Source organism: Mauremys mutica, chromosome 3 (genome assembly GCF_020497125.1).
Source record: "Mauremys mutica isolate MM-2020 ecotype Southern chromosome 3, ASM2049712v1, whole genome shotgun sequence".
Classification (NCBI taxonomy): domain Eukaryota; kingdom Metazoa; phylum Chordata; order Testudines; family Geoemydidae; genus Mauremys; species Mauremys mutica.
The window spans coordinates 58,297,382-59,450,814 of NC_059074.1; the positions used below are offsets into that span (position 1 = coordinate 58,297,382).

Here is a 1,153,433-nt window from a genome sequence, read left to right on the forward strand (position 1 = left end):
CTCAGTGTATTTACTCACTGTAATCTTGTTGAAACTTTTGTTTTAAGCCATAAGAAATACCCTCTGTCTATGGAGGCAATTATTTTTATATTCGGAGATTTTGTCTCTTGTTTCTATAAAATACTTAATGCTGCTATTATATGTTAACATTTCTCTCCAAAGTTTACACAATCCTTACTGATAGCAGTGGAGAATTGCTGAATTTGTTTAAACTTTCACAATGTCTTGGCTTTGTAAAATATTGCCCAGCCTCAGGTTATAGCCTCTAATCTAGGGCCAGCCTTAGGGACAAAGAAGTGGCTAGTCCTGGGAGTCACCAACATTTGAAAGGGTGCCAAAAGTCCTCTGGTTCCCCCAGATGCAAATCCCCTTGTTCTGGTTTATGGTGCATGCATCCGTTCCTTGTTTGACAACTTTTTTTTTTTAAGCCTTTTTGGGCGGACAGTGGGAGCTGGAAAACCTTTTCTGTCCATGAGCAGCAAAATACCTTAAATTGGCCCTGCTCCAATCCTTGCAAAAAGGATTTATGACACATACTTAATTTTACCACAACATTTTGTAGGCAATCCCATATGAAGCCAAAGGGTTGAAATCCTGGCTCTGTTTGAAGTTGGTCTGGCAAAAGAGTGACTTCAACGGCCGGCCAAGATTTCACCCAACTGAGCGCATAGTTTAACCACAAGTGATAAGAATCAGAGGCATAGATATTGAAACCATTTTAAAAATCTATTTTTAGTCATTAGGAATATTTATAACACTATTTATTTGGGTCATCACATTTTGTTTTATTGACTACTATCAGAGGTAAATTTACACTATGCATGCTAACTAATTTGTGCCACTTCAGATTTAATTTTCCATTTGTTCTTCATTCTTTTTTGGAAACCATGGTCATTATCTTTGGCGCGTCTATTTTGTGATAAGTTGTAGAAAGATCTACAGATATGAACACTATATTAATGCCAGTAAAGAGTGGTTAAAAAGGAGAATTGCCTGTACTATTCTGAGGACAGGATTGTTCTGTTGTCTCGTTCGTGTTTGAGTGGAATCTGGCCTTTTGGTGATCTACCACGGTGTCAGCAGTGCCAACTGCCCACTTCCTCTGACAGGGCTCTTTCCTCCTACTGGGTATAGTAGTAGGTTCGCAGATAAGGAATTATGCCAGAAAGAAGTGTGCTTGTTGTCTTACCTGTGGCGCACTAATGGACAAATAATTTGAATAGACTTCACTATTATCCCTTCCATGGGGTCTTCAGAGTCTTTGTGGATTCAGGATCACATCTCTGGGCATACATACTGTAGTTATAATTTGGAAATGAAAGCCTATTCTATAAACTCTTGAAAACTATTTATCAAGACCCATCATTTGCGAGCACCCTCTACATAACATGCCTAAGGTAAAACAGAGTCACCTTTTGAAAATTGATTATTTAATTCTATTGTGTGTTGGAGGGAAAATTACTTCATCTCTCCCCCCACCCAAACACATACACACCACATTGTGTCGTTTCACCTGTCCTTTTAAAGCTGGACAGTCATCAGAGTTTTTGATGCAGAACTGACTTGGCGTTTGTGTGACAGATTTCTGCTTCCCTTATCCTGTTGATGCAGTATAAACATGACAGGCACTATACCACAATACCATACAACCTGGTCATCCGGACCTTGTGTAGTCATGTTAGGAGGTATGATTCTGGCCAGTCCATGAACTTTGGAAATATTACTTTGGACTACTAGAAGACATGGGGAAATCAGGAGTAAATCCAGAGAATTGGGAATGCTTCCAATCCTACCACATTCCCAGTTCGCTGGATTTGCTCCTGATTTCCCCTCTCTTCTAATAGTCTGTGGGCTCCCAGCTATTGGAGCCAGCACCATGGAGGAAGTGCCTTTTGAAGATCTTCTCTTGCTAGAACTTTCACACCAGTGTCGGGAAACTGGCAGAGCATCCATGAGGTAGTGGTGGACATTTCAGTGACAGATTTCCTGATGAAGTTGCAGGAGGAGGAGGCAGCAAAGGAGGAGGCATACCCTAGAATGACAGACTCGCACTGGCAGATGCTGCCTCAGTACAATTGGCATAGCCACCAATGCCTGTTACGTGGATCGCTGCTTCTGGCGCAGTGTCACAAGCACAGACTGGTGGGACCACATCATCACACAGACTTGGGATGACCAGAATGGGTCCCAAACTTTTGCATGAAGAAGGCCACATTTCTGGAGCTTTGTGAGCAGCTTGTCTCCACCCTCCAGTGTAAAGAGACACAACTTGAAGTTACTCTTGCTGGTCCAGAAGTGGGTTGCTATAACCGTCTGGAAGCTGGACCTACAGCAGTCCAGGGAAGCTGCTGCCAACCAATTTCGGGTTAGAAAGTCAACTGTGGGTAAAGTGGTAGCAGAGGTATCTGAGGCAATCAGGTGTGTGGTTTACCCGTAGGTGGTGGGCATTAAAGATATTCTGGAGGTAACTGCTGACTGTGAGAGAATGGGGTTTCTTAACTGCTCTGGGGCCATTGATGGGACTGATGTGCCCATAGTTTGCCCTCCTCAAGGAGCACATGAGCACATAAAATGCAAAAGGTACCACTCCATTGTTAGAGCAGGGCCCTCGTAGACTAGAGAGGCAGATTCTATGAATGTCAGTGTGGGCTGTACTGAAAAACTTCACAATGCCAGGGTTTCAGCACTTGGGGAGTCTACATTCATGGCAGGCTGGGACATTATTCCCACCAAATGATATTGACATAAATGGTCTTATTGTCTCCACTCTTATTCTGGGCAACCCCACGTACTCCCTTTTGTCTTGGCTTATGAAACTCTACCCTGATTTTTCAGAGGCCCTGGCAAGAGAATGTTTAATTACTCTTTCAGAAGGTGTAGAATGGTTTGATGTACTTTTGGCAGCTTAAAATCATGTTGGAGATGTCTACAGATCTGTTTGGATGCCAGTGTCATCAATGCTGTCTGCATTTCTGTGGCTTGCTGAGCTCTTCACCAACATTTGTGAAGCCAGAGGTGAGCCATTTTCCCCCTTAATGGACCTAGGACAGTGAGGGGACTCTGGATCGGTACCCTCAGGCAGAAAGTGCAGCTACCACTGAGGGAGCTGGTTGCACCTGGGCAGAAGTAGTCAGGGATGCTTTGTGTTCTCACATTATGGATTTGCATGGCCCAGTAGAAGAGGGGGAATAGTACCAGTACAAATGTGCTTGGGGTGAGGGGAGAAGTGGCCCCCTTTTTGGGGGGGGCAGGTGCTTGGGTAGGGTGTGGGTTTGATTGCCATGCAATATAATTCTGAATGACATGATGAATAATGAATCTGGGGTGGGGCAACATGGTTCACAGATGGAATTTATTGGAATGTGAATTGCTGTACCTAGCTAATTAGAGGAATACCATTTGCTTACTAAGGCGTAATTGCTCCTGAGCATGTGCTTAGCTTTATTATCTCAAATCATGATTGTTTGATGTGATGCAGTGACAACAATAAACTTTTCTTGAAAACATGACATGCTTTATTTGTAAACAGGTATTAAAATAGCACAACACTCTCACATTCTTGGTCAGGCCACCTGCATGACAAAACCACACACCCACAAAAATGGGCAGGAAATATTTTAATACCCTACCACAAGCCCCGCACCGCTATATGTCTCCTGGCCTCACATTCTTCTCTCCTCTTTGGGAATGGGGGGGGAAGGCGGAAGGTTGTTTCCACAGGAGAGGGGGTGGAAGAATGAAGGCTTTATGGGGGTTCACTTGCCCTGCCCAGTCACTCATGAGTCCTGAATCCTTGGGTTGCCCTGATATGGCGTTTGTCCATGCTACTGCTAGACTGAGAGTATGTTGCAGGGTGATCATGTCATAGTATTGGACAGGAAGCAGGAGATGGTGCTCTTGCAGACATTACAAACAGGAGTTGCTGAAACAGTTCTGTCCTCTTCCCTTAGCTTCCAATTCCTATACCAGGAACTGCTTTGCAAGTACCCATTCCCTCACTGAAAGCTGTCCTCCACCCGCATAGCGAGCCTCCGCATTTCCTCCCTGCCTGTTCAGCAGGCAGTGGTTCCAGTCTTTTGTCCCTCTTCTTCTGGTACTGGACCTGCTGGTCTGCCCTCTCAAGAACATCAGCTATAACTTTATCACAGAAACGCTTCATTTTGGAACAGTCTGTGAGGGTATGTTGGGCCAGGGATCGAGTTGCCTGAAGAACAGCAGGCAATAGAGTTTGAGGGTCATTGTCTAAAGTAGCTCAGTGGAGGAACACAAAATTAATTATTGTAGGAATCTCAAGGACAAAAAATGGAACATTTCTAAAGTGAACCAACACATATCATGAAGGGGATGTTTCAGTCTTCACACAGTCTCTGGACACAGATTTGTTAGTTGCAGTTACAGAAGTGCAAAGACAATGCCTGAGATTAAAATTATAACCTTTTTTCATGTTTCATAAAATATTTCTTAACTTATTGCCATATAGAGTGGGGTGTGTGGATGGCATCTTCATTGCAAAGGCTTTTCCTGTCATTTCAGCCCTGTCACATTTTGGAAGTCATAACTGTTCTTGGTGGCTGTAGGGAAACCTGCAGTGTATGCAGCAGAACTAGTCAAACATATAGTGATCGAACAGCACAGTTGTGAGTAGAGTGGACTAGTCAGCTATACAGGCGGGGTGGGAAGCCCTGGAAAATATGCCCTTCCCTGCGGTTTAACTAGCTATCTGGAGTTCCTGCTTCAAGAAAAGTTTGCAGCTATTATCAATCAGGATTGGGTCAGAATCCATGGGGGAATTAACATGGTGCTGTTAGCCCACACATGGCTTACTCTGTTGTTGCTGCATGCAAACTCCCTGAAATCTGCCACTTTCCTCCACCCAATATGGTTCTTGGAAAAAAACTGACACCTCACTCGTACTTTGGGGAAATGATTTTGTGACTGAATGGATTACCTCTAACTGAAATGGGACTAGATTTGGAAATAGAAGACTGTTTACCAAACACACATACACACCGTTCACTGTTTACAGGCAGCTGCATAGACCTAGGAGGAGTGATTACAGAGTGGCAAATTTCTTATTACTAAAAGGAAAACATGAATGCCCTTAGCAAATATCTGTGACTTTACAGTTAAAATAACCTTTGACGTGTGTAATGAATGTTTGAAATTCCAGATCACCCTGTTGAACGTCACATGGTGGGGGAGAAAGGGAGGGGTGATGCCAAGGTGCCGTGATACAATTGGCCATTAGTGTCTATACGCTGGTAGTCAGGGCTATCATTTTTGCATTGCCACTTACAGCAGAAATCTCTCCCCATTACCATAATAATAAACTGTAAATTGGAGTCATGCACCTATTGGGCTCCGAGGTGGCTTCTGTCTCCACCATGTTTGCTGCAATCTTGGCAGTGGGCTGCTCCTCGGAAGGTGGGGGCTGATCAAACAGCTCTTCCAAGTAGAGGCTGAGAATTTGCTGTTGATTCTGATCCACAGCCTGCTCAGGGATCAGTTTCATAAACAGAGTCACGTCATGCTCCTCCCTGGGAGCCTGCTGCTGGCTCCCATCAGTCCCCATGCTAGATCCAGGGGCCAGCAGGGCACCATCCCAGCTGAACACGTTGTCATGAAAGCACAGGTGGCTCTGTGCTGGGTGCAGTGACCAGAACCTAGTCAAAGTCGTCATAAAATGGGTATGTTGTTGGTGAGTTGCCTGAGCTGTGATTCTTGTCTCTGGTCTTCTGATACTTGCTCTTCAGCCGCTTAATACACTTCCTGCACTGATCACCTGTCTGGGAAATCTGCAGTGCTGCCAGGTTTTTTGCTAGCTGCTGGTACATGTGGTTGTTCCTGATGCTTTTGCTCAAGTCCATGGTTTTATTGGTCTTGTGCCAGAGATTCACCAAAATCTGGCTGTGCTCCCATGACCAGGAATCAGCTTGCTTTGCCAAAGTCTTGTTCAGTCTGTCTCTATTGCAAACCCAGGAGGCTCTCTGGCAGTGTGCTTGCAGACCAGTGATCAGAAGAGAATGGCTTTAATGCTGACCTGAGCTGCTCCATTTGCCAAGGAGGGGGGTGGCTTCCATTTTCAAGAGTAGATTAGAGATTGTTGGGACAGAGAGGACTAAGGAAGTTGTCCCATGGAATTGTGGGATTCTTCAGGAAGACTACTGGAACAAGCAGGGCTGTGTCTATACTCCAAAGCAATAGTGTTTGAACCCTTCATCCCAGCTTGACTCATGCTCAGACACTGCAGAGTCCTGGGACCCTTAGTCTAAGTGCTGGTTAGCACAATTGCAGTGTAGACACAAGGGAAGGTTAGGCTTGATCCTAAGCTTAAGCACAGGTTTATGATGCAGTGTAGACATCCCTTGGTAGACTGTGAAGCATTCCTGCTTCTGTCATAATGGACATAACATTCCTGCTTCTGTCATAATGGAGCCCTGGGCCCTTTAAAGCACCGCCAGAGCTCCGGCTGCCAGGCTCAGGCGGGAATTTAAATGGCTCCTGCCACTGTGGGGAGCCCCCGGCCCTTTAAATCCCCGCCGGAGCTCTTGCAACTGGGCTCGAGCAGGGATTTAAAGGGCCCGGTGCTCCTGCTGCTCCGGGGAGCCCCAGGCCCTTTAAAGTGCCGCCGGAACTCCGGCCGCCAGGCTCGGGCAGGGATTTAAAGGGTCCGGTGCTCCAACCACTGTAGGGAGCCCCGGGCCCTTTAAAGCACCGCCGGAGCTCTGGCAGCCGGGCTCGGGTGGGCATTTAAAGGGCCCAGAGCACCGGCCGCTGCGGGGATCCCCGGGCCCTTTAAAGCGCTGCCAGAGCTCCGGCAGCTGGGCTTGGGCATTTGTCAGAAGCAGGACATTTCCGTCCCTTGACTCCAAAGTATTTAAGAAATTCTGGAAAGACCCCATAAGATCCTGCAGCTTTCCCAGCTTTCATGAGTGAGAAGGCCTTGTTTGCCTTCTCAACAGGGAAAGGCAACTATAGGGAGGATGAGGCAGATATTGAGCTATTTGTTGGAATGCTGTGCACACTTTGCGCTTTTGAGTTCACAAGGAGTTTTTGCTGGTGCTTTTGAGTTCATAGGGAGCATTCTTGCAATCACATCAGCTGAGACTTCAGGATTTTGATGTTTTCACTGGGTTTGCAGCCCCAAACTAATGCAATGATACTCATGCTTTGTGGCTGAAGAGGGCAAAGTCCAGAATTTCAACCATGTGGATCCATCTTTGACATTGCTCTAAAATCAGTGACTCTAGTAGGGATGTTACCGTGTTTGAGTCACCAGATGTTTGGTGCTCCTGTAATAGACTTTCTGTTTGTGGGTTTCTAGCATGGGGTGTATCCATTTTGATTGCTGAAAGAACTGTTTTTTCTTGCAGCTATTCATATAAGCCAGGCAAAACAACTGAAATTTTTGGGCCTCAGTGGAATTATGCCAACAGTGGCCTCAATTGTCGCAGTGAATTCTAGCTAGTTTGCCTTTCAGAAGTCACCAGTCAATGCTGACTGCATGAAGAGTTACCAAGAATGGTTCTGGAGGCGTTCTGAGGGATTCCTAACTGATCTTTGCTGAAGAAGCAGAGATCTGGGCTGTTGTCTCTGTTCCAGCAGACAGAATGAAAAGTGTCTCCGTCTTTTGCATCAATAAGAAGGTATGTGTCTTCATCTGATGACCATCTCCACAAGTACCTCACCCACAGTATCTATTATACTATTATAACCCAATGTCATGTGATGGCTATAGAAATAAATGACATATCTAGTCAGGCGAGAAGTTGTGGGTAATGGGGGAGAAGACCAGTCTGTTTTTCAGTGATTTATAAGCATTACTACCTTTGTCTTGATTATTCTTATTGAGATGGTAAGGATTCTGGAATTACTCCTGGTGTCTATCATGTTACAATCCTTAATGCCTTCCTTGATGTAGGTGGCAAAAGCCATGACACACGTGACTGTTGCAGGGAACACTGCCCAGGGTGCCTAATTGAGCCTGTGTTGTAGTTTTGTCTTGGACAATGAAGAAAGTGTTCAGTTTTCATTTCAATATATGGCTAGGTTTGGGATTTAAAAAAAAAATCTGACCTAAACTTTGTTTTACTTATTTATTTATTTTATGGCATGGGATGACCCAAGCTTCAGTTTGAAGAGCTGACCACCTCCTTACTTCAGACCTGTGTCTCAAATCAAATTATCTGAAAAAAATGGTTGAGGGGACTACAAAATCTCTCTTCTTGCAAATAACTGCTGAAATATGAAAAAATGTGCTTATTGTCTGAAGAAATTGGTGAGAACGAGCCATTGATTTTAGTACAAAGGTATAGAAATTACCAGGGGGGTTGGGTTTTGTGCTCTTTTTTTTTTCCTTTTGTTTTGATTGCATTCATTTCTTAGCACAGAAAGAAACCTGCATAATAAGCCTAACTACTTGGGCATTTTTTAATCAATAATTATTTTGCTGAGTTCCTTGTAGCCTTTGGGAGCCTAAATAGTATCCAATTCCAATTTATAGCACAGCTGCATCATGTCAGATTAAACAGTACATTTCTTTGTTCTCCAGCAAGTTGAGTCTACAGGTTGGTTTGTTTGTCTTTTATTTTTTTCACATTTAGGCATGTGGATGCCATAACTAATCTTCATTGACTAATTTTAAAATTAAATTTGAAAAGCAATTTTCATAGTGGACCTAATTAGATAAAGCAGATCACCTAGTGCAACCTGACACCACATTTGGCAACTGGCTGTGTTTCTAAATCACTACAGGTAATAGCTGTCTCTTTATGTAAGGTTGTTTTTAACTTTAAATGGAGAAAGAAGATCCATGTGAGGTAATTGCCTGCTACTGTCGGGCACTCTGGATGGATTCACAATGGGGATTTAGGCACCTAACATCTACTATAGAGGCCTAAATTCAACATTTAGGCACCTCTGGCATTCCAATATCCCTACTCAACTGCTGCCGAATCCTCTACGCACCGGAAGTCTCTAAGCACCTAAGGGTACATCTACACAACAAAAAAAGACCTTAATGGTGTGTCTCAGAGCTGGGTCAACTGGCTCGGTCTCACAGGGTTGGTACTCAAGGGGCTAAAAGGAGCAATGTAGGTATTCAGGCTTGCGTTGGAACCCAAGCTCCAAGACAGTCCCCCGTTGCCAGGTTTCAGAGCCCAGGTTCCAGGCCGAGCCCAAAGGTCTACACTGCTATTTTTAGCACTGCAGTAGGAGCCCGAGTCAGATGACCCAGGTTCTGAGACTCACTGCTGGGGGAGGGTGGAGGGTTGTTTTTGTTTCACTGTGTAGACATTGTGACAAAGTTCCTCCTCTACCTTGGTGGGTCCTGCGCTTATTGGCGGATTTGCTCGCCTCACAGATTCACCCTGTGGGTCGGGAAACAGCCCAGAGACCTTCCCCTCTGGTAGAAGCGCAGTCCAGGTCAGTTCCTCCTGTGTTTGATCAGGAGTTGGGAGGATTGGGGGGAACCCGGGCCCGCTCTCTACTCTGGGTTCCAGTCCAGGGCCCTGTGGACTGCAGCTGTTTAGAGTGCCTCCTGGTACAGTTGCACTACATGGGCTACTTCCCCATGGCCTCCTCCCAACACCTTCTTTGTCCTCACCACCGGACCTTCCTCCTGATGTCTGATAATGCTGGTACTTCTCAGTCCTCCAGCAGTATGCCTACTCACTCTCAGCTTCTTGTATGCCTCTTGCTCCCAGTTCTTCGCACGCACTTCCTTTCCTCTGGCTCCCTGTCTCTCTTTGGCCTGACTGGAGCATCAGAGGGGCCTTAATTAGAGTCAGGTGCTTAACAGCCTCACCTGACACTTAGCAGCTTAATTGGAGTCAGATATTCTCATTAGCCTGGAGCAGCTCCTGCTCTGGTCACTCAGCGAACAGAAAACTGCGTATCCAGTGGCCACTATCTCCCTTCTACTACTCTGCTGTTCCCAACTGGCCTGGGTCTATCACAACATATAATACATTTCTGCTGTTAAAGTCCCCTAGGCACCTATATTTGACCAGATGGGTGCACATCCAGCTGCCTCCTCAACAGGATTCACAAACTAGGTGTTCCCCCCATCTCATCTTTTGGGCCCAATACTGTAGCATGCATTCCAAATGTCTCCTCCATATCAGGTAGGAGAAATTCAACTCCAGTCTCCCACAGCTCAGGTGAGTGTCTTAACTACCAGGCTAAATGTTATAAGAGGAGGGTGGCACTACCGTCTTTTTTTTTTTTTTTCAAAGGACTGACCTACTTTAAGTGCTGAGCTCTCGGAACGTGTTTATGGCTCTAAAAGAGGGTTTATGAATCCGAGTGGAGATAAGTGAATTAATCTATACCAAAAGCATCCACACAGGGATTTAATGCAGTTGAACAAATCCACTTCAAATTCACACCTTCCGTTAATTCAGATTTTAATTCAGATTAAAACAGTATTCCTGTTTAGAGACGCTGTCAGAATTCAGAAGCTAATGCATTTCATAGCCCTTCCATCACTAAGGTCACTATTCTGCAAATACTTACACCTGTGTATAAATCTAAACACTTGAGTAGTTCCATTAAAGTCAGTGGAAATACTTATGCATGTCACTGTTTGCAGGATCAGTAACTGAGCTGTACTCTGCGAAGGAAGAAATAATGTAATTGATCTATACTCAGCTGAGGAAGAGATTTTGCTTTCTAAACAATGGGAAAAGCAGATATACTTCTAGTGATTACCTACCAGGTTAGCCACTACTGAAGAGTGCCAAGGGTATCTAGCTTTTGTCTTTGAAAAATCAGTAAATGATGTCTATCAAAAATGATTATCAGGGAATTAGATTTTTGAAGCTATACATTATTATTCCCCACTGTTCCACTTAGCTGAGTGCTACTGTACCATGAGATAACAGAAAATGCTCTTTTGTTTTGTTTTAACTAAGACAATTTTTTAATCATTTTGATTAGAGATGGTCAGAAAAACTTCAGTAGAACAGATTTCTCGTGGAAAATGTAGTTACATCAAAATTGTGTCCAATTCACTGACATTTTAATTTCAGAGGGGGGGGGGGAAGGAAAAGTTGTGACAAGGTTGAAAATCCTGTTTCAACATTTTTGTGTTCCCTGGATTGAGTTTTTAACCAGCTCATAATAACCCAAGTCATTCTGTCAAGCAAGCACTGGGTCATTAAGGAAATGGCACCTTCTCTGTTGATGAAAAGGGGAACTAGACTTGCATGTCGTCCATATACTAAGAGCTTCACAGTCTAATTCTTCTTCCTAGCTTCTCCACCAGCCTCACACTCACATTCACATTGAATAGGGGGTGATAGCATAAAATCTTGAGGAAGACATATGACCGAGACCTTAGGAGCTAATGAACAATTGTTTAACAAGACCTACTGTGATCTTTCTAAAAGAAAAGAACTACTTGAGCAATCCTATCCCAACCAGGCTCATGGTCAGTGGCATGAAAAGTTGCCCTAGCATAGGCAGTTGAGCCAATATTTTCAAAAGTGGCTAGTGATTTGGGGTGCCTCTCTTTTCTGGCACCCACTTTAAGATACCTTTAAAAGTGCTTGATTTTCAGAGAGCAGGTACTCGGAACTTTCTGAAAATCAGCTGCCTCAAAATGTCTTGAATTAGGCACCCCAGATCACTAGTTACTTTTTAAAATCTTGATCATGACCTTTGTCCATCAGTAAAAGTACATCTTCAATCAACAAAACTAATGCAGACTTGCCATATTTAGGCCTAAAACCAGACTGATATGGATGAAAGGAGTATGAGGGTTCTCAACTTGCCCCAGAAAGGAATACTTCAGGCAGATGCCAACTGGTGAGATTATCAGTATAGATATAGATGGCCACTTATTTGAGAGAAGCTGACATCCTGTCTTTCTGTGAAAGATGCTTCATGATTTTTACCAACAATGAATACAATACTGTACCTCCACACCAACTTGATTTTACTAGCTAGTATGAATATGGGTCCACAAAGCTCCTCAATATTTTTATAATGTATTTTAGTTTATGGAGTTATTCCTTGGAGTAATTTTATATTTTACCAGCTAGAATCTGGAGGGCTAAATTTTCAGTGTGTGCAAGTGCACTTTTTGAGTAGCAACATCTGTGCATGCAGTTGATTTTTGACATCTGAGTATTAAGATGTTAGTGGTCAGCCAATGTATGCATTTGCTTGTGTGCACCTAGTATGTATGGCATGGATAGGTCTGGGAATTTTTATTGTAAATAAGACAGTAAGAGTTTTGTCTGAGTAAGGACTGAGTAAAGACCATTTGGCCCTTTATTTTCTCAATATGCTCCAGGAGTCCCATTACTGGTACCCAGAACTACATGGTGATGGCTTGAAATGTGAGTCTTTCTGCTTTTGTCCCAAAATAACACAGATTCAGGCTGAATATCAGCTTGGAGATGCTTATTATTCTGACCAGTGGAAAACACAGAATGATTTAAAATGTATTAATAAAATGAAATATATAAACAAATTGAGATAACTCCCATGTTTTCCTTAGTTTCTGTTTATTATGAAGCATGTGGCCAATTTCTTTCCTTTCACTATTTCTCCCAATAAGCTAGCTAAGTAAACATTTTTCTGACATTATTTATAATACATGTACATAAGCAAGAACCAGGATCTCACATCAATAACTCAAGTAACCTCTATGGACCAAAACAAAAAACATTTACAGAGCATATGAAATCGTGTGTCTCTCTCTTTTTTTAATTTGTGAGGGGATGTATTGCTCGGGTATGTGTGGAACTCTAATTGGTGCACTTAACACACTTCTACTGGTTTGAAAATTTGTCTGGTTTGAGAGAGGTTTCCTGTCCATATAATGGGGAACGAATCAAAATAATAAGCCAATAAATACTTTCTTACTGGTAGTTTGCCTGTTGTAATAGCACTGTGCTGAACCAGCTGTTGAGCAATTTTCCACAAGTAGTTCTGCCAGAGAAATTGAATCCTGATTTTAAGTAATCATTCTTCTCCAATTTCAAGGTTTGCTGGACCAGACAAAGTGAGAGAGGCTCATTCTGTGCCACTGCTTCCTCCTCCTCATCATCACAGCACTTCCCAGAGGGACATGGTCTTACAGATAGTGTCACATGGTTTTCCTTGGTATACATGCTTCAGAATTCATTGGTTTGCCATTCTAATAATATGTCTATTCCAAGAAAGCCTCAGAAACCAGATCTAGAGGCAGTTGCTGGGTTTGGCTTCAAATATTCTTATCTCTGATCTTGTCCTGCCATTTGATATAGAGTAGCTGACGAGGATGACAATAATTGAAAACATCAGTGGGTGCTCTGCAGCTTTCCTCAGCACCAATGTTTCACTTCTATACAATAGAATCGGTACAACCATAGTTCTATACATTCATGGCTTCATAGCAAGCTTGATGTCACAATGTCCCCACAGAGGCAGCTGAAAGGCCCGAAACTTGGTGGCAGCAGCAGCAGCTGTTGCTATACGAATGTCTACATCTTTCATCTATGATGCTTCCCAAATATTTGACATTTGCCACTTGCTTGATGTCCAGTCTGGTGCTAGCTGTAATCTGGAGTTGGAGGCTGCCTGATGGTAATGGGCAGAGGCTTGGTGGTCAACACTCATGGATGTCTGAGTTCACAGAGGTGCTGAACTTAACACTGACCATTGGCTTTTGCTGACAAAAGTCAGCCTCCAACTTCAAACTCAGCCAGTTAATGGGCCGACATTAGTCCAATTCAACCAAAAGCTCTTATTACAGCCACACTATCAGATGGCTTTTTGTTCTGAACTGCTTAAGGCTGTCAAAGCATTAGAGACTGAAGGCTCATGCCCCTGTCATCTGACAAGGAATGACATTGTTTCAGGTCATCAGTGCTGATTACTGCTAGTTCAGCACTGAGGCCTCCACCCTTCAAACATCATCCATGATCAGTGAGGAGATGCTCGCTGTGGTGGGAACTAGTTATAAGGTAAGTCTCCAAACACTTGTTTGTTGATAGCAAAAGCAAAGGCAATATGTTTGTCATCTAGTCATTGTGTAAGAAAGATAAGGAATCCTGGTGGTTGACTCAGGCAACCAATTTAGAACAGGCTGCTGCCAGGCATGATCTCCACACACTCCATTCAACTTTGTGTTTACAGCAGAAGGTGTTTGGCTTGTCTAACAAAGAATCGGGATGGCTGCATCAGCCAGTCTGCATGATCATTTGCAAACCATGCCTAAGGACATTTCTACACTTACCTCTGGAGCAATCACTCTAACAGGTGTTGATTTATCGCGTCTAGTGAAGATGTGATAAATCAACCGCTGAGCACTCTCCCGTTGACTCTGGTACTTCACTGGAGTGAGAAGCACGGGCGGAGTCGACGAGGGAGAGTCAGCAATCAACTTACCGCAGTAGCTCTAAGTTATTCATGTAGCTGAAGTTGCATAACTAAAATCGATTTCTCCCTCCCCCCAGTGTAGACCAGGCCTAAGTGTGCCCAGTTTTAGGTTTGTTTATGTTGATACATGGGGAGTAGGATACAATCAACTAATTTTCTTGTGGTTATACAAACAAGGGATTTGAATCAAGATCTGCAGAGGTGAAAAGATGGGGTATTTTAACCCACTTCAATATTTAGGTTTGTCCCCGGACCCCTCTAAATTGAAATTTCTCTTAAGCATAACTACTAGTACAGTAGAAGAGTAGAGAATGGCAGGATACTGGAAAAGTAAAAATAAGAACGAGATGTAATATGAAGGCACTATGTATTTTAAAAATAAACTGTAGCTATGATGACTTGTAATTTAAAAAATATAGCTCATTTCCTACGATATTTTGCTTAAATCAGTACTCTTTGTTTCCAGTACTGTCTCATTGATCTTTGGCCCAATATTTCAAATTAGAGTATCCAAATCAATTTTTTCATTTGGCTGGATTTTCAGAGGAGTTGATTACCTACCACCTCCCCCTAAAGTGAATGAAAAGTAATCTTATGTGTTGAAATGTGAATGTATTTGACCTAATTGTAGGCATCCACGCTGAAAAATGTTAGCCTTGTATCTCTGTGATACAGTGGGCTAGTATATTCAATGTCTACTCAAAATGTTGATAGTTGGAGCCCACTGAAGGACATTGGTACCTTGCCTTCTTAGCAGCTAGATACTATGGTGCACAATATCTTGTCTCTCTACATATATCTATTGCTTTTCTGTATTAGGCCCAAATCCTGAAATCCAGTACGCAGGCTGAATACTGGTCTGTGTTGATAGCTCTGCAGGGGATGTGAGGAAAATAATCCTTCCCCCAGGCTATGGAGTGGCTACAGAACCACTCAGCTGCTTACAACTACAGCCCCATAGCACTAATGTGTTTCCTGGCTGACGGGGCGGGACTAGAGGGACAGAATAGAAGGATCCACATTAGCATTGAAACCTCCAGAACTGACTTTCCTATGCACAGAGCCCTCATGTTAACTACTTGTTTATATTCTTCCCATCATTATATTAAATTAGACAATAAGCAGGTCATTTCTTCAGCTGATGGGACCATCAAGATTCATTTACAGGGCAGATAAATATTAATCAAGTGGACCTTATCTGGAATGCTGCACATCAGACTCTAGCATGGCCCACTGAAAGGAGCAAACAGCATAATTTTGTTTTAATGTGTCCCCAATCCACTTTTGTATTAATCTTTTTCTATTTATTTTTAAAATGGAATAATATGTTTCATTCGGTAAGCTTTTTTAAAAAATATCAGTGCAAAAAAAATTTGTGTTAATACGGTTAATGACTAAGATTTTAAATGCTGGGAAAATTTAACTATTTGTATGGTAACTGAGTCACATTGATTACATGTGTGTAGCAGCATACAGTTAACGCCATTATATGTCAATACAAAATGTTACAAATGTTCAGTGGAAAAGAGTTATATTAGCTATGAGAACCAGAACTTTGAATCCACTTCCTTTTGTAGTTTTAAATTCTTATTGTCAATGGAGCATTAATATAGATTTTGCATTGAATCTCAGTATATTATGCAAAAAGCAACAGAGAGTCCTGTGGCACCTTTAAGACTAACAAATGTATTGGAGCATAAGCTGTATATTATGCAGTGAAGCCTATGCAAAATGCCACACTTATTAGGCAACCTTTTATATTACAAGCTTGGCCTTCAATGCAATGAGTAGAATTCTGCTCCATCTTTAGTAGAACACTACCTCCAGTAAGCAATCAGGTTTTTTTGGTCCCTTGGGTAATTGCTTGAGTGGATTTATTTATTTACGAGCTTAGGTATGGTGCTAAATGTGATTGCCCATACCTTGCACTGAAAAATTTATCCTCTCACCAACCCTGGAAAGTGGATAAGTATCATCCCCATTTTACAGATTGGGAACTGAGGCATAGAGATATCATGTGACTTGTCCAGAGTCCCACAGGAAGTCTATGGCAGAGCTACAAAGAGACCCCCGATCTTCTGCCAAGCCAATGCCTTAGCAACAAGACCCTCACTATAGTACACACTCTGTAGCTGCGGTGCTCTGCCAAAGAAAGTCAATAGGTGTTACATTTGCAAATTACATGTGGGTATTACCTCTGCTCTCAGGCTTACTACACATGGGTGAAATGATGCAGAAAGGGTGTGAGGACACTGCCAATTAGAAGCACTAATATTCACCCAGTCTTTCTACTCCAAAAGTGTTGCTGTCCTCTGAGCAAGTGCACAAAGTTGGGGAGAGGAGCAGAAAAAGCTGGTTGTCCATATTTTTTACTCCACACAGAGCCATCTAAGACTAGGTCTTCTTTATTTCCTGTACTTCAATTTCACTTGTTTAGAATTCCTTCTCCCTTCTTTTGCAAAACCCAGTAAAATATAAAGGAACACTGGCCTGTACAGAAAACTGCAAGCAGGGACTTACTTTACACATCAGAAGATTCCAGTGGGGGATGTTGAAAGTCCCATAGTGATCCAGGGAGACCCAGTGTACCCCTTACTCCCATGGCTCATGAAGCCTTACATGCGAAACCTGGACAGCAGCAAGGAGTGCTTCAATAGGCTGAGCAGGTACAGAATGACCATAGAATGTACCTTTGGCAGATTAAAACCTTTATGGCAGGTTAGACCTAAATGTGGAAAATATTCCTGTGCATGCCATAATATTTGTGAGGGTAAGGATGAAAAGTTTCCGTCGGGATGATCGCCTGGTGGCTGATTTTGAGCAGCCAGATACCAGGGCTATTAGAGGGGCATAATGTGAGGCTATTCAAATCAGGAAGGCTTTGAGGCAACAGTTTGACAATGAGCACCAGTAATGTGTCTTTTTATATAGCAGATGACTTTGACGTGTACTCTGCATCATCCTCCAATTCATCCTCCTCATCCACGACATTGTCTTCAGGGTTGAGTCCACAGTCCACCATCTCCAGCCCCACCAAAGTATCCACAGGGCTCTTGGCAGTGGAGGTGGGGTCACTGCCAAAGATGGCATCCAACTCCTTAAAGAAGCAGCAGGTCTTCGACACAGCATTAGAGCAATGGTTTGCCTCCCTTGCCTTCTGGTATACCTGCCTCAGCTCCTTTATCTGCACATGGCACTGATGCATGTCCCATTCATAGCCCTTATCCAACAAATCACAAGAAATCCTGTTCCTGAAGCAGAGCTAAGACTACAAAGCCTCCTCCCTCAACAGTGCCAGCAGATCCAACAACTCAGGTGTGCTCCAAGTGGGAGAGCATTTGCTTCATGGAGCTGCCATCATCAGATGGATGAGATGCGATGTGAGCTGTCCACGCCAAGCAAACAGAAAGTGGAATTTCAAAAATTCCTGGGCCTTTTAAAGGGCAAGGGGCGGATGCCTTTGTACCTGGGTGCAGGACAGTGGAATTCGAACCGCTGACTAGAGCGGTCAGGATGGGCGATGCAGGACACCTCCTGGAAGCCATATTCAGCAACATAACCAAGCGCAATGTCTACACTAACATTTTGTTGACATAACTTTGCCGCAAAAAGCTCTACACCTCTTGTAAAGGTAGCTTTATTTTGTCAGCAATGCAGGAGAGTTTTGTCAACAGAAGGCGAATTACAGTGTGTATATCGCTACAGTTTTGTCGACAAAACCTGACTTATGTCAACAAATTGTAGACAAGACTTTAGTATGAGAAGGTTAAGCAAATGTGCTAATATATTTCAAATGAATATAATTCACTTGGGCTTAATTCTTAGTTACACTTAGGCCCCTTTACACCATTCTGGAAGCATAAAGGAGCCTAAATGTAACTGAGAATTCAGTAATTTAATAAGGGGTTGTCTACACACAAACTTGGATGGGTTTAGGGTTTTTTTGTTTTTGTTGTTTTAGGGTTGGAAGAGACTTCAGGAGGTCATCTAGTCCAACCCCCTGCTCAAAGCAGGACCAACCCCAACTAAATTATCACAGCCAGGGCTTTGTCAAGCTGGGCCTTAAAAACTTCTAAGGATGGAGATTCCACCACCTCCCTAGGTAACCCATTCCAGTGCTTCACCACCTTTCTAGTGAAATAGTTTTTCCTAATATCCAACCTAGACCTTCCTCACTGCAACTTGAGAGCATTGCTCCTTGTTCTGTCATCTGCCACCAGTGAGAACAGCCTAGCTCCATCCTCTTTGGAACCCCCCTTCAGGTAATTGAACTAATGCAATCCACTGTGTAAACACTCTTATTTTGGTTTGAGTGGTTTATTTTTATTAACCATCAGACAAAGTGGGTATTCACCCACGAAAGCTCATGCTCCAAAATGTCTGTTAGTCTATAAGGTGCCATAAGACTCTTTGCTGCTTTTACAGATCCAGACTAACACAGCTACCCCTCTGATACTTATTTTTATTAAGTTTAATCCTGTTCCTAAAAAACTTAAACTAAACCCTACAAGCTTGGTTTAAATTGTATACATCAGTTTAACTAAGGGTATATTTATATTGCAGCCAGAGATGTGACTGCAACACATGTAGACATGCCCAAACTAGCTTAAATCTAGCTAGCATAAGTGCCTTGCTGTGAAGCTGCATCAGCACAAGCTTCAGCATGAGCTAGCTTCCTGAGTAAGTACCTCGCGTCCTGGATGGGCTTGTTCAGAGAGCCTTGCAAATCTGCGAATATCTGGGTTCTACTTGGATAGCCCACACTGAAGCCCATGCTGCCTTGGCTTCACAGCAATTGATACTCATGCTAGCAAGATTAAATCTAACCCAGCTATGTTAACACATGTTGCAATAATACCTTCAGTCGCAGTGCATACCTTAAATCAGTTTAACATCACATCTAAAGTTAATCTGGTGCAAATCTGCATGTAGACAAGTACAACTCCTAAGCAATGAGGCCCAGTTCTTCAAAACTATTTAGGCTCCTAATTTCCATTGATTTCCACAAAAATGATCGACAAACAAGGGCTAGCCAAAGTGACATATGTTCAGAGCAAAGATCCAAGGAGTCTTGAATCAATTTAATTGTAGTTGACATTCAGGAGACTAAGGAATCAAAAGGTAGCTTTATCCATAAAAACTTTTATAAGGCAGCGTAAGCACATGACCTACTGCAAAAATGTGACTGATGACCAATGCACCCTGTAAAAGATATGGGGTCTTGTGACTGCATAGCTTAACACCTGTCAGAATTTTACTGCTCTGCTATATTTATTTAAGCGTCTCTTGTAGGAGTTTGCATGCTAATAAATAAAACATTACAATAATCAATTTGAGAGGACACCGCAATGAACCAGAAATTCTGCTTCAAAAAAGTATGAGTTATTTTCATATGGGAAGTCAGTATACAGTATAGAAAAGTGAAGTGTTACTGAACCTTGTGAGGAATAAACAGAATACTGCAGTCACGGTAACTGACTTTTTTTTTTAAAACCATCTTTTTTTTGTGTGTGCAGCTGGGAGCTCTGCAGAACCAGCAAACCTGCACCTCTTTTCCACCAACATCCCTTCCTTTTCTTTCCTGATATGAATCATTGTTATCTGTAGAAAGGTGAACAGATACTTTCAATCACTACTCCTTTCTGCGCTCAGGAGTTCCGCTTCTGAAGCTCTTGTCAATAGAGAAAACTTGTCATCTCATGATGAAAAATGTATTGGTCTCTAGCTGCTTAAAGCCTAACACTGCAAGATCTTTTGTCTTTTCTTCTAAAAAAAAAAAGTCTCACTTGAGAGCAATGAGACAGTATATGACAGTACCACTAGAAAACAGTTCTAAATGTCAGCTACTCTGCTTTCTGGGACAAACTGCAAAAATTGACAGGAAACATGTAAAGGTACAAAGGACAAAATATAAATAGACAGGATACTAGCTGATAAAAACAGTCACTAGCAAATAAATAGAGACAGACTTAATAAATAAAATGGCAATTGAGGTGGTCTATTTTTCACCTATTCCCTGTCTCATTCATTAGAGGCATACATGCTGTACAGAAACCTTAACTGAAAGAAAATGAGTCATATTATCCCTGATGTAATTCCACTGAAGTTAATAGGGACACAGCTGGGAATTGAATTTGGCTCAATATGCCAAGTCCTAACTACCTTAGTTTATTTAAGTTGGTACTCAACTAATCTCCATTCTACAATTATATCCACAAACATTAATCCTCTTAGTTTCTTAACATGATCATATACTATTTAAAAACCCAGTTGAATAAAACTTAAATATTTTAAAACAGCCTTAAAATATAATACAAAAAATGGCATTCAAAGGACATATAATACCCAAAAAAGGAAAATTTGGAAACAAAGCTATTGCAAATGCCATTTACCAATATGAGGCCACTTGTGTAAACTTAATGAATAAATATTTCACCATAGAAATTAAATGTATTTCCTTCCAAAAAACAAACACAACAGATAACAGTTTCAACATTCAATTATATAGGAATCATCCTGTCAGTAATTAGAGAAGTAATTGCTTTAACATAATTTCAGTAATAATTTCATAATTTTATACCCTTTTATAAGTGTCTTTTTATACCCTTCATCTCTAGGGATATTCTGTGTTCAGAAATCATTGTATAAGCTGATATACAAGTATTTAATCACAGTGCTAAATTATATTGTCCAAATATAACAAGACCATGCAAATACCATAAGTGAAACACAAATCCAATAGCGGTAGTGATGCCAATTAAAAGAATGGACTTCCCAGGGAACATATGGATATGGGAATACTATTTGTAATTTTTTCCTGATTGAGTGCATCCCTTTTTCTAGAACAAGAGCACATTTATTAAAAGAACCAAATTCTATGTGTTACTATAATAAAAATGATAAACAGCACAAATTCTTAATATGATAATCCATCCTGGATTTATTCTTTGGTCACCCAGTTGGAAAGTTTTATTTGAAAGGGTTGTGTTGCCATTGGTGGTTGAGTCTTATTTATTTTGTTATCTTTGTCTGATCCTCAGTTTCCCCAGGTGCGGGAAGGGAGCTCAAGGGCACTGCACAAAAAAGTCAGACATTCCCTGTTGAGGAAGTGATTTCCTGGATGTTACATTTTTCTGTAAACAAGTTGCCAAAAATGCAGCCAGAGTGACCACTGCTGCAGTACAATGGGGTGCACTATCATACACCAAAGATAAATAAAGAAGACATTTCCTTGGCTGTTTGCTGAATGTTCTTGGTGCCACCTGCTGAATAAATTTGGCTACTGTAGTTCTTAGTTTTTAGAGGAAGTTTGCAAAAATGGCAAGTCTAATAGCACAAGTCTAAAGAACTACATAAAAGAAATAATTCAGTAATATAAGATCTGATTCTGTTCCCGTTGAAGTCACTGACATAACTCCCACTGACTTCAGTTAGACCTGGAACTTTGACATGATACCTATATGTTTCAGCTATACTATGTAATTATGCTTGGGGCAGGACTACACAACTGATCCCACTTCTGGTATAGTATAAAGAATAACTTAAAGAATGCTGTATTTTTACTGTACAATGTATCAGATGTACAGTATCATAGGACTTTAAACTTATGATAGTCTCACAGTTTGAAGTTCTAAATGTAGATACAGTTATTATCCCCAGTATTGTCCCCTTTACCCTTCCACAGTATGGCTGTTTGTTCTATCACTTCTACCCTTCCTCAACAATAGCTAATTTAAAGTTGCATTTCCAAAGTCTTGACAGACAGACTAGTTAGTTCCCAAAGAGTTGTGTAACATAACATGCAGTATGCTGTAAAAAATTTTCCATTGCAAAACACAGTTTTCAAAAAATTATGCAAGAGGAGGTAATAGTACATTGTGGAAAATATTTCTTGTAACTAAAGTAGTGCATTAAACCAAAACACCTTTGAAACACTCTTGAGCCAGAAACGGTATATGAAATTAATGCAATATTTGGCAAGCTAAGAAAATAAAAATATTTGCTCTGTAACCTGAATCAATGCTAATCAGGATCCTGTACTCCTGGGGGGATTCTGTGCCACTGTGCAAGCGCAGAATTAATGTCCCTTGCAGTTTTTTTTTTAAACCACAGAATAATTGATTCTGATGCGAAGGCAAAGGGAAGCTGCAATTATACCTTTCACCCACCAGGGGCTGATGTGGCACCAGAAGAGAGCGCAATAGACTCACAGGCCAGAGCAGCCGGCCATGGAGAGGAAGAGGGCAGACGCTGCCTTCCTCATGGCACCCTGCCTGTGATGCCAGGTGAGGAGGCCCAGAATGTGGGGGGATGGACAGAGTAGAACACACTGGGCTACCAGCCGAGGGGGGCGGGCAGGAGGAGGGGGTCACCAGACTGGATTAAGAATGACTATTGGGGATGAACAGACTGGAGCAAGGGCACAGGCGCTAGTGGGGTGACAGCATTGAGCCAGGGGCTGAATGGGAGTGGGCGAACAGGGACAAATTGGGACAGAGAGAGTGGGAGTATAGGGACTCATGAGGAACAGGGGCGGCTATGCCTGGCTAAATGAGGGTATAGGGACACATAGGGACAGGAGGACGTGGGGGTTCAGGCCCACATGGGGACATATGCAGATATACCTGGTTGAATGAGGAGTAGAGGTTCAGGGGGACAGTGGCAGATGTGCCTGATTGAATGGGGTCAGCCAGAGTCTGCATGGGGGAGGCTCCCCAACAATCCCGCCCCTCAAAATAAAACTGTTCCATACTTCTCCCACCCACAACCAACAATCCTTCAGGTTCACTCCCAGGCTCCTTCCCAGCAATTACTTCCTGCTCCCTCAGCAACTACATTACCCCTGACTCCCCCAAGCCTCTGCAGTGCTTCTGAGGGGAGCAGGAAATATGTTTCTGTTGTGTAGTTTAAATGAATTATTACTCAACATTCTGTACTAATATGCCTGGTAAGGAATCTATTTGTCAAAAAACATTTCCTGAATCTGTTTTGTTATCTGAATTATTACAGACATTCTTGCTAACAGGAATTTTTAAATAAATTACCAAAATAACTGAAACCTGTATGATTATATTGTGTTATGTTAACAAATAAAATATGCAGAATTTTGCAGAATTTTAAAATATTGTTCACAGAATTTTTAATTTTTTTTGGCATAGAATTTCCCCGGAATAGTCCTGAATATAACTGTTCTTCTGAAGTTGCCATCATCAGCATTGCAAGTGCTCACCTATTTAGAAAGGAATCTGACTAGCTCCTCACCACTTAAACAAAATAAGAAGAAAAAGTCCTATACTTTTCCTGCCTTGTTATTCCACATGTTCCTCTGACTTGGATCGTACAAATCTAAAAGATCTATAAACTAATGTCCTTCTGTATACTCTGACTCTTCTCTCAGTGGAGGGATCGTAGCTATTGCCACTCAATTATGCGCGCATCCTTCATGTTATCTAAAGGAGTGCTCTTAAATATGCAGATATTCAAATATCTCACAGAGCTGGTCTCCTTTTGTTACCCTTTACTACATTTTATGGCTATAGTACTGTCTGCCACTGCTCTTCTCAAACCATTATGAAAAGATGCCTATGGCTGAAATCAGCCCCTGTGCAACCACACTGCCTGCCGTGAGGTTGCACCTACTTAAACCAGAGATGATTTTGCTTCCTACAATATCCGATATTTACCCATTACTAGTATTTTTAATGTTGTGAGGTTGAACGTGGAGAGCGAAGGTTTGGGCTTTGACACTTGCTGCTAATAAGGGCGGTTCAGGGGTGTGTGTGTGTGTACACACTCTGATGGCCCCCAAATTTAATATATCTTAAAAACTGGGTGAAAGCTCGGCTCCATAGAACTCAGTGACAAAACTTCCATTGACTTCACTAGGGCCAGATTTTTACTCATGATTGTTTAACATTGAGTTTGTGTAGATATCCCATTCACAGTACACTAGTTTTAAAATAGTTAATGATGTTTTCTCCCCACCATTACATAATTCTGTACTTGTGACCAAAATGCATGTTCAGTCAAAATAGTGCATTTAAGATTGTTGATCAGATTCTTTTAATTGTTTTTCTTTTTGTATCTTTCTCATCCTTAATTGATAAATGTCTCTGTTGTTGATTTTGTTTGTTTGTTTTTCCTTCATGTTACTGGAGGCATTAGCAGTTAAAGAAGCATAGCAATGACTCAGCATAAAGGTTCAGAGAAGAGCAACTAAAATGATTAGGGGTTTGGAATGAATCCCATATGAGGAGAGATTGAAGAGGCTTGGACTTTTCAGCTTGGAAAAGAGGAGACTAAGGGGGGATATGATAGAAGTATATAAAATCATGAGTGGTGTGGAGAAAGTAAATAAGGAAGTTTAATATAAGAACTAGGGGCCACCAAATGAAATTAATGGGTACCAGGCTTAAAACAAATAAAAGGAAGTTCTTCAACCTATGGAACTCCTTGCCTGAGGAGGTTGTGAAGGCTAGGACCATTACAGGATTTAAAAGAGAACTGGATAAATTCATGGAGGTTAAATCCATTAATGTCTATTAGCCAGGATGTCTATTAGCCTAGCCTCTGTTTGTCAGAGGATGTTGATGGATGGCAGGAGAGAGATCACTTGATCATTACCTGTTAGCTTCACTCCTTCTGGGGCATTTGGCATTGGCCACTGTCGGCAGACAGGATGCTGGGCTGGATGGACCTTTGGTCTGACCTGGTACGGCCGTTCTTATGTTCTTATGTTCATTCCTGCTCTACTACTGACTGTAATAGCAGCCACTGGATACTGCCCCCTGCCAAAGATAGGGGTATAACCTTGTGTAATCCTGACTCAAATAGAGTCGGGAAATCTTAACAGCATTCCTGTGACACCTTTATTACAGTGACCAAATCCCTGAGGGCCAAATCCTGGACCTCAGCATTCAGCATAAATAGATGTACTATGTGTAGGCTTCTGTTTTTCGGGGTCTATTTTTGGCTATTTTTGAGTTTTATGTAGATGTCCAAAAATCAGGGGGTGGGGGGGCTGAGGCTTTCTCTTTGTATATGTTGGCAGTCCATCGCTGATGGTGATGATTACAATATTGTCGCAATTATCATCTTTGGCTGCGCATATGACTCTGAAGTCCAAACTCTGATGCACAGAGTTTGCCGACCTGAGGGCATGGGAAGTCCATATCTATGATGTTTGATGATGCAGCTCTGTGGCAGTTTTCACATGCAGACAGGAGACGATTTTGTCACTCTAACCTGTTGCATGCTGACTTTGTTGGAGACCGCCAATGAGACCTGGTCTGAGCCATTTGCTCACGTTCTTTGAGATTGCTAGCCCATTGGAGACTGCTCTTCAGGTTCTCTTTGAAGTGCTTATACAGATGACTCTTCTTTCTTTTGGCCTGCATCAGCTCCCCATAGGGGATCTGTTTTGGGAGGCAGAGATCTTCCACTCTGACATGTCCGGTCCACCTAAGTTGTGCTCCCAATAGCATTTCCTTGATGCTGGTTGTGTTTGCTCTCTCAAGGACCTTAATACTGGTCATTTTGTCTTGTCAACAAATGCTCATTGTTCAGTGGAGGGAGTGCATGTGAAATTGCTCTAGCTGTTTAATGTGCCATCTGTAAAGAATCTGTGCCTCAGATCCATACAGGAGAGATGTTAGGACTTTATATACACTGTAATGAATAATCTCTTTGTAACATTCCCTAGTGCGCTGTTAATGTAGTACTGTTTCAAACAGCACTATATTAAAGCTAACTAGGGAATCTTTAGTGCTCACCAGCAGGGTCTACACAGATGGCTAATATGCAACACATTAGTGCAGTGTAGAAATTACACCCCTGTAGTCCATATTATTGTTCTGTGTATGCCCTTTTCTTTCCTAGGAGTGTTTTATCAGTGTTCATCAGTTAAAACCTAAAAACAGAAGCCCTAAATATGTGCAAGGGATCACCTCAGGTACGAGGGGGAGCAGGAACTGAATACTTTTCCACAGCCACAAAGCAGCAGTGATTGTGCTTCCTGGCTCCTACATTGCCCCAAGCCTGTACATTACCATTGCGATGGTTGCACAGTCCCTAAATACTGCCTCACTTTCCACAGGAGAGTTTCCAGAGCCGTAACTAGGCATTTTAGTGCCCGGGATGAGCAAGCATATTTGTGCCACCTACCAGAGGCAATGCATGGGGGGGCATGCAGTGTCACATTCCCCCCCCCCCCCAATTTTTGGTTGCACCCCACCAACCTAGATGGTGAGTTAGGATGTGGAGGTGTACCTCCCTTCCTGACCCCTGCCACGTGGAGCTAGCCTGACTGACCCCTGCTGCCCCACAAGCCAACTGTCAAGGAAAAAGACAGTCCCTGTCCCAAAGAGCTTACAATATAAACAAGACAAACAGTGGTGGCTCTTCAAACAGCAAGTTTTACCTAAGATAATTAGGTATGGTTATTAGTATCTCCAGTAGTTCTTCATACTTCTCTATGTATCAGAGGGGTAGCCGTGTTAGTCTGGATCTGTAAAAAGTAACAAAGAGTCCTGTGGCACCTTACAGACTAACAGACCTATTAGAGCATAAGCTTTCGTGGGTGAATACCCACTTTCAAAAGCTTATGCTCCAATATGTCTGTTAGTCTATAAGGTGCCACAGGACTCTTTGTTGCTTTATACTTCTCTATATATTTACTACAGAAATACTTTGGATACTGAAAATACTGAAATTGGCTGAAAATGCTTGCTCTCATTATCTAAGGCAATGGACAAGATTTTAGGAAACCTCCTCTAAGAGAAGACGTTATGAACTGGGAATTCCAGAGTAGTCAATAACTTGTCATTTTTGTGTCAGGTTATTGCTCACAAAAGGTGAAATTCAACATGGTGCAGAGGCCCAGCAAAATGCCTAGACATTGTTTAAGTCATCATTTTACATTACACAATTGGAAGTTCGTAGTAGTAGGAGTAGTAGTAGTGTGTGAATTGAGATCTTCAGCCAGTCTGAAAACTATATCTTTAATTTTCTTCCAGTTCCAAAAAACCTATCACCTTCCCCAACTGAGGGCTGAAACGTCAATATTTCAGCTTTCTCCACAGTCTGTGAATAGCTGGTTTAGGTCTCTGGGTTTCCTTGCAATTGCACCCTCTGCTCTGCTGGACACTGCCAATCTTATCAACTGGGTGGGTGCTGAAATATAGAAAATCCTCCCGCCTTAAGTACTTGAAGAACTTGATTCTGGTATGTGTTGCTACACTTATTACTTCTAGGAGCAGAACATGATATAGATCAACAGAGCAGCGAGACAGATGCAGTGCTCATGTGTGCCCACAAACCAAAACACAACTGGCTTGTCTAATTTTAGGTAGTCTTTTCAGCAGCTGAAAACAATACTAATGTGAAAGGTTACACTGCAAGGAGGAACACAATGGGCAAGATTCTCTGCTCACTTGCACCAGTGGAGTTACCACGGATTCATAGCAGTGTAAAATGAGAGTCTAGGGCTAAGTCTTCAATAAGTAATTAATCCACTGTTTGTTTTACATTTTAAATGGAATATGTATGCTTTGGCCCTGGAGGATGAGGAGGAGTAGCGTACAGATTAGCTCTAGAAAAACAGCGGGATTCTTATCTATATGAATTTAAATAGGGAGAGACACAGTAAATGGAAAGAACTGCTTCTTCAATCAGACATTATAACTGAGTTGTATGTATACGTACCCAGACAATGTGTTTTGTTAAATGTTCCAAAATGTTCATCTGCAAGCTTTCAGCCATTTCTCATTTCTGTGCCATGGAAGCATTTCGAGCAAAATTAATTTTGCTATCAGGGGTCAACACAAGGAATGTGGAATTATGGTGATAACTACTTCCAGCTGAATTATGGAGCAGCTGGAGATAAGGTTGTTGTTTTTATCATTCTCTATAATTATCTTCTAAGCCATCATTTTTTGTGAAATGTATAGGAGTTCCAGTATATAATCTGCACAATAAAATCAGGCCAAGATTTTCAAAAGTGATTTGAATGTCTACATTTTTTGGGTATCCAAATGGAGACACCTTAAAGAGACCTGATTTTCAGATTGGGAGTGCTCAGAACTTTCTAAAAATCATGCCTCTGTATGGCATCCCAAGTTGAGCACTCAAAAATGGAGGCATCAAAAATCACTAGTCCCTTCTGAAAAATCTTGACTCAGAAATGATGCAATTTTTATTGGGGGAAAAATGGTTAATAACTAAGCCCCAAATATCCCCTCCCACAGAAAAATCCTTGAGGGGCTATGAGGTCTGATGCTGGCAGACTAGGTGCCAGCTCTTGCCCAGACTGTAGGCATCAGATGAGCTCTGACTAATTCATAGCTAGAAACCAGACCAGATCACCTGTGTGTTAGTATTGTTCAAGATAGGTATTAGACTTATAACAATGTATTTCACTTATAATGTCTGTATCTCATGCTATAAGGTGATATGTATGTTTTGTTTTATAATTGTAAAAATGCTTGCTCTGACCCTGTGAAACCAGTCAGGAGGAATGGTCCGCCGCCTATCAAGAAGGACAATCAAAACTAAATGTGCCATTGTGGAACATCACAATATAAAGGTGTGGTTAATGGCCCTATCATACCCATGAAGGTGCTACATGCAAGAAAGCTCATCCCATCAGCTTGAATACAGGAAGAAGGGGATAAAAGAGGACCAAGAACATTTTCTGTTTCTTTTTTGCTGTTTGGACTCTAACAGGGCTGGATCTATGAAAGAGAAACAAAGATGCCCAGAGTCAACCTGGGTTAGCCCTTAAAGAGATTCAGTGCTGATAGATTATTACAATTCTGTTAATTTTTGGAATCATAGACTGTAACTCATTTGTGCACATACGTTTCCTGTTTTAACCTGTAAATTAACTCTCATTTTATTTTTCCTAGTTACTAAATCCTTAGTTATTTTACTAGAGGATTGGCTACAAACATTGTCTTTGGTGTGAGATCTAAGGTGACATGGGGGAAGTGACTGGTCTCTTGGGACTGGAAGCAATCTGCATCTTTTGTGATCTTCAGCACATATAGCAACCAACTAATACTAATTTCAGCTTGCCTGGGTGCCAAGACAGATGGGAATGCCCAAGGGGACTGTCTGTGACTCCACGGTAAGACTGTTACAGTGCTTTAGGAGTTCACACTTGTTACTGGGTTGGTGAAATCTAATCAGAGAACATGCCACCAGTCTGGGGTGCCTGCCCTGCTTTTTGACAGTCTGCCCTGAAGTTGGCACTCACCGTCGTGAACCACTCCAGACAGCATGACAGGGGAGAACTGTTGCAAAAAGTCTACCAGGTTCAAACCATCTGATATGGAAGAAAGGAGTTTGCAGCTCAACAAAGTAGGAGTGGAGAAAAGAAGGAGCATTGGCCTGCAAAGCCCACAAAACTGTAATATGTACAGGAAAGGCAGAATATAACTGCATGACTCTTATGCCTCCCCCACAGATTGCTTTTACTTCTGTGCTAGCCTTGAGGGCTCCTCTGCGAGTGGAATTGATCCAGCTATGTTTTCATGTGATGACTGGAGGGGTGCATGTGTGAGAATGTATTGCCTTTCTGCTCCCTGTTTTTGTTTCCTGCTTCTTGAACCCAGTGTTCCTGTTCCTATTTTTTAAAGGGGGAAAAAAGCTGTGTCATTGCTTGGTGGCCAAGGCTGCGCTCAGACACCGAGCGATATGTGAAGGCATGCTTGGCCTGCACAATGCGTAGAACTACTGCGCTTCTGATCCCTTTGAACATGGTAGTCGTAGAAAGACTATGGCAGAGAATTGCAGTGGATACTGCTATTCCCTCGATTGCACTGCATAGCTACACTCTGAGTGATTTAGACTATTACTCAAGTTACCCCATTGCATTCATAATTTCACAAGGTACCTCAGTAGAGCTCATGTCTTACCTAATCACCTTATCTGCTATGTTTGGCATACCAGAGAGCCTTGAGCTAGGTAATGTACCTTTTGTATCAAGAATTTGATGACTTTCCGATGAGTATTGGTAGAGTACACTATAAATCTGCTGTGTACCATCCCCAAAGAAATGGGATAATAGAGAGACTGCATGGGACTCAGAAAAATGGTGTAGCTCACATATTAAAGGAACATCAATATACATCCTTCCCTATTGCATTAAATCATGGTTTATATGATATTTGGAATACACCTTATGAAAGTTCCGGGGAAACCCTATTCTATCAGTTCTTCAGATGACCTATGAGGACCACGTTGTCTATGCTGACAAAAAAGATTCATCCTATCCCTTCACCATCCTCAGAACTGACTGATGTGAATAGGAATTATGTGAGTTTGAACAAATATATCCATGTAAGACTCCATGCAGTTTATGCTGGACAAAGTGTGTACGTTAGGCGTGGGTCTGGAAGTGTTTTTGACACTCATGGCATGATCTTGCGGGCTGCAGGGCTTGGAGTGTGGCGAGTATGTTTACTGCAGGTAGAAGTGGATGCTCTTACTGTGGATGATAATGTCATGTGGCCAACAGGGAAAGATGTGCCCACAGCATCAGCATCCACCCCCTGAGCTGCCTCTGAGGTCTAATCTACAGCCCCGGGATCACATGGTGCCTCTGGCCAGGTACCATTGAACTTCTTGGGGAAAAGGGAAGAAAATTGTGATGATATGTGTGTATGTGTTGCCTTCCTGCTCCCTCTTCCTGTTTTGTTTCCTGGTTCTGGCTCCCTGAATTCAGTGTAGCTGTTTCTCTGTGGGAGCGGTGGTTGTAACATTGGATCTGTGCAGCTACTCAGGGCCTGCTGCTATGTATCCGCTGTTCAGATTGTTATAATGTTTTGGTCAGACTGTAGCTGACTAACCAGTCCATGGTTATTACATTATTAGATTGACAATCTACCTGCATGTCTTGCTTCATGTGTGGGGTGGGTGGGAGGGGTTGCTGTTCAGCAGTGCATCAGGGCATAACACTCTATTAGCTTCTATCCCCATGTGTATGCATTGCCCCCTTTAGAAGATGTAGAGAGCAGTTACTGCTACAAATACACATCTTGCCGCTTCTCCTCTGTCTCTGGGCTCCCCCTGCATATACATACTACTTCTCTCTCTATCTCTATCTCTGTCAGGGCCATCTCCAAGCACCAGCGGAGGAAGCACATGCCTGGGGCGGCACATTCTAAGGGGTGGCATTCTGTCCATTGTTGGGGCGGCACAGTCCGGGCATTAGTCCGAGCGGCTTTTTTTTGTTTGTTTTTTTTTGCTTGGTGCAGCAAAAATGGTAGAGCCGGCCCTGCTCTGTGTCTGTGACCTACTATACACTTACCTTCCCCTTTGTGTCTTGTCTTCCTTTCCCCTCACACACAACTTCCTCATCTAACTCTGTGCACCTCCCCCACCTTTTTTGGGCCTCTCTCTCTCACACCTTCCCATCTGTCTCTGGGCCATGCCACACATTAATATGCCTTCTCTCTCCATTTTCCCTTACCATGCACTTTTTCTGTTCCTCTTTCTGTGCCCCCCACAGCTTCCTTTTCTCGCTGCACACTCACATACCTCACCGTCTTTCTCTGGGCCACTCGCTATGTGCCCCCCCCCATCCCTATATCTTCATTGTCTCTCTACTCTTCTCTATATATACCCATACATTTCCCTCCTCTTTTTTTTCTTTTCTTATTATCCACAGATGTATCTCCACATATACTCCTCTAAATCCATGTGAGTATACCCACCACTTCCCCTCAGTGTCTGGGACACCCTCCATCACATACAGAGGTATAGACTTCTTACTCTGAGATTACAGACCCACGTGCCTACATATCTCTGAGACTCCTCTCACAACTCAGATCCTCACTTTATCCGAGTCCACTCTCTTCTCTGCTAATTGCCTAGTAGTCTGCTCTGTTCTCTTCAGGCTCTTATATTGAGCACCCATCACTGTGCTGCCAAAACACTTTCTAGAAATACATTAAGTGATATGACTACATCTGTCCAGCATGACTCTGGTTCTTTTTCTTCCTCCTGTACACAGATGGAAAGATGTGTTTACCCTTGTGGTGGTTAATTATATTGTGCAAACATATCCAAGGGGCCAATAAGAAAATAAAACAAACAACAGTCAAATAAGTGGCTAAATTAAAAGATCTTAATAATCACCATTAGTATATACTATTGGCACCACAACATTGCCACCATATACAGTGTTTTAGAAAACTTCATCTGACAGTTTAATCATTTTGCTTTTACTCAGATGAGGAACAATATGGATAAGATTGATTGTGTTAAGTGCTGGGTGTTTACTTAACATAGCTGGGGCTCGAAAGTCTCTGCTTTTGTCTTAGTGGACAGGATATCATAAGTCAGGGGTCGGCAACCTCTGGCACACGGCTCACCAGGGTAAGCACCCTGGCGGGCCGGCCAGTTTACCTGCCATGTCGGCAGGTTCGCTGGACCGCAGCTCCCACTGGCCGCGGTTCGCCATCCCAGGCCAATGGGGGAGGTGGGAAGTGCCGCGGGCTGAGGAATGTGCTGGCGGTGGCTTCCCACCACCCCCATTGGCCTGGAATGGCGAACTGCGGCCAGTGGGAGCCACGGTCCACCGAACCTGCCAACGTGGCAGATAAGCAAACTGGCCCAGCCCTCCAGGGTGCTTACCGACCCCTGTCATAAGTGATGTTGCTGAGTGGCCTCCTTCTCACTCAGATATGTTCTTGTCTCAGATGCATTGGCTAGTCAAACTTATCTACTGAAGCTGTTGTATCATAGGGCAGGTCACTAGGTGTTCATTTCACAGGCCTATCTTTCTTGTTTTTCAGGATTTGCTTCTCTGTCTTCTTATGTCCTCCTGTCAGGTAACTCTGGCCTCTGACACTTCAGGAAGCAGCACCCATTTCCCTCTCTCCAACCTCCCAGGATATTTAAAAATCCTTTTTGGCTAATAAGTTGTGTCTCAGACTACGGTGTATATGGAAACATAATACAAATAACAGCTGCCTTCCTCTTTAGAGCTATTGCTATATTTTTAATAAAAGAGCTATCAAGTCTCTTAGGTATAAAACTGTAGGAAAACCCTTTAAGGCTCCTTTCTGAATAAAATCTTTTCTCTATAAATAACTTATGCCCAGTTCTTATTATTTGTATTTGCCTGTTACAGATTGCTGTCTCATCCTTGCTGTTGTCACAGCATTACTGTTACTTCTGTACTCCCCTTGCTTTGTCTTCTCTCCTGATGAGTTTTAAACAAAAGAGCTTTAGTATGAGATTTTCAAAAATAAGCAACTAAAGTTAGGTTCCTATAGACATATTTATGCACTGTCACAGAGCAGGGTTCCCTCCTACTGCACTCCTTGTTGCAAACCCAGGTACTCCTGTAGCAATTTGAAAACCATGTGCTTTATTTACAGCATGCTATTCAAGTGCTTGTTCTCCATAGCATAAAGCTTTTCCCTTCACTCCAGACACTGCAGGAGGTGTAGTAAGAGCTCTCATTTCCATGAAATCCTGGGCTTCTCTGGCCCTTCCTTCTAGCCTTCCACTCTCTCTCATCCCTTCCTGGCTCTCTTTTGTCTTTAGTTTACCAGCTGAATCACCTTAATTGGTTAATCACCTGGTGCTTAATGAATTACCTTGTCAATTTGGACCATGTGGGGACACTTAAAAAGGGCACAGAGGGGTGAGTCAGCCTTAAGCTACTCATGCTCTATTACAGGTGAGGCACCCAGAGAAGTCATATCCTTTTCAAAAGTACTTAGCACACAACAGCTGTTGCTGAGGTCAATTCCTCATTCAATGAGATATAAGCCTTCCAAGGGTCCTATAATCTCCCAGGAGATAGGGGTTTCAAAGGGAATTTGAAATGCAAAGGACTTACAGAAAGAAGTCTTTATTCTCTGTTTATAGAAATATAAACTGTCAGAATTTTAGTATTCTGATCCAATATTCTGTGATGTCACTAGCTCATGAATGAACTGCAATATATTACTTAGGGAGTACAGGGAGGCATAGCTTGTTGAAATTCCCAAAGGATAATTAATATTGGAAAGCTTTTTGAACAGGAAATGTACTACAGAAAAGCTAAGTATTGTTATTTTATTTATTAAAGGACCAACTGGAAGCACTTGTTTCAAAGTTTCTATATTAGCATATGGCTGTAGAATATATTAATTGCTTGATTAACAGACTCATTCAGTCACTTACACTGTAGTACAATAATAATGAAGCATTAGAATAGGGCTCAAATGCAACATTAATAGCTGAGATTCATAATTTTGAGAATAGTGAATTAATCTTTACCTCTGAAATTTTTTACACTACTTTGGGAATACAGTTTTACAAGGGTGTAACTTGTCTGAAATGAGTAGGATTACACTGTTTTATTAATTTAAATATTAACTTCATGAGCTTAGACGTATTTGCCAGCAACTCTTAACAAACACATTGTTGAATGCAGTAAAATGGTGAGCTGGGCTCAGATCCTCAAAGTCGTGTAAATCTTGGATTTAAGTACTTAAGTCTGAGTTTTAGGCTCTGCTGCGATCCTCAAGACTCCTATTCGGCTGCCACCTAAACTTTGCAAACGTAAACTCCCTCGGCACCTAAATTTTCTCTGTAAAATGTCCCTAGCTATGTTTCTGCTTCTGGGCAGGATCACTGCTTTCTCACTGGAGGCATCTGGGTGCCTATCTCCTTCCTAAGCCCCAGTGTGATCTCTGAAATGGGGGAATATAGACACTCCTCACACCTGCAGGAGCCAATACAACAGGTTGCCTCTAAGCATGCTTGCCAGATTGGGTCCCATTCAAAGTGGTGGTGGTGCCTACTTATAATTTTTAGCCCAGTGGCTAGAGTGCTCACCCAGCATGTGGGACACAGCTGTTCAATTTTCCTCTCTGCCTGAAGGAAAGGAAAGATTTGAACAGGAGTCCCCCATTTCTCAGGCAATTGCTCTAACTGCTGAGCTATGGGATATTCTGATATGGGTTTTTCTCAGTCTTTCCTGTTGAAGCTGTCCCACTGTGCATAAATACTTAAATAGTCACTGGGGCAGAGAAAGAGTGACTATAATCTGGTGATTAGGACACCCACATGGGAGGGGGAAGACCAGTGGTTCAGTCCCCCTACTCCAGTCACTATTTAATTAGTTACCACAATAGAAGAGCTTCAACAGGAGAGAGTGAGAGTATTCCCAGATCAGACTATCCCAAGCTCAGTGAACAGAGCACTCTCCTGAGATGTGTTGAAGACCGCTGTTCAAATCCTTTCTTCCCCTCAGGCAGAGCGGAATTGAACATGTATCTCCCATATCCTGGATGACTGCTCTGACCAGTGGGATAAAAGTTGCTAGATGGGCACCTCCTGCTCTAGCTGTTTTGTGTGGAGTGAGGTAAGTGCCTTATTCTCACAAGAAGCTACCTAGGCACCTAAGCCATCTGATTCTAGGAAAGGAGTTCCCAGCTCTGGGTCACAAGCAGAGATAGGCAGCTCCCTGCAGCCTTAACTTAGGCTCCCAACTCCGTGATAGGGGAGGGGCTTAGCACACACCCCTCTCACTAGCATCTCCCAGAGAGTAGCTTAAGTGACTCCCCATCTAGCATGCTGTCCTCTTTATTATTTATTACTCTCCCCCGCAATTGTTGTGTCATTTACAAACTTTAACAGTGATGATTTTGTTTTCTTCCAGGTCCTTGATAAAAATATTAAATTAACTAAACAAAATGTTGTGTGCTACCAAATTAAACACCTTACAGTATGTAAGCATATTATGTCACACTATTACCTTTATCAACCAAGCCTCTACTTTTGTAAAAAAAAGTCATTAGTTTGACAGGATCTATTTTCCATAAACCCATGTTGACTTACATTAATTACATTATCCTCCTTTGATTCTTTATTAATCAAGTCTCATATCTGCTGCTCTATTCTCTGGGATCAATGCCAGGCTGACAGGCCTATAATCACCTAGGTCATCTAATTTACCTTTTTTTGAAAATCAACACAATATTGGCTTTCTTCCAGTCTTCCGGAACTTACCTAGTGCCCCAAGCCTTATTGAAAATCAACATTAATGGTCCAGCAAACTCCTCAGACAGCTCTTTTAAATCTCTTGGATCCTAGTTATCTGGACCTGCTGATTCAAAAATGTCTGATTTTAGTAGTTTCTGTTTAACGTCCTCCTGAGATACTAGTGGAATGGAAAGAGCATCATCATTACCATTGTCTGTTTTTTCCCCAAATACAGAAATATTTATTGAACATTTCTGCTTTGTGGATCCCAGTGTTTCAGTGATTTTTCTAGTCACTTGAAAGTTAGGTATTATGATGCTTAACATCTTCATAATAATTGTAACAAAGTGTTCCCCTTTAAGAGTGAGCAGGCCCTATGGCCAGTAAAACTTTGGTCAGGTGATTTGGAACACATGTAGGGATAAAGTGGTCTCAGGCTGACTGTTAGTGTCTGTGTGTTTACAGGGGACTTTTTCTTTAATGGACCAAAACCAGGAGCCTTGTAGAGTCAAGCGGGACAAGGTTCCTCCCTCTCCCAACCAACCAGGTTGGGTCCTGGAAAAGAGGATGGCTGATTACCAGTCTCTTCCCTCATCTCGGCCTTTTGGCTAAGATCAAGATCGGCTCTTTGAGCTCAGATGGGGTGAGTAGTCTCTTGGCCTATCCAAGGCCGTGATCAAGCGTCTTGATGTTATTGGTCTTTTGGCCTCGAGATGAAAACCTGGTCTGTGTCTTGGGAACCTTGAAGAAAAAATTATAATAGGAGAGAGACTTCTGTCATACTTTTGGGTGCAATCCATATTGATGAGTGTCACCTCTTACCCTGAGTTCCTCACAATGGTTTGCGATTATAGCTCTCTGCCTGGGAGGCTCTCAGTCAGCAACAAGTATGCAGGTCACATCCTGAGTGTCTGTGTGCTATGCAGCAAGCCCTGGTCCAGCAGCTCTGACCCAAGCAGCCTGTCTGCAGCCCCACGGTCGGTAGATTCTGGGCCCGTCTTTCTCTTTCTGACTTCCACTATCCTTAGTTACAACCAGCAAGGTGACCCCAACACACTCCCAGCCCAATATTTTCCCAAACCATGTGCTCTGAAATGTCCAGCCCTGTCATGGACCACTCAGAGAAATAATACGGATCATTTGCTCCTCTAAAGACACAATGTACACAGTACCACTTTAACTTTGTCACACCCCAATGGTCCCCTCCCTCAAGGAGTCCCCTGGGGAATGCAGATCAGCATTGCATATTGCTAATGCTGTTGCAAGCATTGCAGGGCATTTTGGGGGGGGGGGGTCAAAGGTGTGAGAGTGGAATGGAAGATTCCTTTGTAGGATATGAGAGACCAAGAGGGGAAAGGAGGAAGAAAGCAGAGAACAGGTTAACTCGACACTCCAGCTCACTCAGGCAGGAGATAAGGCACTGACTCCAGCCCAAGGCCCCAGCTGACCGTTGGCTGCCTGCTGAGAAAGACGGGCCCAGAATCTACCGACCAGCCATGAGAAAGGAAGATTCAGCTGAACAGACCTCCAGAGGCAGCCCATAACAAGCAGAGGCCAGCACAGAGGAATACAAAGAGGACAACAAAGTCTAGCCGGTGTGTTTTGGGAAAGTTGAGGAGACCACAGAGAACCAGTTTTGACTGGTACAAAGAGCATCAGGAGCAGAGGTCCCTGAACGGAACACCCCCAAATGAACCCAGTACTTTAAAACCCTTCTCAGAGCCAGAGCAACTCGGCGATCACAGTGGACCCCGGACAACTTGGGCCCAGGACAAGAACTCCCGTCCACCCTTCCCCCCCTCTTCTTCTTAAGTTACACTCAGGCTTGGCCAGCCTCAGGTAGTGCGTGTGTGAGTATGAAAGTGGCTTAGGTCTTGGGGCACTAACGCTTTGTTTTTTTCCTTGGAGTGACCTGGGGGATCCCCAGCACTCTACGCTGTAATTTTATTAATAAAGCTTTAAAATTTAGATCTTGGTGTGCTCCATCTTCTTCCCTAAAGATCCTGTGGCCTCAGCCTGATCACCTGATGCCCTGGGCATCAGGTTGGTAATAGAAATGTCACAACTTGAGTTCAGTAATGCTTTAATTCAAACACAACACAGTTTAAATTAAAAGTAAAAAGTTTCCTAACAAAAGAAAACAGGGTTTTAAATGTAACTGAAATAAACAAATAAAAGTGAAAAACACTTTCTAGTGATTAAAATCTTAACCTAGCAAGATGCAGAATTTGTCCAAGATGGCTTTTCTCACCCACGATCTTCCAGAAAAATGACTGAATGCCCCCTTTCCCTGGGCCCCAGATCTCCTCCAGAAAGCAACAGTGCTGGTTCTTTTGTTGTTTTAGGTGAAAGAGATAACTTGGGGGTTTCTGCCCCTTTCTTTTATAGTTCAGTGAACCTTTTGAAATGGATTCTTCTGGAGGTTACCCCACAACATAAAGTTTATTCAAACTGAGGAAGGAGACATGGAGTCTGGTGGTGAAGGAAGCTTCATGCTGTTGTTGTCCCCTGCTAGGGTTTACTATAATCCAAATTGTTCTCCCCTCGCTGTCCTGATGGTCCTGTTTACTGCTTCTATGTAAATTCAGGTAAACCCACATTCCTTTGTTTAGGACACACTTATTTAACACTTTTACCTGTGCCGTCTGATCCTGAACATGTTCTAGTAACATCATTGTGACACTCTCTACCGCAAAGTAGCACCCTGGAACCCCCTATTCACCATGGTGATATGATTATATGTTTTGTACAAAGTATACCTTGTGAGGTATCATTTTAAAAGTCTTGACCTGTTGAACATTAACTTCCTGTTGGATTGTAGGTATTATCATTGTATGTGAAGTTATTAAGTATTGCTATATGTGTTACTGAAATATGTTGTGGGGGTTGGGAACAACCACAACCAACCTTTTAGTTCAACAAAGGAGTAGCCATCAATAGCCACACAACATTAATGGCTCATCAACAACCATCAAGAAAAGACACCCCTATCCCAGAGATTCCCTAGAAGAGGCACATATGCAATGGAGACTGCTTGACCAATGGGGACTGCCTGGTCTTCCCGTCACAGCAAGGATCTTTCCAGCATGCTGGAAGAAAATATAATAGAGGAGAAGTGACATCATCACTTGGCCTCTCCCCCGTCTCAACATCTGGAAGAACATCTGGAGGACAAAGACTTTTAACTGGGGAAGGGTGGTCCCAGGTTGGTAGGTAGTCCCAGCCTGTGTATTGAGGAACTGTAACCTGCCTGTACCATCTGTCAGGGTGCAAGGTAGTTTGATTCAACTCTTGCTTAAACTAAAAGTTTAGGATTTAGAATGTGTGTTTACTTCTCATTTTCTTAAAGTAACTATTTATGACCTTCATGCCTACCACTTATACTCACTTAAAATCTGTCTTTCTATAGTTAATAAATCTGTTTTATATTTTAGCTAAAACAGTGTGTTTGGTTGAATTTATTGGGAAATCTCAGCTCAGGTTAACAAGGGCCATTGCATGTCCATGACTTTTCAAAGATAATTGCTAATGGCTCAGATATCTCTTCAGTCAGCTCCTTAAGTATTGTAGGATGTATTTTGCCAGGCCCTGGTGACCTGAAGACATCTAACTTTGTCTAAGTAATCGTAACTTGTTCTTTCTCTATTTCAGCCTCTTTTTCACTGGCATTCACTATGTTAGACATCCACCAATCTTCTTGGTGAAAACCGATACAAATAAGCACCTCCGCCATTTCCACATTTTCTATTATTGTTTTTCCCCCCTTGTTGAGTAACGGGCCTACCCTGTCCTTGGTCTTCCTCTTGCTTCAAATGTATTTGTAGAATGTTTTCTTGTTACCCTTTATGTCTCTAGCTAGTTTGATCTTGTTTTGTGCCTTGGCCTTTCTAATTTTGTCCCAACATATTTTGTGTTTATATTTGTCCTTTGTAATTTGACCTAGTTTCTCCTTTTTGTAAGACTCTTTTTTTATTTTTAGATCATTGAATATCTCCTGGTTAAGCCAGGGTGGTCTCTTGCCATACTTCCTAGCTTTCCTATGCAGTGGGATAGTTTGCTCTTATGCCCTTACTAATGTCTCTTTGAAAAAGTGCCAACTGTCTTTGTTTTTCCCCTTAGACTTGCTTCCCATGGGATCTTGCCTACCAACTCCCCGAGTTTGCTAAAGTCTGCCTTCTTGAACCCACTGTCTTTATTTTGCTGTCTCCCTCCTACCATTCCTTAGAATCATGAACTCTATCATTTCATGATCACTTTCACCCAAGTTGCCTTCCACTTTCAAATTTTCAACCAGTTCCTCCCTATTTGTTAAAATAAAATCTAGAACAGCCTCTCCCTTAGTAGATTTCTCCACCTGAAATAAAAAAAAAGTGTCCAATACATTCCAAGAATTTGTTGGATAATCTGTGCCCTGCTGTGTTATTTTCCCAACAGATATCTATGTAGTTGAAGTCCCCCATCACCACCAAATCCTGTGCTTTGAATGATTTTGTTAGTTATTTAAAAAAAGTGTCATCCACCTCTTCTTCCTGGTTAGGTAGGTGGTCTGTAGTAGACCCCTACCATGACATCACCCTTGTTTTTTACCCCTTTTATCCTTACCCAGAGACTTTCAACAAGTCTGCCTTCTATTTCCATCTCAACCTCAGTTCAAGTAATTACATTTTTAATATATAAGGCAACACCTCCTCCCTTTTTTCTCTGCCTGTCCTTCCTGAGCAAGCTGTATCCTTCTATATCAATATTCCAGTCATGCATATTATCCCTCAAAGTTTCTGTGATGCCAACTATGTCATAGTTCTGTTTATTTATTAGTATTCTGAGTTCTTCCTGCTTATTCCCTATACTTCTTGCATTAGTATACAGACATCTAAGACACTGATTGTCTTTTTCTCCCCCCAGTTATCTCTTTTCTCTCCCTTATCTCTGCTCCCCCAGAATGGTCTCCCAGCCCATGCTCCCCACAAATTCTGACCCTTCTCCCAGATCTCCATGTTTTGGAATTACCTGTGGGCTTTGGTCATCTGCCCCCTTCAAATCTAGTTTAAATATGCTCTTCCCCTTTCGTCGACAGGTGAACCCCATCTTTGCTTAGCAGTCCTCCTTCCTGGAGTCAGCCACATGTCATACCCTGAATGCCCATGTTGTCCATCTCATAGACAAGGAAGAATCAGATTAATTAATATTTCTCTTTTCATCCTATGTGCTTTTTCTTAAAGCATTATTGGATCAAATAAAAATACCAGCAAAGCATGATTGTTCACATAAAATGCAAATAAAATATTCAACTCATCAGTACCCATACTTCATTTTGCATGCTTCAGACTTACTAAACTTGCGTGACTTCACTTGAATAGCTGGGCTACCTTTTTGCTGTTTCCCAACTATTTCTTACCGTATATAATACATAATTTTCAGTACCACTAGGGGGCACAGAATTATTACAATATTTCCCACTGGCTCACAAAAAGTTCATCAAGAACTCAGAATCCCGTGTCTGCTAACTTTAACAGTTTTACATTTTTATTTCCCCAAATCTTAAGCCCTGATCCTGCAAATACTTATGCATATGCTTATACTACTACTGTAACTAGTCCCAATGAAATCAATCCAAATAACCATAGAAATAAAATTAAGCACACTCAAAACAGAATTAATCTCCAAGGACACATGGCGCTGCAATGGGATCTATGTGGTAGACATTGGGTGCAATCCACAAAGGTACTGAAGCACCTAAGTCCCATTTTTAGGGACCACTACTATCGGCAATATTCCCATTCGGCTGCTGTCTAACCCTGTAGACATCTAAATTTACTCAGTGCCTAACTTGCTGTGTCTAGGGGTATATGCTGCAGCCATACATGCCGACTCCATGGATACTCCATCCGTGGAGCACCCTTGGAAAACAAAAATTGTGGGTGCTGAGCACCCACCACCAGACCCCCCGATCAGAGCCTCCTCCTCCTCCCAGCGCTTCCTCCTACATGGCAGTGATCAGCTCTTCAGTGGCATGCAGAAGGTGCTGGGGGGGAGGAGTGAGGGCAGGGTGCTGTTGGGGAAGGGGGCGGAGCAGGGGCGGGAAGAGGCAGGACAGGGTGGGACCTTGGGGAAAGGGGTGGAGTGGGGGCAGGGCCTGGGGCGGAGTACCCCCCCGGCACATTAGAAAGTCAGCGCCTGTGGCTGCAGCTTCACTCTAGACATCTATACACATATTCCCTGCCTAAGGGCTAGTCTACACTAAAAGTGCTACACTGGCGCAGGTGCACCGCCGTAGCGCTCTGGTGAAGACACTCTGCTTTCTCCTGTTGGCATAATAAATCCACCTCCACCAGAGGCAGTAGCTATGTTAGCAGGAGAAGCTGTCCACACCAGCACTTAGGTTGGTGTAACTTACATTGCTCAGGGTGATGATTTATTCAGACCCCTGAGTGACATAAGTTATACTGAAGTAGGTGGTAGTGTGGATCTAGCCTAACCCACCGAGCAATTCACAAACTGGGGAAGATAGGTGCTAAGCTGCTTAAGTCAGGTGAGGGGCTTGATTTGGTAGGTGTACTCAGAGGCCTTCTATTGGATTGGGTATCTCATGCAAGTTCCCACAAAACAGCTGAAAGGAGGGTACAGGGAGAAGAAGACCACCTCTCTTTATAACCATTAGCCTAGTACTCACCCAGGCTGCAGGAGTCCCCCTTCTCCTTAGAGGGGGGAGAGATTTGAACAGGAAGCTGCTATTTCTTAGGTGAGTGCACTAACCACTAGGCTACAGAGTCTAACTCCTTCACTGGCCTAACTAATACTCAATTATTTAAAATAGAACAATGTCAATAGGAGAGATTAAGGGAGTCCCCCATCAGAGCATTCCATAGCACAGTGGTTAGGGCGCTCACCTGACCGGTGACAGATCCCTGCTCAAATCCCCTGTCCCCCTCAGGAGAAAGGGGAGGCTTGAACCACAGGTCTTCCATGTCCTAGTGAATCTCCTAGCCATGAGGCTAATGGGTATAAGAGAGGTATAGTCTTTCCCCTGGCTGTCTCGGTTCAGGGCATGCAATTTTGGGTTTTGGCCTCCTATCTTCCCCCATTTTGTGGATCACAAGTGCAACTAGGAGCCTCCCTGCAACCTGAACTTAGGCACCAAACTCTGTGAGGGGGTGAGGCTTAGCCCACAACCCTCTCAGTGGCAACTCACATTGGCTAGCTTAAGCTGCTTCCCTACCTAGCATGCTGGCTTTCTGAATCACAGTCTAAGCCACCTATCTCTCCCCATTCATTATATAGGAGCCTCGTTGTCTAATTTAGACTCTGTGGATTGCAGTGTTGTTCCTGTGATTTTCTATGATATTCAGAGTCACAACACCTACCGTAATTCCCTTTGTGGATCCCACCCCCTGTTTCTGCAGAGATGTGACTGTATTCTGAGGCTTTCTAGAATTTAGGGACCAACCCCCCTGCCAACACTTTACTAGTGTGAGTCAATGAGACGTGTAACATGTATGAAGTTATGTGTAAGCGTTTACAGCAGTGGTTTTCAAACTTTTTTTCTGGCGAAGAAAATTGTTGATGCCTGTGACCCAATGGAGCTGGGGATGAGGGGTTTGGGAAGGGGTGTGGGTGGGGCTCAGGGCTGGGGCAGAGGGTTGGGGAGTCGGGGGTGAGGGTGAGGGCTGCAGAGTGGGGCCAGGAATGAGGGGTTCAGGGTATGGGAGGGGGCTCTGGACTGGGGCGGGGGGTTGGGGTTCAGGAGGGGATCAGGCTCTGGGGTGGGGTCAGGGATGAGGGGTTTAGGGTGCAGGAGGGGGCTCAGGGTTGGGGGGGCTCAGGACTGGGGCAGGTGGTTGGGGTGCAGGCTTATCTCAGGCAGCTTCTAGTCAATAGTGCAGCAGGCCTGCTAAGGCAGGCTTCCTGCCTATGCTGGCACCACGGACCATGCTGCATCCCAGAAGCGGCCAGCAGCAGGTCTGGCTCCCAGGTGGAGGCATGCAAATGGTTCCGTGCAGCTCTTACCCGCAGGCACTGCCCCCTCCCCCCGATCCCATTGGTTGGTTCCTGGCCAATGGGAGCGTGAGGCCAGTGCTCGAGGCAGGGGCAGCATGCGGAGCCCTATGCCCCCTTCCAGATTTGGATCTGCTGCTGGCCGCTTCCAGGACGCAGTACGCTGTCAGAATAGGTAGGAACTAGCCTGCCTTAGCCGGGCAGCACCACCGATGGTACTTTTAATGGCCTGGTTGGCAGTGCTGACCAGAGCCGCCTCAACCCGGTGCCTTACATTCCCTGACCCAGTACTGTGTTGCGACCTGAAGTTTGAAAACCACTGGTTTACAGGATCAAGTCTTTAGTAACTTAACACTTATTTTACATACCCATTGCTAAATGGGCACAAAAGGGAGGAAAGAGGGAAATGAAATATTGACTTAAACACTTGCATCAATGCAAAGGGGGAGTGCAAATAATTAGTAAATGGAGAATTTACTAAGCTCAATTTACTATTCAAATAGAGAGGAGTGAAATGAACTTGCAATGAACAAGTTGCATGAACTTTTTAACATTTGTGCATGTGTGTTGTATTTCAGTGTATACTGTTTCCATCCCCCTCTCAAGATCTGTGTTTACACGGTGTCTCACTTGTGCTTTTTAAAGTTCCTGTTTGCTTACAAGAGGAAATCTAGTGAAGAAATGAAGCAGATCAAATTCTCTGATTAAAGAGCTTTGGAGACATTTTGTAACACTAAATAAAATATTTGTTAGTTGCCTGTTCTTAACTTTAAACTTAAATTTCTCATAATTTAGCATCCATTTTGCTGTAATTTTCTAAACAGTCAAAAAAACCCCAACAACCCAAACTTTAAACTGGCCTCCTAGACCTTACATTTTGATTTTCTGTGAAAGATTTGATCAACTGAAAACAACTATATTCCTGAAATATCAGTATCTGTGCTGATTTGGCTTATTATAATAGACAGCAGAAGTTTTTTCATTATCTCAATATTGAATTAGTTTTTCATATCACTTACTAAACTACCCTTATCTCATCCTAAAACATCACATCACCTAGTGGATAGGTAATCAAGCCCCACCTGCTTTATAATTAATGTGATGATACAGAGCACAAATGCTCTGTCCATCTTCCTGTTATTTTATCCTGCACATGTGAAATTGTTTGTTTAATATGCTGCATCTTCTCATCCAGCCAGGGCTGGGTGTGTTTGGAAAAGTAAGGTAACATCCAAGGAAGCTGGTCATAACTAAGACCTTTTAACAGAAGGTTTGTTTAAGTAAAGACTACAGGAGCAATCTCTCAGTGATCTTTTAATGGCTTTGACATTAGTTAGTTGGTCTCACATGCACATACTCTTTAACAGTATGTGGAACAAGTCAGTAAGGCCTAATTTTAGAGTTCCCAAACTAGTTAAAATCAGTGGAAACACATTTGAAAATTAGCCCTAAACAATTAGACTCAAGAGAGACTGCTTTCGGGAGACGCTTGATTAAACATTTCTTAATTTAGGAACGAGACTTACAGGGAAATGCATGCATTTATTTTTGTTAGCATTTTTCTTAATACAGTGTTAACAGAACAGTCCCACAACTGCAGCAAATCAACACAACTATCGCAATTAATATTCAGTGACATGAACAAAGTGCCAATCAAAGCACTAAAAGATGGTTACGGAGGGGTAGAAGCACTGTAAACCAGAGGTGGCTTCGGTTAGACTGGAAGTAGGCAGAAAGCCCTGTGCCCATTTTTAAGGCACGTGTCACGGTGCCCTTTTTGGAACTATTTCTTTTCAAAACAGCCTGCGTGTGTCGAGGGCGGGTGGCGAACAGTTGACTTTAGGAAATGAGTTTTAGCTGCAGTATGCAAAGCAGCAGCAAGCTCGGGTTAAGAGGAAATGAGTAATGTCTTCTGGTTTACTACAGCAGCAATACATGTGCTGCTTTGAAGAGAGAGAGAGGAAAGCGGTACGCTGGGGTTCTTGCAAATCAACACTGATCTAGCCTGCAGCCAGGATGACAAGCCCTGCCCTCTCTCTCTACTTCTTTATCCCTGGGCGAGTTGTGGCAGCCGGTATCAGGTGACGGCCTGTCCTAAGCAACTCTCCCCGCCGGCCGGCCGGTGCGTTTCATGGTGTGGGTGGCGGTGGAGTTCTGGGGGGGAGTCACGTGGGGCTCCTGCCGAGCGCACATTGCTTCAGCCCTTCTCGGGAGCGCGTGTGTCTAAGTCTGGGCGAGAGACGCTCCAGCAGGGCCAGCTAAGGAGGGAGCCGCGGGCGCTGGAGCCGAGAGCTCAGCTAATAAAGAGTAATCAGATAAATCCAGCCTGCGCAGCCGCCTGCCTGCGTGTGTGTGTGTGTGTGTGTGTGTGCGCGCGCCTCAGAGGAGAGGGGCTCGGGCTAGAGCGGGGCAGCTGCGGGTGTGGTTTCTGCACACTCACCTTGATACGCGGGGAGAGACCAGGAGCCAAACACCCACCCTTAAGCCAGGGGAGCTTTATTTTCTTCCGTTCAGCGCGGACGCCAAGCGCCGCCCATCAATACCTTCGCTTGCTGACTGACCATCCTTTCTTTTGGGGGTGCGAATCCCTGGCGCTTGCTGGGAGTTTGCAAGCACGAGAGAGAGAAGGACTTTCTTTCCCTTCGGGTTTGGATTTAATCTCTTTCCTATTCGTTAACGCCCAGCCCCCCAGTCAACAAGGAACCGCTAGTGCAGTTTATTAGCGTCTGCAATGTGGGTGATTATTTGAGACGTCAAATCCGATACATATTTCTGTTTGTACAGATGTTTACTGTGTAAATCGTGCAACGATATACGATTGGGCGGAGGAGGGAAATCTGAAAAGCAGTTGGGTACCTACCAAGGGAGGCTGCTCCAGCTGGACAGATCTCTCCTCCATATTCTCACAGGAGCTGCTGCTACTGAGACTTCAGCTGTTTTATTACTTTCGCGGATTTAAATGGACATTTCCCGACAAGGTACATAATCTCCAGGAGCGGCGTTTAATCAGCTGTTTACTGTTCTCATCACTATTGTCACTGCCTGGGCATGGTGTTTACCATTGAAAAGTGGTCACACTTCGGAGCATTTTTTCAAGGGATGTACAATTACTTGCTGACTTTCTCACGCGTTTGGAATTAGAGCAACAGCTTGTTTGGTCGACTGAGGTGCCCGTGAGAGCAAAATGTACTGGCCAAGCCAAGGGCAGGAGCCTTCTCTGTTAATTCCCCCCCAAAGCTGTCCTGGCTTTTTTTTTTCCTCACTTCCCTACATCCCAATAACTAAGAGAGCTTCTCCCACGGTGCATTTCCACGTTACTGCTTGATCCCGGCTCGCTGGCTAACATATTGCGTTATCTGGGCTGCTGAGAGCCCATATTATTTCAAAGTTCTTTTTAAAAAGAAGGCTGAGGGGGCAGAGGGAGCCATTCCTGCCTTTTAGGGGAAGGTGCGGGCACCACCAGGCTTGGGGTGCTGCTCAGGAGTCCTGCCTTTTGCCTTGGGACCCAAGGGGCGAGTCGGGGTGTTTTGGGGACCGCTGGGCTCCTTTCCTGCCAGAAGCTCAGGAGAAAGGACCCTGCTCGCTCAAAGTGGCCCACACGGCTCCCCCTTTCCCGCTCCGCTTCGTTTCCCTCCGCCCGGGGAATCGTTTGGACACTGCGCCCCTCTCTCTCTTCTGCCTTCTCCGGGCTCCGCAGGCCGCTTCCCCCCCGCCCCCGGGGAAGCTGATCGCACGGCGGCTGCCCGCGCCCTGTTCCGGTGCTGCTCTTGCCCCGCGTTCAGCGCCCGTGGTGATGCCATGCCCCGCAAGCACAGCGGAGGAGACGAGGGCAGCTCCGCCGGGCTCTGGATGAAGAGCAGCCGCGCGGGCAGCGGCATGAAGGATGTGGAGTCCGGCCGCAGCAGGGTGCTCATGAACTCGGCCCCCAGAGGGGACGGCTTGCTCCTGCTGGGCACCGGCAGCGCCATCGGCCGAGGCGGCTCGCGGGAGAACCGGCGGGGGAAGCAAGGGGGAGCCCGGATGAGTCTGCTGGGGAAGCCGCTGTCGTACAACAGCAGCCAGAGCTGCCGGAGGAACGTCAAGTACCGGAGGCTGCAAAACTATCTGTACAACGTACTGGAGAGACCCCGCAGCTGGGCGTTCATCTACCACGCGTTCGTGTGAGTACTGCCCCCCCCCCCCCCGCGCCCCTGCCGCGGCGCACCTGTCCCCGCCAGCCCGGGAGCCAGGCGCCGGCTCGGCCAGGCAGCGGCTGGGGGGTGAGGCGCGGAGCAGCGAGGAGGCATGAGCTGTGGCACGGCCCCGCCCCGGCTCCTTAAGTTGGGCATCTCCCAAGAGCGCCAGGGAAGCCGGCTGTGGTTCGCCTGCAGCGTTTCTCCGGGGGGGTGGGAGGCAAGGGGGGGGGTAAGTCCAGGTGGAGAGCGGGGCTCGTCGGCCGGTGACAGCCCCTAGTGGCGGGCGGGCGGGCGAGCGAGAGGGAGTGACGCTCCCCAAAAACCCGCCAAAAAGTGACTCAGAAACGCCAGCGTTTGGGGTGGTCTGTGCACGCTGTAGCGCGGCCCCCCCTCCGCGTAAACGCGGTGACAGCAGCCAGCAAAGGGAGTCGCTGCCATGGGAGACGGGGGGCTCTGCCAGCCGGCTGGGCCGGGGGAAGGCCCACGTGTTGGCGGTCACTTCTGCAAGGGGCTGTGCTGCGGCAGGGCTGCCTGGGCCAGGCACATGATCGGTTGGCCCCGGCAGACATGCAAAGACTGGTCTGGGCTCGCTCGTGGCGCTGGGGGAAGGTGGGAAAAGACAGGCAGCCTAGACCTGACCATCAAGCGGACCATGCCCAACGAGGAATTGATTGGGAAGCAAATATTTACTTTCCCTGGTTAAAGGGTTTTACTACTGTTTTCCTACCGCGTCCATCCACTCGCTCGTGTAGCCAGGCTCTTACTACAGTTTTGTCCCGTGGGTTATTTTTAGATACTTTTGTACGTGCTTCTTCCCAGAAACTAACTAAAAAGCAGAGTTACTGGAGGGAAAGAGGGCAGTGTGTTGGTACACAGCTTTTGGACCGTTTTCAATCTGTTCTGAAAATGTAAGTCTGCAGGTGTCTGCTCATGTTAGAGGCAGGAAGCACGGGACATCTGCTCACAGATGCGGTTGTATCTGTTGCTTGCGAATTGGAATTCTTGGCTGCAATAACGTTAAAAGGACAGTGAGGTGATTGTAAAAAGCCAGGGTGCAGACATGGTTCATGAGCTGCGCATGAACCAGGCTCTAGTCGATTCTCTTCAATATTACCCCTATACTTAAATATCCGAGTATTTGATTATTACAAAGCAGGAATGATGTAATTTGAGATGTTTGCTCCATTTAATTATTATTACCCATTTTCTCATTGCATCCTGCAATGTGTTGATCCCATCATTATGAATTCATTAGGTATTCTAAGTAATAGCTTTGATCATTATAAACTCATTTAGTATTCATGCAAATTGCATATATATTTCCAGCTGAGTTCCATAGCAGCAGTAGTTAATGGACATAGTGTTACTGTTATATTTTTATTGAAATGTTCAACATTTAGGATGAATTCCAAACTAATTCCTATTAGTAATGATCATGATAAATTCATTTGGGACTTCCAAGAAGTTCCTTACTATTTCTCTTATAGTTGGGCATTATTTAGAAACCACTTAGTAAACTGTTACCTTGTTATGTAGTCTTAATTTATCTTGTCCTTGAATGTTAATGTCATTTCCCTATGCATCTTGTATTAGCAAGTTACTCTTCTGTTTTGGAAGTGTGCACAGTGTATATGGGTTTAGTAGAGGATGTGACTAAAACATTTCTTGTGATTCTAGGCATTATCCTTCAAAGAGAATTCAGATGTATCTTGAATTGGCTCCTTAAGACAGGGTGTTGCTTATGTGAGGTAGGCTTTAACACCCTACCTTCAGCAACCATTTTAAAGTATCCTCAGGGTTTCCAAAACAAGTTTGTTCAATATTAGTCCTCTCTTATTATTATGTATTCTGGCTGCATCCAAATACATGTCCCTACACCAAAGATCATTCAGTCTAAAGACAGAGTTGCAATACATCATATTCCTAACCCCCAAAAGCTGCAGTAAACCAGATGAAGTATGACTAATGTTAAGGCCAGTCAAATAAATGTTTTGTTCTTAAAATATTGTGCTTTACATTTGTAAAAGTACAGAAAATTGATCTTTGATATGATAAATGGTATATGAGGATGGGTCACTGTGTTTAATCATAGAAAACGAACAGACTGCACAGTATAGAGCAGATGCAAGGTTACTATTCTTTGAACAGTAGTTCCAGTAATTTCACTGAAAAGATGATTACGTATAGTGAGCAAATGTCAGTTTTAATACTTTCAGTAATAAAACAACTGTTTTGTTAACAGTTTGTTAAAAGCTGTCTTTGGTAACCTGTGATCAAGTAATGCTTTGTATCACACCAGCATGGGAATCCCCAAATCCTACTTTAATAGTTTTTATAGCCATATAGAATATCTTGCCAAGAACCACTGCACTGTGATTAATGAGGTGCTTCAGGGATAGATTTACTTAGTAGACCAAAATTGCTATAGACAAAAAAAAAACAGAAACAGGTTTGAAGTGACATTTCATTTAGTGAAAGATTGCTGTCAACTAAGTAGAAATACTTATTCCCCTCTAAATAGTTAATTATGAAAATTTACTGTTGTAGACTGAACTTTCGTTATTTTTGGTCATTTATTTGGTACACTTCGCTATTTGTGTTTTAATAGGAATCTCTTACCCTAGGTCGTATTCTGGCATAGACAGTACTTTATCAATACTCTGAAAATCACTTAAATACTTGTTAGGACACTTCTTATTGCAGTTATCATGTAAATGCCAAGAAATCATACTTTGGTACTCTTCTGTTTAATTTGAGAGCATAATGATAATTATTAAATAAAATCCAAGTTGAAAATAAAATTGACAGTATTCAACCTATAAAAAAATAAATTTCCAAACAGAGAGAAGTCATGACACAGCAACACTGTAAACAAGGAATATTGCCAGATGCCTTTAGATAATTGCCTGCATAGAATGAGTGCCAATTTTAGTTTTTAATTACAAATGGCAATTTTGGCAACTGGAAATGCCAACATAGTATCTTTTTATCTGATCAAAGCTGTGTGAAGCATCTTAGAAACACTATTGTACTATAGAAGCACCTAGTAGTACCACTAGTTTAAGGATTTGTCAGTGTTTCTATTATAACTCCCATTTTAATGAGCTTTTTACCTTGGCCATTTGAAGCTCCATTGGGTGAAAATTTGGCAAAGAGCTGATTACTTTGGATGCAATTTTTCTGTCTAAATTATTTTTATTTATTGAGATTAAAAGAATATGCACAATTTAAAGAATATATACAATTCTCAGTATTTCAGATGCATCTTTTGCAACCATCTAATCGAACATAATTTAATCTTCGCAAATTTTCTACACAGATATTGTAATGTTAAAAATGACAAATCTTTTGGAAAAAATATGTAACTCAAGTTATTTACTCGTTGAGATGCCATTTTTTAACTTTGTTAATGCATATCTACGTTACAGCAGAGTCTATTATTGCTGTTATAGGTAGGGGCTATAAATTGTTAAACCTTATTTTCAGGAGAATATAACTCTGGATGTAAATATCACTCTGATCTGCAAGATGGCATAACCACAAATTTTATTTCCTCCTCCAAATTTTCAATTTTCTTAATTTTTAGAATTAGAAGTTTGGTAGGTGGGTGGGGGGGAGTGCATTATTTATAAATGGCATTAGCTAATCAGGAACCAGTCCTGCAGTGGAACTCTCATGGAGTTTCTCCATGCAGAAGGACTTTCGATCAGGGTTTAATCTGTAATATTGTTAAATTTTAATGGAAAAACTTTTGCCATTGTAAATAAAGGAGTAAGGGGAGCTAGTCAATGAGGAACAGGTATAGTAAGTTAAAATTTAGAAATCAATGAGTTCTGTTATTTGTGTTTCATTCCTAGAGTTTTGTAATTTTACACAGAAAGGGCACCATCCTGTGACTGTCTACTGCTGGATTTAGTGTTTGTTATTGGGCAGAGACAGTCACTTAAATAGGATTATAATGGGTAGTAAGGGTTTGCCAGATCAGACCCACAACTTACATGTTTCTTCACTTACATATTACCTGTGTGCATTTTATTAGTACTTCATGACATAGAGGTCTTAAACCTGTATTGTAAGTATAGGGAAAATTGCCTTTCAAATGGCACAATCTTCGACTCTTGATGGTTTAGGAATAGTTCAAATATGAACACTGATAAAATCAGAATGTCCATACCAATTGTGAATAATGAGGCTGGCCTCGTAAACTCATGCTGGTAAAATCTTCATATCACACCACATAGTCATTTGTGTTTCTGCTAATATTTAACATACAAATACATTAAAAACACTCTAACTTTTCTAAAAGTGTTTTCTCAGAACCCCTAGAATGCTGATTCTTTTTTATCAGCTTGTGCAGAAATACAGTGATCTGTTGTTTGCTTGGTACACCACTGTAAGTGCTTCCAACATTAAAGCTCTGTTTTTTTGCCTCTGTCTTCACAAACAAGATCAGCTCCCAGACTGCTGCACTGGGCAGCACAGTACGGGGAGAAGGTGACCAGCCCTCGGTGGAGAAAGAAGTGATTCAGGACTATTTAGAAAAACTGGATGAGCACAAGTCCATGGGGCTGGATGCGCTGCATCCGAGGGTGCTATAAAGGAGTTGACGGATGTGATTGCAGAGCCATTGGCCATTCTCTTTGAAAACTCATGGCGAATGGGGGAGGTCCTGGATGACTGGAAAAAGGCTACTGTAGTGCCCATCTTTAAAAAAGGGAAAGAGGAGGATCCAGGGAACTACAGGCCAGTCAGCCTCACCTCAGTCCCTGGAAAAATCATGGAGCAGGTCCTCAAGGAATCAATTCTCAAGCACTTAGAGGAGAGGAAGATGATCAGGAACAGTCAGCATGGATTCACCAAGGGCAAGTCATGCCTGACTAACCTAATTGCCTTCTATGAGGAGATAACTGGGTCTGTGGATGAGGGGAAAGCAGTGGATGTGTTATTCCTTGACTTTAGCAAAGCTTTTGATACGGTCTCCCACAGTATTCTTGCCAGCAAGTTAAAGAAGTATGGTCTGGATGAATGGACTATAAGGTGGCTAGAAAGCTGGCTAGATCGTCGGGCTCAATGGGTAGTGATCAATGGCTCCATGTCTAGTTGGTAGCCGGTTTCAAGCGGAGTGCCCCAAGGGTCGGTCCTGGGGCCGGTTTTGTTCAATATCTTCATTAATGATCTGGAGCATGGCGTGGACTGCACTCTCAGCAAGTTTGCAGATGACACTAAACTGGGAGGAGTGGTAGATACGCTGGAGGGTAGGGATAGGATACAGAGGGACCTAGACAAATTAGAGGACTGGGCCAAAAGAAACCTGATGAGGTTCACAAGGTCAAGTGCAGAGTCCTGCACTTAGGATGGAAGAATCCCATTCATTGTTACAGACTAGGGACCGAATGGCTAGGAAGCAGTTCTGCAGAAAAGGACCTAGGGGTTACAGTGGATGAGAAGCTGGATATGAGTCAACAGTGTGCCCTTGTTGCCAAGAAGGCTAACAGCATTTTGGGCTGTATAAGTAGGGGCATTGCCAGCAGATTGAGGGATGTGATCATTCCCCTCTATTCAACATTGGTGAGGCCTCATCTGGAGTACTGTGGCCGGTTTTGGGCCCCACACTACAAGATGTGGAAAAATTGGAAAGAGTCCAGCGGAGGGCAACAAAAATGATTAGGGGGCTGAAGCACCTGACTTATGAGGAGAGGGTGAGGGAACTGGGATTGTTTAGTCTGCAGAAGAGAAGAATGGGAGGGGATTTGATAGCTGCTTTCAACTACCTAAAAAGGGTTCCAAAGAGGATGGATCTAGACTGTTCTCAGTGGTAGCTGGTAACAGAACAAGGAGTAATGGTCTCAAGTTGCAGTGGGGGAGGTTTAGGTTGGATATTAGGAAAAACTTTTTCACTAGGAGGGTGGTGAAGTACTGGAATGGGTTACCTAGGGAGGTGGTGGAATCTCCTTCCTTCCTTAGAGGTTTTTAAGGTCAGGCTTGACAAAGCTCTGGCTGGGATGATTTAGTTGGGAATTGGTCCTGCTTTGAGCAGGGGGTTGGACTAGATGACCTCCTGAGGTCCCTTCCAACCCTGATAGTCTATGATTCTATGATTGTATGAAAGCTGAATATTGCTCAAAACTGTCTTCTTAACAAAAACAAGCAAATAATATGTTAAGATGATTGAGTACTGATTTAATGATTATCAGTGACAATAAGTATAATCCAACACATGAAGTTACTGTGGAGGAGATTTTTCAAAAGCACCTAACTCCCATTGAAAGTAAACAAGAGTGCCTAAATGTCATTTGTGCCTTTTGAAAACATTCCTTATATCTATTTTTATATATGGGTTACATATCTGAATGTCTTTACCAGAAATAGTTAGAAATAACTCCATAATCTATGAATTTCAGAAGTGTAAGTGTGTTTAGTTGTCTTTCTGATGAGCAGCTGGAGTTTGGAGGTGGGCGGAAAGCTTTGCCCTTTGATATAATTATGGGTATGATTCAATTATTTGTATATTTTTTTTAATTTAACCTTGTTCAACCTTTTGAGATGCAAATATTCTATTTCTTATTAACTTGCTTGTAATATGGCAGTAGGATTGCCAGGTGTCCGGTTTTTGACTGGAACGCCCAGTTGAAAAGGGACCCCGGTGGCTCCGGTCAGCACTGCTGACTAGGCTGTTGAAAGTCTGGTTGGCGCAGGGCTGGCAGGCTCCCTACCTGGCTCTGCACAGCTCCCAATATTGATGACATGTCCCTCCTGCTCCTACGCACAGGGGCGGCCATGGCCCAAGCACCAGTTCTGTGGTTTCCAGTGGCCAGGAACCACGACCAATGGGAGCTGTAGGGGCAGCACACAGAGCCACTGTGGCTGCCTCTGTTCCTAGAAGTCAGAGGGATATGCCGGCCGCTTCCCAGGCTGTCGCCTGAGGTAAGCACTGACTGGAGCCCACACCCCGAATACCCTCCCGCAGTTGAACTCCCTCCCAGAGCTCACACCCCTTCCCCCAGCCCTGGGCCCTCTCTCGCACCCTGAACCCCTCATTTCTGGCCAGTGATAATTTTACCAGAAATTCTGTTCTTCCTGCTTTGTTCTCCAAATATGTTTGTTAATTGAATATTTTTTTCAGATGTCTATTGAGTAGAGATTTCTGTAGCTAATTACATTGGTCAAATATCAAATATCATGCCATTGATATTTAGGGAGAACTCCCCATTCTGATTATACATTGATGGCATGATATGGCCTAATATAAGAACATAAGAACATAAGAAAGGCTGTACTGGGTCAGATCAAAGGTCCATCTAGCCCAGTATCTGTCTACCGACAGTGGCCAATGCCAGGTGCCCCAGAGGGAGTGAACCTAACAGGCAATGATCAAGTGATCTCTCTCCTGCCATCCATCTCCATCCTCTGACGAACAGAGGCTAGGGACACCATTCTTACCCATCCTGGCTAATAGCCATTTATGGACTTAGCCACCATGAATTTATCCAGTCCCCTTTTAAACATTGTTATAGTCCTAGCCTTCACAACCTCCTCAGGTAAGGAGTTCCACAAGTTGACTGTGCGCTGCGTGAAGAAGAACTTCCTTTTATTTGTTTTAAACCTGCTGCCTATTAATTTCATTTGGTGACCCCTAGTTCTTGTATTATGGGAATAAGTAAATAACTTTTCCTTATCCACTTTCTCAACATCACTCATGATTTTATATACCTCTAGCATGTCCCCCCTTAGTCTTCTCTTTTCCAAGCTGAAGAGTCCTAGCCTCTTTAATCTTTCCTCGTATGGGACCCTCTCTAAACCCCTAATCATTTTAGTTGCCCTTTTTTGAACCTTTTCTAGTGCTAGTATATCTTTTTTGAGGTGAGGAGACCACATCTGTACACAGTATTCGAGATGTGGGCGTACCATGGATTTATATAAGGGCAATAATATATTCTCAGTCTTATTCTCTATCCCCTTTTTAATGATTCCTAACATCCTGTTTACTTTTTTGACCGCCTCTGCACACTGCGTGGACATCTTCAGATGTCGCCTGTCATATAACTTTCAGCTAAATACAAGACAGAGATTTTTTTCTTCTATATAACAATAACAATGTAGAGGCATTTCAGCATAAATCTGCCATGTATATATTGTGCTGGGAGCAAACTATACATAAACATGAATGCACATACCTGGGAAAATTTGTTTTCAGTACTAGGATGTATAGTGTAATTATATGTTAAATATTCATCCAACTTAAACAGTGGCACACCAACAGTAATACCACAATAATTAAAACATGCCTTCATATCATGTATTACCTATGATGGTGGAAGAGAAGGAACAGAAAACAATGCTTCATTCCCCCTCTTCCCTATGGTGTTCCATGGGCAACATTTTTGCTGGAGAGCTACTGAATGCTCTGGAATTTTCAAGATGTTATGTGCTGAATGTTCTTATTATTTACACATCCAGAGAGTAAATACAAGTGACTTTAACTTACCTTCATTTGTCTCTTTGGGCCTGATCCAGCTTAGTATGGGCCTGATCTCACATGTTATATCTTCAGCTGCACGAGCTGTGTAAGCACCATAAGGCTGCAGATGCTGGCTCCACAGCAGATGATCTATCCAGGGGAAACATTGGGTTGCCACAAAAAGCAGAACTGCTCCCCACCCTGTGGGGGGAAAAAAAGAACAAAAATACATTCCTCGGGAAAGAGTTACTGAGAGTCCTGGACCTGAAAAACTGTGCAGATGAGCTGCATCCTGTTCGTTCCCTCACATGGGTGTGTAGCCCGAAGGAATTATGAACCCTGCATGACCGCAGGAGAAAAGACAGTGTTCTGGGCCATTGTTTGGAATAGATTTTTAAAGTGAAGGTAATACGAGGAAGTACAGTATGTCTCCCATCTCCATTTACTGAGAAGTGGGTCAGGCCTCATCTTATTATTACTATTTTGCCATGAGGAGTCCTTCCCTCCTCTCGCCACCCTCTCTCCTTCCCCCCCCCCCGCGTGAAATTATATGTTGGCATTGTGTTGCAAGGAGTCCCATCTCCATTTTCCTCTGGTCAATCCTAGGTCCATTTTTCTTAATGTGTGAATTTTGAGCATGATATGCCCTCTTTTTGTCTCCCTGTTTATGAAAGAATCTGGATTTTTTAAAATGTATCTCCTACTGACTGACATCCAGTCAGCCAGATAAAACCCACACCTACATGGCATCTCTTATATCAAGAAAATTCAATAATTCCTAAGATTCCAAATGCTGTATTTGGTAAAAAGGCTGGGTGGAATAAAAGATATGATCCATGAGAAAGGACAGCCATGAATGCCTAGTGTAGCATGGGATGCTGATTATAACTTGGAAGAAGGAGCAGATGTGGTGGCTGCAGAGGCCAGAGAGATTTTGGCTCACTTATGGGACAGCATTTGTGAGACACATTTTGACCAGTTCTGTAATTCTTCATGAGCTAAAAACGATTTTTTTAATAGGATAAACATACTAGAAACTTAAATCCTCTGTTTGAACAGGATTATTTAAACAGGATTATCACTATGTCCTGGTGTACCTTCAACCTAACAGTGGAAAAATATGACTAGTTTATTAATATGCATCAGCATTAAATTACTGCTGCTGTTTTGGATCTGAATTAAATATTATTTTTCCAATAGTAGTTCAATGTGAATTATATCTAACATTAATTACATTCAGAGGGGTAGCCGGGTTCGTCTGGATCTGTAAAAGCAGCAAAGAATCCTGTGGCACCTTATAGACTAACAGACGTTTTGGAGCATGAGCTTTCGTTGGTGAATACATCCTTGCATCCGATGAAGTGGTTATTCACCCACGAAAGCTCATGCTCCAAAACGTCTGTTAGTCTATAAGGTGCCACAGGTTTCTTTGCTGCTATTAATTACATTGGTTGCATTTTATGTTCAATATTTAATCATTATTGCACTCAGTATTTGCTGTAATGATACTGATCGTAATTAATATATTTTCTGGTATAAATAAATAGTTAATTTTTCCACAGGAATTTCACTATAATGAGGAGATACTTTAATAATAAACTATGTAAGTAACACACTTTGTTTTTATATAAACAAACAAATTGAAAACAAGCTGAATAATTTCCTTTTAAATAATATAAGCCACCAAAGTGTCACAATAAAACTTCAACTATTAGCTCTCTGGTGCTTAATGGGCAGTATCTTGCTGTATTTTAGTGACCCCTGACTAAGCTGGGAGATGTACTAGATGTCTAAAGTTTAATCATGCCCTGATTTTACTCTGGTTCATGTTTCCATTACTGTAGGTTTGGGGCATGATTCTGCTCTACTGAAATTAAGGGGGTTTTGCCATTAATGGGAACAGAACTGGGCCCTTCATATGTGGGTAAAAGAGCTGAGATTTAAAAAAAACAATATTGTCTATTGGCAAACCTATACCATATAAATACAGCAGACCTAGTTTCAATATCCCATTTTTCTAAACAAAACAAACATCTCTCTTTACAATATCAAATCTTTACTTTTCAGAGGGGAAATCTTTCCCTTGTGCAGATGATTGAAATAAGCAACAAACTGATTCTCCATATTATGTTCTTGAGTATTAATGCTAGTATGTCTGTCTAGATAACCTATCTGATAATAAGAGATATAGATTGCCTATGGGATTACCACCACAGTTCAGTTAAAAAAGCAAATTCAGCACCTAAGCCAGACTTCCTGCGTCAATTGCAAAATGATCATAAAGCAGTCTCCTAGCTTAGGTCAGAACAAACTTCTTAACTCCCTTAAATGGCAGTCCAAAGGTTCTCGCACAGATTAGCTGGATGGTCAAGCAGTTTTGTCAACTTTCTGAGAAGAGGTTGACTGTTTGCTTGTGCTAACTGCCTGAAACAATATGGCCAACATTTTCTAACTTGGTGCCCAAGTTAGCACCTAAATTCATATTTGGATACCCCTAGTAGGCCCTTATTCAGGAAAACGCTTAAGCATATCTGTAAGTGCTTTCTTGAATAAGGATGGACTTCAACATGTTGCCTAAATGCTTTTCTAAATGATGGTGTGATTTTTTCAGAGGTGCTGTGCACCTGCGTCATCTTTGAAGTTAGTTGTTGTGATTTTACACACTCTTTACAATGCTTTATAAAGAATAATTATAGGACAGTTAGCATTTTTTTTCAAAAGCTGGTATGGAGTAAAAATTTACAAATGAATTATGCTCTTCATCCCATTAGAAAGAAGAAGGGAAGTTCTGTACCTGCCCACCTTTTCAATTCAGGCAGGAGTCTCCTGTTTTCTATGCTATCCATCATCTGCCGGATCAAGCACATTATCTTGTGATACCCAGTTTAAAATGTAAAGACATGAAAATTTGGATTTCAAGGCTTTCATTGACTTTTAATGACTTTATTGTAACCATACTTGATGTCATATTGTATCAACACATCCGTGCTAATTCTCACGTATGATGAAACAAGAGGGAAAAATACTTTCCTGGTTCAAGAGAATGAAAAAGTTGGCAGTTATACGGTTCAGATACTCAAACTAGTGTACTAATGGATTAGATAAGGTAGTTTGGTAAGTGCCCTTCCTAGGTCAGATAGTCAGAACTACCAGTCCAAATCTAAATTCTTCTAGTACCTTAATTTTAATTTGTTTGTTATTTTTTTTAAAGTCACAGATCACTGTGGAATCTGATCACCACTAAGGAGAAGTAAATGCACAAATCTCTCTCTTCCCACCCTACCAGAAAAAAAAGCTTAAAGTTTTTGTTTGGATTTTTTTCTTAAATATCTGATGTGTGAGGATGCTGATGTATTTCAGAGAGTTATTGTGGGAGAGCTAAGATGCAGAGTTGGGTTTTGCATTTAGTTCTGTAAGTGGTGAGGGTGGTGTACATTCTTATTTCACTTGGGAATGAGTTCCACAGTCTTGCTATGTCTCTTGTGTGATATCTGTCTCCTGAGGGTTTAAGTCTTTCCCTATTAGTCAGCAGCTTCATTTTCCAAGTGGAACAAACTGTCATGTGATGTCATCACTGAAGGGAGGTGAGCTTTCAGGTAGCTAGAGCCAATACTGTACCTGGCTGATGGCTTTGAAAATTGGTGCAGCAACTTCAAACTGGACTTTGTGTTCATTGAGGAACCTATGTAGGCTGCAGTGAATTGAGGTGATGCATTTGCTGTAACTTAAGTTGGTGAACAGATGAGCTGATGTATCCTTTTTATGATGCATCCACTGAATATGGAACATTATTTCATTGTTGGAGAATCCTTAAAGAAAAACCCTCAATTTGAAAATCACATTTCCATCTGAAACTGGTGTACCTATTATTGGTATTTGGTTTTTTAGCTTGTTTTCTTTGAATAAGAACAGCCCTTTGTGTATAGTCAGTTTCACTGTTGTATTGGTGCTCATTTGCATCATTGTCATGTGTTGCTCTGGGAAAGCTCACATTCATGTTCTCCACTAGTCTCTGCAAGACGGTGCTTACAAGCAGCAGCAAAGCTGACAAATCAAACTGCAGGGATTAGCAGGCCACATGCTATAGATAGAAGAAAATGGGGATTGTGGAGGAGGGATGTGCCAGAGTACATTGGATGGTGTTGATCTTAAACCTGCCCAAAAGATCCTTATAAATACATCAGGGGAGCATTTTCTTAGCAGATTGTTCCTCCAACCCTCTCCCCCTCAAACAACCGCAAGCAAACAAACAACAGAACCAAGCAAAACAAAAACTAATTTTATTTTGACCCAAAGTCATAATTAAATATCAGTTTCCTTGAGGCATTTTATGTGTGTTTTGTTTGTACAGTAGTTTGTAGTTAACAGCTGATTTTTACAAATTTGTAGTGCACTTGAGTCAGTCACTGATTATTTGATAAGTTTAATGTCATTTAATTGGTGCTGCTTTGTGAAATAAGGCTGTCCTGTTAATAACCGGATCCATTCACCAAAGGTAAAGAAGGCATTTGTAGGCAACTATGGACAGCCTGTCCTTTTACCTGTAAGTGAAATAAATCTGTAAGTCATTACAACAATCTGAACATACTTTATTATTTCTAAGAATATTGAAATATTGGAGTCAAGCCTTAGGGATAAGATATCTTATCTCTAGGGCATGTACATATGTAGTCTGGACAGGAGGTGAACTTCCAAAGCTGAATTGTTAGCCATAATTTGGACTCCATAACTATTGTATGTGACAATGTACTGGGAATGAAATTTCATTCTCTTCAACATATGCAATGAAGTTAGGAGTGCATTTGTTAGACACTTAGCCTTTCATCCTAAAAACAATATGTGCTTAATTTTGATTTCCTTGGGACTGCTTATGTTCTTAAATACATGCCTAATTGCTAACATGATTGCAGTTTTATTCACCAGTATTAATATTGTGAAATACTCTATTGAAATGAACAGGGGTGTTTCTGAAAGAAAGAGTCTGTCCAGCTGCTAGAAAAATATGATTGCTTAGTTTTCTGCAAATACAGATGGAAAATCCTTATTGGGAGGGTTGGAGACATAAATAGAGAATATCTTAAAGGTAATGGGGTGTACATACATCTACCAGTTTGAGGCACTGCACACTTGACCTACATTTTTACAGGCCAGATTTCTTATTGATACTTTTGTGGTACCAGAGCAAGTGCTATACAGTATTTAAATACTTATCTGCCTTCACAGGAAACTAAATTAAAATGTGGTGGAATTTATGAAAATTTTCTGTCAAACTGATTTAATTGACTGTACCTTTTAAAATAATTAATAAATTATGTTTTTTTAAATGCATAATTTAAATTCTCTCTTGCAGTATGAATGCAGACTGAGAACTTGGGTTCCTAAGTGAATCAGTTAATTGGATTTGACTTAAAAATAATACACTATTATTTTTATTTTATTTTTTTAATCAAGGCCTTGGCCATATATACCGACTTGAGGAAATAAGACTTGGTCTTTCCCTAAACATCCATATACCAGGTGTGTGTGTGTGTGTGTGCTCTGTCAGCTACTGAGAATGCAAGAATCTGCCAAATTTTGAGTTGAACAATAGCTAGGTTTGTCATTGGACTTTAAACGATAATGTTGCAGTTTCTGATCCGAAACTGGCTTTTGCAATAAGATGGATATTTATTTATTCATTCATTTAATTTTATTTCAAGTTAGAATAAATAATAAAATGCCACCCATTCACATGATCTAAGTGGCCTGCTGATCATTTGAAATTACAAAACCAAAATGCAACATAATATGCCATACAGTCAAATTACCCATTCTACTGAGCAGCAGCCTGTCACCAGATACTAACGTCCTTATGTATCTGCCTGCACTTCAGCCTCCTTCGATTTTCTTCAAAGTCTTGATGAAACAAATAAGCTTTGCAGCCTGTCCTTAGAACATGTGCTCTCTGTAGGATGCCCTGCTTACCAAGTGGGTGGCCATCTTTATGCACCAGTTCCAGTTTCCAAATTGATTCAAGATGTAGCCCCATGTGGAATGCATTGAAATAATCAAACCTTGAGGAGACAAAGGTATGGATGATGATAGCAAGATCTGAACCTGAAAGATAAAGCTGTCTGGACGGGCCTAGGTGGTAAAATTACCTTTTAACTGCTGCTGTTACCTGCCCTTCTAAGGCTGGATCCCACAGATCAAGAGAGGTGAGGGAAGTTGTCAGCAAGCTGTTCTGGGGAGAACAGACTGATAAAGACCAAACACAGGTCCTGCAGGAGTGTCTGAAGCAGCTGGGGCCTTCCCAAAATTCCAGGGGATGATAATCCTCAAGGAAGCTAGCCATCCATATACCCTGTTTATTATTTTAAGGTCTTTTTCTTGCTTTGGTGCTAGATAAACAATACTTTGGTTTAAGAAGGTTGTTTTGTCACTGGGTACAACTGGTCATTGCTCCTAGAGGAAACAGTTCTGCAGGTGCTGAACTAAGTCGGACCTGCTGAGATACTTGTGATTAGTACCAGGCTTGGTTTGAAAATGGGAGAATCACTTGATTCCACCCCAAGAAAGTGAACAGCTCGAGGCCTTGGAGCAGGAGGGGTTGCACTCAAAGAAATTAGGAGGGTTCAGAGGTACTGTTTGCCTGGTGACTGACATTTATGCAAGTGAGAGACTTAAAGTAACTGTACAGCCAACCACAGTTGGCTAGGTCCTGTGCAATATTTTCCCACACAGAGCTGCTAAGACACATCAGTTCTGAGTTACTACTTTGTTGAGATTCAAGCCTTTGCCCTCTGTGAGGCAGACTGCCAATTTTTCAAAGCAGTATAGTAGTTCTGTGGCGGTAAGAAATAGACTAAGAAGAGATTATATTTTTTCACTTGTGACCTAGGATAGATTTGGAACTCAAGTCTCCATAAATGAAATACTGTATTTTACCCACTTTCCCAACTAGCTTATAGATGAGAAGGGATTCTTTTGTTTAAAAAAAATCCCCAAAACACAACAGCCACCAAAAGTTTGTAGGCAAGGCACGCTCAATCTATTGGTCCAGTTCTGCATTGCAACACCACTACATTGTGCTTATTAAAATAAACTTAGAATATCTGTTTCACAAATGCATTTGTTTGTTTTATTTACAGTTTATGTAATTGTGCGTTTTCATTGCCAATTTAGTGCACTATGGAGCGATCTGAGGGAGATGGGAGTGTGTGGACATTCAGCTGAAGGAACTGTGGCAAATCAAGAGAAAATAAAAGTTCTTTTGAGGGCTTACCCGGTCTAATCTCAAGGTTCCCCTCACCAAGGTCAAGGCAAACAAGAGTCTCAACTGCCTTGTCTCAGGGCAAAACAACCTAAGGTCGTGGGTTCCTCCTTTTCTTTAGGAAAGATAAATTGTATAGCCCATGCCCCCTATTCCTGTGTTTGTTACACTCATATGCCTCTAACTTCTTCATTCTTCATGAAAGAGAAGTAGAAACATTTCAACCTGCTCTTAACAGGCTTTAAATGAAGTCTGTGGTCCCTCCTCAATTTTTTTAACATCATCATCTGTGGACATCTGATTTCCCTTAACATGGCTGCTCGGCTGTTCTACCCCCAGCAACAAACTTCCTCTTCCTTTTATGTGTGTCATACAAGTCTAATGCTGGCCCTGTGTGGCAGACCCCCTGAAACCTGCTTGTGGCCTCCCAGGGTGCCCCAGGCCCCTGATTGAGAACCATTGCCATGCTCGATAGCTAAGAGACTAATGAGCCCCATCTGCTTCTGTGCCCTGCCAGTTTACCCTTGTCTCCTTTCATAGAATCCTGGACTGGAACCTCAGGGCTTCCTGATGAGGCCACCCTCGTGACTTTCCAGGGCCCCAAGTGGACAGTATACCCCATCACAGGGTAGAGGTGATGAGTAGACCTCTCATTACAGTATTTCATATCCTGGAAGGTTGTAATAATGTCAGGATAGTGGAATTTGCATTATTTTGGCCTCATAAATAGCTGTCTGTGGCATTTAAGTATATTTAGGTTTACCTGAATACTGAGCTGTTTGGGCATTTGCAGAAAAAGAATATGTGGCCCTGTTTAATATTGGCATAACATGTGCTGTCTACTGAATCACCAGCACATTTCTGCAGCACTTAGAAAAGGGAGAAATATTCTACAAAAGGGTGGCCTCATCAGAAAGAACATAATGGTAAAACACCAGTGATTTACATGATATTTTCAGGTGGGCAGCTTCTGAGCAGGAGGCATAGCTTGACCATAGCTATGGAAAAGAATATGGAATACCAGTAAATTAATGCACATGCATTTTTATTATGGTTTCTGCAGCATATTTCAATTGAAAGAATAAGATTTAATGTTTGGTTGATTCAGATATTAATAGTAAATATATTTTTGGATAGAAAGATGTTTACTGTGTATTAGTAGCAGGCCAAATCTTAAGGACATTTACTGGCTTTTGGTATTGGGCTAAATCTTGAAGTCCTGACTCAGAATAAAATTTACACTGATATAATAAGTAAGGTAAAGCATTTTTTTAATTCTTGGATTTACTGAGGGTTTTGAGTGTATGCAAAAGTAGTTTAAAATAAATTCTGATTGGATTTTTGCCAGTAGTGTGTCATCCATTGCTGCCTATTTCAGTTTCACTTGTACTACATAAACTTCAGGTCCACAGCGTTTCTTAAAAAGGCAATCAAAAGGTTCTAGAATACACCTTAGACTGTATCTTTAGATCTTTTCTTCAGCAGGCAGCAATGAATAAAATGGGTTACAAATGGTGAAATTATTTTAAAGAAAAATAATCATAAAATTTACTGTTACAAAAGGAACCTAGAGTTTCCAAATTCTGTGCACTAAATATCTTACAGGTAATTTACTACATAACATTTTATCCATAAATGAAACAATGGAACAGTCAAGGCATGGAAACCTGGATATATTCCTAATCTAAAACCAATCTTAAATAATTCAGTTTTTCAAGAAACTCTTTGATATTTCAGTTTAGTTTGAAAGCTGTTCATGTATTATGTTCCAACACTAACGCGATTCAGTGTCTAATAGCATAGTTTTTCATGATAAATACTGAAATGAATTCCGATTATGAATCTAAAATACAAACATTTCATTATTTTACATTTATATCTAGTGCAATGAATGTCAGACAGTCAGATTGCTAGTGGTTGAAGCTTAGCTACTGATTAAAATTAAAACCCTGTTTAAAAGAAACCCCTCAAAAACAGTCAACAAATGAGCAAATTAGCAAGAATATAGTAAATATTTTATGAAAACACAGATTTTGAAGAAAAATATTATGTACATAAGTCTACTGCTCTTCAAGGCCCTGTCAATTTATTTGATTTTTCTTGTAATCACAATTGCTGACCTCATTGGCAGTACCTTTACTCCTCACCCTTAATCTCTCCTAATCTCTGACATTTGTGGAGGGTTCTTCACTTGTTACAGTTTATCTAAAATGGAGATAGTAAACTCTCTGGAGTACAGACTATCTTATCTCTCTTTTTGCTTGAGTGCTTTATGTCATTAATAATGACTAAGCTGTTGCAATGAAAACATTTCAACATCATGTTTTCTATAAATGCCTACATTCACCCTACATCATCTGTATTTTTATATACATGAAAGGAAGTAGCCTAGAAGTGTAATTGAGCTCCTTCAAACCCCACCATCAAAGGTGTAGAGGAGGTATTTGGGGGCAAAATGTCATGGATAACATATTTTTGCTTTGGAGATCTGCTGTCTTACTCAGCTGTCCCACATCTCATACATCTCATACAAAATAATCTATTTAGGGATCTGTTCCCAAGTTTGAATATGAGCTCTTTTTACATGCTGCTTTTGCAGCACTCACCTATGTTTGTCTGAGCCCAAAAATCATATAGGACCCAAATTTGGCCTGAAGCCTTTATTTTGTATTGGTGACATAAAAACATATGAACGGCCATACTGGGTCAGGCAAATGCAACATCTAGCCCAGTAGCCTGTCTTTGACAGTGGCCAGAAATTCAGATGGGGGTTGGAGGGGTTATTTGAGGGAGGAGGGTTTTTAGAAATACTGAGTCATGTTCAGCCTGATTTTAAATGGACACAAATCCATTACTTTGGGAGCACAGGAAGAGAAACAGTTAAAAAATATCTGAATCTTTAAATTTGAGATTATATAGTTATACAGTAATATACAGTTAGAAGTTTGTAAACTTTGGCTATGCAATATGAAAGTTACAGTATGAATGTTTGAAAATATGTTAATGTGTGCATTGTATACCACAAACTTTTCAGCAGTGAATTTACTAGTGATTTGAATGCCTGGTTAGTTTGTTTAAATGTAAGTAGTAGAATTGCACCAGAGCTGCTCTGAAAAGCATAAAGTTTTAAAGTAGTCAACATCCACCTGTTGCATACAGCTGTTAGACTATTTAGAATGTGAGTGCATTTAGTACCATAAGTCGTACACTTTAAGGCCAGAAGTGACTACTGAGATCAATTAATTCAGTGCTTCAAGTCCAGTAACTGTGGTTGAACTAAAGCATAATTTTTAGTAAAATGTCCACTCTTGCTTTATACATTTTTTGTGATGGTGAATTGTTTCAATGGTTCATTACCCTTACTGTTAAAAAAAATTGTGACCTATTTCTAGTCTGAATTTGTCTAGCTTCAACTTCTACCCATTGGATGTTGTTATGCCTTTGTTTGTTAGACTGAAGAAGTCTCTGTTATCAAAATTCTGTAATAAGAGCAAGTGCACAGTGTGGCCACTAGGAACTCACAGTGAGATTAGAATTCAGATCTTCCATATCCAAATCCAGGCCCCATTACGTGAACTAAAATAACCTACTTTTCGTTGTTATCAGTATGACACCCAGTTGAGCAGCTCTGATTCCATTCAGTAGCTGGTAGCGGTACACATGAGACAATTACTTGCACTCTCTCAGACTAAACAAATCTTTTCTTTCATACTATGATGTCTGCACTAGTTCAAGTGTTGCTTCTGCTGAAACCAATATCACAACTCTGTGGCTACGCAGAATAGTTATCTCTGTGCTTTTGGAACTTCATGGCAGTAGTGGGGATAGAACTCAGATCTTCCAGCTGCAACAGTACTGGTTCCTGACATCTGATCTCAAGGAGAATCTTTTTCAACTGTTAGTAACACAGGTCTTAAGAAACACAGGCACGTTGTTCTTATTCTCGGTACACATTCTCACTAGATTCTTGATTTCAAATATACGTATTATAATTAATAAAAATCTTAGCATTTGCCAAGGGTTACCACATGGTTACTGCTATCTCTTGCTGTAAACATAGAGGAATATTGTTGTAAATTCAGATACCTTTTGGTAAATGCTGCTTTTTTTTTAAATGGCAAACCCCAGTAGATGCATAACATGTATAGGGCATAAATACCTATGTAGTTATGATATCCATGCAATAGATTCCTTTGCTTTTACAGCTATGCAGTAAACTATTGGGTTATGTGATAAACTGTATTTCTTTGGCAACACTGAATACTTGCACTCTGCCCAATGATTCATCTTAGCCACAATTATTTTTAACATTCCAAACTTCTCAACCACCTTTTAAACCAAACTAAATCAAATTAAACCCACCAACCATAAAACAAACAACCAAAAAATCAAAACCAAAGTACAAAAACAAACAACAAAAATGGAAAAAAAAAAGAACTTGGATCTTGGGCACCAAAATGTTTCCTTTTTCCCTGTAAAGATAGTTTCCCCCCTGAAAATCATTCCTATTCAAGGCATAGGATAGGCAGTATTGAGTCCTGAACCTTGAAATGTTTAAGGTTTTCCATTTTGTTAAAAAATCAGACCTAGAAACACTTATCTTTTCCCTTTGAAGAGCTGGGAATTCAGGATATCTAATGTTAGAGAGTATTTGTATTTAGCTTTGGCAGTTTGGGAGGTATCCAGTCTCTGACATATTTTAAATTTGTGATATCATTTTCAGAAGTTATATATTACTATCACTGCAAGACCTGAAGATGGTACTTAAAATAACTTGGTTTTACAGGTGGCTGGATGTGATATAGTGCCAATAAATAAATGTAGTTTTAAAAAATATTCAGGGCCATAGCTTGCACTTATTTAAACCTTTTGCAATCTACATAAATATTTTAAGTCATACTTAATAGAGTCAGCATGGAATTTGTCAGTTTTTATGTAGCATAAGCAAAATATATTATGATGTGGTCTGAAGAGTTTATCAGCAGTAGTTTGGAATGACCTGCATAATTAGTTTATGGCTTTCCCACTAATAAGCAAGCAACCTTCCCAAACTCATGTTAATGATACCTTTAGATTACCATGTATTATTTCCATCCCTGCCCCCCTTGCCCTTTTCTGTAGCTATGCTGTACACAGTGGGAGACAGGTTTTTCAAAAAAATCTTAGCTGTAGTTAAAATTATATTATTATTCTCAACTGGTATTTTGTCAAAATGAAGTATTTATAGGGTTAAAAATGTGATTGATTATAACAGACTATATAGTAGGTCTCTCACTTTAGCCTCCAAGAATATTGATGTTTATTAAGATTGTTAAACAAAGCCTTTATCCTCACTTTATGCTTGATCTCCTATTATAAAGTGTGGCACGTTTTCTGACTGAATAAAATGAGTCCCAAGTAGTGATTTGTGAAGATATTCATAACAACATTAATGAATAGAATTGCTATTGTAAACTTATGCTTCCTGGTCTGGACCTCTTCCTTGCATGAAGATGTGCTGATAAATGTTCCAACTGGTGTCTTTTTGCTTAATTTAACTGTAGCCGTTGTCTGTCTTGTGGCCTGATTGTTTGGTTAAGTACACAAAAACTCTGAGTCATGTACACCTATTTCTGGATACCCTCAACATAATTAGGTGCAGCCCTGCAGCATCACATTCTAAACAACTTTTGAGCCAAACAAAATGCAAGAAATACAATTGATATATTTCTAGTCCTAAAATAACTTCAGAGAAGATACAATCATGTCTAATTTTCCATTGTATAGTGTATTTTTAATTATGCTGAACCTATTGCTAAAGTTAACTAGAGTAATGCATTTTCCTGCAGCTCCCTATTTCTAAATGATCAGAGAAGATTCTCTCTTTAACCTTTTTATCATGCATTTAGTTTCTATGGAATGTACTAGACGGACATTCCTGGAAATCTGTATCCTACAGATACTGTATCCTACAGATCATATACAATATATACACCTCTACTCTGATATAACGTGACCCAATATAACACGAATTCGGATATAATGCGGTAAAGCAGCACGGCGGGGGGCAGGTCTGTGTGCTCTGGCGTATCAAAGCAAGTTTGATATAACGCGGTTTCACCTATAACATGGTAAGATTTTTTTGGCTCCCGAGGACGGCGTTATATCAGGGTAGAGGTATATATCTTTGCATATGTTGTAAAATTCCATAAATTGGTTTGCCATTGTTCTCTGGCCCTCTCCTGAGGCCTCTAAAGGTGATGTGAACAGAGCTATGTATTGTGTGCTAATTAGTGACATTTGTGTTAGGTTTGTGATGCCCATTGGGAACAAGACCAAAGGCATCAATTCATGTCCCATGATGAGCCGCAGTGCAGTAAAAAAATGGTAATAATTTTCTGTCTTTAATGACTGGATTTGAACCCACCAGCTAGATATGGAAATCAATGTATTTGACTATAAATGCTCGAATAAAATATTCTGCACAGAGTGGAATTATATGATCTTACATTTTCCCTTCTTGACAAAGATTATATTGGATGCATTAGTAACTGCATTAAACTCTTTTAAGTACACAATCACTTTTGCATACATAATGGGCCAAATTAATCTTGGAAAACAATCGAGGGATTGATTGAATATAGAAGTTTGTTATAATATTTTGTTCCCTCAAAATGCAATAAATAGAATAGAAATGTATTTATTTTCACATAACATGACATGCTTGTATACAGTAAAAATCTTTCACATTTGTCTATTGGAAAACCAGGCAGCTGAAGAACTTAAAGTTGTTAAAAAAAACAATATATTTAGTTATGCAAACTTCAAAATTTTTGTAGGTATCATAAACCAAGAAGTCTCTTGTTAATACTTTCCAGAATTTTGTGAGATCTCCTATTATTTTCCCTTTCCCCTACTTTCAAAACTGATGCATTGCAGCAACTCCAACTTTGGATGAAAAAGGCTGGGCATGTTTCCCACCAGTGTCTGTCAGTACAGTTCAGAACATTAGGGAGTGGGAAGTATGGAACTCAGTCTTAAATTCTGATCCCTTGCTTGGCCTCCTATTGTTCCATTAAACCTAACCTTTTAGTAAGAATTTGTTTCTAATTTGTATAGTCTATTCTGCTGTTTATGGTGGTGTAAATATTATGTTTGATTAGATAACTGTTAGGTTTAGAATTTCTCTCTTAGCCCTTTCTGCTGCATTATTCTCTCCCCACTCTATTTTGAAAAACAATATACTTTTAAATTGGGATGGTGTGTGAATCTGGGCTCTTTAATTGGTGGAGATTCCTTTTTCCTCACTAAAACTTGTCTGCAAGTGGAATTGTGAATATAAACCTCTGTCTACCTTAAAATTGCATAATTCTGTAACATAAACAGTAAGTTTCCTATTATATGAAAATGAGCTACAGTATTTAGTTAAATAAAAATTTTATAAAAGTAAAAAGCACTTTGTAATATCTGCTAAATACCAAGGAATACATCTTTAAATTACCTAGAAAGGAAAATGTAATAACACTGCAGACACAAGAGAATGCAAACATACAGTTGACAGCTGGAATTCTGGGAAATATCTGTGGTATTTTCGTTCTTTTTAAAGGGAAGGACATTTTTCTATTAAATTTTATTATAAAACATCCCAAAACTTTACCAGATATATTTTTTACAGTATTGATATAAGAAATGAATCAAATGAACATTTATTTCTTGCTGTATTTATTTTGAATCTTTAATATTTCTTTTCTTTTAACCTTGCCTTTCATTTCTCTCATTTTGCTGCCTGCTTTTCACAGCTCCCTGCATACTGCTCATTATGTGAATGTAAGCAGTGCAGTATAGACCTGTTGAAGCAATTATTAGTGTATACACAAGTTTATCCCCCTAATAAGTATTTGCCAAAAGTGGGTTTCAGTATTAAAAATCAATAATGTAAAAGAGGCTATTCTCAACTAGAGCTAGGCAGGAAATGATTTTCCTGCCCAGCAAAAATTTTGAGATTTTGTTGAAACTTTTTCCTATCCTGGATCAGGGCAAAAGGTCAAAATCTTCAAAATTTTTGCCAACAACGGGGATGGGTGGGGGATGGCTCAGGTCAATCAAAATGTTTTGTTTCAATTTTTAACATTAAAAATATTCCCTAATTTCTAAATAAAAGTCACTTCAAAATGGACTTTTTGAAAATGTCAATGCAAAAAGTTTCAACAACTTCGAAACATTTTTCAACATGCTTTTGAGTTGAGAAATTTGTTGAAAATGACAAAAATATCAATTTTAATGAATTGGTATTTTCTAATGAAGAAACATTTAGCCAAAAAATCTCTGACCAGTTCTACTCTCAACCCATTTTCTATCCTTTCCCTCACACACAACCAACATTAGAAAACACTGATTAATCTTGCTAGAGAACCTGTGTTCAAGAGAGTTCCAGCCCAGTTTCCTTGCTACATTCTTGTTCTAGCTTGCCATTTCAGAATAGGATTCACAAAAGGAGGCTGATTCTCAGAATGTGGGTGGTCATATTACTTCCATTTCTGAAGCAAAGCACAGCTACTTAGCCTGAAAGAGGCACCAGGCAGCACAAAACTGCATTAAGAATATTTTAAGAAATTCAAGCAAGAGGAGAAAGAGACAGAGAGACTGCAACTATTGGTAAGCACTGCTTAAGAGCAACACAAGTTATTAAAGAGGCACTTGTGACAGGCACATTCAGCCCATACCTACCCATTCTTTCCCAGAAGGGAAATTTTGGCTGAGGTTGGTTTTTCCTCTCGGGGCCAAATCCAGAGAAGTGTTTGAGTACCTGCTCTCCGCATTGAAGTCAATAGGAGTTTCAGATGTTCAACAAGCGTTCGGCCTCTGTTGGGGTTTGGCTGAATGTATTTTAAATTTATATTTCACTGTTTACTGTTTTTCTCTGTTAGGGAGACACAGTTCAACTCAGAGTGCCCAATATACTATACTTAATCATCCTTCATTCTGTCTGGCTGCAGTGTGCAACACAGCTTGCATTGCACACAAACCAGAAAAGGCTAGCTTTTGTTTTTGTTGTTATGAAGGGCTCCATTCTGATCTCTCATCCTCACAAACATATCACTAAATAGTGGGATAACATGGAACTGCAAACTTCTAACGTAGCAGCAGACTTCTGTACTGGCAGCCCCTGGTTATTGCTTTCTTATTAAAGATGGCTTAGAATAGATCCTATAAGAAGGGATGGTTTGACTGAAAATGAGAGATTTAGCCTTGCATATATTGGTTATTTGCAAATTCCTTGAAACTTAGCATATCTGAGTAGTATTTCCTGAGTTTAACATGTTCTCTTACTATACAATATGGAAATAAACAGTGCACATAACTCTTGATATTAATTAGAATCTTTCTACCTTTTTAAACATCTTTAATGGAAACTTGAAGATGCAAATACAAAATCCAACATTTGAGGACGTTCTGTGGATATTTGATATCCTCAGTATGGATTTGGATGCATAACAAGGAATGGATGTCATTCATCCATATAGGCAAGTATTTTTAACCTGTGGTTGATAGACTGTAAGATGAAACAGACTTTTTGTTTTGAAAGTAATCAAACTCAAAGTTTCTATTGTGAGTTAGAAATATTTGTTTAGTTTATTTAAACATTTCAGAACTCCATATCTGAAAGAACATAAATGAACGAGGCATGTCCCTCTGTGAAGAGAAGTTAATCTTAGTCTCGTATTGCTTACTTTTTTTGGTCTCTCTCTTTTTTTTTTTTTGGTCTAAGGCGTGAAGTAACAGCCAAAAATCAAGTTTTTGATATCCTTTCTCCTTTCTGAGAGGTAGAATGATTGCTGCAACCCTAACTGCAAAATGTAATACAAGACAAAATTAAATACAGTGAGTATCTTTGGATCAAGCTAGAGTTAACTGGGTCTAAATGCAGCTCTAATTTATTTGTTTTGTTCATGAACATAGCCATGTAGTAAGCATAGTTAATGGAAACCTTGCCCAAAGCTGTACAGACAGAACTAACACAAGATCATTCTTTGTTGTAAGTTGTGCTACCGATTTGGCATGCATTTTTCCGAGATATTTAGGGTAACCATATTTTCACAATACAGAAATGCTTTTGTGACATTTTCTATGTCACAACGTACTCATACAAAAGACAAACATACAGCCTTTAAAACTGTGTTCTGGTGTTGTTACTGCCTGTTTCTGACTCAACAATGGCATGTACGTATTTCTTGGACTGGAGAATTTTTTCCCGTAATTTAGGACTTGTTTACACCATTCTGTATTCTGGACTACAGGCATGTGAATTGCAGAGCACACCAAAGAGTTGCATTCGAATTACCCCATGAGGATGCTGCAGGTATGAACGAAAAGGTACCTAATTTGCCATAATGTTTGAAAGAGGAATACGTTTTTGCAAACTAGGTACCTGTTAACTCATGCCAAGAGTGTCCCCTGGGTTGCCCATCTGGTGGGCTGCCCAGCTTCCTACCTGCCTGGTTGAGGGGCTTTCAGACTGTCCAACTTCCTGGGTTCCCTATCTTTCCCTCTGTCTGCTTGGTGATCTGCCACATAGGCAGAAGGGAAGATAGGATAGCCTGCTAGCCTGTCAGCTGGGTAGCCCAACAGGCAAGAAGCGGGGGACTTCAGCGAGGATATTTTGTTTGATTTTTTCCAAAACACAGTATTTTGGTATTTTAGTCCCATGGGGAAAAATACATTTTCAATTTTTGTCTTGGTGACACATTTCGTGGAATGGAAATTCTGTTTACTAGGCAGATCTAATCTTGAACAAATGTTCCGTAGTTATGTAAAAACCCAAATGTTCTGACTGAAAAGAAGTCTTTGATGTTTCAGGTATCTCTGCAGAAGTTCCAGGGAGATCATATTTAAAAACTGGGACTGACCCAGTAAAACTGGTTCATTTGGTCTTTGCAGAGTGTCTGGGCTTGATTGTCCATTATCGCTGAGCTCTGCTCAGACATGAGGGGGACCACAAGGACTGCTTGGCGCTCTCTGGTCCTCTGCCCCGCAGCCCTAATATAAGTTAAAACTTCAGTGGAAGAGAACAGGGACCTTAAGCCATGGGAAAATCAGGCATGGGGGGAGCTTAACTTTGTCACCCCTCCTCCCCTCTCTGCAACTGGAAAGCCCCTGACAGATCCCGCTTCCTCTCCTTATGCAGGGTGGCAGGAAGGTGGCCGAGGAGCTATCTCTGCCAAATTTCCATTAGTGGAGCATCCCCCAACACACAGGTGATTCTCAGTTGGCTTTCTCTAGCTGTTTTAAGGATGCTTTGGACCTCTGTTTTGTATACAATATATTTATAAATATATATCAATATAAATCAAAGATCAGAAACTAGTGCTGTGTCTCAGCACTGGCATTTCTGGATTCCTCTTTGGTGTGTCTCACGGAGATTGGGATTTTTATAAAAGCACCCATCTCCCATTGAAATTCACCTGATACTATGCAGTATCTTTGAAAATCCCTTGCAAGAAAAAGTGTTGTTCTGTTTGTAAAGGACCTCTTGCTGATACAGTATGCTGGTTAATAGTTGTATCCAATGAGCAGGCAAATGAGATTTCTATCATGCCAGCCATTGTAACTTAAATATAAGGTATGCTATTCTCTTCCCATCATCCCACTTCTTAATAAACCAAACACATGTACACAAGTAGCAGAGCAAGGTGAATGTGATATTTGTATTTATTTTGGGATCCTACAGTTAAACCTGGATCAGCGCCACTATTCTTGAAATCTGATTCCTTATATTTAGAGTCAGAGTTATAAAAAAGAAAATGGCAAGATGGTGGGTGGGAAGGGGTATACAATCCCCAGTTTGGGCCCAAAGGGGTTAAAAGGGAATACTGGGTCCAGGTAGCTCCCTGCCCCAGACCTACTGAGCATGCTCTGGACTGGATGTGCAGGTTAAAAGAGTCTGAGGCAAAGGGTTGTGGACAGGCTGCAGGAGAGAGGAATCTTCCTCCAGGAAGCCAGACAGAAGGTTGAGCCTGACAGGGAACACATAGCAGGTAAGGCCCACAGGCAGAGCCTTCTCCAACCATACCCAGTTTGCGAACTTGCAAGTCTGGAAGGGCTCTGCTCCTTTGGACTCTTTTGTTGTATGGTGTTTGATTGTTTGGACTATAGACGCCATGCCTCAAACTGAAGGGATCTATAGGTAGAAAGTAGCTCAGGGAAGCAAGTCAGACTCTCTGCAGAGAAGACCCTGATAGTGTTGCTTCCCACAGGGCCCTGGACTGGTGCCCAGTGGAGGAGGAGGGTCAGGGTCCCTCTACCACACCTTCCTAAGGGCCTAGACCTGGATGTGGGTGGAAAGCTGAAGGTCCATGGCTTAAGGTCAGGAACAGGTACCTCTACTTCCCTAACAGAGGCTGGAAGTTGGGTGCACTAACCTCTGGGATGGATGGCCCTCCGAGTTGTCCCTATCACAGTAGGGTGAAGATTTAGTGTGTCCCCACCCCCGCTAAAAAGCACTAGATATTAGTTAGAAATGTGATACAGTACAGCATTAAAAAGGCGAATAAGATTCTAACTGTGTAGTGGAGGCATCATGTCTCTGAGCATTGAGGTGATAGTCTGAGTCTATATGGCACTACTGAGAATTCACTTAGTTTTGCCTGAGTAAGGAGTGCTGAATAAGGACCTAAAAGGGTGGCAAAGATGGCGATATTTCTCTTGTACCATAATTGTGCATGATCCTTTATAAAGAAAAGGAGATCCTGGCCCGAAAGAGTTTACAGTCTAAAATACGGTGCAAATTAGATTATTTTAGAATCATCTTGTCATTTAGGTTTCATCCAACTGAAATTTTGGATGAAATAGAAAGAGATTTACTGTATCGGATACACCATTGTTCTCTCTCCCCACCTCCCTTTTTTTTGTTCTATGCGGGCAGTCAAAGGAGGGGTTGGGGATAGAGAGATGAGAAATCACTCCTTGTTCCCATCCTGGAGAAGTGCTGATGTTATGTGATGATAATGTCTTGTGCATAGTTGTCAACATTTAGAAGTGTTATCTGGGGAAAATTCTCTAAATATACTGTGTGCCTGCTAGGAGCAGGGAGGGAGGGAGTGAACATAGGGAAGCAGCCAAGAATGCTGAGCATAGTGAACTCTGTAGCTGCTATTGGGTGAGCTCAGACCTGTAGGCTGATGGATGAACTACAGGAACGGGGGGCCCTGTGCCTCCCAAAAACAGCTTAGCGATGTCCCTGTTCCGAAAAAGCTTGGTAGAAGCCCCATCATTTAAAACATTTAAAATTACTCCCCAGTGCTTTGCTGAATCTATGCAGTAAGGAATTAGCTTACACTGGATGTGCTACATAAATTAACAGGTGTTTTTAAACTCTACCTCGTCCCTTTTCCACCCCCCATTATTAAATAAAAGCACTAAAAACAGTAAAACAAAGCCTGAGTAAAAATTTTCTCCTGAACATCAAGAGCCCAGCCTAATGAAAACAGAAGCTTCTTAATTTGGTGTGCCTTCGTTACTGAATTTTTTTTTAAATGAGGTTTTACTTAGTCTAGAATGTGCACTGTGCTGTCTTGTAATTTTGTATAGAATAAATGTTTGCGTGATTAATGTTTGCAAACTGGCTATGCTTTATACTGAGTGAAATTGTTTTGCTGGTGGATGTTTGTCATTTAATCTGCATATTTTATTGTAAATTGCTTAGAGTGCTTTTATATATAGCCCTGTATAAAGAAAATGTATCATTCTCTGCACAACAGTAGGTAGTAATGTCTTTTCATGAGACTTTCAGCAGGCCTTTACAAATTATTTTAAATAAGTCTCCTTTATTATGAAACATTGGAGGTAGAGATGGGCCAAACCAGAGATTTGGTTTTGAATCCCTGGCTTACAGGAAAATTATATAATTTTAAAAAATATTTTTAATGTTCCATTTTCTGCTGCTAATTTTCAATTTTAATAATTTGCAAAAAGGGGAAGTGAATTTCTGTCTTGGTTATAGGGCTACCAGATGAAAAAAATCCACTGTCAATACTTCAGAAATACATAGGACAACATGCTCAAAATCAGCATTTAGTATTACAAAAATACATATAAATACTAGTGATGGGGGTGCCTTTAAAAGGTCAGATTTATAAACATCCGATGGAGCACCCACAGTGGCTGAGTGTTTCTGAATGCATTGTAATTAACATGTTTGGTACGTAGTCTGCCTAGCTTCTATGACTACAGTAACTAAGTGAATGTGCAGTCATTCTGCCTGTATGTAATTGAGGCTTCAGCCTAGTAGAGTATTAAGCACATGGATATATCTACTGACTTCCACAGGACTGTTAAGATGCTTAAAGTTAGCAGATGCTTAAGTGCTTTGCTGGATCATGCCCCAATCACATACACAACTGAAAGTGTGTGAGTGCAGGTTGCTGGGTGGCTGAGGGAATTGGTGATGTGTCTAAGGAGCTTTCCACCTCTGGGCTGCTTGTTGGAATCCAGCCCATGCAGTGACCGTAAGTTGTTACTATATGATGATGGCATGTTTGCCTGTATGAGTTGGATAATCTCTGCCTTTGGTCAGCTGTCTACATCAAAAAAAACAAAACCCTCATAGTTGTCACTCATGGGCACCATTGCTGGTTTCTAAGCAGAGAGGCTAAGAACTCAATTTATATGAAGACTAAAATAACCTTTCATCTTACAAATGGTCATTGTAGGGCCAGGATAGAGCTGAGGTTATTGGGAGGGTGCCGTATGGAAGTTTGCATTGGCACTACACATGCTATAGTTGTCTGCAGTTCTACCAGTCTGGTACAAGTTACAATAAAAAGCAAAAACAAAAGCTCACATCCTCGTTATGCCTGAGCGAAAACCCCAAGATTGTGTCTTTAGTTTGCATATATTTTCCTCCTCCTTGTTTTCTACAGGAGACTATAGCCCTTTTAACAAGCCCTTTTGGGGTATTAAAGTGAATAAAGTAATGAGAAAGCATTCATTTTAATTAAGATAATCATTTAAATATTGATGATTGCTTGAAGGATGTAAACAAATTCTGAAAAGCTAAAGTGAATGCCAAAGTTGCGTCAACTGAAAATGGGCAAAGCAGTTTAAATCTTCACCTCTTTTTCATTTCTAAGAAAATCTGTAGTGTTATAGACATTCTAGCATAATGGCAGAATGCCAACTGATTTCTATTAAAAATATTATTGTAGTGTTTTTTACAAAAACTTTTGTTCCTATTTATGTTTTTGCTGGCACTCAATAGGATATAGTTCATAACCCAGGCATAAGCAGTTACACTCTGAAATTAGAAATGGGAACGAAGCCATTTTTCCACAAGTTAGAGAGACCAGTCACTGTGTAAGTGCCAGCAAAAATGCAAATAATGGTTGTTTCTAAAGATGCTAAATAGAAGTGATAAGGGGGGTGAGGTTGTAATATTTGAAAAATTAGTATCTTGATTAGAGTATTTTAAGAAGCCTGCTTTATAAATATATTATAAATAAATGCAAGTTTAATTTCTGCAAATTTTTAATGTCAGAAGTATTCACTGTCTCCTTTAAATGTAATATAAAATATTTTCTGAAATAAAATCATTTCAGGTATGAACCAAATATTAACATTTTAAATAGTTATTTCTTGCCGTTTTTAATTTTTGTGCAATTCTAAAATAAGTTCAGAACAGATAGTAAGGGTTGTAGTTATGAAAAAGTAGTTGATTATTTCTGATTGTGACAGGATTTCCTCACCACAGCGGCACCTCCTCCTGGCCATCCTGGCGATCAGCATGGCCAAGTGCTTCGCCCTCCTCGGCAGTCTCTCTACGCATCGTCCTCTCTGTCTCCTAAGGTTGCCAACTTTCTAATTGCACAAAACTGAACACCCTAGCCCTGCCCCTTCCCCAAGGCCCCGCCCCTGCTCATGACATTTCCCCCTTCCTTGGTGGCTTACTCTCCCACACCCTCACTCACTTTCACTGGGCTGGGGAAGGGGCTTGGGGTGCAGGGGGCGCTGCAGGCTGGGGCTGAATGATTCAGAGTGTGTGAGGGGGCTGGAGGTTGAGGCAGGGAGTTGGAGGGGATAAGGGCTCTGGGGTGGGGCCAGGAATGAGGGGCTCAGGCTGTGGGAGGAGGCTCTGTGCTAGGGCAGAGGGTTGAGGTGTAGGGGGTGTGAGGGCTCTGGGGTGGGGCTGGAGATGGAGGGTTCAGGGTGTGGGAGGGGGCTCTGAGCTGGGGCAGGAGGTTGGGGTGCAGGGGGGTGAGGGCTCTGGGCTGGGGGTGTGGGCTCTGTGATGGATCTGGGGATGAGGGATTTGAGGTGCAGGTGGAGGCTCTGCGTTTGGGGGGGGGCTGGGGCAGAGGGTTGGGAGGCAGACTTACTCCCAGTAACGGGGGGAGGGGGAGCAAGGGCAGGCTGCCTGTCTGTCCTGACACTGTTGTGCACATGCTGGAAGTGGGCAGCAGGTCTGGCGCTAGTTGGGGGGGGGAGGGGCAGGAGGCTTGTGAACGCTGCTCTTGCCTGCAGGCACCACCCCCTCTTGGCTAATGGGAGTGCAGAGCCAGTACTCGGGGCAGGGGCAGCATGCAGAACCCTGTGCCCTCCCCCCACTCCCCCAGAGCCAGATCTTCTGGCCACTTCCAAGGTGCAGCATGGTGCTCCAAGACAGGTAGGCACTAGCCTGCCTTAGCGCCGCAGCACCGCCGACCGTACCTTTAACGGTCCAGTTGGTGGTGCTGACCAGAGCTGCCAGGATCCCTTTTCCACCTGGTGTTCCGGTCGAAAACTGGACACCTGGTCACCCTACTGTCTGCAGCCTCTCTCTCCTCCTTGGAGCAGCAGCTTCCGGTTTGTGGGTTGGCCCTCCGGCCAGGTCATTGTGTTCCTCCACTTCTGGAGAAATCACAGTCCTTCCAGATCAGCTGTCCAGCTGATGCCACCAACACCCTACTGGCTGGCAAGGAAACCCAGGCCTGCCCTCTACACTGGGTTCCAGTCCAGGGACCCTATAACATGCAGCCAAGGTCTGTGCTTGCTGTTGTTTCCCTTGGCTTTTTCCTGTCTAACTGGTTCCCCTCTCTCTTTGGGTTTGACAGCCCAGTCTCCCTCCCCTCAGGGAGTGACTGTGGACTCCTTCCCTGCAGCCCCTCCTCACTTCTTGCAGCTCCTGGGCTTTTTATAAGCCTCTCCTGTTCCTGCCCAGCTGTGTCTGTCTCTAATTAGTGGCCTCCTTGTAGCATATCTCTCTCCTCTACTGGCTACTTGATTAGTCAATTAGGCTCGCCTGGCCTAATTTATCCTCTCCGGCCAGTGTGGAGAATATACCCCATCACAATGATGCACAATGTAAGGCCATACTTTCTACTTTTCATTCAGAAAGAAAATTTGGGAGACAAGTGAGCTATATAACAAGATGCAAAGGTGCATTCCTGTGATGAATGTACTAGGTAGGCCCTCATCCTGCAAATACTTATTTACTTGTTTAACTTTACTACCATATATTAGTTATTCATGTGCATTAGTGTTTGCAGGATCAGAGTCTTAGTGTAGCGTGTGCATTCAAAAGAAAAAATCCATTTTCATTTTGTTGTGGAGAAGACTAAAGAAAAGTGTAATGAGGGATTTTAATTTTAAACAAAGGAATTCTATTTTGGTTCTGATGCAGGTTTTAAATGAGACAAAATAAGAAAAGAATCAATTTCAGAATTGCATTTTAAAAAAAACCTGATGAGAAATCATATATTTAATGCATAACTTATGAAAGATTATAGGTATTTGTATTATTAAAAATATTGATTGATTTTCCCATAAATCTGTTTTATTCTAATATACATAACCTTACTGTGATTTTTTTTATCTGTTTTGGAACATAGAAATGCTCAGGGTACAAAACTCAGTGGCCAACCATGTAAAGTCTTTAATGTAATTCTTGCATTTTAGATTATTGTAGTCCATAGGACTACGTTCTTCAGTAAGGCTTGTGGTCTTCAGTCTAAAATCCATTCAAGTCAATAGGACAGCTCCCATGAACAGAATATGAAAGATTGGGCCTTACATTCTTTATTTTGGATGTGGATGATGCCATTTCTTTAAAGGAGCTATGTTGGAACCACCATTATGTAACATTACTCTTTCCAGTACTCTGGATTCATATTAAAATAACATATTGCCTTTTAGTATATGAATATTCTATTAAAACAAGCATTGGATAGCTTAATTCTCATTACAATAGATCCTCAGAGTTAAGAACACCAAAGTTAGGAACTAACCAGTCAACCACACACTTCGTTTGGAATCAGAAGTACACAATCAAGCAGCAGAAGAGAATGGCCCTGGCCCCAGCTCTGGGGAGAGGGGACACAAACAGAAGTAAAGGGGGTGCAAAGTAAAAAGTTTGGGGACCACTGGCTTCCAGCTTCTCCATTGTAAATGTTCCAGCACCACTGACTACCATTGAATGTAGGGGAGACATCCATCCAGGCTCCTCCTCCTGCACCTTTCTTCAGCATTCAACAGTGTTGACTATGAGATATTTATGTCCCATCTGAGAGGTGGTAAGTGTCCATGGGAATATGCTAATAGGGTTTGAGCCCTTTCTTGAAGGGATATAGCCAGATGGTGTTAATGAGGAAACTGCATATCTACCACTAGACCCGTCATTTGTAGAGTATCCCAAGGATCAATTTTCTGTCCAGTCCTACTCAACATCTACATGCAGCCATTAGGAGAAAAGATGAGATGACTTGGATTGAAGTGCCAAGGATTATGCAGATGACACATCGCTCTACTTATCCTTCACTACATATGACAACACCACTATCAGCAAGATGAATCAGTTCTTCGACAAAATCAGTACTTGGATGGACATCAGCTGGATTGAATCTGAAGAAGATGGAGGTTATTGCTGGTTGGTAGAGGAAAGCACTTTGGAGTGCTTGGAGCTGTAGTACAATCTCCTTTGGTTGATTGCACACACCAACAAAAATTCAGTTCAGTCAGTAGAGTTTTCTTGGATTCCTCTTGGATGCTAAACTTTCATATAGCAGCATCCACGAATAACACTTTCTGTCATCTCTGGTTGGCTAGGGAGACTCCTGTGGACGATGACCTGGCCTCAATAAATAATAATGCAATAAATATCACGTCCTGTCTGGACTTCAGCAATGCAATATACCTGGGCATAAAGCCATCAGTCCTTAGGAAATTCCAACAAATACAGAACACAGCAGCATGTCTCCTCAGCACTGTGCGCTACTACAGAGCATAAGACCTGTCCTTTACACTCTTCGCTGGCTTTCCATAGAATATAGACTCAGTTTTTTATCTTCAAGGCACTCAATGGCATGGGCCCAGGATATGTAAAATTACCAGGATCTTTTATATATCCTGCTTTAGAATAAAGACTGTTTTCAACAGCTCCACTCCTCAGGCATAATGGAACTTTCTACCACAAAGGTAAAGCTTATTTGTGTAAGAGACAAGAGCTTTCTTGGGGCCCAGTAAGAGAATGTGGAACAAGCTCCTACAGGGATTAAGGACCACCAAAAGCCTCATCATCTACTCCAAGTGCAAGGCACATTTCTTCAACCTTGCCTTCTCTAACACATAACACCTTGTACAGATAATTTATAATTAAAAACAAACAAAATCCAAAAAACCCACACCAAACAAAACACTACCTAACCTGCGTACACTATTTTCTTCTTCAGCAGAACTCAAGAGACAGAATGAATAATGGATATTAATCACATGGATTAATGGGCTACAGGAAGGGACCCAGATACTATGTTGATGAGGGCAATATAAGAACCTGAACAGAGTAGTATATAAAAAAGTGCATATTACTACAATTACTGTTTGTCATAGCATTGTTCTAATATTGAAAACCAGTTGCTCTTCACTCTGATAGTTTATTTTGATTTTACTTTTGATGCGCAGTACCACATGAAACTCTTGATGAAACAATTTTTGGCTCTTTCCAGTCCCTACTGAACGAGTGGCCAATTGGAAGCTTTGCTGGCTCTGCTTTACTCCATAAGAGCCCAGAAAAAGATAATGCAGAACTTCTTAGCACTCCATTACTCATCAGGGGATTCTGCTGTTCTGTGGGTGTTCAGCTGCCTTTGTTCAGTGTTGCTAGCTAGAGAGAGGATAGCAACTCAGAAAGGAATCTGTCAGCAAGAGGTAGGAAAACAGCAAGATGGCATCCAGCTGTGCGGGAACCACTGGGCTTCCCAATTAAAGGATATGCCGAAGCCTAAATTAAAACCTAATACAAAAGAGAGATTGATGAACCTTTCCTAAGGCCAGGAGCAGAGAAGAAAGATTAGATTCTGCTACTTTAGTCATAGAAGATAATTTACATTGAATAGTCAGAATGAATCCAAGATTATGTAATTTTCCCATTTCTGCTGCTTCTCTTCTCTGCCTTGTTTCACCCACACCAGAAGGCTTGTCCCCCACTTCGGAGAACCTTCTGTAGATTTGGTAGTAGCTCCTCTGTGGGTATCCAGATCTCTGGTTTAGGAGGAGGCAAAGGTGAAAGGCTGGCTGCTCTTCACAGTATACTTTCTCCAAACTCCTAGATCAAACAATAAAAACTAGTTCAGAATGAGTCTTCAATAACTGCATTTTGCGATGTCCAAAATCTACTCATGTTGAATTTATAACAAATTTTCAGATTTATCTCTCTTGGCTGTATTGGTCTTCTGGCACTCTGGATGAAAGAAATTATTTCAGAATAGTCAAGAGAACCCCAGAAAGCTGAAATGGATTTAAAGTCTTCGCTAAATAATGACTAAAATCAGTTAAAGTTTTGAACTGAGATCACAAATCTGACTCAAACCGCAAAATATGCCAAAATTTGAAAAATACCAGTAAGAAAGAGAGAGCTAATAAAAATATTAAGCATAATATAAGTATAGCAGCCAGAACTGGTACTAAAGTATAGAGAATCTTATTTTTTTATTTATTTTTTTTAAAGGTAGCATATGTGTAGGTCATGGTCAGACAACATCTTACATTTGGGAGAAATATTTGTTTGGTAATGGTTGGCAGATAGCTTTTAAAAAAACAAAACAAAAAAAACCCAACAACTTGAGTAACTTTAAATGGTTATCAGCATTCCATAATACAGCTGTTCAGCATTCTGCATCTGAACTTCTTTGCTTGCTGGTGAAGGCCTCTTCCTGTAACCTCACCCAGATATGCACATTTCATGATAAAAGCTATTTCTTGAGAGCAATAAAGTCAGTCTCTGTTGTCTTTCCTAGTCCTAGTAACATTTAAGACTTTTTGAAATGTTGCATGCCACATTACATGCCTGGAGTGCATGGGTGGGTGCATATGTGTGAGAGAGAGAGAGATCATCTTATACTGCCAGAGTATTTCCTCTTCCATTTTGTCTTATGCCATAAGAAAAGCCTTCATATATTGTGATCATGCTTTTAATATTGAAAGGTTGTGTAAATTCTACACCAAAAAGGAATAAAGGAAATAGAAGAATTTGTGAAGCAAATATCTGGCTAAAAATCTTCACCTAGAAGAGTCATTATGTTTACATCAATGGATTTCAAATCATGCCTTCTACTTGCAGAACCAGCATTATACTACTTATGCCCCAAATGAGACTACATTACAGGGTAGATAGGTGTATTTGCACTTGGAACTATTGCATCCACTCTGGTGTTCATTGCAGCAGCTTACTTGTTCCTAAAGCAAATTTTGTATGCTTAGTTATCTGTTGTCCTACAACAACCTCTCCTGTCCTTGTCCTATCAAATTAGTTTGAATGTAATTGTTTTTCAGGAATGATTCCTCTTGGCAGTAGTGATTTTTTTTTCATCCTCTTCTCATCAGTGTATGTGTATGTCTGTGTCTAGGGGCGGTTCCAGGCCCCAGCACGCCAAGCATGCCGCGGGGGGTGCTCTGCCGGTCGCCGGGAGGGCGGCAGGCGGCTCCGGTGGACCTCCCGCAGGCATGCCTGCGGAGGGTCCGCTGGTCCCGCGGCTTCGGTGGAGCATCCGCAGGCACGCCTGCGGGAGGTCCACTGGAGCTGCGCGACCAGCGGACCCTCCGCAGGCACGTCTGCGGGAGGTCCACTGGAGCTGCGGGACTGGTGACCGGCAGAGCGCCCCCCGCGGCGTGCCGCCGTGCTTGGAACGGCGAAATGGCTAGAGCCGCCCCTGTCTGTGTCCCTTTCAGCTATTGATTTCCTCTCTTTTGGTCACTCTCTAACATTTCCCCCCTCTCGCCCTCATATTGTCTATTGACTATTTGATGCCCTTTTTCTCCTATCCGTAATCTAATATCTTTTCTCACTACTTTTCTTACTGTCTTCTCCTTCCCCTTTCCCCTCCTTCAGGCTCCCTGTTGCACTAGTAAACACTGACTAAGGCTGTGTAATCCCAATTTTAGGCCACCAGTGCCATGAGCACCATCCTCATAAATTTCTAACTGTCACAAAGAAACTCACACCATTATAGGCACATACTGAATTCCAGGCACCCACTGCAAATGCATCTGAGAACTGAGTAGAGGTAGGGAAATAATGGAGGTGATCCCAATATGTTTGTTGTATTTGAATGTATATCCTCTTTTGTTGGAGTCAGAGTTTGCAGAAGCTACTGAGATTGTTCTAGTTTTTTTAAACTGTATTGTTTGATCACCATAAATATAATGTCAAACTCCAAATTAGGTAGCGAGGGTTTAAGGATCGTACAGCGCCTTTTGCTAACTAATGGGATGCCAAAATATTTTTGAAATACTGTAAATCAAGTTAGGATTTCCAGTAACACTTCAGAGAAAACACACCCATAGCAACTAGTTTTAGATCATTAATAAACTTGTAATGTTTTTGTCATTTAGAATGAAGAGGAGAACATAAAATATATATTAACAGATATTAGATAAAATTAGTGGGACTTGCTTTGTTTTTCAAAACTCTTGCTCTATTTTTTCAGACAGGGTTCTGTGCAGCTGTGCAAACATGCTACCAGAAGTAGAATACTGCCAGCTTCACAAAAGTAGTGCTGACATCCTCCTTTATACAGTAAAAACGACTGCTTCTAATTACTGTTAAACACTGTTAAACTTATTGAGTTACTGAGAAGTGCTAACCCAAGGATACTATATAAATAAGACAAGGCAGAAAAGCAAAATAAGGTGTCATGATCTTGCTAATGTAACCCCTTGTGGTTACAATAAAATCCAGAAATGTGGCACTTACACAGAAATACTAAACATTGTACAGAGTCCTCATTTTTTCCTTAACAGAAAATAATGTGGTTCCCCTAAATAATATAAAGGCTGTAAAAGATCCACAAACACACACACAATGCGACACTGCACGCACAATTCACACCCTGCAGACTGGATCAGAGACAGAACAAACTGTACGTGACAAATACTAGTCATGTCACTTAATGCATGACTGGAAGGAAGGTGCTCGGATTGTGTAGTGATGAAGATGCGACACTGCACGCACAATTCACACCCTGCAGACTGGATCAGAGACAGAACAAACTGTACATGACAAATACTAGTCATGTCACTTAATGCATGACTGGAAGGAAGGTGCTCGGATTGTGTAGTGATGAAGGCAGCAAAAGACCCCATGTAGAATAGACTAAAACTGATACTCATAAAACTATTACCTGTCCAAAAAAAAAAACAAAAAAAACCCAAACAACCACCCAAAAAGAAAAACTTGCCTATAGTGAGTAGAAACTTTCAAGGCTGCTGTAATGTATGTACTCTAGAAAAAAGATTTTCACAATAACAAACTGTCAGGCAGGTGTGTTAAGGCGTAGGATACATCTTATAATTATTTTTATTATTGCAAATGTCCCTCCCACAAAATGTCATAGTGAAACATTGGATTTTTTCTTTTTTTCCTCTCCTCTTTCTGCTGTTTTTTAACATGACGTGTTTACAAAACAAGCAATGATATCATATTAAGAGCTTTTTCTATTATTTTAGCAGATATGAATTAAGTTTGTTGTACCAATATAATAAAAACCAGCAGGATCTTATTAAGAGGGATAAGGCAAAGATGCCACATTTATTGTAAATACCATAACAAAACAAAAGACAATGTTTTTCTACTTATTTCTATCACTACTTATTCCTTATACAGACACAGACACACACACACACATATTCATTCACACAATCATTCATTCAGGTTCTGTATAGATGTTATAGTTACCAGCCTAGATGTTGCTCATGCCAAGTTACTGGCCAGGTATCTTGGTCATGAGGATGGAGCCGAGTCTGTGTCAGATGCATCTGATGCTCCTGGAGGTTGGTATCAGAACCATAGACTCAAAGTCCTCAGTCTTTAGAGTCCAGTTTTATAGGGATTTTTCCCTATGTTAGTTCATAGGAGTTGCCTCATTCTGCTGTTGCTAAATCAATCAGCAGATGGCTGGCTCCATTCTGTCAGATGCTTGTTTTTCCTTCCTTTGAGGTGTGGTGGGTCATCTGGTTGATCCCACTTGACACCTTCTTCAGCCAACACTGAATTCTTCAGACTGGTAACTCCCTAACCATTCAGTCACATACATTCTCTATCTTAATCACATCTATTTCACTGTTTTGGCTTACTTAGAGTTAATTAATGTTTAACAAGTTTTATACAAAGTATTTCTTTGAGCAGGCTTCACACAGACACAGCTGGTGGCTTGCAGGTTAGAATCACAAATTTACTTTTAACATAAACCTTTAGTTATGAGGCATCAATTAACAATAAGTCATTTTTCATATAAACCATGTCTAATATAAACCTTCTTTAATATCCCTACAAGTTAAATGCCAGAAATTATGTTAATGTAAGTTATGGTTGAGATTATTGATGCAGAAAAGTCAGGTGCTTCCAAGGTAAGGGGTCCTACAGCATCAATGACTGCCCCCTTTGAGAATTCGCGACACTGTAATTTTGCACTGATATGCGTGATAATTTTATATGCAACATGGGTGAGTTACAGTTGCTGTAGGAAACAATAAGTGTGAAACTACTGGGCCTTATTCTGCTCACATTTGAACCCATGTAAATAAGGAGTAGTTATATTGAAGTCAATGGTGCAGTACAGTTACACAGTGCAATACAGGTGTAAGCAAGATTAGAATTAGAACTGCCAACTGCCATCTCAGTCAGAAAGCTGCATCATTTTAGAACTAAATTGTGCCTTTACGACCCAGTTCTCAATAGCATAAGGCATGGGGGTGCCTTGTCCTTGCTGGAGCTCCCTGTGGCATTGTGCGTGGAGCAGGGTCTCCCGGAGCACAGGGGGAATGTCATTACTGCAGTACTACTTAAAAGGTTGTGGCATGTGCTCTTCCTTGCACACAGTCAGCTCTACTGTCTGATGCAAACTTTTAGTGAGAGCATAGTTCCACTCTTGGTCTGCCCAACTATATTATGAAGAGGCCACTTTGGAGCCTGGAGCAATTCTCTAGCCTTGAAAAATGGGATTGTGTTTGACCAGTGTTCAAAATTTAAAAGAGAGAATCTAGACGTTTGTCCCAATCACGTATTCTGGTGTTGTGCTTTTTTTTCAAGTTTGAGATGTTATCTTTTGTAGGCTACCTGAGCAGTATATCATCATAACTTTATTTTATACACTACTGAAACAGTAACTTCATTAATATAACTGTGTGGCAGGGGGGAAGAAAAGTGATTTATTAAAATTACCAATGCCCATGTGCTTACCTGCAGTCCTTAGGACTAGGCTTGGTGCAAAACACATCACACGAATAGGGTTGTGCCCACTTCTCTTCCTACAAATACTTCCCACTGTCTCTTGGAACTCTTCCCATTGCCAGATATGCATCTGGCTGTTTTTCAGGAAGGAGATGGAATGTAGTTGGAACTTTCTACCATGCACAGAATTTTTCCTCCTCACAAAAGGAAGTCACAACACTGTAAAAGTATACAGGATCTGGTCCTAGAATTAAGTGAAGACTTGAGATATGTTGTTTGATTTCTGCATTTTGTAGCTGATTTAGGATTGTCTGCATCTTTACCATAATAAGTTATGTTTGAAGGATTTCATCATTATAGATCAGATATAGCCATTTCACCACAGGGTATTATGTTCATCTTTGAGGATTACAAAGATGCTCCTTCCTTCCTGCATAATTAAACTTTATTAACCCATGCTGTCTTATGCATATCTGGGGCCAGGGATTTTGAAATACAGATGACTCCAAAGGGTCAGTAGTGAAAGTTTTTTTTAAGAGTACAAGTTCTGTTCAGACGATGCACACGTTACATCCTGTGTACATGAATGAACAAGATTAAAGGAATACTGTCAAGCTATTACTAATAATGTGATTTACTCGCTGTTTTAAACCATTGAAGAATGAAACTGCAATCCTTACTTTTCTTTACCCCTTCCATTTACCCAACTTGTTAATTTGCTGTTTGGTGCTGTGTTTCCTGGTTGGCGTGTTTTTAATATGGTGACATCTGTGGCTCAATCAGTATGAATATATATGTTCTGGGAATCCAGAGTGCATCATTCTGTACATTTTTTTATTTACTTTTTTTTTGTATTCCCATAGAGCTGGCTTCTTGAAACTTTCCCTTTATTAACATCTATAGCTTATATTTCATGTAAGAATAAGAATATTCCCTTGTTCTTTATAGGTTTTTGGCTTAGTTTGCTTGTGAGTTGCTTGTTGGCTAGTTTGTGGCATGTAGCTTGTTGCTGCTTTTTTTCGATCGGCTCCTGGCAAGCAGGGGAAGGGGGGGGGCAAGCAGGGGAGAGAGTCAGGGGTGTACAGCGGGCCCACCACAGTCCCAGACTGCACGCTGGGGGGATCTAGTCACATAGAGTGTTGGAGTTCTTAGGGATTGACTTGTTTTGGCCTTGTTTTGAAATGGGATTAGCTTGATTTTTGGTTTATTGTGAAAGTCGGGGTGCTTATTTACCACTTGAAAGTTGGCTACTGTGATTGTTAGCAGAAACAGCAAGTGACTATTGAAAATATTAGTAGAAAGGAAATTTTTAATTCATAATCATTAATTGCTATCTGTACTCCTGGGGAAGACCCCGTATGATGGGGGATTTTAGGATTACCTGGCTTTTTCCATACAGCCCATACTTTGTGGTTGGCTGCCAGAGCCTATGAAAGTGTTTTCTGACTGCATAAACCCAAGTGGTTTGCTTTGTAGGATGCTCTGATCCTGGAGCTAATGTGTTGATGTCACTTTATTAGTTCCTGTGGCATCTGGCAAAGCAAGGGATTTGGGGATTTATTTGAATGGGTTGCATCTCAAATATAAATACATAGTGGATGGGCTAGTAAGGTTAGTCAGATTTGTGAGCTAAATTTTCAGTGGCCATAGCTAACAAATATCCAGCAAACATATACCTGTTTGTCTCAATTTTCACTAAAGTCTGCTGTGGTTCTGTTTCTACTAAGATGCAAACTATATGCTCTGATACAATTTCTGATGTTCTGAGGCACTCAGTAGATCAATTCTGAGACAGTTTCTGAATGTATTCATGAATGAGTAGTATTCAAGGTAGGAAATTCTGTGCAAAAATTTTCAGCTACAGTATCAATAAACAAGGGTTCTCAGATAAGATGGTTTACATTTTATAATATTTTACATCTGTGTATATAATAATAAAATATTAATTTGAAACAACAAATTTCATATAAACATTGGAGAATAATAATTCAAATAATTGCCAATTGTAAACCTTTAGTAGCAGGTGTGAGAGCATACCAGAGAACAATAATTTGACATACATTTTATAAACTGAACAAAAACTTAATTTAGTACCATTCTTATTATTTTGCACATGAATCAGAAGTCCCATTTCAATTAACAGAGCAGCCGAAGTGAAGGTATTGAGAGCTGCAAGGAAGACATAGTAGACATGAATTGTTAAAGATTACTTGTTACTAACATGAATCAATAAGTGAACTCCCATGGAATTTAGACCTTAGTGAATTTTGGGAGATAAAAATCACATATAGTTGAATTTAATATAGTAGTAAGTAATTTTTTTTACATAAACATTCTAATAAATTAGATGAATGGTAGACATTTGTGTTTGTATTGGTTATAATCTTTTTTTTAAACTGCAGAACATTTGCATTTAATTTTCTTGGTGTAACTAAGATAAATATGTGTTTAATGTGCTAGTAGTTACAAGCCTGTGGTATCTTCTAGAATCACAGCTTGAAGAAGAATTAATTGTTTCATTTCAACATTGATCAAACTGTTCAATAAAAAGCAAAAATTAGTACTAAGAACTGGCATAAAACATTACTAAAACATGGTATAGTAAATCTCTGTAAATTGAAGTAAAGATATTTTGGTTGGTGTGGAGGTTAAAAACAGCACTAAAACTGTTCAAAATTATTTCATTTAATGTGTTATTAATATTTGAGTTACATGGTGTTTGTTTTCATTGTGCAATTTCTAATACAAAAATCTTCTAACCAAAAATATTTATGGTAGATAGTGGCCCAAACCACTTAACCCCTACTCACACAAGTAGACTTTACTACAGGTGGTGTCCCATTGAAGTCAATTCATAAATAAGTCTTGTGAATAAGGACTATCTATTCATGTGAGTATGGATTTGCAAAATTTTCCCCTAATCCTTTGCAACTTTGAACTCAGAGAAGCATTGCAGAAGTTTCCTTTGGGATGGTAAATTTACTCACATACAATACTGTGATTTCGTTATGTTGCAATGTCATTGTTGTCTTCAAATTGGTAAAGATACAGACATTCTAGGTTTTTGGGTTGTCACAGGTTTCTCAAATTGTATGGGAGTTTGTTTAGGAATTTTAAAAATATTTGGTAATTAAATACAGGGATACAATAACGATTGGATTCTTAAATGGTCAGTCATGTTAAGAATGAGCTGAATTATATGTTTCTGCTAAAGATGAATACAAACATGCTGGAAATCCTAGCTCTATGAGGTCATACAAGCATCGAATTTTAAAATCTCCTTTATGATTGCAGGGTAAATAAAACTAAAGCAGTTCTTTAAAATGTAATTACTGTAAATGAGAGGAGTGTTACTTGGAAAGCTCCATTGAGAGAGAGTATGCGACAATAAATTGAAAGCTTAGGGAAAGCATCACACTCTCTAATTGATGAATTGGGGAAAATAAGATCTATGAGAGAACCTGTGTGAGCTGAGTCTTGCTTTAATACTGATGACTAAAGGATAGGCTTATACATCAGATGACAAATCAATGAAAGTGGTTATGCTGCCAGTAGGTCTTTTTTTGTTTTGCTTTAGGGTTTCCCTCTCACTCTTCTGTATTAACAAACATAGAAATGTACAGGGGAAAGAGAGACAAATGTTGTTACCCTTAAATTAAGGATGGATGTGCACATTTATTTATGAGACTGTATGAACAGTGAGAATTTCTGAATGACATACTTTCTTTTAACTGTTCATTTCTGTACATTTTAAATGCTTTAGTTTCATAACTCTCAGAGGGGTAGCCGTGTTAGTCTGGATCTGTAAAAGCAACAAAGAATCCTGTGGCACCTTATAGACTAACAGACGTTTTGCAGCATGAGCTTTCGTGGGTGAATACCCACTTCTTCAGATGCAAGGCATCTCTTGCATCTGAAGAAGTGGGTATTCACCCACGAAAGCTCATGCTGCAAAACGTCTGTTAGTCTATAAGGTGCCACAGGATTCTTTGTTGCTTTCATAACTCTGTTTCTTGCTATGCATATGGTCCAATTTACCTGTCAATGTGCAGCATTAACTTTAACAAGTTTGTTTAATTTCCTTTTCATTATAGTAGGGATGTAAAATATTAAACGGTTAACTGGTAAGCATTAGTCTTACCAGTTACCTCACCGTAACCATTAACCCCGGGCCATCCGGAGCGGCCCCAGCCCTGGGCAGGTCAGGTGACCCCAGCCGGCCGGAGCGGCCCCAGCTCCCGGCCAGCTGGCCAACTCCAGTCCCAGCCACGCCATAGAGACATAGGGCTATGTCAGTGGAGTTAGACCGACGCAGTGTCTGGGTAGCTTTCTGGGTGAGCTGTAGCCCACGAAAGCTTATGCTGAAATAAATTTGTTCGTCTCTAAGGTGCCCCAAGTACTCCTGTTCTTTTTGTGGATACAGACTAACACGGCTGCTACTCTGAAACCTGGGTAGACACTGCATTCCATACATTGGCTGTTGTCTAGTCTCTGCTGCAAGCTGGGCTGCCACCCAGGCTCCCGATTTGGGCTGCCACCTGAGGTCCCCACTGAGACCCTACCCCCTCCTGCCCCGGATCACTGCTCCGACCAGACTCCTGCCGGAGACGAGAAGCCCTAGGCAGCTCTGGCCCCCATCTCCCCTGCTCCCAGCTGGGAATGGGAAGGCAAGAAGCTCCAGGGGGCATCTGGGGTCCTGTGTGGGGAGCTGCGTGGTGGTGAGAGCCCCAGCTCTGTCGCCCACACTACCCCTCTTCACTCGTTGGAAGCGCTCCTGATGAGGATGCACACCACCAAAAGAAGGATAGCATGGACATCCGCCACTGCATTAATTACTGTGGGGGCTGAAGTCGACCTAGAATAGGTTGACTTATCTTTGTAGTGTAGACATAGCCTAATAATAATTGCAGGAGTGGCTGAAACCTAATACACTCCATTGTGATGAAATGTTACCACACATAAGGGGCCCTTAGTGAGTGTGTAAAGAAGGTAGTGTGCAAAGAGCTTGCATCCATTCTCTCCTGCAGGCTGGACACATTGTGGTTTGACTAGCACTAATCATTTCTCAAAAGTGTGTTCCCACTGCACTGGCCAATAGGAGTTGGCGAGGCGCGGAATTCCATGTCAAAGGACATTGCCCCAGAGATATGCAGTGCTGTAGAAAAATTACAGATACGGTTCTGTGGCATCAAGGAAGCTGGATTATGCCTTTTTTTTTTCTGGAGGCACTGTCTTTCATTTCCATACTTGAGGACTTGTCAGCAGTTTTATTTTTAAAGGCCTGTCTCAGAGGTTTATCCCTTGGTTGTGAAATATTGCTCAGACCTAAATATTTTGACTAAAATCCATTTTTGCTTTAAATAATTTTTAAAGATGTTCTTTTTAACCCTTTGGAGGTGGACAATACTGTGGTAAGTTATTAAATGGAATGCCAGGAGTTTGGATTCGTTGCGGTTGCACATGTGTCTGTGTTGGTCTCTCTGAATGTGCCCCCTCAGGTGAGAAGCCTCTTGCCCTGACCCATCTCGGTATGCAATCTCGTGATTATTCGTCTCTTAGATCAGGACCTGGATACACTCACTGCCTTATGTGTAACAACTGCCTATCATGCTACAGGTCTGACAAGATTTCAGGCACCTGCATTTCCTCCCTTCAGGAATATGTGATTGACCAACCCCCTTCTTAACATGAAGTATTTTTATTTAGCATTTGGAATAAAGAATTTTAAAACAAACAGCCAACATGCATATTTAGTTTCATGTAATCTTACACAGAACCACTAACTAAATTAAACAGGCTTTCCTCTTAAGATAGAGAAACAGGATTGAACCAACTTAAGTTCTCTTAGTAAAACCCAGATGCTCCTACATCTGTGGGGACTCTGATTGGTACTCTGTCTGACCCATCCTGTTCAAACTGGCTTCAGTGCTCCACACAAGAACAGGATCGATCCAATGAGGCCACTTGTTCTGTAAGCAGTTAGGAGACTATTAGCAAGGGCTTCTATCCTCTTTCCCCGTATGGCTAGGTTCTGCCACCCAAACAGACTGATTGGGTGAAATATATATTACATGGAACAGAAACAACACACAAGGGACAGGTCCAGATACCATATTAATAGTTATTAAAGGGCACTCTAACATTGGTTACAAAAGTATTCAGGGAATCACTCGGGATATGCTAAATGTAGCACAAAGTTTAAACTGTGAACCTGAATTTTTGTTTTTGTGACTTTAAATCAAAACTTTAACATAGCTTGAGTGTGCATTTTTGTTATATAATATCTTTTTAACTTTCAGTGAAGCATGAATACTTCCCAAAAGGACAGCAATAGTCATTAAGGTTTATTGTGTAATTATATAAAATACAATTAGACAATGTGTTTAAAAATCACACCAGAAGAAACTATGCAACCTTAATGATGGTCTTTTAACAAAGTCGAGCACTCAAAAATTAGAAACTGTCAGAATTAATGTTGCCTGTGCAACCTTTATTTCCGCTCTGCTATGGATGCATTATGTTACAGTCTTTAATTACATGACCATATGTTATTTTTTTCCACATGCTCAGTGTGGATGGAGTCACTGGGGAATTCAGCTGTGGCTCGCTAGCAAGTCTACTTAGTCAAAATGGGGCACATTTTCATGGGGACTATAAAAGGCATATCCCTGTCACACACGGCCACCCTATGCCAAATTTCAGGTCCCTACTCTAAAGCAAAGTTGGCAAAGTTGTAAGTAAGGCTGCGAGTCTTTACCGGAAGTCACGGATTCCGTGAATTTCCTGGACCTCTGTGAAATCTGCACCGGCCAGTGCAGCTGACCCCAGGGCTGGAGTCAGCAACACTGGCAGCTCCTTGGGCAGCCACAGGCAGCTGGTCCCAGGCCCTGCCCACGAGCAGTGGTCTGGGAGCAGCAGCAGTGGGGCCCAGGACTGCCCCCCTTCTGGAGCAGCAGTGGGGCCCTTGGATCCCCCCTCCCCTCCAGCCACGGCGGGACCCTGGGGTGCCCCCACAAAAGGCCAGGAGCCCCAGAAGCAGCAGCATCCCCCAGAACCTATCCCCCAGAGCAGCAGTGTCCATGGGAGCACCCTGCCCCCAGTACCTAAGATTTAGTTAGGGGTATTTTTAGTAAAGGGTCTGCGGTGGCCTAGAAGAACTGCATCACATCACTGAAGATGCCATCACTGGCTAGACGACTATGCACACAATAAATAAAATAATAGCAGATAATGTAACAAGCCCCACTTAAAATACAGATCTACACTTAAAAACAAATTTTCAGAGTAACAGACAGAAAAGAAATAGGGTGTATATACCATTATACAAATAAATAACTGAACACTGAAAGGTATTGTTTTGCAGCCATATAATAATGGAAAACGTGGATGGCACAGACAGAGAAAACAGAAAATATTCAATATTGCATAATGGGGACAATACATAACAAAACTCCTGTATACAAAGAGTCTGCCATAAATCCAGAAAGAATGACTGACAGAAGAGGTATTGAAATAGAACGTGACAGGCAGGTAGCCTTTTCAATTTCAGTGAGAGGAAAGGGGCCTTTCTCCTTTTGGTATCACCTAAGGGATCATCTGGTTGGCCACCGAACTGCCCCTTGTCCTGGTGCACATACCCATGTACTAGTGCCTACATTGTTCTACACAAAGGAACTCCATAGGTGAATTTGGTTTTTAGTCCACGATGGGAAAGATAGCTTTCCATCATGGGCGGTGGGTATGCCCTAGCACAGCTACCCCTGCTGCCTGACACCTGGGCCATGATGTTCTCCCCTCCCCTCCCCACCTCTTCCCCTCCCTGCTCTGACCCTTCTCGGAGGCTCCGCCTGCCTGCTGCTGCTGCCTGGTAAGTCTTCCTCCTCTCCACCCCACCCCCTTCCACCTTCAGAGGTTCCTGCAGCTGCTGGCCATGTCCCTCATCCTCACCCCCCCCAACCCCTCATCCCCATGGGGAGCGGGGTGTGTGAGGATGCCAGTGGCAGGTGGGGGAATGAGGAGGTGAGGGAAAGGGATCTCTGAGTAACTTCACACAAGTGAGAGCGCCTTCCAGAGACCTCATAGCAGAGATCACTGAAACTGTTAAAGGGCCATTAAAGTGGTAATGAAGCCATTTAACAGGCATTTGCCAATGCCCAGAAAGCCTTTGGTCACATTCAGCTGGGTTTTATATTGTAGGAGAATGTGTGGTGTTGGGGTTAAAAACTGTTTCCAAGTGACCCATCAGTTATTCTCTGTACTCAGCAGAAGTATTTTTTACTAACCTCGCTCAAGGAGGAGCTGACATAGCCAGTGAGTTTATTTCTTGATCTAGTTGTTTTTTTTCAAACCCACTTTAAGTAAACAAGTCTGGCAGGAAATTCAGTGTGAAAGGTTGTTTAAACTATTGCCTTAATGCAGCAGGCTGTCAATGACCAACCTTTTGCAAAAGGAGAGATTAGGTTTCAGCTTGGTGCAGGTAGCCTGGCTTTTCTATACAGTATACACTGAACTCCCTGCCACACAGAGGAGAATCCACTTGGCAATTGATCTATAGCTGTTGCCTGTTCAGTTCCCTTGGGGAATGTTATTAGTGCTTTAGGGTGAAAAGGGGGGAGGGTTTTATGGAGGGGGGGAGGGAAGCAGCAAGGTGAGGAGCCGAGCTGTGAGCCAGCTGCACGGCAGGTGGGGGCGGTCTCATGGCGGGTGAGGAGGAGGAGGTCTGGCAGGGGGAGGGGGAGGAGGTGAGCAGCAGGTGGGTGAGTGGCAAGCAGGCGGGGGAGGAGGTGAGTGGAGAGGGGAATCTTGTGCGGGGGGGGGTGAAGAGGTGAGCAGTGAATCAGTGGCAGGCAGGGTCTGGGGAAGAGCATGGGTGGAGCGTGGGGGGGCTGTGGATAGAAGAGGCAGACAAGGAGCTAGCCTTCCCCCGGGGAGATTTCACCCACCACCCACACTTTCCATCCGAACCAGAAATAATTGGGAGATAATAAACCATCTTTCTATTTTAGTTGCTTAGCTTTTCCCTCTCTAAAAATACAGTCTTGCTGCACACTTGCATATTTGCCAGCGCTTAGGACATAGTGAACAATAGTTGCAAATTTGCTGAACTGCCATTTTCCCCATTCTCCCATAACTGTAAGCCTGGGCACCAGCTTTAAGGCTCCCTTTCCCCCAAACTATGGCTTGATCTTACACTATCCTTGGCCTACTGTCCTCCATTGCACTGTTGTGGGAACTGAACTCCTCTTACTAAGACAGAGAGCATGGGACTGTTGAGTTGCTGAGCTGGGGGCAAGTAAGTATACCTTGGGTCATGATTTGACTTGTCTATTGGCACTCAGAAAGGTAGCTGAGAGGTAAGAGTCAGGGCTTGTCTACATTTAAAATGCTGCAGAGATGCAGCTGCAATGCTTCAGTGAAGACGTTACCTGCGCCGACAGGAGGGGTTCTTATGTCAGTGTAAGTAATCCACCTCCTTAAGTGGCGGATCTGTCTGTATCAGGGGTTAGGTCAGTTTTACAGGTCTGGAACAATTTGTATGTTGGGGGTGCTGAGAGCCATTGAACCAAACTGTAAACCCTGTATATGAGCCAAGGTGTGCAGTAGCACCCCTAGTTCCAGCACCTATGGTTGGTTTAACTGTCTTACTCTGGGGTGTGGATTTTTCACCCCCCTGAGTGCCGTAGTTATACTGACCTAATTTCCTAGAGTAGACCAGGCCTTTGTCAGCTGGAATCCATTGCTCCAATCCCTTGCTGATGGAAACACACTGATCCAAGTTTCATTACCTCCCTTCCGCTCATGTCAGCCTTTCTCTGTTTTTTGCCCTGGACCGACGTTACTTTTTGGCCTTGTATGAACATCAAAATGGCCATACTGGGTCAGACCAATAGTCCATCTAGCCCAGTATTCTGTCTTCCGACAGTGGCCAATGCCAGGTGCTTCAGAGGGAATGAACAGAACAGGCAATTATTGAGTGATCCATCCTGTTGTCCACTCCTAGCTTCTGGCAAACAGAGGCTAGGGACATTCAGAACATGGTGTTGCATCCCTGACCATCCTGGATAATAGCTATTGATGGATCTGTCTTCCATGAACTTACCTAATTCTTTTTTTAATCCTGTTATAATTTTGGCCTTCACAATATTTCCTGGCAACAAGTTCCACAGGTTGACTGTGTGTTGTGTGAAAAATTACTTCCTTTTGTTTGTTTTTAAAATTGCTGCCTATTAATTTCATTGGGTGACCCCTAGTTCTTGTGTAGTGTGAAGGAGTAAGTAACATTTTCCTCATTCACTTTCTCCACATCAGTCAAGATTTTATAGATCTCTGTCATATTCCCTCTTAGTCATCTCTTTTCCAAGTTGAAAAGTCCTAATCTTTTTAATCTCTCCTCGTGCAGAAGCTGTTCCATACCCCTGATCATTTTTGTTGCCTTTCTCTATATTTCCAATTTTCTGAGATGCGGTGACCAGATCTTCCCACAGTATTCAAGATGTGGATGTACTATGGATTTATATAGGGGCAATAATATTTTCTGTCTTATTTTCTCTCTTTCCTAATGGCTCCTAACATTCTGTTAGCTTCTTTGACTGCTGCTGCACATTGAGTGGATGTTTTCAGAGAACTAGCCACAATGACTCCAAGATCTCTTTCTGAGTGGTAACAGCTAATTTAGACCCCATCATTGTGTGTGTATAGTTGGGATTATGTTCTCCAATATGTAATACTTTTCATTTATCAACATTGAATTTCATCTGCCATTTTGTTGCCCAGTCACCCAGTTTACTGATATCCATTTGTAACTCTTCACAGTCTGCTTTAGACTTAGTAATTATCTTGAGTAATTTTGTATCATCTGCAAGTTTTGCACCTCACTGTTCACCCTCTTTTTTTCTAGATCATTTATGATCTGAAGGGAAAGTTGTGCCAGTTTAATTTAAATATTTACATTTTCCAACAGACTTAGGCCTGGTCTACGCTGAAAAGTTATATCGGCTTAGTTATGTCACTCAGGGGTGTGACATAGCTATGTTGACATAGATGTGTGGACTGAAGAGCGCTTCTGTCAACATATCTGACTTTGTTTGCGGAGGTGATGGTTCCTACTCCAACAAAAAAACATATTCTGTCAGTGTAGACTACTGGTAGCTATGCAGTGTAGATGTATCCTTAGTTAAACCAGTGCACACGCTTACATGGACTCTTATTCAGGGTGAGCGGGGGGAAGGTTATTATAGTTTAACCTGTTCCCTGTCGAATTAAATGACTTTTAAACTAGAATAAGAGAGTGCACACCTTTGTGTGGGCAACTAATATAGCATCCACAAAGAAATTTAATGGAAACCGTTGAAATTCACATTTTAGATTAAACTAGTACAGTTTTCTATGTTGTAAACCCTTACCCTCTGCAAAAGGCTTCTCTTTTGTTCCTTTTCTCTGCTGTAAAGAAACTCCCTGGTCATAGACTAGGTATTAGCCCATAGATCTTTGTTTAGCTGGTCTATTAAAGTCTTATCATTGGGTTGATAGACTGTAGTATCTCAGAATAATTACAGTTTATTATGCAAATTTGACACACAAATTAAGTTACTAAATGCTCCAGCACTGTACATTTTCCTTTTTAAAAGCCATTTTGATGTTTATCCCCTACCCCCAAATAAAAAACTCCAAACCAGGCAACTTCTCATGTTGACAGTAATATAATTTATTCCTTAGAATATTAGCATAGTTTTATAATGTGAACCTAATATATGTATATAGGGATTTATATTGCCTCAAACCACCTGCCAAATTTGTACCGACATTCATTTGTACAAAAAAAAAATAGAATTTTGTATGCAGTTGGGAACTGTGTGTAGACCTGTTAGCAAATCCGGTTTGCAGATGTAAACTGTGTTTTCACACAGAGATGATTTTGCGCAAACAAAAGGTGACCTCTAAAAATGTGGCACTATGTGTTTATTGCATGTTGTCAATCTCTAAAGGGCTTGAAAAGTTCAAATTAATTTTTTTTTTTTAAATCTAGATTTAAGTTTAACTCTTTTTAGGATGCTGTTCAGCTTAGCACAGCCAGCCAATAAATAAACCCTGAAAATAAGCTTTTTTTAAAAATAAAAACTGCTGACAAATGTAGTGGCACAAAATAGAGCCTCCAGAATAAATAAATAAATAGAACAGACTGTAGCTTCAATGCTAGTGTAAAAATGTATCTGTAACTTATCTGGGGAGATGCATATTTGGAAGGCAGTATGCTTTGACTTGGCCAGTTCAAATTATCAAGGCAAAACAACATTATACTGAATGTTATTAGTGGCTCATATCACCGAGTACCCTGGATCTTGAACTCTTTATTGTAGTTATTTCCAGATTCTGATAAAATGGAATCATTTAGAAGAACATTAGTAATCAAATTAAGGACTTGTCACCACTGAATATAACAGTACAAAATCTTAATATATCATAACCAGCAATTTATGTAGTACATAAGTGAAAGTAAGTATACAATATTTTATTTTAAAATGCATCCATGTAACCATGATAACAGTCTTCGTTTCATGTACATTAACTATTTCAAAGCATGTAAATTCTTACTTGCAGAAGATGGGGAAATACTATATAAAAACATGGAAAACCAAATATGTTTTCATGTTAACCTGCAGTAGGAGATTAGGTGGGGTAGAAATGCACCATCTAAGGCAGAGGCTCCCAAACTTTTCTTATTGTCTACCCCCTTTCAGATCTACCAGCTGCGGGCATACCCCTATCCTTCTTATCACTGATACTTTGTGTGTTCTTATTAACACTACCTGTATTTAACCATCTGTCCATACTTCACTGTTAAATACAGACATAGTGTGATATATACAATAGAAAAAAAAACCGACTAAGTTCTGAGCTCAGTTAGACTGGACAGTTGCTGGACAATTGAACCCATGCTGCACAGTGATTGGAGGTGACGGGTCTGTGTGTCAGCATCTCCATGTATCTGTGTTCTCACTGGTACATCTTGAAGTAAATTAACATATTTTATATAACAAATTCCCACAGAGTTGTAAAGCTTCATCTGAGTAGCCTATTATGAAAATGCAATAAATAAAATAATAAATAAAATCCACCATTACACATTTTCTCCTGTAAGCCCCCAGAGATATCTTGCATACCGCCAGAGGTATGCATACCTCACTTTGGGAATCCCTGATCTAAGGGGTATTACCAGGGACATTGACTGAGATTTTGTTCTCAAAGATTTTGACACTTTCTGATTCACAAAGTTATATCCAATGTCCAGGTTTCAAAAGCTATCTTTTTCCTATATCATATATATTTAATCAGATACTTCAATAACAATATAGTGCATCAAAATCTGCGTTCAGTTATATGAATCTAATCAACAGCAAACTTTGATCCTGGATGTCTTTTTATTTTTATATACACTATAAGTTGTTATATTTTTTAGTTTTACAAAGGTGATGTAGTTTTTTGAAACAGAAGTAAAATGTTGAGACAGAACAAAAAAATGTTATGTTCTTCTAAAGAGACTGTTTCCTGTCTAGTTTACACTGAATACTTTGATTTTTAAAAATAGCTTGAATTTTTCAAATTTAACTTAAAATGTTAAGTTGATACTATGCTTCAAAATAATAGTGACAATGATGAACTTAATAACAGAATTAATTTTTTTTGTAACGATCATAACTAGAGGTACTGCATGAAGTCTCTAGAGAAAGATTTTAAATGTGTTGACCACAAACAATAAATAATAAATTAAACCTGTTCACATGAATCAAAATGATTCAGTGGCCAGCAAAGACAAGACATCACAGTATATTCTATACCATAGAAATGTAAAGAGGCGGGAATTTCCAGCAGACAGACATTTTTTTGTATGTCAAAAGAGAGTCCTAACATACAATAGAAGTGCCAGTAACACTGATCCTACAAAATTATTCTTCCATAGTCTTGCGCTGCGTGAGAAGCCTTTTGCCATTTTGGCATACACTTTGCATAATAAATCTCCTCCACTAGTTGGCAAATTATCAAAAACAATGTCCTATGAGTTCAAAAAGCTCACCAGATTATTCCTTTACTATATTGTGAAGTTTTTTCCATTACTAACAAATTAAGTATTAAAACCAAAACAACTTGAGTGGGGAGTACTCTTAACTACACATTTCCTTCGGAGCAAGCCAGTAACAAGGATGTTGTGTTGTTGGATTTTGTTTTTTCCTTGGTTAAATGAGAAAAATTATCATCTAAAAAGAAAACTAAAGAACAAACAATATCACTTTCCACCTCAGTAACAAAGACAGCATGAATCTGATGTAAAAAACAAATAGCTATGCCCAAAAGCAATGATAAGAAGATCCTAGTTTAAAGTGTTCAAACCACATACAAAAATTGACTGCGCTTTTTGTAAAAAAGAGATAGACATTTATAGTTTTTACTTATGTACAATAGTGTCTCATTCAAATTCTGTCTATCAAAAGTGTTGGTCCATGTTTACGCTGTTGTAAATGTGAAAGAATTTAGCCTTATATCTGTACGCACAGATCTCAAAGATACCCTTAACACTGCGTACTTGGTATTGATATATAGCTCTTCTGTGTGTTTATTTTCATCGTATATGGTTATTAATCTTTGCTTTCTTTTTTGCATTATAGTTTGTTTTATCTCATAACTCTTGTCACAGTGATTTTTGTATGATAAATAGTACTTGTGATAGACATGTTTTGTATTTATCAGATGCTCTAGCTGGGGTACTTAACATAATTTAAAAGTGGATTCATTGCTTTATATGCTTCAGGACCATGAACATTGTAAACACTTTATTATTGTTTGCAGTGACAGCTATTGGTTAAAATTAGAGAGGCCAAAAGTGGAATCCTTAATCTGACCCTTCCTTTCTACTCTGAATTTTGGGGTGTGGGCCATTCCTCTCTAATATCCTTCATCTTGAAATACGTTGCTCATTTTAGTCCCAAAGCTTCAACCATTTCACACAAATTTTATTTTCTCACTTTTATTATGAAAAAGAATTTGTCAGAAAAAAATTATGAAATTAAGGTTACAAAAAGTTAGCCACATAAGACATGAATCCCACAGCATTTTTAGATTCCTGTACAAATAATACTTTTGCATCCTTCATTATGGGTCTCTGTTACACATTGCATCCCTTGTTTGGGCCTTCGCAGGTTTAGAGGTATGGTTTAGATAAAATGGGAGCGGCATCTGAACTGACCTTGTGCAAAACAAAACCTAGACCCCAATTTGAATATTTGCAAAAGTAAAATCACTTGTTTTTTGTCCTTCTCTTGTGAACTGGAGATAACTTGGTAACTTAGAAATAAGTCAGATTGCTGAAAGTGATCCCATTTCCCCCAAATCCATTATTATTTATATTACAGTTGTGTCTAGAGGCCCCAGTGAGGGCTCCATTGTACTGTGCAAATGTGCTATGCAAATATAAAAACAGAGAACAAAAATAGTATTATATTATTTTACTTTCTTTTATTTCCCACAGATGCCTTATAAATGGTAGATTGGTCTTTGACTTCATTTAGAGTGTAAGCTCCGGTGAAGAAAAGGTGGTGTGTTGTACAACGCATGAAAGTGACTGAAATGGTTCGAATCTTGGGAAATGTCTCTATCACTACTTACGAAGTAAATCGGATTTTGGGTCAAAAGCCTCGAGTGTTCCAAAGACATTGAATGTTGCAATCCATAATTCTCTAAAAAGTAATATTCAGAGGTTCTTTGTTAGACTTGTTACCATTCACAATCAAGTAGCATCCTGACCTTTATGTGGGAACATGAGATTTGCCACATTACATCAAATTATTGGTTCATCTAATCTTCACTTATCTTATTTCTAGAATTATTCAAAGTTTCTAAGGTAGAGCATGTCCCACCTTCAAAAATTTATTTTGTTGTGCAATGTTGCAGTAAGGATGAAGGACTTTTATTTATTGGTTGGTTGGTCCTTTTTTCATATTGTGTTTCTAAAAATATTCCAGTCAGCTTTGTCAAATTAAGGTAGATTTAGAACTGTAAAACACGTAGTAACTGTCTTGAAGAATTGAGTAAGCTGTCCTGTTCACCTTCATTAGATTTTTGCAGGCCTGATTGATACTATATGTCTCTGTGAGTTACATTTTGGGGGTGGAGGATAATTATTGCCATTGCTGTCAGTGATATAACAGAGCTTTTGATACATGGTATTCTGCTTACAATCAAATGAGTAAGATGTTATTTTTGGCTTTGTTTATGGAAAAAAAGACATTTTTGTGAAATTGTGGACAGAGTCTGTGTAGCAAAAAGATGAATAGTTTCTCAGAATTGTAACTTTGATCCTAGAGAAAAACAGGCAGAGGGAATACCTCTGCAATCTTACGACAGCTTGTGAAGCTGGTGCCAGGGTTTGAAAAACCAGGCTGCCCTGTGCAGTGTCTCACAGAACTTATTGCTTGGGATAAATGAATGAAGGGGAAAGAATGCCTGGTAATGCCATGCCGTTAGTCTTCCTCTGAGGCTTTAAATTGTGCATCTTTATTCATTATTCTTGATGGAAGGGAAATTTTTAATCAAAATTATGACTTAATACATTCCTGACCCAAATTTCTGAGGTATAGAAGATTTCACACATGAAAACTTCCAACACCAAGGGGAAATGCCAGCTAGTTCCCTGCAAACAAGCAGCAGAAGGTAAAATAAGACAAGGGACAGTTAGGAACTCCACAAAAGCCTTCCTGAGCAAATCCTTATTAATGAGCTATCAAGTTCAGTGTTCAATACAATTTAATTAAAAAAAAAAAAGCAGCCAGTTTACTGGCCAGGTCATGCAAGTCAAGATAATTCTAGAGAAAAACCAGAGGTGGTTACCTGCGCAGGTGGAGATAGTATCAGAAACAAAGGTGTCCCAGAAGTAGAAGATAAAAGAAGCATATAATCTGTCTACGACCAGTGTCCTATTGGCATGCTGACAATACTTTATCATAAGTAGCAAATAAAACCGGGCAAAGAGATACCTGTTTTGAATTTTTTTTAAGTGTTGACCTTTTTTCAAAAATGGATTTTTTTCAGCCCTTTCAACAAATTTCAAATGACAAACAAATTAGCCTGCTTGCTGCATCTCATTTTGTCTCATTGCTAATAAATGTTTCTGGGAGTACATACTCCAGATCCCCTTATGTAGGATCCCCATGGAACAGAGTCTGGTTGAAGGTCACTATGCTGATTTTCACAGTCCTTTATGGTGTTGGTTTAACTTCCTGTGAGATTGCCTCTCTTCCTGCGGTGGTGTCTTCTTATATTCCACTGGAATATAATTCTATAAAAACAGGGATGACTCTTATCTCCAGTAAGCAGATATTTTATAGGAGCCAAACCAAGGCTGTGGAACTCAATGCTAGATAAAATAGAAATAGCCACCATGCTCACAATGGTCAGAATGAAATGAAAACCTCATCTCTTCCACTTAGTTTAACCACAGTGACCCTCTCAAACAAATCAGCATTCAAACCCATATATATATATTAAAAACAAAAAATAAACCTAACAATTTTAAGCTTGTTCCAGCCAGCAGGATGGGAAGAGAGATTTTTGTGACTATTTCTTGTGGAAAGCACTCAGATATTGTGGTGATGGGCAATCTTATAAATACCAGGACAGATGGAATGCAAAGCATTTGCAAAGTGCTTTACAGCATCAAAATGTGGACAAATGTTGCATTAATTTTAGCACTTTGCACTGTAGCAAACTTGGCAACTAGGAATAAGCCTTTTGATTAAGGCTTTGGGCAGTGAACATGGTGTCAAAACACTTTCTAAGTGGCTTTCCCCTAAGGTAGCTGTTCCAAAAATGCCAGAAACAAAATCTGTTATGCCTTAGTATAAGTCCAGCTTTTGGCAACTTTTTTTACTTTGACTTTAAGCTTCAGACTTCTTTGAAAAATGGTAAATCCAAACAAGAGGATAGGAATAATTTCCATGTCTCCATGTTCTCATTCCACTCACAATACAAATGACAAAGGTAATGGATGTTGCCCTCTCTGTTACACAGTTCAAATGTGTGCATGGAAATGGGGTTGACTTCCTTATGATGAGGAAGGGAAGACAGCGAGGGTTCAGGTACAATTTATTTGCCTATTCGTTCCTTCCTTTAACAGGTTGGCGTTTCAATAGTAATTCACATGGATACTGTAAAGAGATTTTAAAGCAATGGCAATACAGACTGTTGACCAGCATCTAAAAAATTATTTTAAAAGTGGAAGCAGCAGGTCATTGCATAGAATGCATGTGTCTGATGCCTGTAGAAAATGGATCTTAAGTAGGACAGATGAGGAGGAGCAGCATACTCTTTTAATAATAACATTCTTAGGCCTTACATGTTGGTCTCCCACTGACTTAAATGGGAGCCCTATGCATGGATCTGTAGCCAGAATTTGAATCTTCAGTATATTCACTAAAAATATTTATATAACATTTTATATTTCATATCCTATTCACAGAATGGAGTGAGTTAGTTACCTGTTACTCCATTTTCAGCAACTCTGATAATGATTTCAAGATAACGACCTTTAAATCTGTCTTTTAGGAAGTGTTGATGGGGTTGGTGAGGACAGGGGATCTTGTCTTAAGTATGGTTTCTCATTAAAATTACATCAAATTTATTATACAAAGTAAAAGTATCAGTTTGGGGCCTTGCCTTGCATCTGTAATGAGACTTACAAACAGGTTTTTAAAGTAACTGTGGCCTGGTCTACACTAGGACTTTAATTCGAATTTAGCAGTGTTAATTCGAATTAACCGTGCACCCGTCCACACCACAAAGCTATTTAATTCGACATAGAGGGCTCTTTAGTTCGACTTCTGTACTCCTCCCCGACGAGGGGAGTAGCGCTAAATTCGACATGGCTATGTCGAATTAGGCTAGGTGTGGATGCAAATTGACCTTAGTAGCTCCGGGAGCTGTCCCACAGTGCACCACTCTGTTGACGCTCTGGACAGCAGTCCGAGCTTGGATGCTCTGACCAGCCACACAGGAAATGCCCCGGGAAAATTTGAATTCCTTTTCCTGTCTGGCCAGTTTGAATCTCATTTCCTGTATGGACGTCGTGGCGAGCTCAGCAGCACTGGCAGCGATGCAGAGCTCTCCAGCAGAGGAGTCCAGGGAATCTCAGAGTAGAAACAGGGCCCCAGCATGGACTGACCAGGAAGTCTTGGATCTGCTCGGTGTGTGGGGCGAGGAGTCTGTGCTTTCGGAGCTGCGCTCCAACAAACGGAATGCAAAGACCTACGAGAAGGTCTCCAAAGCCATGGCACTCAGAGGATACAGCCGGGATGCCACGCAGTGCCGCGTGAAAGTCAAGGAGCTGAGACAAGGCTACCAAAAAATCAAAGCGGCAAACGGACGCTCCGGAGCCCAGCCCCAGACATGCCGCTTCTACGAGGCACTGCATGCCATTCTCGGTGGGTCTGCCACCACTGCCTCACCAGTGTCCGTGGACTCTGAGAATGGGATAGTGTCGACGGCCAGTTCCTCGGCGATGTTCGCAGACGGGGAAGATGAGGAAGGAGATGGGGGGGGGGCAGTCGACAGCGCTTACAACACTGATTTTTCCAGACAGCCAGGATCTCTTCATCACCCTCACGGAGATCCCCTACCAACCCTCCCCAGCCGTTACCCCGGACCCTGAATCAGGGGAAGGATCAGTCTGTAAGTGCTTTAAACATGTTAACATTTATTTTTAATGGAGCAGGAATAGTTACTAGTTGAAAAGAAGGTCAATATATATGGGGATAGAACAGAAATCCTCTTGGGAGATCTCCGAGAAGCTCTCCTGGAGGTAATCGAAAAGCCTCTGCATGAGGTTCCTGGGGAGAGCTGCCTTATTGGGTGCTCCGAAGTAGCACACTTTTCCGCGCCAGGCTTTCATCTGGTACTCCGGGACCATTGCCTCAACGAGCATGGCACCATAGGCCCCTGGTTTGTGCTCGCTTTCACGCAGCATGCGCTCTCTATCTCTTTCTGTGACCCTCCTCAGGGTGATCTCGCTCGGAGACTCCTGCATTTAATTAGAGTAATTTGTGTACTATTAGTATTGGGAGTGCTTCACTGTTCCTTTGCATAACAAGAAGTGTCACTTTACAGCCACGTGGTGGAGGCTGCAGAGTGGCAGCATACAGGGATCTTTCCCATGGAACAGACGCGAGGGGATGGAACAGGGGCAGAGTTTATGCTTTCAGGATTGCCTGTAGCAAGAGGACAGTGGTATACATTCACTTTTAAGCAGTCAAAAGTCTTTGGCTTACCATGCCTGGCTGCTCCACGGATTCTGCTGTCCTGCCCCGCTTGTCTGATCTGCAGTGCAATCCCCCAGGCAATGAAAGCGAATTCCGAAAATTCAAACTTTCCCTGAGTGAGTGCACATGAGATAGGTGCTGTGCATGGTCTTGTTCACAGAGACTGACTAGACTATGTTTCTTCTTTGCAAAAATGTATCTTTGTAAGGAATTCACTCCCTTTTTTCCAGCACACAGCTGCAACTGTATCCCGACCTGCTCCAGCATGCCCCTCACAGAGGCTGGCGCAGATTAGGCGGCGCAAGAAAAAGACACGGGATGAGATGTTCGCAGAACTTATGGGCTGCTCCCGAGCCGAGGCGGCCCAGCAGAGCCAGTGGAGGGAGAACCTCTCTCAGCAGCAGCGCTCACACAACGAACGGGAGGACAGATGGCGTCTGGAGGACCAGCAGGCGACTCAAACGCTGCTTGGGCTAATGAGGGAGCAAACGGACACGCTCAGGCGCCTTGTGGATGTTCTGCAGGACCGCAGGCAGGAGGACAGAGCCCCCCTGCACTGTATCTGCATCCGCCCTCCCCCGCCACAAAGTCCAATACCCCCCTCACCCAAAATAACAAGAAGGAGGTGCCCCAAGGGCCATGAACACTGTCATTCCACCCCAGCAGAGTGCTCAAGTACCAAAAAGCTCTCATTCGCTAAATTTTGAGAAGTCCTTCCCTTTCTGGGTCACCCAAGGCCAAATCCCAGTTTCATCCACTAACTGTGTAGTTGATTATTAAAAATAGTTTGCTGTTCATTACTGTTTCCATCATTTTTCTTTACAGAAGACTTTATGTGAGGGGGGGGTGGGGTTTGGTAAATGGGGACAGTCACCATTACCAGGGTACAGACACGGGGGCAGGATCTACAGCAGGTCACACACACAGTGCAGTCACTAGGCACCCTGGTCAGTCTGGGAGGTGTTTTTCATGTTCTGTGCATAGGCGGCAGGTGCCCTGCTCCAGCTATATTTGGAGCTGGGTCTCTTCCCCGGCCCTGCCTGGATCGGGCCCTGGCCCCCACGGGTCTCCCCCCGCGCTGTGTCCCTGCCTGACAGTAGAGCGGCTCCCCGCAGAAATGCTGTCTGCTGCCCCAGGGTCCTAGCACCTGCCATCCACAAAAGGCAAGGCAGGCTGCCCTTACCCTGCCCTTCCACCATAGCCCTGAGCCTCTCCAATGCCCCAAACCCTCAGCCCCAGCCAGAGCCCTCAGCCCCCTACACCTCCTCCCCCTTCCCACACACCCCTCACCCCTTCCTACGCCCCCACCTCCAGCCCAGAGCCTGCACCCCTCACCGCTTCCTGCACACCCACCTGTAACCATCCTCCCCCGCCACGAGGCCACATAGCTCCCGCACACAGAGTCCTGAAAAGGAGGGATGGCAGGCTCCGTTGAAACAACCAGTCCGGCACTGCAGACCGTTCTAGGAGCAGGAGCCTGTCATTCCTCTAGTGTAGAAGCGGTCTGTACATCACTGCACACCCTACCCACCACAGTCTGCGTCCCTGTTTCAACCCTTTAACGCAAATTCATTGGTAAAGAAAACGTTGTTAATTAACAATATTCCATTAGCTTTATTTTTAAACGTGTGTTGGAAGGGGGGATACGTGGTGAACGGGGTATGTAACCGCAAAAGAAAGTCAACAGTAATTGAAACAGGGGCAGGTTCAGCTTCTCTGTAAAGAAACTGAACAGTCACAGGTTACCCTGCAACCTGAGGAATCTATCTTTCAAAGCCTCTCGGATGCGCAGCGCTTCCCGCTGGGCTCTTCTAATTGCACGGGTGTCTGGCTGAGCGTAATCAGCAGCCAGGCGATTTGCCTCAACCTCCCATCCCGCCATAAAGGTCTCCCCCTTGCTCTCACAGAGATTGTGGAGCACACAGTAAGCAGCAATAACAATGGGGATATTGGTTTCGCTGAGATCCGAGCGAGTCAGTAAGCTCCTCCATCTCCCCTTGAGACGTCCAAAAGCACACTCCACCACCATTCTGCACTTGCTCAGCCGGTAGTTGAAGAGTTCCTTGTCACTGTCCGAGGCGCCTGTATAGGGCTTCATGAGCCAGGGCATTAGCGGGTAGGCTGGGTCCCCGAGGATCACTGTAGGCATCTGCACATCCCCAACAGTTATTTTGTGGTCCGGGAAGAAACTACCTTCCTGCAGGCGTCTAAACAGACCAGAGTTCCTGGACACACGAGCGTCATGAACCTTGCCCGGCCACCCGACGTTGATGTTGGTAAAGCGTCCCCTATGGTCCACCAGTGCTTGCAGCACCATTGAAAAGTAGCCCTTTCTGTTAATATACTGGCTGGCCTGGTGGGCCGGTCCCAGGATAGGGATGTGAGTCCCATCTATAGCCCCACCGCAGTTTGGGAATCCCATCGCGGCGAAGCCATCTATGACGACCTAGACATTTCCCAGGGCCACTACCTTTGAGAGCAGGAGCTCAACGATTGCGTGGGCTACTTGCATCACAGCAAGCCCCACGGTAGATTTGCCCACGCCAAAGTGGTTTGCTACTGACCGGTAGCTGTCTGGCGTGGCAAGTTTCCAGAGGGCTATGGCCACTCGCTTCTGCACACTCAGGGCTGCTCGCATCTGTGTGTCCTTGCGCTTCAGGGCAGGGGACAACAAGTCACACAGTTCAAGGAAAGTGCCCTTATGCATGCGGAAGTTTCGCAGCCACTGTTATTCATCCCAGACCTGCAGCACTATGCGGTCCCACCAGTCCGTGCTTGTTTCCCGGGCCCAGAATCGCTGTTCCATAACATGAACATGACCCATTGCCACCATGATCTCCACGGCGCGGCGTACCATGCTTTCTGAGAGGTCTGTGCCACTCTGTGACTTCATGTCCTCACCGTGCTGCCGGAGCCTCCTCGACCGATTTCTCAGCATCTGACAGTTGAAGAGGTGTACAATAAGGTGCGAGGAGTTGACAACGGCCATAAGTGCAGCGATGATCGCAGCGGGCTCCATGAGCGCAGTGGAGTGCTGTGGCGTCCACGCTGTCACTAACAGGAAAAGTGCGCGAACTGATTTCCCGCCGGCGGGAGTGACGGTTCAATGATGGCAGTTACCCAAAACCACCCTCGACACATTTTTTCCCCCAGCAGGCATTGGGGGCTCTAGCCAGCATTCCAATGGGCAGCGGGGACTGCGGGAACTGTGGGATAGCTGCCCACAGTGCACCGCTTCCAAAGTCGACGCTTGCCCCGTTAGTGTGGACTCACAAAGTCGAATTAGTGTCCTTAGTGTGGACACACAAATTCGACTTTGTAAGGTCGATTCCACAAATTCGACTTAAGTTGAATCGAACTACTCTTGTAGTGTAGACATACCCTGTGGCACCTTCATTATGATGAAATGGATAATTATCGGTACAAGATAAATAATGAGTGGCCAAACATATACAGATGCTTAAAAATAGCTTTGTGCTGTTAATCAGTAAGACTCTAAGAAAATAACATGTTCATAGTAAATTCTTTTCAGGTTGCAACAAAAATGGAAATGTTAATACAAAATATGTTAATACTTTTGTTTTCTTCCTTGTCTTTTTCACTCTTCCTGGTCACAAATAAGAAAAAATGTGTATATGGATTTTTTTTTACTTAGTTTTTAAAGTGGGTGTTTAATGAGTGGCAATAGGAAAAACAGCACTAGACTGCAATTACTTACTGCAAATCACAAGTTGCTAGACATACAGCTTACTAATTGGAGTACTAAAGAACTTGAGGGGGAAAAATCATGAAAATAAAAACTTCACATGTCCTCTGTGACTTACTTATGAAAACAATAATGTACAACATGGTGTGTAGATGTGATCTTATTCTGTTTCCATTTAAATCAATGCCAAAACTCTAATGAAAGCAGGATCAAGCCCTGATTTGGTGTCATACACCTTGAATATGGGGTAAGGTGCAAGGTCAAAAGCTGTATTCCTCCAGCATCTGGAGTTATTTAATGTTGCTTGCTGAGAAGCATTGACCTATGCATGCATGGTCTGTAATTACAGCCCTTCACAACCAATAAATCTTTCCCTCAGGACAAGCTAGTTGATAACTATATGACACACACACAGATGTATATGTGTATTTATTTAGATTAATATAGCAGTAATAAAAATCCTCTGTCCCTTGCCCAATAGCTTTTTTGACAAATCCTTAAAAACGCAATCAATACAAAATTACAAATCCACCAGAATACGTTCACCAACACAGCCAAAACCAACCAGTTAAAACATAAATCTTAAAAAGATATGATGTTCCACTGTGTACCAAAAATAATAATTCACAACCCTGTCCTCACCTTCCCCCCCAAAGTGAGAGCGATGTACATTAAGCCTAGTCTCTAGATAACCTGTATATAGTGTACCAATGACAGTCAGAAGTCATTTCTGTGGGGTCCTATTGAATTAAAAGAAAATAATGTACCCATAATTTACTTGTATTCTCTTAGAATAAATTATAATTTAACTTCTATTTGAAGAAAATAGAACAATGAATAGAAAAATAGAAGGGTTCAAAATGTAGGAACAGGTTTATTAATAGGATTTTATTAACCTCTGGCATTGAGTAATGGAGCAGCAAGTAGTAGTCCAAGCAGAGTCAGAAGGAGGGCACTGTGACCTTATAAAATTAGGATGGCAAGTGTTGAAACAGTTTTTGAAGCAGCCATGCATATGGCAGACGATAAAACCCCACTGATGGCCACATGGTGCATACAGCCCTGACGGTATCTCTTGTTCTGTTTTGCATTTTTCACTCTTTTTTGTGCAATCTGCACTTTCTGTGCATAATAGCAGCTCTGAACTTCCCGTGAGTGCTCAATCCCCTTCCGCCCCTTACCCCGCCCCCACTCCACCCCTTCATCAGGCCCCACTCCCATTCCAACTGCTTTCCCAAATTCTCCACCACCTCCACCCCTACCCCGCCTCCTCCCCTAAGCGCACCACATTCCTGCTTCCTCCCTCCCAGAGCATGCTAACGCTGCCAAACAGCAGTTTGGTGGCAGCCGGGTGGGAAGCGCTGGGAGGTAGGCGAAGGAGCGGGGACGCGGCGCTCTCAGGGGAGGAGGTGGGGTGCAGGAGGTGAGGGGAACTTGGCTGCCAGTGGGTGCATATCACCCACTAATTTTTCCCTGTCGGTTGTCCAGCCCTGGAGAATCCACGGAGTTGGCGCCTATGCCTTAGGGCAGTGTCTTATTCCCTTTTTTGACCTGCGGTCTGATACAAAATAGCTGGGAAGATAGGACCAATATTTATTTTGATGTTTATTCTGCTTCAAGTCACAAGGACAGTTTGTCTATGCAAAATATTTAGACTGTACCCCAATATATATAGATATAATTTGGACACACTCTAATAAGAACAACATTGAACCATATTCATTACGTAACACATGCAGTTTTTAAAGACTAATGTATCTTAATTCCCAGATTTTGGAATAGAATATATGATTCTGCTATATACCAGTTGATGCTTTTCTCTCTTGCCTCCCCAGGGCCTCTGATTATATGGTTTTTAAAATATAGCACTGTGCAGTTGAAATTTAGATTAAAATTAAGACTTAGTTATTGAGAACATATTTAGATACAACATTTTAAAAAGTACCTCTGAGATATTAACTATCCATACATTGTCCTTGCCTACTTTTTATGTCCCTCTTTTCACAGAGAATAGTAATTCCCCAGAGAATTGAATTAATATGGCAAATGAATAGAACACATTGGTTAATTTATTATATCCACTTTTGCAAGCACATTGCTATTAAAAATAAAACTATATTATTGCAAAATTCAGGTTGCACAGTTAAAATCACATAGGGCTAAATTTTCCCTAGTGTTTTCTCAGCCACACAGCAGAGAAAGGAAAGTAAGGCTTTCCTTATCCCTCTCACTGAGCCAAGCAAAGGCTGCTTACATTCTGACTTCAGCTGTGGGCATGGCAGGGGAGATCAGAGACTGTTGGCCCGATAGTCTGTCTGAAAACTAGTGTGCAGGTAGGGGGAATAGGAAGAGCTTTGGAGCATTTGATCCAATGCACAGGGGGGAGGAGCGTGAGCTGGATTGCTAGAAGGTGTGAAATAAGGCCAGGTCTATACTACAACCTATATCGGTATAACTGCATCACTCAGGGGTGTGAAAAACCCACACCCCTGAGCGACGTAAGTATACTGGCCTAACCCACTGTGTAGACAGCGCTATGTTGATGGGAAAGCTTCTCCCATCGACATAGGTACCACTTCTTGTGGAAGTGGATTAACTATGCTGATGGGAGACGCTCTCCTGTTTCAGTGGCATGTGAAGACAAGCCCTAAAGCTTGGTCTGTGCTACAGAGTTAGCTTGATGCAAGCCGCTTACGTCGACCTAACTGTGTAAGTGTCTACACTAAAATTTCGCTCCTGCTGACGTAACTGCCCTGCTACGCTGACTTAATAACTTCACCTCCACGAGAGTCATAGTGTATGTCTACACTATGAAATTAGGTCAAATTTATAGAAGTCGATTTTTTAGAAATTGATTTTATACAGTTGATTGTGTGTGTCTCCACTTAAGACCATTAAGTCCATTAACTCGGCGGAGTGCGTCCACAGTACCGAGGCTAGCGTCGACTTCCGGAGCGTTGCACTGTGGTAGCTATCCCACAGTTCCTGCAGTCTCCGCTGCCCATTGGAATTCTGCCTGATGGGTCAAAAACATTGTCTCGGGTAGTTCTGGGTACGTGTCGTCAGGCTCCCCCCCCCTCCTCCATGAAAGCAACGGCAGACAATCGTTTCGAGCCTTTTTTCCTGGGTTACCCAGGCAGATGCCATACAAACATGGAGCCCACTCAGCTCACCGTCACCGTACATCTCCTGGGTTCTGGCAGACATGGTACTGCATTGCTACACAGCAGGAGCATCTGCCTTTTGGTAGCAGATGGTGCATTATGACTAGTAGCCGTCGTCGTCGTCTCCTGGGTGCTCTTTTAGCCGACCTCGGTGAGGTTGGTCAGGGGCACCTGGGCAGACATGGATGCGCCTGGCAGACCTCGATGAGGTCTGTCGGGGCGCCTGGACATAAATGGGAGTGACTCCAGGTCATTCTCTTTTTAAGTTTTGTCTCATGAAGATTCAGTCCTGCCTGCAGTCTTACTGCACCGTCTTCTGGTGAGCAGCTAGGAGATAACGATGGCTAGCAGTCATACTGCACCATCTGCTGCCAGCCTAAGATGTATAAGAGAGATGGAGTGGATCAAAACAAGAAAGAGACCAGATTTGTTTTGGATTCATTTGTGTTCATTTGCTCCCCCCTCCCTCCCTCCCTCTGTGAATAGTGGGGGGAGGGATAGCTTGGTGGTTTGAGCATTGGCCTGCTAAACCCAGGGCTTTGAGTTCAGTCTTTGAGGGGACCATTCTGTGTGACAGTTGTTTGTGTTTCTCCTTGATGCAAACCCACCCCTTTTGTTGATTTTAATTCCCTGTAAGCCAACCCTGTAAGCCAGTCACCGTTCCCTCCGTCAGAGCAACAGCAAACAATCGTTTCGCACCTTTTTTCAGCACAGAAGCCATAGCCCGGCAAGCATGGAGGCCGCTCAGCTCATCGTGGCAATTATGAGCACTGTAAACACCACGTGCATTATCCTGCAGTATATGCAGAACCAGAACCTGCAAAAGCAAAACCAGGCAAGGAGGCGACGGCAGCGTGGTGATGAGAGTGATGAGGACATGGACACAGATTTCTCTCAAAGCACGGGCCCCAGCAATGTGGACATCATGGTGTTAATGGGGCAGGTTCATGCCGTGGAATGCTGATTCTGGGCCTGGGAAACAAGCACAGACTGGTGGGACCGCATAGTGTTGCATGTCTGGGACGATTCCCAATGGCTGCGAAACTTTCGCATGCGTAAGGGCACTTTAATGGAACTTTGTGACTTGCTGTCCCCTGCCGTACATGAAGCCATACATAGGCAGCCTGGACAGTAGTCAGAAGCTGTTCAACTATAGGCTGAGCAAGTGCAGAATGGTGGTAGAATATGCATTTGGATGTTTAAAAGCGCGTTGGAGCAGTTTACTGACTTGGATAGACCTCAGCGAAACTAATATTCCCATTGTTGTTACTTCTTGCTGTGCGCTCCACAATATCTGTGAGAGTAAGGGGGAGACATTTTATGACGGGGTGGGAGGTTGAGGCAAATCGCCTGGGCGCTGATTACATGTAGCCAGACACCAGGGCGGTTAGCAGAGTACAGGAGGGTGTGGTGCACATCAGAGAAGCTTTGAAAACCAGTTTCATGACTGGCCAGGCTACAGTGTGAAAGTTCTGTTTGTTTCTCCTTGATGGACCCCCCCCCCACCCCCGACTTGGTTCACTCTACTTCCCTGTATGCTAACCACCCACCCCTCTCCCCCTTCGATCACTGCTTGCAGAAGCAATAAAGTCATTGTTGCTTCACATTTATGCATTCTTTATTCATTCATCACACAAATAGGGGGATAACTGCCAAGGTAGCCCGGGTGGGGTGGAGGAGAAGGGAAGGACAAGGCCACACTGCACTTTAAAATGTATTGAATGCCAGCTTTCTGTTGCTTGGGTAGTCCTCTGGGGTGGAGTGGTTGGGTGCCCGGAGTTCCCCCCACCACGTTCTTGGGTGTCTGGGTGAGGAGGCTATGGAACTTGGGGAGGAGGGCGGTTGGTTACACAGGGGCTGTAGCGGTGGTCTGTGCTCATGCTGCCTTTCCTGAACCTCAACCATACGCCAGAGCATATCAGTTTGTTCCTCCAGTAGCCTCAGCATTGCCTCTTGCCTTCTGTCACCAAGCTGATGCCACCTATCATCTTCAGCCCGCCACCTTTCCTTGCGTTCATATTGTGCTTTCCTGGACTCTGACATTGCCTGCTTCCACACATTCTGCTGGGCTCTTTCAGTGTGGGAGGACTGCATGAGCTCAGAGAACATTTCATTGCTAGTGGGTTTTTTTTTTCCTTGTAATCTTTGCTAGCCTTTGGGAAGGAGACGATAGTGTGAGCGTTGAAACATTTGCAGCTGGTGAAATTAAAAAAGGGGAGAGTGGTAGTTAAAAAACACATTTTAGAGAACAATGGGTAGACTCTTTGATGGTAAACCTTGCTGTTAACATTACATAGCACATGTGCTTTTGATACAAGGTTGCATTTTGCCTCTTATTGAGGGTATGCTGGTTTGGTGTGAGAGATCACTCAAGCAGGGCCAGGCAACAGAATTCGGCTTGCTTGAATGCCAGCAAACACTGGGACTATATGCTGTGTTATGCAATGATTCCAGACTATGTGCTACTGACCTGGCGTGGTAAAGTGTCCTACCATGGAGGACGGAATAAGGCTGCACTCCCCAATGTTTTGCAAAGGCTTTGAGAGTACATCCAGGAGAGCTTTATGGAGATGTCCATGGAGGATTTCCACTCCATCCCCAGACACGTTAACAGACTTTTCCAGTAGCTGTACTGGCTGTGAATGCCAGGGCAAATTAATCATTAAATATGCTTGCTTTTAAACCATGTATAATATTTACAAAGGTACGCTTACCAGAGGTCCCTTCTCTGCCTGGTGGGTCTGGGAGGCAGCCTTGGGTGGGTTCGGGGGGTGAGAAACAGTTCCTGACTGTTGGGGAAAATGGTTTCTCCGCACACTTGCTGTGAGCTATCTTCAACCTCCTCCTCCTCATCTTCCGCGTCCCCAAAACCTGCATCCCGGTTGCGTGCTACTCCATTGATGGAGTCAAAGCACAGGGTTGGAGTAGTGGTGGCTGCACCTCCTAGAATGGCATGCAGCTCATCATAGAAGCGGCATGTCTGGGGCTCTGACCAGGAGCGACCGTTTGCCTCTCTGTTTTTTTGTTAGGCTTGCCTGAGCTCCTTAAGTTTCATGCGGCACTGCTGTGGGTCCCTGTTATATCCTCTGTCCTTCATGCCCTTGGAGATTTTTTCAAATGTTTGGGCATTTCGTCTTTTGGAACAGAGTTCTGATAGCATGGATTCATCTCCCCATACAGTGATCAGATCCTGTACCTCCTGTTCGGTCCATGCTGGGGCTCTTTTGTGATTCTGAGACTCCATCATGGTCACCTCTGCTGATGAGATCTGCACTCACCTGCAGATTGCCATGCTGGCCAAACAGGAAATGAGATTCAAAAGTTTGCGGGCCTTTTCTTGTCTACCTGGCCAGTGCATCTGAATTGAGAGCGCTGTCCAAAGCGGTCACAATGAAGCACTGTGGGATAGCTCCCAGAGGCCAATACCATCGAATTGTGACCACAATACCCCACACTACCCCAAATTCGACCCGGCAAGGTCTATTTCAGCACTAATTCCCTCGTTGGGGGAGGAATACAGAAATCGATTTTAAGAGCCCTTTAAGTTGAAAAAAACGGCTTTGTCGTGTGGACGGGTTAAATCGATGTAACGCTGCTAAATTCAACCTAAACTCGTAGTGTAGACCAGGGCATAGAGCCACTGTTGATGTAGTTAGATCGACACAGTGTCAGTATAGACATTGTGTTGCTTACATTGACACTTACTGGCTTTCAGAAGCCATCCCACAATACCCCAAACTGACAGTACAGTCGGTACAAGCGTTCATAATGACGACATGCACCGTTGACAAAAGAAGCAAAGTGTAGATATGCACTGCGATGTAATTACTGCAGCAGCTGTATGCCAAAGTAAGTTAGGTCGATGTAATTTTGCAGTGTAGACATGTCCTAAGTAACCCCTTCCTGACACAAGGGATAGCAAGGCAGAATTGTGCCTCTCTCTTGGCTGCACAGCCACATGCTGTTCCTTACTATGAGTTGAACCTAGTGACTCAATCTAGCCCTAAGTCAGGAAAAGCAAAAGTGAAGGTTCAAACAGCAAGGCTGCTGTGTCACACATCCTGTATATTTTACAATATACCTTTAACAATATAAATGGTAGTAAAGTTCAAAGTTAGCCAGAAAATGCAGAATATTGCATTTGTATTTCTTCATTAGTCCTAGGATAGAAGAACTCTAATATATATGGCCAGATTCTTTCACTGTTAATTATGTCAAGTGGTGTCTTACTCCGTGAACTATCATGTTTTATTTCAGTAGGCGTATTGTGGGGCTAGATACTACTTATTGTGAATGAGGGTGACAGAATTGGGCCCATAATACATTTTGTGTAAAGATTCAAGGATCTTTCTCCCCAGATCTCTTCATGTTGGCTTGGTGCCTGTAAAAATTCACTTTCATAAGCCAAAAAGTAGACTTTTCATGTGACTTAGTTGATTTAGTTGGGTTTGGTCCTGCTTTGAGCAGGGGGTTGGACTAGATGACCTCCTGAGGTCCCTTCCAACCCTGAGATTCTATGATTCTATGACTTTTGCTTAGGAACAGATTTTTGTTCAGTCATGTGACATAAAAAAATTAAAAATACATATCTTGCTTTGTCAATTGAATTGTTGTGTATTGAACATTTTGCAGACTTAAGACCTGCATTTTGCTACTGCTTTGCAGTTGACCCTTCAGGCCTATTTTGAGTTACCAGATGAAAATAAGGTTTCCCTTCAAGTGGTGGTTGCCAAGGGCAACTGGCACTGACGCTAAAAGATGAATACTCTACCTACTTAGTATAATGCCTACTTTGTGAGCTAAATAAAGAGCTAAATTGCAGAGCAGGAAGTCGGATAAACGTGAAATATCAAGGGAGCAAAACCGAAGATTATTAAGGACCCAGAATTGAGAAAGGATTATTGTTAGTGCATGGATAGGAACTGGCTGGCATACAGATTCTAGGCGCAAATCTGTTGCTAGGCACTTTGCTGTCTTGGCCCTACTGTTCAAGACCTGCTCCAGTGAGTAGTGCCAACACATTTTCTCTGTCTGGTTACTAAACAAGGCTGTGGAAGTTTGGTGAGAGAAAGGAAACCTTTCCTGCAGTAGTTCTTTTAGCTTCTGTAGTAGAAATGAATGTTGAGATTACAATCAATTTAGCTTCTGTGAGCTTGTAGTTGATAGGGTCAGCTGTCACTGACAGGCATCATTGGGGTCACTCAGAATTCTTAGGTTGGGTTTATGAATAGTTTGTATAAATGACAGAAAAAAATTCTGCACCTAAAATTATACCATAGAAAAACCCAACACTTTAATGGGTAAAAAAAAGCAGAAAGCAATCTTAATGCCCTTTCAAAACAGAAGAGCTAATTTTTTGTGTGGGAAAGCTCTTATTTGTGGTTCAGTGATAAAATGATTACGGTAATATGTTCAGAACTGGATGCCTTTTAATATTGTCATATGTTTGGGCAACAGGAAAGGAATCATGAGACAAGCATAATTTAATATCAAAAGAGAAAAGCTGCTGGTATATTACAAATTATCTTGGCATGTTCATTCTTTTTAGTTAACCAAAAATAAACATCAATGGATACACTACACATGCCATACCTACAGTTAAATATATATGTGATCCAAGGATGTTGCTATGGGAAATATACCTAGAACTGTGGCACATTTCTCTGTCAGTGATTCACCACATTGGGCAATCAGCTTTATTTAATATAAGGGTGATCCAAAGCCCACTGAAGTCAGTAGGCATATTTCAGTCACTTCATTAAGCTTTGCATCAATTCCATTATGAAGACACAGAAATACTGTGTCATAAATAAACAGATCAGGGTTAAGGTCTCTTTTACCTGGAAAGGGTTAACAAGCTCAGTAACCTGAGAAACACCTAACCAGAGGACCAATCAAGGGACAGGATAATTTCAAATCTCTGTGGAGGGAAGCCTTTGTCTGTGTTCCTTGTTTGCTCTCTGTTCTCTCTTTGGATCTAAGAGAGGCCAGACATGTCTCCAAGTTCTCCTGGAGTAGTTCCTACTATCCAATAGTGAGTATTAATTAGAAAGGCGGATTAGTCTTATAATTTGATTTCTACATTTGCAATTGTGTGTTTGCTGGATAAATTCTTTATTCCTGATTGCTGTTACTTTGCTTTTACTGAGAAAGAAGGGGGAGGGGGAATTCTCTCCAGGTTTATAAGTTAGACTCTGTGTATTGTTCCATCCGGGTATTACAGAGATAGTGTACTTTCTTTTTGTTCTTTTAATAAATTCTTTTCTTTTCTTTGGACTTGGTTATTTCCTTCTCTTGTGGAGATTCAAGGGAAGGGGAGGGGGGAAGAGTGAGTTCCTCCTAAGGTTGATTCACAGAGTTGAATCGGTGCGTATCTCTCCAGAATGGCTAGGAAAGAGGGAGGGGGGAAGTGGGCTGCTTCCCTGTGTGTAGAGATTCAAGGAGTTTGAATCAAGTTATTTTTCCCAAGGACTAGGGAAGGGGAGGAGGAAGGCATTCCTCTGTAGTTGAATCCCAGTATCTCTCCTAGGAAAAGGGAGGGGGGAGGAAGCAGGGGGGAATGGTTTATTTCTCCTAGGTGTAAGAACTCCATGGATTTGGGGCTCTTGGGATCCCCAAGGATTTTGGGGAAGGACTGTGTCCCAATACACGTACATTATTGGGTGGTGGCAGCTTTTACCAGATCTAAACTAGGATTTTAGTTTTTAGAGGAGTCCATGCAGGTCCCCATATTGGAACCCAACAGCTCTAAGTGGGGGTGAGACCTATGACATACCGCCTATAAGGGTAGTGCTTCCTATAGTGATATAATTCAAAATGGCTATGCAGAACATATTAGAGGGTTGTTCAGGTACATGTTTGCCTGTGAACGTATATTACCTAACATTTTCCAAAATAAGATAGAGTAATAACACTGTGTTTGTTTAACTACTAATGGACAGATTTCTGTAGTGGGAACAGTTGCTTAGTCTAAGGCTACTGCTTGAAGCTATGAACTTTATAACTTTTATGAAAAGAAGGATGTTGATGAATGGGCGAGGGTTCAGAGAAGAGCCACAAGAATTATTAAAGGGTTGGAAAGCATGCCTTGTAGTGAGGAGTTCAATCTATTTAGCTTATCAAAGAGAAGGTTAAAGGGTGACTTGATTGCAATCACTAAGTACTTACATGGGGAATAAAAAAATAATTGTTTCTTCAGTCTAGCAGGGAAAAGTATAACACGATTCAATGACTGGAAGTTGAAGCCAAACAAAATCAGACAGGAAATGAGGTGTAAAATTTTGACAGTTGGGATAATTAACTGTTGGAACAACTTACCAAGAGTTGTGGTGGATTCTCCGTCACTGACAATTTCTAAATCAAGATTGGATGTTTTTCTAAAAAATAATCTCTAGTTCAAATGGGAATTACATTAAGAGAAAATATGGTGGCAGTCAGAGTAGACGATCACAGTGGACCCTTCTGGCCTTATCTGTGAAAATTTGATCTCATATTAAAGTGTTCAGTCAATTCATTGATGCTTTCTAATACAGAAACAGATACAACATACAATCTCTAAATAAGACTGCCAGCTTGTCAGTCATTCCTATTAGCAAGGTGACAACTCCAAAAAAAAAAAAAAGCCATCTGTTATATGTCAGCCATGGAGTAAAATAATAAATGACAGCCTGGTAAAAGTGAAAGGCATGTCACTTATGCTTCTAAGCTCCGAATCTTAAGGCAATATGGAAGGGCATCCCTAGATGCCATATAATTAAAGATGACCTGCAAGTTTGCACAAAACTCCTGCTGTGACACTATGGACTGTATGAACTCAACAGGTTTAGAGGGGGGATAAAATGTACTTTTAAATTTTCTTCATAGATCCTGTCACCTCTAGCGCTGCTTCGAACCTGCTCATGCTATGAAATAAAGTCCCAGCATGCAGCCTGTGCTCTATGCTGGTGATATCATGTTGACTATGGAAATCCACTGTAGTCTTGAGTCAGATGCCAGGATCCCAGGTAAGTACTATTTTTAGTATATTGTGGTGTTTCACAAAGTTCTTAATATTACTTTATCTCAAAGAGAAAAACAACTTACACAATATACTAAAAAACTACACAGTATACTAAAAAACAAATAAACAAGAGCCTTACCTGAACACTCCCAAACCTCAACTGTGTGCTTCTGTGGACTTACATGGTTGTTGTGAAATCACCAGCATAGTGTAAGTAATCTTTTAAGAGATGTCATGCATTATAGGATGAGCACTTCTCAAAAGCAACAAAGGCTAATGTGAATATGCTGAAATCTTGTTCTGTGAATTTCACTAGCTATCCATTCATTTCAGAACATAATTCAAAATTTTGGTCTCAATCAATAAAACTCTTAACAGATTGGGACCTGCTTATCTTGAAATCCCACCTCTCCTATGCTCCACATAGTATAGTGCAGCTGGAGACAACCAGGTTCAGGTTATCTGGGGCAAAGCATTCTCAGAGGCAGGACCACAGCTCTGAACTCCTTGCCAGAAGAGATCAGACTGAACCTGAGACAAGTACAACATGCAGTTCTTCAAAAGAGACTTTCCCCAGGATTGACAGCTGGCAATACATTGTTTTAAAATCCATTGACATTTTAAATGATTCTTGAGCACACAAACTTATTCACCCAGGTGATAAAATCATTTGCAATGATAAAACAAAATTTTAAATGACTAAAATGTGTCTGACCCTTGACAGTTGTTTGTAAGTAACCAACGTTCTGGGCTTGCTGAGCAGAACAATCTAACACTGTTGAAAAATTCTGAATGGTTCCAATAGTTTGTGTAATACAAATGGAACTACTGTATTTGGAATTTTAAGTACTTCAGAAATTGATTTTTCAGATATGCTAGAAATTTGATTTATTTTTATGTTAATTAAAAACTACTTTACAGGGGTGCACTTTTAACATAAAAGTGCCTTTTCCAAGTCCAGGTTTCAAAGTTCAGTCTTCGGCTTCTTGAATTCCAGATGCCAAATTATTAATTATTTTCAGAAGTCTCTACTTTTCCACTTTCAACTAATTTTGATCTTACCTTGGAAAACAGTGATCTAATAAAACAAATGTCCTTGACAAATGTACATCTCATTAAATAATCTACCAAAATATCATGCATTTAAAAATGAGAAAAACAAAATAGCTGTATAGTGTCTTTCTGCAATGAGACATTTTTAACTTAATGTTATTCTACTACACATTAAGCAAACTCTTGACCTATTCAAGATTTAACAGGATTCCCCTGTTTGGTGAGACTGTCCTTGTTCTAATGGGATTGTCAAGGGTTTGTAATGGATTGCAATTTCACATAATCATAAAAGTTTTTAACATATTTATAATGCAATACATATCTGGTGAAAATTATAACTATAAGGCCTGTTGTCTTACTGATGTTGATAATGCATTTTGGCTGTAGGGTTGCCAACTGCCTAATCACACAAACTCAAACACCTTTGCCCCACCCCACCCTGCCTGTTCCCTGAGACTCCGCCCCTTGTCTGACACCCTGCCCCATTCACTCCACCCCCTTCCTCCATTGCTCGCCCTCCCCCACCCTCACTCACTTTCACCGGGCTGGGGCAGGGGTTGGGGGTGAGGGAAGAGATGCGGGGGCTGGGGCTGAGGGGTTTGAAGTGTGGGAGGGGGTTCTAGGATGAGCCTGGGGCAGGAGGGGTGGTGGGGTGCAAGCTCTGGGAGGGAGTTTGTGCTGGAGGGGGCTCAGGGCTGGGGCACGGGATTGGGGTGTGGGAGGGCTGAGCAGTATGGACTCTGGGAGGGAGTTTGGGTGCAGGAGGGGGCTCTTGGCTGGGGTAGCAGGTTGGGGTGCAGGAGGGGTGAGGGGTGCGGGCTCTGGGAGGGAGTTTGGGTGTGGGAGGGAGGTCAGGGCTGGGGCAGGGGTTGGGGTGCAGGAGGGGGTGAGGGGTATGGGATCTGGGAGGGAGTTTCCTGGTAAGTAGAGGACCTACAGTTTCCTTCATCTTAATGTATTTAAAGAACCTCTTCTTATTGCCTTTTATGTCTCTGCTACGTGTAATTCACTTTGTGCCTTAGCCTTTCTGATTTTATCCCTATATGCTTTTACTCCTTCCTTAACAATTTGTCCACATTTCCACTGTTCGCAGGATTCCTTCTTGATTTTCAGGTCATTAAAGAACTCTGGATGGAGCCATATTGGTCTCTTACCATTCTTCTTATCTTTCCTTTGCATCAGCATAGTCTGTAGTTGTGCCTTTAATATTGTTCCCTGGAGAAATTGCCAGCTCTCCTGAACTCAGGACTGGCTCTAGGGACCAGCAAAGCAAGCACGTGCTTGGGGCGGCACAATTCCAGGGGTGGCATTCGGGGCTGTTGCACTCCCCCCCTTTTTTTTATTGCTTGGACAGTTACGGTCTCAGAGCTTGGAGCGGCAAAAAACCTGAACTCCTGTACCCCTTAGATTTTCTTCTCATGGGACCTTACCTAAGAACTCTGTGAGTTTAACGTCATCCCTTTTGAAACCCATTATCCTTACTCTGCTGCTCTCACTCCTTCCTTTCTTTAGAATCATAAAATCTATCATTTCATGATTACTTTTACCCAAATGTCTTCTACTTTCAGATTCTCAACCAATTTTTCCCGGTTGGTCTGAATCAAGTCTAAAATGGATGTTCCTCGTTACTTCCTCCACTTCCTGGAACAAAAGCTTTTCCCCTATGCATTCCAAGAACTTAATGGAAACTTTGTCTTTTGCTGTATTATTTTTCCAACAGATGTCTGGGTAGTTCAAGTCCCCCATTGCTACCAGGTGTTGTGTTTGGGATATTTTTGTTTCTTCTAGAAATGCCTCATCCTCCACCTCTTCCTGATTTAGTGTTTTATAGTAGACTCCTACCATGATGTCACCTCTTCCCTTCCCCCTTTTATCTTTACCCAGAGACGTTCAATTGGTCTGCCTCTCACCTCCTTCTGTACCTCAGACCAAGTGTATATATTCATAATATATAATACAACACCCTCTTCTCTTTTTTTCTGATTGTCCTTCCTGAACAAGCTATACTCCTTTATACAAGTGTTCCAGTCATAAGATTTATCCCACCAAGTCTCTGTGATGCCAGTTAAGTAATAATTTAGCTTATGTACTAATACTGACAGTTCTTCCTGTTTATTCTCCGTACTCCTATAAATAAAAGCAAGACTGTTGAGCAGATTCCCGCACTAATTTCCCTCTTGTTGCTCCTATGATCCTACTGTAATTTTCCATGTCCCTCTCCTCCCCGCAACATGTAGCCCTCTGTTAAGGTTGCCTTTTTTATGCCTGCCTCTGGGCTTTTATCACTTGCCCCTTTGAATCTAGTTTATAGCCCTCCTCACTAGGTTGGTGAGTCGATAAGCAAAGATGCTCTTTACTGTCTTGATCAGATGGACCACCTCACTTCAAGCAGACCTCCTTCCTGGAACAGCATGCCATGGTCGAGAAAGCCGGTTGACACCATGTATGCAACTGTATGCTCTTACTCTCAATTGGGAGGATGGATGAGAACACAGCCTTGCTCCCAGAGCTCTGTAGTCACTGCTGATCTGATCAGGTAGTGTCAGTAGTGCCCACGTTGATGAGCAGCATGAGGTAGTGGTCAGAGGGTTGGACCCTCTCTGTACTTGTTGGAAATAGGTTCCAGGCAGGCAGCATGCTTCCCGGGACATCGTGTCAAGTCGGCAGATGGATGCCTCCCTCTCCCTCAGATGAGAGTCACTGACCACCACCACCACCCTAAAACTTTTCCACTTGGGTGTCATTGCTGTGAGCCTCCCAGATGTGGGGGCAAGTGATTCTTCCTCTTGAGCCACTGAGTCCTGCTCCTCATCACCTGTTGCCAGTACAGCATACCAGTTCTTGATGGTGATGGAGGAGTGACCTTGGGGAAGGAGCTCTATCTACTGCCCAAGGTGGCCAGCAGCCAGTCTCCTCCCCTTAGAGCAACTGGTTCTCTTTCCTTCTCTGGTGCTGCTGTAGCCATTTGTAATTGGCCGGCATCCTCTGTGCCAGATGTTTCCACATGTGTCCTGGATGCTATGCAGATGACCCACCTCCTCCTGCAGGTCCCTTACCTGCTTCCCGAGGGGCTCGACCAACAGACACCTCTTAGACTGAGTGGTTCCCCATGCCTGGCTTTTCTCAGTGGGGACATGCAGGCCACATTTCCAGCAAGTCAAGTGCAGGACCTGGGTGGAAGCCTCCAGGGTCAGGATGCCTGTCTGGTGGGGGGCACAGGTGCAGGCACAGAAAGAGCTGGCAATGGTGTTGGCTACACATGGCTTTCATCCTATTGTGGGCTCTTCTTTGTAGAGTACCCGCAATTTAAGGATGGGGAGGAGGGAGCATTCAATCCTATCTCACTGCCTTCCTCTGCTGGTGAACTCAGCTGATTTAACTCCCTTAATCTCCCAGCTGCCTTCATATCACCAATCACGTGACCCTTTAATGTATTCGTTTTATTATAACATCATGGCAACATCATTTTAGTTTAGCTGGAATACCTATTTCATCTTTAACATCTTTCTCTAGTCAGCCATCACTTTCTGAAAAACTATTCTATGCATGCTGAGAGAGTGGAACTCAGCTATAGAATGTGCTTTCTTTCTTTGTTTGCTTTTTGGCAAAAGCATAATCTGTGTAGAAAAAAACTGTGCCATCTGTTCATTGAGATTTGCCTGATTGCAATATGAAGGTTACATCGTGTTTTTTACTTTCACATCAGGTTGCTAACTATCAAGTGACAAGGCTGTTGCTTTATGGTATTGCTAAGGAGAAGATAATCTGCATATGTGTCTAATGTTACAGGATACTGAAATGTCAGCCACACTGCCTGTAATAACTTGATTGCTATCGTAACACTTTTTTCATTTCTTAATGTATGAATTAACTGGCATGATGACTCCCCCCCCATAAAATCCTACTTGCATTAGCCTAAGAATATTTAGGCCCTGATTCTGCATATGCTAATGAACGTGCTTAATTTTATTATGCATAAATATTTTTTGGGGTCAGACCCTAAAATTCTGAGCCTGGACCCCAAAATCATGAGATTGTGTTGTGCTTTTTGATCTGCCTTTTCATTTTTGAGCTACCCCTGCCTATCCCCTGTGTGTGTGGCAGTTAGTGTTGCCCACTCTCCCAAATGTATTGGATAAGATGATTTTTGGCATCTGCTGCAGGAACTCTGACCCGCACACCTGCTCGTCTCCTGCCCAGCAATTAATTCTTCTTCCAACCCCCATATCAATCCTGCCACCTTTCCCACCACGTCATCAGTTCTACCCCCAGCCTCACCTCTGCTCATCTTGGGGTTCTTCACCTCCTTTCCCACGCCTAGTGTTGCAGGAGAGAAGAGGAACTTCCCTGTCCCCATTGCTCACAAGAAGGGAAGGGGCAGGAGAGAGCAGAGCCACCCTGAACTGCTGGTTTCTTCAGCTCTCTTGTCCCCCCTCCACCCCTGTAGGAATAGCTTCGGGATACTGAGGGGTGGGAGGAGGAGCCAGGAGAGAGCTCTTCCTGTAGCAGCTCTGATTGGTTGCTCAGCTCCAGGAGGAGGGCCAGACAGGCAGTAGTCAGTGGGGTTTTCCCCCAGGCAGGGTTCAAATTTGCTAGAGGGCTGGCTTTTCTCAGTCATTGCCAGCTGGGCTCCAGCCCTGGCCAAAATCCCATCACTTGTGAACAAATCATGAGAGTTGGCATCATGGATTAATTGCTGATGAGATATAAAATCATCCAGCACACTGGAGGTGAGTGAGAGCCAGGAAATAGTAGCAGCTTTACTTCTAATCCCTATTTAATATTAGCACAAAAACAGGAGCAGTAGTAGTGATGTGCTGGGAAAGGCTTTTGGAACCCATTGTTAAATGTCACCACCAAACTGAAGGAAGAGTAGAATTTAGTTCCCTGGCCTCTGATGGAGTTTACCCCTATCTGGATATTGTATAATCATTCCAGTAAAAAATGATTTACCCTTTGGCTTTTTGAGAAGCAATATTTTTGCCTTTGGAATGCACTACTAGATTGTACCTTGGGATGGGTGTTTTCAAAGTAATGTCCCAGCAGGAGAAATACCCCAGACTTCCCTTTAATTATTTTACATGTTCACCCCATGTTTCAAATGACAAGACAAATGGAACACTGTTCTCTGTTGTTAAAATACTCAAAATACTCCAGGAATAAAATTTAGATAATTCTAGAAAATAGTCTTAATATAAGTTTCTTTGCCTGTTGATGCTGCCCTCTTTTTTTACATATACTTGTAACTTGACAACTTATAATGTGGGCCGTTGTTGTGCAGAGATCACTGCCTGCCCCATGGACCAATATTGTCTCATTGTTTACTTGTACTCTCATTCTGCTTGCATCCGTCTGTTGTCTCTTGTCTTATACTTAGACTGTAAGCCACTGAAGGCAGAGACCATCTTTTCATTCTGTGTTTGCACAGTGCCTAGCACAATGGGGTGCTGGTCCATGACTAGAATCTCTAGGTGCCATTGTAATACTACTAATAAATAATTATAATAAGTAATACAAATAATAGCGTCCCTCACTCTCCTGTCTGCAACACATACACCTCTGGCACATAAGGTTTATCACAGACCTTTGTTAAATTATTGATGGCACAGTTGGACTGAAATGGAAAAAAATGGGTAGCCAGATTCAAGAATTTAGGGTGTGATCCAAAGCTGTAAAACCTCCCATTCACTTCACTGGACTATGGATCAAGCCCTTAAAGCTGGGTCTTAACATTTAGGACACTGAGACTATGTCTACACTGAAACACTACAGCAGCACAGCGGCCGCTGAAGTGCATCAGCGTAGATGCTCGTTACAGCTACACGATGGGTTCTTCCATCCACCTCCCCAAGAGGCAGTAGTTAGGTCAATGGAAGAATTCTTCCGTCAACTTAGCGCTATCTACCCCAGGGGTTAGTTCAGCTTAACTCCATGTCTCAGGAGTGTGGATTTTTCACATCCCTGTGAGACAAAGCTATGTCGATGTAACTTTTCAGTGTAGACCAACCTGGAGACTCAACACTCCTTAACTTGTTTGTGCATGTAGGAAATAAATTGCATGTGTAATGTTTTACCAGACTCCACCTTCCATAATGATAAAAATGCTCTGAAAAAAGGAATTAAATGTTCTCACTACCTATTTGATTTCTAAGAAAATATATCATTCGGACCTGTGTTCCAATAATCAAAACAAATCCTGGCTGAAAATGGATCTGTGTATATCACATGTGTCTAATAGAGCTATCCATGATGTAATCATAGGGTAAAATAATAGATTGTGCAAACTGTACATTTATTAACCTATGAAGGAGAGCATGAGAAGATCCAGAAAGGACTCTGGAAAAAATTGCTTGACTTGAACTAAACTATACCACTCTCCCAAGCACATGCATCAGGAATTGAGATCACTGTCCAGAAAGGCTGTCAATAACTCTCATGAAAAACAAACAGTACAGCTGAGAGCAAGCAACACAAAATGCAGGTGTGGAGAAATCACATACCTACATGCAGAGGCAAGACAGCATATCCTGTGTCTGAGAGAGGATGCCAAAACTGCACCAAAAAAAACCCCTAATAATTTTGCAGACAGATCTAAGTAGATCTAAGCTACAAAACAGCGCAAAGGAGAGTGTAAAGCATTGCCCACACATAAACAAGGTATGCAGACAGCAAGATCAAACAAGTACTGATGAAGAAGTGTGTGTGTTCACTATCCGCATTCATTTACAGAGGTGTCTTCAGTGCAGGCCTGGTCTGAGTAGCTGAGCTGGGAAAAGGCTTGGGCCAGGCTACGTAAGCATAAACTTCAGTAGTCTCTGTGGCCTTCTGCTGGGGACTGAGAGGACAGTAGCATCCTAATAGAAACAGAATCTTTGCCACAAAATGTTGACATGTAGGGAGACAGCATGGAAATATCATCTGTACTATGCCGAGGTTAGGTACCTCACGGCGAGCCCCCTGCTTCAAGTTCTGCCCCAACCTTGAGCAGCTGAACTGTTCTGTTCTGCTGACTTGCCATAGAATCGGCAGAATTTGACCTTAAGTAAGCCCAAAGCTATTAAGGAAGTAATTTGTAATGCACAAGAAGTTTTATTGGTTATACAAAACTAATGAGCAATGCTACATATTCTCAAGTACCAGCTACTGGCACCTTATCTATTAACTATTTACATATATACACAGAGGGCTCTTGTACTCACATTTTAAGGTGAAAGTTGCTTATAACTAGTGATGAGACACCAGCCAAAACCTAATATAAAAAGGACCTCCTAATTCCAGGAGGGAGAGGCAGACAGAAATCTAAAGAATAGATTAGATGCAATTTTGGTTCTGAGTTGGCGCCAAATCAGAGAGAGATATTTTCCAGATCCAGTTGAGATGCAGGCATAATGGCAGAAACCTAATGAGAACAGATGATCTTGCTCTATTTCCATTTTTGGGGGGGAACTAGACCTTGAGACAATATTTTAGAGCCATCAAACCCTGTTCTATCCTTAGTTCTGCCTCAACACCCAAAATTGAAACCCTAAACCTAATCCAGATCTCTTCCTTCCTGGATCCAAACACTGTCATTTTGGTTCATTTGTATCAATAGCCTTGTAACCATCATAGCAAATTTTGGTGTCAGTATTAATGGGATAGTTGAATCAGATTATCTGAATATGATTCATCTGCTTCAAGAACAGTGTAAAGCTGTTTCTGTGTAATTCTCAAGGCAAACCTTGCTGTGTTCTTCTGATAAAACTTCATGGCATCATTTGCGTCTTGTAATTTTGCTGGTTTCAGTCCTTTGCTCCAGGACAATTTGTTTCCATATTTTTTTTAAAAATAACTGTAAAAGTCACACTATTTCTGTCTACCTCTAGTCCTGCAATAACTTATAGCACATGCAGATATGTTTTAAGTAACTATATAATCTGCTGCTGAACAAATTTCTCCTTGGCACCTCCTGCATCATACAATGCAGATGTTAGTATGCATCTGCATTAACCTGTCTTGTTGGATTCCTTTACATTACAAACTGTTTTGCGGGAGAACATTGTTTCTACTAAATACTCTTTTAGGACTTGCTTTTAGAGGATGGCCTCCTTATGGCTGGAAACAAGGGTATGTGGCTAAAGCTCTTTACTGCTTCACAGTAAATGGGATTTATATAGCAAAATGCTCCTTTTCTTTCTGCTAGCTGTGTGTGTAATGCCATTAAGATGTTTGAATAATAATTATGTTTCAGTAATTCATTTTATGCTACAGTAGTATACTATTCTATATATAAGTATTTTGTAATTGGTTGAGGTTTCTGGTAGCATCAACTTTATTTTAGAAGATATTTGAAAAGGAGCACCATCCCATAGCCGGTAGCCATACTACTTTGTGCTGTGATACCATCAAATCCTACAAAATTAATTTGATTTGACCTTGCTCAGTACTTTGATTGGAGACTTTGATGAGAAACCAAGGAACAAGCTAGGTGCTGCAGGAAATAGTATTGATGAACCTGTAGGTGACTCAGTTAACTAGTAAAGCCTTTATAAATACTAAGCGTTAATATTACGTGTGTGAATGTAAGATCTGATCATTATCAGCTGTCTTTCTTTTAAAAAAGAAAAACAATTAGGCAAATTATACTCTGCTAACCTGGTATAAAATATGAGTAACTCCATTAGTAGCAATGGCATTTCTCTGGATTTATACTTTTATATCTGGGAGCTGAAGTTGGCCCACTAATTTTATTACTTAGTCCTGCCTTGAGTGCAGGGTACTGGACTAAATGACCTATTGAGGTCTCTTCCAGTCCTAAACTTCTATGATTGTATAGTAGGCAGAAGAAAAAAAGTTAGATTTCATGCTAAATTGTGTATTTTAATGATAGACAAATCACAGCCTGTCAAGAAATAATTTAGTAGGTCTAGAATATTCTCTAAATTTCTGCTGACACTTTACTACTTTATTGAAAACACACAACATTAAAGATATGACTACTTTTTGAATAAGGAAAAAAAAGGAATTTCAGAATCTAAACAGCACTAATTTTAGAAATTAAATTTATTTTGTCCTTTAGAGTTTGCACTGCAAACCAATTTAATACTTTTATAATGCTACCAACGTTGCAAGTATTGGGGATTTCCCAGAATCAATCGTTGCGGGGTGGATAGCTCAGTGTTTTGAGCATTGGCCGGTTAAACCCAGGGTTGAGAGTTCAGTCCTTGAGGATCTCAGGCAAAATCAATACTCAGTCCTGCTAGTGAAGGCAGGGGGCTGGACTCAATGACTTTTCTGGGTCCCTTCCAGTTCTATGAGATAGGTATATCTCCATATATATTTACAATAGAAATAAAAAAAATAAAATTTCAGCTGTTCCAGTAGTCTGGTGAAACCACAATTCATTGTCACGTGGGAATCCAATACTAAACTTAGACATGAACTCCCAAAATAAAGAGCTGGGAATACTAAGGAGATGCATGCTCAGCTCAGACAGTCTGTAGTGACTGGTTCTTCTAGTATTGGCAAGGAATGCAATTGACAAATTTTAGGAGAGAATACAGCAAATCCGCTTCTCTCAGAAGGATGTTTTCTGTAATATTGATATTTGAGAAAAGTGCCTATGAGTAAACAGGAGATCCATTAGGAGGTCAGAGTAATAAAATAGTGTAGTTAGTTAAATTTTTCCAAAAGTAGCATGTAGAATCTGAGTTGTCTGTACTTACTGTATGTTATTAATATTCCCATATCTGAAGGTAATATATTAACTGAATCATTCAGTAATACCACCAAAACATGGAAGGAGTGTGATTTACACTGAAAATATCCTTTCAGAATGAGGTTTAATTCTGTTCCCTATTTTTCTCTGTGGGCTGGGTTTTAATGGTGTTCATCCACATTATCGTGCCCTGCACTGGCAATGGTTTTCAGATTGATAGATAGCCATGCGCACTTTAACTTTCCCACCAGATAACAATAATGCATAGTATACGTTGCCAAATCAGGGAAGAAAGCTGTTGATAAAGTGTATTGGGACCATGTGGGATATTATATCTGGCATGCAGGAATAGGAAGAAAGTTATTTTGTTCTTGTGTATGTGATCCTCTGTCATGGTTAAACATTTTCATAACATCCTGCAGTCCTACAGTAAGTGAGATTAAGGGGAACTGATAGAAGTAGTTTTGGTAAATGCTTTAAGGTATTACAAAGTACTTCAAATTGAATGTAAGATCATTTTATTTGCCTCTGTCTCCGAGAAAAACAGTTGAAGTAAGGACAAATGTTTAAAGGACAAAGAAAAGCTAGTAAACAGATGTCTATGATCCCAATCCTGCTGAGATTTAAGCATGTTTTTAACTTTACACAGAGGGAGCATTCCTATTGGCTAAAGTGGGATTGCTGCCTGTGTATAAAATTATGTACATATAAAGATCTTTGCAAGATCGAGGCCTAAAATAAGTCATAAAGGAAAACAGTCAAATTCTGTAGAGGTTAACTATATAATGACTAGACATACATGAAAATCTAGATAATACAAATAGAGATGCAGAGGGCAATACTACCAGATAGCCAGGATCTTTTCAGAGATTCATGGGAGATGCCAAGCTGTATGAGGTTTTTTTTTATCCTATAGAAGTTGTATTTAAAATTTGTTTAGGTTATTCAAAAGACTATCAGCCTTAAAATATTCATTCTTAACAAATAGGTAATCCTGGGATTTATGTTCCCTGTGGAGATTTTGATTCAGTTTAGTAGGGATAGAGGGAGCTGTTGCTATCTTTCTGCAGCCTTTGCTGGTTGTCTTATAATTGAAATTCAGAATTTTTTTAGCTATGCATATTTTCATTTCTAGCTAAGTGATTTATTTACAGTTATGAAACTGGAATTGCTGGTAATGATGGTCTGTATTTTTTGAGACATCCTTTAAGTGAGAGTTGTCCCAGTTTACATGATATCCTGACAGCATACCAAATCTATCAATCAGCCATAGAAGCAGATGGACCGAGTTGGTAGGATTTTTTGGTATGATGAGAGTGCCATCAGCATACATATTCCATTTATATATTTTTCTGCCATGCTTCTATTTTTTTAAATCTCTAGATGGTTGTTTTTCTTTGAAACACTGGATTGCAATGGAGGCTGATTTTTGAATGCAAAGATGCTCTATTTTCCGTTCACTTTAGTAATAAATGTAATTATTTGTGAAAGAAATGCAGTTATTTTGACAGACCATAGTTTTTTAATTTGCAATGCAAGGCTTTGATATTTCATACCAAACATTGAAAAAGTCTTTAAAATACACTTACCATATTAATAGCTATTTCATACCATACATGTCATGCATTGTTAGATATTTTACAATGAAATGTTAGTTATACTTGTGATAATTTATTAATTTATTAAATACAATTTGAGCTAAATTTTACCAAGATAACTCACATCAACATCATGACTTGACAAGGAAAGATTATAGCTAAAAGCCCTGAATCTGAAGATCTGAATCTGATCAGCTGACCCCTGCCCAGCAAGCTGAGATGAGGGGTGCTGCATCTGTACTGACAGCTGTTTTCCAACCAGCCTGGATGCACTAATCTGACTGTCCACCTGGTGGAGACAGGAATGCATCCTCCTGTAAAATGCTCCCCCTTTTGAGTCACAGGGAAGACTGCTCAGGACCTGAAAAGAGAGGTCAGGGACACGCTGGCTTTGGGGGTGATCTGGCCATCTTCCAGCCCTTGGGCCTCGACAGTAGTGCTGGTCCCCAAAAAGGATGGGACGATCAGGTTCTGTGTGGATTATCAGAAGCTCAGTGCCATCACTGTATCTGATGCCTACCCCATGCCCAGGCCTGATGAGCTCCTAGACAAATTGGGAGGAACTCAATACCTTACCACAATGGGTCTTACATAGGGCTACTGGCAAGTGCTGCTGGATGCAGATGCCAGGCTGAAATTGGCCTTTATCACCCCTCTGGGGCTCTATGAGTTCCTGACCCTGCCTTTCGACCTCAAGGGAGCACCATCTACATTCCAGGCCCTGGTGGATCAGCTACTAAGGGCCATGGAGAGTTTTGCCATGGCGTATATTGACGACATCTGTGTCTTTAGCCAGACCTGGGAGGACCATGTGTCCCAGGTTGCACAAGTGCTGGACCAACTCCAGGAGGCAGGGCTGACCGTAAAAGCTGGGAAGTGTAAGGTGGGGATGGCTGAAGTATCTTACCTGGGCCATCGGGTGGGGAGCGGCTGCCTAAAGCCAGAACCAGCCAAAGTGGACATAATCAGAGACTGGCCTGCCCCCCAAACCAAAAAACAGGTCCAAGCCTTAATTGGGATGGCGGGGTACTATCGAAGATTTGTGCCCCGCTTTAGCTCCATAGCTGCCCCCATCACTGGACTATGCAAGAAGGGGAAGCCAGACAAGGTGGTCTTGACCAAGGAGTGCCAGGAGGCTCTCTGGGCACTGAAGGAGGCTCTGGCCAGTGGCCTAGTTCTGGCAAACCCAGACTTTGACAAGCCCTTTATGGTGTTCACCGACGCCTCAGACACGGCACTGGGGGGCAATGTTAATGCAGGATGATGAAAAGTGGGAGAGACACCCCATCATGTACCTGAGCAAGAAGTTGCTACCCCGGGAGCAACACTACCCGGCCATTGAGAAGGAATGCCTGGCCATGGTGTGGGCCCTCAAGAAACTAGAACCACATCTATTTGGGCGACACTTCACTGTGTACACCAACCACTCTCCCCTGACCTGGCTACACCATATGAAAGGAGCCACTGCCAACCTTCTGAGGTGGAGCTTGCTCCTGCAGGATTATGATATGGACATGTTCCATGTGAAGGGAAGTGCCAACATGATAGTGGATGTGTTGGCCTGGAGAGGGGGCCCTGAACTTCCCCAGGTCACTGGTCAGAGTGACCCCGCTCAGTTCAGTCTTGAAGCGGGGAGAGATGTGATGCAGTAGGGAACGAGAGATGTGACGCAGTAGGGAGCGGGGTGGATTGACCGGGGAATGTCGTCTAGTTTTACTGGGACTGTCTGCATTGGGGATGGGATAGCAGGGGATGAGCCTGTAACCTCAGCCAGGAAGGGGGTGGGACCAGGTGACACCTTTGCTGGGTAACTGGACAAAGGCCAGAGGAGGAGCTGGGGGGAGGGGAGAGAGCCTGCTGGAGGGTTTTTGGTTTCAGTTTTGTGCTGGGTGGTGGGAACCAGGGCACCCCAAGGCTGGGGTCTAAGCTCCCTGCCCCCCCCCAGAAGGACTCGACTGAGGGGTCCTGGTTGTACCTACAAGCTCTGTTTTAGACTGCGTTCCTATTGTCCAATAAACCTTCTGTTTTACTGGCTGGCTGAGAGTCACAGTGAATCCCAGGAAGAGGGGTGCAGGGCCTGGGTCTGTGACACCGGGCTCTGGGGCGGCTTCTGCCTCCACTGAGTTTTCTGCAGGCTCAGCAGTGGGCCGTTCCGGAATGGGGGAGAGGGAGAATCAAACAGCCCTTCCAAGTAGGGGTTGAGAATTTGCTGTTGATTCTGATCCACCATGGGACTAGTTTCATTAAGAGTCATTTCATGCTCCTCATTGGGAGCCTGCTGCTGGCTCCCATCAGGCCCCAGGTTGGATTCAGGGGCCAGCAGGGCACTGTCCTAGCTAAGCATGTCATGAGCCACCCTGTGCTTCTGTGCTGAGCGCAGTGCCCAGAAACCAGTAATAATCATCATAAAATAGGCATGTCGTTGGCGAGTTGCCTGAAGTGAAGTTCTTATCCATGGTCTTCCTATACTCACTCTTTAGCCCAGGGATGGGAAACCTTTTTTTCTATCATGGGCTATTGACCCACAGAAAATATTTATCGCGGGTCACACACAAGTAAAAAGCAAATAAAATTAAGGTGTTTTTTTTTTAAGAGAGAGAAATATAAAATGTTCAACTCACCCACCTGGGGGGGCGCACTGAGGCTCAGGGCTTCCCCCCAGTGGTGGGGCAAGGCAGTGCTCGCGGCTCCAGTCCCATGGAGGGGAGGCGCCGAGACTCCGGGATTCCTGCCTGCAGTGGGGCAAGCCAGTGCTCATGGCTCCAGCCCCACAGGGAAGGAGGGGGAGCTGAGACATGCCGCAGGGCAGATGAAATTAAGCAATAGGCTGGGTCCAGCCTGTGGGTCGTAGATTTCCCATCCCTGATTTAGCCTCTTAATATGGTTCCTGCACTGATCAGAACTGCCTGCTTTTTAGCTGTCTGCTGATATGCCTGGTCATTCCTGGTGCTTTTGGTGAAGTCCACAATTTTACTGGCCTTGCACTAAAGATTCACCAGAATCTGGCTCGTGTGACCAAGACGCAGCTCTCTGTGAAAAAGGCTTGATTGGTTCAGACTGTGTTGCAAACCTAGGAGGCAAATTAGTTGAAACAATAGTAAAGAATAAAATTGTCAGACACATAGAAAAACACAAACTCTTGAGCAATAGTCAACATGGTTTCTGTAAAGGGAAATCGTGTCTTACTAATCTATTAGAGTTCTTTGAAGGGGTCAACAAACATGTGGACAAGGGGGATCCGGTGGACATAGTGTACTTAGATTTCCAGAAAGCCTTTGACAAGGTCCCTCACCAAAGGCTCTTACGTAAATTAAGCTGTCATGGGATAAAAGGAAAGGTCCTTTCATGGATTGAGAACTGGTTAAAGGACAGGGAACAAAGGGTAGGAATTAATGGTAAATTCTCAGAATGGAGAGGGGTAACTAGTGGTGTTCCCCAAGGGTCAGTCCTAGGACCAATCCTATTCAATTTATTCATAAATGATCTGGAGAAAGGGGTAAACAGTGAGGTGGCAAAGTTTGCAGATGATACTAAACTACTCAAGATAGTTAAGACCAAAGCAGATTGTGAAGAACTTCAAAAAGATCTCACAAAACTAAGTGATTGGGCAACAAAATGAAATTTAATGTGGATAAATGTAAAGTAATGCACATTGGAAAAAATAACCCCAACTGTACATACAACATGATGGGGGCTAATTTAGCTACAACGAGTCAGGAAAAAGATCTTGGAGTTATCGTGGATAGTTCTCTGAAGATGTCCACGCAGTGTGCAGAGGCGGTCAAAAAAGCAAACAGGATGTTAGGAATCATTAAAAAGGGGATAGAGAATAAGACTGAGAATATATTATTGCCCTTATATAAATCCATGGTACGCCCACATCTCGAATACTGTGTACAGATGTGGTCTCCTCACCTCAAAAAAGATATTCTAGCACTAGAAAAGGTTCAGAAAAGAGCAACTAAAATGATTAGGGGTTTAGAGAGGGTCCCATATGAGGAAAGATTAAAGAGGCTAGGACTCTTCAGTTTGGAAAAGAGAAGACTAAGGGGGGACATGATAGAGGTATATAAAATCATGAGTGATGTTGAGAAAGTGGATAAGGAAAAGTTATTTACTTATTCCCATAATACAAGAACTAGGGGTCACCAAATGAAATTAATAGGCAGCAGGTTTAAAACAAATAAAAGGAAGTTCTTCTTCACGCAGCGCACAGTCAACTTGTGGAACTCCTTACCTGAGGAGGTTGTGAAGGCTAGGACTATAACAATGTTTAAAAGGGACTGGATAAATTCATGGTGGCTGAGTCCATAAATGGCTATTAGCCAGGATGGGTAAGAATGGTGTCCCTAGCCTCTGTTCGTCAGAAGATGGAGATGGATGGCAGGAGAGAGATCACTTGATCATTGCCTGTTAGGTTCATTCCCTCAGGGGCACCTGGCATTGGCCACCGTCGGTAGACAGATACTGGGCTAGATGGACCTTTGGTCTGACCCGGTACGGCCTTTCTTATGTTCTTATGAGGCTCTCTCTTCGTGTGCTTGCAGATCAGTGATCAGAAAAGAATGGCTTTATGCTGACCTGAGCTGCTGTCATTCCCAAAGGGAGGGTGGCTTCCATTTGCAGTAGAGTGGATTGCAGATTGTTTTGATAGAGAGGACTAAGGAAGTTGTCCCAAGGAACTGTGGGGATACTTCTGGATGACTCCCAGGACCCAAGTCAAATGAGGCTGTGTCTACTCTGCAAAGCAATAGGGCTCAGATCCTGGTTCTCAGCTTAACTTGAACTTGGACCCTGCAGGGTCCTGGCACCCTGGGTTAGTGCAATCGCAGTGTGGACACAAGGTGGGGGGGGGGAGGTTTGATCCCAGGCCCAAGCATGTGCTTACATTACAGTGTAGACATACTCTAAGACAACAATTCTCAAACTGTGGGTTGGGACCCCAAAGTGGGTCACAACCCCATTTTAATGGGGTTGCCAGGGCTGGTTTAGACTTGCTGCGGCCCAGGGCCAAAGCCCAAGACCCACCACCTGGGGCCAAAGCCAGAGGCCTTCAGGCCTGGGCAGCAGGTCTCAGGTTACAGGCCCCCTGCGTGGGGCTGAAGCCCTTGGGCTTTGGCTTTGGCCCTCCCTGTCTGGGCAGTGGGGTTTTGGCTTTGGCTTTACCCCCTTACCCCACCTGAGGCAGCGGAGCTCGGGTAGGCTCAGGCATCAATCACCCCTCTTGGGGTTGTGTAGTAATTTTTGTTGTCAGAAGGGGGTTGTGGTGCAATGAAGTTTGAGAACCCCTGCTCCAAGATGTTCCTGGACCCAGGCCTTCCCATTGCAACACATTTTCATGCACGTGCTTGCTGAAAATGTGCTGTTTTGCCTGTGTGACATGCTGCCTGCCGTATACACTAGTGAAACTACACAAACAGCATAACTTCCTTCAAGCGAATATCAGTGAATAGGCAGTTGGTAAAAACAAGACAAGAAATCTTTCTGTGATTGCAGCAGACACATTTCATACTTTCTAGAAGGGCATTTTGCCTCTTCCGGCAATTGACAAAATTTTGCCATGTCATATTAAAGCCTGGGAAAATTGGGAGAACTTTTGCCTTTGTTCCACTAATTTGGGGAGTTTTTGTGGGCTGCAAGGAGTCTGGTTTTTCCCCCCATAGCCAAAAGCAATGCAGACTTCATCAGCATCTAGGACTTTCACCACAGCTACTGACAGTGCCGCAGTGTTTGTTTCTGTGGTCTTGATGGTTATTTTGTGGTGTCCTTAAACATGGAAAATGATGGAGGTATCTGCTCTTCTTGTGAATGTACTACTGTGGCTGGCATCTCTTGATGGTGAGATGAGCACAGTTCATGAACAGTTACCTAGTTCCAGGTTCTCATTTTGTTCACTGTACAGTTTTACTGAAAGAATTTGTAGGAAGTACATTCTTATCAAAGCTGGCTGAAGTAAAAAATGGCAAAAATTTTGAAATTAAAAATGAAAAATCCTGCATTTTTGAGCAATTATAGAATTGGAATTTTTTTAATGTTTAAAATTTAACATTTCATGACTTTCTGTAATTATTTTATTCTACCAGTTCTAATGCCTACAGACACCCGCACCACATATTTCTCTAATTGCTTGTTTCAGGTTTTCTGGAAGGCAAGTGTTCTGAGCCACATTTAACCATTTTACAGTTACTAGTTGAAAGCAGAAGCACTTCTTCATCCAAAAGTGCACTAATGAGATTAATTGTGATAGCTAACAAACCCATTGAGGGACAGGAGCTACAGTATTCATGACTTGCTAAAAGTGTGCTTTTCTTTCTCCCAATCTCAGTGATTGGTCCCCACACACAGGAGAGACAGAATGACTATTGCTTGCCCTGGTCCAAATACCTCTACTGAGGTTTAATTTATTACAGCATTTAAAAATGTCCTTTTTGTTGTGCAGGAGCAATGTATAAATTCCACTAGAGCAAGATGTTCTACATGGATTTGTCCAGTACAATTGTAAACCAAGATCAAATACTGGAACAGGTTTCTCTCAGAACCTTTTGACTAGTTTATGGGAACAGATTTTTGAAGAAATCTTTATTTTTCAATTCATATAAATACATACCAATAAAATATATTCTCTGGCCATTATTCAAAAGTATAATGTGTTAATAAATGGTTAAAATATTCTTGTCAGTTATGATAAGCACATTTGATATGCAGCTTATCACAATATTTGTACTACAGTATCTTAACTGTGGGTCTACAGGATCTACATTGAACAGATCTAAAACTAATTTGTCTAAACACCTTGATTCATAATATAACATAGTAAAGGTCATAGAGTCAGACACCAGTAACCTTATCAAAGGTATTCTCAAACTTGCATAATAGGCCACAGGAATCACTCCTCTGTCAAAACACTTGTTCAACAATCTACCTACAACCTCTTGGGGACATTGTGGGACAAGGCTATGCTTGCTGCTATGTGTATGCAATATGCTGATGATACACAGTTCAATGCATCTTTCTCATGCTGCGGATAGTGTCATCTCCCAGACATTTCAGTGCACAGAGAACAGCTGCTTCAAATTTGACTTTAGGAAATAACTGAGGTGATGTTAATTGGAAGAAGAGAAAGCTTTGAGGAAATGGTGAAATCCACCATCGCTTTAAGGTCTCCTATGTCTCATGGTTAAAATTTGTAGTCTTGAAGTCATACTGGACTCATTTCTGTCCCTGGACTCTCAAAGGCTTTGGCTACACTTACACTTCAAAGCGCTGCCGCGGCAGCGCTTTGAAGCGCTAAGTGTAGTCAAAGCGCCAGCGCTGGGAGAAAGCTCTCCCAGCGCTGTCCGTACTCCACCTCCCTGTGGGGAATAATGGACAGCGCTGGGAGCCGCGCTCCCAGCGCTGGGGCTTTGACTACACTGGCGCTTTCCAGCGCCGCAATTTGCAGCGCTGGAGAGGGTGTGTTTTCACACCCTGCCGCAGCGCTGCAAATTTGTAAGTGTAGCCAAGCCCAAAGAGCAGCAATTAAAAGCAGTGCTTTCTTCTGTCTCCTGTTATCACGAGAACTCAAATAAAAACTATTGCACAGGTGACCAATAAAATCCTTATGGACAAAACTTTCAAATTTAGATACCTAAAGTTAAGCACCTATATCCATACTTAAGCACCTAAAAGAGTGGACAGATTGCTGATGCTGAGCACCCACAGTTCCCGCTGGAGTTAACAGAAATTGTGACTTTTCCGAAAATCAGGTACTTATATAGAGCCCTCAATTAAAATTTTTAGTTGGTGGATTTCACAACTAAATTCCAACTAATTCCTCTTTCCTTCACAGAAGGACACTTCTATGGTGACTGCTGACCCTAGACCTTGAAACAGTTTATGCAGCATTCTTTTCCTCATTCATTTGGAAATCAAACATCCAGTTTGGATGTCTTTCCTGCTCTTAGACAGGATTCCTCATCTCATCTTGAAGTGTTTTAATGGCAGAAATTAGGCCAGTTTTTCATTCTTCTTTAGGAGTAAAAGGGGTCCGACAAATCCTCCATAGTCTTGTTCTTCTAATGCGGAGTCTCTTGTTTCTGGCTAATGGAAGATTCATAGATTTTTAAGGCCAGAAGGGACCATTATGATTATCTAGTTTGACCTCCTGTAGAGGAGAAATTTGTGATATTTTTGAAGAGTTAAGACATTTTTCACAGCACGCTGTAGTCTGCAAATAAAATGGAAACTGTAAATGGTTTAGCTTTGAAGCTTGGGTTAAGAGGAATTTGTCACTTACCACTTCTTTCATGTCTGATATACTTAATCAAATCCATTGCCATTTAGAACAATAGGTGATTATTATGAATGGTCATAAAAATGATTTAAGTACAGAGGAGATGAAGCTAGCTATTTTTTTCTATACTGAACTGTTGTGAGAATACACTCAGAATGCCATTTTTTGTCATTATCTGGCCTCTTAAAGAAACCATGCTTTCACCTCATAGGCAATAATTTTTCATGTGAATTTTTGAATAAACTTGAAGATTTGCATATCTCTGTTAAACTCAGAATATACTTTTTTCATAGATGAATAGAGTTTAAGACCAGAATGGATTGTTAGAGATCTTGTCTGATCTCCCATATAACATAGGCTATTAAATTTCATCCATTTACATCTTTGTGGATCCTGGGGTTTGGTTAAAGTATATCTTCCAGCAGATGAAGATGTCAAGAGATGGCGAATTCATCACTTTCATTAGTTGTTTGTTCCAATGGTTATAATCACCCTCGCTTTTAAAAAAAAATTGTGCCTTATTTCTAATTTAACATAAGAACGGCTGTACTGGGTCAGACCAAAGATCCCTCTAGCCCAGTATCCTGTCTACCAACAGTGGCCAATGCCAGGTGCCCCAGAGGTAGTGAACCTAACAGGTAATGATCAAGTGATCTGTCTCCTGCCATCCGTCTCCACCCTCTGACAAACAGAGTCTAGGGACACCATTCCTTACCCATCCTGGCTAATAGCCATTAATGGAATTATCCTCCATGAATTTTTCCAGTTCTCTTTTAAATGCTGTTATAGTCCTAGCCTTCACAACCTCCTCAGGCAAGGAGTTCCACAAGTTGACTGTGCGCTGTGTGAAGAAGAACTTCCTTTCTCTGAGGGGAGAGCTCTCTCATGTTGGCATAGAGCATCTTCACCAGATGCACTGCAGCGGTGCAGCTGCATTGGTACAGCTGCATCACTGCAGTGGTGTACGTGTAGACATGCCCTAACTCTCCTTTGTCTTATGACTGCCTACTTCATTTTGAATGGTTTCTTGCAACATTTGTCAACTTCTTATGCTTAACAATCTGGTCCACATTGTATTTAGCTATGACACTCTGATTACCTTTCACAGACCTGAAAAAGAGCTCTTGTCTCTTTCACTAACAGGAGTTAGGCCAATAAAAGATATTACCTTGTCTCTCTAAAAGTTTTCAGCACAGTTCTGCTCTGTCCAATCAGTAATTTGCCACCTTGTAGTCATCACAGTCCCATCAAAAAGATGAATACCCTGGGAAACTGCAGCACTGCATTTGATAAATGTTGCTATTGAATGTGCAGTTTTCTAATAATTGAAAAATCTTGAGCCTATTGTTGGAGTCCATTCTTAGACAGCACCTCCATCAAAGTCAGTGAATCAATTCTGACTTTGTTTAAAAGTATCTTAAAACTTTGAAAATAGAAAAAAGGTCTGAATGAATTTTGATGAGGTTTTCCAGGGAAAGTTCATTTTGGGGATCAAACCAAGCATGGAAAATCTGAGCCTAAATAGTGCCTGTATGAGAAAGTTTTATGTGCATTTGAAAACAGTGGGCTATAATAAAAGTTCCAACCAGTCACTACCTGGTGGTCACTATGGGTATGTCTACACTGTAATAAAATACCTGCAACATGTCCATGGCTGACCCGGGTCAGCTGACTCAGGCTGCGGGACTCCAGCTGCAGGGCTAAAAATTGCAGTGTAGACATTTGGGCTCATACTCAAGCAGAAGCCCAGGTTTTGAAACCCTGCGATGGGGGTGGGTTTCAGAGCCCAGGGTCCAGGCCAAGCCTGAATGTCTATGCTGTAATTTTTAACTTCGCAGCCCCAGCCTAAGTCAACTGAGTTGGGCTCTGAGAATCTATGAAACTATGTATGTATACAGAGATGATTGCGGTATTTATGATTTGGATGATATATTTAAGGAATTTGGATACAAACACCAAAGAAATTGCTACTATTACAATGTAAAATACATTATACTAATGATTACCTTCTGCATACAAACTACTGTAGTATATGTTATTTTTTTAAGCCACAAGGCAGATGTCTTTCTGGTTGAGTAATGGAAAAACGAGGCCGACAAGTTCATTGCTGTCTGTACTACCATTTCAATTTCAGATTGCAGCTGATGTATGTCAACAGTCCTTTGCAAGACAAGCTAATTTCTGTCACTGGACAAATAACTGATAATGTTAAGACAGTTCAAAATAACATTTTGATTCCTCCCATGCCAATCATGTGCAGGAAGACCAAGGTCTCTGACTGCAAACCAAATGGAATGTTGCCATCGCATATATTGGTAAACAAAATGATTCTAAAACCAACACTTCAGGAATAAGATTTAAAAAATAAGAAAAGGAAAACAAAAGAAAGTAAAAGTGTGGTTAAGAGGAAAAGAATAGTGTAAAGAGTGGAATAAATACATTCAGTGAGCCGGATAACACTTTCAGAGTGATATACTGGAATGTACCCTTGATTTTTACAATTTATACAAAAAAAGTTAAAGCTAATTGTATAAAACATTATCTTACCAGTCAGTGTTGTTTCTTTTCATTCTGGGCATGAAGAACATTTTTTTTTAAACCAGATGATAGCTGAAAAATGGATCTCAGAGCCTGGTCAAAGAATAACTGGTTTATCTCGTACATAATATAGTACAGTATTTCAGATCAGAGAGTGAGAATTGGTTAGTACCTGTTTTTTTTTAAAATACCAGAATAATAGTAATTTTCATTTTTGTTTATTGTAACTTTTATGCATCCCTCTTGCACCAGTCGTCATAAGCAGAATATCTTTTAGTGATCTTGCTTCATGCACAGAAAACAAAAAGCTGAATAGTCATTCACCCTTATCTTACTCCACTCTATTACTCACCTTTTCTGTTAGTCTTTTTGTTTTCTCTCTTTCAGAAGCACATTTAATATGCACTGAATGGTGGCCCTAAACCTCTAGTGGACCTTGCTATTTCTGTCTTTCCCAAACTTCTTACTATCTCAGAAAGGAAGAGCAGAGGCATGCAGGAGAAAAACAGAAAAGTCCTGATTCTCCTCTCACTTGACCTGTTGTGAACAGTGGCTTTCATTAATATATAATATAATATAAGAATTATAATAATATAATTAATAAATAATTAATGCCACTTTAGGGGTGTATAGCTGAGGGAAAGTATTTCAGAATTGCCTTAAAATGCTACTTACAGATCATTCTAATCACTCAGAAATAACATAAAAAAGCAGTGAATTTATAGTAGCTCACCAGACCACTTCCTCATGACTGAGTATCACAAAAGATACACAGAGCTTCTAAATTCATGGAATTCTAGAGGACAGTGCATGACAATGTGTGGAGCAGAATGTAGGTTAAAGTGACCATAACGATTGTTATCACAGCCCAGGATTGAGTGGACCATTAAATATATAAACTAACAGTTCTAAATAAGCGTATCTCCTTGTTTTTCCCTATATTTCTTTTCCGTAACTTACCTTTTTTGTGTGGCACTTAGCATTTGGGTTTTTGTTCCTGTGAAGCAGTAAAAGGTAAAGTTGTAAAGTTCCTCTGGTAAAAAAGTGCTGGTATGGTGTGTAAACTACTTTCTAATTTGAGGAGTCGTGCATATATATATTCCACATATATATACACCCCTTACAGTTTGAGCCATATGTTCATACTCTGTTTGTGAATATGCATGAATACCGGGAAAAATACACTTATATTTTGGGGCAGAGTGCTTTTTCTTTTGTTTGTGCTGATCACTTGCATGGCTAGTCAAAAATGAAGTCTTCTAAGTTATCTTTGCTTTGAGCTGTGTATGTTGAAGGAGAGAAAAAATACGTCCTTCTAAAAATCAGTTTAGCAATTTAGGCTTAATTTGGAATATTGATCTTCCAAGATGAAAGAAAATAGAAATTGGGGGGAAAAGGAATCTTTCACCTAATGTGAAATAGAGGAGATAGCAAAAACAGATGGGTAGAGTGAATTATTTGCTTACCTAGGCTTGAGGGAAGTAAATGTTGTAAAGAGATTGAGGGAAGTAAATGTTGTAAAGAGATTCCTAAAATATTATGCACTAGTCACAGTTAATGTCATACTATATAAATGGAAACACTCTTTCTATATTCAAATACAAATGGCGAAGGTTTTTTTTACTAATTTTTTACAGTAATAATGTTTGATTAAATACATGCCTTAAGATCACTTCGATATTTACCTATACTGTAAGCAGAAAATACAGAACTTATTGCAAACACAAGCACCCCCAAACCTTTTGGATTGATCTCAAAGCTTGGATGCTAAAATCAACCAATTAGTCATGTCCCTGATCTCATTCTGCTACTTCTCTTCAGATCCTTTGGATCAAAGACGGCAGTGGCAAAGCTAGGTGGGGTGACCAGGTAGATTTTGTTGTTGTTGTTGTTAAAAAGCCTCTCTTCTATTAGTTGTCACAAACCCTCTTTCTGGTCCTCTGAGTGAGAAATGATAGAGAAGCTCCAGCTGCAGTTCTTCTGCGCTGTGGTGAAAAAGACACGGAAAGATGACTTACAAATCGAGGGTTCCTTTTGCTTAGGGATCCTTGGGCAGCAAGGACCTTGTGTAGCAAGTTCTATGGTACCTACTCTGGGCCCCATTGCAGGGGGCATGTCCAGAGATGTAGCTGGAGCATTGTGCACTCATGGTCCTGGAGCAATGGAACAGCCTCTAAGGGCCACTGCAGGGATCAAAGTCGCAAGGCTGCTCAGATGTATGCCTCTAGGGGCCCCTAGGATCAGGGAAGTGTGAAGGTGGCAAAAGAGTCCATCATTGCCCTCTCCTCCGGTTCAGTCCTGGGTACAACTCAGCTAGACCCTGGGATGCAGCCGTGCCTGTTAAATCACGCGTTTTCCCTGGAAGACTCCCACTGTCTGTGTCTCTCCTGGGATCCCAACTGGGAGTTTGCCTCTGTCAGGGAAACAAGGAGACTTAAACAGGCAGTGGGAGTGAGGGTACCCACAAATACTACTGGGGTGGGATTCTGTGGTGTGCCTTTAAGAGCTGGTGGGCCTGTCTCAGTCACAGCAGCCTCCCTATGTTGTCCCATGGGCAGCAGTACTGCCAGGAATCTCCTGCTTGCTGCAGCCCTGCTCCCAGGGGCGGCTCCAGGCACCAGCACGCCAAGCATGTGCCTGGGGCGTCAAGCCACGGGGGGCACTCTGCCGGTTGCCGCGAGGGCGGCATGCAGGTTGCCTTCAGCGGCATGCCTGCGGAAGGTCCGCTGGTCCCGCGGCTTGGGTGGACCTCCCACAGGTGTGCCGCCGAATCCGCGGGACCGGGGACTTCCCGCAGGCAAGCCACCGAAGGCAGACTGCGTGCCGTGCTTGGGGTGGCAAAATACTTAGAGCCGCCCCTGCCTGCTCCAACAGACCTCTTGGCCCTTGTCTCCTTCCCCCCATACACTGGGGCTTGTGAGGGGGGGTCCTTGAGTGACAGTCATAATAGCTGCCCCCCACATAGTGCCTGTGCTTATGGGGCTTTTGGTACCTCTTTATGCCGCTCCAGCCCGTTTACCCTGTTTAAAAGGGCTGGAGCAGTGGTGAGGACCTTGCCCCTACTTTCTGTTATCTCCACTAGGCTTCAGCCATAAACTGGAGAAGCTTAGCTGAGACCATAGGAACTAGACGTGTGGGTAGAACATCTCACCAATCTTCCTGTCAGTCTCAGAGCAGAGTTTATGGGGTATGTTGATGGCAGAATGCCCTACAGCCCCAGTGTGTGGCAGGGAGACTTGGGAGGCAGCACCAGCAGGACTGGCAGCACTGGCAGAGAAGGGCCAGGAGACAGTCTTTGTGATGACAGCTCTTTGGGAGTAGTGCAAGCCCCTGAAACAGCCCCTAAAGAGAGCCTCCCTCTGAAGGAATCAAGAGGCTCAGGGTGTCCAGACAACTGATATACTTAAAAAAAAAATCAGACTGGGCATTTTTGGAGGATAGCTTCAGGTAGTTGAGTTTTTCACTACCCATCTAGTGTCTTCACTAATCCAAATAATGGTATTTGCTTCTTTTATTGGTTCCAAATTGTGGTAATGGGCTTATGGGGTGAATTAATCATTTTGATTTGCCTTTTCGTGGTTTGTATCTTTTATAGCAAGCTGTCTCTTACTTGAGAACCAAATGCTGCTTCATAATCTTCTAATGATATAATAATCTCTCTAACACAGCTTATCTCTGTGCTTAAAGCAGGAGTGGGCAAACTCCGTGGCCCTCAGGGCAAAGAGTTTGCCCACTATCTGGGTATGGAAATTGTATGGCGGGCCATGAATGCTCACGAAATTGGGGGTCAGGGTGTGGGAGGGGGAGAGGGCTCTGGCTGGAGGTGCGGGCTCTGGGGTGGGGCCAGGGATGAGGGGGCTGGGGTGCAGGAGGGGCTGCAGACTGGGGGTGGAGCAGAGGGGTTCAGAGTATGGAAGGGGGCTCTGGGAGGAAGCAGGGGGTTGGGGTGTAGGAGAGGGCATGTGCTGGGGGAGCAGGTTCCAGGTGGGGCCAGAAATGGGTTTGGGGTGCAGGAGGGGGCTCCAGGCTGGGACCAAGGGGTTCAGAGGGCAGGAGGGAGGTGAGGGCTCCGGCTGGGGGTGCAGGCTCTGGGGTGGGGCTGGGGATGAGAGGTTTGGGGTGCAGGAGGGTGCTCCAGGCTGGGACCGAGGGGTTTAGAGGGCAGGAGGGGGATCAAGGCTGGGGCACGGGGTTGGGGCATGGGGGCATGTTGGGATGCAGGCTCTGGGTGGCGCTTCCATCAAGCAGCTCCCGGAAGCAGCGGTATGTCCCCCTTCTGGCTCCTATGTGGAGCCATAGCGCCAGGTGCTCCTGGCCAGTGGGAGCTGCAGAACTGGTGGTTGGGGTGGGGGCAGCGTGTGGAGCCCACTGGCAGACCTTATGCATAGGAGCCAGAGCGGGGACATGCTGCTGCTTCCAGGAGCTGTGCAGAGCTACGGCACGTGCGGAGTGGGGCAAGGCCCCGACCCCGCTCCCCGGCTAGAGCTCGAAGGCTGGATTAAAAGGTCTGACGGGCCAGATGTGGGCCGCAGTTTGCCCACCCCTGGCTTAAAGGCAACTCAGTGTTACTCCTTTATAGTTTTTAACTGTCATTAAAAAAATTGTCTTTTGGTTGTAGAAGTGAAAGTGAACCATTTGGGTGTGCAATTATTTTACTGTAAATATTTTATAGAATCTTATAGAGTTTTCACAGGACTGGGTAAATGTACTGTCTAGTAGTTCTGCAGTTTCCTTTCATTTCTTAAAAACGAACACACACAGAATTAGTAAACAAAGAAAAGTGAATCTGAATCTCTTATTTTCCATCTCAATTTTTGCAGGAAATCAGTTTATGAACTAGATTCGGAAGTCTGGAACCAGTCAAACTCGAGGAATAAAACAATAATTACATTCGCTCTCAATTTGTGTTGTGTATCTGCACTTTTCTTCATTAGAATTTTTGAAAATTAAATTGCATTGAACCTAATTTTAGATGACAAGTAGCAGGATCATTCAGACAAAGAATGGAAGAAGTTTTAATTTGTGTAATCAAATAAATACTCCTTAACTTACCTGAATCGAGCTACCAGAAATACACTACAGCTTTGTCTTTTAAACCACAAATAACTAACTTGCTATAATTAAAAAGCCACTGCTACTGTGCTGTAAACATATTTTGCTCCCACATTTTATAGCTATGGATTTAGAGCTATGGATCTTTCTTCTGCTAATAGTGCAACAAACTCATGATGTTCACTATTAGTGTTAGCATGGTTCTTTCAGAATTGGAATTAAGGCTGTTTTAACCTTACTGCTGAAGTGATGATTCGGATATTATGAGTTAGCATAATTTCATATAGTAGCATTTGCTCAGAATATATAGGAGTTGTAATAATCCAAATGTTTATGTTTGGGATGGAAGTAGCTTATATTCTTAGATGAAAAGAGCTCTGAAGTAAAAGTTCCCATGCACACATGTTGGCTCCAGCCTCATTAATTGCTGTCGATCAATTTCTCAAATTACTGAATAAGTCAAGGGACCCATAAGTTAATGGATGTGTTATTTGTTGACCTTTTTCCTCTACAGTTATTTATTAAATGCACAGTTGCAGATCTGTATTAAGGAAGGATTTCATATCTTCATGAATTTTACTTAGTCTAAATATTGCCATTAGGAATAACTATTGCTCTTATATTGCCATGGCTTAAATTCAGGGACATATTTAATATGTTATGGAAATAATAGTGTTTATCACTGACTTTATTTTGCTGCATGTTTAAACAGGAAAATCTCTGAGAAAGGTAAGCATTTTCCCTTAGAAAATCCAAACAGCATGCTGGTTTTTTTCCCCTCCTAATTAAGAGTTGAAGGAGAGCCTGGTGGTCCATTGAGTAGTGTTTTGCTTTACCATATAGACTCATAGACTTTAAGGTCAGAAGGACTATTATGATCATCTAGTCTGACCTCCTGCACAACGCGGGCCACAGAATGGTAGAGATGGATTTGATTTCTATTTTTCCCCCATCCCATGGTCAGTCTGTTGTTCTCCAGGCTAGAAGCAGTACACTCAAGCCTTACGTGGTGAATGGTTTGTGTTGGTCTGCATCAGTCTCTGTGGCTGATGGAGAGGTATTGACGGGCTCAGCAGTGTGCTGTTATTTTACATGTTTGCTTCAAGATAGTCTGGTAATGCTGTTATGAATAGCATAAAAGTTCTTAGGAGCTTGCACTCTTTAAAGAATAGGATTGTTTGGAGAAGCTTTGTTTTGTAAAGGTCTGGAAGGGGCTGGATTGACCAGGTGTAGCAGAACTCCATGGCTTAGCGGCTAGAGTAGCTCTTGGTCTGACTGTCAGTGGATATTCTATTATTGGTTATCTCTATGTATCATAACTTGGGAGATTTAAAGTGTTGTTTATTTTCTGGAAATCTCATTTCGTGAATTGAATCTGCAAATATATGTCTACTCCACTTTCATGATTTTTTTTTTTACACTTTAGAAAAGAATTGGGTGGGGACCTTTAATAATGACCTGTCTTATGCTTCTGCAGCTGTTGGAATTCAGACATTTGAATCTTGGCTCTGCCCCTGCACTCTTGACATTTTCCAGAAAATTGTAACTTTTGGAAGGTATTTAAGAGGGAGAAATTGCATTTTATTAAATGTAACCTTTCAAGAGCAGGTAGTAGTGTTTCCACTGATTTTTCTTTCAAAATTGTTGTAGAAATGCATTTGTGTTGTGCTATTTTTATTTTTTATTATCAGAAAAAAGTGGGTAAGGGCACAGTATTGTGCAGTTGGTAGTTTAACACCAGATTTAGCTATGCTGTAGGATCAGTGTGGATGAATAATAAATGACACGTAAATGTTAAACAGATCTTAAAAATACAGTATGCCAATCTACCGTTCGTAATTATAAAAGGCTACAAGAAATGACTTCATATACTTATTCTGAGATCCATTATTTATTGAATAAGATTCAAATCCTACCTTTCTTCCATGATGCAAAAGGCTGATTGGTGGGGGAACCCTGTGGTTTTACCATGCAGGAGTGGAAGGCTGCATATGGGAGGGACATACTGAGGGGTACACACTTACATGACTTGGAACTCAGTTCTGTGGAAGCAACTTGTGTCATAGCAAACAGGAAATAATGGGGGAGTAGCCAAGAAAGGAGGAGAGCCTTAGGTTCTGCCATTGCATGGATGCTGTAGTCCTTTCTTACTGCTGTTTCTTGCCACTTCTTTTAGGTGTTAGATTCATGTCCTAGTGTGCCATGTGGAAACGTGCTCCTTTCATGTCCCTAGGAAGAGTTATGATTAGGAATATCCATGCAGTGCTCATCATGATACTGTTAGTTTGGGTGTGGGGGTTGAGGTGACTTTTGAAAAAGAAAAACTAATAGCACCTCATTTGTAAAGAGGAAAGAGGAGTTTGGTTAACAGCAGTTCATATTTATTTCTGAAATTCTACTGTGCATGAAAGCACTCTGAAGTAAACTGTGGTTTCAAAGGGATGTGGTCAATATTACACAGAGAATAACATTCCTCTTGTATCAGAGGTGCAGAGATAAATTATAAATAGAGCTACTAATGCAGAGATAGTAATACCTACAGTCTGCACTTTCTAGCAAGGTATTCTTTACAGCAAAATAAATAGCAAATAAAGGGGATTGTATGCAATGAGATAAATGGAACTGTGAGCCTATGCCCTGTAGGGTGACTGTTAGACATGCTATAGCTTTGTGAGAGCAAATATGTTGAGGTTGAATTTTATTTTAAGATGGCATCCTTAACTTTACAGAATGTCATCAAAGAAATATGATACTTAAAGTAAAACAAATAGTTTTAATTGAATGGAAATGTGTGCATCAAGAGAGATGCAGAGTTCCAGCAATTATTCACTATCCTGAGAGAAAATTGCAATATAATAGTATAATATATTGTAATTTAGTATCTTTTTTTCTATTTATTTCAATTTTGATATTTCATGTGTAGGGTTAATCTTTCACTCAGTGAAAAATATGTCAGTCCCATTAACCTTTGGAGTCAAAAAGTGAATATTCTGCAATATTAGCTATTTAATGTAGTTTCCAGAAAACCTGGGAATTTTTGTTCTTAATATTAAATGGTGCTAGACTACCCGGCTGACCCTAATGATATTATTTTCTGCACTATAAAGGAAGAGTTACAGCACTTGATAGGCCAGAGAACTGTTAATGAGATAAAGATAATTTCTTCTTTGTATCACTGATTCAAGTACTACCCAGGCCAATAGTAATGGGAAGTAATTACCATATTTCGGGTATATGGTGGTCTGTATTAAGTGATTTGTTGGCCTTAGTTTTGTTCCTTGAGGATAGATATCCACATGACAGAAAACACCATTATAATAATTGTTGTTGACTGTCTCAACAGGCTAAAGACTGAAGACTGAATTACCCGTTCACACCTAGAATTGGTCCATCCAGGTTAGGATTGACACACAGAATGGGGCAATGTGCAGAAGCTTGAAATTTCACTATCCCGTGGATAAACCTGTTTCTCCCTGGTTTTTTTCAGTCACTCCTTTCATTTCAGTACAGATGTTCCTGATTTACAGTTGTGCAAGTGACATGGGAATCAAGCTTATTGCCTTCAGGACTGCTAATTGAGAAAAAATTTTGTACTCTCTTATTGCTAAGGCATTTTCAAAAACCTTTGTCATCATTTCAATTATATGTTCGACACAGTTACTCTATATGTTTGGTCAGGTCTACTCTATAAATTTACATCAGTATAACTGCGTCACTCAGGGGTATGAAAAATCCACGTCCCGGAATGACGTAATTATACAGACCTTAAACTTCTCCCCTCTCCTGGGTATAGACAGCTCTCCTGTTGACATAGCTCACCCATTGACATAGCTACCACCTCTTGTAAAGGTGGATTAATTACACTAATGGGAGAAGCTCTCTCGTTGGCGTAGTAGCTTCTTCACTAAAATGCTACAGCAGCGCAGTTGCATCACTGTTGTGTTTAGATGTTGCTTGTAATTATTAGAACTGGCTGTTGGGAGTCTGAAAGGACAGGAAACAGGAAGGAGGGGAGAGGAGTTGAGGAGGCAGAGTGAGAGTTACAGAGGGTGCAGCAGCAGCTTGGTAAAGAGGTTTCCACTTTAAAAATAAAGTCCTGTTGAAGTTTGTTAGTACCTTACCTGGTTGATACAACATTATCACGGCAGCTTTTTAGGTGTAAATCTATCCTTTGTGCCTCTTATGGGGTTTGACTATCATTAGTGCCCAAAATGTCAGAAAACACAACCATGTAACAATGATATAACAAGTATTTAGTGCTGTCAACAAGCTTCAGTTAAAGGAAAATGATGAAAAGAAAACTGACTTTATTTTCTGATAGACACCATTTTGTCATTCATTTTTTTAGAGATCCATCTGAATGGTCAGAAATTGCAGAAAAAATCACTATCTTTGAACTCACTATCTCTGTTTTGTTCATTAGCATCCATCTCTAGATCCATTTGAATCTTGAAGGAAAAAGTGTATAAATATAATTTATTTGTCGTATTATTATGGGCAAATGTTCAGGTTAGTCTAAAGAGACTGTGTAACAATTCAAGGCTATCCAGAAAGACAGAACAGTGACTATTTCTTGAATTGAAATGGAATGACGTAGATACATTTTGAAAATAAAGTTTTAATTTTAATTGGCTTTTCAGAGTCAGCTGCTGATGACCAATAAATTGTCTTATAATAAGTAGTGTATAATACAGTAAAGGTATAATAGGGGCTCGATGTTAGGATTGTTCAAACTGGAAGGAAAAGCATAACCAACTAATGAATGCAGGATAGGGCCTTAAACGTGCTAATCTGTTTTTTTTCTCCCAAACTATCCCTATTTATAGCTTTCCAGTGTTGGCAAGTATGTAAATTGCTACATCATTATTCAAAAGCACACATGCATAGTTATTTTTAATTTGTTTTCAAAGCCTAGAAAAGTACTTGGAACAACACATCTTTGAAGTATCTCTGCTCTGGAGTCTTTCATTAAGAGATATTTATGTAATTCTGACATAATAAAATCAGAGAGCAGATTTTATTCCTCTTTGTTGTAGTTGAAATACTTTCTCCAAAGAGAGTGCTTCAACAGCTCCTTCTGTTTCCAGGCAGAAATATGGTTCTTTAGCATCTCTTCTGCTGGGATCTCGTTTCTTATACACAGTAAGACTACGTGTACACTACATAGTTAAGTTGCCACAAGTTTTGCCAACTGTCATAAACTGCTATAATTAAATCGCTTGTGCATGTTCATACAACACTCCTTGTGTTGGCAGAGCATGTCCACAGTTTGTGCTCTCACATCAACAGAGAGAGCAGTGGCCTGTGGGTAGCTATCCTACTGTGCAACTCACCACTTTCTGCGACTAGAAGTTGTAGGAATGGGGAATGGATTGCAGTGCATCATGGCTGTAGGTTCAGTGTCCCATGATGCAGTATATTCTGTCCAGTCATTCCGTGGACTTCCGACTATGTTTTCAGCATTTTTCAACAGCCCTTGTAAACTGGGCATCCGCCATCTCTGCCTGAAAGCATGGGTCCTGCACTGATAGTCTTGTGATAGGTGTTATGAATACAATGTGACTGATCATGTATTTCATGAGCTGCTGTGTGCCATGGAAAAAAACAATTTCAGATTACTTTTAGCATTCACAGAGCAGCTGCACACAGTGGACCATGGATTTTTGGATTGGGAAACAAACACTGAGTTATGGGATCGCATCATTATACAGGTCTGTTATGATGGCTGCAGAACTTTTGGATTCGGAAAGCCATCTTCCTGGAATTGTGTGTGGCACTCTCCCCTGCCTTGCGGTGCAAGGACACCAGAATGAGAGCTACCCTCTTGGTGGAGAAGTGCATGGCGACCACTGTATGGAAGTTGGGAACTCCAGACTTCTACTGGTCAGTCACAAATCAGTTTGGATTTGGGAAGTCCACTGTGAGGTTTGCGTTCATGCAAGTGTGCAGGACCATTAATTTCATCCTACTACGAAGGATTTTTACTCTTGGAAATGTGTGTGAAATATTGGATGGCTTTGCAGCAATGGGATTCCTTAACTTCAGTGGGGCAATGGATGGCATGCATATCCTATTTTGGCCCTGGACTATCTTGCAATGGAGTATATCACTAGAAAGGGGTGCTTCTCTATGGTATTGCAGGTGCTTGTGGATCACGGGGGTCATTTAACTGATATCAACGCTGGGTGGTCAGGGAAGGCGCGTGACACATGCAAGTTGAGAAATGTTGGCCTGTACAGAAAGCTGCAAGCAGGGACTTACTTTCCAGACCAGAAGATTCCAATGGGGGATGTCGAAATTCCCATAATGATCCTGGGAGACCCAGCATACCCCTTACTCCTATGGCTCATGAAGCCTTACACGGACAGCAGCAAGGAGTGCTTCAACAATAAGCTGAGCAGGTGCAGAATAACCACAGAATGTGCCTTTGGCAGATTAAAAACATGCGGGCACTCCCTTTATGGCAGGTTAGACCTCAATGAGGAAAATATTCCCATGGTCATAGCAGTGCTGCAGAATATTTGTGAGGCTGAAAAGTTTCCCCTGGGGTGGAGCACAGAGGCGGATAGCCTGTCAGCTGATTTTGAGCAGCCAGATACCAGGACTATTAGAGGGGCAATTTGGATCAGGGAGGCTTTGAGACACCATTTTAACAGTGAACACCAATAATGTGTCTTTCTATACAGCACTCTGCTATGCTTTAAGTTGCCGCCTTGTATGAAAATTTTGATGATTGCTTCCTAATCGTGATTTTTAGTCTGCAGGTGTGCCAGTTGCCATTATGTATTAATTCCAGCAGCAACCACCATGTGTAGAAGACAAATTAAGATTGATTATCTTTCAGAGAATATGTTTTTATTAAACAGCAATAACCAACACACACACAACACTTTCTTGAAAGAATCCCATAGCTGTGTGTAAGTCCAGCTATCATTGGGTAACCTGTCCAAAAGGGTGGAGTGAACAGGGTACTGCAACGGGCCTGGAAAATGCAAGGAATGTGTGGGTGGAGTTTGGGGAGGGCATGGCAAGCAGTTCTGTACGGGCTGGAAGACGTGGTCAAGCATGTATGTGTTCTGCCTGCAGCAAGATTAGGAACTTCAACATCTCTATTTGCTCCTCCATCACTTTTAGCATCCGCTCCTGTCCCTCTAAAATATGCTCCTGGCCCTGCTTCCTCTCCTGGATGTCTATTTTTATTTTTTCATTAATTGTGTCTCTCTATGCCCTATGTTCTTGTTCATGTCCTCCTTGCTCTTCCTGGGTCATTTCCTTATCTGGCAGAGATGCTCTGCCGATGGGTACGGGGTTCCCCACATCTGCAGAAGCACAACAAATAATAAACAAAGCCATGATTGTTAGTGCCCTCATGGCATTGAATCATAATAGTAAAATACACCTCTTTCTCACTGTCACTTGGCAAGCACACCACTTCGTGAACACCCTAAACATGGTGAGTTAAGTCACGGGTGAGGATGGGGCTTCCAAGATGGGGCAAAAGGTCTAGGTGGTTTTTAAGTAGGGTGATCAGATGTCCTAATTCTATAGGGACAGTCCCGATATATGGGACTTTTTCTTATATAGGCTCCTATTACCCCCCCACCCCATGTCCCTATTTTTCACACTTACTGTCTGGTGACCCTATTTTTAAGGAGATCACTGCAAACAACAAGGGAAAACATTGTAAATTCTGCCACCATTTTCCACAGGCAGGGGTCATTGAAGCCAATATCTTACTCTTGAGGTTATGGAAGGATGCTTCTCCTGGATGCGTGCGGCTTTAGACTGGGTCCTTATGTTACTCGCCTGTGTGCTGCTCTGATCCCTGCATAAGTGATTGCCAATTGGTGGGGGAAAGTTTTCTACAGCAGGGGAAGGTACAAAGCAGCTCTGCCAAGGAGCCCTTACAGCCCAATAGTGGCTAAGCCTCTTGTATGCAAACCCTGCGAGGATAAACTCGGGCAGACTTAGGCTCAGTTAAAATTCTAGGATCACTACGTGGAAATGGCTACTCCACATGACCCTGTAGTGAACCCAGCTCGTATGGTTGAACCTTGCCCTAAATAATGTTGAGCATTTATATAACATTTTATAAGCGTTAACTACTGAATTGTCAAGATCCTTATTTAAAAAATGGGGAAAATGAGGCACAGGGCATTAAGTGCCATGACAGATAATAAGTTAATACCAGTGTCAGCATTGAAAGTTAGGAATTCTGTGCTCCTAATTCTATGCTCATCTAGTTCTTAATACTACTTACAACACTAGAGGAAGGAAACTGCTGGTGAGGAAAATTAAAAAGTCATTTTGTAGAAAAAATTCTCGTACTTGGTGTTAATGATAATGAAGAGCTGGTTTGCAGATGGTTCTAGTTCTAGATGAAAGACATTTTCCCCCTCCACTCCTCAAAAGAGTACAGTATTTTCCTCTGCCTTCATCTGCCTCCCGTTGTGAAGTAGTCCATCTTTGTATGTACAGGATCACTTTAATTTCCCTGCCTCTCATCAGCACCCAGCACAATGACCTCTCAATCCTGATAGTAGCCTCTAGACACTATTGTACTTTAAGCGTTTAAGAGTTAATAATAATAAGCAAACTGCTGACTGCTAGTAATGTAAACACTGCTGATTATTTAAATCTGTGCAGGGTTTACTAATCTGGATTCTCTAGAATATCCTCCAAAAATATTTTTTCTTTAGACTGACCCTGTAGAATCACCGGTAGATTTCAGTAGTAAGTTATGTCGGGGTACATTTTTCCAATTTTCTCAAATATTTGGCTATAGACCAGTGTTCCTCAAACTGGGGTCGCTGCTTGTGGAGGGAAAGCCCCTGGAGGGCCGGGCCGGTTTGTTTACCTGCCCTGTCCATGGGTCCGGCCGATCGCGGCTCCCACTGGCCGCGGTTTGCCGCTGCTGGCCAATGGGAGCAACACTTATCGGCTGCCACTTCCAGCAGCTCCCATTGGTCTGCAGCGGCGAACCGCGGCCAGTGGGAGCCGCGATCGGCTGGACCTGCAGACAGGGCAGGTAAACAAACTGGCCCGGCCCGCCAGGGGCTTTCCCTATGCACGCAGCAACCCCAGTTTGAGAAACACTGCTATAGACTGCTTTGACTTGAAATGTAATCTCACTGTTGTGACATTTCTGAGGGGAACAAAGCTACCTTCAGGGTGAATTGATCCAGGGATTGTTTTTACTGCATTTAAAAAAAAAAAAAACCTAATGGCAAAAAGCACAAATCTTACAGTAGCAGGAAATGTTTGAAAAGTATATCTCTTGGAAGCCAATATCATCAGTTTTCTTTTAAATTTTATTTTGTACCCCAGAGCTCTCAATGCTGTCTGAAACATAATCTGAGGGTATTTATTGGTGGATGTGGCTTGTAAAAATCTGAATCCTGTTTGATAATTAACTTTTTTCTCTCCTTAAGAAGGAGACAACTTTGAATAATACTTTATTAGAGTTCCAAGTGGAAATGGCAAGAAACCTGATGGGCCAGGTCCTGGACCACAGCAGAGCACATTGGCACAGCTTGAGGAAGCAGGGGCAGTCCAGAAGTGGCTTAAGTCATCTCTACACCCTCCAATTCTGAGCTGGCCCAACACAGGTCTCACTTCCCAGTACAACTCTGGACAGCATCAGGGCAGGCTGCTCAGAGTCCACAGGAGCTTTGGCAAAACCTGATGATCACTCCCTCCAGCCAGAACTCCTTTTCCCCAGCCATTCCTCGTACTCCCAGGGTCAAGAGAGGGATGGCAAAGGAGATGTTATGTCAGCTCCACATTACCTAGACATTGTCCTTACACAAGTGGAATACTTAGGGAGTTGTGCACCATCGGAGCCGTGCTAGGCAGATAAAGCATGGGGAAGAAATATTTGGCTGTCAACTCCAGTCACTGTATAACCTTATTCTTACCACAAAAGCTCAGATATACAGGAACTTGCAGTGCTCGGTACATCTCAAGATTGGGCCCCTAATTTACAGATTGAGAATCTGCACTTGCCATAATTTTGTCTGAACTGTATTGTAATCACAAAAGGAATTACAGTGACAGCTATGGATACTAAAGTTATGACTGTAGTACAGGTATAATAAGATAGTTGTAGGGTTGTATAAAATTATGGAACAGGCATTTTTAGTGGAGATGTTATCATAGCAAAGAAGTTTTGCAGTTTCATTTTGGGTGATTTTATGCTTACTCAGTGAAGTTTTTCCTTGAAACTTCATAGGAAAAGGGTTTTCACATTGTAACATGAAAATTTAGATGTTTGCTTGTTTCAATGTAAACATTAAGCTTTGTCCAAATGAAATGTTTAAATGTTGTGGTTCATGCTTGAAAATAGAATAAATTGAGTGAAAACGTGTCCATTTTCATTTATAATGATTCTGTTTTCAGATCATTTTTGTGAAATTGGAATGGAATATACAAGTTTCCTATTCTGAGGTTTTCAGATTTTGTTACAAATTCTTCACAAAGCATTCACATCAACATCAAGATCTTCCCAAAGCATGCATCATTCCTATACTACAGTGACTACATCTGCCTCTGCTGAGACTGCCATGAAGGACCAAATTCACCAGTGGCAGGTCCACTGTTGTCATTGGAATGGCATCTGCTTACACCAGTGGTGAATTTGGTTCAAGGTGCTGATTATTATATATTATGCTGGTTCATATAACTGTCCCCAACAGTGTGTTTTGTGGGTATATTTGGAGTAGGAACTGGACTCAAGCAATAAACTCATTGTGTGGTTTCACTGTCAGATGATAATTTCTAGTCATTATCAACATGGATAGATTTGAATTGAACCAGAAGTAAAAAAATAATACAATAAAATACTAGAGTGACAATCTGGCATAAGAACTTAATGGTGAATAACCCAAATAGACTGGAATTGAAATGAGGCAGTAGTGCAAATCCTGTAAGCCATCCATTCCTTGAAAGCTATTTGAAGTTATGAATGTAAACAGACAATGGTGTAAGAGAAGGGAAAGGGGAACAAAGGAGAAGTACGTTAATTTTTTAATTCTCCAGAGCGGGCACACGTATTAACTTCAGCATAAGAGGCACATTTTCATCTGTGTATTTCCAGTGGCAAGGCTTAAAAGGCTATTAATAATGAAAATGTGGCTGTAGATGCTATTGCAAACATTATTTCATCTACAGCACTTCTGAAAACTTGATGATGGAGCTGAACTCCACATTTTCTTGATAAATCTTTCACAGAAGGTTATGCAGTAAAATGCTGGATTAGGAGAAATGTGGCAAAAATGTATAATTCACATTCCTCATTAAATAATATTAAGGTTATCTAAAGTAATAATGTTGTTAATAAAATCTTAATACATTTTTAATCTATGTGAATATAAGTAAAAATCAGCAGAGCTTTGTTTCTGTGAAAGGAGCGAAGTACTAACATAATATCTCTCGCCCAAGCCAAAAGTAATGGTGTTTTTCCTTCAGTCTACTTGGTGTTATTCTTATAATTTCAATAGTTAACCTTCCCTACAGCATGCCAGCCCTGCCACCCTGCTCTTTCTTGCATGCTGATAATGCTAGTAATGGGTGAATTTGTTTGGTGTATATCGGGGCAAGGAAAGACCATTCTTTGTGAATCTTCCCCTTCCTACATGGTGGGGCTCTGCTGCCTCTGCAGCATCTTCAGCCTCCCCATTTGCCTTAGGCTTTGAGGAGTTGGAGACCTACCCCAGAGGAAAGTGCCTGTTGAGGGCAAGGGTGAGCACAAGGATTATGTGGGGGCAAGGCACCCCTCCTCTGCCACATAGACATACAGACAGGGCCGGCTCCAGGCACCAGCTAAAGAAGCAGGCGCTTGGACAGCTAATACCAAGGGGCGGCATTCCGGCTGCTACTGGGGTGGCACGTCTGGGTCTTCACGGCAATTCGGCGGTGGGTACCTCAGTCCCTCTCGGAGTGAAGGACCAGCCGCCGAATTGCTGCCGAAGAGTGGAGCGGTGTGATCGCACTGCTGTGGGGTTTGTTTGGGGTTTTTTTTTGGTTTTTTTTTTGCTGCTTGGGGCGGCAGAAAACCTGGAGCCAGCCCTGCATACAGAAGACCGGGTTAAGGTCATCTAAGAGTTAGTGCACTGTGCTACTGTGGGTATGCTTCCAAAGCGCTTCTGTGCTTGAGATACTTCCTTAACAGTGCAGTTCTGGGAACAGAGGTAGTGTCCCTGGAAAAATCATGGAGCAGGTCCTCAGGGAATCCATTTTGAAGCACTTGGAGGAGAAGAAGGTGATCAGGAACAGTCAACATGGATTCACCAAGGGCAAGTCATGCGTGACCAACCTGATTGCCTTCTATGATGGAATAACTGGCTCTGTGGATATGGGGAAAGTGGTGGACGTGATATATCTTGACTTTAGCAAAGCTTTTGATATGGTCTCCCATAGTATTCTTGCCAGCAAGTTAAAGAAGTATGGATTGGATGAATGCACTATAAGGTGGATAGAAAGTGAGCTTGATTGTTGGGTTCAGCGGGTAGTGATCAATGGCTCAGTGTCTAGTTGGCAGCTGGTATCAAGGGGAGTGCCACAGGGGTCGATCCTGGGGCCAGTTTTATTCAACATCTTCATTAATGATCTGGATGATAGGATAGATTGCACCCTCAGCAAATTCACGGATTACGCAAAGCTTGGGGGAGAGATAGATACGCTGGAGGGTAGGGATAGGGTCCAGAGTGACCTAGACAAATTGGAGGATTGGGCTAAAAGAAATCTGATGAGGTTCAACAAGGACAAGTTCAGAGTCCTGCACTTTGGACGGAAGAATCCCATGCACTGCTACAGGCTGGGGACTGACTGGCTAAGCAGCAGTTCTGCAGAAAATGACCTGGGGATTACAGTGGACGAGAAGCTGGATATGAGTCAACAGTGTGCCCTTGTTGCCAAGAAGGCTAATGCATATTGGGCTGCATTAGTAGGATCATTGCCAGCAGATCGAGGGAAGTAATTATTCCCCTCTATTCAGCACTGGTGAGGCCACATCTGGAATATTGCATCCAGTTTTGGGCCCCCCACTACAGAAAGGATGTGAACAAATTGGAGAGAGTCCAGCAGAGGGCAACGAAAATGATTAGAGGGCAGGGGCACATGATTTACAAGGAGAAGCTGAGGAAACTGGGCTTATTTAGTCTGCAGAAGAGAAGAGTGAGGGAGGATTTGATAGCAGCGTTCAACTACCTGAACAGGGGTTCCAAAGAGGATGGAGCTCAACTGTTCTCAGTGGTGGCAGATGACAGAACAAGGAGCAATGCTCTCAAGTTGCAGTGCGGGAGGTCTAGGTTGGATATTAGGAAAAACTATTTCACTAGGAGGGTGGTGAAGCACTGGAATGGGTTACCTAGGAAGGTGCTGGAATCTCCATCCTTAGACGTTTTTAATGCCCAGCTTGACAAAGCCCTTTAGTTGGGGTTGGTCCTGCTTTGAGCAGGGGATTGGAGTAAATGACCTCCTGAGGTCTCTTCCAACCCTAATATTCTATGCTATGATTCTTCTGTGATTTAGGAAATAATGTAGCTACAGGGCAGGTACGTTATTGTGGAGCACCTGACTTTTGCATGGGGGGCTCTGGCCTCCTGCTGATTCCGCTCTCTTTCCAGGTTCTGTGGGGCATGGTGGTATAACCTCCGGTGGCTCCACAAAAGAGGAGGTATCAAATACCAGTCCTGTGCAGAACAATCCTAGGAAATGCTCAACTAGGAGAGTTTTATGGGATTTGCCATCTCTGCAGAGCCTCTTCTATGGGTGTTTCTTGCAGGAAGGGCTGATCTAAACACTAAAATAAGTTGTTGTTTTTCTAAAAATATAGAATTAAGAGGATCTGTCTGGTTATAATCAGCCATGTTTTAAGGGGTTAGTGCTGTATTTCAAATTAGTAAGGCTTTTCTGTTGGAATACTGGTTACTGTGACAAACCAGGTGACATTAGATATGAAGTGCTTTTTAATGAATTTAGTATAGCAGAAGGATATTATAATTTTATTATTGAAGTATTTTTGCTTTCAGTATGATATGTGTTTGGGACTTAGAGGCAGTTTTAAAGAGAGAAATAAAAATACAGTACAGGGGCATCTGTTACTACTACTTTTCATAAGTTTTGATCATGGCTGATTTCTTAGCCTGGTATGTTTTCATGTTTTTTAAATCCCACATTTCACCTTTCACTCTGCAAGTAACTTTCAAATTGCTACTGTTTTTCCCATTTTACCACAATATTTCCCCAGTTTTGTGTTTTGAATATACTAGGAGGATTCCACAATGCTCAGAAGATTCACACTGTCCCAAAGATTCATCTCAAATTTTCATATTTTAAAATTAGCAACTACAGAAATCAGTGATTGCATGAGCAGCATTTGATATATTTATAAAAAAAAAACTTTGAGTATTTCTGAAAGGACTCTGATATGTGTGACAGAAGAAAGTGTGTATTTAGGTGTAGTTAAGAAACAGTATTTAATTAGATTAGATATTAGGAAACCTAAAATTACCCCTCATTAATAAAAGGTTCTCGATGATTGCTTCTCTCATTTTTCACTCAGTGGCATTTCTCAATTGAAGTATAATTAATCACAGGATTCCAAATATTTTTTATTATGGTTGAAGTACAATTAATTTTACACCCAAATTTGGAAGTATTCAACAGCTTGATAGAAGAAAAACAGTAATCAAACATTAGATATTAAATATGCAGTATTTTCAGCCCATTAAGACATTGTTTTTCTTTATAGTTTTTTAAAATATTGAAATAATAAAAAGTATCATACATATTCCTACTTAATCTAGCAGGACTTGTGTTGTTACAAATTTGGAGCTCCATAGAAGCCTTTCAGTTGACTGCAGTGAGAGTTGTTAGATAAAGCCCATAGGAAGTACAGTTAAAAAATAGGATCAAATTCTGTTCTCATGGTATACCTGTGCAATACCATAGAAGTCAATAGAATTGCACAGGCTCAGATTAAAAGCAGAATTTTGTCTATAGGACATTTGATGTCATTGCCAAAGGTTCCAAATGGTTTGAATTATTTTATTGTTCAAAACAGCAAGATTTTCAAAGTGATTTGTGCCTTTGGGGCCTTTTGTTTTTGGGGACCCAGCTTGAAACACCTCAAAGGGGCCTGATTTTCAGAGGGTGAGTGTACAACATTTCTGAAAAGTAGGTCCTTTTCTAAGTCATGTTGGGGATCCAAAATCATTAGTCACTCTGAAATACTGGGCCATGATTTTCATTGGTGATAATTATGGTTATTTCTAAAATCTTTGTCCTTTATGAAACTTTCTAGTTTCAATTGCTGTGATATATGTAAAATTACAGAGGCCCCCCCCCACCAAAAAAACAATCTCTGTGTGTTCCTGAAGGCCAGGGAGGGAGGAAGCAGCAGGGCGGCTGGCTGCTGACTGAGTTCCTCCTCCTCCTAGTCCTACAGCTGCAGCCTGCTGCTTCTCCTTCCCTGCTGCTGGAACCCCACCTGTTGCTTCTGCCTCCAGCCCCTGACTCACCTCAGTGAGCCTCTGCAAAGCAGGCAGCAGTGCTGGGACTCCAGCAGCAGGGAAGGAGAAGCAGCAGACTGCAGCTGTAGGGGTGAGGGGAGGAAGAACTCTAGGGATAGCCAGCCGCCCTGCTGCTTCCACCCTTCCCTGGGCTGCAGGGACATGGAGAGTGTCACTCCCATAGGAAGCTGCAGCCTCCTCACTGCTGGGCGTCTCCACCAGAAGGGGAGAGGTCACACAAACCTTTTATTAAATATTCAAATTTAAATTCCTGTGCACGCCCCTGGTCTGTGTAGATACATCAACCATTGGCTGTCTTGTCAATTTCACAGCTCTGCTGGACAAGAAATACTGGCTCCTGGTTCCCCAGCTAGGCTGCTGCCGAAACTCTCTGCTCCAACCCAGGCTGCCACACAGGCTCCTGGCTTGGGCTGCCTCCCAGGCTCTCCACTGGAAGCCTGGCTGCACTGAGGATTCCCTGCCGCAAGCATGGCAGCTGACTGGATTCTAGGTGTGGATCTCCCCGCTGGGAGATCTTATATACAGCAGATTTGTCACACTCCATGAGCAACATAGTTACACTGAAGTGTGAAGTGTGGCCTAAGTTTCTCAGATCTGAAGAAGAGCTCTGTGTAAGCTCAGAAACTTGTCTCTCTCACCAATAGAAGTTGGTCCAATAAAAAATATTACCTCACCACCTTGTCTCTCTCATATCCTGGGACTGACACAGCTACAGCAACACTGAATACAGGGTATTGTCAGTCTGTCACAAAGTGCATCTAAAGTGCAATTAAGGAAATCTTGATATGTAAACTAAAAGAAAATGTCTCATTGATACATTTCATACTTCCCAATAATATCTTATATTTCAAATATTCATGTAAGATGGAATCATGCCCCTGTTTTAATAAGACAAGTTTTATTGGAGAATACAGTAAATAACTTTTATGAATACTTACTAGTTATTGTTATTCAGCTTGAAATCCAACAGCTATTTCTGAAAATACTTTTTATAAGTTTCTTCAGTAAAGGGGAGATAAGTGATTTGAATTAGGATTTACCTATGTGGTTTACATTTACATTCACATTTGCCACATTGTATTGATGTAAATCATGAGTTTTAGGTAGTTCACGGAAGGTGGAATGCTAGAGGCTTCTTTACCACTTCATTCTATCGAGTCTCATTTTTCCAGCAGAAACTTGTTTTGAGATGGATTAATTTATAGAACTCTTCCTCTGATTGAAAAGGCAAATGAGTGGCAGTTTCCTCCAAAGCCAAGCCCACAGCTGACTCAGTTCAGAAGAGTTGCCTATGTATCAATCAACCGTCTTCCCCTAGAAATCTGTGTGATTCACAGGGCCGGTGAATACCATTAAGGCGAACTAGACGGTTGCCTAGGGTGCCAAGATTTGGGGGCGCCAAAAAGCGGTGCCCCCAATTTTTTTTTTACAGCGGTTCCTCCCCGAGCGCGTGATCGCTGCTCCACTTCTCCTGCCTCCCAGGCTTGCAACGCCAATCAGCTGTTTGGCACCTCAAGCCTGGGAGGAGAATTAGAGCGGGGACTGCGTGCTCAGGGAGGAAGCAGAGCAGAGGTGAGCTGGGGTGGGGAGGTGCTGCACGGCTTCCCGGGGGGGAACTGCCACGGGTGGGGGGTGCCTCAGGGCAGGGGGGGAGCTGCCATGGGTGGGGGCGGGGAGCTGCTGGGCGGGGGGTCGCAAGGTGAAAGTTTCGCCTAGGGCGCAAAACTTCCTTGCACCGGCCCTGGTTGTTCACCAGTCTAAAGCACAAGTGGTCCTGGAAACAAGTGATACATTTTTTAGAGTTGAGTGAATATTTTGTAACTATTTGATTAGATTTGCCTCTTTCAGCCTGTGGAATTACTAGGAACAGATAATTATTTCCTGACGTTTTTTATATTTATGTATGCTGTTTGAACTTTTTCTTTTGCAGTTCATTTTTAAACCTCTGTATTGACTGTGAATAGTTTATTGAGAGTATTCACTGTTTGAACTGTGCCGATTATTTGTGCTAGGTTAGATGCGTGATATGGTATTGTTCCTATCAATCAACTAAATGAGCACACAAGCCCCTCTGGTACTGATATTTTTGCATGCAAATATAAAATACACTTTCTGCTAATATTTGTGCCTGACGCACACAATTGCTGGAATGTTTGCAGAGATCACCAAAGGGGGAAAACTTGATTGAAGTGAATTTCAAAAAATTTGAACAAATTCTTTGCACTACTCACTTAGCCCTTATTCTCTGAGCCCAAGCCACATACACTGCAGTACACAGAATTAGTGCCAAATAACAGACATTACATGGACATATACACAGCACCACATCTCAGTCTGGTCTGAAATGGCTTGGGTATTAAACTGCCATCCTGGAATTCATAATAAAAATTATGAGAGTTCTCAAGCACAACAGCATGAATAGTGCTGCTGTCATTAAAAGGAAATAGTGCTTGCGGTATTCAGGGCCGGCTCTAGGCACCAGCGTTCCAAGCATGTGCTTTCAAGGGGTGGCATTTCGGCCTTTTGTTGTTTTTTTTTGCTTCAGCGGCAGCACTCCGGTACTCCATCCCCTCCCCCCCCCCTTTTTTTTTTGCTTGGGGCGGCAAAAAACCTGGAGCCAGCCCTGGCTGTATTTAATACACTTGTGTTATTTCCACATTTTCAGTGCAAATTGAAAGAGCTAGAAAAAAATATACCATTGCAGATTAGAGTTTATCATCTTGCTTGCTTCACTTTGCACTCAGCTGAAATTGGACATAACTTATCACCTGGTATGTTCATTTACCTCCAAAAACTAAGTTAGGTAATGTCTGAGTAAATTAACGGACATTCTGACTTTGGGTTCTGGGTCAGTCCAGGAATTAGAACTTAATTGTAAAATTCAGCTTGGGTCTTGATTTTCATCCCACATCTCACAAACTTGGAAGGTCACATGGTTTATCTTTGTGGTTTAAACCCATCTCTGTTCAAATCCTACTCAGTTTTTTCCGTAAACTTGTTGAGATTGTTTCTATGAACTATGGAATAGTGTTTTATATAAGCAAGAACTTTCTCTCACATGTCCGTGGTTTAAAAAGCCAGATAGTACCATCAAAAATACAGCATTGGTCAGCAGTTAAAAATGTTAGTTACTTAGTCACTTGTTAAAAGTGTACAGAATTATTAACTATTGCACTTGTGGTAGATGATGCCAACATGCAATTGTTGATATTGTTCATTGAAGATAGTGTTGTCTGCTGATAGGGGACTCCTTTTATCAGTTGTATCTGTATGTATCACTCACTCATTCATACCAAAAACAAAGATTATCTGAATCCTAATTCCATGACATTGCAATCTGCATAGCAAAACAAACAAAAACTAGACAACATCACTTAGTGACATGCTTACTATTAAATCTGTAACATTTTTATGGTAGGAATGCTATTGAGAAGTCTTGGAAAATAGGATAAGGTATAAGTGGTGGAAATAATGTTCCCACTATATTTGTATGGATCTTGCCAATCCTCCCTAAAAGGATAGGAGGAGAAAAGGAGGAAAGCCTCAATTACCTCTGTAGCACTCTTCTCCCCTTGCCTGGACTCTCCACTGCACACATCCTCCACTGGGATGTACCAGGAAGAGGGACAGGGACAGGAGGAACGATCCTGAGATGGGTGGATGATGTTCCCAGGGAACTATTCAGAATACAAAGTTTCTGTGGCCACTTCATAGAAGTCCTGAGGCCATCTGTGGCAGATACCTAGAGTGGCTGCATGTATACAAGGTCTCCATGCAGATGCTCCTGGTGTCCAGTGGATCCCCTGAGATCCTTGGGGTTTGAGCTGATGCTGGGGGAATGGATGGGTTACCCATGTCCCATCCTGTGGCAGAATTTGGAGAAAACTGCGTGTGGGAGTTTCAGCACCCATTTGTCTATTTTAGGGTAGGGAGGGCACAATCTAACCCTGAGTTCTTACAAAGATTTGTAACTAAATATAACATTGGTGGTTTATGGAGCTGTCAGTGAATGTTTGTATGCAGGGGCGGCTCCAGGCCCCAGCACTCCAAGCGCGTGCTTGGGCGGCATGCCGCGGGGGGCGCTGTGCCAGTCGCTGGGAGGGCGGCAGGCGGCTCCGGTGGACCTCCCACAGGCGTGCCTGCAGGAGGTCCACCAGAGCCACGGGACCGGCGACCGGCAGAGCACCCCCCGCGGCGTGCCGCCGTGCTTGGGGCGGCGAAATGGCTAGAGCCGCCCCTGTTTGTATGATAATACTTTCATTTGGAGTATTACTGCTTCCAAGTGCTGTAGCTACTGAAATGTTGTAAGCTTTCAGTTTGTTGTTGAATGAATCTGTAAAGTATCATCAGACTCTCTTGGGTATTATCTCATTAACTTATGTATCTAGACAGTATTTTTTAAAGGTTGCCTTCTGTTAGGCTTCCTGATTATCTGGCCTGTGGTGTTAATAAATATTAAAAGTGCAAAAAAAATCTAGGGAAAAAAAGTAATCTTCAATATGACTTGACGCAGCAGGATGTTATAAAATATAATTTAGAAAATTCATTTCTACTCAGTCTGAAGCATCTTTGTTTTAACAGGCCAATTCAGTTGCTTTGCCTGTGAGCTTAGAAAGAATGCTTGACTTTCCACTGACATATTTTAACCACTAGGTCGGTGGTAGTGACTGAAAATGTATTACCATCTCATGGGTATCCAATGGGCTACATGGAATAAACTGATACTTTCCATTGTTAACAGTAGACAAGTGTCTCCACCAAGAATGTCATTCTTTGCAGTATGAGCAGAGAGGCCAAGTGACTTCTCTGGCTACATATTGTACCTCCAGGTCAGGTTTGGTTTGAGACATATTCGTGGTGTGTTACTGGAAAGCTGTCATCAATGCTACCTCTGATGTACATATTCAGTACATAAATAGGAGACTTCATTCTTCAGAACTGTCAATTCAGCACATACCCACCATTAAATGTTACAGTTTAGCAGCACTTTGTAAAGTGTTGCTTAGTTTGCACATAGGTTTGCCACAAAACAGTAATATTTATGTTAATAGTCAAAATAATCTTCAGGATGCTCTCATACACACTGTGGTTTTTCTTCAGAGGTATACAATGGGGGGAAATGGGTTTTCACGTATGGAGTTTCAAAATCAGCATATTTAAGAAATACATTTACATTACCAATGCACACTTGGCACGTTCTCTCTCCTTCTTTTATACCTTTTTTTGCCAGTTTCTCTCCTATTTGGCCAAGCTAAAAGTGTTTGCTTTGACCCTTTCCAATTATCTGATAATCCCTTGGGAGTGTAGGGAGAGTAAGAAAGAGAAATGTTCCTTTTTGTCCTTTTGGTTTTGATGTAGGATGACCACTTCATTGTCACAGATATTCCTGTTTTTTAAACCAACAGGAATCAGCACACAATTGTGGTACGGGTGTTCTTTGCTTTATTTTTAAATGTGACATGGTGTCATAAACAGATAGTTAAGGGTTAAGGTCTCTTTTACCTGTAAAGGGTTAACATGTAGTACCTGGTGACCACCTGACCAGAGGACCAATCAGAGATAAGATTTTTTCAAATCTCTGTGGAGGGAAGCTTTTGTCTGTGTGAGAACTGTTTTTTGGATTTAACAGAGGACAGTCATGTCCCCAAGTTCTCCTGGAGTAGTTTCTACTAATTAATAGTGAGTATTAATTAGAAAGGCGAATTAGTCTTATGATTTGATTTCTATATTTGCAATTGTGTGTTTGCTAAAGGAAATGCTTTATTCCTGTTTGCTGATATTGCTTTTACTGAGAAAAGGGGGAGAGGGGATTCTCTCCAGAGATTGATAAGGTTATACCCTATGAGTGTCCAGCTTGGGCTCATAGAGATTCTGTATTTTTCTTTTTATTCTTTAATAAATTCTTTTGGTGGCAGCCGAAGGAGACCTGGGGGAAGACATGCGGGTCCTCACTTTGAAACCGCCCAGTTTCAAGTGAGGGTAGACGCCTGACATGGTGGCAGTGGTGTTTCGGACCCAGAGAGAGAGGCAAGGCTTTTCTACCAGAGGCACTCTGAGGCAGTTTCAGGGTTACAAGTATTTTCAGTTTTTTTGCAGGGCTTTCTGTTACAGTACTTGCGTCCATTGTGATACGAGGTACCACTCAGGATTCCTGAGGTGGGGGGAAGTGCTCGCCAAAGTACATTCCCATCCAACAGGAAAAACAGGTTTCGAAAGGATCAGAAGACAGGACAACACAAATCCCTGAGGAATAGACCAGATTTTTCTCAGGGGTATTGTTAGCAGCAGCCTTTCAGCTGGGCTGCTGAGTACAGCAACTCAGAGCAGAGGCAGTTTACAGTTTCAGCCAGGTTGGCTGGAGGCAATTTAGTTTTCCAGCAGGCTTTGTTGGAAGTATATTTTCGTTCTTGTTGCTTGGACAGGCAGCTTGAGGAAAAGGCAAGTTTCAAGCAGTTTTCAGGAAAAGGAGGAGTTTTTTTCTCTGCTGGCTATGCTGAGGAAAAACTCTTCCCTAGAGGTGTGTCCTTCCTTTGTGATATCAGGTATCACTCAGGATTCCTAAGGTGGGGGGAAGTGCTCGACAAAGTACATTCCCATCCAACAGGGAAAACAGGTTTGGGGGGGGGAGACAGAAACCCTCCAGCCAGATTTTTTTTCCCTGTGTCTTTTCAAATCCTCTGGAGCCAGGGAATACAAATCTCTGAGAGGATTTACTACACTTTTCTGCAGGTACTAAGTAGCACCAGCCGGTTAGCTGGGCTTATTAGGAAGATTGTTTTTTTGGAAACAGATTTTCAGCTGGGTTTAGCTGAGGCATAAGGTTTCTAACAGGCTGTGTTAGAAAAGGATTTTTTTCCTTCTTCTTTTCTTTTTTCTCCTTTTTTTTCTTTCTGTCTGCTTAAAAACAGCTAGGAAAGAGGTGCAAGTTTTTCTAGGAGGCTTGTTAGAAAGGACCCCCACTGTGAGGTACTTAGCAAGTGCTAGAAACAGGACAAACCAGTTTTTTTGGTCTTCTCAGTATATCAGCAAACAGCAACTACACATTTGCAAATGAAAAGGTTTTGTTTCTTTTCTATTCAGTCTCTCGGGAATAGAGAGGGTTAGGAATTGGGGAAACCAATTCCCTGACTGCAAAGGGGTGTGGCCAGCACCAAAAAGCAACACCAGCAAGCCACACATAAAATTCACTGACTGCAGAGGGGTGTGGCCAGCACCAAAAAGCAACACCAGCAAGCCACACATAAAATTCACTGACTGCAGAGGGTGTGGCCAGCACCAGAAGGCACTGTTCCCCATCCCAAGAAATTTCCCACCTACATGGCAGGTGAGGACACTAAGGCCTTCTTCAAAAAGGTTAAAAGGACCTGCCATGGGTACAGCATCCCTGAAGACCAGTACAAGGACTGGTCAGAAAAGTGGACTTTTGCTGTCTATAACAATTATTCCATCCCCATGCTATTGAGGAAAGACTTGGCCAACCATGTGCAGCTGGCCAAGAGTGGGGGAGTGGTCACCTGCGGCCAGGCCAAACAAGCAGGCACTCCCATCCCTGTTCCTGAGCCATCCACCAGGACCCTGTCTGTGTTACCAGAGACCCAGACAGAGGTGGTGGAACCGGATCTCATGCCAACAACTACAGCAGCCATAGTACATCCAGTCCCAGGACCACATTCTTTCTGGTGGACACCAGGAAGGCCAGCATCCTCAAAGACAGTTGGTAGTTCCAACTAAGTACTGGGACAAGCTCTTAAGCTTGGGCCCTGACATCCCAGTGGGCATTCTGGGGTCAACAAAGCAAAAACAGGTTAAAAACATTCCTTCCACATGGGCAAGGACAATGCCAAGTATGTCCGCTCAAATGCATACAAAGTGTTCTTCAGTGTCAAAAATCTTGTTGTTTACATACTTAGTAGTATATGTAATAGTGCATGTGTTTTGTTTATCTGTTTATGGTACAGTGCTAGGAGGAAATCACCACCAGTAGTTCCCACTGTTGGCGATTTGGGGGGCGTGTCATAAACAGATAGTTAAGGGTTAAGGTCTCTTTTACCTGTAAAGGGTTAACATGTAGTACCTGGTGACCACCTGACCAGAGGACCAATCAGAGATAAGATTTTTTCAAATCTCTGTGGAGGGAAGCCTTTGTCTGTGTGAGAACTGTTTTTGGATTTAACAGAGGACAGTCATGTCCCCAAGTTCTCCTGGAGTAGTTTCTACTAATTAATAGTGAGTATTAATTAGAAAGGCGAATTAGTCTTATGATTTGATTTCTATATTTGCAATTGTGTGTTTGCTATGCTTTATTCCTGTTTGCTGATATTGCTTTTACTGAGAAAAGGGAGATTGATAAGGTTATACCCTATGAGTGTCCAGCTTGGGCTCATATAGATTCAGTATTTTTCTTTATATTCTTTAATAAATTCTTTTCTTTTCTTTGGACTTGGTTAATTCCTTCCCTTGGGGAAATTCAGGGGAAGGGGAGGGGGAAGTGGGCTGCTTCCCTGTGTGTAGAGATTCAAGGCGTTTGAATCCAGGCACCTCTGTCTCCAGAGCAGGCTGGAGAGAGGGAGGAGGGGGGAGGTTCCTCCTCTGTGAATTGATCTGTGTTCCCAAGGGGGGAAACAGGGGTGTCCCGGCCCACGGAATTGACCGGGTGGTGGCAGCCGAAGGGGAGACCTACCCTAGGATTTTGGGGTGGGGGGAAGACATGCGGGTCCTCACTTTGAAACCGCCCAGTTTCAAGTGAGGGTAGACTCCTGACACATGGCCTTTCAGAAGATTTAAGCCCCAGAAGAATACCGATCCCTAGATCTCTGTGACCCATTGATTTTTTTTATTTCTAGATGGGTAATCAAAATATTACCTGTCTTCTTGTGGCTCTATTCCCAGGATGGAGAGAGACAAGTGTAACTCTCTTCTAGAAGGTTTAATGTGCTTAGAAACTCCAAAGCAAACACATCTAAACTAGAATCCATAATTGAGATTTTTCCCACACTGAAATGTGGGAGCTGACATATACAGTTCCTAATAACATTTTCTTTCTATCTGTGTAGCTATGCTTTTATAACTCATTACCTCAAAATAAAGCATGAAAGATCAATTTAAACATCAGTTAGACTTCTGCATAATTTGAGACTAATTCTAGTTCCATCCATCTACAATCACTCTTTTGCTTAGCTTGATGTAGAAATGCATAATTGCATCCCTGGTAACTCATCAAATGTCTTATTTGCCATTGGAAATCTATGGAAAAGTACTGAAAACAGAAATGATTATTCTAAACCCTTAGGTTACCACTTTTATTCACAGCTTCTAGAATGGTTGTATCTGCTAGCTACGTGAGGATTTCATCTATAAAGCTATGCATGTGAATTCTTACAGTTCAAGTGTTTTCTCCTAATCTAGATGAAAGATCCAAGAGAACAATGAGACCTACGTTTTCAATAATTCCATGTCTTGAAGAAGTTTAGGCAGCTACTTAGGGAGGGAAATCAACAGTTTTATTACCTGTAGTCTTTTGAAGACGGGCAAACAATGGGCTATTGTTTCATTTGCTTCAGTTTTCTAAATAATCCTGTTTTTTCTCAAGACATGCAACTTTTTGCTGCATCTGGTCTAGCTAATCTTCATTATTATTTGAGTTTCTTGTTCCTTCAGGTAGCTCAAGTTATCCTGTATGTTAGGTAAAATGTCATCTATGTTTAAAGGTGCCTGATCTGGCTATAAATAAAGTGAGATAAAAATTATTTTACTAAATTTTCCCTTCGCTACCAGATCATCACAGGTATGCAAACTGGGCTAAGATATTGGCCTCACTCATTGCCCTTCATCATTGCTGTTTATATATCTCACTTCTTTGCTTTCATTGCATTTTGATTATTTTACCTAATTTTAAAAGGACAATTGTTAAAGAATTGCTGGACATATTATTCTAAAATTTGGCATCTGTTAGATACATTGTCAATAAAGACAGTTAAAAGAGAACAAAGATAGACTTTTGTTCCAGTACAACATGTGCCCAGACTTCCCACCCTATCCAACACAATTCTTACAGAGTAACTAAACATTCTTCAAAATGCAAAAGATACAAAGTGTTCCAGGACACCTCAACCTGCTAGTTATCTCCCAGTAACCTATCCAATATTTAAGAGAAAGTGCTACAGCAGTTGAAGATAGCAGGATGCAAAGTTGTAATGGAAAAAGTCAACCTGGATCTCAACAATAACTGTAACTGTACCTATAAACTTGTCTGCTTGATTCCATATCACAGATAAAGCAATATAACTGGAGCCTAGATCACAGGAACAATATCCAAGTGCAGAGATTTTAAAACAGAAGCAATGAAAATACAATCAAACGCAGAGGGCATCAAGACCTGGAACTGTCACATCCTTTCAACTCCCCTTTTTCCATTTGTATCTTCTTGTTTAGTTCACAATGTTTCCGAAGATTTTACTATAGTAACTAATGTACTATTTAATATCAGAGAGAAATATCCATTGCTGCCTCTTCATCGTATCACTTATGTTCTCAGACAGCTGTTTATTACCAGTTCTGGGCTGATAAAACTTAAGGAACAAATACTACCTACGGAATTATCAAACTTTTATTTAAAATTATCATCAAGACACGTTATTAATCTATTTTTTCATTCATATTGAATCCACAGTGTTTTGATGCATGTAACATCACTTATCAGTCTTTAGGATGTGCACTTAACACACTATACAGTTTCACCACACTCTTTGGGTAGGTCCATACTTACCGCGCGGGTCGACGCAGTGAGTTCGACTTCTCGGAGTTCGAACTATTGCGTCTAATCAGGACGCGATAGTTCGAACTCCCCACGCGCTCCAGTCGACTCCGGAACTCCACCACCACGAACAGCGGTGGAGGAGTCAACCTTGGAGCTGCGGAGTTAGGCCCCGCCGCGTCTGGACGGGTAAGTCAGTCGAACTAAGGTACGCGACTTCAGCTACGCGAATAGCATAGCTGAAGTCGAACTACCTTAGTTCGACCCCCCCCCCCGTAGTGTAGACCAGACCTTTGGGTTCTTAACAGTATTTTTGTATGCAAAGTAGAACCTCAGAGTTATGAATCCCTTAGGAATGGAGGTTGTTCATAATTCTGAAATGTTCATAATTCTGAACAAAACATGATGGTGGTTGTTTCACAAGTTTACAGCTGAACATTGACTTAATTCAGCTTTGAAACTCATTATGCAGAAGAAAAATGCTGCTTTTAACCATCTTAATTTAAATGAAACAAACACAGAAACAGTTTCCTTTCCTTGTCATATCTTTTTTTTTTTTTAACTTTCCCTTTACTTTTTTAGTGGTTTACGTTTAACCCAGTATGGTACTGTATTTGCTGTTCGTGTGTCTGTGTGTGTGGTTTGATTTTTTTTTTTGTCTGCTGCTGCTGCCTGATTAGGTACTTCTGGTTCCAAATGACTGGTCCGCTTGTAACTCTGAGGTTCTACTGTATTCAGAAGTCCTACAATATCAGGATCTCATAGACTTTAAGGCCAGAAGGGACCACTGTGATCATCTAGTCTGACCTCCTGCACATTGCAGGCCACAAAATCACACCCACTCACTCTTGTAAAAGACCCATAACCTCTGAAGCAATTACTAAAGCCCTCAAATCATGATTTAAAGACTTCAAGTTACAGAAAATGCACCATTTACTCTTGTTCAAACAAGCCAGTGACCCGTGCCCTGTGCTGCAGAGAAAGGCGAAACCCCCCTAGGGTCTTTACAGTTGCTTATCTAAAATTGCATGTACACCTCTACCCCGATATAACGTGACCCGATATAACATGAATTCAGATATAACGCGGTAAAGCAGCGTTCCGGGGGGGAGGGCGGGCTGCGCACTCCAGCGGATCAACGCAATTTCGATATAACGCAGTTTCACCTATAACACAGTACGATTTTTTGGCTCCCGAGGACAGCGTTGTATTGGGGTAGAGGTGTACTTTTTAAAACACTTTAAAACTTAGAATATTTCTTCCCCCATTAAGGTAAACTGAGTGAGAAGTTATCCTTTTTTGATTACTGTCTGTCCTACTATATTTAAGAGACTGAAAGGAAAGATACTAACTTGGCATGGCATGGCATAGCATAAGGGGAAAGTGGATATTGATTGAAATAGACTATCAGAGTTAAAAGAGGAGTTAAGAGAAATCTCAAGGTTAGGAAGTTATCAAGTTACCACAGTCATTTGTAGAGAGAAATAATTGGACAGTTTGAGAGTCTGCATGGCTGAGAGCCTCAATGTGTAATTATTATTTTTTTAAACTCTTTAGTAAAAACCTAAACTGGGGTTTAGCAAATATGTCCTACTCAAGGGTAATAGAAGTCTTCTGGGATTTGGAGCAATCTTTGCAGTGATTTCCCTTTCTCCTCCACAATTTGCAGCAGAGGAGGGTTTGTAATTTTACTTTCATACTCTTAAAAGTGTACAACTAAGAACTGTAGATTCTATAAGAAAATAACGTGTTGGTTTTAGGGTTGTCAAAAGATTTTAAAAAAATTAATCGTGACTAATTACAAGATTAAGAAAATCACGATTAATCACAGTTTTAATTATACTGTTAATAATAGAATACTATTTATTTAAATATTTTGGGTGTCTTCTACATTTTCAAATATATTGATTTCACTTACAACACAGAATACAAAGTAGACCATTCTCGCTTTGTATTATTTTTTATTACAAATATTTGCACTGTAAAAACATAAACAAAAGAAATATTATTTTTCAGTTTACCCCATATAAGTACTGTAGTGCAATCTCTTTATCGTGAAAGTGCAATTTACAAATGTAGAATTATTTTTACATACATTTTGTACATTATTTTGTTTTTGAGTGCAGATATATAACCAAAAAACCCCTCTACCTTTTGTAAATTGCACTTTCACGATAAAGAGATTGCACTACAGTAATTGTATGAGGTGAATTGAAAAATACTATTTCTTTTGTTTATTTTTTTTACAGTGCAAATATTTGTAATAAATAATATAAAGTGAGCACTGTACACTTTGTATTCTGTGTTGTAATTTAAATCAATATATTTGAAAATGTAGAAAAAATCTACAAATCTTTATAATTTCAGTTGGCATTGTATTATTGATTAACCGTGTAATTAAAACTGTAATTGTGATTATTTATCTAAATTGAGTTAATTTGTTTTGAGTTAATCGCTTGTGTTAACTGTGATTAATTGACGACCCTAATTAGTTTATTTGTACTTTTGGTATTGGATCAAGAGCAGGCATTCTAAGGGTGCCCATAGTGCAACGGATAGCCCTGTTGCACTGGTTTAACTTACATAAGTTTAAAAACCAATTTAGTTAAACAGGTGCAACCCCCTGTGTGGATGTTCTTATTTCAGTGTTAGAGAGATTTTTTCTGGTTTAAATCTAGTCTGTTCCCCATTGACTTAAGCTTACCCCCCAAAAGCCACTCATCAACTGAAATAAGAATGGTTTCAGAGTAGTAGCTGTGTTAGTCTGTATCAGCAAAAACGAGGGGTCCTTGTGGCACCTTAGAGACTAACGACTTTATTTGGGCATAAGCTTTCATGGGCTAAAACCCACTTCATCAGATGCATGGAGTGGAAAATACAGTAGGCAGGTATAAATACACAGCCCATGAAAAGGTGGGAGTTGCCTGACCAAGTGGTCAGTGCTAACGCTAGGGAAACTGGGGCTTATGAGGCTCTTTACACCACTCTGGCCCTTTTATTCAGCAAAAATAAAGACCAGAGAGAGGCTGAGGATTTTACCCCCAACTGAATATGAAAAACGCATCCACTATGTCTTAATGACTTTGTAATAGTGTATTATTTATGGTATGGCAAGAATCAATCCCAGTATTCCTAGGCTGGTGAAGTGATCTAGGAACTGTTACTTCTGCTGATGCAGTGAAGGAAGCATCTTGTATTACTTTATGGTAATCTGCTCTGGCTCACAGCAGAACTGACAGGCTGCAGAGCAGGGGCGGCTCTAGCCATTTCGCTGCCCCAAGCACGGCGGCACGCCGCAGGGGGCGCTCTGCCGGTTACCGGTCCCACGGCTCCGGTGGACCTCCCGCAGACGTGCCTGCGGATGCTCCACCGAAGCCGCCGGACCAGCGGACCCTCCACAGGCAGGCCTGCGGGAGGTCCACCGGAGCCGCCTGCCGCCCTCCCGGTGACCGGCAGAGCGCCCCCCGTGGCATGCCGCCCCAAGCACGCACTTGGCGTGCTGGGGCCTGGAGCCGCCCCTGCTCCAGAGGTAGCCACAGTCAGCCCCACCTGTGGCAGAATTTAGTTCTTGGTATTAGTTTTAATAGGTTAAACAATCTTGTTAATTCTAAGTAATATGTCACACAAAGGTACTATTGGTGTCAAAATTTGTTATGCTCTAAGTCACTGGTTCTCAACTTTTTTGGGCGCAGGACCTGTTTGTAAATGTTTGTGGCCTGTTACAACCCAGTAAATAGTCTGGGAGTGCAGGCCGTGGGGCAGAGCATAACTAGGCATTTTAGTGCCTGGGGCAAGCAAGCATATTAGCTCCCCGCACCAGGGACGGCATGCAGGGTCATGTGTCCCCCTCTAGATTTTTTTGGTTGTGTCCTCCCAATCTAGACAGGCTTGGTGGCCTGCTGAGGTGAGTCAGGGGTTGAAGTTGGAGCTCCGTCCCAGACCAAGCCCTGCCATGTGGGGCTAGCTCAACTGAGCCCTGTCACATGGAGCTAGCCCAACTGAGCTCCAGTGAGCCCTGCTGCCCCGCTGTGTGAAGCTGCCCTGCTCACTCCACTCTGGTTGTGGCCCTACACTGGGGTGGTTTCAGTTGGATCCTGCCTCTACGGGGGTTGAGTCCTTCCCAGCACTCACCCCACTCAACCTATTGCAGCTCCTGTGCTGTGGGGATGGCTGGGCTTTGCTCTCAGCTCTGGGCATTGCACCTCCGGATTTGCAGCACCGCTAAGGTTTGGCCCCATCCTCTCGACTGGACCAAATCTGTGTGAGTGGAGTTGTGACCTGTCTCATGGGGTTGCGGTGCCACTCACTCATAGTTGGTTTACTTGAACTCCTGTCGTCATGACGGTTGGGCCAAAGCTGAGTGGCTCTGGGACCCCAGAGGTTGCAGTGGCTGGAGCAGGGAGGTGAGCCCAACCAGCCCCATGGGACAGGAGCTGCCATGCTACTGTTTGAAACATTCTGGTGACTCAATTTTGGGTCCTGACCCACGGGTTAGGAAACCCTGCTCTAAGTCATATATTTTGCTTCTTTGAGGAAAAAATGTCAGGAAAAATGCATTAAATGAAAGTTTCTTCTGGAAGAATAAGTGGATATGCATTTCCAGTTTTCAGAGTTTCCCAAGTCAATTGATAGCACACTTTTACTGTTAAAATATGTCACCTTAAGCATCTTCTTGATGTGCATTGTTTTGATACAAAAGGAAAAAATATAAAGTTATAAGTATTTCTCTGGGTCTTTAACAGAACTGTATGAAGATATGAACAGAAAAAAAAATAACCCTCTAAATGGATAATAGTCATACTGTTTTGCTGCCCTGTCAAATTAAAGATGTTATATAGCTAAATGACTGGAGTTAGGGCCGGTGCAAGGATGTTTTGCGCCCTAGGCAAAACTTCCACCTTGCGCCCCCACCACCCCCGCCCTGAGCCCCTCCTCCCTCCCGTAGCAGCTCCCCCCCCTCTGCCCCGAGGTGCCTCCCGAGCACGCTGTCCCTGCTTCACTTCTCCCGCCTCCCAGGCTTGCGGCGCCTAAGCTGATTGGCACCGCAAACCTGGGAGGCAGGAGAAGTGAAGCAGCTCATCCCTGCCCCGCCTCCTCCCTGAGCATGCCGTGGCCGCTTCACTTCTCCCGCCTCCCAGGCTTGCGGTGCCAATCAGCGTAGGCACCGCAAGCCTGGGAGGCAGGAGAAGTGAAGCGGCCACGGCGTGCTCAGGGAGGAGGTGGGGCAGGGGTGAGCTGGGGCGGGGAGTTCCCCTGTGTGCCGCCTCCCCTTACTTGCTGCAGGCGGCCCTCTCCGCACTCCCCTGTCCCAGCTCCCTCTGTCTAAATGCTGGCAGCGGCCGAAGATCCAGCCGCCGCGGTTACTGTGGTATAGGAGAATGGTCCAGCAGTAGGCAAAGAATTCTTCTTCGAGTAGTTTCCCTGTGGGTGCTCCACTGTAGGTGTGTTTGCGCCCTTGCACTGCCAATCGGAGAACTTTGGTAGCAATGTCTGTTCGGCCCACACATGCGCTGTCCCCTCCTCGTGGACTGCCATGAGGCTAACCAGCATGCACGGGTAAACACCCCTCAGTTCCTTCTCAACCACCCTTGGCTAGAGATGGAGCTATTAGCAGTCTGTTCATTGGATCATTATCTCTCTCTTAGCACTTCAGTAGTTAATTAATCCTTTTCTCTTAGTTGCAGAGCTTTCTTTATTTTCTCCCCCCCACACACACACATACACAACCCCCCAACTTTTTATTTTTCCCTTTGTCTGGGATTGCCCCAGTATGGGTGTATGTCTGGTTCACCAGACTTTAAAAAGTGCCACTCATGCGAAGAAGCCATCCCCGTAGCAGATAAGCATTCCTGCTGTATCCACTGCTTCCGGGAAAGCCACATTTCCCAAAAGTGTGGTCTCTGCCAACAATTCAAACCCAGATCTTGGAAGGACAGAGAACTGAGACAAAAACTCCTCTTCATAAAGGCAGCTCTTCAGCCTTCCCTGGACCCGCACCAGGAGTCACCCTGACAGTGCAAATCTTTCCCACAGCCCTCGATACCTAAGGACCTGGGTTTAAAATAACAAAACAAAAAAAAACCAGCTGCAGACCTCTCACATAAGGCTTCAAAAAATAGAGCGTGATTCCCCAGAGTGAGCCCCAAGCTAGCTGAAAAAGATCACCAGCACATTCGGTATCATCAGTACTGTCGGTACCGAGACAGTCCAGACACAGTACTCGGAGCTCATTAGGTGCATCAATGGTACATGCCACTTCAGACCCTCAAGACCTGATGGTCATAGGCACAGAAGCAATGTTAATGACTAGTAAAGGCAAGGACAGAGATTGTACCACCTCTAAAAAGATGCAGCCGGTACGAGCAGTACCATCTGCACTGCCAACAGCAAGCTATCCAGCCTCGGAGTGCTTGGTATGGCCAAGATCCCTGATCCCTTCCTTGCTGCTGGCCCATCAACAAACACCATCAGTACTGGTTAAGTCAGCACTGTAGGAATTCAGACACTCTAGATATATCACAGTATCTGACATACCAAAGTCTCTCTTTTTTGGTATTTGGGATCTGGTACCGAGTTTATTTCGGACATGTGAATCTTCACCAGCACTGTGTCATGCACCTCCATTCTCCAGTGGTGAATTAGGTAGCAAGAAAGAGGAAGTCATTTCTCACCACTCCTTCCATGCTCCTTATAATGTCCGCTATCAACCTGGGCCCCCTCAGTCATACCTTCCACCTGCTCCTCAACCACTGTGATATGGCCAACTATGGGTGCCACCCTTAGGACTTATTCCACTGCCCCAGTGTCCCTACTAGGATCCCCGGGCAGCATCCAGCGTGACCCACCATGAGTCCTTGAGGCACACTCTCTCATCCACGGCATCCAGAGCTTCTGAACCTCCAGAGGAGATCATGGAGACACAGGAGGGAAGATTCAAGGAGGAAGTTACACCACAGACCAACATCTCTTCCTCCTTCGCCATCTCTAGCTGATGACTTCATGCTATTTCAAGATCTAGCTAAAAAAGTGGCAAACACACTGCAGGTACTCCTTGAGGAGTTAAAAGACACACATCATAAGCTTTTGGACATCTTGCACTCCTCTTCCTCCAGAATAGCCCTCCCCAACAACTAGGCCCTTCGGGACCCAGCCAAGCTTATGTGGCAAACCCCGGCATCAGTCACGCCTACCTGCAAATGAGTCTGTAAGAAATATTACATCTAGTTAGGGATACAGAATTTATTTTTTCCCACCCCCACTCCCAATTCTACTGTTGTTGATGCAGTAAACTCCTGGGGTCGCCAACACCAAGTGAGGTCGACCCCCTATGATAAAGCCTGGAAGTGTCTCAACCTATTCAGGAGAAAGGCCTATTCCTCTGCCACTCTGCAATTCAGAGTTGCAAACTATTAAGCTCTGACAGCAAAATATGACTACTCCAAGCTTAACGCTTTTATTGATCAGCTCCCAGAGTTGCACTATGAACAGTTTTGGGTTATTGTTAGTGAGGGACAGCTGGTGGCCAAGACAGCACTCCAATCATCGTTTAATCCAGCCAACACAGCAGTCCAGTCCATCTCTACAGTGGTGCTTATGTGGCGAATGTTCTGGTTGCACTTCTGGCTTCCCTAAGGAACTTCAGACTACAGTAGAGAACTTTCCCTTCTAAGTCACCAAATTGTTCATCAAGAAGACTGATTAGTCCCTCCATATGCTTAAAGACTCCAGAGCCACTCTCTGGTCATTAGGGATTTATACACCTGGACAAAAAGAGAAAATTTAGTCCACAACCTCAACATAAATCCCACACTCCGCATTTTCCAACTCAGCGCTATTATGAGCCTCTCAGGAAAAAATCCAGATTTTCTAAACATAAGCCATCAGGCTCCCAGACTTCCTTGTCACAACCATCTACCTCCAAAACGTGAGTTTTGACATCTTGGTCAGGGTGCTGACAGACCACTGCCCTCAACACCAACTGCAGCTGACCAATCCATCACACCCATCTGGGTACCACCTTGCTTTGTGCCACAACAACTGGGAACGAATAACATCTGACCGAGGGGTTCTGGAAATCATCCACAATGGGTACTCCATCCACTTCAGCTCTCCCCCGCCCCCAATACCATTCCCCTTCTCTCTTCCAGGACTCTGCTCACGACAGTTTATTATGACAAGAAATAGATCACCCCCTCCATCCAGGAGTCATAGACACTGTACTTCAACATCTATGAAGTTTCTACTCTTGTCACAGGCACCGATCTTCCCTGAAGGTGCTCAACCCCTGCTCAGACCCTGGCCCTGCCCCCACTCCACCTCTTCCCTCAAGCCCCTATCCTTGCACTGCCCCCGGGTACCCTATTCGAAGAAGAAGAAGAGGAAATTACTCACCTTGTGCAGTGTCAAGATGGGTGTCCCTATGGGTGCTCCACAACCCACCCTCCTCCTCTCTACTTCAGAGTTCTTGTCAGAGACTCTGTGGTAGAAAAGGAACTGGGAGGGGGGTTCACCCACATGTGCTGGTTAGCCTCATGGCAGAGCTTGCCTGGAGGACAGCGCATGTGCAGGCCAAACAGATACTGCTACCAAAGTTCTCTGATTGGTAGTGCAGGGATGCAAACGCACCTAAGTGGAGAACCTGTAGGGGGACACATCTTGAAGAACCAATGTTATTGCACAAGATGAGTAACTTTCTCTTTAGTGCACACTTAACTAAAATTTAGTAGTGGGAAGCTATGGCTTGTGTTGTCCTTCAGTACAGCGGCATATACATTGAATGAATACTTATATCCAAACCAAAAATAATTCCCCACTTGTCTTCTTTGGTGCTGTGTTTTGCTCATCAGAAGCAATGATTTATGTGAGAACTAGAGCTGTGGTTGGTAGTGTCAGTTTAGCCTGAAGAAGAGACAGACAGACAGCTGAGCCACATTAAGTCCATACATGCTGTCCTACTGTTGGTTGTAAACTATACATTGCCTTGTTTTCTTAAGTAATATGTTATTAAAGGAGCTCTTCTATCAAGGGTTAGCAAGAAACTTTTAATCCATTCAGATAAGTCCTTCACCTGACAAAAAACACTTTCCTGGGACATGCCAGGTGAAGACTAGAAAAGAACATTTAGCTGTGGATATGTAAATACATAATCATCAGCTGGAGAACTCTGGGAAATGTGGTGTGGCACTGAGGGTGTACTCTTGTAAGCAATGCAGATAATATTATGGGAGGGAGAAAACTGCATAATGGGATGTGAAACCATGTTCCCAGTCACCCCTCTGCAACTCTTTTGCCCCCATGAGGCTTTCCAAACCCTTCCCAACACACCATGCGCCACGTGGTGGCGAGTTGCACAGTGAGATAGTTACCCACAGTGCACTGCTCTCTGCATCAATACAAGCACCTCTAGTGAGGATGGATACCGCTGACAGGAAAATCATGATAAAAGTAAGTGTCAACAAATTAAGGCCAGTTTTAGAGGAAGTAGTGAAGAACAATATGGCTTCAGATCAAGTTAATATTTTATTGATCAGATTTTCACACTCAGTGGATGAGGGGAAAAAAGCAAGAATAGGCACAAAAGACGTTTGCTGTTTTCATCGAAATCACTGAGGTATTTGATTGGAGTTTGGAGGAGGGCAGTATGGAAAGTAGTAAAATTATATGGCATTTCAGACAGGATAATTGCAATTATAGAAGTTATGTGCAAAGACTCCTGTTGTGCTTTCAGAACTGGTCGAAAATTAAGCAGTTGTTTAAAGTCTGATGGAAGTCAAGGAGGCATGGAATCATTGTCACTTTTCATCATGTACTTAAATAGAATGGTAAGAAAGACAAGTTAGAGCAGTGGTTCTCATCCAGGGGTACATATACCCCTGGGGACATGCAGAAGTCTTCCAGGGGGTATATCAACTCATCTAGATATTTGCTTAGTTTTACAACAGGCTACATAAAAAAACACTAGTGAAGTCATTACAAACTAAAATTTCATACAGACAATTGCTTCTATATACTGTTGTATATATTATACACTGAAATGTAAGTACAATATTTATATTCCAATTGATTTATTTTATAATTATATAGTAAAAATGAGAAAGTAAGCAAAAAGTTTTCAGCAGGAGTATGCTGTGACACTTTTGTATTTTTAGGTCCAATTTTGTAAACAAGTAGTTTTTAAGTGAGGTGAATCTTGGGGTTACGCGAAACAAATCATACTCCTGAAAGTGGTGCAGTAATCTGGAAAGGTTGAGAGCCACTGAGTTAGAGGGTGTGACATTTGGTGATCTAGAGGGAAGCTCTTTAGTGTATGCAGATGACATTGTATAACTGTGAGAAACATTTTAGTTAAAGATGATACACTTTGCTACCTTGGAAAATTGGTGTAGTGAACTTTGACTTATAATAAATGCCAGCATGGAAAAGTGGTTGCATCTTGGAAAATGGACAATGGATAAAGTTTTGAAATGCAGCAGCAGTGAAGTCATAGAACAAGTAAAATCTTGAGTACCTAAGAAGCTTCATCACTGCCGCTGGCTCAGTCAAGGATGAGGTTAAAAGGAGATGTGCTTTAGCTACAAGTGCTTCACAGAAACAGATGAACTTATGAACTGATAATTTTTCACTGTGGGATCAATGTTTTTATCAAACCAGTGTACTAATAGTATTACTCTATGGCCTGGAAGCAGCTGCATTAAATGAAACAGACATCAGAAGGCTGGAGGCAGTAGAGATGAGAGTTCTTTGGAAGATGGCAGATGTAAAGTGAAATCATTTTACAACAAAGTAGGACAGTAGGTTGTGAAGTCAGGATACAAGATTGGCTACAGATGAAAAGATTACGTTGGTGGGGCCATTGTAGAAGATACACAGATGATAGGATGCCAAAGAAAGTAATGAAAACGCCACCAAGATCAGTCAAACCTAGAGACCAACCACCAACTAGATGGCAGGATATCATATGCAGGGTCATGATGAGGCTGGGTTAATGGAGGAACAAGCCATGGACAGGAATGAAAGGCATTGTTGTACTGCTTCCCGTCTCTATAAAAATGCTTTGCGGTGAGAAGAAGAATACCAGGCCCAATTCTGTGAAGTGCCAGCCTTGTGAAGTACTCAAAATTTTCTCATCTTATTTACTGGGAGTTGAGGGACCTTGGCACCTTGCAGAAAGTACTGAATTCCTTACAAGATCAGGCCTTTGATTATAAATTATATGGGTTATGGGCAATGCCTTCTCTTATGTATGCTGGCTCCAAATACACTGATGATGGGCAGTAAATAATAATTGTTTCAAAATATTCGGTAATTTAATTTCTGGTAAGCCACAGAAGTATTTTGGGACTGGAAAATAGCCTTGCATTAAAAAAGGAAGCCTTTTTCTTTTCAGGTTGGATTCCCTACTCAGAGTTCCAAAACTTGTTCTAAATTTAATTAATTAAATTTATTTACAAATTGTTGCTCTATACTTGATGTTGCCCCAAACTCCAAAAGTTAGAGAGCCAGCCACTCAAAATTATTGAATAGAAAGTATGCCATCTCTTTGACAAATAAGTCTACTGCTCTGAGATGAATTCAAATGGCATTTAGGTACATTTCAAGTAATAAAATGCCAGCAGTTTTGTACTTTCAGTTTGCTGATTGCTAATTTGTAATGCTCCTTCTGTGACAAACTTACCATTGTGGGAGGTGGTGAAACTGACAAACAAAAATGTTTGTCACTATGCTTTTGAGTATTTTGAAAAAAAGTTACTTTTGATTTTTTTCTCCTCTGTCGCTCCCTTTTCTCATTGCCTAGATCTCTTGCTTCTGTGAGTTGCCTGTGAGTTTCTCTTATAGAAAGAAAAGATGGAGAAACACAACTATCTTTCTCTCTCCAGACCTCTTGTGTACTCGTGCATCTCCCTTTGATGGCACTTTCAATTACATGAAAATATTTGAGGGCAGAATTTGGCCAGAGATGCATACCTGGAGTGTCCATTATCTCAGGCAACAGGATCTAAATAAGGCCGTTGTTCTCAGGTGTTGAAAGTGAGTTTGCTTTTTTTTTCTCATAGACTCAAAGATATTAAGGCTAGAGGGACTATTCTGATCATTTTGCATAATGCAGACCATAAAATTTCAACTAGTAATTCCTGCATTGAACCCAATAGCTTGTGGTTGAACTAGAGCATATCTTTTTGAATGACATCTATCTTGATATAAAGCCTTCAATTGATGGAGAATTTATCTCATTCTTGCTGAGCTATACCAATGTTCCTCACTGATAAAAACTTGCATATTATTTCCAGTTTTTCCTATCATCAGCTTCCAGCCACTTGATCTTTTTATGCCTTTATCTGTGTGATTAAAGAACCTTCTGGTAGCAGATATATTCTCTCTGTTTAGGTACCTTATACTACATGATCAAGTCTCCTCTTAACCTTAGCCTTGATAAACTGAATTGATTGTGCTTAAGTATCACATTGTAAAGTGTTTTCCAAACTTTAAATCATTATTGTAACACACTCTGAACCCTCTCAAAGATCTTTTTTAAGGTATGGAGACCAGACTGCACCCAGTATTCCAGCAGTGTACGCAGTGCTCTATGCAAAGGTTATGCCACCATCCCTGTCCTTATTTACTACTCCACCAAGCTTTGTGTCAGCTGCAATATTTATCAGCAATATATTTTCTTTCAAATAATCTAATATTGAATATCATTGGTCTGAGAACCAGTCCCTGGAGGGCTCCACTAGATATACTGCCACTTTTAAGAGTTATCTGACATCTATCAGTTAGCCAGTTTTTAATCCACATAAAACGAGCTATGTGTCATATAGTATTATTTTAAAATGAGAATGTTGTGCATTACTAGGTTAAATGCCATACAGAAGCCTCAGCACATCAAAACAGTTTATCTTTATCAGCCAAACTTGTAATCTCATCACAGAGTAAAATCAAGTTTATTTGGCAGGGCTTAGTTTCCATGAAACCATGTCATTAGTTATTGTTGTATACATTCATAATTTATTAATTGAGTTCTATATCAGCTGACCCATTATCTTTCCTGGGAGCCATATCAGGCTAAGAGGCCTATAATTACCCATGTCATCCTGTTTACTCTCTTAAAATATTTCCACAACACCAGCTTTCTTCCAGTCTTCTGGAACTTCCCCAATTTTCCAATATTTATTAAAAAAGTACATCAATAGCCCAGAGATATCTTCTGGGGTCCCAAGATTGCTTGGAAGTTTGTTTGCTGAATTCAAACATCTGAGAGGAACTCCTTGAAAACCATTCCCACTCATCCCCCACACTACTCCGACAGTGAACCCTCTCTACTTCCACAGTGAATTCCTAAGTAACTCCTTCCTCCTCAAACACTGGGGAAGTAGAAAACTATTTGTGAGGGGTTTCTTCCTTGCTTGTGATAACCTCCAGTCCATTTTCACTGAAATTTCTCGAGCATGGGTTGAAATCCATAAGAACAATGAACTTTGAATCCAAACCTCATCTTTGCCAAATAATAAAGCTCTTTCAACTGGATTTTATTAACTAGAACTAGGGTTTTGATAAATCAGTGTTTGGGCATCAGCGTGAATATTCAGCACAGCCATAGTTCTAAATCATTAAGATAGTGTTGAAATAGTATTACACATTTTGCTCAGCACCAGCACTGACCCTGAGATGAACTGGGACCACAGCTCCTGACCTCGGGATCTTATAGTGTTAAGTTCAATGATTAGATAAATTTACTGGAGAGCAGGAATGAAAATAACTCTTCTTTGTTTTTTATAATTTCATGGTGATGGTGTGACTATTTGTGTGTGGACCTTTCTGTGGAAGTAGGTGTTCAGGAGGGATTTGAATGAAGAGAGGATGGATGCTGGCAAACTGAGATAGGGAGACAGATATAGGTTTACATGCGGAGTAAAATTTGGGACTATGATGAGGTGCAGAAGCCCAACCTGATTGGTAGTAACCAGGGAGTTACTCTGTATGTGGACCTCTCATGGGTGGTCACAGGTAAGTACCACAGCGCTACTGAGATCTGGAGGCCCTGTCACCTTCGCTGGGGATTAGGGCATTATGAGAAATGCTGTTAGAAAACCTCTTTGATATTGTATGTGGAAGTGGAGTACTGTTTTTTGGGGGGAGGGAAAGTGCTTTGTCACAGAGCGGGGTTGGATCTTGGTCTGCACTTTGGGCTTTTTCTGTCTGTTCCATAAAGAGACTTTTTCATATGGTACCCCCATTCCATAGAAATAAAATTCACAGTCAGCTGCTCCACTCTACCAGTTTATCTGACTTTTACTTAAACAAGTAAAATATTGGGACTTGAAAGGAAAAAAGTACTAGAGTGCCATGATCAGACAGTATTAAAAATGGAGGTTTCTCAAAGTAGTTCATTTACTTACAAAGCAAAGGTTCATTTGAAACATTTTTATATTTACAAGATAAATCCTGGCCTTGCTTCTGTCTGCTCCGCTGAGGGCAGGGATTGGGAATTGCTTCACAGCCAGCTGAAGCTCCCCGAGTCATTCCATCTATGTGGCATTAAGGGCAGCATTGGGGATGGAAGCTGAAAATAGAAAAATTCACACTGGAATACGCAACTTTTTATCAGTGAGAATCATTGGGATAGCTCATCCAGGACTGAATAGATTATAAGTGATTTTGTTTTAATATCGGTAATCTAGGTTATTTGAGAAATTAAAACAAAGTTGCCATAGCACAGATCTCACTCAGATAATACAAAAATTGTTTTGTCACCGAGATGGTGCACTTTCATGGACCACGTTAAATGTATTTGATATGAGAGGATAACATATGCAGGGAAGAGTGTGATGATCTTGGGTACAGGAGTTTAATTTGCCTAGTTGAAGAATAATTTACTCTTCCAAACAGTGGGATTACTTCTGGAAAAATTGTTAGGAGGAACTTGACAATGACAATAACATATCATTCTCTTTTATTCCCCTTCTTTATAAACATTAAGGGTGAAAAACTCGCAATGATTTTAATGCGGGCCAGGGTTTTTCCCTAGAAATTTAGGTACTTATATGATCCCCACTACTATAGTATCGAAGAACCTCACAGTCTTTCTTTCCTCACAACAACCCCCTATGAGATAGGGAAGTTACCCATTTTACAGACTTGACCAAAGTTGCACAGGGAATCTGTTACAGAGCAGGGAATTAAACACTGGTCTCCAGGGTTCCAAGCTAGCACTCAAACCTCTGGCCCATCCCTCCGATCTGTGAATTAATACACATGGCTCTGTAATGGGTTATATAAACCTTATACTTTGTGGGATAGGAAGGGGCTAATATCCTGGCCTGCAGACAGGAGCTGCAATTAGAGCCACCTCTTAATTTCTGCCACAAATGTCAGGATTCTCCAGGAGAACAGAATAGCCCTGCAATCCATGCATTCGGAGGACACCCCAAGGCAGTGAGGGTACCCCCTGACTTGGTGACTCAGTTACTTGTTCCTGTGATGACAAAGTGAAATGCAAACCCTGACCATTGTGACAATAGGGACACAAACACTGCCCTGCATGGGGGTGGGGCAGTAACATTGGCAAGGGTCCCAGGATATAGCTTTGCACCATGGGACAAATGCCACCACTGGAGAGAAGGAACATCAAGGTTGCCCTTTCAAGAGAAAAAATATTCATTTCAGACTCAGAGGGAACCGAATTGCCAGGTCTGAGGACTGCAACTGGACAGTAAGACAAGGGGATTCCCTGGGGAAGGTCCATGGCATAAAAACATAGGATACTTTGATAGCTGGCCTTGCCAAGGAGCCAGGACCACTTCACTTTCCTTTAATCTTACAGACCTCAAACGCTGCAGAGTACAACAATTTATATTGATTAATGTAAAAACAGAAGATAATGAACTATAATGGTATGGTAAAACAAAAATTTGCTTCATGTTGGTGTTTAAGAGTATGACGGAGTCAGGCTTAATCATAGCAAACCAACATAAGTGGAAGATGTGTCTTAGACCCTGTCAGGCAAAGCACCATAGAAAAGTAAGAAAAGACTGCATGAGATGAATATAAACATCTGGCACTTAAGAGAAGACCTGGCTGAGAACAATAATGAAAAGAGGCATTTTTTAAAGTTAATCTTGAGGTTAAAAAATAAAATTGTATGGGCTCAGATTTTCCCCTCCATGGAAAGAGAGCAGGAAAACTTTATGGGTCCCTGACCTGAGCAGATCCCCAAAGATCTACTTCTTTGGGAGATATAAGGGTGGCAGAACCTCCTCTGCTCATTCCGTGAACAGGTAACTCTCCACACCTTCAAAGGAAATATTCCAAGGAAATTCCAGCTAAAAAAACCCTTATGTGACTCATTCTTGTGTAGGAGATGATTCATAAGCTTTAAGGCCAGAAGGGACCATTTGATCATCTAATCTGACTTCCTGTATATCACCAGCCCATCAAATTTAACCCAGTTAGCTCTGTATTGAGCCTAATAACTTGTGTTTGATTAAAGCATAACTATGTATGTTTAAAGCATATCTTCCAGTGTTGGCTTAAAGACCTCAAGAAATAGAGAATCTACCATTTCCCTTGATAGTGTTCCAATGCTAAACTCACTCCTGGTTAAAAGTTTGTGCCTTATTTATAATTTAAATTTGCGTGGCTTCAGCTTCCAGCCATTGGTTCCTGTTATGTCTGTCTTCACTATATTAAAGAGCCTTTTTGTGTCCAATATTTTCTCTCCATGAAAGTTCACTGTAATTCAGTCACCTCTCAATCTTCTTTTTGATAGGCTTCTTGAAATCTCTCACTGTAAGGCTTTTTCTCAAGTGCTCAAGAGATTGAGCACAATAAAAACACCAACCCAGGAACCAAGCCCTGCAACAAACCCCGGTGCCAACTCTGTCTGCATATCTATTCAAGTGACACCATCATAGGACCTAACCACATCAGCCACACCATCAGGGGCTTGTTCACCTGCACATCTACCAATGTGATACATGCCATCATGTACCAGCAAAGCCCCTCTGCCATGTACATTGGCCAAATCAGACAGTCTCCACACAAAAGAATAAATGGACACAAATCTGACATCAGGAATTATAACATTCAAAAACCAGTAGGAGAACACTTCAGTCTCCCTGGTAACTCAATAACAGACCTAATTCTTCAAAAAAAAGTATGTGGCAATTCTTCAAAAAAAAAACACCCAAAAAAACAAAAAAAATCCCTTCAAAAACAGGCTCGAACATGAAACCACAGAACTGGAATTAATTTGCAAACTGGACACCATCAAATTAGGCCTGAATAAAGACTGAGAGTGGATGGGTCATTACAAAACCTAATTTCCCCCATACTAATTTCCTCCTACTGTTACTCACACCTTCTTGTCAACTGTTTTGAAATGGGCCATTCACATTACCACTACAAAAGTGATTTTTTCCTCCCTTGGTATCCTACTGTTAATTGAATTGTCTCATTAGACTGACCTCCCACTTGGTATGGCAACTCCCATCTTTTCATGTGCTGTGTATTTATACCTGCTACTATATTTTCCACTCCATGCATCTGATGAAAGCCCACGAAAGTTTATGCCCAAATACATTTGTTAGTCTCTAAGGTGTCACAAGAACTGCTCGTTGTTTTTGCTGATACAGACTAACACGGCTACCACTCTGAAACCTGTCAAGAAATTTTTGTGGCTCTTTTCTGCACTGTTTCATATTTTTCAATATCCTTTTAAAAATGTGGAGATCAGACTTATACATAGTATTCTAGGGTATGGCTACATTGGCGATTTGCAGCGCTGGAAAGCCTCCACCAGCGCTGCAATTAGTAAGTGGCCACACCTGCAGGGCACTTCCAGCGCTGCAATTCCCTGGCTGCAGCGCTGGCCGTACACCTCACTCAGCATGGGGAATAAGGATTCCAGCGCTGGTGCTGCAGCACTGGTCATCAAGAGTGGCCACACACCAGCGCTGTGATTGGCCTCCAGGGTATAAGGATGTATCCCAGAATGCTTTTATAAATTACTCTCTTTGTTTTGTTATGCAGCCTCTCTTTGTTTTGTTGTGAACGAGCTCCGCGGAGCTCCGTTGCCATTGCTGCTTATCTAAAAAACAAACAGAGCTCCTGTTTGCTGTGATCATCTGTACCTGGCTGTAAACAATCAAATGAGAGGCAGGCAGGGAGCGAATGAAACAGCGGGGAGTCGTGTTGGCTGCAGGCTGTTTGCAATTAAGAGTTAAGACTAAGGGGTCGGAAAAATGTTCTGATTTTTCAAGGCAGGAAGCTAAACACACAGTGTTGGCTCCAAAAATCCCCCCTCTCTCTCCCCCCGCTCCCTGTCACACTAGACCCCACTCCACCCCCCTCTTTTGAAAAGCATGTTGCGGCCACTTGAACGCTGGGATAGCTGCCCATAATGCATCACTCCCAACAGCGCTGCTAATGCTGCAAATGTGGCCACACACCAGCGCTGGTAGTTGTGAGTGTGGCCACACACCAGCGCTGCTCCTACACAGCTGGATGACCAGCGCTGCAAACTACTAGCGCTGCAAACCGTAAGTGTAGCCATACCCCTAGTATTGGTTTCACCAATTCCATATACAGAGGTAAAATCATCACCTTATTCCTATTCACTGTCCCCATTTATCCTAGAGTTGGCTGAAACCTGGAATTCCAATTCCATGGGAAATTCTGGAATCATTATTATTTTAATCCAAATTGGAATGAAAAGTAAAACTTTTCTACAGAATAAAATCCTGAATTTAAAAAAAAAATATTGAAATGATATTCCTTATTAGTCAAAATGAAAATGTTTTATCAACTATAATATATATTCAAAACATTACAAATCTATTCTGAAATGACATTGTTCAAATGTTTAAACTTTTATATTTTAAATTAAAATATATTTTTATTTTTATATTTTATAAATTGCTAATTGGTATTCTAATTGGTAAGTGATATTCTAATTGGTACTTGGTAGTCTAGTTGATAATTGGTTTTGTAATTGGTGCCCTAACTTGTCTGGTAATTGGTGGTTGGTTTGCTCAAATGGTATTCTAAGTGATCATTTGTAATTGTTCTAATTGATAGCAGGTATTTGGTTTGGTTTAGTGATTTCTTTGTAATTGGTAATTTCCTATAGTAGTTGGTATAATGTAAAAAAATAGAAAAGTAATAAAAATAAAATGATAAAATTAAGGGAAGCCCAAGGAGCCAGGCTGTCACTGAAAGTTTTGTCAGAATCCATGCGTTCTCGCAGAAAGATTCAATTCCATCAATTACCATTTTCTTGGGGAAAGCTGTTCCTTTGGAAAAATTTTGACCATCCTTTATGCATTGCACTTTTTGCCACAGCAGCACACTGGGAGCTCATGTTGAGTTGCTTGTCCATTATGATCCCTAAATCATGTTCAGAGTCACTGTCTTCCAAGATACAGTCCACCATTCCGTAGGTGCAAGCAAACAATGTATGTTTTAATACAGCAAAACATAAATGTATACACCAGGAACAAAGAATGTAGGCCACACTTACAAAAATCGTGGATTCTATCTTGAGGGAAGCAGTGATTCTGAAGAAGATTTGGGGTTCATGGTGGATAATCATCTGAACATGAACTCTCAGTGACATGCTGTGGCCAACAGGGCAAATGGGTTACTTGGATGCATAAACAAGGGAATCTTATATAGGAGTAGAGGTTATTTTACCTCTATATGTGCCATTGGTTCAACTGCTGTCAGAATTCTGTATCCCAATTCTGGTGTCTACAATTCAGGAAAGATATTGATGATTGGAGAGCAGGTTCAGAGAAGACCGCAAGAATGATTAGAAAACAATGCCTTATAGTCATTGATTCAAGGAGCTCATTCTATTTAAGTTAACAAAGAAAAGGTTAAGGGTGACTTGATCATAGTCTATAAGTATCTGCATAGGGAGCAAATATTTGATAATTGGTTCTTCAATCTAGCAGACAAAGGTGTAACAGGATCCGGAAACTGACGCTTGACAAATTCAGACTGGAAATAAGGTGTACATTTTTAACGGTGAAGGTAATTAACCATTGGGACAATTTAACGAGGGTTGTAGTGGATTCCCAATCACTGGCAATGTTTAAATCAAGATGAGATTTTTTTTTTAAAGATATGCTCTATTTCAAAAGAAATTATTTTGGGGAAGTTTTGTGTTATATAGGAGTCAGACTAGATGATCACAATAGTCCCTTCTGACCTTGCTATGTTATTCCATGGGAAAGGAGGAAGAGAGGCAGTTAACATCAGATACGCTCCTAATTCCTAGGCAGCCAGTGAAGTGAAAACAATTCATTTTGGTTCTTCCAAAATGGGACTTTTCTTGGAAATCTTCCCACCAAAAAAAAATGTGTGATTTTTTTTTTGACAGCTCATCCCAGTTTAGGGTGAATTTTTTTCTCCCAGAAATGTGAGCTTTTTCATGGAAGGGGATATACATTTTCTGGCCAGGTCGATCCTGAAAGAGCATTGTTACCAGTTATTTGCAGTGGGTATATCATATCAATCTATTAAACAGATTACTGAAATCCAGCCAAGTAAACTGGATCAATGAGTTTCCTCTGTGGTAGAAGGAGAGGTGTTAGGAGGAGTTATTTATAAGTCCCACTCCAGGGAAGTAGAAAAAATAGTGCTTTGAAGAACCTCCTAGTTGCTAGTAATTAGAACTAACTAAAGAGATGGGTACAACTGCTACTTAGTGCTTGGATTGGTAGAGAAATTTTTGATTTAATATTAAAAACAACTAGTTGAAGATGAACACAAATTACTATTAAAAAATTCCAAATAAATTTCCCATATATGAATTAAAATGACACCCTCTAGAAGCTTTTAAATTCTCCAAAAATAGCCCTAAGCCCAAAGATAGCATAGCCAGAATTCCTACTGAAAGCCTCTGGCATGAGGCACTTGCACAAGTTATTGTTTAAACTTGCCCTGCTATACGACTCTGTCGTCTTGTATGAGGAGGCTGGTTTTACTTTTTTAATTAAGACGGCATTCCTATGCCACTATCAAATTTCTCTGAAAAAAGAAAGAAAAGAAAAGAAAAAGAACACTTCACTTAATAAAAACTGAGATGAAAAAAATCTCCTGAGCAGTATGTCTATCTGACTTCTATCTCCAATACCTCTCTCTATAGTGTCTACAGTACACTTGGAGCAGCATGTTGAGTACAGACACTTCACGCCCTGCTAGCAAAGGTATTAGTAGCAGTGTAGATGGTGAGGAAGGGCGTAGGTGAGTAGAGTTGAGTGCCCTACACACCTGAACACTCAGGGTATATATCCTACATCCTCTCTACATGCCCAAGCAGTGCCTTCCATGTCTCCACTGCTCTTTTTAGCAGTGTAGTGCTTCGCTGCCTCCCTGCTTGTCAGAGTCTTTCACTGTGGCATGTGGCTATAGGTGTAGTGCCTGTACTCTATACCAGTGGTTTTCAAACTTTTTTCTGGCGACCTAGTTGAAGAAAATTGTTGATGCCCGTGAACCAATGGAGCTGGGGATGAGGGGTTTGTGGTGTGGGAGGGGCTCAGGACTGGGGCAGAGGGTTGGGATGGTGGAGGGGGTCAGGGCTCTGGGCTGGGGGTGCAGGCTCTTGGGCCAGGGATGAAAGGTTTGGGGTGCAGGAAGGGGCTCCAGGTTTGGGGGGGCTCAGGGCTGGGAATTAGGGCATGAGACTGGGGTGTGGGCTTACCTCGGGTGGCTCCCGGTCAGCGGTGCGGGGGTGGGGGGAGGCAGGCTTCCTGCCTGTCCTTGCACCATGGACCGCGCTGCACCCCGGAAGCGGCCAGCAGCAGGTCTGGCTCCTAGGCGGAGGTGTGCAAGTGGCTCCGTGCAGCTCTTGCCTGCAGGCACCGCCCCCTTCCCCCCCCAGTGCGGAGATGGTGCTTGGGGCCTGGGCAGCATGCGGAGCCCTGTGGCCCTCCCGCCTAAGAGCCAGACCTGCTGCTGGCTGCTTCCGGGGCACTGTGCGGTGTCAGAACAGGGAGGGACTTGCCTGCCTTAGCTGGGCAGTATCACCGATGGGTTTTTTAACGGCCTGGTCCGCGGTGCTGACCAGAGTTGCTGCGACCCAGTGCCTTACAGTACTGGGTAGCGACACGCAGTTTGAAAACCACTGCTTTATACACTGCCATAAGTGTAGACACAGACTGTTTACAAAAAATGATCAAAGGAATCTTTTTCTCAGTGTTTGGCTTAATAGGCCAGAGTCCTTGTTTATTATTCTACAAATTTCTTTTCTATTCAGAATAGATTTTACCTCTCTTTCTGCCCACATGCTTCCAACCTGTGTTACAAAACTTTATCAGGTCCTCCAATTCATATTTTTTATTTAACATCTCTTATCTTACTACCTGCCTAATTAGGATATACAGTGCAAAACAGGCCAGTTTAGATATTATAATATGTAAATTGCAAAAATTGCTGGTTGTTTTTTTGTTTTTGTTTTGGTATTGCTCTAGTTTGGTCTAACAACAAGCTATTGTTTATTCAACCTAGTCATCAACAACAAAGTTTAGTGCAAAATTTATGGATCCTCCTCATTCAGAAGTGGAACTTGCTTCTGATGTGTGTAGCTGCCACTGGCTGGTGCAGTCTTTAAAAATTGATGGAGACATATCTGCAAGGAAGAAGGGCAAACACAGCCAGGAGATGTGCCAATTCATTGTTGGTCCAGGCAGCATCTGCTGGTGGTGCTCCTATTCCTCTCAACAAAGCCTCAATTGTGGGATATGGTGTGTATGACACAAGATGAGATACAAATAAATATTCACATAGAAAACTTATAGCAATGTTGCATTCATTGCTTTAGTATAAATAACTCTTTATAACTTCATATAACTCAGCCTTCTGGGATTCCCTATTTCTGATGCAAAGAGAAATTATAAAAGTGAAGGGGGGACACTAAGTTTGTGCTGAACATTGGTAACTGTAGGATTAAAGGTTTCAGAGTAGCAGCCGTGTTAGTCTGTATCCGCAAAAAGAACAGGAGTACTTGTGGCACCTTAAAGACTAACAAATTTATTTTAGCATGAGCTTTCGTGAGCTGCAGCTCACTTCTTCGGATGCATCACGAAAGCTCATGCTAAAATAAATTTGTTAGTCTTTAAGGTGCCACAAGTACTCCTGTTCTTTTTGTAGGATTAAAATGAGTGTTAGCCCTCAAATTGAAGGCCATTTGAGAGGCATGGGTGCTCCTATACAGCTGAGGCCAGAGCTTTAAAGCTGCCCTCCTAAAGTGGTGACTATGGTTGCTCAACCTCCTGTAGAGTGAATCCCCTCATGAGCACAGCTGCTTCTGCGGGTGTTATGTTGTGCAGCCACAGCTTTTGTCCTGGGGGATTAATCTGTCCCTATATCGATATATTTTGCATGCCTTATGTTTTAATATTCCATTTTATTAAGGGGATATGACATTCATGGATGGTACAGTAATTGGTTTCCATAACAGTTTGATTAGTACATAATAAGAATTGCATAAAATGAATATCTTGCAATTATGTGGAAGCAAAATACCATCTGGGGTCTTCCTCTCTTTACCTTCAGTTTATTTTTAGCCACCTCTTGCTAAACGATTCATTAAGGCTTGTGTATAGTTGCCCAGATTGTATATTGCATGATGGACAAAGTGGGTGAGGTAATATCTTTTATTCACCAACTTCTGTTGGTGAGAGAAGCTTTCAGGCTTACTCTCCCTAATATCCTGGAACTGACATGGCTACAATACTGCATCCAATATTGCATGATGGTCAGATGCTAAACAGAATTAGTAAGACAAGGTGGGTGAGGTAATATCTTTTGTTGGACCAACTTGTGTTGTTGGTGAGAGACAAGTTTTCGAGCTTACACAAAGCTCTTCTTCAGGTCTTCTTCAACCAGCCTGCTTTGAACACTAATTTTTTCAAAGTAAACGCTTCAGACCCCCAGGACACTCAGTTAAGAGCATCAATGGAGCACGGAGAGGCAGGGGCTGGGACAGGCGGTAGCTCGCCTCGCGGCGGACCTCCAGCTTGATCCCAAGATCCAGCTACAAGCTTTTTAACTGCAGTAACTTTAATATATGCTATTGGAGCTGGAATTACCGCAGCTGCTGGCACCAGACTTGCCCTCCAATGGATCCTCGTTAAAGGATTTAAAGTGTACTCATTCCAATTACAGGGCCTAGAAAGAGTCCTGTATTGTTATTTTGCATCACTACCTCCCCGGGTCGGGAGTGGGTAATTTGCGCGCCTGCTGCCTCCCTTGGATGTGGTAGCCATTTCTCAGGCTCCCTCTCTGGAATCGAACCCTGATTCCCCATTACCTGTGGTCACCATGGTAGGCACAGGAAGTACCATTGAAAGTTGATAGGGCAGACATTCGAATGCGTCGTCGCCGCCCCAGGAGCGTGCGATCAGCCTGAGATTATCTAGAGTCACCAAAGTGGCCGGGTGAGCCCGGGTTGGTTTTGGTCTGATAAATGCACGCGTGCCCCGGAGGTCAGCGCTCGTCGGCATGCATTAGCTCTAGAATTACCACAGTTATCTAAGTAAGGGTTGGCGCGACCAAAGGAACCATAACTGATTTAATGGGCCATTCGCAGTTTCACTGTACCGGCCGTGTGTACTTAGACATGCATAGCTTAATCTTTGAGACAAGCATATGCTACTGGCAGGATCAACCAGCCTGGAAATGATTAAGTAAGGGGACATGCTGGATAACACTCTGCAAAGACAGACATAATCCATTGACACTAATGCAATTTACATTCTTATAAGCGGAGGTAAATAATCTTGTTTATGGGGGTATAATCCTTTTGTATATTATATAGAGCCCCTGAACAAAAACTCAGGCCCTCCTCCATTTTGTCAAGTATTGTACTATCTTTGGGGTACAAAGTGGTTTGATGAATGTAAGAAATCTTCATTGCTACTTTTGTGTTATCTCCTGATTTGTGGCTACTTTTATCTGGATTAACAGAATGATAACTATCCTGTTTCGACAATATGGTCACTGATTGAATTACACTTCCTTCATATAATGGAAAAATTATTTGTAATAATAATCTGCTTTTTGTTTCCCAAAATGTTCTGTAAAGAGTGTGGAATTATCTTCCTGCACTCAGTAACCTCTGGTGGCAGAGTAAAGTGGTACTGCACTGTAGATGGACACTGATCATTACTACAGTATACAGCTATTGTTGGCATATTAGCTAACTTATGCCAACAATCTCTTTTTGAAAAGGTGAAGTTTTTCAATTTTTAGCAAAAATGTTACAATTTTTTCCACAATCACTCTTAAATAAATATACTGTCCATTTGACTTTATGCAGATTTCCTTCAAAAGGCCTCCATAATTGCTTTCAAATGTTAGTAGCAATGGGTGCAGACAGCAACAGCAATGTAGAAATTTTAATATTGGACCTAATACATTAGATTAAAAATGTCAATCTCAGATATGCATCTTAAAGAAAGTATTAAGGGGTAATACTTAGTTGTGTCGAAGAAAAACTTAGTTCTCGCTTTTTGTTTGGGTGCAGCAAAATTAAATACTTTATTATTTCTCCAGTAATTACCATGGAGGGAGAGAGTGCCATAGGACACAGGGTCCTGGACAGGTCTCTCAACTGGTAAACAATTACATCAAGCCTTTATACCTTTTTTACAGACAATTTCTAGCAATCATGGAGACACTAAAAAGCAACAAATACATTTTGTTTATACATAAGCTTTTCTGCTATCTCACTAGAAAAACAAGACTGCAAGACTGCATATTGCAAGGTCGTAATCACTTTCACACAATTCACTCTGTCTTACATTATCTTGCTTCCTCACGTCACCAGGGTCACAGTTAGCCTAACTCAAGATCATTAAGATCTCTTCAAAACCTTGTTAATTATTTACTGGCTTCCACACTCCCCCCTTTTGTACTTCTAGTACAACAAATATTTCAAATCTCAATTTGCATCAAACCATGGATGTCAGATTCTACAGCAAGTATGTCAATCTTAGGGGTTTTCATGGGATGTAATGACAATGCATGATCAGCACGAACATGAAAGGTATTATTACTAGCATTATATCCTTTACAACAACAAGAACACAATCCTAAACTAACTAACAACACCACAAACAATAACATTCCCATAGGAATAAAATAATGGTGGTGTCGTACAATTTTGGTTACAAAGCACAATACACCATACTCAGTACCTAAAGTAGACACTCTATAAGCTGTATGAAAGGCATACTATTCAGCATGATATACATATCCTGAAGCATATGAATTTGCCCTTGCAACGCAGAGATTCTTCGAACCTCTGGTAACAATGAAAGCAAATTTTGAAACCGATCAGGCACTAGTCTAGTCCAAGGAAAATATACCTGAAATCTAAAAGCTACTGGCAACATTCTATCTGCAGGCCAGGAAATGATAGGATTGCCTGCAGCAGTGGTAAGATTAATATGTATATCTTGTAAAGTGGTGGCATTAACGCACACACAGCTATCATTAGCTCGAAAAAGTGGGTGTCCTGTCAGGGTAGTTCCTTGACCTCCACCCTCCCAGCAAATATTGTCATAAACAGTGACAACTTCCCTGGCTTCAGTTTCTGTACACACTGAAGCTGTGGTGGTTCTAAGGACCAAAATGTCCATAGAGTTCCTAACCCCATCCAAATATCAGCTGTAATCCCAGGAGCACTAACTAAAAATCGATTAGGAGTATCAGGCGGTCTCACTTCCCAGATATCTCGGTGAATCACCCAATCCCACATGCATGCTCCCCATGGACCCAGCAGGATTCGGTATGTGGGAGCCCACACCCACCCTAACCGGTCCATATGCTTGGAAGGAGCACTGTGAATGTCCACACTTCCATCCAGAAAGTGTCCAAGTATGTCTGCATGACCACAGATCAGATGGCACTCCTGATGTGACAGTAAGGGCAGTGGGCCAAGTCTGGTCTAGATCCCACTGCAATGCCTTCCCAGCCTCAGTGATATTCAATACCATCTCTCTCAGTAACTTCTGGGTCATAGAACTAAGGGCGGAAATGACATAGTACTCACCAACTCCAGCCCGTACTTAAGATAGCTGAGTTTTAAGAATAAGGCTAGTGGCCTTTAAGAATAGTCCAAATGGCTACGACACTATTAGCCCCAGCCCATAGGGATCTGCCCAATGTCCTCTTATTCCAGGTTCTCCGTTGTGCTAATCTAATGGCAGCCCCTTGTGAGCAATCTGGGTATGTAAAAGTGACGTGAAAACTGGATAAGGGCAATGTCATTTAAAATCCAATCAGGAAGGGCAATACATACTGAAGGATTTATCCAAAACACAGGGCGCAGCCTGTAGAATAAACCCCAAAATCCAATTAATACCACATTCCCAAGCATGGGTCCCACAAATTTCTTCCTGCCAGAATGTAATTCTTTGCTTCTTCACCAGGGTCAGTTCTCAATGTCCTTTTTAGTCAGTAATTCCTGGACTATGGCAATGTCAGTGGAGTGAGTGTTTCTTCTTCTTTCCTGAAGCTGTCGTGGTTCAGCATCCTACAGGGAAGAATACCAGGACATCATCCTGTAATGACTTGCTTTTTACACAAAAGTTCAAAGGCACAGTAGTTTGTCAGTGGACAAGGGAGAGGTCGCTAGTACGTCACCTTGTCCTTTTTCCTGCTGTCCAGAAGCACAGTAAAACTAGAAAAAGGAATAGGCGATTATCAGTAGAAAAATTCTTCTGATGTGGAGGGGTCTTTGCGCAGTGAGAACCCTGGGTCCAAGCAGTCAGTCTGTGGCACTTCACAGCGGTGTCAGTAGGCAGCAGGACTTGGAAAGGGCCATTCCAGCGTGGAGCCAAGGCAGTCGTGCGTTGATGGATCTGTATGTAGACCCAGGCTCCTGGTCCTAACGAGTGGCAAGGTTGCACAGGATCCTTCGGTAGTGCTCCCATCACCTGTGTATAAAAAAAGACCTAACACATTTCATTAGTGCCTAACAATACTTAAGCATTATGTTATCCAGCAAATGAATGTCCATCTGAGCTGGGGTTAGTGGGGATGCAGTTGGTAGTCGCATTGGGTGTCTTGTCAAAATTCCATGAGGGCCGAGTCCAGTCTTTCGATTGGGAATGGCTCTCATACACATCAGTGCCAAAGGAAGGGCATCTGGCCACTTTAAGTGTGTCTCAGCACAAATCTTGGCCAGTTTATTGTTTTAAGTCCCGTTCTGGCATTCCACTGTCCCAGCAGATTGTGGATGATGAGGGCAGTGAAGGTTGTGTTGGATCTGCAAAACTGCACATAACTCCTTTACAATCTGTCCAGTAAAGTGAGTTCCACGATCACTGTTGATAGTCACAGGGATGCCAAAACGTGGTACAAAATCTGTAAGCAAAGACATCTACTGTCCTGCAGGGAAAAGCTTCAACCCAAGTGGTAAATACATCAACTAAAACTAATACATATTCATAACCACAACACTTAGACATTTAAATAAAATTAATCTGAATATTTACAAAAGGTCCCCAAGGAGGAGAGTGGGCTGGCCGCTGCACACCAATCTTGTGTAACTGCAGCAACCATTCCCCCCCCCCTTCCCTTGGTAGGCAGCCAAGCGGTGTCCTTGACTGGGGCCAGCGCATGTTAGCCATTCTCTTTTTTTTTTTTTTTTTTTTTGTTCATTTAACCTACAAAGGAAACTTTTACTCTTCAATTATACACCTTTTTCATACCATGAAACAGTATGGTTATACAGTACAGAAGTATTATCATTCAATGTATGCCACATATACCCTTTCACTAAAATAACCTTATTACAGAACTTTGGAAGGACAAGCCAGGACAAGCACACCCACTTTGAGAAGTACACTTAATATAACTTCTAGTCCAATAGCTATCCACCATCCCCAGCCCTCTGGCTAAAAGTCTGAGGTAGCCAGAAGGATCCCTTGTACAATATGGGGAGTGGGTTAACTTTTCATGTCCTTGCTTCCAAAGACTGGCAGTATGCAAATTTTAATAACCACTCTAAATTAAAAGATTTGGCCAATGTAGTTTCTTTCTCTTACTTAAGAAAATGTATTAGACTTTAGTATATCACATTTTTCTGATGTAACCAATACTCTTGTTGATTTCAGGCAAAATAGAGGAATTACCCCATATTTCTCGTATGTGTTTCTCAGACAGCTCTGGTTTCAGCGGCCTCTACCTTATCACTTAGTTAATTTGCAGTAACACAGATTCTTTCTGGCTTGCTTATTATTTTTTTTATTTTTTCTTTTAACTCCTGCTTAGAAACACTGGAAGAAAACAGCACCACTTATAGTGCCTTTAGAGCCTAATAAAATTTTCAGTACATAGCACTGTATACATTCTTCAACTGATTTAACAAAACATAGCCAAGTGATTGCAATCTAATAATTTCTTAGCCACTTTACCAATGCAAATCACCAGTCCAAATGTCCTTCTGAGTATTTGAAATTCAAAAGTTTCCAACCTGTATTCTCTCCCTGTCCGTTGCCTGCCCGCTTGGGCCCAATCCTGCTTTTCTCGCTGAATCGTCCCTATCCTAGGCACTACCAGTTTAGCTACTACTCACAAGACTACCCGAGTCCTCCCTAGTAAGGCTTGCCACCTGGGCAAAAATACATGGCCATTCACTTAACACATAATCCAAACCCCTTTGGGGGTATACCCAGAGACCCACCCATTTGTCTGCTGACACTTAAACAGAAAAGAAAATTACACAGAGAGCAAAGAAAATTACAGTCTAAGCCAGATTTTTTCTACTTCTATTACATTGTCCGTTACAGGGGGGGGGGGCGGGACAGTAAAATCTCAGGACAACCTCAGAGCTTCATCGCACACATGGCTTTCACCCTGAGGAATTACGAACGAGAAGTTCAGTTCCGCTCACACACCTAACGCCCAAATGAACAGAGCAGAAAAACAACAGTAACCGGTTAAACAAAACAGAGCCAAAGCTAAATAGTGCACCAAAACCAAATAGTGTTTCCATATTCTATTAGAGCTCACCTTTAATCATGCAATCCTTATCATATAACACCAACAATACCAAACAAAGCAAACACAAAATAACAAGGGTAAAACAGATAGATGGTGTAAATTCTGCAGGGCTCCCCCATTATTAAGTGCTCACCAAACTGTGACAAATTCCTGGTACTAATTTATCCCTCATGTCAGGTGATCAGACTGACAGAGCATATAATCAAATTTTAAAGCTTCATTAAAAATAATAAAACAACAATGGAGAGTATTGGGAATGCTCCCACCTCACACAGGAAAAACATGAATGCCCCAAGCCTTAAACCACTTTAATACTCACACATGTCTCACTGGGAAGTTAAGCTTTGCAAATATAATTCCAATTCTGCAACTTGTACTGCCTTTGGCTTGCCTCAGTTTCTATTTTCCACAAGCAGCTGGGGCTGAAAGCAGTTTTCTTTGCACTTAGCATAGTCCGCACTGATTCATGACCTTGAACACAAAACAACTTCTCCTTTATCTCAGGGCTAAGCCGAATTTCAAATTAACCCGTTCCTAGACAAATTGCTCACACTGTGTCAGAGGTTTTTCTTTGTGATTAAAAGCTCCTCTGAGATATATGATCTTATTTAGATTGAAAATACCTTCTAATGGGCACTGTTTAGATGGATTTTCACGCGTGTGAAGATTCCAATTCGCTAAATACCTGCAGGTTTTAGGACCATAATGTACGTACATGTAATATGCTGAGGTACCCTTAGGGGGTGAGGTGGAATATTTAGACAGTCCCTTACCCATTTTCCACTCACACAGGAGAGACTCACAAGGAAAGGGGAGGGAAGATGGGTTCACACACTCCTAGACCCAGGCAGCTTCCTCGCCGGACTATGCCAGGCTGAGTCAGCCCACCGTGGGTCGGATCTCCTAAAGATCCACTAGTTACCGGCTAACCCGGTAACAGCCACTCACACTGGTGTACACACACACACACCAAGGCCTCTTTTTCTTCCTTTTTCCTTTTTTTTAACCCTTTTTAAACCTTTTTATCTCTTTTTAAAAAATTTTTTTTTTTTTTTTTTAACCACGATGCATCTTTACCTGGTCCGGACCAATACCATGAGGCGGTATGACAACCCCTCTTGAGGCGGTAAAAACCCCTCAGCACTGGTGCATTCTAATGCATTTACCTATGCATTTACCTTGGCCAACTCAGCAGTTCCCAGTACTGCTATAAACTAACCTTATTGGGGCCTCTCCCCAATACCACTTTGCATCTGATCCTGCTGCACAGTCAATAAGTTCAGATGGCGTGAGCCCAACAGAGAGACAGACGTCCTCAGGGACAGTCCTCCTCCGATACCCCAATAGAGATTTCAAAAGGTCTCATACCTCTCATGTGGCGCCATGGGGTTCGAAGGGGAATGATCCGTAGTAGCCGTCTGTGGGTCCGTGGGCGTTGCCATCCTGGACGAGCCCCCAAATTGTCGAAGAAAAACTTAGTTCTCGCTTTTTGTTTGGGTGCAGCAAAATTAAATACTTTATTATTTCTCCAGTAATTACCATGGAGGGAGAGAGTGCCATAGGACACAGGGTCCTGGACAGGTCTCTCAACTGGTAAACAATTACATCAAGCCTTTATACCTTTTTTACAGACAATTTCTAGCAATCATGGAGACACTAAAAAGCAACAAATACATTTTGTTTATACATAAGCTTTTCTGCTATCTCACTAGAAAAACAAGACTGCAAGACTGCATATTGCAAGGTCGTAATCACTTTCACACAATTCACTCTGTCTTACATTATCTTGCTTCCTCACGTCACCAGGGTCACAGTTAGCCTAACTCAAGATCATTAAGATCTCTTCAAAACCTTGTTAATTATTTACTGGCTTCCACAGTTGTGACAGATAAATGGGAATCCTTGAGATCATTCTGTCACAGACCCAGTCAAGCACCCCGTCATGGCCATTCACCAGATTGTCGAATCCAGACACTGAATCCCCATATGCTCGAAAACACCTTGGTCTCAGTAGGTTGAAGCATTATTTCCTCCTTTGGTCTTTCTGGCTCATTTCCTGGGGATTGATCCTCCTTCTGTTACCCCTTCACAGAAATAGAGCCCCACAGACCCCTAGGACCAGCACTAACTCCCAAGAAACTCCAGTACCTTATACTAACTCCCAGAACTCCATCCAAAGGTTTGAACCTTCTTGTTTACCTCTCCAAGAGACCACATGACATGTGTAACATAAACACAAAGATACTTTGCACAAAATTCTTAATCACATAAGAAATGCACAGATCCATACACACAATTTCCCTGCATTAGTTTCCTCGTCCTACAGAGCATGCTTTGTGCAAGGGTTAGGGTGTTCTAGGGTCATCCAGGGATCGTCCATTGCAGTGCATGGTTTTAGTTCTGAAACACAGAACTTCTTTCCTCAGCTTGCCTTCTGTGACCCCTGTGTCCCTTCCCCTTTCCTGCCCAAACTTCCTGTAGGGCTCTCCAAGAATCCTCTCCTGTGAGTCCTCTTGAAACCCCTGCTTTGTCATGTTTGTTGTGTTGCTTGTGGAACTGGAATCCCCTAGGATGCAGTTACTATTTTGTTCTCTCACTTAAGGCCTATTCAGGTGATAATTCTTGATGATTCAGTATTGTCCATGGTCTGGCAGAGAAGTATTTCCAGGTTTCTAAGCCATTGTCGATACACGTAAATGAGGCAGAATTCATAAGTGGTACAGACAGATCCTCCAGATCATCACATCTTCCATACTCTACGCTGTGTGTTGCATCTGATCTGCACCACCCATAGGAGATGGCATACTACATTACACCATTGATTATACCTGCACGTGGTGGTGAACAGCGTCTTAAGCTTCAGAAGAAAGTGAACAAAAAGGAGGGCTAGCATTCACACGGTGCATAGTTTGGACAGTTTTATACATTGGCATTTTGTTCATATATAAAAGTTTACCTTTTATTTGGATTATAATTTCTTCACTACCAGGATAAATTGACCTAAATTACACTACTCCAGCTACGTGAATAATATTAATTATTTTTATAGCTAGGTTCATCTATACATGGAATAAAAATAGGGTGCAGAAGGTACAGTCCTGGAGTTCCTTTCAGCTAAATATTTGAATACATAATATTACATAATATATCTGTTAGGTACATCAATTACACAATAGCATCAATTACAAACTATTTATAATTAGCTGAAATTTTGCATTTCTCTTTGCCTTTTGTAAAAGAGTGCACTGAAAGTATGCTGCAGATACAAGCATAATTGCTAATATTTGCAGACCTCATTTTTATTATGTACTTATAATGGATTTTTTTCAGTATAAATGAACAGCTTGTTCTTCTCTCAGAAACCACCTCATGCATTCTGGACCTAAGAAAACAACAGACCATATCATATTAAATCTTGTATAATCTTGTATAAACATTGTACTGTTTTGTTTGCCACAGAAAACAAGCTTAATATTTACCCACACTGAGGATATGTGGACCTTGCTGGGATGAGGTATTATAAACATTATTGCTACAGACAATTGAAAGAAACAGTGTAGGAGTCACAATTACAGGTTCAAGAACCTATTTTTCTTCTTTCTCCCACACACACTCATCTGTTGTCATATTCTCTTTCGATAGTTTGCAAATTTCCAGTGTGTTTCAGAATGTCCTTCTGTTAACTAGATTCATAACAACAACACACCATCTTTTATCATCATCCACTCAAACCTTCTTCACAAAATGGTACTGCAGTATTATTTACAGCTCAGATACATAGATGAGATTTAAGAACTGAAATGCTGATAGCATCATGAATCAATACATGAAAGGAGAGCTTAAATCAGAGGATAAAACAGCTGTGGGTTTTTAATTACTGTGTGGGTGTGGTGTTGGTAGTCCATTGCTGCTGCTGATGATCATGATATTGTTGCAATTATCATCTTTGGCTGTGCATATGACTCTGAAGTCCGAACCCTGATGCACAAAGTTGGCTGCACTGAGGACATGGGAAGTCTATATCTATGATGCAGCTCCATGGTGCCTTTCACGTGCAGCCTGGAGACGATTTTGTTGATCCCACTCAAACCTGTTTTATGCTGATCTTGTCAGAGACTGTCAGTGAGTCCTGTTCTGAGCCATTTGCTCAAGTGCTTTGAGATGGATGCAAGCCGACTGAAGACTACTCTTAAGGTTATCTTTGAAGCGCTTATACGGACGACTCTTCTTTCTTTTTGCAGTGTAAACATACCCAAGGAGAGAGAGGCATATTGCTCTCAGTTCCAATACCTGGGCCCGGCACAACCAGCAACAGCCCAGCCCTCCAATTGCAGAGAAAATCCTGCTCTGCACCATGTTGAAGCATGCTTAGTGTGGATGCTGTTTTTGGGAATTTTCCTGCTAAAATCTAAGAAGTCTCTACTCAGCATGTGCAGGGCCGACTCCAGGTTTTCTGCCTCCCCAAGCGGCAGTTCGGCGGTGGGTCCTTCACTCCGTCTCTTCCTCTTTGGCGGCACTTCAGCAGCAGCTCAAAGAGGAAGAGAGAGACCGAGGGACCTGCCGCCGAATTCCCGCCAAAGTCCCGGACATGCCGCCCCTTTGTATTGGCCGCCCCAAGCACCTGCTTCCTTAGCTGGTGCGTGTAGCCGGCCCAGAGCATGTGTGAAGTGTTATTTGTCAACCAGGGCTGCTCCAGGCACCAGCACAGCAAGCGCGTACCTGAGGTGACAAGTCGGGGTGGTCGGGGGCAGCGTGCCGGTGGAGGGGCGGCAGTCAGAGAGCCTTTGGTGGTGTTTCTGTGGGAGGTCTGCCGGTTCCATGGCTTTGTTGGTGGGTATGCTGAACGCACGGGACTGGTAGATCATCCGCAGAACTGCTGCCGAATCCGCGTGACCGGCGGACCTCTTGCAGAAATGCCTCTGAAGGCTGCCTGACTGCCATGCTTGTGGCAGCAAAAAACATAGAGCTGTCTGTTTGTCAAAGGCTTTTAACTTGTCCAGATTTGTGTAGATTGTCACACAGACATCAAAATAAAAGACACATCCCTGACACAAAGGCCACCCCTCTACCAAATCTTAAGTGCCTGCTCCAAAGCAGAGGGGTACTAGAGCTGTTCAAAGAAAAAGTCACCAGCAGTTTTTAATGTAAACAAAACCATGTATTTTTCCCTAGCCAGGTTCTTGGAAATGGCAGAACTGTTTTGAAAATATTTCAAAACAATTCAGCATGGAGCATACATGAAACATGGAAAATTTCAACAAAAACAATTAAAGTATGGGAAAGTTCATAAGCAACTGAAAACAGGGGCTTACAATGGAAAATGTCAGGCAACCTTAACCACAGGCAACAGCACTGCCTATAATCAAGAATAATGGCAACATGCCTGAATTCTGCTGCTACTGTTATCTAACTTCTGTATAAAGTACTGAGTTAAAACCAAAAAAATGGGCTAAATTATCTGATTGTGTAATTCTAATGAGGTAAACTGTCTTGTGGTGGTAGAGAATTTATCCTTGTTATTTCCAATTTGCAAATCTAATGTACTAAATGGAATTTGCTTGTACAGCAAAGTGGGCCTGAAAGTTGTCAACAGATTAATGATAATTAAGTGAGCACTTTTTCAAAAAGGGAAGCTGGTAAAATTATATGCAGAACACCTGTAAAATAATAGGAACCTGAATATAGTGTGAGAAATCTGTATATGGTATAATCATATGCAAGGAAATAAATCATAAACTGTAGGTGTTCAAATTAGGATTAAACCAAGCAAGGACCTTATGTGTTTCAGTCAATCTACAACTAGCACATGCATCCAATAAATATAACAGAATAAGTGCCAAATTCTGTAACCTTACTTGAGCTGAGTAGTATTTATTCAGATGAGTAGTTTCACTGCTAATTTATATGAGCAAGGCTTACAGAATCTAGCCTAAAATATTAAAAAGTCCCCAGAATCAACAAAATTATTGTAATCTTTTGCAGGAACCATAGCCATTCAGTGACTATGCCTGAAACCAAATTGAAATGTGTCATATCAACTATGATTACAATTATGGAGCAACAGGAGAGCCTTTTAAATTATACTGCTCTCTCTCTCACACTCTTTTTCTCTCTCTTTTTTTATTGTAATGGGAAATTAGAAACAGGATAATTCAACAACTCATCTAGAGGTAAAAGAATCAAGAGGAACAGCTGCTAATTTGATTGAAATGGGAATGCAGCCAGAGGCCTGGAGCAGTTATTCTGGCAATCTCTATACTCTTCTCCACAAACTGCAGAAGAAGCCATGAATGGAGTGGTGACAAACTTCAAACCTTTTGCAAAATGAGATACAGTAACTAGTTAAAAATGGTGTATGAAACACAAAACTTAAATCAATATTATTTTACTTTTTATTTGAAAGCAACAGTGAGGTTGGATGATGCATATAGTTTAGTAACTAATTATTACAGGGTTTAGAATAAAACAGGTTAAGTTATGTTGGCAAAAATTGGGTTTTCAGTTAAGCAAAAGTTTTTGCAAAAATATCTTTTTTCTGTGGATTTTTTTTTCCCATTGAAAAACCATATGCTGAAAAGACCAAAGCATTTCAACTGAAACCTTAAACATTTTGATTTGGAATTGCTGCCACAATGTCCCATGGGAGTTGATTGCCTCATGTTCCCATTGTCCTCTATGAACCAAGCTCCCTGACCAGACTACATCTCCCATTATGCACTCTCGTCAGGGACTTTCGTGATACATCATGTCCACTCTTCAAGAGGGGAGACCATGATGCATCCGGAGATGTAGTCTGACCGGTGAGCCCAGCCTACAGAGGAGAATGGAGCATGAGGCACCTGGGCTATAACACCCATGAGGCACTATGGCAGCATTTCTGAATTTAAATATTTAGGTTTTCAGCTAAAATTTTTCGGTATTAAAATTTTCACTGAAAAATCAAAAATTTCCATGAGGTGGGGGGAAGAACCAATTTTCCAATCAGCTGTAGTCATGACACATTGGGCTAGATTACACCTTGGCCTATGTGCTCAGGTAGAGGCATAAAGCAGAGGAAGAAATAACCTAACACCTGTGTGCAGATCATGCAGGCTTGATTCCAGGTGTGCAGAGTTAATTAGGTGCTGCTCACCTGCTACTCCTCCACCAGAGCAGGTCATCAGGGAATGAGTGGAATTTTTGGTTTCACCTCCCAAAGCACTGGCTGGCGAGCCTGAATTTGTGCTGGTATAGGCCAGCAGCAAATTACTACTCCTATAGACAAGGAAGAGCAGGGAGATAGCTGTGGCCCCTGGACCACATTTCCTTCCCTAGGATGCTCCTGGGGCAGCACAGGAATGCATTGTCTCTTATTCTGGGCTGTGTTTTGTGATGCTGTTTAGACCATTAACTTAAAATATTTATGAGATTTTACATAACTTGGTCCAAAAGTGAACATGCATTTCAGTTATTGGTAGAGGTTGTGGTATTCCAAATATTGGAATGTTTTCTCCAATGGTCAAAGTCAAACTTTAACTATATATGTTATGGTTTACCTTTTACTTCAAAAACCACAAGTAGAATTTGAGTTGCAACACAGGTTGTCTTTGAAAACCAGTAGCTTCCCCACGGCAAATGCGTTAGTACTTCATAAAGAGAAATACGTGAGAAATTGGGATGTCAGAAGTACCAGGGAGAAAGAAGCTGGCTATAGAAATAAAGCTTAATTAGTGTTAAAAACCTTTCAGTCAAAGAAAAGTTATATATTATAGGTTAAAAAAATCATATCTTGCAAAGCTGTACATTTTTCAGAAAATTGTGAGTTATCAATAATTACTCTTTGATGTGAATAAGATTAAATATATTTTATTCTAGAATATGGCATCATGATCTCTATAACAAAAGAGCCAGTGCGTATATTAATGTCCTGAATAATTAAAAGATGACGGCGATTCAAAGGAAGATTTTTTTTAAAAGCAAGATTCAAAGCAAGATTAGATCAAGAAAGTCACTGATTAAAAGACTAGAAACTGACAGTATACAAAAACCAGCTAAATCAAATTATTGTGACATTTAACGCCTTTTGTGGATTCAGATCAATTTCTAATCTCATGAATGCAGGCATGTGTACAGGTAGTGAATGTAGATTAAGAACCTAGTATAGACTAGAATGTACCTTTTAAAAATTGGCATCTGTGGCAAATTACTTTATAAGATACGTTGCGAAAATGCATCTGAAGAAGTGAGGCTTTTTACCCACGAAAGCTTATGCCCAAATAAATCTGTTAGTCTTTAAGGTGCCACCGGACTCCCTGTTGTTTTTGTGGATACCGACTAACATGGCTATCCCGATACTTGAAGTGAACATGTAACTGAGTTTAGAATTTGATATATTAGAGGTCATTTCCAGCTTTATGAAAATCTACATCTTTCTTTGTAAATTTTACTTCAATTCATTCTATAATTATTTCTCTTATATGTTCAAAGGCCCCAGTTAGAAACAGCGCCCCTTTAAATTCCTTGGGCTTTCTGCTGAGACTGCCAACAAGAGCATCAGTTGTGGAAGTTTTGTGATGTGGGCATTTTCTACTAAATGGACTGAATCCATAAACTCACTTCACAGAGGCACCAAAAACTGCTCATTCAGTAAAATATTAGTGACTACTTACTTGAGCTGGCTTAGAACTGATTAGGCAATTATTATATTGTTGTACTACCTACACTATCTAGTTCCTTTGTAGATCTAAGGGAAAATATTGCTCCAGGAGTAGTAGTATTTCCAAATTAAAATCAGTCATGGTCAGTGTTTAATTCATACTGTACACAGGACTACATGTGGGTCTACATTTATTATTTGTAAAGTGCTTCATCTTGGCTTCTGAACATCAAATGTGAAACCTAGTTATTTCTTCCTGGGACATACATGAGCCATTTTATGAATTTGGAATTGCATTAGCTAAAGTGGGTCCTTATTTGTTCTTATAGTGATTGTCTGGCACCATGTCCACAATGATTTCCTTATTGGCTGCACATCTGTGATGGCTCACTCAGATAGGTTATTGCTCACAAAATTGGCTGTAGTTACTTTTACTATATTGGCTTATGATATGCCTGTTTCAAATAGAAGTTTGCAAGCAAATTATGCACTTTTCTAAATCTGTTTAAACTGGTCTGATCATGCCGTTCTTTTTGAGATCAACCATAAAGAAAGATGACAGGCTGCTCTGGAAAGGCATGGTTTTCAGAGAAAGAGCAGCTCTCAGAGGATCAGTGGGTTGAAGCTTCCTGTGGTCATTGTGACATTGCACCCCATAATGCTTTATAGAAATATGCTTATGAGTGTAAATATGACATAACTGGAGTATGTTTTATGCTAGATATGCCATGTAACATGTCTTTGCAAAGGTTATGTTCTACTGCATGTATTCATCCTATTCATATGCATGTATCATTTTTATATCTGAAGTTATGAGCATTGGCTCTATGCTTGTATTTAAAGTGTTTGTGGTGAAAGCACCTAAGCCAGATTTGGTCAACATAGTGTGAAGGGGTTATTCAAGTAATTGGGAGTACTTGGCTAACAATGGACCTTGATAGATGTCAGTCCACATCTGAGCTTTCCTGGGAATGTTGGGGCTAATGAGTGGACATTGGCATCGGCCTGTAAAGAACTGAGTCATGCATGAACATGTGCCTTGCCCATGTGACTGCAAGATTAGGAGGAAGTCTAGTTTGTCAAAGAAGCTTATTGGAACATCTCTAAGGGTGAGATTTACCTGCATTTAGTTTCTTACCACTAATTAAAAGGCATAAGTTCAGTCAAGGGTATTCCATAAGAGTATTTAACTAAAACAAAGGGGGGGAAATCATTACTTACCTTCTCGTAACTGTTGTTCTTCAAGATGTGTTGCTCATATCCATTCCAAACCCACCCGCCTTCCCCTCTGTCGGAGTAACAAGAAGGCAAGAAGGAACTGAGGAGGCGCCGGGTTGGCAGGGTCATATATTGAGTGCCATGAAGGTGCCACTCCAAGGGGCTCCACAGCCGACCCCATGGGTGCTACTTAGGGCAAAATTTTCTGACGACTGTGCACACGGCATGTACACACCTAATTGGAATGGATATGAACAATACATCTTGAAGAACAACAGTTACGAGAAGGTGAGTACTGATTTCCCCGCCTTTGCTTTAGTTAAAATACTCTTATGGAATACCCTTGAGTGAACTAATGCTTTTTAATTAGTGGTTTTTCAAAGTGGCTTAGTTTGTAGCAGATATTTTTAAGACTAAGCATTTGTTTTATATTTCATACAGCAAAGTTTTGAAGTGAAATAGAGACTGTTATTTTAAGTATTCAGACCAGGAAAAAAAATCATTCCATGTCATTTCTTTATCAAACATAGGTAATAACAAATTTTTGTACTTTGTGCCTTTCTTTTATCAGGCATAAATGCTGACAATTTTAGCATTAACATAAAATGATGCCTCTTATACAGCATTTACTTTTTAAAATGATTGCATCTGGGTGTGTAGCTAATAAATTGGTATTCTACCTCCTCCCTACAGTTTTGATAAGGTAAAAATATATCTCTGTATTTTTTCAGAGGTTTACAGCTCCCCATAAATATGGGCTCTAAGCTGAAGTCAGTACACAGGATCTCTGCCAAATCAAGGGTTTTGGAAGTTTTAAAAAATGCTGTCTGTTTTTCAGTTGGAAGGGTCCAATCCTGCTGAAAATAGCCACAATGTGGAAGCCCTAGAAGACTCTCAGATCCCGACTCATGACAAGATTATCCTTTTCAAAGGAATACTAAAGAAGCCCATAAAATATTAAACCAGCTCTGTAGCCACAAGTTGAACTGTCACTTGGGAGTTTAAAAATGTATACATATGAGTTCCCAATGTCCTGTGCTGCACTACTCTCTATCGGCAGTATCGTCAAACCTCTCTGTCTTTGGCCATGAGGCAAGAGAGAATTAATTCTGTGGGAGGTTGGAGTAATTCACCTGGGCAGTCAGAATAACAGTCTCTCAGTAATTCGGTCCTTTCATCAGCTGTTTTTCCGTAATTACCTAGGGACTGCTGAGAAGCAGGGTCGTACTGTTAGCCTTTCTGCTTTAGAAAGCCCCTATACCAGTGGTCCCCAACGTGGTGCCCGTGGGCACCATGGCTCCCGCCAGGGCATTTATGTGCGCCCGCCTAGTGCCCAGCAGGGGAGAGAAGCCGCGGCACCGTGCCTGCTGCGGATAGAGAACTCCGGGGCTGCAGGCTGCGGGCGCCAGTGTTCTCTGTCCTCCTGGCTTCTCTACGGCTTCTCTTTGCATTGCCCAGAACTGGCGCCAAAAAAACCCCAAAACAAAACAAACCACTCCGACTCTGCAGAATGGACGGAATGCTGCCCCGTAGCATGTGCTGCCCAAGGCACGTGCTTGCTCCACTGGTGCCTGGAGTCGGCCCTGTATGTGAGTAATTGTTGGTGCCCACCACACTCTTCTGAAAACATGAATGTGCTACTGGCCACAAAAAGGTTGGGGACCACTGCCCTATACTCTATGTTTATAATAGTAGTTAGCAATTATATAGTGTTTTACATATTTAAAGCACTGTATAAACATGAACTAATCCTCACAATAACCCTGTGAGGTAAGTCGTATTATCCTCATTTTTCATATGGGAAAACTGTGAAAGAAAGGACAAAGGGCTTTTTCAAGGTCACGCAGCGAGTACTAGAAGAGCCAAGATTAGAAAGGAGGACGTCCTGATTCCCAATCCCATGCTCATTCTTCCAGATAACACTGCCTTCTGTGAAACTTTGTAGTAGGTCTCCAGGGATGGCAGTTGGGTTTGGCATAATCAAACAGAGAGGAGAGATGCTGGGATAACACAGAAGGGGAATATTGTAAAATGCCTAATTTGTTTTTTGGTGGGGTTAAAGATGAGCATTTTCCCGTTCATATTCAGATACAGACTCACAAATTAATAGCCTAAGGAATATGCAGAGCTTTCCTGAGAGTCATGGAGATTATGTTTATTGGGTTGTTCTTAGAAATGCAAAAGAAATAAAAGTTTACTTGTTTTGGATGCATTTTTATCCTTTGAGGCTATTAGAAGCAAAACTTTCCCCTTACAGCTAGGAAATGCAACAATAATCACAACAAGGAAATGAAAAGATAAGCAAGTTACCAAGACTATGATAGTAAGAACTGAATACTTTAATTATTAATTATGATAGGTTTTAGTGAAAAATCATTTATTAATTACTATTATCTAAGCAGACAACCACTGAAGAAAACAACAATAGCTTATTTTGAATAAATCCCAGTAGGAAATCGTTTAGCTTGTTTTCCTCTGTTGAAATGATTGATTTGCTATTCACATACAATAATGAAAAGAGTGAAATATTTATGAGAGTTTGCTGGTCTCTGACTAAAACAAATGTTGTGACCATATTATCATATCGTGAAAAACATGTATGGCGGATTATACAAACATCAGAAAAAATCAAGTGCACTATACTTTAAAATCCCTTGAGCTTCACAGCTTAATAGATTTCCTAACTCATACAGTATTTCTTAAGGAGTTTGAAATATACAGAAAATGCTGTATATCAATAAAAGCACTTATCCTAAGCAAATGATGAGGGAGGTTGATGAAAATAGGCAGGAGACAGAAAAATTAAAATTCTAAGTAAAATGCTTTTTAATAGATAATGAGGTTTTTACTTATAAATAACTGAGAAATTCACTACTCTTTCTGCTAAGTTATCTGTAAAACTCTAATTTGTGTCACTTGTTTTGTTTTTGTAACATTGGTGAGCCCAAACTTACATTCCCTGTGCACTCAGAGCTCCCAGTGAAATTGATGGGAGATTTGCGTGCACATGGCTGTGACATTGCACCCCATAATGCTTTATAGAAATATGCTTATGAGTTTAAATATGACATAACTGGAATATGTTTTATGCTAGATATGCAATGTAACATATCTCTGCAAATGTTATGTTCTATTGCATGTGTTCATCCTATTCATATGCATGTATCATTCTTATATATGAAGTTATGAGCATTGGCTCTATGCTTGTATTTAAAATGTTTGCTGTAGAAAGCACCTAAGGCAGATTTGGTCAACATAGTTATTCAAGTTAGTCAAGTAATTGGGAATACTTGGCTAACAATGGACCTTAATAGACGTCAATCCACATCTGAGTTTTCCTGGGAATGTTTGGGCAATGGCTCAGCCTGTAAAGAACTGAGTCATGCATGGACATGTGACTTGCCCATGTGACTCCAAAACTCCCATCTTGTAGCCAGGGGCGGCTCTACAAATTTGGCCGCCCCAAGCAGTCATGCCCGGGAGGCGCCCCCGAGCCGCGGGAGCAGCGGACCTCCCGCGGGCATGACTGCGGAGGGTCCGCTGGTCGTGCGGCTCGGCTGGACCTCCCGCAGCTGCGGACGGTTCGCAGGTCCGGCGGCTCCGGTTGAGCTGCCGCAGTCATGCCTGCGGGAGGTCCAGCCGAGCCACGGGACCAGCGAACCGTCCGCAGTCATGCCTGCGGGAGGTCCACTGGAGCCGCCGGCCGAGCGTCCCCTCCGCAGTCATGCCTGCGGCAGGTCCGCTGCTCCCAGGGCTCCGGTGGACCTCCCGCAGGCATGACTGCGGCAGGTCTGCCGGCCCAGCCTGCCGCCCCCCCGGGAAAGGGCCGCCCCAGGTGGGTGCTTGCCCCGCTGGGCTCTGGAGCCAGCCCTGCTTGTAGCTGTGATACTACAAAGGGGGAGAGAGGGGTTTCCACCCACAAGAGAGAGACTATATAAGCCCCTGGAAACCCCTCCATTTTGTCTTCAGCTGGCTCAAGAGATGCCTCTCCACCCCAAAGAGATGCCTGAAAGAAACTGGAACAAAGGACAGTAACTACGGGGGGGTGAGTGATTGCTGAACCCAGGCTAGGAAGGAGTCTAGTCTGTCAAAGTTTATTGGAACAAGATTTACCTGCATTTAGTTTCTTACTGTATTAGGCTTAGACCTGCGTGTTTTTGTTTTATTTTGCTTGGTAATTTACTTTGTTCTGTCTGTTATTACTTGGAACCACTTAAATCCTTCTTTTTATATTTAATAAAATCACTTTGTACTTAGTAATTAACCCAGAGTATGTATTAGACAGAGTAAAATGGATTTGTTTGGGGTTTGGACCCCATTGGGAGCTGGTATCTGGGTGCTGGAGACAGGAGCACTTCTTAACCTGTTTTCAGTTAAGCCTACAGTTTGTGGGGGACGTGGTTCAGACCTGGATCTGTGTTTGCAGCAGGCAAGTGTCTCTGACTCAAACAATGCAAGGTACTGAAGTCCCAAGTTGCCAGGGAAAATGGGCTCAGAGGTAGTCCTAGCACATTAGGTGGCAATCCAAAAGAGGTTTCTGCGACCCAACCCGTCACAATGGTGTGCTAGGCCCTTGGAGCAATTTACACTTCAGAATGCGTTTTTGGCTTTCATTTTGTAGCAATCATTGTTGCTAGATGTCACTTAAAGGAATTCAGAATCCTATCTCAAAGAATTCTTAATAGCAATAAAAAAACTTCCATGCGTTTTAATATTATATTGCAGAGTCCATTGAACATGAAATACTCTGCTTGACTTAGTGAAAAAAATCAGTATTTGCAATTTTATTTTAATACCATTTTAAGATTAACTAACAGCGCTTCAAGCCATTAAACCAATACCACCACGAAAGTAATCATGATTGGAGCGCTTCTGAGAGGGATGCTATTAGAACAAATGCTCATCTTTAAAGGAAGACAGGTGCCGCCTTTCTAGAAATCATTTTTTAAGATGTCTACATTAATATCTAATGCAAAAAAAGTAAGTTGTTTTTTGGGACGTTAAATTGTACATTGCAGTTAAATTGATAGGCATTGGAATAGCAATTATGCTTTACCTCCTGTGGCCAATGGCTTATTTTAGAAAGTTGCTATTTAATAAATAAAGCTCTAAATTCTGTATACATTTCCTGCCTGATAATGAAAATCCTTTTAGCTCCATGTTAAGAGAGAGAGATTAAATGGATTTCATAATTGTTTGTGTAACCCACATGCCTTCTGGGTGTAGTGTTTTGTCCCATCTAGTGGCACCAAGACACGAGAGAGAGAGTGAGAGAGAGAGAGAAAGGGAGGGGGGGAAACACGCGCCCTTCAGCATTAACTAACAGCCAGTTGCCTTTTACCTCATGCAGTAGAGGCTCATGCACTAAGCTCCAGAGGTCTGAGGTTCAGTCCTGCCCGCTGACAACTGGGATCTGTTGGCATTTGCGTAGACTGTACTTTCATATCTTATTTATGATGATTTTCTGCAATTTTCTGCACTTTCACAAATCTGGACGCACAATGAATGTTGCAACATTTTCAGATCTTACTGAGTTACGTTTAGCAGATCAAATATCACAGAGTTAGGAAATTTTCTATTAATTTAAAACATGCTAGATAGGGCCCTACCAGATTCACGGTCCATTTTGGTTAATTTCACGGTTATAGGATTTTAAAAATTGGAAATTTCATAATTTCAGCTATTTAAATCTGAAATTTCACAGTGTTGTTATTGTAGGGGTCTTGACCCAAAAAAGGAATAGTTGGAGTCACAAGGTTATTGTTAGAGGGGGTTGTGGTGCTGCTATCTTTACTTCTGCGCTGCTGCTGGCGGCAGCACTGCCTTCAGAGCTGGGCGGCTGGAGAGCGGTGGCTGCTGGCAGGGAGCCCAGCTCTGAAGGCAAAGCCACCGCCAGCAGCAGTGCGGGATGGCCTGGTATGGTATTTCCATCCTTACTTCTGTGCTGCTGCCTGCAGAGCTTGGCCCTCAGTCAGCAGCTGCCACTCTCCGGGCTGCCCAGCTCTGAAGGCATTAGTGCAGAAGTAAGGGTAGCAATGGCCCCAATTTGAGAAACACTGGTCTCCCCCATGAAATATATATAGCATAGAGTAGAAGCACACAAAAGACCAGATTTCATGGGGGGAGACCAGATTTCGTGGTCCGTTACGCGTTCTTCATGGCCCTGAATTTGGTAGGCCCAATGATAGGCCATGTTCACGATAGATCATGCTAATTAAAAACCTGATAGGCCATGATTTGAGAACCCAAAGATCTTGGCACACTTACGCTAAGTAAGAATTTGGTCCTATCATCTGTTTATCAAATTGTCTATGCTAGCACACTGGGCAGGTGGATTTAGTGTAGTTTCTTTGGAAGGAGGTACAAGTGCCGTACTATACAATGTTTTTTATTCCTGGTTATTGAAGAAACTGAATTTTAGGGACTGACCAAGTGTTAACTGTAGCATAAACCTAAATGCAGTTTTGATATGAAACAGTGCATAATTGCTACAAGAGAGATCCAGCCCAAATCAAAGGAATCGACAGTATATGAGAACACCTTTGTGCACTAAATCCCCTTTAAAATTTTCTGCTCCTAAGTCCTCAGCTTCTTTTATCTTCTGCCAGAATCCTCTAACTAGAAACAAAGTTCTGTGTCTTTTGACCAGGAATGAATACATTTTATTTGGATGTAATTTTATTTCTCTAATACATTTTTAAGTTAACTTTTATTTTTATAAACTAAGGGAGTGGAGAGGCGCCTGGGACTAGAATCTCCCAAAACAAAGTGTTCCCTTCAAGCATACGTTAATGTGAGAGTCTTGTATAAAGAAATCATTCACAACTGCACTGCTAAGCTGAAGTTCACTGAAACGACACTGTGCTACTGTAGGAGTTATATCCCACAGGCAAAACATTCTTTTTTTGGCAAAACGCTAACAATTTCCCACTGATTCTGCTCTGTTGAAGATCAGTTCATAAGTACTGTGTTTTTGAATAAGCAGAAAAGCTGGCATTTTGAGATGTTCTGCACCAGGCGGGATAATGTGCTTCCCTCAAACAATATTGAGTCTGGCACAGATTAGTTTCATTTAGACTTTTTCAAAATATTTTTGTTGATGATAAAATATGCTGTGATATGACTTCTGTGTGTGAAAGGTTTGCACTGTACTGGGTTAAAATATAAGCTAGCCTCCATGTGTGTCTGTGTGACCAGTTAGCATACGAGGAAGAGCACACATAAGAGAACACAGCATGAGAGAACTCTCCCATAGATGGGCATTCATCCAGCCTGGTGACTGAATCAGAGAGAGATCCTGAGGGTTGGGTGCTCCTTCTCCCCACCCCATGCTTTCTCTCTACTGGATGTTTGGGCACAAGTTTTTGTGTGCCTTTAAGCTCAGATTTGCATGACCAGAACATGTAGTTAAACATCTAACTACTCTGTTTACATTCACATGTGCTTGTATTTAAAAATCTTTGTGTGCAATTAACTTACTCTTGCAACTTGAGTGTGCAAAATTGTGGGTACAATTTAGAGACTGCTTTTGGGAGTTTGGTCTCATAGGCTGGTATGAAAAAAGGAGGTTAAATGATTTGAATGAATAAGTTTATTGTGGTTGTAATAGTTAATAGTGGAGAATTTTTATTTCAACTTTAATCCTAAAAGACAATTCAGTGTACCCTGTAATTTCTTTTAGAAAGCAACAAGGAGCTGAAATGTTTTCAAGTTTGAAAAACTTGTATGAAGTAAAAGTGCCATAGAAATATCAATAGTATTTCAGCTTGGAGAGAGTTAGCAAGGACATTCATACGGGAAAATTCATCAACGTTGTTTAGATTTTTTTGCTTTTCTGCAACATCAGTTGCTAGGCCTTAATATAGAACTGTAACTCTCACAGTTCCTTAGTTTTGTGCATTTAAATGTGTATCCTCTATGTTGCTTTAAAAAAAAATCAGCAGGTTGTAATATGTACAAAAAGACCACTGTTCCTATCATTTCTAATTATTAGACGCAACATATAAAACTTTAAGATCACAGGCCCCAATCCGGCACTTCAGTACATGGCTAACTTGAAGCATGTGAGTAGTGCCATTGTAGTCTACCCAGATTTCCATTTATTTCAATGGGAGCTCTGTGTGCACATGCAAGAGTAGAATTTCACCCCCCCAATGTTTTAAACTCTTTTTTTACCTCTGAATATTTAATACATTTTGACAAAAGTCACAAATTTTAGCAAATGCAGGAAATAATCTGCTATGAGCATACACATTGTAGTACAATATACATATAAGATTATATAAAATAAGTCTCTCTGTCACAGTAAAGTAAATCAGCACTTAGAGACTACAGTGATTGGAGTTATTGGTAAAACCTAAGAGAGAAAATAGTCAAAGATTTCTTAGACGTTTACGTGTTCTGTGTAAATGTTAGATTAGCCAGTTTGAGAGAAACTCATTTCCAGGGGCGGCTCTAGGATTTGCGGTGCCCCAAGCACGGCGGCACGCCGCGGGGGGCGCTCTAGCGGTCGCCGGTCCCGCGGCTCCGGTGGACCTCCCGCAGGCATGCCTGCGGATGCTCCATCGGAGCCGCGGGACCAGCGGACCCTCTGCAGGCACGTCTGCGGGAGGTCCACCGGAGCCGCCTGCCGCCCTCCCGTGGGACGCCGCCCCAAGCGTGTGCTTGACGCGCTGGGGTCTGGAGCCGGCCCTGCTCACTTCCCTTTTCTGCTTTCACACATTTTCTGTTTTATTCTGGGTTTCTTTATACCTGTTTTATGCTGACTTTAAAGATAACACTCTGGACCAAATTCTAATATGGTATAAATTAATATAGCTGCACTGAAATCTAGGGAGCTACTTTGACTTGCTCTGCCCCTCAAATTGCAGTGTTATGCTTTTTAGAGGTGATTTTATTACATTAAGATATTAAAACAAATTGTAAAGTTTTGTCAAATATTTTGTCAAAATTTTATGGTGCTCTTCATAAAGTTTAAATATTAGTGAACATTCATCTTTAAGGACAGTATTTCCTCTCAGATTTGAATTGCCAGCCTCATATTGGCATATGCATTGCAGATTGCTTTCATATATTCTGCAGTCATTCTGTATGTGAAAGTTTCAGTGAAGTTGCATGCATAATAACTTCTTTTCACAAGTACAAAATATGGAACAGAAAAATACTGTGCAGATAAGGAATCCAGAGTGGACATACGAGAAGAAAATTTAGTAGCTTTAAATATGTAAAAGCCTGTGTTCTGTAGGAATGGTCTATGCTTCTATCAGATATAGGGTGACCAGATGTCCCGATTTTATAGGGACAGTCACGATTTTGGGGTTTTTTTCTTATATAGGCTCCTATTACCCCCACCCCCTGTTCTGATTTTCACACTTGTTGTCTGGTCACCCTAATCAGATACCTCCTTCTATGACACTACGCAATTTATTAAAAGTTCCATCTTAGAAGGAAAAGCGGGGCTGGAAAAAGAAAAAAGTGACCTCAGCTATGATTTTGCCATCTTTCACAAATGTAACTATGGGACAAAATACTTTGGAAAGTACTTGCTTTATGGTCATGAGGGTCATTGTTAGTACTTTTGTAGCTAGAATTGTGACATTGCATTGCGGTAGAACACAAAAGAATCTTCTTTGTAATGTTTTTGGTTCCTAGAAAAAAGCAGTCGATTTCAATGGGGCCAGGATTTCACCCAAGGTCTCTGCCTTGGGAATCTTAAAGTCTAAAAAGAAAATCAACAGACAGGGAGCTAGAATGCCACAGAAGTGATGAGAAGCTCAAAGTATTTTTTTAAAACAAAAAATATGGTGCTAGCAAGAGAGTACTGAATATCACTATCTGCTCAGCTAGTTGTTTGTATTCCATTGCATTGTTGCTCAGAGTTGTGTATGTTATGAGCTCCTTAAGGCAGGGACTGCCTACCCTCACTTACCTGTTACATACCTAGCACTCTTCATGGACTGTATCCATAATAACTTCACTTGCTACTCAAGGGGATAGTAGGAAATGAATAAATGACTGGCTAAAAAGAGGATGTTTCAGGTAAAAAGTTCCACTAAACCTGTGCTATGGTAGGGTTGGCAGGTGTCTGGTTTTCGACTGGAAAGGGACCCTAGCGACTCCGGTCAGCACCACTGACTGGGCTGTTAAAAGTCTAGTGGGCAACGCAGCAGGGCTAAGGCAGGCTCCCTGTCTGCCATGGCTCCGCGCGGCTTCTAGAAGCAGCAGCATGTCGAGATGCCCCTCCGGCACCAATGTGTAGGGGCACCCAGGGGCTCCACACGCTGCCCCTGCCCCAAGCTCCGGCTTTGCAGCTCCCAATGGCTGGGAACCGGGCCAATGGGAGCTGCGGGGGTGATGCCTGCGGATGGGGCAGTGTGCAGAGCCGCCTGGCCGCGCCTCTGCATAGGAGCTGGAGAGAGGACATGCTGCTGCTTCCGGGAGCTGTCTGAGCCTACACCCCTCACCCCCTCCCACAACCCAAGCCCCTGCCCCAGCCTGATCCCCCTCCCACCCTCCGAACCCCTGGGTCCCAGCCCAGAACACCCACTGCATCCCACAGAGCCCAGCTCCCCTCTGCGACCAATTTGGCTGGCCACTAAATGAATCCAGACTCTGGACTGATAACTATAAACATCGACTGGTGGGATTGTGTGCATGGTGTGTGTGTGCGTGCGTGTGTGTATAACTAAAAAGCATATGCTAAGTGCTGCATTCTCAATAAATGTGTCATGTTGCCTTTTCCCCTATAAAAAGATCTTGTGTGCTTTTATAAACATAACACAGGTTTCTGAAGGGACATACTAAATCAGCACTCCTCTTACCTCTATGGTCATCTCATGGTCAATACCTGCCTCTTTTGGGCCTGCAGGTTGACTACAGGATCCCTCCACTAGAGGGGAAAGTGTGCGCCAATAACTCCTACATACTAGCTTTCCACTGCAGGGACCTCTTTGATCTCTCAATATTGTATTATTCCAAGTTAATATACCGTACAAGATATGTTACTGGAAATACGTAATTCATATATGCTCAATATATTTTATATGTTTTACATATTATGAGGCTCCAATTCTATATGTTTAATGCATTTCAAATAGACAATATTTATTTTCTGTATTTTTATATTAAATATATTTCTCCAGAATAAGGTCCTTTGTAGAGCTGATCAGGCAATTTTCTGATGAAACAATTTTTTATTGGAAAATGCCAGTTTGTCAAAACCAAAATTTCCCTTCTGTGGGAAATTTTGAAATTTTTACTTTTTGTTCCAAAATGGAACAATTGTTTCTATTTTTGTTTTGTTTGTTTTTTGAGAATTTCAGAATTTTCCAAGGAACAGAAATTCTAACTTTTCACAAGCTCTAGTCCTATGATGTTTTAGGATTGGCTCTGACTCTGTGTGAGGTTTCTTTATTCAATAGCCTGAGCAGTAGGTATGGTTCCTATTTTGTAGAGTTGGTCACAAATTTTCCAATAATGTGTTTGCACTGGAAATTTTCTCAAAATTGAAACTTTCTGCAGGAATATGTCAATTTCAACAAAATTTCATTTCAGAAAAAAAATTGAAAGAAATGTTTAGGTTTACTTTATTTTAATGGAACATTTTGATTTGTTTGTTTTAAAACAAAAACTTTTTGTTTAGAAATTTGTTTATATTATAACATAATATAAAAAGTCAGATTCAGAACAAAACAATTTGATTTTATCTGAACAGAACACTTAGTTGACCCATTTTTAAAATTTTATTTCATAGAAAATTTCCAGGTTTTTTTGTTTTCTTTCCATTCAGAATGAAAACATGAAATGGAAATTTTAGTTTTCACCAGCTCTGCTTTGATTCCTATGAGTTTAGGGTCTGCCAGATCTGATTACTGTGTCAGTGAGTAATTTTCCTCTTGGCCTCTGTAAAATGGATGTGCAGAAGTATTAGCCTATTACCCAAATTGTTCCAGCCTACCCACCAGTATTAATTTGTACATGCTGAACAACAGAATCTCAGTTTAGATTTACACCTGCCAAGCTATGCAATAAGCATGAATTAAACTTTCATTAGTGTTTGCATCTCCAAAAGAGAATTTGTCCTTAAGCTTTTTATCTTGATTTGAGGATTTGTGAACTTATTTGATTTTAGAGGCTGCTGTTATTAGTTAAGTCTGTCCAGATTGTTTTATGTTCTTTAGCACTTGTTATAGTAGCAGAGTAATCAAAGAGTATAGTTGCTGGGTTCCACTTGCTCTGGAATAGGTACCTCATTAGATTGTCGCTAACTAAGCAGGTAATTAATGGGTTAAATGCAATCATAAGTTACACTGGGGTAGCCCCATTCAAATCCAAGTGTCTGCATTAATGGAAATGAGAGAATAAGTTTGCCAGTGACTTTATTTCATGGTAGATTTGAAAAGAAAGGTAATGTATGTAAGTGTGGAGAGTGAGGAAGTATGAGAAAAAGACAACAAGATAGAGAGATGAGTGATATAAGAAATATTTTCACAGGTTAGAGAGGACCTTTAATAAAGCTGAGACTCCACATATGGTATATTTCAAAATATCTATTCATAAAATATTTATTTAAATGTATAAAACTCATCTGTTAGGTCAGGGGTCAGCAACCTTTCAGAACTGGTGTGCCGAGTCTTCATTCATTCACTCTGATTTAAGGTTTCGCGTGCTGGTAATACATTTTAACATTCTTAGAAGGTTTCTTTCTACAAGTCTATAATATATAACTAAACTATTGTTGTATGTAAAGTAAATAAGGTTTTTAAAATGTTTAAGAAGCTTCATTTAAAATTAAATAAAATGCAGAGGCCCCCGGACCAATAAATTAAATAAAGATGAGTGCAAAGTACTACAGTTAGGAAGGAAAAGTCAAATGCCCAACTATAAAATGGTGAATAACTACCATGGTGATTGTACTGCAGAAAAGGACTCGGGGGTTCTATTGGATCATAAATTAAACATGAGTCAACAATGTGATGCAGCTGGGAAAAAGGCTAATATAATTCTGGGGTGTATTAACAGCAGTGTCCTATGTAAGACCTGTTCCACTCTACACAGCAATGATGAGGACTCAGCTGGACTATTGTGTCCAGTTCTGAGCACCACACTGGAAAGATGTGGACAAACTGAAGAGAGTCTAAATGTTTAGAAAACCTGAGCTATGAGGTAGGTTAGAAAAGCTGGGCAAGTTGAGAAAGGAAGACTGAGGGGGACCTGATAACTGTCTTCAAATATGTTAAGGGTGTTATAAAGAGAACAATGATCAATTGTTCTCTATGTCCACTGAAAGTAGGATAAAGAGGAATGGGCTTAATCTGCAGCAAAGGAGATTTAAATTCAGTATTAGGAAAAATTTTCAACTATAAGTATAGTTAAGCTCCGGAATATGCTTCCAAGGGAGGTTATAGAATCCACATCAATGGAGGTTTTTGAAAACAGGTTGGACAAATACCTGTCACAGGACATGGGGCAGGACCCAACTTTTTTAGGTCCCTTCCAGCCCTACATTTCTGTGATTCTCTATAGTAGTCAAAATGTTTCATCTGAATTAAGATCAGAATTTTTATTCCAAAAAATGAATCTGATTTTAGGTAGGAAACATTTTGAATAAGTGCGCTAATCATTCCTAGCCAACATTTACATGCTCTTCCAGTCCCTCCCACATAGCCTCTCTAAATTTCACATTACTATGTCATTGTTAAAACTTTCAATAACTATTATTTATTCAATAAGGGCAAAATCCTAACTCCTTTCTTTTGTAGGAATAAGAGATGCATGACCCCCGTACTCCTGAATATGGAGACTCCATGCCAGCCTAACTGATTCTGAGGTCATCAGTTCATATGGAAGCAGCATGCAGTAGATCAGGGGTTCTCAAACTTCATTGCACCATGACCCCCTTCTGACAACAAAAATTATTTCACGACCCCAGGAGGGGGGACCGAAGCCTGAGCCTGCCCCAGCCCCACTGCCCTGGGTGTGGGGGGCCAAAGCCCGAGCCCCACCACTCTGGGCAGGGGGGCCAAAGCTGAAGCTCAAAGGCTTCAGCCCCGGGCAGAAGGCCTGCAACCTGAGCCCCGCCACCCAGGGCTGAAGCCCTTGGGCTTTGGCTTCGGCCCTGGGCAGTGGGGCTCAGGCTTCAGCCCCGAGCCCCAGCAAGTCCAAGCTAGTCCTGGTGACTCCATTCAAGGTCAGTTTGTAACTCTGGTGTGCATAACTCTGAGGTTCTATTGCATGGGTAGGCAACCTATGGCACGCGTGCCGATTTTCAGTGGCACTCACATTGTCTGGGTCCTGGCCACCGGTCCGGGGGGATCTGCACTTTAATTTAATTTTAAATGAAGCTTCTTAAACATTTTAAAAACCTTATTTACTTTACATACAACAATAGTTTAGTTGTATATTATAGACCAGGGGCCGGCAACCTTTCAGCAGTGGTGTGCCAGGTCTTCATTTATTCACTCTAATTTAAGGTTTTGCGTGCCAGTAATACATTTTAATGTTTTTAGAAGGTCTCTTTCTATAAGTCTATAATATATAACTAAACTATTGTAGTTATATATTAATAACCATGGTAGTTATTCACCATTTTATAGTTGGGCATTTGACTTTTCCTTCCTAACTGTAGTACTTTGCACTCATCTTTATTTAATTTATTGGTCCGGGGGACTCTGCATTTTATTTAATTTTAAATGAAGCTTCTTAAACATTTTAAAAACCTTATTTACTTTACATACAACAATAGTTTAGAAGCTTCATTTAAAATTAAATTAAAATGCAGAGCCCTCCGGATCAGTGGCCAGGACCCGGGCACTGTGAGTGCCACTGAAAATCAGCTTGCGTGCCGCCTTCGGCACCCATGCCATAGGTTGCCTTCCCCTGTTATAAACTTATAGAAAGAGACCTTCTAAAAACATTAAAATGTATTACTGGCACACGAAACCTTAAATTAGAGTGAATAAATGAAGATTCGGCACACCACTTCTGAAAGGTTGCCAACCCCTGTTCTAGTGTATGTGAGAAGCTGATAATTCTGCAATGCAATGCAGGTAGTACTATACCCCTCCAGAGCAGATTGGGAGGAGAAATGAAGAACTGGGATTGGTGGGAGAGGAAAGAAAAGCTTTGTGGTTATGGCATTGGACTGGGATGCAGGAAATCTGGATACAATTCTTAGTTCTGCCACAGCTTTCCTATTTGACCATGGTCAAGTCACTTATCTGTCTTTACCTCAGTTCTCAATCTGTACACTTCACTACCTCTCACAGGTGTTGTGCAATACTCCTTTTTTTTCTTTTCTTTTTAAGATAAAGGTTTTTTTTATTTTAAAGCAAAGATTCCACCTGCTGCTAAGTCTAACAAATTATTGGTGAGTTGATGTGTTTTACAAAGGCTCTGCAAATATATTTTCTTAAGAACTAAAATTAGTTTGCACTGAATATCTCAAATAGTAAGGATAAGGGCCATGAAGAACCTAACTAATTAACTTATATCTTTGTTCTGTTGTCACTAAGTGCATGAGAGGAGTTGTAGCAACAGTTATGATCTAACTGCACAGTCACCTGCTGCGATGATAAGCAAGATATCTCATTTACATTTGCTGGATTAAAATATTTTTCTCTCTACATTAAGACCAGAATTACATGTATGTACATCTGCCTTAAGTGTCAGAAGAAGTTAATCAAGACATGGAACAATAGTAAATGGAGATACCACAATAATGAGCTGCAATTTTTTTTCTTGAGGTACAAATATTGTATGCACAAGCAGGTACTGTAATAGGATTAAAGTGCCAGAAGGGCTAATACTAATACTGGATCTATTCAGTGGGCTGTAATGAGATTGTTCTCAGCCAGATAAGCTTTCGCAAAGACCTGGATTACAAAGAGTGGATGTGTAGTATCAGTAGATTCTTTCAATTCACTGCTTCTCTGTGTCTTAGAGATACATGCTAATCCTTATTTGTCGTTGAATAACTAGTAAAAAGCTGCTTGTCACATACCTTCAGTGAAGCCTTTGTGGAAGAGATTGAATTTCGACATGTCTGCCCTCCTAAAGCCTTAATGTATTTCTACGTATTAGCTCATTGAATAATGTGGTACCAGGTGGTATTCTTTACTGAACACCCTGGTGGAAGAATATGTAGGTGATTTTTCCCCCCTAAATCTACTTTTCTTCAGTAGCTGTTACTTGATCTTCTTTCTAACTGGAGGTTTGCAACCATGGTGGACCATTCCGTATGATCCTCTGCTAATTTCTTTGTGAATGAACAGTCCTTTTGATACATCCAGGATACCACATCATCCATCCAAGATCTTCTTTTTCTGCCTTGTGTTCTTCTGCCATCAACTTTCCCTTCCAGTGCCTATAAACATGCATCACCCCCTGAACCCCTTAGAATGTGCCCTGCAAATCGAATCTTTCTTCATAGGGACCTTATAATGCATCCTCTGCATGTATGTATGTCTATAACTCACATAGCTCTATTTTGTCTGGGGCAAGGGGGTTGTAATGTGAATTTTTGTGTGTGTTTTTATGAATAGGATATGGCACCTAGACTTGCAGATAAATCCTTTTTGGGAAATCTGTATAAATAATAAATTAATATTCAGGGCCAAATTTTGCCCTGACTTACACCCCATGCAACTTTATTGAAGCCACTGATGTTCTGCATCAGTTAGGATTCAGGGCAGAGTTTGATCTTGGATTTTAATAGGACAATAGGATAAATGAGAGGAAGCTATGCATTACAAAGCTATAATGATTTTCTGTTGACATTTATATACTACGTATGGATTGTGAATTCTCTAGCAATCCCAGATGGAATTTGTTTCAAAGGATACTTGTTTTAGTGCATGGATTTTAATCTTCCCTTCACTTCCTTCTCCTGTCACTACATCCTCTATCTTCCATCTTCTCACACCTTCTCCACCACTCATACCTCACTGTTGTCTTCCTCCACCTCTTTGTGATTATTTTCCCTCCTCTATCTCCCCCTGACTTTCCTGTTCTCCTCTGCACACTTACACTCTCCCATTTCCTCTCCTTAGATTCAATTCCCCTAGTTCTGACCTTTTTCTGCAGCTGCCACCTTTTAACTTAAAAATCTCAGGAAGTCTTTTTAATGCTCACTTTTTTGTTTGTTTTAATTTTCCTCCACAGAAAAACTTTAATGTGAAGTTAGGGTTGTTTCAGTGATTAAATATTAAACTTTAATCAAACGGTCTGTCAAGAACATAATTACAAAAAATCCTAAGCATTAAAATGTCTGGAAGACGATTAAGAATTCGGTCATATTTGTAAGGTGCAGCCCTGCATTGAGGTGATGTGGCTCCAAGTAGATACCAGGAATGTTCAGCTTCAGGGAGGTAGATACAGAATGCCACTTAAAGCTCCCAGGAGCACAGAGGCAGTGTGCTTCAGGAGTGTGGGATACTTCTCTCTGTGCAGCTGATCATCTCTGCAAACTGGTGATTTAAGGTGTCCCCACTGCCCCCTTTCCAGGGGAATAGGCAAGGGTCAAGCTTTCTACTGACCTCAGAGCATACAGCCTTCCAGTGCTGTACGTTCCAAAGCAAGAAGAATAGATTCAGCTATTGCTGCCGTAAGTTACTTTGAATAAAAAATCATTTCAGCTTCTATAAAGGAAAGCTATACATTTCCCTAAATTACAATGAAAAATTCCCACAGGTTTCTAAGCTATTGACATTTAATAGAGACTGTTATACCCTCCAAAATCACGTGAACCTCTGTTTTTACAATTAAAATGCTATTTTTTACAATTAAAATGTACAGATTTATCACAACTAAAACGCCTGACTTCTAGTGATTTTACTCTTCAACTGCATCTTTTTGCTTTCCTGAATGATTTTCCCTTAATTGTGCTTACAAGTATACTCTTGAATTGAAATAAGCAATTTTTTGTCAGTAGGGACTATTTTACAGGATGATCTGTTACACATTGTTCTTGTTGTTCTAGGAAACCTAAATGTATCCTTGTTTTTAACCTTTAGCAAATTATATTTTATTAGATGCCTCCTAATTATCCCATCTGAAGTGCAAACACTTAGAAGTAAGAAAGAAGACATGCAAGAAACATCAAGTAGATATCTGATAAACGTATAAACAGCTGACTTCATCACTTTTTAACAAGCTCAAGCCTCTGATCATGTAATCAAACTAGCAACAGTAAATGTGAATTAATCAGTAGGATACCTTGAGTGTCCTAAGCTTAGGATCAAAAGCCTGATAAAAGAACTTGTCCTCTTCATTGAGTTTCAGTTGTCTAAGAGTTAATTCTATTGTCCATTCACAGGAAATGGTTATTTGCCTTATCACTTACAAAAGAAAAAATGCTGGTTCTGTAGGGCTAGAGTTTTCTAGAAAATGCATGACTGATGCTCTTCTCACTCCATCTGCTAATGGAAGTAACGGGTGATTCAATTTCCTTGTGGAGATATAGTGACCCACTATCTAGCATAATTATTATTAAGCAGGAAGCTTTCTGCTTATCTCAGCCTTCTGGTATAGTCATTTCAAGACACAAGAGAAATAGCTGGGGAGATTTTTGAAGGTGAGCGGGTTTTTCCCCACAGCCCAATTTGTTCGCTTACTACAGGTTTTGGGGGAACTCTTTCCTTTTTCACAGTCTGAGACCATTTTTATTACTGTGTAGTATAATTAATGCCAGATGATAGGACACTTGCCTAATTGAACACAAACAGTTCTGTGCTTTTAATGTTTTTGTTGTTTTTGGCCAACCAGCTACAACAGACAGTTGTTGTTTTATCTACTGCAAACATCAGCTCAGATAATTGACAAGACCTAGAGCATCTTAATATACACTGTCTCTGCAATCTTGCTTTTTCATGATTTTTCTTTACTCCAGTAAAACCGGAAAATATAAAGCAGCATAGAAAGGTTTGTAGATATACACCCAAAGGGAAAGTGTGTAAGAGACAGAATAATGAGTAAAGAATAGGTGTGGGTAAACCCAGACTCTTTCATGTTTGGGAATTAGCTACAAAATCAATGAATCCTGAACCCATACCTGGTTACAATACATTGCAATATAAACCTGTAAACATCACATGTTTAATTGCCTTCCCAGTGAAACTTATGCTCCAATGATGGACAGCAGGCGTCAAAAAAGGGGTCGCAGCCAGCCTTCTCCCCACTGGCTCCTGAAGCATGGGCCAATCTTGACTAACTACTTCCCCAAGTAGCTGGCCCTCTTCTGTCAAAAGAACTCTGAGGACTGACTCAGAGCACAGACTCTGCGCTGGCAGCACTGCAGCGTGATATTGCAAGTCACAGTCTTCTGGAATCTGATCTGTAGCACCTGGGATTTAGTTTTGCTGATACAAACTCATCCATTTGGGTTAGTCTGTATATTTGGCATGACAATATAATTGATCCCTAAAGACCCAAATTGAAACAATCATTCAGAGATGTTATATTGCGATGTCTAAATACTGATGGAGGTACTGTATTTGGTGTTTTACAAAAAATCAAGTTTTGATGCATTTACTATAGGTAGTAAAAACAAGCCATTCCCCATAAATCAATAACTTTATTATACAGAAAATAAATTGTAAACTATTATTTGCATCAGTAAACAATTTTGGACATTCATTTTTTAATTAGCATATGTGCCTTAAAATCTTCTTGACTCTCCACTTCCACCTAATCTCCCGCCCTCCCACACACATTTTTTACTTCAAATGGCTAGTTTACTTTTGTTATAAATGATATAGAATAATAAATATGATTCTTATAAAATAATTTAAAACCTTTAAGGAACTTGGCCATGGTGCTAGTAGCATAGGGAGCATGGACAAAAATATACATACCTGTATGTCATTATTGAACCAATGGCAATAATCATGAGGATAAACAATATAGCCCATTCTTATTTCATGGGATATGATAATTATAAATTCACTAATTCTACTCCCTTGCCAAAAAATGGAGTTTGACTGCAGGAGCACGTCTGCAGCCCCCTTCAAGTATCAGCAAGTGCACACTGCTCTACCCCCTTCGTTCCACTCTCTTTCCACTCACATAAATCTAAAATTAGCATCAAAGGAAATTAAGGCACATTGGGTGAAACTGTGGCCCAATTGAAGTAAATGGCAACCCCTCATTGACTTCAATAGGGCCACTATTTCACCCAATATGTCTGCAAATGGCAGTGCTTAAATGAAAGAAGTGATATATCTTCTCAAAAGGTGGAAAGTTTCAAGTCCTGCATGTCAGTCCATCAAACACAAGGTGTTAGCTGTATGTCAGATGTTTCCTTAGTGCAAGATGCTTCATACACTTGCTGGAATGACCCATACAAAGCAGTCTCCTCCCTTAGTAGAAAGTTCTCTGCCTAGTTGTGATTTTACACATCTTTCATCGTACCAGAGATCTAAATATAAAATCCCTCACTCAGGGACACCACATGGATTTGTGACACATACTAGAGGACTCGGTAGATCTATAAATAAATGAATGAATGACATGCTTGCATGTATAGAGATTTTATTCCTTGTGATAGCTGTAGTAATGCTAATTTTCTTTTTATAAACACTTATTATAATTATTTAGCTCAAACTATTGATGTAAATTAGAAATATTCTTCTCTTCATTTTACTGTTTCAGACCCTCATGTGCGAGAATACAGCTGAATGGCAATTGCTCGTACAGAAATGTGTGAAGGGACTGTAGCATTTTGTAACATGTGACATGCCACTGTTAGTGAATTGAAAAGCATGTCACATATTGATTTTTCTGCTCAGGCATGCATGCCACAGACAAAATGCTTGACAATGAAATGCTTTCAGTAAGAGACATGTCCCATGCCATGAACCTCTGCCACATTAACAAACAGCATAAGGACATTGGTGGCGGAAAATCATGCCATTACAAATGATAAACAAATGGTTAGAAAGCCATCTAATAAGGACTGGCCAAAAACCGGTAAAAAAACATTGTGTGGACATGGCTATTAACTGAACATTCATCATAGTTTGCAGAAACATGGAGATGCATAGATCTGCTCAGACAAACAAACGTGGGGTACCCTCTGCTGCCCTTATGGCACCCAGTGATACTGTGTTTGTGTTGTCGTCTTTGTTTTGTTTTGTTTTCTCTAGCACTTTCTCCCTCAATAAAATCCAGATGTTCAGCCCTATACATTATGAACAGCTGGAAAATTTCACATACACTAATGACTCCAATGAGCACAACATCCCTCTTCCAGAGAACATCTGCCAGTAAGTGATATTTTTATAGGCATATGTCACATTTGCTGTTTGCCTCTGTTGTGGTGGTTAATGATCTTTGAATGGGTGGAGAAATAGCACTCTAATAAAAACCTTAGAGCACTACTTCGTTATGTACTATATGCAATAAATGTTTACTAGAAGTATATCTGAAGCTTACATATCATAACATTCTACAGTAGTTAAATGATTTACTCTCTATAACTCCCTTGTATATGTTTACTCTCATAAGAATTTGGCATGCTACATTGTTTACTTGTTCTGTAACACTGGCTGCTAGAGGTAATGTTATTGTAAACAGAACTTAATTGATTGAACATTGTTACTAGCTGTTAATACCATCTACTTATATATTCTTGACATTGGACAAGGAGTACTTAAATGTTAGAACATCTATTTTATACATTTTCAATTAAAGCTGAGGTTGTATGTTATCCCATAATGGGGAAAACACTAAAAATGCTATATGGCATGGGAGAGAAAATCACTCTTCATACATTCAAGTTTTTTTCTCCCACCTACGTCTTGCTTTCCATCTATTTATTACACTGAATGTAACATATTCCACTCCCTCTACGAAGTTAAATTGATACCCAGCATGTTACACATTCAATATTTGTTCTGCATTCTTCATTCTGACAAGACGTGAGAGGAAGAAATAAAAAGAAAGAGAGAGATCCAACACCATTTGATCAATTCTTGTATTTTGGCTCAAGTTGCATGTTTGTAAATAGTAACTTAAAAATGAAGCTTAGTGACTTATGAGGGAAACTCTTCAACCTTAATTGGCTGCTAATTCACCTATTATCTTTGTGGTATATGTTATTTTTTTAAAAGCTTAATGCTTGTAGAAACTAGCTGAAAATAATCTTTCTTTCCTGTTGGGCACACTTGTTCCTATCTGTCAGCTCTACAAAACAGATATTTATTAAACAATTATAGAAAGCAATGGACAAGTCCGCTTTCACCCAGAATACTGTTAATTCCCAGTAACTAGCCAAATTTGAAATATGTATGAACACTGATATATCACTGATACAGAAATTTTCATCTGAGGACTGGAAATGAATCAGACTGGAAATGAATCTGTGATGATTTAATAATGACCCCTTTTTAATACTTAATGGGTGAGATTTTCTGATATGCCTAGGTGATTTAGGAGCACAAATTCAACTGGAAATCAATGAGACTTGTTTCCTACATTATTTAGGTGCTTTTGAAAACCTGTTGGTGTTTCATACTATTTCAACCATATGATTCATTCTTCAATGACCATTTGAAGACATTTCTACAGAACCTTTACTATTTTTAAACAAAAATGGCACCTAATGATTCTTCTTTAGTTTTAAAAATAATTATACTGTACTGTGTAGCACTTAAGATATATAGCATGTATCACCTTCAAGACACTTTGCACACATAAACTAATTAATCTTCACATCACAACTGAGAGGCAGGTAACTAAGGACTATTTATCCTCATTTTACAGTAGGGAAGTTGAAGCAGAGAAGTTATGTGATCTTCCCAAGACCACAGTGTTAGAGCTACACGTAGGAGTCCCCAGTTTTTAGTCCTATGCTCTAATAGTACATGTCCCTCTTGAACTCTCTTTTTAATCTGTTGCTCCTGTGCAACTGGAGTTAGACAATAATTTTCAAACCAGTTACGGGTAGGAGTATTTTTAGATATATGTCTCTATCAGTTTTTTGGATTGAGACTCACTACATGTCAACATACATATAACAATAGTTTAGTTATATATTATAGACTTATAGAAAGAGACCTTCTAAAAACATTAAAATGTATTCCTGGCACGTGAAACCTTAAATCAGAATGAATAAGTGAAGACTCGGCACACCACTTCTGAAAGGTTGCTGACCCCTGATATATGCAAATGTTTGTTAATGCTAAAGACCATAACCACAGATGCTTTGCATCCGCTTTGCGTCCATTTTGCACCAGTCTAGCAATGCATGGTTCTCCTAGGCCTGGTCTACACTACGAGTTTGTCGAATTTAGCAGCGTTAAATCAAATTAACCCTGCACCTGTCCACACAACAAAACCATTTTTGTCGACATAAAGGGCTCTTAAAATCGATTTCTGTACTTCTCCCCGACGAGGGGAGTAGCGCTGAAATCGGCATTGCCATTTTAAATTAGGGTTAGTGTGGCCGCAATTCGATGCTATTGGCCTCCGGGAGCTATCCCACAGTGCACCATTGTGACTGCTCTGGACAGCAATCTGAACTCGGATGCACTGGCCAGATAGACAGGAAAAGCCCCGCGAACTTTTGAATTTTATTTCCTGTTTGCCCAGCGTGGAGCGCTGATCAGCACAGGTGACCATGCAGTCCCAGAATAAAAAAAAGAGCTCCAGCATGGACCGTACGGGAGATACTGAAGCTGATCTCTGTATGGGGAGATGAATCTGTTCTATCAGAACTCCGTTCCAAAAGACGAAATGCCAAAACATTTGAAAAAATCTCCAAGGCCATGAGGGACAGAAGCCACAACAGGGACTTAACACAGTGCTGTGTGAAACTTAAGGAGTTGAGACGAGCGTACCAGAAAGCCAAAGAATCAAATGGACGCTCACGGAGGGAGGGGCAACTGACGACTGTAGCTATCCCGCACTCTCTGAAAACCATTTGAATTCTGGGCTGAGCTCCCAATGCCTGAAGGGTCAAAAACATTGTCGTGGGTGTTTTGAGGTATATGTCATCAATCCCCCCACCCCCGTGAAAGCAAAGGGAACTTTGCTCAACTTTTTTCAATGTCACCGTATGTCTACTGGATGCTGCTGGCAGACGCTGTGCTGCAGCGCTACACAGCAGCATCCTCTTGCCTTGCGGACAGCAGACGGTACAGTATGACTGGTATCCGTCGTCATCGTCCCGTGGGTGCTCCTGGCTGGCCTCTGTGAGGTCAGTAGGGGGCGCCTGGGCAAAAATGGGAATGACTCTAAGTCATTCTCTTCTTTAAGTTTTGTCTAATGGAGATTCAGTCCTGCCTGGAATATCATGGCAGCTGGAGGCTTCTGCCTCAGGCTGCTCCACCAGTCAGCAGCACCGCGCAGTCGCACCTACCCCAGGCTACCCCTTGCTACCAGGGCTCACAATCAGATACTTAGATCTCTACATTTTGCTGCAAATAAAAAAATTAAGCTGCCGTTTAGAACTGTCCCCCAACGTACATATCCCGGGACAATTTGTATTTTACCAGTGTCAACCAAAGGCCCACACACAAATGGAGATTCAGCCCTGCCTGTGCTTCTATCCTAGTTCTTATCACAGATTCCCAGGGGAGACTGCAAGAACTATGGGATAGCTACCCACCGTGCAACGGTCCGGAAGTCTACGCTAGCCTCGGTACATGGACGCACACCGCTAAATTAATGTGCTTAGTGTGGCCGCGTGCACTCGACTTCAGACAATCTGTTTCCTCTCTCTGTCACTTGCTCTCCCCCACCCTCACTCACGTTCAGTGGGTTGGGGTAGTGGGTTAGGGTTCAGGAGGAAGTGCAGGCTCTGGGCTGGGTCCAAGGGGTTCACAGTGTGGGAGAGGGCTCTGGGCTGAGCCTGGCGCAGGAGGGAGTGAGGGGTGCAAGCTCTGGGAGGGAGTTTGGGTGCAGGAAAGGGCTCTAGGCTGAAGCAGAGTGTTGGGGTGCAGGAGGGGGTATGGGGTGCTGACTGTGGGAGGGGGATCAGGGCTGGGCGTTGGGGTGTGGCCTCCTGCTGGGCAGCACTTACCTCTGGTGGCTCCCGGTCAGTGGCGCAGCTTGGCTGCCGCTAAGACAGGCTCCCTGTCTACCCCAGCCCCGCGTCCTCGGGGGGGGGGCCGAGGCACATGGATCCAGCTCCCATTGGCCACAACTCCCCATTCCCGGCCAATGGGAGCAGCAGGGGGTAGTGCTTGCAGGCAGGAGCAGCCTGTGGAGGGAGACCCCTGCCCAACCATCCAAGGGACTGCACTAGCCACTTCCAGGACAGGTAGGGAGCCTGTCTTAGTGGCAGCCATGCTGTGCTGCTGGAGATTGCGATCAACTGGGAGATCCTCTAGGATCACGATCAACTGGTTGGTGACCAGTGGTGTATGGTATTACTATTGGCACTTGTTTCTAGAGGAATATCCATATTTGCTGTAGAGTAAGTCACTATTGAATTCAGAAAATAAAAACCCCTCACATCTCCTTTTTGAATTATTCCCAGTTTAACAGCAGTAACATTTGAACTAGAGGTCACCTCCTAAAGTATAACCATGAATGTATCATGCACAGTCTGCTCTGAAGCAGATTGTATCTGTATCATGTTACCTACTTCACTTGAAACACACCTTCCAAACTTTAGGCTTTATCTTGCAAAATGCTGAGCACTCTGACCCCAATCCATGTGCTTAACTTTAAGCATGTTTGTAGTCAGATTATGTATGCAAATTTGATGGCGCAATTAAGCTTGCGCTTATGTGCACTGCTGGTTTGGGGCCAAAGTACTCTATGTTGCAGGTCAGAGCCCTATAGTCATAACATTGCTTCAGTTCCCTTGTTACTTAAGGGAACAATCTCATGCACACACTGTCGTGTTCAGAGAAGATCTGTTAGTTAAGAGCCCCAGAGACCTGTGTCAAACCATTGCATCTAGTAAAATAATCCAAATACTGCAAGTGACCCCACTTTAGCAACATCTTGTATTTCTTTGTGGAAGGAAGAAGAAATGGGATTGTTTACAGACTTTTTTTTTAACGCAATTGTATGCCTCCTCCTTCAAGGGAAGGGAAGGACAAAGATCTCATTACTTGGTATATGCAATTATTTGAGCACCTCGAGTGTGAGAGGTGAAGTGTGCATTTCTTATTGGAAGTCATAATATTGTTACAGAGGGGGGAAAACTGGAAAAATGATTTGTTTCTCCTTCTCCTCCTCTGCTAATAATAATTTTATTATTTAGGATTTGTTCTTTAGTCTTTTTCTGCTGGAGAAGCTTAGGAAATGTGAAGTATTTGTTACAAAGGCTAATGAATAAATACTGTCTAATTATTGACATAGAAAAACAGAAAATACCTTTTAAATAGAGCTGGTAGGGAATTTTCTGATGAAACAGGTTTTTGTTGGAAAAAAACAATTAATCAAAACCAAACTGTTGTGGAGAAACGTTTAGATTTCAACAAACCCTCACTAGAAACGGGCCAGCTTTCCTGTTGGCTGGCTGTTGGGGACTACCTCGAGAGTTGTAGACCCTGGGGACTTCAGAGCTTCCAGGCTTCCTGCTGTGGAGATGGGAGCCTGGAAATCCTGGGGCTGTTGTGGCTTCCAGGCTCTTTGCTGTGAAGGCAGGAATCTTGGAGGAGGCTCCTGGCTCCACGTCAATCAATTAGGGCTGATGGGGAATTGGAAGCCTCGGAGCTTGGGCTCCCAGGCTCAATTTCATTGCAGTTTTCTGAATGAAACATTTTGATTATTCCAAAACAAATATTGTTTGGATTTTCTCTTGCAGGGGCGTTTTTATACTCTTCTTTCTTAAAAGGAATGATTTATTTTCCCTCCAGAATTTTCTGTGAATCAGAAATGTCTGCATTCGACCAGCTCTACTTCTAAGTCACCACACTTGCCTACCTGCTTGCTCGGGGTGCACTCCGCACTGCTTTCTCAGGTCTTGTTTTAAATCTTACAAGCAATGGACCCCCCCCCAACCACTTCTCTTGGGATGCTATTCCACAGTTCAGTAGATTTCACTGTTCTCCTGATAGTCGCCTTAAATATATTTATTTACCTTTTCTTGCTTTCATCTTATTACTATTACCCTTTGCACCTCCCCAAACAATTGTTCTCCCTTTTTAATGTTCACACATCAAATACTTGCTGCTGTTAATATATCATCTCTTAGTTGTTTAGCCGGACTATACAGATTTAGCTCATTTTATCCTTCCTTGTAAGCATTTTCCCCAACAATTTGTTGTTTTTCTCTGAATTCCCTGCAGTTTGTCCACTGCTTTATTGTATTATTGTGCTTAGAGGTGAACACAGTATTCCAGCATCCAACTATTTATCTCACCAGCTTTGTCTATAGAGGCATCATCACCTCACTGGCCTGTGAGGTGATGACTGTGCAATTTAGCCTCAAACGGATGAGATTTTGTTTTATTTTATGCCATATAACACTTCACTTTGCTGTCCACTTTTATCCCAAGTCTCTATTTTTGTCATTGCTGCTTTCAAAGTCCTGGTGCTGTCTTCTGGTAAAATACATGTTGTAATTTTCCATTTTAACTTGCCTTTGTCAATGTCAATCACCATTTCCTTGCTTTCTGCTGTTGTCTCCAGTGTCTCTTGCTCACTTTGTTATTTCTCTGTCCTTGCTGCTCTTCACAACACCTTCCAATTTAGTATAATCTGTGAAATTTATCAATGTACTCTTGATTTCTTCTTCCCAATCATTTATGATAGAGATGCCCCAAGTTCACAACTTTTGTATGTCAGTTATCGGCTGGCATATTGCTAGTTAGATATTACACACTAGAAACAAACCCAGTATAATGGAGGTACAACTTGAGCAGGCTACTAACGTTTTGATCTTGTTTTGATGGCATGAATATTAACTATTGTGATGGATGACAGCTGCATACAATTGTATGCTCACAGTCTTTTAGTCTTTTCTTACTACGGCAGGTTCTTTATTTGGTCTTGTGCCAGGATCTTGAATTTTTCAGTTCCTCAGCTACCAAAAAGCTGCAAAGTTATTAGTTTGCTGAGCTATCCGTTCTTGGCCTAGGAAAATAAAGAACGAATATGTATTTACCAGCTTTACTCATCATAGAGGAACCAGCGTTAATCATAGAATACTAACTCCAATGGTCCACTCTGACTAAGTCATGCAGCGGTACATTTCAGTACAGAAAACAAATGTATATTGGAGTAAAAGAGAGGAGAGTGGGAGCCAATGGGACAGAAGGGAAAGGAGAGGAAGTTAAATGTTGTTCCTACATTGAAAATTGGATTTCTTTGAGTATTTCCCATAAGCCAGGCACCAGCATTTCTTCTTTTCTTCTGACTTCATGTGCTGCAGTAGAAATCATAAAACAAACAAACATTCACCAGCTATTACCACCTGACATAGAAAGCTCTTATTTTAAATGCAAGTATAAACCTGGTAATTTCAGTGACACCCCGTGTAGTAACCATTGGCACATACTGAGTTGTTAATGGTAAATACTGAATCTCCACCGGTCAGCTGATCAGACATTTTCATGTTCATCTGTCCCTCCCTGCAACACTCTCTTGCTCTAATACATTGAAGATTTCCTTAGCAGTCTTAGCTGTTGAAGTCTTATATGATCTAGGATAGAACTATATACAGAACCCCAGAGGCTTTCAAAATATTGGTGACTCTTGCAGAAATCAAATTTTCAAGATAGAGGAAAAAAATCCTATTCTTTCTTTTTTTCCTCCTTTCCCACAGAATGTTGTCTCTTGGTTTTTAAAACAAACAAAAAAATTGTGATAGTAAATGAACACAAATGGTCACGACCTTTCTCTTTCAGCTCATTGCAAATACAGTCCCCAGCAGTATAGTCCAAGCTAATTTTTGTTACTGAATCCTGCTGAACCACCAATACTGCTAAAATCATCACTCCTGCTTTTTTTTTCTGGAAGATCTCCCAGCTAAGTAATGCTTCTGAGATACAGAGATTGCAGCTCAGTGTAGCAGTGCTCCGGAATGTTAGCAGCTGGAGTCTTTATTGATGAGCAAATTAAGCACTCCCTCTCATAAAGGGGGTGAATCTGTTACCTGGAGAGAGAGAATTTTGTTGTCTTACCCAGAAAAGGCAGGGAAGAGGATTGGTTAGCTGAAGTGCACATTTCCTATTGGTTTCCAGCTCTGTGACTGATCAGAATAACTGAGGGGAAAAGAAAATAGTGACTGGGATTTAGTTAAATTCTGGTAGCCGTGAATCTGGTAGCCAACTGTTGCCACTATGCATATGGGGTCAACTCCCACTCCTTTCCTCCACCATGTTGGCCCTGAGAAACAGCAGAACTGTGCTGCAGTTTGCGTTAAGATTTGTGGCTCTCAGTATTGAGGTTTGGTAGGTGAGCAGGGGTTGGCTGGGGGAAGAGCTGGGCAGGACCAGCGTACCTGTTACCACACCAGCAGCCTTTGACCCCTGTAAATGGAGTGGAGAGAAGAGAGAAGCAGCAGGGGATAGTTATAGCATTAGGACTGCAACTGTGTCTCTGGAATGTAGCCTTCCTTCCCTCTCACCTAAACTCCTTGGGCCAAGCTTGGTTACTGAGGCTTGGCATGGCAGAAAGGTCCAGGAAGACGATGTTCATTTGGTAAATATAGGTAATATTTTAGACAAAGTATATTCAAATTACTGTTACATAAACCTGAGACAGTTTATTGACTGCTTCACTGCTGGTAACTATCGCTGCATGAGTATTTATATAGAACATGGATGAATAAAATCCCCAGGCATCAGTGAATATCAAATACAGTTTCATTTAGCATATTGATCTTTGCCTGCCTGTTAGATGAAATTGAAGATTTCTAAATGGAATGGAAGCTTAATGGGAGTTGAGACATAAATATAATCTGTCAATATTCCTCATGAGATCAAGAGTTTAATTTAACTTGCAAGGGATATATATTTAAATAGATTTCTCTGTATTAGCATTCAAATTCCTTTTAATAGGCAATTACAATTAATGGGGAGAATGGAGATGGAAAAAATCAGTTAACTTAAAGGGAAACCTTTAAGCAAAATTTGACCCAAAGTTCAAGTTTTGTATACAAAGCTTTACAAACCTAAGAATGCTTCCATGTTTAAAAAAAAAAAATCCCAGTGAAAACTATATTCAACTATACCCCCTGTAGTGTATTTGCAAATTTAACATTGTATCATTGTACTTGTGCAACTTGTGCAACTGATTAAAAATTATGATTTTCATTGACCAAAAGAGAGAAATTAAAAGAGAACTCAAACAGCATAAATAGTGAAAAGTAAGTAAGACTTAACCCCTGTGAATCACGCAGGGAGGAGGATCTCATTTGATTGTTCACAGATTGATCACAGCAAACAGGAGCTGATAAGCAGCTCTGGTAGCAACTGAGCTCTGGAGGTTCACAACAAAACAAAGAGAGGCTGCATAACAAAACAAAGGGAGTAATTTAGTTAAAAGCATTCTGGGATACACCCTTATACCCTGGAGGCCAATAACAGCGCTGGTGTGTGGCCACACTTGATGACCAGCGCTGCAGCACCAGCGCTGCAATCCTTATTCCCCATGCTGAGTGAGGTGTACGGCCAGCGCTGCAGCCAGGGAGTTGCAGCGCTGGAAGTGCCCTGCAGGTGTGGCCACTTACTAATTGCAGCGCTGGAAAGCCTCCACCAGCGCTGCAACTCGCAAGTGTAGCCATACCCAGAGATGCAGTGAACCCAGTAACCATGACAGAAAGTAAAGCTATAAGGGCTGGAAATTGAAGCTAGACAAATTCAGACTAGAAATAAGGTGCAAATTTTTAAAAGTCAGTGTAATTAACCATTGGAACAATTTACCAACAGATGTGGTGGAATCTCCATCACTTGAAATCTTTAAATCAAGGTTGGATCTTTTTCCAAAAGATATGCTCTGGTTCAAACGGGAGTTAATTCTGGGGAATCCTATGACCTGTGTTATACAGGAAGTCAGGGTGCATGATCATAATGGTCCCTGCTGGCCTTATAATCTATGAAAATTGTACAGAAACATTAGATCAGAAGTTCCTGAAGTGGGATGATGTGTGGATTGTTGGTGGTCCATGTAGCACTTGTTGGTCTATGGAGAGCTCACTGGCCACATTCTGCTGGCTCTCCTCCTTGCTTGTATCTAAGAGGAAGAGAACAGATGGGAAGGGGAGATGAAATGAAGAGGAAAAATATATAGTAAAAAAAGTAAACACTTACTGTAATTGACCCAAGAAAGTTGTGTGATTATGAATAGAGTGATTTGTACCATCATATATGAGGGATTCATGCTGTGAAACAATTTGAATTTCTGTAGGTGTGTGTGTGTGTGTATTTGTCAGGGCTTAACGTGTAGTTTGTCCTTTCATGATGGGGGTTAATTTATTATACAGCACAATAAGTATCTCTTCTCAGGAGAGTCTTTTAATTCCTGCTGCTCTTGAATTGAATCAGAAACAAGTAATTAGCAGTACACTTTTCAATGCTGATGCTCTGGGGAATGAGAGCAGTGACCCTTAGGAGAAGAAAAAAATAGGAATGTTAAAAAGAACTAGCCAACTGCACTGAGTGCTGTGGATTATAGAATGTAGAGGTAAATATATCAAATCAAATCATCAGCTGTGCTTCCCTTGCCATGCAAGACTGTTCCCAAGAATATTTTTAAATGTCCAGGTGATGGAACTTCCCCTTCCTCCCTTAAGAAAGGACTTGCAGAGGTAGCAACGGTAACCAGGAAAAAGGCAACGCCTACTGACAGTTAACACACTGGCATCTGAGTGAAAAATACTATAATTACAGTATCTCAGGTAAATGTCTTTATAAAGGTGACCCTATACTTCTGTATATTTAATTTGCATGAACAGAGCATCCTTTGGAGAGCCCAAGTTTAACTAATGTAGGAGTTGCAAGTTCGTTATTACAATTCACGAAATGAAAAATATCTGTCTGTGAGCACTTGAATGAATTGTATTCTGTATGTAGTCAGCTTCATTTGAAATGTACCCTAGAAAGCTAAATAATCTGTAAACTTTAAGTCTGCAATACCGTTTATACATTTATTGCACTAAAATTTAGCATTTCACTTCAATGGGACTGTGATAGGGTATCCAAACCCCACAGGAGGAAGGAAGGGCTAAGCAGCTGCTCTGAGCCAGGCAGCCCTATCCTGCCATATCTGCGAAGCATGCATGGCTTGAAGGAGGAGTCTAAAAGGAGAGCAGGCCAGCTCTGTTGAGGCAGGTAGTAGAAGGGTGCAGATCTGTCCTCTTGGAAAAGAGTACTACAGGAGCTTTGTCTGCCTGAGACCTGTCAATAGTGACCTGACTAAGCCTGCAAAGGAGGGACTGGGGATTGTCCCTGAAGATTGGTTTTGTGTTCAATTCTTTAGTATAGCCTGTGGAGAAAGTAGGCTCTTGTAGGAAACGATCCAGGGAGCCAGGTGCATAGCACTCCAAGGTGCAGGAGATAGCTGCGCACTGTTGGGCCTGGAGAGGAGCCAGGTGAAGAGGGTGGGCCCAGGCTCCCCTACCAACCTTTAAAGAGGAGACAATGATAGAAGCCTATCCATCGGCAGGGAACGTAGTTGGGGAAGACTCTGAAAGTCCAGTCCCTGAGCTGAGGGCTAAGCCCCAAAGTCCTGGCAGACATCAAAAGACTTCTATATTATTGGACGACTTCTGTGTACCCCAAAAGGGGTGGACTGAAACACATGACCTAGCTGGAGGGCCGAGTGACAGAAGGGCCAGATCGCCACAGGATCAGGGCAGCTATTTACAGGGGCACCCAGGAAAGCTTGAGCTCCCAGGCTCAATTTCATTGCAAAATGTTCTGAATGAAACATTTTAATTATTTCAAAACAAATGTTTGGATTTTCTCTTCCATAGGCAATTTAGAAAAGTAAACTCTCCCTTTTTAGAAGGAATGATACTTTCTCCCCAGAATTTCCTGTGGAACATTAATTCCAGTGTTCAACCAGCTCTACTTCTGAGTCTCCCCACTCACCCACCCACCTGCTTGCCCAAGCACATTCCCCAGTGTTTTCTCAAGTCTTGTTTTAACTCTTACAAGCAATACCCTCCCCCCAACACCACCACTTCTCTCGGGATGCTGCTCCACAGTTCTGTAGATTTCACTGTTTTCCTGATAGTCATCCTAATTTTATTTATTTACCTGTTCTTGATTTCACCTTATTACTGTTACCCTTTGCACCTCCCTAAACAATTGCTCTCCCTTTTTAATGTGCACACGTCAAATACTAGGCACTGTTAATGTATCTTCTCTTACTTGTTTAGCCAGACTATACAGATTTAGTTCATTTTATCCTTCCGTGTATGAAACTATGAGCAAAGCAGTGTGTGTTTTGTGGTGTTGATATTTTGTCAGTTAAGTACAGAGAATTTATGTACTTGCCTGGGCAGGTCATCTTTTGACTTGAGTAGAACGTGATTGGTATACTGAGCTTCCCGCACGCTGAGATGAGAATAAATGTCTTCACATTCAAATCAATAATAATTGTTACTTAAGAATGAGTGTGAGGAATTATTAAAGTTTAATCAACAGTTCACTATATGATCCAGTGAATGTGCCTACTCCAGAAAACTTCTTCTCCTGAATAACGCTTGCTCATACAAATAGCACCTATAAAGTGAAACTCTGGCTTCGCGGTATTTTACAATATGACCTTGTGGCACTATTAGTACAACTTTAATTATATTGCAAATAAATGTTTTGTTCTTTCTGCTCCTTTATTTATTTCTGGCAAATTGTTATTGCTGGATGACGACTACTTCTCACCATGCTTTCCACCAAGTACCATTATTCATTCTGCTCTCCCTCTGGAATAGACACCAATCTGATTTTGAATGACTCTCTGGATTGCAGTGCTAATCTGATATGCCAGTTCAACAGTTCAAGGGCACACAAATATGTAAAATGGAAAAAAAATGTTTTCTTTTAAGAATTAAACATGTGAGGTCAACCACTAAGTATTATAGGCTGATAGTACAATCAGAAAAAATCCTACATGGTGATTTGTTTGAAAATCAAGTTGAATTTACAGTCCTTTTTCCTGTATTCTATTTTAAATATTATGATGTTTCACATGTTTTGGCATAAAAGTAAGCTGTGCTTTTCATTGGATTAATCTTGATTTTTCCAAAATCTTGGTAGTGGGACGTAGATACAGTTTTAAATATCTTGTTCTATGTGTCAGTCCTCTCTTTAGGACAGGGCTTTTGTTTCAAAGGCTGTCTGTGGGCAGCAACTTCGGAATCAGAGGCTGGTTCACTTAAACTAGCTTTTAGGAAAAAATCTTTCATAATTTCTTTGTAATTATCTCTACTTGCTGATTATGAATCATAACATTTAATTGCTGGCTTTTCTGACTAGTGGGGGGTGGACTGTGCAACAGAACATGACCTTTCTGTTCAGCAATTAATGGCCTCTTAGGAAGCAGTTGACTCAATATAGGTGGCTTTCTGAAACAATAAAATAAAAGTAGAAAAAAGTTTATTACATTTTTAAATGTTTCATTTTTAAAGGACATTGCTAAGTTATTTCTTTTAGTTTTTAAAAAATATGTTTGTTCTCAGCATTTTCGTACTTTATTATTATTATTTATTAATTATTTGAGGCTTGAAAATAAAACCAAAAATATTCTACAGGCTTTGTCCTCTTTGTCCTCTTGCTTTAAATGGATCTGAAATTAACCTGACTTTTTTCCTTGTATCTCTTTTTTTGTGGCTCATAATCAGTTATTACAGTATTTGCTAGCAATGGTTGGAGATCCCAAAGAGGGATTTCAAGAAAAGAATGCGTTGTTTTGTGGGCCCTCTATAGACAGTAATGTCTGAAAATTTTCTTAGCAGTGGAGTAGTGTATTTTTTAAAATAGATAACTATGTCCAAATTTTCATAAACCCATGCCATAGATGAGCACTGCAATGTGTGTACATGCATTTAGGAGACCAAACAGATGTCTTAACATTTAAATTAGATAGTTTATCCATAGTTAAGGCTATGATTTAGTCACAGAGGTTGCGGAAGTCACGGAATCCAGGACTTCCGTGACTTCAGCCTGTGGTGGTGGGAGCTGCAGGGTGGTGGGGGAACCCCCAGAGTTCCTGGCCGCCTCAGGCAGTGGGGGGAACCCCAGAGCTCCCAGGTGGTGGGGGAACCCCCAAGCTCCCATCTGCTGTGGACGGTGGGAGCCTCCGGAGCTGCCGTGGGTGGCAGGGGAACCCCCAAGCTCCCAGATGGGCCTCCAGAGCTCCGGATGGCAGAAGTACCCCACAGCTCCTGGCCCTCACAGGGGGGGCATCCCATAGCTCCCAGCCACAGCGGCACACCACTGGAGCTGCAGGTGGCAGGGTTACACCTTAGCCCCAAGCTGCTGCAGGCGGCTTCTAGACCCTGCACAGCTGCCCTACTTCAGGCAGTGTGGGGACCTGCAGATCTCCATTTTGTCATGGAGATGTCACAGCTTCCATGATTTTTTTTTTTTTTGCCTGTGACCTGTCCGTGATTTTTATTAAAAATATCCATGACAAAATCTTAGCCTTATCCGTAATACATATTACATTACCTGATTTATGCATTCAAACCTTTTATATGCAAATAGGGAGACTTGTGAGTTCACTGTGTGTGATTTACTGTTGTTCAGGCCTTAGAAATTTGGCCTTTTAATTGAAAATTGATTCTGGACCAGAAGGTGTAGCAGAGTGAAATTGACTAGGAAAAAAAGTGGGAAAATAGAAAGGGCAAAGGATTGAGCACAGTCACACAAACTGGCAGCAGAGACTTAAAAAGAAGGATAAAGAAGAGAGCAGAGACAGATGGGAAACCTGTTAGAAAGGAAGGGCACATACAAAGAGAAAGGTAACAAGTGCACACCTGAGTGGTGGGATGTACAGTAAAACAAAAGGAAGGTAACAGCCTGCTGCTTGTCAAGAGGCAGCATATCAGAGTTGCAAACCAAGCTTGGTCCTTCACTCCTCAAGTCAGGAGCTGGGAACATCATGGTGACAATGTAATCAAGTCCTTGAGAAAAGAGCACACTTTGGAGATCCTAAGTTAGCAGGTTAGATTGCTATAATTCCCAAAATGGAAAATACTGGTCTGTGAGCACTTTGAATTTTACCCTGTATCTAGTCGGTGTCACTTGAAATGCACCTCATGAGATATGCCTCATGTTGCTTACTCTCCAGTCACTGTCTGAAATGACTAGGAGTCTTACCTACAGATTCTAAAATGAGCCATCTCAGGCCTCTTTTTCAGAAAAAACGACTCCCTTTTTGAAATATAACAGGAAAAGGATTTTTATTAATATATGTGTATATAAGAGGGGAGTGTGTGTTTGTCTGTACAGCCAAATAAAATATAAGGAGCGTGTGTATTACCTATATGTAGATATTAGTAATAATAAAAAAATCAATTATTTTGCAGTGAGGTATGCTATATATTATTCAGGTTGCAAGTGATGGTATTAACAGTCTCCTCCTCTCTTCTTCCCCTTAATTAAAATATTCTAGTGCTGCATTTCTTTAGCCAAATCCTTCTTCTCTTACTTATGTGAGTAGTCCCAATGATTGAGCCTAAAGATATTTTTTTTAATTTACTAGATAACAACAGCAAGTCATTTAATATATAATGTCATTCTTCTTCTGCAACAATACCGAAGTTAAAGATTATTTCAGGACCGCTTACAATCAAGTTAACTTCAATCAAGTTGTCTTTGAACGTCAGTAACTCTCTGCTGAGAAATGTGTACAGTCATTTTACAAAATAATGTTCATAAATATAAAAGTGCTACTCAGATGCCAGTGAATTGTTTAATTGCAGTTTGTGAATGAATGTAAATTGAAACGAAGCAGACTATTTTCTGATGCAGTTGTGGGTGGCTTTGTTACAGAAATGAGCAAAAATAATTAACATATATTACAGTGGCTTAATGAAACTGATACATTGGTCACATGTATACGTATTACATACAGCATTTGGGAAATGTTTAGTCACTGGTCATTTTTTCCTCTAAGGGTAGATAGTTATTAGCTCTCTTATTATGTTTAGCCTTTTTCAAGAAATAGGGGAAAACAGATAATTATCATATTCTAAATTTAGGCACCAGTCACTGTTAATGGATTATAACAGGGGTTCTCAAACTGGGGGTCAGGACCCCTGAGGGGGTGGTGAGGTTATTACATGGGGAGTCGCAAGATGTCAGCCTCTACCCCAAACCCCATTTTGCTTCCAGCATTTATAATGGTGTTAAATATATAAAAAGGTGTTTGTAATTGATAAGTGGGGGTCGCACTCAGAGGCTTGCTATGTGAAAGGGGTCATCAGTACAAAAGTTTGAGAACTACTGGATTATAAGTAGTGAAAATTAGTGCATTTGTATTAGCCTTTTCACTTCAAAGATTACAAGTGACTGTGTTATGAAAAATCCTGCAGAGAAAAATATCTGAAAAGCTGAATCATTTTGAATTAAGCCTGTGTGTGACTAAATCCATTTTAAAGTGTGTGGGACAGCACTGATGTCAACGGAGTTGGACCCGTGTGTGGGTGTATGTGGTATTTCCTTCTAGTCTATCTGTGATCTTTAAAAGAGCAGCTGATTGTCCATGTTAACACAAGCCTAAATTATTCTTGTTTTAAAAGGAAAAGAATAAACTGTAATACCTTTATATATTTTAAAATATTAATAAAATTCCTAAGGTAGAGGATTTTACCAATTATAAGACTGGTCAGGGAGAGAGCTGCTGTCTGTGACATTTCCCCAACCAGACCTCCAAAGATGAATCAATACTATGAGATTTGAATCTCATGTTATGTTTCATAACCTTTGAGAAGGAGGTGGTTCCTGGTATCTCATTACAGCCCTGTAATAGAATGTCTCCATGGCCTGGCCAACCTGGCCTCCCTAGGACCTCTGCTCAGATGGCCCTGGCATTTGATGGTTGTCGAGAGATTCACATGGATCCCAGGACATCCATTGGCTTTGAGAACTGAATAGTCTTCATATCCCCAAAACTCATGATGAAATGGTTAGAAGGAAGTGGGTAAGGCATTGTAGAATTTCTTGTCCCCTTTGTTTTTGCCTCTGTATGTGTCAGCCTGGCCCTAAATTAATGTTCCACTTGTATTTTAGTGGGAAGAGTTATGAGAGTTAACATAATAAGATCATGTCATAGCTTGGATTAATAGTATATGTATCTTAAATGCTGCATGTGGTTTTTGTTTGGTTGGGGTTTTTGTTAATCCGTATGAGATTATATTTCTGTGTTTATGTGAAGAAGTACAGAGAGGGAGGAGCCATTACATTTAAGCACATAACAATTGAAACAGTACATGAGTGAAACAATGAAAAAATAATTATGGTTCATCTACAAAACCTGAGACCTCAGAAACTGAGCTGCTACCTACTCTGAGGACATTCAAGATCTCATGGTACTTTATGGCTTTGTCCCAGTGTTCTTGGACAAGTTTTCCAAAACTACCCACTGTTATGCAGAGTTCTGCATGCCAACTGACTTCTCCAGAGGGGATTGCATTTTTAAGAGTTGAAGACCTTTGGGAGGAAAGGAAAGCCTGTCTGTCTGTCATGACACAGTTATGCTGTGAGGTACTGGTGACTGCATGAATCACAAACCTTTTTGAGATTGGGTATGAATGCACCCTTCAATTAACACAAGTGTCAGGTTGAGTTAATCAGAAGCCCCTCCACCCCACTAACCTAAAACTAAAGGGGGCTGTGAACCCGACCAGGAGTTTGGACTGAGTAGGCAGGGTTTTTTCCTCTCTGTGTGTGTTATACACACACATACTATCCTCTACATTTTAAAAAACCTTTATGTTTAATCTTGGCAGAATTTGATTATTTTTTCTAGTTTTGATGGATATTTATGATTATTTTTAAACATTTATTTTGATTGTAATTTATTTGAATTTTTGGATTTGAGGGAAATTATGGGGGGCTGTGTGTGTGTCAGACAATAATTATTTAATTACCATAGATATTGAGATTCACAAAGTTAAAGTTTTGTAACCATTAAAACACAGATTGGCAGCATCACATGTCCAAATACACAAAGTAAATAGCCTTTAATCAACCTCTAATAAATTCTCACCCATCATTCTTCTTATTTTGCCTTTATGTAAATTCAGGTTACTTTTGATGGAAATCGTTTTTTGTTGGTTTCTATTTGTGCAGTGAAATCAATGTTTATCATCAGTTACTGATCAAAAATATTTGATGGGATTTTTTTTAAATACTAAGCACCAGATGTGCCAACCCCATGCTGTACTTTATGTGTGAAGCAAATTACCAGTTAGGAGATAAGATGGAATTTTGAACATAACCATACTTGGCAGCTCAAAACTCACTGCTGAAAACCCCCCAGTCTCCTAAATAATACTTCACAATGACAAAAACAACCATTTCACGTTGCATTTTCTCTTTGGATAAAATGCTATTGCCTGGCAATACTCCGTATTTAGGCTTCCCTTTGTCTACAGCCCTCCTATAGTGCAGTGCAGAATGAACAAGCATATACCACAGACTCCTCTTCAGTCCAGAATGTGGGAAACTGAATCACAGCAGTGATGGCAGAATGTGCAGGAGGAACTGTAGTGGCGAGTGGATGGGCTGTATAACATGATGCAGATTGCTTTCTCATTCCTATAATTAAGATGCCCAACAGTTACGATAGTAGCTCCTCCTGTTTACTAGAATTCTAGTCTTGTCTTTTTCATAGAAGTTTTTATATCATGTTCATCACCATAGTATCTGAGCATTTACAGTTCAGCTTATTTTCAGTACTGCTATGCAATATGGAGGGTTAATGGCTGCTGTGTAGTAACCAGTTGTAACAAAGCCAAGAACACCGATAAATAGAGATAAATATGTTTACTGTGCATCACAGAGTTCATCGTTCCTTCTGCTCCTTTCTCCATCATTCCCCTTTAGAACTCTCTGGGCTTTGTATTTCTGTCCACTTGCTACCCAATTAATACTCAGTTCAGTTGCATGTGTCTGATTTTAAAGCCTCTGCATCTAACTGCATTGGCAACCACTACTTCATATATGATTTGTCCCCCTGCCACTTTAGTGTAATGTGTTGCTCACTCAAATAATGTGCAAAATAACTCTTTCAGCCCTTATGTGCACCTAACTTCAGCCCTTATGTGCATGTGTGTTTAAAAATTGTGGCTTGTTATCTTTTAAGAACCACTTCATTATATACATATACATCCATAGCCTTTTCCCTCACACCTTTGATTTGCAGAATTTTCCTGCTTCTGATAGGTTTTAGCTTAAGTTATATTTACCACATACCCAGTGTAGGAGTCCTATATCAAAGGAGTGACATATCAAAGAAGATACCTTAATATAATCATAGAGGCTTGAAGATCCAGATAGCTATACCTTTAGGTCTCATGTTTCCATATACCAAGTCAGATGGTCCTTAGCATTTTAAATAAAAGATTCATAGATTTATAAATTCCAAAGCCAGAATGGACCATTGTAATCATGTAGTGTGGCCTCCCGTATTAAACATAGACCTCCCCCCAAAATAATTCCCTTTGAATAGAGCATATCTTTTAAACAAAATCAGTCTTGATTTTAAAATTTCCAGTGATGGAGAATCCACCTCAACCCTTGGTAAATTATTCCAGTAGTTAATTACCATCAGTGTTAAAAACGTATGTCTTATTACCAGTCTGAATTTGTCTAGCTTCAGAATGATAGGGCTCTCCGGTACGATGTGGCAGTTTGCAGGCATACCATGCACTCAGCACATCAACTCTCAGTTCCTTTTGACAATGCATTGTACATTTGAATAGTAAAACAACATTGTTTTATAGAAATTAACCTGGAAGCCTACAAAACTGACTAGGGTCTGGTATCCTTTTGATACATTTATTTTTCTACCCATCCTATAGAAATTTATAGCAGGGATATAGTTCTCTGTTACATGTTGTGGGCTATTTTACGTCACTGATTATTGAAGCAAAATCCCCATTATTTTCGATGGAAGTTTTTACTTTCATAACCCTAAACAATGGTCAAAACACAAAGAAAGCCAAGACTCTTCCATACGACTGCACAACAGTAGAGAGACAGTAAAAGAGACATATTTTCCCTCTTACTATAAGATAACTCTCCAATTGAGCAGAATGCAATATTGTGAAAGGATAAGGGATAACATTTTCAAAAGTAACTAATTGACATTTTCAAACAGGATTTAGGCACTTTGGAGCCTAAGGACCAGATTTTCAAAAGTATTTCATTTCCTAAAGATTCAGATAGGTGCCTAGTGGGATTTTCAAAAATGCCTAAGTAGGTTAGGTATCTAACAATGGGAGCTAGGTGCCTAACCTGCTTAGGTGCTTTTATAAATCCCAGTAAGCACCTGTCTGAATCTGTAGGTGTCTAAACACCTTTGAAAATCTGGCCCATAGGCACTTTTCAAAGTTTTAGCTCATATCTTTTCATGAACTTTGTGGTTGCTAGTTTATAAAACACCTTTCAGCCCACAGGATCCCAAAGCACTGTACTAGCTACTATACTGTATGTGCAAGGATCAATTCACCCACCATCAAAATGCAGCCACCCAGAATGGCAACTGTTTAACATGCTATACAACAAAGAGTGTCAGACATAAAGAGAAGACTCTCATCTCCAATTTAAACTACAGTTGAAACGTAGGTATGCAGAATGTAATTTCCAATTTTTAAATTTGTCCAGATCATTAGGGCAAACACTTCTGTAGTACTCTTACTAACATGGGGTATTTCATGATTGCAAATGGTGAGGACTTTTTAAAAAAAAATCCTCATCTGAAAGGTAAAACAATCAATAATCTTCAATTCTGGATTAAAAGGGTGTGTAATTTACATTTTCCTCAACCTCAAGAGGATGAATCAAGCACATCAACTTCATTGAAATTACTCTGGATTCACTGAATGTGAGAGAAAATTTGTACCAGTATAAATAGAAAGTTGGTTACTCACCCTTAAGACTGAGCAGATTTTTGAGAAGTGCCATATATACTTTTTCCCCAAAGAAAAAATTCCCTTCTCGTGAGAAATAAAAGTGAACACAATACTTAAAATAATATGGAAATATTAATTTAAAATGTTCATATTTAGGTAACAGTGGTGGGAAAAAATGGTAAAATCAACAAATTCGTCTATCTGTAATAATATAGTATGTAATCTTAAATGCTTTACCTTACCAGTGGATTCAGACTACATATCTTAAAGTCAGTGACTCTGAGGCTAGACATGAAATGTACAGATGAGAGTGACAACATATTTATATAATAAAAACCAGCCTGAGAGCACTGAAAATCAACATTGAACTCAAAGAAATGTTATCTGCTCAGCATGATATATTGAAATGAGATTGAAATATAATGATGTGAGAATTTTAAATTTAAAAAATAAGAAAATACATTTATGAATTGATCACTAATGTTTGAGTAGTAAATGCATACTAGAAAACCTTCTTCCATAGGAATGGAAAAGTTCTTGGTCTGAGCTATGTTAATAATATTGGGTCAAACCTTTCCCACTATCTGTTCCAGGAGGTTTTGTCCTTGCAATTAGTCGGACTCCTTGTTTGTATAAGCAGCAGTTCGGCACCCATACTGAAAATAGATTTTTGTCATGATATAGCTCTACCATGGGAACCATTGGCTGGCGATTTATTTAAAATCACTCGGGAAAGGAAGGGCAAAAATAAGTCAGGTGTCTGTTTATGTATCAAAACTCCTTCAAAAAGTGGCTTAGTTTATCTTACAATGTTTATGTAATGAAAATCCGTATAATCATTACCCCTTCCAAAAAAAAGTAGGCATTTTGGTGTCTCAGGGTGAGATTTTCAAAGGTTGTAACAAAGCCTAAAGGTGCGGATAGGCACCTAGTGGGACTCCACATATAGGTCTAGCTATGCAGAATCACTTGCAGGACCAGAGTCTTAGTGCTGAGTTCTGTTCTAGAATCCTAGTCCGAACCACCTTGCCTTGGTCCTGGAGACCATTTTCTTCACTTCCCATTATCTTCTGCTAATCTATCTCCTCCATTTTTCCATGCTGCTTCCTCCCCACCCTCCCCCCCACCCCGAAACGTTTGCCACTCATGACAACACAAAAAATAACAAATGGGTTAGAACAGACAAATAAAAGAAAAACTGACAAACTATTTGCTAGTTTCACCATTTATATCCATGTGAAACTGCAATGTTGCATTCATGCATCTCTGTGCTGTGAGAGGGCATAAATCAGCAGCATTACCAAATCTATTTATGTGGTCAGAGATGGTGTCACCCAGCACATACTGCTGGATTATCCTGGATGCAGAGGAAACTCAGAACAGTTAAATGCAAAGATACAAAAACCCAACCACTCCACTGAGGGAAGGGTACCAAAGTATCTTTTTATATGCTGTACAATGTATCCTGCAGTTAATTGCTCTATTTTTCTCTTTGGGGTTTCCTGTGAGATTTCAATGCAGGGTTTTAAAAATCAGGTTATCTTCCTGTATTAATCCTTTAAAAGCTTTTTCCTCTTGAGCTCCTTTTCATCCTCGCTGGTGAATTGCTCCACCACACAGCTATAGAAATAGACAGGAGGTATAATGTCTGTAGAAAAGATGGTGGGCTAGATGGGGCTGCTCAGATTTACAACAGTTTTAAGATCTAGCTCAATATATTTATCAGCATATTAAAATTAATAATCAGAGTAATATTAACCCCAGCTTCAATAATAGCAGTACCATACATACCTGCACTGCAAAATCATGCACACTAGCCACTCCACCATTTCTGGAAGAAAGAAACCATTTTTGGTAGGTGCAGTGTAGTAGCTCAGAAGACTGAGAGCAGATCGTCTGAGAATTCAGATTAAATCCTCACAGGTTCTCCCATCACTGTAGTTAATTGACCTACTCGCTAGGCAGTAGCAAGGGCGACTGAAGAATTTCAGTGTAGACAAGCCCCTGGAATGTGAACTAGACAGAGGTCCTGCTGTGGGAGATCAGTTGTGTTAAAAGCTATTTATCTGAAGGAGAATTTATCATGATTTCTATTACTCGGGCCATGTCTACACTACAAAGTTAAGTTGACTTCATGTAAGTTGACATCAAGCCTCCAATTTAAGCAAGTTGATCTTGTGTGTCCACACTACGCTCATTGTATCAGTGGAGTGCATCCTTACTAGCAGGGCTTGAATTGACGCATGGAGCACTGCACTGTGGGAAGCTATCCCACAGTGCACATAGCTGAGTGAAATTTTGGGTTGGGCTTGCAATGCCTTATGGGACCAAAACATTGGTGTGGGTGGTTCTGGGACCATGACGCATTTACCTCCCTCTCTCCCTTCCTCCTTTCCTCTCTCCCTGAAATCAGTGGCAAACAAACCAAGCCTTTTTCACACCTCTTTTTGTAAGCCTGGGTTATCCACACAGACGCCCAGCGTGAAAAGCATGGACCCTGCTCAGTGGTACACTGTTGTTGTGAGCATTGCAAACACCTCATGCCTGCAGTATCCTGCAGTATTTACACAGCTGATACAGAAGCTGCAATGTGATGCCACGCAAACAGCCCTGCTGGAAGACATAGAGCGGAGCAATTCACAGTTGCTGGTGACAGCTATGGGATGACGAGCAGTGGCTGCAGAACTTTTGAAAGCATAAGGCCACTATAGTGCTGTGGAAGCTTGCAACTCCAGATTGCTACTGGTCAGTGGGGCATCAATTTGGAGTGGGTAAATATACCATGAGATCTGTTGTGATCCAAGTTTGCAGGGCCATCAACAGACTTCTGCTAAGAAAGGTAGTGACTGGGCAATGTGCAGGACATAGTGGGTGGCTTTGCCCCGATAGGGTTCCCTAACTGGGAAGGACAATAGACGGAACACATATCCCTATCTTGGCACCAGAACACCTTGCCAAAGAGTACATAAACCAAAAGGGGCACTTCTCGAAGGTGTAAGCGCTGGTGGATCACAGGGGCCATTTCACCGACATCAATGTGGGATGGTCAGGAAAGATGCATGACATGTGCATCTTTAGGAACACAGGTCTGTTCAGAAATCTGAAAACAGCAGCTTTCTTTCCAGACTGCAAAATAACCATTGGTGATGCTGAAATGTCATTTGTAATCCTGGGAGACCCAGCCTACCCCTTGCTCCCATGGCTCATGAAGCTGTCCACAGGCAGCCTGGACAGCAGTAAGGACCGGTTCAACCATAGGCTGAGAAGTGCAGAATGGTGGTGGAATGTGCCTTTGGATGTTTAAAGGTTGCTGGGATTGTTTGCTACTAGGTTAGACCTCAGTGAAAGCAATATCCCCATTGTTATTGCTGCCTGCTGTGTCCTCTATAATATCTATGAAACAAAAGGAGAAAAGTTTCTTCCAGGCTGGGGGGTTGTGGCAGATTGCCCAGCAGCCAGTTTTGAGCAACTAGACACCGGGGAAATAAGAAGAGCACATCAAGGGGCTCTGCATCTCTGTGAGGCTTTGAAAACCAGTTTCAGCAATGATCCAGAGTAATGTGAAACTTATCTGTGTTGTTCCTTACCAAACTGTCCCCTTCATTGCATTTTCTCCCCTGTAGACTCCACCCCCACCAACCACTGTGTGTTGAATGAATAAACTCAGTCCATTAAGTTTTATTATGCACATAAACACACAGAGACAGCAAAGAAAAGTAAGATAACCTGGGGCAAAAAGGCTGACAACACGGGGGGGGGGGAAGAAACAAGGAAAGCTTGCTTACAGATGCACTGCAATAACAATCAAAAGTGTGGGAATGGGCTCCTTCTGGTCCTGTATCCTCCCCTGGTGTTGAGTGCAAGGGATGCCAAACTTCCTCTCCCCCGCCCCCGCGCTGCCTCATAGAACGTTTCGGGGAGGAGGACTGAGAACTAGGCAACGATGGCAGCAGATTCAGCATAGGCTGCAGAGGGACTCTAGCATCCAGCTGCCTTTCTTGAACCTCAACCAGATGCCTCAACATGTCGGATTGCTCCTTCATAACCTGCAGCATTTCTTCTTGCATGCCACGCTCTTGTTCCCTGCATGCTCTTCTGTCCTCCCTGTCCATGTTCTGGTTCTCAGACAATGTAATCATCGATGCTCTGAGCTCCAACTTGTCACTCTAAGAAGCACACTATTAACTCATTGAACATGTCCTCCCGAGTCTTCTTTTTCTGCCTTCTAATCTAGGAAAGTCTCTGTTCTAGTGTGGAAGATGCACCGACGGACAAGGTTTCAGCACAAGGGTAGCATTGGCAGTGCATACATTGTTTCTGGTGCAAGGTTAATTTTTTTAATAAAAAAAGACACCGCTCAATACTCTTCACTGCAAGCCACAATGTAATCACAACTGCTAGCTATTGTAAGAGTCAATTTGCTGCTCCAGCCCTGGTGAGTAAGGCCATGAGGCATGGGCAAGAGATCTTGTGCAGCTGCTTTTGTGAAGACATCCTTGGGATCATAGGTTGAAACTTGAAAAAAGGCCCCTTTCCCTTAGCAACCTGGATGGTGCTTGAGGACAGGTACCAGTGTAAAGTCACCCCTTACAAAAGCAGCATCAGGTTTGGGGGGGGGGGAGGAAGACAATCAGGAAGCCACCATCCCCCCACACCTTTGTTTACAATGCTGCTTGCAATACATGGTGATCCCCTCCAACCACAACCACACCACATTTGGGAAAGCGTGGTTGTGTGACCAAGATTTCACCAAATAGGGGGCAGATTACTTGTTGAATTGTTTGCAGTTTAAGGGCTAGCATTGAAAACTTCCCCCGTTTCCCCTAGGTGACACTATGCAATATCACTCTCCTTAGGGTAACAGAGGAAGCAAGGGAGCAGATGCTGCAAGTGTCTGGGTACAGACCTGGTCCTTATGCTGCAATGCCGTGTGCTAGTGATGCCAGCAGAGTTAATACTGGAATGGTGTGAGAAAGTGTCCTACCGTGGTGGACGAAATAAGGCAGCCCTTCCCAGAAACCTGCAAAGGATTGCAGAGTACCTCCATGAAAGCTTCCTAGAGATCTCCATGGAGGATTCCAGGGCCATTCCCATGCACATAAACAGTCTTTCTCAGCGAGCACCCTCTGCATAGCTGGAGTAGCCATTGATACCTACTACACCTAATTTTTTGTTCAGATTAAACATAAAAAATAATAGCTTGTAACCCCTACAGTTTGACTGGAAATGTGTACTCACCAGAGGTGCCTTCCCCAGCATCACGCTCCTCCACCAACTAGTCCTGTGAAAGGATGGGCTCCAGGGTTAAAAACAGTTCTTGGCTGTTGGGGAGAATGGATCCTCCACTTGCTTGCCTCACATTCTCCTCCTCCTCTTCCTTTTCCTCATAAACAATGTCCTCCTGGTTGTTGCCCAAGGTCGCCCGGGCCTCCTGGGAGGCATCCACGAAGCGTTTTGGAATACTGGTGTGGTCACTGCTGAGAATCAGATGCAGCTCCTCATAAAAGTGGCATGTCTGTAGGACAGAACCAGAACGACTGTTCACCTCCCTTGTCTTCTGGTACGTTTGCCAAAGCTCTTTTATTTTCACACAGCACTGTCCCTGTGTAGCCCTTCTCCCCCATGCCCTGCGCAATCTTGGCATGGATGTCAGCATTTCTTCTGTTGGATTGGTGCTCTGCTAGCACAGACTCTTCTCCCCACACAGCAATAAGATCCACCACTTCCTGGGTACTCCATGCTGGAGCACATTTGCGGCCTTGAGTCTCCATGATCAGCTGTACTAGCGAGCTCTCCATGCTGATCAAACAGAAAATGAAAATTCAAAAGGTCCCGGGGCTTTAACAGGGGAGCGGCTGTTTCCTGTGTACTTGGCTGACGTGCAGTGGAGTTAAAAGTGCTCTCCAGAGCAGACACAGCAGAGCACTGTGGGACACCTCCTGGAGGAGGCCAGTTCATTCAAATTACACAATGCAGTGTCTATACTATCCCCATGTGGACCCTTGGATGTCAAATCAAGTGCTACACCTCTTGCAGAGGTGGAGTACAGAAGTCGACTTTACAGGCCACTTAGGTCGGTGGAAGGGATTCGGTAGTGTAGACATCCATTATTAGATTGACTTAACGCACCTTATGTTGACCTAAGTTTGTTTTGTGGATCAGGCCTCAGATAATGCTGTCTTTTCTTACAAACCAAAAAATCACTACATTATCAAGATAGGTGAAAACTTTTCAGGTTGCATTCAAAAGAGGGAAAGGATGCAATAGTTTCTCTAGAAACAAGAGAAATTATCTAAAGTTTTTAACCAGGTCAAAGGTTCATAGCTCTATCTCAAATATGCATTATTCAAAATAGATTTGAGTTTTCAGTACTCACTGCTTCAAGCAATTTAGGCGAGTGTACATTTCTACTTAACCTGCACAGTCATATTCTCAATCGTGGTAGAGAATTGGCTAACAAGACCCTTATGTTATGATCCAAACCCTAATTTAAAGTTTTTCCCATATGGGCAGATTAATTCTATTCCTTCCTAGTTGTTTGATATTATTGTCAAATATCATTTATGTCAAAATCATGAGATGATAAAGTTAGAAGAATCCCCAGTAGTAATGATTCATCATCTCAGTGTCATTACTTGAATGTATGGTCTGTGAGATGTCCTTACGTTGGAGCAGCTTTTCCTTCTCCAGCTGTATTCTGCAATTATACTTAGTCCATACATCCCTTGAATGGAGAACCCTGCACAGAAGGGTTTTTTATGCTACCTGGAAATGTTGAATTACACTTAATATTATAGACCATTTATAAAGGATTATTAAATGATTAATACATATTTTAATATTTGTTTAAAAATGTTATACATACTTATAGAGTCCAGTAGGAGCTGATGTGCTTATGGCTCATACACTATGCTCCTCATATCTGTAACATTCTAATAACCTCTATCAATCACTTATAAACTATATATGTTTCCTTAGTATAAGGTTTGTCTTTGCAAATTCATTTAATGCCATCACAGGATATGAGCCAGTAAAATTTTGCTTCTGTCAGTAGTACTAAATCAACAGGACTCCTTGTATCAGTTAAGTAGTCAAAGGAACATGCATTTCGATGACGAGATTACTTTCTTCTGGTAATTCACTTACGTTTCTTTGTTGCTAAAAATAGGGACAGAAGCACCAAAAGGGCAGCAAATTTAGGCATCCATCCTGTAATGAAATCTGTTCAGGCTGACACCTGCATTCATGTGAGTCTCTTGCTGGGGCCTTAATTATCAGTGGCAGAAAATAGCCCAATATATTTCATCATGCATTTGGAGCTGTGTGAATAACTGATATTTTGGTTTACTGGTGATTCTGGAAAAAAATTAAAAAATAATTTTGGGTCAACCTGAAAGTAAAATTTTTGGTGAATTGAAAAGATGAAGGGAAAAAATAGTTTCAGGTTAAATGAAACATTTCATTCAGTCCTGAAACAAAATGTTTTGCTTAGAGCATATTTTAAACTTTGTAGAAATAAAATTAATTGAAATTTTGAAACAAAACGTTACTTAAAATTAAAATGTTTCATTTTCAGAATATCAGAACAAAATGTTTTGATTTTTCCAGAATTTTTTTCCCAACACAAAAACAATTTGGCAAAACCAACCAATGAAACATTTTGGTATTATCAAATCTGCATTTTCCGCCAAAAAAATTTGGTTGACTGTTTTTGCCCAGGTCTGCACACATTACATTTCATAATCTATGGCTTATGGTAGAACTGTTTATGTTCAGATGATTTTTTGACCTAATGAACATCACAGCGGCAGGCTCTGATGTGTAAGTCTTGATTACAAACTTTATTCTCAAATAGGTTTCACACAGTGGAACTCAGGCAGTGAATCTGGCTCCTGGTCTCCATCTGGTTGGAACTGTGAAAAAAAAATTTTAAATTGTGATTGATATCAAAAGGTGATATGTTAAAAGATTTACTTGCCAGAGTTTATAGTTTATTTTCCTATTACTTTGTTTTTTAAATGATGGATTTTAAAATGACAGTAATATGATTCCAGATATGGCTCTATAATTACCAAAAAAATCATGTTCTCACCTCATATTATGCAGTAGGGGACCCTTTTCCCCTGTAAGGCTGGCTTTTCCCGCAGGCTGGAAGGAAAGGGGTGGTTACCCCTTAAGGAACCTCCCCCTCCCCCCTGACAGGAAGCAGTCAGCCTGACCAGATTTATTGGGAGGGATGGGGAACTGGAAGAAAGGGGTGGTATAAATCTGGACCAGGCTAGCGACTCCCACCCATGGAAGTAGTTAAAATTCCAGGTTTCATCAAGATCCACTGCAGACATAGCGCTCCTTTGCAGGAGGCCGGGGAGGAATTTTTCCCTCATGGTCAGATTGGCTGAGGCAAGGTTGGTCTTGTTTGCCTTTCTTCAGATTGGGCACCCAAAATTAGTGGAATCTTTTGACCTTAATCTCTGTGCCTCAGGTTCTCATTTATAAAATGGGGATAATACCCACTCATCTCACAGGGGTGCTTTGAAGATAGATTGATTAATGTTTATGAAGCACTCAGATACTCTAGTGATGAGCACCATAGAAAAGCCCGTGAGGATACTAATAATTCTGTCTTCAGAGCAAGGTTTGAGTACTGTGCAGTAAAGATGGCCTGGGGTCACACACTGAACAATGGGAAGAAACCAAAATATTGAACAGCTGATCATTAAGTGAGCACCATCTTTCCTGTGCCCTGATAAAGCAGGGGTCATGTGGAAAAAATAGTATGTGATCATGTACCATAATGCACACACAAAAAAGGATTGAAGTAGGATTGCACAGGCAACCTTAATTCCAGCATTTCCTAACTTTTGAGTGCTTGACTTTGCAATACGATTTTTGTGTGTGTATAATTTCACGTATAATTCTAAAAGTATTATACAAGCAGTCAAAAAAATTTTTTAACTGTAAGCTGCTGTAGAAGATCGTATAGGTTGGTGTTTTACATATTGTAGAATTAATTTTGTATTATTTTAAATGTTATTATATATATTGTCATTGTTTTCTAATTTTAACAAAACTAGACCTGTCCTCAGAAGATGACAATGTGCTGTAACAATCACATGGCCAGCAATTGTAATTAAGGAAAGTCAACTCTGTGGCATAGCTTGTTATTTGTCTAGTGTGTTAATTAGAATAGAATTGCACAGTGAGTGGGAGTAGTTGGCTTTCCTTAGAGTCTAACAGCTTTGTATATCACCAATCCTAATAAGCTGTGCAAATACTGTATGTTCCTTGTTCATTTGTAGTTAGCAAGTTACATGAGTATAATTCAGCAACATGTACACTTTATAGTAGCACAACATGTATTTTTTCTTCTACAGATTTGAAGGGAACAAGCAATCTTATGCCTAGACAGGTTGAGGAAGACTGTTTTTGTAACAACCTTAAAAATATATTCTCTATGTGTCCAGGAGACTATGAGAACCGCTGTCAGATACAGGGGCTGATTGTTACAAGCATTACGGACACCAGGGAAATGGATTTTAAGACATAATAGATGCAGTTAAGTTGTCATAAAGGAAGAAAAATTGGGAGCTATTAGAGTACACTACTGGGATAGTTAGTTGGAAGGCCAAATGCAGCTTTACAGTCTGTAGCTTAATAAAAACAGATATAAATAGGACTATATCATTGTGATTGTTAAAAGTATTTAGCTTTGTTATGTCATTTAGCATAGTTACAGTTACACTGATGATTTATTTATTTGTTTTAGAAAATCATTTCTTTTAAATAGCTTTGGGTCTAGCTAATCACTCATCTCTAGTATCAGAGAGGTAGCCATGTTAGTCTGGTTCTGTAAAAGCAGCAAAGAATCCTGTGGCACCTTATAGAGTAATGGACATTTTGCAGCATGAGCTTTCGTTGGTGAATGCCCACTTCGTCGGATGCAAGAGTGGAAATTTCCAGGGGCAGGTAAATATAAGCAAGCAAGAAGCAAGCTAGAGATAACGTTATCTCTAGCTTGCTTCTTGCTTGCTTATATTTACCTGCCCCTAGCTTGCTTCTTGCTTGCTTATATTTACCTGCCCCTGGAAATTTCCACTCTTGCATCCGCCGAAGTGGGCATTCACCCACGAAAGCTCATGCTGCAAAACGTCTGTTAGTCTATAAGGTGCCACAGGATTCTTTGCCACTCATCTCTAGATCACCGAAATAGAAATATCAATATCTTTTTAATGTATAATTCATCAGAGGCTGCTAGTGCCTATACTTTTTTTTTAGGAATGCAGACATTCCAAGTCATGTTTTTATACCTTGTTTAGTAGCAGCTTCACTATTTTAATGACCAGCTGCTACCACGCCTTGCAAAACAAGGAAAAAGAGAACTCAGCTGAAGATAGTTAAAATAACTTGAATATGTTATTACCTTTGAATTCCTACAAAAAAGGCACAATTCCTCAATGAGGCAGTAATGCAATTAGAGTACTGTAATTTTACTCTTTCTAACACCTGGAAAGAAATTGTTTCGGCTCCGACCTAGAAGTCGAGAAGAGGAGCGAGCAGCCAGTGGAAGTGAAAGTGATGCTGTGATTCTTCAGAGTTCTGTGAAGATTTTAGTGCTACCCAATCTTAATTAAGAACCAAATGAACAAGATTTATTGTGTGGTCTAGGAAACAAATTTATTGAACTTGGGTTCCACACAAGTAAGTAGCTATAAACTGTTGGGAAAGGGATGGCTGTTTTGTTCGTCATCCTTGGCGAAATTGATGCACTTTTAATTCATGCAGTGGTGCCCAGGTGTTGGGGAGATGAGTAATTTTTGAATACATAATAAATTGTAACAATAAATAACTTATTTGGACCTATGAATACAAATTCTGTAAGACAAGAAATACCTTAAAGAGCAACACATCTACAAATAACAACAATGACTTGCCAGAACTGACTCACATTGACTTGAGCCGGCAGTGGATCAGCCCCTAAATACACAAATATGAAAACTCAAAAGCAAAAGCCATCAGTTGCTAGGCAACAATGTACCTAAGACATATTCTCAATAAGGAATTTCCACCCCAATGACTTACTCTGCCTTGATGAAGATGAAGCCCAGGTCTAAATAATCTTGTAGGAAACAACAATGTTAATTCCAGACCCAGTTCCTTAAGACTTTGTTTCTCCTCCTGTTAGCAAACATGACTAAATCATCAAGATACAGCTTGGGTTTATAATTTTTGTGACCCATATCTTCAGCAAAGTTGACAGCTTAATCATTTTATTTCGAAGCAAAGCATAAGCGTAGGACATCAGTTTTCTTGTAGTATTTTTTTCATTCTACCACTGCTTTAGAAAATCTACAAGCAACAATACAGAGTTGAATGACAGAAGGAAGGTTTCAGGGCAGATCTCTTTATCTCTGAATTGGTTTGCCCAAGTGGACTTGTAGCATCATTATGGTTAATTAGCTCAAAACCAAACTGAGATATATTTTCCCTCAGTGTTGTAAGTGTAACTTCCATTAACATATAACTCAAAGAAGGTTCCAGAGATGCTATTTTAGTTTGATAGTGAAGTGGAATGTGTAAGGGTAGCCAGGAATCTTGGTATTTTCATCGGATTCCAAGTTCACTTTAACTTTATATCATTTTCCAGCTGCAGTAAAAACATCAAATTATAATCTAAGAAATACTGCTGAATTAGGCACTTTATTTTGCTACTTGATTTAGAAAATGGTTTATGTTTTTATGTTTTCTCAGCTGTGAAGCTATAAAGTTATAATGGCCTTTTAACAGACCCATCTAACTAATTGACTAATAGGTTTCAGATGTCAGTTTGAAAGCCCCAGACACAAAAATACGATCATATTGCCCTATTTTTAGTCTCAGTTAATACCATCTGCCTGTGAAATAAAGAACATACCCGGAGTGACCTGCCTGCCTTTTGTGCTGACAAACCTGGCTTTCTTTATGCCCAAAGTTAGAGTGAATCATTGGCAAGGTCTCTTGTTATATTCCTTTTTCTCTAATATGTTGACTTCTGATATCTAGGAGGTGGATTTGCTCTTGGCTTTTAAATAACAGTCTAAACCAAACCGGATGTGTTTTCAGTGGTGTCTCATTAAGTAATTTCTAATATTTTATTGATCGACAGCTTCATTTGTGAGATTCTATTGAACATGAGAGCATTGTGTAGGCCTGAGGCGCAGAGAAAATTCATTAAGATTATCATTAGAATTTTCATTATGGTAGTAAATTAGATTAGAATTAATGATGAATGAAGAGGGAATGCCATTAGGGAGTCCACCTATTTTATAGGACATTTGTACAAAACGAGATTTTTTCCCCCCACTACATGCACAGGATTTTGTGGAAGAGCAGAGCAGAAGAGTAAATTAGCCACTTTAATTCAGAAGTTGAGGTGAGAAAAAGAGCTGGAAAACCAGCCCTATAGGGTGGCCACAATATCAAATTGTTCTGGGGATCCCGTCGTGGGAATCTGTTATCCCTTTGATTCACATGCATAACTCCTACTATAGTACAGTTTGAGCATTGTGTTTGTGCAAAGCCATTTTCTGATTAGTCGCAGTCAGAACTGTGCCACAACTCGGAGCAAATACCCAGTTGGGACAGCATCACTGAAAAATTATGCAAACAAACAGAAATCATTACTCTTGTGTTTAAATTCAGCAGGAATGTTTAGCACACCTCTTCCCTCCCCGCCCTCCCCCCAACACACTGACCACCTACTATCCTTAGTTGTTTGGAGCCATTGTTACACCACCAGAACACCCAGTTAAGAACTAGCAGCTTCTCATTACTGAATTGATAGCACGTATTGTATTCAAAGGTGAGCTTTTCTCTTAAAAGTTCTAATTTATCTCTTTACCACAAATCTCACTAAAGGTAGAAATACTATTTTTTTCAATCAAAAGCCTCATTTTGTTATCTTCTATAATTGTAAGGATAAAAACAATGCCACCGATAGGAGGATACTAACAAGATAACGCTCTTCTAAATGTATAAATATTAATTTAATTTATATATTACATACAGAGATCACACAAATAAACTTTACTGAAATCTTTATCACGGGCATTTTCAATTATGGCTGTTACCAGTAGAGCATTGAAGTTAATTTTCAAACTGTGGCAACTGGCTGACATCCTTCTTTAAGAAAATACTGAGTGTTACAAACAGGGCCGGCTTTAGGAACTGTGGGGCCCGATTTGAATACCCGGCAGTGGTCTGGGTCTTCAGCGGCACTTCGGCGGCGGGGGGGTTCTTCACTCGCTTCAGGTCTTCCGCGGCACTGAAGGACCCCCCCGTCGCCAAAATGCCACCAAAGACCCGGAGCGAGTGCCGAAGTGCCGCTGAAGACCCGGACCACCACCGGGTGAGTAAAAAATATTACAAAATTAAAAAGGCGCCTAAGGCGCGGGGCCCGATTCCGGGGAATCGGGGGAATCAGCCTAAAGCCGGCCCTGGTTACAAATGTGAAACATATACATTCTAAGTATACCACAGAGGTGGGTCAAATAACTTGTCTGTACTGGACTACAAGCAGATAAACAAAACACTGTAATGGACATCTCTGTTTTCTGATGCAGCTCAGCTGGTAATTTTAGCTAGGTATATGTGTAACTATGTGTACAGAAATAAATTGATCAGCTTTTCAGGTAATGATGGGTGCTTCGTTTTGGGGGTGTCTAACTTGAGATTCCTTATTGGATCTGATTTTCAGCATTTGCATGTTCAGTGTTTTCTGAAAATCAGAGCCCTACAACATATCACAAGTTGAGGACCCCAAAACTGAGTGACCTCAAATCCCTAGTATTTTTAAAAATCTTGGTCTCTATATACAATCTACTTTACTCGTGTAAATTGTTGTTTCTTACTATGTATATGGATGTTTTTTGTCAGTGGGTCTCAAAAATATAAATTAAAATAGCAAATTTAACCTAAGCAAAAGCAGACTAATAATCCCAAATTTACAGTTCAAATAGTGAAATATCTTATTCTGCTCTCCACCAATCCCTATCCTATTGAGCAGTGTCTGACCTCACATGCTTGGTTACATCATAACGTATCTCAAACAACCCCACATTTTCTTTTGATCATATTGGAACAGACCTTTTCTGCTTAATTTCTCATATAAAGTATGATAAAGCGACTTGTCTTTAGTGTTAGATGTCCAAGCCTTCTCTATGTCCAAAGAGAAGTGTGCAGGATTTCCTCTCTATTTGTTGTTCTAGAGTGGCAAATGAGACATTTTGAGAATGGCCTTATAATATCTCTGTGCAAAGCATTGAAGTTTACTGGCTTGGAGAGCTTTTCTGATGAGCTCATCAGTGTAAGAGCTCAATTTGCTTAGTTCAAAGCCAACACAGCTCTTTTTAGTTTAATGTGAATGACCAGAGAAATAGACTGAGCAAATCAAGTGAGTCATGTTGGCAGAGGCTGAAATGATTGCAGGTATCCTAGGCTCATATAGCTGGAATGCCAGACTTCTACGATACAACATTTTCTCTCTCCCCCTCAGCCACCCCCTGCCCACAATTTTGAATTTAGCTGTGTAAGCAGAATTTAAGATATTGCTAAAAAACAAGGCAATATAAAAGGAATAAGAAAGGCCTCCCTTCCTAGATAACATGGTAACTTGGTTTACCAATAAAATCCTTTGGGGGGTCAGATAGATCTGTGTTTTTCCCAAATTTCCAATTCAATATTTTAATAACTGTGATTTAGCTAAGTAATTTTTTACCTTATAAACCCCGCCTATAAAAAAGGATTAAGCATCACAGCATTGCTAAGATTAACAGAATTAAGTACAACATCATTATAAAGGTAACATTAACTATAAGGAAATCTGCTATGTGCAGGAAAGATATTCTTAACCTTGCCTAAATTGCTTCATGCCTCTGACACATCTAAATATATAGAGGGCCAAATTGTCAGATGGTGTAAATGGTGGCAATTGATACCAGCTGTAGATATGGTCCTAGTTTATTTTGTATTCTGCTTGCAGTACTTTCGTTGACTAGAACAATTAAAGAAACGTGTTTCCTTTGCAAAACTACAGCTCCATGCAGAATTAAGAAAGCCAACCCAGTACATTAGAAATTATTTTTGCTTGACAAACTCTCAGAAGACTTCTATTTAAACATTTAAATACAGCAAACTATGGGCAGGGGCGGCTCTAGGCATTTTGCCGCCCCAAGCACGGCAGGCAGGCTGCCTTTGGTGGCTTGCCTGCGGAGGGTCCGCTGGTCCCGTGGCTTCGGTGGACCTCCCACAGGTGTGCCTGCCGAAGGTCCTCCGAAGCCGCGGGACCAGCGGACCCTCCACAGGCACGTCTGCGGGAGGTCCACCGAAGCCGCGGGACCAGCAGACCCGCTGCATTCTAGCCGCCGAAGGCAGCCTGCCTGCCACCCTCGCGGCGACCGGCAGAGCGCCCCCAGTGGCTTGCCGCCCCAAGCATGCGCTTGGCGTTCTGGTGCCTGGAGCCGCCCCTGACTATGTGGTTGATACAGCTCCCACTGAATGTCACTGCAAGATTTCCATTTCCTTCAGTGGGAGTGGAATCAGGCCCATACTATAAATGCAAGTGCCACAATGACAGGAAATCCAACCTTTGGTGGGATGAACTGAGGCACAAGTCTATATTAATCTTCACAGAAATTATACTTTGCACAGCAGTAAAGAGACTAAATGAACCTAACTGTTTCTGAACAAACATGTCTCCTAGTGTACTGGCTGTTGTGAAGGAAATAAGAGCTGTTAGAATTGTGCTTTGAGACATTAGTCATGTGAATTGGTAATTCGTTAGCACTAAAGAATTTTTTTTTAAAATCCTTAGTTAGTAATTTAAAGTCTATTTTTATATTTAAAAGTCAATAAATGTCCATTACATTTTAGAGCAGTCTTATGATAAAGAACTGTAATGATCATGATTAGCAGATGGCACTGCTCTCGTTACTGAAGCTTACTCACAAAGTAAGGATGGGGCTCTTACATATTTGTAGTTAAATTTAATCCATTTTTTACAGTGCGTATTTGGTGCATATTCAGGAAGGTCAGGAAAATTCACACTCTGTAATGTGGTTCTCTTTTTACAAAAGTACAATTGGTGCAAGCTGTTTTGGGATAGGATTGCCACATCATCTTTCACCTCTATAGAGCCCAGTTTCACAAGGTACTGACACATATGCCTAACGTTAAACGCATGCCTATGTACCTTGCTTTAAATAAGCCAAACAAGAAATTGATCTTGCTCTTCTCAGTTAGAACTCCATATACAAACAATTATTTTGTGTTAACATGGTGAGAGCAAGTTTGATTTAAACTAGTCTGCACCCACTAAGTAAGCTTTAAAGGAGTCTAATATTTTAAAGAATTTTCTGGTGAAGCCTACGTGGCCCACAAAGGCAAAAGAGTAACATTTTTGAAAATTCCCTCATCCTGATTATCTGTTGCTTCCATCTCAGAAATTCAAAGTCCCAGAGGTTCATTGAACCCTCGGTTTAGCCATGTACTAAAAAGCACATGCCTGATTTTAAGCACATGATTAATTGCAAAGCACATGAAATCAGTGGGATTACTCATGTGCTTAAGTACCTGGCTTATTTGTGGCTCTATGACAGTTAGTCTCCTCCAGTCAGGGAGCAGGAACAGTAAAATGTGCCTTACTTGACTTACCACATCTCACTAGATAGCACTGTCAAATGTGAAGTATTTAATACTCATGTCAAACTGTTTAAACTCAGTCCATGGAATTAAAAAAGAAAAAAATATTTACAGTAATTTATTTAGTCAGTTCTAAAATTTTCACTTTTTTTTAAAAAAAGAGCAAATTGTTCCGTAGTTAAAGTTTAGCGTCCTTGGCAGGATTAGGTCTTTGTTTTTAATTCAATACTGAACATTTTTTGTTGCCTTTTGGACTCTATTGTAAAGCTGCAGAAAAACAGAAAAGTACCCAGCTACAAAGTTTTTAATGGCCAAGAAATTCAGAAACCTCTCCTTTTTAAAGCTATGAGGTTTGGTTGAATTCAAAACAATAAAAAGCAGCAGTTCTCCCAAGCATGTGTCACTGCAGACAACATACGTTGTAGTGTTATTCGCTTGAGTACTTAAATCATGACATAAAATAGCAAACAAGAGTGGAATGTAACAATTCCCATGAGTACTATTGCAGAGAATAAAGTATGTTGCAGATTACCATCTACAATAAACCCTTTTAACTGCAATTCCAAAGTATGTAGCACACATATTAGCCATATATCTTAAGATAATGGATCTTAATATATTTACATTTTAAATACACCACATTTTTGCATCAAACTTGCTGTAAATTTAACATTGGTGTTACCATTAACATTCCAGATTTTGGAATAGAATACATCTGGCAGAGTCTGTTTTAAAAGATTATGAACTGGAAAAATGGTTGCATTCGACACTAAGGATAATTAGTAGCAGTGATTCTCACTGCAGTTAACTTTAAAACATGCGGGTGACAGGCTGTGTTTGAGCTGTATGGGGAGTAAGGTGGAAGAAAGTGTTCCCAGACTACTGTGACAATTAGCTAGAACATTATATTACCATAGGTTCTATTATAAACACCATATTTCTCTTGTTTCAGAATTTCACTCCCTCCTTTGAGCAACAGTAACATAATAGAGTTTTGTGCAAAGGCTGCAGCACCAATCTATTGATTATTTCAGTATTTAACCTATTTTAGCTAATTTATCTGGATGGACAGAAGAAAGCCATCAAGGAGCTTCCTAGTGTGTGTGTGTCAGCTTCTTCAGATCAGCTCCGTGTGGAGCACCTACTGTACATCTTCCTATTGTAAAACAACCCCCTTGTCACAGATGGGGCTTGCTTACCTGCTCCTCTATAGTCCCTGGCACATGGCTGGCTAACCACCTACCCAGTATTGTGCACTGAACACAGGAACGGTGCGACTGAGAATTGGGGCCTAAATTTTGTTGGGTGCAGTTAGGCTACTTTTAGTATGATAATAGACTGATTGTTTGATGTTGATTATCATAGAAATGGAGGGCAGGAAGGGACCTGCAGTGGCCATCTAGTCTAGCTTCCTGATCTGAGCCAGATTATAGTCCTGCATGACTTCAACATCCATGCTGGCAATAGCTTTCCTGGGATTGCTTCAGATCCCATGGTTATGACCATTAACCTATCCCAGGTGCTTTCAGACTTCAAAAATACATGTAGACACTCTGGGTCTTGTCATTGGGCAGAATTTGGTGACTGAGAGAGTAAAGATTAGACTCTCCTCATGGTGTTGTTACCCGCAAAAAATCCAAGGCACCTCGCCTATACCCTACTGATGGCTCAAGGTGTGACCCAATCAATTTAGGCACCTCCACCCTTTCCCTTCCGAGGGCTCAGTGTGGAAGGCACCTATCCTTACCCACAGAGCTCAGGAAGAAACCTGGTCAATTTAAGTACCTGCTCTTTTCCTCGAGGCTCAGGGCTTTACGGGTCTGCAGGACCTTTTCCCAGTGAGAGAGCCTTACACAGCTGTGCTCTAAATATCTATTTATTAGCAACACACTCAGAATACGTATACCAAGCAAATCCCTTATGCTCACCACTCCCAATATACAGACAAATTACATCCGATGGCCAGTCAGGATCTTCTCATCTGGGGGTTCCAGCGATGCCTTTGCACATCACAGTCATGCAGAGGGGTCAGAGTTCCAGCAGGTTGATGTTAAATTCCAATCCGGAGATGGTTCCCAAAGAGCAGTTTTTTTGTTGCATTATATAGGTAAAACTTGCTCCCACCTTTAACTTCACTAAACCTATCACATTATTCAGTACCGCTAGGTAACAGACTTTAACCAATCATGCACTAGCACCTATGTTTTCTCCTCCCTGCTCAACTCTTTTTACATTTTATCTCTCATGCCCAAATTGTAACTAAGGGCTTGTCTACACTACTGCGTGGGGTCGAGCTAGGATACGCAACTTCAGCTATGTGAATAGCATAGCTGAAATCGACATACTTAGATCTATTTACCGTGGTGTTTCCACTGTGGTAAGTCAACAGCTGATGCTCTCCTGTCGACTCTGCTTGCATTTCTCGTTCTGATGGAGTACCAGAATTAACGCGAGAATGGTCAGCGGTCGATTTATCGCATCTATACTGGGGGATACTGGCTCCAGATCCAGGGTGAGAAACAGTTTCTGGCTGTAGGGGAAAACGGTTTCTCTGTTTGCTTGCTGTGAGCTAGCTTCAACTTCCACCCTCATCATCTGCCTCGTCCCCAAAACGCACATCCCTGTTGCATGCTACTCCATTGATGGAGTCAAAGCACAGGGTTGGGGTAGTGGTGGCTGCACCTACCAGAATGGCATGCAGCTTATCATAGAAGCGGCATGTGTGGGGCTCTGACCCAGAGCGGCCGTTTGCCTCTCTGGTTTTTCGGTAGGCTTGCCTCAGCTCCTTAAGTTTCATGCGACACTGCTGCTGGTCCCTGTTATAGCCTCTGTCCTTCATGCTCTTGGAGATTTTTTCAAATGTTTGGGCATTTCGTCTTTTGGAACGGAGTTCTGATAGCACGGATTCGTCTCCCCATACAGTGATCAGATCCCGTACCTCCCGTTTGGTCCATGCTGGAGCTCTTTTGCAATTCTGGGACTCCATGATTACCTCTGCTGATGAGATCTGCACTCACCTGCAGATTGCCATGCTGGCCAAAAAGGAAATGAGATTCAGAAGTTTGCGGGCCTTTTTCCTGTCTACCTGGCAGTGCATCTGAGTTGAGAGCGCTGTCCAGAGCGGTCACAATGGAGCACTCTGGGATAGCTCCTGGAGGCCAATACCATTGAATTGCGACCACACTACCCCACACTACCCCAAATTTGACCCAGCAAGGTCGATTTCAGCGCTAATCCCCTTGTCGGGGGAGGAGTACAGAAATCGATTTTAAGAGCCCTTTAAGTCGAAAAAATGGCTTTGTTGTGTGGACGGGTGCAGGGTTAAATCGATGTAACACTGCTAAATTCGACCTAAACTCGTAGTGTAGACCAGGGCTTTTACTGGACCATTTTCTGTTAGTGGAAAGGACAAGATTTTGAATTTCACAGAGCTCTTTGTCAGGTCTGGAGAGGGTAACCAGAGTGTTCAAGCAAAATATGGATTGTTAAGTGTAAGTGCTGTAGGAAACCACTAAAATAAAGTGGGCAATTAACACCTCTGCAGTTGTAGGGTTGTCAGTTTACATCTAAAATTGTTAGTTTACTGACATTTTCTCTTCAGTATAATGCTCTGCCTCTTTAATGTATGTCACCAATTAGCAACATGAACTAGCACTGAGCTGCTAATTTTCAGCCCTCTCATCAAATTATTGTATGATTTATTCAAATCTTGGCACATAATGTTGAGCAAGAAAGACTCATTAGATTCTCTTGTAATGTTCTGTGTACATCACAGTCTGTCACTTTTTTCTATCATCACACACTTGTTTCCACAACTCTAAAATTATTGTAACTGCAAGTGGTAGGAATAGACCGATTCAGAGTGTAAACTGTGCATCTAGGGAATAGCAGTGAAAATAGAATAGCACTGTCAGCAGCTTAGATTTCTATGTGGCCTTTAAGGTTTTACTACATATCAAATGGAATTCAGCTCTTGTTGAAAACTCCCTAGGTGGACAGAGCACATCTTAAAATTAACAGCTAATTTGCAGAACAGAAGAACATGTTATGTGAACTTTTAAAAAGTATTTACGTTTTTTAGCAACATTGGGAAACCGTTTTCTATATTTTAAACAATACCTTTTTCTTGCAAGAAAGGTCTTGAGGAAACTGCATCACTCTCTTCATTTTATTTTTACACAGAGTTGTCTTAAACAGGTTTTTAAACTTTGCAATGTAATTTTTCTTTAAAAAAAACTGTACGTATGCAACATACACAAAACAGCCCCTGGAGTTTTACATAGGCTTTGAGTGAATGGGGTTAGAAATCATGAAACAGATTTCCACTGTCATCCTTTGGATCTTTTCAGTAGAAATTCAGCTGTATGGGGCCTTCAGCTTGCACTAAAAATGAAACCAAGGAAGTTTAGAGAGTCTGAGTAATGCAGGATCAGGCCCCAAATGGCAAAATTAGCAGAAACAGGGAGAGTGTTATTACATTTATATGAGCTTAGCATGTTAGTCATTAAAGGTGAACACTTTCTGAGATGTCAAGAGAACTGAGGTTGTAGGATTGAATAACGCTCTGAAAAGGAGCTTTGGTAAAATTGTGGATGATACTCGGTAGTAACTTGATATCATCACAGAACTCCAGGGCTGCAAATAATTGATTTCTGAATATGAATCATGTTAGGCTGCAGAAACCATGAAAGCAACAGAATGGGATAATTATCTGTCACTTTAATTCTTTTGGCTAAATTGTTTCCTCCCTACATGGAGTCACAGGAGGAAAGAGCTAAACCACACAGAGGCCAGACACAATTGTTTCCAGCACTGGGAATAACAAGGCAAGAAATATTAGCTTATTAGTGGAAGCTTGCTTTGGAATGTAACATTTCCAGACTGTTTCTGCATTTCAGGACAGCACCTATTATATTGCATAGGTGTCACGTGTCTTTTGGTATTCCCACACCTGTCATCTAGAAGTATTACATTGCCGCATGGACTATGCACCTCTCTCTCACATCATAATCCAAAGGCTGACTTCAGCCAGTTCTTCCTTCAGTGGAACTGTCAGCTCCAACTGAAATGATATGAAAATGAACAGTGGCATTGTGAAATTGTTAACTGAAATATCTAAATTTAACTAAAATGTATAAATCACAATAAACATGAAATTGCGGGGTATGTGTATCATGCTCTTGAGCCACATACATAACTCCCATTAATTATAGTAGAATTATTATACACTTTTCATCAAGACATCATTCCTGTAATGGTTTCGTTTGTTTATTGCGAGAAAAGATATACAGTAAAACAACAAACGTAATCCCTGTTGGATTATTTGCTTTCAGATTCTATTAATATTTAACATTATTCATGTAGGTTTCATTCCATTATTGCTTATTTTCTTTAGGAAACAAGCCTTCACAAAATGCACCTGAAATGCGTACCTATGTTTAAGTAGAATGAGAGTACATTTTAATGATTTAATTTGATACTGGTGTATGGTGATTGTCCCGTGTGAGTTGAATTTTGTATTCCTTTTGAGAACTAAACAGGTTGACATTACTTGGAGTCTGTGAATCAGAAGGCGGATCTTGAGTTAACTACAGATTTAAGTTTCTGCTTTACACATATGACCTATGTGGGGAGAGGAGCTTGTATCTTGGCACGGCTGTATATTTACTTAGTAACTGAGCCATTCCCTGTTGGTGGAACAATGGGAGGTTAGCGCTAACACTCCCTTAACAATGGTGGAGAAAAATGAAAGGGATGAGAATGGATGCTACAATCTCAAGATCACATGGTTTGACATTTGGCTTTCTAATATATATAGATATACACACACAGGTGAGTTACTTGGAAATGAACTAATTTACATCTGGATAGAACTGCAGCAAACTCTTCTTTCTCTGACTTCTCCAGAGGAAGGCAGGGGATCATAGATTATTAGGGTTGGAAGGGACCTCAGGAGATCATCTAGTCCAACCCCCTGCTCAAAGCAGGACCAATTCCCAACTAAATCCCCAAATGTCCCCCTCAAGGATTGAACTCACAACCCTGGGTTTAGCAGCCCAATGCTCAAACCACTGAGCTATCCCTCCCCCAGGATTTAAATGATAAAGCTGACACAAAAATGTCTCATGGGGAAGTTTCTTCTCAATGTATCTAACACTGAATGCAAATACATTCTAGTTTTACATTACTGAGTTCTTGCAAAGCCCCCATAGGGAAGGTCCCCATAGCATGCACACTGGGAGAGCCCTAAGGCCCTGTTACAGTCCTTAAGATTATTTTTATCTTTCTCTGTAACAAAGCTTCCCAATAACATAAATCATTCTATTACTGTTTTTAGTAATATGGTTTCTGTATGTTTCTTCTTTCATATACTGTATAATTTTGGATTATATAAACAGGGTCAATAAAAACAATAACTATCATTCTGTTTGACTGCATCACATTTACAAGTATACAGTGTCCTGAATGAACATCTCTCAGAGACACACAACTCGCAAGAAACTAATCTATTAGCTGACAAGGTAGGACACAGGAGCTCCGAGAGCCTCAGGAAGCCAGATTGTCATTTCAATACAAAGTCAGAAGACTGTCCCAGAGGGGTGACCTCCGAGCTTCAGGCCATTTCAAATAAGTATCCTTGAACTGACAAAGAATAGAGAGGCTGGGAGAACCATCTGTGATGGATCCATTGCAGCTAGAACAGCCAGAGCAGAAGGTTGTGATAGTAGCCATTAGATTTTGCTCAATTATGCAGATCCAAAGCTTCTCTAAGCAAATTTGGTTCATAAATGTTAATTGTTTTTTGCACAATCAAAAAAATTATAAAAAATATGTTATTAAAAAGGGGCCCAATTGCTTTTTTCCCCCTGGAATCTTGGCAGCACTATTTTAAGCAGCACTGTATTTTCTTAAAGAAAAAGACCCTGAGTAAGCACTAACAGCATGCTAGGGCAGTGTAATTAACAGAAAGAATGGCTTCTGACTCATACCTCCTTTTCACACAAATATTATGGCAATAACAAGAACTTGCTGCATTACAATTATTACATGGAAGGAAAATGCAATATAAAAGAATATATTCTGTTATAATTATTGTAAGACAGAGATCTTGTGGATAAAATTCTGTTTAAACTACACATCCTCAGTGTCCTGTGAATCCCAGTAATCCTTATCTCCAGCTCCATAGTGCATATGCATGTATATTCTAAATATATGTACCATACAAGATTCTGGGGCTCATTTTCCTCAGTGACGATCTGGCTGAGTAATTAAACTTGGTGGGGGAGGAAGAGCAGGAAAGGAAGAAGGAGGGTTGGCAGGGTTCATAGTGCCCATTGGGATGGCAATAAAGCTATCAAATGTACTGTTGCAGGGTTAGCATCACCAGCAACCTCATTCCTTGATTTTTGTACATTTTAGGAATTTCCTTCTGAACCTCCAGACCTTGTTCATGCATAGTGCAGGAACACATGACTGTTGAGAGTGCTAATCCTGTATAGGATTACATTGAGTAAGTCAGAACTGGTAAATTCCCCAAACATGAAGAGCCTTTTGTGGTCTCTTCTTTTCTTAGTCGTCTCTCTAGTTGTGCCAACTAAGATTTCACTGGGCTTTATCATCGTTATTTTAGCATTCAATTAATCTGGAAATCTACATGTAACACTGGAAGAAAAGGATTAAACAGTAACTGGCCATGGGATATGGGCTCAGCATATTGGATGCTAGTCACATGAATTCAAGTGCTGAGAAGAGAGAGGCTCCAGAAAAGGGGTTTCTTCATTCACATCAAGAATGAAAAGCCTACCATAGAGCCAGTGACATTTTTCTCCCAGCACCTGGGGATTATGTTAAATTAAACTAGTGTCACCTGACTTGACTAGAGCTTTTTAGAGAAACAGATGGAAACTGAGAAGGTCTGAGGGTTTAGCGAGAACCACGTTCTTGTTGTTTCTCATCATTCTGTAGAGGCCAGGACCTGCTAAATGAGATTTCAGAGAGATTGGGCTTTACCAGGTAGTAAAGTATCATCGCCGCCTCCTTCAGTAAGCAAGCTTCCCGTCACATCGCTAAAACCTTTTGGCTCTTTGCCAGTGGTACATTTGCTATGTGATTGGCTTATTGTGTATATTTATTTTGTTTCCCAGTAAGCACAATATAAATAGATCCCATCATGTCTTGTGTTATGCGAGTGCTCTTTCAGGGATTTCACTCAGCACTTCATCACCTGAATGCTCAATAGCAAGCATGTCCATTACAAATTGATCCATTTGCTCATTATTTGGGAGAAACAGGAGAGTGTTTGAATCACAGGCCTCATTTCTAGCTGTTTTATAAGGGTGAGCATGGAATAGATGTAGGATTGGGGCATCTGGGAAAGAAGTTTGTGACAGTTGCCTTAAGATTGTCTCAATAGATGTGCTACAAATCCAAGAGGCACAAATCTCAGAGGTGACAGGGTAGTGAAGCAGAAGTGATTATATTGTTGCTAGAGTGAACACAGAATTGCTTTCATGACTTAGCTTATTGATGTATAGGTGCTGAAAGACCAGATTCTAAACATCTCATCTTATCTTTTTACTTTTGTGTCCCTAAAATGGTAAATAACTACAGCCATCATAAGGTACTTAGACATTCAAATGGTATGGTTGCAGGCACAAATAATTAGAAATATGAATTTCTGAAAATGATATGTTATTAAAAGATACGTCCGAAGACTGTCAGTAGAATTCTTTTTCTGGAAATTATAAATAGTCTTTAACAGTCAGGGGTCACAAACATTTCAATACTGCAATCCTCTTATCCAACCCTACTGGAGACCTTCTTTCACCTGAACAGAGACTCTGAAATTTTGAGACAAATAGCAGCCATCAGTTTTACACCCACCCCTTAATTCTGGTCTGTTTTCTTTTACTACTAAGAGCAAACACATATGCATTTAATTCAGCTTTTCAGCTGCATCTGCGCTGGGCAATGAATGATGACTATGAAGATGAGAGGACTAAAAATCCACCAAGGAGGTTGCCAACCATGTGCAATTTGGTGGCATTCTTCTGAGTCAGCAGTGAGCCAGTGCACCAACATTGAAAGTCTATATGCAGCTAGCGGTGAAGTATTTGACCAAGAAGTATAACCACGGTTGCCCTTTAATGGGTATCAGTGTGGATCCCACTGCATGTATGTGAGATCGGGTACTTTTGAATAGTAGTGTCCATCAGGCCTGCACGTGTCTCCTTGGACTCCCTCAGTTCCCTCTTACTACCTGTGGCAGAGAGACAGAATCCAGTGAATGTCCGACTCACAACTTCTTAAGCTTTGGGTAAACCATCTACAAATCTTCTAAATCTCTTCAGAACTCTTCTGATTATCTTGATTTCTGACCCCTATGATTATACCTGCTTTTCTGGACTGAGTATTGATGGTTGGATCCCCTGATATAGGGCTCTGTAACATGTCAGACTCAAAGACTGCGGGCTTCAAGCTCTTCGCATCCTGCGATTGTCTAATCCCCTCAAAAGATGAACACAACAAGTACCTCTTCTGCCTCAGCCACGTAAACCGAGCACATGTTTCGTGTGCGTATCATATTCCACTAGGACCTGTCAGTTGTGAGATGCCAGATGATAGCACCATCTTCTGGAACAATCCAGGATCTTGCTAGTGAACAAGTCAGAATCATCCAGTGTCCTGCTTAGCAGACAAGCTAGACACCAAATACTGGTGCAGAGAAGATGATGCTAAGAAAAGACCCAGCACTGATACTCCCAGTGCTGAAGTTGACCCTGATATAAACAACACTGAAGCTGGCAATGACTCCTCTGACAAGCCCAGAGTTGCTGAGAGAGCAAAGTGGATGTTTGCCGCCCCGCAATGGATCTTCAGAAGGCTCCAAATTATTGTTAGAAAGGTCCAGATTTGTACAAAGTTATCCAGTGTGAAGCAGTGGAAGAGCAGCAGATTGGCAAGTCTTCATCCTTTATATAAATTATAAATCTCAGAAAAATACTGACAAAGTAGCCAAATTTTGCTTCTTTAAATTTTTAAAATCCAAGATTTTCAGGATGTCTAACTATCCTGTGGAGTCCTGGAAGTTTGGTTTTTTTTAATAGTGACATCCAGCTCCCACAAAATACCCACTTGCCCCACCCCCAAAACAGGGACCCTAGACTGAGCTGTGGTGTTGACGTCTGGCACTAAAAGACGCTGCTTGGAACACAGAGGCAAAGACTCCAAGAGGAGTTCAGCATCCTCTGATAAGGTCAGACAACATAAAACCTGAAGAGATAGATCCACCAGGCTACCTACACCATCAGGGACTGGGGAGAACGAAAAGGCTGCAGCATAAAGGACCCCGCCAGCACCTACCCCAGTAATGCACCCCTTGGCATTGATGCCTATCACAGAGGATGAGCCCAGTAGAGAACCAGAACAGTCTCTGGTGCCAGAGTACCTACCAGTACCAGTACAGACCCCAGTACTGGGAGTGCCATACACTTCAGTGCCACCCTTAGGCCTGGTCTACACTAGGACTTTAAATCGAATTTAGCAGCGTTAATTCGAATTAACCGCTCAACCGTCCACACTAGGAAGCCGTTTAATTCGACCTAGAGGGCTCTTTAGTTCGAATTCGGTACTCCACCCCGACGAGGGGAGTAGCGCTAAATTCGACATGGCTATCTCGAATTAGGCTAGGTGTGGATGCAAATTGAACTTACTAGCTCCGGGAGCTATCCCACAGTGCACCACTCTGTTGACGCTCTGGACAGCAGTCCAAGCTTGGATTCTCTGACCAGCCACACAGGAAACGACCCGGGAAAATTTGAATTCCTTTTCCTGTCTGGGCACTTTGAATCTCATGTCCTGGTTGGACATCGGGGCGAGCTCAGCAGCACCTGCAATGATGAAGAGCTCTCCAGCAGAGGAGTCCATGCAATCCCAGAATAGAAAGAGGTCCCCAGCATGGACAGACCGTGAAGTCCTGGATCTGATCGCTGTGTGGGGCGATGAGTCTGTGCTTTCGGAGCTGCGCTCCAACAAACGGAATGCAAAGACCTACGAGAAGGTCTCCAAAGCCATGAGAGACAGAGGATACAGCCGGGATACAACGCAGTGCCGCATGAAAATCAAGGACCTGAGACAAGGCTACCAAAAAGTCAGAGCGGCAAACGGACGCTCTGGAGCACAGCCCCAGACATGCCACTTCTACGAGGCACTGCATGCCATTCTAGGTGGGTCTGCCACCACTGCCCCACCAGTGACCGTGGACTCTGAGTATGGGATAGTGTCGAGGGGCAGTTCCTCGGCGATGTTCGCCGATGGGGAAGATGAGGAAGCGTTTGTGGAGGACGACGCAGGCGACAGCGCTTACAATACCGCTTTCCCCGACAGCCAGGATCTCTTCATCACCCTCACAGAGATCCCCTACCAACCCTCCCCGGCCGTTAACCCGGACTCAGAATCAGGGGAAGGATCGGTCGGTAAGTGCTATAAACATGGAAACATTTATTTTTTAAAAAACAGGAATAAAAAATATGTAAAAACTATATAAAAACTTTTCCTTAACAAACTATATAAAGAGAAGGTCCACACATATAGGGATGGAACAGAAATCCTCCTGGGACAGTTCCACGAAGCTCTCGGAGAGCAGCTCGAAAAGTCTCCGCAGGAGGTTCCTGGGGAGAGGTGCCTTATTTGGTGCTCCATGGAAGCACACTCTTCCGTGCCAGGCCATCCTAATGTACAGCGGAATCATTGCCTCCACCAGCATTGCAGCGTACGGTCCTGGTCTGTGCAGGGATTCGAGCAGCATCCTCTCTCTCTCTCTCCGAGTGACCCGCCTCAGGGTAATCTCGTTCGGCAACTGCTGCATCTAATTAGGGCAATTAGTGTACTGTTACTATTGTGAATGCTTGACTTTTACTTTGCATAGCAATGACCTTCGTTTAACAGCCACGTGTTGGAGGCCGCAGAGGAAAAGCATACAGTGATCTTTCCCGTGCACAGCCGCGAGGGGCTGGAACAGGGTCAGACTTTATGCTTTACAGATTGCCTTCAGCGGGAGGGCACAGCTATCCATTAACTGTTAAGCAGCCTATAGTGTAGTGCTTACCAGGCCTGGCTGCTACACGGATTCAGCTGTACCGCCCCGCTTGTCCGATCTCTTGTGCAAGACCGCAGCCAATGAAAGCGTATTCCGAAATCTCGAACTTGTCCTGAGAGCTCGTGAGACTAGGTGCCCTGTATGGTCTTGTTCACAGAAACTGACTAGACTGTGTTCAGTGTTCGCAAACATGTATCTTTTCAAGGAAATCACTTCCTTTTTCCCATCACACAGCTGCGGGTCTTTCACGAACTGCCCCGACATCCCCCTCACAGAGGCTGGCGCAGATTAGGCGGCGAAAGAAAAAGACTAGGGACGACATGTTCTCTGAACTGATGGCTTGCTCCAGAGCCGAGGCGGCCGAGCAGAGACAGTGGAGGGAGACCCTATGTCAGCACCAGCGCTCACACAGCGAACGGGAGGACAGGTGGCGGCAGGAAGACCAGCAGGCGACTCAAACGCTGCTTGGGCTAATGAGGGAGCAAACAGACACGCTCCGGCGCCTTGTAGATGTTCTGCAGGACCGTAGGCAGGAGCAGAGAGCCCCCCTGAACTGTATCTGCAACCGCCTTCCCCCGCCACAAAGTCCTGTCCCCCCCTCACCAAAAATCACAAGAAGGAGGGGCGCTAGGGGCCGTGAAAACTGTCACTCCACCCCAGCAGAGCGCTCATTCCCTAAAGTATGAGAAGTGCTTCCCTTCCTGGATCACCCAGTCCCAAATCCAAGTTTCATCCCCCCACAGTGTAGTTGAGTATTAAAAGTAGTTTGTTGTTATTCACTGTTTCCGTCACGTTTTCCTTGTCAGAAGACTTTGTGTGAAGGGGGGGAGGGGTTTTTTAATTGCATAGGACAGCCTCCATTACCAGGGTACAGACTTGGGGGCAGGATCAACAGCAGGACACACACAGACTGCAGTCACTAGGCACTAGGGTCATTCTGGGAGGTGAATGCTGCCCCGGGTCAGTCTGTGAGGTGTATGCTGCCCCAGGGTCCTAGCGCCTGACATCCACAAATGGCAAGGCAGGCTGCCCTTACCATGCCCTTCCCCCCTAGCCACGAGCCTCTCCGATGCCCTGAGCCCCAGCAAGAGCCCTCATCCACGGACACATACTCACCCTTCCCACACACCCCTCACCCCTTCCTACGCCCCAACCCCCAGTCCAGAGCCTGCATCCAAACTCCGTCCCAAAGACGGCACCCCTCACCCCTTCCTGCAAACCCACCCCTTCCTGCACACCCACCTGCAACCGTCCTCCCCTCAGAGACCGCTGTAGGAGCAGGAGCCTGTCATTCCTCTAGTGTAGAAGCGGTCTGGACATCAGTGCACACCGTACCCACCACAGTCCGCGTCCATGTTTCAACCCTTGAACAGGAATTCATAATTAAAGAAAACTTTATTAATAATCAGTGTTCCATTAAAGTTATTTTAAAACGTGTGTTGGAAGGGGGGAAACCTGGAGAACGGGGTATGTAACCGCAGATCAAAGTCAACAGTCACTGAAACAGGCTCAGGTTCAGCTTCTCTGTAAATCAACTGGAGAGTCATAGGTTACCCTGCTCTCCGAGGAACCTATCTTTCAAAGCCTCCCGGATGCACAGCGCTTCCCGCTGGGATCTTCTATCGGCACGGCTGTCTGGCTGAGCGTAATCAGCAGCCAGGCGATTGGCCTCAACCTCCCATCCAGCCATAAAGGTCTCCCCCTTACTCTCACAGAGATTGTGGAGCACACAGCAAGCAGCAATAACAATGGGGATATTTTTTTCGCTGAGGTCCGAGCGAGTCAGTAAGCTCCGCCATCTCCCCTTGAGACGTCCGAAAGCACACTCCACCACCATTCTGCACTTGCTCAGCCGGTAGTTGAAGAGCTCCTTCTCACTGTCCAAGGCGCCTGTATAGGGCTTCATGAGCCAGGGCATTAGCGGGTAGGCTGGGTCCCCGAGGATCACTGTAGGCATCTGCACATCCCGAACCGTTACTTTGTGGTCCGGGAAGAAAGTTCCTGCCTGGAGGCGTTTAAACAGACCAGAGTTCCTGAACACACGCGCGTCATGAACCCGCGCGTCACCTTGCCCAGCCACCCGACGTAGATGTTGGTAAAACGTCCCCTATGGTCCACCAGTGCTTGCAGCACCATAGAAAAGTAGCCCTTTCGGTTAATGTACTCGCTGGCCTGGTGGGCCGGTGCCAGGATAGGGATGTGAGTCCCATCTATAGCCCCACCGCAGTTTGGGAATCCCATCGCGCCGAAGCCATCTATGACGACCTGGACATTTCCCAGGGTCACTACCTTTGAGAACAGTTGCTCAACAATTGCGTGGGCTACTTGAATCACAGCAAGCCCTACGGTAGATTTGCCCACGCCAAAGTGGTTCGCTACTGACCGGTAGCTGTCTGGCGTTGCAAGTTTCCAGAGGGCTATGGCCACTCGCTTCTGCACAGTCAGGACTGCTCGCATCCGGGTGTCCTGGCGCTTCAGGGCAGGGGACAGCAAGTCACAGAGTTCAAGGAAAGTGCCCTTACGCATCCTGAAGTTCCGCAGCCACTGTGATTCATCCCAGACCTGCAGCACTATGCGGTCCCACCAATCCGTGCTTGTTTCCCGTGCCCAGAATCGCCATTCCACACCATGAACTTGACCCATTGCCACCATGATCTCCACTGTGCAGCGTACCCTGCTTTGTGACAGGTCTGCGCCACTCTGTGACTTCCTGTCCTCACCGCGCTGCCGGAGCCTCCTCACCCGATTTCTCAGCAGCTGACTGTGGAAGAGGTGGACGATAAGGTGCGAGGAGTTGACAACGGCCATAAGTGCAGCGATGATCACAGCGGGCTCCATGCTCGCAGTGCTGTGGCGTCCGAGCTGTAAACGACCAGAGAAGGGCGCGAACAGATTTCCCGCCGGCGCTTTCAAGGAGAGAGGGCGGGAGTGACGGTTCAATGATGACAGTTACCCAAAACCACCCTCGACACATTTTTTCACCCAGCAGGCATTGGGGGCTCTACCCAGCATTCCAGTGGGCAGCGGGGACTGCGGGAACTGTGGGATAGCTTCCCACAGTGCAACGCTTCCAAAGTCGACGCTGGCCCCGTTACTGTGGACTCAGACAGTCGAATTAGTGTATTTAGTGTGGATACACAACTTCGACTTCATAAGGTCGATTCCACAAATTCGAATTAAGTAGATTCGAAATAGTCTTGTAGTGTAGACGTACCCTTAGAGGAGATCTACTCATCTTCACCATCACTGCGGCGTACTTTCTCCTGTCTTCAAGTACAGAACCCTCCCTTCTGAAGTCTGTGGTTGACACCCAGAGAGATCTCCTGGTTTCCCCTACATCGCTCTGCACCACCACAGCTCATCAGAACTAACACCAGTCTGGCCAATAGTCCATCCCCTTTGCAGCACAAAGGTGGGGAAGGGAAAAAGAGAAAGAAGCAGCTCTTGCTCCCGCTCCCTCCCCACACACATCCTGAAAGGAAAGGGGAGGAGGGAGAAGAGGGAGCATAAGAAACACCACCATCCTACCTGCTCCCATCACCCCACTTCTGCTGAGGGTGTCACCACTGCTCCTAGCCCCATCGAACCTGCACCTTGGCTGAGGAAGTGAGCATATTCATTAGAGCAGAGGTGTTAACCCTGGATCATCATCAAATTCTAACTCAGATAAAATAATTAAATCAAATGATCCTTTTAGGATTTCAATTTAATCATTATTACCCTTCACCTCCTGATTTAGAGTTCTGTGCGGTGTTACTACGTGCTGGTACACAGACAGCCGGTTTTCAGGGGCTGGTGAACGGATGCATGTCGACAGTTCAAATGTCAGTTTAAGTTTGTACAGTTTTATGGGATCTTTCAGGATAAAAGGTTCTCTATAAATACAGTTGTTATTAGGCCCAGTCTAGAGGTTTTTATTTAATCATTATGTAGGCAAAACTTAGTGCCCTCAATAAGAAAAGACTTTGGCATTTGGCCAATTATTATTTATCATCTCTACAGCCATGTCTCTCCTCCCCAGATCCACTAGTCACATCTTACCTTTGGAACCTGCCTCCTTGAGTGTGGGATTTCCGAAAGTGCTCAGGTCTAACTTTGCTCTCATTGGCATCCCTTGCTAAGTGTCAGGTTGGGACTGGCCCTACAAGAAGATACTGGGGACAAAGAGCCTTAGGTGTCCTCCCAGGGATGACCCACGATCATAGTGCACAAATGCTTCCAGCCCACATGGACTCTGAGCCAGGTTCTCAGCTAGTGTAAATCAAAGCAAATCCATTGACTACCCCACCTGAGAATCTGGTCCTGTAAGTCTAGTGCTGGCTGTAGGAAGGGAGGAAGCAGCTGAGCATGCATGATCTGTTTACCTGGAGATATATTTTTAACCAATACAATGTCTCACTTTCCTATTCTCTTTGCTTGACATCTTGTCTGCAGTGGTTCATTAATATATTTTGTAGAGCTGTCGATTAATCGCAGTTAACTCACGCAATTGGCCCCAAAAAATAATTGTGATTAAAAAAATTAATCTTGATTAATCACCATTTTAATCACACTGTTAAACAATAGAATATTAATTGAATATTTTGGATGTTTTCTACATTTTCATATATATTGTATTCTGTGTTGTAATTGAAATCAGTTTAATATTTTATTACAAATATTTGCACTGTAAAAATGATAAAAGAAATTATATTTTTCAATTCACCTCATACAAGTACTGTAGTGCAATCTCTTTGCTGTGAAAGTGCAACTTACAAATGTAGATTTTTTTTGGTTACATAACTGCACTCAAAAACAAAACAACATAAAACTTGAGAGCCGACAAGTCCACTCAGTCCTACGTCTAGTTCAGCCAATCACTAAGACAAACAACTGTGTTTACATATATAGAAGATAATGCTGCCCTCTTCTTATTTACAATATCACCAGAAAGTGAGAACAGGCATTTGCATGGCACTTTTCTAGCCAGCATTGCAAGGTATTTACGTGCCAGATATGCTAAACGTTCATATGCTCCTTCATGCTTTGGCCACCATTCCAGAGGACATGCATCCATGCTGATGATGCTCATTTAAAAAAATAATGTGTTAATTAAACTGACCTAGTGACTGAACTCCTTGGGGGAGAATTGTATGTCCCCTGCTCTGTTTTACCCAAATTCTGCCATATATTTCATGTTGTAGCAGTGTCGGATGATGACCCAGCACATTGTTTATTTTAAGAACACTTTCATTGCAGATTGACAAAACGCAAAGAAGGTACCAATGTGAGATTTCTAAAGATAACTACAGCAGTTGACCCAAGGTTTAAGAATCTGAAGTGCCTTCCAAAATCTGAGAGGGACGAGGAGGATAGCATGCTTTCAGAAGTCTTAAAAGAGCAACACACTCCGTTGCGGAAACTACAGAACCCGAACCACCAAAAAAGACAATCAGCCTTCTGCTGGTGGCATCTGACTCAGCTAATGAAAATGAACATGAGTCAGTCTGCATTGCTTTGGATTGTTATTGAGCAGAACCTGTGATCAACATGGATGCATGTCCCCTGGAATGGTGGTTGATGCATGAAGGGACATATGAATCTTTCGCGCATCTGGCATATAAATATCTTGCGACGCTGGCAACAACAGTGCCATGAGAAAGTCTGTTCTCACTTTCAGGTGACATCGTAAACAGGAAGCGGGCAGTATTTTCTCCTGCAAATGTAAACAAACTTGTTTGTCTGAGTAATTGGCTGAACAACAAGTAGGACTGAGCGGACTTGCAGGCACTAAAATTTTATTGTTTTATTTTTGAATGCAGTTTTTTGTACATAATACTGCATTTGTATGTTCAACTTTCATGATAAAGAGATTGCATGACAGTACTTGTATTAGGTGAATTGAAAAATACTATTTCTTTTATTTTTTTTACAGTGCAAATACTTGAAATCAAAAATATAAAGTGAGCACTGTACACTTTGTAGTCTGCGTTGTAATTGAAATCAATATATTTGAAAATGTAGAAAACATCCACAAATATTTAAATAAATGGTATTCTATTATTGCTTAAAAGTGTGATTAATTGTGATTAATTTTTAAAATCGCTTGACAGTCCTAATATTTTGTAAACGTATTTGTCCTCTGTGGGCAGGTGGTAGGTAGATAGTCATCTCTGTGACTTACACGGTTTGACATTACTAAGTTAATTTTGCCCTCCATAGATGGATGATGCAGAATCTACATACAAATCCCTACTGTTACAAGCCCAGGCCATTCCTATCATATTTTAATTGTATGTTGGATATAAAGAGTACTCATTGGAAGTTACAGCTAGGAGAGTCTAATGTACAGGTAATATGCTAGAGTTTAAAGATTTAGGAGTTGAGCTGGGTAATTTTTTTTTTTTGGTGAATAGTTTATTTGCTGAAAATCAGTTTTGTTTGACCTAAAATTATTTGTAAATTTATGTCAAATTCACTGAATAGTTTCCACTGATTGACTGATCCAAAAAAACAAAACATTTTGAAAATGTTGAAACAATATTTTGTTTTGACTGACTTGACATTTTTCAGTCTTATTTTAGACAATTACCAAAAGCAAAGGAAGACTAGATTCGCAAACAACGGGGAGAGAAAGACGTGGCCTTCCCCTATGATCTTTAGCCCAGTGCTTAGGGAGCTCATCTGATTTATGGGAGACTCAAGTTCAATTCCCTCCTCTGCCTGACGTGCAAAGGGATTTGAGTGTGGCAAAGGGATTTGCACGAGAGAGTATAGCCACTGGGCCAGGAAATGATCTGGAGACATTTTTCTCAATCTGTTTTTGAAACTCTTCAACTTTGTATAGAGGTTGGACAGCAGGTGCTGACTTTCCAATGTGCCGGGCGGGGGTGCTCACCCCCGGATATGCCCCAGACCCCGCTCCCATTCCACCCTTTCCCCCAAGGCCTTACTCCCACCCACCTCTTTCCTACCCTGCCCCCACCCCTCCTCTTCCTGCCGCCACTCCACCCCCACCCTGCCTCTTCCCACCCCATTCTGCCCCCTCCCCCTGAGCGTGCCGCATCCTCACTCCTCTCCCCTCCCCCCCGCCCCAGAGCCTTATGCACGCCACGAAACAGGTGATTGTGGCAGGCGGGAGGCGTGGGGACGGAGGGAGAAGCGCTGATCGGCGGGGCCAGCTGGTGGGCAGGAGGTACTGGGGGGAGGGAGAGGTTCTTATAGGGGGCTGCTGGTGGGTGCTCAGCACCCACCATTTTTTTCCTGTGGGTGCTCCACCCCAGAGCACCCACAGAATCAGCACCTATGGATTGAACAGTTTCAAAAGGAGAGACTGAGAGAGCCCCAAACCAGAATATCCCATAGCCCAGTGGCTAGGGTCCTTTCTTGCAATGTGGGAGATCTAAATTCAAACCCGTCCTCCATATCTAGTAGAGTGGGAACTGAACCTCAGATTCCTACGAGCCCAGAAAGTGCCCTAACCACTGGGCTACAGCTTATAAAGAAGCTTCTCCTCCAATTCATTATTTTTTGACTTGTTGATTCATTGGAAATTTTGGAAAAAATCATTTTTGGTTTCAGCCTGAACCAAACTTTTTTTCTGATGTTTTCAGAATTGCCAGTGAACAGAAAAATATATTCTTTGCCCCACTCTGGCTGGAAGGCTTGTGATCCAGAGAGGCGGAGTTTTCCCAATGTACCTTCGAAATATTTGCATCAGGAACTAGTTCTCTAAGGGATATTTCATAGGACTGAGAGTTAGGAAACTTGGGTTCTAGTCTTGACTCATCCTATAAGGTCACTGTCTGACCTGAGATAAGTCACTTAATCTCTCCTCTAAAAAAACAGGAATGATACTTACTGAAAAACCCATCCAAGAAACAAATCAACCTTCAAAAAACCATAAATTAGTGGGGAGGAGGGATAAAACCAACAACAACAACAAAAACCTACGCCAAGCAGAGCTCTTACCCCACAAAGGACAGAGTGCCAGAGACTTAATGAAATCCACTACGGCTTTTACATAGAAGGTGTTCAGATATTGTGGTGATAGAGAACTGTATAGAGGCCTTAAAGGCATGTCTCCACAGCAATAAAAGACCCGCGGCATGGCTATGGCTGGACCAGGTCAGCTGACTTGGGCTCGTGGAGCTCAGGCTGTGGGGATATAAAATTTCAGTATATGCTTTTGGGTTCAGGCTGGAGCCCAGGCTCTGAGACCCTACCCACTAGCTGGGTCTCAGACCCTGGGCTCCAGCCTGACCCTGAACATCTACACTGCTATTTTTAGCTTCACAGCCCATGCCCCATGAGCCCTAATCAGCTGCCCTAGGCTCTGAAACTTGGTACCATGGGTTTTTCATTGCAGTATAGACATACCCTGAGATAGATTACTGTACCCTCCTTTGTAAAGCTCTATGGTATCTATGCATGAAAAGCACTAAAACAGCTAATGGTGGTGCTGAATCCCCACAACTCCTGTTGCAGACAAGGGATCTGAGAGAGCAAACCCCTCTGAAAATCAGCCCAAAAGAAGTAGTACTATTATGGACTATGCATATTGGTTGCTTAATATTGGTAAGGAAGATCTTTATGATCTAGTGACAAGTAAATTGCTCCCTTCCTATTCATCCTCCATTTTCTCTACTTCTCTTATGTTTACCATTGCCTTAATTTACTATAGCATGGTGAATGTATATTAGGAAACATTCATCATACCTAGTTGCTTAGTCTAAGTAATATAGAGTTAATGTATTTTTGATCTTCCTGAGAAGCTCAGCTTTCTCTCAGTTCATACAGTTATACGGTTTTTATCTGTTCTGTCTGTAATGAAGACATGAATCTATATTTGTTTCTTATTGCAAAATAAATACATTTCAGTGACAGGGGACAATATTCCATGGAAATGTCTTAAAATAGAAGGACTTATTGCAAAGGAATATTATCCAGAGTTTAAAATGCATTTAGTTTACAAAACAAAGTAATATTTACTGACTATATTGTTTCTCAATTTTCCAAGCTAGCAATATAGAGCAAAAAGAGCAAGACCACTGCTGTGATTTTAATAACATAATATGAGCTCTGAGGATTTCATAAGAAGCCATATTTTGATGGTCATGCAAATTACAACTTTCAGCTAAACTGTTATCCTCATTTTGCTGTGGGGCGCGCAAAAACAGTGCAAAATACACGATCTTTCTGTGGCAAAAGTAATGAAGTTCCTGGCTTCCCTCCTGAGCAGCCTTCTTTTTTTTTGTGTTTTATAGGGTAATCAAAGTAGCAAAATTATTGCCAATGCAGCAAATACCATGCTTCTAGTGTGGTCTATTTTAAATTATTTTGTTTGTAAAATCATGCAGAGAATCTATACTATGTAGCATAGGAACACAGAAGTTTACCTATTAGATTCATAGAAGATTAGGGTTGGCAGATACCTCAGGAGGTCATCTAGTCCAATCCCCAGCTCAGAGAAGGACCAACACCAACTAAATCATCCCAGCCAGGATGGCAATTCTACCACCTCCCTAGGTAACCTATTCCAGTGCTTCACCACCCTCCTAGTGAAATAGTGTTTTCTAATATCCAACCTAGACCTTGTTAAGTTGAGTCCACTTTCATATATGTTTTGTGACTACAGGAATCCATGTTGGTTCCAAAATGGAGTTTTGTGCCCACGTGAGCTATAGGTTAATTTTCCCGCTCCTCCTTTGCCTTGCAGTCTTTCTTTTCCATCTAACAACTTCCCCCACTGCAACGTGAGACCACTGCTTCTTGTTCTGTCATCTGCTACCACTGAGAACAGCCCAGCTCCATTCTCTTTGGAACCCCCCCTTCAGGTAGCTGAAGGCTGCTATCAAGTCCTCCCTCACTCTTCTCTTCTGCAGACTAAACAATCCCAGTTCCCTCAGCCTCTCCTCCTAAGTCATGTGTCCCAGCCCCCTAATCATTTTTGTTGCCATCCGCTGGACTCTCTCCAATTTGTCCACATCCCTTCTGTAGTGGGGGAATCAAAACTGGACACAGTACTCCAGGTGTGGCCTCACCAGTGCCAAATAGAGGGAAATAATCGCGTCTCTCGATCTGCTGGCAACGCTCCTACTAATACAGCCCAATATGCCATTGGCCTTCTTGGCAACAAGGGCACACTGCTGACTCATATCCAGCTTCTCGTCCACTGTAATCCTCAGGTTTTCTGCAAAACTGCTGCTTAGCCAGTCAGTCCCCAGCCAGTAGCAGTGCATGGGATTCTTAATTCCTAAGTGCAGGACTCTACACTTGTCCTTGTTGAACACCATCAGATTTCTTTTGGCCCAATCCTCCAATTTGTCTAGGTCACTCTGGACCCTATCCCTACCCTCCAGTGTATCTACCTCTCCCCCCAGCTTAGTGTCATCTGCGAACTTGCTGAGGGTGCAATTCATCCCATCATCCATATCATTAATAAAGATGTTGATCAGATGTTAGACCCATATAGTTCATTATCCTGTTTCTCACAGTGGCCAGTACCTGATGCTTCAGAGGAAGGTACAGAAAACCTTGTAGTGGACAGCTCAGAAATAACTTGCCACAGGGATTTTTTTTAAAATCTCAGTGATGAGTGGTAAGCTTCTGCCCTGAAACAAGATGGTAGATATCCTTTCTAAAAAAGGTTTATCCTGCCCAATGTCACTGTGGATGTTATCAGTATCCTTATAAATGCTGAAGCCTTTTGTGACTCTTATGAAGCTCTTAGCCTCAGTTATATCATGTGGCAATGAATTCCATAGGTTAATTATGAGTTATAGCCTTATTAGTGCCACAGACACAAAATGCCATATATCAGCTTTATTCCTGACTCAGGGGCATTTGAGTTCACAAGTATCTTCATCTTTACCAAACAAAACAGCCCAGCTAATTCTGTTATTCATTTAAATCTTATATCTTGTATATGTAGTCTCTTGGCTTATTGTGAATGGGTGGAGACAGCGACAGTGCTGATCTATGCTCCTCATTTTCTGAAAGGCTGCCCTGTGTTCATTGTGCTTAAAATGGAATCTAGTTACGTGTTTCTTTTCATAACGGAGCCACTTCATCACAATTCTCTTGGCTTCACTAAATTATATTATAAATGTGAGTTATTTTTCATTCAAACTGTGGCTCAGTTAAAAGTTTTCTCTGATAAAAGATTTATAGTGTGCTGTTTGTCATGAGATGAAAAATGACACCAATAGAGAGTAGAATTACTTTCTGGCAGAAAATGTTTTAAAAAGTGAAATAGTAAAAATATGCCCTGGGCCCCTATTGCACTAAAAGTTCTTTGTTTATTCTAGGCATTTTATAACACTATCAGGTTAGCTGGAGGTGCAAAATGCACTAATGCTTTCATTAAATTGTTCCTAAACTATGATCTGCAGGTGACCGGGGTCAACAAAGCACTTGCTTGTGGTGCTTGGAGAATTGACTGGTCATATGGTGCTAAGTCTCCTCCTTGTTTCCAGCTGTTAAATCATATTAAAAGACACTAGAAATACATTAAATACTTTCCTAATATTACCTTCTGATGAAAACAACTGCTGCAGGCATGGTATTTGACTGCTAGCGAGAGGGAACATAGTATACATGATCATGAATGAGAGGGGAGGTGCCCACAAAGTAATCTCTTTATGAAAATGTGGCTCATGTTATAACAAGTGTGAGAACTCTGTTCCAGTCAAACATTAGATGTGCTAGGGAATTTTCCAACTAAACAGGATTTAATCAGAAAATGCTGATTTGTCAAACCTGAAATGTTTTGCAGAAACATACTGGGTTTGATGAACTTTCAGTGAACAACAGGCAGGAGTCTGATGGAAGCCTACCTGGTTCCAGCTCACTTGGCGGACTGCTGGAGACTCCAGGTACCAGGATCCATGGTTCTGGGACATTCCTGCCATGCACACTGCTCCAGGTCCCTAGGACTTCTAGGCTCCCTGCCCTGGAGCTGGAAACCCTGGGAGTCCTATTCTGGTCAGTTTCATAGCTGCTATTCAGTGGTGAGCAGCGGTGAAACTGACAAGAATCATGTCCCAGTTCCAAAAAGCAGCTGAGAGGCATCCCAGGGAATGTATTTCATTGAGAAATGCCATGTTTCAGTGTTTCCAAACTTTTTTTTTCAGACTCCTCCAATTCATGGGAAATTTCAAAGAATTTGGTTTCCTTCCAAATCAGACCAAAACCAAATCCTGAAATCTTGAAATTTTCCACATACGGGAAATTCTGAGTTCAGCCGGTTTTATGTAATATGCAAGTATTTATATTTGTCTACTGTTACAAAAAATATGAATCAAGATAAATAATTACCATCATGTTTGCTAAACTTCATAAGGACAGTAACCATACAAACGGATCCCTAATATATCTTTGGCTTTCTAGCCTTTGAAATGAAATGCATTCTGATAATTTTTTTAATGGCTTTGATCTTGGAACAAGTATTTTTTATCCTTTTTGTGATTTTTTTATAGAAGATTTTCATTACATAATCATTCACTTTAAATGCTGACACTATAAGGATAAAAGCTTGCCAAAAAGCAATAGATGTTAATGGAGAAATTCTGTCTAGCTGTTTTGTGGAGTATAAGTATGAGCATAATTTAACTCACAATATTTTTATAATTTTAGGGCCAGTCCTGCATCCTTACTTTATTATATAAAAATCTAAATTTATTTATTGGAAATTTTGTCTGAAAAAGGAAACCAAAACTAAGTCCTTTCTTTGCATTTTCCATGTAGCCACAATTATAGACTTGCAAACATCAAGCAAAAGTAGGTAAATATACATAGCACCTTTTGTTAATTTCAGTTTCTTTATAATATATGACTTGAACACATCTTGATAAAGCTTAAAAAAATTCTTGACAATATTTTTCCATCTTTTTGTCTCCTCTTTATGAACTCAATACACAGATTTTATATTCACCAGAATATTAACGATTTATTTTGAAAAATAAGCAGACCTGTCTGTTGGGATTAACAATCCCAACTCATTTAACAACCTGTCAACAAAAGTTGGAGATTTATCTGAGGTCCAGCATAATGTTCTATTCCTTATTAACCATGTTATTACAAAATGTTCTTGATATAAATTTAACTGATGGCCTTGGTTGTAATGATTATGTTATCCAAAAAACTATATACATAATGAGGTCATATTCTGCCCTGAGATATGCAACTCCTATTGAAATCAGTGAGATTCCTGAACAGAACTGTGGAGCAGAGATTTCTCTTTGATCTCTAAATTATTTTTAATTAATTGGGGGAAGGGGCAGTAAACCAGCATTCCAAATCCTGAGGTTCTTATTCAGGATTTATTTTGTGCTTATGCAGATCAAACTTGCATGCAAATCCACAGTAATTTACCTGAGAGAGGACAGAGTAAAACGCTTGCTACTAGGTATTCATAGTGCTAGGATTACACTCAGTAGTAGTTTACTAGATGGGTACATTTTAAAGTGATTTAGGTGCCTAACCCTCCATTTTAAAAGGGATGTAGGCACTTAGGAGTCTAAGTCCCATAAAAAGCATTTAGGTGCCAAAGTCATTTTTTAAAATGGGGCTTAGACTTCTAAATCAGTTAGGTGCTTTTGCACATTTTACCCTACACCTGGTAATATGTACATGTGAGTATTTTAGCTATTATTTGTATTGCAGTAATGCCATACAATGTAATGTAATGTAATGTAGCTAGATGCTACAGTGCAAAAAGAATGTTGAGAATCATTGAAAGGGATAGATAATAAGAGAAAATACCATATTGCCTCTATCTAAATCCATGGTACGCCCACAACTTGAATACTGCATGCAGATGTGGTTGCCCCATCTCAAAAAAGATACATTGGAATTGAAAAAGGTTCAGAAAAGGGCAACAAAAATTATTAGGGGTATGGAACAGCTTCCGTATGAGGAGAGATTAATAAGATTGGAACTTTTCATCTTGGAAAAGAGTTAACTGGGGGAGGAGGTATGATAGAGGTCTATAAAATCATGACTGGTGTGGAGAAAGTAAATAATTAAGTGTTATTTACTCCTTCTCATAACACAAGAACCAGGGGTCACCAAATGAAATTAATAGGCAGCAGGTTTAAAACAAACAAAAGGAAGTTTTTCTTCAGACAATGCACAGTCCAACTGTGGAACTCTTTGCAAGAGGATGTTGTGAAGGCCAAGACTATAAGAGAATTAATAAAAGAACTAGATAAATTCATGGAGGATAGGTCCATCAATGGCTATTAGCCAGGATGGGCAGGGATGCTGTCCCTAGCCTCTGTTTTCCAGAAGCTGGAAATGGGTGACAGGGAATGGATCACTTGATGATTACCTGTTCTGTTCATTCCCTCTGGGGCATCTGGCATTAGATCTGATCAGGCTAATTAGCATTAGCCACTGTCGGAAGGCAGGATACTGGGCTAGATGGACCTTTGGTCTGACCCAGTATGGCCGTTCTTGTGTTATGTTCTTATGAACATTTAAATAACATATAATCACACATTTAATGATGTAGGAGGAGTGATCATTTAGTATATTAAATATTTTAGGATGTTTGTTGTTTTCCTTTATTTCTTGTCTAAATAATGTTGGGGTGGGTCAGGACGGACTCACCTGTGGAGCTGGAGCTGGGAGCTGCAGCTGCCTGATTCAGGTAGGAGGCAGCCTCGGCTGAGTAGGGGCGCCTGGGTGATGACTTGGCACCTTCCCACCTGCAGTAACCAGACTTTGGGTATCTGCTCGGTAGATCTGATCAGACACTGCCAGGTCCCTTTTTCGACCGACTAGCTGGTCAAAAACCAGACACCTGGCAACCCTAGCAGAAAATCTTGCGCTGACTTTTTAAAAACGTTTTTGGTTTTGCACTCAGAGGCCTCAATTCTGCAATGCATATCACATGAGCACAGGGACCTACTTGTAACCAACTCATTGCAGGATCACAGCCATAATTTACAGGAACAAATACATGCAAGCACTGTTTTGTGCCCACAATGAATTGCAGCTGCAAAATTGCAGTTGCTGTTATTTGTGTCCACAAAATTGTGGATGCAAGTGGATGGTCTGAGAGTGCTGAGCTGCAAAGGCAGCTAATATTTTCAAACAGTCAACTGCAGTAATAATCACTGCAAGAATTGCATGTGGTGATTTACCATTTTTACCAAAAAAACTCTGGGAATAATGATAGAATGTAGATTATCTTCTCTCTTAATGCAGGAGGATACTCAGGTCACATATTCTGTATGCCACAGTCATTAAAAAGGGTAAAGTCAGTGGGAGTTTTGCCATTGACTTCAATGGGGCCAGGACTCAAATTTCTTAAAAATCTGTAAAGTTCATGCCAGTCACCACTCCTGCAGTAATCTTAGATTGTCTGTAAAAGGGGCTCTCCGGTTAACTTTAGCAACACTTGCCTTTTTTTGAATGAGCTCCCACTGAGCAAGAAATCAGAGTGATTTTGTCTATTTTGTACTTGAATTCATTTCACAACATTACAAATATGAAGTATGATTATTGTTATTTGTATTAAAGTAGTGCCCAGAAGCTCCAACCGAGATCAGATTCAGAACCCCATTGCACAAACACACAAAAATTAACAGTCCCTGCCCCAAAGAGCTTACACTCGAGAAAAACAAAAGCGATAGGACTGTGTTGCTTTTTCTGCGCTTGAAAGTGAAGTACCTCAATTAAAGGGAAGCTGGAAAGCTGGTTTAATGGTAAAAGCACAGCAGAGGGAGTCAAGAGATCTTTCATCTGTTTCTGGCTCTAATTCTTTCTTGCTAAGGGAATTAAGGAACAAGAATAACCTCTTTTTGCCTCAGTTTCCCCACTGGCAAAATGGGAGTCATACTGCTGAGGTTTAACTTATTAATGTTTATCAAAGTGTATTAAGATCATTAGATTCCTTGCTAAATATGTTCAAAAGGGCACAAATTCATGAACTACAGTGCAAATTTGGCTAGTTTAAAAAAACAGCAAAAACCAATAGTAATAAAACCAACCCACAAGAGGAAAAGTACAAATCTCCCATCAAGAGCCACATAAACAGACAGTAATGAATTTTATTTTATTAATGTTTCACTAAAAACAAAGGCACTTTTAAAATCAACAATAACCAATAAGAACTATAATATAAGAACATAAGAACGGCCGTACTGGGTCAGTCCAAAGGTCCATCCAGCCCAGTATACTGTCTGTCGACAGTGGCCAATGGCCAGGTTTCCCAGAGGGAGTGAACCTAACAGGTAATGATCAAGTGATCTCTCTTCTGCCATCCATCTCCACCCTCTGACAAACAGAGGCCAGGGACACCATTCCTTACCCATCCTGGCTAATAGCCATTAATGGACTTAACCTCTGTGAATGTATCTAGTTCTCTTTTAAACCCTGTTATATTCCTGATTAGTTGTAGCTAAATTAGCCCCCACCATATTGTATGTATAGTTGGGGTTATTTTTCCCACTGTGCATTACTTTACATTTATCCACATTAAATTTCATTTGCCATTGTGTTGCCCTTTCACTTAATTTTGTGAGATCTTTTTGAAGTTCTTCACAGTCTGCTTTGGTCTTAGCTATCTTGAGCAGTTTAGTATCATCTGCGAACTTTGCCACCTCACTGTTTACCCCTTGCTCCAGAACATTTATGAATAAGTTGAATAGGATTGGTCCTAGGACTGACCCTTGGAGAACACCACTAGTTATCCCTCTCCATTCTGAGAATTTACCATTTATTCCTACCTTTTGTTCCCTGTCTTTTAACCAGTTCTCAATCCATGAAAGGACCTTCACTCTTATCCCATGACAACTTAATTTACGTAAGAGCCTTTGGTGAGGCTTTCTGGAAATCTAAGTACACTATGTCCACTGGATCCCCCTTGTCCACATGTTTGTTGACCCCTTCAAAAAAATCTAATAGATTAGTAAGACACGATTTCCCTTTACGGAAACCATGTTGACTTTTGCCCAACAATTTATGTTCTTCTAGGTGTCTGACAATTTTATTCTTTACGATTGTTTCAACTAATTTGCCCCGTACTGATGTTAGACTTACCAATTTGTAATTTCCGGGATCACCTCTAGAGCCCTTTTAAAATATTGGCATTACATTAGCTAACTTCCGGTCATTGGGTACTGAAGCCGATTTAAAGGACAGGTTACAAACCCTAGTTAATTAGTTCCACAATTTCACATTTGAGTTCTTTCAGAACTCTTGGGTGAATGCCATCTGGTCCCAGTTACTTATTGCTGTTAAGTTTATCAATTAATTCCCAAACCTCCTCTAATAACACTTCAATCTGTGACAATTCCTCAGATTTGTCACCTACAAAGGACGGCTCATGTTTGGGAATCTCCCTAACATCCTCAGCCGTGAAGACCGAAGCAAAGAATACATTTAGTTTCTCCGCAATGACTTTATTGTCTTTAAATGCTCCTTTTGTATCTTAATCGTCCAGGGGCCCCACTGGTTGTTTAGCAGGCTTCCTGCTTCTGATGTACTTAAAAACATTTTGTTATTCCCTTTTGAGTTTTTGGCTAGCTGTTCTTCAAACTCCATTTTGGCTTTTCTTATTACATTTTTACACTTAATTTGGCAGTGTTTATGCTTCTTTCTATTTACCTCATGAGGATTTGACTTCCACTTTTTAAAAGATGCCTTTTTATCTCTCACTGCTTCTTTTACGTGGTTGTTAAGCCACGGTGGCTCTTTTTTAATTCTTTACTGTGTTTTTTAATTTGGGATATACATTTAAATTGGACCTTTATTATGGTGTCTTTGAATAGTGTCCATGCAGCTTGCAGGGATTTCACCCTAGTCACTGTACCTTTTAATTTCTGTTTAACTAACCTCCTCAGTTTTGCATAGTTCCCCTTTCTGAAATTAAATGTCACAGTGTTGGGCTGCTGAGGTGTTCTTCCCACCACAGGGATGTTAAATGTTTTTATATTATGGTCACTATTTCCAAGTGGTCCTGTTATAGTTACCTCTTGGACCAGCTCCTGCACTCCACTCAGGACTAAATTGAGAATTGCCTCTTCCCTTGTGGGTTCCTGTACCAGCTACTCCAAGAAGCAGTCATTTAAAGTATTGAGCAATTTTGTCTCTGCATTTCGTCCTGAGGTGACACGTACCCTGTCAATATGGGGATAATTGAAATCCCCCACTATTATTGAGTGCTTTATTTTGATAGCCTCTCTAATCTCCCTTAGCATTTCATCGTCACTATAACTGTCCTTGTCAGGTGGTCATAATGGATCCTGGTCAGGTGATCGGTAATAGATCCCTACTGTTATATTCTTCTTAGAGCATGGAATTACTATCCATACTGATTCTATGGATTCATTTAAGATTTTTACTTCATTTGATTCTACATTTTCTTTCACATATAGTGCCACTCCTCCCTGCTGCTCCCCACCGCATGACCTGTTCTGTCCTTCCTATATATTTTGTATCCTGGAATTATTGTGTCCCATTGATTGTCCTAGTATATATACCTTTCTGTTGTATACCTTTTTCTATACAATCAGTGAAGAGAGTGAGATAAGTTAACACTAAAAGAAAGGGAGGTAAAAGGTTTTCAGAAGCATTTTGAAAGTAGCTGGAATGTTGATGAGGCAGGAATCCAGGGCACGCTACTGCAGCAGTAACTATGGCAGTAATTCTGTCATATGCATCTTTACATATGCACTAAATCTTCACTTCCATAATTATAATACATGGTTTTTTCCCTTCCACTGCTCAGTTGGAGATTTTCACTCATACCGAGTGTTACTTTCAAATTGTAGTTAAAAAGATTTCTCTCTAAGGCTGTTTTTTTTTCTTTATACAACATAAAGAAGACAAAATCCATTTTGTTCAGCTGTAACAGCCATTTGCTCAGATGGCAAAGCAGAATTAAATTTCAACCAACAGTGAACTTAAATCCAAATCTAGAATAATTATTTTCTGTTTAAAAAATAATAAAGGTTATCTTCTCTGTGCTGTGGATCTTTGAGTTTCACAGTACTAGAGCTGTTGCCAGGAGACCATTCAAATGTCCATTGAAGTCAATGGAAAGATTCCCACTGACTGTAGTGGGCATTGGATTAGGCCTGAAATCAACCACATATCCCAATCTAAGAGATCATCTGTCCTTAAATAAAAAATTACACTGCAGTACTTCAGTCAGTATTCTACAAAAATATCTTATATGAACAAAATTACACATTACTTTTTGTGGTTTTTACAAAATGATCGCATATTAAATATTGGCAAACAATTAATTCCTTCCATCCCTCTCAGGATCCCTAGTAGGCCACGTCAGAGAAGGGATAAGTAGCCTCGAGTGACATGTACTAGAGCTTAACTCGCAGCCTGACTCAATTTTCTGATTTTAGAAATATAGCTTGCCAGAGGAACTTGAGTAACTATGGTATAGAAAGAAACAAATGTAGTAAGTGTCTTGCCAAGTGTCTTGCCTGTATGCTAAGTTCACTGTTTGTCAGAAATCCATTATCTGATGATCAATTAATAACAAAGTGCTGTGCTGCTGATTTTGAAGTATAACACATAATGCTAGTTCAGTGGGTAGTATTTTTTAGGACTGAATTATTTTGGTACATTTTTGCTGGTAAACACAAAGCTTAAGCGCAACCACTGGAGTAAATTAGTGGGAAACTCCCCCCCACACCCACAATTTTTACTATCCTTTTAATATTCTTTTCTGCACAACTTCATCATGCGTTTTCTAGTCTTAGCTCATGCCCATAGCAGTTTCTCATGTAGTTGCATTTCTAACATAAAATATCAGAATCTTCTTCCCTTCTACTCTGTGCAATCCTATTATGGTCATCAGGAGCAAGCCAAAAAAGAAAGAATCTTATGGTTATTTCCGTCTTTCTAATTGCTGATTTAGGAACAAAAATGGTTTAATGTGCATTTCTAGTCTTAAAAGTGACTGTAAAATAGCTTTTGGGAATTCTGTGTGTATTATCAATCAATCATATCACACTTGTTCAATTTACATGCAAGAGATGTTTATTTCTAACTGCTAGCCCTGCACATGTGACCTAGAATCTGAAAGTCAAGCTGGATCTTTTCTATTACCAGAACCCATCAACTTCTCCAACATATTTGAACCCTTGACTTATAAGGTCAACGGGAGTTCATGGGAGTAAGAGGACAGAATTTGGCCTGGCAATTTGGAACTCAGATAAAAGTAAATGTAAATTCTCTTGATGATGTGTATCCTGATAGAATTCAGCTCTCCGTCCCATGCCTGTATTGGCTGTGTGGCAGTGAGAAGAGTTACTTGAGTTAGTGAGGATGTGACTCTGACTGTACAGAGGGAGCCGGTCTGTTGAGAAAAAAAGATTCAACAAAGGTTTGACAGAAGCTACTGAAACAAAGGTACAATATTTTTCCATAGTGTCCTTTCTAATGATAACCCCTGTTTTAAAACATAGCATATTATCTTACAGTGTATGTTGATCCTGTGCACTGTGAGCCCAAGTATCAAACAAGCAAAACAGCAGTTGTGCCAACAGAGGCGGAGAGCTCAGGTTTCCCTTGGGAGCCCAGGAGATTAGAAGCTGGCCCCATGAGAAATAGACTTTTCCTAGGTGAACCAAGCTGCCTGGTTCGGGTCCTGTCTATAGCCTGGTCTACACTACGCGTTTAAACCGGTTTTAGGAGTGTAAAACCGATTTAACGCCACAACCGTCCACACTAGGAGGCACCTTATATCGATTTTAATGGCTCTTTAAACCAGTTTCTGTACTCCTCCCTAACGAGAGGAGTAGCGCTAGTATCGGTATTACCATATCGGATTAGGGTTAGTGTGGCCGCTGATCGACGGTATTGGCCTCCGGGCGGTATCCCACAGTGCACCGCTCTGGACAGCAATCTGAACTCGGATGCAGTGGCCAGGTAGACAGGAAAAGCCCCGCGAACTTTTGAATATTTCCTGTTTGCCCAGCGTGAGCTCCGATCAGCACGGGTGGTGATGCAGTTAAAAATCAAAATAAAGAAAGAGCTCCAGCATGGACGATGCAGACGTGATCACTGTAAGGGCAGGCAAATCTGTTCTATCAGCGCTCCGTTACAGAAGACGAAATTCAAAATCATTTTTTAAATATCTCCAGACAGACGCCATAGCAGGGACTCAGCGCACTGCTGCGTGGCAAGCGTAACGGAAAGCCAAAGAATCAAATGGACGCTCATGGACTGGAGGACTCAAGCTATCCCACAGTTCCTGCAGTCTCTGAAAAGCATTTGCATTCTTGGCTGAGCGCCAAATGCTTCTAGGGTCAAAAACAGTGTCTGCGGTGGGTCAGGGCATAGCTAGGCAATTTACGCACCCCCCCACCCACCCCCAGAAGTGAAAGGGAAAACAATCCTGTCTTGACTCTTACATGTCACCCTATCTTTACTGAATGCTGCAGATAGACGGGATGGTGCAGCACTCAACACCAACATCCTTGCTCCCCTCGCCATGGGTGGCTGATGGTACAATAAGATTGATACCCATCGTCATCATCAGCCTATTGGCACATGGGGCAGTGCAAAAGGACTGGTAACCATGCGTACTAGCATCTGTCAGGTCGATCAAGGGTGCCTGGTCCTAATTTTTCCTGGTAGATGGTGCAGTATGGCTGATATCCATCATCGTCATAGCAACAGGGGGCTGAGCTCCATCAGCCCCACCCTTCATGTGTAAAGAAAAGATTCAAGTGCCCCTGAACTAGCAGAGGGATGCACTCCTTACTGTCCTGTCTGGACTATCATAGCAGATGGAGGCTGCCTTCACTAACAAGTCACTGTGTCTTATTCCTGCATTCTTTATTACTTCATCACACAAGTGGGGGGACAATGCTACGGTAGCCCATGAAGGCTGGGGGAAGAATGAAATGAACAGGTGGGGTTGTTGCAGGAGCACCCCCTGTGAATAGCATACAGCTCATAATTTCTGCAGGATCTGACACAGAGCAGCTGTGGCTCTCTGGTTCTCTGATACAGTGGTTCTCTAGTACACTTGCCCATATTCTAGGGCAGGACTGATTCTATTTTTAGATACCAAAAAGGAGGGATTGACTCAGGGAGTCATTCCCAATTTTGGCTTTTTGCGCCCCTGGCTAAGAGCAGCCAGGGGCACTTATGACAGCAGCAAATGGAACAGTGCAAAAGGACTGGTAGCCATGATCATCTTATTACCAATTTATGGATTGGTAGATGGTGCAGTATGGCTGATAACCATCTCTGCTGTCATGCAAAAGCAAAAGCATGCTGCTGTGTGTAGCGCTGCTGAATCGCCTCTGTCAGCGGCATCTAGTACACATACGGTGACAGTCACAAAAGGCAAAACAGGCTCCATGATTGCCATGCTATGGCATCTGCCAGGGCAATCCAGGGAAAAAAGGCGCGAAATGCTTGTCTGCCGTTGCTTTCCCAGAGGAAGGAGTGACTAACGACATTTACCCAGAACCACCCGCGACAATGATTTTTGCCCCATCAGGCACTGGGATCTCAACCCGGAAATGCCAAGGGGCGGGGGAGGCTGCGGGAACTATGGGATAGCTACGGGATAGCTACCCACAGTGCAACGCTCCAGAAATCGACGCTAGCCTCCGACCATGGACGCACACCACCGATTTAATGTGTTTAGTGTGGCCGCGCGCACTCGATTTTATAAAATCTGTTTTACAAAACCGGTTTATGCAAATTCGGAATAGTCCCGTAGTGTAGACGTACCCTATGTATAGTATATAATAGCTTTTACTAGCATGTTTTATAGAAAAGGAGAGAAAGATCAATGCGGTTCCTTTGACTCAGAGGTAGAGGTAAGAGATATCGTGCTGCAGGTTATAAATCTAAATTTAAGAATTATTCTCAGGACACTAAGCATTTTAGAGACTAAGAGCATCATGATGATGATTATTTATTGGAATTTCTGTGGCACTTATTGCAGAATCTGAGCAGTTCACAATATTAAAAATACATCCGAATGCCTCTACAAAGTAAAACTTTCTTGATTTCTTTTAAGCCAGTTCCTGCCACTGCTAAGTAATCACAGTATCACTTGGGAATACCCAACTCCCATAAATCATATTGCAAGATCTGAATAACATAGGTTCAAGAAAACAGAAGGAAAATAATCATTAATATTGACAGTGGCATTTCTTTATTATACTTTGTACTGCAAAGAGATTAGTAATAGCTGATTGAAACAGATAGATCTGCATATAATCCCAGGATTTAGAAAATAAATTTTAAGAGATTTAAAAAAAAAAACTTTTTTTTTTTACTGGAAGTAAGTTTGCTGTTGAGGATTTTAATAGCAGCAGAACCTATGCTAAGCATACCTCTCAACTGTCGCCTGTTGTATAAAATATCCCATATTTCAGACTGTATTATGGCTAGTGATGTTTGCCTGTTGCAGCTACTGTATGCTAATCCCAGCTGACTGCATTTGGTATACAATTTATTTCTTGTGCTCCTGCTGCAAATATTGGGTTAACTGGCTGGTGCTGTATTTCCAGTGCTTGCTCTGAGTGTTTTCTCTGTGCTCCTCTTCCTCTGGTCATCTTCATATAATGAGTGCAGCCACTGTCCCCAGTAGAGAGATGAAGGAAAGACAGGGGTGGGGGAGGGAATATTAATGAGAAAGATGAAGGAAGAAAGAAAGGAACGGTGGGACACAGTGGGGGAGGGAAGGAGATAACATTAGAGATGGCGTGGGAGAAATGACATCCTATAGACTCTCCCTCATTTCAGGGCTCACTGCCTCACATTGCCACTTACTTTGAGAGTCTGTCTTTCACATTGCAATAGAATCATAGAATCATAGAATATCAGGGTTGGAAGGGACCTCAGGAGGTCATCTAGTCCAACCCCCTGCTCAAAGCAGGACCAATTCCCAACTAAATCATCCCAGCCAGGGCTTTGTCAAGCCTGACCTTAAAAACCTCTAAGGAAGGAGATTCCACCACCTCCTTAGGGAACCCTTTAAAGTGCTTCACCACTCTCCGAGTGAAAAAGTTTTAGGAGTTTGAAAGTTTCCGCCTTGTCCAGTCCATCAACGTAGCCAGGAGTTTAAAATACACATCATCAGCTTGTTGAATGGTCAGTAAGTAAACTTGTTCATAAAGTGGTTTGGCTTTCTCAGGCTGCCAGACAATAAGATTGTTCGTAGCCTGCACTTGTTCTTTCATTCACCTGTGGCCCTCACCTACATTAAGGTGTTGAGAAAAAATAATTATTTCACTGCCACATATGGTGCCTCCAGACATCTTTGTTCAGTATGTGTTGCTGTTGAGAGTTAGCCAGGTTAATCTATCCCTTTCTTGATGATTCCCAACATTCTGTTCGTGGTAGTCAAAAAAGCGAACAGAATGTTGGGAATCATTAAGAAAGGGATAGATAACAAGAACGAAAATATCATATTGCCTCTATATAAATCCATGGTATGTCCACGTCTTGAATACTGCCTGTGGCTGCAGCTTCATCCAATGATGGACACTTGGTTCTGAAATTGTTGCTAGAAAGGTTTCCCATGTGGGATATTAGCAGGGTGCACACTGTATTTTTGAGAGTGACTTCCTGATTATTTAACTGAATTGTAAAATAATAGTTTAGTTTGCAAGTTGTAGGGCCCAACTGTGTGCTAGGAAATATACTGGTGTAGGGGAGAAGTTTACAGATATTCAACTTCCTAAAATTTTTCTATTATATTATTATATTATTTATTAAGCTATTTATTTGTCTTCATCAAAGATCATAGCCTCGCTGTGCTAGGCTCTGTACAAACAAGTAATCTGACCATTATGCTACGCAACATGTGGATGAAAGAAACAGGGATGGGGGTAGGTATAAAGGAGAGGGCAGGGAGAAGGAGACTAGGATGTTTTTCATAGTAAGCAGGAATATTGGCTCATTTTGTGATCATACTAATAAGAATATGGCAGCGCGCCATTAAATGAGGATCTTTCTAGAAGCACAATTAAGTATGGATCTATGTGGACTTTTCTTATATTTTGAATGACAGATATTTTGCACAGGGAAACTCCCTTCCCTTCTTAGTGTCTTTTTCTTTTTTTTATTAACCATTTGACCCCCATTACCATAATATCTGAACACTTCACAAACGTCAGGGTCTTTAACCTCACATTATCCTGGTGTGCAAAGAAAATGTTGTTGTCCCCATTTTCTAGTTGTGGAACTGAGGCAGAGCGAGAGAAGGCTCATCAGTAAGTGTAAATCATCATAGCCAGGAAATTAAACCAACTCTCAAGGGTCCCAGTCCAGGACCTTAATCACAAGATCATAATTCCTCTTTGGACCATCTTTCCGCTTCACTAATAACTTAAAAATAAGGCAGCTGCATTTCCTTAAATTCCCTTGAAATTTAAGTCCTGTTCTAAAATAGGAATTGTGTCCAGAATTGTGATTAGATAGTCTCTTCATTTGTTTATACTATGATACCTTAATTTTCAAACTGGTAGCAAAAACTGCAGAACAGATGTGTCCTTTTTTTTTTTTTTTAATGAAGTAGGCTCTGATCTGGGGCATTTTTTCTTTAATAAAAATGGGGGGAGGGATAGCGCATATGAGCATTGGCCTGCTAAATCCAGGGTTGTGAGTTCAATCCCTGAGGGGACCATTTAGGGATCTGGGGCAAAAAATCTATCTGAGGATTGGTCCTGCTTTGAGCAGTGGGTTGGACTAGATGACCTCCTGAGGTCCCTTCCAACCCTGATATTCTATGATTTCTATGAACATAGTAAATCTCTCAATCTTTAGTGTGCACTTACATTTAAATAACTGAATAATGAAAGCAGGGACTTTGAGCACCAGCAGGTAGTTCATCAATGAGTTATAAAGTAAATCCACAAATGTATTTTTCTCACATAATGCTTCTAAATATATCTGATTACAGAAACCCACAAATTTATTCAAGCATAGTACATCCTCTGCTCATAGACTGATAGATTTGGGTGTCCCACAGAAACAAACTTATTTCATTTCTAACCTAAGACACGTTTACACATAGGCTGTAAAGGTAAAATCCCAGTAGATCATTTCTTGCTTTTATTGTTGTGCTTTCAAATTATTTTTAGATCTCTGCCCTGTGTCTCTCTTAGTAGCACATCTCTCAGCCATGTGTCATTGCAAGATATGTCACTCATGTTAGAGGAATCTACTCTTGACACACATTACTGTAAATTGATAATTTATTGCTGATGCATGAAATTGAGGTTAAAAAAATGTCCTTTATGTTAAAGAAATGAACCCTCACATTACTCCAAGATTTCTCATTTGCTGTTTTCTTATTCACGCCTTTTTGAATCTTTGTCAGACACATTATAAAGGCCAATGACACATTGTAAGCCTGTCTAGTATCAAGTCAGCTTGGCTGTCCGTGTGCCTCACTCAACAGACAGCACTATTGAAGAGGTAGGCTGTAAAACCCCAAAGCTCAAGCCATTGCAGTTTTATTCCCTCAGTTTATTTCTCTGAGGTACCCACAATGGTTAACCCCTAACCACAATAAATCAGCATATGCAATTCCAGTTACCATAAATAAAAGTAAAGTTTATAGATTGAAAGGGAAGAAAAGAAAGAGAAAAGCATAAAAATAAGTTTTGTACCTGTAAACAGATTGAGCCTGAATCTGATCTCACGTATCCTGATGTAAGTCAGGTGAATTTAACAGAGTTGCAATGGTGTATAACAGGATTCGGCAACCTTTCAGAAGTGGTATACCAAGTCTTCATTTATTCGCAGTAATTTAAGGTATCGCGTGCCAGTAATACGTTTTCCATTTACAGGGGCTGGTGGATGGAACCCCAGACTGGCAGTGGGCTGAGCGGACCAGCAGCTGGGACCCCAGGCCGGCAACGGGCTGAGTGGCTCAGCCCGCTGCCGGTCTGGGTTTCCCTCCACTGGCCCCTGCCAGCCGGGGTCCCAGCCACCAGCCCCGCTCAGCCCACTGCCGGTCTGGAGTTCCGTCTCCCGGCCCCTGCCAGCTGGGGTCCCCCTACCGTTACTCACACCTTCTTGTCAACTGTTTGAAATGGGCTACTCTCATTACCACTACTAAAATTATTTTTCCTCCCTTAGTATCCTGCTGTTAATTGAATGGTCTCATTAGACTGACCTCACACTTGGTAAGGCAACTCCCATCTTTTCATGTATTTATACCTGCTCCTGTATTTTCCACTCCATGCATCCGATGAAGTGGGTTCTAGCCCACAAAAGTTTATGCCCAAATAAATTTGTTAGTCTCTAAGGTGCCACAAGGACTCCTTGTTTTTATTTCAGTGGTGAGCTTAAAAACTCCAGAGTTTGTGTTCCTTGAATACCTCAAGGAAAACACTGTCTCATTACCATGAAAATGGAGCTTGTCCTTTTTACAGACTAGTTGTTTAGATGCAAAACCATATAGATTTTTAAATATTAACTTCATATAGCAGATATAATTCCTATCATGTAGGCAAAGCACTGACTGTACCACATTTGGACCCAGCTACATTGCAAGCTGTGGTAGATGATGAGGGACTAGAAACTTCTATTGGCAGTTTAGAAGCTGATGTGTCAGGCTGTCATATTTAGTCATATATACCTATCAAGTTTATTATAATCCCAGGACAGCAAAGTGCACCTTCATGTTTTTCTACTTCAGTTCAGCACACTTCACTTGGCAAAACCCTTTTCAGAAATGTATCCTTGCCAGGATTCATTAGTTAGATCCATGTTTAGTATAAACTACTACCACCCTTTCTTGCCTTTAACCTGTGTGGATGCAGGTAGTAGTTGTCTTGGACAGCTAATTCAAATAATTGGTTACATCACATTCCTTCACAAACAGGTTTTTTTTCTTTTGTTTCTCCTACTTTCCTCAGGGCATGCTGTAATATCTGATGTTCACAATTACCAGGAAGTTCCTTAAATCATTGAAACTTTATAGTGAGGTGCATATTTACTGATTTAATTAATCATGTCTGGATTCTATGACTATCCACTCAGCGCTGACCAGTCTCCCAAAGCACTGCCTCAGTATTCAATGGACTTGATTCACATGGGACAGTTTCTTCTTGGTTATTTCGAAGTCCTGGTGGGGAATTTGGAGGAAGGTTGCTGAACATTACACAACATGTGCCTCTAAAAATTATTTTTCTCCTCTGAGTAAGTGTATACGCGCATGTGTGTGTGTGTTTGTGTGGTTCTTTTGTTTAATAAGCAATGGGCTTGGTTGTAAGTAGCGAGCATTAACCTAACACAGTCCCCCCTCAACTGCTGCAGTGATTGGGGCTTCTGGACTAAGCATATAGTCATAATGATAATGTATGTGGTAAGGATCTTTCCCAAGATGGAAAATAATCTGATTTTGAAATAATAGTAGCTGAAGAGTTCAATAAATACACGGAACTAGAAACGTCAAATGATTACTTTTGCCAGCATGGTGACTGATACTACACTATATCCTTCTACGACACAGGGCTACAGGGCCCATGTACAAGGTCTTTCTCTTGTGCTGAAAGGGTTGGAGGCATCACCAAGCCTTAGTCAGCTGGCATTGAGGAGTTCATCGATAGTCCTCTGTAGGTCTGGAGTCACGTCAGGGAAAGTGTGTGTGGACTGTGGCAAGAATTTGTGAGGGTTTGATGTAAAGGGCTTCCCTGGAGGAGAAATGCTTGTTATTGTCAGCGTAAATGTCTTTCTGATAACACATTTCTTTTTTATGCACTAACTTAACTTGCAGCTTCCAATAAACACAGCTTCGTTGCTCCAGTGTTGCCCTAGTATAGATTCCTAGAGTAGAGGTGAAGAAATGGTGATTAACACTTTTTATGGAGCAAAATAAACATCTGTGATTTATAAGCAGCTGAAGTAAAAGACACTTCATGGTTTTGGGTTAAGTAGATAGTAATTACTATCAACAGTAATGAAATCAGACTGCAAAATACTGAGGTCAGGACTTAGGAGTCTGGCAAAGACCAGAATTTTATTAATGGAGGCACTGAATATACTGTTTATTATTATCAATTATTTGAAGTAAGAATCAGTTCATCTAACTTTATATTCACACCTTTTTTTTTCCTATGAGGCCTTTAAGACAATACTACTAAGAGTCAGTTTGACACATAAAACATTAACCTTCTGTCCTAATGGGCCACAAGTGTGAAACTCTCACAAGGTGTCTTGTCACTGCAAATATTCACAGACAAACTACTTGATATTTCTTTCACTTCCTGTCCTCAACTTTTGTGAAGTGCTGTTTCATGCTATTATCCAGCTGCCTGCATTGCACTGCAAAGTTAGCTGCACACCAGTGGTGGGTGAAGTGATTCCTGTATAATTTGTGAAGTGGTGTAGAATCCTTCTGGATGAGAGGTGTGCTATATCAATGTAAGATAATATTGGGTATGTGCTAATAAATAGAGATGGGTTCCAGGTGCAACATTCGGAACTAGAACTGGATTTTGAACACTTCAGAGCTCAGTCATACTTGGGTCTTTCAGTTTGATTCAGGCCTATTTTATTTATAAAAATCACCGATAAATAATGCATTTACAGGGATTAATTCAGTACTGCATATCCCAAACCATTGCATATTATTAGACTGTTAAAAGTGTGAGGTTGATATATTGTTTGTATTCACCCTGTCAAACTCCCCATCTTGTGTGTGACTATTGAAGTTGTTTATCTATACAAAACTTTGTGGGGAGGGAATGGTTCTCAGGAGGTTCTAGAAGAGGTGACAATAAAAGACCCTTTGTTCTGGGACAACAACCCTGGATTGCAGTGAGAAAAACAGAACCTGCAAGCCACTGGCACAGAAGATCCTGGCCTCTGTTATTATTCAAACTCAGTACACTACTTAGGCTTGATTTTGCACCCAGTGAAATCAATGTCAAAACACCATTGAATTCAGTGGGCGCAGGACTCCCATGCCCCTTCATAGCAGTGGTAGAGCCAAGTGTCATAAAACATTGACTATAGATTGTATTCTTGCATTAGTTTTTTACTGTACTGTCTAGATTTGCCAGGTGTCCAGTTTTTGACTGGAATGCCTGGTCAAAAAGGGACGCTGGCGGCTCCGGTCAGCATTACTGACCGGATCGTTAAAAGTCTGGTGAGCGGCACAGTGGGGCTAAGGCAGGCTCCCTGCCTACTCTGGCTCCATGCGGCTCCCCTCTGGCTCCTAGGCGTAGGGGCAGCCAGGGGGCTTCGCGCACTGCCCCCACCCCAAGCGCCAGCTCCGCAGCTCCCATTGGCCAGGAAACATAGCCAATGGGAGCTGTGGGGGTGGCACCTGTGGACAGGGCAGCACGCAGAGCTGCCTGGTCATGCATCTGCGTAGGAGCAGGAGGGGGGACATGCCGCTGCTTCCAGGAGCTGCTTGAGATAAGCGCCACCCCGAGCCTTAACCGCTGACCCTCTCCCATGCCCCAATCCCCTGCCCCAGCCCTGATCCCCCTCCTATACCCTAAACCTCTTATCCCCAGCCCCATTCTAGAGCCCGCACCCACATCTGGAGCCCTCATCCCCCTCCATGCCCCAGCCCTGATCCCCCTCCAAACCCCTTGGTCCAAGTCTGGAGTACCCTCCTACACCCCAAACCTCTCACCCCCCATTCGCACCCCAACTTCCTGAGCCAGCTTGGTGAAAATGAGCAAGTGAGTGAGGGTGGGGAGAGCAAGCGACAGATGGAGGGGGGATGGAGTGCGCAGGGGCGGTGCCTCATAGAAGAAGTGGGGCCTCGGAGGAGGGGCAGGTCAGGGGGCATGGCAAGGGTGTTTGTTTTTGTGTGAGTAGAAAGTTGGCAACCCTAGCACTGTCTACTGTACCTGTATATTGTATAGAATGAATGTAAAGTGAAAAAGAATCAGTTTCATTAATATTAATAGTCATGGAGTTAGATAAATGCATTGATCTGGTTATATGAAATAATACTATAAAGGGTCAGTAATAGTTTTCATATCACAGTCTCCTCCAATTAAGGGATTTTAAAAGTATTATTAGTAAGAAAGTTAAGTCCTACGTATTCAGATATCACTTTTGTGCCTGCCAATCCATATTCTGTGCATAAGCAGATATAATTATTTAATTGGGCTGTGTCTATTATAAAGGCTGCTCTTTGTTGTAATCAGTATTGAATATGCAACAGAAACAATTGACTAGGTGATGTAGATATATCTATTGAAAAATAAAAACTCAGATTTATATCTATATGGAAACCCCATTCCAGCGTTTTTTTCCCACTGCACAGGGAAATAGTAGAACTGCTTACGTGGTAATTCTGCTTCCAGAAATCAGATGTGATTTATTACTGAGAAGGGCAGCACATGCAATGGCTTTAATAGGCTTAGTAATAACCTTATTGCATTTTCTTTTTAATCATGTTAGTAGTCATTTGAGTATTTAATTACATTTCCAGAGATTTTAATATGAGTACCAATGTTAGCTTATTACATTTAAATGATCCTGAAAAACTCAGATCATCTCTTTCCTTGTGCAATTAAAATAAAATCTCACAGTTCTGACATCAGCTTTGACAATTATATCTCTACTGATTAAAGCTCTTTTCAGTATCACTGAGCACGTAAGTGTAAAACCTAATGAAAATGTACAATACATTGTAAAAATCTGAAGGAAGAACAGCATAAACCAAAAAATTAGGGATATTTTACATTGTACTTCAGTTTTCATTCAGTAATATTTATGTATCTGATAGATACTAGGGAACACATTTGATATAACTCCATTGGAGTCAGAAGTCAGTGGAGTGATTCCAGATGAATCTCGCTGAGAGGGTCTAAAATTAAGGTTCCTTGATGGTTTATTTCAGGGGTCCCCAACGCGACGTCATTGAGAGGCATCGCTGACAAAATGCCGCCGAATTTCGGCGGCATTTCGGCGGATGCTCGACCGCCGCCACAGTTCTTCGTCTGGCACCCGCCAGATGAAAAGATTGAGGACCACTGGTTTATTTAATCATCAGAATGAGAGATTTTAATCATAGAGACAAGGTGGGTGAGGTAATATCTTTTTTGGACCAACTTCTGTTGGTGAGAAAGACAAGCTTTCAAGCTTACACAGCGCTCTTTTTCAGGTCCTGAATAAGCTTACACTGAACCGAAGAAGAGCTCTGCGTAATCTTAAAAGCTTGTCTCTCTTATCAACAGAAGTTGGCCCAATAAAACATTACCTTACCTCCTTGTCTCTCTAATATCCTGGGACTAACACAGCTACAACAACACTGCACACAACAATAGAAGTTTTAATCCTCACACTTGTCAGGAATTCCTGTCTATTATTGTCTCTGTGTTTTTAAAAAGATTCTTTTTTCTTTAGTTTAAGTCAGTGTTTCTCAAACTGGGGTCGCCGCTTGTGTAGGGGAAGCCCCTGGTGGGCCGGGCCGGTTTGTTTACCTGCCCCATCTGCAGGTCTGGCCGATCGCGGCTCCCACTGGCCGCGGTTCGCCGCTGCAGGCCAATGGGGGCTGCTGGAAGCAGCAGCCAGTAAGTCCCTCGGCCCGCGCTGCTTCCAGCAGCCCCCATTGGCCTGCAGCGGCGAACCGCGGCCAGTGGGAGCTGCGATCAGCCAGACCTGCGGACGGGGCAGGTAAACAAACCGGCCCGGCCCGCCAGTGGCTTTCCCTACACAAGCGGCAACCCCGGTTTGAGAAACACTTGTTTAAGTTAATAAATGCACTATGGCTAAGCTCTAACTGAGAAATTCAGAGCCTTTCTTATCAAAGTATCAAAACAAACAAACAAATATGAATTCCACTATAGATAGAAATACAAAATTCTGTTATTGGGACACTTCCAACTTTTCCAAAACAAAAATTCTCTCTAAGCTCTTGAATATGACCTTTGCTTAGTCTTAGTCTTGAATACCTGAAAATTATGGACCAATGAACAGGTCTAAGTAAAATATGAACTGGTCTGATACTCAATCTGATTCTTAACCAAACCAATTTGGTGGCCCTGCACTTCCTGGTTCTGGCTGCAGTCTGAAGCAGATGTTCTATAGTATATCAAAAATGTTTGTTCTCCTGATTCTAGAAGTTGGGTTAGTTTGGATAAAATCCAGATAGACATTCATATTTATACAAATGGAACCTCATGAATCCTTTAGAGGTTCATGTAAACCTGCCATGGAACTTTGATTGTATTCTACTTGTGTATATGGACACTGATTTTTTTTATAGCAGTGTTTCTCAAACTGGGGTCGCCGCTTGTGTATGGGAAGCCCCTGGGGGGCCGGGCCGGTTTCTTTACCTTCCCTGTTCGCAGGTCCAGCCAATTGCGGTTCGCTGCTCCAGGCCAATGGGAGCTGCTGGAAGCAGTGCGGGCCGAGGAACATACTGGCCGCCGCTTCCAGCAGCCCCCATTGGCCTGCAGCAGCGAACCGCGGCCAGTGGGAGCCGCGATCGGCCAGACCTGCGGATGGGGCAGGTAAACAAACCGGCCCGGCCCGCCAGGGGCTTCTCCTACACAAGCAGCGACCCCAGTTTGAGAAACACTGTTTTACAGTCATCTTCACTATTTAAAAAAAGCAATTGGAAAACCTAAGGCTGTTTGCTCAGCTGATGTAAATTAATATATCTCCATTAAAATCAATGGAATTTACATCAGCTGAGAATCTGACCCAGAATGTCAAGGGGAAAATATAGACCTCGAGCCCTTTGAGTATGAAAAATGAATGTGTCATGGAAATGATAGTCAATGACCATAAAGTCTAATGGGACCCCTGGCAGTCAGTGATGAAAGCAGTGTTAGTGATAGACCATATGAAAGCTGGCTACTAGCCATAAATAAAACATAATAGATAGGCAAGAGGGGATAGATATGTAAGAAGACAAATGGATTTGTAAAGCAAAGTTTTAAATTAATGAAAGACAATAATAAAATGTAATCAAGATTAAATTTTCTGATTATTTTAACACACACCGAGGCAATTCTGTCTTTCCTCAATACACCAGTCAGTTTGCATGCTTTCTGTGGTGTATGCGCTTTTACTGTTGCAGGTCAGATAAAATATTCAAGCATAATTTCAAGGGTTTCATGTGTGTAATTGATACTGTACTGTAATAAAATGACTATTATGTGTGTATCCCACTGTCTCTCTTGAATAAAATCAGTATGGATCAACTGTGTGTCATAGGCCATATATGGCTAACTGCTGAAAGAGATTCTCATTACCTGTAGGGTAAGTGATAGAGGCCTTATAGCACAGGAGGATCTGAGTTTGATCTCTGCTGCCACTGTGAAGTTCTGAATAGCCATTGTGTTCAGCATAGTGATATCCATGAAGTTAGAATTAACCATGGGTTTTATTACAGTATGATAGTAACAACTGTTTGTAGGATTAGGGCCTAATCTATCAGGACATAGCAGCCTTGCAGCTAGTAAACTTCTGAAGGCAAGGGGTCCTGGCTACATGACAGATTTGAGCTATCTAGAGGTCAGGTCAACTTTTCCTGGTTACTATTTTTTTCTACCCTTATCCCAAAAAGAAAATTCTTCTCCATGGCTGAGAATTGTAGAACCTCCCAGGTGTAAGAGAATTTATGCAAATGGATGTGGTTTTTTTTAATTATTCTCAATTGTTTTGTGTGCAGTAGTGGCCAAAAGTCCCAATCAGATTTCAGACCCCATTGTAGTAAGCACTGAGAGTATGTCTACACTTGGAGCTGGGGAGGGTGTGTGATTCCCAGCTTGAGGGGACATACTTGTGCTATCTCTCATTGAACAAGTGCGCTAAAAATAGTAGGGTAGCTATGGCAGCCTGGGCAGCAGCTCAGGCTAGGCGCCCAAATACATGCCCACAGGGTTTGGATAGATTTGTGCCAATGAGACATTTTTAATGACAATGTCCCAGTCCATTAAAAAGAATGCTCTTGAAATATATATTTGCCACTTCTGCTCTCCTTATAGCCCAATTTAAATGTTTAAAAGGTCAGTGACACTTCAGATACATGTACGCACCACACAGGAGTTTCGTTTATAAAAAGAGTTTAGCCTTGTGAGTGGAATGTAGGTGGCTTCAAGGCTAGTTTGCATATTTGGCAGCAGGACCGAGTATGGGCATCAGGAAACACCCTTTAAACAGCCTGTACTTTCCCGCAGAAATCACAGATGGCCTCATTTTTAAATAGACCGAGGACACAAATTCCTTCGAAATAAACAGAAGAGCCAAATATAATGGTGTCTAGGAAACCAGACAGTCTATCATCAGGTGACACCCTCAGAAACAACACAAAATACCACCACACAACTGTCCGTAAATTATGGATTCAGTATTATAGAGTCAGTTCCCCCTACTGGATTAATCTGTTTCTATCCATAGAGTCACACTTTTATTTGTGTTGAATATTTAATGTATATTTTTGAAATCTTGTTTCTGATTTGCTTGTTTTTTGTGTTGTGGAATAGTTCTACTTAAGGGATGTAAATGATTAAGCAAAGATGTATTATAAACATATTCTTAATCATTGGTTGTCACAGAGGGCTGGAATCTGCAAAGTGCATGTATAAGAGATCCTTGATAAAAAGGCAGTGAAGAGTACAAAAATTCTGTAACATAGAAGATACTGCATTATTTCACCAGTTGTGTATATGTGCGTGGTGTTCAAAACTCTTGCCTTTCTGCATTTCTTCTCGGTACCGTCCTACCCCTTCTCGCCCATCTCAGCCCAGCAGCATGGAGTCCACAGCAAGTTCTAAAATAAGGTGAAATGTGGCTGTGTATAGGTGTACATACAGTTGCGTATAGATGTGGCACAGGACTCAGCTTCAGGTAACCAAAAAGGGTAAAAAACAAAGAAAAAGAATCATATATTTCAGCTTGCCACTTCAGGTGCATACACCTCTGGGAAGACTTTTTCTTGTAAAGAACAAAAACAGCAAACAGAGTTTGTCTCGCTTCAGCTAGGGGGGATGGAACAATAGTTGTTATATAAGAATCTTGTAAGCAGAGTAATACTTTTGTGTAAAATAGTTCCAGTTCCTCTGTGCTTCCTAACCCAGTTTCCTTTCTGGCTTCTTTATATCTCTGCTCTAATGACCTCTTAGTTAACTCCTCCATGCCTACCTCACTAAGGGTAATGGATCCCCAAGTTCTTCATAATTCCTCAGTTAGCCCATCAGAAATACTGAAAAGTTCTTCTCCTCAGGAAAAAAAAAACTGTAGGCCAAGCTGTTTTGGAATTATAATGAGCCAAGAAAACTTTCAGAAAAGTTTGAAAAAGTCATTGACATTGACCTTTTTTAAATTCCGTAATAGTAGGATGAGATTTCTGATTATTTTTCCCACACTTCCCAGAAAAACTACAGCAGCATATGAAACATCAGGGGTAGAAATTACTTTTTGGACAGGTTACAACAGGGTTTGCAAGTCCCTGTGTTTAACAGGAATATAGTTTTGACCTCAGCTATGCAGTGGTGGTACATTTTAATAAGAAATATTTGCAAGATAAACTGTTTCCTTTAAGAAGATGTTTTGTGAACAGCCATTCCTAGTGATGGATAAAAATTAAAACCTAATGAAGCAAAAAGTTTAGACAGAAGAAATGACAGAACATTTTCACAAAGCTAAAACCATTCTGAGCCAAATCAGCTGGAAAGAAGAATTTAATCAGAAAGATATGAATGATAATTGGTAATCATTTAAGAACCTGAGTAGATGCCCAAAAATTCACAATCAAACAGTTGAAGAAGAACACTTTGCTGGTTAAAAAACTAACCTGGTTTGGAGGGGAATGAAGGTAGCTATAAAAAATTAAAAATAATGTTTAACAAATGGAAGAAAGGGGCAGTTGATAGCAATTAATATAAATCAGAAATTAGGAATTGTAGACATTTGGAAAGGAAAGGAAAGGGTCACAGGAGAATTCTATGGCCAGAAGAGCTAAGGACAAGAAGAAGGAGTTTTTAAAATGTATTAGAAATAAAAGAATCCTGACAATGGTATTGATCCATTACAGATGTAAATGGTAGAATTATCAATAATAATGCAGAAAAGGCAGACATGGTCAATAAATATTTCTGTTCTGTAGTTAGAGAAAAACAGCTAATATAGTAATGATAGCACTCTTTCCATTGCAGCAGCATCTCTGGAGGATATTAAACAAGAGCTACTAAAGTTAGACATTTGAAAATCAGCAGATCCAGATAACTCAGTCACTGCTTGTGTAGGGAAAGCCCCTGGAGGGCTGGGCCAGTTTGTTTACCTGCCCTGTCCACAGGTCCGGCTGATCGCAGCTCCCACTGGTCGTGGTTCGCTGCTCCAGGCCAATGGGAGCTGCTGGAAGCAGCGTGGGCTGAGGGACTTACTGGCCGCTGCTTCCAGAAGCCCCTATTGGCCTGCAGTGGCGAACCACGGCCAGTAGGAGCCGCGATCAGCCGGACCTGCGGATGGGGGCAGGTAAACAAACCAGCCCGGCCCCCCAGGGGCTTTCCTTACACAAGCGGCGACCCCAGTTTGAGAAACACTGAGATAACTTATATGAAAGAGTTTTTAAAGAACTGTCTGAGGAGCAATTCTGGACCATTAATGTTGATTTTCAATAAGTCTTAGAGGGCTGGGGAAATTCAGAAAACTAGAAAAAAGCTAATGTGTCAATTGTAAAAAAGTAAACAGGATCACATGGGTAATTGTAAGCTTGTCAGCCTGATATCAGTCCCTGGCATGATAATGAAGGGTTGATATGAGACTCGATAAATAAAGAACTAAAGGATGGTAATGTAATTAATGCAAATCAACATGGGTTTCTAGAAAGTAGATCTTGACAAACTAACGATATTTGTATTAATTTACAAGTTCGGTTGATAAAGATAATAGTGTTGACATAAAATACTTAGACTTCTGTAAGGCTCTTGACTTGTACCACGTAATATTTCTATTAAAAACTAGAATGATACAGAATTCATATGGCACATATTAATAGATAAAAATTGGCTAACTGATAGGTCTCAAAATGTAATTATAAGTGGGGAATTGTCTTCAGTGGGATTCCACAGGGTTCTTGTCCCTAGGCTATTTAACTCTTTTACCAATGACCTGGAAGAAAACATAAAGTCATCACTGATAAAGTTTCAGATGACACAACAATTGGAGGAGTGGTAAATAACGAAGAAAAGAGTGATCTGGATTGCTTGGTAAGATGGAAATCAGTGACTGTGAAAAAGATTTGGGGGGTTGTGGTTGATAATCAGCTGACCATGAGTGTCATGCTGTGGCCAAAAAAAGGCCAAAAAACCGGAGATCCTGGGATGCATAAACAGTAGGAATAGAGAGGTTATTTTACTTCTGTATTTGGCACAATCCAAGAAGGCTGTTGATAAACTGGAGAGGCTTCCGTTGAAGTTGAAACTAGGCAAATTCAGACTGGAAATAAGATGTAATTTTTTGACAATGAGGGTAATTTTATCTTTGGAACATCCTCCATCCAAGGGCAGTGATAGATTCTCCATTGGTGACAATTTTTAAATCCAGATTGAATGTTTTTCAAAAAGATCTGCTCTAGGAATTATTTTAGGGAAGTTCTATGAGCTGTGTTTTACAGGATATCAGACTAGATGATCACAGTGGTCCCTTCTGGCCTTGGAATGCATGGAATCTCTGAATCTATGAGGCCAGTTGATACCCTATTGTGAAAGTGTTTGTTGCTGTAAATGAGCACGGGGGGAAGAGACAAAGAAATATTACTAGAACAGAAGTAGGGAATGATAAGGGAAGGAAGAGTATTCTGTATGTGTGAAAACAGTGATTAAGAGACTATTGGAATAAAGAGAGGCCTGTGACTTTCAACACAGCAAGTAATGAGTGAGAATGAGAGAGATGAACGAGGTAATATGAGGGACCATAAGGGAGATGACACTGCAGAAGACAAAACAAGCAATAAGACAAATCAAACCAAAAAAATATCTACAATCACAGCTGGGGCTGAGGAATAGGAGCTGCCAAAAGATAACTCGTGCTATTCAAACTTCTGAACTGGCAACTGTAATCCTGTGCTGGAGAATCAGAGCTCAATGCGCGTGAATGGGTCAGAACACCATTCCACCTCCATCATCCATCCCAATCAGCTTTTACCTCAGGCTCAAGCCAACTTCTTCCCCCATCCTCCTCCCTTCTAGCCCACAAGTTCCTTTCTCATCTCAGCCTATAGCTCGCATGTTTGTCTCAGTTCTCTTCTGTTTGTAGTTTTCAGCATCCTACATAATTCAATGAAACACCTTTTAGAAAACAAAAAACATCAGAAAGACTATGTTACAGTAATGGGAACAGTTTCATCAGTTATCTGAAAGAGAAACCCAAATGCTGTAGCAAAGGGCTATGTATTTGGTTTAAATGCAAAGTTGTATATATGGCATATTTTGGGGGAGGCTACAATAATATAACAGCAAGTGCCTCCTTTGTAAAACATTATATATGTTTTAAAAAACATATCTGCTGTCCTGTGGCTTACGGGCATTTTTCAGAAATGTTGCATTTTTTTGTGTGTGGCAAGTTAAAACTAGAGTTTTAATCTAGTGAGTTACGTACTTGTTCCCATAATATAAGAACTAGGGTCCACCAAATGAAATTAATGGGCAGCAGGTTTAAAACAAATAAAAGGAAGTTCTTCTTCACACAGTGCACAGTCAGCCTGTGGAACTCCTTGCCTGAGGAGGTTGTGAAGGCTAGGACTATAACAGCGTTTAAAAGAGAACTAGATAAATTCATGGAGGTTAAGTCCATTAATGGCTGTTAGCCAAGATGGGTAAGGAATGGTGTCCCTAGCCTCTGTTTGTCAGAGGGTGGTGATGGACGGCAGGAGAGAGATCACTTGATCATTACCTGTTAGGTTCACTCCCTCTGGGGCACCTGGCATTGGCCACTGTCGGTAGACAGGATACTGGGCTAGATGGACCTTTGCTCTGACCCAGTATGGCCGTTCTTATGTTCTTATGACAAGAAAATAATGTAGTGCACATTGTAAAAGTTCTGGTAATTATCAGAAACTACCTTAAAAGCATGTCAAATGGAATGGAGTGGTAACTGAAAAATGACCCAGTAAATAGTAAATGCCTATGTGTCATGAACTGTGGGTATTTTGCTTCCAGTCCTCCCATAGGCTAAGGAGTCTTCAGTGTTCAGTAGGGTTTTCCATCTGTCAGCCTTCCACCAACTATTAGCCTCTGCACTGTGTGTGCGGAGCTCAGCCAAAACACTTCAAGGCAGGAATGTTGGCAACAGAGCAATAATGGACTGGATGGCACTGTGACAAATATGGCAATTTCCTGTGATGTCTTTTGGGAGATCTTACTGTATTGAGCTTAGGTATCATTCTAAGCTAGAGATTGTATGTAATCCTATGGGGGAGGGTGACCACAGCTCCTCTAGGAATTAGGAACAGTGAGGGGTGATTAGGTAAATTCACTCAGGTTGTAACACCTCCAGAGTGTTACCACCGCTTGCAGAGAGGTTCACATATACTGATTCAAACTGGATTCTCCAGAGACCAACAGATGAAGAAACGACTTTTAAATAAATAGCCTGAGTCTAAACTGACTCGGAGTCTTTTTTGTGATCAAACAAACAGAACCCTCTATTCAAGGGGGCCCCCAATCCTTCCTGGGAAGGGTTGGAAGGACTTTGGCCTCCTGAGGCCACATAAGACTGACAGGTGACTTCTGGTAAGCTTTTAGCATGCATATAGGAGCATTTATTGTTTTTATGTTTTCTCTGTAATGCTTTCACTTTGGGAATAAATGTACTTGCTGATAAAGGGCTATGTGATGACTTATAACTGCTAGCAATTATGCTGTTCATAAAACTTCAAAGAGAAAGCAAAACACAGATGCTGGCCTGTTTAGGTAGTCTAGCTTGCTGGGAAAAACACCGAATAGGTATGGAATTGCACAGCCTGGAAAAACCCTGGTTAGGAGGTAGAGATACAAAAAGATGACAGCTGGGAGCGTAGAGGGGTGCCCTCAAAAAAACATGGAGGGGGAATACAGATGAAGTTGTCCTGAACTGTGACAGGCACAATCTTCTTCTTTATTTTTTTAAAAAAGATTTAAGATGACATTGAGGCTGTGCTGTAGCGTGAGCAGGGATTGGAATAAAGAGGTAGAGAGCCAAAATATTTGTGCTTCCTGAGGTTTGTGTGCCCAGAAGTGCTCTGCATTTCAAAGTAGATGTGGCTGAGGGGAAGGGGATGAACTTTGCCTGCTTCTACTAGCACCCTGCAGATTAGAGTAAGTGGGAGCAAGCAATGCACCTTTTGAAAATGGTTCAATATTTGCTGCTTCTGTGCATTCTTCCCCTACAGTCCCAGAAGCACTGTGCCTACCACCTTAGCATTCTACAACTGCCTGGAGCAACTGCTGTGCAACTCCTTCCACTCCCTGCTGCTATGGGTTGAAATGCCAAATTCTGGCCCTTATAGTTTAAACAGGTATTTTAATCCTCTGTTATATTTAGGCCTTCTCTACACGAGAGAGTTTTTGCCAGTATAGCTATGCACTGTCTCTCCCGCTACATACACACAACACACTCCCTGCCACACTCCCCCCTGCCCTCCATTTGAAAAGCACACTGCAGCCACTTGCACACTGGGATAGCTACCACAATGTACTGCTCTCTGTGGCATTGCAAGAGCTGCTAATGTGGCCATGCCACTGTGCTTGCAGCTGACAGCATAAACACATGGCAGCGTTTTCCCTGCTGCGCTCTCCGAAGGCTGGTTTAACTCCCAGCGCTCTACATCTGCAAGTGTAGCTAAGCCCTAAAATGTCACTCCCGCTATGCTGACTTAATAACTCCACCTCCACAAAAGGCGTAGCACTTAGGTTGGTGTAGTTAGATCAACGCAGTGTCAGTGTAGACATTGCATTGCTTATATCGATTTTTTGCTGGCTTTCAGAAGCCATCCCACAATGCTGCACACTGACAGTTAAATCGCAGTGAGGATGTGCACGGCTGACACAAGGAGTATAGTGTGGACATTCAAAATCAATTTAATTTCTGCAATGGCTGTATGTCAACATAACTTAGGTCCACATAATTTTGTAGTGGAGACATACCCTCAGTGCTGACAGGATGAAGAGGGAGTTAATTGAAATCAGGTTTTATTTTTGGTGAATTCAAGCAATAGGCAACTTCTCTGACGGCTTGTCTACAAGGGGACAGTCAGAAGAGTTAAGCCATATTAACTAAAAGTATGAAATTAAAGTACATGAGTTAGGCTGCTAAGTCTGTGTCTATGCTACAGAGACTTTACCAGCATAGCTGTACCAGCATAGTTATGGTGGCATAACCCCTAGTATAGCCACAGCTTACACTGAAGAAACGGGTTTTTCCATCAGTGTAGGAACACCTTTCCCCGAACAAACTTAGTTATGTCATTGCAAGCGTTCTTCTATCAACATAGCTGCATCTGCACGAGGGGTTAGGTCAGCATAGCTATGTCGGTCAGGGGGTCGGTTTTTTCATGCCCCTGACCAACGCAGCTATGATGACCTAACTTTTAAGTGTTGACCTACCCTAAGCTAAGCAAACTAAGGCCATTTTACTTCTGAATGAAAGCTTCCACACTGGGGTATAGTGCAGTTTAACTAATGTGCTTTACATTCATGCCTTTATTTAATTCAGCATAACTTCCCCTAGTGTTCACATGTACACAAGCCCTATGGGCCTGATACAGCTCCCATTGAAATCAATGGGAGTTTTGCCACTGGCTCCAATAGAAGCAGTAGCAAGCCCTAAGAGACAAGTACAAGCAAATGCAGGACAGTTTCTTGGTCTTCAGGCTTCTGGCACGTTCCTAGTATAGCCCTTGGCCAGCAAATGTTTGTACTTCTGTTATAAATACAAACAGTGGAAACAGAATAAATAGTAATTAGAGATGCTGGGGGAGTGGGGAAGGGAAGGGGAATTAGATTAATAATATTTTAGCATGAATCCTAGTTTATTCTTCTAGGACGTTTCATGTTTGAGGAATACTGAGGAACAGTGTGTCCTTGGTATTTTTCATGTTGCTATGCTGGCAGTTGTGCTGAAAGCTTCAGTTGCAATGAATTAATGCAGTTTTTGGACAGAAATTTAAGGCAGTGCTCTGACTTAAGACTGTTCTATGAGTCTCAGACATAGTTGCTTAATTTTTCATGTTGCTGTTCATTTTCCTCAAAAAGTAAATCACAAAACCAATTTATTGATAAAATACTGAAAGAGCTATTTCACCACTAGCTCTCATAATCACTACATGCTTTCTCACTCTTTGCCGATAACACCGTAGGTTCCCAATTAAGCCAAAGAAAGATAATATTTGATTGTGTTGTGTGATCTTTATCAGATCTTTGTGTAAAGGGGAGGCTTATTTTAAAGAAGTCAAAAATAAATTTCATATAATTATACAAACAAGTGTCTCTGCTTTCAGTTGTTTGAGAAAATAATTGGTCTTTGAGACAGAGAAATGCTTGAAGACTCTGCTAAATAGGTTGCAGCTGAGCATGCATCTTTGTTCAGTTTGTTGTTTTATATGAAATGATAGGCACAATGTGATGGTAGCCACTGACTTTGATGTATAATGTATAAGGATGTCACTGAGAGTATGGCTTCATGGGATATGAGACCACTTGTTGAAAGGAATTAGACTTGTGCTTTATTATTCTTGCTTTAACAGGAAGGAAAATGTCAAAGTAGCAGAAACTCCGGCTGCTAAGATATTAACAATACATTGTACAATCTATTGTACATTTCACAATAAATTTAAACTACTCTATATGTCAATCATGCAACAACAGTGCAGTGTGTTTTAAGTGTTAAGTGGAGTATTTTCATGAGTCTCAAGAGCAAGTTTCTGTTTTTGAACTCCATACTCTTATTTAATGATCCATTCATTAGTCCCCTTCCTCCTTCTTCTTAGCTCTCTCGCCTTTCACCTCAAAAGTAATGTCAAAGAAAAGTCCGCAGGGAAGCAGTGCTGTAGTCCACAATAGACTAGTGTAATTGTCATTGTACAATGCTGTTGAAATGTCTGCTCAGAGAAGGACAATCCAGCTAAAGAACCTATAGTAGCATTTCCAACATGATGGCATTCTACCTGTGTTTGACTGTGCCTTAATAAGCTATTAATCCCAGATAAACTATTATTCATGCATTATCTGGTAGGAAGAATGTTCTTGTGATTAGGACACAGGGCTAGAAGTCAGGAAAACTGATTGGTTCTATAGCTATCTGTACCAAAATCTTCTGTGTCACCTTGAGCAAGTACTTTATTTCCTCATCTGTAAAATGGATTTATGGCTACCTACTTATTTCACAGAGTGGTTGGCTTAATCAATTACTGTCTGTAAAGCATGCCATTTCCAACCACCTTGGTGGATGATGGTTGATGCTGTACGTGTTCCTTTTATGCAGAATGCCCAGTAACTAATCCTGTCATTCCAAAACTAAACTGGTTATGACAGAAAATGTTAAAATATAACTAATTAATGCATATTTTGTTTCCATAGCTGGATTTCTTCCTTTCTCCTTTATTTATTATTATGTATTTCTAAAATCTTTGTGAGGTTGTTAGTATGGACTTTTCCTTTTTCCTTGTGAAATGTTACATATGCATACTCTGCTATGGGAAAATTGATTATAGTGACCCTCAGAGCCATGGTGTATATGAAGGTACTAGAGTGTTATTTTTTAACGGGTATCCTTAATAGTTTTCGGTTTAATCTATTTAAAGCATCACATCATGATAGTTCTTGGCCTCAGAGTTTAAGTTTTATAGCACTGCTGAAGCTGATGGCATACTGGCACTGGTCCTGCCTTTTCAGGTCCTTATTCCTCCACAGAATTATTATACAATTTTCAGGATATCATTTTGGACACCAAAATGAGCTTTTTGTTGTATTAGAAAAGAAAATTGACCAGTCAAAGTCCAAGGCCAAATTCTACTCTTGCTTACACTCCGTATCTGTGAACTCAATGGAGTTACACTAGTGTCACTGAAAGCAAAGTTTAACTTATTCCCATGGCATAAGAAGAAAATGCTATCCCATTGCTAAAAAGCTTTATAAGTAACTGAACAATACTTCTTAGAATTATACATTTCATTCTTCACAATGGGATTCAAGCATTCCTGAAGAATACCTTCACACAGCTGGATTTACTTAATCTTTTCCAATTGTCTTCACTGAAATTGTGGAGGCCTACGTGACTGGAGCTTTTAAAATTAAGAGAACTTCTGTGGGAATTTAAAGTGTGTGTGAATAGAGTACAACATTAGGCTATTGTGGAATAAATAATCCAGATTTCAGAGGTCAAAGGGGATGGGGAGAGGGTTTTATTGCTATCATCACTAAATTCAACAAAATAATAGGATGAACTATTTGGATTTAGTATAGTGGTATACTATAGATATGGTATAGTGTAGCTGTAGATCAGTTCAGCATGATCTTAGATATCTTCTGCTTTTTTATTTTTCAAAACAAATGAATCGTAAATTTTGAATTAAATATATGGATGCTGTAGTCATGGAAACATGTGTCTTCTGTTCTTTCTATGCTGGGTAGAAAATGTAACTTTAACCAGGGGATCATAGGGACTGTACTAGCTGTGAGTTGGTTATTACACAGGAAAATATGATCAAGGACTCAAATATAAGCCAGCATTTTTTAATGTTTCATGTTAAAAATAAAACAAGTGGGATAATGTAAGCTGAGGATCCAGAGACTGTAAACAGTACAGATAATACCGAGTTCTGATAATATATAACAGCAAATCAGTGTAACTAGTAAGAAAGGGGTAAGAGAAAAGATTATAGATAGATGGGACTTAATGGGTATCGTAACTATTGGAGGAAAACCAGTAGGGGCATCTGAGGCATGGCAACATATGAGTGAAATCAGATGATCCAGAGTGAGGCTGAGGAAAGGAAATAGAATGAACATAATAGTGCTGAAGAAATAAGGGGAAAAAAGAGGAGAAAACGGGAGGAGGAAAGAAAGGTTCACAAAACCCTTTTCTTGGCCAGAACTGTGGAAAATGGAAGCACAAACAATAGTTTTTGCTTAAGTGCAGTTTGTGATCTTCTGCCAGGATTGGTTCACTTTCAGTGACAGTGGCTGAGAGAAAGTGACAGTTGAAGCTTATGTGAGGAGATCTACAAGGCAGTGCACTTTTCAAGCTGCAACATGGCACTAGCCCAGGACTGGTATCACAGGAAACATGAGTGTAAAACACTGGCGGATACATTAACCACTGTCACTTTTACTCCTTACCGTGGCCCCAACAAAAGGAAGTCAGATCATAAAAACTGTGAGCAAAACCAATCCCAGCAAAACAAAACCCTGGTTGAATTAGAAATAAAAACCAGCCACAAATAACAATATATTGTGTGTATATATAATAAAACATACATTTTACTTTTCTCAAATGCCAAGCTACCCGGCATTTTCTGCATAGCTATCCCTCTGCTTCATCCCTAACACATCAAAAGAAAGCACCAAATTAAACTGAACTTCTTAAGAGGAAGCATCTGACAGACTTAGTTAAAAGCTTCTTCATAGAAGAATCCTAGTTAACCCCTTCCTTACTGTCTTATTTCCCTGCAGTAGTACTCTGAGGAATGTCCACTCAGATTAATGGAATGTGAGAATATGCTGATCCATGTACCATGGGCTGATGGCATTTGTTGGATATACAATAAATGGTTATAACAATGAGGAGTCCTTGTGGCACCTTACAGACTAACACATTTATTTGGGCACAAGCTTTCATGGGCTAAAACCCACTTCATCAGATGCATGGAGTGAAAAATACAGTAAGCAGGTATAAATATTAGAGCACATGAAAAGATAGGAGTTGCCTTACCAAGTAGGGGGTTCAGTACTAACGAGGCCATTTCAGTTAAGGTGGAGGTGGCCTGTTCTCAACAGTTGACAAGAAGGGGTGAATACCAAGGGAGGGAAAATTACTTTTGTAGTGTTAACGAGGCCAATACAATAAAGGTGGATGTCGTCCATTTCCAACAGTTGACAAGAAGGTGTGAGTATCAGCAGAGGGGAAATTACTTTTTGTAGTGACCCATCCACTCCCAGTCTTTGTTCAGGCCTAATTTGATGGTGTCCAGTTTGCAAATTAATTCCAGTTCTGCAGTTTCTCACTGAAGTCTGTTTTTGAAGGGTTTTTTTGTTGAAGAATTGCCACTTTTAAGTGTGGTTATGTAATCTATCTGTGAAGTGGTTAGGATTGGTTCTCCATTTTGAGCAGTATGAATAATTGTCCTCTGAGTAACGGATATTCAGGTGTTTCTCTGAATGATATAAAGGAAAAGTATTTGTATGCTATTTTAGTTTTATTGTTATCAGACTGTTGCTTGATTTTCATTCCCTTCCACCACCCTCACCCCCAGTCTTATATAAATAAACATGGCTCCATTTGCCTTACCCAGAGTCTGTGCCCAGACTGAACCCAATGTTTGGCTCTTGCTTGCTTCTCTGAACCAACTCTTTTATTCCTTGTCTGCCAGCTGTCTGGCACTGTGTCTCGTGCCTTAAGGAGAGGATCTAGATGCACAGGATAATCTAGTGGGCAGGACCACAAGGCAGGTTTCACAAATGAGTATGGAGCCAGGGGAATCAGGAGGGCTTCCGCTTACTGTCATTTTTAGTGAGCTAGCGTGGGTACATCTACACAAGCTACAGATCACACCTGTGGCTGCAGTGTAGACATAGCCTTGTATGTAGCCTTATTCTCATTTTTTATTTGGCTGAAACTATCTGAGGACTCTGAATGCAATTCTCACATAGTTTTGGTTGCCCAAAACTGAATATTTCAGGGAAATTACTGTTCAGCCAAAAAAATTCACCCAGCTCTGTTCCATATTTCATTTATGGCAACAACATTTGATCTCAAGTTTGTTTTTCCATAAAGATTATGCACTAGTTCAACATTACTTCTCTGGCAGTTTTGCTGATGGCTTCTGTGTTTTAAAAGTATTGCTTAAGCATTTTCCCCCTTGATTTTGGCAGTTTACAGTCCTGCTGTCATTCTTCACTGCAGTGAGCAAATGTTCTAATTGCCTAATTGAAACCAGCAAAAGATAGGATAAGTTATAGGGAATAAAATGTAACAGTAAGCTGAAGTTTAGAGCCTCATGAATTATTGTAGCTAATTTCAATTATTAGAAGTTTAATACACTTGCCAAAATTCTAATTGGAGATTGGCTGGAGGAGTTTAGAAAGTCTGGTAGTTCTAAAATTGGGGGCTCAAGACTGAGATGGGTTCTTACTCAGTGGTTGTTGTCATGACCCTACAGTTCTTGAACCTGGGTCTGCAGGGTTCCCAGTTGACTGTAACCACCCTGCTCCTACCCAGTGACTTGCTACTAATGAACTAAGTAGGAGAGACCGTGAAACCTGAAGTTATATCACAGAGGGCTTCCGTAGGCCTGATTGAAGGAACATCATGAGCTATGATTGGTCAGGGCTTCCTAAAGAGAGGCACAGGAAGTTGTCTACACAACGAGGCTCTACCTGGCTGCTACGTTGGACCCTTCCTTCTTACCTGACTCCTGGTTCCTGCTTTCCTGACACTTGCTCCTGCTGTCAGACTCCAACTCAGACCCTTGGTTCAACTCTGACCCTTGGTTCCAGCCAGCCACCTACATCACAGCCCTGATAGTTTGGTATTTTAAAACAATTCAAGGGACTATGTCCTGGAGGAGTATTGGCTTGGTAAAAGTTTCTTCTTATTTCAGAATCTAATTTTGCTAATCTTTAGGCTTGTCCACATTATGGAAGTTTACTGGTGGGTGCGGGGAGGTGAAACTCCTACAGGTTGTAACACCAGTTCAGTAGACCCAAGGATATCATTACTGTAGATAAGACTCCTTTAGATAGACCCAGTGACTCAATTTAGATTAGGTTTCAGCAGGTTTAACTGGAACAATAAGTAAAATTGGATCCATTTGCCAGATACCTCAGTTTCAGAGGTACCAGACTTTTCTGGAAGTACTTTAGGTAGGGATCCATCCTCCTCAGCTAGGTCTTGATCATAGCACTATGGTCCGAACCCAGCAAAGCACCTAGCCACAGGCATACCTTAAGGCATGGCGATAGTCCTATGAAGATGAATGAGTCCCCAGCCCATCACAAAATTGAATTCCTAAGCACTAACTAAAATGCTAGGAGTAGTGGCTTGGGTTTGGTGGGGTATTTTTTGTGTGTGTGTGTGTAGAGGGTTGTTTTGTTTTTGCTTGTCTCATGGTAAGTGTCTCCAGTGTAGAGAGTGGAAATAAAGAAAAACCTCACTGAACCAAAATTCCACCAGGGTATGTTCACACGAGTTGTTTAACTATGCCCAGCCCATTGTGACTTGAATCTTCAGTGACATCCCAACACTTCTGGAAACAGTTTCATTTTATCTCTGGTTTAACAGAGTGGTAATAATGCAGCAGGGGTATCTGTAAAAAAAGAAAGTAGATACTCATATATCCTTGAAGTGCTTGCTATTCACTGTCGGTGGTTGCAGGAGGGCAGATTGCAGAGTAAAAACAGAAAAAACAACTTTAAAAACACAAAAATATTGTTCCCGTGGAAGAGGAGTTGCTCCGCTTGCTTACCTGTTTGCCTTTAAATGAAATTGGACATTGTGTCCTGTGTACACAACAAATAGCACAGAACAGCAGTGATTGCAGTACTGTCTCTATGAATGGGCAGTGGCTTTTAATTTCATACATCATTATTCATGGCTTGTCATTGTGGATCCACAGAATCAGGAGCACATGACTGTCCTGAGTGCAATGTAAAGAAGGAACATTAATCAAAGCTTGAGCCTGTGTATACTTAGCAGGGTGTCATCACACTCTTTAATGTGTGTCAAGCCAGTATCTCTCCGTTATTTATAAAGGAACCTAACTAATGGTTTTGCTATAAGTAATACTACCTATGTGTCTCTAAGGGCTAGTCTACACTTACCTGCTGGGTCGACGCGGTGAGTTCGACTTCTCGGAGTTCGAACTATCGCGTCTAATCTGGACGCGATAGTTCGAACTCCCCGCGCACTCCGGTACTCCACCACTGCAAACGGCGGTGGCGGAGTCGACCTTGGAACCGCGGACTTCGATCCCGCGGCATCTGGACGGGTAAGTAGTTCGAACTAGGATACTTCGAGTTCAGCTACGCTATTCACGTAGCTGAACTTCCGTACCCTAGTTCGACCCCCGCCCTTAGTGTAGACCTGCCCTAACACCGACAGTAACAATGCACATCTTGGAGGGGGCTACAGAAAGTGAGAGTGATTAGGAGTATGGGAGTAAAGTCATAATGGAGACTATGGCAGCAGAAAGGAGGCAGACCATTAATGGAGTGAGTGCATATGGACTCCTCTCTCCATCTCAATAACAGTTGTGGCCAAATGTGGGCTAGTACTGGCTCACAGGCAAATACAGAATAGAACATCTGTATACCAGATACTTGCGTGTCTGTGTTCTATTGCTGATCCAAATGAAGTAAATTCCACATACCAATTACTTTAGACTATTGGGGAAGAGTCCATGAGAGAGAAACCAACTCTATATTCCCTAGCATAACTGGAAAACATTTGCTCACAGACAGGGCTGGCTTTAGGCCGATTCGCCCGATTCCCCCAAATTGAGCCCCATGCCTAAAAGGGCCCCGTGCTGGCGCCTTTTTAATTTTTACTCACCTGGCAGCACTCCAGGTCTTCGGCGGCATTTTGGCGACGGGTCCTTCACTCGCTCTGGGTCTTTGGCGGCATTTTGGCAGCGGGTCCTTGAGTGCCGCTGAAGACCCGGAGCGAGTGAAGGACCTGCTTCCGAAGTGCCACCAAAGACCTGGTCCGCTGCCAGGTGAGTACGAATTGGGCCCCGCACTTGCTAAAGCTGGCCCTGCTCACAGTTAGTAGGTACAAATGAAAACATTAAACACCTGCTATGCTTCTCATGGCATTGAAAGCACTCACTATTTGTTTCCTTTGTGATAGTTAGAATCTTAATCTATTAGGAGAGCACCTTAGTTCCAGTCACTCTAGATTTAAGTTACTAGAAACCTGCTGTCAAAGATCTACATCCCATATTATCCTCGCACGGTTCAATGTGTTCAATATAAACCTTTTGTTTCAATTTTTTTCAGCTATTGTCTAGGGGACATTTTTCACTTGCATGATGTGTCTATTATTAGTGTTAACACCATTCCTAGAGCCCTGAATAAGACAATGATCCTGAACACATACTTGGTCCATCCTCTGCCATTTTTCCAGCCATTTCTCTGTGTAGTGAACACTCGCATTTTGGTTCTTTCTGGCTCCAGTCAGGCATGATTATCAAACTTCATGCAGGAATCTTGATTGTTTCAAGACAGGTAGTGACTGCCAGTCCCTATTTTTAATTTCATTTTTAGACATGGGATCTTTTAAGGGTAACCCAATCTTGACTGCTTTCTATAGCACATGAGGCCAAAATATTAAAAGTGCAGCTTGTTGCCTGACGGAAAAAAATTTCAAAAACTTTCCATTTAGAAACAATCCTGGCTCTACATCATGCATTTTCCATTTTTATCCTCTTGGGTTGTTATTTTTTTCCCTTCTCTTCTTTCCATGGAGATAGATTTTCTTTAAGAGTATATTTGCTCCTAGTGCTAATTCGTCACTTGAATTCAAAGTCCTTTCAGTAATAAAATTTTCACTGCAACCAACTACAGTGTTACAGAAAATTGTGCCTAGTTTAAGAACAAATAAGAATAAACAGCTAAAGCAAAGCACAAAACAAAGATCCTATATCATTAGCAATGAAAAATTCAGGAAGGAGAAACAAGACCGATTGATATGTAAGAGCATTATGGCTAGATCAGCACTGCTGCGATCAATGCAGCGGTGTCAATTTAGTGCGTCTGGTGAAGACCCGCTAAGTTGATGGCAGAGCGCTCTCCTGTCTCCTGTCGACTTCTGTACCCCAGCTTCCGATAAGAATAAGATAAGTTGGCGGAGAGCATCTCCCATCAACAAAGCGTGGTGTAGACAACGCTGTAAGTCAACCTAAGTTACATTGACTTCAGTTACATAACATACGTAACTGAAGTAGTGTAACTTAGGTTGACTTACAGCTGTAGTGTAGACCTATAGGCACCGACTCCATGGGTGCTCTGGGGCTGGAGCACCCATGGGGAAAAATTAGTGGGTGCTCTGCACCCACCGGCAGCCAAGCTCCCCTCACCCCCACCCCACCTCCTCCTCCCTCCCGAGCATGCCACATCCCTGCTCCTCTGCCTACCTCGCAGCATTTCTGCCCGGCTGCTGCCAAACAGCTGTTTGGCAGCATTAGCACACTCTGGGGGTGGGGGGAGAGGAGCGGGAACGTGGCGTGCTCAGGGGAGGAGGAGGGGAAGAGGCGGGGATTTGGGGAAGGAATTGGAATAGGGGCAGGGAGGGGGTGGAGTTGGGCCAGGGACTTTGGAGAAGGGGTTGGAATGGGGGCGGGGAAGGGGTGGGAAGAGACGGGGAAGGGGAGGGGCCTCATGGAAGGGCTGGAGTGGGGCGGGGGCGGGGCAAAGAGGGCGGTCTAGCGCCCACTGTAAAGTGGGGAAGTCGGCGCCTATGTGTAGACCAGCCCGAAGTGTAGTCATCATCTGCATCAGATACTATTTTATCCATCTGCATTCCTCAGTAGTTTAGTTCTGTTGGGGTTTTGTTATTCTTAAGTGACTCTCAAATTCCTTCTTAGCACCCAGAAAAGCAGATAACATCCTGTCTTCCTTTTAGTACAGTGGGTACACAATTCCACTGTTTTGGAACATAGGGCTGGCTTGAAAAGATTAATTAATTTTATTACACCAAGAAAACTATTGGTTTATGCATATCTGAACCACAGTAAAGAGCAACAAATGTTTAAACTGTTTATAAAAAGAATTAGTCCCACAGTGTGCAAGCTGGCTCATTTTAAATCATGAGGAAAAATCTTTTAATGAGAAGTTATGGTGGTGGGGGCGGGTCTGTGACATGCAGGAGGTCAGAATAGATGATCTGGTGGTACCTTCTTGCCTTAAACTCTATGGGCTGGTCTACAATGAAAAGTTACATTGGCACAGCTACATCTCTTAAGGTTGAGAAGAATCCAACCTGGAGATGTAGTTAAGCTGACCTAACTACCAGTGTAGACAGTACTAGGTCAACAGAAGAATTCTTCTGTCAACTTAGCTACTGCCTGTCAGGAGGTGAAATAACTACAGTAATGGGCGAACCCCTCCACTGAATCGCTACAGCAGGACAGTTGCACCTGTACCACTGTAAAGTTTTTAAATGTAGACATAGTCTGTGATTATGAACTATGACCATAATACAGGTTTGGAAAGCATGATTAATGATCCTTTCAATTGACTCATTTAAATTACATTAATAAAAATAATCTTGCTTAAGGATCAGCTGATACCAACAACATAGCTATTAACCACAGTAAATTCATTGGATCACATTCTGAATGTATCTCTCAACTCTGTTGTCAGTACTGTCCATTTATATGTGCAGCATAATGTGGCATGGGTAGAGGGGTCACAAAGAGGTGGTTGTCATCCCAAAAATGCTGCCTGGACATGTTGTATCCCAGGGGCTCTCTCATCAACTGTAGTGGTTAATTTTTTTTGAGAAATATCAACAAACTGCCTCAGAGTTTAAATTTTAAAAAAACCCTCTAGCATAAGAAATAAAAGCTCTAGAAAGAGTTGAGCACTGGGACTCATGCCAGGTGAGAGAATTTTATGGCTGCTTTAGTATGTTGTGAACCTCTGCTAGCTACATTGGGAAAATGCTAAACATCTTAAAAACTAAGCATTCTTGCTGTAGTAACGTGTCAGAAATCTCTGGCCAGAATCCCACTGAGATTCTCACGCACTGCTGCTATGACAAATGAGTTTAAGGAAAGTTTCTACAAAGTCTGTCTTATTCACATCTTGCTTTTGCAAGCTAATTTTGGTTATATTTGCATTTTGGATTTCATGGCCTCGTCTCAACCCCCACCCAATTGCCTCTCATATATTTCTATATAAAATATAGGGTTATGAGAGCTGGATTTACCCATGCCCTAGAATATTATGGGTTCAAAAGTTTGACTGAAATTCAAGCATTATTGAATTTGCATCCTACTTAGGAGAGGCTGTGCAAAAAGAAGCAGAGAAGGAGGAGAAGGAATTTCTAATAAAAAATACAGTCACAAAACTTGAAACTCTTGCATGCATCAGACTTATATATGCAAAATCCAGATGCATATATGCATAATTACATATGTACATACATTAATATGTCCAATGCCCAATAGTTGACTAGCCGGCATGCACATCATATTTGTACAGAGGCTACCCTCTTTTGCCAGCTTAACTTTTGAAGGGTGGTAGCACAAGACCCCCTTAAGATGAAAGGGTCTTATTTGAGTAAAAATAGTCAAATTACTGTTCTTTACAAGTTTTGAAAAGGAACATGCATCCTAGGCTGACTCTTATCTCTAGAAGATCCATGAGAACTATTTTTGTACATGTATCTTGAAGTACATCAGTTTACTTTGTTGACTCTGCATCGTGCTAAAGTGTAGACATATGATCTAAGGTACTATGGTAAAGGGAACTATATAAATTTCTGTTGAGGACCTCACAGTCTTTTGTGATATATTTAGCCTCACAGTATCCATATGCAGTAATTATGCCCAGGACATAGACAGGGCAGCAAGACCTAGTGGTCAGAGCCAGAATCCACAGTCAGGAGTTGAGAGTCAGCTGGGTCCGGATACTGGGAAATCAGAAGCAGGAGACAAACTTGGGATCAGAACCATGAGTTGCTAACCAGAGTCAGGCTGGGTCAGGATACTAGGGATCAGAGGCAGGAGACAAACTGAAGATCAGAACTGCAAATCAGAGATCAGGAGCCAAGCTGAGCCAAGTCAGGTTGGGATGCCTGGAAGTCAAGCTGGGGGAGTGGGAGAAGGGTGGATCCCAGTTGTTCGGACAGCTTCCTGTTCCTGTTGCTGGCTTACTTTAGGCCAGTGGGCCAATCAGTTGCTCTGGGACTCTGCCAATAGGATGTCAAACTGGGGCTGGGCTTCATGAGTCCTGGGTCAGCAGGTGTCAGCAAGCCACCAAATGGAGAGTTGTAGCATGGCTGATCCTGTGGACCAGGTTCGAGGCCTGTGGGTCAAAAGATCAGTAAAATAAAAGAGCTAGGTAAGATAAGAGGGGGAACACCTAGGAAACCATTTATTAAGAACAAGAACAAATTAATAAGAACAATGGACAAGAGAAGTTGGGATTGTAAAGATGAAGTAAAGAGTAAAGTCAGTGGACAGCACATGGATAGAGCATGCTGTACAGGGATTGGTTCCTGCAAACTAACCAAGCCAATCCCAAAACATGTAATACAATGTATAGCAAATGTAATGGGATGTGTAAATGTATATAAAGGAAGGGGGGCTTCTGTGTAGCTTTGGATATGTGGTATGTCCTGTATCCACCACCTACACTTGAGCCTGATCAACTCAAGTGTAGTTTGATTGTATGCCAATAAAAAAACCTCATTGGTGAGTTCGATGTTGAGCTGAGTGAGGGATCAAAAAACTAATAAACTTAAATGTCAAAGCCTGCTATAATATGAAGGGCCAGATGATTGGCTTAACATAAGAACATAAGAACGGCCATACTGGGTCAGACCAAAGGGCCATCAGCCCAGTATCCTGTCTACTGACAGTGGCCAATGCCAGGTGCCCCAGAGGCAGTGAACCTAACAGGCAATGATCAAGTGATCTCTCTCCTGCCATCCATCTCCACCCTCTGACAAACAGAGGCTAGGGACACCATTCCTTACCCAGCCTGGCTAATAGCCATTAATGGACTTAACCTCTGTGAATTTATCTAGTTCTCTTTTAAACCCTGTTATAGTCCTATCCTTCACAACCTCATCAGGCAAGGATTTCCACCGGTTGACTGTGTGCTGTGTGAAGAAGAACTTCCTTTTATTTGTTTTAAACCTGCTGCCCATTAATTTAATTTGATGGCCTCTAGTTCTTATATTATGGGAACAAGTAAATAACTTTTCCTTATTCACTTTCTCCACACCACTCATGATTTTATATATCTCTATCATATCCCCCCTTAGTCTCCTCTTTTCCAAGCTGAAAAGTCCTAGCCTCTTTAATCTCTTCTCCAAACCCCTAATCATTTTAGTTGCCCTTTTCTGAACTTTTTCTAATGCCAGTATATCTTTTTTGAGATGAGGAGACCACATCTGTACGCAGTATTCAAGATGTTAGCGTACCATATATTTATATAAGGGCAATAAGATATTCTTTGTCTTATTCTCTATCCCTTTTTTAATTATTCCTAACATCCTGTTTGCTTTTTTGACTGACGCTGCACACTGCATGGACATCTTCAGAGAACTATCCACAATGACTCCAAGATCTCTTTCGTGATGAGTTGTAACTAAATTAGACCCCATCATATTGTATGTATAATTGGGGTTACTTTTTTCAATGTGCATTACTTTATATTTGTCCACATTAAATTTCATTTGCTATTTTGTTGCCCTTTCACTTAGTTTTGTGAGATCTTTTTGAAGTTCTTCATAGTCTGCTTTGGTCTTAACTATCTTGAGCAGTTAAGTATCATCTGCAAACTTTGCCACCTCACTGTTTACCCCTTTCTCCAGATGATTTATGAATAAGTTGAATAGGATTGGTCCTAGGACTGACCCTTGGGGAACACCACTAGTTACTCCTCTTGAGTAAATTGGCATGACCCCATTTTACATGAGTTGAGGATCTTGCCTCAAGTTCTTCATGAGCATCCTGAAAAAAAAAATAAGATCCAATGAGTGTCTCTGACTGGTTGAAATTCACTTCAACATAAAATCCAAATAACCTTTACTCACACTGAGTAGTCACATGGCTCCTTGCTATCTTGGGCTACTCCTGCTGCAGCAGCACCAGACTTCCCCTCCTCTGGAAAAGGATACCTCCCTCCAGTTTCTGCCCTTTCATCCACAAAAAAGCCATGGATGATCCATTCACTGATGAATTCATACCAGGTTTTTTTTTATTCGGGGCAAGTACATTTAAACACTATTGCAAAAGGGAGTGCTGCAGACTTTGACTTTATTTGACTTTATAACATTCACATGAATGAAGTGATGATAACTCCAACTTGTCTACTAGGAGAAATTCAAGCTTTTCAGTCTTGATTACCGTGGGAGAAACGACATGTCATAGTGAAAGGAAAATTGTTCAAAATCAAGCACCTTAGGCAGAACCTTCTCTACATTGAAGAAACTGTAATAGGTTCCAAGAAACCTGAGCTCCAATTTTTGAGCTTTGCATTTTAATAATGCTTGGCTTTCTACATTTATGCAAAAATAAACAGAGCATTAAAGGACATGGTCACTGTTCTCTAAACAGTAAATGCTGAAGTTTTAAGCTGCTTTTTGATGTCATTGACAATATGCAGTTAATCACTGTAGTGAAGACATCTGGCCAACATATGGGAAACAGGTGCCAAATGGTAGTTGAAATAAAGTTAGATGGTCTAATTTAAGTGTAACCTAATAGGCCATGTGTGTTTCTACATGGTAATACCCATACTGTTTATGTTAATTGCTTTTTAAGGTAATGAGTGTGCCATTTAAATGACGTACAGAGATTCAGGTTTTGTGCTTCTGTTCAGTTCAATTTGAAGTTGGGCAGATGTTCCCAGCAACTGCATAAACAATTGAATACATTGAAGTGAGTGAGTAAATCAGCTATTTGCTTGTTTAAAATCATATCTGCTTGTTTCAAGCTGTAATATACTGTGCCTTAATAAAATCAAACTTTATGCATCTGATTATGGTAATTGGATCAAAGGTACATTTTTAATAGCTGTTTAGTGATCATTATTGGCTGGGGCATGGAGTCAGTGACCTGACATTTGATTACTGACCTCTTCATTTGAGTATACTGGGTAATAATTGACTCTAGTTTATTCCCTTCTAGTGAAATTGATCTCTACTTTTACATAGTCAAAGGTGGAATTGACCCTTGTTCAAAAACATCTAGAATATATCTGTCCTGTTACTTTGTCTTCCCAGTGATGAAAAATCATGTACGGTTTTAGTTATCACTTTTCCTATAGATTAAGAAAGTTCTGCGGTGTTAATACAAGGTTAAGAAAACGGAATGAATCAATCAGAACAGTAGAGACACTGCAATTATATTGCATCTTCCCATTTTAATGTTCTTTGGAACTAAAGGAGCTTATCAAGCTATATACTTATATGATCATCATAGCGCTCGAGTGCCACTAATGAGTTTATCCTCATATTATCCCCATTTTACAGATTAAGAGTTTAGTCTTGGAATGTGATTTATCCTAGGTGACAGAGGAAGTTTGTGACAGTCAGAAGGTGAACTCGGATCACCAGAGTTGCAATCCAGTTATTTTAATCACAAAGCCATCCTTTCTTTTCTCTGAGGTTATAAAAAGAAGTACATAAATTTGTAATGGCATGAGAGACATCAACTAGAAACTAAAAGAGGTGACAATTGTTCAGTTAAACACTCTTGTTAGCAGCAGGAAGGTAAAAATGTAAATTTATTTTGTAAATTTAGTGCTGGCTGTTGCAGTTAAAGTTGCTCAATAGTTTCTATTCCACACCTTGTTTTCATGTTGTCACATTGCGGGGTGCAGCCAGACCAGTGAGGGGCTGTGTCACTGCCTGCCTGCAATGTGGGCTGCTTCATAATGCTTTGCTATCGTAGCTCCCTACCTGGGCCACTCACAAACAGCCAAGCAGCATGCAGGTCACACCCTGAGTTTCTGTGTATAGCTACAGCCTAGTCTAGCAATTCTGATCCCAGCAGCCTGTCAGCAACACACTGGCCACACACTGGCTTCCAGCAGCTCTGGTTACTACCTGAAGGGTGACTGCAATACACTCCCAGTCCGGAATTTTCCCCAAAAACGTGTGTTCTGCACTGTGCAGCCCTCTCCTGGACAATTCAGATATTAGGTCCGTTGCCTCTGTAAAGGGTCAATATTCAACAGTTCAGTTTAAACCCAACGCTGGATTAGTTTTGATTTTAAAAAAATAAAACAAGTTTATTCAACTACAGACAGACAGATTTTAAATGAGTACAAGTATAAGGTATTAAAGTCAGAAACTGTAACGAGATATAAAAGATAAAACACTTTCTAGTAGCTAAAATTCAACCAACTAGACTTGGTTCAAGGTAAAAAATCCTTTGCACAGGTTCCTGGCAACATAGCTGACCAAATTCTCAGATCAGGAACTCCCCCAAAGTTAAAGGGATGATTCCTTTGTCATCTTAGGTGAAAGAAAGAAAGAAAGAAAGAAAGAAAGAACTTGGGGTGTTTTGCCCCTCACTTCCATAGTCCAGTCACCCTTTGAAATGCATTTTCCTGAGGATTGCCCCTACATAAAGTTCCTTCCTGCTTTGAGAATGGAAACATGGAGTCTTGTGGTAAAAGAGATTCCGTGTTGCTTGCTAAAATGCAGATTGATCTGTTCCTGCCCCCGTTTGTTGCCAAAGAATGGCCACTTGACCATTGATTGCCAGTCAACTTGGTTAGAGGCATCAGCATGCGTTGTCCACATGCTCACATTCAAGGTTATAAGAAGCCGTGCAGGTTGACACCATCCCACTTCCCTCTTACTGTCGCATGGCCAGAGTCGGAATCCCTGTTCCTCAGTGCTCTTAGTCTTGCTAAGAAGCCACAGAAGGAGCATAAGGCAAAGTACTGCCGTGATCCACTGGTACAGCCTTCAGATATGGTCACCAGTCCAACATCATCTTCACTGGTGGCACTGTAGACACCACCGGCCCCCTCCACCTGGATGCTTTTCTCTCCAGTGGATGAACCTCTCCTGCTCCTCCCCAAGCGATGTGTTTCTTCCACCCTGGCTGCACCGGCCCTACCGGACCCATCCACCAGGTCCAAGTGCTTTTCAGAGCCAGATCTCTCCTTCTCACCTGTCCAATTTCACAGTCCAGATCACAGGCCTCAGCCACCCTATCCACTAGCGTACGACCCTTCTGCCAAGTCATGGTTCCACTATCTCCGGGGCCTGCCAATTCCTGTTGAGCTGTATGTTTGGTCCCGTTGTCCTCCCAGGGACCCCTACCAGGACCATGGAGTACTGCCAGAGGCATCTTATCAGCCATCTTCTACTCACACTGTGCCCCCCTTCTGTTTATGATGAATCGAATAAGACTGTAGTGCAGCCAGTACTGCCGGTCCCCACCAGAGCCTTATCATCACTGGACAAGGCACTAATTCTGCCTTTCCTCTTCCCTCTTCCTCTTCGGCTCTCAACCTCACATGAAGGCAGTCCAGGACACACAAAACCAGCTCCTGGATATTCTGCAACCACCAGGGCCTTCCCAGACTGCCCTCCCTATGCATAAGACCATCCTGCAACCAGCACAGTGTTGTGCCCCTATGTGCCCCTACTCCTAAGCGCGCAGAGCAGCGATACTTCGTCCCATCTAAAGGTATGGACTTCCTTTTCATCCATCCCACAACTCACTCATGGGTCATACGGCGAATGAACACGCTCACCAACAACACCTTAAGTCCACCGTTCTGGACAGAGCATTCAAGAAGCTGGACCTTTTGGGGAGAAAAGTTTATTTGTCTGTGGGACTCCAGTTCCATATCGCCAATTACCAACCCCTCTTGGTGAACTACAATTTTCTTACATACTCCAAGCTCGCAGAATTTCAGGCCTTTCTACTGCTGGACAAACAACAGGACTTCCAGGTGCTGCTGGATGAGGGAAAACTGGTCACCAAGGTGAACCTCCAGCCAGCAGTGGATGTTGCCGACATCGCATACCCTCCTCTGGTGACCGGTGTCATACTCCATGGAGACTTCTGGCTCCAATTGTCTGGGTTCCCTAAGGAGGTCCAGATCACTTTCTTTGACAACCAAAAGCTCTTTAGTGACAAGACAAATGAATCCCTCCACTCCCTCAAGGATTTCCACGATACTTTGCAGTCGGTCGGCATTTATACCCCGACCCGCAAGCAGCAGAGGTCATCCTTTCACCACACTACACCCCCTTCCAACCCTACTTCCAAAGACAACAGGAGCTGCCACTTCCATCCCATTGATCCTCCTGCCATGTCAATCAAAACAGCTATTTTGACTCCCCCATTGAGACCCGTGAACCTCCTCCTACCCTTCCCACAGTGCCCCATGTCATCTTTGGGGGCTGTCTTGCCCTGTTCAGCCACAATTCGGGAAAGATCACCACAGACCACTGGACATCATTCACCAGGAGTACTCTATAGAATTCTTCTTTTTTCCACCTTGTCACCCACCCCATGGTGGCCATGGAGATCCCTTTCACTGAGATTTCTTTTGAGAAGAAGCAGACACCCTTTTCCAGAAGGCTGCCAGATATTGCATCCTCCTCTGTTACCAGGGCTGTGGCTTTTATTCATTGTATTTCCTTATTCTGAAAAAGGGAGGCAGTCACACCCCCCATTATGGACCTCCAGTTACCCAACAGGTTCACATGAAAATTCAAGTTCCAGATGGTCACTCTCCCCTCATTATCCTTTCCCTGGTTTGCAGCTCTCGATATGAAAGATGCATATTTACACATCAACATTCACCCGGCTCATTGGAAATTTCTCCGTTTTACGGTTGGTCATTCCGATTTATCAGTTCCATGTCCTCCTTCAGTATCGCCACAGCTCACATGCTTCGGCTTCTCCATGTTTCCCTACCTGGATTACTGGCTCCTTGTTGTGATGTCATGCAACCACCTCCTTTCAGTTATCCAGACCCTTCACAATCTCCTCACCAACCCAGGAATTTGTGTCAGAGGACAAGTCAGTCCTTGTCCCTACCCAGCAGATCACCTTTATCGCTGTGCACCTGTTCTTTCTCACAAACTGAGCTTTCCTCCCGGCAGACCAGTTTGCCGCCCTCACATCTCTCATCACAATGTTACTTCACAAACTGCACACCTGTATCCACCGATGTCTTTCCCTCCTTGGCCACATGGTGGCTTGCACCTCCGTAACACCCTATGTCCACCTCCATATGCACTGCCTTCAGCTGTGGCTCAGGTCGATTTACAACCACAGACAGACTGCTTGGACAAGTCTATCCTGCTCCCTCGTTTGTCCTAGCCTCTGTCACATGGTGGACCAACCCATCCAAAGCTTTGGTCAGCACCCCTTTTACAGCTCCCACTCCCCACACCATTCTCACTACAGGTGCCCCCCTCACTGGTTGAGGCACCCACCTGGATGGTCACACTGCCCAGGGCCTCTGGACACAGAGAGAGGCTAGGATACACATCAATATGCCTGTCTTGCCTGTTAGGTGTTCCTCCCCCTCATAAGATCACATCACATTCCACTGCTATCCGACAACGTAGTGGCAGTTATATATATCAATAAGCAAGGCAGCACCAGGTCACCCTCTCTACGTACGGAGGCTGTTCAACTCTAGATCTGGTGCATCAAGCATGATGTCATCATGCTACAGGCCACATATCTTCTTGGCGCCAGCAACTCCCTAGCGAACACGCTCAGCAGGTCCTTCTATGCAATCCACAAGTGAGAATTACACAATCCCACACTACACTTCATTTTCTGCTGGTGGGGCCCCATGCTGGTACCTCTTTGGGACCAGTGAGAATCACAAGCTCCCCCTCTTCTGCTCCAGATGCGCATTGAAGATGGATGGTCATACTGATAGCCCCCTTTTGGCCTCGCCAATATCGATTCACAGACCTCCTCCACCTCTCTGTTTGCCCCCCGACCCGCTTCTGCACTTAGCCGGATCTCCTGACACAGGCACAGGGATGCATAGGCACTGACTTTTGTTTTTGCTGGTGGGTGCTTTTGAAGAGGTGTGTGTTTGTGGGGGAGGAGGCACTCTGCCAATTTTTGGGGGAGGCTATTTTCAGCATATTTATACACTTTTTTCATATTCTAGTTATTGAATGTGTCTATCATTTGTATCTTTACTATGTTAATAATTATTACATTGTTATGAACTACATAATTATATTATAATGAATTACAGTATATTAAAATCATTGCGATCACCTACAAGCTGTCTTTAAAGACATTAAAGTTTAAAGACATTATGTCTCACTGTAGCTTTCTGGATGAAACTGTCAGCAATCTTATTTACATCTAGTTCCCTGGTATTGTCTTGATAAACGTTAACGAGAGCTACATTATTCAGTTGTGTCTGTCCCATTGCTGACTGGAGATAATTTTTAACTATTCTGAAGCTGGAGAACGAGCTCAGGATGATACAGGCACAATGAGAAGAATTCTTATAAATTTGCAGTACTCTGGAAACATAGTGCTTCCGGAGTACTGCAAATGACTCCAAGATCTCTTTCTTGATGGGTAACAGCTAATTTAGGCACCATCATTTTGTATGTATAGTTGGGATTATACTTTGCATTTAACACTGAATTTTATCTGCCATTTTGTTGCCAAGTCACCCAGTTTTATTAGATCCTTTTAGCTCTTTTCAGTTTGCTTTGGACTAAACTATCTTGAGTAATTTTGTATCATCTGCAAACTTTGCCACCTTGCTATTTACCCCTTTTTGCAGATCATTTATGAATATGTTGAACAGCTATGGTTCCAGTACAAGCCCCTGGGGGACACCACTATTTACTTCTCTTCATTCTGAAAACTGACCATTTATTCCTTCCCTTTGTTTCCTATCTTTTAACTGGAGTGCCTGACAATGCTTTCAGGATCATCTAACTATTCTTAATTTAATTTGATGACAACCTTTTATCTTAACCACATTGCCTCTGTTTATAAACACACTCTCTGCCCCAAGGGCAGAAGTTATTAGCAGCACAGAACTCATCAGATTCCACATTCAAGCTCCAACTCCTGGGTGCTTAGCACCCACTATTTTTTTCCGTGAGTGCTTGAGTCCCAGAGCACCCACAGAGTCAGCGCCTATGCAGGGATGACTCTAACACCCCAACCTGGGCCCATTCTACCTTTCGACTTGGTATTTGGATAGGGCTGCGAGTAAACAATACATGCTCCACCTCCGTGAGTGACATTCTCACACACAACAGGAAGCCATCCACCAGAACCTATCAGGCAAATTGGAAGCGTTTCACCACCTGGGCAGATCATGACCATTACCCACTAGACTCCATATCCATTCCTATCATCCTGGACTACCTCCTCCAACTTAAGCTCTTGGGCCTCACCCGGTCCTCCATCAGAGTTCACCTGGCAGCGCTTAGTGCCTTCCTCCCCCAGTAGACGTTTTTTCCATCTTCACTCACCCAACCACTGTTCGCTTCCTCAAAGGTTTGTCAATGCCTTTCTACCAGTACAAAAACCTATCCCCCTCTTGGGACCTGAATATCACTTGCTCTACTCTTACTAAACTGCCGTTTGAACCCCTTGCAACCTGCTCTCTCGCCCACCTCTCCATGGAGGTGATCTTCTTGGTGGCTGTCATTTCGACCCGACACATCAGTGAACTGACAGCCATGATGGCTGGCCTACCTTACTCCATCTTTCATAAAGACTAAGTTTCCTTGCGCCTACACCACAAATTCATCCCCCAGGTGGGCTCACACCAAACTTCACACTGAACACTGCTTGCTAATCACCAGGGTTTGCAATCCATATAGGGACTGTCATTTGAAAAAGAAGAGGAGGTTGGTTACTGTAACTGGAGGTTCTTTGAGATGTGTGGTCCCTATTTGGATTCCAATACCCGCACTCCATCCCCTGTGCTACAGACTCTATTGCTTGCTGGTAAGAGGGATACTGAGCAGCATGGACCCACATGGCCTCTTCTAGCCGTGGATGTGAGCATGGAGATGATGCACGATGCTCAGTATAGTCCCACCCCTATTGTGTTATAACCTCACATTCACTTTCTCTAGCTTGCTCCTATCAGGAAGCCGCTGGGATATAATCTGAATGAGGAATGTTATGTTACTGAAAAACACCCAACAAATTCCTCCATGAATATGACCCTCAGCAAGAACAGGAGGAAGTCACAGGTGCAAAAGCAAATTCTGCTTTGATTATTTTGTTTTTCTCCAAGTATCCTACAAATTCTGATCTTACATTGAGAAATAGGTTCAGAAGATTTTTCATCTTACAAAAATACCTATCATGCTACAGCCCCATCCTGCAGAAAGTTATATACACCCATTCAGAAGCAACATTATAGGTGGCAATCTACCTTTCCTGTACCCTAAACATCTCAGTTAGATGTGACCTTTATTCCTTAATTGGGTTGACTTAAATATTAAATTATCAAGCACAGACACTTTTTCCCCTTTTTTCTGTAAAATAAACCTACACAGTTATACGCAGCACTCTCCACTAGTGATCAGTGCAACATAATTGCACAGTTTATATTCACATATTATATATTCATATTCATATTATATTAAAGAAATGCAAATATTAAAGTTCCATTAGCAATATTAATGTATCAACAATGCAGGTGTATTTAGTTTTCTGTCCTTTTTCTGGATAAATATGAAGCTTACATGCTTACTTATTGGTTATATTACAAAATGTGTATCATAAAATATATAAGAAGGGCAAATACTTTAATCTGTTATTTAGCATGTGTCATTAAACAATATTGAGCAATCCATTTGTCTGCTTTAACCACTTACTTGTTACTAGCTAGTCATTTATCTAAAATTCAAATGTGTATTAAAGCTATACAGTCAAGATTGACTGAGATGAAAATTGTTCATTTCTTCAGAGAGAAGTTTGTCAAGATTAACAATTTATATATATAAGCTATTTGTATATATATTTATTTATTTATTTTAATTCACATCCAGTGTCCTGCTAATGCTACATAGAGCATCCTTTAACATTACAACACAGCAATAACATATTTGCTGAGTGCTTATCTGTCATGGAGCATAATTTCAATCACATTATAGATACAAGATAAAGAGAAAGAAATTTATCCTAGTCCATACAAATTTTTATACCATGCTTATTGTGGTATCTGAGCACCTTCCAGTAGTACATTAAGCAACGTTACATGTTTGTTCTCTCATCCTCTCCCCAGAGAGAGAATTGTGTTCAGTGGTGTATCTTGTTTTGGCATGGATTTTTGTTTGTTGAAAAATATGCCAGTTGCTATGTGTTTATATTAGAGCAGGCAAGGTCAAAGAAATGTGCCTTGTACTTGGAGTGGGAAGTGGTGAAGTTTGTGATGGTCCTTGGATCCTGGGGGATTTCATTCTGTCTCCCACACAGATAAGCTTTGCTCTTTATTGTTGAGAGTTCCACTGTGCCAGAGGAGCCCGTTGTGACGTTGCACTCTATATGATTTTATGAAAGTATGCTGATGAGTGTGAATATAATGTAACTAAAATATACTTCATGCAAAAGGTCTCTTGTAAGGTACTATTACAGAGCTTATAATCTACTGAGTCTGGTCATCCTATTTGTATAAATTTATCACTCTTGTATCTGAAACTAGAAATATGAAACATAACTCTGAGGTCCTATTGTAGTTATGCCAAGTGTGGACCATTAATAATGGTTTGGAATCTTAATGGCTCCCATTAACCAGGACAACTGACTGTAGATGGTTCTGTTTTACTTGTAAGTCTACCTGTATACATGTGTGCTGGCAAGTGGGTAATGAAGTCTTACAGTGACATGTGATCATCTCACCTGAACTGGAATCCATCTTTAACCTGGTGCTTTTCCATTGAGAAGGACGGGTGGGAACCCAGAGGGACAAAGGATTTCCGCCTTATGCAAAAAATATATAAGTGGGTGGAACAGAACAGATGGGCAGCCACCATGAGAAATCCCCTACCTACCACCTGAGCTGGAACAAGGGCTGTACCAGGGGAAAGGCTTGTTCCTAGACTAGAAAGGCGTCCAGTCTGTGAAAGAAACTAATTGAAACATCTCTGAGGGTGAGATTTTATCTGTATTCAGTTTTATTACTGTATTAGGCTTAGCTTTGCATGTTTTGTTTTATTTTACTTGGTAATTCACTTTGTTCTGTCTGTCACTACTTGGAACCACTTACATCCTACTTTCTGTAGTTAATAAAATCACTTTTTACTTATTAATTAACCCAGAGTAAGTATTAGTGTTATAGAGGGTGAACAATTTATGAGGTTACCCTGTATGAGCTTTATACAGGGTAAAACTGATTTATTTGGGGTTTGGACCCCATTTAGAGTTGGGCATCTGAGTATTAAAGACAGGAACACTTCTTAAGTTGCTTTCAGTTAAGTCTGCAGCTTTGGGGCACGTGGCTCAGACCATGGGTCTGTGTTGAAGCAGATTGGTGTGTCTGGCTCAACAAGACAGGGGCTGGAGTCCCAAGCTGAGAAGGCAAGGACAGCAGGGGCAGAAGTATTCTTGGCACATCAGTTGGCAGCCCCAAGGGGGTTTCTGTGATCCAATCCGTGACACCCATGTCTTATTGAAAGTCAATTGGGACCTAGGACAGGATTTTAAAATGCAGTGTAGTTGTAGCTTTGTTGGCCCCAGGATATTAGAGAGACAAGCTCGTAACTCTCACCAACAGAAGTTGGTCCAATAAAAGATTACCTCACTCATCTTGTCTCTCAGATTTTTAAGGGCCTTTAGGCACCTAGAGATGCTAATAGTTACAGTTTCAGCCAATTTATTGAAATCAATGGGATTTAGCACCTAGGTGCTTTTTAAAATCCCACTAGGCACTTGAATATATTTAGACACCCAAAGATGCAGTTAAAAATCTGGCCCTTAGGCTCCTAAGTAATTTTTTTTAAATGTATACAGAAGTAGTGGAATAGGTTTATTTAGACCTTGTCCAGCAGGTTGCTGTATCAATGTGCTCTCCAGTTAGTGAGCAGAGAAAGAGGAAGATTTAATGGCCTGTGAACATCAACATGTCTTCATTTCAAGGCAGAGCTAATAAAGGCAAGGATGCTTTGAGAATTTTTTTAGCTACAAAATTTCTTTTTTTTTAGAAACAAAAAAAAGAAACTCTTAACAAAATTGAGTAAAGAACTGCTCAAATATAAGAGTCAAGTATTCTAATCTGTAGTTGTGAGAAAGGAAAGGGATGATGAGGTGGGAAAGGAGAGAGAAACAGTGGTTTTGAGCATTGTAGTTCCCATGTAGTACCAAGCTATCTCACTACCCTGTTTACAAAATGTAACTTGAAAGGATTTTCATCACCTCCCAATATCTATGGTGCTCAAATAGTGGTAAGTTAAATCAGCAGCTCTTTCAAAAAAGTATATTTTAAGGAGAATTGCAAGGCCTTTAATAGGACTATGTAGTCTAAAGAGTTTGGGCCAGATTCATCACCAGTGTGAAATTACACTAGGGATGATTTGGACACCTGGAGAGCAGTTCTACTATGATCACATAAAATTGGCACCTTCTTACTCAACAGGTAAATCCATTTGTGTATTCAGAAACCCAACTGTTCACTGTACTGACAAATAAGTTTTTACTGCCAGCATAGGGCCAGCATAGCTAAGAGTGAGCAAACTGGTGATTCTCTTCTATTTTCTGCATTATCAAGAGACCAGTTTGCTGCATTCCAGCCAGTTGGATAATAGGGCTGCAAAGGCCATAACTTGGCCTGTAAACCACCTGTTAGTGGTGCTGACCTACAAGGTGAAATGAACTCAGCTTAACTCTGAGGCCAGATTCCAGTTCAGCTATGGCATTTAGAAATAACAGAGCACCTTGGATTCGGAAACAGAAACATAAGTGTGGAGCCCCACCCTGCTATTTTTATAACATCTTTTTCAAAGTAGAAGAGATTATTACAGTTGGCATGGTTAACATGGGACCACAAAAAACTGGGCAAACGTCCATTTATCTACTCTAAGCAGTCACAGGATGATGCATGGACACAATTACATAGGTAACAAAAGAAAGCTGCAGTTGATTTCATGGAGGATGGAGGCATTTCGTCTCAGACCTTGGGACTTGGAAAATGTACTTTTGTAGAATTTATGAAAAATTTGGCAGTGATTTGCACCTATTCAGCATAAAAAGTAACCCTATATAGTAATACAATACAAAACTACTGTTGTCCATGCAAGACTAGTGGGGATCATGTTATAGTTGTTGAACGTGCCATAATTTTGAGTTACTTTTATATAATAAAATCTTAACAGTATCATTTCATTCATGGTTTTGCTGGGTTTTATATTATTATATAGCTACTAAGGGACTGATTTTCTTCTCATTGAAGTCAATGCAAGTTTGTCATAATTGGGAGCAGCATAGGGCCTCGAACTAAATCTGACAAGTTGGGACAAATTCTGCCCTGATTTATAGCTTCTGCAGGGCCAGCATCTGACAATTGTTCCTAAAAAGTCTGTTAAATGTTTAAAGAAACAGAGTGAAATTTTACAAATATATCAAAAGTTCAAGATCTAATCCATATTAGGTTCAATCCCTAATGCTTTGAAATTCAGACAAACATCTGAAATATGGTATGGATTATAGTTTTTCATCATTTTTAAATTTACTTTAATTTGTGACAGTAAAGAGCAAAATAGCTGCTACTTGGGTGAAATAATTATCCCAGTAGTCGATGAAACTTGCTTACTATATACACAGGGCCGGCTCCAGGGGTTTTGCTGCCCCAAGCAGCCCCCCCCCAAAAAAAAAGTCGCGATCTGCGGCAATTCAGTGGGAGGTCCTTCGCTCCGAGCGGGAGTGAGGGACCCTCTGCCGAATTGCCGCCAAATAGCTGGACGTGCCGCCCCTCTCCGGAGAGGCCACCCCAAGCACCTGCTTGCTAAGCTGGTGCCTGGAGCCGGCCCTGTATATACATATGAGTATCTAGTTTTCTAGACATATCTAATAGTTTGAGCCTTTACCCAGCAAAACCTTATTCATTCAAATAGTTCTTTAATCTAATGGAACTATTTTATATGAGTGAAGGTTACAGGATCAGGCCCAGATATGGGACGTGTTTTGAACAGAGTTCCATTAAAGAATGAAATGATATTTTCAATATTTTGGGATTTAAATCAGAGAAGTCTATCCCATCCTTTTCAACAGCTACTATAATTTTGAATAACTAAATGGTTTCATACATTAATATTATGACAAAAGCATATGAAAGTATTTGCTAAACTTCTGGGTAGTTTTATATTGATTCGCAAATAGGTCCAAATTCAGCCCTAATGCAAGCAGGTGATACTTATACCAAGGTCCAATTTGTCCTATAATCTTCAGGTGGTGTGGTTTATTGTATCCTGCTCTAATTAATCTGTATTAGTTAATCTTGGTTTGCTTACTACTAATATTCTCTAGTCCACGGGTTCCCAACCTTGGTTCATGGCTTGTTCAGAGTAAGCCCCTGGCGGGCCGCGAGACACTTTGTTTACCTCAGCATCCACAGGTACAGCTGGTCGCAGCTCCCAGTGGCCACAGTTCACCGTTCCCGACCAATGGGAGCTGTGGGAAATGGCGTGAGCTAGGCCACTGCTTCCCGCAGCGCCCATTGGAAAGGAACCATGAACTAGAATAAAATTAGTATTGGATAAACCTCTTATATATGATACACTCTAAATGACTGGCAAAGGAGGTATTTTAAAACCAGTATAAAAGAAATGGTTGTATTAATTGGTGTGACCTGGGTCCTAGTGGGGAGTCAGCTGTGGTCACTCAATTAGGGTGAACTGCAAAGAATGGGACAGACAATCCCCGTAAAGCGGGTAGATATTCCAATACTTAGATTCACCAAGCCAGCATAAAACAGCTTCGTTATTACCTTACTGGTTACTCCCTTAAAGTGATCCAGCCTCAGGACTCCATCCAGGGACCCACGTCAAAGATGGTGATTTCTGAAAATCTTAATTCATTATATAAAAGAAAAGATTCTACCAATTCCAAAGGAACTGACACATCAGCCAATTCTTATTAACTAAATTAAAATTTATTAAAAAACAAAAGAGAGTATGGTTAAAAGATCAATATACATACAGACATGAGTTCAATTCATTGAGGTTCAGATTCACAAGTGAGCTTTGTAGTTGCAAAGAGTTCCTTTAGAATTCAGTTCATCGGTCATAATCCAATGTCCAAATATCATATTCAGGGCATACCAGCATAACTGGGACCTCAGTCTTGCGACTCAAACTTCCCCTGATGAAGTCTAAGCAGATCTGAGATGATAGAATCAGGACCCAAGCATCTTTTATACAATTTCATGCCTTTTGACAAGTTGGAATTCCTCAGGGAACAAAAGGTGACTTTGAAGGAGGTCCATCGCTATACGAATTAACATAAGGCCATTTGCTTGTTCCTCCACCATTTACAGTACATTTCAAAGAGATGAATACAGAGATGTCCTGTGTTTACAATTCATTTACATGATAGGATGTTCTTTTGACTTCTGAATTATCAGAGTACGGCATAGACAGGGACTGTTGATTACATGCATCAGAATTGGGTTAACTATTTCATGATTACTGCCCCTTTTTTCTTGACTCTTAAATATATCCTGTATACCTTTCATGGGCCCTGGTCCTGCAAAGATCTACATCTCATATGTTCAACAGTGTGCACAGTGAGTGGTGCTGTTCACTTCAGTAGAACTATGCAGTGTGTAAAGTTAAGCATGTGCACAAATCTTCAAGGTTTCAGGACTATGGAGTGTAAATTAAATTTTTTATTAGCTCATTCCCATAGGTATTTTATTATTTTCTCCCCCAGGCAAAAATACTAAACAGATCATGCAAAAAGAAGAATCCTCTAACCCAGGGGTCAGCAACCGGTGGCTCACGGCTCGCCAGGGTAAGCACCCTGGCGGGCCGGCCCGGTTTGTTTATCTGCCGCGTCGGCAAGTTCAGCCGATCGCGGCTCCCACTGGCCGCGGTTCGTGGTCCCAGGCCAATGCGGGAGGCAGGAAGCCGCGGCCAGAACATCCCTCGGCTCGCGCCGCTTCCTGCCTCCCGCATTGGCCTGGGACCGCGAACCGCGGCCAGTGGGAGCCGCGATCGGCCGAACTTGCCGACGCGGCAGATAAACAAACCGGGCCGGCCCGCCAGGGTGCTTACCCTGGCGAGCCGCGAGCCACCGGTTGCCGACCCCTGCTCTAACCAAAGTGACTATGGAGATGAGAGATTATTTTCTACTGGGGCATTTGCTTAATGAAAAAATGATTACTTTCAGACTTAGATGTGGTTTTCCACAAGTAAGCAGGATTTCGTCCTGGGGGGTACATTTATGGGTTATTGTTAGCTACTTTGAAATCATCTTAATTATTGGCTTATTCAATAAAGGTTTTTTACTACTTTAATTTCTATGATGAACATTCTCTTCACTGTTTCATAATTGTATATGATAAACCTCAAATTACTGCTAAATAACTTAAAATAGGCCTTGGTGCAGCTTTTGATTTGTTCTAATAGGGAAAAAGTATTACACTACAGTATATACACTACATATATAGAATTGAGAAAAGTATGGGGGGGGTTTAATCAGTAAAAGTGTTCTGAATTGGAAAGTGCTCTTGTTTGTATTTTATGAGATGTCACGGTCTAATTGAGTGCAGAGCTGCTAAAGGACAAACTGCCTAGCAGTGTTGTGAAGTCTCACCACTGTCAGGGGCCTCAGAGCACACAAGCAACTCTGAGTCATTAATAGAGGAGTTCCATAATAGTAGTTGCATAAGAATTCTCTTCTTCTTAGGAGCCTTCTCTGCTTTTTGCAAAGACTTCTTCAATCTCTGTCTTGATTAAAAAGGATACCATCTGGAAAGAATTTCCATTTAATGTAGATTACACATGAATAAGTTGGAGGTATTTAAATGTTATCCCTTTAAATTTACCTGTCTCAGAAAGAAAAATAAATTACTTCAGGTCCCACTATAAGATTATTTGAAGCCTAATTAGCATTCACAAGGATCTCTGCCAAGGAAGACAGAGATCCTCTGGGATGAGGGAAGAGGAATGTTAATGTATGCTGGGATTTTAAAGAAAAAGATAAGTAAACGAACTTTAGTTTGAACCAGGCCAGATCAAAAGGTTTGTTAGAAAATATGGAGAAGAACCTATTGTTATTGCAAGGGACAAGGGATGGATGACACACAGTTTCCTTCAGGATAAAAGGCCCGTTACAGTATTGGATGAAACTTGAGTGGACAGTAGACCACAATGTTCTCATGTGCACCTTTGCAAAGAGGTGAAAAAGAGGGTTTATCTGTTCCTGCCAAAACATCTGAACTTTCAAGGATTAGAATACATTTATGGGCTTGTGTTCACTGACAAAGTGGTTTTTACTGAAGGATAACTAGTGTGCATTAGCAATCCCCACTGTAAAAACAAACTGGAGACAAGACACCGCAGGAACTGGTTGAGGTCAGCCATTGGTGGGGTTAAATGCCTAGCTACTTCAGAGTAAACACAAGTAGTGAGGACAAAGTCTGTGAGAGTATAACAACAGTAATTGGCTCAGGGGTTGAGGCTCTGAGTCCCTGGAAATCTGATTGATAGACTCTGAACAGCCCAAATGCTAATATGAACATTTTTCATATTCTGTTTTTTCTGTGATGTAATTACAAGCTTACTCAGTGAAGAATAGATAAGTTGGGCTTTCCCACCATTTACATTAGCTCTGATATGATTTTTTTTCTCAGGCGTGGTCTAATAAGCCTTGTTTTCTTTATGTATGCAGCATAGTAGTAGCTGTGTTGCTCCGAGGATATTAGAGAGACAAGGTGGGTGAGGTAATATCTTTTATTGGATCAACTTCTGTTGGTGAGAGAGAAGCTTTTGAGCCACACAGAGGATGAAAGCTTATCTTTCTCACCAACAGAAGTTGGTCCAATAAAAGATATTACCTCACCCATCTTGTCTCTCATTTTCTTTATGACAATTAGGTCTCAAACTCTTTTGGGGAATCCAGAGCCACCTTGAAGAGTAAGAGAGCATCAGTCCCCAAGAGCAAAGTTAGAGTAATTGGATCAATTCAAGTTCAGAAGAGATTGTTTGCTCTCTCAGCTGCTGTTCACACTCTCAAGGGAGTTATCAGGCAGGTGTTACTGGGATGATTGTTATTTTTCTAGTGTTTGTACAGCGCCTAGCACAATACAGTTTTGGTCTATGACTAGGGCCCCTAGGTGCTACAATAATATAAAGTATTAATACTACTGCTAGTGTGTTGGAAGGAGACTAGAATACCAAAATGCTTTGTACACTAACAAAGCACCTCCTCTTCACTAGAGATGCTGAATCATCTGCCCCCATATAATCAGGGAATATGACCTGCTTGATATCTCATTTGGTTTCCAAATTATTACTGCAGAATATGAGCCTTCTTAGTAGGTATGCTAGATCCTGACTTTAACAACTAATTAGTTTGTTTGTGGACATTCAAATAAGGTATTATTATTACTTTAGTTCAACTCAAAAAAGAAATTTTCCAAAACCTTTGGTGAATCAAAAGTATCAGTGGACCTGAAGTGAAATGTTTTTTCAATTGAGTATTTTTAACATTTAACAAATTTATAAAATTGAAGGAAATTCATTTCAAATAAGAATTTCAAAACATTTCATTTTCAAAATGTCAAAGTGAAACATTGGGGTTTTCTTATTTTTATTTTTTTTGGAATTGTGAGAGGGAGGGTTTGATGTGAATAATTTAGCCAAATCTACATGAATTTGCTAAGTGTTACCAAATCTGCATTTTTACCAAAAAAAATAAAATTAAAAAATTAAAAAAAAAAGTTTGGATGAAAAATGTCACCCAGTGAGTTCTACCTGTAAGATATGGCAAAGTTCAGGATTAGAACAAAACAAGTATAGAGCAACATCTACAATTTTTCTAGTGGCCCATGCAAGTAAAGTCTGATCTGCTTTGTAACCTTATTGATAGATTCCTAAACTGTGTTCTTTACCAAAATCTAGTAATGTCTCATTCAAATTAAATTTCTAAAAAAGATTAATCTCTATCAAAGTTTAAAACAGATCTGACAAGATCTTTGGAGGACAGGATTACAATTCAAAATGATCTGGACAAACTGGAGAAATGGTCTGAAATAAATAGAATGAAATTCAATAAGTACAAATGCAAAGTACTCAACTTAGAAAGGAAAAATCAATTGTACAAATACAAAATGGGAAATGACTGCCTAGGAAGGAATATTGTTGAAAATGATTTGGGGATTATAGTGGATCACAAACTAAACATGACTCAACAATGTAATACTGTTACTCACTTTTTTTTGCATCATTCTGGTATGTATTAACAGGAGTGTTGTAAGCAAGACAGAAGTAGTAATTCTTCCACTCTGTTCAGCACTCAAAGCCTAAACTGGAGTACCGTATCTAGTTCTGGGCAACATTCTTCGGAAACAATGTGGACAAATTGGAGAAAGTCCAGAGGAGAGCAACAAAAATAATTAAAGATCTAGAAAACATGACCTACATGGAAAGATTGAAAAAACTGTGTTTGCTTACTCTGGAGAAGAGAAGACTGAAAGGGCACATGATAACAGTCTTCAAGTATGTAAAATGTTATTATAAAGAGGAGGAGGATAAATTGTTCTCCTTAACCACTGAGGACAGGACAAGAAGTAATGGGTTGAAATTGCAGCAAGAGAGATTTAGGTTAGACGTTAGAAAAATCTTCCTAGGGTTAAGTACTGGAACAAATTACCTAGGGAGGTTGTGGAAACTCCCGTAATTAGAGGATTTTAAGAACAGGATAGACAAACACCTATCAGGGAAGGTCTAGATAATACTTAGTCCCCCTCAATGCAGAGGACAGGACTATGTGATCTAAACAGAGGTCCCTTCCAGTCCTACATTTCTATGATTCAATGATTCTAAGATTTCAGAGACTTATTTAAACAACCTCTTAAATGTAATAATCAAGAGTTAATTGAAAGAAAAATAGTTTTTAAATATTGACTGAAATAGTACAATTTAATAAAGAGAAAACATGCTGTTCTAAAGTTAGCATGCCTTGTTAATGAAAACCATTAACTGGAATGGAGAATGCCAATATAAGAAATGGGTTAGCTAAAATAAATGAAGTGTCAGACTGTCTGTTTTTTTATTAGTTGTCAACAATCTTCCAACAACATTATTATAGAATTTAGCAAAAAAAATTCCAGTTCTTTGAAGTAAACAAACAAATAGAAGTCTTATTAATATTTTGTAGTAATGCCTGTAATTATGTAGAGTAAGTCTCCAAGAAATGGAGGTTTGTAGTTAGCTCCTGTCCCCAGAAGACAACCCTGGGCAGAGAGTGAGCTGCTGCTGCTGCCCTCCCCAGCCATGCTGTCTCACAGCCAGCTGCTGCTGTGCATAGACCATACCAAGGTGCGGGGCTCCGACTCGCTCAGCCGTTGTCCCGGAAGCCACGCCTGGGTGGGAGGCAGCCTTTTGCCACCGCAGCCAGGAGCTCTTCCAGGTAGCTGCTGCACTGCACCAGACAGCATCTGGGAGCAGCTCTGTCCCATTCTCTGGCTGGGTCTGGCTGCCAGGAAGAGCAGCCAAGCATGCTGGGGGTGGCCGGAGGGAGCTGGGCAGCGGTGGGACAGAATCTCTACCCCACGCACACACAGATAACGTGGGATGGAGAGAGCAAGGAAAAGACATGTGGGGAGGTCATGTGTCATCTCCTTTAGCTGGTGCCCCCAGTATGGGGGGATACCAGTCACCCATGACTAAGTTATTTAGTTTTCATCTCTCTTTCTTTCCATGAACTACTTTTTGTATCATTCATTCATATATTCATTAACAAATTGATCTGCTTTGGAAATATTCTTAATATTTTCAATATATAATGTGCAGTAATTTCTTTGGCAAAAACTTGGTTAATGCAAAATTAAAGTTGAGAATTTGAGTATTCATGTAGAGGTCAGGAGCTTGCCTCTTTGGAATGACACTGGATGATTCCTCTAAGCATACCCTAATTCTTCCATTGGTAACTGTAAGTAGGAAAGAGAAGATGTAAGGGGGACGTGGGCCCGACATTTGAGCCATTCATTGGTTCAGATCCTTTCTGCTAATCAGATAGAGCACATGTGGTGACAGCAAGGGTTAGCTTAGTTTCCAGTATAGGCATTAAATTGTGTGGTGGAGTTAGCTCTCCTAATTCCACAGTGGTTGGAAGATGTTCTTTCTAGATTAGGTATCAAATCACCTTGGCATGCTGACATCCAAACTCTCAGTTTAAGGTTTGTTTAATTCAGTGTAAAAGCTTTACAGGCCTCCTTAGAGTTTGTGATTAAGGGCCATCTCTGCCTTGGAATTTGGAAGGCTGATATAAGCCTTAGAATGTTCAGTGTTGGAAAATTAAAAGATGCATGCATCCGACGAGGTGGGTATTCACCCACGAAAGCTCATGCTCCAAAAGGTCTGTTAGTCTATAAAGTGCCACAGGACTCTTTGCTGCTTTTACAGGTCCAGACTAATACGGCTACCCCTCTGATAAAAGATGGTCAGTGTACTATGCCACTGTCACTTCTCCTCATCTCCCTCCCCAACTCTTTCCTTCTCACCATTTCAGGAGGCATTGCCTTTTGATTGTAACTTATGTGTGTGTGTATATATATATATGTAATTATATATACAGTAATTTTGGCCAGGATTTATTTAAATTGGTGTATTTTCTCATTTGTCCATCAGCAACTAGCAAATTATAGGAGGAGAAGGGAAAGTAGGAGACAATAGCACCAGAATAACAAAGTGGAGGAGATCCTCTTCTGCACTCTGTTTCAGAAATTTGAGGAAGATAGTCCCCCATGCACTGAAGTTTGAGGGGAGAAAGGGAAGTTAATTTCAGAGATGGATTAATTCCTTGTTTTGTTGTAATAGACAGGGAATCTGATGGAGCCAAAAACTAAGAGTAGTTGACCGTGCAATGGAAACCTCATGAGACGTCCATGTACTGGGCGGCTCCACAACTTATATTTATAAAGATGGTTTTTTTTCTTTTAAATTTGTTCATACAGTAGATATGTTTTATCTCAGTACATAACTACATTTTGCTTACACCATTAAAAACTGAAATATGCTAAATAAACCTATATTCAGCAATAACTGTTACCTAACTCGACTAGCATGCTAATATTCTACATCAGGGGTAGGCAACCTATGGCACGGGTGCTGAAGGCAGCACACAAGCTGATTTTCAGTTGCACTCACAATGCCCGGGTCCTGGCCACTGGTCCAGGGGGCTCTGCATTTTAATTTAATTTTAAATGAAGTTTCTTAAACATTTTAAAAACCTTATTTACTTTACATACAACAATAGTTTAGTTGTATATTATAGTCTTATAGAAAGAGATCTTCTAAAAACATTAAAATGTATTACCGGCAGGCAAAACCTTAAATTAGAGTGAATAAATGAAGACTCGGCACACCATGTCTGAAAGGTTGCCGACCCCTGTTCTACATCTTACTTATCAAACATAAAGATAAATGCTACACTTGTTATTTTCATGATAAAATAGTGAAGGTAGCTTGGAACAAAATATACTTCGTTTTTGTTTGCTCAAGTTGCTGAGACACTATTACCATTATTAAAGAGATGGGAGCTGTAAGCTGAGTATTGTTGGCTTGTGCATTAGCAGTTAAGCATTAGCAGTTTGATTCCTTATTAAAATTGGGCATAAAAATCTTCATTCTGCTGAACATTTTAAAAATTCTAGATATGATCCTCTAAAATTAAAAATGAGTACTATACTGGAATTGCAATAAATGTCCAATTTTATAGACTAGAGAGTATATGATTATATATTATAAAATAAATAGCAAAGATTCAATGTTTAATTCTGCATTATGTATCATGGACATAAATGGCCCAAGTTTGCTTCCATTGAAGTCAGGAATTTTTCCATTTACTTGGTGAGACCTAGACTGGACCCTACTGAACGTGTGCTTAGGAACTGACTTGAATACTACTTTGAAAATAGGGTGACCAGATGTCCCAATTTTATAGGGACGGTCCCAATTTTTGGGTCTTTTTCTTATATAGGCTCCTATTGCCCTCCACCCCCGTCTGGTCACCCTACTTGGAAAACAAATATAATCTCAGTCATACAATGCACATTTTCTATTCAAATGACAATTCTCAGTTTGGTACAGTTGGCTAAAGCAGTAGCTGCAGATGAGAGTGAGAGGGTTAAGTGAAAGGTCAATATTTTTTTCAAAGGGATTATGTGCCTTGAATGCAGAGCAATAAACTACTTAGGCCTCTGTTTTGTGTTCCATGTACTGTATTTACGCAAAATGTAAGGTGGTAAATGTGATTCGATATTAATTGTACCACACTACCATCTTATATGTTACTTTTTTGAAACGTGAGATTAGGATTCAGCATTAGTCCATTGAGTAAAATGCAGTGAGTCTGGGAGAAGGGACAGAAAGGACTTTCTTGCCTCTATGAGGACAGGCTAGGGTCCTAGTTCTTTCTCCTTCTTGTATATGGAATCCAGAGACACCAAAAACATGAGTATAAAACCATCTAAATGTTTTGCATGAACCTGTACCAGGATGGCTGAAAGGGAGAAATTTAATTTTGAAAATTTCATCCAGGGCTATTGAGATCCATCTGTGATAAGGGCTGCATAAGTGAGAAGTGCTTTAATTATCAATAGCAATTAGGTTGTGTGTGTGTTTAAAGGAAGTAGTTTAATTGACAGTGGAAGGGGGTTACTTTTTACACTTACTATCTGGCAGTTTAGATCTTACATGTACTGTTTAACAAGCTCATGCTGACTGGAAAAGAGCAACAGTTCTATAGTAACTAGGATAGGCAAAAACACTTCACAGCTGCTCCATTGGAAAAAATGGCTAAGACAGGATTTTCCCCCCTTTATTGTGGATAAGCACTCGGGATGGAATATGAACATTCGGGTCATCATGTTCTCAAGTTTTTTTCAATTATAGTTATTAAAACCTTTTTGCACGCTCCACAAATGAACTATTTATTTTTAAATGTAAATACACTTTTGAGGTAATCACCTTGATGGGAACAGCTTTGATTGTTGAGAGAACGGCTTTGTCCAGACTATTTTGTTGGCTCGAATCTACAATGACAACTATGTACCGCAAAATGTGCCTTATTAAAAAGTACTGCTTCTCCAAAAAGGCTTAGCACAGAAAGATGGTTTGGATGGTTGGCTCCACTAGTGCAGTAAAATCATGTCTGACATCTGTTTAATACAACTACATGAAGCTTGAAAGTGAAGGGCAAGCCTGAGAATTAAAGCTGATAGAAACCTGCTGCCAATGCTGTGTGTGCTGGTGTAGTTTAGTAATCTTGTCAGCTGTTATTACGTTTTATCTGGATCCTGTTAACTTAGGATTTGTATTTAACTCATGGAAAAGATCCGCTTTTGTTTTCTTTGTTCAGATATGAAAAGTCTTTTGGCAAGCATCTTCAAAGGCATTTAGGTCAGTAGCATCATGGAAATTTGGCTATGACTTGAACACTTGAGCAGCTATAAAAATTAGGTTAGGTTATTTTAACAAGCAATTGTTTCATAATATATCTTTCTTTCAATTATTTTTTTACCTTTTAGCCAACTTTCTTTAATAATATAAAATAATTTCTCTCATTCTGAAGTCTGTCAAAGTCAATAATCAGCAGTATTTGGTCTTTGGTGTTTTATGGGTAATTTCAACATTATATCTCAGTTAGATCCATAAACACCAACCAGGAACATAATCCAAATATCAGAGACCTATCCACATGCCAGAGAAAAACGCCTACTGTAACTGTCTGCACTATACTTTGCTTAAACTCCGTTTCTTAGCAAAAAATACAATAATAAAATATACTGATGCAATACAGCATGAATCAATTAAACAAGTTTGTTCATCACATCCCTAGTTATTTAATCTCACACACTTGATCCTTATTGTATTGTTGGATGATCTCCTCTCGGCCATGGACAATAGAGAAATGTCGGTGCAGGTATGAAAGAGGAAAAGGAGTGAAGGAGCTGCCTGCAGGAGACTTGAAGCCTAGAGCAAGCTTGCTAAATGAGCCAACAAGAGACACCTCAACCAGCTGGTTCCTTATAAAGAGAGCTGAAGCAAGTCAGGGATCTGACTCTGGAAAGTCGCTAGGGAGTCAACTACAGTATATTATTCTGATTATATAAGACAGAAGCCAATGGAAAGACATAAGAATGTGAATGACATGTTAAGACATTCATAACCTATTTAGAATTCAGACAGCTGCAGTCTGAATTAGCTAAAGCTAATGGAAGTATCTGAGCTGGCACCTTTTCACTCACCCACGATCTGAGATACAGATTTTTGGGACTTTGCATTTTACTTCTAAGTTTATTTTGTCTGAATAAACCCAGACCCCCCATAAGGGTATTGTGACTGGATGAGAAAAGTGTTTGGAGTCTGGAAGAGGGAGATAAAAGAGCAGAGGAGAGGAGAGGGCCCACTGGCCACCGGGGGGGCACAGAAGGGGCAGCCAACTTATTTACAAAGAAACAGATGTGCCAGCTGCTTTTGATGCTGTTGATCATGACCACCCTGAAGGGGGTAGAGAGAAGCCTTAAGTATAGACCAGGCCTAAGTGTGTTCCTTTCTGGTAGGCCAGATAGTGTCATGATAAGCTTCTGCTCCCAGAGTTCTCACCTATGGAGTCTCATTAGGTTTGATCTTGTCTCCATTCCTTTGTAAGGGGAAACTTGGAGACACAGTGGTCTCCAGTGCCAGCATCACAATAAACACTCTGCTGCCTCATCAAATGCAGATAGCACCATCTCACAGCTCCTCTGGTGCCTGAAATAAGAACCTAGATAAAGAACAAATGGTTTTAAACCTAGTCCAGGCAGGACAAAAAAGATGTTGCCTGGAGGAGTCCAGACTGAGGTCATAACCATGATCTCTTTCAAGGGTACCTACCATCCAGCTGTGAAGATGGGGTGTGCAGTTTTGGAGTCTTATGGGACACCTTGCTGCTCCTGGATGCCCTCAGAACAGTAGCCAGAAATATCATCTTCTTTAGCTGGGCAAGAGGCTGCACTCCCTCCATAGTGATTCACAAGATCATAGCCTCCAAGCTTGACTAATATAATGCCTTTACCTGGGGAAGAAAACAGAGGCCACAAGAAAATTCCAACTCTTCATGCAGCTGCTTACTTCCTGAATAGCACAGATCAGCAAGAGGACATCACTCCAGTGTTCTAGGCCTTACAGTGCCCCTACTCTACAGTACTTCAAGGTCCTGGTCATCATCTACAAAGCTTTCCAAGGATGTTATAGAACCATCAAGCTTTCCTTTCTGTTATAGCTGTCATCCAGAGACTCATTATCATGCTGTCTTCGTTACTGCAACCTCCTCCTCTCTGGCCTCCATGACATTGCTATACATTGTCCCCCACTATACAAAATAAAAGATAAATATAGGTGGCTGAGACCATCTGCCTGAATTTTAGAAACCTTCCACTTGTTCACCCTTCACCAGAAATAAAGATAAAAGATTTTTTTCTCTCCTTCAAAACACTACATAACTCAGTCTCTCTAACCATAGCCACCTCTTCGCCCCTCTCTCTCCACCCTGCTGGTAATGCCAGCCTTGATGCTTCATTTGTCCTCCATTAGTTTTGTTTTAAAGTCATTATTCATAATGCTAGGCACTAACTTTTGCTGAGTTACTGAATAATTTTCCTTTATTTCATCTCTTTCAGTCCTGTCATTCTGTGCCCAAGTCCAGTTGCGTCAGGTCTGCAATTAGTCTTATAAGCTTTTCGGCACTGGGATCATGTCCTCTTGTATTCTGGAAATGTATTCTGGGGCGCCGTACAATTTTGTTTATTATTATTATTTTTTTGTTGTTACTTCTAGTATGTGATACTTGGAGATATCACCATAGTCTAGGCAGATAAAGTGTGACTTTGATATGTGTTATCATATGTCAGGTTAACTGAGTGAGACCAGTTACTCAGTTGACTTGAGTTTCCCAGACTTGAGAACTTCTGTTAGACTAAAAGGTGGATTCTGTGGTAGTCTAATGATTTGGGTTTTGTTTTTTTTTAAATGTAACATTATGCACCTGTAGATTGTTGTTACTATTATGTATTGTTTTATCAAACTAGCAACCTGGGGCCCAAGTCAGGTTCAGGGCCACATGATGTGTTCGCATCATTTACCTTCAGTTTAAGTTTTTCAGGCTGTTTTCACAAGGATATGGCCCAGGGACTTTTTTTTTAAGTGAAAACTGACGTAGTTCTTTACGTGGCCCAACTGGTGTCTCAGTTAACAAAGGGGCTTGTATTATCCCCCTGCAAGCCATCTCCAGCTTATCAATGCTTTTAAAGTTTTGAGTGTTCCCATGCAAATTTCCTCTCCAAGATAATAGTCACAATGTTCTGGCAAATCAGGCCAATTTCCCACCTGCACTGTTTTACTCTCTTAATAGCTTGGGTAGGAGCCAGTAAGATAAATGCATTTCTGTGGCCCATTTTCTAATTAGCACTATTAAAAGTTTTAGGATTCTAGATACAATTAGAGTTTTCTGATTGGCTGTTAATCATGAATGTCTTGCCTAAGATGTCCAGTCTGTACACAGTTCCATAGTGCCTATGACGTGTGAAGCATTTTACAATTGTATATAAAGAAATAGTCCCTGTGCCAATGAGTTTACAATCCAATGTCTAGCTTCTCTTCCATAATTTTACATAAAAATTCCATTTCTTAACACTGAAAAGATATGCTGAGCAATACATTTTACTGCCCTTCTTGGGAGATATGGTCACTTGACTTCAGACCAACGTCAATGGTGTGTCACTGTTCAAAACATTAGTTAAATAATGAGTATATATATTTGAATATCATTACAGCCCAGCATGTTGTGTTTGAGGGCAAAAATTTCAAATGTGCCTGTGTGTCTTGATAGTCAATGGGACTCAGGCCCCGATAAAGTTATTTAGTGCCAAATATTTAAAGGTACGTAAAGATGTAAATAGGTGCCAAGCAGGATTTTCAAAATCCTATTAGGTACTTATCTGCATCTTTAGGCACCTAACTATCTTTAAAAAAATTTGACCTCTTTGGCTTTGAAAATGTTTCCTTTAGTTCTTTAACAGGAAGTTTGGTTTCTGTTATAAGTCTGGTTCTGCAAGTTCTCTCTGCACAGAACGTCCCCTGATTTTAGGGTTTTCCTTATATAGATGGGGCCCGTGTACCCAAATACTTGGTATTTCAAACTGTAGAGAATTCTCAGAAGAGAATAGAAACATTTCTGAGGAAGTTGCTTCCCTTCTAAACAAATCAGTGCTGTGTTATCTTTAACTCAGCTCCTGTGTTATTCATCCCAACTAATCCAACAGACATGCTAACAGTAAGAGGGAAACATTTGGAGGAGCAGGCTGAGACTGTTCCCCCTCTGTGGAAGGCATTTGCTCTCTGATCATCAAGGTGTGTAGTATACAGTCTTTGGTTCCTTTTGGACTCGTCACTTCTTCTGGACTTACAAGGAACAACAGTGGTGTGAAATGCCTCTTTCCGCATCTGGCTAGACAAATGCTTGTGTTTGTTCCTCTTGGACAAAGATCTGGCCCCAATGTCTCCTTTTTTTCACCTCCAGGTTGGGTCGAGATTGTTGATGATTCCGTTTTTCATTATTAAAAAAATCTAATAACTCCAACTCTATGCAGAAACCAATACAATTACAGCTCACATTATCTGTGAATGATTGAAGAAGCTACATGGAAGCTCCAGTTTAGAGATCTTTTGCATAAGATTTTATTACGTGGTGCCTAGTTTCCATGGTGATCTGCACATAGAAGAGACACAGTAAAGGCAGAAGAGATTAAATAATATCACTACAGAGAAAAGGAAAAATTATATCTTTGTTTTTACAAGTAAAGGGCCCTACTCTGCTGTTTTCAAAATGAGAAGCACTAAAGCCAGTAAAGGTGCACTCATGGATTTTTTTTTTCCTAAACTGATCTTGCAACCCAGTGTCTCCACAAAAGAAATAGGAAAAGTGTGGAAAGGTGTGGTGGAAAGCCGCAAAGGTATATATACTTTTAAGATTGCTGATGATTCAGTTTTTCATTAAAAATTTCAGAATTTCATTAAATTTTCAATTAATTTAATTTCATTAAAAATTCAAATAGAATCATATGATTGTATTTGAATCATAGAATATCAGGGTTGGAAGGGATGTCAGGAAGTCATCTAGTCCAACCCCCTGCTCAAAGCACAGGGGCAGCTCCAGGCACCAGCACACCAAGCGCGTGCTTGGGGCGGCAAGCCACGGTGGGCGCTCTGCTGGTCGCCTCAAGGGTGGCAGGCAGGCTGCCTTTGGCAGCATGCCTGCGGAGGGTCTGCTGGTCCCGCGGCTTCGGCGGACTTCCCGCAGGTGTGCTGCCGAATCCGCGGGACCAGGGACCTCCCACAGGCAAGCCGCCGAAGGCAGCCAGCCTGCTGTGCTTGGGGTGACAAAATACCTAGAGTCGCCCCTGTCAAAGCAGGACCAATCCCCAGACAGATTTTTACCCCAGTTCCCTAAATGGCCCTCTCACATGGATTGAACTCACAACCCTGGGTTTAGTAGTCCAGTGCTCAAACCACTGAGCTATCCCTTCCCCAGAATAATGTCAACTCTATGCAGAAAACTGTACAATTACAGGAATAACATCCCAACAATGGGGCAGTGGAGTTTGGCATGGAGGATGGTGGTTGTTACTAAACTCTGTCTCTCAGTAGCAAGTTTTCGTCATCTAATACTGAAAGGAAAAGAAAAACAGTATTTTGTGCCCCTTTAGAATTTGCTGACAGTTTTGAAAATATGCTAGTGTACACTAGACTACAGCTGCAGGCCGGAGGATGTGAGATGCCACAATGTACAGAATTTTGTAATGTTTCATGATTTAAAATTCTGCTTATGCTTAGCCTATGTATATGTATAAGACTTCCTGAACCCGTATTCCAAATAAATGTAAAAGTTGTTGAAAACTGAAGGGACACCGGCAACTTTTTAAAGCCCAAATCTCACATACCCTATGTGAAATTTTCTGTGTGGGATTGAAGGTGAAGATTCCCCTGGTGTTCATTTGTAACTAGTTAGTGGGGAATAATGTTATCTTGAAAATAATGTAAAGTCAAATTTTGACACCATAATTCAGTTTTTACTCGGTTCTGACTCAGGCAATATCTCATATGAAATTAGTGCAAGATTGCTTGAGTAAGGACTGAGGGAAAATTGAATGCCATCAGAAGTAGCCTCTAGAAAGGCCAAGGATTGATTGAGCCTGGAGGAGGAATTAGCTTCTCACTCACTAGATGTGATATATCCAATAAAAGATTGAAACACACAGGATTCCCAAACCCAAGTGTTCAAAAATCATGGGTCAGACCTGCAAAATGATGGGATTGTCTTAAAATCATTAGATTTAACAAATTAAAATTTGAGGTTCTTTTTATTTGCCTTTTGGGTTTTGAGTTTTTAGGACTCATAATATTAAGTTTTTCTTAGCAGCCAGGAAGGCTAGAAACTGACTGTCTTTTTTTAATGAAATCTGAGATTCTCACATGTCTCCAAGAGTTCCAGTTTTAACTGAAACTCCAAACATTGAAGTACAATTGCAGAAGTTGGAAACAGTAAGGATTAGCTTACACTGCTGCTGTCTTCACTTGATCTGACCTCGGGCTGTAAATCCATCACCTTTCACAAACACCAAATTTGCTTCACAGAAAAAATAAATGTTAAGGGTGAAGTGCTGGTCCCATTGAAGTAAATGGCAAAACTTCCATCGACTTAAATGGGACACAGTTTCACCCTAAATATGTATAACCTTGCCTTTCTGTGCACCCTAACAAGCAGAGCACATAAGCAAACCTGCACACCCATGTTCTGTGTACCATAATACTACATAGGGATGGATTTGCTTATGTGCAGACCACAAAAGGTATTACTTTCCATGATACACCAGTAGGATTGAAAAGTGGATGAGCATTGGGAAATCCATGCTGTGACAGATCTGACCATCAGGCATCTGTTTGAGATTATTGGATCAACTTTATAAAGGTTATCTGTAACTTTTGTGAGTCAGGCTTTGGAAGCATGAAAACTTCAGTCTAGTGTATTGAGATGTGCCAGATGCTGTGGCTCACTGGGTGAGTCTCCTGTGACATGTGGGATGAGGGGATGACTAATGTTCAATCCCAATGCTCATTATGCGGATACCGAGTCTTTGAAGCTTCACCCTGGGAGAAAGGGGCATTGGCTGGTTTTACCTGTCTCAGGAGTCCTGAGAACCAGTGGCCCAAAAGTCTATTTAAAGGGTCAGCCCAAATTCACCGAGAGACCCTTGTTCTGTCCAGTCAACAGACATGAACCTGTAACCAAGAGGACAACCTCTGCTGAAGTTTTCCTGTAACTCTTCTAGCATGAGTAAGTGGAAAGGTTATCTCTTGTTGATTAACTAATACATAACGCTTACAGTATCTTCATAGGAAAATATTCAAGGACCTACTTTAGTATGGACCATGCTATGTCAGTTTCTGGTAACATGGCTATTGCTTCAGTCAAAAGTGAAATGCATCCAGCAGCTGATGAGTTACAAAACCCAAACTGATGGCTTGTTTATCCAGATGTTACAAAATCTCTGATTTTCAGTTTTCCTTTTGTGGTGATTATTGCCTCAGCTATGTAAGCGTGGCTTCCAAACTGCAGTAATTATAAATGAGGGATAGAGCCTTTGGTGATACTAATGCAAAATATGCAAACAGCTTTGACTAAACATAGTTGAATTTAAGTGTTATGAAAACATCAGCTTTATCATTATGGACTATAGTAGCTGCACAGTTACAGTTTTCTCAAGTACAATTTACATTTATGATATTGTTTACGTTTAACCTAAAGACACGTCAAGGCCATGAAGCCATAGCCACAAAACATTATGTGCTCCCATTATGCAGAGAGCATGGGGAATATATACTATATGGAGAATCATGATAATGACTTAATAATGGTGTCTTGTCTAATGTGGACTATGTGTGTGGGATTTGTATAGTTCTTTTGCCTGGGCTGCTTATAACATTGATATAATCTGCTTTCGTTAAGCCTTCAGGCACTTTTATTTATGTGTTTATTTGTTTATGCATGTATTTATGTATTTATTTATTTATTATGTACATGACCCAATTTGATGGAGAGTGTGGCTCATTGCCTTGACATTACCAAGCACTGAAACTTTTTTCTTTGTGTTTTTTGTATAATCCAATGACTAAGAAAACATACAAAAAAGTTATTGACCGGTGCCCTACTTTTGAGATGTTTATTTCCAAAACATAAGGAATATTTTTCTCTTTGTTTAGAAGCATATTATATCACAGTATTTTTTAAATGATCATGCATTAGGGATGCACTTTGTGCTCTTAACCACGTGTTATATTCACAATTTTTTTCCATTGTAGTAATAGAAGAATGAAGGTCCTCTGATGGCCAAAATAATATGCCAAATTTGTGTCTGTTATCATTCTAAACCCTTGGGGTAGACTAGAGTTCATTCTAGGTTTATTCTGCAAAAACCTGGTGGAGGTTCCTGGCCCTGAAAAGCCCACCAGGGGACCAGACTCTGTGGGACAAAGTGTCCACTAGCTCTCTCTAATGCCCAGGTCAATGTAATGGTCAGCACACAAACGAGGCAGTTTTGAGTGGAAATGGACATAGCCATTGTGGTTGGGTGAGTCAATGTTTTGAGGTTAAGGCACTGAACTAAAACTCAGGAGATCTGTGGTGGAGATGGCCACTGGACTCAGATTTCCTGTGATCTTGTGCTGAAACTCCTTGTGTTTGTTTTAGTTACATTATAAATGCTTTCACCATTTAATCAGTCGATTACAGATTTTGTTTGGATCCTTTTACCAAAGGAAAAAAAGCTGGTGGATATTCCAGTACATAGATTCACCAAGCCAGCATAAAGCAGCTTCGTTATTACCTTACTGGTTACTCAGAAGTCCAAACAACACAGTTCCCTTAAAGTGATCCAGCCTCGGGCCTCCATCCAGGGACCCATGTCAAATATGATGAAAATTTCTGAAAATCTTATTTCATCATGTAAAAGAAAAGGTTCTACCAATCCCAAAGGATCGGACACATTATCTCCCAGGTTAATGAATGTTTCAGATCTTACCCAAATACACGCTACAGCCAATTCTTATTAACTAAACTAAAATTTATTAAAAAACAAGAGAGAGTATGGTTAAAAGATCAATATAAGACAGATATGAGTTCAGTCCACTGAGGTTCAGATTCATAGTAGAGATGGTGAGCTTTGTAGTTGCAAAGAGTTCCTTTAGAATTCAGTTCATAAGTTATACTCCAATGTCCAAATATCATATTCAGGGCGTACTAGCATAACTGGGATCTCAGTCTTGCGACTCAAACTTCCCCTGATGAAGTCTAAGCAGATCTGAGATGACAGAATCAGGACATAAGGATCTTTTATACAATTTCACGTCCTCTTTGACAAGTTGGGAGTTCCTCGGGGAACAAAAGGCAATTAGGATGACTTTGAAGGAGGTCCATCACCAGTAATTAGCTATACAAATTAACATAAGGCCATTTGCTTGTTCCTCCACCATTCACAGATTATTTGCTATACATTTAAAAGAGAGATGAATACTGAGATATCCCATGTTTACAATTCATTTAAATACTAGGATCTTCTTTTGACCTCTGAATTATCAGAATACAGCATAGACAGGAACATTGTTGACCCTATTCATACATATGTAATGACACAAAAACACAAACATTATCTCCCCACATGTCTTCTGTGGGTTATTTATTTTGCAGGATGCTTAAGCCTTTCTAACCATGCATCCCAAAAGCACAATATGTTTTGCATTTATTTTTGTATATTTCCATCATATTTATTAAATAAAACTACCTTAAACAAAATTAAAATGCTGTTTTTGTGCATATTAATTGAATTTGAGGTTTCCTCCAAATACAGCTTGACATAAATCACAAGTAAAAAATTAGTCACCGGATAAACAAGAAATGACTTATCCACCATTTTCTAATATAATAAAAATTAAAAATATAAATAAAACACAAGGTATATAATTGCTTAAATAAATTGTATAGATATAATGCACCCTCTCGATTAGGAAAAAGCAGCACCAAATTTAGTATCATAGCTATTTTTAGTTGCAAAACAGCATGTTTTAATGGTTACCAATGGGGAATCAACCTTTCTTTAGGAAAATAACTGAAGTATAAACAATTAAAATCAATTATTTAAATCAAGGTTTCCTGCTTGCTCATTTTTAAGTCATGATTAAAAGCATTGATTTTAATCAGTCCACCCTGTGGGTTAATAAATGCCTCAAAGCTAGATGCTACAAATCCCTTTGTAGATTTTTGGGCACTGGTAATTGAAAAGAAATCTCTGATAAAATGCTAAAGTAAAAGGCACAGAGAAATGGCATTGATTCCAAAATATTTCTCAAAAAATGTGCACTTATTGTGAATCTTTCATATCCCATTCATTCTTAAGTACCAGTAGTCCTGGCAGGCAGTGCAAAAATCGAAGCATCTGCATAGAGTGTCAGAAGGAGACAAATTGCATCTTGAAGGTGTTTAAGAAGCTAAAGGAAAGGGCAGTCTCTCCTAATATCTAAAGTGACCACAGGGTCCAGAACCTGTTTGCTACTCTAATCAGCATTTAATAAAATAACCCATTACCAAAACTGAAATATTATTGCTGCTAAAGGAATGTGCAAGTGTACCACTGGCATGAGGAAACCAGACATGCTAGCAGGAGCTGACTTCCTCACAAACATTCCCTGACAAGCAGTCCCTGCTGGATAAAGAAAAGATGCTACAGTCCTACATTGCTACCTGCAATAAGTACACAGATATTTGAGGTTGTGCTTATTAATGTTTCACAGTTGCATGCTGGCAGGACTTCAGATTATATTGGCTAATGTAGAAGAAAATAAGGAAGAACATTAATGTATCACCCCCAAATTACCTAGATTTTAAAATGGAAGTCCCTGAAAAATTGAGCATTTCTATAGGTGGACTTTGTGAACATTGCTGATTCTATAGGCTGCTTGAGAGCAGTTTTGAGTGCGGGGAAGGTGGGAGCGGGGACTCACTATGGAAAATGAGTGCTATAAAATATCTAAGCCCCTTCATTTTCAGTTTAAACCTGTTTTTACCAAAAAATTCCCGGGTTTTACAAAAAGTATTATTCATTTTTTTCTGATTTTCACCCTACTTTTGCATCATTCAAATATATATAAAAAACCCTTGTTTTATTAGGAAAACACAATACATGGCATGATATATATATGTATTATGATAATACATTAGTCTGTGTGTCTATGCAAAGCTGCCTGTTGAAGTAAGGTGATGTATAAGTCTAGAAGATGCACACAATAAACAGGTTTCAGAGTGGTAGCTGTGTTAGTCTGTATCAGCAAAAACAATGAGGAGTCCTTGTGGCACCTTAGAGGCTAACAAATTTATTTGGGCACAAGCTTTCGTTAAGTGGGTTCTAGCCCACAAAAGCTTATGCCCAAATAAATTTGTTAGTCTCTAAGGTGCCACAACAGGGATTGGCAACCTTTGGCACGCAGCTCGCCAGCGTAAGCATGGTCCAGATTGCGGCTCCCACTGGCCGCAGTTCGCCGTCCCAGGCCATTGAGGGCTGAAGGAAGTGGTGCAGGCCAAGGGATGTGCTGGCCACCGCTTCCTGCCGCCTCCATTGGCCTGGGACGGTGAACCGCGGCTAGTGGGAGACGTGATCAGCCGAACCTGTGGACGCAACAGGTAAACAAACCGGCCCGGCCTGCCAGAATGCTTACCTTGGCGAGCCGCGGGCCAAAGGTTGCTGATCCCTGTGCCACAAGGACTCCTCGTTGTTTTTACACAATAAACAGGCAGGCACGCACACAATCTCTGAAGTGTCTGCGCAGCTGAATGTACTGATGAACCTAATGCCTACGCAAACATATTTCAAGCAGTTAGCAGAAAACAGTTTAAAGATTTAACACACTAAAATGGGAAGAAAACAAAAATCTGTATCAGAATAAATTTCGGAACAAAAGGAAGTAATTGAAAGTTTAAAAAAAAACAGAAAGAGGAGAAAAGGATGAAGTTGAGTGTATATGCTGCAAATCATGTGGCCCAATTATTAAATGTAAATATTTATAGGCTAATAGCTCTAGAGTTACAACAGTAAACTGTTTATTCAAATGAAAAGTTTTATTTGGGAATTAGAGAAATATTGTTTTCTTAAACTCAGTGGTGGCATTGTGGTTTGAGTTCTGTTTTAGTTCTGCAGCAAACCACATTGATTAACAGAATTCAAAGCATTAATCTACTGAGTACTTCTCCCCCCCGAGCCCCAATCTTTCTATCCACCAAAATAAGCCCTGATATTAGCTCAGAAAAATTATGAATAGTTTTTTCTACTGATTTTCATCTGGTTTTGTTTTTGTAATTATAAACACTGATAAAATCCCAGGAAAAATTAAATACAATAAAAACTGAAAACTAAAATGTCTCAACATCGTGGGGGTTTTGTCAGACAAGTACAAAATCATTAAAAATTGTATCCTTTGTCATAATCATTTTGAAGCTTGAGGACACTTCAATTGTTCTGTATTTTGCTAACACATTCAGATGATGGAGGTGGTGGATACTTCTTTACAAAGTTGTTAAGATCACCTGGATAGCTTTATATACTGGAAAAAGCTATATAACACCTATTCAAGAAAATAGTACCTTTTGTCTCACTTCTTAGCTATCTTCCTTCTATTCTGTTTTTACCATAAGTAATGTTAAATTGAAAGAAGAGAGGCTATAATACTGATTTGCTTGTTTGGTATAATTAACTTTTATGCATTGACAAAAATGTTCAAAAAGGGGTAAAATCCTGCTCCTATTGAATGCTGAAAGTCCCCGTGACTTTTGCAATAATAAATATCTAGTTCTTATAACCCCTGTCATCACTCATTCTCCAAATGTTTTAGAATGGAGGTAAGTATCATTATTCCCTTTTTACAGATAGGGAAACTGAGGCACAGAGCGGCAAAGTGATTTGTCACTCACCAGGCCCCTGGTAGAGCAGGGACTGGAACCCAGACCTGTGCCTATCCACTAGGCTAGGATTTTACCAGAGATGCTGCCTAACAGTCTAAGCACCATTGATGTGCATTAGGAAACACAAATCAGCTGAAAATAGTAGCTAACACCAACAGCCTCCCCCCGCAAAAAAACTTGACCTACAGCACAATTCCAGCAAACCTTAGCTCCCTTCCCAAGACCCTGGGAAATAGAAACACATTACAGTGTATTGAAATATAGAATAGTCTTTTTCTAACTCTCTGCTCTTGAGAATGAGTCTGAAGGTGAAGTTTGTTCCTGAATGAACAATGACAATTGGCTAATGAACATAAAGGGTAAAGAAAGTAATGTTTTCTGAAAAGCCCATACAGGTTACACTCTTGTGGCTGTTCCCTGGAGCAGTGACAAAATAGGAAGTGTCCTGCTACACCGGAAGAAAGACAGGGATTTGGTTTAAATTACACCATAACTTTATTCACTTAATATAGCTAGGATTGCCTATCTGTACCTTTTAGAGTGCAGTCATCATCATTTCTACCTAATACTGAACCTGTCTCAGCCATGCTGTTGCTGGGCCCCCAACACCTTCTCCTAGTATGAGGGCTAAGAAGGCAATAAAAGGAAGATCAGCTCCACACTGTACCAGACATAGGAGCCCTGACACCCCCTTCCTCAGCTTCTTTATGGAATACATTCCTTTAAATCCTTTTCCAATCCATTTATCTGATAACTGTATCCCTTCCAGACGAGTACCTGCTCTGGAAATCTGCCATGAGTTTTACATACTAAGTTATGAGGTTAGAACCTAACCCCCTGCCATATTCCACTGGGTCTGAAACCCATCCGACCTCGGGCAATCAGACAGTGAGGGAAAAATTCCTTCCCAGACCCCAAGGGGACAGAAGACAACTAGTATAATGCCCATAGCAGGTCATAAGGATATCCAGTCCTTTTTCAGATTGGGTGGGTGGGTGCTGCCAGCCCAATCCAGGTAAAAGAGGGCTTCTCTGGGGTTGCACCTGGTATAAATTCCCTCCAACTCTTCTGGTCAGCAGGATGGGCAGTGCCCTTCTCCCCTGACCTGTTCCAGCCGCTTCCTGCTCCTACCCACTCCATCCAGGTAAATTTTCCTCCTCCTTCCCCCTCTGCTACCAGGTGCACAGGGATCCCTTAAAGGGGCAACAATGCCTTTTCTGCCAGCCAGCCAGGCAAGGACCCACCATACTATGTGGTGAGCACATTTGTGTTATCACTTAGTATGTTTAAAAAAATAAAGATATATTAATGACACTGTCAACAGAAAGGACATGACTGAGTATGTTATAAAGCCCCCCATACAGCAGAGTACTTAAGCATATACCTAACTTTAAGCCCATGCTTATGTGTTCTGCTGAATCAAGGCCTATATAGGTAGGGGCAAATCCTCAGCTAGTGTAAATTTTCCCCATAGATACATACCCATTCAGAGAACACAGTCTACTAATGCTATTGCACTTGATGCAGCTGTTTCCTTCTGCTATCTGAAATGCTTCTGCCATAACCACTTCTTCAGTGAGTGCCACTGCATAACATCAGTAGATGGGGTTACACATTTCAATCAGCAGAAAATCAATTTAGATTCCTAAAAGACAAGACTACTGCTGTGGAATATAACCAAACACCTTGAGTGACTGTGTGACATTGGATTTTTAATACTAATAATTTAGTATATTGGAAAATTATTCTATATTCCATTTATATCCATTTTTGCTATAAGAGAAGGAGTGGAGAACTCATGCAAATTAAGAACAAGAGTTTACTTGCACTGGCAACATTAATGGGCAAATTCAATATTCCCAACACAGGCCAAACTTCTATTGTATTCAGTAGTAATTTTGCAGCAAGGATTGGAACCTGACTATTTGTTAAAATAAGAAAAATAAAGCTAGAGTAAGAAGACAGGCATCCTGGTACAATAGAGAAATTTTCAGTAACCATTTATCTTTCAATAAAGACTATGCCTTTATTCTGGCCAGTTTGAATCCTTGAATTTTGTGGCCACTTAGATTGCTGCTGCCGCCAAGAGGAATGGTGGGGCCCTAAAGTGTATTGGCCTTTTAAAAAACACTATTGTCTTTTCATTTTTAAAATAATTAATCAATGTACATTGTCTTGTTCAGGCCAAAATTTCACCTGTATCCTCATTCTCCAGAGCAGAGTGTTTTTTAAAAAAAAAAGTATTCTGTATTTTAATATACTCAAAAGATGATGAATTGTCCCTTTCCTGGTAAAACTGCAGTGTAAAAGCAACAGATTGACTGGTGTTTTTACTTTAAATGTGATCATTGTATCAGTTTTATACCACCACTGCTACAGCAATCATTTACCAGGATATAGCAAAGTGATGTACAATACACAATTTAAAACCAGTTACACTCTGGTTACAAGTCCTAAAATGTTTGGTTAAATTTGTTACTCGGGATTCTGATATGTTACTAAAGTTACACTGTTCAGCTAAAACAAATGAAGTGGAATCCCTGTACTAGGCTGTATTTTCTACTGAATCTTATGCTGTCTTAATTAGTACTTGCACCCGACGAAGTGGGTATTCACCCACGAAAGCTTATGCTCCAATACGTCTGTTAATCTATAAGGTGCCACAGGACTCTTTGCTGCTTTTACAGATCCAGACTAACACGGCTACTCCTCTGATACTTAATTATTATTAATTATTGTAACTCCTAGAAGCCCTAGCAATGGACCAGGACCCAGTTCTGCTAGGCAAATGCAGAACAACAGAACAAAAAGTGGTCCCTACCCCACAGAGCTTACAATCTAAGTATAAGACAAGAGATGACAGGGAGATATAGATGAGGGAGTACAAGGAAACAATGAGACAATATTGGTCAATACTGAGAGGCTGTGATCTCAGCACACCGATGTCCTAACAGTTGTCAATTTTTTTGTAGGCATCATGGCAGGAGAGAGATTTACGGAGGGATTTGGAGGAGGATGATGAGGTAGTTTTTCTCCCAAGTATGTGGAGCAGTATGGGAGAAAGCACAAAAGTAGTTGTGTTTTGCCCCAAGCAGAAATTCAGCATATGAGGTTTCCTCTAGGAACCAGGTTTTTAAAATCAGTTTTCAATACGATTGGCTTCCTTGTCTTAAGTTAAATTAAGTTAAAAACAAAATTGAAATGTACTAGTTTTGACAGGGTTTTGTTGCACCATTTCAGCTCAGGCTTGAAATATCCTAGCTTGGTAGTGCTTCAAACCTGGGTTTGTGTGTAATAAAGGACTCTGACCCCTCCTTAACTGGTACAGAGAATCTGCTGCGTCCCAATAGACAGTGGAGGGAATCCTAGGGCTAGTAGTACGTCTATGGAGAAGCCAAATACTGGCAGTGTTGCAAAAGAGGTGTCTGCTTTGACTCCATCTGCAGCCATGAGCATTCTGGCCACCTGAATCACCAACTCAGGGCATCAAACATCTCACACACCAGGAGTAGATGTATCTGTGTCTCCTACTGAGTAGCCACATGTCACGGTCCTTCACGGCCTACCCAGGGTCTTCTAGGGTCCATTCATGCTGAGTGGGAGTCACTCCAAAAGTCTCATCTAGGTCAACATCTTTTCTGATTCAGCACAGCTACCACTGTCTCAGTACCTCAGCTTGGCGGATCATGGGATGCAGGTAATAGAGACAGAGGGTGAAATCCTGGCCCCATGAAGTCAGTGGCAAAACTCCCAATAACTTCACTGGAGTCAGGATTTGACCTATAATTACAGAGAAGAGAATCCCGTGTCACTTCTGATGAATATAATGTATTATCAATGTGAGTGTGATTGTTCCTCGGTCCCTTCTTGTTTCCTCTCCTTAAGCTTACAATTGTCAATGATAGTTACTGTGACACTATGCACCCTAGTATATGCACCCTACATACTACTGTAATAATCTTTGTACAAGATATGCCTTTGAAAAATGATACCACACTGATCATTAATAGTCTTGCATGATGTATGTATGTGACAGGTATTTAGTTATAATTCCAACATGTGTTCCTAGCTCTTAAGTGTGTGTGAACCAGGGTGGAGCTACAACAGCAAAGCATTCTGAGGCTCCCAAGGTTAGAGGGCAAGTACAGCCCCTCGCAGGGCTGGATTGCACCCTGTACTGACCAGAACGTGACTGTGGTGTAGTTATGCAGGATTTACACACCGTTTGCTGTTTTAATAGAGGTTTACCCTTTAAGCACTGGTGAAATAGTTTTAAGTGATTCCCAAGTGCAAAGGCTGAGAACCGTCAAAGAAAGGTCACCGTTTGATGATTTTCTGTTTGTTTAATTTGGGCAAGGGAAATGGAAGAAAAGAAAGTGTACAAATGAGTAAGAAGCAGAAAAGGCAGGAGGAACAAAGAAGCAGATGCTGAGCTCATGAAGCGGCAGTTAGAAGAGCTGGGAGCACAGTGTAGTCTGTCAGCAGCTGATCATAAGCAATTGGAGCTAGTGGCCACGTTGTCCACATATGCCATGAGGCACCTGCTCCAAACCTAGGGGCTAGAAGGGGTCCCTCTTGCTCCTACGGGGCTCATACAGGAGACCAAGCAGATGGTTCCTCAGACGATCCAGCAGAGACAGTGGCAATGGTGAGAGATCCAGAGCTGTGGAGGCGGGAGTGGAAATGGCTCCTGGTGGAGGGAAGTCAGAGTGGGGCTGTAGAGTGGCTGCGGGGTTCAGAGCTGCTTAACCAGGGCTGTCTAGCACACAGACATTCAAGGTGTGACGTGCATGCTGGGAGGCTGGTTGGGAGCCGCCCAGGTTGGGATCTACAGCAGCAAAGCATTGTGAGACACCCAGGGTTACAGAGCAGGCGGTGACACAACCCCTCACTAGTCTGAATTGCACCCCAGAATGTCAGTGACCATGGTCATACTTCCATATTACATTGTAAAGCGTGACATTGTGAGCTAGAAGTGAATTTAGCTGACCATCTACTTTTTATGTATTCATGAAATTTGCAGTATACAAAAACAAGTGGAATGAACTAGTAAAAAATGTACACTTTTTTAATCTGTTTCTCCTCGCACTAGGCTGAGGGACAACATTAGTAGAGTTAACTGAAAATGGAAAAATCATTCTACAAAACATGTCTCAATGAGGGCTATTAAAATTACTCACTGAGAGGCTGGGGTAAAAGGGACAGTGGTGCAGCACCAGACAAGAAAAAATCCCTATGGACTTTAAAAGTGAGTTAGCTGTCTAGGCAGAGAAGTGGTTCAGCCATACCCAAAGGCGTCTAATCATTTTAGTAAATGAACTGAGGCCCACATTTCCAAAGGTGGATAGCTAAAATTAGGCACCTAAATCCATATTTTGTCACTTACGTGGCCTTAAAGATAGAATAGAGGTTTCCTTTTGAACTGAGCTCCCACAGGTCACCTTGAAGGCCAACGCTAAATATAGATTTTGGTACCTAACTTTAGGAACTCCCATTTGAAAATGTTGGCATATTCACCTCTCTTTGGGTCTGGTAAAATAAAACGTCTGGCAGCTTCCATAGATTTTAGGAGGCAGTGGGTTCAAAGTTACATGGAGTTCTATCAAACCTGGCTCTTAATGAAAATGGACATTGATTCTAGTATGTAAAAATTATAACATTCCTATTCTTACTAGGCTTTTTGAAAGCACCTACAGTCTGGAGGAAAAACACACGCTTCCAAACAAGTGCATCCTAATGGGATGATTGTAAACAACAGTTTCAAATGAAATCATTTGACTCAATCCAAAGATATCTTTAAACGCTCTCTCATTGTTTTGTTAACACTTGGACATGTGCAACATATGCCATTAAAGGCTAATTCCAAAGGGGTTTCTTTTAGCTATTGTACATGTTTGACAGAGAATGGTGTTTGTGCTTACTGTTCCCTGGAGAAATTTATCTTGGTGCTTTATTTTCTCTCTGTGGTGAACCAGATCATGAAATCTGCTGCCAATAACACAAACACTTTACTTGGTGTCTCAAGGGCTCTGCTGCTTTAGCCACTTTACTGCTTTACCTCTGTAGGCCAAATACAATAAGCTAATCCTGGAACACAGTCAGTTGGCAAACACTGACTCTTCATTTTCTCACTAAAAATATAACAAAGAAGATCGATTTAGGTCTACAAACATTTGTGTCACTGCTAATTTAAACCCTTTCATATCATGTGAATTGTTGTTCTGTTCTGTTCTAATGTTTACAGCAGTGAATGTACAATATATAAATTAACAAGGAAATATTGTCTGAATAAAACTATATGTCAGAGCCTAACAAAAAAAAACAACTTTTCAAATCAGTTTATGGTGATGAGTTCAGTCGGCAGCAAAACCTTGTTTTTTGGCATAAGTTTAATATTCTCAAAAGTTCTGTGTTTCTACAAAAGTTTACAGTTAATTAACCAGAAAACCAAGCTTCTAAAATAGGATTTTCACAATTTCATTTTTTTCATCACACACACAAAAACCATTTAAAGTGCCCTAGTATATGTATTTTCACGATTTAAGAGAGTTAAGAGCCCCATCCTATAGACCTTCCATGCACAAGCTCATACAGAGAGGGTGTGCAGAATCAGGTCCTTATAGTCATAGAAAAGGTTAAAGAGCAAGTCATTTTAAATGAAAGTTTACAGGATGAATTTATGAGCCTTTTTCTATGGGAGAGCGCTTATGCTCTACACAACTCTTGTCAAACAATTTTAACAAATTGTCATAACCTTTGTCATATCTCATTTTCTTGCATAAACAAGTCACATTGAAACTATAAATGATGGAAAATTTAATCCACATGGCTTGCATTATCAAAACTGTTAAACTGTATTATTTTCCACCATGTCAGCAGTTGCATTATCTGTTTTAAAGAAACATTTAAAAGATTACTTTTTAAGGGAGATACCGTAGGACCTGGGTAAATATCTCCCCCTTCCCAGGTCTGTACTAGTTGATGTTTTCACTTTCAATTTTTTCTGAATACCCTGGAGCTTGTTATTCCATATCATTATTATTGGAGACATTCCTTCAACTGACCTCAGAGAATTTACTAGTCAGTGATATTAGAAAGTGCAGTGGGACTCACTGGTACTGTTAAGATTCTCCCGTCATCCCTACGTTGACTGTGTACATTTGCTCCAGGATCTAATTTGGCTTCCAGCCTGAGAGCATTTTTTTCCTATACACAACCCAGTTGGGGAGTTTAATGATGTGTGTGTGGGGGGGGTGAATGGTTGCATCTGTGCTTGCGTGCACACTCCTGTGACTATATAAAATGAGAAATTTCAGGCCAGAAATGAAATGGAATTCCTTATGAAATGTAACTTCCTTAAATCTTATAAAAGTTAAAGCTGTTGAACTTTCTGCTGATACTGGCTAGTATTGCTTATCAAACTAGGAGTCAACTATTTGTATTTTAGCCCATGTCTTCCCCACTGTTCTGTTTGCATGTCTGTCCATCTCTTACTCTTCACCTGGCATGTTCTCTGGGATATTTGTTCTGACAAGAGATCTGCTGCGCTAGCCCTGAAAATTTCTTCTGTCTTATTCTCAGCTTCACAATATACTAAAGCCATAAACTAAAATTGTCCCCCGCCCCCTTTCCTGTGGGCATCAGTCCCAAACCCAATGGTCAAATGAAAAAACAAAAAAAATGTATTAGTGACTTCCTTCCTTCCAGTGTTTTTATTAGCTGTGTGAAAGGGATCCTGATATGCTCATTCAGTGTAGAGGGAGATCATCCTATATGTTTAGTATGATTTAAATCTGATTTTCTTGCATCTGCTGGTTGTCCAACATCCTCACCTTTTTCAAGCTATTGATACAGTGATCAATTATTAAGCTTCTTTTCATGAGTTTTTTAGAAAGAGTATATTGTTCTAGTCCATGACACGTCAGAGTCTGCAAATTAGTTTGTTTTCTCTGCTTACTTCTTTTTCATCTAGTCCAGATGGATCTTTAATAAATTAACTTTCAAGGATATTCTTTTCATTGCAGTGTGCAGTGAGGACATGGTGCTTTGTATGTGGTTATTTGCTCAAGGATTGCATATGGAGAATGAATGGCTGGTTGTGTACAACAGGAGAGAGATTTAGGCTTCATGAATTCCATTGTGATTGATTGTATCACCTTTGCTTTAAGAATAAGGAGTACACACTCTTGAGTGTATCATTCAGCAGACCCCTCGCTAAGTAACTGTGCAACCTTTATCTTCCCTTACTGTTGTCTTGCTTATGCCTCTGTATATCATGTTACCTCTGTGTACGAGGTGATAATTGGAGCTGAGTTGGATGTGGCAAACTTATAGGGCCATATATTCAAACATTGTTGTCTGATCTGCTATTATTATTTGCATGTGTAACAAAACCCACATTTGCGTGCATTAAATTAGTTATTGTGTAACTAAGGAGGTATAGTTATGTGCAGTTATTCATCAGATGCCAGAAAGTGTGGGCTTTGTGCATCCAACAAATACCAAAACATATTCTAAAAGTGCCATTTGGAGGTCAAATCTTGCAAGATACTGATTCCCTCCTTGGAAGCACTCAGCACCCTTTGTTGACTTTTGTAGAAGCAGGTATTGGAGGCCCTCAACTCAGGACTTTGCAGGATCAGGTCCTAGGGTATCCACATTTAAAAATCTGGATCATATACAGAATTGATCTAATAATTAATAGACTCCTGTCTTGTTGGGTACTGAATACATATTACAAGGATAGAGGGAATTAATATATATATATATTTACAGGTGATAATTTAAGGTCTCATTTAAACCCTCAAAGAAAGGACATTAGAATTAGGGCCAGAACTCCATTCTTCAATCCACTGGTTCAAACTCTGTTCTAAGTTACTTTTGTGCATTCTCTGAACAATGGAATTAGCTCTGAATTTATACCAGTGTAACTGAGACCAGAATTTAACACTTTGTTATAGCTAAGAATTGCTGGAGTTTTCAAACTTTTTGTTCATCTTGCATACCACATACAATATGTGGCACCACCTAAGAAAATAGAGTGATTTAAAGATAGTTACAACCATAATTCTGAGTATCCTCACTTTTATAGGGTTTATATTAAACCCTGAATAATAATTGAACATAACTTTGGTGATCTAATTATCTAATTATGTCTTTTTAACAGATATATTTTATATTCCAAAAAAGAGGTAATAAAGCTGTTTACAGATGTTTTATTTTCTGATTATTTTAATGTTACTACTAAATTATGTAGCAAATTAGCTTTTAAAGGTCTACACTGAGTACCTATTTCATTGATATGGTGATGTTACCTGGCTAATGTTTAAGCATATTTTTAAGTTGAGCATGGTTGGATTTACAAACCACCAATAAAATGTCAAGATAAAGTAGAGAGCTCTATTGAAAATTACATAAATGCAGAATTACTGGTTCCTAATTAGCCAACACAAAAACTTTGAGCGGTCGCTTGAACAAATATGAACACGTTTGAGATTCTATTATGTTTCATAAGTTGCCCCTTTTTCCATTTAGTATGTACTTTCAGAAGAAAGGAAATAAAATGAAAGGGTCTACATCAAAACTTATTCTGCTGAAACAAAATGGAAGTTGCTGCTTTTGATAAAATACAATACTATAGCTGTGGCTGAATAATTTTATGGTAACTTGCTGCCTAAGGCATATGTTTGACTATCTTAAAGTAAATGCATGAGAGACTAGACCATCTGTTTCCTTCAGCTTGAATCAATATGTGGTCCAGATTGAACTACTAGAGGCTTAATATAATTACAGTGCATTTTGGTCTGTCTGTCCTGTACCTGCAATAGCATTCTCTAGCATAACCTCACTATTCCAGCTCCATGTATTACAGAACACAATTCAAATACTGGCGTTTGAAAGTTCCTTTTTCATCATATAAGGTGTACAAGATGATTGTGCAAGTCCTCATGCAGATCCATTATTCTGTACTTCATCCATCAATGTAAAAATGGGGTATGTCAATGCACAGTAAATGAAAACAAGTTCTTATAGATTCTGATTATTGTGGTGTTCTGAATACTTCTACCTTACCTGGCTTTAAAGTGACTCTTTTGCCGTTTCTTGTTGTTGGGAACACTGCAAAGACTTCATCAGACATTCTCTCTAAGTTTCACCTAGGTAATGTATCATGGTCAGTAGAACTGGAGTCAGAGGACCCAGGTTCCCTGGAGGGACTGTTTATTGAGGGGGCACCAGTGGCACAGGGAATGTAGGGACATTAGCCTGGTAGCAAGTAAGCCACATAGATAGAGCAGTGCACAGCTGAGTCAGTAGTAAAGATTGGGTTGCCAGGTGTCCAGTTTTTGACCGGACTGCTTGGTCAAAAAGGGAACCAGTCAGCGCTGCTGACCAGGCTGTTAAAAGTCCAGTCTGCGGCGCAATGGGGCTAAGGCAGGCTCCCTGCCTGCCCTGGCTCCACATGGCTCCCAGAAACAGCCAGCATGTCTGCTTCCTAGGTGCAGGGACTACTGGGGGTCTATGTGCTGCCCCCGCCCTGAGTGCTGGCTCCGCAGCTCCCATTGGCCAGGAACTGCATCCAATGGGAGCTGCGGGGGCAGTGCCCGTGGATGCAGGCAGCGCACAGAGCCACCTGGCCATGCCTCTGCCTAGGAGCCGGACATGCTGGCCGCTTCTGGGAGCAGCCTGAAATAAGCGTCCACCTTGAGCCCTCTCCTGCACCTCAAGCCCCTGCCCAAGCCCTGAGCCCCCTCCCACACCCAAACTCCCTCTCAGAGCCCACAGATGGAGATCACATCCTGTTACCATAAGTCCTCAGTCCATTTTATTTTGCCTTCCCTGACGTGTCTTAGCCATGTCTAAGCAACTTATATTACTACATCTCTCAGGGTTGTAGAAAAACCATTCCCCTGAGCGACACAGTTGTACTGACCTAACTAACTCCTGGTGTAGATCATGCTATGTCGATGGGAGGGCTTCTCTTGTCACCATAGCTACTGCCTCTTGGGGAGGTACCTATGACAGGAGAAGCCGCTGCAGCTCTTAAGTGTAGACATTAGCAAAGAGAGCTATTAGCAAAGAGAGCCAATGCTTCCGCAGCTCAGAGAATAGTCTTGTCAGCTGTGAGATGTAATTACAGTGGGTTCATATTTGAAGTCCTTACTCAGGCAAAACTTCCATTGATATCAGTGAGAGATTTACCTAAATAAAGACAGCAAGAAGGGCATGTGCTGGATTTTTGCCTCTTGAATATCACTCTCTGTAGTTTGAAATATATATCTGTTATTGGTTTGGGGGGGTTGTGTGGTTGCTGGAAAACTGCCTTCTGGCTGAGTGTGTGAAATGGGCTATTTTGCCCTTCTGCATGTCTAATAAAATTCTGTTGCTTCTCAAATATTTGCTTTTTGTATACTTCGGAAAACAGTTTATGTGCAGATTCCTCTTGGAATCGATCTTCATAGTGAAATTTGTTTTCAGTGAGTGTATTAAATGCTGTAATAAGGTGTTTCAATGAATAAATATGAAAAAAATTCCAGCGTGCATCATGCTTGCACACCAGGTTTTCTTAATATCAGAAAACACAGGACACAATGTAACAGAAGAGCAGTGAAGTGGTTAATTAAAAATGATTTTCAGTGTGAAAAGATGCATCTTTTGGCGTTATTGTTTATATCCTTCATTTCTATTACTTTAGAATGCCAGTACGGTTTGTGTAGTCCAGAAAAGTCGCATACCTCTGCCTATACTCTCTAGAGTCCAGACAAAGATGTACTTTCTTCCTTGGGTTTGGCTTTATTTGTAACTCAAACAATAATAAATCTATATATGTGACCATCTGCTAAGCTTGGTTGTTCACTCATTTTCCCAGTAAAACATCCTGTCTCTGGCCCTGTTTCTGTTTGCCCCTGAGAGAGGCTTTAAGCCCCCTCGTGCCCTGGGGGAACTGACTGAATCTTCCTGCCTGTGTAACTCAGTATTAATTGCACTGTATCTTCATGCAGGATTAAAGTACCTAACAGCAGGACGAGTCAGCAAAGTAACCCTGCACCCCTATGCAGGGTCCTTTTTCAGAGTGCTGTAGTACAGTGTAATTGACAAATGTTCACAGAAGAGTGGGATATCAATAGTATTGAGGATGATCACTTAGCAGAACAGTATAAGCACTAGTAGGTGTAATGCCCAAATGTCTGTCATTTTAAATTATGGCTGTAGCCAGTTTATGGTTGTATGAAGTAAGCTGTTGTCTTGGTCCACTTTTTAGGGCTTGTCTACGTGATTGGGTAATGAGATGCATAGGAGTGTGATTCCTAAAGTGCACTAACATGCTGTGCATTGATTGGTGTGCTTCAAGCACGGTTTCAAACTATGATAAAGTGCTTTAGAGAACTTTTAGTGTGCTCCAGCAGGGTTAATGTGGACCAAATAGTGCAGAGCACATTAGTGCACTTTAGAAATCACATCCCTATAGAGCACACTGCTGCACCATGTAAACAAGCCCTTAGAGAACAGGTGTTCGCATAACAAAAAATACTAGCCTAATTAGCACTCTTAGAAGCAAAGTAAGGATCACAGAGAATAAACTTCATCATTCCTGGCATAGGTCCCTCGGGCCAATGCGGATCCTTTCATGTACCGTATGTTTTAAGGAAAACACCTGGAATATGCAAGAATTTCCTTAACTACATATGATCATTACATCTTCCTTGCATCTTGAGTAATTGATTTGTCCGTGTCTTGCACCGTCCATGCACTCTCATTGGTATAACAAAACACGTAAGTTGGGTGTCACAGGTTGGACTGGGTCCTTTAAGAGGGAACTGGTCCAGACCACCTGTGCCTCACTAACAGCCTCTCCAGGGGACCTGATAGAGAGCTGCTGGTCTCTATAAAGAGCCAGAAGGGAACTGGAGATAAAGGGAGGAAGATGTGGCAGAGGCTGAAAGAGCTGCAATGAGCAGAAGGTTCCTTCAGGAGACCCTTGATCAGGGGGGAAACTTATAGCCAGAGAAAGCTATAGATAGAAAACACATAGTAAGAAGCCCACAAGGAGAGAGACAGGGCTCTTTATGGGACCCTGAAACAACCGGGGAGCAGCTGAGGGGAGGTTTTGCCTGCTGATGTCTCGGAGAGTAGGAGAGGCCTAGGAGTGGCAGCTTGAATTATATGGGACTTTCAGGACAGCGTGAATGATTTTGAACTTTATTTTAATAAACCAGACCCCAAGAAGGGCTGTTTTTGTTGGACCTGTGAAAGCTTTTTGTGAGTTATTGAGGAGACTGACGGGAAACTGAGGCAGGGTGCGGCAGAGCCATCCCTGGTCAAGAAAGGGTGCTTGAGAGGCAGCTGGCCCTGGTGCACTGGTCAATCTGATGGTTTTACCAGTGCTGAATTAGTTCTGGGTATAAATAGAGGGCTTGTCTTTCTAGTCCTGTCAATCTGGTAACTCATCTAGATTCCCTTATTTGTTTTAAAGGATAGACTTAAAATCATACACTACCCAAAATGGAAACTGGTCATTTAAGAAAGTAATGCCCTAAAGGTCTTTACAATATTGCATTTGGACCATGTTCTAGAATTGCATCTGTACTTGAGGTTTGTTTCTTTAAAGGAAAAGATTTAATACAACCAAAGGTCACAATCATCAATTTGCAACCAAAGATCAGAAAATGATGTGTTCAGTATAGGTGAATATAGACTAACTTGGGGACTACAGTGCTAAGTGTAGCGGAAAAATACTCCTAATTCACAGCTACAGTTTAGCCTGTTGCTTACCAAATATCTAGTAACTGCCATCAGAGTAAAAGGGGAACGTTGCTCCAGCAGCCGCTGTGTCAGTAGCAAAGGCCAGGCCCCTAGAGAAGGAGCAAAGGAGAAGTACATAGAAATGGAGAGGTAGACCACAAGAGGAAAATGAAGGTGGAAAATTGACAACAGGAAGGTGGGGCTGAGGGCAGCAGTAACAGATAAAGTGAAGGAGAAGTGCATTTCCAACAAGGGGAAAGGAAGGGAAGTAAAACCAATATACAAATGTAGAAAGAAATAGCCAGGGTGTATTCATAGATATACAGTTAGGCAAATTTTGAAGTGGATGCAGGGGACTTGATTCTCCATTCACTCTCATTAGGTGTAGTGTAACTCAATTACAGTGAGTAATTCAACTGATGAGCAGATGTTACAGAGATGATCGCCAATGTCATATAAACATCTATACAGACAGATGTCTGGTAGATTTCAATGATGTTAACTATATGGAGATATACCTATCTCCTAGAGCTGGAAGGGACCCTGAAAGGTCATTGAGTCCAGCCCCCTGCCTTCACTAGCAGGAGCAGCTACTGATTTTTGCCCTAGATTCTGAAGTGGCTCCCTCAAGGATTGAGCTCACAACCCTAGGTTTACTAGACTAATGCTCAAACTAGTGAGCTATCCTCCCCCCGGTGTAAATATTCCTGATTACACTGCTTGGAGGGAGAATCTGACCCTATAAATTCTACTATGGGGCTACCCAAAGTACTTAAACTTTATTCTTCTGGTTTATTACGTCCCCAGAACATCCAATACAACTCCATCTGTCATATGCAATGTCGTTGTAGCTGTGTCTGTCCCAGGATATTAGAAAGGTAAGGTGGGTAAGGTAATATCTTGTATTGGACCAACTTCTATTGGTGAGAGAGACAGAAAGCTTGTTTCTCTCACTCAGAGAAGTTGGTCCAATGCAAGATATTACCTCACCCACCTTGTCTCTCCATGAATCATAGTTATGTTATTTATTCTGCTTCTACAGAGCCAAATCCTGACGTTCTTACTCTGTTAATAATCAGACTGTATTTAGGCAAAACTCCACGGGAATTCTTCTGGAATAGGGTCTGAGTTTTAACATAGTAAGGACTTCAGAATTTGACTCTTATTCAATATCTACTTAAAATTCAATACAAAATTTCATTATAGAAATACTAATACAGCATTTTGCTTAAAAATACCAATTGCAAAGAAAAATATAGCAAATTATCTTTGTGAATCAACCAGTTTATAAAAAAGTCATCTTATTGTTATACTTTGCATACGTTTTATAGAGATATTTCTGTATCATTAAGATCATACTGTATCATTAAGATTAGCTTCTTATACATTAATTTGATATACCATATAACTCAATTAAATGTATACTCTAAATTTTTCCTGTATCATCTGCAATAAAAAAACCTCAGAATATACTGCTGTTCAAAATCTCATAATGTGCAGTAAGCAGGGCCTGCCTGATTTGTCCTCTAGAAATCCATGTCTTGGAAATGGCAATCCAAATTTCCCCTGCAATTTTGCCATCATTTTGTTACACTATTAAATGTAATAGTTTTCTTCTTTGAATCTTGGTCTGTGAATACTCAGCTCTGACTTGAATAGTCAGCTTGTGGCCAAGATAGATCTTTCCTTTCTTTGAGTGGAAAAATACTTAGTGAGGATTTTGCATCAGGTTTTATTTTTTCTTTTCAAAATGTGATAATTTTCAAAATTACACCTTACAGTCATAGCATCGGGGCCCAATTGCCATACATGGCAGTAAGACACAGAATCTGTGACTTTGCTCTCTTTGACATACCTTAGGTGGCAATGGAGAAGTCTTGTGGCAAACATTAAGGGATCTTTCAGATTATGGAAAAGCGTAATTGATGGTTGTTCTTTGAAAACCCCTAAGACTAATAGAGCTGTGTGAATAAATGATTTGTTTGTTTTGGTACAATGGCTGAACTAGAAAAAATGTTTGGGTCAAACAAACAAAATGTTTGGTTTCGTTTGGCGGTGGTTTTTTACCTTACCAAAAAAAATGGAAGTAAAATTTGAAACAAAAAGTCATTTAGAATCAAAGTGGAAATATTCAGGTTCAAAAATGTTGAAACAAAATGTTTGACTTTTTCAGAATTGTTTTTTTCAACCAAAACAATTTGGCAAATTTAATCCACATTTTTAAAATATTTTGATCAACCCAAATCTGTGAGGGGGTTTCCCATAAAAAAAAAATCACCCAGCATTAAACACTAGTTTAAAATGGATATATTTCCCAGATTGGAGCACCAAGAGATAGCTCATACATATACAGTCATCTCACCGAGAAAGATTCTTGTGTTATTTCCTTTAATTCTATTACCCTTCATTATACTGCTGTTTAGAAACTTGTAAATTTATAAATACTATATATAATTCTATCAAAATTCCTTTGTTAGAATTTTATTAAATGAACCTATTTGTGAAATGCAGAATCGATGGACATATTTATTCAGTGTTCTTAATTCTTTAATATTCTTTTCTTTTTCAGTTTTCTTCTTGTATTTGGTTGCTTGATTTTGTCAGTGTTTTCTACCATTCCTGAGCACGCAAAACTTGCTTCTCGTTGCCTCTTCATTCTGGTAAGTGAAACTTATGAATACAGGACAATTTCACAGCCACATTAAGTATGTTAAATGCCATCTCACTTTAGACAGAGTAAGTAAATTTATGCTTTTAAAAAAAAATTATCAACAAGGTAAAAATCACAATAGGCCCATCATAAACAAAAAATTGACAGGATCACCATTTCCTTTGGGACTTATTCTACATAAGGAAATGTTAACAAACACATGATTGTATCTTTGTTCTCCTCTTGAGAATTGCCATACTTCACTACTAATAGTTCTTCTTTTAATGAAATTCAAAAAATAGATCTTAAAACTAATAACTGCTTCTGCCTTGCCTTTTGAACTGTTGAAGTCTTCTGCTTCTGGGCTCCTTTTCCTGGCCCCTGCAGAGCTTCTCTTCCACAGCAGGATATTCTCACTTACAAGTCCTACCCTCAAAGCATGAAAGACCTTTGATGCTGCTGTTGTCACTTAAAGTCAGTATGTGACGAGATACTGAGCTACTACAATCTTTCTTTATACTTAAAACAGGAAATAATTTTGGTATTTTAGATACCAGTGTGTTAACCAATGTGTTAACTGTTGGTAAATACTGACTTTTTAATGGCAATTTTTCTGTAGAGTAGGGTAGCTTCATGACTTTCTCATTAAGTGTTTTTCTATTGTATTTTCCTCTTGTTTCCTTTTCCTTGTGATTTAAATATAGTGAATCTAATCTAGAAAACTGCTTAACATTATTATGATTGGTAAACTGGTGCAAGCAAATGTTTTAATATGTCCAAATGTAAACTTATACATCTAGGGACAAAGAATGTAGGCCATACTTACAAGATGGGAGAGCAGTGATTTTGAAAAAGATTTGGGGGTGATGGTGGGTAATCAGCAGAACATGAGCTCCCAGGGCAATGCTGTGGCCAAAAGGTCTAATATGTGTATCGGATGCATAAAGAGGTGACTCTGTAGAGATGTTATTTTATCTCTGTATTTGGCACTAGTGTGACCGCTGCTGGAATGTTGGGTTCAGTTCTGGTATCCACAGTTCAAGAAGAATATTGATAAAACTGGAGAGGGATCAGAGAAGAGCCACAGGAATGATGAAAGGATTAGAAAACAGACTCACAGAGCAAAATCTATTTCGCTTAACAAGGAGAGGGTTAAGGGGATGACTTGATCACAGTCTGTAAGAACCTACGGGGGAGCATATAATCCATAAAGTGCTCTTCAAACTAGAAGTTAAACATATAACAAGATTCAGTGGCTGGAAGTGGATGCTAGACAAATTCTGACTGGAAATATGGTGCACATTTTTCACAGTGAGGGCAATTGACTATTGGAACAACTTACCAAGGGTTGTGGTGGAGTCTCCATAACTGGCAATTTAAAAATCAAGATAGGATATTTTTCTAAAAGATCTGCTCTATCTTAAACAAGCATCATTTTGAGAAAGTTATATGGCCTGTGTTATACAGGAGGCCAAACTAGATTATCACAATGTTCCCTTCTGGCCTCTAAACCCTTCATGCTGAGCCAATGATAGCCAATGGGGGTACAATGGTGTTAATTTAAAAAGTCACCAGACATCACAGAGTTACCACAGTTATTTTATATTCCAAGAACACACACTGCAACATGTTAGGTAGACTCCACTGCATAGCGACTGTTGACGAATGTCGACTTTTTGATGGCAATCACTGTTTGTGCTCATTACTGATTCTCATCATAACAATTCCTAAGTACACCTCTACCTCGATATAACGCTGTCCTTGGGAGCCAAAAAATCTTACCGCGTTATAGGTGAAACCGTGTTATATTGAACTTGCTTTGATCCACCGAAGTGTGCAGCCCCACCCTCCCGGAGCACTGCCTTACCGTGTTATATCCGAATTTGTGTTATATCGGGTGGCGTTATATCGAGGTAGTGGCGTAGTTAAGGACTGGGCAGGCTAATTGATGCATGGTAATTTCCAATGCAGTTACTTTAGTGATTTCAGATGCCCTCAAAAATCAGTTAATAATGATAGCATTCAGATCCTATTCCCTTATTTACTGATTTGAGCAACACCTTTGTAATGAAGCAGCAAAGAATCCTGTGGCACCTTATAGACTAACAGACGTTTTGCAGCATGAGCTTTCGTGGGTGAATACCCACTTCTTTGGATGTGCATCCAAAGAAGTGGGTATTCACCCACGAAAGCTCATGCTGCAAAACGTCTGTTAGTCTATAAGGTGCCACAGGATTCTTTGCTGCTTCTACAGAACCAGACTAACACGGCTACCCCTCTGATACTTGACACCTTTGTAATGAGTTTCTTTGGGCATCCTATAATTGATTTTGTTAATGTAACTATTAAACTACTCTTAAAAACCAGGGATTGGCAACCTTTGGCACACGGCTTGCCAGGGTAAGCACCCTGGTGGGCCGGGCTGGTTGGTTTACCTGCCGTGTCCGCAGGTTCGGCCGATTGTGGCTCCCACTGGCCGCAGTTTGCCGCTTCAGGCTCATGTGGGTGGCGGGAAGTGGCGGCCAGCATATCCCTTGGCCCGTGCCACTTTCCGCAGACTCCATTGGCCTGGAGCGGCGAACCGCAGCCAGTGGGAGCCACGATCAGCCGAACCTGCAGACGCGGCAGGTAAACAAACGGACCCGGACCACCAGGGTGCTTACCCTGGCGGGCTGCGGGCCAAAGGTTGCCAATCCCTGCTTAAATCAATCTCTGTTTGCAATGAGTTCACCCTGAAATGTCACTGTAAAACACTCTTGTGGGGTCCTACATTTACTCTCAGTGATCTGTTTAGGTCCAGTGAGATCTGTACATAAGATTTAAGCACATAGGCCAGATCTTCACTGGTGTAAATCATCATAGCTTCACTGATTTGGACTACTGTGTGTAACTGTCCAATCCTGCAACCCCTTCTATTGTTTGGATTTTAGAGTCTCTCTGTCTCTTGTATGATCCTGAACAATTCAGAATGTAGAAATTAGGACATCTGTATATTAGAGTGATGATCTTAATAGAAGTGGATGGATAATCTGTGAGGCATTAATACTAGTTGTCGTAGTCTGATCCAACATTTCTATAGAATCTCCCTATGTGTTTGTAGAAGCTCTTAGCAAGAATAGGTCCTGTGATAAGAAATTTTTACAGTTCCTGCTGTGGCTCTCTAATGGAGAACGTATAGGGTCCAGGAGCAAACTGAAACTTAAACTGGTTCATTCCTGTTTGCTGGACCACATGTTCTTTCCTTCATTTGCTGACTCATTAGTTAAAGTTTGCAACGACATAAAAATAATACAACTCAGCACTAATGTTTCAGCAATCATTTTGACTACGTAAACGCACTGATTGCAGTGCTTAGTGCCACCAATTCTCACAACCCCTTTACATGTAATGATTCACATGGTTCTTGCAAATGTTCTGCTTACACAATTTACCACAGACAGTTATATTAAATATCAAAGAACTGTTTATTTCATACTGAAGAGATACAGCATCCCATATTTCTTTTCTAATGAAGTAAAGTACAACACTCTGTGGAGCTGCCTGCTGGAATTCCTGGAACAACTGCTTCATGGACTTATTCCAGATGATACTGAAGAGCCACCCTAATTTACTACCATAAAACAAAACCAATAATGTTCCTCACAATCATAGCTATGTTTTTTGCCTTATTTTGCCTTGCACTGGCACCTATTTTTTTTTTTGGACTTTATTTTAGCTGCTATTAGCAAGGTGAAAGAGAGGAGGTACATGTAGGTATTCTAGGGCTTGTCTGCACTGGCAAGTTTTGTCACCAAAACCTGCCTTTTGGCGATAAAACAGCAAGAGTGTACACACTACAAGGGGACTTTTGTCACGAAAAATGCCCATGTTTGGCAACAAAAAACTTCCACCCCTACCAGAGACTTGTGTCTTTCCCCTCCCTTTATTGTCAACAAAGAGCCAGTGTAGACGCTGCTGATTTGTCGACCGAACTGGCTCTGCCAGTATCCCATAATGCCTGCCCTGATTGTTCTGCTCAGTGTTGTGATCTCTGCTGCCCTGCAGGCATGCGCCCCTCCCCTTTCAAAGCTCCGGGAAGTATCTGTGTGCTGCTCCATTTGGAGAACAAACAAAGAGCAAATCATTGGAATGCTCCTGTTCTTCCCTGCACTAGGAACACCGCAGGAGGCAGAATGCTGCTGTAGGGGAAGGGGGACAGACTGTTGCACTGCTTTGCCATTCCTCAGCATGGAGAGCTCACAGAGCTGCTCATGATGATACTCTGGGCAGCTGAGGGGGCTGTGCGAGAACTCGGAGATGCGCCGCGATACATACCCACAGTGCATTGCTCACCCTGTCGATGACATGATATGATCTGTCGACCAAGGGAGCAAGTGTGAACACCCTTTAGTGATTTTTGTTTTGGCAACTTTTGGGTGTCAACATAAGTTTTGTAAACAAGCCCCTAGTCTCCGCCTCCTCACTACAAGGGCCAGAGATGCTGAGTGGCTTGTCTTCTTTCCCACTCCTCCTCCATGGCTGGGATGGTATGACTGTCTGCTAGGCAGAGGTAGGAGCAAGGCAACATCTGTCACAGACAAGAAATAGCAAGAGGACCATTGCTATATACATTTACACACTCTCTCTCTCTCTCTCTCTCTCTCAACTTGGGACTCATGAAAGCAGCAGCTGGGTTGGGTGGGCTGAAGATTTAAAACATCTCCACTGACATCAAGCTTCAAAAACTTTTCAAGAGAATTGAAAATCTAAAATAAACAAGTCTCCCCAAATGGCTCTATTTACTTAACTTTCTGGAAATAATAAGCCTAAACAAAGGGAAAGAAAGCATCAGACATCTCCTTATACCTACTTATCACAATCATCCTTTAATCTCTTCTCTGCACAGTTTATGGCACTTGGATCTGACTACTGATGTATTCCACACAGACAGTAGAATAAATTCTCCTCCAACATCAAAAAAGCCACAAGCAATTCAAGAATCCAACCAACGCAGCAGGAAAATAATCCTTGGTGTATTACTAGTCTCCTACAAGCACAACAACTACTGGCACTGTATCAAATAGTAAAAGTTGAAGAAGTAAAACTGAGCATGGGAAGGCAAAAGTCAAATCTTTTGGGGAAGGTAGCCAAGAAGATAAATCTGGCACAGGGAACTATTCTCTCTCATGACCAAACTCTCTATATTTTAAGAAATCTTACAACACGCAGCAAGATTTTGTCACCTGTATTTGTAGAGCCAGTGGTCGATTTTCTGTGTGAATGACTTTTCAGCAGAAAATGAAGTTTCCACTCTAAAGCTGGACTACATCTCCCATGATACAATGCAGTCTCCCCTCTAATTGAGCAGGGTGGTGCATCATGGGAGTAACAACCCCTAGGGGACAATGGGGGCATCAGGCATCTGAACTACAGCTACCTATGAGGCAATGTGCATTATCAGGAAATGCAATTTAATGTTTAACTTACTTGAAACTAAATGTTTTGGGTTAGTTCAACAAACCAAAATGAAATATTTCTATTCCAGAATATCAAAATGTTTTGATTGAAGATGTCATAATGAAATGTTTAATAACTTCTACATCAAAATTTTGTAATGTTTCATTCTGCCAAAAATTTCAATATTTCAATTCTTATCCCAATTCTGGACAATCTCATGCAATGGATATTCCAATTTGCACTCAGATCTACTTATTCGCTTTAATTAGCACCTTCCTACAAAAGTAGCCCCATTCATGTCAACGAAAGGGACTGAGCAATCAGAGCAACAAAAATATTTTTTAGAAGTTTTAGTAAAAAATAATGTTGCAAAAATTGTAAATCTGTATCTACTCTCAAAAATATATACAGGACCACTGCACTGAATGCACCTTTGGATGAAATATTATTCATAACAAGCTATAGTATAGAATTCATTACTTGTACTTATCTTCTTTCTGTGACCTGTAGTATATAATACACCAACACAAAACCATTACTAAACCATAATGTGATATTTAATCTGAATATTAAACTCTTAACTCCCATTATGTTTTCTTTGCATGATAAAATAAGTCATCTTGTATTAGTGTTTTCATTCTATATGTATATATTGTTTGATTCTTTTGTTGTTTTTGTATGAGGCAAAATCATCTCTAGCCCTAATGTGGCCTGCCAGGGCCTCATTCTGCCTCCCTGAATGGGCACAGTACTGCTACATAGATCACAGCTGTTAGTCCCCTGTAGAATGTCGCTTCTGCCCTTTCACACCCCTTCCCCTGAGAGCCAGTGGCAAAAGGAGGCAGATCAATGTTGTGGATTATGATGTAGGCAGTCAAACCTAGTGGTCAGGGCAGAAGCAGGGATCTGGAGCAAGGCAGATGGGCAGGAACTAGAAACAAGACAGAGGTCTGGAACAAGGCAGGGCTCAGGAGTTGGGTGGAAAGTCCTGGTCCAATGTAGTAACCAGACCAGGATATTAACTAGTTGCTCATACAGCTTCCTGTGTCTCCTGGCTTAAATAGTAAGTTTGAGCCAATCAAAGAGGCCGGATATCTCCTCCAATAGTGGGTGGTGCTTCTGGTGAGCTAGGGTCAAATAGCTCAAACTCTGCTGCTGCCAGCAAGCTGGCAGCTTCTCTTTGAGGACTGCCTGGGGACCTGGCTTGAGACCCACAGTCCTTCACAGCAGAGAGCCAGCGCGCAACTCCCATTACACTCGTGTCACTGAAGTGGGATAGGAACAAATGGAGAAGTTCACTTGCTGTGGTTCTGAAGAGTAGCTATTTACTCCACCAAAGTAAGAGCTGAGGAGGGGAGGAATTGTGAGCCGGAGTCATAATCCCTCCTCAGTGTTCCTTCTGGGGTGGTCCAATGATGGGCTGCCCCATATTTAGGGCTAAGCCTAAAGACGACATCTACAGTCCCTGTCTAGAAGTGCTTGCAGTCTGACTTGTGTACAGGAAGTTTTAAATGAAGGTAAAATATTAAGCATAAGGCAAAAAAAAAGAAAAATTCCCCAGTCTTGCATGTTCACAAAGACAAGCATCATTCCACAGGGCAAAGATAAAGATGGGAAGGAGAGCCAGGAGTTTTGTGTTTGGGCTCTTGCACTAACCTGAAATTACTTTACTTAACTTCCCCTCAGCAGAGAACCTGATAATGCCCATTAGTGAGGTAAAAAAGTCTTCTGACTTTAGCAAGGCTGAAATGATGTCCAGAAATAGTGCATCTGTTAAAGAGGAATGTAGGTAATTTTTTCAAGTTTGTTTTTACTAACTCAGTTTAGTTGAATATTTGGTAGATTTTTATATATAGCACATCACAAGCCTCCTTCCACATTTAAAATTCCTATCAATTTAGTTTGGAGTTACAGTACAAGAAATGCTAGGTCAGGCCTGTTTTTTGCATTGTTTGTCATACCTTACAGTGATATCCATCTGGATTTTCCAGGTGGATATCACTGTATACGAAATTAATTTGAATCTGTTTCTAGTGGTGTCTAATTTGAGATCACATGTTGTGACTAGTAAAATGTCCTTGTACTTTCTAACAGGAAAGGTATTGTACAGAACATAGGGTAATTAAATATTAAACCTGCTTCTGACAGATAAAGATTAATTTGATCCCTGGACTAAAAATTAGTCGTCTGTATACAAAAAAGGATGACAAACTGGTTGAAATTCACAATTTCTCGCAGAACACAGATTCCAATATTTGCTTTTGGCCCAAATTAGAGTGAAAAGTTGAAGATTCAAAATTGCCCACAAAACAACATTTCTGAAAAAATGTTTTAGAAATATCAAAAGGGCCTTATCAAAATATTTTGTTTTGATAAGGTCAGAGCACTTCATTTAACTTTATAATATGCCAGCCAAAATAAAACACCTCAACATTATTGAAATGAAGCGTTTTGATAACTTTTTGTCAGAAATATTGAGGAAATCAACACACTTATGAAATGTTTAGATTTCAGCAAATTAGCATTTTCCAGTGCAAAAAAAATGTTCCATCTGAAATTTTTCAACCAGCTTTAATCCTGACTTCATTACAGCCATTGTATGTAAACAGAATACAGGCCCCATTATTAATATAGACTGAAAAGGGCCGATTTCTCCAAACTAAAAATAATTAGAAGCAATGTTCAGAGTAGGAGAAAAAAATTTAACAGAGAAGTGTAAATGAAAATTTGGAGTTCTCTAATAGATGCCCCAAAAGCCACAGTTCCTCAGTCATGACAAAAAGGCTGCTTTGGGGGCAAAGCGATCAACCTGGTTAACAAGGGATGCAAAATCATCAAATAAATCAATAAATAAATAAATAATGCAATAAATCCATATATAGAAAATAGAAGAAACGGGAGGTTGATGGTGCGACATCATTGATGCCAGTTGGCAAAGGGGTCTCACTGTTCTTTACAAGCAACTGCTGTCTCAGACCTGACAAACTCACCACATTTAATGCACTGCTTTCATGGTATTTTCCATAAAGTGTAGCATGTGAGGTCTCTACTGAAAGCTTATAACTTATCAATACTCATAATTAAGGCTATGATTTAGTCACAGGTATTTTTAGTAAAAGTCATGGACAGGTCATGGGCAATAAACAAAAATTCATGGTCCATGACCTGTCCATGACTTATACCATAAATACCACTGACTAAATTGTAGGGGGAGAGCAGTACTGCTGAGGGGAGCCGGCGAGAATGCTGTTGGCAGGGGTGCCCTGGGGGGCCCGCTGGTCAGGGGTGGCCGACCCCATAGGGCCTGCAGCTTAGGGTGGGGGCTGCACCCCAAGGCCAGTGGCACCAGCTACTGGGGCAACCAAACAGCAGCTGCTCCAGCTGCCCTGGGACCAGTGCTCAGGCAGTCCCCAGGGTCAGCTGCATTGGCCACTACTCGAGCGGTCCCCAGCACCACCTGAGCAGCTTGGGCAGCCCTGGGGTCATCACCTTGGCCACTGTACAAGTCAGAGGTCATGGAAAGTCATGGAATCTGTGACTTCTGCGACCTCTGTGACAGACACAGAGTCCTACTCATAATCATTGCAAGATGTGTACAGGTATATTTAAGAAATAATGTAACTATGTTGAAAACTGTGCCTTATGGTCTTGGAGTAGAAATTGGTCACCAGGGAATCATATGTCTCAGTGATGGCCCATTCAAGTGGGAGGAAGCTGTTGCCCCTCTCTGGTTAGCTGGTGATGTAGTGCAAGGTTCAATCGTCTACCCTTGTCCCATCCCAGAACACTCAATAGAAAACCATCAAAGACAACTGCAAACAATTGAAGTCACTTGGAGATAAAAAGGAAAATTACAACGGGCAGGGAATCGCTCTGTCTGTGAATAAAGACAAAAGACTGATGCAGTTTATCACAGGGTGGAGAAAGACACTCTGCATCCTTTTCACTGAGGAGACATGTTGCTGAGTGGGAGTGTTTCATAAAAGATTGGATCCAGGCTCCTGTGAAGCCAGCCAGCTCTACAACAGGCTGAACTTTGGGGTGGAAGATGGGAACCTACTTTATTGGTAACTATCAATAAGTGTAGGCCCTAGTTACATTTTATTATTTTATTTTGTATTGTAACCATTTGTTTCCATCACTCTTGCTTGTTTCTAGTTGGAACCTCTGTTTTTTTCTTAAATAAACCTTGTGTGTTGTTATAAGTGCTGTGCATTTTACAAGAGCAGGAATTTAAGGTAAAACTGGTAAACTGGGGTACCTTGTTCCTTTGGGAGCAGAGGATCTGAGATTTCGATGAGTAGCCAGTGTCAGGGGCTGAATATCACAGGGGAATGCTTCAGAGGGACTTGGGGACTGTTGGGGTGCACCTCTTTTTTAATCTGCAAGGCAAAGACAAGGCTGGCATAACCCAGAGGAGAGTGCTTGAGTGGCTGAAAAGCTGCTGGTGGTACAGAGCTAACACCCATCACCGGCAAGACTCCCTCTCACTGGGGGTAGGGGTAACAAGAGGACTTACTGTCCTGGGTACCTGGGAATCATCAGATGGCAGTGACTATAAATTATCATTAAAGAAACTGAGTTGATAAGGAGAGCTAAAGGTACCAGTAAAAAAAAATCTATGTCCAATAAGGTTAACAATAATAAGAATAAATTTTTAAAACATATCAAAGAACAAAAGAAATCATAACAAAAGTATTGGTCTGTTACTAAATGGAATTCATTACATTGTCAATAATGATACCTTTCTTTTTGGTAGACTTTGTCCTTTCTTTTCTTTCACATGTCTCCATTCAACATAAATAGCATTTGTAAAGAGGGCTGAAAAAGAAAAATATCTACATCTGAATAGGAACATTTTTCTTTTGTAAATAGGAAATCTAATGTATTGTACATGTGTAATTAGAGATTTCTGTGTGACTAATGGCATTCTCACTTATGTTCTATGAGCTATACAGAGTAAATTTCCACCTGCTATAAGTGATCAGGGTACAACATAGATATGAAAAGGGCCCCTAAAATGCCATAAAATTTCAGGAACCATTTTTGTAAAAATCAAAAGAGAAATCTAGGGCTACAGTTAGAGCATTTCCCAGGCAGTGAGATCTATCTATAATTCTTCTTCTGTGAGAAATCTCAGTGTATTGTATAATGTCAGGATCACTGAGGTTGTCACATTTCACTGCCAGTGGGATCACATATCATCCATGACATTATTTCACTTGTGCCCACTGGATCTACTTAAAAGGGATTTTTTTTAATTGATAGTTTTAAAAGGGGACACCCCCTTACCCTCCAAGGTAATATTTATATCCAAGGTGGAACCCTTGGCGGAACACAAGATAAGCCAGATGACATCATTTGTACTGTTGGAAACAACCATTTGACAATAAATAGATGATAGAAACAGAACACAGTATGAACTTGGACTTGGTGGTGTTATTCACACACAGAGTAAAAAGTAATCAGACATGTTGGAGTCCTGAATAGGATTCTTGGTCACACTCCTAATCACTCTCTTCACAAATCAAGAAGGAGTAGGAGTGCTGTGTGGGCAAGATGCATGTCCCTGAGAATGAAGGGGCTGTCACGTATTACACAACAGAAAATGTTCCAGACGATCAATGAGTGGTTTTGAGGGGAGACTTATCCTTCTTTGTCCAGACAGATGGTGGCCATAATATGAGGATTTAAGATAGTAATGTAAAGGGACAGAATCAGGTGGCAGAGGTAGAAATATAAGGGTTCCACCTTAGATATAAATATTTCCTTGGAGGGTAAGGGGGTGTTACCTTTTAAAACTAACGATTAAAAAAAATCCCTTTTAAGTAAAGCTGGCCAAAACTCAGGATTTCTACTTTGTAAGAAATTTTGGGTTTGTTCCAAATCAGAATGAACCCAAATTTCAAAATACAGACATTTCTGACAAATACTTTGAAATCTGGGTTCATTCCAATTTGGAACAAACCCAAATTTTCTCATGAACCAGGGATTCTGAAAAAAATCTTCATTTCAGAAACACCAACACACACCAGCATTGTATTTCTGAAAGAAAATTTGCTCCCCAGGACTGGCAGCTGCTGAGTGAAATTGACATTCTTCTGAGACTGGCAAGAATGTCAATTTCAGTCGCAGCTCTGAAGCAGCCCTGCGATGAGGACTGTCCCAGGGTCAAGAACCCAGAGGTTCCTGACCCAAGGACCCAGAGCTTCCAGACCTCTGGCCAATGAGAAAAAAGACTACAGAAAATAAAATAGCAAAGGAAAAAAAACATGTCAAATAAGGCACAACATAAGTTATATGAAAGCTTAGTATGAGCACAGAAAAAGTCCAGCATCCGGACAACATGCAGAAACAGAAATAAGCCCAGCCACATAGCAAAGATATACAGACAAACTATGAAAACACACAGATTGTTACAGACAGAATGTGGTGAAATCAATAAAAAATAAGCTGTAAATCCAAAAGGATGGCTAACAAAAATATGCACAAATGACCTATATATGTTTCATACAAAATAGACAAGGCCATAAATGTCTGAAATACAGCAATCCAAAGAGATTATAAAGATCAGTGGATCAGACTAAAATCATGTAGTGAGAAACAAATTCCAGTCTTGAGAGAAAATGTGAACTGTTACTCAGGTGCAGAGGTAAAACAGCCAACCAAGAAGTTATGATTAGCACACTGAGAGACACAAATCACACACAAAATACCTTGATCATATTAAAAGGGTGTGAGCCATAGAGTGTCAGAATAATGGTTTAAAACCTGAACTAAACATGAATTATCTGATCTATATAAATATATGATCATATGACATGGATGAATATACATTTAGGGGGTGGGGGATGCAAAGTCTGTTTTACATGACATTTATAGTTAGGGCCCTACCAAATTCATGGCCATGAAAAACGCATCACTGACTGTGAAATCTGGTCCCCCGCACGCTGTGAAACCTGGTCTTTTGTGTATTCTTACCCTATACTGTACAGATTTCACAGGAGAGACCAGTGTTTCTCAAACTGGGGGTCCTGTCCCAAAAGGGAATTGCAAGCAACAGGGTCACAAGGTTATTTTTTGTGGGTCATGGTATTGCCACCCTTACTTCTGCACTGACTTCAGAGCTGGGCAGCTGGAGAATGGTGGCTGTTGGCCAGGAGCCCAGCTCTGAAGGCAGCATCCCTCCAGCAGCAGCACAGGAGTAAGGGTGGCAATACCATACCATGTCATCCTTACATCTGAGCTGCTGCTGGCAGTGGCTCTGCCTTCAGAGCTGGGCTCTCTGCCAACAGCCATGGCTCTCCAGCTGCCCAGCTCTGAAGGCAGTGCTGCTGCCAGCAGCAGCGCAGAAGTATGCGTAGCAGTACCACAAGACCCTTCCAATGAGCTTGTGACTCCCTCCTCCAACAACTCCTTTTTGGGTCAGGATCCCTACAATTACACCACCATGAAATTTCAGATTTAAATAGCTGAAATAATGAAATTTACAATATTTAAAATCCTATGACCATGAAATTGACCAAAATGGACCATGAATTTGGTAGGGCCCTACTCATAGTATTCCGTAAGCCTTGAAAAAGAGATGATAGCTGTAAAACATGGCAGCAGATGGCATCATTCATAGAGTAGAAGACCCAATAGACTGGGTTCATTCCTTAGTTGTTGTAGTGAAAAAAAGGGGCGATGTCACCGGGCGGGACTCACCGATGCGGTGCCTCCTACTGGTCATCCAGGGAATTAGTGTTTCCAGCTCCGGAGCGCCCTCTGCAGGCCGGTGTTCCACTTGCCGCTGAGCCCAAGTCCCTCCTGGACCCCGTGCGTGCTTTCAGGCCAGGGTGCTGACCACCCTGCTACACACACCCCACCTCAAGATCCCCTCCACCAGGTGGGCAGGAGGGGTAGTTCCTATCTCCCCAGCTTCCCCAGCAGGAGGTCCCTCTCCTGCCGCAGGTTCTCGATCAAGAGGAGCCACCTGCTTCCCTCTTCTGCAGTCTGGATCCCCACCGTAGCCAGTCCTGTTCCTGCGTGGGTTCCCCTGTCCGTCTGGGTCCTCACCATAGGTTGTCCCACTCCCGTGTGGGTTCCACTCTTGATCTGGGGCCTCTCTGCCCCATACCTTCTCTCTTCTGGGGCCATGGTCTTTCCCACCCCCTCCTTTGGGTTAGTCTCAGACTGAGCCCAATCCTCTGGCCTCCTCCTCCTTCTCTGGGGGCAAGGCCGTATTTCTCAGCTGCCCTTGTGGCACAGGAAGCACAGCCAGTGCCTTCCTTTGGCCACCTCCGGGCTAGGCCTGGCCCTGTAAGTTCCATGAGGGCACTCCCTCCTTATGTGCCCGGGCTCCCTACAGACCCAACATGTTTGGGGCCCCTCTGTTGGCTTCACAGAGGGCACTCTAGTCTCTTCACCATTTGTCCCTGGCATAGCCCTTCCTTCAGGGCTCGCCTGGGCCCTGCAAGTCCCGTAGGGACACTCCCTCTTCATGTGCCCTGGTTCCCCACAGGCCCAACAGTTCCTCTGCCTTGGCACTGGCCTCCTGCCCAAGGTGCCTGGCCCCCAATGAGACCTATGTGCCCTTCCCCACAACAGCTGTAGCAGGCTTGCTTGCTTGCTGCTCAGCGAGACAGGCCACACGGGCTCTCCAATAGTAGTCCCTCATTCTGGGTCTACCTTCTGTTCACTCAAGTCTTGGATCTGGGCAATAGTCCACAGTCCTTGCCCTTGCCCCTTGTATCAGAAGTGGACTGTCTATGCCCGCATTCTCCACCACAATGTCATGGGGCGGGACTCACCAGTGCGATGCCTCCTGCTGGTCGTCTAGGGAATTAGCGTTTCCAGCTCCAGAGCATCCTCTGCAGGCTGGTGTCCCGCTTGCTGCTGGGCCTGAGTCCCTCCTGGCCCCTCATGCCCCTTACAGGTTGGGGTACTGCCCCCTGGCAGTACCCTCACAGATCTGGGTCTCCCCTCCCCAGGGAACCCCCAACCTTTATCCCCACCTTGCATCAGTCTATGGCCACTGCCAGTCATCACCTAGCCCCCATTCCCTGGGGCAGACTGGAGTGTAAGTGCCACTCATCACCGGCAAGGGGGGTTTGGACCTGCTGCCTCAGCCTACCCTTGGGCTGCCCTCTGCAACCCCAGTACCTTTCTTTGGCCTTTAACAAGGCCTGCAGCCTGGGGGGTTTCTAGGCCAGAGCTCCCCAGTTCCTCTGGCCTTCCCCCAGCCCTGCTCCAGTCTCGATACCATGCTTAGCTCCTAGCAGCCAGGTCCCTCCCTCTCCACATCTAGAGAGAGACATTCTGTATGCTCCTGGCCCACTGCCCTCTTATAAGGGCCAGCTGGGCCCTGATTGGGACGTGGCTGCATCTGTGGCTGGTTCCCCAATCAGCCGAGGCTTGCTGCTTTTCCTAGCAGCAGCCCTCTCGCAGCCTCAGCCCTCTCCCAGGGCTGATTTAAGCCTTTTAAGGCAGGAGCGGATGACCACCTCGCTACAGGCAGTCAGACTTTTCACTGACCCCAAAGAGTTGAACAAAAATATCCAAGGAACATTTCTTCTTGCCAACAAGTAACAAAAGTGTTTGAGATTACAGGAGCTAAATTCTTCAACAATCTGGATGTATCCGCAGTGTTTTGGCAGTTTGCATAGAGAGAGCTCCAATACTTGCTCTTTAAATTTACTGTTTGACAAATACTGCTTTCTTGAGTGCGCCTTTCTGAATACGTTTGGCACTGGCAGTATTTCAGTGGACAGTGTCCCGACTCCCAGATGCTAGAAGGTCTAGCAGGAGTCAGGATGTACATTGATACTATGATAGTCCAGGGCAGTGGTTCTCAACCATTTTGGGCTCAGGACCCATTTGTAAATGTTTATGGCCTGTCATAACCCAGTAAATAGTCTGGGAAGGTTTTGGTCAGGTCTTGCCCCCCTGGGAGGGAGAGGTCCTGCCCAGCCACACTCACCCCACGGTGGCAGCTCCTGCAGCTACTGAGCTATGGGGCTGGCTGAGCTTGGCTCTCAGCGCCAGGCACTGCAACCTCCGGGGTTGCAGAGCTGTTCATGTTTGGCCCCGACCCCTGGCTAGACCAAATTTGTGTAAGTGGAGTTGAGTCCTGGCTCACGAGGTTGCAGTGCCACTCATTCAGATTTGGCGTACTTGGACTCCCGTCATCATTACATTGGGACAAACCTGAGTGCTGCTGGGGCCCCAGAGATTCCAGTGCCTGAAGCAGGGAGGCGAGCCCTGTCAGCCCCGTGCGACAGGAGCTGCCACGTTACCCTTTGAAACATTCTGGTGACTCAATTTTGGGTCCTGACCCACAGGTTGGGAAACTCTGGTCTAGGGCAGCACTGCTAATATATATGAGGAATGATTGCAGAGAGAACTGGAAGAATAAAAACTTAAAACTGAACAAGGCAAATGTCATTTTCAAAACAAATGAAATCACCTAGCTAGGAGAGAAATTAACCACAAAATGAATATGTCTGATATTTCTGAGATCCAGGCAATTCCAAACATGCTGAGGCCCAAAGATTAAGAAAAAGAGATTGCAAGCATATCGGGTTGTGTCCATTTATTCAGACCTATCTGTGCAGCTCGAACAATTAGCCTAAGTAAACTTCTTCACAAAGATACAGAATGGATGTGGATGCCAGAGCATGAAAGAAATTTAAAGGATTTGAAGCATGTACAGGCCTTGGCATCAGTGCCTTGTTTCTTTTGGACACAGTAAATGAGATCAGACTCTCCACAAATGCGTCAAAAGGAGGGTTGGGAGCTGTATTGCTACAGACACATGGGGCTGATTGTCTGCCTGTAGTATATGACTTCAGTGCTTTGACTGCAGCAAAAAAAAATGTGTAAACAAATAATAAAAGAAACCTCAGCCTTGCATATATGGCTGTACAAAACACCATGATTTTCTTTATGGTCATAATTTCAAAGCTGAATCACATAAACTACTGATTTTTTACTACATAAGGAAAGGACTTGGAGGAATCCCAAGCAGGATACAGAGATTACTTTGGAAAGAAGAAAATTATGATATCACAATTATCCCTTCTGGCCTTGGAATCTACAAATACGATCTTGGTTTTATGGACATCATCTTATCATTGCATTGCAAAGAGCATACATTGCATTTCTCACATATTCTAGATCACTTCTTCCTGCAGTATAAGTAAATGTAAACATAATAAAAACTATCATGTGCTGTGTCACTGGGAATATGGGATGAATTGGAAAGTGAAACAATTAAGGATGACACACCATATGCAGTAATACAACTGATAAGTAATGGATGGAGAAATCACCACTTCCCACCTGTGTATTGCCAGTATTAAAGGGAGCTTTCGCTGATTTCAGGAGTAATCATGAACGGTAAAAAAAATAGTAGTCCCATACCTACCACAATCTGGAGGGGGGGAAGCAAATAGATTTTAAACTTGCATAAATTTAGATATATTTTCATATTTGCATAAAGTTACTTAAATTCTATCCCGTAGTGTCTGATGGTGGTCCAGCTCCTCCCAAAACACGCACATGCCAATTAATTCTGCATCCTTCAGCCCTACATCTTTTGCAGCCCCCTGCCCTCCATCAGTCATTCTGCATACCTCCAACCCTACATCCGCCCCTGCCTTACAGCACATCTCAGCTCTGGCTGCAGCTCTGGAAGTTCTTTTTCTTCCCCCACCTCAGACCTGGGGATGGGAGCAGCTCCAGAGATTCTTCACTGTTCCCCCGACCCCCCAACCTGCAGGCTGGCAGGAAGCACAAGAGCTCCAGAAAGGAGAGAGTTAGATGCCTGCTTCACATGTGGAAAGAAGGAGATGCCTTTCAGTGTAGGAGCACTTTTTGGTTGCACTTCTCTACAAAGTAGAATAATGATGAAAAACAGTCACTCAGAAGGGGAGTTCCCTGTAAACTGATGGGTTTTCCCCACAGACGCATAGGAAGGTTGGGAAATCCAGTCCGTGGGGAAAACTCATAGTGTTGGCATGTCTATAGTCCACACAGAGATAAGGAAAATGTTGTAAAGAATACACTAAGGGCACCTAGGAATGACTAAGTCAAAAGTGGAGCTGAAGAAATTGATAGAATGGAGAGCAGCTGTGGACATAGTTGAAATACAGAAATACGCACTGGAAAGAATATCTTGTAATGCATGGGACAAAATCAGAACTGATGTGTTTGCTCTAGAAAAACATGATAATAAAGCACTGTTTAAGCAACTTGCTATAAGTAGTGACACCGAAAGGTACCACAGCAGCAGCTATGATCTGGCATGGTAAATCCATTGTTGCTTATCATAGAAATCCAAGAATTGTAATAACAGACAGTGGATCACAGGTCACGAACAGGGAATTCCTGGACTCAGTTGAAGCTTACAAATTTAATCATAGGAGGTCCAGTCCTAGATACCATCAATAAAACAGACTAGCAGTCTATGCAGTCTATATAGCGAAGATCTTGCTAAAAATGATGTAGGCATTTACAGGATATTCATCACTGAAGTATCTGACTCCTATGCAATTGTACCAGCAGCACCCTCCACAGACAAGGGTGGATACCAGAACCAGGGGGGCTGTGAAGTGGATTGTCTGGTGCTCTGTGCCCTGATTTGAGGAGGGGGGAAGGGATTCTGATCTTCCTTCAATGACTGCTGGGGAACCTTATCTCAGGCCTGCTGCAAGAAATCATGATTTGGTTCACAGGCTAAATACTTGATACAAATACAATGTAGTAAAAATAGTTATTAAATTGTCAAAGAAACAAAAGAAATGCAGTATGTGTGTTAGGTGTCAGTATAGTGCAACTTGAGTCAAGATCACTGGCACTTAGGGGTCTGCTTCTTGCGTGATACATGATTTATGACGCATGACCAACTGATCTTATGCCATTTCAGTTAATTATCACAAAAATATTAGAGAGATTGAGATATAAAAAATCCAATAGAGAACATATTCAGAGACATATAGATGATCACTGAAACTGAGCATCTTCCTGGGATTTAAATGTTATGCCAATAAAATTGTAGCAATATGTTAGAAATAGTAGTTTGGTATGTAATTTGTCTTTAAATAATTCATCTATTAACACAAAATCAAGATGCAAAATCTCAGTCATGATTTGAAAAAATAAACTTAAAAATAAAGGAAGCATATCTATTATATAACTGATAGATGCACATTTTTGGCATTTATTTCCATGTTTATGAGGTATTCAACTGGGAGCTGATTGAAAGTCTCATTTTTTCCCCCATTAATAAGGTCTATTCCAGATTGTTTTTTCAGATTTATGACTCTACATCTCCCACTATTAAAAAAAAACAGTTGAATGTAATTGATACTAGCTCTGAAACTGTGTGTGTCTGTGTGTGCGTGTGTGTCTGTGTGTGTATATATATATATATATGTAATTTGTCTGCTTCTAAAATGTTAGTTCCTAAAGTTGATGCAGGGATCATACTTACGTATCCAAGTTATAACTTCACTTTGAATAGTAAAGTGCACACATTATATTACCTGTGTCCACTGATTTTAATCTGGAAATTGGACATAGCAGCAAAAGTGTTAAAATTATACAGCTCATAAATATTTGAAATAAACCTCTTAATTAAAAAAAGGAAAGCTGAAATCAATAAAAAAGTGGTGAAATAAATTATATCTGATATGGAGAAGAATGTCCTGTAAAGGGAAGTACATTTAAAATAATTACAGGAGACCACATTAGCACAATAACATTAGCTAGCACTTAAATGGAAAATTTACCAAATTTTCTTGTCTGAAAGGAAGTTCAGGACACACGTCTCAAAAGCAGAGGTTCTTTTGACATTCAAGCACTTGAAATGGGACTGCAATTGGCTTAGTTTTATTTAACAGGGCAAAATCTGATGCTTAGCCCTAGCACAGAGATGGTTTTGACTGATGCCTGTGAGTAGATAGGGGTGTTCCTAAGGCAGGGATGGGCAAACTTTTTCACCCAAGGGCCACATCTGGGTATGAAAATTTGTATGGTGAGCCATGAATACCCACAAAATAGGGGGTTGGGGTGTGGGAGGGCTCTGGATGGGGGCGCGGGCTCTGGAGTGGGGCTGGGAATGAGGGGTTGGGAGTGCAGGAGGGTGCTCTGGGCTGGGACCGAGGGTTCAGGAGGGGGATCAGGGTTGGAGCACAGGAGAGGGTCGGGGGGCAGGCTCTGGGCAGCGCTTACCTCAAGCAGCTCTCAGAAACAGCAGCATGTCCCCGCTCCAGCTCCTACGCGGAGGTGCGGCCAGGCAGTTCTGCGTGCTGCCTTGTCCGCAGGTGCCATCCCTGCAGCTCCCATTGGCTGCAGTTCCCAGCCAATGGGAGCTGCGGGTGCAGCACTTGGGGCAGAGTGCGGAGCACCCTGGCTGCCCCTATGTGTAGGAGCCAGATAGGGGACATGCCGCTGCTTCTGGGAACCGTGCAGAGTGGGGCACGACCCTGACCCTACTCCCCAGCTGGAGTGCCGTAGCGGGACAAGCCCTGGACCCCGCTTCCTGGCGGGAGCTCTAGGACCAGATTAAAACATCTGGAGGGCCAGATGTGACCCCCAGGCCACAGTTTGCCCACCCCTGTCCTAAGGTGTCAAACGCCAGGTAGTTTTATTCCAGAAATAACTAATAATATATAGTTTATAGAAAGAAGAAATGGGAACACTTCTTTAAGTATATTATTTTCCAAAGTCAGTAGTGAGATCTGTCTGTGTATCATAGCTAACTAAAACATTTTATAGATGGTCAAGGGAATTTTATTTAAGGGTTGGTGAATCTTGTTTGTTTTATCAAGGATAATATTATAAATGGGCAGCAGTAAGTGATATTTGTGATAATTACTGGCTGAACTGCACATCTGACCTCCCACCCTTTGGTTTCTCTGAGTGCATTCCCTCTCAGTAGTCCTAGATTACTACATAGCAGTTCCATAACCATGAGAAACTTAATTAAGGCAATGGATGCACTTAAAACACTACAGAAGTTACAGCTGCAGCTGCACCCCTGTAGTGCTTCAGTGTAGACACTTATATAGTGATGGAAGGGGTTCTTCTGTTGCTGTAGGTAATCCACCTCCCCAAGAGAGGATAGCTAGGTCGACAGAAGAATTCTTCTATCAACCTAGTGCTGTCTTCACTGGGGGTTAAGTCGGCTTTACTACATCTCATGGGTATGATTTTTCACACCTCAAGAGATGTAACTATACCAATATAACTTTTCAGTGTAGGCCAGCCCAAAGTTCTATGAAGTGACAATAGTACTAAACTTAGGTACATAAAGAAGCCATTCAAATGAAATAGTTTCTTATACACCCACTATAAGGGACCAGGGCATAGGTGATCTGGCCTAGTGTTCGCAGCTGGGCTGGTGTCCACACGTTAAGGATGACCACAAGACATTAGTCCATGAAGATAGGTCAAAGGAATCACTAGACCTAGGTTCAATAAGCAAGAGTCAGGGTCAGAGTTGGCTGGGGACGGAGACTGGAAACCAGAGGTACTACCAGGCTGGAATCCGGAGGCAAGAGTCAGAGTCAGGCTATGGTTGTAGACTGGTGATCAGAAGACAAGATGTGGTCGGGAGTTACAGCAGGCCAGAAGTCCAGGGTACTTGACCAATCAGAAGGCTGCAGGGTACTGTCATTCTGGACCCTTTGGACATTACTTCCTGCAGGCTCAGTCTCTGCAGTGTTCCCTGGATGGGGCTATGCCTGCCCTTCCAGTGGCAATGTGAGAATATCAGCCATTCTAGGCTTTACAGATCTGGGTTCTAATCCCATGGATCCTTATTTATGAACTCACTTTAAGGCAGTGGTCCCCAAACATTTCATGTTATATCTCCCTTACCCCTGTATGCACCCCCGATCCGGGTGCTGTGGTCAGGAACCAGGGGCGGAGGCTGTGGTTCTCAGGGGTGGGGAATGTGGAGGGTTGTTGGGGTATATGTGGAGTGGGATGAGCATTCAGGGAGGAGTGCCGGATGAGGAATGTATGGGGTGGAGGCGCTTTGCTGAATAGCCCCTATTCATGCCATAGAGGGCTGACAGCAGCTGGAGCAGAACTGGAGCAAGGTCGAGTGCTGCTCAGGTTTGGCCCAGTAGCCCCTTCATCATGACAGAGGGAAGGCTGGGCCAAATTTGAGTGAAAGTGGGAGCTCCCAATTTCCACAGCGCATAGACCCCAAAATTCTTTAATCACCATTAAACGGTTACATTGATGTTTTGTGGCTGTCTTATCATGAATTTGGCCTGATCTTGCAAACAGCTCCCAGTGGGCAGACCCCTGCACCCTCCCAGAGCCTCACTGAAGTGATTGGGGCTTAACACCTTACTGAGTCGGTGAGCAAAAGCTATGCTGTGTTCTTGCCAACTAATATATTTGTTCAAAAATGTACATATTGTAAATAAATCAGTAGTAGCCTGTGTCTGCACCCACTCATTTCCCTCCCACTAAGCAATGAAGAGATTTCTTGGGTGAAATTCTGAAATTGTTGGGATTTTTTTCATTGACATCCACAGGGCCAGGATTTCACCCCAGGGTTCAAATTTGTTGCTATATTTATTATAATTATTATTTATTCATTATAGCACTTTGGAGACCCGGTCATGGACCAGGACCCCATTGTGCTAGGTGCTGTACAAACACAGAACAAAATGATGGCCCCTGCCCTAAAGAGCTTACAGTCTAACTATAAGACAAAAGACAACAGATGGATACAGACAGATGGGGGAGCACAATACTGGTGAGCATGTTAGGTAGTGGTCTGATCAAAGCAGCAGCCCAACCCTTGTCAAGTTTTTTGTGGGTATCACAGAGGATATTATTATTTATAGTTGCACTGCCTCCTGCTCACCCCGACTGGGAATCTTTTGTGCTAACTGCTGAAAAAACAGAGGTAGACACAGACCTTTCCCACAAGAGTAATCATATAGTGTAACATCATAAACATATAATCTTTTATTTACTATAACTATTGTATAGAAATAGGGTATATATTAATAAACGAGCAATTGTTAACAAAAGGTGCAAATGATGTCATAGAAAACCATATAGTAACCCAGTATAGTTTCTGTTATTAGAATTGATAGCACAGGAGTTGTACATCTAAATCAAAATGTATTAGGCTGGGGGGATTGGGGAACTAACTGTTTCCATGATATTCCATTAATTGATGCATTAAAATTAGTATTTATTGTTAAATTTTCCAATGTTTCAGCATTAAGCACAGCCATATTTTTGCTTTGAACCTGAATTTCTATGTGAAATCTCTGATTTTCTAAGTACTTAGCAATCACTGAAATCATTTTAATAGAAAATGTAGGGCATTGTCACAGGAATTTAGCATGTGTTGAATACAAAGTAGTGGAAACAGGGCTTTTTACTTGAATTCCTTGTATTGATTTGTGAAAATGGAATGACAAACAGATGCAAGACCTAAAGGCTATAGGATATTATGAACAGATAAATGGATAACGAATATGTAAAAGAACAACTCACAAGGAAACAAGTAAGGCTTTATACAGTAAAGAATTAAATTAAAGGAAAAATATCCAAATAAGGCAGAGTTTTATACTTCACCTGGTTTTACACAAGTTGGAATTTGCATTAATTATAAGGGTTAAGAAAAATGTCTCCAAAAAAGATAACTGTTCTTAACATCATCTCTCTTCAATATTAAAAGCATATGGATGATGTAACCGTAGTAACTTGGGACAGTAGAAACCAATATTAATGTTAAGATCTGAATGTCTATCACCTGAACTAATATCATGGCATCAGATTTTAAGTTGTGTTTCCCACTGCCGGGCAGATTCAGGGATTGGGCTGACTCATGATGCAGAGGGAGGCCACCTGAAAATTCAGATCTGGCATTTGGACTTTCCTTTCCTCTGGGTGGTAGTTATGTCAGTTTGGGAATATATCTGTATCAAATTAGGAATTTCATTGTGTTTTGTGGATGCCATTCTGTGTTTGTAACCTTCATTGTGGATGACAGCATCCATTTTGTACCAGAGGCTTGATGCCTAGTGAACAGATGATGTCTGAGGAGCTATCACCAAGCAATCAAGGGCCATTATTATTGAAGGGCGCTTGCATAAAGGAACAGTGGGCATCTGTTGGGAGATCTTTTGACTTTGAATGACTGTTACACAGAAGCCGACGAGAGGTAGGGGGCTGGAGCCTTGACCTTCCCGCAGCTTGCAGTGCATGGGAAAGAGAAGACAGTCAGTTTTAAAAGAGGTGCTTCTCTAAAGCCAGAGTTACACTACAAACTTTTGCCAGTTTCATGGGGTGTGATCCCTGATTGACATAGCTGTGCTGGCCAAAGCCCCTAGCGTAGACACAGTTATAATGGCAAAACTGCACTTTGCTGATGTAGTTTACTTCAGTCAGGGGGCTGGAATAAGCTACACTTTCAAAAGCAGTTTTGCAGTGTAAATTGCCTCCACTATAGGAGCACTTTGCCAGTAAAGTATGCTGGTATAGCTACACTGGAAAAGTGATCTTAGTGTAAACCTGACTGAAGCCAGAGAGGCCAACCAATGCCAGAAGTAAGAAAACCAGCCAAGCAGGTAAAGAAGAGCAGCCTGGCTTCAGGTCTTGTATCAAACCCAGGACTCACAGGGGTGGTGACATCAGACTGAGGGGGTTGCATTGAGGAGTTTATTGTTTGCCATAAATCTGTAATTCTCTTGGGCTTTGTATGAGTAAAGTGTTTGTGGATAAGAAATTCCTTTGCTACGCCCATGTTTCTTTGCTTTACTGCCCACATAGTCCTTGAAGGGTGTAAGTACTAGAGCTTCCACTGCCGGGTGGAGTCTAGGGGCCAGTGGATAAACAACTGGAGGCTCAGGTGGGCTATGGCTCTGGTTCCAGAGTCTAGGTGGCCATTCTGCAGGGTCCCAGAGCCAAAGAAGGGTGTCATTCATGCGGTCTACACCTGGGTGTGCACCTGAGAGCTAGGAACAGTGAGCAATCGCTGCCCAAACCCAGCTGGCACAGCAACCCGTGGGATTCAGTGGTTGGATCCAATCACCGCAGACTGGTGTCAATGCAGATAGGAGGGTGGAGCCATGTTCTAACAGTCGGAACCTTTACACTCCTCTTTGTCAAAGTGTTGCACGTGGCTGATCCAAAAGGGTCAACGAGGGTGTGGGGCATATTTGCCACTTATCTCTAAAGCAGTCAGCTGTAAAGGGGAAGGCCAGAGTGCACCCTCTGAAAGGGGAGATTTAGTAGCTGTGATCCCCCGGAACTCTGGGAGCCATGGGATTGTTTGAGGCACAGCACCGCCCAGATTTTCAGAGATGGGGCAGCGCAGCATTTAGGGGGCAATGCATTAATGACTCAATTTTACGTCATTCTGAAAACAAGAACTATTAATTGTAGGACCCAGTCCTGTACTCATCCCTCAGGAATCAGTAGTGCAGGGGGTTGCAAACTTCATTGCACCGCACCCCCCCTTCTGACAATAAAAATGACTACAGGACCCCAGGAGTGGGGACTGAAGCCTGGGCCCGCCCAAGCCCCGCCGCCCCGGGTGCGAGGGGGCAAAGCCAAAGCCCAAGGGCTTCAGCCCCAGGCAGGGGGTCTGTAACCTGAGCTTGCTGCCCTTGGGCTTTGGCCCCAGCCCCCAGCAAGTCTAAGCCAGCCCTGGTGACCCCATTAAAGCGGGGTCACAGCCCACTTTGGGATCCTGACCCACAGTTTGAGAACCACTGCTAGAATTTTACCTGACAAGGGGTGGAGGGCACGGTCCTAGAACCAAGATAAACTGTTATGTTCTTCTTTTGATCGAATGAGCAAACATTTTAATTTCCAGTAAACTGTGAATCATAAATCAAATATTATTTTATTTGCATTACAGTAGCACCTAGCCATTATTATTTGGATGATGCCATTTATGTGTCATAGAAGTTTTATAGGTTACCAAACTGAAATTCCAGAAGCTGATGCAAAGTCAGCGGTAATCGAAGATGTGAGAAAAATTTTGTTCTTTCTTTTTCTGGTAGCTTGAAAATAATAAATAAATTTGTTTTCAAGGCTTTCTGGACCAGAGGTGGTGTAAATTGGCATAGGTCCATCTGACCTATTGGAGTTAAGCTGATTTACACCAACTGAGAATCTGGTTCTATGTGTTTCCAATAATATAGAGATGCTGGTTTTATCTGAAGCTTATATTAAAGCTTATTTTATAGGACTATTTTGATAAATTCTGTTTCACTTTCTGAGTTCCTGGAAATATTAACCGTTGGCATAGAGACCCCAATCTATAATGAGCTCTGTACTGTGTGACAAAGTTCCTCCTCTAACTTGGTGGGTCCTGAACTTATTGGCGGATTTTGCTAGCCTCAGAGATCTTCCTGTGTTGGATCAGGAGTTGGGAGGTTTTGGGGGGAACCCAGGCCCGCCCTCTACCCCAGGTTCCAGCCCAGGGCCATGTGGATTGCAGCTGTCTAGAGTGCCTCCTGGTACAGCTGCGCGACAGCTACAACTCCCTGGGCTACTTCCCCATGGCCTCCTCCCAACACCTTCTTTGTCCTCACCACAGGACCTTCCTCCTGATGTCTGTTAACACTCAGTCCTCCAGCAGCACACCCTCTCACTTTCAGCTCCTTGCGCTCACCTCACTAACTGGAGTGAGAGCCTTTTTATACCAGGTGTCCTGATTAGCCTTAATTAATTCTAGTAACTTCCCAATTGGCTACAGGTGTCCTAATTAGCCTGTCTGCCTTAATTAGTTCTAGAATGTTCCTGAGTGTTCTGGAATAGTTCCTGTTATCTTACCCATGGACAAGGGACCTGCTTAACCTGGAGCTAATGTATCTACCTTCGACCACTCTCTTGTAGCCAGCTGGCCTGACCCTGTCACAATGAACAGGGCCTATACCCATTAGAAGCCCCATTGCAGACCATGTCATAGTTTAGTGGTCTACATAATATTATGAAATGTTATTTTAAGTACAAAAAATATAAGTAAAATAAGAGAAGATCTATGGTTTTGTATGCAAATCTTTTGTATGCAATAGCTAGTGTAACTAATTAACCATGACTCTCTTATGACTGGGAAAAATAACGCAGAATTTACAATATCAGCATTTTTTCTTTACTTAAATACCATCTGATTCTGTAAAATAATGGTCTGGAGCCAAGGGAACCTGATGGCCACAGCAGGTATGCAGCAAATTAACCAAAGGTTATTTAGAGTTTTAATGAATAATTATATTAATTAATGCGGAAACTGAAATAGTTTTTAGCCATTTGAATGTTATATTAAGAGAAATTTCTTATCACAGAAAAGCATCTGAGAAGCATGCTAATTTAACAACTAACTACAGTTTGAATCCTAATTAGACAGACAAAAACAAACAAAAAGCACTAACAATATCTGGATTTTGCTCACCCTGTTTGATTTCATTAATTATCAGCCCAGTTCATTGGAGCCCTATATAACCTTTTGTTAATTTCATATTTGATCTGCTTTCCTGGGGCATAGATCAGATACATTATATATGTGCAAGGGCTGCAAGACTGAAACACACATGCTTATCTCCTGCTGATGTTAATGGGAATTTTGAATGCAAAAAAAGTCAGTTCAGATGGAGCTGATACTATTGTGTCCTGTTGAGCAGAATTTATAGCACTCCAGGAAGTAGTGAAGACTTTTTTCCCACCCAAATCAACCAAACAATCTGTTTTATCAATTATGGGGAAAACTTGGGCTTGGTTACTCACCCCCTTCTACAAAAGGCTTCAGTTTGTAGTGTATATGTAGTCACGGGTGCAGTCTGCCCTGATGAGTTCCTTAAGGAGGCCAGATTAGAGAACAATGAGGTTTTATTCGGATTTACTTTGTGTGTGTATGTGTGCGTGTGTGTGTGTGTTGCTTAGAATGACATATTTACAATGCCTTTTAAAATGATAGGAAGTCACTATAAGGAATCCAATAACTGTCCAAATTGTTAGGTGTATTTCCAGTTATGTTTGGTCCTTGTGTTTCCATCACTGAGGGACAAAACAAAAAATCAACAATATTCAAAGTATTTAAAAGTCTGAATTTTGTTCTCATTTTAGTAGTAAATAGGAATTTTCTGTAGGCTCATAGCTTCACCCGCCTTCATATATAAAATAAAAATCCTAAATTTGATTTGTTTTACACAGTAGTGGCTCCATTGAGCTCAGGGAAGTTAATCTACGCTCACACTGGTGTAAGGAACATCAGAATCAGGTGAATGGTGTCTAAGTAGGTGAGCAGCCACACACAAAAAACATTTAGTAAAGTATCCATATGAGTCTGATCCTGCTCACTCGTACCAAAAGTACCATTAAAGTCAATGGTTTGGGAGGAGTAAGGACAATGTAACTGGGTCCCAGAAGTCCTGCCTCAGTAGGACAGAAAATGGAAAGGGAAAAGTAAAATTCTATCTCCAACTCCCTCAGTTGCTCCTTTGGTATTGAAGTACCTGTAGCGTTTAAAGTCTTCCAGTGGTTTGAGGCATCTAACAGTAGTAGCTCGTGGCAGCTGTAATAACTGGTCATAGAATCATAGATAATCATAGAAGGGACCTCAGGAGGTCATCTAGACCAACCCCCTGCTCAAAGCAGGACCAATCCCCTGGTACAAGCACTGGGTTTCATTCTTGACTCTGATTTTCCTGTCTTGTGGTCTAAGACAGAATTTCAAATTTATTCAAGTGTAGCTTATGACCTATGAGTTTCTTATACCCTTTAAATGATGAATTTTAAAAAAAATCATATAGAAATATAAGTTGAAAAATATGACTCTTCCATTTACTTAGCTACAGCAATGGCCACTGGAGACCTGATCCTGCATACCCGTGCAAGGTAATAGGATCATTTGCCAAGTGATTGCACTTAAAATTTATTTTATTTGTTAAAAATTCTGCTGGCTTGAGAGAGAATGTCTATACTTAAATAGGCAATACTGCTAGAAATGGTGATGTCTCGCAGAATAAAACTGAGACGTTTCAATCTATGTATCTGGTCTAAAAGAATTCATACTCTTGCGAATAATGTCTGAAAGCAAATTCTTTATCTCTTTTACTCCCTTGACTTAAATATGCCCAAATGGATTTTTTTCTTCAAAATGTGTGTGTGAAAGAGAGAAATTGTGCTTTCTGACAGAAAAGACCTTGTACCACAGGACACCTTGAATCACATTCAAGATTTCAACACACAATGTCTCTCCCTCCCCCCCCAGACACACTTACTATAGCTATGAAAACACTGAGAACAGTCATTCCTAATGGTAATATTGGAAATGAACTCTAAACAAAACGGGCAGTAACAGGCACCAGTGTGATGTTACATAAAGTTCAGTACACTTTACCTCGTTCATTATATCAGCAGTATATGCTATGAGTTTCAGTCAAATGGTTAACGCTGTAAAATAATACTTCCATATGGTATTCATGAATGAATTTCATTCTTACCTATTCTAGCTCAGAAGCATTAGTGGGGCCTGGACCATTAAGGAGAGCATATTTCTATGTCTATGAATCAGATTCAGTACATGGGATGAGGAGATTATGACAGTTTCAGTGTGCTTTCCATGCATATGCGTTCCCAGTTTGCCATACAAACTGGTTTTGTAGTAATTAATTCAAAATGTGACTAGATTTTAACAAGCAAGAGATTTTAATGGGAATCAAGACAATGACTGGAGATCTGCCATGTGCCCCTCCTTCCACCACTCCCAAAGAAAAAGTAAACTTCACAAATAGAATCAAGCGTAAAATAACCTAGATCCCTTCCATGAACACACAAAAAGTCGGAAACCTCATCTGACCACATGTAAGCCAGATTTAGCCATTTACAACATAAAAGTGGTAGCTAAATAACTAAAATACCATTTCTCTAATTTTTCCAACCATATTGTATTTCCTTTTTTCATTCTTGGCCTACATGGAATTGACCTACAGGAAATGTGCCACATACTAAACCACTGTTGGGAATTACTACAAAAAGGAAGTATTTTGCAATATAGTTAATGAATTGATTAAGCAAGTAAATGAATAAGGAACATAAATACTCTGGAGTACTGTGCAGTAATTCTGTCCATGGAATTACCTTAGGGCTTGCTGAAATAGTGTAATTAAAAACTTCACTAACCTATCATATTAATTGTTTTTTGGATTTTTTTTAAACAAATCAGTGTTAGGCCTTTTCTGTTACTGTGTTATGATTAAGGTGCTCTCATCTTAGGTTTATATGTGATTTATTAATTTAAATACAAAGATTTACAAAGGTGAAAAAGGAAACTTCCAAGGGGCTTGTAAGTACAGTTTAATAAATGTAATAAATTTAAATCGAGCTGACACATCAATTTAAGAAGGAATTGCATGTTTGGAAAAAGCTGTACACAAGGATAGGCAAACACAATACAGAATATATCAATATAAGGCCATTAATTATAAGTTAAGTGGGCATTACTACACACCACAAAACTATTTATGCCATTAGTTCATGTAAATGAGTCCCTGAGTTAACCATAGGTGCTGTCTGCAACTGATTTGCTTTCGGGAGTGTTAGGCTCTTACTGTGTAAAAACAACAACATATGAATGATTTACTGGAAAAAAATCAAAGATGGGTCAACCCTTTTCCTGCAAATATTCATCTGTTTAATTTATTTGTAATGCTTGCTTGCTGGTACCATACTAGTCCTCATCCTGTAAGGATAACAAATCAATTGGTTGACATAGAACAGCTTTATTCTGAACAGAGAAATGTTTTCACCTGCCAAATAACTTTCATCCTTCATTTCTTGATAAACTGCTTAATAAGTTCCTTCAAGTAGTTTTCTCTTCCCTTTGCAAGTTAACCAAACTCTCATTTAATCATTTTAAAACCAGTATACCATATCAATGACATTTTGGGAGTTAATCTAAATGAAGATTATAGTACCATGCCTGAATTTAATGCCTTTGAATGCCTTTAATATCTTTGAATTCAGATCACTTTAAGAAATAGTGGGCCAAATTCTACTTAGTTAAACTGCTGCAACTCCACTGACTTCACTGGTGGAACTGAAAGCAGAATCTGGCCTGCCCTATGTGCTGCAAATATAGGCTGAAACTTTTGAAATGGGTAGACAATTGAAAGACAATTTTATCTTGAAAGTAAAAAAAGCAAGGCCAGATTTTCAAAGGTTTTACACACACAGTTGTATGTGGAAAACTTACACACAATTTGCACATGCATTTACTGGGACACAAACTGTGTATGCCATTGGCCAGTTATGGTCACTTCCCTTACCTGACTTTAATGAGAGCAGGAACCAGCCCTAAATCAGCAGGACAATACTGCTAACACATGCTGCACCAGATGAGCACATGGGGGTTTTATCTCAGACTGGTACAGAATAAAACTTTGTTTCCTGAATTCCTATGTGTGGCCTAAATTATTTCACATGCATATTATTACCATGGAGTAAAATGAGAATGTGTCTGCCAGAATACTAAGCTTTCAAAATAAGAGCCCAGTTTTGAATATGTATATGATTGGGTCACTTGTAAAATCACCTCGGGCCTGATTGTGGAACTTTGAAAGTCCCTGAGAGTTTTGCCATTGACTGGACACTTAATTCTTTCACATTAAATAGCTGACTTTAGAAGATATTTTGTGATGCCCTTAATAGGGAAACTTATGGGTGGTTGTATTTACTGTATGGATGTGCAAGTCCAAGATTTTGATGCCATACAGAGCTGGTTAGGTTTGATTCAGGAAAAGGAATACAGTTGCATTAGATGAATTGATTCGTCAGGTATAATTGTCAAGTATTTCTTGTTATTTTGTTTCTGGAGCCTGCAACAGTCATGTCTCTTATTTCCCCTTTGCAGGAGTTTGTCATGATTGTTGTGTTTGGTTTCGAATATATCATTCGCATCTGGTCAGCTGGCTGCTGTTGTCGCTACCGAGGATGGCAAGGAAGATTGCGATTTGCGAGGAAACCATTCTGTGTAATAGGTGAGTTTCCCAATTAATTTCAATGTAAATTCCAAAAGTTACAACCTAGCCATTATAGGTTGGCTGATTTCTTGTACACATCATAGCAGATTCAGTTTATTTACTTGATTTTACTGTAATTCTTTAAAAAAATGTCTGATTTGGAACCAACAAGTTGGTGCAATAGTGAACCTGTGTAACAGCAGGATCTTGGCTTCATTACCCTCATCCTCTGACCTCCCTGTTCTCTCCAGTTGCTATTTGCACTCACTTGTTGCATCTCATTTAAATTAGACTCTTAGGGGCAGGAGACATACCTGCCTGTGTTTGTACAGGACCAGACACCAGGGGTCCCCAACCTAATTGCAGTAGCACCCAAAGGCCCCAATGCAAATAACAAATAATCTCACCATCAGTTGCAGGGGGCTGTAATGAGGGAAATATGAGTTGGAGTTCTCAAAACCTTCCCAAAAGAATCACTTTTGTTGAAGCTGTGATGTTTAGAATGCGAGAGCAGCCAATATTAGCCATGCTGCAGGTTCCTTACAAGTACACTAACCAAGATAAGTGTGGGTGTGTCAGGTAAAGGTTGATTGGGAGCGTATAGAGAAGGTCACAGTGGGTTTCTACCATTTTGCATTACTCAGAGGTGTATCATCTATAAAAACATAATTATTAAGCACTTTATGGTAATTCCTGTAATTATCAATTGTAGGGGCTGTTTTTCCAATAATTACAGTAGAACTTTGAGTCCCATATCCAAACCATGGTTAGCCAGATCTATTGTGACCTTAGAGAACAACATGTCTCCTGAGGTTTACTGCACAGTTTGCTAAAGAGGAAAGTAGGGAGAGGAAGTTACCTGTTTCCCCAAGGCCAACTGGCTGAAGAGGACACAGAAGGGACTTGTGTGTAGAAACTCCACTCTCTCTTGCCTTCCCCAGGCAGCCTTCATTGGGGAAGCCAGCCCCTCAGACATTCCCTCTCCTGCATTCAGCCATATGACTCCCCGATTAATCAAACCCATGGGTATTAGTAATCAAGGTTCTACTGTACATAATTCAAGACAACAGAACCAGACAGTTCAGCACAGGTGGTTTATTAGCCATAAAATAAGTCAAACATTTAAATAACAGAAACATGTAACATCCCAGATTACTTGCTGCTGTCCTAGAACTCTTTGTTTGGAGATAACCACAATTTGTGCAATCTAGCTTCAGTTTATCTTCAGTTTTCTTTCCTCCTACTGTGTGCAAGTCCTTTGCTGCTAACTAACTTCATTTTGGAGGTGTTAATTCCTTGCATAAAGGAAGTTAGTTAAGGGACACAGTCATGCTCAAAGTTATATATCCAAACCTGTGTTACTTATGAACCTGTTGATAATTAAAGAAGGCCAGATCATGGCCCGTTCTGGGCACTAACCCAAGAGAGCAAGGTGAGTATAAAGCACCCCATGTAGCCAGGCACCATAACGCAGCTGCCAGTACCTGGTGGGTAGCATGATCCACAGTGCTGCTGTGTCCCCCCTGCGTGCCAAAGAGCAGGAAGGAGTGAGGAGTGAATATAGCTTTGACTCCAACCCCCAGCAGTGTATCTACACCAGCGTATCGGGGAGCACACTCTGGAAGTCAGTCTCCCTTCTGGGCCATTCTAGGAGCAACACTACAACATAGATGCCATTGCATGGGGCTAGGTCACAATCTAGACCATAATTTAAGCAATTGTTATAGACTTTTCACTGTTTTCACTGGTTGTTTCTTGCTCTTCACTTGTTTCTAACTATTACACTGGCCCCATTTATTCCTGTCTCTGCTGTTTCTCATGGTCTGTAGTATTCTCGTGCTTCATGCCTCATGCTGCAGCATTTAAAAAATGAACTAATGGAAAAAAACGTAATGAATACCTTTCTATTTGTTAGCATTTGTAAAACGTTTTTCCTGGGGGGACTCTAAATGTTGGGCCTAAACTATTTGACAGTATTGCTCTAAATACTTAGCAATTTTCCTTTATGGGTTATTTTATTTTTACTTTTTGGATCACTTGAAAACTAGAATTCTTTTCTGTTTTTTTTAATAGGTCTACTAATTGTGTTATAAGCTGAGCTCCCCATTAAAGTCAATGCAGAGTTCCTCTAAAATCCCATGACCAGATTTGGCTTTTTGTTATTCAACCATTATTTACAGTTTATTCATTCTACTTTCCATTTCAATGTAATAGTGATATCTTTACAGCCATGGTCTGTTTGCCCTTAATTTAACTTGCCCGTATAGCCTCAGCAGATCTAACTACTTTTGCAGTCAAACACAATTACTTAGGTCAGTGGCCTAAGAGATGGAAATAAATGTTCGGATTACAAAAAGGTCAAGTTCAGACAGCCTTTGTTTTTTTCAGCTTTCACTAATGACCTATCAGTGAGTAAGTCCAATACTTACAATAATAAGCCTATGATGTCAGTAAGTCTGACAAGTTAGTTTACAAACAACTCTGTGTGCTCCTTGGTAAGGAAAGATACATCAGTACATGTTGGCCAGCTTTGCACCCTACTTGCTGTCTCAGAGGAAATGGGAAATAGAATTGTGCTATTCATCCTGGCTGTGCATTTTGTGTTAGATTGAAAGCTATCCCTTATTTTACCTAATTACTACTTGACCAGCGCATCTCATCCACAGAGCACACAAGCGCCGACCCATGTACTAGGCATATCAATTTGAATCTGGAATTTCAGCACTGCAAATTAATGTTGCCATGTTGTGCTGTAGATAATTTTTGTTGCCCTTTTCTGTACCTTTTTCAATTCCAGGATATCTTTTTTGAGATGAGGCAATCAGATGTGCATGCAATATTCAAGATGTGAGCATATCTAGGACATATTTACCCTAGGATGTTGCAGTGTCACAAAACAGAAAAATTTGAGCCCCTGCAAAATTACATAATTTTCATTAAAAGTCAATAGGAACAAATCTGTGTTTGTGCAGCACCTAGCACAATAGAGTCTTGTCCATGACTGGGGCTCCTAGGTACTATTGCAATATTTAAAAAAAGAAATAAGAATAATAGCAAGAAACTATCAGTTCTCTTAGACAATTCATTGACATCCCAAAACAAAAAGTGCACTTGAATGGCAAAAGTACACTTCTTCCTTTAAAAAGGCATTGGCTTTGTAGCTAGCATAGGGAAGGATGATGTAGTTATTAGAGCTGGGTGAAATGTTTTTTGGAAAAATAGTTTACTTGTTGAAAAACGCGGTTTCAGTCAACCCAAAACTATTTGTAAATTTGATCCTATAAATTTCATCTGGGAAAAACTTTTCCAGGGCCAGATTCAGAGTGTGAGCATCCCCATCCCTCCCTATAACCTTTAGCACAGTGATTAAGACACTTGGGATGTGGAAGAGCCAGGGTTTGAATCCCCATTCTGGAACAGGAACTTGAACACAGATCTGCTTCTCCCATATGCGCATCCCCACCACTAGCCTATAGGGTATTCTGTGGGGGTTGCACTCAGTCTCTCTGAGTCTCTTCACTTTGAGTACATATTAGAGCAGAGACTTGAACTCAGCCTCCACCTCTCAAGGCAGTGTCCTAACCACCAGGGTAAAGGCTAGTCTGCATTCAGTCTCTCCTGTTGCAGCTGTTCTAATTTGAATAAACACACAAAAATTCATAAGGCCAAAGAAAGAGCGTGAGAACAACTCTTTAGCTTGGTGATTGAAAAATCAATTATTTGCCCATCTCTTATAGTTATCCATTGTGATGGAGAGAGGAGGACTTGGGGTTCTGTTTCAGGTGGAGCTGGGACATCTAGGCAGCTTCAGAGACAAACTAGAGGGATGGATTTATGACTCGTGAGTATAAAGATGATAGCTGAAGCCATGACGGCTGATGAGATCACCCAGGTCTGGAAAGAGCAAAGGAAGGGACATGTCCCTTTTGGTACAGGTTGAAAAGTAGGAGAGAGAAGAAGGTAGAACTGCCCAGGAAGAGGACAACACTATTATTATTTTTAAAGAACTTTCATGGACATCTTACAGAAACACATGACTATAAAGCCGCTCTGATACTGGGGTGTTTTAATTATTGGTCTAATCATCACTGCTCTTAGAATCTGTCTCCAGCGTTTGTGGTCATTTGCTTCTGTGTTTGAGGTATGAAAATTATGTGTTCCATCACAGAGTAACCATAGCCACATATATCACTTGATACATGGAGTGAAGAACAGGAAATTAATCACCTAAACTTATGGCCAAACTCAGAGATCTGCCTTGTAAAATTTCCCAAACTTCTTGAGTTCCTGCCAGTTTTCCTTCATTTTTTGGCCTTCCAGTGTGCCTAGTCCCATGAAATACCACCCTCTCCTACCTAGAGAAGCTACAATCTGATCAATGGATAATTTTGTAAGGACGTTATTTATCCTTTAAATCCTGCAATGCTCCTTCTACCAGAGGTACCAGTAAAGTATTAATGGTCCGATGGATGCACCAGTAGCAAACATACAAGCTATCTAGATCAGCTCCCACTTTGGTTTGGTGTTTGTCCTGATTTCCCAAATCTGCTGAAGTATGTCTGCAGTTGCAGGCAGTGTGCCACAACTCACTGTGTTTGTGATCAGAATGAACTGGTTACTGAAAAGGGGCTTCCTGTAGCATGAGAAGACAGCAAAGACCTGACTACCTCAGCCAAACATCTTTCTCCTTGTTTCTTTTTACTCTGCATCCAATCCATATTGATCAGATAACTCAGGGAAGGGTGTTCAGCAGTAGTCCCTCATCTCCTTCCTTTCTCAGACCCTGAGATGTCTGTCCTGTGAGAATTACCATCTTCTGCTTTTCCTGGGTCTTATTACAGGCTGAAGTAGCTGGAAAACTGCTCCATGTTAGATCTTGTAGAAAATTAATCAAGGCCATGCATAAAAGACAGCACTAATAAACTTATCATTAGGTTCTAGTTAAGAATTTTGCTTATGTGCTTTATTATGATGTCACCACCATCTCTCAGTAAATTGTTTCATAGAGCAGAGAGAAAATTTAATTCTTGAACTTGCATACACAAAAGCAATACTTAATGTATATGTCAGTAGGTGAGCTGTTCATATTAACTGACTGTCTACAAATACAGGGTATACTCTCATAAAATTTTTGTACAGAACTCTCATTATAGTGCTCCTTCTAAAGCTGAAGTGATAGTTTCAGGCTTTTAGTTGGTTACCAATAAAGTTTTTAAGTTTGTAGTCTATCTTACTACTCTCTCAGTTCGCAAGGTGTCTTCTTTCTACTGATGGTCAGAGCCAGGGAATTGTGCAACTGGTAAGATAATTATATTCTTGCATCCTTTGCATCAACTATGGGTCACTAGCCACTGAGCTTCCTCCCCAGCAGTCACCAGTGTCTCTAACAGCCCCTGAACCTGGAGTTGCAGTGTGTGATCTATCTAGCTCTGCCTTGAAGGACAGTTGTTCCTCAGTAGTTCTTACGAAACTATGGTTGTGGCAGTAGAGTTTTCCATTGAATCTGACTGCCCCAACCTTCTGCAAAGTCCAGATTTGAATCTGGGTTTTCAGCCCCTTTTTTGGGAATGTTTTGACCTAGAGTTTTGGTTTGAGCCCATTGTGACAGAATATACCCCCATATTCACACTCTACACACCATTGTAATAATCTTTATACAAAGGACGCCTTGTAAGGTATCATTTCAAAACTCATAATTTGCTGGTCAGTATTATCCTGATTAAAATATGTGTGTCAACATTGTATATGAAGTTATAAGACCCCCGGTATGGTGTATGTTCCAAACCCCACAGCCCTGCCCCAACAGAAGGCAAACAGGGCTGTCCTAATCAAAGGGATGTGTGCTCTGCTTAATTTGCATTTAAGCATTAAACAGAGGCATCAAGCAGGAAGGGAAGACAAAGGAAGTTCAAACTGGTGAAGAAAACAGCAGGGAATATCCTTCCCATAGACTCTTAATCTATGACTCTTAATCTCAGGGTTTTAGCTGGAAATGTATTTCAAAGGGGGACTGAAACTATAAAAAGGAGGGCCAAACACCCCAGGAGACACCCCACCCCCTCTGCCTATCGCATTCACCACACCCAAAGAGACAAAGAAAGCAGGCACTGGACTCTGGGGGAAGGGGTCCTGACCTGAGAGTTTGGTCAATAATCTGATGAAGCATCTGGTGAGAAACTTTGCTTGAATCCAATATAGTTTAAGTTAGACAATAGTAAATGTTTTATCTTTATTTTTCTTGTAACCACTTCTGATTTTATGCCTCATTACTTATACTCACTTAAAATCTTTTTGTAGTTAACTTGCTTTACTGTTTTATCTAATCCGGTGTGTTTAAATTGAAGTGTCTGAACAACTATTTGAGAAATAAAATGACATATTATTTTGCTAAAGGAATAACGGACTTAATATATGTGGACTGTCCAGGAGAGGGCTGGGCAGTACAGGGCATATGTTTCTGCGGGGAAATCTGAGACAGAGGTGTGTTAGGGTCACCCTCCAGTATAACCAAGGCTGGTGGGAGCTAGAGTGTAACCCAAGTCTGGCTGGCAGTTACACATGGACACTCAGGGAATCACTTGCTTTCTGAAAGGCTGTTTATGAGTGGCCCAGGCTGGAGCTCCTTCAGCAAAGCATTGTAAGGCACTCAGGGTTGTAGGGCAGGGGTGACACAGCTCCCGACTGGTCTGGACTGTACCCTGGTATGTCATACCCGTCTCTAGTGATATAAGATGTTTCCAGTGCAGGGCAGCTGTCCATGCTTTCCGATGGTGTATTTATCCAGTCCAGTAATGCTTTTCATGCATCTCTGTTAGTCCATTAGTAGTTTTCTTACAGCTGCTCCTACTTTATCACTAGACTAGCTGTAGTACGATGAAAGTTATACAAGTTCAAATTCTGCTGATGTTTTAACTGTGCAAATTCCCAACAGGGAAACTTAAGTCCATTCTCCATAATCAGTCTCTTGTATGTCATGCTTGGCAAACCTTGCTTTGGAGCATTCAGTGATAGCAGCAGCTATCATGTGTTACAGGATCTATTTCTCATTAATCAAAGTAGTAATTACCATCACAGGATATTTTTGTCAGCCCACTATAAACAACTCTACATCTAGGTTGTTGCAAGGTCATTTGGGGGTTTAATTTATTTATGAAATGATATATGCCCATCACCATAGTATTTAGGCACATTACATAGATTAAACGCAACTAGACAGTAAATCTACTGCCCTCAATAAATAGCATAAATAACCCCTTTCCTGTACCCCCTGAACTATAAATAGCCTAATTATGGTCATAGTTAAGTATATGCTTAACCAAAGAGGATGTGCCTTGCATTACATTCTAAAGGTTGGCAAAGTTGAGGTCTGGAAGGATCAAGCTTCACAGTTGGGGGCCATCTGCTAAAAATGCCCTGTTATAAACTTTAAGCAAACACATTCAGAGCCAAACCCTGCTCGCCTTACTCCAGAGAGTAGTCTAGTTATAGCCAACCAGACTACTCACTTGAGCAAGATGAACAGGATTTGTCCCTTAGTGACTGTTAGTGAAAGTGCCTCAGATGATCTCAGTTGGCACAGTGAAGGGCAGAAGAAGAGTGATTTTTTTTAAGGTAAATAGGTCCCAAACCCTGTATGGCCATTTTCACAAATGTTTAGTGTCATGTCTGGCAGTCCTGACAAAACAATTGTTTGGAACATGTGAAGCAGTTACCTACTCAGCAGGTAACAGGCCTACTGGCAGACTAAGGTACTGCTTACTGTGAGTAAGGATTACAAAGTCTGGTCCTCTATTTTTAGAAGCTACTTACCCACCATTCAAAGGAAATCTGCTTGGTTGATACACTCCAGTTCCTGGTTACATCTTTTTGGCATGAGCTGAGATCTCAGTAGTTTGGTGTTCTGATTCTGCTCTGTGTATGTTCTTATAGCAGCCTCATCACCATAGTATCTCAGCACCTTCCAGTAGTGCATTAAGTGACATGATTAACATCTGTCACATGTGGTTCATTCTCCCGCTCTCATTTTCTCTCTAGGGAAAAAATTGTGTGTGCAGCATCACATTTTGTTTTGGTATGATTACTTTTAAGTCCACACTGCTGTGTGTTTATATTAGAGCAGGCAAAGTTGAAGTACACCTTGCACTTTAAGTGGAAGGTGGTGAGGTTTGTAGTGGTAGTTAGCTCCTGTGGAAGTTTGTTCCACTCTAGGACTGGCCTCCAAGAAAGCTCTGTTTCCTGCACAGATGAGTTTTTCCCTTGTGGTAGAAAGTTCTGTTGTGCCTGAGGAGTGGAGTTGTTGGGATTAGGACCAGGGTCAGAGTATTAGGTGATCTTTTACCTATGCTGGGTCCAGACCTTTGAGCACCTTAAAGGTATTCAATGGGAAGCCAGTGGACAGAGCAGAGGACAGGTTTGCAATAGAAAGTCCATGATAAATGTCAGAGATCCTTTTCTGCATTGTCTATCCAAGTGATATTTTAATTACTTTCTTTGAAGGCCTTTGGGAGCTAATAGAAACTATTGAAGATCATTTCCAAAGCATTATGTACTGTGTCCACATGTGTGGTCTCATACCAGATGATATCAGTCAAACTTGGTACATGCAGAAACAAAGCTAGACATTCTCTACACATTTGAGCATAGATTTTACTTTGCTAGAAAAGGTGTCCTAAAGTCAAATGCCACAGGCTGGCCATTTAGCAGTCCAGAGTCCCTTCATCCATATTCACCCTGTAATTGAGTTGCAGATTCCGTTCCCATCATATTTTAGGGCTGGATGGTTGGTCACTAACCTTTGAAACTCTTTGAAAACATTTTGATGCTAGAATTCCCAGCAGCATCCCTGAGCCTTCAACACATCAAGAGGTTCATTGACCTTGCAGAGGAGGTGATAGGAATTGGATGGATAGTCAACAGCCCTGAGGAATACTGTACACTTTGTGCACTTTTTAGACAGGGTATGTCCAAAATTGCTAAAATGTTTTTAGGGGCTGGCACTAAACCTTCTGCTATTAGCGGTGTCCAGTATATGAAATTGCTGACAGAATTGGCCTCTGTTCCTCTCCCTCCCTCTAACCTTCCTTTATTCATTCTGAGATGTACATACTCTGCTCAATTGGGCTGTGTTATCAGATTACAATCATAATCTCTGTTGAAATTCATAAGATATTTACCATACCCAGGGCAGGCTCCAGACCCCAGCGCGCCAAGCGTGCGCTTGGGGCGGCATGCTGCGGGGGGCGCTCTGCCCGTCACCGGGAGGGCGGCAGGCGGCTCCGGTGGAGCATCCGCAGGCACGCCTGCGGGAGGTCCACCCTAGCCGCGGGACCAGCGGACCCTCGGCAGGCACGTCTGCAGGAGGTCCACCAGAGCCGCAGGACCGTCAACCGCCAGAGCGCCCCCCGCGGCGTGCCGCCGTACTTGGGGCAGCGAAATTGCTAGAGCCGCCCCTGACCATACCCCAACCTAAATAGTTATTGACAATAACATCCGTCCCTTACAGAACTTTTAGGATTTAATGTTTATGTTTTAGTCACTCATCTAGAGCAGGATTATGCCAAATATACACAGCCATCTATGTCAACTGAATGGAGTCCACAAAGTAGTAAAATAGCTCCTACCTCAAAATAATTGTCAGTCCCATTTTAGCTTCTTTTTTTTTAAAAGAATTGCTTCAAATATATTGGTTGCTGTGCAAGTTTCCCCTTGATATGATATCTAGTGAGGTGCTTCAGGCAGAGTGTTGAATCATTTAAAACCTTCACATTTTGATCCACCACTGGATCCTTTACTGGATGTATATTATTGTATACTTTTGCAACTGACTGTTGTATTGCCCCAATTGTGCAATGCCCAACCTTTCACTAGATTCTGGTGGACGAAGGTGCACCTGCCTGGTGGCAGTTTGTTAAAGTCCAATTTGTGGCATTTCCCATTACGAGCATGCCAGTGTCCATTTATCTGCAAGGTCCCATATGTGCCATTGTTATTTAGAGTTTCTGTACCTGAGTTTGTGCAGTCTGTCTAGAATGACATTAGAACAATTGTTAAAGCTTATTACATTGAGGACAGGACAATTGTCAGTCTGATATCTGGCTATATGAACTATTTGTAGAGAGGCTTGCAGGTTTAGTTGTGCAAACAGCTCTTTCTCAGAGCCCCAGCCCAGTGGGTGATGGTATAGACAAACTCATTTGAAGAAATGTGATTGGTATATATTATAGGATCTTTCTATAACTACCTTGCAACGTTCTTGATTTTTATTTTTAGTGTCAGTAATCACATTAATCTCCTTTGGCTCTGATGGTGGGCATTTGCCTCATTCATGTTATTTCCCCCCCTCACCCCCCCCCCAGGAAATACATTTTTGCTGTTCTCTGCCTACAGACAGTTTTGGTTTTTTCAGTTTAACCTATGATGTTTGAAGCTATCTTGTGTGTATTGTATATCTTCCACTGTGTCTGATGCTTTTAGTTTTTGTAGCTATTATTATTATTATTATTATTTATTTTGCTTGTTTTCTGCTGTGGCTTCATCCTTAATTTGTCCCTAAGACTAGACTGTTTCTAATAAATTAATCTGTAAGCAAGGGTAGGTAGTGTAGGGTAGAGGGTATTTCAGCACGAGGGTAGATGATGCAGTTGTGTTAGTACTGGTCTGTAATTGCTGTTTCATTTTGATCACATATTGTAATTTAGAAAAGATGCATTCTCATTTCTTTTAGATAGCATGTGTTTTTCAGAAGTGGTTAAGATTTCTGTTATATCTTGCCAGCCTTAATTTGTTAATGGCAAGTTAAAATATAGGTCTGGCCCATTGCTATGTTCAGTGTGGCCAATCTGATTGCCAAGTCTTGTTTTTAATCCAGACTTACAAGTACTTCATAATTGATCACAATGTCAGAAGAAGCTCCATTTTCCACAGATGTTTCCATTCATTTGCATTGCAGCAGAGAATGGAATGTTGCTCATAGCCATTACTGAAGTGACTAAAACCCTGACCTTCAGAGTAGTGCAATGGGAGTGTGTGGCTATCCACAAACCTATTTCTGACACTATAGTAAATGGAGTAAGGAGAAACATTCTGTAGCACAACAACAAATGTATTTATATCACACACTTAACAATATTAGATAACATTATATGCCAGTAAATGATGCTTTGTGTATTAACTGTCTATCTACAAATACTACATATTAGGGATCAAATCTGGCCAGCTTGCAGTAGTTCTGCCAGTTGGTACTTTTCCCTAGTGGCTATAGCTTGTGCTCCAGAATCTAAACTCCAATTTGTAAGAAAATATAACTTTTTAACCTTTATGATTGTGGCAATAACCCTAAAAATATAAAGCAAATGTAATAATGCAGGGATAACTATCTGATTTTGCAGGCAGGCTGAAGTAACAGATCTAAGAAAGGTGTCAGTGACCGTATTTGTTGCAAATGTATGTTAGCTCTGAAACCTAATTATAACCGTTTAAATGTCTACATTTTTGTTTAAAGCGTGAAAGAGACATGAGGAATGACTGTTTGCTGTGGCCTTATTGGTCCCAGGATATTAGAGAGACAAGATGGGTGAGATAATATCTTTAACTGGACCAGCTTCTGGTGGTGAAAGAGACAAGCTTTTGAACTTGCACAGAGCTTTTCTTCAGGTCTAGGAAACATACTCAGAGTGTCACAGCAAAATACAAGATGGAACAGATTGTTTAGCATAAGTAGTTAACATTGTAAGAGACCATTCAAGGTGAAGTGAGCAGTTAACTCCTCTGAAGTCATAGGACAAAAGAGGGTTAGTGGGTTATAGATTGTTGTAATGAACAGTAAATCAAGTGTCTTTACTAAGTCCATGATTTTTAGTGTCTAACAAGATTACGAATTTAAGCTCCCAGGCTTGTCTTTTAAAGGTGTTATGCAGGTTTCCTTTGAGGACAAGACTGAGAGGTCAGATATGGAGTGATTGTTTTGTGAAAAGTATTTGCCCAAGGGTGATATGGTGGTTTTGTCTTTTATCATTTTCCTGTGTGAGTTCATTCAAGAGCATAGGGATTGTCTTCTTTCACCCGCCTAGTTGTTATTTGGGCAGTTAGTGCATTGGATGAGATACACCACATGTTGAGACAGGCATGTGTAGGACCCATGGATCTTGAAAGGTGTGTTGCTGGGGGTATTGATCATGGTAGCAGTGAAGATATGTCTGAAGGTTTTGCATCTTTTGTTATGGCAGGGTCCAGTGTTGCTTTGAGTTGGTATGTCCTAGTCTGTGGGGAGCTTCCTTCTGATCATGAGCTTGGCAACATTGTTGTTTGAAGAGCAGAAGAGGAGGTTTAGGAAATATTTCTTTCAGGATGTGGTCCCCATTGAGTATGTATTGTAATTGTTTAATAATACCCCTTACGGATTCCAGTGTGGGGTGATGGGTGACAACTAGAGGGGTATGGTTGGAGAGTTCTTTTCCACGCTGAAGCAGTTTCTCTCTGGATATTTGGCTGGCCAATTTCATGATGTGATCTACTTGTCTGATGGATTTTCCTTGTTTGGTGAAGGTGGTTTTAAGTGTGTTAAGGTTTTTATCCCAGACTTTCTCCTTGGAGCGTATACAGCTGAGTGCCTGGCTGTAGATAACAGATTTCTTGGTATGTTTGGAGTGGTTGTTGGATCTGTGAAGTTAAGTGTGGTGATCCATGGGCTTCTTTTAAATAGTTTTCTGTAGAGTTCCATTGCTGAAGCTGATCATGGTGTCCAGGAAGTTGATATTGGTATGGGAGTGTTCTAGAGAGAGGTTGTTGGATGGGTGGTGGTGATTGAAGTTGTGGTGGAAAACTGTGAGGGAGTTTAGGTCATCTTTCAAGAGGATGAAAATATAATCAATGTATCTCAGGTATATCATTGGTTTTGTGGTGAATTTGTCCAGAAATTCTTCTTTGAGGTGGCCCATAAAGAGGATGGTTCCCCAATATGCCAGCCTCAGTACTTTTGGCTTTTCCCATTATTTGGACAAAGTGTTTGTTGTTGAATGTAAGGATGTTATGGGTGAGGATGAAATTGATGAGTTTGGTGATGTATTTGAGGTGGATATCTGAGTGTTGTCCACTGTCTTGTAGATATATGAAGCAGCCAGTAATGTGAAGGATGTTGGTGTATAGGGAAGTGACATCTATGGTGCCAAAAATGGTGTTTTGAGGGAGGTTGTTAATATTGTAGAGTTTCTGGAGGAAGTCGGTTGTGTTATATTTCAAAGATCTGCATAACCTGTGTGTCTGATATCTCATTGTGGGGTCAACTGTGTGAGGCTTGGAAGAGTATCACCACTTATTTTTCCCATCTGACCTCTACTTGCATTTCAAAAAATTCTCCTAACATTCAGACTTTATACTGCATTCAGAGCAGGGCTTCGTAATCTGTGTGATGTGACAGGCAGGTGGATGCAAGAGAGACCCCACTGGGTCACACTCCGCTAATAGAGAAACAAAATGCAGCAAAATCCTGAGGTTGCTAAAACCAAATGGGACTCAGGGTTAGGGAAGGAAGTAAATGATCTTTTCTCTCCATCCTCCTCCTTCTACTGCTTTTTCCCTGCCCCACCCATCTGAAGAGCGGCTTCTCTCCCCCACACTTCCCTCCAGCACAGTGCTCATTTGTAAAGTAAGTGGTACTTCATCAGGCCCTGGAGCTGTCGTCACAGCTTCTTGAAGTGGTGCTGCCCTACAACTGACAATTGTGTGACCAAGGAGAGGAAAACAATCCTCATCCCACACTCCGTACCAGTCCCACAGTGCAGCTACAGCATCTTCACCAACAAGGAGTAATGGTCTCAAGTTGCAGTGGGGGAGGTTTAGGTTGGATATAAGGGAAAACTTTTTCACTAGGAGGGTGGTGAAGCACTGGAATGGGTTATCTAGGGAGGTGGTGGAATCTCCTTCCTTAGAGGTTTTTAAGGTCAGGCTTGACAAAGCCCTGGCTGGGATGATTTAGTTGGGAATTGGTCCTGCTTTGAGCAGGGGGTTGGACTAGATGACCTGCTGAGGTCCCTTCCAAACCTGACATTCTATGATTCTATGAACTCTATCCAAGAACCACCACCTCATATCTAGTACACCCACCCATCTCCCAGAAACCCCACTACCCAGCCAGCACCCCCAGCATTCACTGGCTCCTATCACCCACCCAACAATAGTCTGACCAGTATCCACAGCCCCAACACCCCACACACAGTACAAAAAAATAGCCCACAGCTTCTTGCTGATACCCTAAACCCATAATCTTTAGTAGTCGTGGTGAGTGGATTAAGCAAAAGAAATAGGTGGTTTGGGAGTCCTGGGTGAAGAATGGTTGGAACCTCCGATTGGGTCTCTCTCTGTACAGTATATATCTACAGTGTATAATGACACCTGTGCCCCCAGACCTCCTCTCCCCTCAGAGACCTGCTCCCTCACACACCATCCCCTTCATCCCTCTTCCCCAGAGCTGCTGTCGCCCAAAGTCCTGAACCCTTATTCCCTTCCCCTCTCTCCAATCCCATTTATTGCAGTACTGACCAACTTCCATATTGAAGGCTGGTCATATTTTCCTACTCTTTTTTTTATGTCTTAATCAGTTTGTAATCCAATAGATCTTGACATTTAATCTATTTATAATCTATTCCAGTGTAATATGAAGTTCACTCACTCCATTTAAAAAGGTTGAACAGATGACCCACGTAATTATAGGCATTTCAGCCTGACTTTGATCCTGGGCAAAAGAATGGAATGGCTGATATGGGACTCAATTAATAAAGAATTAAAGGAGGGCAATATAATAAATGCCAGTCCACATGAGTTTTGGAAAGTAGATTCTGTCAAACTAACTTGATATCATTTTTGGTGAGATTACAAGTTTGGTTGAGAAAGGTAGTCGGGTTGATGTAATAGACTTAGATTTCTTTACGGCATTTGACTTAGTACTGAACAACATTTTGATTGAAAAACCAGAATGGTTCAAAATGAACATGGCACACATTAAATGGATTAAAAACTGGCTTACTCATAGGTCTCACTGTAACTGGAAATGGGGAATCATCACTGAGCAGGTGAGTTTCTAGTGGGGTATGTTGTGATAAATGGACCTAAAAATTTACCTTAAGCTCAACTGTTAAAAGTATATGAAAATTCATAAGATGTCACAATAACCTTTGACTTTTTGCCTACCTAAGAATTAACCATAAAAAACAGATCAGGGAAAGGAAACAAGAAATGTTAAAATAAAAGCCTTTCTTAATACTTTACATTTCAAATGCTTTAACTGTTTTTTCCTTCTTTTCTATCTCTTTATTAAAGGGTTTAAAAGATTGTAATCGTGTTTCTGCCATGGTACAAAGCAGGCTGAGGTCTCTATATACCAAGCCCCGGACCTTGTTTAACACTAAGGTTGGACAATGACTGGGTTATGTTAACACCTTTGGCCCATATATTCCATCTAAATTAATATAACAGTTCTTGGCCCTATAACATTTTTATCAGTGACCTGGAAGAAAACATAAAATCAAGTTTGCAGATGACAAAGACTGGGGGAGTGGCTAATATGAAGAGTACAGGTCACTGATGCAGAGTGATCACTTGGTAAACTGGGCTCAAGCAAGCAATATGTCTTTTAATATGGGCAATGGAAAGTAGGCCTTTAGGCAAAAAGAATGTAGGCCATACATATCGGGGACTCTATCCTGGGAAACAGATTTGGGATTCATGGTGGATAATCATCTGAACATGAGCTCCCAGTGCGATGTTGTGAGCAAAAGGGATAGTGTGATCCTTGGATGTATAAGCAGGGGAATATCAAATAGGAGTAGGGAGGTTACATTATCTCCAATTGGCTGAGTGCTACTGGAATACTCTGTCCAGATCAAGAAGGATGTTGATAAATTAGCAAGGTTTCAGAGAAGAGCCACACGAATCATTGACAGATTGGAAAACACTCCTTATAGGGAAGGAGTCAAGGAGTTCAATGTACTCAGCTTAACAAAGAGAAGGTTGGGGTAATTTAAGTACCAACATGGGGAATAAAAATTTGATAATGGGATCTTCAGTCTAGCAGACAAAGGTATAACAATTGGTGGAAATAGAAGCTAAAACCAAGTTAAACTGGAAATAAGGTGCACATTTTTAACAGTCAGGGTAATTAGCCACTGAACAAAGGGTTGTGGTGGATTCTCCACCACCGGCAATTTTTTCATCAAGATTGGATGTTTTTCTAAAATAGATGCTCCAGCTCAAACAGGAATTAATTCAGACTACATGATCACAGTGGTCCCTTTTTGCCTTAAAATCAATAAATCTCGTTCTTAAACTGAACTCACATCTTACATCTTAAGTATCTCAGTGTTGTGTTTCTGATCATCAGGTACATTTCACTAAAGCTTAGTTTTGTTAAAGATTATTCCTATTAAAGTGAGGAGATGTCCCATTTCACCTGAGAGAGCCAATTTGATCATTAGATTTACAAGCCGAGAGTGTCATTAGTTTGATGTTATGTGGTAAATTTTTAAAGCAATTCATGAAGATTTAACAGTGTGCCTCTTATTAATTTCAATGGAGTCATGCAGCTAAATCACTGCACACAGCTATGAAAATTTACCCCTGCATGCCTCAATTTTGTACTGTAAAAGCTGTGCTGTGACTCATTCTCCTACTTAACAGTGTGCTTTGAAAAAGTAGATAATGTTGTGTGTGATGGGTGATGCTTTACAAGTAGATTATAAAGATAATTAGGTGTTAATCCTCTGAAATATTAATGTATAAATCATTGATAAAGGCAGGTTACCATCTCCACTAGTTGACAATAATTCTAAATATTTAATATTTAAAAGTGGGTGAAATATTCATAACAAAATATGTTTTCAATGAAAATTGCCTGATTTCAAGTTATGGAATATCCACAAAATGCATGTAATTTTATTAAATTTTAAGTTGTCTGATCAAATTTTGTACTTTTCTTTCATGCAAAAATCATGTGACAAATTTTCACGGCACTTTTTTCAATTTCAAACTGGGTTAGTTGCTTGTAACTGATAATAAAGGTCATGTGATATTAGTCTGGTTCCCTGATTGGGTGGGGCTGCATGGGTAGTTCACAGAAACCAGACTGGCTCACTTTTCTGAGAAGAGAGGTTGCTTTTTTGTATTCTGTCTGAAACAGCCATGAAAAGCCAACTTAGAGCACAGCATATTTGCACTGTGCTTTCCCGTGTAGTTCAGCTATGCACATCACAATATTAACATTTCTTGTAAAGTTTTATTTTATTCCTCTTGAAATCATAACATACTGGTCATAAGATTCAAGAATTCTTTGGTAAACAGATTCTGGTGGGAAACAGGATGAATCTGCTGCAACACAACCTAGCACACATCTCCACCCCACTCCTGAGTATGGAACCAGAGTGCATACATTACACCTCTGCCTGATCTCATGAGTGTCCGTGTATATCCTGTATGTGTGAGAAAGAGAAACACTGTCTCTTCATCCTTGTCTTCTTTCCACTAGCCAGTTTCAAACACTTCTCACTTCTCAGACACTTTTCCCCCGAGATTTAGGTAAACAGTTCTGATACCACCCACTAGAAGGCAGCAGATACAGTTAAGTGGCCTGCCAATACTGCACATTTACATTGCCTCCTTGTCTAATAGATTTAATAATTCCCTTTAAAATGTAGATAAAAGTCTTTGAGAATTATCTTCTAGTCTACCTGATGCTACAAGGCAGTCATGGCTCGTTTCTTTGCTTCATTGTTTTGCTGCAGAAGGCTTTTTATACACTTTACCAGATAGCAATGATACATAGGCTTCTTCAGTTTCTGTGTTAGAGACTAGTAGTCTATTCCAAAGATTTACTGCTGAAAGCTATAGATTCTGTCAGGTGTCTCAAAAACCAGATTAAAGTGCTATTTAAAGCACAGTGGTGCTTATGAATTTGATCAGATTAAATGTTTAGAGACCAATTAGTGGAAAAGACTAGTAATGCATGAATCCCTGAAGAGCTTCTACTTGAATCTAATCTTACTTTGGAAAAAGCTTGCAAAAGTAAGGGCTGTCTTGAGTCGGCTATTAATAATGCAAAGATGCTTGCAATCAAGAATAAGGTCCTGCAGGTATAATTGCTCCATCTCCTGATGGCATAATCATAGAATTGTAAGACTGGAAGGGACCTCGAGAGGTCATCTAATCCAGTCCCCTGCACCCACGGCAGGACTAAATTAGACCATCCCTTACAAGTGTTTGTCTAACCCGCTCTTAAAAATCTCCAAGCATGGAGATTCCACAACTTCCCTAGGCAATTTATTCCAGTGCTTAACTATCCTGACAGGAATTTTTTCCTAATGTCCAACCTAAACCGCCCTTGCTGCAATTTAAGCCCGTTGCTTCTTGTCCTATCCTCAGAGGTTAATGAAAACAATTTTTCTCCCTCCTCCTTGTAACAACCTTTTATTTACTTGAAAACTGTTAGCATATCCCCCTCTCAGTCTTCTCTTCTCCAGACTAAGCAACCCCTTTTTTTTTCAATCTTCCCTCATAGGTCATGTTTTCTAGACCTTTAATCATTTTGTTGCTCTTCTCTGGACTTTATCCATTCCTGAAATGTGGCACCCAGAACTGGACACACTACGAAAGCTCATGCTAAAATAAATTTGTTAGTCTTTAAGGTGCCACAAGTACTCCTGGTTTTTTTTGCGGATACAGACTAACACGGCTGCTACTCTGAAACTACTCCAGTTGAGGCCTAATCAGTGCAGAGTAGAGCAAAATAATTATTTCTTACGTCTTGCTTACAAAACTCCTGCTAATATATCCCAGAATTATGTTTGCTTTTTTTGAAACAGTGTTGCACTGTTGACTTATATTTAGCTTGTGATCTACTATGACTAAGGCTACGTTTTAATCACGGTTATTTTTAGTAAAAGTCATGGACAGGTCATGGGCAGTAAACGAAAAAAATCTTCTTTGAGTGTTTGCTCATGTCCATTCCATTCTAAGTGTATGCGCATCCATGTGCACAGTTGTTGGAGATTTATGCCTTAGCAGTATCGGTAGGGTTGGCTGTGATGCCCCATTGAGTGCTGTGTTCATGCATCAGTATATTAGGTGCCACCAATCCTATGCCCTCTTAGTTCCTTCTTACTGCCCATGGTGGTTGGTTGGAGTGCCTTGTCTTGCAGATCGCAAGAGCATTACCAGTTCTTTATAGCCTTTTTTTCTCTTATCTGTATATAGTTTGTAGGTAGGTAGTTAGCCTTTAGAAGAGTTAGGTTAGTGTACTTACAGTCCTGGCTGGGACTTCGTCCCTGAGGAGGGCCTACCCCGTTCACCTGGCTTCAAGGCATGCTCAACATGCAGCAGGCTGATGCCTATCAATGATCCCCATGACAGCAGCCTGAAGTGTTTGGGGGAATCCCATAGGAAAAATAAGTGTCAGATCTGTAAAAACTTTCGACCTCAAATGCAGAAGGAGCAGGATATCTGCTTGAGGGCCCTCCTCATGGAGGCTGCGCTTCACCCTGCGTCGGAGCCCTCCACTGTGGACACCATGCCAAGTACTTAGGCTTCAGTGCAGAGCCAACTGCTGGCACTGCGCTGTGCCCAGCACCATTCCCCCTCGCTGGTGCCGAAGAAGCAGCAAAAGAAGAGGAGCCCCTTGGCACCAAAAGATAAGGGGGCTTTGGGCAAATGACTTACTTCAGGCCATGCACCCACTTTGGAGCTTTATGGGGGTACTGTTGATGTCGGACCCCCCAGCCTGGCCAGGGATCCTCCCCTGACTTCAAGAAGTGGCAGGGGTCCCTGGCCTCTTCCAGGACCATCAATGCTGAACCATCCCCGGCAGCTAAAGACCAAGTGAGCTGACAGGCGCTGCACTAGCTGGCAGACTCGGCTAAGACCCTGCTACCTAAGGGCAAGCTGATTGTGGTGCAGCCTCATAGGATGGCAGATCACCCCCAGTCACTGGACCGCAGGTGCAGATCTCCATCTCCGCAACCTCGGACCCCGGCACCATATTCTAGCTCTCCAGCTAGAAGACCCAGGTCCTCAACGCACTCCCTGCCTACTAGGCATGGGACTCAGCCACGGCACCGTGGTGAAGCGCAGGGCCGAATCCGATGCAGGGGCAGTGCACCAGATGCCAGCACCTAGGAACCCATCCCTGGAGAAGGAAAGGTAACACGCTCCCCTCAGGCGGTGCAGTCATCATCATCGTCCCCGGACAAGGCAGTGGCCAGGCCATCCCACACAAGCAGTCCCCCAGACGACATTAAGGCGCACCGGACCCTTCTTAAAAGGGTGGCTGCAAACTTGTGTGATGTTATACTCCATATTCTTTATGAAATATGCTTGTGGTAGGAATATGACATAACTAAGATATGCTTTATGCACGATAACTCTTGTAAGGCATCAGTGTAAAGATTATAATTTACTGAATATGATTATGCTATTTGTATGCATGTACCATTTCTGTATCTGAAATTAGGAATATTGACTATCTATATTTCAGTTATGTTATTTTGAGTGATGCCCCTGCTAACACTTCAGGTACAACAATGGAAAAGCCAGTCAGGGCAGATGGACCATCAGCGCTGACAACGAACTGTAAAAGAGCTTAATCTTCCTGTGAATGTGTGGGTCAGCCTGTGAAGCATGGCTACAGGGGCCCTAAAGAGGCATGTGACCATGTCACCTGATACTGGAACTCATCTTGAATTCTGTACTTTTCCATGAGAAGTTTGACCCTGCCTCCGCCCCTCTGCCCCCCGCCTTTCACCAAAAAATTAGCGACACTATGATCTTTGCTCACCCAATCACCAAGCAATTCCTCAGGGGCATCCAAACCAACTAGCCAAATGTGAGACCACCCTGGGACTTAAACTTGGTCTTAACTGCCCTCACTGGGAAGCTGATCGAATCTTTAGCAAACTGCTCCCTGTTTCACCTATCCATGAAAGAAACATTTCTAATAGCGATCACATCAGCTAGACGTGTGGGAGAAATCTGGGTGCTCATGGCAGATCCACCATATACAACCTTTTTTAAAGATAAAGTCATGTTACAAAGCCATCCTAAATTTCTCCCCTTCCACTTATAGACACACCATTGCCAAACATTATGCAATCATGCAAGGCCCTAAGGCGGATATTCGCTAGGCCAAACTGTAGTATTGAAAATTATCTTGCCAACTCCGAAGCCCCTACCATCCTAGGAGGGCACTGTTCTATAGTCACCTGGAGTGGAGCACCCACAGGGACATCTGTCTCAAAGAAGAGAAGGTTACTTCACCTTGTACAGTAACTGAGGTTCTTCAAGATGTGTGTCCCTGTGGGTGCTCACACATCCACTACCCACCCTCCTCCCCTCTGCTTTGGAGTTTAAAGCAGACTCTGTGGTAGAGAAAGAACTGAGGAGTCCGGGTTGCACATGTGCTGCTTGAAGCACCAATGGCGCATGAGGCAGACACTGTGCATGCCCGACCTGTACGGGCACTGCTGCAAAACTCTCCGAGCAAAGGTGCAGGGATGCACCATCACCTGAGTGGAGCTCCCACAGGGACACACATCTCAAAGAACCTCAGTTACTGCACAAGGTGAGTAACCGTCTCTTCTTGAGCTCTGCAGCAGCAGTAGCTTGCTAGCTCCTCAGTGCATAAGCCTGTGGATTCTGTCCCCCTCATTTGCCTTGCTTTTTTTTGCTCTAGCCTAAACTCTGCCCTGCACTTGGCATTGTTCAAGTCGTCTCTGAGTCTTGCCCCTGCCATCTCTGACTGCAAATAATCTGATTCTGAGCTTTGGCTCTGATTCCTGGCTCTGATTCTGCCTTGATTCTGGCATTCAGACTCTGACTTTGGTTTTGATCTTCAGCTCTGGAACCTGCTCTGACCTCTAGGCCTGACACTTGCTGATGGACTTGTTCAGCACATACAAATAATTCATCCTAGCCAATTCAGGGCCAAAAAACTAAATTCCAATAATATAAATCAATGTTTAATGTTTTACAGGCCTTACTTTTGGCTAGAGTAACATCTACATGCAAATAAAAATTCAGCATTCATGTTTCAATTGTGATTCTCATGTCACTGAGGAAATATTCCGGAGTATGCTCTGTGAAAAGTAAAAATGTCATTATTAGAAAATTGGGCAGTATGGCACAGCAGTATGGCTATATGCAAATGAACACTCAGCATGCAATACTACTTCGTGGACATATTAATGAGCTGTAGAAGCTGCTCCCCATTTAGGGATTAAACTAGTTTCACACTATAAACCTGATTTTAAAAAAACAAAAAGAAAACATCTGACTTTCCCAAAAAGAAATCAGTCTCCTGAAGTTTTATATGCCATGACTCAACCAGTGGTAGAATTTTTTTCCTGGAAACAATCAATTATGGTGTCTAAAAAAATTTCTGTCACTGACTTTTTGAAATTTTTCCTAATCTGTTTTGGCTCATAATTTCTCCTGAATGACTTGGGCTACATGGTTCAAGTTTGTTTTACCTCGTTGTCCCTGCTGAGAAGTGGCTCATAGGTTGGGGAAGAGGTTGTTTTGAGGTTGTTGTTTTTTTCTGTATTTCCCCCCAAAACAACTATATAATACAGTGTAATCAGCTTGTGATGGGGTGTGCATAACCAGACCCTAAAATGTAGGGCAGGTATTAACTAAGGGCTCATTAGAGGGAGGAGATATGGAGTAGACACAAGAAAACTCTACTTCTCAACCTGAAAATGACTCCAAATCCAGGCAGTTGGGAAGAGCTGGGAAATTGTAAATTAGGAACTGTTTGTTTCTCTTCCTCTTTGAGACAAGGCTGAAGAAATCCCAGGTCCTAACTCCTCATACTTTGGACCAGAGTGTGGAAATGTACTGAATAGAAGCATGTGTGTGTGTACACCCTGAAGTGGCAGTATTTGTTTATATCTCGCCTCCCTATCCTCCATTTGCTGTTATGAACACTATGTCCTGAGTCACACTTGTCCAGGAATGAGTGTGAGGTAGGAACCTGGGGGAGAATGTAGAGGGAGAAAAAATTGGGAGGGGATAGGAAGAGACAGATAAAGTTTGCTGGCTGGGTTCTCTGGTCCATCATATTCATTTTGGGTTGCTTGTGGGATTGCAGAGTAAACATAAACCATCTGAAGATTCCCACATGAGAATTCTCACTGTGCAAGGGGAATTTCCACTGATCTGAAGCTGGCAGAGGTGGCATAGCTGCCCCTCTCTGTTCTGCATAAGGGGGAGCGAAGTGCTCAGCTGTCACTCCATATTACTTTTTCTTTACAAAAATTCTGTACTTCTTTTTTTTTAAAATGGAATAGTTCAGGGATCCAACCAATTCCCTACCGTATAATATTTCATCACTCATTATAACTTCACCCAATTTACACCACCCACTCTATCTTATGTTTGTCCCTGGTTTGTAAATATGCCCTCATGTGGGTGGCCCAAAGTAGAGGGAGGAGAAGGGAAAGGAAAATTCTTTGCATGCTCCCCATCTCCCTGTGACAATCTAGCCTTGGGGTGGACAGGGTGCTGTTGAGCAAAGTGCCATTTTTACATAGTCGCTTTTTAGAGTAGAACTTCCCTTGTACTCTTAGTTTGATTTGCATTGTTGCAATTTATTTTATAACAGATGTTGTCCCCCTTACAGTATGTTTACATCTCCGAACTCACTCCTGGGACCCTCTCACAGGTTCCATCCAACTCAATGTAGGGGATTTGGAGGTCACAGCGTTGTAGTGTAACTAATCCCCAAAACACTTGCAATTTTATAACCCTTAGACTGGTATCTTATCAGATTCCTGTTGTTTCATGCATTTTTATTGGTCATGTCATGAAAATAATTTCAGCCTAAACTATTTTTATGTTCCATTTCATTGACTTTTTCCTATTTTCTCATTGCCAAAAATAAGTTTCTGTACTCAGTGATGAGCTAGTTCTCCAAATAGACCAGACTTGGCTACTTGAAAATAATTGCCAGGCTAGAACGAACAAGTCTGTGTTTTCAGTGAATCACTCTTACTTTTTAAAATAACGTAGAGATCATAGTATCATCTATTCAGATGATTCCAAATACATTGATGATGAGGAAAGGAAAGGAAGAAGAGAACTCAAGATAGAACTTGTATTGTTTGGTCTTTTCACAGGAGTTTCTGAAGACCAGCTTTGCACAGTTTTAGGAGCATGGAAGTCCAAATTCCTGTGCAAATATCACTTTTATTTGCTTCCAAGTAACTGCAGTCAGTAACTAAAGTAGTCATTTGCCACCCTGGTAGAGGAAAAACTCAAGACAACAGGATAAGTAAGATTAAAGAAAGAAAATCTTCAGTGCCCAATCATTATTATACATTTGCGCATGACATCTTTTTTCTGTAATCCACTACCTCATACCACCATTGTTCTATTTTTCAATAGTAATAAACCTGCTCAGGTGTGAATATTTACTTTCCTCTCTGATGTTTATCTTGATGTCTAAGCCATTTTGCTTTCTTATTTCTGAAAATACCATATTTTGCACCTTGAATGGGACTGTAAAAGCAAGTTAAACCAATGATCCTTTTAATGACAATTAATATGGTTCCCATTCAGAGGGCATTATATACTTGAGAACTCAGAGACCTTTTGCCTAGAGTGATGGCAACATGTGTGAATATCAAACAGCACCATGTATCCAAAGAATTTCCTGAAGGGATCCTGCCAATTACTTTTACTACGAGGTGATGATTAATCATAACCTGTCTGGCATCTGAGCAGAGAGATCAGGTTCCTTAAGCCGGGAGAAATGCTGTACGCAAACACTGCTGAAAACAAGTTTTGCCAGGACTATAGAGCCTAAGTACTGTTCACATATTTTTAGTAAATGCAAAATCAGGGTATCTGAGTGTGCTTGGTTTTTATTTTGCAAAACTATGCCTGATCCTGCCAGGTTGCTGAGCACTTTCTGAGAGTGCTGAGCTCCCTTCACTCTCAGATTGGACAATCATGCTAAAATAATATCATTTGACAGATGACATTGAACCAAGTAGTTATGACACACTAATATTTGAGTATATCATATTTCACTGGCAGTACTAGAGGATATTGAATGACTATGTCACTCATAATTAATTAGTAAGAATCCAATTTGGGCCAGATTCTGTCACTGTAATTCATATTGAGGAGCACTGTATTCCACGAATAGTTCTACTCATTCCAGCAGAGAGCAAAATGCTGCTTGAATTCAGTGACTTACAAGGTTGTGTCAAAAGACTTCTATTTGTGCAAGCATTTTTGAAGTATCTATGTGAACAGACCTCTTCTGTTAGAAATCTGAACACCCTAAAACACATGCTTAGAGACTCAAACTTCATTTTGATATGCTGGTAGCATGATCACCTCAGCAGTAAAACAGGCATATCCTATAGTCATTAGGCCAGTCCCTATAATGGTGTAAATTAGTTATTTTGCCACTGTCAGAAAACAGGATACTTTTGGTCTGACCCAGTATGGCTGTTCCTATGTTCATCATAAGGGTATCAGACTGTGGCCTTTAATTAAAGAACCAAGGTTTTTTTTCAGTCCTGTAAATTAGTGAGGTTTAGGATAGTTTTAAAGATTCAAAATACTGAAAAAACTTCCATCATTTGAGCTTAAAAAACCATTTAATGTTACCAGGAACTCCTGCCTAATATTGGACCAGGTTCTGCTATCCTTACTGTATGAGACATCTCATTGATTTAAGATGAGTGGGACTATTCACAGAATAAGGTACTGCCCAGCGTTGTAAAAGCATCAGAATCTGCCTCTCTTGAAATCATTGCAATATATTATAGTAATTGGTTTTACTCTTCCCCTTTTTAAACTAATGTTTCTGCCAGTGAAGAGACCAGTCAGTGAGGCCCTTATTTGAAGTTGAAAGCATTTTCATGGACAGCCATGGTTTGATGTTTCCCATTTTCTGACTTCCCAAGAAACGCTCAAGGAATAATGAGACCATTGTGCCATCTACTGAAAAGTTATGACGTTTTAAAACTGTTTTGAAGCCCTCTTTTTTAGCTAGCCAAAAAAAGCAGAGAGCAAAATGCAGCTTGAATTCAGTGACTTACAAGGTTGTGTCAAAAGGCTTCTATTTGTGCAAGCATTTTTGAAGTATCTATGTGAACAGACCTCTTCTGTTAGAAATCTGAACACCCTAAAACACATGCTTAGAGACTCAAACTTCATTTTGATATGCTGGTAGCATGACCACCTCAGCAGTAAAACAGGCATATCCTATAGTCATTAGGCCAGTCCCTATGATGGTGTAAATTAGTTATTTTGCTCCAGCTTAGGATCTAGCTCATTAAATATATTTTGTTTAAGTATTGTGCGCATGTACAGTGCTCTGTTAAATAAGTATTTAAAAAACATTGTGCATTTGTCTAATAAAAATCCTAAATGCATGTATATGCAAATTAAGTGGGGCCATTGGTCTCCAAAAGGTTGTGCATCTATCATAGACAAATTGGAGGGAGTTCCAAGAAGAGTGGCGAAGATGAAGAGGGATTGACATGTGAGGAAAGATTAGAAAAACTAAAGACCAGATTCTGCCCCAAATTAAACCCCCCGGCAACCCTGTGGACTTCAGAAATGTGAGAGTAGTTTTAAGTAAAGGTAGATTGTAGCCAAACTATTATATTTATTTAGGTCCAATGCACTGTGAAGGAAAGTATAGAACTATCCTTACAGAGCTGAATGATGAATTGTATAAAATGTTAAAGTAAGAGGAATTGCTTAGCATGCTACAGGGCAGCACGTGCAGATGTGCCAGTACAGCAAATAGGCCCCTGCATGTGCATGTCTACTTGGCTCTCCTGATTGCTCATGGAGTCCTATAGCTTCTCCACAGAATCATGATCCAAACCTATGTAGTACTTTTCTTGGTGTGTATCTTTCAGCTTTTCAGAGATTGAATTGTTGGTTCTGTTGTCTGTTTGTTTTTCTGGAAGAGAGATGACCAGGGTAAAAGAAAAACCTTCCCTTTGCCTTGATTTTAGGCCCACGTCTGATAAAAACAAAGAGTGCTGAGCTTTTCCTGATCCAAAAGTTCCTGTTTTTCATTTACCGACACTGTGTTCCTGTGTCTCTCATCCATTAACGGCACAGATATAGGGTAAAAAAAATTAAAAGTGTCCAAGTGACATAGGAGCCTAAGTCCCATTTTCAGAAGTGACTTTAGGCACTTAGGCCCAGATTTTTAAAGGCATTTAGGCACCTAATTCCCATAGAAATCAATTGGTGTTAGGTGCCTGAATACCTTTAAAATCTAGGCTTTAGGCTCCAGTGTTTCACTGAAAGCCTTAAGTGCTCCTAAACCCTAGTCATAAATTCTAAGCCTTAGGATTTAGGCTTTTTAAATCACTTAAGTAAAATTTTCAGAAGTGCCTATGTTCTTTCACTCTCTAGGCACTAGCTTTTTAAGGGTTATCCATTTGGGCCCCTTTGGTTTTACAGGTGGACTTAAAGCTCAGGGGATCCTTTTTATAAAAACTGTAGCACATATTAACTTTCATTTTGTGTGTACATTTTATAGTATCTTCTCTACATATAGTCTAATTTTAATAGTATTTAAAGAAACTATAATGCAATAGCAGGGCCGCCCAGAGGATTCCGGGGGCCCGGGGTCTTCGGCGGCGGGGGGCCCTTCCGTTCCGGGACCCGCCGCCAAAGTGCCCCAAAGACCCGCGGCGGGAGCCCCCCGCCGCCGAATTACCGCCGAAGCGGGACCCGCCGCCGAAGTGCAGCCCGGTCTTCGGCGGTAATTCGGTGGCGGGGGGGGGGTCCCCACCGCGGGCCTTCGGGGCACTTCGGCGGCGGGTCCCGGAACAGAAGGGGCCCCCCGCCGCCGAAGACCAGGCTGCGCTTCGACGGCCCCAGCCGCCGCTTCTCCCCCCCCCGCCCGGCCCCGGCCGCCGCTTCTCCCCCCCCCCCCGCCTGGCCCCGGCCGCCGCTTCTCCCCCCCCCCCCGCCTGGCCCTGGCCCCGGCCCCCGCTTCTCCCCGCCCGCCCGGCCCCGGCCCCCGCTTCTCCCCCCCCCCGCCTGGCCCCGGCCCCGGCTTCTCCCCGGCCCCGGCCTCGGCCTCTTACCGAGCGCGTCGCCGGCAGGGCCTGAGCTCCGTCCCGCTCAGAGCCGCGTGGTGAGGGGGCGGGGCTGTGAGCTCCATGCCGAGCGGAGGCAGCTGCCCCGCCCCCTCCCCACGGCGCTCTGAGCGGGGCGGGGCTCAGGCCCCGTTGGAGCTCACAGCCCCGCCCCCTCACCACGCGGATCGGATCGGGGCGGGGCTCAGGGGCTCGGCCGGAGTCTCGGCGCTTGATGCGCCGAGGCTCCAGGAGAGGGGCGGAGGCAGGAGCCTCCGCTCTTCTCTTGGGGGCCCCTGCGGAGCCCTGGGCCCGGGGCAAATTGCCCCCTTTGCCCCCCCCCTCTGGGCGGCCCTGCTGCAATAGTAAAATACAGCGACAATATGTGTTTTGTCTGTGTGACAGACTGACAAGATCCTGCAATATCGTGAATACTGAATTAAGTTAAACCTTATTGAAATTGAGTTAATACCGTTGGGATACCTTGTATTAGAAATGCAAATGTTTATGTACTACTGTGACATTGTATGGAATCTCTTTAGCAGACAGGCAAGATTAGGCAATCTCTAGATGTTATGAGGAAGTTCAAAGATCTTTGGCACAATACATGTGAATTACCAAGAAGTACCTTGAGGTGAGGGGAATGCAAATTCTCCCCTATGAAGCCAACCTTGTGAAGATGTGCCCTGGGCAGAGAGACCCATTGTATACTAATTACCTGCTTCTGGAAACTCCAGATCAAAGACTCCTGATCTGTATAAAAGGGTGGACTAAATTTGTCATGCATGTGCTTGTTCTGAACTGAAGCTGTGATGAACTTGTAACCACAAAGAAACCCCCTAGGGTGGGTGACTAAGTGAAAGACTGCTCTGCCAGAGCTCATGATGGAGTTCAGGTGAACTCTGGTAAGCTTATTAGCATAACAATAATTATTGTTTTTAATATGTTTTCTGTGTAATGCTGTTTACCTTAAGAATGAAGTCGGCTTGAATAGAAAGAGCTGTGTGGTAATTTATATCGATAGCTATCACTCTGTTATCAGACTCTGAAGACAAAGCAAGGTCTGTTTAGGCAGATTTTCTTTGCTGGGATTAACATAGTGAAGGCAGGGAACAGCGTAGCTTGGAAATACCCCAGTGATAAGAAAGGCAACAGCTGCGGAACTGGAAGCCTGAGGGTTGGGTCTTCTTTCTGGACCACTGAAGGGGAAATACAGGTACAGTTGCTCTGAACTATGACAGTCTGAATCCACTATGAACATCAAGCCAGGGCTGGAGGAAAGCACCCAACCTCTCGCAGACTAATGTATCTCAAATCGGTATATTAAGAGGAAAATAATCATAGTTCTTCATTTGTTATATGTTGAATAAACTATTTTGTGTAAGGCTGTCAAATTATTAAAAAAATTAATCAGAATTAATCACGAGGTTTAAAAAACACTGTTAATTGCAATTTTAATGGCACTATTAAACAATATTAGAGTACCATTTATTTAAATATTTTGGATGTTTTCTACATTTTCAAATATATTGATTTCATTTACAACATAGAATACAAAGTGTACAGTGCTCACTTTATATTATTTTTATTACAAATACTTGCACTGTAAAAAAATAAAAGAAATAGTATTTTTCAGTTCACCTCATACAAGTACTGTAGCGCAATCTCTATCATGAAAGTGCAACTTACAAGTGTAGATTTTTTTTTATGTAACTGCACTCAAAAACCAAACAATGTCAGATGCTTGGCTCTCTCAGGCAGAAGCAGCTCCGTCCTGCTCCCCACCCAGTTGCCAGGGAGAGCAGCCAAATGTGTGGTGGGGAGGCACAGGGAAAGAAGGACAGAGAGCTCCTTCCCTGCTGCAGATAACATGGGGCAGGGAGAGCACTGCAGCCCCAGGCTGGGCTCAGGGCAGAAGGGGTCGCTGGGCAGGGGAGACATGTGGGGTGGTCACATGTCCTCCCCTTTAGCTTGTGCCTCCCACTGGGAAGGCACCAGTCATCTGTGTGCGGGAGTAAGGCAGGAGCTGGGAATAAGGTAGGAGCCAGGAGCAGAGCAGGAATCAGGAACAGGTTAGGACACAGGAAGCAGAGTCTAGTGCAGCCACAACAGAAAACCTCCTTGTTGCTCAGACAAGTTCCTGTGCAGCCTCCTGGCTTAAACAGAGTGATTGGGACCAATCAGTGAGCTGGTCAATCCTCCAATCAGGGCTTCTGTGGGTGGTGCCTTAGCTGAGGCTGTAGCCCTACTAGCTTCTAAGCCCACCTGGTTTCTTCAGCTATTGAGTGGAGGCCAGGCTGCGGCACCCAGGTCTGGGTTCAAGACTGGGAATATCACAGTCTGGTTCACTGATAAACTGGAAGTAAAATTAGGATTAGTCCTGCTCAAGAACGTGGGAGAAGGGCATAAAGCTCTTAATGCCTGGAAGAGCAAAGGGTCAGTCCTTTTTCCCCATACAAAGGGAGTCTGATGGTGGGATCCTAGCTATAGCTGTTAGCCCAGGTTAAAGGGAGGGCAAGGAAATGTGGGCAACCCTCCCCCAGCTGGTATGGGTTTACAGAAGGGAGGTTGGCCTGCACTGGGTAAGTTGTTACTGGCTAGTTTCCTTGATGTGTTCAGTTAATTAAGTTGCAGCCTTGTTAAATCACATTCTTGCTGTCTTGTCTTTTCTCCTACTCCGGGATAAATACTTCTGTGGGCCCGTCCTGGGGCAACTATGCGTCACCCTCATTCACAGCAAATTAACTTACAGTCTGTCCTCCATGTTTACCTATACATCTTTAAAAATATTATAAACAGGAATAATTTTAATGTAATGTGCACAATAATTATTTCAGTGATCAAAAATGAATTAATAAGATGAAATGTGTTCTCTGTTCTATCCAGATAAAAAATACAAGATGAACACAGTAGAACTCATATCAGTCCACCATGTCATTTTATTTGGAAGAATAAGATATTCTAACACATCAGTGTGAACATGAACAATAAGAATAGCTATCCGATAAATTTCGGATATACCTGAAATGTGAGTAGTATCAAACAAGCATAGATAGCATAGACCTGACTGACACCAGCGCTATAGCTTAAGCATGCTTAAGTCAGGTGAGAGACAATCATTAACCTTAGTTCCTGATCACTCCTCCTGTAATTCGTATTTAAAGAAAAAACGCATTAGTAGCATATCAGCTATTTTATTCTATACTCTAGAGACATGGTTGCATTCATCCATTTCCCTGTTCTAGACAAGTTCTTAAACTGCACCCATCAACATGGTACCTTTGAAGCTTTTAGAATCTCGCAGCATCCAAAGCATTCATAATAGAAACATTACAATGAAAAAGTCTTTCTAAGTAAACCAATCCATTAAGGTGATTTGCAATACCTCATTTTTCATTATTATGAAGCTTTTAGTATTAAATAATCCACTATTATATTGTCACCATTTGAAGCACTTATAGTTGAGGTGTGCCAACAGCATTTTATTATAAACCCCTGTTTCCAGGAGTTTATAAATAAACTGTAAAAATTTGCTTTGGCCTGAACTGTGAAAAAGGCAGCCTGCAATCACCTTACATCTGTTTGACTGTTAAATTCAGGTTGGCATATCTCACATGAATAATTTGCTGAGTTTGCAGGTGGTTGGCATTGCTGGACCTCAATCACTCATCTCTACTTCCATGTTGCTGTTTTAGAGGTTTGTGACATTATAGCAGGTATGCTGAGTCACACACATTTCCTGGGCTTATCTGTTGTATTTTTCAGCCTCCATTGTGTTAGTCCTGGTTATCAACTAACAGCATGCTGCTGTTTCCAGTGTCTAAGGCCATGTCTACCCTACCACTTTTGTCGGCAAAACACACCCATGAGCAACATAAATTTTGCCAGCATAAGTGGCGGTGTGCACAGCGCTATGTGTGCACAGTGGCAGTCCCGCAATCTCCCGCCGACATAGCTACCGCCACTCGTTGAGGTGGCTTTATTATGTCAATGGAAGAGGTTTCTCCTGTCTGCATAGAGTGGCTACACAAACGATCTCACAGCATTGCAGCTGCCCTGAGACAGCTGTGCTACTGTAAACTCGCTAGTGTAGACATGGCCTATGATCTATCTTCACTTCAGCTCACTTTTCCGTGAGACATACTGGAGTCTCCACCTCCAAAATGGAAGAACCCATTGTTTGAAATTAAATTTGAAATGATGTATTCAAAAGTTAACATTGCACAAGGTTTTTCAGGAGATTTATAATCTCTCTTGGAGCTCACAAGGGAACACAATACGTGCAGGGAAAATAAAATGGGAACATTTTCTAAAAAGCTGGCTAAGCCCATCATCATATTTGAGGGGCATCTTGAAGTTTTGGATAAACAAATACATATGCAGGATATTGGCTGGAATGAAGCCGTGTGAAAAAAAAAACTCCTGGAAGCAGATAAAGGATCCCATCTATGTAAAACGTTAACTATCAGTTACTATAGAGAATGGAAGTGCCTAATAGTAAACCAGGGAGCAATATAATTACAACCCTTTCTGGTATTTCAGAGCAAGAGGTAGGGATAAATCTTAGCTCCATTGAAGTAAATGGGAATTTTGCCATTCACTTCAAAGGAGCTGGGATTTCACCCATAATCCCTAAAGCAACTAGCGAGAAGACACAAGGCAACACAACCCTCTATCTGTTTTTTTCCTTCTGATCTAAGTTTCACCACTGAGAATAGGAGGAAAAACTTGGCAGAACTTTGTTAAATCTTTTAAGAAGAAAAAATCGAGGTGGAACAGAAAAAACAATTCAAGAAAATATTACTTCTCTTATTAAAATGGGAGTAGTGGAGTGACGTGAGTATAAAACCGGGGTTAAGAGAGTGGAGAATGAGGCCTTTAGGTTTTAAGGGTTCTACTAAGATCTTGTCTACATGATAAAATTGTACTAGCTTAACGTAAGGTGTGATTTTTTTTTTAAGGTTAGATAGTTAAACCAGTGCAAAAGGCTGTGTGGACATTCTTATTTCACTTTAAGTGTGACTTATTTCTGAAACCTATTCCTGATTAAAGTAATCTACTGTATGTCTATGGGTATGTCTACACTACGAAATTAGGTCGAATTTATAGAAGTATTTTTTTAGAAATCATTTTTATACAGTCAATTGTGTGTGTCCCCACATAAAATGCTCTAAGTGCATTAAGTCAGCAGACTGCGTCCACAGTACCGAGGCTAGCATCGACTTCTGGAGCATTGCACTGTGGGTAGCTATCCCACAGTTCCCGCAGTCTCCGCCACCCATTGGAATTCTGGGTTGAGATCCCAATGCCTGATGGGGCAAAAACAGTGTTGCGGGTGGTTCTGGGTACATGACGTCAGGCCCCCCTCCCTCCCTCTGTGAAAGCAACGGCAGACAATCATTTTGCACCTTTTTTCTTGGGTTACCTGTGCAGACGCCATACCATGGCAAGCATGGAGCCCGCTCAGCTCACCATCACCGTATGTCTTCTGAGTGCTGGCAGATGTGGTACTGCATTGCTACACAGCAGCAGCTCATTGCTTTTTGGCAGCAGATGGTGCATTACGATTGGTAGCCGTCATCGTCGTACTCCTGGGTGCTCTTTTAGCCGACCTTGGTGAGGTTGGTCAGGGCCTCCTGGGCAGACATGGGAGTGACTCAGCCAGGTTTCAAGTTTCCCTTTTCAAGTTTCATCTCATGGAGACTCAGTCCTGCCGGCAGTCGTACTGCACCGTCTTCTGGAGAGCAGCCAGGAGATGACGATGGCTAGCAGTCGTACTGCACCGTCTGCTGCCAGCATAAGCTGTATAAGATAGATGGAGTGGATCAAAACAAGAAATAGACCAGATTTGTTTTGTATTCGTTTGCTCCCCCCACCCTCCCTCCCTCTGTAAAATCAAAGGCCTGCTAAACCCAGGGTTTTCAGTTCAATCCTTGAGGGAGCCATTCTGTGTGACAGTTGTTTGTGTTTCTCCTTGATGCAAAGCCACCCCCTTTGTTGATTTTTATTCCCTGTAAGCCAACCCTGTAAGCCGTGTCATCGGTCACCCCTCCCTCCATCAGAGCAACGGCAGACAATCGTTTTGCGCCTTTTTTTCAGTGTAGACGCCATAGCACTGAGAACATGGAACCCTCACCGCGGCAATTATGAGCACTGTAAACACCACGTGCAGTATATGCAGAACCAGAATCTGCAAAAGCAAAACCAGGCAAGGAGGCTACGGCAGCGTGGTGACGAGAGTGATGAGGACATGGACATAGACTTCTCACAAAGTATGGGCCCTGGCAATGTGGACATCATGGTGTTAATTGGGCAGTTCATGGCGTGGAACACCGATTCTGGGCCCAGGAAACAAGCACAGACTGGTGGGACTGCATAATGTTGCATGTCTGGGACAATTCCCAGTGGCTGCGAAACTTTCGCATGCGTAAGGGCACTTTCATGGAACTTTGTGACTTGCTTTCCCCTGCCTTAAAGCGCCAGGATATCAAGATGAGAGCAGCCCTCACAGTTGAGAAGTGAGTGGTGATAGCTCTGTGGAAACTTGCAATGCCAGACAGCTACTGGTCAGTAGGGCATCAGTTAGGAGTGGGCAAATCTACTCTGGGTGCTGCTGTGATCCAAGTAGCCAACGCAGTCAAAGAGCTGCTGATATCAAGGGTAGTGACTCTAGGAAATGTGCAGGTCATAGTAGATGGCTTTGCTGCAATGGGATTCCCTAACTGTGGTGGGACGATAGACAAAACCCATATCTCTATCTTCGCACCAGAGCACCAAGGCAGCAAGTACATAAACCGAAAGGGGTAGTTTTCACTGGTGCTGCAAGCACTGGTGGATCACAAAGGACATTTCACCAACATCAACGTGGGATGGCCGGAAAAGGTACTTGATGTTCGCATCTTCAGGAACTCTGGTCTATTTCAAAAGCTGCAGGAAGGGACTTTCTTCCCAAACCAGAAAATAACCATTGGGGATGTTGAAATGCCTATAGTTATCCTTGGGGACCCAGCCTACCCCTTAATGCCATGGCTCATGAAGCCGTACACAGGCAGCCTGGACAGTAGTCAGGAGCTGTTCAACTACACGCTGAGCAAGTGGAGAATGGTGGTAGAATGTGCATTTGGATGTTTAAAAGCACACTGGCACAGTTTACTGACTCACATAGACCTTAGCGAAACCAATATTCCTACTGTTATTACTGCTTACTGTGCACTCCACAATATCTGTGAGAGTAAGAGGAAGACGTTTATGACGGGGTGGGAGGTTGAGGCAAATCGCCTGGCCACTGATTACATGCAGCCAGACACCAGGGTGGTTAGAAGAGTACAGGAGGGTGCGCTGCACATCAGAGAAGCTTTGAAAACCAGTTTCATGACTGGCTAGGCTACAGTGTGAAAGTTCTGTTTGTTTCTCCTTGATAACCCTGCCCCCTTGGTTCACTCTACTTCCCTGTAAGCTAAACACCCTCCCCTCCCCCTTTGATCACTGTTTGCAGAGGCGATAAAGTCATTATTCCTTCACATTCATGCACTCTTTATTAATTCATCACACAAATAGGGGGATAACTGCCAAGGTAGTCTGGGAGGGGTGGTGGAGGAGGGAAGCACCGGGTAGGTTGGGGGAGGAGGGAAGGACAAGCCTACACTGCACTTTAAAACTTATTGAATGCCAGCCTTCTGTTGCTTGGGCAATCCTCTGGGGTGGAGTGGCTGGATGGCCGGAGGGCCCCCCCCACTGTGTTCTTGGGCGTCTGGGTGAGGAGGCTTTGGAACTTGGGGAGGAGGGCGGTTGGTTACACAGGGGCTGTAGCGGCGGTTTGTGTTTCTGCTGCCTTTTCTGCAGCTCAACCATACACTGGAGCATATGAGTTTGATCCTCCAGCATCCTGAGCATTGACTCCTGCCTCCTGTCAGCAAGCTGACGCCACCGATCATCTTCAGCCCGCCACTTACTCTCTTCAGCACGCCACTTACTCTCTTCAGCCCTCCACCTCTCCTCGCATTCATACTATGCTTTCCTGCACTCTGCCATTGTCTGCCTCCACGCATTCTGCTGTGCTCTGTCAGTGTGGGAGGACAGCATGAGCTCAGAGAAGATTTCATCCCGAGTGCATTTTTTTCGCCTTCTAATTTTCGCTAGCCTCTGCAAAGGAGAAACATATGCAGCTGGTGGAGGGGGAAAAAAAGGGAGAGTGGTAGTTAAAAAGACGAATTTTATAGAACAATGTGTACACTCTTTCACAGTAAACCTTGCTGTTAACATTACATAGCACATGTGCTTTCATTATAAGGTTGCATTTTGCCTCTTATTGAGGGTATGCCGGTTTGGTGTGAGAGATCACTCACGCAGGGCTGGGCAACAGAATTTGGCTTGCAGGCAGCCATGGTAAGACACAGTCTTTTGGCTTCTCTAACCTTCATAACATGTGGGAATGGTTTCAAACAGCAGCACCCTCATTTCCCATACCAAGCAGCCATTGGGTTGGCCATTTAAAATGGGTTGGCAATTTAAAAGGAGGGGCTGCGGTTTCCGGGTTAATGTGCAGCACAAACCCAACTAATCCCCCCCCCAACACACCCAATTCTCTGGGATGATGGCTTCACCCCTCCCCGCACTGCAGGGAACATTTCTGTTCAGCCACAGGCAAATAGCCCAGCAGGAACGGGCACCTCTGACTGTCCGCTTAATAAAACCACCCTATTTCAACCAGGTGGCCATGAATGGTATCACTCTCCTGAGGATAACACATAAAGAATGGATGTTGTTTGAATGCCAGCAAGCACCGGGACCATAAGCTGCAATGCTTTGTTCTGCAATGATTCCCGACTATGTGCTACTGAACTGGAATGGTAAAGTGTCCTACCATGGAGGACAAAATAAGGCTGCCCTCCCCAGAAACCTTTTGCAAAGGCTTTGGGAGTACAGCCAGGAGAGCTTTATGGAGATGTCCCTGGAGGATTTCCGCTCCAACCCCAGACACGTTAACAGACTTTTCCAGTAGCTGTACTGGCTGCGAATGCAAGGGAAAATTAATCATTAAACACGCTTGCTTTTAAACCCTGTATAATATTTACAAAGGTACATTCACCAGAGGTCCTTTCTCCGCCTTCAGGGTCTGGGAGCCCGCCTTAGGTGGGTTCGGGGGGGTAATGGCTCCAGGTCCACAGTGAGAAACAGATCCTGGCTGTTGGGGAAACTGGTTTCTCCACTTCCTTGCTGTGAGGTATCTTCAACCTCCTCCTCATCATCTTCCTCATCCCCAAAACCCACTTCCGTGTTGCATTCTACTCCATTGACGGAGTCAAAGCACAGAGTTGGGGTAGTGGTTGCTGCACCCCTTAGAATGGCATGCAGCTCATCATAGAAACGACACGTTTGGGGCTGTGACCCAGAGCAGCCGTTTGCCTCTCTGGTTTTTTGGTAGGCTTGCCTGAGCACCTTAATTTTCACGTGGCACTGCTGTGAGTCCCTGTTATAGCCTCGTCCTTCATGCCCTTGGAGATTTTTTCAAATGTTTTGGCATTTCATTTACTGGAATAGAGTTCAGCTAGCATGGATTCGTCTCCCTATACAGCGATCAGATCCTATACATCTCGTTCAGTCCAAGCTGGAGCTCTTCTGCGATTCTGGGACTCCATGGTCACCTGTGCTGATGAGCTCTGCATGGTCACCTGTGTTGATCAGCTCACCACGCTGGCCAAACAGGAAATTAAATTCAAAAGTTATGGGGACTTTTCCTGTCTACCTGGCCAGTGCATCTGAGTTGAGAGCGCTGTCCAGAGAGGTCACAATGGAGCACTCTGGGATACCATCGAATTGCATCCACACTACCCCAAATTCAACCCAGCAAGGCCCACGTCAGCGCTAATCCCCTCGTTGGGTGTGGAGTAAAGAAATCGATTTTAAGAGCCCTTTAAGTCGGAAAAAAGTGCTTCGATGTGTGGACAGGTGCAGGTTAAATCGAGGTAATGCTGCTAAATTTGACCTAAAATCGTAGTGTAGACCAGGCCTTAGATACAGAGACTATACCAACCTAGCTATGTCAACCCAGGGCCCTAGTGTAGACACAGCCTATACCAACAGGAGTTTTTCCTTTTGGTGTAGGAACGCCAATACCACCTCCCTGAATTATGTTAACTATGACAAATTCTTCCATCAACACAGCTGCATCTATACTGGGGGTTTTGTCGAACTAATTATGTGCATCAACGGTGTTGTTTTTTTTCACACCCCTGACTGATGTAACTATGCCTCTGTAACTTTTCAGTGTAGACCAAGCCCTAGGCTAAACTAAGCTTAGTTAAACTGAAATAGAAGTGGCTACACAGCTTTTTTCACCAGTATAACTATATAGGTTGAAAATCACACATTAAGTTAAATCTGTGTGTAGACATGGATTAGTTTTTAAACATAGTGATAATGGAGACATCTCATGGCAGAAATGCCAGCAGGGAGATTTGTATATGAATGTAATCTAATAAAAGACAAATTGTGTGTGAATTTACTCAGTTTTCAATTTTGTTGCTCATCTTGGATTTCATTCCACTGAAATCTGACTGTCCTGACCAGATTCACAATGAGGTTATTATTCATAATTTTACATATTTCTGAGGCATTTCATAGAATCATAGAAGATTAGGGTTGGAAGATTAGGGATGACCTCAGGAGGTCATCTAGTCCAACCCCCTGTTCAAAGCAGGACCAATCCCATCTAAATCATCCCAGTCAGGGCTTTGTCAAGCCGGGCCTTAAAGGCCTCTAAGAATGGAGATTCCACCACCTCCTTAGGTAACCCTTTCCAGGGCTTCACCACCCTCCTAGTGAAATAGTTTTTCCTAATATCCAACCTAGACCTCCCCCACTGCAACGTGAGACCATTGCTCCTTGTTCTGTCATCTGCCACCACTGAAAACAGCCGAGCTCCATCCTCTTTGTACCCCCCCTTCAGATAGTTGAAGGCTGCTATCAAATCCCCCCTCATTCTTCTCTTCTGCAGACTAAATAAGCCCAGTTCCCTTAGCCTCTCCTTGTAAGTCATGTGCCCCAGCCCGCTGATCATTTTCGTTGCCTTCCACTGGACTCTCTCCAATTTGTCCACATCCCTTCTGTAGTGGGGGCCCCAAAACTGGATGCAATACTCCATATGTGGCCTCACCAGTGCCAAATAGCGGGGAATAATCACTTCCCTCGATCTGCTGGCAATGTTCTTACTAATGTAGCCCAATATGCTATTAGCCTTCTTGGCAACAAGGACACACAGTTGACTTATATCCAACTTCTCGTCCACTGTAATCTCCAGGTCCTTTTCTGCAGAACTGCTGCTTAGCCAGTCGGTCCCCAGCCTGTAGCAGTGCATGAGATTCTTCCTTCCTAAGTGCAGAACTCTGCACTTGTCCTTGTTGAACCTCATCAGATTTCTTTCAGCCTAATCCTCCAATTTGTCTAGGTCACTCTGGATGCTATCCCTACTCTCCAGTGTATCTACCTCTCCCCCAGGATTAGTGTCATCTGCAAACTTGCTGAGGGTGCAATCCATCCCATCATCCAGATTATTAATGAAGACTGGCCCCAAAACCGACCCCTGGGGCACTCTGCTTGATACCGGCTGCCAACTAGACATTGAGCCATTGATCAGCATCGGTTGAGCCTGACAATCTAGACAGCTTTCTATCCACCTTATAGTCCATTCATCCAATCCATACTTTTTTAATTTACTGGCAAGAATACTGTGGGAGATGGTATCAAAAGCTTTGCTAAAGTCAAGATATATCAGGTCCACCACTTTCCCCATATCCACAGAGCCAGTTATCTCATCATAGAAGGTAATCAGGTTGGTCAGGAATGACCTGCCATTGGTGAATCCATGTTGACTATTTCTGATCACCTTCCTCTCCTCCAAGTGCTTCAAAATGGATTCCTTGAGGACCTGCTCCATGATTTTTTCAGGGACTGAGGTGAGGCTCACCAGTCTGTAGTTCTCTGGATTCTCCTTCTTCCCTTTTTTAAAGATGGGCACTATATTTGCCTTTTTCCTATCATCTGGGACCTCCCCTGATCACCACAAGTTTTCAAAGATAATGGCCAAAGGCTCTGCTATCACATCAGCCAACTCCCTCAGCACCCTCAGATGCATTAGATCCGGACCCATGGACTCGTGCATGTCCAGCTTTTCGAAATAGTCCTTAACCTGTTCTTTCACCACTGAGGGCTGCTCACCTCCTCCCCATACTGTGCTGCCCAGTGCAGCAGTCTGGGAGGCAAAAAAAGCATTCAGTACTTCGGCTTTTTCCACATCATCTGTCACTAGGTTGCCTTCCCCATTCAGTAAGGGTCCCACACTTTCCCTGACCTTCTTGTTACTAGTATACCTGTAGAAACCCTTCTTGTTACCCTTCACATCCCTTGCTAGCTGTAACTCCAAATGTGCTTTGGCCTTCCTGATTACACCCCTGAATGCTTGAGCAATATTTTTATACTCCTCCCTAGTCATCTGTCCAAGTTTCCACTTCTTGTAAGCTTCCTTTTTGAGTTTAAGCTCACAGAAGATTTCTCTGTTAAGCCATGCTGGTCGCCTGCCATATTTTGTATTCTTTCTGCACATTGGGATGGTTTGTTCCTGTGCCCTCAATAAGGCTTCTTTAAAATACAGCCAGCTCTCCTGGACTCCTTTCCCCCTAATATTAGCCTCCCAGTGGATTCTGCCCATCAGTTCCCTGAGGGAGTCAAAGTCTGCTTTTCTGAAGTCTAGGGTCCATATTCTGCTGCTCTCCTTTCTTCCTTTTGTCAGGATCCTAAACTAGACCATCTCATGGTCACTGCTGCCCAGGTTGCCATCCACTTCTACTTCCCCTACCAATTGTTCTCTGTTTGTGAGCAGCAGGTCAAGAGAAGCATGGCCCCTAGTTGGTTCCTCCAGTACTTGCACCAGGAAATTGTCCCCAACACTCTCCAAAAACATCCTGGATTGTCTGTGCACTGCTGTATTGCTGTCCCAGCAGATGTCAGGATGATTGAAGTCCCCTATGAGAACCAGGGCATATAAGCATATAGATTGAATAACATTTGCATAGATCTGTCTTATTTAAAATTGTAATGGTGCTCCTTTGTGGTAGTTCTTTCTTATTCTGTTAGAACTGGAATATGCCCTGTCCTTGCACAACTGTTCAAGGGGAAGGAGGTAACAGAGAGTCTCTTCCTTTATGCCAGGGGAGGGATAGCTCAGTGGTTTGAGCATTGGCCTGCTAAACCCCAGGTTGTGAGTTCAATCCTTGAGGGGCTAAAATCTGTCTGGGGAGTGGTCCTGCTTTGAGCAGGGGGTTGGACTAGATGACCTCCTGAGGTCCCTTCCAACCCTGATATTCTATTATTCTATGCCCCCATGCAGGGATTCACCAAAATTAATCCTTCCACTTGCCTGATGTAAAGAACTCTGTGAGGCAGCACTAGGAAGGAGGGAAGCACACTCTTGGGTTTGCCAGCTCTCACCGTGGCAAGTAATGTGATTTTGGTCCCAGCTGGAGCTGATCTGGCAATGACTTGAGAAGCCCCAGCCTTGGTGAAAATTTTAGCCCTGGCTGAGGAAAACCCCTCTCATTGGCTGCCTGCCCACCCCTTTTCCACCTTCTGGAGAGAGCAGCCAATCAGGGCTATGGCAGGAAGCTGGTAAAGTACTCTTTCTCCCTCCCCCAGACATTTTCAGGTGAGGGGGGAAGAGAGGAGAGGGAACAGCCAACATTATTCTTACAGAGGGAAGGAGGGAGCAGAAAGAGTCTGGCAGCTCCACTCCTTCCTCTCCTCCTGTGAAAAATGGATCAGTCTCCCTTTCCATCCCAGCAACGTCAGGCCTTGGAAGGGGGAAGGTGTGAAGAACTGCCCCCACTAGGGCCTGGGAAAAGGGAGAGTGGACCCCACTGCAGCTGCCTCCCCAAGCCTGGGAGAGGGGGTGTAGAACCCCTGAAGCTGCAGGAGGAGCAGAGGGGCAAGGGGAAGGTGTGGTGAATCGCTGCATGGGGAAAGGCAAGGCTGGAGGACAGGCAGATGTGGTACTGGGAGGCACAGAACTGATGTGAGCCTGTATGGAATGAAGCAAAGTTGATTTGCAAGCTCCATAATCAATGGCTGAGTGATGGGCAGATGTGGAGGTTAGTGGGAAAGCTAATGTGGGTGTTTGGGAGGTACATAATTGCTGGGCTGGGGGACAGGCAGATATGGGCTGGTGGGGCACAGAACTAATTAGTATTTGGGAAGAAGCTGAAAGCTCTGCACTGATAGGCAGCCAGCAAAAGCCCCTGTAGTGAACACCAAAATCACCATACCCTAATGGTTTGGGAGAGCTAGCAAGACATGAGGAAGAGCACAGAGTGTTAGAAAGTAAAAGACAGACCAAAAAACACAATATAAACTTTGTCCCAAAAATTGAGATTTTTTTTTTAATCTCATCTTGTGGGGGGGCATCTTACTTACGATTTTTTGAACTTTTGGGGTCAGCAATGCTGCACACTGTACCTTCTTAAAGGTTGCTAGAATGTCTTAGCAGAGCTCCACTTCCCAGAGGGACCCACTGGGGTCAGTGCTGCCCCAATCCAGGATAATGCACAATTGTGCCCTAAATGCACAGCAACATGAACATATTTTTGTACTCTCATCCAATGATATTCTTTGTTGAACATAGTTCATGTTTGCCTAGGGTGACCAGATGTCCCGTTTTTAAAGGGCCAGTCCCATTTTGGGGGACTTTTTCTTATATAGGTGCCTATTACCCCCCATCCCCGTTCCGTTTTTTCACAGTTAGGTAACCCTAAGTTTGCCCCCAACCTTCCATACCTCTTTCCTGATCTCTATCAGAATTTGTGATATCCTTCACATCTCCTTGAACTCAAGCACTCCTCCTCTGATCACTAGATTCTTCTCCCAAACCTCAACAAGCTCTCTGCCTCCCAGATTTCTCTCATTCGACTGAGATAGACCTTCTACTTTGTGCCATCTTTCCTCTGTGGTGAATATTTCCTCTGATGCTATATCTGCAGAGCTCTGGTCAGTTGTATCCAGCTCTTGTGTTGGGGGCTTGTATTGTTCAGAGGTGCTCCAAGATGCATTGCAACACACTGCCTTCTGTAAAGCTCTAGAACTTATTGGAATTTTAGAGCATAAGTGATCCAGGGAACGTAGTCAATCCTGAGGAGACTGAAATGAACTGAGTAAAGGTAGGAAGCCTGTTGGCAATTGAGAAACATTGTCCATGTTGTTTGTAATATAATAATGCTTTTCAATTTGGTTCCGTATGAGATTTGGGCTGCTTCTTACTTTTGCCAAACTAATCCATGGTAATTATTTGGTCACTGGGTGCATATATTTAGGAATGGATTAAACATATAGAAGGAGTGGGCCCTATACCATCCATACATGAAAAAATGTGTGGGAAAAGTTGGCAATATATACAAAATTTTGCAAGCAACAATACCTGAATTATTCTCCCCTTGACTTACTGGCTGTGCAAAAGGAACCAGGGCTAGGTCTTCAAAACTGTGCTATATACTGGTGGTGCTGAGGAAACTGGGGCCATGCTTATAGATATAGGGGTTTACAATGAAAGGGTCTGCCACTACTCTTCTCTGAAGGCCCCAGTACTCTTTGGAGCATGGTTCACTTTTAGGAGCTGTGCTGCCACGGGGTGCCAAGACACAAACTCACAGAGCTGCAGAATAGAAGCTGTGCATAGGATTCTGTGTAAGTTAATGCTAAATGCAAAACTAATTGCTTCAGTGTAGCTTTTCTTAGTAAATTCTTAACATACACACAGAGAGACGTACAACCTACTCACGTACACATAAATATACACACAAAACAAACCTCTTATAAACTACCCAAGCTATTTCTTCTATAAGATGTGAAGGAAGAAAAATAGAGAAAGCTAATGTTAGTTATTTCTGTTTTAAAATACTTGGGAAGCACACTCAGATGCTACAGTAATGAGTGGCATATAAGAACCTAGATTGATAGACTGGAGGGTAGGGTAGTAAATGTTATATCTGTCTTTAAAAAGGAACATGGAAACTGCAGACCAGGGAGCCTTACTACAGTACCAGGAAAAGGAGTAGAAGTGATCATTCAAAACAGAATAATAAAACACCTAGATAAACAAGATGATACTAGCAGCAAGGGGAAACTGCAGGGAGAGCCGTGCTTGAAAAGACCAGTACTGCTTCATTTAGAAAGGACACAAATGAGAGGGCACATGATAGAGGAATATAAACTAATGAATAAATGAAACCCGAAGATTACAAATTGAAAATTGAAAAAAGGAAACGTTTGTTTACATAATGCATAATTAATCTGTGGAATTCATTGCCACAAGATGGCATTGAAGGAAAGAGTTTAGTAGGGTTTTTAAAAATCAGTATTCCATAGGTGAAAATATCTGCAATTAGATACATATACAAAAAAAACCCAACCTCTTTTAAGGCATATAAACCCTTATGCTTTTTCAGAAGGGATATAAACCCTCATAGCATAAGCCAGCCACTAAGTGAATGTGGATGAGAAAGAAACTTCCCCAATGGGGCCCTTTATTCCATAATTATCCACTATGGGTTTCTTACTCCTTCCTCTGAAGTATCTAGTACTAGCCACAGGCAAAGATAGGATATGGAGTACACAGACTTTGTTTGACCTGGCATGGCAATTCATACATTCCTATACATAAATTTAATCTGAGAATCCCTGTGGTTTGAGGGAATGATACCTTTGATAGCAGCTATTCCTTTCATCTGCAGACCCCACCAGGGAGGGCCTTCTGTTGGATCAGAAAGTAGAGGAGAGAATGCTATGAAACTAACACACATCTATACACACACTTTTGTGTCTCTTCTTCCCAGAATCATTAGCTTCCCCTGAATAAAGAATGCAAAATCTGGCCTGAGGTATATTTTTATTTTATTAAATTAATGCAGGCTACCTCTTCTGGCCAATCATAACACTTTTAAATTCCCATGGCTGTGAACTAATGTCTGTGTAACATAGGGTCTGCCTTATGCTTTAAAGGTACGAAACAGAGTTCAAATCCTATTGGGGACTGTGTTTTTAAGATTTTTAAAGTCCCCTCTCTTCTGTCAGTGCCGTATAGCTCATTGCATTTTCACCATTTAATTATCTGTTCCACACCAAAATACTCTGGGCCAAATTATGACAGCTTCAGATCAGGTGCATTAGGGAATGGGTTCCAGAGAGGAGGAGTTGGCTGGATGAGGGGAATGATGGTCTCTAGTGGTTAGGACACTAAGCTAGGACAGGAGAGATATGGCTTCAATCCCCTGCTCTACTATGAACTTCCTGTATGACTTTTGGCAAATCACTTAGTCTCTCTGTGTCTCAGTTCCCCATTTGCAAAATGGGGCTAATTGCATTTTCCTATTTCACAGAGGTATTGTGAGACTAAAATATATACATTAAAGACTATAAGGCACTAGATTCCATGCTGAGGGGAGTTATATGGGTACTGCAGATAGACAGAGCACTGATAGTCTATTGCTGACACCTGCATAGAAAGCAGCCCTTATACTGCTACCTTATGCTCCCTTCCCACAAGGGAGCTACTGCTGGTGCTAGCAGCATTGCTCAGTGTCCTGTGGGTCATGTCCAGATGAGGTGATGGAGTGACCCATGGCTCAGCTCACCCCTCCACACAAGAGCTGCTAGGCTGTGCTTGGGGGGGAGTACAAGCTACACGTTTTACAAACAAGTAGCAAGGGCAATTGGTGCGTATACCTGCCCCAGTGTTGCTGAAGGTTAGGGTGACCAGATAACAAGTGTAAACACTCGAGATAGGGGGTGGGGGGTAATAGGAGCTTATATAAGAAAAAGACCCAAAAATCAGGACTGTCCCTATAAAGTCGGGCCATCTGGTCACCCTGCTGAAGGTACTATGCCTTCCTCTGGTGGAGAGACCTCAATATCAATGCAGAAATGATAGTTATAAAATTATCACTTTTTAAAAAAATATAGGTCATTGCAAACTTGTTTGCACCTTTACTGAGTATTAAGATATATCTACAAGTATGTTATAGCCAGGGTGCTTGAGGATATAACAAAACCTGTGTATGTTTTAGTTAGTTATATTACAAAATGTTCAGGCTGGTTAAAGAAATTGCAGGAGGTTTCTACTTTCTGCCTCCCAAGGAGGAGCAAATGTAAGGAAGATAACCTCTCCTTAGCCATAAAACCATGTTGATTACCCCAAAGTGAGTTATACAAACCCCAAAAAGCTACATTTTAAACGTTACCTTGCTTTAACTTTTACTCTGTTTTCTTTTGTGCTGTGTCTAAAGATGTGTTGGTTATTGACATTTTTACTTTGTACAAAACAGCTAATAGAAATTTAATTACTATAACAGATTGTAAATCTAAGGAGCATGGGTCAAGAGACAAACAAACCAAAAGAGTCTTATCAAGGCCAGCACACCTCCCTTTATATAAGATAACAGTGTGGGATAAATGTAATACTTATCTCAAGAAAACAAGCCATATAAAACATTCATGTTTTTGGAAAAAACCTGATCAAGTGAAAAAAAAAAGTGAGGATGTTCTTTATGCAGGATACCTCATTAAGGAATGTAGGAATGTGTTATCAGAGCAATAAATCTAGGTGTTAAAGTGGGCTACACCACCTACGCGTGCACACACACACGCACGCACACATTTTTTTCCCCAAAGAACAACTTCTGCTTGTGTCTTTGAAACTCCAGGAAAACATGTTAGCTGGACATGGTTTTAACTTTTTGTTTCTTAAATGCTGAAATGGCAAATACCTTTATGAAATGCGTACTTGCAAATATGTCAGCTCAATGCAAAGCTCCTAATATAATTTCCTAATATCACTGCTTGTAAAAGATAAAATGCTTTATGTACCAACATCGAATTTACTGAGTTTGCTAAACATATTACTAATGTAAGAAACCATTTAAGGATAGAATATTTATATTATTGGGGAATTAATTATTTACTGGCAGTGCTCAAGCAATTTCTTCATCCAAATCAAGAAGACAAGAAGAATCATCTTTCCAAAAATTGCCACGTAGAATCAACAACTTCTTTAATAATTATTTAAACTGAAGACTGTCTTTAAGAATGACTTAATTTTAAAAAGACGGTTTTGAGAACTAAAAAACTTTCTATAAAGTACAAGCGTGTTTAGTCTTTTTGAAAACAGAATTTCATTTCCTGTTGAAGTCTAGTAAAACGAAGGAAATATCTCAGAAATGTATTGAATAAAAAGGAGTTAAAACTCTAACTTTAAAGATGTTCTGGGAATCTTCTGCCACAAAGATAAAGGAAATGTAATCATCAAGAAAGAATTAAAACTCTATCACATATGTGCATTAACAAACTGCATATTGGTAAGATAAACAGGCACCTAAAGACAACCCATGATGACACTGAACCAGTGAAAGAAGGACAGCAATCAACTTGAATTTAAAAAAGCCTGAAAGAGGTGTGTTTTCTTGTAACTTCATGGAACTAGGAAGGAGAGGAGTATAAAAAACTCTCAAGTAAGCACCCCTCACACACACACTCCCTGCTACTCTGCTCAGCGAACGCACAGCACTCATCAGCTTATCCTGCCCATCTCTACGAACAAGCTACTACACAGAGCTAAGAAAAACAGAGAAGGCTCAGAAAGAAACCAACCGAAGAAAAACCTCTTGGCTTCCACATGAATTAGTGAGAGGAAGTTAACTAAGGCTATGTCTATATGCACAGCGATGCAGCAGTACCGATAGAGCTGAGCCGCTGCAGTGCGTCTGGTAAAGACGCTCTATGCCAACAGAAGAGAGCTCTCCCTTCAGCATAATAAAACCACCTCCGCGAGCGGCAGAAGCTATGTCAGTGTAACTTATGTCACTCGGGGGGGGTGGTTCTGATGTGCCTCCACTGCTGTTCCCACTGCTACTGTGCTAGTTCAGTAAGAGCTAATGTGAGTATGTGTACGCAAACAGGAGAATCACATCCCAAGCTCATAGTATAGACATAGTCTAAAACAGTGGGAGTCACATCCCTGATTTAGTGATAAGAGAAACAATTAGTAAGATCTAGCCTACCGTTTCTTGTTTCTCTGGGGTAAATATTTTTAGTAATTTTTTAAATAAAATTACTTGGCATCCAACAATTTAAAATTACCCCTTTCTATTCCATACTACTCATAGCTACTGCAGGCCATAATCCATCTAGCTGTCTCTGCTTGAACAGTGTTTCTTCTCCTCATCCTCTCCTAAGCATGGCACTGGCTCCAAGAGTTATAAACAAGCATTCTGCACTTAACAAAAAATTTTAAATCTTTGTCGTGAAGAAACAAACTCTTGTGCAAAGTATTAACACTTGGAGTGCTGGAACGTTCCAGACTGCCAGCTAAATGAATGCTTAGGAGGGCATTTAGACAACCAAGTTTATTTTTGTTTTTCCCCCAGGAAATTGTATATAAGGGGAGCTTGTATCCAGAAGCTCATTACTGCACACTGCATCACATAGTATTTGCACTCATAGGAAAATAAAATGTATATTTATAAGTCTAAATACTTCCATTTGACTCATGTAACTGAGAGGGCTCTGTTTTCTCTTACTGGTTTTTTTTATGCCTTTTCATAGGAATGTTGCTATGGGGGAAAGTAGCACCACAGTTTTAAACCATCAGATGATTTATACAGTTCTACACACAGGGCTTGAAAATACCTTCCACGAGGCAATTAGTTCCTTTAGTACTGCCTGCCTTATCAGTATATGTTTTTAATATTTCTAATGTAGCTAATGATTTTCATCCTGAAGGGTCTCTAAGCACTTTTTAGACTCTAGTCTTGATCCCACAATCCTATCTCAGACAAAATTCCCAGGGAATTGAGTAAGGGTAAGGACAACGCTCTTCACTCAGCATATGTACATCTATGTTCATGATCACTTTATGTACATTAATATCTTCTGTAATGTATTTCTTTCAGACACCATTGTTCTCATCGCTTCAATAGCAGTTGTTTCTGCAAAAACTCAGGGTAACATTTTTGCAACATCAGCACTGAGAAGTCTTCGTTTCCTACAGATCCTTCGTATGGTGCGCATGGACCGAAGAGGAGGGACTTGGAAATTATTAGGTTCAGTAGTTTATGCACATAGCAAGGTAACTTTCATTTAATTCTTCAGTGGATTCAACAAAACTCTATGAATCAACATCACCTTATATATTTATCAGATTTCAGTGAATACCTAAAACTTCCTAAAGTAATGTTGGCTATGTAATGCATTATCAAAAATATATCTTTTCATGTTCATTCAGATTTCTGAAAATATGCTAAAAATATTGGCCCTGCTTCACCACCAGTTGGATGCTGGTGTAATTCCATTGAAATCAGTGGAGTTACACAAGTGTCAAACTGAACTGGGAAATCAGACCAATTGTTCAGGCTGGCCAGAGAACAAGAATTCTTTTTCATGAAAAAAATCTGAGATTTCAAAATTTGTTTTTGTTCCACACTGGCATGAAAATGAAGCCTTTCAAAACCTTTGGCGAAAAAACATGAGAGAGAAAGAGAGAGAGAGAGATCCACCCCACAATAGAATAGTCCAGTAGTGGATATTTGAGTCCAAAATACAGGACATTACCACATAAGGTAAAAAAGAATCTCTGTTAGCTACAGTAGCATTAGAGCATATAATCTCTGGGGACCAATCACTAGACAGAGGGCAGCATACTTGAAAAAATGTCAGAATATGTGACTAGCTAGCAGAAGGAAGGGATAAGTACACACATTAGCCATGTCATTGCATACTCCCTTCATTTAGACAAAACTCCTGTGTTCTATCCTTGTTTACAACTTTGAGGTCCATGTAGTATAGTTAATGACCACGAAGTCAGTTTGTTCATGCAATCACAGGCATGAGCTGTTCAGAAGGAGATAGTGTAAATGAAAGAAAAATATCCCTTTCACACAACAAATATTTAATGATCTGTACTAAGTGGAGCAGCTTCAACAGGAAAGACTGAGAAAGAATGACACTGTAGCCCACTGGTTGGGGCCCTCACCTGGGATGTGGGACACCGAGCTTCAAGTCTCTCTTCCAAATCACGCTGAGCAGGAGCTTCAGCCTCAGGCTCCCACATAACAGATGAGCGCCCTAATCACAAGTCTATTGGCTGTTCCGTGTTGGCTCTTTCCCCATCCTGGACCTGAGAAACCTTTTTGATGAATCAGCATTTTCCAGCATTCTGTTGAAAAATTGCCAATCACTTCTACCTGTTATTTAGAGACAATTTATGTGAACTGAGAAGCATTTGATTTTTAACTGCTAAAATGCCAAAAAATATGGACAGTTTAATTATTTTTCTTCAAATGCCACTCCACTCTATGTTTAATCTTTTTAATACAGTCTGATCTTTATTTTCTTTTATCTAGGAATTAATCACAGCCTGGTACATAGGATTTTTAGTACTTATCTTTTCCTCTTTCCTTGTCTATCTGGTGGAAAAAGATGCAAATACCCAGTTTTCTACGTATGCAGATGCTCTCTGGTGGGGCACAGTAAGTATAGAAAGATCATTTGAACTATTTAGCTAATACTGTAGAATATTTAACTAATACTGTAGAATATTTTGTATTACATGAATGCACATATTAAAAGATGTAAACTTATAGTGGTCCTGAGGGATCCCAGTGCTTGTGTCTTGAAAAGGCATGTACATCTGTGAAAAATTCTTCTGAATGCTACCCTTCCATCCTAATTTGGTAGCATTTTTACACCTGTTTTACACAGATGTAAAGCCCCAATTCAACAAGATTCTATAAGGTGGATAGAAAGCTGGCTAGATTGTCGGGCTCAATGGGTACTGATCAACGGCTCGGTGTCTAGTTGGCAGCCAGTATCAAGCGGAGTGCCCCAGAGGTCGGTCCTGTTGGTTTTGTTCAAGATCTTTTGTTCAAGATTTTCTTATGGCTGGAGCTCCCACAGTTCTGGTTTATGTACGCCAACTAAGATTAATAGAGAAGCAAGGTGGGTGAGGTAATATCTTTTATTGGACCAACTTCTGTTGGTCAGAGAGACAAGCTTTTGAGCTACATAGAGCTCTTCAGGACTTAGACCTCACCCACCTAGTGTCTCTCATATCCTGGGACCAGCATGGCTATAACAACACTGCATACAACTAATGATCTGGATGATGGGATGAATTGCACCCTCAGCAAGTTTGCAGATGACAGTAAGATGCGGGGAGAGGTAGATATGCTGAAGGGTAGGGAGAGGGTCCAGAGTGACTTAGACAAATTGGAGGATTGGGCTAAAAGAAATCTGAGGTTCAATAAGGACAAGTGCAGAGTCCTGCACTTAGGAAAGAAGAATCCCATGCTAGGACTGGCTAAATGGCAGTTCTGCAGAAAAGGACCTCGGGATTACCGTGGATGAGAAGCTGGATATGAGTCGGCAGTGTGCCCCTGTTCCCAAGAAGGCCAATGGCATATTGGGCTGTATTAGTAGGAGCATGGCCAGCAGATCAGGGGAAGTGATTATTCCCCTCTATTCGGCACTGGTAAGGCCACACCTTGAGTATTGTGTCCAGTTTTGGTCCCCCAGCTACAGAAGGGATTTGGACAAATTGGAGAGAGTCCAGCGGAGAGCAACGAAAATGATCAGGGGGCTGGGGCACATGACTTAGGAGGAGAGGCTGAGGGAACTGGGCTTATTTAGTCTGCAGAAGAGAAGAGTGAGGGGGGATTTGATAGCAGCCTTCAACTATCTGAAGGGGGTTTACAAAGAGGATGGAGCTCGGCTGTTCTCAGTGGTGGCAGATGACAGAACAAGAAGCAATGGTGTCAAGTTGCAGTGGGGGAGGTTTACGTTGGATATTAGAAAACACTTTTTCACTAGGAAGGTGGTGAAGCACTGGAATGGGTTACCTAGGGTGGTGGTGGAATCTCCATCCTTAGAGGTTTTTAAGGCCCGGATTGACAAAGCCCTGGCTGGGATGATTTAGTTGGTTTTGGTCCTGCTTTGAACAGGGGATTGGACTAGATGACTTCCTGAGGTGTCTTCCAACCCTAATCTTCTATGATTCTAAGACCTTTAAGCATATGCTTAACTTCAAACTTCGGTACAGCTGCATTGTTGAAGTCCATGGGACTTGAGAACATGCTTGCGTGCTTCGCTGAAAGGGATAGGGTTATTCACATGCTTAATAGTAATCATGTGCTTAAGTGCTTTGCCAAATTAGGGATTAAGTAACTATACATGGTATAAGAAAATGGAGAATCAGTTCTAGATGTTGACGTTTATTCAAATTTCTCTTTTGATCTTGAAATCTGGTTAAAAATCTCACCAGAACAAACTTTCTTACAAGATTCTGAATTTTTCTGTTTTCAGTGGGAATAGAAATACTATACAAATAGTGAGAGCTGCACTGTGCTGCTCAGACAGTTGGAAGGCTTCCCTAATAGGGAAGCTGCTTATTCACCTCCTATAGGTGTATCCCCCTCCAGGAGATAAAGCAGAACTCCTGTTCCCACTGGCATAGTAGAACACCTTGTGCTCCAGCAATCCCAGCCAGTCAATGGGGCCATTAGTGTCAATATAGACTTAGAGCATCACTTAGGCTGATCAGGGGACTAAAAAGGTAATTTCCACCTCAGGTGTTGCGTTGACAGGAGCAGAACTGGATCCAAGTCTTCCTTGTACTTCCACTCCCAGACTAGTCAAAATCTGAACTTGCTTAGAGAAACAACAAAAAACAAAATAAACTCCCAGACACTTTTGAACCCAAAAAGAATGTGCATTTGGGGTTTTCTTTACTTTTGGGGCAAAAGGTAGGTTTCCCAAACCTGTTTCTTTGAACCAGTTCGCTCATTCTTAGGCCATAGGTTACCCTTCCTCCTACGGGTTGTATTTTTGAACTATCAGTGAGTAGAAATGTGAGCTTTGAACATGTAGAACCCAAAGTATCTGTTGGTTGCACAGCAACAGTTATAAAAAATACAAAAGTATTTTGCCTAATTAGACTTGTTTTAAAATATCAACAAAAAATGTCTCATAAAATATTTAATATTTGATCCTTTAATCCTAATGCAGGTAAGACTTCCATTGACTTAAAGTTAAAAAACCATTGTATCAAACTCTGTTCACCAATGTAAATTGCTCTGGATTTACTGCAGTGTATGTGAGAGCAGTTACTGCTGGCCTGAGTTAGTAAGAGTTTTGACTGCTTCACAGTTGCAGGACTGGGTTCATAGTTGAACCGTGGGGCTTTGATAAAGTCAGGCCTTGACCCTGTAGTCATATCCACAGATCCAAGCAGATCTAATTGCATGAACAAGAGCTTAGTTTTATACTTTGTTTCTCCCCTTCTTGATATTTTAGAAGGAAAAGCCCTGCTAGGAAACAATCCTTTTATAAAATGGTGGCGTAAAATACTTTGTATACAGTGAAAATGAAAATGTATGACTCATGGGTCAGATAATTTGTACTAACTGAGAAAACAGGAATTTTTTCTTGCTATCAACAGAAAAACAAATTATAATTAAAAACCTGAAAACAATTTTGTTTACTCTTTAGTTAACCTGAATATATTTAAATTCTTAATATATTCAGGTGCATAAAATTACTAAAAATCAGCATATCCCCCTAATTCATTATTTTTGTTGTTTCCCTCTTAATAATGATAATTGCTGTATTATCTGTAAAACAGTATGTGGGAAATGTAGTATAGTTAATGACCAAGAAGTTAGTTTGTTCATGCAATCACAGGCATGAGCTGTTCCGAAGGAGATAGTGTAAATGAAAGAAAAATATCCCTTTCGCACAACAAATATTTAATGATCTGTACTAAGTGGAGCAGCTTCAACAGGAAAGACTGAGAAAGAATGACACTGTAGCCCACTGGTTGGGGCCCTCACCTGGGATGTGGGACACCCAGCTTCAAGTCTCTCTTCCAAATCATGCTGAGCAGGAGCTTCAGCCTCAGGCTCCCACATGCATGGGAAATGTAGTCTTTTGATTGCCAGAATAACCCACATGCAGGTTTTGAAAAGGTCAGATCACATGGCATTCTAGGGGGCGTCTATGCTTAGTCTCATTGATTTGTTTATTTGCAGCAGTTATTCTAATTTACATTCCACTGTATACACCAAGTCCCAGAATGGTTTTGTGATGTTTCTCTTTAAAAAAAAGGGAGGGACTAGCCATGAATAATCCTCTGAAGTTCCAAGCTTCTAGAAACACTGATAACGCCTTCTCCTCATACCCAGCATGCTGTAATTAATTGACACTAGCACAGTCGTTCAATCAAATTATCTAAGGGCCATATCCTGTCATCATTCCATGTGTGATACTCTTATTGAGGTCAACGGGTGTTTTTCACTGAAATCAAAGGCAGGATATGACCTGTTATTTTAAATACGTCTAGATTTCCAATCTGCAATTCTAACATAACATAAATGCCATCAATGTGGATTTTCTTATGGTTGGAGCTCCCACAGTTCTGGTTTATGTACGCCAACCAAGATTAATAGAGAAGCAAGGTGGGTGAGGTAATATCTTTTATTGGATCAACTTCTGTTGGTGAGAGAGACAAGCTTTTGAGCTACATAGAGCTCTTCTTCAGGACTTAGACCTCATCCACCTAGTGTCTCTCATATCCTGGGACCAGCATGGCTATAACAACACTGTACAACCAAGATTAGCAGGTGCCATGCAGGGCTCAAAGAGCAAGAATACTTGGAGAGGATGGCAAATTAATTACATAAAATAATTATTTTAATAGACCATATATAATGTGGGAACAGGAAGGGGAAGCATTCCTTGGCTTAAATATCTGTTGTTCAAGCCCAGTGGGAGTTCCCTATCACTTCAATGCTATACTTACGTGTGTGCTTTTTGCAATTGCCATATATGGTGATTTGTTTTACCTGAAAACATAATTTAGTATGGTATATAAAAGATTCTTGTATAGCTGGCATCTTTTCAGAATTTCTCTCAGTAATATTGTCTTTTCCTTTTCTAATAATACATTGTCATTACAATAGAATAATGGAATATCTACGGACAACTATGTGAATACCAAATGAATTCATTATGGATAATGTTATTACAATGAATATGAAATACTGATGATAGTTTCCAATTCAACACTATCAGAACTTGAACAAATTTAATTATTTCAATTAACCTCATAATATGTGGAGATTCAAAAGGGAATTATTTATTAAGAAACGTGTAAATGCATCTGATTAAAGAACAAACTATTGTAATGTGAATTAAACAGAAAGGAAATTCTATTCTTGGGACTCTTGCTTGGTCCTGTTTTTTCTTCAAAGAAATTCTGTGCTGAGTGACTTCTCTTCTCTCCAGAGGGCTTTCGGGTGTCAAGATTCATGGGGCTCAAAGTTTGTCTAACTTTTTGGGAATATTGTCACCCTACAATGTCACTAATATGCAGACAACACTAAGTTTGATGTCTTCTTTTCTGCAGCCCTACTGGAGACATGTCCTCATGCTCCAGTTTCTGGCAGAGACAGGAAAATGGATGAAAGCCAGTTGATTTAGGTTCATTCCTGAAAAAAGAGGATGATGCTGATTGGCACTTTGAGGAATTAGCAAAGTCAATAATCATTCTGTCAATGGAAGGCATCTGCCCACCTTTTGTCAAAATGGTTTAGAATTTCAGGGTCTTACAAGCCTTGTAGCTGCTCCTGGCTTCCCATATGGCAACAGTCATTTGTCAGGCCAAGAAGCCATTCCTTTTGGAGGTAGACCCCATCATCGGCATGCCAACATTACTATGGATCACTCTCTCAGAGGCTAGCCTTGACGGCCACTTGAATATTTCAGCTAGTGTAGTGAATGACTGCCTCCTTTTTAGCTCGCCTGCCTTTCTCTAAGACAGGGGTAGGCAACCTATGGCACGCATGCTAAAGGCGGCACATGACATGATTTTCAATGGCACTCACGCTGCCCAGGTCCTGGCCGCCGGTCCGGGGGGATCTGTATTTTAATTTAATTTTAAATGAAGCTTCTTAAACATTTTAAAAATCTTATTTACTTTGCATACAACAATAGTTTAGTTATTTATTATAGACTTATAGAAAGAGACCTTCTAAAAACATTAAAATGTATTACTAGCATGCAAAACCTTAAATTAGAGTGAATAAATGAAGACTCAGCACACCACTTCTGAAAGGCTGCTGACCCCTGCTCTAAGACATCACACCTGTGCTTTGTCCTGAACAATGGAAGCAGTCATGGTACTGCTTACTATCTACAAGCCCTAAATAGCTTACATCCCATTTACTTAAGAAACTGTTTCACCACCTTTGCCCAGTGATGACCACTGCATTGAGCTGCACTGCTTTGGCCAAGAGTGACCTCTGAGAGAATAGTAGGCATTTTCCTTGGAAATTCACTTCTGCCAGACAACTGTCTAAGCCTGAACTTGGCCATATTTAGAACATTAAGTAAAATACTTCTTTTTGTCCAAGCTTTCCACTAATCACAAGCTCTGGAATCCTTGGTATTTAGCCTATTCTTGTCCATCTTATCCTTTAAAATTCAGTTTGCTCTGTTCTGGATGTGAGTTCCATTTAGAGTTAATAAATCCACTCAGTCCATAAGTGGGTGAAATTCATTCTACTTGCCTAAAGTTGCAGTATTCATTCCTCTATGCAGAGGAGATGCAATAAGGCAAAATCCCCCCACCCCAACCCAGTCCCAGGGTGCAGGGCTGCTACACAGCCCTTCTCACACTCCTTTGCCATGGGTTTTATTCCAGTGCTGGAATAACCCTTCCGTGCTGGTTTCCTGGGGTACTGGAGCACTGTAAATAGGTACCTGTGACCCCTCCTCTGGCCATAGCTCCAAAGTAGCTTTTTTTGTGACAGGATATGGAGAGTTGGCATGGAGGCCATTTCCTTGGCATGGGGGAAACCCGTCCCCCCTACAGTCCCTGATACAGAGGTCCTGTTGCAAGACATTCTGCACTGGGATGAACTCTTCCCAGAGTGAGCAATAGGTCTCTTCAGGAAATGATTTCTGTGATCTATTATCTCTGATGGCTATTAAACAATCTTTTCCAGATAGTGTGCCCCACAGTGCAAATCTGTTCCTCGTGCTCCATACTTAAAATACTACAATCTTTTGGCTTGTCCTGCCTTTGAGACATCTTAATAAACTGCATTAGATGGTGGGGCAACATCTGGGATACATACTGTAGTCAGAGGTGGGATGAGTTCAGTGACTGGTGGTAGCAGCTGACTTACATAGGCAGAGCCCTCCAGCACATACTGACTGAGCACTGCCATGATCTGTATTTGTGCTACATGGCAGTGACCCTGGCCTCTAGAATATAACTTGTTCTGCGTATATACACTGTCTTTGATTACCCTTTCACATTAAGGGGAGTTATGAAGAGTGTTTTACAAATGCCATCCTTCACTTATACTATCCTCATGCATGTCTGAGCTGATATTACCTGATGATTTGAGCTACTTCTTTCATTAGTATAACAAGAATATCTCATTCCAAAGCTGAGTGCTACGACTAGGTGCAGTCGGCTGTGGGCTGAGTCTCACGGAGCTGTAATACACGTTTTTACTTTAATTTTGACTTTCCCTATGCAATCTTTGCATTCAGAAAACCTATAGCCAATGATCGGTTTGATGTGACAAATTCCTCTGAAGTCATTGGGACACTAAGGCCAGTGTCTGCACTAAAAACTTAGGTTGATCGAATGCTGCAGCCATGCTGCTGACATGTTTCTAGTGAAGAAACACCTATGGTGCTTTTTACACTGCCTTGTTGCCATTCGTTTTTAATGCATCTCTCCACCCTATGTGCTTGGGGGTTTTATGCTGCAACAGATGACTCAGCTCTAATTGTCCAAATACGTTCACAAAAAATATTACTTCTTTCTGCACTTCCTTTGACCTTGTCCTTATCTATGAACTTATACTTCCCTTTTAATCACTGGAGTATTAAATCTTTGCATTGTAGTCCTTGGCACACATGTAGTTGTGCAAATTCCTGCAGTGTACTCCTGATTGTTACACTAAATAGTACAATTACATATGCACAAAAAATGACAATGCCTTCTGCATGATTTCCACTTGCTCAGATTCACTACTAATGTCTTCATTGTCAGAGACGATGCATAACTCTTGATGAGAGAGACACCATTTAAAGGTTCTAAGGGGGCACGTGACTGCCCCACACATTGGCCTGGTCTACACTAGGGGGGCAGTCGATGTAAGATACGCAACCTCAGCTACAAGAATAGTGTAGCTGAAGTCGACTTATCTTATGTATACTTACCTCCCGTCCTCACAGTGTGGGATCGATGGCCACGGCTCCCCCGTCGACTCTGCTTCCGCCTCTCGCCCTGGTGGAGTTCCGGAGTCGACGGGGAGCGCATTCGGGGATCAATTTATCGCGCCTAGATGAGATGCGATAAATCTATCCCCGATAGATCGATCGCTACTCGCCGATCCGGAGGGTAGTGTGGACATACCCATTGCCTCTAGGCTGAGGAGCAGCAGCAGAAAGTGCCAGGGCTGTGGCAAGCGAGTGCCTCAGGGAGCATGTCATGGCAGCCAGGCTCCATAGGGAGGGGCCAGCTCCGGAGTGCATCACCAGCTGGCGCTAGGCTCCTTTATGGGAGAGGCCCAAGCGGGCTGGGTGGCTCCCACCAGCTTCCAATCCACTGGCTCTTGGCAGGAGGTGATGGTTTTCAAACTGGGGGTGGGGTAAGGGACATGACCTCTAGTTTGAAAACCTCTGTGCTTAATGCAAGGCAAAAATCTGGGAGGGCACATGACCCCTCATGCCCCCCACACACATTGCCTCTGTTCATTGTTACAAAGTTATTGATATCCATTTATTTAAATAATGTTTTTCCTTTACAGATGTGTTCTAAAATAGAAGATTGTGTTATAAGAGAAACATTTAGATTTTCATGTGTCTTGGTGAATGATTATTTACTGGAAAATTCTTGCATACTGTGTTTCTGACCTGTAGTTTTTCGCTCAGGTACTTCTATTGCACATGATATTTATTCATTGCTTTTTAGATCACATTGACAACAATTGGCTATGGAGACAAAACTCCTCTTACTTGGCTTGGAAGGCTGCTTTCTGCTGGGTTTGCTCTACTTGGAATTTCTTTCTTTGCACTACCTGCTGTGAGTATCTTTACAAAAATAAAAAAAAGGTAATAGGATCTTCAATAACTCCTAAGGCTGACATGATGTGAGAAGCTGCATGAAGCTTTCAGCATAAAGAATCATTGTCTGAATATGTAAAGCTCCTTCACTAATGTTAAAACTTTTCTAGAGTGCCTTTTCATAGCGTAAGGAAATCTGATCATGCAGTTGGATCATCTACCTAAAGCCCCTTTTCCTGTGTTCCTTAGCCTGGAACACTGGGTTATTATGAATCAAATGTTTCTAAAACTGTACAGTTACTCACTTATGAGCTAGTACATCAGATATGGCCATCTATTACCTAACCACAGAGTTTAAGTAGTACATTATTCAGTTAAAAAAAAGTATAGGCCCGTATGGTCAGTTCTGAAGCAGAATTCTTCATTGGTTTAATTTATTCACTGTCAAAAATGTTGGGATGATATGGCCCAAATGAAAGTGTCATTGCAAAGACTTATCGTTGTATTTGTGTGGGGTTTGGGCTTGAACAAAACTGGAAAATATCTTTTTTTCCAGGATTTACTCCTGTTGCATTTTGAAAAACAGAAATTCCTTTCTCTGCATGTGAATTGTGCCTCATACCCTAGCAATACATTTCTCTCAGGGCTTTGAAATGATTGAGCAGATATATTCTTCTGGATTTATTGCAGTTGGAAAAATTAGGACATTGTGAGTGGGTGGTCTACAATGACCATGTCAGATCTATCCATTGACTGTAGTAGAATGCATTAAATCAGGCAGAAGCTGTAAACCATATTGCACACACAGGCTCCAAGCTGTTTTTTATCCATTGTGTCCAAGGATTCTTACTGGCTCGTTTTCCTCTTGTCTTGTTCTATTTCCTTTAACCGAAATAAGCAAAAGAAAATAATAAACCATACGCTTGTACTTTGCTCACTCATATTTGAACCTGTCATAGAGGAGATCCAGCATTTAACATACAGCTTCCAGCTTAGAGGCTGCCCCTCATTTTTCATAAAAACTTGAGTTTCAAACCTCCTTTTTCAGGGCGCCTCACTCCCTTATTTTTTTTTCCTTTTCTCCTTGCATGGTGACTCTCGGTTATTTAGGGTGGGAAAATTTGAGCTGGGATGTCTTAATATTTTCCCATTAACCCTAATGGCCCATCATTTGTCATGTCCTGGGTTGTACCATTCTCAGTACTTGGAGCTAGTCTCATCCAGTGAGGAGGCAGCCTCCCCTTGCCTGGCTGACTACTATCTTGTGATAGACTCATAGACTTTAAGGTCAGAAGGGACCATCATGAACTTCTAGTCCAGTGGTTCTCAAACTGTGGGTTGGGACCACAAAGTGCATTGTGACCCTATTTTAATGGGGTTGCCAGGGCTGGCGTTAGACTTGCTGGGGCCCAGGGCCAAAGCCTGAGCCCCACCATCTGGGGCTGAAGCCGAAGTCTAAGGGGAAGAGCCCCTCCACCTGGGGCTGAAGTCCTTGAGCTTCGGCTTTGCCCCCCCACCAGGTGGTGGGGCTTGGGCTTTGGCCCTCTGCCCAGGGTGGCAGGGCTTACGCAGGCTCAGGCTTTGGTCCCCTCCTCCTGGGATCATGTAATAATTTTTGTTGTCAGAAGGGGGTCATGGTGCAATGAAGTTTGAGAACCCCTGATCTAGTCTGACCTCCTGCACATTGCAGGCCACAGAACCTCACCCACCCACTTCTGTAATAGACCCCTAATCTCCGGCTGAGTTATTGAAGTCCTCAAATCATTTAAAGACTTCAGATTACGAGAATTTCAGATGGAGTTGAATGTTGCAGCACAAATTATCAGCACAGTTTTATAGCTGCAGAAATACATAAATTCATAACCACAGTCTGTATACATATCTCATAATGACAATCAAGTTCAGAATATTACAAGTTCTTATAGAAGGCCTTACTAGACGTACTTTTATACACAATAACATTGCACAACCGGTTGATTCAATTACTAAGGGTACGTCTTCACTACCCGCCATATCGGCGGGTAGCAATCGATTTCTCGGAGTTCGATATATCGCGTCTCATCTAGACGCGATATATCGAACTCCGAACGCGCTCCCGTCGACTCCGGAACTCCACCACCGCGAACGGCGGTGGCGGAGTCGATGGGGGAGCCGCAGACGTCGATCCCGCGCCGTGAGGACGGGTAAGTAATTTGAACTAAGGTACTTCAACTTCAGCTACGCTATTCGCGTAGCTGAAGTTGCGTACCTTAGATCGACCCCCCCCCCCCCCCCAGTGTAGACCAGGCCTTACTCTTGGGAGTTCAGCCACTCTGTTCTCCCCTGAGGGTGCCTGCCCCCTGATTGTAATAGAAGTTCATTCTGTTAAATGCAAAAGTACATTTTATTCTATAAATGACTACTTGATAAGAAAGACACGAGAGTTTATGAGATTTACAGACATTAAAGGGACTTTAATGGAAATGAGAGTAATCTAATGAGTACTGGAGCTGGTAGAAATATCATAACATTTAACGTGTGTATACAAATGGTGCATTTAATAAGCTTGAATCCAAAGGGCACATTTACTACTTCTTGTATTACACCTGCCACTGTACATATGAAACATCAATATTTAAAAAATTATTCACTTGCATATAGATCATTTTAAAAATTATTTTAATTGGCATTAGAATACTTTTATATTTAACCATATAGACTGACCAACATTAAAAAGTCAGCATTTACCAACAACATTGCAACATCTGAGATTCCGCAGTTATTTTCCTTGTTTAAATACAAAGCCCTACTGCATTATCTCAGATATTACAGTGAAATACCTATTGGCAAATGTTGACACCAATGGTACCCACTGTATTTGAATCAATGTGTTATATAGTGATCCCTAGCAGAAAACATACTCTTAGAGATGACTAGGGAGTAAGATATTTATATCTGCAGATGAGTATATGAAAAATGAATACAACCTTAAAATATTTGAAATATCAGAAAATGTATTCCTCGTGTCATATCCATGTAGCCATTCATTTTCTTCATGAGAAACATTTGTGTTTAGTCAGACTATGGAAAATATATTAAGATGTGTGTATCTTTCATGGATTTTCTTTTATTTTTCTTGCATAAGAGTCAAGTGGAATCTTTCCTCCTTATAATGCAAAATTATTCAGCGGAATAACACCTCTTGCAGAAGTTTAGGAAGCAAGCATCTTTGCACTTTTGGCCTGTTCAGCAAAAGAATGAATATTCTTACCCTGTAAAAAGCCAAAAGTGGTAAAGATTTAATTATAAACTTTGTTTCAAACCCGGTATTCCCAACCCCAAATGTTCAAAAATCATGAGTCAGGCTCACCAAAAATCATGAGTGGCTTTATAATCATGAGATTATGTAAAAAACAATAGATTTTGTGTTCTTTTGATTTACCTTTAGGGTAAACCTTTTGAGCCTTTAGGGTTCACTGGGCTCACATATTGAAGCTTTTTCCACAGCCACAAGGACTAGAAACTTACCTTTTCATTAAGAATGAAGGCTGAAATCATCACATAGCCACTTGACTCCAGGAGCTGGGGCTATAAGGAAAACAATAATTATCATGAGACTCATGACAAAATCATGAGAGTTGGCAACACTGCAAACCCCATAGAATGAATACTACAGATTAATTAATTAAACTGAAAAACTTGCCATATGCAAGCTATTTTTGAATTTTCTAAATTCAAAAGTTACAACACAGGGTTGTGACTATAAGTGGAGTATATAAATGATTGTTTGGCTGCCTATACAGATACCTTATTTGGAATATCAGTAGCACACAGTAGCATGGTTTAGATGAGCAGCCATTCATAACACTGCAAATGTTATTTCTTATGTAGGGATTCTCATGTCTTCCTTAACAGTGAATGGACATTGTTTTATTGTTAAACTTTGTAAAGTAGTAAATGTGGTTGTTTAAAATAATCAGACAAAACAATGCCAATTGTGAATGATGGTGCTTTATTTTTTTTATCACTCTCACAATAACTTCAGAGGTGATGTATTTAAACTATTTTTTACAATTACCTTCCTAATGATAAAAACTCTTGTGTTGTATTTTACTCTAGGGCATTCTTGGCTCAGGCTTTGCATTAAAAGTACAAGAACAGCACCGTCAGAAACATTTTGAGAAAAGAAGGAATCCAGCAGCCAGTTTAATTCAGGTAAATATCAAAGCAGTGAGAGGATAAAAATAGATATCTAAGTGCTTGTTAGGTAAATTTTATCTCCTGTATTATGCAAAGTTCTGTAGAAATATTGTTTAATTGCCACAAGTTGAACATATTGTTAAAATGAACAGTGTTCAATAAACACCATGTGTTTGTATAATGTTATATTCAGCTTTTCAGTGCATGGTTCATGCATTGTTGCATTTCAGAATAATATCCATGCCAAAATGGCCATGCAAGGATGCAAATTATGTGCAGACCGGCTTGACATTTGATTATATAAATTACTTGGAAAAACAGATTTGATCACTAAAGGACAGGATTAAGAGATAGCACAGCACTCTGGCCCAGATTCAATTACTTTTCACTACTAGAGAGTTCACAGTGCTCAGATGAGTAATACGTTCCTTAAGAATTTAGAGTTTTCTGTCCAGAGAATTGCTTTCGATATCACCCAATCTAGGAGCTGGAAATATGGAATTGATTAGTTCAGTGTCTTGAAATGCTGAGCATCTTTTCACCTGTTGTATTGAGGTGATGGTGCAGATCAATGTTTTAAAAGAGATAAAAGTAAATGAAAATGTTTAGTATATTTGATCATTTAAACTGTAATTTTGTACAATTATTTTAACTTTCTATCATAGTGGATTGAAATGCTTGCTGATGACTCTAGGTCTCTAGCTCTAAACGTACGAAAAAAGAAAGAACAAAATCAGTTTCCTACTGAACTTTATTGTATATGATATACTGGACTGAAATGCAGATATCATCTTCCTTTACTTGTTTTGGAAACCAGCTCTTTTAAATGTGTACCATATATTGTCTCTTTTCATACTGGTGTGGCAAGTGAAAACAAAGAACTTGAGCAGTTCATATAACATTGTTTCACTAAGCTCAAGGAGATGACAAAGGTATCTTTGGAATGTTCAGGCAGTTAATAAATTATTAATTGAGAGCATGAATAAGTACTTTGTCATTCCTTTTGCACATACTGTAGGATGAGTGAAACTCTCCAAGATATATACATTCTGATTGCATTCTTTGATGAGATTACAAGTTTGGTTGATCAAGGTAACTGCATAGATGTAATATACTTAGACTCTCGTAAGGCATCTGACTTACTACCGATGTATCAGGGCCAGGTCATGAATGGACAGCCTAGTGGCTGGAGCCAGAGTCAGACATCAGGAATCAGAGTCAGGAGGGATCAATCTAAGGTTAGGAGCTAGGGGTCAGCATCAGGAGTGGAGGCTAAGTCAGGAACCAGGAGTCAGAAGGAAGAGACAAAGCCAAGTCAGAAACCGGATATCAGAGGTAGGAGGTAAAGCCAAGATCAGGAACCAGAGATCAGAAGCAGAAGGCGTGCGCCTACCCAGAAACCTGATATCAGAGCCAGAAGGAAAAGCCAAGGACAGGAATCAGGGAGCAGAAGCAGGACGAGGAAGCAGGGTCTGTAGCAGCAGCTGGCTGGGGTTCCACATAGTTGCACAGACAAACTTACTGAATCCTCCTCAGGAGATTTAATTAGTATGTCTGGACCAATCAGGAATCGGGAATCTCCTTCCAATCATACCCTCTGTGGGGGGATGTCCTGTGATGTGTGTGTGTGTCCGTGAGGCTCATGACCTGCTGAGTGTTTTCACTACCAGAACTGTTACATGGTGACAAGGAGATGGTTGCTGTCCAGGGAGTTTGCAAGCCTAGGTTGTAGTCCTGCTGCTCTTAAAATCACCTCCCTGCTCAAGAGAAAATCTGTGGCATCACCTGCCAAGGCTTTTTTGGAGTTGCCTTTGTGGAAAGCCTCTATAAGGTTGGGAACTTGTACATGGTGGGCTGGTTTCTAGGACTCTTTGGGGCCATACTCCTCCCAGTCCACAAGGTACCCTGCTTGATCCTGGAATCCAGTATGGTCTGGACTAGGTGTTCTTCATGGCACTGGACGTGGATGGGTGGCAGAGGTGGTTGTGTTCGGCCCGGAAATGGGCCATTCTGGGAATGGCTTCAAAAGAGAGATTGGAAAACAGGGTGTGTTTTGAGTGACCTCTACAGGCAGAGTTTAACAGTGGCAGAGTTAATTAGTTGGCAGATCTGAAATGGTCCAACATATCAGTGATCTAGTTTATGGGGTGATCTGGTGTGGAGATGTTTGATTGTGAGCCAAAGCTTCTGGCTTACCTTGAATTCCAGGTCATGCTGTCTCCAGTGATCCACATGTTGCTTGTAGGCACCTGCCATGGGGTCCACTCACCGCCTCCTCCTGACCACTATGGGGATTAGCTCCTTTCAGGTGGTGCGCCCTCCTCTGGCAGACTGTCCACCTGTCTCTGCGACGCCAGGTGCTCCTTCGTGACTTGGCCCTCCAGTCAGGTCACTATGCATGTTTCTCCCTTCCAGTGTATCACAGTCGTTCGGGGCAAACTGTCCCAGGCAGTCCACTCTCCACTGCCTGGTCTGTGCCACTTCCCCAGTGGCTGATAGGGGAACCTGGGCTTCATAGTCATAACTTCAGATACACGAGTTTGGTTAGGGGATATTATGTCAATAAAGACCTATGGTGTGTGTGGGCTCATGAGTTGACTTTTGTTTTTCCCGGTGGGAGCTCCACCCCAGCTTCTTCTCAAGGCCATGCTCGGTCTCTTCTGCCGAGGCCCTGCCCCACCCTGCCTCTTCCCTTGCTTGCTCTGCCCGCTCCCCGAGTGCCTCCCACCCACTCCTCTCTGCCCCCCCCCCAGCGCACCACTCACTCCTCTCTGCCCGGAGACGCCGCCTGCCCGCTGCTCACTTCTCTCCACCCCCAAGACCCTCCTACCCACCACTTGTTCCTCTCTGCCCCTTCCCCCAAGCACCTCCCACTCACTTCTCTCTGCCTCCTCCCCCGAGGCCCTCCTGCCCACCGCTCTCTCCTTTCTGCCCCCTCCTGCCTGAAGGGTGAGTGATGGGGGAGAGGTGGAGAAAAGTGAGTGGTGCGGGCCGTGGGGCAAGAGGCAGAGCAGGGGCTGGAAGAGGCACAACCCGGGTGGGGCACAGTCCATGGATGCTGAGCACCCCCTATTTTTTTTTCCTGTGGGTGGTTGAGCCCCAGAGCACACACGAAGTCGGTACCTATGTATGTGGGTACCTGTGACTCACGACCTGCCAAGTAATTTCTGCTGCCAGAGCTGTTAGCTGGTGGCATAGGGACAGTTGCTGCCCAGGAAGCCTGCAGGCTCAGGTTCTGGACCTGCTGCTCCTAACACAACAATATTCTAATTAAAAGATTAGCACTATATGGTATCAATAAGGGACCCATTAAATGGATTAGGAACTGGCTAACTAATGGATCTCAAAAAGTAGTTGTCAGTGGAGAATAATGCTGAATGCAGATGTTTCTAGAGTGGTTCCACAGGGATCAGCACTAGGCCTGACACTATTCAACATTTTCATCAATGATCTAGACGTAAATATAAAATTACATCAGATAAGATTGGTGATGACACAAAGATTGGCAGAGTGGTAAATGTCGATGAGGAAGGGGAAGTCGTGTAGCGTAGTCTGGACTTTTTTGGTAAAATGGGCTCATTCAAACAAAACATGTTTTAATGCAGCCAAATGCAAATATTCATTTATGAAGAATAAATGCAGGCCATACGTGTAGAATGGGGACTGTATCCTGGACAGCAGTGACTCTGAAAAGGACTTAGTGAACAAGTAACCCAGTGCGATGCTATGGCAAAAAGGGATAATGTGATCCTTGGATTTTACCTCTGTATACAGTAATGGTGAGAATGGTACTGGAATAATGCATCCAGTTCTGGTGTCCACATTTTAACAAGGATACTGATAAATTGCAGAGAGTGAGGAAAAAAGTCACAAAAATTATTCAAGCTCTAGAGATAATGCTTTACAGTAAGAGACTCTGTTTAGTTTATCAAAAAGAAGACTGAGATGTGACTTGATTGCAGCATATAAGTCAGGGGTGCTGGAATGGGGGAGGTTTCAGGGGTCCAGGGTCCTCCCACCTCTTATGAGCCGTGACTTCCGTGACTTCCGTGCGAGAATCTCAGCCTTAATAATAAGGTATTCAAAAGATATTTATTTTTTCATACATTCAGTAGCAATAAAAAATGCACGTTTGTAACTGAATTGCTGCAAAAACTATTGCTACTTTCAAGAGCCCTGATTTTTCAAGTGTGAAGGCACAGGAATTAGCGAAGAGCAATGCAGCATTCAGATCCTCCACTGTCATGTCCCGATGTAGTAATTTACACATATGCAAAGCAAGTGCAAAATGCTACCAAATGAGAATGGTAGCATGTTACACCTATTTTGCATTCTCTTCACACAGACATAAATCTCTAGATGGGATGCAGAACAGCGAAGAATCAGGCTTAATATTTCTATTCTTTCACTCCAGTTGGTACTAAATATGTCTAGGCAAAGGGCATTGAAAGGACCATATAGACATAAATTCTAAGCTGGTGTAAATTGGTGTGTCTCCACTGATGTCAGTGCAGACTGGGCCCATATTAGTATGGCATGACAGTACATATTGGAAATGATGGAACCAACATACAGGAAACCTTTTAACCTAACTGGCTAGATCCTCAGCTTGTGTAAGCTGGTGAAGCCAATGTAGCTACAATTTAACTACATCACCTTACACCAGCTGAAGATCTGGCTCTCCATTTTTGTCCAATTATAAATCTAAGAGTTTAAAATACTTTTGATACTGTGTATTTGCTTTCCACCCTCCAAATTATTTGTTTCATAGCTTTAAATAGTCAAAAATGCTTGAACCAAGGAGAATATTCTACCTTTCCTCTAATTTTTTTTGCAAACTATATTATGACTAGAGCTGGGTGAATATTTTTCAGTGAAAAGTCAAACAAAACTATTTGCACATTTGGATTGAATTGGGCAAATAGTTTCAGCAAAATGAAAAATGAAAAAAAATGGAAAAAGTCTCAATGGTTCATTTTGATATTTTCAAAATAAAACATTTTGACTTAATTTTGAAACACGGTTTCACTTCTGAATGTTGCTAGGTTTGTTTAAAAAACATTTTAATGGGTAAAAAAACACCCAAAACAAAACATTCCCCTCACCTCCCCCAAAAAATATCAGGTTGAATGATTTTTTTGTTTATTTTTTGGTTTTTTGTTTTGGTGAGAAAAACTGAAACAACTACATGAATTTTTGAACCTGAAACAATTTTTTTCTCATTTTTCAGTTTGGCCCCAAACCAAAAAATATTTATTTGCTCAGCTCTAATTCTTACGCCCTTCTTACTTCAATCTGCAGCTTTGTGTAAATTTCTCTTATGGGATTTTTACAAATAAATCACTGCACTGCTTACTATGCACCTTCCATTTACTAGTTGTATTGTGATATTTACCCAGAGATTATTAGCCATATTTTACCATGTCCTGATTAGCGATTTTTGCTAGATTTTGTTGGTATTAATGTTTATTTAGACAGCCTAACAGGTAATGTTCTTGGTTTGAACAAAGTCCAGACTTTCCATAAACAATATGGTGGCATTTTCATTTCACATATTGTTGGTTCCTTTGTGCTTTTCTATTGTTTCCTCATACCAGGCTGCTTGGCGGTTTTATTCCACTGATTCCAGCCGAACAAACCTGACAGCCACCTGGCGATATTATGAAAGTATTCTTCCACCCCTCAGGCATGTATCAGTGCTATGAATGATAAAAAAAGCCATGACTTGTATTGGTTTACTAATCTGCTTTTCAATTTTTGTTTCATCCCCTGCTCCCTCTTGCCTTGTTTTTCTTTTTATCATATATCCTGCACGTAGTGTGTATGGCGTAGTTATGCGGCTGATGAGAAATCGGTTTCCATTGCTACCTGGAAGCCTCATTTGAAGGCCTTGCATACCTGCAGCCCTACAAAGTAGGTACAAATATGGCAGCTGGTGCTGTTCTTGATGTCTGTTCAAGCTTATAGAAAATTAGTATTTCTGTTTGGTTTCTCTCTCTCTCTCTCTCTCTCTAATTCCTTTCATTAAGGTCTCAACTAACAAATCTGGCCAGAGACTCCAAACATAGTGGGGATAAATAGAATCCATTTCCATTTAGTTATGAAATATTACTATGCTAAAGTATTTGAAGCATTTTCTCATATGTAAAGGTTAATATTTTACTAGTATCCATGCACCGTGCCAGCTATGTTTAACTGTAATCAATACACACATTAATAATCACAGCCTCCATTTCCAAGTCACACTAATTCATCCTACTTACTATAGTAAAGACGTGTTAGTATTTATAGGGCTCATACCTATTGGTTTCCACAGAACGTGCTTTCTTCATAACTCAGCGTATGATGCTTACTGATTGAAGAACAAACAGCTACCCTGGATCTTGGAATTTGGGATTATGTACCAGCTCCTCAACTGGTGTAAATCAGGTTAGCTCCACTTAAGTCAATGGAGCTGTGCCACACCAGCTGTGGATTGGGCCCATCAAATTTTTGAAACCAGAATCAGATATATTTGGAAGCTCATGTAATCATTTATCCACTACAAACATTGCCTGTTTCTCTAATTACATTGCTTTATACATAAACTACATTTCTCTGAGTAGAAATTTAAATTTCAGTTTGTTATCCATATTAATCTTCGAAATCAGCATGTTTACTTCTCCAGTGGCAAATCCTCTGTAGGGGAGCACAGGCAATATAATTAATGTAGTGACTGCTCTTTATTCTCATAGGCAGTAGTATTCTACATTGCACTATGAGGCTTTAGAAACATCTGTGTTTCCAAAGTGGCAAAGAACTTTATGACATTCCACCTCTTCGGAATGTAGCTTTTAGTCGTAACTTCAGATACACTAAGAGTTTAGTTAGGGGATATTATGTCCTTGGATATGCACACATGTAATCAATAGAATAAAATCATATACTGTACCTCTAATGTAAGAATTTGGCCAATAGAGAGTACATTGATGTCACAACTTGGATGAAAATTCTCAATGCTCTGGCAGAAATTCACCTTTTAAGAGGAATGGTCCAAGATTGTTCAGTAGTTCTGAAAAATTTAACACAAGGCAATATGCCACTGCCCCAAATGTGGGGCATATACTTTGGAATGGAGGGTACTAAGTACAGCTTTGAAAGGAACACAGTGATAGCCTTGCATGAAAAGTGCAATAGATGTCCTAAGTATTATTGGTGTTGTTATTATGGCTAGTGCAAGAGACCATCTGTTCATCTCAAACTAGTGTGATGAACACCCACGCAACAGTAAAGAGAAGATTATGTGCCAGATAAATTTGGCCAAAAAGGGTTGGCTGACTACAGAAAGCTGATCTGTGAATTTCAAAGAGTTGAGAAGAACTGAGCCATAAGTGATCCATTACCACAAGTATTCATCCTGAATACTTCAAACTAAAAGTAGCTTTCAGATTAAAAGTTATCACCGAGTTCACATATATTGATTTTAATAAATGTGAAATATTGTTTGAGACAAATAGATATTCAGGTATAGGGCAACTTTTGCATAGATGAATTAATATGAAGCTCTATAAATAAACTATATCCTATGTGAAATAGTCTTGAATACAATTATAGCCCAAGAAAAATAAAGCATAATAATCATGATTTTAAATAAATCCATTGCTGTGATCAGTCAAACATGTTTCATTACTGCAGATAACTTTATCAAATAAAAAGTCTACAGCTTTCTGTTATATACATGTCACCAATGCATTTTGCCTAAGTAAGTGCTTTGCCAACTCAGTCTGCAGTGGTATGTATTAAGCACGTTATGCATGTATTAAGGTGACTGAGAAATTTATTTTTCAGAAATATGGTAGTTCTGAATGTTGCTTGAGTGTTTTGTGCTTGCACTATAACCTGTGTATTTCACATTAATTTAATTAACACATCCATTTACAATTTAGCATTTATATAACACCATCTTTAACTGAGTATTAACAATTACTATCTGCATAACAAATTTGTTTTTTCTTCCCATACCCTGACACCTGAAGGAAAGAACAAGGGGAAACTTCTAACAGGTTTGTGGTTTCCCTATTTATTATATATTTTTAAATCTCCAAATTTTATAACGGGGTTTTGAATGTCTTTTGTACAGTTGATTCAAAATATGTTGGCTAACACAAAGTTGTAATAGTGGAAAATCTTTTCTGTAAACTGTTATTACTATTGTCTGAAATCTCATTTTTGTCCTACATTAGCAGCCTAATTTAGCAGAAATTTGCCTTCTTGTCTCTGTTTTCCCATGGGAAAATCTAGGGCACTACTAATCTTCATAGCCACAGAGCACACCCCTATTCTGAGGAAAGATCTCAGCTCTAGTTACTGCAGAATAATGACTTAAGCATTTTCTCCAGTTCAGAGTCTGTGGGCCAGATTCTGCCACAAGATAGATGGGCACAACTCCCATTGATTTTGGTGGAGCTTGTAGCTGCGTCTTTGAATCTCGCCTTCTAATTTCAGAGAATTCATCATCATTCTAACACCAAGGAAGGATCTTCCCTGGCTCAGTTGTACGTCAGTCAGCAGACACAACCTGTAAATACTGGTCTTCCCCTTACTGACAGCTCAGATCCAGAGAGCAGAGTCAGAAAAGGGCCAGGTGGCTGGAAGAGTAATTACATCAGTGGTTCTCAACCTACGGCCCAATCAGCACAGAGCTGCAGCCCATGTGATATCCTCAGGGCCATAGGGGTAGTATTGGATGCAGCCCACATAACACATTGCGGGCCCCATATGCAGCCCACAATGGTAAATAGGTTGAGAACAACGGAACTACACCATCCCAAAAACTAGAAATAGGGTGTTCAGGATTCAATTCTCCAGTACAAAAGTGACCAAGGAAGGAATGGTGGAGCTTACCACCTGCATGACACCCAAAAACATTTTTTTAAAAGAAATAAAATATAGTCCAAAGCCAAACCAGCCCACAAGTGCAGCTGCACATGGGACATATTACAGTCCTGTAATACTTACAGGCTGTGGAGCCACATTTGAGGAGTTTGGACATCCCAACAGTCTAAAACATGAAAGTTAGGTGAACTTGTTTACAAGGGCTTGGCATCTCCCTAGTGGCCCTGCAGCTTGCCACTTTTCTTTCTCGCTTTTGAAGCTACAGAATTCTGATTCTTCTCTTGATGTGCATGTAACTCCTATTAACGTTACACACATACCTCTTGAGGTTACTAGATCCATTCTAAGATATCTATTACATCCACTTTATTTAGTCTGTCTTTCACACATAACCAGCTTGATATTGTCAAACTTGTGTCTTTTCATATATATATTCCCTCATTGAGCCCGCTTACAATTTACCCTTTTTACACTGAACATGTCATCAAAACTTTACAAACACTATTCAAACTTCCTTTTTATTTTAACAACACTGTTCAAAAACTGATTTCAGATTTTATAAAAAGACATTAGTAGGTGTGGTTGGTCGTTACTTAGTAGGAGTGGTTGGTCACCTTACATTGTTTTCTCAAAAAGAATTATTTAGACAAAAGAGAAGGGAATTATTCCTACCTTAACAGGTGAGCATTTATACACACAGTTCCCTTTACCATAAATAGAAGTTACACATGTACATCCCTGAACATCAAGACGATAGTATATCCTTTGATTAAGATAATGGTTCATATTTTTAAAGTAGTCTAGGTGATTTAACCATATATCTTCAATGACTTTTCATTGAATTAATACTAATAGAAGATGTGTGGGCATATCCCCTTTGAAAATCTCAACCAATATTTTCTGTTATTGCTGTATATTGAGTAGGTATCAAAATGCACTTTTTTGCATGGTATTAAAAGACTTTGCAACAGCTTACACACAATAGCATGTTAAAATTGAATTTTCCTAAAGAAAAAGAAATAGAATTGAAAAGTTTTAAAGATTATCAATCATTTTTAATTTTTAACTGATATCTTTGACTTTAGTATAAACACTGCTGACCATGTAGTGCCGTTTTAAGTGAAGTTAAGTATTGTGTTGTTGTCAGTGGCTGTTAATAGTTCTTACAGTGTTGTATGGCTGTATGTTTACATCAGTTAAAATATATGTAATGAATGTGGTCTTTTGCATTAAATATGTAAATACAGTGTTCTGCAATGCACTTTCTAGAGTTAACTATCCTCTAGTCTTTAACTTCTTCTTACTGTGATGCTGAGTGACTTGCATGTGATGCTATGTGAACTAAATAAATGGTGTCTTTCTTTATATTAAAATGTGTTTGTATTCGCACTGCATTGGATTGCTTTGTGAACATGCTCTTTCTTCTTAATTCTGTTTTAATAAAACAAACAAGAAATGTTAATCTGTTTATCTGAAAAATTATTTTAATTTCTTATCTATAAAAATAAATTTTGGACATATTATGACATTTTTCATTCATTAACTCCTGTTTGGACCTAGAACCTTTCAGTGTGTGGCTAAGTTGTCACTCTGTGTTTGGAGGATAGAACTGAGCCTTTGAGCTATACATGAATATTAATTTTGCTAAGGAAATGCACAACAGTTTATATTTAGTATTTCTAAATATTATATAGAAGTGCTGTTTTGTTTTTTCTCTTTTATAAAATTAGACTATATTTTTCTAGTATTTTCTGTAAAATAAATTATTCTGTAAATCAGTGTTAGAATTCTGCTAGCCATTTTAAATCTGAATTCCTATACACTGCATTCATATATATATTTAACAATTTATTCATCATGAGTGAAATTCACCCCTGTGCAGAGAACTAGCACAAGGTCAGTGCAGAACATTTCACATAAGCCCTATATTCAGACCTTACAGGAGCCTCAAGTTGTGCATAGGCCTTGTGATAATTCTCTCTGCAGGAAAGTAAATTTCACTCAAGTAGTGTAGGTTTTTATTATTCTTTTAAATAGAAGTACTAAATAGTGGGCCTGATCCTGCATCCATTACTCTAGCAATACTCTCCATTACAGTCCATGGGAGTTTTGCCTGCATAGGAGTTCAAGGAAAGACTTATTATTACTACTCATTTTGATTGGTTCTTTCAAATGTATTATATTTTGGAATCTCCATATACACTATTGTATTTGTTTCTCGTAGCAGATTTAAAATTAAACGATTACCTTGTTTATTATCTTTGCCTCCACCACTGTGAAAAAAGAATTGTTAGTGATCTGGAACCTTTGTTGGCTTAAATGGAAAACCTAACTCCTTTCCTAGTAGTGGAATGCTTAGTAATACAATCCTCTATTTCCCCTCACTCCTAGTAAGCTTTGTAGTAATAAACAGAAGCTCTTCAGGATGTACAGCTCTCGGAAACATAGGTATCCAGCATCCTATCTATTCACATGATATTTGAGAATGCCACTAACATCAGGTGCATGATCAGTTTACTTCCCCTTCTTAGTGCTTTACAATTTCTTACTTCTCCTAGGGTCCTTTCTTGATTTTTTTTAAGTGCTTGTAATTTTCCCTGTTGCTTGTTGCCTGCAGTGCTGTATTAATACAATGGCAATGAAGTGTTGAATATTATAGTATAGTGTGTCAGCACCTCAAAATTCATGCAATTGACAACTGCAGAGTGCAGCACACATTGGCTTTTCTAAGCCTGGGTACCCTCTTCCGCCTGAGACTTGAACTTTTGGAATGTTTGATCCTATAAATAGCTAAAACAATTCTTCGAGATTTGGGATAACTACATTTTCCTAAATCCCAGAGGATTACTGCAACAGTGGAGGCTGTGTTCCCATGTCAAATAAACGTTCAATAGTGGGGAATACTAAGGTATCACACACTAGGCTATTTCAATAACTTAAATTTACGGTTGCTACTGAGAAGAATTCCCTTGGAGACAGTGCCTGAATCAGTGCATTATCTACAGTGTAGAGGACTGCATGCTAAAACAATGGTTTGCTTCAACTGGACTCTGTTGACCTTTTTATCTCTTGCCAAACATGGTAATTTCTAGCTTATGAATCTCAGGGGAGAATCCTCTGCTCTATGCCAAAAACTTGCTACATCAATTTTTTTTAAGTTTTTTTAATGATTTCAAAAAGTCATTATAGTCTCAGACTGAAATTATAAAATGAGCAAAAATATCGTTTCTATTTGTCCAGAGACTAATTTGAAATAAATGCACTATTTTTCAACACCATTCACAAAAAGCTTCAAATATATTCTTTTCAAATTCCATTACTGCATTGAAATCTAAACTAAAATTACTTCTTGGAATTCTTGCCTACGCTCATAGCAGGTACAAGGTATAACATTACCATTCTTGGGTTCACACTTCTACCATGAGGCTGGTGGAGAAGTCTTACATCTTAAACTTCTAGGGCTGGGTTATCAAATATATGTGTGTGACTCAGGTTGATTTCAAAAGGAGTCATGTGCACCCAGTTGGAGTAATCAGGCTCATAAAATCATTTGGTCCATTAGAGAATATTGTTCGCTACCCCTCCAGTGAAGCCACAGTGACCCCTAGGGTCTCCCTCCCCCCCAGCAGTTCCTTCATAAGTGAAGGATAGAAAATAAAGAATTTGGGAAAAATTAAAAGGAGTACAGCCCTATGCAAGAGAACAATTCACGTGTATGTTGAGTAGCAGAGTCGGGCACTAAGTGGGTGAGATGTTATAACTAATGCCTTCAGAGTACAAAAATTAAAGAGAAGTAATTTTCTTTTTTCCAAAGGTTCCAGTTATAACTAATCCACTCTTAGGGCAGGTCTACATTACCGCTTAAGGGCTTGTCTTCACTATGGGGTAAGTTGACCTAAATTACGTTACTCCAGCTACATGAATAACATAGCTGGAGTCGACATAGCTTAGGTTGACTTACCTCGGTGTCTTCACTGTGCTGCGTCGATGGGAGACACTCTCCTATCGACTTACCTTAATCTTCTCAGGGAGCTGGAGTACCAGAGTTGACCAGAGAGTGCTCTGCTATCGATTTAGTGGGTCTTCACTAGACTTGCTAAATCGACACCCTCTGCAGCAGCACGATCTCTCCGTCGATTGCAGCAGTGTCGATCTCTCCGTCGTGAAGACCAGCCCTGAGTCAATCTAACTTATGTCACGCAAAGGTGTGAAAAAGCCCCTCCCCCCGAGCAATGCAAGTTTTGCGCTGTCCACACCAGCACTATGTCAGCTGGAGAAGCTCTCCCACCAACATAGCTTATGCTTCTCGCTGAGGTGCCGTCAGCATAGCACATCTTCACCAGACACGATACCATGGTGAAGATGCATCAGTGCAGCTGTGCCGATGTAGTGCTGTAGTGTAGACTTGCCCTCCAAGACTTTAAAGCTCCAGCACTATAGCTATAGAAATATACAGAATTCTGCAACAGGCAGCAAAAGAACACAGTAGGTCCAAGAAGATTACCATTGTCAAAGTCAACAAATAGAAAGGCATAAAAGATTGAACAGATAAAATATAAGCAGCAAAGAACAGCGTCATCCCCCAAAAAAGAACAAAATTGCTATAGGGTAGGGGATAGTGGGGCTCAATCAGGTTCTGGACACTTGGGCCCTGATTCAGAAGACCACGCCTCTTCAGGAAAGCACTAAACCATTTGCTTCCCTGAATCAGTGCCCTAAAGCTTTTGCTATCTGGGTCAGCATTCAGGTTACAAAAACCTTTGCATGGAGGCTAAGAGGGCCCTCAAGCACTAATCCCAGAAAACTGACAGTCCACAGCAATGTGTGAGCACACACCACAGTCTACCCCATACAGTTTCATGATGTCATGTTTGTCTCTACTGAACATCAACAGGATGGCTTTCATTCAAGGCACTACATCCATGATACCTTTTAAAAAAATGAGAGAAAAGAGATTTGTATTAGTACAAATGAGTTGATTTAGCAGCAGTAATACATACTCTTCATCTATTTTTTTTTGCTTGCATTTACTGGGGTAATATAATATAGTCCTTATCGATCCTTGTTATGGCTACCTTATCAATTTTCCAATCATTTAAATTAATGTAGGACAAAGTGACATGTCCATAAAGTTTTTGCTTCATAGGATTTCTCTAGAAAATAATCATTTGATTTTCTTGCTTGAGTAATAATTATTTATTTTTTTTACCTCTGGGTACAGCAAATACAGTATATGGGAAGCACATGTACAGAGATAGTACCTATAATAAGAAATACATTTGCATTATGTAATTCATACATGCTAGTGTGAATACATTGTAGTGTGGCTATTAAATGACTGCCTCCTAGATTACATTCTCATGACAGTTTATAAACAAAAGTTACTGAGAGTTGAACGGAGCCTTGAACTGTAACTGTTACTGTAAAACAAACCTTAGAACTTGCTTTTCTTTCAGATTATAGGTTCTGAGGGTCTTTTGTATTCAATACACTACAGGATTTAGTGTTCCAGGTGTGATTAATATTTTGCAATGGAAAGAGATGACATTTCCAGTATCATCCCATGTTTGTTTCAAAAATTGCTTACTTTGGGCAGGGGGAGAAAGGGATTAGATTGAGAAATTTCAGAAACAAGTATTCTTTAAAGGGATATAACATGCCATATTTGTCTAATGAAGATCTTTCTACTGATGTTTTATAGCATTCTTGAAACTGACCTCATTATAAGCTGCTCAGCATGTGCTTTGCTTGCCGCCTACTGCCTCTCAGCCAGTCTCAGCTGTATGAGACATAGTACGATGCATGGACAAAGATTGTCTGATTATCTGAAAATTTCATAACCTCAGAAGCTCATGTGATTCCATTTCATATAGTTACATATGAGAACCCTGTCTTTTCAGAATATAGTTTGTTAAGCAGGTAGACATTGAACAGTACATTTTAATATTTCTTTTTAGTTGCAAAATACATTTCTGTTCAAAACACTACTTTTTAGTGTCTTACAGTAAAATACAGGGACCACGAGGGAAGACGAACAGGCTGCATCTCAATGTAATGAACAACAAGCAGATAGTCTTTGCCATGACCCCAAAAAGGTTTATTGCCACTGGAGCACCATGTCCCTTTTGCTAGAGTCAATAAATTCACACGAGGCTCTCCTATGAGTGGCCAGTCATGGATTCGCAGGGTCTGGTCTATGCCTCAGCCTTTAACTGGTCTCCTTAGGAATATCCCATTAGTGTGCTTGACTCCAAGGATCCCTACTGTTCCACAGGAACAGACCAGTGGCCTCCACAACTCCAAAACTAGGCCTTCAAGCCCCACCAATCCCTGTCTCTCGATGGCTGCCTGCAGCAATCCAGCCGAGCCAGACTTCTGCAAGATACTTTCCCCCTGCTTCATGGCACAGTGCTCTTCAGTAAATATCTGCAGCAGCACCAGGCAGACTTTTCAAAATAAAGTAACAATTTATTAGTGACCTGGAATACAGAGGCTGAAAGTCTTTGGGTTACCCTGAGAGAGGCAGATTTAGGACAGGTTTCACACTGGGGGGAGACAAGGTTTTGCCATGCCCTATTTCCTCCTATCTTCTCTGCCCCATTCCCTTTGTCTCTAAGTCCCCAGTGAGCTTCCTTGTGTGTGTGAACCCTGCTTTTCTTAACATAAACACCTGACACTTTTGTGTCTTTGTTCTCCAGATACAGCCATGCTGTGTTCACACGTTCAGCTACTTCTGCAGCTAGGAGTTAATCTTTGGTTGTTGAGATTCCCTTGCCTCAGGAGGATCTTCCATTCATCTAGGTTGAGTCCAGCCCAGTTCCTAATGACTCATTCCTACTACCCCAGACAGCTACACAGCCCAAACACCTCATACCTCCTGCTCAATTCCAGGAAAAGCAATTTAACCCCTCTATATCCAGTAGGTAACAATAGAAAGACAGATGGGGACACACATGTTGTTCATAAAAATATTACAGAAAATTCCCACATTTGTGATATAGCCACAATACAATTGTGTCTGTCAACCCCATCCCTTGCAAGAATAGGATCATTGTGCAGGAAAACTCTCCCCTTGTATAGATTATTGAACTTAATCACATATATACAACACATCTTCATGCCTCCAAACTGCATACTCAGGTTCAAAGTGGATTACTCCTTTCCATTTCCTATTTGTATCCCATATGTAAAATAGTGACAATGAATAGTTCAAATTATAAATAAATAAAGATGGAAAAGTGTTACATGAAAACAGCCAGAGTGATCAAATCATGTACATTACATAGCACATATACAAACATGAACAAAGCTGGATTGTACATTTTGTAAATTAGGAGCTCCCAAAATCTTACCCATGGGTAAGTAGAAGAGAAAAGTCACATGTGCATGAAGAAAAAAATTCTTCCTGTAGCTCTCCCAATGTACAGGCCACCTTAGATCAAGCAGTCACAATCACTAGCATAGCCAGGCTATTGCAGCTGACTAGTCCTAAAGTACCATCTGCTAGTGGCTGTTCCAGCTGATCAGTTCCCAGCTCAAAGACAGGAAATTACTTTATTAAACATACAGTATAATATCACATTTTTGTGAATCAGCCATCACATCAATAACATTTCTGTGGGAAGGGTTGTTCATTTTGGTTTTTGTCTTGTCCAAATGAATGCTGTAACAAAGACTTTTAAATTTATGTGATCATTAATAATGTGTATGAAATGTTGGAAAATGTCATGTCTTGAAAATGCATGAACATAACAATAACATTAATCTTGCTTGTTTAAAAAACAAAAACTACATGGCATGCAGAAATAATAGAACAATTTGTCTTGTTTATCTGTAGAGATGATCAAAAATGCACTGAGCTGGGCTGTCTTACATGGAAATATATTTATAATCATCTAAAATTTAAGTCCTAACCTTAAATGTATGTCTGTAAGGTTAAACCATTATTACTGGATTACATTTTGTTAGATTTACTATACACTCTCACTGCAATCACTTTACACTATCAATGATAATGTCTCTATAGAATTATACTACAGTATTTTCAAATGAGCGTTATCCCAATGAATGAATATATTCCATGAAACACTGGTTAAAAATCTACATTGTGCTATCTTTAGTTTAGTTGCTGGAAATAAATATATCTATATGTCTAGGCATTACAAAGGAAATTGGAATGAATTAAATATGAAATAATATATCTTTCTCTCTTTCACAGCCAGAAGTTAAGTTTTAAAGAGCGGGTACGGATGGCTAGCCCAAGAGGGCAGAGTATTAAGAACAGGCAGGCATCAGTTGGAGATCGACGGTCACCAGGTACTGACGTTACTGCAGAGAGCAGCCCAACCAAAGTGCAAAAGAGCTGGAGCTTCAATGACCGAACTCGTTTCAGACCTTCACTGCGTCTGAAGAGTTCTCAGCCAAAACCAGTGGCAGACGGTAAGATATTTTTCATGTGTATTTTCCATTATACCTTTTCTCCATGTCCCCTTTACCACAAACCGTCCAGACTTCCATGACCATCCATTCTCCACAGTTCTAGGAAACCACTGCAGATACTCAAATTTGGAGAGGGGGGTACTGGAAAGCTGGCTTCCCGACTAGATTAGAGTTCAAGCTGTCGTGCTTTTTCTGTGGTGTACTGTTTGGTGGCAGTGCAAGTGGTGAGCTTTGTGTCTCTGAGCAGAGGAGGGAGATGTACTATTATATGCGTTAACTTTTCATTTTCTTATTTTTGTGGTTTTATCTTAGGCAAATTATGCATAGACCAACTTTAACAGATAATAGATAAACAAGATCGTGGTTTTGTATAAGGACATTATAAAGTGTCAGAATTTCCCATAGAATGGAGATTTCAAGTTTTGTCCACATTGGCTCCTGTTTTAGGGAAGGTATAGGAGAGTCATAGGACCTGAGGTTATGCCTCTCCCCTTCTCCTTCAACCAGTCAAGCACTTTCACAAAGATCCCATTTTTCCACTAATGTAACCCTCACTTCATCAAAGATCTTCTTCTATGATGCCGCATCAACATGGACTCAGTGGCCCCTTTAGTCCAGGAGAACCAAGGATGTGGAGACCAGATGCAATGCTAGAGGACTAAGATAGCAAGGGAGCCTAGTGACAGCCAAGAATAGGGAGAGCCAGGCAACTTGTAGTCTGTCAAAATTCCACTGGAAATATAATCAATTTCAAAAAGTGAGTTAAAAGTAGTTTTTGGTATTACAGTTGTCTGAGTGTTCCCTGGCAATTTTCATAATGGTCCCTTCTGATCTTGAATTCTATGATTCTATGAAGTTTCTATAATCACATTTTCCTATTTTATAAAGATTTGACTTCCCCCTGAAAGGCCCACATGTAAACAATAGGATAGAGGAATACAAGGGAAGCAGCAAAATTGACTGTACACAAACTGCAAAAAGGAAACCAATTGACAAAAATAGAGACGTCGCTAATCTCTTTTCATGACAATAATCATGTATGCAACTTCTAATAATTGTGGGTAATAAAAATAATCAGACAAGAGTGTGATTTAGCTATCTGCATCCCTTTAAGAGCACATATTAGCACATACATAGAACTGAAATACACCACAGACCACAACTAAGAGCCTCCTACTCAACAGACCTCTTCAGGAAAAGCCTCAGTAAATAATCAGGGTTAGCAACATTCCCTGCACGGCTGAAAACAAAACAAGCAGACCATCTGAGGCTCAGCAATCCAGAGACTAGGGTCCTTCTCTGAGAATCCTCAGATGTACCTGAGACTTTCAGCTTGGGGGTTGAGCCCCCCCTGCTGATCTCAACGGCTATGGTAGAACAATGGAACAGAAAGTGGTCAGTAAGATACAAACCAGAAAGGTCTTTATAGGTAAAAAAAATCAGTACCATGAACTGCACCTAGACATAAACTGACAACCAATGCAGTTTGCTGAGCACAGTTGTAATATTCCTTTTAATTTTTACCACTCCTATCTTTCATTCTCTAGCCACATCACATTGAGGGATTAATTTCCTTTTTACCAGCTCCCCATGCTCATCGAAAAAACTTTGCAAACATTGCCATATATTTTCCCCTAGACATACTGTAACTTATAGTCTTGAAGCCTCATCAAAATAAGTAGGAACTTCCCGTGCAGTCTTTGTTTTAGGGAAAAGATGCCATGAATTGCATCTGCAGGAATCTCTACTGATAAACACTAAATATAGTTTATAATTCTTCACAATACACTTAAATACTTCCCAGTTCCTCAGAGTAACCACAGACTGTATGCATGTCAGCAGTTTCCAGCTGCACATCCACCATTATGTACAACAGCCAATAGATATGTCCATTTCTCTTCTGCGGCAGAAGGAGCAACAGCTGTAAGTGACTCCAGCTTCTTGGTAAAGTTTCCACTGTAGGATTCAGTCCAGCAACCTCTGGGATCAGTGTCATCAAACTGATGTCCAGCTTGCTTACTACTTATAGGCAACACTTAGCAACCTCACACAGTACATTCTTCAGCCTCACTTTTATCCCTCAGATATGCACTACCAACCTTGGTGTGTTCAAAATGTTTCCTCCCTTGCTATGGATTCCACAGTTATTAAATGCTGTCTCCAGGTGGATGTTCAATAGACTGTGTATAAACTGCATGTTTAGCTTAGAGCATTTTTTCTTCTTACTGAATGGAACGACAGCATTTTATTTGTTGTAGTAATGTATTCTTCCCTCCCATGTGTCAGGTCACTACCTCAGTTTCCTTCCTTATGATGATCTTCCACTGGCTATTTGGCTGGGTGATTTTGGTACTTAGGCCCTCCAACCAAAGCAAAAACCCTCCCTTTCTGGGATAAACAAACGTCCAAACACAAAACACCACACATATTTGACCCTCCTTGAGCCATGCCTTTTGCCACCTATTAGTGTAGGACAGGGGTCCCCAATGTAGTGCCCGCGGACACCATGGCGCCCACTGGGGTGTCTAAATGCACCCACTACTGGCCGGTGGACGAGCACCTGCCGAAATGCCACTGACAAGCTGCGTCATCCAGAGGCGTCACTGCTGAAATGTTGCCAATTTTCTGCGGTATTTTGGCAGCGATGCCTCTGGATGACGCTGCTTGTTGGCGGCATTTTGGCAGTGATGCCTATTGACGTTGCCGCTTGGCGGAATTTCGGCAGATGCTCGTCCACCGTGGCTCGTTGTCTGGCGTCCGCCAGAGAAAAAAGGTTGAGGACCACTGGTGTAGGAGCTCAGTGGTCCATTTCTTGTATCAGGGTTCATCTCTTTTAATGCAAGGCAGGTACCAATGATTGACTGACCACCACCACCACCCCCAGGCTAAAGAATTTCTTCATCCTTCCAGAACCAAACAACTCAATAGTCCTTTCTTACCTTGCTCTTCCCTCCTTAACACAAGGGAGTGAAAAAGGCTTCCTCCCACGTTTTCTTGCAAGCTCTAGCCTGGCATCCCTAGCTAAACGCAGCTGCTAACAACAGGTCTCCAGTCCACTGCACTACTGCATTGCTTCAGGCCTTTCCTTCACTTACTTTCCCACACATCTGAATCTTCATCCCTTTAGTGCAGGATTCACTAACAGTCTCTGATTCTACTGAAAATCTTATCCCTTATAGGAATGAGAAGCTCTGTTCTCTCCTGCCTCATCAGGCCTTGAACAACTTACCCTTCCCTGTGTTTCCTGTCTCTTCACAGAACCTTTCCACAGACTCTCCAGGGCTGCTTCCCCAGCTCTCCTGGTGGAAAGCCCTACTCCAGGTCTTGCTGCGTCTTTGGTTTCTGAGGAACAGGACTTATTCCTAAATAGTCTAATAATCACCCTTTCGCCCATTCTGAGATGAAATTAGGAACAGGCTGTCGCCTTCTATAAGGGCCAATACACCCTGTTACATTGTAGTCCACCATTTTATTCCACCATTTTCGAGCCTTTGCAGGAGATATTTAGCATTCTCTGTAACCTAAAGTCATTGCGCAGTTTATTGAATAAAACATCAAAGTGTTCAATACTTGAGAAATTACAGACATATTTCATTTGATTAATTGAAAAGGCCTCCCCAAGGAAATAGTTGATTTCTGTTCTTATCTCTAAACTTAACGGCAGAAAGTTATAAACTCACATGAACTCTCTGCCCTCCCATTCCCCTGAGAGTACTTACATTGAATCCTCAGGGTGAGTAGATTATAAAAATCATGGAAAGAATGCAAATGTATACTTCATCCCCCATATACTCAGTTATTACCATATAATTTATATATTGTAAAAATGACAGCTTTTTCTTTCAATAACACACATCTTGCCCTCATCTAGAGTTTATTTGATCTGGGGCAGGTCTTTAGTTTAGTTGTTTTTAAGCCCTCATTAGTTAGCAATTACTGGTTAAGAATTAACCCGTTTGGTGTCTTTAGTCTCCTTACTGGATTTGTATGATCTAATACCTTGGGATAAAAAGCTGTAGTGCTGTTAGCAATATGTTAATTGATGTCAGTCAATAGGGTAATATTTCTGTGATTGTTTAAACCGATAACATATCTCCTCTAATTTTCATATAGTTTACACTGTAATTAATTAGTAAGATCTTATAAAACATAATCCACCATTCTAATTTGAACTCTGTGAGCCAGATTTTCTTCTGCTGTTAATCAGCATAGCTCCATTGGTTTTGATAGAGTTATTTCAATTTACATCAACTGATGGTCTGGCCCTGATTGTGCAAACTTTACTCATATAGATGAGTACTTAGTGACTTCAAAGGGGCTGTTTAGCAGTATGAATAAGGGTTGCACAATTGGGCTCTGAGAGGGAGAGAGAGAGAGAGAGAATGCAATGTGCTGTGGTACAAAGGTTTTACTTAAATGAATTTCACATGACCACACACTCATGAGTGGTGAAACCATGAATTGAGTGCCGATTAAGCCATTATACCATATTGCACGGCATGTATTCTGCATAGGCCACATATATTGCTATTTTAGGAATGCTTTAGAGTTTTAAAAAATGTCGTTGATACTGTCTTTCATAACCTTCTGTGTTTAAAGCCAAGTACCCTTATTACCATTACCCAGCAGCTGGAGTCTCTGCTTTTTTAATAGAAAGGGAGAGGGAGCCAAGCCCAGGACGAAGTTGGCCCTAATGGGGTGAGTGCTTGCAGGGGTGAAGTCATTGCTACTGCTAACCCTGACCAAAACTGAGCATTTGGGCTGAAGACTCTCCAGCGGTGACCTCACCCCCAAGGACAAGGGGTTTGGAATTTCAGAGCTCACACCAACAGAGCAGTTTTGTGGGCAGAGTACAACAAATGATGCAGTCAAAAATGCATGATATTTCCCCCCCAGCTCTTCACTTTATCACATAGCCTGCACTTCCTTACATGGCTATACCTTAACATGTGTGCTGTTTACATAGGTATGGGGTATGTTTGGATGTATAGCTATATCGATACAAATCAGTTAGATATAGATTTTTTAAATTTTAGAATTTTAAAAGTTAAAAAGAATCAAAACAAAATAATCCTTCTTTCTTACGCTCCTTTTATGGCAAGTTAATAACAGATCAGTTAGTGATTCACTATTATGATGTGATCAGCAATTTTAACGGTAGAATTATGGTGTATATAATTAACTGTTTTTAGAAAAAATTCTGATTCTCTTATCATCACTCAACATGGAGGAACTCCTTTTTAATTAAGTATCGGGAGCCATTCCATGAAATATTGCCAATATTTCTACAGGGCATTTTTCAGAAGTTTAATAGCAACTAAAAGCTAACTGATAATTATTAGATAGGAATCTTTATGTAAAGTTCATTATACATGCAGAATTTTAGATTTTAGGATCATGCATGAATTATTTGATAACCAATAAAAATAAGGCTTCTTATCTTAAAGAAATATTGCCTAAGCCCCTCCCCTCAAAGGGAGTTAGGCATTTACGAGGAGGTACCTCCCTCTACAAGGATTCTCAGCTGTGAACTGTCAGCTGGAGTTAAGCACTGACAGTCCTTTCTCACAAAAACTGGCGATGGCCCTCTTTTACCCATAGGCCAGTGGCTAGCACACTCAGCAAGGATATGGGAGACCTAGGTTCAAATTCCCACTCTGCATGATGTGGAGCATGGACTTCAACAAAGTTCTCCCAACTGTCAGGTGAGTGCCCTAACCACTAGGCTAGGGGCTTTTCTGGGATGGGTCTCCCTCAGCCTCCCCTGTTGAAGGTTCCACTTTGTATAAAATACTGAAATGTTCATTGGAGTAGGGACTTGAAATCAGCTCTCACACATTCCAGGTGAGTGCCCTAACCACTAGACTATGGAGTCAAAAACTCTCTTTCCTGCTTGCGCTCTCTCTTCCTCAGTACGCCTACTGAATTAAGGCCCACAGGTGAGACAGGTGGGCAGTGTCCAATCTGAGGCTCCCGCTGGGGTTTAGGCATGAGCTGGGCATCAGGACTGAGCATGTCCTCCAGCAGAAATGTTGGCACCTAGGGGACTTGATCAGCAGAGACGGCACCTAGGGAATTTAGGATTACAGGGTTTGCCTACAGGGTTAGGTGGCAACTGAGCAGAGAGTTTGATTTTCTAAACATTTGGATGTAGGTGCCTCAGGTGGCACCTAAATCCCTTTGTGGAGCTAGCCCTAAGAGTTACATGTAAGGGGAAAATAATCTCCTGCATATGTTTATGTATACAGACCACCTTAGAATGTACAAATGAATTCAGCAATATTGGAAAACTTTTGAAAGTAAAATTCACCATAGTGTCATATGACAATGAGAGACTCACAGAAAAAGTCGTTCTTCTAACACTGAAAAAAGAATGTTATTTGAATAAGGAAAACAGTGTTATTCCTGAAACATTATTTGTCTATCTGCCTAGCGGTACAACTTTCGCCTAGAACCTTCCCCAGACCCAATACTGCTTCACGCCTGCTTCATGTTTGAGAAATAAAACAATAGCCACATCCTTGCACACACGCGCGTGTACACACACACACATTTTAATTAAGTTTAAAATATTAAACCATATTTTTGCAATTTAATGTCTCTATTAAATATTTATTACCTCCATAATATATAGTCAAAAGCCTGGTTTAAACTGATAGGAAAGAGTTTCAATAATTTGTGTAAATATTTGGAACACATACTATGTTGTACAGTTGTGTGTGTGTGTGTTTGTTTGAACTGAGCATACAATACCTAGAGTAGTCTAACATAGTATCTAAGAGCAACATTGTGTAGTATTTGTCCTGATGCTTTCAGAAACAAGATCAGACTTTATTGTTCATATTATTTTAGGGGTTCAGAGCTAGACAGACTGAGTTTCTAGACTTTGATCAATACTGGAATATTGTTACTAGCACCTGGCTGTTCCCAGGAAACAAATGAAAGGGAAGAGGATAAAAGCTTTTCATTTCTCTTGAACAGGCAGATATGCTTTGGATGTCACTAACATTGTTAGTATAGTGCTGTGAGGAAGATCAGAGCAGTGTCAGTTTTACTGTAGCCAAAGTACATTGCTAAACAACAGAAAACACATATGGCATTTGGAAAATATAAATCAAAACCAAGGCATAACTTGTGCACCAAACCATATGACATACAGTTATGAATGCATACATTTTTATTTGCAATTTCTGAGGTTTCACATCATAATTTTATCCCATATATCTATGCATAATCATAAATGGCAGTGAAATTCATAAATGGAATGCATACATGTCCATAAAATTCCACTGGAAAGTTAATCAGAGCATAAACTTCTATTTCATCAGGAATGCAAAGTGGAAAAATTTCCAAATTCTTCTTAATGCATGCTTCCCAAACTTTTTTGGACACAGCAGCAAAATGAGGACAGACATATGCATGGGATTACAATTTTGTTAAACTTTAACACTGCCCATATATATATTCTCCTATACCAGGCATTTAATTGGTTCCAGTGTGGCGGTTACAGAGTTCCTTACCAGAGAACCCATTAACAGGCCCAGGGTTACAGGGCTTGTTACCATATAATCCGTAAATAGCATCGGGTTTACAGTGCTACTTAACATATAACTCATAACACAGGGTGGCTCTCCTCAGCTTACACCCCAAGACTCAGCTCTCTCTGAGTCCTAGCACCCTCTTTCCCCCTCCCCCCGCAAGGGGAACAGGGGGTGCAGCATGGTGGAACCTCAGTCCACAAGGGCTACAATGTCTGACCTCTGCCCATGAAGGCCACAAGGACTCACCGTGTCACATGAGCCCAAGGCTCATCACCAAAATCCCAGGTCTTTTACCTCTGGGAACCATTCATTTTATTCTCTTAACTGCACTGGAAACCAGCCGCAAGTTCTGACGAATAAACACCACCACCCGAATACCTTAGTTAGGTACCAAGCGTGTTCCTACTCAGACCACTGTGGGTTGAAGGTACTGTGAGGAAGGCAAAAAACTCCCTGGTCCTTTGCCAATTGGCCCATGGGAGAAGAAATCCCTTCCTGACCCTGTAAATGGGCGATTGGTTAGACCTGTAGTATCTGTCAGGCCAGGTTCCCATTTCTAGTCCAGGTGGGAAAGGTGGGCAGCTGGAACAGAACTGAAAGAGGCTCCACAAGAGCCCTGCACTGGCTAAATCCTGGGAGCTGGGAATGCTGGCCAATCAGCACCCTTCTCCCCCAACTGGCAATGGCTGCTAGCTCCTCCCCCGGGAGTCTCTACCTATTGTCCATTGGCAAACATCTCCCTTCCTTGCTGCTGTGGCTGTTTCCCTTTCACCAACAGCCCCATCAATTTCTCCCACCCGATGATGTGGGTGGGTGGCATTTCCAAGTCTCTAAGTATTATAAAGAAATAATCACATTTCTTATATAAATCAAATAAGGTTTATAGCTTTTCCTCAGCAGCATCATTGACATATTGTAGTGAGCTCCTACCATACTGGGAAACTCATGCTAATGGAAATATTAGAAAGAAAGAAGGCAGTTTATTAAGAAAAGTGCCTCTTTTTCGTGTTGGCTTAAATTTACAAGAACTTTTTGTTGTGTATCTATAAATGTATTTTGAAGATATTTGTGTCTGTGAACTGCCTGGAGAATTTCATAGATTGCACGAGTCTCATTCAATACCAGCTTTATGCAGATTTTTCTTTGCAATGTTCCACTAAAGGAGCTCTTTCATTAATTAAGCTACACTTAGAACAAGATCCAAGAATTTTATCATAGAGGCCACCATTTAGAAATGCACTTTATTTTAAACTGCAGAAGCCAGAATCTTCTCTTTCACTGGTTTTATACAGTTGTAATTTTATTGATTTCAACAGAGTTACTCCTGATTTACACCAGTGTAAGTGAGAAGAATCAGATTTTTAGTGAAAATACCACTAGAATAAAGGGAGACTCATTTAGTGTGGTATTTAGGGATAAGGCAGGAAATTCCAGAAATGGGGGAAGTTATTGGAAAGACTAAATCAGGAACAGAAGTGTGAAACACCTGGAAAGTTCAGCATTATGTACGGTTTTCAGTTATTATTTTAATTATTAGTAGCTTTGGTGAACTTAAAATAATATAGCAGGATAATTACAAAGTTTATTAAAACTAATTAATAATTTTGGCAAGCATCCAAGCTTTCATTAGGGAGGGGATGGGGCATAAATATTTTATGCATAAAATAAGCAGATTTCTTCTACATTGTAAGACTAGCTAGTAGAAAGAGCTCCCTCAGCTCCCACTATGGCAGGCAAAGGCAATTCTTAAGTGGCTTAGAGGCAGAAGGCTTATGTGGACCAACTGAAGTGGGATGTATTTCATCCTATATCTTTCTTCTGTTAAACACAGTTTTTACCTGAAGTGGAGTATTTGGTCATTCAGCTGTCCTCACACAGAATAAATGTGCTCTTTGGAAGAGGGAGCAAATCCTTTATTTTTCTGTTACATGCTTTGTACATTTATGGTGCTATATACATAATAACTAATAATGCATCATTATAATATGTGTCTTTTATCTATATTGTGGTTCTGCCATGGTTTCTATTACCCTGTTGCTGCTTCCTAAAATAGAGAACATGATGTGATATACTCAGATGCCACGCAGACCTGCATTATAAATGTATTGGTATTACAGTATCTATTTGGACTATAGAGAACAATCCTGCACTAGCAGGGAGATCAGCTGATGATCTAATCGGTCTCAGGCCTTTTTCTGTCTCTCATTACTAAAATTCTGTTTTCCTCTCTGCTTTTAGGTTTAGACTAGACAGCAGAACTTGTTTCCCTTAATGTAGTTTTATTTCCCAATATAGACAGCATGAGAGGAAAGCTACCTAAATGTACACGCGTATTGTCTTGAAGTGCTTGTTATTTAGCTTGCAAATGTATCCTGTAGCTGACACCACTCTTGGAACAGACGATGTTTGTGATGAGAGAGGATGCCAATGTGATGTATCAGTAGAAGATCTCACGCCAGCACTTAAAACCATCATTAGAGCTGTCAGGTGGGTGAAAAATACTTAGTGAAAAAATATTTGAGAGCTCTGTTATTGGCTATTGAAATTATTGTATGGCTATGTTTTTACATCACTAGTAAACATGCTAGTTTAATTCTCTCCCCACTGCTATTCAGCAATATGCCTACTAGAAGCTGAAATATTTTCACAGCTCTAAGTTATCCTCTTTTCAACATTTCAAAAACATTATACAATATGGGTCTTATTTGAATGGGAAGAGAAAGTGAAGCTTGATTTACAATATACGTTCTGTAATTCAAAATACAGTCAACATACAGCTGCAGCTTTACTGAATGTATGTCACCAGGTCTGGAAAAGTTATAATATTTCTCACTTTGCAGTGCTGTAGCTGTGCTGGTCCCAGAATATGAGAGAGTCAAGGGAGGATGACATAATATATTTCATTGGACCAACTTCTGTTGGTGAGAGAGACAAGGTTTCGAGCTAACAGAAAAGAAGAGCTCTGTGTAGCTGGAAAGCTTGTTTCTTCCACCAACAGAAGTTGGTCCAGTAAAATATATTACCTGATCTACCTTGTGTCTCTAATATTTCTCACTGTCAAATTGACACTGTGTATTAAATTTGCTTACTCCCAAATTTTTCTGCAATAGCATATTCTTTATGGTATAAGTTTCTTCTGGTGAGTTCAGAACACTTATAGTCCTGCAGCTAAGCAGAGCCTTGTTGATGACAATTCATTGATCTAGTTATGACTCCAACAGTTTTAAACTAATCTCAAGTTCTGTCTTCTTTATCAAAGTGGCAAGCTGCACAAAATTACTTAAAGAGAAATATGCTCATGTAATGGTGAGTTTGGGAAGAAAAGAAGAAAAGAAACTGACCTAAACACCAGTGGCCATATTTTGATATCATGCTCACACATTACTTCTCAGGTAGTCCCATTAATTTCAGTAACAGTATCATAATATAACCCATGTTAACTAAGTGTGGGCCTTTTGCCCCCTGGAGTAGCTGGACCATGTGTGAGATGTATAGTCTTCAAACTAATAGGCCTGATCCTTTCACTCAAGCAGTAGAGACTCATACATTTAGATCCAGAAATTCAGTCACTGCAGATTCCCCAGCTATGGGTACTGTTACAGTCGCACAGAACTTCATACTTCCTTTACCAAATCAATTTTTATAGACAAGCACTGCCACTGAAAGATGAATTATTGGGGGAAATGCTATCATGAACTGACTGCAGTGTTTCTGAACAATGCACAGAGCTTATAATTTGCTATAAAACATTCTTCAGCCGATATAAGAAGTGGACAAAAATTAAGTAGGATACCATAATTGATTTTATTTCACTCACTCTGTCATCAGCAAGTTGCAAAAGTTACATGAATACTTTTTAGATATTTTGGAAATTGGAAGTATTTCCCCTACAGATTGTATTATTTCATGTGGTATTAGTAGAAAAGAATTTCTGCAGGGGAACAAAACTGTATATCACACTAACCATCCAGTATGTGACTGACCCATCTCTATTATCTAAGTAGTATTTACATGTGAATACATAGGGACAATCACATCCTTGAATGAGTGCTCCCACAGCTCCCATCTTGTGCATCTCCATGGCAGAATCTATCACTTTAGAGAAGAACATACCTCTGGCAGCAGGGGAGATCCATTGCTGTGTTTCAAAAGGCTATTCTCAGAAAGACAAAGTCACACCTCAAGTTTGTGCCCAAACTGCTGTAAAATGACAAAAAAAATAAATTTGTTTTAAAATCCTCTGGAAGTTTTGAAATGAGAGAGGTAGTGCTGGTGCGCTGCAGAGGCAGTGGCTGCTGCATCTCCGGAGGCAGAAAGAACTAATGTGTTCTTCAGTGAAAGGGCCTTAGCCAGCACCCATTGCTCACAGGTCTGACTGCCTCCAAGTAGCAAGGAAGACTGAAGACTCACTCAGTGGATCTGTTCAATAACAGTTCAAGCAAATTGGGCTCTCTTCAAAGTCATATACTTGAACTTTTTGGCTATAAGGGACATGGCTTCCTCTGCCCCACCTCTCCCAAGCTCCTATGCCAGGCCAGTTGAGGGAGGGAGTTACATGGGAAGACAGGGAAAGTTCTCCATAATGGTTGTATGTGTTTGAGGGGAAGTGTTAGGGCAATAGTGAATTAAGAGAAATGGTGCCATGTGCCTCAGTCAGGGCCAAAATAAAGGAATCAGTGTCCTGATTCCTCAGAGGATCATGCTATCACCATGGAGCTCTCAGTCAGCATGAAGCAGTTCATAATCCACACCAAGCACCAGCAGAGCAAGAGCAGTACACATATAACTAATATTTCAACCTGTGCATGGTATACTAGGCCCCTCTGTGGTGGCAGGATGGGCGGTATTATCTGAACCAGTCCTGGATCCCTGGACAGCAATTAGCCGTTAGTGTCCTGCACTGAGAGACCTGCAGGCTTGACAGAAAGCACTGCAGTTTTTAACTATGGCCATTAACTCACATTTACCAAGCATGTAAAAGTCAAAAGGAGAAACTAATAAATTTTTTTACCATCTAGTACAACATATCTGACTGTTTCCTGACAGTGAGAGCAACTAGGCTGCATAATATTGTCCCAATGGAAATGGTGGGATTCCTCCATTTCCTAGAACTTATAAAATCAGCGCTAAGAAATATGCAGTAGAGAATAACTGTGCAGTATGGCAGAGAAGTAAACTAGCTGACCTAGGAGGTCTTTTCTATCTCTAACTGCTGTATGTTTTTATACATACATTTTCATTTGGTGTTAATATGAAATCCAAATAACGAAGCTAAATATCATGCAAAAAATAACAAAACATTTATAGGCATTTGATTAAGATACTTACAAACTGCAAACAAAACAGTAAACGGACCCTGTTGATGGTGAATACAGTAGCCATTCGCGAGTGTATTTCTCACCATTCACTTTCATGCCGAAAAACATTTTTTTGTGGACAATATCTCGTTTGTTTGCCATTGGTAAAAGTCTGACGTGATTTCTCAAATGGCCCAGTGTGGTGTTGACAGTCATTTGGTCCACGATCTATCCAGTATGCTACAACATCGGTACTGAAATCAACCGACATACCAGGATCTTTTCTCCTATTATTTACAGCATGAACAGGTTCAGTGTCTGACACATCCACACCGTCTAGAACAATGTCTGTTTTACCACCAGGAGTAGGATGATCAGTTACAGTCTCTGATTTCCTCGCATTATTTCGATCTACATTAGTAGGACGCCCCCCTGGTTTAGGTGGGGATAAGTAATAAAAAGAGAACAGAAAAACAGGGGAAGAGTGTGTAGTGGAGTGTAAGGAAGTCTAACAAAGTTCTGATTTTTCCCGAGATGACTACAGTACTTCGATGCTTTTTTTGAACTATCAAATATCAAATGTTTTTTAAAAAATCTCATTTTTTTGGTGCCCCCTGCTTTGCTGGTGCCCTAAGCATGTGCTTAGTCTGCCTGTTGGGTAATCCAGCCCTGCTTGAACACCCTCCTTCCGTGGCTTGCACTTCCCACAAGATCTGCCTCCCTGCTATTAGTTCCTGACCTCTTCTGCAGGCAGAAAACCAGGAGGGGTTGCTGAGGATGGGGATGGGAAAAAACAGTCGTGGAACCAACAGTGTAGAAGAGCACTGTGGTAGAGCCAGCACCCTGGGCAAGCTTCATGGGGCTGCTGAATTGTTGGAAGTGGTGGGGCATGTTTTCACACTCAACAGTGAAGTTGTGGGAGTCTTGTTTAGTTGAGAGGAAAGCAATCTTCCTAGATTGTAATCTTCAAAGCAGGGACTATGTCATGATGCCTCTCAGACTAGGGCTCCAGTCCTTATTGAGGCTTCTTGGTGCTATGGCAATATAAACATTTTTTAAAATAATGACGCGAGAGCATCAGGGTCACTAAAGGAAAATTTGTATCTGCATCCAATCTGCAAAAATGGTCCATGGACATCTGCAGATTTGTAGGCTCTACTAAAGACAAGAGTATTTGTACGTAACACTATAACTGGCAACATGAATGGGGAGGGAAATGCAACATGTGCAGGGAAAGAAATACAAAACAAATGGGAAGCAAAACCTTGTACAAGAAGAATCTTCATGTCCCTGTAATCCTGAGTTTTGCTGCTCTTGCATTTGAAGTTATTGACATGAGGTGACTTTGCTAATATTGTTCTGTTTGGGCCTGATGTGCAGTCCTTGCTCATGTAAAACTTGTCTGAGCTTCAGGAGGAGTTTTGCCTCAGTAAAGATGCAGAGAAAGTTGTGTAGAGATTCTTGGGGTGTAAGTGATGCAGTTTGATACAAAAGTGTCTGAAATCATTTGGAGCTCAATTCAATACAAAATAATTTAGCTTCTGTTCTCTGCTGGATGATGAATTGGGCCATTATTTATGAATAATTCTTATGGAAAAGTTGCCTTACACCAGTTGTTTTATTAGATGAGGTTAGTATACAGGGTATCATTCATCACATTATATTTAAATTATAGAAAAATGACTCTGCTATACTTAATACAGTGACTCTGAGAAAAAATAATTAGCCTTTCAAATAGACAGGGGACTGCACTGTTTTGTTCGTTTTTGTTTGTTTTACTTTCTGCTTAGTCAGAATTTGTTGTGAGTGGACTCCATATGGTTCTACTCAGTTTACATACAGTTAAGGTTTATGGTGAGTCTTTTTTGCCCTCTTGTGGTACAAGTAGAAAACAAGCACTAAGCTGCACTTAGTGTGCCATATACCTGTTGTGTGCTTTAAGGGCCTATTCTTCAAATACTTTAGCATATGAGTAACTTGACTTGTGGGAGTAGTGCCATTACATGCAAGTAAAGTCACCCAATGTGTAAGTGTTTGCAGGATCAGACCCTTAGTTTGTAGCACATGTGAACACACAAAATAGTTTAACATTTAAAACTAACAAATACAAGGAAATTCAAAGTTTTTGGAGTTGTGACATAATTCTTTTATTTTGAAAAAAGTCCATAAAATTGCTATCGTTAACCATAATGAGTGTCTACATTTATTCAAATCTATTATATAAATAGTTATTTCAGGACTTTTTAAAAAAACAGATTGACTTATTTTTTAATTGACAATTACTGAATCAATAGAATTTAACAACTCCAAAGGAACCCCTCAGTTCCATCATTTAAATAATCCCTGCATTTTTATGTTTCATAGTGACTGACAGGTTTTTATAACTCCATTCTTTTTACTTCTTTATTATTTGTATAGCTCATATATCTCCTTCTCCTCCTCCCTCCTGTAAGATATTTTACATGTATTCTTGGAATCCAGAAGAAAACTTCACACATCTGAGGCACAAGGGAATAAGGGCTAGTCCAAAACTCATTGAAATTAGTGGGAAAATTCCCATTGACTTCAATGAGCTCTGGATCCAGGCCCTAACTACTAACATTTTTGAGAACAGGACTCTACCGAAATTGACCCATTAAGAGCAGGTGCAATTACTATACAACCTCATGTCTGGAAAGAAATGGAAATAGACATCAAGGGTAGAATTTTTCAAATCAATGAGTGTTAGACTAATTCTGTTCCAACTGAAGTCAATGAAAAACCTTTAGGCTCAGAGGACTCCTAGTTCAGAGGAGGCAAGGAAAAAGACCCTTGTTACATTAGGAAACAGATATATTAGAAGAGATTCTCCCCAAATAGCTAGAATCATCCTGAGTTCCAAAACAACATAGACCCTTGGTCAAGCTAGGAAAAATGTTAAAACAGCCTTGAATAACCAAAGCCCTAGTTTAAGCCAGTGAATTTAACAACTTACTGCTTCTAGACAAGGTGCTGATCTACACTTCAGATTTTTGTGTATGCTGATTAACCAGGCTTATGGTCCGATAATGAAAACTGACCTTCTGCCTCAATTTTCTTGTACATGCCACTCCTTAGTAGGAAATTCTATTATTTCCCTATATAACGTACTACTTCCCTGGCTCCACACTTCCTGTTGAGTCTCATATTGCACTTCAGGAGAAGTGTGCATGGCAATTATGTATGGCTACCAAAACAAAGAAAAAAAAAGACAACCATATTTTTTCTAAATAAACCACCTTTGCAATGCAAGTTGTTTTGGAACAAGTCACATTAATTTTTCTTCATAACCTGAACGAAGAACTGGATACACAGGGATTAGATGGTTTTAAGAATAGAACATATTGGAGTCATTTGACAACTATGTGAAAAAATTCCATTTCCAACATTTTCCCTGCTTCAGGTGCCTCCATGTTAGAAATCACAGTGAGATATTAGCTTGTAGAATTAGTCACCCAATGGAAGTTTGTCCCTTGGCATATTTAAAGCTACCCGTCCACTGTGCACAATGGAGATCAGTCCTGAACTGGCAGGGAGATGGAATAGTTGTCCTAATAAGTCTCTTCCGTTTCTGGACTCTATGACCAAGATTATGCTTCATCCATTATACCAGTGACACGCCACCTTATCTGAATTCACCATTTAACTTCATATTTACAATAACGTGACAAATCAAGAAACTAAGCCTTGTGGGAAAAGATCGATACTACTTAGAATAACAGGTTTTTACATAATCAGTAGGGGTCCATTCTAAATTTCAACTCTGACTGCATACTTTTTATAATAATGTGGTAAAGAAATAATACAAAGTATAGTTTTCATGTAATTCCATTTAAAGTAATACTAATCTTTAGTTATCACAGAGTGATAACCATGGCTTTTTATCTTCTTGTTGGCTGTCTTATAGGTGAATTATGTAGTATAATAAAAATTGAATTAGCTAATATTATAGCATGAAATATTAGGATTAGGGATGGTGTGATGGGATATACAAACCCCACACTGGTGAGTAAGGAGTTTGCCAGGCAGCCCTGCCCAGCCACACCTGCAGGGCCTGGACAAGCTGGAGGTAGGACTTTAAAAAGGGGAGAGCAGCAGTTCAGAGCAGGGCAGTAGAAGGGAGCAGACAGCTGCGCGGAGGGGAAAGTACTGCCCAGGAGCCCGTTGCCTGAGGCCTGACAACACAGACCTGTGCAAACCCACATAGGAGAGGCAAGTGACTGAGCGAGCAGGTCAGAGACTTGATTGGAGTAATTTATTCCGGGAAGTAAAAGGGGCTGGGATAGGAAGTTGTCCGAGGGGAGCCTGGATTGGAGCCTAGTGAGAGAGCAGGCCCAGGATCCCCATCCACCCCAAGAGGACACTACAACACTAGGAATCTTCATCTAAATGACAGACCAGCTGGAAAAGGCATTGACTGTTCAAGGGCCCAGCCCTCTGACCCTCAAAAAATCTCTGGGCTAGAGGGGAGGACTGGAAACCATTGGGGCCAGGGCACTGAAGGACCGGACTGTGTTTCAATGGGGAGACGCCCTGCTAAAACCCTACCTGACCACTAGGTAACACTGTTGGTGATTGTGCACATTCTACAGATGGGCCAACAGTTTTGTGTTCCCTACCTGCTTACTTGCACTAGAGTGACAGAGTGTCCTGTGGCACCTTATAGACTAACAGACATATCGGAGCATGAGCTTTTGTGGGTGAATACCCACTTCGTCAGACGCACTAGAGTGTAGATTTTACCAAGTTATGACTAGTGTCCTCCTTTTACTTCTCTTCAACACAAAGCAGTATGGCCAAACTTTTCAGACTCCCAAATATGCTGAGCTTCCACAACTCCCATTTAAGTCAGTGGAAGTTACAGGAGCTCACGTCACCTTTGAAAAATCTGATCACTTTTATTTAGGTGCTTAAAGATATATTCAAAATCTTTGGCCTGTATTTCTTCACAGTTATGACTTAACACAAAGTTTCCTGTTCTTAAAAAATACCCGTTAAACATCTAATTGCCACACAAATTACACAAAATTGTGCAAAATGCTCTTTATGTGAAATTTATGTTTCATCATTAATTATTTGCTGTTGAACAGCACCTTTGATTGCTTTGCAGTAAAATCCAACAGTCATATCCCACAATCCTTATTCAGCCATTGATTTCAATTGGGAAAATGTCATAATTGTACCTGAATGGAAACTGTGCCTCAGTCAAATCTCTGGACTGCAGTGTTTGGTCCTAAAGCAGAAAAAGAAAGAATTAAAAATGGAAGAATACTGGCCTTCATGAAGAGACACTGGTAATCAACAAATGAAAAATTAATGAGAAACAAATTGGATGCACAATTAAAGATACTTACAAAATGGGAAGTGTGGTACTGTACTTACAAGGAACACAAGAAAGTGAATACTTATAATTAAATAATTTATAATGGTTTTAGCATCCTCCCACTAAAATCACTGGGGACTTTACAGCTGACTTCAGTGAGAGCAGAATCAAGGCCTTTAAACTGCATGCAAAATTGTTTGGTTTGATTCAAATTGTCATTCATACAGCCATCCACAGCAATATATTTATCTATAGGTATTAGAGAGACAATGCGGATGAGGTAATATCTTTTATTGGATCAACTTGTGTTGGTGAGAGAGACAGGCATTCGAACCACACAGAGCTCTTCTCTACTGTGGCTCAAAAGCTTGTGTCTCAGACCAACAGAAGTTGGTCCAGTAAAAGATATAACCTCACCCACCTTCTCTCTCTAATATCCTGGGACCAACATGGCTACAACTACACTGCATATATGTCTAGGTATAGCTACCTAGATATAGATGGATATACACTACTATTTTCTCAGTAGAAAATCAAAGCACACTCTTTCATGTGCACACATTTGATTATATAAAGGAGAGTACAATTAGCATGGCAATTTTTATCATTTAAGTTATTCAGCACTGGCCTCAGTTAGATTACAATTATACACATATAACTAGGAGGGCATTTGCTAACAAAATGTGATGCTTTGAAAAGAACCAATCTAGCAACAAAACAAAACTTTTGAATTGTTGAGATTTAGCTATGAAAGTTCGCTCAACATTAAGGTCCTGGTTCAAGAAGTTGCTGACGCACAAGCCTAACTTTGAGGACCTAAGCAGACTCATTGACCTCAATGAGACTAGTCACATGTTTAAGTACCTTGCTGAATTTGCACCTAACAGAAGAGAACACTTTGATGGGCACACATTTATAACTTTAAACAAGCTATTTAAAATCCGATGTAACAGGTCTTTAAGATGACAATTCTACACTTTCAAAATGCTGAAAGCTGGAGCTGTGCTTATAAGCGCCACAAATCACCTTGAATAAGGAGGGTTTCGCTGAGTATAACTCAGCAGTTCAGAAGAAAATATCATCAGCCCAGCTTAGGCTTTGTCTACACTATCAAGTTTTGTCGACAAAAAGTGATGTTGACACTCAAAAATCAGCATAATAAAAGTCAGAATGTCATGTTCACAATCGCTCCCTCTGTCGGCAGAGTGCGCCCACAGTTGGGGCACTATCATTGACAGTGTGAGCAGTGAACTGTGGGTATCTATCCCACAGTCCAGCTCAACACTTTCTGTTATTAGGTGTTGTGGGAAGGCGGAGCGGATTGAAGTGCATCTTGGGACCGGGCTCAGTGTCCCGTGATGCATTACTTTCTGTCCCAGCAGTCCGTGGGGTTCTTTTGCGGCATTTTTCAACAGCCATTCTTTGCTGTGCACCCTGGTATCTTTGTGAGAAGGGATGGATCCTGCACTGCTCTCCTATGCTCTGTTAGCTGTCATGAAGACATTGTGGATGGCAGTGCAGTTAATCGCAAAGTTCCTAACTGAAGATGCTCCCAGTTGTGTGACATGCTGTGTGATATGGATAGGAGCAACTTTAGATTGCTTTTGGCATTCACAGAACAGCTGCATAAGATAGACCATCAGTCTTGGGCTCAGGAAACAAGCATTGAATGGTGGGATCGTATCGTCATGCAGGTGTGGGATAATGAGCAATGGCTACAGAACTTTCGGATGTGGAAAGCCACCTTCCTGGAACTGTGTGTGGAGCTCACCCCAGCACTGCAGGGCAAGGACACCACAATGAGAGCTGCCCTATCGGTAGAGAAGCGTGTGGCAATCGCTGTGTGGGAGCTGACAGTTCCAGTTGGTGGCAAATCAATTTGGAGTTGGGAAATCAACCATTGGGGCTGCGTTAATGCAAGTGTGCAGAGCAATTAATTGCATCCTGCTACGAAGGACCATGACTCTGGGAAACATGCGTGAAATAGTGGATGGCTTTGCAGAAATGGGTTTCCCTAACTGTGGAGGGGCGATGGATGGCACACATATTCCAATTTTGGCACCCAGCCACCTTGCTATGAAGTACATCAGTAGGAAAGGGATACTTCTCCATAGTGTTGCAGGCACTTGTGGAAAGTGCATCACTGTGGGTGTTTCACTGACATCAACGTGGGATGGTCCGGGAAGGTGCATGACGCATTCATCTTCAGGAACACTGGCCTGTATAGAAAGCTACAAGTGGGCGCTTTCTTTCCAAACCAGAAGATTACAGTGATCCTAGGAGATCCAGTGTACCCCTTACAGGCGTGGCTAATGAAACCTTGCACGGGAAACCTAGACACCAGTAAGGAGCGGTTCAACAACAGGCTGTGTAGGTACTGGATGACAGTGGAATGTGCCTTTGGCAGATTAAAGGAGCACTGGCGATGCCTTTATGGCAGGTTAGACCTTAATGAGGATAATATTCCCATGGTGATAGCTGAATGTTGTACGTTGCATAATCTTTGTGAAGCTAAGGGTGAAAGGTTTGCTCAGGGGTGGAGTGTGGAGGGAGACCACTTGGCTGCTAATTTGAACAGCCAGATATGAGGGCTATAAAAGGAGGGGGCCAGTTCGAATCAGGGAGGCTTTGAGGCAACACTTTGAAAATGAGAACCAGTAATGTCTATCTCTGTGATTAGTGCTGCAATATTATGTTACATGTAGTTTTCCTAGGAAGTAATGGTTATATTTGGAGCCTTACGTTCCAGTAAGGACATGAATAAACTGCCTGTGTATGTATCGGTAGTGCCTGCTATCTCAATTTGTAGAAAACAAATAAAGATGAGTTACCACTCAAAAACTTTGCTTTTATTGCACAAGAAACAACACACCCAAACACCCAAGGATGCTTGGTGGGAAAGGAGGTACCAGGGAAGGGCAGACTTTCAGAGCTGTGTGTAGGTCCAGCTATCATTATGAAAGTTGTCCGAGGGGGTGGAGTGAAGGAGAAACCAAGAAGTCCCAGAAAGTGGAAAGGACTGTGCGGGCAGAGTTTGAGGGGAAATGGGGACATGGAAAAGAGTTCTGAATGTACTGCAGGAGAGGACGGGCACTGATCTACTCAGTCTGCAGCATTATTAAGGACTTCAACTTCTGCATTTGCTCCTCCATTACTTTAATCATCCACTCAGTAGCGTCCTTAACAAACTCCTGATTTTCTTTTCTGTCCTGCCTTTCAGTTTCCACCACTCCTTGTGTTCCCTTTTCTCTGCATTGGAGGAGTGCAGTACCTCCCAGAACATGTCTTCTTTGCTCCATTTGGGCACTTTCTTATCTGGCGCAGACGCTTTGCCAGCATGTTGGGGGGGTGTTCCCGATGGCCACATCTGCCGAAGCGCAAAAAACAATGCACAGAAGCATGATTATTAAATGCTCCCCTGGGCCCTGCTGCTCTTACAGGCAGTCAGGCCTGCAGTCCTTTCTTTTCCTGCTCCAAGCAGCAACTGACTACTGCTCTGCTCTGCAGCATCTTTTATATGGCCCTCCTGGGCCCTGATTGGCTGCTTCCCATGCAGCTACTCTAGCCTGCTTGGAGGACCTCTCCAATACACCTTCCCTGGAATGGGTGTGGCAGAACCATGAGGCCTCCAGCAGGGGGCCTTTGGACCTAGTCCACCCCATCACATGAGAGTACATCTACTACATGCTTGTGACTTCCGCCCTGCTCCCTATGTTGCTCGCCTATGTGCCGCTTTGATCCCTGCACAAGTAATTGCCGAATGGCGCGGAAAAGTTCCCTACAATGGGGGAAGGAACAAAGCTGCTTTGCCAAGGAATCTTCCGCAGAGGATTCCTAAGTACCTCCAGGAAACTTTCCTGGAGATCTCTCTGGAGGATTCCTGTGAGATCTTGGTGTGCATCAACACCCTGTTCCGCCATACTGATTAGCTACACAGGGAAATGTACAGCTCACAGAAACACAGCCAGACTTCTACATTTCTATACCCTGAATCCACCTCTGCACTACACAAACCACAGCCACTTACCAGGTGTCTCCTCCTGTTTTTTGCTTGCCGGAGAGCAACTGCTGAGACTGGCTAGACACCTTTGGAGTGGTGAACAGTTCCTGGATGCCTGCCTCACTGGGAGACCCCATTGGGAGCTTCACATCATTGTCTAACTCCACTTCTTCATCAATGACTTCGTCCTTTGGATTAGGTCCTCTTTCCACCGCCTCCAGGCCCACCAAAGTATCCACAGGGCTCTTGGCAGTGGAGGTGGGGTCACCACCAAGGATAGCGTTCAGCTCTTTATAGAACCGGTAGGTCTTAGGTGCAGCACCGGAGCGATGGTTTGCCTCCCTCAACTTATGGTACACCTGCCTCAGCTCTTTTATCTTCATTCTGCACTGCAGCATCTCCCGATCATAGCCCTTTTTGCACAAGCCTCGAGAAATGTGCCTGTAGGTATCCCAATTCCCGTGGCTCAAGTGCAGCTGGGACTGCACAGCCTCCTCTCTCCATATACTGAGCAGATACAGCAGCTCCGCAGTGGTCCAAGCGGGAGAGCGTTTGCTGCGATTACCTGCCATGGTCACCTGGGAAGATGCAATGAGACCTCTCCATGCCGAGCAAACAGGAAATGGAATTTTAAAAATTCCGGGGGCTTCTAAGTGGGAGGGGCAGATGGTTATTTACCTGACTGCAGGGTAGTGGAGTTCAAACTGCTGACCAGAGCGATCATGATGGGCATTGTGGGACACCTCCGGGAGACCAATTAAAGCAATAAAATCAAGCATGGTGTCTACTCTGGCACTTTGTTGATGAAAATTTAGAGGAAAAAGACTGTTGTCTCTCTTTGGGGTGATTGTGTTTTGTCACCAAAACAGGGCATTTTTGCCACCAAAAGTCACATCGCAGTGTGTATGCATTCACTGTTTTATTGACAAAAGCTGCCTTTTGTTGACAAAACTTTATAGTGTAGACAAGGCCTTAGTTTAGCTTAGCTGATGTAACACTAAGCTGTCAGAATTATGAAAAGATAGACAGAGCTAACATTTGAATCAGTATTGATGACTTTATTGTTTTACAAAAATGTATAAGGATTAATCTGGAAAAATGTTTCTTCCACAGAATCATGAAATTTCATGTTGCAAAGAGAAAGTTTAAAGAGACTTTACGTCCATATGATGTAAAAGATGTAATTGAACAGTATTCAGCTGGTCACCTTGACATGTTGTGCAGAATAAAAAGCCTTCAATCCCGGTAAGGAAAGAATAATCCTTCATCATTGAAGAACCTTCCTGTGTAAAAATACCTTGAGCTCTTTTGTCATTTAGCACCAGAAGAGTAGTGTCTCTTTTACATTACCAAATTTTTTTTTGGCCCAAGTTTTCACCTGTGCTGTATTTTGGTCTTCCTTTTTGTGAATGCAGTTAGGCCTGCAATTAAATTGTGGGTGGAAAAAATGTGGATGTAAATTGGGCCCAGAAAATTAAAAACCTTAGCCCCCCCTTTTTTTAAAGTGCACTCATAAACTGATGGAATATTTAATACAGTGACTCTTTGAAAACTGTTTTCCCATCCCTTATATTCTCACTGAAGTTAATAGAAGCTGTGGGCCATTAGCACCACAATGGCCCGGATCCTATATTTTAATATTCTGGACTCCATACGGTAATAAACAGACAAATCCATGATACATATAGAGCCATCTTTATATTTGCATTTGGGAAATACTTCCCGGATTTAGAAGCCCAAGCTCTCTGTTTGTGCCCAACCTTTCCAATGCAGAGTTTTGCAGTTCCCTCCACCTCTGGTTGGCCACTATGAAATGACATCTGAAGAACTCTCAGAGGTGCAGGGCTCAATACTGCTCATTAGTTCTCAGAGACATTGATTCCAGGGCCACCCAGAGGATTCAGGGGGCCTGGGGCAAAGTAATTTCAGGGGCCTCTTCCATAAGAAAAAGTTGCAATACTAGAGAATACTATATTCTTGTGGGGCCCGGGGCCTTGGGGAAATTGCCCCACTTGCTCCCCCCCCCAGGTGGCCCTGATTGATTCAAAGCCTATAGCCCTTATTGCTGAACATTACCTTTTTTAAACCTTCTCTTAAGCAACTTTCCCCTGCTTCACATCACTCACTGGTTTCAGGGCTGCCCAGAGAATTCAGGGGGTCTGGGGTCTTTGGCGGCAGGGGCCGGGGCAGAAGGACCCCCTGCTGCAGGTCTTCGGGGCACTTCGGCGGCTGGGGGTCCTTCTGCCCCGGGACCCGCTGCCAAAGTGCCCCGAAGATCTGCGGCAAGGGGGTCCTTCCGCCCCGGGACCCGCCCCCAAAGACCCGGAGCGGAAGAAGCTCCGGGGGCCCAGGCCCCACGAGAGGTTTCCAGGGGCCCCAAAAAACTCTCATGGGGGCAAATTGCCCCACTTGCCCCCACCCCCGGGCAGCCCTGACTGGTTTCGAATAAGAGCACACATTACAATAAATCTCTCCATACCACTCCCAACTTATTTTTTTTTAATTCTATGCTGGTTTAATACAGATACAACTAAGCATGAGATATATGTATTGGGCCCCATGCTTTAAAGACTTTGGATCATATTTGACCAATGGGACTACTAATGGTAGTAAGCAATGTACCAAGTAGTAAATGTTTGGAGGATTGAGCCAATAACTCGAGACTAAACTATCTCTCACAAATATGTATCTATTATTATTTATTTATATGTGTAACAAATCTCACAAGTAACAGTAAATATAACTCCATTGCCATTTAGCTTCACATTTTGCTCTCCCCAGATGCTTTAAAGATCATTCCATGCTCTTTTATAGTATTTTTGTGAACTTTGATTACTATTATTTTAACAAAAATAAATCCATCCTTTTTCTTAGGCATTTTTCAGAAACTGTTAAATAGTTGTTGTAACTGTAATTTTCAAAAGATGTGAACAGTGGATACTTCCACAATTTCACCACTTTCAGGAATCATTATAGTCTCCAATTTCTTTCACAGTGTTGACCAGATTCTTGGAAAAGGACAAATCACAACAGATAAGAAAAGTCGAGAAAAGAATACTGCAGAGAATGAGACAACTGATGACCTTAGTATGTTAGGGCGTGTAGTCAAGGTGGAGAAGCAGGTAGAGTGACTGTATGAGACCATGATTTTGTTTTATTGCTTATAACTTTCTGTAATTAATAATGGATGTTTTCAATTTACAACAATTTGGCAAAATAACTTTATCTGGTGTCCGCACTATTTTAAATGTTGAAGTAAAACACACAAATTATATTACGTTAAATCAGGGCTGCCCGGGGGGGGGCAAAGGGGGCAATTTGCCCCGGGCCCCGGGCTCCGCAGGGGCCCCTAAGAGAACAGCGGAGGCTCCCGCCTCCGCCCCTCTCCTGGAGCCTCAGCGCATCAAGCGCCGAGTCTCCGCCGGGGCCCCTGAGCCCCGCCCCGCGCCGCGTGGTCAGGCGGCGGGGCTGGGAGCTCCAATGGGGCCTGAGCTCCCTCCGCTCGGCGTGGAGCTCCCAGCCCCGCCCCCTCACCACGCGGCTCTGAGCGGGACGGAGCTCAGGCCCCGCCGGCCACACGCTGCGGCTGTTCCGGCGAGGCGCTGAGACTCCGGGTGAGGAGGGAGTTGGGGGTAAGAGGCTGGGGCCGGGGCGGGGGGGAAGCGGGACCCGCCGCCGAAGCGCAGCCCGGTCTTCGGCGGCGGGGGGCCCCTTCCGTTCCGGGACCCGCCACCGAAGTGCCCCGAAGACCCGCGGCGGGGACCCCCTCCCCCGCCGAATTACCGGGCTGCACTTCGGCGGCAGGTCCCACTTCGGGTCTTCGGGGCACTCCGGCGGCGGGTCCCGGAATGGAATGGCCCCCCCGCTGCCGAAGACCCCGGGCCCCCGGAATCTTCTGGGCGGCCCTGCGTTAAATGTGCTTTGTATACAGAAATGTATGTTTTTCCACCACTGAAATCTGCAGCCTTTAGTAGCTAAAACATTAACTTGATCATGAAGCATCTGTAAATACACTGCTTTTAATAGCTTTCTTTTTTTGATGAGTAGCTTTTTTATACAGAGAAACACACATTTCCCTTATATGTGGATTGTTCCTATTATCTGTTACATTTTCTCTTTGCTTAGATTCTAGAGAGGCTCTGGGGAGGCAAATATTTTTAAATAATATTTTGTACTTACTTTAACCTTTTTTTCCCAATCTGCAGGTACAATCCATAGAGTCAAAACTGGACAGCCTGTTAGATATATATCAACAGGTCTTAAGGAAAGGATCTGCATCAGCGCTCACTTTGGCTTCATTTCAAATGCCATCTTTTGAATGTGACCAGACCTCTGATTATCAAAGTCCTGTAGACAGCAAAGATTTATCTAGTTCTGCACAAACTAGTGGATGTGTATCCAGATCAGCTAGTGCCAACATGACTCGTGGCCTACAGCTTATACTGACACCAAATGAATTTAGCACTCAGGCTTACTATGCTTTTAGTCCAACTATGCATAGTCAAGCAACACAGGTGCCAAATGATGGACCTGCAACAGTAATAACTAATAACACATCAAACCAAATAAACCAGGCAACTAAGCCAACAACACCAACAACGTTACAAATACCACCTTTCTCCTCAGTCAAGCATGCCAACTGGCCTGAGCCTCTTCATATTATTCCTGCAACCACACAGGAAAATATTTCTGATGTCACCGCTTGCCTTGTTGCTTTAAAGGATAATGGACAAGTTGCACAGTCCAAAGTAACAAAGGATCTTTCCTGGAGAAAACACCTTGATACAGAAGGGGAACCCTTGGTCTCAGTTAAACCAGTAGTGCAAATGGATTTAGGAAAATCTTTATCTGTACAAAACCTTATACAATCATCGGAAGAACTGAATGTACAGATTGCTGGGAGTGACTCCAGTGGCTCAAGAGGGAGCCAAGAAGTGTACTCCAAATGGAGGGAGTCAAAATTATTTATAACAGATGAAGAGTTGGAAGCAGAGACAAAAACAGAGGCTTTTGAAAGCATCTCTCGCTCATTAGTGGAAACAACTCTTTCTACTGACTCTGTAAGGACTGGAATATCAAGATCATCTCAAAACATTTGCAAGCCAGGGGACAGTACAGATGCACTCAGCTTGCCTCATGTCAAACTTAAATAACAATTTATGGGTTTTCTTCATTGGCTGAGTAATTCCTTTAGTCATACATATCATAGCATGAACTCTTTTGAAAGCCTTTTTAATAAGATAAAATTGCAAGAATCAGGAAGAATCTGAAAGGCAGTTGTATGAGCCCATATCTTCTAGTTGCATGAAAATGCATGCTTAAGTGACAGCTAAAATTCAGATTTATACCTAATGTACATCACTTTTATGTAGTACAGTAGGTGTAAATAATGAGTAATCTACAAAGTTAATACTGCAGACTATCAGAAAGCAAAGATTTGAGCATTTAGAAATAGAGTTGTTTCTACAATACAAAAGTAAAAATCATAAGATTTAAAGCACTTTGCTTCTGGATTAATTAAAAATATATATGTCCTGAATTAGACAATAGTTTATGTTTACAAGAAAAATATTATCTACAGCTGCTAGCAAGGTACCAAGGAAACTAGTAATATGGGACTAGAAATGGCTGCTAGTTGCAAGATGCACACATTAACTCATCATTAATCAGTTATTTTAACACTCTCAGCTTTAGAATGTTAATTTCTGTAATATTTCTGGTGATTTAGTGCTGTGGCAAAGTACTTTGCACACCACTTTCAGGTTGTTCTTTATGATAAGAACCTTCTTTTGCTATGAAATGTACAAATTCAAAGGATAAGGGCTGGCCTTAGAGATGGATAATCTGGACTACTGCACCAAAAATTCAGGGGCAGCTTTCCTTACCCCAAACTTGCTGATATCACTGTTGTGCCCTTCCTGTGGATTTGAAGCATTCTGGAAGCAGAATCAACAGGAGAGGCGAGGGCGCTGCCTTTATTGTAGAAGCAATTCTTCTTTCTGCGCTGAAGGTGGCACTATGCTTCACAATTGCACCCAGATACTCCATGATACTGTGTCAGAAGTCTGTGAAGGAAGTGAAAGTGGTACGGTGGGATATTGAAAGCAGAGGGGAAAACAAAGGGGATAAGGGAAGAGAGAGAGACTACAGAAGGGGTGAAGAGAAAAAAAAGAGAGACAATATGATAAGCAAAGGAGAATATGAATTTGGAGAAGAAAAAAAGGGATGGGGGAAAATTGGAAAATAACAGCAGGGAGGCAGGGACAGTGAAAAAGATCTTTAAAATTCCAGCCTGTTGGTCCCAGACAGCTAGTGTTTCTTCCAAAAAGCCATGTCAGGAATTAGGAAATGGCAGAGATAATAGAGAAAAACAGCTGAATTGCCCAAATTGAAGAAGACTGGTTTTTTAAAAACAGGATGAGGAGGAGAGAGGGAAGGGGGTCACATTCTTATTAGCTCTATAATGCCATTTTACAAAGGTGCCAAGAAAGGACCCTCAGACTCCTTCCCCATACTACCTCCCACCAAGTTTGGGGATTCAAAACCTGCAGCATATTGAGCATTCTCCCCGAGACCTCCTCTTGCTCTCATAGCCTTTCTACATCTCACTTCTGCAGAGGTGCAGTAGCAGAACTAGTGCCTACCTATGGGTCCTTACCAGGGCTTTGCCATGGAACCCTGTGGGAGCCTCCGCCCTTCCCCACTGAACAAGATTTCTATTTGTTGCCTCCCCCCCAAATTACAGCCTACATGTACCACTGACTCATGGACAGCCTGTTCTGGGCCTGGCCACCTCTAGCAACAAGAACTCCAAATGTATGGGAGTGCCAGTTCCAGCTCACTCAGAGCACTGTTTGATCAAAGCCCAGCCCTGCTGAGGATTTATTATACATCAGAAATGTCACAGCAGTCTTAATCATGGCTAAATGCTGTAGATTGTATTGTGAAGGACTTGAACTGTTTACTATGAATCCATTGTAATTTCTGCCTCCATATTTCTTTTACAGAAATATTCCTGGATGTTACATAACCTTATTATGTGAAAGTACATGCATACTGTAGAGTGTATATATTGTGTCAGTGATACAGGATCTATGGATGATAAGCTGCGTTCTATGGATTGTGCCAGAACAAAGCTCAGGTGGTAAATTCTGAAAGATGTCTTGAAGCACAATTAGCTATCACTGATTTGCCATCACATTCAGCCTTTACTACATTCTTTATGTGCTGCCTGATCGTATTAAAGCCTAATTGCGAAGATATTTTTGTGATGATAAATAGGTTTTTCAACATCTGAGAACATTTAAATATTGACTTATTTGAATGTCTGCAGTTTGTCCAGCCAAATCTGTAAATTTAAAGTATTGTACAATATCTAAAAATGATACAATTTTTAGGATTTTCTTTTATTTTTTCCTAATGTTTTATGGTGCCTTTCTTGCATTTATATAAAATCTCATAATGTTCTAGATGTAAGTCTGTACTTAGGTCTGATGTAGGGGCAAGAGCTCGAGCCCAGGAAAGCTAACAGATGTGTCAGTAATTAGACTCACTTCCCCTTTTTCATTAAATATGAACACAACGGCATCCTGAATTGGGCCCTGATCTTGCAACTGCATCTGCTTGAGCAGACCTTTGCATCCACATTGAGCCTGAATGTGAAATCAGTGAGGTTCCACATGGGCACAGGCTCTGCCTGCACAGATGCAGTTGCAGAACCAGGATTTTGGTTTTTACTGATAATGTATGTCGCTGAACTTGGTATTTTTGGCTTAAATGACATGCCTGAGTTCTCCTAATTTTAAATTAATTTATTTAATACAATTCTGTCCACATAAATGAATTCTATAAATTATATATGAAAATGTAAATGTCTTTACAAAGATCAGATAAATCAGGAAGACCCTTATCTTTTTTTTAAGTTGAAATTACTGTCACCATTACATCCTTACTTTTATAGCTACAGTTCTTATCATATAGGAATTTTCTTAACATTTTACTGATGGAAAACTGCAAGAATAATTAATGAATCTGTGGAGATCTGGAGAGGTTTTATTATGTGTTTTGATTTTTACAAAGTGGGCTGTTCTGTCCTTTCCTCACCAGAAGTTTCCTGTGTTACATTATATCTTTAATTACACTATAAGGACCAAGCCTGCTCCCACTGAAATCAATATCAATAATTTGTTCATGTCAGTGGGAACAGCATTTGGCCTTAAGGGTCTTGTCCTGAACTACTTACTAAGTCAAAGCTCCCATTTTAGTCAATAGGAGTTTTACATGAGTAGGCAATAAGGACCAAATTCTGCCCTAATATACACTCCATTGGAGGCTTGCGCAGGGTGTCAAACGGGACAGAATCTGGCCCTAAGTAAGGGTTTCAGGACTGGGCCTTACACAAAAAAATGTTTTCTGATCAGCATGTTTGTTGTACCTGATTGAAGAGAGAACTTAAAAGAATAGTTTTTGATGATTATTTGTTTTACAAACTCTATATACTCCTGACTTATGTGAGCTATACTTTTTATTTCAGTATGGTTATAGTGTTTTAGCCTAGGGTTCAAGATTGCAAGGATCATACACTTTTATTCACATGCCCACAGCTGTTACATGTGTTTTTGAGATAATCCTACTTAAATGACTGCTCTCATTACAGTCTGCTGATAGGTAATTCACCTACTCTTCTGTGATAAGTCAAGTCATACTGAATTATTGCTGTATTGAGGAACACCTGATGTACAGTACTATTTATGGGTCTGGGCCTGCAGTTCTTACTCAAGCAAAAATCCCATGGACTTCAGCAAGAGCTCTGCCTGAGTCAGGGGGTCCAGATTCAAACCCTTATTTTGTTGGGCATCTGTATAAAGTGAAAATGATAATATTCCAGTTATTTCCTGAGGAAACTAATGCTTAGCTGAATTAACCCATATGTCACATTGACTATATAAAAAGTAACGCACAAAGTAGTATAAAAAGGGATGAAGAGAAGGGAAATTTTTAAAAAGCACAGAGAAAAGTAGGTCAGTAAGAAAACAGAACAAAGCAGAAAAAGAAAATGTAAGAGCAAAGGAATGAAAAAAGTGATTAAACATCTGAGGACAAATTCATCTCTGTGTGGCTCCACTGACTTCAAAGGACAGCATAAGTGGGCCATATTCAGCCTTCTTTGGTGTAATCAGGCTCAACTCCATTGATCTCAGTGGGATTACACCAACCTACACCAGGAGTGAACTTGTCCCACTGGGACAATTTTTGTCCTGACTCATACCTTGTGCGATCCCATGGAGTTCAGTAGGATTGAAGGAGGTGTAAGTCCAGAGAGAATTTGGCCGTCATATTTCTGCTTCACATTTTTTTCAAGCATGTTAATCAATTTAGTTCAAATGAATTGCAACATCAAACAAATTACTATAATTATCCAAAAAGGTGAATCAGTTTTTAAATCTAAACCAACTCCTGGAATGTCAAAGGAAGCATGTGAGGTGTTGCCATTAACTCAGATACATATGGGACACTTCCATAGGCACCAAACATCATCTGCTATTGAATGTGTTCTGAGACATTTCTGCTAGCCAATATGGGAGGGAGCAGTGTTAAAATATCAGTTTTATAATGGTTATGGAAAGTACAAGGGACACTTCAACTGATGCTGCAATGGCTTTAGCCATTACATTATAATACAATGTTAATTGTAACTTCATGACAAAGGTAAATCCATATTGTTGTTAATAAACATGGTTAAAAAGTAGCTACTATGTATACTTGAAGTTTTTTTGTTGGTTGGTTGATTTGTTTTGTTTTTGATTAAAGATTAATATTGATGTTGCATGTCAATACAGCTCAGGCAGGACTGGGCAGAATTGTGCACCTGAAAAATTCCCATGATGTGCTAATTTTTTGCTTTAACATTTTATATGGCTTTGATTCAACTTGACCAAGGTATCACAAAACAAGTTTATTTGTCCAAAAAGTCCATACAACATAGGCCAGTGTAACACCTGATGATTTCTAATGATGGTTAATCAAAACCTGCTTTACCTTCACAGAATACAAACCCGCTATGAAAGTGATTTTGGAAGCTATTAAGAGCAGTGCTAAGGAATTTCGAACATCAGTTGCTGCACTCAATTTAATTTTGGCCAGTGATTAAACAGGGATTTTTGAGGAGAGGGGAAGCCATAGTTCTTATACACCTGTGTGGAACTAAACATGCCATAAGAGCAGGATTTTTAGGAGGAGGCCACCAGCATCTAGTGCTGTGCTATCAATTCATATGGCCTGGTTCTGTTCTGCCCTCAGAAACCGTCATGGGTGGATCCCTGCTCCCATGTGGAACCCTACTGAAGTTAATTTTCAGACTTGGTGACTAAGGGTATGTCTACCCTACGAAATTAGGTCGATTTTATAGAAGTCGATTTTTTAGAAATCGATTTTATACTGTCGATTGTGTGTGTCCCCACTAAGCGCATTAAGTCGGTGGAGTGCATCCACAGTATCGAGGCTAGCGTCAACTTTTGGAGCATTGCACTGTGGGTAGCTATCCCACAGTTCCCGCAGTCTCCACTGCCCACTGGAATTCTGGGTTGAGCTCCCAATGCCTGATGAGGCAAAAACATTGTCGCGGGTGGTTTTGGGTACATGTCATCAGGCCCCCTCCCCCTCCCTCCATGAAAGCAACGGCAAACAATAGTTTCTCGCCTTTTTTCCTGGGTTACTTGTGCAGATGACATACCACGGCAAGCATGGAGCCCGCTCAGCTCACTATCACCGTATGTGTCCTGGGTGCTGCTGCAGATGTGGTACTGCAGTGCTACACAGCAGCATCCCCTTGCCTTGTGGACGGCAGATGGTGCAATACGACTGCTACCCGTCGCCGTCGTCCTGTGGGTGCTCCTGGCCAGCCTCGGTGAGATCGGTCGTGGGCGCCTGGACAAAAATGGGGATGACTCCAGGTCCTTCTCTTCTTTAAGTTTCATCTAATGGAGATTCAGTGCTGCCTGGAATATCATGCCAGCTGGAGGCTTCTGCCTCAGGCTGGTCTCCCAGTTGGCAGCACCATGTGGTCCCACCTACCCCAGCCTACCCCTTGCTCCCATAGCTCATGAACCCTGGACAGTAGTAAGGAGCAGTTCAACTATAGGCTGAGCAAGTGCGTAATGGTGATAGACTGTGCTTTTGGACGTTTAAAAGCGCGCTGGTCCAGTTTACTGACTCAGTTAGACCTCAGCGAAACCAATATTCCCATTGTTAATACTGCTTGCTGTGTGCTCCACAATATCTGTGAGAGTAAGGGGGAGACGTTTATGGTGGAGTGGGAGGTTGAGGCAAATGGTCTGGTTGCTGATTACGCGCAGCCAGACACCAGGGCAGATAGAAGAGCAGGGCGCGCTGTGCATCAGAGGAGCTTTGAAAACCACTTTCATGACTGGCCAGGCTATGGTGTGAAAGTTCTGTTTGTATCTCCTTGATGAAAACCCGCCTCCTTGGTTCATACTTCCCTGTAAGCCAGCCACCCTCCCCTCCCTGCTTTGATCTCCGCTTGCAGATGCAATAAAGTCACTGTTTCAAATTAATGCATTCTTTATTAATTCGTCACACAAAAGAGGGGATAACTGCCAAGGTAGCCCGGGGGGGTGGGGAAGGAGGGAAGCACAGAGCTGGGGTAGTTGTAGGGGAACCCCCCTAGAATGGAATGCAGTTCATCATAGAAGTGGCATGTCTGGGGCTCTGACCCGGAGTGGCCATTTGCCTCTCTGGTTCTTTGGTAGGCTTGCCTGAGCTCCTTAAATTTCATGTGGCACTGCTGTGGGTCCCTGTTGTAGCCTCTGTTCTTCATGCCCTTGGAGATTTTTTCAAATATTTGGGCATTTCGTCTTTTGGAATGGAGTTCTGCTAGCACGGATTCGTCTCCCCATACAGCAATCAGATCCAGTGCCTCCCGTTTGGTCCATGCTGGAGCTCTTGTGATTCTGGGATTCCATCATGGTCACTTCTGCTGATGAGAACTGCACTCACCTGCAGATTGCCATGCTGGCCAAACAGGAAATGAGATTCAAAAGTTTGCGGGCCTTTTCTTGTCTACCTGGCCAGTTCATCTGAGCTGAGAGCGCTGTCCAGAGCAGTCACAATGGAGCACTCTGGGATAGCTCCTGGAGGCCAATACCATCGAATTGCAACCACACTACCCCAAATTCGACTCAGCAAGGTCGATTTCAGCACTAGTCCCCTCGTCGGGGAGGAGTACAGAAATCGATTTTGAGAGCCCTTTAAGTTGACAAAAATGGCTTTGTCGTGTGGATGGGTGCAGGGTTAAATCAATCTAATGCTGCTAGATTCGACCTAAACTCGTAGTGTAGACCTGGGCTAAGTATATAAGTATATGAGGCCTGATTCTCCCCTGTGTTGCATTTTGCATAATCATTAACATCTGTGCAAAGGGAGCAGAAAACATCATCATTCTGATTTGGTAGCCTTTTATATCCACTTTGCACAGATATCAATGACTACACAAGGGAGGGGAGAATCAAGCTGCAGATATTTTACTATTTTTCTTTGCATAATTGTTTCATAATTTCTTGAAGAGTATTAATTTAAATTAATCAATCTCCTATATTTTATGAAATTATTTAGTGATTTTTACTGTAACACAGGGACTACAAAACTTGAAGTAAAGTCCTTTATGATAAGTGTAAAAATATAAGAGCCAAGTTGCCTCCCCTGGATACCTTTCATTCATACTCCTAAATCATGAACTTTTAGAAGAACAGTATATTTTACCATAGTCTGTCCCCTTAGGATTAGATTCTGTCTCAACCTTATGTGAGTACATAGGGGAAGGGGAAATGTGCAAGGAGATACACACAGTTTGTGCAGCTAGGCAAGTGGTGGCCCAAATGAGGTTGGGAGGGGGCAAAAGAAGACACCATAAATTGCTTCCCTCATGCTGCACTTGCTGTAGATCAGGCTGGCTATACAAGGATAATAACCTGCACCCATAAATAGCTGCATACATGTTTCCCCCTGCATGCCAGGGAGCTGAGAATGCCATTTGGGGCAGTGCTACTCCATTCTGCCTCTAGTGCAGGGCTGTGTCTACAAGGCACTTTTAAACCCTCAAATACTTAGCAGATTTGCACTGTTGACTGAAAGGTTTGCAATACTGTGTCTGTTTTAGTACACCTCTACCTCGATATAACACTGTCCTTGGGAGCCAAAAAATCTTACCACATTATAGGTGAAACCTCGTTATATTGAACTTGCTTTGATCCACCGGAGTGCACAGCCCCCCTTTCTGTTCCCCCCTCCCCCGAGCATTGCTTTACCGCATTATATCCAAACTTGTGTTATATCAGGTGGTGTTATATCGAGGTAGCGGTGTACAGTGGGCCAAATCAAAATCTTCATTACATTAATGTGAAAGTATCAGCGTTATAATTTAAGATTAAGACAACCCTCCAAAATTCCTATTAAAACAAACTAGTCTGACAAAAATTCAGTAGCCTGACAAATGAATCAGTTCTACCTCCATCCCCAAGTCTATTCAGTTCTCTGTTCCCTTCAGTGATCTTTTTCTGGTCTCCTCTTCCCCAGTTCTCTGCTCCCCATGCCCGCATCCCTGCGCTGCTGATCGCAGAACTTTGGTAGCAGTATCAATCCAGCCCGCGCATGCATTGCTCCCCAGCTTGCATAGGCAATCCTTCCTCAGCTCCTTCTCTACTGCAGAGTCAACTACTAGAACTCCAAAATATAGGTAATCCTGGTGGAATGCTACGTCAAAAAATTAAAAATTCTGCAACAAAAAATTAAAAATTCTGCATAAAATATTTTAAAATTCTGTGAAATTGTGCATATTTTATTTGTCAAAATAACACAATATAATCACACTAGTTTCAATTATTTTTGGTAATTTATTTCAAAATACCTGTCAGAAAGTATGTCTGTAACAATACAAACAACAAAAAAGCTTCAGGAAATGTTTTTTGACAAATAGATTCCTTACTAGGAATATTAATACAGAACTCTGAGTAATAATTCATTTAAACTACAATACAGAACTATATTTCCTGCACCCCCACAGAAGCAGTGCAAAGGCTTGGGGAGAGTCAAGGGTAATGGAGGAGGTGAGGGAGAGGAAAGTAAATTGTTGGGAAGGAGCCTGGGTATGCACTTGGAAGGTTGATGGGTATGGGTGAGAAAAGTATGGAACAGGTTTTTTTGGTGCGGCGGGAAGGGATTGTTAGAGAGCTGCCCCCATGCAGACCCTGGCTGACCCCTAGCCTCTCCCATGCAGTGAGACACATCTGCCCCCGTCCCCATGTGTCTCTGTGCCCCCACCCAGCCATTCCCCTGCGTCTCCCTGTACCCCTTCCCCATGCGTCTGTGCCCCCATACAGACACTCCCCCATCTCTGTCTCCCTGTACCCCCCGCCCATCCCTGTGTGTCTCTGCACCTCCCTGTCCCCTGTGGCCCTATATCTCCATTCCCATTCAGCACCTGCCCCGTCTGTCCTCACCCACTAGCCCTTATGAGCCCCTGTCTGCCCCCTCCCCCAGCACCCTATGCTGTCTGTCTCCTCAGAGCCCCTGTCGCTTGACTTGGCCACAGGCGCTGTGAAGAAGGCAGTCTTTCTCTTCCTTAGCGGCAGCTTTGTTCTACCACCACAGCACCCTCTGGTGGGCAAAAGGTGGAACTGCAGAAGTTATTTTCTGCTGAGAGCTGCCGCTGTTCTTGCGCCACTGCACCCTCTGATGGGCAAAAGGAGAAACAGCAGCATTTTGGCAGAAGCTTTTTTCTGCGCAAAAAAATAGAAATCTGCAGGGGTCATTAATTATGCACACAGTATTCTCCCAGGAGTATATAGGGGAGGAGGCCTGGGAGGAGGCCATGGCACCCATAGGGGGACACACATCAAAGAACCATTGTTACTGCACAGAGTAACTTCTGAGAGTGACAGAGCAGAGAAAGCAGGAAGAAGAGAGGATGGGAACTAGAGAATCTGCCCCCTATGTGGCGTGTATAGAGAGAACTCTGGGGAGCATCTGGGAGATGGAAGAACCAGGGTGACAAAGAGGCTCTGGAGGAGTAGCTAGTGGGTGTCTGATACATTTGAAGCCGTCCTCTCCCCACAGCCATCTCCAGTTTGGAGAAGGAGATTCTCTGTGGTTCTTTCCTCCTAGAGCATCCCAGCTGCTGTGAAGACTACTTTATAGCTTCCCAGGCCTCCTGTCTGTAGTGGTGGCTGTTTGTTTCTTTGCTACGCTACTCCTCTCTTGTTTTTTTGGGTGGTGCAACAAGAGTATTTCTGCCATTCTACCTTCTCCCCAGCCCTGACAGGGAAATAGATTCAGTGCTTGAAGGTGCTGTTGATCATAGCCTTCCCCGGGTGCAACAGAATGCCATTTATATAACTCTTCCCAGTTTCCCTGCTGCCCACAGGAATCTGAAAATCAGTAGTGAAAACAATCAAAATTGACTGGTTTTCACTATTGCCACTGGTGGAAGTTCCAAGTTTGGCAGCAGAGATGAGTGAATCTGTCTGAGGATTTAGGAAGACAGCACTGCATAGACTTAGTCTTGTTTGCATTTGGAAAGCTAACTGCAGTCATTCAAGCTAAAAACATACAGTAAGCCTCACTTAACGTTGTAGTTATGTTCCTGAAAAATGCAACTTTAAGTGAAACGATGTTAAGCAAATCCAATTTCCCCATAAGAATGAATGTAAATGGAGCGGGGTAGGTTCCAGGGAAATTTTTTTTTGCCATACAGTACAGTACTATAGTTGGGAGGTGCCCCCACCTTACCCCACACAGGCACAGCCCACTGGCACTGGAGACAATGAGGCAGGCAAGGAGGCTAGGAGAAGCAGATTGCTGGTTTGCAGCATTCAGGAAGCAGGGGAGGGAAGGGGAGTCTGTGCGCTGAGTCCCGCTCCTCCCCCATCCCCGCTGAATGCCGCAAGCCAGCTGATTGCCGCGGGCAGGAGACAGGGGGAAGAGGATGAAGGTGCTGATCCGCAGGGTCTGCCGGTGGGCGGGAAGTGCTGGGGGGGGAGGGCATAGGGGAGCTGATGGGGGGCTGCCAGCTGTGGACAAAACAGGCAGCCAAACAACGTTATAGCAAAGCATTGCACAACTTTAAATGGAGCATGTTCTGAAATTGACGTAAGATCTAAACAATGTTAAGCGAGAGGACGTTAAGTGGGGAGTTACTGTACTTTTTTTCTTAATGAAAGTTTTTGTTCAGCAGAAAGCAACGGCACTCACCTGGGAAATATTTGCCCTGGACATATGTGAGACTGGATTTTGTCAGCCCTGATGAGCCTAGTGCCGTGAGTAAAAAGCACCGAATAAATCAGACCCTAAAGGTAGGTTCAAGCAAATACATTATTTATTTATTTGTATTACTGTAGCGCCCAGGAGCCTGAGTATGGAATAGGATCTCACTGAGGCATTAGGATAAAAATATTTATTTAAACTGCTCCCTAATGTCCCCGCTTCTCTGCTGTGCCAAACAGAAGCTCAAATCTGACCCAAAGTTAGTAGTTATGACAGTGGAGGGTTTTGGGCATAGGAATGGAGCTGGTTGTTTTTGTGGGGACACTTCCCAGTTGGGAATTGGGCTGATGCCACCCAATTCATTTCAAATAACAGGTGCACCACTATACTAGCAGCACCTGGCAGCATGTACAGACCCACACATTAAATGAACATGCAGTGTAAGTATCCTGCTTAGTTGTCCGACTGCACAGCATGTTGTGTGGGGAAGTGACACAAACAGTGGCTGTTGCAGAGATGGGACTCCTGTTAATTAACACCTGACATGACATAGGGCTTCATGTGTTGTGACTGCACAGAACAGATCGATATCACATCCAGCGGCCCTGGGGCATGCACGGGCTCTTCAGACGCGATGCAGAGTTGCTGCTTGGCGACTACCCGGCCTGTTCGTCACACTCCGTAGTTAGAGACTGGGTGGTGCAGACCCAACTCCTCAAATGCGATGAGCGTGTGGGGCGAGCAGCAGCGGCTCGGCTGCCAGTCGCCCATGGCCCTACCGGGGATACTCACTCTCATTAGCCCGCGGCAATGACTGGGGCCAGCCTCACCCCACCACCCCGAGCAGGCTGCTGGGACGCGCAGCGGCGTAGCCACGGCTCAGCTCCGCGGCTCGCAACCGAGCCCCAGGGCGTAGCCCCTCCCCCCGCGGGAATGCCCGTCGCTTCCTGAGACCAATGGACCATCACTCAGGGGCCCAGGCTAGCCAGCCAATCATTTCGTAGAGGCGAGATGCTGTGGCCAATCAGAGCGCTTCCCGGCCTAACGCTGTTGGGCGGGGCTCTGCACGCGCGTGGCGACGGTTGGAGAGCACGCGCTAGGCAGCGCGAGCCTGGCAGGGGCGCCCGGCGTTGCTATGTCGGACTGGGAAGCGGACAGCGACGAGGAGTTCCGCGCCGGGAGCCGGCCGCCAGCGCCTCCGCTGCTCGAGTGGCAGCCGGCCATGGCCCCCGCCCCGGGCCGGAGGAGCCCAGCGCCGCCGGCGGGCGGCAGAGGGCGAAGCGGAGCCGCCGGGCCCTGGGCTGAGGACCAGGGGAAGAGGTCGGCCCGGCGAGGCGGCGGCGGCGGCTCCCAGGGCGGCTGGAGGAGGCTGGAGGGTTCGCGGCCGTTCCCCGCACCCCGGGATCCCTGGCTGTCGGGCCCCCTGGAATATCGGCCCCGCGGCCCCCCCCGGGATCGGGGCTTGGGGGTGCCGCTCTGCTTCCACCTGGACAACGCCATGATCGGGCCCATCATCGGTAACTACCGGGCGCTGCCCGGGTGCCTGCCCCTGGCACTGCTGGACCCGAGTCGTTCCGCGCGGGGGGGCTGTGAGGCGTGCCACGGTGGTGGGTGACAGGCCTCGTTTGAGTTCTGCATCTGGCGGGACAGAGGCAACGTCAGGGAGCGTGTCAAGGTCTTGTGCCCCCCCCCCCGGATTTCTGCATCCCATTTAGCATAGAGGTTTTCAAATTGTGGGGTGTGCCCCTGCCCCAAGGCAGTGATGAGCTGCCAAATTGTTAACAACGGGTTCCCTCCTCCCTCCAAATTTTTAACAACGGGTTTCCTCCTCCCCCCCCCCTCCCCGGGGGGGGGGTCGTGCCCCATCCAACCCCTCATGTTCCTTGACACACACACACTCCGAGACCCCTGACCCATCCCCCCCTTCCCTGTCCCCTGACTGCCCCTTGCCGCCCCACCCAACCCCTCCTCTCATTCTCAATGGCCCCCCAGAACCCCTACCCCATACAACTACCCCTTCTCTCTGTCCCTGAGTGCCCCCACCACCTCATTCAACCCTGCTCTTTCCTGACTGCTCCCCGGGACCCTTGCCCCCATTCATTCAGCCTGTTCCCTGCCCTCTGACCGCCCTGACCCCTATCCACCCTCCCACAACCCACCCCCTCCCTGCCCCCACACTGCTTGGGGCCGGACCGGGTCCACTCCCCCAGGACCAGGACCACGACCGCAGGGGGGGGGCAACTCCCAGAGCCGCTCGGCCATCGCCGCGGGACCCGACTCCCCCGGCCGGCACAGGGGCTGAGCCGCCGTGGGACCCGACTCCCCGGGCCGGCACCGGTGGGGGGTGGCCGAGCCGCCGCCACGGGACCCGACTTCCCGGGCCGGCACCTGGGGACAGATTCTCCGGGCCGGCACCTGGGGACGCCGCCGCGGGACCCGACTCCCCGGGCCGGCACTGGTGGGGGGTGGCCGAGCCGCCACCGCGGGACCCGACTCCCCAGACCGGCACCGGGGGACCCGAGCCGCTCGGCCGCCGCTGCGGAACCGACTCCCCTGGCCGGCACCGCGGGACCCGACTCCCCGGTCCGCCAGGCCCGGCTTACCTGCTTCCTCCTTGTTTCAGGCTTCCCGCGAACATCTGATTCGCGGGAAGCAGGGGATGGGGAGGAGGAGGAGGGCGGAACTCAGGGGAGAGGGGGAGGTGAGCTGGGGCTGGAGGCCGGGTGGACAGCTGCCCGAGCTTTGTTAAATTTAAAAACTTTTTAGAACCTGGTTGTCCTGGAAGTTAACAACCGGTTCTAAAATGGCTTCTAAATTTAACAACGGGTTCGCGCGAACCGCTGCGAACCCCCTGGAGCTCACCCCTGCCCCAAGGGCATGGAGGAACATTGCGGGGGGGCAAGTGGTGCTGGCAGGCGGCTCGGGGCAGGAATGCCACCCTCCCCTCCTGATTCACCTCCCTGAGACGCGCTGTGCAGGACTGGCTCAGTGTTCCTCTGCGCTCTCACAGTTTGAAAACCTCTATGCTAAATAGAAGGTAGAAATCTTGGGGGAGGGAGGCACCTGACCCTGTTTACCCACCCAAGTGTTGCCCTTGGGGGGGGGCAGGCAAACACTCAGTATGCCCTCCCAATATCCACTCCTGCCAAACGTGCTCAAGGCACTTAGTGGGCTGCTGAGGTGCTGATGGGGCCTGGCTGGGGTACCTGCTTGGCCCCTTAGATCTCTAGTTGGCTCTTGTCTCTGCTGAGGCAGGGGGTCGTGCACATTCTGCGGTGCCCCTCTCCCTGACGAATGCACGGTAGCCTGGAGAGACCAGGTTGTGTGCACGGCGGCTGCTTGCCTGATTTTCCATTTGATCACCTTGAGGGGACATTTGCTTGCCTGCCTGGCGGGGGTGAAAGTAACTTAGAAGTCTTATTGGTACGGGGGCTTGGTCAGAAGGGGTGGGCTGGGGGTCAGCCTCCCCCAGCCAGCCCATCAGCACCACCCTTGGCTCCAGCGGTGATTTAAAGGGCCCCCAACTCCAGTCGCTGCCAAATTAAAATCCTGGGCCCCAGGGCAGCTGCCCTTTTTGCACACACTCCCCCCTTGGTGGCCCGGTGGGGGCAGTGGTGTTAATGGGCTGTGTACGGGCCTGGTCCTGCAGCCACTTCTTACTGGTATGCCATACTGGCCCAGTTTCACCTCTGTGGCATGGGAGGGGTTCACCACAAAAGGCTCACTCAGGTTCTGTTGGCCAGACCCAGTGGATGTGTGTGTGTGCCTTTTAGCTAGAAGAGGGGGCTATGGGGACAAAAGTCTTGCTGGCCAGGGAAAGAACCTGAAGTATCTCCCTGGTACCATGATTTCTCAATGGGTCCCCCCCCCCACACACACACTTTCTTCTGTCTTGGTTTTGAATGATCACAAATAATCCACCTATTTTTTCCTGCATTTTCAAGCCACGATTTCTTGTTGTTAAATGCTCCTTTTTGAAGAAAGCAAAGGCTTTCTTATTTGATGACTCTGTAAATAATGATAAAGTAATGATCAACAGTAGTTTATTTCCAACTCTTGGCACAAGTTGGTCTGGTCAAGATTTGTATAATATCTACAGTGCATTTTGTAACAGGTCGGGCTGGAACTAAAATAAGAGAACTTGAGGATTCTTCAGGTTCTAAAATACAGGTAAAGTGCACTACATTTTGTCAAGAGCTTATTGCTCAGTACTCTCTCCAGGACTTGCTACTTCTGCTTCTATATAGTCTAGTGAGTGCTCCACTGATACAAGAGATTCTCTCCTTTCATCTGTCATTTCTTTATCTTGAGGTTGCATGTGATGCCTTTACATTTCTCCTTGTCCCTATATACATGGAGAGTAACTAAACAGAACTAGGATGTGAACATACAGTTTGCTTGGGGTGTAAGACAAAAGTTTGGTGATGTAGGGTTTTCTTTTAAAACAAAAAAAAACAAAAAACAGTAAGAACATACACATTTTTCCTTTTTTTTAAATGTAGCACAAGGGCTCAGAGCCACAAAGATACTTAGGTGCCAGCCTAAACCCCAGTTTTAAGCACCTAAATGCTAGATTTGTCTCCACTGCAATCCACAGAACTTCCACCAAATCCTGTAGATGCCTTAACTCAGTTGGCACTTAAGTTTTCAATGTAAAATTTCCCTAGGTGCCTGTGTTTCATGCTCTGAGCATGCATACTGCTGCCTCCCTCTAGATGTCTGGATGCCTGTCTCCCACTTAAGCCCCAGAGTGATTCAGATAGGCATTCAGCCTAAGCTGAGTGCAGGGCCATATCCAGTAAGCATGCTCAGAGGCTGCCTACTGGATCAGGTTCCATTCAAAATCTGTTGGGGAGAGGGAATAGAAGGTAATGGTGCCCACCTTATAACTTTTATCCCAGTGGTTAGAGCACTTGGTTGGAATGTGGAAGGCAAAGGTTTAGTTCTTCCCTCTCTGCTAAAGGTGGAGAAAGGTCGCAGAGCCCTGTTCAAATCCTCTCAGGGAAGTGCTCCAACCACTGAGCTTTGGGATATTCTAATGGGCTTACTGGAGGTGTTTCTCTGTGGATAACTAACAAAAGTGCTTGGAGCAAGGGAACTGGACTCTGGGTCTTCCACCTTCCAGGTGCGTGCTCTAACCACCAGACTACAGAGTCATTCCATCTTTCTCTCCCTCACCCAATGGCTGTTCCACTGTGGATAAAAAGTTAAACAGACATTGGGCCAGAGAGTAAGAATGACTCTGTTGGCTGGTAGTTAGGGCACCAACCTCGGAGGTGGAAGACTCTGGATATAGTCACTCATTATCCCATCTTTGTGTACGGCGCAAGGCAGGCACCTAAGCTTGGTCTACATACTTCGGTATAATTATGTCACTCAGGGGTGTGAAAAATCCACATCCCTGAGCAATGTAGTTGTACCGGTCTTAATCGCTTTGCCCCCTGTAGACAGAACAATGTTGGCGGGAGAGCTTCTCCCACTGACATGCCTACTGTCTTTTGTGGAGATGGCATTATTAAGCCAGAGGGAGAGTTCTCTGAGAGAGTTTGAGTGTAGGTACATGCACAAGTAGGTCAATGTAAGCTGCCTGCATTGATCTAACAGTGTAGTGTAACAGCGTAGACCAGGTTATAGGTATACCTGCAGCTGAGGCTGCAGGGCGGTTATACCGACCTAACCCCGATGTAGACATATCCTTAAATCAGTGGTTCCCAAACTTTAACAACCTGTGGACCCCTTTCACTAAAATGTCAAGTCTCGTGAACCCCCTCCTAAAAATGAATATGTTCACCGTTAGGGAATTTTTTTCCCGAGAACCCTGTGTAACATTTCACGAACCCCAGCTTGGGAACCACTGCCTTAAGTGTATACATACTCTTAGGTGTTTAGCTCTCCCTATTCATTATATAGGGAAGCTGATGCACTTAACTGTGGCTTTGTGGATTGCAGTGTTCTTGTGACTTTTCTAGGTGGCCAAAAATTAGGCATTATGATGTCTAAGTCCTTTTGGATAGCACACCGTAGGGCCTATGTTAGGCAGAGAAATTATGAGACTGCATAAAGAAAAGATCAAGGAGTGGGATACCTGTGTATATTCTAGTATATTAAGCTTGTACTATATAAAAATTTAATTAGGCTTTCTAAATTTAGGTTATAAGAGGAACATATGAAGCTGAAGTAAAGATTTTTGGCAGTAATGATACACAGAACAAAGCCAAGATGTTGATAGATGATCTTGTTAAGAGGTATGGCCAAAATTACCCCGGAGACAGGACTGAGAAAGGTAAGAAATTTACTGTGGGGGAATTGTTGGGTCTTTGACTCGTGTTCTTTTATAACATTTGACTTGTACTTAACATTTTGACATGTACAATATGCCTCTGTATATATGCTGTACCACAGAGAGAGAACTTTGTCAAAAAACAGTTTAAATTGCTTCAGGAGAATACCACATACAAATCCTTAAACAAAGAAATAGAAGAGGATACATTTACCACGTGCACTGACAGACTTAGTGCCCCTCTGTAAATACATCCCATATGCTTCCAAATGCGTCAAAACAATATACATCATATTACTCACTGTACTGAACTACAGCTCTGACCTCAGCATACCCTATAATTTGCCTGTTCACTGATTCTTAACAGAAATGTGTTTTTCCCATGAAGAGAGTAAGAGGTCTGTTAAGTTTCCACATAATAAAGTGTGGAATGTAATGGGTGTTACTGTATATGTTGTAGGGATACATAAGCAATGGCTACATTTTCTGTTCTAACATTTTGCTTGTGTTGTCTGTTATTATTTGTTTGGTCTATTTATATTGAAAGCCCTTTGGGGCAAGGACCATGTATGTCTTCAGACCTGGACTAAGGCACTGAAAGGGAAGAAAGGAATTAAACTCAGAACTGAGAGTTAGGTTCCACATTTCCAAGAGAGGAGGAATAGAGCACGGAGTGTACCACTGTGGTGGGAGGGGCTGCTGTGAGTTGCCTAGCATGGTGGACTAGCAGGTATCTTTGAGGAAGGAGCAAAGCTGCAGCCAGGAATACTCAATAGTGGATATCTTAATATACTTTCTGAACGTATCATAGCTAAGGGGGAACTGAAAGCTGCTGTTTAGATGCACAAACAGACCAGAGCAGCATAAGAATGAGGCACACCACTACAGTTCCTCCTATGCTGTCCCAATTTATCATTGGGACTCACTTCATGACTGTCATCATATGTAGTATGTATTGCCTTTGTGTCATGGTTAAATCTGCTTTCTGAGAGATCCTAATTTAATGAATCTCTTTTAAATGTACTGTACTATCTGTGCATTGGTATGTATGTTTTAAACGTTATATTATCATCTTGTGCTGTAGAAATACCCCTTCTCTCCTTACAGTTGTTGAAAATAGTTTTCTGCTTGATCCCTGGGGCTCTGAGAATTTACCTCCCATTTTCCCCCAGTTTACACCCAGTCCCCGAAGAACCCATATCACAGCAAGCCTTCCTTCTAGTTGAGAGAGCTGCTTGGAGTTCCCTTTGGAACCTGTCAGTACTACTCCTAAGTAGCCAGAAATTGCTGAAAGCACTCTTTATTCTCTCCTTTTCCCAACAATGCATCTACACAGTTTCTGTAGATCTTTCTGTCTATAATAAGACTGGATCGTAAGATCAAACCAGGCCTCTAACGATAAGCCCCAAGAAAGAAATTTCTATTTAAACATAACATCTCTTCAGAATTCAAATGGAAAAGGTTTTGTTTGTTAAAAATAAAGCAAAGCTACTGTTTCCCAACAGGTTCCCTCCAACACAAGGATTTTGGCACTAGTTATTCCACTGAAAGTCATCGTGATCTTGTCAAGTCTGGAAATGTCCCACAGAAATCAGTGATTAACTGGGCATCTCTTCGAGAAAATAAAGCTAAATATGAAGCTATGAAGTGGGCAGGTTAGTGTACAGGCTTTGAAAAAGTGTGGTGTGCTAGTCTTGAATATAAAGTCTTGATAGCCTGTTGCAGATTTTTAAAATGCAGAATAGAACATTTTTAGATCAAAGTCTGTCTGTGTTGAAATGAATGTGTATTTTTCAGTGTCTGAATTATTAATTCCAGGTAGACTCTCTTGCTTTTTTTAGATTCAATTAAATATAACTGCTTAGGCACTGTAATTTTCTAAAGTATAACTGTCTGCATCATATAATCTCTGTTAGAGGAATAATTCCAATTATCTTAGACTGAAAATTTGGTGAGGTGGATTATTTAGCAAATACTTTAAAAAAATTGGGTTTTATCTCTTCTTCAGCTTTTAGTTGTTTACATGCTTCTGACAAGGAATCTTCACACTACTTATAATAATTTTTTTACTAGGGAGTGATGTGAGGATTCACAATGTTATGTGGGTTTGGGACTCTTCCTTCTTAAATCCTGATCATAGTTTTGGCAGGCTTCTACCAGTAACTGTTTCTGTTTAAACTATATGTTGTAATTCTGAATAAGCACGTCTCACACCAATTTGGAAAATTTCATTTTTAATAGTTTGCTTTTTTCCTAATTGTTTAAGATTTGCCTCCAATTGAGAGAAACTTTTACAAAGAATCACAAAAGATTGCTTCCATGCCACAAGAAGAAGTGGCGAAGTGGCGGTAAGATCTTTGTATAAGTAACTGCTTGTTTTGGAATGGTAAATTCTTTTATTGTAACATGGGGGTTGTATAAATGTTAAAATTTTGTTTTTATTAACAGTTTTGTAGATTTTTATTTGAGCTGGAGCCAGGGTAGATTGATCTTTAAATCAAAGCAATTTAAATCACTGATTTTAATCATGATTTAAATCAGCAGTCAGGAATCCTTGATTTAAATATCAGTTTTCATTGTTTTTGCATTGTTTGTGTGCATCAGTTACACCTCTACCCTGATCTAACGCGGTCCTCGGGAGACAAAATCTCAGCGCGTTATAGGTGACATTGCGTTATATCAAACTTGCTTTGCCCCCCCTGTTCCCTGACTGCCCCCTCCAGAGACCCCTGTCCCAAATCACCCCCAGGACCTCACCCTCTACCCAGGAGAATTCTACCTAGGCAGAATTCGGGGGGCGGCATTTTGTGCGCTCCCCACGGGGCGCGCGGGAGCTTCCGGTTCCACTCCCATCGCGCCGCCGAGGAAGGACCCTACGCTGAAATGCCGCAGGCGACAGCGGCATTCATTGAGCTGCTCAATGGCATGCCGCTGTTTTCCGCAGCACGTAGGCAGAAGGTCCTTCTTCGGGGGTGAGACGGGAGCGGAACCAGAAGCTCCCGTGTGCCCCATGGGGAGCGCACAAAATGCCGCCCCCCCCCAAATCCTGATGCCCTAGGCAACCGCCTAGGGTCGCCTGATGGAAGTGCTGGCCCTGCCTCTACCCAACCCCCCTGTTCCCTGACTGCTCCAACCTCTATCCACCCCGCCCGCCCCCTGACAGGCACTCACTGGCAGCGGCGGGAAGCAGAGCAGCCCGGCCCCAGTCTGCTCCACTCCACCAGCTCCCAGCGCCATGGTGCTCCGCTTCCTGCCATCGGTGAGTGCGGGGAGGTTGGGGAAAGGATCCCCCCCACGCTCACCTGCCCCAGGCAGCGGAGCGACGCGACCCCAGCCCACTGCGCTTTCCTTGCCCCGGCCCCAGCTGTGTTGCTGGGGTGCGGCTGGGGAAAGGTCCTGCACTCACTTGCGGCGGGAAGTGGAGCGCCATGGCTGGGAGCTGGTGGAGTGGAGCTGGCTGGGGCTGGGCTGCTCCGCTTCCCGCCGCTGCCAGTGAGTGCGAGGAGGTTGGGGAAAGGACGTCCTCCGCACTCACCGGCAGTGGGAAGCGGAGCGACGTGGCCCCAGCCCGCTCCACTCTGCCACCTCCCAGCCGCAGCGCTCTGCTTCCTGCCACAGGTGAGTGCGGAGAGGTTGGGGAAAGGACGCCTCCCGTACTCCCCTGTGGTGGGAAGCAGAGTGCTGCGCGTGGGAGGTGGCGGAGTGGAGCGGGCTGGGGCTGGGCTGCTCTGCTTCCTCCGCTGCTGGTGAGTGTGGGGGGGATCCCTTCCCCCCCAAATCCCCTCCCTTGAGTGACACAGCTGGGGCGAGGGAAGCAGAGCGGGCTGCTCCTGGCCCCCCACTAATCCCCCAGGCCACTCTGGGACTGCAGGCCCCCCAAAAGTGCCCTCCCACAGCTCCTGCCCCCCAGACCCTGGAGCAGGGAGCCCCTGACTGCCTCCGAGACCCTCTGCCCCTTATCGAACCCCTCGGCCCCAGCCTGGCCCGGCACCCTTAACACACTGCTCAGAGCAGCATGTCAGAGCTTTACCGCCTTGTATGCGAACCCGCCTTATATCGGGTCGCGTTATATCGGGGTAAAGGTGTATTTTCATGAAGAAAGATTGGTTCTCATTGGTTGGTAACCATTAAAATATATTTTTGCTAAATTTGGTGCGGCTTTTTGCTAACCAGGACAAAACAGTATATCCTTACGCACTGAAGCAATTGTATAGCTTATCTTATATTTATTCAGATTCTTAATTTTTACACTTACTATGTTGGACAATGATAAATGATGCAGTTTTTATTTACTGGATTAATTTTTTGCTTGTGATTGTGTCAAGCTCTATTTGGCTGGAAATTATTATTCAATTAAAATGCACAAAAACAAATTTTTATTTTTTTATTCAATAAAACTACCTTAAATATGCTGGATACGTAAGAAAAAAGTTCATCAAGACATATTTTTCATTTAAACTCATTAATTAAACAAAAGTATTATCTGTAGTTAGTTAATTGAACTAATTGTCTCTGATCACCAAGTCCTTCAAAATTTTTAGAATTAGCAGAACTCATTCTCACACACATAGCTTTTATTCATAGATTAGAAGACAAAAACACACTTTCCTGTTTTTCAACTCCCAGTTGGGTTCTTTACTTACCTCACTGAACTGAACTGGACGGAAATTAAGAAAACTGTCTCCCATGCAGAAGAAGTTACTACTGTCAAAAGCTGGTTTAGCACTTCAGCAAGCTCTGGAGGCAAGTGCTTAGCCAGTGTCTTCCACCAGTCATGGGTTTGATTTTCTTTAAAACTTGGCAGCAAATGAACTGCTTAAAATTTTTTGTTTAGTTTAAATTATTTTAATACATCATGATAAGTTTAGGCCTTAGCATAGGTTGTCAATTACAATTTTAATTTCAAATAGATTTATTTTTAAAAAAAGCCTTCTTTAAATTAAATTTTTCAAAATATTCAATTTTTTTAAATTAAATCATTGATTTTTATCGAACATGGGTTGAGCATTATGCAAGTAGACAGTGCTTGTTCAAGATGCTAGCAAATGGTGGCTGTAATCTCTGTAAAAGGCAAATGGCCACAGTCTCTCTTTTTTTTTTTTCTTAAATGTCAGAATCTCTCCTTTTGTATGACAAAAAGATGGTATTGGAAGTGTAGTTGGTGCACAAAACCCTTCAGTGTGTCTGCCTACTGGAATTGAGCATATTGTGAGATAGTGGATTGGAGTTTAATTCCTTCAAGCTATAATCTTCTGAACATTGCGTCCATCTTAAATGACCCCTGAACTCCCCCCTTTTTTTTTTTTCATCGAAGCCTTATTCAAACATCTTCTAAGCAGTTAGAACTTTGATTCACTGCTATCCTACCCTGTCCTTTTCCGTAGATCCTGGTAAGTCCCAACTTGGTTAATCACTAAGTTCCAATCACTTTGAATCAAGTACACAGAGCATCCTACTTTTCAGTCACCTCATGTCGACGCTAGTATTCTCTTTCCAGTAGTAATGGATTTTACAATCCTCCCTGGCTGCTATAATTTTTCCATGTGTGCTGCCCGAGCAGCTTTATCAGTGTCTCTAACATATGTCTCTCTTTTAAGAAATATAACCTGTAATCTAAACTGGGATTCTAGTTATTGTCTTTTGGAGGTATGTGCGCATGTTTCTACTTGCCAATTTTCCATGCTGTATGGAACTTTTCATAGGAACAGAAAAGAGAATGTATGGGACAACAGCTATGGGCGAGTAAAAAATATTCTGTAGTATTTCCTCTTCGCCCTTCCCATCTTCTATATGCTTATCCATGTTTCTGTAATTTTGTTCATTACCTTTTTAAATAAGTATAACTGAGGGAAATGGGGAGATTGAAAGTGCTTTTCTCTTCCTCCTCCCTGGTTGAAGCAAAGATGTTGGTTGAATGGAATCTTGTATTTAGGCTGGGAAGAGAAGAAAAAACTAAGACAAACCATTGATAACATATTTCTTTAAAAAATAGTCCCTTTAAATATCTCAGTGCTTGAGTGTGCTGTAAAGCATGTTAAAGTAGGTTGCAGATCCTTAGAAACTGTAGACCTTTCTGTTTGTTAATATGGCATAGGTGGTTCTATTATTCTTTTGTTTTACTCTAAATTTGTGACCTTTGTGGTTGTTTTGTTCATATGGAGTGCTATGGACCCACACTGTCACAACCACTATTCTGGTGAAGGCCTAGATAGGATGCCATTTAAAACTAGTCAGTGGCACTCTCCAATGACTTTTGGATTGCAATAGGACACAAATATTCTCAGCAAATGTATTGTTAATTCAGGTAGAGTGCAATCAAGGTCAGATGTATGACCAGGGTGCATAGTCATATCCATTTAGAGTATCTAAAAGTGAAAGTGAGAACAGAAGGATGTAGAAGAGTGTCTCCCAAGTAACACCCTTTGTGAACATAAGAGTGATCATGGCTCTCTTTTTTTCCCAAGAAATCTGTACTCATTTCTTACAGACTGCACAGTTTTTCTTAATTTCTAGTATATTTTTCTGTTTCGGTTTTTAAATTATTTGATTTTTCAAGCTACTACATTAATATTTTTAAATTTTATACAGAAAAGAAAATAATAATATCATTTGTGATGACTTGAAAGAAGGTGAGAAGCGCCATGTTCCCAATCCTGTTTGGAAATTTGAAGATGCATTTCAATATTATCCTGATGTTATGGCAAATATCAGAAAAGTCGGCTTTGAGAATCCTACGCCAATTCAGGTACTGTGTGGTATCAGTTCTGGTAAGTTTCATAGTTTAAAGAGAAATTTGCAGTCCATATGTTTAGCACTTATATTGCTTTATTTCAGTCACAGGCTTGGCCAATCATACTTCAAGGAATTGATCTCATTGGTATAGCACAGACTGGTACTGGGAAGACATTAGCTTATTTAATGCCTGGATTCATTCATTTGGATTCACAACCAATGTAAGGGCTTGATGGAGCGAAACTTTTTGAGTTTTGTATTGCCTTATTAAGTTTTTGTTTTGTTTTTTTTAACTCTTAAACACAACTTGAGAGAGTGCAATCAATAGTTCTAAAATTAACTGTACTGGTTTAAGAAACTGGTAGCCCTGATCTGTCTGAATAACACAATGTGGCAGTATATTGAGAAACTCTAGAGCAATATTACATTAAAACATTTTAATATCTAATGTGGGTATACTCAATATCATGTTTTTCTGTAGCCTAATAGAACTACTGTATAAAGCATTTTTTTAAATTTTGTTTAATTCTTTCTTAAAGCCCAAGAGATCAGCGAGGTGGACCAGGTATGTTGGTCCTCGCTCCCACTCGAGAACTAGCTCTTCAGGTGGAGGCAGAGTGCTCAAAGTATACATACAAAGGAATTAAAAGGTAATATTTATTCTGCCAACATTTGTATCTTTAATATTAAGAAGCTGGTGAGAAGTCTTGTATTACAGCAAATCCTGTCACTAAAATGCTAAAGCGTTATAACAAATACAAAAAAATTGAATTATCCTGTAGCCTTTAATATATCTGGTATTCTATTTGTTCTGTCAATAGAAGGCAGCATACGTGTGGTCCACTTTGTTTGGGCCATAGATTGCCTTCTATGATGAGATAACTGGCCCTGTGGGAAAAGGGGTGGATGTGATATACCTTGACTTAAGCAAAGCTTTTGATATACTGTGGGAGAAGTATGGATTGGATGAATGGACTATAAGGCAGATAGAAAGCTGGCTAGATCATCAGGCTCAACGGTTAGTGAGCAACAGCTTGATGTCTAATTGGCAGCCAGTATCAAGTGGAGTGCCCCAGGGATCGGTCCTGGGGCTGGTTTTGTTCAGCATCTTTATTAATGATCTAGATGATGGGATGGATTGCACCTTCAGCAAGTCCACAGATGACACTAAGCTGGGGGAAGAGGTGGATACGCTGGAGGGTAAGGATAGGATCCAGTGTGACCTAGACAAATTGGAGGATTGGGCCAAAAGAAATCTGATTAAGTTCAACAAGAACAAGTGCAGAGTCCTTCACTTAGGACAGAAGACTCCTGTGCACTGCTACAGGCTGGGGACTGACTGGCTAAGCAGCAGTTCTGCAGAAAAGGACCTGGAGATTACAGTGGACGAGAAGCTGAATATGAGTCATAGTGTGTCCTTGTTGCCAAGAAGGCCAACGGCATATTAGGCTACATTAGTAGGAGCATTGCCAGCAGATCGAGGGAAGTGTTTATTCCCCTCTATTTGGCACTGGTGAGGCCACATCTGGAGAATTGCATCCAGTTTTGGGCCCCTCACAACAGAAAGAATGTGGACCAATTGGAGAGAGTCCAACGGAGGGCAATGAAAATGATTAGAGGGGTGGGGCACATGACTTATGTGGAGAAGCTGAAGGAACTGGGCTTCGTTAGTCTGTAGAAAAGAAGAGTGAGGGGGGTTGATAGCAGCCTTCAACTACCTGAAGCGGGGTTCCAAAGAGAATGGACCTGGGCTGTTTTCAGTGGTGGCAGATGACAGAACAAGGAGCAATGCTCTCAAGTTGCAGTGAGGAAGGTCTAGGTTGGGCATTAGGAAAAACTTTCACTAGGAGGATGGTGATGCACTGGAATGAGTTACCTAGGGAGGTGGTGGAATCTCCATCTTTAGAGGTTTTTAACGCCCGTCTTGACACAGCCCTGGCTGGGATGATTTAATTGGTGTTGGTCCTGCTTTGAACAGGGGGTTGGACTAGATGACCTCCTGAGGTATCTTCCAACCCTAATCTTCTATGATTCTATGTCTGCCATATTCTTCATTATGAAGTCACTAAATAGGACTACTTGTCTTTTTCTCTGGGCTCCCTTTCAGTACTTGGTCAATAGTTGAGCTTTCCATTGACTGAACCTCTTTCTCCTGTGTATTCTAAAGGCAAGATATTTTGTTGGTAGTGTAAAGTCTAAAGAGGTCCTTAATTTGTACCTTTTATATTTACAGCTTTTCCTTCTGGCTTGAGTCTTTTGAGGCCATATTTCTCCATATTTCTTCCTTTTCTTCCTTTATCCAGTCTGTGGCTTCAGATTGCTATTGGTTGTTCTCTCTTGACCCGCCTTTGTACCTCTTAGTAGTTCTGAATTGACATCCAGGCTCCATCACCTGTTCCTCCAGAGGTGAAACAAAATTATAATAATTTCATTTATTCTAAACAAAACTCTCTTATAAAATAGGATACTGTGCATGCTCCACATTCTGTCAGTAGTTCGTCTTTATTGCAGTTTACTTCAGAATCTCTTCTCACATGTTGAAATGTGTGAATGCTAAGGTGCTGTGGTACCCGAAGAATTCTAATTCCCTTGTTCGCTGCTAGGTGAACTTTTTAAAAGTTATGTATTTCCTTCTCTGATAATGCTTCTATGTGCTGTAATAGGTGGTCACATAACTTGCGCTCATACCTAAAATCCTTTTTCATACCTACTCTGTGGTCTTTTGTCATTAGATTGGCATCCCACTACCTGTTGGTTACTTTAGATAGCTTCTCTCTTTGTCTGTCTGGATATGAGTTGAGAAACTGAAGCAGCACATTCAGTGACAAATTGTTTGGGATGTGGTTTAATGTAGTCAACTTCTCAGTGACAATTTTATTGTTAAAATTTGTGTCCTGTTTAGTGTATCTGAACTTCAACACATTAGTTGTGGCAGATAATGTAAAATAACATTTATTTAAAGTAGAAAATGTATTTAAATCATTTGTGCTTTTTGATCTAATCTTTCCTCTTGATAGCTTAATACAAAAAATACTCTTTAAATATTATGGGACAATGTGATGGTATTGTTTTCCATTTTGAAAGATTGATTTTTAATTGAACTATACTCCTCAACTTCTGGAAAACTTTTATTTTTTTTAGTATTTGCATATATGGTGGTGGGGACCGAAAAGGACAGATAAACATGGTTACCAAAGGTGTGGATATTGTTATTGCTACTCCTGGTAGACTGAATGACCTTCAAATGAACAACTTCATAAATCTGAAGAGCATAACATACTTGGCAAGTAGTCAACATTGAAAAGTAATGCACTTATTGGGGTGGAGGTGGATTAATCTGAACCAAATTTTTGTTGTTGTTGGGTTTTTTTTAATGAATTAAATAATTTTAATTGAATTGATATTTTTAAGGCTAAAATCTGGAAATCTGAGTACTGTTAACTGAGTATCTCTGCTGAAGACACTGAACACCACCCTGAGAAAACTAGACTCCTGGTACATGTAATCAGTTTTCTTAAAATGGAAAATAGCTTGTGGCCCACGTTTCTAAAGGTCACTTGAAAAAAAAACTTTAGATAGCTATTGTGATACTAATAGTATCATGTACCGGAAGCCTTAAGTCTTCCTGGCCATTTTTTACAAATAGTGAGCTAACAGTCTGACTTCAGGACATAAAAATGTTAAGTAAGAAATTTGTTAGATTACTTAAGTGCATAATGTCCTTATTACCCTATATTCAGTCATCTTTTTAATACTATAGGTCAGTGGTTCTCAACCTATTTACTGCTGTGGGCTGCATATGCAGCTTTCTGTTATGTGGGCCACATCCACACAATACGTATACTACCTGTATGGCCCTGAAGATGTCACATGGGCCACAGATATGTGCTGATTGGGCCGCAGGTTGATAACCACTGCTATAGGTATTCTGTTCTCTCATGTTTACAAATTGTCAGTGGCCTTTTAACCCTTAGGACACTGGTTAATCACTAGGGATAACAGTTTAAACTGGCCCTTTCCCAGGTGAAATCTATGAAATACTTTAATGAATAAACTAGGACTGTTAAGTATCAGAGGGGTAGCCGTGTTAGTCTGGTTCTGTAGAAGCAGCAAAGAATCCTGTGGCACCTTATAGACTAACAGATGTTTTTGCAGCATGCTGCAAAAACATCTGTTAGTCTATAAGGTGCCACAGGATTCTTTGCTGCTTCTATAGGACTGTTAAGAAGATCCAGTCCTGAGCGGCTGGTAAAGTATCATACCATGCCTCCCTTGATGCCAGTACCTGCCTATACTCCACGTTTAGAAATAATAGTGGACTTGCAGACCCCAAATATGGAAGGATGTTAATAGACAGCAAAGAGAGATGAGCATCACCAGGATTTTGACCAGCTGAGAGAGAGAATAGTAGTGGAACTGGAGAGTAGTCTGTAAAATAGGAATGAAGGCGCCTGTAGTAAAGAAAAGAATTGCTAGTTTTTAGTGCACTAACAGCTAAATATTGTATTCAGCCTCATGCACTTTCGCTGTCCTTAGAAAATAAATGATGTGGTGCTGGCTAGAAATAGAACAAAAGTCTATAATTGCTGAAAATAACTTGATAATTATGTTGCATGTTAATCAAAAGGCCTTAACCATCATCTTTCTGAATCACATAAAGGGAGAAAATGGTTCTCCTTGAACTTCAGTCCAGGCACTTAGGTAAAGTTCCACTTTTCCAGTAGATGGGAGACATGCACAGAGGACTGAATTCTGAAAGTGATCAACTATTTTAGGTACCTGTAGACTGACTTTTTTTTTCCAGAAGTGCTGCACACCCTCTACTCCAGTCCATAAGTATCTAAAGTTGGACCCAAAACTGAGATCATGCTTTAAAATTTGCACCTGTGTATTTGTCTCCTCCTCCTCCCCCCCACCCCCCCACCCCTGCCAATGTGTAAGAGGCTCGCTGCTTCCCAGAGCTCAGTTGTGTCTTCAGCAGGCAGAGAACACAATACCTTTGCTGGAGAGAAGATCAAAGAGCATTGAACTTCAGATTCCCATCATTCTTTTGTATGTAGCTACGCACACAGTTTCCATGTAAGATGCCGAAGAACTTGTGAATTTTCTCCCAAATACACTGGACTGTCTACTTCCCGGCCCTGCTGCAGATCTCTGCTTTGGGCTCATCCTCTCTAGCACAGTAGAGGAACCTGAGATAGGAAATGGTAAGAAGAAAACAGAAAACTCTCTCCATAAAACACACAGCGCTGCCCACTTCAGCATGGTGCACAAGATGGATCAGCACCTCCAGATGGATCATATGTGCACAAAATGAATTAACACCATCCTCTCAGCACAGCCACATCTACTTTTGGTTGCTCTGCAGCCTAGATCTAGCTCAATTCTTCTTTAGTAACCCGGCCATCCCAATTAGCCTTCCACATTCTTCAAGACTTTAACGGAAACTAGCAATTTGTCACAGATGACTTCTATGCTAGTCAGATACATGTCCTCAGTTGAAGCCACCATTCAGCTCTGCCCTCTCTGTTATAAAACAATTGTATGCTGTTACCTGGAATTCTGCATTCACTTTTGACCATACCATATCAAAAACTGTATAGCAGAAATAGAAGGTAATTTAGAGACATATGATGAGAATGATTAAGAACATCAAAGAAACCTATAGAGAGGAGACAAAAGAGGACACAAATGTATACAGATTAGTTAGTTACCTTCACTATTCCGTTCAAGTGCTCCTATTCTTGTTCAGAATACAAGAACAAGGAAACATACAATAAAACAGAAGAGAGAAAATTTAAAACTGATAAAAGTTGAGACTTCTCACATAGTGCCCAACTGGCCTGGGAAACTCTGTACCACAAGGTATAACTTCAACAAAGATATTTTAGTATTCAAAAAAGGAGTGGATGTTTATATGGATAGAAAGAATGTCCAGAAGGTGGTGTAGTGAATATTAATGTTTTGAAAATTATATTAAATCTTATGCTTAAGAGAATAAACAGATATCCAACTGTTGGGGGTTTGGAAGAAACATTAACAGGAGGTTGGTTATCCTATCTGGGAGATGGGATACTGAACTTAGACCACAGGTCTGATCCAGTATGGCTATTCATATGTTCTCTCCTCTCCTTCCAGCTACAGGAATAGTTCATTTCCTAGCCAAGGCAGTACCTTCTGTCCTATCAGGAAGGACACTGACCTACAAATAGCTAGCGGCTCTCTGTAACCTACAATAGAGATTCTAGCCTTTACACTCCATTGGAATATGTATAATTAGTGAAGAACAACCTTAATTAAGTCTTTTGGACATGAAGGGTTAATCAGAAGATTGAATTCCCCTCCTCAATCTCTCAGATGAGAGATTATTATGGTCATACTTATGTTTCAGGGAATTCCAATGGCACTTCAGTTTTGATGAGTCGCAACTAGCCACTAGGACCTCTAAAAAGGAGAAAACAGGTATGAAGATAATCAAGGGAATGGCCAGGAAATCTCTGATCCTCCAGTATAAGAGAAGAGAGAACCTGGCCTTAAAAAAAAAAAAAAAAAATTACCTCTGCGCCTATAACTCAAACCTGAAAATTAAAGGAGGAAAGTTCAGTGGACCTGGTTCTTGTTGGCTTAATATTTTTACATTTGGATAGGATTCTGAAATTCTCACAGGTGTGCCTACATTTCAGAAATGGAGTGGATCAAGAGTGAGACTCAGATTACAAAACTGTTCCAATTAATTGAAAATCTTGAGCCCCCTTTCCAAAGACAGATATTTTAAAAGCAAGTTGTTAAGTAGATGAAGTCACTTCTCAGTTGGCCAAACTAATTCCAATTCCCATGGTAGGGGGTGTATCCCTAAAGGACCCCGTATTTCAGTGCAACACTTTAAAAAAAATCATCAGGTCTCTGTTTCCAGAGCAGATTAGATGGTTAGGGGCCAGGAGATTATAAAATATTTCCAAGTTTTTGAAAGTCAAAAATGTCCAGTTAGCACTTAAGATACTGCTCTGTTTAGGATATTACTTTGGAGCCTTGACTCTTTGCAGGGGACATGGTTTGACCATTGTTTGGCCATTACAAGTTCTGATTCAGAGACTTAGGCCTCAAAAACTAGTAATTTTTCAGGAGTACTAGGAAGGATCAAGTGGTGGTCAAGTGCACTTTATCTAGTGGTTAAGAGAAAGCTGAGCTCAGAATTGGCAGACCCCTTGAAAATGTTGTGATGAAATGTCTTTCTGCTCATAGTGAAGAACAAAATTAATATTTCTGGACTGATGTAGAAAAGCTCTAATGAGTAAAATAAGAAACCCCACTTTAAAGTTTCTGAAGAAACCCCCTTGATTAAAATGGTTGCAGGGTTGGGGTTTTTTTCTGTTTTCTGTTACATAATCAAAACTTCTATTTCAATTTATATGCTAAACAAATTGGTGGGGCGGGAGGGATATAGGCAAGTGAAAACTATTCAAAATCCTGGTGTTCTCTGGCTTTTGTTCTTGGGGGTATGGTTAAAAGCATTTTTTCTCAGATAATTTTCCTGTCTAGAAATGTGCAAAGTTTGCCTTTTTATCAAGGAGTGGCACCAGAAACAATTTAGATGGTGAAAACTTGAAAAGGAGTTAATAGTTTTTGGAGTGGAAATAAATAGATTCTAAAATGGGTTTTAAGGGTGGAGTGTGAGAAATATGTCTTAAGGAAAGTCTGCTGTGTAGTGTCTTAAAACTTAAAGAATCATAGGAACTAACCTTGTTTTGCACAGGTTTTAGATGAGGCTGATAGGATGTTGGATATGGGATTTGAACCTCAAATAATGAAGATCTTACTAGATGTACGCCCTGACAGACAAACAGTCATGACTAGGTATGTAAATGTTTTCAGTAGCTTAGAATTAAGGTTGGTGTCATTGTAAACTTGTATAGTTATACTTAATTTTAATGGTTCATGTTAGCACTTTTTAATATAAAGCTCCTAAATAATTACTGTGCTCATATTTATGGGACAGTGGATACCTGCTATAATCATTTTGATTTATCCTCTTGATGTCAAATTGGTTACTTATGAGACTGAATTCAACAAGAGAACTTTCAGATACTCTTGAATACTGACTAGTTGGATAACAATTGGTAACTACTTGGATCTTAGACTTCAGACACAGTCTGATAGATTGAAGAACTCCCATAGGCCTCTCTGTCTAACTTAATCAGTGATAAATCTTGGACTGAAGAATTTATGAGGGTATTTAAAGAGAGCCTGCACATTTGGATTTTTTAACTAATTAATTATGTACTATATGTCTCCAGGTAGGCTAGGAGAGGCATTCAGTACACTAGTAACTTGAAATTTTAATTTTTTTTATCTGTTTGTTTTTGCAAGCTTGTGATGCACATATCCACTGCAAATTGCCAGTTGCTACTCAGTGTGATATACGAGTATGCACTCTGCTTATATCAGCCTCCCCTACCCCTTAGCTATCCCAATGGTCTTCAGTGGTAAGTCTCATTCTTCTCCAATATTTGACTTCAGAAAGAAAAATATTTTATCGTGTAGGGCACTGATGCAGAATCTTTGCAACACAGAGGACTTCTTGGTAACCTAACAAGATTCCAAAAGCTGTAAATAATTTTACATAGGATTATTCAGTTAAAAAAGAAGTAAAGTGTACGTTGCACAGCATCACTGAATGTATGCTTTGGGGGCTTCAGGGGAAGGCATATCAGCGGGAAGTCTGGAACTGCTTTGAAACCAAATTCTTGATGTCTGACTTAGAAGTGGTTGTGCACATAATGATATGGAGACTTGCCCATTGTTCAGGGTGTGGCATTTTGATTTATTCCAGTGCATAGATCTTTTTCATAAACAAGTACTTCAGAGAAGATCTTTTGTATAACTAAATAAGTCAAGTGGAAAGCATTTATAGAAATTCATTGTTTCCTTCATGACATTTGGACTGAAGCTTAGTAAATCAGTCAGTTCTAACTGAATTTGACATCTCTTTGGGGTCAGGTGAAAAATGGGTCTGCAAATAACTTTGAACTCTTGTTTTACCTTGAAAGTCTCTTAGCTGAAGCTCAAACTTACCTTGAAGATTTTTGATCCTTGCACTCTAAATAGAACTGTCACTCACTTTTTGAGAACTGTGGTATTGAGTGAGATGGAATAAATGGGTGGAAGGTGTTAACATAACCTTGTCGCTGTCCAACACTAAATAGTGGGGTTTGGTACTAAGCAGACTGAGATCTCTGTATACCATGGCGCAAGCACCATTAAAAATCTTTTCAACCTTTTATTAAAGATACAGAGAAGAAGGAAAAACAGTTGACACAATTGAAATGTAAAACATTAAGGCTTTTATTTTAACATCCTGTTTTCCCTTTAGCTGGAGAGAGTTTTAGAAGGAAAACAGCTCCTTGTTTGATAGTCTCTTGGATGGTGGTAACTGTGCTTTTGGGGAAAAGAAGTTAATTGAGATGAGCTAGAGCTGCCGTTGCTGTTAAAGTCCAATCTCATTTCATTTCACGTGGTGGTTGGGATTCAGCTGGATTTGGTAGAGATGGTGGTGATATCTGAGTCCTCTCTCTGGCCTGGTCTGGTCAGAACATCTCTCAATATCAGAGTGATGAAAACCTAGGTCCCATGAGATGGTACGGGTGGCAACCATGATGGTGACTATTCTTAGGCTCATTGCTGCTGAAATCTCAGATCACCTTAGCTAGCAACAAGAGCTTTCTATTTTCTGCTTCTTAGGCCTGGTCTACACTACGCGTTTAAACCGGTTTTAGGAGCATTAAACCGATTTAACGCCACACCCGTCCACACTGAAGCCCTTTATATCGCTATAAAGGGCTCTTTAAATCGATTTCTGTACTCCTCCCTAATGAGAGGAGTAGCGCTAATAACGGAATTGCCATATCGGATTAGGGTTAGTGTGGCCGCAAATCGACGGTATTGGCCTCCGGGTGGTATCCCACAGTGCACCGCTGACCGCTCTGGACAGCAATCTGAACTCGGATGCAGTGGCCAGGTAGACAGGAAAAGCCCCACGAACTTTTGAATATTTCCTGTTTGCCCAGCATGGAGCTCCGATCAGCACGGGTGGCGATGCAGTCCGAAATCAAAATCCAAAAAGAACTCCAGCATGGACCGTACGGATGTGATCGCTGTAAGGGCAGGCAAATCTGTTCTATCTGAGCTCCGATACAGAAGACGAAATGCCAAAGCATTTTTAAAAAATCTCCAGACAGACGCCATAGCAGGGACTCAGCGCACTGCTGCGTGATAAGCGTAACGGAAAGCCAAAGAATCAAATGGACGCTCATGGAGGGAGGGAGCGAGCGGGGATGGACTCAAGCTATCCCACAGTTCCTGCAGTCCCCGAAAAGCATTTGCATTCTTGGCTGAGCTCCAAATGCCTGTAGTGTCAAACACATTGTCCACGGTGGTTCAGGGCATAGCTCATCAATTTACCCCACCCCCCACCCCCAGAAGTAAAAGGGAAAAAAAATCTTCTCTTGATTCTTTTAAATGTCACCCAATGTCTACTGAATGCTTCTGATAGACGCGATTCTGCAGTAGCGAGCTGCTGTATCCTCCCCCACCCTCCTTGGTGGCTGATATCCATTGTCATCATCAGCCTTGTGGCAGAGGGTGCAGTGCAGTAGGACTGCGCTCCCATCCTCATCATCAGCCTTGTGGCAGATTGTATAGTACAGAAGGACTGGTATCTGTCCTCATCATCAGCCCATAAGTAGACGGTCTGGTAACCGTTTTCATCATAGCAACAGGGGGCTGAGCTCCATCTGCCCCTGCCCTTCATGTGTAAAGAAAAGATTCTGTACTGCCTGGACTATCATAGCAGGATGCTGGGCTCCTGTCCCCCACACTGCTTAATGTCCTGTCTGGACTATCATAGCAGCTGGAGGCTGCCTTCTTTCCCTTATTTTATCTCACTAACAAGTCACTGTTTCTTATTCCTGCATTCTTTATTACTTCATCACACAAGTGGGGGGACACTGCAACGGTAGCCCAGGAAGGCTGGGGGAGGAGGGAATCAACAGGTGGAGTTGTTGCAGGGGCACCCCCTGTGAATGGCATGCAGCTCATCATTCCTGGGGGATCTGACACAAAGCGGCTGTGCTCTCTAGTTCTCTGATACACTGGATCTCTAATGCACTTGCCCCATATTCTAAGCAGGACTGATTCTATTGTTTTGATACCATAAAGGAGGAATTGACTCAGGGAGTCGTACCCAATTTTGGCTTTTGCGCCCCCGGCCGATCTCAGCCAGGGGCACCTATGACAGCAGCAGAGGGTACAGCACAGAAGGACTGGTAACTGTCGTCATTGCCAGTTTACAATGGCAAGGTAGACGGTACAGAATGGCTGGTAACCATCTCTGCTATCATGCAAAAGCAAGTGAATGCTGCTGTGTAGCGCTGCTGAATCGCCTCTGTCAGCGGCATCTAGTACACATACGGTGACAGTGACAAACGGCAAAACAGGCTGCACGGTTGCCATGCTATGGCGTCTGCCAGGGAAATCCAGGGAAAAAGGGCGCGAAATGATTGTCTGCCGTTGCTTTCCCAGAGGAAGGAGTGACTGACGACATTTACCCAGAACCACCCGCGGCAATGTTTTTTGCCCCATCAGGTACTGGGATCTCAACCCGGAATTCCAAGGGGCGGGGGAGACTCTGGGAACTATGGGATAGCTGCAGAATAGCTACCCACAGTGCAACGCTCCAGAAATCGATGCTAGCCTCGGACCACACCACCGAATTAATGTGCTTAGTGTGGCCGCGCACACTCGATTTTATACAATCTGTTTTACAAAACCGGTTTATGTAAATTCTGAATAGTCCCGTAGTGTAGACGTACCCTTATGCTCTTGGTCTGCTCTTGGTATGTTGCCTAACACCAGAGAAATCACAAACTTGGCAATAACATGGATGTTTCCTACACTGCACAACACACATCCACTGGGTCTCATCTAGTTTCAGTTATATCCAATTTGTTTGGATATTTGAGCTAAGATGAGTTGGGAGTAAACTAAATGTTATTTAAACTGTTAATGTTACATGCTGGAGTGACTACCTGGTGAGAGCAATGAAGGTAGCTTACACTTGTGTTAAAGCATTTGTTTTCACTTAGAGTATCTCCTATCTGAAGAAAACTTTTTGATTATCAAAGTTTTTCTTTGCAGTCGTGGAAGAAACCATTCTTAAGTAAAAGTTTAAATTAATTTTAGAGGGCCACAGAAAACATAGGACTGCATACTTAGAAGTTGTGCACTACAGCCTTAGGGTATAATGCAGGGGTGGGCAAACTTTTTGGCCTGAGGGCCACTTCTGGGAATAGAAATTGTATGGCAGGCCATGAATACTCACAAAATTGGGGTTGGGGTGTGGGAGGCGGTGAGGGCTCTGGTTAGGGGCGCAGGATCCAGGGTGGGGCCAGAAATGAGGAGTTCCGGGTATGGGGGGGGGCTCTGGGCTGGAGTGGGGAGTGGGACAGTGAGGGCTCTGGCTGGGGGTGCAGGATCTGGGGTGAGGCTGGAGATGAGGAGTTTGGGGTGTAGGAGGGTGCTCCGGGCTGAGACCGAGGGGTTCAGAGGGTGGGAGGGGGATCAGTGCTGGGGCAGAGGGGTTGGGTGCGGGAAGGGGTGCAGGCTCCGGACGGCATTTACCTCAACCGGCTCCCAGAAGCAAAGGCATTTCCCTTCTCTTGGTCCTACACAGAGGCACAAAGCAGGCAACTCTGCACGCTGCCCCATCTGCAGGCACTGCCCCTGCATCTCCCATTGGCTGCAGTTCCTGGTCAGTGTGAGCTGCTGGGGCAGCGCTTGGAGTGGGGGCAGCGTGCAGAGCAGAGCCACCTGGCTGTCCCTACATGTAGGAGCCAGAGAGGGGTCATGCCACTGCTTTTGGGAGCCACGTGGAGTGGCCCCTGACCCTGCTCCCCAGTGGGAGCTCAAGAGCCGGATTAAAACGGCTGGCAGGCCGGATGTGGCCTGCAGACTGTAGTTTTCCCACCTCTGGTATAAAGTATTAAGTGTCATTGAAGAAACTGGATTTACCTATAGACAAACTCCCCTTTCCAGCAGTCTTCAATTGACTGTGATATCCTTAAGAGAGTGCATACTGGGACATCACATTGAGTAGGAACTGATAATCTGCAGCAAATATGTACTTGGTACTTTTGCATTCTGCGGGTTTATCAATGGGTAATGAATGGAATGTCCTCTTACCTTGTTATTGAGACAATTCTAGAATTCTGGTATTAAGTGCTGAATGAACTTCTAAAGGTGATCCAAGAATCCAGTTTCTGCATAAAAAATTTAGTACCTTCTGCACAATGTTAAATACTTAATAATAAAAATAATAATTGGAGATATACCAATCTCCTAGAACTGGAAGGGACCTTGAAAGGTCATCGAGTCCAGCCCCTTGCCTTCACTAGCAGGACCAAGTACTGATTTTTGCCCCAGATCCCTAAGTGGCCCCCTCAAGGATTGAACTCACAACCCTGGGTTTAGCAGGCCAATGCTCAAACCACTGAGCTATACCTCCCCCCACTTGTTCTATGCTTTTGCTTTATACCTGAAAGTTGGTTCACAGTAGATCAAATGTGAAAATAACTTAAACAACTCACATCCCTTGATATTTAGGTGAACACAGACTACAATGGTAGTTGTAACTTTTCCACGCTGCCAGTATTTCATTAATTTCTTATTGTCCCCTTCTGTCCCACTTCCATACTTTGTGTGCTGTCATCACCTTTCATTTGCTCACAGGAGGGCCTGCCACTGCAGTAAACCATGGCACCAACAGAAATCTTGCAACCATTTTGGCCTCACTGAATGTATTTAAAATCTGGGCCTAGTTTTTAAAGATGAGTTATTACACACATAATTCAAAGCTGTGAACTGGTATTTTACGATAACTATAGTTAAGTAGTAATCACAATCTACACAAGATACATAAATAACTTCATGACACAGAGGTTGAGTGCTGATATTTGACCCGTCTATCATCAGATATTTAACCTTAAAAAGCTGTGTGTCTTAGCAATGTACTTGCTTATACATTATCTGCTGTTTAAATAGCATGTAAGCATCTGCACCCTACGCTTCCTCATGCTCTGGACTGAGAGTTTCAGCTTCCTCTGGCTAGTGATGGAGTGTCTCAGTGTATACCTGACTAGCTTACTGTTTTTCTATGTTTTATTCCTTGGTGGTTCATTCTGCCTTGGGACCTTTAATCTAGTTCTCAATGTCTTGAGGAAACCACCTTTTGAACACATTGGTAGCTGCCATTTTCTCCGTTTAACCTTTAAAACGTCATCTCTCATAGCCATCGCTTTGGCCAGGAGGGTAGGGGAATTGGGAGCATTTATGGCTGATCTACCATACAGGATAATCTACTGAGACAAAATGACTCTGTCCACATCCTCGCTTCCTGCTTAAGATCTCATTGGACTTCCACATAAACAAAGACATTCAGTAAACCGTTTTTTTAACCCCAAGCCTTATGCTTCAAGGGAAGAAGCCAGACTCCATACTCTAGAGGTGAAAAGAGCGATTGCCTTCTATCTCAACAGGACTAAACCCTTTTGATCGTCCCCCAGACTCTGTGAAGGAGACAGAGAGGATGAAGGGAGCCCCTATTTCCCTATTAAAATGGGTATCGGTATGCATCTTAGCGTGTTATAAAGCTTCTAAGTTGCATCCTCTGCCTAGGATGATGGCCCATTCCACCAGAGCACAGTTCCTCTCTGTAGACCTACTTAATGTACCCATTGCAGACGTTTGCAAAGCTGCCGCATTGTCTTTTGTGGACACCTTTCACCAGCACTATGCTAGCGTTTGTTTCTAGAGCAGATACAGCCCTTGGTGAGGCTATTTTCTAAACTGTACTGACTTTCTCCTCAGCATCCCCCTCCATAATCAAGGCACTGCTTGGGAATCATAAGAACGGCCATACCAGGTCAGACTAAAGGTCCATCTAGCCCAGTATCCTGTCTACGGACAGTGGCCAATGCCAGGTGCCCCAGAGGGAGTGAACCTAACAGGCAATCATCAAGTGATCTCTCTCTTGCCATCCATCTCCATCCTCTGACAGACGGAGGCTAGGGATACCATTCCTTAACCATAGCCATTTATGGACCTAACCACCATGAATTTATCCAGTTCCCTTTTAAAGGCTGTTATAGTCCTAGCCTTCACAACCTCCTCAGGTAAGGAGTACCACAAGTTGACTGTGCGCTGTGTGAAGAACTTCCTTTTATTTGTTTTAAACCTGCTGCCCATTAATTTCATTTGGTGACCCCTAGTTCTTGTATTATGGGAATAAGTAAATAATTTTTCCTTATCCACATCACTTTATATACCTCTATCATATCCCCCCTTAGTCTCCTCATTTCCAAGCTGAAGAGTCCTAGCCTAGAATATCAGGGTTGGAAGGGACCTCAGGAGGTCATCTAGTCCAACCCCCTGCTCAAAGGAGGACCAATTCCCAGACAGATTTTTACCCCAGTTCCCTAAGTGGCCCTCCTCAAGGATTGAACTCATAACCCTGAGTTTAGTAGGCCAATGCTCAAACCACTGAGCTATCTCTCCCTCCCATCTTTCCTCATATGGGACCCTCTCCAAACCCCTAATCATTTTAGTTGCCCTTTTCTGAACCTTTTCTAGTGCCAGTATATCTCTTTTGAGATGAGGAGACCACATCTGTATGCAGTATTTGAGATGTGGGCGTACCATCGATTTATATAAGCGCAATAATATATTCTCAGCCTTATTCTCTATCCCCTTTTTAATGATTCCTAACAGCCTATTTGCTTTTTTGACAGCCTCTGCACACTGCGTGGACATCTTCAGAGAACTGTCCACGATGACTCCAAGATCCTTTTCCTGACTCGTTGTAGCTAAATTAGCCTCCATCATATTGTATGTATGTGGAGCATCCATAGAGACAATAACTCGGAAAAGGGGAGATTATTTACTTGTACAGTAATTGTAGTTCTTCTAGATGTTTTGTCCCTATGGGTGCTCCACTACTTGCGCTCCCCCTCCCCTCTATTTGGAGTTCTTGCTGCTGGAATTCATGACTGAGAATGAATTGGAGCAGCTGCAAATCTGCCTCTCCCAGTCCTGAGCACAAGGATGAGTAGAGTGTGGGCACATGGACTGCTGACAGAAATCTGATTGAAAGCACAAGGTCATGCACAAAGTGGAGCACCCCAGGGACAAAATTTCTCACATTCCAGTTACTGTACATGTTAGTATCCTCTTCATATTCCACTCTATATGGTTTTAGAGTGAAATTTTATTGCATTTCTTGAAGCTGTGGGCAAAGATTCAAATTATATGTGCGCAAGAGGGTTTTGGAGCAAGGGTATTAACTATACTTCATTACAACTTTAGCATGTTTATAAAACATGCTCTCTATATCCCCACCCACATTCTAAAAACTGTACTTGAAAATATTGAATGTTTTAAAATGACTTTGCAGATGTAAAGAGGTAAATGAATGCTTATTGCATAGTACATCATACATTTCCTAACCAGATGCAGGATTATAAGGGACATAGTTCAAAATACATCAGAGTGAATTATTTTGTGTCTCAAGTGTTGGTATAAATCTTTTTTTATATATAAATATGAATATCGGTATATGAACCTTTCAGTCTCTAACCACCAACCCCCTGCTTCTGTGAATTCTGGCCATTGCATGCCACACCATAACTAGCCACAGGAAGATAACCCTATTGTAGGAGAATCCTCTGAGGTAGAGAAAGCGTGACTGCTTCTGTGTTACCCCACTTTCTGTGGCTAGCCAAGGTTTGTGAAAGGGAGAATGGGGACATGGCTGGGATTTTTCTTTGCCTCAGAGATCTCTAGATACTTTAGTAACACCTTAAGGCTTTTAACAGCCTGTGTACTTTAGTGAGACAAGGTGGTGTGAGACAAGCAAGTGTGTAGTTCTTCTACTGAAGAACATACTTGCAGTTCATAGATGGAGTGATAGGCCAGAAGGAAACACTGTCATCATCTAGTTTGACCTTATGTATAACACTGGCCATAAACCTTTCCCAAAATAATTCCTAAAGCATGCCTTTTAGAGAGAGATTAAATCTTAATTTAAAAATTGTCAGTAATTAAGAATCCACCATGACCTTTGGTAAATTGATCCAATGATTAATTACTCTCACCTTTAAAAATGTACATCTTATTTCCAGTCTGAATTTGTCTAGCTTCAGCTTCCAGCCATTGGATCATGTTAGATTGCAGAGACCAATATTAAATATTTGTTCCCTGTGTAGACTGTAGTCAAGTCTCCCCTTAATCTTCTCTTTGTTAATCTTAAATTGATTAAGCTCCTTGATTTTGGTCGCCCCATCTCAAAAAATATATTTTAGAATTGTAAAGGTGCAGAGAAGGGCAATAAAAATGATTAGGGGTATGGAACAGCTTCCATATGGGGAGAGAGTAAAAAGACTGGAACTTTTCACTTTGGAAAAAAGACAACAGAGAGGATCTGATAGAGGTCTATAAAATCATGAATGGCATGGAGAAAGTGAATAAGAATGTTTACTGCTTCGTGTAAGACAAGAACCAGGGGTCACCCAATGAAATTAATAAGCAGCAGGTTTAAAACAAACAAAAGGAATTACTTCTTCACACAATGCCCAGTCAACTTGTGGAACTCATTGTCAGGGGATGTTGTGAAGGCCAAAAGTATAATGCGGTTCAAAGAATTAGATACGTTCATGGAGGATAGGTCCATCAGTGGCTGTTAGTCAAGATGGTCATGGAAGCAACCCCATGCACTGTGTCCCTAGTGTCTGCTGGAAGCTGGGAATGGATGATGGGATGGATCACTTGATGGTTACCTGTTCTGTTCATTCCTTCTGAAGCACCTGGAATTGGCCAGTGTCGGAAGACAGGATACTGGGCTAGATGGACCATTGATCTGACCCAGTATGGCCATTTGTATATTCTTAGTCTGTCACTATAAAGTATGTTTTATAATTCTTTAATCATTCTTGTTGCTCTTTCAACCCTCTCCAATTTGTCAATATCCTTTTTGAATTGTGGGTACCAGAACTGGGGACACAGTTCCAGCAGGGGTTGCACCAGTACCAAACATAGAGGTAAAATAACCTCTGAGATTCCATTCTTTATGCATCCCAGTATTGCATTAGCCCTTTAGTCACATCATTGCACTGTGAGCTCATGTTCAGCTGAATATCCACCATGAACTCCAATTTGTTTTTGGAATTACTGATTCCAGGATAAAGTTCCTCATCCTGTAAGTACGGCCTACATTCTTTGTTCCTGGATATATACATTTGCATTTAGCCATCTTAAAACATTAATTTGTTTGCTTGATCCTAGCGTTCCAAGTGATCCAGATCGCTCTTTATCAGTGACCTGCCTTATTCATTATTTACCACTCCCCCGTTTGTGTCATCTGTAAGTGTTACCAATGATGATTTTGTTTTCTTGCCAGTCATTGACAAAAGAGTTAAATAGCATAGGAGCAAGCATGGGATCCCCTGAGGGACTCCACCAGAAACACACCTGGTTTCCCTTTCATAATTACATTTTGAGACTTTCAGCCAGCTTTTAATCCATTTCAAATGTGCAGTGTTAATTTTGTCTTTCTAGTTTTTAAACAAAATGTCATATGATACCAAGTCAAATACCTTACAGAATTTTAAGAATATTACATCAACAGTATTACCTTTATCAAACTTGTAATCTCAAAAAAAAAAAAATCAGGTTAGCTTGACAGGATCTATTTTCCATAAATCCATGTTGATTGGCAGTAATTATTATATTATCCTCCTTTTATTTTTTCTAATTGAGTCCTGTATAAGACACTCCATTATTTTATCTGGGGTGATTGTCGGGCTGACAGGCCTACAATTACCTGGGTCATTCAATTTACCTTTTAAAAAGTGGCACAACATCTCTTCCAGTCTTCTGGAAATTCCCTGGTGCCCAAGATTTATTGAAAATCAACGCTCTTCTTCGAGTGATGGTCCCTATTGTATTCTGCTATGGGTTACGTATGCACACCCTACGTCTGGAGTCAAAGAATTTGAAAGTAGCATCCGTTGGTCTGCACATGCGCCTTGCTCTCCTCATTGCTCCAACAAAGGGGATAAAGGACAGGATGGTCTGACCACCTCTCCAATTCCTTCTCATCACTGCATGGTTCAGGTTGGAACCTTTAGTGTCCGCAGCTTTGGCTTCATTCTACAGAACAAGAATCATCTAATTGTGAAGAGTTTAATAGTTTTTTAAAGTTTTACTGTTTAGCATTAGATTAGTCTCCTGGGGGAACAACCCCATCCCCCTCCAATGCCTTATTTGGGTACCGGACTGTGCCCAAGACTCCAAGCTTCTGACTCTGTGCTTCCTGCCTGCGATCCTTTTTGATCAGCGACAACCACCAGCCCCATCGCTGGAGATGTTTGAGGAGCAGGAGGCCAAACACACATTTCATCCTCCATCTCCAGTGGAGGTAGTTATGCCTCAACCCCTTCGATAGTTGATGACTTCTGTCAATTTCAAGACCTCATGAAGTGGGTAGCTGACACTATTCAGATTCCACTCAGAGGTCAAGGATTCACAGCATAAACTGTTGGATCTCCTGCAGTCAGTAACAACTCCAGGATGGCCTTACCCATTAATGAGGCATTACATTATCTTAGCCAATTCCAGTCTCAAACACCTGCTACTGTTCCACCAACATGTAAATTGTTCCCCCTAAAGACTCTGGGTTCTTTTGAGGTAAATGAGCGGGTAAGCAACACTAGTTTTTTTATCGTATGGGGTAGAATTGGACAAAAGACTGGACCTTTGTGGATGGAAGCAAAGACTGAACTATCAGGATCATGGCCAAATATAATTTTACAAACGATTGTAGATTTAACTACCTTTATTGAACATCTGCCACAGGAACATAGGAAGTAATTCTAGTCCATCACCTCAGAGGACAAATTATTGGCCAGGACTGCTCTTCACGTATCCTTGGATGCTGCAGATGCTGCTGCCAGGTACATCTCTGCGGCTGTAGTTACGCTAAGGGCATCATGGCTCCAACTCTGAGTTTCCAAGGGAAGTACAGAATACTATTGAAGATCTCCTCTCCGATGGTTGGAAGCTTTTCTCAGAGACTACCAACAAGTCCTTGTACACGCTGAAGGACTCTAGGGCTCCTTTGAGATCCCTGGGCATATACATACCTACAATAAGAGAAGATTTAGTAGGTCACCAACTACCCAGAGATTGCATCTTTCTAAATTCTCTGAATTCCATAGATCCACCAAAACCCCTAGAAAGACACACATTCCTGAGAGAGAGAGAGGGCCACTCATCTGCTCTGCATGACCACTCAGTCATCTTCAAAGCAACAGTGTTGATGGGTTGGTCAAGGGTTAATATCCTCCCACACCTCTGGTTTTACAGCTGTCCATTTGCTCACCTCCCCACCTTTTGAAGACCCTCTTTCCCATTTGAAACTTGATTGGCGTGGGATCCCTACAGACAAGTGGGTCATAGAGGCTATACCATCATTTTATATCACACTCTCCCTTCCAGCCCCCTTCTCTATCCCTCTTAACGGACCCCTCTCTTAAGCTTTTGAGATAAGTGAATATTCTCTTTGATTAGGAATGATAGAACTGGTTCCATCTCCTCACAAGGGCAAAGGGTTTTACTCAAGATATTTCCTTGTGCCAAAGAAGGGCAGAGTGTGGAGACTGATCTTGGATCTAAGACAAGTTTGTAAAGTCTCAAGCTTACAGTGATGACTCTGGCAGCTATAATTCCTTCACTGGAGGAAGGGGATTGGTTTTCAGGCCACAACCTACAAGATTCCTATTTCCATATAAAGATACACCCACCCTGCAGGAATTACCTACATGTCATTATAGGCCAGGATCATTTCCAATACCAAGTGCTTCCCTTCAGCCTTTCTTTAACCCTAAAGGTGTTCTCAAAGGTTCTTACATGCAACAAGAAGCAATCCTAGTCTTCGTGTACCTTCACAACTATCTACTCAAGGAACATTCCTACGAAGCAGTGCTGTCTTCCACTCACACAGCCTTTGATCTGTACCAGGAGTTGGATCTTCAGGAAAAGGTACAATAATCCATGTTAATTCCCTATACGGAAGATACAGTTTATAGGGGCATCACTGATAACCAGGGCCTACCTTACTTTAGACAGATTCTTAACTCTGTCAAGTCTGGCACATGCAATTCAGGAGAGCTCTTGGACCACAGTTAGGAACTGTCTTCAGCTCTAGAGACCCATGGCAGCTTGCACCTTTGCAACTGATCACACAAGGCTATGTCTCCTCTGCTTCCAGAGTTGGTTCAGAATGATCTGTTCTTGAAGTGATGGTCCCATGTGTATTCCACACCTGGGTGCACGTGTGCTTAGTTGAAAAGTTTTCTCCAAGCAGCGTCCATTGACCTGTACATTCTCAGTATGTCTTCTTGTGCTCCCGACCGAGGGTATATGGGGTGGTGCAGCTTGATGTCACTCCAGTTCCCTCTTACCATCTCATGACCTGAGTCAAAACCCTTTTCCTCCTTCACTCTTCTTTCGATAAGAGAGTTGTTGTATAATTGTGTAAATAGATTGTTTGTTTTTCATAGTTTAGTATAGACCCTCCCCAGTTTGGGGGGACATCCCCTCGCTATTCAGGGACTATGCCTAGGATCCCAGGCATCAAGAATGGTCTCCTGCCCTCATTCCTTTTTCATCAGCATCGACCATCAACGGTGCTTCTACTGTCTGGGCAAGGCGCACATCTTGGTGAAGTGCGGCATCTGAAGTCCTTCCTGCCCAGAACTAGAGAGGCCCGTGAGCTCAACTCCACAAGTTCCTGAGGAAGAGGCACTAAGGCCCTGGATGCACTCTGATCCTGGCCAGGAGGATCCCGCCCCTCCCCCCCACTGTATAGCAGCCTCTACTGACCAGTAGTGCCCCTCTAAGCATGAGCTATGGTGCGGAGCTGCCAGCCCCGAAGGCCTGCTACGAGAGTAAGAAACACTCATAGGAATAAGAGCAGATTCCTGCATCGGACTGCTCCATATAGACACATACCCAACCTGGCATGGCTCAGAGAGGGAAAGATGTCGCTTGTGGATCCAGCGGAACTACCATCAAAGGCCTCCCAGCTGGAGGGTAAGGCAAAGAAGAAGCAGGATCCATCCCTACCACTTGGTGACCTTGGTACTGGGGGCGTGTAGAACGTCCCTCTACAACTATAGTTCTGGATGCTCTGTTGCTTCTGTCTGACCAATATGCAGACCAGTTGGCTCTGACTACTGAACCAGGTACCTCTGAAGTCTCAGTGGGCACCCCATGGACTCAAGAACGTACAGAGACATTCCTGACACCAGAGAATGTGTTCCTGCCATATCTACAGTCTCTGCTCCTCTCAGGCCTATCTATTCTCCAGGACATCCCCACACCTGAGGATGAGCTGCTGCTCCTGCTGCAGGAGAGGCCCCTTCCCCATTCATTGGATTGGGGCCCACTGTTTCCGACAGAACCGTCATCCAACTCACAGGAGTCCCAGGAGCCCAGAGAGACAGCCAAGGCACCCGTATCCACTTATCTATAACGTTTAGAAATTCCAGGAATGTTTTAGTCCTGGCAGCACGAGCCCTCCAGCATATGTCACTCCAATTGAAGTCCCTCATGATCACACTGTTGGTTTTTTTTCCTGCACATTGTAGATAAGCATGTAAGGAAGTGTTCATCTTCCCTGGTGTGATTTTTGTGGTCTGTAGCGGACACCAGCTAGTACCACATCTTATGTTTTGTCTGTTAGGACATTGATCCAGAAGCCTTCAAGATGACTTTCTTCCGAGTTATCAGTGACTCGGAAACAGGTAATGCCATTTTTGACAGAGTGCCGCCACTCCTCCCCTTTTGCCCATTCAGTCCTTCCTAATAAGTTATAACCATTGATTTTAATATTTCAGTTGTATAAATCATCCCCGCAGGTTTCAGTAATACCAACTGGATTGAATTTATGCTCAAATGAGCAATTCCAGTTTTTCTTGTTAAGATTAGTACATATGCATGACAGCTATTGTGGGTGTAAGACCTTGCTGAAATGTATTGGGAGTGTGGGATGGATGAGAGGAGCGTATTGGAGACCTCTTGCACTTTTAAAAATGTATTTTTTTTTCTTCCCTCCCACCAGTGCTACTTGGCCAGATGGTGTTCGCCGCCTTGCAAAATCGTATTTGAAAGATCCTATGATCGTATATGTCGGCACTCTTGATTTAGCGGTAGGTTGATTTTTTTATTTTTTTTTAAAGTCGCATTACTTTTTGTAGTTGCACATAACTTTGAATGTTTTGGGTCATTCAGATAATATTTCATTTAGTTAAAAGCATAACCCAGTCTGGTCTTTCACAACATGCTCCAAGTAGGCAGAAATCAGTGGTATTTTAAAAGCTTCAATAAAAGCCCAGAGTGCATCTTAGAACTGTAAATGAAAAAGAACTTTGTGATAAGAATATGAAACATGCCAAAGAGCATTTAGTCTCAGCTTTTGTAATGGACAAATGATTAAATAAAATTTATGAAGTCTCTAAAGCATTGATTTGGTTAATAGTAAGGTATTTCTCCACCCATAAACAGACGACTTCAATAGTAAATATTTCATCCAAATCTACCTAATGGCCAAGGGCCCATGTATAATATTATGTAGCCACACATTGCTATGTAAGTTCCCTTTTTGATTATGCTATATAACTTTCATCCAGAATTGAAGTTTTTGTGTTTAAAAAAAATTCTAGCTCTTTTGGTTACAAAAATGACCTTTAAAATGTGAAAATGATGTAAATGCATTGCTCGGAATATACAGACAACCTGTCATAGCTCTCAGAGGTGTAAAGTTTCCCCCTTATCTCTGTTTTTGTATTGACTTTGAAACCCAACAAATTTAAAAGTCAACTGCATAAGTGCTTATTTTAGCAGAAACATCAAACTGGAGTATTTAGACATATTTGGATGTAGCGTCAGATACTGGGTTGGGGTGAAATGCATTCAAGGAAGAAATTTATGTGCCATCTCCCTAAATCTGAAGTCACCTCTACCCCTGCCAAAAATCAAGAGGGAAAGATGTGCTATTTCCCTAATATCAAAAGCCTCAACTGGATGCCTCAAAAAACCCAACATTGTTTCCCGATGCCAAAAGGATTAATTACCCCTTATATAGTTGCTATATCTTCCAAAAGCTTCTACAATGCATTTTTAATTTTTGGACTGACTGGTTATAGATTGAAATAACATTGTACTGAAATGTTGTAGCAGCTAATGGTTTGTTGTTGTTTTTAACTCCTGTTTTATAACTTCACTATAACTAATAAGAAATTTGTTCGAAAGCATTTTACTCACAATTTTATATAGTATGGGTGTTCTGAAATTTATCAAACTTGCAAATAGTGCATATGCTGTTTCACCCCTGCTTCAGCCTGCATGCATTAGTGCCATAAAGAAATTAGTATTTCTCTTTTCACAACCAGTTTCGTTATTCTGACAGTGAGCATTACCTTCTGTAGATCAGACTGTAGGCAGGACCTGGATATTTTGTCTATCAGAACAAGACCTGGTTCAGTTCTTTATGTGATTCCACTAGTTCCCTCCTGCTTCCAGGCAGTTTTTTTCAGCCCTCTTCCTTCTACAATGCAAAAAAGCTGTCATCCTCAGTGGTCTGCCAACTTTGTTTTGATGAGTAATGCCCCCTTTTATCTTTTAGAGGTTCAACAATGGCAACTCAATGTCTGATCTCCGTGTAGCAGATTTTGCTCTCTAGTTACCATGTAAATATCATAATAGCACAGTACTAGGGTAAAAGGGGGAAAAAAATTGTCAATAAACCTTTATAATAAAGTAAAAGTTTTGTATTACCACCTGCCTACCTTCTGGTTTGTTCGCCTTTCCCCGCCCTTTGTCGTTTGTGTGTGTTTTGTTTTAGTGTAATTAGTATTAGTCATGCCTATTGGCCCCCAAATAAGATTGGGACTTGCATGTGCTAGTCACTGTGCAAATACATATTAAGAAAAGTCCCTGCTTCAAAGAGCTAAGAATCCAAAGAGCTAATACAGAGAAAGGGAGAGAGTATTATCACTGCCAGTTTACAAGCAGAGAACTGAGTCACGGAGTTTAAGTGACTATAAACCTTTGGGCTAATCCACTAGCCCGATGAGATCATGCTCCAAACAACTTCACTATTTCAGTTCCTCTGCACAGGACTTTTCTTAACTTAGAAAAAGACTTTAAAACAAAAGCTCCTCAGGGTATTCACTTAGGCCTGGGCTACACGGGGGGGGGGGCGGTGGTATGGGAGTATCAGCGTAAAATACACAACTTCAGCTATGAGAATAGCATAGCTGAAGTTGATGTATCTTAAGTTGACTTACCTCATGTCCTCACAGTGCGGGGTCGACTGCTGCCGCTCCCCTGTCGACTCCGCTTCCATCTCGTGCCACGGTGGAGTACAGGAGTCGACGGCAGAGCAAGCGGGGATCGATTTATCACGTCTAAACTAGAAGCCACAAATCGATCCCCGATAGATCGATCACTACCCGCCGATTTGGCGCATAATGTAGACGTATCCTTAGTCCTTCTCTAGGGACTCGCAGCTCTTTGCAGATGTCTCGTATTCTGGGCCTTCTTTCTGATAAATGCAGAGATATCCCTCCAGGGTCCTTCCTTTAACCCTGTGTCTCTCCTGTCTGGTCTTTTGCTGAAGGAGCAAGAATTCCCTATATGAAATTTCCTGTAGGTACATGACTAGGGTGAAGCATGTGGCCTGCAACTACAGCTCCTAGTTTTACAGGGCCCACAACTGTAACAGGGGCAATAGGATGCATGCATGTTCCCAGAGGTCCAGTACCCTATTACATTGATTTGCTCAAGGTCATACAGGAAGTATGTGGCAGAAGTGGGAACTGAACATAGGTCTGAGTCCAAATCCAGTGTTTTAATCACAGGATTCTTTTCTCTTTGCCATGTCTTTTTTTTTCTTTTTTTTCAGACCGTAGTATCTTTGGGTAGGGAATGTGCCTTTCCACTTGTATAGCAACTAGCACAATTTGGGTGCAACCAGAAACTACTAATAATTACAAAGGTAATGTGGCAATCACCACTTTTCATAGTGGTGATTGCCACATTACCTTTGTACGGGGGGAGGGATAGCTCAGTGTTTTGAGCATTGGCCTGCTAAACCAAGGGTTGTGAGTTCAAATCCTTGAGAGGGCCATTTAGGGAACCGGGGTTTAAAAAAAAAAAAACTGGGGATTTGTCCTGCTTTGAGCAGGGGGTTAGACTAGATGATCTCCTGAGGTCCCTTCCAACCCTGATATTCTATGACAGGACATTCCTTCCCAAAGACAGCAGACTGGAATCTGTACTCTTAATGTTACCAAACTTCTATTGCATCTCTACAGGCCTCAGATATTCATCTCCTTTGCAAGAGCCTTTCTTGCTTGGAAAGTTAGCCTCCTAGACAATGGTCCCATATGGAGAAAGGGCTTAATGTCAGTACTACAGAAGAGATCATTTAGCGACTGTCTTTGTGTTTGGCTTCCCTCTTAGACTCTAAATTTTGTGTCGAGCTATGGCTTATAAGGCAGTGGCCTGAAGACATGTTTGCCTAGCAGCGTGGACTACAGATGTGCAGATCAGCCATTTTATGGCAACTTCCATATTTGTTGGAGGAAAGTTATATTTTGTTTTTTGTTTTGTTTTTGAGTTAGTGAGCAGGTCTTTTCCCTCTCCTCTTCAGTCAAATGACACATAAGTCATCCTTTTGGAAATACTTTTTTCCCCCCCAAGATTCATCAGATGAGACAATTAGTCAAAAGGATGTTGAAACAATACAGAAGTAGATCTAGAGCAAACTGCTCCAGACTGCCTCTCACTAACAAGACATAAGCATGTGCCTGCCCTCTGAAGCTTACAGTTAACTTGCTTCTTCCCAGTTCTGCTTAGAGAAGAATAGCAAACTTATCTTTCTAGAGTTTGACATAATCACCTCATAGGAAAATAGACTATTTAAGAGTCTCTCCTGGTGTCATTTATTGACAAAATCAAATATATCAGTTTTGAAGTCAGTGGCCTGAGGTATTGTAATGTGAGAATTAATTAACTGGACTGAAATAATTTTGTTCAGATTTTGTTTTTACTTACCATCAGTTTTTCATATTTCACAGGCAGTAAATACAGTAGAGCAGAAAGTTGTTATTATCCCAGAAGAAGAAAAGAGAGCTTTTACACGCTACTTCATTGATACTCTGAAGCCTAAGGATAAAGTCATCATATTTGTGGGAAAGAAACTTACGTATGTAATTGTTTAACCAATATTACATTTGTCTAGTTTGCTGTCAACTCATTATTTAGAAATTAATCCGTTATTCTCAGATCAAAATTACTAACTATGACACTCAATTACTTTCAACCACGTTGTAGTGTTAATATTGACTTACTGTATTTCACCAGCACTATACATGACCATTATATTTTACACAAGTTCTCTAGTATCATAAAACTAATATGCATTGGAATGTGTCTGCACTGTGTTTACTTAAAACGGGCTTTAAGATTTTCTATACTCTTCACCAGCAGTTCCCGTCAGACCACACTTGCACACACCCCTTTGTGACACTATACGTGGAACATATACATAGCACTGTAAGGTCTGACTGACCCCAGTTCTTTCTCTACTGTCTTTGGTCTGGGATGGAATCTGCTAGCAGAGCCCGCTTTTCCTAAGGTTCATCTTTGAGTGATTACTCATGTCCATTCAAGTTAGGTGTGCATGCTCGCCACATGCACCAGTGCTGGAAGCTTTCCTGAACTCACTCAAAATCCTATCTCTTTTTGTTAATAAACTTAAATCAACCAAGTGCTGTTTGAATTGAAGTGATTGTTAACTCAAGTTAAAGTATTGAGCTGTGTAGTTTGTCTCTCTACAAGACTGAACAAACCTTATTTTTCTGAATGGTCCAGGAACATAAAAACGGCCATACTGGGTCAGACGAAAGGTCATCAAGCCCAGCATGCTGTCCTTTGAGAGTGGCCAATGGCAGGTGCCTCAGAGGGAATGAACAGACACACAATCCCAGCTTCTGGCAAACAGAGGCTAGGAACACCATTCCTGCCCATCCTGGCCAATAGCCATTGATGGACCTATCTTTCATGAATCTATCTAGCTCCCTTTTCAACCTCGTTATAGTATTGCCTTTCACAACACCCTCTGGCAAGGAGTTCCAGAGGTTGACAGTGCATTTCATGAAAAAATATTTTTCTTGTTTGTTTTAAACCTGCTACCTATTAATTTCTTTGGTGGCCCCTTGTTCTTGTATTATGAGGAGGAGTAAATAACACTTATTTACTTTCTCTATACCACTCATGATTTTGTAGACCTCAATCATATCCCCCTTTAGTCGCCTCTTTTCCAAGCTGAAAAGTCCCAGTCTTATTAATCTCTCCTCATTCTATACCCCTAATCATTTTTGTTGCCCTTTTCTGAACCTTTTCCAATTCCAGTGTATCTTTTTTTTTGAGATGGGGCAACCACATCTGCATGCAGTATTCAAGGTGTGGGCGTCCCATGGATTTATATAGAGGCACTATGATATTTTCTGTCTTAAATTATCTATCCCTTTCTTGATGATTCCCAACATTCTGTTTGCTTTTTTGTCTGCTGCTGCACATTGAGTGGATGATTTCAGAGAACTATCCACAATAACTCCAAGATCTTTCTTGAGTGGTAACAGCTAATTTAGACCCCATCATCATATATGTGTAGTTAGGATTGTTTTCCAATGTGCATTACTTTGTATTTATCAACATTCAATTTAATCTGCCGTTTTGTTGCCTAGTCACCCAGTTTTGTGAGATCCTTTTGTAGCTCTTCGCAGTCTGCCTAGGACTTAACTATCTTGAGTAGTTTTGTATCAGAGGGGTAGCCGTGTTAGTCTGGATCTGTTAGTCTTAGCTGCTCGAATAGTTTTGTATCATCTGCAAATTTTGCCACCTCACTGTTTACCCCTTTTTCCAGATCGTTTATGAATATATTAAATAGGACTGGGCCCAGTACAGATCCCTATATTTACCTCTCTCCATTCTGAAAACTGACCATTTATTCCTACTCTGTTTCCTACCTTTTAACCAGTTACCAATCCATGAGAGAACCTTCCCTCTTATCCCATGACGGCTTATTTTGCTTAAGAGCCTTTAGTGAGGGACCAAAACTCCAATACACTATATCCACTGGATCTCCTTTGTACATATGCTTGTTGACTCCCTCAAAGAATTCTAGTAGATTGGTGAGGCATGATTTCCCTTTACAAACCATGTTGACTATTTCCCAACAAATTATGTTCATCTATGTGTCTGACAATTTTGTTCTTTACTATAGTTTCAACCAGTTTGCCCGGTACTGAAGTGAGCCTTACTGGCCTGTAGTTACCAGGATCACCTTTTTAAAAATTTGGATCACATTAGCTATCCTCCAGTCATTTGGTACAGAAGCTGATTTAAATGATAGTAGTCCTGCAATTTCACATTTGAGTTCCTTCAGAACTCTTGGGTGAATACCAGCAGGTCCTGGAGACTTATTGCTGTTTAGTTTACCAATTTTGTTCCAAAACCTTCTCTAATGACACCTCAATTTGGGACAGTTCCTTAGATCTGTCGCCCAAAAAGAATGGCTCAGTTTTGGGAATTTCCCTCACATCCTCAACAGTGAAGATCAATGCAAAGAATTCATGTAGTTTCTCCACAATGGCCTTATCGTCTTTGAGTGCTCCTTTAGCATCTTGATCGTCCAGTGACCCCACTGGTTAGTTAGCAGACTTTCTGCTTCTGATATATTTAAAACAAATTTTGCTATTACTTTTGGAGTCTTTGGCTAGCTGTTCCTCAAATTCTTTTTTGGTCTTTCTAATTATATTTTTATACTTCATTTGCCAGAGTTTATGCTCTTTTCTATTTTCCTTATTAGGATTTATCTTCCACTTTTTAAAGGATGCCTTTTTGCCTCTCACTGCTTCTTTTACTTTGTTGTTTAACCATGGTGGCTCTTTTTTGGATCTCTTACTGTGTTTTTTAAATTGGGGTATACATTTAAGTTGAGCCTCTATTATGGTGTCTTTAAAGTTTCTGTGCAGCTTGCAGGGATTTTACTTTTGGTACTGTACCTTTTTAATTTCTGTTTCACTAACCTCCTCATTTTTGTGTAGTTCCCCTTTCTGAAACTAAATGCTACAGTGTTGGGCCACTGTGGAGGTTTCCCCACCACAGGGATGTTAAATTTAATTATATTATGGTCACTATTACCAAGGAAAGGGTTGGACATTGCAAACCACATGGTTTTGGGAAAATTCAGCACTAGGGAGTGTTGGGCTCATTTTTCCAATCATAACCAAGGCTGGTAGAGACCGGAGTGTGGCTGTGGTATAACAAGTGGGCTGCTGGAGTCAGAGCTGCGAAACCAGGGTGGTTTATCACATAGATACTCATTGCATGCTTGTGTGGGAGCGTCCAGATAAGGGAGGTACAGTTGTGGAGCGTTTTAAGGCACTTATATTTTCAAGGCAAGTGATGACACAACCCCTCAGTGGACAAGGTTACACCCCAGAACATGACAATGTATGACAACTATTTACGTGTTGTAGCATGTAACACCCAAGACTACTATAACCAAATTAATGAAAAATGTTTCTCTTCATGTTATGTGCATTGACAGCATTTTCTAGATGCAGTGAAAATGACTATGGTCAGTTTTCTATTAGGCTAAATCTTTTACAGAATAATAGGGAAGAGGAATATTTTCAGGCATCAGAATATGTGGTTGTTAAATTACTAATTGACTGGACTCTGCCGGGCAAAATAGTTGAAACTACTTCTAAATTTTTTAATTAAAATAGATCTCAAATTGATATACCTCCTAAAACAGTGGTCCCCAACCTTTTCGTCTGGCGGGCGCCAGACGAAGGACCGTGGTGATGGTGGAGCACCTGCCGAAATGCCGCCGAATTTCTGCGGCATTTCGGCGGCAACGCCTCTCGATGACGTCGCTTGTCGGCAGCAAGTGATGTCATTGACAGGCATCGCTGCTGAAACGCCGCAGAAATTCAACGGCATTTCGGCAGATGCTCCACCGTCAGCCAGGATGCGGGCGCATTTAGATGCCCCCACAGGCGCCATGGCACCCGCGGGCACCATGTTGGGGACCCCGTCCTAAAATAATAAAATCTTAAATTATTTCCAATACTTTTAGTCAGTTCGGATATTTTTTGTCTCTTTTTGTATGTTATCACAGTTTTGCTTACATATTACTAAAGTATCACTTTTAAATGTGTTAAAAATCTGATTTCCCTTTTTAGGATACTCTATTAATGTAGTCATTTACTATTACAAGACTATATACTTTCTCTCTTGACTGATGTATACTAGAATCAATATTGAATGTAGACATGACAAACCTTTTTATCCAACTATAACAGTATGAGATATTTACTGGGGGACTATTATATGAAGATCCTGTGTCCTAACTGAATATCATAACTAAGGCTAAGATTGTCACAGATTCTGTGACTTCCAAAGACATCCATGACATTTTCTGCCACAGCCCGAGGCACTGGGGCTGGAGCTGTCAGCCAGCAGGGGAAGCTCTCTCTGCTTCTGGGGGCAGAGGCCCCTGTAGTTCTCGGCCGCCTCTGTGGCAGGGCTCAGGCTCTCATTTTCCTGCCCTCAGACTTCAGTAACCCACCCCCTCCCCCAGCCTGCAACCTGTCCGTGACTTTTACTAAAAATAACTATGACAAAATCTTAACCTTAGTCATAACTAGTTTTCTTGGAGCAGTTTTACCTTGTTCAGAAGCTGTTCAGTTCTCCACACCAGAAGTGCAGTTTCTTATCTTGAAACAAAGCTAGAGGTGTGAGTAATTTTTGAAAAGACTGTATGAATTTTCTTTAAATTGGGTTTAGCACAACCTTTATTGTAAAACAATACATAATGTAGAATGTTGACTGAAGGAAGTAAAAATGGGGCATGAGCTTTCCTCAGTATATGTTCATTTAGAAGTAGAATACATTTCACTTGCACATATTCTTTGTTCTAATTAATTGATAGGGGAAGTATCCTGAGTAAAAGATACAGTATCATTTAGTTAGATCTCTTCATTAGTAGGTAGCATTTTAGAGCTGAAACCACTTTATTTAAAGCAAGTTCTGTTATAAGAGGAAGTCTATGGTTTTTGTTTACTCTCTGCATAAAGGTGTGCGGCAGAGCATATAGCACTTTCAGTTCATAATAAATGACCTGTAATAAGGCTAAAAGTATTGTTTTTCCTGAATTCTGTGGGAAGGTATTTTGGAGTGAGATATATTCTCTGACCAGGGCTTTCTATTTGGGGAAAAGCCTCATTCCCTGATTAAAAGTTAGTAAAATCTATCCAATTGATGTATGTGATATGAGTGTACATAAAAGATTTTTCAGTAATAGACGACTTTCCTAATGTACCTGCCATTGAAGTAGAGCTACACCCCTGGACTGGTAGGGAAAACACTCCGGCCAGTGAGCTCTCTTAAAGATGTTCACTTGGAATTGAGTTATTGGAAATATAAAACTGTTTTATCCCCATGAGGAATATCCCAATAGTTATCCTTCAAATACAGAGAATAAAGGTACTTTCTGTTAAACATATTCTAAATACTTTGAAACATTTCCATTATTTAACAAGATATTAAGCTGAAGCTGAAAGTAGCAAAAGACCTTCACAATACGTGTTCATGAAGTACATTGTAGAAAGAATATTAGTGTACACTCTGGCCCAAAGAAGAATTTTCTACCATTAAAGGATCAGGGAACCCATTAAATGGTCTGCGTGTGTGCTAAAAGTGAGAAAAATTTTGAAATGGTATCTGCTTGTTTTTAGTATGCCCTTGAGCTACTAAAGGTGTGAAGTAGGCTCCATTAGTTTTCTCTTTTCACACATTCTTTAAAGGTGATCACAGGAAGGATAGTCTTGTGGGTAAGCCATTGAATTGGAGTACTGTTGTGGTTCTGCAACAGACTCCTGTGTAGTATTCAGAGAGTCCCTAAATCCCTGTGCCTCAGTTCTTCCCCTGTAAAATAGATACGTTCTTTTCTGTCTTCCAAGGGTATTGCAAGGATAAATCTATAAATACACGTGAGGTTTTCAAATGCTACTGTGATAGGGACCATATGAGTATCTACAGTCACTCTAGTTTGTCTCCCAAGCTGCCCCTCAAAACTTAGGCAACAACTCTGATCTGAATGAGCATTCTGATATTGACATTTGAAAGAGTTCACCAAATATATATTTGCGTAGGTGTGCTCACTTCCAGTACTGTCACAATAAGTCTCTTCCTAACTAGAGCAGAGTAAGATGCTTATGTTCATAACTATTCCTATTTGCTAGTGGTTCATTCCTCATGCATTTTAAAGTATTCAAAGGTACCTCTATCTAATTTTAGAGCTGATGACTTATCAAGTGATTTTAGTCTCCAAGGAATTCCAGTTCAATCTCTTCATGGCAACAGAGAACAGTGTGATCGAGAACAAGCTTTGGATGACTTTAAGAAAGGCAAGTATTGCCCTTGAATGCTATTCAGTTGAGCCTGGCAGTTTCAGAATATACTGTATAAAACTTAATATTCACACCAGTAGCATAATGGTTTTTGTAACACAGAGCAGTTAAAAGTAAAATTACTTCAATGTTAAATGTGTGGGAGTAAGACTCAGAATATTTTTAATTGTATTAATGTACCAAATACTAGTGCTAGAAAAACTGGTATGGAAGAGGAGATAAGTTGTTGCTTTATCTGTTAAAAATTGAAATGGCCATGAGTGAAAATGAGATGTCAGGTTAAAGTACTGCTGACTTCTCTCTTATATTTAGGAATTAAAAAACAAAACAAAACAGTATTTTGTTAGAATGAAGGCTATCTGAGTATGAAATGTTTGTTGGGTGGTGGTTTTCGTGTAGTAAAGCCCACCTGGTCCATGATTGTGTCCTACTAAGGAGAATGGCATTAAGATGAAGACTAGTCCAGTTGTTGAGATGCTCACTTGAGACTTGGAAGATCTGGGTTCAGTTTGCTGATCAACTAAATTTCTTGTGTGATGGGCAAGTCTTTCTGTGCCTCAGTTCCCCATTTGTAAAATGGTAGTAATAGGAATTATTTTCATTACTTGGTGCTGTGAGGCTAAATACGTTGGATTGTGTAGTACTCTGATATTAGGATAATGGGGGCCATATAAGCATTGAAGGTGGATAGATTAGCAAGATAAAAGACCAATGTATATTTTCCATACATGCTTATTGCAGGAAGAGTGAGAATACTTATAGCTACAGATTTAGCATCCCGTGGGCTTGATGTACAGGATATTACTCATGTTTTCAATTTTGATTTCCCTCGGAACATTGAAGAGTACGTTCATAGAGTAGGTCGTACTGGACGAGCAGGGTAAGTGGCTTTTCTACGTATAAACTAAATTCTCTTTCATCTTTTAAAAATATTAAAGCTTGCTACTTAGGATTACTCACATTTTTATTTAATGTACGTTTTTAATATATGGTTTCTAAGATGTTAGAGCAATAGATAATATAAATCTTACTGTTGATGCAATGTGAGATCAACATAAATGATGCTTCCAGAGTATGATGTGTATACCAAGATACGTTTCAAATACTAATGTTCCATTTCTGGCATTGTGTGTTTTGAAATCAATTAGCAAAAGGCACATCAAGGTTCTGGTGTGAAGTTGGTAATTACTTCGGTTATAAACAAAAAATGAAAATGGGTTTAAACCTGAGTAGGGTCATATTTTTTAAGATGTTATTTTATGATTAATATTTCCTTGTCTTAAATCTATTCTACAGTATAAACTACAGTATAAAATTCTCAGTCAGCTCCCTAGGAATTCCCTCAACAAGCATGCTTTGAATGTCAAGAGTTTCACCTTACTACAGTCATACATCTTGTTGGCTTCAAAGAAAGGTTTGAATGCCAGATTAACTCCAGAAATTTAACAAAAGAAATAAGATGACGAAAAAACATATTTTCTATATAGCCTTCTGTCAGCATTTGGTGATATATGGTATTTGTCATATAAAAACTGCAGCTAGTTTCTGATTTCTTCTTAGCCTTGAGCCATAAAAAGTGTGCCAATAATGCCTATAAAACAAGTGCCATTTAAATTTTACTCTGTATACAGGAAGTGATTAAGTTCATAGGGAAACTCTCTCCATTAAAGATATAATTATGATTTTGAAATAAGTTTAAAATTAAGACGCCAATTGTTCTTGCTGCAAATGATACTCCTTAGGGATTTCTGCGGAAGTGCAGCATTCCTCTGTCTCGCTAAAAAAAAACATTTTGCCCAAGTTCGGCAGTTCCGCTTTTTCCCACCTGAGGCCACTGTGGCGCCAGAACAGCCAGCTGCATTCATGCTGGCTGTTCTAGTGCCACAGCGGCCTCTGGTAGGGAAAAAGGCAGAACTGCAGCACTTAGGCAAAATGTATTTTATGCCCAAAAATACAAAATTCTATGCCCAGTGCTGCAGAATTCCCCCAAGAGTAGAAGTTCATCACAGCACCCTGCCTGCGGAGCCAGGTTAGGACAGAGTGGAGCACACATTGCTGCTGGGGGGTCACAGACTGGGATTAAGAATGGCTAGTGGGGGGGACAGACTGGAGCATGGGCTCAGGAGCTAGTGGGGTGACAGTGTTGATGTGGCTGACTGAATGGGAGAGGCTTGGGGTCAGCCAGGATCTGCATGGGGGAGGCTTCCCAACACCCTAACAATCCCACACATACCCCAAAGAAAAACCTCTCACCCACACCTAACACCCTCCAAGTTCACTCTTAGGCTCCTCCCCTCTCCCTCAGCTACTCTGTTACCTCTGACTCCCCCAAACCTTTGCACTGCTTTTGACAGGTGCCGGAAATACAGTTCTGTATTGTAATTTAAATGAATTATACAAAGTTCTGTATTAATATGCCTAGTGAGGAATCTATTTGTCAAAAAAACATTACCAGAATATTTTTTTTTGCTCTGTACTGTTACAGACATACTTGCTGACAGATATTTTGAAATACATTACCAAGGTAATTGAAACAGGCACGATTATATTGTGTTATTTTGACAAAATGTGCAGAATTTTTAATTTTTTGGTGTGGAATTCCCCCAGAAGTAAAATGAAAGATCACAAAGTATTTATCCCCATAGTAAACTGGGAGATGGAATTTGAAAACATAATTGGTATTTCTGAACTTCTTGCTGGTAGTGGTAGCCATTTTGCTCCAGTTTCATGACTGTCACTGGCAGTACAGTAGGGTTCTAAACCTGTTCCCATTCTACTTAACCAAATAATAATGATGGCAGAGAATATTATAACTTTACATTTATATAGTATTATTCATCTCAAAAGAAATTGTGGGGTTGTGACCTTCATTATGGCAGTCAGTTTGGGGGAACAGTTGAACAGGTGCTGCGTACAGCCAAATCCAAGGAGCCTAAAGAAGCTTAAAAGTCTAGAAGATGGACAAATGATTCCATTATATAAGAATGAACTCAGCAGTTCCCGTTTTCCTTACATAACCTCGTTTTCATATGTATTGCTTCCCCAGACAGCCTGGAGGACGCCATTTAAAAATGGCATCCTCTCTGCAGTGTGACCTCATGCACATCGTACATGCAAGGTCACATCACATAGAGGATGTTATTTAGCTCTGCAAAATGGCACTCTCCACGCAGTGTGACCTCACACACATACGGAGTGTATGAGGTCACACTATGGAGGATGCCATTTTGCGGAGCTAAAAACATCTTCTATACGGCATGACCTTGCATGTGTGGGGTCACACTGTGTGGAGGGCATCATTTTGCAAAACGTCAACCTCTGCATACTTGGGATTGCTGCAACCCCATCTGCTGATGGAGTTACTCCACTTGGGGTTGTGATCCAGTTTGGGAACTTCTGTTCCTTTTTGTTAAATCAGCCGCTGCTAATGAAGATGCTTTACTGAGGCAACATAAGACAGGCGCGGGTTGCCTAAGAAGGCTGTACTGAGCCTCTGATGGGTCGGAGCTTTGTTGATAGGCATTTTCCTAATGCTTCTATATTAGTATGTTTCTTGAATTTTATTCTAGGGAATTCATTTTAATGTATTGTACAGGTTTGTTCTTATAAAATAAATATATATTCCATATCTGTATCTCTTTATATATGGAAATTGCACTGCTTTTATGCTATTGATATATATAGTTACAGTATTTCAGTGTCAGAAAAAACACTTTACTATGTAAACATTATCCTTTTTAAAGTAGTATTGGGCAGAATGAGAACTGACTGTAAAGACTTTCATATTGATTTTCATACTTCAAATTTCATAAATGACATTCTCTAGCAATAAGAGGAAGTAAAGAAGTTTGAAAGTAGTCAATGTGTCTTGCAGCACGGTCCAGTGGATGAGACATGGACTAGGAATCATGGGACCAGATTTCTGATTTCAGTTCTGACATTCAGTTGCTCTTTAACATAGGGCAAGTCATTTAACCTTTGTGCCTCCATTTTCCCATTTGTAAAATGGTGATGATCTACCTGGTTAATTAGAGTGCTATTAGATCTACAGATGAAACACATAAGTGGTTAGTAGTAAGAGTGTTTAGGGAACATTTAATGCATCACTACTGTTGTAACCCGTAAAGGTATGGTCTTCTTGCAAATTGTTTCTTATGGACAAGACATTAATGTAAAATGTCTGATAACTCATTTGTGCCTAATGTGGATGAGACTTAGGAGTGAGCTCTTTAAATGTATATATGTTTCTGCTCTGTACAGCCAAATCCAAGGAATCTGAAGAGGTTTAAAAGTCTAGAAGCAGGACAGAAGATTCAGTAGCACATTGCCAAAACTGATTGCATAGCTGCAGTCTTCTTCTTTTTTTTTTTTTTTAAATGTACCAATTAACTGCAGTTGCTGCAGAGGAGTAACTATGAAGCTAGAAAACATTTTCTAGGATCTACAGGTGAAGCAGAGAGAAGTCCAGTCTCTTCCTCTGCAGTGTGACAGTAAATGTCTGCTTGGAAAGCTTGTGCACAAATTCCATTCTGTGAGGAAAAAACATATAGGGGTCAAATTCTGAAAACCAGTGGCCAGCAGCACGAGAAGGCACCAATCACTAGTAGTGCCTTGGAGCTATTGTAAATTGCTCAGAGAAGTTGTCTGCTCTCTTCTTTGGCTTCAGGCCAGTAGAGAGGGTACTCCATAAAGTAATAGCGCTGACAGGAGCAGGATGGAGGCTGGGTTGTAGTACCCCGTTTATGGGTTTATTACCATGTTTCACCCCTAGGATTGTCACTAAACACATCATTTTCCCCAAGAGATTATTCCTGCCTCTGACTGGAATAATTTGTTGGGAGAAGGGAAGAGATCCTTTCAGGCTAGACAGAATACAAATATGCAGGCTGCTCTTGCAATGTGTGCATTCACCCAACCACTTGTGGGTCCATTTTGTGCTTTTCTGAGTTTGGCTTAATGTGCTCAATGTTTAGTTTTCTAGAAGACTTCAGATTAGTGTTTTGTTAGTGTTGTACTAAATGTTAACCTTTTTCAGAGTGGTCCATTATAGTTATAGACAGACCATATTCAGAAATGAATTGTTAAATGAGTTTTCTACATGAATGAATTAAGTACTGGGCCTAAAGATGTTAATGAGGCAGCAATAAATCAGTTCACATAATAAAAGCAACACCATCAAGGAGTCTAGCCTTTCTACCAGTTCTGTTAATGAAAACTTAATTTACAAATTGCAAAGTTTTTTCTGAAATCTCAGTACTTTGCGCTTCTGACTTTCTCCTCTCCTTGAACAAGTTGAGCTTCTTATGCCCTTATTCTAGTTAGCTGAAGTTTTACACTCTGTTTCTAAGCAGACATCTAGTCTCCTTCAAAATGGACTGGCATCAGATTTTTTTTTTATTTTTTATTTTTTTGGCTTGGCTTTAGTTTGCTGTAGGAACAGGTGTATCCTCTGAAGTTAATTCTATTACTGTTTCAAGCATATACTGGTAGGAAGTGTCCAACGATGTAGTTTTCTCTTCTCTTGAAGAGTAAGAATGTATTTTTCTCTTAGACGCACAGGGGAGGCTGTAACACTTGTCACTAGGAATGACTGGAGGATTGCGTCTGAGCTGATCAGCATTCTTGAAAGAGCAAATCAAGTAAGAATATTTACCTTAGCAGGGCAATGTGTACATAGCTCTCAATTGTTTAAATATGACTAGATCCCATTTGAAATGGTATTTTAGCATAGGGGAGAAGCTTACTGAGAAGCCTGTTCTTAACTGTATCATTTGTAGTTTCACTGGGAAAATTGGGAGCTTGGGCCCTCCAGCCTTCAAAAAAAAAAAATCTTCAGAGATTGGATGTTCTGGCAGTGGTACTTTACCTCAGTTGTAAAAAGAGAAGCCAAAAGACAGAGGCTGTTGCCATTCAGTATGGCAGAGTCTGCCTAACTTCAATTAAGCCCTTCAGCTGAGCAGTGAAAAAGGACTATACAAGGGAGTGGACTGGGTTTTCCAAAAAAGATTTGTTACATGACTGTCCATATGTTATCCACTCTTGGTATGTATGTGCCCTGTCTTTTGGCCAGCAGCATCCACTAGGGCCGTGCATACCTGAGTGTCCTTCTGTTCAGTTCACAGGCTTAAAGAGTAAAGTGGGCTCAGCTGTCTCTAATTTCCTTCTTATTACTTGTGGCTCTGAGACGAAACCTTGGCAGTGTCCAGGCCTTAATGTGCTTGTGTAAACTGTTTTCCTTGTAGGTACTTGTAAATATGTGTGCAAGGATTATGATTATGATGAGGAATATTAGATATAATTATTTTTCTTCTTCAAGGGAAAATATTTTCCCTTGATACAGGGAATTACTCATAACTGAATTAAGTCTCCTGACTTTAAAACCTGCCCCTCCTCCTCCATGCTGCTTAATGATGGCCACACAAGATGTTTATTTTTCTCAGAGAAAGGACATAGACTCGATAAGGTTTTCCATCTGTAGTCCTCTTCAAAAAGGACCAGAAGTTGTGAGAGGCTCACCTCAAACTTCCTTTTAGACTGCTCTGTAGCCTGCCTTAGATTTGTGCAAGCAAAGAAACTTCCCTGTCCCCCCACTCCCAAAAAGCTTACCCTAGGTCCAGAAGTGCTCTAATAAAGCTTTAGATCAGCAGCTAATTCCTGAGCCCCATCCTTCAAGAGAATCCTGGCTGTGGACTCTGGTAGGACTGTTTAGATCCTCAAGTAAACTTTGGATGGGGTAGAAAGGATCATCATTTCTCTGAGAAGCATAAAGGTATTTCACCTGCTGCAGACCTGAGTAAAGTAGTTGAAACTGTCTTACTATTCCCAGTCTAAGGGTATGGCTACACTTGCGAGTTGCAGCGCTGGTGGAGGCTTTCCAGCGCTGCAATTAGTAAGTGGCCACACCTGCAGGGCACTTCCAGCGCTGCAACTCCCTGGCTGCAGCGCTGGCCGTACACCTCACTCAGCATGGGGAATAAGGATTGCAGCGCTGGTGCTGCAGCGCTGGTCATCAAGTGTGGCCACACACCAGCGCTGTTATTGGCCTCCAGGGTATAAGGGTGTATCCCAGAATGCTTTTAACTAAATTACTCCCTTTGTTTTGTTATGCAGCCTCTCTTTGTTTTGTTGTGAACCTCGAGCTGCTTATCAGCTCCTGTTTGCTGTGATCAATCTGTGAACAATCAAATGAGATCCTCCTCCCTGTTGTGAACGAGCTCTGTGGAGCTCCGTTGCCGCTGCTGCTATCTAAAAAACAAACAGAGCTCCTGTTTGCTGTGATCATCTGTACCTGGCTGTAAACAATCAAATGAGAGGCAGGCAGGGAAACAGCGGGGAGTCGTGTTGCCTGCAGGCTGTTTGCAATTAAGAGTTAAGACTAAGGGGTCGGAAAAATGTTCTGATTTTTCGAGGCAGGAAGCTAAACACACAGTGTTGGCTCCAAAAATCCACTCTCTCTCTCTCCCCCCGCTCCCTGTCACACTAGACCCCACTCCACCCCCCTCTTTTGAAAAGCACGTTGCGGCCACTTGAATGCTGGGATAGCTGCCCATAATGCATCACTCCCAACAGCGCTGTAAATGCTGCAAATGTGGCCACACACCAGCGCTGGTAGCTGTGAGTGTGGCCACACACCAGCGCTGTTCCTACACAGCTGGATGACCAGCGCTGCAAACTACCAGCGCTGCAAACTGTAAGAGTAGCCATACCCTAAGGGGGCTTCGTTGCCTGCATCAGGTACTACTGGATCCCCAAGGGAGCAGTGGTGGACCCTTTGCACCATCTTTGGGTGGTACAGAGAGTGCAGTACTAATGATTCATCAGCAGAGTACACCCTGGTGCTATAACCCCCTTCTCCACTTCTCAAGGCAATATTTTTTGAACTGAGATCATTTGCAGTAGTGGGAGACTACCACGAAGTAGCTGAACCAGACTCACTGTTGCTGTCCTTGGTCCTGAATGTCTCCTCTACAGCGCCAGCTACTACTGCTGCTGTGGATCTGAGTACTTCAACACAGGTTGAGCCACATCTAGGGGTGGATTCTAAGATACCCAAACAGAGTAACCCCTCTTTTGGATGAGGAGTGCTTCGTCTCTTTATCTGATTCAAATCAAAATAAAGAAGAATCTCCTGATTATTTCCTGAGGTCATATTCATATGACCCTTAAGACTCAGATTTGAGAGCCTCTGTCAAGATCTAGGGGTTACAGAGACAGGTTTTTGGTGGCATCCACCTTGTCTCTGGGCCTTTTCCCCATAACAGACTGCTGGCCCTACTGGAATGCTGGGTTCACAACAACTGGGACAACCTGCATCTGCATCCACTCCCGAATTAGGACCATTTCTCCTGTACCATGTTAAGGTATTGTTTTTCAAACTGCACTGCAACATACTGAGTATCTACCAGAGATATCAAAAGAAAATTATCCTTTCATGGGCGCTCAGTCCGTCTGTGGCTGCTGCTACTTCATCACCAGGTGAGGCAATGGTTCCTTCAGCTCCCTCTCAACCAGTTATAAAAGTTTCAGGACTTGGTCCACGATATAGAAAATTGAATAGAAACTCCTGTGGAGGTGGTACTGGAAAGCTCCTGCAAGCTCTTAGATATATTCCATGCATAGTTGCCAGGATTACTTATCAATGAAGCCTTGTTGGAACTGGCAGAGGACATCTGGAACATTCAAGCATCAGTTGCACTGACATCTAAGAAAGCAGATAAACTGTATTAGATATTCTCAGAGGGAGGATGGTACCCATAATACCTTGTGTACCAGATTCACTTTCTTGTCATGGTGGCCAATAAGAGAAATAGAAAGTAGCAACCAAAAATTACACCAAAAGGCAGGAGGCCAAAGTGTCTCTAATTACTGATCAATTAGCCTGCAATTAAAAATTGCCATTACCCTTTGTTAGTAAGATATAATTACTTGAACTGGTGCAGGGTCTTAGACTTTGCTAATAACGTCTTCAGGAGAGCAAGAAAAAGTGCAAGTCAGAAATTTTCTGAGGGGCAGTTGGTAGCCCTAACATCTTTCCAGGCCACTTTGGATGCCTCCAATACAACAGCTAGATGCATAGCAACTTCTGTCACCATAAGGATAGCATCCTAGTTATGGTCTTTGACATTGCATGGTTGGGGAGGCAAAGACAGCAATTAAAGAACTCCCTTTCAAAGGCTCTGCACTCTTCATCACAAAGGCAGCTGGTGCTCTGCATTTTAGAATCCCAGCCCAGGCTCCAGTTGCTAGGCATATACACACCAGCTGCTAGAGGAAACAGGGAAGACAGCAATCTTATACCACACAAAGATCATGGCCGAGCTTCTTTTTCAGGCAAAGATGCTTGGAATCTCGGGAGAAGAGACATCTTCCAGAAAAGGAGACCTTCAGCTTCTATATACACTGAACCCGATCTTTGTCCTGGATATAAAGAACATTACAGTTCAGCCACAATCTTGGACAGAGCATCACTTGATTAAGGGCGTGGTCAGAGACTTTCCAGCATCCAGGCAATAAGAAAGACCAATGATCCTGATTCGACCACAAAGTCTTGTGGACTCCAAATTCTAAAGCAGTTGTCCCTAAACTTTTCATGGTCATGACCCCTGTTACCCCTATGCACACCCTTCTCAGGGGCCAGGAGCAGGACCACAGCACCCAAGGGGGGTGCACAGACAGTAGTAAGGGGGACAAGGCTGGGGCTGCAGCTGGGGTGGGTCTAGGTCTGAGAACTGAGCCGTGACTGGGGGGGCGGGACCGAGGCCAAGAATGGACCTGCAGCTGGGGGAGGGAAACGGGCCAGGGCTGCGGTCAAGGGGCCAAAGCTGGTGCTGGGAGTGGAGACGGGGTCACAGCTGGAGTTGGAGCAGAGTTGGCGGTGTAGAACAGGGCTGGGTGGTGCTCTCACCCCGCCCCTCATGGGAGCTGGCCTGGATCCCTCCATGCCCCCCCAAACATTCCTCCATTTTCCCCCTAGGGGGGCACGCCCCACATTTTGGGGACCTATGTTATAAAGCTTGGTGAGGGGCAACAGCACCCCACTCACGGGATGAGGAACTGAGGATTTGATGAATCATTACTAAGGCTAAAATGTAGTCATGTTAGTCACGGATTCCGTGACTTGGACCTTTGTGACTTCTTCGGCATCAACTGTCAGGGGCTGAAGCTGGGACTGCACCCCTGCACTGCAACTGGGGCTAGAGCCAGGACCTTGCGGCAGGGACTGTGCTCCCCTCCATGGCAGGGGGCTCTGCCTGTCGGTCTTTCCCCCTCTATGGGACTCCAGCTGTCATTCCTCCCCGCTACCTAGCCCTGCCCCCCCCATTTATTTTTAGTAAAATCATGGACAGGCCACAGGCTCCCATAAATTTTTGTTTATTGCCCGTGACCTGCCCATGACTTTTTTACTAAAAATAACTATGACAATATCTTAGTCTTAATTATTACTATTCTGTGCTGGTCTTGGCCATTGACACACTGGCCCACACAGATATTCCTGGGTTTTCAGACACCCTGCACTGGATGAAGAGAAAGAGGCAGAAACTTGAGCAGCAATGGTGGAAAACAAAGGCTGATTCCAACAGGACGAAACATAAATTCTTAAAGCTTATGTTCAGGCTATATTATGGGCCAAAAACCTTCATATCAGCCTCCATTGAGACTGCCAAACACTACCCCAAGGTGGTAAATCACTTCATCAATCCTAAATGCCTACAAACTGCATGAGAGCTGAGCAACAGTTGTTGCAAAGAATGATCATCTGAATTTCCAGAAAAGATCTCTCACATTTAGAAAGCCTTCTCAAACCGCATGGATCCACTCTGCCTGCACCCACCAACGAACATCCAAGCTACATTCCCAGAGTTCATTACACTCACTCTTCAAGAAGTTTTAGGTACCCTAGAGAAGTCTCAATCTAAGATTTGTGAATCCCAACCCCCTACCCTTGAAAAAGAGTCAAGGGTACCACTCCTGTCTAAAAGTGCTGACACCTCATTCAGAGATACTCTTCTTTCAAACACTCAATAATCAGACCAGCACTGAAGAAACCCACCCTGGATACTTCAGTTCTTGCCAACTATCGCCAAGTGTCAAACCTCCCATTCATGCGCAAGCTCCTAGAGAAGCTGGCAAAAGGCGAACTACAAGCTCATTTAACTGAAGCTAACATTCTAGACATATCTGTGTGGATTAAGGCCTGGACATCAAACTCAAACTTATTGGCACTAATGGATGATCTGCTGTCAGTGGACAGACATGCATTCTCATCCTGGACCTCTCTACAATATTTGACACTATTGATCATGAGATACTGCTGTCTCACCTGAGAGTCGTGGCAGGAGTCCAGGATAATGCACTAAAATTGTTTGAGTTCTTCCTGGAGGGACACACCAAAAAGTAGTGATGCTTCTCCACCACTAAACCCCTCACTTATGGGGTTCCACAAGGATCAATTCTCTCTCCTGTCCTTTTCATCATCTACATTTTTCTACTAGGTAAACTGGTCAGACATTGACTTAAGTGCCAGCAATATGCAGATGAAACACTGCTCTACTTATCTTTCACAACATGAACATACCATTACAACCAAGATGGCTCAGTGCTTGGATGAAGAATACCTGGATGAAGCTGAACCTGAGTAGAACAGAGATGATGCTGGTGGACAGAGGAAAGTATTTTGAGGAGTTTGCAGTATAGTGCAGTCTCTCTTTGGTTGAAGGTTCACATTCAGAATTGGACAATTCAGTCTATAGTCTAAGTCAGTGGTCACCAACCAGTTGATGGTGATCAATTGGTTGATCCTAGAGGATCTCCCAGTCGATCGCGGGCTCTGGCAGCAAAACGGGGCTGCCACTAAGACAGGCTTCGTGCCTGCCCTGGCCCCATGCCACTCCCAGAAGTGGACAGCGAGCCCTGGGGGCGGAGCAACAGGGATCTCCCTCTGCGCGCTGCTTCTGCCTGCAAGCACTGTCCCCGCAGCTCCCATTGGCCGGGAATGGGGAGTTGTGGCCAATGGGAGCTGCAGGGACAGCGCTTGCAGAAAGGGGCAATGCACTTAGCCACTTGCCACCCACCTCCCCACCCTCGGGCTGCTGGGGCACATTGGCCCCTTCTGGGAGCAGCGTGGGGCTGGGGTAGTCAGGGAGCTTGTCTTAGTGGCAGACATGCTGTGCTGCCAACCGGGAGCCGCTGGAGGTAAGTGCTGCCTGGCGGAAGGCTGCACCCCAACCCCTGAGCTCCCTCTTGGAGCTAGCACCCCAAGCCCCCTCCTGCACTGCAAACCCCAGCCCTGACCCCCCCCGAGCCAGCACCCCACCCCCTCCTGCACCCCAACACTCTGCCCCATCCCAGACCCCCCTCCTGCACCCAAACTCCCTCCCGGAGCTTGCACCCCAACCCCCTGCCCCAGGCTCAGCCCAGAGCCCTCTCCCACACTGCAAACCCCTCAGCCCCAGCCCATACCCCCTCCCGAACCCCAACTCCCTACTCCAACCCCGTGAAAGTGAGTGAGAATGATGGAGAGTGAGTGACGGAGAGAGGAAGGAATGGAGTGAGTGGGGTGGGACTTTGGGGAAGGGGCAGGGTAGATCCTCGGTTGCCCTTAAAGTCAAAAAGTGATCTTGGGCATAAAAAATTTGGAGTCCACTGATCGAAGTATTCTTGGATTCATTGCTGATGCTGAGCTCTCACACCCAACAGCCGTGAGTAATGCTTTCTACCATCTCCAGAACAGGAAATGTCATATGTTCTGCTCATTTTAGGGGATCGAAAGGAGCTCCTTGTCAGACACCTTCCTTCTCCCGTGGTCAGGGACTCTGATGTACACTTTCCCACCAGTGCAGTTGCTGCACAAAGTCCTCACGAAGATCAAGCAGGACAAAGCCAAAGTAATCCTGATAGCTCCACCTTGGTCTCACCAACACTGGTTTGGCACGCTGATGGTTACCTGTCATATCAGCCTTTCACCCTCTGTTCCAGGGCAGGTCGGTCTTTGCTCATTACATGACAGGCCGGTTCTTAAAAGGTCTGGAGCAGCTCTACCTCCAAGTACCCTCCGTGGGACCTGAATCTGGTGATCACGCAGCTCATGAAAGCCCCCTTCGAGCCCTCGTTCTGCTCTCCTGGAAGGCGTCATTCCTGGTGGTGAAAACTTCTGCCCGAAGGGTTTCCGAGATTAGGGCACTTACATTGGAGCCACCTTATATGGTGGTCTTCAAGGACAATGTCCAGCTGCGGCTGCATCTGGCTTTCCTACCCGAAGTGGTTTAGCAATTTCACATGAGCCAGGACATATTCTTGCCAGTCTTCTTCCCAAAGCCTCATAAATCTGAGGAGGAAGTGGGTTGCACTCCCTGGATGTCAGGAGAGCGTTAGCCTTCTTCATCGAGAGGACCAAGCCATTTTGCAAGTCAACGCAGTTTGTCACGGTAGCAGATAGGATGAAAGGTAGTCCAGTGTCCACCCAGAGAATCTGGTCTTGGATCACCACCTGCATCTGATTTTGTTATGATCAGGCACAAGTGCCTCCACCAGCAATTGTAACCACCCACTCAACTAGAGCACAAGCCTTGTCAGCTGCCTTCCTGGCCCAGGTGCCAATACCAGCTATCTACAGGGCCGCCACCTGGTTGTCTATTCACAAATTCACATCTCACTGTGTGCCTACCCAGCAAGCCCGGGACAATGCTCGCTTCAGTAGAGCAGTATTACAAGCCGCACGTCTGTGAACTCAGAGCCGACCTCCAGGGATACTGCTTGTGAGTTATCTAGAATGGAATAAACATGAGCAAGCACTTGAAGGAAAAAAGTTACCTACCTTTCATAACTGTTGTTCTTCAAGATGTGTTGCTCATGTCCATTCCATTACCCGCCCTCCTACTCCTCTGTCGGAGTTTCTAGCAAGAAAGAACTGAGAGGGCATAGGGCCAGCAGCGCTTGATATATCAAGGCATGAGTGCGGCACTCCAGAGGGAACCATAGCCAACCCTACGGATAGCGCTAAGGCAAAAGTCTCCAACAGCTGTGCACGTGGGCATGCACACACCTAGAATGGAATGGACATGAGCAACACATCTCAAAGAACAGTTACGAAAGGTAGGTAACAATTTTATCTGATGCTGCTTCTGGCAGAGCAGTGCTATAATGTTTCTTTAAGTAGACTCCAAGCACCTGTCTGTCTTCAGTTCACTGTTTTGAGCCACCAAGAATGGAATATATATGAAGTACTCAAAGAAGAAAGTCACCTTATAGAAACTTGAGTTCTTTGAGATGTGGTGGTCTATATATATTTCACCACCTGCCCTCCTTCCCCTCTACAATGGTATCTTCCGTATCTTAAAGCAAAAACAAAAAAAACCTTTAAAAATAATGTCCATTTGAAAAGAAAAAATCAACCATTTCATATTCTGAAGATATTGAAATGGGACACTTTGAGATTATTAGAACTTTTTCCTTTTTTCTCCCAAACAAAATTGTAGTGAAATTGACACTATTTTACAAAGCATTTTAGTTTAGCCAGACTTGCCTTTTTTCTGACAGAAAGCTATTCCATCAAAGATGTGAACCATTTTCATTCATGAAGGGCGAAATGTATTGTGGATAGGAAAGCTAAGTTTTCCTCTATCCTGCAATTGCATTAGAATGAGGTGGTTGATCTTCACTAAACAAAAATACTAAACTGTGGTGTTTCTTTTTTAACAACTTGAATTCTTGGTCTTTTCATAACCAAAGTTCAGTGAACTCTAACCTGGTGGTCTGGTACTTGAATGAAGAATCCTAAGAGAATGCCAGTCACCTTTAAAAACAACATTTTAAGAACTAAACATGTATAGATAAGGAATTTAACTAACCAAATCGCAGGTGTAAAATTTGGGTGCAGAAATGGAGTAAACAGCATAACATTCAAGTAGATTATTTAGGGCCAGATTTTAATCTACTTGAATTTTGCTTTTTCCCGTAACTTTTTTCTCAGGAGTTTAACTCCAAGGCAGAAATCTTTGAAATACATCATAGGGTTTTTTTTAGCTGAAGATACGGTATTGGTTCATCTACGTACACTGGAAATCCAATGACATAGCACCAAAGAATTTATCACTCAAGCTACAAGCTACAAAGATTTTTCCTAGTTTTTAGATTAAAAAGCCATAAGAGTAATTGGCATATGAATGCAAAGCTTAGAGAATCACTTAGAATAAACTGTCTCCATAACATAACTTTCTAATTATCAGGCAGTTCCTGAAGAGCTTATTTCAATGGCAGAAAGATTCAAGCAATTTCAGATGACAAAAGAAATCAAAAAGGATTTAGGAAGACCTCGTGGAAAGTCCCAGAAAGGTTTTTAATTGCCTGGGAGATATTTAAACAAAGTAAGTAAATTCTGGTAATAATAGTGGTATAGATTTGAATTTAGGGCCAGATTTTTCAAGTATGTGTACTTTTGTGCATGCTTGTCTTCTATACACTAATTAGGTCTGTGAACTTCTTTGAAAATCTGGTTCTCCTTACATTTAACAATGTGTTGCAATGTTTAGATGTCACTCAATTATTCTTTAATTCACACTTAACGCAGAAAAAGTCAAGGTTAGTAATTGCAAGTACATCATTTTTAAAAATCGTAAAAATGCTGAAGAAAATTAAGAGTCTGCTTTTAATTTGACAAACTGCAGAATTTTTTAATATACAAGAATTTAAAAATTAACTTCTCTCTTATATTTTCAGGGAATCCGAGTGGTGCATACACCCAACACCTGTCAACATTGTTTCAAAATAACTTACATGCCTGATGGTGCCACCATTTATGTCAGTGGAGTGCCAGGAAGATGTTACATCTCTGGTTTGGGACAGATAAGGATAAAGATTCATTGTTGGAAAATGAAGCATATTCTTTCAGTAATAGCTGAATAAATCTCTGAACAAATATTTCACCAAGTCTGTCACACTGAGTGGATGGAAACCCAACCAAATGATAAAACAGTACACAAATTTTGCGAGGCTCCAATCTTTTTTTCTAATAAGATTATATGTTTTCTATTTTGATTCTTCTGGGCCTCTTATTTTCTTTTACATTAAGCTTATATACGTATATACAAAACTCCTGTTGACTTCAGTAGGGCTAAAATTTCATTCCTATTTATTTTGATGTTTTTGACCTTTTTTAAGAGAATAAAGGAATCTAGTTTTGTACAGCACTGAAATTTTCAAATGCTGTAAGATTTTTGCATTTGCTAAATAAAAAACTTGAAAATGTAATAGCTTTTCCACTGGCTGTACCTTTCCTATGTGCTCTTGTTTCATAGAGTCTCTTCAAGAAAGAAGAATCAAGTTAAGTTCTGTCTGAGCAGATATAATAGATAAAGTCTGTTGCTGCTGCTGCTTGTACTCTGACATCCAAAAATTAAAGTGCAACTATAGTTGATATCGCTTAAAAGCAGGATCAGTAAAAAGTATAATTATCCTTAAGCATATTTCTGTTTTGGAATATTCAATACTCAAGTATCCAACGAAATACCTCAACGTGAGCAAAGTAACGGATGAAAGAAAATCAGAACTGATTTTGGTTTTTTTTGCAAGCTATTATGCAGTGTTGCCGCTTCGGAATAAATATAGAGGTGAGTTATGATTGTTGTCTGTAAATACATATGGAGGATACTCAGCAGTGTTTATACTGGTGCAACTCCATTGACTTCAGAACTGCACCAGTATAACTAGGAGTATAATATGGCCATTTGTCTGTAAATTTGTTTGCCTGTTATTGTTCTGCATCAAATCTATATTTTGTTTTTACTACTGAATCACTGCTGCCTTCTTAGAAGCACAGCGCTTGTCTATAGTGTGTGGCACTGTGCACTACAAGGGGCGTAATTTGTAAAGTGCACTGTTTTGTGCACTAATTGGTCCACGTAGACCCTGTTGGTGCACACTAAAAGTTCCCTAGCACATTAGTGTAGAACTGTATTGTGTTACTATGCATGAGGGAGCTTTTAGTATACGCCAGCAGGGACTATGCAGACTAGTTAATGTGTAACATGGAACTGCACTTGAGAAATCACACCCCCATAGTATGCATTGCTGCACTGTGTAGATAAGTGCATAGAAGTGAGAGCAGGAAAGTATCGGTTATAGCTAATTCTCCCCCACCCCACCCCATTGAAAGTAGCCTGGCACCAATCAGACTTAAAATTGTGGAAAAACTTGTCCTGTTGTCCCTTCTCCTCTACCACTAAAGTAGCATAATTTAATTTAAATGTGCAAGTCTCATTTATTGACCACAATTACTTTACTACCACTTTTCATAGCACCAGAAATTCCCAAGGAATATAACTTCAAATGTTGATTCTGTAGTAGATATGCTGATTTATAAAATGTAAATGAAAATTTTGAAAAAATCAGAATATTTCCTTAATTCTGCAGTTCAAATATTGGAAATCTATTGTTTATTTCATATTTAATTTCCTTTGAAAGGAAATCATTGCTTGCCTTATCAATCAATCGTCTACTAAAAAGGTTGTGTGTAGGAATAAAAAAGTGTGGAAGGTTTGCGTTGTTGAGGCAATCCAGAAAGTAATCCAAAAATTTTTGAAAACAGCTCTCAAGGTCTGTGAGCAGCCATTGTTTGTCATCTGGCCAAAGGACACATGCCTGGAAAAAGGCAGTTTTGGCATGGTAGGAACAGAATTTGTCCAGCCCCCGTCTGTTTCCATCTTTTGTTTTAAGTTGATCCAGAAGATGCTTCAGAAGTTTCAGACAGCTTTTCCTGTTGAACAATAAGATGTTATTACTGAGAAATGCCTTATGTATGCCAAATAAGTGTTTCTGGAAATATTTTGCTTTCATGAGGCATTTGATGTTGATCCCAACAAGTGGGATAAAAAATCTTGCCAGTAATATTTTCCTATGAAGTATGAAAACCCATTGCATTTTTGTAGGCCAGATTCATCCCAGTATTACATTAGCTTTTCCACATGGCTCCCCAGATTGAAGGACTGTGCCCAAGGGAAGTTTTAGTGATGCATTATAGTAGGAACTTCCTTCCACTGGGGGGAGTCATAATCCAGAAACTGAGTAGTGTTGGCCAGTCATATGCTCCATTTAGTGCACTCCCCACAGCAGTTACCAACAGTGGGCAGTTTTGGAGACCGCTGCAAATTAAACCTGCCCTTTTCTGACAAACTGAGGGATAGATATATCACTGCCTTCCCTCGGACAGAAGGAGCCAATGGCTATGGGAAGATGCAATTTACGTGTGCTTGCACCAATAGCAGTGAATCTGGCCCAATTTTTGAAATTACTGTTGTTGCCAAAAATAAAATGATTCTCCTAATAATTTGATGTCTTGTGTCAAATCTAGAAAACTGACAAACACGAGGTAGACTGAAGGAGTCACACACCTACTTGATTACTCTGTTTTTCTCTCTCTTCCTATGCTTAGAATTGTTAATGAAATTCAGAAGGGTTCATGATTTGTAAAACTACAGAATGCAAAATGGGTTATCTGTCAAAATCAGTTCCTTAAATTATACTATTTAAAACACCAAATGATTCTTCGTGTGTTTCCCCTCCCCCCCCAAAAAAACCTTATTAGCTATTTGAGGCAATTCATTAACTTATTTAGTGCCCAGTATCTAGTATAAACCAGGGGTCCCCAACACAGCATCTGTGTGCACCCACCTACTGGCCGCTGGGCAAGCAGCCGCCGAAATGCTGCCAAGTAGTGGCAACGTCAAGGAGCAGCATTTTGGCGGCAACGCCTCTTGATGACGCTACTTCTCGGCGGCATTTCAGCAGCGATGCTTCTAGGCGTTGCCGCTTCTTGGCGGCTGCTTGTCCAGTGGCCACAGTCCTCGGCGGCTAGTCGTCTGGCGCCCACCCACACAGAAAGGTGGGCGGGCACCGGACCACTGGTATATACAGTGGCAAAATTCCTAATGGCTGAGTCAATTGACTTCCCAATCTAACAAACTGGGGCTAACTTTTTTTTATCAGACTTAGGAAGTGTGTGGGGGGGATTGTTTTGTTTTTTGACAGATTTCATCTGTTTGCTTTGTAATACGAAAATAGGATGTGAAACTGATGTAGTATGCCCCTATCTTCCTTAAACTTCAGTGGAAGCCAGACATACTCAGCACTGCACAAGATTGTATTTATTTGCTTACAACAGAAGGGTGTTGTGACTATTAAGTGATATGCATGAAGTGTTTTTCAAATATAAAGTCTTCATAGAGGCTCACTATTATTCCTTAGTATGGGTTCTTGTTCTCTCACACCACAGATTAAATTATAAATTTAGAAAGAATTAAAACACTTGCTAGACTGATATAGTGGCTAAAAGAGACTTCAAAAAAGACATACAAAAAGACATACTAACCTACAACACTTTACTCCCTTAGATTCACAACATGTTTTTGTGTTGCCATGGTTCTTTATCATATCCTTTTCAATGTGTGAGAAAGAGAGTCGCCAGGTGTCTTCTAAAGATGTATTAAAAGAATACAAACATTTAGTAACACTTTTACCCACTTATAATATGAGTCTTACACAGTTTATGTAGCTAAAGAAAAGTCATCCTGAAGTGAATTTATTTGGAAATGTCTGCAACTTTTTTTTTTACTTTAAAAATACAGTTGAACCCTGTTATGTCGCCGGCCTAGGGGTTTGCCAAAAAGCGTCGAGATAACCGATGATCGAGATAAACCCCTATCCACCCCCCCACCCCTGAACTCCCCTGCCCTCTCTCCAACACCCCCTCCCTGCCCCCTTACCGCGGTGCCTGCACGTGGCTGGATCCGGCGAAGCGGGACGGGGAAGTGGGGCCGGGCGGCCGTGGACGGGGACCCGGAGCCGGGCAGCCAAAGAAGCGGGACCCGGTAAGCGGGCCGGGCGGCAGGCGAAGCGGGACTGGGTAAGCGGGGCCGGGCGGGCGGGCGGCAGGCGAAGCGGGGACCGGGTAAGCGGGGCCGGGCGGGCGGGCGGCAGGCGAAGCGGGGACCGGGTAAGCGGGTCCGGGCGGGCGGGCTGCAGGCTAAGCGGGGCCCGGGTAAGCGGGGCGGCGGGGGAGGGCGGCATGCGACGCGGGGGCCGGGTAAGCGGGGCCGGGCGGGCGGGCGGCAGGCGAAGCGGGACCGGGTAAGCGGGGCCGGCGGGCGGGCGGCAGGCGAAGCGGGGACCGGGTAAGCGGGGCGGGCGGGCGGGCGGCAGGCGAAGCGGGACCGGTAAGCGGGGCCGGGCGGCGGGCAGCAGGCGAAGCGGGGACCGGTTAAGCGGGGCCGGGCGGGCGGGCAGCAGGCGAAGCGGGGACCGGGTATGCGGGGCCGGGCGGGCGGGGACCGGCGAAGCGGGGACGGGCGGCGAAGCGGGGACCGGGGAAGCGGGGACGGGCGGGTACGCGGGGAACCGCGGGGCTGGGGAGCCGGGGAGCGGGTGGCCGGGGACGCGGGGAGCCGGGCGGCCGGGGACGCGGGGAGCGGGCGGCTGGGGACACGGTGGGTCGGGGACGCGGGGAGCCGGGCAGCTGGGGAACCGCGCGGCTGGGGAGCCGGGGCCAGGGCAGGAGTCGCGTGGCCGGGGAGGGATGCGGCAGGAGCCGGGCAGGGCCGCCGCCGGAGTTACAGTCGAACCCATTTATCTCGACCTCGGTTAGTGGCAAATTCGGCGCTCTTCTGTGCTCGAGATATTAGGGTTCGGCGAGATTAAAGAATCGACATAACCGATGAGAAACTGATAAGACAAAGAGGGAGTTTGGCGGTTCCACTTCTAAAACGTCGACTTAATAGGATTGGCAAGTTAACCGAGGTCGAGATAAATGGGTTCGACTGTACCAATTTAATCTAATCCACAAAATGCTAAAATCCCCTAATTGTATGTTTTTTGCATGATTTTCCCTAAAAGACAGCGTTAAGGTTGTCTGGATATTTTAACTGCATTTCCATACCTAAATATGTTTGGATTTCTTTGAAGTGTAAACTTAACACTTAATTTCCCGGGTTTATAATGTGTGGTTTTGGGATAATTACAATACCCCAAGAAGCTTTCCATCTTTGAAAGTACATATCAAGTAATTTTAATCTTAAAACAATTTTTTGTTTTGGGATAAGCTAATTGTGGTGGTGTTTGGCATAACTTATTTTTAAGACTTTTTCCACTGTCTATTGATTCTGACATGATCTTGTTTTAGGAGTACGCCTCTGTTTACTCTTGCAATAGTACCCTGTTTTCCACCCACGGCAAGGCATTCAGTTTGAGTAAATTAGCACCCATGAAGAATTATATAAATTATTTTTATAGCACCGACACAGGGCTATATGCTTTCCACACCGCTACAGATCAGCTTTCTGCCCCACCAAGCACATTGTCACTGTTTACATTTAATTTTCCTATTACAGGAGATCAACAAGACAAGGCAATACTACTCTCAAATAGCATTAGGTAAAATCTGTGCTGAGATTTTAATAAAAAAAAAAAAAAAACTTTAGCAAAGCCTTTCTTTAGCGTAACACTTTCTTTTGCTGAAATATAATAGAAGAAAATGTCAGTTCCCCCTAGATGTACTCTACTGCCACAGATCATGATTGTGACAGCCAAGTTAAATAAAAATAATGGTAATGGTGCACTTATGAAGACCTGAACTTGATGGGCAAATCTAGTAAATTCCCCATACAATGTAAAACAGTGAAGTTTTAGATGTATTTTTGTGTAGACTAAATCACTCAACTTCACAAGCAGAAACTCATTTTGATGTTCTATTTGTGCAGAAGCATACTTTCCTTCACTGGCAATAGGTTTCTATTATATAACAGAAAAAGGTGGTAAAAATACCTCTACCTGGCCATGGTTGGAAAGTAGTACAATGTTCTAATATGGGAGGGTCTATCTGAAATTACTTCAGCATCAGACACTTTGATGTAAGAGCTTCAGGGTAGGGACGGTCTTTGTACAGAGCCTCCACAATATGAAGAATAGGACAAGTTTAATAATTCAAAGATAGGGTTTTCTTAGATGATGGCTCTGATCCAGATGTAGCCACGGACAAGACAGACAGAAGAATAACGTTGGCACCTTAAAGACTAAGATTTATTTGGGCCTAAGCTTTTGTGAGAGAAAAAAACCCTTCTTCAGACCCTGGAGTGAAAATTACAGATACAGGCATAAATATATTTTGGCACATGAAGAGAAGGAAGTTACCCTACAAGGGGAGAACCAGTGTTGAAGGCCAATTCAGTCAGGGTGGGTGTGGTCCATTCCCAATAATTGGTGAGGCAGTGTCAATACCAAGAGCGGGGAAATTGTTTTTGTGGTGAGCCAGCCACTCCCAGTCCCTATTTAAGCCCAAATTGATGGTGTTAAGTTTTCAAATTAATTGTAGCTCTGCAGTTTCTCTTTGAAGTCTGTTTTTTGTTTAAAATCTGTTATTGAACGTCCAGGGAGATTGAAGTGTTCTCCTACTGGCTTTTGTATGTTACCATTCCTGATGTCTGATTTGTGTCCATTTATCCTTTTACGTATTGGTTGACAACACTGGTTCATGCATCTGAAGAAGTATTTGTTTGTTTTTACCCACAAAAGCTTATGCCCAAATAAATCTGTTAGTGTTTAAGGTACCACTGGACTCCTCATTGTTTTTGTGGATACAGACTAACATGGCTACCTCTCTGATAAGAGAAGAATACTGCATGCCCTGCTGACTAACAAAATCAAAAAGTAATATGTAGTTTCCCCTTACAGCAGTTGGGTGATTACTAGCTGAGCAGAAGACCCCTCTCAACATTTAAAAAAAAAAAAAAAAAGTTTGTGTTCAAAATAAAAATACCTTTTAGCGCTCTTCCATCCTTGGCATGTTTGGGTACTAGGTATATTGGCTTCCATTTATATTCTTGTTTGACTTTGCTTCCTAGCCATTTTTCAATTTTTAGGCCCTCCTGTGTACTGGCAGGCCAGCTCTGACTTCGAATTTCCAAAGCCAAGATTATATCCACCGATATCTCCATTGGAGGATTCCCAATGCGAAGTGTTATTGCAGGGCTTCCAGCCTTTTTTTTATCCACAGTGACTTTCATTTCTGTTCCTATCAAAAAAGTAATGAATTTTCTTTAATAACCTTAACTTTTTAATATTGGAAGAAACCATTTTTGAATGTTTTTGTTTATTTAACTAGAATTTTCAGCTATATCATGTCATATACAAAGCTTCAGTCATTGACTATTAGAGAATATAGGAAGAGACTAAGTATTTTTAAATCAATTTGTATAATGCAAATAGTTCATTTTTTTTAAGGTATGTGCAGAAAATTGACCAAGTAAACAAAGGAAAATGCATGAAACTACTTAGAACTCCATGAGGGACAAATAATTGCAGGTTGCCCCATCGAGAACAAATAACCAAGCCATTTTTATAAGTAGCTTATGTAAAATCATAACATCAGATTTCAGTATTTGACTAGCTGCATTAATATGCTACAATGAAATGAAAAGAAAGTGCCTTTCAAGGTAACATAACTGAAATTAAGGTGCTTTGGAGAGACCTTGTATTTGCAGTGAGAACTGATTCTAAAAGTGGAATGTTCTTGTCTTGTTTAGGAATATTTTTATGCATTAGATCCATAGAACCCAATGTATTTTTATATTTAATATTGTAAATGTTAGTTGAAAATTGTGGCCACAATTTTCAACACACATAACTGTCAGCTAAAGGGGATTATATATTCTCACTTAGAGTATATTGTTAGTGTTAAATATGACAATTTATTTCCAAAACAAATAAAACATTTTAATGAATGAAGGCCATATTCTCCCCTAATCACTGTATTACACCCCCCCTTCTGACATCAGTGGGCATTCCATTATGTATAATGCTTACTTTACATCTTGGGCTACAGACCATAATTCAACACAGATTTACCCCTCTTCTCCATCTGAGTATCCCCTGATTATTTCACCATATTCTTGAGCAAAAAATAAACTGAAAAGCAAGACACGGAATTTTTCGCAAGATCCACATCCATTGAACTGGTCTATTATGGACAAGGTTATTTGAACAGTTTAATGCTGATGTAAAAGAACCTCAGATATCAAAAACCATATCAGTCATTTCAGTGCTACAACAAGCAGTCTCTTGAGTTATTTTAGAAACTTATAAGATTGAATGTTTCTAGCACCTTGCTGGAAGAAAATACTGCTTTGTTTTAAGAGGGGTGGGATAAGTTTAGAAACTACAGAAAACTTACTTCCAGTAAATTTAAGAACACTTGGTATAAAGCAGAAGAAAATGAGTCCGTATGTGGCATAAGGATTTTTTCAAATATTTCTACAAACTTGTTTAAGCCATCTGTCGTTTTCGTAATGTGACTGGCCTGACTGAAACCTGGCCTTAGACCGTACCCTGAATGTCCTTTGTTTCAATGTGCAAAAACAGCTTGTTGCATAAGAATGGAGTGGAGTGAATCAGGCCCTGTATGTTTGTGGTTGCTCTTCTCTTGTTGCTCTTGCAACAAGAAAAAGCACAGACATGTATAGCTTTTTCTAGCATTTTGTGCACACATCTATGAAGGCACTGCTAACAGGAACATAAGTTGTATGTACAACACTACTTCCAGTGATTTATATGTACAGACATTAATGTGAACAGTAACACCTGTGTTGGAAAATATTGTCCACTCAATACTTACTTGTCATGCTCTTTACAATTTCTTTAATAATGTTCCTCAGGGCAAAAAGCATCTTACAAGCCGCTAATGTTCCATCTTCCTGTAAAAATTTGTCCAGCTCGTTTCCTTGAGGATTTCTTTTAAGTCTCACATAATAAAAGGCACCAGAGGCATCACATTGTTCCAGTTCAACTCTAGGAGCTGGCATCGTAAACATGATATCGAACTCATTTGGTGCAGAAATCTATGAATCACAGAAATACAATGCTTACTGTGTTTTGTTATTACAGGTAAGGTTTTAGCCTGCATTTCCATTATAAATGCCTCTATGCAGTGGTGAGCTGGAGTCGGTTCCGGTTGTTAAATTTAGAAGCCCTTTTAGAACAGGTTTTTCGGGGACAACTGGTTCTATAAGGGCTTTATTTAACAAAAGCTCTGGCAGCTGTCCACTCTGCCCTGGCCCCAGCTCACTTCCCCCTCCTCCCCTGAACACTCTGCCCCTCTTCTCCTCCTCCCCCTCACCTGCTTCCCAGGAATCAGATGTTTGCGGGAAGCCTGAAACAAGCAGCAGGCAGGCAGGTAAGCTGGGGAGAGGGGAGGTGTGGCCGGCCCAGGCTAGCCAAGCAGCTCCCTCCGGCCTGGCTCCTGGTCCCAGACGACTGGCTCCCTCCAGCCTGGCACCCCTGGCCGAGTGCCCCCAGCCCGGTCCTGGCCCCAACCGAGCACCCCTGGCTCCGGCCCCGTGGCTGCCTCTGGCCCGGCTCCTGGTCCCAGCCGAGCAGCCCTAGCCCGATCCTGGCTGAACGGCCCGGCCCCAGCCAAGTGCCCCCAGCTCTGGCCCCACAGCTCCGGCCCAGACCTGGCCCCAGTCCCGGCTGAGCGCCCCTGGACCCAGTCCTGGCCAAGCGGCTCCAGGCAGTGCGGTAAGGGAGCAGGGAGGGGCATGGGCGCCAACTTATATGGGCTCCTGGGGCTTTAGCCCCAGGAATATTCACAGACAGGGGCTCTGCTCCAGCAATATTTGGAGCTAGGTTTCTCCCCTGCTCTGCGCTGCCGGCAGCCCAGAGCCCTGTAAATCCCAGCTGCGGCTGGGAGTCAGAGGGCTCTGGGCTGCCTGCAACCGCGAGGAGCTCAGAGCCTTTTAAATCCCAGCCGCGGCCGGGAATCAGAGGGCTCTGGGCTACCCGCTGTGGCGGGGAGCTCAGACCCTTTTAAATCCCAGCCGCGGCCGGGAATCAGAGGGCTCTGGGCTGCCCGCTGCGGCGGGGAGCCCAGAGCCTTTTAAATCCCAGCCGCGGCCGGGAATCAGAGGGCTCTGGGCTGCCCGCTGCGGCGGGGAGCTCAGAGCCCTTTAAATCTCAGCCGCGGCTGGGATTTAAAGGACTCTGGGCTGCCTGCAACCGCGGGGAGCCCAGAGCTTTTAAATCCCAGCCGCGGCCGGGAATCAGAGGGCTCTGGGCTGCCCGCTGCGGCGGGGAGCTCAGAGCCCTTTAAATCTCAGCCGCGGCTGGGATTTAAAAGGCTCTGGGCTCCCCGTGGTTGCAGGCAGCCCAGAGCCCTCTGACTCCCAGCCGGGGCTGGGATTTAAAGGGCTCTGGGCTCCCCGCAGCTGCCAACAGCCCAGAGCCCTTTCAATCCCAGCCCCTGGCCGCTGATTGCCCCCTCCCCAGACTTCTGCCCCAACTGCCCCCCAGGACCTCCACCCCCTATCTAAGCACCACTGGTCCTTGTTCCCTGATTACCCCCTCCCGAGACCCCTGCCCCTAACTGCCCCTTGGGACCTCAGCCCCTATCTAAGCCTCCCTTCTCCTTGTCCCCAACTGCCCCCTCCTGAGACCCCACCCAACTTCCCCCCCAGGACCGCAACCCCTACCTGTCCCCTGATAAACCTCCTAGACTCCCATGCCTATCCAATTGCTGCCTGTCCCCTGACTGCCCCTTCGAACCTCTGCCCCATCCAACCCCCCTGCTCCTTGTCCCTTGACTGCCCCCCGGAACTCCCTACCTCTTCTCCAACCCCCAAACCGCTTACTGTGCCACTCAGACCAGCGTATCTGGCTCCGTGCAGCTCCAGACAGTTGCTGCCAAGCTCCCCCATGGAGCCCACAGCCCTCTCCCACCCGCAGCACCTGCCTGCCAGATTTGAACACCTCAAAATTCAGGAGTGCTCAAGCTCGGTTTGGGCAGCTTTTACTTCATTTCTCCCAAATCAGTTTCCCCTGCAAGGTGCCAACTGAAGGTGTTGGAGAACAGAGAGATCGGGTGGCCTCCTAATGCCTGGAAAAGAGACAAAGGCCGGAGGAGGGAGTGTCAGTGCCTGTGCGGACTTCTGGGAAGTGCACGGTGTGGAAGGGGATGCTGGGATGCTTTGGAACAACTCCATACAAAGCCAGTCAGGACTCTGGGGGAGCCTCCTCTCTCGGAGCATACTGTCTCCAGGGCAAGAAGCTTACACCTTCCTGGGTCTGACCTCGGAGCATTCAGCATGCCCTTCCACATCATGCACTTTCCAAAGTGAGTCTGCCCAGGCTGGTCCTGGGGCAACCAGAGGGCCCTGCACCCCAACTCTTCAGTCAGATGTGACTCTCAGCCAGACAGTAAAACAGAAGGTTTATTAGATGACAGGAACACAGTTTAAACAGAGCTTGTTGGTACAGAAAACAGAACCCCTCTGTCAGGTCCATCTTGGGGGGTGGGGAGCCCAGAACCAAGTTCTGGGTCTCTCCCCATTTCCCCAGCCAGCTCCAAACTGACACTCCCTCCTCTGGCCTCTGTGTCTCTTCCGGACAAGGAGGCCACCTGATCTCTTTGTCCCCAACACCTTCAGTTGGCATCTTGCAGGGGAAACTGAGGCACCCACACAGTATTCAGAGAAAATATTAAGAACATTCCCACTTCATCACAACAGGTGCAACAAAATATAATACTGTATATTGAAGTAGGCAAGTGCTGCTTCTGACTTTCCACTTTTAATTGACCCTTGTAATCTTGTGGCACTGATGCATTGTAGCTTCATTTTATATCTGCTTACAGGGCGGGAGCGGGGGGGCACCACCATTTTGGGCCCCACCAAAAATTATACAAACCTGCTGCCTATGGGGAGGGGGTGTTGGAAGAGGGCAGGGGAGTTTGGGGGGATGTAGGGGCAATGGATGGGGGTGGGGTGGTCAGAGGGCAGGGGGATTGAATGGGGGCAAGGGTCCTGGGGGGGGCAGTCAGGAAGGAGCAGGGGTTGGATGGGGCAGTCAGGGGCAGGGATAGTTGGGGACAGAGAGAAGGGGGGGTTGGATGGGGCAGGGGTCCCGGGGGGGCATCAGGAATGAGAGCAGGGGGATGGGGCAGCAGGGGGAAGTCGGGACAGGGAAGGAGGTTGGATGGGACAGGGAAGGAGGTTGGATGGGGCAGGAGTCCCGGGGGGGCATCAAGGAACGTGGGGGGTTGGATGGGGCAGGAGTCCCGGGGGGGCGGCCACAACCCCCTCGTGGGGTGAGGAGGAGGGAACCTGTAGTTAATATTTTGGTAGCTCATCACTGCCTCTATGGACTTTATTCTCCCGTCCACTTCCATGTGCAGAGATGAGGAGAACAAATGTATGGTAATTTGCAGTAAATTAAGACCAGGGAACTCTCAACAGGAGAAAGACAATACAACCCAGTCAGGCAGCTACTCTTATCAACTCTTACTGGAAGTTTTATTTTTGGATGGCTGTGGATTAGAAGTGATTTAATCATCCTGTTAAAGAGTGGGGTAAACTACACATTTCATAAAGTGAAACTAGAACAACTTACACAACATAGATATAGAAGTCCCAAGTGCAGCAAGACAGACCCACATTACACTGCTCGATTCTCCCTCTGATGACAGATCTGACTCTTACTGAAGTTAGTAGTAATTGTTCCTCACGTAGGTACTTACAAACTGTAATCAAGTCACTCCTATACCTGTGCTTTAAGATAAATAGATTGAGCTCCTCGAATCTATCTTTGAGGCATGTTTTTCTAATTCTTTAATCATTCCCATGATTCTCCTCTGAACCCTCTTCAATTTATCAACATTCTTCTTAAATTCTGATAACATCTACAGAGTTGAACTTCCCCAGTGCAATGCTGAACATCTTACTTCACAGCATACAGCTACCAACCAGACTAATCTATGGAGTCAAATGGAGAAAGTTTTCAGTATGGCCCACATAGCACCTGGTATGGACCATCTATTGTCCTTAAAACACTGCACCTGATGGCAGTATCCTTTAATCACCCTCCAGTCCAGGAATATGCAGTCTTCCTAAACCCTCTGGGATCAAGGTTCCTTAAGGAGTTTCCTCCCAGTTTGGGAATCCTCTTTGTTGTGGGACCTTAAACTAGTGCTGTCAAGCCTGATTTTTTGGGGAGGGGGGCATTTGAATTCCTGGCCACCTCTTTTCTATCATTTGTCAGTGAAAACTGCCTTCCTTATGGCTATCACATTGGCTAGAAAAATTGAGTAGACTCAGGCTCTGAATGGGCCTATTGTAAAAATTTCCAACAGGACAGCCACCTTCAGGCCTCACCCCAAGTTGGAACCCTCCTTCCAGATGATGATGTGGTATCCTCTCACACTGAGAATACCTCTCTGGAGGAAGGAACTCCAGTTATTAGGAAGAAACAGGTTATGGGGGATTCGATCATTAGAAACATAAATGGCTGGGTTTATGATGACTGGGAGAACCGCATGGTGACTTGCCTGCCTGGTGTCAAAGTTGTGGATCTCTCGAGACATTTAGATAGACTTGTGTAGTGCTGGGGAGAAGCTGGTGGTCATGGTACATGTAGATACCAGTGACATAGGGAAGGATAGGAGAACAGGCCTGAAGCCCAAATTTAGGCTGCTAGGTAAGAGACTGAAGTCTAGAACCTTCATGCACATTGGAAAACATAATCCCAACTATACAAATAAAATTATGGGATCTAAATTGGCTGTTACTACTCAAGAAGGAGATCTTGGAATCATTGTGGCTAGTTCTCTGAAAACATCAACTTAATGTGCAGCAGCAGTAAAAAAAGAAAAAAGCTAACAACGTTGGGAATCAGTAAGAAAGGGGTAGACAATAAGACAGAGTATATCATATTGCCTCTATCTAAATCCATGGTATGCCCACAATTTGAATACTGTGTGCAGATGTGGTTGCCCTGTCACAAAAAAGATATATTGGAATTGGAAAGGGTTCAAAAAAGGGCAACATAAATGATTAGGGGTATGGAGTAGCTTCTGTATGAGGAGAGATTAATAAGGCTGAGACTTTTCAGCTTGGAAAAAAGATGACCAAAGGTGGATATGATAGGGCTCTATAAAACCATGACTGGTGTGGAGAAAGTAAAAAAGGAAGTGTTATTTACTCCTCATAACACACGAACTAGGGGTGATAAAATGAAATCAATAGTCAGCAGATTTAAAACAAACAAAAAGTATTTCTTCACACAATGCACAGTCAACCTTGGAACTCTTTGCTGAGGATGTTGTGAAGGCCAAGACTATTACAGGGTTCAAAAATAAAATAGATAAGTTCATGGAGGATAGGTCCATCAATGGCTATTAGCCAGGATGGGCAGGGATGGTGGCTCTAGCCTCTGTTTGCCAGAAGCTGGGAATGGGTGACAGGGGATGGATCACTTGGTGATTATCTGTTCTGTTCATTCCCTCTGGGGCACCTGGCATTGGCCACTCTAGGAAGACAGGATACTGGGCTAGACGGACCTTTGGTCTGATCCAGTATAGCCATTCTTATGTTATCTGACCTCCATGTAATCTGTTTATCTCATGGTCCTCTGAAATCGCATTCCATCCCAAGACAAGTGAGACTCCATACCCTGGATGTTGTAAGAACATGCTTTTTATTTAGACAGGACTAAACCATTTGGATACATGCACAGGCTGTTTGTGATGTGTGCTGGAAAAATTAAGGGATAACTAGTGTCAGCTCATACTGTGTTAAGACTTGTTATCCCCCAGCCATGAGGGATCCACCTCGACATGTTAGAGTTTACTCCCCACCACTCCCAGCTTTCTCATATATAAAGACTATCCACAATGATCAATACTCCTGTCAGCTGCAACCTGGATAATTGTAACTGACTGTATCTACACTTGAACATCAGAACAATGTAAAGGCTTCAGCTAGTGCAAACCACAGCTATCCCCTGCCTGTGTGTTTTAGGTCACCATGACTAAATCAAGCCTGTGCTCCAGTTTCTCCACTTGCTCCCAGTCTAAATTGACTAATGGAGCTGGTCTCAACTACATTATCTTCATCTATATAAACCATCAGGACAACTATGTTCCTCTAGTCTAGAACAATGCAGAGCACAACCTGTATGAGATCTGGAGCTGTCTCTTAATCAACGGGAACTAATTCAACAAACTTCCTGAGGAAATTAGAGTAAGCCAGTTTGAATATCTTTTGTAAAATCTGGAAAATTTTATTAAGGAGGAAAGCCTCTGCACCCCTATAACGAAATTGTTTTTACATCAACCTCCCTCCCTCCCAACTAGTCCCCACTATCCCTGTAACCCCAAAGGGAGACAAAACAGATTTCATGAAACCTGCTAGGAACCTGGGGGTACTCAAATCTATGGTTATGGTCACCAATACAAACTGCATAGCTAGAAGGAATGTAATTAGCCATTATGGGAAAGAGTGCAGCAAAAGGGTCCCTGTAAGATAATGTGCTGTACCTGAAAGCCACAAAGAGCTTGAGCCACTATAGTTTCAGAAGCTGCTGCAGCAGAGGCAAGGGCTGCGCCATGCTGGGACAATTTGGAGACAATTTTAAATAAGAATCAGGGACAGAAAAGGACCCAGGAAAGTGTCTGAAAAGCAGTTCCAGGGAGGGAGGCTGGAGGTGGCAGAAGATAACGCGTCACATCACAGCTGGAAGTGCCACAATTATGGTAGGTCCTACATTAATAGTGTCCGATGGAGATGTGCTTAAGCCCCTGCCCGCTTCTCCTCACCTTGACATGCTCGTAGTAGCTACCGGTGCCCAGGATATCAATTGAGCTGAAAGTGCTCTCCCGGGCTCTGATCGCTGACACCAACTTGCGGATGAGCTGGTTCACAAGCTCCGCGGCCTCCGACGTGTCCTGCCGGCCCAGGCTCAGTGTCTTCAGCACATCCCTGAGCCGCGGGGGTCCCACTGCACCGGACTTGACCCCGCCGCTGCTGTCCGCCCCCGTGCAGCAGTAGGACGCTACCGCGGGCGGCCCCCTGGAGGGAGGCTCCTTTGTCTTAGGGACAGCGCCCGTCTCCCTGCGGGCAGAGTCTTTCCTAGCGGGGACTGGCTTCCTACCGGGGCCAGCATTACTCGCTCCCTTCCCGGTACGGCCAGAGCCCGGCTCGCTGGGAGCAGATCCCTTCTCTGCGCGGGAGCTGGCAGATGTGGCGCCCTGCGGGTCAGTGCGAGAAGGGGCGTCTCGGGGGTTAATGTCTTTGGCCTGCTCACCAGGAGGCCGAGCGTCCCCTCTCCCTGCCCCAGCTCGCCCCCCGCCCCGGGCAGGGGGCCTGGCGCTGTGGCTCGGCGGGGGCACCGGAGCGCTGCTCTGACTCGGCGCCTTTCTCGCCCCTCTGGCTCTCCTCGCTGCGGCGCACTGGTCCCCCATGGCTCAGCTCTCACCGCCTCCCTGGCTCAGGGCAATGAGGCGCCAAGCGCCAGACCAGGCTCAGGCAACTTCCTTTCCGGGACCAGGGCGCGCAGCTGGAGAAACGAAACTCAGGGAGGAGCATGACCCCGTTCCCGCCGCGGCACCGGCCGGGCTTTCCTGGGCGCAGTAGCAGCGAGGCCAGCCGTGGGGCGAGGGGTTGTGAGGGGAGTTTTGTAAACGCCGCCCAGTCCCAACCCCTCGGTCCCCGACCTCCAGCCAGAGCCCCCTCCTGCACCCCCTGCCCAGAGCTCCTCCTGCACCCCAGCCCTGAGCCGATACCCCCTTCTACACCTCAACCCCCTGCCCCAGCCTGGAGCCCCCTCCTGCACCCCCTGCCCAGAGCCCCTCCTGCACCCCAACCCCCAGCCCTGAGCCGATACCCCCTCCTACACCTCAACCCCCTGCCCCAGCCTGGAGCCCCCTCCTACACCCCAACCCCCAGCCCTGAGCCGATACCCCCTCCTACACCTCAACCCCCTGCCCCAGCCTGGAGCCCCCTCCCATTCCCAACCCCTCGGTCCCCAACCCCCAGCCCAGAGCCAGTACCCGCTTCTACAGCTCAACCCCCTGCCCCAGCCTGGAGCCCCCTCCTGCACCCCAACCCCCAGCCCAGAGCCGATACGCCCTTCTACACCTCAACCCCCTGCCCCAGCCTGGAGCCCCCTCCTGCACCCCAACCCCCAGCCCAGAGCCGATACCCCCTTCTACACCTCAACCCCCTGCCCCAGCCTGGAGCCCCCTCCCATTCCCAACCCCCAGCCCTGAGCCGACCCCCCTCCTACAGCTCAACCCCCTGCCCCAGCCTGGAGCCCCCTCCCATTCCCAACCCCCTCGGTCCCCAACCCCCAGCCCAGAGCCCCCTCCTGCACCCCCTGCCCAGAGCCCCCTCCTGAACCCCAAACCCTGCCTCTCCGGCCCCACCCCGGAGCCCGCATCCCCAGCCAGAACCCTCACACCCCAACTCCCTGCCCCAGCCCGGTGAACCTGAGCGAGTGAGCAAGGGCTGGGGAGAGCGAGCAATGGAGGGAGGGGGGATGGAGTGAACGGGAGTAGGGGCTCAGCGAAGGGGCGGGCCAAGGGTGTTGTGTTTTCTACAAAGAGAAAGTTGGCAACCCTACAGCCCCCGGCTCCCGACCCCCTCTCCCCTGGAGGGCAAGCGGTGTAACGTTAAAAACTGCGGCTCGTCAGCATTGGCTGTGCGATGGACAGAGCCTGTGCAGCGGGGATACTGACTGCACAGGAGGGTCAAACAGGTGGAGGCAGGAGAGGGGCCAAATCAGGGAGGAGCCTGTTCCCGACCGGGGTTGAGGCACTCTCAAAGAGGGGCAGAGGGGAACCCCCAGGCTAGGACAGGGGTAAGCAGCAGCCGATTACTGTTTTGTGGGGCCGCAGGCCAGAGCAATTGGGCGTCCCTGCCCCCCTCCCCCCACTGGTAGTCCCCCCCGCACTCCTGCCAGGGAGCGGGGTCTTGCAGGAGCACCGGGCAGAGCAGGGGTGCCCATTTTTCCAGGGCCCTCCAGTTGGCTGGGGCTCCTGGGCACAGCCCCATTGGCCCAGTGGCTAATCTGCTACTGGGTAACAGTCACCTCATACTGCATGACCCACATGCACTGACTGCCAAAATAGGGTATTGTGGGGGCAGAAGGGCTTTTCTTCTCCACCCATTTCCCAGGGCTGTGTTGTTAGAGGCACAGTGCATCCAAGTGTCTAGACAAGACCCGTCTTCTCTGTGGGTTCTGCTGAGCTACTAAAGGAGACTTGATTCAGAAATGTTTTTAGTGTTTAAAAGAATCCCTTATCACTTTATACTTCTGTATTAAGACTCATAGCCAATTTGTCTTAGCTGCTGTTCTCATTGCCTGAACTGGACTGCATTTTTCTTGCCATCCATGGTAAATGGAGTTTCATGCCTTTACATTATTTACTTTTTTAAATGTTATTTTTATTACATCATCATTTACCTTTGTTATCATTGTGCAGAGGGATGCCATTGTGCTATTTAATTGGGTTTTTTTAAAATAACAAATGTCATTGAAAACATTAATAGTTGCAACCATCTTCAGCAATCACCTCTCAAAGTGTTCCTAGTAGAGCCCTTCCTTTTGTATGGCAGCATTAGTTTTTTATTTTAAATTTTTGTTGTTTTTTTTTATTTTTTTAATACACACGTTTAGTCTTTGGTCTCTTGTATCTTTAAGGCTGACTGATTTCCTGGGTTGGTGTCAAAACTACTTCAGTTTCCTTTGCTCCACCAATGGGGATTGCCTTTGTCAACAGTTAACTTGCTCTCTATCCAGCACCTAGTGCTTTTTCATGTCACCACTTGTTTGTAGAACTTGGTTCCCAAATATTCATCACAAGCCAGATTTTTAAAGGGTGAAAGCACTTAGATGCTTTTGAAAATGCCATTAGTTGCCTAGATACGTTTATAAACCTGGCCCAAAGGGCACTATATTATCTTGTATGATATCCTTCTCAAAGGCAAATGTCTCCTGTAATATTTACTAAATATAAATATATAATCCCGAGATAGAGTGACAAGCACAAGTATTCAAATATCATGTTTTACACCCAAAAGTAATTAAATATAAATAAATAAATAAATAAAAACATTTGGGGTTCTTCTAATTTGTTTTTTTGTTCTTGAGCCTTTAGAGTGCATTAGCTTCATAAATTTTACTGTTACCTCTGTCAAAGACTCCATATACATAAAATGATTATACATTCCTATAACATTCAATACTGTTTTCAACTTCCAGTAATATGTGATTCCCCTCTCCCTGTGTCACTGAAAACTTATTAAAAATCCTTGTTTCTGTAAGAAATTCCCCAGCCTGAAAACTATGAAGTACATGCTTTGCTTTTCTATTACTTCATTTGTTGCATACATAAATGTTGATTTTTTTACTGAATTGTTTATACTTCTAATTGTATATTTTAATTTTGTAGACTTTTATGTATGCTACATATTTTGTTATGATACATTTCAGTGATGTACACAATTTTACTGCTCTGTACAGGATTTTTTAAGCTGAATCATCCTGTTATTCCTTTGTATTAGTTGCCTTTCAGAGAAATTAAAGTGCCTTGTCTCCATTATGTTTTCACAGGGAGATAGCTAATGCTAGTTATCCCATGGTAAAAACAAATGTTTTCTTAACACTGAGGACACAGATTATAATGCTGAGTCAGATGTTAAATTAACCATTATCATTTAGAGCTTGACAACTCTGATTACTGATTGTGTGGCTAAAACTGCTTCTTTGCCATTTGCAACAGAATGTCTGCGGCCTCCTCCCTCAGCTTCCATTGTGTGGGAGTCAGTTAAAAATAGTTAAAGCCAGAGGTGAAAGTAACTTAAAGGACTTGCTGGTACTCCAGAGTCCTGCGGAGGGGGAGGGGCCTCAACCGGAAGAGGCGTGGCCGGGGCGGCTCTAGACATTTCGCCGCCCCAATTAGGGCGGCATGCCGCGGGAGGTGCTCTACTGGTCGCTGGTCTCACGGCTCCGCTGGACCTCCCGCAGGCGTGCCTGCGGAGGGTCCGCTGGTCCCGCAGCTCCACCGAAGCTGTGCAGGACCAGCGGACCCTCCGCAGGCACGCCTGCAGGAGGTCCACCGGAGCCGCCTGCCGCCCTCCCGGTGACCGGCAAAGCGCCCCCGCAGCATGCTGCCCCAAGCACGCGCTTGGCGTGCTGGGGTCTGGAGCCGCCCCTGGGCGTGGCCTCTATCGGAAGAGGTGGGGCCTTTAAATCCTGGGGCTTTTAAATCAGGATTTAAAGGGCTCAGGGATTCAGCTGAAGCTAGGAGCTGGGCCCTTTAAATCACCCCAGGAGCTACAAGCTGCAGAGGCATCTGGGAGCCCTGGGGTTTGGGCAGGGGTGAAATTAATTTACATTTCTTACCCATATGGTCCAATCGCAAGCAACCCACCTCTCCTACGTACTTCATGGATCCCTCCCATTGCATGACATAGATAGAGAAAATAAAGCTACTATTACTACTACCAGTACTGTCTGTAATAAAACTTTACTATTGGACTAAGCCTGAAAAAGTGAAAACTCACTGTCACATTTTTCTCCGTGTCTTCCCTCCTCCTCCAGCCAGGCTGCCAACACTAGGCTCCATGCTTTCTCCCTGCCTGGCACTTAGCAGCTGCAGGGGCTTCCCTCTAGCTTGCAGCTTGCAGCTTGCAGCAGGGAGACTGGCTGAGGGAGGGAGAAGCCTGCCTCCTGCATAAGATCAGTTTAACTCATCTGTTCCCTGAGCGGGTCAGTAACATTTCAAAGAGGATCTGCAAGCAGTTTGGACTTCACAACCATGATCCTCTGCTGGGGAGGGAATGGGATAGATTTGAACTTGGAAATGGTTCCTGATTTTTATTGTGTTTTTTGTGTATAGGAGATCCCCTCATCCCGGTGGCAGAAATAACTGCCCCTGCCATGGTCTCACACACACACTCCCCGCCTCCCCGCCAACAAGAACTGGGAGTGAAATTAACAAGGATGCCAGAAACGGCTTCTAACTCTGGGGGCTGAACTGGGCAAGGAACAGCTGAGTTTAAACTGTTTTTATGCAGGCAGCAGCAGCAGGCATCTCAGCCAGTGTCCCTACTGCAAGCTAGAGCCTAGAGGAGAACCCCTGCTGGGGAGGGGGAGGAATGCAGAGCCTTGTCAGCAGCCTGGCTGGAGGAGGGGGAGGGAGGAGATGAGAAACCAATGTGACAGTGAGTTTCTTCTTCGAGTGATTGCTCCTATGCATTCCAGTTAGGTGTGCGCGTGCCGCGTGCACGGCTCGTCGGAAGATTTTTACCCTAGCAACACTTGGCGGGTCGGCTGGCGCCCCCTGGAGTGGCGCCGCTATAGCGCTGGATGTATACCCCAGCCGACCCGTCCACTCCTCAGTTCCTTCTTACCGCCCATGACGGTTGTTGGAACGGTGGAGTGCTCCTTTGACCTCCATAGCCCTAGCTTCTCTCTGCTTTCTTCTTTGTAGTTATTGTATATAGTTCTTAAAAATAGTTAGATTAGTTCATTAGTTAGTTAGTTAGGGGAAATCAGGGGGCCTAGCCCTTCTTTTCCCGAACCGGTGCGGGCTCATGCCCAAGGCACCGGGATTTAAGCCCTGCTCGGCCTGTCAGCGGCCCATGCCGATTGGAGACCCTCACGACTCCTGCCTGCAGTGCTTAGGAGAGTCTCATCGTGCAGCTAAGTGCCCTATTTGCAAGTCTTTTAAGCCGAGGACAAAGAAAGAGCGAGACTTTCGTTTAAAGCAGCTCTTGATGGAGTCGGCACTTAGCCCTGCGGTGCCGACATCAGCCACTCCACAGTCCTCTTCGGTACGGAGTGCCCCAGCAGTTCCTGGCCGGTCCGGTACCGAGACTATGAAAAAACAGCAACCGGCACCGACGTCCCGGCACCGTTCCCTCTCTCCTGCGAGGAAGTGTAAGCCGGCGCAGGCGGCCTCCAAGGCATCTGCACCAGGACCTCAGGCACCGACTCAGCCAGCGCCCAAACCATGCGCCGTACCATCGACTCCGGCACCGCAAGAGCCATTGAGTCCGGTACCGCCTTGCTCCCCGGTGCAAACCGTGGTCGAGCTGCCTCTCCCGTCGACACCCGAAACTTTTTCGACGGCGAGAGAGCTGATAGCGCTCACCGAGCCACCGCGTATCCAGCCCCCGGCACCGCCGGTGCGGGCTGTGAAGTCAGTGGGTAAGCCGGCTATCATGCGGCTTCCTTCCCCTGACAGACGAGAGAGACGGTACTCCAGGTCCCGGTCCCGATCCCGGAGACGTTCTCCTTCACGCCGTTCCAGATCTCGGCGCCGGTCTCAGTCCTGGTACCGCTCTCCATCGCGGTACCGGTCGCACTCCCGGAAACGATCCCGGTCCTGCTCTCCTGACCGGCGGTATCGACGCAGATCCGGATCTCAGTACTGTTCCCGGTACCGTTCATCCCGCAGCCGCTCCCACCGCCGGGAATCGAGATCCCGGTCGACCTCCCGGCACCGGCACGGTCGATGGTCCCGATCTCGCTCCCGGCACCGTGACGACCGGTACCGTTCCCCGGTACCGTCCAGAGACAGACCGGCAGCGTCGATGGCGCAGTCCCACAGTCTCTCCGCCCCACCGTGGCCTTCGCGTCTCCATAGATATGGTGGTCACAGTCCCGAGATCAACCTTTGAACCGCTCAACTGGTGGCTGAACCCAGAGGTAGTGTGTGCCGGAGTTCCATTCCGCCCACCCCACCCCTCCGTCACCCTGACCACGGATGCCTCGGCATTGGGGTGGGGTGCGCACCTCGACAACCTGCACACCCAGGATCTCTGGTCGCCCCAAGAGCTCTCCCTACATATCAATGTCAGGGAGCTGCGGGCGAGTCGCTTGGCGTGTCAAACCTTCCACGCCCATCTCCAAGGGCGCTGCGTGGCCGTTTTCACGGACAACACGACGGCGATGTTTTACGTCAACAGACAGGGCGGGGCTCGTTCCTCCCTGCTTTGCACGGAAGCGATGCACCTTTGGGACTTCTGCATAACCCACTCTATTCACCTGGTAGCTTCGTTTCTTCCAGGAGTGCAGAACACGCTGGCCGACCATCTCAGCAGGTCATTCCTCTCCCATGAGTGGTCGATTCGCCCAGATGTTATCCACACAGTTTTCCAGAGGTGGGGTTTTCCCCAAATAGACCTGTTTGCCTCCAAGGAGAACAGGAAATGCCACCAGTTCTGCTCTTACCAGGGTCGCTCCCAGGGCTCCCTATCAGACGCATTCCTCCACTCCTTGACGGGTCACCTGCTGTATGCCTTCCCTCCATTTCCCCTCGTACACCGGGAGCCACTCAAGCTCCGGAGGGACAGGGCCCGCCTCATACTTGTCGCTCCGGCCTGGCCGAGACAGCACTGGTACACCCTGCTGCTCGAACTCTCCGTACGGGATCCCATTCCCCTCCCCTTATGGCCGGACCTGATAACGCAGGACTTCGGCAGTCTTTGCCACCCGGACCTGCAGTCCCTCCACCTTACAGCTTGGTTCCTACGTGGCTGACCCGAGCAGAGCGTGACTGTTCTGCTGCGGTGCAGCAAGTCCTGATGGAAAGCAGGAAGCCTTCCACTCGGTCGACCTACCTTGCGAAATGGAAGCGTTTTGCACTCTGGTGCGATCAGAAGGGTCTCAATCCTTTTGTGGGCCCTATTCCTACGATCCTGGACTACCTCTGGTCTCTCAAGGAGCAAGGTCTTGCGGTCTCCTCCTTGAAGGTGCACCTGGCGGCCATTTCCGCCTTTCGACCTGGTGTAGGAGAACGGTCCATCTTTTCTAATCAGATGGTTTCCCGCTTCCTTAAGGGACTAGATCGCTTGTACCCGCCGATACGACGTCCTACACCTTCCTAGGATTTGAACTTAGTTTTAGCCAAGCTTATGGGAGCCCCCTTTGAGCCCTTGGCCACGTGTCCCCTTCTCTATTTGTCATGGAAAACAGCTTTTCTCGTCGCTATAACTTCAGCAAGACGAGTTTCCGAGCTTCACGCACTAACGGCTGGTCCACCATATACCATCTTCCATGGAGACAAGGTGCAGCTTCGGCCACACCCGGCCTTCCTCCCTAAGGTGGTGTCGGCCTTCCGTGTGAACCAGGACATTTTCCTCCCGGTTTTTTTCCCGAAGCCGCACGCCTCACGCCGTGAACAACAGCTTCACAGCCTCGACATCCGCAGGGCCCTCGCGTTTTACATAGAGCGAACGAAACCCTTCCGGCGTTCGCCCCAGCTATTCGTAGCGGTTGCCGATTGCATGAAGGGCAAGCCAGTCTCCTCTCTCAGAGGATCTCCTCCTGGGTGACATCATGTATCCGGACATGCTACGAGCTTGCTCGTCTGCCAGCTAGCCGTCTCACCGCTCACTCTACGAGAGCGCAAGCCTCTTCTGCCGCCTTCCTGGCCCATGTCCCCATCCAGGACATCTGTCGGGCGGCTACCTGGTCTTCTGTCCACACCTTTGCTTCCCACTACGCGTTGGTGCAACAATCTAGAGACGATGCAGCCTTCAGCTCAGCAGTTTTACACTCTGCCACGTCTCACTCCGACCCCACCGCCTAGGTAAGGCTTGGGAATCACCTAACTGGAATGCATAGGAGCAATCACTCGAAGAAGAAAAGACGGTTACTCACCGTTGTAACTGTTGTTCTTCGAGATGTGTTGCTCCTATCCATTCCAGACCCGCCCTCCTTGCCCTCCCGGAGTAGCCGGCAAGAAGGAACTGAGGAGCGGACGGGTCAGCTGGGGTATATATCCAGCGCTATAGTGGCGCCACTCCAGGGGGCGCCAGCCGACCCGCTGAGTGTTGCTAGGGTAAAAATCTTCCGACGAGCTATGCACGCGGTGCGCGCACACCTAACTGGAATGGATAGGAGCAACACATCTCGAAGAACAACAGTTACAATGGTGAGTAATCGTCTTTTTCCCCTTCCACTTGCTTTTATTAGCTCTGGATTTAAGCTGTGCAGCCAAATGCTTGTATTTGTTGTGTATATTAGTATTGGAGACAAGATCCCCTTATCCTGGGGGCAGACAAGGACTGCTCCTGCCATGGTCAAACACACCCTCCCCACTCCCCCCAGCTACTGTGAGTGAAGTTAGCAAGGATGCCAGAAACAGCTTCTAACTCTGGGGGCTGAACCATCAGGGAACAGCTGAGTTTAAACTATTCTTATGCAGGAGGCAGGCTTCTCCCTCCCTCAGCCTTTCTCCTTTTCTTACCGGTCCTCCGTACTGGCGCGTACCGGCTTACTTTCACCTCTAGTTAAAGCATTTTAAACTAAAGGAATGAATAGGAACTCCCCCCCTCCCAATTTCCCTTATTCCCATCCCTTATGAAGGGCATGTCTTGATGGTGTGACACTAGAGGTGTGAAGTTAATGCACCCACACTACAGCATCTTAAACCCCTGTGTGGACACTTTCACTCAAAAGTAAAGTGGCCTTATTTTTGACAAAGTCAGTCAGGGCAACCATAGGAGATTACAGGAGTTCTTCCCCAACACACTATTAATCATCAGGCCTTTTACCCGTGGTGAATATTTTAAAAATTTTATATAGTCAAGCTGTAGCCCACTTTTGATTTTTGAAGTCCAAAGAGAAGACGTGAAGTAATGGAGCACTCATAAAATCACAGAATTATAGGACTGGAAGGGACCTTGACACGTCAGCTAGTCCAGTCCCCTGCACTGAGGCAGCATTAAGTATTAGCTAAAGATTGGTCGCCAATCTTTTTATGCACAAGATCACTTTTTGAATTAAGTGCAACCCAGGATCTACTCCACCCCTTCCCTGAGGCCCCACACCTTCCCCAAAGCCCCACCCCACTCACTCCATTCCCCCCTCATCGCTCGCTCTCCCCCACCCTCACTCACTTTCACTGGGCTGGGGCAAGGGGTTGGGATTCTGGAGGGGGTGCAGGCTCTGGGCTGGGGCTGAGGGGTTAGAAGTGTGGGAGGGGGGCTCTGGGCTGAGCCTGGGGCAGGGGGTTGGGGTACAAGAGGGGGGCTCAGGGTGCAAGCTCTGGGAGGGAGTTTGGGTGCAGGAGGGGGCTCTGGGCTGGGGCAGAGTGCTGGGGTGCAGAAAGGGGTACAGGATGCAGGAGGGGTATGGGGTGCTGGCTCCTGGAGGGGGCTCAGGCCTGGGGGTTGGGGTGCGGGCTCCCACCGGGCGGCACTTACTGCAGGCGGCTCCCAGGCGGTGGCACAGCGGGGCTAAGGCAGGCTCCCTGTTTGCCCCGGCCCCCCACCACTCCTGGAAGGGCCCCAGCCCCACACCACTCCTGGGTTGCACCCCAGCGGTCCGGGGGGGGAGGGGGACGTGGCTCTGCATGCTGCCCCTCTCTGCAGGCACTGCTTCTGCAGCTCCCATTGGCCACAGGTCCCTGTTCCCAGCCAATGGGAGCTGAAGGGGCGGTGCTTGCAAGCAGGAGCAGCACGTGACACCCCTGCCCTCCTCCACCCCCTAGAGCCGCAGGAGTGTGCTGGCCGCTTCCAGGAGCAGCGTGGGGCCAGGGAAGGCAGGGAGCCTGCCTTAGCCCCACTGCATCACCGGACTTTTACTGGCTGGAGATTGTGATTGACTTGGAAAGTCTCCAGGATCGTGAGCGACTGGTTGGTGACCACTGATCTAAGCCATCCCTGACAGGTGTTTGTCTAACCTGTTCTTAAAAACCTATAGTGACAGAGATTCCAAAACCTCCTGAGGTAATTTGTTCCAGTGCTTACCTACCCTTACAGTTAGGACAGTTTCACAAATGTCTAATCTAAGGATATGTCTTCACTACCAACGTTAAAGCTACTTTAATGTAGCTGTGTAGTCATGGCACCAGCGCTGTAAAAAACCCACCCCCACGAGGGGAGTAGCTGAAACTTGCATTCCTCAGGGGAGGGGGGTTCACCCCCTCAGTGAGAAAGTTTCAGCACTGTAAAGTGGCAGAGTAGACAAGGCCTAAATCCTCTTGCTACAAATTAAGTCCACTACTTCTTGTCCTGTTCTCAGTGGATAAGAAGAAGGATTTATCACACTCTCTTTATAACAACATTTTACGTACTGGAAGGCGGTTATCACGTCCCCTCCTCCACACCTCCATCTTTTCTTCTCCAGACTAAACAATCCCAATGTATTCAATCTTTCCTCATAGGTTATATTTTCTTGACCTTTCATCATTTTTGTTATTCTCTCTGGATTTTCTCCAGTATGTTCACATCTTTCCTGACATGTGGTGCTCAGAACTGGACATAATACCAGAGTGGTCACCGTGGAGCATTGTGGGACACTTCCTGGAGGCCAGTTAGGTCGACATAAGCAATGCAGTGTCTATACTGCTTCTAAGTCGACCTATAAACATTGAATTAAGCACTAAACCTCTTGTGAAGGTGGAGTAATTCATTCGCTGTAGCAGGCAAGTTACTGCAGTGGGACCTGGTAGTGTAGAAACAGACATTATTAGCTTGACATAAGCTGCCTTATGTGGACATAACTCCATAGCATACACTAGGCCACAGAGAGGAGAAGGCCTGAGAAAACATCTCTGGAATAGGATCAGAAGGCAATATACTGTTCTTCTTCGAGTGCTTGCTCATATTGATTCCAATTAGGTGTGCGTGCGCCGCGTGCACGCTCCTCGGAAGATTTTTACCCTAGCAACACTCGGTGGGTCAGATGGGCACCCCCTGGAGTGGCGCCACCATGGCGTCGGATATATACCCCTGCCGAACCAACCGTCCCTCAGTTCCTTCTTACCTTCCGTGTCGGTCATTGGAACAGTGGAGTGCGGTTTACTGACCTCCACTTCCTTAGTTACTCATAGTTTCTCTAGTGTTTTTTGTGTATATAGTTCCAAGTTTTATAGTTATAGTATAGTTAACATAGTTCATAGTTCGTTTGTATAGTTAAGAGGGGTTCGGGGATTAGCCCCTTCCCCGCACCCGGTGCCGGGGCCTATGCCCGGTTCACCGGGTTTCAAACCGTGCTCAGCCTGCCGCAAGCCGATGCCGACAGGAGATCTACACAACTCCTGTCTTAAGTGCCTCGGGGAATCTCACCTAACAGATAAGTGTCACATTTGCAAGGCCTTTAAGCCTCGAACAAAAAAGGAGCGGGACTCTCGGCTAAAACAGCTCCTTATGGAGGCAGCTCTTACCCCCCCATCTTCGGCACCGAGTGCTGGTCAATCGGCGGGCAGAAGCGCCTCCTCGGTACCGGACCGCCCCGGTACCGCCAAGACCTCTCGGCACCGGCCGTCGCCGGCACCGAAGTCAACTAGGCACCGCTCCCTCTCCCCGAGGTCGAGGAAGCCTAAGACTCCTGCTGCTTCCGTGCCGCCTGCACCGCAGCCAGAGAGCTCGTCTAAGTCGGATCACCCGGCACCGACACCTGCCGCGGCACCGACGACGTCGGCACCGTCGATTCCGGTCCCACAAAGGCCGTTGAGTCCGGTGCCTGTCAGCTCCCCGGCACGGACTGTGGTTGAGCTTACGATTCCTTCCACGCCGGAGACATTCTCAACAGCGCGCAATTTGATTGCCATGACAGAGTCGACGCTGCCTCATCCCCCAGCACTGCCGGTGCGGGTAATCCAGTCGATCGGCAAGCCTGCCTTGATACGACCATCCTCTGTTGGCACACCAGAGCGGCACTGTTCCCGATCACGGTCCCGCAGACGTTCTCGGTCCCGCTGGCGCTCCCGCTCCCGACGCCGCTCGCAGTCCCGGCACCGTTCTCCTCATCGGTACCGGTTGCACTCGCGGCATCGTTCAGTATCCCGTTCGCCGGCCCATCACTCTCGGCACCGCTCCGGCTCCCGGCACCGCTCCAGGCACTGTGACTCCCGTAGCGGCTCTCGACGTCGAGCCTCGAGATCTCGGTCGACCTCCCGGTACCGCTCCGGTCGCAGGTCCCAATCTCGTTCCCGGTACCGCTATGCCTCCTGGTACCGGTCCCCGGTGCCGGGTAGAGCGAGGTCTGCTGGAGGCAGAGACTCCACCCAGGGCTTCTCAGCTCCTCCATGGCCGTCCAGACACGCATCAGGTTCTTCCCCCGCGCGGACAGCTCTTATGCACAGGACCATGACTCTGAGGTACCCACCAGAGTCTTCCAAAAGACCCAGGCTCAGGACCAAGGCCCCCAGCAGTGGTCATTCTGGACACCCTGGGCTTACCACCAGGCCCAGGGCGTACCAGTAATGCCTTCCTGCTCTGTCCCATCAGAGCACAGAGTGCCAGAGGCGACGATTAGCCGTCCCCCTCTGACTGCTTCAGAGGATGCCCCAGTTCACCCACTGGACTCCCAGGTCCCACTGGAGCAGGAGCTTGCCCAAGAGCAAGAGGCCGCACAGGACCCGCTCATCCCCGGCATCTCCTCTTCCTCTTCTCCAGATGAGGCGGTTGCAGGAACATCCTCCTCGGGCCCTCCCCCAATAGACCTGAGAGCCCATCAGGACCTCCTCAGGAGGGTAGCGCTTAACATGAAGCTCCAGGCGGAGGAGGTCCCGGAGGTAGAGGACCCGGTAGTGGACATACTGTCGGCGGATGCCCCCACTCGCGTGGCTTTACCGTTTATTAGGACCATCCAGGCCAATGCGGACACTATATGGCAGTCTCCGGCCTCTATCCCTCCTGCGGCCAGGGGAGTCGAGCGTAAATATATGGTTCCCTCTAAAGGGTATGAGTACTTATATATCCATCCTCCTCCCTGCTCACTGGTCGTCCAGTCTGTTAATGAGAGGGAACGCCATGGCCAGCAGGCGCCAGCCCCGAAATCGAAAGAGGCTCAGCGGATGGACTTACTCGGCCGCAAAGTTTACTCTGCAGGTGCCCTACAGCTCCGGGTGGCAAATCAACAAGCCCTGCTTAGCCGCTATAATTATAACACCTGGGCGGGTGTGGGTAAGTTTACGGAGCTTCTTCATCAAGACTCCCGCCAAGAGTTCGCTGCCCTCTTGAAGGAAGGAAAAAAGGTGGCCAGGACTTCACTCCAGGCTTCATTGAACACCGCCGACTAAGCAGCCAGGACTCTGGCCTCGGGTGTTGCCATGAGGCGCATCTCATGGCTTCAGGCTTCAAGCCTCCCACTGGAGCTGCAGTATACCATCCAGGACTTGCCTTTTGATGGTAAAGGCCTTTTCTCCGAAAAGACTGACCCCAGGCTGCAAAGCCTGAAAGACAACAGGGTCATAATGCGTTCTCTGGGCATGCACCGGCCTTTCCGTCCCCAGCCTCACCGCCCATTCTCTGCGCCTAGACAGAGACAGGACTTAAACAGGCGGCACGGCCAAGGTGGTCGCAGGCGACCTTCAGGATCCCAAGCAGGCCAAAATCAAGGTCCCTCGAAACCACCACCGGGACCAAAACCGAACTTTTGAAGGTGCGCCCGGGAGCGGCGTACCAGTCACAAGCCAGGACCCCTCTCCTCCCTTCTCCAACCGTCTCTCCTACTTCCTCCCGGCATGGTCCCAGTTGACTTCGGATCGCTGGGTCCTACGCACGGTGGAGTATGGCTACCACCTCCAATTTATTTCAACCCTTCCCTCCCACCCTCCAACCCCGTCCCTCTTCAGGGACCCCTCTCACGAGCAATTCCTCTTGCAAGAGGTGCGGACGCTCCTTGCCATGGGAGCTATAGAGGAGGTACCAATGGACGAAAGGGGCAAGAGGTTTTACTCCCGTTATTTCCTAATCCCCAAGCCAAAGGGAGGTCTCAGACCTATTCTAGACCTGCGAGGACTCAACCAGTTTATGGTAAAGTTGAAGTTCCGCCTGGTATCCCTGGGGACCATTATCCCGTCATTGGATCCTGGAGACTGGTACGCCGCCCTCGATATGAAGGACGCATACTTTCACATCGTCATTTTTCCTCCGCACAGGAGATTCCTTCGCTTCGTAGCCAACCGTCAGCACTTCCAGTTTACAGTCCTGCCGTTTGGCCTTTCTATAGCCCCAAGGGTCTTTACGAAGTGTATGGCTGTAGTCGCCGCTTACCTCCGCTGACGTCGGATACACGTGTTTCCGTATCTGGACGATTGGCTCATCCGAGAGCCCTCCGAGACACGAGTTACTCAGCATCTGGGCATTGTCAAGGACCTATTCGCCCGCTTAGGCCTGATGATCAATGTGGGAAAATCCACTCTGGTTCCCACGCAGAGGCTGGAATTCATAGGAGCTATCCTGGACTCCAATCTAGCCAGAGCCTGCTTGCCACAGCCGTGCTTTCAGGTGATGGCAACAATCATCTGAGGTCTACAGAATTTCCCAACGACCTCGGCTCGCATGGTTCTCGGTCTCCTGGGTCATATGGCTGCCTGCACCTTCGTAACCAAATATGCCAGGCTCCACCTCCGCCCTCTCCAAGTTTGGCTCAACTCGGTATACCGCCCAGGCAGGGACCCAATAGACACGATAGTCACCATTCCTCCGAACACCCTAGGCTCCCTAGACTGGTGGCTAACTCCCTCCTTGGTGTGTGCAGGGCTGCCGTTCCATCCGCCCCAGCCCTCAATGTCCCTAACGACGGACGCGTCATCTCTCGGCTGGGGTGCTCACCTCGGACGCATTCGTACTCAGGGCCTCTGGTCACCACAGGAGATGGCATTACACATAAATGTCCAAGAACTGAGAGCAGTCCGCCTCGCGTGCCAGGCGTTCCAGCATCATTTACAGGGCCGTTGTGTCTCAGTGTTTACAGACAACACAATGGCCATGTACTACATAAACAAGCAGGGAGGGACACGATCCTCCCCCCTTTGTCAGGAGGCCATGCACCTTTGGGACTTTTGCATAGCCCACTCGATAGACCAGGTAGCATCCTTTCTCCCAGGGATTCGGAACACTCTGGCGGATCGACTCAGCAGGTCCTTCCTCTCTCATGAATGGTCGATCTGCCCAGACATTATTCGTTCCGTTTTCCAGCACTGGGGATTTCCCCACGTAGACCTGTTCGCTTCCCGCGCGAACAGGAAGTGCCAGATGTTCTGCTCCTTTCAAGGTCTCTCCCCGGGATCGATCTCGGACGCTTTCCTGATGCCGTGGAAGGGCCAGCTCCTTTATGCCTTCCCGCCATTCCCGCTGATTCACAGGGTCCTGCTAAAACTCCGCAGGGACAGAGCGCACCTTATCATGATCGCTCCAGCGTGGCCCAGGCAGCATTGGTTCACCATGCTGCTCGACCTCTCGATAGCCAACCCAATTGCCCTGCCACTCCACCCAGACCTCATCACTCAGGACCACGGCAGACTTCGCCACCCAGACCTGCAGGCCCTACACCTCACGGCGTGGCTGCTGCGTGGCTAAACCAGTCAGAGTTGCGTTGCTCTGCGCCAGTACGCCAAGTTCTCTTGGGTAGCAGAAAACCTTCCACCCGGTCAACATATCTGGCCAAGTGGAAGCGTTTCTCCTGCTGGTGCGAAACACATAATCTTACTCCCACTGAGGTCTCGATCCCCTCTATTTTAGACTACCTCTGGTCTCTCAAACAGCAGGGCCTAGCAGTATCATCGCTGAGGGTACACCTGGCAGCCATCTCTACCTTCCACCCAGGGGAAGCGGGCCGTTCCGTGTTTTCACACTCTATTGTTTCAAGGCTCCTCAAGGGCTTGGAGCGCTTGTACCCCCAAGTACGCCGCCCGGCCCCGACCTGGGACCTGAACCTGGTCTTAACCAAACTGATGTCTCCCCCATTCGAGCTGTTAGCAACCTGCTTGCTGCTCTACCTGTCTTGGAAGACAGCCTTCCTTGTAGCCATTACATCGGCCAGACGAGTCTCCAAGCTTCGGGCTCTTACACTGGACCCCCCGTACACTGTGTTCCACAAGGACATGGTGCAGTTGAGACCATACCAGGCATTCCTCCCTAAGGTGGTCTCGGCCTTTCATGTTAACCAGGACATCTTTCTCCCGGTGTTCTCCCTGAAGCCACACTCAACGCAACGGGAGCGGCAATTACACTCCCTGGACATCCGTAGGGCGCTCGCTTTTTATATCGAGCGGACAAAATCCTTTCGGAAAACGCTCCAACTCTTTGTCGTGATAGCAGACCGCATGAAAGGCCTACCTGTTTCCTCTCAGAGGATCTCATCTTGGGTGACAGCGTGCATCCGCACTTGCTATGGTTTGGCTCATATTTCTCCAAGCCACATCACCACGCATTCTACCAGGGCTCAGGCTTCATCTGCCGCCTTCCTGGCTCGTGTAACTATCCAGGAGATATGTCGTGCAGCTACCTGGTCTTCGGTCCACACCTTTGCCTCACATTATGCACTGGTCCAACAGTCCAGAGATGATGCAGCCTTTGGCTCAGCAGTTTTGCATTCTGCAACATCTCACTCTGACCCCACCGCCTAGGTAAGGCTTGGGAATCACCTAAATGGAATCGATATGAGCAAGCACTCAAAGAAGAAAAGACGGTTACTTACCTTTGTAACTGTTGTTCTTCGAGATGTGTTGCTCATATCCATTCCAAACCCGCCCTCCTTCCCCACTGTCGGAGTAACCGGCAAGAAGGAACCGAGGGACGGTTGGGTTGGCAGGGGTATATATCCAGCACCATGGCGGCGCCACTCCAGGGGGCGCCCAGCCGACCCACCGAGTGTTGCTAGGGTACAAAACTTCCGACAAACGTGTACGCGGCGCGCGCACACCTAATTGGAATGGATATGAGCAACACATCTTGAAGAACAACAGTTACAAAGGTAAGTAACCGTCTTATCTGTTTGTGCTGAAGTAGAAAAGTGCAAATTTTGTTTTGAAAACATGATTGCTATGTGTAACAGTGACAACAGGGCTTGGGTGTGGGGAGGCTCTATGAGGAACAATGGTAGAGTTTCTGCCTAATACCTTGCATTCATAATGTTACCGAAATGTCGGGTCCGCCTAGCTGAGAGCCAATGACAGCCAGACAGGGATAAGGAAAGGTTGCTTTATTCTGCAGAAGAAAGGAAAGCTTTGTACCTTGGTACAAAAACTCTACTCCATACAAAAACTAAGAATCTTTTATACACACACACACACAGGCTTTGATTGTGTTAGCATTTGATTGGTGGCTAGCAAACCCTGCACTTCTGCAATCTGCTCAGCAAAAACCAGCTTAGGACCAGCTTCAACGGCCTCAAGACCGATAAGGGATGCCAGTTCAAAAGTTCAGGCTACTGTGTCCGTGAGGTGTCCAATTTCCCAATGGTTGCCAGCTATTATAAGGCTACTAGCTGTTAGGGGGTCGCTGCTGACTGTCACAATAAATATTGCAAATACAATAGTTTGAACTAGTTTCAGTGTTTTGCATATGCTAAGTTCTTGTTTACTGTAGGCCCTACAATTTCTATTCGGCCAGGGAAAGAGACCAGCAGCGAACAAAGCAAAGGGCAGCCCGCAGCTGAATTCTGTACAGCGCTTTTCCAAATTACAAAAACACCCGGCTGTTTGCGTGCCCATGTAACACAGAGACACACACACCTCCCCACGGGGACAGCGGGGGGACCCCAGCCACCGCGGCTCCGTTGCTCCCCAGGGGGCAGGAGAAGAGGCGGGGCACGCGAGCCACCGCCCCCCCATGAGCTCCCCCGGGGCCTCGGGCTGGGAAATCGTGACGGGGCAGCCACAAAAACCAGCCACTGACGTCACTTACGGCCAGCGGGGCAGCCACTGCGTGCGAGGGGCGGGGCTCGGCTCTTCTCCCTCCCCGGGGCCGCACGCACGCGGGCGGGGCGGGGCGGGGCACGCGACTCGCGGCCTGGGAAATTCCGCGGGCGGGGGGGAGGCCGCGCTGCCGATCCCCTCAGTCCTCCAGTGCGGGCGGGGCGCGCTTGCTGCGCCTCGGCCGCCGCGATGGTGCCGACTTCCTGCTCCGCCCTCTCGTTGTCGGCGACCTTCCAGGGGCGGGGTCAGGAGGCCGCAGACATGGCGGCGCCCAGAGGGAGCGTGGAATGCCGGGTCCGCGGCTCGTTCTTCCGCTGACCCCGCGGCTGATCCCGAGGTCTCGGAGCCGCCCCCATGTTCCTGCTCCGCCGCCGCCGCCGCGCGCTGCCGCCCGCCCCGCTGCCCTGTCGCCGGCGCGCGGGGAGCGACGGCACCGCGCCTCGCTGGGACGTGCTCGTTATCGGCGGGGGCCACGCCGGGACGGAGGCGGCGGCGGCGGCGGCTCGGAGCGGGGCCCGGACGCTGCTCGTCACGCACAAGGCCGACACCATCGGTAACCGCGTCCTCCGGAGCCCGGAGCCGCTCCCGCTGCGCTGTGACCCCGCTGTGCGTCGCGTGGGCTCCCGGGCAGCGCCCGGCGCAGAGACTCTCAGCCCCCGGCTGATCGTAGGCGCCTAAAGGGTCACAGCCACCGAGCCGGGGAGAGCTGCGCACGTCTAGGGTCCAGCAGGCCTCGTCCATTACAAGCCCTAGGCCTGGTTTATGGGTACAAGTTAGATCGACAAAGCTGCATCGCTTGGGGGTGGAAAATTCACACCCTGAGTGCAGTAGCTAGGCTGATCTATGCCCCCCCCCCACCCTTTTCCCCAGACGCTCCAAGGCGGAAGGACGAATGCTTCCAAAAACTAGCTACCACTGCTTGGGAGGTGGAGTTTGTAAAGCATTGGAAAAAACCCTTTCATCAGCCTAGGATGTACACCTCTACCCTGATGTAACGTGACCCGCTATAACACGAATTTGGCTAACGTGGTAAAACAGCTCTCTGGGGGGGCGGGGCTGCACACTCCAGCAGATCAAAGCAAGTTCTATATAACGCGGTTTCACCTATAACGCACAAAGATGTTTTGGCTCCCAAGGACAGCATTATATCAGAGTAGAGGTGTATCTATTCTGTACTGCTATAATGGCATAGCTACAGCGCTGTAGTACCCATAACATGGATGTGGCCATAACCACAAAAGGTCGATGCCTCTCATTCTCTGAGATGTCCCTCTTATGTCCTTCACTCAATTAGAGTTACTTCCATCTTAGGAGCAGGCACTTAAAGCTCTGCACTGGTGCAGCTGCACTGATGCAGCTGTGCTACTGTAATGCTAATATGAAGATGCTCTTACTCTGACGGAAGAGAGCTCTACCATCAGTGTAGTTAATTTAGCTCCCCAAGAGGTGGCAGCTATATTAACAAGAGAAGCTTTCCGCTGACAGCACTGTCTACACCGGCCTGGGCGGGGAGGTTGGTATAACAATGTTGCACATCGGGTGTGGATTTTTCACACCCCTGAGTGACACAGTTATACCAATGTAAATCTGTAGTGTAGACCAGAGCTCAGGTTGAATGTCTAGTTAGCTAGCTGTCACTGAAACACTGTCCTTGGCTTGACGCTTCAGTAACTACATTGCCTTTCTATGATGTATATGAGAAACAGCTGAGCTTCACCGACATACTTGTGGCGCACACAGTCTGTGTCCCCTAGCAGCTTTGCATGTGTGGCCGAACCCAGTGGATTCTGTGGCCACACAGCAATATGTAACTAACCTTTTAGTAGTTTCTGTGATGTCTCAGAAGCAGCAAAGACGTATAGAATGAGTATGAGGCTAGGAGCCAAGTTCCCTGGTCTAATGGCCAGTTCTGATACTGTGGCCTTGAGCTACCTTCTTGTTAAACAGTAGTAATAAATGCTAGGGTTCAGAAAATGCAAGGCTGCCATTAGCTGATGATAAAAGGCTCTTGTGTTTTCTCTAGGGCAAATGTCATGTAACCCTTCCTTTGGTGGCATTGGAAAGGGGCATCTCATGAGAGAGGTAGATGCCCTGGACGGGCTGTGTGCTCGGACCTGTGATCAGTCTGGAGTTCATTACAAGGTGCTAAACCGGTGTAAGGGTCCTGCTGTGTGGGGTCTCCGAGCCCAGATTGATAGGAAACTCTATAAAGAAAACATGCAGGTGAGAATGACGTGGGGGAGAAGAGACGTAATGGGGCAAAATGGGACAGGGAAATTTTTGACTGGGTCAAGGGAAATGGGAGAGAAGTAAAACCTGGGTCTAATTAGAGAAACAAATAACCCACTGTGGTCCTGGTGTCCACATTTTTAAAAGGATGTTGAAAAATTGAGGGGGTGCAGAGAAAAGACAAAACTAATTTGAGGCTGGAAACTGTCTCTTACAATGTGAGACTGAAAGAGCTCAATTTGTTTAGCTTATTAAAAAAAATCTAGAGGTGACTGAATTATGGTGTATTGTGGGGAGAAAATACTACGTACTAAATAGCTCTTTAATCTAGTGGGAAAAGACATGACAAGAATCAATGGCCGGAAACTGAAACCAGAAATTCAAATTGGAAATACGCACAATTTTTTTAACAGTGAACGTGATTAACCACTAGGGAATAGGAAATGATTAATTCTCCAGCTCTTAAGGCTTCAAGACTGGAAGCCTTTCTGCAAGATACTTTTGTCAGACACAAGTTATTGAGCTCAATGCAAGGTAACTGGCTAAAAAATGTCTGGCCTGTGTTGTACAGGAGATCTGAGTAGATGAGCTAATTGTTTCTTCTGGACTTAAAATCTATTAGTCCTTCATTTCCATTTAATAAATCCCAAACAGTGCAGTAATTAGATGTCCTGGACAGTGAGTTGGATCACAAGTACAGTGAAATGACCTGATGACAGAATGGGAAAGCAATGGGGTGAAGGAAAGGAAGCTCTGTGTATCCAGGAGGGAGGCTGTTGCTGAATGTTTTGGGGAAGAGGTTCTGAGATGTTATTTTGAGGGGACAACAGGCCCATCTTAGTGATGTATGGACAATTAGATCATCAAGTGGAGTGCCCCAAGGGTCGGTGCTGGGGCCGGTTTTATTCAATATCTTCATTAACGATCTGGAGGATGGTGTGGACTGCACCCTTAGCAAGTTTGCAGATGACACTAAACTGGGAGGAGTGGTTGATACACTGGAGGGTAGAGATAGGATACAGAGGGACCTAGACAAATTAGAGGATTGGGCCAAAAGAAATATGATGAGGTTCAACAAGGACAAGTGCAGAGTCCTGCACTTAGGACGGAAGAATCCCATGCATTGTTACAGACTAGGGACCGAATGGCTGGGCAGCAGTTCTGCAGAAAAGGACCTAGGGGTTACGGTGGATGAAAAGCTGGATATGAATCAACAGTGTGCCCTTGTTGCCAAGAAGGCTAATGGCATTTTGGGTTGTATAAGTAGGGGCATTTCCAGCAGATCGAGGGATGTGATCATTCCCCTCTACTCAGCACTGGTGAGGCCTCATTTGGAGTACTGTGTCCAGTTTTGGGCCCCACACTACAAGAAGGATGTGTATAAATTGGAGAGAGTTCAGCGGAGGGCAACAAAAATGATTAGGGGGCTGGAGCACATGACTTATGAGGAGAGGCTGAGGGAACTGGGATTGTTTAGTCTGCAGAAGAGAAGAATGAGGGGGGATTTGATAGCTGCTTTCAACTACCTGAAAGGGGGTTCCAAAGAGGATGGATCTAGACTGTTCTCAGTGGTAGAAGATGACAGAACAAGGAGTAATGGTCTCAAGTTGCAGAGGGGGAGGTTTAGGTTGGACATTAGGAAAAACTTTTTCACTAGTAGGGTGGTGAAGAACTGGAATGGGTTACCTAGGGAGGTAGTGGAATCTCCTTCCTTAGAGGTTTTTAAGGTCAGCCTTGACAAAGCCCTGGCTGGGATGATTTAGTTGGGTTTGGTCCTGCTTTGAGCAGGGGGTTGGACTTGATGACCTCCTGAGGTCCCTTCCAACCCTGAGATTCTATGATTCTATGACTCAGTACTTCCTTCTTTCATGGCAGAAAGAAATCCTTAACACTCCACTGCTGACTGTTCATGAGGCATCTGTGGAGGATCTTCTCCTGATGGAACCAGAGCCAGACCGTCCTGGGAAATGCCAAGTCAGTGGGGTCATTCTAGGTACGTACTGGAAGCTCAAGGTGCTTCACTAGGTTGGTTATGTCTTGGTCCTAAGTGGGACCATGAGAGTAAACATGTCTGATTCCTCAAGCTGACTTGTGCTCGAAGTTGGGACTGGTAAAAGGATAAGGAGTCTTTCATTAATCTGCTTTATGTTGAGTATGAGCGAAACAAATTAGCCATCACAGTGGTGGGTGTGAGAACTAGGTGATTTGGGGAACAGATTTACAAAGGTTTATCTCTAGACCAGTCGTTCAGAATATGTCCCAGGCTATATGAGAAGATTTTGTTGGGTGTGCCGAAGACAAACTCCTTTCCATGTAACTAGTGTTTGATTTGTGAAAAAGAGTATATTTTTCTTTAGTACGGTTTCTAGTGAGTGTTATCCACATTACAGCCATCACCATCACACGTAGCACTAACTGACTCTCTTGCTGACAGTCTCATCGAGATGAAGAACTGCATGGAACTGATCCCTAGAAGTAGATTTTTCAGGATAGCCATCAGGCATGAGAGAAGTGTAGAAGAAATTGTTCGTAATGCTTATTTTGTGGTTATCTGGTTGTCATCCTATCTCAGTAGAAGAACTTCAGCCACCATTGCTGCCAGACAAACACCTTTCCCTGCATCTGACGAAGTGGGTGTTCACCCACGAAAGCTCATGCTCCAAAACTTCTGTTAGTCTATAAGGTGCCACAGGACTCTTGGCTGCTTTTCCCTAGTAGTAACACGAAAATAAGCAGCTTTGCACTGATGAGGCCTTTTACTTTAACTGTTTCATGTTTGTAAGTTCTTGTGTTTCCTCTGTCACTTTACTGATGAGGACCTAAAATCTGTGGATAAAATTTTAATTCTTCCTATCAGAAAGAAATTCTAAGCACTCAAGGACCCTCCAGCTGTCTCTGTTGTTAGTTCTTGGTGGGGAAGGAAAGGGTCTCTTTCATTTCATTGTCACATGTCATCAGAATGTGGGTCTGCAACTTATTGTGTTGTAGGAGCAGCAGTGATCTGTATGCTCTGTATAACTATGCTTTGTATAACCTGTATGCTCAAAAGGTCTGTTATACCCCCCGCCCCTTTGTCTCCTCTCCCTCTCTGAATACCTGTGAAGTGGCTTTCCCCCTCCCCCTCCATCTCCCTCTTGGAATGCTTGTGGGATGAATGGGCTGGTTGAACAGCTGGAAGATGAGAAGAACTTCCAGGTAGACAAGGTGTCTGGGACTCTGATTAGGCGGCGATCACACATGCAGTGCATGGACACTGCCCGAGGTGGAGTGTGACCAACCAGATGTGGCCAAGTCATCCCTAGTCGCAGGCCACGAGGAGCAGGTCCTTAAAAGGGGAAGGGGCCATGTGCCCCAGGGGGCACTCACAAGCTTGTACCTCCTGTGAAGGCCCTTCGTCCAGACCATCTTGGCTAGTGGTTCACTGCGTTGCATTCAGTCGTGCCTCGGGAAGACTTCTCTTCATCGCACCATCCATCACTGCACTGTGGGACACTTACCTTCAAGGATTCTGACATCTCCAGTGCTGTGCCTGTCCCGGGAGCGTGAGTATGCGAGTGTGAGTGTAACCCCTCCCTCTTCCTTTGAGCTTAGCTATCAGTATAATAAACATGCTGCTTTCTGCCAAACTCTGGTAGGTTATTAGTCCTCCCTAAGCTTACTAGCTGGCCCAATTTCAGGTAACAATTGGGCTTTGCTCTGGTCACTGGCACTCGCTCTTGTCCCCTCAGATGAGGATGAAACAGCGTACCGGGAAGGTTAAATTACACCTGGTTTTCTGTCTCCATTAGTTTTCTCTGTATTGACAAGAGGCACACGCAAATTCAGTGGAGAATGTGGGCTGGTGCTAGGTAACAGCACCAGAAACATCAAGGGCTTGTTGTTATGCATAGAAATGTGCTTGTTGTTATGCATAGAAATGTGCTTATTTCTATAAACTGATTGTATTCCAGGGGATGGAAGCAAAGTCCACGCTGGGAGTGTCGTCCTGACTACAGGCACGTTTCTGAGGGGGATGGTCTTCATCGGCTTAAAGATGCATCCCGCTGGACGATTAGGGGATCAGCCTTCCATTGGGCTGGCTCAGACCTTGGAGAAACTGGGATTTGCTGTGGGAAGGCTGAAGACTGGGACCCCACCTCGACTGGCCAAAGACTCTATTGACTTCAGCATTCTGGAGAGACACATGGCTGACAACCCTCCTGTGCCATTCAGCTTCCTCAGTGAGGCTGTGTGGATCAAGGTGGGATGGAATGCTGACAATACACATGCAGTTGGGGTGAGCTGGGAGAATGCTCTCGGGGTGATCCCTATACTGCTGTGATCAGTACCATCAAGGCAGTGTGTGGGTGGGTTCTGCTGGCTGAGGAAGTGGTCTTGTCAGTGTTTGACTCGTTCAGTCAGAGGGTGTCCAGTTACCTCACCTTGATGGCTCAGAATTCAGCTTCTCTGAGGCATCAGCTCTTAGCTAGGAAGGCTAAGACCAGCTGGAATGCCACAGACCTCCACCCATATCCATCACCTTCCTTGGGATATCTGTGCTGTAATTGGGTAGGTAGTGTATTGATTAGAGCAGAGAACATGGTTTCAAGGCTCCCAAGGTTTTACTACTCTCTGCCACTGACTCACTCTTCAGCTTGTTATTTAATATCACTGAACATCTGTGCAGCGGGGATGACAACGCTACCCCCTTTCAGTGCTATTATGAATGTTAGATAATGTTTATAGAGCCTTTTGAGGTCTTTAGAAAAAAAGTGCTAAATAAGTGCAAAGTATTATTGTTGGATTAAATCCAAGTGATTCTTGACCTCTGTCAGCCAGAAGATCAGCTCTCATGCTACCGGACTCTCACCAATGCCAAAGTGGACCAAATCATCCACAATAACCTTCACCTGAACAGCCATGTACGGGAGACAACAAGAGGGCCCCGGTGAGTACGGAGAGATCCTGGCGAGATCTGTGTGTAGTGATCTGATTGTGTATCTGAAGCCCTCTGGGTCTCCCTTGTGTACCTTCTGGGAGGGCTGTTGTCAGAGATTGCTTCTCTCCAGGTCAGTGCTCTTGTCCTGACGGCTATTCCCTGTTGCAGATACTGTCCCTCGCTTGAATCCAAAGTTCTGCGCTTTCCAAACCGCATTCATCAGCTGTGGCTGGAGCCTGAGGGTCTGGATTCCAACATCATCTACCCCCAAGGGATGTCAATGACTCTGCCACCAGAGCTCCAGGAGCAGGTCATTGCGTGCATCCGTGGCTTGGAGAAAGCCAAGATGGTGCAGCCAGGTGAGTGAGGGCCAGATCACTCCAACCAGTGTGAGCTGGCCCTTTCCAGACCAGCTTTCCACAGAAGGGGGTGGAGGGGAGTCTACATTACATCTACATTGCAAAGGCATCTGGAAATGTGACCCCTACTGTACCCAGAGGCTGAGGGTGTGAAAAAAACCTACATGCCGTTGCACTTGGGGGTGAGTGGGGAGGTGTAGTATCATGCTGGGCTCTCAGTGGGAATTCTGACACCTTTATTCTGTGGAATGGGGCAGGAGTGTTTGAATTTTCTTCCCTGATGACTGACTGATTTTGTCTGTCTGGTTTGCTTGTAATAGGCTATGGGGTTCAGTATGACTTTCTGGACCCCCGTCAGCTCAGTGCTTCCCTTGAGTCCCGTCTTGTTCAGCGACTCTTCTTTGCAGGACAGATAAATGGCACCACAGGCTATGAAGAAGCTGCAGCCCAGGTGAGCAGATCTGGGAGTGCATGTTCCACACTCAGAAGGGGAATGGATATAACCTGAAAGGCCTTCTCTGAACTAGCAAGCCTGGTAGATGTAATTCACCTCCAGTGCAGCCCCCAATGGCAGTAACAGTGTAGTGCAGCCAGGGAACAGCTTTGCCACTGTGTTATCCAACACTACTCACAGCTCACCTGCATCCTGCCTGCATTTTGGCTTCCACCTTGATTACCAGTGCTGGAGTCACACTAGTGATGCATTACAGCTACAAAGTCTGTTAGTGTAGACACAGCCAAATGGGCAGTGTGGAGACTGCACTCCTGATGGGCATGACTGGGAGCACATGTGAAAAGTCTCCAATGGCTACATTGACTGAAGGTGTCTTAGAACTCAAACCCCAATCAGCAACTGCAGCACTGGACTGTGAGTGGAGAAGCACTGACAGTAAAAACCAAACCAAAACAAAACCAACCCCCACAATCTAATGGTACTGAACAGCACTGCAAACCATATAGTACTGTGTCAGACAGTGGCTGCCTTGTCACTCTTCCTCCTCCTGCAAGTGATCCCAGTGCTGTTCCCAGCTGGGCACTGCCTGAGTTGTGGATATGGTCTGGGATTATGCGCGCATGGCCGTCGGAGCATTCAGCAGCAAAGGCCCTGCTATTCTCAGGAACAGCTTTCCTACAACGTAGTTTTAAAAAATACCAAGGAATCCTAATGTCAGCCCAAGAGGCTAGTTCCCTTGTGCCAGGTGTGATTATTGGTAGCAAGGACTAAAGCAGTTGGAAGATCTGCAGAAAAAGAATTCTCAGTGGACAGACGGACAGGTCGCTCACCAGTTAGCCCCTCTGAATTGATTAAGTAGCAATGATGACTAGCTCCAAGCAGCCTGGCCTAGCATTCAGGTTGAAAGAGAGTCAACATGAGACACTGCTTTGCGTTGGGGGAGAACAAAGAGGGGATCCTCAGAGCTCTGGAAGGGATGTGGAGAGCCTCTTCTTTCCCAATGTGGGAATAAAACCACTAGGGCTGTTAAAGCATCACAGACCGTCACACACCTCGTGACACAGAGTGTGCTACACGGATCTAGTGGCTTGTATTTGGCCACATGTGTGGATCAGGGAAGTGCCATTGTGCTGGCTTCGCAGCAGCTCCTGTGACCATTTTGCTCTCTGGCAGGGAGTGATTGCTGGGATCAACGCTGGCCTGCGTGTCAGTGGCAAGCCCCCTTTCATCATTAGCCGCACAGAGGGCTACATCGGAGTCTTGATTGATGACCTCACCACCCTGGGCACCAACGAACCATACCGCATGTTCACCAGCCGAGTGGAATTCCGCATGTCTCTACGGCCCGACAACGCAGACAGCAGGCTCACCCTCCGAGGTAGGCAGTCGCTTCTCCTGGTGATGTTCACAGCCCTGTCTGTGCACCCTCTCTCACTCACACACACTCTCTCTACAAAGGTTTTGAGGAAGCTGGCTGTGTGTCCCAACAGCGATATGCACAGACATCTCGGCTGAAGGCTGCGTTAGAGGAGGCAATAGCAGTGCTAAAATCTCTTCAGTTCACCACCACCAAATGGTCCAGGCTGGTTCCAGAGGCTCCCATAAGCACCAGTCGAAGCTCACTTACCAGGTAAAGGCTACAGCTGATCCTTTCTTGTCTGTCTAGTGCGTACTTCTGCAGAAGAGGCCCTTCCTTTTCTCTCCTCTGCTTTCTAAAACTCAGTTAGTAAATCTAATTCTGTGGAGGTGGTGTGGTGGCAGACAGACAGCCTGTCTTTAGCCACGGAAGAGGCATAGCACTGGCTGCGGCAAAGTAGCACTTTCTATGCAATGTGCCTCAACCCTGCTCTGGAGCGACTGTCTCCCTGGTTGTGTGAAAGGCACTCCACTCTTTAGCACTGGTCAGCCTTGGTGCCTCTACTGAGACTTCTGACAAGGGAGGTGATGGTTGGACAATGTGGGCCTAGGAACTAGACTGAGACCACCAACTCATTTCAGCTAGGCCAAGTGGTAGCAGTTCTTGGTCACGGTGGCCCTAGTCCCTCCATCTCTCCTCATCTTCCCTCTCTTTACCTTCCCTTTTGTTGTTTTTCAGGTCAATACCTGAAAACTCCCTCGTGAGGTACTTTCAAGGTTCCTCAGATGCCATTATGTAGCCACCTCCCTATTTGCCTACCCAAATGTGCCCTCCTCTCAGCAAAGAGCTACTCTCCCTTACTCATCTGGTGGTGGCAGCAAAAGGGGATAGGTTCTGTGATCATTCATCTCTGAACTGACCTTGCCAAAGCTAAATTCAGTGTCTCTCACCAGGAACAGCTGTTAACCTGTTCTGGGTAATTCTCTGGCCTTGCTATCATGTTCTTGTTTTCACAGTGCCCTTGACATCCTTCAATATCCAGAGGTCACTATGGAGCTTTTGGCAAGAGCTATCCCAGAGCCCCTGAGAAAGTTTGCTGAATGGAGAGAACTGGCAGAGAGGCTGAAAATAGAAGGTATAAGAGTCTGAGAGTCCTGCGTAACCAGATCTGCTCAGTGGCTTTAGAGCTCATTCAGTGGTGAAGGAGCACAGAGCAGAAACCACAGTCATCTCTGTATGGACTTGAGTGGGGAAAGAACTATTGTCACCAGAGCACCAGACCCATTCATCTCTGGCCCCCAACCCTCCACATGAGGCCCCTATTCTCCTCTTGGGGTGCGAGAGGAATTGTCTCATGGTTCATTCTGTCCTGTTTTTTCCCACCATACCACTCCACCAATGGCTTGCAAGCTGCCCCAGAGGACCAGCCTCTCCTTGGGGGAGAGGAACATTGTCTGTGTTTATTCATTCCCATTGCAAGCTGAGTTGGTGAAACTTTCCAAAACACCTACAGGTGTTAAGCTCCCTAGTCCCTGGCAGTCAGAATCTTAATGCTCTTAGGTACTTTTGAAAATCCCACCCAGAAGTCCTAGTTCTGGGGGCAAGAGTGCCTGTGCTGTAAATGTATCTTTATTATTATTTTCTCTGTACCCCCCACAACTCCCACTGCAGCTGTTTATGAGTGGCATGTAGCCAGCCAGCAGCAGGAAATAGAGGAAGTACGTCGAGATGAAGCTCTCCAGCTGCCAGAGGACCTAGATTACTTTGCCATTGATGCATCGTTGTCCAAGGAAGTGCGAGAGAAACTAGACTCCAACCGCCCCCAGACGGTGAGGCACTGGGTCAGGGATGGGGATGGAACAGTGATGGAATCCCATCTAAACACCAAATGCTTCCATATTTGTCCAAGGGACTCTTTGTACGGGTGTCTAGTCTCTATTTGGAGTTGGGCATCACTGGCTGGAATAAGGCTCATTGGAAAGCTTCAGAGACTCGAGTGTTCTCCAGTTGATCTGTTACTGTTTCTGCCTACAGATCGGAGCAGTCAGCCGCATTCCTGGAATTACACCAGCCGCCATCGTTAACCTGCTGAGATTTGTGAAGACCAATCAGCAAAGGACAGAGCACATAAAGCACTCTAGGATTGGCAGAGCCTCACCAGAGGGAAATACATTTGGGAAGAGTACATTTCAGAGCTCAAGCTTGAGCTGTGCTTCATGAGGAGGAACCAGAAAATAGCTTTGTTAAAATGCCTTCGGAAGGAGGGTACAAGACATTAGACAGTACACAGATGGGTATGCTACACCTAAAGCCAAAAACCATTGTACCTGTCTTCTGTGGCTTATGTCATCAGTTTAATCTGCAGTCAGCATACCCAGGAGCTTTTGTAGAGTGACCAGGAGTCTAAGTAGCTCATCAGTGTCTCTTGCTCCTCTTAAGTTAAAATAAAATTATGATGGGGATGTCAGTCAACCAAGCACCTATTAAAAAGCGTTGCTGAAAAAACATCCCTTCTGTCAAAGGTGTTGACTAAGGAGGAACGTATCGCGCTGTTGAGCAACATGAGATGCTAGTGAGAACTAGAAAACCAAGATCCCAGTAACTCTCTGCTTATTGTCTTCAGTAGGACTTGGATTTGTCCCCATCTCTGCAGTGGCTTGTGCTGCCTTTGCTTTTATGTGATTTCAGCCAGCTGGAAACATTCCTGGTTGTGGAAAGAATTTATAAATACTTGCCTTATAGTATCTCTTTAATGGGCTGAGGGTAATGTTAAGATACAACCCCCTGTGCCTCAAATTTTAAAATGAACTTTGGAAGGTAACTCAGTTGGGAGGGCTGGCTTCCAATCTGATCAGGAAGAAATGTTAACTTTCAATGTAGATGAACCTTTAGGATTGTTTTGTTTATTTATTTATTTTCCAGAAGCCGTTAACTTAGGCCCAGCATATAGAGTGAGAAATGGTGACCCCAGAACACGGTAGGATGGGAAGATTGAATGTTTGGTTGTACTCGATTAATTGTTATTACTCAGAAAAGTGATACCACAGAATGGCACCTTCACTCAACAAACTTGCTCGTTTTAGTGACAAAAATAAGCGCTCCGCTCCTGTTAGCGCTGCAGAGTCAACAGAGCTAAGGCTGTGGGACCTCCATCAATGGAGTTGTGTATTAGTTTCCTGTCAGTTACACCTGTACAGCCCAGCGAGACAATGAGTTTGTATGGGCATCGCTGAAGGACTGATTTGACATTAATACTGGCGGGCAGGCATGAGAAAGAAAGAACCCAGCTTTACTCTGCCTCTAGGTTGAGTTTGCAGGGCTGGCATTTAGGAGAAAAAACATCTTTTTACTTTGTAAATATGAGACACATGCACAATCATCAATGCCATTTTTGCAGGCATCTTTCAGAGCAGAACTACGTGGAACAGCTTTGGAGTGACTGCTCTTTTATCTGTGCTTGGCTTTGTGGGAAACTGAGTGGAGTTGCCAGTCCTCTGTCATAAGCCTGAATTCACTGATGTCAAAACAATAGCACAAATGTGTCTTTTTGCCTGTTTGAAAACATAGAGGTAGATCACTTATTTATTGCAAAAACTAAATGCTGGGAATGGGGAATATATTTATAATGCTGTTTGGGGGGATTGCAGTTAGTTTTAGAATGCTGCAACACACACTTCTAATAGATAAACGTAGCTTAAAATACTCGTTATCCATGGAACATAATACTGAATTAATAGTGCTACAGAGATGCATGTGAGAGAAACTGAATGCCAACAATGATTTCCTGTATGCCAGTCCATTTAGTTGTTTTACCATATAAGTCTTGGAAGGACATACCGTATTTTCCGGCGTATAAGGCGACGGGGCGTATAAGACGACCCCCTAATTTTACAGTTAAAATATAGGTTTTGGGCTATACTCGCCCTATAAGATGACCCCCCCATCTGAGGGGGGGAGCCCAGAGCCTTTTAAATCCCAGCCGCGGCGGGGAGTCAGAGGGCTCTGGGCTGCCCGCTTCGGCGGGGAGCCCAGAGCCTTTTAAATCCCAGCTGCGGCGGGGAATCAGAGGGCTCTGGGCTGCCCGCTGCGGCGGGGAGCCCAGAGCCTTTTAAATCCCAGCCGCGGCAGGGAATCAGAGGGCTCTGGGCTGCCCGCTGCGGCGGGGAGCCCAGAGCCTTTTAAATCCCAGCCGCGGCGGGGAGTCAGAGGGCTCTGGGCTGCCCGCTGCGGCGGGGAGCACAGAGCCTTTTAAATCCCAGCCGCCCGCTGTTTATACCCGGCGTATAAGACGACCCCCGATTTTTGGGGGTTGTTTTTTAATATAGAAAGTCGTCTTATACGCCGGAATATACGGTAACTGTTCTTTGTTAGCGAATATTTAGCACTGGTATAGATTCCATGAAGAAACTAACTGTGTAGGGTGTTTCTGGCTATAGACCTTTCTCTTTTCCCCTTCCCTCCATGTTAAAAAGATTGTGCCTTTTAAGCAAAAAAAAATTGCTTAAGTTTCAGGAAGTATCTTAGGGATTGATTACCAGCCCTTGGAATTAACCAGGATGTCTAAGCCTGTGGGTAGGAGAAGTCTGAAATGGCATTTCCTTTCAAGTATGAAAGCAGTGAGTGAACAGGCTTGCCTAAATATCTCTGGTATCCAGTGCTCTGTCAGCTCTTCGGAGGAGACTCACCCCTCTCAGTTGCCACAAGAGATGGGAAAAGGTAAGCTGCACAATCCTAGGTAATATGAAGAAACTCCTAGGTCTCTTCTAAACTCCAGCCATCCAGCAGTGGGATAGTCTGCATCACACATATTTTACTCTGATATTAACAACTCAAAATAGGAGCATGTAATAAAGTACATCATAGCTGTACTTCACTTAAAAGCTGAGATTGACAGTTCCTTCAAACTTATCGTAGCTTTTAAAAAGATTAAATGTGAGCAAATGCCAACAAACATATGAAAAAGCAAATATTGCAGCTTTGTCTGGCCCAGGGGCTTGTACGAGGTTTATAAGGGTCCAGAACCCACTACAGATTGAGATTGTGTGTATTACTTAATCTGTAAACTGTTCAGGGTAGGACTGTCTCTCACTATCTATATGTACAGTGCCTAGCCCAATGGGGTTCCCATCTCTGCTGGCATATCTAGGTGCTATAATAATACAAAGTAATAATGTGTAATAAATAAACTTTTATTCTATATTATTGCAGCCTCAGTTGGTGAGAATAAGCCAGTGTGGCCTGGATATCCTTTATAACAGGGGTGAGCAAACTACGGCCCCAGGGGCCACATCCAGCCCGCCAGCCGGCTTAAACCGGCCCTCAAGCGCCTGCTGGGAAGTGGGGTTTGGGGCTTGCCCTGCTCCTGCACTCCAGACGGGGAACGGGGTCGGAGGCCACTCTGCGCACTTGTGCCAAGGCTCCCAGAAGCAGCAGCATATCCCCTCTCCGGCTCCTATGTTTAGGAATAGCCAGGGGGCTGCGTGTGCTGCCCCAACCCCAAGCGCCACCCCCGCATCCCCCATTGGCCGGGAACTGCGGCTAATTGGAGCTCAAGGGGCAGTGCCTGCAGACTGGGCAGTACGCAGAGCCGCCTGGCCCCACCTCCGCATAGGAGCCGGAGGGGGGACATGCTGCTGCTTCCAGGAGCTGCTTCAGGTAAGTGGCGCCCGGAGCCTGCATCCCTCACCTCCTCCCATGCCCCTGCCCCAGGCTGATCCCTCTTCTGCACCGCCTCTGGAGCTGCCTCTGAACTCATTTCTGGCCCTGCCCCAGAGCCCGCACCCCCAGCCAGAGTCCCCCCCCCCATTCCCCAACCCTAATTCATGGCCCACCATATAATTTCCATACCAAGATGTGGCCCTTGGGCCAAAAAGTTTGAGCAGCCCTGCTTTATAAAGACTAGAAGTCCAATGGCTAGGGCACTAGTCTGGGACTCTGACACTAAGCTGGGGGCAGAGGTAGATACGCTGGAGGGTAGGGATAGGGTCCAGAGTGACCTAGACACATTGGAGGATTGGGCTAAAAGAAATCTGATGAAGTTCAACAAGAACAAGTGCAGAGTCCTGCACGTAGGAAGGAAGAATCCCCTGCACCGCTACAGGCTGGTGTCCGACTGGCTAAGCGGCAGTTCTGCAGAAAAGGACCTGGGGGTTACAGTTGGACTAGATGACCTCCTGAGGTCTCTTCCAACCCTAATCTTCTGTGCCTCAGGGGAAGCTGGATTCAATTCCCTCTGCTGCCACAGATTTATTGTGACTTATGGCTTGTCTACATTGGCAATTCACAGCGCTGCAATTTTCTGGCTCAGGGGTGTGAAAAAACAGCCCGCTGAGCGCAGCAAGTTTCAGCGCTGTAAAGCGCCAGTGTAAACAGTGCCCCAGTGCTGGGAGCCGCGCCCCTCAGGGAGGTGGGGGTTTTTAGAGTGCCATGACCCCACAAGGCATGTTAAAGTGCTGCTGCTGCAGTGCTTTAGCACTGCCAGTGTAGACTAGTCCTTAGACCAGGGGTAGGCAACCTATGGCACTTGTGCTGAAGGTGGCACTCGAGCTGATTTTCAGTGGCACTCACTGCCCGGGTCCTGGCCACTGGTCTGGGGGGCGGCTCTGCATTTTAATTTAATTTTAAATGAAGTTTCTTAAACATTTTAAAACCCGTATTTACTTTACATACAACAATAGTTTAGTTATACCTTATAGACTTATAGAAAGAGACCTTCTAAAAACGTTAAAATTAGAATTTTAAAGAGACCTTCTAAAAACGTGAAACCTTAAATTAGAGTGAATAAATGAAGACTTGGCACATCACTTCTGAAAGTTTGCGGACCCCTGCCTTAGACTATGTGAATTACCTATCTCACAGGAGTGTTGTGAAGCTAGCTAAAGACTGGTGAGGTGCTTGGCAATTATGATAATGAAGGGGGCTGTTATGGTAATGATTATTGTAATAAAGAAGTACTTGAGAGAGGTGACAAAACACCCAACCACTCACTGATTTAAATGAAGTAGTGTCTGTTCAGTGCTGGAGAATACACCAGAAATAGTGACTGACTGATTTATAATCTACACACTAATTAATGCATGACAATTGGGGGCACAGACGGGGTTGTGTTCATGGACTCGAAGGCAGAATTTGGAAGCAAGGTGTTCAGAAATAAGCTGCTGTGAGAACGGAGACTTGGCAAGCAGGCAACCTTCATTAGAAAACCAGTAATCAAAGATCTGCTATTGCGGACACTGTTATCCATATGTTTAGTTATAGAATGAAATTACATTAGAAATGGGGTTTAGGTACTAGGAAATATCCCTTCTAATGTGTCCCATAAATAGGGAGTGAAGAGACTTGAATCCTGTCTGCGCTAGGAGTGGGTGGAAACCTGGGTGCTCTGCAGTTGAGTATTTTTATACAGAATCTGAATTTAGTAAATCATTATTTTGCACTAAACTATAAACACACTTTCTAAATGCTTTTCTAAGCCAGTGTAGAGTGGCTCCTGATCTAACATTGCAGGGAATGTTTGTTTCCCTTCCAGCACAGTCAGTCACGTCAGAGCAGATCCTTGTCCTCTCCATTTGCAGTAAGAGCCAAGTCAGGGGCCAGGAGTGCAATAGTAGGGTTCCCAGGCTGTCAGCTTGTGTGGGTTAGTATTTTGGACAGCCCAGCTGTAGACTGGCCTTTGATTCCCAATGGTTTGGAAGGTTCAGAGGTTTCTGCACCTCTACTTGTAAGACTGCTGTTCAGCGCATAGTCCTGGCAAGCATTTCTTTGAACTTCATTGTTATAGTATCAGTTTCCATATCAGCTTGAGAGTCTTAAGTTTTACCCTTTTGTTCTGTAAGTTGCATACTGTACTCTCAGCACTTATAGAAATTGACCAGTAACTAGATTGAGATGAAAGCAAAGGGCTTTGTTGTTGACTTCATTGGCACTATACCAATTTACACCAGCTGAGTTTTGCTGTTCTGTGGTTCGCTGGAGAAGGAACATGTCAGTTCCCTGCTCCTGCTCTCTTTTTAATCAACAGTTTAGCTAAAGCTATTGTAAAGTTCAAAAGAACTCCGGCTGATATCTTCACCCTCTCTCTCTTTGTTGTTGTTCCTGGCAGACAACATATGCTTCTCGGAGTTCTTCCTTGTTAGTTGTCATTCAGTAAGAGAATCCTTTGTATCCCCTTCCTTCAATGGAGTACATATTAAGGGCAAACTACTGCTACAAAGGCAAACAAGAGTGTTTGCCAATAAAATAGCTAGAGACCAGAAGAGGTGAGACGGACTATAATGCCACAGCACTGAGCTCCTACATTTTCTTAGGAGGTGCAGACAATTCAGTTTCGCAGAACATTGGAACCTCCAGACAAGATGATGCCCCAAACTGAATCTGGAATGGGTTGATGGTAAAAGGAAGGGGGGAAACATCTACAAACTGGCAGGTACTGTGGCTTATCAAGGTGATCTGGCAGCGAAGGTCGCGCACAGCTTGAATGTTTTGTCATGTCTGTAACTGTTGAAACAACAGTTCAGCTATGAAGGAGACGCTGCCCTTTCAACAAGACTGTTTGCTCTCCTCTTGTCCACACTGCTGCAGCGTGCTCTGTTTTGGGGAGAGGGAAAACCATGCCGAAGCTGTGCAGGATGACGCAGAGGGGGGAGAAGTGAATGCAGCATGCCATGCCAGGTATCACAGTTAGGGTGACCAGAGATCCCGATAAAAGCGGGACTGTCCTGAGTTTTAGATGTTTGGCCCCCGTCCCGATTGGTGTTTGGTCAGGACGGAATTTGTCCCGATATTTCGCACTCCTGTTTTGTTTTATTCTGCTTTTCTTTCCCTCCCTCCCGCCGGCGGGACTCCAGGACTCTGCTTTTTGTGTGTGTGTGCTGTGCTGGTGGAACTCCACCTCTTTTTCTTCATCCCCTCTGGTCACCCTAATCACATTTGGTCAGTACTGGCTCCCCATTCAATTTCGGATCCATTTCAATATCCTTCCCCGGAGCTTTAACACCCTCAATGAGCCAGGCCCGCGTTTTCTCAGAGCCCCGCCTCTTCCTCCAGCCTGGCAGCTATAATTGATTCTGCCTAAAACTATTGGTGCCTGGCAGAATGGCCTTTTTGAGGACAGGCCCTAAGGCTTAGCTATGGAACTTCTCTGCCAATTGCAATAAAGCAGCATCAGCTGTGTGCTTTCGGGTTCGTTTGCTCCGAAATGTCCGTGAGCAGAAAGAGAAGCTGCTATTCCGCATTCCACGTTTTATTACACACACGTCTAGCGAATGCGTTCTTGCTGCAAGGTCCTGGCCGCCCTTTGTTCTTCAGTAAGACTTTGTAATCAGTTTCACAAAGCGCTGAGATGTGCCACTGGGTGGAGCTGAATAACCACTGTGCTATCCGAGCAGGAGCAATAGCTCCAAAGTCTTACTCAGCATTTGTCCAGTGATTCCTGGTGTAAATAACAGCAGCTGTGTAGGGAACCAGGCTGGACTGGTAACAGATTCCAACCCAGAACCCACAAACAAAAACAAAACAAAACCTCACCTGTTTTTCACAGCGCACTTAATCTAAGACCATGTAAAATTGATTTTTTTTAACGTCACCCTCTTGTGGGCTTGCTAAGAAAACATTATTAGAAGCAGGGACTGGAGGCTGTCAAAATGGATTATTTTGGGTAAATATTTTAATAATTAAAGCCCAAGATGTAGAAACAGGAATTAGGAAACTGGGTCACATCGGATGACTGTTATCCAGACCTGCAGGTGGGAAATGCGAGACTCCTTGGCATTGTGTTTGTTAAAGGCAGAAGTGGAAGTGATGGTGAGAAACAAGGGTGGACAGATCCTTCAGAAAGCAATCACTGGCTGTGTGAGAACGCAACTTCTAACTTAGCCAAGCAACAGGCCTCTTGTTAGTTCTTTTGCCTCCTGTATGCAGTGGCGGATTAGCTACCCAGCATCAGGTGGGACAAGGCCTTCCCCTCTCCCCCAAACACACATGCCCCCCAGCATCCCCTGATCCTAGTTCCCTACAGAAGCATGTGGTGGGGAGGATGGTCAGGGGAAGACCCCGGCTCCCCACTGCAGCCCTGGGACTGGTGGTGCTCTCAGTCCCTGCTGCAGCCCCCAGGCCGTGGCATGGAGACAGAGCTTCTCCGGGCTGGGGGGCCCAGTGGGGGAGGGGGCACAGAAAGGAACAAAAGGGGTTGGAGGTGCAATGGAGGGGGAGGAACCGTGTGGAGAACAGGGTCGAGCCAGGGGGAAGGGGCAGAAAGGGGTGGGGCTGCAGGCAGAAGGGATGGAAAGTGGGCAGCCACCTCCCCTCCCCCTTGCTCTGGCCCAGGGCCCCAGGAAACCTTAATCTGCCTCTGCCTGCATAGTGGAGGCAAGTGAAGCAGCAAATTAAGGGAGAAGCAGCCCGCAGCATAGACACACACAATGAGACATGGAAAATGGTGCCAGCTTTTTGCTCAAGGAAGCAGACCCCTTTCGCAGGGCTCCAGCCTTTTGCCACCACTCAGAGCTGTGCCTGTTTGGAGTGAGGTTCTCTTTCTAGGACTGAGAGCAGTTTCCTTGCCCTGCATTTGACTCCACCCCCCGCACCAGGGCAGTCTTGCCAACGGGGAAGTGGCTCTGTGCTTACGGTGAACCCTGCTGTAGAAGGTCAGTTGTCATGGATGGGCCCCGGGCTTCAATTGGTTATCTGAAGCACTGAGGCTTCAAGACAAGCTTTTACTTAGTCTCACTCCTATAACGTCACCCTATGCAGAGTTTGTCAGCCTTACGGCTTCTTGGGTGCCTGCAGGTATGTAGGCCCAGCTTCACCGGGGCTGCTTCTACTCAGCAGCCCAGAACACAATCCAAAGGGAAAACAGGGCTAATGCTTAGCTGGGTGGAGGGGGAGGTGTGTGTCTCTGCGCCACAGTCTCAGGATGCCTCACAAATAGCAGGAACCCAGTTAGCATTCCACACACGCGCCTAGCTTAGGACAGGGAGGTTCTGAGAAAACCAGATGTCACCTTTCCCAGCAAAATGACTTTTTAATTAACTAGATGGTGAAAAGGCGCCAACGTTCGCACCTACGTTAATGCTTCCACCTGCTCACTTTGAAGAGAACAAACATCCTCAGGCAACAGAGACGCGACAAAGAGGGAAAGAAGGGACACAACAGTCCAGCCAACAACTAGCGCCTCCAAGATTACACCTATCACGGCTGTGGGGAAAAAATCTGCAGGGCACCAGTTGGGCCCCTCAGCCACCTAAAATCCCACCAATGAACTCCTTGTCAGACAGCATCCTTGCATCAAGGGATAGTGAAAGAATATAACTTTCCTCATTTACAGTCCATCAGCAAAAGATGACACATTTATAGGCTCAGCCAAGGTGGCCATCAACAGAAAGGTTACCTGGCCTCTGGAAAGTTTACATCTGCCTTGGATCTTACATGTGCGAGCCTGTCCTGTGCCCTAGCCTATTATGGTAAGGCAGCCGCTTTCAAACTTTTTGAGCTGAGTCCTCCCTCTCCCTGCTCCCCCTTTGAGTTACAATTTTTGGTTGTCTCCCCCCATCCCCCCAATACCCTCCCTCCCTCAGGATTTCAGGGTGAAGACAGGCACATGAGCCATGGTCCCTTTGGGGCAGAGCTAGTACTAGATGCAGAAGCTGCCAGGAGTGAAAATCAGTGCATGGCCATGGCGGATGTTGACACTGACCCACAGCACCACCTCTACCACTGAGGTGAGTTGGGGTAGAAGTGGTGATCGCTCCCCGAGCTGCCTGGTGTCACCACCCTGAACATTTTGCTGAGCCCTCTCTGCCCCATAGTTAGAAAATCTCTGCTTTAAGAACTATATTGGGAAAAAGTTAATCTGACCTTTTGTTTATAACAGTGATGAGCAAGCTGCGGCCCGTCACAGTAATCCGCCGGCGGGCTGTGAGACAGTTTGTTTACATTGACCATCCACAGGCATGGCCGCCCACAGCTCCCAGTGACCATGCCGGTTCACCATTCCTGGCCAATGGGAGCTGCGGGCAATGATGGGGGCTGGCCATTTAACAGCCATGTACCGACATGTTCCTAACTGAATTAAACTTTTCAGTTTAAACCACTTACTTTAGCCTTTCACTAAAATCTGTTTCAAATTACACCTTCAGTTAAATAGCTGCAAGTCAGCTAGCAGTCAAGCCATAACCAAGATCATTGCTAGTTGCCTGCCATAAGTAGAGAGAAATGTAAAGCACCCCTTCCAGATCCGCATCCCCCCTCAAGTTTTCTAACAATGACCTGTTTTCCCATTTTTGGTGCTTCATGCCCTCATTAGTTAAAACTGTTTTATAGGGATATGGCAGTTAGGGAGGCACCAGCCTGAGGTTAAACACAATACCTGATGCATAGGCTTTGGGGATTTTTTAAAAAATACTTATAAACATGTAAGTTTGTTTCTCTATTAAAAACTAGTAATTTAGGATGTGCAACAGAAATTAGAAAGAGCACTAAGGTCTCCTAACTTGATCTCTAGTTTCACTCTTCCAGTGTAGGTCAGTATCCAAGAGTTATTTACTACTCTGACCATTCCAATTTAAAATAAATTTGATAGGGGGCTTCTACCACTTTCCCTATAGGCTATTGTAATGTTTACCATTTAAGTAAGGTTATCAAAGCATCACACACAAACAAATCCCACATACTGTGGGATAATTTGAATATTACATTATTTATATTAAGGACTGTGACAGCTGGGAAGAACACATCTTGGGAAATAAAGAATCAGAGATCAGATGCAGTTCTCAGCTATGGAATTTATTAGGTTTACTGAAGTTGTCTTAAGCCCAAAATTTTGCTTATAAGATCTGAGATGCTTTTACACATGTTCATAGATTTTTAAGTGTCCCCCACAGCAGTGTATTAGATCATAAAAACCAGAAAGCAAAACTAGCCTAGTTACACTGTCAAATCTGAGAGTGCTCAAAAATAAAGTCCCAGCATAAATGGTGAAAAGTTAAACTGTAAATTGTTTTTAATAATCAAAGGTGACATTTTAGTAACACAGGCAGAAGGACCTACAGTTAGAGTTTGGAGAATTCAGACAATACATTTTTGTATGTATTAGGCTATTGCCTTTTGACCTAAAATTCATCTGAAGTTTCTTTCCACTCCCATACACAAAAAATTAACAATTAACCAACTTTGGGATTTATTTTTGGCAGTTTTTAGCTTGTCAGATTTTTTCTCATTGAAGTCTCTAGTCAGCTAGGTTTTAGGTCTGAATTCTCCTCCTTGCATTCCCCTCATGCTGCAGCATTTTCTATTTGAGGGAAATGACTTTTATTTCAGAATTTACAGACCATATGAAAATAGCATCCTAAAAAAAAAGTTCCACAGCATTTCTGCCCTCCTTCTCTGCCAGTTGTTCATCAGCTAGCCACATTTAAATCGGCCAGCACCTGCTAGGCTACAAGCTAAATCTCTTGGCAGTCTTCTTGCCTCTAAAGAAACTTTTGATGTTGAATCACCTCCTTCCCACACACTCATTTTCAAGCCACTATGCAGCACAGACTCAATTTTTAAGGGCAAGGTTTGTAATGGAAAACTCAGCTTGGTGTAAACTAAGCCTTCAACATGCAGAGAAAGGTGACTGTACAACAGCATGACATTATATTGGTACTTTGTCCCAAATTGGTATCAATGCAAAACCAGTAGCTACTCCCTAAAGGCTGGCTGCATATTATTATAAATTCATATCAAGATTTTCCTTCAAAAGTCTAAAAGAAACATACTTTGAAGATAGTTCCTTGGCACTGTGGTGGTTTTACTAGGCTTTTCATTCTAATTTAATAGGATCCTATTTTTTACCTGCATCAATACTTTTATCAAATTAATTACAATTCCTGAAGTGTCATGGCTGGAGGACAATTCAGAAAAGTTATTTTAGGCAGAAATTTGTACAGTCATCTTCTTAAATATTGCAACAGCTTATGGGAAATGTATACACTATCTAGAATTTTACATTTGTGATTAAAATTATCTTTCTGCTATTAGAAATACATTAACCTAAGTCAACAGTGAAAATTTAGACATTTTCATTACTTTTTAAATACCACCATCTTCCTGACGGAGGAAGGAATAGAAGATTCCTCATCTCTGCAATGTATGTCAAAGCTTCCCCCCCTCCCCACTAGTGGAGTGGTTTATTGGATTAAAGACTATGTGGAAATAAACTGAGGTTGGCCAGCAGAAGGGATGGGGTTAAGACAAAAAGGTATGAACAGCTTCGTATTATCCAGGAAATGTATCTTAAGCTACGAAACTAGAAGTTTATCCAACAATTTGATTAACTGAGGGATGGATGGGGAAAATGAAGTCAGTACAGAAACATACTAGCCTTTCACTATCTGCAGTGGCCCTTACAACTTGAAATGTGGTAGTAAAGGGGAAAAAAAAAGTATGTTGCAGATGAAAATATAGATCTCACTGAGAAGTTGGTGCTAGTAATCATTTTTAGCAATACTAACCATTAAGCCACAAAGTTTAATCATCTTTGCTACCTTGTTTGTGAAGGCTGTGGAAAGAATGTATATGAGATTGATATAGTAATTTTGGATCACTGTGCAACTGAAACCTCTTGATTAACTTGCAGACAAGTACTGTTCATGTTTTACAGGCACTCTGGCCCTGCCAAACTAATTGTAACTTGAATCTTGTTGCCAGTTTGTATTTTAAATTTGGGGTGGGGGGAGGAAGGTCTGGTAATAGATTATACAGCTACTAGTTAAGAGTTAGTTTTCCTGATCCCATTACAGTGCTTTTACAGAGAACTAGGCCCGATTCAGACCTTATGTAAATAAGTCCTTTGACATCAATGAAGTTCTTCCCCAAGTTTAAATTTGGCTCCTTTGACATTAATATCCAATTCAAATAGACAGAAAATCAGTTCTCAAGCTTTGTTGAAGATTTCCAAGCCCCAGTAGGCCCAGACTTATTTAAGTATAAATGTGCCGTCAAACATTGAAGTTTGTTAGTTCTTAAGCATTTTAATCACTTGTTTTAGATCGAAGTACTAGTTCTATTCTCCAAATTTACTCATGAGTAAGATTTTGTAATTAGTGGCTTCCAGTGCTTTTATGTCAAACTTCAGGATGTTAAGTATAACTAACAAATTCTATTGTTTAACTAGTGTCACCTGAGATGTGTAACAGGCTCACAGTCAGAAGCTAAATTGCAGGACATGATTTCAAAGCAACCTCCATGACTTACTTTTGCTCTAGTTTCCAAGTGTCCCAAATCTATGGTACTAAAATTAAAAAAATATTCTATCTTCCATTTCTTGGAAATTCAACAATTAAACAATTACTTAAATTTAAAAAATCTGTCATTTACACGGGTTGATTTCAGTAGCAAAATGTATAGGTCTGAAAGCTGCAGTAAACTTAACTATGCGAGTCATCTGGACTAGATAGAATTCAAACTACTAAATGACCTAAGTAAACGCATGAATAATGTTTACACACTTATCCATTTAAGTTAATGGACAAACTAGAAAACAAAGTGGAAATTGAGCTCAAGTGTGTGCAAGATGTCCCAACTAATCTAGTTGTACTTGGCAAAGAAAACAAGTTTACCCTTTGAAGTTACTGTCCATCCCACCTTCCTCAGTAAAAAACCACAAACTTGGTTTACTGAATGTATTGTAGAATGCACCACTCTGCAATACATTACAGCATCTGATTTGTCCAGTGTAACATATCTTTAGGTCAGTCAATGAGGAAGTGTTTAAGGACTTGTAAAATCCCACTGTACTGTTAAGGGACATTTAGCAGAGACTCAATTTTTATTTCACCTTTAACTCAAGCAAATATAGAAATATTTGAATTTTACTCTAATAAATTGGATATAGCTTTCCTATAGTCAACATTAATCCAAAGAACACACAAACTTAGCATTAAAACTTTGTTTTTAATGGTCTCAAATTCTGTGACAGATTTTTGGTCAAGTTGTTTCCATTAAAAAAATTTACTGGTTTAAAAACTAATAACTTAAACTGCCACGAAACAAATGGTCCACAAACATTCCTTTCCTTCTGAAGCTTTTACGATGCATTGTAATCATTAACCAGTCTTTTACTATTAAACTTAAATGGCCAATTGAGACAAACAGTTCTGAGACCGTTCCACCGATTAAGACTGAGGTGGCAGCTGATGTACAGAATTTTCATTTAGCCTTCTGAGCCTTCTGGGCGGACTTTGTGACCTTGCCAGCTCCAGCAGCTTTCTTATCAACTGCCTTGATGACACCAACAGCAACAGTCTGTCTCATGTCACGCACAGCAAAACGACCTGGAAACAAAATGACAACATTTTATAATTTTGTATGTGAGTATACAGATGCATACCCTGACTGAGACAACCTCTGCATGGCAACACCACACAGGATATGGCAGGAAGTAAAAATATAAAACTTAAACTGCAAGTGATATTGAAAGTATCTGAATGTAAAATGGAATTTGGCCTACACCCATTTAAAAAGGGTTATGGAGCACTGCGCAAAGTCTTATAGCAAGCTTAAAGTTTCAATGACACCTCACAAAGTAAGGTGGATGTCACCCAAGAAACAACTAAGACACAGATTTCTAGAAGAGCATGGAACATAACATGAATTTACAAGTAGTTATTTTAGAGGACCACTTACCCAGAGGAGGGTAGTCCGAGAAGCTCTCGACACACATGGGTTTGCCTGGGACCATGTCAACGATGGCAGCATCTCCAGATTTCAGGAATTTAGGACCATCTTCCAATTTCTTACCAGAACGACGATCAATCTTCTCTTTCAGTTCAGCAAACTTGCAAGCAATGTGAGCAGTGTGGCAATCCAACACAGGGGCATAACCAGCACTAATTTGGCCTGGGTGGTTCAGGATGATGACCTGTAAGGAAAAAACCAGTAACTTTTCAAGCATAACTCATGGTTACTTGTTGGGTTGAGCTGTTTAAAAAGCCAGGAGTACTTTATCTTCTAGGGATGAACTTCAAAATATTCACTCCAAACAAGATGACCAGCCAATATTTGCATCAATCCATAACTAAAGTTTCAAAGATCTTCAAATGGTTCTGAAAAAGTACCTGGGCAGTGAAGCCAGCAGCTTCCATTGGGGGGTCATTCTTACTGTCACCAGCAACATTACCACGGCGAACGTCTTTCACAGACACGTTCTTGACATTGAAGCCAACGTTGTCACCAGGCAGAGCTTCACTCAAAGCTTCATGATGCATCTCAACAGATTTTACTTCAGTTGTTACGTTGACAGGGGCGAATGTTACTACCATGCCTGGCTTCAGGATGCCAGTTTCCACACGACCAACTGGAACAGTACCAATACCTGAAAAGAAAAAAAGGAACTCTAGGATGTTTACTCCTAATTTACCTAGGCAATTTCTGCTTTTTAAAGCGATACCGTCACTATCAATCTGACAGATTTTAAAATACAACAAAGCTTACTATTGGAGGAAAAATTACAGAACTATTCTTCACACAAAGTACTTACCACCAATTTTGTAGACATCTTGCAGAGGCAAACGCAGAGGCTTGTCAGTTGGACGAGTTGGTGGCAGTATACTATCCAAAGCTTCTAGCAGGGTAGTTCCACTGGCATTGCCATCCTTACGGGTAACCTTCCATCCCTTAAACCAGGGCATCTAACAAAAAGCAGCACAAATGTAACTTGTGTTTAGCAATACTGGGATGAAGAAATAGGAAGGATAATTACATTTCATCCTTGATATCTTAAGGTAATTTGTGAAACATGAAACCTGATCTGAGTTTTAAATAGATATAAACGCCATTCAAATGCATTGTTTCTTAATCCTGCCAATTCATCCTGGCAGTCCCTCCAACTTAATTCTGATATACAAGGTAAACAAACTTACGTTAGTGCTAGGCTCCAACATATTGTCTCCATTCCAACCAGAAATTGGCACAAAAGCTACAGTGTCTGGATTGTAGCCAATTTTCTTAATGTAAGTGCTGACTTCTTTGACAATTTCTTCATATCTCTTCTGGCTGTACGGTGGCTCAGTGGAATCCATCTTGTTCACACCAACGATCAGCTGTTTTACACCCAGTGTGTAGGCCAGAAGGGCATGTTCACGAGTCTGCCCATTCTTGGAGATACCAGCTTCAAACTCACCAACACCAGCAGCAACAATAAGGACAGCACAGTCAGCCTTTGGGGAAAAAGGTAGGTTAGTTGTTTTTTTTTTTTGCATAGACCCACAAATACACATCAGAAAATACTAAAGCCCTCAACTGAATTCATAGTGTTTACATACTTGGGAGGTGCCAGTAATCATGTTTTTGATGAAATCTCTGTGTCCAGGAGCATCAATGATGGTGACATAGTACTTGCTTGTTTCAAATTTCCACAAAGAAATATCAATTGTGATACCACGCTCACGCTCAGCCTTCAGCTTGTCCAAAACCCAGGCATATTTGAAGGAACCTTTGCCCATCTACAGGTGTTTAAAAAAAAGTAACATTTGTTAGCTTTCTAAATGAGCTTAACACAATTTGTATGCAGTACACAGAGAAAGTTCCTAAAAATGGTACAAGGCATCTTTTGCAGTTAGTTTCCTGTAATGCTAATACTGCTTTGGCTTGAACGCATTTGGCACAACTGGTGAGAGATTCCATCTCTTTTCTCAGTTATTTAACCTATGACACTTTAGCCTTCAGTCTGTTAATTAAGTTAGGCTTTGCAAAGACAAGCCCTCATATCAAGTGTCCACTGCAAGTTCTTGTTTTCATACCACTAATCTCTTCCACAACTAGAGTATGTGCTATTCACCCACAGGCTATTTTTATAGCTAGTATAATATTGTCACTCAATGTATTTTTTGAGATGCAGTCTCTTCTACTACATGGAAATGAAAGTACACCAATGAACATATGGAGCAAGCACATACAGTAACAAATGTTTTTCAACTTGATATAGGAAGAGCCATGTATTCCTCTACCTTTAGAGAAAAAGCCTGAATGCAGCAGTTGCTTACACAGAACTGTTTTGCATTTCCTGTCTGATTGAACACCCAGCCTGAAGCTGGGAACGCTGAAAATCCCTACTGTTGCTGAAGTCACTGGATAAAATCAGATATTTTCTTCCTGTTCTGACTGATGGGTGGAGATCTAGTGTCTGCAGAGTAGTTGAAAAGCGCTGCTTAAATAGCGAACATGGTGCTATTTCACCAACCCAAGCTCCTCTCTGAGCCTCCATTTTGCACTTAAACCAGGCTACTGGGCTAATTAAATCTTTCGGGCCAGCAAAGGTACCTCCGCAGCTTCCTTCTCGAACTTCTCGATGGTCCGCTTGTCGATGCCCCCGCACTTGTAGATGAGGTGCCCGGTGGTGGTGGACTTGCCGGAGTCGACATGGCCGATGACGACGATGTTGATGTGGGTTTTCTCCTTGCCCATGATGGGTGGCTCGCGGCGTCCGGCTCTTTCGGTACAAAATCAACACCTGCGGAGGAGAAAACCCGTCAGGGATCGCGCCGGGCCGGAGCCTCGCTAGCCGGGGAGGCGCGCGCGGCCCAGGGCGGGGCGGCCTCGAGGCCGTGAGTAGGCCCGGGCGGCGCTCGAGGGCCACGGCTCCGCCCACCGCGGGGGGGGCTCCACACGCGAGAAGCGCTCCCCCCCACCCCGCGGGCGCGAGGCGCTGCCATGCGGCCGGAGAGCGCAGAGCCGGGGCCAGGCCCGGGCGGCGGGCGCGGCTCCTTTGTGTAACTAACCCGCCGCCCGGCCGCCGCGTCCTCCATTTTGTGGCGCTCGCGGAGGAGGGCAGGGAAAGGAAGCGGCCATCTTCGCTGAGCGGGCGGCGGGGAACGGGAGCGGCCCCATTCCCCACCCAACCCTTGGCGCGCCGCCGGCCGGCCCGCACCACCAGGCCGGGGGGATCCCCTAGAGTGGCGATGGGCGGTTCCAGGGCCCCGCATGTAGCAGCTACTCCCCTCCCCGGGGTCCAACCCCCCCAAACAAGCGGCAGCGCGGGGGACACGTCGCCATTTTGTGGGGCCCTCTCCCCCTCCCCCGCCCGCAGGTGGGGCCGCCGGGGCGAATTCCCGACACCCCCCCCTCTCCGCGGGTCCCTTCTCCACCACCAGCCCCGGACCCTCGCACGCGCCGCAGCTTCCCCGCGCGTGGCCGCACAAACCCACCGTGACCCTCGGGCCCGACTGTTCCAGCCACACGGGCCCGCCCCTCCCCCACCAGGCCTGCGCCACGCGGCCGGCTCTCACCTGCGAGGCGTCGGCAAACCCGTTGCGAAAAAGACCGACAACGTGAGCCGCTGCGCTTATATATCCTGCGCGGGGGCGGGGCGTGCGGGACACGTCACCGCTCCAGCGTTTGACTCGCTCCTCCCCGCCGCTCGCAGCGCCCCTAGCGTCGGGCCCGGCAGGGAGCGGGGACAAAGTGCTCTGCGCGCCCCGAAACGGGGGCGGGGCGGCTGGCCGCAGCCCCGCTACCGGCCGCAGGAGGGGCAGTCCCCGCGCCGCGCCGCTGGGGCTCCCCTCGGGGCGTTTGGTGACGGCCCCGTCCGCCCGCCCGCCCAGAGGGCGGACTCCGGCCTTCGCCTGAATCGCGGCAGAACCACCCCACCCCCCCGCTGAGCGTGGGTCGCTCGCTCCACCCCCGGCCGAGTCACCGCCGGGGGGCGAGAGCTCGAGTTCTCTGCCCCTCCCGTCCGATCCCCGTGCCCCCTCTGCCCATCCCCCACACACGCCGTGTGCCCCCCGCGCCTGTCCTTCCCCCACAGCCAGCCCCCCGGCCACTCCGCATACAGCCACATAGGTACCCCTCCCCCACACCGCCACACACCCCGTGTGCCCCCCCGCCCCATGTACCTGTCCCTCCCCCTACAGCCAGTCCCCCAGCCACTCTGCATCTCTTCCATACAGCCACATAGCTGCCCATCCCCCATACAGTGCACACCCTCACCCCAGACCGTCCCTCTCACACAGCCAGCCAGGCCCTGGGCACTTTGCCTCTCCCCCATTCATCCCTGCCCCCACCCCACACCCTTCTTCAACAAGCCTGTCTCTCACACCACCCAAACTCATGGGCCCTTTTCCTTTCAGGAGCTTAGTCCTCTTGTCTAAGCACTCTAGATGCTGGCTTTCCCCTTAAAACATTCTCCATTTCTTCCACCCAGCATGTGTATGTACAATCTACCCCTCATTTCCCACCTACTGCTCCATCCCCCCTAAACTGCCCTCAGCTACCCACACACCCGTCCTCCATCCCACACATAATTCCTGCTCCCTATTGATCCTGTCACTTCCATGTTTTCAAATCACTTCCACCACCACCTGTGCCACTCTATCATTCTTTCTTTACACAGCTGATGCAAACACCATATGCCTTTAGCCCCTCATGCACCTGTGTGTGCACACCTTCTTTTCCCTCACAAGCTCACACAAACTGCCTCTGACATCCCAAATGCTCAGAGAGCAGAAGGTGAATTTTTGTTCTCTGTAAGCCAATGCCAGCTCTTGCCCTGCGGTTTGGCCCACAGAGAGTAACTCTAGTCTAGTCCAGGCACACACACACTTCACTTACTGGTAACTGTTTTTGTCCCCCGTTATTCATTGTAGCTGTGCTATCAGAGTGTTACTCATTCAGAAGACAGTGAACAACTTGGTTTAAAGAGGCTGTCTTGAGTTTAAAGTGTGATTCTCCTCTGAAAAGCATTTCTGTAAAAGGAGAAACAAGGTGGGTGAGGTAATTTTATTTTATTGGACCCAATTCTATTGGTGAAAGAAGCTTTCAAGCTTACACTCACCAACAGAAGTGGGTCCAATAAGAGATCTCTCTTATCTCTACTATCCTGTGTCCAACATGGCTACCACAACATTTCTATAAAAAGGACATCGTAAGGTTCCATGTTAATTGTCTCTCTCTCTCTATCAAATGTGCCTACTGGAGGGCTTGTCAACATTTGAAAATTAATTTGGATTAAGAGAAGGTGTAAATTTAAAACCCAATTTCTGAGTAAATTCATGCATGCACATGCTTACTCCAGAATACATGTGCCTTGTTTCTGGTTAGTGCATGAATTGAGCTAAAGTGGAATTTCAGAAATTCAAGAGTCCGCATGTGGAATTACTATTTTGAAAGAGTAATGTCTGAACAACTCCATGTGTAGACAAGCTCTTACAAATGAAGAGATTTTTTTCTTAACAGTCTCCCCTCATTCAGAGTCAAGATGAGCTTTTCTCATGCATCACCATCAGTAATAAGATTCTGTAGACAACATTATACTCTGTGGTGCTGCATCCATGTCATTCTCTTCAATGGGGTTCCACAGGTGGAATTTAATTGCAACTTAGCTGGAGCCTATATATAATAATCAAGAGAACTGTTTACTAACTCTCTCTTAGCTACCAAGGCATTATACCACTTTACCAGGGTATCTGAACACCTAGATGTTATAAATTTGAAGTGCTACTTGGAGCAAAGATTTAATTTGCTCACTAAAATGAACAGATGTGACTGAGTACTCATCAGGTCTGCTCCCCATGTTTAATGCAGGGTCATTTTAACATACCCACTCTTTAAATTGGAACTTGGCTCTAGTATGGTTGTGAAAGCTGTTCAAGAGTCTTATTACCCCAGGGAATCAGATGATACACTTCACAGTATATGGAATTCTGAGACTGATGTACATTGCATTATAATTAGGATTCCCTGCCCACAAAGTAAAGCAGATTAGAAATTAGCAGAGCACATGTCGAAATAAAGGTACAGCTTCAATACTATACACAACCCTAATAAGCTTCATGTCACTGAGGACATTCAACAAATGGATAGTTAAGGTTTTGGGTAATCACAGGAATTTTCAATGTACTTACAGATATTAAAAGACATGACCAGATTTTGGATGATAGATTTTTAGATGACTGACTTGCATGGTATATGTACAGCAGTATATTTGAATAATTACAGTTTAATTTAATAAAACTGAGGTGTGTAACATTGGATTATCCCACATTCAAGGGTATGCAGTCATTTGAATTGAATGTGTTATCACTGAGATTATGACTAGAGTATATATTTCAGTGTGTTATACTAAAACTGCATTTAATTAGTTTGGAAACACACTATTCAACACTGACAATGTTGGTGCTGTGCTCAGTTGTGCTTGGAATGACCACAATGCATGGATCTGCAGAAGATTGCTCATATCCACACTACAAGATCATTTTCTAAACAAACCTGGGGAAGGGAGTAAAACAACTAGGCTTTCTCCATACTTGTCTTTGTTTTTCCTTAAGATTTCCCATGGTTGTCACCATCAGTTCAGTTCCACAAGAGCTTGAAACTGCAAGAGCGCTAGCATAAACAGCTTCTGGCTCTTTAACTACAGCCATCTAGACAATCTCCAAGTAGGGCTAGATGACATGGTGGTAAAAAAATGCCATTAGCAAGTCTACACTAGAGTTCCTCCCATTACTACTGCCGGTGGGAATTCTATGAAAAAAAATCAAGGCCAAGTTTTTTTTAAAAATGAGTGTTTAAAGTCCATAGTTAGGCACCCAAATAAGTCACCTAATTTTCAAAATTAGTCAGCACCAGGTAGTCCCACATAGTGTTGACAAAAATAATTAAGTTCCAAGAAAGCCTACCCAACTTATTTCCACACAAGCCAAATAGACAATATTTTCTGAACACTTTCAACCATCAGTCTGAAGATGAAATGCCTCTCCCCTTGACTGAGTGTGTTTCTAATACACTCACAAAGGCCTCTCACACTGTAGTGGCAGTCAGTACGTCCCTTGGCCCGTGCCACTTCCAGCAGCTCCCATTGGCCTGGAGCAGCGAACCTTGGCCATTGGGAGCCGCGATCGGCCAAACCTGCGGACGCAGCAGGTAAACAAACCTGCCAGAGGCTTTCCCTGCACACGCGGCTGAATAAGTTTGGGAACCACTGGTCTAGATCCATCCTCTTTGGAACCCCCTACAGGTAGCTGAAAGCAGCTATCATATCCCACCTCATTCTTCTTTTCTGCAGACTAAACAATCCCAGTTCCCTCAGCCTCTCCTCATAAGTCATGTGCTCCAGCCCCCTAATAATTTTTGTTGCTCGCCACTAGACTTTCCAATTTTTCCACATCCTTCTTGTAGTATGGGGCCCAAAACCAGACAGTACTCCAGATGAGGCCTCACCAATGAGGAATAGAAGGGAATGATCATGTCCCTCGATCTGCTGGCAATGCCCCTACTTATACAGCCCAAAATGCCATTAGCCTTCTTGGCAACAAGGGCATACTGACTCTCATCCAGCTTCTCGTCCACTATAACCCCTAGGTCCTTCTCTGCAGAACTGCTGCCTAGCCATTTGGTCCCTAGTCTGTAGCACCACGTGGGATTCTTCTTTCTTAAGTGCAGGACTCTGCACTTGTCCGTGTTGAATCTCATCAGATTTCTTTTGGCCCAATCCTCCAATTTGTCTAGGTCCCTCTGTATCCTATCCCTATCCTCCAACATATCTACCACTCCTCCCAGTTTACTGTCATCTGCAAACTTGCTGAGGGTGCAGTCCATGCCAACCTCCAGATCATTAATGAAGATCTGGAACAAAACGGGCCCCAGAACTGGCCCTTGGGGCACTCTGCTTGATACTGTCTGCCAACTAGACATGGAGCCATTGATCCGTAATGGAGCCATTGATCCTTCTGGCTGCAGCTTCCATTTGGGGGAGAAAGAATAGGGAAAATTAGTAGAAAAGTTAATACAGCATTTCCAATAGGGATGAGGGGAATTTAAAGAAACATGCCCAACCCACTTTCAGTAATTTTCCCATTTGGTGGGAGCAGTTATTGCAGCACTCGCTGTTCCCCACCCATAACTACGGTATTCTTAGGTGACTTTAAGCACCTATATTAGAAGTTCATTCATTAAAAAAAAACAAAAAAACCCACCAATGCAGCAAAGCACTTAAGCAAGTGTGACTCTAAGCATGAGTAATGTCCACTGAAGTCAGTGAGACTGCTCATATGCTTATGAGCATGTGCCTACTGCACTGCTGCTATAAAACAGTGGAGTAGCATTGTGCTACAAAGAGAACTGTCCATTTTAAATAGTCATCTTTGCACTCCAACCTTACTGTAAGTTTCGCCAATTCAGATAGACCCAACATAAAATTCACTGCAAGCTGTAGTGTTGCATTTTTTTTGTTTTATATTAAAAGGATTACTGGTCAGAATTTGATTCTAACATGTAAGTGAAGTTCACATAATTTTTGATGTGTTTGCCCCAATTAAATGCATCCAGTGTATATATGTAAAAATATTTTACACAGTTCTTGCCAAAATTAAAGGAGTTTAAAGTTTGAAAGCATGCTTTTCCCAAAAGTTAATTGATTTTAAAATATTTTTATTTAATATAGTACATAATTGACTACACTAAGAAGGAAAAAAAGACAAAGCACACTACATAAAAACCTGTAAGAGATTCAGATATTAAATTAACTCATTTATAGGAGGGAAAGAGAAATGTAAAAGGTAAATTTCCATTTTCTCAAAAAATGTATACAAAGAAAAGCAGGGATAATTTAAATGCAGTTCAATTATTTTTCAGAATGTTGATATTACATATCATACCACAGAGGTAAAAATCATTCACATGAAATAATCACTTAAGAGCACATGCAATATGGGGAGAGAGAAATGGATGATGTCCCTGAAATGAAATTCTGTGCCTTTTCGAAACAAAAAGATAACACTTTATTGTTAACAGAGGCAAAGGTTGAAATCTGGGTTGAGAGGGTAATGTTTGGTCAGAAAGCTGAACACCATTTCTAGCCTTTACTTTAAAAGGAATCTGAAAAAGCTTTATTAAAGAGGATTTAAAGACAGTTTTTTTGTAAATTCAGTCTATTGGAAACACTTTCCTGTTTGTTTTTTTATACTCATCTTTCAGTTCCTGCTATCCATCTGATAACACATTAAAATGATAGTCGACAAAAATTCTAATTGACAATAAAACTAAGCATTATCTTTAAATGGGTAAAAGATTTACGTGATGTATTTTCACAAATGGAACACTTTTCCTCCTGTAGTGGACATTGTAGGTAGAAATTGGCATCTTCCCTTCCAAGTGAACCAGTCAGATTGCTGGCAGGAATTTTCACAAGCCAGAATATTTGAAGCAAGTGTTAATTTGGATTGCAAACAGTTCATTTTCAACCTTTCAAGGGATAATCAGTAACTTTCGTTTCACACTAGGCAAAAAAAACCCTAGTTTATTTCTCTGTAGCCCCCTATAAATCAAACATCTCCAAGTTTTATACCAAAATTATAAAGGCAGTTGTATTTGGAGCAATAAAATCATTTTGAACTAGAAGTCATATTCCTGAAGACAGCAACAACTTCTGCAATACAGCTGAAGGTCTGTGGACTTCATGGGAAATATCTATTTAACTGTGGACCTGCCTGAATGAGTAAACCGTAGTCTTTCCAGTTACCTGAAGGTAGTTGTATCATACCCTATTTAAGAAGGGCAGCTGCCACTCAAAACAAAGGGCCATTTCATAAAACATTGGCTACAGAAGGCAATGTACACATAGAAGACGACTCAGAAATTGCTTTGTGTACAAGGGCAACCAGGAATTGTGACACAGTAGGTTTTGATAGGCATACTTATGTTTTCTGGATGTTACTGGATGTTTTCCAGGCTAAATGGGATACCACAATGGAAGGAAAGAATGAATTATAATCTTCATAGCTATAAAGTTGCTAATGCTGGGATGCTTTGATAGTTATGTGACTCTGAATCTGCCAGTGGATAAATCCATGAACTTTAACCAATTCTGAGCATTGGCTGAAGCTCTGGAATGAGCAGCAGAACACATTTTTTAGAAGTAGCTTTGAAGCCGCTTTCTGGGACGTTTGCAGAAGGTTTAAGCAACACATGCAATGTATTACCAGCACTGCTTTGGATGACCTTTATGTTCTGTATCAGAGGGGTAGCCGTGTTTGCTGCTTTTACAGATCCAGACTAAGAGTCCTGTGGCACCTTATAGACTAACAGATGTTTTGGAGCAGGAGCTTTCGTGGGTGAATACCCACTTCGTCGGATGCATCCAAAACGTCTGTTAGTCTATAAGGTGCCACAAGACTCTTTGCTGCTTTATGTTCTGGAGCATCATCATATGGACAATTGCTTGGGCAAGACTTGAGGTGGAGATGAGCAGTTCTCATCCTGCATCATTTAACTGAGACTAGTATGAACAGATGTAGTAGTACAGAATTACACAGGAGGTGGTTTTCTACATATAAATTATAAAACATCCAATCATCCCAGAAAGGAGATAATGGGCAGATATGAAATATGTCCAGTCTAAGGCACCCCAAAATGTTTGCCTCCCGCTCAACATGCACCTAAAATCCATCTAAGCACTTCAATGGCCCACATTGCTGTGGTATCTGAGCACTCAAACAGTAATGGTTCATCCCTTCACATTACCCCCAATCTTCATAATAGGGAGATGAAGTGAATTGCCCACAATCACAAAGGAAACCTGTGGCAGAGTCAGAAACCAAATCCACATCTCAGGAGTCCCCGTCCAGTGCCCTAACCACAAAAACATCCTCTCTAATTTTTTGTTAGCTGCATTATTTCAATTATAGAAAATATTTTATTTTAGAGTGTTAGCTCTTTGGGAAAGGACCTTGTATTGTATGTCAACAGAGTACCTTGCACACTTACAGCACTGCACATGACATGCTATGAAACTGATCAAAATTAAGTGGGTTTTGCCATCCCCTCTCTCTCTCCCCCGACACTCTTATTAAAGTCTCTCAGCTACCCTTGGATCTTCCATTGCCCAAAGCGCTACCAGATCTTCCCTATTAAGGACTCCATCCTGCAAATATTTTTGTAACTAGGTAGTTTCAGGCAGATGAGTAGCCTCACAGAAGTCAATGGGACAACTCACATGAGTGAGGTTATTCCTGTGTGCAAATAGCCTCAGGATGAGATCTTAAGTGATGAACACTGGCAGGTGTTGACAAGACTAATTCCTTCATCTATAAACCTGACTAGTAAAAGTTACTGCAAAGTTTTGAACCTTGTTTATTAAGGTAAGAGATGAATGTGTAGAATTACTTTCTTAAGGGGCTGTCTTTAAACATCTAGTTTATTCCTTGATAGAGTGAAGAGATTTTGCAGTATAACTTTGTAAAATCCAGTTTGATCTCCAAAGCAATGAGATTTTATTTTGCAAGAACAGTTAGTCCTCCATTGTGCACCTGTGAGAGAGAGAGTGCACATGTAAGGTATACGTACGAGTACAGTGTAAGAGAACACAGATACATCTTAGAAAATGTTCCTGTGTTCTGGAAACCTGTGGAGTATGAGACATTTTACAAGAGATCTTTCATTTCCTATCAGATCAACCATTTTTATTTAAAGTGACATTGTCAACCTGAGGTGACACATCAGAGGGAGTCATGAGGGAGGATACGTGCCCCCTTGCCCAGATTGGCTTCTTGGCTTGCTGTGAGCATGCTCACACAAACTAACCATGCTCAGTGACACTGCTGAAGCCAGCTACCCTCACTCTACTCCCCCCCCCCCCCACTGTTGGCAGGCACCAGTTGTCTGTGCTGACAACATATCTAGATCAAATATTTGACTGACCTTAAAATTTAAAATCAGGCTAGTCTTCCCCCACCCCATAACTAGTTCCTGCAGTTGCACTTTTAAATTCATGAATGTCATTGTAAAATAAAGCAACTGATTTTATATAAAATCCACCCCAACTCTAAACACATTAAATTATCAGACACACACCAGAAGATAAAGATGAATTCACATATTCATTCTCAGCACTTCCCCCCGCACCAAAAAAAAATTACCATATCCATTCCACCATGTATGTAAAAATGGCATAAGTTAAGTGTTTACTGGATGGACCCTAATGCACTTAAATTTTACACATGGCAAGTCCCTTTGAAGTTAACAGGGCCACTCACATGCATAAGGGCAAATACAGTCTTCACAGGCTCAGGGCCTCAGTAAACTATATTTATCCGATCTCTGTATTGCCAGAGGTTCCCCTTACTCCCTCCTGTATGTAAATATTTTAGTTTAAGTGTTAGTATCGACTGAGAATGGCTAAACTTGCATTAAAAATATAACTAATACTGATTGTTCAAGTCAGAAATGTATTTTAATTGGTTAGTTCCTGGGAGAAATTAAAACCTTCACACAAATGGACGAACTATTATAACATTCCCTCTTCCCCCTTACAGGCACATCTCTTTGGAATTGCACATTCTAATGAACAGTGTTTATCAAATGTGTGGAACTTTTAATAGACTCATTGGGGCTATGCAAGCATCAAGAGATTAGATAAAGAGAACTTGCTTCTGACAACTGGTTTAATTTAACATGGTTGAATAATTTAAGCTACTTTAAAAAAAACTGATTGTTAACTTGTTATTGTTTAGATACATCCTGTCCACACTAGCACAATGCTAAAGGTCCTTTCTCTGAACAAAGGACTAGAAATTACATTTTAAAATGACTTCTGGGATATTGCAGATCTAGTCAAAATGGCAGACACACCCAAGTTATGATGAAACACCCAGGACTAGGCCAAGTGAGTTGAGATAATGTGGAGTGATATATATGGGAAAGAACCAACAACTTACATATTTTTAGATGCAAAGTGGGAGGCATCACAAAATAAAGCCACCTAAAAATATAGTAAAATATTTTTAAATAAGTCCTGAATTTTTTCCCAAAGCACTTCAAGTTTAAATAACTTCACTTTGGTGCATATAATTTTATACATTGGCCATGTACAGTACCAACAATGCTATAGGTATTCACCAATTTGGTCTCATCCTTGACAGAAATATTAAGAAAAAAGTCATTTCTAGAAAACGACAGTCAGATTTCCAGATGTGCTGAGCTCTTGTAAATCCTACTGAAGTCTGTAGAAACTGTGCATGCCCAATGCCTCTAGAAACCAGGCCCTTAATCACAGAAACATAGGACTTCAAGGGACCTTCATAGCTCACCTAGTCCAGTCCCCTGCAGTGAGGCAGGACTAAGTATTATCTAGACCATCCCTGACAGGTGTTTGTCTAACCAGTTCTTAGAACTCTCCTGTGATGGAGACGCCACAACCTCCCTAAGCAATGTATTCCAGGGCTTAACTACCCTGAGAGTTAAGAGAGTTTTCCTAATGTGTAACTTAAATCTCCCTTGCTACAATTTAAGCCCATTGCTTCTTGTCCTGTCCTCAGTGGTTAAGAAGAAAAATGTATCACCCTCCTCTTTATAACAACCTTTTATGTACTTGAAAACTGTTTTCATGTCCCCCCTCAGTTTTCTCTTCTCCAGACTAAACAAAACCCATTTTTTTCCTTCAAATCTTTCCTCATAGCAGAGCTGTAACTAGGCAAATATACGTGCACCCCCTACCATTTCCCCCTCCCCCATCATCCCATTCAGAGGCAACACATAACTGTTGATAGCAGGGTTGGGGGGCAGAATGTAAAGGCTCTGGGAGGGGCACATGACCGCTCCATGGAGGTTTTAAAACTGGGGGGGCAGGGAGCCCCCCTCTGGATGGGTATGGAGGAACATTTGGGGAGCGGGGCAGCCCGTCCTGGAGGCACTCAGGAAGGGAGGGCAATCTCCACTCCCTGACTCACCTCAGTGGGCCACCCAGCCTGTCTGGGGGAGAGTGGGCACAACCAAAATATCTGGGGGGCATGTGACCCCAGATGGGTCCCCACACTGCTGGCCTCTCATCCCATTTTGCTTTGCATGCTGGGAGGCTGCCCTGCTCACTCCGCCCTGGTTATGGCCCTGCCTCATAGGTCATTTTCTAGACCTTTAATCATTTTTGTTGCTCCTCTCTGAACTTTCTCCATTTTGTCCACATCTTTCTCAGAGTGTGGTGCCCAGAACTGGACACAGTACTCCAGGCCTTATCAGTGCTGAGTAGAATTGAAAAATTACTTCTTGTGTCTTGCTTATAACACTCCTGCTAATACAACCCAGAATGTGTTTGCTTTTTTTGGCAACAGTATTACATTGTTGATCTATATTTAGTTTGTGATGCATTACAACCCCCAGATCCTTTTCTGCAGTACTCCTTTCTAGACAGTCATTTCCTATTTTGTATTTGTGCGACGTATTTATTTATTTCAGACCATTTCTCCAGTTTGCTAAAATCATTTTGAATTTTAATCCTAACCTTCAAAGCGCTTGCAACCCCTTCAGCTTGGTATCATCTGCAAACTTTATAAGTGTAGTCTCTATGCTATTATGAAAATCATCTATGAAGATATTGATTAGAACCAGACTCAGGTTAGACCTCTGTGGGACCCCTCAATATGCCCTTCTAGCTTGATTGCGAACCATTGATAACTAACTACTCTAAGTACCGTTTTCAATCAATTGTGTATCCTCCCTCCGTTTAGTAAGTTTGTCTAGGCTGTATTTCCCTATTTTGTTTATGAGAAGATCTTGAGAGATAGGATCAAAAGCCTTACTAAAGTTGAGATGTGCTATATCTACTGCTTCCCTTCTATTCACAAGGCGTATTAACCTAATATCCTTCTTGGGTTATTTGACATATTTGTTCTTGACAAATACATATTGACTGTTACTTATCACCGTACTCTCTTCTAGGTGCTTACAAATTGTTTAATTATTTGCTCCATTATCTTTCTGGGTACCAAAGTTAGAATGACTAGTGTCTAATTCCATGGGTTTTCCTACCCCCCCCCCCCATTTACACTGATGTTCACCATGTTAGTTGTCGTTTTGGTTAAAGCAAACAAAAGGGGCATTAAACACTACCTTTTGCTGTGTTTTCTGTTCATGTTTTTCCCTCTTCATTGAGTATTGGGCCTACCTTGTTCTTCCTCTTGCTTCTAATGTATTTGTAATTAGTGTGTTAGCCAAACATATCTGAAGAACCATTTTCTTCTTTTTATTCAAGATATTGTTGCAGCCAATGAAAGCTAATAATGTTTGAGGCAAAAGATCCCTTCACATGTTGGCAGTGTACAAGAACATCAGACTTTCTATAAACTACATTTTTCCATTTACTCTGACTTGAACACAAAAATTAGTCTCTGTTCAGCCCATTGTTTTAATGAGTCATAAGAAAATCATGTCTTATAGTGATCTTCCATTTATCATAACCACATGTAAACCAAATGTTAAATATGGGAGCATCTACCACAATAGCTAACAGTACTATTACATACAGAACAATTTAACCATATTTTAACATTGAATCAAAAAAGTTCATTAAAATAATGTTATGGTTGCAAAGTAAAGCACTTAGAAATGAAATGCCAGAATTAAAGTTGCCTGTGCAATCTTCATTCTGCCCCTTTGAGAGCATGCATTATGGCACAGCCTTTAATTACATGACCACATACTATTATTCCAGAGGACCCTGCCTCTGTCTGAGGCAGGTACCCAGTATAGTAAGTTTCAGCCAAATGGTTCAAGTTTGGCGACTGAAAACAGGATTTTATAGTGGGAAATGTCAGGCAACCTTAACTATGGAAAGCATTAGCAGCTCTGCCAATAATAAGTTAGTTTTGACAGCTGCAGGACTAATGTTAAATCTTTGGAAAATATCTTACTATGAAGTTCTCCTGACAAACTTCTGTTGCCTATTTACAGAATGACATTACTGTGTCAGGGAACCACATAACACAGTTAGTGCCCACTATTTTACAATATGGTTCAGTCTCGCTTGGATGAACTGGACCAAATCATGTTCTAATCAGGGTACAACCTGGTCAGAAGTCCAAGTCTCTACAGAATTGCAACTTACTACAGTATTCCTCCCATCCCCATACACATAGCTAAGATCAAAGAGTGTCATAACACAACATGGATACTAATATGATTATTGTTGGTCATCTAGCAGCACTAGGGTTGCCAGGTGTCTGGTTCTTGACTGAAATGCCCAGTCGAAAAGGGACCCTAGTGGCTCCAGTCAGCACCTCTGACCAGGCCATTAAAAGTCTGCTTGGTCACAGCAGCCAACCCTGCATGGCTCCCGGAAGCAGTAACATGTCCCTCTGACTCGTAGGCTCAGGGGCTGCCATGGGGCTCCTTGCGCTGCCCCTGCCCACGGCACAGGCTCTGCCCTGAGTGCCAACGCCGCGGCTGTCATTGGCCGTGGTTCCTGGCCAATGGGAACTGCAGGGGCAGCACCTGTGGACAGGGCAGTGCATAGAGCTCCCTGGCCGCCCATGCACCTAAGAACCAGAGAGACATGTTGCCACTTCTGGGAGCTGCCTGAGGTAACCACCTCCCATGCTCCAATCCCCTGCCCCAGCCCTGAGCCCCCTCCACAACCAGACTCCCTCCCAGAGCCCACACCCGCTCCTACACCCGAACTCCCTGCCCCAGCCCTGAGCCCCCTCCTCCTTCACAGAGCCAGCACTCCCTCCGGCACAACAAACCCCTGGGCCCCAGCTCAGTGCCCCCTCCTACTCTCCAAACCCTTCATTTCCATCCCCCCCATAGCCTGCACCCCCAGCTGAAGCCCTCATAAGAACAGGTATACTGGGTCAAACCACAGGTCCATCTAGCTCAGCATCTGGTCTTCCAACAGCCAGGTGTCCCAGAGGGAATGAACAGAGTAGGTAATCATCAAGTGATCCATCCCCTTTCACCCATTCCCAGCTTCTGGCAAACAGATGCTAGGGACACCCTACCCGCCCATCCTGGCTAATAACCATTGATAGACCTTCCTCCATTAATTTATCTAATTCTTTTTTGAACCCTGTTATAGTCTTGGCCTTCACAACATCCTCTGGCAAAGAGTTCCACAGGTTGACTGTGTGTTGTATGAAGAAATACTTCCTTTTGTTTGTTTTAAACCTGCTGCCTATTAATTTTGTTTGGTGACACCTAGTTCTTGTTTTATGAGGAGGAGTAAACAACACTTCCTTATTTACTTTCTCCACACCAGTCATGATATTATAGACCTCAATCATATCTCACCATAGCCATTTGGGGGGAGGGATAGCTCAGTGGTTTGAGCATTAGCCTGCTAAACCCAGGGTTGTGAGTTCAATCCTTGAGGGGCTGCTTAGGGATCTGGGGCAAAAATTGGTCCTGCTAGTGAAGGCAGGGGGCTGGACTTGATGACCTTTCAAGGTCCCTTCCAGTTCTAGGAGATTGGTATATCTCTTTTCCAAGCTGAAAAGTCACAGTCTTATTAATCTCTCCTCAGATGTTCTGTTCCATACCCCTAATAATTTTTGTTGCCCTTTTCTGAACCTTTTCCATTCCAATATATCTTTTTCTGCACACAGTATTCAAGATGTGGGCGTACCATGGATTTATAGAGACACGATATTTTTGGTCTTATTATCTATCCCTTTCTTAATGATTCCTAATGAGCCCTCACCCCCTCCCACATCCCAACTCCAGCCCAGTGAAAATGAACGAGTGAGCAAGGGTGCGGGAGAGTGAGCTAAGAAGGGATGGGTGATGGAGTGAACCGGGACCAGGGCCTCAGGGAAAGGGCAGGGGTGTTCGGTTTTCTGCAATCAGAAAATTGGCAACCCTAAGTAGCACCACTTTGACTCCAACTGAGACAGTGGCTTCATTGTAAACCCAGAGTAAGAGACTGTAAATCTGTAAGGGGAGGGACTATCTAAATAGACAAGAAAAAGGACAAGGGGAAACAGAGGCACAGAAAATGACTCATCCAAGGTCCTAAAGCAGATTGGTGGTGGAGCTAGGACAAGAATCCATATCTCCTGACTCCTAGTCCAATGCCATATCCACTGACCCATGCTGCACCTCTCAAATTATGGCTATAGGTCACTGTAGACAAGCAGACTCACCCCTGCAGCACCTCCTGCTGGTGACTTCTGGGAATTAGCTCAATTCAGCTCCAGAATGCCCCTTGCAGGCTGGTGATCCACTTGTCCTCTGGCCCCCATGTCCCTCCCTGGACCCAGTGCCCTTTTACATGGGGTGCTGCCCCCTGGCAGTAACCCCTTTCTCTCAGGGTCTCCCCTCCCCAGGGAAACCCCCACCCTCTATCCCCACCTTGCCTCAGTATATAGCTACTGCCAGTCATTGTCTAGCCCCACACCCTGGGGCAGACTGCAGTATCAGCCTACTCATCACTGGCAAGGAGGGTTTGGACCTGCTGCCTCGGCCTACCCCTGGGCTGTCCTCTGCAACCCCCAGTACCTTTTAGCCCAATGCTAGGCCACAGCCTGGGTCTTTCCAGGCTGGAGCTCCCCAGCTCCTCTGCCTTTCCTCAGCCCCACTTCACTCAGGTACCTTGTGTCTAGCTCCTTGCAGCCAGGCCCATCTACTTCTATAGCTAGAGAAAGACTTCTGAGCTCCTGGCTCCCAGCCTCTTTATACAGGCCAGCTGTGGCCTGATGGGGCGTGGCCCAGCTGCAGCCACTTCCCAATCAGCCCAGCTTAGTAGCTCCTAGCCACAACCTTCCCCCAAGGCTGTTTTAAGCCCTTCAGGGCAGGAGCAGGGTAAGCACCCTGCTACAGTCACCATGTGTCATTGTGCAGCTAGGACCTCATCTGTACAGGCCTTTTCATTGTATTTAAATGTGGCTAATGACTATGGTTCCAGTTAACCCAGCCCTTGAAAGCTTGGCTAAAGCATAATCAAGTTAAAACACTATGCATGAAACTAGGACCACAGTGGCTAGTCAAGCTTTTAAGAAATTGATTTGGCACAAACTATGTTTAAACAGTTCTTAACTGGGGTAAAAATCTTACTGTGTATGTTTCACTTCTACTGTATATGTTTAAGCACTATTGCCAAGTCATTCTGCACGTACTTTTGAAGATTATTCACACTTGCTAAATAAAGTCAGCATTAGTCTGCTTCGTGACATACAGTCCCCAGTTCCTACAGTGTATGTGAAGAGCATGTTTTAGAATGGTGATCCTTTACATCCTATGTTTATGTCACAGTGAAAGTCTTACCGCTGAAACCAAGGTGCTCACATTTTGGGGATGTGATGGGAGGGTACATTACAAACAAAAGTGGATTGAACAAATCAAGAAGGAAGCAGTTCTGTTTCTACTTGAGATAAACTGTTTGTTAAGTCGTTGACATAGCGAATTAAAGATCAGATATTTTATTATGCAAATGGCATTGCCAGGGCTGCCATGGAGACAAAAAACCTAGACTGCTAGATCAGCTGAACATTTATGTACTTTAGGAGATTAGTAAATTCATTTTCCATACAGTCTATCAATGCCAGAATAAGTAAATCTATTAGGAGCAGAATGAAAATGTGAGTTGATAACCTCGCATTTAACACCAGCTCCGTCACACTGTACCTACTACATTAAATCTCTTGGTCTTCTGCCCATGCCACTCTCCCCACTTCTGCTGCCAGAAATTTCAGAAGGGGAAGCAAAGTGACAGTGGCAAAGGCCAAGGTTTCCAACAGTGATGAGTGATTTTAGGTGTCTCAATTTTTCAGCATCCAACTTGAGAGACCATGAAGAGGCCCAAAGTCCAAAGAAATATGTTATTTCCATGGCAAGTCTACCTGAAATTATAATTACCTGTCCCCAGTTACATGCTCCTCTATGAGACACCTTTATAATTACTCAAGGTAGGTGTTACAAGATTGAGGGGGAAAAAAAGTCATAGGAACAGCATTGTGCTCCATAAATTCTAAGTTAGGTGCTTACTGTACAATGAATGGGGAGAGATGGACACCTTAGAATGCAATCCACAAAGCTAGTATGTTATCGGTGAGGTGCCTAAGCTAGCCAATGGGAGATGCTGACCAGAGGAATATGTGCTAAACCCCACCCCCTCACAGAAATAGGTGCCTAGCTCTGCTTGTGATCAATGAACCAAGGGAAGAGGCATTGACAATTACCTAAGCTGCATGTGGAGCCCAAAACAAACAGCTGGAGAAGCAGCAGCCTCCCTTACAACCTTTAGTTTGGCCCAGTGCTTGTCAGCCTGTGATCCACAGATCCTAGGGCTCCACAGAATATGTATAAAATTTCCAAAGGGGTCCGCACCTCCATTTGAAATTTTTTAGGGGTCTGCAAATGTAAAAAGGTTGAAAACTACTGGTCAGGATACTCAACCAAGATACAGGAGACCCCCAGTACAAGTCCCCACTACTCTGGAGTGAGAGAAGGGATCTGAACAGGGATCTACAGTCTTTCAGGTGAGTACCCCAATCACTAGGGAATAGAGCCAATCTAACTCTCTCTGGCAGAATTGGAATATGCAGGCCATCTATCACCCCTCTGCAGTTAGAGAAGCCCATTTGTGCAAAGCCAGCCACAATGTCACACACGTTGCCCAGAGTCACAGTCTTTGGGAGCAGGATGCAATTAATAGCCCTGCACACTTCCATCAACACAAGTCCAACAGTTGACTTTCCCACTTTGAACTGGTTAGCTACCGATCAGTAGCAGTCTGGAGTAGCCAACTTCCAAAGTGCAAACACCACGCTTCTCCAATGGCAGAGCAGCTCTCATTCTCATGTCCTTGCATCGTAGGGCTAGGGCGAGCTCATCACACAGTCCCATGAGTGTGGCTTTCCTCATCTGAAAGTTCTGCAGCCACTGCTCGTCATCCCAGACGTGCATGACGATGTGATCCCACCACTCAGTGCTTGTTTCCTGAGCCCAAAAGCTGCGTTCCACTGTTGTCAGCACCTCCATGAATGACACAAGCAATCTCTTGTCGTAGCTACTATGCGTGGTGAGATCAATGTCGAACTCCTCTTGCCTTTGTAGTTTAATGAATAACTCAACTGCCACTCGTGACATGTTAGTCAGACCGAGCAGCATACTGGTCAACAGTGCGAGATCCATTCCTGCAGACCAAAGAGGCAGAGCACACAGTACACAAACCGTTGAAAGATGGCGTCAAATGTGGGCAGAAGCACAGGGATTGCTGGGATGTGAAGCAATGCATCATGGGGCATTGGGACAGGACCCAGGATGCCCCGCGACCCCCTCCGCCTTCCCACAACTCTTAGCGGCAGAAGAGGAAGAAATGCTCTGTGGGATAGTTGTCCAGAGTGCACCGCTCCAAATACCGCTGCAAGTGCCACAAGTGTGAACATGCTATTGTGAAGGCAGCTGACAGTGTGAACACGCAACAGCGGTTTCCCTTCAGCACTCTCTGAGTGGTGCTGAACCTCTGCCAGTGAAGACATACCTTAAGCAAGTAGGTTAAACTGATCAGGTACAAGGCACTCTTATTCTGGAATAAGAGTGTCCACACATGAAGTTATTCAGGAACAGCTGTTCCTGAATAACTCTATGTGTAGACAAGCACTTAGGCCTGGTCTACACTACGCGTTTAAACCAGTTTAAGGAGTGTAAAACCAATTTAACGCCACACCCGTCCACACTAAGAGGCCCTTTATATCGATATAAAGGGCTCTTTAAACCGGTTTCTGTACTCCTCCCTAACGAGAGGAGTAGCGCTAGTATCGGTATTACCGTATCGGATTAGGGTTAGTGTGGCCGCAAATCGACGGTATTGGCCTCCGGGCGGTATCCCACAGTGCACCACTGACCGCTCTGGACAGGAATCTGAACTCGGATGCAGTGGCCAGGTAGACAGGAAAAGCCCCAAGAACTTTTGAATATTTCCTGTTTGCCCAGCGTGGAGCTCCGATCAGCACGGGTGGCGATGCAGTCCGAAATCAAAATAAAAAAAGAGCTCCAGCATGGACCATGCGGATGTGATCGCAGTAAGGGCAGGCAAATCTGTTCTATCAGCGCTCCGTTACAGAAGATGAAATTCAAAATCATTTTTAAAAAATCTCCACACAGATGCCATTGCTGGAGCTCTTTTTTTATTTTGATTTCGGACTGCATCGCCACCCGTTGCTTTCCCAGAGGAAGGAGTGACTGACGACATTTACCCAGAACCACCCGCGACAATGATTTTTGCCCCATCAGGCACTGGGATCTCAACCCGGAAATTCCAAGGGGCGGGGGAGGCTGCAGGAACTATGGGATAGCTACGGAATAGCTACCCACAGTGCAACGCTCCAGAAGTCGACGCTAGCCTCGGACCGTGGACGCACACCACCAATTTAATGTGTTTAGTGTGGCTGCGCGCACTCGATTTTATACAATCTGTTTTGCTAAACCGGTTTATGTAAAATCGGAATAATCCCGTAGTGTAGACGTACCCTTAGATTGATGAATAGTGGGGAATATAGGTGAAAGAGATAGGAAACAGTTTTTTTTCCCCAAAGACTTAAAAGGGACTTTACTACCTAGTGCTTTGGAAAACACATGATCCATACATTATATTGATTCTTGAGATTTTCAGCTCAGTTATGGTGTGATTTATTCTTCATTATTAAACTGTTAAGCCAACCTGCAAGTTCATTTTAGTCAGAGACAGAAGCTACCCATTCTACCTGCTCATAAAACTCAGGAGTATGAATTCAGGTCATGCTTATATATCTAATATCAAATCACAGGGAAGTTTAAGATCAGTGAGAACAGCCTCTAGCTGAGCAACTTATTAATAAATCCCAGAAGTTATCGGATCGAGGCATCCTGACTTGATTAGCGACATAGCAGCAGGGCATAGAATGTCTATACTTCCCAATAAACAGGATTTTACATATGTGAATGTTTTATTGTTCATAAAAGTGGACTAATATTGGTTTAAATCAGAGACAGTATGCTGTGTTTTGGGGAGTTGTGAATTACAGAGTTAGAAGAGGGAAATATGTAATGTGTAAGCTACTTGATGGAAGCGTCTTAGACTGTCAATTCCTGGTAAATGCCCCCAGTATGATCAAAAGGCAAAAGCCAGTGCCTAGGAAAAATAAGGCAAGGAATGTGTGTGTGTGGAATGATACTCATTGATGCTGAACTTCTTTCAATGTTTCTATAGCTCACCTATGCTGGTGAGAATAGTGTGGGGGGAGGAGGGGGAGAGCCGGAGGGAAACAGCTTGCCCACTCCCATTTTAAAAAGAAAATAAGGGGCTTGCTCGTAGCTTGTCTCTACTATGTGTCCCAAGTCAGCATGGGAAATAGAGTTCCTGCCTAGAGATGGCCATTTTAGTAAGTTAGCTCTTCTGGAGCAGGATAGAGAATCGGGAAGAGACGAGGGATCACTATAGGTGACTTTAGTAGAACCTCTTCCATCCCAGAATAGTGGACCAGCCCCTAGATCTTCTGCTGCTATAAACTGACATAGCTTCATTTACTTCAGTGTTGCTAAATCCACTGACCACATGGCCCCAGGCATCAAAGAATGATCAACCACCAATGGGAGGTAAAGAAGAGGGGAAGTTGAGGAATAACCACTACAGTATAATTTATTAGTGTTAAACTGTTCTGTGGTTTTGCCTAACTATTTCTGGTGTGTGTGTTACAGCATTCTCCTGTCTCACTCTCTGTTGGATATATTTTGTGGTGAAATAAACACTGATATTTTATTTTACCACTTTCTATGGAAATCAGAAAGGGACCCCAAAATACAGATACTGCATGAACCCCTTATTCAGTGTAAAGAATATCCAAGGCACTCATCATAAAGATATGTGCCTTCACTGTGCACAATGACAGACTGCAGTGAATGTGTACAGAAATCTGGTGGGTGGAGTCAGTCTGGCATTCTCTCACCTCTGAAGTGCATTTTAAACAAAATGTTTAACTCTCTTGCCTCTGATGTTAAGTGATAATTAAGGCTGTCAATTAATCACAATTAACTCATGCGATTAACTCTAAACAATTAACTGTGATTAAAAAATTGTGATTAATCGCACGGTTAAACAATAGAATACCGATTGAAATTTATTAAATATTTGTGCATGTTTTTCTACATTTTCAAATATATTGATTTCTATTACAACACAGAATACAAAGTGTACAGTGCTCGCTTTATTTTATTTTTGATTACAAATATTTGCACAATAAAAATGATAAAAGAAATACTGTAGTATTTTTCAATTTACCTCATACAAGTACTAGTACTGTAGTGCAATCTCTGTCGTGAAAGCACAACTTTAAAATATAGATTTTTTTTGTTATGTAGCTGCACTCAAAAACAAAACAATGTAAAACTTTAGATCCTACAACGCCACTCAGTCCTACTTCTTCTTCAGCCAGTTGCTAAGACAAACAAGTTTGTTTACATTTATGGGAGATACTGCTGGCTGCTTCTTATTGATAGGGAGAAGGATAGCTCAGTGGTTTGAGCATTGGCCTGCTTAAACCCAGGGTTGTGAGCTCAATCCTTGAGGGTACCACTTAGGGACCTAAAATCAGTACTTGGTCCTGCTAGTAAAGGCAGGGGGCTGGATTTGATGACCTTTTGAGGTCCCTTCCAGTTCTAGGAGATTGGTATATCTCCAGTTATTACTATTTACAATGTCACATGTCAATGAGAAGAGGCATTCACATGGCACTGTTGTAGCCAGTGTTGCAAGGTATTTATGTGCCAGATATGCTAAACATTCATATGCCCCTTCATGCTTTGGCCACCATTCCAGAGGACATGCTGATGAGGTTCATTAAAAATAAATAAATAGTGTGTTAATTACATTTGTGACTGAACTCCTTGGGGGAGAATTGTATGTCCCCTACTCTGTTTTACCCACATTCTGCCATATATTTCTTGTTCTAGCAGTCTCGGATGATGACCCAGCACATGTTGTTTGATTTATGAACACTGTCGCTGCAGATTTGACAAAAAACGCAAAGAAGGTACCAATGTGAGATTTCTAAAAATAGCTACAACACTCGACCCAAGGTTTAAGAATCTGATGTGCCGTCCAAAATCTGAGAGGGACGAGGTATGGAGAATAGTTTCAGAAGTCTTAAAAGAGAAACACTCCGATGTGGAAACTACAGAACCTGAACTACAAAAAAACCCACAACAACCTACTTATGGTGGCATCTGACTCAGATGTTGAAAATGAACATGTGTCTGTCTGCACTGCTTTGGATTGTTATAGAGCAGAACCCGTCATCAGCATGGACACATGTATTCTGGAATGGTGGTTGAAGCATGAAGGGGCATATGACTCTTTAGCACATCTGGCACATAAATACCTTGCAACACTGGCTACAACAGTGCCATGTGAACGCCTGTTCTCACTTTCAGATGACATTGTAAACAAGAAGCGGGCACTATTATCTCCTGCAAATGTAACCAAACTTGTTTGTCTGAGCAATTGGCTGAAGTAGTACTGAATGGACTTGTAGGCTCTAAAGTTTTACATTGTTTTATTTTTGAATGCAATTATAGTTTTGTACATAATTCAACATCTGTAAGTTCAACTTTCATGATAAAGCAACTGTACTACAGTACTTGTAGTAGGTGAATTGAAATATACTATTTCTTGTTCTTTACAGTGCAAACATTTGTATTAAAAATAAATAGAAAATGAGCACTGCACACTTTGTATTCTGTGTTGTAATTGAAATCAATATATTTGGAAATGTAGAAAACATCCAAAAATATTTAAATAAATGGTATTCTATTATTGTTTAACAGTGAGATTAATCACGATTAATTTTTTTAATCGCTTGACAGCCCTAGTGATAATTTAACCAAGTGATTAACCTTTTCCTTCCAGGAAAGTCTGGTAAGGAAACACTATGCCAAGCAGCTTGCTCAGTTCCAGTATTACCTCTGAGCTTTATTCAGCCTGTCTTGAGGCTGTGGTACTGTATAACATTCAGTCTGCCAATCGAATACTACTGCAATTCCACTGCCTGCCTGCCTGCCACCTGAATCACTTTAGTAACCATGGTTACCACATGAAGCCATTTGCAAACATCTAAGAGGATGCTGGAAAATTGAAAAGGATTCAGAGAGCCATTGTGGGAACAGGTCAAGGTCTGGAAAACATTCCTTCCAGTGACTTGAGGTGCTCAATCCATCTAGCTCAGTAAAGAAAAGATTAAGAGGTAACCCAATTATAGGGTACATCTATGCTACAGAGGCACAACTATAGCATTGCAGCTTCACAGCAAAATTTTTCACAGCCTTGAGTGACGTAGCTAGGTTGACCTAAGTTTTAGGTGTAGATCAGGCCACAGTCTATAGGGACCTACACAGGCAGACTGTACCCTATACTAGAAGAATTTCATCTAGAGACAAAAGGATAAGAAGATTCAATGACTTGAAGTAGAAGCTAGAATAATTCAAACGCGAAATAAGGGCCAAGTTTTTAACAGCGAGTAATTAACCACTCCAACAACTTATCGGGGGAAGTGGTAGCTTTTCCATCACTTGGAGTTTTAAAATCAGGAATGAATGTCTTTCTTAAAGTCATGCCACAGTTCATCCAGAAGTTATTCAGCTTGAAGCAGGAATTCCTGGGAGAAATTCAATGACCTGCATTCTGCAGGACGTTAGACTAGATGATCATAGTGGTTCCTTCTGACCTTAAAACTATGAATTTATAACATGCTGCAACACCACAAAAGTCACTAATAGTGTAGAAGAATCCCATGCTGCTGTAAAAGCTGTCTTGCTCCCTGCATGCACCCCATTTTTTGCCATATAATGCAGCAGCAACATCTCCCCAGCATGTAATACTACTCAGAATTAGAAAAAATTGACTCTACATAAACATAAGATGTGGAAGGGAACCACAGTTATTCTGTTTCAAGCTCTAGGAAAGGAAAGGTTAGGACTGTATTTTAGAAGGGGGAGAGGAGATGAGGAAAAGTCTGTGCCAGGAGCAGCTTATTCCACAATTGTCTATTATGGAGTTCTTTGCATCTTCCTCTGAAGCATCTGGTACTGATCACTCTGAAGAAAGGGATGCTGGACTAGGTGGACAGCTACAATAATACATGATAAATCCTCTGGCAATTCCTATGTTCCTGAGGATCAAAAATGTGTTCACAACAACATGTGTGATTTCCCACAGAAGGTAGTAAATAGACATAGCTGTTGGCAAAGTATTTTGAACTGTTAAATAACGAATCACGGGAGTGGATTCATATATACTATTTGCCTGCCCGGCAGTGTTTCCCCCCAGAATTGAAATGGGGGGGGGTGTTCGAATTTATGGGGGGGAGGGTCAGGGCCAATGAGGGGTGAGACCGTTAGGGTGCAGGTGGGCTGTATGGCACCATAGTAAAAACTGAAAAAATGTTTCATGACCATTTTATTAGATTTAACTCATGTTTTAAAATCATCACACAAATTAAAGTTGGCTACTCAAGCCTTCTATGAAGCACTACATCTACATCCTTCTTGGTTTCTTGTTATAATGCTGCACAACTCTGTTAATGAACTTCTTGAATGCAATGCATTCATTTTTGGTGGGGGGAGGGATAGCTCAGTGGTTTGAGCATTGGCCTGCTAAACCCAGGGTTATGAGCTCAATCCTTGAGGGGGCCTTTTAGGGATCTGGGTAAAAATCTGTCTGGGGATTGGTCCTGCTTTGAGCACCACACTGGACTAAAGGCCCTCCTGAGGTCCCTTCTAACCCTGATATTCTAGTTCAGCTGAGCTCTCAGTGGGGGAACCTTGCTTCTAGTGCAGACTGTGCCATCTCTTCCACAGAAACACTGTCCCACAGCAGGTCTAAGCACTAAGACCTGGTTATCAGCCTTGGTCTACACTACAAGTTTAGGTCAAATTTAACAGCATTACATCAATTTAACCCTGCACCCATCCACACAACAAAGCCATTTTTATTTTTAATTAAAGGGCTCTTAAAATCAATTTCTATACTCCTCCCCCAACAAGGGGATTAGCGCTGAAATTGAATTTGCCGAGTCAAATTTGGGGTAGTGTGGCTGCAATTCAATGGTATTGGCTTCCGGGAGCTATCCCGGAGTGCTCCATTGTGACCGCTCTGGACAGCGCTCTCAGTTCAGATGCACTGGCCAGGTAGACAAGAAAAGGCCCACAAACTTTTGAATCTCATTTCCTGTTTGGCCAGCATGGCAATCTGCAGGTGAGTGCAGATCTCATCAGCATAGGTGACCATGATGGAGTCCCAGAATTGCAAGAGCTCCAGCATGGACCAAATGGGAGGCATGGGATCTGATTGCTGTATGGGGAGACGAATCCATACTATCAGAACTCTGTTCCAAAAGATGAAATGCCCAAACATTTGAAAAAATCTCAAAGGGCATGAAGGACAGAGGCTATAACAGGGACCTGCAGCAGTGCCGCGTGAAACTTAAGGAGCTGAGGCAAGCCTACCAAAAAACCAGAGAGGCAAACAGCTGCTCCAGGTCAGAGCCCCAGACATGCCGTTTCTATGATGAGCTGCATGCCATTCTGGTAGGTGCAGCCACCACTACCCCAACCCTGTGCTTTGACTCCATCAATGGAGTAGCACGCAACAGAGATGTGGGTTTTGGGGACGCAGAAGATGAGGAGGAGGAGGTTGAAGATAGCTCACAGCAAGCAAGCAGAGAAACCATTTTCTCCGATAGCCAGGAACTGTTTCTCATCCTGGACCTGGAGCCAGTACCCCCCGAACCCACCCAAGGCTGCCTCCCGGACCTGCCAGGTGGAGAAGGGACCTCTGGTGAGTGTACCTTTGTAAATATTATACATGGTTTAAAAGCAAGCGTGTTTAATGATTAATTTTCCCTGGCATTCACAGCCAGTACAGGAAAAGTCTGTTAACGTGTCTGGGGATGGAGCAAAAATCCTCCAGGGACATCTCCATAAAGCTCTCCTGGCTGTACTCCCAAAGCCTTTGCAAAAGGTTTCTGGGAAGGGCAGCCTTATTCTGTTCTTCATGGTAGGACACTTTACCACGCCAGGCCAGTAGCACGTAGTCTGGAATCATTGTATAACACAGCGTATGATCCGGGTGTTTGCGGGCATTCAAACAACATCCATTCTTTATCTCTCTGTGTTATCCCCAGGAGAGTGATATCATTCATGGTCACCTGGTTGAAATAGGGTGATTTTATTAAGGGGACATTCAGAGGTGCCCGTTCCTGCTGGGCTATTTGCCTGTGGCTGAACAGAAATGTTCCCTGCTGTTAGCCACGTGGTGGGGGGAGGAGTGAAACAATCATCCCAGAGAATTGGGTGTGTGGGGGAGGGTTAGTTGGGTTTGTGCTGCACGTTAACCTGAAAACCACAGCCCCTCCTTTTAAATTGCCAACCCACTTTAAATGGCCAACCCAACGGCTGCTTGGTATGGGAAATGAGGGCGCTGCTGTTTGAAACCATTCCCACATGTTATGAAGGTTAAAGAAGCCAAAAGACTATGGCTTACCATGGCTGCCTGCAAGCCGAATTCTGTTGCCCAGCCCTGCGTGAATGATCTCTCACACCAAACCAGCATACCCTCAATAAGAGGCAAAATGCAACCTTGTATCAAAAGCACATGTGCTATTTAATGTTAACAGCAAGATTTACCGTGAAAGAGTCTACCCATTGTTCTCTAAAATGCATCTTTTTATCTACCACTCTCCCTTTTTTTTCCTCCACCAGCTGCAAATGTTTCAATGCTCACACTATCTTCTCCTTGCCAGAGGCTATTGAAGATTAGAAGGTGAAAAAAACGCACTCGCGATGAAATGTTCTCTGAGCTCATGCAGTCCTCCCACACTGAAAGAGCACAGCAGAATGAGTGGAGGCAGACAATGTCAGAGTCCAGGAAAGTGAACAGAAATAAGTGGCGGGCTGAAGATGATAGGTGGCGTCAGCTTGCTGACAGAAGGCAAGAGGCAATGCTGAGGCTACTGGAGGAACAAACTGATATGCTCCGGCGTATGGTTGAGGTTCAGGAAAGGCAGCATGAGCACAGACTGCCGCTACAGCCTGTTTAACCAACCACTACAGCCCGTTTAACCAACCGCCCTCCTCCCCAAGTTCCATAGCCTCCTCACCCAGACACCCAAGAACGTGGTGGGGGGGGACTCCGGGCACCCAACCACTCCACCTCAGAGGAATGCCCAAGCAAGAGAAAGCTGGCATTCAATAAGTTTTAAAGTGGGAGTGTGGCCTTGTCATTCCCTCCTCCCCCACCCCTCCTGGGCTACCTTGGCAGTTATACCCCTATTTGTGTCATGAATTAATAAAGAATGCATGAATGTGAAGCAACAATGACTTTATTGCTTCTGCAAGTGGTGATCAAAGGGGGGAGGGTTGGGTCGTTAGCTTACAGGGAAGTAGAGTGAACCAAATGGGGTGGGGGTCATCAAGGAGAAACAAACAGAACTTTCACACCATAGCCTGGCCAGTCATGAAACTGGTTTTCAAAGCTTCTCTGATGTGCAGCATGCTCTGATGTGCAGCATGCTCTGCTGCACTCTTCTAATCGCCCTGGTGACTGGCTGAGCGTAATAAGCGGCCAGGTGATTTGCATCAACCTCCTACCCCACCATAAACATTTCCCCCTTACTCTCACAGATATTGTGGAGCGCACAGCAAGCAGTAATAACAATGGGAATATTGGTTTCGCTGAGGTGTATCCGAGTCAGTAAACTGTGCCAGCGCGCTTTTAAACATTCTACCACCATTCTGCACTTGCTCAGCCTATAGTTGAACAGCTCCTGACTACTGTCCAGGCTGCCTGTGTATGGCTTCATAGAATCATAGAATCTCAGGGTTGGAAGGGACCTCAGGAGGTCATCTAGTCCAACACCCTGCTCAAAGCAGGACCAAACCCAACTAAATCATCCCAGCCAGGGCTTTGTCAAGCCTGACCTTAAAAACCTCTAAGGAAGGAGAATGGCACAGCAGAATGAGTGGAGGCAGACAATGTCAGAGTCCAGGAAAGCACAATACTGACTCTCCATTAAACTTTTCAAGGTACCCCTGACAGACCTCACTGAAATGATTGTCAGCCGTTGATTTCACGAAGGGAAGGAGTGGGGAGCAAATGAATACAAAACAAATCTAGTCTCTTGTTTTGATCCACTCCATCTCTCTTATACATCTTAGCCTGGCAGCAGACAGTGCAGTACGACTGCTAGCCATCGTCGTCTCCTGGCTGCTCTCCAGAAGATAGTACAGTACGATTGCTAGCCATCGTCGTCTCCTAGCTGCTCGCCAGAAGACGGTGCAGTATGACTGCAGGCGGGACTGAATCTGCAGGAGACGAAACTTAAAAAGAGGATGACCTGGAGTCACTCCCATTTATGTCCAGGTGTCCCTGGCAGAACTTACTGAGGTCTGCCAGGAGCACCCATGTCTGCTCAGGCGCCCCTGACCGACCTCACCAAGGTCAGCTAAAAGAGCACCCAGGAGACGACGACGATTGCTACCAATCATAATGCACCATCTGCTGCCAAAAGGCAATGAGCTGCTGCTGTGTAGCAATGCAGTACCACGTCTGCCAGCACCCAGGAGACATATGGTGACAGTGAGCTGAGCGGGCTCCATGCTCGCTGTGGTATGGCGTCTGCACGGGTAACCCAGGAAAAAAGGTGAGAAATGATTGTTTGCCATTGCTTTCATGGAGTGTGTGTGTGGGGGGGAGGGGGCTGACAACATGTACCCAGAACCACCCGCGACAATGTTTTGCCCCAACAGGCATTGGGATCTCAACCCAGAATTCCAATGGGCGGCAGAGACTGCAGGAACTATGGAACCACAGTGCAACACTATGGAAGTCGACGCTAGCCTCGGTACCACAGTGCAACACTATGGAAGTCGACGCTAGCCTCGGTACCACAGTGCAACGCTATGGAAGTCGACGCTAGCCTCGGTACCACAGTGCAACACTATGGAAGTCGACGCTAGCCTCGGTACCACAGTGCAACGCTATGGAAGTCGACGCTAGCCTCAGTACTGTGGACACACTCTGCCAAGTTAATGGTCTTAATGGTATGGGGACACATACAATCGACTGTATAAAATCGATTTCTAAAAAATTGACTTCTATAAATTCCACCTAATTTTGTAGTGTAGACATACCCTCAGTGATTTCAGCTGTAGTAGACACTTAACAAAACAAAAGACTATCTATGGAGCCTAATCAGCTCTGTCTTTAAACAGTGGAGAGGGACAGGTCAAATAGTACTTGTGACTCAGGCAGACCATCAAGCAAAACACCTGTCCCCACCCTTTCTCTTGATGCCCTCAGTCAGCACAGGCTAAGTACAGTTCTACTGCCCTTTACTCAGACAATAATAACATTTACCCCCCCACCCCCACATTCAGGTGATTTGTAACCCAACCCCAGCCAAAATCTATCAGTTGGGCAACACAGCTGTTTGCTGGATACCTAGGTAGATTAGGTGTTAATGTAAATACAACCTGGTCCTGAAGACTTTCCCCCCAGCTCCCAAATCATGACTAGCTGTCAGGGAGAATTCATTTAGACTTTGCTTAGAAATCATAATTTGAAATTATTAGGTTGGCCAACATCACCGAAATGAATGCACTGACATTGTCATAAAAACAAAAGCTGTATAAGGAAGCTAGTCTATGTTCATACTTTTCAAATCTATTCTACTTTTTCAGATACACGTATTTTATCATACACTTTATATGCTTTTAAAGTGTGTATTCATGTTTCAATTTCAATTCAAATTTCCAAACAATCACTAAATTGGCAACACTGCATGTAACTAGTTCACAAAACTGGTGGGGAGAGGAGGTGTTGAGGAAATTGGGGCGGGGGGGGGGGTAGGGAAATCCCTGCTTCCTGGTCTATTTGGTTTTAATACTTGTGGACAATAACAGCCATGCTTGCGTGGAGGAATGGCACTTCAGACGTAAAAAGCCCGTATTAAAGGTTGCAAAAAGTAGACTTCAGCCGCTTTAAACTGTGAAATCATGTGAGTCAGCTCCATGGCATTCAAGCAGAATTCCAGAATGAACGTCAGCCAAGCCTGACATGCCGAACTGTCAGACTCTGCCAAGCTCTAATGCCACAGGGAGGGAGGATTTAGAAGTTGAGTGAAGGAGGAAGTGAGAGAAATGAGCAGTGCTGAGAGAGACACGGAATCGTTACACAAATCAAACATGCCCAAGGGCAGTGGTTTAGAAAGAGGCCAGCTGGTAATAAACTGCCTTGTGAGTCATGTGTTATTACCCTCTACTGGCTGGAATTGGAACTATTCCGCGGTGTATAGTACTAATACTGCTACCTAGAATCAAGGTTCTACTTTAGTGTGAATGGTAGGGACAGCAGGAGGTTATAAGTTCTATCCTTGCTGGATTCTCAAATGTGACACTTTCTGCACCACAGTGAAAACTGAAGTCCTAAAGCGATCATAGCTTGAAGCTCCTTGATGCATATTGTTGAAGCTTCCGAGGTACAAATAATTAGTAATCAAAATAATACTTTGTTCCAGTACTAACACAATTATTTTTAAAGGTGACTGCAAATGGGTAGGCTTAGAACTGATTAAATTCTTTTATTCAAAGCTCCCACTGCCTGTTAATTAAAACAGAACTTTTTTTTTTGAGGTAAGAGGTTGTATTGAAAAGCCAAACACTCCAAAAATTGTCAGTTTTTGGCAAATGAAAAATTTCATCTTGTGTGCTGTAAGTTTTCAGTAAACCCAAAAACTTTTACCAGATGGGCCAAAGTGTTTTGCTTGCTGAAAAATGTTTCATTTTTGGATGAAAACAAATTGTTGAAAAGATTTCAGCAAAAACTCTTTTATAAAGTTTTTGTCAAAATTATTGGGAGGGTGGGGGGGGGGAGGAAGGGGGCAGGAAAACAACATTTCCTGATCTGCTCTATTTAAGATCACAGAGCACATTGAAACTTAGAAAAAAATGTAAGATGTACCAAAGTGTCAAATACATTTAGAAATTTTAAGTTATACAAATCTCGACTGATTTAGGAGCATAAAAAAATTAAACTTTAGACGTATTACAGTTCAGCTTTAAACCCAAAGATTGCACTATTTTTTATTACATATGCACTAAAATTAGAATCAGAGGGGTAGCCGTGTTAGTCTGGTTCTGTAGAAGCAGCAAAGAATCCTGTGGCACCTTAAACTAACAGACCAAAACGTCTGTTAGTCTATAAGGTGCCACAGGATTCTTTGCTGCTTCTAAAATTAGAATGGTTCTTTGGTGCAAAAAAGGGGAGAAACTGATACAGTAAAGTGAATACTTTGATACAAAATGTTACCCTACATGAGTGGTCTCCAACCTTTTTACGCCCAAGATCTTTTTGAATTTAAGGGCAACCCAGCGCGATCTACCCTGCGCCTTCCCCAAGGCGCCGTCCCGTCCCTTCCCACTCACTCCACCCCGCCATCACTCGCTCTCCCCCACCCTCGCTCACTTTCACCAGGCAAGGAGCCTGTCATAGCAGCAGCTCCGCTGCGCTGCCGGAGATCGCAATCGACTGGGAGATCCTCTAAGATCGACGGGTTGGTGACCACTGCCCTACATACTATTTTAAGATACTTTAGACTTCATCATTAAATTCAACATTTCTGAGTCACAAAAGGTGATCTGAAGGGAAATGGCTTATATTTAATTTGTAGGCTACTGCATTGACAAACATTTACTTCATAGTGCTGTACAGAGAGTCACCTAGCCTAGCTATGCTTTCACTCCTAAATCAGATAGTGAAGTGGAAACTGTTTCTCACTTGCCATCATATAAAGAGGGGGGAAACTTTCTGGGGAGCAGTGTTGGCCAGCTATAGCTCAGAATAAAGACAGTCCCAATGAAGTACTCTATAGAGGTGAAACTAGTTGCAAAGATTATGTAAAACAATTTATAATTGATTACCTTCACCCCTGTCAAAGGAATACTATCAACCACCCTCTTCCCCAGCCACTAACACCACATTCAATAAAAGTTGTAGTAGGTGATTCCCATTTTCAACTATGGGGTAGGAGCTGTTGTATATACATCACTCAAGTGTCACTTGTCTTGGTATTGACTATATCTTAGTATAGTGTGGCAACTGTAAGCCAATACAAAGAGGAAAGACAGAATTAGCAAAAGGAAAAGTGACAGTGCTATTTGGGATGTGTTTTGTTTGTGTTTTTCTGAAAGAGTAAGGGCTTGTCTACTCTACAGGTTATGTTATGTCACTCAGGGGTGTCAATAAGTCACTCCCCTGAGTGACGTAAGTTACACAGACCTAAGCATCAGTGTGGACAGCGCTATTGTCAATGGACAGCTTCTCCCACCGACATAGCTACCGCATCTCATGGAAGTGGTTTTATTATGCCAATGGGAGAGCTCTCTCCCATCTTCACCAGACATGCTACAGTGGTGCAGCTGCATAGGTGTAGTGTAGACTAGCCCTACGACTGCCTCAAGCATGATGGGTTTGGCTGAATTTCCACTGTACTGATCCTGCAGTTACTCTTATAGTTTGCAAAAAGGGATCTCTTAGCAACAGATTACATACTATGAACTACTTAATTTAATGAATACCATTTACTGTGTAAATTCTGAAGGGCAAAAACTCATCTTCTTTGCTTATAAAACATGGGGCAAAGGGAACGGGGAAAAAAGTGATCTGGGGAACTACAGTCCTGTCCGTTAGACCTGTCCACTAAGGACAGAGGAAAATGGGAATTGGAATAAAATGCAACATGGTTTTACAAAAGATAGATCAGGTTGGTCTGCCATGATCTCTTTCTTTAAGAAGATAACTGATTTTTTAGACAAAGGAAATGCCATAGATCTAATCTACTGGAGTTCAATAAGGCATTTGATAAAGTTTCACATGGGAAACTATTAGTGAAAATGGATAAGATGGGGATTAATATGAGAATTGAAAGGTGGACAAGGAACTGGTTAAAGGGGCAACTACAACGGGTCATACTGAAAGGTGAACTGTCAGGCTGGAAGGAGGTACCTAGTAGACTTCCTCCAGGATCAGTCTTGGGACCAATCTTATTTAACATTTTTCTTAATGACCGTGGCTCAAAAAGTGGGAGTGGGCTAATAAAATTTTTGGAGGACACAAAGGTATTGGCAATACAGAGGGAGATCGGAGTATCATACAAGAAGATCTGGACACCTTGAAAACTGGAGTAATAGAAATGGGATGAAATTTAATAGTGTAAAGTCATGCCCTTAGGGATTAACAAGAATTTTTGCTATAAACTGGGGACATACCAGTTGGAAGTAACAGAGGAGTAAAAGACCTAGATGGATTGGTTGATCACAGGATGACTATGAGCCACCAGTGTGATGCGGCCATGAAAAAGGCTAATGCATTCCTAGGATGCATCAGGCACGGTATTTCCAGTAGAGTTAAGGAATTTTTATTACCATTATACAAGGCACTTGTGAGACCTCATCTGGAATACTGTGTGCAACTCTGGTCTCCTATGGTTAAGACTATTTCAAACTGGGACAGGTGCAGACGAGAGCTACTAGGAGGGTCAGAAATGCAAAACCTACCTTATGAGAGGAAACTCATGGAGTTTGGCGTGTTTAGCTTAATCTAGGGATCAGGAACCTTTGGCACGCGGCCTACCAGGGAAATCCACTGGCGGGCAGGGACAGTTGGTTTACCTGCAGTGTCCACAGGTTTGGCCGATTGCAGCTCCCACTGGCTCCGGTTTGCCGTTCCAGGCCAATGGGGGTTGCGGGAAGTGGCGCGGGCTGAGGGATATGCTAGCCACCACTGAGGGAAGATATGATTGCTCTCCATAAATACATCAGAGGGATAGATGCCAGGGAGGGAGAGGAGTTATTCAAGTTAAGTGTCAGTATGGCCACATGAACAAATAGATATAAACTATCCATCAACAAGTTTAGGCTTGAAATTAGACAAAGGTTTTCTAACCATCAGAGTAATGAAATTCTGGAACAGCTTCCAAGGGGAGCAGTGGGGGCAAAACACCTAACTGGCTTCAAGACAGAGCATGATAAATTTATGGAGGGGGTGTGACAAGACTGCCTAGAATGGCACGATCTGTAATTGCTAGTAGCAAATATCCCTGACAGCCGGTGATGGGACACTAGATGGGGAGGGCTCCTAGTTATTACAGAGAATTCATTTCCTGGTGGCAGGCTGGAGGGTCTCGCCAAAATGCTCAGGATCTAACTCACTGCCATATTTGTGGTCAGGAAGGAATTTCCCCCTGGGTCAGATTGGGAGAGACCTTGATGTTCTTTTGCCTTCGCCTTCAGCTGCAGCATGGGGTAGATTTAAACTAGTGGAAATGGTGGGTTCTCTGTAGCTTGAAGACTTTAAACCATGATTTGAGGACTTTAGTAACTCAGCCAGAGGTTAGGGGTCTTTTACTGGACTGGGAAGGTGAGGTTTTGTGGTCTGCATTGTGCAGGAGGACAGACTAGATGATCATGATGGTCCCTTCTGGCCTTAAAGTCTATGAGTGTCACAATAATAGATAAATGTGCTTTTTGTAAGCAGGAGTGATGTCTGATTCTGCCCTCCCTTCCTCCATCTCTCTGCTTACTTCCCCCTTAACACTTATGCACCCAAACCACAAGATGACTGAGTCCAAAGAAACTGGAATGGACCAGCAAGCCTATAGGATAGCACTCCATCTTCGTACCCACCAATCATGACCTGACCTTAAAGTTAATGTAATCACCTCAAAAATTCAATGTAGTGAGCTGTTCTGACAGAATAGTGCAGACAATCCAGTAATCCTCATCACGAACCAATAGAGTAAAGGGTACAAGGTACCCCACAGTAAACTTTTTGATGTCACTTTCTTTGTACCTAAATCTACAAATTCCATAGCATTTTTTGTATCATAGATTTTGAAGTGAAAATTAACTCTTATGATCATCTGACCTGTGTATCACCCCCCGATTACCGCCTGTTATCCACAGGTCAGACAGAAACATGTTTCTGTAAAAAAAGTCAGGTCAGTTCAGAACTGAATGCTTGTACCTTGCAAAAATTTATTCACTTTTTCAAAGGTCTGAAAATTATAACTCTCCAGAATTTCACTGGATCCCCACTGCCATGCCTTACGTAGTCATTTCACCTGTGCAAAGTGGATGCGCAACATGCAAGTTGTGGATTCTAATTTGATAGTTTTTACACTCACTTCTTCCAGTGTAAGCGTCTGAACAATATGCAAGGCACCATAACTTTTACTGTTACCCTGTGTTGACACCCTCACCTTATCCTTTGACTGTTAGCTCTTTGAGGCAGGGTCCTTCTTTTTGTTATATGCCTTTTCAGTGCCTAGCACAATGGGGCTGGGACTTACAAGCACTACCGCAATACAAATAAGTAACAAAAGGGAGTAGAGAGTTGGACCTTTGAATTATGAATTATGTTGCTAAAATGCAACATAATCATAGTGATGTCCAATGGTTAGGCCAGTCACTGGAGACATGGGAAACCCCTGTTCAAATCCCTTTTCCTCAGGCTGAGGGGGGGAAATTCAGCCAGGGTCTCCTACATTCTGGTTGAGTTCCCTAGCCACTGGGCTAAAGGTTACAAGAGATAACTCTGGTGCCACCATCTCTTCCTCCTCTCCTCCCCCATCACCCCACGGGCTGTTTTATGTCAAGTTCGGCACACCTGGCCACTGATCTTGCAAGAAATAGCTTTGACAAGAAATGCAAAAAGGGACTATGGATCCCATGTGGAGATAGAGGCCTAACTTCAGCCTGGAAGGAGACACCTAAGTCCCTGGAAGGGGTGGGGCTTAGGACAGACGTCTTTTCTCAGCATCTGCTATTGGTTAGTTTATGCGGCTGGCCACTTAGCATGCTGACTTTTGGGAATCCCATTCTAAGGTGCCTCTTTCTCTCCCCGCCACCCCCGGTGCATTGCAAGTTATGGATTCCACTGGGTGACTGGGTGCCTAAGGGCTTGGCTACATGTGCTGCTATAGCATTTCATAGCTGCTGCTGCCCTGCTGTAGCACTTCAGCGTAGACACTATCTGCACTGATGGAAGCTGTTCTCTCATCAGCGTGGATAATCCACCTCCTGAGAGGTGGTAGCTAGGTGGTTGAAAGAATTCTTCCATTGACCTAGCACTGTTCACACAGGGACAGTGGTTGGCTTAACTGTGTCACTCAGGGATTTTTAACACCCTGGAGCGGCATAACTGGGTCAATCTAATTTTAAAGGCTGGTCTACACTAGAAAGTTAGGTTGGCAATGGTGAGTATTACAATGCTTAAGTCCCTTTGAGAATCCCGGCCCAGGGAACTGGGTATTCTGGGGTGTGGCCCTCTCAATCTCTCCAGTTGAAGCTGTTCCACTCTGCCATTAATAAAATATATATTGGAGCAAGGATTTGAACCTGACTTTCCACATCCCAGGTACATGCCCTAATCACTGGGCTATAGTGTCCCTCACTCCCCCTGCTCCCCCCCCAATGAATATTTAATTATTCATACAAAGTGGAACAGCTTCAACAGGAGATAGATATTAGGGAGGGGACTAATACCCTGGTGTGGTTAGGGCACTCACCTGGGATGTGGGTTTGAGTCCTTGCTCCAAATCAGATAGAGCAGAATTTGAACTTGTGTCTCCTACATCCAGGTGAGTGTCCCAACCACTGGGCTATTGGCTATAATGGAGTTAGTTATGGGACAGCTCCTACTCCAGTTTTTCACAAGAAAAGGCTGACCTGGCTGAGTAGCCTAATTCCAGGAGATGGGTTACAGCTCCCAAGCAGAGGGAGGTGCCACCCTCCAGCCAGTCAATCAGGGACCTTCTAATTCTCCCCATACAACACATGGGGAGCCCGCCTAGCTCTGAGGAAGGAATTTCACTAGACCGCAGGGCACCTAAGAGTTAAGCAGTTTAAATGCTGAGCTTTGCAATGCATAAGCCCCTTTGTGAATCTAGCCCTAAGTCCCACTACATTTCACTTAGGGGCTTTTGAAAGTGTTACCCACATGCTATAAGGTGTTTGTATACAGAATTCTAGAATAATGAGAGTAGGCTTTGGGGTTGCAAAGAGACAGAGCTAATAATTTATGTATCCATGAAGCAATACATTCATTGTCTTTGAAGAGAGTATTAACTATATCAGCTACCACCTAACCACATCATCCCCTTTTCTTTTGAAAGTCGCTCCTTTCCCCATAATTAGTCTCTCTCTGTGTCATAGGAGATGGTTTGATATGCAAGGCCAATAGAGAATCTTGGCAAGGAAATTCCATCCCCGTCCTCAAACACACACACCAGAGCTTGAAAAGTGAAAGAACTGATTGCCTTGTCCCCTCTTTCTGAGGCATGAAGATTAAGACTGTCCTTAGTTAATCAATTATTCCTCACTTAACCTCTGAAGACCTCATGCAATAATCTTAATGAAACTGACCAAAGAACATACTGAAGTTAGACAATAACCAGATTGCTATGGTTATGGCCAGTCTCCTAGCAGGGCTGTTGCTGCCTGAGGTCTAAAAGGAAGCAGTTTGGATACAAAGTATTCAGTGTGCTTCACAAGCAATGGCTGGCTGTGTAAGTCTTATCCCCAGTTCTAGTTTCCTTACCTTATTGAGTGCATTGTCCAGACGGATACATTTTGAGGCCAAACAACAGTGCCTAAAATAAACTGGAGAATCACTGCATGGAAGAATATAGCAATGATGGCTCTGGACACCACCACCAGGAGCTTCGGGCTATTTTAAAACATGATGTGAAATGCCTAATTAAAACACATGGCACTTCAAAGCCTTGTCTATTACAGGGAAATTTTGCAATAATTTCACAGTAGTACTAGTACCACTCCAGTTCCTCCAGTGTAAGCAACATTACAAATGCTGGCATTTCAAGCACGGTCATCTAGGTGTGCTCAGCGCAGGTCTAACTGACTCGGTGCTTTAAACAATGCCAGTTAGGGTGACCAAATGTCCTGATTTTCTAGCGACAGTCCTGATATTTGGGACGCTGTCTTACATAGGCGCCTAACAGACCCCACACCCTTTCTGGCTGTTTCACACGTGCTGTTTGGTCACCCTAATGCCAGCAGTTAGTGGCCCATCTATGCAAGGGCTCCCAGAATTGTCAAATCCAGTGGCGTTGAACCAGTATGAGCTACAGTGGGAAATCCCTGCAATTTCTTCCAGTGCAGACAAGGGAAATGCTTTTCATAGCATAGAGAAGGAGTATGCTATAGAGTAGAAAGATGCGTTTGTGATTAAAACTGTAAGACTGGTAACAGTAAGAACCAGGGTCTTATTCCATACTACCATAGACTTCCTACATGTCCTTGGGCAAGCCACTCATCTTCACTTCAGTTTTCAAATGAGGATAATGGATACCTCACACTAATTGTTACTGTTTGTAAAGTGCTGCGGAAGCACAAACTGTTATTTTCAACTTCAAAACTACAGGTGCCTGTGAAGTAGAAAACTACCATTCTTGTTTGAAATATGGGAAGACAAAAGGCAGAGAGGCTAGTGACTCTACCAAAGCCACAGAATCAGTGTGAAAACCGGGATTGGAAAGAAGAAATATCTGGCTCCTAGTCTCTGCTCTGAATACACCTCTCTCCAAACCAGTGCACAATTTGAAAGTGTTTTGTTTCATGTGATTGTACTGAAATCTCTGCTTAATGGTGACTAATAACTGCACATATGATAATATAGTCTAATCCATTTAACAGGAACAGACATTGTCTTTAGACTAAATCAATTCTCCAAGAGAACGAATAGCAAGAATTTCTGCTAATTCAGCACAGAATTAACACAAGTTTTGCTTAACAGGGATGCATTGAACCAGTGCCAAGGGGTTAAGAGGCACTTAACCAGTTATTAAAGAGGTATGTCTTTCTAAATTCTGTATATTAATACAGAAGCTGCTAGAGATAAGAGGAACAAATAAGGCAAAAGGCAGAGACCAATATCAGCATGTTATGCAGTACAATTTTAATGTCCTTTTACATTTTTTTTTATATTTAAGGGCATCTATTTAGAAGCTCCTCCTCCCTCATCACCATGGTATTTGAGCATCTTCCAGACACAAATGTATTTATTCTCATATTACAGGTGGGGAACTGAGGCACAGAGACACCAACAGGACATACAATACCAGACCTGAACACAGGTCTCCTGAGACCTAGTCCAGCGCTTTAACTGCAAGAAAATCCTTCCACCTCTTTATGAAAAAGGGCAGCAGCTTGACTCACCATCCACCAGCGTATGTCAATTAAGACAACTCTGTTGTATTGCCAAGTGTACCATGATACCAAGAAGTTATCACCAAAGTGCTTACTACCTGGCTACCAAATCATCTCTCCTTTGGCAAAGACAGAATAAATTAACCTTTTGTGTAGGGGAAACTCTGGCCATGGAACTCCAGCAAAGTAACTCCATAGCAGTTACTACAGCCCATTATCTGCAGAGGCTATTGCTGGCAGTGTCCGTCCGTACAGCAGAGTCCGGGGGATTTGGCTAGTGGCTCTGCTGAGTTAGACTTTCTTAGGACTATCTTCCCTGAGGCACCACTCTATGACATGCAGGGCATTATAGCTCTCCATATGCATCCTCGCATATCAATCCACTCAACACACCTGAATCACTTCCTCTTCAGCTACCTTACAGCACTCAGGCACTCACAGGTCAGGCTTCCAGGGCTATGACTAAGCTTGTTAATGAAATATTGGATCATGAGTAATAGTCACAGTCCACACACAGCTCTACCCCAAAGAGCTCACCTTCTTTGGAAAGTGAACTCCTCCCTGTCTTTACTAGTCCAGCAAGTCTAACAAGTGCGCTGCACCATTCTTGTTTCTCTTCTAATTATTTTGAAATAAACAAAATTCCCAGTGGATAAAATAAGCAGACCCCATACTATAGCAGCTGAGGTTCTACAAATGCTTCATTTATAGACGTGCAGAACATTCGCCTTCTTTTGTTAATTTGCAGTCTATATAGAACGCAGAAGTGGTAATCATGTTTGTCATGAACATAAAAGCTACAGAGTTATAGAACCTTCTTTATTTGGCTAAGAAAACTGAATAACTAGACTTTCTGAACATCAGTCTCTTCCATTAGAGAAAAAAAAAAAAAAAAAAAAAGAATGCAGAGCAATGCGGGAAGCATGAGCTGCCAGAAAGTCATTCATTTCAGTGAATGTGAGATCAAAGGGAGAAGATATAAAAATAGAGCCAGCTGCAGGTGTGGTGACATGAAGTTTCTCAAATTAGTAGCTCTGTCTGGATTGGACTGACAGCAGGTTTGATCACAGGGACTAGATGGCAAAAGAAGATGAAATGAGATAAATATGCAAGAGAAACTCATTCCTCAGCTCTTGAATTCAGAAATCTACACAAACTCCTCAAGCAACTCATCATGCATTGACTGTGTAGGTGGTTTCTACATTGGGAGCAATTCAGCCTACAGTCAGTGTAATGCACACTCTCACCAGTGTCCTTTTTTCCCTCCTTGTTAATGAGAAAGCTCAGTCTACTACAACTGTATCTGGCTTTTTCTAAACCTCCTCGCCTTTGATCTCCGAACTTCATTATGAAGTCTGCACCCAGCATGAATCTGCTCCAGAGACTGCCCCTCGGGACCTGGCCTTTACAAACCTGTCTTTAAAAAAGAAAATCTAGTAAAATTCTCAGTTGCAACTGTGAGAGTTATTATACAGATGCCTTTTGCCAAGGAGTTGCTCCACATACTTAAATATTTGTCTTTTTCAAAGTATCAAGCAGAACTAGACTATATTAGGGATTCAATAGTTGCCAATTTTTCTCTCTCTTTTTTAAACGTCATACCGGTATCTTCACTAATTCATCTTCTTTAGCTCAGCTACAAAGAGTGTGAAGTAATTTTAACTTTGGCACTTCAAATAGCATTGCAAATTATCACAACCTTTGTTGGGGAGACAGCGTTGTCTGGTGGTTTGAACCTGGGGTCTACTTCTAGCTCAGTCGCTGACTTAGTTTCGAGCAAATCCTTTTGTGTCTGTGTGCCTCAGTTTTCCTCTCTGTAAAATGGGTTCAGGATTCAGCCTTTGCAGTACACAAGTTTTCCAAGCTGTAGAACCCTCTAGTGTCCATACTTACCATAGCTCTGAAAAAGTGGAAAGCGTCTAACAGTTTTCACTGCACAGACTATCTTCAGAACCTGAGCAGATGGCTGAAACCGGAAACATACATGCCTCCTGACAATCAGGAACTGGGCACAATCCTTCCTAAAGCTTTTTGGGGCAAGGAACCAGGAGCTACTGATCCACCATTTTGTTGGGCTGTGTTTGCATTTAGAAGGGTGTTAAATAATTATCATATTAGCCTTCCCCAAACTCCAAAGGCCAGCCTTGCCAGTTAGGGTATGCCTACACTGTAGTTAGACACCGGCAATTGGCCCTAGCCAGCTGACTCAGGCTCACAGGGCTTGGGGTAAGGGGATATTTAAGACTTGCCATACTGGGTCAGCCCAAAGGTCCATCTAGCCCAGTATCCTGTCTTCCTACAGTGGCTAATGCCAGGTGCCCCAGACAGAATGAACAGAACAGGCAATCGCCAAGTGATCCATCCCCTGTTGCCCACTCCCAGCCTGCCCCTGCTCAGGTTGCAGCCCATGCTTGGGGACCCTCAACCCTTGCGGGGTCCTGGAGTCCAAGCTTCAGCCCGAGCCCAAACATCTACACTGCAATTAAACAGCTCCTTCACCCAAGCCGGAGTCAGCTGGCAGGTGTCAGATTGCCGTGTAGACATACACTAACTTCCCTTCCTAACAGAAGTGATGTCAGCCTGGATGTTTGTAACTTGCTTTAAGACCCTCAGACAGAAAGCACTAGATGAGCGTAAAGCATGGCTATTCATGCTTTATCATCACATCATTAATAAGAGTTATACTTTACCTACAATTACATTCCCGGTCATTGCCTTTTTCAGAGAATCAAGTAGCAGTTAGTCAAACTCTTTGCAGGCCAGGCTCAAAGGTTTTTTTTGGTCAAGTCTTACATAGCCTTTCCAACTTTGATCTTGAAGGAAGGGGTGTTAAAATTCAGCCTGAAGCCATTATGCTTTAAAACCTAACAGTGTAAGGTGCTAATCATGCAATGGGCTGCATGTGGGTACAGGGGCCCTCCCAAGGAGAGGATTGAGACCAGTTTGGAAAGTCTTGAACATTCTTTTAAGGATAGCACTGAAATGAAAATCAAGTGCTGTTATGGTGCTATACACATCATGAGCTACAAATAATAATACACTTATTATTGAACTAATGTATGATCCGTTCTGCTGTTTCATTTTGACTCAGATCCCAAAATCCTTTAATGGATCAGTGTTTTAACAGCCTTTGTAATTAAGTCCAAGTGTTTTGCACCTTGAATAACTGCACGCCTGAAATTCCTATAATTCTCCACCATATATCTTCTTCTTTGCCTCTGCCAATCTATCGTAATATGCCATTCTGAGGGAGGGGAAGGGGCACTGAGTGTACTGCAAGCTTTTCTATATAGCATGGGGCACCGGCCAGCTCTCTCTATTGTTCCACAGGCATGCACCAGCTCAGCAATGTGGTTTCAGTCATTCTAAATCCCTTCCTTTGTGTTTTCCAGCGAACAGGGACAGCGGTTCTAAACAGTAACCTCCTTGCCTAGTACACTGAGACAAAGAAAAGTACAACTACATAGTTATGACTCATGACTCAGCTAAAAAAGATACGTATCGAACGGAACTCTCCTGAGAGAAACAGGAGCTGCACATTAACCGTGATATCTGTTTGGCTTGTTTGTGTTTTTCCAATAGGTCCTCAGTCACAAGTGAAGCCAGCTGCTCCTTATAATGAAATGTCACTGATTCAAACCGGATGTTGGTGGTTTGACCACTTGCTTAACAGAGTTGGCCTTTCAATGGCCAAGAGGAAGTTTTGAAGTTAGCACTCTGTGAAGGAGGAGTATGGGGGGAAAACCACTGTTCAGTGTCAGGGGCGGCTCTAGCTATTTCGTGGCCCCAAGCACGGCGGCACGCCGCAGGGGGGCGCTCTGCAGGTCGCTGGTCCCACGGCTCCAGTGGACCTCCCGCAGACGTGCCTGCAGAAGGTCTGCTGGTCCCGCGGCTCCGGTGGACCGCCCGCCGGGGGGGCCGGCGGGCGGGCCACCGGAGCCGCCTGCCGCCCTCCTGGCGACCGGCAGAGCGCCCCCCGCGGCGTGCCACCCCAAGCACGCGCTTGGCATGCTGGGGCCTGGAGCCACCCCTGTTCAGCATCCTTGTGGTTTCAGTCTGTTCTTATGTAGCTGAAACAAGACTGATGTGCATTGATTTTCTATTTTTGCAACAAGAAGGTACCCTAAGCACTTGTAGAATGAAAATGATGAACCTGCAGAATGTAGCCAACATCTGCAAAAAATATGTTTTGTGTCTTAATCTGAGCTAACAGCATTTCATGCCATTTTTGCCGTTCCATGATTCATAAAACCAAGATTTTTTTTCAAGGAGTGAGGAATGGAGCAGTTTCTGGCAGCATACTGCTAGCTTCCTTACTGATATTGCTATTGCTATCAGCACTGCAAACATTCAAAAACCATGAGATTGGCTAAAAATCATGAGCTTTTTAAAACTAACATTTGGGCCTTTTATTTTTCTGGCTTCTTTGATTTTTGAACCATTATGGTGATAAAAACTGGACAGGGGCTCAGAACACCCCATTTTTATTCTACCGGCTTGCTAAGTGAACTTAGGCAAGTCATCCAGGGCTCTGTGCCTCAGTTTCCCCATCTGTAAAATGTCCATAATGAAATGGACTTCCTTAGTAAAGTACGTTGAGCTCTACTGATGAACAGCACTCTGTAAGAGCCAGGTGATGTTATAGCATTATTATTGATGATTTCCTTCACAACCACAAGGGCTAGAAACTTTTAAAACTGATATACTCAGATAATCCAAGGATTCCAGGAACTGGGACTTTGAGAAAAATACCAAATATCACAATACTTGCAATATAACTACACAATTGTTGTTGTATGTGATATTTTATCTGAAACCTGATAAAGAGCAAAGCCTGACAGTTCTGATTTTGTAAGCACTTAACCACATGAATAAATGTATTCACATGAGCAGTCCCATAGGAGTCAATGGCTAAGCAAGTAGTCTGGGGCTTGCTTACATGAGAAAGTTGCACTGGTTTAAGCTAATGTATGATTTTAAACTGATTTAATTAAACTGGTGCAAACCCCTTTGTGGACAGTCTTATTTCAGTTTAAGAGAGTCTTATGCAGTTTAATTTATGTTGCTTTGGAGCAGGTTTAAGCTAAACCAAAAATGCCTCTTTGAAACTGAAGCAGGGGTGTCTACACAGGGGTGTGCACCAAGTAAACTACATTCAAATAAAAACTGATTTAAGTTAAACTGATGCAACTTTCCTGTTTAGACAAGGCCTAGGATTCATGAGATCTGGGTCTGATTTCCAGCTCTCCCATAATTTCCTATGTGACCTTTCCTTACGGGGCTGGAGTAGTTAAGCCAATGGGACAGCTCTCTTCCATTGGCTTAGAGCAGCTACATTACAGAGCTTACAGCGGTGCAGCGGCATTGGTGCAGTGTAGCCATGCCTTTATTTTTTGTGAAGGGCTCTGAGGAGCAGGAGGGGGCTGCACAAGTAGCTAGAGAGACTGGCTTACCTACAGCTGATGATCTTTAAAGCACGCTGGGACTACTGAGTCATACTTGTCCTTCCATAGTTTAGAGAGACAAGGTGAGTGAGGTAATAATTTTTATTGGACCAACTTCTGTTGTTGAGAGAGACAAGCTTTCAAGCTTACACAGAGCTCTTCTTCAGATCTGCATAAGCTTGAAAGCTGGTCTCTTTCACCAACACAAGTTGGTCTAGTAAAAGATATTACCTCACCCACAACACTGCAGACTTGCATACATTTGATAGTTACCATCACCCCTGTGTGAATATTTCTCTACATTTGACTCTTTTCTACTAATATTTCTTCAGTTCTGTATTGGCACTTGCACATTTCCTGTGCTTCACTTCCCTGCTTCTCCACCAAAAGTATTCAGCAATCCCATCTGCTATGTAATCGTATCGCTGAAAGCAATTGCTTGACATATTTTAGTCTCCCACTCTTTACCCGTAGAAGTTTTTTTTTTTTTTAACAGAAACAGGGTTTTTTTTTGTAGGCTTGTATAACCATGAATGGAATATTAATAAAGATTATGTAAAAATACCCACATTATGTAACTAAACTTCATGATACAAAAGCCAAAAAACACTAACAAAAATATTCTGGAAAGTGACATGCATTTTCATGAACATTTCCAAAGGATTTATAGAACAAATTACAGACTGAGTCTCTTTTTAGTCTAAATCCTCAGTTGTGTGCACAGGCAGACCTCCACTGACTTTAATTATCAGGGGGTAGCCGTGTTAGTCTGTATCCACAAAAACAACAAGGAGTCTGGTGGCACCTTAAAGGCCAACAGAGTTATTTGGGCATAACCTTTCGTGGGTAAAAACCCCACTTCTTCAGACTTTAATGGGACACTGGGTGCACATAAGGGTCTGCCCACTGGAGGATCAGGGCCTAAATGTACAAAAACTGTTACTGACAGTAGTGGTGAAAGGCAGTGAGTGACAGAGACTTGAGGTAAACCAAGAGGAAATTGGATTCTAGTAAATAACCAATTTCTCATTACTCCAGGGGCTGATTTGGGCTGCCTTAATTATGTCAAGTAGTGCCCTACTCTGAATATTTCCTTTGGGGAATGTAACTCTTTAAGGTATGTACTTTTCCAGCCGAGCAAAAACAAAACAAAACAACCTATGCAAAGTGTACTGCACATGCACATTTGAAAGGGTCAGACACTGGTCAGATAAAAACCAAATTTTACTGTGAGTTCTTTCTGTACCAAATCTCAGTTTTTACTCCTAGCCATTTTCCCTTTAGAGCTGTTCAAAATTTTTTTTTAAATGATACAAAAAGAAACTCCCAGTCCCCTTTACTCAAAATAGCTGAAGTGTTTTTGCTTAATCTTTCAAAACAAAACAAAAAAAAAGCACCATTGGATCGCTTAGGCGGTTTGAGTAAGAATGGCAGAATGAGGCCTGGAATTCAAACAAGTACTCAAAAGCTCTTCATTTCATTTCCCTTTGAAATATGCAGTTTCTAAACAGAGTTCACCATAGCAGCAATTCTTTGCCTGTTGTCCTTTCGGATGTGAATTGTAGCACAGCAATGAAGGAAACATTTAGTAATCATTGGCTTATCACGTAAAGCAGGATGGTCCCTTGGCCTCACACCTTTACATAGATGGGTAAGCCCCCATGCCCCTCCTTATACTCCACATAGACTTTGGGGCTGGGCTTGCAGAGGTAAGTAGGTACTATTCACTGACTAGTCCCTATGGCTGTCAGGGGGATAGGGAATGAGCAGAGTCCTAGTTCTGCCCAATAGGCACTGGCCAGTAGAGCTGAGCCAGTAGGGGAAGGTTAGTGATTTGTTTCTGGTACAGATCAGCAGAACAGCTGGCTGAAGCCTTTGATGGAACCATATTCTATTGGAGTGCACAGTACCACCAAAACTGAAATCCTTTATGACATCGGGTTGCTTGGGCCAGAATTTCATTTTGGCAGGAACCCCCCACCCCCAAATTCCAACAATGTTCCCTTTCATCATTGTTGGAACAAAAGGTATTGTTTTTAATTACTTCTCAATTGTTTTACTGTTGCTTCTATTATATAGAAGAAACTTACCAAAACAAAACAAAAAAAAACCCAACCCCCCCCACCCAAAACCTCAAAATCAAAACAAAACATTTCAGCAGACCTTTTTTTTATATTTCCTTTGCCAAGAGATTTTAAACATTTTTAGTTTTTGTTCCAATTTGGAGCTAAGCCAAATTTCAAAACCTTTCCCAAAACGGAACTTATATCCTTTGCACAGTTCTAGTCAGCAGCAAATTACCGTCCCTTGCGGGAAGGGGGGGCAGGAAGGAAATCTGGCTTTTGAAACCACACTTCATTTCCCGAGATGCTCCTGGGGTGACACAGCAAGTGCTGCTCCGATGACAGGCATATTCCAGCAGCCCAATTCCTCCCATACATATAGTAGGAACTGCCATTACCATTAAAGCTAAGGTCACATGCTTGCATTAACCCTGCTTTCAGTAACTCACACCTACTTGATTTTTCACCTTTCAGGCTGAAGTTTTCCAGGCTTGGACACTGCCAATGTGAATATTTTTTGTGCGCCTACACTTGTGGGAAAATTTAAGCAAACGATTCAGCAATTTTTAAGTTCCAGAAGAGTAAGGGGGAAAATATGTTTCTCATTATAAAGTAATTCTTATGACTTTTTTTTAAGCAGCCCTTCTGTTGAAATGGCTAGAGATAAACAATTGAAATTCACCATGAAACTAATTCTCCCAATGAAATTTGATTGTACCAAGTTACAACCCTTTGAAGATTGAATTAGCCTGGCATGTAGGAGTGTTAGTGGGGGGAAGGTTACTGAGTGTTGTATTAGACCTGACCCATTGTTTTAAACATGATAAGAACTATTTTCTTTTCTATCTCATTCCTGTACCTAAAGTTGTATAAAACACCCACTAGGAAGGAAAAAAATATCTTTTGAGAACAGGAGCTACAGCCTGGGAGTAACAGCTCAGCCCCTGTGGGGAAGATCCCCTGGTAGCTAGTCACCAGGCTAAGTAAGGTGTGGCCCAGGGAAGCATAGAACACCATTACTTGTATTAAAAATAGAAGCTGGCCAAATGAAGTAAGGAACCAGTTACACAGGATAAGGAGGAAAATGAATAAATACAAAATGTAAACAGATACAATTTTCTTTTAAACTAATTCTTAATTTTAGGTGTCCAACTTGAAACTTCTTAACAGGGCCTGATTGGATGTTTCAGAAAGTGCTGGGCACCCAAAACATTCTGAAACTATACAAGGAAGCAAGTAAACAGATAAATTGAGACGGGAGAGCGAGCAGCAGCAGGTGAAGAGGCAGAAGTGCAATAATGATTTGAATTAGTTTTGACATTTTAATATAGTTTTTCTATTCTATGGGCTTGATCCTGTAAAATAAAGTTAAGCATATGCTGAAATGCTTTGCTCGATTGGGGCCAGAGTGCTTAACACCTTGTGGATCAAACTCTATCATCAAATGTTCTGGTTCCTTCAGAATAAGAGAAGGAAAGCTAGTGTACTCAATGCTTTTTTTGCCTCTGTCTTCACAGACAAGGTCAGCTCCCAGACAGCTGCACTCTGCAGCACGGTATGGGGAGGAGGTGACCAGCTCTCTGTGGAGAAAGAAGTAGTTCGGGGCTATTTAGGAAAGCTGGACGAGCACAAGTCCATGGGGCCGGATGCGCTGCATCCGAGGGTGCTAAAGGAGTTGGCCGATGAGATTGCAGAGCCATTGGCCATTATCTTTGAAAAATCATGGCGATCGGGGGAGGTCCCGGATGACTGGAAAAAAGCTAATGTAATACCCATCTTTAAAAAAGGGAAGAAGGAAGATCCAGGGAACTACAGGCCAGTCAGTCTCACCTCAGTCCCTGGAAAAATCATGGAACAGGTCCTCAAGGAATCAATCCTGAACCACTTAAAGGAAGGGAAAGTGATCAGGAACAGTCAGCATGGATTCACCAAGGGCAAGTCATGCCTGACTAACCTAATTGCCTTCTATGACGAGATAACTGGCTCTGTGGATGAGGGGAAAGCAGTGGATGTACTATTTCTGGACTTTAGCAAAGCTTTTGATACAGTCTCCCACAGTATTCTTGCCAGCAAGTTAAAGAAGTATGATCTGGATGAATGGACGGTAAGGTGGATAGAAAACTGGCTAGATGGTCAGGCTCAACGGGTAGTGATCAATGGTTCCATGTCTAGTTGGCAGCCGGTATCAAGTGGAGTGCCCCAAGGGTCGGTGCTGGGGCAGGTTCTATTCAATATCTTCATTAACGATCTGGAGGATGGTGTGGACTGCACCCTTAGCAAGTTTGCAGATGACACTAAACTGGGAGGAGTAGTTGATACGCTGGAGGGTAGGGATAGGATACAGAGGGACCTAGACAAATTAGAGGATTGGGCCAAAAGAAATATGATGAGGTTCAACAAGGACAAGTGCAGAGTCCTGCACTTAGGACGGAAGAATCCCATGCACTGCTACAGACTAGGGACCGAATGGCTGGGCAGCAGTTCTTCAGAAAAGGACCTAGGGGTTACGGTGGACGAAAAGCTGAATATGAGTCAAGTGTGCCCTTGTTGCCAAGAAGGCTAATGGCATTTTGGGTTGTATAAGTAGGGGCATTTCCAGCAGATCGAGGGATGTGATCATTCCACTCTACTCAGCACTGGTGAGGCCTCATTTGGAGTACTGTGTCCAGTTTTGGGCCCCACACTACAAGAAGGATGTGGATAAATTGGAGAGAGTCCAGCGGAGGGCAACAAAAATGATTAGGGGGCTGGAGCACATGACTTATGAGGAGAGGCTGAGGGAACTGGGATTGTTTAGTCTGCAGAAGAGGTGAATAAGGGGGGATTTGATAGCTGCTTTCAACTACCTGAAAGGGGGTTCCAAAGAGGATGGATCTAGACTGTTCTCAGTGGTAGAAGATGACAGAACAAGGAGTAATGGTCTCAAGTTGTAGAGGGGGAGGTTTAGGCTGGATATTAGGAAAAACTTTTTCACTAGTAGGGTGGTGAAGAACTGGAATGGGTTACCTAGGGAGGTAGTGGAATCTCCTTCCTTAGAGGTTTTTAAGGTCAGGCTTGACAAAGCCCTGGCTGGGATGATTTAGTTGGGTTTGGTCCTGCTTTGAGCAGGGGGTTGGACTAGATGACCTCCTGAGGTCCCTTCCAACCCTGAGATTCTATGATTCTATGAATCCCAGCTAGTCTTGGTCTGCTTTCTAGAAATAAACATGAGACCTACTGTAATTTTTTGTCCCTGCTTTCCAGCCAAGCTTTTCACTTAAAAATAAATGGAACACAGAGCACCTGTGTCAATTATGCATGAGATTAGAGGAAAAAAATAGGTATGAAAATCAGAAATTCCAAGACTCCTCAGTCTGGCCTGGATAACTCAAATAGAATCAGTGACATTGGATATATTTACTGTTTACTGTCTCAACTCACAGATAAAAAAACAAAATAATACTCTGATTCCATTTCTCTTCTGGAAATTCAGTGTTAGTGGTCACCAAGGTACCAGACTGACAACACTGGAATCTAAAGCTCTGTCTACAGAACAGTCAATTAAAAAAAACAACCAAACATAGTGGCCATGCAAGCCTCTCCTCATCCTGTCGCACCTCTGACCGGGAGCATGGTCCCAAGGTGGCAGGGGTAGTGGCTAGTTCAGTCTATGTCCACACAATCCTTTGGACTATTTGGCACCATTTTTGCTGAGACCAGTAAAAAAGCCCAATTACTTTGGGAACAGAAAATGCAGCTACCGCTTTTCATACAGACAGTACTCACCCATCTCTGCTAGATTTGAAACTGCTGCAGTGGTTAAAGGTTCAGAAGCCCATTCACAATCCCCTAATCCATCCACCACCCACAGCTGGGACATTCTCTGTTTAACTGGAGGCTACAATTCTAATTTTTGGGAAGTGATCATTTACAGTAACAGTCACATGTGCAAATATTAATTCCATATGAATCTGGCACCATTTATTGTAGAAACAAATTGATGATGCAGCACAGCTTTAACATACTTCCATAGTAAGACAACATGACACTTCAATGCAGGTGAAAACACAACGGTTCTTAAAGCTGGTAAAGAGAAGCAGTAGCCATTTCCTAGAAATGAAGTCAGCCAGACTCCCCCGGAGCACCAGTAAGCAGGTGTGCCAGGCTTCTCTTTTTGTAGTGTTGGTAGGTAGAAAAAACAAAGCAAAGTGTCCTGCACCAACCTGCTCCTCTCCAGGAATGTTTGGAAAGGGGATTTTTACCTGCGCTACATGATGAATACCCTAAGTTGGGTCCTTCTGATTTTCAATCACCCATTCCTTCTAGACTATAATTTTCACTCATAATTGGGTTTAATCGGGTGTGTAGCAGCCATGTGTACATTTATAGTAAAAGAAAGCTCCAAGCGTGAATTCTGTACTCACAGCACAATTCTCTCAGACTCAAGTGCCCGGGGCAACTTCCAAAAATGAAGTTGTGCTGGTTCTTTTTCCAATCTCTCTGATTTTTAACCTGTGAACGGGGCTAGAGTAACTGTAGAAGAGAACTAAAAAGTATTATCCTCACTCTCTGCACTGGCCTCATTTTAGTACATTTCTACTGGCAAATTTACAACATGAGCAGAAGAATCTGAGAGTTCCATTGCTTTGAATGCTTAACGGTCATAAAAAAAAGGTTGTCAGATTGAAAATCATTTTAATACATACATCCAGCCATTCCATTTCTAGTGCAATCTTCACATTGCTTAGAATTCAAACCACAGCGACATACTCCTTTGCCGATGCACAGGACACTGAATGGATGGTATGTCAATGTCAATATCTTACCCCACTGAGAAAGGGGGGCGGGGGGAGGGGAAAGACTCCTTCTGTCTGTTTGCCTCATATGTAAGCTGCTTGTTGTAAATTTGCTCTCTAATTACTCTGTATTAATTGTGAAACCATGTTCTTGAACATAAAACATTTACATATTGGAAACGTGTGTAGTAGAACAGAGCCCGATAACACCAATTAAAATATTGGTAAAAAGAAAAATTAAAATATAATAAAAACCTCTAGAAAACCAGGACGTTCCTGGACATTAAAATTCTAGAAGCATGACAACATCATAAAAATTAAAAAAAGGTTCCTTATTACATACCATTCCTCCTCCTCCTCCCAACACCACATATAATCCCTTCTCTCCCCTATGCCCTGTCAATGATAGACATCTTCCTACCCGTTTTAATTAAGAAAATATTAAGAGATGCAGAAAATAGTGCCCAGCACACCGATTTAAAATTCTAGGTTTTAGATCAAGTATCTGATAAAGTCCTAGCATGAGGCTATTCTACTAGAGCTAAGTAGTTTCTTGTTACAGAAATAACATACATGCACTGTCAAGTGACTTCCAGTACAAACAGTACACAGATAAAATGGTTAAACTGAAAAGCTTTTGTAGCTTTCTGGGCACCAATATGAAAGGCACTTTTCAGGTCACATGACTTTAGTACAGTGATTCAGTATAGCCTTGATATCTCAATAACTCCTTCAGTTTCTATGCATGTGGCGGCCATTGATTGCCCAGTCCTGCACTTCTCCACTGCCAAATAATGCAAAGAAAATTGCTCCAAATAAGTTAATAGAAGCAGCAATATAGAAAACAGTCTGCCATTCTCCCACAGTATTCTGCCAAGAGAAAAAAATAAAAGCAATCAGTTTACAGCATCGTATCTTAGAATGAAGAGTTGCTAAAAAGACATGCTCTTTCTTGTCAAATGAAAATTCTACACAGTGCAGTTTCATGTTGACATCAAAAGCATTACAAACACAAAACGTTAACTTAAATAGCAGTATGAGTCAAATGCATTTTAAAACCATGCAATTTAACATTGCGATAAGGGCTGTTCCATCCAGTTTGTCATTTAACAAAGTGAAACAAAGTCCAAATGTATTGTCTCAAAATTGTATTTGGGCTAAACCAATGCATGGAAAATGAATCTAATGGAAAAGACTATTCAGTTTTCAGAGCAGCACAAATCTTTCCTATGCTTTATGGGTAATCAGTTTTATTATTTGTTACTATATTACTATTCCAGCTATGGGTTTTACATCAACATTTCAGCCCTGGATAGATTTTGGCCCACAGAGAAGTTAACTATTGGCAGTGAAGGGATGTCACTGAAACAAGGATGAAGGTTTATAGTCTAAAAAAAGTCTAGGATGCAGTAATGACATTGGCTAATACTTTTCTAAGAAAATAAAAATAAATACTGAGGTTTACATATATGTAGATGTTTTAAGGTTAAAAAGCCATCTTTAAAATAGCAGGTGACTATTCAAACAAGCTTGCAAAGTGTCTTTACTGGTAAAGAAAGGAAAAGGGCAGCTGAACGAGAATGTATTAACACCAGACTAAACAGTATAAAAGAGAATTTTTGTTAAGCTGTCCAGACAAAGCTGATCTGTTTGGACCCACAGCATTAAATAATACTTCAGTGTTTTTCAAAGCAACGGTTGGAGCGATTTATTACTAGGTTACTCAATTCACCAATTGTACTAGTAAAGTCACTCATCCCACTTGCCCTCCCTAAAGTATTCTTAAATAATTCTATCAATAATTCTAAAAGAAAAAAATTTTGGTTATGTACAGTAAAAGCTTTGTTATCCGGCACATTGGGAGAATGGGAGGTGCCAGTAAGTGAAAAATTCCAGTTAACTAAGAGGGAGGGAGTTTGGGTGTGGCAGGGGGCTCAGGGCTAGGGGTTGAGGTGTGGGAGAGGGTGCAGGCTCTGGGAGTTGGGGTGCAGGGGGAGCTCTGGGCAGGAAGTTGGGGCGCGGGAGGGGTTTCGGGATGCCGGATCTGGGCAGCGTTCACCTTGGGAGGCTCCCTGCAAGCAGCGACAAGTCCCTGCTGCTCCTAGGCGGAGGCATGACTAGGTGGCTCAGCATGTTGCCTCCGCCTGCAGGCGCCGCCCCTGCAGTTGTGGAGCCAGGGCAGTGCACAGAGCCGCCTGGCTGCGCCTCTGCTTAGGAGCAGCAGGGACTTGTTGCCACTCGTGGCGAGCCGCCAGAGGTGAGCACCACCCAGAACCAGCACTCCACACCCCTTCCCAACCCCACCCCCCTCCTGCTCTCGGAACCCCTCCCAGCCATTCCTCCACCTAGAAGCAGCAGGGACATGTTGCTGCTTCCAGGGAGCTGCGCGGAGCCAGGTAGGGAGCCGTGCCAACTGGACTGTAAACCAGACTTTCAATGAAGATCAGAAATGCCAGTTAATAGAGCTTTCCGGCTGGTAAAGTGCCAGATAACACAGCTTTTACTGTACTTGATTTTTTCTCATTTTATGACTAAGTAGTGCTGGGAATAAAAAGTCTCAGATTGGGTATCTAAATCACGTCTCTGAGGAACTGTAAAGTGTTTTATAATATACACTAAAATCCCAGGATACACATTACAAATAAATACAATTGAAAGGAGTTCCTTCCTTGTTTACCTGACAAGTTTTTAATTCAGGATTCAAATGTCATCATTCTTCCATAACTAACCAAGGCAGTGTTTACCTCAACCTACTAACACGTGTTAAAATACACACACCTCCCCCCCCCCCCTTAGTGAAGACAAGGCCAAAGTCATTGACAGTCAAATAGCTAAAGGCCTATGTGGCTCTTTGAAATGCAATCTCACATTTTACTGCTAGTATAACAGCCACCAAAATAAAAGCCAGGGCATAGAGCTTTATCACAACTTAAGAGTAAGACTAGCATATACATCACATTTTATCCTTATATAAAACTGCATCTCAGAATGGAGAGTGTCCATTAGAAGAGGGCAAATGAAATTTTATCAGTGAAACAACAAACTAGCAGTCTTACATGATGAGTCAGGCTTTTCGCAATGACTGGCCCCACCATTCCTGGGATGGTGGCAAATGAATTTGTGATTCCGAGCAGGATCCCAGCATACCTGTAGAAGAAATTGTTCACACTGCTTATTAACCTATTCCCATATTTGATTAAACGGTTTGTTATAGGAGCCAAACTACCTTCAGCTGTAGTCTCGTCAGTTCACATGAGCTAAACAAAGCCAAGACAAGTTAGTACTTGCATGGGAACGGCTCCCATTTCTTTATTTTAAGAGCAACTCAGTGTCACCTTAAAATGAGTTACTGGCTTAGGTGCTTCATGCTGGCCAGTTACAGGGTTGCCACCTTTCAGCTAGGCCAAAACCAGTGAACTGCAGAGTCTCACCCAGCCTCTTACACCAAGCCATGCCCTCTTTGGTAAGCCCCAACCAATGGATCCATTGAAGAGGTGAGGAGAAAAAGGGGTTGGAAGGTGGTGGTGGGTAGTGTGTGGCGCATGACAGGGTGACGTGTGGGATAAACAAAGAAGATCCAGATGCCACTGCTAATAAGACAGGAGGCATTAAGGATTTCTCCATTTATCTTTTATTGCAAAGAATAAGTTCCACCAACAAAAGGCTTTCGAACACATGCTCCATTTGTTCCCTTCAGATTTGTATGGGTCATGGCTATAGCACACAAATGGTGGGTGGGTTTAACTTAGGCCACCCATCTTTCTGGTTGCCACACCTACTTTTTCAAGTCCATTTGCAGACATTTGGATCTCTCTGGGATTCCAGGGTGTGCTGCTCTCAACACACACAGCAGCAGTCTTACTTAGATGCAGACTTGCTCTGTAATCTCAAGAAACTCACTTAACCTCTTTGAGCCTCAATTTCTCCTCCCTGTGCCTGTAAAATGAATATATTTACCTCTTAAAGGGATGTTGCAAGGCATATGGACACCATGTTTGCAAAATGCTCTACAAGTGCAGAACATTAAAGCAAGTCAGTGGCAGAAGTGAGACTAGAACTAAAAACTTTATTCTTCCAGTTCAGAGCTCAAGGGATCACAGAAGCAGAAAGGGGTAACAGGGAAAGATCTGCAGGCTGGTTTTGCTGCCCCCAGAAGCCACATAAAAACCACTAACTAAAATCGGCCATGAGCTAATAAAAGGGAAAGGAGATATTCCTAATAGTTGTATTGGTTTAACTCACCATTTAACACAAATGGGATGAAATCCTGGCCCCCCTGAGTACAATGGCAGAATTCCTGTTGACTTCAGTATTTCGCCCCATGGCACCTATAGCCTTCCTAAAGAGATACGCACAGCCTGGCATTTTACCTACCGAAATAGGAGAATCCAGAAGGAATCTCACACTGGAGATAAAAGGCGATGATGCATATGTACAATAGGGGTTTCGGAACATTTTGTATAGTGGGGGTGCTCACAGCCATTGAACCAAACTGTAAACCCTGTATAAAATGGAAACCACTTCAAGCTGCCCCCGCCCCACGCACCCCTTGTTCCAGCACCTATGCGTACAATCAGATGGGGTTAGCAGCATGTGTGTGTGTGTTCTCAATACAGCATTTACAAGGGAGCTACACATTCAAGCATCGAGCCTATTGGCTGATTTTTATTTAAAGTCAACACACTTACCAAGCTTTATTAAGGCAGTGCACTGTATTTTACTTCAAACTTTGAAATTTTGACTAAAGTGATACTTATTTCTTTTAAATAAGGTATGTATTCACACTCCTTTGGGAACCTGAAAGTGCATAAAAATTAATATGGCATTCAGCTTCATAGAGCCCAAGGGTAAAAGCCTCTAGGGGCAGATAAGTGTATATAACAAGACACTATGAAGCCCTTAATTGACCAACGTGCAGTATTTCTTCCTTAAAACATTTAAGCAGAGCAACAATATTAATATGCACTTTCAAAGCTCATCTAGGCCCCAGAGAAGCATTTGCAACTCATTCCTGGCTAAATGTCTTTCATTTTTAGTGTTTCTGACATGGGTTGTGTACTTGATAACACATAGTCTGATGCACATAACCGTGGTGCAACTCCCTGTACAATGTGAAGAATCTAACATGAAACAGAAAGCTAAATGTGACAAATCTGCAAAGCAAGACAGTCCAAATGACTAAGATCTTCTATAACATAATAGGGGGATGCATGAATACAATGGACTCATGGATTAAGTAAGGGGCAGAATGAGGAGACAGGGCAAGATATGTGTATTCAGCGCATCAGAGAGCCATGGGAACAAGATGAGGGGTCTATGATGAGCGAGATATTAAGAATCATCATCATTAAGGAAATATATTACTGTAATTGGTTGAATTAGCCAACACTTCAGGAAAGAAGCCAGAAGTGAATATATTTTCCACACACTGACAATTTTTTCCCTTCCCCAATAATTTCGAATGTTTACAACATCCTGGGAAGAGACGCCCTTACATTTTTATATTATAATTTATGTTTTCTACTTGGGTATGAACATTTTTGTTCATTTATGGAAATATTTCCTGCAACTTAAATTTATTATACAAATTCCTGCTCTGGTGTGTTACAATTTTTTGAATAGCAAAAGGCCCTTTGGTAATAGCCAACAAGCTCATCACTATGTTCTTTTATATGCCCACAGTAATTCCACAATTCATTTTCTCCCCCTTCTATGGCGGGTGTCTGCCTCAGTCTGAAGTTTTTTTTGGAAGATTTCAGTCAAATGGTTCAGCTGTCTCCAAGCATGACTTGTTTTTCCTGGGTCTCATTTTGCCCATGTCAAAAAATTCTGGCAAACTTTTCTTTGAAAAGTGCTAGGGCTTCCCTGCTTTGCAGCAGGGTATTGGAATGTGTCAGCGAGAGAGAGGGTACGTCTACACTACGGGATTATTCTGATTTTACATAAACCGGTTTTTTAAAACAGATTGTATAAAGTCGAGTGCACGCGGCCACGCTAAGCACATTAATTCGGCGGTGTGTCCATGTACCGAGGCTAGCATCGATTTCCAGATCATTGAATTGTGGGTAGCTATCCCATAGCTATCCCATAGTTCCCGCAGTCTCCCCCGTCCATTGGAATTCTGGGTTGAGATCACAATGCATGATGGAGCAAAAACAGTGTTGCGGGTGATTCTGGGTAAATGTCGTCACTCAATCCTTCCTCCGTGAAAGCAACGGCAGACAATCATTTCGCGCCCTTTTTCTCTGGATTGCCCTGGCAGACACCATAGCATGGTAACCAGGGAGCCCGTTTAGCCTTTTTTCACTGTCACCGTATGTGTACTGGATGCTGCTGACAGATGCGGTACTGCAGTGCTACACAGCAGCATTCATTTGCCTTTGCAAGGTAGCAGAGACAGTTACCAGCCCTATTGCACCGTCTGCGGCTTTGGAAATTGGCGATGATGGTTACCAGTCATATTGTACCGTCTGCTGTTGTCATGGGTGCTCCTGGCTGGCCTTGCTGAGGTCGGCTGGGGACGCATGGACAAAAATGGGAATGACTACCCAGGTCATTCCCTTCTTTATGTTTTGTCTAAAAATAGAGTCAGTCCTGCCTAGAATATGGGGCAAGTCTACTAGAGAACCAGAGAGCACAGCCGCTCCGGGTCAGAGCCCCAGATATCCCGCAGAAATGATGAGCTGCAAGCCATTCTAGGGGGTGTCCCTGCAACAACCCCACCCGTTGCTTCCCTCCTCCCCCTCAACTCCTGGGCTACCGTGGCAGTTATCCCCCCATTTGTGTGATGAAGTAATAAAGAATGCAGGAATAAGAAACACTGACTTTTTAGTGAGATAAAATGAGGGGGAGGCAGCCTCCAGCTGCTATGATGTTCCAGGCAGGACATTTCCATTACTCATTAAAGGGTGGGGGGGTGGGAGGAGCACAGCCTCCCGCTGCTATGATAGTCCAGAATCTCCATTAGACATGAAAGGGGCGGGGGAAGAGAAGAGGAGCTCAGCCTCCAGCTGCTATGATGAGGACAGTTACCAGCACTATTGCACCATCTGCCAGGACTGAATCTCCAAGACACAAAGACTAAAGAAGGGAATGACCGGGAGTCATTCCCATTTTTGCCCAGGCGCCCCCGGCCAACCTCACCGAGGCCAGCCAGCACTCACAGGATGATGACGAGGACGGCTATCAGCAATTTTGTACCGTACCATCTGCCACCGGGGAGGGGAGGGGAGAGGATGCTGCTGTTTAGCGCTGCAGCACCCCGTCTACCGGCAGCATCCAGTAGACATATGGTGACATTGAAAATAGGCGAGAAACAATTTTTTTCCCTTTTCTTTGGGGGGGGGGGTGTAAATTGACGACACATTCCCTGAACCACTGGCGACAATGTTTTTGACCCTTCAGGCATTGGGAGCTCAGCCAAGAATGGAAATGCTTTTCGGAGAGAGCAGGAACTGTGGGATAGCTCGAGTCCTCAGTCCCGCCTCCCTCCCTCCATGAGCGTCCATTTGATTCTTTGGCTTTGTGTTACGGTTGTCACACAGCACTGTGTTGAGTCCCTGCTGTGGCCTCTGTCTATCATAGCCTGGAGATTTTTTCAAATGCTTTGGCATTTCGTCTTCTGGAACGGAGCTCTGACAGAACAGATTTGTCTCCCCATACAGCGATCAGATCCAGTATCTCCCGTATGGTCCATGCTGGAGCTCTTTTTGGATTTGGGACTGCATGGCCACCCGTGCTGATCAGCGCTCCACGCTGGGCAAGCAGGAAATGAAATTCAAAAGTTCGCGGGGGCTTTTCCTGTCTACCTGGCCAGTGCATCAGAGTTCAGATTGCTTTCCAGAGCGGTCACAATGGTGCACTGTGGGATACCACCCGGAGGCCAATACCGTCGAATTGCGGCCACACTAACCCTAATCTGACATGGCAATACCGATTTCAGCGCTACTCCCCTCGTCGGGGAGGAGTACAGAAATCGGTTTTAAGAGCCCTTTATATCGATATAAAGGGCTTCGTTGTGTGGATGGGTGCAGGGTTAAATCGGTTTAACGCTGCTAAATTCGGTATAAACGCGTAGTGTAGACCAGGCCAGAGAGTGTGAACGGGGGGTGGTGGCGCTGTTGCTTCTGGACTGAACATTTTGCCACCCCTAGGAATATCTGACCAAATATAACCTTTGGGTAAATAGAGCAGTTTTCCCATGCTCACTAAAGACTTCTTAGATAGCAGCTAAATTTCCTGAAGAGTCCATCTACACTGGGCATATTCAGCAGGATGGGGAGTGGGGGAAAAGTAGGACTGAGTGGGCAAAGACACCTCATAGACTTTAAGGTCAGAAGGGACCATTATGATCATCTAGTCTGACCTCCTGCACAACGCAGGCCACAGAATCTCACCCACCCACTCCTGTAACAAACCCCTAACCTATGTCTGAGTTACTGAAGTTCTCAAATTGTGGTTTGAAGACCCCAAGCTGCAGAGAATCCTCCAGCAAGTGACCTGTGGCCCCACGCTGCAGAGGAAGGCGAAAAACCTCCAGGGCCTCTGCCAATCTGCCCTGGAGGAAAATTCCTTCCCGACCCCAAATATGGCAATCAGCTAAACCCTGAGCATGTGGGCAAGACTCACCCGGAGAGTCCAAAGAACTGAGAATAGGATGTGCTGGGCAAAGAGATTGGGAACAGAAGCCTGAGGAATGGAGACTGGGGCTGGCTAGGTGAGGAAGTGAGATTGGGACACGAATTCCGGGGTAGAAAGAGACAGGTTGGAGGGGATAGGGTGAAAAGGGTCATGCTTGGGGGGAAAATGAACAGAAGATTCTGTACCCATTAGTACCACTCCCTCCACTGTGCCTAGAATGGAACCCAAGGTATCTTAAATCTGATAATTCCTCTGCTCCCAGCAGATATCTGTGAAACCTACTGGCATCCCCCTCTAGCGCTGGTTATGTAGAGGATGACAAACTACTATTACTCTCTGTTACGCCATTAGCTCAAGTGGCCGATATCTGTGTGATTGATCTAACAGTTCCAATCCTGCTGATGGCCCAGGTGGGGGTCAATATGATGGTACTTTGGGTTTTTTTCCAGTTTGCTTTTTCTTAAAAAAACTTAGGAAGTCACACATACAACAGCTACATTAAAAAACATGAAATTGCTAAGTCAAACACTCAAAACTTAGACAAAGCCAGAATTAAGAATGTCCGTGTAACCTTAATTCGGCCCTCTTGTGTGCACTATAATACAGTCTCTCATTATCTGATTACATAATATTTTTTGTAAAGGACTTGTGACTTATTCACTGCACAGGATGGACCTGCTCTGGGGATGAATCAGGATTGGGTAGGGAAGGAGATTGGTCTCCAGGACCCTAGCCTCACTTGTTGCAGAAATTGGAAGGTGTGTAGTGACTGTGGAAGGGGATTGCAGAAACAGAAAGAATGGCTCATGGTTAAGGCAGTTAAATGCTGCACCTAATACATGGATTCTATCCCTGCCTCTTCCACAGAGTACCTGTGTGATGCTGGGCAAGTCACTTAAGCTAAACTTTCCACACAGTCACTCACTGTGATCTTAATTTCCCATTTTTTGGGTAACCCTGGGATCCGATTTGCAGAAGTGCTGTGCACTCACATTGAAGTCAACAGGAATTGTGCTTTCCACATACAAAATGCTATATAATGACAAGTTCTTTGTAAAATCAGATCGTAGGTACCTCTAATTGGGTACTCAAAATTTTTAAGTATCAGGGGGTATCCATGTTAGTCTGTATCCACAAAAACAACAAGGAGTCCAGACTCCTCAAAATTTTTAAATACTTTAGACCTTATATCTCTGTGCCTTACTTCTCCATCTGTAAAATGGAGTAATATCATGCCCCTACCTCACAGGAGTTTTGCGAAGATAAAGTCATTAGCGTATGTGAAAAACTCAAACTGTACTGATGAGCACCACAGAAAAGCCCATGAATAAATTAACAATTCTGTCTTTGGAGCAGGGTTTGAATGGTGTGCTGAATATAAGGCCTGGGATCTTAACAGTGGGGACAAAACAAAATATTGAATAGCTGCTCATTAAGTGAACACTGTCCATTCTGTGGAACGAATGAGGCAGGGGTCCTGTGGAAAAGACAGTATAGTCTTTAATGACATGATCACATATAATACAACAGGCCTGCACTATGGCTGTAGAGGCAACCTTAACTCTGTCATTGCCTATCTTGAGTGCCTTACTTTGCAATCAGGGCTGGCGGCCAATACAAAGGGGCTGCACTCCGTCCACTATTGGGGTGGCATGTCCGGGTCTTTGGCGGGAATTCAGTGGCGGTTCCCTCAGTCCCTCTCTTCCTCTTTGAGCTGCCACCGAAGAGGAAGAGAGGGAGTGAAGGACCCGCCGCTGAACTGCCGCCGAAGAATGGAGCGGCATGATTGACCTGCCACCGAAGTGCTGCCAATCGGCTTTTTTTTTTCCCCCGCCACTTGGGAAGGCAGAAAACCTGGAGCCAGACCTGTCTGCAATCCTAATATTTTTAATGTCGTTTTTGGTGTATATATATATGGCAGCCAGCCATCTAGAAAGATGGTGGCGTAAGAGTGTGTGTATGTGTGTTAATAAATACTAGGCCAATGATTCAGGGCAAGAGACCTGCAGGATTGATCTGCTCATAGCCAGTGACTATATACTGCCTGCTTATGACACAGTAACATCTAACCAATTTATACAGCATGTCCTTCAAATGCAAATTACCTTTCTAAAAGGTTATAATGCTTCACCATTGTTAACATTTAACACTAAATGGAACACATCACTCAGCTTTAGTGTTAATTCATGAGGAAGATCATCAAAATGTCATCTGTATTAAAACCAGCTTTAGCAATACTTACGATGGTGCTATGTCCAGGTGGTTGATGCCAAAACCGGATGTACAAAAGCCTCCCAATGATGTTGATATGGTTAGGAATGCAACAGCCAATGTGTAGTCACAGCCTATGAATCCAGCTGCTACTAAAAATACTGCAGGCCCAATCATTCCTAAAAACAACAACATCATTTAGAAACCTCTAGACTCTTACCATCACAGAGATGCTTAAATGTTATTTATCATACAAAGAACCTAAAACTAAGTTATGTAGTTAGGTGTATTTTCTATATTACTACTGCCACCTAGTGCACAAAACATAGCATGGTACTATTTAAATTAAAATGGAGATTTGCAATTTTATGGCTCCATTAGAAGAGAATCCAGGATGTCTGTGCTGCATGAGCCCATTGAAGTCCATACTGGTGGCAGATAGGAGAGCAAACTTTAATTGGATGAAAGGTCATCAGAAATGACACTGATCAGTCTAGTCTTATCAGATCAGGTCAATTTTATGTATACACTATGATAAAGTTAACAGAGGCTGCAATAGCAGATAAAATGGGGAAAGACTAGAGCTGCGTGAATTATATATTATGAATAAGTTGTCTAAATTGAACACTTTCTTTTTGATGAACTGATCCTGACTTCTGCAAGTGTATTCATTATCTGTAATTGTGTAAACAGATGATTTGATCAACTTTCAGCCTCTGGGTGTTTGTCAGCTGTTTAGTTTGACTGGTCACTTAAGTCACATGTATTGTTTCTGCTCCCTCAGGGGTGACAAACTTTTTAAGACAGGAGAATAATGAACAACAAAAGGTGAATAATGAATACTGATGTTTGGGCACAAATAGCCTCATTCAAATGCCAATATAGCATTGTTCTCTTCATGTGGAGAACAGCCATTCCCCAACCATTTGAGTGACCAGAAACTCATTTGCATGAATATTTGCAAATAGGAAATAAGGGTGGGTATAAGTGAACCAAACCACCATTTGAATTCAAAGGAATGTCTTCAAATACTAGTCTTCAGGCAACTCTATATGTAATTAGTCAAAATAGTCTGAGCTTTGCAAACCATGAGATACCAAACAGGATCAAGAGATTATGAATTCTGTAGTGGGATTCAGACATTATGCTCTCTATAAGTACACTCTAATGGAACAGCTTGCTATTACAAGCCATTACTTTAGATCATCAGTTTCAAATGGTGACCCCATATGCTCCTCAAAAGCGTTAGCTTCAGAAAATTCTGATGCAGTATTTTGTCATAGCTCTTTCCAGTGGGCTCTTTACAATAGGTAAGTTCTGGAGCATCTTGAGACATACGAGCATGCAACCAAATCACAAGTTTCTGGATTTATGTGAGTTTTATCCATGTACTGATATGCCACAACACTTGGATACTGAAAAGATGGCAGCCAGTTGTAAATAAGTTAAAAACATATGCTCTAGCAATACATTTGGAAACTATGAATCCTTCCTTGTCCTCTTTACCACAGATAGATGCGGTTGCATAAAAGGATGAAGACTTGTCTTAATGTCTTTTTCAAGCTAAACGTATCTTGTTAAGGAGTCCTAAGGAAAGCAGAGAATTTCTTTTTAAGATGCATATTTCTGGATTTTTCATTTTGAGTTTTGCTGGCCTGGATTTCAAAATGTCCTGTCAGAATTTTTACTCCTTCCTCAGCTTTGTTAATTAGCTGTTTTTCCTCTAATTTACAGACATGTACAAAAATTGCAACAATTACAGATTTTCTTGGGCACGGGTGACTAAAATCAGCCAGGTACTGCAACCTGGAAGATACCAAGATTAGTCTGTGACAACCACTTCATAACATTCTAAAGTGCACTGAATTACAGATAGTAATTTACGGATCTAAGGGCTGGTTTACACTTATAGCACTGCAGTGTTGCAGCTTAGCGTAGTGAAGATGCTACCTATGGGCACTCCACCTTGCCGAACGGCGGTAGCTACGTTGATTGGAGAAGCCCTCCCATCAACATAGTGCTGACTACCCCAGGAGTCTGGTTGGTGAAACTGCATAACTCAGGAGTGTGGACTTTCCATACCCTTGAGCAACGTAGTTATACTCATGTAAGTTCACACTGTAGACCATGGTTAAGGGCCTGTCTTCACTAGCAACGTTAAAGCGCTATAAAAACCCCACCTCCATAAGGGGAATAGCTCCCAGCGCTGATGCACTGTCTACACTGGCACTTTACAGCATTGAAACTTGCAGCGCTCAGGGGGGTACTTTTTCACTGCCCTGAGCGAGAAAATTGCAGCGCTGTAAAGTGCCAGTAGAGACAAGCCCTTAGTCTCATAGGCGCCGACTCCGTGAGTGCTCCAGGGCTGAAAAATCCAGGGCCCACAGGGAAAAATTGGTGGGTGCCCCAGCTTACCTCCGCCTTGCTTCCTCCCCTGAACATGCAGCCATGTCCTGCTTCTCCCTCCTGCCTCCCAGCGCTTGCGCTGCGAAACAGCTGTTTTGCGCGGCAAGCCTGGGAGGGAGGAGGGGGAATGTGGCGTGCTTGGGGGAGGAGGCGGGGCCAGGGCGGGGATTTGAGGAGGGGTCCAATAGGGCAGGGAGGGGCAGAGTTGGGGCAGGGACTTTGGGGCAGTGGTGGAGTCGGGGCAGGGGCGCGAGCACCCATGGGCGCAGAAAAAAGTTGGTGCCTGTGCTTAGTCTCACCAGGGCCATCTCCAGGCACCAGCTTAGCAAGCAGGTGCTTGGGGCGGCCACTCCGGAAAGGCGTGGCACGTCCAGGTATTCGGTGGCAATTCGGTGGAGGGTCCCTCGCTCCTGCTCAGAGCGAAGGACCTCCCGCTGAAATTGCCGCAGATCGCGATCACGGCTTTTTTTTTTTTTTGGCTGCTTGGGGCGGCAAAACCCCTGGAGACGGCCCTGAGTCTCAGACTTTTAATGATTCCCTCAGTCACTTAGGTGACTGAAAATTTCACCCTTTGATGCAAGCACTGTAAAAGAAATTTCTACTCCAGCAGAATCTGTTTTTCTGAGAAATCAGATGACAAAAGTTGCTTTAAATAGTGGGAAAAAACAGCAGGTTTATTATTATTTAGAAAAAAGGTCTGACATTTAATTTCTTCAGTCATGTATACATAATGTACCCTCAACAGCACAGCAGACAAGAGTTTAGAAGATTTCTAAACTTAAAATGTGCCAAACACACTTCTTAACCCATCCGTTGCTGGGAACAATGGTTCTAATAGTTGAAGGAATCTGTAAAAACATTTGCAGCTCACCTTTTAAGAGCTCTGCTCCCCTGGCTCTCAAGCTTGGGGGAAGGAGGGGAACCGCCCCCCAGCACTCACCAGCGGCGCGGCTGTGAGCCGGCGTGGGGTAGTGAAGTGGGCTGGGTAGCTCCACTTCCCGCCGCCTGGTGAGTGCAGGGCAGGCCCGACCCCTGCTGCAGTCCCCCAGGATGCATAGCTCAGGGGATGGGGTTTGGGGGGGGAAAAAGGGCAAGGGGAGGTAGGGCTGGGGGTGGAGCAGGGTCAGAGGGGAAAGAGGTGGGGCAGGGGCAGAGGCAGCTTTCCTGGGCCCTGCTGTGCGCAGCCCATAAGGGGCTGGCTCAGCCATCCGAGCGATTGGGCTGGCTGCTGGAGCTGGATGCAGCACGCAGCTGCGTAGGGCACCAGGAAATCTGGGGCAATTTGGTGCCCCACATTTCTGGTGCCCTACGCAGCTGCGTAGTTTGCGTATGGGTAGGGACGGCCCTGTTGGTCCATATCAAACCAGTCAAACTTAAGACATATAGGTCCAAAGGAATCCTAGGAAATAGTGTAATACTGATGTTTAGTCCAGCAAGCAAACACGTACATTTTGGTACAACTTCTGCATGTGCCCCACAACTCTTGGAGAGCACCATGATTACCAGCATTGAGGAACAGCACCCCACCCCAAACACACACATACTTGGACTGACGGCAGACCACTGTAAGGAGTCAAACTCATGATGCCTATGTTATCCCTGACTAGGCACCATTAAGTGTTCTAACCTGAAGAAAAAGCATGCACATTATTCACTTAATTTACCTACCTATTAGGGTAAATGTTTTGCGCACGCACACAGTGGACAAGTTCTGTTTTTCCCTTAAGTAATCAGCAATTTGACCAGACATGATTATACACAGCCAGCACCCAAAATAAGGCAGTGCAGATAAAAATCCATTCTGGAGAGGAGACAAAAATAAACATAAAATATTCTGAAAAAGCACTTATGCGGCAGCGATAAGAAGATACTTTACTAAAAATGTCAAGTGAGCCAACAGGATAGCCATCTGTTCTTTCATAAGACAATCAGATATCTGGTGATAAGGTAGGCAGATCATTACATTTTTTTACACAATTATTTTATTACATTTCAGACCGCATGAGTGCATGAATACTGCTCAGAGGCCACCACATACAGTCAGTCTGATAAGTATTCCGTTTAACAAAAATGGGCTTGGAAATGATTGTCAGATGAAAGCCAACAACTCAATTTAAAGGACAAAAGAGAAAAGAAGTAGAAAAACTCTATATAGTCAGGCTAACATACACCAAATGGCCAAGTCACAATTCTTAAGGCTAACAAAATGTTGATAGTTATATTAAACCTCATGGTTCAGAGTTTAATCTAATATCTATTAGGGATCCACTTGAGACCTAATGTGGGCGGGTCAGATTATCGCAAATCTGCCTTTTGTGGGGTTTCTTATCCAATGGCAATTCCTACATCCTTACAGGCCCTTACAGTGTTGCCACTAAATAAACTGCAACACACACATATTGACTTCCACAGAAGCAGGATTGGGTCCTTAGTGTGCCCTTGTACTATTCCAAGTGGTTCATCTGATGTAGGAAATCTAAACTACTGAACTGTGATATATGGTTCCCAAATTAACTCAACCTTTTTGCCTTTGCATTTAACTGGAGGACTGATTATCTGTAGTGGAAGGGTAATTTGCAAGTATCCGATGTAGTCTTTGACTTGAAGAAGCGTTTGGATGTTCACTGGATGGGGGATATCTCTTAGCCATTAACAAAATGATAGGCCAAAAATATTATGTTACTCATTAAATGTAAAATAAATCAGGGAACAAGAGAAATTTCTGTATGGCATTTAATTTTAAATCAAAGCTTATTGCTATATTTGAAAACTAAAGCACAAGTCTCATCCCAACAGGATTCCTCCTAATCAACACTCAGAGATGCTACCCGTTGTTTTTTAAACTTCTGCTTTTCAGAAGAGGAATAAGTAAAAACACCTAAAATCAAGAGACAGTCTCAGCAATAAAGATCCCCCTTGTGAAGTGCCTTTCAAATATTTATCAGCATTTTAACAAATTCCTTTTTATGAGTTAGACAACTAATCTGATACCGGAATAGTGTTGACACTGTGTGGCAGCTTTGCATTTTAAATGTTAATGTAATTTCCAACTGAAAGTGTGGCAATAGGCTAAAACAGCACTCTTATGCAAGTGATTTTTTTTAAAAAAAATGTCAAACATGTGGCAGTCTGAAGTCAACTTGCTTTAAAAACGCCAGGGATACAGGAAAGGTGCACTCAACACAGTACCTGCTAACATTTAAGCAACAGTTTTATACAAAGTAGCAAAATTAAAGGCTGTGGTGGCAGACACCTCTGTCATGGGCTTGCTTGAACAGCTCCCGAGTCAACCGGCTGTGTTATATAGGAAAGACACTAAGCTATGCTTTCCAAGCTCTTATTTAACTCTGAGCGCCTCTGAATTTGTTCCTTGCTTACTTCTCCTGGCAAACTATTTCAACAGTGATGCTGGAACTTTCTTCTTAATATATGCATCACAGTCAAGTGGCTGGGGCACCTGCCTAGGAATCAGGACATCTGGGTGCTGAGCTCAGTCACTGACCTGCTGCATAAATATGGGCAAGCCACTTCACCATTTCCCTTGGTGTGTCTCATCTGTTTAGATTCTGATAGACTTTTTCAAAGGTGCTAGGCTCTCATTTGTGGCTTTGAAAATTTTCCTCTGTAAGCAAAGTAGGCCTCAATCACAATTGAAACCTTTAGGTGCTACTGTAATACAAATAAATGAAATCTAAATCAAGGGTTCTCAATCTTTTTCTTTCTGAGGCCCTCCACAACATGCTATAAAAACTCCATGGCCTGCCTGTGCCACAACAACTCATTTTTTGCATATAAAAGCCAGGGCGGCCTTAGGGGGTAGCAAGCAGGGCAATTGCGTGGGGCCGCACACCACAGGGGGCCCTGTGAAACTAAGCTGCTCAGGCTTCGCCTTCAACCCCAGGTGGGGGGCTCAGGGCCCTGGGCTTCAGCGTCATGCGGTGAGGGTTTGGCTTTCTACCCTGGGCTCCAGCAAGTCTAGCACTGGCCCTGCTTGGGAGCCCCCCAGGTGTCCCGGACCCCTAGTTGAGAACCACTGATCTAAATTATAATTTTCCTGTTGTTCAACTTCAGCCCGTCAATCTTGTGAGAGGAAAAACATTAGACACTTCTTAAAACATCATCCTCATTTAGGTATTTACACAGCATAAGCACGTTTCCCCCTTTCAGGATAAATAATTTCAATAACTTTATCATTTTCTCTTATGTCCTGTCATCATATTCCTGAATTATGCTACATTTTTGGACTTCAGCTGGGCTGTAGCACAACTAAATCCTGTATTACAACAATGATTTGTATTTTACTTCTGCTGAGAAGGAAAAAAGGAAAAGGAATACCATGTTTTAAAAGGGATCCCATCAGATTAAAAAACGTTGCCTAGATTTCAGATAAAAGAGTTAAAATTAATTTAAGATTATAAGAATGGCCGTAGTACTGGGCCAGACTAATGGTCCATCTAGCCTTGTATCTTGTCTTCCAACAGTGGCCAGTGCCAGGTGCTTCAGAAGGAATGAACAGTTTCAAATACTATACCTGCACATCAACCCCCAATATTTTTGGTTTGATCATTTCTCTTCCTCTTTTTTTTTTTTTTGTTGCCAATATCCATCAACTCCTCTTCCCCCTGATGTTCCCCCCCCAAAAACTCCCCAAAACCTGCCAACTAGGCAAACAAAAAAACCCAATCCCACCTCAAAGAGAAACTGATTATGCTGAGGAAACTATGAACCTGACTGCACACAAAGCATTAACAAATGCACAACAAAAATAAACTCAAAAGAATTCTGAGAAAATGTATTTTCCCACCTAATCTTTCAGTTAAAGTAATCTTAGATGTTCTAATAACAGGTAAAAAAAATTCCAACAGAAAAAGTGATTTGGTAGTAGGTGCCTAAGGTCCTACCAAATTCACAATCCATTTTGGTCAATTTCACAGTCATAGGATTTTAAAAATGGTCAGTTTCATGATTTAATCTATTTAAACCTGAAATTTCACAGTGTTGTAATTGTACGGGCTGTTACTGAGGTTACTGTAGCGGAGATTTCGGTACTGCTGCTGGCAGCAGTGTTGCCTTCAGAGCTGGGCAGCTGGAGCCCAGCTCTGAAGGCGGTGCAGAAATAAGGGTGGAAATACTGCAACCCCCTGAAATAACCTTGCGACCTCCCTGCAACTCCCTTTTGGGTCAGGATCCCCAATTTGAGAAACACTGGTCTCCCCTGTGAAATCTGTATAGTATAGGGTAAAAGCACGCAAGAGACTAGATTTCACGGGGGGGAGACCAGATTCCATGATCCATGACACGTTTTTCATGGCCGTGAATTTGGTAGGGGCCTACAGATGCCCCTTGAACTAAGTCCCTTGGGACAGAAAATATTACAGTGTAGACAGGATCTCAGATGTATCCATTTAGTCCTGTAGATACACATTTTATTAGCTGATACTTTACTATTTTCTAATTGCACTTGTAGCTTCCTCTTGTTCCTCAAATTTATGCCACTTTCAGTACACTGATTCTTCCTTCTTCTGAGACGTATTTATTTAGGAATTCTATTTTCTCCCCTTCCCTGTTCCACTATGCTCCTACTTTTTATGATTATGATTATTATTATAGAAAAGGACAATCTTTGCCAGAACACAAACAAAAACAAAAAGAACAGTGGAGAGAGAATACGGTGCAATTAAACAATGTTAGTAGCTATGGAATAATTTAATGGACATCAGCAGGAAAAATTCAATACGTGGAGACTAGTGATGACATGTCAATGACAATCTGGGGTAGAATCTGAGCTTCCTGACTGAGTACCCTGTTCTAAACACTAGACCATATCACCACTCTACTACACAGAGGAAAACTAAGTCATGAACTATAACAGGAAATGGATTGGAATATTTTCATTTTATCTCACCTCTTGTGCATCAAACCGCAAGATCTCCTTCATGTACGTAGGCAATAGTGTGAGAAGAGTGTAGAAAGTCCAGTTATAAGAAAAGTGTGCCACTACAATAGCCCAGAGTGGAACGGATTTCAACATGGGTTCCCATGGTACAGACTTCTGAGTAGAAAGCTAGAAAAATGGAGGGGAATAATCAGGACAACGCCTAGCAATATTTATTCCAGATATTTTGAACCTTACCTAAATCTGATTTTGCATTCTGAAGAGCACATTCAAAGTCAACCTGAATCCTTAGATGTGTGTTGTTTATTGTTAATTATAGTAACTGAACTAAACAAAACTTGACAAATCAGGAAGCAAATGGAAAGTCAGAAATCTATTATGGAGTCAATTATTATGCCATATTTTTTGCCTTTTAATTTAAAAAAGCTATTGCAGCTGAAACCCTACTGAAACCAATAATACAAAAGTGGGTTTATTCCCTCAATTACTTTGGTATGTAGGTGTGACATTATCTGATTAAACTACGACCACGTAGCTCGTTGCTACCACTGTTATACAATTGCAACAAAACTTGTTCAAAATGTGGCACGTAAGAGGTCTATGGAAACGTTATGATTCACTGAATATGATTATGCTATTTGTATGCATGTATCATTTTTGTAGCTGAAGTTAGGAATATTAACTATTACCTGTATTTCTAAGGTGTTGCTTCTGGGTAACACCAACAAGGTGTTTACCCAGAACATTGTGAAGGAACTATTCAAGTAGAATGGCCCATTAAAGAATACTCATCTACTCTTAATGGACTCCTCCCCTACCCCCATCTCTAAGTGAAGTCATGCATGGACATGTGACTTGCCCATGTGACTCCAAACTCCATCTTTTACCTGTAATTTTCCACAGTAAGAACAATGGGATTCCCTTCCCTTGAGAGAAGTTACAAAAGGCACTGGAAACATCTCAATTTTGCCTCTTTCCTGCTCAAGCCTTTGGTCTATGGACTTATACAAATGGGAGCATTCTAACCAAGGGACTGAGGACCTTCCAATGATTTGGAAGCAACCAGAGACTTGACTTAAGCCAACAGTTTATTCCATCACTGCTATAAGCCTGAAAGAAGAACTTTGCAATTATTGTATGTATTTGATTCCTTTAACCAATTTTAACTCTCACCTTTCTTTCTATAAATAAACCTTTAGATTTTAGATACTAAAAGGATTGGCAAAAGTGTGATTATTGCGTAAGACTGAGTTATATATTGCCCTGGGTGTGTGGCTGGTCCTTTGGGATCAGAAGAACCTTTTATTTGATGAAATTGGTTTTAAAGAACCACTCATCTCTAAGTTTAGTGTTTTTGGTGGTGATACAAGGACTGGAATGCCTAAGGAAGCTGCTTTTCTGACTTCTTGTTAGCCAGTGTGGTGAAATAGAAGTTTACTTTTGTTGCTTGTTTGGTATATCCTATGGGAGAATAACCACCAGTTTTGGGGTGTGTCTGCCCTATTTCTCAGCAGTTTGTCCTGAATTTGGTATTCTCAGTTGTGACCCATAAAGGCCCAATTACAGCAGGCAAAACTCTTATTTTTTTGATGTGTTCAGGCTTCATTGAAAAAGCACTAAAAACATAGAGGAACATTTTTGCTTGTCCTATATTTGGTATGTTGCAAACAGACAATGATTTCAAGTAGGCTTGAAATAAAAAAAAAATTCTGAATGTTTGTACTCCTGTAACAACTCAACTACCCCCTCCTTACTACTATCAACAATTAGGGACTTAAAATCACTCCTCAAACACATGTGAACTGAATCTCTCCTATTCTGAGATCTTGAGCATTGAGAGCACCATAGACTCTCAACATATAATGCTTGCATGTCTTGTAGTTAATAATCATTTGAGTCCATTCATTTCTGAATTATGTAAGTGTTCCTGTATGCACCCAAATCACTTATCAAAATGTGACATATGCCAACAGGCCAAACGAACCTTTTTTAAAAAATGCAAAACATTGCGACTCCCATGTCTCAGTTTAATGATCTGCAAATAAGAGCTCCACTTTTCTTTTTAAAAAATCCATTTTAGTATGAAGTATTTTTGTCAATCACAGTATCTTTTATGCAAAATTAGACACAGAAGCAAAAATCAATGTCTAGAGAAGGGGTCGGCAACCTATGGCATGCGTGCCAAAGATGGCACACGAGACGATTTTTAATGGCATGCTGCTGCCTGCCAGAGCAGCGTGCCACTAAAAATCCTGCCCAGCCCAGCCCGCTCTTCTCCGCCCTCCTCCCATCCCGCGGGGGCAGGGAGCAGAAGCATAGGTGTGCCCAGGCACACCCTAATGCTGGGGTGGGCAAATGGCCCCACTCTCTCAGCGCGGCAAGCATATCCCCTCCAGCCCCCTGCCCTGACCCCCCCTCACACACACCCCAGCCCTCTGCGCTGAGCCCTGACCCCCGCCCCCCCCGCAGCCCTCTGCCCTGAGCCCCGCACACTCCCCAGGTCCCTGCCCTGAGCCCTGTACCCCGCTCATACACACCCAGACCTCTGCTTGACTCCTTCACCCACCTCCCCCCTGACAACCCCAGCCCTGACTTTGTCACCCCCATACATACCCAGCCCCCCCTCACCCTGATACCTGCACCCCCCTCACATGCCCCCATCCCTCTGCCCTGACTCTTGCACCCCCAAACCAGGGAGAAGGTAGGTACCCACTGTATGTGGGCAGGGCCGGGACCCAAGACCGGCAGTGGGCTGAGCGGGTCTGGGGTCCCGGCTGCCAGCCCCGCACAGCCTGCTGCCGGTCTGGGGTTCTGGCTGCCAGACCCTTGCCAGCCGGGGTCCCGGCTGCAGGCCCCGCTCAGCCCACTGCCGGCCTAGGTGAACAGAACCCAGACCAGCAGAGGGCTAAGCAGGCTGGCAGCGTAAGATCAACATTTTAATTTAATTTTAAATTACACTTCTTAAACATTTTGAGAACCTTGTTTATTTTACAATACAACACTAGTTTAGTTATATAATATATAGACTTAGAGAGAGAGACCTTCTAAAAAACATTAAAGTGTATTACCGGCACGCGAAACCTTAAATTAGAGTGACTAAATGAAGACTCGGCACAGCACTTCTGAAAGGCTGCCGACCCCGGTCTAGAGTCTGCATTTCCCCAATTACTCTCCTTTAATTATACATCTCTACACTGTCCAGGCAGAAAAAGGTATGTTGTAATGCAAATCAATGCATTAACAGGCAACCCATGTTGCTAGAAAATGTGGATGGCATGCACCTGTGTATGTTGTCATACTGCAGTCACCTTTTGGGGATATTTACAAAATTAACATGCATTCACATTACTTTTTGATTAAACATATTCAAGGGTAAAACTTGCTTTCTTTTTGCCAGGTATCTCTCTTTTCATGACTAATGATTGTTTCTCTCTGATCTAACAGTCCAGTATCTTAACATCCTTTGTTTTATTTGATTTTTTTTTATTAAAGTTTGCTCAGTTGCTTCAAATTAAGAATGTTGATCTAAGCTTCAATTTTTCCTTCAACATTATGGCGGGTTTGTCCCTCAGTAGCTCCTGCTCTTATTAAAACAAGAAAAGCTGCATCAAAGCTACATACCTGATCTTTGAGGGAAGAAAGAATATATTCCCTTTCAGTGGGAGAGATTCTTCTGTGAGTTTCCGGAGTATCACTCACCAACCAGATCCAGAAGAGGAACCAGAATACTCCAAGTGCACCTTCCATTGAAAATAAATGCTGCACATTAAATTGAAGAAAGCCCTCAGGTACTACACAGATACAAACACTTAGAACCACAAAGGGGGAAAATGATTCTCTCAAGCAAATAAAAATGGCATTAGAATATTTGGGCCAAACTCTACCCTCATACCAACAGTCCCTTTTGGTGAGAACAGAGAATGGACCTTAACATTTAGTGTGGGCAAGGATTCATATGCAGGACCTAGCATGGCGACATCTTCAAAGTGACTTTATTTGCAATAATGGTAAATAATGAATCTGTTGTCAGTCCACTACATGGAACAGCTACAGGGCAAGGTGTCTGGATGACACAGGAAGGAAGTAACATATACAAAATTTTAATCTAAAAAATTCACAAGATGCGCAGTTTTGAAGAGCCCAAGTGACTGTAGTATATCTATTTTTTAAATATAAAAATAATAAACTATGGCTGTGTTAAAAAATGTTATTTAACAACAATAATAAAATTGGCAGTCGCAGCAATAAATACTACACTATAAATTATGGAAAACAGTTTCTGTGGTGGAATACCAGATCACAGCAGTACTACTCAATTGTGTTTGTTTTATATAATAAAAATGGTCTTCTCTTTCCACTAGTTTATCCATGTTTTTCTGCTTTTAACCCTTTGTTTTGCTTGGAGGTTAGGTTGGTTTTGTTTTTTAGGAACATGAAACCAGGAGCTGTTTAATACTTCATAATTTATTCCTGGTCTCCCCTCTCAAATAAGGTAGATTTGGAAGTAGGCCAGATACAGGGGAAGGGTTGTTGAAAGCAGCAGTTGAACCTGTGGTGGTCATTTCAAATACATTCTCTCTTTCCTTGAGAGCTATCATCAGCTTTTAGGATGCACTGAGCTATCATCAGCTTTTAGGATGCGATTCTCAGTAGGAAGACTACATCCTACTTTTCAATGCACTCTTTAGTGAATCCCTAGCTCAACTCCTGTGGCTTTGCTAGTGAAACACTGAGTTTCACATTGTAAATGGAGAACACATGCAAGTTACTTTTGAGAAGGTCTTCAGATAAGAAGAGCATGTTTATTCCAGGGATCAAAGTTAACTCAATTTCACACAGCAAACAAGAAATTCAAGTGCTAGGTTTTTCTACATTGATTGACCTCAGAATATTTGATGGGTAACAGCATTTAGCCCAATTTAAGGACAAATTTGCTTACTGAAGGCATAGTTTACAGCCTCCTACAGGAATTTACCTTATATTAAAGGCAGCAGTTTCGCTGAAGAATCAAGCAACAATGGAAGCAATGTTTTAATGTTTTTGGAAATCTGGATCAGAATAAAACAATAAACCCTTATATTTCTCCTGGGAAATATATAATAATATATATAATTATATTTTCCCTCAGGAAGTTCTTGTGAATCACTGTTCTTGTAAAGCAGGGGAAAGTGCCTTTAGATTTTCCATGACAGAAAACGTCACTGCATCAGCAGCTTCAGAATATGGACAAGCACATCTTTAGAAGTATTTGATCACTTATTTGCAATCCTATGGTAAGAGGTGTCATAGAAATGCAAAAGGAAATCTTCACTAGAGGAGTACGTTTGGAATTTAAAAAACCCAAATACTTACCAAATATGTAGAATACATAAATCCAGTTAACGTAGTAGCAAATTAAGCCAGACAATGGAAGAGACACAACTGTTCCTAACTGTGCACCTAGAAGAAAACAGTTTGTTTTTCAATTTACCAATGCACATTTAAATAGCATATGGGTTGATCCAAGAAAACATACAATGGCTGGAATTACCACTCGGATTTTGTTGTTGCTGCAATTGCTGATTTACCATAAAGAAGTGTGCAGATAAACATTTTCACCACCACTAGAGGGCTGTCATTTCAGCTACTGGGAACAACAATCAAGTTCAACAGTAGTACTGTAACTGCTTTGATAAAATGAAAAAAAGGAATTGCAAAGTCTCATAACATTGAACGCTACCAATGAAAGATCTATGAAAGAGTTCTTGGCCTATTACTGATCTCTGATAAACTGGTGGGCTCCAAATGTGAAATGGAGGCATACTAAAAACACAGTTCGACTCTGAAAAGTGACAGCAAAAAAAGGGCACTTTTCTTAGTCAAAGATCTGTTCCCTACAAATCTTCTGAGTCACATCTACTGACTCCCCCACTCAGTTTTTACTGCTCTTAACGGCTGATAGCCATGCAAAGGCAGCACAGCTATGAATGTGAAAGCTGGATAGTATTCCCTAGAACTGTTAACTAGGTTCCATTTGTAGGGCCACCATCTGCTCTCAGTTATGCAAGGCAAATCCTATTAACCTCAGTGGGATTGTATAGGTAACAGAAGAATTTCATGTGCAAAGCTATTACTGGTGATACTTCATAAGCAGGAAAGAACCTTTCTTGACTTTCCAATCCAAGATTCAAGTCGAAGAGATGGCAGTTAAGGGGGAAAAAGACATCATAGTGCTTGTAAACTAAGGAAAATGATTCCCAGCTTAGATTAAACACAATCAGTACAGAATCTCAAAATGTCATTTTACAAAATCACTTTCCAAACCTAGTCTGAAACCAGCAGATATCACTGTGTTGATCTGTTGGTCAGATAGGTTCAAAAAGTAAAAACAGACTAAGGTGTCTGAACTATGTTCTGGCTGAAATAGGGCAATATGAAGAGATGTGATCACATTCAATTTGGGAGAACGCTTCAGTCACAAATTGGCTATTTAAACAAAACACAATGTTCACGTAAAACACACATCAAAATAATAATTCCATGGATATTTAAATGGGAACTATATATTACTTTAACATTAAGTGTTGACAAAAGAAAATAAGCCCAAAAATCACAGTACTGCCAAGAATGAAAACATGAACAAAGAATAAAAAAGATTGTTCTCTGAATTTACATTTAAGGTGTCTTATCTAGCATAGTTCCTGCCCACTGAACAGGGTTTGGAATTGATAGACTGATTCTCCTCTCACTTATATACCTAGCTTATGCCACTGTAACTTTGTTAACTTCTTTGGACTCTATCAATTCTCTCTTTTTACTCTTGACTGTGACCATCTTTCCTCCTTGGTTCCTAAATGTTTTAGTTTATTTACTATACAGCATCTTTGCTGCATAATTTTCAGTAATTTGTTGCACCATCGTATATAACATAACTCTATCAAAGTGTTTTAGGACCACAGAGACAAGTTGTATTGCACTGTACTTTCATGTGTGGAGCAGAGAGAAAGGAGAGTCTCTCTCTTGTTATTATGGGCTATTTTCCTAAGTCATTATCTTGAAGAGATATCTGAGAACAAACATTGAAACAGTAAACAATAGCTTGCATAATGAAGGTAAATTATGTTTTTAACTAGATACATGAATAGTTTTTAAAAGTGTTAATAGACTAAACATTTATAATCCTGTTATCAATCTGGACATTTCATTCTCTTTCACCTGCATACGAAATGCTAAGGAGCTTGCTGCGTTCCAGTGGTGGAGCCCAAGATGACCACATGGCATGCATAGCAGGAAAGGTGACACCCTGGAAAACAATTTTTTATTCTGTTGAAATATATGGTAATTCCAGAATTATCTACTCAAACTTTCATGCGTCAATTAAATCATATACTTCAGAACAGCAGCACAACCTATTAGTCTCATGAATCAACGAGAAGTTGTTTGACAAAAAAATGCACACGGACAGTTAGGCAGAATTAATCTTTTGCTTGCGAATATGCCTTGTGCATGAAGAGGATGCAAAAGTACAAATAAAATAATTCTCTTTTTAACTCTTGGTTTCCCATATGCTAGACAGGGGTTCTCAAACTTCATTGTACTGCAACTGCCTTCTGACAACAAAAATTATTACACAACCCCACAAGGGGGTGGGCTGAAGCCTAAGCCCACCCAAGCCCTGCCACCCGGGCAGGGAGGGCCAAATCCAAATCCCAAGAGCTTCAGCCTAAGGCAGGAGGCCTGTAACCTGAAGCCCTTGGGCTTCGGCCCTGGACAGCAGGGCTCAGGCTTCAGCCTCAGTCCCCAGCAAGGCTAATACTAGCCCTGGCGACCCCATTAAAATAGGGTCCTGACCCACAGTTTGAGAACTGCTGTGCTAGAAGAACAAAACTATTTTGATACAGGAAATGACTCCAATTTGGATTAAGGGTAATACAAGACAACGTGGTGTACCTCTCCGAGCCCCTCCAAGACTCTGACTGCTATGAGGTATCCAACCCCCAAGTCCGCCGCTAAGGGGGTGAACAGAGTAAAGACAGCGGTACCCAGGATGCCAAACCCCAGCAACAGCTTCCCTCCTATTTTACGTGCAAAATATCCACCAGGAATCTGAGTAATGATGTAGCCGTAGAAAAAGGAACCAAGGATCCATCCTTGAGTATCTGCATCCCAAGAATACTTTTTCCCCTGAGGAAGGAAAATAGAAAAGGGCTTAACTAGGACTCTTTCTGCATCATGCAATATTAATATCAGACAAAGAATGTAATTAAACCATGGTTCATTATTTAGTCCTGATGGCTAAACTTTGCAGGTCTCACTGCATTTCATCTTGGCTTTTACTCACTTGGCCTTTACTTAGGCAGACAGTTTTTGGAATAGGCATAGCCTGATGCAAGCCAAAAAGCAAAGAGAAAGAAGGAAAGGAAAGTAGAGGTGAGACAAAAAGATTATATGGGGCAGGATAAGCAGCAGATGGAAAAGCAGACAAATGTATATGAGAGCAGCAAGGTTATGGAAAGGAGAAGGTTGTGATTACATTAAATTCAAGAATAGACAGGGATGCACTAGTGTGTGTGAGAGAGATCAGAGTAACGGCATGGGCAGACAACCTTAGAAGAAGACTGGAGGACAGAATGGTAAAAGAAGAGACCAGAGGAGTGAAGTTTTCAATTATAAAGGTAAGAGATAGAAGGGCACTGACAGATGCAGAGGTGGTGGCTTTGGACAGCATGACACACAGAAGTTCTGAATCATCATTAATTATTTTCTGAGAATCCATGTGTGTGTTGGGCACTTCACAAGGACAAGGAGGGATCTGGTCCCTGCCCCAAACAGCTTCTGGTCTAAATTCAGACACGACTCAACAAGCAAGTCCTAAATGAGCCAAAAAGGTGAGTCAGGATGAGTTTTACACTAATAAGATGCACAGCTGTCAGTTAAGACATGCACACATTTTTATGGGCCCTCAACTTTTTTATTTTTTTAAATCATCAACTCATTTTTCATAGGCAATATGACAAAGATTCTAGGAAGAGCTTCAGTGAAGAGAGATGGCTTGGCAAATCGGTGTTCCAGGGGAGAATGGAAAAAAGCACTGATATGGAAAAGAGTAGGAAACAGAAAGGAAAAATCAATGTGTTTGTTAGAAATGGATCAGAGAAGGTAGTTTCAAAGGTCAGAGAGAGGGAAGGAAAGAAAGGGGATGGATATGAAGGACCACCCAGAACTGTAAGAGAGATCACAAGTGAGTAGATAAAGAATATTATGTATGCAGTAAAGATGTAATGAAACTTGTCTCTTTCATTAAAACAAAATTTCATACAAAGTCAAGACTATGAAAAACAGATGTAGCTTAATAATATGGCAGAGACATGGAGTTCTCAATTGCTCTGACGCAGATACAACAGGAAATGTCCACTTCACACATACAATTCAGAGTGAGTCATATTAGACCTACAAGGTCAGTGTAGCCATTTTGCTAAGTACAGTTTAGAAAGGATGTAATACAGTCTGTCCTTTAGGACAGCACATTATTCACCTAAGGTCTCAGAATAGCTCTAAAAGAGCCAATCTATATTCTGAGAAGGTCTGCTGGTAAAAAAAACAAACAAAACAGTGCACTGCTCCTCTACTGTTAATAGAGCAGTTAAACATGAAACATCAAACTCAATCGCAGCATGCTGTTGAAAATAACATCACATATTTTAGAAAATACATATTAAATCCTACCGTTGTATTCCGAGGTACGTTTAGGGCAGAAGAATGTTCTGGACACATTTTGGAAGTTGTATTCTTTGCTAAACTTGTATTAGCTTCTACCATGTCTACAAGAGCAACACTTAGATTCACACGTAACGCATACAACAGGAAGAATCCAAAAAAGGCCAGTAATGCTAAATTGTAGCGAGCGGAGCAGCATGTAGGCACTGAAACAAGAGATTTTAAAAAGTTAGATGCTGCAAAAAAGGACAAACAGCATTTTGGTCAGTATAATTTAGATATTTATGTATAAAAAGTGAGAAAACAAGTTTATTTACCCTGAAAAACATATTTTAGATATTGAGTGACTCAGTGGGAGTGGGAAGAAAAGTTTTTGATCTAGTTCCCTGCTGACATGCAAACCATACAAGTGTAGCAACTCTCCCAAACATATTGGCAGTTAAGAGCTTATATACCTATTGGTCAAAGGGCTGATCCTCAAGCATAAATGTAGTGCATGATTTTTACAAAGGGGATTTAACAGTATGGTTACAAAGGTTTCAAGAGGTCTTTTGAAACATGGTGATTCAAAATGAAACCTCACAATAAAAAAACCCTAAGATTAGTGGCAAGTATGTTATACACTTGAAAATGTGTGCAGTAGCTTGTTTCCCTTTGTGACTTAAGAGATTTATAACTCTCCAATGAACTCAGCCTTGGATCTGGAAGTCAAGTGGGTTCTGCGTTTCACATCACCAGCACTAATATAGATTCTGTAGATAGAACATGGCATCATCAATAGAATTGAAAATGTGAGCCATGAAAGTCCAGCTTATGGTCTCAATGCTGATGGGACTGAAGAGCAGTAAAAATGTATCTTTTGGATCAGTAAAGTGACTAGATCTGTTTGCTACACCTGGAAAAAAAAAATCTTACCCTCTCCTTTACAGCCAGAGGGATATCTCCAGCAGCTCAAATAGTGCAACTCTTAGACACTCAGCGTCAGATAAAAGAATTTTTTGGCTCTGTACACTATGGAAATTGGGAACTACTCACCTTCCTTATGCCAGACAGATACTGCTAGGGGAACTCTGAACTACTGCACACACATACAATTAATGAGCAGTGCATATTTTTATTTTTTTGTGCAGAAAAAAATCTTCTGCTGAAATGTTAATGCAGTTCGGCCTTATGCCCACCTGAGGGTGATGTGGCACAAGAACAGTAGCAACTCCCAGCAGAAAATAACTTCTGCAGTTCTGCCCTTTGCCCATCTCAGGGCACTGTGGTGACAGAACAGAGCAGCTCCTGGCCAGCTAGGGAAGAGAAAGATCCTGCCTTCATCACAGCACCTGTCAGGCCAGGTCAAGAGATGGGGGCTATAGGGAGATAGTGTGGGGTGCTGGGGGTGTGTGTCAGACAGGGGCTTATAAGGGCTAGTGGGGGAGGACAGACTGGGCAGGGGCTGAATGGGAATAGAGGCGCAGGACCACATGGTGACAGAGGAAGGGGTGCAGAGCTACATAAAGACAGTGTGGCTAAGTGGGGGAACAGAGACACATGGGGACAAAGGGAGGGGGTACAGGGATGGGGGTGGCTGAGTAGGGGCACAGAGACACATGGGGAAGGGGTTCAGGGCCACATGGGGATGCAGGGGTGTCTGAGTGGGGGTGGAGGGACACGTGGACAGGTGGTACAAGGACACATGGAGGTGCATGAACACATGGGGGTGCATGAACACATGGGGACAGGGACTGATGTGCCTGACTGAATGGGAGAGGCTAGGGGTCAGCCAGTATGGGGGAAGCTCCCTAACAATCCTTCCCTGCCCCCACAAAAACCTGTTCCATATTTTTCCCATCCATACCCAACAACCCTACAAGTTCATACCCCAGGCTCTTTCCCAGCAATTTACTTCCCTCTCCCTCAGCTCCTCCATTACCCCGACTCCTTCAAGCCTTTGCACTGCTTCTGAGAGGTGCGGGAAATACGGCTCTGTATTGTAGTTTAAATGAATTATTACTCAGAGTTTTGAATTAATATGCCTAGCAAGGAATCTATTTGTCAAAAAATTGTTTCTGAATCTTTTTTGTTGTCTGTATTGTTACAGACATACTTATTGACAGATATTTTGAAATAAATGACCAAAATAATTGAAACTGGTGTGATTATATGGTATTATTTTGACAAATAAAATATGCAAAATTTTAAAATAGTGTGCAGAATTTTTAATTTTTTGGCAGCGCAGAATTCCCCCAGAAGTAGACAGACCAAATGATACACAGTTATAAATATGAGAACATCTCCAATTATTTATTAGATTGAATACTTTAAAATATAATATGAAATATATTTTATTATACTAAGTATATACTAATAAAGCCAGAATATTTAATTTCAATATACACGGCAACTTGATTTGTAAAATAAATATAATATTTACTCTCTCTCATTTTGTTCTGAGAAGCATTTGCTAAGTAGGCTAATTGCCTGGGCGTATTTATGATATGTAACTTAGAAATGAACTTGAACAAGTCCAGCTGGCTCCCCAGCTTTAGTGGAAAGGGTTCCTGATGAAAGCAGAACTTGCTGGAGACCATACAAATCAGAAAACAGCAAGTGCATTAATGCATTGGATATCTGAGCCAGAGATGCTTTGCTGCCTTTTGAAAAATAGGCAGGGCTAAGAGAGGAACTTTACCAGCTCCTAAGGGAAAGGGGCACTGAGTCTTAGATGGATCTGGACACAAATTTGAGCTGAATTAAGGGACTGATGCTGAGACACAAATTCCAGCATTTGGCATCAGCAGCCAAGTGAGCAAGAGAGCTGGTTCTTGTCCCTGTGGGAAGACTGGTGGACTTGGATACCATTATGGCCAACTACTAGGACCCTGAAGAAGACACCATGGCTCTGACAGTTCATGACACCAATACCAGCGAGGTAGCAGAATGACCAAAGATGTGCTGAACCCCAAAAAGGAACCTGAGAAGCCAGGCCCCTCCCAGAAGCCCAACTCCACCCCAATCCCTCTCTTCCCCATCCAGGTGTCCCCCACCACCCCACCTAACCGCCCGACACTTCTCTTCCCAGCAATCCCAGCACTACCATCAGCCAGAACCATTCCTTTTCCTCCCAGGTTCCCCAACACCGCCACTAGTCTGACCTGCTAGGCTTTTTTTTTTTTTTTCCCATTTGTAGCTTACAAATTTAAAAAAAAAATCACCAGCACCCTGAAACTGGCAATGCAGAAAACCGGCCAGGTAGTCAGGTGCCCTGTGCAAGTGCAACCAGTGTACAATGATTAATTCAGGCCTGCTACACAGTGTGGAGCCTTGCTTTGTGAGGATTCCATGCCTGGTAGCGGGCAACCCATAGGATTCCCTGTGATGTGGATCCTTCCCACACTGGAAGGCAGAACATTAGTAGTGGACGTGTTAGTGAAGCTTCAGGGGCGGGATAGCAGTTGAGGAGCAGCTCTGAAGCCTGAGCATATATATTAATCTGCAATAAACTGTACTGGGCAAGCTGCGGCTCTAGGGTAGATGAGTCCTAAAAAAAAAAAAAAGTGGGAGCATGTGTGGAAATTAACAGAGATTCTTAAAAGCAAATACTGAATCTTTGGACTTCTGGAGTTGGCCCTACACCTAACTCCTGGCTATTCAAGCTATAATCCAATCTGTATTTTCCCAATTTGTCTTTTATTTTAAGGTGAAAGCAATACCTGTTCTACATAGCTTGATTCCTGAACATGGACAAGTTGTAGTTAGAGAAATAAGATTTTAAGACTCCAGATAATGCAACAAAAATAATCTCTCAATTTATGAACTGGATAACTACAGTAATAACAGCGCTAGAAGCTAAACAGCTGATAAATGCTGAGATAAAAGACAAGAATAAATACAATTTAAAGCATTCCCATGACAAGAAAACACATTCAAACAAGTATTTTTTGGTAAGAAATCCAGAAGACAGGTTTATGAACGACTGAATTATGGACCAATTAAAAACATACCAGATACAGGATAGAATAAATGTTAAGAAAGAATTCTAAGATATACATCTTTAAAAGTAAGTTAAACTTATGCCTCCTGCCAAAATCACTAACATTCAAAATCATGGCCATTAGGCCAGAACATGGACTAATCAATCATAGAAAGAATGGGGAATACAGGTAAAAGTTGAAAAATCAACTGTTGTGTGGCTAGACCTTCAAAGCAACATTTACAGAATTAAAGGTAACAGAGGAAGATCAGGAACTGCGCACCTGCTTACTCAAAAGCAATGGATTATAGTAGTGAATAACTAAAATTATACAATGAGCATGACACAAGGAGAAAATAATCTTCTCTGCAGACATACCAGAGTGTACACTGCTTCGTGGGCAGCGTTTAGTATTATAAGACAGGCTCATCAAAGAAATCTGAAAACATACCAGGGAAATATAATGCTACTTTGCTAGAGGAATCTGAACTGATGCCCAATATTTATAGATAGAAGTTTCAAGGAGTTAAAAAAAAAAAAGCATAATTATGCTGAATTTGTAAAAGGTTGCAGGACAATGGGATTTCCACTCTAAGTCTGGAGCTAATGGAAATTTTACCAACAGTGCACATGAAATGTAAGTGTAGATTGGTGACCACCACCTCAAAATGCTGTGACAGTGTATACTGATCACTTCTTTTTCTGCATATATTAAAAAATTAAATACAAAAGAAAAATCTAAAACTTCAGTGCAAAAGATAAACACAGGTCCATCTTTACCAGGATGTGATAATTCTGAAAATCTTGTTCTTAAACAGTATTTGAAAGAGGCACATCTCATTTTAAGTGAGATCAAGGGGTACAACTGAGATGTACTGGGTGTTTAAAAAATAATTGTTCAGGAAGTCCTCAGTGTGCAAAACTAGTCAAGCAACTTTATCTTCTCTCAAGTTGCTTTGGAAGCAATAGGTCCTTAATACAAATTGATAGATCATGACAGTTTCCAAAGAATGAGTACAATTATGGCTAATTCTGTTTAGACATCATGGTTAATAGAAAGGTTAAACAAATGAAGCTTCACATTTTTATGATCTAACACTCCCTTGGAAATGTAGATTAATTTGAATTTCTATTACTCTTCCTTTAGAAATAAAGTCTGGAAAATGAATGCACTATACAAAAATCTAATAAACATATGACTCCACCATACAGTTAAGTTGTAAACTTCTCACCATATATTTTGCTTAATGCATCTACCTATTGATCTAGATGTTATTTGAGAATGCTTGATCAGTCAAAGCACAGAAAGCTCCAGATTTACTTTTCTAAGATAAATCTCGCTCTCCTCCCACCTTTTAAAATGATTATGAATAGGAAGAAGGCCACTGCAGGGTCCAACACAGACACAGGGTTCAATTCCTTACCTTGAACAGTGCCTTCTGCTCCTACTTCTGTTGCTTTCAAAAACATGCTTTCCTGTCTTTCAGTTAGAACTGTAAATAAATAGTCTGCCCTGCCCCCCCTCTTTCTTTTAAGAGAAAGTCTGTATTGAAAGTTCCCTGATACTGTCCTTTTGCAGTTTAAGGATGTTGTTCTCTTGTATTTGTTCCTGTGGGTGAGGTGAGCCACTCAAACTAGAGCATGGCACATTGTGCAAGCTTAAGAATGTATTGCTTTAACAACTGACAAATAGAAAACCACAGTGTCTGGTGCTCCCAGGAACGCCATCATGCCTTCTTCCACACCCCCCTATGGTGGAACCACCATCACCCTTTGTTCCCCAAAAGCTGTAAAGCAACTACCATTCCTCCTTACAACTAACTTCTACCATGACTCCTGTGGAACACTGTCAGCTGATAATAGTTTAGGCAGAAAAATGTGTTAGGACTTAGTAAGCAAACCTATGCCTCCCCCACCTATATATCTACTTTGTACCTACAGGTTGTCTATACCGCTCAGCTATTAAAAGACATGGTTGTATTAGTATTACTATAACTGTTTCAAAAATCCCTTTAGTTTGTTTTAAAAAATCAAAGATATTTAAAAAATGTTCAAAACTGAAACACTGATTTTTGTTAAACCTAAACATTTTGTTCAACCCATAACAATTTTTCTTCCACTTTCTGAAACTGCTAACAAACTGAAAAATCTATTTTTTGTCTAGTTCTGTTAACTTCCTCTTCTCTTAAAATCCATTTGTTTGCTTTTTCCACCAGTTAGCGTTTAGGTCACGAGCTGATCCTGCAAAGACTTAACTTTAAATCAACAGGACCACCCTTGTACTTGAAATTATGCACATGTGTAAGTCTTTACAGGATCAGGGTCCAAGATTGTATACTCTTTGGTGTAGAGACTGTTTTGTACCATATACTGGTACAATGCATAACACAAAGGCTGGGGCCTCTAGTGTGCTATGGTAATATTCATTTTAAATAAAATGAGAAATAATAATGAGAATGCTCCTCAAAGGGTCAGAACTGATTTATTTCTCCTGCCTGATTCTTTAAAATGACCTGTGGTTTAGAGTTTCCTCTGCCCTATTGATTTTTCTTCACCTGCATGCACAACTCACAACACAATGCTCCTCTAGCAACTAGTTAACAGTGCATAAAGGACCACAGATTCAGATGAAGATTAAAATACCGAGTGGAGAAATGCTCAAACCTTCACAAAGATTTCGGACACTGTGGAAAATTTCAGTTCCCTGAAAGTGGCTGTTAGCAGCAGTCTGCTGGGTAACAGAGCACCCCCCCCGCGTGATCCAGGACGGTCACCCATCCCCGTGATCATCCGTGTAGCCGGGGGGAGATTTAGAAGAGGCGCCCCCCTCCGCAAAGACACCTGATGCGGGCAGCGCCCACCCAGCCCGGGACACCCGGGCCAGCCGCGAGAGGATGCCCGGTCCCGGTGCACTGGGGCTGGGAGAGGGGACCGGGCATCCCAGCGGCGGTTCTCGGGGGCACAGGGGCCGGCACAGCAGGCTCAGGGGGAGCCCTCAGTCCCTGCCAGGAGAGCTGGGCTCGCAGCCCCGCTGGTCCAAGCTGCTCCCGCTGCCACAGCCTTGCTGGGGCGCCCTGACCCCCGCACCCCGCCCGCCCCATAGCAACGCGGGGGGGCCGCTCCACCCCGCCCCGCCCGGGGCAGCTGCTGGCCCATCCCCCCGCCCCGGCTCTCACCTGTGCCGGGCTGGGACTCGCCCAGCAGCGGGGTGCGGTCCGCCCCGTCTTCGGGCTCCGCCTCGCGGCGCGCCGGGGCCCGCATCGCGCCCAGCGTCAGCCCGCCCGTAGCCACCGCGAAGCGGACCCAAGTCCCGGCCAGGGCTCTGCAGCCCGCCCGGTGCAGCCGGGGTGGGCGGCAGCGGTCACGTGACTGCAGCCGGGCGGAAGCTGCCTCTGCCGTGGCGCCGCCCGGCCCTGAGCTAGGCCTCAGCCGCCATCTTTGGTGCTGGCAGCGACTCGGGTTGGGGCTCTCAGAGTCTCTCCCTCTGGCCGTGGAGAGGATTGTGTTGCATCCATCTCCCACATACCGTGTGCAAGTCTCTCCTTTTCAGGCCCACGTGAAAGTGGTGTCTGTTGGGGGGGGATTAGGCTGAAATTTCCAAGATACCCCTACATTTACATGCACCAAGGGGCCCAAATCCCAGCCCCTTCTGACCTGCGTGCACAGATCATAGCCCCCCCATTTGAGGTCAGTTGCAGACAGACATTTAACTTCTCTATTTTATTGCTTTGGATTCATAAATAACTAAAATGCCTAATTCAAGGAGATAAAGGACAACCATGTGAAAACTAATAGACAAAACTTACTTGTAAGAGATGCTTCTTATTTAGACCTTAATTACCACAATTTATATCCACTAAGCAGCTAGTGGGAAGCATTTCCTCCAGCAAAATAAACACTAGCAGTATTAAACTTTCTCAACTTTGTCAAAAATAGTCTGCTATATTTTTCTTGCACTCATACTGATAAATTCATTTTGCATTAGGTTTGATAAGTACAGTTAGGGACCGTCGAATAGTGGAGGTAAATGTGTGGTTATGCAGGTGGTGTGGGAGAGAGGGCTTTGGATTCCTTGATTATGAGATGTTCCAGGAAGAAGGAGTGCTGTAGGAAGAGATGGGATCGACCTAAGGAAGAGAGGGAAGAGTATCTTTGCAGGCAGGCTTGCTAACCTAGTGAGGAGGGCTTTAAACTAGGTTCTCCAGGGGATGGTGACCTAAGTACTGAGGTTAGTGAGGAAATGGGATACCGGAAAGAAACACAAGGAGGAGGGTGCAACAGGGGAGCCCTCCTGATTCATACTGAGAAAGCAGGGCAATCAGGTAGTTATCTTAGGTGCATGTACATGAAAGCAAGAAGCCGAGGAAACAAGCAGGAAGAATTGGAAGCCCTGGCACAGTCAAAGAACTATGATGTGATTGGAATAAGAGACTTGGTGGGGTAACTCACGTGACTGCAGCACTGTCATGGGTGGGTATAAACTGTTCAGGAAGGACAGGCAAGGGAGGAAAGGTGGAGGAGTTGCACTGTATGTAAGTGAGCAGTATGTTTGCTCAGAGCTCCAGTATGAAACTTGAGAAAAGCCTGTTGAGAGTCTTTGGATTAAGTTTTGAGGCGAGAGCAACAAGGGTGATGCCGTGGTGGGTGTCTGCTCTAGACCACCAAATCAGGTGGATGAGGTAGACGAGGCTTTCTTCGGACAATTAACTGAAGTTTCCAGAACACAGGCCCTGGTTCTAATGGGGGACTTCAATCACCCCGATATCTGCTGGGAGAGCAATACAGCAGTGCACAGACAATCCATGACGTTTTTGGAGAGTGTTGGGCAGGGCCGGCTTTAGCAAGTGCGGGGCCCGATTCCCGGGGGCGGGGCTTGTACTCACCGGGTGGCGCTCCCAGTCTTCAGCCACACTTCCGATTGCCGGCCAGGGGAGGGGAGCCGAGGGGCTTGCCGCGCTCCGGCCGGGGTTGCGGGGCTGCCGTGCTCCAGCCGGAGCTCCAGCCGGGAGAGCGGGGCTGTGGGGCTTGCCGTGCTCCGGCCGGGGTTGCGGGGCCGTGGGGCTGCCATGCTCCGGCCGGAGCTCCAGCTGGGAGAGCGGGGCTGTGGGGCTTGCCGCGCTCCGGCCGGGGTTGCGGGGCTGCCGTGCTCCAGCCGGAGCTCCAGCCGGGAGAGCGGGTCTGTGGGGCTTGCCGTGCTCCGGCCGGGGTTGCGGGGCCGTGGGGTTGCCGCGCTCCAGCCTGAGTTCCGGCCGTGGTCGCGGGGCTGTGGGGCTGCCACGCTCCGGCCAGAGCTCCAGTCACGGGGCCATGGGGCTGCTGCGCTCCGGCCAGAGCTCCGGCCGCAGTCACGGGGCAGTGGGGCTGCCACACTCCAGCTGAAGCTCCGGCTGTGGTCGCGGGGCCACGGGGCTGCCACGTTCTGGCTGGAGCTCCAGCCAGGAGAGCGGGGCCACGGGGCTCGCCGTGCTCCGGTCGGCACACTGGCCAGGGGAGCGGGGCTGCCGAAGACCCCAGCGGAGCGGACTGCCGCTGGGGTGAGTAAAAAAAATGAAAAAGGTGCCAAAGGCGCGGGATCCGATTCTGGGGAATTGGGCGAATCGGCCTAAAGCCGGCCCTGGTGTTGGGGACAACCTCCTGGTGCAACTACTGGAGGAACCAACCAAGGGCTGTTCTCCTCTTGACCTGCTGCTTACAAACAGGGAAGAATTGGTAGGGGAAGTAAAAGTGGGTGGAAACCTGGGCAGCAGTGACCATGAGATGGTTGAGTATCCTCATAAAAGGAAGAAAGGAGAGTAGCAAAATACAGACCCTGGACTTCAGAAAAGCAGATTGACGCCCTTAGGGAACTGATGGGCAGGATCCCCTGGGAGGCTGATATAAGAGGGAAAGGAGTCCAGGAAAGCTGGCTGTATTTTAAAGAAGCCTTATTGAGGGCAGTGGCCAGCATGTCCCTTGGCCTGCGCCGCTTCCTGCAGCCCCAACTGGCCTGGAGCAGCGAACCACGGCCAGTGGGAGCTGCGATTAGCCGAACCTGTGGACCCGGCAGATAAACAAACTGGCCCGGCCCACCAAAGTGCTTACCCTGGCGAGCCACGTGCCAGAGGTTGCTGACCCCTGGAATAGTAACTATGGCAGATGACCAGCTTGGCTTAACAGTGAAATCTTCAGTGAGCTTAAATACAAAAAGGAAGCTTACAAGAAGTGGAAACTTGGTCAGGGATGGCTAGGGAGGAGTATAAAAATATTGCTCAAGCATGCAGGGGTGTAATCAGGAAGGCCAAAATGCAACTGGAGTTGCAGCTCATAAGGGTAACAAGAAGGGTTTCTCCAGGTATTTTAGCAACAAGAAAAAGATCAGGGAAAGTGTAGGACCCTTAATGAATGGGGGAGGTAACCTAGTGACAGATGATGTGGAAAAAGCTGAAGTACTCAATGCTTTTTTTGCCTTGGTCTTCACAGACAAGGTCAGCTCCCACACTGCTGGCCTGGGTAACAAAGTATGGGGAGGAGGTGAGCAGCCCTAAGTGGTGAAAGAACAGATTAAGGACAATTTAGGAAAGCTGGACATGCACAAGTCCATGGGTCCAGATCTAATGCATCCGAGGGTGCTGAGGGAATTGGCTTATGTGATTGCAGGGTCATTGGCCATTATCTTTGAAAACTTGTGGCGATCGGGGGAGGTCCTGGACGATTGGAAAAAGGCAAATATAGTGCCCATCTTTAAAAAAGAGAAGAAGGAGAACCCGGGAAACTACAAACTGGTCAGCATCACCTCAGTCCCTGGAAAAATCATGGAGCAGGTCCTCAAGGAAACCATTTTGAAGTACTTGGAGGAGAGGAAGGTGATCAGGAACAGTCAACATGGATTCACCAAGGGCAAGTCATGCCTGACCAACCTGATTGCCTTCTATGATGAGATAACTGGCTCTGTGGATATGGGGAAAGCAATGGACGTTATATATCTTGACTTTAGCAAAGCTTTTGATATGGTCTCTCACAGTATTCTTGCCAGCAAGTTAAAAAAGCATGGATTGGATGAATGGACTATAAGGTGGATCGAAAGCTGGCTAGATTGTCGGGCTCAATGGGTAGTGATCAATGGCTTGATATCTAGTTGGCAGTCAGTATCAAGTGGAGTGCCCCAGGGGTCGGTCCTGGGGGCTGGTTTTGTTCAACATCTTTATTAATGATCTGGACGATGGGATAGATTGCACCCTCAGCAGGTTCATGAATGACACTAAGCTGGGGAGAGAGGTAGACATGCTGGAGGGTAGGGAAAGGGTCCAGAGTGACCTAGACAAATTGAAGGATTGGGCCAAAAGAAATCTGATAAGGTTCAACAAGGACAAGTGCAGAGTCCTGCACTTAAGGTGGAAGAATCCCATGCACTATAGGCTGGGGACTGACTGTCTAAGCAGCAATTCTGCGGAAAAGCACCTGGGGATTACAGTGGACGAGAAGCTGGATATGAGTCAGCAGTGTGCCCTTGTTGCCAAGAAGGTCAATGGCATATTGGGCTGCATTAGAAGAAACATTGCCAGCAGATCGAGAGAAGTGATTATTCCCCTCTATTTGGCGCTGGTGAGGACACATCTGGAGTATTGCATCCAGGTTTGGGCCCCCCACTACAGAAAGGACGTGGACAAATTGGAGAGAGTTCAGTGGAGAGAAACAAAAATGATCAGCAGCCTGGGGCACATGACTTACAAGGAGAGGCTGAGGGAACTGGGCTTGTTTAGTTTGCAGAAGAGAAGAGTGAGGGGGGATTTGATAGGAGCCTTCAACTATCTGAAAGGGGGTTCCAAAGAAGATGGAGCTTGGCTGTTCTCAGTGGTGGCAGATGACAAAACAAGGAGCAAAGCTCTCAAGTTGCAGTGTGGGAGGTGGAGGTTGGATATTAGGAAACACTATTTCACTAGGAGGGTGGTGAAGCACTGGAATGGGTTACCTAGGGAGGTGGTGGAATCTCCATCCTTAGAAGTTTTTAAGGTCCAGCTTGACAAAGCCCCGGCTGGGATGATTTAGTTGGTGTTGGTCCTGCTTTGAGCAGGGGGTTAGACTAGATGACCTCCTGAGGTCTCTTCCAACCCTAATCATCTTATGATTACCTTTGTGGTACCAGCCTTAATAGCTTCCACATGATCTCGCAACGTGGCCTGGTCTACACTAGGAATTTACATCGGTATAGCTATGTTGCTCAGGAGTGTGAAAAATCCACCTCCCAGGAGAGACAGCTATACTGACCTAACCCCCGGTGTAGACAGAATTCTTCCATTGACCTAGTTACCACCTCTCGGGGGGAGATGGCCTACATACGTTAATGGGAGAACTGCTCTCCAGTCAGGATAAGAAGTGTCTATACTTAAAATGCTACAGTGGTGCAGCTCAGTAGCGTAGTGGGGGGGGGGGGAGCGGTAAATACGCAGCATTTATTGAAAATACAAGTTAGCATATGCTTTTCAGTCACACACACATACACACACACAGAGTCCTGCCAGTGATGTTTATAGATACTAGTCTGTTGTAGCTCAAGTCAATCTAATGGCCAGTTAGATTGAGCACGAGTGTGGAGCTGGGCTCTTGTTGATCATGATCCTATGCTTCGAGGCTTTGCAGGACTGAACCCAGAGATCCATAGCAAAACATCCCAGCTTTATAGTTGTAAATTCCCATTTGAGTCCATGCATTTTGCAATGTCATCCTGTAATCATTAGTTCTTAAGTGGTGTTATCATTTGATGGTTATTATTGGGCTTCCCATCGTTATCTCCTATTTGTTGTCTCACCTTCGGGGGTGCCTGCCTCACCTCTGAGGTTGTCAATGCTGCTAACATGTTTAGCATCGGATACAATGGATGTTTTCTGATTGTCTTCTGGTCTTTCCAAGTTTCTCACTTCTTCTTGACCATCTGGACATTTGTGATGGCCTTCACACCTTATCTTTTCCTGATGCATGCATTACTCATTCACACAAACAACCTCATACAGAAACCTTCAAAGGTATACAGACAGCAGTATTTTATATTTAGCAGAATACATTGTAAATCAAGCCTTGCTAAATCTTATAACTAAAACAATTCACATTGAGGCTTCAGACCCTCAACATTCCTCTAATCTCCTTAACATAGATACAATACAAGATCCTATCTCTTATTTACCAAAACCTTAAAACAAAGAAATGTATATTTAACTAGAGTGCCTAATTTGTAATACATATATGAAACCATAGTAGACATTATAACTTATCCTAAAACAAAAAGGTGACCATAATCAGTCATAAGGATTGTTCTGATCTGTCATTCCTTTCTGCTATTCAAAAAGGGTGGCTGACAGGATGAAATCAAATTATACATTCATTCTTATGGGACATTATAAAATCCTGCTCCTACATTTGCTTACCTGATAACTGTGCAATGCTTTTCCAATTATTATGCAAGTTCCACCCAGCAAGCAATTGCCTCCATGTGTTCCTTTGAACATTAATATGAAAGTATGCCAACATGAAAGTGGAAAGAGATAGTGACCCAAGTGTTATGGTTTGCAATGGCAGATGAGGAATTTGGATAGAAAAGCAAACAAGTTAAGCTGAAAGCAAGAGTTGAACTGTATTTTAACTAAGATTGCTGGTGTAACTCCCCAGTCTTCAGCTGACAAAGAACCATGATTTTAATACTTGCCTTCTGTTGTGTTTGCGAGGCTAAAGTCTTGTTCTAAATTAACAATAGGGCCATGTCTGCACTAGAGAGCTTACAGTGGCACAGCTGTACCAATGCAGCTGCACCGCTGTAAGATTTCTCGTGTAACTGCTCTATGCCGATGGGAGAGAGCTCTCCCATCAACATAATTAAACCACCGCAATGAGCAGCGGTAGCCATGTCGGCGGGAGATGCTCTGCTCCCAACATAGTGCTGTCCACACCAGCACTTCTGTTGGTGTAACTTATATGTTGCTCAGGGGGATTTTTTTTCACACCCCAAGCAACATACGTTATACCAACAAAAGTGGTAGTGTAGACATAGCCTTAGATTGTTTTCTAGCAAAAACCAAGAAAACAGAATCCATCATTTGTGGTCAGGTAGCCGGATCTGTTTTGTCTAAGTCAAAATTCTGCCACATACTTTCAATAGGTTTCAGAGTAGCAGCTGTGTTAGTCTGTATCCACAAAAGGAACAGGAGTACTTGTGGCACCTTAGAGACTAACACATTTATTTGAGCATAAGCTTTTGTGGGCTACAGCCCACTTCATCGGATGCATGGAGTGGAAAATACAGTAGGAAGATATATATATACACACAGAGAACATGAAACAATGGATGTTACCGTACACACTCTAAGGAGAGTTATCAGTTAAAGTGTGCTATTACCAAGAGAGAAAAAAACTTTTTGTAGTGGTAATCAAAATGGTCCATTTGCAGCAGTTGACAAGAAGTTGTGAGGAACAGTGTGTGTGTGTGTGGGGAAATAAACATGGGGAAATAGTTTTACTTTGTGTAATGACCCATCCACTCCTAGTCTTTATTCAAGTCTAATTTAATGGTGTCCATTTTGCAAATTAATTCCAATTCAGCAGTCTCTCGTTGGAGTCTGTTTTTGAAGTTTTTTTGCATGCACGTCCATGACTATTGCACTAGCATCCAACAGACCACTCTCTGTCCTGGAATCAGAGACACCAGGACCCAACAATTCAGCACCAAGTTTTGTGCCAGAATCAGATTTTGGCACCCAACAAGACTGACAAACCCAAATCAACATCCTCACTTGCTAAGGAAGGCTCAGAAGTGTGAGTAGCAGAACCATCTGCAGGTTGTTCACTAGGAACATGGTCAAATTTCTCACTTTCAAGAAACTTTGTAGATCACTCACATTTTTCTGATTCTGTTTTTTGTGGGCTTACTGCAGCTTGCACTTTTGAGCACCATTCGTGCTTGTAGGCACTTAGGGTGGAAGTCACAGTTGACTATAAAAATTCACCTACAAAATTCTTCACCAAGGATTCTGAGGTTTGGAATGATGGTGGTAGCATGTGGAAGAACTAACTAAGTCCTGGAAACTGAGAGAAATCAGATGAAAGGTCATAATATCTCAGTGAAATTCAGAGCCATAGCCGGTGCTTAAAGTGGGGAGGTCAAGTGTGGGAGAGTGATGACCCCCCCAATTATTATTATTTTTTAAGCGCAAGAAGGGTTGCTGAAGCCCATACAGAACTTCTTCTAGAGCTGTTGCCTCATACAACTCCCTGAGCTCCTTCTCCACTGCCCATTGTCCCATCCCTCTGCACATAGGGAATGGGTGATGCCTGTGAAGCAACAGAGGTAGCAGCTTGGAGTGGGGGTGGGGGCGCAGTGCAGCCTGGAAGCTGGGGAGGGGCCGGTAGAAGCTGCAGGGGACATTGACCTTCCTGTGACAGCTGCCTAGCACCATGGGACAGTCTCTGAGCCAGGCCCTGAGCAAGGCCAGCATGTACGAGGCCAGCACAGAGGGACAGAGCCAGGAGAGCAAAGACAGGGTTGCCAAGAATTCTGAATGACAAGGGACATCCATTATTTCTTCATCTCCGTACAACAAGACCGGGAGCTGCTGAGTGCTGCAAAAAGCAACAAGAAATATGCCCTGGTGAATGTTGGTGAGTACTGTTTTTTATTATTTATTATTAGTATTATTATTAATAATAATAATTATAATAATAGTATTGGGAGAAGGAGTGGTGCAGGGGTGCTAAGAAAACAGTCCCTTATTTTTGAAATATAGTGTTGGCCACCCTATGTGGCACTAGGGTTGCCAACTTCCTACTCACATAAAACCAAACACCCTTGCCTGCCCTTGCCCTGCCCTTCCTCAGAGACCCTGCCCATGCTCTACCCCTTCTTGGAGGCCCTCCCCCACTCACTCCATCCCCCCCACATCGCTCGCTCTCCCCTCTCACTAACTTGCTCATTTTTGCCTGGCTGGCTCAGGGAGCTGGGGTGTGGGAGGGGGTGAGGGCTCCGGCTGGGGGTGCGGGCTCTGGTGTGGGGCCAGGGATGAGGGATTTGGACTGCAGGAGGGGGCTCTGGGCTGGGGCAGGGGGTTGCGGTGCAGGGGTGTGTGAGCTCTCTGGCTGGGGGTGCAGACTCTGGGTTGGGGCTGGGGATGAGGGGTTTGGGGTATAGGAGGGTGCTCTGGGCTGGGACTGAGGGGTTCAGAGGGCAGGAGTGGGATCAGAGCTGGGGCTGGGCCATGGGGGTGAGGCCCGATAGGGGTTCAGGGGTGCAGGCTCCAGGGGGCGCTTACCTCAAGCAGCTTCCAGAAGCAGTTGGCATGTCCCCACTTCGGCTCCTAGGCAGAGATGCAGCCAGGGGGCTCTGTACGCTGCCCTATCTGCAGGCGCTGCCCCTGCAGCTCCCATTGGCTGTGGTTCCTGGCCAATGGGAACTGCGGTCGTGGCGCTTGGGGCGGGGGCAGGGCGTGGAGCCCCATGGCTGCCAGTATGTGTAGGAGCTGGAGGGGGGACATGCCAACTGCTTCCTGGGAGCTATGTGGTATGGAGGCTAGCAGGGAGCCTGCCAGCCCCACTGCACAGCGCCGCCAATCGGACAGTCAATGGCCCAGTCAGTGGTGCTGACCGGAGCCACCAGGATCCCTTTTCAACCGGGTGTTCTGGTTGAAAACCGCACACCTGGTCACCCTACTTGGCACAGGCCTAGGGACTCAGAGACCCCCTTCCTCATCCCCGCTGTCACTGTGCCTCTAGTCCCAGAGAGACTCCAACCTCACTGAATCTCACTGTAGTCCCACCTGCAGAGAGACACTCCGCTGTTTTGGGGTGAATATCAGTGACATCTATAAAGCACTAAGCAGAGGCTGCTGCATACATCATTCAGGGTACTAAGCGGGAGCTTCCAAATGGTCAATTTGTGGCACTAAATAGAGAAGGCTAGGGCCCCATGACAGAAGGAAATAGCAAGAAATAACCCTCCCCTCCAAAAGGGCCCCAGGGCTTGTTCCACTGGAACTGTTTGAACCTCCCTTAGCACAGCCCTGCTGTGGCCTTCAATCTCTTTCCATAGGTCGAGGGAAAGGCAGGTCACACTGCTACCTTCCTCCTTCTGTGGCAGCTTCTTCTGACTCTCCATACCCTCCACTCACTCCCCCACACAATACCTTTTGAGTCAGAATTTGGCTGCACTAAGGAATGTGTTTTGTAGATAGGGCTTCAAAATTAATTTAAAAAATAAGGGACTGTTTTCTTAGCACTCCCATCCCTCCTCCTCCCAACATTAATTATTATTATTATCATCATTATTAATAATAATAATAAGCAGTACTCCCCTGCATTCACCAGGGTGTACTTCTTGTTGCTTTTTTGCAGCACTCAGCAACTCCCGATCTTGTTGTACAGAGATGAAGAAATAAAGACGTTCCTTCTAATACAGGTGTGGGCAAACTTTTTGGCCCGAGGGCCACATCTGGGTGAGGAAATTGCATGCAGGGCCATGAATGTAGGGCTGGGGTAGGGATTTAGGGTGCAGGAGGAGTTCAGGGTGCAGGCTCTGGCCTGGTGCCGCTTACCTGGACCAGCTCCAGGGTGGCAGCGGCGCGCAGCAGGGCCAGGGCAGGCTCTGTGCCTGCCCTGGTCCTGCGTCACTCCTGGAAGTGGCTGGCACCACGTCTCTGCGGCCCCTGGGGGAGGGGAGGCACAGGGCTCTGCGCGTTGCCCTCGCTTGTGGGTACCTCCTCTGAAGCTCCCATTGGCCACGGTTCCCCATTCCCGGCCAATGGGAGCTGTGGGGAGCGGTGCCTGCAGGTGAGGGCAGCACGCGGAACCCTTTGCCTCCCCTCCCCCACCCCAGGGGCTGCAGGGACGTGGTGCCGGCCGCTTCCAGGAGCAGTGTGGGACCCGCAGGCCACGGGGGTGGCAATTCCGCCAGCTGGATCCAAAGACCTGACGGGTAGTTCGCCTACCCCTGTTCTAATAGTACTGTTGGCAACACGGGTGCATGACTCCCACATTTGGGGAGGCTGGGCCCAAGCACTAGAAGCACCTAGAAGTGTGGGGGGGCACCGGTGCCTGGACTGTGGCTCCTCACCCCCTGTTCCGCCCCAAGGCCCCTCCCCGCTCACCCCTCCCAAGACTCCCCTGCCAATGCCTAGGCCTCTCAGGGGATGAAGAGGCACAAGAGGTGGGTGGGTGGGGCTGTGGGGGAAAGGGGTGGAGAAGTGCAAGCGGTGGGCAGGAAGTGGCTCTTTGGGGAAGAGACAGAGTGGGGATGGGAAGAGGAGCAGTGTGGGTGGGGCTATGGGGTAAGAGCGGGACATGGGAGTGGGACCTCAAGGTGGAGCCAAAGGCAGCAGGCCGGTGGCGCATCTTTAAAGGGAGGTGTGCCACATCCTGTTTGGGGAGGCTTAACCTCCCCAGGCCTATTATATCCGCTGCCCATGGTTGGCAACCCAATGGTATAGGTACCTGATACCTTGTTCAGCTTTGAAAGATCTAATTGGGTGAGAAAGGTTCTTTATATCTCCCTCTGCTCAGCACAAGCACACAATCTTATGGGGCCTCAGTAAGTGAGTAGTACCTTATGAAAGTAATCACACTGAAATCACTGGGACTATGTACACCGCAAATTACTATTCCACATGAGTAAAGGTGGCATAATCGGGTGCTGTCATTTCTTTCTTTTATATTTTAGAGCTGTAGGCTTGATCCTGAAAGATGTTTAGCATCCACAGCTCCCACTGAAGACTAGGGGCAAAATACATCAATGGCATAAAGCTGCACAATTCCATTGATTTCAGCATATTTATTACAGGGGTGTATATAGCCCAATGGGAGTTGTGGGTGATAAGCACTTCAGAAAATTAGGCTCTTTGTGAACATTGAAATATGTATGCAAATATGAGAGTAATCCTTATTGAAGAAAAATTGTGACTATTAAGATTTAAATTTCAGGGGTAGACAAAAAAAATACACCAACACAACCCAAAAAACCTTTTAGAGGACTGTGCCCCAAACCTCTCAGGCTTTATAAAAATCTGACTGGAGCAAGTCACTTTGCTTGCCAAAGTTGCACAATTTCAAATGGATAAGAAAATAGCATGAGATCATGAAAATGCATGAGCCACACTTCTCCCCTTTGGAAGCGAAAAAGAGCTTGCTCAGAAACCTGTGGCTGAATACATCACACAAGACTGCAGATTGCAAGAGGAAGCTGATGAGACCACATCTGTTCTTCTGTGCCCTTTGCAAGGCTGGAGTGCTGCTGAGTCAGACTAATGACCCCATATTGGTAATCCTTTTAGAACATCCTGCTCTGCCGGCTGTCCAATGCCCTTACCTTCATAGCTATGTAAAAAATAACTGCCTGGAAGATCTGCAGCACTAGCAAGTGCAGGGTGAATCAGAACAATCCTGATATTGCTGCCAACTGCATCATCACATACAAAGTTGAGCTTGCAAGTGTCAGTGGAATAACAACAATTCTGTTCCACATTGGTGTTAGAGTAGTCCAAGAGCATGAAGCAAACTAGAAACACATTTGGGATTTGTTCTTGAACTTGTGCTTAGGACAAGAGGAGCAATTGTATTTCTATAGTTATAGAATCCTTCCTGTCAGTTTATTTAGGGAGACCAATCATCATGCTAGGAAAGCATTAGACTGTTGATTGTTCCTGCACAATGCACGCCTGCCCTGTAGCACCCCCTAGTGCCATAGTGCTGCCATAGTCCAATAGCATATAAGACAAAATTCCCTTGCCTGGGTTGTACTTTAATAAATACAGATAAAGGTGAAGAAAAAACCCATGTCTCCCCTTGGGCTCAAGAGCTGCACAGCTCTCATCCTTGGAGCCTTTGGTTTCTGGAGCTCCTCTTCCTTTACAGAGCTTCTCTTTCTGTGAGCAGCACCACTATCCTCCAACTGAGCCCCAATGGCCTTTAGCAGGCCCAGGGGCTTGTTACTCAATTAGCTGCCTAAATAAGCTCCTTCCCTTTAAGTTAGCTCAACATGGGTAGGTTGAGCCCAGACTCCCCTAAAGGGGCCTGCAACCCGTGACAAGTCCACATTGTTGCCAGTATGCACTTGTATATAGTGCTCACCTCCTAAGTAGGAACAAGTTATGAACACACTGTATCAGTGATCTGTAAAGGCTACTCATTTGCTTCTGGATGCAGTTAAAAATATTGGTTATGCTCTAAAAAGCCCTAAAAGGTGCATTTGTTGCAGTTGAGACTGAGTTGTTTCCTATTGTGAGTTTCTTGAGCTGAATTGTCCAGGAGCAGTGGCAGGGCATTCCCATTAGCGCTCTTACTAGTGGTCTGCCAGAACCTGAGTTTGATGAGTTTAAGGTCAGAGTAAAAGACTTTTATCTGGGTAGGTATTTGGTTGACTCATGAATAACCACTACAGCTATTTACATGACATATTAACACTTTTTTTTTAATATGGTTGAAGACCACTAATTATTATTGGACCACTGGGTTGGGCACCATTTACAAACTCGAATATGTAAATACAATAGTATCTCATGAGACACATTAAACTTGTGTGCCAGTCAAGAAAATAAATTCAAAGAGAGTGGGAAGGTTTCTATTCTGTTCAGATTCTTATATTGCCTTCATCACCATAGTATGTGGCTGCTCTCCAGTAATAGATTAAGCAACATGACTAACATCTATCTTCCATGCATGTGTAACCCACACACCTTCTGGGTATGGTGCTCTGTCCCATCTAGTGGCATCGAGACCACTTAGGGCATGTCTACATTACCTGCTGGATCGACGAGTAGTGATTGATCCAGTGGGGTTCAATTTATTGCGTCTAGTCTAGATGCAATAAATCCACCGCCGAACACTCTCCCATTGACTCCGGTACTCCACCAGGGTGAGAGGAGCAGGTGGAGTTGACGGGAGAGCGTCAGCTGTTGACTTACCGCAGTGAAGACACCGCAGTAAGTAGATCTAAGTACGTCGACTTCAGCTACCTTATTCACATAGCTGAAGTTGTGTAACTTATATCGAATATCCCCCTCCCCGCCCCCCAGTGTAGACCAGGCATTAGAGAGAGTTAAATGAGTCTGCTCTACAGCTTTAGTTAAGGAGCAGTTGGCTTTTAGCTTATTCAGTAGCGGCTCATGTATTTAGCTCCAGAGGTCCCAAGCAGGGGCGGCTCCAGGCCCCAGCACGCCAAGCGCGTGCTTGGGGCGGCAAGCCGCAGGGGGTACTCTGCCGGTCGCCGGGATGGCGGCAGGCAGCCAGCGGAGGGTCCTCTGGTCCACGGCTCCGGTGGACCACCCGCAAGTGTGCCTGCGGTGGGTCCGCTAGTCCCGCAGATTCGGTGGAGCCGCAGGACCAGCGGACCCTCTGCAGGCATGCCTGTGGGAGGTCCACCAGAGCCGCGGGACCAGCGACCAGCAGAGCGCCCCCCGCGGCATGCCGCTGTGCTTGGGGCGGCAAAATGTCTAGAGCTGCCCCTGGTCCCAAGTTCAATCTCTCCTGCTGATGACCGGGGTCTGTCAGTGTTACAAGTGGGGGCTCATCCGGAATTTCCACTGGGAAGTCTCTGAAGTTTGGGACGTGCTTCCTCAGCTAGGGGAAGTATGTAACCCACACACCTTCTGGGTGTGGTGTTCTGTCTCATCTAGTGGCACCAAAACCACTTAGAGAGAGTTAAATGAGTCTGCTCTACAGCCTTAGCTAAGAAGCAGTTGGCTTTTAGCTTATTCAGTAGAGGCTCATGTATTTAGCTCCAGAGGTTTGATCCTGCCTGCCGACGACCGGAGTCTGTCGGTGTTACATATGCAGTGTAGTTATAGCTGTGTCAGTCTCAGGATATTAGAGAGACAAGGTGAGTGAGATAATATCTTTTATTGGACCAACTTCTGTTGGTGAGAGAGACAGGCTTTTTAGCCACGTAGAGCTCTTCTTCAGGTCTTCTGTCACCCCTGGTTAGGTACACCTGGATCCATTGTTGGCACAAGATATTTTAGTTTCCACATTTTTCTGTCTATTTCTTTGTAATGCCGTGAAGATTATTTAACATCATTCATATTTAAGGTTTCCTATCACAATTGCATTATACTTCTACATAAGACTAAAAAGACATACTTTATTGACATACCTTAGATAGAGCAGCAGGTGGCACTGTTTCATTTAAAGTTCTAATTGGAAAAAAGGATTGCATATTTGAGTCTTTCCTGGGCCAGAGAAAATGTGAAATTGTTGCTGTGTTGTCTTGTATCCTGTTGGTCTCACCTTAAGAAGAGCTCTGTGCAGTTGTGTAGTTACACATCATGAACAAGGCTCCATTGCAAGGCTCCATTGCATAGGCAGATGAATGCTTTTCTTTTTCAAAAAACATGTTAAGCACTGCCTGTTTTAACTACAGTGTATTGTACAGACGGTGCAGAAGTGGGTAAAATTTCAACTTCAGGCCAGGGAGGATTTCTTATCAGGGAAAAGCAGTGCCAATCTAATTTACAAATTGTATATAGTACTGTAATAGCTTTCGCTCAGGCACTGGAGTTTTATGAAGACATAATTTAAAATGGTCTGTCTCTTAGGATTTTCCATGTAGCCACAAGTCTCTTTATTTTGATCTTCAGGCACTCATATTACAGAATAGTCATGTTTACTATGTCCTTAGAGAAAGCTTAACTTTTGGGGTCAGATTTAATCAAGGAAAACAGAGGAAAGGGACAGGAAAATATTGTGTATTTGAATAAAGTTACAAAACTTATGACTTCGCAGTAATGGAAACAGCCAGGCATCTCAGAAGAACCATAAATAGTAAAAAGATATGAGACCAAATAAAGATAAGTATATCTGCTAGTAAGACTATTTAAATGTACCTCATGTTAGAATGATTATACAGTTTTGAAGAGCAGACAGACAGTTACCTCCTTTGGGCAGCATCGGGGGTGGATAGAGAAGAGTCAAGATAGTAAGATCATTAGGCGAAGAAAGGCAGTTATGAGCAGGGCTGAATTTCCAAGTAGGCACAGCAGGCACATGCCTACGGGCGCTGGGTGTGCTCAGAAATTGCCAAGTATGTGATTCTAGCACAGTTGGACTATTTTTAGCTGTCAGTTGCCAGGGTTTTTTTTTTTTTAGCAGTTGCGAGTTGCGTTATTTTGGGCTATTCTTCTGCCCTGCTGCTGCTGGCTTCACTGCTTGGGAGTTCTCGGGAGGGAGGAAGCCTCCTGATCTGCTCCATGTGTTGCTTGTCTCACGTCGTGCCCTCCTCCCATGTGACGTTTGCAGCACGCGCAGAATTCTTGTCTGAGGCCTGGTCTACACTACGAGTTTATATCGAATTTAGCAGCGTTAAACCACATTAACCCTGCACTCGTCCACACAATGAAGCCCTTTATATCGATATAAAGGACTCTTAATACCGGTATCTGTAATCCTCCCTGACGAGGGGAGTAGCGCTGAAATTGGTATTGCCATTTCGGATTAGGGTTAGTGTGGCCGCAATTTGACGGTATTAAATATTAATAAAAAATTTCAGTTCTGATGGCACAAGAATAGACCATGTGTCATCATTTTTTATTTTTATTATGGCTAGGGGCCTCAAAAGCTGGAAGTGGCCCAAGCCTCCGGGCGCTATCCCACAGTGGACCATTGTGACCGCTCTGGACAGCAATCTGAACTCGGATGCACCGGCCAGGTAGACAGGAAAAGCCCCGCAAACTTTTGAATTTCATTTCCTGTTTGCCCAGCGTGGAGCGCTGATCAGCATGGGTGACCATGCAGTCCCAGAATCAAAAAAGAGCTCCAGCATGGACCGTACGGGAGATACTAAAGCTGATCTCTGTATGGGGAGATGAATCGGTTCTATCAGAACTCCGTTCCAATAGATGAAATTTTTTTTTGAAAAAATCTCCAAGGCTATGATAGACAGAGGCCACAGCAGGGACTCAACACAGTGCTGCGTGACAAATGTAATGGAAAGCCAAAGAATCAAATGGATGCTCATGGAGGGAGGGGGGACTGAGGACTCGAGCTATCCCACAGTCCCCGCAGTCTCCGAAAACCATTTGCATTCTTGGCTGAGCTCCCAATGCCTGAAGGGTCAAAAACATTGTTGTGGGTGGTTCAGGGTATATGTCGTCAATCTCTCCCTTCCCCCCCGCCCCATGAAAGAAAAGGGAAAAAAATCGTTTCTCGCCTTTTTTCAATGTCGCCATATGTCTACTGGATGCTGCTGGTAGACGCAGTGCTGCAGCGCTGAACAGCAGCATCCCCTCTCCTTCCCTTCCTGATGGCAGATGGTGCAATAGGCTGGATAACCGTCCTCATCATCCTGTGAGTGCTCCTGGCTGGCCTCAGTGAGGTCGGCCGGGGGCGCCTGGCCAAAAATGGGAATGACTCCTGGTCATTCCATTCTTTAAGCTTTGTCTCCTGGAGATTCAGTCCTGGCTGGAATATCATAGCAGCTGGAGGCTGCGCTCCTCTCCCCACCCCGTTTAATGTCTAATGGAGATTCAGTCCTGCCTCGAATATCATAGCAGCTGGAGGCTGCCTCCCCCCCGTTTTATCTCAATAAAGTCAGTGTTTCTTATTCATGCATTCTATATTACTTCATCACACAAATGGGGGGATAACTGCCATGGTAGCCCAGGAGGGGTGTAGGAGGAGGGAAGCAATGGGTGGGGTTGTTGCAGGGGCACCCCCTAGAATGGCATGCAGCTCATCATTTCTGTGGGATGTCTGGGGTTCTGACCTGGAACGGCTGTCCTCTCTGGTTCTTTAGCAGGCTTGCCCGATATTCTAGGCAGGACTGACTCTACCTTTAGACAAAACGTAAAGAAGGGAATGACCTGGGGAGTCATTCCCATTTTTGTCCATGCGCCCCTGGCCAACCTCACCGAGGCCAACCAGGAGCACCCATGACAGCAGCAGATGGTACAATAGGACTAGTAACTGTCATCGCCAATTTCCAAAGCAGCAGACGGTACAATAGGATTGGTAACCGTCTCTGCTAACTTGCAAAGGCAAGTGACTGCTCCTGTGTAGCACTGCAGTACTGCGTCTGTCAGCAGCATCCAGTACACATACAGTGACAGTGAAAAAAGGCTAAACGGGCTCCACGGTTGCCATGCTACGGCATCTGCCAGGGCAATCCAGGGAAAAGAGCGCGAAATGATTGTCTGCTGTTGCTTTCACAGAGGGAGGATTGACTGACCCAGAGTACAATCTGTTTCCAAATACCGGTTTCTGTAAAATCGGAATAATTCTGTAGTGTAGACATACCCTGAGGGAGGCAGAATTTATTTTCTGCAGAAAATGTGCTGCAGGTCTGCCTTTTGCCCACCTGAGCTAGCTGAGGCTGACTCGTGTGGCCGGCAGTGGCAAACAGGGAGCAGGAGGGTGGCGGGTGCATTTTTTCCTCAAGTGAAAAAAATCACAGCAGCCTTCTTGGAACTAGGTTAGGAGGCAGAGTGGGCCACGCAGAACTGCTGGGGGGCACATGGGGATGTGGGAGAGGGGCTCCAGGCAAGGCCCTATGGGAGGCGGCGGGAGGGGGGGCGCTGAAGATGCTGTGCCTAGGGGCGTTAGGTGTAAATCCGGCCCTTGTTATGAGGCATGTTCCCTATGTAGGTGCCATCAGTCCCTGTGCTCCAACAGTGATGGTGGGGTTAAGGGGAAGGAAGAGCAGAGGCAATCGAAAGGAGAGCAGAGTTTGAAAGCAATTGTCCAGTGCAGCCTGCTCACATCAGAAAGCAGCATACAAAATATTACTAAATCATGCGTAAGGTAATGCTGACCAAGTTAGAATTGGCTTATGTGGCTCTGGCAGTACAATGTGTTTTCCAGCTGTCTGGAAGCATTCTGTCTGCTCCAGATGACTCAGGGCTCCCTGTCACCATAGATTTTGCTACTTGTGGATCTAGGCTGGAAAGGGAGAGGATGCCCCCAAATCCACTCTCTCTGCTCTTTGATTGCAGATGCACAGGGCTCCCACGCAGGGGCGGCTCTAGACATTTCGCCGACCCAAGCAGGGCGGCATGCCGCGGGAGGCGCTCTGCCTGTCGCCAGTCCTGCGGCTCCGGTGGACCTCCCGCAGGAGTGCCTGCGGAGGGTCCGCTGGTCACGCGGCTCCACCGAAGCCACGCAGGACCAGAGGACCCTCCGCAGGCACGCCTGCGGGAGGTCCACCGGAGCCGCCTGCCGCCCTCCCGGCGACCGGCAGAGCGCCCCCCGCAGCATGCCGCCCCAAGCACGCGCTTGGCGTGCTGGGGTCTGGAGCCGCCCCTGCTCCCACGGGTTCCATGTCAATGTTGTCTTCTATAAAGTGCTGAGGCAGAGTCACCTGGTTCTTCCAACAGCTCATTAGAAGGAAGCCTGTCTCAGAAGTTATGTGGCCATCATGGTGTGCCTACTTTTTTGTGCTTCATGTACTCTCTACAGCTCATTTTAATGGCACTCCTTGCATTCCTCTTCATGCAGGGAGTGGCAGAAACATTAGTGTCATTTCTTGGGGTATCAGAAAGCTTGGAAAAGAGCCCCCTGCCCTTACCCCAGTCAGCAATGCTGGGATGGGGGATGGGGAACATACACAGCACCCTCTCCAAGATAGCGCAGCAGCAGTGCTCCCCTGGAGTTCCTGGAGACATTGTGCTACCTGAAGCACACCACTTTCAGGAGTTACCACTGAAGCACTGCATCTTCTAACTATCCCCAATGCATTAGTGCCTTATTTGAACTACTACGTAATACTGATGTCACTGCAAGTCTTTGGCAAAAAAAATAAGAGTAAGTCACAGTAGAATACATATTATTATAATTAAAAACAAGAGTGTGGGGACAGTGGGGCAGCCCTGCAAGTTCTGGAGCACTGACGTGCTGCTGAGCGCCTCACAAGGTATCTGAATAGATTTTCTCTTTCTTCTTCCTGAAAGCCTGATGGGAGCTGGGATAGGCAAGTGAAGATGCCAAGGACTGAAAATGCCCAACAACAAGTTGCAGCTGCCACTTAGGACACTTATTTTGCTCCTAAAAAAGAAGCTCTGCTGAAGTTAGAATCTTCAGTGGGAGTGGCTGTTGCTATTTTGAATTCTCCCAGCTGAGAGACAGTTCTATTTAATCTCAAAAGAGCTGTTATGTAGAGTATGGCCATAGTGTAGAAGAGGTGAGACTCTGTGTCTGCTATTGCTAAGAAGAATCCTTTTTGCAGAGACTACAGGAGGATGAATAAAAGATGACAGCTGTAAATTTGCCCCACAGGGCAGGATGGCACATCTAACTATCTCAAGGAAGGCAAAACAATGCTGTATATGAAGGATTAACTTGTGAATTAGGAATCTAAGCACTGTTTCACTCCTAGACAATGCTGAATCCAGGAAACTTGAAGTCTTAGGGTATGTCTACACTACAGGATTATTCTGATTTTACAGAAACCGGTTTTTGGAAAAAGATTGTATAAAGTCGAGTGCATGCGACCACACTAAGCACATTAATTCGGCGGTGTGCGTCAATGTACCGAGGCTAGCGTCGATTTCCGGAGCGTTGCTCTGTGGGTAGCTATCCCATAGCTATCCCATAGTTCCCGCAGTTTCCCCCACCCATTGGAATTCTGGGTTGAGATCACAATGCATGATGGGGCAAAAACAGTGTCGCGGGTGATTCTGGGTAAATGTCGTCAGTCAATCCTCCCTCCGTGAAAGCAAAGGCAGACAATCATTTTGCGCCCTTTCCCCTGGATTGCCCTGGCAGACGCCATAGCACAGCAACCATGGAGCCCGTTTAGCCTTTTTTCACTGTCACCGTATGTCTACTGGATGCTGCTGACAGACGCGGTACTGCAGCGCTACACAGCAGCATCCCCTTGCCTTTGCAAGTTAGCAGAGACGGTTACCAGTCATATTGTACCGTTTGCTGCTGTCATGGGTGCTCCTGACTGGCCTCGGTGAGGTCGGCTGGGGGCGCATGGACAAAAATGGGAATGACTCCCCAGGTCATCCCCTTCTTTAAGTTTTGTCTAATGGAGAGTCAGTCCTGCCTAGAATGTCAGGCAAGTCTACTAAAGAACCAGAGAGGCAAACAGCTGCTCCGGGTCAGAGCCCCAGACATGCCATTCTAGGGGGTGCCCCTGCAACAACCCCACCCGTTGCTTCCCTCCTCCCACACCCCTCCTGGGCTACAGAGGCAGTTATCCCCCCATTTGTGTGATGAAGTAATAAAGAATGCATGAATAAGAAACAACACTGACTTTATTGCCTCTGCAAGCAGAAATAAAAGGGGAGAGGGGGAGGGAAGGCAGCCTCCAGCTGCTATGATATTCCAGGCAGGACTGAATCTCCATTAGACAAAGCTTAAAGAAGGGAATGACCGGGAGTCATTCCCATTTTTGCCCAGGCGCCCCCGGCCGACCTCACTGAGGCCAGCCAGGAGCACTCATGGGATGATGATGACGGATACCAGTCATATTGCACCGTCTGCCATCAGGAAGGGAAGAGAATGCTGCTGTGTAGCGCTGCAGCACCGCATCTGCCAGCAGCATCCAGCAGACATACGGCAACATTGAAAAAGGCGAGAAATGATTTTTTACCCTTTCACGGGGGGTGGGGGGGGTGGGGGGCTGATGACATATACCCTGAACCACCTGCGACAATGTTTTTGACCCTTCAGCGTTTGGGAGCTCGGCCAAGAATGCAAATGGTTTTTGGAGAGTGCAGGAACTGTGGGATAGCTCGAGTCCTCAGTCCCCCCTCCCTCCCTCCATGAGCGTCCATTTGATTCTTTGCCTTTTCATTACGCTTGTCTCAGCTCCTTAAGTTTCACACAGCACTGTGTTGAGTCCCTATTGTGGCCTCTGTCTATCATAGCCTTGGAGATTTTTTCAAATGCTTTGGCATTTCGTCTTTTGGAATGGAGTTCTGATAGAACAGATTCATCTCCCCATACAGAGATGAGATTCAGTATCTCCCGTACGGTCCATGCTGGAGCTTTTTTTTTGATTCTGGGACTGCGTGGTCACCCGTGCTGATCAGTGCTCCACGCTGGGCAAACAGGAAACTAAATTCAAAAGTTTGCGGGGCTTTTCCTGTCTATCTGGCCAGTGTATCCGAGTTCAGATTGCTTTCCAGAGCAGTCACAATGGTGCACTGTGGGATAGCGCCCGGAGGCCAATACCGTTGAATTGCGGCCACACTAACCCTAATCTGAAATGGCAATACTGATTTCAGTGCTACTCCCCTCGTCGGGGAGGTATAAAGGGCTTCATTGTGTAGACGGGTGCAGGGTTAATGCGATGTAACGCTGCTAAATTCGATATAAACTCGTAGTGTAGACCAGGCCTTAGTGCAGTGGTGTCAGGATCTCAAACTTGCTGGAGGAATGGCAACCTCTTTAATCTCTACCAAGAGACTTCCAGGGACAAAGATTTCAGATTTGAAGATTCTATAATCACCTGCAAGAGTCTAGCAAGCAGAAGCACTCTTCTTTCAATTGTAAAAGAGATTACTCTTTTGATTATTTTTATTTGAAAATTGGGATTTACCCTGAATATTCTGCACTTTTAGTCAAGAGATGTAATGGCTTTTACAACAGATGCAAGTCTCAGGCCCTCTCACGGGTCCAGAGAGGCTTGGGCCACTTCCAGCTTTTGAGGCCCCTAGCCATAATAAAAATAAAAAATGACGACACATGGTCTATTCTTGTGCCATCAGAACTGATATTTTTTATTAATATTTATGAACATTTTAAACTGTTTAATATGATGAAATCTATATCAGTTAACAAAAAAATTATGTCTTTTACCAAATCACAGCTCTTATTTGCTTACATTTGCAGCTCTAAGCTGAGAGAGTGTGTCACATTTTGGTCTGATAGGGATGCGCATAAAAACAAATTGCAAAACTTATCAAACGCCAAAAAATTAACAAATGTCTAAATTTGAGGCCCCCTTTGAGCTTGAGGCCCATGCCAAGTGGCCCTCCTGGCCCCCCCCGATTGGCCCTGACAAGACTTACAATTCCAGTTTAGCATGTTGCACTCAGAACTTAAGCATGGCTTCTGGTAATAATAATACTTAGCTCTTGTATAGCACTTTTCATCCATAGATTTCAAACCACTTTGCAAATGTAGGTAGTTATCACCCCCTTTTTACAGATGGGAAAACAGACAGATAGGTAACTGACCTGCTCAAGGTTACATAGCAAGCCTCTGGATAAAACCCACCTTTCTTGACTTTCAGTCCAGGCCAAACTTTTTTGATCATGCACCCCTATCGGTAAAAATTTTTTTAGCACCTCCCCAATATATGTATATTTATTTATGTATAAATTATATACATGTACTACTATACTAATATAGCATGTACATTATAAAACATACCAAAAAAAGAAATTAAAAAAGGATGAGATAAAGATGAAATAAACAATATTTTTAAAATAATGTTTATTGTATTTTATTTATTAACGGTACAACAAACCTTTTTGATCTCACAAAAATTATTATTAATAATTTTTTAGTGAGAGCAATGTGATTGAATATGCTTCACTATTTCTGAACATCTTGGTTTAACACTTTGTGATACGGCAATTCGAAGGTCTGGATTAGGGTTAGGGTGTGGGAGGGGGCTCAGAGTGGGGGTGCGGGATCTGGGAGGGAGTTAGGGTGCAGGAGGGCACTCAGGGTGTGGGTGTGGGAGGGAGTTAGGGTGCGGGAGGGTGCTCAGGGACGGGGTGCGGGGTCTGGGAGGGAGTTAGGGTGTGGGAAGAGGCTCAGGGCTGGGGCAGGCAGGAGGTGCAGGGCAGCTCCTGTTTGGTGCAGGGGGTGTGCAGATGGCTCTGTGCAGTGCAGCACTGCCCCCATGGCCATGATTCTGGGAGCATCTTCTCCCCCTCCCCGCCCGGGCCACCCGGAATGCAGGGGCTTTAGAGGCTGCAGGGCCCTGGGCTAAGGGGGCCCTGGGGCTCTGGCCTGCAGCTCTAAAGCCTCTTTCAGAATGTGGCCCTGCGAGCATGGGCTGGAGGACTCAGGAGGAGCGTGGGCTATCGCACAGCCAGCAGCCGGAGAGAAGCACCGTTTTCCCCTTCAAAGCGCCGCTTCTCTCCAGCCGGCTTTGAAGGGGAAAGCACCGCTTCTTTCCTGCCGCTGGCTGTGCGGCTGCCCCTGCTCCTCCACGGGCCAGAGGACTCAGGGCCGCATTCCGAAAGGGGCTTTAGAGCTGCAGAACAGGACCCCAGGGCCCCCTTAGCCCAGGGACCTGCAGCCCCTGCAGCCCCTGTGTTCCAGGTGGCCCTGCCTGCAGGGAGTGGGGCAGCTTCCCCACTTGCTCGTTGCCTCCCTCCTCCAGCCACCCTTCCCCCCCACAGCAGCTCTCCTCCTGCCGTGCCCCCCAATGGATCGTCTTGTGCACCCCACTTTGGAGACCACTGCACTAGACCACATTAGAGTCAGAGGGGTTTTCTGGGCAACCATGAGGAAGTTGGAATCCATTTCAGAATCACTGCTTGAAAGTTTAGCCTTTGACACAGCCTGATACATGAACTCTGCTGGGAATGTTTTTACTTAGGACCTGTGGCTCTGTCTTACTTCATTCAGCATCAGAGCCTGCCACAGCCTCAGGTTACAGCTTTCCAGAGGCAAACAAAATGGTCACAACCGGTGCTGTGCAATGACTGGTTTACTAACAAAGGGAACAATTTAACTTCGAACTGGAAATTACCAGCCTCCGTAAACAGGCCGGGAATCCATCAAGCCCCTCACGGGCTCCTAATTCCTGTCTAAATGTTTTTGCTCTACCCCTTGGTGCATGTAGTTCCAGCCCGGCAGGGGTGAAAATAAGTTAAAGGACTTACCAGTACGCCCGAGTCCTGAGCAGGGGCGTGGTCTCAACCAGAAGAGGCATGGCCTCAACTGGAGGAGGCGGGGCTTTTAAATCAAGATTTAAAGGCCCCAGGGCTCCATCTGCAGCTGGGAGCCCTGGGGCATTTAAATCACCCCCGGAGCTACCAGTTGCAGAGGTGGCTGGGAGCCCGGGGCTCAGGGGCGATTTAAAGGGCCCGAGGCTCTGGCTGCCGCTACTGCAGTGGTGCTCCAGGCCTTTTAAATCGCTGCCGGAGCCCTGCCGCCGCTACCCTGGGGCTCCGGCAGCGGGGCTCAGGAGGTGATTTAAAGGGCTCTGGGCTCCGGCTGCTGCAGGGAGCCCCGGGCCCTATAAATTGCCAGCCTGGGGAAGCCGGTCCGGTCTGGCACGGCGTACTGGCTCTTGCCAGCTTACTTTCACCTCTGCAGCCAGGTCTTTTCCTCTAGCTGGTAGAGAGAGCTTCTTTCCCAGTCCTTCTTCACTCCAGGTACCATCTGGATTCCCCACACATTTCTGTCCTTCTTCCCCTTGTTTCAGGGCATCAGGGTCCAGGTTTCTCTCCAGTCTGCAGAGCCCACTCTAAGGAAAACTGTGGAAGTCAAATGCCAGGTTTTGGACCTTTCCTAGCCCTGGGGCTCCCTCTCGCTCTGAGAGCAGACTCCCTCTTATGGAAGACCCTGCCCAGGCTATTATGTGATATCTGGTCACCTAACCCAACCACAGGCTGGGCCTAGGCCTAAACCCAAATCCAACTCCTGGGAGTTGGTAACTAGTTACAAAAGGTGCTGAGCCCAACCCACTTTAAAAAGCCAACTTTCCCTCCACACCAGAGGGTCATTAGCTTTGTTCCCACTCTTTTATATCTTGATAAGATTTGCATTATCTTAAGTTTCCTTTGTTTAAGATTTTTACTGTTGCACTGACAGTTATGTTTAGATGATTATTGATTTCCTTTATAAACTTCTAGAACTTAAGATGGCACTTTTGTACTACAGGTGCCTTGGGAGAGAGACTGTGGATCTGATTTTGACTTCACTTACACCAGTGTAAATCAGGAATAACTCCAGTGAAGTAAGTGGAGTTACACTAGTATGAAACAGAGTTGAGAGCAGAATCAGCCCCATAGTTTTCTTTTATAAGCAATTAAGTATTTGAGCAATCAATTTGATTGCAGTAGAGCAGAGCGAAAAACTGATTTTTTGGTTTACTGGCAATTGCAAAAAATGAAAAAGTTTTTGGTTCCGGTCAAACTGAACCATTCCAGAATATTTCAGCAAATTGACCAACAACTTTTGCAAAGCTGTTCCACTATGCATAAATAATTAAATCATCAGTGGACTCAAACCTCCCCACTCAGTGCCCTAGTCACCAGACTGTTGAGTTATTCACACTCACTTGCTACTACAGTGAATATTCAAGTATTTTATACAAAGAGAAATTGCTTCAACAGCAGAGATTGAGAGGGCCCTGCCCTGGAATATCCTGTAGCCCAGTGGCTATGGCATTAACTTTTTTTTTCTTTTTTTTTTTTTTCTGAATTTTATTTTTAATAAAAATTTAGATCCTAGATGGATACTGCATCACTCTGATTCTGTGTCCAATGGTCTTAGCAGGAAGGTTGGACCGGAACTTGTCACAAACCATGCCACTGTTTCCATGGGCATGCATTATCTTCCCCGAGATCACTTGTGTTCTGTTGGGCTTCCCACCAGGAGTCACGGTGTTGTTTTTAGCTTTGTATACATAGGCGCATCTCTTGCCCAAGTAGAATTCAGTCTCATCACGGGCATAAACTCCGTCAATTTTCAGAAGGGCAGTGTGCTCCCTCTGGTTTCGGAGGCCACGCTTATAGCCAGCAAAAATGGCTTTGGACCACAGTCTCCCAGACATGGTGTCATCCTGAAGTCCTGCTCCCAGCAGGCCCCCGCGCCTCCGACCCAAGATGGCGGCGTTGAGAGGCAGAAGACCTAAGTTACAGTCTCTGTTCTACATCAGCTAAAGGTGGGAATTGAACCCACATCTCTTACACTGAAGATGAATGCCTTAGCTGCGGGGCTCAAAGTTGGGAGCGGGGGGACAACCCACCTCCTCCAGCCATTTTCTGAATAGCTGGAGAATCCCCTTGTGAATGACACTCTCTTTCCCAATTTTTTTTGGCTGAAACTATTTGGCAAATTAGTGTCAAATTTGCCAATAATTTTGGGTCTCCCGAAGCTGTATATTTTGGCAAATAAATGATTTGTCTGAAAAATTTCACCCTGCTCTAGATTTCAGGGAAACAAAATTGATTTTGCTGTAGTAGAATTTAGTAGCATTGACTCCTGTTCTGAAATTTTTGCATAGTATTTGACTTTTCTTTCTTTTGCCACATGGGCCAACCCACAAGGGTTTAGGCCATTGGTGGACCCGTGCCACAAAGATGATATTGTCCTGCTTGGCTATACTCTGAGGTAGATTTATAGGATTAGTATTCTCCCACAGTAGTTGTAAACTCTTGTCTTTGCTATAGTGGGTCGTCGCTTTAAATTTTTCATTTAGGATTTTTTTCCCCTGAGAAGCTGACTAGAATGTGACTTTTCAGTGACTCCTTACATGTCAGATTTGGATGAAGGTTGCTCAAATATAATACACAGCATACTCTTCTCTTCCCTTTCCCCATTTATGTTCTACTACTATATAAAGGTTCCCATGCAGGATTTAATGATGAACAATGCTACATATTGTTTATTTGATGTTTGGATTTCCTTCAGTAACCTTGTGAGAGAAGGTTTGTGTTCTGTTTATCTCTCATTGGAGCAACAGCTTCAAATCTCTAAATTTGAAGGTGCAACCATCTATGCTGAGGACAAAATCTGTGGAGGTGAGGACTGACAGGAGTGGATAATAAAACAACCAGTTCAGGATCAATCATAGCAGGTCCCAGGATACTAGCTAAGGTCATCAGAAATGCAGGGTGTGCAGGGCTAAGGACAGAGGATATCAGGAATATCAGGAACAAAAGAAATCAATATAAAAGTGGTATAGACCCATTACTAGCTGGAGATGGCAAAATCGTTAATGATGCAGAAAGGGCTGATGTGTTCAATAAATTTCTCTTCTGCATTTGAGAGAAGCAGGATGATGCATTCTTATCATATGAGGATGATGAAATACTTTACAGTCCTTTAGTAACAAAGGAGGATGTTAAATGTCATCTGCCAAGGATAAACATTTTAAAATCCACAGGCCTGGATAACTTGCACCCATGAGTCCTAAAAAGAGTTGGCTGAGGAGATTTCTGGCCCACTGATATTAATTTTTAATAATTCTAGGAATAATAGGAGAATTCCAGAAGATGGGAAGAGTGCTAACAACGTGCTAATATTAAAAAAAACAGGCAAGCAGGATGACATGGGTAATTATAGGCCAATTAGCCTGATATCCATCCCAAGCAAAATACTGGAAAGCTGATAAGAGATTCAGCCAATAAAGAATTAAAGGACAGGAATATAATACCAGTCAAGATGGTTTTATGGAAAATAGGCCTTGTCAAACAAACCTGATTTCATATTTTTGATGAGATTATAAATTTGGTTGATAAAGGTAACTGCACAGATGTAATATATTTATACTTTTGTAAGGCATTTGACTTAGCACCACATGTATTCTGATTAAACAACAATCACTATACAATATCAAGAGAGCCCATATTCAATGGATTAAGAACTGGCTAATTGACAGACCTCAAAAAGTAGTTGTCAACAGGGAATCATCACTGATTGGGGTGTTTATGGTGGGGTTCCTCAGGGATTGGTTTTAGGCCTGATGCTATTCAAGGTTTTAATCAATGATCTGGTATACAAAATCACGGCTGATAAAATTTGCAGATGACACAAAGATTGGTGAAATGGTAAATAATGATGCGGGTAGGCCAGTCATACAGTGTAATCTGAATCACTTGGTAAACTGGGTCCATTCAAACAAAATGCATATAAGTACAGCCAAATGCAAGGTCATATTTTTAGGAACAATGAATGCAGGCCATACCTACAGAATGGGGGACTGCATCCTGGAAAGCAGCAATTCTGAAAAGGATTAGGTATAATCCTGGACAAGCAACTGAACATAAACTCCCAGTGCAATGCTGTGCAAAAAGGGCTACTGAGATCCTTGGATAGATAAACAGGGAGAAGTGAGTAGAAGCAGGGAGGTGATTTTACCAATATATACAGCACTGGTGAGAGCATTAGTGGAATACATAGAGTGTTGCTGTCCACATTTTAAAAAGGATGTTGAAAAGCTGGAGAGGATGCAGAAAAGAGCCACACAAATTGTTCGAGGGCTAGACAAAATGCCTTCCAGTAAGAGACTCAATCTGTTTAGTTTATCAAAAAGATGATTGAGAGAACACATGATTACAGTGTATAAGTACCTTTATGGAGAGACTATACTGGGTACAAAAGAGCTTGTAGAAGAGTGGACTCACTGCTGGAGTGTCCCCTCATGGCTAGGTGTGGCATCACTCTCCTCTCTAGGAACCCTGGCTGATGGTCACTCCAGCCCAAGGTCATCTGCCTCTTCTTGTGACTCATCCTTGTAGTCAGGTCACACTTTCCCCCCACAACCCCACGGGCTTCCAGTAGTCCGTATCCCCTTCTCAGGGGCTTCATGCCACCTTACCAATGGCTGGTAGGGGAACCCAGGCTCACCCGCTACAATGGGTTCCAGTCCAAGGACCTAGGACAGGCAGTTAAGACTCACTCCATCAGACTCCTTCCTGTCACCAAGCTGGACTACTTCTTACCAAACCTAGAAGAGCAACTACAAAGTTCTTCTCTACATCACCCTTCTGCTCCCAACATCCTCTATTTATAATATCACCTGGCCCCTCTCTAGATGGGTTGCTATTAATTAGGTCTGACCTACCATCCAGGAGCTCTCTACTTCTGTTTACCCTTTGTTCACCTGTGTGGGGTAGATACCTCATCATAGGGCTCTTTAATCTAGCAAAGAAAGACATAAGAAGAGTCAATAGCTGGAAATTAAAGCAGAAAATTCAAATAGAAATAAGACACACATTTTTAACAGTGATGGTAATTAACCATTGGGACAAACCACCAAGTGAAGTGGTGGATTCTCCATCTCTTGTTGTCTTCAGATCAAGACTAGATGCTTTCTGGAAGATATGCTTTAGCCAAACACAAGTTATTGGTCTCAATACAGGGGTCACTGGGTGAAATTTTACAGCCTGTGTTACACAGCAAGTTAGACTAGATGATGTAATGGCACCTTCTGGCATTAAACTCTGTGAATTTCTGACACAAATCCATTAGATAGCTGGTGTTGAGTAGGGAGGTCATGATCACATATCCACATAGAGGAATGTGTTGCACAAAGGACAGAGCCAGATTCTAGTCACAAGTAAACACACCAGGGACAGCTGCCAAGATGGGAAGGGATGGGCTGACACTGATCTGAAACACACAGTTCTCTTCTGCTTTTCTTTGCTTGGATGCTCTGGGAAAGGCTGGTTGAAAAAATTCTGTGGAAACTTTTTCAGTGCATTATTGGGTTTTCAATTTAATGATTTTTTAAAATTTTTTTTGCTGTGTCTGCTTTCTTAGAAAACTTTCAATTTATTGTCAGAAAATGGAATGTTTTTGGCAGAAAATTGGTTGCCTCAAACTGAATTTTGTTGGTGTTTTGAGTTTGGAAAATGAGGAGGTTGTTCCACAAAAATAAATCAGCTTTTTGTTTAAAAATCACAAACAGCTTTACTCTGTAATCAAGGGACAGTGGTATGTGTCCAGGCCAGGCTGATAGGATAGTGGAACATCAGGAATCCAGGCACAGTTGTGATCTACTCCCTTCCTTTCCATATGGCCTTTCATTTTGACAATCTTGTAAAGGACATACAAGTGTCCATACAGCTCCTGCCCCTTAAGGTGTCCCTTACAGAACCATATCAGTCCCTGTTATGTCCAAAATGGCTATTGCACCTGGAAAACAATGACGCAGTCACAAAAAACAAACTATATCTACTTATTTTAGTCAGAAACCTCCCCACACAAGTAATCATCAGTTTTCCCTGCTTTTTTCTGAGTTTTAATTATCACTACTTGCTGCCTACAGGAAGGGAGGGTGGGCCAGTCCATTTTAAGAGAAGAGTTAGATTTTGGTGGTTCAATCAGGAGCAAATGTATCACAATCCAGGTCACCAACTGAAGGATATAATTTCTAAATAAACTAGGCTCTACACTAATGTCATTGTAGGTAACCCATTCACACCATTCAAACAGCAGCTATCTGTTCCATTGCTAGGAACTCCGGAGTGATGGCCACTTTGGCCAGCCTGGGGAGATAATAGATTCTGTTTCTCTGACTTGTCAAATCCTGTTGTAAAACATCACAGAGGAGCAGAATGTTTGGAGTTGATTTAGTTCCTGTGGATTATTATTTTCTGTGTCAGAAAACTCCAGAGGCATTATAGACCCTGCTGTCGGTATGGGCTCACTCTCTCTGGCTTACCTGGCCTCTAGGCATATGTCTGGGAGCTTATCCTTTTTCTTTCCTCTGCTTTCTTCTTTACCTGTAGTTTACTCATGGTCCAGATAAATGGTGGTTTCTATTGAATATAGACAGAGGAAGTGTATTTCTTTCCTCCTGAAATGGGGTTAGATGAACCAGACCTCTGGTGTCTATAGTTATGTTCCTTACTATTTTTGAAATACAGCATGTTACAATGTCCCAACTGTGCTTTACTTATCTGTGCTTTACTGCATTACTTTAAACTTTAATCTTAATAATAATAAATTCAACAATGACCACATTAATATCTGAATGGCTGAAGTAATTATTATGGCTTTTTTTCCCTCCGCTCCAGAGACCAGACACTTTGAGAGTGGGAGAAACATAATTACCTATATTATGCACCAATGCATAACATATGCATAGTATGCCTTGATCTGCAAGGATCAAGCTATGAGGTAATAAAATGACATGTACGTCTGTTTATTTAATTGTGGATGTTTTGGGGAAAATTACAAAGTCAAAAGTGTTGTAAGCTTATAATACCAATAATTCTACAGGAACTGAGTTTTTATAACTCAGTTAATTTCATTGGAGTTCTGAGCTTTCCCAGCTATCTGATCAGAAGATGCTTGAGTCATGTAGGCTATTACAAAATGACTCACCTAAACTAAAATATAATGTCAACACCTTTCTCAGAGAGCCTCCCATTCAGGGACTCCCTTCTTCAGAACCTAATCAATGTATTTTGGTGGGGAAATGCAGATACTAATAGAAAGGGTTGCACTTGTTCAGTACAAGTATAACCCTTGTTGTGCTAGGCAATACTATGTGCATGTATGTGGGGAGTGGGTTTATGGATTGGGGTGGTATTGATCTGCTTTATGTCATTTTTTGTAAAATGGGAGCTAGATACAATGTCAGTCCTTAGTGGTGTCAAAGCACAGCGTGTCAGAGTCTGTGCTGCCCCTGATGTGGCAGCCCAACACAGTGACTATGCCAGGCAATTCTCCCCTGATCCTTTATGGGCTTTTTATGGCCCTGGTCTATAGGGTCCAGACTGGGAAGCAGAATCTCCCGACCCGTGCCAACCTCTATCCTGCTCCTCTGACTCTCCATATTTCACTAAACTAACTCTAGCAACCTTCAGAAAATCCTGTCTGTCTCTTTCTCTCATGTGTATGTGTCTGTGTCTGGGAATCGTTACCCTGAAAACTGTTGGTTTTAAGCATGTAGAGGCTGTCAAGCAACCAGTGAGGGCTTGCTGCTTTGGGCAGCTGATCCTGCACCACTTTATTTAGAACATTCTGTTTGGCTGCCTATCACCTAGATTATACCCCCAACTAGACACTTGAAGTATGTTTACACTGCAATTAGACACCTGCAGCTGGCCTGTGCCAGCTGACTTGGGCTCCGGGCTATTTAATTGCAGTGTCAACCTTCAGGCTCAGGCTGTAGCCGGAGCTCTGGGACCCTCCCACGTTGCAGGGTCCTAGAGCCTGGACTGCAGCCTGAGCCTACACCGCAATTAAACAGCCCCTTAGCTAGGGCCCCGTGAGCCCAAAGCAGCTGGCATGGGCCAGCCCCAGGTTTTTAGTTGCAGAGTAGACATACCTTTGGGGTGCTCAAGCACCAGGGCATTCAGAAAACTTGTGTGCTCTCAGTAATCATCTTTCAGAATTCCCTAGCTGCCCCTTTCTTGCTTGCACCCTTAGATATACAGCAAAATGACAGACATTTTAAAATTTTGGCATTAACCTCTCCACTTCAGTTCACCTATCTATGAAATGTGGGTGTTAATACTTACCTGTCTATATAAAATGCTTTGAGATCTATGAATGAAAACTACTGTAAGTGATCAGTACTATCACATGGATATCTGACTTATGTTTATGGAACTTTTTGCCCAAAGAGATCAAATTAAGCCCGAGCCTACCAGTAATTAGGTCTAGATTGCTTTTTCAGGAGAGCCTTTCCACCAGAAATAGTGCCTGTGAACAATAACTGAAAGACATCTCCCACCTATTAATTATAAATGAATAAAACTCAAACCCAAATTCAGACATTCGGTTTGATGGAGAGTAATAGCATCATATTTTAAGGACTCTGATCCTTCTTAATTTTGTAAGATAGTAGGTGCTTTAGAAATACCATATATAATAGATAGATAATGAGTTACACCTGACTGTACTATGTTATAAGGACATATTGAGCTATAAAACAGGCTGTCTTGTAAAACATGCCCATATTTCTGTATGAAATAATCTAATAAATAGGCTTGGCAGAATTTGATTTTTTAAAATAATTTTGATGGATAATATATTTATTTTTAAGCATTTTTTCAAGTTTTATTGATTTAAATTTTCACAGTTGTGCATAATTACAGGTTTGTAAGCATTTTTTCTAATTTTATCAATCAATATTTTTACAATTGCAGGAAATTTTGGAGCGGTCAGACAAAAGAGGGGTCGAACAAAAACTACTTAATGATAGTAAATGTTGAGATTCAAAAAAGTTAAAGCTTTATAACCATTGAAATACAAGTTGTCACCATCACAAAATATTCAGAGCAAATATCCTTAAATCAAATTCTAATAACTTATCCAGAGCATTTTTCTTTCTTTGCTTATCTGTAAATTTTGATTATGGAAATATTTTTTCATCAGTTTGTCCGTGTACAGTGAAATAGACGTTGACCAACATTTACTGATAAACATCTAATCCTTCCAAGTCTAATAGTAGTTGTTAGAAAAACATGTTTTCATAAAAAATGTTTCCACCAGTTTTTTAACGTGTTTAATTGAAAGTGAAGTAATAACATATGAATGCATGTACTGCAAAAGGTAATAATGTATTTTATGACATTATGGAAACATTGGGTTTTGAAGTTTCTTTTTAACACTGAAGTCTAAATGAACACTTTAATTGTGGGATAAAGTTTGACGTCATTGAATTCTCAGAGAAGTCACATTCTTTATGGTGAATCAATACTAATGCACACTAAAGAGTTTAATGAAAATGGACTTTTCTTGGCTCTTTCTATGGTGTTCACAACAAAAGAGGGAAGAAATGATCTTATGAAAACCACTACAACAAAGGGAACAGAATTTAAGATAAAATGAATATGTTAATATAATTTGGTGTAAATGGAATTTTATAAAGTACAATTGAAAGGAAATAAAAATAAACAATTTTTTGTTGTTGTTGTTTTATGAATAAATGTCAATGGCACAATTTTTTATAACAACCTGATGCTATTAGTAAAATTTCTTAAAATCTCTTATCCTGATAAAAATAGTACACTTTTATATGATTTAATATTCCACTGTTGGAACAATTAAATATTTTGCAAACAGAATAAAACAGTAAACTCAAATAAAATGAACTTTAAACTTTTATTTTGCTGAATAGTTTTAATACATTCTTAGATTAAAAGGCCAGAACAGACCACTATGATCATCTGTCTGATTTCCTGCATAGCACAGGCCAAGAGCTTCCCTTTAATTGAACACAAACCTTTGAACACAGAACACAATACTTTTAATGGGTCAGTAATTTGGTTAATGCCTAATCAGCCTAAATTCAGCTTCCAAAATTAATTTTTTGTCATGAAATCAAGATAGTTGGCAGTCATGCAAAGTGTATTGACCATTTGAATCCTTACAATATTTCACTTTTGCTGGCATTTCCCACAGGAATTCTAACTGTTGTGGCAAACATGTTTTTAGAATTACTGTACTGTGTTCAAATTTAAATTTTCTTTATTTCAGCTTCTACTATTTTACAGAAAAATAGATGTTCCTGCCATACTATCTAGAAGCTCCAGTCTAGTCTTTGCACCATAGCAATTCAGCATTACCAGGTATTATGGCTTTCGATGTTCACAAACCTTACTCATGCCATTGATGTCAATCGGACTGCTTGTCTGAGGAAAGTGAGCAGCTTTTGGTTCACAAGCTGTATTCATTTAAATCCACAGGTTTTTCAGTTTCTACAATTTGTTTCCGGTTCACCTCAGCCCATACCAGGTTTATGAACATTAAAAAGTTAACTGCAAAGGAACACTGAAGCCCATTAACCTGAATGTGTGCCAGCCAGTGTGCCCTCACTGACTAAAGGCTCAGTCACACTTGAACAGCTAAAAATTAACCTTGCCCAGAGTTATGTCACTGGCTCCATCTCTGTTGTTACATAACAGATAACACAACTCCAATGGGGCATGGTGCTGGCACATAGGGTCTCAGGTATATGGTTTGATTTGTCAGAATCTCTTCTGGGAATAGTCATGTACGTGAAATAGCTGGTACTTAAGATTATGCTATTTCTATGCATCTATCATCTTGGTATCTGAAGTTATGAATATTAGCTATGTTTACTACATGTTTGCTCCTGTGGTAATACCCAGAAGGTATTTAGCCAGCATATGAAGGGACAAGTCAAGTTGAATGGCCCATTAAGGAACACTTAGCTCACAGTGGACCCTGGAAAATGCCTGTCTACACTTATCAGAGGGGTAGCCGTGTTAGCCTGGATCTCTAAAAAGCAACAAAGAGTCCTGTGGCACCTTATAGACTAACAGACGTATTGGAGCATGAGCTTTCGTGGGTGAATACCCACTTCGTCAGATTCATGTCTACACTTAATGGACTTTTCCTGTGACCGCTCTAACTAGGATATGGGTGGGGGTGATGGACATGTAACTTGCCCACGTGACTCCAAACACCATCTTTCACAGTGAGAACAGATTTCCCTTCACTTGGCAGAAGGTGGGGCCCCGGGCTGGAGTCACATGGAGGGTCACATGGGGAGATCATGTGCCCCCTCTTCTGTCCCTCCCATGAGTGCAGTACCGACAAGAAATGATTTCTACTTGCACCTCTGACTGGAAGGGATCTCGAGAGGTCATCTAGTCCAGTCCTTTGCACTCATGGCAGGACTAAGGACATGTCTACACTTACCTCCAGAGCGATTGATCTAGTGGGGGTCGATTTATCACGTCTAGTGAAGACACGATAAATCGACTGCCGAGTACTCTCCAGTTGACTTCGGTACTCCACCGGACTGAGAAGCATAGGCGGAGTCAACAGGAGAGCGTCAGCAGTTGACCTACCGCAGTGAAGACATCGCAGTAAGGAGCTCTAAGTACGTCGACTTCAGCTACGCTATTTTCATAGCTAAAGTTGCGTAACTTAGACCAACTTAGCTTGCCCCTCCCCCGCACCTTCTTCCCCCTCAGTGTAGACCAGGCCTTAGTATTATTAGACCATCCCTAACAGGTGTTTGTCTAACCTGCTCTTAAAAATCTCCAACGATGGAGATTCCACAACCTCCCTAAGCAATTTATTCCAGTGCTTAACCACCCTGACAGTTAGAAAGTTTATCCTGATGTCCAACCTAAACCTCCCTTGCTGCAATTTAAGCCAATTGCTTCTTGTCCTATCCTCAAAGGTTAAGAAGAACAATTTTTCTCCCTCCTTGTAACAACATTTTATGTACTTGAAAACTATTATCATGTCCCCCGTCAGTCTTCTCTTTTCCAGACTAAACAAATCCAATCATGTTTTCTAGACCTTTAATCATTTTTGTTGCTCTCCTCTGGACTTTCTGCAATCTGTCTACATCTTTCCTGAAATGTGGCACCCAGAAATGGACATAATACTCCAGCTGAGGTCTAATCAGCATGGACTGGTAGCGTTGGCCTGACCTGGTTGAACTCTAGGTATACTGCAGTATAACTGTTAAATACAATAGTCCTTTATTTATTCTTTTATCATCTGAGGACCTCTGAAGCACTGTTCTCTGCCCACACATCCTTCCTTGGGCACACACCTACCAAGTGTTCCTATACCACACTACCGTGTTTCCACCAAGTTGAGGTGCCTATGTAGGACAGCTTCATGGGCCCTTTGCACCTCTCCATATTGGAGATGAAGATCCACTGTAGTAATAATAATACCTAGCATTTATACAGGGCTTGTAATCAGTAGACTTCAAAGCACTTTACAAAGAAGGTCACTATCATTGTCCAGATTTTACAGATGGAGCAATGGTAGATAAATAAGTTATCTTTTATCCATGGGTTTGCATTATTAAAAGTCAAATGTACTAGAGCTGCCCAGCAGTAGCTAGGAATTGAAGGCCCTAGTTCAGCAGGAGACTTAAGCATGTGCCTAACTTTAAGCAGTCCCATTGGGAGCTTTTCAACTGCTCATCTTTTGTTTAGGCACCTAAATAAGGGTCTGATTTTCAAAAATCCTCAGTCCCATTGTGACACTTGCTTGGATTTGCAAAAAACTCTCAGTGTCTGACATGCTTGCTGGTTGTTTTGAAAACCTGGTTCCTGTTTTGGTGGTCTAATGGAGCAGAGTTCATTTGAAAATCTGTCTCTAAGCATAGTCTTCCACACTGAGCAGCAATAAGTTGCAAACCTCCTGTGCATTCACTCCCTTATTTGCAAGTGCACATGGTAAAAATGATTCAGGATATGTGGTGGAAAATGAGCAAGTCCAGGACATTAGGGCTTAACCACTGTCCCCATTATGCTAATGAGATACAAAACTATGTGTTCTGTTAGACTTAATTTCTGCTGTGGGTAAGAGTAAGTTGCCAGGGGTTCTCACAACAAATCTCAGAGTGCGGCCACCAACTCTTGCTCGTGGCCACACTGACACTTTTTCCTAAAATATTTAATTAACTTTAGGAAAAACAAATACACATATCCAAATCATTGTAATTTATTTACGTAGGATTTTTTTGGGGGGAGTTGCAGACTCAATAATAAAAATAATGCTGTGAAAAGTGACATTTGTATGTTTGTTAATATCACTTATCACAGCCTCACAGTTAGCTACTAAGTGTGCTGTGAAAAGTGATACTTGCATCTTAGTTAATATCACTTTACTCAGCAAGCCCCAGGACTAATTAAGTCTTGGATGGGGGGCTTTAGGGGGATGGAGTGGGGGCCTGGAGTCAGGGCCGGCTCTAGGCACCAGCATTCCAAGCATGTGCTTGGGGTGGCCCTTTTCAAGGGGTGGCATTCCAGCCCTTTGCTGGCAGCACTTTTGAAGGGGTGGCACTCTAGTTTGTTTTTTTTGCTTCGGCGGTGGCACTCCATCCCCCTTTTGTTGTTGTTGTTGCTTGGGGCGGCAAAAAACCTGGAGCCGGCCCTGCCTGGAGTGATGGGAAGGGTGGTGAGCCCTACCGCAGCAGAGCTGGGGATCGGCACCCAAAGTTCCACCACTGTAGCCTGCAGCCCAACCAACCCAGGGCTGAAGCCTGAGCCCCCCCACAGATGAATTGAGAACTCTCCTTGCTGCTGCAGCATTGTGCTCCACCTGTCTCCAAAGGCGGTGCACGATAGTGCATCCAGGAGCAATGGGGGGTGGGGGGGGCTGCAGTTTTGCTTCCCCCCCAATCACTGCCCAGGAGGCTGTCGGGGCCGCATAAAAAGCCCCTGTTGGCTGCATTTGAGAATCGCTGAATTAGAGCACTATCAGGTTCCTCTGCACTCCCTCATCTGCTCATGTCTATTTTTACTTTGCAGTTAGGTTTTGTTTAGACTAGGATTTAAAGGTGTGTTGTTGAATTGTGTTATGCTTGGTCAACACTAGAGAATTAGGTCAATGTAAGGCAGCTTACGTAGACCTAACTCTGTAAGTGTCTACATTACAACGTTGCTCTTGCCGATGTAAGTTGCCCACTACACTGACCTGATAACTGCACCTCCATGACAGGAATAGTGCCTAGGTTAATGTATTTAGGGTGATGCAGTGTCTGCATTACTTACATTGCCTGTTGGTAATACAGTGTCTGCGTTACTTACTTTGCCTGGTGGCTGTCAGCACAGTTAAGTCGATGGAAGCTCCTGGAGAGGATACGCACCACCGACAGAGGGGGAATAGTGTGGACATGGCCTGTACATCGACCTAACTTACATCAACTTAATTTTGTAGTGTAGAAAAGGCCTTAGTTATCTTGATCTAGCTCAATCTAACATTTTCAAAAACTCTAGTCAAAGCAAAACTTGTGCTAAACTGGTCAAATTAAACCTTAGGTGGGAACCGAGGCTTTAACTCAAACATCTTAACCAGTGCTAAAGTAAATCTTGCTGTGTGTTGACTAGCCAGTTCTACACCCACTTAAGTGAGAGCAGCCTCGTTTACTCTGGGCAGGTCTACACTACAAACGTGCATGGGCGCAGCTACACTGATGCAGCGGCACCACTGTAGTGCTTCTAGTGACGCAGTTATACCGAAGGAAGTGTGTAGTGTAGACTTGGCCTCTGTGAAAACTTCCACTGTGCTAACGGTTCTCATGGCAATAATCTGATGTAACTGATTATAATGGCCTTATTAAACTGCTAAGAGATTTGTGCTCACCCAAGAAAAATGTCTTAGCTAGTTTCCAAGACCATAGAAATACCCATTTGGAAAAGTGTCCATCTATAAGCCAATTTTAAATGCTTGGCTCCTAGCAACACCTGAGAGATTAATTTGTGCATGCAGCTAGAAGCTGGGCACTGCACAGCAAGTTACTGAGATCACTCTCTGAGGAAAGTTGTCCTGGGCCAGAACTCTGTACTTTTAGAATAATTTTGAAAGCACAGCATGCAACATGAAAGGATTTAATAATCCCCAGCTGCTTCAGCCCAAAAAAGTGAACACACTGAGAGTTGCATTTGTTAGGTATAAGAAATCATCACTGCATTCAGAGCAGTAGGATTGCCAGCCAGCAAAACCAGTGGAAAAATACATTTCTGTTTGTTTTTGTGTTCTGGAGTTGGATACACACTAGTAGTATACTGCTCGATAGTATTCATCACCATGCCTTTTTTGACAGGTTTTCATGCCCCATTTGGGGCTTATGTCCTGCCTTCCCACCCTGTTTCCGTTGGTGCCGAAGTTTGGTGCCGTCAGCCATTTTGGGAAAAAAATTGTGTGTGTGTGTTTGACTAGGGGAAGTATTGTGTGTGTTTGTGTTTGGATACATTGAAAGAAAAAGGTTGAAAGAAGAGAGTGAGAGAGTTTAAAGATGAAAAAAGAAAGTTTGAGTAAGGTTTAGAAAAAAAGGAAAGAAAAGTTATTTGGATGTGATTGAGTAAGGAGAGAGGATGGTAAAGACCTAGTTTGGTAGGTTATTCAAGAATAGAAGGATAGAACTTAAAGAAAAAAGGAATTTTTTGTTTTTAAAGGGTTAGTTTAAGAAAAAAGTTAAATAATATTGAAAACTAGGTTTAAAAAGGGAATTTACTAAGGCAAAACCTGTTTGGTAAGCACATGGTAAAAAAGTGAATAAAAAAGCAGTTAAACTATTCAATACCAATGTAGGTTAAGAAAAAAGCTTTTAAAAACCTTAAAAACTAGGTTTAAAAAGGGAATTTACTAAGGCAAAGCCTGTTTAGTAAGCGCATGGTAAAAAAGTGAATAAAAAACCATTAAACTATTCAATACCAGTGTAGGTTAAGGAAAAAGAGAGGTTAAAAGAAAGAACAGGACAAAAAAAAATGGGAAAAGAGAGCCCCCTTTGCAAAGGGCAAAGATAGACAGCACATGGTTGAATCAGAATGAGAGAATGAGAGAGAGAGAGAAGCAGGCAGAGCCTGTTTAGTAAGCACATGGTAAAAAAGTGAATAGAAAAGCATTTAGTATCAGGGTAGGTTAAGAAAAAAAGAGAGGAAGAGAAAGAGTTAGAAAGAGAAAACTTCCTAACTGTCAGGGTGGTTAAGCACTGGAATAAATTGCTTAGGGAGGTTGTGGAATCTCCATCGTTGGAGATTTTTAAGAGCAGGTTAGACAAACACCTGTTAGGGATGGTCTAATAATACTAAAGCCTAGTCTACACTGGGGGGGGGGGGAAGAAGGGGCGGGGAAGGGGTGAGCTAAGTCGGTCTAAGTTACGAAACTTTAGCTATGAAAATAGCATAGCTGAAGTCGACGTACTTAGAGCTCATTACTGTGGTGTCTTCACTGCGGTAGGTCAACTGCTGATGCTCTCCTGTCGACTCCGCCTATGCTTCTTGCTCCGGTGGAGTACCGAAGTCAACTGGAGAGTGCTCGGCAGTCGATTTATCGTGTCTTCACTAGACGTGATAAATCGACCCCCACTAGATCAATCGCTCTGGAGGTAAGTGTAGACATGCCCTTAGTCCTGCCATGAGTGCAAAGGACTGGACTACATGACCTCTCAAGGTCCCTTCCAGTCAGTGGTGCAAGTAGAAATCATTTCTTGCCGGTACTGCACTCATGGGAGGGACAGAAGAAGGGGCACATGATCTCCCCACATGACCCTCCATGTGACTCCAGCCCGGGGCCCCACCTTCTGCCAAGTGAAGGGAAATCTGTTCTCACTGTGAAAGATGGTGTTTGCAGTCTTGTGGGCAAGTTACATGTCCATCACCCCCACCCATATCCTAGTTAGAGCGTTCACAGGAAAAGTCCATTAAGTGTAGACATGCATCTGACGAAGTGGGTATTCGCCCACGAAAGCTCATGATCCAATACGTCTGTTAGTCTATAAGGTGCCACAGGACTCTTTGTTGCTTTTTAGAGATCCAGGCTAACACAGCTACCCCTCTGGTAAGTGTAGACAGGCATTTTCCAGGGTCCACTGTGAGCTAAGTGTTCCTTAATGGGCCATTCAACTTGACTTGTCCCTTCATATGCTGGCTAAATACCTTCTGGGTATTACCACAGGAGCAAACATGTAGTAAACATAGCTAATATTCATAACTTCAGATACCAAGATGATAGATGCATAGAAATAGCATAATCTTAAGTACCAGCTATTTCATGTACATGACTACAGGTCTGTCTCATCTTACACTGTGGTTACGTTCTGCAGTCAGCGCGTAAAGCGAAAATCATGTATAGTCAAAATTACATTGAGTGTAATGGCGGGTGGAATTGCCCACACTACAGAAACAGTATTTAAATTGTTATTTTTCTCTTTTTTTTTGCTTTTTTCTTGTTTTTGCCAACTGCGTAAAGCTGAAATTGTGCATGTTAAATATGCCTAAGATGCGACAGACTTATATTCCCAAAAGAGATTCTGAAAAATCAAACCACGTATCTGAGACCCTATGTGCCAGCACCATACCCCATTGGAGTTGTGTTATCTGTTATGTAACAACAGAGATGGAGCCAGTGACATAACTCTGGGCAAGGTTAATTTTTAGCTGTTCAAGTGTGACTGAGCCTTTAGTCAGTGAGGGCACACTGGCTGGCACACATTCAGGTTAATGGGCTTAAGTGTTCCTTTGCAGTTAACTTTTTAATGTTCATAAACCTGGTATGGGCTGAGGTGATTTAAAGCATAACACATTTGCAAATCCTAGAGATTTTATTATGTATTTATTTATTTATTTTTGTTGCTGTTCATAATGTGGGAGGGTATCCTCTCCGCCCTCTGCTCATCAGGTTATGTATGTGTCTTGCAGTACTCTTCTGAACACCAGTTGGAAGGAATTTTTTTTTCAGTAAGTGTGGACTGATTTATTTTCTCTTAGAAGGCATGTAATTTTTTCAGGTACACACTGATTGACACAGAAAACAATTGGTGCTATTAAACTTAATTATCTATGGAATCTGAAGAAAGTTTAACTATATTTTCCAGTACAGTGATGAAATGGGTGTTTGTATATACAAACATCAACATGCTTAACTACTCACTTTCCCTCCAAATATGTAGTATTTCTGTTTGTTTATATGGAATATGGGAGTTGGGTGATGAGCCGTTTCAGCATATATATAACTTATTAAAAGACAATTTTAAGTAGAACTGTATCCTAAACTGCATTATGGTATTGTACCCAAACATTGCATTTCAATGAGAGATTCAACTTCCTTTATAGGAGCAGAACAGACTCCTGAAACACTTACCACTAAAGTGGTCCATAGTCATGCAAATAGTCCCATTGTCTTCAATGGGATTGATCAAATGATTAAGGGTTTACAGGATTAGGTTCCAAGTTTGTAAATTGTTCTGGATGAAACTGACAATGCCTGAACTGTCAGATCAGAAGGAGCTTCATTCGAATAAAGGTGGGCAGATGTGTGATAAGTCTTAGCTCTGTTGTTAAGATGAGGAACCTATTTTCAGCAAAGTTCTTGGCAGATTCCTGAGGCAGCTGGTTTAAGGCCATCAGTGTCCGGCATTATAATCTTCACTTATAGTTCTCTCACCCACAAAGCTGGAAAATGAGGCATGTGTTTTCTTTGTTTTTCTGCTCCAGTTCCAATTAACAAAATTCATGTTTTAGACTAGTTTGGCTACAAAGAAGAATTCTAGGTACACTGGGGACAACATGTGATTCCTGTCAGGCTGCAGAACTGGGCTGACATCAGAATCCAAACATCCTCTTGTCAGTGCAAGCAGAGGCATCATCATATCAAGTCTAATGATTTGGACTTGATGTGATGCAGTATGAATGTCATGGATAATTCAGACCAATGGGGAGAAACAGAATAAAAAACACTGTTTAAACATCTTCCGTCCACCCTCCCCTCCCCTCTTGAGGACTCCTGACCAAGGTAACAGCACAATACGTATGCTAACAAACTTAAACAAAGCCTTTGTTTAAGTTAGTTAGCATATGTATTGTGTTGTTAAAGCCATAGAATGAATGCCCTCTCTAGCCATGTTCTTCTCCTTTAAGGAGCAGAGCACAGCCCCACCGCACCCCTCCAGAAGGAGCGGGGTGGGAGGGGAAAGTCCCTAGTCTTTCTGGTACCCTGTACCTGCTAAAAATCTCTTGCCGGTACTGCATACTGGAGGGTACCACCCTAACTGCACTACTGTTTCCAGTCCTATGAGTCTATGAATCAGCACAAGTTAAATTAGCCGTAAAGTGGCTCTAATTTATGCTATGGGCCCCACTGTCCCCACGTCCAGATCCAGGAGCGGGGCTGGGACTGTGGAAAGATGACTTCCAGTTACTTTGGATCCCACTTGAATGCTGCCCCAAGCGCAGCTGGGCTGGACCTGAATGGATCCAAGCCCAATTCACAGCTTCCCAAACAAACCAGGTGGAATTGCCAGTCACAGTTGTCTATTTAACATATCGATCACGATTCTCGTTGGTTTTTACATTCACGCTGGAGTGTATGAGAATAGCACGAATACTGTTTCTGTCAGAAAGGGCAAGGGGTGGGAACTGTAGATCAGAACACAGCCCCTCAGCAGGGGCGGCTCCAGGCCCCAGCACGCCAAGTGCGTGCTTGGGGCGGCAGGCCGCGGGGGGCGCTCTGCCGGTCGCCGGTCCCGCGGCTCCGGTGGACCTCCTGCAGATGTGCCTGTGGAGGGTCCGTTGGTCCAGCGGCTTCAGTGGAGCATCCGCGGGCGTCCCTGCGGGAGGTCCACCGGAGCCGCGGGACCGGCGACCAGCAGAGCGCCCCCCGCGGCGTGCCGCCATGCTTGGGGCAGCAAAATGGATAGAGCCGCCCCTGCCCCTCAGACTAGCCCTGTGTGAAGAGAGAGAGATCGATCTATATCTGACACACGCCTTTAGGAAACGCCCCTGCGAAATGCCTGTTTGGTTGCCGTCTCTCTGAAAGACTGACTCACAGTCTAGAACAATGACTGCATGTTTTCCACTCAGCCGAGTTTCTTTCACGCTTGAACTCGTCTCTAACCGGGGGTGGCTGGGGCTGCTTAGACAGGGAGCGTGGAGAGGTGGGGCTGGCTATCGGGGCACCCCGGTGGTGGTGTGACCCGCTGAGAATAGCGCACTTTGGCTGGCAGGCTTCAAACGCCGCCACATCCCCTCCCCGCGCTTTGCAGCCGCCCCTGCTGGCAGGGAAGGGCCAGAGGCTGTGTCAGGGCGCGGGGGGAGCAGGTCTGGCTATTTTGGAGCCCGCAGCCGCCGCAGCGGGGAGGAAGGTTGTGAAAAGCCCCGTGGAAAGCGCGAGGGCGGGGTGGAGCCGCAATAAGGCGCTTCTGTCACTCCCCGAGCGGGCTTGCCCCTCCCTGCGACCAGCTCCGGCGGGACGGGCGCCGGGCGAGGAGGCCAGCAGCATCCCGCGAGCCGCTTCGCGCACTCCCGGAGCAGGATGCTGTTCCCAGGCCGGGCTGCACCGAGCGGCTCCGCTCCGCTCTCCTTCGTTCATCTCGTCTCGTGTCTCCTGGCGGCGTCGGCTGCCGCTGCGGCCGGGTATGAACGAGGGCGAGCCGCGGGGGGCAGAGGGGAGCTGGCTGGCTGGAGGCAAGGCGGAGTGCGCGCTGTGCTGTGCTGTGCCCCACTCCGGCCTGAACGCGGGGCTGCAGCGGCGGGAGCCTCCCGTTTCCAGTGGAACAGGATCGGGGCCTCAGTCTGCAGAAAGCGCTGGCCAGTCACTGGCCTCAGCTGGCGCCGGCTGAGACGTTTTCTCCCAGGATGATCATAGCACTGCAAATAAACGGAGAAACTTTATAGCCAGCTGCATTTAACATGCACTGAGGGGAAAGTTAATGTCCCCCCCCTTAGGCAGTGAGTCATGGGTAGGAGGAACCAGAGAAATCCCACTGCTTTTCTGTACTAGTGAGCTTGTTCAGTAACGTCCCAGCTAGGGAATGCGTTTTTAGATTGACTCTGTGGCCTTGGCTACACTTGAGAGTTGCAGTGCTGGTGGTGGCTTTATAGCTCTGTAACTTACTCCTCGTCCACACTGGCAAGGCACATACAGCGCTGTATCTCCCTGGCTACAGCGCTGCTTGTACTCCACTTCCATGAGAGGAATAAAGAGTATAGCGCTGCTGCTGCAGCGCTGGGGCGCCAGACTGTGTAAACAGGTATCAGAGGGGTAGCCGTGTTAGTCTGGATCTGTAAAAGCAGAAGAGGTGCCACAGGACTCTTTGCTGCTTTTAGTGTAAACAGGGAATAATCTTAGTACGTTGTAACTGACCTCCGGAAGCTTCCCATAATGCTTTTAAGTAAAGATAACTCTCTTTGTTTTGTTGTGATGCCTCTCTTTATTTTGTTGTCAACTCCGGGCTCCCGGAGCTGCTTATCTAAAAAAACAAACACAGCTACTGTTTTCTGTGACTGAGCAGCGGGGGCGGGGTCCATTTCGGAGCGGCTGCTTATCTGGTCTGTGAGGGGAAAAAAGCTGTTTGCTTTCAGTGAGTGAGAGAAGGGTGGGGGAGGGGGTCGGAACTTGCAAGGCAGGGAGCTGAGACAGTGTCGGCTCCAAAAATCCACTCTCTCTCTCCCCCACGCTCCCTGTCACACTCCACCCCCCCCTTTTGAAAAGCATGTTGTAGCCACTTGAACGCTGGGATAGCTGCCCATAATGCACCGCTCCCAATGCCGCTGCAGATGCTGCAAATGTGGCCACGACAGTGCGCTGGTAGCTGTCAGTGTAGCCGGACTGCAGCGCTTTCCCTGCTCAGCTATACGAAGACAGGTTTAACTCCCAGCGCTGTACAGCTGCAAGTGTAGCCATACCATATGTTTTACTGTGATTTGCCCTCTCACATGCTAAATATATTGTGACACAAAATTACCTTACCCTGCAACATTGAGATGGCATGTGGCTTCCCCTGTTTTCTTTCTTGTTTATTTTCTAGGAGTTTCACAGACTAACCACAGCATTTAGGTACTCCTTTGGGATTTAAGTTGCATTTATTAAGCTTGGGGCCTTAGCCTCCTCCCACTGAAGTTGGTGGAGGAAGATGAGGCACAACAGGCCCTGATCCTGGCTAGGATTGACATTAATGGGTCTCTGCCCTGGCACTGAGGTTTGCCTGCATGGAGTAACTTGTATGTTACCAGAAATTAATTTGTAAGTTTGCTTCTGGACTTGATTGCTGTTTACCAAAATGGGAAAGAACGAATGCGTTAAACTGGACACTGGCACTGACACTACCTTATCAATAAAGTATCTTCAGTGTAATTTCCCTCTATTAGAGGGAGGTGAAATGATTAGGCTTGTACAGTAATGCTGTTATGCTTATAAGAAGCACACAGACTCTTTTTAAAGGGGATAAGGCAATCTGCCGTGTTTATTGAGAGTATAATTTAAGCATTAAAATCAGCATATGCTTCCATTCGCTCTCACACCCCCCCACCCCAAAAGGTTCTGCAGCCGGATCTTATAGTGTTGTTCGGTCAGTTCCAATGGCCTGCTGAAACTGCACACGAGGGAGAGGAGCTGGGTCTCCGGCGAACGCGTTCGAAGCTCCAGTGTTGATGCAGAATGAACCCAAGGTCCCATGGCAATACATCCTTCCTTTATAGTAATAAGTTCCCATACAAACCTATGGACCTTGCTGTGACACATCTGTCAGTCACAAGGTATTCAACGTTATTCTTAATCATCATTATTTTGAGTTGTTACCAGGAGATTCTGCAGCTGTTTCTTATCTCATCCATCTTGCTAAACTCCTTATATCTTGTCCTTGGGGTATATGTCTTTGCTTTAGGGTTGTCAGTCTGCCATCTGGGTGATTCTGATAATAAAGTTGGCGCCTCTCAACTCCTCCCCTCCCCTCTTGACCATTTGGCCCAGCTGTCTTTTTTCAGTTAATTAGTATATCATACCTTCTTCACTCACACACCAATCAGTAAATAAGACAATAATTACAGCCATAAAACTTCTGTCTTTCTAAGAACAATCATTAACACAATCAGCAAAGAATAAACTCAGAACAATTTCTTCTTACTAATTCAAGACTAGCAAAATGGAGTATAAAGCAAAATAAGCAAAATGGAGTACAATTTACTCAAGACAATTTCTCCCAATTAAGCTTTCGGCCTACATTATTTGTATAAGCCTCTGCTCCAACATGCAGTAGGGTGAACATAAGAACAGCCATACTGGGTCAGACCAAAGGTCCATCTAGCCCAGTATTCTTCCAACTGTGGCCAATGCCAGGTGCCCCAGAGGGAATGAACAGAACAGGTAATAATCAAGTGATCTATCCCCAGCACCCATTCCCAGCTTCTGGCAAATAGAGGCTAGGGACACCATCCCTGCCCATCCTGGCTAATAGCCATTGCTGGAACTATCCTCTATTAATTTATCTAGATCTTTTTTGAACCCTGTTATAGTCTTGGCCTTAACAACATCCTCTTGCAAGGAGTTCCACAGGTTGACTGTGCATTGTGTTAAAAAATACTTCCTTTTGTTTGTTTTAAACCTGCTGCCTATTAATTTCATTTGGTGACTCCTAGTTCATGTATTATGAGAAGGAGTAAATACAGTTCTTTATTTACTTTCTCCACACCAGTCATGATTTTATAGACCTCTACCATATCCCCCCTTAGTTGTCTCTTTTCCAAGCTGAAAAGTTCCAGTTTTATTAATCTCTCCTCATACAGAAGCCGCTCCATACCCCTAATAATTTTTGTTGCCCTTTTCTGAACCTTTTCCAATGCCAATATATCTTTTTTGAAATGGGGCGACCACATCTGCATGCAATATTCAAGATGTGGGCATACCATGGATTTATATAGAGGCAATATGATATTTTCTGTCTTATTATCTATCCCTTTCTTAATGATTCCCAACATTCTGTTTGCTATTTTGACTGCTGCTGCACATTGAGTGGATGTTTTCAGAGAACTATCCACAATGACTCCAAGATCTCTTTCTTGAGTGTTAACAGCTAATTCAGACTCCATCATTTTGTATGTATAGTTGAGATTGTTTTCCAATGTGCATTACTTTGCATTTATCAACATTGAATTTCATCTGCTATTTTGTTGCCCAGTCATCCAGTTTTGTGAGAACCCTTTGTAACTCTTCGCAGTCTGCTTGGGACTTAACTATCTTGAATAGTTTTGTATCATCTGCAAATTTTGCTACCTCACTCTTCACCCCTTTTTCCAGATCATCTATGAATATGTTAAATAGGATTCAGTACAGACCCCTGGGGACACCACTATTTACCTCTCTCCATTCTGAAAACTGACCATTTATTCCTTCCCTTTTTTCCCTATCTTTTAATCAGTTACCAATCCATGAGAGAACCTTCCTTTTTATCCCATGATTGCTTACTTTGCTTAAGAGCCTTTGGTGAGGGACATTGTCAAAGGCTTTCTGAAAATCTAAGTACACTATATCCACTGGATCCCCCTTGCCCAGGTGCTTGTTGACCCTCTCCAAAGAATTCTAATAGATTAGTGAGGCATGATTTCCCTTTACAAAAAACATGTTGAATATTCTCCAACAAATTATGTTCATCTATGTGTCTGACAATTTTGTTCTTTACTATAGTTTCAACCAGTTTGCCCGGTACTGAAGTCAGGCTTACTGGCCTGTAATTCACAGGGTCACCTCTGGAGCCCTGTTTAAAAATTGGCGTCACATTAGCTATCCTCCAGTCATTTGGTACAGAAGCTGATTTAAATGATAGGTTACAGACTACAGTTAGTAGTCCTGCAATTTCACATTTGAGGTCCTTCAGAACTCTTGGGTAAATACCATCTGGTCCCAGTGACTTATTACTGTTTAGTTTATTAATTTGTTCCAAAACCTCCTCTAATGACACCTCAATCTGGGACAGTTCCTCAGATTTGTCACCTAAAAAGAATGTCTCAGGTTTGGGAATCTTCCTCACATCCTCAACCATGAAGACCGATGCAAAGAATTCATTTAGTTTCCCCGCAATGGCTGTATCGTCCTTGAGTGCTCCATTAGCATCTTGATCATCCAGTAGCCCCACTGGTTGTTTAGCAGGCTTCCTGCTTCTGATGTACTTAAATTTTTTTTCGCTATTACTTTTTGAGTCTTTGGCTAGCTGTTCTTCAAATTATTTTTTGGCCTTTCTAATTATATTTTTACACTTCATTTGCCGGAGTTTATGCTCCTTTCTATTTTTCTCACTAGGAATTAACTTCCACTTTTTAAAGGATGCCTTTTTGCCTCTCACTGCTTCTTTTACTTTGTTGTTTAGCCATGATGGTTCTTTTTTGGTTCTCTTACTTTATTTTTCAATTTGGGGTATACATTTAAGTTGAGCCTCTATTAAATGTATTTAAATAAAATCTATTTAAAAAGTTTCCATGCAGCTTGCAGGGATTTTACTTTTGGTGCTGTACCTTTTAATTTCTGTTTAACAAATCTCATTTTTGTGTAGTTCCCCTTTCTGAAATTAAATGCTACACTGTTGGGCCATTGTGGTGTTTTCCCTGCCACAGGGCTGTTAAATTGAATTATATTATGGTCACTATTACCAAGCGGTCCAGCTATATTCACTTCTTGGACCAGATCCTGTGCTCCACTTAGGACTAAATCAAGAATTTCCTCTCCTCTTGTGGGTTCCAGAATTAGCTGCTCCAAGAAGCAGTCATTTAAGGTGTCAAGAAACTATCTCTTCATCCCGTCCTGAGGTGATATGTACCCAGTCAATATGGGGATAGTTGAAATCCCCCATTATTATGGAGTTTTTTATTTTAATAGCCTCTCTATCTCCCTGAGCATTTCACAGTCACTGGTCAGGTGGTTGGTAATACATCCCTACTGCTATATTCTTATTATTCGAGCATGGAATTGCTATCCATAGAGATTCTATGGTACAGTTTGGTTCATTGAAGATTTTTAGTTCATTTGATTCTACGCTTTCTTTCAGATAAAGTGCCACTCCCCCACCAGCACGACCTGTTCTGTCCTTCCAATATATTTTGTACCCTGGTATTACTGTGTCCCATTGACTATCCTCATTCTCCCAAGTTTCTGTGATGCCTGTTATATCAATATCCTCATTTAATACGAAGCATTCTAGTTCACCCATCTTATTACTGTATTTAGATTTCTAGCATTGGTACATAAGCACAGTAGGGTGTGTGGGTAATAGCAGAAATACAGAATTTGTCACCAACGCAGTTATTGCCTTTTGTAAAACAAGATTTGATTTACTCCTCTTCCCCTTTTATGTTTTCCAGACCCACATTTCTGGTGACAGGTCCCCGGAACATTAGGCCTGGTGCAAATGTGACAATTGGGGTAGCTCTGCTGACAGACAGTCCTCCGCAAGTCACAGTGAGAGGTGAAGTGCTCAGAGGGAATGATACCGTGCTACATGGGGAAGTTATCTTTGAAAAAGGTGAGTTGGCAGGAACAGCCTAGAGCAGTGGATCTCAACCTTTCCAGACTACTGTACCCCTTTCAGGAAGCTGATTTTTCTTGCATACCCCAAGTTTCACCTCACTTAAAAACTACTTTCTTACAAAATCAGACAAAAAATTGTAAGTGTATTACTGAATATTATTGCAAAATTGCTTACTTTCTCATTTTGTCTGTATGAAATTTTAGTTTGTACTGACTTTGCTAGTGCTTTTTATGTAGCCTGTTGTAAAACTAGGCAAATATCTGATGAGTTGATGTACCCCCTAGAAGATCTCTGCGTAACCACATGGATACATATACCCCTGGTTGAGAATCATGGCCTAGAGAGATTTAAATGAAGATTATCCTTCCCCTCCTCCCCGAAATATCAGGGCTGTTAAAAATACATTAAAACATGAATTTTATTGGACTTGTTTTACCAAGTATGGTCAATCAAAGAAGAAAAATTCTATTTCAATCTAAATATAGTTAAAGGTGGAACTGTTTGCTGAATAGTTAATGGTTTGTATGTGTGTGTGCCCATTAACTCATTATAAGCACTTTGAAAATAATATGTGTAGTAGGGGAGTGTCATATGATATGGTAGCTGTCTGGATCTTAAAAGGACTCTGGACACTGGGGCCAAATGAGTCCAATATAGAAACCTAGGGCCATCCCTAGCTATTCTGGGGCCCTATGCAGCCCCCCCACGGGGTGTGTGTTTGGGGCCCCAGGCCTCCAGGAGGGTGGGGTAGCTGGCCCCAGGCCTTCATGGGGGGGCTGGCTTGGGGGGCAGGAGGGAACCACCCCCCAGCACTGACCGGCGGCGCGGCTGGGGGCCTGGTCTCTGCACTTCCCACTGCCAGTGAGTGCAGGCCCAGCCCTGCTGCACTCCTTAGGGGGAGGGAAGAGGCGGGGCTGGGGCAGAGCAGGAGCGGAAAGAGGCAGGGTGGTGATGGAGCAGGGCGGGGGCTTTGGGGAAGGGGTGGAGTGGGGGCGGAGGTGGGGCGGAGCAGGGGCAGGAATAGGTGAGGCTGGGGCGGGGCAGGAGTGGGCGGCCTGGGGAAGAGGCAGGGCAGGGGCTGGAGCAGCACGCAGTTGTGCAGGGCACCAGGAAATTTGGTGCCCCAAGTTTCCTGGTGCCCTATGCAGCTGCGTACTTTGCATATGGGTAAGGACGTCCCTGCAGAAACCCCCTCTCTTTCTTATGTTTACTGGGAGGATTCAGAAACCAGGCAGGAGCATGTGAAGTGTCAAAGCCACTCATAAAGCAACCAAGCCCCATTGCTTTAGGCAGACTGAGAAAAAGTGTGGGGCCAGTGTGGGGAGGAGGCTGCCCTGATCACATAATGAGGTGGCTATCACTCAGAAGAGTGGAGTGAGAAGGTTTCTCTTTGTTTTGAGGCTATGGCCCAGAGTCCGAGCTGCACGGCTCAAGGGGTGAAGGCCACCTTTGTAACCCCTGAATTCTGGTGCTGGCTGATGACTGCTGCTGTTTATGTTGTAAGTTTAGAGTAGTCTGAGGTGGCTATAGCCCATACTGGCAAGTCTGGCAGCTAGGAATAGCTGGAGCACTGAGGTGCTTCATACCTTGGATCTGCTCCAAAAGAGCGTTATTATTGTTACATTATAATTGTCCACCTTTGGGCCCAGATCTGAAAGTTAATTGAAGTCAGTGGAAAAGCTCCCATTTATTTCAGTAGGCTTTGGATCAGGACCTTGAAGATGTAGAGCAGGGCACATATTCATTAGAAAATAGGCTGAACACCCAAACTCATTCAGTGAGATGGTGGATGAGAATAGCTGCCACAAACATGAAAGGCCCCATTCCACTATGAAGTCCCCAAATCATCCAATCCATTCTCCAAGATCCTTTTGCTTAAAACGATAGCCCTGATTTCCCTCATTATAGTAACTGATTCTCCTCTTATTTCGAAACTTTCCTACACGCTACAATATGATATAGATACCAACCCATTCTGAGTAATATGACATATGACATAATCACACAGAATTGCACAGTATAATGATGAGAAGTGGGATATTTCAGTTTGGGTAATAGGAGGCTGACTATTTTCTCCCCTCTCTTCACTGGAAAAATCAGTTGAGGGAATGTATAAGTGTACAGTAATGATTTATGAGGCCACAATTTAAAGTATGAATTTGTCTACCTTCACTAGAGACTTCATCCAACTATAAATTGTTGGAAGTGCAGCTAACAAGGCTTTTAGAAAAGATTTATTGGACACGATACAAATGTTTGTATAACACTGTATAGTTATATTAACACAGTAAACCATTCTATTTTAATAAATACACGGCAAGTGTTGAAATAACAGATGATACACGCAGAACATCTTTAAGACAGTTCAGCACTTTCTACTTTGCATTTCAACTTGTACAGCAGCTCGTTTCCCCTCCTCATTTTGTCTGAGGCTGAATATTCTTTGGCTCACAGTGCCCCTTCAGATGCTCTGCTATTCTGTTCCTGGAAGGAAAACAGAATGCACATTTATTGTAAAAGCTGCTCTCTTCTTCCCTTCCTTTCTCTTTTAACTTGCCAGCCTATCATCCTCTGTCTCTGTTTCTCTTGACAGCAAGTCTAGCTTGCCTGGTACGGGCTGTTATTGTTTACATTTGTTTAATGCCTAAGGCGACGCCAGGTAATTTACTGACATATGATCAAACAAGTTCTTGCCCTGAAGAGCTTATAATATGAGGACCTGGTTGTGCAATGTGCTAACGTCAATGGGAGCTGTGAGTGCTCAGACTCAGGCTCTAAACCAGGGGTAGGCAATCTATGGCATGGGTGCCGAAGGCGGCACGCGAGCTGAATTTCAGTGGCACTCACACTGCCTGGCCACCAGTCCCGGGGGGCTCTGCATTTTAATTTAATTTTAAATTAAGCTTCTTAAACATTTTAAAAACCTTATTTACTTTACATACAACAATAGTTTAGTTATATATTATAGACTTATAGAAAGAGACTTTCTAAAAATGTTACAATGTATTACTGGCCCATGAACCCTTACATTAGAGTGAATAAATGAAGACTTGGCACACCACTGCTGAAAGGTTGCCGACCCCTGCTCTAAACAGACAACATATTGTTACCCCTTTTGACCTGAACAGCTAGCCATAGGTCAGGGTCTAGCAGGTTGTTCCAGTTAGGAGGAGAAATTGATGATGGGTATCTGTTTGATGCAATTCTCTTTATTTACAGAGACTATACTGAGTCCTGTTTCCCTGAACACAGGGCTTCTCCCAGGACCACACCATCCACCCACCCACACCCACTCACCCACCCACAAAATATCTCTGGTAAAAAAATGTCCAGTGGAACCCTCCAGACTTATGATGCTAATTTCTGGGCACACTCCATTGTGCCTTGTTTTAGGTGAGGCTCCTTAATGTCTCTTGTAGCTATCTTAAATGAACGGTGCATTCACACCCATCAGTTTCAATGAGGTTTTAACCCAACTCATAGCAACTCAATTCATATATATGTATGTAAGATATGATCTAATTCAAACAGAAATTGTTTTGGGAAAGTTATATGGCTTGTGTGAACAGGAAATCAGCTTAGATGATCACAATGGACCCTTCTGGCCTTAGAATCTATGAATGTATAAAAATACCACATAGAGAAGAGTGCGGAAAAGATTTAACACAACACTGAAAAATTGTCTATTTAATTTTAACCCTGGCTTATATACCTCTATTTCTTGTCAGATTTTATATTTTTTCCTGATTGTCTGTTTGATACATGGAAAGGCAAAGAGCCAGGCACTGGGGATAAAGGGTTGAGAAAGTGGCAGGGCCATAAGCCAGCAAGCTGTACCAAGCTCTTGCTCTCACAGCAGGGCTTGTTGGTAATTGGAGGAGTTCTGTCCTGGCAGCACAGAAGACTATAAGTAGGGCCCTACCAAATTCATGGTCCGTTTTGGTCAATTTCAAAGTCATAGGATTTTAAAAATAGTCCGTTTCATGCTTTTAGATGTTTACATCTGAAATTTCACAGTGTTGTAACTGGGTGGGTTCTGACCCAAAAGGGGGAAATAGGGTGGGGTTGTGGGATTGCTACCCTTACTTCTGCACTGCTGCTAGTGGGGGCACCAGCACAGAAGTGAGGGTTGCAGGGTATGGGGGGGTTGTCACTTTTGAGGGGGGGCAGGGTCGGTCTTACAGGTGGGCAACCGTCTAGGACCCCATGGTCAGGGGTATGCTGTGGTCCCCTCCCACAGCCTGCCCAGGTCCTTTTAACCCCCAAGCACTGGGCCCAGAGCTGGGGAGGCACAGGGCTGGGGATGCTCATATGCTGGGGGCTCCTACTGTACGCCAGGGTCCAGCTGCTAGTCCAGACTGGGCTGGGTTGGGACAGGAATTCCTCTTCCCATGCAGGGGCCGTTCCTGGGGCTGGGTCAACCCCCCCCACACAAGGAACCTCCCCTTGCTGCAGGAAGCTCAGTGGCTGCTCTGCTTTCAGCTCAGCTCTGAAGGCAGCACAGAAGTAAGGGCAGCACACTGGAAGCTGGAAGCTGCAGCAGGAAGCGCTGCGACTGCTGACTGCTGCCTAGCTCTGAAGGTAGCACATCTGTGGAGCTTCCTGCAGCTGGGGGAAGAGGAAATCCTGTTCCTCCCCAGCCTGGCCAGGACTAGCAGCTGGAGCCCAGTGAACGGTAGATCTGCCTCCCCCACAAGAGCCAGATTTCATGGGGGAGATCGAATTTCACGGTCTGTGACATTTTTTTCATGGTTGTAAATTTGGTAGGGCCTTAACTATAAGTATGGAACTATTGTGATTCAGAGATAAAATAGCCTATCAGACTAAAACTCTTTAACTGCCCTCTGAACAGCAAAACAGTCTTGTGTTAAACTGTGTCACGGCTGAATACAGTGGCCTGAAATTGTTGCTTCTGTTAGTGGTGTTGACACATTGGATCCTGCCAACCAGCTGATGTGGTGACCAGGGGCAGCTCTAGCAATTTGGCCGCCCCAAGCAGGGCGGCACGCCGCAGGGGGCGAGCTGGCGGTCGCCGGTCCCGCGGCTCCGGTGGACCTCCCGCAGACATGCCTGCGGAGGGTCCGCTGGTCCCGCGGCTCCGGTGGAGCATCCGCAGGCGTGCCTGCGGGAGATCCATCGGAGCCGCGGGACCAGCAGACCCTCTGCAGGCATGCCTGCGGGAGGTCCACCCGAGCCGCCTGCCGCCCTCCCGGCGACAGGCAGAGCGCCCCCCGCAGCATGCCGCCCCAAGCACGCGCTTGGCACGCTGGGGTCTGGAGCCGGCCCTGGTGGTGACATCATTTTGAGATATACTGTTTCTATGGTGCTGTTACCTACAGTGGTAGTGAGGCTGGCAGCTGTTGATATTCTACTCATGGGCAGGACAAGTATTGGTGGGATACCTGAAGCTATTGACCATATTATGTATCCCACAACCTGGGAGTGGTTCTCCACCTATTCATCAGTGCAATGTAATCTGAAGGCCCCAGTTCAGCAAGGAACTTAAGCATGTGCTTAACTTTAAACGTGTGACTAATCACTTCCTATTCAGCAAAGCACATAAGCCCATGCTTAAAGTTAAGCATGTGCGCAAATGATTTGGGCCTCAAGGTACTTAAGCATATGCTTAACTTTAAGCATCAATTTAATAAGCATATTTCTAAGTACTTTGCTTAATCAGGGCTTCAGTTTGCATGAGAATTTGTTCCTTATTTAACATAATTCTTGCTTTATGTAAGAAATAGAATAGAGTTGTCTATTCTCTAATGGTTGACAGGTTTGCAATTTTAAATACACCTCTACCCCAATATAACGCTATCCTCAGGAGCCAAAAAATCTTACCGCGTTATAGGTGAAACCGTGGTATATCGAACTTGCTTTGATCCACCAGAGTGTGCAGCCCTGCCCCCCCAGAATGCTTCTTTACCGTGTTATATCCAAATTTGTGTTATATCGGGTTGCGTTATATCGGGGTAGAGGTGTATGTTATAATTAAAATTTTGATTCCTTAGGGATTTTTGAGATGAGACATGATATAAATACTGTGGCAGTATAACTAGGTTTACATTTTGCCTTGCTTACTAAGTAATGTAACAAATGAAACAGACATATTCTGATGACACGCTGGTCTGTGATCCATGCAGAGAGACAATACAGAAGTGCTGATTACCTGAGCCTGGCTTCATGTACCAGAAGCAAAATATCAGACACTAATGCAGCAAGCGAGATTATTTAGAAGTGATGCTTTCATTTGGAGACCTAGCTTCCTGGTATTGGGGTAGAAAGGAACACATTGAATATGTCTGCAAGTAGAAATACATGGCTAGAGGAAAAACTTATATCAGTAAACAGGACAAAAACATGCCCCTGGGACAGGGGAAGAGAAAGAGCTTGCATTTTCTGCAGTAAAACTAAAAAGAATATAGAAAGATTAGCTCTGGAGAAGATATGACCACGCACATCCTCATAACATTAGGGCTTTGCTACAGGTTCTGGGTAACTCCATTATTAGAAGAACCTTCACGTTGAATGGAAGTGACTATAGAAGCATCAGTATTTCAGAAAAGGCATATCTTCTAATCTACATGAATTGCTCTGTTGACATTCATGGGAGAACAAGTGACAATGATGGGGACTATAGACATGCAGGTTAAACTCCATGGTCAGAGAGCTCCAATGTCTCTGATTATGGTCTTTATTCCCATACATGAGAGGCCAGTGATGGATCAAAAAGATCCAGCTGAATTGGCAAAAAGCTCTCTTGATGGAGTAAAGTAAAACCATATAGCTACAGTATTTCAGGAACATGCTTTGGTTTTCAAAGGAGAAATGGAGAGCATGTAATACTTCACTGTAAAAGCTATCCAATAAGCTGGGCAGCCCACCCGAATGTTACAAGGAGAACATGAGTTCACGATATGCCATCAGACCTTCAAATCAGATCTGGAAAGTCTAGTCAAGACAGGAGTTGTGTCATGCACAGATAATGAGCAACTGCCATTGTTCCAGCGCTTAAGTTAAAAGAGAATTTGGGATGATTTCAAAGTGACTATAAATCCAGTCTTACGTGCAGAACATTATCCTTCCTCATAGTTAACATTTATTTGCTTCTTTACCAGGCAAAAATTATTGAAATTGAGTCCTGCCAAACTTACTTACAAATGCAGTTGGAGAAAAAAATCTCAGGGGAATGCTAACAATAGCAGTGCCTAATGAGTTTTACTGACCCAAATAAGTTTTTCAAAATGTAAGCTCAACAGAAATGCTTCCATTAAATGCTAATTAAAGAAGAAGAAAATAAAAAATAAAATAAAAAATCCACTGGAAACAAAAACATTCTCTTGCAGGGTTTGCCATCCAAACATTGTAACATTTTCTAGTGCAGGGGTCCCCAACGCAGTGCCCACGGGCACCATGGCGCCCGCGGGAGCATCTAAATGCGCCCGTGTCCTGGCCGGCGATTGAGCATCCACCAAAATGCCGCTGAAATTTGGCGGCATTTCGGTGGCGACGCCACTTGCCGCTAACAAGCGACGTCATCGAGAGGCGTCGCCGCCGAAATACTGCCAAAATTCGGCGGCATTTCTGTGGATGCTCGACCACCGCCATGGTCCTTCGTCTGGCGCCCGCCAGACGAAAAGGTTGGGGACCACTGTTTTAGTGCATGAGAATTGTTGTGATAATCAGGCCTACAAGTTATGAGCTCAGCTATAACAAATACATCTAATTTAATATGAGGTCACAATAGCCTATAACAGGGATTGGCAACCTTCGGCACGCAGCCCATCAGGGGAATCCACTGGCAGGCCACAAGACATTTTGTTTACTTTGACAATCCACAGGCATGGCCCCACGCTGCTCCCACTGGCTGCGGTTCGCCGTTCCCACAGCTCCCATTGGCCGGGAATGGTGAACCGTGGCCACTGGGAGCTGTGCCTATGGAGGGTCAACATAAACAAAATGTCAAGCAGCCTCAGGGATGCAACCTCTAGTGGATTACCCTGATGGGCCACATGCCGAAAGTTGCCGACCTCTGGCCTGTAATAACAAATGTTGATCGGAGAAGGTATGAAAGGGAGACAGACTTAATTAGTCCAAACAAAAAGGCCTACCGATGTTCAGGGACCATGTTAAGATCATGCTTGGCAAACAAGAAAATTGTGGAACCAGAAATCAGTGAACCAAAACTGGTGTGTCAGAAATGAGGCCTAACTGGTCGACATAATAATGAGAGAATGGGCTATTCAACCCATCACTTCCTTTTGAGTTTATGATGGGGTGGTCCACCCCACACAAGTTTTGAGCAGGTTAATATGGGCCAGAAGAGGCCAGTTAACTTTATATGCTGCACCTGGAGTAAAGCCAGGGCTTGATAAGCTTTAATGGCAGATGAAGCCCAGCTCGGGGAGAAGTTGAGATAGGAGAATAAAACCAGGAAATGAGAGCACAAGAAGATCTGCGGACACCGCCTAGGGGAAAAGGGGGTTGGCTAGAGTCAAGGAGGAAATGCAGGGGGAGAGTAAGCTATGGGTCCAGTCCTGGACAAGGGAATATGACAAGAGGCCTAGTGATGAAGAAGCCACAGGGAGTGGAGGAAGCTCTGGTGGAAAATTCAGAGCTAGGCAGTGAGATAGAGAGATGGGGTAGGAAGGAGCCCAGAGAAAGAGCAATAGGGTCTGAGACTAAGGAGACCTATATTGATTGTCATAGTGTCTCTGGGTTGGATCCCGGAATAGTGGGTGGGCCTGGGTTCCTCTACCAGCCACTGGGCAAAGTGGCACAGGACTTGGAGTTGGAATAGAAGGTTGTTTGAGATGGCATATGGACAGCTTGTCCCATGGGACTTTGTTACCCCAGAATGGGGCAGGGGGGACTATATAGTGACCTGGCTGGAGGACTGAGTTACGAAGATGGAGCACCCTGAGTTACAGAGAGAGAGGGGCCACAGCATGAGTGATGGACAGAAGGTGGTGCCAGATGGGGCGAAAGCTAATTCCCAGACCCAGCCAAAAGGAGGTGCACCTGCGGTGAGTGGAACCGCTTTATTGGGTCCTTAAAGAAAGAGACTTTGAGGGAACAAATTGGCTACTGGAGTGAGCTTCCCCATTGTGCCTGCACCCTCACCATTTCATGGGACACTGGGCCTTTGTCATTCTGACCCTAAGAGGTGTCCTGACCAGCTGGGCCAGAAAGAGGGACCTTGATGACATTTTCACATCTGCTGGGTTTTAAAAATACTTTTACTTGTAATAACATATGTTAGAATTTAAGGAAACTGGAAAAAACATTTTGATTCATAAAATATGACTTAGGTTAACCTTTATTTGTTTAAGCCAAAATGAAGTAGAGCTGCTTTATCAACCGAGGAGCATACAAAATACTGGGGCATCTAAATTAGATGTTATGGCTCAAGAAAGAGTCATTGTGGATGGTTCTTTGAAAACATCTGCTCAATGCAGCGGCAGTCAAAAAAGCTAACAATATTAGGAACCATTAGGAAAGGTATAGTTAATAAGACAGAAAATATCAAAATGCCACTGTATAAATCCATGGTATGTCCACACATTGATTACTACATGCACGTCTGGTTGCCCCATCTCAAAAAAGATATATTAGAATTGGAAAAAGTACAGAGAAGGACTACAAAAATGGGAACATCTTCTCTATGGGGAGAGGTTAAAAAGACTGGGACTGTTCATCTTAAAAGAGAGATGACTAATGGGGGATATGATAGAGGTTTATAAAATTATGATGTGTGGAGAAAGTGAATAGGTAAGTGTTATTTACTTCTTCGCATGACACAAGAACAAGGGGATCACCAAATGAAATTAATAGGCAATAGGTTTAAAACAAACAAAAGGAAGTACTTCACACAACACACAGCCAACCTGTGGAACTTGTTGCCAAGGGATGTTGTGAAGGCCAAAAGTATAACTGGGTTCAAAAATGGATTAGATAAGTTCACGGAGGACAGGTCCATTGGATGACATTAGCCAAGATGGTCAGGGATGCAACCCCATATTCTCGGTGCCCCTAAACCTCTGACTGCCAGAAGCAGGGATACGATGATGATAAGGGATGGATCACTGAATAAATTGACCTGTTCTGTTATTTCCCTCTGTAGCATCTGGCACCGGCTAACTGTTGGAAGACAGGACACTGGGCTAAATGGACCACTGGTTTGATCCAGTATGGCCATTCTTATAATCTGGTTGAAAATAGCTTTCATTATTTGTATGCGTTAACTGTAAATTTCTTGGAATAGTAAATTAATTTATATGCATTGATTGTACATCTCCTCTGTAGTGAAAGAAACTACTGTTAATAGAATTAACTTTGAACTAGAGAGCTGTAAAAATGATCTTCCAAATGAATATTTGCTAAACATGACAGAGGCCGTGAGAATGACTAGCAAGCTCAAACAAGTACAGTGATCATCCATGTCAATACTGGAAAAATTGTTCTTGCCAGAAGTTGTTTTGCATACTTAATAATATGCCTCTGACGTGAAACAGTGGAAAACACTGATGAATGGTAAGCTGTAAAAGAACAATTTACTAAGGATGAAAATACTAGATATGCTGAATCCCTTGTGTTAACATAAACATATCACACTGTTTCTTTTTAGTATAGCTAATAATCTTCAGCTGTGCCAAGTGACTCATTGATGGTTGCAGAGGATATACTTGAAAATCTGAAATGTGGTTGCTATGAAATTGTGAGGCAACGGCAGCTGGGTAGGGTGACGTGAGACTCATACAGCCTCAGTTCTCTGAGTGCCTGTGGTTTAAAACAAAAATAGAACAGGCGAGAAGTACTTCCAGCTCTTTAAGAAAAAAAAGTACTACGGGATTGTACAGTTGTTGAACACCCTAAAGCTAAATGATAATGGACCCTTATGATTTTTTTGCAGAAAGACAGGGGTAACATTCCTGTGCAGTACTCCAACTGTGCAGTGCAATTAGAATAACTTCTACCATGCAGTCATGAACAAAAGGCAGGTAGCTTAGAATCATAGAAAAGCAGGGTAGGAAGGGACCTCGAGAGATAATCTAGTCCAGCCCCTGGTGCTGAGGCAGGACCAAGTACACCTAGACCATCTTTGACAGGTGTTTAATCTCTAACCTGTTCTTAAAACTTGCAGTGATGGGGATTCCCCAACCTCCCTTGGTAACCTGTTCCAGAGTTTAACTACTCTTTTAGTTAGAATTTTTTTCTTAATATCTTAATCTCTTAATCTCTCTTGCTACAGCCCATTAGTTATTATCCTTCCTTCTGTGGGCATGGAGAACAATTGATCATTGTCCTCTTTTAACAGTCTTTAACATCTTTGACACCTGTTATTAGGTCTCCTTCTCAGTCTTCTTTTCTCATGACTAAACATACCCAGTTTTTTTAATCTTCCCTTAGTCAGTGCAGACTGAGGGACCCCAGTGAGAGACACTATCAGAGTCTAGCCTGGAAACCTGCAAGCCCCTGTTTGAACAGAGACTAGATTGGAGAGGGCACTCCAGGCACCAGGCCTGAAGAGACCTAACTCTCGACTGGACTGACCCAGGGGCTCAAACAAGAACCACTATTGCTCACTTTGAACTATAACTGTTTAAACCTCTGTATCTAGGGTATTTGCAACATTTCTTGCCAGCCCTGGTAAAATAACCTTCCCCTTAGCCATAAGTCTGAGTGGTTATTGGGACCCACCAGGGCTAGCTGCCTAAAAGACCTAGCTGCTGAAGCACCTACAATGCTTGCCTCCAAGTCATGGTATGCCTGGCATGCTACTGGCACCTAAGGGGTTGGTGTACTCCAGCACTGAGCAGCTGCAATAATTACACAGATAATGCGCTCCCAAGGTGCTGCACCACTACTTCCCTGGTTTACTTCCTGCCAGACCACTTCTCTCCAAGGAGAAAGGGTGAACAGTAAACAAAATAAATCCAAGGTAAATCTCACATTTTCTGATTGTCCAGAGGTCTTGTGTCCTCAGCAAGTCTGGAAGTCCCAGACAGCTGAACCTCCCACAGTTCTCCTTTTAAAGAGGTAAGAGTGTAGATCTGTTCACTTCCACTGTCTGCCAACAGCTGTATATTCTTAAGAAGGTGATGTTTGGGGCTTTGAGTGGAAGAGACCTGTATATGACTGAGAAGTATCCAATCACACATCACTCTGTCCAGGCTGGCAACCTATCCTCACTCCCTGGCCTAACATACACCCTTGGTAACAGTTATGTAGTCCTACAAGTGTTACTAGAATGTTGTCTCAGACTATTGGAGAGGAAACTGAATATAGAGGAATTCAGCTATGGCAGAAGGGATGATGATGTGGCACAACCACTAGCATGGTAATGGCTGTTATACAGCACTCATATATAGGGCTTTCCAGTAGCTCTGTGACCAGCATCACCATCTCCACACCCACTTTTGGTGAACACACAATACCCACTGCAATGACTACACTTCTCACACTGGGTTGACATCGACCACACTGTATATTTCAGGTCCAACGTGTTCACAGCCTTGGGCATTTTGACTCGGCTGCTGCAGTTGAGCTGTTTGATTCTAGTAAACTGGCCATTGGCCCATGCAGATGAGGTGAGAATGGATCCCATCACTGTCCGGTGTGATGTCCTTCATGGCTCTGTCGAATGAGAGAGAAAACAGCAGAATTCTGAAGCCAACTCTGTTTCTAACCTGTTGTTCACCCTCTGAGACTGGAGTAGTTACTGCTAATCCCTACTGCTTTTGCTACACCCTCATTTGTTCTGGTCATGAATGTGGAACCACAACTTCTTTTTTCCCTAACCCTCCTCCCTTTTTATCTGACTCATGAAGATATCCCCTAGGCAGCACACACAGGCTGTGCAGCTGGTTCTGCAACCATGTGCTAAATGTAGAGTTGCTTTTACTGTCTATTGAGAAACATACTGCTTGGAAGCAGAGTGCATTTGCATTGCCTCAGGAGATGCATAGGGATTTTGCCAGCATGTCTCAATATTGCAATGGAAAAATCTGTGGCTTCTTGAGATTAATTTCACCGTGTATTTCCCCTGGAGGTACAGGATTAGTGGTTGGTCAAAACAGGCAGGAGACACATCCCTCCACTTACATCCTGAAGTATTAGGAGCTATAGAAATACCTAGACAGCTAACAAGTCATCAGAAAACCCAGGGAACTCCAAACATACATGAGTGTCCTTGCTGCTTTTGTGAGACTCCTAGAACCACATCCAGCATTTGGCAGCATGGATGACTTCCATGCTCTACTGCCATTGGTTCCTTACTTGTGGAGGCATCCATGTGACCTATTCAGTTAGGGTTAAAGTGTGCATATCAGAAAATGGTGCTGATTCAGCCATGATGCATTCCATCTTAGATTAAGCATTTGCATGGGGAAATGTGGTATATGATGGCTATCCCTAACTGCTTCCTCCCATTTCCCGTTTGGTACAGATATACTGTGAATATGTCATGCTGTTGTGTGACAGGTGCTTATTTCCTGTGGGCAGGAAATTGATTAGACTTTGTTGACCTGTGTAAGAGATTCCCAGTAATTTTTTAAACCATCTCTAGATTATTATATGGCATCTCCCCTGTAGTGTCTGAGTGCCTCCCAAATAATTAAACAAGACCGATACAAAATAAAACACTCTTGTTTCACCACCTTTAAGAGGAACTTGAATAAATATTTGGATGCTTTGCTTTTTTAAGTGAGTGAGTTTAAGGAGTGAGTTGACTTGTCTATACTGGAAATATACCCATTACAGCCAAAAGTGGCCAGCCACCTGTGTAGCTGCACCAGAGCAAATCATGTACAGGCTAAGCCACAATTTATACTAGTGCATTTTATTCCAGTTTCAAGCAGGGGTAACTGCATTAGTAAAAAGAACAGCAAATAGCAGCTTTCCCTGTCTATGCTAAGGATTCACACTAGTGTAGCTAAACTGATGGCTGGTCACCAGTGCCTGAAATCTTTGGAGATAAGGCCTGAGTGCAAGTTTGCACGTGTTTGTCTAGTCATTGAGGGAAAGGTGAATCAAGGAAGTGAGTTTTGCACCCAGGTTTGAAAGTGATGAGAGCTGTAGTGATTCCTGTCTCTTGCAGGAGTGAGTTCTACGTCTGGTGTCAAGAAACTACTGTTTCCGGTGCCTGTAGGCCATTCTCTGTAAATTGATAGTTTCGTTATTTCAGTGAGACGTGGATATAGAGGAAAGTAATGCACAGGGAGGGCCAATCCTGCAGCAACCTGCATGGAACTTGGAGGGAGGAGCACAGGTGGCAGCAGGGGTGGCTCTACGTTTTTGGCCGCCCCAAGCAGTCATGCCCGGGAGGCGCCCCGGAGCCGCGGGAGCAGCGGACCTTCCGCGGGCATGACTGCGGAGGGTCCGCTGGTCGTGCGGCTCGGCTGGACCTCCCGCAGCTGCGGATGGTTCGCAGGTCCGGCGGCTCCGGTGGAGCTGCCACAGGCATGCCTGCGGGAGGTCCAGCCGAGCCGCGGGACCAGCGAACCGTCCGCAGTCATGCCTGTGGCAGGTCCGGTCGTCCCGGGGCTCCGGTGGACCTCCCGCAGGCATGACTGCAGCAGGTCCCCCGGCCTAGCCTGCCGCCCCCCCGGGAAAGGGCCGCCCCACGCGCGTGCTTGCCGCGCTGGGGTCTAGAGCCGGCCCTGGGTGGCAGGAGGGAAGAGTTTGAAAGAAGAGGCACTAGGCAGCCAGGGAAAGAATTCTCTGTAGTAATTCAACTCCCTCTCCATCTAGTGTCCCATCCCTGGCCACTGAGGATGTTTGCTACTAGCAGTCAAAGATTGGTCATATGCCATTATAGGCATCTCATCATACCATCCCCTCCATAAACTTATCAAGCTCAGTCTTGAAACCAGTTAGGTTTTTTGCCCGCACTGCTCCCCTTGGAAAGATATTCCAGAACTTCACTCCTCTGATGGTCAGAAACCTTTGTCTACTTTCAAGCCTAAACTTGTTGGTGGCTTTATATCCATTTGTTCTTGTTTCCACATTGGTGTTTAAACTAAATAAATGTTCTCCCTCCCTGGTATTTATCCCTCTGATGTATTTATAGAGAGCAATCATATCTCCCCTCAGCCTTCTCTTGGTTAGGCTTAACAAGCAAAGATCTTTGAGATTTTCCATTTCTCTGATCATCCTTGTAGCCCTTCTCTGTACTTGTTCCAGTTTGAATTAATCTTTCTTAAACATGGGAGGCCAGAATTGCACACAGTAATCCAGATGAGGTCTCACCAGTGCCTTGTATAATGTTATTAATACTTCCCTGTCCCTACTAGAAATATTTTGCCTCATGCATCCTAGGAATGCATTAGCCCTTTTTCACGGCTGCATCACATTAGCAGTTCAGAGTCATCCTATGATCAACCAATACATCCAGGTCTTTCTCCTTCTCTGTCATTTCCAACTGATAAGTTCCCATCTTATAGCAAAAATTCTTCTTAGTCCCTAAGTGCATGACCTTGCACTTTGCACTGTTAAATTTAATCCAATTTCTGTTACTCCAGTTTTCAAGGTCATCCAGATCTTCTTGTATGATATTTCAGTCCTCCTCTGTATTGGCAATACCTCCCAACTTTGTGTCATTCACAAATTTTATTAGCACACTTTTGTGCCAAGGTCATGAATTAAAATGTTAAATAAGATTGGTCCGAAGACCGATTCCTGAGGAACTCCACTTGTAACCTCCCTCCAGCCTGATAGTTTACCTTTCAATGTGACCTACTGTAGTATCCCCCTTAACCAGTTCCTTATCCACCTTTCATTTCTCATATTATTCCCCAGCTTCTCCATTTTAACTAATAATTTCCTATGTGGATCTGTATTGAATGCCTTACTGAAATATAGGTAGATTAAATCTACTGCATTTCCTTTGTCTAAAAAAATCAATTATCTTCTCACAGAAAGAGATCAGGTTGGTCTGGCACGATCTAACTTTTGTAAAACCATGTTGTATTTATCCCAGTTATTGTTTACCTCTAAATCCTTAACTACTTTCTCTTTCAAAATTTTGTTCCAATATTCTGTATACAATTGAGGTCAAACTAACAGGCCTGTAGTTTCCAAGATCAGTTCTTTTCCCTTTCTTAAAAAATAGGCACTATATTAGCAATTCTCAAGTCACAGGGTACGACCCCTGAGTTTATGGATTCCTTAAAAATCCTTGGTATTGGGCTTGCAATTTCATGTGCCAGTTCCTTTAATATTCTTGGATGGAGATTATCTGCCTCTCCCCTCCCCTCCTCTCCCCCAGTTTCGTCCCATTAAGCTATTTGAGTTTGACTTCCACTTCGGATGTGGTAATTTCTACTTCGATATCCTCATTTCCATTAGCCACTCTGCTTGTACCCCCAGGCTCCTCATTACACTTATTAAAAACTGAGGCAAAGTATTCATGTAGGCATTTGGGCCATTCCTTGATGATTTTTAATCTCAACCCCATCCTCACTGCTTAGCGGTCCCACTTCTTTCCTTGTTTTCTTTTTATTTACATGGCTATCAAAACTTTTACTATTGGTTTTAATTTCCTTTGCAAGGTCCAATTTTGGTTGACTTTTGGAAATTCTTACCTTTTCCCTACACTTTCTGACTTCCAGGAGGCAGCTTTCCTTTGCTGATCCTTCCTGTCTTCCATTCCTTGTAGGCTTTCTGCTTTCTCTTAATAACCTGTTGGAGAGGCTTACTCATCCAGTTTGTTCTCCAACTCTTCCCTACAATTTTTTTCCTCTTGTTTGAGATGCAGGCTTCAGATAGCTTCTGCAACTTTGACTTAAAGTAATTCCAAGCCTCCTTCACATTCAGATCCTTGAGTTCTTCAGTCCACTCCATTTCCCTGACTAATCCCCTTAATTTTTTAAAGTTTGCTCTTTTGAAATCAAGGACCCTAGTTGCAGACCTTTGTTACTTTATCCTTCCATTTAGTTTAAATGAATTAGCTCATGATCACTCGAACCAAGGCTGTCCTCTACAACCAGTTCTTCTATGAGGTTCTCGCTACTTATCAATACTAAATCTAAAATAGCATCACCTCTTGTTGGCTGGTGACTACTGTATTTGGTGAAGAAATCTGTCTGCTATCACATCCAGGAATATCTGGGCGCTGCCATTATTAGTAGCACCTGTCCTCCAATCTATACCTTTTGAAATTAAAGTCTCCCATAATCACATAATTCCTAGTAGAATTTATTTAATTAAAAATATTAAAGATATGGTCTCCATATTAAAAGGCTTTATCCATATCCATATCCTTGCAGAGCCTCTGGGGCTTGGGTCCACAGTGTTAATTCTTCCATGACTTAACCTCAGTGGCAGAAAACACAATACTATAGTTATGTTGTATAAGCCTGGTACAATTTCAGTTACTATATATGATAAGAATTTTAACATACTTTAAATAAAACTACAAAATCAACATATCAAAAATAATTTTCTAGGTTTTCTTTCACAATGGAAAATTAATTTCCTTTTTGTGACTATTTTAGCCCCTGCTCTTTGTTTGCGCTGTGGAATCTTTATAGGGGATGTGTCATAGCAACTGATGAGGATTCTTTCAACGAGGTAACAATAACAGTAATATAGGTTTTGTGGAAATACAAAAACCAGGAGAACTTTGCAGAACAAATTTTCTTGGTTTCTCTGGTATTAAGCTGTTTTGAAACATGCTGTTCAGGAAAAAGGGTTTTCATCTATTACGCTGAAGAAAAAACTTGTAAATATGTCCTGAATAAGAATATGTAAACACAGCTGCCAAAAGAAAGAAATGAAGTAATTTCAATCATTTCAACCTGCAGGCATCCTATGTTTAACTTTCCCTAACAGGATAAAGAACAGATGAGGACAGCTGTTAGGGAAAGTTGAGGGGAGAGACTATTTTTATCAACACCTTCCAAATTAACATGAATATAAGGCCAACTCTTTGCTGGTATATAGATTAGCTATTCACTTCAACGGTGGTACACTGATTCATACTAGCTGAAGTTCGGTTCCATTGGGCCAAATCACAAAGTCTTTAATGAGGGTGTCATGCCCCCCTTTAGGCGAGACAAAATAGTTACAGGAATGTTCTATATCTGTGTATATGTAAATAGGTAACTAATAAGGCAGAGGCAACATGTTGGGGGCGGGGGGCACATGAGGTCACCAGTTTCCGCAGACTCTGCCCTATAGGGCAGTGGGGGTGGGCGAGTACTCGGGTTGCCTCTTGCTGGGATGCCCAGCAGTGAGATGGCGGCTCTCACCATGTGTCCGTGCAGTGCATGGAGGGAAAAAGCAGCAGGGTGCCTGGCTGTGGGCAGAGTTCCCCCATAGCTACATGAGGCTTCTTCTCCTTCCCTGCTGCTGGAGTGCCAGCACTTCCCGTTGCCTACTTTACAGACTGCCCTGGGCTGAATGCCCTGTGCCTTTTCCTAAGGCAGAGGCCACTCTCCCACTCCTACAGCGGGGGCTCTGCTCAGGGCCTCGCACTGCATCGGGCTTGCCCTACCTTCCATTTAGCAACAACTTCTAAGGTGATTTGGGATGGAAGTGGTGCTCTCTCCTGGAGCCCCACTGGATTGGGCTCATCCAAGCCATTTGGTGTTACCTGCCCCAGCTTCCTGGTGTTGCTCACTCACCTGAACACTCCTCCTGGGGCAAGGGCGCGCCCGACAGCTGGAAAACCTCTGTTCTAGATCCAGAGCCAACGCATAGGATAGTCACACGCCCCCTCACTATCAGGAGTTACGCGTTGCCTCTGTATAAGGTGCCAGTTAGAGGTGAGCAAAAATGGGAATTTCCATCTCATGGGAAATGTTGATATTTCAACATTTGTGTTCATCACAAATTGGGATGAAAAGTTAAAATATTAAAATTTTTCATGGGACAAAAAATTTAAAAAAAATTGCATTCAGAAATGATGAAATGTTTTCTTTCAGCATTTTCAGTCAAAACAAAATAGTTTGATTTTCCCAAATAAAAATGTTTTGCTTCCATTTGTTAACTGACCTAAAATGCTTTGTTTCAAGTCAGTTCAACACTAAACTCTAGTGTCCTATTGTGGTGCATTGCCTCATCAGAGCTGTAGTTTGGGTTGCCTGATGCCCCTATTTTCCCTATTGACCAGGCACCCATGATGCACCCACCAGGCCATGGAGCACACCACTCAGTCAGAGGAAAGACTGATGTATCCTGGGAGAGGTAGTCTGGCCAGGGAGCCAGGCACATAGGAGATAATGGAGTCCTGAACTACGACTCCCATGAAGCAATGTGACACCTGAGGGAAATGGAGTTTAATGCTGAGCTGAGCTGAAATGAAACATGGAAAATTTTGATTTAGCAGAAACTGCATTTTCTGTTAGAAAATCATTCTGACAGAAAATTCCCAACCAGCTCTAGTGCCAGTAGTTGGGGCTCAAGAATAGGTAACATAGGCTCCTGGGGGTTCTGTAGGACCATGTAACAGGTTGCACCTCCGCTCCTGTCTTCTTGCCCCATGGAAACTGTGCAGATTCCCTTAGTTTTACATTCACAATACCATTTATTTTGGCCCTCCATCAGGACCTGAGGGGAACAGAGATCTTCCTTCCGTGAGGCCTCTGTGTGACTGAGCTTAGCTAGCCCTGTTCCCCCCGCTCTTCCTCTTGGCACTTCTTGTGCCTCTTTGTCAGTTTTGGGCTGATGGGCTAATTTGCTCGTTATCCTATCCAGCCCACCAGGCTGATTATGTAATTACTTCTTTCATCTTTCTCTGGGGAACTAGTTGGCATCTAAGTAATCAGAGTGCGGAGCTCACCCGTTCACTCTCTGCATTTGTCACAGACCAATAAAACCTGTTGAAGTGCACTAAAAATGACTTTCCATCAGCTCTAACAGAAACTCCATGAGGTTCCCCCTAATTCTCCTCCTAAGAACAAGAAGGTTGCCCACCCCATTCTGCCCTACAGACATGGTAGGGTGTTAAAAGCTACCAGTAAAGGACAGCTGCGTGGAGACCCCTTTGTTCCATATTGCCACCCCTCCACCTTGCCCCCAACCTTCCTGCCATCTTGTATCAGCTGGTGTGGGAACATGCTGCCAGGGGCTCTCCTGAATGCTGATGCCTCAGAACTCATGGAAGAGAGGGGGATCTTGTATTGCTTTCTGAAGACAATGGGCCTGATTTTTCATAGCCTCATTTATATGTTGTGTACATCAGCACGGTAGCATTTTATATAACTTTTGTATAGGTGTAAGTGACTGCACAAGGTGCAAAGCACTGGAGAATCAGGCCCACTACCTATGGTAATGTGCACTGTTTTGCCTTAGAGGTTTGGGTATCTGTGAGTTTTGGTTCCACCCTGTTTACAGCACAAGGTCCTCAGTTTTTAGTCATTATTACTTTTACAGAACTTTCCTTGGCTTCAATATGAGATTTGATTGAGTAAGAGATTTAAGATTTGGCCACTGAAAATGCTGATATCTCTAGTCATACTCCATAGTTGCATAAAGGGCCAGGTCTTCAACCGGTATAAACTGGCATAGCTTTATTGGAAATATGCTGATTTACACCTGCTGAGAATCTGGCCCAAAATGTTCAAGCCCTTGAAGAAATCACACTAATCTTTTAAAGCCAGAAATAAAGCCATCATATGTGTCTACAGCAAAATTCTATTGCAGTTTCATACCAGAGCAGTGGCTGTGGGATTGTTGTTAACTCCGTCTGCAGAATGTTGTTACTTAATTAAATAAAATTTTGTCCACAAGCAAAGCTCCGAAAAAATGTGTAATACATGTTTTAGCAACATACTAGCATACAGAAGAACTTTTGAATCATAATCTCAATTGAGAAAGTCGTTAGCTCATTCTGGATGAAATTTGGCTGGAGTTTGAAGGGATTACTATTAGAGCAGTGAGAATGTGGGAAAACCTTCCTGGCAAGGCAGCTCACATTAACACTTAAAAGAGTAAAGTCTCAAATTTGGCTGTGTTAAGTTCCTAACAAGATCATTATGCAGTGATCAGAATCTAAATGTGACCTAATGCTGTAGATGGTTTATTTATGGTTTCAATTCGGAAAAATTTGAAGTTAACATTTTCAGTTGTATTCCTTATGGTAGGAGGGAACATTGGATAGTGGATAGTAGGGTAATGGTCCTGGTAATAAGAACTCCTAAGGAATGGGTACATTAGAGAACTTCTACAAAAATTATTCACACTTGCTAACACCAGTTCAGCTGCAACATTGTTAGCAATGCTTCTGATCATTGTGTGGATGGATTGCCAGGGTCAAATCAGTTAAACCTGCTTAATGAGGCTAATCAACATAGTGCTGAAAATAGGTGCTGGAGCCAGGGAGCCATCTGCAGTAGGGCTCTCAAACTGCCAACATCAGTGCAGATGAAATGGTATTGGTAACAGTAAGGACTCGTTGTTTAAATTCCTTAGTGTGGACAAGGCTCCACTGTAATTTCTGCTCCTGACTTGATGTGACCCTGATTTGATGTGACCCACAGTGAATCACTTACCACCTTGTATTTCAGGTAAAACATATGTAAAGTGGGTGTATAATGAGGCTTAATTAATTAATGTTTATAAAGGCGTTTGAGATTCTTGTAAAAGGTGCTACATACATAGCAGTTATTATCATAACGGATGTATTTGGGCATGTGACGGAGAAGCACTGTCCTTGCTGACTCCGGGCAGTGCTATGCTACCTGTCAACTTACAAGGAGTCACTCACATACAGAGACAGGAATGAGTCGCAAGGATGGAGACAGAAGACACAGCTAGGCTACATTACAGCTGTTTACTTTATAAATTATTTCTTGGTGTTAGTTAAATACATGTATTATTCTAAAACCTGCCTCAGTTATCACTCAAACCAGGTTCCATGGCTAATGTCAGGAATAGATCAACAGAAAGGCAAGGTGGGTGAGGTAATATCTTTTATTGGACCAACTCCTGTTGGTGAGAGAGAGAGAGAGAGAGGAATATATCAATGAATCAGAAGAGAGGCTACCCACTCACATGTCAAGTACTTTGAAGGACTCCCTGAAGTTCCTCCCATATATGGCAACCAAGGAGAATGGCAGGCTTCCAGCTGTAGTGAGGTGGGGCAGAATGCTAAAACACTGTGCTCAGCAGTTGCCAAAGAGAAGAAAAATATTTATTTGCTTATTGCCTGGAACTCCTGAAGCCTCTGTGGCTGTGAAAACTGGGAGGCCAGGGGAGCGTCTGTGTGTCAGCAACTGCATAAACTACTTTTCAGCTGATGAGAACTCTGGAGACATTAAGAAAAAAAGGGTTGTCACTCTAAAGGTAGAACAAACACAACACTGAGAGAACTTCTAAGTTGCTTGAGGCCAAATTCTACCCACAGATGCATATAAGCAGCTGCCATTAAAACCTGGATGCTTTTGAAGACTTGGCTTTTGGAATGTGTTTCTCTGCAAGAAAGCCAGTGGTTATGAGTCATGTGGCTGAACCCATGTTTAAATTCTAACGGGTGGCATATATTAGGTGGGGTTTTTCCTTTGCCCATCCCAGATCAGCTGAGTTATTCTGGTTTTACCTCGTGAAGACTTCTTTTTATTTAAAAAAAAAGAATCAGGAGAATTCACACTGTATCTTTTAAAAATATATATATATTTATTGGACTTGGGTGAATGTTTGTTTTTTTCATTTTGTCCAGGAGCTCAATGAGAAAATTTAATTTTTGAAATATAAGGAAGCACAATACTTAAGTACTTACTTCTGGCAAAACTCCCATTGATATCAGAAGCATATTTGCCTGAGTAAAGACTTCAGGACCTGAATTTATGTTTCAGAAGGGAGAAAAAACAAATACAATTCAGTCAAATTAAGTTTTTTCCCTTCTCATGGTCACCACCGCTAATAAAGGTTCTTCAGGCCAAATTAAGCCATTAGCTATGTCCATGCAACAACATTGTTCTAAAATTATGCCTTTGTGATACTGCTTCAAACTCATTGTCTTTAATAAGTTTACACAGGTGTAACTGTATAGAATTTAGTGAACAATTCTGTTGATGTACATGAAAATGTTATCCATTTCTCTCTCTCTCTCTAATGGATATAAACTGTGCATTGCTAATAGGAAAAAAGTACTAAAAACTTTTGTCACTAAAATCAGCCCATATGACTCAATACACACAGGATGCAGATGTTATGAAGGAGGTACCAGTTTTATAAAGTTGTGTTTTCAGTGTTCATAACAAAGAACAAGCAGATGCCCAATGAAATTGATATTCAACACATTTAAAACTGATAAAAGAAACAATATAGAACTCAATGCAACAATATATATTGAGCCCAAGAACCTAGCAGGATTTGTAAAATGACTGAATGCTTATATGGATCACAAGAACATTCATCGTCCCATTATTTAGGACAATATTTTAAAAATGAATGGATATAAACCTGCTTCAGAGCTCATGCCAACCACTAACTCACAGAGATTAGGAAGAAACTTTCCCTCTGGACAGGTTATTCTATAGTTGTCCACTACAGGGTTTCTCACATTTAAACTATACTGTGCCTTGAGTAGTTTTAGTTACATTAACTAACTTACATTTAGTTACATCAAAATCATTCTTTTGGCAGATTCATGGTCTGGTTTCCAAACAGTCCATCCAGATTATTAGGGTCCCTCAAACAAGGTCTTGACTTTAAATATATATAAGTACTAAAATATTGCATGACTTTATTTTCAAAACTGGACTTCCATCTAGTACATAAAGAGAATGCGCAAGGCTTTTGGTAATGTAATGGGGGATGAGTTCAACCATGACCTTTGAAATTGGGCTTCCTAGATTGCTGGAATCAGACTTGTGAAAATCATGTAATTGATCTTTTGAAAGAAGGGAGGAGAGAATATATATTAAATATATATTTCATAATTTTGATAACAAAGGGGAAATTATCTTTAATCTACTAACTTTTATGGCCCTTAAAGGCAAATTTATTTTGTTTGTTGGATCACGTTATAATACGTCTATCAGTGTTTCTAAAATAATATGCTTATGCGGCAGGGTGTCCTGCGTCAAGCTAGGGTGTCCCTGTCAGCCCAGTGTGGGGGTTGGTGCACCCCATCACGTAGGGGTCCCCCCGTTAAGCGGGTGATTTTGGCCAAGTGGGTCCTGGCCCCAGGCGGGGTCACCTAGACAAATAGCCCATAGTCTTTGGGCAGGGAAAACAAAGAAACAGTCTGGAGCCCTGGAGCCTCCTGGCTGGGGCAAAACGAACAACCAGTCTAGAGCCCTGCAGTCTCCTAGGTGGGGCAGGCAGCAACACGTGGGGAATTAGCCCCCTGGAGGGGCTAAGCAGTAAGCAGATTTCAGCCCCAGGACGGGCAAAGCAACCAACCAGTCTATGGCCCTGCAGCCTCCTGGCTGGAGCAGGCAGTTGCCCTGGGGGAATTAGCTCTCTGGGCAGGGCAAAATATCAATCATTCTACGGCCCCTGGGTTGGGCAAAACAAACAAACCATCTATAGGCCTTACTACCCTCTGGGCTGGGACATAGAACAGGCAGCAGCTTCCTCAGCGGGCAGCGGCTTGGCTTCCCCGGCGGTATCCGCAGTCAGTGAGTGGCCTGGAGCGTAGTCTGGGTCTTCGGGCTCTACTGCCAGGAGCATCACAGGAACCGGCACAGTACGTCCTTCCTCCTCCATTGCCCTCCCACTCCCCGACTCAGCTGGGCAGCCTCCTTTTATCTGGCTTCTCCACCTGGAGCATGCGTAGCAGGGGAAAGGGGGCATGGCCTTCTGGGCCCACAATGATTGGTCTGTCCCCAGAGACCCAGTGTGGGGTTGGTACACCCCATCACAGCCTATCATAAATAATCTCCCAACCATACTATAAAGTGCAATAGTCTTGCTTGCATACACATTACTAAACAGTGTTATAAACATATTACTGCATTATGTTTTAGACAACTGTGTATCACAATTTAGTAACATGTTTCAGTCCCAGTTACAAGGCAAGACTAGACCCTCTTATAACACAGATGGGGACTATTGTTTTATAACATAGTCCGTGAACAACTTAGATTTGAATGTGTAGACAGGTCCATAAGGGCCTGATCCTGTTCCCATTGAAATCTGTGAGAGATTTGTCACTAACTTAATTTAAGAAAAATCCAGAAGTAAGTAATGAAGGTGGATCAATAGTAGCACGAGTGTTCTTTGAATTCCCCACATATTCCCATTGTTTTCTAACTGATTTATGCTGGGAACCAGAAATGATCACTCTGTGGTCACATTGCAATTACCTGACCTCCTTCAATCAAATTAAGTAAAAGATTAGGTACCAAGCAGAATTTTGCACAGATTAGAATTTGGTTTTCAGTGGAAATTTCCTGTCAATAGTGGAAAATTTTATGGTTAAGATGATGGACTAGGACTCAGGAGGAGCTGGCTTCAGTTCCTGGCTTTGCCACAGACTTTCTTTGTAATTTTAAGAGAGTCAAGCTGTAGCCCACGAAAGCTTATGCTGAAATAAATTTGTTAGTCTCTAAGGTGCCACAAGTACTCCTGTTCTTTTTGCGGATACAGACTAACACGGCTGCTACTCTGAAATCTGTGCCTCAGTTCCTCATCTGTAAAAATTCAGACAACACTTCCATACTTCACTGGGTGTTGTGAGGACAAAGTCACTCTTATTTTCAAGGCCCTCAGATATTATGTGATAGGGCCCACATGACAGATGGGTGCATAACAAAAAAGTAGAGAATATTTTTGATTATGGAATTTTTTCCCTTACTGTATAGATCACTCATTTCTAATATGATTTTATTCCTTTCATAAGCAATGCTGATATGGGAATAGGATGATATCTCAATTTATTGCAGTAAGGTCAGTATCTTGATAAGGTAAATTTTTACTTTTTTAGACTAACCACTGCAACGTTGGATGAGATGAGGAAGGGCCTTACATTTGAAAACATACAGAAATGTAGAAATCTAGAAAATGTAAAGACATTGTTTCCAGGGATAATTAGATTTTTTTTCTTAATAGAGGTTTAGCCTACTCTGATGTCTGAATAACAGGCATTGCTCCTGCTAAGAACAGTGTAGGAAGATGTAAGACTGTGTGTGCGCATGTACACTCTTGACTCATATTTAGCTTGTGGGCCACTATGATCCCCGGATCCCTTTCTGCAGTATTCCTTCCTAGGCAGTCATTTCCCATTTTGTATGTGTGCAACTGATTGTTCCTTCCTAAGTGGAGTACTTTGCATTTGTCCTTACTGAATTTCATCCTATTTACTTCTGGCCATTTCTCCAGTTTGTCCAGATCATTTTGAATTACAATCCTATCCTCCAAAGCACTTACAACCCCTCCCAGCTTGGTATCATCCACAAATTTTATAAGTGTACTCTTTATGCCATTATCTAAATCATTGATGAAGATATTGAACAGAACTGGACCCAGAACTGATCCCTGCGGGGCCTCACTCGTTATGCCCTTCCAGCATTACTGTGAACCACTGATAACTATTCTCTGGGAACTGTTTTCCAACCAGTTTTGCACCCACCTTATAGTAGCTCCATCTAGGTTGCATTTCCCTAGTTTGTTTATGAGAAGGTCATGCGAAACAGTATAAAAATTGTTACTAAAGTCAAAATATACCACATCTACCATTTCCCCCCTATCCACAAGGCTTGTTACCCTGTCAAAGAAAGCTATCAGGTTGGTTTGACATGATTTGTTCTTAACAAATCCATGCTGACTGTTACTTATCACCTTATTATCTTAGATGTTTGCAAGTTGTTTGCTTAATTATTTGCTCCATTAGCTTTACAGATACAGAAGTTAAGATGACTGGTCTGTAATTCTTGGGTTGTCCCTTATTTCTCTTTTTCTAAGCCTGGTCTACACTAGGCGTTTAAATCGGTTTTAGGAGCCTAAAACCGATTTAACGCCACAACCGTCCACACTAGGAGGCACCTTATATCGATTTTAATGGCTCTTTAAACCGGTTTCTGTACTCCTCCCTAACGAGAGGAGTAGCGCTAGTATCGGTATTACCATATCGGATTAGGGTTAGTGTGGCCGCTGATCGACGGTATTGGCCTCCGGGCGGTATCCCACAGTGCACCACTGACCGCTCTGGACAGCAATCTGAACTCGGATGCAGTGGCCAGGTAGACAGGAAAAGCCCCGCGAAGTTTTGAATATTTCCTGTTTGCCCAGCATGGAGCTCCGATCAGCACGTGTGGCGATGCAGTTAAAAATCAAAATAAAGAAAGAGCTCCCGCATGGACCATGCGGATGTGATCGCTGTAAGGGCAGGCAAATCTGTTCTATCAGCGCTCCGTTACAGAAGACGAAATTCAAAATCATTTTTTTAAAATCTCCAGACAGACGCCATAGCAGGGGCTCAGCGCACTGCTGCGTGACAAGCGTAACGGAAAGCCAAAGAATCAAATGGACGCTCATGGACTGGAGGACTCAAGCTCTCCCACAGTTGCTGCAGTCTCTGAAAAGCATTTGCATTCTTGGCTGAGCTCCAAATGCTTCTAGGGTCAAAAACAGTGTCCGCGGTGGGTCAGGGCATAGCTAGGCAATTTACGCACACCCCCAGAAGTGAAAGGGAAAACAATCCTCTCTTGACTCTTTTACATGTCACCCTATCTTTACTGAATGCTGCAGATAGACGCGATGGTGCAGCACTCAACACCAACATCCTTGCTCCCCCCACGCTATGGATGGCTGATGGTACAAAACGACTGGTATCCGTCCTCATCATCAGCCTATTGGCACATGGGGCAGTGCAAAAGGACTGGTAACCATGCTGACTAGCATCTGTTAGGTCGATCAAGGGCGCCTGGCCCTAATTTTTCCTGGTAGATGGTACAATATGGCTGATAACCATCGTCATCATAGCAACAGGGGGCTGAGCTCCATCAGCCCCCACCCTTCATATGTAAAGAAAAGATTCAATTGCCCCTGAACTAGCAGAGGGATGCTGGGCTCCTCTCCTACACACTCCTTACTGTCCTGTCTGGACTATCATAGCAGCTGGAGGCTGCCTTCCACTCATATCTCACTAACAAGTCACTGTGTCTTATTCCTGCATTCTTTATTACTTCATCACACAAGTGGGGGGACAATGCTACGGTAGCCCAAGAAGGCTGAGGGAAGAACGGAATCAACCGGTGGGGTTGTTCCAGGAGCACCCCCTGTGAATAGAATACAGCTCATAATTTCTGCAGGATCTGACACAGAGCAGCTGTGCTCTCTGGTTCTCTGATACAGTGGTTCTCTAGTACACTTGCCCATATTCTAGGCAGGACTGATTCTATTTTTAGATACCAAAAAGGAGGGATTGACTCAGGGAGTCATTCCCAATTTTGGCTTTTGCGCCCCTGGCTAAGAGCAGCCAGGGGCACTTATGACAGCAGCAAATGGCACAGTGCAAAAGGACTGGTAGCCACGATCATCTTATTACCAATTTATGGTATGGTAGATGGTACAATATGGCTGATAACCATCTCTGCTATCATGCAAAAGCAAAAGCATGCTGCTGTGTAGCGCTGCTGAATCGCCTCTGTGAGCGGCATCTAGTACACATACGGTGACAGTCACAAAAGGCGAAACAGGCTCCATGATTGCCATGCTATGGCATCTTCCAGGGCAATCCAGGGAAAAAAAGGCATGAAATGCTTGTCTGCCGTTGCTTTCCCAGCGGAAGGAGTGACTGACGACATTTACCCAGAACCACCCGCGACAATGATTTTTGCCGCATCAGGCACTGGGATCTCAACCCGGAAATTCAAAGGGGCGGGGGAGGCTGCGGGAACTATGGGATAGCTACGGAATAGCTACCCACAGTGCAATGCTCCAGAAATCGACGCTAGCCTCGGACCGTGGACGCACACGACTGATTTAATGTGTTTAGTGTGGCCGCGCACACTCGATTTTATACAATCTGTTTTGTTAAACCGGTTTATGTAAATTCGGAATAATCCCGTAGTGTAGACGTACCCCTAGATTGGCACGATATTTGCCCCTTTCCAGTCTTCTGGAATCTCTCTCATCTTCCATGACTTTTCAAAGATAATCACTAATGGCTCAGATATCTCCTCAGTCAGCTCCTTGAGTATTCTATGATGCATTTTATCAGGCCCTGGTGACTTGAGAAATCTAACAGGTCTAAGTAATTTTTAACTTGTTCTTTTCCTATTTTAGCCTCCGATCCTACCTCATTTTCATTGGCATTCACTATGTTAGACGTCCAATCACCACCAACCTTCTTGATGAAAACTGAAACAAAGAAGTCATTTAGCACTTCTGCCGTTTCCACATTACAGTAACTAAGCCAATCACAAAATGTGTTATGCAGTGTATAGTTAATGCAATGAGATGTGTAAATGTATGTGAAAGGGAGAGGTTTGCTGTGTAACTTTGGATGTGTGGTATGCGCTACCCCTGGGTCTCCCCATGCTTTAGTCTAATCAGCTCAGAGTAGCTTTGCTGTATGCCAAATAAAGGAAACTGAGTGATGAGACTGGAGTCAAACTGAGTTCTTGGGGAACTGAGTGGAAGAGTCTCAGGGAGACCCCAACACACACGTACTGGCTGGCAACATGAACACCAATAATTTTGGAAGCTCAGTGTTTCACTTCAGGTCATATTTGTTAAATGTTTCTTTTCTAGCATGCATGAAACATTCCAATACATTTCTTCATGCACTAGAAGTAAAAATAGATTCTCTGCTGAAACAGACGTGTGTATGTGTGTGTATGAAAATGTCTTTTATTTTACCAGTGCACAAAAGCAGAATTTTAGAAGTTTAGTTCTCAACTAACCACATCTGGCTGGTACATTTGGAACATCTCAGTACATCCAGTTTGAGGCTCTTCCCTGGAGGTCCTATTGGAAGCCGGTTGGCCCACTGGCCCTAGTTAAGCCATCAGCAGGAATGGGAAGCTGTCCAAGCAACTGGGATCCAACCTGCTCCCACTCCCCTGTCTTGACTTTCTGGCATCCTGACCTGGCTTGACTCCTGGTGTCTGACTTGTGGTACCGATCTCGTTTGATTCCTGCCTCTGACCCTGGTATACTGAGTGGCCTGACTTTGGTTACTGACTTGTGGTTCTGATCCCAAGTTTGTCTCCTGCTTCTGATGTCCCAGTGTCCTGACCCAGCTGACTCTCAACTCCTGTCTTGTGACTGAGGGCTCTGGCTCTGACCACTAGGCCTGGCTGCTCATGACCCAGCCATGACATAGTGTTGGTGTGCTGGTTTAAATTCTTATATGGCACCCTCGCCATGGCATCTAAGTTATCTAAAAGTATTGTATGAATACTGGATTTGACCATCACTAGAAGGAGATTGTCCACCAAATGACACTTGTCATTCAACAGTAGCTCATTTTCAGTGATATCAAAGGCAGCTGAGAGATTACCTTGGACATTTGATATTTGTCCGCCAGAAGGAAATCAGTAGTAAAACCAGGGCAGACTTCATACCATACCTGGGCCTAAAACCTGACTGACAAGGATCCAGGAAATCTGAGGGCTCCAGGTGATGCCAGCGTGGCTTTACCTCCAGCTTTTCTTTAAATGTGTCAAATGAAGAGAAGACCACAGACAGGATAATAATCAGTTAAAACGCAACATCAAGAGATTGACCAGTAATTGCTATCCTTTAGATTGTAAACTTTTGGGGGGGAGGGATTCCCTTATTTTTAGCACAATTTATGCATTATACAGTTCTAAATAAGTCATAGCAGTCCTGTTTGGTAACAGGGTGCATGTTTAATTATACTTGGAGGGATACATCCAGAAATAACTTAAGGGAAAAGTCAGTTGCTATTTCTGCCCCCTTACTGGTGAGGAAACATTAGTGCTGATTTCTGCTACATGCACCTTTTAATGCACAGGTGACTGAACTGGTCCTAAGTCATGTTATTTCATTAGAAAAAAGTAGATCTGGTGAGATCATTTTAAGCATAAGTTAATTGTTTCCTTACCTTAAATAACGTTCAGCTTTTGCAGCTGTTTAGTCACTAGGGAGGGGCCTGGCTCCATGTGCCTTTGTGCATCTGTCAACTAAATTAGAGATCTAAATGATAAAACTAGCATTCATGAGAATTATGTGCATTTGGGATACTCCCTAGAGGACTGTATGTAACAAACACATGAATGGACTAGAATGAAATACTGCATGTTCATCTTTGACAGATATAATCCTGCTCCAATGTAAGGAGGCCTTTGTCTGCAGCCATATTGCAAGGCCTAAAGCCTAAGGCCTTTGTTTGCGGCCAGATTAAAAGAGCAGCTGAGCAGCAGCCATTAGCTGAGAAGCAGGAAGTCACATCCTCGTGTTCCATCTAAATTCCATTAAAACAATGTAATATAAGGCTGTTAAGAAGGAGACCCCGTCCTAATAGCACTCACTATCACCAGATAAAGAAACAGATCTTAAGATGGTTAAAGAAAACTTAGTTTAATAGCATCCTGTCTGGCAAGAAATCACATATCAATAGCTGTGGTTGTGAAATCCTCATTTCTTTATTGTTTTGTCATTATGGTCCCCGTTTCTCTATTGTTTGTCTGTGTGGTCTCTGTCTGGTTCTTTGATTGTTTCTGTCTGTTACATAATTAATTTTGCTAAGTGTAAATTAATTAAGGTGGTGGGGTAGGATGGGTTAGAGAATTTTGTTTTAATATGTTAGCATTGGTTAGTAAAATTTTAGTATAATGATTGGTTAAGGTATAGCTAAGCAGGGCTTGAGTTTCACTGTATAAACTGGGTCCAAAAGAAAGTTCTTTGGGAACCAACTCCAGGACACAGCTCCAAAGATCAGAGCCACCAGATCTCAACACTCTGCCAATGACACCGTGCAGAAACTAGAGTCCTCCCAGATGGACTTGATCCTGACTGGCCAGCAGTGGAAAATCCATCTGTTTTATTGGGAGTGGTGAGCATTGTATGTGTGGCATGTGCATTCTCTTTTTGGTGATTGTTAATATATAGAGGTTATGTAGAATATTACTGTGTAAGGCTCTTTCACTGGTAAAAGACCCCGCAAACCCGCAGAGTGTAAGGTTACGCATGAGCCCACAGACGGGTGAGGGTGGGTACCTAAATTGACAGGGGTACACCTGAGCCCTAGAGACGGGGTAAGGGTGGGTGCCTCTAGAGTGTGTGAGTAACAGAGAATTTTGTGTGGGTAACACCATTTCTATTAACATCATGTAAAGCAAAACTGTTCTCATTTCCCTCAGACTTGCCTGCGCCATATAATTACATTACAGGGAGTGCCACTGATGGACCTCAGTCCTTTCCATCATCTTCTGCATTTCCATGCAGTAACCAGACTACAAGATGATGATGATAATGTGGGAGAGAATAGCGAGCCCTGTTGTCATCAGATGAATTCAATAACCTCTGTGACTGCTTTAGGCCCAAACCAATGGCTGAATCAATGAGGGTGCAGAGAGGTATTCCTGCTGCACCCTCTTCCACAGAAATCCTGCCACTGCAAGACAGAGCAGGATTCCCCAGGATCCAGGCCAAGGTGATGCTCTTTAAGGGTCACTTTGCTGCTCTACTGAGCAGGATCATGGTGCATGCTTATTAGATGCTGATGTTGCTCTCTGATCTGCTGGCCATGGCCCCTTAGGTTGGTGTACCACTGAGTGCATTCCTGTATGCTAGAGAGGGATGCTACCTAACAGTTCGTGTGTGGGGGAATCTCGTCCTGCCTTTCCCTCCTTTTGTGTATTAGCCCTTATCTGGCATGCTTCTTTGCTTACTTTTTAGCAGACAAGATGATGTGTCAACTCCTCAGTTTGGGCAATTTGTTTTTTATTTGTTGGTTTCTCTGATTTGCTTTTTGTTAGAGAGACAAGGTGGGTGATATAATATCTTTTATTGAACCAACTTCTGTTGGTGGGAGAGACAAGCTTTCGAGCTTACAAGGAGCTCACTGTCTTATTAGTTTCGATGATCTATGGCCATTATTAGGACAGAGCTTTTTAACTGTGCAAAATATGAGTAGTGAGTTAGTTTCACTATGGGATCAGTTGAATGAAATGCTTGGAGGTGATTCTTCAATCCAAGAGAGAGCTCACCAGTATAGAAAGCATTTAAAATACTTTTATAATGGAACTAATGAAGTGCACTACACATTTGGCACAACACCAAGAGTGAGATTTTGTGCCTCTTAGACCACCCTATGGCTGTCCCTACTAATAGCTGTTCAATTTATCAATTTTTTTCCAAACTGATACACAAGAACTAAATAAAGAAATGAAGCATTTGGAAGAAAGAATATTGGCCAATAGCTGTTGGTGTGCTAGAGCAGTGGTCAGAACATCTGGAGAGAAGAGATGGGATTACATGCCACCTTTCTGCTCTCTTGGTCCTGGGACTTACGAGGGCCTGAATTTGGCTTGGCACAAAGCTGCTCTAACTTGCAATAGTAGCTATAGGCCCCCAAGGAGCTGCTTTATTGGCCAGTGCATGGTTTTGTGGTCCTGCCCCTTCAAGCTCTGACACGTCTTCTCCCCAGCCGTGAATGCCACCTATTCCGGGTCAGGCTGGGGGTAGGAACTGCAGGAATGTGAATGCTCTGTGAGGATTGTTAGTTAATTGTTGCTGAGGATGCAAGTCACTAAGGACAGGTCTACACTAAGGGCGGGGGTCGAACTAGGGTACGCAAGTTCAGCTACGTGAATAGCGTAGCTGAATTCGAAGTACCCTAGTTCGAACTACTCACCCGTCCAGACGCCGCGGAATCGAAGTCCGCGGCTCCAAGGTCGACTCCACCACCGCCTTTTGCAGTGGTGGAGTACCGGAGTCGACCGCGGCGCTTCCGGAGTTCGAACTATCGCGTCCAGATTAGACACGATAGTTCGAACTCCGAGAAGTCGAACTCACCGCGTCGACCCGGCTGGTAAGTGTAGACTAGCCCTAAGAGCTACAATCTTTTTAATGTTGATGTTTTTATAAAATGAGGCTTGCTGGTAGAACTTTATTTTATTTTTCTCTTCCCTTCTTAATTTAGGTTCCTTTGGAACTCTTGTTCTTCCAGCAGTAAGTATTCTTTTCTGGTGATACTTGACATTCATAGCAAATGTTTATGTTGGATAAGTCTCTCAATGCTTCTTTTACTGATTTAGGTTGATGACATGATATATTTTAGTGTTGAGCAAGAAGCAAATTATTTTCATACTCATAGAATGGATGCCCCAGCTGACCAGTGAGCCAGGGAGGTCCAAATCGAAAGGATTTGTAGCTTGTTACAGAATAATTGAAGGGTTTAGAAGGCAAGTCCCAGCATCAGCTGGCATAGGACTCTAACATCTGAACAGCCTTTATACTGCTTAGTTTATGATTGGTAGACATCATTCTTCCCGACACACTGTGAATGCTAGGTGAATAGTGCCAAAACCCCCATCCACAAATAGTAGATCAAAATTTTAAACAATTTCACCTTGATAGTGTTCATACACAATACCCTTTTGGAATTGCATTCTCTAGCAAACAAATTTTCCAACTTAAAAACAATATGTTAATCAGATATTGCAAAATGTATGTGGAAAGTGAATTCTGAATTTGTAATCATAAGTATTCACATTGGAAACCTGATCTTAAGAGTTATGCTATCCTATCAAGGAACACGTTTTACCAAGGGCTAGCTTTCAAAGGTTCTGAGCATCAGCAACTCCAAATGAAGTCAATGGGAGATGCAGATGCTAAGCATCTTTAAAATTCAGACTCCAAATAATGTGTGTATTCAGTCAAAACAATTGAATGGGACTGACAAATATCAAATATTTGAAGCAACACTCACAGTGAACAGTTTGTGAATTTTGAGAAAGCCATAGGTTGCAATATATTTGCACAAAACATTCATTCAGCAAACAGACTAAGAATTGCAGCCCATTCATCGATACTGCATAAACAGAAAAGAGTTTAATTTACAACCTATATTAATTATTATGAATTATTTGCTCATTTCTTAAAGAACCACTCCCATCTTAAACCCCATTATTTCCCACAACCTCTGAAAGGAGGTAGTTGCTGTGATTACTAACGTATTTTAATACGTAGTGAATAACCACATAAAGCAAGAGATGAAGACTGATCTTGAGCCAGATTCTAGCCTATGAAAAGGCAGCTTTGTGATGCTCCAGTGCCACAAAGCAGCCTTAAAGCTGTTCTAACAGGCCAGTGGGAGTCTTTCCTGGTGAAGGAATCCTACAGCAACTCTAGGGCGCCCCTTCCAAGCTCTACTGCTGAAGCCTGGGTTTTGTTGGGGAAGATATGAATGTGACCAGAGCACGCATCAGTTCCTGGTGATCCCCACACACCATAGTGGCCTCTAGGGGACTAGTACAAGCCTGCACAATTTAGAGCAGCCCCGAGGCTGTGCTAATTTGTGATGAAGACTGAAATTGTGTACTGGCCAGTTCCAGGAAGCATTAGATCTAAAGGTGGCTCTGATGCAACCCGAGGAGTCTGTAGAGTTCGACTTATAGTGTTTTTAATTACTATCTGAAGCTATGATAACTAAGGCTAAATTTTTTGTCATAGTTATTTTTAGCAAAAGTCAGGGACAAATCATGGGCAATAAACCAAAAATTAATGGAGCCTGAGACCTGTTTGTGACTTTGCTAAAAATAACCAGGGGGCAGGGCTAGATAGGGGGCAGGACTGGAGTCCCATGGGGGGACTGACAGGCCAAGCTCGGCTACAGTGGCCGCAGTGGGGGGCGCAGCCATGGGGGGCACACAGCCCATGCTCCAGAGCCGGCCGCAACTGCGGGACAGGGATGTGTAGATCCAACTGAAGCTCCTGCCAAGCCCTGGCCACAGCCGGAGAGGGATGCACAGCCTTGGGAAGCTGTGAAGGGGGCGTGTGGCCCTGGCTGCTGCCTCACCAAGCCCGGGACGCTGTGAGGCTAGGGCACACGGACCCAGCAGAAGCCGCCGGGCAGGGGAACGTAGCCCTGGCTGTAGCCCTTGGTGGAAGCTGCGGGGCTAGGGTGTGTGGTCCCGACTGTGGCATGTGGCCCTGGCTGCAGCCCCCAGCAGAAGCTGCAAGGCTGGGGCTGCAGGGTCCTGGTTCCAGCTAGCCTCAGTTGCAGGGCAGGGGCGCATAGTCCCACCTCCGCCTTCTGAAGTGTAGAAGTCACGGAGGTCCGGAAAAGTCACGGAATCCGTGACTGCCATGACCTCCGTGACTAAGTTGTAGCTTTAATGATAACTAATTCATTCTTTCAAGGGGAATTTTTTTTTTCATTAGCATGGCTAGAATAGTCAACCATATTACCTACAGTGTAATTGTCTGGTAATGCAATCTACATAATGTGTTACTGTGAGTTATTATTTTTGGTTGTCATGTTTTCCTGGGCTGAGATGAGAGCTCACGACAGTAACTGATGTGGTTTACAGCTGTACTTCTTTTATTTATAGCCCAACTATTATTATTACTGTTATTGTTAAGAAAAAGAAAGCAAGGGCAAGAATACCATTGTGAGCAAGAATGATTTTTGTCATGGCTGGGAGAGGAGAGAGTAATGAAAAAAGATGGAGCGTGTAAGTGGGAAAGCACATAAGCTCCTACTGGACACCACTCAAGAGTTGACTAACTTCTATTTGGTCAGGAAATGCCCTTTTTAGAGTATTTTTTTTATGGGGCTGAGGAGTTGGAGTGAATGGCTACCATTATTTTAGCAGTGACTTCCTGAGCTTGTGGTCTCTGTCAGCTGAGAAATGTAAGCAAGCATTCAAGTTACTTTTAGCAAAACAGTTATGCTGCCTCGTTTCCCTATTGCTGACGTCACAAGCCTGATAACTTCTGACATCAGCATCAAGAAGGATGAAATAGCCAGGGTAGTGACAGGAAGAAAAAATGATTTTTTTTCAGGATGTGTTAGCATTATTAGGAAGTCAAAAAGTGATAGAGTAACCCATTTTGGCTGCCATTATTAATAATAATAAAAATCAATGAAAAATATATTTGAGAACTGCAAATAATCAATGTGGATTTTTCAGTAAAAAAAATCAAACCAAATCCTTGCAAATGTGCTCATATAATAATTAGAAATGTTTTCAATTGCTATGATCAAAAGGAGCAAGTTCTTTATTTGTTTTATCCGTTGTTTTGAATGCTCTTAATATTTCGTGGATTTTTTGATAGGGGATGTTGCCTGTTTCCACAATTAATACCATATCATTAAATACATTAAAATGGTCATGATTTTAACTTACATTTTCTTTTTACATATTTAACAATTTTTTTGACAAAAGTTATAAGCGGGGCTGTGTCCCTTTAGTTAACATTTTCTAGAATATTTAGCCATGAGGTGTGAGAGGCTTAGAAGACATGAATCATATGTTCTTGGCAGTGTCTCTACTAAAGACTCCAGTTTAAAAACAAATCACCAAGTTTAGTGCAGCATTCCTCCTCAAAGATTTAGTTTGGTAAGTCCTAATTTGAATGATGGTCTTGGTTTCTGTGATAAATGTGCATTTGGCATAGGAAACATAAAGATATAACTAGAGAGAGAAAAGAGCAGACAGTAGAACCTCGGAGTTACGAACACTAGAATTATGAACTGACTAGTCAACCACACACCTCATTTGGAACCGGAAGTACATAATCAGGCGGCAGCAGAGAGAGAGAGAGAGAGAGAGACAGAGGGAGGGAGAAAGCAAATACAGTTCAGCACTGTGTTAAATGTAAACTTCTTAAAAAACAAACAAACAGGGGAAAGCAGCATTTTTCTTCTGCATAGTAAAGTTTCAAAGGTGTATTAAGTCAATGTTCAGCTGTAAACGTTTGAAAGTACAACCATAATGTTTTTTTTAGTTACCAACATTTCAGAGTTACGAACAACCTCCATTCTCGAGGTGTTTGTAAGTCTGAGGTTCTATGGTATATTTTAAGATATTTTCCTGCATGCTGTACTACTGATTTTCACTTTTTTCACTTGCTTATGTAAATAGAAAATTTACAAAGGAGAATAAAAATTCTTATTGATTTCTGTGTGCATACACGTATAGATACACATTCTGTATAGACATATGATTTAATCTGTATAGTAATTGTATGGCATTTTTCCCACTCTGGAAATTCCATCCACTTGTATGACCTTAAAACAAATTTTAAAAGCAAGAGAGAGTTTATTTACAGAATATGGTACAATATTTTTCAGTGCTGGGCCTGGTGAATTAACAGATGCAATTCTCATTACCAGTTTGAGGTGTGCGCTTAATTTCCTGTATGTTTAACTGAAAAATGTCTACCTATTGCATTTAAGTTGATTTGATTTCAGAGGATTTACTCCAGATTTATACCATTCTAACTGCAAACAGAAGGTCATGTCACACCATCAGTTTTTTTTTAGCAGAAATCAGTTGGGTGTTTCGTTTAAAAATCTGATGGCACAACACAACCCAGAATTTGGGTTAGCATGGGTCAAGGATTCACAGTGCCCACTCCACAGGCTCACTTAGTATGTACCAGTGCCTCATTCAGGGTGAAACTCCCCTGTGTACCACCTGACTTTCTACACTACTCAGGCCCTGTATAGGGCCTGCATACCTGCTAGGCACTGCTGAAAGATTTTCTGCACTGGACCCGCATAGAAAGCTATGATGACGGCCAGTTGGGGGCAGAGCCTGGAAATTCACATTTAGTATTGTTTTTCCTTAAAGTATTGGGGGGAGATAATTATTTTGAAAAGTATTATTAGAAAAATTATAGTGTGTGCACTACTTACAAACTCTTAAGCTACTGTAACATGGCCAAATCAAACCCAATTTTCCCTGAAATGCACTCTTCCTAGAGTGATGGCTCAGTTCCTCAAAGGTATTTAAGTGCCTAATCCCCCTCCCCCATCCACTCCTGCATACTCTCCTTATCAGGCCTTTTGTTCAAACTTTCCAGGAAAATTTATTAGCAGTCAGTGACCAAGTCAGGAAAATTTCAGCCCCCAAAGTGAAAATTGCGGAAATTGCTAAGTAACTGAACTAAAAAAAAGGAGGGTTGGGCAATTTAAGTGGAAATACTTAGGCAATTTTAACTATACATTTTTCTCTGTGCTCCAGATATATATATGTGCATACATAGAAACTCTCCTGCTTACATTTTGGTGAGTCTGATTATAGGCAGGAATAAGATGAAAATGTTTCAGAAAGGTACATCTGAATGAAAGTTCTCAGACAACTAGCGGGTAATTGCAGGAATGACACTTTTAGAGTCAGACTCCTAGCTAGCAAGTGCAATGTTTCTTCATCCTGCTGGGGCATGTTTATGGAAAACTATGGGTGTTGGTTCCATAACAGGCCAAGCTACTCAGGAAATAGGTTGGCTTGTTATGGAAGTCCAACAACCAACTCTGCGTCCAAACAGCTAAGGATTTCCATATGGGGAGGAAAGGTCACAGAGATGGGGATGATGATAGGGTGCTCATCACCATCATGTCATGATTTTGCTCACAATGGAAAAGTACCTCTGTGCAATCAGAAGTAGTCCAAGTGGCTGCATATCCCAGGCAGTCTGCAGAGCTACTTACTGAGGAAGTTGCTTTCTCCTGGAGTGGGCCATTTGTTGCAGATTTCTCCAAAATGATATATTTAAAGGCCAAACTATCTGGGTGGAAATGCACTTAGCAAAGCACTATCTGAAAACAGGAGGCCTCTCAAAGAAGTACTTATTCACAAGAATGGTACATTTTTCACATTGAAAACATATTTCTCTTTTTGTGAACTAAATCAGTTGACTTGCTTCTAACGGTGTCAGGGTATACATGACGTATTTATGAAACAAGCTTCCCTTCATGTTTACAAACTGCAATACGTGAGACTGTAACAGAGATACTCTTTTTTTCTTTCAGCTGCCTTTGAACAGCAGGGCTGGCAGTTATGAGTTACTGGTGAAAGGCCATGCCGAGGGCCGGCTGTTATTCTCTAACAGCACCAGCCTGTTATTTGAGCACAAGAGTATCTCTGTCTTCATCCAGACTGACAAGTCTCTATATAAACCAGGCCAAGAAGTGAAGTTTCGGATTGTCACTGTTGATCCTGATCTCAAACCTTTCAAAACTTCTCTAAGCATATACATCCGGGTGAGTACACATTGGAAATGTAGCAGTAAACTGGAATCAGCTTGACATTTGAATTTCCAGTCAAGTCATGCTCCTGAATATGCTCACATTTAACATGCAGCATGGGTTTTACTTTAGGACCCTCGAGGGAATTTGATTCAGCAGTGGTTGGCAGAGAAAGGTGATTTGGGTATGGTTTCCAGAAGATTTCAATTATCAACAAGCCCTCTACTTGGAGACTGGTCCATACAAGTACAAGTCAATGTGAGTATTAACACTGTTGAATTGTATAGAAGGTTAGTTCCTCCTACCAGACAGTGAAATTCTCCACAGTTTAAGAATGAAATTTAAGTTTTCAGTGAAGAGACAAAACAGAAACAAGTATAAGCCCTGATCCTGCAATGAGGCTGAGGCTTCTTGAAGCCAGTGTGAGTCTGCCTGTACAGAGCTCATTGCAGGACTGAGGCTTTAGGCTGGGAAAACTAACAAAATCTAGGTAAAGGTTTTAATAGTATATGGTTTTGTAGCAAACTAGAACTCTGGACATTCTAAATTAAGGTGCATATTTCATCCTGAGCTTTGAGTTTTGGTTTTGACAGTTAACGTTACAACTTAAATGTTGTTTAAAATTAGTTAGGTTTTTATAAATATTTCTTTATGAAAGAAAGAAGTCATGGGAGGTTGCAAGCAGACTGTTCTGGTGTCTTGAGAAGAGGCACACTTAGATTTATTAATGACAGACAAGTTTACAAAAAATCAACATGGTATGCAGCCAGTCACTGGCTCAAGAGGCCATAGACTCAAACACTGGAGCTGTAATTTTAAAAAGGGCTGGATAGTTTTATTACATCAGAAGCTCAGTAATTTACACTAGTGACTGGGAGAGCCATTAAAATGACTGAGTTATGCACAATAGCAAATACGTGAGTAATAAAGCAATGATAAGGCATCTCAACATGTATCACTAAACTTTGTTTAGTTGGTAAGTTGTAATTTATAAGAGTTTCTGTTTATGATATTTCTGCACAGTCCATGAAATGTTGATTTTCATAGGGCCCTATTAATAGGATTCTATATGACTGCAGGGGTTCATCCCCTAGCAGCTTCCAGTGCAGGATTGGGAGCTTCTACAGTACACCTTTAAGAGAAAATATACTTCACAATTATAATAAAAACAAAAATGATTTTTTACAAAATCATAAAATGTTATTATAAATTCACTCAGTCTAGATAGGTTTCAGAGTAGCAGCCATGTTAGTCTGTATCTGCAAAAAGAACAGGAGTACTTGTGGCACCTTAGAGACCAACAAATTTATTTGAGCATAAGCTTTTGTGGGCTACAGCCCACTTCATTGGATGCATAGATTGGAACATACAGCAAGAAGATATTTATAAATACAGAGAACATGAAAAGGTGGAAGTGGTGGAAGCCATACCAACTGTAAGAGGCCAATCAATTGAGATAGCTATCACCAGCAAGAATAATAAAAAAAAAACTTTTGAAGTGATAGTTGAGATGATCCATTCTGTGTGGACTCCTCCTGAAGGTCGAAACAACAGACTGGACTTCTATCTACTTCTACATAGATTGGTTCTGTCGACGTGCATGGGCTGAAATTGTGGAAAAGCGGCATCACTTGCCCCCTAACCTCAGGCGTGCTGAACACAACGCCATCAATAGCCTCAGGAACAACTCTGACATCATAATAAAAAAGGCTGACAAAGGAGGTGCTGTCGTCATCATGAATAAGTTGGAATATGAACAAGAGGCTGCTAGGCAGCTCTCTAACTCCATATTCTACAGGCCATTATCCTCTGATCCCACTGATGATTACCAAAAGAAACTACACCATCTGCTCAAGAAACTCCCTGAAAAAGCACAGGAACAGATCTGTACAGACACATGCCTAGAACCCTGACCAGGGGTATTCTATTTGCTACCCATGATCCATAAACCTGGAAATCCTGGCTGCCCCATCATCTCAAGCATTGGCATCCTAACAGCAGGATTGTCTGGCTATGTGGATGCCCTCCTCAGGCCCTACACTACCAGCAGACCCAGCTATCTTCGAGACCCCACTGACTTCCCGAGGAAACTACAATCCATCGGTGATCTTCCAGAAAACACCATCCTGGCCACTATGGATGCAGAAGCCCTCTACACCAACATTCCACACAAAGATGGACTACAAGCCATCAGGAATAGTATCCCCGATAATATCACGGCAAACCTGGTGGCTGAACTTTGTGACTTTGTCCTCACCCACAACTGTTTCACATTTGGGGACAATATATACCTTCAAGTCAGCGGCACTGCTATGGGTACCTGCATGGCCCCATAGTATGCCAACATTTTTATGGCTGACTTAGAACAACGCTTCCTTAGCTCTCGTCCCCTAACACCCCTACTCTACTTGCGCTACATTGATGACATCTTCATCATCTGGACCCATGGAAAAGAAGCCCTAGAAGAATTCCACCATGATTTTAACAATTTCCATGCCACCATCAACTTCAGCCTAGACCAATCCACACAAGCGGTCCATTTCCTAGACACTACTGTGCTAATAAGCGATGGTCACATAAACACCACCCTATATCAGAAACCTACTGACCGCTATACTTACCTACATGCCTCCAGCTTCCATCCAGGACATACCACATGATCCATTATCTACGGCCAGGCTCTAAGATACAATCGCATTTGCTCCAATCCCTCAGACAGAGACAAACACCTACAAGATCTCTATCAAGCATTCTTAAAGCTACAATACCCACCTGCTGAAGTGAAAAAACAGATTGACAGAGCCAGTAGAGTACCCAGAAGTCACCTACTATAGGACAGGCCCAACAAAGAAAATAACAGAACGCCACTAGCTGTCACCTTCAGCCCCCAACTAAAACCTCTCCAGCGCATCATCAAGGATCTACAACCTATCCTGAAAGATGATCCCTCGCTCTCACAGATCTTGGGAGACAGACCAGTCCTTGCTTACAGACAGCCCCAAAACCTGAAGTAAATACTCACCAGCAACCGCACACCATACAACATAAAAACTAACCCAGGTACCTATCCTTGCAACAAAGCCCGATGCCAACTCTGTCCACATATCTATTCAAGTGACACCATCATAGGACTTAATCACATCAGCCATGCCATCAGGGGCTCGTTCACCTGCACATCTACAACATGATATATGCCATCATATGCCAGCAATGCCCCTCTGCCATATACATTGGCCAAACCGGACAGTCTCTACGCAAAAGAATAAATGGACACAAATCTGACATCAGGAATCATAACATTAAAAAACCAGTGGGAGAACACTTCAACCTCTCTAACCACTCAGTGACAGACTTGAAGGTGGCAATTTTACAACAAAAAGACTTCAAAAACAGACTCCAAAGAGAGAATGCTCGAATTGAATTAATATGCAAATTAGATACAATTAACTTAGGTTTGAACAGAGACTGGGAATGGTTGCACCATTACACTAATTTAATCTATTTCCCCATGTTAAGTATCCTCACACCTTCTATGGGTCATCTCGATTATCACTTCAAAAGTTTTATTTTTTTCTCTCCTGCTGATGATAGCTCATCTCAATTGATTGGCCTCTTACAGTTGGTATGGCTACTTTCACCTTTTCATGTTCTCTGTATGTATAAATATCTTCTTGCTGTGTGTTCCAGTCTATGCATCCGATGAAGTGGGCTGTATCCCCCAAAAGCTTATGTTCAAATAAATTTGTTAGTCTCTAAGCAGGGCCGGTTCCAGGCACCAGCTCAGCAAGCAGGTGCTTGGGGCAGCCAACGGAGAGGGGCGGCATGTCCGGCTCTTCAGCGGTGGGTCCCTCAGTCCCTCTCGGAGCAAAGGACCTGCCGCCGAATTGCTGCCAAAGAATAAAGCAGTAGCGGTAGAGCTGCCGCAGATCACAATCGCGGCTTGCTTTTTTTTTTTTGCGCGCTGCTTGGTGCGGCAAAAACCCTGGAGCCGGCCCTGTCTCTAAGGTGCCACAAGTACTCCTGTTCTTTTTTCAGTCTAGATCAGGGGTCGGCAACCGGTGTTCTCGCGGCTCGCCAGGGTAAGCACCCTGGTCTAGATGAATGCTGGATAGTCAATTGCAATGCAAAAGAAGGGGACTTTTTTTTAAAAAAAATGTTGCCCACTAGATGTCAGTGAAACCAAGGAAAAGGCTTAATACAAAACTAGGGTAAAAGCACTAAGCATCACTGAAACCTGCATGCTTTAGGCATTGCAACAGAAAAGTTCTATGATGTTCTTTGCACTAATGCAGGGCTTTAGCATTATTTCTCCTTGACAGCAGAGACAAAATTTTAAGTGTACATTTGATTCCCACAGAGGGAAACAATATACAAATTTGTTGTATTCTGTATTCATTTACTTATAGTGCTGATTTGAAAATTTTTCAGCAAAATATTTTTCTGTTGAAAATGCTCCTTTACTGAAACTGAACTTCTGTGGGAACCTGTCAATTCTGATGAAATTTTGTTTAGAAACAAAATCAAAATGAAATGTTCGTTAAAGTTGAAACATTCCATTCCAATAAGGTCAAAACAGAACATTTCAGCCATATCCAAAATGCTTAGTTTCTATTTTTTCTAAATGAAATTGTCAAAATCAACATGTTCCCATGGGAATTTTTGATTTCAATTAAATGATTCAGTTTAAATTAAATGGAAGGATAATCAAAACTAGTTAGTTAATTATGGTTTTTGATTTCTAAAGGGCAGACTTTGGGAAATTTAAAGAAATTAGTTAAATCAACTAGACTGAAGAGCTCAAGGACTTAAATGTGGAGGACGCTTGGAATTTCTTCAAATCAGTTATATAAAAACTATCTGAAATTTGCATCTCCAGCAACAGGAAAAAATTGGTAGAGAAGAGCTCCATACCCAGCTGGATGAATAATCATCTAAAAAAAAATATTAACAGGAGTAAGCAAAACACCTATGAGGAATGGAAAAAAGGGCTGATCCGCAAAAAAGCTACATTGTGTAGGTTAGAAAATGTAGGAATAAAGTGAAAAATGCTAAAAGTCAAGCTGAATTAACTCTTGCCAAGGAAACTAAAATAAATAGTTTTTTTAGTTATGTACATAAAAAGAGAACACGGAAGGATGAGGATGGGCAATTGGGCAGTGTAGATGGGAAGGAGATTAAAGATAGTTTAGGTATGGCCCAAAACCTAGATGAATACTTTTCCTTGTCAGTACGGCTGATGGAATGGGTGTCTAGAAATGGAAATTGGCACATCCAAAGTGAAAGAAAAACTTTCAGTTCAATGCGCTCAAATTGAGGGGCTGAGTAATTTCTATCCCAGAATACTGAAAGAACTGGCACATAAGATTGCTAGTTTGGTAGCGAGGATTTTTAATAAATCTATCTATTCATGGGTAGCACCATATGACTGGAAAATAACTAACGTTGTACCTATATTTAAGAAAGAGAAGAAAAGTGACCTGGGCAATTACAGAGCCATTAGTCTGACCTCAGCAGTATGCAAGGTTTTAGAACAAATTGTGAAGGAATGAATAATTATATTCAGAGAGGTAAATGGTAAAGGCGATGTAATGCACCATGGGTTTACCAGAGGTAGATCATGTCAGGTTAACCTGATTTCCTTCTTTGAGAAAATAACTAATTTTTTTAGATAAGGGAATTGCATGTAGTAGATTTAATATACTTGGACTTCATTAAAGCATTTGACACAATACCACATGGGAAATTAGTAATTAAATTAGGGAAGATGGGGATCAGTACAAGCATTGTAAGGTGAATAAGGAACTGGCTAAAGGGGACAAGGCAACGGGTTGTGCTGAAAGGTGAATTATCACATTGGAGGTAGCTTACTAGTGGAGTTCCTCAAGGATCGGTCTTGGGACCAATCTGAGTCAATATTTTTATTAAAGACCATGGCACAAAAAGTAGGAGTGTTCTAATGAAGTTTGCTGATGATACACAGTTGGGAAGCATCATCAGTTCAGAGGAGGATCAGAATATTATACTGGAGGATCTGGATGACCTTGAAGACTGGAGTGACAGAAATGGGGTGAAATTCAATAGTACAGGAATGCAAACTAATACATTTAGGATTAATAATAACAATTTCTGCCACAAGCTGGGGGCTCATCAGTTGGAAGTGGCAGAGGAGAAGAGAGGTCAGGGTGTGTGGTTTGATCACAGGATGACTACGGGCCACCAGTGTGATGTGGCTGTGAAAAAGGCAAATGTGATACTAGGATGTATCAGATGAGGTATTTCTGGTAGAGATAGCAAAGCATTAATGCCATTGTACAAGGCACTGGTAAGACCTTGTTTGGAATACTATGTACAATTCTGGGCACCCATATTCAAGAAAGATGAGTTTAAACTGGAACAAGAGCAGCTAGGATGATCAGGGGAATGGAGGGCCTGTCTTATGAGAGGAGACTGAAAGAGTTTGGTTTGTTAGGTTTAGCAAAAAGAAGGCTGAGAGGGGATATGGCTAAAGGACAATGTTGGCACAAGAACAAATAGATATAGACTGGCCATGAACAAATTCAGGCTGGAAATTAGAAGATGGTTTCTAATCATTGGAGAGAGGGATGAGGTTCTGTAACAGCCTCCCAGTAGGAGTTGTGGGGGCAAACAACGTAATTAGTTTTAAGAGAGAGAGCGGGACAGATTTATGAGTGCAGTTGTATGATGGGGTTGCTTGTGATAGTAGGGGACAGGGCTCAGCAGTCCTGGGGCTCACTTTTGGATTATGTTTTATGTTCCTAAACCTCATGCTTCAGGGTTTCAGCTGGCCACTTGCAGGGTGTTCTGGGAGGATATTTTTTTTATCTCCTTCCTCTGAAGCATCCGGGATGGCCATGGGCATAGGCGCCGACTCCATGGGTGCTCTGTGGCTGGAGCACCCACGGGCAGCTCCCTGCCCCGCCCCTCCATTCCAGCTCACCTCTGCTCCATCTTCTCCCCTGAGCACGCTGCCACATCCTGCTTCTCCACCCCCAGCACTTGTGCCACAAAACAGCTGTTTCGTGTGGCAAGCCTGGGAGGGAGGGGGGAAGAGGGGGAACGCAGCGTGCTTGGGGGAGGAGGTGGGGCCAGGGTGGAGATTTGGAGAGGGGTCCAATAGGAGCAGGGAGGGGTGGAGTTAGAGTAGGGCCTTTGGGGCAGGGGTGGAGTTGGGGCGGGGCTGGGGCCGGGGCTGGGGGCATGGGCACCCACTAGAGAAAAAAAATGTTGGTGCCTGTGGCCATCGGTGGTGATAAAACATTGGGTAGGGAAGGCCAGGGCTATGAGGTGGCTGAGTATTCTCTCAGGTGCTTGGCTGGCTGGTTCTTGCTCACATGCTCAGGTATGTGGGCTTGGGAAGGAATTTCCCCCCCAAGGCAGACTGGCTGTAACATTGTTGTTTTTTTCCCCTTCCCCTGCAGTGTATGGGTATGGGCCACTTGCCAGGATTATCTGGGAATATCTCACTTAATCATTTCCCTGCGATTGTAGGGGCCTCAGTCCCTTCTATTGTTTACTAGTGGCACATAATAGTCTGGTCTCCTGTGGGCTGTAATACTTTGGCCTAATTTTGGTTGCTAGGTTTAGTATGTAGGTACTGAGTGGTGTTGGTGACCTTGATATACAGAAGGGCAGACTAGATAATCTGGTGGTCCCTTCTGGCCTCCAATGTTATGAAATGGCATTTTCTGACTGAAAAAGCTTTTCGAACAGCTAGGCATTCTGCTGTGTTTTGTTGTAGGCTCCTGTATGACTGACAGTTTATATAATTACATTCATCTGACTTCAGTATCTACAGTCTGAAGCTCTTATGATAGATATTACATTGCTGTCAAATTATTCATGTTTCCCTAAATTTGTTCTAAATTTTTAATGCCAAAATCTATCAAGAAATTAATTAATCACTTAGATTTCACTTTAGTCCTGCAGTCCTGTCTTCTCTCATAGGTGTTCAGATCCTCTACCATGCCCTATATCCTAGATGTTTCTGTGTATGTTATTAATTAGTGGTATTATTTTATTCTAATTATCTTTGGTTAATGTTTGATTTGCATTTGATTTAAGAAAGAGAGGTGGGAGTGTGATGCCACAATAGCTACTTGAGTTAGTGGATGCTCATCTGTGTGAAAAGACTAATCTTTATTTCCCAGTTCCAGTCAGATGCTATGGGTCAAGGATCTGTGGAGGGGATATGGAAGGAGAATACCAAAACCAAAATTTAGAAAATATAATAATCCATGTCCCATTTAAGGAGGCTTCCAAACTGATTCCACCTGGCAGAGAGCCTAGATCTCTCATTGTCATTAGGAGGCAAGCAGGCTTTCTTCCTTTCTCTTAGGTGTTAGGTTGGGGAAGGAGCATCTTATTGAAGTTCACAAGGCCCTTATCTCAGCACCACCAAACATATAATCAGAAGAACAAAAGTCTCTAGGGTCCAGATCAGGCTGGTGTCCTGGTGCCTGAGTGAATCTGCTTGCCATAGCTGCCGGCATTATTGTTATTTTTTACCACCACTGCTGCCCCTCCCATTAACAAAAATTACCCGTTAGAATAGAGGTTTTCAGACTTCAAGACCAAGCCTACTGTATCTAAGGGCTTGGCTACACTTGAGAGTTGCAGCGCTGGTGGAGGCTTTCCAGCGCTGCAACTTAGTAACTGTCCACACCTGCAAGGCACATCCAGCGCTGCAACTCCCTGGCTGCAGCGCTGGCTGTACACCTGGTCTGCTTGGGGTATAACGAGTGCAGCACTGGTGATGCAGCGCTGCTCGTCAGGTGTGGCCACACACCAGCGCTGTTATTGGCCTCCAGGGTATTAGGAGATATCCCAGAATGCTTTTAACTAAATTACTCTCTTTGTTTTGTTATGCTGCCTCTCTTTGTTTTGTTGTGAACTCGGGGCTCCGGGAGCTGCTTATCTAAAAAACAAACACAGCTCCTGTTTGCTATGATCAATCTGTAACTGACTGTGAACAATCAAATGAGATAACCCACTACCTTGCTGTGAATGACGCAGGCAGGGGGATGAGTGTTTGCTTGAGGATAGAAACAGCGGGGGCAGGGGGGAGAAAGGGAGTCCATTGGAGCAACTGCTTATCTGGTCTGCAGGCTGTTTGCAGTTAAGAGTAAGGGGTCGGGAAAATTTTCTGATTTTGCAAGGCAGGGAGCTGATACACAGTGTCGGCTCTAAAAATCCCCCCCCTCTCTCTCCCCCCCGGTCCCTGTCACACTCCACCCCACCTCCCCTCTTTTGAAAAGCACGTTGCTGCCACTTGAACGCTGGGATAGCTGCCCATAATGCATCACTCCCAACAGCGCTGCAAATGCTGCAAATGTGGCCACACTGCAGCGCTGGTAGCTGTGAGTGTGGCCACACACCAGCGCTTTCCCTACACAGCTGTACGACCAGCGCTGTAACTCCCAGCGCTGCAACTCTCAAGTGTAGCCAAGCCCTAAGACTCAAAAGTACTTGGTGCTCAACCTTTGTGGTTTTAATCAATGTAGTTATAATGGATTCTTGTTTTGACACTATACTTTTAATTGACACTTGTACCATCTCATTGTGGGCTGCACATTCCTAGTGCTACACTTACTACAGTTTGAGAACTGATGACTGAGAGCAAAGCTCACGTGTACTTGACTTCTCTCCCTCCTTCCCTCTTATTATCACGCTCTCATTACATCTTATCTCAAATTAGATTATAAATTCTTAGGACATTTACTAAGAGTTATCACATAATGGTTTCTGAGGTGTAAAAATTGTTACTCAGAGCAGGATTATAACTGTAGTAATTCAATTTTTACTTTTGGTCAATGCTAAGTTTAAAATTGTGACCAAAGCACCAGAAGATTGGAGAAAGACAAATGTTACACCGATTAAAAAAAGAATGTTTGGCATTTATTTCCCCACAATTCTAACTTCTATCTCAAGTAAAACAATGGAACACAAACATGAACAGTAGTAAGAAGCATAAATTAAAAAAACAAAAACAAATTTTATGGGAACAGAATAAAAATTTAGTGGAAACCCATAGATGTAATATTGGATATCAGCAAAGCAGTTGAAATACTGTCTTCTGAAATCATGTTCTCACTTATTTCAACCTAAATAAGATATGCACTTTATAATAAATAGAAAACTAGCTGAGGGACAACAAAATAAGGATTAGGATAAACAGCAAAATATTGGGTCGAAAGGAGGTGATTAGCAGGGAACTGTAGGGTTCTGTGTTAGGCCCTGTCCTATTAAATAAGATATGAATGACCTAGAAGAGTGAGCAGACATAATGTTAATGACAGTTGAAGATATTACTGAATTGAAAGGAGATGCAGACACTACAGATAATAGAAAAGGACCTACTTAGAAACAAGCTGTAAGGTGCTGTTTCCCTACCCTAATCCAAACAGCTCAGCCCTCCTGAGTCTTGTTTAACACAACTACTACAGTCTCAAAGTAAAGTCACCACTATTACAGTCTGATGCACAACATGCAAAGTGAAATCCTGACACCATTGAAATCAATGTCAAAACTCCCATTGATTTCAGAGGAGCCGGGATTTAACCCACAGTACTTACAGGAAACCCTTCCAACCTGAAGCTTTTCCTTAGGGTTCCACAGAGAATATCTTACCACTAAACAGAACTCTAATCCCTAGCTTCCTCTATTTGAGGGGTGTACCCTTATATCAGGTACACTAGCATCAGCTGCAGCAGTCAGCTCTAATTTATTTAATCTCTCTTTAGCCAGGTCATTCCTTGCTAACACTGCCAGCCTATTGCAGGCAGAGAATAACAAAATGGAATTCAACTTTGAATTATATTTCCCAATATGTATCAGCTTGCATGTTTTACAGCAAAACACAGCTATGCAATGAAGAAAGAAAAAATCTGGAAAGTTGTAATGCTGAAAGAGAAGTAGGGATGACAGTTGGTAGTGCATCATTACTATGATTGTTTTGTTATTTATTTGTATTATAGTAGTGCCTAGAGTCCAGGGCCCCATTGTTCTAGGCACACTATAAATATATGTCAAAAGAGACAGTTCTTGCCCTGAACAATTTACAAGATATGAGCCTGCAATATGGTATGGTAGGAGAAAAAAAAAGCCAATGCAGTTTTGGGTTGCATGCACAAGGCAAGCAGTTTTGGGTGAGGGAAGTAATAATTTCTCTCTGTAGCCGTGCTGAGAGTACACCTGGAATATTGTTTATTTTTGTACATCTCATTACTAGAAACAAATTAAATATGAAGGAATGCAAAGAAATGTTAAAAATATCCCTAGTGGCTGGATGGAATCTTTTAGTCAGTAGGTTTGGGGCTGGAAAGAAAGATTATACTAGCATTACTAAATAAGATATATTTAAAAGGCATAAACATAAAAAAAGGAATAGGAATTTTTAGCATAGTTTAAGGTGTTTTAGCTAGGAGTAAGGTAGTGAGATTAAGAGAAAATGCATGTGATTATGAGGAAAATTTCCTGACAGTAAGTTTTATTAGTTTATGAAATAGTCTCCTAAGGAAAGTGATGGAAGTGCCTTTGCGTGGCATATTTAAAACTAGATTGGACAAATCACTAGTAAATGCACACTAGGGAACAATCCTGCTATGACAGACAGATGGACTAGATGACCTAGTAGGGTCTTTTTCATTCCATGAGTCTATGAATCTATGACTTTTTCATATTGCCAGGGAAGTTGTCAACTTAAAAAAATTGCTGCCAAAAGCTCTAAACTCAGTTTAATCTATGTCTTCTGCTGCTAGCAGGGACAAATAACTCTTTCAGTCCCGTGCAATGGAGTGCACAGAAAACTTATTTCAAGAAGGAAAATACCTCCCCTTTCCCAGCTATAAAAGCAGTGAACTGCTAATGCTTAGCTCAGCAAAATGGACTGTTTATGTGTAAAATTTAATTTAATTCCTAGAATAGGTATAAGCCTTTAATAAACATAGATTGGGCATACAGTAAAATGCAGTATCTATCATTTCTTTACCTAATATGGTGGAAATCGTAGGCCGTGATAGTACCTTTTCAAACTTACATGGAGTGTTAGTAAGGTATAAGGCAGTTATTCCACTGGTCATTGCTCTGAACATAAGATTGATTGTTCAGAATTCAGACAATCTGAGTTTACCTTGTGCTAGAAATAACTCGCTAGGAAAAGTAAGTATTTATATATAAAGATACACCAGACGCTTGCTCCTTGCTGGGGCTTGGCTTTATTAACAAAGAAATTAACAATAAGATAACATGATTTCACCTGGAATCTACTAAGCAGTAGGGGTGTAAGACCTTTAAATCAGGCCCCCTCCAGCCTCCATATTGAGAGCTGGAAACTCCTTTGGTCACCCTTCCTCCTCAGCCCAGCCGACACTTTCCACATGGAGTCCTGTAAACTGTTGGGGGTTTGCCTTTTAGTTCTCCCCTCCCCTGCTCTACTTAGCATTTGAGACTTTTGGGGCAGCCACTCCATTGTGGCCCAATATCTTCACCCATATTCCATCAGACAGTGAGGATTTAATGAACTACTTCTAGATGAATGCAGGAACTCATATAGCTATTGGGACCACTGCTCCATTCAGTCCAGATCTGACCTTCCTTTTTAGATTCCATCAAATGACAAGCGCTGTGGAATCCATTCAGATAGGCTCCAACTCCCACTAAGCTTCACAATCTTTGAGACTGACTCTTGAGATTTCATATAAGGCAACAACATTATCTTGAAATCTTACTTCAAAGCCATCAAAGCCAAGCCTTGGACAATTAGTTGGACAGAACAAATACATACATTTGTTTTACATTTTCATATGAACTCTGTATTACTATTACTATTGTATATTACTATTGTATATTAACCAATGGCTTCTTGGTATACTTTTGCTTCAGATAAGACAAATTAGGAATATTTCATTTCACACATCATGTTTTAAGCCTCTTTCCACAATAGCATCTGTTTATTGGCTCTGGTAAGCCTAACGGATCAGTGAGATCCAGGCTACAAGACATATTAACGTAACAATTGTTTTAATGTTTCTTTAATTGATCTGTTGTTTATCACCAAAGAATGCTCATTAATGTATCCCATATGGTTTAGAAAGGAGCAAAGAGAAATATGAGTGATTAATGCAGCTGCCTTAAAGGAAAGTTTAGTCATGTTATTCCATGTGTTTGTTTGCAGGTCATCCTGAACTTTATAGATTGTAAGTCACCACCAGTAAATCAGCAGTCAGACCATTGCAATGTTGGCAGTGTCTTTTAGCGTAACAATGTGCAAATTAAAAGTTCCATTAAGGGTTATGTGCACAAAGAGGCAACAGACATTATACTATCAGCCACAATGACTTTCATTTAGATTAAGAGAACAATAGAATAAAAGAAATCAAAAGTAAAGTCTCAGAGGGAGAGCACAGACTGTGTGTCTCTTTGGACAGTCTGCCCTAGTCTCTGAGAACAAAAATGGCTTTTGAATTCTGAATACCAGAACAGAAGTTTAAAAGTGCAGTACACAGAAAACTGAAACATTACAGTCACATAACTAAATGTGCCACATAAGGGTTACTTTTTAAAACTGTGATTCTGGAGAAAATCAGGAAGCAACAGACGGAATTAGAAAGACGGGAAATACAAAGAAGAGGCCTGGAGCAATTTTATATATTCTATAGAAAACTTAGTTCTTCCATCCATTTGTTTTAATTCAATAACCAAAAGTAATTGAGCTAAGTTCAGCCCTGATGTATCTCCACTGAAGCCAGTGGAGATGTAAAATGATACTGGCCTACTTTGTAAAGCGCTTTGCGATCCAAAATATGAACAGTGCTATACAAGAGCTAAGTATTATTATTTATTAAGGAAACTAAGCAGTTCAGGATATACAAGGCTAACAGAATCTTGCAGATTTACTGAGTAAATGAAGAACTTTAAGATTACTTGTATACCTCTGCTGTCTTGTCTTATAAACTCTTTGGGGCAGGGATAATCTTTTCATTATGTGTATTTACAGCGTCTAGTGCAGCGATTGGCAACCTTTGGCATGCAGCCCACCAGGGTAAGCCCCCTTGCGGGCTGGCCCAGTTTGTTTACCTTCTGCGTCAGCAGGTTCGGCTGATCGTGGCTCCCACTGGCGGCAGTTCGCCACTCCAGGCCAATGGGGACTGTGGGAAGCAGCGCGGGCCAAGGGATGTGCTGGCTGCCGCTTCCCGCAGCTCCCATTGGCCCGGAGTGGCAAACTATGGCCAGTGGGAGCCGCGATTGGCCAAACCTGCCGATGCGGCAGGTAAACAAACCGGCTCGGCCCGCCAGGGGGCTTACCCTGGTGAGCCGTGTGCCAAAAGGTGCCGATCTCTGGTCTAGTGTAATGGAGCTTGTGATCCTTGACTGGTGGTCTCTCTGTGGTAAATAAATAAATAATGCTTATCTTCACTGACATTATAAATCAATATTTAGTTCTTTGTTATGTCATTATTTAAAATGACATAATTTCAATGACTATAACTTAACTTGTAGGCTGAAATCTAGCTTTCTTTTGACTTAAATGAGTGTGGGACTGGGCCAGAGTAGATATAATGAACCAAATAAGCTAAGCACAATTTTATATACCTTGTTCTGTTTTTCTATAGGATCAAACTCATTATCAAAGATTTACTGTGATGGAATATGGTAAGTGAGTTCCATGTGCACTCAGACACAGAAAATTGTAATTCTTCTTTTCTGGGAATGGGAAAGTGTTATACTGTGTCAAGATGACAACGGAGCTCAAATACTACATTGATGGGTGTCTTTTTTAAGTGCACATCACAATAATTCCCATACTCCAAATTGATTTCTGTGGAAGAGAGTCATTTGATTCTTCAGGTATCAATATCTGGCATTAAACTCTTGGAGATAAACAATTACTTGATGACATATGGACATGAAACCCCACTTGCATCTCCTACGTCTCTGAGACTGACCCACAACTTTCAGGATCAGGTTGCCATTTAGCAGTTTAATCAATGATATTTTGGATAAAACTAGAAAAGTGGTAGAAAAAACAGTGAGGACTTCGGTTTGCCAGTATCTCACCAACAGCAATTAGAGGATATAGATTGTGCGGGATGTTCCCTGGTTATCTGAATGGACAATTCCTGCTCTGTGCTGTGAACGAAGGCAGTAACTCCAACTGAAGTCACTACTAGTATGCCACGAAGAGGCATTCTTAACTTTGAAATGATGATCAGTGTGAATTGAACTAGAGCAAATGAAATCCCATCATCTGTGTAGTCTTTTAAGTTCACTGATAGTAAAGACTGAATTGATTGAGTAGTTTTACTTTTTCAGGTCTGACCTGAGAGAGAAAGGAATGATATATTAGTTCTCAGTCCTGCAAATGTCTCTGCACAAATGGACCTCCATGTCTGCTTGGAGTCTCATCAAAGTCAGTTTGGCTCTGTATGGGTACAGCAGTCTGTGTGTGGTTCTCAGTGCAGTATCAGCCTTAGATGCACACCAGTTTTGGTTAAAAAAATGTGTCATACCTCACGTCCTTTAGGAAGCTGTAGTAATGCAGTCTGTATTACAGTGAAATCACTTGTCCATCAGAGTGGTGGGAGAATCCATCATCATTACAGTGAAATACCCCTTTTACTTAAGATTGATACTTGCTCTCCTGAGTATGAATGTAATACTTCTGACATGTTTTAATCTTAGTTTTTGATTTTTTTGTAGTGTTACCAAAATTTGAAGTTTCTCTAACAACATCATTATATTATCCTTTGAAAGACAAGGACTTTACTGGTATTGTCACTGCAAAGTAAGTAAATCATAAATTTACACAACTTTCTCATTCAATTAATATAATTCATATATATTCATGTTACTTTATGTTCTAAAGTAGTTACAAAGTTATAAATCAATCATAATATGGATTTTAAAAGGTGACAAATGAGTGTTTCATCCCATTTCTAATTTAGATATTATTATTTATTGAACATGAGAGTGTGCTTAGTGTGGCACAAACATGGTGTATGACCAGAGAATTTAGAATTTAGAACCTACTTTTAAAAACGGCAGATTTCTTCTCCAAAGGAGGGAAACGGAGATTAAAGGAGAAATAATGTTCATGTATAGCTCCATTTTATTTGAAACAGTTCAGTCTGGATTTCAAGAGAACTGAAATTGCAAGTGATCAGGGAGGAACTGAAATGTAATTAACATTTGTAAAGCATTTTGAAATTCTTAGATGCATGTTGCCACATTAGTGCTAAGTATTGTCACTGTTAAAGATTTATAAAGTTTTATTAATTGCAGCTGATTCTCTTTTAATTACTTTAGAGCGTTTAGCAGTGTGTGTTGTTATTATTATTCATTATTTTAAATCTGTTACAGTGCACGGTTGGGCAGCCCAGGACAGTTATGCACTGTGACAGGCTCTTTCACTGCTCTGTGATAGTGTCACTGGGCTGTGGGAGTGAAAATAAGGCCTGGTCTACACTAGGCGTTTAAATCGGTTTTAGGAGCATAAAACCGATTTAACGCCAAAACCGTCCACACTAGGAGGCACCTTATATCGATTTTAATGGCTCTTTAAACCGGTTTCTGTACTCCTCCCTAACGAGAGGAGTAACGCTAGTATCGGTATTAACATATCGGAGTAGGGTTAGTGTGGACGCTGATCGACGGTATTGGCCTCCGGGAGCTATCCCACAGTGCACCAGTGACCGCTCTGGACCGCAATCTGAACTCGGATGCAGTGGTCAGGTAAACAGGAAAAGCCCCGCGAACTTTTGAATATTTCCTGTTTGCCCAGCGTGGAGCTCCGATCAGCACGGGTGGCGATGCAGTCCGAAATCAAAATAAAAAAAAGAGCTCCCGCATGGACCATGCGGATGTGATCGCTGTAAGGGCAGGCAAATCCGTTCTATCCGTTCTATCAGTGCTCCGTTACAGAAGATGAAATTCAGAATCCCTTTTTTAAAAATCTCCAGACAGACGCCATAGCAGGGACTCAGCGCACTGCAGCGTGACAAGCGTAACGGAAAGCCAAAGAATCAAATGGATGCGCATGGACTGGAGGACTGAAGCTATCCCACAGTTCCTGCAGCCTCCTAAAATTATTTGCATTCTTGGCTGAGCTCCAAATGCTTCTAGGGTCAAACACAGTGCCCGCGGGTCAGGGCATAGCTTGGCAATCTACTCCCCGCCCCCCCACCCACCCCCAGAAGCGAAAGGTTAAAACAATCCTCTGACTCTTTTACATGTCACCCTATCTTTACTGAATGCTGCAGATAGACGCGATAGTGCAGCACTCAACACCAACATCCTTGCTCCCCCCCGCCATGGGCGGCTGATGGTACAAAAGGATGGAAAATCCATCTTCATCATCAGCATAAGCTGATCGTGCAAAAAGATGGAAATCCATTTTCTCATCATCAGCCTCAGCTGATGGTACAAAAGGACTGGTAAACCGTCCTCGTCATCAGCCTATTGGCCCTAATTTTTTCTGGTGGATGGATGGTGCAATATGGCTGGTAACCATCCTCATCATAGCAACAGGGGGCTGAGCTCCATCAGCCCCCACCCTTCATGTGTAAAGAAAAGATTCAGTTGCCCCTGGACTAGCAGTGGGATGCTGGGCTTCTCTCCTACACACTGCTTAATGTCCTGTCTGGACTATCATAGCAGCTGGAGGCTGCCTTCCACTCATTTCTCACTAAACAAGTCAGTGTGGTCTTATTCCTGCATTCTTTATTAATTCATCACACAAGTGGGGGACAATGCTACGGTAGCCAAGAAAGGCTGGGGGAAGAACGGAATCAACAGGTGGGGTTGTTACAGGAGCACCCCTGTGAATAGCATACAGATAATAATTTCTGCCGGCTCTGACACAGAGCAGGTGGTTCTCTAACCACACTTGCCTATATTAGGCAGCACTGATTCTATTTTTAGATACCAAAAAGGAGGGATTGACTCAGGGAGTCATTCCCAATTTTTGCTTTTGCGCCCCTGGGCTGATTGGCCAGGGGCACTTATGACAGCAGCCAATGGTACAGGCTAGTAACCACTTTTGGCTTTTGTGCCCCTGGCTGATTGACCAGGGGCACTAGCAGCAAATGGTACAAAAGGACTGGTAGCCATGATCATCCTCAGTTCCAATTTATGGAAGGGTTTGGATGGTGCAATATGGCAGTAAACCATCTCTGCTGTCATGCAAAAGCAAAAGCATGCTTCTGTGTAGCGCTGCTGAATCGCCTCTGTGAGCGGCATCTAGTACACATACGGTGAGAGTCACAAACGGCAAAAAAAAGCTCCATGATTGCCATGCTATGGCATCTGCCAGGGCAATCCAGGGGAAAAAGGCGCGAAATGCTTGTCTGCCGTTGCTTTCCCAGCGGAAGGAGTGACTGACGACATTTACCCAGAACCACCCGCGACAATGATTTTTGCCCCATCAGGCACTGGGATCTCAACCCGGAAGTTCCAAGGGGCGGGGGAGGCTGCGGGAACTATGGGATAGCTAGGGAATAGCTACCCACAGTGCAACGCTCCAGAAATCGACGCTAGCCTCGGACCATGGACGCACACCACCGATTTAATGTGTTTAGTGTGGCCGCGCGCACTCGATTTTATAAAATCTGTTTTACAAAACCGGTTTATGCAAATTCGGAATAGTCCCGTAGTGTAGACGTACCCTAAGATCTAGTCCTCCCATCCCTCTCAAAAACCCTCATACTAAAACATCCCAAATAGAGCTTTCTGCAGTCCCCAAAGGCAGATGAACCAGAGAGTCCATGAAGTTTACAAGGGACTTTGCTGTTACCAGTCTATGTTACATGGAAGGCACTCTCATACTACGGAGCTGAGTGGACTTAGAAACTCATAAGAAAGATGGCAAAGATTCTTTGGTGTCTAGAATTTGCCAGTGTGAGTTGGGGTTCAGTGTTATGCATATAGGTTTACTTAACTTTTCCTTTTAATCGTGATAGAATGGTGACAGTTATGACTGATGGTTGCAAGGCAATCAGGTTTGGATGTCATAGGATTCTGTGAATTTGAATCCCTTGCAGTTCTGAAGTTTTTTGGTCCTAGCTGTATACTGGGCATGGCTTACCCCCCCAGTGATATTTTTATGATAATTCAAGTATACTGTCTTTGGATAAAAAAGCATTGAGATTTACACTATCTTCAGATTTGTCAGTGTTTCTTTTTATCATGTTTGTAATATTACCAGATTGAGATATGAAAGACACAGGGATGTTGCCCAATGACTTTGTCATTTCTAGGACTGATTATAGCGAAGGCTATGTTTATGTCACGGAGGTCATGGAAGTCATGGAATCCATGACTTCCAGAGACCTCCGTGACATTCTCTGCTTCAGCCCCAGGAGCTGCGGACTCTGGAGCTGGCAGCCAGCCCTGGCAGGGCTCCAGTGGCAGGCTACAGCAGTGACAGGCCCCCCCCTGTCATGTTCCAGCGACAGGAACAGACTCCTGAGGGGGCCCTCCTCAGGGTTCCAGCCACGGGTGACAGTCTTGCAGCATGGATGCTTTGGGCAAGCGGCTGGGGGTGTCCCATTTTCTCCTTGGGAAATACGTTCACTCTGCAGCTCCCAGCTGCTGTGGGCGGAGGCCCCCCCCCACAACAGCTTCCAGCTGCCACGGGTGAAGGGGGAACCCCACAGCTCCCAGCCACCATGGTGGTGGGGGAAATCAGGGAGCTGCAGCCGCAAAAGTCACAGACAGGGCATGGCTTCCGTGAATTTTTGTTTATTTCTTGTGACCTGTCCATGACTTTTACTAAAAATAATCATGACAAAATCTTAGCCTTAATTATAGCTGATTAATGTAACTTGTATTTTTAGGTCTTCCAGCCTGTCCTCTAAAAGACTGCAGTTGCTGCAGAATGCTGTTGTGAAAGTTTTTCCTGGAACTAAGATATTTGATGATATTTTTCCGGCTTCTCTGTTTTAAAATCTTTGTAACAGTTGCCAGTGTAATTCCATATTGATTGTACAGTACTTAAAGTTCTTACTTGCAGGCTTACTAACAATATTGGTCCAGAGTCACTCTTTGATTTGCTCTTTTTAATTTCCCTTGCTGTTGTTTGAGGTCTGAGTCTGATGAGCTATTGGTTTTCCTTAAACATAATCTGGAAGCATTTGCGGCAAAGCAGTTTAGTATCTGTGCTTCACAATAATTGGACTAAGCTTCCCAATGACATTCAGAAACCTGAATTTGTTCTAACTTTCAGATTAAAATTGAAAAGATTTGTTTACTGTTTTTAATTATGTTTGCATTGTAGGATGCTTGGGGACTTTTTTTTTGGAAGAATGCTAGATCAATTTATTACTTTATGGTTACTCTTCCAGGCATATTTTAAAAATTAGGTCTGAATAAATTGGGGTCTCCTGGACTGTATTAGCTCCATCTGGTAAGATTAGTGCAATCCTCAAAGGACACACAAGTTCCTCCCTCACAGCCTTTAAACTCTACTGCACTAAAATTGTGCTACATTCACATTTTGTTCAATAGCATTTTAAAAGTTTGACATTTTCTTATTTCTTGTGAGTCAATGTCATAATTATTATGAAATGATAAAATGTAAAAAGTCTGACCAATTATTGTTTTTCTGTAGTTATTTTGATATTGATTGTACAGCACCTTGTGATGGATGAACAATGTTTTATAATAATAATGGACTTCCAAGTGGCTGTGGGGGAAAAGAGCAGCACTTTCCACTTCTGTGCACATTCCCCACCTGCAATGTGTGGGCTCATGCCCTTGATGAATTTCAACTGATGCCAGCTTTAAAAGCTTCTCATCGTTTCAAAGTACAAATGTGCCGTAGTTTTATTGAATGCCATCAAATATATTTTTTATTTATTCTTCGGTCATGTAACTTCTTCAGAAATCCAAAGCCATGTGATAATGGTTCATATGATCTCACTTGTCATGTTTCAGGTATACTTATGGAAAGCCAGTGAGAGGAAGTGTAACAGTCACTTGCATTCCTATATCCTACTGGGGGAGCAAGAGAAATGTTACTAAAACATTGGAGGTGGGTCTTTGTTGAGAATTTGTAGAGTCTTTATGAATGTAAGAACTTTACTTCTGCATCCATTTCACTGTCAAGATGAACTATTGGAATAAACCCTCATCAACAATTATAAACACACATTCTATCCCCATTTCAGAGTAGCAGCCATGTTAGTCTGTATCAGCAAAAAGCAGGGCCGCCCAGAGGGGGGGGGCAAGTGGGGCAATTTACCCCAGGCCCCGGGTCCAGCAGGGGCGCCCACGAGAGTTTTTCGGGGCCCCTGGAGTGGGGTCTTTCACTCGCTCTGGGGGCCCCGGAAAACTCTCGCGGGGCCCGGGCCCCCGGAGCTTCTTCGCTCCCGGTCTTTGCTGGCGGGGGGTCCTTCCTCTCCGGGATAGAAGGACCCCCTGCTGCCGAATTACCGCCGAAGCGGGACCCGCCGCCGGAGTGCAGCCAGGTCTTCGGTGGTAATTCGGCGGCGGGGGGGTCCTTCAGTTCCGGGACCCGCCGCCAAAGTGCCCCGAAGACCTGCGGTGGGGGCTGCACTTCGGCGGCGGGCCCCGCTTCGGTGGTAATTCGGCAGAGGCGGGTCCCCGCCGTGGGTCTTTGGGGCACTTTGGGGGCGGGTCCCGGAACGGAAGGACCCCCCGCCGCCGACTTACCGCCGAAGCGGGCCCCCCCGCCGCCAAAGACCCCGGGCCCCAGGAATCCTCTGGGCGGCCCTGGCAAAAAGACTGAGGAGTACTTGTGGCACCTTAGAGACTAACAAATTTATTTGAGCATAAGCTTTCATGGGCTAAAACCCACTTCATCGGATGCATGCAGTGGAAAATACAGTAGGAAAATATATATACACAGAGGACATGAAAAAATGAGTATTGCCATACTAACTATAATGAGAATAATCAATTAAGGTGGGCTATTATCAGCAGGAGAAAAAAAAAGCTTTTGTAGTAGAAATGGGCCATCCTAATTATCAACAGTTGACAAGAAGATGTGAGTAACAGTAGGGGAAAAATTAGCATGGGGAAATAGGTTTTACTTTGTGTAATGACTCATCCACTCCCAGTCTTTATTCAAGCCTAATTTAATGGTGTCCAATTTGCAAATTAATTCAGATTCTGCAGTTTCTTGTTGCAGTCTGTTTTTGAAGCTTTTTGTTGGAGTATTGTGACTTTGAGGTCTGTAATTGAGTGACCAGGGAGGCTGAAGTGTTCTCTGACTGGTTTTTGAACGTTATAATTCTTGATGTCTGATTTGTGTCCATTTATTGTTATAGCTAATATGGCAACACCCATTTTTTCATGTCCTCTGTGTATATATATCTTCCTACTGTATTTTCCACTGCATGGATCCGATGAAGTGGGTTTTAGCCGACGAAAGCTTATGCTCAAATAAATTTGTTAGTCTCAAAGGTGCCACAAGTACTCCTCGTTCTATCCCCATTGGGAATCTTTTCTTCTGTTGCCTCCTATTGTGTTGTTCACACACTGCTCTTGGTTGATTCTCCTGTTCTCTTCTCATAAGCCACTCCAGGCCTTTTTTCATATCACCCTCTGTACTTGAAGCATCTTCCCTGACTCTGAGCCAATCACCCACATTTTCCTTCACACCTTTCATCTAAACTCACTTCGTCCTGTTAATCTTCCATTGCTGGTGTCCATACCTGCCTGTTTTTCATTCAACATTTTAATGCATTCAATAAATTGAAAAGAAAAAGCCAACAGAAACATCCTCACCCTTATATGGGACTAACAAGATGTATGTATCTTGTGTCAATTACGTTATGTGCAGCAGCCAGCACATCGGGGCCCCAGCCATAATCCTACAGCTGGGTACTACCATCATACAGGTATTAATAACTAATAAGCATATCTCAGTCTTTCACAATTGTAACTTTTGTCATTCTGGTAATCTCTGCTCACTTTTTGTTTACTATAATCTCTCACTATGCTATGACTCAGTAGATGCTCAGTACTTTATTCATAGATTTTGAGGCAAGAAGGGACCATTATGGTAATCTAGTCTGACCTCTTGTATAACATAGGACAAGTATTTGACCTAGTAATTCTTGCATCAGGCTGAGCTGGGTCATATATTTTAGAAAGACATCCAGTCTTGATTTAAAGACTTAAAGTGATGGAGAATTAACCACATCCTTTTACAGGATCATATTCTCCACTTCTAAGCTTCTTGGGCAGGGACTTGGTATTTCACTACAGAACACCATGCACTAATATTCTGGCAGTGTATAGATAATGAATATTCATAATAAAACATAAAATTTGCCAGGATCAGACCCTATTGTTGCTTATAGTTAAAATACTGTTATTGATGATAGAATGATAGTAAACAAGAATGATGATTACCAAAACAAAGTATTAATATCTTAATTCATAAACTGTAATTGTAGTTTTTTATTGAGGGAACTATCTGATTTAACTAGAAATAATGGATAAAAAAAGTTGTCCGGATTTTAAGTGCTTTGAGTTTTGATGACTCCATTGGAAAAAATCCAGTCAAACAAATTAAGATCTTTGTTTTCTCATTATAGATCAATGGATCTGTGAACTTCACTTTTAATTACTTGGAGTTTGAAAATGTAACTACTGTCCAACATGCACAGTATCAGCGTGATATAGTTTACAGAGGGCCAACAGAAATTATAGCTGTAGTTACAGAATCACTTACAGGTATGTTACTTACAATGTGATGTTGCTATAGAAAACAAATGATTGAGCCATATCCTAGCAGTTTGTTTATATGCAGAAGGGCTCAGAAAACTGTACCCTTCAAATCATGGGAGAGAGTAGGGAGGATGGCAATGTGTGGAGTGTGGCACTCCATAGAAGCACTGTGCAGCCTCAGGGATCTGGTGCTGAGGGAAAGGGTACCAGTGCGTATGCCTGGATTGTCGGGGCACTGGAGTCCCCACTGGGAAGGATAGTGACAACAGTAGAAATGGGGGTGATTGGAATTTATGTTTGAAATACAAGAGAGTTTCCTCAGTGTCGTGAAGAGCTGAGAGAAGCCTTTCAAAAGGATTATATATGAAATCATGTCTTCTGAACACTCATGATTACTCCAACAGGAATCACTCAGAATGCAAGCACCACTGTATTTCCAAAGCAGAATGACTACATCATTGACTTTTATGACTATGCTAAAACTCTAAAGCCTTCCCTGAACTTCACAGCTACTGTAAGTTCTTCTATTTAATTATGGTTTGTTCCTCAAGATAGCTCTTGTGTAAGAAAAATAATCAGTGTTCCTTTTTGGTTCTGCTTAGCTAAAAATGTCTGCTGAGGGTTAGGGGGAATTTACAGATTTATTCTAAGGACACCTCTTATTTCATTGTATTTATGCCAGCAATTTTAGCATGAGTGTCATTTGCACTAGAAAATTATAAAACAATAGGAAATGTTGTAGAATGGATATTGGCTCAGGTACATGGGATATATTTGGAGATGGTTGGTGAAGGCTCTTGAGGAAAAGAGATTTTTCACAGAGTCTTTAGGATTTGCATCAGGGCTGATTATTTTCCATTTTGATACCATATTTCTGTTCAGTCAGAACACTCTATAGCTAGTCTGGATTTTTTAAATAACTCTGTTAGCTAATGAATCTTGTGCTTTTACTAACATACGCTTATTACTTAGCTGTTTTCTAGAATCCTATAAAACTTGTTTATCCAAAACCACCTTATGTAAAAACCTCTGGTTTTTGAAATTGGGTTATGTCCTCTGTGTTTTTCCTTTTATCTAAAACCCTGTCATCTAACTAAATCTCATGTTCCTAATTTTAGACAGATAAAAGGGTTTCCACTCTATGACAATGTCAGCATTTAACAGGCAATCACAATTGCGCCATGTAAAAGGGAAACACTTTAAACCCTGTTGAAATGAGCCAAGTGAAATTTTTGTTTGCTGACGCTGTGAAAAACTTGGATCCAGATAGATAAATGGCAAGTGCTGAATATGGGCATTCACAGCAGGCCAGCCTAACCTCACCATTTAGCTGAAGACTATGGCCTCACAACAGGTGTCTTTGGCTTTTGGTTCTTCTCCCTTCCCTTGCCATTCTCTCAGCTTGCTCCCAGTCCTCATCCACTTTATCCTCCAAAGCAAGACGCAGTGGGAGGTATTGAAGGAAGCTGGTACCAGTGCTGAGCAGCTGACAAGCGAAGAGAGGGATTGTCAGCTATCCACACATATGGAACAGCTACTGATAAGTGGAGCTCTGAATATGAGATACACATAGAGAAAGGCAAATTAATGGACTGAGGGGTGAGGGAGAATTAACAATCTGGTGGAAGGGATAGACTTTAGATTAGGGAGGGAGAGAGATGAACTGTATTTGTGTGGGGGATGAATTTATGGAGTGTGGGATGGAGAGGAGACTGGATATGCTACGGGGGAAGGGATTGATGAAATGTGAGAACTGATATAATCTGTGACGGTAACTGAGGGATTTGAAGTGGAGAAGTTGTGTACTGGGGGGTGCTCATTTTGGGACGTTTCCTCCGGCTTTTTGATGAGCCCATGTCTGAATCAGTTCTGTTCCTCCTACACGTGACTTAGACATTGGACTAACCCTTGTTGCTACTGGCGCTCAATGTGCATACTTAGCTGTGTGGTGCTGCGGTGGTTTCACAAGAACACTAGTAATCTTCACAGTTGGAAAGGGGAAGGTTTCCCATTGTGCCTGCTTTGTCTTGCTTCCCATTTCATTTACCAGTCAGAGTCAGTATCATAGAATCATAGAAACACTGGAAGGGACCTAGAGAAGTCCTCTAGTCCAACCCCCTGTGCTGAGGCAGAAACAAGTAAACCTAGACCATCCCTGATAGATGTTTGTCCAAAGTGTTCTTATAAAGCTCCAGTGACGGGGATTCCACAACCTCCCTTGGAAGCCTATTGCAGAGTTTAACTACCTTTACAGTTAGAAGTGTTTCCTAATATCTAACCTAAATCTCCCTTGCCGCAGATTAAGCCCATTACTTTTTGTCCTACCTTGAGTGGACATGGAGAATAATTGGTCACTGTCCTCTTTATAACAGCCCTTAACATATTTGAAGACTGTTACCAGGTCCCTTCTCAGTCTATTTTTTTCTCAAGACTAAACATGACCAGTTTTTTAACCTTTCCTCATGGTCAGGTTTTCCAAACCTTTTATCATTTTTGTTGTTCTTCTCTGGACACTCCCTATATGAAGTTTCAGACCTGGAATTTGACTTATGGAGTTGAGGTGTCCTGATAGACATATTACAAACCTGAAGATAACTGCTGTTTGAAAAATATAATCATGTCATAAAAATGAATGTATGGTTACACCTCATGAATCCTGGATTTATGTTGTAGCCTGTCTTATGAACACTTCCTTGTTTTTTGTTATTAGCTAAAAGTAACACGTTCTGACAAAAATCAGCTGACGGCCGAAGAGAGACAAAATTATATCACAGTCACTGCAGAACAGTCAGACACAGTTCCTCACCATGCTGTGTTCTCTGTATATGAAAATGGAGCTGTGCAGCAGAGAAATGAGACAGTGCATATCCTAAATTATACTGTCCCAGAAAATGGAATCATTCACCTTGAGGTCCCGGTTCTGACTAATACGATGAGTCTGCTCATTAAGGTATTGTTTACATCATGAAAACTCAAAGCATTAATTCAGCACAATTCAAAGAATGAGACTGTAGTGGCTTTTCAACAGTACATTGCCTCTGACTTATGCAACAGCAGGTGTGGGGAGCAATTATTTATTGTTTGTATTACAGTAGCACCTAGGCCATTTTCCTAGACACCACATAGCGAGAGAGACTGCCTGACGCTAAGTATACAAGGCAGACAATGGATGGGAAAGGAAACAGAGGCACAGAAAGGTGAAATGGCTCACCTAGTGTCACACACGAGGTCAGTGGCAGAACCAGAAATAGGAACCAGGTCTTCTGTTGTGCAGGCTAGTGCCTTATCCACTCGTCTGTGCTGTCAGAATTCTGGCCCTCATGTGGGAGCTTGAAGATATTGGTGATTAGCCCCGGAGGAAGACGAGGGAAGGTATAACTCTAGTTGTACTTCAGGTGATTCCCTGTCTGTTTGTTTGCGTAGCTCACTTGATGAATGGCATAGAGAATGCTATCCCCTCTGCGGAGGGGAAGGGAGAACAGGGGGTTAAAATAAGAAGTGGGATTAATATTCAGGTCAAGGCCCTGAGTAGTGACAAGATTCTGAGATCTTTGGAAAATTGTGATTGTACCTGGTTTGAGTTTGAGCTCCCTCACCAGCTGTTGCTGTTTCTAGATGAAATTCATGGGGCCAGGTTCCTCTCTAAATCATACCAGTGTAAATCTAGAATAATTCTATTGACTTCAGTAGAGTTGCTCTGGATTTTATACCAGTAGAACTGAATAGAAACAGACCACAATGAGAATAACTGTAGTTGATATAAACTAATGGGAGATATGACCAACCAAGGAATTACTAATGTGATTAATGATAGTGCCTTAAAAAAATCTGAAAACTAATCACCACTCAGTTGCTCATTGACTTTAAGTGACATGCCGTACATGAGTACTATGAGAATGGCAACCACATGGCCCTGAATGTCCTTTTTCAAGGGCCTTCCTAGGGTCCCTGAAGTTTTGGTGAAAAAAAAATGGTGTTATGTAACCTCCTTGCAAAACCTGACCGCCTGGTCAGAGCCTGTGGGCAGCTGGACTGATGAGAATGACAGCACATATGGGGATCATGGATCGATGCATCTCAGGCCAGTCTCATGTTGCCACTTTCCCCTTCCCACCACTTCAGGTTGGTTGTCCCTGAAAATCAGGAATCTCCCAGTTTCTTAAAGTTGTTCCAGGCTTGCAGTAAGGTTGTCAAAAAATCTTTCCCCGTTTCGTAAACTTGCTTCAGAGCTGTGCCAAGCTCTGCCAAGCTGCTACAGAAAGGGAAGAGGCACCTTCATGCCCTCTCTCTAATCTGCCAAGCCAGTCCCAGGTGTACCTTTCTGCCCACGCTCTTCACCATGAATTCACCCATCCACATGCCGCATGTCTTGTTTTTTCACTTGGATAATCTGGCCACCCTAATTATGTTGAAACCATATGTATATAACATTTTTAGTCTGTGTCATACAGTATGTAACGATAGTATATACACGAGCATTAAATAGATTTTTATAATTCTAGCAACAGCCTTTTTTGTATTGTCTTACAGGCTAGTTTCCTTGATAGTGAAAGTAACATAGCAGTTCACGGTGTATTCAACTCCCCCAGCATGACTTACCTCCAGATAAAAAAACCAAGACAAGATGTAAAGGTAACACATGTTCATATGAAGCTATACTTGCCAATAAAACATTACTGTCAGGTATTCATCATGGACACCTATTTAGTCCTATCATCATGTTATTTCTCTAGGTTGGGATTCCTTTTGAGCTGAGTGTTGCAAGCAACAAGATAATAAAGGAGATCAGTTATTTGGTAACGTACCAATTTTACATGTGTATGACTTGAGGTGATTGTTACCAACCTGAGATAAAGTCAGATGAGTAAAAAAAATGTGATTCAATATTTAAGAGATTTGATTATTATTGATTTGCTCGGTAAAAACAGTGGATCCAATTCTTACTTTGTATTTGCTCAGTCCTTACTCAGAGGGAGTCCCACTGTCTGTCCCCTTGGAGCTGTATGGGAGAGGCCGCTCTGCCATTCTTTTAAACGGAGGAGTGTGTTCCCCTCTATGTCAGGCCATCTCTGTTAGCTGATGAGCCTTAGCAGCAGTGCCAGCTCTCACCAATTAGATTGTGCTCATCTACTGGGCAGGGGTGCATTTCCAACCCCTCCATCCCAAGAATCCACATGGGGTCACAGCACATTCTAACCCCTGATGATCAAGATGCTTGCTGTTAGATGGATAGATTTCTATTAACAGCAAGCTGACCAAGTGTGACCTTAGAATCTCACATTTGACCTGAAATAGGGCACAGATCTATTTTTTTCTTTTTTTATAATGTAAAAGAAGACTGCTTTTTTGAAAAAAATGAACAATTTGGAAGTCTGGTGGTTCTCCTTGTTTTTTATATCTTAGGAATAACAGGAATGTTAAGTATGGTCTTTCGTTGGTTTTGTTGGGATTGGAGGTCTGAATTGTATATTCGGTGATCTTTCTCGGCACTGAAGTGAAGAATGGTGTTGATTTGTGATTGTAATACAGTTAGTATCTTATTATAACTTGGACATTTTATTTTTCCTTTCAGGTGGTAGCTAAAGAACAGATTGTGGCTGTAGGCACAGAGGTTTTGACAACGTTCACTTTAAAACCAGAAAATTCCTGGGCTCCTGTGGCGTGTATAAGTATCTTTTATATTGATGAGAATGGGGAAGTTGTAAATGATGCCCTGACTCTGTCTATTCAGCCTGTTCTTGAAAACAAGGTAGTAAATCAAAGGCTGAGTTTGCAATGACTTTCTTTATATGTCTTACATACTAAGTAATAGTTCAAAATGGAAGACTTGCAGATATAAAAATCCTCCTCAATGTAGGTCTGATTCAAAGCTCACGGAATTCAGTGGAAAGACTCGCACTGACTTCACTGGCAGTTGGTTCGGGCCCTAAGTGAAAGTCTGTTTGAGGAGACATTGGGAAGACACTGGTATCATAGAAAACCAGGAGAGAGTTTCTTCAACTATGATTCCCCCAGAACTGGACTAGAGAAAGATTCAGAAAGGCCCTACTCAGAAAATACAAGTGTTGTCCTCTCAGAGGAGCAATACTCCCAGCTGTGATATGAATCTGGAAGGCAGAAAACACAATGAAATGAACATGTTTCTGCTGTGTGGAGAGGAACCAAACTGTGGAGAGACTGCATAGAGGGACTGTTTACCCCTCCCTCCATGAGTACTGCCAGTTCTCTTTGTGGCAATACAACAGTGGCATCTGGGACAAGGTTGGCCAGTGGGAATTTTGCTCCCGTTCAATGGAGTCAAACGCATTATGGCTAAAAGGGCTAATGTGATCCTTAAAATGTGATCCTTATGGTCCAATACGTCTGTTAGTCTATAAGGTGCCACAGGACTCTTTGTTGCTTTTTACAGATCCAGACTAACATGGCTACTCCTCTGATAATGTGATCCTTGGATGTATGAACGGGGGAAACTCGAGTAGGAGTAGGGAGGATATTGTACCTCTGTATTTGGCATTGGTGCAACCACTGCTGGAATACTGCATCCAGATCGTTGTCCAGAATTCAAGAAGGATGTTGTAGAGGGGCAGAGAAGAGCTATGGGAATGATTAAAAGATTAGAAAACATGCCTCATAGGAGCTCAATATATTTAGCTTACAAAAAGAAGGTTTAGGGGTGACTTAATTACAATCTGATATTGTACATGGGGAACAAATATCTGATAATGGGCTCTTCAATCTAGAAGATAAAGGTAGGATACAATCCAGTGGCTGGAAGATGAAGCCAGACAAATTCATACCTGAAATAAGGTGTACATTTTTAACAGTGAGGGTAATTAACCATTGGAACAATTTATCAAGAGTTGTAATTTTAAAATTGGCAATTTTAAAATTAGGATTGGATGTTTTTCTCAAAGATATGTCCTAGTAATTATTCTGTGGAAGTTCCATGCCCTGTGTTATAGATGATCACAATAGTCCCTTCTGGCCTTGGAATCTATGAATATGCTGAACAATTTTCGTTGGAACCATCCTTGGGAGCTGAGGATTTTTTGTGGTGTTATAAACAGGTTGTGTGGCAAGGGGGTCAGAAAGCTGCAGTTCATACCCCATATGTGACACATTCCTGATGTGTTGCATATCTGTGTTTTTAAAAGTTCAATAAATTAAAAATAACAATCAGTAAAGGTAACGTAGCTGAGAGCTAAAACTCAGAAGTTTAAGATCAGAAACAGGAGAAGCTATTTGTAACAAGAAAGCATATAAGGCCTTATCCAGCTCCATTGAAGTCAATGGGAATCTTTCCATTGACTTCAGTGATGCTGTATTAGGGTCCTAGTGAAGATTACAGTATATTTCATATTATAGAGATAGGGCCTGTTCTTGCAAACCTTTGAGTAAAGACTAGTCTTGTGAGCATGGGTTTGTGGGAACAGGCCAAAATATAAGTATGTAATTAAAGTGCAATTTAAAGATGAGAAAACCAGGCAATCTTAAATACAGAGATAATGGAAAATTGGGAAGATGAATTAATGGTAAATTAAATATTAGCCTCATGATTTGAGCCTCTGAAACCTTCAGATTTGGAAACCAATGGGATATAATGAAAGAATTGATCTTCTTCAAAGCTACAAAAATTCCAGGCTATTTCTACTTCTCTTTGTGAGAGGTAGCTATTGAAATTTCCTAAGTGCAGCAGAAACGTAATCAGTTACTTTTGGGAGTAATTTATTGCCTGTTCTTGCATTTTATTTCAATAAATAACTCAGCAACTGTGTTTTAAATGTCATTTAATCCAAACCCAACTCTCTTCATGAATCAGTCTGTTGTCTTATTTACAGTATAATAAGCAGTGATAATCACATTTACTTTAGCCATTGATAGTATGTTTGCCACTGGCCCAGACTTTTCACAATGAATGTAGTGCTGTGAAGACCTGTTTCTCTCCTTCAATTCATTTTTCCAGTCAAGAGTTTAGAGTAAAATTTGGTTCTCCAATTAAGAAAAGGGCAAAATTATTAATCTGAAACAGGAGTACTGAACTGGCATCTGTTCCTCAACCCCTTATGCAAGTACTGGAATAGCTGTGGAAGGGCCATTTGGAACCTGTGGGGCTGGTTTGCAGATTGAAAGTATAACCCACTGATCAGAGTGTGTTACACAACCCCCTCTGTGCCCAACCCACAGAAGATGTAAGTGTGACTGCTCCAGCTACAGAACCTGGTGCTTTAGCTCAGACTCATCCTTTTAGCTCTAGTGGTCCCTTCAGTACTCGTTATTGGCCAAGATAGTGGCCATCACAGAAACAAAAGATGTTCATGGGGATGCTGGTGCTTACCAACTACAGATCTAAGGAATCTGAGGGTTAAGGGAGCAGCATGTAAACCCTTAGCCCCTTCCAAGAGTTGGTGGGAACCATGCCTTCCCCAGCAAAACCAGATTTTCAGCTACAACTAATTAAAATAAAAAGCTCATGATTGAAAGCTCTTGGCCGACCCTGAAATATTACTATGTAATTTAAACCAACATAAGTTTCTTCTTTTTCTTAGATCAAAATATCTTGGAATAAAGATAAAGTCAATCCATCTGAGAAAGTCTCCCTTAAAATCAGTGTAACCGAACCCAGATCTGTAATTGGACTTTCAGTTGTTGACAAAAGTACAAAGCTCCTGGGAGAAAGTAGTGACATTACAGAAGACAGTGTAAGTAAAAGAAAAAAGCTTTGTATGCAGTGTATTTCTGAAAAGTATAAGATTATGGAAATGTAACAGTTTTTATGTTTTATTTTATATAGATATAGATAGGTATAGAATGCAACTTTGGGACTGATCTTGCAACCTTTACTTGTGTGAACAATTCTTACTCATTGAAGTAATCTATCAACATTAGTGAGCTGCTTATGAGTATACTGTTTGTAAGATGAGGCCCTTTATTTGGAATTATACTTGTTCTGTCCTGTAAGTTATCATTCCTTAGATATGCTAGAGGACTAATATTCCACTCAGCATTTTTTTCCAACACTTTTGAACTTTGTCCATCAAACTGCTCAGTTTTCACAGTCAAATAATTTTTCTTTTAGAACCAAATAACATAGGAAAGCTCTTCACACATCCCGCCCCTTCCCGCAGCTCCCATTGGCTGGGAATGGCGAACCGCGGCCACTGGGAGCTGCAGGGGCCATGCCTGTGGATGGTCAATGTCCACAAAATGTCTCGTGGCCCGCAATCAGCTTACCCTGATGGGCCGCACATGGCCCATGGGCCACAGGTTACCCACCACTGGTGTAAGCCATTATTGTCTAACCCCATTCATCTGGTAACTCCAATATTCCAGAGGCAAGAGATCTACTGTTTGAGGGATAGCTCTGCAAATTAACATCCTGTACAGTATATTTTATCTAAAGAATTGCATCCTGCTTTCACAATTTGCATTATTTTCTTTTTCTTAGGTGCTCCATGAACTACATTTGTACAACACAGCACAATATTTTGACTCAATCAGAAGTCCTCTCAGTGTCTTTCAGGTATCATTTTTAAATCTAGAAGTTGGATTTTTTTCTCTTTAAGTGTTTGTACATCCTCTGCAGAAGGAAAATATATTAAATACTCCTTGTAAAGTTTGAAAACTGTAGACAATGCACTGTTTTCATGGTTTCTACTGTGTTTGTCAAGAGGGCATTAAGTTGTTTTTGGGGAGAATTTAATTTTGTTTTACAAAAGTCTAAAAATGAAAGTATTCACAGAATTTTAATAGATAATAGTGAAATTCATCACTATTTGCCCATTTCAAAATGAAAGCATGCAGATGAACTATCAGTCCCCTGAAGTCTTTGTACTTAATTCTTTTTTTCCTTACTCTAAAATGTCATGCCACCCTAAGTGATGTCTGATGGCATGGTAAGGATTCAAAGTCAGAAAATAGCATTTGTTGTGGCATGCGTTTGACTTGCTAAAAATGGACTTGCATTTAAAAAAGAAAGAAAGACATTTAAAAAGAATGAAAGAAACAAAAAATAAGATAATGAGTACTTTGCATGCCCTGTACTGAGATAGACTGTATGGTTTTTTTTTTTTACCCAGAAGTGCAACCTCTGGGTATTGACTGATGCAAACCTTCCAGAAGACAAGAATGATGTTCTCTGTAAGTAATAAAAATTGGCATAACCAAACCATTATCTGCTAGGTCCAGGAGAATTAAAGATAAACAAACAGGGCCAAATTCTGGTTAGTTACACCAGGAAAAACCCAGAGTCACTCCACAGAAGTCATAGACTTACCTGTACGTAAGCTGGTGTAATATGGGAGTATTTGGCCTACATGTTTTATCTTTGATTTTAATCACTTTCTTTAACAGCGCGTATTTTGCGTATTTGTCAGGATTATGTTGTTGTCTGAGGTGACAAAAGATCCATCGGGGCTTGAAGACAAATTCCTGAAATAGATATTTCAAATACAGACCCTTCCTCCACAGCTGGAGAGGGTTCCTATCCAGCGGAACCAGTGTGGTTCAGCTGTGCAGCTTGAGTGACTAGATTTGTGTGCAATGTACTGGAGGTGAGTTGCACTCTTCATGAGCTCATTGCATCAAGCCTGCAGGGCTACTAGACAGATCCTTTCGCCCTCTGTCTTATGTGTGTGGGTACATAAAACCTTACTTCATATGACTGAATAATCTCTGTGGAGCACCTCTTCAGCTATTTTACAATCTAGGGAGAAGAATTCCTGTCATTTACGGTGCACTCAGCCTGGCTAAATCAGATTCTGGGCTCAAGATTAAACCTTAAGAGTCTGATCTTGTAAATGCTTACTGACATGAGCTGTCTTAACCACTGTGATAAGGCCCATTGGTTTCATCCCTAATGACTACCCTCATGAATAGATGTTTTCAGGATTGCAACCTGAGATGCTTGGAGAGTTTGGGGTATAAATATGAGGTAACGCTTTCATAAGTACTTAAATCAATTGATGGGACTTAGGCTCCTAATCAACTTAGGTTGATCTGAACATGGGACTTAGGCTATTTTCCATTTTTCCCCCATGGACTCTGTGGTTTCTGTCCATGCTACTGCTGTCTTGACACGAAGTGGCTGTAAGAGGCCTGAACCTGAGAGGTGCTTTGTGTTTGCAACTCCCATTGACTTAAACAGCAGTGGCTCAGCACCCCTGGCATAGCGCTATTCATACACTATAGAGTATATGTATACCCCCAAAGAATAGGGTATGTCTACACAGCATTTGGAAGCAAGCAGGAGTGAGCCCTTGGGCTAGAGGGGCTCACACTAGTGCTCTAAACAGCGCTTTGAGGTTGTGGCTTGGGTGAAGCTTGAGGTCTGAAGCCCACCCCCCGCCCCTAGACTTCAGAGCCCGAGCGCCAGCCCAAGCTGCAGCTTCAAAGTACTGTCTGTGCAGCTACGTTTGGAGTGTAGCACAAGACCTGCTAGCCCAAGTCTGATGACCTAGCTGGGAGGCTTGCTCCTGTTTGCTCCAAAATGCTATATAGACGTAGAGACCTGCCAAACTTAAATTTCGTGTGCAATGCTTTTGTGTTTTTAAGTGAAAATAACAGTGCAATAACACTAAATTCAATTGAGAAATACCATGTGTACTGTTACCAAGCTTCTTGTGAGTTTGTAAATAATTATACACGAAACAAGGTGCTAATTTTATTTTTTTTGCTATGTAGAGTTTTCTGATATTTGACAATAATTTTAACTTTGTAGATGATGAGATGATACCCTACAGTGCGGATTTCAATGACTATCTAGATTCTGCAGCTGGATTTCCTGCTTTCAGTAGTCCACATGTAAGGAAACATTTCCCGGAGACTTGGCTTTGGATTGACACTAATACTAGGTAAACGCTTAGAGGAAAACAGAGATTTTTACACTTACTTGCTCTGGATTTCTGACATATTTTAATTATTTTCTAGGGGCATGTTGCACTATTACATTCTAAATAGTATTCTGCATTGATCCCTATTACTATTTATATTACAGTACCACCTAGAGGCAGTAACTAAGATTGGAGGTCCTCTGTGCTAGGCATTGTACAAATACATTTTAAGAGACAATCACTGCCTGAAGAGCTTACAATCTAAATAAACAACACAGAGAAAGGTTGGGGAAAGGGAAGTAGTATTATGTCCCTTATACAGGTAGGTAAATGAAGCACAGGGAGATTAGATGATTTACCTCAGGTGACACTAAAGTCTGTGGCAGACGCAGAAATTAAATCCTACTTTACTGAGCCCTAGTCCAGTGCCTTAACCATGAGATCATCCAAAACTGCTAAATTGGTGGCACAATCTGACCCGTATTGTACATGATACTCATTTAACTAAGCATCAGTATCAGGAGCTTTAGGAAAACAGCTGACATCTGGACGGTATTTCTATAGAATATACAGGGATTTATTGTTTTACAGTGAGTAATTTCTAATTCACCATTTAATTATTACTTTGGGGTCTAACAAAAACATAGTTACAGAAAGTTGGGAGAAGAAGAAAAGGTAAACAACAATCTTTCCTGGTAAGAATTCAGACTACATTTATGATCTATCTTAAACATTTTATTAACTGAGCATTAAATTAGCGCTTTTGAAATTCGGATGTGTTTTTCTATTATTAGATCCAACAGAGACACAACAATGGAAGTTACTGTACCTGATACCATCACTTCTTGGGTAGCCAGTGCTTTTGTAATATCTGAAAACCTTGGACTTGGAATTACAACTGCTCCTGTTGAGGTAACATAGTACAATATATTTCCAGTTTATGTTAGCGGTAACACCCCAGTTTATTATTTTCAGTTTTATATTGTAACAAGAACAGTAGCAACCTGATTATTTTAATAAGGAAAACAAGACTTATTAAATACTATCAAATTTTAAGCAGAGCTGCACACTGAAATCAGTGGGGAGTTCTCCTTTAAAATCTATGGTACCATATCCCTCCTTCTCCTGTATGCATAAATAACTTTAATACTGAATAATGATATACAGTGATTCTGTGTCTTTGGGTGTATGTCTTTGTTGGAATACAAGTGCATCTGCTTGCTGCCTGCTTTTGTTTCTTTATTTCACAGCTTTAGTTTAAAAATGTTGTATTTTCAGAAATATACCTAATATAGATAATTCTTAAAAATACAAACCCCAAATTACAGCACTTTCAGAAAGCCATACATAAAGAAGAAAAAGTAGATTATTAGACGAGCCCATTATTTTGCGTTTTAATATATCCTTCCCCACTGGTATGAAGATAGGGCTATGGAGAGACACATTTTTAAATCATTCATTACTTAAGCATCCAAAACAGTTGAAAGTCATTATTTAACAGGATCCCAAATGATGGGAAAGGTCAAAGCTTTCAAACCTGGATGTCTGAAGTTAAAATTTTAAATCATTCTAGGCACCTAAGGTATGAAGTGCCTTTCTTTTCAAAAATGCCAAGGGCCCAGCTCCTCCCATGTGAACCGGGCTAGAGGGCATGTCTATGCTCAATAAAACACCTATCGCTGCTCCGAGCTAAGGCTCCAGCCTGAGCCTGAACATCTACACTGCAATTTTATAGCCCTGCAGCCTGAGCCTGGGAGCCCGAGTGAGCCACAGTGTTTTATTGCAGTGTAAACATACCCAGAGAGTCCTTCAGAAAAAGGCATTTGCTATTGTACTAAACAGTGGTTCTCAAACTTTTGTACTGGTGACCCCTTTCACATAGCAAGCCTCTGAGTGGGACCCCCCTTATAAATTAAAAACACCTTTTTAGATATTTAACACTATTATAAATGCTGGAGGCAAAGCGGAGCTTGGGGTAGAGTCTGACGGCTCATGATCCCCCATGTAATAACCTCGCGACCCCTTGAGGGGTCCTGGCCCCCAGTTTGAGAACCCGTGTACTAATAGTTGCTTTGGCTCATGCTTCAGTCCTATCATATTACTAGGGCTTCTGTTTTTCAGGGTTTGTTAATTTCATTTTTGAGGCTTATTTTTAGCAATTTTTGAATTCTAAAAACTGGGGTTTTTGGGGCTCTCTCTTTGTACTGTACTGAGTAATCTCTTTGTAATGTTCCCTAGTGTGCTGTAGTGTCACACTGTTTCAAACAGCACTATATTAAAGCTCACTAGAGAATCTTTAGTGTGCATCAGCAGGATCTACACAGACCAATTAATGTGAAACACATTAGTGTGTTTTAGAAATCAAGCCCCTGTAGTCCACATTATTGCTCTGCATAGACAAGCCGTTAACTACAAGTAACTATTTCTGGTGATTTTTGGATAAACACTGTTTTCATTTTTTTATGGTGTGTTTTACTGGTGTTTATTGGTTAAAACCAAAAATCAAAAACAGTGCATATTACCTAATGCGAATTGTCCAATACAAGTAACCTTGTTCTCTAATCCAGGTTTACCAATGGGAAAATCTAATTAGAACAGATCTGAATCTAAACTGTCTGTAGCAAATTTAATAGCTAATATATGACCACAGGGGTTCACTGTTGTATAATGATTTTGTTTTCCAGTTAGAAGCTTTTCAACCCTTTTTCATTTCCTTGAACCTTCCTTACTCGGTTACCAGAGGAGAACAGTTTATTTTGGAAGTAAACATCTTCAATTATTTGAAAGAAGTAACCAAGGTAAATATAGGCAAACTCTTTTTTGTTAGTATTTTTCTCTTACCATTTTGCTATGCTCTGAAGTTTGTCAGCTCTTTTAGAGGCAGTCTTTAATATATGAATTATATTCTACAGGAGTCAGGAAAATCTAGTTTCCTACATGTAAATTATTGCACCCAAATTAGTCAAATGGACTATTTATTTTTGGCTTCCTCTGAATGGGATTGGCCAGAATATGATTCTGGGTTTGATGGTTGGATCTGGTATGACATATAATGTGTTCCTGAGCCCTACCATTTGGTGAATGGCAGTTCCTGTGAAGTGCTGAGATCTTTAGTTCCCATCGACTTCCAGTTCTTTTTTTGCCTCTTGTCCATGTTTTCTTGCTCTGATTCTTGGATGTTGCCCAGACATTGCAAGGCTTACACATCAATAGTGATCACACCTCCTTGAGATTCTTACTGTTTCTTCAGTGAGTAGATGGTACAACTAAAACATATTTTTAAATGACAGTTTATAAAAGGTAGTTCCGAAGATTAACACCCTTTTTCCAGTTAAAAATATTAATCACAATATTTTTATAGGTTATGGTGACTCTTGACCTCAGTGACACATTTGAAATTCTTATCACATCCAATGAAATAAATGCTACAGGAAACCAGCAGTCTGTGTTGGTACCAAGTGAAGATGCAAAGACTGTTAATTTCCCAATCAAACCAAAACAACTGGGAGAGATTTCTATTAAAGTGACAGCAGTATCACCCACTGCTTCTGATGCCATCCTCCAGAAAGTTTTAGTGAAGGTAAATATTCAAAGGCGCAGGTTATTTCAAGCATTCAGAAATGTTATCCCCTTAAAAAGGAGAATGTTGTGAAAAGGCAAACCAAAGGAATATTTATTTATTTGCATTTTGACCTGAAGCTTTCAGAATGGGTGAATGTTAGCAGAAAGTTTATCTTTTAAAGAACTCCTTCATTAACATGTTTTAGACTGCCTTTTAAGAAATATAAACAAAAATTTTACAAACCCTTGATTGTGTGACTGGGTGAACATGGGTGAGCGTGGGTTTTCAGGACTGGGTCCATGGATGCTACAACTATATTATAATCCACCCAAAGAAAGTAAAATAATATTGCTGTGAGAAAAAGTTTAATGGGTTTAACTGCACAATTGACTTTATTTCAACAGAGCTTTAACATGACAAATTCTGCATTGTGGGAGTGGGAGAAAGTTAGTTCGACTGGACAGCAAATGTGAAAAATAGGGATGGGGGTAAGGGGTAATAGGAGCCTATATAAGAAAAAGACCCAAAAATCGGGACTGTCCCTATAAAATCGGGACATCTGGTCACCCTAGAGAAAGTTAGCCAAAAGTTATTCGTAAATAAATTAAAGAAACTAACATTCCCATCCAAATTCTGTGTTTTACACCAGTGTGACCCTATTTAAGTTAGGTATAAGGACCCAATCCTATATCGTTTGCTCAAACAATTTATTTTCACTCTCAAGGGTAGTCTCTTTAAATTCAGTGAAATTTAGTAAAGGTTCATGCTTGGACTCTAAGGGTGAAATTTACCGCTATGTAGAGGACAAACACATCATCCTCTAAACAGACTTGTGCTGACACTGTCTAAGGATATGTCTACATTGCAGCTGGGAGCCAGCCTCACAACCCAGATAGACAGACTCGTGCTAGCTCAAGCAGACTCGCATGCTAAAAATAGCAGTGGCTGGAACTAGCCACTTGAGTCTGGGCCTGCCTGAACCCCTGAGTCTAAGCTCAGGTCTCTAGCCTGTGACACCAGTCATGCTTCAACATGCACATTGCCATTTTTAGTGCGGTAGCTTGAGCAGAGGTAGTGCGAGTCTGTTTGGGAGGCATGCTTGCAACTGCAGTGTAGACGTACCTGAAGGTACTTATATGACCCCTGTTACTATAATGTCTTAGCACCTCACAGTCCTTAATGTATCCTCACGACACCCTGAGAGGCAGAGAAGTACTATTATCCCCATTTTACAGGTCGGGAACTGAGGCACAGAGTGGCTAGACAACTTGCCCAAGGTCACATAGGAAGTCTGTAGTGGAGTAAGGACTTGAACCTGCGTCTGTGGCCATCTCCCTAACCATTGGACCATCTCCTTCCTTCCTCCCACTACTTTGTCCTCTGCACAGGGTGAATTTCCCCCTGAGAGCAAAATTTCATTCTTTGAGCATTACAGTGTTGCATTTATGTGAAAGAACACACCTTTGTCCTAGAATGCTCAGCTCCATGGTCCTGATCCAAAACCCTTTGAAGTCAATGGAAAGATTCTCACTGACTTTTGTGGACTTTGTATCAGGCACTGTATATTATTGTTTGTTATTAACAATTCATCTTGATAAGCCATTACTACAGGTGGACGTGCCTGCTGTTTTTAAGAAACACATACATCTGCATCAGCTCAGATGAGTCAATACTCTACTTCTTGCTGTGTTAGCAAGTAGCAGAAAACATTTGTTAGCAGCAGTTTAGATCTTGCGGTCCGACAAATACTTTTGTACTAGCACAAAGAGAAATCTAAAGACAGCACATAAGGTTTTTGAGATTAAAGTTATCCTTTTCGTTTATTTTGATAGGCTGAGGGACTGGAACAGTCTTATTCACAGACACGTCTTTTAGATTTGACTGGGAATAACCCACCAACTGTATCAGAAACTTTGGATTTCACCTTCCCTCCTGATGTAGTAAGTGGCAGTGAAAGAGTACAAGTCACTGTTATTGGTAAGGATTATTTTATCCTATTTACACCTTCATTTATTTCTGGCAATCTGTCTTACTCTTTTGCAGACTGTAAATATAAAACTGTCTGCTGGGCTTGTGTTGGATTTACATTAAACTTACATAGCTTCCAAGATATGGTATGGTGTGACACTGTCTCATTACAACTGCTTTTGAGATGACAGTCTACCCAATTCCCCTACAGAACTAGCAGAGGGGTTCTCCATATAGCAGAGTTCTTCCTTTTGGCTCAGGTCTGCTCTCCTATGTCACATGGTTAATCTCACTGAAACCAGTGCGGAGGTCAATGTGAGTAAAGTGAACAAGATCCGGTCCCAGGTGGTTGTTGATTTGTGGTTTTAATGACACTGTGTTTATACTCATATTGGCTTAATTGTAATGTTAGACTGTTGGGATGGATACTGCCCTGATTAGCTCCCAAAGTCCTCTCCCATCATCCACTGGGCTAAGAATGAGGTTTCTATGGAGCCTGTTTAAGACAGAGGAATTTGAACCTTACTTGGATATTATGGTAGTGTTTTCATCATGTAGGAGTCTCTTTCATATGATTAGAGATCCAGCTTTTAATAAGAAAGCTATAGGCCAGTATAATTCTGGGACAGAAATTGCAAATGTGTACAATTAATGAAACATAGCCCGGGGTGGGAGGTTCTATTTTGTTTTTGAAAACAGTGACTGCTGAGCAGTTTGAAATCTTAGAATAAGTCCCTGGGAAGATAGGTGAGTGGGCAGTGTGCAGATGAGATGGCTAGAGGGACATGAAAAACGCAACATATCTCATGCTTCCACAGTGTAAGTAACCCCATCCTCTATGTGGTATGCATACATTTATATGCACTGAACTTTAATTTTATCTTTCAGGTGATATTCTTGGGCCTTCTATCAATGGCTTGGAATCACTGATTAAGATGCCTTATGGCTGTGGTGAACAGAACATGATAAATTTTGCTCCTAATATTTATGTTTTGGAATACTTGACTAACACAAGGCAATTGAAGGAAGATATTAAACTGAAAGCTACATCATTTATGAGAGAAGGTCTGTAAACTTTCAGAAAAGATCCTAGATTTAAAAAAGATATCATACTGGTAGAAAATACTTTATTTGTGGCCCTGCATTTGGAATTTGATTCACCATTCTTTTGATGATGTGTGAGCTAGACAAGGAGCCCACTTATTTGTAGCTGTGTTGGTTCTCCAGGGCTGACAGTATTAAAAAGTCAGATAATTTTACATTTGTCCCTAAAGTAAGATCTGCTGAGTATGAAGATTCCATTTGTGTATAGTAACTTTCCAGGGTAAAATTGCCCTGTAAAAGGTGACCCGTATCATCATTTTTGGAGCTGGTTATCTTTTGCCAATAAAGCAGCACAAGTCTGAGTATTTCTAACTGCTCCTTGCATCATAAAGGGTTGCAAGTTAGCTAGAAACACAGATTAATCCCTGATAGAACTCCTTAGACTACAGTAGATACCAGGTCTAAATTTCATCTTGCTTCCTAGACTGATTTCCCCCTAGAGGGAGAAATAATCCTGTGAATAGAAATATTCTCAGTGGTGTAGTTTCCAGGAGTTCTTCTTGGCCTGATAATTAGACTTTGGTCACCCCAAAGCTACACAGCAGAGCTTGTCAGAAGTATTCTTTCCTGCAGAAAGTTTAGATGAAGACAGTCTTGTGTTTGTTTTTTGTTTTCAGCAAAATTTTTCATGGACTTTTTTTTGTTTTTATTTTCAAATTGAAAACTGAGAAATTTTAGCTGAAAACCAATAATTTTAATTTGGAAATGCTACTGCAGTGAAAGTTGTACTCTGGGTGCCTCATGCTCCCATTCTGCTCTATGGCTCAGGCTACAACTCCTAGGATGCACCACAATGTCCTCACTTGTTTAGCCACTGTAGTGCATCATGGGAGATGTAGTCTGCCTGGGGAACCTGGCCTATAGAGGATAATAGGGGCATGAGGTACTACAGCTCCCTTAAGGCATTGTGGTGGCATTTCCAAATGTAATTTTTTGTGTGTGCTTGACCAAAATTCTGTGGTTTTCCAGTGTTCAATTTTTTGATGAAAAAGTTGAAAGTTTTCCATGGAAAGTACACTTTTCACAATACATTTTGTTTTCTTAAAAACCCAATTTTCTGTCAAACAAAAGTTGGACTGAAAATTTTCAACCAGCCCTACTACATAGTTTGGTTGCAAAATAAGAGGGGAAGAGGGAGAAAAGAGAGAGAGCTGTTATTTTAACAGCTATTCTCAAGTTTGTAAGCAATTTCCTGAAGTGCTCTTAAAAACAAACAAACAAACAAAAAAACAGAAAAAGGCACTCCTATAGTGGAATAAAAGTGTCCACAGAGAGGGTTAAGGGAAAAGGAGGCACTGTTATATCCATTTTACAGGTGGGATAAAGGAGGTTAAATGATTTCCTGAAGGTCGTACACTAAGTCAATGGACAGGTAGTGATCAAAAACACAGCAGTAATGTTTAAATCTGTAAGACTGTAGAACACCACTGGAGAAAATGCAGTGTTCCATAAGGGTAGTTTTATTTTCTGGTTATTAAAATTGTGCTGTCAATATTATAGTTTACTAACCATATCATACTTGGCTAGCTCACCAAGCATGTATTCAAGCTGATGGACATACCCCAGTGGAACTAATATATGTATCCAGACCTCTGTATACAATATATGTTGTCATGGTGCCATTGAAAGAACTGTGCCAGTCCATTGTATTCTTTGCAAAACCCTGGAAGATATTTGCAGCAGTGACAATAACATATTTTTATTAATCTTACTGTGCAATAAATATTATTGATGTGGCTATACAGACAGCCAGGATGGGGTTTTGCATAGTGTTCCTAGCATGTGGAATCTAGGGCAAAAGGTTTCAGAGACACTAAAGAGTCAGTGGAGAAGCAAAACAGTTCAACTAAAAGACTCGTTTCATTTTTAAAAATTATGTAAATTGATTTTGCATTGTAGTTAAAATATGAAGAAAAGGATGTTGTACTGCTATTAGTGGTTGTGATGGGAGACTAAACTCAGTAAGTGGTTGATATCAAACTATACCTGAGTTTTTATTAAAGATACATATTATCAACAAAAAGACATACATGTGTCAAACACCAGGAAATATCTTGGAAAACCTAGGGATGTCTTTCAACCAGAGCCTTCCTCTAAAACAGCAGTTCTCAACCAGGGGTTTGGGGCCTCCTGGGGGGCCGCGAGCAGATTTCAGGGGGTCCGCCAAGCAGGACCACATTAGAGTCAAAGAGGCCCAGGCGCGAGGCTCTGAGCCTCGCCACCTGGAGCTGAAGCCAAAGCCTGAGCAACTTAGCTTTGCAGGGCTCCCTGGGTGTGGGGTTCCGGGCAACTGCCCTGCTTGCTACCCCTAACACTGCCTCTGACTTTTACATGTAGAAAACCAGTTGTGGCTCAGGTGGGCCGTAGAGATTTTATAGCATGTTGCGGGGGCCTCAGAAAGAAAAAGGTTGAGAACCCCTGCTCTGAAGCACGTCTCTTCATGGCTGGCTGGTCACTGCTGAACCACCTCATTGTAGGGCCACTTTTTCCAGCATGCTTTTCTGACAACTAGCTGGTCCTTTAAATTTGGCAGAGACGAGAAGCTGCAGCTCTAACGTAGCTATATGGCAGCTGCGACTACTTTTTGCTGCATCTTCTGCCTTTCTAGCTGATAAGTATTTTCCTTTCTGCTTTTCTTTTTTCCTATTATTTAGAAGATGGTACATCTCACTGTGCCTTGAATTCATTCTTAGGTTTAGGTACTGCAGCAGTGGAGTTATATGAAAAGGTAGAGTTGTGTACCAATCTGACATCTCTTGATGACAGAAGGATTAAAGATGGAGTGGGAGCCATGCACCTCAGTTTCCATAAACAGATCCTTCATGTTACTGCAACCTAGTTTGTTTGTTTTTTGTATTCTCTCACTCATATTTACTCCTGCACATTTGGCAGAAATATTTTGAAACATGAGATTTAAAATCTCCATAAATATATTCTGCTGGAGCAGTCTGACTTCTCTTTCTCTGCTGTCTGATAGCTCCTTTCCTGAAGCCCCCAGAAAGAAATTCCAGTTTGAATCTACTCAAGAGTAATTTATACAATACCTGTCTTTGCTTTGGTCTCTTCAGGCTACCAAAGAGAGCTTCAGTACCAAAGGGATGATGGCTCTTTCAGTGCCTTTGGGAACAGTGACTCCTCTGGGAGCACATGGTAAGTAATTTTGCCAGAAAAAGAAAATACTCAGTTTGGAATTTTGTCAAATATTTGCATATTTCACTGTGACTAAAACATTTGTGAAACTGGTAAAAATGCCCAGATATGGTTGCAGTCTGGTTTTTGGTATGTATTTAGGCCAACTTGTAAGATTCTCTAAGAGATGAGGTGGGTGAGGTAATATCTTTTATCGGTGAAAGAGACAAACTTTCAAGCTTACACAGAATTTACTGAAAGAGCATCAAAGAGTCCTATGGCACCTTATAGACTAACAGACGTATTGGAGCATGAGCTTTCGTGGGTGAATACCCACTTCATCGGATGCATGCCAGACAGAATTTACTGTCTTTTTAGCTTAGATGATCTAAGGCCATTATTAGGACAGAGTTTTTTAGCTTCACAAAAGATGAGTAGTGAGTCACTTTCATCAGAGGATTTGTTGAATGAAATGCTTGGAGGTTATTCTTCTATCCCAGAGAATAGCTCACTAGAACAGAAAGCATTTTATAATAGAACCAATGAAGTACACTGCACATTTGACTGCTAGACACAACACAAAGGGTGAAATTTTGTGCTGTGAACCCAGAATTTCCTCGGCCTTAAAGACACCATTGCATTCTCTCAGTTCCAGGCTGCTTTGGGGCCGGATTAACCCCCAGCATAATTTAGGGAGCTGTTTTAAATTATGGCAGACCTGACTGGGTTGACACTGAGGAGCTTCTTGGTAATCACAGCTGTTCAGAATGGCTGTAATGCTGCGTGCCATAGTGCCACCCTCTTCCATTCCCAATACGTGCCATACTCCAGGGCCATGGTTCTCAACCTATTTATCATTGTGGGCTGCCACGTGAGGTGGCCAGGCAGCTGCACGGTCCGGTGGCCTTTAGCACACATCTGAGCCACAGCTGTGTGCTAACTGGGATACACGTGATCTGCGGCCCACATGTTGAGAACTGCTGCTCCAGGGCTTGTGAGGGGCACTGCAGCCTGTTGTCCTTCACAGTGCCTTTGCTGGGGGGCGGGGGAGGGGAGGAGGTTCACCCCAGCAGGCTGAAGTGTTTTTAGGATCCCTGTTTGCTCCTGCAGCAGTGTATAAGAACTGGAGCAGGAGGGAGAATCCCTCCCAAAGTCTTGTGGTAAAGATAATTTCATGCTATTACAAAAAATAGGGCTAGCTCTGAGGATTGTTCTGTCCATGCTCAGCAAATAAATCGTAGCTGTGCTGTTGAGTGACTCATCAGCCTTGAAGCTGTTCAGATACATTTAGGAGTATTTGTCATCAAATTTCTGAACAGCTTTTAAATCTTTCTTTACTGAAGACCCATAGGATGAACAGTCGCTCTGAGGGTGAAATTAGACCCTGTGCAGAGGGCCAGCACAGGGGCTATGCCCCACTCTGAACAGGTCCACTGTCAGCTCCTGGAGACCCCCAGCTGGTAAGCCCTCTAGGCAAACCGAACAGCACACACAGTTCACCAGGGTACCTTCACCAAGTGTCTTTATTATTGTCTTCTGCCTTGTGTTCCAGGTCCCACCAACATAGTAGCAGTTCCAGCTCCCTGGCTCAGCCTTTTATACTATTTGCCTTCTCCCAGCTATCCAGCCAGTGAAATAATTACTGCATTTGCTCATCAGGCTCTCTATAGGTGCAAGTGATTCCTTCTCCACCATCCAAACCTGCTCCTACTCTAATTACACCAGTGGTTGTTATAAGTGACCCGGGTTCTAGCTTCTAAAAGTTCTCTTTATAGCTGCTAATGGCACCATGTCACACACTTCCCCCTTTATTTCTCCTAGCTTAGTTAGGGCCCCCTTTTCCAGGGGTGATCAGTTTTCTCCCTGACATGTTTGATCTTCCTTATGGGGGTGATTGCCTCTGCCTCATTGCCTCTGGAGTTCTCTTAGTCTGACTTTCTATGGGCCAGCTGTGAGGAGTCTCCATCCACAGAATAAGAACTCCTTAGCTGGGGGTGTACCCCACAATTCCATTTCATCCCACAGGTCATTGCAACAGGGATGAACTCAGACTTTGGCCCTGGATCTGTCCCATCCTTTGTAGAGCATTCTCAGTCATCATCCTCCCCCACCAGCACCCCACTGTCTGATGGCCTCTCCTCCCCCTTAGTTGTTAAACTCTCAGGGATCTTCTCTTTCTCTGGGGTACATTGGATTCACCTCTCACTCTTTCTTCAGGTTGTCCTGGTACAGGTGAGCTCTGCTCCTCCATCCCCTTTTCCTGCTTCTCCTCTACCCCAGTATTTCTTACCTCGATCCCATTTTCTTGTCTTGTTGGTTCCCATCTACGGTTTACTCTTATCCACCCTTGTGGGCCTGGGGTCCCCTTTTTCCTACCATCCAATGAGGTTCCTTCCCCTGGGCCTTTCTACTTAAAGGGAATGGGTTCCAATCCATCCTTAGGACCACAGGATGGGGCAGAGTTCCCCCTACTCTGACCCTTTTCCATCAGAACGTCCCATGTACCTCTAATGGGACTAGCACCACCACCTGTGCACTCTATGCCTAGAGCATTCCCTGCCTGAACACACTGTGATTTAACTAGCCTGCTCTGCAGGAGCGAGCAGTCAGCTGCCCATCTCTGGTCTTTGGCTAACGCTTACAGGAATTGTTTTTACTCCCTTCTGAGAGCTTCAGATCACCCCAGTCCAGCTGCAATATTCCTCCATTCCAAATACAGGCAGTCCTTTTCTGTCTCATTGGTAGCAGGTGATATCCTGGCTGGCTGAATGACCTTCCTTTCATCCTGTCTTGCACCTGCAGGTCTTATTGCCTAAGCAATCACACATTATTACCCCCTTCTCCTACCTTTTAAAAAAAATCTGCTTCAACGCACTCGGCCAGTTTTACCGCTGCCTCCATTGTCTCTGGTTGGTGTCTCCTCACCCAGACTTGAGTGATACCTGGGAGGTTTTGCAAAAACTGCTCTAATATCACACCTGCATTACCACTGCCATATCTTGCCCCCTTGGCCTTCTGCATGACTGTTCTGGGCCCTACCTCAACAGTCCACCTGGCCATCCTAAATTTCTGTCTGTATTTTTCAGCTGACAAGCCTACCTGATCCTGCATAACAGCTTTTAATACCTCATAATTTTTGGCCTGCTCTTTGTTCAATGCTATATAAGTGGCTTGGGCTTCTCCTGCCAGATAAGGTGCTAAACTGTGGCTAGGATAAAGGATTAGGGGCCTACACCATTAGCAGTTCTTTCAAAAATCAGTAAGACTGCATCAGGATTATCCTTGGGGCCCATTTTACAGTGTCCCAGCCCCCTGACTTCCATGCCTTGTGGCAGGACTTATCACACTGTGTGCTAACTGCTACTGTACCTGAAACACTCACTGTTGCTCCACCTGCCATCCCAGCAGAGCCTGTTTCTTTGTCTGCTGAAATGCCTGCAGCATCTTCTGCTTCTCCTTTTTTTGCTCAGTCACAGCATTAGCACCTCCATTCCCCCCCCAGATTCAGCCTATCCTCACATAGGCTGCCTCTCAACCTTCCTGGCTCTGGCTGACCAGCAGATCCCAGACAAGCCCCTGCTTGTAAACAGGTGCCCCCTTCAGCACTCGGAAGCCCTATCTGGTAACCCATCTGAACAAACCAAAGAGCACACACAGTCCACCAGGTGTTTGTATATATATATATATTAAACTTTTTTTTTTCTGCTTTGTGCTCCAGGTATACCACCACCAGAACCTCCCCCCATCCTGCTCCATGGCTCAGCCTTTTATACTGCTTGCCTTCTTCTCCAAGCTAGCCATCTGGGGAGCTAAATACCTCATTAGCTCATCAGGTTCTCTACAGGTGTGAGTGATCCCTTCTCTCCTACCAAACCCACTCTTGCTCTAACCGCACCCTGTACCTTGTGTGCTCTAAGTGATGAGGGTGCTGGCTTCCAAATGCTCTCTTGATAGCTGCTAACAGCAACCTATCTCATCCACTTAGATCCCAGTTATCTCTTGAGGTCTTAAATGGGATTGAAGTGGTAAATAGGCCTTGTTCTAGCCCTCTTCAAGGGACTGAATTTCCTCTTGAAGTGCTCGGCTACTAAGATGATGGGTTCTGTAAAAGTACCTTGATAGATGAGCTGCATGAAGCAGTCACTATCAGTCTAAGTCATCTAAATAAGAATGATTTAAATTACTGACCTGATCCAAAACTCCCTGAAGTCAGTCAGTCTTTTCACTGATTTCAGTGAGCTTTGGATCAGGCTTAATATTGATAGAATGGAGAAAATAAGATTATCTGCATCAAGAATGTGAACCTTGGTACATAAATAGTGCAGTATCAGGATGTACATATGGCATAAGAAGAGGTCAATGAAAAGTTTCAAAATGTTCACAGTTAAGCCACAGAAGGTTGTTCTGACATTATGATTCTGTGGGAAGGGTGTTTTGTTAAAATCACATTTATTGCTGTTCTACTTCATATAATATAGTTATAAAGTTCCTTGACAAACTTAGGCCCCAGTCCTGCAAACATGTACACACGTTTAATTTATGAGCAACAGTTGATTAAAAGTTAGCATGTGCTGGCAGAATTGGAGCCTCTAATATGTATTTAGTTTTGAAATGCTGAAGAGATAAAGAAAGTGTTGTTTTATGGACAGGAAAAATAACTATATATTTCTTTGGTTAGTGGTTCTTAGCTGTTTCTTGCCGATTAATGCTCACTCTTCAGGGTATGTGTCTTCCTCTGTATTTGGAAAGTGTTTAGCACACTTAGGGCACTACAGCAGTCTGAATAATAAAACATGTTTAATAGAAGAAGTTGTAATATATCATTAATTCTTTGTATGTGGTTAACCTTTCCCCCAAGGTTGTCAGCTTTTGTATTACGATGTTTCCTGCAAGCTCGTCCATTCATAGATATTGATCCGTACGTACTGAAGAAAACAGCTGATTGGATTGTCAAACATCAGAAACCTAATGGTGAATTCTGGGAACCTGGAAGAGTGATACACAGTGAACTTCAGGGAGGCAGTAGTAGCGCAATCACTCTCACAGCTTACATTATGACAACTCTGTTTGGGTACCAAAATGATGAGGTATTAGAATACTTTGGTTTTGTTTGTAGTTAACAAAATACCTGCTAAACTATCACCGTCATTCTTAATCATTTTGCAGTTTTTAAAGAAAGTGAGGGATATCATAACAAGGACAATAACACATGATTTGGTTAAACTTTGCTACACTTTGGCCTGATGGCATCCTTCCTGTCTGCCGGTAGTGAGGAGTTGTATTAAAACTGTGGAACATCCAGTCTCACTGGACCTTTCCAAAAACTTAGCAGAGTTTGGGGAAAAGTGGCAAATATATCATAGTTGAGGCCCCAGACCCTTCACAGCAGATAAGAATGTGCTTAACTTTAAAGGTGTGAGCAGTCCCATTAACTTCAACAGGAGGGCTCACATGTTTCAAATTAAGTAAGTGCTTTGTTGGCTGAGGCCTTAATGCCTCTAGTGGTCATGTCTGTGACCCTGAAAGAGATTTTCTATATTTTCTTTTATATTAAAAACATGTTATTTCTCTTCCTTAATACATATTTCTTATACATTCTAATGTTGCAATTTAATGTTGCTGTTGTCTACATTCATTCTTTTGTGAACTGCTTTTTTAAATTTATGGTAGTATTAAATTAACATCTTTCAATACAATCTTTATTCCCAGAATGCCCTTGCTGTAGCAAATGCTGCAAACTTCTTGGAAACTAAATTAGAAGAAGGAATTTCAGATAACTATACACTGACACTTGTGACATATGCATTGTCATTGGCAAAGAGTATAAAAGCAAAAGAAGCCCTGGATGTACTAAACCAGAGATCAGAGCGGCAAGGTACCATAAGAAGCTCTTTATGCAGTAGTATGAATGGATTTTCTTCCAACTTAAAAAAAAATAAATCTCTGTTTGGCTGCATACAGACATAGGTTGTTAGTGCAGCATAGGGATCTATTTAGAATAAAATAGAACCCTAAAGGACAATGAAAACTATATGCAACTGAATAGGAGTTTGTTATGAAGGTGGGGTTTCAGCCTTAATGACAGTGTTCACTAGTGTGCAGTGTGATTATATTATTGCAGAACATGAGCTTGCTGCCTTCCCACCTTGTTATGAGTGCCCGTCAGATCTCACTAGCTAAACAGGGTCAGGCCAGGTCAATTATTCTGATGATAAGCCTCAAAAGAGCCTGGCCCAGCAAATTCTTACTACCAAGCGTAATGCTTACTACTATGATGGGTCCCATTCACTTCAGTGGGATTCTTTCTGGTACTAAGCACTATGCCTCTTTAGTAAGTGTTCTTTTAATTGGGTCTTTCTATAATTATGCCTAAAGGGCTGATCCAAAATCCCTTGAAGTCAGTAGGAGTCATTGTGTGGACTCTGGTGGGTTTTGTATCTGGTGTTCAGCCCCAGTTCAGTAAAGCATTTAAACACATGACCAAGTCCATCTCTAACCAGCCAAGCATTTAAGCACATGCTTAATTTGAACCATGTTCTGAAGTGCCTTGCTGGATCCTATAGGTAAACATAAATAGGCAGGTTTTTCCTTAGCTATTGAGCATTTATTCATGTCTTCGACTCTGACATCATTGATGATCTCTTTTCCAGGAGACATTCGATTCTGGACATCTCCAGCCCCTCAACTGTCTGACTCATGGCAGCCACGCTCCGTAGACATTGAACTTGCAGCTTATGCTCTGCTCTCTCACTTTCAGCAAGATAGATTATCTGAGGGGATCCCTATTATGAAATGGTTAAGCCAGCAAAGAAACCATCTTGGAGGTTATTCATCGACTCAGGTCAGACAGTCATCTTGATGCTTTGCTATATATAAATGTACTTTCCTAATATACACGTACTTTCCCAGATGCTTAAAGATGTTTAGGTGTTGCTGCACTCAGCATTTTAATGCTTAAGTCTGATTTCAAAAATGATTTAGGCACTTAGGATCCTAAATGCCATTGATGGCCAATGGGATTTAGACTGAAGTGCCTAAATCACTTTCAAAAATGAGTCTTAGGCGCCTCAGTTAGTCATTGCAACTGAGAATGGCAACATCTAAATCCCTTTAAACATCTGGGCCTTCACTTTTAATTGTTTTTAAATGTTTCTGTAGCATATATTGATTGTTTCTTATTCTGTAACAAATAGTTCTCATTAAGCACACGTTTAAAGTCTCTGCTGGATTAGGTCTTAAACACAGACTATACATTTTATCTAATAAACATATTAAACAAAGAAAAAGAAGAACCAGTTCAAATATTTTTAAAGGGACAAGAGGTCACTATTAGGCCAGGTCACCCCTCCTGCTGAAAAAGCCACAGAGGAGAGTTGGGGGGAAGCTGTGGGAGAGCCCATGGAGGCTCCCCTTCCAGGGTTTTCTCTGTATTTGTTTTAGGAATAGAGGTGAGATTTGCCCACTGAATGGTGAGAAGGGGTTGGCTCTTGAATGTTGCTGAAAAGTATGGCATCCAGTGGCTTTTGCTGTCCTGCAGATTCCCCAAGGTTTGTGGGGAAATGATGAATGTCTACCCTAGCCTTGCTCCTGACACTTCCTCCCTCGGTCTTCCCCTCTCTGTGTCTGGGGTCCTGGACCCTTGGACAGGGTATCTGTGGAAACAGGCCAGAAGAGATGGTGCTGGGTAATCAGCTGACTCTACCTTTCCCTGGCAGGGCTCACTTTATGTATAAATCAATGTGATATGGTCTGATCCTTTATTGTTTTTATTAATTACTAGCAACAGTAAGGGACATTTCACACTAGTGCAACTGCCAAACTCTCTTTGAAAATTGTTACTGTTTTTGGAGTCAATGAATAGTCATGAAGAATAGCCAGTTGTCATTGTCAAATTACAGTTGTTCTTAACTGCATCTGTAGTACATACCCAGTATTGTCAGAATTTCTAAATGCCCAGTAAATATGGAAGATCTTCTGTACCTCCAGCAGGTATCCATTTTACTGAGATCACATCACCCAAGTTGTGTTGGCATCCACCAGGATCTATATAGTACTTGAGAATGCATTAGTTTAAGCTAGCTGTTTATTGTAAAATGTGGTCTCAGTCAAGTACAATGTCTTATCTCATTCTCATTGCCTTTTACCAAGGTTCATATTCAATTCATTTTTTCAAATGTTGACAGTAATGTGAGAGATATTAGTTCTGTTAAATGAAGAATAAATTTGTGAAACCAGTACAGTTTCCCACAGATTCCAGGATGTTCTTTGTAACACATTACTTCTATTATTATTAATTGAAAGACTGATTAAAGCAATATCTCAGTTGCAAATAGCTTTCAGATTGTTTTCCAGATGGTATTTTTATTTTGGAGTTTGAAAATCTAGCAGCATGTCACTGTAGTACCATCATGGTAAAGCTCACCAATGAATTTCATCCATCCTTTTATCTATTGTTTCTCACAATAAAGGTTAGATTCATCTATTTTAATTTTGACATTTCTCCAAAGAAAATAATGTCTTTATAGTTTGTTCTTACTTAATTTTTGTGTGTGACCCCAAAGCATCTTTGTTACATTTAAAGAGTGAATTATTTTATATTAGCTAGAGCGTTTCCCTGACTTGTAAGAGATTTCCATATTGGAGAGTTTGCGTCATTATCAAACAGTGAGGTTAGACAGCAGTTGGCTGTCTGTGTCATACTTTTCTAACTTAAACTATCATAAACTACTTTCTAATTTGTATGTCTGCAATACATAAAGTATCAGAATGTTTTATTAGAACATTTTTAATTTGTGTGTTTAAAGAGTAGTGTGGACAATTTTATAAAGGAATAATGCTCAATTCAACCAAAGAATAATGTATTTATAACATCCCTCATGGACATCATGCTCCAGGTTTGATATATGAATTGTTGAAATTCTGTTAAGGGATTAATATTCTCTTCTACTATTTTCCCTAGCCATTTACTTACAAGTAACCTCAAATATTTCATATCCTTGTTCAATCTGCATGGCATCACAATACCAGTTCATCCATGTTGACATGAGGGCTTGTTTGAGTAACAGTGTGTTTGCAGTTGCATTCAGGATGGAGTTTATGGGCTTGATCCTCTAGTCCTTAATACGATGTGCAGTTCCATTCACTTCAGTATGAGAGAGGTCTTGTAAGATCTGGCCTTCAATCAGTTTGGTTCCCAAACACCTGAAATTTGAGTAGAGTGGTGACAGTTATCCCATTTTTTGTTATTGATTGCTCTCCTACTATAAAGGGACCATCATCTTTAAGTATGAGAGACCAGACAGTGTTCTTGTAGGGTAAATTTTGGTCCTCTCCAGAGAAATGTCTGCCAGTTGCAACCTACCATTGATTTTCTTCTGTAGTCGATAATTTACATCTTCTCTACCATACCATTTCATCTAAGTCTTCAGGCTGGAATTCCAAGTGGTAGTGATTCAGTCCTCTGTGAACTGCAACAACTTCACCACTCAGTCTGGATTTCCCAGATTTTAAGGAATCAGTGAAGTAGATAATTTGAGAACATGGCTAGGACCAAAAAAGATATAGATTTCTGATGTTCCTGATTGACTAGTCAGCGTGTACTATTATATTTATGACTGGCACAGTCAGATTTTGCATTGTTAATGAATGTTTGCTGTCATATTACAATTTTCCTATTACTAGAAGGTGACCTAAGATTGAATAATTAAAACCTCTGTGTGCCAAACCCGCAGAGACCAGTGTTTCTATTACCAACAGCTAAGAATAAACAGTAAATCAAATAACTGAATTATGAAAAGGTCAAAGAAATACAGCTCATCACCATATTTTTCAGAATATGAGTTATTAAAATTCTGATAATCATGACAGAATTATAATGAGAACAGGACATTACAGTTCATGAATCTGTTATTGTTGCAATAATTGCAAAGAGAATAGCAAATGCTTTAAACTTAATCCATTATCTGACAATGTGAAGCCTCAAATTAAATCGTTGTCTTGTTCGGATCCCATTCTAAACTCAAGAGGGCCAAATTTTGAAAAACTGCCTTTTAACTTAGGCGTGTACTTTTGCACACCCAGATATTTTGCACACGCAAAAAAAGGAGAATTTGTGTGCCTGCAGAATGCTGATGTACAAACACATACTGTGTTTTTGGGTTCAGATGATTGCACAAAATGTTGGGAGCAAAAGATCTGTAGAAGCTGGTTGTAGAAGCTGAGGGGAATTCTCTTTGAAAAGTTGGCTGTAAGACTGGGCAAAAATTATTTTTACATTTTCTGTTTTTTACATCTGCAGTGTCTCAGAGGTACAGCTTTTTGATCAAGCCACTGTGGAAGCCACTGTGGAAAAGTGCTGTAGAATGTCTGATATTTACAATTATTTCTGGTTAGGCCAGATTGTGGCTGGCTCATTTCCTCCTTAACTTGTCTTCCTACTGGCCAAGGCCTTTATAAAGGTGTGAGCACGGTTCAAAACGCCACAGACCTTCATGGCATCTACAAATAAAAATCAAACTGCAGTCCAGAGACAGCCCCAGAAGAAAGTTCCAGGAGTATCTGGGACTGCATTGCCTTTACTACGACCTCCCTCCCCTTGCTCTGATGGGAGTCAGGCCTTTCAGTAGAGCTGTGATGCCAAAGAACATGGCAGGGGAGCACCAGAGACCCACAACCCAAGCAGAAATACAGGATCTCCCCATGGATGACCCTGGTTATCTGCATATCTCAGGGGATCTGGAGTTGGGGGGGAAATCCCAACCCCCATGACGAAATGATGTGGCAGTAACTGTGAGGTAATCCTCACAGGACTTTCCTCTTTCCTGGGTTTACTATGGGAGGGGTTGATCTGGCCCTGAATAAGGACTTTGGGATGTGGCCCATTGTGACTATCACTAATATCTCATTTTATCTGTGGAGGAAGCAGTAGTAATATTCCAGCAGAAATGGTTATCATTACCAAACTGTCAGCTAGATGGACAGTGCAGTCTACACAGTAAGGGTCAGAAAGCCCCAATTATCTAAGACCTAGCCTACATACTGACTTAACTGAATTAGTTAGGAACTGATTATTTTATTAAATTGATACAGCCCTTATGTATATACTCTTAAATCAGGTTAAGAGTGTCCATGCTAAGAGGTCGCATTTAATTTAATGCAACTTTTTGGTATAGACAAAGTTTAACAGATCCTGGCGCTCACCTAGTTTGCAGGCTTTTATATTTAATATAAAAGCATTTGTTTCTCTCAACAGGACACCATCGTGGCCCTGCAAGCCTTGAGTATATTTGCAGCTCTCATTACTTCCCGAAAAACAAAAATTGATCTAACAGTGACTGGACCTAGTCTGGAAGCTCCAGTAACGTTTTCAGTTGATACTCAAAACCGTTTTCTTCTTCAGACCAAAGAGGTACTGTAGAAAATGAGGAAGAATTCTAATCAATCCTATCACTGGAAGGTTTTTTTAATATGTTTAAATCACCATGTCATTCTTTCAGATTGCACCTATGCAACCGACGGCTGTTTCAGTTTCAGCAAAGGGTGTCGGGTTTGCCATCTTTCAGGTATGCAGGAAGATATTTTATACTTACTCTTTTTTTTAAGATCCTTTTTAAATGTGGTTTTTGAAGAAAGAATGTTAATAGGAAATTTCATAAAACTAGATAAATAAGAAGAATCTTGTATTTATATGACAAGAGACAAAGCAGGTGAGGTAATACTTGTCTCTCTCATCAACAGAAGTTGGTCCAATAAAATATATTACTTCGCCCATGGTGTCTCTCTCATATCCTGGGACCAATATGACTGCACAAAACAACATTGCACACAACTTGTATTTATATAGCACCTTAAATGAACTCCAAGGCACTCTACTAATTGCCAAAATGATGTGGGTCAAATTCTGTGCAGACTTTTCCCCTGCACAATCATTGAAGCCAGTGTGATTGGATAGGTTGTAAATCAGTGCAGAACATGGGTACACTCTTAGTAATTTATAGATTACCTTTCCCACTTCTGAACTGTCACAGTTGTTTAAATACTGTACAGCAACCCTTCCCTTTCTGCCCTAAACAGTTGTGAGGAAGGCCAAGTTCTCTTTAGCAGGATTTAGCCATTTTGTGCTACTCTGACAACACAAAGAGGTCAGAATCTGCCTTCAATCTGCCAGTAGGGAATTCTTTGCGCCAACCACCCATACCCCAGTATAAAGGAAATATGAGGGAGGAGGAGGGAAGGAAAAGAAGTGTAGCGGAACTTCACTTTGCCAAACCTCTGCTCGGATCCAGAGGACCTTATGGTATGAATTCAAGCAGCCCTGACTTAATTTTTGTCTTCTCTGTCTTAAACTAGGGCTGGCACCGATTGGTCCTCAGAGGAACCAGTAACTGGCTCCCTTATGCTTCTCAGTCTCCTAGCTAGCAGAGCTCAGCTGCCAAAGGGAATCTTGTTCATTATGCTCAATTACATTTCAGAGGCAATTTATGTAGGTAAAAGTAGGAATATAGGAATTGCCATTCTGAATCAGGCCTCCCGTCCATCTAGTCCAGTATCTTATATGACGGTAGTCACTGCGAGATGCTTCAGAGGAAGGAGCAAGAAACCCTGTAGCAGACAGTATGGAAAAGCTAGATCTTATCTAGCATTGGGATTAAGCCCATTCTTCTTTATTTAAAAATAGAGATCACTGTATATCTGGTAGTTATAGCCTATTTTACCACAATGCTTGAAAAGGCTCCCACCATTACTATGCCTACTCAAGGTAAATTGAGCTTAATCTATCCTGGCCATAAGTTTTAAGTCATAACAAATTCCAATTCCAGTTTCTTATAATCTGTTTGACCTTCTCTTCGATGTCCTGACACAGCTGGGAGACCAGGAAAGAGAACTGAGAGCTCTTTTAAAATGATAAATATTTGGATAAGTGACATTTACAAATAAATTTGCATGACTGAACATTATCAAATGAACAGCAGTTAAAGATATGTACGTTGTTCATTCAGCATCAAGCTCCAGTGACTGCAGACTCATAAATCATCAGTCTTTTTTATGCATTTACATAAATGCTAGTTGTGTTTACAACAAAGTTCCAATATGTTAGACAATAATTTTAGATTCCACACAGTGGGCCAAGATGAGAATGAATATCTCAGTGGGGTAACATTTGCTCATCCATCATATCAAAAGGGCTGGGAGAGGGGAACTTAGCAGAGATGGTTTCCAAAAGCAATGATATTACGTAACTTTCACCATTAATGAGAAATACTGTATAATGTACATTTTTAATAGACTACTATGATAACTAAGGTTCAAAAACCAAACAGATGCACAATGGTCTACACTACTAGATCCAGTTCATCTGCTTCATCTAAATCAGGGGTTCTGAACCTTTTTTTTCAGAGGCCCCCCCAATATGATATAAAAACTCCACGGCCCACCTGTGCCTCAACAACTGGTTTTCTGCATATAAAAGCCAGGGCCAGCGTTAGGAGGTAGCAAACAGTGCAATTGCCCGGGGCCCCAAGCCACAGGGCTCCCACAAAGCTAAGTTGCTCAGGGTCCCATGCGGTGGGACTTCAGCTTTCTGCCCTGGGCCCCAGCGAGTCTAACTCTGTCCCTGCTTAGTGGACCCCCTGGAACCTGCTTGTGGCTCCCCAGGGGGCCCTTGACCCCTGGTTGAGAACCGCTGATCTAAATCACCCTTTGGTTGTATTTCTTCTTGTAGCTTAGAGGCAGAGATGCTGCAATTTTATCCTTACTCTTTCTTTGGAGTAAGGCATTTCATCCAATAAAACTATTCTTAGGTGGGACCACCTCTTTCCTCCTGCTTCCCTTGGTGGGGTTGCTTTTCAGGAAGGAGCTCTGATATTGTTCAAATCAGATTTCTCTTTTTCCCAGCTGCAAGCAGGAACTGGATCTTGTCTGCTAAATCAGATAGCATATGACAGCATGATCTTATTTCTTCAGCTGGGTTCCACTGTCCTAGACCTTATCAGAGTTCAGTAGTCAGACACTCTATTCCGCGGATCTGACTTTACCTCCAGATGTAGCATGTCACACACTGATTCATTTAAATGCCAGAAAGTACCATGCCATCTCCTGTTGGGATCTCAAGGACTGACCATTATTGGAAGAGCATTAGTTCTCCACAAGATACATTCTTAGAAAAACCTGTGTAGTTCTTGATGATTCTGCTAGTTACTTTGTAACCTTCTCTGACATTGGTCGCAGTGGGCTGTAAATGAGTTTCAGCTGCCTCTTCTCCAAACCCTCTAGGTTGCCATGAAAATTGCAGAGGCCGACATTTTTCTTGTAGTTTCTTGATCTTGCAGTTGATAAACTTGCATAGCAAGCTATTGTCCTGGCTTGGAGAGGAGCAGGATTAGTCCATCCCTACATTTTGAAAAGGAAGGTAGCTCTGGCCTGGTATGGGCAGACAGTGTGCGTGTCCTAAAGAAATTGATCTTTCCTCTCCTTAAGCCTTTTGGACAAAGGGCCAGATCCCCAGTTGATGTAAATCAGCCTATCTCCATTGAAATGGAGCCACAGTGATTTACACCAGTTGAAGCAGCAAAGAATCCTGTGGCACCTTATAGACTAACAGACGTTTTGCAGCATGAGCTTTCGTGGGTGAATACCCACTTCTTCTCTGGAGATGTGCATTTTCCCAACACGTTTTCACCCAGGATAATAAATAATTAAAAGAGAGAAAAAATTAATTGGAGATAGAAAATGCTGCAAATACGTCCTTCAACAAATGCCCTCAGCCAAATGCATGTTTATTATGGTGATAGTTTAAGAATAAGAAAGGAAGGAAGTTGTCCTTGACTTTATGGAGACCTTCAAAATAATTCACATTTTTTGGATGTGATACCATTGAAATTATTTTCTTAAAGTTCTTTTGGATGCAAAATATTAAATTTCAGTTTCCTCTCCCTGCCCCTCTCTGGTATTCCCATGTTACAAGAAGAGTGGACAAGTCTGCCTTTAACTGATTCTCTGCTATTTAGTTAGGCTGCACCAAGGAAGGTGGCTTCGGTTAACCTTTTTATATTAAGAACTGTTTCCATTCCTGTGCGAACCTCCCCTCACCCATGAGAAGGGAGGAAGGGAAAATCAGACCTTAGCAGCAGTAACTCATTCCAGTAAAATGTTTGCTAACTGACCTGTTCAGTATGTTGCTTCAGATGTCCATGTGCTGGTGGTAAATTCTCATGCATTTGTTTTTCCTGGCAAAAGCTAAAACAACTTGTTCCTGTGATGACAAATTGCTGTGTGGGTTCCAGCTTGATTATACCAAACTTACAACATGTCTCCAATAAACTGACCACTCTATCCTCTGTGTTATTCCTGAACTTGTTCAGTTGCCTCGGGACACGTTATTGTTCAAGAGAAGTTTTCATTTCGGAGCCAGTGGTGGTTTGCCATCTTTGTGGTGTCTTTATTGAATCATCTCTATACTTGAGTGCTAAATTCAGAGACACTATACAGAGTGACAGGAGTAAGCATCTGTAAGTTGGAGTACATGGTGTAACTTACACAAGGGGTCAGAAGATACAGCAGTAAAAGCAGCTCACAGAAAATTAAAGGGCCCTCTGCTTTTACTGATTTACTTGTACCATGCTTTGTGGTACCTTTTGAATTTAGACTAACATCTTTTCTTTGCCTGGCACCATGCTAAATGATTGTATGGCAGTGGAGTACAATTTCCTACATCCTCTTCTATTGTACTGTTGTAGTGAGGTATATAGTGATGTATGGCAGTTTGTTCATCTTTTCAAACACAACTAACTCTCTGCTATTTTCATATAATAAGCAGAAAGTAAAGTTCTCTCTGCTGTCCCCAGAGATTTATCTGAAAGGCTAAGAAGACAAGGAGGGAGTATTGATTTGTATATGAAAACTATCTAAAAGCTGACTTTCCTTTTCTTGGGCATAATCACAAGTCTGTCAAACCAATGTTTATTAGCACTTAATAGTAAATTTTCTCACCATCTTGTAGTTGTTTTTGTCATTCTAGGAATTTCAAAGTTGAGCTTTTCATTGTATCACGTGCTCTTCTCCTTGAGGTGCTGAATTATAAACTCTTCCTCTGGTCCCTTTCCAGATACCCAACCATGCTTGTGTACTGTGTGTTCGGTGGGAAGATATTACCATTATAATTCAATATCACATGGCAAGTTTCTCAGTCTTAAGGCATCTGACATTTATGTCTAACTCTTAGCAACTTCTAAATGCTTTGTGTCTGGCATGTTTGGTCCACTATGCCACACCAGCTGCTTCCCTTCCTTGGTGAATGTTCTCTAATGACTGGCACAAGAAAGTGCTCATGGTCATTTAATCCTGACCTCAGCATCTTGGGTTTGGCTGTTCACATTTATACTTTCCTAAAATGTTGTGATAATCAGATCATCATCTAATTAGTCAGACCTTCCTGAAGAAATTCTTGTTCTACAACCCTTCTCCAGCTGCTTAAAGCCGCTGATGCACATTTCCTACACTAAATAAATCAGGAATCCTCTGCCGGGGTGTCTAGTGTATTGGCTTGTTTTATATGTATACCACTGTCCTCTGCTAGACACACTGTCACATTTCCTTGTGTAGATCACCTGGCAGAGGCCTGCATTTGTTGAACAGGCAGATGAAAGCTCAGTCACTGATATTTCTGATTTGTGTTTAGCTGATGACTGTCATGGTGTCTTTTTGTTACTGAACTAGCTGATGTGATAATTAAGGTTTAAATAAATATCTCTCTCTGTTGTACTGAGCTTAGAGTAAAATGCTAACCATAATCTATTTTGAATGTAGAATTGCTATAATATATCACACCTGACACATAGGATCAAGGTAAATTCCATAAATAAAACTATTTTGTGAGTAAAAATTCCTATTTGCTCTCCTTCCATATTCCCATGTACATGAATGTTTTTCCTTTCTAACTCTGTTAGTGTCATTGTCCAGAGTTTTCTTTCATTGCATTTCAGAATTGACAGGAAATATCTGCAGCAGTGCACATTATCAAACAGTGGAAGCTAGTTAGAGAAATCCTACATTTCACAGAACTCACACATTTTCCTCAGTCGGGCTCTGCTAAGGTTTTAGTGGATGGCACTGTATCATAAGACATTCAGAGTGTTGCACTTGTAGTTTTCTGACACTTCCTGTATTCCTTTGAGAATCCAGATTTTAGACAATCGCTACACTTAATATGACCTGTTCTCTGGAGTTCTACCATTATAGATTTTGAGATCAAGCCAATTGTCTTATTGAACTCATTTTTGCTGTACAGACGTCATCTATGTTTTGTGTTTGTACTCCCTTAGCTCAACATTATTTACAATGTGAAACATTCAATCACTGGTAGAAGGCGCAGATCTATCCAAAGTCAAGAAGCTTTTGACTTAGATGTTGTCATAAAAGATGACAAAAATGACATAAACCATTTTACCGTAAATGTATGTACAAGGTAAGTAACTCATTTGGTGCTTTTGCTGCTTATCTTGATCTGTACAGTATTGATACTATTTAAGAGGTGTGAAGTATGTATTCTTTAATGCCTGTGATTTAGATGTATATCTACGACAGAACAAATGAATGACTTCATAGAAGGAACCAATTATTAAATTCAGAAGCAAATATTTAAACCACCAAAGAGAGAGAGCTTATTAGAGCTGAACAGATTATTAATTGACATAATTATAAAAAGCAAAGCTGCCATTTGTCATCTCATTTTTTCTAAGTATGAGGGTTTCATAAAGGTTAGAGATATATGGAAGTGTTTATATGCACAACAATATCATTTGACATTTCAAAGGTTTTCTGGTTATCTGTGCTGCTCAGCAATAGAAGGTCTGCAGGTTTTATCACCGAGCAATTTGTGAATAAGTAGAGTTGGTGCAGAACATTTTTGACTGAATGAAATTTCGTCACAATATGCTGTTTTGTTGAAACTGAAACATTTTGTGGAGACTGGTTTTGAGAAAAACTTTGGTAGGTGAGGGGAGAACAAGGCTGTCATACTCTGTAGCCTGGTATGTCTGAAACCCAATAGTCTCTGCTCTGCTCTGCCTGATTCAGAGTGATCTGCGATGAAAAACTCTCTGCTCTGAGTCAGGCAGAGCAAGGACGTAAACCCAGGTCTCCCACATCACAATCCAGTGCCCTAACTACCAGGCTGTAGAGCATGACTGACGCATACACAGCCCCTTCCCATTTTGAAAAGTGCTCTGGTTCCAGTGTGAAAATGAACATTGTTCTTGCAAAAACAACAAAAGGTTTTGTTTTCATTCCAATATGGATCAAAGGGTACCAGCTGTGATAGTGTTTTTTTGTGATGTGAATATATGTCCACTAGAAGTGGACTGAGATCACCAAACTCAGTTCCTATAGGCCACTGAATAGCCATTGGATATTATCAGCTTTTATATTTGGGTTAGCAGTGAACAGGTGACATAGAACCTCCATATCTCATTAGTTACCTCTGACCCATCCAGTCAGACAACAGAATTTTGTTGTTAATTCCTTTGCTGGCTTTCTTTGTTACTTGGCATGACATTGAATATATATATATATATTAAAGGGAAGCGTTTAAGAAAACATCTTTCTGTAGCCGTTTTCTCATTCGACACATCCTGTTGTGGTTAAAGAGCACCGGATACTTCACAGAAAACCCTGAAGGACATTGTGCTTGTATATTATATATTTACATTTTTCCCTTCTTTCTGTGCTTTACTACCAAGGACACTGGGAGAAAAACAGTCTTTAAGAGCTTATCTGTTCCTGTTGAATATTTCCTCCCTTGAAATCGCAGCTCCCTTCTTGTGACATTATAATCATTTCCATGCAAATATGACCTTTGCAAACCATCACATTGTTCACACTCCTTATTTTTTATATCCCTTCTCTGTACACTCTTTGTATGTTATTTATTTAAACTGTAAATTCTTCAGGGCAATGTCTGTGTGTCACTATGTTTGTACAGTGCCTAGCACAATGGGGCCCTAATCACAGTTGGAACTTCTTTCTTCACCATAATACAAATAATAATATGTGTGTATATATATGTATAAATAATATATATAAATATAGCCAAATGTGAGGTCAGTGCATAGACGATTGACTTCATTGGGTAATAACCAACAGGAGCATATAAAATCTTGAAAACAAAAGTCCTGATTACATGTATATGTCTCTGGTAAAAACCCCAGTGATACAGGTAGGGGTCAGGGACACTGTAGCGTATAAGCAGAGCTGGCTGTAAACAGGATGTTTTTCAAAGTTTTCTGTTAAATGAACTCCAGCACAAATTGTAGGCACTTCAGTGACAAATTCTGTGCTAAGTTACACCACTGGCTTGAGGGTAATCTTAGCTGGATGTCCCCATTTTCTTTCCCTGGCTGACATATCTGATTCAGAGCTTTTGGCCAATGATACAGCCTGGAGGGACTCCGTCTCTCCTCTCTTCTGGGATGCTGAGAGGCACTGCCACTTTTGACATCTTTCTCTGTGTAGTCAGTTCAGAATGGTACATGGTCATTCAGGACCAAGCTCAATCAGTCTGGAGCCGAAGGTGATCCACATGAGTCCTGGTGGCTCTGTGCCAATGCACTTTGGGCAGGATTTGACCCTTAGAGAAATGGAACTGTGCCTGGATCTGATGATCATACTGTTTTTCTCTGATTAATGGGACACGTTCATGCCACGCGTACTGAATGCCTAAATAATTTTACTGTTAGTCATTTTGGAATCCATATAACATGATGTGATTTTCCATTTCAGCATAATCTAGAAATCATAGCAAGATGCAGGTTGTTAGTTCAGGAGCATTCCTAAACTGTGGACTGGTTTGAGTAGTTACCGGTATGCATCTTTGGCCAATGGCTGCAAACACCTCAAAGTTTTTTTCAATAACAACCAGCAGAAATTCTGTCTTGCTTCAACCAGCTCTTGAGCTGACCTTGGCCAAAAGCACTAGGTTAACAGAATAACATTTACCCACCATGTGTCATGTGCATGCTGTTGGTCTTTGAGCCTGTGATGTCTCACAAAATCTCCTAGTGGAAACTGTGCCAGACTGACAATATCCTGCAACCTCCTAGACGAACTGTACAGAATTAAGATAAACTATTGAATTAAGTTAAACCTTATTGAATTAGGTAAAATTTTTTGGGGCCTATTGTACTCAAAATGCTACTGTGTCTGTTATTGTGGCACTGTATGTAACTCCTCAAGGAGGAGAGAGATGCTAATGTAATTCTTTCAGTTATCAGACACTTTGAAGCCACCTTCTGGAGAGGTGCCCATATATTAGTTCAAACTAGATTCCCCAGGGACCAAGAGACAAAGAAAGGATTTTTGGATAAATAGCCTGTTTTACACAGGCTCATTGCCTTCTTCCTGATCCAGCAAATGGACAGGACCCGTGGTCCACAGAGGGCCCCAGTCCTTAGGGAACAGTTGGAACAGCCTGGAGGGACTCTTGTTCTGAGCTGAAGCTGAGATGAATAGGTAACCACAAGGAAACCCTGCGGGTGGGATGTTGAAGGACTGCTCCTGACAGAGCCCATGTTAGTGCTGTCTGATCTCTGGTAAACTTTATTAGCATACGTGTAGATTCTTTCATTGTAATATGTTTTTTCTGTAGTCCTACCTTAAGAACAAAATAGGTTTGCATAGAAAAAGCTGTGTGGTAAATATAAATATGGGCAGTCCCACAGTTAACCATCCCTGAATAGACAGCAAGCAGGCCTCCTTGGGCAGCCTGCCTCTGCTGGGAATAACACAGTGATGGCAGGAAACTGTTCAGCCTGGCGATATCCAAGTCCGAAAGGAAAGAGAATTGTGTCTCCACCCCAGAGGGGTGACGGAAGCCTGAGATTAGGTGCCTTTGTTTGACCATACAAGGGGAATACAGGTGCAGCTTTCCCGAACTCTGACAGTGGCATGATGAATTTTTGGTTAGAAAACCTGCAAGATTGGTAGAGGAGCATGTGCTGTTGTTTCTAATTCTGGATGGCCTTGCCTCTGCATGCAGTAGGGTGTCCAGACAGCAAGTGTGAAAAATTGGGGTGGGGGGTAATTGGGACTGTCCCTATAAAATCCGGACATCTGGTCACCCTAGCATGCAGTGGGATTTCTGCTGTCTCTAAGGAATAGGAAGGCATGCTCCATTAGCTCTAATCACTCTGCCCTCTGTGCTTATTGGCTACATATGCTTGATGTCTGTGCTCATTTGCTGCCCTGTGCTGCATGGTGCAGAGGAGAGCAACAGCTCCTAGACTGCTGGAGGAATGATCTCATAACCCAAAGTTCCAGCTCAGGGTCTCCTTAACTCAATATAGAGACAAGTTTTTCTTCTCACTTCTTTCCTTATATCACTAGCCATTTTCTTAGCTGTGTATATGTGTGTGTGTGGTTTTTTAAGGGCCCATGTTGCAGAGGAGACAATAGCTGGGACTATCCCCTGCCTCTTTCTGTTTTTTGGAGGAAGGTGCATGTGTAATTGTTAGAGGGTACATCTGACTCACTTTTTTTGGGGGTAGTACCAGGTTGGTTGGGTTACCCATTGTTATTTTAGTGGTACCCAGGCTAGTTAGATGGCTTGGATGTTTCTATACCCTCTCAGCTGTAGTTATAAACACAGACCTAATTACATCCAGTTCCAATTCAGTTATTTGTTTTCAATAGCAGCTACTTTGGCACAGTGCCTCATCCAACAGATGGTTTCACTTGTTTCTAATCTCATGAGCCAACCGAAGTCAGCAGTGGTGCTGTATTTCTTTCAAAGTCATATCTGTGTTCAATCAGCCATGCTGTCAGGCTTAATAGCATTGCTTTGAAAAGCAAGTCTTCCCCTTTTTTAAACCATCCAAATCTACAAAGAAATAGTTTTATTCAATTACTTTCAACTACTGTCAGGCATTCAAAATGCAGATTAGAGACACGTTCCATCCCCGATAACAATGGTGGTTTAGCCTCAGTCCCAAGGAAACAGCTTGTGCCACCTACTTTATTTAAAGAAGCATCTTGGCTGGGCATGGAAGAGTTATATGTAGAAGATAAAGCCATACAAATATTTTGATAGTTCCATTGTGGACCACAGTATGTTAGAGTCCTGCTATAGAGAAAAGCTTTCACATCCAGCGTATGAGTCTCAAACTGGCAGAAGATGCAATATTGGGGGAAAAATGGAAAAATTCAACTTGCTAAACTTTCCCTTTCCAAAACCAGATGGATAATATGTAATGAGCATTAAAAATTGTATTGGAGGTTGGAGAGGTAATCAAGTGATTCCATTAAGTGAATTATGGACCCTTATTGGAGAAATAGGGAGGAAGTTCAATAGACTCTTCAATCTATAAATTTACACAAAAATACCAGAAAATGGTAGCACCAAGTGATATAGTTTTCGAATCCCAGAAATGTACAATCTGTTTTTTCATGCAGGCCCCCTTTCAAATTTACACATAGTTATGTTACTACTCTGCATTTTTGGGGCCCATGTCTACTTACTGCAGCCAATGGCAAAACTCCCTTTGGCTTCAGTGGGATCAGAATTAGGCTCCTGTATATTGCAAATAACTGCAATACTTTTCTTTGTTCAGAGGTAAATCTACTCCTTGGCCATGAGGTTGCTAGGGGGAATCGAGATATAGATGTTTGTCTAAGTCGTTAATTTTCAGAGTATGTTAAATGATTCGCTTAAAACCTTAGAAATTCAACATCTGTTCTCAAATATATCTTCTTTCCTTCATTTTCCAGATACTGTACTTTCTATATTATAATGTGAAATGTAAATAGCAGAGTATTTTATTTCAATGTTAGAATATTTGATTTCTATTAAAAGTTTTCCTGTCTCCATTTTTTTTCAAAGGTACTTGGGGTCCGGTGCATCTTCCAAGAGTGGTATGGCCCTCATGGAGGTTGACTTACTTAGTGGCTTCTCTGTATCACCACATTTCATTTCATTAGATGATCCAGTTAAGAAGGTGGAAAAGGATAATGGGAAAGTCAACCTATACTTAGACTCTGTAAGTTGAAAAAAACCAAGAAAATACATTTGTAATGGCAGGTGCTAAACTCAACTCACCAGTTATTTGATTTACATTCAGAAGGACACCTTTATAAAAATCATAATTACATCTTTTGGGGAGTCAGTAAGGCTAAACCATTACTCACAATACTGTTGTCAATGGGACTGCATGTGTAGGTAAAGACTACTTAGATCAGTATGGGTTTGATGGATTGAGCCCTTAGTAAATTGTTTGTTTACTTAAATAGTCTGTGCTTTGGCTAAATTTCCACTAAAGAGATCAGTTTAATGACCTAAATTCAGATTCTGGTCTTTAGAGGTGAGTTTTTAGAACATTAGCCAACCATCTAGTCCCCATCCCTCCCCTCACAACACCCTATCTAGAATTCTCTGAATGGTTTTTTTGTATTTTTCCAGCTAAATGAAACACAGGTTTGTGTGGATATTCCTGCTGTGAGAGACTTCAAAGTAGCAAATACTCAAAGCGCCTCCGTGACTATAGTGGATTACTATGAACCCAGTAAGTGTCAGTCATTCTTGATAGATCACTGTGATTCACAAGCTAAAAAATGCAATTATTGTATTCATGAAAGCAGAGAAGATGTGAAGATCAAGAAAAAGCCACTTGATAAATGCCATAGGTTACTGTCCAGTAACCTGCAAATGTGTCAAGAGTTATATTAATGGAGCAGTTCTCAGGTGGTGTAGATCAGCATAACTCTTATTGAAGCCAATTTATACCAGCTGAAAATCTGGCCTAGTGTGTTTCCAAAACTACCAGTTACCAAGTTAATGTTATCTTTCAGGTGGCCCTTCCATCTGTTTCTTATTTAAAGTCAGAGTTCCTTAGAGGGGAGAATGCCAGTATTTTGATTTCAATAGTTATGTAAAAGAAGTACATGCAGAAATATTTCCCAGGTTCTGTTTTTGGTGTGGCATGTGTTTTGAAGAAATTCAGCAATGTATGAAACTCTTGGGTAAAGTTGGAGGCAGTGGGGAATCATTGAGGGTGGGGAAAAGGAGGGGGCGGAGGAGAAGAGATTAAGATAGGCCAGAGAACATGGCAGAGGGCTGGGTCCTCCTATTACAAACTGACCTAAACTTTAATAAAGATTTGGGTTTGGTTTGAGGAATGGGTGAAAAGGTGTGCCAGTTATTGTATCCAGTTTTTATTGTCTATCCTTTAGTAGACACATAGGAAATCCAAATACTCCATGGCACAGCAATGCATAAATAAATTGTAGACTTATACAAATGTAGGGCTGAAAGAGAATTCAGCAGGATGTCAAGGCTACTTGCCCACTCATGCTAGACCATCCCTGACAGGTGTTTGTCTAACCTGTTCTTAAACCCCTCCAATAACAGTGATTCCAAAACCTCTCTAGGTAACCTGTTCCAGTGCTTAACTATCCTTACAGTTAGAATGTTTTCCCTGATGTCTAACCTAAATCTCCCTTGCTGCAAAGTAAGCTGATAACTTCTTGTTCTACGCTTAGTGAACATGGAGAGCAATTGATCACCATTCTCTTTATAACAACCTTCTACATATTTGAATACTGTTATGTCCATCTCAGCTTTCTCTTCCATAGACTAAACATGCCCAATTCCTTTAACCTTTCTTCACAGGTCAGATTTTCTAAAACTGTTTTTTGTTGCTTTCCTCTGGACTCTCTCCAATTTGTTCACATCTTTCTTAAAGTGTGGTGCCCCAAACTGGACACAGTATTCCAGCTGATGACTCAGCAGTGCTCAGTGGAACAATTACCTTCTCTGTCTTCAGATGCCACTCTTGTTAATATGTCCCAGAATAACATTAGCTTTTTTTGCCACACCGTCACACAGTTGACACATATTCAATTTGCGATCCATTATCACGTCCCTATCCTTTTCAGCAGTACTGCTGCCTAGCCAGTTATTCCTCATTTTATATTTGTGCGTTTGATTGTCCTTCCTAAGTGCAATACTTTGCACTTGTATTTACTGATTTCAGACCAATTCTGCAATTTATGAAGATAATTTTGAATCCCAATCCTGTTCTCTAACATGCTTGCAACCCCTCCCATCTTGGTGTCATCTGCAAATTTCATAAGCATACTCTCCATTCTGTCCTCCAGGTTGTTAATGCAAATATTACAGACCAGAGCCCTGCGAGACCCCACTTGATATGACTTCCCAGTTTGACAGCATAGCAGTGATAATTGCTCTTTGAGTATGCTCTTTCAGCCAGCTGTGTGCCCACCTTATACTGATGTCATCTACACCATATTTTCCTAGGTTACTTATATGAATGTCATGTGGGACTATGTCAAAAATCTTGACAAAACCCAAATGTATCATGTTTACTGCTGCCCTCCTATGTGGTAACCCTGTCAAAGAAGGAAATTAGGTTGGTTTGCCATGATTTGTTCTTGACAAATCCACGTTGGCTATCACTTCACTTATTATCCTCTAGTCTAGGTTTGAACACACTGACTGTTTAACGAGGCATCACTTAGAGGCGTAAAAAGTGAAGGTGTAATGTGCAATTACATCTTGTGCTGGTTTATATTGTAGTTTTATACAACACAAATACTCCATAGTTGTAACCCTAAATAAAGAAAAAGATTGCTTCGCATATTATTTTACAAGCAGGCCATTTTGAGTGCTATGTAGGATAGCCAATATAAATTAGTGAAGCAGAAATTTTGCCAATGCATGTAATTACAATCAAAGTAATATTGTCCACGGTGTTCATTAATCAAGTATCTTAGGCAGTACAATGGCCTCTGTGCCCGGATTCTGGCAAGGGGTTTTGTGAATCTTTCCCTCTGCTGTGTTAATAATCAGTGATCTGGAATTTTCTGTCATCACCTACAGTTGCTGAGAGAAAAAAGTTGGATGTGCATGTTGGTTGTAAGGGTGTGAGCAGAACCTTGTCTAATCCGATTAACTGTCTCTATGCCAGGGCTCTGATGAGGAGTTTGGAGAGCTCTTATCTCCTGGCTGTGTCAAGCAGTGTTTTATCTACAGCTGGCCATGAAACTACATTTCCTTTCTGCAAAAATTTTTTTGAGGCTTTGGAAAAATTTCCATCCTGAATCGGGATGAAAAGACAAAACCTTGACATTTTCTGCAGACATGAAATCCTGCAGCATTTCATTTCAGAATTACTGAAATGGTCCCACAGCAGGTAAATTTGCTGTCTCCAAAACAAAATGTGCACGTTGGGCTCCCTGGGAGCCTGTGAGACCTGGCTCTGATGGGCTGCAAAGGAGCCTGGGAACCCTGGTTCCCAAGCTCCCCATCACATGGGTTGCAGCCTGGCAGCCCAGCAGGAGAGCTGCCAAGGAGCCAGAGTGCTTGGGAGCTGGGGTCCTGGGGCTTTGAGGCTCCTGCTTGTGAGCTCAGTGGCCTGCTAGGTGGGTTGCCTAGGAATCAACACGTTCTGGCAGAATGTTTCGATGTTGATAAATTGGCACTTTCCAATGGAAAAATATTCATTCAGAAGATGTCCAATCAACCCTAGTTTTCTCTGTGACTGTGGATACCTGAACATGTGCAATTCAAACTACCTTTTTGTAAGTGTTCATGCAAGTATGTTGCAAAAACTTCAGGGATGGCAGAAAGTGAACATAAAAAGGGGTAAAGATTCATGTCTAATTTTTGCAGTATTTGCCCAGTCTGCATTAGTGTTTGGTTGTATCCTTTCGAAAATACTTTCTCTATGAAGTTAAATAATCTTTTTGCTGTTATTGTTTGTAGCTGCAATATACAGCTGTAAGTTATTATTTTTTTCTGAAGCATTGGCCAACTGCTGGTGATGGATTTGAATTAAAAGCATTGTTTTCCTCTTGCATTCTAGATTCCACTAGAAGTCATAGCATTTCAGTGGCTTGGTTCATCCCAAGTATTTATTTTAAGAAACATGAACAAAATATCTCAAACGGCTGTGAAAATACAGACTAAATATTTGTTTGTTTGACAATGATTTCCATTAAGATCAGAAACTGATGCTTACTAACCTCTTTGGACAGGGAGAAGAGCAGTGAGAAGCTACAATTCAGAAGTGATGCAAGGCTTGACATCTTGCGTCTTCTGTGAAAATGACTGCAGTCTTTGCAAAAGAGATACAGACTCCAGTGATGGCTCTCCAGGATTGCACAAGCACTTTTCAGCGATTTCCCTGTTCTGCTTCTTGTTTGTAATCCAGGCAGGTTTGCTGCAGAGTTTGATGGTGTAAGAAGACACATTTATATGGCAGTTCTGAGATTTCCATAAATCACCCAAAGAAAGTTTTATATTAATAAGGGCTGAAACATCACCCGGAGATATCCGAGACTAGCCTCCCATTGTGTTCAGTAGAAGCAGGATTGGACCTATAGGCTAACTCGCTGGGTCAGAAAATGTGTGTTTCTACTGGACAAATTTAACAACTTCTTAAATGCTTTTTTCATGCTATAGTTATTTACATTTTCTAAAGAAATACAGAATTAGATTAAGTGAGAGAACAATTAAGACTAACTTTCTATTTTTCAAAGGTTCTTTTTCTCCTTTCAGCATTATTTTTGTTTTGCTTATGGTTTATGGACGGGTATTAAAAATTAAGGAATAATGTTAGTTTATGGAATTATTCTGAAAAATTATCTACCTTTTGATTTGACTTTCAGTAAGCATAACTGTGGGTTTGTATCAGTACCCTGCTCAGTTCTGCTCTGCATTTCTAAGGCTACTTAACATTAATACTGAACTCCATTGTACACGTTCATGATTGGACAACAGGAAAAGTAAATGGAGCTATCTTCAAAGCAGTTATGGGAGCCAGGAAGTGATGCATTCACAAGTGGATGATTAAAAAAAATCATATCTTTTTATCATTACAAAGAAGTGAGCTTTTGCCAGTTTGTAAGTTACATATTTTTAAAAAATAAGCTGTTCAAAGGTTTCAGAAATTTTTAATACTCTTTACATTGAAAGATGGCTTTGATTCCTACAGTGAAATTTGGCAAGCAGGGACTCTATCCCTGGGACTTTATTTCTGAATATCCTAAAAAAATAATAATAAACACAACTTCCCTCCTCATAGTGAATCATCTAGCCACTGAACTCTGGGAAAGCATTGGCCTGCTAAACCCAGGGTTGTGAATTAAATCCTTGAGGGGGCCATTTAGGGATTTGGGGATTTAGTTAGGGATTGGTGTTACTTTGAGCAGGGGGTTAGACTAGATGACCTCTTGAGGTCCCTTCCAACCCTAATCTTCTATGATTCTATGATTCTAAGTGGCAAAGAAATGTGATTGATACACAGGTGCCGACTGGCAAACCTGTGGCTAGCAGCAGGAGTCCAGGATCAAAGTTGGCTTGACCCAGTTCTGGTGTCCTGGAGCCTTGTAGAAAAGCTACTCTGGAGGACCTCTGTTACAGGAAGCATTGGTGAACTGAACAGGGTCAGGGTCAGGGCTGTGTTCCTTATGATAACGATATAGGCGTCCTTAGCCGGCAGCAGCTATGCAAAGAAACATCTGCTGCTGCACAGTTTTAGGATCTAATCCTGAAAACCACAATTCCTATTATTGACTGCAGGAAGGGCTTGTAGGAATAGATTAAGAGGAGTGTGTGTGTGTGTATGTTTATCTTTAAGTATATAAGACCATGCTTCAGTTCTTTACTAGATTGGGACTCCACTCCTTATTCCAGATTATGGACATGCATTTAGGCCTAAACCTGCACTCCACACTCAGGTAGAATCCAGTGTGTAATCTTTGAAAGTTCTGCCAGAGTTGGAGGATAGGATCGGGAGCTGTTTCTGCTTTTGCAATGACTGTGAGCACCTGTTTGCTGGATAGTTATGCTCCCATCCCATCCTTAACAAAATTGCCCATAGTATTTAATTTGACTGTTTTTTTAAAGCAACCAAAATGATAACAGTTACTGTAAATATAGAGCAACTGCAGTTGTGACAGAAACAGAGACACGACAAAATGTTAACATTACTGCTATTATTTGCCCTTCATACACACTCTTGTGTATTGTCTCTGTGTGTGTAATTAATTAACAGAGTCATTCTGACTTTCTTGAGTATTGTTTTCATCCAGCTTTGCTATTGCTTGAAATGTATATTTTTGTAATATTTTTTAAAGAAAAGGGATTAGTTCAGAGCCGCATTGTGTAGAGGGATATAAGGACTTTCTGCACAGGGTATTGCCTGCTGAGAGTTTTTCTTTTCTTTTTTTTAAAATCAAAATGTAGCTTAGCTATATTCCAAAATTGCCTAAAGCATGTGTATGTGTATATCTAGATATATCTAGATATATATAGAGAGATAACTTTTTAATTTTTTTTCATAAATGTGGGGTCTCATTTTGGGTGTGATCCCATGCCCATTGTAGTCAGGGTGTGCCTTCCTATTGATTTTGATGTGTGTTGTATCCGGCTCACTGAGTAGTTGAATAGTATTTTACTCAGAGCTGGATTGTGTCTCACTTGTCTCTTACCCATTGAAATCAGTGAGGCTCCTTCTGAGTACAATAGCATGCTCCTGGATAAAGGTCTGGAATCTGCCCCTCTGGGAGTAGTTCCATTGGTTTAGTGGGGCCCAAAATTAAAAGGAAACCAAGACCCCACTATAAATATCCTTCCTCCTCCTATGCCTACCTAGTCCAGTTTATCAGTCAGCTCTTTGGTCCCATGTATAGAGCACGGGCAGTCACAGATAGCGTATGCTGTGGAAGTTATTTTTTCACTTTGTATCAGAAGATACTGACTCGTTGGTGAACTTTAAGAACACTTCTTCTTTCACCTCTGGTTCTGGTGGGCAGCCATCAGGACTGTTGACAGATCACATTCCTCGGATTTATTCTAAATTTCCAGAACACAGAGGCTACTTTTGGCTTGTACTGTACATAAAGCTATCAAGAGGGAAATTGATATGTGGTTAGTATTATGAGAATGAGGCTTGTTTTCCAGTGGAAATGCACTGGAGATGAACTACAGTAGATGGTGGGGAAAAAAATCCCTGAATTTTTTGCAGCTAATCGTAGCTTCCCAAATACTGCCCAGAAACAGAGGTTCAGATTGCTTTTGTCTAACTTTTGTGCAGCGTAGCTTGGATTAGTGTTCACTTAACTTTGTTTTCTCAGAAACAATACACGTTTTAAACAATTCTTGGCTGTCTAATGAACAACACTAAGAAGCATCAGTCATGCTGCATCCTGTCATGAAAAGTGTCATGATCAGTGGACAGTCCTTTTTTATGTACAGCAGGGACATCATTAAAAAAAATCCAAAGCTGTCTCCACACTAAAGCATATTGAAGGGGGCATAACCATGCACAGCATGAGAGAGATCTAGCTGAAAGGTACAATTTTGAAAAGTGCCTAACTACCACTGACTTCCAATGGGACTTGCTCCTAAGTGACTTATGAAAATGGAGCTTATGCTCCTCAGTCATTTTTAGACACTTTTTAAATTCTGCTCTTGGAGCATGTTCCAAAACCCATTGACTTGAATGGATTTAAACAGGTCCAAGGACTCTGTATGTGTATACAGTGTAACTACAATACAGTGTAGGAAGAATAGTCTGTTAAGAATATGTAATATATTCATAGGTTTAATTTGCAGAATTCATAAAACGAGAGCTAAATTTGAAAAGGGTTGACTGTCTGAAAAACTAAAATCACTAAGGTCATTGATGGCTACTTTGCTCCCTTTTATATCTCAAACTCTGAGGAGAGAGGTCAAACTCACCCTTATTGTATTGTGTTTAATTTGGCCATCATGCTAATTTATCCTTTTCTAATGTAGCCCTTACATTTTCTATAGATACCTTCTCCCTTTATACAGGGCACTGTTTATGTTTTTCTCCTGCCTGTTTTGGAACATGGTACAATATTATTAACTACAGCATTATGGAAAATTGCTATAGAATTTAAAAGAAAACAGTGACCTTCGTATAATCATTTTGAAGCTATAGTATTTAATAGAGAATTATATCCTATTAAAGAACTTATATAGGATGGTCCAAAAACATATGGAAATGATTTTACTTGCTAGTCAATTTAATTCTGTAGATTTATAATTTCTATAGAAGCCTATTGTTTTAATCCCTATTAAATTACATAGCATTTACCCATAGCCCTGATTTCAAGGTTTTCAAGGACTATATATCTCCAGTAATTTATGGATGAGAATACAACAGCAGTTATTGTCTACTTGATCCATTCTCTTGTTAGTTCTCCCCTGGGTAAAAAAGCTATTAGACTCCATATGTTTGATTTCAACAGTATTTCTTAGAGCAAGTGTATTCTGATTTTGTATGCCATTTTGCAACATCATTGCACTAATATTTTATGCAATGAAGTCTGATAACTTTAGGGTATCTGACTATTCCAAATATCTTATTATTTCTTGTCACTATTTGATTTCTGATGTGTAAAGTGTTAATTTGTAACTGTATTGTAGAGTACCATATATGTATAACCAGAGATGCTGAATGAAGAATTCTCTTTAGTTTTACATAATGCATTTGTTTCTATATTTCTTAGTACTTTCACAAAATCTTAATTAACAATGCTCAGATCTCATGTCAGGCATTTTTTTTATGGATCAATTTTTATTGTGGTTTGTAATATTTGAGGTGAGTGATGCTAATGTAAATAAGGAACTATAAAAGCACTGGCTAAAGAGCAGCATAGTATAGGCAGATGTACTATACGTTTCTTCACAGCTTTGTTACTGCACATCAGTCCTGGTCTATTGCATCTCTACTGATTTAGGTATTGAGGCCATAGCCAATTGTTCCAGAATTCTTGTTGCTTTGAGATATGGGAAGTATCTGCTTTGATCTAGACTGAGGTCATGTGCATATTTTCACTTCTAATTAAATCATAGATTTCTAAAAGAAAATCTTTGCTTTTTTTTAACTATTGTGCAAAGACTGCGGCCAATTGGGTTTTGAAATGTATACGTTCTTTATGGTGAATGTTATGGGATTAAATATAGTCTAGTCTATGTAAGAATTTTAGAGATTAAAATTGCTTTATTTTTATTCAGATACAAATTGTGATGCCCATTGGAAATTCTATTAAAGATTACATTAATTTTTGACAAGTTGTTTGCCTAGTTATTCTAACCAAAGACATTCTGCTAGGGTGACATCATTCAACAAGGATGTGATCATCCTCACACTGAAATTAGTGGGAGGGTTGCCATTGTCTTAAATAGAAACAGACCCACATGCAGGGAACTCCATATGGATCTAAGTGCTAATAATGAGCCCCATGAATGACACTATTTCTTTGAGTAGGTGCAGGGACTTTCCCATGCAGAGTTTATTGCACACTGGGGCTTAAGCTGGCAGCAAGGGAACACAATTCAATCCTTACACTGTACTACAGTGTTTTATGAAATAATAATTGAATTAATTCAGCTGAATTTTCAGATTTCACATGCTTTAGAAAACGTTTTTTCCATGGGGAATTACAACCAGTTTGAAAGTAGTCCTTAGTTTTGAAAGTAGTTAAAACTTCAGGTTGTTAAAGTTGAAATGTACTGAAGGTAAAAATCAGTGAATCCACCAGATCAGTTCAAAGCTTTCAAAAACACAGTGCTGGTTTTAAAACAATACCTGGAGCATTAACCGGGATAATTAACAATTTACTGAAAACATACTTACCACCAGATGGCAGTAGATGACTTGAGAAACTCAGAATATGTCAAAATTATTTCTTGCATTTTCATTCCATGTGTATAAATGTTGTAGGGCTGAAGATATTTTCATCCAGTAAGAGAAGATTACTAATAAAGTAATTAAAATATTGTGCTTAATCCTTTCCCCATATGTTTTTTAGTTGTGTTCTTATCCTTAACACATAACTTATGCTTACCAATTTGTTTCTTATAACAGAGAGAAACATCCCCAGAGTGGTAGATGGTTTCATAGTTTTCTCTTTCCTAAAAATATTTTTTTATCAAACCCAAGAGAACCATTGTCTTTACAGTATTTTTCTATCCTTCTAATGCCAAATGTCTGCCTTTTGAGTTCCCCCACCACCCCCGCCTAAATGTTCCTCATTACTAGTACTTTGGGAAGTAAACAGTGGTAATTTTTAAGGTCAATGAGAAATTTAGCAGACAGTGATCTAAGAATTTGTGGAATGTTTATTTTCTAATAATAAAAACAGTGGATACCATATTTATGCATTAAAGTGCATGTTCTGCAAATCATCTTTTTTCCTGTTTTAGTTTGTGTACCCGTAATTTTGATTTTGTTCTCTGTCTGTGTTGTACTGCTTTGATCCTAGCATGAACAGAATAGTCTAATGACTACTGCAACATGTAGGACAAAGGCCTAATTGATCAACTACAGCTTATGGGCAATGGGAGATGAGCACATATAATAAAAGGCAATTGCTAATCCTATGCCATCATCACACCAACTTGTTGCCATTCTATTCAGAGCCAAAGACTAGCATTCAAAAGCTTTTCCTTTGAATACTGCATTTGATCTTCTTGTTATCAAGCACCATGTACTGTGTGGGCACAAGAACTTAGAATGTGCAGACCTGCATTCCGTGCTATCCTTGTAAAATGGAGGAAGAGGGTGGAAGAGCTGAACTGACTTAAAGGTTGTGTCTACAGTGCAATTAAACATCTGTGTCTGACCCACATCAGCAGACTTGGGCTCGTGGGGCTGTAAAACTGCTGCTTGGATATTATAGCTGAGGTTGGAGTCTGGGCTTTGGAACCCCGTAGCAATTATTGCAGTGTAGACAAACTCTGGAGAGGCTCTCGGTATAGCTTAGACAGTCCTGAGGGACAGTATAAATTATGGCAGCCTCCCTGGATTGACCTCTGGGCCGAGGACTGCCTGGAATCTCTACATAGCTGCATGCTGTGGCCCTGACTCTTGACATGCCCCTCCCACCTCCTGCCTTGACAATGGTATGACCCTACAGTGGAGCTTACCTAGGGATCTAAGGAGGCAGACTTATGGCTGTCTTCTACAGTGCCCACGCTAGGGAAATCTTCCCCTTAGCCTTCAGAAACAGGAAAGTTGAGCCATGTAAACAGGCTGTATCTATGAAAACAGCCACAGTGGGCATGTTCTGATTTAATGTTTTTCTTTCCCCAGTTGCTGTATGCAAGACTCACAAAATAGGGGACAAAACAGTGAAACTGATTATACACAAAAAAACTGTCAAATGCACAATTAAAGGAACTAAGAAAATAGAGTGCATTTTTCATAGACTCACAGAAATGCAGGGGTGGAAGGGACCTTGAGAAATCATCAAGTCCAGCCCCTTACACTGAGGCAGGACTTTCATAAGGATGTGCTCTAATTTAACCACACGTTACTGGGTTTGATCATACCATCAAGTGAATCATAATTAATTATAGCAAATTTTATTAAATGGATATTAAACCTCATGCACCAAATCAATCTCTAACTAACAGAGATCAGGAGAAAATTTATCATGGGGGGGGAAGAATGTTTCTGTACCTTCCTCTGAAGCATCTGGTACTGGCCACTATCAGAGATAGTGGGCTCCATGGACCCTGAGTCTGATCCAAAATGGCAAAGCCTATGTTTTTATACTGCAGAAATTACTGAGTGAAATTTTCTGATCTGAGTTTTGCAGAAAGTCAGCATAGCTGATCATAACTATGCCTTCTGTCCTTAAAGTCCATGACAATAGAGGACAGTTCTGCAGGAGGAAAGACTGCCTAGCCCAGGAGGTTTTTTTCCTCAATCCCTCTGATTCCATGATATTTGGAATCAGAGGGCCATCTTAATTATCACTTCAAAAAGTTTTTTTTCCTCCTGCTGATGATAGCTCATCTCAATTGATTAGACTTTTCCTGTTGTTATGCATACTTCCACCTTTTCATGTTCTCTGTATGTATAAATATCTCCTGTCTGTGTGTTCCATTCTATGCATCCGAAGAAGTGAGCTGTAGCTCACGAAAGCTCATGCTAAAATAAATTTGTTAGTCTTTAAGGTGCCACAAGTACTCCTGTTCTTTTTACGGATACAGACTAACACGGCTGCTACTCTGAAACCTGTCATGATATTTGGGTATGATTTCATTGGTCCAGGCCAGAGCCAGCATTTGATCAAACAGTGGCAATGTGGCATATATTTATTTATGTACAGAACTTGCTTTGTGTTTATGTTCATGCTTGCAATTTACATTGTTTCTAATTTGTATCTTGTATTTTACATACAGCATGCTGCATTTGGAATCTAGTTTTTTCCTCATTTGACTTCAGTTTGTTTAACTCACCTATGAAATCTATATTGTTGATTCTTTTAGTTCCTTCCAAGTTTGACTTCAAGCATTTTATATTCTAGTTAGTTGTAGTTCTGTTATTAGTTCTATTATGCCTCATTTCACTCCTGTACCATATAACTATATTTACTTCACAGATGGGCAAGCTGAGGTAAAGAAAGATGACCCAGGTGAGAGAAAGAGTGAGTGGCAGGGCCAAAATAGAGCCCCAGATGCCGTGCATCAGACTCTAACCATTAGACTTCACTGCTTTCCATTGTAAAGCACAATGATATTGTGAAATGTGCCCTAAAAATCTAGAGCAGCTACTGCTTCTCAGCTTGGTGTTCCAAAACAAGGAGTATTGTGGCTAATGCGCCTGGCCATTGCACAGTGCAGAAATGGGGAAGGAGGGTATCAGGAGCCAGGTAGAATTAAAGTCCCTTTGAGTAAAAGGATTGCACTGGGGCTCTGACCAGCCTAGAGATGGTAAGGAGAGCTTGTAGGCTTAGCCTCATCCCCTCTGGCCTGGCCAGGATTGGTGGCTGGCTGCAGAAGGGAGATGTGTGCTGCACACACTTCTAATCCCCTGTATGCATTTGAGCTATTGCCCACATTGCACCCCAGCAGGATCTGCAAGAAGGTATCGCTGCACCGTCCCCATTGCAGGCCTGTGCCTTCAAGTCATATTCTGACCCTTTGCTTTGTTTTTGTTGACGGGCTTGTGGTTTAAAATAAGTGCCTGTGATTGCTGCAGGAGCCAACAGAAGAGCCCTGTTTTATTCAGCCAGCACGCCAGCTTTCTGCAGCCATTTTTGGTATATTTTCAACCAGCACTCTGGGTTTGTAAACAAGCCTGCATCTGTATGAGGATCAGAGTGACTAACCCTGTTTATATGGTTCTAATTCAATAATAAATCACCCGTTCCGTTTTTAAATCCGTCTGTGTTTTGCTTGTCCCCTTTCCTCTTAATGGACTTTCCAGCTCAGAAAAATACCAGTCTAATTAAAAAGATAAAAATGGAAAACAATGTATGTTTTTCCTAAGAAATATGTGTTCATCACTTTGGTAAACAGGCACTCTCTCAGCTCCCCCCTCCTAGTCTATTAAAGTTAAGCATATACTTATGTGTGTCCTTGCATTGGAAGGAGTGTACTTTTGGTACTGTAAATAATAATTAGGAGAGCTGCTAATCAATTTACATCTTATGAAACTGCTGTAAATAATCTCATATTTACAATTATTGGGCCCCTACTTCATGAGTTAGGACACATTACTGGCAGTATCTCTGTACCATTATGTAACACTTTTATATGATTTCACAGCCTGCTTTAAAAGTAACTCACAGCCCTAAACTGTTGGATCTGAGGCCAGTGGTTGATTACTTTGTGGAGAGCTGTGTTCATTTCAGAAAGTGTAATTCTAAATAGCCGTGGTTGGAATATTCAGACCAACAACGTTTTCCTGGTGACGTATGTCACTTTTTTCCTGGAACTGAGTGTGCATCAAGGGATAGAGAATGTGATTGAATATATGAGGCACTTGTACAGGAGAAAGCAATCCACAGATTGCTTCATATGGTAGTATATCATCAAAACTCTCAGCTAAGTTTGACCAGGTTAAGTTATGTAGCATATCCGTATGTATCCTTTAGGCCACAATGTTTTCTTACCATTATTAAAAACTCAATACAGCTGTCATAACCTGATTGAACACAGATATAAAATCATGTCTGGTAGCATTTTCAGGTGACCTGAAAATGGCTGGTGTGATTGGGCTCATTGAACAAGATGTGTTTTAATAGACCCAAAAGCAAGGCCAGACCTCTAGGCATATTGAATGTAGGCCAGCCCTTTCGGGATGGGGACTGTATTTTGGGAAGCAGTGATTGTGGAAGAGTCTTAGGTGGATAACCAACTGAGACCTGAGCTCCCAGTGCAATGGGGTAGCTAAGAGAGCAAACACAATCCTTGGATGTATAAACGGGAATATCAAATAAAGTAGGGAAATGGTATTAACACTGCATTCAGCATTAGTGAAACCATTACTGGAATACTGTGTCCAGATCTGGTATCCACGCTTTAAAGAGGGTGTTACCTAATATGACACAAGTCAAGAAAGAGCTACAAGAATGATTTGAGGTCTAAAAGACTGGTCTTACAGTCAGCAACTGAAGAAGCTCATTTAGCTTAGCCACGAGAGGGGTAACAGATGATTTGCTCTACACAGTCTATAAGTCCTTACATGGGAAGCAGATTCCAGATAGAGGAGGGCTCTTCAGTCTAGTAAAGAAAGGCATAACAAGAGCCAATAGCTGGAAGATGTATCTAGACAAATGAAGAATAGAAATGAGGTGCAAATAACAACATATGGCAGGCTGAGAAGGGGCATGATTGGAATCATTTTCCTCAAGATGGGTTCACCTTGCAAAAGTTGGAGACACATTGCTGTACAAGGAAGGGTTTTTAAAGTAAAGTTTCGTTTGTATTGCAGACACAAAACAAAACATATACTTTCAGTCTGGATGGCTTACATTTCAGAATGTGGACAACAAAAAGCAAAGAAAGAACTCAAGGAGAACAAACAAAAGTTGTGAGTTACTAATTCAGTAACAGTGTTTCTTGCTATCTTGAACGTATTCACTTCTTGCATTTAAGGATGACACACATAGAAAACAGATTCCTAGTAACATAAATGACTGCATCGCACCCTTAAGCATGGGGGTTGTTATAGTGAGTAGGAAAGGGAGTTAGACTATGGTGTCGCAGCTTGTTATGTAAGTGTGGGGAGGTTACCCAGGGCAGGTACGCCATAGGGAAGGGATACACTGACCAGATAAATTGCTTGGCAAAGGACTTAAAAAGGAGGTGTTGGTTAAAGGAGCAGAACGGGGCTCGTGGTTAGGGCTCCTATGACTGGCATGGCAGCGAGCCAATGCCCCTTCCTTATAGCCCCCCTTCAACCCTCATTTGGGGGGGATGGTAAGGTCCCAGCAATGGGTTGGCTGAGGGAAATGGATGGAAAAATGCAGGTGGGGAGAGGCTGGCAGAAGCCCCCTGGCTAGTTGACTGAACTTGGAGTTACCTGCACTGTACAGGTTTATCTGTGGATAGTCCCAGACATCTAATAATAAAGTTGTAGCCTGATTTAAACCATCTCAAGTGTCTCCTATCCGGTTCAGCTGACAACACAAAGTTTACATTAATAGCCTGGTTTTCAATCCTTTGGATTAGTCGCATGATATAAATATATGATATTATTATAATTGTTATAATTATAAATGACTGATTATGCCATAATTGTCAGTGGAGCTTGATTGTGAAAATGGAAAGACTATAAATAGCAGCTATTGAGCTGAAGTGCTGCTTCCATATTACTTGGAGTTCTATTATTTTGCGTGAAAATGCAACCATAGCGCACCACCACCACCACCACACAGCCCTTGATTGTGCAGTGTTTTAGACTGTTACTGCACTTCTGTAGCTAAAACCCACAGGGAAGCCAATCACACTACAGCAAAGCACGTACCACTATCAAGTTGCAATTACTTTGGCTGAGGAAAAATTCAGCAGAAGAAAAGGGAATTCCTCCGGATGAATCCAAATTCCAATTCAAATCTCTACTGTGAGCACAGTAGGTCCCCTCAGAAACCACTATGTCCATTGGCTTGTTTTCAATTTGTTCCAAACTGTGGGCCTGATCCCACCCACTGGCTTCAGTGGGAACAGGAGTAGTGCTGCACAGTACTTTACTTTTCACACAGTGGTTGTTGTGCTTGGCTGGAGGAGAGGACTGAAACAGCAGCTGTTGCCCTTGGTTCATTTTTAACTCTGGACATTTAAAATACAAAGTGCAAACATGTCAAATGTTTAAAGCCTTACATGTGTTAAAATGAAACACTATTGTTATTGCACATGATTGTTGTTCTGCAGCAGAGTGGGGTTGTGGTTAGATTTCATTACTACCGTGAGATGGCTTCCTTTATGTAAACCTTATTATTTTCCAAGTACATCAAGGTGCCATTTTCACCTTTAAAACAACATACCTACGGTATCTATTTTGCGGATAACCTTCATTTTCAATTTTACAGAGTTTTCCATACCATTCTCTTTCAAAATGCATTAAATAAAACATAGAAAACAGTGAATGGAAAGAATTTGTGATTGGAGAAACTATGTTCCCTGGACAGCTGGCTGGTCACACGGTGCTGACTTCTCTTCTTCATTTCCATCAGCTAAATTGCATGAAAAGATAGCTTAAAATGCATAAATATTTCTACTATTATTGCGTGCATCAGTAGTGGTGCTGTTACATATGGTCTTCAAAATTCTTTTTCTTAACGAGTGAGCCAATTTTGACTCTCAGGAAGACATCCATGCTGCATTGTGGTTGGTTTTGGATTATGCAAGATTTTTATCTAGACTAAGCAGCCTGGGAAGAAAGGGAGTTCTGTGAGCAGCATGAGTGCTTGTTGTCTCTCTTCGGTTCTGATCAGAGTCCAACTTGAAGCACAATTGCTTCCTGGGAGCCTGGCATTGGTGCTGGGCTGAAATTCCTAACAGATTGACCTGCATGCTGTTTGACCATCTCATTACAGGACTGGTGTATGTGTGTAAATGAAGGAAGGTACACATAAAAATATTCTCATACTCAACGTCACGGATTTCTTCTCCACTGAGAAAGCAACTTGCAAGGCCCCGGGTATCTGCTATCATTCAGCAAAAGAGGTGACACTGGTATCAGAATGAACAGTGGTGTCAGAAGAAGAGGTAGGAATATTTTTCCATATAAGCAGTTACTGTAGTTGCCACAAAAATTGTTTGACTGCAAATTGGAGGGCAGATGATCTATATGACCATGAATAGGAGGTGAGATGAATATTCCACAAGATAAACACTCTGTTTAAATGGGATCCACATTAAGAAAACGTTTGTAGGACTCGTCTAATGTCTCCAAAATGGGACAGGTTTTGCTCTTCCATCTATCCATCCAAAAAAGTCCTTTTTGTTGCATGTTTATTAAAAAGGGTAGAACTGGGTGCGTTATGCCATCTATGCTCACGACTTATTTATTTATTAGAACATAAAAACAACCATAATAGGTCAGACCAATGGTCCATCTAGCTCAGTATCCTGTCTCTGACAGTGGCCAATGCCAGATGCTTCAGAGAGAATGAACAGAACACGGCAATTTTGAGTGATTCATCCCCTGTCATCTAGTCCAATCTTCTGGTTTAGTCCAGGAAGCCTAGCAAATGGGGTTGCATCTCTAGCCATTGATGAACCTATCTTCCATTAACTTATGTAATTCTTTTTTGAACCCCGTGTACTTTTGGACTTCACAATATCCCCTGGCAATGAGTTCCACAGGTTGATGGTGTGTTGTGTACAGAAATGTTTCCTTATGTTTTTTTTAAACCTGTTGTCTATAAATTTCATTGGGTGACCCTTAGTTCTTTGTTTTGTGAACGGATAAATAACACTTCCCTATTCACTTTCTCCACAGCATAGATAGACCTCTATCATATCCCCACTTAGTTATATCTTTTTTAAGACGAACAGGCCCCAGTCTTCTTAATCTCTCCTCTTATGGAAACTGTTCCATGACCCTAATACTTTTTGTTGCCCTTCTCTGAACCTGTTCCAATTCTAATGTATCTTTTTTGAGACGAGGCTACCAGAACTGCACCCTGTTTTCAAAGTTTGGGCTTACCATGGATCTATAGAATAGCATTGTGAGCTATTCTATTTTATTATCTGTCCCTTTCCTAATGATTCCTAAAACTTTGTTAGCTCTTTTGACTGTTGCTGCACACTGAGTGCATGTTTTCAGGGAGCTATCCATCATGACTGAGATCCATTTCTTGAGTGGTAACAGCTAATTTGGATCCCATCATTTTGAATGTATAGTTGGGATTATGTTTTCCAATGTGGATTACTTTGTATTTATCAACATTGAATTTCATCTGCTATTTTTTCACCCCATTAATTGAGATCTATTTGTAATAATTTGCTGTCAGCTTTGGATTTAACAGACAGACCTCAGCATTTCATTTAATGCTGAGGAGACATATTTACATAATTTAGCCTATTCTTCTTGATGGAACTTCCAGCCACTGAACAATGTTAGATTCCATTATGGAAGTTTTACATCTTCCTAGAAGGCATTTGGTACTGGCTGCTTTTAAGCAGTGCTCAAACTAAACCCACCATTTTTTAAAAATTGAAAATAAGGCATAAAATTCATCTGAAGAGGTAATGGATTTTATTTAGAAGACACTTCCTGATTTTGCTTCAGCGGTTCCCAGGGTGACCATCTATATATGAAGGAGTTTGAGTGTAATTTTGGCAAGATGATGTATTGAGATCTTCACCCACTATCCACTGTGGTAGTGATTTCCTTCATCTATAGGACAGACAGAAATCTCCCTATCAATATTCTTCTTGATCCATGACACCTTTTTCATCTGTTACAACTTGCAGATTATATCAAATCAAATTAATTTAGGTGATAACCACTTTTAGGTCTGAAGATCTTTGTTCCTTTATCACACAAATACATACATGCCTCACACCCAATCAGAATACTCATACCCTGAAAATAGGCCTATAATAGTCATTGCTATTTAGGACAGGAAGGGCTATTAACCGCTGAGGAGGAAAATGGAACTTTGTATATCTGGTAACCAAGAAATTAAGGAGTTAAGGAAAAGGGCCTGATTTTGTTCTGATTCACAACTTTACATAAGTGGAACTTTAGTGACTTCAGTGGCAGTACTTCTGATGTACAGTGGTGTGAAAGGAGGATCAGGTTCAGAGACACTTTTATGCAAGAGGATAGATATTTTACCAAGAAATGCTTATTAAAAATCTGGTTAAAAGGGAAAGGATAGTAGTATGTGCACATATGGAAGTAATGTACTGAAAAATCTCTGTGGTTTTGCATGAGGAAAAAGATGGCAGCCACCCTTAGCTCAGCGGGATAGTAATGAAGCCATAAGTTTTACAGTACATTGTGTTCTCAGGTTCAATATCAGGGGATGGCGTCACTGCCATAATAAAGATGTATTTTTAACCCGTGTGAGCTAAAATAGCAGTGAGGATGTGGCAACTTGGGTTATCAGCTCAACCTCAGGCTTCCTTATAAACTTGAACTCAAACTGCTAACCAGCAATAAATCCTGCATTACTTTGTTTTCACTGCTATTTTAACTTGAGTTAGCTAAAGTGGGATAGCTCGATGGCTCTCAACCTTTCCAGGCTACTGCACCTCCTTCAGGAGTCTGATTTTTCTTGCATTTCCCCAAGTTTCATCTCACTTAAATAATACTTCCTTACAAAACCAAACATAAAAATGAAAAAAAAAAAAAGGTGTCACGGCACCCTATTACTGAAAAATTGCTGACTTTCTCATTTTTACCATACAGTTGTAAAATAAATCATTTGGAATATAAATATTGTACTTACATTTCACTATATAAAGCAGTATAAAAAAGTCATGGTCTGTATGAAATTTTAGTTTGTACTGACTTCGCTAGGGCTTTTTATGTAGCCTGTTGTAAAATGAGGCAAATATCTAGATAAGATGATGTGCCTCCTGGTTGAGAACCATTGAATTAGCTAATCCAAGTTAAGAACAGGCCCCCCCCCCCTTTTTTATTGGCAGTGAAAACACACTCACAAAATATGTATAACTGAGATGTCATATGATTTTCAGTTTATATTTTGTAATTTGATTTCAGATATGATTTTAAATTTGATGTAATGGTAATTATATTAAAGAAAAATGAGTTGATTGATTTTTAGCTGAGCGTCATTATGATTAATGAGTCTTCCTCTTCACTTCCAGCTTAAGACTATTGTTTCTTCTAGTTTATGTTTAATTGGATTTCAGTTAAACTTGGAAAAATAAAAAGCATGCATTTTTTTTATCATTAGTATGACATTAAATTATGTTAAGGGTTGACTGAACATACCAGTGAGTTGTAAAGAGTTTTGCAAGGAGTAAGTATGCCATTGAAAATTTTGCTCATTCTAGTCAGAAATGGGTGCTGGATTTTTTATGAGTTTTTCCAGTGTTTTCCTGTACACAAAGAGCAACCACATGCTATCAGTCTGAATGACTTTTATTATGGGATATAGGAAACAATACAAAAAAGTACAAATGTAAGGTTCTAGGACAGAGTACAGAGTATGTAGCTTCAGTAATATGATGCATCAACTCTGAATCACAAAATGGCACCTTTAACTTGGAGAGGATTAGAAATTTAAAGAGGCAATACACTGAAAAAAATCATAGTTAAAAAGCTACATACATCACTCCTTTTTTCCCCATTTTCAATCTTTTTTCAGTTCTTCATTTTAAACAGTGACATTATTAATATAACATTACAAAAAATAGAAGTGCAGTGACATTAATAAATACACAGCTCCAATGTTACACTTCATGTGTCATTTTTGTTTCTAGGGATGCTTTGTTTCTGTTTTTTAATTCAGCAGATATCAGTTGTGTGTCCAAATTTCCTGGGTTCATCAGTTAATGAGATTCACTTTTTGTATAGTACATTATTTTTCTGGTTTAGTCAAAAAAGGAATTTGTTTAAGTTTTTAGGCCTAGAAAAATCAGTGTAATTCTGCACTTATCTTTCAGATTTACTTTCTTCTTGTGGTCAGTCTCAGGGTTTCTGTATTTCTATATTGGTGGCTCACCAGGACAGAGTACATACTTCTCAGCTACTCCCCAAAGATGCTGTTTTCTTCTTTTCCACTTATTGAGGAGGAAAGAATAGCATCTACTTCACTCCTGTATACGGACCCATAGAATGAAACAGACAATAAAGTATTTTCTATCATAGTTTGCTTCTTGTTTGGGGACTAATACACAATGAGTGTATCTTATGAATATTGATCTGGTAGGTGATCACATATCTGAATGTGCTTCTAAGATGTCAAAATGCCACAAATGTTATTGCCTGAATTCTCAAGCACTCTGGGAGCACCATTAAAAAATCAGTATTAGTCACAGTTAGAGTGCCACATTTCTGAGATTACTACAGTTTCCCCTAAACATACAATGGAAAATATCTATGATACTTTTGTGGTAACTGTTGGCAAATGATCAGTTTCTAATAGCTTGTTCAGTATATATTGTCCCTAATTTAAAGATAGTGAAAATGAGGCACAAAGAAGTTAAATGATTTGTACAAGGTGGCACACAAATCTGTATCAATTTGGGAATAAAACCCAACTCCCAATCCTGTGCTCCAGACCAATATTTGTCTCTGTCCCACGCATATATTGTATTATCTATCAACAGTGTTGAATTTGGAAACTGATATCCAAACTGATATCCGCTCCAGGCCAATGGGGGCTGCAGGAAGCGGCGTGGGCCAAGGGATGTGCTGGCCACCGCTTCTCGCAGCCCCCATTGGCCTGGAACAGTGAACCGCGGCCAGTGGGAGCTGCAATCGGCTGAATCTGCGAACGCTGCAGGTAAACAAACCATCCTGGCCCACAAGCGGATTTCCCTGACGGGCCGCGTGCCAAAGGTTCCCAATCCCTGTCATAGAAAGTATTATGTCTGTTAAAAAAATAAACCCATATATCTGCAACACTCATATTAGTTTATTGGGTTTCTCATTGCATCAGACATCTGGTTCTTGGAAGTTTGAGAGCTGTATGGTATATGTTTAAGCCTATAAAGATTGAAGATGTTGCTGCAGGAACAAAACATAAAGCTATATTTAAAGGAGACATATGGTACATATCCTAAACTCCTGTGATTTGCACTGATGTAAGTGTTAAGTAACTCCTCTGAAGTTAGTGGAGTTACACCAGGGTAAAACTGGTTTAAATGAAAGACGAATCAGGCCCATGGTTCCCAAGGTAAATGAGTTCTGGTTCTTTAAATCATTATTGGACCAGATTTCCAAACACTGGTTTGTGAAGAGTCTCACAGTATTTGAAGAATGATCTAATCATTACTGAGAAGGCCTGACGTACCAGAAATCTTATCAGAAATCCGCCTAAGGGCATGACCTGAACCAAACAGACTTTCTGAATCTTTCAATGTTCACCCATTCCTAATGAATATTTGTGTGCAATTTAAATGTGTGTAGCCTTTTTCTGAGTTATCTAAACATACAGCTGATGCCACTTTCCCAGGTTATATGTAGGACCAAGCCAAATCTCATCATAGACTGCTGTAAAGTTTAGTTCCCCATCATGCCTTTGTTTGAATGATCTCTTATGGCCTTGCTGGTTATATTTGTGCTGTTAGATTACAGTCTGCAGAATAGCCACTCATAGTACGGACAGACTGCACAGTGGGCATTCTTATCAGTGGCTTTCAGCTACATGCCAAACTTTGTCATTAGTAAGCATTCTGCACTTCCGCTTTTTGTTCCTCCTCCCCAACAACTCAAGATTTTTTAAGATTTATTTGTCAAGAGTATATCTGGAGGATTAATGTTCCTCTACCCCAATATAACGATGTCCTTGGAGCCAAAAAATCTTACCGCGTTATAGGTGAAACCACGTTATATCGAACTTGCTTTGATCCACTGGAGTGTGCAGTCCTGCCCCACCTCCTCCCCCCGGAGTGCTGCTTTACCACGTGATATCTGAATTCGTGTTATATCAGGTCGCATTATATCGGGGTAGAGGTGTATATACAACAATAGAAAAATAATACAGTGCATACTGTGCACAAATGACAATAATCACACAAGCTTGTGACCATTTCCAGGAAGGTGTTAAAGGAGCACTCAGGGAAGACAAAGCCATTGCAAAGAAGTTAAATGAATTATTTGCATCAGCCTTCACTGCAGAGGATATGGGGGAGATACCCTCATCAGATGTATTATTTTTGGACAACAAATCTGAAGTACTGTTCCAGTCTGATCGGTCAATAGAAGAGTTTTTAGAACACATTGGTAAACTAAACAGCAATAAGTCACCAGGACCAAATGGTATTCACTCAAGAGTTCTGAAGAAACTCAAATATGAAATTAAAGAGCAACTAACTGCAGTATGCAACCTACCACTGAACACAGCCTCTGAACCAGATGTCTGGAAGGTAGCTAATGCAATACTGATTTTTAAAAAGGGCTCCCGAGGCAATCCTGGCAATTACAAGCTGGTGAGTCTAAATTCAGTAGTGGGCAAATTGGTAGGAACTATAGTAAAGAACTATTAGACACATAATTAAACATGATTTGTTGGGAACAAGTCAACATGATTTTTGTAAAGGGAAGCAAACCTCACCAATCTATTAAAATTCTTTGAGGAGGTGAACAAGCATGTGAATAAGGGTGATCCTGTCAACATCGTGTACTGATTGCCTTACAATTATGTTTGAAATTAACACTAAAATCTCAGATACTGCAGCCATTTCTCCTAGAGAGAGACAGAGCAAGGATAGAGTCCCTGGACTAACACCTCCAGGTAAACCCTTTAGTTCCTGAAAGTGTTCTGGGTCTCTGAAAAAGCCAGTCCGTAAATCATAATGGGAAGTGACGGATATGCAGCAGCTTGCTGAGGTTGTGTATAATGAGCTCCTGTTAATACCATTTCCAGACCATGCAAAAGAGAGAAGCGGTATATAATTCAAAATATTCTGTGGCTGGGTTGAACTGCATCTAAGCATCCAGACCATGCTTTCTGAGCACATCAGCATACTTACACACTGACAGCAGTAGCTGTATGGAAAGCTTTGGGCCCTCTGCAAATTACCAGTAGTAATGCATATCCATATCTGTGAGGCTTTCACATCACCACAGCAGTGTGTTGTTTTTGTGTGCTACAGCTTGCAGCCGCATGGATAAACACTGACTGTACGCTTGAGATTGTTCCGAGCCCACATGAGTGAAATGAAATGACAGATGGTTCTGGGTTCTATATTCTGGCTACAGCGCCAATGAGCTTTGATGAGGTGTGGGAACTCATCAATTACTTTTTTTTTAATTGTCACTGTTCTGGGATGCAGATGCCCTTGAAAGAAACGTAAGCTAGAGAACATGCCAGAGGAGTTACTGCCCTGGAGCCAGTTTAACCTTCTGAAAGCTGGGAAATGTTTGATTACATACATTTTAAAAAAACATCAGGGTTGCTTATTCATTTTAATTTTTTGTGGAAAAATAGCAAGCTGTCCACTTTGTAGGTAAGAGTGTCTACAAAGCCAGCCTTAGAATTTCTTTGCTTGTCCTGGAAAATATTTTAAACTGGGGCATCGAGACAGACATTCCCAAATGTGGGTGTATGAAGCAAACAGCTGGATGCACGCCACCTGATTTAGGTGTGTTTACTTCAGAATTTAGACTGAAATTTTTACAGATGAGTGAGGCTCCATAGAAGCCTGACTTCAGGCCCCCTTTTCGGAAAATCCTGGAGTCAGAGAGCTATATGTGTTCTGCTCCTTTGAAAGTTAGCCCACTGCTATATAGCTGCCTAAATAAGGCTTTAGTAGTCTAACTTTACGTGCTCAAGTTTGAAAAGTTTAGACAATAATCATGGCCCATACAAGAATTTAGACATAAGTTATTGATATAGGTTGGCCAGCATAAAATGAGCCTTTAAAGAATCTGGCAGCCAGATCCCAAAAGTTTTTGTCAGCTTTCTCCTGATTCCAACAAATAGCATGATGCAAATCTATTTTTAAACAGTGGAGCAGTGTTCTTGATTTTATCTGGCCATTACCTGGGGACAGTTGGAGTGGTTAGTTAGTTGTTTGTATGAGCTAAACATGGGAATTTAAGCACAGCAGATAAAGGACGCAGAAGGTTTCATTTATACATGATGATGTTAGATTTCCCTTTTATGACTTACAGATGAGTAAATGAAACTGGTGTACTGTAATATTTTGTGAATGATGCAGATGATCAAGAAGAAGAGGTGTAGGTGTGGTTAGTGACTGAACATGTTGCTTCTTAGCTTTGATGTGAAATTTCACTTAGATCTATAGACCTCATGATTCCTTTTTGTTGGATCCATAATCCCTCCAGCAACAAAGTCTCAAATCCACTACGCACAGGAATTTACCAAATTTTCTCCAAGTTCCTAATGATCTACCAGTTTTTCAATAATTATCCTGCAGGCAAGTGAAAACAAATGGAGATGCTTGAATTAAAAAAAATGCTTATGAGATTCAGCTGTCTGAAAAGTCACATTGACAGGACTGTAGTATATAGTTTTGTACTTTTAAAGGCAGCTATAAATACTGTTGGTAGCTGGTAGTGCAGAGCAAGATCAGCAAGTGCTCCTAGTATTCCAATAAAACCTTCTAAAGAAGGATATTTTCAAAGACACAAACATCAGTTTGGTCCCTCACTACCACTGGAAGTGAATGGGTATCCAATTGCCATTTGTGCCTTTGGAAATCTCTTCCAAGATGGTCTTTAGTACAGATTTTCTGAAAAGAACCATTACCTCCGCTGGACCCCACTCCTGCACCTTAGACCAGGGGTTCTCAAACTGTGGGTTGGGACCCCAAAGTGGGTTGCGGGGGTCACCAGGCTGGTGTTAGACTTGCTGTGGCCTGGGGTTGAAGCTGAAGCCAGAGCCCCACCATCTGTGGTCGAAGCCAAAGCCCGAGGGCTTCAGCCCTAGGCAGCAAGGCTCAGGCTTCGGCTTCAGCTTTAGTTCCTCCTGTGCTGCTGACCCATCTGGCACTCTAGTTCCTCCTTTGATTACAGTCACTAATTGTGATACTTCTTCCCAAGTGATGCCAGCACATTCAGTATCCTCTGTCACTGTCTTCTACTGACTTTTCCATGCCTTCCTTGCTGTCTCCCTCCCTTTGGTACCCAATACAATGCTTATTTAGCATGTCTCCCATCTTTCATGCAGTGTACATGTCCAAACTACCTGAGCCTTCTTTCCTTGATGATATTTTCTAACATGTTCTGCTTTGTCACTTCCCTCGCTCTCGCACTTATTTGGTCTCTCCATGAAATGTGTAGTATCTTCCTCAACCATCTGTTATGAGCAGCCTCCAATTTCTTTTTTGTTAGCCACTGTCAATGGCCAAGTCTCTGCTCTATACAACATCATGCTCTGTACAATCACATGGTATAATCTGATTGTACAGAGACTTTAGTTTGGTGGGGAGATCTCTACTTGACCAGATGTTGTTCAATCTTCTAAAAGGGGTAATTGCTTTTCCTAATCTTATATGAATATCTTTATTGCAGCCACCTTCAAATGTGCTCACATGGCAGAACTCTTCTATCTGTTCAATTTCTTTTGCATCCACGTACACCTTTGCATCTGTTATCCAGTTTCCTACATTCATAATCATGGTTTTCTCTTTTACTTTCTCATTTACTTTCAATCCAATTTTCACAGCGTCCTGTTCTACTTCTGATGTAAGGGAAATCATTCCAGTCTATGTCATACTTAGTAAAGCAATGTCATCAGCAAAGGCAAGGTCACGTAATTCATCTTTGCTAATCCGTTTTACACCACACATGATATCTTTTGTTGCTTCATTAGCCAGTCGTTATTAATGCAAAGAGGGTTGGTGATAACACACACCCTTGTCTAACTCCAGTCATAGAATCTGTCCACTCACTCAGGTCTGTATCTGATCTTACTGCACATCTACTTCCTTAGTATGTAGGTGTAGAGTGAATGATAAATGGCAGTTACGTGGGCTCTATCTATCTCAGGATGTGGTCCATATATATTATTATTATTCATTTGTATTATGGTAGTACCTAAGAGCCCCAGTGAGGGACAGGATCTCCATAGTGCTAGGTGCTGTACAAACACAGAACAAAAAGATGGTCCCTACCCAAAAAAACAACCCCCCCGAGCGCTGCAAGTTTCAGTGCTGTAAAGTGCCAGTATAGACAGTGCACAGCGCTGGGAGCTGCACTCCCAGTGCTGGGAGCTTCTCCCCTTGTGGAGGTGATTTTTTTTATAGCATTGGGAGAGCCGTGGCAGCACTTTAACGTAGCTAGTGAAGACTTGCACATAAGACTAGAGACCCATAAGATGGATACAGACAGACTGATGGGGGAGTATAAGGAAACAATGCAATAAGTACAATGAGAAAATCAAATTATGGTTTTTGATTTCTAGCATGTACCTTTAAGGTGGGAAACTGAGTTACAAGTCCATCCAATTTGGGCTTAATTAATTTGTACCTTTATTTTTAAAATTTTAGACAAAATCATTGTTACACAGTTTCTGAACATATGTTTATGCCAGACAATAAACAGATAAGAGGGAACAGGTAGAGTTGCCAAGTTCCAGGGAAGCTCTTCTTCACTTTATGAGGGTCAGTTCAGCTTCTGGCTTTGATCGTGTCCTCCAGTCTTGTTCCTTTAGTTTCAGATCCAGTATTTCTCTGCGTTGGCCCCTTTCTTCACTAGGTTTTATACCTTTTCATATTTTATAGTCATTTGCTTTTTTCCAATCAGTGTTAAGCATTGAGTGTTACGTAACCTGTACAGTCCGAATGTGCAAACTTTAATTTACATAACTTTTGCTGTCTACACTGTTTTCATGTCATTATGTCTTCATGGTACCTTATGCCTGTTTTTACCAATATGTGGATTTTTAGCACGACATTCTGTGTATTTTATTATACTAATTAACTTCCTCTTATCTCAGTCCTCCAGTACAATAACAAAATATCACCTCTGTTCTGTCGGCTTTAAGTGTTATTTAAATTAGTCTATATAAAAAAAAAATTGGCAGGACAACACTCATGTGAGACAACAGCTAGGCCAAAGTCTGGCATAAGTATTATCCCTTCCAAACTCATTCACTATCTGTAATTATGAACTATTAGATTAAAATAACAAAACTCTTGTTTTTAACAAACAATTCCTCATCTTTATATTTCAGTATCAAATTCAGTATGTATGTATGTATGTATCATGTATACCAGCCTAAATTATTCATTAACCTTTATTTTTTTTATTTAAGCAGGAGAGTAATGGAGAACATCAAGACCTTTGAGGTCAACATTTCTTATCTTCTCCAAATATGAGTTTTCAGGGACGTTTTTGCTCAAATTTTAGCATCATGCTTGTAAATTATTAAAAAGCCTTGTCAGTAATTTTGCCTGTTGCATTTTTTAGGTTATTTTTTAGTTTAGGGCCTTGGTATTCAGTTGTTCTGCAACATGTCTATCATAAGCTCCAAGCGTACATAACAATTCAGTGTCAGATTCACCAGTGTGATGCATTCTTTTGCATCACTTCAGTGACCCAGTTTAACCAGGCAGCAATGTGATCATAAACCTTTCTTAACTGCTTGGTTAAACTGGGTCTATGGCTGCTTTACATTGCTGGAGCAGAGCAAAGCAACTGGAATGAATTTGGCCCTCAGGATTTAAAAACACATAGAAGAATATTGAAATTGACTTGAATTGGGCCCTTAAAGGATGGGAATCATCCTTCAGGAAGGAAGCATCTTGGACTTAAATATGGTTTAAGTTTGTAAATGGTTGTGAGTTTTTGGGTTATAGTCTGCCAGGTTGTTTGATTATTTTTAAATTCTTTTCTTCCTTTGTTGTATTACTTGTTCATGGAACTGAACTAATTCTGTAAATAATAATTAAATATATATTCAAAAAGGAATGTTGGCCATAGGAGAAATTTCATCTTACTCATTTTTTTCTAAGGAAAATAATATACTTTTAATTTAATAACATGGTAAAAAATCTGCAGCTGTATTCATTGTGCCTTTTAATAAGCTGATTAAGTAAAATGGCTACTCTTCCATTTTGCTCTGCTCCCTTTTCAGATGACTGCTAATCCACCTTCTGTGAGGAGAACTGTTCAGTGGAAAAGCAAGACACAAAACAAAGAAATGAAAGAAATTAAAAACACCCTAAAATTGTTGGCTCTGTTTCGTGTTCAGCAAATGCTGTGTGTGCAGCTCATATATAGAATGGATTACCATTAGCTTTTGGCATCATTCTGCTATGCAAAACGTAATTCAGAAACAGACTAGGGCCAAGAGAACTATTTGGGGAAAAAGAGAGCGAGGATTCCAGGATTTAATAACATCGGAACATCTGAATCAAACCTGAATGTCATTAAAGTTTCCGAGTTTCTTTCAGTATTGTACACTTCCTCTAGTGGTTTAATACTTGACTTTTCACAGCATTGGGAGGGATAGTAAAGCAGCTCCATTCAGAGTCAATTCTAAGGAGCTCCCAGAAACACATGCTGCCGACTACTGTATTAATGCTAGCAGTTTTATATCTTCAGGAGATTGACTTCATTGCAGGGGTTTGGGAAACAAAGTGTGTTTTAGGGCTGGGAAAATCTTTGTGTCAGCCAACTATACTGGGAAATGTGTGGATCTGGATGAAGAGTACATCTGGTTAAGGGTAAGAAAGATCTATATAAAACTGACATTTATTCAAAATTCTGTATCCACTCCTTTTATTTTATCTGGCTGTGACCCTAGGAGCCCCTTAATCCCAGTTGGTAAAGGGCCCACCATACTGTAACACATACCAAGTCTGACAGCCTTGTCACTCCCAGCAAACTGTTGTTATAATATGTATCTATAAGGTGTCCTGTAAGGTATCATTTGTAAACTGGTAACACACTGGTCCTGAAAATCATTGTCTGGGTTGAGTACAAAGAGTTATGGATGTGTGCTGGAAATATGTCTTTAAAATGTGTTTGTGAGGCAGTGAGTACACCCAGCCTGACCAAGCCTAGAGAAAGGAATATGAATTTGCCTGTCTGACTGGCTTGATTACAGGCACAGGACAATGAAAGTACAATTACAAAGGTGAACAAAGCCATTGAGCTAATAAGCAGAGTAAACAACTTAGTAAGTATGCTTGGGTCAGAGCCTGCACCAAAACTGACCTCTGAGGAACTCCACTAGTAACCTCCCTCCAGCCTGACAGTTCACCTTTCAGTACGACCCATTGTAGTCTCCTCTTTAACCAGTTCCTTATCCACCTTTCAATTTTCATATTGATCCCCATCTTTTCCAATTTAGCTAATAATTCCCCATGTGGAACCGTATCAAATGCCTTACTGAAATCGAGGTAAATTAGACTCACTGCGTTTCCTTTGTCTAAAAAGCTTCAGCTCTCTCTCTCTCTCTCCACCTTTGATGCTGAGCCTGAACTTTCAAATGTAACTGTGTTAAAAGGTTTCCATTTTGACAATATTTCACTGCATTAAATTTCTTTGTTGTGTCATCATAGAGTACTCTATGTCAATGATTTCATTCTGTAAAAGCTGTACATTGTTATAAAGTTAGGGAAAATATCAGAAAATGCATAAATTGTAGAACTTTTGGTTTTATTGGCTTACCCAGCTGAAGTTTGGAACTTTTAATAATAAAGTTCGGGTTTGATTAAAGCATTCCAGAATCATTAAGCTGTGATCATTTTTCCTAAATGATTATCCTAGCCTGAGTTAATAAAACTCTTAAATCTAATATTCATTCAGGTTTTGAAGCATCTTGAGGAAGTTTGGGTTGCCCCTTTGGGTGGAATGGGGAGCCTCTTATCTCTCAACTACTCTGATGCTTCTGTGAGAAAAGAAGGACCTGGGTTATTTTTATTATGGAAGTTTTTTGAGCCCCCAGTTGAGGTCAGAGCCCCATTGTGGTAGGCATAGCAAGAGACAGTCTCTGGCTCTTAGGAGACAAGACAGTCAAAGTGTGGGAGAAAGGGAGTATTTTGCCGACTGGGAACTAAAGAACAGAGAGGTTAAGGCTTTGCCTATTTTTGGGCTTTTGGTTTCAAATCAGGGTAAAACTGCTTCCGTTCAAGCCACTTTTTACACTGGTACAGTGCATATACACTGGGGGTTTGCACCACTGCAAAATACCCTAGTGTAGGAAGACACAGTTTAAGTGATTTGCCCAAGGTCACAGCTGGGAATTGAACCCACCTCGCAGATTCACTATGCAGTGTCTTAACCAGAAGACCATCTTTGCTTTCAAATGTTTAGAAATACTTTTTTGTTTTAACTCAGGATCGGCCTACGGAGAAATCCAGGCTTCAAGCTTTGGATAGGTTTGAATTCAGATCTGGATCTTAAATTTACAGCACCTCTCTAGTTTTCACCAATATTTTAAATAGTTTCTAAAGGAGGGACCCTCCCTGAGGGGAGTGAAGAGAAGCTGTCTTCTGTAAACATTGCATTTCTTCTGGGAAAGAAAGAAAACAGATAAACGATATAATCTTCAATACAGGGGACTTTTATGCAAGTGATTATAGAGAAATTTGCTTTATCCCCATATATAGAAAGGACCATGTTCCTCCCACTTCTCTGCCGGCTGATACTGGAGAAAATTCTTTATCTGATGTGGAGATAGTGTTTTGCAATGAGCACTCTGCCCCACATCAAAGGCCTACTCCTTTGCTTAATGCTAAACAAATGAGTAGGCCTATTGACTTCAATGGAAGATGGGGAAATGACATCATGGGGAGATTAAAATAACTGAACACAGGCCTAGAAGAACTCTTAGAACTTGGGAAAGGTGAAGAGCAGAATTCACTCTGGACAATGTGTTACAGATCTTGGATGTGTTCAACAGCAGTACAGTGATAAAGTGAAATCTAAGTTAGACAGTTGTCCCCTGCATATGTCCTGTCATACTGCTAGGTGCTCCTAGTTTAGGTGCCCATAGACTATACATTAACCATGTTTATTACAGTAATGCTTAAGGACCCCCTAAGAATGGGGTCCCATTGTGCTAGGTACTGTACAAAGACAGAGTAGCAAATGGCCCCGGCTCCAAAGAGCTTGCAATCTAAATAGACAGGATAGACACAGGGTGGGGGAAGAGGTATAACAATCATGATGATGCATATGATGATGACAACAACAAAAGACATGTTAATTTCATAATTTTGCAGAGGGTTACATAGGAGAGGATATTATTGTTTAGTATTATTTCTATCTTCTTACTGGGTATTCTTAAAAAAAATCACTTGCAGGCAGAGACAACTATGACTTGTTTGTGAATAGACCTCAATGGGAGATGGCTAATGAGGAAAAACATGCCAATAATAGGCCTGGTCTACACGAGGGGGGGGTCAATCTAAGGTATGCAACTTCAGCTACGTGAATAGCGTAGCTGAAGTCGAAGTACCTTAGCTTGAATTACTTACCCGTCCTCACAGTGCGGGATCAACGTCCGTGGCTCCCCTGTCGACTCCACTACCGCCACTCGCTCCGGTGGAGTTCCAGAGTCGACGGGAGCGCGTTCGGGGTTCGATATATTGCGTCTAGATGAGACGCGATATATCGAACTCCGAGAAATCGTTTGCTACCCGCCCATCCGGCGGGTAGTGAAGACGTACCCATAGTCTATCAATATGTTTTCTATAGGATCTATAGGATGCTAAACATTCAGTCAGAGATGGGGACACCATCAGCCAATGGTTTGCAGTGACATTGGATAGGACAAGGGTGTATTATGTCCCCTCTATTGTTTGCACTGTTTATTGATTATGTAATGAGGAAAGAAACTCCAGAGATTAACCAAGGAATTTTATGGACAAATGATAAATCACAATCTGATGACCTTGTTTTTGATTATGGCATTGTCCTGCTTAGTTGAACACATCACTTAGTGGAAGAAAAGCCCCAGTTTTTGGCAGACACCACAAAAGAAGTTTGTTTTTTCATTAACAAAGGGAAGACAAAATATATAGCTATCAATGTCCTCAAAGCAACCATAAGAGTAAATGGAGAAATATTAGAAGAAGTAAAACATTTTACCTACCTAGGGAGTGAGATGTGCACTGACAGTGACACCATGCTAGGTGTCGAGCAATGAATATCAACAGCAGCAAACAACTTTCAAAAACTTGAAAAGATTTGGAAAAGTAGCATGATTGTCACACTACCAACCTGACTTCCACATCAAAGAGTAACATGGACATCACCTGGAAAGAGAATAAGTGGGCGATCTAGAGAAACCAGCTAATTCCATCAGCATGACATTCAGAAGTCTGAATAAGCCAGCACAAGACCGAAATAAGTTGCAGAATCTGGTGGACACCCTGTGCACCTGAGGGTGCAGGAGAATAAAGAAAAGACAATAAGATATTTTCAAAAGTATTCAGTAAGAAGAAATGACCAATAAAGAGTGTAGTTGGTGTCTGGGCACCTAACTAGGAACAATAAACAAGTAGTTGCCCCAAAAAGTAGAATGATATCACATATGCAGACTAACTAGTCTGTACAAATCACATCCAGTAATTTTCTGGCTTCCTCTTTGGGACACTAGTTCCATAGCACAAAAAGTGAGTTTTATAATATCAGACACCAGAGAAATATGTGAAAATTTGTGCTTCACACATATGGGAATAAACAAAATGTCTTGATAATTGCTTACATAGAAGGTCTCTGATTTTGGACATGTCAAAATCCACCACCTCAAAGCCCACAGTGTCAAAGGCATTGATGGTGCTCATTTGTTCTCAGGATCAGGCCCTCTGTGCCTATGTAATTAACACCAGCAAACCCCTTACCGACATAGCACCACTGATTCAAGTTAATGGTGCTATGCCAATTCACAGCAACTGTGGAGCTGGCCCTAGGTGTTAGCTGGTTACCACCATTAACTAGCTAGTTCAAAGATCTGATAAGCTCTGGTAGCAAAGCCAATAAAGCTTGGAAGTGGTGCTTCATGCAGGGGCAGCTCCAGGCCCCAGCACGCCAAGTGTGTGCTTGGGGAGGCACGCTGCGGGGGGCGCTCTGCCAGTCGCCGGGAGGGCGTCAGGTGGCTCCGGTGGACCTCCCGCAGGCGTGCCTGCAGAGGGTCAGCTGGTCCCGCGACTCCGGTGGAGCATCCACAGGCATGCCTGCGGGAGGTCCACCGGAGCCGCGGGACCAGCGGACCCTCCGCAGGCACATCTGCAGGAGGTTCACCGGAGTCGCGGGACCGGCGACCGGCAAAGCACCCCCCCGTGGCGTGCCGCCGTGCCTGGGGCGGCGAAATGACTAGAGCCGCCCCTGGCTTCATGGTTACCAACAGCTTTTCTTTTGTCCTTAAAAACCTCGAGGAAATTTCATTAATAAAGATTAACACAAGTATCAGGTTAAGATTGCAAAAGCAAGCACTTTAATTCAGGTAAAAATGTAGATTCTGATGAAAGACAATTGTCAATAAGGTTGCTGCAGAAGGAATCAGCTACTTGTTTGCTGGATTAGTCTTGTACCCTTATACCCAGACAGTGAATTCCCTTGTGCCGTGGAGCAGACACCCAAGCCAATGACTCATGGATATGTTAAGATTCCTTAGTTCATGTTTCAAGGCAGGTCCTAAGGATTTAGCTAAGGAAATTTGGCTCCAGCTTGTATTTTCTTAGGCAAAGTGGAATCTCTCACTTATCCCTGCATCATTATTTATCATTTGTTAAGTGCTGACAATGCACATGACACCATATATATGAGGCGCTTATAGATTAAAACATAGACCTAGGCAGGATAGTATGTACTAGAAAATAAAAGCTAGCAACTCACTTCTCCTGGTCCAGGCAACCATGAAGTAATCAAGAGCGTTTAAATATAATGCCCGTGGCAGCAAATATCATGCTTGAATGCCGATGACTGTATTTCAAGCTTCTGTACACAGATTTGATTATAGAAGTTGTTTGTTGCTTTGAGGTACAAACCGATCTGTTAACGCTACTATGTTATGTCAGCCAACCACCCTCTTTCTTACTTTTTCTTACTGCATTTGAAATGTATCACTACCCTCACAACAGAAAGTCTTTGCCTCACAGATTTTTTTTTCTTTAAAGAGCATCTAGCAATAAAACTTGCACAACAGATCAACTGGTCCCAGCATGTTAAATATCAGACCGGACGATTTGTCATTTAACCAAGCTGCCAGTACTTCCTCCAAGGGAAGATGCAGCTAAATGCTACTGTACTTGAAGGTTTGATTCTGAAAGGTGCTAAGCAACCCCAACTGCAAGCAACATCAACTGGAGTTACGAGAACTCAGAACCTTGAAGAGTAGGACTCTGGTAGAGTAAACTTTTGATCTGTCCCACTGCAGAACAATCTGATCTATTTGCAGGCTGGTTCAGTGATGTGCTGGATGTAGAAGACAGCTGTTGGGCTGCCCTCTAGGTCAATATACATGTCCATCATTTTTTCCTGTCTCCTTGGTGTCATGCTACCCATCTAGAGTAGCAAGATGATAAAGCATTAGGTCTTCCTGAAGATGTTACAATTTTCATTCTGTAAAGGTGGTAACTTTTCTTTGCTGAATTACTGAGTAGCTAGACTAGCTTGGGTTGCCATAGAGAAAATACTGGGTTGGCATGGAACCAAAGGTTCCATTTCTCTCACTTTGGCCTTTTATTGCTTAAGAATTGCAAGACTAATTCCTTACATTGCCCTCATGTAAAAATTTAAAAAGCCACCAGTCAGCCAGGTGGAAGACGGCAGCAATCTGCCATGGTTAGAAAGGGAGATTTTGTCTTCCTTTTAGATCTCTTATTGCATTTAATATTGAAATTGCATTATAATGCACACAATAGTTAGAACCACAAATGCTGTCACCTTCCTGTCAATAAAATATTATATACAAATTGTGGAAGAGAGACATTTATAAGCTTCAGATGGAGGGAGAAATGTTGGTGTGTAGATTCCTGAGGGAGTGAAGGTTAATAAAAGGCTCTAATTCCTCTTGTGTGGAAATACATTTACTAGCTACTACGTAAGTACAACACCTGCAAGACTGAAAAGCACAAGTTTTGCCTGAGGCCACTGGCCCATTTCTAACCGAGACCTTTCAATCTATGGACTTGTAAATAATCTAAATGTAACAGGCAGCTGACGAATGTTCTAAGCTCTTGTTAATATATTTCAGAATGAAAATCAGAGTCCCCCCTTCTGTGAGCCAAGGGTGGGTTTCATTGCCACCACCTCAGTCCCACACTCTTCATTCACATAAAGCCAGAGTACTTAGGTTAAATTAATTTTATCCTAATAAGAGCAATTTCTCCCTCACCTCTTTTGTAGCTATTCTCTGTGTACAGACACAACCAGAATATTATTGCCATCTACTCTCCATTGGTCCAGGAAGCATATATTTATTGCCTATAATATTTCCTTATACACTGTTTCCTTCAACACTTTTGTCTTCTCAGTTCCTGTTCTCTGCCAGTCTTTTCAGTGTTTCTTTCAGTAACAACTGGGTGTATATTCTTAGCTTTGAGGAGGCCAGCACAGGATTGCTCCCTCCTATATTCCCCAGTGCTTTGTCCTGTTTGGTTTTAAATGACTAAGTATTGGGACTTCTACCACTTCCTTTGGGAGAACATTCTGGAGTCAAACAAATGTCACTGTTCAGAAATTATGCTTTTCCTTAAAGGAATTAGTTATTTCTTGAATCTACCCTACATGGTCAGAGTTATTTTTAAGAACAAATATTCTGGCCTAGCTCCAGCGTTTTGTACTTTTTTCTTTCCTTTCTCTCTTTCCTTTCAATTTCACAATGTGGACCCTGTCTTTAAAATATAATCTGAAACCCCCCCACTTCTATTTATCTCCCTTGGTGTAGTTATTTAACTGGGTAAATGATATTGGAATACAGTGAATGTGAAAGATTCTATCACAATAAAACTACTGTATTGTAATAATTTGTTTGGTGTCCAATATCTCCATTTTATTTTGGTCCATTTGGATACAGTTTTCACCTTTCATTGGTCTTCCTCATTTTGTCATCTTCAAATTTGTATTTCTTGATTCATGATCTTTAGGCATAGCCAGTCTTAACATTTTTGGAGTAGGCCTATGAAATACTTTCTTTCTCCACCAACAAAAAACAACTTCTGTACACTGGGATCAGACTGCAATGCAGAGATGTGGCTTTAGGATTTTGGGAAGGGTCAACAAGATGATTCTTTGTTTCTCCTCCATCCCACAGCTCAAATGATTCATTTTATATAAAGAGGAGCTGTGGATTGTTGTGTTGTCACCAGCATCCTCTGCTGTAGAAGGAAAGGAGCCCAGCTAATGGTGTATAGTTGCCAATTTTGAAAAATGTTCTTCAATAATTCTCTCCCACATTGTTCTACTGTTTGCACCACTTATTCTAATACTTAGCAGCTATTCAGTGCTTTTCAAACATTAATCACCACAACACCCCATGGGGCTAATGAGTGTTAACCCCACTTTACAAAGGGGGAAACAAAGCAGAAAGATCAAGGCTTAAAGGGGAGAGTAAGGGCAGGTCTACACTATGGGGCTAAATCAACCTAAGTTACGCAACTCCAGCTACGTGAATAATGTAGCTGGAGTCGACGTAGCTTAGGTCGACTTATTGCGGTGTCTACACCGTGCTGGGTTGATGGGAGAAACTCTCCTGTTGACTTACCTTGTGCTTCTTGTTCCAGCGGAGTACTGGAGTTGATGGGAGAGTGATCTGCGGTTGATTTAGCAGGTCCAGTAAAGACCTGCTAAATCGACCCCTGGTGGATCGATCGCTGCAACATCGATCCACGGTAAGTGTTTACATACTGTAAGTTACAAATGGGCGTTAGTTGCCCTGCTGGCTTTCAGTGGGAGCTGTGCACCTCCTGTTGGTGCCTTTGAAATCTCTCGCTAAGTTTACAGTGCTCACTCATTTTGCATGCCCAGAATTCAAGAATTCAAGATCAGAGTTTCAGGGGTGCTGAGCACCTGCAGCTTCCATGGACATCATCTAGGAGTCAGAAAGGAACTTGAAGTGGCCCCAAGACAATCCAGGCAGGCCTAGCAAGGGGTTGTGCACCAGCTTAAGGGAAAGGGACAAACTTGCCCTTAATCAGGATAAGACTGAGAAGCTGTTGATAGGTTGAGGAAAGCAACCAGAAGAGATCACAGCAATTATATCAGCCACTCTGAGAAAGGATGTTCACCTACCAGTTGCTTTACAAGTTGGCAAGTGAGGGTCTTGTTGGGTGCACAGCTGCAGTAAGATGACTAGATAGCACTAGATTGCTCATTTCTGTTTATTTTTAGTCAGCAAGTTCTGCCCTTTGTTTTCGGATGTGACTGTATTTTTCATTATCAATACCACCAGATTAGATTACTGCAAATGAGCTTTATATGGAACTGCACCTTACAGCTATTGAGAAGGCACTGCAGAATGTGGCTGCATGCTTGTTAACTGAAGTGTCTTAACAGAGCACGATACACTGGTCGTTTGATGACTGTATTGGCTGCCTTTTGGTTTCTGAGTGGAGCACAGGTTTTTGGATTTGCTCCATAATGTCCTAAATAGAATCTTCCTACCTGAATGACTCTCTTTCTCTCCTGGTGCTGTATTGCTGCAGTTGCAATCAATTAAGGTGTAGGAGCTGGAGCCCTGTTGTTTTAAAAGAGACAAGGTTGCAGAAAGGGCATTTTCCATGAGGAACTCTTGATTGTGCAACTCCCCTCCTTGCTCCAAGATAGCCCATGTGTATTGACCTTAAGGGCATGCTGTAATACCTATCTATTTTTTTCCGGCATTCGTTAGTGGACAGGGAGTAGGAGCTTCATTGCTCTATTTTTTCCTCACCTGTTGTGTGTGCATTTCAGTTTTATTAATTTCCATTCTTCCCAGTCTGATGCAGACTTTAAAGCTGAAACATTAATGGAAAAATTCCAACAGAGCTCTGGTAGTTTTTTCCATTGAAATGGCATTTTATATTTGTAAAGATGTTTTAAATAAACATGATTATTAAAAAAGATAGTACACAAATTAAAACCATAAGACATTTTTTAAGAATGAGTAAGTACCATCCACTCCATCAAATATTTTCCCTTCTGCCTTATTCCCTGCACTGTTCTATCTGGTTGTTTCATGTATAGCTCTAATACTTGAGTCGTACCATTTATATCTATTATGCCATTATTTGACAGTGATAATTAAAAATGCATTCTTTTCATGGTTTAAGAATCTGAAGTTATGTAGGTTTAGCATAGCAACTAAACTGCTAATGCATTTAATGAAGTAGAAAAAATTATGAAGCCTTCATTTGAACAAGTGACTTCCTATTAATGTAGCTTTTTAAAATAAACAACTTTTGAGGTGAAATCCTATCCCCACTGCAGTCAGTGGATGTTTAGCCATTGACTTCAAAAGGGCCAGTTGTTCACCCTCAGTGTGAATTTTACTCTTAATGGGTCCAAAATCCCGACTGTGGCTACATTCAAGCAACTCCCATTAGAGCACACAGGAGCTGTACATGCCTATTTGAAGGCATAACTGGCCCAGTGTGAACATGTAATATTTACTAACACCGATAGCAGCAAGAACAGAAGCCTAATTTGCATAGATTCCAAAGCCATAAGTGACCATACTGATAATCTAATCTGACCTTCTGTGTAACTCAGACCATAGAACTACCCCAAAATAATTCCTGTTTGAACTAGGTCATATCTTTTTTTAAATGATCCAAACTTGGTTTTAAAATTATCAGTGAAGGAGAATCCATCAGAAGTGCTGAGAACCCACATCTCCATTTTCCCCTTATTTATTTTGATTTATACAAACTCTGAGAAGAGAGCAGCCATCTAATGCTGAGTGCCTTTGACTAACACCAAAATATACCAAAATACAAAGGCCCACCATTCCCCCAGATCAACTCAAATATTCAGCAACAGCATAAATAAAACTGAAATGAATTCATGTGACACAACTCCAAGAGAACCCCACTACCACTAAACAGACCTATCCCATACCCATCTCCTCACATGCAAGGAAGAAAGCTGAGCCTTGCAGTGAATCGCAGAGACTAACAATTTGGACTGTTATAGACTTGCGGGGGAAATGAGTCTTGGGCCCTCATAGGGAATGCCTTATAAAGCCCTATATGGCCCAGGGCCACCCAGAGGATTCAGGGGGCCTGGGGCAAAGCGGGGGAGTGGACATAAAAAAAGGCACCACCCGCTGCGGTGCTTGTACTCACCGGGTGGTGCTCCAAGTCTGTGGCGGCGGCAGGTCCTTCGCTCGCTCTGCGTCTTCGGCAGCACTGAAGGACCCACCACCGAAGTGCCACTGAAGACCCAGAGTGAGTGAAGGGCCCGCCACAGAAGTGCCGCCTAAGACCTGGAGCAAGTGAAGGGTCTGCTGCCGAAGTGCCACCGAAGACCCGGACCACCACCGGGTGAGTAGCCAGGGAAGGGATTCTCGGCCAGGGCTCGCGGGGCCCCTGCGGGGCCTGGGGCTTGAGGCAAATTGCCCCACTTGCCCCCCGCAGTGGCCCTGATATGGCCTGGAACATACCTAACTACGAAACTGCCTTTCTCCCCATGACATACTACCAGAGTTAGCATTAGCAGCGGTTCCTGCTCAGAAGCCCCTTTGGTACATGAAAACGGGGGAGCTTAACATCGGTCAAGAAACCAACAGGCAGCCAGTTCAGAGTGTAGAGTGCAGGTTGGGTATGTTCCAGTGGAGAAGCACTGCTGAAGAAGCACGATGCTGAATTCTGTGTCAGCTGCAGTTGCTGAGTACATTTTGAATGGCGCCCTCAGTGAATAACATTGCAATAGCCTAATCTCCAGATGACAAAGGCACAAAGGACAGTTGTCAGATCCACATCCAAAAGAACATCCAACCTCCTAGCCATCCAAGGGGGAAAAAAGCGTATTTGGTTGTAGGTGTTTCTTGGTCATCTAGTAGCAGCCAGAAGTCTAACCAGACCCCCTAGACCGCAAACCCAGTCCACAAAGGATCGGCAAACACCTGTAATAAAAGGGCAGAAATAACCACAATAACCTTGCAACAAACCAACATCAGCTAGTCTCAGATGGTTCACCCTCAGCCATGTGCCTACACATGGAGTAATGCAACTGACAGCTCCAGCCAGGTCAGAGGAGATACAGATATGGAGGAGTTGGTCATCAGCATATTGAAGTCAGTCCACACCATGCATCCTCACTAATCTTCCCAGTGGCCCTATAAACAGTTGAAGCCATTGAGAGTTGCAGTTCTCTGCATCTCTGAAACTCAGAAATGAGGTGAGAAAGCCTGGCTTTGTTGAAGTCAATGGCCAAAGTCTCACTGGGCGTTTTGCCTGAGAAAGGACTGCAAGAATTAATACCTAAGCTCTTGTGGGTGAACACAGCAACATAACAGCTATGAAAAGCACATCCCATTCATTAATTATGAATAGCAAAGCCACAAGTGAGCAGTGTAGGCCACTCCAAATGAGCGGCAATAGAATCTTTAGCCCTTACCATGAGTAAAAAATGAGTGGTCTGCAGTGGTGGTTCTGACTATGGTGACCAGATGAGAGAGCTGGCGGCGGAGGGAAAAAACAAAAAACCAAGAGCCGCCGGAGCATAGGAAAAATTGGTGGGGACTGAGCATCCACTGGCAGCTCCATGCCCACCCCCCCCACCAGCTCGCCTTAACTCTGCCTCCACCTCCCCTGAGCTGCCTGCCACGTCCTGCTTCTCCCCCCTGCACTTGTGCTGCCATACAGCTGATTTGCGCAAGCCTGGGAGGGAAGGGGGAGGAGGAGGAATGCGGTGTGCTTAGGGAAGAGGCGGGGATTTGGGGAGGGATCCGATGGGGGAGGGAGGGGCGGAGTTGAGGCGGGGGGGCATGAGCCCTCTCCGTCTGTGTGCCGGAGCGCAAAATATCGGGACAATTCGCGTCCCAACCGAACATCAGTCGGGATGTGGGACAAACAAGTAAATATTGGGACAGTCCCAATAAAATTGGGACATCTGGTCACCCTAGTTCTGACATATGGCCTCAATGCAGACAGGGGTTGCCAGTCACTTTCTGTTTGAAATCTAACATTCTTACATTCTACTGCCTGCTCAAAGCTATCTCATAACCCCAGTGTATCAAGGCTGCTTGGTAAATAGGGCAGGGAGATGTGAGTATATAACACCTGTATTCCAGTCTCTCCCTGGCTTCCTTTTCTCTTCTAGGTGATATTTAAGATAATAATGGTGCTTTATAAAATCCTAAATACCTTGGGACTCAGCAGTTTCTGAAACTGCCTCTCCTTCTGCAGCTGTTGCACTTGGCTGGAGCGCTTTAGCTGTCTCCAGAGTTGAACTCCAGGTGTTGGGTGCTATTCCTCGTAGACAGCTCTCTTCTTTGGGACTTGAGCCTGCTTAAGGTGTGCCTAAAGCCAGAGTTTTAGAGCATTCGGCCACGGCACATCTGCTTAGTCTGGAATTTTAATCAACAGAGGATTTCTTTTCAATGTCAATAGGATGTAGGGATGTCAAATTTTGTGTAGCCAGATTAGCCCTTTGCAAGTAAAAAAAAAAAAAGCTCTTCGTATAATTTTACAGGCACTTTAAAATTAAAATTAAGTACTATATGTGTAATGTGCCATGGGGTCTACATGTATGACAAAATACCATGCAAATCACACTTCTTTTTGGGTATTTTGCTTTAACAAAAAGCAATTGAAAGAATTTTCCTGCTTTTTGCCTATAAATGTGTTCATAAATAGGACACCTATTTTTAGTGTTAAGAGTTATGGAGGAGTGACTAATTCTGGGCAAAACTAAAAATATGCTTCATGTGGTTGGTATTTTCAAGGCATTAATGCTGGATTCCCCATCTCCTTGAACTCTCTTATTTGCATTGACTATTTTCTCAGGGATTTAGCAAGATTATCAACTGCAACATTTGCGTAGCCAGGGTATTTGCCCTCTTTCTTTTTCCAAGTCTTTAGAAAGATCCTTTCCTATTTGATGCCTGTGGGAGTGATTACTGGGAACTTATCAAGTAATAAAGGGGCTTGTGTTTAAACATCTACAACATTTGCCTTTGGGCTAGTGGTCACCTGGCACACTGCCCATTGGTTAAATGGTACAGATTTACAGCAATCAAGACAATCTAAAGTGATGGCTGTTATTCACCCCATTTAAAGGTCCCTATTAGCCTCTAATTTGCAAATCTTGGTATGACATTGACTTCTGCACTAAGCTCTCTTTGGAAATGTGTCCTCAGAATGTTCACATTTAGCACCCTGAGAGAGGAGAGGAGCACACAGACAGTAGCCTCACTTAACCTGTGTACTACCCATCAATCAGTTTTAATAAGGCCTCTAGTGATGGCAAAATATTTTTGCTCTCGGTCTGCAGAAATAATAGCATGCCCCGCTGTTGTAGGGACAGGAGCCAAGCAGCAAAGACAATCTGTCTTTGAATACTATGAAATGCAAGCTTCCTACTCTGAAGTCTACAGTGAAATTCCAAAGATGACAATTTAAGTGCAAATGGACTGTCTGGTGTAGCGGGTGGCCTGGAATACTGGAGAGCTTTCCAGCCTGTACTGATCAGTTTCAGACATTCAATGACTTTGTCCAAGAGAATGCTAGGTCTGGTACATTTTAAGGATATTTGTGAGCAAGCTTTTTAGGATCACTAGTATTTTAATTATAACATAATTGCTGGTAATAATATTAGGTGCAAATTTGAATTGATATAATACTATGCCTGGAATGAACAGAACAAATGAGTGACGTAATGAAAAGCTGAGAAAATTTAGGTGTCCCCAGTGTGTGCGGGACATCACATAAAAAAAAAACTTGTCTCTCTATCATATTTACTTACATTTTCAAATAAACTCAGGACCCAGATCTTATTCACTTGTTGCCTTCCTTTCACAGAGAGAGAAATTCTACAGTTGCTCTGAGTTAGAGGCTGAGCACCTAGGGTGACCAGAAGTCCTGATTTTATAGGGATAGTCCTGATTTTGGGGTATTTTTCTTATATAGGCTCCTATTACCTCCCACAGCCTGTACCGATTTTTCACACTTGCTATCTGGTCACCCTATGAGCACCTGGTAACCCTCCTGCCTAGCTCAGCGCAACCCTTTGTTCAGTCTAACAGCTTTACCACAGCCAAATTCTCCTCAGCTACAGCGGTGTGAAGAATTGGTCCTCAATCTTTTCTTTCCTGGGTTCAAATGAATTAAGCAACAAATGCACAACAGGCATTGACAAATATCACCCGGTATGGTTTTACATTTTTATAAGAATGCCCCTTTCCCCTCACTAATTCTTGTCCACAGACCTCAGGGAAACCGTGTCAGAATCTAGCTAGCAGCAACCATGTTTTCACAGTTAGCATGTTACAGTTACAGTTAGCATGGTTCTGATAATCCCACTGTGAACAAGGCTGTAGATTCAATATTGTAACTCAACAAGTGATATGTATACTAAGTAGGGCTTATAGATATCAAAAGTTTTCACTGCAAGTAACAACTTCAGTGCCACTGGCATGACTGAACTTCCTACTAACCCCTCCCCCCCCCCCCGATCAGATACAACAACATAACAACATACAGGACAACAACTTAATGCTCAGGGCTTGTCTAAATGGCCCCACAGTTTGGATCACTGTGTGAATTTCACAGGCCTTGTCCTAGGCCAGTGGAATTCAGCCTCAAAGCCTGTCTCCAAAGTGTAGTTGCACTGAACAGCTTACAGGAAATGTGAACACTAGCACATAAAGCCATTGTAGTCTCACATGAAAAATGAGGGTTTATCCCTTGCTGTGCACATTAGGCTCATGTCCAGCTTGTTTTGCTTCTTCTCTCAGCTTATAGTAGTCAGGTGCAGGAGAAAGACATGGCTGACATAATTACTCAGCTCTCTGGGGTTGGCCAGCTTTAAAGCAGTCATGTAAAAAGCGCACAGGAAGTGGCATTTGTCTCAGAAGAAACACAGGGAGTGGTTGGATCTTTCCTTTCCATCTTTTCATATCTAGGAAAATCACTAGTGGGAAAACTGCAGCTGGAAGAGGAAGATGGAGGAAGAAAAGAGCACTTTGTAAAGCAAATGCATTAATCACCCCTAGGGATGGGAATGTGCAGCTCAGAAGGGGAGAGCAAAGGGAAAAGATGACTTTAATTAGAAATGGATTTATTAAATCATGGCTCAAAGGGAGACACAGAGCCTGGGAAGGAAATGTGCAGCTGTGAGCAGGCTGGCAATAGACGCTGGGAATTTTTATTTTAATATGTTTTTCTTGGGTCTCAAAAGAGAGACCCCAGTGATGAGGGGACATTAAACTGAAAATGATAGATTTTTGGGTCTGTTACTTTAACACTACTATTGGACGACACATTGGGTAGGAAGAAAAGCCTATCTGGAGGTGGAGTGTTGTGTGAGTCCAATTATGGGAGGCCCCTAGACGTTGGCACACAGAGTGATGATAACAATGGGGCAGGACCAGGGCATGAGGATCCTGGCAGAATGTGGAATGCCTCAACTGCTCTGCAACCTGCGTAGAAGGAGAAGTCCTTCCTTCCTGCCCCTGCATGACGCAGCAGCGTACAGTGGCTAACTCAGGATGTGTGCTGCTGACCAGGACTTGGACAATAGTGTTTTACATTAACTACTGTAATTAATCTCACAAACCTGCTGAAACATAGACCTTCTCTACATTGGAAATCGCACCACTCAGCAATTGGCTTAATTGAACTGGTGCTAGCCAGGGTTTGCCTAAGTAAAGACAAACAATGGTTAGCACTGTCGTGCATCATCAGGCAATCTCTGTTCAGAGAAGAGGTTAACTGTCATTAGCTGAGCTCTCATTGAGCTTACATACTATAATGAGACTGGTTTACAAGAGCTTACATACGATAATGAGACTGGTTTATAAAAGAGAAGTGGTAACAGAAAGCTGTATGGTGTGGATGTCACTAGTATAGCTGGTTGCAAAATGGAGCCTTTTCCATAGAAAAAATTGACAAAAATGAAAAAAAAATCACCTTTTGTTGAAGAAATGAAAAGGAAAATCTGTTTGGCTTTCAACCAAAAAAGTAGGAAAGTAGACAATTTCCATAATTTTCTTTGTTTAGTTCAAAAACCCAATTTTCCATTGAAAAAGAGTTGAGATGGAAAATATTGGCCAGACTTCATCACTATTTTCCCTAGGAGTATAATATCCACTAGATGTCAGCATTTTGCCATAAAATGAAAAAAAAAACCCAGGAATTTCATCAGGAGTTTTCCAGGATGGGGATATTTCCACTTGAGCTGTCTTCAATCACAGATGCTGCCAATAACGCCTCCATTTCTATAAAATTCCTCAGCTCTAGCTTTCCAGAGTTTTTCAAAGCGATTGCAACATGTTCTATGGAATATGCCAGCCAGATATTTTTCCACTACTACATCTAGCCCCAGACTGACCTTCATTTCACCAGATTTTCAAGAACTTTTAAACAATGTCTTAATAGTATACAAGGAGGTTTTAACAAAAGCAGTTCATGGTATTACTTTTTCTCTAATCACAGAGAGAAGGAATTTACATGGCATCTTATTTAGCAGAAGTACATGCATACCTTATAAAACTGTTCTAAGATTTTGACATACTTGGAGTGAATCTTCATTGTTTCTCAAATCAGCAGCTGAATGACAATGATATACTCTGTATGTAGTGTTGTTGTAGCTATGTTGGTCCCAGAATATTAGAGAGACAAGTGGGTGAGGTAATATCTTTTATTTGACCCACTTCTATTAGTGAGCGAAAGCTTGACTTGCTCATCAATAGAAATTGGTCCAATAAAAGATATTACCTCACCTACCTTGTCTCTCATGGTATACTCTGAAACAGACCATTTAAAGGGCGTATTTTGGGATGATCTTGTACTTGTCAGTGGTTTTATTTGACTTGTAGATGCCCCCAGCAAATGGAAAAAAACCATTAGTGGGAAACGTGTGTGGAAAATTATATTCTTGCCAGTAATTACATTTGGGACCGAATTCTCTGTTGCTGTTAATTGGCATAGCTCCATTGACCTACCTACATAGACTAGTAAAGAATGAGCCCTATGCCTCTAACTGTCAGTGTACTTTCTGTGTGGCTAGACATGTTAATTTTTCCCCACAGTTTATTTCATCTGTTTCTCACTTGTGTCTGCCAGCAGCACCCTTTGTACTCAAAGCAAAATATAGAGAGCTTTTACCTCCTTGTACTGGACATTACAGAATAGATCAGTTAGGTCCCAGTTCAGCAAAGTAGTTAAGTAGATGACTAACTTTAACCTCATTATTTCAATGGGACTATTCACATGCTTTCCTTGGTTATGTAGAGCCTTAAAGTATTTCTGCATTTAGACTCCCTTCCACATATGCATGTAACTAACTGTGACACTAATAGAAATAATGGATGAGGGGATTTTCTGTAAGTATATGCATAAAATTTCCAGCTATCTAGCCTCCATGGCAACACAAATTCATATCCCACCAAGGACAACTCAGCTCTTCATACTTCTGAGCTACATAAGCTGAGTACAAACGTTCAGTGTAGAACATATAGGTAGTTGTGTAAGGTCCAGTCCAGTCATCATGGTCCAGGCAAGTTCCCTATAGTCAAACAAGATTCAGTCTATTCGCAGAAAACATAGTGTTAGTAGACTACAAAGATTGTTGGTAAATTTTTAGGAGAAGGCATCCCTTTTTGTAGCTTCAATTTGAGACATGAATTTTGCTTTTGAATTGCAGGTGCACATCTGAGTATTGTACCCTTAGATGCCTGATTGCAGCTTCAAACCAGGAAATCAGAGATACAGAAACTCACAGCTGAGATTTCAATTTATTTTTCAAAAGTGGAAATGCAGGCACAAATTATGTGGGTGAAAATTTGGCCTAGAAAAAGAATGTTTGGACTTCAACCTGCCTGAAAGGTTGAAGGCCAGTACAAATTCATAACCATGTAAAGATATACCTTTAGTCTGCAGAGGGAATACATTTCAGATCCTTAGATTTGTCAGACATTCTGTCATTCTTCATATTATTGAAGTATCTGGAAAGTGGGTGTACAAAGGATGGGGGCACTGATTATGTGACCCCAAGGCATGCAGGTAACCACAGAAGCCCAAGAAATTCTATTACTGAAGCCCCAGCAAGCTACTGTGACTATTCTATGAACATTAAACAGCTTCCCTATTACCAAGAGATTTGGTTGGCACAAAGGGGTGGTGTAAAGAGGCAGATCATATACTTTGAGCCAGTTAGTAGACTGAGCTTCTCTGTGCAGATGGCACCTCATTGACAATAACATTTTTAGAAATGAAATGCAAGGAGCCTTAGACACACAGCTCACTAAGATGGAGCTTAAAGAAGGCAGCAGCAATGGCTTAGAAGAAAGAACTAGCTAAACAGTTGTTGCAAGTTCTGAGTGCTAATTCTAGACATATTTGTCTTTCGTTTCTGAGTCTTGCTTTGCACATAGGGTCTGTTTCACAGGTGTACTGTGTTCCAGACGGCAGAGGGCAAAATAAATTAGATAAAACTGCCTATCGAGGTTTAACACACGATGTTCACTGGCAGGTATGATATGAGACCTTTGGTCTTCTCCAGTTATTATAAGTTAGAACATATTTGTATTTAAAGAGGAGGTATATCCACTCGTAAGCTGCCATAATTTAATTTGTTCTAACCTACCACTTCCCTTCAAGCCATCAGTGTCTCCCCCAACATGGCATTTTCCCTATAATTGCAGCAGCTGATATGTGTTGTAACCTCACGAAAAGAGGTTATTAGTTGTTTAGGGCCCATGAACATTCGACTGGTGGTTGCTGTTGACTATATTTCTCAGTTCTTGAAACAGAGAATTACCATGATCAAACAGTTAAAACAATGTGTACTGTACAGTGGGAAAAATCTACTGTACATGTGTCCTATTTCTGTTGCATGATCATAACACCAGAAAACTTTCACTCCCTATGTCTGTGGGATCAGGCCTCAATGAGTTGGAAGCTTATAGCAGCTTTGGCTTCAGAAGTTTCTGCTACATCTGGAAGCAAGTTTCCCTTTAGTCAGCCAGCAAGGTTAGACTTTGGATGTGGAGTCATTTGGGATCAGACTTTCTTGACACAAGCACACTGGGTTCTTCCTTTGTCCAAGAATGTATTGCTACCATCTAAATAATTATTAATAGATTTGGCTGTGAGGTTGGGAATTAGAAAAAAATGACCTTGTTCTAGAAAACTTTTTATTATTATAATATATGATTTTCCCGCTTAATCATACATGGATTATTCATTTCCCTGGGGAAACCAGCTAGTAGACATGCTGTAAATAGAATCCCATTCTCTCTGTCGGTTTTATGACATATTGTGCTGCCCTCTTTCATGTGGACTTCCCCTTGACATGGTGGGAATGCTTGTATGCTTCAATGACCCTGAAAACTATGTCAAAAGGAGTTTTAACTCTTGGTAGGATCAGTGAATCTGGACAGGTCAAAGAGTAGGATCAGACAAAAAGCAGCCCACTGGTCCTTCAGGTTGGGGGTTGAGTGATAGGCCAACAACCTATTCTCGAAAAAAAGGTGATGTTATAGAAACACAAGAAGATAGCTGTTCTGACAAAGAGTATGTCAACATAATGGACTGTGGCTTGGCAGGATGTAAAGATTCATCCCTGAATTATCTCTGAGCTTGAGCCTGCTTAAGCTTGAAAGGACGTTTAGATCAACTCTCTAGTACGTCAAAGCATAAAGAGGAGCTGACGTTGGAAATGACCACAATATATGTATGAAGGAAGGTCAAACTTAAGAAAAACAAAAGCCCCCAGAGCACCAAGGAAATTGCCAGCAAAAGACTAACAGACCAGACATTATAACAAAAATTTCAAACTGAACAGAGGAACATATTAGATGCACCACAAGAAGTCAACATTGACATGGCATAGTCCTTTCTATGTGACAGTATCATAGGTACAGCAATAACTATAGTTGGCTTCCAGACAAGCAAACCTAAAGTTTGGATAAATGAAGGTACGTGGAACTGTGTGAAAAAAAGGAAACAAGCCAAATCAAACATCAGCTCTCCAAAAACACTTCCAGAAAAAGCAGAAAAAATTGATATAAAATAAAGGACAAGCCAGAAAAAAGCAGAGTGAGAAGAGACACAGAAATACATGGATAACATCGCCAAAGAAGCTGAAGTGGCTGCTGAAAGAGATGATAGTAAAATACGTTATCAACTCAACCAGGTTCTAACGGGCAAGTTTGCACCAGCCAAAGGATCTGTTAAGGATAAACAAGCAAAGATCTAAACAACAGAAAAAAGAACAAAGAGAGCGATGGATGGAAGCACTTTTAAGAGGTGCTAAATAGACCACCCCAAGAAACGAATGACTTTGACAAAGGTAATAAACTCTCAAAATTTGGTTTGGTCAACACTTGAAAGTTGTACTGGCATAGCTACATTGCTCAGGGGTTTGAAAAACCACATCCCTGCCTGACTAGCCATGCTGACACACTCAGCAGTGTAGATGCAGCTGTGTCAATGGAAGAGTGCTTCTGTCAATGCCTACATCTATACTACAGCTGGGGTCAATGCTCTGAGATTGATCCACCAGTGGTCGATTTAGCGGGTCTAGTGAAGATATAACTAACATTATAAAGGGAGGTCGTGTTCCTGCACCATCAGAAAAAAACCCTTCTGTTAGTGTTGGCTACATCTACACTATGGGGCCATGTGGGATAGCTATGCTGGTGTAGTTTCCATAGTGGAGACATACCCTATTGTAACATCTCACATCACAAAGAAGTGAAATAAAATAGTTAAAACCTGGGAAAGCTGTAGGTGAACAAGTCACCCAGGAAATTTTGGAAGCTTGTGATGATCAGAGCATCAATTCAATCACCAAACTCTCTTCAACAAAATATGAGACAGGAGAAGCCTCCTGTGGGAAAATGGCATTGTAGTCAAAATACAAAAGCAAGGTGACTTAAGTGACTGCAATAAGTAGCAAATGATACACTTCTTTCAGTGATCAGCAAAGTTTTCTGCAGTTTCATCTTATAAAGAATAAAGGAAGCAGTTGATATGAAGCTAAGGGAAAAGCAGGTTGAATTTTGATCAGGAAGATTGTGTGGCATCCAGGTTTCCACCCTAAGAATAATCATGAAATAGAGGATCTAATAGCAAAAAACACTCTTCATAAATTTCATTGATTTTAAGAAAGCATTTGACAGCCTCCAACATAATTCACTCTGGAACATTTTAAAATGTTATGGTATGCCAACAAAAAGAATTAACATAATCAAAGCTTTATATCAAGATGCAGCTTGCACAGAATGCAGACATCAGCAAATGGTTTAACGTAGACACTGGTGTCACACAAGGATGCATTCTTTCACATTGCCGTGACTTCATTATGAGAAAAAGTGTAGCTGGATGAAAAGCAGGCATCACATGGCTCACCAGTACTAAAAGTACAGTACACTTAAATTTTGCTGCCAACATAGCTCTTCTAAGTGATAGTTCAACCAACATGCAAGCAAAAAATGAAAGACTGTCCAACATCAAACAAAACAGGGGTTAATAACTAGTTGTGAAAAAAAAATCTACTGAGAACTCCAGCAACTCCCAACTCCAGCATTACCTTAGCAGGCAAAGGAACACCAGAAATGAGTCAACTCGCATACTGTGGTGGTAATGGGGCAAGCCACTGGAGGTATCCGGGAGGAAATAATGGCATGAATTAGAAAGGCGGCAGCTGCATTTACCAGCTTAAAATCTACGGTTTAAAGGCCAAACTACAAATCTTCAACTCATTATTTGTACCTTGGAAGCTGGAAATCCACCAGAGGTATAGACAGATGTCTAAATACTTTCAAAACAAATGCCACAGGAAAATACTAGGTATTAAATAGATAAGCAACTGCTTAGCTCCAAAATTATCCAGAAAAGATGCAAATATCAGCACCCTAGAAGAGTGGGGAGGCTTGAATAATATTCGCTTGTACTTTGCCTAGCTTTAATCAGTATTTATTCATTTCTCAGTTTCCAGAGCACCAAATCCAATAAATTTCAAATTTTGGTTGCCAAAGTTAGACTAAACTACTTCCACAAGTAATAAAATGGAGTGTGATACCAGGTGGCTCCATTCAGTAAGCTGACGGCTTTGTGTGCAATAAATTTCCTAGATATATCCTGCTTAATACACTGAATATAAAGTGAGGTTTTTTTTCATTTTTCGTGTGTGTAACACAGTGAACAATCCAGTCCATGATTACTTAATCTGGATCAGGATTCTTGCATAAGCTGCATTCCTGAGTCTTCAGTCAGAGCCAAGTTGCTGCAGACTCTGTGTGTCCAATGTCCTAAATTAAGGAGAACCATTGTGTTTACTGCTCTGGAATCTTGTCTCTTCTCCATTGTGAGGGACTGAGGAACTGTGAAATATGACTATACTGTGGCCCCACTGGAGTCAATGGGAATTTTGCCACTGACTTTGACGGGACTAGACTGTGTCCCTGACTGGTTGTGAAATGTACGAAACAGACGCTCCTGAGGCCAAGTGACAGATTAAGCTTCCTCACCAGGATGCTTTAACCCTAAGAAAGAGGGCAGTTCAGTTTTCATGTCCATTCACTCTTCTTCTCTACTGAGATTGGCAGTATGGAATTGAAAGTAAGAGAAAAGGTGGTGGTTTCTGTAGCATGGACATTTGTCCACTAGGAACTTGGTCTAAGGCTACGTCTACACTCTGAACTAGTGGTGTGATTCCCTTGCTCGTATACACATACTCTCACTAGCTCAGTGACAGCTGGTGTGATTGTAAAGAGGACTATAGGCATGGCAGCATGGGCAGTGAGTACGTACCCATGGGACTGAGGCGGGTTTGTTCTGAACAAGGGTAAGCTGTGCCACCACTGCCCATGCTACCTTGGCTATACCACTATTTAGCCTTGCACGAGCTCTCATTGAGCTAGCACAGCAGTGCTCAAATTTTAGTAACCCAAGGACCCGCATTTTGATTTAGTCCCCACCCCCACTCTACCCCTTCCCACAAGACCCCATCCCACCCCACCTCTTCCTGCCCCCCACTCATTCCATCCCCCCTCCCTCCATCACGCATTCTCCCCCACCCTCACTTACTTTCACCAGGCTGGGGCAGGGGGTGGGGAAGCAGGAGGGGGTGCAGGCTCTGGAAGGGAGTTTGGCTGTGCAGTGCAGGGTTGGGGAAGGGGCAGAGGGTTGGGGTGCAGGAGGTGGTGAGGGGTGTGTGCTCCGGCCAGGCAGTGCTTACCTTGGGTGGCTCCCAAAAGCAACCAGCTTTGGGGGAAGGGATAGCTCAGTGGTTGAGCTAGGTTTCATTGCAAGACTAGGTGAAAGCCCAAAGATCTACAAATATAAGCAAGCAAGCAACAAATTGATTCCCTTATGCAGCTTTTACAGTGATGAAGCTGTGCTGGCCAAATGCACAAAATACACTTTTCCAAGGATTTTCCATAAAACGTTTCCTTAATTTACGGACCCCTTTCTGGTAGTTTACAGCAGCCAAACCTAACATTATAGAAAAGAGAACTGACTGTAAAGGTGAGAGAATTACGGAGTCTGGGAGTTTCCTTTAGGTTTAGGAATTTGCTCTTGATTTTTTGCCAGTTTCCAGGTTAACCGCAAGATAAACCGATACATGTTCAAACAGCTTATGTAAAATGTCTCAGTACCAAGGGGAAATTTTTCTGACACGCTGTGAAACTCTTCTGGTTTTCTATTTTATGTCTTAATCACATATAGTAAATACTGTTAAAAGGATGACATCTGTGGGAGATCAGTTTAGAAAATAATTGCTACCGATAATAACTTGAAGCAACAGAGAGAGAGAGGATGGGTGGGAATGTCCAATAACAGAGAAAGGATATTTCTTTAGACATACACTACACAGGTATATTGCTTCATTCAAAAAAATCCTTTGCTATTTGGTCACTAGGTGACACTATTGACTTAAATTTCAGCTACTGAAACAGATGTTATCTGGCAGAAGAGATTTTATTTCTTAATTGTTCTTCAAGGTTCACTCTTCTCTGTCATATACACTATTGCTCTTACCATATAATCTTTGCCTGAACACTGCATTTAGACTGTCCTATCATTTTACTCTAGTAGACTGTGCCTGCTAGATCCCTGGTGCACTAACTAGTCTGGGTTCTGTTGTGCCAAACATTGAGTCTTGGTGTTTTCTGGGGTCCAGTGATTTAATAACACTTTCTGTTGCTCTAACTCAGGGGTGGGCAAACTTTTTGGCCCGAGGGCCACATCTGGGTATGGAAATTCTATGGTGGTCCACGAATGCTCATGAAATTGGGGGTTGGGGTATGGGAGGGGGTGAAGGCTCCAGCTGGGGGTGTGGGCTCTGGGGTGGGGCCAGAAATGAGGAGTTCAGGGTGCTGGAGGGGGCTCTGGGCTGGGTGTTGGGGTGGGGGGGTGAGGGCATCAGCTGGGGGTGCGGGATCTAGGATGGGGCTGGGGATGAGGGATTGGGGGTGCAGGAGGGTGCTCCAGGCTAGTACCAAGGGGTTTGGAGGGCAGAAGAGGGATCAGGGCTGGGGAAGGGGCTTGGGTCCCAGGAAGGGAACAGAGGTGTAGATTCCAGGCAGCGCTTACCTCAAGCAGCTCCCGGAAGCAGAGGCATGTTCCCTCTCTGGCTCCTATGCAGAGGCATGGCCAGGTGGCTCTGCGTATTGTCATGTCCGCAGGCTCCGCCCCTGCAGCTCCCATTGGCCATGGTTCCCACGCTTGGGGTGGGGGCAGCATGGGACTGGAGCAGGACAAGGCCTGGACTCTGTTCCCCGGCAGGAGCTCAAGGGCCGAATTAAAACATCTGAAGGGTTGGATGCGGCCCCTGGGCTGTAGTTTGCCCACCCCTGCTCTAACTAGTACCAAAAATGTTGCCCCCTGGGCTGATCCATTTATGAGTTGGAAGTACAAGACCAACACAAAATCACTTTCTCTACTCACTTTGGAGGCCGCCTAGTATACAGATGCCAAATATAGAAAACCGGGATGCCAGAAAGCATTGGACACATGCCCAAATGATTAGAGACCTGTGCAGTGGGTCCTAACTATAACGAAACATCTAATCAAAACTGAAAACAGATGTGGGCCATATTTCTGTTGCTAAAAATGGCTGTGAGGCACTAGTGTCTTGTCTCTGAGGTAGAACTTTGTGAGATCTCTGCTGATATTTCTCAAGCCTCAGTTCCTAACAACCTCTTATGCACATTCACAAACTGCTCATTTGAGACTGATGCAGTCAGAACTGATCTTGGGTGGGACTTTCAAAAGTGCCTCAGTAACTGTGGGTGCAATTCCACTCCATGTTTTTAGAGTCCACTAATGTTGACTCTTGGGGAAGGCTTTGAGGAGCTGTTTCAGCAGGGATTTCTTGTCTCTTCAGGCATACAGTATAGCCAGTGCAGCCCTTGCCCCTAATGGAAAATCTCTCTCACCTGATACTGTTATTTTGATGTTATAAAGAACGCCATAGGCTAAATCCCCAGCTGCAGGAGATCCTCCATGGAATTTCATAGATTTCATTTCATACAGCTAGGGCCAGAAGGGACCATTAGATCATCTAGTCTGACCTTAAGTTAAGGCAACTGAATTTACAACAGCTGAAGATCTGGCTCTGTGACTGTTCCCATACACATTGCTGCTAGTCTGAAGCCCTTAAAAATGATCTTTATGAGGACTGGAAGTTGTCTCCAGCCCTGATGTTCATGTAATTTATAGGGCTGGGGAGAGGAGCTCAGTTATATTTTATTTTTCAATGTATATTTTCAGTGGCTGCTTTTTTCCGCAGATGAGGCTTATTGCAGATCTGCCAGTTTGTTGGTTAGCGGCAAGTATTTATTCAGGATTTGTATGGGATAGACATTTATACATGTACTTGGTGCTCTGAATTTATGTATTTTAACAATGTGTCAGAATGGAAACTATATAACAGTAAATAAGTGACTTGAATAATTGGGATTTACAAGAAATCAAGTATAAATGATTTGGCTGATGTTGCTTTTATGCACCCACAAAGCAAAACAGAGCACTGGTGGGACTTACCTTTAAATCAGATGCAGATATTAAGGCCATTTTTCTGACTGTCTTCAGTTATATATATATAGAAGACAGTCAGAAAAATGGCCCTAATATATATATATAATGGTCTTTATATCCTGATCCTGAAGAGGTGAATCAGGTGGAGATTGATTCTCCTTTATTATGGCCTGGCTACTCAGAACACCTTAGAATTCATGACAGTTGAATTTCCATTAAGTTCCATGTATGTACATATAACCGTTAACCTATGCTTGGACTCTTCATTTAAACTTCATTCTTTTTCAACAAAAATATTAGAGTGACTAAGCAATCACAGTCCCCCTAAATTTGTCTAGCTGCATGATTCTAAATATAAACATTACAGAAGGGTTTGCTTATCTAAGAGGAAAAGTGGAAATTGCATCCCTGAAAAAGAAAAGCTCTTTCATTCAGAAGCTATCAATAAAATTTTGCATTATCAGACACTGAAGAACACTTAGGCTTGGACTGCTACTCAGAATGTGATCGAATCAGCCTTAAGCAACAAAATGGACAGCTGCCCTGAGAAATCATTGACTTTTTTAGGATTGGAATTTTGAACTCACAAGAGCGGGGTGGTCAAGTGAAGGCTGAACACCAAACACTACACAACAGCAGGGTGTTTATCCCTCAGCCATCCTTTACTCTTAATATGGAAGTCAGGTTGGCTTCGATTTCAACTTTTTTTCTGCAGACTTGTTACAGCAATCAGTCTTCTGGCAAACCGCCATTGCAGTTACTTCATTTGGCCAATATCTGAATGTCCCTATGTCCTCTGATTACTACAGAAGGGTTGTGACAGCTATATCACACATTCTGGGAAAAGGCAATAGGGTGAAATCTAAGAAGAAATGTTTATGGCTTTCCAAAAAAAAGAGTACATCTTTCAGTGCTTCCACCTAATTCCAGCTATGGAACAAAATAGAAAGGTGCTGAATCAGAGAATTCCTCTCTGGCCAAATTTCTCACACAAGGTAAGGAGGCTGATATATCTAGTAAAATGTCTGGATTAATGAGTCTGACAAATGCTAATCCCTATTGTAACTGAATTTGTTTTTTCCTATTGTCATTGATTTTTCAAAGAAAAATCATTCATCATCTGTGACTCTCCTGGTGTCTGCAAAAATGTTCTGCTGTTTTATCTAAATTACCAGAGATAAAGGGAAACATTTAAAAATTGCAAATTTACTGAAAATCCTTTGAATTATTCACTTTTATAATGCAAGCAGCATGTATTTTCTATTTGACATAATGTATAGTCCTGTCTTACATGATATCTAAAACACAATGAATTCTACAAAACAGAAGCTTTTTTTGATACAAAATATTTTAAAGCGAATTGACACAGTCTATGACAATCATGCAAGACATTTTGCCCTTCCCCTCCCAAGTATCTCTATTTCCTAGATAAAAATGTTTTTCAAGATGAATTGTTGACATTATAGGGCCTGATCTTGCACCATAAAAGTTAATGGGAACTTTTCCATTGACTCCACTGGGCACACAGTCAGACTGTTAGCTATTTTATTATAAAATGCTATCCAAATACTGGGGGTCCCATTAAAATCTTGATATTTATTACCTGAGGTAGCTAAATTAGCCACATTATTAAATGCATTCTCCATTTTAAGTATAGTTTATGCTGCACACACCACAGTGCAGCAGAAGATTTTAACAACATTGACTGTATAAGGTTACTTCACAGACCTTATGTTAGTCTTCTTGCGTTAACTGTAATAATTATAGGCATTTTTTCTAAGGTATGGAATATATTTCAGAACTGTGCAGTGGCTTAGATCATGTCACTGATGCAGGGAAATCTGGGCCAGGGTAGGGATAGTTGAGTAATGTAAAAAATTGAATCACAAATATATTAATGAAAAAACATCTCAGATTTGATTCACTGATGTTCATGAAGTCAGAGTTTTCTGAATTTGCAAATATTTGAATGGCCACTGATACTGATTAAGGTTTGCAGGTTTCTATTGGAAATGCATTGTTCATTGTATGCCATTTGTAATTTGTTATTTTATTTTTAAAGAGTTTCAGTAAACCAGTTAAAAAGAAGAAAGTGACCAAAGACTGAATATCAATAGTTTCAGTAAACCAGTTAAAAAGAAGAAAGTGACCAAAGACTGAATATCAATATAGGATGCTACGCAATGACTTGCAGACTGCCAGTTGTTCAGTTGTCTTATTTATTCAGTATTTTCAAATACCCAATATGGTGTATTTGCAAAGCCAGGGACTGGTTCACAAGTGACTTGTTGGACTCAAAATCTCAGTTTCCCTGAATTTCATTCAGCTAGTACTACCTTAGATTTCTTGCTTTCTAGCCTAGTGCATCTACTCCAGGGATATAAGCAAAAGCTTTTCACCTCTGCTGCTTTATCTTTAGTTTACAAGAAACCGTCTTCAATGGATGAAGTTTTTGGGACAAGGTAGAAGAATTAAAGGATAGGATGGTGTTTAGCACTAATTTGTATTTTCTCTTTCATTTGACAATCTCAAAGAACTATACAAACATTAACTATGTCTGTCAATACATATGTGAAGGAGGTTAGGTAACAGTTTACTCCCATTTTAAAGATGGGGAAATAGGCACAAGAAGTGTCTTGTCTAACGTCACAAAGTAAACTAAGCTCAGATTCCAGAATCCCTGATTCCCTGCTCAATCCACTAGACTATGCTGCCTTCCCATTTGTGTGCTATTTAGGAAAGGATGGGTATATTGGACACTTGCAAACTGGGTACTATCACAAAAAAATCATAGATCAGTAAGCAGTTAAGATCTTGGACTTACAGTAATGTCAATCCATAGTTATAACAGCTTACTGTTTCACTATATGCTATATAACTTTACTGTTTATTTGTGTGAAGAAAGAGGCCTTCCATACTATTAAGTGCTTAGTAATATCTCCAACCCATTAAAAAAGCCAGTTTAGCAGATTTCAAAGGCAAACTGTAGCACTTGTAAACAAAATCTGACACTTCCTGATTTCTGGTATCACTATGTGCTTTACAGCACTGGGAAACAGCAACAGATCCCCTTTCAAAGTGTGATATGGAGCTACACACACAATCTCACTATGATCAGTAAGATCTGTGCATACAACCAGTTACTCACTTGTAACAATTTCCTTCAAGATGTCATTTACTCTCAGATGCCATTTATTCTGAGAGCACCAGTCATAATTAACTTTAATGGTACAAGGCTATTTTAACAATTTAGAGTCTACATTATACACTATTCTGTGTTTAGTAGAGGTAGTGCAGGTGGAAAAGACCTTTTTGGAATTAGCTCTTCTTTTAGGCTGATGTCAGTGTTTGTGCTTCATTGCCTTTCTAGTTCCTCTTTCTTCTGAATGTGTAGTCTATGTGCCAGAATGCAGTGAAAATGATTGTATTAATAATATTTTGTACATGACTGATAGAATCGTAGAATGTAGGGCTGGAAGGGACTTTGAGAGGTCATCTAGATTGTCCCCCCATGCTGAGGCAGGACCAAGTAAACCTAGACCATATCTGACAGGTGTTTGTTCAACCTGTTCTTAAAAACCTCCAATTCCACAATCTTCCTTGGTAATATATTCGAGTGCTTAACTATTCTTATAATTAGAAAGTTTTCCTAATATCTAACCCAAATCTCTCTTGCTGCACATTAAGCCATTGCTTCTTGTCCTACAGTGAGCATGGAGAACAGTAGATCATATCCTATTTATAACAGCCTGTGGTGTTTAGATGTTGCTTGTAATTATTAGAACTGGGAGCACTGGCTGTTGGGAGTCTGAAAGGACAGGAAACAGGAAGGAGGTGGGAGGAGTTGAGGAGGCAGAGTGAGAGTTACAGAGGGTGCAGCAGCAGCTTGGTACAAAGGTTTCCACTTTAAAAATAAAGTCCTGTTGAAGTTTGTTAGTACCATGCCTGGTTGATACAACACAGCCCTTAGCATATTTGTAGGCTATCAGGTGCCCCATCAGTCTTCTTCTCTCAAGACTAAATGCCCAGTGTTTTAAACCTTTCCTCATAGGTCAGGTTTTCTAAACCTTTAATACTTTTTTTGCTGTCCTCTGGACTCTCTACATGTTGTCCACATCTTTCTTTATATGTAGAACCCAAAACCAGACACAGTTCTCCAGCTGAGGCCTCACCATTGCTGAGTAGAGCAGGCCAATTACCTCCTATGTCTTGCACATGACACTCTTATTAATAAAGCTCTTATTAATGTTAGTCTTTTTTGCAACTACATCACATTGTTGACTTATATTCAATTTGTGAACCCCTATAACACCTAGATACTTTTCTACAGTATTATTGCCTATTCCAATTTTGAGTTATGCATTTGATTTTTCCTTCCTAAGTGTAGTACATTGGACTTGTCTTTAATAAATTTTATCTTGTTGATTTCAGAACAATTCTCAAATTTATCAAGGTCATTCTAAATTCTAAGCCTAGCCTCCAAAGTGGCCTTTTCTAAATAGTTATAGCTCAGGACTGAATTATAGTATGCTGGGAAGATTTATTAATGTAATGTGGATAAAGTGGTTATGCCTGAATGTGGGCTTACTAGTGGATTCTTGGAGAGTTCATGTGACTTTGTTCCACTCATCTGCCATTCCATGGTTAAAAGTGAAAGATGAGACTTTAGTAATCATTGCCATTTTTCTAGAAGAGCTGTCAGGATCACTTCAACACTGCTGATGGATATCAAGCAGGGAAAACTGTCAAATCCCAAAAGGCTCTAACCTTTGGCAATCAAGGGCAATGAGAAAGTGTAGACAGAGTTGTGGTTACCCTGTCGGACAAAAAATGTTCTTCATGGTCTATGTTGATTGAACTACTAAACTGAATCACTACAAAGTGTTATTCTGTGGTATGCCTTATATATGAGGGTGATAGGTGATTCTGTAAGCAGACAAGAATCACATGTGTCAGCATGTTCCAGTTTTCATGTCTGTTTGTCTGTCTCTCTCTCTTTGTTGTTAGTTAAATGCATTAAAAAACCATTCCAATCTAGGAGTTCTGTGAGTCTCAGAGAGAAAGTGAGAGGGTAAGGAGTGTCAAAATGCAAATCTGTGAAGCCTGTTTTATTTACAGGACACAGTGATTTTGACCTGTAGCAGCTGTTAAAAGTCAAGTAGAAAAGAATGGCTTATCCACATATGTACAGCAAAGTACTGTAGAAAGATCAATTCACTGTTTATCAAAAGTGTTGATACCACCTTTGATGACTTGTTTAAATCATCAGTGTTGAAACTGTCATTTTAGTGGGGATAGTATGAGTTCATAATTTGGTAATGGCATTGGCAGGGAGTATGGTGCATCAGACCAGATTTATTAATTTGTCTGCCATAGATTTAGCTAAATTCCTCTTATTTCAGGCAGAAACTTGTCTTTTCTTGCAAGAGACTTAATAGAAGAAGTAGAAAAGCTACTTTTGTCTCTTCTGTACAAAGTTCCTTATGATTAAAAACCTTTTGTTTTCATGTGAACAAGTGTCATTGTCTAAATGCTGCTGATTTGATTTGTTAGTGTGGGATGCAGCTTCATTTTCAGTATTCACTGACTGACTCAAGTCTCTTGATAAAAGTTGAAAGCCATGAGTGCATGATTCTGAATAGCTACAAGGAAAGTGTCCAGAAAGTGTCATCTGGTGGTTACTAGTTCTATTTATCTGACTTCAGTTGAGAACAATCTTTAGTAAATTTGCTGAGTAGATGATTACAAAAATTACATTAATTTCAATATTACACTCTGCTCTTAGAGACACAATGTCTCAACGTACTCAATCATCAGTACTTGTATGACGTACCACAGTGTGTTTGATTATGGGATATTGAGTGTAGTGCCAGAACATTGGTATGAGGAAAGTTATGTCATAATATTCACTATCCAAATACAAACACAACAAGGAGTCCGGTGGCACCTTAAAGACTAACAGATTTTTTTGGGCATAAGCTTTCGTGGGTAAAAAACCTCACTTCTTCAGATACATAACTTCTGAAGAAGTGAGAAGTGAGGTTTTTTACCCATGAAAGCTTATGCCCAAAAAAATCTGTTAGTCTTTAAGGTGCCACTGGACTCCTTGTTGTGTTTGTGGATACAGACTAACACAGCTACCCCCTGATACTATGCAAATACAATAGCTCATCCAGGACTTTTAAACAGGCATAAGCAATCATGTGGTGTTATGGTACTGATTTATCACACCTGCCAGTGTTTAATAAATACTTATTTCCATTTTTACCTAATGATGAAAAATAATAAGATGTTAGCAGGAGCTGAAAAGCTGCATATTAATAATAATGGATATGGTTGCAATAAATGCATCCTCTATTGATTATAGGTTGCTCTTTTCAATTAAAATTACACAGTAAATACTACTTTTTTGCACCCTAAACAATGCTGCAGTATTTAAAAGTCAGAGCTGGCCAAAGGAAGTGAATACATTGCTGGCTATAACACTAAAAGCTATGGCTTCCTAAAGCTATGGCTGGATTGCTGTCATCTCGAAAAGAATATTACTGCATGAACTACACGCACAGTAGCCAATTAAAAGTCACATCTCAAGATAGTCAGTGCAAGATCAGCTAGTTTTAGAAGACAAAACACAACACAACATTTCATGCATTAGGAGATCCTTGTAGACAGAACACGTGCAAGTAACGAAACAAATATAAAACAAAGTGAGTATCAGTGAGTTAAAAGAATATTGCTAGGTCCATCTAATATTTCCCATTTCTTTGTTTCTTGTATTATGCTCGACCCTTATTTTCTCCTGTAATTAAGAATGTAATCTTACTTCTGTGGTTTTCTAAACTAATATTGACTTCATGATTTGCTAGGTATAGCATTAAGGTCTGAATCCAGCATAAGCCCATGCTTAACTTCAAGCGTGTGAGTAGCTCCACTGAAGTCAAGTACAGAAATGTTTGCTTGAATAAAGACCTGCTTAATGTGTATAACTAAGAACCATTTTGTCCATTTCTGTTTGGGGCAAGACCTGTGTCCTTTAGCTGTCAAGTATCTTTTTCTTCATGACTCTTTTCATGTGTCTAAAAGAGTATCAATTTCAGTGTTATTTGTCTAGTTCTGTCTATTTGTCCAGGAGATCCTAAAATAGGATTCCTGAAGCAAGGGCCAGACAAACCTTTTCTGAAAAAAATAAAAGACCTTTCTGAGACCTTCACACACTTAGCTTTAACTTAAACCAAACTTTAAGGCTGTGAAATGTCTCCTAGGGGCTTTTCATTTCTGATTCCTAGTCAGAGCTTGAAAAGCTAAAAGATTCTGTGAGAAAGAATGTTCCTGAGAGATTTCTAGTCTAATTTCACAGTTTCAAGCAGTTTGGACAGTCCCAATGCTTATCCAAAATTATTTGCAACTTTTGGATGCTTAAACAAACTGAACCCAACCTTTCTGAGATTTGGCCATGCCTACCAACACATCATTTGTAAGTTAAATACAAGGGCTCCCCACTGACAATATGGAAGGAAACAAAACCATAAGCAGAGAGGGCAGTAAAGAAAGGAAATACTTAGCCAAGCATTTGTACTGCTCACTTTCTAAAAGTACTGAGGCCATTTGCTCTGTGTAAGCAGTGAAAAACAGCATTGCACTGTCCAGAGACAGCTGGTGGATACTTCTCCCCTGAGCAGAGGAACTCTTGCTGGTGGAAAGCTTGCAGGGGCAGCATTACTTACTGTATCAACAGCTCTCCTGCTCCTGATAAAGGGAAGGAGCAGCCCTAACTCATGCTGGGGGCATGAGGCTAGGGCAGCCCTGAATCAGTGGGCTGCAGCAAGCTGCCTGCAGGCCCTCTTTCTCGGAGTAGAGACTGGATGGAGTGAAGAATCAAGGCCTTGATCTGTCCCAGTTAACACAAAGTTTTATTCTGGCTGAATAAAAATGTGATAGCCTGAGGTAATCTTTTTAGTAGTGACCTTAGCTGGCCAGTAATGTAGGATGATTGTGATGAGACTCCAAGGACAGAACCGATTTCCCCAATGACATTCCCTTACATAAGACATTTATGGATTTGTTGGTTCAGACAAATCTTAGGAGCCTGTATGCTAAATGGATTAGTAGCTGGACATAGTTTGGCATGAGTTACAGTGAAGTAATAATATCTTAGCCTTTCAGATGATGTCATAACACATGGTTTGATTGGAGCAGATTAAAAGTTTTCAGAAGTCCTAAGTTGCTTTTCTGAGTTGGATACAGTTCAAGACAGCTATAAGATTCACTGCCCTTTATTAAATAGGGCTATTTACAGCTTTTTTTTAAAAAAAAGAAGCCTGAAAACGATAGCAGTAGGCACAAAGAAGATCAAGTGACACATAAGGGAAAGGCTCATCAGTGAGCGTTCTGCTCACTGATATGAAACAGGTCACATGTGTTAAACAGAACAGCACATAAGTCATAACTTCTCCCAAATTCGGTCATAGATCTATTGTGTTTACTGGCACTTGACTTCAGTGGAGCTATGCTAATTTACACCAGCTGAGCATTTGACCTTTTGTCTTCTGTAAAAAACCAGAATGACCATTCATCTACTCCCATTCCCAATGCATGATAAAGATGCTTGGCTGGTGTACATCAGCTGTGGGCATGGACCACAATTTTTTTAAAAAGGGCATATGGTTAAAACATTACAAAGCCAAGGAGAGTTATTAACTGTTGGGCAAAATTCCTGAGCACTGCTCACTATGATTAAAACTTGTAGGGTGAGATTTTCAAAAGTGTTCAGTCTTGCCCGATCTCTTCTACCACTAAGGTGAATGAGAATTTTACCTTAGACTCATGAGAGAATATAGTGTACTTTACAAAACAGAGAAAGGTCTCAAGATCTAATAGCCTTTCCCCTGTTAAATGTCAATGACAGAATAGTGAATTTTCCAACATTTGTCCTCAATAAGATAAACATAAAAGATGGGACAATACAAAGTCTTTGATTATCACCAGTTTGAGAATATAGGATTCAAAATGGCATCTGTGAATAAAGCCTCTGTGGCAGAGTGCAGTTTAATAACCACCCAGATTGAAAATATAGCCTCTGAGAAAATCTATCTGACATTCTGTCTCTGACAACCACAAAAATTCAAATGGAATGTTACATAATGTATTTTCCCAGAGCAGAATTATAAAATGTCTGTCATCATAAAGTCATTATTTGAAATGGCTTTTTAAAAACAGGGAGAAGATTTGATTCTCATTAAGGGCTAATTGGCTGCTAAATTTGATTTTTAAAAATAGAGGTGTTTGTGTTATAGTGTGCAAGTGCTAAAAATTTGAAAACCATATAGAATGCATTAAACTTCATTCATCTAACTTAAAATTGCTTACTCCAAATTTTTGCATGGGTGTTCAAAAATGTACATCACATCTATGAGACCATGATTATAACTTACAGTGATTGGAGTATAAGAACAGCCAGAGTGGGTCAGATCAAAGGTCTGTCTAACCCAGTGTCCTGTCTTCCAACAATGGCCAATGCCAGGTGCTTCAGAAGGAATGAATAGAAAAGGGCAATTAACAAGTGATCCATCCTCTGTCATCCAGTCCCAGCTTCTGGCAGTCAGAGGTTTAGGGACACCCACAGCATGGGTGTACGTCCCTGACCACCTTGGCTAACAGTCATTGATGGACCTAACCTCCATGAACCTGCTACACATTCTGATGGTTTCATAGTGTACATATTACCAACATTTTGCCTTTTTAGTTTAATTCATTGGCGGATCCTCAGAGGAATTAAAGTCACCCCATGCCTCTGCATTATCGTTTGTATATATTGCTGCCCTATGGACAGACTATCAGTTATGGAGTTTAGTTACAGTTCAATGGTATGTTTAGACTCACAAATACACTATGTTGTCTCTGCTCAGTACAAACAGAACTTTTCTCCCGCTCCTTGCAGCACAGTATGGTGTCTGGCAAATGACACAGCATATTTGAATGGGCTCATTGTATCTGATTGCTAAGAGCATTTTCCTACAAGATTTATTTATAAATGATAATGGATAGAGGCTGAACTGTTAATGAAGTAGATCACTTGGACTCTTGTAAACAATTTCCTCTTTCCTAAGAGACAATGTTGAAGAATTTCTGGTTGTTATCCCAGAAACTGGCAACATTTCAGCAGCTCTGGGTAACCCCTGAAGACATGTAAAGCTACCAGCTTCCATAGGCAGAGCTGAAAACAGGGAGCACCCTTCACTTCTCAGCATCTTCCCACATGTTGTCATCTAACATAAATCTTTGCCATAGGCTACAAAGAAAAACTATGAATGATCCTCTTAGAAGATGCTGAGCTGAGGCCAAGTACAGATGGATCAGGACTGCCTTATGTACAAGCAACACAAATGGACTGCTTGGGGGCTTGTAATTTTGGCTCCACATGTACAAGGCAACTCCAAAGCTGACTTGACTTCCCTACTCAGGGAAGAGTGGTAGAGAGACAGAACAGGAGACAACTCACAGCCCAATTCATACGTCTGTCAATATTCTAATTTGCGGTTCTCCAAAGTCTAAATTCAGAGAGAGGGGTACATGCCAGTTTATTTATAGAAGACAGGTAGTCCATATAGCATAGTTATATGCAGAACCCTCTTACTTTGTAGACTTTTTTCCCCATGGACAAACTAATTTTAACAGCCTTATAGCAACATGATGAAACATTTGAAAGCCTTCAAGTTCACTAAATTTCTTGCACTGAAGTTTTTTAGTTTGCCTTCAAACCCAAATATTGCTCTGCTTAAAATAAGCTATTTTGAAGTTCCCTTATCTTTCCCTCTCACTCATTTAGAAACACCGAGAAAATGCTTTGGCCCTAAGTTTGAATTTCCCTCTATCTAATTTCTTATAGATATTAATGATTTCACACATATGTTTCTCTCTCAGATCAGTCACTGAAGCAGTGATTGGTTGGAAAGAGGAAATATGATTTTTAAATGATTCACTGAGGGAATGAAAAAAGACCTAGTCTGTCCAACCTGACCAGTCTCTTTAAAAGGGCTTTTTGAGGTGCCAGCCTCATTCCCACTTTTGGTGACTGTCACCTTCTCTGTCTCACGCACCAGTGCTGGAAAGTGCAGCTTTTGACCTCACTGGGAATTGAGAGTGATCAACACTACAAGTTTTGCCAATGTAACTCTGGGTTCATCACTTGAGGCCTAGAAAAGATATTTGACAAATAGTAGCACCAGATAAATGCCAATGATACCGATTAGCTCAGAAAGCGTTGAGAGGCTCCTTTACAAAAGAGGTAAACAGTTGACTGTCTTTCGTCCTTACTAATCGAAATCTATGACCTTAGTGCTTTGAAACAGCATCAAAAGATATTTATACCAATTGTGTTCATCGTTGCTATAGCAATTACTCATGGGGAAAATGTCTGCATATGTTGACAGGAAACTCATCTCTACTATAATTTAAATTTCTGAATAGGAATGTAACCCTATGATACAGGCAGCAGTGATTGTGATTACTGTTATAAGTAATTATTGTTATAAGAATTGGTTGTTTCTCATCATAGTATACTTTTTTGTGGTATCTTCCACAAAGTAAGTGTAACTATAGCTTGTAATTTGAAAATTACTTATTCAGTCCATTACAGTCTTGGAAATCATGAACACATTACACGGGCAAGCCTTCATATCTGTCTTTCCAACCGGTCTTTGTTTGATAAACTGAGGGGAAGTCATGTTGACCACTGATTTATTTTTAAAAAGACAATGCCACCATTTTTCTTAGCTTATCAGCTTGAATGGCTATAAGGTAAGACTCTTCTCAGCAACTGAAAAGAGGCCACTTTTTACTTCGTCAAAAATATCAATTTTCATCCAGTTGGCCACTTCCAACAGAATTAAAATTCTGACTGTAGCTAAAGGATCAAATTTCACCCAGTTTCATAAGTATAAATCCAGAGTAGCTCCAAATCCAGTTCTTTTCAAACACATATGAGAAATGCCTCTTGCCTTTTAACTGAAAGATTATTGGACTAAGCAAAAAAGGTCCAGTTTCCCTGTAGGTAAGATTTAAATTCACATATAATATAATAATAATAATATGTGCACAATTTTGCTGTTGAAGATAAAAATGCAGAAAGGGAATCACATGACAAATTCCAGTTACATAGTTTAATGCACTTCTGGAAGGTACTAAGCATGGTATAAGAATTTGAATAAAACTGAACAGAGACAAACAAGAAATCTAGTTTTCTAACTTGTAAAATCACTTGAATTGTGTTCTCATAAACCCTGTTGTAAATCCAGAATAACTTCATTGAATTCAGTGCAGTTATTCTGGTTTTATAATGCATAACTGAGTGCAGAACCTGGCATTTGAATTCCAAAATAGAGACAAATCCGTAATACAACTTTTCCCTTCCAATTTTTTCATTTTTATTTTTTTGTAAATTAGATTGGGGAAAATCAGCTCTTCTCTATAAATTCTTACTGAGTCTAAATAAGTTATTTTTACGACACTGGCAAGTGCTGTTTCTGTGACAATAGATTTTCTCCCTCTTCTGTTTGTCTGACTTTTGTTACCTCACCTCTGAACTTCCTTAATAGTTTCTGTCTCCTGCCCCGTAGCCTCCCACTTACCAACTCCAAGATATGTAGCTGCCCATATGGTCTTTTTCTCCTTCCATCTATTGTTTCTCTTAATGTTATTTTTAGAGCTGGTTAGAAATTTTTTGTCAAAACTTTTGTTTTCTTTGAAATGCTTATTCATCAAAACTGTTTGTATTCCTCAATAAAAAAAATTTGAAAAAAGGTTTTGCAATTGTCAAAACATTTTTTTACATTTAAAAATGCAAACTTCTAGCTTACAGTTCAAAATGACTTTTTATTTAAAAATATAAGCTAATTATAGTAAAACATAATTAATTAAAATGGTTGAAATTGAAATGAAAGATTTCAAAATTATTGAAACAAAAGGTTTTGACTGACCCAAACCATTTTTTCTGGTTCATGAAATTTTAACTTTTTGTCCCAATTAAGGACAGGGCTCTTTTTTTGATATGTTAAATATTTTCATGAAATAGGCAAATTGTTTCCTTTCCAGCACTAGGGAAATTGTTTCTTCCCTTTCTTTCTGCCCTAAGTACGCCACTATAATACAGAACTTGGTCAATTTCACTTTCTCTGAAATGCTCTATTTGAGTCAGATACATTTCAAAATAACTTAGTAAATCTCCACAACAGGTTTTTTTAAAAGTAGAAAAGACAACACAAGTTCAGCTCTATGTAACCCCAAGGTCATTGTGTAATGCCTTCTCCTCTATGCTCAGTCCTCGGAGGCTATCAATCTTCTATGACTCTTTAGCTCAAGCTGTGGTAATTCATGCTTTTAGCTCTGGAGGTACCCAGTTCAATCTCCAGTGTGTTAACAAGATGGCAACTGAGTCACATAGAATGTGTTATCAGAATTTCTAGAATAGAGTTCACCATTGGCCCTGACTGTTTAAGCATCACAAGAGCATAAAAGCTTAGTTAAAGATAAAACAAGTATGGCAATAAGTTTCAAAACAATCTGTCAAATTTCTTATTGAGGCTTTAAGGAAAGAGATCTATTATTTTATTTCAAGTAAAAGGCTAAAATGTTGAAGAAATGACTTTTTAAATGAAAGGGCTTTTTCATTATGTATGATAGAATATGAAGATTTGAAAGATTTGAATTATCTGAATTCATAAACTTAGCTGGCCTCTGAAGAACTACAGGGACTATGGGACAGAGCTTAAGTCAATGGAAAGACCCTCATTGATTTCAGTGGGCTTTAGGTCAGGCCCTTTATATACTTTGTGCTTTCCTCTGAATTCTAACTTGAATTTATTTGGATATAGTTAAGTTTTGGAACTTGCTAGCAGCAAACTGGGAGCAAAATATCTAAACAAAAGTTTTTCTGTCTTTTTAATAAGCGTTTCTCTGGAATATGATTTAACAGCATTCTGTTTGTTACTCTGCTTCATACCATAATCCACCATCCAGATCTTAATAACTAGTTTACATCTAGTTGAGAGACTATAGTTGAGTAATCCAAAAATAAAATGAAAGTTATCAAGATTAAGATAAACAAGCTGAAGGCAATCTGGCAATATGATAAAGAACTGTCTTAATTGTATGGAATGACCAAGCAGATGAAAGGGGAAACCCAAATAAGGGTAAACACAGATGAAATGGCATCCTTGTTCATTCTGTTGTCAGAATGACCATTAATTGTAACTTGGGTATCTTTTGGTTAACGGGTTCCTGCAAACACATTAAATAAATGTAACTGTTCAACCTTAAACATGATGGTGGAATAATGGGTTTCTTTTTGGCCTAGGATAATTTATCAGTGAGAATGCAGGTAAAGCCACTGAATAATCTTGATTGTTACTAGAAACCATCTTGGAAAAGCTCGGTTGAAGGTGCCTTTGACAACAATAGTCTGCCATGAGCTTCATATCATCATTCAAGGCCTTGTCAATTTCTGAGAAGGACTGAGCTTGGTAGCTGCAGCCGACGTCATTGCCAAAGATAAACTTGCAATAGAGTGTAGCTGGCAGGTCGTTGATGTACACATTGAACAATAATCGTTGAAAGAACTGAGCCTTGAGGAAGGCCATAGATCTGACATTTCTGAGAGCTGCATCAGTTGCCTATGTGTACTCTAAACTGCCTGTTTTGGGGAAAGAGCTCTACTACTTTGACCACCCAACATGGGGCAACTTGAGAGTTTAAACAAAAGGCCTCTGTGCCAAACTGTGTCATACATGGTGGTCAAATCCAAGAAGACAGCTCTCATCTTTAGATTTTGTTGAAAACTGTTGGTCTAGATCCATGAGAATAGTGAGCTGCTTTTGTATGCAGACCTCTTTAACCACCTGCCAGCTCGCCTGTCTTCTAGACGCCCTTTATGGTCATTTGTGCCACCACAGGAAATGATGGTGGAATCTGCTTAGTACAACGAGTCATCAGTGACCACAGTCATTAATCACTCTCTCACTACTGACCCAACCATCTGTTCACAAGGTTTTGATTTGCCAAGGCTCCTGTGGTCACTTGTTTTGAACAGGACAGGGCAACAGTGCAACCACTCTCTTTGAATGGGGTTTTTCTAATGACCCACAATGCAGCTTTGGTCACCTTCAGACTATGTTGCATATCATTGTCGAGTGCCCACTGACTTATTTAGAAAGCGGGCTACTGACTGCCCACCTGGCTGATGATGCCATCAAATGTCTGGGCACCCTGCTTATATGCTGATATATATTGTTACTAGGGGAATAATTGAACTCCATTCAGATCAGACAAAAAATGGAGTCTGAGATTTACTTGCGCCTGCCACACAGTTGAAGAGTGTCCTACTGAAGCCAGGTAGCAGATAGGAGAGTAGGGCTCCTCCATTCGTCCTCCTCTTAGCTCACTTGCGATTGTGAAAGTAGCTGCTCCAGGGAGATACTGTCTCACAGCCTGCAGCAGCAGCCTGACTACTTTCACTTCATCTTCCCCTCTCCGCCTCACACTCCTGCCAGTTGCATCTTTGTCAGAGCTGAAACTGGCCCCTATTGGACCAGAGACTGCAAATGAATCGAGAGGCCACCTATAAAAGCCTCCAGACCCATTGAAGAACCACTCCTCCAACACCAGGATACTATATCATAGAGGCTTCATGTGTGCCTCCTACATTCTTTTATCATAAACAAACTGCATCTTGCCACTACTAAAAAAATGTTTTGCTGAACACTATTAAGACACAGCATATTTTTGCAACTAGATATGTAAATGGTTGATACTGGGGGCTGTGGAGATAGAGAGGCTTTGGAAGATACTACAAGAGGTTCAGGATTATGTTTAATGATGATAGATCTGACCTTGTGAACCTTCCTGTGTAAATTTCTGCTGTAATTCTCAGAAAAACATAATCTGAGAATCAAATGGAGAAATATGCTATGAAGGGGTTGGGCCGAGAGCCGGAGTTACAGCGATAGAAGATCTATAGTTTATTGCGATTTTGACATTATATCAGATAAATGACTGCTATTATCGCTCTGATGGTTGTTTACTCAGTAAAAGACTTTCATTCCAATTCATTTTATTATATTTCATGACTGGGTTGCTCAGTTTTCTTAAGAAAGTAACTGGACTGATCAAGGCTAAATCATGTTCATTTTCAGATTTTTATAAAGGAAACCAAATTGATTGTTGCATATCTGGTGTAAACAGAGTGTCAAACTGTGCCAAGCCTCTAGTAACATAATACAGATTACCATTTGGGAGCACAAGCTTTCTTAGGAATTTATGAGTTTGTAAAACCTTAAGGCTTAATCTAGGCATTGTACTGCTCCACATAAATCTGCTAATCTTTCCCTGTATTGGTTTTTATACCTATCTGACAATTGTAGAGGGAGATTACCAGATAAGAATGGCCATGTCTCCATAAATGTATTATTTTTATATGTCCACACATTTACTTTTAGTATAGCACTCATCATCCTTTTTAGTACCCTCTTGTCCCTCCTTGGGATCATCACTCTTCTTTCATATTTAACTTTTTTACTGCAAATATTACCACTGGGGCTATTCATGGCAGTAAGTATTATGCTCAGTGGTAAGTGTTGGCAGGGATGAACGCTAGGCTCTTCTCCCATAAGCTCATATGCATAGCTGAGCCCTGGCTTTGGCTGCTCTGACGTGTGCTGGGGGGCCTGGCTGCAAGGATCGGGAAGAAACCTGGGCCTCATTGAAGTCAATGGCAACAAGTCCATTGACTTTAGTGGGGCCAAGATTTCTCTCAAAGGGTTTAAAAAGGTGGCATAAAACTTCTCTGCTTAAGTTGACCCTATTTTCTAAGTTAAATGTGAGATTTTTAGGGCCATGAAATTCTCAAGTATGCTTTTAAAATGTGTGGCTGTCACTACCACCAGCTGCTGACTTAGGAGGGAGAATTTTTTTCCAAGTAACTTAGGGTATGTCTACACTACCCACTGGATCGGCGGGCAGTGATCGATCCAGCGGGGGTCGATTTATCACGTCTAGTCAAGATGCAATAAATCAATTCCCGAGTGCTCTCCCGTTGACTTCTGTACTCCACTGCCATGAGAGGTGCAGGCGGAGTTGACGGGGGAGCGGCAGCAGTCGACTCACCAGTAAGTCAATCTAAGTATGTCAACTTCAGCTACATAATTCACGTAGCTGAAGTTGCATAACTTAAATCGATTTCCCTCCCCCCTCAAGTGTAGACCAGGCCTTAGTATCTAAATGAGTTTACCATGGAATATGGAACAAGAGGGTTAGCTTTCTGGGGTGCTGGAACTTGGGGTGCTGGTGGTACGGCAACACCTCCAGGCTTGAAGTAATAATAGCAACCAAAATCATGTCTTCCACCCTATACAGGGGTTAGAGTTTTGTTCAATGGCTTTCAGCAGCCTCATCTGAAAAATTGTTCCAGTGCTCCTCCACCTGGAGCAAAAGAATAACTTTGACATTGTCTACACTCATTGACTTTACTCACACTGTTAATTTCCCTGAACTCATTCCACTGGACTGCTTGTTCCTGGTAAATACAGACAAATTGGGGCCAATCAGGTTACGTGAGCAGCAACAGGAAAACATTAAATACATTAGCACAGCAGTTAGACACAAGTGAGAGCAAATTCCGAGGTTTTGGTGTTGAACCTGTTGGCTGACTATGTAGCAGTCTAGATAGACTGGCCAGTGCTGTGGACAGATGAGGAATGTGTGGATGTATCCAAGATCAGTACCTAGAGTAGCACTGAGGAAACAGGAAATTAGTGAAGGAGGGAATAATGAAATCAGGAAAATGTCCAGATAAGACTATCAGGGGTACAGTGTTATCCTAAGTAGAAGTTTGCAAGAATAAAAATTAATTTATTTTCTTCTCTTCCATAGATTCTTTTGTGTGTGATTCAAGTACACATACTGCAGTCTGCAATATTTACAAACATCAGACCACCAGCTGTAATGGTGCAGAGTGGCTTCAAATCAGAGCTGCTGATGGTTTCAGTGTTTAATTTAGCTTTTCTTTATTTCAAAGAAATGATGCTCAATGAGCAGAACAAGAATTCCAAGGTTTGTTTTGAAGAGCCCATTTGCATCAAAAGCCTCCATTGCAATCCCCAGTCATTCATGTTGTCAGCACAATATTTCACAATCAAATCCCAATGGCCAAAATGATATTTTATTTGTATTGTTTTCCCCCTGAATCATGGCCACAATGGGGAAAGGTTGTTATGGGGAAGCATCATGTTTACATTCCTAATACAAGCCATTCATTAATATTATTTTTACTTATGGATGAAATGAAATAGGGTAACAATATGAGATGTACAGCTAAATCAATTGTGTTAACATGATTACATTTAACATTTTACAAACACACTGTAGAATTATTTTTAATAGTGAGTTAGAGTGAAGCAGATTTTAGAAAAAATATGAATAATTTGATCATATTAAGACTGCCAGTAATCAAGTTTCTCTGATCTTCCTGGCATTCTGACTTTAGAATTTTACTGACCACACTTCTAACTGCATTGGGCAATTGGGGAGTAAGACTGAAGTATCTGCTGTGAAGTTTCTATGGTATGTAAATGACAGCAGTTAAATTACTTCAAGTGGGGGGTGTGGGGAAGGATAATGAACACCATAACAACTTTGTACAAAACATTTGTTGTATCATTCTGTTCTGTGTAAACAATGTGCTAATGAACTACTAAGTAAATGAAACATATGGGAATGGATCTGGTAACTAGCATCTGATGTTACTTTTAAATCTGTGAAATGTGAAAAATAGCTCCACAGTTCATTTAGTCTGTGTACTGTTCATCCAGTTTAATGCTAGTGAGCTTATGTGCATACCCACATATTACTTCTCTGTATTTCTTATGAAAATACATTTCCTATTGTGGGCTGTACAAAGCCATAAAGGCTCTATACATATCACTTTCTGCAGCACATGGTGGTTAATGCTTCATTTAATTGTCCTTATTCATTTACACTTCCATATGTTAGAGCAGTACTTTTAAACATATTTCTGTACATTTTGTAATATATGTTCATAAATAGTCCTTGAATCAGTACCTAAACATTTCCTAATCAGGACTCAGTGCCCTTTGTCTAATGCGTCCTAGAAAGCCAATATTTGGTGTGTATTGGCAGCTTCTTAAAGAAGCAATTGAATTTCACATATGAAAAGCAAGGGTAATCTCTACTGTGTGCATGTAAAAGTTATATGCTGGTTTCTGTAGCCCAGTGGAATAGAGAGGGATAGCAAACGTGCACTGTTTTTTTCCAACACTCACAGTAACTCAGGTGTTACTGATCAGTCTGGACATAGTCCCTTAAAACAATTCTCAGCATAAGTGAAATACAACCCATTTTTCTTCAAATAATGATAAATTTCACTAGATGTCTAACAGTCAGATTTATGATTTATATTCAGTCAGACTCAGGTGATAAAGCACCAGCTCATTGTATCTGAGGAACCTTTAAGCACAAAAAAAAAGAGATTTGTATGCTCTCACATTTAGTTATGGAAAGGAATTTACAATCCCACATAAATCCCCTGAACACTGGACAAGCTTTCTCTGGAGACTGGGGTGTGATGGAAACAATCCAGGTTTGACTCTTCACTGCTTCTATGGCTGTGAAGAAACAGCACTATAATAGAATCGCTTTCTGGATCTCCATGTAGACAGCAACCTAGCCTGGGCAATGTCCCTCCAGCTGTCCCTCTCAGTTCTCCTGACCTTGAGAAACCAGTGAGGATGCTAGTGCTGTTCACACTGAACAGCAGGGAAGACTTATTGGAATAGCCACATAATACCGAGCAGTTAAAATAAACTGCTGATAACCAACACATTCGTGGGTTCCACTGACACGGTACCAAAAACAACAAATGGAAAGTGGTTGAGGCCACGTTGAGAATGTTTGTTAGTGCCTGCTGAGCCTAAGATTCTCTACGTTAATATATGATGAACCAAAGCGAGAATCATGTCTGATAAATGTATAGCCCTATGACATACATCGCTGTGCAGAGGCATTATTAGTATAGCCGAGCTCTTCACATTGACAGTCTACATGGCTGTCAATGGTTGATAACATTTCAAGGATTGACTTATAAGCAGTAAAATTAAGCCCAAATACCAATGCTGGTTTATTGATCTGTTGGGGTGAGTTGCAGAGCACTCTTGTTCCAGGATGCTGTTAAAAGGTAATTAGATGTGCTGATAGCTGAATTTAGTAATTCTACCACATGCTTGGCTGGGGGTATGGAGTTTATATTAATTTGCTCCTGAAAGTGAATAATGCTGAAACATAGTGACCTACCTGTGGCATTATGATGCTACAGTCCACTCTACATTTCGTTTATTGTTTAGGGTTTTTAGCCAGTGCTTCACATTGACTAACTGTCACCTTTTCTGACCTGTACGGAAGCAATAGCTGGTGTAAATTCTTGTGTATCAGGATTGTAACATGCATATTTCTCTCTAATGACAGCAGTTTTTACTTCTGCAGGCTTTTAAAACCTTGCTGGATACAGGAAATATGTTTCAAGATTTACCACTCTTTTTCACTCATTCTTTTTTACTTGGACACCCTACCTGCCCCTTTTGAAAGAGAATTCTGTGCAGTGACTGGAGTGACTGGTAAGATGCTGTTAGTGGCCATCCCTTCTTGGATGAACTCCAGTAATTCAGCAACCAGTGATTCAGCTCTGTGCAGTCCGGCTGTCTGGGCCTGATCCCCACCACTAAATTCTGTGATAGTTTTTAAATTGATGTCAGTGAGTGCTGCAATGGGTGCACAGAAGGGATCTCTCTCTGTAGTCGGGGTGAAAGGTTGTGTTGAACCCCAATGATACTGAGTACATGGGGAGCTGGTTCAGCCTGCCAATCTGCACTGGGTATCTTCAGCCTTCCAGCTGCATTTCTGTGTTGCACAGGTGTGCTTGTGCTGTCACTGTGACTGGCATGGCCATGGCATGTTAGCATGTCAGTTTCTCAGAGCAAGGTTTACACGATCTCTCCTCACTACCCTATTTCAAGTCAAATGAAACAATCTATCAATGTTATGGCATTACCTGATGAGCATGTACCATCAGTAATCTGTAGCAGTGGCTTTGAATTCCCATGCTGAGTCTATTTTCCTGTAACTGCTTCCCAATTGAAAGAGACCGTGGCACTTAGAGAAAACACTAAGTGAGGACAGTAAATGGTACCTCTACATATATTCACAGCTGGATCTTAAAGTTTGCCTATGTTGGATATGAGTCAACAGTGTGCCCTTGTTGCCAAGAAGGCTAACGGCATATTGGGCTGCATTAGTAGGAGCATTTCCAGCAGATTAAGGGAAGTGATTATTCCCCTCTATTTGGCACTGGTGACACCACATCTGGAATATTGCATCCAGTTTTGAGCCTTCCACTACAGAAGGGATGTGGACAAATTGGAGAGAGTCCAGCGGAGGGCAACAAAAATGATTAGGGGGCTGGGGCACATGACTTACAAGGAGAGGCTGAGGGAACTGGGCTTATTTAGTGTGCAGAAGAGAAGAGTGAGGGGGGGATTTGATAGGAGCCTTCAACTACCTGAAAGGGGGTTCCAAAGAGGATGGAGTTAGACTGTTCAAAGTGGTGGCAGATGACAGAACAAGGAGCAATGGTCTCAAGTTGCAGTGGGGAAGGTCTAGGTTGGATACTAGGAAAAACTATTTCACTAGGAGGGTGGTGAAGCACTGGAATGGGTCACCTAAGGAGGTGCTGGAATCTCCATTCTTAGAGGTTTTTAAGGCCCTGCTTGACAAAGCCCTGGCTGGGATGATTTAGTTGGGGTTGGTCCTGCTTTGATCAGGGAATTGGACTAGATGACCTTCTGAGGTCTCTTCCAACCCTAATTCTATGATTCTATGTCCACTCAAGTGAGAGCAGTACTCACAGTACACTATTCTGAGTCTGAGTTACATCAAGGATTACTGCATGGTTTACAAAGGCCTGCAGATAACAAAAGAGTACATCAAAACACCAATGGCATTATCACATTTCCTTTCCCCTCAGTTAATCTCAATGGTTTATGCAGAGCTCTCTACTACTACAGGCAGAGTCCAGATTAAGGTTTATAAACCTGGATGGAATCTCCTTATAGAGAAGAGGATACAACTCTTTGATTTACTGATGAGGATTTTTATTAGGGAATGAATTTGGAAAATAAAGAAGATTTGGGAGGATGGGATATCAAATCTCAACAACATTAAAAGATTCAGACTTTCAGATTAGGAAGAAATCAAACACAGGCAATCCAATTAAATTGTGAGGGGCTATTATGGAATGGAAGTAGGTCACATTCTGGAGGGCAAAAATAAAAAGGGATTTAGTGATTTTATCCTAAACCCTAAATGAGTATTTGTACACATTGCAAAACCATCAAACACAATCAGTATGAGGGGCAGTCTCTGCTCCAGAGAGGCCAAGTACTGGAACAGTAAAATGAAAAAAATTACAGGCTAAAAATAACCTTTGCCCCAAATCCAACTGCATTCAAACTTGGGGGTGTTTGAAATCAGGGTCCAAGTTTTGTGGTTTGTGTCCATTTCTAATAAAAATACACCACTATTTTTGCTACAGGCATGCTGTGGAGGTATTACAAGAGCTTCAAACAAAATAGCACTAAATTCCATTATCTACACCGAGGATCTTTCACCTGCACTGCAGACCTCTGTTGTGTGTTTCATTCTCCTTCTGGGTGCAGGTCTTTAGCTGACATCGATGGGAATTCAGTTTGCAGAATATTCAATACAAGCCTGTACTGTGGATCAGAGAAAATTTTACTCAGAGCATTCAAAATATCAGACACAGCTGGGGATCGTTTCCTTTCCTAAACAAACATCACAACCTGATCTGACTCTCAAAGCCTGTAAAATTCCATTTCTTCAGACATTCATCTTTAAGTAATATATTAAAGAAAGTAGTATAAAAACGCTGGAAGTAAGTGCTCTTTAGGGAGAAAGATGAACCATCTAGACATTTTTGTGCAATTTGGTAATCCAGCCACTCCTATTTTCATATTTTTGGTACATCTAAAAGTGTACAACATTCTTAAACACCCAGGCCACAACAGAAACAACATGTGAAAACCTATAGTATTCTATTACTCTATCAATTAAAAAAATCAGGAGTTTTATTCTAATTTGCATTATTTCAAGCTCTTTGAGGGCAGGGGTAATGACTATTTCCATGTCTGTATGGCATCATGCACAGGGCCTGAAAGTGATTAGGGTCTCTGGGTGTGACAAGAATAATAGATAATCAAAATAAGTAGCAGTTCTTGGCCTCAAGGCTATCTTGTAGCAATGAGTCCCACAAGTCAATTAAAACACATTTAAATATTAGATGGGCATTTTTCTTGTTTTAATAAGAGGCCTGAATTAATCTAGATACAACCAGCCAAGCTGATCTGTGAAAGGTGGTACTTGAGCTATCTCGTTAAAAGATGGCTATTAATCATTGTTAAAGGGTTTTGTATCCTCAGTGGCCCATTTCTTAGAGAAAGCAGGAAGTTAAACCCTATTATGTGAGTAGGTAACTGGGGAAAACTGGTTGGAAAGCAGGGGTAGTAGCCATGAATTGTGGGGCTTGATTACAGGCAATCTCTAGATACTGCTAGTAGAGTTGTTTATAGACACCAGCGTGGTGCTGACAGGTTGACCCTAAGAATGGCCATACTGGGTCAGACCAATGGTCCATCTAGCCCAGTATCCTGTCTTCCGACAGTGGCCAATGCCAGGTGCCCCTGAGGGAATGAACAGAACAGATGACCATCTCCTGTTGCCCATTCCCAGATTCTGGCAAACAGAGACTAGGGATACTATCGCTGCCCAATTGGTTTAGACTTTGAATTTCCTGTGCTTAGTGACAAATGAGGCAACTAATTTTTTCCACTGGTGTCTGTCCAGAGGAAGAATTTTGACACTATCATAAGGTATCTCCATAATGAAAGTATCCTTTCAATTGTCCTGCAATAGGTGTGTCTTTGTCCTTCACGCCTTCTCTTCCCTCCAGATGGAATCCAACTGAAGCATACCTTTGTGCTTTCTCCTTCTGTGGCCAACCCACCACAGTCACTTAGAGATGGATTGATTTCATGAGATGTAAGTTCTTCACTTTTCTGTTTTCGCTATCAGCTAAGCTGAAAATGCCTTATTAATTTAACTTTTGAAAAGTGTAAATCTAGCTATAGTAAGTAAACTTTTTTTTGCTTTAATTACATTTTCTCTCTGTTTTTAATAAATCTTGCTTTTATTAAAATGACTGTTGTCTCCATAATTTTATGCAGAGACCATGAGAACTCCCTAACCTCAAAAGGAGAGGAGCTAAAGGTTAAAGAGTTTCTGGGGCCTACATCCCCTTGACCTCAGTATTGGTCCAGGGGTGTAGACAAAGGCTGCAATGGATGAACTTTGACTTTCCATGGGATTTAGGCTCCTAAATTATGTAGGCATTTTTGAAAAACGTACACTTAATGTATCTATAACTCTCTAATGCAGTTTAGCAACTCGAAATAAGTGGGAGCCAGCATCATGTGATCAACCAGTTTTCCACGGACTACCAGCAAGTGCTTTGCACATCACAGTTTGGGAACATCTGCTCCATGCCTTTCAATTACTTTGTATATTTCTAACTTGTCCTCTCTGATTCATCTCCTCTCTAAATGTAACAGCCTCAATCTTTTCTGTCTCTCGCATACACAGACAAATACACACCAGATCCCAGGCTCATTTTTCCGTCAAAACTTACTGGGTAAAGTCATATTTTAAAAATTGTCATAATTTTGTTTTATTGCCTGGCAAATCTGTAGATTATTGCACATAATAAGCTTTATACATTTTTATAATTTGATAAGATACCGTATTGCAGTGGCATGTTCCATTAAGTAGACCTGTTCTAATAAGATTTACTATTACCACCTTTCCCCCTATAATGTTTAGATAAGTGTGAAAAAACAACTGACTTTTTTTGTTGAGCAATAACAGTGTAAAATATTGCCCTGGGAATAGAAGAGCCTTCAGCTTCAGACATTCTATCACAATTTTAGCGACAGAGCTATATTTCTTTTACTTTAAAAACTTGTTGCTATAAGTTATGAGCTTAATTTTCAAATGTGACTGCTTATGTTAGCTTGTATGGTGTGTATTTGGGCACATCAAGTCCCATTTCAAGAAGTATGTGGAGTTGCGGGCTCTGATTTAGGCATCCCACGTTGAAAATTGGTCTCTGCAGTACATATGGAAAAGGCTTTCCAAACGAGTGCAAGACAACTGACTTCTTGTGAAGAATGAAATTCTTACACATGGTGTGTGGATTCAGATAACTAATACCTCAGCCAGGTACTCCCTAGGAATGGAGTCATATAGACTGTTGAAGTGGCTAATGGAAATCCAGACTCAACAGCTGCTATAGCATTTTGGTAAGCAAGTTGCAGCAAGTAATTGTAAATCATCAACAGAAGCCGCATGAACTGCAGAGGTGCAACTTCTACCCTGGTTCTGGCGGCATGCATTTCCTGCAAGTACTCAAGCAGTTGGTTTATATTTTACTTGTTTCATTCTTTGCAACCAATAGGTTTGCTTCAGTTTTCATTGAGAGAAGTGTAATGACTATGTTAGTTGTGAATGTCCTTTTTGTCATCTTGTGTCACAATACTACTGTTGAAATAGCACTTTGGGATTTAATATACCCAGCACTAGCAGAAATTCCTAGTAAAAGTTAATAAAATGAAAAATCTCCCCCTTTCTGACAAAAGTGAAATCTTGGAAAAATTGCACCTGAAGACTGGCATGCTTCCCATATTTGGATTTGAACAGAACATCAGTAAGTACATCTCCTCCCCACCTATTTTGAAAGTGAGAGATGGGATTAAAAATAACAAAAATGTAAGATTCATAGTGTGCTCTCTGCTGAAATTATCATGGTCTGGCTGTGTGGTGGCCACTGAAAATGCGTTTCCAGTTGGGAGAAGCTTTGGATAATGCTTCTCAATGTTCTCCCACCACTTCCCTACACAGGGCTCTGATGTTTTTCATGGACAGCAAAGGACTGAGAGTCGCTCAAAGACATCTAAATAAAACATTTGGGCTGAGATTTATGGAGTTGTTCATCCACCTCCAACAGATCAGTGAAACAGCTGATGTTTGCTAAACCTCCAAAGGATGACATTCTATGACCCACAGCCTTTTGGGTTCCCGAATGCATCTGGGACCAATGGAAGGTCATTATTGACATTAAGCAGCTGGGCCTGTTGTTTTGAGTTTGTGGTCTGTGAGCACTAAGATAAACAGCAGCACAGCGGAGTTCTCCCAAAAAATAAATAGGATGCATGTTATCCCCAGCTTTTGAACAATTAGGCAATTATACCATCGTGCTTAACATGCCGTTTGCTACTACAGTTTCATAAATTCAGACCACTAGAAGGCCTTGATCTGTGGGAACTTGGTGTTAATCCAGGAGCAGAGAAGAATACTATTCAAATTGATTAAGCTAACTATTCCATGGTTTGGGTAAGCAGCAAATATTTCCTCAGAAGGTACAAATATGAATGACCAGTTTTTACAAGAGCTCTTGGACCAGGGGTGTAATATGGGCCAAGCTCTACTTGGAAGGTTTCAAGTGCCATGTGTTGTAACTTCAAAGACCCCTGTGTCACTGAAAATTACTTTAAAGATGGCAACATATTTAAACATGTACAAAAATTGACAGGAACTTTTGATGTAACATTTTCATCAAAGGCTCCCAGTCATGTTTCTGGGTAAAGGCACTCATTGCTGAGCCAGCAGTGCTCTGGCCTTAAGCAGGAGATATGGATCTACTGGAGCCTTGTGGGGGGCTCTCTAGGGGGATAAAGCTGGTCCCAGATTTGAGTGGGTCTGAAATCTAATGATCATTATTGATCATTTACCAGAAATGTGGACAGTTTGCAGGGCTGACCATGTACGCATTAGGGTTAACAGCACAGCTGATGTAAATTAAAATGTTTGCTATGAAAATGTTTCAGCCTTTCACTTGAATAAATTAGTATAAAAATGGAAATTACACAATGCCAATTTGAGAGCAGAGTTGGATGTCAAAGGAGTTACTTCAGATTTGTATTCATGTAGCTGAAAGCTGATTTGGCCCTTCGCTATTTCCAAACAAATGATGATCACATGTACTGCTGCATTTTACTGTCCTAGGAAACCTATTATGGCTGTCCTAAAGTGCTTTAAGCACAGCTGATGCAGAGCTGTGCCAAAAACCTGAATAACATAAGTGACCAAATTCCTTAAAGTATATGAGTTCCACTATCAGACTTCACTACACAGAACTCACAGAACAATTCTCTTGGCAGTTTTACTATGTATTAGTGATTTTCCTAATTGACCTTGTTTATTTTCTGCTCTTTTGAGCCAGGAACCCACACATCAGATAACAGCCACAGGGTGGAGGATTTGTAAGATTTTACTGTAGAGAAGCATTTCCAAAACAGAGTCATTTTACTAAAGTAAGAAGGAGCATTTTGTCTCTTTGAATAGAAAGAGAAAAGTTTGGAGAGAAGCAGAAAGCCTCTGAGGACTCTTCCCCTACATACATACTATCATGGCACTTACCTTTGTGTTTGTGCTACATAGTTCTCCTCAGCTAGTGTAAATCAGCACAGTTCCATTGATGTCAATAGAGCTATTCTAGCTTACTCCAGCTGAGGATCTGCTCCAGCTTCTTTTGTTTGGAAGTTGGATATCTCTGTTAGTGCACCTTGAATTTTTTTCACCTGTTGTTAATATGGGAACACATCATGCAAATGGTAGAAGATATGGAAAAAATACTAGTGATGTTCTCAATATGCCTGTTCTTCCCCTGAGAAAGGGAATTATACACACTCTTACCATTACACAGTGAGTGGGACTCCTCACAGTGCGTAAAAAGCTAAGCATATTTGTAAGGGCTCATCTACCCAGGGAAGTTAGTGTGCAGTAAGCTAGGGTGGGAATTTAAAGTGTACTAGCTTCTTGTGTGGACACTCCTACTGTGTACTAGTAGTGCTCTGGTATGATTTAGCTTACTGCCCTTTGGAAGTGCACTATGGGTACACCTACACTGCAATAGAAGGCCATGACAGGGCTGCAGCTGGCCCTGATCAGCTGACTTGGGCTCATGGGCTGGGGCTGGGCTAAAAAATGCTGTGTAGATGTTTGGGCTTGGGCTGGAGCCCAGGCTCTGAAACCCTGTAATGTCTACACTGCTATTTTTAGCCTCACAGCCCAAGACCTGCAAACCTGAGCCAATTGACCCAGGCTCTGAGACTCGACGCCACAGGTAGATGGACCCTAAGGCACTTTTAAGGTTTGTCTACATGGTCTATTGATCTGCACCGGAGGGGTATAAATTCTACTGCACGCTAGCATGTTATGCACTAACTAGCCTGTGTGGACCCTGCTGGCATGCACTAAAAGTTCCCTAGTGCATGCCAGAAGGTTCCACATGGGCTAGTTAGTATGCGACTGTCACCAGGCCTCCCTGGGTCACAACTGAGAATACCAAATTCAGGACAAACTGCTGAGAAATAGGGCAGAGACACCCCAAGACTGGCAGTTATTCTCCCTTAAGATATACCAAACCAGCAACAAAAGTAAACTTCTGTTTCACCACACTGGCTGACAAGACGTCAAAAGAGCAGTTTCCTTGGGTATCACCACCAAAAACACTAGACTTAGAGATGAGTGGTTCTTTAAAACCAATTTAATCAAATAAAAGGTTCTTCTGATCCCAAAGGACCAGCCACACACCCAGGTCAATATACAGCACAGATCTTACCCAATAATCACACACTGTTGCCAATCCTTTAGTATCTAAAATCTAAAGGTTTTTTTATAAAAAGAAAGAAAGAAAGGTGAGAGTTAAAATTGTTTAAAGGAATCAAATACATACAATGAACATGCAGAGTTCTTGGTTCAGGCTTGTAGCAGTGATGGAATAAACTGCTGGCTTAAGTCAAGTCTCTGGTTGCTTTCAAATCATTGGAAGGTCCTCAATCCCTTGGTTAGAATGCTCCCGTTAGTATAAGTCCATAGTCCAGAGGTTTGAGCAGAAAGGGGCTTGAGTAGGAAAGAGGCAAAATGGAGGTGTTTCCAGCTCTTTTTATAGCTTCTGCCATGTGGAGGGAAATCCATTGTTTCAAATAAAGCCCTCAGCACAGCTAGTGGAAAATTAAAAGATGGAGTTTGGAGTCACATGAACAAGTTAATGTCCATGCATGTCTTCACTTAGCCATAGCAGGAAATTCCATTCAGAGTAGATAGGCATCTTCCATTGTGAGTTAAGTTCTTTTAATGGGCCAGTCTATTTGAATAGTTCCTTCACAATGTTCTGGGTAAACACCTTGTTGGTGCTACCCAGAAGCAAACACCTTAGAAATACAGTCATATAGTTAATACTCCTAACTTCATCTACACAAATTATACATGCATACAAATAGCATAATCATATTCAGCAAATCATAACCTTTGCATAGACGTCTTCATGCCGCATTTTGTACAAGATTAGTTGCAATTATATAACAGTGGTGGCAACAATGCTCTACATGGTCATAGTTTAATCTGTTAACGTCACAGCGACATGCTAGTGTGCACTAGAATTTACACTCCTTATGTGGATTAATGTACCATGTAGCCACACAGGGAGTTAGTGTGGAGTAGCTAGTATGCAGGGACGGCTCTATGTATTTTGCTGCTCCAAGCATGGCAGTCAGACGGCTTTCAGCAGCATGTCTGTGGGAGGTCCGCCGGTCCTGCGCCTTCAGCGTACCCAATGCCGAATTGCCACTGAAACCGCGGGACCAGCGGACCTCCCACAGGCATGCCGCCAAAGGCAGCCTGACTGTTGCCCTCACAGCAACCGGCACGCCGCCCCCCGTGGCTTGCTGCGCTGCTGCCTGGAGCCACCCCTGCTAGTATGCACCAGCTACTGAGAGCTTTTTCTCATGTAAACCAGCCCTAACTCTTTGCAGGATAGAGCCTAAATGAAGTATCTTTTCAAGCAAATCCCCGGGAAAGATAAGTATTTGCATTTTCACTGCTTGTGATCACAGCTGTACATCAGTTTACACATTTTTGCGTGTAACATTTTCTGAGTAGTAATTTACTTTTTGTAGTTGCACCTCTAATTTAGAACTATAAAAGTTCTTTAGTGGCAGTGTTTTAAATGTTACATTAGCAATATGATGTCCAAAACCAAACTGTGTTTTAAAAGCTGAGACTAAATAAAAGCTTAACTTAGGGGGACCCCAGGTTACAGATTTTCTTTTAGCCAACTTTTAATATGGGTTGCATAAAGCACTTAAAGTGTTTTCCCCCAGAAACTGCGGTATCTTGTCTTAACCAAGTAAGAAGAGCATTTCTAATAAAGGCAGCATGATTCTCTAATTAGACAAAAGGGAAATGAAGGTCAAATACAGATTCAAAAAGAACAGAGACCAGTTCCTTGACACCTTGTGGGTAGAAGAGGATCTGTTGTGTGCAATGGGAGAAAATAAAGTGAGAAATGCCCCCATTCTTTACATAGCTTCGGTTCTGTTACTGTGTAACTATTGTGGAAAGGGAGCTGTGTTGTAAGGAAGGAGAACATACTGGCCAACTGTCTTTGTCCCCCTGCTAGTGGTTGGTCCATGTAAGAGGTTTAAGAGTCCAATACTATCTCCAAACTAACAAACATGGTCCTCTAAGTCAAGCAGTAGAGGGTTGTTATTTTAGATCAAGGGGTTCCCAGAACCTGACAGATGACACAGAGGTTTATAGCAGTATCACAACCCCAGGCTTTAGTGTTGAATCTGGGTGTTTTAGTAAAAAATGGGCAAGGTCACAGCTGCATTGTGGCTAGGTGGAGCCTCTACTAGGGAGCGACTTTACCACCAGCAGAAATCTAAATTGTGACTAGAATCTTGATCAAAAACCCGCTGAAGCATGTAGAGGTACATCTAATCAGGTCTGGGTCTAAGAATTTAGATATCTATATGCCTAGGTCCTGATCCAAAGGCCAATGAAATCTAAGGCTATACGTCAATGGTCTTTGGATCAGGCCCTAGGCACGTAGAAATTCAAATTAGTAGAACCGGTCAAGAATCGAACATACCTGTAGACACATTACCCTCCTGGACTCCTGTAACATCCCTGCGTACAGATTTCAAAAATATAAGGCAACTAGTGGTGTGTGTAGTTATATGTTGTTTTATCGTTATAATTTATCTACTGCACCTTTAAATGTCTAGAAGTCTGTTCTCTGCTGGAAGCAGCTGGCATTTTCTGTTCATTTCCGATGCAGCCTGGAACACAGAGGGAAGACTCTCGGCTTTCATTGTTGGTTTCCTTAATGTAAAATAACAATTTAGACTCACAATCAGTATGGAAAAATAAATAGTTTCCAGCCATTCAAGCACTGGATCCTCTTATGGTTTTGTCTGCCAGATGAAAGAGCTCTCTGCTGTCAGAAAAAATGTCCCCATGTAAACACATATGGACCATGATCAAGTCACCTCTTAGTCTTTTCTTGGCCAGGCTAAATAGATTTAGCTTCTTATGTGTCTCATTGTAAAATATGTTTTCCAGAGCTTGAATCATATTTATATCTCTTTGATGTCCCTTTTCCAATTTATCAGTGCCCCTTTTTAAGGGTGGACACCAGAAATGGCCACAGTATTCCAGTAAACATAGAATCATAGAACTGTAGGGCTGGAGGGGATCTTGAGAGCTCATCGACTCTGGATCCCTGTGCAGAGGTGGGACCATGTATACCTACACCATCCCTAACAGGTGTTTCTCTAATCTGTTTTTAAAAACCTCCAACAATGGGGATTCCACAAATTCCCTTTGAAGCCTATTCAAGTGCTTAACTATCTCTATAGTTAGAAAGCTTTTCCTAATATTCAACTTAAATCTCCTTTGCAGCTGATTAAGCTGATAGCTTCTTATCCTATTTTCAGTGGACAATGGAAAATAATAGATCACCATCCTCTTTAAAACACCCCTTAACATATTTGAAAGCTGTTATCAGTTCCCCCCACCCTCAGTCTTCTTTTCTCAGGACTAAACCTGCCCAGTTTTTGAACCTTTTATCATTTTTATTGCTCTCCTCTGGGCTCTCTCCTATTTGTCTATATCTTTTCTAAAGTGTGGTGGCCAAAACTGGACACAGTACTCCAGCTCAGGCCTAACTAGTGTCATGTAGAGTGAGACAATTACCTCACGTGTCTTATGTCACAGTTCAGGGCAACGGTGTCTGTATTCTCCCTCTATGGTCCAGTTAGGGCACCCACTCTTGGGTTTCCAGCTCCCTAGACGGAGCTTTTGTTGGGTGGTCTCTCTCTCCCACATGATTGGAGTATTTCTGAGCTGACCTGTTCCCTGATTTCACTGTGTTATTCCTAGCAAAAGACAGCCTGCTTAAGCAGACCTGCTTCACTCCTCTCCTTGGAGATGGTACACAGTGTAATTGCTACAGTTATACATTATCACACTTTCTAAGCAAACCTATTTTATTCTTGAGGTACCAGCGAAAACCTTAAAAACAAGAAAAGAACCTACTCGTATGCTAATAAGCTTACCAGAGATCCATCTGCACCAGGCACTCTGGCGGGTGATTAGTCTATCAAATCCCGCAAAGTGATCTCTTTTGTGGTCAAAAGTTCATAACAGCTTCAGATCAAAACTATCACACAGCCCTATGGGGCCTCAGTAGGCTAAATCCTTCCAACCCTTCCCTAAGGACTGTGGGACTCTGGAGGTCCTGTACATTTGATGGATCAGGAGGAAGGCCTGAGTCAGATAAACTCAAGTGATTTTTCCCAATGTCCTTTCTTTGTCTATTGGTCTCTAGAGAATCCAGTTTGAACTTTTGAAGAGACCGTGGGTGAGTAATCAGCCAGACAAGGGGGCCCTTCCCTGGGGCAAAGCTTCAGACGGATGATAACCAGAGGAATTACGTTTGCATCCCTCCTCCTAAAGAAGTTACACGCAACTTCACAATAACACTAACAATTGCATTTTGAATACATTGGGCTTCAAAGGTATTAAAATTAATTCAATAACATTTAACTGAATTCAATAAGGCTTATCCAGGATATTGTCATATCTATCACATCTCACATATGACACTCCTGGTAATATATCTCAGAATGATATTAGCTTATTTGCAACTGCATCACATTGTTGGTTCATATTCAGTTTGTGATCTGCTATGCCCTTAGGCTCTTTTCAGCAGTACTACTGCCTAGCCAGCTATTCCCATTTGTGCATTTGAGTTTTCCTTCTTAAGTGTAGTACTTAGCATTGATGAAACCATTGCATTGCTAAGTACAGAGGCAATTCCACCTCCCTACTCCTACTTGATATTCCCCTGCTACATCTAAGGATCACATTAGCCCTTAGCTACAGCATCGCACTGGGAAGTCTTATTTCAGTTTGAATTTTTCTGACATCATTGGATTATGTTAAAGCTTTGTCCTCTAGTTACATGGGAATAAGGTATCTGACTTTGGAAAAAGCATTGACAGGGATGGAAGAGAAAGACCTCAAAAGTTCAGTGGCAGTGTTTGCATGTAGTTTGTGAAACATTCTAAGACTCTCCTAGTTGGAAGATGTTCTATAAATATAAAATGTTATGACATTATTTTGAAATGGTGCTATGTCTTTCCCACTGATGGTGCATTCACACTTATCTAAGACTGATATTCTACATGGCTTTGTGCACTGTTTAATAACATTCTGTGTATGTTTAAAGCAACTTGAGATTGCCATAACCATGTCCATTGCAGGCACTAAATTCAGTGAGACAGTACAAGGCTTTTGTCAGTAGAGTGACCTTGGAAATACAAACACCACCCACTGAGACTGAATGGATCACTAGAGGAAACAGCTGCATACAAAAAATTCATGCAAATTGCAGGACACATTACAAAGATGAAGCTATTTGGAAACCTTTTCTTGACTGCCTCAAATACACTTCTTGAACAACAGGAATAAAATCCAAATATGCCGTATAAATGAAATATGATAGCATCTTTTACACACTCACTCTCTCCAATTTACCTGCCTGCTTTCTCTTTTTAGGGGAAGTGTGGACTGGCGCTAAAAAAACAGCCAAAGAAAAGCTTTATTTGTAACTAGTAACCAGCATATACATCTAAACACATGGCACTTCTCCAGTGCCTTCCATCAAAGGATCTCCAAAATGTTTTTCAAACATTAATTTATTAAGCCTCACAACACACCTGTGTGGTAGATAAGTTTCATTATCATCACTTCTGCAGCTGGGGAAATGAAGACACCAAGAGCCTAGGATCTATAAGGAGAACCGTATTTATGGGAGAACCAGGAATCTTCTTTCACTTTGACTTTGACCATGAGACTATTATACTCCTCTGAAGGAAAGACAAGGATACAATTTTAGTAGCCTGTATAATATAGCAGCTGAACAGTTCATAAAAGTAAACAGGCAAAAAAGTAAAATAAAAACAGGCAAAAACATGCAAAAAAGTAAAATAAAATAAAACAAAAAAAAATGAATAAAAGAAGCAGCCAGTGAAGAGACACTTGTCAAGGTATACACCTTAATGTAAAAAAATTGCTTTTCTGAAATCTGTTTTTGAAAGTTGCTTCCAGTGATCTTGAGCTAGGCTGAAGGCTATACAGTAGGGACAGAATGAGATGAGATAAGAAGTGGCTAGGCCAGCCAGCTAGTGAAGGGTTATATTAAAGGAGGAGTTTGTTGAGCCAAGGCAACAGTAAGTGAGGAACAATATCCAGCAGTCCGAGAGAGAGAGAGAGAGAGAGAGAGAGAGAGAAGAAATACACAGATGATCTTTCATATACTTGTTCCAGTTTTGATTTAATTTGATATGGGTCACTGCATGGCATTCTGAAATGGAATAAGTTGAAACTATTGCTAATTTTCTGAATATAGTGCCAGATACTTAGGCCTGGTCCACACTAGGACTTTAATTCGAATTTAGCAGCGTTAATTCGAATTAACCGTGCACCCGTCCACACCAGGAAGCCATTTAATTCGAACTAGAGGGCTCTTTAGTTCGAATTCGGTACTCCACCCCGACGAGGGGAGTAGCGCTAAATTCGACATGGCTATGTCGAATTAGGCTAGGTGTGGATGCAAATCGAACTTACTAGCTCCGGGAGCTATCCCACACTGCACCACTCTGTTGACGCTCTGGACAGCAGTCCGAGCTTGGATGCTCTGAGCAGCCATATAGGAAAAGTCCCGGGAAAATTTGAATTCCTTTTCCTGTCTGGACAGTTAGAATCTCATTTCGTGGTTGGACATCGGGGCGAGCTCAGCAGCACCGGCAGCGATGCAGAGCTCTCCAGCAGAGGAGTTCATGTAATCTCTGAATAGAAAGAGGGACCCAGCATAGACTGACCGGGAACTCTTGGATCTGATCGGTGTGTGGGGCGAGGAGTCTGTGCTTTCGGAGCTGCGCTCCAAAAAACGGAATGCAAAGACCTACGAGAAGGTCTCCAAAGCCATGAGAGACAGAGGATACAGCCAGAATGCAATGCAGCGCCGCGTGAAAATCAAGGACCACAGACAAGGCTACCAAAAAATCAAAGCGGCAAACGGATGCTGCGGAGCCTGCCACCACTGCCCCACCAGTGACCATGGACTCTGACGATGGGACAGTGTCGACGGCCAGTTCCTCGGCGATGTTCGCGGACGGGGAAGATGAGGAAGGGTTTGTGGAGGACGAGGCAGGCGACAGCGCTTACAACGCTGCTTTCCCCGACAGCCAGGATCTCTTCATCACCGTCACGGAGATCCCCTACCAACCGTCCCCGGCCATTAACCCAGATCCTGAATCAGGGGAAGGAGCAGTCGGTAAGTGCTTTAACCATGTAAACTTTTATTCTTAATATAACAGGAAGCTGAAGTATGTGAAAAGGAGGTCTCTCTATATATGGGGATAGAACAGAAATCCTCCTGGGAGATCTCCACGAAGCTCTCCTGGAGGTAATCGAAAAGCCTCCGCAGGAGGTTCCTGGGGAGAGCTGCCTTATTGGGTGCTCCGTGGTAGCACACTTTTCCGCGCGAGGCTTTCATGAGGTACTCAGGGAGCATTGCCTCCCCGAGCACGGCTGCATAGGGCCCTGGTTTGTGCTGGCTTTCACGCAGCATGCGCTCTCTATCTCCTTCAGTGACCATCCTCAGGGTGATCTCGCTCGGAGACTCCTGCATCTAATTAGGGGAATTACTGTTATGTTACGCCTGGTCCAAAGTATTTTTAAAAAATCTCCGGACAGACGGCATAGCAGAGACTCAGCACGCTGCTGCGTGACGAGCGTAACGGAAAGCCAAAGAATCAAATGGACGCTCATGGAGGGAGGGGGGACTGAGGACGCAAGGTATCCCACAGTTCCTGCTGTCTCCAAAAAGCATTTGCATTCTTGGCTGAGCTCCAAATGCTTCTAGGGTCAAAAACAGTGTCAGCGGTGGGTCAGGGCATAGCTAGGCAATTTACGCAGCCCCCCACCCACCTCCAAAAGTGAAAGGGAAAACAATCCTCTCTTGACTCTTTTACATGTCACCCTATCTTTACTGAATGCTGCAGATAGACGCGATGGTGCAGCACTCAACACCAACATCCTTGCTCCCCCCCGCCATGGGTGGCTGATGGTACAAAATGACTGGTACCCGTCCTCATCATCAGCCTATTGGCACATGGGGCAGTGCAAAAGGACTGGTAACTATGCTGACTAGCATCGTTAAGGTCAATCAAGGGCGCCTGGCCCTAATTTTTCCTGGTAGATGGTACAATATGGCTGATAACCATCGTCATCATAGCAACAGGGGGCTGAGCTTCATCAGCCCCCACCCTTCATGTGTAAAGAAAAGATTCAATTGCCCCTGGACTAGCAGCAGGATGCTGGGCTCCTCTCCTCCACACTCCTTAATGTCCTATCTGGACTATCATAGCAACTGGACGCTGCCTTCCACTCATTTCTCACTAACAAGTCACTGTGTCTTATTCCTGCATTCTTTATTACTTCATCACACAAGTGGGGGGACAATGCTATGGTAGCCCAGGAAGGCTGGGGAAGAATGGAATGAACAGGTGGGGTTGTTGCAGGAGCACTCCCTGTGAATAGCATACAGCTTATAATCTATACAGGATCTGACACAGAGCAGCTGTGCTCTCTGGTTCTCTGATACAGTGGTTCTCTAGTACACTTGCCCATATTCTAGGCAGGACTGATTCTATTTTTAGATACCAAAAAGGAGGGATTGACTCAGGGAGTCATTCCCAATTTTGGCTTTTGCGCCCCTGGCCAAGAGCAGCCAGGGGCACTTATGACAGCAGCAAATGGTGCAGTGCAAAAGGACTGGTAACCATGCCCATCTTATTACCAATTTATGGTGTGGTAGATGGTACAATATGGCTGGTAACCATCTCTGCTGACATGCAAAAGCAAAAGCATGGTGCTGTGTAGCGCTGCTGGACCGCCTCTGTCAGCGGCATCTAGTACACATACGGTGACAGGCACAAAAGGCAAAACAGGCTCCATGGTTTCCACGCTGTGGCGTCTGCCAGGGCAATCCAGGGAAAACAGGCTTGAAATGATTGTCTGCTGTAGCTTTCCCGGAGGAAGGGATGACTGACGACATTTACCCAGAACCACCCGCGAAAATGGTTTTTGCCCCATCAGGCACTGGGATCTCAACCCAGAATTCACAGAGACAGATTAGACTGTGTTCATTGTTCGCAAAAATTTATCTTTGCAAGGAATTCACTCCCTTTTTCCCATCACACAGCTTCGACTGTCTCCAGACCTGCCACAGCATCCCCCTCACAGAGGCTGGCAAAGATTAGGCGGCGAAAGAAAAAGACAGGGGACGAGATGTTCGCTGAACTTATGGGGTGCTCCCGAGACGAGGCGGACCAGCAGAGCCAGTGGAGGGAGACCCTCTCTCTGTACCAGCGCTCACACAGCGAACGGGAGGAGAGGTGGCGTGAGGAAGACAAGCAGTCGACTCAAACGCTGCTTGGACTAATGAGGGAGCAAACGGACATGCTCCTGCGCCTTGTGCATGTTCTGCAGGACCTCAGGCAGGAGGACAGAGCCCCCCTGCAGTGTATCTGCAACCGCCCTCCCCCGCCCAAAATAACCAGAAGGAGGGGCGCCAGAGGCCGTGTAAACTGTCACTGCACCCCAGCAGAGTGCTCAAGTACCCAAAAGCTCTCATACCCTAAATTTTGAGAAGTCCTTTCCTTCCCGCCTCACCCAAGCCCCCATCCCAGTTTCATCCCCTAACTGTCTAGTTGATAATAAAAAATACTTTTCTGTTAATTACTGTTTCCGTCATGTTCTTTTAGAGGAGACTGTGTTTGAAGGGGGGGAAGGGGGTTGGTAATTAGACAGGACAATCACCTTTACCAGGGTACAGACATGGGGGCAGGATCAGCAGCAGGTCACACACACACTGCTGTCAGTACGCACCCTGGTTGGTATGGGAGGTGGTTTGCAGGTTCTGTGTGGGTGGGGGGTACATGACTTTGTAGCGGGGGAGGGGGGTTACAGATCTCATGCAACGGTCCCTGTCCTGGACCACAGAGCCACGCAGCAGAGGAATCTGTATCCGTCCTCCCCCGCCAAAAGGCCACATAGCCCCCGCACACAGAGTCCCAAAAAGGAGGGATGGCAGGCTCCGTTGAAACATCCAGTCCGGCACTGCAGACCGCTCTGGGAGCAGGAGCCTGTCATTCCTCGAGTTTACAGGCGGTCTTTACATCACTGCACACCCTACCCAGCAGAGTCCGTGTCCCGGTTTCAACCCTGTAAAGCAAAGTCATCAATAAAGAAACCTTTGTAAAGTTACAGTGGAACATGTATTTTATTTTTTAACGTGTGTTGGAAGTTGGGGAAGCGGGGTGGGCGGGGTATGTAACTGCAGATGCTAGTCAACAGTCACTTGGTAAAGAAACAGGGGCAGGTTCAGCTTCTCTGTAAAGAAACTGAACAGTCACAGGTCATGCTGCTCACTGCTCGCTGGTACTTGAAGAGTTCCTTGTTGCTGTGCAAGGTGCCTGCACAGAGCTTCACGAGCCAGGGCATTAGCGGGTAGGCTGGGCCCCAACGATCACTATAGGCATCTGCACATCCCCAAGACTTATTTTGTGGTCCGCGAAGAAACTACCTTCCTGCAGGCGTCTAAACAGACCACAGTTCCTGAAAACACGCACGTCATGAACTTTGCCTGGCCACCCAACGCTGATGTTGGTAAAACGTCCCCCATGGTCCACCAGTGCTCGCAGCACCATTGAAATGTAGCCCTATTTCTCAGCAGCTGACTGTGGAAGAGGTGGACGATAAGGTGCGAGGAGTTGACAACGGCCATAACTGCAGCGGGATCCGTGCTCAAAGTGCTGTGGCGCCCGCGCTGTCACTGAGCAGAAAAGTGCACGAACAGATTGCCCGCAGGCGCTTTCAGGGAGGGAGGGAGGGCGTGATTGACGGTTCAATGATGACAGTTACCCAAAACCACCCTCGACACATTTTTCCCCCCAGCATGCATTGGGGGGAAATCCCAGGATTCCAATGGGCAGCGGGGAGTGCGGGAACTGTGGGATAGCTTCCCACAGTGCACCGCTTCCAAAGTCGACACTGGCCCCGTTACTGTGGACTCACACAGTCGAACTAGTGTATTTAGTGTGGATACACAACTTCGACTTCATAAGGTCGATTCCACAAATTCGAATTAAGTTGATTCGAAATAGTCTTGTAGTGTAGACATACCCTTAGGAAGCCTACAGGGGTTGGATCAGGGTCAAGAGCTTTGCTTCATGGACAAAAATGGTGCAGGCCAGAAGGCAACAGATTCTCCACTACTGCACACCTTATGTAGTCACTTACATCTGTGCAAAGTGAGTGCAAATGGCATGTGAGATGTCGCCGCATTGATCATCAAGTGTTTCATAGCCAGATAGCACTCACAGTGCACAGGTGTAAGTGACTAGAGAAGGTGCCAGTCAATAGAGAATCAGTCTTTGCCTAAGGTTGAAAAACTTAATCTGTCATTGATCTGGTATAAATAGCCACAGGCTTCTTCTCATTAGCAAGACCATAGAAAATGTGTATGTAAATAGCTTGTGACTCTCTTTATGTATTTAGTGTGCTAGTTTTTGTTTCAACCACAGGACTGTTCCCCTCCTATGTTTTAATTTGGAGCTGGAGTGCATCACATCTCTGGCTTCTGATATACCAGACAAAGCATCATCTTCACCCGAAGACTGTTTCACATAAATGTAGTATTTCAGTCTCCTTTCTTGAATTTTAAAACTACTATAGCTAATCAGATTGATTCCAGACAATCAGGAGACAGAATTGATTTACAGCTCTGCTCCAGCATGAGCTGAGGGGGATCGGGCCACATCTGGATAAGTTTGAATTTTAGTAATATTGTCATTTACTGTTGACTTAAAAAAAATTAGACTAGATACTTGTGTTAAACCAATAGCTATTGGGAAAACACCGTGGTTATTTTTTATAACATTTTGTAACAATGTTAACTTCCCATTCTAAATGATTATCTATCAATCATTTTATAGCATGTCTATTATTGTGTCATCTGTTCATCTGCAGACACTAGGCCAAGAAATAGTGTAAATATCAGTGATAGTCATCCTGGCAATGATCTTTGTGGTCATTTAATTGAAATCAAATCATTAAAAGCATCAAGTATGCATTGCAGTTCTGCAGTCACCAGTGAGGAAAATAACACAATAAGAAGCAACACCTTCATAAAAGAAAAGCCTGCCCCATACTGTTAGTCTAAGAAAAACATTTGGCCAACACCAGGATAGCAACTAAATAACAATACACAAGTGGATAGGCAGCCAATTTTTAAGTACTGTTTAGGTCTGCAAGGGATGTGGTTATTTGACTGATGACTGAAAATGTTGGGGTGAAGGTGGGAAAACACTTTTCATAAAGTTAATCTTCCTATTTTTGGCTGCCATATAATGCCAGTAGGAGATGGAGTCTCTGTCTTTGGCCTGTTTTTCTTAGAGCTGGTGGCTTTGGATCATATCCTAGTTTGATCTTAAGTTCTGCCATTGGTTTTATTGGCACCAGGATTTAGCCATTCATGGCTAGATTTTTAAAGGCATTTAGGCAACTAACTCCCACGTATAATTGGTAAAATGTATTGACTTCCTCCTCTGGTTTAAAAGATGAGCTAAAAAAGCTGAGGTGGTTTATTATTTTATCTGATTGGCTCATTCATCCATCCCTCCATGAACAAATTCAGGCTGGAAATTAGAAGGTTTCTAACTAGCAGATGAGTGAGGTTCTGGAACAGTCTTACACCAGGGGTTGTGGGGGGGCAAACAACTTAATTCAATTTAAGAGAGAGATGGACAAATTTCTGATCGTGATTGTATAATGGGGTTGCTTGTGATGGCAGGGGGTAGGGTTGTACAGTCCTGAGACTTACTTCCAGTTTATGTCTTATGGTCCTAAAAACTCGAGCTTCAGGGTTTCACAGCCAGCCGTCTGCAGGGCCAAGAAGGGATTCCCAATGTATTTTTTTGTCTCCTGTCTCTGAAGCATTGAAGATGGCTATGGCTGGAGATGGGACGTTGATGGGGTGGGCCAGGGGCTATGAGGAGGCACCAAGCATTCTGTCTCTCAGGTGGTTGGTTGGCTGGTTCTTCTCATGTGCTCAGGGTCTAGCTGATGTGGGGTCAGGAAGGAATTTCCCCCTGGGTCAGATTGGCAGAGACCTCAGGGATTTTTTGCCTTCCTCTGCAGCAGGTGGGTCCAAGTCATTTTCCGGGATTATCTAGGTATCTCTTACTTAATCATTTCCCTGCCATTGTGGGGGCCTTGGGGACTGGGGCACCTAGGTCCCTCCTATTCTCTCTGCTGTGGCACATAATAGTCTAATCTCCTGGCTGTAATACTTTGGTGTCATTTCAGTTGTCAGGTTTAGTGTGTCGGTGCAGAGTGGTATTGGGTCATGTGATACACAGAAGGTCAGACTAGATGATCTGCTGCTTCCTTCTGGCCTTAAACTCTATGACTGTGTTTCATGGTATAAGAATCTATTCTCAATTGTGGTACCTATTGCCAGCATCACTTAGCTTCTCTTTGTGGTACTCTCCACCCTATCACTCAAGAGAAAATGCTCATACTCTATGAGATATCCTTGATGGCACATCTCCAGTTATAGCAAATTGGGGGAGAGGACACAAAGGATAAAATCTATACAGATCTCTGAATATGACAGTAAAAGATCAAGACAGTGTGGAAAAACACACACTATTAGAATATATTAAATATTGTAGATTACAATTAAGGCAGGGGGAGAAACTGAGAAAAGCAAGGATATCTTCAGCCCGTATGCTGCTGTTACTCACCTCCTGAGTGCTAAGCCATGGCAACATGACATATAAGAACATAAGTGATTCATCGTCCATGCCCAGCTTCTGGCAAACAGAGGATAGGGACTAATAGCCATTGATGGACCTCACCTCCATGAATTTATCTAGTTCTTTTTTCAACCCTGTTATAGTCTTGGCCTTCACAACATTCTCTGGCAACGAGTTCCACAGGTTGGCTGTAGTTATATAGAGTTAATTATCCAACTACTCCATAACCCGAAAACCTACAGAGTTTCAAAATGCTGATGTATCTAGTCATCCTACAGTTTCGTGTAGGTTGAGAGAGAAATATTTTGAGCACTAACAGTGCAATTCATTTGTTAATAACTACCAAGGTGCAAATTCACTGCTGGTGTGTCACTGAATTCCGTGGAGTTGCGTCCTTTTACATCAACAGTGAATTTGACCCCTAGTATATGTAATATATGAAGATGCCCTGCTGAAATGCCAGTGCATGATTAATATTATTTAAGGTGATCTCTGCATGACGTCTTCAAATGAACAGAGCACATTTAACATCATTATTGATGAAAGACCATGTCTGAGTATCACCATGCATTTTGCCCCTGAAGGCACTTTGCTATGGAGACCATACATTTGGCTGAATAGCTCTCTGAGTCCTATTATTTGAAAGTACCACTGTTAACATGACCAAAGTATTAACGCTGTACATATATTGATTACCTCACATTCACCCCTCCACTTGCCCTGCTTTTCTGGCACTTCCAAACCCATCTGATGCAGGGAGAGAGTCAGGTAGCTACTAAAAAATGAATCTCCTTCTCTCTCACACAGGAATGCGGCAAACCGTAATAACATTAGACTACTGGGCTGGAATGACCACAGTTTTTACAGAGCTTATATTTAAATCTACAAAGCAGGATGTACTGTGCTTTATTTGACACAGTCACAGTTCTGGGAAACTGCACCTGTATTTTCCCTCAGTGGTCCAGCAAGGGCATCCACTCTCAGGCTTCTGCCTCCCCACCCCTGCAGAATGTTGCCCTCCAAGGTGGGGGACACATGTCCCTTTCCCTTCTGATCTGGATATTTCTAGGCTGCACAGTTCCCTGCCCATACTGTGTTATTTCCAGCAAAGGACAGGCTGCCCAAGCAGAACCTGCTTGCTTTCTTCTTTAGAGACAGTTAACAGGTGCAATTGCTACAGATGTAAGTTACCATCCAGCACTTCTTATGTAAGCCTATTTTATTCTTACGGTAAAAAGCATTAAATAGAAAACATGAAAAACAATAGAAGAATCTAAACACATGCTAATAAGCTTACCAGAGTTAGTCCCAGCCCTGACATGGATTCTGGCAGGGGAAGTCCTTCAACATCCACACCCAAGGGGATTCCTTATGGTTACAAGTTCATAACAGCTTCAGGTCAGAATAAGCACACTCATAACATGTTTAGTTCACCCTTTATACAGTTCAGGGGTCTCTGAACTGGAGTTTCTAGGAGGAGGTAATTAATAGACAGTGGGTTTTCCTCCCCAGGCTGTAGCTTGAAAAGGGGGGATTTGAAGTGGGTCATTTGCATTCTCCAGGTACTAAAGTCCTTTGAAATTCTTTATACCTTCCAGAGAGTGCATTAATCCTACACAGGCCTGGCCTACACTAAAAAGTTAGGTCACCCAGCTAGGTCACTCAGGGATGTGAAAAATTGCATGATGTAGTTAAGCCGACCTAACTCCCAGTGTAGGTCAGTGGAAGAATTCTTCTGTTGATCTAGCTACTGCCTAGAGGGGTGGTGGATTTACTAGAGGGAACTCCTCCCATTGGCATTGATAGTGTCTACACTACATTGAAGCACAATGGAAAAAACACATTTCCTCTATCTGCTACATATATCTTCAAGAAACATGCTTTATTTTTGTGACTGCATTTTCTGTTCCTCAAATACATTCTTGTTTTCCATTCATTTGAAAGAAGAGTCCTTGAAAACTGATGAAAAGAAACATATATTGTCCTGCAAGAGTAAGGGAGCTAAAATATCCTTGCAATTACACCATAGAATACATTACGATGGCAATTAGCTCTAACCAACAGAACTGCCAAGGAACTCAAAGAGAAAAACACGGGAGTTCTCAAATTATATTTGACTTCCCTCAATTATGTAAGATTATTTACAAATGCTTGGTTACCACATTAATTTCTGTCTGTTAGTAAAGTGCTTTGTGATACATCATATAAAATTTCTGAATACAAAGAAACTGCATAGATGTGAAATTGAATAACAAATTTATTTAAGCTTTTAAACATATAACAATCAAATGAACTCTGCTGTTAATCCAGGCAATGCTTTAAAAATCATCCCTAAGGCATCTGCCATATCTTAAATCATTTTTAATGTTTTTAGAGTGTCTTCTAAGAGCGGCCTGGCATATTCCTCCATATATGAAAACCTGTAGTCATTGCCAATTTTACAATATGCAATTTCCAAGAACTTTCTCATTTCTTAAAATGGCAATTGTAATAATGTGGTAACAATGTAGATGTATTCAGATCTCCTAAGAAAGGGGTATTTTTCTCTTGTGTTGATGGAGGAATCTGAGTTAACAGGACTCAGAAGTGGGGGGGCTCTGCCTTTCCAAAAATAGTTAAACAAAATCTCCTCTTTTTATCACAAGTTCTTCAACACTTATTCCCATTTGGTCTATGTGAATTTTTTAACCAGAGGTACCATTGGTACCAGGTGTGAGGTACCATTGAAAGAGTATCAAAGACATTTTCTTTTATTGTACTATTGCTGGTCCTCTTTTCCACATCACAGCCCATTCCTATGGGATAATTTGTCTATCCAAATCCTTTCCCCACTGTGTCATATACAGACATTTCTGTGTTAGGAAAGGTATCTGCAAAAATTGATATAAATTACATATACTTTTTTGTTTCCTAGTTGACTAGAAGCCATCTCTTCTATTAAAGTGACCTTTCTGTATAGAATGATGGTGCTAGAAAGTTGAGAAACACAATGCTTAACTTGAAGATACTGCTACCAAGGGAGAGAGGGCCAAAGTTGCTTTTGATTTTTAAATAAGTTAGAACAACATTTTATTTCTGATGTTTATTTGGCCATGACCTGTAAACCTTTTAAAACTTCCCAAATAAACAGTATATTTTATATATTGATGATAATGAAGATTTTCCCCTTTCTAGGTCATCAGTATCATGCAGGATTCAAGATACAGACTTATAAATGCACCTGAAGTGTGAAACACTAGTCACTGAAGTGGCTTGTGAAGTACAGTAGGTGTACCTGTTCAGCAGAGATGGGCTGAAAATAGAAAATATTTTTCATAAAATTAAAAAAAACCCAAACAAACCCCAAAACAAGCAAAAACGCAACAAAAACCATTGTCCATCTTTTCTTTGGTCAAAATTCTTTTCAATAATAATTTTCTAACCATTTTTTTCAATGCAGGAGAAAGATTTGAGTCATGAAGACATATACTGAATGATATTTAGTGGTCAAAATACTAAGGAAGGTGTTAGGTTGTATAAAGTAGGATCACATACAGTATTATAGAAATATTTTATTGTTATTAATAATTATTTGTATTATTGGATTGCCTAGGAGCCCTAGTCATGAATGAGGACCCCTTTGTGCTAGGTGCTGTATAAAGAGACAACAAAACAACAGTAATGGTATTATCCAGTATAAATCTCTCCCACATCCTCACTGTGAATAGTGAGCCAGCTCCTCAATCAGTGTAAATTGGCCAAAAGCAAATGGAACTAAGCTGCTCTACACTATGTTAGGAACTGGCCTAGACTGTTCCATTTTGGTCATGTCATCGCAAAAGGGTATCCAAAAGGTTTGGATGACTATCTGAAGCTTGTGGTTTTAGAAAGTGGGCTGGCAAGATCACAAGTTCAGACTCTCTCATGAGAATTCTGGTATTTCTGTGCTGCCATTGCTAGCCCTCCCCACTCAAAAAAAAAAATTCTGAGGAGGGTAAAACAAAAATAAATGTAATCAAGCTGAATGGAACCTCAGAAAAGTTTTGCTGGAGTTTGGTTGGCGTGGTAGGTGAAGGTTCAAGCAGTGCTTCTTTTATAAGAACTGGTTTGTTACTAATTATTTGTATTGTATTAGCACCTAAAGAACCCAGTCTCTGAGGCCCCACTGTTCTACATATATATTCATATAAGAAAAAGACAGTCCCTGCCCCAAAGTGACTACAATCTAAGTACATGACAAGATGCACCAAGTGAATGCAACAAATGGATGTGGGGGTGGATTTGTTCATCCATTTGATATCTCCATTTATGGAGATTTATGCAGACAAATCCCATAATGCCTAATGCACATAAATATCCAATAATAAAAACAGATGGTCCCTCTTTTCTGAAGTTTTTCAACACTATGCTGCTGCTTGAATCAGTAAGACTTCTTCACAATGAAGCTCCAAAGCATCATGAAAAGTTTCTTGCAGTACTTTATATGTCATTGCAAATTCAGACTGTAGGGGATGATACCCATATGAGAATTGCTCTTCATTTTTGAACAGCTTGATGAAAGCATTTCAACCCATAGTATTAGAAAAGCCAGTACAATTTGCTGTACATCCTTACTCAACTTCTCATAAATCTCACACTCAACATACTTAATGCTAAGGACTTTCCAAAGTTTCAGCATCCAACCAAAAACTACATGTTACTAAACTAAACATTCTTGCCCTAAAGAAACAATAGCTACAGGCAAATTATTTCAGTCATAAATCACACAGCAGGACACAATACAATCTTTTAAAACTAAAGGCAAAAAATGCCAGCATGATGATAAGAAATCCCATTGAACAGATGGCTAACTTGTCTCGGGAAAACTCAGGTTGAGACTCAAAGGAAGGGGAAAGAGCTCTCGACATTGTAGTTGTCAAAATCAATTGTGATGCCAGTTTTGTTTTATTTCCTTATTATGTTTAAAATTAATTGCAGTCCTTTGTAATTGAGATTAAACAAATAAGAAAAACAAAGAGATCACAGCTGGATCTTTAAAACCACAAAAGAATGACACATTTAATACAAAACCTCATGTATTAATAACAAAACAAAACAAAAAGAAAACAAAATGCAGAGCAGGAGTCTTATTTTAAAATAACCATCTGATAACATTTCATTTTAAGTGTAAACAAGTAAAACTCAGAGCAATAAACATGCAATTATAATCTAAGATTTTTAAATGGCCATATACTGCAGTATACTAATTGGTGCAATATATTGCAGAGAAAAATACAAAATGAGCTCTTTGTATAGGCCTTGATCTCATAAGAATCAACAGCACTTGTAAATACTCTTGTACTTTTCTTTACTAAAGTGTGATGAAAGTTGGCTTGCTGCTCGTGACTGCATCCCCTTTCATTAAATAGCACAGTGTCAAATGCTTTTGTGAAAATTACTCTTAGTATTTTTACTTTACCATTAGCAAATAATAGATAGCAAAAGTTACATGTAAATCCAATAATTACAACAAATCTCACTTTTTATAGTGCCATTCATCTGAGAGGATCCTAAAATGATTCATCTGCAGATGATGGGACTGACCATGAATCCCTTATGTCCAGTATGATTAAGTCCCCCTCAGAATGTGAGTCAAAAATTGAGAACATGTATGTGCAAGAGTAGTTGAAAGTGTCCCCAAGCAAAGTGACCCTAGTATGTGTATCACCTATGGTAACTACTGAGAGTAATATTTCACAGAAATGTCTTTAGGGATACTGAAAGGGCAGGCAGGTCACTGACAAACCACGGACCATGTGATACAGCAAAAGTGTTGGCTGCATTGTATTTTCTCTAGTTATGGAAGTCTTCACCCTCTTTGCATCTGGAATTGACTGTGATTATCACATTTTATTTTCTTGGATTGCTATACAGCTCAGAACAATGAAAAAGGAATGATTTGCATGAACTTTGCTTCATTTCTCTCACTTTCAGTTATTTTAATGTAATTTATTTTTGTAACGCAATCCCTCCTTGTTTTGTGCAGACTATAAACCAATGAACTTTAGTTTGATTCTATTCCATGACCCTAATGTTATACCACCAGAGTTGACTAGTATAAGAAAAAAGCGTCAGGGGAGCAAACATCAACTACAGAGCAAGTTATTTAATCTTACAAAGCCATTTGGCTTTAATGGAGCTCTACGGATGGACACCAGCTAAGAACTTGGCCCTCAGATTTTTTGAAACTATAGAGATGACAAGGCTTTTTAAATTGAACTTTGACACTGTTTTGTACCCCCTCCCAAATACATAGTCTTTTTAAAATGTATCTAGTATCCCTTTATAGACACACTTTCTGTTTTAGCAGGCAGTTTTGTGCCTTCATGCATGAGTGGATTGTAATCATATGACAACAAAGAAATGAGGAGTAAGTGACCACTTACCTACAGTACTCTACAATTTCCCATTGATAAGGGAAAAGAGGCTACAGCCAAGGGCAACAACCTGAGCACAGATGTTGGGGGTGAAGAAAAGGGCTGGTTGTACCACTCTGGCAGCACAAAGGGACCTCAGCAGAAGTCCTGTGTGTGTTTATCTGAGAGAGATGGCAATGGAGAAAGAGAGAAATTCTCACCTCCTCTCTATATAGGTAAATACTTATCTTGTCCTTTTCCTAAGGAAATGTCCTTGCATGGGAAGCAACTAAGCATCTAGCTACCTTGCTGAGGTCTTTGGAGTTGTAAACAAGGTGCAGAGACAAATCACATAAAAATAATCCCAAAAGTTTAAGTACAACATCTCATTCTGGCAATGAAAGAATCTGAACAATTTCAATGAAGAGATAATAAAAGCACACCCATAATCCTTGATATCTCATCCAGTTAATAAGTGTTACATAATGGCATCCCAACAGAAGTGGGGTTGAAAATTATGCGTCTCTGCTGGCTAAGTGTAATATTTTGTTTGAATTTGCTTGCTGTGTTGTGTCATCATGGTAAGTATCATATTGGCCCAGTCCTCTGTGAGGGTCATTAGTAATAGATGGGCTCCTGGAATATACAGAACATTTCAAAAATTGTTTTAGCCACCACTTTGTGTGCAAAATAGGGACGTATTCTCTAAAATATGGGTTCCCAAAATTGCAATGTGGGACCATCATAGTTTTCTTTAACTGAAACAAATAAAATCCTGTTTGATATTTTAATCAACAACTCAGGAAACTAGAGCTTTTATAGGGGCTCAGGAAACCTCTTGGTGGAAGCTATTAATCATGCTTAACACATCAAAAAACTGGATTGTAGGATGACTGGGATGTCTGAAGTCCCATAATTTGTTCTTGGGCACTTACTTTGTAAAGTCATCTATATTCCAGATTGTGAGAGGAATAGTTTACATGGGAATACAGACCCTATGTTAAATTTAAAATGTAGGTTGCAAGTGGGTTTCTTACTGATGGGCTTCAAAGTTTCCTCTGTCAAGATGAAGATTCTATAAGATCCCTCTTTGACTTCTAGCCCAGAGAGAGATTGAGACTGAGCTGGACCTGGGGGCTGGAGGGCCAGGTTGTATAAGGCTTAAATAAATTGGACCCAGGAGGTAAATGTTTTAAACTATCTTTGGAGTGGCAGTGTGCAGTTTTTAAAGAGCCATCAAAGGAGGTAACAGAGGCAGAGCACTGCAGAGTGACCTTTTGCCATCAGGGGGTGCTAAGAAGGTGTCTGAGCCAGTTACAGGCCTGATTTTCGTAAGTACTGACACCTGCATTGCCAGCTGACCTCAGAGAGCTGCATGCAATCAGCACCTCTGAAAATCAGTCCCAGTACAGGTATGTAGCTTCCTGAAAGATAAGCTCTTTCACAGGTGGAAAACACAATAATAAAGTCATGGCCTGAGTTTTCAGAGGTGTGGAGTAGCTGCAGTGACTTAGTACAGAGCTCTGAGCGCTCGGCACCTCGGCAACTTCTTTTGCACAGCTAAATGGATGGGTGGTGCAGGATCTTGGTAAGCTGGTTCTATGCCAAATGAGGGCACCCTAAACTGGGCAAATTCTTAGCTGAGTAGAAAAGATTACTTTCAGTTACTTTGCACTGTTCAGACTCTGCACAAGGACCAGAAGGCAACCATGAATCTGGCCCAAAATGTCTGCCCGCTACATCGGTACAGTGAGTATATCAATCCTATTAGAAACCTATATTTTGAAACGCATAATTGCACAACTAGTTGCATAGGAGACTTAGGTATGTAGCCAGAGGGAGGGCTATGGTGCTGAGAGTACCACCCCATCACAATGGACCACTGGGCTGACACAGTGTGGCCATTCTTAGGCTTCCTTCTCTCCTCTTCAGTTTTTGCTTCTATTTTTAAGAAGCTTTTTCTCTTGAGTTGAAAAGTGACTTTCAGTGAACACTAAAACTGTCAGCCTGTAGTTTCATACATTAGTGCTGATGACTGGTTTTTCAACCCTCAGGGTAATTCCTCTACAGTATTTATCTCTGCACTACAGCACTCAGTGTATATCTGTGCTCTCTATTCAGTGAAAAGCTAACATGACCGTAGTGACATGTCGCTGTGGGATACATGATGCTTCAGATGTATTTTTATGAGAATTTAGGATAGAATTGGCAAATAATAATCGTGAGCTAGTTTGTTTTTAGCATTTCAATTGATACCACATATCCTATAAACAGTTAAAGTTTTATATCATATCCACCAGATATTACCAGCAGCTGTGTTATTTCCATTCACCAAACTATTTTTTTTAATCCCATGAGCCAATTTATTTGAAATGTAATTTACTATCACTAAACTGGAACCTTCTCAGAGCTATGGCTAACACAATATTAATCAACTATGCATTACTCACATGGAGCACTTCTAGGCTAATATGTTGTTGCTCTGAAGTGAAGAGGTCTTTGATAACTCACAAAGTCACCATTAATCAAAATGATAAATGAGGCTGGCTGTTTTCAGACAGAAAATGTGAAAGTCAAAGTTAAACATGAGGAAGGTAGTGGTGCAGAGAGAGAAGAGAGGTTAACAACATACATAGGACATTCTCTCTCTCGTGTAAAATGTTTATGTTAAGAGGAACCAGAGTTTTACTTTATGCATAAGCTGTCATGAATGGTAATGCTATGAGATGATCTGAGCTACTAAAGAATTTGCACAAACCATTTGCAAAGAATTACCAAACCCACACTTGAGAGTATGGAAGGAATTTCTTCAGACTTCAGCAAACTGAGAGCCTTCTCATTCATGACCCTAAAGGTTCTGTAACCTTAATGAAAATTGCATTCATTCTTCTTAATGCATAATGCTGGATTTTTTTATCAGGCACTTTTTGTGGAGGAATAAAATATAGTGTTATATTTATAAGGGTTCCCTAATATAAAGCAATCTCAAAATATGTTGTATTTTTGCTCTTTACATAACAAGAAAAGCCTGAAGAAACCAGGCAGGCACAGCTGGGTTTCAAATAGTAATGTTTATTAACTATACACAAATCTGCAAAGCTTAACTATATACAACCTGCTGCTTTGCCTGGTTGCTGGTGTTTCGAAAACAGACCACCACTAGAGGGTTCAACAATTATTAAAGGGATACAGCTCTTTTCCTACACAGTACAGTAAAGGTGGGTGAAGTTCAGTGCTTTCTGTTTGCTGATGGCTAAATAATGCAGGTGACTGCTTTAAGATAGATAATTAATCATACAAAAAGAAAATTTAACCATAATCTCTTTCTTTGTACTTTCTGAGGCAAAGGCAGATGAATAAAGTCTGTAGGTGAACTAGCTTTAATAATTTTGGTTGCTTCATCCCAAGACTTTCTATGGAAAAACATCAGAGAGAACTGTGAGCAATTAAAATCTTTTGGGGGTAAAAAAGGTACATTACAACAGACAGAGAATCACCCTGCCTATGAATAAAGACAAAAGGCCATTTCAATATTACACAAGGTGGGGAAAGGCACTCTGGATCCTTTCACTGAGGAGACACCTTGAGGAGAGGGTATTCTCATGAAAAAAATTGGATGCTGTTTACTGTGAAGCCAGCTAGCTCTGCAACAGACTGATTTTTGGGGGAGGGGGTGGGGGGAGGAAAAACCATATTTAATTAGGTAGGAAAGGTAATTATGAAGTGTAAACCCAGGTTCATGGATTTATCAAGCATAAATCATGCCAGACCAGCTTGATTTCCTTCTTTGACAGGATAACTGGTTTGGTGGATAGGGGGAATGCAGTGGACAGAATATACCTGGACTTCAGCAAGGCTTTTGACATGACATTCTGATAAGTCATCTCAAGAAATGCAGGATTGATGGAACCACCATTAAGTGGATACATAATTGGTTATACAACTGCAAACAAAGAGTAACTATTAATGGAATGATGTCAGATTGGAGGGAGGTCTCTAGTGGGGTTCCAACAGGGATCTGTTCTGGCTCCAGTGCTGTTTAAAATCTTCATTAATGACCTGGATATAGGAATAGAGAGCTTGCTGATCAAATTTGCAGATAACACAAAGCTGGGTGGCAGGAGGGGTTGTCAATACTTTGGAGGGTAGAGCTAAAATTTAGAGGGATCTTGATAAGTTGGAGAACTGGGCTATAGACAACAAAATGAAATCCAACAAAGACAAATGTAAGGTGCTACAACTTAGGGAAGAAAAACCAAAGGCACAAATACAGAATGGGGGTGACTGGCTTAGCAGCAGCACTACTGAAAAGGATCTGGGAGTTGTGGTGGATCACAACCTCAACATGAGTCAGCAATGCAATGCTGTTGCAAAAAAAGCAAATGCAATTTTAAGTTGCATTAACAAAGGCATATCATGCAAGTAACAAGAGGTGATAATACCACTCTACTCAGTACTGGTTAGGCCTCAGAGGTGGAGTACTGTGTCCAGTTTTGGTCACCAATATATAGAAAGAATGTAGAGAAACTGGAAAGGATCTAGAGGTGAGCAACAAAGATGATCAAAGGGATGGAATGCAAGCTATATGAATCATAGAATCATAGAGCAAAGGCTGAAGGAACTGGGCATGTTTAGTTTGGAAAAGAGGAGATCGAGGGGAGACATGATAGTGGTCTTAAAATACTGGAAAGACTACCATAAAAAAGATGGAGAAAAGTTGTTCTCTCTTGCCACAGAGATTAGGACAAGAAGCAATAGGTTCAAACTACAGCATAGCAGATTTAGATTAAATCTCAGGAAAAACTTCCGAACAGTAGGAACAGTAGGACAATAGACCAGATCGCCTACAGAGGTTGTGGAAGCTCCTTCGATGGAGGTGTTCAAAAGGAGACTGAATAGCCATCTGTCTTGGATGGCTTAGACACAACAAATCTTGAATTTGACAGGGGGTTAGACTAGATGACCCCTTGTGGTCCCTTCTAACTCTGTGATTCTATGCTTCAATTTTAATTTTGTATTGTAAACATTGTTTCCACCACTCTCTCTTGTTTCTAGTTAACTCTCCATTCCATCTTATATACAGGAGCAGGGATTTAAGATAAAACCGGTAAACTGGAGGTACATTGCTTCTTTCAGGACAGAAGATCTGGGACTTCTATGAGTAGCCAATGTCAAGAGCTGGATATCACAGAGGACTGCTTCAAAGGGACTCAGGGACTGGGATGCACCTATTGTAAAGGCTACCTCTTGGCAGAGGCAGGGGGTAATGAGGTGATTCACAGACCTGGGTATCTTGAGAACTATTACAGATGGTCTATGTGAAATAACCCATTTGTCTTCTAAACAAGAAGGTTGATTTATATAAAGATAAAATGGTAGAACAAAAGAATTGATTTGCATAACATATCTCATTTAGATATTCGGTGGGCTCCCAGGTTAGTTAAAGAACTCAGCGGGTTCCTCTTAGCTTAGTTACAGAATCAAGAAAACCTTACATCTCTTGGTCTGTCCCCTTCACTGTCCATCCCATCTGGTCAGTAGCCTCTCCCTACTCTGCCACAGGGTTCTTCCACACATAACTCAGCCTTCTATTTTTCAAGTATCTGTGTCCGTTTCAAGTCTTTGGATGTTAAAGGGTTTTTCCAGTTCAGTATTGTCCCAGACAGCCCCTCTCTTTCCCAAGTAGTCCTCTGAAGGGAAACACACACAGTAGGTGTTGTAAAAGCAGCAGAGTCCTGTGGCACCTTATAGACTAACAGATGTATTGGAGCATGAGCTTTCGTGGGTGAATACCCACTTCATTGTATGCACCCTTAACTGTCTGTTTATGACACACGTGCTCAACTTTAAGCAAATTATTAGTTCCACAAGAGCCCCAACTCAATGGAAAAACTCACATGCCCTTCAATGTTAAGTATAATTCTTTTCGCTGGATCTGGGTCTAAATTGCAATGACCTAAGTGAGGAGTTCCCAAACTTTACTAATGGTATTTCACTGGCTGGCCCCATAGTTGACTTTTCTGTTTTCCAGATGTGGCTGCTGCTGTCTAGGCTCTTCATTGCAAGGAAGAGCCTGGAGCATTGGGAACAAAATGGATGAGCAGATCTAACTGCCTTTACCAAAGCCATTGCAACATAAGCTGAGGAAGAAAGGGAACTGTGAGGGACTGGAGTTACCAGTCATAAGTGAGTGCGGGGGCAAATATCAAGATAAGCAAAGAATAAGGCAACATGTCCACGGAGCAGCAGTAAGAAGAATACCAGATGGCTGGGTAGCATGTCAGGCTTGGGGAGTTGCTGAGAAGGGGAGCAGCTGGTAAGATGCATGTTCAGGGAGCAGAAGGAGAGAGAACAGAATAGATGGACGGAGGAGAGAACAAAGAAAACCAAAAGCCATACAGTGTGATTTCCTTTTTTCAAGAAGGACATAACACATTGCACTAAATACAGAAAAAAATACAACAATCCTTTCCTAATCTCACATGTCCAGATCAGCATATGCTAGAGTCACCCTGGGGGTTTGCCACAAATGGGAGGTGAGGTGGTCTGCATGATCTAAATTGGTAACAATCTCTCTATTAAAATGGGGGTCTACATTATGAAAAAGTTAGGCAACTTTTGCAACAAGTAACGTAATAATACATCTTAGAGAAAATGACATAGCTGTGCTCTTTAAAGTGTGCGTGTGCTGTGCGTACACAGAGATTTTTACCCCAATACATTGCCTTTCCTATTTAGTCCCTCCAAAGTTCCTACAAGTGGGAGTTCCAAAAATATCTTAAAGCGAGTATAGGAACACACCTACTGAGAGACAGCCCTCTTCAGGGAGCCTTATGAGTGTCGTTTAAAATAAAGAGTGGTACAGTCTCTTGCACAAGATAATGGGGCTTTCTGGTCTGTTTATTAAATTTTGCAAATTCTACAAATCTTAATATTTTAACTTTTTGGGTCACACGAGTACAGAACACAAAAGACTGTTTGCTGGTGTCTCAGGCCCCCTACATCTCTGAGACCCCACAACAAGGTCTGTTTTAGAGAGGGGTCATTTAGTACCAGAAGCATCCTACAACCCCCCTTGATTTGCCTACTCTCTGCCCTATCAGTGTCTCTCTGCACACCCCTCCCTGGTGAACAAGCAGCTCTGAAGACTCCAGTTTCTCTGCACTTGTCTAACTAATTACCAAATATTTTTCTTTATCATTTATAAAAATAACGAGACAGTTTTAGTTCTTAATAAAATTTAAATATTTTACTTTTGCTTCAGATTGACACCACTAGTTAATCAAAACAAAGCCCTTGTGGAGATAAATTAGACAGCCCATCCAAGAGCTGTTAAATGACAGGTCTCCACTTTGGAAGAGTAAACATCTTCTGCTGGCTTTAGCAAGAGCAAGAGCAGCATTTAGCTAGGCAGAGTTGCAAAGGACCTCCTGTCTGGAGAAAAACAGTCCAGAGGTGCAAAAGGAAAATGAATAGTGTGTGGCATGTAGGGGAAAAGATACATTGGTCTCAGAAACCTGGTTTATTATGGAATATTTAGCAATTTGAGTATGATTTGATTTATAGTGCAGTATAGATTTATATTTCTATACACTGTGCTATGCCCTCTCATTCCCTTTAACTTTGCTTTTTCTGTATTTTTTTTTACAGTTAATTAATATCTTAGGGGCTAGTTCTTCCCACCTCAGCATGGTAGAAAACTCTCAGAAAATTCATGAAGGGAAGAAAATCCCAGAAAGCATGGAAGAAACCTCTGTATACTGCCATAGGCATACTTAATCCTGCCTCAGTGTGTTGGTATAACCTAGATGACCTCTTGTCATGCCTTCCATCCCTACACTTCTGTGTTTGTTCTGTTAGAGGGTTCCTCCCTCACCAGAATAAGTTAGTGGACTAGGCCATTGGCTCTCATCCAGGGGTATGTGTACCCCTGGGGGTACTCAGAGGTCCTCCAGGTGTATTCAACTCATCTAGATCAGTGTTTCTCGACCTGGGTCTTGCAGCCCCACAGGTGGTCATGGGATGGGTTTAGGGGGGTTGCAGATGCAGGGTTGGCATTAAGAAGTGGCAAGTAGGGCAATTGCCTGGGCCTCCCCAGCACAGGGCCCCCCGCAAAGCTAAGTTGCATGCTTCAGCCCAGGCGGTAGGGTTTGACTCCAGCCCTGGATGGCAGGGCTTGGGCTTCAGATGACACTCACAAGTGAAAAAAAGGCTCCGTATCGCACTGAAATGTAAGTACAATACTTGTTTTCCAATGGATTTATTTTATAATTATATGGTAAAAATGAGAAAGTGAGCAATTTTTCAGTAATAGTGTGCAGTGACACTTTTGAATTTTTATGTCTGATTTTGTAAACAAGTAGTTCTAAGTGAGGTGAAACTGGGGGTACTCAAGACAAATCAGACTCCTGAAAAGGGTACAGTCATCTGGAAAGGATGAGAACCACTGGTCTAGGCCATAAACCCTGTGGATTCCACAGAATCTGCTGGAAGTCAGATCCATCTATGTGTACATACTATGCCTCTTTACAGGTAGTGGTGTGCTAGAGTAATCTTTCTCAGTGCAATCACACCACCAGCTTCTCCGCTCGCTGCCCCTGAGACCCTGGGTTCCTTACGACAGAGGAAAGGTGAAAAGTGTTGCCAATTCACATTTTTTTTCTTGCGTGTTATGATATTTGCTGTGTTTCTTAAAGCACTGTCTCTGGGAATCATGTGAGGCTCTCAACTTTCATGGAAAGAGGAAGTTTCCAGCCCTCATGGTTGTGGAGGAAAGCCTTACTATGACCTGAGTGCAACCTGAAGGTTCAAAAATCAGAAGATAAATACAAAAGCCCTCAACATTTTTTTATTTTAAATCTCATTTGTTAGCCAATCTCATGATTTTAGAGGTCTCTTCAGGTATTCCATGACCCTCCTTCCAGCTGAAGTCAGGATGCAAACCAGTTACATCCAATTCTTCTAAGCCAAAACTAAAAGACAAATTCTTCAGCTCCCTCCTAGCCCATGGGTAGTTCCAGTAATGCCAGTGGGACTGCCTGTGGAGTAAGATACTAGGAGTAAGGGTGGCAGAATCTGCCCTTTAAGGTCAGAACAATACACATTACAACAATCTTTTTAATATATAAGGCTCTAGAATTCTTATTCTAAATTCTCCCATCACTTCATTTATCAACTGTAAACATTAATCAACATAGTATTGATATGTCTCAGGAAAGGTAAAAAGATAAAGTTTATTGTCCTTTTAGCTTGAGCCTTCATATTCTAGGTCGTCCACTGAACATAGGTTTTCCCAGTATCCCTTTGTATGTACCCACCAGCTAGACAGGAGAGGGAAAGTGTTAATATATTTAAAAAAAAAATCAACATAGTTATACAAAATATTTCCAAATCACAAACAAAAATAGCAGCACTAATCATTTCAGGAAAAAAGAAAGTGGGAAAAGATTACAAGCATTGTCAATGGTTTTGGAGTTGCCAGAGAAATAAGACAGATAGTGTGACTTCAAAGGGTATCTTAAAAGTGTGCACAGTGACCATGTTAATCAGACAAGTGAAGATTCACCTCTAATTTTCTTCCTAGTTTACACCAAAAAAGGGTAGGGACTGTGAGATATTATCTTTACAGAAGGTAATGATAGGAGAAAAGTCGACATCAGCATATACACTGTTTTGATATTTTGTTGGCAGTATACAGTTTTAAATATGTTCAAATAAGTATTTTATCACCAACCATTAGCATAGAGTTTGGTATTAGAATCAAAGTATTTGTAATGGTGGCAGTATGATTTTAAAAAACCTTCTAGAGTGAGTGAGGGTAACTGTTTTGTAACTACCAATAGCTCTAAGTTTCTCTGGCTGTTGTATTTAGCCACATTTTTTACTCAGTTGCTTGGAGTAAAACAATCCTTTCTGGAAATTTCTTTATTTAAAATAATTGTAAACCAATAAATGGAAAACAATGTTTTCTAAACAGATCCATGCCATTAAAAAGTCTCAACAATGAGGGGAAATGGGCTCACTCAGCTTGTGAGATTAAACTTGTAACTCATTACCTTCCAAAATGTTAATACAAGTTTTGGTCAAAGCCATCTGTTAGTAGCTGCAACTGATAACTGGTTTCTTTTCAAGAGCAGTAAAAGTGCTATGGCTCCTTAACAAATCTGCTTTCCTTTGATTTAATTCTGAAGGTTAAACCGTCCAAGTGTTCCTGGAATGCACACTTTTTAAAAATCTTGTTTTTAAATATTACTTACATTTATGGGTTGTGTGAATGTTCACTGACTAATTTTGGTGTCCTTCGGACAAAGATAGTTACAATACCTGTAAGAGTAACTATTAAACAGAATTTTTTACTTAGCTCACTGTCTTAAAATAGTAGCAGCTCATGTGCTAGCCCAGAACCTATATAGTTACTAGAGCTGCTGAGGCAGATTCAAACCCAGGTCAATGGGAGTTAGGTGCCTAAATACCTCTGAGGATCTGGACCACAGTGATTACCCTGATCCAAAAAGGTGTTAATGAAACAATGCCATGGGTTTGATTCGCTATTATGGAGGGGTGTATGTGTTCCTTTTGCTCTTTGCACTACAAACATAATATGAAAGAAACTACATGGACACAGCAGGGTCCAAATAACTGTTTTTGCAAACTATATACAACTTGGGCCCACCTACATACATACATGGCAGGGTCCTGGTGGCTTCAACATAGACCATGAGCACCACTAGAAGGCTTACAAACTATTTAAGGATATACTACCCAATTCCTATACACTACAGTGGGGACTTATTTATTATTGGCAAGTTTTCAAACTCCTCACAGGCATAATGAAGATGTTTGAATTTTATCACAATCTGATCTCAGTTGTGGTCTCCAGGATCTATTGTAAAGTAAATACATGAAGAAGTAACAAACATACAAAACCCATAGATGTTCCTTTCCATTTATATAGTAGTTTTTGTAGTGTAGGTGGCACACATTCCCCTAGATAAAACTGAAAGCACCACTTACTTGAAGTCACTTATTTAAATGTCACACCATACACAATGTACAAGGTGTATACTTTTAATTATGGCATCATGCTGCAAAGCTGGGGAAGAATCTGATTTGTGGCTTCTCCAATAGTTACAAAAGTTCTAATGCAAAGTAATTCGCAACCTATTACATTGTGAGGCAATCTCGCTGCTCTGGGAGGCCTGTGGATTGAATCTCATACACTTCTGTTTGCCCCATTCTACTCCAATAAATTATAGTGTTCCCTATTCATCTTACCAAACCCAGAAGGATGTATTTTATGGTAAATCTGAAGAGTGCAAATTACATTACATTGCATACATTACACTATAGTTTGCATTCCTGAGGACAGCCAATACTTGGGTCCTAAATCAAGGCCACATAAAAGAGCATATGGAAAGGAAATCCACATATGTCTCGTACTAGTGACTAAACTGCAGTTAAATGTGTCATATTGTAGATATGAAAGGCTTGGGCTTCAGACTACTTTTGTGGCACACTTTACAGACTGCTTTTAAAGTATGTACTTCTATTCTAGAGTGTCATTTCATCAACTAAGCCACAGAAGTTTTTAATATCAATAAAATAACTGATTGTACTAAGTGGCTAAGGAAATCAAGAACTGTTGCTATAGTGAAGGGAGTTTCAGAGGCACAATGAACATCATTTGCATTAACTTGTAACACTCCACCCTCTATGGCTAACAGTGACTAACTTCTTCATAAGCGTTTTGCTGTGGGATGAGAGATCTGAGATTAATTTTGAGTGAACAAGGCCAATATTTGCCATTGTCTGTTCATATACATTCTGTTTGTTTAAGTATTTATGTGCCCTCAGCACGATATGATCTGAGCACCTCACACTCATTAATTGATTTTATCCTTATATCACCCTTGTGAGGTAGGGAAGTATTTATTTCCATTTTACAGGTGAGGAACTGAGGCACAGGGCAGACTAAATTGCCACAGTGGATCAGACCCATGTTACATCTATCCCAATAACCCTTCTCTAACAGTGACAAATTCCAGATACTTTAGAGGAAACTACAAGCATCCCCCCCCATACCAAAAAGTCTCATTCTAATCACTCATAGTAAAAAATATGTTAAATCCTGAAAGACAAGGTTTTACATCCCTTTCAACATATTTTGTTCTTAAAACATTAACTATAACAGTTCCAGATATTCTTGTAATCCATATAAATTTCCACTCTTTCCAGTATGGGGATAAGAAAACACAAGGTATATTTCATTTTCAAAACACTGTGACAAATCAGGGAAGGAGAAACCAAATGCAAAAAAAGTAACCTACAACTCTGGAGTCAGTGGTCTTGCTTAAATAAACATAGCAAAGCCCCTTAAAATTTATAGATACAGAACAACCTTCCTAAAACAAATCCCCTCTCATCTTAGGGCAATTGTAGTTCTTAACTCAATGTACACCCACAGAAAAAACAGCATCCCAAAGTCTGCTTTTTATAGCTCCTGGGTTTCTTCCCCAAAAGCACAATTAGCCACAGCTGAATCCAGGACCACACTCACCCTTTCTTAATTGAGCTGCCTGCAGGCAGACACCTGTTAAAGGTTCTCTGGTCAGAGTGGATGAGTTTAACTCTTGCTCTGCCAGCTGTGTGGTGAAGTCTCTAGACTACAGATCTACTGCAAGATGAAGTCATATTCCTCTGTTTGTGATTCTTTTACTGCAGTAATAACCAGTATAACAAATGTTGTTATCCTAAACACAGGAAGATGACTTCAGGTTGGGGGCAGGGTGTGGGGAGAAGGGTAGGTGAAGCAGATGAGCCCTTAAAAACAAAGATTCTGTTTTTCATGCAAATATCTTTACTAACAGTGAAGTGTGGAGAATAAAAATACAGATACATGACATGAGTGGAACTATATCAAAATGCAAAACATCATTTTTTTCAATACAGTCTCAGTAAGTCTTGGAAGTTTAGGGTTGAACAACCTGAAATAACTTTGCAAGGTGGTGCTTAGAATTTTAGCTGCTCAATACTTACTGGAGTTAGAATCCAAATGTCTTAGCAATAGTTCTATTCAATATTTTGGCATTTAGTATTATATTACTAGGGATCTTCCAAAAATTCTTTGGTGATTTATAAGGTTCTGACACAAACACAGTGTTATTTTCTCTGAGTCAGTACAACTGTCCATTCCCATGACAACTAGGAACATATACAGATTTATGCTTATGAAACAGGGAGTCTCATAACATATTGAACAGCCTTCTCATAATTATGGTATTGATTCCATTATTGCTTTCTTGGATGTGCTACTTGCTGAGTCAAAATATGAAGCAGAGTTATTGTAACTGTGGAGTAAACAGTGTTTCAAAGGTAAGCTGTAAAGGGTAAATGGTTGAAAAAAGACTTAGATATATCGTTCACACTTGAGAAGCCTGCCCCATGGTACCTTCTGTCAAATGCTACACATCAGAGTGTGAGGGATTTTGTTTTATCCAAAGGTAAAAGTTTTGTCTTTCAATTTTTTCCCATTTGTATCATCTTAAAGAGATTGGGACATTGTTGCCTCCCATCCACAGCTGCTGTAGAGATGAGAATAATACAACCTCTCTTTCTCCTTTCTAATATTAAAAAATCTTTCAGGCCTTCTTTGTGGTATTATATCTAAAATTAAACATTCCAGACACAAGCTGTGCATAAAAATTTTATTGCCAAAACACCTTGCATGAATAATATTTAGTTGGAACATTAATGATCAGAATAATCCAGGAAAATGTAAAATGCTGATTTGATGCAAAAACCAGGAGATGAAGGTGACTATGTTACTTTTATATAAGAAATGTCTTTTTAAATTAAAAACTGAAGCTAGAAAGGAATTGAGGGCTCACTCCTTGAAGTAAATACATCTTGAAGTCAGTGGGATTGATTTGTGATTGCATGCTTTAGTGTTTTGCTGGTGATTCTGCACTTTGCAGCCCTGGCTTGGTAACTGCTAGCAGTATTCATATTTCAGATTTTTGAGTGGTTTCAATTTCATTTTATTTGACAAGAAAGTTAGATTTCAGATGTCAACCAGCTCTAGGGATGCTGTCCTCCCTATCTGCCGGTCACCTGAGAGACTCCTGTCTTACCCACCTCCAACTCCCTGTATACACATTGCCAAATACGGTGGGGAAAGGGTAGAGTTCTGGGCTTCTTCTCTCTGGACAGCACTATCTAGTATTCAAGGGACTGGACTGGGAGTCAGAAGATCTGTGTTCTGTTGCCAGCTCTGCTACCGACCTATTTTATGAACTTTAGGAGTCACTTGGCCTCTTTGGGTCTCATTATTTCCTCCTTCCCCATCCCCTCCCCCTGCCTTCCACTATTATTTGCCTGTCTTGCCTATTTAGTTTGTAAATTCTTGTAGAATTGCCTCTTACTATGTGTTTGTGTAACAGCACAATGGGACCTGATCTTCCTTGGGGCTGCTAGGTGTTACTGTAATAACCAAACAATAACTGATTAAGGGGGTCATGAGGCCCAGGGGCCACAGAGCAGGAAGGGCCACTGTGGGGACGAATCTGCCCCCTCAGGTTTCTTGCTGCAGGGCTTAGTGGCAGGTCAGGTGAGGTGTGTTTGCCTGGAAGGTGATACTGGAAAAGTGCTTTGCTGGCAATGGAATCATATATCCAATGTATCAGTTTACAATGTGCTTTTTTTCCATTTTACATACTTTCTGCTCTGGGTGAAGTCTCTGCAGTTTTCTCCTAACTGGTCCCCTTCAATTTCCTTACAATTAGATCAGTTCATAAACTCTTAACCTAAATGGAGTCTATCAGCCCTTAAACTCCTTGTCAGTTTCTTAGAGGAAGCCTGGCATAGGGCCGTTGCCCTTTGCTATCCCAGGTCTTTCTGCCTCGCTTTCCCTCTTGGCTCTCCCGTCTTTATAGCGGGGCTTGTTTTTTTTATTGATCACAGCTGTGGGTGCATGTTTCCACGACGGGCAGTTCTGGCAGCTGTCCGGGAGTGAGGCCAGCCTGATAGCCTGTAAGATGGGAAGCCAAATTCCAGGCAAATTGGTTGAAATTATAGTAAAGAACAAAATTATCAGACATATAGATGAACATGGTATGTTGAGGAAGAGTCAACATGGCTTTTGTAAAGAGAAGTAACACCTCACCAATTTATTCCAATTATTTGAGGGGGGGTCAACAAACATGGGCAAGGGTGATCCAGTTGATACAGTGTACTTGTGCTTTCAGAAAGCCTTCGAGAAGATCCCACACCAAGGGCTCTTAATCAAAGCAGGCAGTTATGGAATAAACAGGGAGTCCTTTTATGGCTCAGAAACTGGTCAAAGACAAGTAGGAATAAATGGCTGGTATTCACAATGGAAAGTGGCAAACAGTGATCTGTAATGGGACCCCCAAGGATCTGTAATGGGACCTGTGCTGTTCAAAAATATTCATAAATGATCTGGAAAAGGGGATAAACAGTGAAGTGATAAAGTTTGCAGATGATGCTAAATTGTTCAAGATAGTTAAATCCAAAGCTGACTGCCAAGTGAACAAAAGTATCACTAAACTGGGTGACTGGATAACACAATGGCAGATGAAATTCAGTGCTAAATGCAAAATAATGCACTTTGGAAAAAATAATCCCAACTATACATACAAAATGATGGGGGTCTAAATAAACTGTGACCACTCAAGAAAGAGATCTTGGAGTCGTCGTGGATAGTTCTCTGAAAACATCTGTTCAATGTGCAGCAGCAGTCAAAAAAAGCTATCATAATGTTAGGAACCATTAGGAAAGGGATAGGATAATAAGACAGAAAATATCATAATGCCTATAAATATCTATAAATCTATGGTATGGCCACAACTTGAATACTACATTTAGTTCTGATGGCCTCATCTCAGAAAAGAGATATTAGAATTGGAAAAGGTACAGAGAAGGGCAACAAAACTGATTAGGGGTAAGGAACAGCTTCCATACAAGGAGAGATTAAAAGAACTGCAACTATTCAGCTTGGAAAAGAGACAACTAAGAGGGGATATGATAGAGAGCTATAAAATCATGACTGGTGTGAAGAACCGATTAGGGAACTCTTATTTACCCTTTCACACAATACAACAACCAGTGGTCACTCAATGAAATTAATAGGCAGCAAGTTTAAAACAAACCTACAGAGGATATTGTGAAGGCCAAAAGCATGCCTAGGTTCAAAAAAGAATTAGATAAGTTAATGGAAGATAGGACCATCAATGGCTATTAGACAAGATGGTCACGGACACAAGCCCATGCTCTGGGTTCCCCTAACTCTCTGACTGCCAGAAGCTGGGACTGGATGACAGGGTCACTTGATAATTGTGTCATAGGTGTTGGAACTGGGAATATGGCGGCACCCCCGGCTTTAAGTGGTTTCCATCATATACGGGGTTTACAGTTGGTTCAACGGCTCGCAGCACTTCTACTATACAAATTATTCCAGCACCACTGAATTGCACTGTTCTGTTCATTCCCTCTGAAGCATCTGGCATTGGCTACTGACAGAATACTGGGCTGGATGGACCTTTGGTAGGACCCAGTATGGCCGTTCTTATCTTCTTTTGATGTATAATACAGACCTTCCTGCCTTACTCTGCCTGACCTTCCTGAACAAGCTGAATCCCTCTATGCCTATATTTGAGTCATGAGACTTATCCCATCAAGTCTCCGTGAGGACAATTCAGTCATAATTTAGCTTATGTCCTGATACTTCCAGTTCTTCCTGTTTATTCCCTATACTCCTTACATTTGTTTATAGACATATAAGATGTCGAACAGATCCCCCCACTGTTTTCCCTTTTGTTGCTTCTTTACCCCTATTGTGATTGTCCATGTTCTTCCTCCCCCTCCGCCCCGTTAAGGTCACCCTTTTTATACTTTCCTGTCAGTTTTTGTCACCTGCTCCATTTGAAAATGTTCAGTAATAATTAGCCTGAAGCAGAGATAAAGCATATTTAATATTATAGCACTTCCCCATTGTTAGCCATATTTGGACATAACTAAATGATTAAACAGTTTTGAAAGACATTTTGTTGTTGAGCTAAAGCACAACTGTGTTATAGAAGCTCACATAAAAACATAAAGTTATTGTCTATATAATTCAAGTTTTTAGTGTTCCATTAGGTGACTAGCATGTGTGCTTAAGGCTCTATTGGCAAAGAAATGGCCAATGCATATAAACCATAGTCTGTAACATTTCATTGTGTGGCTTACTCCATTTATTATCATTGTTGACATTATTATAGCAACCCTGATCAAGATCAACGTCCTGTTGTGTTAGGGGCTATACAAACATAGAAGTAGTTCCTGCCCCAAGTATTCAATTGTTGTGCCAGTAACATGTTTTCTAGTATAGACTGTAAGTGGCTCTATGTGTCTTAGGAGTTTTGAATGCACTGTGGTAACGATGCACCAAAAATAATAGTAAGAGTCAATTTAAATTTGTCTGAAGAGCTTCTATCTAAGTATAAGATAACACATTTGCCAATACTCATTCTATCACTCTGATTCAATTGTGTAAGCGGATGTGTCTCACTGTCGGGGTACTGAGTTTGGGAAAGATTCTGGAATCAGGTCTTCCATGGATTCCTTTGTCTTTTTACATACCTCTTTTCAGACCAGAAATGGCAAATTCCATTTAAAACTCAGCTTCTAAAGTTTCCCAGACTATCATGCTAGCTCACTAGGTAGATTCTGTTTTATATAAATTCACATCTGCAAAGTGGATGCAACACATACAGCACAGAAAGTGACTGTAGGAGTCTGCAGAGCTGTCCCTTGGGCATGGCGAATCAGGGCGACCACTCTTGGCCATGTGTCATGCGGGGGGGTGCTAGATTGGCCTGGGGTGTGGGGTTAGGGGTACCTGGGGGACCAAGCTGGTCCCAGGGGGTGGGGTTAGGGGTTTGGGGGGCCAGGCCAGCCCAGGGAGTTAGTGGGGAGCCTGGTGCCAGCAGCAGGGGTCAGGCCCACACTCACCAGCGCGTTGTATTTCTTTTTCGTGCTCACCTGCTGCTGCACCGGCTGCCAGTGTCCTAGCACTGGCAGAACATGCCAGTGCCAGGCTGACCCCTTCTGCCCCGGGGGGCCCATACAGGCTGATTTGTCCTGGGTCCACACCCCCCTAGGGATGGCCCTGGGAGTCTGGCATCATGAGAAACATTCTCCATATGCTTTGGCATCACTTGTAAGAAAATTTCTTCATGGAAGACAGAGTCTCATCTTGCTGTTCCTTCCTCCATTCGGTTTATTGGAATACTGTAGACAATATGCTAGCAGTGGAGGGCCAAATGCTGACAGTTTTTGATTTTCCTCATTAATTGTCTTAATTAAAATAAATTGTCTTCTAAATTAACAGAAAAATTCTGCCTCAGTCCTAGATGTAATATACCAAATGTTGTGGTAGATACGAGATTTTTTTTATAATTATTGGAAGCTTGCCAAATTTAAGTTTATAATCCAAATTCCATTGCAACCTTAACTATGGATTATTCTAGCCCCTTTCCCCTCCCTGCACAAATTTATCTTTACCTCCAGGCAGCTCCTGGAGATTCTTTTTTCTTCCTCCCTCTCCGTCACCCCTAGGAGGCCCTTTTCATCATTTCCTGCTGTTCCCAGGCCTCAGGAAGGGTGGCTTGTAGATGCAGTACTGGAAGAATGATCAATGGCTACACAGCCAGCAGGAGAAGTTGCTCCCCAGATGTCTACAAGGACTGTTCCTTCAGCACACAGAGTAGCTCTGATTATCTGCCTTTCCACAGAAGGTGAGATGGAATACAGGGAAGAGCAAGCAATCCATGGGGCTTTCCCCTCAGATGCTTGTTGGGCTGAAAACCCATACTGTTAGCAGGTCTGGATGAAATCATTGTTGGAGTCAGCTCCATTTACAATGTAAACATATTTAAGATTAAAATCTACCCTGTGCAATGCCATTGATTTAAATTATGGAAAAATTAAATTCAACTGCCATGAATCCATGTAGCTCTACTTAAATCAGTGCTTATTTACACCAGCTGAGGGTCTGGCCCATCGTGACTTTCAAGGAGAAACCTCCTAAAGGTTTGATCCAAAGCCCAATTAAGTCAGTGGGCATCTTTCCATTAACGTCAGTGGCTTTTGAATCAGACATCAAATGCTTAATCTTAATCTTCATTTAAAAATAAAGTATAGATAACTTTAGACGCAAGTACAGACAGATACTTATATCTGGGATAGCTCAGTGCAGGAGGACTAACTCAGTTGGGGAGGGCTAGCCTAGTGGTTTGAACCTAAGCCTGCTAAATACAGGGTTTATGAGTTCAATCCTTAAGGGGGCTACTTAGGAATCTGAGGCAAAATCAGTACTAGGTCCTGCTAGTGAAGGCAGGGGGTTGGACTCCATGACTTTCCAGGGTCCCTTCCAGTTCTACAAGATAGGTTTATATATAATTATTATAAAAAGGCACATCCAAAAAATTAAACTTCAAATAAAATTTAAAAACAGATTCAAATCTCTAACAACGTTAGGCAATGAATTCCAGGGATTAGCACCACTGTAACAAAATGTGCAATCTCTAGATCAAATTAGATTTTTTTGGTATATGCATAGCTGTGTCAAAATTTAATAAATCAAAACATATAACATATTTTTTGGCCTCTTTTCTGAAAGGCAAGAAAATAATCACTCTTCATTTGTGCAGTTTGCCTTAAGTGAACACAAAGGTTTTTATCAGATCTCAGTGGAAGCTAAAGATTAAGAGGTGAATCCTGCCCCTCCACCCCCTGGTTAGATGTGTTTTTTTACTTACATTCTTACCGATATGATCAGCAATTATGAGATAGCTCAACAGAAGAGGTGGCTATGAGAGGCTGTTTATACAGGAATCATGAGGAAAGATCAAGAGAGTGACCAGTACAGTGAGTATACAACAATAATGAATATACTTGCAATTAGAACCCACTGATTCTATTTGCTGGCATTTGTGACTCCTTTGTGGCCTATTCACAAACATTGAGATGGGCAGGTGTTTAGTCACAGGAATGTTTGTGGAAAGCCAAAGTGTCATGGTCACTAGCAAAAATAACTCCCATGTGAGACTATTTGTTATGGAACTGCTTTCATGGACCTTTTGGGAAGTTCTTTTTATTATACACACAAGATTTCCTGAACTACAAACATAGGACAAATTATTGAAAAGCCTGATCTATTTATGGGCAACTCGTGGACAGAAAAAGTGACTCCTTTCACTTGTGAAAGGTAAGTGCAGACAAAAAAAAGGCAGAGAAATGAAGTGACCAATCACATGACATGGATAGCAACTCAAGAGTAAATCTTCAGAGCAGTTCACAAACTAGTAAAAAATTATGATCTGATTATAAAAAAAACAATTAACTAAAGATGCTTGACAGTGTGTTCTATTCTGTAAGTCTTACCTTAGAGGAGAACTGATCATGTGAATTGTGAGTGAAATTTAGGAACCTGCTATATCAAATGATTTGAGGATGAAAAAGGAAGCTAAATTTTGAGAAGTCACTGTGTTTGTGCATTAGTAGGGATCTGAGGCAAAATTCAGTTGAAGAAGCTTCAGTGCCACTGAGGTCAGTGGCTTTGAAGAAGGGAAGAATGGGTCTGCTCTTGCTTTAAATTATTATTTATACTATGAGTAAACTGTATCTTCAGGTTTGGGGAAAGAGCAAATTATTTGGGTTTTGCTATCATTTAAATTTTCTTGCTATTTAGAAGAACACTTGAGAATGAATCCAGACAGAGCAAAAGAAAGAATCATGGTGCAAACTATCTATAGCAATCACATGCATTGTGCCAACTCATGCTTTGAGTTGCATGTGTCAGCCCCACTGAAGTCAATAGCACTGTTTGGCGTAGAAGTACTCATTTGTTTTGCAATTACATTCACACAGTTAAGTATATAACTGCAAATCCAATGTGAGGGAGACCTTTCACTGTTTCCTTCACTACATCAACTACTTGCAGATGTTTTCACTGGACCTTTACTCTTTTGTCAGACAACAGTACTACTGCTGCTGCCAGCATTCCCCCCCGTTAGTTGCTCATTTGACATTATTCAGCAAAGGGTGACTCAGAGAATGAGGGAGAAAATGGAGTCCCGTATAATATTAGAGGGGGACATGGTGGTGAAACGATGCAGCCTCTGGTGGGACACTACTGAGAGTATCAATTCAGAACAAATTGCTTAGAGCAAGGCAGTCACAGCCCAAGGCTGGGTATCCTTTATTAGAAAGGCACACCAAACCAGCCAAACAGAGATGACTTTGGTCTCACCTCACTGGCTAACCAGAAGTCATACAAGCAATGCCCTTAGATACTCCAGTTTCCCAGTATCACCACCAGCACCACTCTTTATGGGGATGAATGGTTATGAAAACCAATACCCCAGGAAAAGAAAAAAGGTTCTCCCAATTCAAAAGGACCAAGCCCCAGACCCAGGTCAATATACAAGTCAGATCTTACCCAGAAATCACGCTGTTGCCAATCCTTTAGAATCTAAAATCTACAGGTTTATTCATAAAAAGAAAGAAATATAGATGAATTGGTTAAATGGAATTAAAATTGGTTAAATGGAATCAATTACATACAGTAATGGCAAAGTTCTTGGTTCAGGCTTGTCCAGTGATGGAATAAACTGCAGGTTCAAATCAAGTCTCTGGAGTACATCCACAGTTGGATAGGTCATTCAGTCCTTTGTTCAGAGCTTCAGTTTGTAGCAAAGTTCTTCCAGAGGTAAGAAGCAGGACTGAAGATAAAAATAGAGGGATTTTCAGGGTCTTTTATATCCTCTGCCATGTGGAAGGACACCCCTTTATACTTACTATGAAAATTCACAGCAGCAAGATGGAGTTTGGAATCACATGGGGAAGTCACCTGTCCATGCATGACTCAGTTCTTTACAGGGAGAGCAGCCATTGCTCACATGCTACCTTGAACGTTCTCAGGAAGACTTCTCATGTGGATTGGAGTCTCCCAAGGTCTATTGTCAGTTAAGTGTTTCTTGATTGGGCACTTAATCTGAAGAGTCCCTTTTCAATAAGCTGGCCAAATGGCGAATAGCGTAGCTGAAGTCGAAGTACCTTAGTTCAGGCTACTCACCAGTCCAGACGCCGCGGGAATGAAGTCCATGGCTCCCAGGTCGACTCCGCCACTGCCGTTCGCGGTGGTGGAGTTCCAGAGTCGACCAGAGCGCGTGGGGAGGTCGAACTATCGCGTCTTGATTAGACGCGATAGTTCGAACTCCGAGAAGTCGAACTCTCCGCGTTGACCCGCGCGGTAAGTATAGACCTACCCTTAGAATCAAACACATTGAGATACAAGTACATAGCTAATATTTATAACTTCAAATACAAAAACGATACATGCATACAAGATTTGGTGCAACTATAGGACCTTGGCTGCAACAATGATCTATACGGTCACAGTTCATGTCAATAACGTCACAGGTGGGAAGAGCTATTCCTGAAGCTGCCATTACATCATACTGTGCTTCAAGCACCACTGTCTCTTATCCTTTCATAGGTGAGGTGTAGGAGATTGGTTGTGACTTGTTCACTTCTGCTTGACACTCTTCTTGTTCTAATTGTGAAAGTAGAATGAATTATATTGTAAAAATAAGAATGAATTAAAGAAATGTTGTATGTTCCTTTAAGCAGAAATAAGGAATGTTGAAATATAGTTGTCAGAAAGAGAAACATTAAGGTACGAAACAATGAGTCCACTTAAGCTAATGGTGGGACATTAACAGGAAATCAGAAATAGTAAGGAAATAAAATATGCATGTGTAGCCCAGGTAAACTTATCAGATTCTGCTTCCTTTGTTATCTTGTTAAGTTTGCACTCTTTTATCTGTCTTGCATGGTGCTCACATTATCTGGGTGTATTAGCAGAGCACTTTGCTAATAAAACAGAGTGGTCTGACAAATTGTGAGTCCTGAGTCTAACTTTGCCATAATGTAACTGATTTTTTTCCTGTCCACACTTTTCTCGCATAACAGAAAAAGAAAAAGTGCATCCTTGCATCCGACGAAGTGGGTATTCACCCACGAAAGCGCATGCTCCAAAATGTCTGTTAGTCTATAAGGTGCCACAGGATTCTTTGCTGCTTTTACAGATCCAGACTAACACGGCTACCCCTCTGATACTCTTATAGAACTGTTTCTTTTGATGCAATACCCAGAGTTGACATAGTTAATTGCTGAAATAAATTCATATTAATTTTGTTCTTTACTGGCATCTTGTCAGTGCTGATTTCAGCTGTTAACAGTCAATTTGATGCTGCTTTCACTGCACCCCACAGACATTAACAATAAGAATTATGACCTACAGGTGTATTTATATGGAGAACTAACTGTTAACAAAGTGAAGCACATCAGAGTGAAAATGACAATTTGATTATTATGGAAATAAGTTGTGTAATACCAAATTCATTCATTTGAGATTATTTGATATGTTTTCCAAGTATTAGTGCACTATAAAAATTCTGTATATCAAAGTTTCTGTTCTCAAAGATGTTCCTCCAAATGTAGTAAAAGTAATGGAGAAAGGGACATAAGTTATAGAAACATATGTCTTGGCCTTGAGTTATACTGTCTGTTTCTTGGCTTTCTGTGTCTATTCTTGTAGAAGTGTGTCATAGTTTCTGTTAGAAAGTGTAAAAGAAAACTGAGCAGACGATGTCAGCACAGACAAGGTGGCTCCTTGCAGCAAATATTAAATAATGGCTAGACTGATGTGAAATGAGACACTTAAAAATGAATTTGGCTGAATTGATGGAAGACGGGATTTGGTATTTAAAAGTTACTCAACTCACTATTTTTGGGGGGAAGGAGAAGTGGAGAAAATGGTCCTCCTCTATTAAAAAATCAATTTCAAGATTCAAAGATCAGCCCATAAATCATTTGGAGAGTTGATAAAATAATACTAATAGACTTATCTTGGCAGAAACATGGTTGTTAACACGCTGGCTTCTTTCTAATGTTCTCTTGCAATATTTGTATGGGGACTTGGAGTCGATGTCACGTCACTGTATCTGCGTGCAAGAAATGAACAAAAAAGAATTTCTCTGTTTATCACTCACCTGACATTACATAAACTCACAGCTTCTGAGTTCTGGAAAGACAGGCATTCTTCAGAACTGAGAAATATTAGGACAGCATAGGCCAAATTCTGCTCTCAGGTATGCAAGTGTAAATCTGGGATACCATCACTGACTTCGATGGGGATACTTTGGATTTACATCAGTGACTGAGAGTAGAACTTGGATCTGTGTGTCCTATCCTGATGTTGGTGAAAAGTGTCGTCTTCATCTAGATATACAAAATAATCATAGGAATATGCACATATGGATACTTTCTTCCTTTTTTAGTTGCTAGAGTGAAGATATGCAGAATGATATCTAACCTGATACAAGGGTAGGGGCCCTCTTTGATGCACCTGCTGAGAGTGGCTATTTACAGACAATAGTATACTATTCACATTAACACTTGCATTTCAGACCTGTCTTCCATGCAAGGATCTCACTTGCCTCTTGTGATATGTCAATGTGCTATAAATTAGAGAAGTCGCAGAAATAGTCGTCATGCTTTGTTTTGAAAAGTCTCTGTAGTAATGTGGCAGTCAGGCTAGAGCAGAACAGCCAATGGCCTAATCTTGGTGTCAGTGTTAAATGGTTAATTATAACCAAATGCAAGACTTGGCTGTCTGCACCTTTAACCTAATAAGCACAAAAAGGGGGCTGTTCAGTCACAATATTTAAGCAGAAGACCTGACCTGGCCCTGGAGTCCTGGGCTACTACTGAGGAGTTCTCCCATGTCCTGCTCACTCGGGACTGTCCTTCAAAGAAAGCAGGTAAATCTTTTTAAGTGGCCTTTGGGATCCTTACTGATTAGTGTCTCTCCCTGGCCCTTCTTGGCCTCTGGAGGACTAAGTCTCATTGGTAGTCTTGCGTAAGCAGGTGTTCTGTAAGCAAGGGGTGCCAGGGCACCATTGCCTCCAGAAAAGGGCAGAGAAGGCCTGATAGAGCCTGTCAGAAGGGATGAATAACACAAAATAAGATCAAGCATCAGGAGGTAGTCGTGTTCATAGAATCATAGAATCATAGAATATCAGGGTTGGAAGGGACCTCAGGAGGTCATCTAGTCCAACCCCCTGCTCAAAGCAGGACCAATTCCCAACTAAATCATCCCAGCCAGGGCTTTGTCAAACCTGACCTGTGTTAGTCTGTATCCACAAAAACAACAAGGAGTCTGGTGGCACCTCAAAGACTAACCGATTTATTTGGGCATGTGGCGGGCAGTCACCCCGCTCCTGCCCTGAGAGGGCTGTGGCAGGGAACCATTAGCCTGGGCTGATGGGGGAAGCAGCCGCAGCTGGGCCACGCCCCAATCAGGCCGCAGCTGGCCCTATATAGGGGCTGCTAGGCTGGAGCTAAGAAAGGGGCAGCCCAAGGGTAGGCAAAGGCAGCAGGTTCAAACCCCCCTTGCCAATGATGAATGGCTTGTACACTGCAGTCTGCCCCAGTGAACAGGCTAGATGGTGATTGGCAGTAGCCATGGACTGAGGCAAGTGGGGGATAGAGGGTTGGGGGTTCCCCAGGGTGGGGAGACCCAGAACCTTGGGGTTACTATGGAAGGCAGAACCATAGTGTATAGGGGCACTGGGGTCCTGGAGGGACATGGAGGCCAGCGGAAGTCAAGACATCGGCCTGCAGAGGGCACTCCGGGCTCGGTGAGCTAATTCCCAGGACGACCAGCAGGAGACACTGTGCCGGTGAGTCACTGCATTGCTACAGGGCATAAGCTTTTGTGGGTAAAAAACCAACTTCTTCAGATACATGGAATGAAAATTACAGATGCAGGCATTATTATACTGGCACATGAAGAGAAGGGAGTTACGTCACAAGTGGAGAACCAGTGTTGGCAGGGCCAATTCAATCAGGGTGGATGTAGTCCACTCCCAATAATTGATGAAGAGGTGTCAATTCCAGGAGAGACAAAGTTGCTTTTGTAATAAGCCAGCCACTCTCAGTCCCTATTCAAGCCCAAATTAATGGTGTTAAATTTGCAAATGAATTTTAGTTCTGTGGTTTCTCTTTGAAGTCTGTTTCTGAAGTTTTTTTTGTTCAAGTATGGCTACTTTTAAATCTGTTATAGAATGTCCAGGAAGATTGAAGTGTTCTCCTAGTGGCTTTTGTATGTTACAATTCCTGATGTCCGATTTGTGTCCATTTATTCTTTTATGTGGAGACTGTCCTAGTGTGCGTTGCTAGTGTCTTGGACATGGCAGAGAGGCATTGCTGACACATGATGGCATATATAACATTAGTAGACGTGCAGGTGAATGAGTCTCTGATGGTGTGGCTGATGTGGTTGGGTCCTATGATGTTGTTACTAGAGTAGATATGGGGACAGAGTAGGCAAAAAGGTTTGTTACAGGGATTGGTTCCTGGGTTAGTGTTTCTGTGGCGTGGTGTGTAGTTGCTGGTGAGTATTTGCTTCAGGTTAGGGGGCTGTCTATAAGTGAGGACTGGCCTGCCTCCCAAGGTCTGTGAGAGTGAGGGATTGTTTTCCAGGATAGGCTGTCGATCGTTGATGTGCTGGAGAGGTTTTAGCTGGGGGCTGAATGCAGGGCCACCCGGGGGGAGGGGAGGCAAGTGGGGCAATTTGCCCCAGGCCCCGGGCCCCACAGGGGACCCCACGAGAGTTTTTCAGGGGCCCTGGAGGGGGGTCCTTCACTCGCTCTGGGGCCCCGGAAAACTCTCGTGGGGCCCAGGCCCCCGGAGCTTCTTCTGCTCCGGGTCTTCGGTGGCAGGGGGTCCTTCCGCCCCGGGGCAGAAGGACCCCCCACTTCTGAATTACCGCCGAAGCGGGACCCGCCACCAAAGTGCCGGGTCTTCGGTGGTAATTCGGGGGTGGGGGTCCCCCGCCGCGGGTCTTCGGGGCACTTTGGCGGTGGGTCCCGGAGCGGAAGGACCCCCTGCCGCCGAATTACCGCTGAAGCAGGGGCCCCCCACCGCTGAAGACCCCAGGCCCCCTGAATCCTCTGGGCGGCCCTGGCTGAATATGATGGCCAGTGGAGTTCTGTGATTTTCCTTGTTGGGCGAGTCCTGTAGTAGGTGATTTCTGGGTACCCATCTCGCTCTGTCAGTCTGTTTCCTCACTTCCCCAGGTGGGTATTGTAGTTACAAAATAGGCTGTAGATAGTAGCTACTTTGGGCTGGGCTGGAGAAGTGTAGAATAGCCAAAGAAGCCACTTTATCTGGATCATTTGTGCTTTCATTTCTTTAAGTAAACACCACTTACAGGGTGATTTATTTTGCTAAATGTAGAACCCACTTGTACACTGTGGGTTTAAATTTTGACCAGCACCTTCATTTTTTTTTAGCTAAAACTTAATTGTTTTATTGCAGTGTATTAGTTGGAACATACAAAGCTTTACAAGCACAATAATGTTTTACAAGTCCTCTTTGTTAATGTCATTTTGAGATTTTTTTTTTATAATATACAGAACAATCATCTAGTTGCAAAGCCACATACAGTCCTAAATCTTTGAGGATTAGATTTCTTTTTGCAGACAAAATTCCACATCCTGGTGTTACTTTCTGGTTGTTTGCTTGCTCCAATGCAAGGATATCCTGGCTGAACTGTCTGGCTGTATTTTTTTTTTGGCTTGATAATATTGTAGATAGTGTGATTTAAAAGAGTGCAGAGGTGTGATGCTCACAATCTTTAAAACCATATAAACTTATTTCTATAGCTCATTGCTATTGTGGGACAGGTTCTGGGAGAGAAGGGAGCCTGTTGTGACCTGAATAACAGAAATAAAATCAACTGCACTTAAAAAAAACAAAAACAAAACCAAAAAAACCCTGGGAGATGAAAAGGAGACTTTCAGTGGGATTTTTCAAAGGAGGGTCAAGGAAGTTAGGAACCCAAATCCATGAACTTCCAATATCACTTGGGTGCCTAACTTCCTTATTTTCCTTTGAAAGTCCCAGCCTAAATGCTGAAAAACAAAAATAAACAGAGGGAGAGAAGAAGAAAAATAACTCATTTAGGGCCAAATGTTGCCATTGGACAGCTGTATGCAACTCCCATTGACTTTAATGGGGCAAGCATGTTCACAACATAGGGTGTATTTGTCCTAGAGAGAAAAAAGGATCAATAAGAAGGTTTATAACAGAATGTATATTTGCAAAGGTAAAAGTTGGTATAAGAAATCCCAAAACTTTTTAGTTTTAGAAGTTCATAAAACACAAAGGATCTCTGCATTCTCCCATTCCCAACTGCTTAGCATTCATAACTAAACAATTACTTTACAGTCCAGCAAAACAATTAGCAGGTGTGTAATTCAAAGCACATGAGCAACCACATGAAAGTAAATGCCCTATTTAGGTGATTAAATTTATGCCCACGCTAAAATCCTTTACTGGATTGGGGCCACGGAAATCTTTCTTTTAGAAGAGATGATCAAAAGGAGTAGGTAGTACTGAAGATCTTTTAGACCAGTTTATCCTAAGCCGACAAACAGACATTCAGTTATTTATTGTCTGTGTGGGTATTTCCATCGTCATTTTTCTATTATTTTTCCAATAGGTGGAGAATTGGGATAGCCTGACTTAATGATGCTGATTTCACTAACACTGACTTCTTTTGCAGCAATGAACAATCGTTTGAAGATGTGAAACAGATGTTCCTGCAAGATCCATTGGGCAGAATGAAGACTAGAGCTCAAGCTGATGTCATTGTGGATGATGTATTCAGGGATAGCTACTTTCTAAAGGAGAATATGCTCAATCATATAATAGACACATGTGTTTTATATAATACCTTTCATGAGCTGTTGATGTGAAAGGACATTATTGTTCTGAATTCTGGAAATCTTCTTTTGGGCTTTTCAGCATTTGGTTGTTGGATGTACACCTTGAATTTGGTACCCAATATGATCAACACTCAACAGTCACTGTCAAAAACAATCCCTCCATGATCACATCAAGACAATGGGTGAAACCACATGTGAATGAGCTCAGAGTCCCAGAGTGATTTTTTTGTTCAGTTGTGGCATTGTCCATAGCCTGAGGAGACCCTCTGGGAAGATCCAAACAGTAACCAGACATGGTTTTTTAATTCTGTCTTTTTGTGGGAAATTAGCTATTTTTCCTAGTGTGCGTTGCTAGTGTCTTGGAGATGGTGGCAGGACAGAAGTGATGATCCCAGGCCAAGAAAGAAGTCTAGAAATAACTTTCCTTAGGCCTGTAGTGGTGTCTGTGCAAAATGAACAATTGTTTGGCGTATCATCCACTTGCCATTGATACAACATATGATTTTAATGCTCTTTTGCTCTGACTGTATGACTGACTTCGATGACTAAGCCATTAGAAATTTGAGGTCTAGAAATGGTGAAGAAGAATTTTCCACCTAGGAGGGAATATTGCAGTTCAGTATTCTCCTATAAATTTTGGAAACAAAATATAGCACCATACTGAAGGGACTGAAGGGCCAAAATCCATTTGCAGTGGATGTAAACTCTTAACCACAGTTTCTATTCAGAACTTTTCATATAGGCCCAGAGTCCACAGCTTGGCCTGAGGCATGGGGGCTAGCTAACAAAGAACAATACATGGCTAAGAGAAAGCGGGGGTAGATAGACAACCTTGTGTGTTTCAAGTCGGTGAGCGGAGTCAGCATGACTCCAGATGGTGAGTTGTAATTGGTTGTCCTTATTGCGAGTTACAGACACAGAAAGCACTGAGAAAGGCCTCAAAGTTAACTCCCTGGTGCAGGAAGGAGATAGAGGTACAATACTCCTCAGATGCCAGAACAGAGTTCAGGGAGAGACCTAACATGATTGACATGAGTAATGACACCCTCCCCTTTCAGATGTATGCCAATCCTAGTCCATAGAAATGCAAAGGTAAAACTATAAACAATTGTTATTGTTAAATACTAATTACTGCTTCTTTGCTTTAAATCTCCAGCAATGTACCTGTTGGTCAATGGGGAGAGCTGCTACCTCATTCCCCTGGACCCCAAAATTAGGATTTAACCTATATGCTTTAATAGGAATAGTTTGAGGGTAATTACCTGTGTGTTAGCAATATGTTAATTTGAGCCATGGGCCGAGCCATTATGTAATCTTTTAGACCATTGGCTTATTGTGCTTATCTTGTCTTCTGCTAGAACCTACCCAGGGGCTTGGGAACTCCCACCCCATCGCTTCTCTCCGCCCAGAGAGCATCCTATATAATCTATTGTAATCAATTGTTTTGCAGTGTCTCTGAGCCTAATAAGCAAAGTGACACTCCACCAGTGCTATGCGTAATAAACTCCTATGCTTGACTCTACATGGCGTCCATTTCTGTTCCTTCACATACATTGGAGTATTTTCCTGTTTATAGAAAGTGTGGTTTAATATCTATTTTTCTATTTAATCTTTTTGCAATAAAATATGTATTTTCCTATCAATATAGGCATTAAGTTCTTGATTGAAGGTAATAATTGTGCTGGTGGTAATGATCAACATGTGTGATGGTAGTGAAATCATGGTAGTGAAAATCATGGTAGTGAAATTATGCTATATTATAGCAGAAGAGGGAGAAGCTGCTGAGCTCCTTCCTCCTTAGTCCTGTCATCTCTTTTAATACAAGATGCATTGTGCTGTCATTTACCAGCTAGATTAGGGGATATAAAAAGAAACAGAGCTATACATTTTACTTGAAAGATTATGTTTAAAATGTCCCCTCATAACTGTACATAGTATAGTTGTAGCCATATCAGTCCCAGGAAATTAGAGAGACAAGGTGGGTGAGGGAATATCTTTTATTGGACCAACTTCTGTTGGTGAGATGGACAAGCTTTCGAGCCACACAGAGCTCTTCTTCAGGTGTGGAAAAGGAACACCCAGCATCACAGCAAAATGCAAGGTGGAACAGATAGTTTAGCATAAGTAGTTAGCACATATTGTAAGGGACCAATCAAGGTAAAGTGGCCTGTTAACACCTCTGCAGTCATAGGACAAAAAGAGGGCAGGGGTACTAGTGGGTTTAGACTGTTGTAATAAGCCATAAATCCAGTCTCAGTTTAGTCCATATTTTTAGTATCTAGCAGAGTAATGAATTTAAGCTCCCGGGCTCGTGCTATGCAGGTTTCCTTTAAGGATGAGGACTGATAGGTCAGACACAGAGTGATTGCCTTGTTATTACTGTGGTACCGAAGAGGCTGATTCAGAGCCCAGTGAAGTCAATGGAAAGACTTTCATTGACATGAACCAGTTTGGATAGACCCTAAATTACCAACAGGCCTCCTTATTCTGAACACAGGGCACGATCATCAGGGATGTGATAAATGTGGCAGACAACTGTTGATATCGAGTGTCTCCTCTACAGAGATTGCACAGGTAAGGAATATTCTGTACAAGAAGAAGGTAGGAGGGAAATGCCAGAGGTCAATGTTTTCTTGAATCAATCTGATCTTGAAAGAAAGTCCAGGAGTAGAATAGCTGAGAGAATGGATTCCTTTTGTTGAGTCCACAGTTGCTGAAGCCATCTACTCAGAAGCCACAAAGACTTGCCCCACCTCCTTTTATGTAAAAAGACTTCCTGCCATTCTAATATAAGATACCTCTCAGAAAGTTCCCTGAAATGAAGGTAACATTTTTAAAAGATATGAAAACATAGGCATCTATATGCTTAATGTTTAGAATTTGATTTCTCAAATCTTTAGTTCATAGAATGAATATACAGATAATAAGTATGTCTACAGGATTATATAAAGGATAAAACATTTATTAAAGTTTCACATTTGGATCAGTTATTTTATTGTGTCCATTCTGAATTAGTACAGTGTATATAGTATCTTAGACATTCAACACTAATATTGTTGAAAAAAACATTCAAAATGTGAAGGTCCAAGTTTTATTCTAATTTACACATGCACAACTCCATTGAAACTAAAATGGTGTGTGGAAATCAATGGATTGGCATGTATATGAGAATGAGTGCATCCCTTATGCATGGGAAAAACTCCCTGACAAAATCTGAACAGTCATTACCTTTGTCCTCCTTCAAATATTTCCTTAAAGCTCACTTCTGCTGTGATGCCTACAAAACCCAGCCTGCTAATTATAGCTAGACAAGTGAGAAGTTTTAAATATTTCTCTTTCCCTTCTTCTCTTCTCCTATTCCCTTTATCTGTACCGCTAACCCCCATTATTAAAAAGTAAACAAAAAAAAATCATCATCCAAAACTCTACAATCCATGTACATAAGAAAGCTCAGCCAATTCTTCGCCAGATTAATTTCTTTGTATGTCCTATCGCCATATCATCCCACCCTTTCTTTGTTTGTGTCCTTAGTTTTAAGCCCTTCATAGCAGGGATTGTCTCTTTTCTATGTTTATATAATGCCTAAAACAATAAAAGGCACCACTATAATAGCTGAATTTCACCCAAAATGTAGATGCAAAATGTACGTACAGTATAGCCTAAATTTACAAAATATTGTTATTGTTAATACAATGTAAGAGAAGTTCTCTCCACCTCCTGCTAACTCTAAACAAATGTTTCTGAATTTCTTTAATAAGAACTGCTATCCAACCAATTCAATCCCTATTCTGGCAGCTCTCAAAGAAATACTACTACAAAATTTAGCAATGCACTTTAATTTCAAAGCTTCAGTTGCATCTCCAGATGGAACTGCCAAGTTATCGACTCCTTTATAATTTATTGTATTGGCTTCTGAAGCCTTAATTTTTCCTTGAAGAGTTATGTATCCAACAATCAGTAAATAACAATGGGTTCTTTTTACAATCTTTTAAATTCTAAATAATGTTTGTTTTTATTGTTTTACATCACATATTCTCTCATGGCTGTCAAAGTTTCATGAGTTGTATTATTTCCAGTTAGTTTTCTGTCTTAAACCATTCAGTCAATTAATCTTATTCACCTTGTCTATATCTAACAGTTCTCTAGATTACAAAATATTGGAACTGCACAGTACATTCTGGATCACTGCTGAACCATTTTGAGAGATGAGATTCTTAATGTATAAAACTTGCCAGATCATATTACCTCAAGTGTTAAATTCCTTATAAATCCTACATGTTAAATTGATTGTCCTACAGCAGCAGCATAGTACTAATCATATAATATGCACGACTAACATATTAATTAACAAATGATTGTTTTTAATTACTTTTTTTTCTAACCTCCTCTTATACAGCAGAATTCTAGACCACTGAGGATTCTCGTATATATTCTCAGAAATTTGGCATCCGAATCACTGATTCGTCTCCAGAATGCTTTTAATATAAAAAGCTACCAACAGTGCACAATCAGTCACACCACCATTTGGCTGAGACTCGCTTCGAGCAAAGCTAACCTCTACCATGTCACTCACACTGGTGCAGTAGATGGTGTGATAGCCCCAGTGCTTAATTTGTGCTGGGGCTCGCCACGGCTGAGCCCTGCCCCTCTAGGCTCGGCAATTCATAGCCCAGGCACCTATGGTCTTGCTGCATCAGTTATCAAAGTAAAAAAATCGCTTGAGCCCCGATACCTCTTTCATTACAAATTAAGTACTGAATAGCCCTAAAGGAGCAGATAGTTCTCTCACTAGTGTCTCTTTTGTTGCTTATATTTTGTCTGTTTTAATTTCTTCGCTTTACAGGGCAGGGCAACTTTCCTGAGGCCCTTTCAAATACTACTGCATCCTCCAGAGAACTCATTTGCACACTCTTTTGCCAACATCAACTTCTCCATCAGTGTTTTAATCCATTTTACTCCATTCACAGCATGCGTGTCTCAGAGGAAGTTTTCATGCATGTGTGTTGTCAGCTTGGATGAGCCATGCCACCTCATAGACCAAAATAGCAGAGGCGTGGGAACATTTTTTGAAGAGTCAAACATAAATCATAATTTGCCAACTGTAAAATTTAATTGTAAGAAAATGCACACTGGGCAATATGGGCAAAGCATTTAATTTACATAGCATCTGTTTGCCCATGTACCTAGTAGCATGCTGTTCTTATATAGTTGCACTCACATTTCATTCTGCATTTGTAGTTAATGCATGAAAACAACATAACAACCTTCAAGTACATAAAAGGTTGTTATAAGGAGGAGGGAGAAAAATTATTCTCCTTAACCTCTGAGGATAGGACAAGAAGCAATGGGCTTAAATTGCAGCAAGGGAAGGTTAGGTTGGACATTAGGAAAAAATTCCTAACTGTCAGGATGGTTAAGCACTGGAATAAATTGCCCAGGGAGGTTGTGGAATCTCCATCATTGTAGATTTTTAAAAGCAGGTTAGACAAACACCTGTCAGGGATGGTCCAGATAATACTTATTCCTGCCATGAGTGCAGGGGACTGGACTAGATGACCTCTCAAGGTCCCTTCCTATGATTCTATGAAAAACATACATGACAATATTTTGATATGAAATGAATATTAAATGTAACCAGGCCATGGGACATGGAGGAATAATTATATTATATATCTGGGACTTGTGCAGGTTGGTCTAATGAGAGAAATCTGGACAGTAACCTTGGGGGAGGCAGAGAAAGATACTAGTATCACAGCTACTATAGCAAGTCATAGGTGCAGAGTTACAGGATTGCTGATGAATGCCATTGTGGGAACAGAGAGGTCCAAATAACCTAAAGCAATGATGCAACCGTTACCATCTTATTTACTTGTGAAAAGTATCTCCTGCTTGATCTCCCATTCTGTGCCACAGTCTCATGCCACTGCTCCGCAGTTGGCACCCTGACCTGTAAATACATTCATCAACCTCCTTTGTCTTAGGCAAGAAATGACTCAGGGGAGATGTGTGCTGCTGCAATCAATGCAGTGGGTGTCGATTTAGTGGGCCTAGTGAAGACCCAGTAAATCAATGGCAGAGCACTCTCCGGTCCACTGCAGTACTCCAGCTCCCCGAGAAGAGTAAGGTAGTCGACCGGAGAGCTTCTCCTGTCGACGCAGTGCCGTGAAGACACTGGGGTAAGTCAACCTAAGCTATGATGACTCCAGCTACATTATTCACATAGCTGGAGTAGTGTAACATAGGTCAACTTACCCCGATAGTGAAGACAAGCCCTCAGATGAGTTTGTGAAAATGACCCTGGGTGAAATCCTAACCTTACTGAAGTCAATGGCAAAGCTCCCCTTGACTTCAATGGATGTATGATTTTATCCTCTGTCTCTTAAGAGAGACAGTGACATAGATAACCATCTTTTTCCTTTAAGGAAAACACAAACAGATTATGCCATAACATTACCTCACCACTTTTATCTTAATAAATATATGCTTTATTTATTTACAAGGAGTAATACAAACACTAAGGTTGTCAAACAACAGAGAAACATTGGAAAAATTATAGGGACAAATGGGCTTACACAATACAGTTACTTAAATTCATCTCTCAGTCCTAATTCTTGCTAGGATTTTGTTACAATAAATACTAAGGAAGATAAATCGCCAAGATAAAACAACATCTCTTACCAATAAATACCTAGCTCACATATGCAAACAGTTAGGCAATCCATCTACTGTGCCAAGTGAAAAACACCTCTGCTTGGTCTTTCGGTGTTATTTCCAGAACCATCTTTGAAGTTTGATATGAAACAGCATATCTTCCCCGCAATAAGTCCTCAACCAAAACAAATAATTCAATTAACTGAATAACATTCCCTCTTGCCTCAAACCTATGTTCAGGGGATTGTTTATTCTGTTCTATATATTTTGATGATATGCATCTGAGTATTTGAAGTAACAGAGATCTCACTTAGAGCTGGTTGGGAATTTTCCAACTAAACCTTTTTTTCATCAGAAAATGTTGATTTGTCAAAACTGAAACCATTTGTGAAAAAGGAGCTATATCAAAACCAACCCTAATTCAAACATTTTTTATAAAAAGATTTGAAATTAACTTTCAAAGTGTAAAGTTTCATTTTGCAATGCAAAATGACTTTTCTTTTGAAATTTTAGTTAATTTATGCTAAAAAGTGTTTTTTTAAAAGTTTATAAATGCAAGAAAATCTTTGAAAAATTATAAAATGCAAATGATCAATTAGCCCAATCTGAATTTTTTTATTATTAGTTGGTGAACATTTTCAAAATTTGGACTTTCCATCCTGTTTTGGGAGGGGAAATTTTTTTGAAATCTCAAAAACTCTTATGGAATGGGAAAACCCACTCACATTTGTTTTCAATGACAATGTCTGTTAAATAAGTTTAAGAGCTACTCAAATAGGTTCTTCCTGTGAATCATTCCTAAACAAAACCAATAAATCCATAGTTACCCATAAATGTATGATACATGAAAATATCTGACAGACTGTGACATCTTATGATTTTTATTATTATTATTTATTGTGTGCATAATCGTCTAACCAAGCAACGGCATTTTCAGTGGCGTGATGCAGTTCTTCTAGGCCACGGCTGAACCTTGTCAGCAGGCATTCATCGACAATGTGCGTCATAATCTGTGTTGCACTGCCGCTGCGCAAAGGGCTGTCATGAAGGCCCCAGAGATACTGGTGGCTGCACAGAGACCTTGCCCGGTCCAGAACCTGTTCAACAGGGACCATTGGCGATGGGGCAGGTCAAAACCAGGCGAGCAAATTGTGGGGTCAGTGACGAGGGACTGGTTGGAGATTGTAACAGATATCCATTCCTCTCACCAGAGTGTTTCTGCCCTAACATCCTGGTGTCGTGGATGAGACCATAATGGGTGACGTGACGGCAAAAGTACAGCTGGTGATTTAAAAAGGTCATTGTGCAGTGGCAGGCTTGAGTTGGTGCGTACTCTCTCCAGTAACTTGTCAGTGGCAACCTCTCATCTAATATGAGGAGGAGCAATATTGCTCAGAACTGGAAGCCACGGGAGTGGAGCTGGACGCAGGATGCCGGACATGATATGCAGGGAACTGAGTATCCAACAGTTTGGTGTGTGACAATCAACTTCAAACTGGTGCACAGTACTCCGCCACCGAATACGAGGTGGCAAGGGCTGATGTCTGCAAAGTTGGAGCACGAGCACCCCATGATGAACCTGCTAGTTTGCTAAGAAGATTGTTGCGCGTCTTAACTTTAACTGCTGTCTTCTTCAGGTGGGCATGGCAACTCAGTATAAGGTCTAAGGTCACACCTAGATAGATCGGTTCTACTTCATGCTTCACCTTCTGACCATTCGTCTTATGATGAGAACAAGAGATGCAATGGTCCTGGATGGAGAAGGAAGAACAGTCAAAAATGAAACTGCAGATAGACAATAGTCCACAATATAATGCAATGATAAGGTGTGAGTGGGTGATGCTCACCAAGACTAAGAGGGAACAAATATAGTAATTCTTAAAATAAAAGCCTTTATTAATATATAGAGTGACAGAGACATCAAAATGTTGCAAAGAAATTGGTCATCTGTGATTACTGAGTTCACTTGCACCATAAAAGGGAAGATGGTGCAGTTACCAGCAAGCATGTAATATTTTTGCAACTTGGCATTGCAGATAACACTAAAACACCACCAGAATAGAAAGAAAAAGAAAAGAGAAAAATGGGCCAGAAGGAATATGTAAAACCCATAAGACAAATTGCAGGTGAATATACTGGACCATGCAAGGCACAAATTTCAAAGGAGATTTAAATAGGAATAGGACTCCATATTTCATAACATTTATCAATATTGTGTTGTACTTCTCGGACATGCACCTCCTCTCCTGTTATTGGTGACATGCTTGTCAGAGACTGATAGGGCATCTAGTGGCTCTAATGAGGCACAGTCTCCTAGAGGTAAGGACAGTAATTCCTCGCTTAACATTGTAGTTATGTTCCTGAAAAATGCAACTTTAAGCGAAACGATGTTAAGCGAATCCAATTTCCCCATAAGATTTAATGTAAATAGGGGGGTTAGGTTTCAGGGAATTTTTTTTCACCAGACAAAAAACTATATATTATATAGATATACACACAATATACGTTTTAAACAAACAATACTGTTCACAGCTATGATGAGTGTGAAGCTTGGTTGAGGTGGTGAAGTTAGAGGGTGGAAGAGGGAGGGATATTTCCCAGGGAATGCCTTGCTGCTAAATGATGAACTAGCACTCGGCTGAGCCCTCAAGGGTTAACACATTGTTGTTAATGTAGCCTTTCATCAAGGCAGCACGAACAGGAGGGAGGGGAGATAGCATAGCAAACCGAGACAGACACACACCTTGTATGTGGGAGAGAAAGAAATGCACACTGACCCTTTAAGTAAACTGACCCTCTCTAAAGTGCATTGTCTTTTTAAGTGGGTCAAGAAGTTGAGAAAGCAGCTGCTGCCCCAGGCTCTCTGTCCCCTCCCTGCTTATGGAGAAGGGGTAAGAGGGGTGCAGGAGCAGGGGGGAGGGGGACACCCTGACATTAGCCCCCCACCCCCTGCACAGCAAGTAGGAGTCTCTGGAAGTAGCTCCAAGGCAGAGGGCAGGAGCAGCACATGGTAGTGGGGGGAGGGACAGATGAACTGCCGATTGCTAGCCTGCTGGGTGGCTGCAGCACAGGAAACTTAGGGGAGCAGGGAGCTGATAGGGGGAACTGGTAGGGTGGCTGCCAGTCCACCCTGGTTCCAAGCCCCCACCAGCTAGCTGCAGCGGGCTGCTCTTCCTGCAAGCAGCTGACAAAGCAGGCGGCTGCCAAACGATGTTAGAAGGGAGCATTGCACAACTTTAAACGAGCACGTTCCCTAATTGATCAGCAACGTAACAATGAAACAACGTTAACTGGGATGACTTTAAGTGAGGAATCACTGGATTAAGTCGAAGAGTGATGAAAATCCTGATGAATGCAGTACCGCAGAACCCTCCTCCCAGATTTTACATCCTGTGTCTTGGCTTTCTGTGCATCACTTTTAGGTGCCCTTTTCAAGGCTTGCTAAATGTTTGGCACTCTAGTCACTATTAAAATTAAAACTGCCCTTTAAGATTTCCAAAGTGGCATGTAATGGTTTTGTCACCTGCCTCAGCTGATGTCAGTGGGAACTGGGTAGATAAGCAATTCTTTGATATTCCCCTTTAAGTTTTTATAATTAATTTTTCTATTATTTTATTATTATTTTTCCTCCTAATGATAAAAATGATTGTCCTCTAAGGAGGGAATGCATTCAGTTATGCTTGCTTGCAATGAACACTGAACAGGAGAAAATAATCTGCCCATTCTGTAGTGTTGAAAAGATTTTATACACTACACAGGCATATCGATATTTTTTATAATTAATGTTGATAGTGCCTAAAGATCACAAGCAGGTTGGGTCCTGTTGGGCTAGATGCTGTACAATCATTAATGAGAATCCATTCCTCAAAAAGATTGTGTTTTAAAAGACTGTACACTTTAAAGTGTAGATTAGAAACTGCAGATGCTGAAAATACAGAAATGTGCATGTGTGTGTGGGGGAAGCATCTGCAAAATATAACAATATAAAATCAAGGAGACAATGAATTTAAAAAGTCTTTACACTATTATATTCATCAGCTTTACTAGTCTTAACTTCAGTATTTCATTCCCTTTGATGCCTATTGTAACAAGTTGCAAGATGCAAGAATTGATTAATTTCACTTCTTCTACCTGATAATTTGTCAAATTAAGATAAAAGGAAATGAAACTGTTTGCTCTGGCAAGTTGTGCAGAATCTGTTTTTCTTTTGGGATAGCAGCTAACCATTGTCATAGAACCAAAACTGTCTACATTTCTTTCAGACTAGGTTGCTGTGTATGTCAATTGTTTTTACGTTTCATCTGATTCTCTTCCAGTCCTGTGAAGCTGGTTACTCTCGTGCTTTATCCCATCAGCAAAGGCAGCAATATAAATTTACAATTCATGTTTTGCACTCTCTTTATCTGCTACTGTTCACCTCTCACTGACTTCAGCGGGACTCTGTGCAGAAATAGGGCTCTGGTCATGTGGATTTCTTCTCAAGATCTGAAGATCAGGGCTTTAGCAGTAAACTATCCTGCTCAGCAATCAAAATATAATATTTCTAAGAATGGATTCATAAAAGAAAAAAAATCAGAACTGAAAATTGGTCAAAGAGTGGCCTTATTTATTTGAAATAGATAATCATTCCTCAGATTTGAGTTAATCCCATGTAAAAATACGATTTAAATTTATGAGCCAGATTTCCAGAAAGTTGAAGCCCCAGGGTCAATCTGATACATTCTTAACCTATTTTGTGTACACTGTTGCGACAATTACATCTGTAAATTGTGCATTTGCATGGGCAAAAGGGTATTTAGATGCATTTCACACATAAGTGACTACTTATACACACTTGTCTTTCAGCCTTCATTTTCTGAATAGCAAAACAGGGTAAAAATTTGCCAAAGCACCTAGGGAGTTTAGTAGCATACATTCCATTTTCAGAAGTGCCATAGGCAATGAGGAGTCCAAATGCCATTGATTTTCTTTGAGAGATAAGCTCCTAAGTCACTTTTGAAAATTTTACTCAAGATCCTTTACGATTAATGCTTAAATGTAACACTGGTAAATATCTTATAAATATATACGATAGACCAATAGATACGATCAAACTGGATGTCAATTTGTTTGATTTTTGGGGGTTATGTTTTTAAAAAAAATGTAAAAAAGCCTGAGTTGTACATACAAAATATGCAGTTCCAGGCAAAATGAGTATGTGCCTATACATGTACGCAGCATTTTGTAACATGTGGATTCACAAAACTTATTGTAGGCCCAACCAAAATAACAGAATGGGCCTGAGGGTGTGATTAGTTACTTGAGCTCACAAGGGCATTTTCGTAGCAGTTAGGGGCAAAATTTACTCCAGAACTTCCTTGCTATAGTTACATATTTTAAGGTACTATGAATTTAGCTGAGCAAAATGTTGTGTGCAAAAACTAAACATCATTTTCTGAATTACTTAGCAAAGCTGAATATAGTTCTCAGCTATGCATGACATTTTGTATTTGTAACATTGGTGCAACATATACTTAGACAATGCAGCCCTTACCACTGTTACATCATTCTTTTTATACTATACTTTGTTAATTATCCATTGATATGTAGCATTTATACTGTATTCTTAACTATCCATTCATCTGTATCTTGTACATCTTAATTATAATCCTTCCATGTATTATGTTATTCCTTTTGTTTTATTTAAAATGTATTAATGGTCAAACTCTGATTTTAGTTACACTGATACTAATCCAAATAACTCTGTTGACCTTAGTGCACTCATTTCAGATTTACACCTGTATTATTGAAAGCAGAATGGTCCTTAATAAGCAGTATGACTACAGAAAAGCTTTAGCAATATAGTAATGTCAGATTATAAACGATTAGGTTAAGCAAACTGGGTACAACATGAGCATTGGTAAGCTGATTATTTTTCCCATTAGGACCTTGTGCTGTGAATTTAAATATCAGAGGTGTGCAGCTCATGTACTGTTTTAGTCAGAGATCATTGTAACCAGATTAAAATGTCCTTTGCTCACATCTGCTTCTTCCACTTCTTTTTGCAAAAATTTTTAGAAGAAATGATTTCCATACAAGTAAAGGCTCACATCTCTTAAAAAAAATAATTAAAAAATCTTTGCACATTAGTGATATGTCTAAACATGACACAGGCTACTATAATTCCAATAAAATGTATTTTTTATGATTTGTGTTGTATCATTTTAAAGTAATTTTTCGTGAAAACATAGAAAACTTTTAAAATGTTTGCATTGCTCACAAATGAGTGACTATCACAGATAAGGCTAGTTGTTTGTCATGGTAAATAATGGGAAAATCATGGCAAAAAATGCAAAAGTCATAACTGTAGTTAATAAACAAAGCAAAACAACAAACAGAACAACCCACTGGACATATCATTTCAATTAAGGTGTTTGTCATGGGAAATGAATGATCCTAATAAGTATCCTTTATTTTACAATAAATGTTGTTTAAACCCATGTAATAATAGTTAACTAACTAGATAGTGGCCATTCTCTCCTGCTGCGGCCAGCACATCCCTCGGCCCACGCTGCTTCCCGCAGCCCCCATTGGCCTGGAGCAGCGAACCATGGCCAGTGGGAGCTGCGATCAGTCGAATCTGCAGACCTGGCAGGTAAACAAACTGGCCCGGACCGGCAGGGGCTTTCCCTGAACAAGCGGCGGCCTGACTTTGAGAAAGCACTGCTCTAGCCAGCCTTCCTACCTATGTTCTGAAAACATTTCTCAGTTTATTGTCCCCTCCCCTGCAAATTGCTTCTGGCTGCAGTCATATGAGGTCCAGGGTTAGCCATCTTGATGTCATGGTGCAAGATATTTCTTTAATCAGACTTTAGGTTTTTTAAGGCCAAAATTTATTAGTACTATGTGGGCATAATGTGGGGAGCTGTCTCTTTTCCGTAGGAACTCAGACATCACAGTGTTGATCATATTATAAATACCTTAATAGGTAGGTAGTATTAACTAACAACTCTTTTGCAATACCCATATATCATTAAAAAGTATTTCAACAACTCTGTCCAGACTGCCTGTGCTTGCAATGTTAGTACCACCTGGCTGTGTAAGGTTCATACAACTCGGGCCAGGTCTGCAATTAAAACTTTTGCCAGTATATACATGCTGGTTAGAGGTGTGGGGTTTTTTACATCATTTTTATGCCAGAATAAGCCCTAGTGTGGATGCAGTTATCTTGTGAAAAAAAGTGCTTTGCCATATAACTTAATTCATCTGGGAACAGGTATAAGCTATACCGGGAACAGCACTCCTTTGCTGCTGCAACCTGCATCTACACTAGAAAGGTTTGCCTGTTTAGCTATACCAGCAAACCTTTTCTAGTATAGAACAAACTGAAGTGGCTTTCTGATAATGCAGGACAGCAACTGAAATCTCCTTCTGCTGCAGCAAAAGCACTACTGTGAGTTTTGCTGAAGTTGCTGTCAGATTCAAATTTTTCCAAACTCTCCACTGCTACTCAGGGCCCCAGAACAAAGTGACTCTGCTTGTAACAGATCCAGGCACCACAGGGATATCTGCACTGGGTCAGCAGAGCCTCTCAGTGACTTCTTTGACAGCTTGTTGGAATATTTTTAAGTAGATGATTTTTTTCATTGCCCTTTGCCTCTTTAAACTTTGAAAAATAATGAATTGTTATAAAAATCATTAAGTTCCTGCTGTTCACCACAATAATTCAAATTGTTTTGAAGCTCATATGCTAAATTAAGTTGGTTTTATTGAGCTTTTAAAAATGATTTTGTACATACTGTAGCTTGAATAATACCACAATAATTCTAGGAAGCTTTTTTTTTAATTGCCATATGGTACTTTAAACTGGTTTTATGTAATCCATTAAAATATTGCTATATGCTGTAGATGGCAAAAATTTGGGTTGGGAGAGAAGTGGGAAAAAACAGAAAGATGGTGACACCCTTTGAGCGGAGAAATGAAGAGACATGCAGGGATGAGTGGGGAGGGGCAAGAAAAATGGAGAGTGCACTGGGAATAGAGGGGTGAGGAGGAAGATGGTGAGACATGAAAGGGAGGAAGAAGGAGTAAAGGAAAAGGAGACAGATACACCGTGGGGAGTGTGTGCTTGTGGTGGCGTACAGTGTATAACTCTGGAACTGTAGGACTTTGTTTTCTCTCTGCTTCACCTTTAACTTTCTATCTAAGGCATCTGCTCTCTACAGGAGCAGCTGCCATTTTGTGAGGCAGAGTTATTGCAGCTTGTTACCCACTGAGCTCTCTCATGGAGATTTGACTTTGACTTTTTCTTGCTTTATTGTTTCTGTTTATCTGCAATAAATCATAAAGAAAGTATGTGGTTGCTTTTTGTGAATGGAACATGTAAGAAGGGAGACAGACACAGGAAGGAGTAAGTTGTGAGGAGGAAGAAGATGGAGGGACAAACTAAGGGGGAGTGTGTATATGAGCACTCATAGCCTGTACATCTGATTTGCTCACACAAAAGAACTGATACCTATTTGAGTGCTATCAGTGTCCAGATAATGGGGAGAATTCTGAGAAGGGCTGATTGAAAATTTACCATTGAAACTGGTTTTTGGAAAAAAAAATTTTTTTGACTACACAAAATGTTTTGTGGGAAGTGTCTGCTCTCCCCAGAAAGTTTCAGTTTTTTGTCAGAAAACAAAAGCCCTCAAACTGAAACATTGTGGTTTTCAGCTGAAAACTCTTATTTTGTTTGTTTATTTTCCAATGAATAGTCAAAATTTTCTGTGGATAATACCCACACAATTGCCTCCCATTTTCCAGCCAGCTCTAGCTAGTTATAACTATCGCTGTGGGAAATAGAGGGGAGTTCAAAGCTGAGAAAAGGATCAGGTGGGTTACAGAGGGACTCTTTACAATAGCAGCTTCCACCTGTAGTAGGAAGAGAGCCTGAGACATAAGCCCTTGTATCAGAGGCCTGATATGAGAATCAGAATCTGGTAAGAACAGGGCTGATATTGCAGACATACACATTCCTAAGAAGTGCTAGTCACAGAATACTCACACAAACACAAATTGATATCAAGTGATACCAGAACACCCTGCTATCAAGGATGGTACAAAAACATTCCCCAAGGATAATAGGAACACATTGACCCCTCCTAAAAGATAAGGTCAGGATGATAGTACGTAATAGAAATTGATTGATTGACTCAGCATGTACAAGGTAATAACTAGCCACGTCAGGGAGCAGTGCCTAACTATGTCAGAGGCAGTACTAACTTGTTTGTATCAGGGTATAAAGAGGTATCTCAGAGGGAGTATCATTGTCCAGGTGAGGGGGGAAAATGGAAAATCCTGCCATTCACTGAGCTGCGTCCATTGTCACAGGCATACATGTCTTAATATCCTCATAGAGTCTGCCAGGGGCTATCACCATGCTTTGTCGACAATGCACCTGGCCTGGTGCCTTCGTACCTTAACAGATCTTGTGGTCATTGGGCAGTTCGCTCGAGATCTGCTGTGCCAGCTGTCTGTGCAGAGCTGGGGCAGCACACAGGGAGAACACACACATGCAGCCAAACATCTAACCACACCACCCAAAACACAGACACACCACTACCCAAAACAAGGAAACATTCAAGGCACATGGGGGTGGCGGTGTTTCATTGGGTACTGCTTTAATAGAGGTATGTTTTGTGTGTGTGAGAGAGAAGAAACACCACAGAAACACCACAGAGCTGGAAAAAAACTGAGGGCATCCTGAGAAAAGCCTAGAGAGAGAGAGAGAGAGCTTTTTGGACTGAGTCCTGGCTGAAAGGGCTTGGAGCTGTGAGCAGGGAAATTGTGGTTGTGTGTGTCCTATGTTCAGGGAAATGGAACTTTGTACATTCCTTATAAATAAACAAGATTGCATCAGAAAACTCCATCTCCAATTTCTCCTTCTAACTGAAACAACCTGCAGGATCCCGAATTTTGGCTAACTGCTCGGATCAACCCTAAGAACTTAAACTATGTTAATGTTACATTAAGGGGAAAATTTAATCATATAACAGTGAGGAAATTTTGAGTTAAGTTGACATAACTTTATCTCTGCTCCCTGACTTCACTGGAGTTGTGTGTGTGTGTGTGAGTGTGAGTGCATGTGGAAGTGGGCTGCAGAACTGGTTATTTCCAGTGATATGCTTTTATGAGAAATCAAAGGTGAAAAAAGAACTCTCGGAGAATTCTACCAAAGCCTTGTCATTATGTTAGGTATTATAGACATATGGGTATCATTTGAGTCCTTTTATGTGTTTCTGTTCTAGATCCAGTACAGATGAGAGATGGGATGTACAGTATGTGAACCAATCCCATTAGCAGTGTTCCAGCGCTTGTGATTTTAGCACAAGTCTTGCAATATTTGAGGCTTTTTAAAACCCCTCAGCTATTGGATTATTTGAAAATCTCAGCTTTTATAAAAAAAAGTTTCTAGTCCTTGTAATTGCAGAGAAAAGCTTGAAAACGTGAACCCTAAAGTCTACAACACCAGAAGACAAATAAAATGAACGCACAAGTCAGTATTCTAGAAAGCCATGATTTTTTAAGCCAATTGCATTATTTTTGAGGTCTGACTCATGATTTTTGAATTTTTGGAGTTGGTATTATTGCATTAATCACACTAGGGGCAGTTTAAAATACGTACACTCCATGTCCCAGCAAACGGCTTTGACATGATTTGTGATTGTCTGCTGGGAATAATGAGGCTTTTATAAGAACCCTTAAATTACAATGACATGATCTTGGAAAGCGTTCTGCCCCCACTAGCAGAGACGTGTGCATGTCTCACTTAGAGGCTTCTTAGAGCTGAGGCCTTCCTTCAAACCTTGTAGCAATAAGAAAGTAAAGCATTTCAAAAATTGTATTCTTTTTTATTTAGGTCTCATTCCATGCAAATGAATGAAAGGTTAATTGAATTATAACATAAACTAAGAAAATGTACACCACTGCTTTCCTTCTGCATGCCATCTGGTGTTGCGCTTATCATTTTCAAAATGCAATAGGCCTTATCCTGCCCTCACTTACAACAGTGTCAGTCAGGAGTAACTCCACTAAAGTTGGTAGAGTTCATCATCATGGCGAATCTCAAAGGGATGTGGCCTTTTTGCTGATCAAGCACCTACCGGATAGATCTCTGGTAAGGTGCTTAAGGTGCTCTGGCTATATATTCAGTTTCTGTCCATCACTGACAATCTTATTGCACCACCGAAGCTTTTGATGCCCAGGAGATTGCTGGCCATGTAGCAGCATTCCTGGGTATACACACTTTGGAATTTGATGGTCTTCCATTCTAATAGCATGTAAATAGAGTTACACTGAAGTTACAAATAGTAACAGATGCAGTATTTTGCTGTTCCTTGTTCCACATGTGTTTAAAGTGTTGTCATAGAATCGACAGGAACCAAAACATTAAAATAATTTCTTTGTTGGCACATCAGGGTTGGCACACCTGTCTTGACTAATATATGCTGGGCTAGTGTACGTCACATCACCAATACATATTATTATCTGCTCCATACATATATCAGTACGTATTAAGCACATAATAGTAATAGCAGTTATATAGCCTAAATTGGCCTATGTTTTTAGTATATCCCTGCTGACTTGTGCTAAGTAGCCCATAACCCCTTGCATTCACTGAAGAAAAGTTTGGCTTGAGTAAATAGGGGAGCTGTCAAGGTCAGGACAGATGAGTGCTTTACCGTTGCTATAGAAAGGGGGTTACTCTCACAGGCCTGTACTAGAATGTCCCCAAGGAAGAAGACAAGACATCTGAATGTTCTACCCTAGTTCAGACCAAGGAGGTGCCTTCATGCCCTTTGATACCTGGAAGGCATGTCTTCAGAACAAAGAGACAAGGGTACACGATGGTACAATAAAAACAATGTAGAAAGCTAACTGGTTAAATCTAGTTTCAGATGATATACACAGTACCGTTTGCTTGTAAACAGATGGGGTATAAAAAGATGCTTCAGGGTGTAGCTTTAGGAGCTTACCTTCCGTATAAGGTGAATGTAACAACACTGAATGAGATGGCTTCCCAGAGACTGGTATCGTATTGAACCTTTTTCCTGTACTATATTATTACTGGCTTATAGCAATAAACCTCACTGACATTGGTTATTTGGTCTCATGAATATATTTTGTATCGAATCAAAAGTGTGGTCAAGCAATTGAGTATACAATTTATCAACACCCTTATCTATAAAATGTGTAATAGTAAATCTCACATACAGTGCAAGTCCTGGCCTCTAACTCTTGTGAGTAGTCCCGCTGATGTCAACACGTCTTCTTGCTAGAGCCAAGGAAGTAAGACTGGCCCAAAACTAGTTTTTTTAGTAAAGGACTCCTTAGCTCCTCCAGAAACCCCCCTAAATAGTCAAATCTTGAATTGCTTCATATAAAAGTTAATCATGTGTAAATTTTGTTTTCAGAATTTCAAAACCAAAATAATGATTTTGGTTAAATAAGATCCAGAATCTTTAGAGCTTGATACAGAGGAAAAATAGTCTGAGCCATGAAAATGTCATGATGTTCTAGGCATTATAGTACTGCTTTCTGGTGCAAAGGTAAAGCGTCACATCTCTAGCAGCAGAAAGCTAAATCAAGCATTGTGCTGCTACTATCTTTCAGGAATGAAAGGCAGAGTTGGTGATTCTGGGTGTGGCAGAGTTTGTGACTCCACCCAGACTAGTCATCATGTATGACAGAAGTGTTAAAGTAGGGGTGTGAACTCAGATTGGCTTTTAGATTAAATATTTAATTATTCAAGTATGCTTGCAGTACATTACCATATAGGATCCACTTTGAGCATTATAGTTATTAATTATACCATGTCATATCCATTTGTCTCTCTAAGCTGCTTCTTGAAATATATTTCTTCTTTTTCAAATGCTACAATATTGAAACAGGCAGCAATTTTGCTGAAAAGGAATTCATTCTTCACTAATAAGAAACATGATATTCTCCTGTGTATAATCTGGGATCATCAAAATTTATTATTTGGAAAATAATTTCCTTAAAGGACATTATAATGAAAACCAAAAATGCTGGCACATTATTGTTTCAAATGTGAATGTTTTAGGCCCCAAAAACCAAGCAAGGAAACACTAACAAAGAAAAATATAAAATAACACCAGAAAGGGAATTAAAGATATTGCACACGAGTTCAATGGCTGCCATTGTAGCTGGTAAAAGATAGCTAAAGTATTTGGCGAGGGAAATCAACTTCTAAGGCCAGGCAGAGAATGACTGTATAGATAACAGGTCATTTGTAGTAGCTGCACAAGTGTTATTCATGCTATAGCAGAAAAGGTACAGCTTTCTGCAATTATTACACCTCTGTGACTGAAGCATTTCAGGAGTGCTATCCTTTCTGGATGCCATTGCCAATGACTTGCCAGAGGATCATTCGCTGGCTAAGGAACACAGCTAGACAGATACTGATGTGAGTAGAGATTCCATATGGTAATTTCCTCAAAAGCCTTTCAAATGTGTCCTTAATCTTTATGGAATATGTTCTCAAACCTCTTTAGGAAGTTTTTAGCAGCTTGATTCTCACTGACTACTTAGTGTGTTTCTTCAGTGTTTTGGTGAAGTTATTTTCCTAGATATGATAATATTTAAGAATCAGGATATTCATTACATTATTTATACATATGTCAGGTGGCGGGTCACAGGGCTGGGGAAAGGTTCCCCAGTCCCTGCCATACACCTCTGCATGAACATCAGCTTTTCCTTGTGGGGAAGGGGGTGGGGTCAGAGTTAACCCCAAGTACCACACTTAATAGCACAACTTTTTTATCTAATCCATGGCAAAGCCAGGAGCAGACTCAGGTCAGGATCTATAGCAGGGGTTACTAGACTCCCTCAGCCCTGGAACAGCATACAGCGAAACAGCTCTTCCACTTCCCCTCCCCCTTGAAGCCCGGCTAGATACAAAGAGACTCTCTGCCCTGTGCCAATACAATCCCCTCTCTGCCTTGGCACAGTCCAACCTTTCTGTGCACTCTGCTCTGGTGCTGACGCGTGGTGTGAGCTCAGGATGGTTTGTCGGTTATGTGGTCTCAGCTCCTGCCAGCCCCAGGCTGAGAGTTTACACAAGTCCCCTTTTGCAAGCAGCCAGCTCTCCTCCCAGCAGCTTCCCCTCTGCTCCAGCTCAGGGCTCTTGCTTCTTCTTCTTCTTCTCTTTTTTTCAATTTTCTGGGCTTGTCTCTCATCCTGCCCCCCTCCCCCATTTGCTTAGCCCCCTAAAGGTCAGAGTTAATTTGCGTGTTTGACTGGCACTCCCTCTTAGCCAATCTGGTTTATGCAGGGTAGCAGGGAGGGAGAAAGGAGGGGGAATGAGAAGGAGCTTTCACTAGCGCCACATCTATATGTCTTAATAACAGTACTTCAGGGAGAGTAGATGGCTCTAGAAATTGCATGAGGGAAATGGAGCCCTTCTCCTCTCTAGGTTGCCATTGTTTCCACTTGATCACTTTTTGGTGGGCTGTGTGAAATATATTGGTGGTTTCAGTCCATTTCCAATTAGACATGTGTACGTCATAACACCCCGACCTACTCCCACATATAACTATAACTGCACGTGAATCAGCTATGTCTCCTAGTCCATGGTATTTCAACTGGAGCTAAAAGAGCTAACAATATCGGCATGGGTATCTCATAACCATCTATCATTAGGAGATCATCAACCAGTATAACAAATGTTATTTCTAATAATTATTAATGATTATCGTAGCACACAGGGGCCCTAGTCATGGATCAGGATCCCATTGTGCTAGGGGAGTACAAGGAAACAATGAAACAGTATTGCTTAGCATGAAAAGCAGTGGTCTCAGCACACCAACAACCTCATGACGGTCACGCTTTTTGTAGGCCTCAATGACAAAGGAGAACTTTAAGGAGGGATTTGAAGGAGAATAATGAGTAAATTCTATGGATGGTTATGGTGGGCTTCTCCCAAGCATGAGGGAAAGCGCAAAGGTGCTTGTTTGAACATTTAACAAGAGGGTGATGAAGGGTAATGTCAGCCTCCATGACGGGCTGATCGGAGGCAGGATTCAACCTTTCAGTACTGAATGAGAGATGATAGCTGGGCTGGGGATACATTGTGAGGACCTTCTACATAGGTGCAACAAGCCAATGATCTCAGTGAAATGTCTACGTAAATAACAAACAGACAAAATTCCACAATCAGAATAGGCAGTAATGTTGATAGGCTTGACAGATGGGACAAAGATTGAATGGGTATGCAGAATGAATTACCTTCACTGCTACATATAGAACATCTAAATCAGGATTTAACTGTGTTAATGGAATGGGCTGAAAGAGTGAATGAAGCTTGCACTGCTAGTGTTCTATTGTTCTGTGGATAGTCAGTAGTCTGACACTTTTCACTAGCACTGAACTCACTTAAAATCGATATAATCAAGGTAGTTATTGTGTATAATTTGCTGAATGTGGAAGTGAGGGGCACATCTGTTTAATCTTTTCTTTAGATTTAAGAGATTGTTACTTTTTGGTTTAAGCCAGTTTAACATGCCATGTATTATAAAATATTATGCAAAGGGCGCTTCAAATAATACATCTGCACGGATTATTCAGTTTAAAATATATGTCATCTTTTGATAAATCTAACTAGTAATGGTCTGACTCAGATTGAAGCATAAATGTTGGCAGCCAAGCAGCCTTGAACATCCGTAACTCTTTATCCTCTTTTCAACTCTGTGAAGCTTCCAGATGAGATAATAGTGATGAAATGCAGCTTTCTGTGGAAGAACTAAGCCCAGGCATGCATGTTAGAATGGGGAATGAGATAGTTTGCAATGACTAGAAAGGTAAGTAATACATTTATTGTGATGGACAATGAAGACTATTTTGAAAAGTATTTCTCAACTTGGAGTGGTGCGCAATGAAACTCCCAGCCTTTACGTTGCCAAAACTATTTCTCCTCTAGCATTTCCTGCACAAGAAGAGCAAGTGTTCCAACCACCATCTAGGCCCAAATCTGAGACATGTCACAGATGACATAGGCCAGACTATGACTGCTGATAGGGTTAGTGACAAAGAACTTTTCACACACACATTCTCTTACACAACTGAAGATGCATAACCTAATATAACTCATTGTAATGGGTTCCATCTATTCTATTGAGATTCAACATGCACAGGTATAAAACACCTACTAACAGATTAAAATTTTCTGGTATATGCATTGGTGCATAAACACTAATTCTCTGTGTTGTAGTTTTTATTAAATGGTAATTCTGGAAATGACATTAAGGCAAAATTGTGTGCCAGCATCTTTCTGCCTTACATCCTCAGTGCCTGGCAAAAAAACTGCATGAAGACATTGCAAAGATAAAAATCTTTTCTCAGGCATCCTTAAGATACCCCTTGGGTCTTATCTTCTTCTTTTGGACTTCCTGGTGGTGTGTGTAGACCAGAGTTAAAATAACCACATCTCCCCGGATCTTTATCAGCCATCAGTGATATTTCTTGCCATAGTAAGTGTGCTTAAATACATAGAGTGGGAGTTTCCAAAAATCCATTTATGATAAATGTACCGTGGGACTACTTACATCAGCATTGTCTACACTACTGTCTCAATGCAAACCTCTCACAGAATATTATACTTTTAACAGTAATCATTTTTAACAGTAATAATTTTTATTATACTGTTACTCCCCTCCAATTGGAACAATTGTTTAGATCACCTCTCTTTGGTAATTTGATTATGATACCGACGATCCATTCTTCTGGGACTTTCTCCTCCATCCATATTTTGTTGCAAAGCAAACAGATGACTGATTCCATGTATTCACCTCCATATTTAAGCATCTCAGGACGAATGCTGTCCAAACCAGATGCCTTGTTGTTTTTCAGCTTCTGCAATGCTTTTTTTACTTCTTCAATTTTTACCTCAGATACATCTATATCTAGGTCTAATGGTTTATCATTGTTAAATTCCAGTCTTGTAATTGGTTCTGGTTGGTTTAGCACTTCTTTGAAGTGTTCCACCCATCTATTTTCTTGTTCCTCCTGTGTTTTCAAAATTTCTCCTTGTTTCCCTCTCACTGAGACACTTCTGAATTTTGATCCATATTCTGTTAACTGTCTCAGGATCATGTAGACTGTTCTTGTATCATTTCTTTCCCCCGCTTCTACAGCTTCACTAGCCTTACTTTCTATCCAATGTCGCTTATCTTTTTTGCATTGTTTCCTTACTGCTTTGTCAAGATTCCTGCAGGTTTGTTTTGTTTCTTCAGTCACATGTTGTAATACTAGAGCCTTTTATTTTCTTCTTTTTGTCTGTTACAGCTCCATTTTGTTTCTTAAAGCTGTCCCCTTACTCCATTTTGTTCTTGTTCTCCTCTGTGGCTGCCCCTCCCTGGCTGTTAAGTTGTTTACCAGGGCCTCTGCCCTTCTCAAAGGGAGGGCCCCTTAAGTTGTTCAACAAGAGCCATTGCCCTTCTCAAAAGGATGGCCACTTGTGCTAAGTGGGACCACTGCCCTGTTCAAAGGGTTAGTCCTGTTATCACCTTGTTAAAACCTGGGCTTGGTGTAGGGTAGGCAATGTCCAGAGCTGCAAGACCTATTGTGTTTTTAAGATCCTGGGCATGAGTCATAGACCTCATGTGCTTTTGAATCACCTATTGCACAGGACTTGCCCAGACATGCCTGTGGCTGCCTGCAGTCTTCTCCCTGCCTTCTCTCCTCCCTGTAAGAGGGGGAGCCAATCAGAGTTACTGGTGGAAAGCTGCCCAGGTTTGCCTTTATAAACAGACATTTTCTGAACAGACTTTAGAAAGGTTCCTGCATTGCTGCCTGGTCTGATCAGCCAGGGGGTTCTGGGGGTCCTTTCTCTGCTCTCATTTTATTTTTGAGCATACCCCTGTTTTTTGAACCCCCCCCCACGAAGAACGAATTGCTGCCTGAGAGATCTCCTGATTATCTAGACTGTACCAAGCCTTCTGATGTTCTTGCTGCTTCTGCCTCTGCTGCTTCCTTGGGGGCTGGTAAGAATCCCTCTGTGAAACTTTCTGTACTTTTATTTTATTATTTTAGCTGCTGGCTCTGTCTCCCCAGCACACAGACTCAAGCTAAACCTTGGTCTGTGTTTTAAAACATCTCTCTTAAACTCCGTGGCACTCTGCCTCTAAAAGTAAGTTTGTGCTGCTGCTAAGCTCTGCTCCTGTGGGCTTTGCCTTGGACTCACTGTTTTCAGCTGTATCCACTGCTGCAGCCACCTCCCTTGGCTTCCTTGGGGGCTGCCTTGGGAGCTGTATTCTGGGCACATACCACTCTGCCCTCTGTAACTTCCCCATAGCATAAGGTGCACCATACGTTTTGTTTCTTTAGTTTAATAAGTCATAGTTTGTTAAGATTATAAAGCTTGTAAGTCTCACCTGCCTTGCTATAGCTCGTTGTTTTGTTGCTCCATATAGCTGCTTGTTGTAGTTTGCTTAGAATTGTGATATTTGTTGTTTTGCCTATTCATTGGTTAAGATAGATTTAAAAAGTCATTGCCTGATTGTATTCTGTACCTGTTTTGTTACTTTGTAGAAGCTGCTTGTCATTTTATGTAAGTTTAATTAAGTTAGAGCACAGATAAGGTTCTTGCTGCTCCAATCTCCCCCTCTGAATTTCCTAAACCACTAGCTGCTTTTTTCCCCTGTGTCTGCATCACCTCTGAACTTCCCAAACCCCTTGCTGCTTTTTTTCCCCCCTGCGTCTGCATCACCCTCTGAACTTCCCAAACTCCTTGCTGCTTTCTCCCCCACGTCTGCATCACCATCTGAACTTCCCAAATTCCCCCCCCCCCTCACACACTGCTCTGTTGTCCTTACCTCGCAGGGCTTCAGAGTCTCTCGCTGCTTGCAGTTGCATCTCTCATCAGTTGCCATTATCATTCCCCCCCCCTCCTGTTTCTTGACCCAGCCTTTGGGTACACTCTTGCTATCACAGCCTCACAAATTAAGTCTACAGTGCATAATTTCACTTATCACCCATATTGTATTATTGCACTGTGATTCACATTTTACTTCCACCTTTCTGATATACTTTGTATTTGCATTAATACTATTGTGTTACATTGTGTATAAGGCCACCAACCACTTAATACATTCTATCTAAGATTGTTGACCATTCTATATAGAAGCTACCATTTTATTCTGCATCTCTTTTTGGTACGTTTTACATTCCACACTGTATCTAGAGCTGTTCCTATATAAAGTTGAGTTGCTTATTAACTGTACTGTATCCCATTGTGCTAAACCCCACTTACTGTACCCCACTGTTAGAACTCCCTACACTGTTCAATAAGAACCCTCTCACCATCATTGTCTATTGTAAACACCCTATACACCCCATCCCATCGTATTTCATTGTTAAATTCTCACCACTCCCTTTTTCCTTTAATAAAGAAACTAATTTGCACCCCACCCGTGTGGTAATTGCTCCCCAAGATCCCATATGCCTGCAGGCAGGGACACTTTTGTCTATAATTTTCCATGTTTCATGTTGCATCTGAAGAAGTAAGGTTTTTTACCCAGGAAAACTTATGCCCAAATAAATCTGTTAGTCTTTAAGGAGCCACCGGGCTCCTTGTTGTTTTCATGTTTCTTCTGAGATCCACTGTTCTTTATTGCTTCCTCTCTTTCTACCAATTATCCTTCAGCTGCTTCTAGCATAGCTGTTTTGAAAAGATCCCAGTATTTTTCCACTTCATTTTCTTCAAGATCTTTAAAGGCCTCAAACTTATTCTTGACCTCTATCTGGTACTCTTTTCATATCCTGAAATCTTGTAGTTTCTATGTATTGAATAATCGGAGTCTATGTTCTTTCTTTTTAAGTGCCTTCAACTTCAATTTGAGGGCAGGACAGTAGAGTTCAAACCGATGACCAGAAAGGTGAGAACAGGCATCGTGGGACACCTCCCAGGGGACAATCGCAGCACTGTAATCGACCAGGGTGTCTACACTGGCGCTGTACCCCCGGCACAGAAAGCTGTATGCCTCTCGCCGGGGTGGTTTTTTTACAGCACTGCAACTGTGCAGTTTCTGCACACTAAGTGGCTTGGCAGTGTGTACACCTCAGAAACTTGCCAGTGTAGACAAGGCCTTATTCTGAACTTGAGTGCACTGAGGAACTCTTGGTACATTTATCACTGCCAATTGCTATCTTGGGAAAACCAGTGATGATATCAATGAACATAATAAAAATGATGGATACTGTTCCCAGCAAAAGCACAACTGCACCCAGTGTGGCAAAGAGCTCAGAAATTAAATAGCCGATCTACAGAACATTTTTAACTACTTTGACTTTCTCATAGATAATTACCCTTTTAAATGGTGGGTACTCTCTTCTTTTTGAACACACAAAGACAAAGGTGGTTAGCAGATATTAAGTAGGCTACACAGGTTCTCAGTTTAAAATATAGACTTTTTTATGCTATTCCAATAGGTAGCATAGAAAGTTTACTTGTGCTTTACAGAAGAGCTATTTACAGAAGACGCCCGAGAGAATGACAGTGGAGAACTACCTGGAAAAATACAATCTTCTAGTTATGGACTCGTTAGCACTACAGAAGTAATTTTCCCTCTGATATTCACCCCTTCTTGTCAACTGTTGAGAATAGGCCACTTCCACCTTAATTGAATTGACCTCATTAGCACTGACCCCCCCACTTGGTAAGGCAACTCCCATCTTTTCATGTGCTGTCATATATATACTGCTTAATGTATTTTTCACTCCATGCATCTGATGAAGTGGGTTTTAGCCCATGAAAGCTTATGCCTAAATAAATTTGTTAGTCTCTAAAGTGCCACAGGGACTCCTCATTGTTTTTACTGTCCATACTGTAACTCTGCTGAATTCAATGGAATTGCAACAGAGACCTTTAGCCCTTTGTTCTGCTTTCTCCTCAATGCAAAGTTGATAAAGCAGTACCATAAATATTCAGTGCATGCTAAAGGAATTCTGAAATTGTAAGTAAAGATAAAGAAATATATTGCCCTGCTCTCCTTGCAAGGTTTCTGATAGGAAGATGGTTTTTATACAAGGCTATTGCATTACAATGCCTTTCAAGTCTGTTATCAGCACAACATTCTTTAAAGAGCTGTTTTGCAGTCTAGAATAAAATCTTTTGGCTTCTAAATTCAGCCATGGGCTGTCTCTCAATATTTCATTCTCTTTTTATTATTAACAATGGACATACTAAAGAAATATTCAAAGGAAAGCAAATCAGAACCATGGGGGAAAATGCATTTGTTAATTTGCCAGTTACACTGTTTATACATTTATAGTCTCCTTAGAAGTAGCTCTTTGGGGATAAAAGTGTTTCCATATTGTTTCTAAGTCTCTTAGATTTTTCTCCACCTGCATTCCTGAGGTGATGGAAGTATGGTGCTAAATATGAATGGCCAAAAAAAAAAAAAAGATAATGTATTTTGCAGGGCTGGAGGAACGTGCTTAATTTGTTTACATACTTGAAAAGTTCAGGATTTCAAAGCTTATATTGACCACAGCTTGTTAAATATTGCTGTGCTTGGCTTACGTAATTTGAAAACTATTAGCGAGTAAAGAAATAAACATAACAATAAATTAAAGTACAACTAATTGGTGAATAAATTATTTAGAAAAATTAATGATGGATTGTAATAGTTTATTCAGGGGCTCAAGTGGTCCAAACATTAACATATCTGGTATCCAGTCTCTTGCCCCAAAAGTGGGGTGTAGAGATGCCTACCCTTGCACCTACGCCAGAGGCATAACAGTCTCAGCCTGTCTCAGGCCTAACTCTCAGGCAGGCCATGGTAGGGAGACCTGGGCCCTCCTTCTCCACTGGGTCCCATCCCAGGGCCCTGTGGAAGCAACACCAGCCAAGGCCTCCATGCCAAGAACCAAAGCCTGCAGTCCTGGGCCACTTCCTACCTCTATTCTCTTTCAGCTTGGGTTGTGATCCCCTACAGTCCAAACAATCTGGAATTTAACAGAGTTCAAATAAGCAGAGCCTGCTGGTTCTTAAGAAGGTGGAGGTTTGGCGAAAGCACTATTGCAGGCCTCACCAGTGCCATGGTTCCATCCTACGTTGAGCTGTCTGTGTGGCTTTTCAGGAATTTTTTCCTCCAGCCTGTTCTCTGTCACACATTTTCTTCAGATGTCCTTTTAACCTGCTCCTTCAGCTGGCACATGCACCTCAGATCCAGGTGAGACTACCTGGGCCCAGTACTGTCCTTTAACCTCTTTGGGCCGAGTGTGGGGTTTGTATACCCCATCATATGGATATAAAAAAGCACATTTTTACTATTAAAAACTTTCAGAAACCCTGCAGACATTACAAAAGTCAACTTTTGCTTAATAAACATCTGTTTCTAATAATTTCTTTTGAAATAATAATTTTGGAAAACCAACACCACCAGGCATTTTATGAATAGCATCCTAGAAATATAGACCTGCACATCATCTGCCTAATTGAGGGCTGGTGTGCTTTCTCATTTGGGAATAGAGCTTCAATACTGATGCTTCACAGATAGTTTTCGATGTATACTCAGCATAAGAACATAAGAACTATCACACTGGAACAGACCAATGGTACATCTAGCTCCGTGTCCTGTCTTCTGACAGTGTCCAGTGCCAGAAACATTGGAGGGAATGAACAGAAAAGCGGAATTTCTAGTGATACACCCTCTGTGGTACAGTCCCAGCTTCTGGCAGTTGGAAGTTTAGGGATACCCAGAATATGGGGTTGTATCCCTGACCATCTTGGCTTTTATCCTGAGCTTTACAAGATCACAATGGTCAAAGACATGATGGTGACTGCTCAGAGAGGATCCTCTAAAGTCACTAATTGCATCTCTAATTAGGAATTCAGTCAGGTAAGCATAAATTAGGAATGCATGTATTGATATAATACCAGTAGAACCGCAGAAAACAAACAGAATCCAATACCTTAAACACAGATAGAAAATAAAATGCTCACTTTGAATTTTCATGATTTTCAGTAATTATTTTGCAGTATGTATTAGGGCTAATTTTGAAAATGTTCAGCTTTTCATTAATTTGAGGTCAAAGAAATGCTGATATAGGAGAGGAAAAAATGGATTTATGAACATTTGCATCTTTCTCTAGTCCAATGTGAATCAGAGCATACAGGTGATAATTCTCTTGACCAGAAGTCCTCACAGTTCAATCCATGGACTATTGTTGCTCCGTGAGTGGGCTGCTCACATGGCACTGGGTCGCTCAATTCCCAGCTGCTACATCACATTAAAATATCACTAAAATGTATTAAATTCTTACCTAACATTACATTTCTATGCAAGTAAGTACTATAGCTATCACAGGGATGTTACATGAATGGGAGGATGATTGCCTTATGGACTATTTCCTTTCATATTTACACTTTCTGTTTCTTAATAAGACCTAGGGCAGCTTATGGAAAAGTCTGAGATCTCTTGATCTAGATATTCATCCTATGATTACATTTGGCTCCTCAGCAGATTCACAGACATCTGGAGCTATGTTTTGGTAACTTTCTTACAAAGAGGCGCCAATGGTCAATCAACTTTGCCTTTCCTTCTGGACAGAAATGCCCACATATGTATACATGTATGTATGTATTTTGTGCTGTTGCCATAAATACACAGAGCATTTTCCAAACACAAAGGAAGACACAGCTCGTGCCTCAAACAATTTACAGAGTATAATAATGGTGAAAATGTTCCCCAATTGTACTAAGCCCCAGTTATGACAGCACCTGAAAATTTGCATTTGTATTTGCATAAATAGCACCAGCTAGTGTGACTCATGAAACACCACAACGGTTCAGTAGTGGCATAGAGGGAAGGACTGCTACTTATTGAATTACTAACAGCACATTTGTAACCGTGGAGCTCTTTCATTCAAATAATGACCCAGGCCCACACCACTTAGCTTGTGTGGCTGCTGGGACCACAGCACAAGCTATAATGGCTGCAGATGTAAGGTTCAGCTTTGGTTTGCTAGATCTGGAGGGATGAGCCTAGTTAATGCCATTGCAGAACTGCTTTTGACAGCACATTTCTCTGTTGTTACTCTGGTTTGTGAGACTTTGACTTCACTATATAAATCCGAGAAGATAAAGGTCCACAGAATTAGAACAAGAGCAGGGAAATGGGCCTGGAGAAAGCAGCACACAGAAGACAGGGAAGGACAGAAGGAAAAAGATAAAGTATAGTGGGAAGGAGATAAATGGAATATAAAATGATAGTCATGAGGGAGGTGTGTGTGTTAGGGAGAGAGAGACAGAGAGAGAGAAACACAAGGAAAAAAGATAAAAGGGAAAATAAGGAGTAAAAATAATCAAGCAGAAAGAGTAGGAGTGAAAACACAGACATGAGGAAAGAATGGATTAACAAAACTAAAAACATACTGAGTATATAAAGCCCTACAGTGCCCAAAAAGGACAGGTAAATATCAGTTCCATACTGTAGCTTTAAGGACCTATGTAGAATTTCATCCTGTTATAATTGTTTATCACATTTCAGTAAATCTCATGCTTCCGAAAGCTTTCTTTGGAATCCATTTTGTCCTGTAACACCATTGCAAATCCTGAATAACTCTATGACTTCATTGCAGAATTATTCTGAATTTACTGTGGTAAAACTGATAGCAGAATTTTACCCAGAGGATTAATTGGAACAAATTATAGGAAACTTTGTTTTTTATGATTTTTTTCTATGAAATTTCACACTAACAGAGTAAGAGCTTTGGAGAGTGAAAGGAAAGAGGAATAGTGAATAACTTATTTTTTTTTCTCCAGAGAAGCTCTGAGTTACAACTAGAAAACCCTGGATTTACAGAAGGGCATAAAAGATTAGGATGCCAGTGCAAAATATTGCCTAAATAATTTTGCAATTTTCTCATTATACCATATAAAGCTCTCCTGCAATGTCTGGCATACCATTTTGATTAGATGGATTTAAAGATTCTGAGATACAGTATTCTTGGTAAACAATAGCCTGAGTTATATGTTTAATGATCTGTGACAGGGTATGTGCCCCACACAAGCCTTGGATGGTGTAATGTGGGCCAGCAAGGCCAGTTATGTAATCTGGCTGCACTTAGAGGGACAGCCCGACTTAATTAAACATGAGTCCCAACTGGGGAAGAAGCTGGGTGGTTCCAGGAAGTTCAGAGAAGAAGAGGGCTGCAGAGAGAGTATGCAGTCAGTCTCTGCATTAAAAAATAGGGAGACCAGGGATAGAGGAAGCTCTGGGATTCTTGTCTGAATAGATAGGCCAGAGAGAACACAGAGTAGCCACCCGTATGGAGCAGGGTCTGGTAGGAAGTCTTGCCACAAGGGCAGGAACTGGAACTCCAAGGAGAGAACCCTGGTAGGTATTCAGTCAGGAAGAGAGCAGGAAGAGCTGTGAGAGGTGTAGGGTCAAGCCCAAGGACAGTGAAAATGGGTTTAGATTTGTATTTTATGGTGTAGAAGGTTTTGTGGGGAGGAGTCCTGAGAGCCCTGGCCCTGAAATAAGGGTTAACTTAGAGGGATTTTGGGGAGAAGGTCTGAGAGTGGCTGAGGAGGAAGCAGCCCAGAAAAGCAGGAGCAAGGAGTTGGACTGGGCAGATATTGGCTGATGGTTAAAGGGTCCCTGGGCTAGACCCTGGGATAGTGGGAGGGTCCAGGTTCCACAGCTAGACATTGACATGTTGGTGTGAAGACCCTTGAGAAGGTCTGAGGACAATTCAAGCCCTGAGACACGAGCATGCAAGGGCCACAGAAGCCGGAGTCGGAACTGAAGGCCTTTTTGATGATACCAAAAGATGTTTTATCTGTTACCTCAGAAAGGGGAGGACTAAATTGTGACCTGGTCAGAGGGATGAGTTATGGTAAGAGAGATCACAGGAGCAACGATCCGCAGGGGGCTCAGAAGGAGAGATCTGCTACGCCTTGTCTGGCCAGAAGGAAACACTCTATCAGTGAGTGAACTCCTTCACAGTATCCAGCTCACTAATTCTAGGTATGGAGTTGATTTCAAAGGGCTAATCTATTACAGGGAGAAAGCACTATATATCATTCATTTGTTCCTTTTTTATCACTTGTCCAAATTATTAGAGTTTCCTAGCAGGGAGCTTTTTTTGGGTGGGAGGGAAGAGATGGAACAAAAATGGGTCAAATGAACACCCTCCCCATTGAAAAAAATCAGGAGATCATAGTTTACATAGATGTTGGACCATATTTTCTCAATCTTTGCACAGCACTCCCATTGATGTCAATAGAAATTCCACTTGGAAAACAAAGACAGAACGTGGCCCTTTGTCATCATGCAGTAAAACAACGTAAAACATGCATTCTTGAAATATTTCCAGTCACAGCCTTGGCAGAATCCCCAATACTTGTTAGGCTTTCATGAAACTTGAGCATGGAGTTTCCCATTCTGGAAGACAGAATACAATTGAATATTTATATTTAGAGAGAGATTTAAATCCAGTGTACAGTGTATTTCTTCCTCACACCTGGCAGTTTGGAATGTGCAGATGAAAGGTGCATGTTATCTCTTGTTACGATTTCACCACATTATATTTTCAGTGTGTACATTAGTCATATCTATCAATAAATTATCTTAATAAAAACACAAAGGTGGCACTATCAGACACATCAAAGTAAGGAATTAGAGATATGGAACAGCTTCCATATGAGGAGAGATTAAAAAATCTGGGACTGTTCATCTTAGAAAAGAGACAACTAAGAGGGGATATGATAAAAGTCTATAAAGTCATGAATGGTGTGGAGACAGTGAATAGGGAAGTGTAATTTACCCCTTCACATAACATAAGAACCCAATGAAATGAATAGGCAGGAGGTTTAAAACAAACAAAAGGAAGGACTTTTCCCCACAACGCAGTTAACCTGTGGAACTCTATGCCAGGCAATGTGGTGAAGGCCAAAAGTATAACTGGGTTCAAAATAGAACTAGATAAGTTCATGGAGCCAAGATGGTCAGGGAAGCAACCCCATGCTCTGGGTGTCCCTAAACCTATGACTGCCAGAAGCTGGGACTGGACAACAGGGTCTGGATCACTCAACAATTGTCCTGTTTTGTTCATTCTCTCTGAAGTATCTGGCACTGGCCACCCATGGGAGCCAAGCTACTGTGCTAGAGGGACCACTGGTCTTTCCCAGTATCACCATTCTTATGAATTGCCAAATGTAAAGCTGCACTCTCTGTTAGTACACCTTCCTTTCAGCACTACCTAGAAATAAATAATAACGGTCACATCCTGGTTCCCAAATACAGTATACTCCAGTTTATTTGGAACCCTATTATCCAAATCTCCACATTATCCAAATCCCTTCCTTGTCCCTGCCCCCAAAGCAACTGCCTTTAGGCATCTCCTCAGTTATCCACCCTGGCCAGATGGTGCCATGCAACCCCTCCATGTGAAACCCCTGCCATCTATGTCCAGTAGGCTGCATACACATACCCTTCCCCTCACCTTCTCCCCAGACCTCTGTGTTGCTCTTTACCTGATTGGTGTCATAGCTCTGGACCTTGCTGTTGCAGTACCAAAGGCTGCAGCACTGAGGTGCCCAGATCTCTCTTCAGCACAACCACCATGCTACGCCCCAGCAAGCCTGCAGGAGCCAGTGCTGGGTGCATGCCAAGCTGAACAGCCACAGGAGAAGCCCAGTGCTAGGGAGTCTGCTGTTACTATGCATGAGTAGTAACAACAACAAATCTATATCCTGTCCAGCTGTTTCGGACTGCAAGGGAGAGATCTGGAGGGACTGGGGTGAGAGGCTGCATGTTCAACAGCCTCTCGATTATCCCAACTCTCAATTATATAAATAAATATAAAATAAATAAAATCCATATCCCCAGGCTATTTGGGCAAACAGGTGTATACTGTAATACAAAACAGTATGAGTGCCTCCCTGTGGATATGCATTTTCATTTAGGCTGGGATTTTCAAAGGAGCCAGATGTACAAATCCCACTAATTTTTTCAATGACTCCCAATTCCTTGGGCAGGGTTGAAAAATCACAGCCCTAATCTCTAATAACATGACCACATGTTATTTCACAAAGAATATAATGTTACATGACTACACCACCTTAATTTTGCCCACTTGTGCATAAGCATAATAACTACAATCTTTAATTAGGTTAGGCTGCTGATGTGCTTAGACCAGTGCCTCTCATGCTGACGTATATGTTTAATTCTTTCCTTGTACTCTACCATCTGTCTGTCTCCAGCTGTTGCCTCTTATATTTAGGCTGTAAGCTCTTTATGGCAGGGACCATCTTTCTGTTCTGTGTTCGTACAGCAACTAGCGCAAGGGGGTCTTGGTCCATGATTGGGGATCCTAGACGCTAGAGGTAATGTAAATAATCATAATATAGTGAATTGTATTTCTAGTGAGATTTTCCACAAAACAGAATTCAAGGTGCATCATATAACCCCCCTCCCCCAACCCCACCCCCATATAAAATAGATAAATGTACATCATCACGGACAGCAATCAAATAATTATAAACAAATGACAAAAAAAACATGGAGGATAGGCCCATCAATGACGATTAGCCAGGATGGGCAGAGATGGTGACCCTAGCCTCTGTTTGCCAGTAGCTGGGAATGGGTGACAGGTGTGACAAAGCTCTGAGCCTGTACTGGTGGGTCCTGCGCTTCCAGGTGGATTCAGTGACCTCAGAAGTCGCTAAGGCCCTCAATGTGACCTCCCTTTCTCAGTATAGTGGCAAAGGTCACAGCTCATTGAGCTACTTTCATCACAGGCCAGTATGGAAGGGGGGAAGGTGGAATACCCACAGTCTCTGTTGCTCCTTAGAGCTCAGTAGGCGCAGTTTGGCCTCCTGCCTGGACCAAAGTCTGCTTCCCCTCTCAAGGGGATCTCTGTAGAGCATGAGGGGAGGGAGAAACCCTGGCCCACCCTCTACTCCGGGTTCCAGCTCAGGGACCCTAATGGTAGCAGCTTTTGGCGGTTTTCCTTCCACCACTGACGCTGCTTTGATTCCCTGGGCCACTTCCCCGTGGTTCCCTTTCCTAGCTTCACCCTTACTCAGGATTCAGCAATGCTGCCTCTCCTCCAGCTCCTTTCACCTGGGGTTTCTTGAGGGAATGCGAAGAAAAGCTTTTAAGCAGTATGAGTAGGACCTTGATTAGTTCCAGCTGTCTCCATTAGACTAACAGCCTTAATTGACCCTTTGCCGGTTAATTGGAGGCAGGTGCCTGCATTAGCCTAATGACCTTAACTGGTTTATTTGGTGTCAGGTGACTTGATTAGTCTGGAGTAGCCTTTGTTTGGCTACCCAGGGAACAGGGACCTGCTCATCCTGATGCTGATATATTTGCCTTCTACTACTCTTTTTTAGCCTTCTGGTTTGAGTCTGTCACATGGGATGGCTCACTTGAAGATTACCTGTTCTATTCATTCTCTCTGAAGCACCTGGCATTGGCTACTGTTGGAAGACAGTTAGATGGACCTTTGGTCTGAGCCAGTATGGCCATTCTTATGTTCTTATCGTTCAATAATAGAGTCATTTTATCTTATGGTAGTGCCCGTGCATGTATTAGTTCCCACATTTCTTATTGGCTAACGCTGAAAATGTGGAGCGAGAGAGGGAGACTACTCAAAGCTATCTTCTTATAGTCACAGCCAACCCAAATCCAGAATGGAGCCAGATTTCATTCTTATATTGCCCCTGCCCCTGAGTTCACATTGAAAAGTATAAGCTAGTTTACTGAACTATTCATTTTAATTGTCTGCTCTATAGGCTGCTGAGCAGTGTGGAATGAAAGACACAAAGATATAGCTTTTATTTCCTTTAAGTTAGTGAAACTACCCTCCGTTTTTTACCACCAACATTGTTTCTATCAGGTAGTATGTTCATGACCTTCTACTGATCCTCTTTATGAAGGTCTGGTAAAAACACAAAGCCCCAGATGTGTTGCCAATTCACACACATGACATTGGAAGCAATGAGAACCTTGATGGACCAGTGATCAAGGGAAACTTTGGATCAGAGACAGTGTTGCTCCAGACAAAAGTGGTGCATCAGGCCCAAAACCTTAGGTATGTTTATAATGTGTTGGGACTGACTCAGGGCTTGTCTATGGAGTGTGGCAAAGTGTGCCAGAAGGGCGTGATTTGTAAAGCACTCTAATATGCTGGGCTCTAACTGCTCTGTGTAGACCCCGCTGGCACACTCTAAAAGCTTCTTAGTCTACATTAATGTGACTACATAGTTTAACACCATTAATTTGGGCTTGAATAGGGACTGGGAGTGGCTGGCTTACTACAAAAGCAACTTTCCCTCTCCTGGTATTGACACCTCCTCATCAGTTATTGGGAGTGGACTACAGAATTGGCCTTGTCATCACTGATTCTCCACTTGTAAAGTAACTCTCTTCTCTTCATATGTCAGTATAATAATGCCGGCATCTGTAATTTTCACTCCAGACATCTGAAGAAGTGAGTTTTTTTACGCAGGAAAGCTTATGCCCAAATAAATCTGTTAGTCTTTAAGGTGCCACCGGACTCCTCATTGTTTTTGTGGATAAAGACTAACACGGCTACCCCCGATACTAGTTGGGACTATGTTAATATGAACTAGGAACCTTTTAGAGAACTCCAGCAGGGTATACATGAGGCAGCTAGAGCACTTTATAAATCACATCCTTCTAGTGGGCTTTGTAGGGGCCACTTAGACATGCTCTCAGGCTGCTTTAAAAGGAGTGGTTGAAAGAGGCACAAAATCCAAGTGGGTTGATGCTTTTGGTGGCTGAACAATCTGTTGGGAGTTAGTACCTCAACGGAATTCACTACAGCTAAAAAACAAACACAACAGGGGAGACTGATAATTAGAGTGACAGTTTAGATATCTCATCTGTGCTGACAAGAGTCTTCCTTTACTGGATATTACAACAGAGAGCTTTAATCTGAAAGTGTTCCTGCAAAGCCCATGTCCAGGGGTACGTAGCCCAAGATAGAAAGTCAGTTAAAATGGGTAAATCTAGAGGGTTTTTCAGTGTAGTAGAATACGTTGGGGAGCAATATAATAATTTAAAAGAATTCAAAACAATAAGAAATTAATTTCTTAAATTGTATCATTTCAGTCCTTCATAGCATTTAGAGAGAAATCAGTAATGCTCAGTGGTGACATGGAGAGTATGGTGCAAGTTCAACAAGTGCTTGACTTTAAGCACTTAGGTAAAGGTAAAGTTTCACTTAGGTAAAGGTTTTGCTGAATCAGGGCCTATGTCTGCATATCCCTTTTTTCAGGCACTACGTAGTTGTTAAATTTACAATAAGAATATGAACTGTGGTGAATTTGAATTAGAATTTCTAGACTCTGGGAAGCTCATCCTTGTGAGTTCAGAAGGTTGAAATACTGGAAACACTGTAATTCATTTTCCTCTGTTACAGAGGTTTGGGTAACCAAGGAACAAATATGTAAATGCTCAAAGAATATATCATCTTGTGTTAGTTCAATTCCAGATACCAGAATCTGTCTTCAGGCTGAGGCTGTATTGAGCATTCAAAAATGTTAAGCAATATCAAAATTCAGTTACAATTTGGTGGAAATTAAACTATATGTAACTAGGTTTTTCAGTTTTCAGAAGAATGTGGCCTTTTTACTGTCTGCATAGACAAAGCACTGGAAAGACCTTTAGCACGTACTATGGAAAAAGAAGATGCAGAACAAAACAACAGATGACATGAAGTTGGGAGCTATTGCCAATACAGAGGTGGACTGGGGTATCATACAGAAGACTTTGAAAACTGGAGTAATATTGAAATGTGATGAAATTTAATAGTTCAGAATGCAAGATCATTCACTTATAGACTAACAAAAAGAATTTTTGCTATAAGCTGAGGACATCTCAGTTGGAAATGACAGAGGAAGAAAAAACCTGGGTGTATTGGTTGATCACGGGATGACTATGAGTCTCCAATGTGATGAGGCCATGAAAAAGGCTAAGGTAATCCTAAGGTGCATCAGGCAAAGTATTTCCTGTAGAGACAGGGAAGTGTGATTACCATTGTACAAAGCATACCTCATCTGGAATAATGGGTACAGTTCTGGTCTCCTATGTTTAAGAAGGATGGCTTCAAACTGGCACAGGTGCAGAGAAGGACTATTTGTACGAACAGAGGAATGGAGAACCTACCTTACGAGAGGAGACTTAAGGAGCTTGACTTGTTTAGCCTAATAAAACAAAGTCTGAGAGGAGATATGATTGCTCTCTATAAATATATCAGAGGGGTAAGCACCAGGGAGGGAGAGGAGGTACATAAGCTAAGGGCAAATGCTGGCATAGGAACAAATGGATAGAAACTGGCCAGCCACAAGTTTAGGTTTGAAATGAGATGCAGGTTTGTAGCCATCACAGGAATGAAGTTCTGGAACAGCTTTCCAGGAGCGAAGTGTAGGCAAAAAAATCCCAACTTGTTTCAAGACTGATCTTGAGAAGTTTATAGAGGGGATGGTATGATGAGATTGCCTACCATGGCATGGCATGTGGCCCACCCACAACTGCTATTAACAAATATCTCCAACATCCAGGAAGTCCTGCAATGGATTCAGTTTGTCAATTCAGAGCTAAACTGCCTTGCCAGTTGTGTACCTGCGCTATTGGCCCTCAAGACAAAAGGTTTTATTTTTAAAAAAGTGTTGCCAATGAATTAAAACTCCTGAGTGGACCTCAAAGAAAGAGTTTGCAGCAGGTAATAGCCACATGAGGTCGGCTGAATTTGAAGACAAAAGGAAACAGATGCTTTTAGAAGGCTGTAAGTGAACACTGGACATATGCATCACATCTGTAGTCCAAGATGTGTATATGTTTTTCAAATCAAGAATAATTGCTCTAATCTGGCCTTACATGGAAACATATCCGATGCTGAAGTGAACTGGACTGAAAGGCTGCATTTCAGTTTGGTCTCTTACGGTCCAGATTTTCAAACTCACCACTATTCATGTTGCCAATCACAACAGACTCAGCCAAATTCAGCCTCTGCTTTTTTCTTACTTGCTTTGCCATAATGAAGCTGCTTGTTATTTCTCATTCCTTCTTTATTTTATTTTTACTCTACTTCAGAAAATTTGCGTTTACTGTCTATTTGACTATGCTGAAGTCATTCTTAAATCTTTAACCAGACAATACATTTAAGGTCTCTGACAGTGACAGTGGTCTCCCAAAATGATCCATTTTCAGTTTATAATAGAGGAAGAAAATCTTTGACAAAGACAAATAACAATAGCAGTAACAAATGCAGCATCCTCTCTATTGTGCTTATGACAAAGCAACAACATTTATTACAAGGTGTTGTGGCTGTACTTGAATATGAGCAAGGGGCTTGTTTCAGGATGACTATTAGGGATGCAGTCATAGTCAGCCTGTTATACCAGTTACTATAAATTTATCTCCTCCTACAATGACATCTCCAACAATTTGGAGCCTTTATGGCATGATTAAGGACCTGAACCTTCTCTCTAAAGATGACTCATATTAAACTGAATCAAAACTTTTTCTAAGGTTTGGAAAAGTTTATTTTTTTTTCAACTTTTCTTCCTTTTTCTGGTTTTGGCAAGAAATATTGAGATGCTGAGAAAGAAGGTTTTTTTTCCCAGGTAATATTTCTGGCCCAGATGACACAAGGAAATACAGTCATGGAAACCTTACAAGAGAGTCTAATAATGCAAAATTTCCAGCCTCCAAGATTTGGAAAAGCACTTGTACATTTGTATTCTTCTCTAGAGCTCGTCAATTTTTGAAATTAGTTCATCATTATATTAGATTCAACCTCTTAACAGCATCAGCTATAAAATTCAGGCTATACAAATATGAAAAACTGCACAGGGCAGAGTTAATTTCTATGCACAGGTACTGACTTGTGCATACAAACTGGGCAATTAAATAAGCAAGTGGACAATTAAGCACCTAAATGCTCCTTTGTGTTCACAATTGACTAATTTCCATGATACCTCCTCACACAAAGGCAGCAATGCTATTGTGTCCAAGGTTTTTTATCATACAAACTAGGCTCTAATCTCAGTCTTGAGAAGCAGTGTCATGAGAGAGCTCAATTCCATTGTCATTTCCCTATCTCTTTTTCTACTTTATCTAGTTTATCTGTCAATTATTATTGTTTTTAAATGCTTGAAGTTGATTTGACAGAAATCTTTACTAGTTATGTGTTGTCCTACTAATTTGCTCTACACATGAATGAAGTTTTGTGTGTGTGTGTGTGTGTGTGTGTGTGAAATACACAGCGTGGGTATGTGAATGCACCTCTGAACTCTGAGTCTTTGCTGACTAAGGACAATCAACTATGAGTGGGGTACAGCAGAGAGAAAGGGGAATGGTGTGTTAAAGGGACATTTGTTTGGACTTGCACACCTCAAGGTGTGAAACTGAGGCAAAGGACATCGCCCAATGCACTGTGGGGTGGGTGATTGCCCATGGTTATGTGCTTTTGAATCATGGTTGTTGTGTTTTCCCAAATGAATGCTGGGCTCCCTTTCCCTTTTTAATAAAAGTTTTCTTTTATTATACACAGACTCAAGGCTTGTGAGTGGGGAAGTATTGCCTCTTAGAGATGCCCGGGGTAGTGTTTAGTTTTCCCAAATTGCTGGGTGGGGACAAGATCCAGTTCTATTTTATATTGTAAGGAGGAACTCCTAGATATTGCACCTGACCTTGTTGCTGCCCACTTCATCTGGCAGAAAGGTAACACATACAACACTCCTGTTAATTCATTCCAGTACGATATTAGCCTTTTTCACAACTGCATCACATTGTTGACTCATATTCAGTTTGTGACACATTATAACCCCCAGATCCTTTTTGGCAGTACTACCACCTAGCCAATGATTCTCTATTTTGTAGTTGTGCATTTCATTTTTTCTGCCTTAAGTGTTGTATTTTGCAGTTGTCTTTATTGAATTTCATCTTATCGAATTCAGACCAATTCTTTAATTTGTTAAGATCATTTTGAATTCAAAACTTATTTTCTGAAGTACTTGCAACCCCTCCTAGCTTGGTGTCACCTGCAAATTTTAAAAGCATACTCTCCACTCTATTATTCAAGTCATTATTGAAAATATTGATCAGTACTGGACCCAAGACTGACTCCTGCATGGCCCCACTGGTCCTCCCAGTTTGGCAGCAAATACTCTTCGAGTAGGTCTTTCAAGCAGTTATAAACCCACTTTATAGTAATTTCATCTAGACCATATTTCCTTAGTTTTCTTACGTGAATGTCACATGGGAGTGTGTCATGAGGTTTACTAAAATCAAGACATATCATGTCTACCTCTTCCCCTATGACGTTCCGTTTCTCGGGGGAACACCCTGCACCACCATGTTCATCCTTCTAATATGATTGTGTGGTAGCCAATGCAAAGTTTGTCATGTTGGGTGTCTTCAGAAGGCTCATGATGCACTTAGCATTATTGTTATAGTAATGTTATCGGTTGTAATTTCATGTGTATAGTTATGAGGCTGAAAGTGTGTCCTCATGGCTTAAAACAAGCCTAGGCAAAAACTCTCCAAGAGCAGAGGGGCAGTTCACACCTCCTCAGGGCATGTATGGGACAAACACAGCCCAGCCTGACAAGAACAAAGGATCTGTTGGACTCTCGAGTGAGTCACCCCCCCTTCCTTTGGTCAGTTTGGGACTACGATGAGGTAATGCTCACCTGACTCTGAAGGGGGGGGGGCAAAGCCAAGAGGGAAGAAAGAACATGATAAAAGGGAGAGATATTTGCCATGCTCTTCCTCTCTCTTCCACCTCCAACTATAGACATCACCACCAAGCAACTGAAGCACTGGTCAAAGGGGAGAGCCTGGCTGCAGGGCAACCAGCCAGTCTGTGTTGAGAAGAATTTAAGTTTGTAAGGGCACTGAAAGTGTTAAGATCAGCTTACAATGCATTTTGTTTTTATTTCATTTGACCAAATCTGACTTGTGCTTTGACTTATGATTACTTAAAATCTATCTTTGCAGTTAATAAATTTGTTTGTTTATTCTACCTGAAGCAGCGCGTTTGGTTTGAAGCATGTCAGAGACTCCCCTTGGGATAACAAGCCCGGTGCATATAAATTTCTTTGTTAAATTGACCAACTCATATAAGCTTGCAGCATCCAGCGGGCATAACTGGACACTGCAAGATGGAGGTTCCTACGGTTTTGTCTGGGACCGGAGATATTGGCTAATATCATTCGGTTGCACAATCCAAGCAGTTTACATGCCAGTGTCTGTGCGTGAACAGCCCAGGAGTGGGGGTTCTCACAGCAGAGCAGGGTAAGGATGGCTCTCAGATTCGAGGATTGGAGTAATCTAGCAGATCATCGGTCCAGATAACACCAGGGGAATGTCACAGCCTCCACCCCCAATCACTAGGCTAGTAACCCTGTCAAAGAAGGAAATTAGGTTGGTTTGGCATGATTTGTTCTTGACAAAACCATGCTGGCTATAACTTATTATCCTATAGTCCTCTAGCTGCTTACAAATGACTTATTTAATAATTTATTCCAATATCTTTCCAGGTATTGAAGTTAGGCTGACATGTGGCAGAATTCCTTTCTTAAAAAAAATTTGGACAGATACTAGTTTATTTTTAAACATTTTTTCAATCTTTACCTTTTACATTTTCAAGTTTTGGGAAATTATGGAGAGGTCAAAAGACAGAGTGACTCAGACAATTATTTAATGACAGCAGATTTTGATTTATAAAAGTTAAATCTTTATAACCATTAAAACACAAATTGTCAGCATCATATGGCAAAATATACAAATAAATATCCTTAAATCAAACTCTAAGTTCTCAAGCTGCTTTTTTCTTACTTTGCCTATCTGAAAATTTTGATTATTATCAATGGAAATCTTTTTTTCATGGATTTATGTGTGTAAGGTGAAATCAACATTTACAAACAATTACTGATAAAAAAATAGAATCCTTCCAAGCCTATCTATAATTCCCCGGGGCCTCTTTGTTCCCCCTTTTAAAGAGAAGTACTATGTTTGTCTTGCTCCAGTCCTTTGGCTCCTCATCTGTCAGACAAGAGTTCTCCAAGATAATTGTTAACAGTTGTGAGGTTGCTTCAGCTAGTTCCTCAAATATCCTAGGATGAATTTCATCAGGCCCTGCCTACTTGAATACATCTAACTTATTTAAATATTCTTCAATCTGATCTTGCCCTATTTTGGGTTATGTTCCGTCCCCCTTGTTGTTAATATTGCACTGAGTATCTGATCATTATTAACCTTTTCAGTGAAGACTGAAACAAAATAGGCATTAAGCACTTCAGCTTCCTTGATGCCATCAGTTATGTTAGTTCTCCTTCCACACTAAGCAGAGGACCTACACTTCCCTTCATATTTCTCTTTTTCTTTCTCCTAATGTATTTCAAGAACCTCTTCTTATTGTCTTTCATGTACCCGGCTAGGTGTAAGTCATTTTATGCCTTAGTCTTTCTGATTTTGTCCCTACATGCTTGTGCTCCTCTTTCGTACTCCTCCTGAGCAATTTGTCCATGTTTCCAATTTTTGTAAGATTCCATTTTGATTATCAGATCATTAAAAAAGCCCCTGATGGATCCATATTGGCCTCCTACTATTCTTCCTATCTTTCCTTCACATTGGGATAGTTTGAAGTTGTGCCTTTAATACTGTCCAGTCTTTAATTTGTAATGAAAGAGATGCCAGGGCTCAAGCAATTTTTTTACTTTCATAATTTGTGCAGCAAGCTCAGAGGTGTTGGGGCTATGCACTGCCAAGCCTAGAGGTGCCAGGGCTCATCCCTGGAAACCCCCGGCACAAACTAAGCACTGATGTTGTCTCTTGAGAACCTGGCCAGAGCAAGTTGCCCTCTGTGCTCCTACCAGGGAAATGTGGTTGCCAGGTGGGCAGGCAGAGTGGGGCAAGTTCCCATGCTCCGACACCACTCTCCAGCAGGAGTGCCAGATGGAACACGTCAGGCAGCGGGGGTGGCCTTTTTTCCAGGGCTTCCCCCAATTGGCTGGGGTCCCTGGGCATGGGCCCCATTGCCCCAGTGGCTAATCCACCCCTGTCTAGGACAGGGGTGGTCAAACTTATTGACCCTACAATCTGCATACAACAATCTTCAGAAATTTGAGAGCCGGGGCGCACCTGCCAGGGCTTGGGGCTTCAGCCCCATGGGAGGCACTTGATGGGGTTTGGGGCTTCTGTCCTGCTTCTGCTGAAGCTCCGAGGCCCAGCAGGTGCGGCCCCCGGGGCTAAAGTCCCAAGCCCCAGCAGGTGCATCCTGCAAGGTGAAGCCCCAAACCCTGGCAGGTGCAGCCCATGAGGCTGAAGACCTGAGACCACACCCCCCTCCGCTGGGCAGAAGCCATGAGACCCCCCCCTTCCCTGCTGGGCAGAAGTCCCTAGCCCACCACCCCACTGCAAGGCAAAGGTCCCGACCTCCCCCACCAGTTCTAGTAAGTGAAGAAATGTGTGGGGGGGAGTTATAGGGGGGCGGGTGTCCTCTGCGAACTGCACTTTAACAGTAAAAGAGCCGCATGTGGTCACGAACCACAGTATGGCCACCCCGGTCTATGATCTATCGTTTCATGATCATTTTCACCCAAATTGTCTTCTACCTTCAGGTTTACAACCAGTTGCTCCAAAACCAAGATTTGATATTGAAATCACATGTGGCATCAGTTACTTGGCTAACTAGTATTTTGCATATATGAATTTACCAATTTGCCACTTGAATTCTGATGTGTATTTTAATGCACATTGCTGTGTATAGAATTCTACATTACTGATATTTATTTACTCCTGGGGGAATTCTGTGCCCAAAACTTAAAAATTCTGCGCACAATATTTTAAAATTCTGCAAATTTTATTTGTCAAAATAACACTACATAATCACACCAGTTTCAATTATTTTGGTAATTTATTTCAATATACCGGTCAGCAAGTATGTCTATAATAATACACACACAAAAATTCCCCCAGGAGTAGGGAGTTAAAGAAATCCTGATCACAACCCAGTTCCTGTTTCTCTGTCTTCTCCCCTGACCCACCACAGAACCCAGCCAGGGGGCCAGACACCCACAACCCCTCCCTCCCAGAGGCCAGCGCAGGACCCCCTGCCCAGATACTCACACCCAGTCCACCCTCAGAGCCCAGCTGTGAGTCCCCCCTGGCCCATACCTGCAGCCTCTTCCCACCAGAGTCCAGCTGCGGGGCCTCCCTTCCCCAGACACCCACTCCCCTCTTCCCCCAGAGCCCAGGGATCCAGAGGGAGAAACAGCCTGCTGCTCAGTCCCAGGCTTGCACAGAATTTCTTGCACACCGCCCAAACCTTCCCTCAGGACATGCTGGGAACTGTAGCTGCCAGGAACCCTCTAGCTCCCTTTTCCTCCCCCCCAGCAGTGTCTTCTATGTGCAAGCTGGGCTCTGCCAAGTCCTGTGGCCCCTAGTGGTGGCTAGCAGCACTGCAGCCCGTTTCTGTGTGGGAAAGGAAATTCTTCATGCGCAACATTAAATTCTGCATTGCACAGTGGCACAAAATCCCCCCAGGAGTATTTATACTACAAATAGAAATTATATAGCAAATGTCATGTAACATTGCTGCCAGTAGAAATGGCTCACATTTCGGGCCAAATTTTGTTAAACTGAGGCTTGAGGTCTATTTGTAAAATTGTTCTAGCATTCTGCACTGCCATTTGCATGTTCATTTACTGTGATTATAATCAAAATGGCCATTTTAATTTGCAAATAACCAATTTTTATATGCAGGTGCAGATTAGCACCTACAAAAATAGTCATGCCGTTGCACAAAATGCTGTGTCCTTTAAAACTGTCTCTCTGAAGTTTATCCCAATTCTATGGCATATAAGGAGGAAAGGAAAGCAAAATTCATTTTCTGTGGCATTATTACATGTGTATTTTGGAACAAGATGATTCTACATGATAATTACATGTGTCGAAATGCCAGACAAATAATTTAAAATTCAATATAAGAAAATAAACTCATATAAGAACTTAAAGATCAAAAAGCTAAAATTTCAGCCCACCAATCTGGGCCATGGTGATGACAGATAAAATAAAGATATAAGGCAAACCATAACAAAAAAATATGAGTCAGTGATTCCTAACTTCATCAAAGACAAACAACACAGACAAGTAAAGAAACCAGATGCACTGTTTGATTCGCCATATATGGAAAGCACTGTATTTGTATAGTTAATAATCACATCACCAGGAGGCATAACGCTAAGAGAGGAGACATTTTAGTGGGACTGTACATTTAAGTAGTCCTTCTAGTTGTTATCTTGGTCATGGGGCCTTTAACATCTGTTGTCTGTAGTCAGAACTGAAAACATCAGATCAAATTTTGCTTTTCTCAGCAAAGTACAGGCCAAATAAGGTGTGAAAACAGACAACAAAATGTTCAAATCCAGAGGATCCAATGCATACTTAACTTTTCTTTGTTGGCATCCTTTCGTCTGCGAGAGACAGTGGGAATTGCAGCTTATGACGTAGATGGTTTGCAATCTCTCATGTGACTGAATAGTCCAATCCGAGATTTGCATGATCTTTGGCAGTTATTGCAAATGTATGTATCTTGGTTGGGAGCTGCTTACTTCATATGGGCTCTTTTCTCTCAAGTTGTAGGAGCCAGCTCCTGTCATGGATTTTGATGTCCTGATGGAGATGATGGCGCCACTTGTTATGATCACTTTCCAAGATTTCCCATTGGTCAGGGTCAATTCCAAATTCTTTCATATCTTGCTTGCATGTGTCTTTATAGCAAAGCTTGGGACATCCTGTTGTTCTTGTTCCATCTGATAGCTCCCCGTATAGCATGTTCTTGGGTATGCATCTGTTTTCCAACTTACTCAGATGGCCCAGGCAGTGCAGTCATCTTTGCTTGTGCAGGGCTGTCACACTTCGTAAATTTTCCCTTCAAAGAACCTCTGCATTGATGACTTTATCCTGCTATTTGATGCTGAGTATGCGATGTATACTGTTTAACCTTTTCTCTCAATGAGCATCAGGTGTCCATATTTCCCCATAATTCATGAGAGTGATGAGGATGCAAGCTTGGTTCACTAGCATTTTGGTCTTGATGGTAAGCTTTGAGTTGTTCCATGCTCTTTTAGTTAGTCTGCTAAAAGTGGTGGCAGCCTTTCCAATACAAACATTTATTGGTGAGAGGTTGGTGGTCACTGTAGAACCTAAGTAGCTGACATTTTAGACTACTTCTAGCTGGTTTGTATTTAAGGTAATTGAAGGATCTTGTGGAACCTCCTGTCTTAATACAACCATTTTCTTGATACTGAGAGTGGGAGCAAATGCCTACAGGCACTTGAAAGGTGGTCCATGAGTTCTTGTTATAGATCTTCATCATGGGCTATGAGGGCAGCATCATCAGCGAATAGAAGTTCCCTAATTAGCACCTTTTTGACTTTGGTCTTTGTCTTAAGTCAGGACAGAACTGAGTGACTGGAATACCATTGTGTAGTTGGATTTTGCTACTGGTTTTGTACCCAGCTTCTGTCACTTTTTGTTCCACCAGTCAATTAAAGAACTATAATTCTCTCAACCCTCTGCCTTCCAAGATCCAAGTATTTGACATATGACTTTTAAATGACTTAAAATTGGGAATGGAAAAAAATAATTATTTGAACATATGCTTAAAGGTGGCTCTCGCCACACACCCTGCCATTTTCTCTTTTTTAAATAGAAAAGGAGTTAATCATGAAAATTTTGTTCCAGTGGTCTGAGCACAGGACTGGGAATCCAGAAGTCTTGATTTCTAATATTGGCTCTGCCACTGATTTCCTATGTGCCTTCGGACAGGTCACTTAAAAATCTGAATCAATTTCTCCATATGTAAAAATATTAATAACTCTTGCCTATATCAATGGGCTGTTGTGTTTGAAAAGTACTTTCAGCATGAACAATAGCATATAGTGGCTAAATACAGCAGTAGGAATAACAAATGATAATCATAGGATAATGTGCTGAATAGTTCCAAATTGATATTTTAAAAAGAGTAATTGTTAATTATGTTAAATGTATTTTAGACAAATAAACATGAGTATATTTCATCACTTTCTTGCATGAAAATACTGATATAAGGTTCCCCATACAAGCAGACTAGAAGCAAGATATTCGGTAACTATTTGTAAAGACTCGTTAGGATGGACACTTTTCAGTTTGCCTATGGCAGCAGAACTCTTGAAGCTGATCCCAAATGAGGCGTAAACAGTAATTGTCTAAACTTTTAAACTTAAACTTAAAAAAAAATAACCTAAGCATATCATTAATACAATATCATGAATCCAATAATGGCTTTAGTCTCTGATTAAGAATAGTCCTTCATTAGATGATGGGGAGGAGGAACTTTGCTGTCCATATGCATGGAATCACTAGTTTGGCTTTGTATATTACAGAGTACATAAAAGGAGTTGTTAAAGGATAAACGTGTAGTGCAATAATTACTATTGTAGAATCTTGAAAGACTCCCATGCAGTTATTGGTTTCAGTTATATAACAGTGTATAGAACAGGGGTCGGCAACCTTTGGCACGTGACCCATCAGGGTAATTCACTGGCAGACCATGAGACATTTTGTTTATGTTGACCATCCATGAGCACGGCCCCCCGCAGCTACCAGTGGCCGCAATTTGCCGTTCTCGGCCAATGGGAGCTGTGGGAATCCGTGAGTCGCAGGGATGTGCTGGTTGCCACTTCCCGCAGCTCCCATTGGCCAGGAACAATGAACCACGGCCACTGGGAGCTGCGCGGGGCCGTGCCTGAGGATGGCCAATGAAAACAAAATGTCTTGTGGCCCACTGGTGGATTACCCTGATGGGCCGTGTGCCGAAGGTTGCTGACCTCTGGATAGCATGTTTGGATAAAACATTATAGTTAGAGATGTGGCCCTTCTTTTACAAAACTTGTGCCCTCATCCAGAGAACTGAAACTAGACCATATGACTTATCTGTCCAATCACAGCTAACCAATGCATCACATCTTATATAGTGACTTCTCACAGAAAACCATTAAAAATATAGACATTTAATTGATTAATATCAAATAAGAAATATGTTTGGGAATATCACAATCTGCTCCTTCAAATTCTATATTCTGAAAAATTTTTCAATATACTTTATTCATTCATCAGTTATTGAAGCTTTGATCCAAAGAAGGGAACGCTGACTTTGCCCCAAAGTTTTTCACTGTAAACTTCCTAAATATTGCTACAACCTGATGGTCATTGGCCACTGATACCACAACCAAAATGTACAGATTCATAGATTCCAAGGCCTGATGAGACCACTGTGATAATTTAGTCTGATCTCCTGTATAATATATTTCCAGGAAATAATTCTTGTTTGAATTAGATAATATCTTTAGGAAAAACATCCATTCTGAATTTAAAAATCACCAATGATGGAAGATATACCACCACCCTTGATAACTGTTCCAATGGCTAATTACCCTTGCTTAATGTTAAATTTCAGCCTTATTTCCAATCTGAATTTGTCTAGCTTCAACTTCCAGCCATAGGATCCTGTTATACCTTTGCCTGCTAGCTTGAAGAGCCCATTATTAAGTATTTGTTTCCCATGTAGGTACTTACAGGCTGATCAAGTCACCCACTTAACTTCCTTTTTATTAAACTAAATAGATTGAGCTCTTGAGTCTATCACTATAAGACATGTTTTCCAGTACTTTAATCATTCTTGTGGCTCTTCTCTGAACCTTTTCCAGTTTAACAGCATTCTTCTTGAACTGTGGACACCAGACATGGACACAATATTCCAGTACTGGTCACACCAATGCCAAATACAGAGGTAATAACCTCTCTATTCCTACCTAAAATTCCCATTTGCCCATCCAAGCATGACATTAGCCATTTGGGCCATTCTGATTGACCCTGAGCACAACAATTTGCACAGATATGGTCCAGTCTTGTTCCGACTGACCTTAGTGGAAACAGGAATAGTATTAAAAGCCTGTGCTTAATATTCTGAAATGGAATAGTGGAAAATACAACATTGCTACTTTACACACTTTAGAGTATCAAGATTATGCTTTTGCAAAAGCCATTCTAATGTCTGTAGTAACTGAATTATTGCTTATAACCTTGAATCCTGCATTGTTCATTCAGGCCATGCCCAACATAAACTACATAGTACCTTCATGCCATAACCAACTAGCTGGTTTAATGACTTCAGATTCTAGCAAAGTCCATCACATTTTGGAAAGGGAGACTGTACTTCTACTAATTTTGGTCTAGTAGTCAAGACTTGCCCCATCTGCAAGTCAGTGTGGTATGATGTGTCTTTCTTGTACCAGCCATTCAATATGTACAGCCAGTTCCATAGTCTAAAAGCCTCATAAAACATTTGCATATGCCCTTGGAGTGCTCCATATGACAGAATGATGCAATGAAGCCTGTAGATTCTGCTGCCAAGATTCCATAAGCAGTTAAGAGCTGGCTATGAGGGCTTGTCTGCTTTCAGAGCCAGGAAGTAAAAACTTTGCTACAGGAAATAAGATAATGCATGAACAGCTTAATTTATTTTCCAAAAAAAGTAGCCTTGGAGGTATATTTCATACCAGACAGTGTCCCTTGAAAATATGAAGTAGTTTCATTAAAAAAAATTATTCGGCAACATTGCTTACTGCTCATGCCTCTATTCAGCAAAACACTTAAACATATACTTAACATTAGGCACATTAGTAGTCATATTGAAGCAAATGGGGTCACATCATAGAATCATAGGACTGGAAGGGACCTCAAGAGGTCATCTAGTCCAGTCCCCTGCACTCACGGCAGGACTGAGTATTATCTAGACCATCCCTGACAGGTGTTTCTCTAACCTGTTCTTAAAAATCTACAAGATGGAGGTTTCACAACCTCCCTAGACAATTTATTCCAGTGCTTAGCCACCCTGACAGTTAGGAGGTTTTTCCTAATGTCAGCCTAAACCTCCCTTGCTGCAATTTGAGCCCATTGCTTCTTGTCCTATCCTCAGTGGTTAAGAAGAACAATTTTTCTCCCTCCTCCTTGTAACAACCTTTTATGTACTTGAAAACTGTTATCATGTCCCCTCTCAGTCTTCTCTTTTCCAGACTAAACAAACCACATTTTTCAATCTTCCCTCATAGGTCATGCTTTCTAGACCTTTAATCATTTTTGTTGATCTTCTCTGGACTCTCTTCAATTTGGCCACATCTTTCTTGAAATGTGGCACCCAGAACTGGACACAATACTCAAGTTGAGGTCTAATCAGCGCAAAGTAGATTGGAAGAATGACTTCTTATGTCTTGCTTACAACACTCTTTTTAATACATCCCAGAATGATGTTTGCTTTTTTTGAAATAGTGTTACACTCTTTACTTACATGCTTAAAGCTTAGTATGTACTTATATGCTCAAAGAAAACAATGACAATAGATTTTCAAATATTTTAGGGAAAAAATCTCTAGGAATATAATATTGTTATGCAGGAAGGTATTACTGGCTTCCCTTAGTCACAGACCTGGTTAGGATTGTTGGATGTACTAGCACTAGAATGGGTTAGAAATTTTCTGACTATGTTTTTCCATTGGAAAATGCCAATTTGTCGAAATTGAAATGTTCCATGGGAATGTGGCAATTTTGATAAAATTCTGACGGAAACCAGATGGACTTCTGAGGGAACACTGCTTGTCAGGTGGGTTTTGAGAGCTGCCCAATATCCGGCCAACGCGTCCTCCTGGGTCCTCCGCAGCCCACCTGCCAGGCTGCTGGGGAGCTCAAGCTTCTGGATCATCAATAGCTTGCCTCATGAGCAGAGAGGAAGTCAAGAGTCTGGAAGCCCTAGGAGTCCCAGGTCCTGTGCACCTGTCTTCTCATTAGCTCTGGCTCCTCTGGCTCACAAGTTCCAATCAATGTATCCTCCTAACAGCCTGGCATGGCATTGAAATATTGGCTAACTGCTTGAGCCAAGGGGTAATAATGTGTGGGCTACACATAGATGTAGATCACAGATCAAGTAATCTTTTTTATATGCCTGCATCTTAAAAAATTGCAAGCCATACAGTTCTCAAATACTTCCGTACAGCCTACAGAATTCAAGGTTCTTGTATTGACATACTAATTTAAATCTAATATTTCAGTTCAAGACATAAAAGTGCTTCTATTGACATGAATTTCAAACTTCCTTGGTGAGGTTGAACAATAGTTCTCATAAACTTACGTACTTCATCAGCCAAATCTGACATAGTTATTGCAGGTGATCATAAAGAAAGGCAAGTTAGTGTCTGGCATTTACCTGCATATTAGTGGCTTTTGACAAAGATCAACATAAGAAACTAATACGCAAATTGAAGTACTGTGTGTTGGAATCCAGGACTGTTGGAAAACAGTAACATGGATAGAAAATTGGCTGGGCAGAAAATGTAGATATTAGTAATAAATGGAAATAAATGTAAGGGCCGGATCAGATGATAAACAGTCACATAAAAAAGAATCTGGTACATCAGAAAAAGGCAGGCTAATAAACAGGGACAAGTTTTTAAAGTGCTTGTACACAAATGCCAGAAGTCTAAATAATAAGATGGGTGAACTAGAGTGCCTTGTGATAAAGGAGGATATAGATATAATAGGCATCACAGAAACCTGGTGGACTGAGAGCAATCAATGGGACTCAATCATTCCGGGGTACAAAATATATCGGAAGGACAGAACAGGCCGTGCAGGGGGAGGAGTGGCACTATATGTTAAAGAAAGTGTAGATTCAAATGAAGTTAAAATCTTAAGCGAATCCACAGGTTCCATAGAGTCTCTATGGATAGAAATTTCATGCTCTAGTAAAAATATAACAGTAGGGATCTATTATCGACCACCTGACCAGGACAGTAATAGTGATGATGAAATGCTAAGGGAAATTAGAGAGGCTATCAAAATTAAGAACCCAATAATAGTGGGGGATTTCAATTATCCCCATATTGACTGGGAACATTTCACTTCAGGAAGAAATGCAGAGATAAAATTTCTCGATACTTTAAATGACTGCTTCATGGAGCAGCTGGTACGGGAACCCACAAGGGGAGAGGCGACTCTAGATTTAATCCTGAGTGGAGCGCAGGAGCTGGTCCAAGAGGTAACTATAGCAGGACCGCTTGGAAATAGTGACCATAATACAATAGCATTCAACATCCCTGTGGTGGGAAGAACATCTCAACTGCCCAACACTGTGGCCTTTAATTTCAAAAGGGGGAACTATACAAAAATGAGGGGGTTAGTTAGACAAAAGTTAAAAGGTACAGTGACTAAAGTGAAATCCCTGCAAGTCACGTGGGCCGTTTTTAAAGACACCATAATAGAGGCCCAACTTCAATGTATACCCCAAATTAAGAAAAACAGTAAAAGAACTAAAAAAGAGCCACCGTGGCTTAACAACCATGTAAAAGAAGCAGTGAGAGATAAAAAGACTTCCTTTAAAAAGTGCAAGTCAAATCCTAGTGAGGCAAATAGAAAGGAGCACAAACACTGCCAACTTAAGTGCAAGAGTGTAATAAGAAAAGCCAAAGAGGAGTTTGAAGAACGGCTAGCCAAAAACTCCAAAGGTAATAACAAAATGTTTTTTAAGTACATCAGAAGCAGGAAGCCTGCTAAACAACCAGTGGGGCCCCTTGACGATGAAAATACAAAAGGAGCGCTTAAAGATGATAAAGTCATTGCGGAGAAACTAAATGGATTCTTTGCTTCAGTCTTCACGGCTGAGGATGTTAGGGAGATTCCCAAACCTGAGCTGGCTTTTGTAGGTGACAAATCTGAGGAACTGTCACAGATTGAAGTATCACTAGAGGAGGTTTTGGAATTAATTGATAAACTCAACATTAACAAGTCACCGGGACCAGATGGCATTCACCCAAGAGTTCTGAAAGAACTCAAATGTGAAGTTGCGGAACTATTAACTAAGGTTTGCAACCTGTCCTTTAAATCGGCTTCGGTACCCAATCACTGGAAGTTAGCTAATGTAACGCCAATATTTAAAAAGGGCTCTAGGGGTGATCCCGGCAATTACAGACCGGTAAGTCTAACGTCGGTACCGGGCAAATTAGTTGAAACAATAGTAAAGAATAAAATTGTCAGACACATAGAAAAACATAAACTCTTGAGCAATAGTCAACATGGTTTCTGGAAAGGGAAATCGTGTCTTACTAATCTATTAGAGTTCTTTGAAGGGGTCAACAAACATGTGGACAAGGGGGATCCGGTGGACATAGTGTACTTAGATTTCCAGAAAGCCTTTGACAAGGTCCCTCACCAAAGGCTCTTACGTAAATTAAGCTGTCATGGGATAAAAGGGAAGGTCCTTTCATGGATTGAGAACTGGTTAAAGGACAGGGAACAAAGGGTAGGAATTAATGGTAAATTCTCAGAATGGAGAGGGGTAACTAGTGGTGTTCCCCAAGGGTCAGTCCTAGGACCAATCCTATTCAATTTATTCATAAATGATCTGGAGAAAGGGGTAAACAGTGAGGTGGCAAAGTTTGCAGATGGTACTAAACTACTTAAGATAGTTAAGACCAAAGCAGATTGTGAAGAACTTCAAAAAGATCTCACAAAACTAAGTGATTGGGCAACAAAATGGCAAATGAAATTTAATGTGGATAAATGTAAAGTAATGCACATTGGAAAAAATAACCCCAACTATACATACAACATGATGGGGGCTAATTTAGCTACAACGAGTCAGGAAAAAGATCTTGGAGTCATCGTGGATAGTTCTCTGAAGATGTCCATGCAGTGTGCAGAGGTGGTCAAAAAAGCAAACAGGATGTTAGGAATCATTAAAAAGGGGATAGAGAATAAGACTGAGAATATATTATTGCCCTTATATAAATCCATGGTACGCCCACATCTCGAATACTGTGTACAGATGTGGTCTCCTCACCTCAAAAAAGATATTCTAGCACTAGAAAAGGTTCAGAAAAGAGCAACTAAAATGATTAGGGGTTTAGAGAGGGTCCCATATGAGGAAAGATTAAAGAGGCTAGGACTCTTCAGTTTGGAAAAGAGAAGACTAAGGGGGGACATGAGAGAGGTATATAAAATCATGAGTGATGTTGAGAAAGTGGATAAGGAAAAGTTATTTACTTATTCCCATAATACAAGAACTAGGGGTCACCAAATGAAATTAATAGGCAGCAGGTTTAAAACAAATAAAAGGAAGTTCTTCTTCATGCAGCGCACAGTCAACTTGTGGAACTCCTTACCTGAGGAGGTTGTGAAGGCTAGGACTATAACAATGTTTAAAAGGGGACTGGATAAATTCATGGTGGCTAAGTCCATAAATGGCTATTAGCCAGGATGGGTAAGAATGGTATCCCTAGCCTCTGTTCGTCAGAGGATGGAGATGGATGGCAGGAGAGAGATCACTTGATCATTGCCTGTTAGGTTCACTCCCCCAGGGGCACCTGGCATTGGCCACTGTCGGTAGACAGATACTGGGCTAGATGAACCTTTGGTCTGACCCGGTACGGCCTTTCTTATGTTCTTATGTTCTTATAAATTGACTTGGAGAAAAGTAATGAGTGAGTGATGTTGGGACCAACACTATTATGATGAATGTAAATGACTTCATAATAGGAAAAAAACTATATCATAATCAAAAGCATTGATGTTATCAAGCTAGGAGGAATAGTAGGTGCTATAAGCAGAAGAAAACACACATGTAGGAAGATTTGGATAAATCAGGGTAGCAGGGCAAATGTCAGATAGAATTCAATGTTACAAAATAAAAGCTCATTTGGAGAAAACTAATTGCAAACATCAAGAACAATGTTAGTGGATTACAACTGGAAGGAGCTAATGGAAGACACCTGAAGCTGCAATGATTGATAATATTGCAGTGCGCTGAAAAGTAGCTGCAAAGAGTGAAAATAGGGAGTTGGAATGTGTAAAGAGGAGAATTAGTTCTAAAGTGAGGGAGATGAATCAGTTATACGTGACACTCCTCAGGGTTCACTGGAAAGTCGACTCTTTGGTTATCAGGCTTAATAGAGGACATTTAGGGCCTAATCCAAACCCTATTGTAGTCAATGGAAATATTCTCATTGACCTTAATGGCGTTTGGGGTCAGGATCTTGGATATTAGAATATGTCCAGAGCATGGCAACAAGGCTAATTTGTGATACGAACAAAATGCCTTATAAATAAAGGGTTCAAAAACTAAAATAGATGAATGGAAACTGCAATGGGAACTAATTACAGGCTAGAGATATTTGTGCAGTGTTACATTCATGTAACATTTCAATGGTAATACTTAGATGCATGACTGCATAAAAAGACATTTTGGATAGACAGAAGACCTCACATTTTCAACCAGAAGATCACTTACATTTGGAAGAGCACTACTAGTGGCAAAATGGAGAACACAAGGGTTCTGGGTGACTTAAGTTTACAGTAGATTGGTTATCCAGCTTCCAAAAAATCTTCACATGTATATCTGCTGAGAAGCAGGTATTTAGGGTACAGAGGTTGGTACAGATGGCTTTCTCCATCCAAATGTTTTTCTTTTACTAACAACAAAAGTACTTCCCTGTTTATATTGCTGTACACGAACAGTTCAAATGATCTGTTAAATATGGCATTTTCCCCTTGTTCTGCTCCTTGGCTCAAGTTACTTTAGATTCCACATTGCTGTTACCGTATATGAGACATATTGCCCAATGTCCCTCCTTTCTCCCTAGCAGTGAGAACCTAAGCTCATTGTTGTTTTTTTTAAACAACATAACTTGTCCATGAACAGACCACAATTGTTATTAATTTATTCATTACTCCTAAATGTCGAAGGAATAGTTTTTTACAAATGTATTTCAGCCTATGTGGGGTAATCCAAGAGTTTCACAGTGAAGTCGCTATTTGAGCCATGTGCAGTGTTCCCTTTTTTCATAATGTTATCACGTGTGTTACAATATTTGGTGTTTCTCATAAAGCTCTAGGCCCTGGAAGCAAGTGATTAGATGAGAATCTCAACTTTCATTTTTTTTAAAAAGTATGTTTCTAACTTTCATGGAGAAAAACTTGAAAACATGAACTGAGTGTACCCTAGAGGCTCAGAATCCATACAGCAAATAAAAAGAACCCCTGTTTTTCCATTTCTTGATTTTTAAGCCAATCTCATGATTTATTGGGGCCTGACTCAGGACTTTTGAAAGCTTATATACTGCTTATCTGACTAATCACATGGTATCCCTGATTGGATGATCTTGCCTTTTTAAACAAGAAGAATATCTGAAGAAGTAGTTATTTATTGCTGTTTTCTGAATTGATCCTCAAAACACTCATGGGAAGTAAGGTATATATAATCTCCATTTTACAGATGGGAATTGAGGCGGAAAGAGATTGAATGATTAACCTAGGGTCATATGGGACATTTTTGTCAGACCTGGGAAAACCACCCAGATCTTTTGAGTCCTAGTCCAGTGCCTCAAATACAAGACCTCATTTTGATGCTGAATATTTCAGGAAGAAGGCTGGACACCTCTTAGAGAAAGAGTAGGATGTATGGAGCCCTACAGTGGCCTTGTGCCCTGTGCAAAGCTGATTCTACAGCATAATTGTCCATGGGGATGATCCCCAACTTCAGCATTGCAGACACTGCAGACCACTGCAGGCCATACTGCAGACATGATGCTCTATGTTCTGAGGCTAGAATATGTCCATTGTCCATTGCTTGAGCATCCTCCCTCTTTATCCCCAGGATTGCTGATGATGAATACAGAGGAGCCACGTAGCAGTGGAAAGAGACCTTGGAAGTATCATGGCTGAGTCAGTACCTCTGAGGGTGCAGTCCAGAGTAGCAGCTGCATCTCCTCTTTACAAGGGAGTCTTGCATCAATGCATAGCGACTGGGATTGTAGTTATCTCCTGCACAGGGTGGGGAAGGCTGTTTCTGCAAGATTGCACAACCATTCTGGGGCACTATCTGGCCCGTTTAATGTTCACAGAATAATATACCTTATGAAATTATATAACACTCTTAGACTATAGACTATTTTAATATCATTTTATCTTTGAACGTGAGTTTCATTATTATATTTCCTAAATTTAAGTCTACACTTGCATTCTGTTACTGATCCTGAAACTATTTCCTCCCCAATTTTGAATGCATTTCATTTCACTTTAAAGTGCATTTGGCTTGCCTTTAAATTTTACCATGCATTTCAGAGTTGATTTGTGATGGAGGAATGCTTCTTGCCTTTCAAACTGCCAGACTAGCTGGACAAGTAACATGAGTTTTCCTTTAAGGTTATTCTTTCAAACAGCATTCAAGAAACTAGGATACAGTGTGAGAGAAAAGAGCATATTGGGAAGGCCCCAAACTACATTTTTAACAATTTATTTGAAATGAAAAACAGAAGTTCAGATTGCATTCAGGTGCCAAGCCTGAGCTAGGAGGTGCTGTTGTGGGAAGATCACCCTCAGCATAGTTGATTTTTCAGTGATATAGAACAGGTATAACAACACCTACACCTCTTCTTTGGGCTGGCACACAGCAGCTGCAGGGCTGCAAGAATGGCAAGGTGGAAAGAAAGGAACTTTGTATCTCTTTCCTGAGTGGCATGGTGGGCTTTTCAGTCACATCCATAGGGTGGGCCCTGACAGTGAGAGAAAGATGGGAAATGTGAATTGAACAACATCCTTGTAAAATAACATTGACAACAGGAAAATATAATAGTGAGAGTTTTATTATGCTGTATGTAGTTAAACCAAATGAAAACTGATCACTTTCCTTAGAACAGAAAGTGCTTTAGGAATGTTAAGAGCTACAAGTAAAAAAGCTGCTCAGAAGAAGCCATTTGCAGAGCACAGTAACAATTTCATTTTGCTTTCACCCATGTACTGGTGAAAGGGGTAAACAGTGAGGTGGCAAAGTTTGCAGATGATACTAAACTGCTCAAGATAGTTAAGACCAAAGCAGACTGTGAAGAACTTCAAAAAGATCTCACAAAACTAAGTGATTGGGCAACAAAATGGCAAATGAAATTTAATGTGGATGAATGTAAAGTAATGCACATTGGAAAAAATAACCCCAACTATACATACAATATGATGGGGGCTAATTTAGTACAACAAATCAGGAAAAAGATCTTGGAGTCACCGTGGATAGTTCTCTGAAGATGTCCATGCAGTGTGCAGAGGTGGTCAAAAAAGCAAACAGGATGTTAGGAATCATTAAAAAGGGGATAGAGAATAAGAAGGAGAATATCTTATTGCCCTTATATAAATCGATGGTACGCCCACATCTTGAATACTGCGTACAGATGTGATCTCCTCATCTCAAGAAAGATAAACTGGCATTAGAAAAGGTTCAGAGAAGGGCAACTAAAATGATTAGGGGTTTGGAACGTATTCCATATGAGGAGACATTAAAGAGGCTAGGACTCTTCAGCTTGGAAAAGAGGAGACTGAGGAGGGATATGATAGAGGTATATAAAATCATGAGTGAGGTGGAGAAAGTAGATATGGAAAAGTTATTTACTTATTCCCATAATACAAGAACTAGGCGCCACCAAATGAAATTAATAGGCAGCAGGTTTAAAACAAATAAAAGGAAGTTCTTCTTCACACAGCGCACATTCAACTTGTGGAACTCCTTACCTGAGGAGGTTGTGAAGGCTAGAACTATAACAGCGTTTAAAAGAGAACTGGATAAATTCATGGAGGTTAAGTCCATTAATGGCTATTAGCCAGGATGGGTAAGGAATGGTGTCCCTAGACTCTGTTTGTCAGAGGGTGAAGATGGATAGCAGGAGGGAGATCACTTGATCATTGCCTGTTAGGTCCACTCCCTCTGGGGCACCTGGCATTCGCCACTGTCAGTAGACAGGATACTGGGCTAGATGGACCTTTGGTCTGACTCAGTATGGCTGTTCTTATGTTCTTATGTACTACAAACCTATTGTTATAGCAGGGATCACCAGGTGGCACTGTTGCTTACAGTCTTACAAGTTCTTTTTTTGTGTCAGGCAGGCAAGTTTTGAAGTCTTGGAAGAAATGCTGTTCTTTTGTTTGGATTTGTTGCATTGTTGGGTTTATGTTGTGGTTGTTTGGGATGCTGTGGCAAGCACCAAGGGAGTTTGGTCTTTAACTGGAATTAATTCTTGGGGAAGAGTTATTCCCTGGGAATTGGGCATGGTCGCTGGGCTGAGATACCTTAAATAGGAACTGAATGATGTTTGTGACAATCTCTGTTCCAGGACTGGTTTATAAGTGTAAATAAAGCAGGAAACAATAATAAAATAACAATAAGAATAAACCCAGACTTTGCCTTAACGATTTCTCCTCCAACAGAAAGCTGACCTCCAAAGTCCCAGCTTTTGCTACTGCTCAGCAGAGGGGTGACTCTCAGCAGAAGGGTACCAATTCTGCATATACATGCACTCCAAGTCGCAGCACACTTTTTCTTAACTAGCTACATATGTATATTTTGTAAAGCACACGTGTAACATCTCTCTTCCTATAAAGTAAACTGAAAAGTTTCAGTTATAATATAGTCTTTGAAATGACTAAGCAACTTGACTATTCTTCTACTTCATGTGCTTTTATTTTGAATCCCTTTCTTCTGTTGCTCTTTGCCTTCAGGAGATTTCAATGCTGCTAGACTTGCTGGCATCACCTCGGAAAACTCATGATGCTCACTTTTAGGAGGACTCTTTTAACAGTCTTTGCCAGTTTTCCCTTTATCTGAAGCCATGTGGGTGCTTCATTTGGGTCTTCTCTTGGAGACAGTATGATCTTGATGCTACTTTATGCATACATGTCTATGCCCTTCATCTCTTGTCTCTGTCATTAGGTGCTGGCAGTATTCTTACTGGCTGTGCTATCTGAAGTTCAGGGAGTTTTGTTATCTCTGTCATAAGTGTTTGGCTTGCTATTACCACTGTCTGCTCTCTGTAGGCAGTTCAGTTGTTGTGTAGTAGGACATTAGGCACTCGACTGGGCGGCTTCCCATTTCTATGGTTGGTGCATTTCTCCAGTCCAGTAATGCTGTCCAAGAGGTGCTGAAGAAGTTAGATTTTTCACAGATATTCTCCTTCATTTTCCACAGATACTTTCAGTCACTTACATCCCAGCAGCAAGTGGAATGTTGCTCACAGCCATTGCCAAAGCAACTCAGTGCCTCCTGCTGCAGCTGCTGGCACAGCCATTGTTGCAGCTGTAAAAACTGCTCAGTAGCATTGGACTGAAATCCAAATCCAGAGCAAATTGAATCTGAGAAATCTAATGACCCCTCATCAACCTCTGGTTGTCAGCATTGCAGGGGGATTGCTGTTCTGTCCATGCTGTCTGAAAATGGTTTAGCAGTTTGAAGATAGTGCTTTATCTCAAAATGGTGCTAACTTGCCCCAAAAGAGATGAATCATGAGACGACAGGAGCAGAATCATGGGAATTTGACCTGAAGTCCCAGAATTCCACAGGCTTTAGCATGGCCTCCACCCTGAATCCCACAATGTGTGGAGGGAAAAGTCCCAGAAAGCATAGAGCCCAGTAGTAAGGCAAAGGACTATAGAATATCAGAGCAGAATGCCACACGCTTACTTGCCATCAGGCCCCTGTTGTATACACAATAATACATATTGAAACAGCCCAGATGATGTAAACACAGCTGTGACTGCTGCTTAGGGTGACCAGATGTCCTGATTTTATAGGAACAGTCCCAATATTCAGGGCTTTGTCTCATATGGGCGCCTATTACCCTGTCCCGATTTTTCACACTTGCTATCTGGTCACCGTACTGCTGCTGCTGCTCTGAAACATTGGTGTTAAGGCTTCTGAATCACTGTAGTTGCCAGCAACATAGTACCTCCCATATTGAGCCACAAAAGCTTCTCTACGCGCTGGACTTTTTGGAGGCAAGATCCTCAGCAGTAACCAGTGGTTTTGGAGACCCCATTGACTGGCCTTCCTGTATTTGTTATGCACTGGGAAGCTTAAGAGGTGCAGAGGGCCTTGAGTTACTGTAGTTCTGCAAACCAGGTTAAACCCCATTCTTAACATATGCACATGTTGTTAATATCTGAGGACAAAATAGTTCCAGAAGAAGGCCAGCCTGACTTCAGAGGAATTTTTTGTGCATTTCCTGTGCTAGTTGAGAAAATGGCTTGAGGATCAAACCTCATTAGGAAAGTGTTGCTACACTTTATTAATTACATCAAAAGTGTCCTCCTCCCAGAAGAGAAACAGAACAAAATAGTTCTTGGAAAGATTTATTAACCTTAGGATTTACATTTTGGCTGCCTCAAATAGTTTCCAGCCATCCAGTTTAAACATTATTGCCAGTAATCCTTTATTCAAACATAACTCTATGAAGAAAGAAAACTGAATTGTTAATCTGTTAGTGAATGTTTTTATGCAGCTTATGTGATATAATTATTTACTGGACTTTTCAGACCACTTACTCAAATATTATGTACATGCTACAGTTGTAAACCAAATACAAGATCATCAGACCAGATCTTCTGCTACACTATCTGAGGATATGTCCTTATGTGCAAAGAAGATTGATTGTTGTAAAGATAGAGATCTGCTAAACAACATCACAACTGCAATACAAAAGAAACTAATTGCATTGTGTAGACTATCTATGCCAAAGTGATTATAAAGGAGAGAGCTAAATTTGTGGGCATCAAGCTGAAATGAAGGTTGAAAATCTTTGCCTTATTGACAATGTTTGGTATAAACTGTAGAGCATAAAAGGCTAAATAAAGGAACATGGTATGCAGGAAGACTATATTAAACACAGTGAAAAAATGTAACAGTTGCTATAATAAATTTACATCTTATAAATGAGTTAATTAGAATAACAAAGAATTAACTCATACAAGCATCTAGAATAGCTACCGTGAATTGCAAGCCAAAGTACTATATACTATTTTCCTGGATAATATCCATGTCCTCCCACAAATTAAAAAAAAAAACCCTGTATTTTTTAAAATGTCAGCCTGTACATGTTCAGTTGGGCTGAATTATGTCAGGTTATAAAGTTTTATATGATGTAACATGCTTAAGAAAAATTGACTTTATACTGTATAAGAAACGGAAAGAAATTATTTCTGCTTTAGGACTACAGTAGCCTTCTTGTTGCCAATTATCAAATACAATGTCTGCATTAGGCAGGTAGGCCGTATTCGCCATCTACCTGAAGCAACTCTTAGGCAGCTATATAAAAGATGAAAACAAAAAACTCTCTGCAAGAAGTTTAGTGCACCAGACAGCATCTTCTCCAAGTGCTGCCTAAATACGAGACACATGTTGTGGCCCAATTAACACAAAGGGTGAAATCCTGCTCCCATTAACGTCAATGGGAGCTTTGCTATTGACTTCTGTGAGATCAGGATTTCACCCAGTAGCTCTTCAGATGACCACTTCAACAGACTCCCAAATGTGGAATAATATAGTAGATGCTTGAAAGATACAGTAATTACTCACTTGTCTTCCCCTGACTCACAGTATGGTTGGTTGTTATTAAAGAGCCTGATTCTCTACTGTGGCCAGTATACACCTACTACAGCATGGAGCATAAGTGAGCTGCTTTGAGCTACCTGATCCTCTGCTCAGGTCTCTTCTGGTCCTGGCATATGCCAGCTGGGAATAGGTAGAGTACAGCTGGTAGAGACTCAGGCAGTTTCCATCTGTGTGGCCAACCAGGTCTGTGAATCTAGCCCTCAAAGTCTTCATTTACCCACAGTTACCACATAATAGTATTTGAGATTATACTCTGAGATTGTACGGTATTTCTTTATACTTAAAATATGAAATAACTGTGCTGTGGCAGATACCACTGTTGGCAAAAATTGATTATTTAATTGTGACTGTCATAAGTTGGATATGGCTCATTTCCATTATCTGTATTTTCATCTACACTTCAGCACTTGTTCCTAACTGAAAAGTAATCTTACTATTTATAAGCACACACACACACACACACACACACACACACACACACACACACACACACACACACACACACACACACACATATTATGTTGTTGCACAAATGGTGTAGCTAGTTCCTTTACACATCACATACTTCCACACAAAGAGATCCATTGGATTTATCTTAAGCAGATTTAGCCACTTGAAATATGGTTTGAGGCACAACACAAAACATATTTCTTGTAGCTATAAACGTAATTTAACGTCACAGCTTTTGTATTATCTACGTCTGAAATTAGATGACTATTATGTATGCTCTTCATTATAAAACTTTAGACAGATGTTATATTTGTTACCGTTTAAATATAATTGTCATTTCTGTGAATGAAATGTATCTATCACAACTATAAATTGGTCTTTCGAACATGTCCATGGCTCCACAGTACCACAAGTAGCTGAAATCCCATATAAAGGCCTGATTCAAAGCCCACTGAAGTCAAAGAAAAGATTTCCTCAAGTTCAATATGTAAATTTGACTGCCATTCCCCATTTTTTAAAAGAACAGAAAGAGGAAAATATACTACACCAAAGGATTTATTTTCTCCATTTATGACAAAGGTACCGTAGTTAGTTCATTGTAAAGAGTTACCACCAGTCACTGACACGATCTAGTGCTTTTCAAAGAGAGACATGGAGACAGATTTTATTGTTGTAATATTGCATGCTGATAGAATATGGTAAAGGGTGTAAGAGAACAACCATCCTTCGTTGAACAGGATTTTTTTTTCCTAAAGAGTTTTTGCCAAATAAAAAGTTGGCTAATCTGAAACTGAATTTCAGAAGTTTTTCCTATTAGTTTAGGGACTTTCTATTTTAACCATGACAACAATAGCATAAGAGGAAACACTTGCAGGGACAAGTTGAAAGAAGCTATGGATCTTAAAAAATGTGCCAAGATTGGCAAGGACTCTACGTTAAAAATGTGACTTGTAAATTCCTGCAAAAGAAAAGTTATACTGATATTGTTAAAGCTGCTAGTTGTGTGTACAGGACATTGACTTATGCCAGTGCCACATGCTTTGACATAAGAAATCTATTCCCACAGAGGAAAAAATTAGCATCTACTGTTTCAGTCTGCATAGGCAAAATCCCACCATTTTAGCAGCAGCAACAACCACATGGCAGAAGAGATAAGGTCTTGGCCTTCTTTGTCTTCTTCTACACAGGTCATTATATCCAAGGTCCAGGTAATATGGGAATGGGTTTGGAATGCCTTGCAGGATGAAAATAAATACACATATAATAATTGGGAGCTATTTATAACGTTGAAACAAAATATAACTGTGCTTATTATTATCTGCTGCTGAATCCAGCACATGCAGCACCATAGCATGAGTCTCTGCAACTTGAGCTAAAGGATTAACTGTGTTAGCTTGTAGCAGTAATGGGTTCCCATCCTCTTCATGGGTAATTTATCAGAGGGGAACACATGCCTTGATTCTGCTTAGGAGTAAGAAGCAGCACATAGATGTGCTGTCCCAGGAGTGAATCAAGGAGTGACTTGAGACTTTGAGTCACAATTTATTCCAGGGTTACTCCCTTGCTCCAGGGGGAAATAATCTGCTACTGTGCTTTGCCAACAGCATGTTACTCCTTACTTTGTATCAGCAAAGCTGTACTGGATGGTACATTGGGGGGAATAAAGACAAGTCTTCACCCATTCCCTGTCCTGTCTGCCTTCATCCTGGATAACTGTGCATAGTGCCTGTTCTCATGCTGCCCGTTCTCCCCTTGCACTGTGGATCAATCTGGGGATTCCCTGTGTAGAGGAGCCAGGAGACATTCTACATGACCTTACACTCTGGCAGAGAAATGAGTGATACTCTTGTCTTCATCTGTTGTGCTTCATCTTTTTTCTGATGACCACAAAGTGTTAACTGAGCCTTATCACATCCCTAGGGAGGGAGGGAGGGAGATTATCATTATATTCAATTTGCAGACTGGTAAATTGAGACAGAAAATGGTGAAATGACTCACCCAAGTTGATGACACAAGGGACTTGAAGAGTAATGTAATGATAATGTAAACCTATGCACATGCTTTTTTTTTTAACCAAAGTAAACTATGAAAAGGTAAATGTTAGAAGTTTCATTTAACATAATTTGTTCCAGGCTTTGCAGTGACATAGGATATTATCAGTGATGTTCAGAGAACTTCCATGGAAACTGAAATTTACTGTGCAGTAAAATTCAAAATGGAAATCCTGATGCTTTTTCCTCAGAAGTTCTGGAAAAGGTGATGTTGATGGTATGTTCTGAAACATCAGTGTACTGGAGTCTTCAAGTGGTAATTTGGCTCATGAAAATCTGTTTAGAGACAGATTAAATCACTTTTTTCTCATGTCAGTGGGAACCCAAATTATCCCTGATGTAAATCACATGATGTCACTGAAGGTACACCTGAGGTTAAATTGTCCCCAACTATTTCTCCTGACAAACTAGTGTCTGTTGCTTCCTGGCAACTGTTTCAAGCTAACAAAAGTAAACTACCCGAGTTATTTCAAGCTAATGGAACTCTGGGCTAGGACTTTTTAACACAAGATCTGGTCAAAGTTTAGGTGTTACCTTGTTGACCTCTCCCTCAAGTGGGGAAGAAGAAGATAGTATTTGCAGTTCATATTAAGTGACTCTGTACTACTTGCCACTATGAATAAACCCTAAATGAATATCACAGCAAAGGATTGAGAACAACTTTCTAGTTTCCAGAGAAGAAAAGGAAACAGTGTAAAGTAACAGCCTGACAAGTCCTCATCTTTCTCCACCTCCAAACCCTTAGCCTTTATAACTAAATATTATACACTTGAACATTATTGACTGCTCAGTTTGTGGGTCAAATCCCTGTAAGGGGTTTATTATGATAGATGATAGAATGTTTTACAAACTGTGACTCTCAGTAGGATGGTTTGCTTTATCACTGTTAAAGTGAATACAAATTTTTAAGGTAATAAATATTGAGCTATGAGACTCTCTTTAAATACCCACACTTTTCTAAGCCTAATTTAGACATAAGAAAAAGGCTCCTAAATTGATTTTAATTATTTTGAACAGATTTGTGTTATGCTCTAGTAAAATAAAGCCATTACACTAGCTGCCTTCCATGGAAACCTGCCTATTTTGTCATTAGCAGTATTCTATTACTTCTCTTTTTTAAACTCATTCTGCTCTATTCTTCAGCAAAGGCCCAGGCACTATGGTTTTCACTTCTGAATACTGTAGTGATTTTTAACAAGGATATTAATTCCCCCCTTTACAGTGGAGATTAAGGATGAATTTTGGCTCCTGAAAGCCTCAGTTGCACAGGGAGAGAGACAGCAATGGTTCCTGGAGGCATAATGACTTCAGGCCTTGGAGGGAGGTGAGGGAGGCTCAGAGCACTGGGGAAAGACTGGAATGAGAAACTGGAGGGGGAAATGTTCAAATTGGATGAGGAACCTGGGGAGGGAAATAGAGACTGGTAGTCAGTGGGGATGAGGAATGTAGGTGGGAGAGGGGTGTGGTTGGGGGCCAGGGTGAAGGGAAATTACAAATTGAATGAGGAGCCAAGAAAGGAGAACTGGAACTGGCTGGGACAGTAGATTGGAATTACTAGGGGGAGACTGGGCTGGAGAGTCAGGGGGCGGGGGTGAGACTAAAATTTGCTCCTGAGGAGTGTAGACTGGGATGAAGAGTCAGAGGTGGGGAAGAGACAGGACTGAGACAAGGACAGGTTGGAGGGGATGGGGCAGATGGGCTCAAACTTGAAGGAATGTGCAGAAGAGTGTGTGCCTATTTGAGAACACTCCTCACCGGAACCTGGAATGGAACCCAAGACTTTGAGTATTGCCATTCCTCTGCTGTCAGCAAATATTTGTGAAACACTGGCAAAGTATCTTATCCCTCGCTAGTGCTGACACATATAGAGGATGACAAACTTCTACTGCTGTCATGTACCGCATTAGCTCAAGTGGCAGAGTCTTTGTGATGGATTTAAAGGTTCCAACTCTGATGATGACCCAGGTAAGTGTCATTATGATGCCACATGATGGAATTTTTGTTTTTTCAGTTTGCTTTTTTTAAAAACCCAGGAAATTACTACACTAAATGACTACATTAAAAGAACATTATTAAGATGGCAAAGTCAAGCACTCAAAAGTCAGGAAATGCCAGAAATAAGATTGTCTGTACTGTCTCCTGCTTAAAGCAGTTGAATGCTGCTCTGAGAATAGGATTCTATCCCTACCTATCCCTATGGGATGCTGATCAAATCAGTAAAACCAAACTCTTCAGAGATGGTTACTAACTGGGTATTCCTCCCTTTCTGAAAGTTTGACTTGAGACCCTTGAAATCCTGTGGCCTAATTTGTAGAAGTACTGAGCACTCACATGGCAACTGAAGTCAATGGGAGCTTTGCTTTGAACACATAGGCTATGTCTACACCATACACTACTAGTGGCAGCACATGGGGTATGTGTAGCTATATGTTGCAGTGAAAAGTCTGCTGTGTCCACACTGCAATATGTAACTACAGCTGTCTGTGAAAGGCTCTGGCAGTTGGGAGACCTGCCAGAAGCTGCTGAAGCTTTTCCCCATTGCTAGAGCCTTTCACTGTGGTGAGCAAAGTCTCCAGAGGCAGCAGGCACTCTGCTGCTAAAAATACCAGTGTAACTAGGGTGGCATAGCTTTGGCAAATAGAATAAAGACATTCTTCAAAGTTGTGGGTATGTATGTGAGTAGATACCCTACATGCTCTTTACTCACCATGTACTTGCATACATACCCACACCTTTCAGCCATGCCTCACCAGCTACATTGCTCTTTATACTTTTGCTAGGGGTGCTATGCAGGTATGTCCTCTGCATGCTGCTGAAAGAAGCATGCAATGTAGACATAATTTTTAAGTGTTATATAATACTAAGATCTCTGAAAATTCAGCTCCTAGGTATTTCACATTGGGCACCCAAAACTAATGCACACTTTTGACTTTCATCTCTTTGTGCCATCTGTAAAATAGGAACAGTAATACCCCCTCATCTCATGAGGGTGCTGTGCAAATAAATTCATTAGTAATTGTGAAGCACTCAGTGATGAGTGCCATAGGAAAGCCCATGAGGAAATTAATAATTCTGTCTTCAGAGCCCGGTTTGAATAGTGTGCCGTAAAGACGGCCTGGGACCACACCTTGAACAATGAGGAGAAAAAGAAATATTGAACAGCTGATCATTAAGTGAGCACTATTCCATCCTGTGCACTGAATAAGGCAGGGGTCCTGTGGAAAAAAATAGTATGTGATCATGTGACTGAAGACTATTATAATGCATAAATCAAAGGGAGCAAATTTTGGTTGCCTGGGCACATTTCCTAACTTTTGAATGCTTGCCTTTGCAGCCTTAATAATGTTCTCTTAGCATAGTTGTTTTGAGCGTAATATCTGTATGTATATCACCTATCTGGTGGCATTCATTTATACCTCTGCAATGGCCAGCAGATCTAGCAGGCTGTACAAGGAGAGCTGGCGGGTCTCAGGGTATGGCTACACTTGCGAGTTGCAGCGCTGGTGGAGGCTTTCCAGCGCTTCAATTAGTAAGTGTCCACACCTGCAGGGCACATCCAGCGCTGCAACTCCCTGGCTGCAGCGCTGGTCGTACACCTGGCTCTGCATGGGGAATAAGCATTGCAGTGCTGGTGCTGCGGTGCTGGTCGTAAAGTGTGGCCACACACCAGCGCTGTTATTGGCCTCCAGGGTATTAGGAGATATCCCAGAATGCTTTTAACTAAATTATTCCCTTTGTTTTTTATGCAGCCTCTCTTTGTTTTGTTGTGAACGGGGCTCCCGGCTCCGGGAGCTGCTTATCTAAAAAAACAAACACAGCTCCTGTTTGCTGTGATCAATCTGTGAACAATCAAATGAGATATCCCCCTCCCTGTGCAATTCACAGAAGTTGAGTGTTTGCTTTTTGCTTGACCGGCAGCGAGAAAGAGTCGGCAGCTGCTTATCTGGTCTGCAGGCTTTTGCAGTTAAAGAGTAAGGGGTTGGGAAAAGTTTCTGATTTTGCAAGTCAGGGAGCCAGTGTTGGCTCCAAAAATCCACTCTCTCTCTCTCTCCCCTGCTCCCTGTCACACTACACTCCACCCCACCCCCCTCTTTTGAAAAGCACGTTGCTGCCACTTGAACGCTGGGATAGCTGCCCATAATGCATCACTCCCAACAGCACTGCAAATGCTGCAAATGTGGCCACACTGCAGCGCTGGTAGCTGTGAGTGTGGCCACACACCAGCGCTTTCCCTACACAGCTGGGACGACCAGCACTGTAACTCCCAGCGCTGCAACTCTCAAGTGTAGCCATACCCTGATTAAACTCTTTCTTCAGTAAGTTGCATTTCATATATAAACAATTACAGGAAACTTGCTGAAATGAACTGTTCTATTAAATGGGCTGACTGCATTCTCCCTGAAGTTAGTAGGAGGGAATGTTTTTTCTTTACTTTATATTGATTCAAATTGATTTTATAAACAGACAAAAATAGAAAATAACAACATCTAAATTTTGAAGCCTATGCTCTGAAATATATGGTACTGTACAGTAAAAAGATCTAAACAGAAAAGGAATGTCTTATAAATACAACATTAAGTTTAGTAACTAATCATCATTAATATCAATGAACTCTTCAAAACCACTCTTATTCTCATTTATAAAAGTGGGTTTTCTTTCATTTGCCTTTTATTAGGCTTTTGACATTTTTCAAGTATATTGTTATTAGGGTGACCAGATGTCCCGATTTTATAGGACAGTCCCGATATTCAGGACTTTTTTTTATATAGGTGCCTATTACTCCCCACCCACTGTCCTGATTTTTCACATTTGCTATCTGGTCACCCTAATTGTTATATAGATCACATGGCATCTCACTGGCTTTTAAATGGATAAATGTTATAGAACAATGATGAGTGAGGCAATATCTTTCATTGGACCAACTTCCCTAAGAGAAAGCATAGTACGTTTATTGTTGAGTTTTATGTGCCCACCATAAAAACTGTAAATATCATGTACTCTTGGAGACAGAGAAAGCGAGAACACTTGGGACTCAAATCTTTTCATTAGGAGTAGTTCTTACGTACTCACTATAATGGGAAGATACTAGCTGATACTGTAGGAAAACTCTTCATGCTCATTGCAGCTTTTAGTATTCTGATTTCCATTCAGTATGCAATAATACAGTAGTCAACCTATCTAGAACATTTATTATGTTTATCTCCTAAAACTGAATTCAAGAATTAATTATCTGTTAAATTTAGCTCTTTGTGTTTTGTCTGAACAGACTGCAATTTTAATTAATATTTTTATGACAACTTTTTGTGCAAAATAAATCAGCCTGTGGATTGCTCATAAACAAGTTTCTATGGTTTATTCCCAAAAACTTAGCTCACGGCAAGTATTCCTCTGGGAATTCAACATGCATGAGTTGCTGTTTCAACAGGAGGTTTGTTCATAGATGTCACACGGCACTGGTCCTTTTTCTTGAGTTGATGACCTTACCTTTACAGAGTACTATCACTGCTGCCTTGTTTCATCATTACTAGAGTTGGTTAACAAATTTTTTAAAAAATCACAACAAATTTCAAAATTGCTTCCATTTCAAAGGGTTTGAAAATAACCCATTTTTATTATTTTGAACCCCCCCCAACATTTATCTATTTTTTAATGAAAAACATTATCAAAATTGTGCTTCTATTAAATAACTACATTAACAATAAAACAATGTTGCTTATTCTTGGCTGAAATTATTCACAAATTGATATTATGGAAGAAGACTCTGCAATGAGCATTTACAGCCTTTACAATGAAATACAGAAACTTCTTAGCTAAAAAATATAATTTAAAAATATATTGGGAGTTTGGCCACTGACTTCACTGGGAGAATGAGAAGGCCCAAAACAGACCCCTTAACTTGTTTAAGATGTGGAAAAAGGATGTGTAAGGCCAGGAAAATGTCAAATGATTTAGCTTTAGTGTTCTCTTATCCTTTAGATTCTGTCTTAGAAGGTATTTATTGATCTTGCCTTTATCATAAAAGCATCAGCAAGTGAAGGAAGGGAGACAATGATATCAAATAAAATGTTTATGGAGACAATGTACACATGGAAGAGCTATTTTGAGGTTTTATTATTTTCTATTCATTTTTGACAGCTTGCCAGCCCCAAGAATTGTCAACCATGCAATCATTATCACAGTGATAAAAACAGCATTTCTTTATTCATGTCAGGATTGTTTTGAGGTGTCAGATCCTGACCCCAGCAAGGGAGAAAGGTATCACTGAATTTTTCTGGAAAAAAGGTAAATATCTCCCATTCTCTTCAAGGACATGTAGGAGCTTTCATGTCTCGATGGAGGGGCAGGCAGCTGGGAAGCAGACCTTTAAAGGAAGTGGTTGGGTTCAGGGAGAGAATCTACATTACAAACAAAGATTGGAACAATTCTGTTCAGATCCCAGACGAAGATAAGATTTTCCCTTAGGGTTGAACTGCATAAAGGGTTAGAGACAATGCATTTAGTCTACCTTGGACTCATAGTAGTAATTTGATGTAGCATTTCCAGGTGATTCAGGAGCTGGAATTGGTTGGTCCCTCCAGGGGGTGTGTAATAAACTACCTATAGCTGCACTGTGCCTGAACGTAGTAATGTTGTGCTATTCCATCTTAAGGTTGACTAAACCAAGGTGACTCTTCTGGAGCTGCCAGGTAGCAGAATGTATATATGAAAATGACATGCTCAGCCACGAGATTATCAGGATAAAGTCCTTTCTCGAAATATTCACTCATCCATCATTCCACACTCGCTCATCCATGCTTTCACCCTGCTAAAGAAATCAGTGTTAAAAATAGGAATAGGGAAAAGGAAGAAAGTCCACTAAAACGTGGGGGAGCTCCAAGAAAGAGCATGGGGGAGATATTAATCTCCTGCTGTACTATGCAAAAAAGACCCTTTGTTTAGGAGGGGAAAACCTTAAGCAAATGCTGCAGAAAAATAAAGAAATTTTGCTGGGAAAATGCAAATGGTTCTACTATTCAATATTGCTAGATATATATATTTTTAAAATCATTATACAGCAAAGCTGAAAAACATCATGTCAGTTCTGCAGCCATGTTCTTGTGATCTCAGCAGACCTCTACATTTTAGACAATAATATGTTGGTATTATATCATCATCTGTGTCTCAAATGGGAGAATTGAAATAATTCTTCCACTTTGTGAATATGAACATTTGCATAAATAAATTGCATCTATGAACATGCAGCAATTGCATCAAGAATTCTCCCAAAGTGCCAGATGTTATTGCCCAGCAACCAAATCTCATGAAACAGAAAGAATCATAAGAATTATCTTGAGCATATGATGTAAAGTTTGATACAGCCTATGAACCTGAAGACACTGTCAATAGTGGTCTGTACAATGAAAGGCATAATACATTCATGATTATTAATAATGACTATATATTTTTTTACTGACCACCACTGACCACCCCATGGTGACCTCACGTACCACAGTCCTTCAGCCTGTCCACGTGCAGAGCTCCCATTAACATCTTTGGGAGTTTTGTGCACTCAAGTGCTCTGAGATTAGGTTCTAAGTTCCCAACACTATTGTCTGTTTTTACTGTGCATTCAAGATAAGTCTTTTGTGGCATTTGGAAAGTTTACATCAGCATAGTCTCCCTCCATGGTTTTGTTTTCACAAACTAGAAAACAAACAGGTTTTTATGACAGTTAAGAGAAGACGAAGAAATAAGGGAAAACAGCCTCAATGACACAGTTAGCAACAGCAGAGAAAAACATAAATGCACCTGTACCTTCTTAGAGTATAGTAAAGCAAATGGATGTTAGCTTGGGCCTTTCCATCTCAGACCAGAATGGGGCAGCATTATCCAAGCAAATTCTAGTTGTGACTCTGCTAGAGAACTTTCAGGATGAAATATCAGTAGGAAGCACAGAAAACAAACTTGTTAGAATGTATCCGTAACCAGCTCAGTCAAAAAACTCGATGCTTCCAGTTGTTTAGTGGAGAAAGATCACACACTGCATCATAAAAGCTGGGAAAGATAAGATTGTCATTGATTAATGACTGAAGGCCAGATTTGTAAAGGTGCTTAGGAACCTAGTAATTTCAATGGGAGTTAGGCTTCTATTTGGTTAGTGAGATTTTCAGAAGTACCTTTAGGCACTATTATCTTTAAAAATCTGGCCCTGAATGCCTTAAGAAACCAGGAACCAGTGAAGGCAAAACTCTTCTCTGTCATTGTATTTAAACCACACTCGTCACTGTGGTACATACAGGTACATATAAAAATTGAGACAAATATAATCAGTTCTATAGGTGACAAAAGAGGACTGGATATAGACCACTGTTACTTCTGTTACTTCTGCCTACTTATTCTGAGAAGGTGTTTTCTCCTGAGGAGCAGCCACATAAGCCAGTTTCAGCCTTACAGGGATATTTATGCAATTTGTTTATTACATCTTTCAGCCTGGCTGCCATGTATGGCAACTGGGATCATGGGAAGGATAATATTAGGGGATACCCCATCATGTCTATTTGTACCTCATCATGATGGCCTAGCAGGGAACTGGGCTTTTCCTAGCAGACTGACGAACATTCAAGACGGGGAAAATTCTGAAAAGGGCTGTGAAGCGCAAAGGGAAAGCTCCCAGCTGACAGCTCTCTTAAGGATCTAGAGATTTCAGGAATGAAGTATTGGCCTTAAGATTTATCACTCCCCATACAATACTGATCACTGAGAGATAAGGAAAGAGGATGTGAAGGAGACCTCTGCTAGCATTTAACACTTCATTTCATCAGCTAGAAATAGATTTAAGGCACAGGGAAACCTACACAATATATTTCTCCCACACAGGAAGAAGTGAGATGGAAAGCGTTTATGATCTCCTCTCAACATTGTCAATTTTTCTTTTCATTTTCTTCTCTATTTTACAGTAGAAGCATTTGCAACTGAATTCCACTTTGTCTGAAAAGATTCAGTGCTTTGGGGTTCCCTGGTAGAATCAGAGAAAGTTATTAACAAATGTGTACTGAAATTGCTGATTAGGATGTTTTCTTTTTTGCTTGTTGAAATGAAATTTTAAAAAGAGACTGTCAGGTTTCAAATCTTATTTACTTTATTACACAAGAATAATACACAACTTTATTACACAAGAATAATAAAACACAAGAACAGTGAGTTTCTACTGTTGATCTGATGGTATTAAAGTGGGTACTGCCAAACTGACAAAACATCACTAATGGTTTTTAAAAAAAAAGGATAAGGCAATTTTTCTTCATGTCAGTCATGATAATACTGCTAGGTCTGGTTTTGATTAATAAATAGAAGTAAAAATGCCAAGCCAAGAGAAAGAGAATTGGTAATATTGATATCAAGGCACGTTTTGTTTGCTAGCAATCCTGTTGCCTGCAAAAGAAATGGCAAGGTGGAACATTGATCCACTCTAAAAGTAATGAGGGACATATACATGCAGAGCTGGAAAATTAACAGCTTTCATTAATAGATAGATCTATATACTTGAGATGTGATTGTATAACTGTGAAGGTAAAATGATCTGGGAGTGTATCTGCATGGTGGGGTGGTGGGACAGAGGAAGCAATTAAACTGCAATCGCTTATTAAGGAACTAAAAAATAACCTTTGAGCTTAGAAAGAAAGAAAAAACTTAGCAGATTCACTATAATGTGATACAAACCTAAGAAACAAATACTTCCTGCCTTGTTCTAGCCCATAATCAAATTGCAAAAATTTCATTCATTTTCAAGTCATAAAGCAATGGCAAGAAATGTGTCTCTCTCTAGATAGTAAGACTCTGATCCATATTTAGTACATGAAAATGCTCCCTGTCCCCAGATCTTCTTGCTCCAGAAAAATAACTAAATTAAATCTCCATATTAAAATTCTTTTCAAATAATAATATTGCACCAAGAAGATTAGAAAATAAAACTTTTAAAGTCACATTTAAAGGGGGGTAAATTTAAAACACTTGCTGCCTCACATCAGGATATTCCAGAAGACAGGCCACAGTAGCAAAGAAATATAGAAAAACCCATTCTGCCCTGACACCCCCAAGGAACCAACCCCTGGCAGACTTGCATTTGTGGTTTGAACACAACAGAGTACACGGAATTCAAATAGTATGGGACTGTCAACTTCCAGAAAAACAGTCCATCTTAATTCAGCCAGATTCTGAAAAATAAATAAATAACTCCACAGTGTCAGAAAGGAAAATTTGTAGCTCAGCCTCTCAGGTCAAATTGCTTTTGTGCCATTTCTGCGGTACATATTTTCAGCTTAGCCTGAATTACTTTTGCAGAATTGCCTTAGACAATCCATTTGTTTTAATGTACATTTAGGGCTGAATTAAAGTCTTAAGTGTTCTTTAGAAGAGCGAACACACAATGCAGTTTAGAGGAATGTTATTTAAAAATGCATTTGAATAGGACTGATTCTGCAGTCCTTACCTACATTGAAGGGTACTTAAGGTCTACATTGAGCATTTATTCAATGCCATGATTATGCAGCAGGTTGCAGTTGCATCTCCTAAGAAGGAGCCTCAGGAAGTAACTGAGACTTACAGTCATAATTTCTCCCTTGCTTCCCCCTGGCTCCTGGAGGGGAGTAATTTGTTACAGCACTTTACCAAGTACAGCATATTTTCCTTCCCCCACCTTGAACCATTTCAGTTTTTCTAGTATTTGCTAGTATTCTGGGGGCAAAGCCAACACTCCTCACTCCTCTGGGGGAGATGGGGTGAGTACTGGACATACTGGGGATAGGACATGCTGCCCTACTTTCAATTAGGTGCAAGAACTCAAGGTCTGGGGAGAGCTGTAACACAGCAGGACAGGGTGCTGGAGGAGTCTCACCCCTGTTTGTCCCCAGTGAAGAGGTATAGAAACCCCACACTGGGCCTAAAGGGGTTAAAAGGCAATACTGGGCTCAGGTAGCCCCACCTTGCCAGCATGCTCTGGTTGGAGTGGGTTAAAAGGAGCTCAGAAGCCCTGGCACAGGTTGATGGACAGACTGCAGGAGAGAGGAATCCTTCTCTGGGAAGGCAGACAAAAGGCTGAGCGTGAGAGTAGGCAAGGCCCACAGGCAGAGCCTTCTCCAAGCACCACCTGCTTTGAGAACCAGCAGATCCAGCAGGGCTCTGCTCATTTGCACTCTTTTTGTTAAGCAAGTGACTGCTTGGACTATAGGAGCCATGCCCCAAACTCAAGGGCCATAGAAGTTGGAAGTAGCCCAGGCCACTGGACTTAGACTTTCTGCAGTGAGGACCCTGCTGAAGTTGCTTGCCAAGGGGCCTGAGCTGGGATCTGCTGGAGAGGAAGGGTCCGGGTCCCCCTACCATACCCTCTTAAGGCTGAGGCCCAGATGCAGGTGGATGCCAGAAAATTCCCAGCTTAGGGTCAAAGACCCAGCCATTTCTACCACCCTGACAGATGGGCAAGGGGCTGGAGAGCAGCTGTGCTAACCACTAGGCATCCTGGCCCTCCGAGTGCCCTATCACAGCTCTACTATGGCTAGGCACAAGCAGGCCCTAAGGGTATGTCTACACTACAGGAGTAGTTCGATTTAACTTAGGTCGAATTTGTGGATTCGACCTGATGAATTCGAATTTGTGTATCCACACTAAGGACACTAATTCGACTTTGTGAGTCCACACTAACGGGGCAAGCGTCGACATTGGAAGCGGTGCATTCTGGGCAGCTATCCCACAGTTCCCGCAGTCCCTGCTTCCCATTGGAATGGTGGGTAGAGCCCCCAATGCCTTCTGGGGGAAAAATGTGTCGAGGGTGGTTCTGGGTAACTGTCATCATTCAACCGTCACTCCCGCCCTCTCTCCTTGAAAGCGCCGGCGGGAACTCTGTTCGCGCACTTTTCTGGTCAGTGACAGCGCGGACGCCACAGCACTGCGAGCATGGAGCCCGCTGCGATCATCGCTGCACTTATGGCCGTTGTCAACTCCTCGCACCTTATCGAACACCTCTTCCACAGTCAGCTGCTGAGAAATCGGGCGAGGAGGCTCCGGCAGCGCGGTGAGGATGTGAAGTGTGAGAGTGGCACAGACCTCTCACAAAGCACGGTACGCCGCGCCGTGGAGATTATGGTGGCAATGGGTCACGTTCATGCTATGGGACGGCGATTCTGGGCCCGGGAAACAAGCACGGACTGGTGGGACTGCATAGTGCTGCAGGTCTGGGATGAATCACAGTGGCTGCGAAACTTCAGGATGCGTAAGGGCACTTTCCTTGAACTGTGTGACTTGCTGGCCCCTGCCCTGAAGCGCCAGGACACCCGGATGCGAGCAGCCCTGAGTGTGCAGAAGCGAGTGGCCATAGCCCTCTGGAAACTTGCAACGCCAGACAGCTACCGGTCAGTAGCGAACCACTTTGGCGTGGGCAAATCTACCGTGGGGGTTGCTGTGATGCAAGTAGCCCACGCAATCGTTGACCTACTGCTCTCAAAGGTGGTGACCCTGGGAAACGTCCAGGTCGTCATAGATGGCTTCGCCGCGATGGGATTCCCAAACTGCGGTGGGGCTATAGATGGCACTCACATCCCTATCCTGGGACCTGCCCACCAGGCCAGCCAGTATATTAACCGAAAGGGCTACTTTTCAATGGTGCTGCAAGCACTGGTGGACCATAAGGGACGTTTTACCAACATCTACGTCGGGTGGCCGGGCAAGGTTCATGACGCGCGTGTGTTCAGGAACTCTGGTCTGTTTAGACGCCTGCAGGAAGGTAGTTTCTTCCCGGACCACAAAGTAAGTGTTGGGGATGTGGAGATGCCTACAGTGATCCTCGGGGACCCAGCCTACCCGCTAATGCCCTGGCTCATGAAGCCCTATACAGGCGCCCTGGACAGTGACAAGGAGCTCTTCAACTACCGGCTGAGCAAGTGCAGAATGGTGGTGGAGTGTGCTTTCGGACGTCTCAAGGGGAGATGGAGGAGCTTACTCACTCGCTCGGATCTCAGCGAAACCAATATCCCCATTGTTATTGCAGCTTGCTGTGTGCTCCACAATCTCTGTGAGAGCAAGGGGGAGACCTTTATGGCGGGATGGGAGGTTGAGGCAAATCGCCTGGCTGCTGATTACGCTCAGCCAGACACCCGTGCGATTAGAAGAGCCCAGCGGGAAGCGCTGTGCATCCGGGAGGCTTTGAAAGCTAGGTTCCTCAGAGAGCAGGGTAACCTATGACTGTCCAGTCTCTTTACAGAGAAGCTGAACCTGCCCCTGTTTCAGTTACTATTGTCTTTTTTCAGCGGTTACATACCCCGTTCACCAGGTTTCCCCCCTTCCAACAGACGTTTAAAAATAAAGTTATTGGAACATTTTTAATTAACAAAGTTTTCTTTACTAACGAATTCTCGTTCAAGGGTTACAACAGGGACGCAGACTGTGGTGGGTACGGTGTGCAGTGATGTACATACCACTTCTACACTCGAGGACTGACAGGCTCCTGCTCCTACAGCGGTCTCTGGGAGGAGGACGGTTACCGGAGGGTGTGCAGGAAGGGGTGGGTTTGCAGGAAGGGGTGAGGGGTGTGTGGGAAGGGTGAGTAGGTGTGGGTGGATGATGGCTCTGGATGGGGCTCAGGGCATCGGAGAGGTTCAAGGCTAGGGTGGAAGGGCATGGTAAGGGCAGCCTGCCTTGCCATTTGTGGATGCCAGGCGTTCGGACCCTGGGGCAACATACACCTCCCAGACTGACCTGGGGCAGCAGACACCTCGCAGAGTGACCCGGGTGCCTAGTGACTGCACTCTGTGTGTGACCTGCTGTTGATCCTGCCCCCATGTCTGTACCCTGTTAATGGTGGCTGTCCTATGCAATTAACAAACCCCTCCCCCACCCTTCACACAAAGTCTTCTGCAAAGAAACATGACGGAAACAGTAATGAACAGCAAACTATTTTTAATACTCAACTACACAGTTGGGGGATGAAACTGGGATTTGGGATCGGGTGAGCCAGGAAGGCAAGCAATTCTCATACTTTAGGGAATGAGAGCTGTTTGGTACATGAGCGCTCTGCTGGGGTGGAGTGACAGTTTTCACGGCCCCTAGCGCCCCTCCTTCTTGTGATTTTGGGTGAGGGGGGGACAGGACTTTGTGGCGGGGGGAGGGCGGTTGCAGATACAGTTCAGGGGGGCTCTCTGCTCCTGCCTGCGGTCCTGCAGAACATCCACAAGGCGCCGGAGCGTACCCGTTTGCTCCCTCATTAGTCCAAGCAGCGTTTGAGTCGCCTGTTGGTCTTCCTGCCGCCACCTGTCCTCCCGTTCGCTGTGTGAGCGCTGCTGCTGAGAGATGGTCTCCCTCCACTGGCTCTGCTGGGCCGCCTCGGCTCTGGAGTTGGCCATCAGTTCAGAGAACATCTCGTCCCGAGTCTTTTTCTTTCGCCGCCTAATCTGCGCCAGCCTCTGTGAGGGGGATGCCGGGGCAGTTCGGGAAAGAGCCGCAGCTGTGTGATGGGAAAAAGGAAGTGATTTCCTTCCAAAGATACATGTTTGCGAACACTGAACACAGTCTACTCAGTTTCTGTGAACAAGACCATACAGGGCACCTAATCTCATGTGCTCTCAGGACAAGTTCGAATTTTCGGCATTCGCTTTCATTGCCTGGGGTCTTGCACTGGAAATTGGACAAGCGGGGCAGGACAGCAGAATCCGTGTAGCAGCCAGGCCTGGTAAGCCGGAAACTTTAGGCTGCTTAACAGTTAATGGATAGCAGGGCCCTTCTGCTGCAGGCAATCTGGAAAGCATAAAGTCTGACCCTGTTCCAGCCCCTCGCGGCTGTCCCCGGGAAAGATCCCTGTATGCTTTTCCTCTGCAGCCTACAACACGTGGCTGTTAAACGACGGTCATTGTTATGCAAAGGAAAAGTCAAGCATTCACAATAGTAACATTAAAGTAATTCCCCTAATTAGATGCAGCAGTCACAGAGCGAGATCACCCTGAGGCGGGTCTCCAGGACAAACAGAGAGCGAATGCTGCGTGAATCCCTGCACAGACCAGGGCCCTATGCTGCCATGCTGGTCGAGGCGATGCTACCATTATACCTCCTGATGGCCTGGCGCGGAAGAGTGTGCTTCCACGGAGCACCCAACAAGGCACCTCTCCCCAGGAACCTCCTGCGGAGGCTTTTCGAGTACCTCTCAGAGAGCTTCGTTGAACTGTCCCAAGAGGATTTTTGTTCCATACCTATATGCATTGACCTTCTTTTTATATAGTTTTTATTCCTGTTTTGTTAAGAAATAAATGTTTACATGTTTATAGCACTTACCGACTGATCCTTCCCCTGATTCGGAGTCCGGGTTAATGGCCGGGGAGGGTTGGTAGGGGATCTCTGTGAGGGTGATGAAGAGATCCTGGCTGTCGGGGAAAGCAGTATTGTAACCGCTGTCGCCTGCCTCGTCCTCCACAAACCCTTCCTCATCTTCCCCATCGGCGAACATCGCCGAGAAACTGCCCCTCGACACTATCCCATCCTCAGAGTCCATGGTCACTGGTGGGGCAGTGGTGGCAGACCCACCGAGAATGGCATGCAGTGCCTCGTAGAAGCGGCATGTTTGGGGCTGGGCTCCGGAGTGTCCGTTTGCCGCTTTGATTTTTTGGTAGCCTTGTCTCAGGTCCTTGATTTTCACGCGGCACTGCGTTGCATCCCGGCTGTATCCTCTGAGTGCCATGGCTTTGGAGACCTTCTCGTAGGTCTTTGCATTCCGTTTTTTGGAGCGCAGCTCCGAAAGCACAGACTCATCGCCCCACACAGCGATCAGATCCAAGACTTCCCGGTCAGTCCATGCTGGGGCCCTCTTTCTACTCTGAGATTGCATGGACTCCTCTGCTGGAGAGCTCTGCATCGCTGCCAGTGCTGCTGAGCTCGCCACGACGTCCACACAGGAAATGAGATTCAAACTGGCCAGACAGGAAAAGGAATTCAAATTTTCCCGGTGCTTTTCCTGTATGGCTGATCAGAACATCTGAGCTCGGACTGCTGTCCAGAGCGTCAACAGAGTGGTGCAGTGTGGGATAGCTCCCGGAGCTAGTAAGTTCGATTTGCATCCACACCTAGCCTAATTCGACATAGCCATGTCGAATTTAGCGCTACTCCCCTCGTCAGGGTGGAGTACCGAATTCGAACTAAAGAGCCCTCTAGGTCGAATTAAATGGCTTCCTGGTGTGGACGGGTGCACGGTTAATTCGAATTAACGCTGCTAAATTCGAATTAAAGTCCTAGTGTGGACCAGGCCTAAGTGAGTAGTCCCACTGAATGCCAATGAGTAAATGTGGCAGAATCAGGCTTTCTGTGATTAGATTTATAATTATTATTATTCATATAACACCCAAGTGATTAGTCCCTCAGAGAGCAAATACAAAATTTATTCCCATTCTTGAAGAATTTACAATCTAATTTTACACAAGTTGTAAAAGGGTATTGTTACAAACAGCTGGTGGGAAACGTGTGAGGGTAGTGGAGGTGGACAGATGGGGAAACAGTAATAAGATTACAAAGATGGTTTTATTAGATTTAAAAGTTCCTTAAGTAACTGTTTATAGGCTAAGGTTTTGCTTTCTACCGGTGTAGAGAACAGTAGAGGAGACACAGATCCAGTAATTATTGTAAAAGGAAAAGGTAATTAGCCTGGGATAAGGCAAGTAGAAATGGAGGTCTCTATTTATAATGATTCATCCTTAGAATTAAGATAAAGGAAAACATAAAAACATAAAAAGCGCAACAGGTCCAATTTCAAATACAGACATCTTACTTGGACATAGAAATCCTGTATTTAAATGCGCAAATCTACAGTTTGGTGCCCAAATACATGTTGTACATGCCCATGTGCTAATTTGCGTGATGATGTCCTAATGAAGTGACATGTTCATATGTTGTGCATGGAGATTTGGGTGAATGACTCATACTGAAGTTATTGGGAAAGAAAGAGCTGAAGCCCTGTGGCTACTCTTTGACCATGTACCCCTATGTATTTTGGAGTATAATAGAGATGATTTGATAGGATACCAAGTAATTATGCAAATATTTACGTTAGTGAAACAAATGGGAGAAGTGTAAGAAACAATTCGCAAGCGAAAATGTATATTAAAAATTAATGGTATATAATTTTCTTTTGTTTTTTCCTTGAGGGAGTTGGGTGGGATGGCAGAAGGGAAAAAACACATGCTTTACAGGAGAGCTTTGATTGCTTGCAGAGGGCTTGATACAACGTGAAGAGTCTTTCCAGTGACTTCAACGGGGTTTGGGTGACGTTTGGTGCACAAAACCAAGCTAATATGAGGAAAAGTGGTAGAATCAGCCCCTTCTAAAGCAGCATAATGCATTTTACTTGTTCATACTTTTATTGCATATTAAATTTATTAAATAAAACATGGGTAATTAAATCACCATGAGAAAATAATTAATGACTGTGAAGCTAAATCAAATGACCATGTAAATAGAGAATACAGGAATATAAGCACATAAATAAGCATATAATGGTCAGAAGTCAGTTTTACAAGACAATAATGCAGCAGTGGAGTGACTGAACTATGTGGCTAAATACAAGACTGTTTTTCCCGAAGGGGGAAAGGGTAGAACTGGGTGAACAATGTGCATGAAACCTTTTCTTTTGCCAAAAAAATGCAGATTTGGGTAAACTGAAACAATTTAATAAATGCATGTAAATTTCAGAGAGTTGTTTTGGTTGGGGGAAAATATTGTTTGGAAATGTTTTTATGGTTCATTTTGGCATTTCTAAAAGAAAGTGTCTTATTTTGGAAAGATGTCTTGGTTTTGGAATTTTCCTTAATTTGATTTTAAAAAACATTTTAAACCACTTAAAAACCTCAAAATCAAAATGAAATGTTTTGTTTTGTTTCAGGTTGACTGAAACATTTTAAAGTTGATTTGAAACAAAACTTTTTTGACATTTTGCTTTGCTGAAAATTTCAAAACATTTTCATGCTGGGCCAACCCAAAGCAATTTTTTTTTATTATTATTTTTCACGACATATTTAATTATTCGCAACTCACTTGGAATGGAGTTAGTAGCCTAGTAAACTGGCACAAAGGTGATATTATCATTGCTATGACACACATGCTTAAAAATATATTTAAGAAATGAATGTTAGAAAAATAACAAACAGAACCCAAATATAAAGCTAAGAAGCCAAAATCAATTCTGAGAACCAAAATCAAAATAATCAAGCCAAACAATATCGAAAACTATGAGCAGTCTAACTTGATTTTGGATCCAGAATTACTGACAGGTTCAAATGTGTCAACCCCAAGGGAGGCATCTTCAGAGTTTAGGTTAGTTTAGGTTAGCAACCAAAGCAATTTACCAGTTGCTCTCTTCTGGACTCCAACTTATCCACATCTTTCCTAAGTGTGGCATACAGAACTGGACACCGTACTCCAGCTGAAGCCTCACCAGAGGTGAGCAGGGCAATTACCTCTAGTGCCTTATATACAACACCCCACTTTATACACCCAGAATGATATTACTCTTTTTTGCAACTGCATCACATTATTGACTCATGTTTAATTTGTGATCTACTATAACCCTCCAGATTCCTTTCTGCAGTACTGCCACCAAGCCAATTATTCCCTATTTTGTAGTTGTGCATTTGATTTTTCCTTCCAACAATAAAGACTTTGGACTTGTCTTTATTGAATTTCATCTTGTTGATTTCAGACCAATTGTCTAATTTTCACGTTTGTTTTGAATTCTAATCCTGTTCTCCAAAGTGAAAACCCTCCCAGACTGGTATCATCTGCAAATTTTATAAGCATACTCTCCACTCCATTATCCAAGTCATGAGTGGAAATATTGAATAGTACCAGACTCAGTACTGACCCCTGCAGGCCTCACAACATATGCCTTCCGAACTGGACAGAAAACCATTTATATTACTTTTTGAGTACAGTCTTTCATCCAATTGTGCATCCACTTTATAGCAATTTAATCTTGACAACATTTCCCTGGTTTGCTTCTGAGAATATCATGTGGGACTGTGTGAAAATCCTTACTAAAATCATGATGCCTATCTGGCTCTGATTTCTGGAACACCCACATTTATTGACTTTGAGATTTCTGGCAGTTATGCCATGGTTAAAAAACAACCACATTTGTACAATATTGACAACCCCAAGCATTCAAAAAACTTGAGTCATGATCCAAAATCAGGAGATTTTCTTTAAAAAAATTCTAAATTATACATTTTATGTTTTTTTAAATTGCCTTCTACTTTTTGAGCCTTTAGGCTTCATGATGTTGGGATTTTTTAAAAGATTTTCTCCACAATCATGAGATTCTCACCTGGGCTCCAAGAGCTGGGAATCTAATAAAAACTCAAAATATCACAAAATCATTGGATTTGGCAATACTGTTTCCATGGGATTGTCCACATGGGATCAATCATACCCAAGAACAATGGTTGTGGGTGGAAGATTTTCATTATGTTTGTCATTGAAACACCTGTATTACCAGATTAACTGAATGCTAATAATTGCAAGAAGTTTTCAGATACTTTTTTTTTAACAACTCCAATAACGCTCCTGGATCTACAAGAGATGGAAATCAGGACTTGAGTCCAGCAGCCGCTGTATATATGATGTAGCCACTGAGAGATATCATCATGATCTGCTACCTAGATGATAGTCTGAAAAATCAGGAAGTAAGACTGGCTTCTACAATGCTTGTGTTCTGAATCATCAGTGTAAATAACTGTTAGAGAGCAAAAGTGGCAATAATATTTCTTAAGATGGTGCCTGCTGTTGTAGTTACAGTTTTGGCATCCATACTACAAATGAGAAGAGATCCTTATACCTTAAGACTCACCTACAAGAAGAGGTATTCATTTGCTTGCTTGTATAAATCATTCTCCAAGAAAAGAATGTTCTCATCAGTGTATCCCTAAAGAATAAAATTATTCAAGATAATGAGGAATCACAGTGATGGATTGGAGGAAATTTTTCAAAAGCCCATACAGGCTTTAGGAGGACAAGTGCCTCATGTGAAAGTCAATGGGACTTGTTCTCCTAAATCCCTGAGGTGTGTTTGAAATTTTTCCCCTGGGCTATTATGGCAGTGATTTATAATCTACTTCCTTGTACATAACTTCCTTGTACATAACTTCACATATCAACAAAGTTTGGCTGCCCGAAAAAAGCTTAGTCCCAGACCTAAAGCAAATTTTTAAAAAATCCAATAGAGGGACTTTGAAGGAGAGATGAAGAAGGGAACCCAAGACCTACCCATACACTGGTATAACTCAGAATATGTTTGCCCAAGATGGAGATTTTTTTTTTAAACAATTCTTATCAACCATCAGGCAGACCCGAAATAAAGCAAACTTTATTTTAAGAAGTTTATAAATAACATTGGTTTTGATTGAAGATTGTAGTTAATGTCCTGTGATGGAGGAGATGAAGCAGCCATGGGAATGTTGTGCTGTCTATTTGTGGTTTATTTGTTTTTCAGTGGGCAATTGTAAGCCTTACAAGCCTAATTTTTTGGACATAGCAAGAAACACTTAGCTGCCAGGGATTTGGTGGGGCAGAGTCAAACATAGGATCTGAGTTGATGTGGCCTTCAGTTGTTTCTGCAAAGGTAAATACAATAATGCAGGGCTTGGGGGGGAAGGGGAATTTGTTTTTCAAACTTTGAAATATCTTCTAACCCTTCTCAAGGTATGCATGTGTGGCTTTCCTGGTATTACCAGCAATGCTAAAAAATATAATCTTTCCACGGCATGTCATTAAACCAAAATCTTCTCCATTGAAATAGGAGTATCCAGGGATTGCTGCATCAGAGTTTGTTATTTATGTGGAAAAGGAGAGAATGACCCCCAAGATGGCCAGTTGTTTGCTTTTCTGCAGAGACCGAAAGTGACTCTGAATTCTCTGACCACTCTGACCAAAATCTGACTAACTCTGTGTGAAGGTACAAAGAACACAGAGACCTGAACACACAGAGCAGCAGCTCATAAGCTCAGTAGGGAAAGTCAGGCCAGTAAAACAGACTGTTTATTGATGGGAAGCCCTGCAATTGCTAACAAAATAAACATTTAAATTATAATATAGAGTTGCTTGCAAACCAAATCCAGGAGAATCATTTCCACATTCTCAACTCCCCTCAATATGTTTTTGAGAACTCTCTGGAAAAGTTTTGATTTAAAACATTTAAAACAATCCTATCATGCTAGAGAGAAACTACAGAACTAATAGAAAGCCCCAAATACCCAGGGAGTGGAGAGGAAGAGCTGTGATCAGAAGACTTGGTTATTTATAAATAAAATAAATCTGCTCAGAGAATTGAAAACTTGAGGTATAAATATAGAAAGTTTTTCATTTTTTTCCCTTGATTTGGAAAAATCAGTTGAAGCGAACAGGATATGGCTTATGCCTGACAAGAGAGCTTTTGTGAAGTGATATGTAGATGCTTCATTTATACATAAGAAAAAACTCTGGATAAAAGAGTTAATCTTCTGGGATGCAAAATCAGCAGAAGTCTTACTGAGTAAAATCAAAGCCAAGAAAACTTGGGAGTGAAAACTCACTCAGGCACCTGAAAATGAGAGCAACTTGTAAAAATACTCTAAGATTGATAGACACTGTAGCTAACTATCCTTTAATGTTACTACATTTGGGTGTGAATTTTACTTTTATTGTTACCAATTATACTTCATTTTTTGTTTTCTTTCCTAAATTTGCATGGTTCTAATCTTAAAACAATGCAAAATCATTTTAAAGACCATTGAAAGGTTCTTTCATACTGAAACACTATGGAACATAATATAGCTTTTCTCCAAGTAGCCAATTATTGACATAAGAGGCTGAAAAATTGGAAAGATGTTAGGTTGGCATAAGGATATAAAATAGCTATACAAGGTCAGACGAAAGGTCCATCTAGCCCAGTATCCTGTCTTCCAACAGTAACCAGTGCCAGATGCTCAGAGGGAAAGAATGGAATAGGGCAATTTATTGAGTGAGCCATTCCCTGTCATCCAGTCCCAGCTTCTAACACTCAGAGGTTTAAGGACCTCCAAGTTGTGTCCCTGGCCATCTTGGCTAGTAGCCACTGATGTACGTCTCCTTCCTGAGTGTATCTAATTCTTTTTTGAACCCAGTTATACTTTTGGCCTTTACAGCGTCCCCTGACAATAAGTTCCTCAGGTTGACTGGGCATTTGTGAAGAAGTATTTTGTTATGTTGGGTTTAAACTTTCTGCCTATTAATTTCATCAGGTGACCCCTGGTTCATGTCTTATTTGAAGGGATGAATAACAGGTTATAAAGTTAATACTTTCATGACAAGCAAATTAACTTGGTGGGACTAGTCACTCTTATGTAAATCACTACAATTAAATAACACAAAAAGGGAACTTGATACTGAGGGCTGATAGGTCCTTTGTACACATGACAGGCACTCACCGGCACTCACCGGCAGCGGTGGGAAGCGGAGCAGCCCGGCCCCAGTCCACTACCTCCCAACTGCAGTGCTCTGTTTCCTGTCCCCAGTGAGTGCAAGGAGGTTGGGGAAAGGATGTCTCCCTCGCACGCACCTGCGGCAGGAAGCAGAGCAACACGGCCTCAGCTCTCTCCGCTTTCCTTGCCCTGGCCCCAGCCGTGTCACTGGGGGGAGGCTGGGGAAAGGCCCTGCACTCACCTGCGGTGGGAAGCGGAGCGCCGTGGCTGGGAGCTGGCAGAGTGGAGCGGGCTGGGGCCGTGTCACTCTGCTTCCCGCCATCACTGAGTGCAGAGGGTGTCCTTTCCCCAACCTCCCCGCACTCACCGGCGGCGGGAAGCGGAGCAGCCCAGCCCAGCTCCAGCCAGCTCCACTCCACCAGCTCCCAGCCATGGCGCTCCACTTCCCACCGCAGGTGAGTGCAGGGCCTTTCCCCAGCCTCCCCCCAGTGACACGGCTGGGGCCAGGGCAAGGAAAGCGGAGAGAGCTGAGGCCGTGTTGCTCTGCTTCCTGCCGCAGGTGCGTGCGAGGGAGACATCCTTTCCCCAACCTCCTTGCACTCACTGGGGGCAGGAAACAGAGCACTGCAGTTGGGAGGTAGTGGACTGGGGCCGGGCTGCTCCGCTTCCCACCGCTGCCGGTGAGTGCCTGTCAGGGGGCGGGGTGAAGTGAAAGGGGTCGGAGCATTAAAAAGGTTGCAGAGCAGTTTTTAAACTAAGAGATGGGGGAAACCGACTGCTGCACAGGAGCACGTGGATTGGATAGAGACTTCTCTTAGAGGAGAGTCTATTGATAGAGATTCTCTAGGTTTTAGTCAGGAGCAGAGGATGGAAGAGGATAATCTAGAGGACAGATCAGACAAGAAACATTTACATGAAAAAGAATCGGACACATCAGAAAAGGGCAGACAAATAAACAGTGACAATTTTTCAAAGTGATTATATATAAATGCCAGAAGTCTAAATGATAAGATGGGTGAACTAGAGTGCCTTGTGATAAAGGAGGATATTGATATAATAGGCATCACAGAAACCTGGTGGACTGAGGACAATCAGTGGGACACAATCATTCCGGGGTACAAAATATATTGGAAGGACAGAACAGGTCGTGTGTGTGGGGGAGTGGCAATATACACCTCTACCCCAATATAACATGGTCCTCGGGAGCCAAAAATCCCTACCGTGTTATAGGTGAAACCCCGTTATATCAAGATAGCGGTGGCAGGGCTCCAGCAGTGATTTAAAGAGCCCAGGTCTCCCCACAGTGGCCAAAGCTCTGAGCCCTTTAAAGCACCACCAAAGCCCCGCTGCCGGAGCCCCGGGGTAGCGGCGGCAGGGCTCCAGCGGTGATTTAAAGAGGTCCAGGCTCCAGCCACTGCATGGAGCCCGGTCCCTTTAAATTGCCAGCCGACCCCCTCTGCCGCAGGTCCGGGGTTACCACGCTATATGTGAACCCATGTTATATTTGGTCACATTATATTGGGGTAGAGGTGTATGTGAAAGAAAATGTAGAATCAAATGAAGTAAAAACTTAAGTGAATCCACATGTTCCATAGAATCTCTATGGATAGTAATTTCATGCTCTAATAAGAATATAACATTAGGGATCTGTTATCGACCACCTGACCAGGACAGTGATAGTGACAATGAAATGCTAAGGGAAATTAGAGAGGCTATCAAAATTAAGAACTCAATAATAGTGGGGGATTTCAATTATCCCCATATTGATTGGGAACATGTCATCTCAGGACAATATACAGAGACAAAATTTCTTGATACTTTAAATGACTGCTTCTTGGAGCAGCTGGTACGGGAACCCACAAGGCGAGAGGCAACTCTCAATTTAGTCCTGAGTGGCGCGCAGGAGCTGGTCCAAGAGGTAACTATAACAGGACCGCTTGGAAATAGTGACCATAATATAATAACATTTAACATCCCTGTGGTGGGAAGAACACCTCAACAGCCCAACACTGTGGCATTTAATTTCAGAAAGGGGAACTATGCAAAAATGAGGGGGTTAGTTAAACAGAAATTAAAAGGTACAGTGACTAAAGTGAAATCCTTGCAAGCTGCATGGATGCTTTTCAGACACCATAATAGAGGCCCAACTTAAATTTATACCCCAAATTAAAAAACACAGGAAAAGAACTAAAAAAGAGCCACCGTGGCTTAACAATAATGTTAAAGAAACAGTGAGAGATAAAAAGGCATCTTTTAAAAACTGGAAGTCAAATCCTAGTGAGATAAATAGAAAGGAACATAAACATTGCCTAATTAAGTGTAAAAATGTAATAAGAAAAGCCAAAGAGGAGTTTGAAGAACGGCTAGTGAAAAACTCAAAAGGTAATAAAATGTTTTATAAGTACATCAGAAGCAGGAAGCCTGCTAAACAACCAGTGGGGCCCCTGGATGATCGAGATACAAAAGGAGCGCTTAAAGATGATAAAGTCATTGCGGAGAAACTAAATGGATTCTTTGCTTCATTCTTCACAGCTGAGGATGTTAGGGAGATTCCCAAACCTGAGCTGGCTTTTCTAGGTGACAAATCGGAGGAATTGTCACAGATTGAGGTGTCACTAGAGGAGATTTTGGAATTAATTGATAAACTTAATAGTAGCATGTCACCGGGACCAGATGGCATTCACCCAAGAGTTCTGAAAGAACTCAAATGTGAGGTTGAGGAACTATTAACTTGTAACCTGTCCTTTAAATCGGCTTCTGTAGCCAATGACTGGAAGATAGCTAATGTAACGCCAATATTTAAAAAAGGCTCTAGAGGTGATCCCAGCAATTACAGACTGGTAAGTCTAACGTCAGTACCGGGCAAATTAGTTGAAACAATAGTAAAGAATAAAATTGTCAGACACATAGAAGAACATAAATTGTTGGGCAAAAATCAACATGGTTTCTGTAAAGGGAAATTGTTTTTTACTAATCTATTAGAGTTCTTTGAAGGGGTCAACAAACATGTGGAGAAGGGGACAGTTTAGTATCATCTGCAAATTTTACCACCTCACTTTTTACCCCTTTATCCAGATCATTTATGAGTAAGTTGAATAACATTGGTCCTAGGACTGACAGAAAGCCTTTGACAAGGTACCTCACCAAAGGCTCTTACATAAATTAAGTTGTCATGGGATAAGAGAGAAGGTCCTTTCATGGACTGAGAACTGGTTAAAAGACAGGGAACAAAGGGTAGGAATAAATGTTAAATTCTCAGAATGGGGATGGGTAACAAGTGGTGTCCCCCAAGGGTCAGTCCTAGGACCAATGTTATTCAACTTACTGATAAATGATCTGGATAAAGGGGTTAAAAGTGAGGTGGTAAAATTTGCAGATGATACTAAACTGCTCAAGATAGTACCAAAGCAGACTGTGAAGAACTTAAAAAAGATCTCACAAAATTTAATGTGCATAAATGTAAAGTAATGCACATTGGAAGAAATAACTCCAGCTATACATACAATATGATGGGGGCTAATTTAGCTACAACGAATCAGGAAAGAGATCTTGGAGTCATCGTGGATAGTTCTCCGAAGACGTCCACACAGTCTGCAGCAGCGGTCAAAAAAGCAAACGGGATGTTAGGAATCATTAAAAAGGGGATAGAAAATAAGACAGACAGTATCTTACTGCCCTTGTATAAATCCATGGTATGCCCACATCTTGAATACTGCATACAGATGTGGTCTCCTCATCTCAAAAAAGATATACTGGATTTGGAAAAGGTTCAGAGAAGGGCAACTAAAATGATTAGGGGTTTGGAATGGGGTCCCATATGAGGAGAGATTAAAGAGGCTAGGACTTTTCAACTTGGAAAAGAGGAGACTGAGGGGGGATATGATAGAGGTATATAAAATCATGAGTGATGCAGAGAAAGTAAATAAGGAGAAGTTATTTACTTATTCCCATAATACAAGAACTAGGGGCCACCAAATGAAATTAATGGGCAGCAGGTTTAAAACAAATAAAAGGAAGTTCTTCTTCACACAGTGCACAGTCAACTTGTGGTACTCCTTACCTGAGGAGGTTGTGAAGGCGAGGACTATAACAGCGTTTAAAAGAGAACTGGATAAATTCATGGAGGTTAAGTCCATTAATGGATATTAGCCAGGATGAGTTAAGAAGGGTGTCCTTAGCCTCTGTTTGTCAGAGGGTGGAGATGGATGGCAGGAGAGAGATCACTTGATTATTGCCTGTTGGGTTCACTCCCTCTGGAGCACCTGGCATTGGCCACTGTCAGTAGACAGAATACTGGGCTAGATGGACCTTTGGTCTGACCCAGTATGGCCATCCTTATGTTCTTATGTTCTCATGTAATATAGTGCATTATTTGGTTTCTTGTAAAAGAAAGGGGCCTTCAGAATACCATCTGGTCCTGGTGACTTATTACTGTTTAGTTTATCAGTATTTAATATTCTGTTAATAAAACCAAAAACACAAATGAATTGCTCAGTCCTATAAAATATGAATATTAGAATTAATTTTCTGAGGTCAATTTCTGTGAATTAGAGCCCAGCCATGCCATCTTTACTGACATGAAAAATCCCTTTGACTTCAGTGGGATAACTCATGTGAACAAATGATGTGGTACTTGGTCCAAAATGTGATAATCCGTAAAAATAATTAATTAAAATAATAAAATCAAGTTCTCTAAAAACATTGTGAGGAGACCTATATGAATTGTTTCCAATGAAATCTGAATATAGATGAAATTCAGGTACTAGTGTATTTTCTTATGACCTTGAAACTCGGGCTATACTTGCTAAGGTTTGTGAATTTGGGCTTCATTTTGAGTAAAATAAGCCAGTTTGTGATTTTGATGCAAACCCAGGTGAAACTCGATGACTTGGCCTGAGTTTTATTCTTCAATTTTGTCTTCATTTTGATTAAAGTGAAACTTTTGGAGTGCAAAGCTACCTAACGTAAGTCTGAACCAGAAATAGGCCAAACCTCACATCTTGGATCCAAACCCTTTGGAATTATAGGTGTGGTTGGGCTGTTCAGATTCAGAACCCCAGATTCAAAGTTGCACCTGCTTTTTCAGTTCTGGATTAGCTCCAAAATTGGAAGGGGCTTATTTTCAGTTTATAGGTGACCAACCCCATGAATGTTCTCATGAGATTTTTGGCCGAAGATGGGAGAAATCTCATGAGAACCAACTGATTTTATGACACTGATGCAAGTTTGGGTTTAAATCTCTTTAGGACCGTGCAAGATTTTTGCACTGATGAATCCAGGCCTGAACACTGACCTTCCCCATATGATGGCAGCCGGTCTTGATGGTAGTAGGACTGGAGCAGTTCCATGGGAAGGTGGTGGGCTTCCACTGGAAGTGGAGGCATTAGGGACCCAGTGCTATTTTGCAGGGGGTTGCTGCATTAGGGCATGTGGAGGTTTTGAGGGCAATCCAGAAGAGTCGCAGATAACCTATGTAGTTGTGGATCCACTGACCTTAGTTCTCTTGTAGGGAGTAGAGGGCACATACACTGACCATGGGAGTTGATTCCAGTATTACCTGAAGCACCAAAGGAACTGCTTTCTTGCGAAAGGACTATTCATCTGAGTGAGCAATGCATGATTGTCATTCCAATTCATGGACCCTTATTATTCTCCTGTCAGCAGAACATTATGTTTTTCCAAGCTTTGCTGGCAGATGTATTAATTTAAGAAGTTAATACATTTCCATCACTGCAATATTTGGTTTTCTAACACTTAAATCTGCTGGCCTACCAGTTTATTTTAATTCTTTGGATCACACTAAAGTGATGAGTCTGGGATGGAAGGCTGGGATCAAATTTCACCCAGATGGTGCTATTTCAGGCCCATATAGTAAGAGTTATATAAGCACACTGCTTGGGGTGGAGTGGAAGGAGTCAGAATGAACTCTCTTTTTCTCAAGCATGTTAATATGTAGGAACACATTTCTAATTTTACCTTAATTAAAAAGAGAAAATCAAATCACAGAGGTTACTGTGGATTTGTGTCTCATTTAAAATCAGTCTAAGAAAATACTAACAGTGTGTATATTAATGATTTTAGAGGATTTTGTCTCTATTGCTGTAAGCCTTTACCATGTGTGATGGTTATCTAAAACAGACATTAGGAGAAACAGATGGTGGTGGTGGTGGTGGTTTTTTTTGTTTTTTTTGTTTTTTTTAAATCAGGAATAGGCTTTTTTCCAGAATAAAGGGTATAGAAACCAAGCAGGTTTCTCTCTTGCACATGGTTTCTATACTTGGCCAGCTAGCCTACTATTTATGATAGTCAGACTTATGTCCTTTGAAATAGTAGATATGGGATCAAATACTTATGCTGTGAAAACAACTGAATGTTACATCAATGCAAACATGATTTGAACACCCTTGAAATTTCACAAGGATTTACACAGGCAACACTATTGCCTTACATCCTAACACAGGATGTGTTGCAAATGTGATAATTTGGAACTCAAATGGAAATATGCAATAGTTTGCAAAAAAGAGAGAAATATATCAAGAGATAGATTCTTAGAGAAAAACATCTTCACAGGTAGTACATTTTGATCAATCAGTAGACAAAGAAAATCTCCCAAGCATAAACCAAATGCATCCACAGTACTCTGAGGAACAAGAAGAATGATTTCAAAGTGACACAATTTTCAGTCAATAATGATGGAAAGAGTAAACTGTATAGCAGGTAAGAGCCTGATCATGTGAGGTGCTGACAGTCGTTTAGCACCCTCAGCTCCAATTGACTTCATTTTAAAGAGTGAAACCCTAAATTAGTTGATGGTAATAAAGAGAGAGTGAAGTCAAGAACACCACTGAAGATAGATATTAGGACCAAAAGGTTAGAATGAGGAGAAAACAATAAAATGTTATTCAGCTTGGAAACATACAAACTACTATATTTGGTGAAAAATAATACAAAACAAAGATATTCAATGGGAGGGGAGAAATCTGGAAAGCAGTGATGCTGGAAGAGGCCTTGAGGTGATAATGGACAGCATCAGATATGTGCTTCCAATGCAATATGGCAGCAAACAAGGCCAAAGAGATTTTG

General features: G+C 42.2%; 8 protein-coding genes and 1 long non-coding RNA gene across 21 annotated transcripts; 4 read left to right on the forward strand and 5 right to left on the reverse strand.

The window, feature by feature from the left end:
- Positions 1-48,126: 48,126 nt before the first annotated feature.
- Positions 48,127-539,132, forward strand: KCNQ5 (potassium voltage-gated channel subfamily Q member 5). Of its 5 annotated transcripts, XM_045011611.1 has the most exons (15): positions 48,127-48,506; positions 399,537-399,627; positions 430,933-431,059; positions 480,123-480,298; positions 481,572-481,697; positions 490,217-490,327; positions 494,407-494,502; positions 500,306-500,400; positions 502,503-502,529; positions 505,753-505,809; positions 511,580-511,800; positions 521,720-521,828; positions 535,093-535,224; positions 536,975-537,101; positions 538,185-539,132. In XM_045011611.1, the coding sequence occupies exons 1-15, from the start codon at positions 48,145-48,147 to the stop codon at positions 539,130-539,132; spliced, it is 2,805 nt and encodes a 934-aa protein (XP_044867546.1). In that variant the 5' UTR covers positions 48,127-48,144. The 5 variants fall into 5 exon arrangements, with proteins under 5 accessions (XP_044867546.1, XP_044867548.1, XP_044867547.1 ...); XM_045011613.1 differs by lacking the exon at positions 505,753-505,809; XM_045011612.1 differs by lacking the exon at positions 502,503-502,529.
- Positions 539,133-551,331: 12,199 nt separating this feature from the next.
- DDX43 (DEAD-box helicase 43) lies at positions 551,332-613,027 on the forward strand. Of its 5 annotated transcripts, none has more exons than XM_045011908.1 (19): positions 551,332-551,771; positions 554,369-554,424; positions 556,405-556,537; positions 558,040-558,189; positions 558,801-558,882; positions 563,123-563,279; positions 563,375-563,487; positions 563,806-563,916; positions 566,408-566,549; positions 571,020-571,120; positions 581,654-581,731; positions 586,494-586,581; positions 590,515-590,642; positions 596,810-596,919; positions 597,664-597,802; positions 602,474-602,561; positions 605,184-605,282; positions 612,147-612,284; positions 612,637-613,027. In XM_045011908.1, exons 1-18 carry the CDS (start codon positions 551,390-551,392, stop codon positions 612,258-612,260), a joined length of 2,271 nt encoding a protein of 756 aa, XP_044867843.1. In that variant the 5' UTR covers positions 551,332-551,389; the 3' UTR covers positions 612,261-612,284; positions 612,637-613,027. The 5 variants fall into 5 exon arrangements, with proteins under 5 accessions (XP_044867843.1, XP_044867842.1, XP_044867845.1 ...); XM_045011907.1 differs by having other exon boundaries at positions 563,369-563,487; positions 612,637-613,023; XM_045011910.1 differs by lacking the exon at positions 605,184-605,282 and having other exon boundaries at positions 563,369-563,487; positions 612,637-613,016.
- Positions 613,028-613,130: 103 nt separating this feature from the next.
- On the reverse strand, positions 613,131-629,228 carry CGAS (cyclic GMP-AMP synthase). The gene is made up of 5 exons (XM_045011912.1): positions 628,544-629,228; positions 621,575-621,797; positions 619,721-619,975; positions 616,283-616,385; positions 613,131-614,671 (listed from the first exon to the last, which is right to left on the reverse strand). The coding sequence occupies exons 1-5, from the start codon at positions 629,186-629,188 to the stop codon at positions 614,317-614,319; spliced, it is 1,581 nt and encodes a 526-aa protein (XP_044867847.1). The 5' UTR covers positions 629,189-629,228; the 3' UTR covers positions 613,131-614,316.
- An 18,336-nt stretch (positions 629,229-647,564) lies between these two features.
- MTO1 (mitochondrial tRNA translation optimization 1) lies at positions 647,565-660,638 on the forward strand. Its single transcript, XM_045011576.1, has 12 exons — positions 647,565-647,945; positions 649,416-649,615; positions 651,497-651,614; positions 653,572-653,861; positions 654,436-654,548; positions 654,708-654,898; positions 655,219-655,349; positions 656,526-656,730; positions 656,811-656,982; positions 657,726-657,844; positions 658,381-658,538; positions 658,744-660,638. The coding sequence occupies exons 1-12, from the start codon at positions 647,747-647,749 to the stop codon at positions 658,927-658,929; spliced, it is 2,082 nt and encodes a 693-aa protein (XP_044867511.1). The 5' UTR covers positions 647,565-647,746; the 3' UTR covers positions 658,930-660,638.
- An 11,984-nt stretch (positions 660,639-672,622) lies between these two features.
- Positions 672,623-677,115, reverse strand: EEF1A1 (eukaryotic translation elongation factor 1 alpha 1). The gene is made up of 8 exons (XM_045009186.1): positions 676,974-677,115; positions 676,009-676,198; positions 675,012-675,191; positions 674,610-674,906; positions 674,228-674,378; positions 673,806-674,062; positions 673,375-673,609; positions 672,623-673,022 (listed from the first exon to the last, which is right to left on the reverse strand). The coding sequence occupies exons 2-8, from the start codon at positions 676,150-676,152 to the stop codon at positions 672,898-672,900; spliced, it is 1,389 nt and encodes a 462-aa protein (XP_044865121.1). The 5' UTR covers positions 676,153-676,198; positions 676,974-677,115; the 3' UTR covers positions 672,623-672,897.
- A 50,013-nt stretch (positions 677,116-727,128) lies between these two features.
- Positions 727,129-764,212, reverse strand: SLC17A5 (solute carrier family 17 member 5). Of its 2 annotated transcripts, none has more exons than XM_045011886.1 (11): positions 763,964-764,212; positions 756,836-757,032; positions 755,060-755,293; positions 754,325-754,412; positions 752,483-752,569; positions 750,752-750,870; positions 747,140-747,298; positions 742,903-743,035; positions 738,860-739,007; positions 731,034-731,124; positions 727,129-728,847 (listed from the first exon to the last, which is right to left on the reverse strand). In XM_045011886.1, exons 1-11 carry the CDS (start codon positions 764,046-764,048, stop codon positions 728,710-728,712), a joined length of 1,479 nt encoding a protein of 492 aa, XP_044867821.1. In that variant the 5' UTR covers positions 764,049-764,212; the 3' UTR covers positions 727,129-728,709. The 2 variants fall into 2 exon arrangements, with proteins under 2 accessions (XP_044867821.1, XP_044867822.1); XM_045011887.1 differs by lacking the exon at positions 763,964-764,212 and adding an exon at positions 762,212-762,284.
- Positions 764,213-790,116: 25,904 nt separating this feature from the next.
- Positions 790,117-790,520, reverse strand: LOC123367192 (60S ribosomal protein L35a-like). The gene has a single exon (XM_045011271.1). It carries the CDS (start codon positions 790,468-790,470, stop codon positions 790,138-790,140), a length of 333 nt encoding a protein of 110 aa, XP_044867206.1. The 5' UTR covers positions 790,471-790,520; the 3' UTR covers positions 790,117-790,137.
- A 26,970-nt stretch (positions 790,521-817,490) lies between these two features.
- Positions 817,491-833,854, reverse strand: LOC123367643. Of its 2 annotated transcripts, none has more exons than XR_006578574.1 (3): positions 833,739-833,854; positions 827,575-827,748; positions 817,491-817,596 (listed from the first exon to the last, which is right to left on the reverse strand). It is a non-coding gene; the product is annotated as an uncharacterized LOC123367643 (long non-coding RNA). The 2 variants fall into 2 exon arrangements; XR_006578575.1 differs by having other exon boundaries at positions 817,554-817,596; positions 827,554-827,748.
- A 20,800-nt stretch (positions 833,855-854,654) lies between these two features.
- CD109 (CD109 molecule) lies at positions 854,655-1,057,121 on the forward strand. 3 transcript variants are annotated; one of them, XM_045011988.1, is made up of 34 exons: positions 854,655-854,791; positions 854,960-855,190; positions 855,308-855,433; positions 869,806-869,845; positions 870,893-870,977; positions 876,125-876,221; positions 878,755-878,893; positions 879,292-879,401; positions 881,598-881,837; positions 883,418-883,519; positions 883,621-883,683; positions 884,460-884,636; positions 887,434-887,586; positions 888,333-888,407; positions 888,964-889,024; positions 890,604-890,736; positions 891,510-891,627; positions 893,400-893,513; positions 894,077-894,295; positions 896,110-896,254; positions 897,134-897,310; positions 900,418-900,499; positions 905,337-905,565; positions 906,188-906,353; positions 907,129-907,319; positions 911,730-911,885; positions 911,974-912,039; positions 917,797-917,939; positions 923,346-923,502; positions 923,922-924,024; positions 927,518-927,719; positions 938,245-938,343; positions 940,349-940,520; positions 1,057,067-1,057,121. In XM_045011988.1, the coding sequence occupies exons 1-33, from the start codon at positions 854,726-854,728 to the stop codon at positions 940,365-940,367; spliced, it is 4,284 nt and encodes a 1,427-aa protein (XP_044867923.1). In that variant the 5' UTR covers positions 854,655-854,725; the 3' UTR covers positions 940,368-940,520; positions 1,057,067-1,057,121. The 3 variants fall into 3 exon arrangements, with proteins under 3 accessions (XP_044867923.1, XP_044867922.1, XP_044867924.1); XM_045011987.1 differs by lacking the exon at positions 1,057,067-1,057,121 and adding an exon at positions 952,505-952,743; XM_045011989.1 differs by lacking the exons at positions 938,245-938,343; positions 940,349-940,520; positions 1,057,067-1,057,121 and having other exon boundaries at positions 927,518-927,872.
- The last annotated feature ends 96,312 nt before the right edge of the window (positions 1,057,122-1,153,433 follow it).

What these genes read in the sequence shown, in the direction of transcription:
- CD109 (XM_045011988.1), top strand. Translation starts at nt 854,726, where the DNA reads ATGCACTTAGCAAAGCACTATCTGAAAACAGGAGGCCTCTCAAAGAAG. An exon ending in CGATGAGTCTGCTCATTAAG is followed by an intron (nt 881,838 to 883,417) that starts GTATTGTTTACA and finishes ATTGTCTTACAG; the next exon opens with GCTAGTTTCCTTGATAGTGA. An exon ending in GACTCCTCTGGGAGCACATG is followed by an intron (nt 900,500 to 905,336) that starts GTAAGTAATTTT and finishes CTTTCCCCCAAG; the next exon opens with GTTGTCAGCTTTTGTATTAC.
- EEF1A1 (XM_045009186.1), bottom strand. Translation starts at nt 676,152, where the DNA reads ATGGGCAAGGAGAAAACCCACATCAACATCGTCGTCATCGGCCATGTC. An exon ending in TGATTACTGGCACCTCCCAA is followed by an intron (nt 674,907 to 675,011) that starts GTATGTAAACAC and finishes TTTTCCCCAAAG; the next exon opens with GCTGACTGTGCTGTCCTTAT. An exon ending in CTGCTGGCTTCACTGCCCAG is followed by an intron (nt 673,610 to 673,805) that starts GTACTTTTTCAG and finishes TTTTCCTTACAG; the next exon opens with GTCATCATCCTGAACCACCC.
- SLC17A5 (XM_045011886.1), bottom strand. Translation starts at nt 764,048, where the DNA reads ATGCGGGCCCCGGCGCGCCGCGAGGCGGAGCCCGAAGACGGGGCGGAC. An exon ending in CGAGTCCCAGCCCGGCACAG is followed by an intron (nt 757,033 to 763,963) that starts GTGAGAGCCGGG and finishes CTCTTGTTTCAG; the next exon opens with TGCCTACATGCTGCTCCGCT. An exon ending in ACGTACCTCGGAATACAACG is followed by an intron (nt 755,294 to 756,835) that starts GTAGGATTTAAT and finishes TTCCTTCCTCAG; the next exon opens with GGGAAAAAGTATTCTTGGGA.
- DDX43 (XM_045011907.1), top strand. Translation starts at nt 551,390, where the DNA reads ATGTCGGACTGGGAAGCGGACAGCGACGAGGAGTTCCGCGCCGGGAGC. An exon ending in AGAATCCTACGCCAATTCAG is followed by an intron (nt 563,280 to 563,368) that starts GTACTGTGTGGT and finishes GCTTTATTTCAG; the next exon opens with TCACAGGCTTGGCCAATCAT. An exon ending in TGAAGAGCATAACATACTTG is followed by an intron (nt 566,550 to 571,019) that starts GCAAGTAGTCAA and finishes TGTTTTGCACAG; the next exon opens with GTTTTAGATGAGGCTGATAG.
- CGAS (XM_045011912.1), bottom strand. Translation starts at nt 629,188, where the DNA reads ATGGGGGACCAGTGCGCCGCAGCGAGGAGAGCCAGAGGGGCGAGAAAG. An exon ending in AATTGTAAAGAGCATGACAA is followed by an intron (nt 619,976 to 621,574) that starts GTAAGTATTGAG and finishes CTTTTTTGATAG; the next exon opens with GAACAGAAATGAAAGTCACT. An exon ending in AAGGGAGTAAAGTGTTGTAG is followed by an intron (nt 614,672 to 616,282) that starts GTTAGTATGTCT and finishes ATTGTTCAACAG; the next exon opens with GAAAAGCTGTCTGAAACTTC.
- KCNQ5 (XM_045011611.1), top strand. Translation starts at nt 48,145, where the DNA reads ATGCCCCGCAAGCACAGCGGAGGAGACGAGGGCAGCTCCGCCGGGCTC. An exon ending in ATGCTCTCTGGTGGGGCACA is followed by an intron (nt 481,698 to 490,216) that starts GTAAGTATAGAA and finishes ATTGCTTTTTAG; the next exon opens with ATCACATTGACAACAATTGG. An exon ending in CAGCAGCCAGTTTAATTCAG is followed by an intron (nt 494,503 to 500,305) that starts GTAAATATCAAA and finishes TCCTGCACGTAG; the next exon opens with TGTGTATGGCGTAGTTATGC.
- LOC123367192 (XM_045011271.1), bottom strand. Translation starts at nt 790,470, where the DNA reads ATGTCTGGGAGACTGTGGTCCAAAGCCATTTTTGCTGGCTATAAGCGT.
- MTO1 (XM_045011576.1), top strand. Translation starts at nt 647,747, where the DNA reads ATGTTCCTGCTCCGCCGCCGCCGCCGCGCGCTGCCGCCCGCCCCGCTG. An exon ending in GAGACAACAAGAGGGCCCCG is followed by an intron (nt 654,549 to 654,707) that starts GTGAGTACGGAG and finishes TCCCTGTTGCAG; the next exon opens with ATACTGTCCCTCGCTTGAAT. An exon ending in CAGCAGGCTCACCCTCCGAG is followed by an intron (nt 656,731 to 656,810) that starts GTAGGCAGTCGC and finishes CTCTCTACAAAG; the next exon opens with GTTTTGAGGAAGCTGGCTGT.